This window comes from Typopeltis vanoorti, chromosome 20 (assembly GCF_054136105.1).
Source record: "Typopeltis vanoorti isolate ZY-2024b chromosome 20, IOZ_Tvanoo_1.0, whole genome shotgun sequence".
Taxonomy (NCBI): domain Eukaryota; kingdom Metazoa; phylum Arthropoda; class Arachnida; order Uropygi; family Thelyphonidae; genus Typopeltis; species Typopeltis vanoorti.
In genome coordinates, this window is record NC_143568.1 from 81346107 (window position 1) to 82434706 (window position 1088600).

A 1088600-nucleotide genomic window follows, 5' to 3' on the forward strand; every position below is an offset into this window, starting at 1 on the left:
TGGACTCAACTGCAAGTGCTATCTGCAATGGACGATCACCACACTCAACGAACGTGACCGCAAGGTGCTACGAAGAATGATATGTAAAAACGATTGCGGTGTTCCGGGCATCGACTGGAACACGAATCTACACAAAAACACGAGAACCGAGGCTCACAACATGCAATTCTGACATTACCAGGGCCTCCTTATCCATTGGGCTATAGCCCAGGGGCACCATTGATTCATATATCTATTAAATAATACATATAATTAATTATATGTATTATTTAATTATTGCTCAATCTAATGTGATTAAGGCACCAATTTTTTTTTTTTTTAGCCCAGGGGAGCTCAAACTTGTTAAGCCACCAATGGACATTACCCAAACCAGTATGCAATGTCGTCTTCAGTGGTGCAAACAGCATGTACAGCAGGATGTGGAAACTTGAAAGCTGCGTTATGGAGCGACGCTTTTTGCTATTTCCCCCCCCCCCCTCTACTGAGGAGACGGACTGGTGTGGTGGATGGCTGCTAAGTATCTCTTACCAGAGTGTGTAACCTCAACTATGAAATTCAGAGGAGCCAGTGTAATGGTATGGTTATGTTTTTCCTGGTTTGGCCTCATAGCTATGCTTGTGGTGCTACGAACATTGAAATCCGAGACTATCTGAACATCCTGGACAAAGGAATGCTTTCTAGTTTGTGGCGTTTATATGGAAATGACCATTGTCTCTTTCAGCAAGACAATACACTGTGGCATAAGGCTGCTATCGTAACTGTGGTTTGTGGACATGACAGCACTACACTTCATCTCCACAGTCCTGATTTCTCAATCCTATTGAACATCTGTGGGACAAACTAGAGAGAGTTGGGTGAACAGACGTCCGCTTCACAACAATCCAGGATCTCATTACATGCATACAGTAAGAATGGTCCAAAATGTCCATTAATCGCTGTCGTATGCTGTGGAAAGTATTCCCTTAGGATTTCTGCAGTTATCGCAGCAAAAAAGTCTTGCATCTTTCTTCCTGATACCATGGTGTCCGTTGAATTCATTCCAAGTAGTATTTGCAGTGGATACTGCAGGCTAAGTCCATTTCTGTTCAATATTTTTCCAGAGATCCAGTTTGATATTGACAGTGCTAGCAATATAGGCAGTCAGCAAGGGATTTTTCTGTTATATATATATTTTTCTTTCCCTGGATGAAGGTAAGATCAAAGCGCTCACTGTAATATTTGGATAAAAGTTAGAGGTTCATGAAAGTAAGGCTGAAGAGTTGTTACATAACCTGGATAAGAATTTGTCTATAGGGACAGACAGAATACCATTGTACAAGCATAGCACAAAAACTAATGTCTAACTACCAACCTAATCAGTATCTCTGGTGTCGGTAGTGAAGATTTCAGAGAAATTGGTAAGAACTCGCATACACATATTGGTAGATGAACAAGCCTTGCAAGGAGCAGCATGGGTTTACTAAAGGAAGGTCATGTTTTAGCAATTTGCTCATATTTTATAACAATGGTATGGCTGCTAGTGGTAGTAGAATTGAGTTGTCGTGGAGACAGTAAGAGGTATGTAGCAAAGTAGAATACGTTGCCCTCCAGCGATGAGTCCTTGGACTCCTGGAGATGTCACGTAATAATAATAATGTTGAATTTTTCTAAGGCATTTGATAGGATAATACTGCACGAAAGGGTGTTGCATAAACTGGAGAATATGGTAGATTGGAACACAAACTATTGACTTGGATCAGGGGATGGTTGACAGACAGATATCAAAAAGTGGTATAGTAAGGTGACCAGTGGTGTAACCTCAGGATTCAGTCCTTGGGCTATTATTCTTCAATCTATACATTAATGACATCAGATGTGCAATTGTTTGCCGATGATGAGAAGATAGGCAGGACAATCAGGGATGCTACTGATATTCAGCACTTACAAAATGATTTGAATACACTGGAAATTTGGGCAAACGAAAATGACTATCAGTTTAATGTTAATAAGTGTAAAGTTATGCACTTTGGCATGATAAGATTTCCAGTGGGGTTATGCTACAAGAAATTGAGGAGGCAAGGGATCTTGGAGTATGGGTGGATAGGAATTTGAAGTTAAAGGAAACAGCAAAAGTTGCAAATACAACTCAGAGGATAATTGCATTGTTGAAGCGAACCTTTAACAATAAGGAAGTCATTTTGTCTCTATAACTCTTTGATAAGACCACAGCTGGATTACTGTGCACAGATTTGATCTCTGATTCCAAGGGGATAAACAAGCTGTGGAAAGGGTGCAAAGAAGAGTTACAAAGATTGTATATGGATTACACACTCTTCTTAACAGGAAAGAGGCGTGAGATGATAGAGATCTATACACTTTTGAATGGGTATTTATATTAAAAGATATTTGATGAAATTTTTCGTTATATGGAAGGTGGGGAGAGAACACGGGGGTATTTGTGGAAGTTAAGTTTGTTCACACTCAAGAAAGGGGGTAAGAGCTAGGTTTTTCTCCCAGAGAGCAGTGAGTGAGCAAAATAGTTTGCCTTTAGGGGTAGTGAGTGCATGTGAATGAATTTAAGGGAAAGTATGACAGCTGGTTTGGGTGATTTATAGCCTCCCTCGATGAGTCTTTGACTCTCTGGAAGTCTCAGATAATAATAATAAAAATTATAGTTTCACAAAATCGTTAGTCTTCGTCTTAAGGAAATGAGCTTTTTTAAATTTCGCAAACACTTCCATTTGACTCTTATCAACACCAGATTATACACTGAAATATTATTTGAGTAGTGTGTCAAATGTATCGGATGTTCATAGAGCACCAGATACAGTAGTTAACCATAAATATGGGGAAGGCTGATCCAAAAATCGAGATAGATGATCTTGTACTTTGATCTTGAACTGTGTATGGTTTGATAAGCAGCTCCTTGTATTCTTACATGATTAAAGAGAAGCAGAGGAATGGATCCACTAAACTAAATGTTCCACTAAATTGGACACCAAGCTGTCCAATTTAGTGGAACAGCACTAAGGCATAACACAGAAATAGCATCTGTGAGAAAGTGACTGGAAGAATTGCGAGATAGGTAATGTGTTATGCAGACTGCCCTCTTCCGTATATAATCGAGAATTATTAGGTGCACCACTCCAAATGTGAGAACAGTATTCTAAGCTCGGGGAGATTTGATATCTATAAAGCGTTAGGAGCTGAACGAGAGTGCAATGTTTTGAACGAAAAATATCAAGTTTTTCGAGATAACATACATATTATATATATATATATATATATATATATACAATGAGAAGGATATGGATGTGGTTTTTATGCCAGGATAAGCTAGATGTGGAAGTCAACCGAAAATTGTTCTTGAACTGGAGATTGAAACACCGTCAAAAGTAAGTGCAAATGAAGTAAGATCTTTCTTCTGGACAGAACTGTTTTGATAGCACTGAAATTTGCTAGATTATCTTTGGAACATTTGAGAATGGTAATTTTTAAAGATAGTATTTATGGAAAACACATGAAGCTTGATTTTTTTTAACACTTCAAGTTTCTCAAATGAAGAAGAGCAATGTCATCAGCCAAAGATTTGAGGCTAGAGAGAATCGTTAATTTATAGAAGTGTGTGGACAAGAGCAAAGAACCTTGGCATAATCCGTCACTTCCACAGAGGAAACTAATTCAATTACGAATGGCAGAGCGAGACCTTAAGATTGGAGCTTGGTAAGAAGCAACTTCTGCAAGACACAATGAGATGCCTTTGGAAATACAAGAACCATGAGTTTCTCAAAATGCTTCCATGGCATGTGTGTGCAGAAGTAAACAAGGTTAACGAGGAGGTCTGACGTAGAACAAGAGCTGCAGAATCTCTATTGGTGATCACTAACTGTACTGATTCTGACAAAAACCGAATATTCAGCAGATCCATGCTTCTAACCCACCTAGATGTTAGTCTTCTTTGGATTTTTTTCTAGCCATCCTGGCATGAAGTCTGGTCCTGGTTATTTTGGATATGGGCATGTTATATGAAGTCCTTGAAGATAGGCTTTTTCTGTTTGATTTATTGTCAGACTAGTATTTTTTAAAAATATTAATTGACCTGCAAGTTAAAAAGTCTAGAAATGTTTACAAAAACTCAGACAATATAAGAAAATTAAGCGACAGGAAAGCGGAGTTAGCAAGTTATCAATTAATAATCAGGGCTCTGCAAATTATGAGAATGAAAAACTCTAATCCCACCTTTTTTTTTTTTTATATATGTCCAGTAAGGCAATAGGAGTTCAATAAAATGATTTGTGGTGCTGTATCATTTATTGAAGAATATTTTCGGAAAATATTTATTACTAAAATAGCCAAGAAAATCGCCCATAGAACTTGCCCAATTTTAGACTTTGAGTCTAAAATTGAGTGTGTGTGTGTATTGAAAGTTTTTTCCCCTGGGTTTATTATACATTAAAGATACCAAGAAATTTTATACTTGGTTTTAATCCTTTTCCCAAGGAAGCAAAACAATGTTTTGCACGTGAAATATATTCACGTCTCAGCTACTACTTGCATATAAAGGCTAATGACTACATCACTTGTCTCAGTACGTATCCCATAATGCAACCCCCCCGGACGTGTATAATGCTATGCATAATGGGAAGGGCCACTACCCAGACTGGTTTCGACTTTTATTGAGGTCTCATCAGACCCGGGAAATATACCAAGGTTGAAAAATGCAGAGGTCATATATATATTATACATGTCCAAAATGGAGTGGTGTGCTTTGCATTATGGGATACATACTAAGACAAGTGATATGAATTTATTAGCCTCTATGTACAAGTAGCTCAGACGTGTATATTTCATGTGCAAAACATTGTTTTGCTTCCTTGGGAAAAGGATGAAAACCAAGTATAACATTTCTTGGTATCTTTAATGTATAATCAATGCAGAGTAAAGAACTTTCAACATCTCTCATCCACAGATTTTTATTAAGAAGGACAAGCACCTTTTGTCTACTAATATATGAGATATGACTTCTGCATTACTTCATTGGTATCTCTGCCGGGTCTGGCTCCCACTGATGAGACCTCAATAAAGGTCGAAACCAGTCTAGGTAGTGACCCCATTATGCATTGCATTATGGCCTGCAACATGGCATCCTGAAAGAGGTGTCACAACACTTCTTTCAAACTCCATCAAGTTCCCTTCTTTTTCACTAGAAAACAGTCACTGACTTGGGAGCATCATATTCCTTCTATTTATACCTACTGGCTACAAATGACCCATTACATGGCATGATGCACTATCTTTTCAAGCAGTGTACATACGAGACCAAAGTTCAATTCTGAAAGCCGCTCCCTCCGATTCTTTTTAAAATCTTAAATGTTTTTCTTTTCAATATGATATTCATTTTCATTCTGCTGAAAAACTAAATGGCGATGACTTCCTGTTTCATATACTCCACACGTGTTCCTAGTCAACATGAAGATAGCATTATCAATGATAATAGCTTATGAGGCATTTCTTGGGCTTCTCATGTGAATATGAGCACATCTTTATTTTGGATCAAGGTGTTAGTAATAACTATTCCATGTACTGAACAAAATAAGAGCAGGTCTTTACTATTACTAGTTTTGCTCTTTTTTCTAAAACATTTGTGTGTGTGGTATTTTCATTTCCTACTGTGCTGTTTATATCTCTAACAATAACCAACTTTTTTTTTTCTTTCTCTTTGCACTAGCTGTTTTTTCTAATGTCTCAAAAAATTCCTGTTTCTTCCTTAGTAGAACCTTCTCTGGCACAACAGGTAACTGAAATCCTTATAAAAAGTGGTTTACTAATATCACTATTTGTTATCTAGTGTATCTCTGAATTTATCAAAAATTCGAAATATGCTTTTGGCCATTCTCCCTGTCAAATTCCCCATGTTGATGTTTGCTCACATCACTCTGCTTGAAATTTCTGCTATTCAAGAAGTTTACATTTTTGTTTGGTGCTGAATATTATAGGTATGCCTTCCTTTCCCTGATCATTACTGCCTGACCATAGCATCTTGTGTCTTCTAAGTGACAACTACATCTGGTTTTGTCTTCTTTGTTCCAATAACATAGTTAGGGGGAAGTGGCTTTTCTAATTCTTCTACCAGTTCCATTTCTTTTTCCATTCATGATATGGAAAAGAATGGAAAGTGAGGCTTGGACATTAAGTCAGAAGACTTGGTCGGCTTCTCTGCTTTCCTTAAAAGGTTATATGGAGATCTCCCTCCGAATTACCATGCTTTGACGCTTGATCCCAATAATATCACTTCACAGTACAAATCTATGCAAAACCTCCAAAGAGCTCTCACAAATAATACATAGCATTAATTTTATATATATATATATATATATATATATAAAATTGGTTAAAAATAGAAATTGAAATATCCCTAGCCTGCCCATGCCACAAAATGTACTATAAGTTTATAAATATATTTTGTGGGTGGGAGCAACATAAAAAAAAAAAAAAAAAAAACTATTTGTTTCTTGCTTCTGCAGTATAGCATCTGTTAACAGAATGTTTTTCACTGTATAGGAACATTTTTATTCTAGTTTTTGGAAGAAACAGACAAACATTTATCTATTCCTGAATAAAAATGAATACTATGTATTTATAAGAAGTGGTTGATCTACAACAAAACACTAGCACATATGAGATATCTATTATTGATAAGACAGAAGAACTGCTGACTATCAACCTACATGTATTCCTACTCTGCATACTTAATTTTAATATTAATACTGAACTACCCAATGTATACAGCAGCTGGTTATTATTAGTTAGTTATTTATACTTTACAAGCAAATCTCTTTCCTTCTCCTCCTAAGTTTTTTTTTTTTTTTTTTTTTTTTTAATTATGCCATTATAAATTCACTTATGCATGTCTAGAATTTACATGCTATTTGCTCTACCCAGACTTACAGGACGCATATATAAGATCACGAATGTTAATTATTAATAATTCATTTGGGAGTAATGAAAGTATATCTACTGACACTTGTTCTTTCCTTTACGTTTCCCACTCTCACGTGGCTTATTAATGATGGTTCACATATTTACACTTTTGCATAATTCAAATATACCAACCAAATATAGCATTCCTCATTGTTTTCCAAAATATCCTAAAACAAACACATTTCTCCCTGCCAGATTTGGTTGCAATTAAAGAAATGTCAAGACTGAAATGCAAGCATGAATCTGGGCATAGTGCTTTCTCTCACCCTATCAGATAGTTAGGGTGATGGCAAGAGAGCTATGATTGCTCCAACATGAACATGCTAAATAGAGGAAAAATAATTATTTTCATATGCAAGCTTTGCAAATCCACATAATTGTAAGGACCCCCCCCCCCACACACACACATCATGAACATGAAAAGTACAGGCACTTATATTATTTACTGTCTCTCAGTTTGAAACATATACACAACTTTTTATTAGATCATAATATTTACAACCCACACAAAACTCAGTAATGTGACTGCAGCTTCAAAATGTTATAACCGGACATTTTTTGTTTACTTATAGTTGGTGGCAGCAGCTATAATTTTGTATTACTGGCTTGCTTTACAACTCAGAAAACTTTGATATGGGTTTCCACACAACATATCAGACCTTTGTGAGGTCTGATGGATGGCTCCTTATCAGATGGTCAGTAGTTTGTCATATGTGTAGCACGTTTTTTTTTTTTTTTTGAACTGATCCTGTAAAAGTGCACACTGTAGTATAGAAATTCTTATATATTTTGCACAGTACACAAGAACAAGGAAAAAAAAAAAAACTGTTGCAATGCATAAATATCTGAAAGTTTTTTCAAATAAAAAAAAAATGTTGAAGACTGCAGAAGCCATATTAATGATCATAATTTGTGTGTGTGTTTTTGTTCACTACAAACTGAAGCATATAATTCTTAAGTTGAACTGATAATCCATCACAGCCAGGATTATATCTTGTTATGCCGTAGTTGTTTTACTTTCCATACTTACATTACACTGAACCTTTTTTTTTTTACATATGGACAGGCAATGCTATGCGTATGCAACTGAACTTCGGTAGGCTTATTTTTAACACACACACACACACACACACACACACACACACACACACACACACACACACACACACACACACACACACACACACACACACACACACACAGCTATAAGCAGCCTTGTGCTCAACTTTGTTTGCAAATGTTACTTTCAGGTAGCTTGTATAAAAATTAACAATGGAAATTTTTTATATAATACTACAAAGTATAACTCATGCAGTGGATGACATGGCTGTAATTTCGATAGTTGACAACATATAGGAAGTAGTGTATATTCCAATTAGATTAAAACAAAGTATTAATTTTATATATTTTTTATTTATGATAGGGTGGATGTTTCATGTTAACAGTATGTCTACTCTTTGAGCTTAAAAGATCAGACAAATAATATGACTCTTACTTCACGCTAAATACAAGAAAAAATTCCTTCACATGCACTTTAAGACATCAATACAGTCAAATTTCACTATACAAAACTCATAGGGACCAAAGAAATTGTTTGCTATAATGGAAAGCTTGCTACAGTGAATTTCACTCTAGCACAGCACTGATACCATAAGACTTTGGCCAAACTTTTCAAGAGCCTCATATATATGCTGAGTGCTTTCATTATAAATGTTTGTTACAGTGAAAGTTGACTGTAACAAATATATATTTTTTGATGGCGTATCACTTTTCAGAAGTATGATTACATAAAAATTAGTCGCTGTCTAAATCCATATCTCCTGACTTTCGGTCACTATCACTTTCTTCGGTTTTCTTTGGTGAAGCAGCTGCAACAGAATCTTTGTCATCCTTTTCACTTTCTGTTCCTTCCTTCTTTTTAACAGTAGCTTCTTGGGTGCTGTCATAACCTTTTTCTTCTTCATCATAGTCCCTTATGACTTTTGTTTCTTTACTACTTATACTTTCTTTTTCTTCATCTTTATCTCTTTTCTTCTTCTTCTTGTCACGTTCTCGACTATGATCTCTATCCTTTCTCTTCTTATGCCTAACATTAATAATGAATTATATTGTCTGTAAAAATAATATATTATGAAAATAAAATTTGACAAAGCATTTAAAATGAATGTATTCATCACACAGACTTTTTTTTTTTTTTTTGTAATGTGAATACCGAAGGTTGGAAATCGACAGCATATTAGTACTATGCAAAGGTTAAGGATTAATTATCCATGAATTCCATTCTAGAGACCAAATAGCCTTTTCAAACTACTTCAGGCCTCCAATAAGCATCATGAACCAACACAGCCACATTAGGCTCAATGCTCTATCATGAATAAAGCCAGGCCAGCAACTTCAGTAGCATACAAAACAGACATTCATACCAATCGCAGCAACTGAATCAAGGTTAAATACTTTTATGGAAAAACAGAAAAATTAATGGAAAGAATCAAAAGTGGAATCAAATTGAAATAACTGTATTAGAAGTGACCAGAAAAAAGACTGTAATGGAAATAATGGGAAATGATATGAAAAGAAGAATGGGCCTAGATTAACTGACTTTGCCTTATTTAATAATCTGAAAACAGCAAATTCCTTTTACAGGCATAAAGAAATACATAAAATACACATGGGAAGCAAACAAAAAATAAGCCTAACAACAGATGTACAGAGTTTACAAAATCTTAAATCTGGATACAGATCATTATCCAATTATTGGAAACATATCAATTACTAAATGGCTAAAGCTGAAAACAAATAAAAAGCCAATGAATGAGCATTTCAAATAAAATCATTATGAGAAAAAAATATTAGAAAACTCTATCATAGAAAATTAGAATTTACTAGAGACAGGGAAATGAAAATACTGCAAACAAGGGGGAAAATTATTATTGTAGCTCCTATAGCTTAGTGGACGTGGCATTTCATTCCTCAGTGCTAGATCACCTGAAAAAAAGACCGTTGTTGTAAGTTTAATTCTAGTTGCCTACTAAAAGGTCACTTTTGCCTTTCTTCAGCCGGTTTCCCAGTTAGTCGATCTCTAGCATAGGCAAGCGAGTTTTTTTTCTGCCGGCCTGGTTGACCGAGTGGTTAGTGTATCCGCTTTCAGCCAAAAGGCTGTGGGTTCGAATCCTGCAGTGGGTATGGATGTTTGTGATTGTCTGTGAAAATCTATTGGTGGTGGTGGTGGTGGGCAGTGGATGGCATTGGTGTAGATGATGGTGGAAATGGAGTTGTAGAGTAGGTGATCTCCTTCGATAAGTCTTTGGGCTCCCTGGAGGTGTCATATAATAATAATAATAAAGCAGCCAATAACAGCCTAGGAAAAAAAGAGAAAGAAAGCAAGGAAAAGAGGCCTCAGCAACTGGAATGAACATATCGAAAAATAATGAAACATAAAAATGAAGCATACAGAAAATGGTTATCTTCTGATACATTTGAAAATAAATTATAAAAGAAAGAATGACACAGTTAAAAGGAAAATAGGAAACTTACAGAGAGAAAACTAGAATAGTCATGTAAAAGAACTAGAGAAAAGTTAACTTGAACACAATCACCATGTAAATTCATGAAGTATCTGAACAAAGAAATATAGATATCATAAGTAAAAAGGAAATGAATAATTATTATGATTCAAGCTTATGGAAAGATAATGTTGCCTTGGTTAATATATTGGGATCTCACGTAGGCATTAGTGAGACCTGGCTATCAGAAGCAGACGTACTAATTGGTATCAAGTGCAAAGGGTAAAGTATTTTTAGGAAGAATAGGCAGGAGAGAAGGGGGAGTGCTGCTAATGATATTGGATGACTTGAATCCTGTTAGCATTGAGACCAGCGACTGTATACTAGTAACAGTTTTTCATGTGGAAGTGAGTTTGAACCCATCTTGTGTGAGGTGAAGTCTACAATATCAAATACATAGTGGGTTGTTGTTGTTGTTGTTGTTATGGACCTGGTGGATCGGTTGCTAGTGACAAAGAAACGCATCACCAGATAAATACAATGCGGTGCAAAAAGAGTAATCATAATGGGTGACTTTAATTATCCGAACATTGACTGGGTAGTTATGAAATCACATGAGACAACTTCCTCAAGCAGCATGTGACAGAAGGAACTTGTGGTCAAAGAGTGGTAGATCTGATTATAGTATGAGAGGAAGTTTCAGTTAAAGACATAACTATCTGCCTCCGATTGGTGACAGTGATCATGCAGTACTCACTTGGGAAGTGACTAAGTTTATAAATGTTCCATTCAGAAAAGGTTACAAACTGAACTACAAAGCAGGAAATTACGACTGCCTGAGGGAGATGGTGGTTTCTGTACCATAGTATCAGTTATTGGACAGGAAGGATATCGGCAGTGCATGAGAAGTGTTTAAAAAATACTTAAATGTGATATCAGAATGTGTCCCTAGAGTTCGAAGAATAAACAGAGTAGGAGTGAAATGGATGTGTCACCTAATGTGTAATCTAATGTTTTTCGTATGAAAAGATGATATGGAAGGAATATCATATGCATAAGATGTCAGTTGTGATAATTATAAGCAGAAAGCCAAAAGAGTCAAGTGTTGTATGGAAAGCTAAGTCCGAGTATGAAAACCAACTCGTTCTGCAAGCTAAAGATAGCCAAAAAGAATTCTATCATTATGCTGCAAGTAAAAGAAAGAATGAATAACTACTGAATGCACAATTGACTGAATGTACAAGGTAACTAGTGGTGTGCTTCAAAGATCAGTCCTTGGTCCATTGTTATTCAATCTGTACATCAATGACATTGGGAAGGATTTGACATGTGACATACAGCTATTTGCTGATGATGTAAAGATAGGTAAGGTGATCAGTAGTGCTGCTGATATGCAGTACTTGCAGAATAATTTGAATAGGTAAATTGTGGGCATGTGAAGATGGCTGTCATTTCAATGTTAATAAACGTAAGGTCATGCACTTTATTGTGATTAGATATCCAATGTCATATTATATTGGTGAGATTATGCTAAAAGAAACTGATGAGGCCAGAGGAATCTTTGAGCTTTGGTAGATAGGAAGTTGAAGTTCAAGGGTCATGTAGCAAATATATCAAACACAACCTCATTGCAATGCTGAAATGAGGTTTGACATGCAAAGGTAAGTACTTTTTTGTCTCTTTACAAGGCTTTGATAAGACCTCACCTGGACTATTGTATACATATCTGGTCTTCTGGTTTCTGTGGTGATTCTGAATACTTAAATGTGATATACAATCAGTGGAGAGAGTGCAAAAATGATATCAGGATTGTGGAATACTGATTATGATGACAGATTGAGAATTTGTAGGCTGCACACACAGACAAGATTAACAATTAGTAATAATTTAGAAATTAACATTGGATAAATTAACTGAAATTCTAAGTAAACTAAAAACAAAAAGCACCAGGCAATGATTGAATAAATATGGAACTGTTTAATAGACTAGTAAATCAATTAAAATAAACTTTTGAAATCAACATCTACAGGTGACTGAAAGAAATCCATTATACTGCCTCTTTTCAAAAAGGATAAACCCAAATGCTCAAATTATAGATGAATAAATCTAATGAATTCTGGATATAAAATATATACAGCAGGATCGATAAAGTAAAAAAAAAAAAAAAAAAAAAAAAAAAAAAAAACATTTTGTAGAAGAACAAAATGGATTCAGAAAGGCCACCCATGTATCAATTCATTCTTCATTTTAAAACAGCTAATTGAAAAACAAAGTAAATTCAACCAGAATACTCATATTCCATTCATAGATTATGAGAAAGTCTTTGTTTCTTTTTTATTACATCAAAGACTAGTTCAACTAATAGACAAAATTGGATTATCTCCACAATCAATAAAACCAAATTGGCAATATTAACAAAATACTATAACAGTAAAAAAAAACAATGACAGGTTGATGGATGGGTAAAAAAAAATAGAAGACTAAAACAGGAATGTAGGTTGTTGCTGATCCTTTAATATGCACATTAACCTAATACCCAAAGAATGTTTAAATAACACAGGATTCTAGTCAGAAACGTAATTATACATGGAAATCAAATGAAATCTTAATTACTAATACAGAAGATGAACTAGTTAGCTCTATACAATCTTGACAAACTGTTACCAAATATGAAATGAAAATATTTTCTGAAAAGAGCAAAAGCTAAGACATTTAAAGGAAGAGAACTAATAAGAACTAAAATTGTTCTGAATAACAAAACAACTGAACGAATTAATAATTTTAATTATCTTGGATGTAATATAAACTATGGATTCTAAGGGGTGGTGATAATATTATGAAGTCCTTGCCTTCATGATATATAGCATATAGCTACTCCCACTCAAATACCGCCCTTAGCTTCTCATGGTAGAACCTATTATCACAAACGAGGCTCTGGTGATGGAGTATGGGCATTATAACTGAAACATCTGCATAAGAATAGATGCTTGTGTATAAAATGCATGTCTGGATGCTGAGGTAGCAACCCTACCACCAGAATGAGAACTCTGTGGGGCTAACAACCTGCAAGTCTCAAAAAATTTAAATATATTAGTACAAATAATGAGCAGCTAGAGAATTAATGGGTAAACATGCTTTAGGAGAGAGAAATGTAAACAATGAACTGTTGGTAGAACTGTGTGACAAATATAACTTAGTAATAGGTGGCACAATCTTCCAGCATAAGAGAACAGATAAAGTAACCTGGGCATCACCAGATGGCAAAGGCAAATATTATTAGACGTCCAAAATAAAAGAAGTGTTGATGTTGGCTCAGATTATTACTTAATAATGGGATCTATACAATTATATATTTGAATAAATCATCAGGGGAAAACATTTCATAGATGGAAATTTGATATTGCTAAATTACAAAATGCTGAAGTCTGTAATGAGTTTAAAATAAAGTTGAAAGAAAATATGGATATTAATTTTGATGGAGCAGAGGATATAAGGAATGATTATGTAGAGGTTAAATGGAAAAAAAGGTAAAAATAAGTCCTTAATGATACAGCAGAACATGTTTTAGATTACGCTAAATGGTTATTGACAAAAACCTGGAAATTAGTGGATGAAAGGAAAAAAATAAAGCTGAAATTATGCACAAGCAATACTCTCCCCAAAAGGAAAACGAAGTTAAAGATATGAGGGGTGGTCTGAAAAGTTCTCAGCCTTGACCATAGATGGCAACACTAGTGGCAGGATTTTTTTTTTTCTAAGTTGGTACATCTGTCATAAGAATCCATGTGAAATCGCAAGCCATTCTATCAAGTAGTTTGTTTTATACAGCTGTATAAAACAAACATTTTTATACAGTTGTCTGTATCCCTTGAAATGGATAAAATTGAGTATCGTGTGGTTATAAAATTCTTTGTAAAAGAAGGTTTAACACCAAAAGAAATTCATTCGAAGTTCATAAAAGTTTATGGGCACTCTTCTCCTTCGTTTTCGACAATTTTAAGAAATGGGCTGCCAAGTTTAAACATGGGCGTACCAGCCTTGAAGATCATCCACGTGAAGGATGTCCAAAAAGTGTAACAACACCAGAAATCATTGATCAGGTGCATGATATGGTATTGGATGACCGGCGAGTCAAAGTGCGTGGAATTGCTAAGACTATAGGCATTTCAAAACAACTTGTATAGGATATATTTTGCATGAAGAATTGCAAATGGAAAAGCTTTGTGCAAGATGGGTGCCACACTGGATCACAGCAGATCAAAAACACACTCGCATGAAAATCTCTGAACAGTGCTTAGAGCATTTTAACAAGAATAAAACTGATTTTGTGCATTGATTTATTACAATGGATGAGACTTGGATTCACCATTACATACCAGAATCCAAAGAGTAGTCAAAACAGTGGACAGAAGCCGGTTGTTCAGCGCCAAAGAAGACAAAGTCAGTTCCATCAGCAGGAAAGGTCATGGCATCGGTGTTTTGGAATGCTAAAGGTATTTTGTTTATTAATTATCTTGAAAAGGTAAAACAATAACCGGGAATATTATTCTGATCTTTTAACCAGACTAGATAAAAAAATTCATGAGAAAAGACCCGGTTTGCAGAAAAAAAAAATCATCTTTCACCAGGACAATGCACCTGTCCACAAAGGTGTTTTGCCAATGGGAAAATTAAGGGATCTGCATTATGAATTGTTGGAACTTCCACCCTATTCCCCAGATTTGTCTCCCTCCAACTTCTATCTCTTCCCAAAACAATAGAGGTAAAGATTCACTGCTATGAACCCTCAAAAACAAAATATTCAGAATTACTATGAGCAACACAATTAAGTTTTCATCATTACATGCTTCATACCAACAGTTTTCTTTAAAAATTATCTATGATTTGGTAGGGCTCCAATACTGTCACTTGTTACACACTACAGTCACCTAAGTACTTCTTAGTCTTTTATGGATACTTATACCAAACACCCATTTTTACATCTGACTCTTACATGGGAAAGATTTAGCCTACGTCCCAAAGAAGCAATACTGTTTTAAGCTCACAGATGCACACAGTAAAGACACAAAATCTTCACAATAGCAAACTGAATTTCCTGAAAAAATATGTTCACAATCCATGCCACAAAATACAGCTGTTTGGAGTAATCCTGTGAGTAGTACTGTATAAACTTTGTGCCTTGAATTAAAACTAGAAAATAAAAGAATTCTGTAGCTGAGGCCAGCAAATAAAGAAAACAAGGAAATCATGCAGTGATGATAGAACACAAAAGAACAACAAGACCAAACATACAGCACACAAAGACATGGGGGAGGAGAATGATAAAAGTACTAATGCAAACAATTGGGAGATGTAAGAAAAAAAGACAACTACAAGACTATGAAATTATAAAAATTAAAATCCAGAATTCAAGTTTACATTTCAAAATGTTGAATGATTAAATTGATGTTATCTACCTGATTTTTCACAATCAACTAAATATGCGCAAGCTGTACCATTAAAATAAAAAACATGTAAACCTTTGTAGCCAACCAACTTTATAATTGGTCACCCTCAATTACTATTACTACGAGTGACTCCAGGGAGTCCTTAGACTCATTGAGGGAGGCCCTAAATATCATGTCCACACAACTATTCGACATTCTCACAGTATCTATCATACCTTGCCTTGAACTGAGAGAGTGAGAGAATGAGAGAGTTTCTGAAATGAAGGAAAGAGTGTTGTATGGTGACTCGTTATTAAGAGGGGTGATAGATGGCAGTGTAACTAAATCGTACTTACCAGGTGCGAAATTTAAGGATGTAAGTGAGAGTATTAGAGTGCAAAAACAGAGGGTGAAAGAATTAATAATTGTGGCAGGTACGAATGAATTGAAAGGTGATAAATTTTTTATGAGAGAGGACTTGCAAGTATTGTTAAAGGTAGCGAAAGAAAAGAGTGACAGAGTTAGAATGGTTAGTATGTTGCCGCGGTATGACAGAGAGGAGTTTAAGAGGCGGGCCATAATCGCAAATAAAATTATTATGCGTAGGTTATGCAGACGGTGTGGTGTGGAATTCGTGGACGTGTGGAATGAGTTTGAAGGGCGAAAGGACTTATACAAGATGGATGGCCTGCATTTGAATGGACTTGGTGTGCAGAGACTGGAAAGAGTGTTGCTGAATGAAGTGAAAATGGATGTGCAAAACCAGGGAAACTAGAACTACCAAGGAGGGGGAATGGATATGCAGACATCAGTGAGACAGATGAGTGTAAGAATGTATATAATGTACCCGAGCCAGCACTAAGGACAAAAAATGGGAATGGGTCATTTAGAATAACGTATCAATATAGGGATGGGACTAAGGGATCACTGCATTTCATGTATACAAATGCCAGGAGTATTATGAACAAGAAGGAAGAATTTTTGGCCTTGATTGGCTCTTCCTGGCCACAGGTTATTGGCATTAGTGAAACATGGCTGACGGAAGAAGATATAGTTAGTGGGACAGAATGTGTAGGTTATAGTGTGTTTAGGAGGGACAGAGAGAATAAAATGGGGGAAGAGGTATTATTGATGATAGCTGATGAACTGCAGCCAAGGAGAATTGAAGTTGTATCGCAGGATAGTGAAAGGAGCTCATTTGAGGCTATTTGGTGTTAGATTGAGACTGGCAGAATAAAATATACAGTTGGGTGCTGCTATAGACCAGGTGATGGAATAGATGGTGGAGATAGTATGCATAAACAAATTGATGAAATGAGTGGAAGGAGGGTAATTATTATGGGGGATTTCAACTATGGTAACATTGATTGGAAGGAGGAGAGGACACATGTGAGGAAGGAAAAGGGTTTTATTCAATTATTAAGGGATAACTATCTGAGACAGCAAGTAATTGAAAATACTAGGGGTGTGAGAGTGCTTGACCTGGTAATAGCATCTCACAATTTGACTGTAATGAATATGACCATGTTGCCACCTATTGGTGAGAGTGATCATAAGGTCTTGACCTGGGAGGTAGCTAAAGGTGTGGAATTTTCGATTAAGACAGGGTATGTGTGGAATTACCGTGCTGGCAACTATGACAAGCTTAGGAGATCGCTTGGATCAGTGCCATGGCATGTACAACTGCAAGGGCTGGACGTCGATAGAGCATGGGAAGTGGTCAAGGAGCAGCATTTACAGGAGGTAATGGCTGATTGTATACCTAGGGTCCGAATAGTAAAACAAGTAGGGGTTAAATGGATGAATAACACCATTAAGTTTGAGCTGCAAAAAAAGAAACAACTGTGGAGGGAATTTAAAGAAAGGGATAAACTGCAGGCACACAAACAGTATAAAGTGCAGGCCAGAAAGGTAACGAGTGTGGTAAAAAAAAGCAAAAGCGGATTATGAAAGGAAACTAGCTTTGCAAGCAAAAGAGAATTCAAAACAGTTCTTTCAATATGCTGCAAGCAAGAAAAAAACTGTACACAGTAAAATGATTTTAAGGAATGACAATGGTAAGGAGGTCACTGAATCAGTCGATATAGTGGAGTTACTGAGCGAGCACTTTGCAAAAGCATATCATCCAGGTGGTGACATTGAAAAAATGAAGGAACCATTAGTTTATATGGGAATAGTGATGAATGAAGTGGAGGTGAATAGTCTATTACAGAACCTTAATGTGAACACATCTGTGGGATTGAATGGTATACCGGCACGGGTCTTGCGTGAAGCAGCTAAAGAATTATCAGTGCCCTTGACCATGTTGTTTAATCTGAATCTCAGGTCTGGCTTAGTCCCGAAGGTGTGGAAAGAGGGGAAAATAGTTTCACTGCATAAAGGAGGATCCAAGACTACGGTTGCAAATTACCGACCGATCAGCATATCAGGAGTCGTTGTCAAGGTCTTAGAGAAAGTAGTCAAGGGAAAAATACAGGAATGGATTAATGAAAACGAGATACTGTACAGGGGACAGCATGGCTTTGTGAAGGGTAGATCATGCTTCAGTAACTTGCTCAAGTTTTATAACAAGGTGACGGCTGAACTGGATAAGGGAAATGGGTTTACAGTGATACTGCTGGACCTGGCAAAGGCGTTTGACAGGACACCACATGGAATACTAATCCGTAAACTACAACATATGGGAATGGATATAGGGTTGGTGAGGTGGATAGGTGGTTGGTTGATGGAGAGATATCAAAGAGTAGTTTATTCAGGAGTAGAGTCCAAAAGACGGCCTGTGACTAGTGGTGTGCCGCAGGGTTCTGTTCTTGGACGACTGCTGTTTATTCTGTTCATTAACGATATAGGGAAGGATCTAAGTGGAACAATTCATTTGTTCGCTGATGATGCAAAGTTGGGTAGATCAATAGTGAATGCAGAAGATGTCAAAGTCTTGCAGGATGACTTAGATAGCTTGGAGTTCTGGGCTAAAGAGAATGGATGTCAATTTAATGTGACAAAATGTAAGGTTATGCATTTTGGGGTGAAAAGATTAGCAGCAGTATACCACACTGGTGGAACTGTACTCCAAGAGATTGATGAGGCCAGGGACTTGGGAGTGTTGGTGGATAGGGAGATGAAATTTAGGAGACACATTGCAAAAGTAGCTAAATCAGCTCATCAACTCACTTGGTTGCTGAAGAATACGTTGACAAGCAGACACAAGCAAGTTATTGTACCTCTGTACCGAGCCTTGATAAGACCTCATCTCGACTACTGTGCCCAGATTTGGTCACCTCGGTTCCTTCTTGATGGGGAGGAGGTGGAGAGGATCCAGAGGCGGGTGACTAAGATGATAACAGGTCTATGGAATGAACCATATGAGAACAGGTTGAAGATTTGTGGGTTGCAGAAACTAGTTGATAGGCAGAGGAGGGGAGATATGATTGAGACATTCAAATTGCTAAAGGGATTCTATAGGATTAATTCAGAGGATATTTTTGAGATCAGGACTGGTGGTGGGAGAACTAGGGGACACCTATGGAAGCTGGGCAAGAGTGTGGTTAGCAGGGGTGTTAGAGCTGGGTTCTTTACTTTTAGAGTGGTAAATGAGTGGAATAAGCTGCCAGAGTCTGTTGTGGGTGCTATGACGGTGAACGAGTTCAAGACAAGGTATGATAGATACTGTGAGAATGTAATTGCATAGTTGTGTGGACATGATGTTTAGGGCCTCCCTCGATGAGTCTAAGGACTCCTGGAGTCGCCGGAAATAATAATAATAAATAATAATAATAACAATAACTCATTCACTGTCATAGCACCCACAACAGACTCTGGCAGCTTATTCCACTCATTTACCACTCTAAAAGTAAAGAACCCAGCTCTAACACCCTTGCCCAGCTTCCATAGATGTCCCCTAGTTCTCCCACCAGTCCTGATCTCAAAAATATCCTCTGAATTATTCTTACAGAAACCCTTCAGCAATTTGAATGTCTCAATCATATCTCCCCTTTTCTGCCTATCAACCAATTTCTGCAACCCACAAATCTTCAACCTGTTGTCATAAGGTTGGTTCATTCCATAGACCTGCTATCATCTTGGTCACTCGCCTCTGGATCCTCTCCACCTCCTCCCCATCAAGAAGAAACCGAGGTGACCAAATCTGTGCACAGTAGTCGAGATGAGGTCTTATCAAGGCTCGGTACAGAGGAACAATAACTTGCTTGTCTCTGCTCGTCAAAGTATTTTTCAGCAAACAAGTGATTTGATGAGCTGATTTAGCCACTTTTGCAATGTGTCCCCTAAACTTCATCTCCCTATCCACCAACACTCCCAAGTCCCTGGCCTCATCAATCTCCTGGAGTACAGTTCCACCAATGTGGTATACTGCTGCTAATCTTTTCACCCCAAAATGCATAACTTTACATTTTGTCACATTAAATTGACATCCAATCTCCTTAGCCCAGAACTCCAATCTATCCAAATCATCCTGCAAGATTTTGACATCCTCTGCATTCACTATTGCCCTACCCAACTTTGCATCATCAGCGAACAAATGAACTCGTTAATGAACAAATTAAACAGCAGTGGTCCAAGAACAGAACCCTGCGGCACACCACTAGTCACAGGCCGTCTTTTGGATTCTACTCCTGAATAAACTACTCTCTGATATCTCTCCATCAACCACCCACCTATCCATCTCACCAACCCTATATCCATTCCCATATGTTGCAGTTTACGGATTAGACTTCCATGTGGTATCCTGTCAAAGGCCTTAGCCAGATCCAGCAGTATCACTGTAAACCCATTACCCTTATCCAGTTCAGCCATCACCGTGTTATAAAACTTGAGCATGATCTACCCTTCACAAAGGTATGCTGTCCCCAGTATACAGTATCTAATTTTCATCAATCCATTCTTGTATTTTTCCCTCGACTACTTTCTCCAAGACCTTGACAACGACTCCTGATATGCTGATCGGTCGATAATTTGCAACAGTAGTCTTGGATCCTCCTTTATGCAGTGGAACTATTTCCTCCTCTTTCCACACCTTTGGGACTAAACCAGACCCGAGACTCATTAAACAACATGGTCAAGGGCACTGATAATTCTTTAGCCACTTCAAGTAAGACCCGTGCCGGTATATCATCCAATCCCACAGATGTATTCACATTAAGGTTCTGTAATAGACTATTCACCTCCATTTCATTCATCACAATTCCCATATAAACTAATGGTTCCTTCATTCTTTCAATGTCACCACCTGGATGATATACTTTTGCAAAGTGCGCGCTCAGTAACTCCTCTATATCGACTGATTCAGTGACCCCCTTACCATCGTCATTCCTTAAAATCATTTTGTCGTGTAATTTTTTTTCTTGCTTGCAAATGAAAGAACTGTTTGGGATTCTCTTTAGCTTGCATAGCTAGTTTCCTTTCATAATCCACTTTTGCTTTTCTTACTACACTCGTTACCCTTCTGGCCTGCGCTTTATACCGTTCGTGTGCCTGCAGGTCACCTTTCTCTTTAAATTCCCTCCACAGTTGTTTATTTTTTTGCAGCTCAAGCTTAATGGTGTTATTCATCCATTTAACCCCTACTTATTTTACTATTCCGACCCTAGGTATACAATCAGCCATAACCTCCTGTAAATGCTCCTTGACCACTTCCCATGCTCTATCGACATCCAGCCCTTGCAGTTTTACATGCCATGGCACTGAATCAAGCAATCCCCTAAGCTTGTCATACTTGCCAGAATGGTAATTCCACATATACCCTGTCTTAATCGAAAATTCCACACCTTTAGCCACCTCCCAGGTCAAGACCTTATGTTCGCTCTCACCAATAGGTTTCAACATGGTCATATTCGTTACAGTCAAATGCTCAGATGCTATTACCAGGTCAAGCACTCTCAAACCCCTAGTATTTTCTATTACATGCTCTCTCAGATAGTTATCCCTTAATAATTGAATAAAATCCTTTTCCTTCCTCACATGTGTCCTTTCCTCCTTCCAATCAATGTTACCATAGTTGAAATCCCCCATAATAATTACCCTCCTTCCACTCATTTCATCAATTTGTTTATGCATACTATTCCACCATCTATTCTATCACCTGGTCTATAGCAGCACCCAACTGTATATTTTGTTCTGCTAGTCACAATCTCACACCAAATAGCCTCAAATGAGCTCTTTTCACTATCCTACAATACAACTTCAATTCTCCTTGGCTGCAGTTCATCAGCCCCATTTTATTCTCTCTGTCCCTCCTAAACACACTATAACCTATACATTCTATCCCACTAACTATATCCTCTTCCGTCAGCCATGTTTCACTAATGCCAATAACCTGTGGCCAGGAAGAGCCAACGAAGGCCAAAAATTCTTCCTTCTTGTTCCTTATACTCCTGGCATTAGTATACATGAAATGCAGAGGTCCCTTTGTCCCATCCCTATCTTTATGCGTTATTCTAACTAACCCATTACGATTATTTGTCTTTAGTACTGGTACATTATATTATAGCTTGGGTACACTATATACATTCTTACACTCAACTGTCTCACTGATGTCTGCAAATCCCCCCCCCCCTCCTTGGTAGTTCTAGTTTCCCTGGTTCTGCACATCCATTTTCACTTCATTCAGCAACACTTTTTCCGGTCTCGCACACTAAATCCATTCAAATGCAGGCCATCCATCTTGTATAAATCCTTTTGCCCATCAAACTCATTCCACACGTCCACAAATTCCACACCACACCGCCTGCATAACCTGCAGATAGAGTCATTTGCGTTTATGGCCCTCCTTCTAAACTCTTCTATGTCGTACCGCGGCAACACACTCACCATCCTAACTGTCACTCTTTTCTTTCGCTACCTTTAACAATACTTTCAAGTCCTCTCTCATAAAAAATTTATCTCTTTTCAATTCATTCGTACCCGCCACAACTATCAATTCTTTCACCCTCTGTTTTTGCGCTCTAATACTCTCACTTACATCCTTAAATTTCGCACCCGGTTAGTACGATTTAGTTAAACTCTCATCTATCACACCTCTTAATAACGAGTCACCGTACAACACTCTTTCCTTCATTTCTGAAACTCTCCCACTCTTACACTTATTTTTCCTTTCAAACACTTGCTTGTTTTCGTTAGCCGAGGTACTCTGGAAAGAGTTTTGCAGGTGCTCCAACTGCCGCTTCGCACTGTGTATTACTCTGCGTAACCGTGCGATCTCACTCCTTACAAATAATTCCTAATTTTTTTCATCATTTAAACCATTTTCTCTCTCTGTATAATTGCTTTCACTCTCTCTTTGATCACCGCTCTCATTGCCATCTTGTACAACATCGCAATTCCCTATCAAGCCACTATTTTCACTCACATTCTGGCTTTCTTCTACCACAACAATCTCATGACCTGACACATACTTCAATTCCTCACTCTCATTACACTTTCTGCACAGTCTCCCACCACTATCATTTTCCATCCGAACTCCAGCCTCTTTCAGGAAAGCATACATCCCACACATTAAAGTTTTTGAACAACAGTGTCGTATTTTTGGACACCATTATTTTTTGTTGCATTGGCCCCATGTGCTACTCTATGAAACATATCTTTAAAATGCTAAGTTAAATAAAACAGAATTCACACCAAAATCAAACAGACACAACAAGCTACCAAAATTAAACAATACTACGTTAAGATTTAAACCAATATTCCAATTTTCACTCAAAATAATACTTAGCTTTCGGGAGCTCTCTGAAAACACTACACACCATGTAGCCCTCTAGCGGCTATCAAAATGGGGAAACAAGTGATGAAGTCGCTGGTATTAATCAGCATTAGAGAAGGGAGAAAGTGACTGGCACAACTGTTGTGAACAAGTCAGAATCCTAACACCCATCATTAGGTCTCAGTCCAATTAGGAAGCTGATTTGTTTACACCAGCTGTGCCAATGTCCAAGGCTGACTAACAGCACTAGTTGTGGTGTCCCCTTCCCAATTTGAGGTGACTAATTATAAAGCTGACTGACTGTTAAAGATTTCAGTTACAATTTTAATGATTACAGACTGCACATATTAGTTATCCATGAACTAAATATATGCACAAGTGGCATTTATTTAAGTGTTTCAAAAGCAAAGCCACTTAAAATGTGCATGTTTTCATTTTATTTCTTATTTACCCCATTACCCCATTTGTGTTTGCAACTGTCATATTCATGTCATTGTTTTGGTGTGCTGTATGTATGGTTCCTGTCAATCCTTTGTGTGTTCTCTTGTACAATTCCTTTGTGCTATCTGGGAATGGAGTGTGTGTTGTCAGTTCCCCCATCCCTAAATTCACTATAGTGAACATTGCACTATAAAACTATTTCTCTGGACCCCATGGGTTTGCTACGGTGAGCATGTACTCACTATAGTAACGGTGTCTGCTATCTCACTATACTGAGCTTTCTATTCCCATTCTGTTTGAATGACCATACTGTACCACTCAATTAACTTTGTCAAAAGTTCATTTCTAATGGGTTTTATTCTAGTTCTACCATGGATGTCATCCATACACTTCATTCTCTTCCCAACTTTCATTCCTGAAGATAAAATCAATAGGAACCACCAGATGGAATGATGGAAGATTTTGTGAAGTATCATTTGAAATCATCAATACGTATTTTTTCTAATTCAACTTTCAGATCCATAAGTAAATAATGTGCCTAAATAAAGCAGTTTATTGATAATTGCAGAAGATACACAAACTTCACAAAATGTTCCATCCTGGTTCCTATTCCTTTAGAAAATATTTTAACTATTTAACTCAACTCTGAGTTAGTAAGTAAATGGTGCTTAAATAGCTGAAATATTTTACTTTGTTATGTCACCATTGAGAAAGTAGCCGATATCTGTGTTGCTGCATATTTTAGTTTGTCTTTTTATTGTCGATTCACTTTTTTAAAAGTAATTTTCACCCATGAAAGGTTAGGAATCTATACACATTGTGGATTGTGTAAGGATTTTTCTCCCTTATCTTTTAAAATAGTTATTTTTAAAAAATATTTTTTACATATCTGGAAACTATGCTCTACAGACCAAACATGGAATTTTTTCAAGCTACTTCAGGCCTCTAATAAACAAGGTGGTGGTATCACACAAACTTTCATGATTATGGCAGGATTCAAACCTGCAGCCTGCTGGTTGGAGACTGAGTACATTAACCTTTTGGCCAACCACTGGCAAATGGTAAGAATCCAATATTCTGGTGCACAGATGGATAATTTATTTTAATTATAACTTGAAGCAAATATTTTAACACTTCTTCCAGCTTGATTAATGGAATGGAAGCAGGGAAGCCAGTTTGAGCTCTACACAGCTCATTAAATTTCATTATATTCACTGTTAACAGTGAATATAATGAAATTTATTTCATTATATTCACTTTTTCATTTCTATGGTGATCAGACCATAGAAAACAAAGCTTTGTAGATAAATAATGTCATTTTTGCAGAATGACATATGAGGTTTAGATTCGTGTTAAGTGGGCGATGCATTTGTATTTTTAGTATGCAGTGTAAGTAAAAGCTGTATCCACAAATATGGCATTAAGTGAAGTGGATATAAAAAAAGTTTTTTTTATTTTATTTTTTATTATTATGGATTTTTGTGTTTACACCTTTTTTTAAATTTCGTTTTTGATATTTTTAGTGAGTTAATTTTTTTTGCTAAAGATTCTTTTCTAATCCACAGTATTACTCTATTTTTTCATGGTGTCGTTCATGCCTGGCAATATCAGATGGTTACAAAGCAAGGGCATGTACTTATTGGGGGGGGGGGGGGTTAAGAGACTTCTGAACATGTCTCCTATGAATCCTATGAAGGGAGAACCAGCCTCTTGTCTGTGCAGGGTTGTGATAATGTCCTTTGCACTAGGAGTGATGTTAGCTTGGTCCACCTTTGCTATGAGTTGCCCGGTGTTGTAATACCTTACCCCAGTCCTGAAGATATTTTCAGGCGCAAACTTTGTTTGCTCACACTTGGATGGATAAAGGATTAAACTAAATTTATTATAGCTAACCAAGTGAAAAATAAATCTAATTAATTGGCGACTCAATTTAGTGGTATGTATATAAATAAAAAAAGCTTATTAGCTTTTATTAGCTAAAGTTATTAGTTAATAACTTTAATAATTAAAGTTATTAACTTTACTGTAAAACATAAAATCACTTTAGAAAAATCAATAAAGCAGAGAAGTAGATAACAAAGCAAATATCACATAAAACAACTGTTTATTTAAAATATCAATGCTCATGAGAACTAACAGGTTGGCTATTCCTCCCCACTCCCCCATACAAATGACAGCCAAAGAAAAAAATATTTTTGGTGTTATGTTAGTGGTTGGCCAAGGATGTGTATTGTGAATATTCACAGTGTTCATGAAGGTTTTTTTATGTGATAGATGATTTTCACTGCATTACCTTGTTTACTGAAGGTCTGAGGTAGCATTAAAAAGTTTCATGTTTGTTAGAGCAGGAATTCTGCATTATCTGACCAAATTATTCAGCTTACCAAAGCACTAATGTGCTACAGGTTTACAATCATTCATAAATAAATAATCTTATTTATGTCTAAGACTGGTTAACATTTGAGTTAGAAAATAATAATTAAAAAAGTGGGGATATATATTATATATATGTGACTATAAGAAACTGTTCATTAATATTAACCTTCTGTAATTCAGAAATATAAATTTAAGCCTACTTAAGTATAACTACGAATTCTCTTAACCATATAAAAACATTTTTCTGCCCACCTTCTTAAAAAAAAAAAGGCCCAAAAAATACTGCTAGAGCAAGAAACAAAGAAATCATTCTGGCGTAAAACCTTACTTGGAAGATGACTCTCGTTTAGGAGTTCTCGATCGTGACCGAGAACGTCTTTTTGGACTACGTGATCTCCTTCGCGGTGTGCGAGAACGCCTACGAGTCCACGAACTTCGCCGAGATCGAGATCGTCTTCTACGTGCAGGTGATCTTGATCTACGTGGTGACCGTGATCGCCTTCTTGGTGTTCGTGATCTTTTTGGAGTTCGAGATCTTCGCCTTCGAACATACGAGCGTGATCGAGATCGTGACATCCTACGCCGTACAGGGGATCTTGATCGTTTTCGAGGTGGAGATGGAGACCGTGAAATTTTCCTTTTGGGTGATCTAATAGTACTTGGTGACTTAGACCGACGTTTGCTTGGAGATCTACAAAAAAATTGGTACATTTTAATTGAGTTATTCATATCTTTCTTTTTTGACAATTATAAATTTTATTGTTTTTTTCCTGGCATAATATAAATTCATATATGTTCAGCGATGGTTGCAATGAAGGTTCATGCTTCCTGGATTGCATCTCTTTGTTCACTGTATAAGAAATTACAAAGATTTCTAAAATTCTTGTAAGTAAAACTGGGATATATATGCACCATTGGAAAGTTCTAATGCTTGTTACAAAAAACAGCTTTTTTGATATATAAAGGGCCTAGCAAATGGATTTATATTAAATTAAAAATGTAATTTTTAATATATATCATAAATAATATTTAAAAGCAATAGTTTGTACCACCAAATTAATTTTTTTTTTAAATAAGAGTGAAATCTTCTTCACAAGAATATAAATTTCTTTTTTATTTTATACTACACCAAACATTGATCATGGCACCTCAAGTTGGTAAATACCATTTCTTGTGTAGCATATGCATGTAATTTCAGGTCACATATAAGGTGTGAATATTTGTAAGTCTGCTTCTGCTCTCAAGCTCAAACAGCTTCTTGTATTTAAAAAGACACCTGTATTTTTAAAACATGTTCATTGCTGTATGCATTAATTAATATTCATTAAAGGCATTCAATGTCAGCACCAAGAGGAAAAGCAAGAGATGTAACATGTTGTATCTTTATACAAATACAATCAGTGTTTGCAGAGGTGAATTGCTATTTCCTTATATTTTTTATCTGACTAATATTCTTAAATGGTGTACTTTGGGAAAGGGGATAAGAAGGGAATATCTGGAAAATGAGATGGGAATGTCAATTCATGAAGAAGTCATAGCATTTAGTAAGCTTAAAAATCATTAAGATTGCAATATGAACACAATATAATCACTGACATATGTGACAAATTCAAATTCTGGTTGTGTGAATGCAAGCTTATACAAATTAGTGCTTGTCCTTAAATTAATACAATTTCTGCATTTTTAAAACAATCCTCTTCTTTTTGTTCACATAGTTGCAAAAAATAATCTACTCAAAGATTAGATAATAAAATTTTAGCAAATCAACTACATGTTCCATAAGTAATATTATAACCTTATTTTATTGATATATATTTAAACATTACTTTTATTCATTAACAAAATTATAATTTTCTAGTATTTACCCTCAACGGGTGTACAGGGAAGAACTAATTAGTTCAATACAATTAGCTTAGATCAATTTTCTTTCAAAGGAACTGCTATTTGTCAGATCTGCAATATTATCAGGTTATACATTTTGACCACTTAATGTATTGTTGACTGCATCAATCCAACTAGATCTTGGCCTTTTCTCCTGCATTCTTGCATCAATCCCCCCCCCCCATTTTTTTTAATACTGCTTCCATCACAGGCTGTTTAAGTAACCATACCACCTTAGAGCTGCTTATATACCTGAATGTTGGTATGGTGGGAAGCATAAAAATAAATTTATATGAACATTACTTATCTTTCATCTACTTCCATAACTTAATTTGCATCTGTACCAAAAGCAGAAGTATTTTACTTTTTTCTGTAATTTACTGCTGAGAATACAACTGGTTTTTTGTGTGCTTGCCTATTTTCAGTTTTATCTTTTTAATGCCCATTTTCATGCAAATTTATTGCAGCAGTTACTTAATTTAGAACTGAAGAATCCTGCAGAGTTGCAGTGGATTTATTTAGGAATATGTCATAATTCATCCACATTAAGCAAAGAACTGACTGACATCTCCAAATTTAATATCAGGAAATGAGGATAGTGCTTCATTTTCAGAGAGTATAAATTGTATGGATATATGATCAAACATCGTTAAGTGCAAAATTTTGTTTGGCATCAATATACAAATGTTTATGACTAAGAACACCAACCCATCTTTTTAGATGCAACAGCTACTCACATCCAGTTTGCAACGAAATCTTCAACTTTAGTTTGAAATCATATTAATGTACAAAATTCTCTGTCAGTTGCTCAATCACTTCTTTGCAAGCAATGCGCCATAATCATTCTTATCAAGGAACCAAATTTAACATAAGCAATATGAAACCTTTTAGAGCATTTTTTAAAAAAAATTATAGTACTTATTTAAGGATAAAGGGATATGCTGTTTCTGAGAACCATGCATTGTGGCTTGCAACCACTGAAGTTCAAACAACTCACTAAAATGTGCATACATTAAAATCAATATTCTGCATAAATGGCCATTATCTGTAAAATTTGGAAGTACCTCATTTTTAACATTCTCTTAAACCAGCAATAGTATTTCAAAAGTGTACTTCTTTTTTTTTTACATTGGGGGGGGGAGGGGGAGGAGGAGCTAATCAGCTTTATAAGGAGTTCACATATCTTATATATCAGGGGTGCTCAACTCATCGATCGCGAAGCGATTTTTGGTCGATCTCTTGTGTATTCCTCCTTCCTTACAAATTTAATTAAAACTGAAAACATAATATTTTATTTTGTATTATTTTTAATTCGCTTTAAGTGTATTGCTATTGTTTATTTATTTTTCGTTAAAATTGTCAAATCAGTAATTTTCTTAAAAGTCCGGGTAAATGAATTAATTTGGATCAGTGGAAGTCAAACAGCAAGCCGAGTGAATACGATTATAAGCAAAGTGTAAAAACTCGATTGTAGCTTAAATATTAAATATTCCAAAGCACATTACATAGATTTTTTACTTAGGTTAAGTCCCATGTGAATATTGTAAAAAAATAAACTTTGTTTGTCTTGGTATAGTTTGTATTAGATGTTTTTGTAAATAACTCTTTTAAAGCTAACTGTATATACTGCTTTAATAAGAATATGTTAGAGTGTTAAAAACAAAGGCAATGTTTTTGTCACCGAAGCTGTACATGGCAGCGTTAGAAAGACTGTTATTGAAACTTGTGTGTATGAGAAAGGCTTGCAGGCTCTAAGTGTAAACATCTCCGAAGTCAGTCAGAAAGAGTTCAAACAACTTTCCGATGGCCGACAACTTACAATCAAAAGAAAGCAGAGGAGAACAAAAGGAATGCCGAACTCGAAACTTAAGATGAAAGACTCATACCAATTCTTTGGGGGGGGGGGGGGGGGGGGGAGGAGAGACCTCGCATGAAGTTTTTTGCCAAACTTCATGCGAGGTCTCAGAGGAGGCCTAATAAAAAGGGACTCAAGCAAGCAGAAGGGGTCCCGGTTCCAGAATTGCCATCAGAGAGGAGGCCGCCCGGTCCAGAGTCACCGCCAGAAAGACTGCCCGGATCCACGTTGCTTGAGAGAGGAGTTTCCTGCTTCCAGAAAGGAGCTTCTCGGTTTGAGACATCGCTAGAGAGAGACTACTTCTAGGCCACAGACAAGGTTTCAAATTGCCGGAGAAAAGTTTCCAGGCCAGGCTAATGTCAGACATTCACCAGTGTTTTGCGTTTTCATTACAATTTGATGAATCAAACGACTTCTGATATTGCTCAGTTAATGGTATTTATTTGCATGCTATTTCAAGATTATTCAAGTAAAGAAGAACTTTTGAAAATTATACCATTATTGGGAAGGACTAGGTGAGAAGACATTTTTTCGGCATTTGATGAATTTGTGAAACAACACAAACTTCCGCTTTTTAAACTTGTGTCTATTACTACTGATGGTGCTCCTGCAATGATAGGTAATAAATCAGGCTTCATTTCATTATGTAAAAACAATAACAAATATCCAGATTTTTTAACATACCACTGTATTATTCACCAACAAGTACTGTGTAGTAAAAGATTAAACACAAAAGATGTTTTGGATATTACATTTAAAATTGTAAATTCTGTTCGAGGAAAAGCCCTGCAATGGCGGTTATTTAAATTACAGGCAGATGATGATAGGGAACTTCTGTTATGCAATAATGTTCGCTGGCTCAGCAGAAGTCAATTTTTAGAAAGATTTCTTGTAATTAACGATATAAAAAATTTTCTTCATGAAAAAGGAGATATTTATCCACAATTGAGTGATAAAAGATGATTGTTACACTTATCATTTTTAGTAGATTTCTGTACGAAATCAAGCAATTTAAATTTAGAGTTACAAGGTAGAGATAAAAATTTAATTGACATGTTAAGTTCAATAAAAACTTTCCAACAATACTTACTTTTATTAAAGAAAAATATAAATGACTGCGAATTTAGACATCTCCCATATTTATTAAATTTTTTTGAACAAAATCAAGAAATGCTTCGCTATGATTTAAAAGAATTTATTTGTGAAATAGAATTAGTTGAGGAAGAAATAAATTCAAGATTTAAAGATTTTAATAAAACTGAAATGATTGTATCTTTTATCAATAATCCATTTCAAGAAAACTTGAACATCACAGAAATTTCAAATAAAATTAGTGGGCTGTTTGATATAAACCAAGCTGAAGTAGAACTTGAGATAATAAACGTTCAGAATAGTTTACATTTAAAATCAATAAACAATGAAGTCATTTGGAAATATGCACATAAAAAATTCCCAATATTAACTGATAGTGCGCAAAAAATTCTGTCGTGTTTCGGATCGACATACGTGTCAGAATCCACTTTTTCAAACATTACCGTCGTAAAAAATCAATTAAGAAACCAAATTACAAATGATCATTTGGACGATTGTCTGTGATTGGCCATTTCTTCATATCAATTTGACTATGAAAATATTGCGACCTCCAAACAATGCCAAATTTCACATTAACTTTTTTTTTTTTTTTTTTTTTAATCAACCAGCATTTCCTGTAACTTGTGAGTTTGTAATCAATCTGTTGTTTTTTCTAACAACAGATTGATTAACTAACTCTGGTTTTCCAAAATAGAGAAATAAATATTTTATTCCAATATATTTGTTTGTTTTTTGTTGTATTAAAATAATTAAAAGTGATAAGTAAATTTTTAAATACACAAATCAAGTTTTTAGTTGTGTATTTTTTTTTTAGTTGTTTATTTGTGCATGAACACACAGGGATACAGCCAAGAATACCTTGAGGCATAGGAGTGACCATTCTATCCTCGTATTTCGGTTACGAAATCCAAGCATGCTTGGAAAGTTGTGGGCCTTAAAGGCCTGTTAAAGCCATTGGGATAGATTATTTGTGCATAATCAGATATCAAGTTGGGGGAACGTGATCTATATAAGAGAGTAGATCGCCGAATAACTTTTTATAGAAAAGTAGCTCGTGTAGTAAAAAAGGTTGAACAACATTGTTATATATGATATGTTTTAAGACAGCTTGCTCAAGTTTCTTCATGGGAGACAGAACAAAGTCAATGCAAGTTAAATTAATTTACATTTTTGGTGAAAAAATGTCATAATTATCCTGAGGATGACTGACATTTATTATTAATTTTTTATTATTAATTTAAATAATTATGTCTTAAGAGATTACAATAAAATATGAAAACACATTAAGCCACACTGCTTCCTCATCTGCAAAGTAACTATTTTAAGAGAATACTATGTACAGAAAAATGATTTCAACAGCTATTACCTCAACATGTCCCACATCTAAACTAACTTACATACATTAAGTATTACTGAAGCTGATACATTTATCAAAAAATAATCATTCTTACATTATGCAGATTAATTTAACATTCATTTTTTTGTAAGCTAAAAAGGCAAAATTTCAACATTTCATTATCTTTTCACTCATAATTTCTAGGCAAACATGACACTTATACATTAGGGGTCTCCAAACAATGGTCTAGAGAATCAAATTATTGTTTTATGAGCAAGGGCAAAACTAATTACAGTCAAGTCTCATACATAAATCCCACAAGGACAACAGAAAGTTTGTTATATTGGATAATATTATACAGCGAATTTTACCAAGAACAGTACTGTGCCTTTTGGTTAAGGCTCTTTTTTTGTAGTTGGCTATACTATGTTTGCTATAGTGAGAGCTGACTGTGTAACTCATGCACAACTGCATTTTGTACATGTTCTGCATATGGGGAAAATACTCATGTTTAATTTTTCTGTTATGTTTAAGGTTAGCTCAGTGTACAATAGTCATAGCAACCAGTCACAAAAGGCATCAAAAAAACAAATTCAACAGTATCAGCTAATGCCTTTTATCCCCCCCCCCTTATAGGGAATAGGCGAGACCTTTATACCCTATCTAGCTTTTCGAGACTGAGTGGGCAGTTCAATCTCCACCAGTAGCCAATCAGAGATAGCTGGCCCATGTCTATCACTAATTATAGCAGTCACCGATGAAGAGGCTGGCAAACAAGTGTTGCCATCTCTTGGTACCTAACCCTAACATGATATGTCACTGTCTGAAATAATGTGGGTACTACGGTCGATTTTCTCGAGTGATAATCGAGATGAAAAACCCGCTTGCCCATGCTAGAGATCGACTAACTCGGGAACCGGTCGAAGAAAGGCTTAGAAAAAGTTCCTCCAGTCGGCGACTAGACTTGAACTTAAGTCAAACTTCGAGCGACCAAGTACAGAGGATGCAGGCGCCACTTCACCTAAGCTACACAAGCCTACAAATTCAATAGTTATGGGAAAAACATCAGAAACAGGACTCAAGTTAATTTTCTACCTGCACATCAGTGAAAATAGAATAAGATGCTTTAGATAAGGATTCAACTACACCACAGTCTATTCATGTGACATGTAAGTTCATACAACTGTCACGTATTTTAGCCACAAAGGTGACTAAATTTGTGATAATACCAATGCTATTACATGCGACTCCTGTCCAAGACAGTTCTTTTTTGTTTCTTTTTTCTGCTGTTGTTGTTGTTTTGTAAACTTATAAGTACATTTGTACTGTGAGTGGGCTAAGAAGTTATTTCTTACATATATAAGAAATAACTCCTTACTAACATTATATATATTCTATTTATGTGCCATGTAAGTTTATACCACTGTCACAAATTTTAGTCACCTTTATATATATATATATATATATATATATGATGATGATGATTAAGCGTCTTCGTAGCACAATTGGAAGAACGACGGTACATTGTGCCCTTCGATTAGAATAGGCGTAAGTTCGATTCTCGTCGCGACGGGAGGAATATTTATCTGGACGATATCAATTGAAGGTGAGTTAGCCGATCTCATACATAGGTAGCAAGATTTTTTTTTCCTGGAAACTTGGGTTTTTCATCCTGCATACAGACAAATCGGCCCTTCAGAACACACGCAATTTACAGACAAAAAATACTAGTTGTGGTGGAGGTGGGCGATAGATGCCGTTGATGGAGATGATTCGTAGTAGAGGTTCGGTGTAGTGGTTGAGACAGTTGTAGGCGTCCTCCTGCGATGAGTCTTCGGACTCCTTGGAGGTATCAGGAATAATAATAATAACGATCAGCCTGTTTTCCACCCACTACAGGGTGAAGGGCTCTCCCATTGCGGTAGTCTACTTCTCCCATGGTGACCCAGTCCATCTTGGGAGAGTGCATTTATACTTGGATAAAAGAATGTATGAAGGTGGAAGCCAGTCACAAACATCCATGCCTAGGCAGGATTCGAACCCCCCAGCCTCTTGGATAGAGAACGGGCTAACCACTCGGCCAACCTGGCTGGCTTTTACACACACACACATTTTTTATGGAGTCCAAAAATTCTATTCTAGAGACCATAGATGGAACTTTTTCAAGCCACTTCAGGCTTCCAATTAATGGAGCAATGGTCTCTCAACAAGTGATGAAGTTCATCTCCCACCTAAATATAATCATAAGCATCCAAGCCCAAGGTGGGATTTGAATCCAACATCTGTTGGTTAGAGAGCTGATATGCTAATCATTCAGCCAACCAGGTTGGCAAACTTCTGAAACTACAAGGATATTACAATCTCACATAATGTTCATGATGATTCTGAATGCTACATATAAAGCAAGTTATTGAAATGTCTCAACCAAAGCTCCACAGGTATTGCATAGGTATAATGCTATGATAAACGAAATTCATTACTTTTATCATAGCATTATAGCAATATATCATAGCAAAACAGCAAACTATCCATTCTAACAAACTGTCATGTAGTCCCTACAAGTTTACCATAATGAGAATCAGCTGTAATTTGTTAGAAGTAAGTACACATGCAAACCAACACAAAACTAAGGAATCCATTCCATTAATAATGTGTGCAAGTATTTTTACAAAAAAAAAAAAAGGTGGGTGTTAAAACACTGATGCTGCATATCAGCATAAATACTCTGCCTGAAAAACAGACTTAACTCTGAGAATCCCATAACCATTTTCATAAGGTCCACAAACTGAACATGCTTTTAAGAATCAAATGAACAGAATCAACTCCTTAGCTTATTTTGTAAATATGTAACACAAATACCCAGAGGCCATTTGTGAGTTATTAGTAACTGGCAGACTTATTTACCAAGACCTCAGTACATTCTGTGGAAAAAATGAAAAGTGTACCTATAGAGATACATGGTGATACAATTTTGGAGGTGAGATTGCAGCACATTTACAAACATGCTAACTGACAAACTTTTACAACTTATTCAGGATGAATTTTCACAATGAACTTATTTAAATATTGCTCCCCTAATTTTTTTTTGGGGGGGGGAGCTTCTGCTCCCCCCCCAAAAAAAGGGAGTAGCTATAACCAAGTCTGTTATAAGTTAAGCTATGCCCTTATCAAACACCTTTGCAAATATGCATCTGGCATATTCTAAAAAAGACAATCTGAACTGATTTGACACCTAAATCCAAAACATGCACCTATTAAGGAAAACTTATTGTCAGTGTTCAAGCAACACAGCATACAAGTTCTTGACCAATTCCTTTTAATACCTTGATAATAAATAAAGAATTTTAATTTACATTAGAGCTGAAGTAAATAATAATATATACTTTCTTTATATATCCAGAAAAGGAAATCACATTCATGAAGAGGAATCTACAAGTTATCCCAATGCAACATAGAAAACAGAGATTATAAGATTAAAACATTACCATAGGAGATAAAGACTCACTAAAGAAAGCTAGAAACTATAGAACAAACACTAGAAGGAATGAATATATATCATATAGTGCTATACATATGAGATGTATTCATTAAGACTTGGGGAAAAAAAAACAACAACAGAAGTTTTATGAAGATTGTGCTGTACACTAGACATAGATGTGCCCACATCATTTTGGGAAGAAACTAAGGAATTTATTCCAATCTAGCAAAACTTTCATTTATAAGATAAACTTTGAATCAGAATAACAGGGGAATCAATGAAAATAAAAAAGAAAAAGCAAAGAGTAAAGTGGAACCTCACAGAAAAAGATAATGACTTTAAGTACACACACTTGATTGTGATTTGATACCAAAAACCAAATAACAAAACAGCATTATAATCAGGGCAGCTCGTGCATAGGCACTGCGGAACTGCAGCACCCCCAATTTTTCTCGATACATAAATATATTCATTAATTTATTTATATTTGCTTGTAATATTTAACTTTTAACATCAACAATCCTATACAATTCTCTTATTTCGTATAAAAAATAATCAAATTCCATCTTGTAGCACTTAGGAGGGTGAAGGACACTATACTTTCTTTATATATCCAGAAAAGGAAATCACATTCATGAAGAGGAATCTACAAGTTATCCCAATGCAACATAGAAAACAGAGATTATAAGATTAAAACATTACCATAGGAGATAAAGACTCACTAAAGAAAGCTAGAAACTATAGAACAAACACTAGAAGGAATGAATATATATCATATAGTGCTATACATATGAGATGTATTCATTAAGACTTGGGAAAAAAAAAACAACAACAGAAGTTTTATGAAGATTGTGCTGTACACTAGACATAGATGTGCCCACATCATTTTGGGAAGAAACTAAGGAATTTATTCCAATCTAGCAAAACTTTCATTTATAAGATAAACTTTGAATCAGAATAACAGGGGAATCAATGAAAATAAAAAAGAAAAAGCAAAGAGTAAAGTGGAACCTCACAGAAAAAGATAATGACTTTAAGTACACACACTTGATTGTGATTTGATACCAAAAACCAAATAACAAAACAGCATTATAATCAGGGCAGCTCGTGCATAGGCACTGCGGAACTGCAGCACCCCCAATTTTTCTCGATACATAAATATATTCATTAATTTATTTATATTTGCTTGTAATATTTAACTTTTAACATCAACAATCCTATACAATTCTCTTATTTCGTATAAAAAATAATCAAATTCCATCTTGTAGCACTTAGGAGGGTGAAGGACACTATACTTTCTTTATATATCCAGAAAAGGAAATCACATTCATGAAGAGGAATCCACAAGTTATCCCAATGCAACATAGAAAACAGAGATTATAAGATTAAAACATTACCATAGGAGATAAAGACTCACTAAAGAAAGCTAGAAACTATAGAACAAACACTAGAAGGAATGAATATATATCATATAGTGCTATACATATGAGATGTATTCATTAAGACTTGGGAAAAAAAAAACAACAACAGAAGTTTTATGAAGATTGTGCTGTACACTAGACATAGATGTGCCCACATCATTTTGGGAAGAAACTAAGGAATTTATTCCAATCTAGCAAAACTTTCATTTATAAGATAAACTTTGAATCAGAATAACAGGGGAATCAATGAAAATAAAAAAGAAAAAGCAAAGAGTAAAGTGGAACCTCACAGAAAAAGATAATGACTTTAAGTACACACACTTGATTGTGATTTGATACCAAAAACCAAATAACAAAACAGCATTATAATCAGGGCAGCTCGTGCATAGGCACTGCGGAACTGCAGCACCCCCAATTTTTCTCGATACATAAATATATTCATTAATTTATTTATATTTGCTTGTAATATTTAACTTTTAACATCAACAATCCTATACAATTCTCTTATTTCGTATAAAAAATAATCAAATTCCATCTTGTAGCACTTAGGAGGGTGAAGGACACTAGCAGCACTGTGTTTACCACAGTGCCATATTGCTACGTGCGCAAGCATAGTGAGAGGCGAGCTATTAGCGTAATGCAGCACTGTCTGTTGTGCAGTTCCACTGTTGTTTATATGCAGTTTGCGCCAGTAATAGAGTGTTCGTAGTGCTTATCGTGTTTACTCAGTCTCTTTAAATATTTGGACATTACAATTAAAGATGTAACATTTGTTATAGTTTTTATTTTAGAACATTGATAATGGATTTTATTTTTAAGTAATTTTGAATTATACTAAACCATATAATTTTATCGATAATAAACAATACTTTTTAATGAAACAAAACAAGAAGAATATATTTTATTTTTATTATTTTTTTATTTTATTTATTCAAAAAAGGTAATTCTGAATTATACCAAACTGTATAATTTTATCGATAATAAACAATATTTTTTCATGTCTAATTTTTAAATTTTTTTAACCATAATTTTGATATTTTTTTCCAAACACATATAGATTGTACTTACAGTGTGTATGTATATTTCGAAAGCTGCAGCATCCCCAATATTTCAAGCCACAAACCACCACCGATTATAATGATCCTGATCTCTAATACTTAATTTAGACACAAACACTGATTTCAGCTTTACCAGTCAATATCACAAAAGACCAAGGTGTTTTGATGTTCATAAGTGATAGAGATGACTTACCAATCTCATGCACCTGCTATTTTGGGATTTATATACTTACAGTAGTAGTAACAAGTTTTTTTGTGTATATTTCAATCCTGAAGGAGCAGTCATATAAAAAGGATAATGAAACATTGCAATTATGCTTTTCAAGTTATTATAAATTAATCTGCAAAAGTTAGCAGATGAATGAGTTCATTTAATCTGGGAAGCTTATATTGAGACATTAAGCACAAGAATGTAAAAAAAAAAAAAAAAATGAAATAGCACAAAAAAATACACATGAATTAAGCATAAAAGAAGAATGTTCATTACCATTATATAAAAATTCTGCAATCAAAACACACACTGGAAATCTTTTGTACTGTTGTCGGGTATGGATTTCAAGGAGAAAAGAGTGCTAATAGTTAAAACACCCAGGCTGCACAGGGCACAAATATTCATCAATCATTTAGAACTTGAATATAGTAAAAAAAAGAAAAGAAAAAAAGAAAAACATTTAATGTCTTTGTGTTCTTATTATTCACTGGCTAATGTTATTATTACACAACAAATCTTTAACCTAAAACAAGGAAAACAGTTAAAAACAGTTTAATAAGTCAAGTTTTTACATATTTTTATGGATAAGAAATTAATAGCATGTCACAATCCATATAAATAATTGCATATCATAAGAGAAAAAAAAATGAAATGCAGACTCACTTCTGGGAGACTTCTCTATTCTGTTTTTAAGTATAAGAAGATATAAACTGCTGTATTTATTATATAATAAAACTAGACAGATTATAATAAGTGGCAAATCATTACAGTAGAATCCTGATTACTGGAACACTGCTTGCAGCACATAAAAACATAAGTCTTCTGAAAGCTATTCATTCATCCATCCATCTCAGTTAATTATCAATATTTGTATGTTAGTTTAAACACCCTGGTATTAAGCAATTAATACCAGTGTTTTAACTAACATTATAAACATTTTTATCTGTTTCTGGAAAGTACTTGGAATTAAGGTATACACAGAGATTAATAATTTGCTCATTTTTTTAAGCATAACACATTTCAAAGTAGGTCAGAAATTGCTTCAATGAATTCCTCAGAAATGCATATCCTATATAATTCTGGAATTCCAATTAGTTCCTTAAATGAGGAAATGATTTACTAAATCTCATGTAATTAGTACATTTCTGTGAAAATGGACCAAATCACAAGCAGATTAAAATGCCAACTAGTTATTCTGATTGAAGACTCATAGCACAGTATTAAGGATAAATTCAATTTTCTCCCCAAGCTTGCATTACACATCAAATTACCAAAATATCCACATCATTTAGACAAAAAACCTGTTCATTTTTTTCTTAACAGTTATTGCATTTACACAATATTAATTATTGTACACATGTATGCTGCTTTAGATAAATATCAATTATCTAAAATATCTCTGGCCCCCAAGAGGACTAGAATAACTGAAAAAAAAAAAAAAAAATCTAATTCATTTCATGGAAAGGCCTCTGTATTTGAGCACCCCCCCTTTCCTCAGACCAACTCTTCAGAAGATCACTTTTCAAACTCTTAAATCACCATTATCACAGGAATAAAAAAGTTTATAATTCTGAGCCTAAGTGATACATTTAAATAAGAGGACCATTTCAGGTAAAAGTAATATCTTACCACTTGGATAACAATATCTGTTCCATTATTGAAATTAATCTGGAAAGTTCAAGACTCAGTCAGAATAAAAAAAATTCACACAGTGATGTTAAAGAGAAAAAAAAAATGCATTTTTCAACATAAAAGGAGTAAAAGACACTTAAGGGAGAATATGAATGTATAATCAAAACTTCCAGAATTAACTTTACAATGTGATTAGTAGTATGCTGCATCAAAAAATGCAAACAAAACAAACCATGCTTGCAATAAAGCATTTACTTAATGCCACTTAAAAACATGCCTTCTTATAGGCTTAACCATTCTATACAGACCACTTTACTTTTAATACTATATATATAACATTCCATAATTAGAATTTTATCAAATGGATCTATGTTTATAACCTTAGAAAACATATAAAAAAGTGATTCATCCAAAAGATATTAGAGATCTTTGAAGAGGGGAAGGAACCTTCAGTAACTAGAAGATGATAAAGAAATGTCCAATTGCTTATCTTTAAAAACAATATCTCTTTACCACACCTATGAAAACCAGGCATAGTTATTTTTTCTAGGAATTTTCTTTTTAAGTACCTTTCAGAAATATAAGTTCGCATTGATAGCTTACAGGGAATGGTCTATATACCTTTTTAACAAAATCATCCTATCAAGAACAATTCCATGAAGAAATATGTCAAATGAAACAGAAAAATTGATGCTGAAAATTTTGTCTACCTTAATATTTTAAATAACTCTTCTTTATAGGGTGAAAGTGAACTTCATTATTAATAAACAACTGGTTTCTAATTTAGTCAGCTTGTGAAATGTGAAAAGGGTCTATCAACTAGCTGATAAATTGATTTTTTTTGAGGATATTTATATTTATTCTTATCAGCTAAAATATTTGGGCTTTCTTCTTTATTTTTTTAAAATTCTGTTAATTCAATTAATATGGAAAATTATGGAAATAAACAAGATGCTATTAATGCTAATGCCATGTTAATAATGTTGCAGGAACATGATAATTTGTTAATGTAAGTATGTGCACACTTGGTTGATTGGTTAAATTAATAACAAAGCAACTAAATGAAGTAAATTTCTGTCAGTTGGTATATATGTGCAGGATGAAAAACCATGTTACTTCCAGATGAGACTAGCCTACTCATAACTAATCCTCATAAAATCGAACCAAGGTCCTTCCATTAGCAAGCTCTGCTAATGTGGTATGATATTGTAAGTATGTATACACTTGGTTGGTTGGTTAAAATAATAACAATGTAACTAAATGAAGTAAATTACTGTCAGTTGGTATGTTCTCTAGGCAGTTTGTATGTATGTTAAGCAGGATGAAAAACCATATTACGTCCAGATGAGAGTGGCCTCCTCATAAATAATCCTCCTGTATTATGATAGGAATCGAACCAAGATCCTTCCATTAAAAGGTTCTGCTAATGTGGTATGATATTGTAAATGGAATGGAATGTGAAAACTTAGCCAAAAAGGCAAAGAAAAACCAAAAGACCAAGATATAAATGTACAAGATAAAAACTGAACATGTTATAGATGTAGCAAATAATATACCAGTTTAGATTAAAAAAAAAAAAAATATTAAGGTGAACTGTGTTTGATATCACAGTATCCTGCTCACCACAGAAAGCCTATGCCAGAAACTGATTGGGATTACTTGCATAGAACAAAATTACTTAAATGAAATCAGAATGCTTGAATATCATTAAATACTACAAAAGAATCATTATTTGCTGAATAGTAAAAAATTAGTTAAGAATGTGACCAACTTTAAATCTCTGCACAGGCAAGAAGATATATTTCTCATTAGTAGAAATAACATATATCTCCTGAAGTAGAATTTAGATACAATTTGTAACGTACCTGGTTATTGATCGTGCTCGTTTTTTGGGCTTCTCAGGAGACTTAGATTTGGATTTATCCTTTTCTTGTTCCTTTTCTGCAGATTCAACCTTTACTTCAATTTTTATGTCAATGTTATCAGGAAGACTAAAAAAAAATAGAACAACATTAATCGAACAGATATTTCAGAAATGTCTTATTTTGATGCATGTGATCTCACAAAAAATAGTCAAAAAAAGTTTCAAACAAAAACATTGCATACCATATATCAGGATTCTTTTCCTCTTTTATTTCTACTGGCTGAAATTCTGAAACATTTCTCTCACCACCATCAGGAGTGCTAATTTCTGGGCCACTCAGCACATCAGTTTCCTTTTCTTCTTTAATTTCTTTTTTCTTGGATTCTTTTTTTTCCTCTTTTTTAGGAGACTTATCTTTCTTAGGTGACTTTTCTTTACTCTTTCTTTTATCGGACTTTGAATCCTTCTTTGATTTACTGGATCGACTTTTGGGAGATTTTGAATGTGAACGAGATCTTGATTTACTATGTAACGATGACTGTTTTTTAATAGAGTGATCTCTGAAATGAAAACAATAGATTTTATATAACCTTCCCTTGATTCTGATTCCATTTCAACACTTAAGATTTATTAACTTATTGGTTTTCAGCCACAAATGAGATCAAACGAGCACAAATTTCTGAATTATTTTTAGGGAAATGTACTCCACTCCACTTTTTGAAGGGAAATTTTAAGTTGGCTCATAGTAGCATCATGCTCATATTATTTTTCTTTTACAAGCTCAGCTCAAGGAAGCTATGTTTAAACTAGAGAGGAGAAATGGTATGTAGAATAGAAACAAAGACTCTATATATATCTTGGAAAATTCAACTACATATGCCCCAACAGCTTGCAACATGTTAGATAGTGCCATGAATCATTCTCCACCCCATCCCACACCTCTTTCAGCTTCCTCTCAACTTGTTTAACAGTTTTAACTTTCAGAGTGTCCTGGTTCACTTACAGTACTTTATTTCATTTTAATCTGTTATTATAAGTTTGCAACAGAAAACAATATTGTAATTTATGCAAATATATTCACTGACCTGATTCATACCCAGTTCTATTTAATCAAGTATCTACTTACCAATGCAACAGTGTATAAGGAATGTGCACATACGTTATAAGTTATTGGAATGGAACAAAGTACTCAAATTTAACTGGTTAATAAAGGGAAAATTTTCAGCCAGGGTTTGTGGCTATTTGCAGCACAAAATGTTAGAGATGCAATCCAGGAGAAAATAATAAAATTTAAAAGAAATGTTACATCAATAATATGCATGTTAAAGGAGAAAGGAAGTTTAATTCATAGAGGCCAAATGAATAAAGTAATTAAATATGTAGAGATGGGGGAGGGATTTACAAATTAAGGTATCTAATAAGATCATCTGACAAAAAAAACTGTAACCCAAACAGCTTACAGTGAAGATAACTATGAAAGTTGGCTGAAATTTTTAGTTCTATTAAACAATTTTACTTTGTTCCATTTGAATAACATATAAAGTTTAAAAAAGTTATGTCTATAATCTCTGAAGACAGACAAGAGGTTAAGAATATATGACAGGAGCCAGAGAGAAATATGTGGAGTTATTTTTAAATGGAGCAGTTGTACTGTATTATCTTCTACGTTAACTAACTAGTAGTGTATTCAAGGGCCAAAATTTCTATCTTGGCTGACCTGATACCTAGAATCATTCAGGGTTGCTTCATCAAAAGAAATAAGCAGTGTGTTGCAGCACATGCTTATATATAAAACTTTATACAGTAAATTCCAATTTTCAAAATTTATATCTCTACAGATTTCCGTCAAAGTTATTTTTGACAGTCTGAATTTATATTCTGAAACCTTTTTATAATCTTTGCAGAATGCATTTCTGTTACATTCATCCATGGCAAAATTTTCTAGGAAAAAACCTGACATGAGTGAATGCAACAAATATGGGGCTGGAATAAAAATAATTATCGCATGTAAATGATTAACAAAAGTTAAATATTTACATGCGATTAAAAACAACTGCTTGGCGAGATTCAATGTATAATCCCTCTTTACAAATGCTCCATCAGATGGTATACACTACAGCTCCCTTCCAAAATTTTCCTCCTAGAATTTAATAACTATTTTAAGCACCATCTTAAATCAGGATATTTTAGCTGGGAGTACATTCCCCTCACAAACTTTCTACAGTTCAATAACAATATCCACTTTCAAATTAGTTTTGCCACTAAAGCAGAAAAAAGGGACTACTTTCATCATAAGACAATCCAGATTGTTCCTTCAGTCTTCATAATATGCTTGTATGGTTGGTCTTGATCTGGGAGTAGTTGCAAAGGTTTGTCTGAAGAGAAGACATTTTATGAATGTTTTCTAGTATTTTTTGCATAAAAATAAAGTATTACACAGGATAAGAAACTATTTTTATTATTTTCTCAACTAGTTCTGTGAAATACTTTTGTTTCATTTCATCAGGCTAATTACATGAATAAACTAAAAAACTAGAAAACAAGTAACAATTAACTATAGTGAAATATCTGAACATGAATAACAATGGAAAGCATGCAAATTATACACCTACCTACCCAAATTCATGATAATCCTCTCCTTCTCCTTCCAGATACACCACAGAGGTCACCTTTCTTCTCAATAACTCAATCACAATCTTGTGGAAGCGTGTGTCCCTCGAATCCTCCCAAACTTATGTTCTTTGGAATTATGAAGGTACAAAGTGGGGCAACCTCCAGAATGTCCATACTCCCTTTCCATGGTCTGAATATTGCTTTTGCTCTTCTGACCTAAACACTTGCTCAGGGCGAGTCAGAAATTATCCTCACCACACAAAAGTCTCCATTCAATGTTCTGTACAAAATTCTTATCCAATTTCCAAGCCATTGTTCAACAACATAGTCAGCCTATGCTGAAGCACATAATAAATCCAAACTGACTTCATAAAGGCCAATAACATAAAAATTTATTGCTTACAAAGAGCATATGATCCAACTGCTACTTCCACCTCTCTCTCTCTCATCTAGATGACACCATTGTTACAGACCTAAAGATAAGCAGACCTCATGCTTCTCCTCCAACTCCTGCAGAGGACAGCCAAGGCAAATTTATATCTGAAACTGAGCACAATATGCCTCCTGCAGTTTTTCAGAAAATAAAACCCATCACAGAACAGTAAACAATTTAGACCCTAGAAAGTCTTCTGGTCCTACTAGCATCTCTCCAAATTGTATTAAAAGTTGTGCACCAGAGCAAACACCTGTCCTGTATCATATCTATAATCTTCTATACTTGGATGGCATTTATTCCAGCAGATAGATATAAGCATATATCTGGGCTATTCCTTAAAAGTCTATTGTCAAACTACCCATCAACTGGCAGCACCTGAGTCCTCTCCAAAATAATGAAGAAAGCCAACAATAGTCAATTTCCTCATTAACTAATGGTTCTATACATTCACAGCTATGCCAATGGCAGAACATTCTATTTATCCTTCTTATATGACCAACCACATGCTCATCTACAGCAAGTGCCTCAAAGAAATCTCCATACCAACCATCAATGGGTCAAAAGACTGCAGTTTACTTAACAGGCTTCAGTGCCAGACACATCATTATTTTGGAGACAACAAGAGAGACTGCACATTTCTCCGGACCTTTCCGTGGCACATGTCCATTGGTGGATGATGTAGGCTGAATTCCACAATCAAGATTCATGGTTGACTTCTCAGCTTACATCATCCACCAATGGATGCATGCCATAGATAGGTTTGGAGAAACATACAGTCTCTCTTGACAGCTCCAGAACTTTTGATAAGACTGGCACTAAGGCCTGTTAAGCAAACAACGATCCTTTGGCCTAACATGCTGCCTTCTGTCATTGGAAACCTAGAGCTTCCTCTCTCTCTCTCTCTCTGGTCTGTGTCATAGTGGATGTCTTATCTCATCAAGCTTCACCACCACTACTGGTGTACCTCTTCTGCTCTATCACCTACCCTCTTCTTCCTATAAACAAAGAACTATTCTCATTCATCACTCTTCTAATCCACAGCTTTGCCAATGACAGTACACTCCATTCATCCTTCTCATTTGAGAAACCATATGCAGTGCTCAGATATCTCAAGCTTCATAACCATCACTCAACTAGTCCTTAAACACTGATCTCCATATGAACCTACAATGAAGCAAGGACAACTTGGTTATCTTCAATATGGTCTTGCTCTTCTCTTGCATCTTACCTATTCTTACCCTCAGTAATAACACAAATCACTAGACAGGATCATATCTCTCTGCTTGGACTAACATTTATATCCAGCCTCCCCTGGCATAAACACATCACACCAGTAGCTATCACATCTAAAAAAAACTAGGCATCATATTCCACTCAATATGCTATTTTTCACTCATCTAGCTACTAAATCTAGAGAAATCCCAAATTAGTCCATCCTTACACTGCTGCTCATATCCTGGTGTCCAAAAGGTAAGGATGAACTACATTTTTGCATCATCAATTTCCTGAATGTATCCTCAAGGGGTGTTCAAGTTACTATGAGAGCACTACATGATTAAGTTTACATTATGCATCTCCTATCAACAATTTCCCTCCAAAATCAATCTATTACTTGTGAGCACTCCAACATTGTCAAATCTAACATTTTGTGCTTCTAAAGCACTTCTGACCAAATCAACCTACCTAGACTTTCGTCTTCCCCTGGGTCTCTTTCCTACCATCTTGGCACCAAGCACCTGTTTTGCTAACCTTTCTTCACCCATTCTATTTAAGTGGCCATGCCATCTTAGACTGGTTCTGCTGACACACTCTTGAATGACAAAATTTTCATGACTACAGCCAAATGTGGACTTAAATTTATTGCCAGCATACTAATAAATGATATCACATAAAAGATGTGTTATAAATTTCGTACAAATTAAATTGCAATATGATTTTGGCAAAAGTTACAAATTTCCAGAGGATGTAGTTAAGGAATTAATGTACGGTGCTTACAGAAATTTATGTAGAGACATTTCAGTATGGAATATGTCTATCCTGAACTGCAATGCAGCTCTCACAACATCGTAGCATGATTAGCACTAAGTGATTCAGGAGTTCTTGAGGCAAACTGACCCACTACTCCTTCAGAGTAAGAATAAGGCAGCTCAAAATTCCTGGAGAGGAATTCGAGTGGCAATGCCTCTCCCTATTGCCTCCGAAACGTCTTCTATGGGGTTGAGATCTGGGGAATGTGTCAACCACTCAATTCGATTAATGTCATTCGTCTCCAGAAGTATCTCCACTGATAGCATATGATGTGGAGTGGTATTGTCATCCATAAAAACGAATTCTTCGCCTACAGCACCACCGAACAATTGAACATGACATTGAAGAATTTTGTTGCAATATCATTCACCAGTTATAGCCCCTTTTTCCAGCACTTGTAGTTCAGTGCATCTATTAAGCATAATGACTCCCCACACCATGACCCCAGAACTGCCATATCAATCCTTCCAAGCACATTCTCCTGATGGAAAGCAGTACTACTTTCACCCAGATCAAGTGTTGCCTAGAATCGAAGGAAAGACTAAAATGACTCATCTGTAAAGAGTACATTAACTTATCTGTGTTTTGTCTGAGTTTTTGTAGATAAAGGGACACAGACTACAGGCCTTCAGGTATATAGACCTACTTGTTACAAACTATGATGACATCATGCTATAATTTGTCAAGATATCTGCATACCTGTGCTTGAATGGAGCTGCCTTGCAAGTTGACCTGCTGTGGTACATCGATTACGTTTTACTATTATAACCAAAATCTGCCTTCATGCTCCATGGTAGAGCAAGGGCAACCTCTTAGCAAATGTCCAGAACACATTCCATTGGTTTGAAATGCCCCAAAGCCTGGACACATTATGTGATATTCCAAACTTTCTGGCAATATCAGTAATTCTGTGGATTTCTTCAAGCATTCAAATAATTCTTCCTTACGTGAAATCATCTAGATGATGCGTCTGAGACATTATAAGACATCCAAGTTTGCAACTTTATTTCTTCATGAAAAGAGCTTCCTTCAAACACAATTAGCTTAGCACAGCCTTTTCACTTTTATCCTGTTGAGTGCTACCACATGATCCCTTTGCATGTGATTCAAAAATCTGAATGTGTACCTGCCTTCTACTTGAAATCATCAGTTATACAAATTACCATAAGCTGATTCATCTGAATTTGCAGTCGTAATTTTCAGAAATAATGTTTGTCTTTAGGTTTTGGACGCCAGTGTATGTTTAGGGTAATACAGCTAAAACCTCCCTAAATATCAGCTGCTGTCTGGAGGAGAGCAGTTCAGCTCACAGATAACCCTTCCTACATACTCACTTCAATCTCTATAAATTGTTTCTGCTGAGCCTGTTAATAGAAGAGCAACAGCAGCTGCTCAGCATCTCTTTCCAACACACACCAAACTTGCTTCTCCTCTTTCTTTTATTTCACCTACCTCTGTCCTCTGGAAAAGCCTTCCTGAAGAAAAAGTCAGATTTTATTCCCAACCCTCACCTGTCCCCACCACAAAGCACCAATGCTTAGAGTTCCTTGCCTCTCATGTATGGGATCAATATAAAAATCTAGACTATCCACATCTTCACTTTTATCATCAGATTCCTTTTAATGTATTCTCTCCTCAATTCTTAAACTTTTTTCAATAGCCTCTGGAACATTTTGCTATATTCTCAATATATATCTTCTGTATTCTTACCAGTCTTTCCAAGACTTCTGCTTTTTCAGCCAGTTTTACACATTGCTTCACTTTCTCATATTTTCCTTTGTCTATTCTCAGAGCACATGCTGACTTACTTGCCAGAAACTTTTGATACAATTTCTTCTTTTCCATGATTGCCTCTAACTTCATGTTCATCATGGAGTTCTGATTTTTCTATCCTTGCAGACTACTTCACTGCATGCTTCACTTGCTGAGCCAGTCAATGTTTCCTTCAGCCTGCCAGTGAATCCTCCCAAGATTTGGTTCTAGTTTTCAAATTACTTCAGTTATATTTGTATATTTGAATCTACAGTTTATCTAAGAAAGATGGTCTACTTTATTTTAAAAACTTTTGTCCATCTCTTTTCAGTACGAATTCATTTTTATCCTACTCAAAACTAAATTACTCCTATTTAAAATGCCTTGTATATTCTAGTGTCTAGAACTAGTGTGAAGATATCACTATCAACAATACCATTGCTGATCCCTATTGCCTGAATATCTATCTTATGGTTCTTTAAAAAGAATCTTGCTGACTCTATATTCATCTCAATAATTTCAAATATGCAAACATGATATTTTTATAATTTCTTAGCTAGCTCTACCTCTTTTTTTCTATTGATCTCAGCAGAATGACTAGTCTTATCATTAGTTCTGCTGAAGTTAATGATGATACATTAATAAACTTTCCACAATTTCACTTGGTTCCCTGGTCAACATGAGACTTCATAGGCAAAAATATCAGATATACAGAATACTACCAGATGAAAAAAAAACTACATACTACTTCCCAATTGTTTCTTCTGACATAAGTGGAAAACTGAGAGAATGACTCATTCTCTCTGATAGCCATATTGACCAGCTATTTTATACTTAAAGATTACATAATATAAACATAAAACTAAAGTGCCTCAAAACTAGTTCATTTTAGCTAAGTTGGTCTCTGTTGGATGTGAAATTAGTAAGAGAGAGAGAGAGATGACAATTCAAATATACAGGACTATACTATTGACATACTATGAATCATCACCACTTACATCATACCATGTTGAGATACCTCTTGCATGGATAACAGATTTTACTTACTATGTCACAGATGTTCAACCAAGATTCAGATCCACTGAATTTCTGGTCATTTAAAATGAATCATGTTCTCCATGTCTCTTATAGCATGGACTAGGTGACATGATGCAACAGGAAAGAGTGCATGTGGTCTGCCATGAGATGCTGATAGACTGCACTAGCATACACTGGTCAATTCCGGTTCTAAATTCTGACACACACAATATATCCCATATTACAATATCACCTCCACTGACCTGGATGGTGGAAACTATGTTGTTTATACCTTAAGTTGATGAACTTCCATAATCCTCCATTTGTGCAATTTCCAGAATACCTTTTCCCTTCCTCTAGTGTCTTAATAGGCACCATTGAAACTATGACAAATACATTTGATGATGGCTTTCAATGATTTAAGACTAGCAGCCAGTGAATTCGTTATACTTGTAATTGTTGTAAGGATTTCTAATAATGGTCCTGACAACATCTTTGGCATTCTTATAGCTACTGTGCAATTTTGTTGCCAAATACAATAATGAAGCTAGGTAGAACAAGGTGAACAATTACAAAAACAGGCGACTAAAATTTTTGCATATGAGTCTATATAAGATCCATTTCACCATTTTCTCACCCCCCCCACACTATATCAAAAATGAATGAAAATAATAATTAAAATAATAACTGCAATAAATATTTTCACTTTTGAGAAGACAAATTTTGCAGGCAAAGAGTCCATCCAGTCCATGTGAAAAGATGTTCTTAAGTCCTCCATTTAATCATGGAGGTGCAACAATTTTCCAAGCCACAGAGCATCTGAACAATTCTCTAGTTCCAATGCCCATACAATGAAAAAATAAATAATAAATTAAAGGGCACTGTTTTATAAGGAATTATTAAATAATATTGCATGTTATTATTTTTTGTAGATGAATATATACAATTAGGTACTTTATAAAATGCATATCTGTCAGAATGCATAATTAGATCTGATTTGTGTTCAATCCACATGTTATTCTATGAATCTAGCTGGATGCATTATTATTAAAATTTAGTATTTGAAATTTTTACAAAATGGCAAGCCCGTTCAACATTCCTTTCAAGTGGACCATTTTATCACACATGCCTACATGATTCAGTTTTGGTTTAAATCGTTTTTTTCTTGTAAAGCAAAATTATACTGATAATTAATAATTCTGCATTGACTAGATAGAACTGAATGAAATTTATCTGATATCTTGTTAAGATCTGCATTACAATTTGTCATGTTATTTATTAAGTTTCAATCTTACCAACTGTAGTGGAAAATCAAAATGTCTACAAAACCTAAGTCAAAATGGATCAACATATCATAAATGTCTTACTTTTTGATGATGCATTCTTTGAATTGTCATGTATGTTCTGACAGTTTATACAAAAATGATGGAATATCAACAATCTAAAATTAAACTCTTAACAATTTCAACCTGTACAATATACAAATAAATTATAAGAGCTTAGAAGAGTATTTGATTATATGCAGCAGTATAGTAATTTCCATTTTAAGTCAAAACATCAAGACTGATGAAAACTTTCTTTCCACTACAATTGCCCCCCCCCCCAAATTGAAATGACAATTCTTCTCTAGAATGATGGAATTTAATGAAATTTGGTACTTAATCATTATTAAAACTTGCCATTTCAACTCGATCAAATGGCAATGTTAAGCAAAACAAACTATGTAGCAGATATGCTAAAACAGCTCTAGGTTTGATTACAATAAAGAGGTATCATAATACAGAATACTATTATGAAATACTTTATTTAGACTTTCACAGCAATAGTCCACTTCTTTTTAAAATTATCTTTCAGTAGTTTAAGGGCTACACATTAGAAGCTCAACAAATACAAGATAACACAAAAATGTAAGGGGAGGGGAGGGTTACAGATATGAGAAAATTAATTCTTTAACAATTTAAACACAATCTGCCATTTCTGTTACCAGTGATGAACTTCTACTGAAAGTAGAGATTCTGATACTCGTGTTAACTCATTATGAAGTGTTTGTTCCTGGAGGGTCTAAATTAACAATGAATATGTTGGTTATAAATAGTGTAAATACTTCTGTTTCGGAGTATGACTGGGAGGGAGGGGATTAAAAGTTAGATAACTAGGAGAAGACTCTATGTAGGGCCTATAAGGAATGCAGAAAGCCCATCACAGCTTATCTAATGTTCAATTATCCTCCTCCCATGACGTACCTTGTTAGTAGATATCCACAAGGATACTGCTGACAGCGATAAGCTGGAAATTTGTTATTTAGCTGAATGAATTGTATTCCATATTAGTCTAAACCACACTCATTATGATGGTACAACAATCTAATGTCATGCTGGAGGAAGAGGTCTAAATCTCTAATTCACTTATTTAAGTGAAAGATGATTTTTTTCAGCAAAACAGTACTTTTACGAAAATGAAGTATATTATTTTCAACATCAGTATAGACACATCTGTGCTATGTGCAGACATATGGTTAGGAAGAAAGAAGGAACCTATTTTTCTTTGAACAAGGGGTTATATTTTTTAAGGAATAGTGTGAGAAAGACTATTCCCAAGAGCTAAGGCGGGTGTAATGAAAATGTGATGATGTGGTGTGATGACCACAAATAATTCAGAAGGTTTGTTGAACAGCAAATGGGTGTTGATAAGCATTTGGTTATATGTTTACAAACTTAGGGAAAAGTGAAGGAATAGTGATAGCCAGTTCAATAGAAAGTACTACATAAGAGTATTCAAAAAGGAATATAACTTGAATTCTAGGTAATTTCAAATAAACAGAGGGATAATTTCACTATTAAAAACTGAAAAAGTTTATTTATTTGCTTATGTTGCAGTGGAGTACCAGTAATGAATAAAAAAAAAATTAACTAAATCAATAGAGAGGTGACATAAAATACATAAAAATATGCAAAAAAAAACAAACACATAAAAGAAACTAAAGTTACGAAAAAAATAGAGAAGAAAAATATCAAGATACTATGGGAAATATCATAGAAGCAGAAGAAAGAATATTATTATATGAATCAAAGAAAACAGACATTAAAAAAACTGAAGATGTTTTGGATATTTAAAGCAATTACTTTGCATTATTATTATTACATGAGGTTACCTGCAAAATAACAGAAAATATATAGGACAAATGCAACCATGAACATATTTCCATATTAGATGTAGAAATGACTAAAAATCTGAAAAGCCAGCTAGAGTAGATAATAACTAACTACAAACATGAAAGAATAAAATTTTGACAGTGGATACCATATTAATTCAGAAACCCAAGTCAGAAGGTAGAATTTTGGATTAGAGTACAGTTTCCATAGTATTCATGTTTAAAAAGAAAATAAACCTGCAAAAATTATAGAGGAATTGAATCTCATTACTGTGCATTGCAAGTAAGATTTATGCAAGCATGCTAGAGACAAGCTGAGTTCAAGCAAAACGGGTATTATCAGATTTTTTCTTTAAGCTGAACAGTTGAAAAATAATCAATGGAACATAGGATGAAACTTAAGTTTAGTAGATCTACCACAGAAAAGGCATATAAGCTGCTAAGGAGGAAAAAAAAAAAAATGGCAGTGTGGCAGGGCTGCACACTATTCTTTACTTTTATTTTTTCTATGGATCACACTGCAAAGGTAAGTAACATCAAATCTCTTTAACAAAATCAGAATATTAAACCCAGATCATCACTTCATGCAGATTATGTAATGATATTCTTCTTCTTCCTTACCTCTAAGGTTCGTTGTTGCAAGTACTGACTTCTTCCATTCCTTTGTCATGAGCTCTTTCATTTCAGCACTGGATTCCCCATCTCAGCTAAGTCTTTTTGGATATTATCCTCCTAGTGCAGCTGAGATCTACTTCTAGGTAGCTTTCCATCAGCCTTCATTTTTAATGCTTGTTTAGCCATTCTCTCATCACTCATTCCTTCCACATGTTCAAGCCATCTCAACCTGCAAGTCTGATTTCATCAGCTAGAAATGGGGATTTATAGAGTTCATAGAGCTCTTGAGTATGTCTTCTTCCACATTCGCCTGCTGTGTTATCTCTTACAGGCCCATAAATTTCTCTGAGGATTTTATTTTCAAAGATCTGCACAGCTTTTATCTTGAGTAATCAATGCTCCAAGATATTTGAAGGATACTTTTAAATTTCAGGTTATCAATCGCAAACTGCCCCCCCCCCCTCCTTCCCCAATTGTGATTTCTGCATACTTATGTAATATAATACTCTTAAATACACATGATACAACTTTTCAGGAAATAAATCAACAGAATGAGTAAGGCTAGCATGGTGGGAAAACAGTTATACAACAAGAGAGCAATTATTCTCACCAAAACACTAAATTTTAACTAGCAGTATGCAAAGCAGCATTCAAACAAATTTTAGCATATAGTCATCGAGCTGGGCTATAAAAAATAAAACAGTTGATCAAATGCTGGAAGCCCACAAATGAGTTTTAAAGAGAATTAGAAGATTACATAGCATTAGTGGCAATACTGTGTTAAAAATGAAGATATTAGAAAGAAATACACTGCTGACAGGAAGATAACAATAATGTACACTAGATTCAATAGCACTATTTGAGTATTCTGAATATATCTAATCATGTACCCAAAATCAGAGGGTACATGATTAGAAATAATGAATTGATGTCTTCAAGTGCTACCTAAGTGGCATTCAACATTTACTTATTATTACATCATATTATTTATTACTGATGACAATATCTATATTAACATATGTAAGTATATGCTAATTTTTTATATTAACCACTCTTATTTACAATACTGACATAAATTATGTATATACTAAATTAAGATTATTAGCATTATATTTTAACCACACAAATGAATCAACCATGCAGATTACGAGCGTGGTCTAAAAAGTTCTCGGCCTAACAAGGAAAAAACGAATTTATAATTCCAAAATTATTTTTATTTTTCAACATAATCTACCTTAAGACTAATACATTTATTCCAGCAATGCTCCAGCACCATTATCCCATCCCTGTAGTGAGTAAGATCTGCAAGATATCCCTCAACAGCTGTAATCATCTCTTGATTTAAAGAAAAATGCTGACCAGCGAGGAAGAGTTTTAGTTTTGGGAAGTATGACTTCTCCATTGCTTCAGCATCTCTGGGTATGGATCCCACTGACGAGACCTCAATAAAGGTCGAAACTGGTCTGGTTAGTGGCCCTTCCCTTAATGCATAGTATTATACATGTCCACAAGGAGATGTGCTTTGCATTGTGTGAGATACTAAGACAAGTAGTCATGAGAGCTTGGTCCACCTTTACCACGAGTTGCCTCAGTCCTGAAGATACTTCAACTTTGTTTGCTTACACTTGGATAAAGGATTAAACTAAATTCATTGTAGTCTAACCAAGTGGGAAAAAACTTCCAAATCTTACTCTGGATTTCTCTTCCAACAAATTACTCTGGATTTCTCTAAATCCAGAGTAATTTAATAATAAGGTGAGACACCTTTTGGAAACTCGTATAGGTAAATATGACTTCTCCTTTGTTTCTGGTAGTATCACCACCTCTGGATCTGGCCCCCACTGACGAAACCTCAATAAAGGTCAAAACTAGTCTGGGTAGTGGCCCTTCCCTTAATGCAATGCATTATACATGTCCGCAAGGAGATGTGCTTTGCATTATGGGAGATACTAAGACAAGTAGCGATGAGAGCTTGGTCCACCTTTACCACGAATTGCCTCAGTCCTGAAGATACTTCAGGCTCAAACTTTGTTTGCTTACACTTAGATAAAGGATTAAACTAAATTTATTAAATTATTATAGTCTAACCAAGTGGGAAAAAAAACTTCCAACAGTTTTGGGAAGAGATAGAAGTCAGAGGGAACCAAATCTGGGGAATAGGGTGGATTTTCCAACAATTCATAGTGCAGATCACTTAATTTTCCCATTGCCAAAACACCATTATGGGCAGGTGCATTTTCCTGATGAAAGATGATTTTTTTCTTCCACAAACCAGGTCTTTTCTCATGAATTTTTTCCTAGTCTGGTTAAAAGACTGGAATAATATTCCCAAGTTATTGTTTTGCCCTTTTCAAGATAATTAATAAACAAAAGCCTTTAGCATTGCAAAACACAGATGCCATAACCTTTCCTGCTGATGGAACCGACTTTGTCTTCTTTGGTGCTGAACGACCGGCTTCTGTCCACTGTTTGGAGTCTGGTGTGTAATGGTGAATTCAAGTCTCATCCATAGCAATAAATCGACACACAAAATCAGTTTTATTCTTGTTAAAACACTCAGAGATTTTAATGCAAGTGCATTTTTAATCTGCTGTGGGCAAGCAGGCACCCATCTTGCGCAAAACTTTTTCATTTGCAATTATTCATACAAAATATATCCTACACGTTCTTTTGAAATGCCTATAGTCTCAGCAATTTCATGCACTTTGACTTGCCGGTCATCCAATACCATATCGTGCACTTGATCCACGACTTCTGGTGTTGTTACACTTTTTGGACGTCCTTCACGTGGATCATCTTCAAGGCTGGTACGACGACATTTAAACTCGGCAGCCAATTTCTAATTGTCGAAAATGAAGGAGAAGAGTGCCCATAAACTTTTATGAACTTCGAATGAATTTCTTTTGGCACTAAACCTTCTGTTACAAACAATTTTATAATCCATGATACTCAATTTTATCCATTTCAAGGGATACTGTATAAAGCAAACTACTTGATAGAATGACTTGCAATTTCACATGGATGCTTATGACAGATGTACAATGTAGAAAAAAAATCGTGCCAAATAGTGTCGCAATCTATGGTCGAGGCCGAGAACTTTTCAGACCACCTCATATTTATCTGACCTTATCAAAATTATTCTTAAAACTATCAAAAATTACCTGTCACCAATGTCTATTTGTTGAGGACCATTCCACATATTGAGAGTAAAAAATTATCTTTGTTTCACAGAAGAAGAAGAAACCACTTCTTCTCTTGTTAGTTAAGTTCAAATTACAAACAAACCAATCATAACCATTGCAACTTCTAATACCTATGATCAGAGCCGGCGCTATGGTCTTTGCCGCCCACATGCAATTTTTATTTAAGCGCCTCTGTAAGGATCCGGGCGTGTGGTTTTTTTTACGATAATAAAAATTTAAATTATTTGAAATTTCTTAAATAAATTTTGACATAACAGCCACACGTTGGTTCACGAAATATAACGAACCGAGGGTGTTGACTAGGCAGGATAATCGTTAAAAACCCGAATATTCAAAAAATTCTCAAAAGTTAAAGCAAATTTTGATAAAGCCACTTCACTTTAATCGTTAAATATAATGACACAGGGATTATAGCCTTCTCATCGACCCGAATCGCTAACAAAATTAAAATGAATTTTAATTAAAGTTAAAATTTATTTGAACTAAAGTTTAAAAAATTCTTGCATTTTACAAGTTACTAAATTCTTAGTAACTTATAAAAATTATTAAAAAATTTTTACAAGTGGAATTATCTTTTAGTAAAATAAAAGAAAAGAAAAGAATTCAGAAATAATTAGAACATTTAATATAAGTATTCAAAAAATAACATCTTTACAGAATAACAGAAAATAAAATTAAATTACATAAACATACTCGATATTTTTTTATTTAAATTTTAGGGTTTTTTTATTTCATATTTACAAAATTAGAAATAATGGTCTTAACGTCTAATTCCGCACATATATCATTTTCAATACAAACTAACAAGCTTTTTTTTGGCATACTTGTTCTTAAGTAGGTTTTAATCAATTTCAACTTGGAAAAGGAACGTTCACCGCTCGCTACACTAACAGGTAAGGTTAATAGTATTCTTAAAGCAATTGAAAAGTTAGGGAAAGATAAATTATTGGACACAATAAAATTAAGAATATCGAAAGGGTTTTGAATATCTAAATTATCCTTCCGAAAAATATCCAGGAAGGCACATAACTCATCATATAGTTCTATTGCATTTACGTCTTTATTGTCACCGTCCTTCAAGAGAATCTTTAAATCGTCACAATTTTTTTTTTTGTAAATCTTCGTTATTAATTTGTAATAATCTATACAAGAAATTGAAATTATCATAATATGTTTTTAGTTGTTCAAAACGTTCTATTAACGAACACATTGCAACGTCTAGAAGTGTATAAAACACATTCACTCTAAATTTATCTTCTGGCGATTGTGGCGTTTCATCATGATGCTCTTAGTCAAATTGTCGTGTCTTCTTTCATCATCGAACTTTCGTACCAGTTTTAAATTCTTGTTCTCCATCCACCTCTTCACTCAGTTCTTTTGCCGTTTTTAGAACTTCTTTAAAATTTGTATCTGATCGATATTCTTGTAAGAATATTTTTAAATTTTCGATAGATTCTAAAGCAAGTGTAATGTTCATATTTTTGTATCGAAGCATTTTACTCAAAGGGTTTATTCTGTTAAGTAAATCATGCCAAGTTATAAGAGAGCAAATAAATTTGTAGTCCTTTATTTTAGCACATAATGTTTGTGCTTCATGCTGAGTTTCTTTATTAAAATTTTCATTATTTAAAATTTCAAAAAGTGCATCGTAAATTTCTCCTAATTGATATCATAGAGGGCGGATTGCATTAACTTTACTTTCCCATCGCATTTCTGATGGCTGTTTCAATCTTAATTTTTTTACGAACTTTAAAAGGATTGCCCAACGTTTGTAAGAGAATGAAAAGAAATTGTATATTTCTTGAATAATTGCAAAGAAACTAATTGTATCTGCATCGTTAATGATTAAATTTAGAGTATGAGCAACACATGGCACGTAAAAAGCTCGAGGATTTTTGTTCAAAAGCAAATTTTGGAGTCCACATTTTTTTCCTTTCATATTTGCCCCATTATCATACCCTTGACCTCGCATGTCTTCAATGGGAATGTTCCATTTTTCCAGTTGTACCATTATTGTTGCACATAAACCATGTCCTGTGGAATCTGATATATCTGCAAAACCTAAAACGTTTTCCCTGATCTTGACAATTCCATTGTCACAAGAAACAAAGCGAATAATAATGGTCATTTGTTCTGTTTTACTTGCATACGGTGTGCAGTCTAAAATTATGGAATAATATTAAGATTTTTGAATTGATAATAAAATTGTATCCCTGATTGCGTTACTTAAAGTTTCCAATATTTCATTTTGACTGTCTTTACTCAAATAGTGTACTCTATTGTTTTTGTAGGCTCTTTCAACATAATTTTCCATAACGGGATTAAACTTCACAAACAATTCGACTAATTTTAAAAAATTGCCGTTATTCCTTTCAGATAATTTATCAGATAATTCGTGAAAAGCTAAATTTTGGCTACCAAGGAATTTTATAATTTCAATCAAGCATTCTAAAACACTCATCCAATGTTTCTTTTCCATTTCATACACGCTTTGAGTCTGGCAATCAATAGTAGTTTTGTTTTTTAAATTTTTATCAAGTTTCTTCCATTTTAAGAAATTTTTCATGTGAGTTAAACTAGTCTCATGTCTATGCAAAGTTGTACTTACATTTCTCAAATCGTTATAACCTTCTACAAGACTACTTGATTCAGTAGGTGCAAAAAGTTTGCAACAAAAGCAAAAATCAGTAAAAGGGATATATTATATTTTTCTTTTGAACAGGCCCCATTTCAATTAAAACAACTCGTAATTTTTCATCAATATTTCCCCATTCACCTGGATCTTCTAAATTTACAGAGACTAACACTGTGTTAGTTTTGTGGTCAACTACAACTAAATCTTCTAACCGTTTTTCACTTAAATCATGCGTCTTGTTATCTTGTTCAATAGTTGCAATAGTTGGGTATCTACTTTGATACTGAATGAACGAGGATGGGCTGTCAATTTGGGATTTAGCCGACCAAATTGTATTCTTATTGGTTAAACCAAAATAAAAAATGATGGTACAACATGACAAAATTTCATGCCGGCTGGGGCGTCGCCCGGTTAAACAAGGCCCCCGTTGTTTTCGCCAGGGAACCAGGGCGAACAGCGAAAAGCTACTGGAACAAATCTGAAAACAAACCCCAACTCAGCATCACCAGAGTTAAAGATCGGTACTATCAACGTAAGAAGCCTGAATGGCAAAGAAATGGAGCTAGCTGAGGAATTAGATAAGTACCAGATCGACATAATAGGGGTGACTGAAACAAAAAAGACCAAAACTGGTGAGATCTTTCTGAGCAATAAATACAAAATGTTATATTCAGGCAATGACAATCAAGGAAAAGAAGGAGTAGCCATAGTATTCAACACAAAATACGAGGCTAATCTTCTTGAATGGCAGTCAGTCTCAAGTAGAGTAATGTGGGCAAATATGAGAATGGGGAACTGGACAATGAGACTTATTTGTGCCTATGGTCCCACAGAAGGTTCTACTAAGGTAGAAGTGGAGGAATTTTTTGATGCTTTAGAAAAAGCAACTGACACAATGAAAAAGGAAAAGTTGGTCCTTGTTGGGGATCTAAATAGCAGAGTAGGAAACGATTGTGAGACATACAAAAATATTTTGGGAAAATTTGGAGAAAAGAGCAAAGCTAATAATAATGGCAAATATCTGTTGGATTTCTACTCAGGACATGGACTGGTTATTACTAACACCATGTTCCAACATAAAAATGTGCACAAATTCACATGGAGAGAAGAGGCGAGGAATAAGAAAAGTCTCATTGACTATGTTATTGTTGATAGTGATGTTTTCTCCCTAGTGCAGGACACCTGAGTGTATAGAGGATTTGAAATTGGAAGTGATCACTATTTAGTCTTGAGCAGGATAAAATTGAATTTCATATTGAAAAGAATAACATGTAAGAAAGTTTTAAAGCGAATAAAAGTTGAGCAGCTCTCAGATGTGAACTGTAGACTAAAATGCACAAAGATTATTGAAAAGAAAATGAAAGAGTTTGAGAACAGGAATCAAACCTTCGAGATTCAGTGGCAAACTCTGAAGAAAACATTGATTGATTCTGCCAGAGAGGAATGTGGTGAGGTTGTGTGCAAGGATAAAAAAATCAGAACTCCCTGGTGGACACAGGAAGTTAAAGAGGCAGTGAAGGAAAAGAAGAAAGCATATCAAAAGTTCCTGGCAAATAAATCAGCTTTTACTCTTACAGAATACAGAGACATATGTAAGAAAGCTAAACAGTGTGTAAAACTAGCTAAACAAAAGTCATGGGAGGACTTTGGCAAGAATATAGAAAATAAATATCAAGAAGGTGGCAAAATATTATGGAGGTTGTTGAAGAAGCTTAGGAATGGAGGAAAGAGTGCTGTAAAAGGAGTTAGAGATGATAATGGTGACATGAAAACAGGAGAAAAAGATATCCTTGAAGTATGGAGTAATTACTTTGAAAAACTGCTAAATGAAACAAGCAGTGATGACAGCACAGTGATAAAAAACACTGACCAGGCATGCAGTCAGGAATACATATCCATACTTGAAGTAGAAAAAGCCATCAAAGGCTTGAAATGTGGAAAGGCAGCAGGAGTAGATGATATTCGACCAGAAATGCTGAAGTATGGTGGTATAAAAGTCTTACAGTGGCTGCACTGCATAGTTCAGAAAGCCTGGACAGAGGGACGAATTCCCGATGATTGGAGTAGCGCTTTCATAGTACCCATACATAAAAAAGGGAAATAAAACTGAATGTGAGAATTACAGAGGTATTTTCCTACTGAGTGTTCCTGGCAAGATCTATTCAAGTATACCTGAGAAACGGTTGAGAAGAATTGTGGAAGAAAAGCTTGGTGAAGAACAAGCTGGATTCAGGTCAAATACAGGCTGTCAGGATCAGATCTTCACTTTACGACAAATAGTCAAGAAAGTATGGGAATATAACAAAGATCTGTATTTAAGTTTAGTCGATTTGGAAAAGGCATATGACAAGGTGCCAAGAGAGAAGCTATTCAATACGCTGCAGTTATATGGTATCAATGGGGCATTATATCAAGCAATACTTAGTCTTTATTTGAGTTGTAAGTCAGCAGTTAGAATTGAAGGAAGTACATTATCCCCCTCTGTTATTCATTATCTATATGGATCACATTATGAAGGAAAGTGGTATTAAACCTGATATCAAAATTGGAGATGTTAAGGTCAGCTCTTTGCTTTATGCGGATGATGTTATACTTCTAAATAAATCCGCTACAAGTCTGCAAGATTCTCTGACTAAATTCAATTGCTGTTGTAATAGATATGGTATGAAGGTCAGCAATAAAAAGACAAAGACAATGAAAATAGGCAGAATTACTGAAAATGTCAACTGTGTTGTGAATGGAGAACCTGTGGAACAAGTAAAACATTTCAGCTACTTAGGCACGATTTTTACTGAAGATGGTAAATTAAATATAGAAATAGACAACAGAATCAGCAAAGCTGGTATGGTGGGAAGCCAATTGAATAAATTCATATGGAATAAGAGAGAAATTAGTCGGAACACTAAATTAGCTGTATACAAGACAGTGTTCAAACCAGTTTTAACTTATGGATCTGAGACCTGGGTCAGAAGTAAAACACTTGACCAAAGACTAGAGACTGCAGATATGAGAGTCCTAAGAAAGATTAGAGGCGTGAACAGATGGTATAAATGGCAATATCATATTAAAAACAAGGAGGATATTAGGAAAGAACTTTGCATTGTCAGCATCCAAGAATGCGTTAGCAGAGCTAATCTCAGGTGGTATGGTCACTTAAATAGAATGGGAGAGGAAAGATTAGCAAAACAAGTGTTCTCTGCCAGGTTGGCAGGAAAACGACCCAGAGGAAGACCAAGATATAGGTGGATTGATACGGTACAAAGTGCCTTAGACGATAGAAATATAAGATCTGATAATGTTGGAGTCTTGACAAGTAACAGACTGATTTGGAGGAAAATTGTAGATAGGAAGTTAGTAATGATGTAATTTTTCATGTAGTACTGTCATATCCTGCACACCCCTTGAGGGTACACGGCAGGAATTTGATGATGATGATGATAGTTGCAATAGTAGTTTCATGCAAACTGGATGATGTGCATGGTTCTTCAACTCTGATTTCTGATGTATCGAGTTGGTTACAATCTGCATTAGAATATTTTAATATTTTAACAAATTTATTAAGAGCCCCAGTTTGTTTCTTAATAGCTGCTTCTTTCGCAGCATGACGCTTACGATTTTGTGCACCGGATAACTTTTTTTTTTTTTAATTTTCGATTCCATTTCTATTTTATACCCACAAGAAATTATTACACAACATGACACAGACGAAATAATAATCCGCACTGCGCTACTGTCAGTAGCCTACTGAAATGATTACTATATTACACAACATGACACAGAGACGAAATAATGGTCTGCACTGCACACTACTGTCAGTAGCCTACTGAGATGTGTACCCTATGACTAGCAACAAATGTTTTGTACGAAAATTCGTTTCTGCACATAAAAACCGTTCACCATCGCACTTTAGATAGACTGCAGTAGACACAACATTCTGCAAGTAAGCATTTAGCCTGCTCTCGCTGCAAAATTATAAATAGCCGGCAATATACAATTTTTTTTTATTATTCAGTGTATCCGGCCTTATTTATTTTAATATTGATCATTCTAAGAATTTTTGTTTTTATGATAAAAATTTTGTTTCTTAAAAATGAACTTGCGAACCGTGTCCCAGCAGTGGCGCCCGCTACGAAGGGGGGCGCCGCTTCTGCTGGTCCTGCCTATGATCTTCTTATTCTATTAATCTGGTTGACTGAAGTTTGAGATCCAATATCCAAAATTGCCTGGCCAGTAATTAATAATCTTATACAATGGCTTGTATAAGGTTATTAATGAATTCCTTACTCCTGAAAGTGAAGTTTCGTTTAAAACTACAATGTCTAAACATGATTCCTAAACTTAAATTTGGTATCAACCAAAACCACAGATTCATATATCTGAAGTTATCCCACTCAGTTTGTAATTATTTGATACTACTTTCTTAACAAATCACAGAGATATATTTCTCCACGTTAAATTTTTATTACAAATTTTCTATCTACTCTTCCAATCTTTTAAGACTGTTCTGATAAGAACCAAGATCAACTGAACAACTGCTAATTTCCGAATGAAAAGTGAAACAAAGCATCTGGATGATGAGATTAAACATCCAAAGGATTTGCTGATGTGAAAGAGAAAATTGATATTATTACCAAGAAAGAGTCAAAGGATAAGTGTATATCATTAGAAGTGTGATGACTAATAATGTACACAAAACATGCTTCCTAATGAAACAAATAACTGCTCAGTATGTTATTTTCGACCATAAAATTAATTTAATAAGATAACTGAACTGAGTTTTATTGGTTGGAATTTGATACAACTAGTAACTGACTAGTGTCGCCATGTTAACTAGTGGCTTTATCTAGGTTTTGATGCACATACAAATATAAACTTAAAACAACAAGCTTTGACTTTGAATCAATAATAACTGAAAAGGGCATTTGGTATTTTTACAGTTATATATGATTCATAATCAGAGCTTGTTGCTTTAAGTTTATATTTGTATGTGTATCAAAACTCAGATGAAGTCACTAGTTGTATCAAATTCTGACCAATAAAACAAAGTTCAGTTATCTTATTGACACCAATAACTGATAATTAGCAGAGTAGAAAAGAGCAGCATCAGAATTAGTAGTCGTTGTGGACACAAATGACTTAGTTAGATCAAAAATAATGTTGACAGTGACTTGAAGTTGTTGTGGGAGGTAAAGAATAATAGTGTTGTTGGAAAAGCTGTTAGCATGTTGCCCAGATGACATTAGTGAGTGTGAAGGAGAGCAAAGATCATGAATAACAAGATGGATCATGAATGATGTGAGGCAAGGGGGGGGGGGGTCATCAGTTTGTGAATTTGAAAGAAAGCTGAAATAGTTTCAAGTTAATGGACTGTATTTGAATGGGTTTGGTGTTGAGCATCTAGAAAGGCATCGTTTGTTGAGAGAGCACAGAATCAAGAAGTTAACGCAGCTAAGAATCAAAGAGTACTTGTGAAGCAGGACAGCACAGTCAAACAGGATATATGACAGGAGCAAGATGGACACGAGGTTGAATGTGTGGGTGCAGCAGAACAAGGTGATGGAATGCATAAAGGTGAAGATGAAACAAATATGAATGGCAATCAGAATCAGGGAAATGGGAGTGGTCGGACCAAAGAGAGAAATATGATATAATTGCTGCAGCAGAGAATGTTAGTGCTGGTAGAATGGCCTCAAAGACACAGGGATTGTTATGTTTGTATACAAATTTAAGGAGTAATCGAAATAAGAGCGGAGTTTGTTGCACTGATTGAGCCAGTATGACCAAAGATAACTGGTATAAGCGAAACTTGGTTCTCTGAGGATCATGTGATGTCAAGAATAGAAATGGAAGGATATACAATTTTCCAGAAGGATAGAAAGGAGGAGGAGGGGGGGGGAAGGAAAGGAAGGAGTTGTACTGTTAATGACTGCAGTGGAATTGTGTCCACAAAGTTGATTTTCAATCTGTGTGATGTGAAGCTGAGATTAACAGGCTAGTTAACAGGAAAGAAAAAGATATCTTGAAGTATGGAGTAATTACTTCGAAAAATTGCTAAATAAAACAAGCAGTGATAGCACAGTGGTAAAAACACTCAACAGGCATACAATCAGAAATATATATCAATACTTGAAGTAGAAAAAGCCATCAAAGGCTTGAAATGTGGAAATGCAGCAGGAGTAGATGATATTTGACCAGAAATACTGAAGTATGGTGGTATAAAAGTCTTACAGGGTCTGCACTGCATAGTTCAGAATGTCTGGACAGAGGGACGAATTCCTGATGATTGGAGCAGAGCTCTCATAGTACCCATATATAAAAAGGGAAATAAAACTGAATGTGAGTATTACAGAGGTATTTCCCTACTGAGTGTTCCTAGTAAGATTTATGCAGGTATACTTGAGAAACAGTTGAGAAGTATTGTGGAAGAAAAGCTTGGTGAAGAACAAGCTGGATTCAGGTCAAATACAGGCTGTCAGGATCAGATCTTCACTTTACGACAAATAGTGGAGAAATCATGGGAGTATAACAAAGATCTGTATTTAAGTTTAGTCGATTTGGAAAAGGCATATGACAAGGTGCCAAGAGAGAAGCTATTCAATATGCTACAGTTATATGGTCAATGAGGCATTATATCAAGCAATACTTAGTCTTTAAGTTGTAAGTCAGCAGTTAAAACTGAAAGAAGTACAGGAAGATGGTTTAATATTAAATCTGGTGTGAGACAATTATGTACATTATCCCCTCTGTTATTCAATATCTATATGGATCACATTATGAAGGAAAGTGGTATTAAACATGATATCAAAATTGGATATGTTAATGTCAGCTCTTTGCTTTATGCGGATGATGTTATACTTCTAAATAAATGTGCTACAAGTTTGCAAGATTCTCTGACTAAATTGAATAACTGTTGTAATAGATATGGTATGAAGGTCAGCAATAAAAAGACAATGAAAATAGGCAGATCATTGAAAATGTCAACTGTGTTGTGAATGGAGAACCTGTGGAACAAGTAAAACATTTCAGCTACTTAGGCACGATTTTTACTGAAGATGGTAAATTAAATATAGAAATAGACAACAGAATCAGCAAAGCTGGTATGGTGGGAAGCCAATTGAATAAATTCATATGGAATAAGAGAGAAATTAGTCGGAACACTAAATTAGCTGTATACAAGACAGTGTTCAAACCAGTTTTAACTTATGGATCTGAGACCTGGGTCAGAAGTAAAACACTTGACCAAAGACTAGAGACTGCAGATATGAGAGTCCTGAGAAAGATTAGAGACGTGAACAGATGGCATCAATGGCAATATCATATTAAAAACAAGGAGGATATTAGGAAAGAACTTTGCATTGTCAGCATCCAGGAATGCGTTAGCAGAGCTAATCTCAGGTGGTATGGTCACTTAAACAGAATGGGCGATGAAAGATTAGCAAAACAAATGTTCTCTGCCAGGCTGGCAGGAAAACGACCCAGAGGAAGACTAAGATATAGGTGGATTGATACGGTACAAAGTGCCTTAGACGATAGAAATATAAGATCTGATAATGTTGGAGTCTTGACAAGTAACAGACTGATTTGGAGGAAAATTGTAGATAGGAAGTTAGTAATGATGTAAATTTTTCATGTAGTACTATCATATCCTGTACACCCCTTGAGGGTACATGGCAGGAATTTGATGATGATTAACAGGAGAGGATGCTGTTATAAGCCAGGGAATGCAGAGAATACTGAATGTGAAATGTTTAGGAAAATTGGCTAGGCATGTAATAAGGTGATCCTGATGGGAGACTAATTACAGGAATATAGAATGGAAGGAGAAGACAGTGTATGGGAAAAAGTAGAGTGAGTTTGTTGAATTTCAGAGGAATAAATATCTTAGCCAGCATGTGACTGAAGCAACTAGAGGCTTTAGTGTTTTGGATTTGGTGATAACTTCACAAGATATAGTTGTTAATGCAATACTGATCCTGCTGCCAGTTGGTGAAAGTGATCATGAGGTTTTTTTGTTTGGGAAGTGGTGAAACAAGAAAATATTATTGCCAAAAAGGGATACATGTGGTATTAAAAGGTGGGTGATTATGGGAAGCTCTAATCAACTAGCATCAAAAAGTTGAGTAGATGAGCTGTGCAGAAAATATGTTGACAGTACATAGAAATTTATAAGGCAGTATTTAACACAAGCAATGTGTAACTACATACCAAGGGTTAAGTGAGTAAATAGAATAGGATATAATTCTATTCACTCACTGTGAATAATGGACGAACAGTGAAATCAAGCAAACTGTGTCAGAAAAGAAAATGTTATGGAGTATAGAGTGCAGGCTAGGTAAAGAAAGTGCAGTACGAAAGGAGATTGGCTGTTTAGGCCAAGGCTAATTGAAGGGTATTCTTCCACTATATATCAAGCAAGAAGAATAATTATGGCAGATGGACACTGGTGGATAGCCATGGCAGCAGAGTGATAGTTGTAACGGATATCGTGGAATTACTGAATTAGTGCTTTATCAGCATTAATCACAGTGGTGTAAATGATGCCATGTAATACAAGGGTTGTTTGAAAAGTTTGGTAAATTTGCAATAGATGGCAACACAATTCGTTCATTCATACCAGTGTCGGCACGTATCATCTTTTTCATGATCCCTGGCAAAATTTTAGCCACGTGTAGTTCTCGTTTCGCAAACATTTAAAATGGCAGTGTTTGCATTTTTCATAAAAATGGAGAAAAATGAGTTTTGTGCAGTGATAAAACACTTATTTGAAGAAATGGACAACCATGCAGATCAAAGCCGAGTTAGATGCAGTTCATGGGGACTCTGCACCAGCATTAAAGACTATTTATTTTTGAATAAACGAGTTTAAATATGATTGTAAGTCTATAGAAGATGAAGCATGCTCTGGATGTCCGATTGAGGTCACTACAAAGGAAATGAGTGACAAATTCCATGGTATTATTATGGAAGACTGCTGAGTGAAAGTGCATGAGATTGTAGGCATCTCAACTGAATGGGTGTATAATATCCTGCACGAAAAATTGCATTGCACATGACAAAGCTGTGTGCACAATGGGTGCCGCAATTGTTGACTGTCGATCAAATACGCATGCGAATAGACATTTCAACGCAGTGTTTGGCAATGTTTAATTGCAATTCACAGGATCTTTTGCGTTGATTCGTGACTGTAGATGAAACTTGGATCCACCACTACACACCTGAGTCCAAGCACTAGTCAAAACAGTGGACAATGCCTGGTGAAAGAGCACTGAAAAAAAGTGAAGACCATTTTGTCAGCTGGAATGGTGACGGCCACTGTTTATTGGGATTCCCAAGGAATTATCATGAGAGACTGTTTGGAAAATGGCAAGGCAATAACAGGAGTCTATTATGCGTCATTGTTGGACTATTTAAAAGAAGAGCTGAAGAAAAAATGGCCAAGATTGACACACAAAAAAAAGTGCTTTGCTCTTTCATCAAAACAATGCACCATCCCACATCCACTGTATTCTCCAGACTTGGCCCTGTGTGACTTCTTCTTGTTCCCAAACTTAAAAATTTGGCTCAGTGGGAAAAAATTTCTTCGAAATAGGATGTAATCAAGGCTGTCAATGGCTATTTTGACCAATTTGACAAATCCTACTTTTTAGATGGGACGAAAAAAATTGGAAACTTGCTGGACCAAATGTGTAGACCTCGATGGAGACTATGTTGAGAAATAAAAGTGATTTTTTCCAAAAAATGTGTTTAACTTATTTTTTTTTACCAAACTTTTCAAACAACCCTTGTATGTAGATGTTGATTGGGTGAGATGTTAATAAGGCTGGGAATGGGTGACATATTGCTACATATGCACAACAATTAGCTATGCCCTTGCCCTGGTTATTTAATGAAAGTCTGACAGTGGGTAAGGTTCCTAAGGAGTGGAAAGAAGGCAAAACAGTACCACTTTATAAGCATGGTCAAGGACAGAAGTTTGCAATTATACACCAATATATATATATAACTGCAGTTGTAGTTAAGGTGTTGGAGAGATTGGTTAGGAAAAGAATACAAGATTGGGTTGAATGGACAGTATTTTTTATGACAGTCAGCATGAATTTGTAAAGGGTATGTCTTGTTTTAGCAATTTACTTGCATTTTATGTAAGGTAATGAACATGTTGGATATGAGGGATTCACATACCGTGATATTCTTGGACTTTGCAAAAGTGTCTGATAGATTACTACATTATAATTTAGAGTACAAGCTGCAGAAGATGGGAATAGATAGCATATTGTTAGACAGATTAACGATTGGCTCTGTGAATGATATCAACAAGTAGTTTATGATGGTGCAGTGTCTCAAAAAAGGAGGATAGGTAACCAGTGGCATGCCACAGGGAGTCCATTCTTGGCTCCTGCTGGGAAGCAGGAACCAAGAATGGCACACACTTCCAGAGGCCATCCCTGGAAGTGATGTAAGTACTGTGAGGAGTAGATTTTTTACACGGAGAATTCTGAGTGAATGGAACACATTACTGGAATATATCATTAACATAGGGAGTGTAAAGGATTTTAAGATTCAGTATGATAAATATGTTTTCAGTTGAATGAACTTCCCACGAGGAGTCTGCCAACTCCATGGAGGTTGTACTACTACGAATAATAATAAAGTTTCCTGCAATAAGCAATGAAAGAGGTTTAATTATTGATATTGAAACCAAGCTGAACATCAAGGTACTGTGTTCCTGAATATGTGATTCTTGGAAGTCTCTCCTCTACTAATTTTTTTATCTTATTAATATACTAATTCATTAAACATGCATTTAACAGACTTTAATTAGTAGCTTCATATACTGAACACCATAAAAGGCTATTCAATCAAAATAAATCACATCATAGCCATTGCCATAATGTTTCCCCCTCATGATAACTTCATAAAAATGCAACAGAGCTGTCACAACTATCCCTACAAAGATGTTCTGGATATGAATTGAATAATTTTCAATAACTCAGTTAATTTCACTTCATAAGGCTGGTCAATAATTATCCATTTTATATGATGAACCTTACTTTACACATTAGGATAAGTTTCCAGTCAGAAGGGGAAACCCTAATCTCAAAGACTCATTAAAAATACAGTGCGCACTGATGATTATAGAGACTTCACAATAATATATTTTCACAAAGTCCCAGACAAAGCATTAATAATTTCTAAAGGGAATTCATCACAGTGAAGCTCCCTATGAAACAGAAAACTCACATTTAAACATTTATTTGTAGAATTTTCACCTCAGTTTCACAGATATCTTCAGTACAGACTTATTCAGTACAATTATGGAACAGCAATCAAAAAGTAACAGAAAATTCTAAAAAGAGCCACCTCAGTAGCTTTTCAGAAATTTTATGCTATTGTTTGATTGCCATTCTGTATCGAAGACATCTATGAAACTTAGGCAAAAATTCTACAAATAAGAAGTTTTAATACGAATTTTCTCCATTTTATTTATTATGCACACTCACGATATTCCAATATTGAAACAAAGTTCCAACTATAGCAAGCTATTCATTTGGCTGGTTCATTATAAGAGAACTTACTCTAATTGGAAGTGATATAATTAATAGTGACATACACTTGAAGTAATACTAAGTAGCATGCTACCTCTCTCACTCTAGCTTTATGAGGGTGGAGTGAAAAGTTCTCGGCCTCGACCATAGATGGCAACACTATCGGCAATTTTTTTTTTTCTACGTTGGTACATCTGTCATAAGCATCCATGTGAAATTGCAAGTCATTCTATCAAGTAGTTTGTTTTATACAGCTGTCTGAAGCAAAAGCGTTGTCTGTATCCTTTGAAATGGATAAAATTCTTTGTAAAAGGTTTAAAGGCAAAAGAAATTCATAAAATTTTATGGTCACTCTTCTCCTTCATTTAACACCAGAAATATTGATCAAGTGCACAATATGGTATTGGATAACTAGCGAGTTAAAATGCGTGAAATTGCTGAGACTATAAGCATTTCAAAAGAATGTGTACGACATATTTTACATGAAGAATTACAAATGAAAAAGCTTTGTGCAAGATGGGTACTGCGCTTGCTCACAGCAGATTAAAAATGCACTTGCATGAAAATCTCTGAACAGTGCTTGGAGCATTTTAACAAGAATAAAACTGACTTTGTGCATCGATTTATTACTATGGATGAGACTTGGATTCACCATTACACACCAGAATCCAAACAGCAGTCAAAACAGTGGACAGAAGCCGGTTGTTCAGCGCCAAAGAAGACAAAGTCGGTTCCATCAGCAGGAAAGGTCATGGCATGTGTTTTGGTATGCTAAAGGTTTCTGTTTATTAATTATCTTGAAAACAATAACCAGGGAATATTATTCTGATCTTTTAACCAAACTAGACAAAAAAATTCATGAGAAAAGACCAGGTTTGCAGAAGGAAAAAATCATCTTTCATCAGGACAATGAACCTGCCCACAAAGGTATTTTTGGCAATGGGAAAATTAAGGGATCTGCACTATGAATTGTTGGAACATCCACCCTATTCCCCAGATTTGGTTCCCTCTGACTTCTATCTCTTCCCAAAACTAAAACTCTTCCTCGCTAGTCAGCGTTTTTCTTTGAATCAAGAGGTGATTGCAGCTGTAGAGAGGTATCTTGTAAATTTTACTCACTACAGGGACGAGATAATGGCGCTGGACTAAATGTATTAGTCTTAAGGGAGATTATGTTGAAAAATAAAAATAATTTTGAAATTATAAATTCGCTTTTTCATTGTTAGTCCGAGAACTTTTCAGACCACACTCGTATGTTGACTGATATTTTAAAACAGGTTCATTCTATCTTCATCTACATAAATACTCTACTATCATAGCACACCTTTCAAAGTTATTCAACTCATATCTTATTATGTTATCATTGCTCTTATCTGCTTTATTTTTTATTTATTTTTTTTGTATCTATAAAACTTTTAGAGTTAATCTTAGTTTCCTATTCTGCAACCTAGATTTAACTTCGCTTTATCAAGGATTAGGCATTTGCCTGTTTTGGCTTCACTGGTCTCTTTCCCTTGCAAGTCACTCCCCATCCACCACCTACATTTATCCACATATTTTGGTAGTCACTAAAAATGCTTTCCATTTCTCTGTATATTTTTTGATCTTTTCAATTCAAAAATGAATATCTAATTCTCTTAAGATTTTATGCTTCCTTTAATTGTTTTTAAATATAATTTCTGCTATTTGGATTTTACATTGATCTGTCCTTTTTTTTTTTAGTCCATATTTCTGAATGTGAAATTTAAGATGGGTTTCTCATTTCCTGCACCACTGTCCTTTTAAGGTCTTTCAGCTCCATCAATTCAATAGCTGGTTTACCCATTTGTCTTTTAAATATGTTATTAAGTTATAATTAAACTATGTCACCTGTTTTATTCTTCTATCTTCTGTAACTATTTTTGATTTAATATGATTTTCACCTTAAAAGTTTTCCCCATTCTTTTTTGATATTTTTAGATTGTACTGTTGGTTTATTTCATTCAAAAACTCATTACTGAAGATCATATTCTTTATCCCATAATATAGTATGATCTTCATATAGATAATACTTATATATATTAACATGTTTTTGTTCACTGGAAACCTTACTTTATTGTTGTCTTCAATTATAATTCAATCATATATATAACAAATGAAGTTGGAAACAGACTCCACCCGTTCCTGTTTTATACATTGATTAATCTGTTTTTACATCATTGTATAAAATGCTTTCTCAGATGTCTAAATTAAATTCTCATCTTTTTTCAATAATTTGTTTTGTGGCAAATTATCTATACATCCTTATATAAACCTGCTTTGCTCTTCTAAGAGTGAATTATTTGCAAGATTTCTAATTTTTTTTTTTTTTTTTTTTAAATTTTTACTACATATTTTCTAACCTACATTTAAAATCTCTGTAAATCAATAGCTTTGAATGGGAAATTTGAAGAAAACAGATTATATTTATATTAGCTTACGTTTTTAATTAACGATTTCATTGTATTTATACAAAATAAGTTATACTTGCCAAGAAATTATATTCTTCTTTGATCCAAGTGTAAGCAAACAAAGTTGTGCATGAAGTATCTTCACAACTAGACTACTTGTATATAGAAGCACATGTGTTCACATCAGTTGCCTCAGTATCCCATAATGCATGGCACATTTCCTTTTGGATGTGCATGATATTATACATTGAGGAGTTGCTACCTAGATTGGTTTTGACCTTTACTGAGGCAAAACTGTAGAGGGCCTAGAATAGTTAGTATAGGGATGCAAGAGAGCCTGATAGCATTAAGAAATTCTGCTATTTAAGCAATACATCTTCAAAATCCATAAAATATTGCAGACCAGTCATGCATGGGCAGACCTTCTCCAGTACTATTCAATTCTCCAAGCAAGATCCCTCCAATTAGGGTATCTTTGGAGCTTCATGGCAAAAGAGGTTAAAGATTTTTTGTACTAAGTTTTGCTGTCATTAACGAAAATAACTTTATTTTCCTTCATAGTTGAAGAGACTTATCTCTTGCACAGCATGTGAATTGTCATCTTCCTGCAAAAAAACAATTCAAGAACAAATGCAAAGAGCAATGGACTTAGAGGGCAACCTTGACATAGCAGTCTTAGAGTTAAGCACAGAATGTTGTAGTATTCAGGAATAATCTCAGCTCTTGGACCACTATAATCATTTATTCGAAATAACAGGAGATGAAAACCCAGGTAGCACTGGAGAAGGTCTGCAATATTTTATGGATTTTGAAGATGTATTGCTTAAATAGCAGAATTTTAACACTGGAAGCCTAAAGCCTCCACGCGTCTTTGGTAGTTGAAGAAATTTGTTTTTAACTTCTTGGTATCAGCTGAACCCAAAAAATTGCACAGATTTACTACATATTGTTTTTCTTCAGCTTCTGTAATGACTGCGATATTTATTATGTGCAGCTGAGAAGGGAGGATTATAGTTGTAAGTACTATGGCTTCAAAAGAAAAGGCAAGTGGCCTAATTTTCCAGTCTTCCAAAGTTTCAATGTTTTTGTATACAAGTTCTCAAACTGGTAATACTGGATAAGTGGAGAAGGGAATTCCAAGTATAGTGAGGGGGGGTTCTCTCTTACTGGTTAGTCCAAAAGGAATGCTTCGAAGATCAGCTTTCCAAAAACATTTGATTTTGTCTTGTCTACATTAGCAGTTAATCCACTGATCTTGCTGAATTTTTCCAAAATACCAAAAAAAAAAGATGTATATGAAATCATTATCCCTCAATGTGCTTACTAAATCATCAGCATTTTCATTATCTCTTGCATAGCATGTGAATTAACTTCCTGCATAAAAACGTTCAAGAACCAATGCACACAGCAATGAACTAAGAGAGCAACCTTGCTTGACTCAGTTTTGAATTTTAACTGGGTCCAATAGGAACCTATTAACTATGAGACAAATAGTCGTATTTGCATAGGCTCCTTTAATAACTATAGACGTCTTTTGCAATAGGATGTGGAAGAGAAAGGGATGTCGGATCTTAGCAAATACTTACTGACACTGGCTGCATAACTAGGAAGAGTAGATTGCGTAGCAGAAACATAAATTCTACTGCTTTGCCTGGAACTCCTTGCACTTGCATGCTTTTAATTATGTATCTCTTCCTACTTTGACTCTGTTTTTGGTAATGTGGAAAAATAACTTAGTCAACATATGGATAAATAGGTCTCTAGCTGTTAATTAAGGCATAATATCTCACATAGGTTTTGGAATGAAGATATGGCTTGCTACAAATTCACTTGGGACCTGTAAAGGGAAAAATTTAACAGTAAACTAGAATGGGAAGACTAAAATCCCATGCCTCGCAGTAAAGTTCTATCCCTAGCCCATCAGGTCCTGAGGATGTTCTTGTCTAGCATTCTTTATAGGTGTGGTAACTTCAGCTGCTGTAATGGGTCTGTCAAACTCATCTTGGTTGTGAAGAGGAAAGGCATTGGCGTTCCAAGAGTTATAGTCCCAGTACTATTGTCTTCAAACAGATTTTTATAGTCTTTCTGAAAGGATTCAAGGATGTTTTGTGTAGTCCACATACCTTCATCACCAACCTGAAGTTGGGTGATTGATAGTTCTTTCTTTGCAGAATTAACTGTCTACTGAAGAATGCAGCTGAAGGATATCTGCTAAGTGCTGCTGTATTCTAATTTTAAAATTTCTTTCTGCCTTTCCATTTCTATCTCTTATGTTGATGTTTCTATACTATTGTGTTGGTTTGCTATGCTGGCTTCTTTCTTTATACAGATCTTTCAACTTTTTTATTTTGAGAAATGAAATGTTTCTTTCCTCATTCAATCATTCTATTTTACTGCTGTTTTGAATTTTGACCATGTATCTGAGTTCCAAACAGTAGAATTCAAGTAGAAACTGGATTATTATCTGACATGTTGATGTCACGGTGTTTTATCTGAATTCATCTGTTTATAAGGATGGAAGAGTTATAATTCAATCAAGATACTGGTTCCCATATTTTGATTGAATTACAGGCAGCCCACGGTTTACGACGGTTCAATTTACGGCAGATGGCTACGCGTGCTTTCTTACTGTAGTGTGGTCTCTGACTGAGAAACGATGCTAGCAGGCACTCTAGTGTTTGAGTGTTTACCGAGCTACTACGACGTATATGTATCAAACCTAGTTTTACTGTTGAATCTACCTAACTGTTCTATTTAATTTTTTTTACATACATACATATTTATATTGATAAAGTACGTAATTACATACCATGTCTGATAAAAGAAGTGCAGAAAAGTTAACAGAACTTGGTGTTAAGAAGGCACGGAAATCAATCACACTTGAAAAGAAGTGGAGGTGATTCGAAGAATGGAAGATGGGCAGACACGTGCTAATGTCTGTAGAAGTATGAATTTACCTCCATCGACTGTTACTACAATTATGAAAAATGCAGATAGAATAAAACAGTCTGCGCAACAATCTACGGCAGTACTAAATGCAAAACATGTTAAGTTATAGCAGGGGTAAACTTCATGAAAAAATGGAAAAATTATTATCATTATGGGTGGATGACTCGAATCAGAAAAACATTCCTCTGATGCAGGCTGTTATAACTGAGAAAACAAAAACAATTTTTGAGGATCTTAAAAAGACAGATGGAGGCAAAGAAATATTTTTAGGAAGCAAAGGTTGGTTCATGAGATTTAAGTCTCAAAGTAAGTGCCATAGTATCAAATTAAGTGGTGAGGCGGCAAGTGCAGATGTTGCGGCAGCGGCTGCTTTTCCTAAAGAATTTCAAGACTGTGTAGAACAAGGAAGTTATCCTCCTGATCTCATTTTTAATGTTGATGAGACTGGGCTCTACTGGAAAAAATTGCCATCACGCATCTTCATTTCCTGTGAAGAACATTTCGCTCCAGGTTTTAAAGATAGACTTATGCTTTTGTTGGGTGCAAATGTCTCCGAAACTTTGAAGCTTAAACCAATGTTGGTGTAACATTCACAGACACCACGTGCCTTCAAGGGTCTAAAAGCCATGCTGTCAGTCTATTGGAAATGGAACAAGACAGCTTGGGTTACACAAGACGTTTTTATAGATTGGTACACAAATTATTTTTGCCCTACCGTGCTTCGCTTCTGTAAAGAAAATGATTTGCTTGCCAGCCAAGACATTGCTTCTCTTGGATAATGCCCCTGGACATCCTCAAAACCTTGCTGAAGTAAGAACACCATTGGATGTCAAGGTTGTTTATATGCCCCCAAACACATCGCTTTTGCAACCAATGGATCAGGGGATTATATCAATCTTCAAAGCCTATTACCTCCGTAAAAAATTTATGGCAATGGTAAGAGTCTTGGACACTTCAGGAAAAACTATTAAAGACTATTGGCGGTCATTCGATATTTTGAAAGGCATTAACAACATCAAGGCAGCTTGGAACGAAGTGTCAGCAAAGTGTTTAAAAGGAGCATGGCAAAAACTTCTTCCAGCATTTATTGCACGACATTGAGGAATTAGAGCAAGAGGAGAATGTTATTGAAGACTTTTCCAAGCTTGGGCGAGAGGTGGGATTGAATGATATTGCAGCTGAAGATGTGACAGAAGTCTTAGAGAGCCATGATAAACCACTTTCCAATGAAGACTTAAAAGAATTAGCCGAACAATTAAGTCAATATCGAAAGGAGGAGAAAGAGAACAAAGAAGGTCCTCTGAGAGATATAAAAACAGCCGATTTACAGAATATCCTTACAAGCATAGAGACATTGACTCTGCAATATGGACCATGATTGGGAATGGAGTACAAATGTAAAAAAGGAGTGTAATGCATCTATTCGACCTTACACTGAACTCCTTAAAGAAAGAAAATCTAGGCAGTTAACACTGGATACTTTTTTCAAAAAAAATGCAGGTGATCCGAAATCAGGAACTTCAACATAGAAATATGTAATATCTTTTTGAAGTTTCATATTTTTTGTATATAATTTTGTTCATCATCATCAACATCATCATCAAATTCCTGACATGTACCCTCAAGGGGTGTACAGGATATGGTACTACATGAAAAATTTACATCATTACTAACTTCTTATCTACAATTTTCTGCCAAATCAGTCTGTTACTTGTCAAGACTCCAATATTATCATTATCAGATTTTATATTTCTATCGTCTAAGGCACACTGTACCTTATCAATCCACCTATATCTTGGACTTCCTCTGGGTCGTTTTCCTGCCAACCTGGCAGAGAACATTTGTTTTGCTAATCTTTCCTTGCCCATTCTGTTCAAGTGACCATATCACCAGAGATTAGCTCTGCTAACGCATTCCTGGATGCTGACAATGCAAAGTTCTTTCCTAATATCCTTGTTTTTAATATGATATTGCCATTGATGCCATCTGTTCACGTCTCTAATCTTTCTCAGGACTCTCATATCTGTGGTTTCTAGTCTTTGGTCAAGTGTTTTACTTCTGAACCAGTTCTTAGATCCATAAGTTAACACTGGTTTGAACACTGTCTTGTATACAGCTAATTTAGTGTTCTGACTAATTTCTCTCTTATTCCATAAGAATTTATTCAGTTGACTTCCCACCATACCAGCTTTGTCGATTCTGTTGTCTATTTCCATATTTAATTTACCATCTTCACTAAAAATCGTGCCTAAGGAGCTGAAATGTTTTACTTGTTCCACAGGTTCCCCATTCAAAACACAGTTGATATTTTCAAAGATTCTACCTATTTTCATTGTCTTTGTCTTTTTATTGCTGACCTTCATACCATATCTATTACAACAGCAATTGAATTTAGTCAGAGAATCTTGCAGACTTGTAGCGGATTTATTTAGAAGTGTAACATCATCCGCATAAAGCAAAGAGCTGACATTAACATCTCCAATTTTGATATCAGGTTAAATACCACTTTCCTTCATAATGTGATCCATATAGATAATGAATAACAGAGGGGATAATGTACATCCTTGTCTCACACCAGCATTAGCATTAAACCATCTTCCTGTACTTCCTTCAATTCTAACTACTGACTTGCAACTCAAATAAAGACTAAGTATTGCTTGATATAATGCCCCATTGACACCTAAGTGTAGCGTATTGAATAGCTTCTCTCTTGGCACCTTGTCATATGCCTTTTCCAGATCGACAAAACTTAAATACAGATCTTTGTTATATTCTTTCGACTAATTGTTGTAAAGTGAAGATCTGATCCTGACAGCCTCTATGTGGCCTGAATCCAGCTTGTTCTTTCACAATTCTTCTCAACCGTTTCTCAAGTATACTGGCATAAATCTTGCCCGGAACACTCAGTAGGGAAATACCTCTGTAATTCTCACATTCAATTTTATTTCCCTTTTTATATATGAGTACTATTAGAGCTCTACTCCAATCATCAGGAATTCGTCCCTCTGTCCAGGCCTTCTGAACTATGCAGTGCAGCACTGTAAGACTTCAGCATTTCTGGTCGAATATCATCTACTCCTGCTGCCTTTCCACATTTCAAGCCTTTGATGGTACAGCATGACATAATAAAAATGATGGTATAATTTTGTTTTTGTTATTAATAATTTTATTTTAACAAATATATATGTATGTATTATCAAAGCCTTAAATATAATAATGTTACACATACTTCATGTGCATATTTTGTGACTGCGTGGAACATAACTTTGTATCTCAAATTGAGTTAGTTTTATGCCAATTCGGTTTATGCCTGTGTTTTCAGAAACAGAAGTGAGGCGAAACCGAGGACTGCCTGTACTTTGATTCATGTAAGTATAAGCCTGGAGATGAAGGTTGTGAATGCTCACGTCTTCTAGTCGAGCGCTATCAAGACATTTTTAACTGTACATATCCTACATTTCCACTTCTAGGGTATCCTATTTTGTCTAATGTAGGGTTTTCAATACAATTACAATCTCCAGCTGCTATGATGTAGTGGGCACAGTATAACTATGGCTACAATACCTAGAAGAATTTTCTTCTAATTGTTCCACTGGATGGAGCCTAAACATTTATAAACTTTATAACACATCATATTTCTAGTCTATTGCCAAGTTTCATCCTTTTGCATTCCTTTGGATATTACAGAATGATCCAAGGAGGGGATGGGGACAAGAATAAGAATCTTGATTCCAGTCCTTTGCAGAAGTATGTTTCTTGGAGAAACAAAAACCTGATATTATGGCATAGCATAAGTTTCTTTATAGCCGCTTGTTTAAATGGCATGTGGAATCCTCGTACATTTGAGGCAATGCAGAATGGATCTGGATATGATTATTGAGGTGTAACTGGTAAGTCTTTAACTCCCAGATTTTGAATGAACTTCAGATTGATGATGTTGTGAATCTGTGAATAAGCAATGTGAATGTAGCCTGCTTCTTTTCCAGTTTTATACAGTTGCTTGCCTTTATTTCAATTTCATGGCTAATGTTCTTGATTTGGAAGATAGTTATTTTCTTTTCATGTACATGGTAATCATACTGAGAACACTTTGCATCCATGAACTTTATTTCTTCTCCTTTTACATTTTGTTTATTTAGTTTGCCTTTTAATTTTTTTTTGTTTATCCTCATTTTTTGATGAATTCTTTCTGATCAATCAAGTTTTTTTAGTTGTTTTACTTGCCTTTCTGTTTCCTCTTTTTTGATTTTTTAAAAATCTGTTCAGTTGTTATACTAGATTCATTATTATTAATGAATATAGTATAACAAGATTCATCATTTTTAATTTCAACTAATTAATGTTCCATCTGTATTTGACAGGGAAAGTGGCTCCTGCTGTTCTGGAATTTTTGGGCTAATTTCTGGGATGATGCACATTTTATGATTTTACCAAATACAGGAATACCTTGTACAGTGTGGTTAATTGGTTCCAAGAAGCATCCGCACTATGCAAAACCGCGTTGTTCAAGGTCTATTTATAAAGGTTTTCAATTTAATTTATTTATTTATTACAAAAATTTAGGATAATAAAAATGTTTAAAAATGAAAAAAAAAAAAGTTATTTTTATTAACTAAATAACAAATAAAATCCTTTTAAACTGATATAAAAGTTGTAGAAAACAAAACAAATATTGCTTCAATTTTAGCATACAGTAATTTACTTTTTACTAAAGTAGTCTTTTAGTGTTCGTTGAACCATCCTTGTCTTCTTTGTCTCTTCAAGTACTAGATCTCTGTAGCATTTGATGGCATTATTGAGACTTTGTCTCACTTTGATGCTTCTTTCCAAATTCGGGTCGGCATTTATGAGAAAGTCGGAAGCTTCATCGATTTTTCTCACAAAAGTTGAAAGGTCAGCAAAGGAAAATTCTTCAACCATGACATCAGTGGGGTCATCTTCATCTTCTTCTGCTTCATAGACTCGTTGTTGTTCCAGCTCCAAAAGGGTTTCATCATCCAGATCATTTGAATGAGAATCAATACATTCGTTCACATTATTACAATCTAAACTTGTAAAACCAAGATCTTTGCCCATCTGCACAATTTACGTTGAGATTTCCTCTTTCTGTGTTGCAAAGGCAACAAAGTTCTTTGAACATTGCGGCAAGATATTATGCCATACGGCTCTCATGTTGCTTTGAGTCACCTCTTGCCAAGATTCATAAATATTTTCTGTTAAATTTCTTCCAAAATTCACTCAAAGTTCAAGAATCTTCTTCAGCTGCAGCTTTAATAGCTTGAGCAAAAGTTCGTCTTAAATAGTAAGCCTCGAAAGTGGAGATAACGCCTTGATCCATCGGCTGCAGAATTGATGTTGTGTTTGGAGGGAAAAAATGAATCTTGACATTTTCATCTAAGTTAGTCAATAGGGTTGGATGGCCTGGCGCAGTGTCTAATAAAAGCAAAATTTTGAAAGGAATATAATTTTTTTACAATAGCTTTTAACTTCAAGGCAAAAACAAGTTTTAAACCAGTCTTCGAAAATTGAACGAGTCACCCACGCTTTTTTATTCGAACGCCAACGAACAGGTAAATTGTTCTTTGTAAAGCCCTTAAGAGTGCTTGGGTTTTCTGCTCTGTACACTAACAGTGGCTTCAATTTTAAATCACTTGATGCATTACCTTCTAGTAAAAGTGTCAATCGGGCTTTTGACACTTTATACCCAACTTGTGTTTTTTCCTTCTCTGCTAGAAATGTGCGTGATGGCATTCTTTTCCAGAACAAGCCAGTCTCGGCAGCATTAAAAATTTGATCATCTGTGTAGCCTTCCTTCTCAATAAGCTCCTTCAATTCATTGGGAAATAATTCTGCAGTTTTAGTGTCAGCACTTGTGCTTTCACCTTGGATTCTTACGTTACGGAGTCCCATACTGAAATTGTAGAATCACCCGTGACTTGCTATGAAAGTTTCACTGGTTGTGCTTCCTTCATTTTCACTTTTATTTTGTCATATAGACTTGTTGCTTTTACCTGGATTATCATTCGACTCAAAGGAATCTTTTTCTGATTACAATCTTCAATCGAGATCATTAGACGGCGTTCCATATTTTCCATTGTAGAAGATTGATCACTTTTGACATATAAGAAGCAGTGCTCATTCCATGTTGTTTAATCTTTTCTTTGCTCTGAATAATTGTTCGTACAGATGACTCATTCATTGAATTCTCACATGCTATTTTATGTACTATAAATATATTTATTTTATGATTATTAGATTATAGTTATATAACTATAATTAGCCTTTATTCAATAAAAACTACCAGAATCGAAAAAGTTGGCTGTTTTATACCGCCTTTTTCACTTTAAGGAATTTCTAAAATTAAAAACTAAAACAGCAAAACACTAGAAAACTATATTGAACTGCATTACTGAACTGAGGCATAAAAATTTTATGAAAAACTATACTGAAAGAAAAGGAAAATATGGAATACAAAGAAACACACCTGCTTCTACTGCGGCTCCTGTCTCGATGACGAGGACTGACGGATCTTCTCTTAAGACGTCGTTCCCTAATAAAAAAATAGTAATAACAAAAATAAAAATAAATAAAAAGTAAGTAAACATGCAGCTTTGGAGCTGCATTCTCTCCAAGTAAACATTGGAGAGAATGAGAAAAGTGATAGAAAGATAATCAAGGATACGAGACTACAATCAAAATTTTAGTATATTTGACATCATCACCTTATATGTACCTCAAGGCGTGTTCAGGTTACTATGACAGAACTATATGAAGTTTACTTAGTTCTTTTGCTGTTTTGTGGTCTCTTTAAATATTTTATTATCATAAACTGAATATATACATAAATGATATAGGAAATGACTTGAAGGGAAATATTCAGTTATTTGCTGATGATGCAAAGTTGGGTAGAACAATAAAAAATCAAACTGATGTTGAGAGTTTGTAGGATGATTTAAATAAGCTGGCAAAAGGTAATGGATGTCATTTCAATGCGGAAAAGTGAAGTTATGCATTTTGGGAGTAAAAGATTACCAGGTATGTACTACATTGATGGAACGATACTCAGCTTGTGCTCTTAGAGAATACAGAGACAAATGTAAGAAAGCTAAACACTGTGTAAAACTAGCTAAACAAAAGTCATGGGAAGACTTTGGTAAGAACATAGAAAATAAATATCAAGAAGGGTGGCAAGATATTCTGGAGGATACAGTCAAGAATACATAATCTTAATCTCCTATCAATAATTTTCATTAAATTAGTTTACTTGTCAGCACTCTAATATTGTTGTATCTAGCATTTTGTTCTTCTAAGGCACTTCTGACTGAATCAATCCACCTAGACCATGGTCTGGTCTCGTCTCCTCCTCCTGCCATCTTAGCATCAAACACCTGTTTTGCTAACCATTCCTCTCCTATTCTGTTTAAGTGATCATACCACCTTATATTAGCCCTACTCACACATTCTTGAACACAATGTCATGTTCCTTCTTAATGTCTTCATTTTTAATATGATTTTGCCATTGATGCCATCTGTTCACTCTCCTAATTTTTCTAAGAACTCTCATGTCATCTGCTGTCTCTAATCTTTGATCAAGTACTTTATTTCTAACCCAACTCTCAGGTCCATAACTTAAAACTGTTTAGAACACGGTCTTGCATACAGCATTATAAATTTCTTCAGATGGCTCCTCACTATACAGGACATTGTGTCCATTAAAATCACACATAAGAAGTATGGGCTGAGAAATTTGCAATATAGATTATCAAGAATGAAGTAATTTAACTCAAAACTTGGTGGTAAATAAACAGAACATATTGTAATAAGGAATCCCACTGAATGGCAAATGGTTCTCAACTAGGACAGTGACTCCTCTATAAACAGGTCAATCTCTGGTTCTCTCCTGCAGAAATTGACTAGCAGCACTAATTCATCTTAAGAAAATTATTAAGTGTTTTGAACTTCATTTACTGTATCACAGCTTCTTCGCTTTATTTTTAGAATAGTTTATTTTTGATATCACAAGAGTCACTGTAGTTTTAGTTCTAGTGACATGTGGTAGATCCCAGTTTTTAAAAAGTATTATAGCTTCCATTTTGACGATGGAATATCAAAATATTCACTCCTTTCCTTGCAATATTGTCATGCTTAATTAAACCAGCTAAAATACTGGCTCTTCTATAAGCTCATTTGTTCTTAAACATTGTATTACACACATAAAAGTTTCCTTTATTTTAAGTACAGATGTTAGACATTCTGTATGACATTATGTTCAGAACGCTGAACATAATGTCACACTATCTGGGAAAGTGTAAATCCTTCATATGGAGTGCACGCACGCATACAGTAAATTTTTACACATGTGCAGGCATTATGTAAGTAGGATGTAACAAAGTTTGCCTTCGAATTCTATAATCTAAAATATGTAATCCAGAACTCTCAGAACTTTTCTTTTCTGTTATGACTACTGATATATAAAAGCTTCTGATCTTTCTTATTAAGCCATGAAAAGAGCCTATGGTTAGGAAGAAAGAAATGATAAAAGATATTCTTGTATTAGTTAGGATATTAATATGTTTGCTTGTCAACTAATAGCATCTTTTGACTAAACAAAATGATTACTACTCAATCTGACCAAGGAAGTAATCATTGCTATAGCTGTAACAGAATAAATATCTTAAGCATGAATTACAGTGTACTCACATCCTATCTCACAACACTTCGCTTTATGATGATAAGCTTACATGATGCTTTTTAATTATGCCCAGTGGCATTACTACAATTCTGCATTTGCTTATACGATGGTTTTAGCACCTAACGCTCCAGTGAATCAGTCAATATGAAGTTTTTATGAACTATTTGTTTATTACAGAATTGCCTGCTGCATCTCTGTTTTGGTGTTCTGCTGTGAAATTCTAAACTGTTCACAACTATATATTATTTTATTGTTAATAATGACAGATAAATTCAAAGTAAGGGTGCTATTGTTTCTTGTGAAAAGAAGACACATAAACCTATTACATTACATACCAAGATTAAAATTATTAAATTTGGTGATGATAGTGTATCAAAAACTGAGATAGGCCATAGGTTATTTTGCATTACTGTTGTTACAGTTATTAAAAACCATGATAAAGTTCTTGAAGTGAAAAGTGCTACACTAGTTAATACCAAAGTTATCCATAAACATGACAATCTTATTGCTGAAACAGAAAAACTTCCAAATGGTAGACTAATGATCAAACTGATTGTTGTTTCCTTAAGCTAAGCTATTCAGAATAACTTTAATTTTGAGAAATTATTACTATTACTATTATTACGGGCAACTCCAGGGAGTCATTAGACTCATCGAGGGAGGCCCCAATCATATTCATCACAACTATCTGACATTCATACAGTATCTATCATACCTCGCCTTAAACTCATTCACTGTCACAGCATCCACTACAGACTCAGGGAGCGCATTCCACTCATTCACTACTCTAAAAGTAAAGAACCCAGCTCTAACACCTTTACTAACCACACTTTTGCCCAGTTTCCATGGATGTCCCCTAGTCCTCCCACAACCAGCCCTGTTCTCAAAAATATCTTCTGAATTAATTTTATAGAAACCCTTCAGTAATTTGAATGTCTCAATCATATCTCCCCTCCTCCGCCTATCAACCAATTTTTGCAACCCACAAATCCTCAACCTGTTCTCATACGGTTCATTCCACAGACCTGCTATCATCTTGGTCACTCGCCTCTGGATCCTCTCCACCTCCTCCCCATCAAGAAGAAACCTAGGTGACCAAATCTGAGCACAGTAGTCTAGATGGGGTCTTATCAAGGCTCGATAGAGAGGAACAATAACCTGCTTGTCTCTGCTTGTCAACGTATTTTTCAGCAACCAAGTGATTTGATGAGCTGTTTTGGTCACTTTTGCAATGTGTCCCCTAAATTTCAATTCCTTATCCACCAACACTCCTAAATCTCGTGCCTCATCAATTTCCTGGAGCAGGGTTCCACCAATGCAGTAAACTGCCGCCAATCTTTTCACCCCAAAATGCATAACCTTACATTTTGCCACATTAAACTGACATCCATTCTCCTTAGCCCAGACCTCCAATCTATCCAAATCATCCTGCAAAATTTTGACGTCATCTGCATTCACTATTGCCCTACCCAACTTCGCATCATCCGCAAACAAATGAACTGTTCCTCTCAGATCATTTCCTATATCATTTATGAACAAATTAAACAGCAGTGGTCCAAGAACAGATCCTTGTGGCACACCACTAGTCACAGGCCGTCTTGTGGACTCTACTCCCGAGTAAACCACTCTCTGATATCTCTCCGTCAACCACCCTCCTATCCATCTCACCAACCCTATGTCCATTCCCATATGCTGCAATTTACTGATTAGAATTCCATGTGGAATCCTGTCAAAGGCCTTGGCAAGGTCCAGTAGAATCACCGTAAACCCATTACCCTTATCCAGTTCAGCCGTCACTGTGTTATAATACGTGAGCAAGTTACTGAGGCATGACCTACCCTTCACAAAACCATGCTGTCCCCGATACAGTATCCCATTTTCTTCTATCCAATCTTGTATTTTCCTCTTGACTATTTTCTCTAAGACCTTGACAATGATTCCTGATATGCTAATCGGTCGGTAATTTACAACAGCAGTCTTGGAACCACCTTTATGCAGTGGAACTATTTTCCCCTCTTTCCACCCGATCGGGACTAACCCAGACCCGAGACTCAAATTAAACAAAATGGTCAAGGGTACTGACAATTCTTTAGCTGCTTCTCGTACAACACGAGCTGGTATACCATCCAATCCCACAGATGTATTGACATTGAGGTTATGCAATAGACTACTCACCTCCACTTCATTAACCACAATTCCCGTATAATCTACTGGTTGATTCGTTTCTGCAATGTCACCACCTGGATGATATACTTTTGCAAAGTGCTCACTCAGTAACTCAACTATCTCAACTGATTCAGTTACCTCCCTACCATCAGCATTCTTTAAAATCAATCTGCCATGTACATTTTTCCTTTTACTTGCTACATATCTAAAAAACTGTTTAGGATTCTATTTAGCCTGCATGGCCAATGTTCTTTCGTAATCCTTTTTTGCTTTTCTTACCACACTCATCACCATTCTGGCCTGCACTTTATACCGTTCATGTGCCTGCTGGTCACCCTTCTCCTTAAATTCCCTCCATAGTTGTTTCTTTTTTTGCAACTCAAGCTTAATGGTGTTATTCATCCATTTAACCTCTACTTGATTTATTATTCGGACTCTAGGTATACAGCCAGGCATTGCCTCATATAAACACTTCCTAACTGCCTCCCATGCACTATCAACATCTAGCAGTTGCAGTTTTACATGCCATGGCACTGAACCAATCAAACTCCTAAGCTTGTCATACTTACCAGACCGATAATTCCACATGTACCCTGTCTTAATTGAAAATTCTACACCTTTAGCCACCTCCCAAGTTAAGACCCTATGATCACTCTCACCGATTGGTGGCAATGTGGTCATATTTGTTACAGCCAAATCCTCAGATGTAATTACTAGGTCAAGCACTCTCTGACCCCTAGTATTTTCCATTACATGCTGTCGCAGATAGTTATCCCTTAATAACCGCATAAAATCCAGTTCCTTCCTCCCGTGTGTCCTCTCCTCACTCCAATCAATGCGACCATTGTTGAAATCTCCCATAATAATCACCCTCCTTCCACCCATTTCTTCTATTTGCTTGTGCATACTGTCACCACCATCTTTTCCATCACCTGGTCTATAGCAGCACCCAATTGTATATTTAGTTCTGCTAGCCACAATCTCACACCAAATGGCTTCAAATGTGCTCTTTTCTCTATCCTGCAATTCAACTTCTATTCTCCTTGGCTGGAGCTCATCAGCTATCATCAACAATACTCCTCCCCCCATTTTATTCTCTCTGTCATTCCTGAACACACTATACCCATCACATTCAATCCCACTAGTTATATCATCTACAGTCAGCCATGTTTCACTAATACCTATAACCTGTGGTCTGGAAGTGCCAACCATGGCCAAAAACTCTTCCTTCTTGTTCCTAATACTCCTAGTATTAGTGTACATGAATTTAAGACCCCCATTAGCCCCAACCCTACCTTGATGCCTTATATTAACTATCCCACTCTGATTTGTTGTCCTTATTTGCTCTGGCATATTATATTCATTCTTATATTCAACTGCCTCCATAAGGACTGTATCTCTACCCTCCTCCCCCTAACAAATCTAGTTTCCCTGAATTTGCACATCCACTACATTCAGCAACACTTTCTCAAGCCTTCTTACACCGTAACCATTCAAATGCAAGCCATCCATCTTATATAGATCCTTTCGCCCATCAAACTCACTCCACACATCCACAAATTCCACACCACTCGTCATACATAACCCACGCATAAAGTCATTTGCAATTATAGCCCTCCTTTTAAACATTTCACTGTCATACCGTGGCAAAAGACTAATCATTCTAACTCTCTCACTCTTTTCTTTTGCTACCTCAAACAATTCATTCAGGTCTTCTATCATTTCCATTTTATCTCCTTTCAAATCATTCGTACCTGCCACAACAATCATTTCTTTCACCCTTTCCTTTTGCTCTCTAATAGACGCAGTTACGTCCTTTATGGTCGCACCAGGTTGGTATGATTTTGTCAAATCCTCTACTAACACACCTCGTACTAACGAGTCTCCATACAGCACTCTATCCTTCATTTTGTTCATGTTCACATTCATACGTCTATTTTTCCTGTCATACCTTTTATTATTGGTTGGTTCATTCAGTCTACTTTTGTTCATTCACTCTAGCTGCTGTTTTGCTCTTTCTATCGCACTATTCAACAACGCGATCTCACTCAATGCATCTATCTCATCTTTTTTGTTTTCTGAGAAACCATTTATACTGTCATTCACACTTTCTACATTCACACTCTCACAATTTTCATGTACAACCTTGCCGTTTCTTGTCATATCCCTATTTCCTTCATTTTGAAGGTTGACAAAAATATCACACTCACGATCCGAAATACACTTCAATTCCGCATTCTCCCTACATTTTCTACACACACACATTCAATCCTTTATCATCATCTAACCACACTCCGACAGCACTCTGCAAAGCGTACATTTCACAGCTAGTACACTGACTCATTTCTTTTATGCTACCGTTCTTTGATAACGATGGCGAACCTTCATTACTGGCCGCCATTTTCCTACGCACTGGTGCCATATTTTTCTGTAACGTGTTTTGTCAAATTAAACGTTATAACACACCAAAAATAGACGCACTAAAATACGCAAGGCAAACAAAACAAAACTACACAATATTAAGTAATTTGTATCGATAACTGAAAATGATACTTATCTTATCTGGAGCTTGCACGAACACTACTCATTACGAATTCATCTAGCGCCGACTTCCGACATAGATTATGTTTTAAAACACTTTAGTACATTAACCACATTAATAAAGCTCTAATAATATACCAAAATTAAACACACTTAAGTCCATTAAATTGAATCCAAAACACCAATAAATCAACAAAAAACACAAATCTCTCAGGAGCTCTCCGATAGCACGACCGTTCACCAGCTAGCCTCGACACCTTAATCCAATAAATAAATAAATATGTGAAATGTTTAGTTATATGATGCAACTAAATGCTTCATTTATGTCAGCAGTTACACACATGACAGCTTAAAAATGTTAACACAATTCTGCAAATGCATGCAGTGGTTTTCTTTTCTTTTTTGATTCTGCTGCTTTTTTTTTTATTAAAAAATAAATCAAATTTACTTAGCTCATTAAAATATTAATTGCTCACTGAATGAGTAAGCTTTTCTTTATGGCAATCCTTTTTATTGTGCAAGCTGATTAATCAGCAATCATCCTTGTCAGTCCAGATTCACAATAACTGTACTTCAAGTAAGTAAAAAAATAATATAATCAGACTGTAACAAATATTTTTCTGTATGTACTAACTGATGCTATAACTCAAATAACCAACAATTTAGCCTTCAATGCTTAGCAGAGATGGTGGTTCCACTGAATAATGCCTTGATCATATCACACCTAGACTACTTTGTTCAGATCTCGTCATTAGGAATGTAACAAAAAAGGATTCAGATCCACAAAACATTCGCTGAGATGATACACTGAAATCATGTTTAGAAGATAAAAGATGAAGGACTGAAATGTTTATACTGTTAAGTGATATTTATCAGATGGACATGGAAAAGATTTTTCAAATGGGAAAGCATTCCTGGAAATTGCACTAAGGAGTGCAATTTTTTTTTTTTTTTTTTTTTTTTTTTTAAATGTGGAACAGAATGCACTGCCAAAACATGTTGCAAATGCCAGAGTACAAATGAGTTCAAGGTTCAACATAACAGATATGTTGCAGCTCTGTGTTCATTGTAAAAAGTTTCTTCTAAAAAAATAGTAGTGAAAAGTGAACTAAACTGAAATACCAGAAGCTGGGAGGAGGGAATACTACTTTGACACAATAATGCATCATTTCAGTACTGTCAACAATTTGTAATGACTAGGATTTTTTTTTTTTTTTTGGTTAGTTGTGTTTTTTTAGATACAGCCATGTTATGCACCCAACAGAAGTTTTACAAGTTTGTAAAAAATCAATGAAACATAGGTTAATCGTGAATATACACAGGACATCTGGCAACCCTATTAACAACAAGGTTATCCCCATAAAGGACAGAACTCATCAGGGAGATTTGCTCTACATAATATCAGCCATTTAAATAAATTATTTAAACTTAATACTTAAAGTAGCAGTAACAACTTTCAGGGATGACTCATCTAACTCACTCAATGTATATCATACATTACCTGAAACTTATTCACTAATGTGCTTACTGCTATCCTTGGCAACACTTTCTACTTGTTCACCACTCATATCAGAAAACATACTCCTCCTTTCTTTGTTGACTAAAATCCACATTTCCTAAATGACTTCTGATTCTTTTCTCTACTACATCTTGACAAATCTAGCAAAGAACTATCTCTATCATAATTCTCATCTAATTATGATCACAGCAGGTGATAACTAAGCAAATGAAATGAATGCAAAAATATGGTTAAAAAAAAAAAATCAGGACAATAAAGACAAAAGCATCAGTGATGCAATGCAGCTATCTAAAAAGTGCACTGACCCAACAAATAAAATTCATTTGCTAACTAAACTTAGCAAACGAGTTACATTTTTCCTTCTTTCTTCCTGTATTCATTCCATCTGAATAATGTTTGCAAATGTTTCCAGTAAATATGTGAAGGAAAACAAAATTAAAGCTTTACGAGTGGAGGGATAAAAAGTACACAGGAGAGAGGATGCAGATTGTAGTAAAAAAATTGATTTCCATATCAATAATTATGTTGATATCTACGTTGACGGAAGTTTGCTACTCAAATACACATCCTTTTGCATATGCTGTTTACACACACGCAACATGCATGCACTGCCAATTTTTTTTAATGCCATAAGAGATTTGTTTAAATTTGTATAAACCTTACAAAATTATCCTTTTGACCGAAACTTGCTTTACAACACTAAACATGCTATTAGCTTTTACACTTGATCAATGGGCATGAATACATTTTTGGCAGGTTTGAAATAGGTCACATCACTGGCTCTGTTTTCAATGGATTTTTAAGGTAACATTATTTAAACATATAATGGCATCTCTAAAAACAGACATCAGCACATTTATTTTCAAACCAAAATGCTACTATGCCAAAAAAACAAAATAGTATTACATTTAACATAAAAATCTTAAAAAACATCAGTCTTCAATGCCTATGAACCTACTGCAGTGTAGTTTATTATTATTATTGCATGGAAGTCTCCACAAAGTCAAAAGACTAACTGCAGAAAACTCACACTATCCACTAATATCTACTGTACTATCTCCTTGAATGCATTCATTGACAAAGCACTCAAGACAGACTGGCAACCCAGTTCCATTCATCCATCCACCATGCTTCAAGCAAAAAAAAACTAGTTCTAGTTTTCAAACCCTTGCTAACCAAGGTTTTGAAATATTTCTCCTGCATCAATCTTATAAAACACTGTAGACTTTTTAACATTTCTATCATATCCCTAACCTTTTCCAACTTCTGCAATCCACAAATCTTCAATTTTTTCTGATAGGAACCATAATCATAGACCACTTACAATCCTGGTCAGTCATATCTCATCCTCTCCATCACTTCCTCATCCCAAAGAAATCCAGGTGAACAGATCTGTGCACGGTAATCCAGATGTATTTTGAAGCAGGTAGTGCTTCAGAATATATTGTCTTGAATATCTGTTCTCTCATTTTATTTTATTAAAGTGATTTCCTTCAAACCTCACACCAAATGAAAATACCATCATAGGTCTTAAGGAACTAATGCCCTCCAGGCAATACTGCAAGTACTCTGAGTGATACCATTCTTAAATCTCGAAAAGCACAAGTCTCAAACAATACCTCATTATTCTTGAGGAGGCCTTCTCTAGTAAAACTAAACAGGAAAGGAAGCTCAAAGTGATTCACAAACAGGGAACAAAATGATGATGTACATACTGATGAAAATACCAGCAAATTTTGTAATCTTACTGCATCAACAGTTCATAATGCAACTGAGGCAGAAAACAAAAATATAATGATGTCAATCAGAAACAGATGCGACACTAAGGACATCCTTAGGAAACTCATAGAAACATGTAACTTCAACCTCAGAAAAACTGTGTGCTGATCTGGATCCACAAACATATACAGAGAAAAGGAATGAATTTCCCATACTAAGTGATCTGTGATATGGCAACAAGCAAATCTCATTTCGTAGTGGCCTGCAAATAGTAAGTTTGCAAGCACTTCATCCCTATCACATGTATGAGCCCCTCTGGATCTTACTTTCACCCAGTGGGAACAAGGTCAAGACTATCAGCAACTGGAGAGAAAACATCAAAGTGGTGAAGAAGTGTAAACACAAACTATATAAAAAAAATGCTGGTGCCAAAATCAAGTTCTGCTAATAGCCACTGTGAATATCAGAACTCAAACACTGCATAGGGGCTTGAGATGAGTGCATTCCTCCCACCTAAAGAAAATCACTAACATCCATGACTGTGGCAGGATTTCAATTTGCAGCTTGTTGGTTACAGAGCAGATATGCAGACTACTTGGCCAACCAGCCAGAATATAAACTTAATGCATGCATAAACATAACTATTACACAACCTAATTTTGCACTGACAAACAGCTGAATATTCACCTTCAAATCGTTTCCTCCATTTCCAACAGCTATTCTTGTATCCTTATCACCAGTTTCCTACTCCATTTTCTCTCATTTGTGCAAGAGCTCCATATAGTATCTTGTCTTTGCACAATCTAGCAGCAGCACCATGTGGCCTTTATCAAACTCAACTGTCACTATTACAAAAATAAAAAATCGATTACTAGGATATCACTTATCCTTCACAAAGTCATGACTCTTCTCCCATAGAATATAATATTTTTATCCACTTATTCTTGAGGGCTTTGATTTGCATACACCGCTTCCAAATGCAAACCATTCCAATCATGTAATGCTCTATGAGGGAAAAAAAAAAAAATCTACTTCTCACCCATTTCTTGGCTTCATTCATTCTCAACTTTCACGAATGCCTTCTCCTCACCCTCTATAAAATAAAAATCCTATCTACTGGTATTCTGTATGAACCTTTGTGGGTTCCCCTCTTTCTCTTGTTTACTAGAGTCTGCAGTCGACAAATTTTCAATCTGTTCTCATAATCTATACTCCACAGAGCTCATATCACCTTTAACACTCTTCTTTGCACCCACAGTCTACTGTATCTGCATCACTTTTGGAAGCCAGGAGACCAGATCTACACAAAAAAGTGCAGGCAAGGTCATACTAAGGACCTTGTAAGGTGGCAAAATGAATTAATTCCTTATCTTTACATATCAATGACTGTTTCGGCATGCTGCTGAACTTCAACTTCCTATCTGCTAAAACTCCAAGATCCCTAGCCTGATCAGTTTCTTTCAGTAAAATCTCACCAGTACAGCACTGGATATCTCACTGCACAAAAAGTGCAGAACTCTATGTTTACTAACATTGAACTGACAGCCATTTTCACATACCCACAATTCCAACTTATTCAATTCATTCTGCAAGTACTGCATGTCAATCACATTACTGATTACTCAGCCTATCTTTGCATCAAAAAATGATCTGAAGGGTACACCACTGGTCATAATCTTTTACATTTTAATTGCATTCCTGGGAGGGTCAAACTAAAGAATAGAAGAAGCCGCTCAGATTACTGATAAGACTTTTTTTTGTTGTTATTTGTATATTCACATTCCCATACGCCACATTTTGATATCTGTCAGTCAGCATTCCTCTTATCCAAGGTAAAAGTTTAAAATCCAATCCCATACTCTCCAACTTATTTAACAGTTTTTCATGCTGTAGCCTATCAAAAGCCTTAACAAAGTTCAAAAGTATCATGTTCTGCAATATCCTGACTTCCAATTCAGCCTGCATGATAGATCCTTGCAAAGTAGTCAGTAACTATGTAATTTCATCTAGTCTGTGACATCCCTATTGTTGACATTTAGGAAACTTATCCTATCATAATAATTCTTCCTTTTACACACGACACAGTGAAAGAAATCTGGGATTTCCAGTGGCCTACTCTAGTAATTTCTTACGAGTACAATGTGATTTTACTTTCCTTACCATGCTGGTTCCTCATGCCTCGTACTACTCATTTGCTTGCTGATCACCACCCAAAATATTTTATTTCTTCTGTCTACTACTTAATGATACTGCTTATCCATGTCAATCTGACCTGATTTTCATCCTTCGGACACCCCTACCACCTCCCATGCAAACATTCTTCTCTTTCCCCCTTTCAATCTGCCTGTAAAAGATATTACTATAATGACTTGCATTGAGCATGCTAATTTGCTGATGCACATCTTATACAATTAATCTGTCATCATCAATACTCTTCCCTACGTCCTATGTCTTCTCCTGAAGATACTATAACCTTAAGGTGTCCTGTAGTTACATCACCTGCTGTCAAACTAAGCCCTTTTCAATTCTGTCACTTGAGACTACATTTCAGAATTCTTTTTTTTTGGTCATTCTTACACTTCTTTTCTCACAGGTGCATGCAAACATTAACTGGAATACTTGTAATACAAAAACAGAACTTAAAAATAAATCAGGCTAAAAAACAAAAAAAAAAGTTGTACAGAATTAGGTGGCTTTGAAAATTTTTAATTTGGTTGCAGATTTGGTTTAATTTAAAAGGTATTCCTTTAAATGATATTCAGATACATAAATCAGTGTATATTGATTTATGTGTCATGGATTTTGTTGGAGTTATATCGGGTACAATTCTTGATGGCACATACCAGAAAATGACCCTTTTCATAGACTGTTTCAGATATTCCTCCTTGTTAAATATAATATTTATGTCTAGTTGACAGAGCAACTATAACTAGCTAATAGTAACTAATAATAATACTGCTAATATAAAAATGCACTGTCAGAAGTTTCAAAAATCAATAATGATGTTCTCTTCTTTTGTAAATCAGTATAGATTTATAGATTAATAACTGGGTCCAAAAAACTGTTGAATTCCATTTTACCTTGACCGCGATCTCGACCTTCGATCCTTTGATCTTGATCTTTTTCTTGGTGATCTGGACCTCTTACGAGAGTGAGATCGTGATCTCCTTCTTGACCTGGAACTAGAACGTCTTCCTCTAGATCGTGACCGTCTCCTAGAACGTGATAAAGATCGAGATTTTCTTCTTGTTCTAGAGCTTGATCGATGACGAGACCTGGATCTTGATCGACTTCGACTTTTTTCTTTTTTTCTTTCTTTTTCTGCCAATTCTGTTACACATTGAAAAAAATCAACTATAGAACAAAACAAAGGGAGAAAAAAAAAGAAGAAGAAAACAGTTTTAAACTGACCCTTTTAAAATTAAGGCAAGATTTCAGGACAAACACAAAAGCTATAATAAAATATGAAAGAACACAAAGAATTAATATATTGATTAAACATATCAAATCAATATTTGTATTTATACAGATTTAACTTTTAATATGTTAATATACAGGGTCTGTTCAAACCACATCCAGAAGTTTTGATGCATTCCTTATCTTCACACAGGTTTAGATGCATTAAGCCACAAGCAAGAAATTGCAGTGCAGCAGACTGCTGTGATGAGTAAATAAAGATAAATGTGTCTATCTGCATTAATCCCTTTCCCCAAACGGCTAGTGAAGTCTATTTCTTGAAAACAGTAATATGGTCATTCTGTTATGGTAAATAACCAAGCCTGAATATTTCTGTCAATTTAAAGAGAACCTTACCAGTCGTAGAAGCTATGGATGACTGTCAACATTTATTATCATCAGCCTTCCACTAGGAGAGTGAAGTCCATCTAAGGTGGCAACAGCATAAACTCTATGATTACCCAAATTCATATTTATACTAAGATGTATATAACATAGCTACAATTAAATGTGTTCAACTTCAATTATATATTTGTGAGAAGAAAACTCGAGCACTTGAAGTAAAACTAACTCCGCTGCAACAGTAAAAAAGGAGGTGAAACAGAGTGAAATATCACTACTGTATCTAACTGATACATGCATCACAAAATTCACACTTCTTTCCCTTTTATTCATTCTCTCACCCTTTTTTTCCCCTACCATATTTATACAAAAACAACATAACAATGCTGACATGTTCAATTCAACAATGTCAAATTATATACAGAAATTTTATCTAATCCATTCTCGAAGCTACTGATGATTCTGTAACCATTTTCCTATCCAAACAGTAAAAAAAAAAAGGAAGTTACTTGATCTAACTCCTTTCTTTCCTGTTTATTATGCTTTTCGGTGGATTCAAGTCCAGCCAAATGCAGCAAACATTTGATATCCATCTTATGTATATCCTAAACTAATAATTAAAAAATTCTCCTATCACAATACCTTCTCATGTTTAGTCAATTTTCTCTGAATGCTTTGATTTCCTTGACATCCATTAACAACCCTTGATGAGAAAAGTTGGGAGCCATAATCCAATACTGACCTGACTAAATACTTGCAATAACAGTATCATTACTTCCTTTCTCCTACGAGTGAGGTTCTTTTAATTAATCCCACAATCTACTGGTCTTCATTACTGTCTTACCAATATGATTGCCAAACTTAAATTCACTATCAACTAAAATACCTAAATCTTTGTATTCATTAACTTTTTTCAAAGCCCATTCATTGAAACTCATAACTAATATACTCTCAATGAATCAGACACACTTTGTTTGCATTAAATTTTAAACCGTACTTCACTGTTCTGAAGATGTAAATAAAGTTGGGCAAAGTAGTCATCTTCAGCACTTGGAGGAGTCCTTTAAATACTACCTCCTATCATAACCAATTTCCTATTCATTTCACTAGATCATCATCAATAATATTTATCTGTAGATTCTTATGTGGATACTATCAAAGGTTTTGCTGAAATCCAAATAATAGCAATTACTGGTGTATGTTCCCTATGACTTCATCATAAAAAGCAAGATTTTTCTTGCTTTTTATGAAGGTCTATTGTTCTCCACTTGACATAATGAATTGGAATAACTCTTACTTGGTACTATTACCAATCATAGGCAATGAAGATGATCAAAAGTGGATCAATTAACCCTGACATATACTTGTTTACTACCAAGGAAAATACATCATTCCTACCTGCAATCTTATCAGCTCTCAAGTCATTTAAGACATCAAAAATGTCCTCTTCCTGTATTATGTAAATTTTGTCCCATTCACAGTGTTCACATATACACATTAAATTCTTATACAGCCACAGCTAGATCATTCAAAATCGTTCCAGAGGAAATGGTTATGTTTGATTTGTTGATATTATCCTTATCTTTTTTAACACATCTATAAAAGCTTTTTAATTAACAGTTTAGTTAATGGTAGATACTGCTTTTTTTTTATGTTGGGCCCATATACAAGAGGTTAGCTGGTCACCTATAGTACGTCAGTGCGAAAGAAGAAACTTGTTTACATTTGATTTGAACACCTGTAAGTTGTATTCCTTGGGAAATACGTCTGGGGGAAGACTTCCACAGTACTGCAGTAGCAGGGATGCATGAGGAGGAAAAGAAATGTTCTGTGGGTTTTGAGGTGTACTGTGCAAGGATGTTGGGCTGCAGCTGTATACGTTCCAATGGGCTTAGTACAGGGTGGGGGAATTATTGATGCTGTTTCAGATGAACATTTCCCATAGAAATATTTATAGAATATATACAGATTGCAGAGACCAAGGTCCTATGTGAAAATGGGGGGAGTGAGTTGGTGAGGGATGGGTCATTTATTAGTCTAATTGCTCTCCTCTGTATTGAGTCAAGCATTTTGAGGGAGCTTTTTTGGAGCCCCACTCCAGATGTGAGAGCAGTATTCGAGAGCTGGGCAAATTTGTGACTTGTATAGTGTTAACAGCTGTTTAGAGGTGAAGTAGCATCTTGAGCAAAAGAGAAAAACCTAATCTTTTGGAAGCTGAGGATGCAATGGTTGTGATGTATTTAGGCCAGGAGAGGCTTGATGTCAAGATAATTCTGAGAGAGAAATTTCATCTTGTCTGAGAATTTGAGTGTTATCGAAAACAATGCTGGGAAAAATGGTTTTCCCTTTTTTGTGAGAAATAAGACAGAACTGGGTTTTACTAGTGTTGAAGTTGACGAGGTTATCTGAGCCCCATTGACAGATGGCTTGGAGGTCGGAATTAAGGGAAGTGGTGGTTGATGTTCTGTGGGTTGAGGTGAGTTGTGTGGAGTAGGGTTTGTCAAATGAAAGGGAGGAATGATGTGCTGTCATCTGCAAAACTGTGTATTGGGTTAGAGGTCAACTGAAGTAGGTCATTGATATATAGAAGGAAGAGGGTCGGTGAGAGAACTGAACCTTGTGGAACCCCAGCATTAGTTGGATGGTGAGAGGATAGGGAGCAGTCTATCATCACACATAGTGTGTGTCCAGACAGGAAGCTAGCAATCCATCTGCAGAAGTCCTGAGGCAGTCCAAATGATGGGAGTTTGCTTAGTAGCCTTTGTGCCAGACTCGGTCAAAGGCTTTGGAGATATCAAGTGCAACTACTTGGGATTCTCCGAATTTCTCCATGGCATTTGTCCAGTGATGGGTGATGTATGAGAGTAGATCTCCCGTTGAACGGCTTTGATGGAATCCGTACAGGTGGTCGCTTAATAGCCGGGTACCTTCAAGGAAGATTAGGAGTTGAGAGTCGATGATTTTCTCCATTACTTTAGATAGGACTGAAGTGAGTGAGATAGGGCAGTAGTCAGATGGCAGTAATTTGTCACCCTTTTTAGGAATGGGTTGAATATAGGCCAGTTTCCAGGTTTTGGGATATAGATATATACCAGTAGAGTAAGAGTGTGTGTACAGGTGACATAGGATAGGAGTCAGTTCCGATGCACAGACAGAACTGACTTTGACGGAATCCATACTGGTGGTCGCTTAATAGCCGGGTACCTTCAAGGTAGATTAGGAGTTGAGAGTTGATGATTTTCTCCATTACTTTAGATAGGACTGAAGTGAGTGAGATAGGGCAGTAGTTTGATGGCAGTGATTTGTCACCCTTTTTAGGAATGGGTTGAATATAGGTCAGCTTCCAGGTTTTGGGATATATATATATATATATATATATATATATACCAGTGGAGTAAGAGAGTGTGTGCAGGTGACATAGGATAGGAGTCAGTTCCGATGTATGAGACCTTCAGGATTGGAGGTCTGTACATACATTTGGAGGAATTGGAGGAATGCCGGTAAGGCCAGGAGACTTTTTTGTGTCTAATTTAGACAACAGGTTTGTGATGTCTTTTTGGCAAAAGGATACAGGGGGGCATAGTATGTTGGACATTTGCCACTGTCAGTCATGTGTGCATTGGAGTCAAAGTGTGATGCCAGGAGATTAGCTTTTTCTATGGGTGATGTTGCAATTGAGCCATCTGAGTATGACAGAGGTCGGAATAGTGTAGGGCAAAAGTTACGGCCTTTTGGCAAGAGACCAAAAGGCACAGCTGCTGTTTGGACAGGCTGCAAGCTTCCTGCTTTTGGCCAGTTCAAATTCTGTTTTGGAAGTATTGATAATTTTCTTGCATTTGTTTCGGGCTTCAGTATAGGCATTGAATAAGGATGGGGTTCTTGATTTGAGCCAGTTGTGGTATGCCTGATTTTTCATTTGCACAGCCTTGGCACAATTTTTGGAGAACCAGGGTTTAGTTAGGAGACGGCAGGTCTGAGTAGTGTGGGGGATATATGTTTTCATGCTAGTGAGGATCACTTTGGTGATGCGTTCAGTGCATATGCTTGGACTAGAAAACTGGAAACAATAGTCTTTACCATGGGAATGAAGCATGGTAGTCTCAGAGACTGTTCCATTTGGCACTGTTATAATGGCAAACTACTCGTGTTGGAGTGACTGTTGTTGCATGGGGGGGAGGGGGGATGAGCAATAAGTTGTGGTCAGAATTGCCCAGGGGGCTCACTACATTCACTGCATATTTGGAAGGATCATTAGTAAGGAAGAGATCTAGGGTATTTGGGGAGTGGTTTGGGTTATCTGGTATTCTGGTCGGTTTTTGAACAATTTGTGTGAGGTCATTAGTGACTGCAAACGTTTCAGCATCTCTCCCTGCAGAATCTGTATAACTGGAAGAGGAAAGCCAATTGGTGTTATGGACGTTGAAATCACCCAGGAGGATGATTTCGCTGTTAGGAGAGTGGGACTGGAGAAAATCAACTTTTAAGGAGAGGAAATGAAAGAGCTCAGAGTGATTGGTGGTATTAGGAGAGCGATAGAGACAGCAGATGAATTTGATTGAGTGGGAGAAGGATATCTTCAGCCAAAGAAGGTCGAAGTTGGGCGATTCTAAGTTAATTGTTCTCTGGCAGGGAAAGTCAGAGCGAATAAATGCACAGACACCACCCTTGGGTCGAAAGGAGTTAAACAGTGTATAGTTAGGAAGGTTGAGATGAATAGTGCTGGGGAAGGTGAGATTTGAGTTTCTGTTAAAAAGAGTAGGTGTGGTTTGTTTGTTCCGTTCTTTCTTTTGTTTATGGGTCTGATACGATGGCTTTTGATGATATTTCTGGGATTGAAATTGCATTCTCCTGCAAGTTTGCCGACGTCTTCTTTTAAGGATTTACCGCTTTCCACCGGAAAGTTCAGGATAACAGCGTTGAGTTTCCTATTTTTGGCCTCGAGCAACTCGTGTACTGATGATGTGATTAGTTCACGAAGTTCGTTAGCAGGCACGGGCGCACTTGCGGTCAGGCGCTGGTGGTTGAGCGTCTTGAGCTTAGTTTCCAAATTTCCGATTTTGGAGGAGAAGGTATCGATCACAGTATTAAGCTGTTGCTCGAGGTTATTGACTCTTTTGCCTAGGTTTAGTATTTGTTTTATGGAAGGGAGGCACGTTGTACAGAAGTAGGGCTGGTTTAGATCAGTAAAAAGCTTGTGCGCCAATTCATTTATTTTCATGCAGGAAATATGTAGCCAGATGCAACAGAATTACAGCTGTTTACAGCTATTATACTTAACTGTTTTATCAAAGATGATATTCATTCCATAGCTTTTTTTTCTCTTCTTATTCTTATAACTTATTTCTTAAAGAACTTGATTATTCATCCAGCTAACTCCAAGTTTATTAAAAAAAAAATTAGTCCTATGGATAAATTGAAACATTAAATTATGTAAGATGTCCTCCAATCCTATCCATTTTGCATAAGTGTCTCTCCTGTTTAAATACGAGGGGGAGGGGGGTCTGGAAAGGTCTGATAAACACCTAGAACAAAAATGATATTAAAGCAACTGATATCACCACAAGAAAGAACATACAAGGATATAAGAACATAAGTTACCTTCACAGTTCTGCTACTAGTATGTTTTCTTGTGGTTATATCAGTTGCTTTAATATCATTTTTGTTCTAGGTGTTTATCAGAAAACTTTCCAGACCCTATATCCTTGTAGATCAAAGTAAATACTTTTTAGAAATTACACAAGAAAATAAACAAGTTAGTTTGACATGATGGTTGGTTAACTGTATGTAAGACAGAAAAGAAGTTGGAGTTTTCTGAAGCTGATTTTAATCAAAGGTTAGTATATGAAGTGTTTTTAAGCAAAGTTTGCATTGCACCTGCATTATCAATAATAACTGTTCACTTGTTTTGTTCATTAGATTCATACTTAATATTAATCTATATTCAGAAAAATTTTCAAAGGTTTTTTTTTTAAACATCTTAAAAATATATTTAGGACTTACTTGAAAAGACAACTCCAAATTCTGTAATTCTTTGTGCAACTATATATGAATCTGGATATTTTTTGAACAGACTTTGTATACATGAAAATATTATATTTTCATATAGTTGACAAGAAATTATAAATATAAGATATATTATCCATAATGGCAATTCTTTATTAATCAAAAGCTTTCCAAGTAACATAGCAGTTGATTCTTAATGGATTTCTGTGTATGACTTTACAAAGAATTAAAGTGAGAACAAGAGGTTATCCTTTCATTCAACAGAATGTTTCTAATACTAGGATGAAGCTTTTTTTAATGATGATGTACTCATTTCTTACTGCAAACAGAGGCTGTAGTTTGCCAGTGACACATCATTAATCACAGACCAATATACACAGGCGCTTGAGGAGGCAACATTCATGCCTTATGAACGAGCATCTTCCAAGGAAAGGTTATTTTAGACATATAGTTCATTAGTACTGTAGGTGGGGTAAGGTTTTTTTTTTAATATATGTAATCCAGAACAACCTTGCTCTGGGTTGTTCATGCAAAGTTCATGCCTCGTGTAACCAAGGCAGCTCATACTAGAGATTTAAAATTTAATAAGCACCTTGTTCTTTCTTAATATATTAAGGAGATATAATTCTGTAAATTGAACATTCATTTTCCCTGAACAGGAAAATTGAAAACAGGGTACTATCTATCAGCTTGACCAAGCTGAGTGAGGATTACACTTGTTAAAATATGTATCTCACAGATACATATTAAAACAGAAACATGTTTCAATAAGTATCTGTGAACCTTTCTATGAGCACTTTAAATACAACCCTTTATGACATATACCTCAGTACTGCAATTATTGTAGTCAATTTATCCTAAAAGATCACCATTGTCTCATATTTTTTCAACGTAAAGTTAGGTTTTAATCTCCACCAGTTTCACATGCAATATAGCACAATACTTCAGGAGTAAAATAAAAAAATTAAATTAATATTACACTAACCAAGTTAAAAACAAGCAAGTCAGAAATTAATACAGTAAACATGAAATATACTAACAATATATGCAATGCAGTTTGAGTGAGTTCTTCATATACAGGGTTTTTGATGAAAGATAACATCTGATGCAAGATCATACTTGGTTTCTTGCTACACTGATTAGGGATTTTTTGACATTTCTGTATGCTGCCAGTCCTGATTTATGTTTAACCCTCCCCCACCTTAGATGACACATTGTTTTTAAGACACTCACTCTCTTGGAGTGTTGAACAAAATAAACTTAGCTACTCAGCCTATAGAAAACTAAAGCCAATGAGAAGATACTTTCCATTATGTATGATACATTCATGCAAAGGCCCACGATCATCTATCAGAAACATTCATATGATTAAAATTTTATGAGAGAGAGAGAGGGTAGTATGTAACATTTCAAGCAGCATAGAGCAAAGATGCTAAGAAAGATGGTGAATAATATCTTAAAGGAGTTGCTAAACAAACAAACAATCAGAGAAAAACAAGAATATCCAAGACCAGTATCACCCCATTACATACGATCTGTCACAGAACACCATCAAAGATATTGCATCAACAAAAATAAAAGCACGATAAAGAGCCAAGAGGCTTTTTCCCCCCCCTTTTCCGGCAGTGTAAATTAAGTTAAGGGGATAATAAATCCCTCATTATTTTAAAGCCGGATACGAAGCTCGTATCTGGCTTTAAAATAATGAGGGATTTATTATCCCCTTAACTTAAAAAAATAAAAGCAGCTTTCTTTTGCTGAACATGATCAAGTCAACTTATTCACCAGATGCATCAAGAATGGGAAGGAAAAAAAAACCAGAAATCAGAACTGACAGCATACAGAAGCACTGATTATGTCTCTGTCAGCGATACGTCATTGGAACTGTTAAAACTCCCTAATCAATGTAACAAAAAACATTGATTTGGGTTTTTTTTAGATCTACTTGTGCCAGTATATATATCTAAGCATCAGATCTACTAACACATATAGATCCGATACTCCACACGTTACCCTTCTAGCCATCATAATACATGAATTGTGTGCATGCAACACTGTTAATCTATATTCTGTATGACTCATGTAGGTTTACTTGCCTGTTGCTTAACTCAGTCAATGTAATCAGGTTAGTTTATTTCCCTTCCCTGAAGAATTCACACATTTATTTTACTCTCCTATGATGTATACAAAATTAGTGAAGATTAAAACTTAAAAATAATTGTTCATGGACTATATATATCAGACAAACTTTCAACACATTCCCCATCCACCATATTGAAAATCTGAATCATGAAAGGGGTCAAAATCTCTGCCAAAGTGTATCAAGACACCATCTTGAAACCTGTATTATGTCCCTGACACTTTTTTTCATGGTAGGCAGTGGACCTTCCAAAAGGACTCAGCCCCTGCACACCAAGCGAAGACTACACAACAGTGGTTGGAGGTGAATATGCCTGACCACATATCACCATCTGATTGGCTGTCTGGAAGTCCCAATTTGAATGTGCTGGACTTCAAATTGTGGTCAGAGCTTGAGAGAGTGGCCTGCAAGAAATAACACCCCAGCATTGCCAGCCTGAAGGTAGATTTGGAGCAAGCCATGACAGTGTTTCTGTTGGATGTTGTGCATATCACCATTGCTATGTGGCCTCAGACTTTAGCCATGCATGAAGGAAAAAAAGAGGTCATTTCGAACACTGAATACTGTTATATGTATGTTACACACGTGGTTTGTATGAGCTGAAACCTATAAAAGATTTACTGATAATGTTTTATGTGCTGTTCAAGTTGTAACAGTATTTATGGCTAGATTAGGTACTGTTGGTGGTTCATGGAGAAGAATTTATTTAACTGTAAACCTGATGTAAATTGGCAGAGTAACAAAATAAGTCGACCTCTTGGATTTCTAATTTTGCTTTCCATGGTCAGACTACTGTTTCAACTTGCCTGATGCAAATACTTGCTCTGATGGGAACTTTACACACAAAAATCCAAGCCACAGTTTTCCAACAAATGTGCTAAGGCAGTAAAAAAAAAAAAAGTGACTTGAGGCAAAAATCCCAAGATTCATTTCCAGCCTACAAGAAGCTTGCAACAAATGCACAGCAATAAAATCCAAATCTGACTTTGAAAGAGCATATAACTTGTCTCTTACAAAGGCCACTGGTTACAACTTTTGTCTAATGCTTCCACCACTCTGCAATCCCAACCTACCTATATAAATGACCATGGCAAATAATATTCGAACATACCAGGTATAATGAATTGCACTGCCTTCTGTCGCCTTTTTTACTAGAAAGACTTCAGAAGGCCCACAAACAACCTTGATACCAAAAAGGACTTTGACTGATGGCATTTCTTGCCAATAATTATACTTCAGAGATGTGCTATGAAACTAACACCCAGCTTATATTATCTCTACTATATTATAGAATGCAGAAATAACATATGATAAACATCTCATTAAAAAAAAAAGGGAAATAAAAGACAACCATCAAATCCCTGATTATTGCCCTCACCTCAGTGCTCTCTAAAATAACAGACTTCATCAACCATCAAGTTTACCATGGCTTCTACCACTTAAGATCCATAGCAGGTCTCTTTATCTACACTACTCACTCCTTGATAGTTCTAAGGCAGTGGGAATATTGAGTGCAACAGATTCTTAAAATTTTTACATGGCATGTATTTGAATAATCCTGTGTTGTTGCACTCAAATTTATCTAGGGCATTTGATAAGGTTTGGCATGGGCTTTTTTTAAATCTACACATGAAACTTATGGGATAAAAAAACAAACAAATACTATCAGTGCTGTGTGTGAGGTGTAGATGATGGTTGAGGATAAGAAACCTATTGACATTCTTCTTAAAGGGATGTTCCAGAGGACAGAGGTAGATGGAATAAACGAGGAAGAGGAGAACAAGGCTCGATGAGTTTGTAGTTGTACTGTAAAGGGATGTCGGACAGCAGCTGCTCATTTTAACAGGCCTAACAACAAGTGGAGGAATGATGTTTGCCAAGTCACTGCTCCAGTGACTTGGCAAAATGGAAGTACCTGTAGAAGAGATGAATTACTCTCTTCTGGACAGCATCAAGCATTTTTAAAGAGGTTTTGGGTGCACTACCCCAAATATGTGTTTAGTATTCTAAGGATAGGCAGATTTGGGATATATATATATATATATATATATCATGAAAGGAGAGAGAGAGAGAGAGATCATCCTGCCTGGTGATGTGTGCATTACTGAGGATGGGGGAAAGGCAAGCTGAGATTCCTTTTGTGAGAGAAATGGCTAGACTGCACTTTGGCAGCATTGAAGATGACTAGGTTATCCTTGCTCCACTGAAGGATGGTACAGAGATGATCTTGTAAAATCTTGTATAGAAGGATCTTTTGTACAAAATCCTTATATACCAATTTTACTGGAGAATAAAAATCCATACAAAATACTTGTAGTTAATTAGCATTTATTCAATAGTGTATTATGTCATATAGTAAATTAGGATGTTTAATTAACAATTTTTTTCTTTAATGTTTATGTAATATATTAGAATGAGCTGTTAAATTATGTAACCGCCAAAACAAAGAAATGACTCAGACGGGATTAAGAACGTAAGACCTGAGGCTATCTCTACTTGTAAAGGTCAACGAAGTACAGGGTTTCCCCGCCTTAACTCAGAATACTCAGGATGGCTGGGAACCCCCCCCCCCCCTAAGAAATCCGGGCAATTGAAACGATACGAGTTCCAAGGTCAACAGAGCAGAATAAAAGAGGAAAGGATCGATGGAAACAGGGCTCTTTTCAGTTCCGGCTCTCACTATGAGAAATTCCAGTGTGTCCTGCAGTTCTATGGACAGGGATCCACATCCCGCCGCCAGAAATCCGACGATGATAGGAGATTCGTTTTAGCAGTAAAGACGGACTGTTCCAGAATTCCCGCCACTAAAGTTCCTGAAGAACTCTGTTTGGAAGTATCATCGATGTCGCAAAAAGTGCCCGTGAGTGAATATTACCTGAAAGTGGAAGAGAGTATCAACGATCTCAAGGATCTAGTATACAGAACTGGATGACTAATTAGCAAGTAAGACTTTTGTGTAGAACTTTGCTGATTTTTTTGTTTGTTAACTTTAAGTGGACTCCGCTTGTTATAGCAATTGTGAAGTAGTTAACAGAGCAACGAGGAATTAGTTAATGTTTATGTGAGAGGTTTAGTATGCTTAATAATCTTTACAGCCTGAGTTAAATTAATGCAAAGTGTGTACAAGTCTGTTCCCATGTCTGATATATATTATTATTATTATTATTTGACACCTCCAGGGAGTCCAAAGACTCATCGAGGGAGGGCAACTGCTCTACAACTCTGTCTCAACCATTCAATCCACCAACTGACCGCAACTACACCAACACCATCTACTGCCACTAGTATTTCCACAGACAACACATGTGAGAGTAATTATTGTAATAGTCATTTGGCTTAAGGTAGAATTGTTTAATTAATCAAGTGGAGAGCCAGACATGTGGATTTTTAGTATTTCTATGTTAAAATTGCTGAGAAACTTGGAGCCTGAGAATTGTCTTGAATGAGTAGTATAAAATTTATATGCACCTTAATTTAGCATGAATAAATTGTTTTGTTTGTCAAATCAGGTTATACTTGCCTGATTCTGCTGACCAACACTTCTCATAAAAAGAAAGAACCTGTGTGACCTTAAGAGTTAAAGTAACCACGACTGACGAATAGTAGATTTTTACGTTGCTTGACTTAGAGATATTTCCATGTTTTTGCTGAGTTTTTTTTTTCTTAGGAAGGATATACAAGTCCTCTATGTGATTTCTGATGGTGCAGTCGTAAATAAAAATAAATTTTCAGAAATCAGTGTAAGAAAAAGCCAGCTGTTTAGATATAGGAATTGGCTCCGGCAGAGGCATTTCCTGAGTTCTAAAATTACGTACACGTGAAATAGCATAATTACAACCTTGAGAGGAGGGGGGGGGGGAATTAAATTGATAGACCGAAGACTAACGATAATAGACTATTTCAAGCAACGAGATTACAACAACACGGCGTTACGACTGTTTAAACAAATAATATTGAAGGGTCATATTACAAAGAACAGTTGAACATAAACGAACTTAAAGAAACTTAAATATAAAGGTAATAAAATATTTTATTTTTATAATGGTGCAGCCGACAGGATTTAATCCACATTAATTGATTTGTGTAATTGTGGCTTATTATTATTATTATTTGACACCTCCAGGGAGTCCAAAGACTCATCGAGGGAGAGTGTGCCAACAGCATCGAACGATTGGCCCTCCCCTTCCAACTACTAACTGCACTCAAACTTACTTAACTGAGCCATTGGTAGCAGAGGCTCTACCAATCGACCAACGTTTTGGTAACAAATCAGGCAGTTACAAAAATTTTTACTTTAAGAATTAAATTTTGTTATGGAGTGTGAAACTACAGGTATTGACTATACAAATAGTACAACAATGGACAGCATGGAATTTTTTTGAACCATTAATCCTCAACTTGTCATCCCGCAATTTTCTGGTGAAGAAAATGACGTTTTAGCTTTTTTTTTAGCTTCGTCAAAGAGCTGACAAAGGTTGGAAGATGGTCAGATTTCCAACTACTTATTCTGCTCAGGAAAAAACTGATTGGAAAGGCCAAAAGCTTCTTGTATTCATCCCCAATACTGAAGGATACCTTAGAATACTCGAAGTTCAAGGAAACCTTGATTTCCCAGTTCTACAGAGTAAGAAGTCTAGTCCCAAATCTCTGGAAATTGCAGATGTGCTTGAGAGAAAAAAGAGAATGTGACAGAATACTACAATAAGTTACTGACCATTGCCCAAAGTCTAGGCGTTTCAAAAGAGGATAAACCTCACCTCGACTGGGCAGTATTTTGCCAGTTTAGGTTAGGGGTCAAAGAAGAACTGAAGGAGACTGCGTACAAAAAAAAAAATCACAAATCTTGAGAAATGTTTCCTTGTTGTGAAGGAGAGAGAGGAGAAGATTGGAGACATTCGTCCCGCTTCTATGAACAGCCAAATTAACGTGATAAAAAAGACAAATGATTCCTCTTGCAAAAGCAAGAGTGAAAAAGACTCGAGCACATGTAAGGGAAGGTCTACTAAGGATCATAATGAAAGAGAGGGAGAAAGAGAAAGATCAATCAACACCAATGAAGTGACTGACAATACAATGAACTTCCAGAAAGAATTAAGACCTACAAAAAAGGGAGGTGTTACGTATGATGATAAGACAGGAGGTAGAAAAGCTACAACAGCCTATGCTGGACCGACTTGATGCTGTTATACAGCAGTTGGCGGCAACGACAGAAAAGACCCCTGAATTAACTCTACCTAAAACAGAGAGGAATAATGAGGTAAAAGACAGAAGGGAGCCTCCAAATGTTTAGTTTGCAACAAATATGGGCACCTGGCTCGCAACTGTTTCAGAAACAAGAGACCCTCCAACAGGAATGTTAGGTATGAGTCGAATCTTGTACATACTCCTCATAGTTATACAAACAAACCATGGAGAAGGGAGGGCAAGAATTGAGATTACCAAAAGAAGTTGAGAATGATCATAAGAGGAGAGGTGAAAGGATCGCATTGTGAAGTATTGCTTGATACTGGTTCCCAAGCCTCTGTCATAACTAGAGATGATTTTCAAGGAATAAAATCCAGGCACGGAGAGGCATCTCTACGTTTGAAAAGCCGATTAGAATATCGGGAATCTCAACATCACAGATATATGCAACAAAGAAACTGAGAGTAAAAATACAACGATTCTGCCTGACCAATGCACTTCTCATAAAAAGACAGAACCTGTGTGACCTCAAGAGTTAAAGTAGCCACGACTGACGAATAGTAGATTTTTCTGTTGCTTGACTTAGAGATAAACATTAGAGATATTTCCATGTTTTTGCTAAGTTTTTTTTTCCTTAGGAAGGATATACAAGTTCTCTCTGTGATTTCTGCTGGTGCAGTCATAAATAAAAATAAATTTTCAGAAATCAGTGTAAGAAAAAGCCAGCTGTTTAGACATAGGAATTGGCTCTAGCCAGAGGCATTTCCTAAGTTCTAAAATTACGTACACATGAAGGAGCATAGTCACAACCTTGAGAGAGAGAGAGAGAGAGAGAGGGGGGATTAAATTGATAGACTGAAGGGATTAACGATAATAGACTATTTCAAGCAATGAGATTACAACAACATGGTGTTACGAATGTTTAAGATAAACGAATAATATTGAAGGGTCATATTACAAAAAACAGTTCAACATATACGAACTTAACTTAAATATAAAGATAATAAAATACTTTATTTTTACAGTATTGATGTAAGGATGCCTGGGAAATACATGGTTTGTCAAAGGAATAGTGTTGGATTCTGAATAAGGAAAGATTTAAGTTATTAATATTCCTTACAGAATCCAACTTAATCCACCATACCAAAGGCTATACTTGTAAAAATTATTTCATATTAATCCCATGATTGTAAATTATTCATGTAATTGCCTTGAGTTTATTTATTAAGTTTTATTAATTAATCTAAAATATGTGTTAGCAATGATAGAACTTTGAATTGAAATATTATTCTGTTTATTTTGATTATTCCTAATTTAATATTATGAGGAATTGTATATATAAGTTTAATATGCCTTATGCGAATTATAATATTTTAATTTTTTATTTATCACTACCAGTATGTAAAGGTATAATATTATGCAATATTTCTGTTTTTATTTTATTTTGTTTGTTACTATGGAGACGGGCTAGAAATAGCTAGCGCGTGCTTGGATCGTGAGATATGGTATTTAATGGCAGAGAAGGAATTGACATAAGAGAGCGTGAGAAACAATTTTGGGCGGGAAAAAGAAGGGAGGTATATAAGCTGAGAGTGGAGAAAACCCGGGGCTCTTCTCTTTTTCAGGACTGACCATGCTGTGACACGAGAGCATAGAGTATAGCACAGACAAATGAGGAGAATACTAGAGGCAGCGAAGTGAATGCAAAGGATTGCTGTGTCTAGAACTTTAGTGCTGTAATTGGAATATTTGAGGACTGGGAAAGTAATAGGCAACTGAGAATAATTCTAGAAGTTAAAGAATTACTACATGTTCCATTAGTTTCATGAAACTTTAACAGAGAGCTGAATTGGTCGAATAGTGTTAAAGAAGGAATGAGCATTTTCCTTTATCCAAGTACGTCTACACATGTGAAGTGCGACCATTAATAGTTCAGTTATCATTGAGAAGATTTATTCTAAATAGTGTTGCCATAGTGTGCTAAGTAAATATAGTTATAAAGTGTGCCCATAGTGAAATTGATAAGCAAAGGATTTATCCGGTAAGAACTGTCCAATTTTATGTTACTTCAGTGCAGATATATGTGTAATTCCCTAGAATAACTCCTGTTATTCCTCCTGGGGAATAACAGGAGGAATTACACATTAACTAAAACGTTATTTGTTGAAATTAGCCGGAGTATGAAGTATGAAAGTGTATACTCGTGAAGTAGTTGTTGCCACCATTAATGTATTGAGACTTTACTGACTGTGTGATAATAGTAAAATTTGTTACTAAGAGATTTTGTGATATTGAACTCTATTAAAAGTTATTTTAATATTGTGAAAGCTATAAGTCTGATAGCAGTATGCCTATAGACGGATTCTGTAAGATGTTGTGACCAACTAAGCTAAGACATTTATATTATCTTGTTCTCAGAATTGAGTTTATATGTATAATATATAACCCAAAATTAAATGTTTTGTTTTGATGATTTTAAAATTGTGTTTGCCTGAATCTCCTTTACTGCACCATTCATGAAATTATCGGACCTAGTGGGAGCTTCAAACATAAGAGATAAACTCGGTCTATGTAAGAAATAATATTGATATAAAATTATTTGATGGTTGGTTTCACCACATTTCATTAGACTAATCTAGATATAGAGTGGCACAGTCTAAAAATATAAATTTCTCTATATTTAAATTAGTAATCAACCAGCAACTTATTACTTGTTTAAGAACAGAGTTAAAGCGAATCAAAAACAAGAAAGTACGATCCAACAGTAGGATGAGTAAAGAGTGCTGGAAAAGCTATGAATAGGATTTATAGTAATTGAGAGCAGATCATTTATGTAAAAGAGAAAGAGGGTAATTAACTGAGCACTGAAGTACTCCTGCATTGGTGGCAAAGCTCAGAGAGGGTACTGTCCATCATGACAGATAATGAACGACCAGAGAGAAAGCTGGCTATTCAGTTACAGAGGATTGCAGGCAGGCTGAAGGAAGTCTGCAAAGCAGGCCTTGATGCCAAACATAACTAAAAGCCTTGGAAATGTCAAGAGCAACAGCACACATTTCTCCAAACCTTTTCATGGCACACGTCCATCGGCAAGTGATGTAGGCTAAGATATTAGTCATGGATCTGTATAGATTGAATTCATACTGGTGGTCGCTAATTAACTGGTGAGCTTCTAGGTAGTGAAGAAGTTGAACATTGATGACTTTATTCAGTTTTTGGAGAGTAATGAGTTAATGGTAATTGGTCGGTAGGCTTTTGTCTCCCTTTTTTGGGATAGGTTGAATATATATTAGTTTCCATGAGATAAGACAGGTGCCAGCTTTGGAGCACAGTGTATGAGTACAGTAGGAGAGATGCCACCGGGACCAGACAACTTTGTAGTGTTTGGGTTGTTTAATATTCTTCTTACATCTCTCTGTCAAAAGGCCATAGGAGGCATATGGTGCTCAGTTGCTGGTATGGAAGGAGGTGATTTGCCTTCATCATCTATGTAGGAGTTAGAGGAAAAGAGTGATGCCATCTGGATGGGGGAAGGGTGTGAGCCTAAGTGAGCAGAAGTTGATTTCATCTGAGGGATTTTGTGAGGGACCAGAAGGCATGGCTACAATTTAGACAAGAGACAAGTTTTCTGCTAGTGGCTTTCATGAAGTTGGATTTGGATTTGCTGAAAACTGATTTACATTTATTGCCAACTTCTGCACAGTCTGAGCATGAGGCTTGGGTTTTTGATGTAAGCCATTTTTTTCCCTTCGAATGCTTTCATACATCTTCTGTTGAACCAAGGCTTGGAAAGTGGACGGAATGAGGGATGAATGCATTGATGCCAATGAGGATGATTTCTGTTCTCACTGTAGGTGTCTGGGTCAGAAGATTGGAAGCAATGGTCATGCCATAGGAAAAAAGATTAGTAGTTCCAGAGGACATGAGATTGGGTGTGATCAGAGGAAGGGTGTTCTGTGAGATTTAAACTTACACTAGATTGTGGTCTGAGTTGCCGAGAGGAGAAGTAACTTCTACAGTGTTTGGAAGGAGAGCTAGTTAAAAAAAAAAAAAAGATCAAGCATATTGGGAGAATGAAGGAGATTATCTGGAATTTGGGTAGGTAGATACATGATTTGCATTAGATCATTGTCTAGCAAAAACTTCAGCAACATGTCTGGCTTGATCTGTAGTATTGGAGAAGGGGAACCAGATGGAGTTGTAGGCATTCAGGTCACCTAGGAATGACTTCACTGTTTGGGTAGCTGGATTGTAGATGGTCGAGTTTCGTGGAGAGGAAGATGAAGAAGTTTTTGTGGTTTTCAGAGTTTGGAGATCGATAAATGCAGCAAATGAATGTTGCTAAGTGGGGCAAAGAAGCCTTCACCCAGAGTAGGCCAAAAGCAAGGGATTCGAAATTTGGCATACTCTGGCAAGCAAAGGCATATTTAGATATATAGGTGCCACCTTTGGGGAAAATTAATCATGAAGAGTATAATTTGGGCACTGAAGGTGAACTGTGGTTGATGTAACTGTAATTTAGGTAAAATGTTAAGAGAAAGAGGCCTGGTTCAGATGTCTGTAAGTGGTGATGAATGTTGCTTATGTTGGAATTTATGCTGCGGATGTTTGGGAAGTGGATTTGGAAATGATTTTTTTTTGGTAGGGATCCTAGTAAGTTTAGAATATTGTGTTTAATTTGAATTGTCTGAAATGGTTGGCAGCGTTGGCATCATTATTTGTCTGTCTCATTTTTCATTTTAGATTTGTTATTAATTGAAAGGAAAGAGTGGGGACATGCAGTGGGAGAAGACAGACTCATGAACATGACAGCCATACAGACAGTGACCAGTCTCCTTGCTGTTCCATGGCCTTGACTACCCAGACTCCCTCACTAGGCACGACTTGGCAGAGTATGTGGCAACGAGATTATGTGCCACTTGATCGAGAAGCTTCCTAACTTGTTACTGACCAGTTCAGGTCAGTGTACTATCTGGAAGCTGGCCTGCATTACTACAAATTTCACTGCTACCCTTGAAATGGTGGAGGGTTTGGGTCTCTAAGTATGTTAGTCATGCCCTTGAAAGGTATCACTCACACTGCATGGAGAAGAGAGGGAGGAACACCCACTTTAGATTTCCAATAAGCAGGTTGGTGGTGTTTCATCAGGCAATGAAGGTCATCTATCACCTAGTGATTTAGTTGGCATTTCCTCCAACTAGGAAGATATCATTTTGAGGCAGAATGCTCGCTGCAAATGCCAGAGCCTCTTTTGTGGAAACAGACAATAGAGACTGTATATTGCGTATATGTCCATTAGTGGCTCAAAGAGGGTTGCTCAACTCAGCAAATTTCCATCTTATGGCTTGCCATTCACCCTTTGCAACTGGGTAGTTCAGTTTTTTCTTTGGTTGTTCATTACATGCAATGGTGGAAGGCATCTCTGCCTTTAGTTTTCTAAACCTATGCAAGTCTGCCTCAGGACTTCATATTGCCTTTCTTCTTCTATGTATGAAATACCTTCTCTCAATGACTTCAAACCCAATTTAGTTTTGCTGATGGTAGCACACCATTACTCCTACTTATTTGATAAATCTTGAAGTTTTCAAACATATTATTCCTCATAACATCATTCAGTGCGATGACAATCTAGTAACCTTAAATGTTACAAAAAAAAAAAAAAAAAAAGCACAGTCCTGTCTTTTTTCTTGCTAAAAAACAGCTCATTTATCCTGACCTTTAATAACGCCAAGCTTACCAGACAAGACCATATCTCTCTTTTCTTGGACTGACATTTACCCCTATACTTTTTCTGCTCAAGATCTGCTTTTCAACTATGAATCAGCTAACTCTGCCAAATTCCAAATCTGGCCAAATGATAATCCCACTTTCACATATACAGTGATTGAGAACCTCTTTCTGCTCTTTGCCTTTTCTACAGGTATTTCGGGCAATGTTTCAGAGAACTGGCATCTACACGCTAATGTGCTATAGGATTTAGTGTGTGTGCACGCGTGTGTGTGTGTGTGTGTGTGGTATGACTGATATAAAAATACTTCTGCTAATCCGCTTCCACCACTCCTTCCATTTACCTCCATGCTATGAAACAACCTTCTCCATGCAGTTCTCAAGCACTACAATCCTCAGCTATTCAAAAGAACAATGATACTGAATTTTTTAAGTCTTGAACCATGGCCCAATATGGTATAAGTTCTGAAACTTCTTGCATATGTGTGACTTACATAAACAAACACACAAACAAACAAAAAATCTATTGTGGTGTGAAACATGACTGGTCTTCAAATGCATTAGAAGTCTGTAATATGTAGTGATAAATCAAACTACATCTTTTACCAGCCAGATGGGTGAGTGTGCACATACCTGCAGAATAGCTTATGCTGAAGACAATCTCAATCATGAAGACTAGTGGCAGAGAGTATTGATTTACCATCTGCTTTTAAAAAAAAAGTGCATTATTTAATGTGAGCATTGCTGACTCGGTAGAAGCTGTATTTTTGGCTAGCAGAGCAGACATTCTGCAGCCTTTTAACGTTCAAAATATCAATGCTTTCATTTGTCAAGCATTATTTCTGGCTTGTAATGCTAACAATCCAACTTGCTATTTTATTGAAAAGATATAAATATTAGAATATTTAACATAAAAGGCATACACTACATGAATGTATTGTAAACATTTCAGGATTTTTGTCCATTTTATTCTATTTAATGCAATACATTTTTAAATGTTATCACCTCTCCCCCAAGCAATTTTAGATGGGAAAAATCTTCAAGGAAGTCTTTCTCTAGAAATGAAATATATAAAAAAAAAAAAATTATAAAACAGATCATGTTATCAAATGCATTTATTCAGCTGCAATTATCTATTTTTTTTAACAGCCCAAATCTCCAATGCAGCTGTGCTTACTGTATATCTGATTTTTTTATAATTCTAGTGGGGAGAGGTGCAGTAATTTAGAATCTATAAAATAAGATACCATTTTTTAATCACTATGAGTATAATGTTAAAAGGATTCTTCAAAATATATTTGATATGAATATGATTCATACTGTTGCTCATTAACAATGCTTATTACCTGGCTCAATTGCTGCAGTTATTAAAGACTGTGCTTCTCTTACACGTTTCATAGCTTCTTCAATTTCTCGCTGTGCTGCCTCAGAACTTTTAGCTTGGGGTTTTACAATAGCATTATTGGAATGATTAATTCTGAAAAATAAGTATTTCGTACTTAAAGGTAAGAGAAAAAAAGATGCATAAATCATATTTTAAGAACATCTTAAAACAGATTCAATGATGGTTAAGATCAACCTGCTTAATGTAACACTTATGGTAAGATAACTATTTATGTTTAGTTAAACTAAAATTATATTATGATAAAATTAATAACCTGAAACTGTCAATACTTTAGTGATAAGCAGCAGTTAATGTTGGTGCCCTCACAAAAACAAATTGAAAATAGGAGGGGGGATTTCTTTGTGTATTTCTGTCCAGTCTGTTTTTCTGGAAAAAAATTTTCTTGAGGGGGGGGAAGGGGAGGGAAACCCTTGCGACTAGAACATCACTTCTAATGTAAATTTATATTAGGATGGATATAGTAACAATTTATAAGATTAATTTAGTAAGCGCCTATTTTATCTGGGACAAAAGATCACAGAATTCCTTACCTAAATTGAATGACTACAGTAACAAATTTGGCATGAAAATCAACAAATAAAAAAAGACAGACAATGAGACTATAGGTTTCTTATTCATCAGCTGCATGATGAATGAGAAACCTATAGAACAAATAAAATACTTCAGCTATCTGGGTTCAATTTTAATGAAGTTAGCAAATTAATGTGGAAACAGACAACAGAATAAGGAAATCTGGTATGGTAAAGAGTCAACTGGAGAAGTTTATATGGAATAAGAAATACTAAAGTAACTGCATACAGGACAGTGTACACACCAAAATTAACTTACAGATATGAGAGCTGGACTAAAATTAATAATTGATCGACATGTAAGTTTTTTTTCCCTCCCCACTTGGTTAGACTATAATAAATTTAGTTTAATTCTTTATCCAAGTGTAAGCAAACAAAGTTTGCACCTGAAGTGTCTTTAGGACTGAGGCAACTCGTGGTAAAGGTGGACCAAGCTCTCATCGCTACTTGTCTTAGTATTTCCCATAATGCAAAGCACATCTTGTGAACATGTATAATGCTATGCATTAAGGGAAGGGCCACTATCCAGACCAGTTTCGATCTTTATTGAGGTCTCATCAGTGGGAGCCAGACCCAAAGGTGGTGATACCAAGGTGGAAGTAATGGAGAAGTCATATTTACCTATACGAGTTGCCAAAAAGCGTCTCACCTTATTATTAAATTACTCTCGATTTAGCGAAAGATGTTAGAAGTTTTTTTCCCCTCACTTGGTTAGACAATTTAATAAAAAACTGTGAGATTTGTTTGAAGTCAGTGCCATCTAGCGGAATAATGTCGCAACATCGTTTAATTCACATATGCTATGTATTGCTCTGTTCTCTATAAATCGCTATGTTAAATTGTGCTATATGTAAGGAAAATTACTTAAATCAACACAACATGCTCCAATTCCTTGCGTACAGTTTGGTGAGATATAGGTCGGGAACAGCCTTCATTAAATTTTTCAGTAAACTGCTGCACACAAGAAGTTGTTTGTCTGTACTAGCCTTTTCAGAAGATGGCCACCTCATTCCTGACAGACTGTTTAAGGACCCAGTCATACCTCTTAGACAAGCAATGTGGGTTATTTTTCCACTGATTAAACACCTGCGATATCTCACCTTCTGAGAAACCACTCAGATCTGCTGTTTTCAAAAGTACGGCTCCAGCAGATGGGTACCCACAATAAGCCATTTATCAAACTCCGAATACTACTGGTCAGTAATTGTCATTAGTGTTGATCACAATGGGAAAGGTCGATCAACACTAATGACAATTACTGACCAGTAGTATTCTTAAATAGTTGCCTAGAACACATGCCGATGCATATGACCAAGTATTGCACATATGCTGCATAAATGACCTTTACATATATCTGCATAAAGGTTTCTAATTCAGTGGTCGGTATGTGTAGTATCCTGTACACCCCTCAAGATAGTTATCATAAATTTGATGACAATATGCATTTGTTTTGAAGCAACAGTATGTATGCAAATTGGATGGAAGTTTGTTTGTTCTGAGAGATGAAACTAAAGTTTTTCTGAGAGGTAAAACTGTCAACTTGCATATGAGACTAGCCAGTTAAAAATATGTTATAGATATCTTTCAGACTATAGATTCAAACCCATCTTCTCAACCAAAGGACACTATTCTTACCAAATGAGCTACAAAGGTGCTGTATGTCTATCAGTATTGCACAGAAATCTTCACAGAATCTAAAGATTCATCAGAGGAGGCATAAAATGACCAGACAATATCTTCCTATCCTACTCCTTCAGGACACATTTACCAACACAGCACCCAGAACATTCTTACAACTTATTCTATTCATCCCCCCCCATATCCGAAGCAAACATGCTTTCTAGCCAAGTTCAGAAAATTTCTCACATTAGGTCAATGCCATATCTTTACCAGGATGAAGGACAAATTCTTGCAAAGTGGTCACTCAGTAAGTCAACTATTTTTTTTCTACCTTTTCACCTCTCCCCACTATCAACATTCATTAATGCTATCCTTCAATAGTCATTCTTCCTTTTACTCATTAGACAAAAAACTGAGATTTTCTTTGGCCCTGATTGCACAATCTCTGCTGTTAATCTCATTTTGCTTTCCTCACCATCAGGTCAATCTTCTTGCCTGCATTGCTCACCATCTTTCTCCTTATATATACTCTCTCCACATTCTTTTTTTGCAGCTCTGCTTAATATTACTACTTGACCATCTAACTCCTCCCCAATTTGGTACACAGTCTGATATTGTTTTTTCAGATACTCTTGAACCATGCACCGCTAACATCTCTCTCCATTGCATTCTTATTCCATGGCACTACTTCAAGCTGTTGCATAATCCAGTCATAATCACTTCAAGCTGTAGTTCCACATGTACTCCTTAACTGCTACAAACCTGTCAACCTTCCCGGTCAAGACTGCATGACCACTCTCTCTCTCCGTATCAGAATCAGTCTGGCTACCTTAGAGACACCTGGCACTCTTAAACCCAGAGTTCCCTTCGTCACATTTTGTTTCAAGTAATATCTCTTAAGAGGTGAATAAATTCATTCCCTTCCCATCAAGTGATCTTTTTTCTTTCCAATCTATGTCCATATGCCTGCACAGATTGTGCTAATTTGCTGATGCGCATAGTCTATATCTTTACTTTCCCTCCCTGGCCTATAGCAGCAACCAGCTGTATATTTTGTCCCATTAGCTTCAATCTCATGACAGATTACCTCAAATGAACTGTCTTCCCAATGACTCTCTTTGGCTGCACAGTTCATTTGCTATCATCAACAGTGTACCTCCCTCCTTTTCCTATGGTAGAGAATAGGAGGAGGGAACAGATACAGTTGATGATAGGCAGCGACATTTTATCCCAGTTGCTACATCTGCTGTCGACCTAGTCGCACTAAATGCTTATAGATAAATTTTTGGCAAAGTTGGTTGTGCCAGCCAATGCCAAAAACTGTTCTCTTATTCCCAATACTTCTGGCATTAGTATACATAAACTGCAATATTCCCCTTAGGCCAACATCTACCTTTATACTTCGAACTAACTATCCCAATGAATTTCATTAGCTGAGAGACTAGATATGCATTTTGTGGTCATTCTTATCTGAATATGTGCTCATCTACACTATCCATCCCTAATTCCTCTAATTTCCCTAAGTTTGCATTTTCACGCTCTTGGCAAACTATGCTTTCTAAGACACCTATTGCAAATTCCAAATAATTTCAGTGAAATCTATTAGCCTTATATAAGTTCTTCCACCTATCAAATTCAGTCCATAGGTCTACAAAGCACACCATTTCTTTTGCCCAGTCTAAGCATCAACTAAGTGATAATGTGCAATCATGGCTCTCCACCTCAACTTTTTACTAACTCATTCTCTTGCACCATACTTTTTCATCTTTCAAGTCATCAATCAACTCTTTCACTTTGTCTCTTTGCAACCTCACTAATATTAATTTTCATGCAAGGTACACTCTTGTTATGAACTCTTATCAAAGTAGAAGTAGATATTTTATGGTGATTCTATTGATTTGTCAAACATTACCTTTTCTGTCTCTCACATCTTCATTCACTTCTTTATCATTATTTAAGTGTTGGCCATCCAATTTTTCGTGTGTCCAAAAGAATGACCAATTAGGATTTGCAGAATAACAAGAAAAATGTACATCAATGCTTGACAAACTCAGGCATAAATTATTCAACATCAACTGGCAACTTGAAGATCATCAGTGGCAAGCTTGATGTTATTTCCACTTTCTAACGTCTTTGAATTTTAGAGATGAATGACATATATGGGATAAATTTATGCATTGCTGGTGCAAGAACTTTAGTTTCAACAACAGATCTTATATCAGCTCATTTGCAAATCTACTGTAACCTGCAATATTAATGTTGGTACTATCAATGACATGAAAACAACAGATTGTTTCATGAAAGAAAAAATTAATTTATGCCAAGTTATACAACACCTTATAGATGAAGCTGGCAATGAACAACCTGAAATTGAACTGGCAGAAATCAGTCTCAAAAGTGTATATAGTTCACGTATAATTTCTTTATTTCTTCTTGTTAGTATGTTCCTCAATAACGAAGTCATCCTATTAGCTACCTTTGTCCATATTCCCTCCAAACTACAAAGTTGATGCACCAGATTTCTGAATTTTAATTTTTTTAAATTTTGTAAGAATACACAGAATACACAAAAGCACATTTATATATAGTGCTTTTTTGTGTGAGGATAGTATACTGATAGCCTTGCCCACCTATACAACAAAATGTTTGCTGTAAAGTGTATTACTGTAATGTGAGTACTGACCTTTTTCTTTTTTTTTATTAAAAAAAAAATAAAAAAGAAAAAGCCCAGTACTAAAATTACAATAATACACTTTACAGCAAACATTTTCATGTGTAGGTGGGTAGGGTCTAACAGTATACTATCCGTACATAAAAAAGCACTATACATAAATAACACTGAATAGTATAACTGGTTAACTATATACTTCAAAAACATTTATAGTGCTGAAATTTCAACACACAGATAAACACTCAAGCAGAAATGTAACATCTCAGAGAAATCAGCCTCGTGTTGACTGACATGGATGTGTCTGATTTTAAACCTTATGAAGTGCATCAACCAAATTACCAAATAGCTTCACACTATTAAGGAGCACTGACCTTAACATCTGCTGGATATCGTTCCACCTTGAAATAAATCATAAGAAACAGTTATTTACTGGTAGCAAGAGACATGCATGCCATGGACTGACTAACTGTGACCCAAACAGACTCGCTGTCACAAAGATATCACCAGCATGCAATGCAATAAACAATTGTTAGAGATCTGAAATGGCATGACATCGGTAATTAGCATATTATCAATTAGTAGACTGGGAAAAGCCTAATGATGAAAGTAATACAACCAAAAGAATATATAAGGTTAGATAGTGAAAACAGAACTTACTTCAATGGACGGCCTCCAAAAATTACACCATTATACTGTAAAGCATTTGCAACAGATAACTGTTCTGTAAACTCAACAAAGGCAAAACGTGTGGGTTGAGTTTCATCACCAGCCATTCTAACATACTTCACTTCCCCTATTTGATTGAAGAATTTTAAAAGTTGTTCTGCATTTAGCTGCAAGAAGAATAAAAACTATTATAATCAAAATATAAAACAACTGAGCAGTGTGAATGAGTAATTACAGTATACTTATATTTACTATTTCTCATTTTTAAGCTATTAATAAAGAACATATGTTAAGCTTTCTCCAAGTTGTTTGGTATTGCCTCCTTATTCATAATGATTATTATTCACCATATACCAAAAATGAAAATAATCAAGGAATCAAGTAATAAATTTCATTTTATTAAATTTATTACTTATGTGTTTTTCTTTCTGACAAGACTCTCCATAGTGCAGCATCATCACCACTTTATAACTAAAGGCTAGTGACATGTCCTATATTTATAGACCTGTGTTCAATCTTGTTATAAATAGCTTGAAAAAAAGTACCTTATTTGGTCTATGGAGAAGCAGAACAGAATTTCTTTTAAATCCTTAGTCTAACCAAAGTACTAGATGTGCTACAGTTAGCCCCTCCATGCAAGCCACCTCTTCATGGTGGTTGGGAATCTCCCAGTAATGTGCTGGCCCTTTTTATTCCTCTTTTTCTTCCCATATTCTTCACTTTATTTTTCTTTTTGAGTCTTTTTTTATATCTACCATCACTGGGATCTAACACCTTGCTGCTGTGTGGCACGACCTGTGGACATCCGCAAAGGGGATCCTGGTAGTCTTGCACTACTTTGGCCTCTGTTTCGGCAAGAGGGGGGGGGGGGTCATGCATGGATCAATCAGCTAGTGGGTTTGCCTGCAAAGGATCGAGGATATTGCAGTAAATCTCCTTCCCATGGTCTGGGGAAATGGCCTAAGGCTCATTGTGGTGCTTGTATAGTGTCAAGGGTAGACTTGGCATTCCACTCCCAAGTGCAGTCATTACTTGCCAGTCAGCAGATATCCATGTGTAGCCCTGTGGTGGGTGGAGAGCTCTGGCATTGAACTAAACTCCTCCTGAGAATGAACAAGCCTCAACCAAGTTCAGAAATCATATTATCGTCAACAGAAATGCAAAGTAAGAAACAAAAAACAGAAGCTGCAAAAATTATACCAATGTTCCTAATCATACACTCAATAGATGAAAGTCCAATCTCCAAAATCTGTAAAGAAACTGCATTCAAGAGACATCCTTATTGAAGTAGCTACAGTAGTACTATCAGAAATATTACTCCATGCAACATCTATTGGCAGAATACCAACTCAGTCATCCCTCTCCACAAAACCTTAAACTTTTCAAGAGGGTTATCAGAGTGGGACCTCCTTAATGTCCTGATGAAGAGATATGGTCCAAACTCAAGGACTAAAGAGTGACAGCCATAAGAGGAATTACGACATCTAGTTTTCACTAGAAACATCATCCTTACCTTAATAAACCAAAACCACTAATATTTGTCAAAGCAGGATAACTCAACTGTCCAGAAAGGCTATATATTCCAAATCCCTTATGGTGCTTTAAATGTCAGAAACAGTTATTCTCAAATTGCCTGATGTGGCAGTAAAGATCATGAGAATGAAAACTAAGAATCTTTAGCCACAGAGGAAACACTGAACAAAGTTTATGAGCTCTATCGGTAAGTGTTTTAATGATACCATATTGTTGAGAGGAGAGGTTTCCTCTCTTACAGCAGAACTTACTTATATACACCACACTTTATCTAATAGCTACAGTTCCCACAGTACCAAAAAAAAGAAGCAATCCTTCTCCCAATCCTCGACCTTCCCTTCAGAAAGATTTTAGTAATGCTACCACCATCCCTTGTGTTTGAGGGACTTTAGAGATTATATTAGAGAAATACAATTTCTGCATGGCTTTCAAGTCCCACTGAAAGCTTGCTTCCCTTATACATTCTATCCTCTCTCTGTGCCTGGAATATACAAAGTACCCTGTTTCTGCACATTGGCCTACTATGGATAGATAGGAAGGTCAGTCAACATTTGCATGGTAGTACACAAAAAATACATCTGCAGTCATGACTATGGTCAATCAAGCCTTGTGGACCATGCTTTAGATATGGCTCATAGATTCAATAGGAAAAAGACTAAGATGCTCCACTGCAGTAAATTTAGAAGAGAAATATATTTTTGAAATCTATAGTTGCTCTCAGTAATATGGTTTAATTCAACCATATTTAAATAAATATAGTTGAATTAAACTTCCCAAAATGGGAAACACTATTGCTTTGAGATTCCAGTTTACATCCTAGGCTGCCAACAATGTCCATAGAGAGTGCTCCACATAGTTAGGACTCTAGTATTTTGTCCACGTGTTTCACTTAGTTTTGTGTTGCCTTTGTGTGTGTGTATTATAAGTCTCTTATTGTACTCCCTGAAGATGATGTCTCAGTGACTGAGATGAAATATTGGAAGAATTCAAGATTATTTTGAATCCTTTCTTAGTGCTGTTTCACTCCATTTGAGTTTCTCCCAGCACTTAAGTCTTAAAACATGGAAACTACACTCAGATATATGCTTCTGTTGGATTCCAAGCCATATTGGGATTAAAAATAATGAGGCTGTAGATACTGCAGTGCCAAAAGACATCCACTATCTTCCAGCACCATACACATAATTAGACAAACATTTCTATCCCAGTTGCAGCTATCTTAGAACAGAGAGACTAATAGTAAGCACTACTAAATTAAGCCTGAAATTAAATTGTGGCAGTCTAACCTGTGCAGAGTTCGAACAGAGGAAGTTGTTCTAGGTCACAGTCATCTTATGTATAAGTTCTGTGACTCTGGAGTATCCATCACTAATATTTTCATTGACTACCTTCGTTTCACTAATGAGTGCAGTCATTATTTTAGCCACCTTTATAATCTGTTAGAGCCCTACATAAAATGTTTTTAAAAACCTTAGTTTTAGGTATGTTTAATGAATTTTAATATTTTTATACTTTTTTTTTTTTGCATTTGTTTTATACACATCTTTTACATTATTTCCCCTATAGTGTTTGTGTTGTTTTACTTATTTATTAAATAGTATACACAGCATGCCCATTAAGTAATTAACAGGCATATCATGGAGCAAAGAGCTATGATAAAATTTTACTGTAAATTAGGAAAAACTGCTACAGAAGTGTACCAAGACCTAAAAAAAAGTTTATGGCGATGACTGTCTGAGTTGTGCACAGGTGTTCTGCTGGATTTCAACATTTAAAGAGGGGGGGGGGGACCCTGGAGGATGAGTCACACTGTGGATGGCCAGTTTCTGCACATACTAATGAAAATGCGGTGAAAGCTAGGGAAACTGTTGTGCATGACAGGTGAATAACCACTAGGCTACTCACTGTACAGTTTGGTGTCCAATGAAATGGCCAGATTAATCTTAGAGAGAGATTTGCACAAGAGGAAGATTAGCTCATACATTGACACATCGACAGAGAGAGCACAAGGTAGCATGTTGCCAAAATTTCATCCATGCAGTTGATCAAAATAGTGATGTGTTGCAAAGAATTGTCACCAGTGATGAAAGTTGGTGCTTTCAGTTTGATCTCAAAATGAAACAGAGCATGGAACATCTTCTCCCAGGCAGAAGAAAGACAGGTTGCAAAAAAATCAAGTGCCAAGACAATGGTTATTGTTATTATATTTTTGATGCTGTTGGAATGATCCACAGCAAACTTGTTCCTGAGGGATCACAGTGAATGGTTCAGTATTATTTAGGAGTAATGCAATGTCTGTATGCCCACATGCAATGTCTTTCTTTAGAAACTGCTTCACACTGCCAGTGAAGCAGTTTCTGGCTTTGAAGTCGATTTGCGTGATTGCACCCCCTCCCCATCTAATAATTGTCCTCTAACAATTGTCCATACTTTATGCTTACACAAGTTTTTCCTTCCTCTAATATTTCTTAAACAAAGTTTCTACATTACCGATTCTGTTCCGGACAATATGTTGCTTTTATGTGGTCTGGTTACCTTCTGATTATTATTCTGTCTCTGCCCCTGGCGTTGGGCTCACGTTGTCCTTGAATTCTGCTGCCGGACACGGACGTGTTTGCTGCCGCGTCTAAGGGGACTTTCTCCGCTGCTTCTGATGGGACATCCAGCAATTGGCACGATTCTGCAAGGCCGATAATTCACGAACGCCTCCGCATGGAATTCCTTAGGCATCTCCAGGAAAAGGCCCGCTGTCTGACATCGCAACACCTACGCACGTCTCTCTCGAACCGCCAGTCAAAATCACCAAGCAGGAACCAGGAAAAAGAGAGTGTAATATGGAGCGCATCGCCTTATATTCTCACTTCGTGCACCCTCTTTCTTCACTGTATCTTTTCTGCACAACCCTTACCATTTATCCCCCCAAGTTGATCCCCTGCTTTCCCTTTGCTGTTTTCTTGGAAAGCATGCTACGTCACCTTCCGCGTATTACTGCCTCCGGCATTACGCTAAACTGGGTGGCTAGCAAGCGACCTTTGGACTGCTACTTATAAATTGTCTAGAGACTTACAACACTGGATATCTTAATGAACTAAATATTTTCCTTACACAAATAATATATTATGACACAAATTCTCACTTTGACTTCTGGTTAAACAACAATAAGATCTTAGTATTATATATTACATACAAAAGAATATATATTTTCACATATAGTAACCAAATTTTCTTTATTTTCTGCTGAAGTGCAGGTATCTCCCTAAGTTGTTAGTTTTTTTGTATGTTAGATCCTGAATGAATAATTTCCTTTCAAAATTTCCCCATTTAGGATCTAACAATCTTTATCCTGCTTTATCATGGAAAGAACTATGAATATTATGAACGAGAATGGAAAGAAATTTCAGTTCAAGAATTAATAATCTAAGACTTGAAGCTGACAATCATTATTAAAGAAGTTCTTTCTTTTAAGGTTACACAGTGGTCTGCATCCATAGTGAAAACTTTATGGGGACACAATACACGTGTGAATAATTACTTTGCTTATCATTAAGAAAGTCAACATTTCAATCTTATTGAGGTCATATCATCAGGAGAACATATTCATGTACAGGATACAGGCTATATGACAGTACACTATACAAAGGTAAGATTAATCTAAATGTTTGTTAATTATTTACCAAAGCCTGATCTCTGGTGGTGGTGGTGGGGGGTAAGAACTATATTAAATAATTCCTAAAGTCCGCTTGTATTAAGATTTTCTTCTGTTTGGGGTTGTTCTGGATGCTATACGGGTTGAAGATAGGTCCTTCAAATTCTTGGAATAATTAATCCATCATTCCTATTCAGATATGGATAATGTTTCAGCATTTCACATGGACTGCAAACAGAAACTTGATATTTCAGAATATCTAGTTTCTGTCTTGATATAGAAATAGTTGGAAAAAATAAGATGGTTCCAGACAATGAGAAGTGAGATGCATGAGACAAGGAAACCCAACATCCCCAAACATCTTTATCCTGCTTTATCATGGAAAGAAATTTCAGTTCAAGAATTAATAATCTAAGACTTGAAGCTGACAATCATTATTAAAGAAGTTCTTTCTTTTAAGGTTACACAGTGGTCTGCATCCATAGTGAAAACTTTATGGAGACACAACACACATGTGAATAATTACTTTGCTTATCATTAAGAAAGTCAACATTTCAACCTTATTGAGGTCATATAATCAGTAGAACATATTCATGTACAGGCTACATGACAGTACACTATACAAAGGTAGGATTAAACTAAATGTTTGTTAATTATTTACCAAAGCCTAATCTCTGGTTGGGGGGGAGATAAGAACTATATTAAACAATTCCTAAAGTCCTCTCGTATTAAGATTTTCTTCTGTTTGGGGTTGTTCTGGATGCTATACGGGTTGAAGATAGGTCCTTCAAGTTCTTGGAATAATTAATCCATCATTCCTATTCAGATATGGATGATGTTTCAGCAATTCACATGCTTCTTTGAAATTTTCTTTCAAACCAGGTTTTGGTGCGGTGTAGGGACTTGGCCTACACCACATGGCCAGCCTAAAGCCCAAAGTCTGGCTCAGATATGTTGATGATATTTTTGCCATTTGGCCCCACAGCCACAAAACATTAAATACATTCCTAAGCCACCTGAACAAATAACACAAACATATTCAATTCACCATCGAGATCGAAAAAACAATAACTCTCTTCCTTTTCTAGACACACGTCTTCCCTCAGGCTGCCTTTCATTCACAGTCTACTACAAACCTACACACAGGCCAATACATACATAAAATTCATACCACATTCAAAACAAAAACTAGGAGTCATCAGCACCTTCAAACACAGAGCCCCAACAATTTGCTCCAATGAACAAGCTCTGAACCAAGAATTTGAAATCATTAACCAAACATTTGTAAAAAATGTTAACATCCTCTGTAAAAAATAGATAGAACACTACTTAAATACAATATTAAGACAACCTTCAAACCCCAGCAAAATTAAGAAATTTACTTAGTTCTTCCAAAGATCCTCTTCCATACCTTGCCTGTCCAGGGGTTTACAAAATTCTATATACCTATAACCTACCTTCCATAGAGAAAACAGAATGCACAATCCCAATTAGAAAATGAATTAATATACTCAACTTAATATAATTAAATACTTCAACTATGGTAAAGCAGGTCTGTCAGACCACACACGCCAAACATGTCACAGAATTGACTAGAAAGGAACCAAACCCTTACACTGTACCAAAATATGGTTTGAAAGAAAATTCAAAGAAGCCTGTGAAATGCTGAAACATAATCCAAATCTGAGCAAGAATTGGATGCAAGAGATGAACTAATTATTCAAAGAATTTGGAGAATCCACCTGCAATCTGTATAGCATGCAGAACAATCCCAAGCAGAAGAAAATCTTAATACGAGAGGACTTTAGAAAAGTAGCCCCCCCCCCCAGAGATTTTGTATAATGTAGTGCTATGTAGCTGGTATCCTGTACATACGAGAGTATGTCTGAAAAGTTCTCGGCCTAACAATGAAAAAACAATTTTATAATTTAAAAATTATTTTTATTTTTCAACATCATTTCCCTTAAGACTGATACATTTATTCCAGCGATTTTCCAGGGCCATTATACCGTCCCTGTAGTGGTTCTCAGTAAGATCTGAAAAATACCCCTCTACAGCTGCAATTACCTCTTGATTCGAAGAAAAACACTGAAAAGCGAGGAAGAGTTTTAGTTTTGGGAAGAGATAAAAGTCAGAGGGAGCGAAATCTGGGAAATAGGGTGGAAGTTCCAACAATTCAAGTGCAGATCCCTTAATTTCCCACTGTGGGCAGGTGCACTGTCCTGATGAAAGACGATTTTTTTATTCTGCAAACTGGGTCTTTTCTCATGAATTTTTTTCTAGTCTGGTTAAAAGATCGGAATAATATTTCCCAGTTATTGTTTTACCCATTTCAAGATAATTAATAAACAAAATGCCTTTAGTCCCAAAACACCGATGCAATGACCTTCCTGCTGATGGAACTGACTTTGTTTTCTTTGGAGCTGAACAACTGGCTTCTGTCACTGTTTTGACTACTGTTTGGATTCTGGTGTGTAATGGTGAATCCAAGTCTCATACATAGTAATAAATCGATGCACAAAATCAGTTTTATGCTTGTTAAAATGCTCCAAGCACTGTTCAGAGATTTTCATGCGAGTGCATTTTTGATCTGCTGTGAGCAAGCGCGGCACTCATATTGTGCAAAGGTTTTTCATTTGCAATTCTCCATGCAAAATATATTGTACACATTCTTTTGAAATGCCTATCGTCTCAGCAATTTCACGCATTTTGACTCGCTGGTCATCTAATACCATATCTTGATCAATGATTTCTAGTGTTAAACGAACGAGAAGTGCCCATAAACTTTTATGAACTTCGAATGAATTTCTTTTGCCTTTAACTTTTACAAAGAATTTTATAAATGCACAATACTCAATTTTATCCATTTCAAAGGATACAGACAACACTTTTGCTTCAGACAGCTGTATAAAACAAACTACTTGATAGAATGCCTTGCAATTTCACATGGATGCTTATGACAGATGTACCAGCTTAGAAAACAAAAATCTTGCTGATAGTGTTGCCATCTATGGTCAAGGCCGAGAACTTTTCAGACCAACCTCGTATGTATGTTTTCCTGATGATGACTCAATACAGAGGTCGAAACATCGAATGTTACTTTCTTAATGATAACTAAAGTAAGTATTCTAACACGTGTTGTGTCTCGATAAATTCTTCACTATGAATCATTAAAGATGAGATAGGAAGAACAGTGCTAAAATTAAGAGAAGGAAAGAGATACAGTTGATAATGATCATGGAAGAAAAAAAATCAATGATATGAGGAAAGAAGATAATGTAGAAGCAATTCAAGGTCTATGAATACGTGGGGGAAGAGGTTGGAGCTTCATGAACCTAGGAAGCAAATGACATATGATTTTTGTCAGATAATAAAAGGGAAAGTTAGCTTACAGGTAATGGAAAAGATATAGAAAAGTCAAGCAGTGAACCTTGACACAAAATTGAGAGTATTGGAAATATGCATATTCATGAGTGCTGAGTATGGATGCGAGACATGGGTAATGGTTGAAGACTGTCAAACAAATACTGGCATCTAAAACAAAGCACTACAAAAAGGTTGTATAAATTCAATTGCAAAAGAACTGACAGCAGTAGAGGACAACCAAAAAATGGCAGAAAATTAAAATTGCATCACACAAAAATAGGCATTGGGACAATGGCACTGATGATGAGAATATTATAATATTTTGACAAAAATGTAAACATGAGGTGTTTAAGGATCAAAGCAGGGAGGAGACCTCCTCACAGGACTTTTAAGGAATGCAGAAAACTGACCAGGATTTCTGGCCAATCCTCACCTTCTCATGGTGTACCCTATTATGTATCTACCCAGATAATGGACGAATGAGGAAGGACTGGCAATTTTGGATTTAGCCAACCAAACTGTATTCCTATTGGCTTAAACCACAATGTAAAAAGATGGTACAACAGGATAGAATTTCATGCTAGATGGGGATATGCTCAGTTAAACAAGACCCTGTTGTTTCACCAAGGAATTAGGGCAAACAGTGCAAAGTCAGCTACTGAAACAAATACAAGAAGATATCCCAACTGAACATCAGAGTTGAAGGTTGGTACTATGAACATAAGAAGCATCAATGGAAAAGAAATGAAACTAGCAGACGAACTGGATACGTCCCAGACCAATATAATAGGCATGACTAAAACAAGTGAGATCTTTCTTAGCAACAAATATCAAATGTCATTTTCAGGCAATAACAATTGGAGAAAAGAGGCAGTACCTATAGTATTCAACACTGATATGAGGATAATAATCTTGAATGGCAGGGTAGCATGGGCAAATATCAGAATGGGGAACTGGACAATGAGAAATTTGTGCCTATAGTCTGACAGAAGGTTCTACTAAAAAAAATAAAGGAATTTGAGGCATTATAGAAGGGAGCTGGCACAATGAATAAGGAAAAGTTGGTCCTGGTTGGAGATCTAAACAGCAGAGTAGAAAATTCTATATGTCATCACCAGATATATAGAAATGTTTTGGGAAAATTTTGAGAACAATTCAAAACTAATAATGATGAATTTTTCTGTTCACGACATGGACTAGTTATTACTAATACCATGTTTCAACATAAAAATGTAAACAAATTCACATGGAGAGATGATGTAAGAAATAAGAAAAGTCTCACCATGTTATAGTTGATAGTGATGTTTTCCAACTAGTTCACAACAAGAGTATACAGGGGATTTGAAATAGGAAATGATCACTATTTAGTTTTAAACTGGATAAAATTGAATTTCATATTGAAAAGTGTGTAAGAAAGGTTTAAAATGAATCAAAATTGAGCAGCTTTCAGAGATGTACTGTAGACTCAGATAAGCAAACATCATTGAAGAAAAAAGGAGAGTTTGAACATAAGAAACAAACCTTGGAGATTCAATGACAAATCCTGAAGAAAGCATTGATTGATTCAGCCAGATAGACATGTGGTGAGATTGTCTGTAAGGATAGAAAAATCAGAACTCCAAGGTGGACTCAGGAATTTAAAGAGGCAGTCAAGGAAAATAAGAAAGCATATCAAAAGTTCCTGGCATATAATGATCACTATTTAGTGAGCATGTGCATTCAGTGATTATAGAGAAAAATGTAAAAAAGGGAAGCACTGTGTAAAAGTAGCTAAAAAAAGTCATGGGAATCATTTGGTAAGAACACAGACAATAAACACCAGGAAGGTAGCAAAATATTCTGGAGACTTGAAAAAGATTAGAAATGGAGGAAGGAGCACTGTAAAAGGAATCAGAAATGATAAAGGTGACATAAAATCAGAAGATAAAGATATTATGGAAAAGTATAAAATGAAGGCATAAAAGTAAAATTCTTATAGTGGCTGCATTGCATAATTCATAACTCTGCTCCAGATGAATGGAGCAGAGTTCTCATGGTACCCATAAAAAGGAAAATAAAATTGTGAGAATTACAGAGGTATTTCCCTGCTGAGTGTTCATGGTAAGATATATATATATATATATATGCAAGTATACTTGAGAAACAGCTAAGAAAATTGCAGAAGGGAAACTTGGGAAAAAATTAATTAATTATCATATGATGATAAAGTGGGCGTGAGTTCCCTTTACGGGAATGTACGGCACCATCTCAGTATTTTATCCGGGCTCCGGAACCGGCATAGGTGACAAATCAGGTCTATGGCTGTGCAGTATTCCTGACTGTAATCTGTGTGTGTTCATGGAAGCAGTCTGCCTGCTTGAGGGTTGAAAAACCCCCAGATAAACTGGCAGAAAAAACCCTGCTGTCCATGCCCAAGACCGGCTAACTTGGCTATTGCTGAGGAAGATCCTTAAGCTCCTCAGGTCGTCGACAGGAATCGAACCTAGGACACTCCTTCCCCAGGCATATGGCTGTGAAGCGCAACGCCACCAGGCTAACTGGCCAGACAACTTGGTGAAGAAATAGATGTTGTCAGGATCAGTTTTTGCTTTAAGATGATTGCTGAGAAATCTTGGGAATTTAACAAAGATTTGTTCAAGTTCTGTAAATCTGAAAATTTTGAAGAGCTTTTCAAAATGTTATAGTTATATGGTATAAATGGGACAATATTCAGTGATAGTCTCTATTTAAGCTAAGTCAGCAGTTAGAATTGAAGTAGGTACAGGAAGATGGTTTGATGTTAAATCAAACCATCTTCTCCACTGTTTATCTATATGGATCACATTATGAAGGAAACTGATATTAAATCGGCAATGTTAATCTCAGCTCTACTTTATGCAAATGATGTTATACTTCTAGATAAATCTAGTATAAGTCTGCAAGATTCCCAGACTAAGCTGTATAACTGTTGTAATAAATTTGGTATGAAAATCAGCAATAAAAAGACAAAGACAATGAAAAATAATCAGAAACACTGAAAACATCAACTGTATCTTGAATGGTGAACCTACAGAACAAGTAAAACATTTCAGCTATTTAGGCACAATTTTTGATAAAGATGGTGATTTAAATATTGAAATAGATATCAGAATAAATATATATGGAATAAAAAGGAAATTAGTCGAAACACTAAATTAGCTGTATACAAGACAGTGTTTAAACCAATTTTTATTTATGGATGCAAAAGTTGGGTTATAAATAAAACACTTGATCAAAGACTGGAGACCTCAGATATGAGAGCCCTAAGAAAGATTAGGGGAATGAACAGATGGCATCAATGGCAGTATCATATTAAAAATAAGAATATTAGGAAAGTACTTATCATTCTTAGCAGAGCTAATCTTAGGTGGTATGGTCACCTAAACAGAATAGGAGGAGGAAATGTTAGTAAGACAAGTGCTCTTTGCCAGGTTTGCAGGAAAAGACCCATAGGTAGACCAAGATCTAGGTGGATATACAGTAAAGTGCCTTAGAAGACAGTAATATAAAATCTGATAATATTAGAATGTTGACAGATAGCACATTAATTTGGAGGAAAATTTTTGATTGGAATTTAGTAATGGTGTAACTTTATCAAGTAGTACTAGTAATCTCACTAGGTGTACTAGTATGTAGCAACACCTGGTGAGGATATATACAAGGAATTTGATGATGAAATGTAAGCATGCAAAAGTATGACTTCATTTATACTTACAGTGGAATCCAAGTTTCCAACATACACTGTTCTTCTTATTTCTTCAATTTTAGAAGGATCCATATTAGCTGGAAGAGGAGGATACTGAGGTAGTCCTAAAGCAGTGAGACGGGGATCAATAGTGGTTATTACCTGTGTACCACCTACTCCAGTTACCTAAACAATAGCAGCAGAGTTAATAGTAGTATTTATGTAACCATATAATGATTATATTTAATAATGAGGCCTTTTTTTTTTTTCTTTTCCTGATTCTAAATTCCAAATTTGCCTTTAATTCCAGAAGATTTCAAGTGCAAATGTTTGCTGCATTTAATCCTAAATTTATCATACTGCATGATGCTTTAAATTCATTAAATGAAAATATGCCTTTACATGCTAAATATTTACATTCAAAAATACAGTGCCATTTAGGAAATTTAGTATTGATGTTATATTTAATACCTGTTATTTTACACTCAATGTAGAAATTTAGTCAGGGTTCAATTCATGAACATTTCAGTTTTTAATATGCCAAAAACCCAAAATTACCCAATATACGTAATGTAACCATATGTAATTCTTATCAAATTACTTTTCCCTCCAAATGACAGCAATTTCACCATTTAGCTAGATTCGATCTTATGGGGGGGGGGGGTCCTAAAAAGTTCTGATAAACATCTAGAACAAAAATGATATTAAAGTAACTGATAGAGCCACAAGAAGTAACATATGAGGATATAAGAATATAAGTTACCATAATAACTCTGCTACTAGTATGTTCTTTCTTGTGTTTATATCAGTTGCTTTGATAACATTTTGTTCTAGGTGTTTATCAGAACTTTCAAGCCACCGTTCATATATATATTTGGAATGTTCTTTTATATAAACCTAGGCTACAAGACCTAATACCCCCCCCCCACCCACCCATGCCCTTCCTCTCACTATAGGTGGACTTAAGACTATGTTTAAGCCCAAATTCTACTGACCACATTTAGCATAGAATTGCAGTGATAAAAATTTAAAAAAAAATGTTCAATTATAACTATCCATCCCTAACAAAGCTGAATTAAAAAAAAAATGAATGAGCAATAAAATAATTACAATGTTTAGGATTTTCTGAAATTATGTCACTCACTCACTCTCTCTCTCACACACGCGCGCGTGCAGTGCCGGCCCACGATAGGTTATTAATAATATATTTTTTCTATATCTCCTAATATAAGATAGTGTGTGTGTGTGTGTGTGTATAGCAGGGCTTTAAAAGTAATGGGGGCTCTCCCTTCCAACCTGTAGACTAAAAGTTAAGTTTGTTTACTAATTAAATTTTTTTTATATTTAAAATAGTACTAATCAGAAATACTTGGTTATTTACCTTGGTAAATATAATTGCATTAAGTTCTGTAAATATTTACAGAACATAATAAAAGAGTCAAAAATAAAGGGTGAGTGGAAATACTGTTGACAGTGAAAAACTTATAAATGAACATAAAAACATATCAAACAGCAGGAATCATTAGACATGTATCTAATATATAAAAGTCTATATAAAATCATGTATACATATTGTCATGCATTGTTCATGCAACATGAACAATGGTGTGCTGGCTATTTTAGTGAATTCATCTCAGATTTTTTACAGCAAAACATAGTTATGAACTTGCTGCACGGTTTATAAGACATCGAATTATTAAATGCTTGTGCATTCTGATATTCTTTGCCAAAGTATGTCTAACTTTGAATCTCACCTTTTTCTATACCCTGTAGCTTAAAATTTCTTTGCCACATTTTGTTTCATTCATCTGGTGCCTCTACTGTTCTCCCAATTCTGAATATCACCCGGACCTCTTTGCCTTCCTATTTTTGAAGCCATTTCATTCAGTCCAGATTTCCAGAGAGCAAAGATGACCAACACTCTCATTTTTGAATTTCACTGACCAAGCAGGAAGACAGGCAGAGATTTTTACTGTAAGCAATGACTTAAAACAAATAATTCATTTCCCTACCAGAATTCCCAACATTATGGATTTCTTCTTAACTGATCTCCTTCTAGGTGATCTGTTCTGGCAACTGCTCCACTTGGTAATTGAGATCACAATCTCATCCAAGTTTCATCACTGGTAGAACATCCTTACAACCATATTAAACGATATTTTTTCTTGACCACAGAAGCTATGTAAATTGACTATTTGGGAAATGTTGATCAAGTATGATAACTAATAATTAAGGAATTGACAGCGTACACTAGAAATATAAATTAAATACACTTTAATATATACTTTCCGATATTTTGGCAACGTCACGTTGCCATCTTCTTGGGAACTTATTGCAAAGACAAGTGCACACAAGTACTACATAACAGCAAATGAGAACCGAAGCTAGGAAGCTAACGTTTTCCTAAAGTCCTGATGGTGCCCCCTGACAGGCTACATTGGTAGTTCTTGGCCTTTGGGCTGAAGTTCTTCTGATAAATGTTTCCCAAATTTGGGGCAGTCTCATGCATCCAAATTTGTTGAGGTTCGGCATGTTCCTAAGGGCTGAGGCTGATTCCATGAATAGTCTTTCATATTTGAACTTGCTGCGGTGTATTACTGTGGCTTTCTTCCATCTTATTCTGTGGCGAGTATCCAGAGCATGGTTTGCAAGCCCAGAGTGGCTGTACTGGTGAAATTGGATGTAATCCTTGTGTTCTGAGATTCTGATATTTGCTGTCCTGCCTGTTTGGCCTCAGCCCTTAGGAACATGAAAAACCTCAACAAATTTGGATGCATGAGACTGCCCCAAATTTGGGAAACATTTATCAGAAGAACTTCAGCCCAAAGGCCAAGAACTACCAATATAGCCTGCCAGGGGGCACCATCAGGACTTAAGGAAAACGTTAGCTTCCTAGCTTCGGTTCTCATTTGCTGTTATGTAGTACTTGTGTGCACTTGTATTTGTAATAAGTTCCCAAGAAGACGGCAACGTGACATTTGCCGAAATATCGGAAAGTATATATTAAAGTTTATTTAATTTATATTTCTAGTGTACGCTATCAATTCTTTAATTATTAGTTATCATGTATAACCAGCGCATAAGCCTCTCAACAAGAATGTTGATCAAGTATCTGAGAAAAAACTATTTTAATACCAACTAGTTTCACCAACTCGAGCTGTTGGCATCTTCACTGATGATAGTATTGTGTCCCCTTTTTACTGTCCTATAATTGTTAATTCCTCATACAAGTTTATATTTTATCTTGTTTGTAACAAATTTCTTACTCTATGTGATATCACCCAAATACAAGGTATCTAAGCTCTTGCTCCCCTTAGTATCCTAAAACATTTATATTTTTTAGCTACACCATTTAGGACATTTAGTTTATGAAAGAAAATCAAAACAACAAGCAATTTCTTAAATATGTTTAGGTGTGAAACAATTATGCAGTCGTAACCTTGAACTTGCAACTTAATCCCCCCCCCCCGACTAGATTCGTGCGTTATTACAAGCGGTGCATTGAATGGCAATTTCAGACAACCGAGTTTTCAATGAGCTAAAGTTTATTATACACATAAGCACAATATAATACATTAAAAATTAGTTCAATACTAAGCTGAGGCAATACAAAGCAATACTAGCAAAACACAAATGATAAAATTCTATGTAGGAAGGGCGATTATGCCGCCACAAAAACTCCACACATACGATAAAAGGATATCCTCGCAAATGTTAACTGACTAAATTTCTCATCTGTCTGAGCACAATATTATGATACAATACCTTAATTAAACACAATTAGTTAATTAGCTCACGAGACTAATATGGGTTAAACAGTCCTATCGCTACAATAGTAAAGACATTTGATTCTTCAGACAGCTCACAGACAAAATATAGATGACATGTATAAGTTATTAGAGACACGATTATTTATCTATTTACACTGACAAGCTTATTCTCTTTCTATTCTTAAATGGTCTAAAGTCCTAGTTCAACTCTTTCAATAGATCGGTAACTGAACTACAATCACAGCTACATAAAATTTGAAATAATATAAGATTTTATGATACCGTTTGATAAGGATCATCTATGCTAGTCTCTGCTCTTTTTTTCGTCTGTAATTCCCGAGGACGAATTTTTCCATAGTGGACCATATCTGAGATTTCTCAGATCAAGGTGGGCATTCACGTCTTCAGCACATCAAGCTTCTTCCAAGGAAACACAATGGATCTGCGATTCGGTAGTCGTGAGCTTCACTACGCGGGCACCTCTCCTCCACAAATTCTCCTTGTTTTTTTTTCAAGAACACGGTTGATATAACATGCAGTAATTACCTTTCTTCTCAGCTGTACGACGTCCCTCCTTTCTATAATAGGGAAATAGGACCTACTTGTTAAATTGTGACAAAAATTAAATTCCTTTTAGGAACTTTATTAATCACAAACTTTAACAAAGGTTCTCTCCCTCCTTAAAAACAATTTCTTATTTTTTTTTGTGAGCCCCTCCTTTACCAGGGTGGTGGGGGAGTTCTGTCAAGGATGATCTCCTGCTCCTTATCCACTCTTCATGCTGTGGTTCCCCAGATTATAGAAGTAAAGTGTGCCCTTGTGGTTGATAGCATTACCATTTAGCTTCCTAATGGTGTAATTCATTTCTTTGGATTCCTTCCTGTTAACCGACAAATTTTCTACTCCTTCTCTCCTCAACCTTTCAGGAACTTGGTGCTTATTGAAGAAATACCTGGTAAATTGGAGGCACTGAATTCTGCTAAGTGCTTCATCCTGATGGTGTTTTTCCCTTCTAGGCCTCCTTCTCCTATTCGCCCCACTTATGCTCTCTTTCACACCTCAGACAGCTCTTCGAGACACACCCCAGGTTAGGATTCCTTCGTCCGAGCTCCACTCATCATAGGCATGTTCACAGGGAATAAACTCCTGTCCGGTGTTCTACCTTACCATTTTGTCGGGACCTAAGGTTGTATCTGGATTGTTTTCGCATCTCATCTTTATTCTGGTTCTCATAATTCTCTTCCCCCGTTCTGGTTGACGTTCATTCGTTTGGTCTATTTGCCCCAAAGCAATCTCTAAGTCGATTGTACCTGGAGAACTGCCGATCTGAGATCGGATTCTCCTGCTCTCCTTGACATCTAATATTATTCTTCTTTCCTATGGGGGCATTTATATTAGGGCTTCCTCCTTGACGAGGACTGTTGTCCCCCTCTGTAGTTCTTCTCCTTCTGCATACACTCTCCATCGAATCTCCTTGGCATACCAACCTATTAGACTTCGTCTTATATAATTTCAACCTATTAGAGTGGACCACTCAGGAGTTTCCTTGTACGGTCGGACCATTTGAGATACAAATGGTCCGACCGCACTCCTTCCAAACTTCCCACCCTTTCTTATTAACGGAGTTTTGTTCTAGCAAGACCAGATCACCGGGATTTAGATCCTTGTAATTTCTCAATTTGTTGGCATAATTTCTTGCCCATTGTGAGCAAGCTTCACTGGATTTGGTTACCATCTCATACGCAATTTTATTATCGGTGATTAGGCTATTGAGATAATCATCAATATCTGGAAATCCCGAATTTACACGGGAGTTCCTGAAATCACTAGGAAAGGTTGACTCAAATCCATAGAGGATAACTGCAGGGGCTTCTCTGATGGTATGTAGAGCAGTTCTGCACGTGAATAATGTGTGAGGCAAGAAAGTATCCCAATTTGAGATCTGGTTATCGGTTATCTTTGACAAGGTAAGCTTTAAGGTCCTGTTCAATCTTTCACACATTCCATTTCCTTGAGGATGATAAGGTGTAATGAACAGTTTTTTTATTCTCAACAACTTACATAGCTGCAACATGACTTCAGCTGTGAAGTTGGAGCCTTGGTCGGAGAGAAGTGTCTGTGGTGTCCCGTATCTAGAAATAATCAGCTTAAAATTTACAAGCCACTGTTCGGGCAGATTGGTCCTTAATTGCTGCCGTCTCTGGATATCGTGAAAACATGTCTACGACCACTAGTATGTACATATTTCCATTCTTGGTGATAGGTAGTGGGCCCAGAATATCCATGGCTACAGCCTGAAAAGGACGTGCGGGGTTTGGGAAAGATTGGAAGGGGGGGGGGGGGCTTACCCACAATGCTGGACTTCTGTTGACACAAATGACAAGAGGTCATATACAACTCTACATCTCCCTTCATCCCCTTACATATATAACAATCACGAACTCTGTTCCAAGTTCTAAGCACCCCTTGGTGACCTGCCAAGTCAGAGTCATGAAAAGGTGTATAGTACTCATGGAATCATGACGTCTGGAACTATGATTTAGTCCTTCCATCTCCCTGTAATGCTTTGTTTGGACAATAAGAGACTATCCGGATCAATGCCCAGGGTTTGATGGAAAGAATACTTATCAGGGGACTTTTCTCCTCTCAAAACTCTCTCATAAACCTCCCCTCATACTGGATCCCTCCTTTGCTCCTCGATTATACGAGATTTTTCCCAGACTTGATGTTCTAAAGGGGTGATCCCCTTTCTTGCCTACCCCCCCTTGAATATAGAGGCGATTACCTCCTCATTATGGCTGGTATTATTATCATGTATAACGTCCAGAGATCTGGACAGATAGTCCGCAACCACATTCGCTGAACCTGGGACATACTTTCCTTCCAAGTTAAATTCCTGCATCTCTAGTGCCTACCTAATGATTCTCTGATTTTTCGTCCTTCATTGAGGATATAAATGACAGAGGTTTGTGGTCAGAGCGCAAAACAAGATGTTGTCCCAACTGCATCTAAACTTCCTCAAAGCATAAATAATAGCAAGCGCCTCCTTTTCAATTACCGAGTAATTTATCTGAGAGGAGAAAAGTTTCCTGCTGATAAAAGCAATTGGTTTAACCACCCCTGCTTCTTCCTGCTCCACAACAGAGGCAATTGTGTTGTTGGAGGGATCAGCAGAGAGATAAAATACTTGACCCAGTTTTGGGTAAGTTAGGATGGGCGACCTAGCTAAAGCCAGATTTAAGAGTTGGTGCACAAGCTGTTGTTCCTTTTCCCACTCAAATCTCTTTCCCTTCTTTGTAAGACCAACTATAGGCTCCATTAGTTTGGAGCATTCGGGAATGAACTTCCTGCAGAAGTTGATCATGCCCAAATACCTCCTAATCTGCCTTATAGTGGTGGGAGTTCTTGCCTTTAATATGGCAGTCACATTTTCCTTCGTGGGTGTTATTCCGTGTTCATCGACTACATGGCCAAGATATTCAACTTCCCTGAGGAAAAACTGGCATTTGGAACACTTCAGGGATAGCTGAGCCCTGTTAAGTCTTTCCATGACTCCCATTAGTAATCTCTTGTGCTCCCGGATACAAGACGAGTAAACCAGAAGATCGTCCTGGAAGGAGATAACCCCTTCTCCCAACATGTCAGATAACACAGAGTTCATCAAACTCTGAAAACTCATGGCTGGGTTCCTGTCCCCCTGAGAGAGTTGACACAGTTGATACCTTTGCCATCTCGTGGTGAAGGCAAAGTATTTTCTGTCCTCTTCCCTCAGAGGAATCTGGAAGTAGCCAGAGTTCAGATCTAGTTTGGAGAAGTACTTAGCCCCCCCCCCCCCCCCAATCAACAGGTCCTCAATCTTGCACACAGGGAAATCTATGGATTTAGTAACTTTATTGATCTCTCTGAGGTCCAGTACAAATCTTAACCCACCATTAGGCTTCTCTACTAAGATAAATGGACTGTTCCATCTGGAATTTGACTTCTCAATAATTCCAGAAGTAACTTCTTGAGTTTGTCCATATGCTTGAGTGGAGTCTGGTATTGTTTCACATATATGGGTATATCGGAAGTGATTTTGACAGCATGTTGGATCTTGTTGGTACAAGAAAGCGAGCTGATCTCCTCTGTGAATATCTTTGGATAATTGTGGAATACAGAGTTAAAGAACTCCATTATGTGAACCCTTTCCTGCTCAGAGCTTAGATGCTTAAAGGCATCTTGGTTAAACTTATTCCTCCACATGCTGGATCCCCCCCCCCCCAATCCTCAATTCGATTTCCATGGCCTCGCTTTTCCTCTCATCACCTCATGTCCTGAATTGTGGTGTGTACCTTTTTCCACATAGTGTTCCACTAGCAAAGTCACACACATGAATTTATTTTTTTCTAAAAAATCAATACCCAGTATGACTTGATTGCTAGTGTCTGCAGTTTCAGGTAATACCAGCATCCCATGCGTGATATTGACAGGGAAGTAAGGTATGGAGATCCTTACCTTCACCCTCAGAGATGAGGAGAGCTCAACTCTTGCAATTTCCATGATCTCAATGGGGTTGCATAGTTCAGTGAAGCTATCAAGGGCTATGTCCGAAACGCTTCAACCAATTTCATAGGGATTACCGATATGTGAGCCCAAGTGTCAAAGAAAAGGTTACATGATATACCTTCAATCAAACCTTCTACCAAAGGCAGGGGTAATCTTCCTTCCACTTCTGGTACAGAAACAGTCTGCATTTTCACCTCCTCCCCTTTTATTGAGTTATCTCTCTCTCGGTTGAACTACCAGTAGTTGCAGCTAGACTTCTCATTCTCACTTGACACAGAATGACTCAAGTTCTTTAATTCAACTATTCCTGAAATAAGATCCCCCCTTTCAGCATTACATTGCTGTAACTTCATTGCCTCCGTCTCCCCTTTTATCATGCGTTGATGGTCCAGAACTGATTTTGAGGGACCGGGATTTTCCTTGAAACTAATCGGGTGTTCAGGAATTTGGGGGGGGGGGGGAATATGTGTCCCCAACACCCCCTCTCGTAGTTGTTTCCTCAGAGAGGAGGCTTGCGCCATTTCCTCCAAAATTCTCTCCCTCTTTCTTGCCAGGCTGAAGCATACATCCAGGTTCTGGGCCCCTTTCTTAAATATCACTTCTCTTAATCGGTCACATAATCCAATTCTGAACTGTTGGATGGCTAACCACTTCATGTGGGCCTCCTCCTTTGGGAATGAGAATCTCATGGATTGTGATATAAATAGCATTCTGTTCCGAAAATCAGATACATTTTCTCCATCCTCTTGTATGCAACTATACAATTCCCTCAATACCTGGGGGCTCCCCTTTTTCCTAGTAAATTCCGAGATCAATATTTGTTTGAATTACTGATAATCTAGGGCTTCCTTCAGCATAGGAGAGAGATCTAGGAAGGCTTTGGCTTTTCCAACCACTTTACTACGGAGCAAAACTAGCAACTGAAAGTCGGTCCATCCTCCAACCCTTCCAAGCTCTTCTATATAACAAAAAAAAAAAAAAAAAATAATGACATCATAGGACTCCTCGCCCGAAAACTGAGGGAACACTTGTTGAGGGTTAATATAATGAAAAAATTCACTGTCATTCATGCCTAAACTACTAGAGGGTTCCGTCATACTTGCATCCAGTTTACAGTATATTATACTTTAAAATTTCAATAACACACAATTATAACTTTTGCCGTTCAGTTGTCTGATCCACACCCAAAACCAACTTGCTGTGATTAGCTTACGATTCAAGTTTAATTAGCTAAACCACATCCTGTCGGCTGTGCCATTTATGTTGTGTCCCCTTTTCACCATCCTATAATTGTTAATTCCTCTTACACGTTTATATTTTATCTTGTTTGTAACAAATTTCTTACTATATGTGATATCACCCAAACACACGGTATCTAAGCTCTGGCTCCCCTTAGTATCCTAAAACATTTATATTTTTTAGCTACACCATTTAGGACATTTAGTTTATGAAAGAAAATCAAAACAACAAGCAATTTCTTAAATATGTTTAGGTGTGAAACAATTATGCAGCCATAACCTTGAACTTGCAACTTAATTTTTCTCCCCCCCCGACTAGATTCGTGCATTATTACAAGAGGTGCATTGAATGGCAATTTCAGACAACCGAGTTTTTAATGAGCTAAAGTTTATTATACACATAAGCACAATATAATACATTAAAAATTAGTTCAATACTAAGCTGAGGCAATACAAAGCAATACTAGCAAAACACAAATGATAAAATTCTATGTAGGAAGGGCGATTATGCCACCACAAAAACTCCACACATACGATAAAAGGATATCCTCGCAAATGTTAACTGACTAAATTTCTCATCTGTCTGAGCACAATATTATGATACAATACCTTAATTAAACACAATTAGTTAATTAGCTCACGAGACTAATATGGGTTAAACAGTCCTATCGCTACAATAGTAAAGACATTCGATTCTTCAGACAGCTCACAGACAAAATATAGATGACATGTATAAGTTATTAGAGACACGATTATTTATCTATTTACACTGACAAGCTTATTCTCTTTCTATTCTTAAATGGTCTAAAGTCATAGTTCAACTCTTGTTCAAGTCTTTCAATAGATCGGTAACTGAACTACAATCACAGCTACATAAAATTTGAAATAATATAAGATTTTACGATACCGTTTGATAAGGATCACCTATGCTAGTCTCTGCTCTTTTTTCCGTCTGTAATTCCCGAGGACGAATTTTTCCGTAGTGGACCATATCTGAGATTTCTCAGATCAAGGTGGGCCTTCACGTCTTCAGCACATCAAGCTTCTTCCAAGGAAACACAATGGATCTGCGATTCAGTAGTCGTGAGCTTCACTACGCGGGCACCTCTTCTCCACAAATTCTCCTTGTTTTTTATTACTGCATGTTATAAAGATATAACATGCAGTAATTACCTTTCTTCTCAGCTGTACGACGTCCCTCCTTTCTATAATAGGGAAATAGGACCGAAATCCTGACTATCACTCAGGAAACCCACATAAGACAACCCATACGAAGACTGGAGAACCAAGAGAGAGTTCCGTGTGTGTGTGGGGGGGGGTTCCCTAACTCTTTTATACCACGACCCTACTGCAATTACCCCCCCCCCCCATGTCTGGATTTGCTTTCTGTGACCAGTTAGGGTAGAGGGGTTTGGGGTCCACTTGAGATAAAATTCTACTTTTAAGATCTTCCATGAAAAGATCAGCAAAAGATGGTGAGAGGGGAGGGGCTGCCCATTGCCAAGCCAGTCAATTGCTGTTAAATGGTTTTCTTCCATAAAAAATAGATCGATGACTGCAAATAGATGATGATGGCAATGACTGAACAGCGAAACAATATCTTGTGGAAACAAAGTACCTAAAATGTTGATGACTTCTACCACAGGGATGTTTGTAAATAAAGATTGGACATCTAAGCTGGCCAGTAGATTGTTTTCGGAGATGTGTTTTTAATTTCTCTACAAAATGTTGCGAGTTTCTAATGTAAGTATCAGAATTATGGATATATTGTTGTAGGAGTTTTGCAAGGTGCTTAGACAACATATAGGTAGGATTACAACAGACCAAAAAGATCTCCAAGACGAATCGATACTGATATCCAACAACCTCATCTTGAATGGCTACCCCCGGAGACTTGTTAACAAGATTCTGTTCTCTGATCCACCACAAAGACAACAAGAAGACACTCAATATACAGGGTGTTCGGGATAAATTTGACATATTTATAATTAATTATATTTTTCCGTAAGTTACATGTATTAACACACACTTCTCTTCATTTAAAAGTTTGGACCCTTCTTCATTCATATACAAGATGTCAGAAAGGATGGATAGCTGGAACCCACCTGAATCATGGAAGAGAATAACTTGTATCATGATGATTCGTGCCCGCCATCAAAATAAGGATATTACGACTGCTGCCCAATGCTCCCTGAATACAGTAAAAACAATCAGGCATGAACTAGAGACTTGCAATGGTGACTACGAGGATGTAGCAAGAAGAAAGATCCCTAGCAGACGATCTGATTGCGTTCGTACAGCAGAATTCCTCGCAAATCTGCAGGAACAGGTGTTGAAGAACCCTGGCATTGGAATTCGGGCTTTGTTCGTGGAGTTGCTAACTGTAGTCAAGCCCTGGATAACAAGGGTAGCCAATGGTAGGCCGTATGTATGGCAGCAGGATTCGGCCCCTTGCCACACCTCTGGGAAAAGTCAAAAATGGTTGTCTGAAAATTTCTACGACTTCACCAGTCCAAATGTTTGGCCTCCAAACTCCCCAGACCTTAACCCCATGGATTATTTTGTATGGGGCGCAGTTGAAAAAGACACCAATCGCACTTCCAGTAATACAAAAGCCCAGTTAATGGATAAAATTAAAACAGTTTTTGCGGCCCTTCCCAGGGAGACTGTAGCATCAGCTTGTTCGAGGTTCCGAAGCAGAATTGAAGCTGTGATCGATGCTAATGGTGGTTATTTTGAGTAAATCTTGTTGATAGTATTGTAATTAACTCTGCCTGTAATGTTTTTTTGTCAATTCATTAAATTTAATAGATACAAAGAAGATTTTCTTTTTCCTTACGAAACTGTCAAATTTATCCCGAACACCCTGTATTACCACAATTGTCATTCCATACATGGGAACAGCCTCTAACAAAGGTTGCTAAACTTCTCAAATCACATAGAATAGGAGTGACCTTTAAAGAGATACAATATGAAAACTGTTAAGATCTCCAAAAGACTTCCATCCTTTCTTTAAATATGCTGGAGTTTACAATATCCCATGCTCGTGCAGTTTAAGTTACATTGGCCAAACTTCAAGAAGCCTTGAGATAAGACAGAGAGAACACATTGGATATGTCAAAAACAACAGACAAGATATATTGGGCTTATCTTCCCATTTCTCCACAACCAACCATGTCATTGAGTGGAATAAAAGCTGTATCCCTTACATAGAAGAGGATTACCGCTCTCGCATTTTTAAAGAAGCCACAACAGTCGCCAGTTCTGTAGAAAATCTTAATAGGAACCAAGGTTTAATCTTATCCAAGATCTGGAAGACACTAATTAGATCTCTAAACACACAAGAAATGAACTTTAGTACCAACTATAAAACGTTCATAAACAACAATTGAAATCATGTACATGTCACATGTGTATTGCACACGTTCAGTGTTGTTTTGTAATTTGAATTCTGTTAATGTCTAGTCTGTAACATGTTTTGTTAGCTTTAGTTCCCATCATCAGTCCTGTACCCTGAAGATGCCAACAGCTCAAGTTGGTGAAACTAGTTTTTTCACAGATACTTGATCAACATTTCCCAAATTATCAATTTACATATCCTTACAACCATTCACAACCTCACGTACTCTGACATTACAACAATGCCAAGTGGGAGGACTTATGTGACTTTTTATTTCTCCTTTTCATGGTCAGACTACTGTTTTCATTCTTCAGATCCAGATATCTGTTGTGAGCTTGTTACAGAAATAATCCATATTGGAATGAAAGCCCTCAATCCTCACTCTGTTCAAATTTCCCACCCCAGATCTAAACCACAGTTCTTAAAGAAAAGCAAACTGTCTATCACACTTTTGGTATTTTGGTCTCAAGTGGCTTGAGACCAAAATACCAGTTTCCTTCACAGCGCACACAATTTCTCGCAACTCTTGTAAAACCATCATTAAGAGGGCAAAATCTAAATTCAACAAGGATAAATGTAGAAAACTCACTGCTTGTACCACTGGCAGTCATGCATTCTGGTATCTTGTTAAAGCTATTAGGCACAACTGGTCCATCTGTGCTACCTCTTCAATCTCAACCTAACAGCAGCATTGCATAATTACTTCAAGACAAGGGCTGATGTCCTAGCTTCATTCTTCATTTCCAACTCCTCCATAAATGGCAAATTACCTCCTCCTTTGCTTAGAACATTGCATCTCATGCCTCCTGAGACTTTCCACCAGAAAGACAGAAGAAGAATCTTGAATAATTTGGACACCAGCCATTATGCTCAAGAGATGTGCTCCTGAATTAACACCTGTTCTTTATCATCTATATCATCTGTGTACTCAGCTGGCATCCACACTACAGCATTGAAGCAAACCCACATACTGCCAGTTCTCAAATAAGGTATTAAATGACTACCATCAAGCTAGCAAACTATTACTTTTACCTATTTTGTCCGCAGTAATGGGGAAGGTTATCAACAGTCAACTTCTTCAACTGCCACCTAATCAGTGACCAATAGAATGGATTCTGCTAATCTAGACCCACAGGCAATCTCCCAACATACATCACACCTCTGGCCTCATTCCATGGAAAGGTGTGGAGAAATCTGTGCCATTGCAGACTTGTCAACAAATTACCACCATATGGACTGCCTTAATCCTTGTATAACTGGATTGCCAGCTTTCTCTCTCTAGATTGATCCCCGTGCGTAATGGTGGATGGTATTCTCTCTTTGGATTTTCCTGTTAATGTCATGTCCCTCACAGCTCTGTCATTTCACCCATCCTCTTCCTGATTTTATATAAATAACCTGTTCTCATCAACTGCAAATACTCTATTCATCGACCCTATTTATAGTTTTGCTAATGCACTCTCCACGCATCCTACTCATATGACAAGTTTTGCAATGCTCAAACATCTCAGCTTTAAGATCATCTGTAATAAGTAACCTTAAGTACTCAAGGATACTGATCTCCACAGTATCCTTGGGATGAAAACAACCTCGTCCACTTCAGTGATTCCAAAACAGTTTTTTTTTTCTTGCAAATAAAGACCTGACCGAGATCTTCTCCACTTACTTTTGATAATGCTCAGCTGAACAGTCAAGACCAAATCTCTCTCTTCTCAGACTGACTATTACTCCAAACCTTTCATGGCATAATCACCATCAACTTCCAAAAAATTTGCATTCTTTTACCCTCAGGACAGTGCTTCTCTCTCAAACAGTTACTTTGTATACTGCTCTTGTGTTTAGGGTGGTGCACCTAAGACTTCCATAAAAATTCTTGATTCTGTCCAGAAAAGGGCAGTTTGGTTGTTTAATGACATCATTAAACAGAATCTCTTCAGCCACTTTATCACAGAAGATCAGGTTCTGCATTGTGCCTCTCCTACAGATATTTCCATAGCCACTGGTCAACAGAACTAGCATTCATTAAGCCTCTCATTTTTTCCATATCTACAGGAGCTCGGGCAACAGCTGCTCAACATTCCTTCTCACATTTGGATTGGTGCACCAAAGACCTCCAAAAATCCTGTAGATATTTTTCCATATCTACAGGAGCTCAGGCAACAGCTGCTCAACATTTCTTCTCATGTTTGAATTGGTGCACCAAAGACCTCCATAAAAATCTCACTTCATTCTCACTGAAATTCCTACTCCCAGTAACCTTTCATTCCATCCACCTCAATTCTATGGAACTGCCCCCCCCCTCCCTGCAAACATTAAAAAAAAAATCATCCAGCAGTTCAAGAGGAATATCAATAGATTGCTCTGCACCTGACACATGCCATTTATCTGCTATAGGCTCTTCTGCCTTTCATGCCTGGAAGTATTATTAAAAAGCATTGAGGTGGCGGGGGGGGGGTATGGATATCTTACCATCAGCCATTTTAGATCAATCTTCCAATATACAAAGCCACACACTGGAATTTTGTTTGAGTCTCTTGTGGATGGGAAACATGCTGAACATTTTAACCCTGGTATATTTTATGTAGAAACTGTTTGTTGAACAATTAGAGTTTTTAATGACTTACAGCATTAAAATGTGTGCCCCAAGTTTTTGATGAATGATGATCGAATTTAAAATCATACATTACAATGATTTAAAAAAAACTTTTTTTTAAACATTTCCAATGACTCTTTGAATGCTCAACAAAGAAACTAATCAATGTATGCCATAAATGCCAAAAAAGACAACATAAATCTAGTCAAGATTTATGTTTATTTTATTTTCTGACATGCATATTTCTCCTGACCAGTCTGCCAGGAGAAATATGCATCTACATAGCAAATTCCACATGAACTTAAGGAATTTGTTTAACAGGTAGAAAAGCTAGTTTACATTCCTTGCTAATGTACGAGTTACAATGTTCCTCAATATTCTTGTTTTTTCTGTCCATCTTTGTCTAGAATGCTACTTTAGAATGACATTTTTTTTTTTTTTTTAATAACCATTTTTTGGGATAAGACTGATGTATTTGAGTTCTTAGCCTTTCTTCTCCACACTGATGTTATATGTCCTGTCTCATAGGATTAATACCAATTTATAACCCCGATTTCTTGTGATGGATGGGTTGCATGAAGGTATCTATCTCTCCACCATCTGTCACAAAAAACTAATTATTAAGCCCTACAAGACAAGGAATATAATATTTCCAGCAAGGAAGGGAGAAGACAACTTGAATACCTGTCTTATCTTTCCAAAAAAAATTATTATAATAAGAGAATGGTTAAGAATATTCTTAAGGAGATGAATAGACAAACAGATGGACAGAAATAACAAGAATATAGAGGAGAAGAATCACTCCTTAGAGGATAATCAAGGATAAGATATCAAAAATACTAGCATCAAAAAAGCAGTTTTCTTCTTGCTAAGCAAGATCAATTCTCATTTGACTACAAAAATTTCCCCATTCAAGATAATAAAGCATGGAATACTATAGTTTTATTGATTGGCTACTTTTAATGCTTTGAAGAAATTGTAATCAGTCAATGGATATGTTAAAAACTTAATGTACCTAGAAACAAGGTATGACGATCTTTCTTCAAAAGCTGGTACAAGCAGATCTTTGACAGTACACATTTCACTGCTAGCCATCATACAATGCGAATCAATGTTAGGCTTTTTCAAATATTCTATGTTATATTACTATTAATTTAACTGAGTCATTGTAATTTTTTTTAAAAATTTTGCTCTCCTAATGAAATATACAGTAAACTCTTGATTTAATGGACTAATAGAGGCTAAGGAGTGTCTGTTAAATCGCGAATTTTTTAAAATAAACATATCTGTAACATTATACTGTAATTTTATTAATATCAGCATGTAATAACAAAAAAATTGTTTTACACACACTTTTAGATTAGTTAATGTTCGATGTTGAGGCATTTGGTTTAGGTAATTTTTTTTGAACTTTTGAATTCTGCTGTTTTTTTTATAATTAACTCCCTAAAATTACGAAAATGTGCGTAATGTAATAAAACTGCAGCAGAAAGTCACGGCACGCGACAAAAGAACCAATTACAGTGTGATTGGTGTGATCATGTCCTGATCACTCGCCGAACCTGTTTTATGAACAATGACTCGTTTATGTCGGTTAAATTACTAGTGTTTTTCCAACATATGATGGCCTATTTGCCAAAATTTGTTAAATACAAGGAAATTAATAACAAAAATAACCTGTTAATTTAATTATAAGCAAATCTTGATTAAAAGCACTTTAAAATTAACAGGGTGTTAATTTTCACATGTGGCATATGGACTAGAAATTTTGTCCATTAAATCGAAGGTTTACTGTTTGCTATAATATGTATACCAAACTAGTAGAAATTTAAACTTGATAAAATATATGTTCATTAGACTATATATTATGTTTCATATATATTTCCATGTGAAATATATATGAAACATAATCAAACATTGGAATTGTTAAAAATAAAAAAATAAAATAAAATGGAGGAAAGATTGATTAATTAAATGAATCTTTCCTTGAATCTACGACTCTTCAGAAGGATTTTAGGAATGCTATCATTATACCCCATGTGTTGGGGTTACATCCAAGAACACATGCTCTTGAGCTATGAGAAAATAGAGAGAAAAACGTAAGAAAGCAAAGCAGTGTGTAAAAGTAGCTAAATAAAATTTATGGAAAGACTTGGTAAGAATATAGACAATAAATATAAGAAAGGTGTCAAAATGTTTTAGAGGCTATTGAAAAAAAGTTTAGAAATGGAGGAAAGAGTACTTTAAAAGGAATGAAAGATTATAAAGGTGGCATGAAAACTGAATATAAGAATATCCTAGATGTCAGAAATAATTACTTTGAAACAATGTTAAATGAAAGCAGTTAAAGAACAGCAGCAGAAAATTTTCAAGAGGAATGCAAACAGGAGCATATATCTATACCTGAGGTAGAAAAAGCCATCAAAAACTTGAAATATGGAAAGCCAGCTGGAGTAGATGATGTCTGACCAGAAATGCTCAAATGATGGAGATAGAGTTTTACAGTGGCTACACTGATTAATTCAGAAAGCCTGGTCAGTGAATTGAATTCCAGATAAATGGAGTAGAGCTCTCATAGTACCCATCTACAAACAAAAAGGGAAGTAAAACTGAATGTGAAAGTTATAGAGGAATTTTGCTACTGGGTGTTCATGGTAAGATTTATGCAAGTATACTTGACAAAAGGCTAAGAAAACATGTGGAAGAAGAAGATTGGAGGAGAACAAGCTGGGTTCAAGCCAAAACTTGTATAAAACACTACAATTATATGTCCAATTTACATAATTACAATTGTGTAAATGGGACACAGCAATATGTAGTCTATATTTAAGTAAGTCAGCTGTTACAATTGAAGGAGGTACAGAAACATGGTTTGATGTTAAATCAGATGAGACAAAGGTGCACATATCTCCATTGTTATTCACCATCTACTATATGAATCACATTATAAAGGAAAGTGGCATTAAACCTCATATCAAAATTAGAGATGTTAATCTGTTCATTTTTACACAGAGGCTATACTCCTAATGGCATAAAAACAACATCCTGAATGGAGAAAATATCGAATAAGTAAAACAATTCAGTTATTTAGCACAATTTTCAGTGAAGATGACAAATTTAATATAGCAATGGACAACATACCACACAGATAAGGAGATCCTTACCATACCAGCAAAGCTGGTACCATACTTTGTCAGTATGTTAAGGTAAAGTTCTTTGTTGGAAAGACTTGGGTTCAAATCCTATCTAGGATGCAGAGAAACTTTATCAGAGCTTTTCAACTGAAGGTGAGTTAGATGGTCTCATATGGAGGTGACAGATTTATCTTCCTGCAAACAGGCACTGGTGACACAGACATAATCTACAGATAGGGAATACTGGACAAGGAAGGCAGCAGGAATCTAAGCGGCTCTATAATAATTCCTTAGTAAATGTAGCATTGCTCCCCCAAAATTATTAGGCTGAAAAGAGGAGAAAGTATAATAGCAAGTCAAAGGAATAAATTTATATGAAATATGAGAAAAATTAGTTAAAACACTAAACTAGCAATATACAAGACAGCATTCAAACCAATTTTAACATAGAGATCTGAAGCTGGCTTGTAAATCAAAACAACTGATTGAAGACTGGAGACCACAGATATGAGAGAAGTGAACAGATGGCATCAATGGCAGAAAGATACGACAATATCTGGAGCTTGGAATGTTGGCTATGGAGAGAAGTTGAAGGACTGTGGATTGCAGAGTTTGGTGGAGAGGAGGAAAAGAGGTGCTATGATCGAGACATTTACATTAATGAGGAGATTATAAAAGAAGTAGTGAAGAAGGGTGTGAGGGGTAGATGGAGAATTGTGAGCAAATGGAATGCATTACTGGAATATGTTGTTAATGCAGGAGTGTTAAGGATTTTAAGATTCAGTACAATAAAAAGTTGAATGAAACTCCCATGATGTGTCAGAACTAATCTCAGATGGTACAGTCATTAAAAGAATGAGAGAAGAAAATTGAGAAAAAACAAGTGTTTTTGTCATGATAGTAGGAAAGACTTAGAGGAAGATCAAGATGTTGATTGATACAGTAAAAAGTGTCTTAGAATACAGAAATATAAGATTTGATAATATTAGTCTTGACAGATAACAGGTTAATTTGGAGGAAAAACTGTCGATAAGAAATTAATAATGATGTAACTTTTTCATGCCCTATTATCATAATATCCTGAATACTCTCTGAGGGTACATATCAGGAACTTGATGAGACATTGAGTTTACACACACATTTTGTTAATAAGATGTTAAAGAAGAATATATTTTAGTTTCAATTATGCAGCATAGTGAAACACCAAATATATAAGACCTGGGGACAGAACCTGCTTAATTATAGAGGAAAAACTTGAAAATATATTAACATATAAAACAGCACAGCCATGTTAGGATTTGAACACATAAAATAAACATCACTGACAAGATAAAGCTAACATAAAATGACATAAGCCAACAGAATTGTAACTAACACTCCTATATGTGTTATCACTAGGTTCAATCTTGTACACTATCTGGCAGTCAGCCTGTAGAAATGCTTTGCTAATGTACCATCTAAGATGGAGGAAAGCTCTGGTTTCCTCCATCTTAGATGGTATACGCTTTAATTCCCCATATTCATCACTAACCCTGCATATTTATGCTGTTTCATCATCATGGCAAAAATTCTAGCATTACAAGTACTCTCTCATTTACTGGGCTCACTGTTTGCTCAGCTGGCACCATACTACCATCAAAAAACAGAACTTACAATCACTATCTTAAAAAAATAAAAAAATAAAAAAAAATAAAAAAAATAATAATAATAATAATCTGTGATTACAAAGACCACAAACAACCACAGGGCTTCCTCTTCTTAAACCACTTAAGAGAAAGTCAACCATGTGGGCATTACTTATGCTTAGAATATATCTGATAACACTGCTAAGATCCTTAAGAAGTCTTTAATTCAAGTTGCATTACACACTCTATGAAAGACTTCCCCGTTTTTAAGTTCTGCAAATCCTGATCTTTGCCCATTGACATTTTCCAGTGTTTATCAGATATGCAGTTGTTTGCTGAAATGGATATAAAAAGTACATTAAGTACCATGAGTCAGAACTGCCTGAACTTTCAGAACATATTATCTATGAGCATAGGGTTCTTTGAAAGACTGAAGTTTGCTCACAAGGGCAGATTCCTTATGGGAAGTCTGTACAAAGAGAGCTGCTTAGTAATGTTCCTAGCCCCCTCCCCCATTTCTTTATAGTGTGTATTATTAGGACTTTGGTTATAATGAAACCATTCAGCTCTTGTGTAGCACAATTTTCATACTGAGATAACTATGGAGCAACAGGCAAAAATTCTACGAATAAAACTTTTTACTCGTTTATCTTATTTTTTTACAGAAGTACTTTATGTAAATTCACATTAAAAAGCAGAATCTTAAGAGGCCCATTTGGGTCATCACAGAAAATCCAAATAGAAGAGCTTCATAAAGAAAGCCAAATAAGTCAAATCATCTTATTCTTCAAGAAACTGAATTTAAAAAAAGAAAAAAGTGTAAAGTTTCTCCCCTAGGATACTGTTTTGTTCAGTATGAAATGCAAGCACTACATTACAGACAGAAAAACATCATTAAACTTCAATCTTCTTCTTCTGCAGCTTGTCCAACTTAAGCAGGGTCGCTGTAAACTTCATTACATATTTTAATTTGGATTTGTTTAATCCTTAGATTAATTTTTGCAAATTGAAAAGTTTCATTTATTGCAACTGGGAAAGTGTAGTGTCTAAAGGAAACCAAAGGCATAATAAACATATTATGCCTTTGGTTTCCATTATAAATGATAAAACAACCACGATAAAAACACTTTCTCCAGGTAATTTTAAACAAAGCACTCCATTCTCATTAGAAAGAAAGAATGAACAAATATCATAGAACAAAAGTTTTTCGTTTTTAATTTCAAGTGTAAAAGCCCAGTACCATTTTCTCCATGCTACTTTATTTGTGCATTATCATAAGGTTTGAAAAACATAACCTCCATGAATGGCAAGATTCTATACCACAGTCCTCATTTCAACATTTAAAGCATTTTTTTCTATTTCTAAATAGAAATGAAAGAAGAACCAAGTAAGCTAGGTTGTTTCAGTTTCTGTTTGGATTACCTGGTATGGCACCACTGAACTGGAATATATATGTCACAGAATAGGAGTGGTAGAGGGTGATATTCAACTAAAAATAAGTGACTAATTAATTATTTTAGATTTTTTGGATGGCACAAAGCCAGATAAATAAGTGTAGTTTGTTTTATTCATAAAGATTTCAAGGAAAAAAAAAGAAAATCATTTTCAAAACCATCGCTGGTTTGAAATTCAGTGTAATCCTGTTAAAATAAGTTATGAATTATGTATACTGATTACATTTTACATTAATAGTTATTCATTGCAATGGAACAGAATTAAGGTGGAATACATTTCAAAGCATTATTAAAAAACCACTCCACTCATTGAAATTTCAGTCAGTACTTAAAATTTTTGGCAAGCATTAACTGGACACTATTTGAGGTAATGCTGTAGTTACAACAGACTAAACAGCTCTGCTTTATAGCATTTACTTTCATTTTCTTTATCAGCAAAAGAATGTAATACTGATATGCATCTCCTTTCCTGTGATTTGCAGTTATCCATGTCCACATGTTTATTATTTCCCCTACATTATATTTTGAGTGGCACCAGATGAGATGACCAAATTCCATCTTAGATAATGAATGAGATCAGGAAGTTATATAATGAAAACCAAATTAATCTCAAACAATGATTTCAGCTTAATCATGAAACAAATATTTGGCGAAAAATATGGCAGAATTTCAAACATTTCCAACCATACAGTAGTCATATTGTCTATTGTTGTAAATCTATCACTTGTATGTTTACTCTTAATGATTGTGTATTATTTCTTATATTAAGATGACGATGGGTGTATGTAGTCTTTCTGAGTGAAGATTAATACTATGAAAAACTATATTACTGTTAGTAAAGCTGGAAAAATATGTATTTCTGACAACTCAAGAATTAATTTTACATTTAAGCCTGTCAATAACAAAGCTTTCTGTGTACGAATACATGCATTTCACTCACTCACTCACACACACACACACACTCACTCACACACACACACACACACACACACACACACACACACACACACACACACACACACACACACACACACACACACACAATCTCTCTTTGAGGGAAGCTTCCTAAGTCCACCCATATCAGTTGACTAAGAAATGTTTTGTGAAAATGGGCAATTGTAATAACATGCTAATTTCAATTATAATAACAAAATTATATCAATACTACCTGGTTAAGAATTTGATTCTGTCCACTTGATGGTGGTAATCCTGCAACTGTTGTTGCTGGAGCTGCAAGAGCCATTGCTTTTGCCTCATCTGGAATTGTATCTAGAATATAAAACAAGCAATACTTTAGTTTTTTAAGTACTGACCTTTGCTCAATTCTTATTGTAACACCAAAATATGTGTTTTTGGGAGGCAAACTGATATTTTAATTTGCCTACCAACAATTAACATTGAGACACGTTGCTAACTTAGCCTCGATAGTTATCAATAGGAATAACCAACCACTTGTGAAAAGTACATATGCAGTTGAAAGTTTATTTATTTTTCACTTGGTTAGACTATAATAAATTCAGTTTAATCCTTTATCCAAGTGTGAGCAAACAAAGTTTGCGCCTGAAAGTATCTTCGGGACTGGGGTAAGGTAGTACAACACTGGGCGACTCGTTGCAAAGGTGGAGCAAGCTAACATCACTCCTATCTCACTATCTCCCATAATGCAAAACACATCTCCTTGCGGATATGTATAATGTTATGCATTAAGGGAAGGCCACTACCCAGACTAGTTTCATCCTTTATTGAGGTCTCTTCAGTGGGAGCCAGGCCCAAGTGGAGATACCAGGCAGAAGCATTAGCAAGGTCATCTCTACCTATAGGAGTTGCCAAACGGTGTGCCACCTTTTTATTAAATTGCTCTGGATTTAAAGAAAGATGTTGAAAGTTTATTTTTCACTTGGTTAGACTATAATAAATTTAATTTAATCCTTTATCCAAGTGTGAGCAAACAAATGCATAATAATCTCTTAATGCATAACATTATACATATCTGCAAGGAGATGTGTTTTGCATTATGGGAGATACTGAGATAGGAATGATGTTAACTTGCTCCACCTTTGCAACGAGTTGCCCGGTGTTGTACTCTCCCTGAAGATACTTTCAGGCACTAACTTTGTTCGCTCACACTTGGATAAAGGATTAAACTAAATATAGTCTAACCAAGTGAAAAATAAACTTTCAATGTCTTTCTCTCAATCCAGAGTAATTTAATAAAAACGTGGCACATTTTTGACAACACCTATAGGTAGAGATGACCTTGCTAATGCTTCTGCCTGGTATCTCCACTTGGACCTGGCTCCTGCTGAAGAGACCTCAATAAATGATGAAACTAGTCTGGGTAGTGGCCCTTCCCTTAATGCATAACATTATACATATCCGCAAGGAGATGTGTTTTGCATTATGGGAGATACTGAGATAGGAGTGATGTTAGCTTGCTCCACCTTTACAATGAGTCGCCCGATGTTGTACTACCTTACCCCAGTCCTGAAGATACTTTCAGGTGCAAACTTTGTTTGCTCACACTTGGATAAAGGATTAAACTAAATTTATTATAGTACGTATGCAATCAAGACATAAGTTAAAGATAAGCAGAAAAATAAACAAACAAGTGATGAAGATTAAATATCCAGAAATTAAGATAAACTCCTAAGAGATAGTAGAAATAAGAGTAAGCACTTAAGGCAAAAATAATTCCGGAAGTTTAAGCAGAACACTATGGAAAACAAAAATCTAAATACTACAACTAAGACAACCATACATATATAATAAGACCCTATTCATCTGAAACAAGAGTTGGAACAGTAAAGATGAAACAATTAAACGCTGCTGTAAAAATGAAAACTCTCAGGAAACTATGGGAAAATCAAAATCTGATAAGATTAGAATCAAGAAAAATATGAAAAGTGTGCCCTACAATAAACAAATGAACACCAAACAGGAAAAGTGAAAATGGTAAAAGTATATCAAAAATGTAAAAAGAAAAAAAAACATACAAATAGAAAAATGGAAACTTAACACTAGAGGAGAGCCATACGCCCTGGTGTATCCAATGTCCGTAGTGTTTAGTTATCAATGTCGGTTTGCCTGCTTTGCAGGATGAAAAACGCCAGGATAAACTGGGGAAAAAACCATACTGTCCATGCCCAAGACTGGCTATCTTGGCTATGGCTGAGGAAGATCCTTCAGATCCTCACGTTTCCAGCGGGAATCGAATCTAGGACACTCCTTTCCCAGGTTGCGAAGCACACAGCCAGTAGGCTAACAATGCGGACAGTTTAGTTCATTTACTTTTTAATGAAAATAATTATGAGAGATGGAAAATAAGAACCAAACGTTGGAGTCTTAGTGACAAACACTGATTGATTCAACTAGGAAGGTATGTGAAGCTGTCTGCAAGGGTAGAAAAATAAGAACACCATAGTGTACACAAGATGTCAATAGAAGAAGTCCTGGACAAGAAGAAAGCATACCAAAAGTTGCTAGCACATAAGTCAGCAGATATTTTAAAATAATACAGAGAAAATTGTAAGAGAGCTAAGCTATATGTAAAAGTAGCTAAACAGTCATGGGAAGATTTCGATAAGAATCCAGAAAATAAATATCAGAACGGTGGCAAAATATTCTGTAGGCTATTGAAAAAGTTTAGAAATGGAGGAAAGAGTACTGTAAAAGGAACGAAAGATGATAATGGTGGCATGAAAACCGAATATAAGGTTATCCTAGATGTCTAGCAATTACTTTGAAAGAATGCCAAATGAAACAAGAAGTGACAGAACGAAGAGACGAAATATGAAACAAGACAAAAACTTAACTTCTAAAATAGAATATGCAGAACTATGCAAAACAACAAGGAAAAAGATGACAAACGAAATAAGATCTTATAACACTGAAAAAAAATAAAAAAAACAATAAAAATGCTAAGAAAACATTTATCAGCTGGCAAAAGTCATATAACTGCAATAAAAGATAAGAATGGAACAACAATAAGGAACCAAGAACAAATCCTATGCTGGCTGGAAGAATTTTTTATAAAGAACTCTATAGTGATCCTTAAATAGGATCACTACGTGGACCCTGCATAGGAAGTGGGAATAACGCATAGAGAAAGAAGAAGAAGTGATCCTTAAATAGATAAATCAAATATAAATAACTCTTCTCCATCTCATATAGAATTCATTCCCATTCACTTCAGGTTAAATAAAACAAGCATTAAAACAAATCAAAAATGGACACTCCTTCCCCAGGCGTCCAGATGAAGACCTAATTCACACAGAATTAATTAAATAGGGAGGAAACAACATAATTCACCATGTTACAAACTTACTAAATCTATGCCTAGAAGAGGGGAAGATACCAGAAAACTGGGAAAATGCTACTCTTATACTGTTATTTAAAAAAAAAGGGGACAAAGTAGAAGTAAAGAACTATAGACCAATTAGTATTCTCTCTAATCTGTACAAAATTCTCACAAAAGTAATAAACAGATTAACCCCTCTTCTAGACGCAAATCAACGAGTAGAACAAGCAGGATTTCACAAAGGCTTTAACACAATTGATCATATTCATGCAGTAAAACAAATAATAGAAAAAGCAGAAGAAAACCAATTGTCTCTCTGTTTAGTCTTCATTGATAATGAAAAAGCATTTGATTCCATCAAAACTAATGCAATAATCGAAGTACTCCAGAATCAGGGAGTTCTTGGAGAATATACAGACCTCCTCCAGGAAATATACCACACTGCAACAGTAACAATCTAACTTCACACGAATAGCAACAAAATATCAATTGAAAAAGGTGTCCGACAAGGAGACTATCACCCAAAATCTTTACAGCAGTCCTTCAAGAAATATTTAATATAAACTGGACAAACTATGGTATAAAAATCAATAACAAACTTAACAGACCTAAGATATGCAGATGATATCATAATTTTTGCAAACACTCTAGAAGATCTTAATATAATGATAGAAGACCTATATCATGAAAGCAGAAAAGTCGGTCTAAAAATAAACAAAGAAAAAACTAAAATCATGTTTAATCATTTTGTAACACCAAAAAACAGAATAACAGAAAACAATTTCTTGGAAAGAGTCTCTTCATATACTACATACCTAGGTCATCTCACTGATCTAAACTGTGGACTCAAAAAAAAAAAAAAAAAAAAAAAAAGCTCAACTAGCCTGGAGTGCATTGAAAAAATTGAAAAGCATTTTGGCAAATAAACTAGGAACAACTCAAAGAAAAATGGAGAGGTTGATGCTAGGCATCACATTAAAAGATAAGCAAAACACCTGGATAAGAAGCCAGATTGAAATCACTGACAACATTCTTCACCATAAGCAAATAAAATGGGCCAGACATCTGAATAGATGTCTGGTCCATTTCCTAATGAAATGGATTCCAAAAGAAGGGAAATGAGGCCAAGGACGTCCTAAAAGAAGGTGGAGTGATGAATTGTCAAATTTTGTTGGGGAAAACTGGTCAACCATTTCCAAGAACAGAGAAAGTTGGAAAGAACTGGAGGAGGCCTTCGTCCAGCAGTGGACAGAAAATTGCTGAAAAGAAGATGTCTAGCAATTACTTTGAAATAATGCTAAATGAAACAAGAAGTGACAGAACTGTAAGTAGAAAAATTTCAAAAAATTAAGAGAAATGAAAACAAGAGTGCACATTTCAATACTTGAGTATAAAAAGTTAAAACTTGTAATGTGGGAAGGCCAGTGGAGTAGATGATATTCGACCAGAAATGCTCAAATATGGAGGTATGAAAGTTTTGCAATTGCTACAGAAGGTCGAATTCCAGATAACTGGAGTAGAGCTCTCATAGTCCATTATAAAAAAAAAAGGAAATAATGCTGAATGAGAGAATTACAGAGAATTCAAATTTCTCTACTGTGTTCCAGGTAAGATTTATGCAAGTATACTTGAAAAGAGATTGAGAAAAATTGTAAAAGAAACTTCGAAAAGAATGCTGGGCCCAGGACAAATAGAGGTTAAGATAAGATGTTCACTTTATGATAAACAGGTGACAATGATCTGTACTTAAGTTTCATAGATCTGGTCAAGATTCAAGTGGTTATGACCACTTGAATGGGAGAAGAAAGGTTAGCAAAACAGATGTTTGATGCCAAGATGGCAAGAAAAAGACCCAGAGAAACCAGTCAACAAGACCAAGGTCTAAGTGGACTGAAAACCCTCTGGAGGATAAATATCAGGATATTGATGACATAGGAATGCTTTTGCAATGTTATACGAGGGTGGTCTGAAAAGTTCCCAGCCTAACAATGAAAAAAATTTATAATTTTAAAATTATTTTTGTTTTTCAATATAATCTCCCTTCAGACTAATACATTTATTCCAGCGATTCTCCATTATCCCATCTGTGCAGTGGTTCTGGTAAAATTTGCAAAATACCCCTCTACAGCTGCAATCACCTCTTGATTCGAAGAAAAACGATGACAAGCGAGAAAGAGTTTGCTTTGGGAAGAGATAGAAGTCAGAGGGAGCGAAATTTGAGGAATAGAATGGATGCTCCAACAATTCATAGTGCAGATTCCTTAATTTTCCCATTGTGGGCAGGTGCATTGTCCTGATGAAAGATGATTATTTTTCTTCTGCAAACCGGTTCTTTTCTCATGAATTTTTTCGTCTGGTTAAAAGATCAGAATAATATTCCCCAGTTATTGTTTTCCCCTCTTCAAGATAATTAATAAACAAAACGCCTTTAGCATCCCAAAACACACTGATGCCATGACCTTTTCTGCTGATGGAACCAACTTTGTCTTCTTTGGCACTGAACAACCAGCTTCTGTCCATTTTGACAGCTGTTTGGATTCTGGTGTGTAATGGTGAATCCAAGTCTCATTCCATAGTAATTAATCGATGCACAAAATCAGTTTTATTCTTGATAAAACGCTCCAAGTACTGTTCAGAGATTTTCATGCGAGTGTGTTTTTTATGTGCCACACTTGCTCACAGCAAGTGCAGCACCCATATTGCGCAAAAGCTTTTTCATTTGCAATTCTTCATGCAAAATATATCATACATGTTCTTTTGAAATGCCTATAGTCTCAGCAATTTCATGCACTTTGATGTGCCGGTCATCTAATACCATATTGTGCACTTGATCAATGATTTCTGATGTTGTTACACTCTTTGGACATCCTTCACGTATAACATCTTCAAGGTTGGTATGGCAACGTTCAAACTCACAGCCGATTTCTTAATTGTCAAAAACGAAGGAGAAGAATGCCCATAAACTTTTATGAACTTCTTTTGGCATTAAACTTTCTTTTACAAAGAATTTCATAACCGCACGATACTCAATTTTACCCATTTCAAGGAATACAGACAACACTTTTACTTCAGACAGCTGTATAAAACAAATTACTTGATAGAATGACTTGTAATTTCACATGGATGCTTATGACAGATGTACCAACTTGGAAAAAAAAACACTTTCCAATAGTGCTGCTATCGATGGTTGAGGCCGAGAACTTTTCAGACTAACCCTCATACAAGACATTGTATAAAGCAAAAGAAACAGATTGGTGTAGTAGAAATAAGATTTTCTACAACATACATTATTTCAAAAAGATGCACAATTGTAAAGCATCTATAAAATTATGAAAAAGAAATAGGAAATAACTAAATTTTACCTAATTTTATTAAGCAATGGCACACAGGAAGTAAGGAAGATCAACAGAATAAGTACTAATAATCCTACAGTTCCAATAGGTCCTTTCTTCAGGCAATTTAAGGTGGGTTTGATTGATGAGCTAATAATGTCGCCTGATTTTAATTCATTTGCATATTCTGCATAGATTGGTTGAAAGTTGTAAAACCATGGCAGGTTCAAGAAAGTAATCTTTTGGGTTTAAATATGTATCTGTGTAACAAAGAAAATTTTTCCAAACTGAATATGATGATCTGACTGTAGCACGGTCTCTAATCTCTGAACAGCTGTGTCATTTTTTTTTTTTTTTTTGAAACATCCAATACATAGTAGTTTAGCCAAAGTAGCCAGCTTACATGAGTAGAGGATCTTCAGAGTGCAAAGATGGTCTAAGTGATGGAGATTTTTGGTGAACACAAGAGTAGTTAATATTTGGTAAGGTGTGAAGTAGGTTTAAAAAAAAAAAAAATGTTGTCTCATAATAATTTATATTTCTCCCAAACAGCAAAGGACAGAGATCTGTTGGGTAATGTGAGTGCCAGGGGATTAGTGTAAAGATAGAGAGGATAACTGTTTGCTTCTATAGTAAAATGAAGCCTAGTGTTGAATGTTAAAGTGTGCTGAAAATGTTCTAATACATCATTGAAGTGTATGTATTATCATTGTAGTCTAGCCATATAGTGGGTTTGTAGGAAGACCCTAGCAGTACCTTCAATTGACTGTGGGGTTTGTCATGTCTGGTAAGATATGCAGAATGTGCAGTTTTTAATGCAGGAAGAGGAGGTTAGTAATGAGAGAACACTACGGCTGAGTATTTGTTCAGACTATACTAGCCTCACCACCAAAATCAAACTGAACTGTGACATAATTACAAATTTTTTCCATCTCACAGAATCAACAGCACATTATACTTTCCCCAAATCCTGATTATAATAACAATCTGTCACAATTCCTTACATCTGGAGCTCCTCAGAAAAAGTAGTCCATCACTAATCATCCACTTAGATCATCATGGTATAAAGGATACTCTGCTCCTACAAAATGACATAAATCAGCCAACCTAGAAGAACTGCCAACAGTATACATTCATTATAATATTATTATTATTATCAACATTTGACCTCCATGGAGTCAGAGACTCATCATGGGAGATATTCACTATTGCATACAATGCTCATCCAACTGCATCTTAAACTGATTCAATGTGTCCACATCCACAACACACTCAAGCAATGCATTCCATTCACCAACCACCCTCCACGCAAAGAACTTGCTTCTCATTCCTTTGCTCACACCCTCCTTATAGTTTCCAGCAAATGACCTCTTGTTCTACTCCCCTTTCCCATTCTATGAAAAATCTCTTCCATATCTACCTGATAACAACCTCTGCCCAGCTTATATGTCTCAATCATATCCCCCTCTTCCTCCTATTCGCGAGGCTCTGCAACTTACATTCTCTCAATCTGTCCTCGTACTTCACATTCCAAAGACCACTGACTACCTTTGTGAATCTTCTCTGTACCCTTTCCAACATATCCTCCTCACCATGAAAACCTGGCGACCAAATCTGTGCACAATAATCCATATGAGGCCTGATCAAGGCCTAATACAATGGAATCATAACCTCTCTATTTCTGCATGTCAGGGTTCTGCGCATCATTGCCATTATTCGATGTGATGTCTTCACAACTTGTGCAATGTGGCCCCTGAATATCAGGTCCTTGTCCACCACCACTCCTAGATCTCTCATCTCCTCTATTTCTGTTAAAGTTTCCCCACCAAGTGTATACTTGGCATCCCACCGTTGCTTACCAAATATCAAAACCTTACACTTGGCAACATTGAACTGACAGTTCCACTTACCTGCTCATTCATGCAATCTATTCAAGTCCTCTTCTAAGGCATTAACATCAGCCTGACTGTGCATTGCTCTCCCCAGTTTTGCATCATCTACAAACAGCTGGATACTACTAGTTAAACCTGACCCAATATCATTAACATAGAAATTGAACAACAATGGCCCCAAAACTGACTCCTGCAGCACACCACTGGTGACCTTTCTTTTTCCAGATACTGCACCCCCATATACAACTTTCTGATACCTATCTGACAGCCAGTCACTGATCCAACACAGAAGTCTGTTATCCAATCCCATCTGTTTCAATTTATTTAAGAGCTTGTCATGTGGCAGTCTATCAAAAGCCTTTGCAAAATTTAAGTACACCACTGTATATGCATCTCCTCTGTCCAAGGTATTTATCACCTTGTTATAGTACATAAGTAAGTTAGTGAAACATGATCTCCCCTTAACAAACCCATGCTGATAACCACAGAGAATACTGCTGTTATCAACCTATTTCTGTATCCTACTTCTCACCAATCTCTCCAGGACCTTCACCACAACTCCAGATATACAGACCAGCCTATAATTTGAAGCTACAGCCTTATTACCACCTTTATGCAGTGGAACAATTTTACCCTCCTTCCACTCCCTTGGAACCTATGCTATTGCAAAACTCTTATTAAACAGGCATGCCAATGCTACTGCCAGTTCCCTGGAATATTCCCTTAAGATGTGTGGTGATATGTCATCAAATCCTATCACCTTATTAACATCAAGGTATTTCCTCAAATACCTCCTGCTCACTCACAATTAAGCTATCCTCTCCTATGTCCTCTACACTTAAGTTCCTCATAATTCCACCCTGATACGGATGAAACACACTTATAAATTGATCACTGAATACCTCAACAGTGTATACACACACACACACACATGTATATATATACATATACATACACACATACATAGTGTACTGTGGCAGTGTAATTCAATACTGCTGTATAAAGTTATGTGCTTGAAGATATTTTGTCCTTTTGGAGATGGAAGGTGGAGTGTGCCAGTGCCTCACCATTAGGCAAACAATTATACAGAAATACTTGTTGCACAGTTGAATTTTTTTATAATTCCATATGTGAGGGTCACAAGTCTTATAACAGAATAGTGCTGTGTGTAGCCAAGTGATTAGGGAGAAAGAAGAATCTGTTAACGTTTACTAAAGAGCTGGACATTATCACCAGGAAAATATCATGAACTTGCTACCTCTCATGCTATATCTCTCTTCCTCATGAAAACTGATCTTCATGAGGAAGAGAAGATGGAGTAAAAGAATAGGATGAGCAGTTAAAAGTTATAAATTGAGTAGTGTATGGATGTTGACCAGCAGCTACCGTGTTTGTGTTCTTATGTGTATAGAGAAAAGTGTAGGAATTAATGATGGCCAGTTCAATAGAACAGTATCCATAAAAATACGTATCAAAAAGACAACTTAGACAGAGCATCTATGAGAAAGTGATTGGAGGTAGTTAATGAGAGAGAGAGAGAAGAGTCATTTATCAAGTGGAGTGTCCCCCCCCCCCCTTCGGGCATCATGCACTTTTAAGAAGGTTTCTATGCACTACCGCAAACATGAAAATAGTATTCTAGAGTTGGGTAAATTTGGGGATTTATAAAGTATTAGGTGGTGTAGAAGTGAGAAGTACTGAATGAAAGAGGTAATCAAGTTATTTTGGAGGTTGAGGATATTATATATATATAATATGTTTGCAGCAGGATAAGTGATGTGTGAAATTAAACCAAATAAAAGAAAACTGATCTTGAGTGGTATTATGTTTTGATAGCATTTGACATTCACAAGATTATCTTCACCCAATTTGGGAATCATATGATCATTAAGACATTGGTTATAGAAGATTTTGAAGCTTGAATCATCTCAGTTACTACAAGGCTTCATATATGAAGAGTGGATTGCACTCTCATTAGCAAAACAACTATGGAAAGGATTTCAGTTTAATGAGAAAAGATCATTAATGTTTAGGAGAAAGTAAGGGGTGAATGAGTAGCATATGGGTATCCTGACAATGATAGAGAAATCTCATGAAAAAAACCATACACATGACGTGCAGTGAACAAGAGAGAGAGAGAAACTGGCGATCCAGTTGCAAAAGACAAGGAGACTAAGACGGTAGCTTGATAAGAAGGCCTTTATACTTTATACAGTGTATTGGAGAAGATCGCTGCTGTGCTCAGGAGTGGAACGCCACGGCTACCCCCCCCATGTCAGATATAGTGGGAGGAAGCTGTTCCACACTTAAGACAGAGTCTTGGGGAACACCCTGTTCTTGATGATATGTTCGAGATAATGTACTTCCCAGTATGACTTGAAAAGTTTGCATGGACAGAAAGTTTTTAATAAATACAGGAAGGTGTCCTTGAAGACCCAGGTTAGAGAGGTCTTTTAATATGCCATATCTCTAGGCTGTATCATAAGCTTTTTTCCATGTCAAAGAAAACTAAAACCAGAACATGAAACCTGGGAGGTCTCCTCCAACACGAAGAGGTGCCCAACATGAAGGATTCATTTGAAGACACTAATCATGCTAAAGATATTATCTTCTTAAACACACATTACCACAATAGGATAGATTATATTTTGAATGATGACATTAAAAACATAATGCATTTTCTTATAATAATTCTAAATTTTCCAGATTATAAACAACATAAGATACTAAAAATAATTTGGCGGTTCAAAATAACTGCTGAAAACAAATAGAATGCAGTTAGAATAAGGTCAAATCATTACGGTATCACTAAAGATTACAGAAATAAGTTTATTTGGACAATTTTAACTTGTGGATCTGAGAGCTGTGTTAGAATAAAACACTTGACCAAAGACTAGAGACCACAGATACGAGTCCTGAGAAAGATCAGAGTTGTGAACAGATGGCATAAATGGCAATATCATATTAAAAACGAGGATATTAGGAAAGAACTTGACATTGTAAGCATCCAGAAATGCATTAACAGAGCTAATCTCAGGTGGTACGGTCACTTAAACAGAATGGGAGAGGAAAGATTAATAAAACAAGTGTTCTTCACCAGGTTGGCAGGAAAAAGACCAAGATATAGGTGGATCGATACAGCAAAAAGTGCCTTAGAACAGCACTTCCCAAACTGTCGGCCACAGTCCTCTTGGTGGCCATTAGTTTTGTTGAGGGGGACATGAAATAATGAAAACAAATTTAAAACATTTTAAGACTAAGTGTGCCATGTCATATGTGTATGTAAGATGTTAAAAATGTAATATTTGCATTTGATTTTTGCAATATTCGGAGTGTATGTTTTGTATTGAATATGAATACAATAAATATTATAACAATATGCCTGTATTACGAATTTTTTTCCGATGGGGGCCGTGAAATATTTAAATTTTTCCAAAGGGGCCTTTACATCCATAAGTTTGGGAAACACTGCCTTAGAAAATAGAAATATAAGACCTGATAATGTTGGAGTCTTGACAGGTAACATATTGATTTGGAGGAAAATTGTAGATAGGAAGTTAGTACTGATGCAAGTTTATCATGTAGCACTATCATATCCTGTACACCCCTTGAGGGTACATATCAGGAATTTGATGATGATATTTCTATCTCTTAAGGTTTTTTACTGTATCAACCCAGCTACATCTTGGTCTTCCTCTGGATCTTTTTCCTGCCAATCTGGCAAAGAACATTTGTTTTGCAAATCTTTCCTCTCCCATTCTGTTTAAGTGACCATACCACCTGAGTTTACCTCTACTAACACATTCCTGAATGTTAACAATGGCAAGTTCTTTCATAATATCCTCATTTGATACTGCCAATGATGGCATCTGTTCACTCCACTAATCTTTCTCAGAACTTTCATATCAGAGGTCTCTAGTCTTTGGTCAAGTGTTTTACTTCTAACCCAGCTCTCAGATCCATAAGTTAAAATTGGTTTGAACACTGTCTTGTATACAACTGATTTAGTGACTTGACTAATTTCTCTCTTATTCCATATAAATTTATTCAGCTGACTTCTTACCATACCAACTTTACTAATTCTGTTGTCTATTTCCATATTTAATTTACAATCTTCACTAAATATTTTGCTTAAATAGCTGAAATGTTTCACTTGTGCTATAGGTTCACTATTCAGAATACAGTTGATATTTTCAATGTTTCTGCCTAATTTCACACCAAATCTATTACTAGTTATACAATTTAGTCATGGAATCTTGCAGACCTATACTGGATATTCAGAAGTATAACATTATCTGCATAAAGTAGAGCTAAGATTAACATCACCAATTTTGACATCCAATATCAGTTTCCTTCATAACGTGATGCATATAGATAATGAATAACAGTGAAGGTAACGTGCATCACTGTTGCACACGAGATTTTTAATCAACCCATCTTCCTGTACCTCCTGCAATTCTAACTGCTGAGTTACAGTAAATTAAAGATGCCAAGAAATTATATTACTGGTTTCATCCTCTATCCAAGTATAAGAAAACAAAGTTTGTGCATGAAGTATCTTCATGACAGGGATACTTGAATACAGAGGCTAATGGCTTCACATCAATTGCCTTAGTATCCCATAATGCAAGGCATATATCCTTATTGACATAATGCTATGCATAATGGGAAGGGCCACCACCCAGACCGATTTAAAACTTTACTGAGGTCTCATCAGCTGGAGCCAGAACCAGATGCAATACCATGGTTGAAATAATGCAGAAGTCCCACATTTCCCATATACAAGTAGTCAAAAGGTGTCAGACCTTATTCCTAAAATACAATGGATTATATATGTTGAAAGTTTTAGTGGTGCTTCCCATAATGCATAGCATAATACATGTCTGTAAGGATATGTGCCTTGCATTATGGGATATGTAAAGCAATTAGTCTTTATATACAAGTAGCCCAGTTGCGAAGATAATTCAAGTGCAAACTTTGTTTGCTTACACTTGGATAAAGGATGAAACCAAGTTTTAAGTCCCATTTACATCATATAGCTGTAGTGGTTCGAAGAGCTTTCCTCTTGGAACCTTTTCATATGGATTTTTCAGATCAACAAAACATAAATATAAATCCTAATTCCAAAGATTTCTCAACTATTTGTCTTAAAGTGAAAATCAGATAGTGACTATCTCCATTTGGCTTAAATTGAACTTGTTCTAAACCAAGCTTCCCTTCTGCAATATTTCTTAGCCGTTTCTCAAATATACTCACATAACTCTTACCAGGAACACTCATCAGGAAAATACCGCTGTAATTCTGACATTCAGTTTTATTCCCCTTTTTAAAGATTGGGTACTATGAGAGCTCTGCTCCATTATCTGGAATTTGATCCTCTGACCAGGCCTTCTGAATTATGTAATGCAGCTACTATAAGGCTTATACCTCCATATCTGAGCAATTTCATCTTCTACAGCTGCCTTTCCACTTTTCAAGTTTGTGGTGACTTTTTCTAGTTCAAGTATGGATATGTATTCCTGACTGCATTATTGTTGGGAGTTTCTACCACTGTGCTGACACTGCTTGATTCATTTGCAGTCTTTCAAAGTAATTACTCCAGACATCTAAAATATCCCTATCTTCAGTTTTCATGTCACATTTGTCATCTACAATTCCGTTTACAGTACTTTTTCCTCCATTTCTAAGCTCTGTCAATAGTCTCCAGTATATTTTGTCATGTTCCTGATATTTATTTTTTATGTTCTTAACCAATGTCTTCTCATGACTTTTATTTAGCTAGTTTTTCATAGTGCTTCATTTTCTGACATTTTTCTCTATATTCTCTAAGAGCACAAGCTGACTTACTTGCCAGGAATTTTTTATATATTTTCTTATATTCATTGATTTTCTGAGTCCACCATGGAGTTCTGATTTTTCTATCCTTACAGACAACATCACCACATACCTCTGATTGACTCAATCAATGTTTTCTTCAGGATGGGGGGGGGGAGGGGAGGGGGGTTGCCAATGAATTGCCAATGTCTGGTTCTTGTTTTCAAACTCTTTCATTTTTTCTTCAATGATGATAGTGTATTTCAGTCTACAGCTCACCCCTGAAAGCTGCTCAACCTTGATTCATTTTAAAACTTTTTCTTACATACTGTCCTTTTCAATATGAAATTCGATTTTATCCTGCTCACTTCCTGTGGAATTGAGAAGGATACGATCAATTTCAAATCCTCTGTATACTCTTGTGTCCTGAACCAGTGGGAAAACATCACTATCAACTATAACCTAGTCAATGTGACTAGGTTATAGCCTTTTCTTATTTCTTGCATCTTCTCTCAATGTGAATTAGTGCATGTTTTTATGTTAGAACATGGTGTTAGTAATAACTGGTTCATATTGTGGACACAAATACAGCAGGCACTTACCATTATTATTAGATTTACAATCTTATGTTACTAATATAGCTCTAAATATAGAGTTCTGTTTATAAACAACTCTCTGATCAGATGAAGAGATAACTGCATAGAATTCATAACAAGAATATTAAATACACATAAGCACAGAAAATCATTGTTTAATTATACACATATTAAGTGTCTTACATCATCATCAGTCTCGGAAAGTGAATAATGGGAAATTCGAAAACCCTTGAAGTGGATAGAGAATTTCATCTTTTGCAAGAGTCATTTAAATATTATACCAGCATCTGATGTGTGTGTGTAATAAATAAATAAATAAAATAATACAGTTCTTGATAGCAAATTTTTGAAAATGTTGGACATAGACAGTCTATGAAAGAGGTTTATATGGTGAAAAAGAATCTCAATAATTTCTTTAAAATGGCATTCAAATTTCTGGTTGCTTCTGTGTAGTAATTTAGCTATCTTCCAGAGGATTCTATTGTTAACACTGTTAATTGTATAGCAAGGCCAGATTTTTGGTGCGAGTTCATTATAAGTGTGGTGTTCTGAAATGAATCGGCAAGATGAAATTTCTAAATGACATGAGCTATATGTTCAGAGTTATCTCTAATATATGATATGGGATACAAATCCTTTGGGAGCCATCTTTTCTTGGGGAATCAGGAGAAAAACAGCTGGTGATTTTTTCATTGATTTCTGGGTTCTAACCAACTGAAATAGGAAATTTGTTTGATGGTAGAAACTTCTTGTTGAAGACTCATATGACAAACAGACTGATGTCTCTTGTCTATGGTATTATTACAAGCTTACTTGACAGTAGGCTTGTAAAAATATCACATTTCGGAGGGATGTTGAGCTGATATTTGAGGGAGCCATCTGATTTTCTCTTTTTAAGAGGATATCAAGAAAGGATAACTTTCATTTGATTTTCTTTCTATAGTGAATTTGAATCTGGGAATGTTGGTTATTTTTTTTATAAAAAGACATCCAATTCTTGATATGTGTTTTTTTACATCATCGTCACCAAATTCCTGCATTGTACCCTCAAGGGGTGTATAGGATATGATAGTACTATATGAAAAATTTACATCATTACTAACTTCCAATCTACAATTTTCCTCCAAATCAGCCTGTTACTTGTCAAGACTCCGACATTATCAGATCCTATATTTCTATCGTCTAAGGCACTTTGTACCGTATATCAATCCACCTATATCTTGGTCTTCCTCTGGGTCTTTTTCCTGCCAACCTGGCAGAGAACACTTGTTTTGCTAATTTGAATCTGGGAATGTTGGTTATTTTTTTATAAAAAAACATCCAATTCTTGATACGTATTTTTACATCATCACCACCATCATCAAATTCCTGTCTTGTACCCTCAAAGGATGTATAGGATATTATAGTACTACATGGAAAATTTACATCATTACTAACTTCCTATTTACAATTTTCCTCCAAATCAGTCTGTTACTTGTCAAGACTTCGTATTTTGGTGTTCCTCTGGGTCTTTTTCCTGTCAACCTGGCAGAGAACACTTCTTTTGCTAATCTTTCCTCTCCCATTCTGTTTAAGTGACCATACCACCTGAGATTAGCTCTGTTAATGCATTTCTGGATGCTGACAATGTCAAGTTCTTTCCTAATATCCTCGTTTTTAATATGATATTGCTATTGATGCCACCTGTTCATGCTCCTAATCTTTCTCAGGACTCTCATATCTGTGGTCTCTAGTAAAGTGTTTTACTTCTGACCCAGCTCTCAGATCCATAAGTTAAAACTGGTTTGAACACTGTCTTGTATACAGCTAATTTAGTGTTCCGACTAATTTCACTCTTATTCCATATGAATTTATTCAATTGACTTCCTACCAAACCAGCTTGGTGGTTGATTCTGTTGTCTATTTCCATATTTAATTTACCATCTTCACTAAAAATCGTGCCTAAGTAGCTGAAATGTTTTACTTGTTCCACAGGTTCTCCATTCACAACACAGTTGACATTTTCAATGATTCTGCCTATTTTCATTGTCTTTGTCTTTTTATTGCTGACCTTCATACCATATCTATTACAACAGTTATTCAATTTAGTCAGGGAATCTTGCAAACTTGTAGCGGATTTATTTAGAAGTATAACATCGTCTGCATAAAGCAAAGAGCTGAGATTAACATCTCCAATTTTGATATCAGGTTTAATACCACTTTCCTTCATAATATGATCCATATAGATAATGAATAACAGAGGGGTTAGTGTACATCTTTGTCTCACACCAGATTTAATATTAAACCATCTTCCTGTACCTCCTTCAATCCGAACTGCTGATTTACAACTCAAATAAAGATGTGGTGTAAATGGGGGTGGGTGGGGGGAGTATATCTCTTTTTTATATATACCTTATTATTTTCCTTATATCTCTATTTATCTCTTTAATGTATACTGCCTTCTGCACTTGCCTTCTTATTCCTTGAACACCAGAAAATTTATTTGATATGCTGCACCACTGATGCCCATTTTCTAGTAATAAGAAGTGTTAAGTGCATCCAGTAGTTTTCCCGTTACATTCAAATGATCCCCGATTAATTAATATCTGCAGTTGTGGTCTACTATCTATCCTTTACTATCCTTTCTTCTGGGTTCCCACTAATAGGCTCTAATATTTTTTTTCAGAACAGTGCATCAAAGAATTAAATATCAGGGAACACTCTATTAACATTTAAATAACATATTTATTTACCATAAAACAATTCACACTATTATTCCAGTGAAGAAAAATTTGCTTAGTTTAACTTTACATAAAACAATTATGTTAAAATGCACTTTCAATTCATGAAAATCATGTCACATAAATAACCACTCTCTTCCAATACTGAAGCAATAGTACCATTAACAAACAGTTACTTCTTTACTGTTATACACATAAGAATGTCATTATATATAAGAGTTCGATCCTTCAAATAGTAAGATAGTACTCTAGGCAAATGCACTGTAACAAACTGTTACTCTCTAATTGTTACACACATAATCTTCTATAACATTTAAATTCAACCATTAACTCTGTTCAAATTCAGCAGCCTAATCTTAACAGTCCACTATTAGAGTTCTCCTATAATTCACAAAATTGGAAAGATAAAATCAAACTCACTTTAGGGCTGCTACCCACTGCGTATTCTCATTCCCTGGCTTTGAATTTGGAATCCTGTCCTTTTCCTCCAGTATCAGGTTTTCTCTCTTCTTATGACAGCGATAGATTTACTAACGCTTCCGGGACGCTGTCCTCGCGGCACATCAAGCGAAGATTATCGGCTTGAGGAGTATTTGCATGCGCGTTGAACTAATGGAGCAATTCCTTCCCGCTCGAAAATTTCCTCTCTCCAGACAACAGCTCCCGGCGAAGGTTTGACATAAGATCAATGCTTTGCCTGGCGGATCGGTTCCTTTCATCTTTCTTTCAGGCCACTGGTATGACTTCTCCTGAAGGAGTCCTCGATGGCTTACATCCGACGGATAACCGATACTCGACCTTCCGGCCAATGCCTTTTATTCACCTTCTTTCAGAACCCTGCATGAAGACGTGGGACCCCGAATATTTCAGTGCGATCCCTTGTTCTTTCCATGACACTGAACCTTTCTTTGATCTTCTAAAAATTTGTTTCAGGCAAATAGGATTAAACGGAAGTGTGTCAGAAGTTTGTCGGTTCATCTAACACTGCCCTTGAGTGTTTACAGGTGGTTTCACAAACAACCTTCATGTCCTTATACGGAGCTAACATACAAAGTTTTCTGGTGGCAAATTGTTAATGAATTCTAGAATTTTCCTTTTTAGGGCAGAAAGTATAGACAATTCCCATAGGGATTATTTACATTAACAAACTGTTTTAAATAAACATAGACATACAGGTTATTTTTGTAACAAATTTCACTGGGCTTGACTTCTGTTAAAATTGATGTAAGGCTTTCTGGCATTATCAAGCTACATCAAATTTTTACATAAGTATTGCTTGATATAATGCCCATTAAGTGGTATGGTCACTTAAACAGAATGGGCAAGGAAAGATTAACAAAACAAGTGTTCTTCACCAGGTTGGCAGGAAAATGACACAGAGGAAGACCAAGATATAGGTGGATTGATACGGTACATAGTGCCTTAGACGATAGAAATATAAGATTTGATAATGTTGGAGTCTTCACAAGTAACAGACTGATTTGGAGGAAAATTGTAGATAGGAAGTTAGTAATGATGTAAATTTTTCATGTAGTACTATCATTGTAGATAGGAAGTTAATAATGATGTAAATTTTTCATGTAGTACTATCATTGTAGATAGGAAGTTAATAATGATGTAAATTTTTCATGTAGTACTATCATATCCTGTACACCCCTTTAAGCTACATGTCAGGAATTTGATGATGATGATTATCCACCCATTTCCATCTACCAGAAATCTACTTTTTGTAGCCATTTTCCCCAAACAGCAGCAGATCACCCCCCCCCCACCACAGAAATATGGTATTATTAAATGCCAAATGTCAAGAGCCTGCACAATCTATTGCTTATTCAAATCTAGTCTCAAGAAAATTCTATCAAACAAACAAACCTCTCCTCTCAATGGCTACAACCCCACTTCCACCAAAAAAATGTAATCAGCTGTTCTAATTCCACAAGAAAAGATGGCTCTGAAAATATATATAAGTTTGCACCTTAAGTATCTTCAGGACTGAGGCAACTCGTGGTAATGGCGGACCAAGCTCTGATCACTCCTTGTCTTAGTATCTCCCATAATGCAAAGCATATCTCCTTGAGGACATGTATAACGCTATGCATTAAGGGAAGGACCACTACCCAGACCGGTTTCAACCTTTATTATGGTCTCATCACTGGGAGCCAGACCCAGAGGCAGTGATACGAAGGTGGAAGCAACGGAGAAGTCATCTTTACCTATACGAGTTGTCAAAGGTCGAAACCAGTCTGAGTAGTTGCCCTTCCTTTAATGCATAGCATTATACATGTCTGCAAGAAGATGTGCTTTGCATTATGGGAGATACTAAAACAAGTGATGAGAGCTTAGTCCACCTTTACGACGAGTTGCCTCAGTCCTGAAGATACTTCAGGCGCAAACTTTGTTTGTTACACTCGGATAAAGGATTAAACTAAATTTATTATAATTTAACCAAGTGGGGAAAAAACTTTCAACTATATCAAATACCCTGTAATTACAATTTGTCCTACTTCAGGCAAATGGAAATGGAAATGCATTTCAGAACACACGCTTATAAGGAACTCAAAAAAAAACCACCACAAACCCCCTGGAATGAAGCTAAATTAATTACTATACAGAAGCTACCAGAAATATGAACATCTTTTCAAGAAAGTACTGAGGTTTAGGAAACTGGTCAGAAAACTGTATTCCTTGTTATTATTATTTATTTATAATACACATCCATATAAGATCCTAAAAGCATATATAATATTTACCTGGAACTCTTGTGACTGCATGCAAAAAGATACAATTCTCTTGGAACTGCACTCTTTTTGAATTTCCACTATTCACTTTCTAACACTTATGATGGTTTAAGATACGTAAATCAAAATATCTGTATAATTATAATTAATTGAACATTTTTCACTATGCATATGTTTTTTTTGATGAAGTACTTTCTTTCATATAAATATTTCCGGCAATAGTAATAAACACTGACTAGGGCTTTTATGAAGGAAGAGAGTATGTGCATTGTTCTTCCAACTGCACTACTTTTCACATTATTATAAGCTGTAAGTTGGGAAAAAATACTGCACTGAGCTCTTAACCAGGTAACAACATACAGATCAACTGTTAAATTGCATATAAAAGAAGTACAGAAAACAGGAAATAATTTAAATTAACTTACTGTCAGCAACTGGTACAACGATAAGAGCACGATCAATAAATACAGTGTTTGTAAGATGCTGAGCTACTCCCACACTCCACATTTCAGCATATCTTACATAGCACACCTTTGATGATGGTTGTATGATGCAATCACTAGGAAAACATAAAATACATACAGGTAAATTGGAAGTATCACATAATAATAATTATTTAATGTTACAAACCAAAAGTAATTCTGAAAAAGAAAAAAAAAATTCTGATACAAAATTTGATAAAATGCAGATTCGGACAATGCCATTTTATATATATATATACACGCATACACATTAGCCCCCCCCCCCAACCCCCTGAGTTGCGGGCCGATAAGAGCTGTTAAGACAAAAAACGTGACATAAAAACGTTTCAAATTTCAGCTTATCTTTTTATATACATATAGAGTGTGTGTGTGTATATATATATATATATATATATATATATATATATATATATATATATATCAGGGATGAATATTCCTGGTGTGCGATGCTCATCCACGAAATATCAGCATCACCGATATTATATTTTTGCATTTATTCCCGTTTTAGACCCACCCAATTGTTTGCAGACTTCGCGCGATTCCTAAATGTTTCATTGTCCTCTTCACAAGGATAATAAAAACATTAGTGCTTCATGAAGAAGGCACTTTTCACCACATAAACATTGCGTCAGATTCGTTAATAGCTAGGGTGTGCTTTCAAAATGCCATTCGAAAAGATGTAAAGAGGGTGCAGCGTGTCAAATTCTTAGCTTTGCATTATTTTTAAACCACTGAGAAGGCATGACTAGGTGAGCTTAAATTTCAAGCTCATTCAGCACCTAGCGGCTGTGATTGGTTACCGTGTCAACCAATCCAACTGAATGTTGTCATGAGTTGAGAGATTACTATATCCGATGGCTTTATTACAAACAGCTGTTACACATCTTTATTGGAACTGAAAATCGATGTTAGGAGAAAAATGCTAATTGTTTTTTCTTTTGCTTGTGCAGTATAGCATCTGTTGAGGTTGCAAAGTTTTTTAACGGTATAGAGACTTTTTTATTCTAGTCTTCGGAAACAACAGACAGTAAAAAATATCTATTCCTGAATAAAAATGAATATTCTATGTATTATAAGACGTTGGTGATCAACAACAAAATACCAGCATATGTGAGATTGATAAGACAGCTGATCCTAAAAAAAAAAAAACCCGCTGATACCACTAAGAACAGCTGATACTAAAAAAAACCACAGAAAACTAATGAGTGGATTCCTGAAAGTGTGGATAATTCCGATAATGATCGGATGTTATGAGTCTCAGTAAACAAAATAAAATTCTTGGAAAACGGAGTGAAATATACACAAAGCAGAGAAATACACATAACATGTGCAACAAATTTTACGAGATGATTTGCTGCTCCATCAAACCATATTTATTCCTGCAATACTCTCTCTCTCATAATTTTTTTTTTTTTTTTTTAATTATGTCATCATAAATTCACTTATTCATGTTTAGAATTTATAGGATAGTGCTTTTCGCTCTACCCAGCAACTTATAGGACACACATATCACAAATGATAATTATTAATTATTCTTTAACATTAATGAAAGTGTTGCTACTCACACTTATTCCTTCCTATTCTCAAGTCTTATAAATGATGGTCACATATTTTCATCTTTGAGTATTTCAAATATACCAACTAAATATAGCATTCTCCTGCATTGTTGTTTTCTAATCAATCATAAAACAGATTGTTCTCCACTCTATGCAGAAGTATTCAAAGTTATCCTGCGATTAATTGCATTGGACCAATTACGATGAGTGCTGATGCGCTATGCCCTCTCAAAACTTTCATACATCGATAAAATGCAATTCCACGGTCATGGGTGTCCGCGGGGGGGGGGGGGGGGGGGGGGGGGGGGGGGGCGCACCCCCCTGGGATCGATTAAAATTCCACAAATTATAATCGTAAAATTGATTGAGATATGTAATCTTACCCCCTAGACCGGGGGAAATGCTTTGTCTTTAAATTTTATTATGGGTTGGCCTGTTGGGGGGGAGGAATAATAGCCATAGAACACGTGTTCCTGTTTTTAGTTCATCTTTTTCATTTGTGAACAGTCACCGGTTAGTTTTCCCTCTGTCTAGTAAGTTACAGAGTGAAGTGTGAATTGTAAATTTATAGCGAAAGAAATTTAAACAAAAAAATACATTTTTAAAAGATAAGTGTATGTAATTTAATATTATTTTACTTGTTAGTTTTATGATTTTTTTGCTTTTAAACTGAAATAATTTAATTTAGGATTAATTAATTAGTTGATTTTTAATAAAATATGCTGGTCAATTTTTTAATATATGAAATTGTGCTAAAAACTATTAATTCTGAATACCTTTTTCCCTCACAAAAAATTAAAGATCACTAAAATCGATGCAAAATGAAAATAATGTATTTATAGTTTACATCGACAAATAATTACATAAAAAAGCTAAAAGACGTTAATCGATGTAATTATTTGTCTTCAAGCCCCCCCCCCCCCCCCCCTTCCCGGAAAATGGTATTGACAGACACACAAGCACTACTTGTGTGTCTGTCAATACTATTCACTACTGATAAAAGTGGATATTGGATTTAAACATTTTTGGTCCCATATCTAAGGTGGTCTTGCACAGTTAAGGTTTCAACTTATTAGTAATTTCATTGAGCCATGAGATTTTACACGATATTTCTGGTAGTCTGTTTTATAGCATGTAAGCAGCCACCCATCTCAAAAAAAAAAACTAGTTAATAAAATCTTGCTTTAATTTCCGTCATTGTGATTAGCACCGACACTACTTCTGTTTACAAATGTACAGTAAAAACATTGTTTTACTGTATATTTGCCAGACAGTGGGTTAGAATATCACAAAGATCCATGGCAGTACCGTTAAATTGTATATTTTTCTCCTCTGTGTAAAAGCAAGCATGAGTACATTTGGAGAGTTCAGAAATATTAGGCCCATCTCTGAACTCTCCAAATGTACTGTTTATGCTTGCTTTCACAGAAGAGATAAATACACTAACAATTTAACAGTACTGCCATGGATCCTTGCAATATTCCATATGATTTCACTCAGAAATCATATATTAATAAACAAGTCCTTCAAGAATTTGCATTTGGAAGCACTGGTCATATTTGCTGATTTGGCCAAGCCAGATGTTTCCTTTGAATCATTATGATGATGTTCTTTCTCAGACCAGCTTCTTTATATTACTTCAAAATTTGTAATATGATCAGTGTATGGTATTTTTAGGAGTCATCTATAGCACATCATTTCAAATGCCAGAAACCTCTTTTCATCTTCTTTTAAGAAAATCAAAGTTTCACTTCTATATAGGAGTACTGAATTAACTAATGTGTCAATATTACTTTGTGTGTGCATGCATGATTGTAAGCTTGTTGCTTTTGATTCTAACTACAGATGTGCCAAAGAGGAATTTGGCTGAAGCATACTGAACTCATTTCAACGAATCGTTTGAAACAATCATTAAAAATTTATAAAAGAGTATTATTATTATTATTTTTTGTTGTTCAAAACATTTCTTTATAAAATTTAATTATACTTTGGCTGAATATTCAACACTCTGGTCAAACTGCAGAATGAAAAAATATTAAAAATGTAATAACACTTCACCTAATCATATAACCATGTGAAAATAAACGAATGAATGAATGAATAAATCCATATATATGTTACCGCTAAAGTGCGAAAACCGTTAATGTGCACATTACCTAGCTAATCTGCAGATTAACTGATTTGCTCCGTTAACGTGCGGAATCAAGAGTTTTCTGCATTTTACCTAGGTAATGTGCACATTAACGGCTTCCGTATCATTAAAGTTCAAAAGTTTGTTTCTCTCATTTCCTTTCCCTACTCCTTCCCCCCTCTCCCTCCACTTTTAGTTTGGTTTTTTAATAAGTAAACATAATTTTATCATATGTTTTTTTTCTTAATTGTAATAATATTTTAAACCGTTTGATTCCTTGTATTATATTAATTGATTGATGATTGATTCTATCAACTAATTTGTTGATTGTATTAACTTGATTCTTTAGATATCAAAAAATAAATAACATTATCTTAATTTAAGCGTACAGAAACGTTGCTGTTGTTCCAGCAAAGATCTTATTTTCACTTTAACGAGTGCCTAGTAGGTAATGTGCAGATTACCTAGGTAATTTGAGAAATGAAACAATTTTCCTCACATTAACGGATCACCGTAGTTAATCTGCAGAATAACTGATTTCTGCACTTTAGCGGTAACATATATATATATGTATAGAAACTTTGAAAGTTTCAAAAACTGACCAGAGAGATTATAAGAATATAATCCTTGGCATCAAAGTTGCCTTAGCTCTTGCACTCCTTAAAAGACATGGTGCTCTTGAGGTGTCTGTATATTTGCTTTTTATTAGTTATTTTGATTAAGGTTTCACTTGCCTGACAGCTGTTCTGACTGTTGGTTCTCACCAGAGATCAGACAGAAACCTTAAATGACATGAACCTTCATTCAGTAACAAAGCAACTCTATTTCAAAGAACTGTATTTTTCATAAGTGAACAGCAATCAGTGCTTAACGCGTTCATGTTGAGCGATAGTAGCTCTCTTGCCATTACCCTATTTGAGGAGGTGAGAGAAAACACTGTGCCCCGTGGATATTTTGTGCTTGCATTTCGACAGATGCTATTGTGACAGTTTTCTTTATTTGGTTAATTGTAACCAATGCTGCAGAGAAGACGGGGGAGGGGAGAGGAACAATGTTTGGTTTAGGATATATTAGAAAACGGTAACGAAGGAGAATGGTTTATTTTGTTGATATATTTGAATTATTAAAAGGTGTAAATATGTGAATCATCATTAATAAGCCATGTAAGAATGGGAAATGTAAAAGAAAGAACAAGTGTGAGTAGAAATACTTTAATGACAACTGAATTATTAATCATTAATGTTTGTGATATTATGTGTGTCCTATAAGTTGCTGGGTGGAACAAGCAGCATGCGACCATCTAAATTCTAAAAATGTATAAGTGAATTTACAATAGCATAATTAAAAAAAACTTATGAGGAGAGGGAAAGAGATTTGTTTGTAAAGCATAAATAATAAACAACTACTGTCTACATTTGGTAGTTCAGTAAATAACTATAGGGAGGGACTAATCTAATATAATGATGATCAGATGATTCATTTATGTATGGCAGGAATACATGTAAGTTGATGAAGCAGCAAATCATAATGTAAAATTTAATGTGCTAATTTTTTCTACATTTTGAATGTGCTCATTATTTGTAATTTTTTTCTCTTTTTTATTTATTTATATTTTGCTATGTTTTATATGAATTTTCTTTTGTTTACTGACTATTAGTACACATTTTACACAGTAACAGGATTCATAATTTCCAATCATCAGAATTATCCACCCTTTTTAGTATCCTACATTCATTGCCGCCCCTCCCCGTGTAATCTCCCCCCCCTTTTTTTTTTTTATCAGCAGCTCTTCTGTTGCAGCTCTCTCTTTGCTGAGATAATAGAAATCTCACATATGCTAGTATTTTGTTGTCGATCAACTGCAGCTTATAATACATAGAAGTATTCATTTTTATTCAGGAATATATAAATTTTTACTATATTTGTTGTTTCCAAAGACTGAAAATAAAAATGTTCTTATACTGTGAAAAACATTCCAACCTCAACAGATGCTATGCTGCAGAAGCAAGAAGTTTTGTTTATCACTAAATATAATACGGAGACATTTACATTCTATGAACTATATTTAGCAACAATTAGTGTAATTAGAGACAACTGGAATGACACTAATAATGGAAAAACACTCCCTTCTCACAGACTATGTTGCATGTATGCATGCAAGTAAAACAGATTTATTGTAGCACTAAACACATTTGCCTTAACACCCTCTTTCGAAATTTCAGTTCCAGAAAATATGTATAACAGCTGTTTATAATGCAGTCATTAGCTGCAGAAAGCACAATTTATTCTCTATTAATTTTTGAATAACAGCTTTACACATATATGAGAAAACTAAATACAATTTATTACTCCTATAAGGGTCAAAGCTGTATAACTGAGAGGAGACCTCCACATAGCCTTTAAAGGAATGCGGAGAACCGACCAGGGCTTCTGACCTAATGTCCAATCCTCATCTTCTCGTGGTGCACCCTGTTGGGTATCTACTTTGATACTGAACGAACGAGAATGGGCTGGCAATTTGGGATTTAGCGGACCAAATTGTATTCTTATTGGTTAAACCAAAATAAAAAATGATGGTACAACATGACAAAATTTCATGCCGGCTGGGGCGTCGCCCGGTTAAACAAGGCCCCCGTTGTTTTCGCCAGGGAACCAGGGCAAACAGCGAAAAGTCAGCTACTGGAACAAATCTGAAAACAAACCCCAACTCAACATCAGCAGAGTTAAAGATCGGTACTATCAACGTAAGAAGCCTGAATGGCAAAGAAATGGAGCCAGCTGAGGAATTAGATAAGTACCTGATCGACATAATAGGGGTGACTGAAACAAAAAAGACCAAAACTGGTGAGATCTTTCTGAGCAATAAATACAAAATGTTATATTCAGGCAATGACAATCAAGGAAAAGGAGTAGCCATAGTATTCAACACAAAATATGAGGCTAATCTTCTTCAATGGCAGTCAGTCTCAAGTAGAGTAATGTGGGCAAATATGAGAATAGGGAACTGGACAATGAGACTTATTTGTGCCTATGGTCTCACAGAAGGTTCTACTAAAGTAGAAGTGGAGGAATTTTTTGATGCTTTAGAAAAAGCAACTGACACAATGAAAAAGGAAAAGTTGGTCCTTGTTGGGGATCTAAATAGCAGAGTAGGAAACGATTGTGAGACATACAAAAATATTTTGGGAAAATTTTGAGAAAAGAGCAAAGCTAATAATAATGGCAAATATCTGTTGGATTTCTGCTCAGGACATGGACTGGTTATTACTAACACATGTTCCAACATAAAAATGTGCACAAATTCACATGGAGAGAAGAGGCTAGGAATAAGAAAAGTCTCATTGACTATGTTATTGTTGATAGTGATGTTTTCTCCCTGGTGCAGGACACCAGAGTGTACAGAGGATTTGAAATTGGAAGTGATCACTATTTAGTCTTGAGCAGGATAAAATTGAATTTCATATTGAAAAGAATAACATGTAAGAAAGTTTTAAAGCGAATAAAAGTTGAGCAGTTCTCAGATGTGAACTGTAGACTAAAATACAGAAAGATTATTGAAAAGAAAATGAAAGAGTTTGAGAACAGGAATCAAATCTTGGAGATTCAGTGGCAAACTCTGAAGAAAACATTGACTGATTCTGCCAGAGAGGCATGTGGTGAGGTTGTGTGCAAGGATAAAAAAATCAGAACTCCCTGGTGGACACAGGAAGTTAAAGAGGCAGTGAAGGAAAAGAAGAAAGCATATCAAAAGTTCATGGCAAATAAGTCAGCTTTTACTCTTACAGAATACAGAGACAAATGTAAGAAAGCTAAACAGTGTGTAAAACTAGCTAAACAAAAGTCATGGGAGGACTTTGGCAAGAATATAGAAAATAAATATCAAGAAGGTGACAAAATATTATGGAGGTTGTTGAAGAAGCTTAGGAATGGAGGAAAGAGTGCTGTAAAAGGAGTTAGAGATGATAAAGGTGACATGAAAACAGGAGAAAAAGATATCCTTGAAGTATGGAGTAATTACTTTGAAAAACTGCTAAATGAAACAAGCAGTGATGACAGCACAGTGATAAAAAACACTGACCAGGCATGCAGTAAGGAATACATATCCATACTTGAAGTAGAAAAAGCTATTTTTTCTACCTTTCCACATTTCAAAGGCTGCCTTTCCACATTTCAAAGGCTTGAAATGTGGAAAGGCAGCAGGAGTAGATGATATTCGACCAGAAATGCTGAAGTATGTTGAAGTATAAAAGTCTTACAGTGGCTGCACTGCATAGTTCGGAAAGCCTGGACAGAGGGACGAATTCCCGATGATTGGAGTAGAGCTCTCATAGTACCCATACATAAAAAGGGAAATAAAACTGAATGCGAGAATTACAGAGGTATTTCCCTACTGAGTGTTCCTGGCAAGATCTATGCAAGTATACTTGAGAAACAGTTGAGAAGAATTGTGGAAAAGCTTGGTGAAGAACAAGCTGGATTCAGGCCAAATAGAGGCTGTCAGGATCAGATCTTCACTTTACGACAAATAGTCGAGAAAGCATGGGAATATAACAAAGATCTGTATTTAAGTTTTGTCGATTTGCAAAAGGCATATGACAAGGTGCCAAGAGAGAAGCTATTCAATACGCTGCAGTTATATGGTGTCAATGGGGCATTATATCGAGCAATACTTAGTCTTTATTTGAGTTGCAAGTCAGTAGTTAGAATTGAAGGAAGTACAGGAAGATGGTTTAATGTTAAATCTGGTGTGAGACAAGGATGTACATTATCTATATGGATCACATTATGAAGGAATGTGGTATTAAACCTGATATCAAAATTGGAGATGTTAATGTCAGCTCTTTGCTTTATGCGGATGATGTTATACTTCTAAATAAATCCGTTACAAGTCTGCAAGATTCTCTGACTAAATTGAATAGCTGTTGTAACAGATATGGTATGAAGGTCAGCAATAAAAAGACAAAGACAATGAAAATAGGCAGAATCATTGAAAATGTCAACTGTGTTGTGAATGGAGAACCTGTGGAACAAGTAAAACATTTCAGCTACTTAGGCACGATTTTTACTGAAGATGGTAAATTAAATACAGAAATAGACAACAGAATCAGCAAAGCTGGTATGGTGGGAAGTCAATTGAATAAATTCATATGGAATAAGAAAGAAATTAGTCGGAACACTAAATTAGCTGTATACAAGATAGTGTTCAAACCAGTTTTAACTTATGGATCTGAGAGCTGGGTCAGAAGTAAAACACTTGACCAAAGACTAGAGACCGCAGATATGAGAGTCCTGAGAAAGATTAGAGGCGTGAACAGATGGCATCAATGGCAATATCATATTAAAAATGAGGATATTAGGAAAGAACTTGACATTGTCAGCATCCAGGAATGCGTTAGCAGAGCTAATCTTAGGTGGTATGGTCACTTAAATAGAATGGGAGAGGAAAGATTAGCAAAACAAGTGTTCTCTGCCAGGTTGGCAGGAAAACGACCCAGAGGAAGACCAAGATATAGGTGGATTGATACGGTACAAAGTGCCTTAGACGATAGAAATATAAGATCTGATAATGTTGGAGTCTTGACAAGTAACAGACTGATTTGGAGGAAAATTGTAGATAGGAAGTTAGTAATGATGTAATTTTTTCATGTAGTACTGTCATATCCTGTACACCCCTTGAGGGTACATGGCAGGAATTTGATGATGATGATGTATTTTGTTCAATATATCATGAGCTTCTTTCAGAATTTAAATATTGTTACCAGTTTTTTGAAATTGGTAACAACTTTTAAATTCTGAAACCTGTCAAAGGTCCACAATGGCTGTACAACATCTTTTGGACAGATGAAGCACATTTGTTGTTGCATGGGACAGTTAATATGCATACACAACGAAAAATATGCTTCATCCGTCCAGAAGATGTTGGACAGCCAATATGGATCTTCTGCGACTTTTGATTTCCTCCCTCTTAGTGATATCACTTGGTAAACAGCTGATGAAGAGATTTCAGATTGTATGGACGTTTTTGCTATGCCTGTGTTTCTTGCAGCTTCCAGTGCACTGCTTACACCACTTGTTAATTGTGCCGCTAGGGCATTCATTTGCGATAATACAACAATGGTACGGGCTTTGCATAATACTGGTCTGCCAGTGCAATGGTGGTCTGACAAATATCCAGTTTCCTTGAAAAGGAAACTGGACATTTTTCAGAGTGATAGGACCTTGACCTTTGTTCATTCTTTTCTGCATTCTCAACTTTTGTAAAGCTTCCACTATCAATTCCCCACTTAGAAAAAACAACTACACTAACAACGCCTTATCCACCAATGTAAGTATCACAGCACAATTTTTTTTTTCCCCACAAAAATAATTCTGTTTGTCCCAATGACTGGGAATTAGCATGCATTCATTACGAGCTGTGAGCAGCACACCCTGCATTTTATATAACCCTCATTTGCAAATGAGGCATGTGGTACAGCAGCCTCCATTAGTGAAAATTTGAACTAAATTTTTCTCCTTGCAAAAAAAATCCCCCTCCTTACGATTAACTTTCATGCAAACAGTACTCTAATATACCAATTTTTCTGATTTTTATGAATTATTGAAATATTTCAAGACTTATGAGACACCCTGTATGTAACTTGAAATCAGTTTTAATTACATTTGAGATATTCAAGATCATCAAGACCATTCACAAACACTAATTTTACAAATAAAATTCTATTAACATGCTTATAAGTGTTGTGAAAATGTTTTGAAATAAATAAAAAAAAGAAATAGTTTTGCTGCTGTAAATGAAGAAGTGAATTTATTAACAGATGAGACAAAATTTAAAGATGAAAAGGAAAAAATTAAAAAACAAACAAAAAAAATGAGTAACGAAGTTTCACAATCTAACAATGAGATTATATTACATGGGAAAGAAAATTTGGCTGTGAATACTTTTAATGTCATTTGCGATAAGATAATTTTGGAAATTAATGAGAGAACAAAAAGCTATTTCAACATATTAGATATGTTTGACATTTTTTTGAAGAAAGATATAGATCAAGACAAGTACAAGACTAGTATTAATAAAATTTTACAAACTTATGGGACTGATATTGATCCAGAAAAATTTACTGATGAAGTAAAGCAATTTTTAATAATGATAAAGGAAGAAAATTCTTCAATCAAAAATATGTACAAATTTATAAATGATGGATTAAGGTCTACTTTTCTGAACGTAGAAACAATTTTAAAAATATTTTTGACAATGCCTATTTCAAATGCAAGTGCCGAACGCTCATTTTCAGTGTTGAAACGAATAAAAAATTATTTAAGAAGCAACTTGCACCAAAATAAAACAAACGAACTGTTGTTATTATGCACTGAATCAGATGTAATGGACTCGATTAATTATGATGACATTATAGATATATTTGTTAAAACCCAAGCCAAAAAAAACTTTTAGTTATTAATTTTTTTATTTAAATTTGAACTGATTTATTTTTATACTTTTTTTTAAAATGCAAATATATGTATACCAATGTTGTATTGTATTGTGTTACTAAAATGAGTTATTATGGAAATGTTGACTTTTATTTTCAATAAACTAAAAAAATGCTTATTTTTGAAGCCTCATAATGATGTTGTGCCTAGGGCCTCCAAAAGTATAAATGCAGCCCTGTCCAGAACCTTGACAACAATTAATGATATACTGATCAAATCATAATTTGCTATATCAGTCTTGGAGCTTCCTTTATGCAATGGAACTATTTCCCCCCTCTTTCCACCCACTTGGGACTAACCAAGAGCCGAGACAGATTAAACAATGTGGTCAAAGACACCAATGATTCCCTAGCAGTATCACGTAAAACTCGAGCTGGTATACCATCTAATCCCAAGATGTATTCACATTAAGGTTCTGTAATATGCTATGCACCTCCATTTCATTTACCTCAGCTCCCATATGTCTTTGCCTCTCTTGTTACTGCAATATCTCCACATGGATGACATACTCTTGCAAGATGTTCACTTAGTAATTCTAGTATCTCGATTGATTCAATTACCTCATTACTATTGGCATTCACTGAAATCATTCTGCCATAAACATTCTTTCTTATACTTGCAACATATAAAAAAAAAAAAAACTGTTTGGGATTATCTTTGACTTGCGCTTCTAATTTCCTTTCATACTCTGCCCGCTGGTCACCTTTCTCCTTGAATTCTCTCCACAATTTTTTTTTTGTAGTTCCATCTTAATGATGATATTCATTTATTAACTTCCACTTGATTTACTCTCCTGACTCTAGATATGAGTCTGCCATTCCTTCCCCCCAAACACTCTTTTATCGCTTCCCATGCACTATCAATATCCAGTGTTGGAGTTTCACCTGCTATGGCACTGATCCAAGCTTGTTAAGATCTCCTTAACTTGTTCTACTTATCAGCCCTGTAATTCCACATATATCCTTTAACTTAAAATTCCATACATGCAGCCACCTCCCAGGTCAAGACTATATGAATATGATAATGCTCACCAATTGGCTGCAATGTGGTTATACTGGCTGATTATAGTCAAATTCTCAGATGCAATTACTAGATCTAGCACTCTCAAACCCCTAGCATATTCCATCACATGCTGTCTCAAGTAATTATTCCTTAGTAACTGAATAAATTCCTGTCTCGTTTCCTTCCTTCCATGTGTCGTCTCCTGCTTCCAATATATGTTCCCATAGTTGAAATTTCTCCTGTAATAATTACTCGCCATCCACTCATTGAGCCAATTTGCCGATGCATACTATTCCTATAATCTTTTTCAGAGTTTCCCAAAGTGTGGGTAGCAAGCTGATTTTGGGTGGGTCACATTAAATATTAAAATATGAGAGTAGTTTACATGCCCATTAGGAGAGTTTCACTCATTGAGAATCGTCAGATGAACAATTCAAAGTCGATTTAGTTAAACATCACATGAGAATTACTATTTCTGTCTCATTTCTCTCAGCTTGCAGATCTATATCAAATTTTGAATTGTTTATCAATCAACTCTCGATAGCAATTACACTTTGCTATTGCACATAGCTCAAAAACGTAAGCGAGTAGACAAACAGGTCAAGGCATGCTCAATCGAACGAACTTGTGACAACATGTTGCGACGTACTTAATATAGTTCCACACTGTCACAGGTTAATAAATTTATTAACCTGTGACAATAAAGCGATATTTTTTATTCAATCCCCCTTGGTTTTAAAATATGCATTAGAAGTGAGTGGGTCATGAAAAATTACCATTTTCGAAAGTGGGTCTTGACCCATAAAAGTTTGGGAAGCATTGATCTTTTTCATCCCCTGCTTTATAGAAGCATCCAATTCTGTTTTGTTCTGATGGCCTCTATATCACACCGATAGTGTCAAATGCTATTTTCACTGGCCTGCAGTTGAACTTCTATTCTCTTTGGTTGCAGTTCACTGGCTGTCATCAATAACAAACTATATCCGTCACATTCTATCCCACTAACTATATCTTTTTTTAACCATGTCTCACTAATGCCAATAACCTCTGGCCAAGGATGACCTAACTAATGCCACAAACTCCTCCCCCTTGTTCCGAATGCTCCTGACATTAGTGTACATAAAGTGCAAAGGCCCCTTTAACTATCCCATTCTGGTTTGTTACCAGTGGTACTAATTTATGCATTTTATGCACATTACACTCAAATGCCTCGATGATATCTGCATATTCACTCAATAGCTTTCCTCTAAAAGCTCTATTTTCCCTGATTTTGCACAGCAACTTTAACTTCATTCAACAACACATGTTGAGAATGCAGACGATTAGAACACAAAAATTACTAGAAATATGTAGTAAAATAATGAAATATGGACGTTTTATACGTGATGCAGCCAATGGTCAGGGGGTTACAATATTATTATTACGGGCGACTCCAGGGAGTCCTTAGACTCATCGAGGGAGGCCCTAAACATCATGTCCACACAACTATATGACATTCTCACATTATCTATCATACCTTGCTTTGAACTCACTCACCATCCTAGTACTCACAACAGACTCTGGCAGCTTATTCCACTCATTTACCACTCCAAAAGTAAAGAACCCAGCTCTAACACCCTTGCTAACCACACTCTTGCCCAGCTTCCATAGGCGTCCCCTAGTTCTCCCACCACCAGTCCTGATCTCAAAAATATCCTCTGAATTAATCCTATAGAAACCCTTCAGCAATTTGAATGTCTCAATCATATCTCTTCTCTTCTCAATCATACCTTTTCCACCTATCAACAAATATACTAATATAAATTCCCATTTTTATTGATGAAAGTCAACCATCCTCATGGATAATGAAGCTGAAGGTTCAAATTTAACTACAGTACAGTCTGATAATGAATTTCAAGCATATATTATTATTTTCAGAATTTTTAATTTAGCGATGTAAATATACATCTATGGGATTCTGGGTTCACGTGCGACTGATGTATATTTACATCAACAGGACTCAAGGTGTTAATGAAGTTATACTCAAAACAATTCCACTGAAAATTCAACGTTACATCAATATATTGATGAAAGAGAATGTAATCAGAAACTGTTTTTAATTCCCTACATTCACATCACAGGTCTTGCCATTCTTGTTATATGATTTATAACTACTGATATCTCAAAAACAGACATGCAAAAACCGAAAGTATAATACATCAGCTGTAACAGAAAGTTTGAAAGCTATAATTTCAAATGTCTTTGAGGTGACAACAGAAAGAGGACATATCTAACATGCTTCAATCTGAAGACTGCATTTCACAGTTCACTGGGACTTCAATTATGCAGACTTTTTCTACATTTTTAAATTAATCAAACAATCAAATCAAATTTTAAAAACTTACTCTGCAGGATAAAGTTTTATTTCATCAATTTTCCCAAGGAATCCAAAGAGAGTTGACATTTGTTCCAAAGTTGCTATAGGTGCCACATTGGTGACCTGCACAACATGTGTATTCAGTGACAATGTCATTCTGAAAATTTCCTACAGAAATAACAAAATTAAAGATTTCATTACATAAAAAATACAATATTAAAAGAAAAAAAAATTGAGAATTATCATCCCTCTTCCTTACATAATAATAATAATAAAAAAAATCAATGGAAATTTTAAAATCCACTCAATTTTGACACGAATGAATTAATCATTACATCATATATGGGCAAAAATATTCAGCATTTCTGAAAATACGAGTATGCAAAATACATTTTCAGCACTTTGTATAGTTTTTTTTTTTAAAGGGATGCATAATTATTATATGATGTATTGTGCAATTCATTTGACAAACCTTGCAGTGCCCAATTGTTAGAACCCTCAAGATTCATAGGACCAATGCCCAGAACTTTGATCTCCTAGCTAGATTTCAATGGGGACAACCTTTGCCATCAAAATGGAGTCCTATCTGATCACATGAAAGATCTTATATTCCTTAACCCCAATTTTCAACCATACAGATTTCCCTTTTTTTGGACAAATGTACTTCACACTTCTACAGCTGCTAACTATACAAATTCCAAACCTGTCCAAACATGGAATACTGCTCACCCATTTGGAGCAGTGCAGTGAAATCCTTCCTAAGATTACTTAATGCTATCCAGAAGAGAGCAATCTACTTCAATCCCTTTCTCTCACAGACCTTCAGTTTCAGCCTTATGACTGTTCTATAGATACTTTCATATGCTCTGTGGAAATGGTCACTATCATTCCTCCACTTTTTCCCAAAGAACAAAAGCTGCTACTAACCAACACCCATTTACTGTCAAGCCAAAACTCAAACTAACTTCTCTGCCTTCTTTTTCATTCCATCGACCTATATTCTTTGGAAAAACCTCTCCCACTCTACCTTTCCCTAAGAAAACAACTTTCAGCTGTTCAAAAAAAAAAAAAACATTAATAGATTCTCCTTTTTTCTTACTCTCTTGCCCACATACAGACACTGATATGCTATAGGCCTCTCGAACTTTCATGGGTGTGTCAGATAAAAAAAATTATTAACTGCAGCGGACACATAATATATACTTGTACATTATTAGAAGTACAAAAATTCAGTTGCCAAGTTATTAAGCACAGCAACCTAATAGCAAGTAATATCTACTTTAGCCCTCAGAATAGGCTCAACTTATTAAACCATAAGATGGGAGCATTCAAGATGGATGCTATCCAATGTATATGTGATTGCATTCTGCAGATGTTTCCAATTGTGCTAGAGTAACTTCCTGTTGTAAAAATTTTAATCCACCTCATCCCAGTTTATGGCTCACTTAACTGGGAATATGTACCAATATTGACTGGCAGACGGATGACACTCAAAACACTTAAGTTAGTAGTGGGAGTGCAAGTAGCTAGTAACTGAGCAGGCTACATGCAGTAGAGTAATCTGCAATAACAATCCAATATAGTAGGATCTGACCAACTACAGCCAGGGGGCTTGATCCAGTTCACCACCTATTATCATACAACTTGTGAGCTAATTATGGTTTTTAAGAAAATTTTGTGACAGAATCAAGAAATTCCTGTTTTTTCAGTATCCACAGAGTATTCTTAACATGATGCAGTCTTTGCCTGTGTCTAGTGCCACTTGCAACTCACATTACTAACTTAAAGGTTTTGAGAGTCATGCGTCTGTCAGTGAATACTGATATATATTTCGTTCTATTTATATTTGGCAGCTCAAAATAATTTTCTTAGATGAAATGTATACAATACCATTATAGATCAGCCTTATCTGATGAGCAATTGCAATCGATTCTGATGACTGGAAACACTAACTTTGAATTCCAATTAAGCAAAACTGTTTCTTAAAGATTCCATACTTTTCACTAATTTCCCATAATTTGTACATAATTATACTCTGTAATTTTCAATTTAAAAACTGCATAAATTTTGTTTTTCATGTTATATATAAGTAGATGATATCCCCAATTTTACCTCTGGTCTGCAAAGTGTAAAATATTTCTATCTGAAAGTTCTCAGAAAATGTTTTCCAATCCATATTGTATTATTACTATTATTATTATTAGCGTATGGGCATCTCCACAGAAACCGAAGACTCATTGCGGGAAATATTGATACATATTTCTTTATATTTATATTTGGTAGCTCAAAAAACACATTTTCTTAGATGAAATGTATACAATACCATTATAGATTAGCCTCATCTGATGAGCAATTGCAATCAATTCTGATGACTGGAAACACTAACTTTGAATCCCAATTAAACAAAACTGTTTCTTAAAAATTTCCATACTTTTCACTAATTTCCTATAATTATACTCTGTAATTTTCAATTTAAAAACTGCATAAATTTTGTTTTTCATGTTATATATAAGTAGATGATATCCCCTATTTTACTTCTGATCTGCAAAGTGTAAAATATTTGCTATCTGGCAGTTCTCAGAAAATGTTTTCCAATCCAAATAGCATTATTATTATTATTATTGTTATTAACGTATGGGCATCTCCACAGAGGCCGAAGACTCATTGCAGGAGACACAAACAATCCACACAATCTGTCATACCTTTACTTGAATCCACTAACAGATAAAGCACTCAATTGACTCTAGAAACCCATTCCACTCATTCACAACTCTCCAAGCAAAAATGTAGTCCTCACATGCCCCTACAAAACCACACCTTTATTCAACTTTCAGAGATGACCTCTTGTTATAGCTTCTCTAGCCAAGTACTGAACCATTTCCCATGCATCAATCCTATAAAACCCTTCGAGTAACTTAAATGTTTGTATCACCAACACCCTATTTTTCTCCTATCAACCAACTTCTGCATTCCACAGACTGTCTTGGTCGCTCAACTCTGAATCTTCTTCACCATTTCCTCATCCCCAAGAAACCCAGGAGACCAGACCTGAGCACAGTAATCCAGGTCTGGATGTATCAAGGCCTTATAAAGGGACATAACTTCCTTATCTCTACTTGTTAGTGTGTTCTCCAACAGCCAAGTAATCTTATAAGCTACCTTAGCAATATGTTGTCTAAACTTTAACTCTGTTTATCTACCACGTCCTAAATCTCTAGCTTCATCCATTTCCTGGAGTATAGTTCCATCGACATGGTATGCAGCTTGTTATTTATCCCAAAATACATAATTTACATTTCTTCACATTAAACTGACACTGGTTTTCTTTTGCCAATACTGACAGCCTATTTAAATCACCCTGCAAGCTTCCAACATCACCTTGACTATTACTCCACCTAATTTCAAATCATCAGCAAACAACTGAATATTTCCTTTCAGGTTATTTCTATATTATTTATATACAAATTAAATAGTAGTGGTCCTGGTACCAAATCTTGTGGCACACCACTAGTCACCTCCTTTCACTTGGATTCTGCTCTTCCATATACCACTTTTTGATATCTGTTCAGCAGCCACCCTTATCCACATAACCAGTGTCGTATTTATCCCCATTTGTTCTAATTTGCTCCATATGGTATTCTCTCAAATATCCTTGCAAAATCCAGCAGAAACATCCTGTAGTCATTTCCTTAATCAAACGCAGTATCACTCTATTATAAAAAGTTAATAAATTACTAAGGCATGCCCGTGTCTTCACAAAGTCCTGATGCCCCTCATACAGTATCCCATTCTTCAATTCTCTTTTTGACCAATTTTTTCAGTTCTTTTACCAACACTCCTGAGATACTGATTCTATAATATGCTACTGCAGTTTTAGAACCTCCCTTATACACAGGAATTATTCTATCCTCTTTCCACTCCCTTGGATCTCTACCAGAACTGAGACTTAAATCAGTCTGTCACATATGATGGTGGGTCTGGAAAGTTCTGATAAACACCTAGAACAAAATGATATTGAAGCACAACTGATATAACCACAAGAAAGAACATACTAATTGCAAAGTTATGCTATTAGTATGTTCATATTATTATTATTTTTAAGAGAGACTCTAGAGAGTCAGGGACTCATCAAGGGAGGCCAATACTACATGCACCAGCTATCATACTTGTTCTTGAATTCATTCACACTGCTTGCACACACAACATCCAATGCAATCCATTCCAATCACACACCACTCTATGAGAGACAAATCTAGCCCTCAACTCCTTTTTAGCGATATTCATTCTCAGCTTCCAAGGATGCTCTCTTGTTCTTTTCCCACCCTTCATAAAATGAAAAATTCTATCAACTTAAATCCTGTGAATTAAAAAATTATATTATGACCCTTTCAGAAGTTTATAAGCCTCAATCAGTTCTTTATTATGGCTATATCAGTTTTGTTCTAGGTGTTTATCAGAACTTTCTAGATACCCCCCCATACGTCACACCAGTAACCTCACTTGGATGATATATCCTCAAAGTGATCATTCACTAACTATTTTATCTTCTTCTGTCAAGTCATCACTATCAGCACTCAATAAGGTCAATCTTCCCATATTCATTCTTCCTTTTACTTGCAGCATAATGAAAGAACTCTCTGGGATTTCCTTTAGCCCGCTTGGCTAGATTCTTCTCTTTGCTTTTCTTACCATGTTGGTCACCTTTCTCCTTATATACCTTCTGCAGCTCATATTTAATGATATTACTCATCCATCTAACTCCTACCTGATTAACCCTCCTTACCTCCCATATACAATTTAATGTTGCTTCCTCTAGATGACCCTTAACTATAGTATAGTAATAGTTATAAATATAAAATAAATAAATAATATAAAAAGTATAGTAATCTTGGAACCATCTCCAAACAGTATCTTGTGGTAGAGTGCATTATTCTACCAGAAATAAATGCTTCCAGATAGGTAAACTGTGAGCAAACATAACAAGATGCACTTAATCAGAAGCAATGTTTCAGTAAGCTATAGCATTCAAATGACATTTCAGTAGTATCAGAGGCTCTAATGTGTGCCAAGTGAACACTTAGCACCATATCACAGCTACCAGCTTGCAGTGTTGACATAACCTATCTTATAATCAATGTGGAGCAAACAAAACTAGGATTCAACAGATCAGGTGTCTTTCGTATCTTAGTTCATCATCATAATGATAATTATGGATATAGCCCATATTGATCTGTTCTGGTCTCATTATCCATCCAATATCCTTTTTTGATATATAAGCCAATATCCAATTGGCTTATATTTCAGTATTTGTTTAGGATATTGGGTGTTGGCCATTTGGCTTACATGTTCTATCCATTTTTGTTTACAATTGTTTAGTTTTTGTTCTATTGATTTTGTTTTTAGTTCCTTTAAAATGTCTTCTTCCCTATTATAATTACAACAATTTTGCCTGCTTCAGTTTAGGAGTACCCCTGTTTAAATGTCATTGGCTATTTACTCATGGATTCTTAGGGCATTGTGAGTGTAAATGTACCAAAAAGTATATGTAGCATGAGGAATAGAAATTTACACATACCTTTTTCTGGGTGTTACGGCTTTTCCTCTTGTCTGCGATGTCGAAAAACTACTGAGTGTGTGTGCGTGGGGGAGGGGGTAGGCAATTTGGTAGAATTAAGTTAGAAAAACCTGGGTTTTTTTCCCCCCGTAATATATATAAACATATATATTATATTATATAGGGTGGGGAAAAGGTGAAAGGGTTGATTTTTTAAAATAGGGAGGAGGAAGGGGAAAGGTGGTTGACGGGGTGTGGTCCGTTTCGACTATTCGTGGTCGTCATCTGAACATATTGGGCACAATGGGCCACTTCCCTTTTTTGTTCCAATAATATGTATTTTGCAGTTCTTCTCATAAATCTCATTTCACTGTCATATAATAATGTGGGCAATGCAAAAGTATTATATATTTTCAAGCGTGTTTCTTTTTGTACTATATTTGGACTAAGTGTTCTATTTATCAGGCCTATATTTTGTAAAAATTTTGAAGTTGTTAATTTTATGTCCTTATCTCCTTCACATGATATTTCACATCCAAGATAACTGAAAGTATTTATCTGTTCTATTATTTTATTATTAATAACTATTTTACTTCTAACTGAAGTATGTCCACAAAATGCCATTGTTTTAGTTTTATCTATGGAAATTTTCATTCCAAACTGTTCTACTCAGAGCCGGTGCTAGGGTCTTTGCCACCGGCATGCAATGTCTATCTAAGCGCCCCTGTAATCCGGGCATGTATGGTTCTTTTATGATAATAAAAATTTAAATTATTTCAAATTTCTTAAATTAATTTTGACAGAACAGCCACACGTTGGTTCGCTAAATGTAACGACCCGGAGGCGTTGACTAGGCAGGATAATCGTTAAAAACCCGAATATTCAAAAAATTCTCAAAAGTTAAAGCAAATTTTGATAAAGCCACTTCACTTTAATCGTTGAATATAATGATAAAGGGATTATATATAGCCTTCTCACCAACCCGAATCGCTAACAAAATTAAAATGAATTTTAATTATAGTTAAAATTTATTTGAACTAAAGTTTAAAAAATTCTTGCATTTTACAAGTTACTAAATTCTTAGTAGCTTTAAAAATTTTTTAATAATTTTTATAAGTGGAACTATCTTTTAGGAAAATAAAAGAAACTCAAGATAGACTGAGAAAAGAAAAGAATTCAAAAATAATTAGAACATTTAATATAAGTATTCAAAAAATAACATCTTTACAGAATAAATTAAATTACATAAATATACTTGAAATTATTTTAAATTAAAATTTTAGGGTTTTCGATTTCATATTCATAAAATTAGAATTAATGCTCTTAACGTCTAATTCCGCACATATGTCATTTTCAATAGCTATTAACGCCAAACTAACAAGCCTTTTTTTGTGACATACTTGTTCTTAAGTAGGTTTTAATCAATTTCAACTTGGAAAAGGAAGTTCACCACTTGCTACACTAACAGGTACGGTTAATAGTATTCTTCAAGCAATTGAAAAGTTAGGGAAAGATAAATTATTGGACACAATAAAATTAAGCGTATCGAAAGGGTTTTGAATATTTAAATTATCCTTCTGAAAAATATCGCAGAAAGCACATAACTCGTCATATAGTTCTATTGCATTTAAGTCTTTATTGTCGCCGTCCTTCAAGAGAATCTCCAAATCGTCACAATTTTTTCGTAAATCTTTGTTATTAATTTGTAGTAATCTATACAAGAAATTGAAATTATCATAATATATCTTTAGTTGTTCAAAATGTTCTATTAACGAACACATTGCAACGTCTAGAAGTGTATAAAATACATTCATTCTAAATTTTTCTTCTGCGATTGTGGTGTTTCATCATGATGCTCTTAGTCAAATTGTCATGTCTTCTTTTGTCGTTGGACTTCCGTACTAGTTTTAAATTCTTGTTCTCCGTCCAACTCTGCACTCAGTTCTTTTGCCATTTTAGAACTTCTTTAAAATTTGTGTCTGATCGATACTCTTGCAAGAATATTTTTAAGTTTTCGATAGATTCTAAAGCAAGTGTAATGTTCATATTTTTGTCTTGAAGCATTTTACTCACAAGGCTTATTCTGTTAAGTAAATCATGCTCAGTTATAAGAGAGCAAATAAATTTGTAGTCGTTTATTTTAGCACATAATGTTTGTGCTTCATGCTGAGTTCTTTATTAAAATTTTCATTATTTAAAATTTCAAAAAGTGCATCGTAAATTTCTCGTAACTGATATCGTAGAGGGCGGATTGCATTAATTTTACTCTCCCATCGAGTTTCTGATGGCTTTTTCAATGTTAATTTTTTTACGAACTTTAAAAGGATTGCCCAACGTTTGTAAGAGAATGAAAATAAATTGTATATTTCTTGAATAATTGCAAAGAAACTAATTGTATCTGCATTCACTTTGGCTGCATCGTTAATGATTAAATTTAGAGTATGAGCAGCACATGGCATGTAAGAAGCTCGAGGATTTTTGTTTAAAAGCAAATTTTGGAGTCCATATTTTTTCCCTTTCATATTTGCCCCATTGTCATACTCTTGACCTCGCATATCTTCAATGGGAATGTTCCATTTTTCCAGTTGTTCCATTATTGTTGCACATAAACCATGTCCTGTGGAATCTGATATATCTGCAAAACCTAAAACGTTTTCCCTGATCTTGACAATTCCATTGTCACAGGAAACAAAGCGAATAATAATGGTCATTTGTTCTGTTTTACTTACATCAGCTGTGCAGTCTAAAATTATGGAATAATATTTAGATTTTAGAATTGATAATAAAATTGCATCCCTAATTGCGTTACTTAAAGTTTCTAATATTTCATTTTGAGTGTCTTTATTCAAATAGTGTACTCTACTGTTTCGTTGTAGGGTCCTTTCAACATGATTTTCCATAACGGGATCAAACTTCGCAAACATTTCGATTAATTTTAAAAAATTGCCGTTATTCCTTTCATATAATTTATCAGATGATCCGCGAAAAGCTAAATTTTTGCTACCAAGGAATTTTATGGTTTTACCAAGTGTTCTAAAACACTCGTCCAATGTTTCTTTTCCATTGAGTCTGGCAATCAATAGTAGTTTTGTTTTTTAAATTTTTATCAAGTTCCTTCCATTTTAAGAAATTTTTCATGTGAGTTAAACTAGTCTCATGTCTATGCAAAGTTGTACTTACATTTCTCCAATCATTATAACCTTCTACAAGACTACTTGATTCGGTAGGTGCGAAAGGTTTGCAACAAAAGCAAAAAACATAATATCAAGTTTCGGAATAAATGAGCCATGTTCTTGGCACGAGCTCACCGTTTTCCATTTTTCTATTATAATACGTATCGCCAAATTTATGACCACATGTATCTCTGGGATATATTATACTTTTCTTTTGAACAGGCTCCATTTCAATTAAAACAACTCTTAATTTTTCATCACTATTTCCCCATTCACCTGGATCTTCTAAATTTACAGAGACTAACAATGTGTTAGTTTCGTGGTCAACTACAACTAAATCTTCTCCTTACTGTTTTTCACTTAAATCATGCATCTTGTTATCTTGTTCAATAGTTGCAATAATACTTTCATGAAAACTGGATGATGTGCATGGTTCATCAACTCTGATTTCTGATGTATCGAGTTGGTTACAATCTGCATCAGAATATTTTAATATTTTAACAAATTTATTAAGAGCTCCAGTTTGTTTCTTAGTATCTGCTTCTTTCGCAGCATGACGCTTACGATTTTGTACACCGGATTTTTTTTAAAAATTTTTGATTCCATTTCTATTTTATACCCACAAGAAATTATTACACAACATGACAGAGACGAAATAATAGTCTGCACTGTGCTACTGTCAGTAGCATACTGAGATGTGTACCATATGACTGGTTAACTAGCAACAAATGTTTTTATGAAAATTTGTTTCTGCACATAAAAACCGTTCATTGTTTCACTTTAGATAGATTGCAGTAGACACAACATTCTGCAGGCAAGCATTTAGCCTGCTCTAGCTGCAAATTGTAAACTGCCGGCTGATCAAAGAGGCGGCAATATACATTTTTTTAAAAATTTTTATTCGGTGTATCCGGCCTTATTTATTTTAATATTAATCATTCTAAGAATTTTTTATTTTCATGATAAAAAATTATGTTTCTTAAAAATGAACTTATGAACGGTTTCCTGGCAGCAGCGCTGCCCTTCATAGCGGCGCCCGAATGCACCAGCCCTGGTTCTACTATAATGTTTAAATTATATATTGCTTTTTGTAAATTGTCTTCCTTATCTGATATTATTACCTGATCATCTGCAAATAATAGTGTATTTATTTTGTTATTCCGGGAAATTTCTATACACCTGGATTGTTTAAGCAGCATTTCTCAACCTTTCTAAGCTCAAGGACCATTAAAATGCCTAAAACAATTCTACAGACCACTAAGTTACAGAGGCATAGCTGAGGAGGGGGTGGGTGGGTTGATATGCCCTGGACGGCACTTCTTTGGCATTTAAGAAATCTTGCCACACTGTCTATAAAACAGCAACTGAGTGATGAAATAGACTTCAACAATGTCCTCGAACAGAAAAGCAAGAAAAATAACATTTTACGAACAGAAAAGCAAGAATAATAACATTTTAGAATGTTGGAATTGAAGCTTTACTTCAAAAATAAACAGTTTTAATTTATTTCCCTATACGTCATTTTGACTTTTTGTAATTTTTTTTAAAAACCAATGGGAATTACCAACATTTTGGAAAAACTGTGCCATTTATAACTTAATAAATCTAAATGCATGTTTTTAATACATACGGAAACATAATTAATTAAATTGGAAGTAAACGATTCAAAATGTATCAAATAAATAATATAATATAATATAATTATGTTACTACTTACTTTTAATGAGATGGTTCAGCTTCTCGGCCCTTGCAGAGTTGCTGGATACCTGGCTCAATATTGGTCAACTTCAGTCAAAGATAGGCACACACACACTAAGACAAAGTCTGTATTTTGTTTTTATTTGAAGGAGCGATGAAAATCCTTTCTCACAAAGATAGGTTGTAGAAAACTGCATGACAATTTTCAATGCTTCTTCAGATAATTCTGGAAATTCATTTCTCACTGAAGGCGAGATCCAAAATCGAGCAAAACCAAGATCATGGAATTGCATTTTAAGTCCACTGTCACTTGAAAGCTCAATTAACTGCTCATTTTTGATAACGAAAGGTCGTTCTCGTGACTGCAAGCCTGAAATGGATCACAAACCCAAAGAAATCTATTATAAAAGATATTCGAAAAATATGTTTCAAAATTCTGTTTGAGATTTTTGAGGTGGTCACAAACCCTTTCCAGAAACTCAGAATCAACAAAATTATCTTTTTCCACTAAAAAGGATTCCAATGTTGGAAAAGGTGAAAATTGTCAGTCTTTTACATAATTAATCCATAAAACCAGTTTTTTTCTCGAATGTCTTTATTTTGTCGTACGCATCAAGAACAGTTAAAGAATTTCTCTGAAGAGAGAGAGAGATTTAGTTCATTTAATTTCCAAAAAATGTCTGAAAGATAGGATAGTGTTGATAAACATGCTTCGTCAACAAGGAGTAATGCAAAATCAGAATTACGTTCATTTACAACAATAAAACTTCGTGCCTTAATTGAAATAGCCTTGTTAGTACTTTGCCACTGGAAAGCCAGCGAATTTCAGAACGAAGCAAAAGTTGTATATATTCACTGCCCATTTCATCGCAGAATACTGAAAATAACCTGTTATTTAACGGTCGAGGTTTAATAAAATTAACTAGCTTTACAGCATTGTATAGCACAGTTTTAAATTCTGGCGACATTCCTTTGGAGGTTAATGCTTCCCTATGTATGGTACCCAATTCATATCCGGACCATAGAAACAACCCCACGATGCCTGCCTCTAAGGGTGCGAGCTCCATCCAAACAGAAGCCTATACATTTTTCCAAATGGATCCCTTTTGTGTATTATGTAATTATTGAAAGTGTGAAATATTTATTGTCCTGTTGTTCGGGATGGCAAAATTCTACAAAACAGAATATGATCATGCGCATATCTTACGTAGCATATTAACTGCGGATCATTTGTAACATCTTGTCTATTTTTAACTTATAATAAGGGCTCTTCTTTAACTCTTTCGATTAACTGAGATTTTATGTCACCTGCCATATCATTAATTGTGCGACCTACAGTGTCATTTGAAAGAGGAATGAAATCAATACCTTTTAGTAACTTGTTACCAAACATAGTTTTACCACATCTTTTATAGCTGAAGTAGCAAATTTTCCCTGATAGAATGAGCTTTCCCTGTTTTCGCTATGAGCAAACTTAAGAGATAGGATGTTTCTAGTGCCTTGCTATTAATGGAACCCATGGCCGAAACTATATCTTTCCCATGATTTAATGTCCCTAAGCATTGCTGAAAAAATTCAGTTGGGCTTATTTTTCACATCACAATGTTAAGTTTCTAAATGTCGGAGTTTCGCAGGTTTTATGCACTTGTTCGACAACACTTCATAACACAAAACAATGAGGTTTTTGTTCACTGTCATCTCCACACCAGAGTAAACCCAAATTCCAAATATGAACTGTTATATTTCCTACTGTATTTTTTCTTTGAACTGCTTGTTTCTTCTACTTTAATAGTATCAGATTTACTCGCCATTACAACACGTGCATCACAATTAGGGTTAGCATCACCTGTTTCATTTGCTCTTTTTTTTTTTTTCAAAGTATTAGTTCTAAGCCACTTTTCCATTATTAAAAATCGTTTCTGAAAAATATATAAATATATAAAAAATGGGGTTAACTCAGGACACACTTTGTCCAAGTATCACTTAGCACTTCTGAAGATATACTGAGCCTTGGATGAAGGAAGGAAACCTTCAATAATAAAAATCAATAAACAACAAGCAATTGGTTGAAAAGTGGATAACACATGTAACCTTCAAATCTGACAAAACAGTAAGAAGGCGGAAGCAATAAAACTATATTGTTGTTCACTTCACTCCTCTTTTATTATTTGTCATTCTGCCGTTAAATTTGTAGCGGCAGAATGGCGAATAATGAAAGAAGGGTGAAGTGAACAAAATATAGTTTTATTGCTTCTGCCTTTGAACATTCTGAAGCTGTTTGTTGGTTTTTTTTTAAGTCTCCATTTGATTTCAATATTTACTTACTTATTCAATTTTAATTCGTTTTGTCTGGATAATTAAAATATATATTTATTTAATTAATTTAAGTCTGCCTGCGGACCATCTATCCCACCGTCGCAGACCACAGGTTGAGAAACACTGGTTTAAGGTGTTCTACTGTATTAATATTTCATTAATGTAAACATTGAAAAGTGTTGGAGACAGAGGGCATCCCTGTCTCACTCCTTCATTTATAGATTGTTTTTCAGACATTTTTTCATTATCTTTGTATATATTCAATACTGCATGTAGTAAAATATTAGGTATATTTATTCTTTGTAATATGTCAAACAGTAAACGAAGAGCCTGTATATCTCAGTGGATGTGGCGTTTGCACACCACGGCACTTGACTGCACGAAGGAAGACTTTGTTTTGAATCTAGTCATCGCTCGGGTTTTTCGTTCAGTAAACTCAAGAAAATCGACCGTAGAACTCACATTATTTCAGACATTAAACATATTGTGTTAGGGACCACGAGATGGCGGCACTTGTTGAGCCGTCTCTCTCGATTGGCTGCCAGTGGAGATTGAACTGCCTAATCAGTCTCCAAAAGTTAGATAGGGCTAAACGGCCTCGCCTACTCCCTATACGGGAATAAAAGGGCGGTAGCTGATTTTTTTTTTTGATATACTGTATATCTTTTTACTTTGTCAAATGCTTTTTCGTAATCTATAAAAAAAAAAAAAATGAGTTTCTAAATTAAATTCTCTTCTTTTTTCTATAAGTAGTTTTAAACAGAAAGCTGCATCCATTGTAGAGCATCCTTTTCTAAATCCATTTTGACATTCTAATAATATTTTTTTACTGTATATTTTCAGTTTTTCATTAAGTATTCTATTATATATTATGTAGCATGTATTCAATAAACTAATACCTCTATAATTAGCAGGTTTTGTTTTATTCCCTTTTTTAAATACAGGTAATTACTATTCTTATATTCCATTCTATTGGTATTTGTCCATTTGTATATACAGTGGTATCTTGCTAATCCGAACATAAAAACCGTGCTCGTTCTGATTAACGAAAAGTTTGGATTAGCGAATTTTCGCCCAAGAGAGAACAATAACTAGCGTTTAAGACAAAAAAAATCAGATTCTAATGGTACATCAATTTAATTCTGTAAATAAATGTAGTATCTGATAGAAAAAAAGCTATTATACTGCAATGTAAAACTTAAAAAAATAATACAGTACACAAGTTTATTTTAGTAAAAAATTTAGTTTGTATGTACCTGTATTGTTGAGGATTCTGATTTAATAAAACTGCAATAAAAAAGCTATCAGTACATAACTTAATTTGTGTAAAAAATATTACTTTCTTGTAAACAACCCACAAAAAAAGTTTCACAAAATAATACATAAAAGTTTTTTTTTATCTTTGTAAAAAAAACACTGATTTTCTTTTGCTTCTTGGAAGCTAAACTTTTTTTCGAATGCTTCTTCTCGGAGCTGCATTAGCAATAAAATTTTGTGGAATGGCGTATCATTCTGCTTATCCCATTCTATACACATATTAAAACTGTTAACTGCCTCTTTATTTGTTACTCTTTTTCCATTCCGTAACTTTTATTTGTGAAATTTCAACATCTGGATTTATATTTTTAACCAAATTATGCATGATTTGAATTTCCCCTTTTTGTGTATCACCGTAGTTATCTTGGTAAATTCTAGAAGGCCACAGTTTTTTCCATGACGCTCGAATTGCTTCAGGTTCGACGGCTTCCCAGGAAAATGTGAACACACAATAAATCAAAATGAACCTACGCTATAACCGTACAATCGACAACGTGAAAAAATATTCTACTGTAATAATAATAAAATAAATAATAATAGTTAAAATAATAATTATTAAATAAAAATAATAATACGTAATAAATAAAACTTTTTTCTTTCAAACCCCAGTTCGGATTACTGGAGGGTTCGGACTAAAGAGGTTCGGATTAGCGAGATACCACTGTATTATTTAAAAATTTTAATAATCTTTGAAAAAATTTTTTTCCAGTAAATTTATACAGTTTGGAGTTTATCCCATCTTCTCCTGCTGATCTGGCATTTTTTATTTTATTTAGGAAACTTTAGTTTTACCTGCACTAAATAGTGATCTGTGTCGATTTCTAGCCCTCTTCTGACTTTAACATTTAGGAAGTAAGTACTGTAAATAAAAGAAGTTGCTATTTACGTTCTAAAGGAATGTTCGAGGAAACGCTAATTGGAAGATTAGTAGTATATTCCGAAAAGGGAATCGCAGAACTGTAAATAAAAGAAGAAGTTGCTATTGACGTTCTAAAGGAATGTCCAAGAAAACTCTGATTAGGAAGTTTCATCTATATTAAGGAAGCTGGATCTAACTATTTTGATGCTTTTTCATTTGCTATAAATTAGTCTATTATTGATTTTTGTCCCCTTGCACAACATGTATATTTACGTATGTTTTTATGTTTGCAAAATGTATTTGTAAAATTAACCATGCAGACATTTAGGTTCGGAGGAACTTAAGTTTTTTTTTATGTGACAGTCGGAGGAAAATTAATAGTAGATTCCGAAAAGGGAATCGTAGAGTTATGAAATTTTAAAGATTTAAGACTGTCGATAAGTGTTAGTGAATAAAAGAAGAAATTGCTATTTACGTTCTAATGGAATGTTCGAAGAAACGCTAATTGGAAGATTAGTAGTAGATTCCGAAAAGGGAATCGCAGAACTGTAAATAAAAGAAGTTGCTATTTACGTTCTAAAGGAATGTTTGAGAAAACTCTGATTAGGAAGTTTCATCTATATTAAGGATGCCAGATCTAACTATTATTTCTACTAAAAAAGAGACAGAACTGAGTTAGGAAGAATTGTGTGCTACAAGAGTGAAGATAAAGGATCCTGTGAAAATGAAGAATAAAGTCATATATCTTCGGAAAATGGCCTTGACAGAGAGAAACTGACTATGAACATTTATCATTGTGAAAACAAGTGTTTAGTCTAGTCTTAAGTGTAAGTTTATTTTTTAAAAGGCCTTGGATCCAATTAATTTGTAGTTAGTTATATAATATTTGTTTGAAGTGTATATATATATATATTGTTTTTGTTATATTAAACGTGTTTATTTTGTATTTTGGTCTTGAGTCAGTGATTTATTTGGCTTCTGAAAGAAATAGTAAAAAAGAGGTCACTGCACCAATCGGAGTGAACCCTTGTGCATATATAGGTACACTCGGAATTAAAAAAATAATTGTTGAACAGAGATCATCTCTATGGTAGGATTAATATTATGATAATATCCTCTATATAAAATCAATATAAAAAAATCTCTAATTATTAACAATATAATAATTTCTCTTTCAATTAACATATTCATTATTTTTATATTATTATATAATCAATGAGCCCTCTTTCCATTTTTGTTTACTGTTGGTTCTCCAAATTTTTGTATATTATTGTTAATTTTTTTAATTCCTATTCTGACATTAATTATATAATTATATGGCCTGTTTTATTTAATTTTTCATACATTCCTTGTAACTCTTCGTAAAAGTAATCATCTTTTTCTTCTTCTATTCCTTCTTCAGGGCATACACTCCAACAACTTTAAAATTTTCTTTATTTAATTTTAATTGCGCTTCTAATATTCTAACATTAAATCAACTTTTGCTTTAATTGATTTATGGATCCAAATCATTACACCAGCTTATGTATGTATTTGTATGATATTGTAATTAGATGTTTCTTTTGTTCCTTTAAGTTTCTTTTTTGTTTCTGTAAGAACGGCAATTTCTATATTTCCATCATTTAAAATTTTATCTAATTCTTCTTTATGCGCTATGCTTCTAATGTTCCATGTAGCATATTTCACCACATTTTTCTTTTACCAAAGTTTCTTAACCTTTTCCATTTGCGGTCTCTTCCCATGTTTTCTGTCTGGTTTGGATTTCGTTGAGATTTGAAAATAACACGTTTCCATATGTCAAGTGACTAGCATGATGATAGGTATTCCTAGTGTTGGGGCTGCCACCTTAAGACAACTAGGCTTGCCTTTTTTTTAAGTAGATAGTGGAAACTACGGTTTGAGAGGAAAGAGTCATCCCCTCGCCCTCGAATTGCTCTAATAGCACTGGGTGGGTGGGGGGTTGATTGGCTCCTTTGAGAACTCGTGACCTAGCCACAATGTATCTCCATTTCTTTCTGTCTTTTTGTTTTTTGCAGCAGTGGCCAACTCCAAAGCAAGTGTCCAGTGATCTTTTTAATATGGTTCAACACCTTGGTCTTGGGAGTCCTCTTTTTCTTCGTCCTTCCACTTGGCCTTGCTTGGTAAGTTTTTCTAGGTTGTCATTTTCACATCTTTAAACGTGACCAAAACATTTCAGAATTCTTTTGTTTCAATGGCACATAGCCACCTCTTGATTTTTAGTTGATTTATTATACTTTCATTAGACCTTTTTCCATCCAGGAGACTCTCAAAATCCTTCTCCAGCACATCTCAAAACTGTTTATCTTGTCCACATCTTTCTTCCTGAGTGTCCAAGATTCAGAATCATACATGAAAAGTGAAAACACCAAGCTATTGACCAGTCTTGATTCAGTGGTGATAGAAATGTTTCTGTCTTCCCACATTTTCTGCAATTGCACCATTGCTGATTCTCGCCATAGTAATTTAATTTCTGGTTGACATCTATCTACTCTTGGTGCTTATTAGTGCTCCAAAGTAAATGAATTCACCCACCTTCTCAAAGTCACTGTTGTGGGCAAAATTGTCAAATATTTATCACATATTTATTGTTTATTATGTATTTATTTTGTTTTATCCTGATATTAATCATGATAAAACAAAAATTCTTAAACCTTAAACCATATTTCAGGCTTTCCTATTAAACTCTTTTAATGAGGGACTCCAGTTCTCCTTTTTTGCTAGCAATAAGAATGGTATCGTCAGCATAGCTAAGATTATTTATCTTTTTGCCACCAATTAAGAAATCACTATTGTGTCCATTAAGTGCCTTTCCCACAATGTATTCTCCTTAAAGATTGTATAGATCGGGGAGATTATACATCCTTGTCTCACACTTTTCTCGACATCAAACCAATCACTGAGATGATTTCCATCCATCTTTACTGCAGGCGGATTCCTCTCGTAGAGTTGTTTTAAAAGGTGTGTCAAGTGTTTTGGGATGACCATTTTACTTGGCATTTTCCACAAGTCTTCCACGGGACCTCTTCATTGATTATGCTAAAGCCTAATTAATGAAGAACATATACAAGGGAATATTAAATTCTTGATCTCTGGTTTTTAGAAAAGAGTGTGGGCCTTTTTCTAAAACATGCCTGTTCTGCAGGAAGTTGTTGCTTGACATGCTGTTTAAGTCTTTCTTTAATAATTAGTTCTATAATTACTACATTCATTGACATTTCATTTTTGTGTATTGGGATAAAAATGGATTTTACCCAATCATCAGGCCTATCTCCTGTCTTCCAGATTTTATTACAAATTTTTCTGATGATTTCAATTCTTATTTGTCTCAGACATGCAAGAAGTTCACTTGATATTTGGTTGTGGCCTGGGGTTTTCCCTATACCTATGCCGTCTGTACATACTCTCTTACTCCACTGGTATATATCCCAAAGCCTGGAAATTGGCCTATATTCAACCCATTCCTAAAAGGTGACAAATCGCTGCCATCTAACTACCACCCTATCTCACTTTCCTCAATCCTATTTAAAGTGATGGAGAAAACCATCAATTCTCAACTCCTACTCTACCTTGAAGGTCGCAATTAAGCGACCACCAGTACGGATTCCGTCGATGCCAATCAAAAGGTGACCTGCTCTCATAAATCACCCATCTCTGGACATATGCCATAGAAAAATTTGGCAAATCCCAAGTAGTTGCACTTGATATCTCTAAAGCCTTTGACTGGGTCTGGCACAAAGGCTTACTAAGCAAACTTCCATCATTTGGACTGTCTCAGGACTTCTGCAGATGGATTGCCAGCTTTCTGTCTGGACGCACACTATGTGTAATGGTAGATGGCTCCCTATCCTCCCACCATCCAACTAATGCTGGGGTCCCACAACGTTTAGATCTCTTGCTGACCCTCTTCCTTTTGTATATCAATGACCTACTTCAGTTGAACTCCATCCCAATACATAGTTTTGCAGATGACAGCACATTGCACTCCTCCCTTTCATTTGATAAACCTTACCCTACACAACTCACTTCAACCCACAGAACATCAACTGCCCTTAATTCGGACCTCCAAGCCATCCTCCAATGGGGCTCAGATAACCTCGTCAACTTCAACGCTAGTATAACAGTTCTGTCTTATTTCCCACAAAAAAGAACCATTTTTCCCCAGTATTATTTTTGATAACACTCAAATTCCCAGACAAGATGAAATTTCTCTTTTCGGAATTACCTTGGCATCAGGCCTCTCCTGGCATAAACATATCACAACCATTGCATCCTCAGCTTCCAAAAAACTAGGCTTTCTCTTTCGCTCAAGACCTTACTTCACCTCAAAACAGCTGTTAACCTTATACCAGGGGTCTTCAACCTTTCAGACAGTGCAGGTAGCATTAAAAATTTCAAGGTAGCCCGCAGGCCACTAAGCTATACTGCGATATTTAGAATCGTAAGATGCTTTCCAGATTCACAAGGAACGCTGGTGCATTTGGTACTTTACATAAAATCCTATAAAAACAAACAAACTCAGCTTTAAGAGCATAGGCAGGAGTCGGATTCATGATAAGTAAATACAATCCATACTTGAAAAAAGATAATTTAATGAAGAAAACATTCATTTTTTACAATGTCAATGGGAAACTTGGTAATGCTTTTCCTTGACCAGCTTGTCGATGTTGGAAGTCTCTATGCACAGAGTACTCTCGAGATGTTGGTCCATAATCTGAGTTCTTGTGTTGGACTTCACATGCTTCGTTCTGGAGAAGAACTGCTCACATAAGTACATGCTTCCTAACCAAGCACAAATCTTCAAAGTATGCTGGCGAAGATTAGGGAATACGTCCTCAGAAATGTAGTCTTTGTAAAATGTAAGCAAGGGCACATTGAATAATTTTTCTCTCAAAGAAGTTGTTTTGGAGTTCAAGCAGCTCTATTTGTACTGAGCCTGGCATTTCAGCAGCAATGACACTGAATGCTATTGAAAATAAATCTAACGAAGACTGCTGGTTACGAAAATCACCAAATCTCTCTTCGAACTCACTTTGCAACATGGCTAATTTTGTAGCGTATTCATCAAAAGACAAACAGTTGGACTCAGCGAGAAGCTGAAAATGAGTTGTGCCTCCCAAAGTTTGAGCTTGGCCACAAAAGCTTTGATGTGATTAAACAGAGTGTGTACCAGTTGATCTTTGGATTGTAGCCGTGTATTTAGGTCATTCATATGCAATAAGATGTTGGTCACAAAGGCAAAGTCTGTCATCCACTTTGGATCGTTGAATTCTGCAATCGGATTCCCCTTGGTTTGCATGAACTGCTGTATTTCACTCCTTAAGTCAAAGACTCTTTTAAGAACCTTCCTTCTGCTCAAGCAACGAACATTACTATAATAAACCACATCACCGTGATCTGCTTCACACTCTTGGAATTGATGACAGTCACAATAACTTTCATGATATTCTCAAATCGCACACAAATTCTCCTGGTGGATTAAGCAGTGGTAATGTTTAATAGAAATCCGTAGCAGAGCAACAAATCCTTCAGTCTTTCCCACCATAGCAGGGGCACCATCAGTTACCACATCCTCGAGTTTAGTTAAGCTAAGGTCGAAAAGGTGGAGCGTTTTCTTGGCAGCTTCAAGAATATCAGTGCCTTTTGGCGTTCCCTTCATAGGTACGAGCACTAGCAGTTCTTCTGTCACATTGAATTGTTGATCAATGCCACGGACAAAGATAACAAGTTGTGCTGTATCCTTCACATCTGTGCTCTCATCTAAAGCAAGTGAATATGGCGTAAACTCAGACAACCATTTTTTTAAAAAAATTCCTTCAATGTACTTTAAGTACCACTTGACGCTGGTAGATGGCTGAAGAAGCATGTCTATTTTATATTTATTTTTATAGGATTTTATGAAGTATCAAATGCACAGTGTTCCTTGTGAATCTGGAATGCATCTTACAATTCTAAATACCGCAGTATAGCTTAGTGGCCTGCAGGCTTCATTGAAATTATTTTTTATTTAATCATGTTTTAATGTTAAGTAGCTATTTTTTCAAAATGGCTGACAGGCCACGGAAAAGAGCTCTGCAGGCCATGCGTTGAAGACCCCTGATGTACATTATACTTATTTTGGATTTATTTGTTCAATAAATTTATGCTTAATAAACTGTTATAGATTTAAACTTCTGTTCTTATCTTATTCTAAAAACATTATTATCACACACTATGAAGGAAAAAAAAAATCAGTAAATAACGTTCTTTTTTTTTACTGCTAATGCTAATAGAGAATGAGTAATGAGACCCACTGTTTCGGAAAGGAAGCATAAGCAGGGTCTTTTACAATTAGCTGAATTAATGTGGGGCAAAAATAGAAATCTTTACTGCTGTTTTCCTATAGACTTGAAGAAAGCATTTATTCAACAAGTAAACATAGTGTGCTTGAAAGATTAGAACAAAAGAGGAAAAAATATTCAATATTATTCTCCAGTACCTGTGCCTAGAACCGTTCTTCTAGAACTATTATAGGCACTAGCAAGCACTATCCTAGACACTACTAAAGAACTAGCAGAAGAGTCTATTCTAGAATGCATGGGAATAACTGTGAATAGATAAAATTTATATCATATAAAATATGCAGATGATAATATAGTATTATTTACAGATAATAAGGAAAACTTAAAAGTACATAACTGAAAACCTACATAAAACAGTAAAGACTATGCAATACAGATAAATTTTAGTAAAACCAAAACAATGATAAAAGGAAGAAAATAAACTGGTTTTAAAAAATTCAATTACTTAGGTATATTGATTACAGACAGGCTAAATTATGAAGAAACTATTAAACAGAATAAATCTAGGATTGGTCTACTATGACAAAACTTACGGTGGAGAAACTTGGGTATCAAACAGAAGAAAGAACAAAGATTGACAGGCTTTTTTGAAAGCAAGTGTTTGAGAAAAATAAATCATGGACTGAAATGAAAACCAATCAGGAGGAGAATTATACATTTCAATAATAACAAGAATCAGGGAAAACAGTTACAGTGGTATGGGCGTGTACAGAATGTCTACTAACAGGTTTCCTCAAATTCTCCAAAATGAAAGATACCACTGAATGGATAGAAAACATTGAGTATAAATAGTCTGAACTAGAAATTTAAATAACTTGGCTACCAACAGATTTGACCAGAGTTATTGTTTATGGTGGCCTCAACCTGCTTTAGACAGATGAAGATGATATATATACAGGGTGTTCGGGATAAATTTGACAGTTTCGTAAGGAAAAAGAAAATCTTCTTTGTATCTATTAAATTTAATGAATTGACAAAAAAAATTACAGGCAGAGTTAATTACAATACTATCAACAAGATTTACTCAAAATAACCACCATTAGCATCGATCACAGCTTCAATTCTGCTTCGGAACCTCGAACAAGCTGATGCTACAGTCTCCCTGGGAAGGGCCGCAAAAACTGTTTTAATTTTATCCATTAACTGGGCTTTTGTATTACTGGAAGTGCGATTGGTGTCTTTTTCAACTGCGCCCCATACAAAATAATCCATGGGGTTAAGGTCTGGGGAGTTTGGAGGCCAAACATTTGGACTGGTGAAGTCGTAGAAATTTTCAGACAACCATTTTTGACTTTTCCCAGAGGTGTGGCAAGGGGCCGAATCCTGCTGCCATACATACGGCCTACCATTGGCTACCCTTGTTATCCAGGGCTTGACTACAGTTAGCAACTCCACGAACAAAGCCCGAATTCCAATGCCAGGGTTCTTCAACACCTGTTCCTGCAGATTTGCGAGGAATTCTGCTGTACGAACGCAATCAGATCGTCTGCTAGGGATCTTTCTTCTTGCTACATCCTTGTAGTCACCATTGCAAGTCTCTAGTTCATGCCCGGTTGTTTTTACTGTATTCAGGGAGCATTGGGCAGCAGTCGTAATATCCTTATTTTGATGGCGGGCACGAATCATCATGATACAAGTTATTCTCTTCCATGATTCAGGTGGGTTCCAGCTATCCATCCTGTATATGAATGAAGAAGGGTCCAAACTTTTAAATGAAGAGAAGTGTGTGTTAATACATGTAACTTACGGAAAAATATAATTAATTATAAATATGTCAAATTTATCCCGAACACCCTGTATATCCTTGTGGTTAGCCAAGTTCTTTTTGTTCTTATACTGAGCAGACAAGTCAGCACTAAAATAATTTCTTCTTCTTCAGCACAGGTGAAGGAAACAAATTGTTCATCAAACTCTGAAAAGCATAAATTGCTCTTATGTTGTACTTCAGACAGTACAACAAATGTAAGATGCCTGTAGTGATGATGTAAATCACCATCAGTTACAGGCACCTAGGCTAGATCTCCTATTTTTGACAGACACCCAAACTCTAACTACAAGTCTACTTTAACTGTCCAGAATAACACTATATGATTGGTGCATGTGCCTCTCTGAAATCCAACAGACCTGAAAATTTTGGAATCATCTTCTTTTGACCTTTTGTTTCAGGTTTCTTTACCTCATACAGTAGCATTAATTTTCTGTATTTACTGTTCTACACTGATGCATGTAAAAAATGTAAATCTGACTCTGAAAATGCAAATAGAAAAATATGTTTCCAGTTCAGATAGTTGTACTTTCTTGTCCTTTCAGAGGTTTCTTGATGCAATTTTTGCACACCTGTGCTTATACCTTTCTCTAATCCAGATTGCACCACTATTACACAACCTAAAGATTTAATGACCTAGCAAAATTATTTTCCTCTACTTTATGCAGAGACTCACTAAGGCAAATCACCTCTTACCATATACTTCCTGTGGCCTTTCAACAAATAAACTTCAGAAAACCTTAAATAACCTAGATACTAATTAAGTCTTCTGTGTGAATTGCAGAGGTATAGTTCGACCATAGATGAGAGAACCCTCGACACTTCACATGGCAGAAGAAGGCAAATCCATTCCGATAATAGGGTAATCAATCCATTTCATGGGATGAGAGTTTATTATTACACATCGGAAAATTTTACGTATCAAGCAAGTGATTTCACGTGTTGGTTAAAAATTTGTACATATCTTTTTTCTCTTCTCCCCTTCAACATGAATTGACTCTTGGCACTCTGCCAGCTACGGTTCTTACCTATGGGCAGACTATAATTAGTTCTGGAGTGCAATTCATGCTCCAGAACTAACACATGTTCTACATTCTTTCTACACTCAGCTGCCACTTGTATATATATCCAACTTAGTCTAATCAAGCATCAAACTATCGACTCATTTCCTTCCACCAATCCTTTCCAAAATGGAAGTCTTCTTTGCTATCTGGAAGTCAACAAGTTAATGATCATTAGTATAGACTGAACTACTGAAAATGTGCCATGGAAAGTGTTTATATATATATATATATAAAATTATATATACATTGATAAATATATATTTATCAATTTTTACAGTCTGGAAACATGAATTCACGGTCTGTCTTAAACTAACCATTTCCACTAAAAATATAATAAGCAATCGAAAAGATTTCTGAAATTTTCACTGAGTCGATGCTTACTCTGCACAACCGCTATGTTTTAGAGACCATACACTCAACTTTTTCCAAGCCACTTCAGGCTTCCAATAAGCTGGGCAGTAGTCTCATGCCATGCAATGAAATTCATCTCACACCCAAGTTTGAAGAAATGTCATTTCAAGCATAGTGTTTTTGACATTTCTAGAACATTTCATTGTATCTGGCATCAAGGGCTACTTAGTAAATTGCCATCATTTTCTGTGATCATTCATTGTGTGTCACAATGGATAGCTTCCCCTCTGAGCTTCTTTACCAATGTAAGAGTGCTTCAGTGTTGTTCTAAATCTGCTTCCCCTTCTCTCATATACAAAAAATCACCTTTTTTGACCAGTAATCCTATCTACACTTCTGCTGATGATTCCTTCTATTCATTGAACAAACTGTAAAGTGCACAAGCATCCCAAGCTTCAAGTTCTGTAACCAGTAGAACTTGAGACCTATCACCTTTAATAGTACCAAAACATTGCTTGCCTTCTGTCTCACGAAAACTACTTTAACTCCCCTTCCTTTCAGCACTACACAGATTTTCAGGCAGGATCAGATCCCCCCCCCCACTTCTGCGCCAGCTAGACTGACATTTACTTCAGTCTTTCCTAACAAGCACAACACATCAATAGCATTCTCAGCAATTAAAAAGCTAGACATCCTTTTATACTTACGATGCTACCTTCATCCACACAGCTATTAACTCTGTTCAAATCAAAAATATACCAATCTTAGGATGGTGCACCAAAAAATCCCTAGGAGTCTTGATGTCCAGAGAAGAGTGATTTGGATGATAGATGGTCTATTATATTATAACTGACAAGAAATTATATTATTGTTTAATCATTTATTCAATTGTAACCAAAGAGCGTTTACATGTGAAGTATCTTCATGACTAGGATACTTATAGAGTCTCTTTAGGCGAGGATGTGCTTATTGTCAGGGTTGTGTGTATATTGTCCAACAACTAAAGATCAATAGGCTCAATAAAAGATAACTTATCACTGAGACTAATAGTGGAAGGAACTGACAGCCCTATATATTGTCTAGTCAAGAACTTAGTAGCAGCATCAAGTCATAGGTCTTTCTTCCTTCTACAGAAAGAAGGAAGAAAGACCTATACGTCAACACTTTATCAAATCCAAAGAATTATATTAAGGACTATATTTTAGATAAACAGGATAGTCTCTGATATCATTGTCCTCTTTATGATCATCTCCATCAATGACAATTCTCCTTCTATAAAACAAATTTTCATCCAACAGTATGGTCCTCTTTGTCCACATGATAAGTTCATGTTACCTATGTGGCAAAACAATTTCTACCTTCAAAAAGAAGAAACGGCCAGAAGTTCACCACCATTATTCTCCCACAATCACAAACTTCTTTATGGAAACTTTTTAACAGAAAGCTCTTAAATCATCAAATCTAAAACCAAAGGTTTCACTCAGATAGACTGATGATATATTCGCTATTTGTCCATATGGTCACCAAACAGTGAATGCTTTCCCCAGCCATTTAAGCAACACATATATATACAATTCACGATAGATAGAAAAACAAAATTCCTTGCCATTCTTGGATGTCTCTCATTAAGTGTTTATCACAAATCCACATATACTGGTTAGTTTGAATATACAGACTTCTACCACCACACAACACAAAATTAGAAATAATAAATACCCTGAGTGAGAGAGAGAGAGAGAACAATTTGCTCGAATGAGAACAATCTCAAAAAAAAAAAAAAAAAACAATGGATCAGAACCACCTTTGTTAAAAATGGATTTAATACACAGATAACTTACAAAATACTGACCAAACAGATAACACAGGCAAACCAGCCATGAGAATGCATGCAATTTAACAACAAGAAATATGTACTGTTGGTGGTGGGTGGTAGATAATGTTGATGGAAGTAGTGTCACTGTGGTATTTCAAGTTTCCCAAATTTTGGGAAGTTTAATGCAACCGTATTTGTTTAAATTAGGTTGATTCCTGAGTGCAGATGCAAATTCAAAGAATAGTCTTTCTTTTTTGAATTTACTATGGTGGAACATGGTAGTTTTTGTTTTTTTTCCCCCAAAATTTGGGAAACTTTAATTATCAGAGATCCCTCTTTACATCCCAGGCCACCTGCAAATGCCCATAGAGGGCACACCACCTAGACAGGACTTTAGTTTCACTCTGTATTGTATTTGTGTGTGTGTTGTTACAAAATGTTTTTGTAATCCCTGAAGATGTCTCTGTGATGGAGACGAAATATTGGAAGTATTAAAATTAGTTTTAATTCTTTCTCAATGCTGTTAATATTCCATTAAACCTCTAACATGATTTCTTCACAGACTTAAGCCTCAACACACGTATGATTATATGACACTTTCTTGGAGATGTCACATAATGGTAATAATACAACCCTGGCAAAAGCACATCCTCAGATTTCCTAGAGTACCTCACATAAATGACACTGATATCTCAGCAAAAAAATCAGTAATGATTAACATGAAAGTAAAAATAACTTCAAAAGTCAACAGAAAATCACAGTGCCCTCCACCCCTTTATTTTTTGCAATACATATAAAAGAACTCTAGGTTAAATACCATTGGTCAAACCAGAAAAAGAATACAGTAATTCAAAATATAAAGACTAAAAGTAAGGTACAAGAACCAAATGTCAAAAATATTCTGATTGGGTGATATACACAAAGGATCATTCTAGGTTGGTTAAGTAGTTTTTGATGTGCCATAGCTTATTACAGTATACTGCTAGTTGCTAATGTAACAGTTGCATATAGATGGATATATTCTTAAAGATGACCTTAATATAATGGTCAAAGCAATAGAATTATTTTATTATTAGGTTTCTTTTTTTTATTTTAATGATTATTATCATCATCATCATCATCATCAGAGCTCCATGGAGTCCGACTCCTTGCAGGAAATCTTGTAACTTGTCTTAAGTCATATTCCCCCCCTCCCACCTCTCCTATCCACCAGTCTGCAATTTGCACTCAATTTGTTATTACTAAACATTCCAGAGACCACTTTAGTCAATCATCTCTGGACCTTTTCCAGTATCTCTTCATTCTTCTGAAAACCATGTGACCAAATCTGTACATAACAGTCCATATGTGGCCTGATCAATGACTTATACAATGGAACCATAACATTCTATCTTACACATGTCAATGAGCATTATTATGATATGCTATGATATCCTCATGATTCTAGCAATGTGTCCCCAAATTTTAAGTCCTCATCTACAATCACCCCGAGGTACTACCTCCAAGATATTTCCACCAAATGTATACTCTGCATCCCATCTCTGCTTACCAATGAGCTACTACCATTTCTGCCAATTCGGTATGTCCTGATTAGGTGATCATAGCATTAATACAGATTGCTGCATAACAGGATGACAAGTCAGTTATTTTCAATTTGTAAGCATATTCGATGTACAAGGAATCCTGTGTAAATCTGAGTAAAGTAATTCCACATCAATCTCACATTTCAGAACTATCTGAAAAACTAACATTAAAATTTAATATTCTCTTGTTATTAATAAAACAGATGTCTCTTGCCCTCTAATTTTATTTTTTAAAGGATATGAACTGTTACAATAATAACTGCTCACATTCAGTCTCTCTTGCTCTGATGATGCTAGTGTAACACTAGAAATACTGGCTGTCAAGTTTTGTAACAAACTATTTTTCCTCAATGTGTTTGCTATCTATTAAATCATTTGTAATCCTTTCCTTTAGTGTTACATGATAATCAGCATTCATTTTACACAAATTATGGACTCTACAACATTGTTTTAAATAATTATTTTAATTTCCCAACGTTTCAACCTTCATATTAAGGTCATCATCTGGAGTACACACACACGTGCGCGTGTGTGTGTGTGTGTGTGTGTGTGTACACATAATATGTGTGTTACACATAGTATGCTAAAGAGAAATGATTTGATCAATGGTTATTCTACTGGCCTGATCTCTAGTGAAAATAAAATTACAATAAATAAATGAAATAAAATAAATTAACTACATGAAAGCTATATTCTATTTAAAACAACATCAGAGAAACATACTTTCATATAGATAGTTTTGTTACATTGAAAATGCTGTCCCAATTTAACATGGCAATTGTTACATTAGATTAAGAATCCTGGATTATTACCTATGGTTCTATTTAAAATTAACTTTTAGGGAGAAAGGTTAAATGGGTAGAATATGCGCCTTCCATATGCTTGGGATTTTTATACCATCATTATTGTTAAGATTAGGGTGAATGATAAGAATCTCACAGGCCTCCTTAAATTTACGTTCATACCATGTTTTGGTGTGATGTAAAAAAACAGGTACTTTTCCAGTCAATTCTAAGTAAAGTGTTCAGGATATTATCATAAAGACCAGCTTGACCATAGTTATTATATTTAATGTGCTGTTTATGTTCCCTTTTTTTGATAGAAATTGTGCATACTGTTTCCCCTATATAGGGCAAATTACAGGTGCAATGAATATGGTATACTCCAGGGTGGGCCAGTGGAGGGAGTGGATCCTTGGATGAGTTGAGTAAGTTCTTTAATTTTGCAGGTTTAAAGGTGGCTTTAAGGTTGTATTTTTGTAGTATTCTGTTTATTTTGTCTGATATCCCTTTAATGTAGGGAATGGTTACAGTTTTATTGTAGTCTTGTTTATTTTTGTTTTTAAGCGAGGTCTTGTACAGAATTTTGTTGATAGTATTTTGGCTGTAAATCATTTTTTAGAAAAGTACTGTTGATAACTTTTAATTCATCTAAAGTTATCAACAGTAACATGTAACAAAAAATAACCATTAATATATTAAAATGATGAAACGAATGCTGAAGACAGAGATGTAGGCAGAAACAAATAAATAAAAATGATCATTCTTTTATCCATCTTATGTGATACGGTAAACTCTTGATTTCACGAACACCGATTCAACGGACTTCTGATTTAACACACATAATTTAAAAATGTATTTTCCTTCCTCCTTCTGTAATACAGCCTATAGAGGGCATCACTGTTGCCTGCAAGAGGGTGTATAAGAAGTTTCTTAAAGAGGTTATGGAGAACAAAAACAATCCTAAAGAAGATACCAGAGGAGCCAGGACACTTCAAAATTTGTGCACATACATCAAGTCTGCCATCTTTAATTTTGTTGCTGCTTGGAAGGATAAAGACTACAACATTGGCTAATGGCTGAACCAAGTCACTGAATAGGAGTGAACCAGAATACGATTTCATAGGTTTTGAAACCTCTGATTTCCATGAAACTTTGATGTGAGCTGGTATTGTCAGTGAGAATAACAATGAACAATGGCTAGACATCGACGAGGGTGACAAAGGGTACCAAACTCTCAGACAGGAAGAGATTGTTGAAGATGTTCTATGGGGCGATCAGGAGGTTGACAATGAGGAAGAAGTACTAGTAGCGGTTCCAGATAGTCCAAAACTATTGGTGGTTAGAGAACACACGGATGACATCTCGTTCATAGGCACATATTCAGATCCAGAGGTGATTGCTTATTACGAACATTTTCGCAAATTTCGATCGTTAATTATTAAGAAACAGTATAATAATCCTCCCTCGATGAGTCTTTGGACTCCCTGGAGGTGTCATGTAATAATAATAAAAGTGGAAAGCAACTGAAACTTGATGCTTTTTTCAAGCCCAATCCTCAGTAAAATCGTATTTACATAAAAATGTTCTCATTAAAATACATTAATACTGTACCACTGAAAGTGTTTTATTTTCAATACTATTCCAAAATTCGCGGTTTAACGGACTTTCGATTTTACAGACAACCCTTAGCCACTAATAGTCAGTTAAATCGAGAGTTTACTGTATTATGATTTCGCTTGGTCCGGTCAGCGCTACGATAGTTTTTTAATCGAAAAAAAAAAAATGTCTTTTTTTTTTTTTTGCGATTAAGCAAAAACGCCACATATTTGTTGAATAACAAATGTTGCAAAACTTGATAACATCTATACGTATAACGCTTCATTTCAATATTGATGTTGTATCATACTTATCTGTGTATGATTACATTCCTTAACTAATGCTAAAAATTTGACTTACACATAATTAAAAATGTATATCCTTTTATATATATATATATATATTAAGGGAAACGACGGGAACTGCATTGCTCACGCTTACCTCCTAGTGCAGGTCAGAGCAGCTATACCTTCTAACGAACGGAACCTGAAAGCAAAATGCAAATACCAAAAGTTTTCTATATAATTAAGTTCTGTTATGACATAATTTTCATAAAGAACACATAGTTATTTTTTCTAAGCAATTTAACTTTTACCATTAGGAGCTTATAAAAAAAAAAATAAGCAAAAATATTGATTCAAACTTATACTAAAAACCCTTAAACATGTCATGTACACACTTTTGTTTCTTCTTTAGTAGCCGCCAAATCGTATTCTGTTATTTGCATATAATTTAGTTGATTTATGAATATTTCCAGATCCTCTAATTTATAATATTCACTTTTTATTTTATTTTAGATAATTTACTTTAATTATTTACATATATTTCTCTATTGGAATTTGCAAAGCAGTTACGATACCACCTTATAAAAGTAAATTACAGTTTTCCAGGATTTGTAAGTTCTCTTATGTGTATTCAGGGCTAAATCATTTCGAGTTATTTAATCCTATTCGGTCTGGAAAGTTTTAGTCATTGGATTCTGTTGCTAAAAGAATAACAGTCATTTGTTAAATTTCAAACAACATTTTGCTCATTTTTTTGTGATATAAACTCTTTCATTAAAGTTCATTAGGTGCCAGAGTTTGGTACGTAGTCTTGCTTTGATATTCCTAATACGAATTACAGGATTTCATAATGCACATTAATAATGTCTAAAAAACAATGAATTGTCATATTTTGTATTCATTATTTGAGATCTTATTCTGTATCTGTATATTAGAAGGGAGATAGAGGTAAAATTACAGCCCGGGCTGCAATAGAAAATTGCTGGAATTTTGTCATCATATTTGATATCAATCGTTCGATGCTGTTAGCACACTCTCCCTCGATAAGTCTTTGGACTCCCTGGAGGTGTCACATAATAATAATAATATTTGAGAGAGAAACAAGATGCATGGACCGTGCCTCCGGCCAGCAGAAATCGTATTTTCTTTCTGGTAATTCTGTGTTCACGACGAACTTTGCAAAATTTCAGTAATAACGACAACGTTAACTCATCTTTTTGTAATGTTTTCTTCGACAGACCAACAAAATCAAACATAAAATTCAAGTTGTCATCGGCGATCTATTCTTTTTGAGAGCGATCCCAGGATGCTCTAGTATATTATCAAAAGCCAGCAAAAAACATTTTCTTTCCCTAGTTTCTGGATATTTTAAGCGCTATTATTTTTATTAACAGTAGAGGAGATGAGAGATCTAGGAGTGATGGTGGACAAGGACCTGAAATTCAGGGGCCACATTGCACAAGTTGTGAAGACATCACATCGAATAATTGCAATGATGCAGAAATAGAGAGGTTATGATTCCATTGTATAAGGCCTTGATCAGGCCTCATATGGATTATTGTGCACAGATTTGGTCGCCAGGTTTTCATGGTGACGAGGATGTGTTGGAAAGGTACAGAGAAGATTCACAAAGGTAGTCAGTGATCTTTGGAATGTGGAGTACGAGGACAGATTGAGAGATTGTAAGTTGCAGAGCCTTGTGAATAGGAGGAAGGGTTGGGATATGATTGAGACATATAAGCTAGTCAGGGGTTGTTATCAGGTAGACATGGAAGAGATTTTTCATAGAATGGGAGAGGGGAGTAGAACAAGAGGCCATTGCTGGAAACTATAAGGAGGGTGTGAGCAAAGGAGTGAGAAGCAGGTTCTTAGCAAGGGTGGTTGATGAGTGGAATGCATTGCCTGAGTGTGTTGTGGATGTGGACACATTGAATCAGTTTAAGACGTGGTTGGATGAGCACTGTATGCAATAGTGAGTATCTCCCACGATGAGTCGCTGACTCCATGGAAGTCAAATGTTGATAATAATAATCATTATTTTCATTGCTTTTTTTTATTCTTTCTCTTTCATTATAAAAATAAAAAAAACACCTAGATGCGATGTGTGTGTATTGCCATTGGATGTTGCGAGTGCAAGAAGTGAATGAATTCAAGAATAAGTATGATAGCTGGTGTGTGTAGTATGTGGCCTCCCTTGATGAGTCTCTGACTCCCTGGAGGTTTTTCTTAATAATAATTATGTATATATGTATATATAAAATTTATAAGCATTTCTACTTGATATGTTATTCTTACTATCAAAATACTAAAATATCAAAATACAAAAGTCATGCATATTTTATTCTGCATGGAATTTTTCTGTCTAATTTTAATATGAACAAAGAGATTTATAATTTCAGATAGATTCATTAACTCTCTAGAATTTGGTGAGAACCGGATGGTTAGAGGTAATTGAGTTAGAAGCATTAAGCTGTTATAAGAGCTTGACTTAAATACAACAATTGGATTGAATGGGATATCAGCATAGGTGCTGAAGGAATGTGACAAATAGCAGTATTCCTGATCTCAATTTGAGTATTAACACACATAAGATTCTTAATGGGTGGAAGGAAAGCGAATAGAATTCCATTACATGGAATGAACTAAAAGTGATGCAGTAAATTACGAATCATTTAGTATCTCTGGTATGGTCATTAAACTATTGGAAATCCTGGTTAGGAATCGCATCCAAAGGTGAGTAGAACAACACTAGAATCCTCTCACTAGACGACATGGTTTTGTAAAAGGTAAGTTTTACTTCAATAATCATGTTCTATATTGGTGACGGAGAGTTGTATAAGGGGAACAGATTATACCATGATACTTCTGGGTTTTGTCAAGTCATTTGGCTTCTCTGAATTCATAGATACTAACATCATAGTTTGTTCACACTCAGACACCATATATTCTCATATCAAGTTTACTATTGAACATGAATATAAGAAGGCCTTCCTTTTCTGGATGCTTTAATAACCTGAACTTCTACAGGCAGTATTCAGATACCTTTGTATCAAATAATTTTCTTTACTGGATACATTTAAAAATCCATCCATTCATCCTCGCTCCATTATCTATCACAGAAGATAGGTATTATCAAAGTTTTTAATACACTGAGTGCACTTCATCTGTTTTACTGATTCTGTTCTATTGGAAGAATTAATATAACCAAGCTACCAGCCAGAAAATAATCGATAAATATCATCCTGAATTCACCCAGACTTCAGTCAGATAACAAAAAAAAAGTTTCCATACTTTACCTTAAAAGAATGTCAGAACAAATGGCACAAATTCTTTGCAGGTATAATTTATGCATCACTTCAAACCATCTGCCATCCACCAAGGATAATTATCAGCTCTCTCCTTACATGGTGTTTATTGAGTACTCTGTTCATGTTGAATTTGCTATTTTGGATGGGTCATTCTGCTGAGATAAGAATCTAAGAACATTACTCTATGAAATGTCTGAAAACTGATAGTCTGCCTTTTCTTCCCATGCCATTGATGCTAAACAGAGTTTTTTGGCATCATACCAAAATTCTGCACCCATATTGATTTAAAGTTGATCGCCTGGTCCTTGAAACTGGTGAAATCTTATGAACCATCCTAATTTTAACTGTGCTGATAGCATGAATATCTCAAAGTTTTTGGGAAGTAATCAAAATTTACTATTCATATTATTATTATTATTATTTATTTTTAATAGCAAATGGGTTATAAGCATTTGAATTGCAAAAACTAACAGTTATCTCCTTGAACTGAAATAGTGTATTCTCCTGTTTATTAGCTATGACTCTCTGTGTTAACCATTACCATCTACATAGCATGCCTGCTATGTTCCTTTGAAATACTTATGCGGGGTGACCCATAAATCATGGTACATGCTACAAAAAGGGCCTGTCTTTGTGAAGCAACTGCATAAGTTTTTTTTAACATTGCCAGATTTTTTTTATTTTTTATTATTAGTTATGAAAAACCACATCACATAAATGCCTTCCATTTTCAGCTTCACAAAACACGTCACCTTTCTACAGAATGTTTCGTGACTTATCAGGTAACCTCTATTAATGGAATTTGTTAAAAGTAGTTAGCAAAGCCAGAGAACAGGGGGTATTGTAGACTGAGTTAAGGTTTAGGATTCACATTGCCATGATGGTTAAGTCATGAACAAACATGATCAGATTTTCCTCCTTAAGCTGAGCTGCACTTCCAGCCGTTCTGTATATAACAGTTCCTATCTTTCCCACCCATCCCTTAGGATGGGTTGAGTCCTCCCTAAAGAGGGTCTTACAATGAATTAATTTAGTCAATTTGTCACTCCTCTGCTGCATTCCTTAAGGGAGATTTTCATGACTAATGTGTGTGTTCACGGAGACCGGTTTGCCTGTTCTGGGGGATGAAAAACCTGAGTTTCTGGGTGACCCCCCACCTCCATATGAGACCGACTAACTCACCTTTCGTCAAAAGAGACCAGATAAAGGTTCCTCACACTACTGACAGGAATCGAACCCATGTCTTACTCACCAATGGCCTTTGTCTATATTTACTGAGCTACAGAGGCTGTTATTACAGATATGTAGAAGTTATAACTTCTACAGTTGCTAAAAAAACAACTTTCTGCTTAAGGCAATATTTCTCACTTATACTGCTGCTAAAACTGTATAAATCCTAATTCCACCTACCCATGGAATACAGCCCACATATTTTGGATAGTTAATTAAAATCCTCTGTAAGATTGCATGATGCTGTCCAGATCCTCTCTTGCCGATCTTCAGTCTCTCTCTCTCTCTTTTTCTCATAGATGTTCAGTTTCTGCTTTATGCCTATTCTACAGGTACTTCATAGAGAGTGCTATGCTAAAGTCCATTCATAATCCAAGCTTGAAGATCATCTATGACTAGTGCCTTAAACATTAACCTACATGCCATCCTTAAATAGAGTGAGGACAATCTGGCCACCAAAACTCATCACAAAAGAAATCTCAGCTCACATTCCCTTATTCTCAGTAATACATAAATCGCCAAACAAAATCAGATCTCTCTACTTGGACTAACATTCACATTCAGTCTCTCCTCACACAAACACATCACATCAGTAGCATCCTCAGCATCCAAAAAACTAGCCATTTTACACCCAACCAATTCTTAAAACTTTTCTAAAAATTCTTGATGCTGTCCAGAGGAGAGTAATTTGGCTCAAATAATCCCTCTTTATAGGAATCTCTCTAAGAAAGGCCTCTCTTAGAGGCATCATACCACAAGAGGGATGATGCCTCTAAGAGAGTTTGGAAATATGTATTTCCAAACTACAACTTGCTTCGCTTCACCCTCTTTTTCATAGATTCAGTATTTCAGCTCTGTGTCTTCAGATACTTCAATGGTCATTGTTCCACTGAACTGGCATTCCTCCACTTTCTGTTGCACCTGTTACCTGTTAATACAAGAGCTGGAGCTATCCAGTTCCCCTTTAACTATTCAACTGCATATACCAAACCTGCTTTCTTCTTTTATTCTCTCTGCCTTTATCCTCTGGAGCAGCATACTGCAAGAGGTATTTCCAAACTACAACCTGCAAGTCTACAAAAAATAAATAAAATGTCAATAAACTTCTGACTCCTTGTTTACACCCCAGACACTGATGTGTATATCCCCCCCCCACACACACACTTTCTTCCATTTAAAAACATCTGCAGCAATATTTCAGTCTAGCTAGAAACTTGTTAAATCTACTTCTCTGTCTCCTCTTTCATTCTGTCTCCTGTTGTTTTAACAGTGCCTTTCACTTGCCCATCCAAATCACTAATGTGCTATAAGTTTTGATACTTATTTTAAGTAGGTCTGATGGGTTTATAACATTTTGTGGGTTGGAGTCAAAAAAAAGAAAAAGGGTGAGAGTAGCTCACAGGGACCTAAGAGATCATCAGTTATTTCCTATCCAAGCATTTATTGCAAACTGTGTTTGAAGAATCATGTTTCAACATGTGGATTATCAGTCTGTATGCACTGGTTATTACAACTATTCAAAATGCCATATTATGTGTGAAGCATCACATGTCGCCAGTGCTTGGCTGACAAAGGTTGGATATGTAGCATATCTAAAACAGCTACAATTGCATTTTCAGAATGCCTTGATGTTTATAATCCACGAGTTTCAGATCTTGTATAGGTGTATGTAAAATGGATACATCTGAAACTCATGGATTATAATCATGCAACATCTGGCACACTATTCACTGGAAAATCTAATGGCAAGCTGTCAGTTGCCTCTGGTACTATTTCCAGGAAGATTGATGGCATGTACACTATTTTCCACATTGGCATCTTGCAGCTTTTTTAGGATGCATATCTACAAATGAGATTTCCAGCAGCATATTATATTAATAGGATTATATTACAAGAAACTGAGGAGGCAAGGGATCTTGGCATATTGGTGGATAGGAATTTGAAGTTCAAAGGTCACATAGCAAAAGTTGCAAATATAACTCAGAGGATAATTGCGATGTTGAAGCAAACCTTGATATGTAAGGATAAGGAAGTCATTTTGCCTCTTTGATATACCACACCTGGATTATTGCACACAGATTTGATCATGGAAGTTAAGTTTGTTCACAGTCAAGAAAGGGGTAAGAGCTAGGTTTTTCCTCTCACAGACCAGTGAGTGAATGGAATAATTTGCCTTTGGGGGGGGGGTAGTGAGTCTAGTGCATCAGGTGTGAATGATTCAAGATGTAATAGACATATTGCAGAGAGGAAAAGTAGCAGCAAACATAATACAAATAATTAAAGAAATATATGATAATAGCTGTATAATAAAAACACAAGGAAAAATAAGTAAAGAGATACAAATTAGTAATGGCATTAGACAAGGAGACTCTTTAAGTCCAACAATATTCAGTATAATAATAGATGAAATAATACAAAATCTAGGAGTGAAATTAAACAATAGAATAATAAGAACTATATGTTATGCAGATGATATAATATTATTATTATTATTCAGGCCTCCATGTTTAGTCAAAAGACTCATCGTGGGATGTCCTTTCTAAGAAACACAAGTCTATCAAGACTCATCGAGGGAGGTCCCTCCTAGGAAACACAAAGTCTATCATACCACTCCTTAAATGCATTGACCATTCTCGCTCTCACCACTCCATCAGGCAATGCATTCCATGGTTCAGCCACCCTCCATGCAAAGAAACCACTCCTCACCCTCTTTCTCACAGTTTCTTTTCGTAACTTCCAGGAATGGCCCCTTGTCATGACTCCTTCTCACTGTTCAACCAAGCAAAAGAACTCCCCAGTGTCAATCCTGTAACCACCTCTCAACAGTTTAAGTCTCAATCATATCACCCCCTCCGTTTTCTATCTACCAAACTCTGCAGTCCACACTCCCTCAACCGATCCTCATAACTAACATTGTACAGTTCTAACACCATCTTTGTTATCTGCCTTTGTACCCTTTCCACAGTTAATTTATCCCCTTCAAATCCTGGGGACCAGATCTGAGAATAATAGTCTAAGTGTGGTCTGATCAGAGTCTTATACAATGGAATGATAACCATTTTATCTCTGCAGGTCAGTGTCCTTCTCATTATTGCAGCAATCCTCTGTGTTACCTTCACTACTTTTGCAATATGTCCCCTAAATTTCAGGTTTCTATCAATCATCAAACCCAGATCTCTTGTCTCTCCTACTTCCTCCAGTTTAACTTCTCCCATAGAATATGCAGCTTCCCATCGATGTGTCCCAAACCTTGACTTTACATTTTGCTGCATTAAACTGACACCCCCATTCATTTTCCCATCTATCTAGCTTATTCAAATCCTCTTGCAGGGCTACCACATTTGCACTATTACTAATATTAATTGCAGAAAATGAAACTCAGCTACAATATTACTACATACATTTAATAAGGCAGCAAAATTGTATAATATGAAGATATCAAAAACTAAAACAAAATGTATGACAATATCGCAAGAACTACAAAGATACACATTAGAATTGGAAGGTACTATTATTGAACAAATAATGAATTACAACTATTTAGGTATACAACTGAACTAGGAAGGAAGGCCACATCTAGAAGTCAGAGAATAAGTTGCAAAAGCTGCAAGAATATCAGGATGCTTGAACGAAACAATACGGAAAAATAAAATCTTAGAGTAGAGACAAAAACCAGAATTAATAAAGCAGTAACCAGGCCTATTATGACATAAATGCAGAAACAAAACCAGACACTAGGAAAATAATACAGATGTTAAACACAGGTGAAATGAATATATTAAGAAAAATAGTAAATAAAACTAGATTAGATAAAATAAAAAATACAGATATAAGAAAACAGTGTGAAATACAAGCATAAACAATTGGGTAGCAACCCGAAGAATAAAATGGATTGAACACATGGAAAGAAGAAGTGAAGATAGAATAGTAAAACAACTCTATAGTTGGAAACCAAAGATATAAGAGAAGAACAGGATGATCTAGAAAAAGGTTAAAAGATACTATTAAAGAAGATGAAGTCTTGGTCACAACAGATACTGCATCTAATGCATGAAGAAGAAGAAGATTTGGTCTCCGGATTCCAAGGGGATAAGGAACCTGTGGAAACGGTGCAAAGAAGAGTTACAAAGATTACATCTGGATTATGGGATTTAGATTATGAGGACAGATTGTGAGTATGTGGATTACAGACTCTGGTTAACAGGAGAAAGAGGCATGATATGATAGAGGTCTATAAACTTTTGAATGGCTGTTATAGGATGTCATCTGATGGAATTTTTTGTTATATGGCATGGAGAGAACACGGGGACGTTCATGGAAGTTAAGTTTGTTCACAGTCAAGAAAGGTGGTGTAAGAGCTAGTTTTTTCCTCTCACGGAGCAGTGAGTGAGTGGAATAATTTGCCTTTAGGGGTAGTGAGTCTAGTGCATCAGGTGTGAATGAATTTAAGGGAAGGTATGATAGCTGGTTTGGGTGATTTATAAACCTCCCTTGATGAGTCCTTGATTCTATGGAAGTCTCAGATGAAAAATATAAATAAATAAATCAGCCTGATGCCTTTTATTCCTTTATAGCAAGGCCTTTAAGCCCTATCTAGCCTTTGGAGACTGAATGGGCAGTTCAATCTTAACTGGTAGCCAATCAGAGATAGTTGGCCCATGTCTATCACCAATTATAGTCAGCTACTGATGAAGAGATCAGCAAACAAGTGCTGGTTAGGCACCATCTCTTGGTGCCTAACCCTAACAGGATATGTTACTGTCTGAAATAATGTGGGTACTACGGTCAATTTTCTTGATTTTACGGGATGAAAAACCAGAGTCTCCAGGAATAAAAATCTGCTTGCACGTGCCCGAGATTGACTAACTCGGGATCCGGTCGAAGATAGGCTTAGAAAAAGTTCCTCCAGTTGGCGACTAGACTTGAACTTTAGTCTAACTTCTAGTGACCGAGCATAGAAGACGTAAGCGCCACTTCCATTGAGCTACACAGGCCAGTCTCAGATGATAATGATAATAATAATATGACCTATTTATCTCAGATGACAATTGAGAGAAGTCTTGTCATTTGGATGCTATTGTAGTTAATACATTTCTGTGAAGACTTACTGTGACCTTGTATTAGTATGTGGACTGAATAATTGCTTTTTTTTATATATTACAGTACGCCATATTTCTGCTGTGTCAATTTTGTTTATTTTATGGATTCCGTGGCTGACTAACGTGTAATAATTGTTTTATTATAATTAATTGCATTCACTGTGAATCTAATGATGTGAATTTAATAAGCTTTTGACTTGCAACTTTTTATTTTTTACCTCTATACCAAAGAACAGAGATAAAATAGGATGATGAGTGGTTGTTTCAGTAAGTTTAAAGCCAGATATGTGTGGATAATGATTAACAGCTGTTTGCTTTTATAGGCTTAGAGGAAAGTGGAAGAATGATGGTGACCAGGACAGAGTACTGTTCAAAAAATACCTATAGATAACAAATTTTCCAAAATCAACCTAACCTTTTAAAGTTCTGTAGATATATAGCAGTGGCCATATGCAGGCTGTGAGATCAGGCTCATAATAAAGGTCAATGTGTGTTGTGCATCTATTTTGTTTCTCCATTTTTCTTATTCAAAAATTATTTATTACTAATTGATTTATTTTATTTTTATTTCTTTATAGAAACTAAAAGTTGTGCAATTAATAGGTTTTCTTTTATGATAAGAAAAATGTTTTTTTTTTAATCCCTTTAAACTTAAAATCTTTTCTAATCTTTCCTTAATAGTTGTAGCAATATTTTTAAATATTCCTGTGTCAATAGATCTCCTCTTCCCAGTTCTTTCAAAAGTTAAGAAATTTTTTCAAATCCTTTTTAGTTCTTCAGCCCTGATGGTAACAGCTTCACTTTTCACAAACGGGCATGGATGATATGATTTGGATATTGTGACCGCCATAACAAGTTATGCTATAAACTGCAAACACTTCAGATTCAAATTGCTGATCTATTATCATCAATAGAAATTGTGGTCCTACAATGTGTTTCATAGGGTTATATCCAAACCTTAATGTTGTTTCAGGCTATGATAAGTGGAAACTGCCATAATCCTGCTTCCGCCATATGAGATTGGCTAACTCACCTTCAGTTGAAAACGCTGGGCTATTTCAATTCAATTAGAGTTAGCCAATCTCATGCAGAGGTAGCAGGGTTTTTCATCCTGTGCATAGGCAAATTGGCCATGAACACACACACACACACAATTTACATACAGAAAATAGTGTTGTTGGTGGTGATGGGCAGTAGATGGCATTGATGGTAATAGTGTCATTGTGTGTATTTGGAAAATTAAGTAGCAATGGTGAGATGCATAGCGGAATAGAGTGCCCTACCGTAATGATAATTTAATAATCTTAGCATTTGATATTTATTATTAAATGGGCATCTCTGTGGAGTCTAGACTTGCTGCAGGAGATTGGGAGATTGACTAAGCATTTTACCAAACATTAAATCATTTACACAATACCTGTGTTATTTCTATTTGAACTCATTCACCATTCGTTACTCTGCAAGAAAAAAAAATGTGATACACCTTAGTCATTTTCAGAGATGACCCTTTGTTCTCTGCCTCCTCCAGTTATGAACTGAAAAAATAATACAAAGACGTGTTGGGAGTTCATGTTGAATTTTTTATATAAGAGTTTAATTCACAACACAAGACACTAATGCATTTTGTGTTGTGGTGAGTTAGCAAGTCTCATATTGAGATGGCAGGGTTTTTTCTCCTGGAAACTCAGATCTTTATCCCACAAAACAGGCAATCTAGCCAGAACATGGGCAATTTACAACATAATATACTGGCTTCATAGCCTTAGTTGTTTTGGTCATAGTTCCAAACAACCAACCATTGACTAGCCACCATCTTATTCACCTGCCATTAGAACCTCTCTTCCCTGGAAAAATTAGCTCATCAGATATACACTCAGCCAGCATGTAATTAGATAATCATGCAGTTTTGCCACCTTTGTAATATGTCCTCTGAATTTCAACTTCCTCTAAACCAGTTTCTTGAAGACAAGTCCCATCAGTGTAATAACAGCTAGTTATCTTGTAATCATAATGCATAACCTTATACTTGCCATTTTAAACTGACAACCATTCTCCTTTGCCCATGCTATCAGTCTATTTAAGTCATCCTGAAAGTTCTCTACATCATCTTCATTAATTATTGCTCTACCAGTTGTTTTATGTAATCAACAAACAACGGAATATTTCCTTAAAACTTGAGCTTTTTCTTGGTTTTATTCGTTGACCAGATATTAATAAATGATATACACAAACCGCCAACAAGTTTCACCAGCTATTCTGTCTAGCTTCTTCAGGACAAGTATAATGGTATTTTTTTTTTTACTAGAAAACGTTAGTGTGTACCTGTAAAAGATACCAAGCTATTTTACACCTGGTTTTACTCCATTTCCCAAGTAAGCAAACAGACAAGTAAGTCAAGTTTGTGCCTGCAAGTATTGCAAGTCTAGGTGACCCCCCACACGTAGTGCAACTCATGGCAAAGGTGGATAAGCTCTGATCACTATTCTTAATATTTACCCTTAATGCAAAGCACCTCTCCTGGAGGAGATGTATGATGCTATATATTAAAGGCAAGGGGCCACTACCCACACTGATTTTGACCTTTATTGAGGTCTCATCAGTGGGAGCCAGGCTAGAAATCCCAAGATTTTAGTAATACAGAGCTTATAAGTATGTTACCATAAGGTGTTTTAACCTTATTAAATAAAAATCTCAGGATGAGAGATAGACTGATGAGACCCCAATAAAGGCCGAAACCGGTCTGGGTAATGGCTCCTTGCCTTTAATACATAGCATCATACATCTCCTCCAGGAGATGTGCTTTGCATTAAGGGTGAATATTAAGAATAGTGATCAGAGCTTATCCACCTTTACCATGAGTAAAGTTGCCTTGACTTGCACTACGTGTGGGGGTCACCTAGACTTGTAGGCACAAACTTGACTTACTTGTCTGTTTGCTTACTTGGAAAATGGAGTAAAACCAGGTTTAAAATAGCTTGGTATCTTTTACATTTATTATACCCAAGGTAAAATACTTTCTACGTTAGTGTGTACCGTAGATTAGATGTGAGAGTTAACCCAAGGAGAAAAAACTGGTCCTATTGGCAAGAGGAATATTGTTCAAAGTGAGGGAAAAAGCAGCATAATCTTTTTTTCTGGAAATGATAACGATACAGGACTGCATTTTGGTGGCATGAAGATTCGCCAGGATATCCTCACTTTACTTGAGATTGGAAAGAAGATCAGTGTTTAAGGCACTGGCTAATAAAGATTTTGAAGTGTGAATTATTTGAATACTATAAGGATTAGAAAATAAAAAAAGAGGAGTGGAGAGTATTGCCATCAGTAAAGCTATGAATAGGATTCTGGAGAGAAGATCATTGTATAGGAGAAAGAGTGTAGGCGGTAGCACTGAGACCTGGGGTACACCATTATTAACTGGAAAATCTGATGTAATGAGACTATCCACTATGACCTACAGAGAGCAACCGAAGAGGAGGCTAGCTTGCCATTCACAAGAGATGGAATGGCATTCACTATGGAATAACCATAGGATGCTAGCCAAGATGCTAGACTTGAACATATGCCTTGGATGTATCAAGAGTTGCAACTTGAGTTTTCTCTGAACTTTCCCATGGCTTGTGTCCAAAGATGGATGAGGTTGGTTAGGCAGTCTGCTATAGAACAAGAATGGCAGAATCCATACTAGTGATCGTTAAGTAGTCGGCGAGCCACTAAATAGTGAAGTACAAGGGTGTGCTGAAAAGTTGTGATAAAGTTGTGAAATGTAATACACTTGTTACAATGCTGCTGCATCATTTGCAATCCTCTGAGGAAAAAAGTCTTTCCCTTGTTGCACAAACCAGTCCTCAGCTGCAGATATGACTTCATTGTATTTGGTACATTTGGTTCCTTTCAAGTGTTTCTTTAAATTTGGAAATAGAAAATAGTCACATGGGGCCAGGTCTGGCAAATAGGGTGAGTGATGCAGATATTGAAAGCCCAAGTTGTGTATTATCTGTTGGATTTCATGAGCAGTGTGAGCAGGTGCATTGTCCTACAAAAGCAACATACCTCAGCTCAGTTTCCCATGTTGTTGTTTCTTCAGTACCGCCTTCAATTCCTTCAGAGCTCTTGAATAAACTGCTGTAACAGTTTCACCTTTTTTGAGGTATTTGGTGAGGATTACACAATCCATATCCTAAAAGACAATGGCAAGAACCTTCCCTGCTGACTTCAGGGTTTGAAACTTCTTTGGTTTTGGAGAATCTGTGTGTCTCCACTATATTGATTGTTTTTCGGTCTCTGGGTCATTGTGATGAAGCCATGTTTCATCAACAGTTGCAATATGAGCCAAAAAATTTTCACCTGATTTCTCAAAATGACTCAAAATCCCTTGAGATGACAGCACATGTTCTCTCATTTGGTTGGCATTCAAACATTTTGGGACCCACTTTGCTCAGAGCTTCTGCATGTCCAGATGTTGGTGGATAATTATCCCAACTCATTCTCTGGATATCCCAGAGTGTCTTTGCAATGTTTTTGACCGGTATTCGTCTGTCATCGAGGATCATGGCATGCACTGCATTGATGTTTTCAGGTGTGATTGCTGTATAAGGTCTTCCTGGCCTAGGAGCATCTGTTGTCTCAGGATTCCCAGTTTTAAACTTGGCCACCCATCTGACAGCTGTTGAATATGCTGGGGCAAAGTCCCCTAAAGTCTCACACAATGTTTGGTGAATCTTCGGACTTTTCTCGTAGTACGAAAAACTTGATGATGGTCTGCACCTCTGGCATGTCTTATATATGCTAAAAAGAAAAAGAACAAATTATTACAATTTGATGAAATGTGGGAATTAAAGAGTTTTAAGATATGTTCTTTCTTGTGATTATATCAGTTGCTTTAATATAATCTTTGTTTTAGTGTTTATCAAAACTTCTCAGCCCCCCCCCCCCTCATAATTGGTTGTCAGTGATCTTTTTCATTATTTTTGAGAGTGTTTTTATCAGAGCCATAAGGCAATAGTTTGGTTAGCTTTTATATACTTTGTTGGAAACAGATTGGATAAAAAATCTTACTTCCAATGCCAGATGAGTATGACAGCTTAAAGAGATGATACAAGATGGGTGTGATTTCTGAAGCACAAGCTTTTAGTACAACTGGAGGAATACCATCAAGATCAAGACACTTATTGGTATTAAGTCTGAATATTTTTCTGATGTCCTGGTGAAATTTCACAGCAGGCATACTGTAGATTGTTTATGGAATGGTTAGAGGAGATCTGCCTTGGTTATATGTATAAGAATTTGAGAAAAAAACTTATACCAAGAGGAAATGCCAACATCTAAAGATGGCAAACATCAAAAAACGTTCCAAACCTCAACAAATTTGGGTGCATGAGACTGCCCCAAATTTGGGAGACTTACATCATGAGAACATCAGCCCAACAGCCAAGACAACCCAATATAGCCCACTAGGAGGCACCATTAGGACTTTAGGAACAACAATAATTTCTTATCTTCTGCCTCATTTGCTTTTTGTAGTGCCTGCGTGCACGTGTTATATTTGTATGTTCCCATGAAGATGGCAATGTGACATTGCCGAAATATAGGAAGTATTTATTAAAGTTTCTTTTAATTAATATTCCAGTATACGTTGTAAATTCCTTAAATAATTTAATAGTCATGTGTTGCCAATGTATGAGCCTTTCTACAAGAATAAAGATGGCAATATCTTTAGATGTTGCCATTGTACCATCAGGTGCAATTGTGAAAGAGGTATAAACATGAAAGGACAGTAATAGACATGGTAGACAAACTTAGTGCATTTGTTCCTTAGAAAGTGTGATTTGGATGATTTTTTGCGTTTGTTATGAGCCATAGTGTAAGCTAAATGAGAAGCTGGAGTTTTTGATTGGAGCCAGGCATATGCAGAATATTTGGCTTGGACTGCTTTGGCACAGTTGTTGCAGAAGGATCATGAGTCATAGTAAATTAATAGTGTTATCTGACACTATTAGTTTACTGTATGGTGATTTCTTTCCTGAATTTGAGAAGATTTGAATTTGTTATACAGACAGGATATTTTATCTGGAAAAACAAGATCTATAAATAGATTGAAGGCACTGCCATATTCAAGCTATGTTTTGAACCATCTGGAAGATAACTTGCTCTTGTGCATTCATCCCTACTCTTCTCTTTGAATTTCGTTACATCGATGACGTTTTTGCTGTTAATCTGAAAATGAACTTTCCCCTTACCTACATGGGATCAATAGCCTTCACCCACACATTCAATTAACCATAGTAGTTTATCATTCTTGGACATTCTTCTTATTTGCACAGCCTCTGGTACTTTGTCAACTAGTGTTTATTGGAAACCTACCTTTACTGATAGATACATTCATCAGAATTGGTGTTATCAAGTCATTAAGTAATTGAGCAGATAATGCGTATGCTCCTCTCCCTCCTATTGACTCCTATGTCCAAAACCTAAGGATTTTTCAACAGACTGCAGGGTTCCATTGCCTTATATTTCTGGTATCTCTGAATCTATTGGTAGAATTTTGAAGAAGTATCACCTTATTCTCACATATTCTCCTATCACCAAAATTTCTCATCTGTTGCTATCTACAAAAGACAAATTGTCACCTCTATCTTTAGCTGATGTTTCTCTGATTCCTTGTGAATGTAATTTGACATACTTTGGACAGACAGGTTGGTCTGTGGAAAAAAAATAATTAATAAACATCAATACTACATTAAATACGTTAAACCTCAAAAGTCTGGCCTGACACAGCATAGTATTGACATTAAACACAGTATCTAATGGCATGAAGCTTGTCATCCTTAGAAGCAGTTTTAAATTTATTTATTTATTATTATTATTTGGTGACACGTCCAAGGAGTCCAAAGACTCATAGAAAGAAGAAACCTACTCAACTCTCAATTTCCACCGCTTAATCCACCAACTACATAGAACGTTACTATCATCATCATCTGCCCATCACCACCACTAGTATTTTTTTTTTGTCTGTAAATTGCATGTGTTCTGAAGGCCGATTTGTTTGTATGTGGGAGAAAAAAACCTGCTACCTCTGTATAAGATCAGCTAATTCACCTTCGATTGAAAAATTCCTATATAACGATTCCTCTCATCATGACGTGAATCGAACTTAGGCCTTTTCCAGTTGAAGGGCACAATGTACTGTCGTTCTTCCAGTTGCGCTACAGAGGCACTCTAATGGGGAAAAAACCTAACTCGAAAAACACCGAGATTTGAAATTAGGTCCAGTTACTTAGCAAATGCGCACTACTGAGGCTCACAACACGAATGCCTTTTCAAAGAAAGTTGTGAAGCCCTTTTACATCATCCTGACCTGAATTGGAATGATTCTCCCCCTCCCCCCAAAAAAAGTTTGGGCGATTCTTAATTTATGTAAACATAATATTTTTTAATATTAATATTGATTTCTTGCTCAGCACAGCCATTTTTAATTGGTAAACCGATTGTTATATATACTGTATTTTTTTGTGTATAAGACAAAATTTTTAGACCAAAAATTGGGGGTCGTCTGATACACGGGGGGAGGGTAACCGGTTGGGAGACCCGCAGTTGCTGTGGCGAAACTGCCGGTACCTTGTCTCCGCAAACAGGCTTCTGCCAATCACTAGCATTTGTTAACTCTGTTGATTGACGTCATTAGCGGCTGATTCTGAATAAACCAATTAGAACTCTGAAAGTATTCATACGTCTGCAATTAGTTGGCAGGGTAAGTTAATGCACTAACAATATTTTGAGCACTAGCCCATAAAAATGTCCGAAAATAAAAAATGATTGTCATATTCTTCAAAATTCAAGTTAAAAGTCATCAATTACACAAAATAACATGGAAATAAATCTTCAAGGAGAGACAGTTTGGACTTCCTCCCACTGAGTATATGATTAGACAGTGAAGATGTTTAAAATATTGATTTCTTAATTTTGTGTTCGAAAAAGTAGGGTTTGTCTTATACATGGGGGGGGCATCTTATACACTGAAAAACCAAAGAACAGCAATACTTTGTATTGATGTTCTTTGATTTGTTTGTTTTTACACAGTGATGATGTACTGTTATTTTCAGTACAAAAGATCAGTACTTTCATTAAATTTTATTACTGTGGTTGTGTAATTTTGGATTTTATAGTTATATCACAGGCACATTTTAAAGATTGCATAAATTAATGCTAAGGAAATTCTTCTAATGTTCCATTTCAGGTTTTTAGATGGGTACTATGTTTACTTTAGTCATCTGGAATTTGATCTCATGACTTTTGGATTATGCACTGCTGCAACTGTCTTATTTGAGCAGTTCTAATTGAATATGATCTACTTTGGCTATTCCTGCATTTCAGGTTTTTTTTTTTTTTTTTTTTTTTTTTTTTTTTTTTTTTTTTTTACATCAAATATTGGATTACATTCTTCTTGAATATTTTCTATTGCTGTTCTATTATTTCATGTTTCTTTCAAAGTAATTACTTGAGATATCGGAATATCCAGACTCAAATGTTCCAAATCTCTTGTATACTCTTGTGTCTTGAAGCTGTTGCTATCAACAATGACATATTGAAACTTTTTTTCATTTCTTGTCTTCTCTCCATATGAATTTGTGCGTATCTTAATGTTGGAACATGGTGTTAGTTGTTACTAACACCATGTCCTGAACAAAAGTCCAGCTAGTGTTTAACATTATTATGAGCTTTACTCTTTTCTCCAAATTTTCCCAAAATTCTGTCTGGTATTCATTTCCTACTCTGCTGTTTAGACATCCAACAATGACTAACTTTTTCTTAGTGTCAGCTGCCTTCTCTTATATCTGGAAAAATTCCTCCACTCCTTCCTTAGAACCAGCAACAGTGCTGCACAAATAAGCCTTGTTTAGTTCTCCATTTAGATGTTTACTGATATTACTTTACTTGATATTGCCTTTCATTCAAGAAGATTATCCTCATGCTTCATGTTGAACACTATAGCTACTCCTTCCTTTGCTTCCCTTTTGGTAACACCTATTATGTAGGTACTTCTCCAGTTTTTGTTTCATTTCCACTTCTTTTCCATCAGTTCCCTTACACTGATGATGCAAATCTTGAATTCTGCTGATTGTGATTTGGAGTTTGTTCTGGTTGCTGACTTTTCACTGTCATCCTGGTTCCCTGACAAAAATAGCACAGCACATTGTATAACCAAGTGACTTCCCAATAATATGAAATTCCATTAGCTGTACCATGATTCCATTTTGGTTTAAGCCAATTTGATCTCTTATATTGTTAGTCACTGACTAACTGGTTGCACAGGACTGTGGAGCATGTGCGTGTGCACGCGCAGCGGTGGTGGAGAGAACAACTTGAGTGTGCCTTCTAATTGAATTGTTTGTCAGACTGTCTCTTATTTGTTCAGTAGCTAGAGTTTTGTGAAGCTGGCTATTCCTTAAATATGCTTTATGTAAATTGAGAATGTTTTCTGTTGTAACATTTAGTTCATCTGCATATGTTTTATGTTGAGCCCATACACGAGAGGTTGGTAGATAAACCTATAGTACATTAGTACCATGTATTGGTTGGGAAAGAAGGTACTTGTTCACATTGGATTTGAATGACTGTATATTGTATTCCTTAGGGAACACAAAAAGGGGAAGACTTCCATATAGCAGTTGCAGGGATGATGGAGGAGGAGAAGAAACTTGTTCTGTGGGTTTAAAGGTGCACTGTGTAGGGATGTTGAGCAGCAGCTGTACGTGTTCCAACGAGCTCAGTACTAAGTGGGGAAGTTATTGATGCTATTTCGGATGAACATTTTCCATGGAAACATTTGTAGGAAACACAGTGCGGAGACCGATCGTCTGTGTAAAAGTGTGGGGGAGTAAGTTGGTAAGAGATGGGTCATTAATAAGTCTAATTGCTCTCCTCTGGATTGAGTTGAGTATTTTGAGAGAGCTTTTGGGGGACCCACCCATATGTTTATCAAAAGAAAGGGGGGAGTGCAATATGCTGTCGTCTGCAAAAAAAACTGTATATTGGGTTAGAGGTGGGCTGAAGTAGGTCATTGATATATACACCTAGTAGGAAGAGGGTTAGTGAGAAGACAGAACCTTGAGGAACCCAGGCATTAGTTGAATGGTGAGAGGATAAGGAGCCATCCACAACCACACATAGTGTGCGTCTGGATAGAAAGCTGGCAATCCAACTACAGAGGTCTTGAGATAGACCAAACAATGGCAGCTTGCTTAGTAAGTCCTTGTGCCAGACCCGGTCAAACTCCTTGGAGATATCGTCCAACCGCTTGAGATTTGCCAAACTTCTCCATGGCATTTGTCCAGAGATGGGTGACATATGTGAGCAGATCTCCTGTTGATTGGCAGTGACAGAATCCATACTGGTGGTCGTTTATTAGATGGGTAGTTTCAAGGTAGTGTACGAGTTGGGAATTGATTTTTTTTCTATGATGATGAGCGAGATGGGGTGGTAGTTAGACAGCAGTGACTTGTCGCCCTTCTTGGGAATGGGTTGAATATAGGCCAATTTCCAGGCTGTGAGATAGATACCAGTGGAGTAAGACAGTATATATAAGCGACATAGGACAGGAGACAGTTCTGGTGTGCAAACCTTCAGGCAATTGGAGGAATGCCATCAGGACCAGGAGACATTTTTGTGTCTAATTTGGACAGTATTTTACTGATCTCTTTCTGGCAAAAGGATATAGTGGGCATTGTATGTTGGGCAACTGGAATGGTTAGGGGACATTTGGCATTGTCAATTATGCGTGCATTGGAAGAAAAGTGTGAGGCCAGGAGATTGGCCTCACACTGATAGTTGGGAGTAGTGTTGGGCGGAAGTTATGACCAGTTGGTGAGGGACCAAAACACTCAGCTGCCATTTGGACAGGCTGCTAATTTCCTGCTTTTTGCTCTTTCGAACTCTGTTTTGGAATCATTGATTGCTTTTTTTAAATTTATTTTGGGCTTGGGTATAAGCTCTAAAGGAGGATGGTTCTTGATTTGAGCCAGTAATGGTGTGTTTGGTTTTTCATTTGTACAGTCTTGGCGCATCTTTTGGAAAACCAAGGTTTAGTTAGGTTATTCAGAGTACTGTGGGGAATGTGTGATTCCATGCCAGTGAGGATTACTTTGGGTACAAGTTCAGTGCATATGTTTGGGTTGGAAGGTCAGAAGCAATAGTCTAACCATGGGAATGAGGCATAGAAGTTGCAGAGGCTGTCCCACTTCGACAAATTACTCTTGTATGGGAGTGGCTGTGTAAGCATTGTTGCATGGGGGAGGAGATGATCATTAGGTTGTGGTCAGAATTGCCTAGCGGATCCTCTACATTCACTGTGTGGTGTGATTGGTCAGGAAGAGGTCTAGGCAGTGGTGGGTTGGTAAATTTTTAACAACTGGCTCGCTTTATGAAAAATTTGATTCTTCACAAAGTTCTATTGTATCTTCACTTGTCTTTGTTTCTGCTTCTTCAAATTTTGTCCTTTTAATATTTAAGAAGTTTCATTCTATCTCATTTTTTCAACTAATGGCTATCCGCTTTTTCGACCGCAAAACTCTAATCTTGATTAAAATTATTTTAATTATTAAAAAAAAAAAGAAAAGAAAAAAACTGAAATAAAAACATATTAAAGAAAATTTTCCTATATTACCTACAACTTACCTATTATCAAATGAAATCCTGAACAAAAAAAATGTAACACTAATATTACCACTCATAGTCGATCAAATGACCAGAAACTGTAGCCGTCACGATGAATTTTTGTATTTATCGATAGTACAACAATGTTGCATTTCCAAGAACTTAATGTTGCAACGATACGAAATTAATAATGGAAAAATCTCACGTACAAAGATTATTTAATAGTATAATTTTCGCCTGTGTGTCACAGGCATCTTCAGTACATTAAGCTCAAATTGAATAATAACTGACAATTCCAAAAAGCGCCACCTAAGTAGCTGGTGTAAGATAACTAAAAAGGTCAATAACTTTCCTAAAAAAAATAATAAAATAAAATAAAAAAAAATAAATAAATACAATAAAAAGTTAGGAAAGATTAGCTGATTTGTAAAGTACTATCTCCCATAAAGGGGATAGATGTACGCCGTCGGATCTGTTTAAGTTAGGAGAATGAAGGAGTGTTTCACATGTTTCTTTATAAAGGCGTTCCATGAGAAACTGTTAAATAATCTTTGTACGTGAGTTTTTTCTGTTATTAATTTTGTATCGATATGTCTACTCACGGTATACCTCTTTTAAAACTTATTAAAGTTGCAAGTTCTTAGAAATTCGCCGAAAAATAAGGCATTATTGTTTATTCAAATACCCAGTTCGGGAGTTTTGATAACGTGTTTGTGTTTTAATGAATACAGACATTGTTTAGTAAATAAAATCGTTTCCAAATTCCCGTTCTTAAATTGAATTTGTGTTTTGTGAATTTTCCTTTATGCATTTATTTTTGATGATAATATATGTAAGTGTTTATTATACAATTTCAAAATATTTACGAGAAAAAGCATATACCACCATTCATCATCTATCCTTTCATAAAGAATTTTAATAACCAGCTTGCCCAACTTAAAAACATTAACAACTGGCTTGCTAAATTTGAAAAATTTGCAAGCTGGTCCCAACACACCACTGGGTCTAGGGTATTTGGAGAGTCCTTTTCCTATCCTATCCCAATGGCTTTAACAGGCCTTTATGGCCCACAACCTTCTAAGCATACTTGGATTTCGTAACTGAAATATGAGGATAAGATGGTCAGCCCTGTGCCTCTAAGTATTCCGGACTGTATCTCTGTGTGTTCACGGGGCTGGTTTGCCTGCTTGTGGGATGAAAAACCCCATATAAACTGGCAGAAAAAACTCTGCTGTCCACGCCCAAGACAGGCTAACTTGGCTATGGCTGAGGAAGATCTTTAAGCTCCTCACGTCGTCGACGGGAATCGAACCTAGGACACTCCTTCCCCAAGCATATGGTTGTGAAGCGCAAAGCCACTAGGCTAACTGCGTGGACTATTTGGAGAGTGCTTTCGGTTATCGGATATTCTGGTTGGCATCTGAACTAGTTGTGTAAAGTCATCAGTGATAGCGAATGTTTCAGCATCTCTGCCTGCAAGATCTGTACAACTGGAGAAGGAAAGCCAGTTGGTGTTGTGGACATTAAAATCTCCTTGGAAGATGATTTTGCTGTTGGGAAAGTGGGACTGGAGAAAGTCAGTTTTTAAGGAGAGGCAATTAAAGAGCTCAGAGTGGTTGCATTAGGGGAGCAATAGAGGCAGCATATGAATTTCACTGAGTTGGTAAGGATATTTTCATCCAAAGAAGGTCATAGTTGGGTGATTCTAGGTTGGGTTCTCTCTGGAAGGTATGTTGGAGTGGATGTATGCACAGATGCCACTCTTGGGTGAAAAGGAGTTAAAGAGTGTGTAGTTTGGAAGGTTGAGGTGAATAGCCCTGGAAGGATGTGATATTTGAGTTTATGCCAGAAAGAGTAGGTGAGGTTTGGTGGAAGACAAAAAATGAATGAATGTTTATACCTATAAAATGTAACAATTTATTTAATATAGAATAATATTCAGTAGTTCGTGTTATTTGTTTCATGATCAAAATAAATCTTAAACATAAATGTAATTTATGAATTTTCACAACTTTCTTAGGTATGTCCGAAGTGAAAAGGCTTGTGGTTTCTATTGTTCAGTTTCTTGGAGAACAGCTTCAAAATGGAGATCTTTCTGCAGATGCTAAAGAAAGTTTAGAGGGTAAGTTTTTTTTAGGATGATTGGAAAAGATGATTTGAATGTTTGGTTCAAAACCATATTATTTTGAATATTTGAAAAACAATGCCTCATTGTTTTGTGAAGTATATCCTCAAAGGGTATATGCACATATATTCGCACTAGTTTCTATCAACAATTTTCTTTGAAATTAGTTGGGTAGTTGTCAGATTTAATCACCTCTTACTTGTCTTACTTACTTACTATCTTCTAAATTACTTCTAGTCATCAGTTCATATATGTTTTTTGTCTTTCTCTGAATCATTTTTCTGCCATTTTTCTTTTGTTCCTGTTTTGTCATTCTTCTGTGTTCATGTTCCTTTGTACATTCTTCAAGATATGTACAGGATTCTGTGCTGTGTGATTAAACTTATGTTATTACTAGGTTCAGTTAGGAAAAATACATTTCTCTGACATTTGATTTCTTTGGTACTGAATGGAAGTTTTTGCTCTCTTAAGGTCTAATATCTTATATTATTGTCTTTTAGAGCACTTTTAACTACATCAAACATCTGTTTTTGCTAACCTTTCCCTCTCCCATATTACCTTAGATTAGCTCTGCTTACACATTCTTGAAGACTAACAGTGACAAGTTGTTTCCTAATATCTTCATTTTTCATATGATTCTGTAATGATACCCACTCTAATTTTTCTCACTCTCATATCAGGATCTCCAGTCCTATCAACTACTTTATTTCTAATCCTGATCCATAAGTTAAACCTGTTTTGACCAGTGCCTCTGTACTGTTAGCATTTTGCTAATTTGTTTCTTATTCAATAGAAGTTTATTTGGCTGGCTTCCCATCATACCAGTTTTGCTTACCAGTTAAATTAAATTTAACTTTATTAATAAATATGTCTAAGTGGTGTATTTTAATGTGTTATATAGGTTTACCATTAAGAATGTAGTTTTTTCCCATATTTCTACCTATTTTCATATTTTATCTTTTTTATGCTATTTTCATACCAAAATTTAGTTATACAGTTAATTTAGTTAAAGAGCTTTAAACACTTGAAGTAAAGATCAGAATTGATATCTCCAATAATCTGATTGTTGAAGGATATATGTACACCCTTTCCTTACACTGATTTTAATTAAACTTTCTGCTGTATTTGCTTCAATTCTAACTTCTGATTTACATAATGTCTTGTTTACACTACCTAATTTTCAGCATTTTTAATAGTTTTTCTTTTGGCACCTTATCATATGCCTTTTTCAGAGATGTACAAAGTTAAGTATACAGATTATTGTTATATTCCAGTGATTTCTCAACTCTCTGTTTAAAATGATCTGATCCTGATAACCATCTCTATTTGGTCTTAACCCAGCCCATGGTGGGATTCAAACCCACAGCCTGTTGGTTGGCAAGCAGATATACCAACTGCTCAGCCAAAGAAGTTATCACCAAAATTACTTCGGATGATGTTCTTCTGCCTTATCAATTCACAAAAGATCCATGCCCACAGTGGGATTCAAACTTGCAGCCACTTGGCTAACCAGGCATGTTTGACTAAAATAAAATGCCTACCAGACCATCTCGTGTTGCCATCCATGTTCCACTCCACCAAAGACCAGCCACTTCCCCTAGACCTACCTGGATTATACCAGGTCCCTTGCAGCTGTAAACTCTCCTACTATGACCAAACAGGCAGGACAGCTAATGTTAGGATATCAGAACACAAAGAGTACATTTGGTTTCACCAATACAACCACTCTGGGCTTGCTGACCATGATTTGGATACCCGCCACAGAATACGCTGGAAGAAAGCCACTTTATTACACCACAGCAAATTGAATTATGAAAGATTGTTCATAGAATCTGCCTCGGGTCTAAAAAAACTTTCCAAACCTCAACAAATTTGGATGCATGAGACTGCTCCAAATTTGGGAAGCTTGCATCATGAGAACATCGGCCCCAACAGCCAAGACAACTCAATAAGCCCACTGGGGGGGGGGGCACTTTTAGGACTCTAGGAACAATGTTAGTTTCTCTCTTCTGCCTCATTTTCCTCGTTGTTAGTGCTTGCGTGCACGTGTCATAGTTTTTTGTTCCCATGAAGATGGCGATGTGACATTGCCGAAATATAGGAAGTATTGATTAAAGTTTCTTTTAATTAATATTCTAGTATAGTTGTAATTTCCTGAAATAATTTAATAGTCAAAAGCAAACTAGAAACTCTAGACATCAGGGATAACAACACTCCATTTGCACCACTAAATACACTATTTCTATGGTATGCAATGGAAAAGCTGCATACCATCATGCAGCCTCTTTCAGGCATGTAGAACAGAATACTCTGATTTTATATCTATCTAAGAGATAGTTCAGATTAAGAGTCTCAAATGCAGTCTACAGTTGTCTTCCCAGCCACGGTAATATCTAGTCAGATCCATCTAGAAATGTAGCAACTCACCTGCTTGCCATACTTGCATTAGATTACATAATGCACCTTTGGTAGAATTTTAATATTTGTATGGACTCACGAAGCTCTACAATAAGAAGTCTGGTATGTAAACTATGTCCAATGCTAGCTCAGATCCAACATGTTCCATCAGTTTTATAGGCTCCATCTGAATGTTTACCTCAGTTGGATTCCAAGCCATGCTGAGTTTGAAGGTAATAAGGTTGCATAATACTTTAGCTAGGTCAGTTCGTTCATTAAGATTCAGTGAGCTCTGTATTATCTGAACTTAAGTTAATTTGAGTATTCATAACAAAATTACAAATTTTGCCTAGATTCATGTTTTGCTACCAGAGGTGCAATGCCCCCAACAATTCGTTTGTTTTGTATGTAGGCTATTTAAATAGGGCAAAATTAATAATTGCAACAATTCATTTAGTTTTTTTTTTTTTAAACATGATTTGTTTTTAATTTCCATCTTTATATTAGAAGTGTTTCAATTAACTATGTGCACTGGACTCACATATGATCAAATTGAGTAGTAGTAGTCTCATTGTGTTCTCTATTATGAATAACAGGTGAAGCAGATGGGGCGACCCATTTATTGGCAACTTGGTTTCATAGCTGCATTTTAGAGCTAGTACTATAACTGAAAGCAAAAAATGCATGCTTTTGTACAAAGCAGCTCTGATTTTAAATATAGATATTAGATAGACTGAAGTGTATATGACATGAGTTTATATTTCTAGTCATTTTAGCTTGCATTTGGAGTTTGTTAATGGCTGGACAAAATAAGAGAAACTTTCATATTTATTTTTTTAATAAATAAAAAAAAGACTTTTGATGGATATATACAAAATTGTAACAAAACGGTATAAGAAGATATATTATTAAATGTAATTGCCATAAATATTTCATCTGCTGAGAAAAAATAATCTCAGAATTGTTATTTTTTGTTAACTTTCATCATCAAATTGTACCCTCAAGGGATGTACAGGACATGATAGTTCTACATGAAACCTTACATCTTTAATAACTTCCTATCTACAATTTTCCTACAAATCATTATGTTACCTGTCAAGACTCCAACATTATCAGATCTTATATTTCTGTCTTATGGCACTTTTGCTGTATCAATCCACCTATATTTCAGTCATCCTCTGGGCCTTTTTCCTTCCAACCTGGCAAAAAAATACTTGATTTGCTAATCTTTTCTCTCCCATTCTGTTTAAGTGACCATACCACCTGAGATTATTATTTCATACGAATACAACGGCCGTGAGGCCCCTTTTACAGAAAAGTACGCCACATCTCAATCCCCTCTACTTTTATCCGGGTTCGGGACCGGCATAGTTGACAAATCAGGCCTATGGCTGGGTCATAAGTATTCCTGACTGTAATCTATGTATGTGTTCACGGGCTGGTTTGCCTGTTCTGGGGGACGAAAAACCTGAGTTTCCAGGTGAAAAAAAACCCCTACCTCCGTATGAGACCGACTAACTCACTTTTCATCGAAAGGTTAGCCAGTTTATGGGCACTCGCCTATTTATCCATCGAAAGAGGCCAGATAAAAGTTTCTCACAAAACTGACGGGAATTGAATCCATGTCTTCCCGACCAATGGGCTTCATCTATACCCACTGAGGTACGGAGGCTCACCACCTAAGATTAGCTCTGCTAACACATTCCTGGATGCTAACAATGTCAAGTTCTTTCCTAATATCCTTGTTTTTAATATGATATTGCCATATTAAAAACAAGTGATATCGGTCTGTTTACATCCCTAATCTTTCTCAGGACTCTCATGTCTGTGGTCTCTAGTCTTTGGTCAAGTGTTTTATTTCTAACCCAACTCTCATATCCATAAGTTAAAATTGGTTTGAACACTGTCTTGTATACAGCTAATTTAGTGTTTTGACTAATTTCTCTCTTATTTCCATATAAATTTATTCAATCATTTATTCGACTTAGGGGTGCTTAAGGGTCAAAGCTGTATAACTGAGAGGAGACTTCCACATAGCTTTTAAAGGAATGCGGAGAACCGACCAGGGCTTCTGACCTAATGTCGAATCCTCACCTTCTCGTGGTGCACCCTGTTGGGTATCTACTTTGATACTGAACGAACGAGGATGGGCTGGCAATTTGGGATTTAGCCGACCAAATTGTATTCTTATTGGTTAAACCAAAATAAAAAATGATGGTACAACATGACAAAATTTCATGCCGGCTGGGGCGTCGCCCGGTTAAACAAGGCCCCCGTTGTTTTCGCCAGGGAACCAGGGCGAACAGCGAAAAGTCAGCTACTGGAACAAATCTGAAAACAAACCCCAACTCAACATCACCAGAGTTAAAGAGCAGTACTATCAATGTAAGAAGCCTGAATGGCAAAGAAATGGAGCTAGCTGAGGAATTAGATAAGTACCAGATCGACATAATAGGGGTGACTGAAACAAAAAAGACCAAAACTGGTGAGATCTTTCTGAGCAATAAATACAAAATGTTATATTCAGGCAATAACAATCAAGGAAAAGAAGGAGTAGCCATAGTATTCAACACAAAATACGCGGCTAATCTTCTTGAATGGCAGTCAGTCTCAAGTAGAGTAATGTGGGCAAATATGAGAATGGGGAACTGGACAATGAGACTTATTTGTGCCTATGGTCCCACAGAAGGTTCTCCGAAGGTAGAAGTGGAGGAATTTTTTGAGGCTTTAGAAAAAGCAACTGACACAATGAAAAAGGAAAAGTTGGTCCTTGTTGGGGATCTAAATAGTAGAGTAGGAAATGATTGTGAGACATACAAAAATATTTTGGGAAAATTTGGAGAAAAGAGCAAAGCTAATAATAATGGAAAATATCTGTTGGATTTCTGCTCAGGACATGGACTGGTTATTACTAACACCATGTTCCAACATAAAAATGTGCACAAATTCACATGGAGAGAAGAGGCTAGGAATAAGAAAAATCTCATTGACTATGTTATTGTTGATAGTGATGTTTTCTCCCTGGTGCAGGACACCAGAGTGTACAGCAGATTTGAAATTGGAAGTGATCACTATTTAGTCTTGAGCTGGATAAAATTGAATTTCATATTGAAAAGAATAACATGTAAGAAAGTTTTAAAGCGAATAAAAGTTGAGCAGCTCTCAGATGTAAACTGTAGACTAAAATACAGAAATATTATTGAAAAGAAAATGAAAGAGTTTGAGAACAGGAATCAAACCTTGGAGATTCAGTGGCAAACTCTGAAGGAAACATTGATTGATTCTGCCAGAGAGGCATGTGGTGAGGTTGTGTGCAAAGATAAAAAAATCAGAACTCCCTGGTGGACACAGGAAGTTAAAGAGGCAGTGAAGGAAAAGAAGAAAGCATATCAAAAGTTCCTGGCAAATAAGTCAGCTTTTACTCTTACAGAATACAGAGACAAATGTAAGAAAGCTAAACAGTGTGTAAAACTAGCTAAACAAAAGTCATGGGAGGACTTTGGCAAGAATATAGAAAATAAATATCAAGAAGGTGGCAAAATATTCTGGAGGTTGTTCAAGAAGCTTAGGAATGGAGGAAAGAGTGCTGTAAAAGGAATTGGAGATGATAAAGGTGACATGAAAACGGGAGAAAAAGATATCCTTGAAGTATGGAGTAATTACTTTGAAAAACTGCTAAATGAAACAACCAGTGATGACAGCACAGTGATAAAAAACACTGACCAGGCATGCAATCAGGAATACATATCCATACTTGAAGTAGAAAAAGCCATCAAAGGCTTGAAATGTGGAAAGGCATAGATGATGTTCGACCAGAAATGCTGAAGTATGGTGGTATAAAAGTCTTACAGTGGCTGCACTGCATAGTTCAGAAAGCCTGGACAGAGGGACGAATTCCCGATGATTGGAGTAGAGCTCTCATAGTACCCATATATAAAAAGGGAAATAAAACTGAATGTGAGAATTACAGAGGTTTTTCCCTACTGAGTGTTCCTGGCAAGATCTATGCAAGTATACTTGAGAAACGGTTGAGAAGAATTGTGGAAGAAAAGCTTGGTGAAGAACAATCTGGATTCAGGCCAAATAGAGGCTGTCAGGATCAGATCTTCACTTTACGACAAATAGTCGAGAAAGCATGGGAATATAACAAAGATCTGTATTTAAGTTTTGTCGATTTGGAAAAGGCATATGACAAGGTGCCAAGAGAGAAGCTATTCAATACGCTTCAGTTATATGGTGTCAATGGGGCATTATATCAAGCAATACTTAGTCTTTATTTGAGTTGTGAGTCAGCAGTTAGAATTGAAGGAAGTACAGGAAGATGGTTTAATGTTAAATCTGGTGTGAGACAAGGATGTACATTATCCCCTCTGTTATTCATTATCTATATGGATCACATTATGAAGGAATGTGGTATTAAACCTGATATCAAAATTGGAGATGTTAATGTCAGCTCTTTGCTTTATGCTGATGATGTTATACTTCTAAATAAATCCGCTACAAGTCTGCAAGATTCTCTGACTAAATTGAATAGCTGTTGTAATAGATATGGTATGAAGGTCAGCAATAAAAAGACAAAGACAATGAAAATAGGCAGAATCATTGAAAATGTCAACTGTGTTGTGAATGGAGAACCTGTGGAACAAGTAACACATTTCAGCTACTTAGGCACAATTTTTACTGAAGATGGTAAACTAAATATAGAAATAGACAACAGAATCAGCAAAGCTGGTATCGTGGGAAGTCAATTGAATAAATTCATATGGAATAAGAAAGAAATTAGTCGGAACACTAAATTAGCTGTATACAAGACTGTGTTCAAACCAATTTTAACTTATGGATCTGAGAGCTGGGTCAGAAGTAAAACACTTGACCAAAGACTAGAGACCGCAGATATGAGAGTCCTGAGAAAGATTAGAGACGTGAACAGATGGCATCAATGGCAATATCATATTAAAAATGAGGATATTAGGAAAGAACTTGACATTGTGAGCATCCAGGAATGCGTTAGCAGAGCTAATCTCAGATGGTATGGTCACTTAAATAGAATGGGAGAGGAAAGATTAGCAAAACAAGTGTTCTCTGCCAGGTTGGCAGGAAAACGACCCAGAGGAAGACCAAGATATAGGTGGATTGATACGGTACAAAGTGCCTTAGACGATAGAAATATAAGATCTGATAATGTTGGAGTCTTGACAAGTAACAGACTGATTTGGAGGAAAATTGTAGATAGGAAGTTAGTAATGATGTAATTTTTTCATGTAGTACTGTCATATCCTGTACACCCCTTGAGGGTACATGGCAGGAATTTGATGATGATGATGATGATGATTATTATTCGACTTATTACCATACCGATTTGTAGATTCTGTTGTCTATTTCCATACTTAATTTACCATCTTCACTAAATATCGTGCCTAAGTAGCTGAAATGTTTTACTTGTTCTATCGGTTCTCCATTCATAATGAAGTTGATATTTTCAATGTTTCTGCAAATTTTCATTTTCTTTGTGTTTTATTGCTGACCTTAATACAAATTTATTACAACAGTTATTCAATTTAGTTGGGAAATCTTGAATACTTGTACTGGATTTGTTTAAAAGTATAACATCGTCTGCATATGATGGTGGTCTGAAAAGTTCTCGGCCTTGACCATAGATGGCAATACTATCGGTATGATTTTTTTTTTTTTTTTAAGTTGGTATATCTGTCATAAGCATCCATGTGAAATTGCTAGTCATTCTATCAAGTAGTTTGTTTATACGGCTGTCGGAGAACAAAAGTTGTCTGTATCCCTTGAAATGAACAAAATTGAGTATCGTGTGGTTATAAAATTCTTTGTAAAAGAAGGTTTACCGCCAAAAGAAATTCATTTGAAGTTCATAAAAGTTAATGGGCACTCTTCTCCTTCGTTTTCGACAATTTTAAGAAATGGGTTGCCAAGTTTAAACATGGGCATACCACCTTGAAGATCATCCACGTGAAGGATGTCCAAAAAGTGTAACAACACCAGAAATCATTGATCAGGTGCATGATATGGTATTGGATGACCGGCGAGTCAAAGTGCGTGGAATTACTGAGACTATAGGCATTTCAAACAACTTGTATAGGATATATTTTGCATGAAGAATTGCAAATGGAAAAGCTTTGCTCAAGATGGGTGCTGTGCTTGCTCACAGCAGATCAAAAACGCACTTGCATGAAAATCCCACAACAGTGCTTGGAGTGTTTTAACAAGAATAAAATTGACTTTGTGCATTGATTTATTACTATGGATGAGACTTACACACCAGAATCCAAACCGCAGTCAAAACAGTCGACAGAAGCCAGTTGTTCAGCGCCAAAGAAGACAATGTTGGTTCTATCAGCAGGAAAGGTGGTGGCATCGGTGTTTTGGGATGCTAAAGGCATTTTGTTTATTAATTAACTTGAAAAGGGTAAAACAATAACCAGGGAATATTATTTCTATCTTTTAACCAGACTAGACCAAAAAAATTCATGAGAAAAGACCCGGTTTGCAGAAGAAGAAAATCATCTTTCATCAGGACGCCTACAAAGATGTTTTGGCATTGGGAAAATTAAGGGATCTGCACCATGAATTGTTGGAACATTCACCCTATTTCCCAGATTTGGTTCCCTCTGACTTCTATCTCTTCCCAAAACTAAAATTCTTTCTTGGCGGTCAGCATTTTTCTTCGAATCAAGATGTGATTGAGATGTGGAGGGGTATTTTGGAGATCTTACTGAGAACCACTACAGGGATGGGATAATGACACTGGAGCATTGCTGGAATAAATGTATGTCTTACGGGAGTTTATGTTGAAAATTAAAAATAATTTTGAAATTATAAATTCATTTTTTGTATTATTTTTGTATTTTTGTATAATTTTGAAATTATAAATTCTCTGTTAGGCCGAGAACTTTTTAGACCATCCTCGTAAAGTAAATAGCTGAGATTAACATCTCCAATTTTGATCAGGTTTAATGCTGCTTTCCTTCATAATGTGATCCATATAGATAAAAATAACAGAGGGGATAATGTACATCCTTGTGTGATACCAGATTTAATATCAAACCATCTTCCTGTACTTCCTTCAGTTCTAACTGCTGACTTACAACTTAAATAAAGACTAAGTATTGCTTTATATAATGCCCCATTGACACCATGTAAAAATAATCATAATTAAAATTTTGAATAATTTTACGAATAGTTTGTGTTAAAATGTTTATTAGTTTTAGTTTCATAACACGCATTGTCGGCATTTGCGATGTGCCCGTTATTGAAATTGTTTTGTCAAAAATGATATGTAAAGAAGTTAAAAATTGATGTACTTACTGGATTTGATATTTGTATTACTTACAGGAATTTTATTGTAATTTAAAATATTAAGTTTTGTGTTTTTATGAAGACATTCTCTCTTGTCGCTAACAGAGACAACGTGTCAGCCATTATTTATACCTAACTTCTTGCTTACCAATTTCATGGAGTGTGCATGCTTACCGAGAAGTTTGATGTGTGATTGACAGCTGACAAGTTTGGTATCAAAGCAACGGGAGAGTATAAACAAGAGAGCATTTGGAAGGAATTTAGAACACAGGCTGACAGATATTTAAGTTCGGAGGAACTTAAGTTTTTTTATGTGACAGTCGGAGGAAAATTAATAGTATGTTCCGAAAAAGGAATCGTGGAACTATTAAGTTTTAATGTGGAATAAGTATGTGGATAAATAAAAGAAAATATTGCTATATGCGTTTTAAACAGAATATTGGAGGAAACACTAATTGAAAGATTAGTAGTAGATTCCGAGAAGGAAATCTTAGAACTGTGTTTTTTAAAGTGGAAGAGTTAAGACTGTCAATAAGCATTTAGTGAATAAAAGAAGAAGTTGATATTTACGTTCTAAAGGAATGTTTGAGAAAACTCTGATTAGGAAGTTTCATCTGTATTAAGGATGCCGGATCTGACTATTATTTCTACTGAAGAAAAGAGACAGAATTAAGTCAGGAAGAATTGATGTGTGCTACATAAGTGATGGTAAAGAATCCTGTGAAAATGAAAAATAAAGTCATATATCTTCAGAAAAGGGCCTTGACAGAGAAAGAAACTGGCTATGAACATTTTGTGATTGTGCAAACAAAGTGTTTAGTCTAGTCTTAAGTGTAAGTTTATTTTTAAAAGGCCTTGGATCCAATTAATTTTGTAGTTAGTTATGTAATATTTGTTTGAAGTGTATATATATTGTTTTTGTTATATTAAATGTGTTTATTTTGTATTTTGGTCTTGAGTCAGTGATTATTTGGATTCTGAAAGAGCTAAGGTGATTGCACCAATTGGAGTGAACCCTTGTGCATATAATAATATATAAGTACACTCGGAATTAAAAAAAATAATTGTTAGAACCAGAGATCGTCTCTATGGTAGGATTAATATTAAGATAATATCTATGAATATCCTCTCTATATAAAAATCCACCAATTATTAACAGCCCCATTGACACCATGTAACTAGTTTTTTCGAATAGCTTCTCTCTTGGCACCTTTTCATATTTTCTCATGATTTCTCAACTATTTTCCATAAAGGGAATCTGATCCTGACAGCCTCTATTTTTCCTGAATTCAGCTTATTCTTCACCAAGCTTCCTTTCCACAATCCTCATCAACCATTTCTCAAGTATACTTGCATAAATCTTACCAAGAACATTCAGTAAGGAAATAACTGTAATTCTCATATTCAGTTTTATTTCTCTTTTTATATATGGCTACTAGGAGAGCTCTATTCCAATCATCGGGAATTCGTCCCTCTGTCCAGGCTTTCTGAACTATGCAGCAGTGCAGCCACTGCAAGACTTTTATACCTCCATACTTGAGCATTTCTGGTTGAATATCATCTACTCCTGCTGCCTTTCCACATTTTAGGCTTTTAATGGCTTTTTCTACTTCAAGTATGGATATTTATTCCTGATTGTGCCTATTGAGTGTTTTTTTTACCACTGTGCTGTCACTGCTTGTTTCATTTAGTAATTTTTCGAAGTAGTTGCTCCATACATCAAGGATATCTTTTTCTCCAGTTTTCATGTCACCTTTGTCATCTTTAATTCCTTTCACAGCACTTTCCTCCATTTCTAAGCTTCTTCAACAACCTCTAGAATATCTTGCCACCTTCTTGATATTTATTTTTATTATCTTTTTATTGTCTTGATAATTATCTTATCTTCATAAGACTCCACGACGAGTCTTTTGACTCCATGGAGGCCTGAATAATAATAATAATATATTCTATGTACTTGCCAAAGTTCGTTCATGACTTTTGTTTAGCTAGTTTTACATAGTGTTTAGGTTTCTTAGGTTTGTCTCTGTATTCTTTGAGAGCACAAGCTGACTTATTTGCCAGGAACTTTCGATATGCTTTCTTCTTTTCCTTCACTGCCTCTAACTTTCTGAGTCCACAATGGAGTTTTGATTTTTCTATCCTTGCAAACAACCTCACCACATGCCTCTCTGGCTGAATCAATCAATGCTTTCTTCATGGCTTGCCACTGAATCTCCAAGGTTTGGTACCTGTTCTCAAAAGCTTTCATTTTTTCTTGAAGAATGTTTGTGTATTGTAGTCTAAAGTTCACATCTGGGAGCTGTTCAACTTTTATTTCCTTTAAAACTTTCTTACATGTTCTTCTTTTCAATATATAATTCAATTTTATTCTGCTCAAGACTAAATAGTGATGACTTCAATTTCAAATGCTCTGTACATTCTATTGTCCTGCACCAGTGAAGAAACATCACTATCAAGAATAACATAGTCAGTGAGACTTTTCTTATTCCTCGTCTCTTCTCTCCATGTGAATTTGTGCACATTTTAATGTTGGAACATGGTGTTAGTAATAACCAGTCCATGTCCTCAGCAGAAATCCAATAGGTATTTGCCGTTATTATTAGCTTTGCTCTTTTCTCCAAATTTTCCCAAAATATTTCTGTATGTCCGATAATCATTTCCTACTCTGCTATTTAGATCTCCAACAAAGACTACCTTTTCCTTTTTCATAGTGTCAGTTGCTTTCTCGAAAGCTTCAAAATATTCCTCTACCTTAGTAGAATCCTTTCTGGGACCATGGGCACAAATAAGTCTCATTGTCCAGTTCCCCATTCTGGGACGCATTAATTGAGGGATTACTGATACAGTAATCCTTCGATTAATGCGTCATTTTTTTTCGATACTCAAAATCGATTAGTGTGCCTATATATATATATATATCTTAAACATAAATGTTACAGATTTTAAATATTTTCTATCTATACATTTTTATGGCTAACTATTTTAAAAAATCACTCACCAGAATGAAATAATTTAGTTACCGATTTAAAACATTTTACAAAGTTATTTTTAATGGCATACTACACTACTTCGATGTACACTATGTATACCATGTTCCAAATTTTTACCGCCAAAATTTATGTAGTCTGCTATAGTATGCAGACAGATTCGAGACCCTTTGACATTTCTGCGGATTTCACAAAAAGGAGAATCAATTCCAATAATAGGGTAATCAATCCATCTTCTGGGATGAGTTGTTTATTATTACACGTTGGTAAATGAACTTCTCTTTTATGATCATTGTAATTTTTAAAGTGGTAACTATTTTGCTTGTATAACAGTTGGGAAATTTTATCTATAAAGCACGTGATTTTGTGTGTTGGCGACCAATTCGTATATCCTTCATTTCTTTCTCCCCTTCAATGGTAACGTCCAAGAGTTAATTAAATCTCATTCTGAAGAATTGAGTGATTCCGACCTGCTAAATTTAGATGCACAGCGGGAAGATCCTGAAGAATATGAAGAAAATTTAACTACTGATAGTCAGCCAAGAGATTTCACAGAAACAGTTTGAAAATATTTTTCGTACAATTGAAGTTTTTAAGCAGCAATGCTTAGAGGCTGACCCTGATGAAGAGAGAAGCAGTAAAATTTGCAGAAGAGTAGAAGAGGCAATAGGGCCATACCGTCGGTTGTATGAAAAAAAAGAAACAAAATGCCTTCCAAACTACTTTAGGTCAATTCTTTGTTGAGAAGTAGAATAATAAAATTTATATTCTGAATATGTTTTTATTGTCTTTCAACTTCATGGTTTTCCTTTAACTAGGTCCTGAGACATACCTTAATTCTTTTATAAAAAAAAATTAAGGTTCAAAAAAGAAATTTGAGGAACGAATTATACATTTTCCCATTGGTTATTATATTCGATTAGTGCGTTTTCGATTAATGCGCCTGTTTTAAAGAACGCATTAGGGCATTAATCGGGGGATTGCTGTATTTACCTATATCGCTGTACTTAATATTGCCTGCCATTCAAGAAGATTAGCCTAATATTTAGTGTTGAATAGTATAGCTATTCTTTTTCCCTGGTTGTTATTGCCTGAATATAACATTTTGTATTTATTGCTCAGAAAGATCTAACCAGTTTTTGTCCTTTTTTTGTTTCAGTTACTCCTGTTATGTCAATCTGGTACTTATCCAATTCCTCAGCTAGCTTTATTTCTTTGCCATTCAGGCTTTTTATGTTAATAGTACCGATCTTGAATTCTGATGATATTGAATTGGGGGTGGGGTGTTTCAGGATTTGTTCCAGTTGTGGACTGTTCATTGTTCGTCCTGGTTCCCTGGTGAAAACAATGTGGGCCTTGTTTAACCGGGAAACTTCCCAGCCGGCATGAAATTCTGAAATGATGTACTATCATTTTATGTTGTGGTTTAAGCCAATAAGAATACAATTTGGTCGACTAAATCTGAAATTGCCAGCCCATCCTCGTTCGTTCAGTATCCAGGTAGATATCTAATAGGGTGCACCTGGAGAAGGTGAGGATTGGACATTAGGTCAGATGCCCTGGTCGGGTCTCTGCATTCCTACAAAGGCTATGTGGAGGTCTCCTCTCAGTTAAAGAGCTTTGATCCTTAAGCATCCATTTGTTAACTTTACGTGATTATATAACAATGGTTAGCTGAAGGTGCATATTTTTATTTTTTCACAAAGAATTTTATTCAAGATAATTATGAAGCAGTTATTGTTTTATAATTATCTTATATTAATTTGTAATTTTGTTTCATATTATAAAAAGAAAGAAAGCAAATATTATTTAGATCTTAAAATGATCCTAAGGACAAACTATCTTCTTTGTTACATACAGGAGTTTATGAAGTGCTCTGTTCATGTGACCGGGCTTACTATGGACATACAGGAAGAACTGTTGTTCAGCCTTGGTGAACATAAAAAATCCATCTGGCACTATCGTTATGGCAAGTCTGGTCTAGCAGACCATGCCTTGGATACCACTTCACACAGGATCAATTGGAAGAAAACAAAAGTGCTAGACAGATGTTATTATGAGTCAGAGAGAGAGAGAGAGATTGTTTTTGGAATCAGCTTTAAAACATACTCTAAACCTCAACAAGTATGGTTGTATAAATTTACCAAAAATCTGGAAGACAGTCATTTTAAGATTTAATTAATATTTGTTTTCTCTCTTTTTCCACAATAGATGGCCTAATTAGGACTTTATTTCCTTCTGTTGTTCGTTAACAGTTTTTTTTTTTTTTTCACTGTTATACCAAATTGTTGTTGTTTTGCATACTGTGACAAACTGTTTTTTTGTGCTCTGAAGATGCCAGATATAATTCCAGCGAAATATCAGCAAATAAGTTAATAAATATTATTTTCTTATTCTCTGCTGTCATCAGTACTGTGAAAATAAATAACATGTACTGTGAACACATAAGCCTTTCCACATGTTTGGCAGCCTTAAACGTTTCATATGTGCAAATTAAGATATCAGTTACTTAATTTATATTTAGTTTGAAAATTCTAATCACTGACAGCATGTATACATTATTTATGAATAATGAATTTTGTAACCTTTTTGAAAGGGAAATATGTTTTATTACCTAGTGTAGTCATAATTACTGTTACAACTTGAACAATGCATAAACCTTTAATCTATCAGAAATTCATTTACAGCTTTCAGCACATAAAAACCACATTCATATATTCAATGTTCAAAATGTCACACTTTTGCCTTCATTCATTCTAGAGGTCTGTGAGTCCACATATCAATGGTGGCACACACAACATCCAACGGAAACACTGCCACTGCTTGCTCCAAAACCACCTTCAGGCTGGCAATGCTGGGATGTCGTTTCTTGCAGGCTACTCTCTTAAACTCTGACTACAGTTCAAGTCCAATGGATTCAAACTGGTACTTCCAGACAGCCAACCAGATGGTGATATGTGGTTGGGCACATTTGCCTCCAACTACTGTTGTATGGTCCTTGCCTTATGTGCAGGGGGCTTAGTCCTCTAGGAAGTTCCACTCCTATCTTGAAACAGGGTGTTGTTTAGGGGCCCATACCACAGGTTCCAGCAGGTGTCTTCATGCACTTTGGTAGGGGATTTGATCACTTTCTTGCAGAAATTCAACTTGGATACCCACCCCCCAATACATCACTTTCCCACTAAACCATATATCCAATTGTTTTGTCAATTAAACGACTCTTCAATGTTGAAAATCTTCTCATCTGTAAAGAGGCCATCTCCATGTTTTTTTGTTTGCCTACTGCCAGAGAAGTGTCTTTTGATTTTATCACCCTCTACTCCATAAGTTGTGATGTTAAGAAGTGTCCAGTACAACAACGATGGGCTCTCACTCCTGGTTTATCAGTTAGTACATGTGACTTCATTCTCTGAAAAACATTCATCTCTTGCAGCATCACTTTGTGTGTTCTCACAGGATGTGTGCATTCACAGCTCTCACTATTGCGGTTAGTTCACTCAGTTACATCTTCTGTATCATTATAACAGCTGATACCAAACATCCTACTGATCCCGATTGTTTTTAGTGTGTTGAAAATAACAGGTGGCTGCATTCCAACTTTGTGAAGTGCTATTACAGCTACACAGTTCTCATAATCTCCCCACTACATATATATTCCTCGTAGGACCATCCTAATGCATGAAGGTCAGAATCAGTAGGATGTTTGATATCAGATTATTAACTGTTATGATGATACAGAAGATGTAACTGACTATGCTTGTATATTTGCAAGCATAGTCAGTGACTTAAAAAGTGCAAGCAATTGTTCTAGTAATTCAATCACTGGCCCCAAGTTCCCATCATCTCTTTAATGGAACATGGGTGCTAAAAAGTCCTTAACAAGATACAGTGAATCTGCATGATGAGGAAATGAGAAGAAATCCAGAAAATTATCTACAGAGAGTAAAAATATATCGGGAAGTGTAAAAAATGCCAGTTCGGATTGGAATTTTGAATATGAGGACAACATTGAAATTAGAAGAACTGAAAGAACAAGCAAAGAAAAATATATGTAGAAATTCTAGGAGTTGGTGAAATCAGATGGAAAGGAAGGTGATTTACCAGATCATTAGTAGATGAGTTTGTAGTTTTTCACTCCAGAGATTGCACAAAATAGGGTGTGTTTGTTACTAAGAAAATATTAGAGAAGGAAAGTAAAAAATACCATCTGAATGACAGAATAATAATTGACACCTTTAATAGCAACTCCAGTGGATTTTGTCATAATTCAAGTGCATGTATACCAAGAACTGATGGTGAAGATTATGAAATAGAAGAAGCATATGAACAACTAGAACTAATGACATCAAATAAAGATAATTTAATTATAATGGGAGACTTAAGCAGAAGTAAATAAAGCTATGTGTTGCCTTTATAGATTTGGAAAAGGCATGCATTCAATAATACTATTTCCAACCTATGAATTACACACACACATCTACTTGATTCTTTGCAGTTGTAAAACAGACCATTGTTACCAGACCTGGTGGACAAATTAGAATTAAAGAGCATAACATTTAACGTTTATTAGTTAAGCTTTTCCATGGGGTCCTAAAACTCATCGCAATTGGCTCACACTATGCACACAATGCCCATCCACTACTTAATCTCATTCTCTGACAGTGCACCCCCCCCATCATCCCACTCCAGCAATCAATCATGAACCATCTGTTTCTTTGCACACTTCCTTATCATACCCTCCCTTAGTTTTCAAGTTTGACCTGTTGTTCTCATTTCTCCTGCCATTGATTGGAACATTGAATTTTTTTTATTTATACAAACCTTAATATGGCCTCATGGGAGACATTCTACAGATATTGTTATTATTAAGAGAGACCTCCAGGGAGTCAGAGACTCATCGAGGGAGGCCACATACCACACATTCCAGCTATCATACTTATTCTTGAATTCATTCAAGAATAAGTATCACAACATCCAAAGGCAATCCATTTCAATCAAGCACCACCCTCTGAGAGCAAAATCTAGCTCTCATACCCTTCTTGGCGGCCTTCATTCTCAGCTTTCAAGGATGCCCTCTCATCCTTTCCCCACCTTCCATAAAATTAAAAATTCCATCAATTGAAATCCTGTATGACCCTTTGCTTTCATATTCTGTTAAATGCACACACACTTCTCCAAGACCAGTCAACATATCAAATTATAGATCGAGATCCCACCAACTCACAAAAGAATAAGGTGTGCAAGTTATTGAACAAAGTCACTTCCTGGCCAAAAGAAACAGTCAACAGACTCAAACCCTTTCACATTAAAACACCCAGAATATATGGAGCTCCAAAAATCCACAAAAAGGTCCACCTTTATGCCCTATTGTAGATAGTATAAATAGTCCTACATATAAACTAGCTAAACATTTAGCCAAACTTCTAGCCACTTGCACAAACAATTCTTCCTCTTTTGTTAAAAATTCTACCCACCTAAAAAGTATTTTAGAAAACTGCTCCTTAAATAGTTCAGGCCTATGGTGAGTTTTGATATCACCTCATTATTAACTAATGTACCATTGACGGAAACACTTAACTTACTAAATTCACAATTTTCCCCTTGATATATTTCAGCTATTTAAATTCACAGTACAGGCAGGTTATTTTACATGGAAAGGGAAAATATACAAAAAATTAGATGGGACAGCTATGGGATCCCCCCCCCCCCCCAGCCAACTTCTACATAGAACATCTGAAAAAGCTAGCTATCAACACAGCCACTCTCAAACCTAGTCTCTGGCTATGCTATGTTGATGATGTGTTTGCTATTTGGCCACATGGCCCAGACACATTGAATACATTTTTAGTGCATCTAAATAGCCAGCACCATAAAATTCACTTTACAATGGAACTAGAAGCCAATGACTGCTTGCCCTTCCTGGACACACTGATCATACGTCTTCCAGAAGGTTCCTTATCATTTTCAGTTTATAGAAAACCCACACATACAGGGAAATATTTATACAAACAATCACACCATCACCCTTCTCAACAATATGGTATCTTAAAAACACTAACCCATAGAGCTAGAGCAATCTGTTCTAATGACATTGCTCTCACTGCTGAACTTTCTCATCTGCGCCACACCTTCCTAACCAGTGGCTATAATCCCCAGAAGATAGATAAAATATTAAATGCTACCCAGAAATCTCCCCCACTATCTACCACAGAAGATTACGACAAAATTATCACCATCCCGTACGTTAAAGACACATCTGAAAAGATATCTAGAGTGCTTAACAAACACCAACTGCGCATCGTATTTAAACCTTATGTGAAATTGGCAACTCTCATCCGTTCAGCTAAGGACAGATTCACTCCTTTATCACATCCAGGAGTCTATGGAGTGCCCTGTTCTTGTCATCGGGCCTACTACGGACAGACAGGAATAACTGTGGTTATCCACCTCAGTGAACACAAAAAATATATCCGGCTCTTTCGCTATGGCAAGTCGGGTTTGCAGACCATGCTTTGGATACCCTAGCACACAGGATCAATTGGAAAAAAAAACAAAAGTACTGCACAGAAGCTTCTACAAGTCAGAGAGGTTGTTCCTGGAATCAACAGAAGTTAAAACATACTCCAAACTTGAACAAGTATGACTGTATAAATTTACCAAAGATTTGGGAGACAGTCATCCTAAGACCAAATTAATATTTATTTTTATTTTTTCAAAACTTTGGACTGCTATCTTTCAAAACTTTCAAGGACTACTATATTTTTTTCAAAACGTTGGACTGCTGTTTTTTTTTTTGTAACTTAAATGGTGCCGTATTAGGACTTTAGTCTTGTGTTGCATGCTGCAATTACTTATACTAGCCCCACTGTTACACCGAATTGTGGTTGTCTCGCGTTTGTAACAAACTTTGTTTGTGTGCTCTGAAGATGCTGGATATAATACCAGTGAAATATTAGCTTTTAAGTTGATCAATAGTTAATTTCTTATCAATCTGTGTTCGCATCAATACCGTTTAAATCCAATTCAATTCTGATATCATTTCTAACACTCTCCTTTGTACTCTCTCCAATATATCAGAATCACAACGGAAACCAGGAGACCAGACCTGCACACAATAGTCCAAGTAGGTCATATCAAGGCCACTTTACAAGGCCTTGTCTTTATCAATTTCTTCTAGCCTAATCCCACCAATATAATAGGACATTGGATACCTAATCATACCGAAGTGAATGACTTTACATTTACTGACATTGAACTGACACCCATTTTTCTATGCCCACAATTCCAGCCTATTCAAATCATTCTGCAAAGACTGCATATCAGCAGCATTCCTGATTACCATACCTATCTTTGCATCATCAGCAAATAAGTGTATGTTGCTTGTCAAATCCTTCCCAATATCATTAATGTACAGATTGAATAACAGTGGACCAAGCACTGATCCTTGTGGTACACCACTTGTTATTTTTTTTTTATTAATCTTTGTACTAGTTATGGGCAGTACTTCCCTTACATCACATCCAGACATCTTGTCCAAACTTGATATAGGTCTAAGCCTTTACAAGTGTTTTATTGTAGTCATTCTCTGGTGGCAACACCATGCCACAAGTGTGCCCTGTAGGGCCCTCAAGGAAAGAACTTTTATATCCTTTTGCATAAGCCCAAACTGTTTTAATCCTTATAGCTATCTGCACTCCATATGCCATGTAAAGAGATGGTCCGCTGGTAAACCTCAGAGTTGCCCCCATGCTCCTCCCGTTTACTATTACTAATATTACTATATTAGTAATAGTAATAGTATTACAAATCTGAAAACAAACCCCAACTCAACATCACCAGAGTTAAAGATCGGTACTATCAACGTAAGAAGCCTGAATGGCAAAGAAATGGAGCTAGCTGAGGAATTAGATAAGTACCAGATCGACATAATAGGGGTGACTGAAACAAAAAAGACCAAAACTGGTGAGATCTTTCTGAGCAATAAATACAGAATGTTATATTCAGGCAATGACAATCAAGGAAAAGAAGGAGTAGCCATAGTATTCAACACAAAATACGAGGCTAATCTTCTTGAATGGCAGTCAGTCTCGAGTAGAGTAATGTGGGAAAATATGAGAATGGGGAACTGGACAAAGAGACTTATTTGTGCCTATGGTCCTACAGATGGTTCTACTAAGGTAGAAGTGGAGGAATTTTTTGAGGCTTTAGAAAAAGCAACTGACACAATGAAAAAGGAAAAGTTGGTCCTTGTTGGGGATCTAAATAGCAGAGTAGGAAATGATTGTGAGACATACAGAAATATTTTGGGAAAATTTGGAGAAAAGAGCAAAGCTAATAATAATGGCAAATATCTGTTGGATTTCTGCTCAGGACATGGACTGGTTATTACTAACAACATGTTCCAACATAAAAATGTGCACAAATTCACATGGGGAGAAGAGGCTAGGAATAAGAAAAGTCTCATTGACTATGTTATTGTTGATAGTGATGTTTTCTCCCTGGTGCAGGACACCAGAGTGTACAGAGGATTTGAAATTGGAAGTGATCACTATTTAGTTTTGAGCAGGATAAAATTGAATTTCATATTGAAAAGAATAACACGTAAGAAAGTTCTAAAACGAATAAAAGTTGAGCAGCTCTCAGATGTGAACTGTAGATTAAAATACACAAAGATTATTGAAGAAAAAATGAAAGAGTTTGAGAACAGAAATCAAACCTTGGAGATTCAGTGGCAAACTCTGAAGAAAACATTGATTGATTCTGCCAGAGAGGCATGTGGTGAGGTTGTGTGCAAGGATAAAAAAATCAGAACTCCCTGGTGGAGACAGGAAGTAAAAGAGGCAGTGAAGGAAAAGAAGAAAGCATATCAAAAGTTCCTGGCAAATAAGTCAGCTTGTGCTCTTAGAGAATATAGAGACAAATGCAAGAATGCTAAACACTGTGTAAAACTAGCTAAACAAAAGTCATGGGAAGACTTTGGCAAGAATATAGAAAATAAATATCAAGAAGGTGGCAAAATATTCTGGATGTTGCTGAAGAAGCTTAGGAATGGAGGAAAGAGTGCTGTAAAAGAAGTTAGAGATGGTAAAAGTGACATGAAAACTGGATAAAAAGATATCCTTGAAGTATGGAGTAATTACTTTGAAAAACTGCTAAATGAAACAAGCAGTGATGACAGCACAGTGGTAAAAAACACTGACCAGGCATGCAGTGAGAATACATATCCGTACTGGAAGTAGAAAAAGCCATCAAAGGCGTGAAATGTGGAAAGGCAGCAGGAGTAGATGATATTCGACCAGAAATGCTGAAGTATTGTGGTATAAGAGTCTTACAGTGGTTGCACTGCATACTTCAAAAAGCCTGGACAGAGGGGCGAATTCCCGATGATTGGAGCAGAGCTCCCATAGTACCCATATATAAAAAGGGAAATAAAACTGAATGTGAGAATTACAGAGGTATTTCCCTACTGAGTGTTCCTGGCAAGATCTATGCAAGTATTCTTGAGAAACGGTTGAGAAGAATGTGTGTTGAAGAAAAGCTTGGTGAAGAACAAGCTGGATTCAGGCCAAACAGAGGCTGTCAGGATCTGATCTTCACTTTACGACAAATAGTCGAGAAAGCGTGGGAATATAACAAAGATCTGTATTTAAGTTTTGTCGATTTGGAAAAGGCATATGATAAGGTGCCAAGAGAGAAGCTATTCAATACGCTGCAGTTATATAGGGGTCAATGGGATATTATATCAAGCGATACTTAGTCTTTATTTGAGTTGTAAGTCAGCAGTTAGAATTGAAGGAAGTACAGGAAGATGGTTTAATGTTAAATCTGGTGTGAGACAAGGATGTACATTATCCCCTCTGTTATTCATTATCTATATGGATCACATTATGAAGGAAAGTGGTATTAAACATGATATCAAAATTGGAGATGTTAATGTCAGCTCTTTGCTTTATGCGGATGATGTTATACTTCTAAATAAATCCGCTACAAGTCTGCAAGATTCTCTGACTAAATTGAATAGCTGTTGTAATAGATATGGTATGAAGGTCAGCAATAAAAAGACAAAGACAATGAAAATAGGCAGAATCATTGAAAATGTCAACTGTGTTGTGAATGGAGAACCTGTGGAACAAGTAAAACATTTCAGCTACTTAGGCACGATTTTTACTGAAGATGGTAAATTAAATATAGAAATAGACAACAGAATCAGCAAAGCTTTTATGGTGGGAAGTCAATTGAATAAATTCCTATGGAATAAGAGGGAGAAATTAGTCAGAACACTAAATTAGCTGTATACACGACAGTGTTCAAACCAGTTTTAACTTATGGATCTGAGAGCTGGGTCAGAAGTAAAACACTTGACCAAAGACTAGAGACCGCAGATATGAGAGTCCTGAGAAAGATTAGAGGCGTGAACAGATGGCATCAATGGCAATATCATATTAAAAATGAGGATATTAGGAAAGAACTTGACATTGTGAGCATCCAGGAATGCGTTAGCAGAGCTAATCTTAGGTGGTATGGTCACTTAAATAGAATGGGAGAGGAAAGATTAGCAAAACAAGTGTTCTCTGCCAGGTTGGCAGGAAAACGACCCAGAGGAAGCCCAAGATATAGGTGGATTGATACGGTACAAAGTGCCTTAGACGATAGAAATATAAGATCTGATGATGTTGGAGTCTTGACAAGTAACAGACTGATTTGGAGGAAAATTGTAGATAGGAAGTTAGTATTGATATAATTTTTTTATATCATATCCTGTACACCCCTTGTGGGTACATGGCAGGAATTTGATGATGATGATGATGATGTAGTAATAGTAAACTATTATAAGAATAATAATTGTTTACTTTTTTATTATGGCTATAGGCTAGTGTGCACCCTGTTCTTACCACCAGGGCATCAACTAGCCAAACGTCACCATCTCTTTTAATCACTAAGTCTGGCTTACGTAAACCTGCAGAGGTCCTATAATATGGTTCCACCACTGTCTCCCAGCCTTTGTTCTTAAAGTGGTTGTTCAGAATGGAGACATGGTGTCATGCCTCCGCACGTGTACCCCATGGGTGCAGAAGCAACACTGGGCTATATGAGACAATATCTCACTGTAGTAGTGTTAGATCCTGAATGGACGATTTTTTAGAAATTATTCATTCAGAATCTGACATAAGAATTTGGCTAACTCAGATAATATCTGGTTGACAGCACACAGTTCTGAATTTATGTTGCAAAGGAATTTGTATAATAACATGCAAATCGTACTAAAAAAAATCTTGTAGTTGAAAGTTAAACTGAAGAATTATAGGATTAGTGAAATTTTAATAAGGAAATTGTAGTATAATCTTGTCCCATTGAGCTGTCTTAAACTTAATAAGTCGCCAAGGAAGTGAAGAGTACGAGTGCAAAGGTCGAGTTACATACGCACGTGTTGGCCATAATGCTGCCAGCTGCAACGTACGAGGAAGATGACGTAAGCGGGATTCCCAAGAATACAGCACCTAAACGGCAGCTAGGACTTGAGGATCACCTTAAGGGCATGAAAACGAAGGGTCGTATGGGAAAGAAGGGACTAAATATAAGCGTAATGCATGTGATAATGTGGGGCCTTTTTCTGGTTGTTCCTGACTTCACTTCGAGGATTCCTGAATAGCTAACGGAGTAGGGATGAGCGAGAGAGAGATGCCCCACTCGAGTAGGAGCAGAGAATGTGCTGTATCGAGGCAGTAAGAATTTCGAGTCTGGGAAGAATGTAAAATGTATAGCGTAGTTGTAAGCCCATTGCGGAAGCTACCAACGGAAGGAGGACAAATACACGCGGCCATTAACAGACCTTCAGAAGAAAAAGATTGGATAACGTAAAGACCTTTGTTGTATGTTTAAATGAGACAGAATTTAATGTTAGATCATATTAAGTGGGCATTTCATAGTGGACTATAATAAGGATTTGAATTTTGAGATAGAGTAATTCTGTTAAACAAAGGAATGTCAGGAGTGAAATTTTAGCTGCATGTGACTGAGATTATATATGAATTTGATATTTTGTAGATGATTTATATCAGAATAGTAACGGGTTGAGAAATGTATTTTATGTAGCAAGAATTAAGAGTTTGATTTAGAATAACATAGTTAGCTTGTTTTAATGTTGCATAGAGTATGAGTAATTGCCAAGTTGATCTATGAGTGTTTTCTTAAATTAGTATTGAGTAACTAACTTGGTAAGAGATTTTGTAAAGCTTAATATCCCATTTCAATTATAGTTGTAAAGTGAATTTGTTCCAATAAACATGTTTTATTGTATATGCCTGTTTCATGCTTGATTCGAGAATTCAAATTACCACTTGCAAAATTTTAGAACCATAGCGGGAGGGAATTTGATGAGAGTGTTTGAGTAATAGATTTATTGGTCACGACTGCAATTAGAACCAGTATCTATTTAGTGCATATTAGAATGAATGCCAGTTAACCTAGGAATATTTCCCTGAATTTTGAATAAGCTCATATTATAGGACTCTGGCTGGCACAGCAATAAAAAAATAAATTTGCTAGTGTCCGAAAAGGAAGCATTCCTAGGTAGAGTTGAATAGGGCATTATTAAGGAAGTAAGTTAGTATATTAAATAACAACAGCGAAAGTAAAAACAAAGATATAACAGTAGCATCCAGCCCTACAGTACGAATCGTCACTACCCCATCGAGCTGTGTGAGCTCGGGTGGGCATGGCATTGATCCTCATCCGGATCAGGTCAATATACTCAAACCCAGGGAGGAGTCTGGTGCCATCCCTTACCCAATCAATCTGGGGAGGCACCAGATATGACTCTTTTAAAGGAGCACCATCTACAGAACAGTGCAGCAGAGTTGCTCATCTCTTGTGTTCTGCAGGTGCTGACTCAATTACGGTATCTTGATAATGGGACCAGCCTTTAGAGCCCGCCTTAAGTCTTCTTGTATTAATGGGCTATAGAAAGCCTCTCTGCAGATAGGGGAAGACGATAGTTCTAACTTCGTGATTTTGGACAGCCACAGCCTTAGGATCAGCCATCTAAGTGATGGAACCCCAAGCCCGCCATCCTTCACCCTCACATGGAAATATGCAGTAGGGGTGTCAGGCAGCAGTCGGAGCCATGATCTCACGGCTGAACAGATAGCCCTGTCCATTTGGGACAGTACCAAGATATGTCCTACCAAGCACCAACTTGTGATAAAAGCGAGGTAGGAGATAGTGGGAAAGGAGAAACAGTCTTTGATGGGGCTTCAGAGGAGCTTTCCTCAAAGAAGCGATCCCAGCTTCTAGTATAGAAGGGACAGAAGACCTTCCCTTTTGGGTGAACATGATACCGAGGTATCTCCACTCTTCCAGGATGGTCAAAGCATGCAATGGCCTCCCGTGTAGGGAAAAACTTTTATATTTCTTCGAACTCTCTGGGATTAAACCTTGTAGTCTCAGATCCCCCCATATACCGCAACCATCCTCTTATCCATGATAATATTGTATAACCCAAACCCATTTTCTCCAATTTATGCAACAGTCTTCCATGCTGTATTCTGTCAAAAGCCTTCGCAAAATCCAAAAGTATCATGATGTATCCATTTCCCTTGTCTAGTTCATTGGTAACATTATTATAGAATGTGAGCAAGTTGCTAAAACATGACCTTCCCTTAGTAAACCCATGTTGTTTATTGCAAAGTAGAGATTCACTGTCAGCCCATTTCTGAATGCAGGCCCTGACCAATTTTTCCAAAATCTTCATCATCACTCCTGAGATACTGATTGGTCAATAGTTGAATACATTGGTCTTTGCACCACACTTGTGCAATGAAATTACCATACATTCCTGTGGAATATTCCCTGTTCTGAGACTCATATTAAACATCCTGTTCAAAGGAATGGCCAGTTCAGCTGAACACACTTTTAGCACACATGCTGATATTCCATTAGTCCCTATTGCTGAATTCTTATTCAATTTGTGCAACAACTCTAATACCTCGGCCTCACACAACTGCATTTCTTTATTTAGTGAAGAGGTAACAGTGAGCTCAATCTTGCGTTCACCAGGTTGATAGCTTTTAACGAAATGGGCACTCATTAACTGAACAACCTCTTCTGCATCTGTAACCCTCACGCCATCTGAATTTAGAAGAGTTATTTTTTCATATTCCTTCTTTCTTATAATTGCAGCATGTCGATAGAATTCTTGTCTTTAGCACGTAGAACCAGTTTCTTTTCATACTCAGACTTTGCTTTCCATACAACAGTTGTGACTATTCTATCCTGCTGCTCATAATGTTCATAATGGATGTCTCACTTTTTCACAAGATTTCACTGTTCACCCTGATTCCCTGGTGAAAACGTGTACAGACATAATAATGTACCTGTTTGTTCTTTTGTATTGTCTTGTCTGCAATCTGCCTGACACAGTTGGACAACTTGCAGATCTCTATTATTCTCTAATGCCTTCCACATGTAGACATCTTTGCACACATCTGATGGGTCCGAACTGTACGAACACAAGCCCGAAATCGTTCTCGCCTTGTCAACATTTCCAAGACAAAGCCCATTCCCATCATTAACACAGTTATATAACATTGTCACTCTTACACTCACATGCACACCATTCCTCCCTTTATAAATTAGGTTCCCTGACTTTCTGTGTTAGGTCTCATACCAGTTATTAATTTTTTTAGACTCCTGATACCAAACGCATTCAGATGTAGGCCATCTCTCTTATACAGTTCCAGTCTTCCCTCAGACTCACTCCACACATCCATTCCTTCTACATAGCCTATGCATAGAATCGTTTGCTATCATATCCCTTCTTTTTAATTCATTTTTATCATTGCGAGGTAAAATACTAACGAGTTTCACTTTCTCACTGTTCACTCTTGCCTCTTCCAACAACCCTTTCATGTCCTCTCTGAACTTACCCATACTGAACTTATCACCAGTTAAATCGTTCATACCTACTACGATTTCGTTTACTTTTCTTTTCTGTTTATGAATTACTTGCATTTTATTTTTAATTTTCACTCCAGGAAAACATAATGAGACCATCTTGTCTACACATCTTTGAATCCTCTCCACTACTTCCTCATCTTCACAAATCCCTAGACAACTCAAGTTGAGATATAGTTGTCAAGGTCTTATAAAGAGGGAAACAACATTACAGGAATTTTTTGTGTACACATTTTTTTATAATATGCCCTTTGAATTTCTACTTTCTTCCTGCTTTTGCTACCAGATTCATTGTCTCATCAGTTTCTTCTAGTGCAGTCCCATCAATTTCATACAAAGCACCTCAACTCGGTAGTTCAGCTAACCTTCCACGTAGCAGTATTAAAGTGGCAACCTTTATTCTTTTCCTACACTATCACCCTGCTCATATTCTTCTGTAGAATTTTAACATCACCTTTATTTACTATTGCCATCAGTTCAGCTCAGCTTAGTAGCATGAGCAAACAGCAGGATAGATACCACATTCTCCCTTCAAATCATCTCTCCTTTTATTTTAACATTAATGTAAAAATGGAAGTGTAGTGGTCCATGCACAGAGCCCCCATGGCACATCATTGATCTCCTGCATTCCCTAAAACTCTGCTCCACTATATACTACTCTCTGATAGCTGTCTCCTATCATCTGTTACACCCATCTTCATATCTAATCATCATTTGCTTCATTTCACTCAATAGTCTTTCATCCAGTATCCTATAAAATGCCTTTGCAAAATATAGCAATATTATGATTTAGTCATTTCCCTTATCTCATATGCACAGAAAAAAAAATACAATTTTGAATGTAGCTTCAATAGGTGAATTTCTGCAGATCAATCGTGTTAAAGAAACCTTTATTTACTATTGCCATCAGCTCAGCTTAGTAGCATGAGCAAACAGCAGGATAGATACCACATTCTCCCTTCGAAGTATGTGCTTCTTTAAAATTAGACCACAGAACTGAACGGTACTATGGTCTAACTAAGATACATAAGGAAGGCATTCCACTTTGTCCAGTTGTTGACCTTGTAGATTAACCTACTTATTGCATAGTCAAATTTTTATTGGGTATTCCTGCTCCTTCATAAAAAAAAATCATCCGATTTTCTAGATAAAATGAAAAATGTTTTCCTACAATCCGCTTCTCTAACGGAATCTATTTACTAGTGTATCTCTAGCGGATACACTTCATCTACTTTCAGAAGTATTTCCACAGGATATAGTGAAATTATTCGACTTTGTTATATACACACTGGATATTTTATTTATCAAAATCAGTTTTACAGTCAAGTTGAAGAAACTGCCATGGGATGTCCAGTCTCTCCTCATCTTATGAACTTCTATTTAGAATATTTAGAAGACATTCTGTTCTCATCCATACACCCTCAGCCTTCGGTTTGGGTTTGTTATATAGTTGTCGTTTTTGTGATTTGATCCCATAATGAAGAAACATTACTTATCTTTTTATGTAATATAAACTATCTGCATCCATGAATTCAATTTACTATAGAAATAGAAAATGACTATAACTGAGAGGAGAACTGACCAGGGTTTCTGACCTAATGTCCAATCTTCACCTTCTTGTGGTGCACTCTGTTAGGTATCTACCTGGATAGTGAACGAATGAGGATGGGCTGGCCATTTAGGATTTGGTCAACCAAATTGTATTCTTATTGGCTTAAACCACAATGTAAAATGATGGTACAGTATGACAGAATTTCATGCCAGCTGGAATTGCCAGGTTAAACAAGGCCTCCATTGTTTTATCCAGCAAACCTGGCAAACAGCGAAAAGTCAGCTACTGGAACACATCCTGAAACACATTCCAACTCAACATCACCAGAATTCAAGATCAGTACTATCGACATAAGAAGCCTGAATGCAAAAGAATTGGATAAATTACTAGATTGACATAATAGTCGCTCAACAATTTTGTTGAGCGACTGAAACAAAAAAAGACAAAAACTGGTTATCTTTCTATGCAATAAATACAAAATATTCAGGCAATAACAATCAGGGAAAATGCATAGCTATAGTAGTATTCAACACTAAATATTATTACTTCTTGAATCTCAGGCGATATCAAGTAGAGCGATGTGAGCAAATATCAGAATGGGGAACTGGACAATGAGACTTATTTGTGCCTAGGGTCCCACAGAAGGTTCTACTACGGTAGAAGTGGAGGAATTTTTTGAGGCTTTCGAGAAAGCAACTGGCACTCTGAAAAAGGAGAAGGTGGTCCTTGTTGGAGATCTAAATAGCAGAATAGGAAATGATTATCAGACATACAGAAATATTTTGGGAAAATTCGGAGAAAAGAGCAAAGCTAATAATAATGTCAAATACCTGTTGGATTTCTGCTCAGGACACGGACTAGTTATTACTAACACAGTGTTCCAACATAAAAATATGCACAAATTCACATGGAGAGAAGAGGCAAGGAATAAGAAAAGTCTCATTGACTATGTTATTGTTGATAGTGATGTTTTCTCCCTGGTGCAGGACACTAGAGTGTACAGAGGATTTGGAATTGGAAGTGATCACTATTTAGTCTTCAGTAGGATAAAATTGAATTTCGTATTGAAAAGAAGAACATGTAAGAAAGTTTTAAAGCGAATAAAAGTTGAGCAGCTCTCAGATGTGAACTATAGACTAAAATACACAATCATTATTCAAGAAAAAATGAAAGCTTTTGAGAACAGGAACCATACCTTGGAGATTCAGTGACAAGCCATGAAGAAAACATTGCTTGATTCAGCCAGAATGGCATGTGGTGAGGTTGTCTGCTAGAAAAATCAGAACTCCATTATGGACTCAGAATGTTAGAGGCAGTGAAGGAAAAGAAGAAAGCATATCGAAAATTCTTGGCTAATAAGTCAGTTTGTGCTCCTAGAGAATACAAAGACAAATGTAAGACAGCTAAACACTTTGTAAAATTAGCTAAACAAAAGTCATGGGAAGACTTTGATAAGAACATAGAAAATAAATATCAGGAAGATGGCAAAATATTCTGGAGGCTGTTGAAAAAAACCCAGAAATGGAGGAAAGAGTGCTGTAAAAGGAGTTAGAGATGATGAAGGTGACACGAAAACTGGAGAAAAAGATTTCCTTGATGTATTCTTTCTTTTAAGGTTATACAATGATCAGCATTCATAGTGAAGAATTTATGGAGACATAACATGTGTTAGAATAATTATTTATTATTAAGAAAATACAGGAAAATATCACTTAATGCAAATTCAATATGCTTGATAATCATTTAGCACGACTGAGTGAAATGATACTATTTCCTGCTTTAAGAGAGTGATTAATCAGTTAATGCAATTTTTTTACGTTAATGCGAAATTTTTTGCTGCCAATCTGCAGCAAGTGGAGACAGTTGTCAATGTAGCAGGCAGTTGATTCAAATCTGTCTCACCAACGCACATGCAAACTCTGTTCTCTTGCTCAATCACTTTTTTTTCATTTACTTAATTTTAGATACCTATAAGGCTTTATTATATTCAAGCTCTGATATCCTGGAACCCCTGGATAAAGAAAATGTGCGACACTTGATCGATTATCATTCAGAACAGTTGAGCGACAATGATCTCCTTCAACTATAAGAACAGTGTGCATATGAAGAAGGAGATACGGTGTGTGTGAACAAGAAGAGAATGTTACAGGTAAGAAGCTAACTGCAAAATAACTTGAGATAGGTTTCAATCACAATGAGCATATGAAGGAAATTTTGTTTGATGCTGATCCTGATAAGGAATGAAGTTTCGAAGTCCACCGAAATCTTGATAAAGCAATTGCCAGCTATTGCATGAGAAGATGATAAAGTCGAGCACTATTCAAACATCTTTACTTAATTTTTTTTGTATAAAAGTTGCTCAATCGTTTAGACATTAAATAAAAATTTAAGCAATTGATTTTTATTATCTGATGATTTATCCTCTAATATAACTTATAGGGTTTTTTTTTTTTTTTTTTTCAAATTTACAGTAAGTAATGGGTGGAATTATTACTATCATTTGTTGTATTTGCTTATCATGCATTAATTGATGGATTAATTAATTGCATTAAGCGAGATTTTCCTGTAACATTCGACTTTTCAACCTCTGTATTGATGTCATCAGGAAAACATGCACAGGGTACAAGCTACATGATACTGCACTATACAAAAATAAGATGAATCTAAATGTTGGTTAATCATTTATCCTAGCCTGACCTCTGGCAAAGAAAAATAAAATAATAATTAAAAACAAACAAACAAACAACAGAACTACATTAAACAATTTCTAGATTCCTCTTGTATTAAGATTTTCTTCTGTTTGGGATTGCTCTGGATGCTATATGGGTTAAAGATGATGCCTGCAAATTCTTGGAATAATTAATCCGTCATTCTTGTTCAAATTTGGTTGATGTTTCGGCATTTCACAGGCTTCTTTGAATTTTCTTTCAAACCAGGTTTTGATGCAGTATAGGAACTTGCCTTTCCAGTCAATTCTGTGACATGTTTCAAGTGTGTGGTCTCTGACAAGTGTGTTTACCATAGTGGAGGTATTTAATGTGGCATTTGTGTTCATCTTTTCAAATTGGGTTGGTGCGTCCTGTTTCCTCTATGTACATTATTATTGTTATTTTATTATTATTATTATTATTTGACACTTCCAATGAGTCCAAAGATTCATCGAGGGAGAGTGTGCCAACAGCATCGAACGATTGAAACCCCATCCAACTACTAACCGTGCTCAAACTTGCATAAATTTTTGCATGAGCCATTAGTAGCAGAGGCTCTACCAATCGACCGACCGTTGCTGGCATTAGGTTACAAGTACATTGAAATTTGTAGGCCTCTCGGTGGGCAAGGTATGGAATGGGATCTTTGGAAGAGCTAAGTAAATTTCTTAATTTTGCTGGGGGTTGGGGTTTGAAGATTGGCTTAATATTGTATTTAAGTGTTCCATCTATTTTTATTTTTTTTTTTGAAATGCCCCTAATGTATGGTGTGACTATGGCATTCTTGTAATCTTTTTTGCTTTTAATGGCATTTTTATGGAGGATCTTGTGAACACTTTTTTTATTGTAGCCATTCTCCAAATGTTTGGTTAATAATTTCTAATTCTTGGTTCAGAGCTTGTTCATTGGAGCAAATTGTTAGGACTCTGTGTTTGAGGGTGCTGATGACCGCTTTGTTTTTGTGTTGGATGGTTGTATGAATATCTGTATGTATGTATGGCAAGTGTGTCTAGAAAAGGAAGAAAGTTGCTTTTTTTTTTTTTTTTTTCCCGATCTTGATGGGGAGGATATATTTGTGTTGTTTGTTCAGGTGGCATAGGAATGTATTTAATATTTTGTGGCTGTTGGGCTAAATGGCAAAATATCAACATATCTGAGCCAGACTTTGGGCTTTAGTCTGGCCGAACCTAGAGCTCATTGCTCGAAGTCTTCCATGTAAAAGTAAACTATTGTGTGTGTGTGTGTGGGGGGGGGGGGAATGAACATATGGTCGTACTTTCTTTTTGTAGGTAAAAATTATTTTGCCACTCAAAATACCCAGAGGGGAGCACATGGGCAAAGAGGGCCATGATATTGGGCAGAAATATGTTCTGTAAGAGAAGATCGGGACATTAGTGAAAAGGGCAGTTATCTCAAAGCTGACTAATAAATCTTCATTGAGTGTGATGGTTCTAATTTTGTTTATGAAGTTTTGTGTATTTTTTATGTTGAAGGAAAATGACCTGACAACTCCTTTAATTCTAGCTCAAATAACAACGGAACAGTGTCAAGTCATAATGACATACATTTCTGGCATCTCAGAATCCATTTCCAGAATTCTTAAAAAGTAAAATTTAGTAGCTACTTTACTTTGTATTAACAACTTTTCATCATGGTATCCATATTTCAAAGATAAATGTTCTTCTCTGGCCTTTCCTGGTGTCTGCCAATTTCCTTGTGACTGTTACTGTTCTTACTTCAGACAAACTGTAAGCTCACTGGAGAAGAGAATACAAGATCACCAATCTTACTTTAGCAGTAGGAAATCTGAGAAATCTGGCTTGACACAGCATGTAATAGATATGGACTATAATATCCTATAGTCTGAAACACACTTCATCAGTGTTACTATAAATTTGAATATTTATTTAAAGAAAATGCTTAGACCTTACTTCACTGTCCAAACTTAAGTCAGAATGACTGCCTCTGTCACTATCTGAGATATGGGAGAGTCTTATTCTAATCACTAATTTTTTTTAATACAATTAATGAATAATTAATAATACAATGTTTCCTCAGTTATACCTTTGCATTGTTTTATGTATAATATTGTTGGATTCTGATTATGTAGAAATTAGAATAAATGTTATTTGATTCAGAATCCAACATGATTTTCCGTCACAAGAACTATATTTGTAAATATTATTTAATGTAAATAACATAAATTATAATTGATATCATATAACTACCTTAATTATGTCAAATATTTAATTGCTTAATCAAAGAAATGTGTTAATGGTAAATAGATTCTGTATTAAATGTTATTAAGCTATTTTATTTGTTCTTATGTCAATATTATAAAGTCTTATATTTGTAATTTAACTGCGCATTTGTTAAAATGCGATTATTCTATTTATTCTTTTTGTGAAAGCTTAATGTTATGTAATAACTCTATGTAGTTGTATAGCCTAATATAACATTCGCGAGAATGTTTACGTTTATCGGTTGTCATAGAGACGCGTGAAATAAACGAGCGCGAGTGAAGGGAGCGTGGAGAGAATAAGAAGGGAAAATAGATACGTAGTAGTAAGTAGGGAGTCGGAACGGAACTTTGGAACTATAAGGTAGCAAGGAAGTAAACTAAAGAAGTAGAAGTAATTAAAAGATTCCTAAGGATAGGAGTTGAGTAGATATTTTTTTATATAAGTGAATCTTATAGTTGGCTGAAAGCAAAACCAGCCGTAGTAATAAAAAGAAATTATTGCCGTAATCGGATAATTAGAGAACTGGACATTCAAAGAAGAATACTGAAAAAATCCAGTCAGTCTACAATTACGACTTATTTCTGTACTACCATGAAAGGGAATTGTACGGAGTTAAACTAGTTGATGAATGATAAATAAGAATAATTAATGTACCTTATGGTTGTTATCTGGATTTTTGAAGCGCGATTAGTAATGTTTTAGTTATTTAGTGTTTCGCAAGTGTGATAAATACAATTTGAAAGTGTGCTCACAAAATATTGGAAGTACTGAAGATTATTTCTGGTAAGGACAGTCATATTAGTTTATTTCAGTGTATGAAGATTTAAGTATTAGTTCCGTTGCGCTGTTTCTAACATTAACTGTAGCATACCATCGAGGCTGAGAGTTGAAAATATAGACATTGAAATAATATCTGCCGTGGTTAGTGCCTGTTATGAGTCAATCGTAGAGTGTAGTTGAGAGATACAAGGAAACTGATTAATTAAGAATTTCTATTGTAATAAGTTGGGTATAGGAACTTTGTAATTCTGAAACTGTGAATTTGTATGTGAAAGTTTGGAAGATTGGATTAATATGAATAACTTGACTGGTTTGTCATATTTAGAAGTGGAATTTATGTAATTGTTATATAACCATATATTAAATGTTTTGTTTGTTAATTTAAATATTGTGTTTGCCTGAATTTCTTTTTACTGCACCGTTCACAAAAATTCGGATCTAGCGGGAATCCCAGAAGGAAAGAAAATAAATACCATCGGCCTGAATGAGTGAAAAGACTGCTAACTAATTTTGAATTAATCCTACTAATTCATATAGACTTATCTAAGGATAGAGTGGCGCAGTATAATAGAAATTTCTCTACCCTTAGATCAGTGATTAATTTGCAATTAGTTTTCCTTTATTTTATGAAAGTGACTTTTAGCAAGATGGCGGATTCGAACGTCGAGAGAACACGTCACGACATTAATAATACAATGTTTCCTCAGTTATACCTTTGCATTGTTTTATGTATAATATCATGCAGCTCTTACTGTTTCAAATCAAGTCATTTATTCACATTCTACCATGCAATTAACTATCTTTGCTACTGATGATGGCATATAATATTCAGGCTGAACTTAGATGGCTTTAAATAAATATAATTTACTTATATCCTTGTGTTTTTGTGTAGATTAAAGAAACCTCATGGTACAAGTATCTCTTAAAGAACACTAGCAGATGCTGGTGTTCTTTAAGAGATAAAAGTAAATAATGTTCTTTATTTACTTTTCAGACCTATCCATTATTCAAACCTGTCCAAACAACTTATTTTCAGCCTAGTTTTCAGCTCTTCTTTCAATCTTTCAGTCTGTGTTCTTTGAAATAGCCTTCCTCACACTGTTTCCTTGAAGGATTGCACCTTTCCCGGTTGTTGAAGCATATTCCTTCTTTCTCCTTCCCCATTTGCCCATTACACAGAACTGATACTGTAAATTTTGCAACCTCTCATGTGAGATTGGTGTTTAAGATGATGGGGGGGGAGGAAACTTATGGCAAAAAAGCTGGCTCATGCTCTATAAAATTTCAGTATCTTAGTACAAATATTGCCTTATTTATTTATGTATTTGTATGATATAGAATCTTAAGTTACACATTAAATACAAGCATTGGAAGTTTTGTGTGAAGTAAGAAATTTATAAAATTTTCTAATATATTTAGCAGCACTTATTAATATAGCTTTTATAGTGTTTGTACAATCTCACAATGAGAGTTATTTTTATTTAAAAATAAAAATGTATATATATATATATATATATATACACAGAAAGAAAGAGTGTTTTTCTGTTTTAGTTGCCATTCAATGTTTGGAAACGGCTTATAATGTCAATCCCAGTGATCCCAGTATGGCTAGCCTTTGTATTCCTCGAACTCTGTTAGACATCTTTACAGATGCTGCTAGGCCTTATCCGGTAGGTAGATCTAACTTAACCCATAGATAATTAAGGCAGTACAATTCAATTTTGTATCTACTTTTTTTTAAAATAAACACTGTGTGCTAGATTTTTATTTTGATAAAGAATTGCATTGTTTTTTTCCTCGATAGCTCACACCAGTCAGTTCCTTAATTGGTGCAATACACACAAAATATGTTATCAGAACTGTTCTGTAAAACTGTGGCTTGTCTGAATTTAAAGAAAAATAATTAAATCTGTGTAAAAAAAAAAAACCCTTGTCAAAATTGGACTTTATATCAGAGTGGATTAAGAATTATTTTATTTTTAAAATTTAACATGCAAATTTTTTGAAGCTTTGTTTCATATATTTTTAAAAATAGAACCATTTTAATTCTAGTATAAATTTTTTAATTATGGAATTAAGGAAAATGATTAAGTGATCTTGCATATAAGGAAGATAGTTACATGGTCTGTTTACATTTCACTTGTCTAGATTGTTGGATTAAGAAAATAAGACATTAGGACATAAATCTGAATGTAGCTCATAGATTATATGCTGTATGGAAATGACTGTATACAAGATAGTACTTAAAACAAAAACAATTTTAACTTATGGATGAGTGCTGGATGAGAAAAATAAACAGTTGATCAAAAACCATGGATATGAGTTATGAGGAAAATAAAGAGAGTAAATAGATGGAATCATCAGCAGAATCATATGAAAAATGAAGATACTAGACAAGAACTTGACATTGTTAGTATTCAACAATGTATGAATACAGCTAATCTTAGATGGTATTATCACTTAAACAGAATGGAAATGGAAAGATGAAGGTGGGTGCTTGGATAGCAAGAAAATTACTTGGAGAGATGGCCAAGATTTAGGTGGATTGATGTTTTGAAGCTTTGAAGGACCAAAATATATGATATGGTAGTATTGGATTCCTGCTGGTAAGTTATATAACTTACTAATTTGGAGGAAAATTGTTGCTAGGAAGTAAGTGGTAATGTAAATTTAATCATGGAGTACAGTCTGGATATTTAGATGTTAATACTCATGTTGATGTTTAATGGAGAAAACACATCTAAAAGTAATAATTAGCTAATTAAATTTATTTAGTTAATTAGAGCATAAGCTAATATTTTGCCTAAACCTGGAAGAACATAGAAAGTATATCCATCATCCGCACTACAGCTGTTTCGGGATGGCAGATTATGCCATCAATACAGATCACCGGATCCTATGGGGGCGGGGGAACCTCCCTTTTATAAGGAAACAGATACAAATCAGAGAGAGAGTATTCTTGGAATCTATGTCAGCGCTGCAAAATTTCTCAAATTGAAATAAATTTGGGAACATCATATTGCTAAAAGTCTTGGAGACAATTATTGTGAGACCTTCAGCAATCTAGATTCCACCACTTCACCTATAGAGGGTACCCCTTATGACCGTAGGAGCCAGCCTTTTGAAATCAGTTTATGTGTGCCTGCATGCATATGCTTTGTTTTTCTTTGTGCCTATGAAGATGGTTTGGTAACTAAGATTAAATATTGGCTTATAATCTAATTAGCTAAATAAATTTGTTAATTTATTTAGCTAATTAGATTATAAGTATATTACTTTTAGACATGTGGTTTCTCCATCAACACGTTTGCTGCCAACTACGAGTATACTTGTAGTTGGTACATGAGCCTCACAAGCCAATTACGAATATACTCGTATGTTGATTACCGACCTCCTATGCCAAGCACGAGTTAACCCATAGTATAAGCACATTAATTTGGACCCTTGGCTTGTGAATAAAGTGGAGACCACGTCTGGGGGCTTTGTAGAAGGAAAATAATTTTAACAAAAGTATAGTATATTATAAGAGGTATTGTTGCGTAAACTGTGTATTTATTAATGCAAATAATAAATTGAAAAAACTTCAAATTTTTTTTTTGAAGTTTTTTCAACATATACATATATTTATATACGATATCATCATCTGAGTTATGACTAGAGTCGTCTGTTGGATTATAATCCTGTTCGAAATCGGAACCAAATAATTCATTCCATTCATCATTGCTCATATTAGTGTAGGCTTCTAATTCTTCATCAGTAAGCTTTCTTTTACTGGCCATGGTGTAATTGAAGATTTTTATTTAGATAATTTTAAATAATTGTAGGACTAGATGCAATAAACCTTACTGCACTGAATGCTGCATATCACTGACTGAACTCAAGTTACACAGTCGTCAGCGCATGTAAGACATAGGTGGGGGTGATACGAGATTACTCATAGTTGGCGTATGAAACAAAATTCTGTCTGATAAGCCAGCTACGAGATAACTCATACTGACCTTGTAGGCTTTCAATAACAAACTATGCCCAAGGAGTGTGGCAGCGAATGTGTTAATATGGAGTATTGGCAGATTATCCAGTATATCCCTCAAGGATATACCTCAGGAAGTTGATAATGAGAGTGACTGGTTTGTATCATATGTGCACAAGCTGGATATTCCCCACAGTCTTAATGTACAAATTAAATACCAGTTGGCCAAGTACAGAGCCCTGTGGCACCATTGGTCACAGGGGTGATGAGATCTTGAAGCCTGCTTTGTGTAACAAAAGTACTTTCTCTTTCTACTCATTTCAGATCTTGCCAGAGCTGAGACTTATACAGCCTGGTCTAAGGCCACTGGTTCCCTTTTGCACTTGCTCATAAAACTCAGTCTGATATCCCATGGGCAGTATTCACATTGAGATTTTGTAATATCCTAATCACCTCCAAAGTTATTGCTCTTTAATTCACTATCCAGCCTGGTTGGCCGAGTGGTTAGCATATCCACTCTCCAGCCAAGAGGCTGCAGGTTCGAATCCTGCATAGGCATGGATGCTCGTGATTGCTCGTTCTCCCAATATGGACTGGGTCACCATGGGAGTAGTAGACCCAAAAACTTCCCTTAATGGGAGAGGCCTTCACCCTGCAGTGGGTAGAAATATAGGCTGTCAATTTTTTTTTTTAAATTCACTATCACCTATACATCAGTTACCTCCTTACCATCAGCATTCATTAACACCATACACAATCTTTCTTCCTTTTACTTGCTGCATACAAAGACCTCTCATTGGGATTTTCTTTGGCCTGCTCAACAAATTTCCTGTCATTTTGACTTCCTTATCAGGCTGGTCATCCTCTTGCATGTGTTCAATACTATTCATGAGCTTGCTGATCACTTTCCTCTTTATTCCTGCCACAACATTTTTTTTTTTTTTTTTTTTTTTCAATTGCTGCTTAAGTTTATTGGTTGGGGGAGGGGGGTTTTGCCTATGAAAATGAGTTGGTGACCCCACCCCATGTAAGGTTGTAAACCTATAGTTTATTAGTATTGTGGGTGGAATGATGCTATTAATTCATTCAACATCCACTTGATTTCTGATTCTCAGGTATGCAGCCTAATAATTTTTCTCTCGAACACTTGGTGACAATTTCTCATGACTGTTAACATCCTTCTCTTTCAGCTTCTTATGTTACTGCAGTACCATGCTGCCACCGAAGTTTGTCATAATCATTGTCTCTGTACTTCCATATATACTACTTTTTAACTGGAAATTTCATATGTTTAGCAACTTACAAGTTTGACTGCATGATTACTCTCCCCCAAGATGACAAGGTTCAATGCCCTCAAACCATAGATCACCTTGTCTGTCAGTATCAACCATGTTACAGTTCTTCAAGAATAAACGTATTAGTTGATAAGTCATTTTTTTTTATTTTATTTTATTTTTATTTTTTTTTATATACTGTATTTTCCGGTGTATAAGATGCTCCTATGTATAAGACACACCCAAGAAATTTAATACAATTTTCTGGAAAAAACCTAAACTTTAAAGTATGATTTAAAAAAAAAAATGGATAAAATAATAGGTAATTTTTAATAGTAAACTGACCTTTCAGAAACCTGCAAAACCCATGTCACTGTCATCTGACTCTTCTCTATCATCATTAATTTCTTATAATATAGAAATAATTTTGTCTTCATATTCTTTTGGCATTTTTTGACTGATTTTTGTTTTTGTATGCATAAAAAGTCCACTGCGTTTCATGAAACGGTAACACCATGACACACCACTTTTAAAATCTTCAATGTTACGTTTGCCAATTTTCTTGCACCCATTTCAAAACTTTGGTCTCTAGTTCTGGCCACTTCGCAATTTTTCCATGTTCCATGCACTTTTCTTTACGCAAATTGTACAAAATCTCCTTCTGACCACGCCAAGTTCTTAGCTAATGACACACTAGAAGTCACGTGACGGTCACACATCAATTTGATTGCACCATTAACCGCCTACAAAGATCTTGGAACATAAAAGGGAGTGCATATGACTTTGAAAAGAGGAAACAATCTTTACCTTCATTATATAAGACGCACCCCATTTTTAAGATGAATTTTTAAGGTAAAAAAGCGCGTCTTATACACCGGAAAATACGGTAGTTACTGTACTCAGCTTTTTGTAGTCATTTACAGTTAACGACATTAGAGATGACCATTGAAACTTGACTTGAAGTAAACTGTATTTTACTTAGAATTACCTGTATCAGAAACTAATAATAAATCAATAAATCTGTACATTATTTTATCAATAGATTTTTAATTTTGTTTGTGTACCAGACATACAGATGAGCTTCACTTTGGAATCATGTGTTGGGGAAGGAAGTGATAACTTTCTAGAGATCATAATTACCTCTAATGTCAGTGATAGATAGGAAGATTTGCTTCCAATTTCCCCATAAGGTCACAGCCAGGAAACATCTTCCTGTCTATATGCTGACACAAAGGCAATTATGCTCTCCAAGAATTTGTTGTGAAAGTGCTGGAGAGACATGAATATTGCATCATATCTAGTATTTTGATCTTTGTGAAAATCATGTATCTAATATGCTGGACTTGAAAATATATCTATTGTTCCTAGCTTCTTGGAAATCACAGAACATAGCTCATTGGTAGATTAGGCACCATAAATGTGCTCAGCAAGATCCTCGATATGTTTTGAAAGCCAACAGCATCAGAGTTAAGTACGTTAGGATTTTGATGTGAACGGACGTATTATTTTAGACTGAGCCTGATTAGTTTGTTTACAAGGTTTTTCACGAAACGCACATTGCACTGGCGCAGACACAGTTTGTTTCCTACTGTCTCCCCCTCTGCATGAAACATGCAAGAGGTCTAATGGCCGGCAGGCCCCCCCACCTGCAATGAGGACCAGTGGTGGATTTATGGTTTTATTTAGGGAGGTAGGATTTCAATCTGTGGCCAAGTGATTTTGTGACACTCCTTTTCCTTATCATAGGACAGCTAGTTGTATTTTATTGCTGGTAGACACCTAAGAGTGTCTACAGGATTTGCTAGTGGACCCTCAAAAGTCCCAAGGATTATCTGTAACCTGCTCTTGACACCTGAGCAATCTACTCTTTCTCCATCTGTGTCCTAACACATTTCTAAATTATTGTCATGGCAAAACTTTTGAATGAGGCCAAATTCGAGGAAGTATACAAGGAATTCCTCAGGCTAGGAAAGCTGCTGAGTGATAATTGGCCAGGAAAAGTCAAGCTCTTTGACACATCCCCCCCCCCCCCCCCAGCAGTCACAGAGGACAATATGGATGACATAAGTGAAGAGCCCATAACTCTGACACAATCAGATTTTGCACACTCCCCAAGTATGAAAGATGCTACTTCCCAAGACAGCAGTTATCAGACCTTGGAAACAGATACAGAATTCCAAATTGTCAAAAAGAAGAGGAAAATCTCCACCAATGTGGAAGAACCCAAAACAACAGGGATAGAAGCACTCAATGGTCCTAAAGAAAAGATACCACCAGTCATATTAAGGGATAAGGAAAAATGGATCCCTGTCTCGTCAGCCCTCAGAGAACAAAACATGTCATTCTCATGGGCCAAAAACTCAGATGAGGGAGTTAAAATACAACCCACTACAGTCATGGATTACAGACAGATGACCAGATTTATGGACAATGCTAATGTACCATATCACACCTTCACTTTACCCAGTGAAAAGAACCTGAAGGTAGTTCTACGTGGGATAGCTGAAGGTATCACTCCTGAAGATGTGACCACTGATCTCTCCAGACAGGGCCTGTCCCCAGTAAAAGTGAGCAGGATGCTCAGATCTGATAAAAGACCAATGCCTTTGGTGCTGGTGGAAATAAGCAACACACAAAAGCAGATCTATGAACTGACAGTAGTATGCGGACTCAAGATTTTAACTGAGTCTCTTAGGAAAAGAGCATCTGCAGGTCAGTGTCATAGATGGCAAAGGTTTGGACATGCCCAAAAATTATGTAAGGCAGCTTTCAGGTGCTTGAAGTGCGGCAAGGGACACCAGACCATCACATGCACAACTCCAGCCTGCTGTGCAAACTGCAGAGGACCTCACCCTGCCAACTACAAGGGATGCCTTTCCAACCCAAAAAATCGAGGATCAACAAAAGTCAATCTTGCTTCTCCATGTAACAATGTTTTAAGCAACCAAGCAGGTCGTCCCCCAGTCCGAAACACCTCGCCTTCAACCTCACAGGAAGAAACAACCATGACCAAAACATATGCTGAGGCTGCAAGAACTAAGCCTCCTACATCTCTCGAGCTAGAAAGCTCCAACATAGCATCAGTTTTAACAGCCTCACTTGCCACCATGCTGCAGGAATTTGCATTCCATGCAAATTCCTGCAGCAACAAAATATGCCCCTCACCATCTTCCAGAAAGAGATTCCTGCAAGGCACTCAAAACATTATAACAGCCATCTGTCATGAGTAATAAATTCAAACCAAAAGCTCTTAAGATAATGGCATGGAATGCAAATGGATTGATGAACAAGGTTTTGGAACTTCAAGAATTTGCAACTCGTCTCAGTGCTGATATCATCTTGATTGGTGAAACACACCTAAGACCTGCTAATAACCCAAAAATCCGTGGATACACTATGTACAGAAACGACAAAATTGGCACAAGAGGTGGAGGCACAGCCATATATATTAAGAGTTATTTGAATCATAATACAATAGACAAGCCCCAAACAGTAAACTTGGAGTGACTGGTGTGGAGCTACATACCTGCAATGCTGGGAGTCTGAAGATCTATGCTGTTTATAATCCTCCGAGCATTCCTCTGCTGACAACAGATCTGGACTCCATACTTGGTCCAAATGACTCCATAATAATAGCAGGAGATCTCAACTCAAAACACACAGCTTGATACAGCTCATCAATTAACACCAAAGGCCACACACTTTTCAACTTTGCAATGCTCAACTCTGTTGTTGTGGCCGGCCCTACCGAGCCCACCCACTTCAGCCCTTCAGGTAGCTCGGATGTACTAGACATTGTCATCTTTAAAAATATAAGATACCAATTCAAATTGGAATCAGTTAACGAATTATCTTCTGACCACAGTCCCATAGTGCTTAATATAGGTTCATCAGATCAATTCTCTCCTCTGCACACATTCATACCATGGGGCAAGTTAGCCAAGGTTCTTCCCGATCATATTGGTCCGGTGCCCAATATCAGTAAAAAGGAAGAGATTAACACAGCAGTAAATAACTTAATCATACAAATTCAGAAAGCAGTCAGACAATCTACTGTCTTCCACCCAACCAGCCGTATCCCTGAAGAAATCATGGAGCTAATCAGAGCCAGAAAGAGATACCACAATACCAGAGCCCCACAAGGGAAAAAAGTATTGAACAATCTAAACAGGCAGGTCCGGGAAGCTCTTCAAAAACACAGAAACCATCAATGGGAAACCAAATTGGCTAACATCAATACTGAAGATCATTCTGTATGGAAATTCTTAAGAGCAATCCGCACCAAAAAGCAATTCATACCCCCTATACAAACCAAGAAAGGGACAGTTCACAAAGATGAAGAGAAAGCTGAAGCACTAGTAGATAACTTAGAATCTCAGTGCAATCCATCTTATACAAATCTAAATATCAACCTTATGTACAAGATTCATCCTCATGTTAGGACAACCTTAAGACAGAACACTGTTAACTCCGAACATATCACTCTTACAAATCCAGCAGAAATGATAAATATCATCTCCCATCTAAACAGTAAAAAAGCTCCAGGACCGGATGGCATAACTAACAGAATAGTAAAACTACTCCCAAGAAAGGCTATAGTCCATCTCGTCAACATTACAAATGCCATCTTTAGATTCTACTATTTCCCTACTACATGGAAAACAGCCACCATCATGCCATTGAAGAAGCCAGGAAAAAATCTTCACCTTCCCGAAAGCTACAGACCCGTAAGCCTATTGTCCAGCCTCGGAAAGGTGACAGAGAAAGTGATCCTCTCAAGATTCCAAGCAGAAACAGATAAGTTAGGAATTCTGCCTAATGAACAGTTCGGCTTCCGTAAGGCCCATAGTACAGCTCAACAAGTGCACCGATTGGTAGAAATCATTACTAAAGGCTATAACTGGAAACCCAATACAGCTGCCATCGTCATCGGCACAGAGAAGGCGTATAGCATCAAGGCCTTCTCTACAAACTGATAAAATTTAACTTGCCAATCAAGTTAATAAATATAATACATTATTACCTGAAAAGACAGATATATGCAGGTCAGGGTCGGCGAAACGGTTTCAACCAGACGCAGGATCTCGGCAGGCATACCTCAGGGATACCTCTCCTGTTTTCAATCTATGTAGCGGACATCCCTCTGAACCCAAGAACAACATTCACTACATTATATGCAGATGATACTGCACTGATGGCAAGATCACTGAGCCCAAAACTGGCAACTAAAAGACTCCAAACCAGCATACACATTTTAGAAAAGTGGATGGCAGACTGGAGGATCCAAGTTAACTCCCATAAAAGCTCAGCTATATTGTTTACTAGAAAGAAAATCCATACCATGGAGGACATTTATTTATTGGGAGTAAAGATTCCATGACAGTTAAATATCTTGGAGTGATTCTGGATAGTAAACTCCTATTCAGCAAACATATAAGTTACATTACCTCAGATATCCAAAGTCTTAGCATAGCTCTACCCTATGATCAACAGACAAAGTAAATTGGACACGCAAGCAAAATTAACAATTTACAAGATGGCAATTCAACTGGTCATCACATATGCATCCCCAGCGTGGAGCCAAACCTGAATTCAAACATTCTAAAACTTCAGAGATTACAGAATAAGTGCCTGAGGATGATTCTGGATACCCCTTGGTTTATAAGAAACACCCAGATCCATAGAGAAGTTAATGTCCCTTATATCTCTTCCCTGCTCCTAAATCTAGCTGAGAAGTTCTTTACCAAGACAAGCAACCATCCAAACCCCTTAATCAAGGAAGCCTCGGAATATAATGAAGCAGAAAGTTACAAATATAAAAGACCAAAGTCTATCTTAAGTTCAGCTGAACACAGCTAACTTGACTGCCCTCAATGGGCGAGCATATAGCTCACAAACACTCCATTCAAAAGTTCTTTCATTACAAGACAAAAGGGGAATATGAAAAGCAATTTTGCTTCACCCATCTAGCCAAAAATGTTAATGTCATCAGAGTTATTTTCAATCTGCCTCACAAAATCATATCCATAATTACTTGGATGTGCATGCAGTATTAGTTTTCTATGTCAAATAGACTGGTTCAGAGAAATTAGGCAAAAAAAAAGAAGAAAAACACGCTGAACAAGATAAAGTGCACAAGCATGATAGTTTTTATCCCATGAGGCATAACATTACTTGGACTGAGGCAAAATGGGGCCATGTTCAAAAAATTCAGAAAATCTGCAGAGATGATAGGCACTCCTACCCAGTATAAGAAAAGAAAAAAAAAATCAAGGCAATGATTCCCAACATTTGCCCAAATTTGATAAAAACTTTATCAATTTATTTTTTCATTATTTCACTAGGATATGAAGCATATTTTTTTATGTGTGTCTGATTTAGTGAAGAAGCTAATTGAACCAAAGACAATAATGAGTATTCTATGTTTGTGTTAGGTGACGTCTGTAATTATGTTACATGTGTTTGCATTAAGTCTGAAGATTCATGAAGTAGTTGATCCTAGTGATATAATAAAAAAATAAATGGGCAGAAGCATTGAAAATATCAGCTGCATTGTGAATGGAGAACCTATAGAACAAGTAAAACATTTCAGCTACTTAGGCACGATTTTTAGTGAAGATGGTCAATTAAATATCGAAATAGACAACAGAATCAACAAAGCTAGTATGGTAGGAAGTCAATTGAGTAAATTCATATGGAATAAGAGAGAAATTAGTCAAAACACTAAATTAGCTGTATATATACAAGACAGTGTTCAAACCAATTTTAACTTATGGATCTGAGAGCTGGGTCAGAAGTAAAACACTTGACGAAAGACCAGAGACCGCAGATATGAGAGTCCTGAGAAAGATTAGGGACGTGAACAGATAGCATCAATGGCAATATCATTGATGCCATCTGTTCATGGCAATATTAAAAACGAGGATATTAGGAAAGAACTTGACATCGTCAGTATCCATGAATGCGTTAGCAGAGCTAATCTCTAGTGGTATGGTCACTTGAACAGAATGGGCGAGGAAAGATTAGCCAAACAAGTGTTCTCTGCCAGGTTGGCAGGAAAAAGTCCCAGAGGAAGACTAAGATATAGGTGGATTGATACAGTAAAAAGTGCCTTAGAAGATAGATATATAAATATAAGATGTGACGATGTTGTAGCTTTGACAGGTAACAGATTGATTTGGCAGAAAATTGTAGGTAGGAAGTTAGTAATGATATAAATTTTTCATGTAGTATTATCATATCCTGTACACCCCTTGAGGGTAAATGTCAGGAATTTGATGATGATGTTTTGAGGATAAGCATTCTCTGATAGAGATTTAGATATAAGGGAAAGTTCTGTACGTTCTATTCACGCTTCATGCGTATCATTTTACGCGAACATTTCCAATTTTGTCTAACTGTTGTTAACCGTTTCTGCATTCCTTTGTTTTTTTGCATTTACTAGTAGTTTTTTTTACCTTCTCGTCTTGACAAAGCTAGTCAGTTACAGCTAGCGAAACTAGTAGACGTTTTTGTATATATGTGTATCTTGTAATCCAAATAGTATGTGTTAACATATTACATTTATTGACAGTTTGCAAAAGTTAAAAGAAGCATTTTATTTAACATATTAAAAGAAAGACAAATACCAAATAATATTCTAAAAGCTATCATAAGTATATATGAAAATAAACAAATACAAATAAGATTAAATTATGAACTATCATGTACGAGAGAGATAAACCAAGGAGTCCAACAGGAATGTCCTTTTAACAACTCTTTTTAATATTTATCTAAATGAAATAATAATAAAATGGAATTAAAATTTCCATTAGACTTTTTTCTACTGTGAACTTAAACACACTCCTTTTTGCTGATGAGCAAATAATAATTACAAATTCTGAAGATAACTTACAGAAAGATATTTTAAATTTAAATGAGATAGCCAAAGATTATGGAATGATAATATCAACAGAAAAATCAAAAATGATGGCCTTTAAAGGACAAGATCCACTAAGAACTAAAATAGTAATAGAGAACAAGATTTTAGAACAGATGAATTCATTTAACTACCTAGGATGTATGATTACATATGAAAATGAAAAAAAATATAAACCTAAAAATTGCAAAATATTTAAAAATAACAAGTGTAATTAACTCTCTGTTTAAACCCCTAGTTCAAAAACAAACCAGACTAAAAGTATACAATACATTAGCCCTACCAGTCCTATTGTATAGAAGTGAAATCTGGACAATAAAACAAAGAGCAAAGAAAGATTAATAACAGCTGAAATGAAGTTTACATCTGCAAAGTGTACTCTGTTCGCATAAGAAATTATGAACAATTAAACCAGGAATCAGTAATAAAAAAAATTAAAAAAATATGAACATAAATGGATGGAACATGTTGAAAGAATGAAAACAGAAAGATGACCAAAACAAGCCTTGAATTACAAACCATTAGGAAAAAATCTTAAGAGATTCAACGATGATTTCTTAGGCCAGAACAGGCCACTCCAGGCCTAAATTCTTGACAAGAATGATTCTGATGATTTATATTTCACTTTGTTTTCTAAAGAATTTTCTTTTATTCACTGACTAACTGATCCCTCCTGTTTCGCTGAGGTGAACTTATACTGCCAGTGGTTCACTTCAGGGTGTTTACTCAAGTATTTGGTGGTGGTGCTTTCATCATGGTGTAGAATTGTTAGCATTTAAGACTTCTTTGTAAACAACATAAGTTTTATCATCCTCGACAAAAATAATTAAATTCTCAGGACTGCTAACTGAAGAACATGCTACGTATAACCCCATTTCTGAAAAATTCACCTCTTAAATCTAAACCTATATATTTGAGTGTCTGTCCTTGAGCTTTATTAATTGTCTTTGCAAAGTGAACTCTTAATGAAAATTGTAACTGTTTGAATGCAGATGGAATGAAGACAGTTTCTCTGATACTAGAACCTGTAATTATCACAGCTTCTATCATATTCTGTTTAAACAGTTTTACTTGAAGCCTAGTTCCATTGCAGAGATTTGGGGTGTAACATAATAGGAACACCTATTTTCAATTTAATTTCATGACCAGGCAATCCAGGTGGATTAAGTGAATTTAAAAATTCATTGGGAAAATGCACTGCATCATCTACATCCACAGGAGTATCTAATGATTTGTAAACATTAACAGATCCATTAACTCTATTAAGAACCAACTCATTCATTACTGACATGGCATCATTTTGAGGTGCATGGATTGCTGTCTCTCTCCCTGAACCAAGAAAGTGACTTTTCTGTTATGTTCTCAATAGATGGGTAGACACTGTACAACTGAAGTTCAGACAATTTTTCCAATATTTAGGTGTGTTAATATAATTTTTCTGTCTCTTTGCTGTACTTCACCATTGCCAATTTTTAACATTTTGGGGGAGAAAGAATGTGCATTAGTCTCCATGTAGGTGAACACGCATATAGGTTTTTAGAGAAAACTTCTCTATATAATGCCATAGCGATGATTTCTTAAGGCAGGTATTCACTTCGTCTGCCCTGGTTCTGTAGGATACAATGGGCAGGGTTTGTTGAAAATCACCAGCAAATACAACAGTTATCCCATCCATTCTTTGATCATCTTATCTGATATCCCTCAGTGTTCTGTTGACCGCTTAAACAGATGTTTTATGGAATATTGTACATTCATACCAAATAATCAAAGAAATCTTTTGTAATAATTTCGACAAATTACTTTGTTTAAATTAAGGGGATATTAAATCCCACATATGGGATTTAATATCCCCTTAATTTAAATAATGTTACATCACCAAAGTGAAGCCTATTGGCTCTTTATTTTAAATAAAAAATTACTTTGTTTTGATATATTGCACATCGATGTATCATTAGTCACATTTGTAAGTGATACTTTGAAAGTAGAATGAGCAGTTCAACCACCTTGCTATAGAATAGCTACTATACCTGAGTATGCCAGAGCGATTTTACCTTGACTTCTCAAATTAGCTAATAACAAATTTAGTGAAAAATTTTCTCAATACCACCTGAAGCATCCAAGAAAAAGTCTCCCTGATTGATTTTCACAGCTTGTTAAAATGTAGCGATAAACTTCTGCTTGATCTGAAGTTAGTGATTGTTCGTGATGACTTAAAAAATCCCAAAGTTCGTTGAAATTGTATGACGTTTCCCGGATTAAATCTGTATCTTGAGGCTAATGATTGTTTGGTATCGGCAGACTGAAATCTAACACTTTTTTTATGTATTGACTTGACGATTGGTTCAAGTCTCAGCAATGCTTCCTTAAACTGAACCTGAGAATGAGTAGAATGTTTTTCATGTAAGATATCTTTCGAAACATGATTTTTGTAAGTTGACCATAGTGATAGAGGGTCGGTCATGTTGCAGTGAACCAACATCACAGCATACAAAAGATGCAAAGATGATGGTGAGTTTGAAATTATTGCATTGCCAAGACAATTGGACCAGCGAGAATCATCTTCTATCAAATTCGAAGTCTTAATTGCATCCCATATGTCAGATGTACGACACCATTTACTTTTTTTAGGTCACTGAATGATTTTGGTTCTTTCACACGCATTAAGATCATTCATAAATAAAAGCATTCATCATTATTGATATATTCATTATAAATACGACCTAGACCATTGCTCTTTTTCATACCAGGATAACTGCCCACATGGCATCCTGTCGTTTTGGTTGAAATTTGTTTTGATGCCAGGTGTAGTATGTAGGTACCTCGTTATAGGTCAGCATTTGGACAAAATTATCTTCAATGCATAGCTTAAAAAATGCTGTTAATGTTGTGACCCTTGGTGACTTCGCTATGCTGAGTGCATTACGTTTTCTGAAGTATACTCTTTGACCATTTTTGAGATGAACTACGGTTGGATGGTGCTCATGAATATTAAAAGATATCTGCTAAATGGCTTCAGAGGTACTGATGTATCGTATGGTTTGGTATAGATGTACATCTATACCAAATCTTCACTATACCAATCTTCGCTACTTTCAGTTTGAAAAAAAAAATGTATCTTGGTCTAAGCCCTTGTTGATATACTTGCATACATACTTGATGGATTTCATGGAACTGCAAATTTCAACATTTTTGTGTGCATTAAAGATTTGCAATAAAACCGGATTATATATCCATCCTCACCTGTTTGAGTTTCACTGATAAATGATCTTTGATATCTCTTCATGCACTTTCCTGACTTCATGCATGGTCTCATGCATCAAAACATATGATGCATGAGACCATGCATCATATGTTTTGTTATATTGAACAGTTCTTTGTCACGTTAAGGAGAATGTATCTTGGCGCTTATAATTGAATACATTTCATGACTCCTGATTTTATCCTCAGGCCAAACAAATATGTGAGCATGTGGCAATCCTCTTTCTTTGCCATTCTACTGAATATATATAGCACTTCCATAATCCAAAAATCTTGTGCATTGTGATGAGATTCATCAATTTCATTAGCTTGCTGTGAAAAACTCTTGCAGTGATGTTGGGCCTGTCATAAGGCTTGTTACTCGATACAAAATCTCCAAAATCTCTGGCCAATTAATCTTGCACATGAAGGTGATGAAAAAGTCAGCGTCACCATACGCTTTAACATAGACCATTGTATCCTGAGTTTTTTTGTGGAAATTTCTATGAAAGAAGTAGGTAATATCTGAATTTTTTGGCAGTGTTTGAAGCATTTTCATCACCATGCAATGCATCTCACATACATGCAATGCATGTATGTGAGACACTCAGACTCAATTTTAGCATGCATGTCAATCCAGTATTGATTGATGAGTTGGCCATATCTATGTAGTAGATTTAAATTTTCCATCCATACCTTCATGCGATACACTTAAAAATTCATTGCTGTAATGGTTTATCTATTTGTAGGTTCTCCACTTCCTGGATTTGTTTGTGGTAAATCAATGCAATATCCATCCCCTCCTCTGCAAAATAAAAGTGGATATTGGAGTGCATCATAGGATCTATGTGGCTTGCATATCTGTTTCAGTCAGTTGCTTCCATGTAAGATTATGTCTCTGTGGTTAAATTCTTGCCCAGTAATGACAATTGCTACTTCATTAGCTGTGGGCACATTGAATCTGCCTGCATATATCCTTTTAGTACTTGGTTTGCATGAATGGCTAGTCTTACTTCTTGCACATTGTTAGCATTCTCTATAGCTGACTTAAAAGTTTGTATATGTATGTTATGCTGATGTAACATTCCTTGTAAATCAAATGCAATTTCTGAGTTTAACCCTGTGATCTGTCTACAATGGAAAACTGCTTGTTCATGTAGGTTTGAAATGAAATAAATTTGTAAAAATTTATGATCATTTGGTTCACCTGGCAACAAACTTCCAGCCAAATGCTACACTTGACCTTGCACCTCGAAAATAGGCATGAACCCCCTTTCAACTATTTGCTTCCCACCAAATGATGCAATTTGAAAAGCAGAATTGTAAGCTTGAATAGTTTTAATAAATTGATGATACCGAATGTTGCATTGCAATGAGTGATAATAATAGTTCAGGAGGCGCTGTGATTTCATTTAGTTTCATCTTTCCATTCAAAGAACACATTCTTTGGAGATCATGTCTGTATTTAATAAATAGTACCAATCACCACAACTATTGTAATAGTGGAATATCTTATATTACAATTGTAAGAGAAAGCAGACTTTTCCTCTTTATTCCAAGAAACTTTGATAATTTCACTCTGTCTATTTACTCTCATGCTTTGCTGCAGGAGTCGAGTGACTTATAGAGCTTGTTCTTGGTCGTAGCATATTGAAAAAAAAAAAACCTGCTAATTATTATGAAACTGGTAATAATGAAATAACTTAATAGCACAATATCTGACAATAGAATTTAACAATATCACCACTATTTTGTGGCCAAATATTTAAATTGAAAATGGACACTTTATATATAAGCACCAGAGGGGACGGAACCCCTTTTTGATTTTCAAAATTCGAGTCATCAGAATTCAAGAACCGGCCTACCAGTCCAGAACTTGGGGGGGGTCAGGGGAAGAACCCCCTTCGAGTTATCAGAATTCAAGGAGAACCGGCCTACCAGTTCGGAACTCGGTGGTTGGGCATCAGGGGCAGAACCCTTCCCCTTTCAAGTCTTTGAAATTCGAGACATCAGAATTCAAGGAGAACCGGCCTACCAGTCCGGAACACGGGGGGATTGGGTGCCGTATGTGCCAGGGGGCGAAGCCCCCTAGTAGTAATATATACACACAAATAATTTCTGATCATCATCATTGGAATTATCCACTCATTTGTGGATCCTATAATTTTTTTTTCTTTTGGCTTTTCTGTCAATCAGCAGATGTATTCCACTTCTTATAATACGTTAAAAGGATTCATTTTTAATTCAGTAATAGATGGATTGTTACTTACTATGTTTGTTCTCTCAGAAGACTGGGATAAAAATGTTTCCATAGTTTGGGGAGAAAAAAAAAACCCTCTCAACTCCCTGTTTTTTTTACAGAAGTCCTAAAGTCCTGTTTTCAAATTTTCGGTTTCAAAAAAAAAAAAAAAAAAAAAAAAAATTGCAAAAGCCGTTAATAATGCAGTGATTGGGTGCAGAAAACAAACAATTTATATATGGCAAATTTTCTAGAGCAAATAAAGATGTGTGTATGTTGAAAGTTTTTCCACTTGGTTATAATATAAATTAAAGATACCGAGAAATTATATACTTCGTTTAATCCTTTATCCAAGTGCAAGTTTGAAAATACTTCAGGTGCAAACAAAGCTTGCACCTGAAGTATTTTCAGGACTGGGGCAACTTGTGGTAAAGGTGGTTGGACTTCACATCACTTGCCTTAGTATCCCATAATGTGAAACACATCTTTTTGCAGACATGTATAATGCTATGCATTATGGGAAGGGTCACTACCCAGACCAGTTTCAACCTTTATTGAGGTCTCATCAGTGGGAACCAGACCCAGGGGTGATACTTAGATTGAAGTAATGCAGAAGTCATATTTTTCTATATGAGTTGCCAAGGTGTCGCACCTTATTTTTATAATACTCTGGATTAGAGATAGATGTTGAAAGTTTTTCCACTTGGTTATAATATAAATTAAAGATACCAAGAAATTATATACTTGGTTTAATCCCTTATCCAAGTGTAAACAAACAAAGTTTGCACCTGAAGTATTTTCTGGACTGGGGCAACTTGTGGTAAAGGTGGTATAACTTCACATCACTTGCCCAGTCCTGAAAACACTTTAGGCACAAACTTTGTTTGCTTATGTGTGTGTGTGTGTTTATATATAACTTGAAAACAGTTGAAATTGTATATGAGATTTTCATTATCATTAAGACAATTCACAAATGCTAACTTTATAAATACAATTCTACCAAAAAAGTTGTACCAACATGCTATATAAACTATGTGCTGAAGGGAGTTTCCATTGGCAGTGACTGCCCAACATTGTGTTAAACATAGACCCTGCGCACGAGTCCGGGAACCAGTAATTTGAAACAGCTGTCAGGTCAGCAAAACCCAATAAAATGTGAACATTTGAGTTCCTAGTCAGAGTTCATATCATGTTATGATTTTGAAGGTTATTTTCAAATAAGTTCACTGGTCTATAGGTGGATTGATACAGTAAAAAAGTGCCTTAGAAGACAGAAATATAAGATCTGATAATGTTGGAGTCTTGACAGGTAACAGATTGTAGATAAGAAGTTAGTGGTGATTTAAGTTTTTCATGTAGTACTATCATATTCTGTACACTCTTTGAGGGTACATGTCAGGAATTTGATGATGATGGTTATGATGATTACAATATCTTGTGATATTGTTATTTTCTATCTATATAATCTTATATGAAGATACAGGATTCTTGTCTGAATCCTGCAATCTACTTCACCAGAATGAGACTAACCCTGTGAATTTCCTTGCTACCAAAATGCAGTCCTGTTTAATTTCCTGTAAGAAAGATGTTGCAACCTTTGATGTTGCTTAAGTTTATTACTAATCTAAATAACTAGATATTTCATTCTGAAATTCACAGATCTTCTTTACATAAGATAATGCAAAAAGAAAAAAAAAGATGAAATAACAATAGTGGATTTTGTATGCAAGAAATGAGCTGCATGTGTTTGTTTTTTGCTTATGAAAACCACACTCAAATTTGTTTACAATTAATAAAGATAAGAATTTCCTATATCTTTGGTATGGAAAGAGTCATTACAGTTCAGAATGTACAAGTGCTTTTTAGCATTCTCCGAATAAGTGCTCAAATTTGAAATAACACCTTAATAAATGGCTGATCCTCAACCAGAATGCATTCTGTGATCAGTGTTGACTCTGTGCTGTGTTGGACCAGACTTATGAGGGTTTTTTTTATACAGAGAATGTAGGGCTGATTTTCTGGCAATCTCTAGATGAAATGTGCTTTGACAAAAATATGAGAGAATATAATCAAGAGAGGCCTGATAAACACCTGGGAGAAGGAAATAGGAGACTGCTTATCCTTGGATTGGTTGGACGTAACATGCAGAAGAGTATTGGCAAGAAAGAAAGTAAGCAGCAAGTTGTACTTTTTCCAGATCTTTGTAATGTATTAGATGAGGGATTCCAGCAATTTAAAGGATATTGTGTATGCAGGTCTGGGGTTCTTAGGAACACTTGTAAGTGCCTATGTACCAACAGATCTTCTTTGAGCTGAAACTATTTTGCTGCATGATTCTCTAGAATAGTCCAGTTCTAGTTTAAGGTGAGAAGGGTCAGAGAAGGCGTGTGCTTTATTGAGAAGCTTTTTAAAAACTTAAGATCTCCAAACAAGATGTACTTTCTCTTCTTGGACTGGTTTACATGTCTAACCTTTCCTAGCACAAACATCCCATTTATAGTAGTCTTCATTCTCCAAAAAAAAAAAAAGACCAGGTTTTCTTTTCCATTGAAGAGGTTACTTGTCACCTATAGAACTACTAATGCTATATAATCCCTGTAAAGGATACATATGTAGAAAAATATAGAATTTTATTCATAAACACTCTAATTTATTTCATCAATGTAACATGGACATCATCAGGGGGTAATATATATAAACAATCAACATTAGTCACTTCCCAAAACTTAAGATGTAGTCAGAGTGTTTAAGGTTTAGAAGATTTTTTAGTGCTTCACATGTTTCAAGGAAAAGATGTTTCAAATTGTCCAATTTGAACTTTTTGGAATGAAGAATCTTTGTCTCATTCCAAAGAATTCTATGGCTAGTATCAATATCATGAGAAGTAAAACTAGACTCATTGGAATTCAAAAATGTAATATAGTCATGATGTTCTTGGATTCTAATCAAAGCAGAGTGGCCATTGTGTCCAAAATAACAAAGATGAAATGAGCAGGGTACTTGATAAAAACCTGGTAAGGAGAGAGGTGGTAGTGTATTCTTTGTAGATATTAAGAAAGAAGACAGATTCTGAGCTGGATTGAAGGAAGTGTATTGATTGAATTTGCAAAGAATACATGCTATTTGATTTCATATTAGACTGTAATCTGGCTAATGGATGATAATGATCAATAATTTTTTGAATGGTAGTTTCGTTGTGTTAGATTAGACATTAGATTGCTTTTAATTTTATTCAGTTCATCTAACAAAAGGGAATCAGAAGAGCAGATCAATGAATTTTATGTACAAGACTTGATAATACTTGTTTTCTGTGATGAATGATGGTGTGAGGACAAGGGAATGTATGCCAGTAAAGGTTGGTTAATAAACTGAAAATTCAGCATGACCAATAGGCTTTCGAATTATTAAGGTATCCACAAAGGGTAGAAAATTGTTGGATTCATGTTCAACTGTAAACATAATATGGAAATACAAAGAGTTTATTTTTCTAGGAACTGAAGTAATTCTGACTTTAAGTGGGATCAAACAGCAAAGATATCAACAAAACGCAGCCATGTAAGAGTTAGAGCTAAAATAGTGTGAAAGAGTGAATTTATTAGTGAATTAATATAAAATTTATTAGATGCTTTATAAAATAATGAAATAGGACTACCAATTACTGTTCCTTCGATTTGTTTGAACAACTTGTTCCACCATATGAAATAGCCTGCATTGATGGTAAATTTAAATAAGCTAACAATGTCTTTGGGAAATCAGATTGCAAAAATTGAAGAGTCTTTCTTAGTGAAATATTGATAAATAGGGAGACTACATCAAACGAAACCATAATCTCATTATTAGTCAGATATAGAATTTTAATTTTCTCTTTAAAGTTGAGGCTATTTTTAATATAGGAACTATCATGGAAAGTAAGATTCTGAAGATGATGCAAAAGATGTTTTTGCAAAGTAGTGAGTAGGAAAGCCAATAATACAGTCTGCTATTGGGAATAGTGGGTAGCCATCCTTGTGGACTTCAAATAGATCACAGAAACTAGGCGGATGGGTTCACGTGATGAATTACTAACCTCTCAGCAGCAGTAGTTACCCAAGATTGTATATTGTCCAATAATTTAATTTATTAATTTGATTCTTTGTTGGATCCTGCTAGGGATCCAAAAAAGAATCAAAGGGTGATCCATTTCTCAATAAGATCATTTATTTTATGATTATACTGAATAGTATTCATGACATTGGTAGCATTACCTGTATCAGCCTTTGTGATGATAGTATTGGTGTTCTGGCATAAGGAGCAAAGACCTTGCACTTCTGAGTATATTCAAAGGAGGTGGTTTTTGCTTTGTATAGGTGTGAGCAATCTCAAAACATAATTTATTAGCTTCATCTGTGCATACTTCTCTGATGCCCTTTTCCATATTTACCATGTAAGGTGGTCATGTTGGGGAGACAAGGCAAAATTCAAGACCTTTAGACACAACATTTAATTCATCATCTGTCAGTAATTGTTTGTTAAATTTATAACCCAGCAGTTATTATTATTATTACAGGCTACTCCAAGGAGTTCTTAGACTCATCAAGGGAGGCCTTGAACATCATGCCCAGAGTTTTTGACAGGATATCCAACATTTGCACAGAATCTATCATACTTTGCTTTGAACTCATTCACAGTCATGGTGCCCACAACAGAATCTGGCAAGTTATTCTACTCATTCACTACTCTCCCAGCAAAAAACCTAGTTCTAACACTTGCTAACTACACTCTTACTTGGTTTCCATGGATGGTCCCATAGTTCTCACCACCAGACCTGTTCTGAAAAATTTCCTTGAATTAATCTTGTAAAAACCCTTCAGTAATTTGTATGTCTCAATCATGTCACCCATTTTCCAAGTATCAATCAGTTTTTGTAACCAACAAATCTTAAACTTGTTCTCATAAGGTTCATTCCACAGACCTGCTACCATCGTGGTCACTCGCCTCTAGATTCTCTCCATCTCCTCCTCATCACCATGAAAACCCTGGTGCCCAGATTTGCATGCAGTAGTCAATGGGATCTTATCATGGCTGTATAAAGAGGAACAATAACCTGCTTGTCTCTGCTCTTCAAAGTATTCTTCAGTAACCAAAAAAAAAGCACATTGCAAAAGTGGGTACTTTAGCCACTTTTCCTAAGTGCTCTCTAAACTTCAACTCCCTATCCACCAACACTCCCAAATCTCTGGATTCGTCAATTTCCTGGAGTATAGTTCCACCAATGTGGTGTGCAGCTGGTAATCTTTTCACACCAAAATGCATAACCTTATACTTTGCCACATTAAGCTGACATCTATTCTCCTTTGCCCAGGCTGCCAGTCATCCAAATCATCCTGCAAAATTTTATCATCTGTATTAACTATTGCTGTAATTAACTATATGCATCATCGGCAAATAAATGAACAGTTCCTCTCATATCCTTTCCTAATCATTAATGTACAAATTAAACAGCTGTGGTCCTGGAACAGAACCCTGTGGCATGGCATTGGTCACGGTCCTTGTTTTGCACTCTACTCCTGTATAAACTACCGTATATTATCGCGTATAATGCGATCCACGTATAATGCGAACTAGAAATTTTGTTTGAAAACTAGCCCTAAAATGGCATGTCCACGTATAATGCGATCTGTTAATCTTGTTCCATAACATTATAAATAATACACTACAAATTAACGAAAGAAATATTTATTTTAAAACAAAATGTCAAAATCCTTTAAATTCTTCTTCATCTTTTGAGTCGTCAAACATTTCATTTATAAATTCATCTGTAGGGATTGCGTCGTCATCGTCTTCATGCTCTCCAATTTGTTATGCGTCATCCTCGCTTTCGTATATGACGTGATCTTCGGATCCATCCATTGAATTACTTATTCCACATTTAAGAAATAAGCGTTGAATCATTTCAGATGGTATTGAATCCCATGCTTCTTTAACCCAGCTGGTGACTAGGGTGTTCTCAGGCTTCTGAAAATTCCCACCCTTTGTCATCTTTACCAAACCAGATGACATCCATTCTCTCCATTTTTCACGTAAGTGATCTTTAAATGGCTTATTCAAGCTGACATCAAGCGGCTGCAAAACGGAAGTTAGATCACCCGGTATGACTGCTAGGTCTGTATGCTTTCACGTGCTTTCTCTTTGCTTGCCTCTGTTAAATGAGCCCAGAACATATCCCAGACTAGCATGCTTTGTTGACGTAACAAACTTCCTAAACGTTTGTTCCATACTTGATCCAGCCACAATTGTACACCTTCTTCATCCATTCAACCTTTCTGATTGGTGCGAACAATTACACCTGGTGGAAATTTCATATGCTTCGGAATTTTCTTCCTTTTAAATATCACTGTTGGCTTTAATTTGGTTCCGTCTGCCATGCATGCTAGAACAACGGTATAATGCGTTTTTTCATGTCCCGTTGTTTTTATGAAGACACCCTTTTCACCAACTGAGTTTACTGTTTGATTCCCAGGTATATCAAAGTACATGGGCATCTCATCCATATTGCCAATTTGGGAAAGTTCATATCCGTGACACTTCCGTAATTTTATGATAAATTTATGGAAGGACTGCACTTTTTCTTCAAGCTGCTTTGCAAACTTCTGCACAATTTTTGTTCGGTGTCACGATGTTAATGCTTTGCGTTCCATAAATCTGTTGCACCACCCAGGCGAAGCAAGAAAAGATGAAATACCTGGTATGTCCTTGAATTTACCATTCTTGAGTTGTAGAGCTCAAAAACGAATTGCATTTCTTGTTACTATAATGCCATCTTGTCGTTGCGTCAAAATCCATTCATTTAGCTCTTTGTTGAGTTCTGGAAAGGATGCTACATCTCCACGATGGGCACGTTTCTTTTTGGGGATTTTTTCAAGACTGTCTTTTTGCTTATGCCAAAGTCTAATATTACTCTCTGCTACACCAAATTCTCTCATAGCAACACTGTTCTTATGTTCTTCTGCAAACTGCACGACATGCAATTTAAATCCTGCTTCAAAAGATGAACGTTTACGTTTCTGTTGGCTCATTTTCAGGCTAGGTTTGTTTAACGAATAATATTTAAAACGAACTGTGGTTAAATCGATATACCTAACTGTGCTCTATCTATCTCACTGTGCTCTATCATTCGGCGATGGAGAGCGCATGCGCAGATACGATGCGTGCTTGGTCGCCGAATGCGAGTGGGTCAAGTAGATTTGGTTGCATAGGCATTAGGTAGTATATATTGTGTGTGCAAGTCTAATAAGATGTTATATTTTTTACGATCCGCATATAATGCGAACCCCTAACTTTAAGTAGTATTTTTTACCATAAATTTTTTGCATTATATGCGATAATATACGGTACTCTCTGATATCTCTCCATCAACTACCCTCCTATCCATCAAACCAACCCTATATCTATCCCAATGTGCTGCAGTTTACTGATTAGAATTCCATGTGGTATCCTGTCAAAGGCCTTTGCAAAGTCCAGCAGTATCACTGTAAACCCATTACCTTTATTCAACTCAGCTCTCACTGTATTATAAAACTTGAGCAAGTTACTGAGGCATGACCTACCCTTCACATAACCATTCTGCTTCCCCCTCCCCATACATTATCCCATTTCCATATACCCATTCCTGTATTTTGCTCTTGATCAACTTTTCCAATACTTTGACAACAACTGATATGCTGACTGGTCAATAATTTGCTACATCAGTCTTATTCCCTCCTTTATGCAATGGAGCTATTTTCCCCTCTTTCCACCCCCTCGAGACTAACCCAGAGCTGAGACTTAGATTGGGCAATATGGTCAAGGGCATTGACAATTCTCTTGCCACTTTATATAAAACTTGAGCTGGTATTCCATCCAATCCCACAGCTGCATTCACATTAAGGTTCTGTAATATGCTATGCACCTTTTTATTTACCTCAATTCCCATATAAGCCTTTGGCTCTTGCATTCCTGTAATATCACCACCTGGATGATATACTCTTGCAAAGTGTTCACTTAGTAATTCTACTATTTTGATTGATTCAGTTATCTCCCTACTGCCATCAGCATTCATTAAAATCATTCTACCATATATACATTATTATCATATTACCCTATAAATTGCTAAAGTATCTGGACAATTATTGGTCAATAGTTTAAGTCTAGTACACATCTTCCCTTAAAACAGTAACACTTGACTGTATAATGCCATATCTGCCTTTCTTTGAATGTTGCTCATAGATCATGCAATGCATCGATTTCTTTTACTTGTAGCATGTTGAAAGAACTGTTTGGGATTATCTTTAGTCTGCATTGCCAACTTCCTTTCATACTTTGCTTTTGCCTTTCTTACTACACTAGTTACCCTACTGGCCTGTATCTTGTACTGTTCATGTGCCTGCTGGTCACCTTTCTCCTTAAATTCCCTCCACAATTATTATTATTATTATTATTTTTATTTATTATTTTTTTTTTTGCAGTTCCAGCTTAATGATGATATTCACTCATTTAACTCCCACTTGATTTACTCTCTTGACTCTAGTTATGCAGTCTGCCATTACCTCCTTCAAACACTCCTTTACCACTTCCTTGCACTATCAACATCCAGGTTTTGCGTTTTGCATGCCATGGCACTGGTCCAAGTAATCTCCTAAGCTTGTCATACTTACCATCCCTGTGATTCCACATATATCCCGTCTTAACTGAAAATTCCACACATTTAGCCACTTCCCAGGTCAAGACCACATGATCATATTCATTATAGATATATTCTCAGATGCAATTACTAGATCAAGCCCTCTCGAACCTCTAGTATATTCCACCACATGCTGTAATTATCCCTTAGTAACTGCATAAATTCCATTTCCTTCCTCACATGTGTCCTCTCCTCCTTCAGTCTATGTTGCCAGAGTCTCCCCACAATAATTACCTCTCCTCCACTCATTGAGTCTATTTGCCGATGCATACTATCTCCATCATCTATTCCATCCCCTGGCTGTAGCAGCATCCAACTGTATATTTTTTTTCTGCTGGCCTCAATCTCACACAGTAACCTCAAATGTGCTATTTTCACTGTCCTATAGTTGAACTTCTATTCTCTTTGGTTGCTGTCCATCGGCTATCATCAATAACACACTCCTCCACCACCATCCTTTACTCTCTATCCTTCCTAAACACACCATACTCTTTACATTCTATCCCACTAACTATATCATCTTTAGTTAGTCATGTCTCACTAATGCCAATAACCTATGGCCAAGATGAACTGACTAATGCCCAAAGTTCCTCCTGATGTTTTGAATGCTCCTGGCATTAGTGTACATAAAGTGCAAAAGCTTCTTATGCCCACCGATTTCCTGATGCTTTATACTAACTATCCCATTCTGGTTTGTTGCCAGTGGTACTAACTTAGGCATATTGTACACATTTGTTCACTCAATTGCCCCACTGATGTCTGCATATCCACTCAACAGCCCCCCCCCCCCAAAGCTCTAGTTTCCCTGTTTATGCACATCCACTTCATTCAGAAACGCTTTTTCCAATCTCTGAACATCAAATCTATTCAGATGCGATCCATCCTTGTATAAGTCCTTTTGCCCATCAGAATTACTTCAGAAATCCAGACCCTCCACACTCTTCCTCCTGTATAACCTATGCATCGAGTCATTTGCTGTTATGGCCCTCCTTCTCAGTTCTACTCTGTCATACCTTGGCAACAGACTCACTATCTTATTTCTCTCACTCTTTTCTTTTGCTACTTCCAGTAATTCTTTCATGTCCTCTCTCATGCCATACTTTTCTCCTTTGAAATCATTCATTCCAGTTAATACAATCATCTCTTTCACACTATCCTTTTGTGCTCTAATAGCCTCACTAACATCATTAATTTTTGCACCCAGAAAGCACAATTTTGTCAATCTGTCATCGATTACACCTTTTATGAGCCTGTCATAATCCTGTCAACTCACCTGTGGCTGAAACATGAGCTAGCACGCATGTAATTCATGTTTTGAATATATATATACTAGTCTTTCTCCCTGATGATATCCATGTTACATTGGGTGAAATATATCAGGGGTTTTTGAATAAAATTGTATGTTTTTCTAAATGTGTAATCTGTACAAATATGTCTTAATACACTATCTACCAGTAATTGTCCAGACACCTCTGCTATTTGAAGTTATGGAACATTCCATGTTTGTTAATAACAAAAATCAGTGTACAGATAGTAGGAAGTAGTATTTCATTATAGCAGTTCAATACAGGTGGTATGTCAACACGACGTGAACTCAATGACTTTTAGAAAGGTGTCATCGTGAGCTGTCATATTGTTGGAATGTCCATATGTGCCATTGCCACTAACTAGAGCATCCAAAATCGATGGTTGGCGATGTGATCAACAAATGGACACATTGTGGAATTACTAGTGCAGGAAAACACCCAGGGTGGCAACCTACAAATGACTGACAGGGATAGGAGTGTGTTTAAACAGGTAGCATGCAAAAACTGGCTACAGTCGGCACAGATCATCTGCGATGAATTCGAGAGCACCAGTAACACCATGGTGAGCACGAATACTGTATGAATAGAACTCCATTTACTAGGTTTCCATGGAAGAGCAGCAGCATAATCTGAACATCACAACAACATACAAGGTGGCTCATCTGGCCTGGTGGAAAGAGCTTGTGGACTGGACAATTGACCAGTGCACAACCGTACCCTGGAGCAATGAATCAAGGTTCACCTTTTTTCCTGTCTGATGGCAGGGTGTGGAGGCAACCTGGTGAATACCTGTTACCACAGTGTGTTGTACCCACAGTAAAATTTGGTGGTGGGATGCATTCAGCTGGTTTAGAGTGGAACCACTGGTCGTGTCTGTGGTTCCATGAAGGCAGCTCAGTACCTTGATATTCTTGATAATCAGGTGCTGCCTACACTGGAGTTTTTATGGACCAGACCTATGTTACTATCAAGACGACAATGCCCCATGCCACAAAGCTACAGCTGTTATGAATAGACATAAATAGATGGGTTTTAAATGACTGCCTGGCCTGCAGAGTCCTGACCTTGCTGCATCAAACAACTTAGGGACAAATTGGATCAGCGATTGATGTCCAGTAGACATCCACCTGATGTCTACCACACGTAGGTGGAAAGCCTCCCTCAGAGGGTGTGGAGGTGATCGAAGCCAAAGGTGAACATGGACATACTCGGTATTAGAATTCTCCTGCTGGTGCCAATTCTAAATTGCTAAAGTGTGTGGACAATTATTGGTCAATAGTTTATGCTAGTACACATGTTCCCTTAAAACAGTAACACTTGACTGTATAATGCCATATCTGCCTTTCTTTGAATGTTGCTCACAGATCATGCGATGCATCAGAATCTCCCTGAGAATGTTTGATACTATCCAGAAGAGAGCAGTGTGATTGATTAGCTCTTTCTAATGTGACTGATTTGGTGTGGCATTGTCATCCATAAAAATTAATTCTTCGCCTACAACACCACAGAACAATAGAACATGATGTTGAAGAACTTCATCGCAATATCGATCACCTGTCATAGTCCCTTTTTCCAGTATTTGTAGCTCAGTGTGTCCATTAAGCATAATGCCTCCCCAGAACATGACCACAGCACCACCATATCTATTACTTTCAAGAACATTGTCTGTCATTACTGTCAAGAACAATGTGATTGTCTGTGAAAGTACTAGTGGTGGTAGATGGCGTTGGTGTTAGATGATGAAGGTTGGTGGAGAGTGAGACGAAGAGTTGTAGAGTAGATGCCCTCCTCGATGAGTCTTTGAACTCCCTGGAGGTGTAATGTAATAATAATAATAAAAATTTTCGCAATGGTAAGCAGCACCACATTCACATGAGATCAAGTGTCTTCTAGAATCTGAGGAAATACTAAAACAACTTTCATCTGTAAAGAGTACATTAGCCTATTGGTTTCTTGTACAATTTTTATGGATATAAGACCACTGAAAACGTGCTCTATCATGAGCTGTGGATAAAGGGATGCTGTTTATTGGCCTCCAGGCATGTAGGCCTACTTGTATCAGGCATCTTGCCACAGTTTGTTGATATATCTACATACCTGTGCTTGAATGGAACAGACTTGCAAGCTGACAGGCCATGGTGCGTTAATTATTTGTCTTCATGTTCTATGGTGGTAGAGTGAGGGCGACCGCTTACCAAATGTCCGGACCACGTTCCATTGGTTTAAAATTCCGTCCTGAGCCTAGGTACATCACTATGTGAGATTTTCCAAAGGCCTTCTTCAAGCTTTCCAGTAATTCTTCCTTTATGAAAAAGCTTCCATCAAACACAGTTCACTTAGTGCAGCCTTTTGCTTTATTCTATTTAGTGCTACCACATGACCCTTTTGCATGCGATTCGAAAATTTGAATATGTACAGGCTTTTTTTGAAATCTTCAGTTATACAAATTGCCACAAGCTGATTTGTCTGAATTTGCGGTTGTAATCATCAGAAATAGTATTTGAAGTGTATTTACTCTCACTCACTAATTCAACTTCCTCTTCAGAAGTTCAGACTTTCCACAAGCACACTGCTGCCTGATGCAGTAAGTAACATTGTGGTGGGATGAGAGTCGGTTGTTTGCAAACAAGATGGTACTAGTATATGATGATATGCACAGCTTCAACACTTGCTGTGTAAGCAAAGCCACATGATGAAGCAGGTGGAGCTGGTCAACACCACCAGAAGTGATGCCTGAGATGCATTTGGAGTGCTGCAAGGCAGAACTCTAGAAATCAATCTGGTAGTATAAAACCAGAAAATATGATGTCTTTCAGTTCACCTAAAAATTGCTACAAAGTGAAAAGAATCAGTTTTTTTTTTTTTTTTTTTTTTTTATCAATTTGATTTTCAATTTTCACCAGTTAGCCATTCAGTCACAATGCGGTCTTTCTATCCATGAATTTTTACATCTTTCTTTCGGTTGCTTGCTTTCACACAGGGAACTTGGGAACTCTTTGCACTTTGAATTTAATTGTTTTTGAATCGACTTTTTTTCAGATATTATTGCTCATTGGAAGTAGCCACATTTGGTCATCTTTAAGAAGTGATTTCATCTAATGCTGTACAGTATAAACTGATATCATTTTGTTCTCCTACCAGGATCTTGGCTGACTAGCCATCAGTCATGCTTGTAGCATGTTCAGCACAGTTAAGCCTGGGATGGATTTCCGTGGTGGGCTGGCAAACTACAACATGGTCAAAAACCCTGATGGAACTGATATAGATGGCAGTGCCAATATTTCGGTGAAGTCTGGAGGGCCATACCCAGGAAGTCTTAGTATCATGCCTCCACGTGGACCCCCCGGGAAACATGGTGTCGTAATGAGCCATGGCAAAGTTGGTACTAAGCAAAGAGCTGACAGAAAGCTATAAAGTGCATCTCCCAAGACGTTATGTGGCCAGCATGGGAGATGTTAGGACTGCAATAACATCTACTGTTTCATCATTGGTGGAAGAATTCATATATCAACGGCAGTGTGAAACAACTGGCAGGCGGAAGATTCTGAATACAGATCAATGGCTAACAGAGTGAGCCAAGTTAGCTGGCTATTGCAGACGTGGAAGAGATTGGGGCCTCACCACTTTACTATCCTCTATCCTATAGTCGACCATGAAGAAACGGAAATATTTTACAAGCTATGCTTTGGAAGTTGGAACCTCTGCAACATCCCAAGCTGTAAATAGTTACAGGGAAGAAGACACTGAAACTGTGATTAAAACGAGCGCTGCAGGGGCACTCTATGATGATGTCAACTTAAATCCGAAAGGAAGGTTGGCATCTGATATTCCTCGTTTGAAAACAAGAAACAGAGTCTTGAAAATTGGAACTCGGAACATGAGAACATTATATAAACTAGGGAATTTTGACAACCTTATACAGGAAATAAAAAGACTTAAATTGAGGTGATGGGAATTAGTGAAACAAGATGGCCTAACATGGGAAAGCTAGAGAAAGATGGATTTACATTTGTATATTCTGGTGGAGAGAAGCATGAATATGGAGTGGGTTTCATGATTAAGAAAGACATCTTTAAATGTGTAATGGGGCTGTGGCCCATAAACGAAAGAATAATACTTATTAAATTAGCCGCGAAACCTTTTAACATCATAATTATCCAGGTTTATGCCCCTAGGATGAATCACAATGATGAAGAAATAAAAGATTTTTATAATAACAAAAATTTTACAAAAATCTATACAATATGTAAAATCAAATGAGATACTCATAGTGATGGGTGACTTGAATGCAAAGGTTGGAGAAGGGGAAGAAAATCCAGTTGTTGGAAAATTTGGACTAGGCAACAGAAATGAAAGAGGTGAGAGATTTATACAATTCTGCATTCAAAACAACTTGTGCATAATGAATACTTTCTTTCAACATCCAAAGCGCAGACTGTATACTTGGACAAACCCAGATAACTCTATAAGAAACCAAATAGATTTCATAATGATAAATAATAGATACAAAAATAATATAACCGACATAAAAATATACCCAGGTGCTGATATAGGTTCAGACCATAACCCTGTTGTGTCCACTTTAAAAATTAAACTAAAAAACATTTCTAAAAACAATCATACTGAAAGACTTGACTTCACAGCTCTGAATATACCTGACAACATAATGGTGTTTAACTCAGAAATTAGGAAGAAATTAGATCATGTTACAATATACTTTGTAACACAGAGGAAATTGAAAACAGGTGGTCAAATTTTAGAAGTGCAATATATAAGACAGCTAACGAGGTTATCCCAAAAATTAAATACAATAAGGAAAAACACTGGATGACTGAATCGATACTAGAACTTATGAATGAAAGACGAAAAAAGAAAAGTACGCAAGTATAGAATACTCAGTAAAATTATAAAAAATGAATGCAGGAAGGCTAAAGACAAGTGGCTAAATGAAAAATGTAAAGAAATAGAGGAATTGGACAAGAAACACAATAGTAAAGAAATGCATAAATCAATCCAAGCCCTGACAAATAAAAAGAAAAATTTCAACCATAATCCTTGTATAAAAGATCAAAATGGAAAAATGCTACTAGAGACACAAGATATCATAAAAAGATGGAAAGAATATGGAAAAGAACTGTTTGAATCTGATCGCACAGACACACCAGATATACAAAATATAGATGATGAACCAATTACATATGAAGAAATAGAATACGCTCTAATCCAAATGAAAACAGATAAAACACCAGGCCCTGATCAGATCCCTATTGAATTGTTAAAGAAAGTAAATGAAAACCCACTTAATGACCTAAAGGTTATTTTTAATAACATCTATGATTCAGGATACATCCCTGATGATCTAAGGAAATCCATCTTTGTCACTATTCCCAAAATTCCAAGACCTTTTGAATGTACAGAATATAGACTAATAAGTTTAACAAACCATGTTACAAAATTACTACTGAGAATAATCCTAGAAAGAATAAAAGGCACTTTGTCAGTAGAAATAGAAGACACTCAATCAGGTTTTCAAAAAGACAAGGGTACAAGAGAAGGAATCTTCAATTTGAAAACATTATGTGAAAGAAGCCTTGACAACCAGAAAAGCATATATCTTTGTTTTATTGATTACACCAAAGCATTTGATTCAATAGATCACAAGAAATGAATACATATCCTACAGAATAATGGGTTAAAAGGAAAAGATCTACGTATAATTACAAATATATACTGGAATCAAATGGCCTCAATAAGATATAAAAATACATATTCTGGCAACTTTGAAATCAAAAAAGGAGTAAGGCAATGATGTGTCTATCACCCTTACTGTACAATATATATAGTGAGCAAGTTTTTAAAAATATTTCAGAATTGAAGGGTGTAAAAGTCGGAGGTAGGAACTTCAACAACTTCAGGTATGCAGATGACACAGTTCTTATAGCTGAATCTGAAGATGATCTTCAAAAGTTAATCACAGAAATTTACAACAGAAGCTTAGACATGGGACTAATTATTAACCTAAAGAAAACAAAGTGCATGATTATTTCAAAAGAACCAATAAATAAGAAACTGAACATAACTGTTAACAAAAAGAAAATTGAACAGGTTCAGTCTTTTATATATTTGGGACAAATGTTTACAGACAGAGGAAATTCCCTTAAAGAAATAAAAAGAAGAATATAGATAGCAAGAAAAGCCTTTACTGATATGAAAACTGTTCTAACATCCAGAGACATTAATATAGACACAAGAAAAAGATTAATAAAATGCTATATCTGGTCAAGCCTTCTCTACAACAGTGAAACTTGGACTCTAAATAAAGAAGCAGAGAAAAAATTAGAAGCTTTCGAAATGTGGACCATCAGAAGAATGCCGAAAATACCATAGACAGAGAAAATGAAAAACGAAGATGTTTTAAAGAAAGCAAAAATGAAAAGAACATTAATGAAAATAATTAAAGAGCGAAAGCTTAAATATTTTGGACATCTAACCAGACAAGAAGGCATTCAGAAATTAACATTAGAAGGGAAATTGGATGGAAAAAGAGGGAGAGGTAGACCCAGGAGAATGTGGTTCGAAGACATTAAGAACTGGATTGGCTTCAATTACCAAAAATGTTCCAGAGCAGCAAAAGAAAGAAAAAGGTTCCGTGACATGGTTGCCAACCTCTTTCTAGGAGATGACACTTGAAGAAGAAGACAGCACTTCTTCTTCTGAAGAAGTGCTGTCTTTCATTTTAAATTTGATTTATAAATTATTTTCACCTTAAAATTGTACTTTTACCATCAGGATTTTGAGAGACAAGAGAATTATCTATTTTTTCATTAAAATAGTGGTTTTGATTACATAAAAAATATATCACAAACCACCTTATGGAACCAATTAATTTTGTCAAGCAGGATATCCCCATATACATAAACTGAAATGCTGGTAACTCTCACTTGTAGTGTACTTAACTGGGTGGGACTAAAATAATTTTTTTTTATTTAATTTAAATAGTTAATTTGCTATAGTGAATTTAACTATAGTTAGAAGTTCCTTTAGAAGATGGCAACGTGACGTTGCCGAAATATTGGAAATATTTATTAAAGTATAATTTAATTTATATTCTTAACTACGTTGTTCAATTCCTTAAGTGTTTTAATAATGCTTAACCAACGTATAAGCCTGTCTACGAGAATCATACTTTTTGGTAGTTTGCCAATGTCAAAATATGCTACTCTAAACAATTACTAAATTATTATTTAGTATTGAAACCTGATTTGATTGTGTATTTTAAATTTATACTGGACTAGTCAAGGATCACTAATGATATAACAGTAGTGGCATTAAACTTTGAATTTTTATTTTAGTTAACAAAGGGTTACTGATTTTAAAAACTCCTTTTATAGCATATGAAATATCTGGGAGGGGGTAGGGTCATAGATTGTACTTATGTTTGAAACAGACTAAATTGAACACACATTCTCCTTTCCAGAATATGTCCAAAGTTACTCCACCACCTGTAACAGAAGAAGCAAAAGCTGAAGCAGAGAGGTTGAAAAATGAAGGTATATGTTTAAATTGATACTATTAGGTAAAATGTTTTTGGTATTAATTGATTCTTAATTATAAACATGCTTGACATGATTTATTTTTAACTAGTGAGTGACCTATTGTCTGCTCGGTTAGCCGAGTGGTTACGTGCTCTGCAACCACATGTCTGGGAAAGGAGTGTCCTGCATTCAATTCTTGTCGCTGACATGAGGAGCTAAGGATCTCAGACATAGCTAAGTTAGCCGGTCTTGGGTGTGGACTGCAGGGTTTTTCTCCCATAAAGCAGGTAAACCGGTCTTAAGAACAGCGCTTCACAGACAATTACACATGGTTGTGAGCATGGGGGTAACAACCCTACCTCGTAGTGAATTATGAAACCCAAAAATGGGAGGCCAAGGCCATGCATGGGGCTGTAGTGCCAGAGAAGAAGAAGAGTGACCTGTTGCTTCTGGAAAAAGTAGGCACATAAGTGAAGCAAGCAACACTTTAGTTTTAAAACCATCGACATTCTAAATACCAGAAAGAATTATACCAAGTTGAGGGCTGTAGCTTTTACTGTTTAAGAGATTATGACACAAAGATATTTGAGGTTGATCATTAATATAACCTTATTTAAGTAGGACCTGTTATTTGTGCAGTCTAAATCTGATAAAAACATGGAAATATCAACGGACAAAACAAAAGTCATGGCCTTCAAAGGTGCTAATCCAATAAGAAGCAAAATAGTAATACACAACAAAATAATAGAGGAAGTAAATACATTCAAATATTTAGGATGTATAATATCATATGAAAATGAAGATGATATAGAACTGAAGCTATCAAACTTTTTAAAAGCAACAGGCATTATAAATAAAATTTTTAAACCCTATTATGTACAAAAACACACACGAATAAGAATCTACAATACAGTAGCTAAACCTACCTTACTTTATGACAGTGAGATATGGACAATAAAAAAAAAAAGCAGATAGAAGAATTGACTCATCCGAAATGAAATTTCTGCACAGAAACTGAAGGAGTCACAATAATGGACAAAATGAAAAGCAGCAAAATCAGAAATAAACTTGGTATTACAAGCTCCCTAAATGAAATATATTTGCTATAGAGAAAAATGGAAAGAACCCATACTGAGAATGAATAGAAACAGAATACCTAAACAAATTGTAAATTACCACCCAAAAGGTACCCGATGCAGAGGAAGATCCTTAAAAGGATGGAATTGAGTCCGGAACAGGCCACTTGGCCTATAAGCCTGGAAAGGAAGAAGAAGAAGAAAAAGACCTGTTATTTGTTTCGCTAGTGTAAGTTTAAGTGAAGTGTAATTCAAAAGAATTAAGTAAAGTTTGGGGCACAAAATTTGGTAAACTTGACTTCATTAGCCATTTTGTTCAGTGGCTGCACAACTGTTTTGTGTGGGTTCACCATATATATGTTAACGCTGATGTGCAAATTTTTGTTAATCTGCAGATTCCCTAAATCAGGGTTTCCCAAATTGTGTTCCGCAGAAAGTGAATAAGTGTTCCGTGATGTCAATGACCAAGCCATGAATTTTTAAACATGGAAGTAATTTTAAAACAAAACATGGGAAAGGGAATACCACTGTTTATGACCGGTCATAAAAATTGCCTGCAAGCCAATTACAACAGTTGGCGGCGTATCCTCTCTTCTCAAAAACTGAACGAAATAACATCTGTGCAGCAAATGTCAGTGACCAGTCAGCAAGGAAGTATAAAGAAAATTTTTCCACTGAATTTGAAGATCAAGGCAGTTTGCATCTGGTTCTCAAATCTAGTAATACTGAATACTTTCTTCGCAAGTTCGTATTGTAGGGTGAAAGTGCTTGTTTCGAAACCATAGTGCCGTGATTTTTTTAAAAGTAATAAGCCTACAGATTTAAATATTAATATGAATAAGAGACAAGGGACTTTGTTTAATTTTGGTGTTAAGTTAAATCTCTTATTGAAGGTGTTTGTGATGCAACAGATAGTGATTCATCCACCTCCAGCCTACAAAGCAATCTCCAGGATATACAAAAGAAGGGGAAAACTACCAGCACACAGGAGAAAAAGTCTGCATTCACTCGTAAGTACTTATAATAATATAAATTTTTGGTGATCAGAATGGGATATGTCAATGAAAATCAGCACAAATTAATTTAATGATGTTGGTCTGAGGAAACTACAATATACTACAAGATTTCATTAGTCCAGTGATTGATAACTGATTTAAGTATAATTTTATATTTCTCAACATGTCACACCAGTGTACTAATACTCTTTATGATTATGCCATAATTAATTATTAATATTGTAATGTAATAATTAATTATTAATTAATTAATCATTAATACGTTACAAAACAACCAAGGTGTTCTGCGAAAATTTCAGCATTTGTGAAGTGTTCCGTCATAGGAAAAATCTGGGAAACAAACACTGCCCTAGATAATGTTCACATTACCTTTCAGTTAAAGTTGAAAAATAAAAAATGTGCTCTACACTTTAACTAAATGTAAACTAATTGGTTAATGTACACATTAATTAAATATCATTAGATAAAGTTCAAATTTTATCTCAAACACACACAAAGATTACCTAATGAGTATCTATTTTCTCATATGATGTATTTTATGTATGCAATTTACTGTCAACAAGTTATATCTTATTTGGGTAATGTTAGGTTAGATGAGGTGAAGTGACTAGACACTTTTATTAGAAAAATAAAGAAAATACACACACAGACAAAGAGATTAGTGTACCAAGAAGGAAGCATAGGATTCAACTGAAATTTTATTGGTGTAATGATACATGTGAGTGATGCACATGATGGCAAAAAAAGAGCTGAAGGACAATTACAAAGGGATCTGTGGTACGCAATCAGGTCAGCATCAATAGCACGTTGCACCGCCACGTGTGGAGTTACATGCTGCAATATAGTCCAGCATGGTGGCGAACAGACACCTGATGTTGTCCTGCGGCAGACTGGCCCACACGTGTTGGTCGCTGTGCTCCAAATCCCAGATATTGTGGCACGGTGGGGGCTGGCGTTTCAGCTGCTCCCAAACATGCTCGAAATAGGGGGACAAGTCTGGGGAGTGGGCAGGCCATGGAAGTGTCTGTACACGACGTAGGCAAGCTCTGGGCTTGCAGACCACGCTCTGGATACTCGCCACAGAATAAGATGGAAGAAAGCCACACTAATACACCGCAGCAAGTTCAAGTATGAAAGACTATTCATGGAATCAGCCTCGGCCCTTAGGAACATGCCAAACCTCAACAAATTCGGATGCATGAAACTGCCCCAAATTTGGGAAACTTTTATCAGAAGAACTTCAGCCCAAAGGCCAAGAACTACCAATATAGCCTGCCAAGGGGCACCATCAGGACTTTAGGAAAACGCTAGCTTCCTAGCTTCAGTCTCATTTGCTGTTATTAGTACTTGTGTGCACGTGTCTTTGTAGTAAGTTCCCAAGAAGATGGCAACGTGACATTTGCCGAAATATCGGAAAGTATATATTAAAGTTTATTTAATCTATATTTCTAGTATATGCTGTCAATTCCTTAAATATTAGTTATCATGTTTAACCAGCATATAAGCCTCTCAACAAGAATAATGTGTACAAAGTAAAATAAAATTTACATATTTAAATTTTAAATCAAAGGACAAACATTTAAAACGAAAAACAAATTCAAAATTGAAATTACTATAAAATTAATTGCAGGCATCCTTCTGACAATTCAGAATAGTTATTTATTAGTACAACTTAGCTATTGATGACATTTCGAATTTCACAGTAAATTATTTTTACGGCATGCACAGATTGCTGTAAAGCATTTAGATTTGCAGTCACACTTTCGATTCCTATCAAAGGAACAAAATTTGTGCTCTGGATACCAGAATCCTGAAGAATCTTTAAAACAAAATTGGAAATTATACGGCCTTATTAAATGGATACAATCCAAAAACAACTCAAAAAATGATCAGTCACTTCCCTACACATCAACTCAGACAAGAAGAAGCCCATAGGATTGCTATACCATAAGGCATTGCTGAATGTCCCTCAAAAATTATGAAGAAATACAAACTTGCCACTACCTTTAAACCACTCAACCAGATCCACAATTTGCTACCTTCTCTAAAAGACAAAATCTCGCCTATGATGCTACCTAGCTTATACAAAGTTCCATGTTCTTATAAGATGCCTTAATATAGACAAACAGGAAGATCTGTAAGTAAACATGTCTCTGAAAATCAAGTCCACATCCATCTTATCAAACTACACAAATCTGGCCTCGCACAACATGGAGTTAAAACCCCTAACCATAGGATTCAATAGAAAAACACCAAGCTGCTACATAGATTCTTATATGAATGTGAGCGTTTAAAATGCTGAAGCTGTATGTCACAGACACAATCTATGTAGCATGACTGTCTCGCTATCCCAAAATTCTGGGAAATTATTATCCTCAATTGTATAAAATAAATTTATCTGATATATTTTGCTTTGCTTTATGCGGACGATGTTATACTTCTAAATAAATCCGCTACAAGTCCGCAAGATTCCCTGACTAAATTGAATAACTGTTGTAAGGGTGCTTAAGGGTCAAAGCTGTATAACTGAAAGGAGATCTCCACATAGCCTTTAAAGGAATGCAGAGAACCGATTGGACATTAGGTCTAATCGGTTCTCTGCATTAGGATTGGACATTAGGTCAGAAGCCCGACCAGGGCTTCTGGCCTAATGTCCAATCCTCACCTTCTCATAGTGCACCCTGTTGGGTATCTACCTGGATACTGAACGAACGAGGATGGGCTGGCAATTTGGGATTTAGCTCACCAAATTGTATTCTTATTGGCTTAAACCAATATACAAAATGATGGTACAACATGACAAAATTTTATGCCAGCTGGGGCGTTGCCGGGTTAAACAAGGCCCCCGTTGTTTTCGCCAGGGAAACAGGGTGAACAGCGAAGAGTCAGCTACTGGAACAAATCTGAAATCACACCCCAACTCAACATCACCAGAGTTAACGATCGGTACTATCAATATAAGAAGCTGGAATGGCAAAGAAATGGAGCTAGCTGAGGAATTAGATAAGTACCAGATCGACATAATAGGGGTGACTGAAACAAAAAAGACAAAAACTGGTGAGATCATTTTTGAACAACAAATACCAAATGATATATTCAGGCAATGACAATCAAGGAAAACAAGGCGTTGCCATAGTATTCAACACTAAATACGAGACTCATCTTCTTGAATGGCAGGCAGTCTCAAGTAGAGTGATGTGGGCAAATATCAGACAACTGCCACCATCTCATATTCCTAAACCAGTTTCCAGAAATGAAACCCTACTTACCTGTGCCAGCGATTGACTAAATTAGAACTGGCTAGGAAAAAAACCTAGAAAAAGTTTCAGTTGACTAGAATTGATGACTAAAAATCTATAAAATATAAGAGTGTCATTCAAGGATGATTTCTTCATTGCTCAAAGGCCTCCCAACTAATCACTGAATATTGATACTCATTGATGGAAGTTTTTTACTTGGCTATACTACCAAATATATAATTGATACACATTGTTCCAAATCAAAAGTAGATCTCTTTCTTAGCCTACATCACCACACTGGGCATGTCATGGAATTCTTTGGATAACTTTTACTGATCAGATATTTTGAATAAGTTACTCTTGATTACTTACATATAGAGCTATAAGGCTTCATCTAATCTGTATATATACATGGCACTTTGCTTGGTTTTGGCACATAGACCTGCTGAAAAAGTCGCTGTTCTGTGGTTCTTAAGATCTGTTCATTCACTGAAAATGCCATGATGAACTATGGCCTCCCTTTATATTTCCCAATTAATGCTGGAATGTATTGATAGGAATTTTTACCTTCCCTTCTCTGACTTATCTTTTGCTGAACTCAAATCATATAGTATTGTTGATAATACACTTCATTTGTTCATTCCTCAGACAAAATTTTACAAAATTTTAAAATCTGCAATAAACATAGTATTGCTGATAATACACTTCATTTGTTCAAAATTTCAAAATCTGCAATAAACATATAGTATTGCTGATAATACACTTCATTTGTTCATTCCTCAGACAAAATTTCAAAATCTGCAATAAACACTGATCTTCATGTCATTCTTCAAATTTTTTAGGACACTTTATCAACCTTATCTTTAAAAAAACACCCAGATCCTCATACAGAATCAGATCTTTTTTTTTTTCTTAGGCTTGCATTTTTATTTCTTGGCAAAAAACTTCACATTCGTTCCTTTCAGTCTCCAAAAACAATTCTGTTATTCTGTGTTCATGATGTTGTTTTTCATTTTTCCAGTTGCCACACCTATACAAATCCTAAATCTTCACAACTTTAAATATTATTTTCACATTTTTTTGATGCATCAGACTTGCATGGAAATTGATTTCAGATGATCTGTTTCAGTTTTGTGCATTTTCTTTAAATTATTTTATATCTGTTACTTTACTAAACCAACATTCACCATTCTTCAACTTTCTGCTAAACCCATAACAACATAAGCAGCATCTGTTCAACACCCATTCACTGCTCACTGCAAACCCACTAAACTAACTTTTTATCCATTCTGCTTAACTTGGTATCTGAAACACCCTTCCTCATCAGATGGTCCTCATTGCAACTTCTATCTGTTTGAAAAGAATATCACCAATTTGTTCCTTTCTTTCCTCTCAGCTTCTGCACACCTGATACTAGTGTGGTATAGATCATATAGAATTATGTGATCGATATGTTGATCCATAATATAATAAAATGAATAAATTTCTATTTCTAATACCTGTTCTTCCTGCATTTATAATAGTAGATTGTTAGATGTCATTTGACATTGAAGGCATGAAAATCACAAATGCATATTTTAAATTATTAGCTGGATTTTATTAAGTGAATGCATTTTTAAATATTTTGGATTGCTTTTCAAAAAACATTAATATGTTATATGCATTGTTTAAAGTTAGAAAAAATTTCAGGTAATAATTTGCTAAAGACAGACAGGTATAAGGAAGCTATCGATTGTTATACAAAGGCTATTACTATAGATGGACGGAATGCAGTATATCATTGCAATAGGTAAGAGACATCTGACTGCTATTAAAAAATCATTAGTGATATACTTTGTGCTTGTGTGTGTAATTTTTATGATATAATTATTATTTATAATAACACTTGCCAGCACAACTCAACCTGCATAGCATAGTTCAGCAGTTATCTATATAAGGATATCCACAAATAGTAATTTAAGTGTTATTGTCTTTGTTTAGAGCTGTGTAGAAAATTTTTTATTATTGTGAAGCTAAGATTAAGTTTTCATTTTAATAATTGCTAACCAGTAGGGTAGGCTTCAAAAATACTGCAAAATAAAGAATACAAGTCAGTTATTAAATTATTTTATAACATTATTGAATGAGAGATCTATACATAAATAAAATCCATGGAAGGGCAGCAGTAGCAGCAGCACAATCTGAACATAACAACAATGAACAAGGCGGCTCGTCTGGCCTCGTGCATAGAGCGTATGAACTGGACAATTCACGGTAGAAAACGGTACTCTGGAGCAATGAATCAAGGTTCACCTGTTTCCAGTCTGATGGCAGGGGGTAGTTGTGGAGGCAGCTTGTTGAATGCTTGTTACCTCAGTGTGTTGTACCAACAGTAAAGTTTGGTAGTGTAGGAGTAATGGTGTGTGGTGCATTCACCTGGCTTGGAGTGGGATCACTATTCCTTGTTTCCATGAAAACAGCTCACTTTGATATTCTGAATAATCAGGTGCTGTGGAGCTTTTATGGAATGACCCGTGTTACTATCAAGACAACAATGCCACAGCTGCAGCTGTTATAGAGAGACATAAGGAGATGGATATTAAATGACTACCCTGACCTGCACATAGTTCTGACCTCAACCCCATCATTTGCCTGTGAGACGAATTGGAGCGGAAATTGGGATCCAGAGTAGTGCATCCTCGATCTGTCGCTGAACTCAGTGCATCTTTAATGGAGGATCTGCTGTATATTAGTGGAAAGCCTCCCTCAAAGGGTGCAGGCGGTGATCAAAGCCATATTAGGATCCTCTTGCTGGTATCAACTGCTAAAGTGTCCGGAAAATTATTGGTAGATAGTGTGTGTGTATGTATGTGTGTGTGTATATATATATATATATATATATATACAGGGTGTTCGGGATAAATTTGACAGTTTCGTAAGGAAAAAGAAAATCTTCTTTGTATCTATTAAATTTAATGAATTGACAAAAAAACATTACAGGCAGAGTTAATTACAATACTATCAACAAGATTTACTCAAAATAACCACCATTAGCATCGATCACAGCTTCAATTCTGCTTCGGAACCTCGAACAAGCTGATGCTACAGTCTCCCTGGGAAGGGCCGCAAAAACTGTTTTAATTTTATCCATTAACTGGGCTTTTGTATTACTGGAAGTGCGATTGGTGTCTTTTTCAACTGCGCCCCATACAAAATAATCCATGGGGTTAAGGTCTGGGGAGTTTGGAGGCCAAACATTTGGACTGGTGAAGTCGTAGAAATTTTCAGACAACCATTTTTGACTTTTCCCAGAGGTGTGGCAAGGGGCCGAATCCTGCTGCCATACATACGGCCTACCATTGGCTACCCTTGTTATCCAGGGCTTGACTACAGTTAGCAACTCCACGAACAAAGCCCGAATTCCAATGCCAGGGTTCTTCAACACCTGTTCCTGCAGATTTGCGAGGAATTCTGCTGTACGAACGCAATCAGATCGTCTGCTAGGGATCTTTCTTCTTGCTACATCCTCGTAGTCACCATTGCAAGTCTCTAGTTCATGCCTGATTGTTTTTACTGTATTCAGGGAGCATTGGGCAGCAGTCGTAATATCCTTATTTTGATGGCGGGCACGAATCATCATGATACAAGTTATTCTCTTCCATGATTCAGGTGGGTTCCAGCTATCCATCCTTTCTGACATCTTGTATATGAATGAAGAAGGGTCCAAACTTTTAAATGAAGAGAAGTGTGTGTTAATACATGTAACTTTCGGAAAAATATAATTAATTATAAATATGTCAAATTTATCCCGAACACCCTGTATATATCAGGGTTACCAAGTAAATTTTATAAACTTGGTAATTTAACTCCTAATTCCAAGTATGCAAACAATTAAGTTTGCTCCTGAAACATAGTTCAAGTCTAAAGATGGTACAACACCAGAGCAACTCATTGTAAAAGTGGGTAAAGCTCTGATCACTATTCTTAGTATTTTCCATAATGTAAAGCACATCTCACTAAAAGATGTATACTGCAATACATTATGGATGGGGTCACTACCCAGACTGGTTTCAACCTTTTCAACAATAAATACCAAGGTTTTAGCAATACAGAGCGTTATCAACTTTACCTATAGAAGTTGCTGCAAGGTGGTTTTATTTTTAATAAGAATCTCTGGAGGAGATATAGATGTAATTTATTTTTTAACTTGGGGATATTGTATATTAGGGTTACCAAGTAATTTTATGAGCTTGGTTATTTAACTCCTAATCCCAAGTATGCAAACAATTAAGTTTGCGCCTGAAACATAGTTCAAGTCTAAAGATGGTACAACACCAGGGCAACTCATTGTAAAGGTGGGTAAAGCTCTGATCACTATTCTTAGTATTTTCCATAATGTAAAGCACATCTCACTAAAAGATGTATACTGCAATACATTATGGATGGGGTCACTACCCAGACCAGTTTCAACCTTTTTTGAGGTCTCCTCAGTGAGTAGCTAGACCCTAAATACCAAGGTTTTAGCAATACAGAGCCTTAGCAACTTTACCTATAAAGTTGATAAGGCAAAAATTATACTATTAAATAATCTTTGTACGTGAGTTTTTTTTTTTTTTTTTTGGTTATTAATTTTGTATCGATATATCTACTCATGGTATACCTCTTTTAAAACTTAAAAAAAAAAATTCCTCCACTTCTACCTTAGTAGAACCTTCTACTAAGGTAGAAGTGGAGGAATTTTTTGATGCTTTAGAGAAAGCAACTGACACAATGAAAAAGGAAAAGTTGGTCCTTGTTGGGGATCTAAATAGCAGAGTAGGAAATGATTGTCAGACATACAAAAAATATTTTGGGAAAATTTGGAGAAAAGAGCAAAGCTAATAATAATGGCAAATACCTGTTGGAATTCTGCTCAGGACATGGACTGGTTATTACTAACACCATTTTCCAACATAAAAATGTGCACAAATTCACATGGGGAGAAGAGGCTAGGAATAAGAAAAGTCTCATTGACTATGTTATTGTTGATAGTGATGTTTTCTCCCTGGTGCAGGACACCAGAGTGTACAGAGGATTTGAAATTGGAAGTGATCACTATTTAGTTTCGAGCAGGATAAAATTGAATTTCATATTGAAAAGAATAACACGTAAGAAAGTTTTAAAGCGAATAAAAGTTGAGCAACTCTCAGTTGTGAACTTTAGACTAAAATACACAAAGATTATTGAAAAAAAAATGAAAGAGTTTGAGAACAGTAACCAAACCTTGGAGATTCAGAGGCAAGCCTTGAAGAAAACACTGATTGATTCAGTCAGAGAGGCATATGGTGAGGTTGTCTACAAGGATTGAAAAATCAGAACTCCATGGTGGACACAGGAAGTTAAAGAGGCAGTGAAGGAAAAGAAGAAAGCATATCAAAAGTTCCTGGCAAATAAGTTAGCTTGTGCTCTTAGAGAATACAGAGACAAATGTAAGAAAGTGAAATACTGTGTAAAACTAGCTAAACAAAAGTCATGGGAGGACTTTGGCAAGAAAATAGAAAATAAATATCAATAAGGTGGTAAGATATTCTGTAGGTTGTTGAAGAAACTTAGAAATGGAGAAAAGATTGCTGTAAAAGGAATTAGAGATGATAAAGGTGACATGAAAGTGGGAGAAAAAGATATCCTTGAAGTATTGAGTAATTAATTCAAAAAAATGCTAAATGAAACAAGCAGTGATAGCACAGTCGTAAAAAAACACTCATCAGGCATACAATCAGGAATACATATCCATACTTGAAGTAGGAAAAGCCATCAAAGGCTTGAAATGTGGAAAGGCAGCAGGAGTAGATGATATTTGACCAGAAATGCTGAAGTATGGTGGTATAAAAGTCTTACAGTGGCTGCACTGCATAGTTCAGAAAGCCTGGACCGAGGGACAAATTCCCGATGATTGGAGTAGAGCTCTCATAGTACCCATATATAAAAAGGGAAATAAAACCGAATGTGAGAATTACAGAGGTCTTTCACTACTGAGTGTTCCTGGCAAGATCTATGCAAGTATTCTTGAGAAATGGTTGAGAAGAATTGTGGAAGAAAAGCTTGGTGAATAACAAGCTAGATTTGGGCCAAATAGAGGCTGTCAGGATCAGATCTTCACTTTACGACAAATAGTTGAGAAAGCATGGGAATATAACAAAGATCTATATTTAAGTTTTGTCGATCTGGAAAAGGCATATGACAAGGTGCCAAAAGAGAAGCTATTCAATACGCTACACTTATATGCTGTCAATGGGACATTATATCAAGCAATACTTTGTCTTTATTTGAGTTGTAAGTCAGCAGTTAAAATTTAAGGAAGTACAGGAAGATGGTTTAATGTTAAATCTGGAATGAGACAAGGATGTACATTATCCCCTCTGTTATTCATTATCTATATGGATCACATTATGAAGGAATGCGGTATTAAACCTGATATCAAAATTGGAGATGTTAATGGCTGCTCTTTGCGTTATGCGGACGAAGTTATACTGCTAAATAAATCCGCTACAAGTCTGCAAGATTCCACGACTAAATTGAATAGCTGTTGTAATAGATATGGTATATAGGTCAGCAATAAAAAGATAACAAAGAAATAACAATGAAAATAGGCAGAATCGTTGAAAATGTCAACTGCATTGTGAACGGAGAACCTATGGAACAAGTAAAACATTTCAGCTACTTAGGCACGATTTTTAGTGAAGATGGTAAAATTAAATATGGAAATGGACAACAGAATCAACAAAGCTGGTATGCTAGGAAGTCAATTGAATAAATTCATATGGAATAAGAGAGAAATTAGTCTGAATTCTAAATTAGCTGTATAGAAGACGGTGTGCAAACCAGTTTTAACTTATGGATCTGAGAGCTGGGTCAGAAGTAAAACACTTGACCAAAGACTGGAGACCACAGATATGAGAGTCCTGAGAAAGATTAGAGGCATGAACAGATGTCATCAATGGCAATATCATATTAAAAATGAGGATATTAGGAAAGAACTTAACATTGTCAGCATCCAGGAATGCATTAGCAGAGCTAATCTCAGATGGTATGATCACTTAAATAGAATGGGCGAGGAATGATTAGCAGAACAAGTGTTCTCTGCTATGTTGGCAGGAAAACTACCCAGAGTAATACCAAGAAATAATAAATTGATACTGTACAAAGTGTCTTAGACGATAGAAATATAAAACCCGATAATGTTGGAGTCTTGACAAGTAACAGACTGATTTGGAGGAAAATTGTAGATAGGAAGTTAGTAATGATGTACATTTTTCATGTAGTATTATCATATCCTATACACATGGCAGGAATTGATGATGATGAATGAGCAAAATTAGTTATAAATATCTGATGATCTGTTTTTATTCATATATTTTTTTTATATGATTCCACCATTAAATATTCTAAACCTTTTCATACATTTAGTACTGGCTATCAGGTACTGAACTTTTTTAAATCTCTTCAGGTGTCCATTAAATGGGTAATCTCAGATTAGGTGATAAGAACTGTAGGGCTTTCACAAGCATCATACTACAGTGGAATTCTAATCTATATCTATATCTACTTAGCCAAATGTTTTGCAATTATATAGGATGTGAAGTAATTTTTCTCTATTGACAGAGTCAAACACTTGCTCATAACAATAAAATAATAATTATAATGGACAGTCTTTTTCCCTTGATTATTTCTGCAGCTGAATGTAGAATGAAAATATAGTTAGTATATATTTTATTCCCAAATCCAGCTTTTCCTTCTGCCATGGATGGTATATCCTGGTTATTCAGTTCTCCAGTATTATAATAAAAAAAATGTGTGTGTGTATAGTAGAAGTAGTTATTCAGTAATTCTTCTGTTGTAGGGAATAGTTCAAAATAGCTGATATTGTTGGTAACCGGTGGGTAGTGTACTGAACACTGGAAAGTGTGATGAGCACCAAAGGAGGCTCACATTATCAAAGTGTATTCAAATTAGATTTATCTGAAATATAATGCTGTCCGAGTACTCATTCCAACTTATTTGTGTATGTTTCTTCACTTAATTATATATTTTTCTTGTGATCAGATGTGTACAGTTGAGATTTATCTGAAATATAATGTCTGTCCCCTTGGATGTTACGCTCAGTGGCTTGTCTGATAGGGTTGTTAATATAATATATTATGCATATAGAATATTGTCAGTTGTATGTGTTCTTCTAGCCTCTCACTCCTGTATGAGACTGGCTAACTCTCCTTCACTTGAAAAACCTTGATAGATTCTTCACATCCCAGATAGGATCCAAATTCTGGTCTTTCCAACCAAAGAGCATTGTAGAAACCAGCTGAATTATGGAGGCTGTTATATTACACACCCATGCACACAATATGTTTTTTACACAGTAGTTTTCACATTTGCCCAGTTTTAGAAAAGCAGTTTGTTAAAGCTTATTTTCTGTGTTCTAGGGCAGCTGCTTATAGTAAGCTCAACAATTTTGCAGCAGCAATTGAGGATTGTAGGCTTGCTATTCAAATTGATCCACAGTATAGCAAAGCATATGGAAGAATGGGGTGAGTATATTCTATAGATTTTTGTTGTTAATAGTATTAATTCAGCTTTAATTCTTATGTTCAGTTTATCATACTGAATTTTCACATACAGTGGCATATTCTTGGATGTTACAAGAACTATACTGTCTAGAGTATATTATTCTCAAATGATTTTATTTTTTATCTTGTTTAACCCACCATACCTTTTTTTACATAAAGTGTCATTTATCTTAATATAATTTTAATTCTTCTTGAAATGTTTTTTAACACTGGATTTGCAAGATATGTTATTAAAAATGAATGGAATTTAGTACCTATACTGTTAGTGATGTCTAAAACAAAGATACAGCTTTCCTGTTGGTCCTGTGAAGTGTTATCTTCATCCAGGAGGTAGAACTATTCCTTAGAACAGATCTCTACCTGAGATCTGTTCTGAAGGGGGGGGTTCCAGGAGGGGGATAAACCCCTCCACCTCTGTAAAAGGCTGACTAAGTGAGAAAAAAAAAAGTGAACATTTATTCACTTTTTTTTTTTTTTTTTTTTTTTTTTTTTTTTTTTTTTTTTTCCCCAATCTGAATTTAAACTCAGAGCTTTCCAGTCAAAGGGCTCTGTTGAAACCTAGGCTATGGAGGCTCTTCCTTTTGCTACCCTTTTGTTATTTCCACGTAATAGTGATGAAAGCATCAAAGGTCTCAAATGCCATCCAGAAGTTTTTGCTGAGAAATCATCCAGTATATTATTGGCCACATGGAGAATGTTAGCAATTAAAATTTTAATCCCCACTAAATTCATGTGCATTATAGTATACATCTTAAGATTTGGGGGGGGGAAACAAAAAAACCCACTAAACTGATATTGTACATATTGTCAATGTTTGAACACATTCCATGGAAAACTTCAGAGAGGCAAATGCTGCTTTTTTATAATTCTTAGACATTGTATTTTCTGAGTGAAACTAGTTAAGTAAGCATTCAGCTGTCCATTCTATAATCTCTTATTGTCAACTTTCTGATTGCATGTTTTTGTGTCATGGTGGATGGATTTTTATTCTCTGACTTTGCAACTAATGCTGGACTACTTAGATTCCATTATTTCGGAGTTTTTTTGTTTGTTTTTTCTGTACATCAGCAATTTTATCAGTTGAATACAAAATTCAAATACAATCATCAGTTTTGTTGATGCCTGTACCTTGCATTTTTCTCTCTCTCTCTCTTGCACACACATTTGACAAACTTCATGCTATGCATGAATATAACTTTTTGAATATTTCTTCAACCTTAGTAGAATTCTTTGGTCAGATTCCGATCAGTGCTATAAAAGTTTTAACTTATCTTATTTTCCAAAAAAAAAAAGGGGGGGGGGACTTCTAGTATAACATTTATCAGCACCAAAATCTGTAGATGAGAAAATATTTCTCAGAAGAGAAATGTTTTCTCATTTCAGTATATTACTGTATTTCAGACAATACAGTAATCACACTAATAAACTTTTATGAAAAGCACAAATGTTTTGTACTGAAATTAACAGTACATCATCAACAAGCACTTCAAAGAACAAGAATACAACATAAATACAACAGTTGGTTTACTGATTAAAATAGTTGCCATGTGCTACAGAGATAATATTAACAATAAAAATTAAAAAATTTAAATACAAGTCAGATATCTTAGTTAGTTTTGACATTGTTTCTCTATTTACTAACATTGTGTTGTCTGACACTATTGGATTTCTATATAATGAACAATCAGGATATTTCAGCTGGAAAAACAAGATCTGTGAACAGATTGAAGGCACTGCCATGGGTAGCCTCTCTCCATCCTTGACAAACTGTTATTTTAACCATCTGAAACATACCTTATTTTCATCGATTCATCCCCAACCTTCTCTGGTTTCACTATGTCGATCATATTTTTGCTATTTGATCTCATTCCAAAAACAAATTCGCCACTTTCCTATATCAGATCAATACCCTTCACTCATGCATCCAATTCACAATGGAAAAAGAAAATGCTGATAGTTTACAATTTTTGGACATCCTTCTTACTTGCACAGCCTCTTGTACTTTGTCAACCACTGTTTATCAGAAACCTACCTTTACTGGCAGATATATACATCAAAAGTCTGTTCATCACATCTCCCAAAAAATCAATGTTACCAAATGGTTACTTAGTAGAGTGCATAACGTGCTCTTCTCTCTCTCTCAGGCTTACAACTAGAACTTATCACTGTCAAAACTTTGTTGGAATTAACTGGTTACAACCTTCATTAAATGTAAAGGATAATTGACCCCAATATGTTCCAACACCTAAATTCTTTTTTACACTGGCCTAACCCAAAATAGAATGATTCTCTCTCTTTCTCCCCCCCCCCCCAAGTGTTTTGAGATTCTTATCTTATGTAAATATGAAAATATTTTTTTCTTTAATATTATTTCTGTAGTACGTGGCAATCATTTTAATTGGTAAATCAATTGTATTTACCTTGTATTCCTGTTCTTTGAAGCGCTTGTTTCCACACACTAATGATGTATACTGTTAATTTCCATATGAAATATCTCTGCTTTTCATTAAAGTTTATATCTGTGATTATTGTATTGTGTTCATAGTTTGATTGTTGTGCAGCAGGTACCTTTAAAAATTTCTCTTATAACTAAAAACCAGTAGAGGCATGTACATTGTCTCTAAACAGGTGTGAACTCTGTACACACCATCTAACCATTGACTACTGTTTTGAAATCAGAGAATGGCTTTAGGAGCTCCATAAATATTCTTGGCTCAGTGCAGAACACAACAAGTGATAAATCCAAATTCTCTCCTCTACTTTTCCAGGCATGTGTACAGTTTATGCTATGTGCATTTTCTACAGATATTACTGTGCTCATGTTCATTAGACTTGGCATTGCTAATTGCTTAGTATCCTCCATATCTGTTAAGATACAACCAGTGCGTAGCCATCACTGGATGTGTCTTAATAGATCACCAAGCACATTTTTCTTTCTTTCCTTTCACAATCTCTATTGCCATCATTTGGAACAACCTTGCATTATGAGTTTATTTTTATTATTATATGGCGCCTCTCTGGAGTTTCAATATTCACTGAATTCTACGTAATCCATCCTACAAACATGTTTTTGCTCGTTATTTGCATGTGTTCTCATCCAGTTGGCTTGTTTTGTAGGAGGAAAACCTGAGTTCTGAGATAGGAAAAAATCTTCTTATGCAGTAGTGTTTTTTTTTTTTTAATTTAATTTTTATTTTTGTTATTTTGCAGGGGGGAAATTGTTAGTTATTATGGTGACATGCCATAATAACCACAGTTTTGAATATCCTTTTGTTCTGTTGATTAAATCAAATGCTTTTGAGAAATCTGCCTTTCTTGCATTTTATATATATATATATTTTTTTTTTTTGTAAACTCTCAGATAACTTGTTGACCACTTGCCAAGAGTTTCCTCATTTCCAGGACTGCATCTTTAACTTCTTGATTCTATCATGAAATAATCATTTTTTTTTTTTCTATCTTTGCAAAGAAGTTCACTGGATGCCTCCCCAGTTAAATTAATTAATGCTTTTTTTTCACAATTTGTCACTGGGTCTCTGAAGTTATTGTTTTCATACTCTTTTACTTTCTCTGTAATAATATTTGCATATTTCAATATACAGTTCACCTCTGAAAGCTGCTCAGTTCATCCCTTTTAAAACCTTTGTATAGATATATATTTTTATTTTCAATATGGTACTCATTTTTATCCTGCTAAAATTAAATGATAATTATTTCCTATTTCAAATTACCCATATACCCTCATATTATGAACTGGTCGGAAGCTATCAACTGTTAACGATAATAATCAGAGTTTTGTTTTCTTATTTCGTGCATGCTTTCTCCACATTAATTTATGCATATTTTTGTAGCAATCAAAATAATTAAAGCAACAACAGAACCACACTACAACCACCATGCAAGAGTAATCGTTAACAGATTGATGTTGGAGAGAGAGAGCTTTACTATTTCCACTTGAGTTCTTCAGGAAGATTCTAGCACCATATCTTTTTATTATTGTTCTTGACTATGTTTTCAGACTCACAGGAAAATGGGTATGGAATGGCAATGGATATTTGGGAGGATAAACTCATGAGCAGTCTTTGATTTTCCAGATGATGATATTGTGCTAATCTACTGTAACATTCAGGCTTCCCAAAACCACTTAGATAATTTATGTAAAAGTGCAGCATTGATTGAGGTGATAGTCCATGGCAGTAAAATGACTATGCTCTTGAAGAAGTAAAAGATCATTTCATTACTTCTATTGATACTATGACAGTTAAAAGAAAGCATAAAGCCCTTCATTTCCATAAAAGCCTAACTAATATTTGGAAACCTAAATTCATCATCATAAATATCAAAATTCATCTGTACAAAACCACTAGTCAAGCCATATTTAAATATGTATCCAACATGGAATATGACTGTCATTAGTTAATTAGCAGTTAATATCATGAACAGTTTTGGAGCAACTTGCATTTGATCATTATTAGGATACACATTGCAAGATCACATTCCTAATGCTGTCACTCTTGAAGAAAGCCAGTAAAGACCTCTAATAGACATCTCACCTACATTCAGCGCTGTTGTTCTCTACAGATGAACTAATGGAGATGGAGGAGGCAAGCAAAATAGTTTTGGCAATATATAAATAAATTTCTTAAAGATGAGACTCATGAATCATGCTAACATTTAGCATAAAACAAAGCTTGGCCTACTTTCTTTAATAGATTTTATGACCATCTGTTGTTGTTACATGCATATTTCTATATATGTTTATCTTGAATAAATCTGTATAACAACATTCACTATCTATTTCTTGAAGTTTTAAACTTTTTTTATGTGCGAGGTATATGTGACACTTTAGTTTGTTTTTTTGTAAAGTAAAAACAAGGGTGTGAGACATACGTGAGAGGGAGTTATATTCAAGTAAATATGGTACATGAATAGTTTAATTTAAAATATGAGAAGAGGTACTTGCTGGATCTGTATAATATTCATCATTTGTATGTTCTTGTTATAAAGTGGAATTAAACCTGATGTTAAAATCTTATATAATCAATTATTAAACTCATCTGTTTACTTTATACATGAATACAAAAAATATGAAAAGAGACAGAAACAGAGAAAACATTAACTACCAACCTCCACATAGCCTTTAAAGGAATGCGGAGAACTGACCAGAGCTTCTGTCCAATCCTCACCTTCTCGTGGTGCACCCTGTTGGGTATCTACCTGGATACTGAACGAACGAGGATGGGCTGGCAATTTGGGATTTAGCTCACCAGATTGTATACTTATTGGCTTAAACCAATATAGAAAATGATGGTACAACATGACAAAATTTCATGCTGGCTGGGGCATCGCCCAGTTAAACAAGGCCCCCGTTGTTTTCGCCAGGGAACCAGGGCGAACAGCGAAAAGTCAGCTACTGGAACAAATCTGAAAGCACAACCTAACTCAACATCACCAGAGTTTAAGATCAGTACTATCAACATAAGAAGCCTGAATGACAAAGAAATGGAGCTAGCTCAGGAATTGGATAAGTACCAGATCGACATAATAGGGGTGACTGAAACAAAAAAGACAAAAACTGTTGAGATCTTTCTGAGCAATAAATACAAAATGTTATATTCAGGAAATGACAATCAAGGAAAAGAAGGAGTAGCCATAGTATTCAACACAAACTACGAGGCTAATCTTCTTGAATGGTAGGCAGTCTCAAGTAGAGTGAAGAGGCTAATATCAGAATGGGGAATTGGACAATGAGACTTATTTGTGCCTATTGTCCCACAGAAGGTTCTACTAAGGTAGAAATGGAGGATTTTTTGATGCTTTAGAGAAAGCGACTGACACAATGAAAAAGGAAAAGTTGATCCTTGTTAGGGATCTAAAGAGCAGAGTAGGAAATGAGTGTCAGACATACAAAAATATTTTGGGAAAATTTGGAGAAAAGAGCAAAGTTAATAATAATGGCAAATACCTGTTGGATTTCTGCACAGGACATGGACTTGTTATTATTAACACCATGTTCCAACATAAAAATGTGCACAAATTCACATGGAGAGGAGGCAAGGAATAAGAAAAGTCTCATAGACTATGTTATTGTTGATAGTGATGTTTTCTCCCTGGTGCAGGAAACCAGAGTGTACAGAGGATTTGACATTGGAAGCGATCACTATTTAGTCTTGAGCAGGATAAAATTGAATTTCGTATTGAAAAGAATAATATGTAAGAAAGTTTTAAAATGAATAAAAGTTGAGCAGCTCTCAGATGTGAACTGTAGACAAAAATACACAAAGATTATTGAAGAAAAAATGAAAGAGTTTGAGAACAGGAATCAAACCTTGGAGATTCAGTGTCAAGCCCTGAAGAAAACAGATTGATTCAGCCAGAGAGGCATGTGTTGAGGTTGTCTGCAAGGATAGATAAATCAGAACTCTATGTTGGACACAGGAAGTTAAAGAGGCAGTGAAGTAAAAGAAGAAAGCATATCAAAAGTTCCTGGCAAATAAGTCAGCTTTTGCTCTTAGAGAATACAGAGACAAATGTAAGAAAGCAAAATAGTGAGTAAAACTAGCTAAACAAAAGTCATGTGAGGGCTTTGGCAAGAACATAGAAAATAAATATCAAGAATGTGGTAAGATATTCTGTAGGTTGTTGAAGAAACTTAGAAATGGAGAAGAGATTGCTGTAAAAGGAGTTAGAGATGATAAAGGTGACATTAAAATGGGAGAAAAGAATGTCCTTGAAGCATGGAGTAATTACTTCGAAAAATTGCTAAATGAAACAAGCAGTGATAGCACAGTGGTAAAAAACACTCAACAGGCATACAGTCAGGAATACATATCCATACTTGAAGTAGAAAAAGCCATGAAAGGCTTGAAATATGGAAAGGCAGCAGGAGTAGATGATATTCGACCAGAAATGCTGAAGTATAGTGGTATAAAAGTCTTACAGTGGCTGCACTGAATAGTTCAGAAAGCCTGGACAGAGGGACGAATTCCCGATGATTGGAGTAGAGCTCTCATAGTACCCATATATAAAAAGGGAAATAAAACTGAATGTGAGAATTACAGAGGTATTTCCCTACTGAGTGTTCCGGGCAAATTTATGCCAGTATACTTGAGAAACGGTTGAGAAGAATTGTAGAAGAAAAGCTTGATAAAGAACAAGCTGGATTCAGGCCAAATAGAGACTGTCAGGATCAGATCTTCACTTTACGACAAATTGTTGAGAACGCATGGGAATATAACAAAGATCTGTATTTAAGTTTTGTCGATCTGGAAACGGCATATGAAAAGGTGCCAAGTGAGAAGCTATTCAATACACTACAGTTATATGCTGTCAATGGGACATTATATCAAGCAATAGTTAGTCTTTATTTGAGTTGTAAGTCAGCAGTTAGAATTTAAGGAAGTACAGGAAGATGGTTTAATGTTAAATCTGGTGTGAGACAAGGATGTACATTATCCCCTCTGTTATTCATTATCTATATGGATCACATTATGAAGGAAAGTGGTATTAAACATGATATCAGAATTGGAGATGTTAATGTCAGCTCTTTGCTTTATGCGGACGATGTTATACTTCTAAATAAATACGCTACAAGTTTGCAAGATTGCCTGACTAAATTGAGTAACTGTTGTAATAGATATGGTATGAAGGTCAGCATCAAAAAGACAAAGACAGTGGAAATAGGTAGAATTGTTGAAAATGTCAACTGTGTTATGAACGAGGAACCTGTGGAACAAGTAAAACATTTCAGCTACTTAGGCACAATTTTTAGTGAAGATGGTAAATTAAATATGGCAGTCAATTGAATAAATTCATATGGAATAAGAGAGAAATTAGTCAGAACACTAAATTAGCTGTATAGAAGACGGTGTTCAAACCAGTTTTAACTTATGGATCTGAGAGCTGGGTCAGAAGTAAAACACTTGACCAAAGACTAGAGACCGCAGATATGAGAGTTCTGAGAAAGATTAGATGCATGAACAGCTGGCATCAATGGCAATATCATATTAAAAACGAGGATATTAGGAAAGAACTTAACATTGTTAGCATCCAGAAATGTGTTAGCAGAGCTAATCTCGGGTATTATGGTCACTTAAACAGAATGGGCGAGGAAAGATTAGCAAAACAAGTGTTCTCTGCCAGGTTGGCAGGAAAACGACCCAGAGGAAGACCAAGATATAGGTGGATTGATACGGTACAAAGTGCCTTAGACGATAGAAATATAAGATCTGATAATGTTGGAGTCTTGACAAGTAACAGACTGATTTGGAGGAAATTTGTAGATAGGAAGTTAGTAATGATGTAAATTATTCATGTAGTACTATCATATCCTGTACAACCCTTGAGGGTACATGTCAGGAATTTGATGATGATGTAAAACATTTCAACTTTTTAGATGTAATTTTTAGTGCAGATGGCAAATGAAATATGAAAATAGATAATGGAATAGGCAAAGTTGTTATGGTGAGGAGCATATTGAATAAATTTAGATGAAATAATAGAAATTAGCAAAAATGCTAAATTCACAGTATTGAAGACAGTGTTTTTAATTTTAACTTATGCATATGAAAGTTGGGTTAGAAATAAAATATTGATTAAAGATTAGAGACAACAGATTTGAGAGTTTGGGGGAAATTAGGGGACTGAACAGATGGCATCAATTGCAGAATCATATAAAAAAATATAGATATTGGAAAGGAACAGAATATTGTTAACATTCAAGAAAAGAAGTGCCAGTCTAAATTTGTATGGTCACTTAAACAGAATGGGAGAGGACAGGTTAACAAAACAGAATTTTGATGCCAAGATGATGATAGGAAGAAGATTCAGAATAAGATCAAGAACTTGGCAGATTGATGCAGTTAGTAATGTCAAAGTGTAAGATCTATCAGTAGTGGAGACTTCACCAATAATATATTTATTTGGAAGCAAATCATTGATAGGTATTTAGGACTAATCTAAATTTAATTATGTGGCATTGTCATTGTATCCTCCAAATTGGGATGTGTGTAAGGATGAAAGCTAGATAACTGAGAGGAAACCTCCACATAGCCTTTAAAAAATGTGGAGAACTGACTTTGGCCTTCTGATATGTGTGCTGCTTGCCTTCTGTTAGTGCATCCTATTAAGTTGTATTTGCTTGGATAACATGGATAGACTGTTGGTTTCAGATTTAGCCAAACAAATTTCATTTGTATTGGCTTAAACAAAAAGAAAATGATGGTACTACATGGTAGAAAACCCAGCTTGGGCATTGCCTCTTTAAACAAGGCCCTTGCTGTTTTTTCAAGGAATCAGAGCAAACAGTGAAAAGTTCCATGGATAACTTTTCACTGTTTGCCCTGATTCCCTGATAAATAGCAAGGATGAAAGCATGAAATAAAGAAGATAAAAAACAGGTGAAATTCTTCTAAATGAGAAATACAATGTGTTATATTCAGGCAATAGAAGTGACCAGAGAAAGGAAGGAGTAGCCATAATATTGAACTCGATTACGAGGACATTCTTCTTGAATAGCAGGCAGTTTCAAGTAGATTGGCAAAAGCAGTTGATAAAGGAAAAGGTGAGTCATGTTGGTTATATAAACAGCAGCATAAGAAATGAATACCAGATACACAGAAATGTTTTGTGAACATTTGGAGAAAAGGTCAAAGGAAATAATAATGGTAAGTACTCAGTAGACAACGATGCCCATAAATTCACATGGAGAGAAGACAAGACATAAGATGTCTTAATGACCATGTTATTGTTGAAAGTGATATCTTCATTCTGATTGAGGGCACAAGAGGGTATACAGAGAATTTGAAAAAGAAAATAATCATTATTTAGTGTTGAGGAGGATGAATCAATATCACTGAAAATAAAATAAAAAGTGTTAAAAACAATCATCCAGCAGCTTTCATAGGTGAACTGTAGATACAAACATATGCACACATATTAGTCAAGGAAAACTGAAAGAGTTTGAAAACAAACCTAGGAATCTAATGGCAGACCCTGACTGATTATGCTAAAGGCATGTGGTGCAGTTGTCTGCAAGGCCTGAACTCCATGATGGACTCTGGAAGTTAAAGAAGCAGTCTTGGAAAAGAAGAAAGCATATCAGAGTTCCTATCACATCAGTTTGCATATGTTCTAAGAGAATACAGTGGATCCTCTCAGAGCACATGCAAGAATGTAAAAAAGTGAAGCAATGTGTAAAAGTAGCTAAACGAAAGTCTGGAAGACTAGTAAGAATATAGAAAATAAATTGACTCAGTGGAAGTGGTGTGTGTGCCGTCAACGGCAGTTGGACTGTCCAAAGAAGGAGCATCATAAGTTCAATTGTAGTTGCTGACTTGAGGAACTTTTACTAAGCCTTTTTTTGGTAGCTCCTGTGTAGCTCTGTGGAAGTGGTGTTTGCCCTCTACGGCACTTGACCACTCGAGGGAAGACTTGGGTTCAAATCTAGTCAACGAATAGAAGAACATTTTTTAAGCTTTTTTTTTTGTCGGCCTGGCTGGCTGAGTGGTTAGTGTATCTGCTCTCCAGCCAAAAGGCTGTGGGTTTGAATCCTGCTGTGGCCATGGATGTTTGTGATTGTGAAAATACTAGTGGTGGTGGGCAGTAGATGGTGTTGATGTAGTTGTGATGATGATAGTTGTGGTTTGTTGTAGTTGGTGGATTGAGTGGTGGAGATAGACAGCTGTATAGCAGGTGCCCTGCCTGGAGGGGTCACATAATAATAATAATAATAATAAATATCAGGAAGGTGGCAAAATATTCTGAAGGCATTAAAAAAGATTAGAAATGGAGGAAAGAGCACTAAAAAAAAACAATATTTTTTATAGCATTAGAAAATCTTCAAGAGCAGTGCATTACCTGAGTATATCAATACATGAGGTAGAAAAAAAAACACCGAAAACCTGAAATAAAGCAGCTGGTTTAGATGATCAGAAATGTTCAAATTATTGAGATATAAAAGTTTTACAGTGGCTGCACTTCGTACTTTAGAAGGCCTGGTCATGATACTTCAATTCCAGATGATTAGAGCTAGGCTGTCATATTATCTGTCTATATAAAGGAAGATAGAACTGAATGTGAGAATTAAAAAAATTTTATCTATGGAATTTTCTAGGCAAGATGTCATGCAAGCATACTTGAGAAGAGGTTAAGAATAGTTGTGGAAGAGAAACCTGGAGAAAAACAAAAATAATTTCTTTGCTTGTTTTTATCCTTATTTTGCTGTGACTTAATATCATTGATATCAAGAGAGGCATTCTTAATTTTGTTTCCATCCCATCTTCCCTTTTGTGTTATGCTCAATAGTTTGTCAGGGCCAAATAATTTGGCTTCTTAGCAGCCTGCTTACCTATTATTATAGGGCAGTTAATCCTGTCTGCATTGGTTCTTCCAGCTAATTTTCTTGTTTTGCATGATGAAAAAAATCAAGCTTCTGGAAATGGAAACCTGGCTACCTCCACGTGAGATCAGCTAACTCACTTCCAGTTGAAGATTCTTTTCATGATACATAAGTTTCATACCAAGTCTTTCCAACCAAAGGCATTTTCAATATCAACTGAGCTATGGAGCTAAGTTCAACGTTTGGTCTCTAGAACAAGGTTTCCAGACTATGTAGAAAATAAATAAAAATGCAAGAAAATATAAAATAAGTAAAAATATAAAAAAATAAAAATCCATGTTCATGCATGGTACAAATGTACTACTATAGGTTTGCAAATAAAACTTTCAATGGGTTGGAGTCGCATATAAAAAAAAATAAATAAAATAAAAACAGAGCTTGCACATACAGCTCAGAGGATAATTGCAATGCTAAAACAAACCCTGACATGTAAAGACAAAGAAGTCATTTTATCTCTTTACAAGGTCTTGATAATACTTCTCTTGCTATTGTGCACAGGTCTGGTTTCCTGGTTTCTGTGATGATTCTGACACAATGGAGAGTGTTAAAAATTATATCAGGACTGTGGAATCAATTAAGAAGACAGATGGAGAATTTGTGAACTACAGCCACTGGCAAACAGGGGATGATTTGATTGAGACTTACAAACTTCTGAAAGATTCATACAGGCTATCAGTAGATTGAATTTTTTATTTTATAAATGGTGGAGAAAGGACAAGCGGGCCTCGTTGGAAGTTGAGAACAGACCTGTGCACAAATGAATGCTGTCAAGAAGGTGGTGAGATTTAGATATGTCTCTCCTAGAGTGATGCATTGATTGGAATCGATTGCCATTGGATGTTGTGTGTGAAGATAGTGTGAATGAATTTGTGAACAGGCTATGTGGCTTCCCTCTGACTCCATGAAGGTCTCTCTTAATAATAATAATATAATGTTGATAGATTAGCCTGCTTAAAAATGAGAGTTTCTCAGTATTTTTTTATGGTTATTTTTACTTGATAATTGGGCTGGATTGAAATTGGTCAGCATGTTGACTGTGTTTGGGCATAGTAGTGATGTTTCCAAAATGCTTTAGCAGCTTCTGCCATACACACTCATTTAGATGGAATGTTGTTCAGTACTGTAGTATCTTAAGGCATTAAGTCTGAAATTTGTATCTAGCAAAAGATAGTTTTACCTGATGGATGTTTCCTTTGCGATGATCATTTAGTCCAGTTGTTCCCCATCATTTGAAAACTGTCTTTCATTGAGACAGTGAAAGGTGCTACCCATTTAGACTGATGACCAAATTACTTGGCTTATTCCCTAAATAAGCCATTATTTTGAGGGAGACAAGTAAGAAAATATTTTCCTTATCCATATTTTGGCTAATTTTAATTCTGTCTCATTACTTTTTATCCATACTGCGTAATTTTTTCCATACTTGCCAATATCACACTGGGTGTTGAAAATCATGTGCCACCTAAAGGCATTCACAAACATCCTTGCTCAAGTGGGATTTGACCCACAACTTCTTAGTTGGTAAATAGAGAGTCCATCCATTCGATTTAGCTAGGTTGGCAAATTTGCTCTCATAATGAACTACTTCATTTTGGTAATACCAATGACCAATGTTTTTCAGTAGTTAAAAATAAGCTGACTTTTTAGGGAAAATATTATTTAATAATCTTTCTAATTATAACACACCATCAGCCCTTCTTTCAGCTAGCTTTTCCACTATTCCATCCCAGTAGATGATATGGCAATGCCATCTTCATAGCCTGTGTAAATGTTCTCTCAGAGAAATTAAAAGAATAAAAATTTTAAATAAAGAACAGTATTCATTCTTACCAGAAAGTTCATTTGTCCTACAAAAGGCTGACTGTGCCCCTCCCCCCATTTTAGCATCTCTAAAATCCCTTGCATTTGTATGCTCTCTTTCAAACCAGCAGAACTAACTTCTCTTTCATTCCACACATTGTGTTCTTAAAGGATTACAACTTCCCAGCTGTTCAAGAAATCTCTCAATAGGCTCCTTCTTTCTCTTTGCTCACTTGCCTATCCATGTAGTACCTGATGTTATTCACTCATTAACTAATTTATTGACTATTCTTTTATTATTATTTAGGAAACTATTCTTTATTAGTTAATTGCTACTATTTTATCTATATATATATATTGGAACATTCTGCAATTTTTGATTTACTTTACTAAAATAGATTGGCTTATGCTAGTTTGAATGAACATCTGAAAGCAAAAGAGTGTTATCAAAAAGCTTCTGAATTAGATCCAAGTAATGAAAGCTATAAGAATAATTTAAGGGTTGCCGAAGAGAAAGTACAAGAAGCTAATCTTGGTAATATGGTAAGTCATAATGTTTGCATTCATTAACTGTTTAGCTAATTTTACTAATGTTTTTATCATCACAATGACAGATTTTAATCACTCCACCAAGAGTCACTATGCAACATCATCAAGGATCACAGAGTGACTCATGCCAAATATTGTATAGAGTTAGTGTCCACACATTTTTACAAGATTTGTTAGAGCTAAGTTTTTACCTGCCGTAACTTTCACATTTCTAGGCCAAATACAATTGATTCATCTGTAAAAAATAATCATAATTTATAATTATGAATCTTTTTACAATTGTTTCTCTATTCTGTCATTAGTTTTGGTTTCATAACACATATATCGGCTAGCGATGTACCTGTTATTGATATTATTCTTATTGTCAAAATGAAATGTAAAGCATTTGAAATTTTGATGTACTTAATAGATTCTGATAATTATGTTACTTTCAATCCTTGTTATTGTAATTTAAAATTATAAAGTGTTTGTGTCTTGTAAAGACATTCTCATTATGCTAACGGAGACAACATGTCAGCCATATGTAACTTCTTGCTTGCCACATATATGGAGTGCATGTGCTCGCCGAGGAGTTTGATGCGTGATTGACAGCTGACAGATAGAGCGTTCGGTATCAAAGTAATGAGGAAAAACAAAAGAGAGATCTAATGGAAGTTTAAGAACACAGATCGGAGAAATTTTGTTCTTATGAAGTTTATATATGTGACTTATATATGTCACATAAGTGACATATTTATATATGTCACTTATGTGACTTCCGACTGTCACATAAGTTTCATGTGACAGTCGGAAGAATATTAATAGAAGATTCCGAAAAGGAATTGTAGAACTGTGAGTCTTTAAACTGGAGGAGTTGAGACTGTCAATAAGTATTTAGTAAATAAAAGAAGATATTGCAATCAATGTTCTAATTGAATGTTTGAGGAAAAAACACCGATTGGAAAGGAAAGTTTCATCTGTCTTAAGGATGCTGTATTTCTATTGGAAAAGGTGACAGAATTAGCTCAACTTAGATATGTTGTTTATAAAGTAGTAGAAGAAACTTTTTACCTCTAGTACAAAAATTAGTAAATTGTGCATCAAATTGAACTGCAAGAGGTAAGAATATTTATACGTCAATGAGACAGGAGAAATAATATTGTGTACTATATAAGGGGGGAAAAAGGATCCTACGGAAAAGAAGAAGAAAATGTTTATATTTTCGGAAAAGGCCCTAACAAAGAAACTGACTATGAACATTTTTGTTATTGTGAAAACAAAATGTTTAGTCTGGTAGACATGATTAAGTATATGTTACACAATCCAGTAATAGAATGAGTCAGAGAATGGATGACTTTAATATTTTTGGATAAGAAAATCTCTAAAGTGTAGATTTATTTTAGAAGGCCTTGATCCAGTATTTTGTAGTTACATATCATTTTATTTAAATGTATATATTGTTTTAGTTTTATTAAATGTGTATACTTTTTTTTTGTATTCGGTCTTGAGTCAGTGATTTTCCAGATTCTTAAAGAAACAGTTAAAAGTCATTGCATCAAACAGAATTGAACCCTTGTGTAATAATAAGTACTCGGAGTATAAAAACCAATCTTTATAGAGACAATCTCCAATCTCTTACATATTCCTTAAACTTATCCATCAAAGATATTCAGCACAGCTCAACTTTCAAATTTATAGTATCAAATTGAATTAATGAGTAGGACAATTTGAAATCTCATTTCTAACTGTGAGCCAAGTAATCTGAAAGTAGGAGGATAATAGTTGCAATTTTGAAGTAGTTATTTGACTGGCATTGTTTTCTATTACAAGTATTTTTATTCCTTCTGTTGCTGTTATAGTATTGCTTGAATTTCAGAAGGGCATTTATATGCTCAAGTATGTAGTGTTACCAATGGAGATGCTTCTAAATTTGCACCAGTTGCCCTGCTTTCTCAGCTTTATATGACTCTCACCCACAAAATGTTTAAAACCATAGTATGTTAGTAGCACAAATAGGATAATAATTATTTATTATTCCTTTTTTCTAGTTTTTATTTAGTTTTCTTTTTATATAAATCAGAAATCCTGCTCTAGAGACCAAACATGGAATTTTTCAAGCCACTTCATGCCACCAATAAGCTGAGTGGTGATCTCACATCACAAGTGATGAAATTTATCAACACTTAAAGACAACATGAGCATTCATGTCTATGGTGGGATTGGATTCGAACCTGCAGCCTATTGGTTGGAGAGTGGGTAGATAAATCACTCAGCCAACCAAGCCAATAATCTTGTATTTTTAAATATATATTTTTTTTTATGAGCTATCTTAAGAACCTCCATAGCTCAGTCAGTATAGGCAAAGACCTGGTTTCAATTCCCATCCGTGAAGTGAGGAACCTTTATCTGGTCTCTTTCAAGTAAAGGTGAGTTAGCCAGTCTCATACAGAGGTGGAGGGTTTTTTCTCTCCCAGAAACTCATGTTTTTCATTCCTCAGAACAGGCAAACTGGTCCCATGAGCATACATTTCTACAGACAAAAATACTTCCCCCCCCATGTCAGGCTCTGCATCAAGTTGGTTGGGATTGCATGTCATGTAAGAAGACTGACTCTAAAATAGATGGGTTAAGGCACAAGAGGAAGAGGAAAGATTTTTTTTTATGAGTAGTAGTTTTTTTAAATTTTTTTTAAAGATGATATAGTAATAAACAGTTAAGGAATAATTGGATGCAATTGGTTGGTTATGTGCAGTGTTTCTCTTTCTTTTATAATTTCATTTAGAAATCGAAAATGTTCTAAAGGACACTTACATTAGATGAGATATGTGTCTTCAGAGGAGGAGGAGACTCAATACAGACAGCCTTTCATTTTAGTTTGGTTGGGTTGAAATTCTCAGAGGACTTTAAGCAACATCAGATGCTATATTTTGAACTGGAAGTTAGACTTTATTACTTGTCTATAGATGAAGGGTACCCTTACAAATCTTCAAGCCCTTAGTAGTAGTCCATTTCTACTGAGAATTTTGGATACCTTAAGAAACTTTTAAGAAATACGGGCAGCCCTCGGTTTACGCCTCACTTCCGTTCCTGAAAAAACAGACGTAAAACGAACCCAATTTTAATTGGAGGTACAAAGTTATGTTCAACGCAGTCAAAAAATATGCGCATGAAGTATGTGTAACATTATTATATTTAAAGCTTAGATAATACAAACATATATATTGTTAAAATAAAATTATTAATAACAAAAACAAAACAAAATTATATACAAAAAAATATGAAACTTCAAAAATATATTACATAGAACTATGTTGAAGTTCTGGTTTCAGATCACCTGCTTTTTTTTTGATAAAAGTATCCAGTGTTAACTGCCTAGATTTTCTTTTTCTTTAAGGAGTTCAGTGTAAGGTCGAATAGATGCGATTACACTCTTTTTTACATTTGCACTCCATTCCCAATCGTGGTCCATTTTGCAGAGTTCATCAGTCAGTCTCTATGCTTGCAAGGATATGCTGTAAATCAGCCGTTTTTATATCTCTCAGAGGAGCTTCTTCGTTTTCTTTCTCCTCCTTTGGATGTTGACTTAATTGTTCGGCTAATTCTTTTTCAAGTCTTCATTGGAAAGCGGTTTATCATGGCTCTCTAAGACTTCTGTCACATCTTCAGCTGTAATATCATCCAATCCCACCTCTTGTGCAAGCTTGGTAACGTCCTCAATAACATTCTCCTTTTGCTCTAATTCCTTGAAGGCGTGCATAAACGCTGGAAGAAGTTTTCGGCATGCTCCTTTTAAACACTTCGTTCCAAGCTGCCTTGATGTTTTTAATGCCCTTCAAAATATCGAATGATCGCCAGTAGTCTTTAATAGTTTTTCCTGAAGTGTCCAAGACTCTTACCATTTCCATAAATGTAATACGGAGGTAATAGGCTTTGAAGATTGATATAATCCCCTGATCCATCAGTTGCAAAAGTGATATTGTGTTTGGGGCATGTAAACAACCTTGACATCCAATGTTCTTACTTCAGCAAGGTTTTGAGGATGTCCAGGGGCATTGTTCAAGAGAAGCAATGCCTTGGCTGGCAAATCATTTTCTTTACAGAAGCGAAGCATGGTAGGACAAAAATAATTTGTGTGCCAATCTATAAAAACGTCTTGTTTAACTCATGCTTTCTTGTTCCATTTCCAATAGACTGGCAGCATGGCTTGTACACCCTTGAAGCCGGGTGGTGTCTATTAACAGTACACCAACATTGGTTTAAGCTTCAAAGTTCCGGAGACATTCACACCTAACAAAAACGCAAGTCTATCTTTTGCAGCTTTAAAACCTAGAACAGAATGTTCTTCACAGGAAATGAAGGTGCATGATGGCAATTTTTTTCCAGTACAGGCCAGTTTCATCAACATTAAAAATGAAATCAGGAGGATAACTTCCTTGTTCTACACAGTCTTGAAATTCTTTAGGAAAAGCAGCTGCTGCCGCAACATCTGCACTTGCCACCTCACCACATAATTTTACACTATGGCACTTACTTCGAGACTTAAATCTCATGAACCAACCTTTGCTTCCTAAAAATGTTTCTTCGCCTCTATCTGTCTTTTTAAGATCCTCAAAAGTTGTTTTTGCTTTCTCAGTTATAACAGCCTGCATCAGAAGAACGTTTTTCTGATTCAAGTCATCCACTCATAATGATAATAATTTTTCCATTTTTTCCCTACTATAACTTACATGTTTTGCATTTAGTACTGCCGTAGATTGTTGCACAAACTGTTTTATTCTATCTGCATTTTTCATAATTGTAGTAACGGTTGATGGAGGCAAGTTCATACTCCTACAGACATTAGCACATGTCTGCCCATCTTCCATTCTTCGAATCACCTCCACTTTTCAAGTGTGATTGATTTCCACACCTTCTTAACACCAAGTTCTGCTCCCTTTTCTGCACTTTTTTTATCAGACATGGTGTGTAATTACGTACTTTATCAATTTAAATACGTATGTATCTAAAAAAAATTAAAATGTATGCATTCAAATTTAATGGTATAGAGGTGGCAACATTTTTGCTCCTCTGAAAACTAGTGTATTATCCTGCAAAATTTGCAACATGGCCAGAAGAACACCTGCAATTAACATAGATAATGTGCTAGCCTCATAGTCTTTTTTTTTTTTTTTTTGTTTAACCATCATTCCAAATAACATCACACAAATGGAAATCAACTGAATGATGCAATGTACAGAGTTGTTGTCTGTTGATGAAAGTTCTCTCTCTCCCCCACCCACCCAACAGAATTTTCTGGCATTTTAGTCATACTGAAATTTTCTAGATAGTAGCATAAGAAAGTTATATTTTAAATTGGACCAAACCATGCAACTTTTAGAGATGTTTTTGAATAAGAAATGCTCTTTCCCAATTATGTTTAGTTCAATTGGCCTGAATTTCTGAACAGACATAAGCAATGTGAGAAACCAAAAAGCCACTGTCTTGTAATAGTATAGTCTCATTCACTGCTAACATTAAATAAAAATTATCAATGTATAACATTGATAATTTTTATAGTAAGACAATTCTTGTAGTAAGAGTCAGTGAATCTATAATATAAGAGTCAATTGCATGATTCTAGACTAACAAAAAAAAAAAAAGAAAATTAGCAAATGTGCATTTTTTTTCCTAGAGCAGAAGTTCTCTGGCTCACATCACAGAATATTGCACTAAACTTGGAATAGTCATTATTTACGTGGATGATCCGAAAAGTTCTCGGCCTAACAATGAAAAAACGAATTTATAATTTCAAAATTATTTTTATTTTTCAACATAATCTCCCTTAAGACTAATACATTTATTCCAGTGATGCTCCAGTACAATTATCCTGTCCCTGTATTGGTTCTCAGTAAGATCTGCAAAATACTCCTCTGCAGCTGCAATCACCTCTTGATTCGAAGAAAAATGCTGACCAGCGAGGAAGATTTTTAGTTTTAGGAAGAGATAGAAATCAGAGGGAACCAAATCTGGGGAATAGGATGGATGTTCCAATAATTCATAGTGCAGATCCCTTCATTTTCCCATTGCCAAAACACCTTTGTAGGCAGGTGCATTGTCCTCATGAAAGATGATTTTTTGTTCTGTAAAACAGGTCTTTTCTCTCGAATTTTTTCATCCAGTCTAGTTAAAAGATCGGGATAATATTACCTGGTTATTGTTTTACCCTTTTCGAGATAATTAATAAACAAAATGCCTTTAGCATCCCAAAACACTGATGCTGTGACCTTTCCTGCTGATAGAACTGATCTTGCCTTCTTTAGTGCTGAATAATTGGCTTCTGTCCACTGTTTTGACTGCTGTTTGGATTCTGGTGTGTAATGGTGAATCCAAGTCTCATCCATATCAATAAATCAGCTCACAAAATCAGTTTTATTCTTGTTAAAATGCTCCAAGCACTGTTTAGAGATTTTCATGCGAGTGTGTTTTTGATCAGCATGGCACCAATCTTGCGCAATGCTTTTTTCATTTGCAATTCTGCATGCAAAATATATCCTACATGTTCTTTTGAAATGCCTCTATAGTCTCAACAATTTCACTCACTTGATCAATGATTTCTGGTGTTGTTACACTTTTTGGATATCCTTCGCATGGATCATCTTCAAGGCTGTACGGCCACATTTAAACTTGGCAGTCCATTTCTTAATTGCCGAAAACGAAGGAGAAGAGTGCCCATAAACTTTTATGAACTTTGAATAAATTTCTTTTGGAGTTAAACCTTCTTTTAGAAAGAATTGTATAACCTCACGATACTCAATTTTATCCATTTCAAATGATACAGACAACATTTTTGCTTCCGAAAGCTGTATAAAAAAAAATACTTGATAGAATAACTTGCAATTTTACATGGATACTTATGACAAATGTACCAACTTAGAAAAAAAAAAACTTGCCAAATAGTGTTGCCATTTATGGATGAGGCTGAGAACTTTTCACACCACCCACATACAATGTTAAATCCATTGAATATTTTAAAACAATCAAGTTGTTCTACTAGACACCACCATCATTCAGCAAAAATCAAACATATTTGTAACACACTAATTTTTTATCATGCCTATGATCTCATGTGCATTTCAGCACTGTGAGTGAATAAAGAAATAGATGAGGAACCCCTGTTTCATAGATCTCTCTCAGCACTGTGTTGTGTTGTATGACTGATGCCACCCAAATTTGAAATATACCTTTTACATTACATGAACATACACTCCTGAAAATAAAACAATAGTCAGCCAAAATGTAAGAAAGAGAAAATGAATGCCTGTTGCAGGTTGAGATATAGGCTATTGTATAATTAATTGACTGGCTTATGTTTATCTAAAAAAGTGATAACTCCTAAATAATCTTGCATGTAAAAATAAAAAAATAATGTAAGTACTAAGATAGTAAGCGATTGGTTGTGATTTAGAAGCATCTACTTAACAGGCATTGTGCTAACTCAATCAAGTTAGAGAAATTAAAAACCTGCTGAAATTGCACCATTTCTGTAAGACAAGTGTGTAGGCTCTCTCTGCAGTTAATCATCATCAAATTCCTGACATGTACCCTCAAGGAGTGTACAGAATATGATAATACTGCAGGAAAAATTTAAATCATCGCTAACTTCCTATCTACAATTTTTTTTCAAATCAATCTGTTACCTGTCAAGAAAGCAGATCATACTTCAAGAGTCTTCAACTTTTCAGATAATGTGGGCTGCGTTAAAAATTTCAATGAAGCTTGCAGGCCACCAAGCTATACTGCAGTATTTAGAATTGTAAGATGCTTTCCAGATTCACAAGGAACTCTGTGCATGTGATACTTTACATAAAATCCTATAAAAATAAATATTAAATAGACATGCTTCTTCAGCCATCTACCAGTGCCAAGCAGTACTTATGTACTAGTACTAATGTCGCAGTTAGATGCCTGAAGCAGTAGTTCATTTGAGTGCGCTGTCTAGTGCCTTCCAGATACATTTCGAAGGTTCTCAATACTTATTTATTTTCATATAAATACAAGAGGATCTCATCCACAGTCATCAGTCGTGAACAGTGTGATATTCGTGTATAAGCGCACGCAGGTTTGTCGTGTCAGCCATAGCCTATTGTGGTTTTATATTGCCAGACTTTTTTCATTAGTGTGAGACATATTCAGTGGATCATAACCGTTACACGGCCATTTTGGATCATTTTATGGGTTCGCCTTCCATCACTATGGCGAGTAGAAAGCGCAAATCAAGTGATTCTTGTCAGGTTTTTAATGAAAAGTGGACCAGTTTGTACTTTTTTGTGCCGATCTACGATAAGCCAGTGTGTTTAATTAGTCTTGAGTCAGTGTCAGTATCAAAAGAATACAATATAAAATGACACTATGAGAGAAAGCATGCATCCAATTTCGATCACCTTGAATGGCAGCTTCGTGTGGACAAAGTGAACTGTCTACAAATTGATTTAAAATGCCAGCAGGGTACGTTTAAAAGGCAGAGGGAAGAGAGCGAAGCGTGCATCAAAGTAAGTTATGTAATAGCTGAAAAAATTGCTGAAAAATCAAAAGCCTTCTTGGACGGCGAGTTTATGAAAGAGTGTCTCATCGTTGCTGGGGAAATTATGTGCCCAAATAATAAGGAAGTGTTTAAAAAGCCAAGTTTGTCTGGGTTAACTGTAGCACGATGTGTCGAAGAACTTGCCAATGATATTATTATTATTATTACATAACACCTCCAAAGATGGAGGTGTTATGTAATAATAGGAGTCCAAAGACTCATCAAGGGAGGGCACCTACTCTACAACTCTCCGTCTCCACCAACCGCACCTTCATTATCTACACTGCTATCTACTGCCAACCACAACTACTAGTATTTTTACAGACAATCACAAACATCTATACCCACGGCAGGATTCGAACCTGCAGTCTTTTGGCTGGTTCTTAATATGTGATTTTGTTAAGAACCAGCGTAAATCAAGTGACAATCTTGATTTACGCTGGTTAACTCATTTTAGTTTTGCTACCGAAAGAGGATCGATTTAAACTATAATATGAGATGATTATATGATTTTCAGTAAAGATCCTATCAGATTACATTAAAATTCATACAACAGAGGAACTGTTAATATACTTATGGACAAAGGGAATCTAATAGATCCTTAAGAATTTTGGGAAATGTGCATATAAGAAGTGAAATATACAATGTCTTTTTCACTAAATTCATACAAGTTGTACTGTTATTGCAGTGATAACAATTTTCTATTATTATGATGACCTATTTAATAACACTTTTGTGTGACATTATTCATTGGTAAAATAGATTTTTGGCTCTGACAAAAAGATTTTGCTAACTACTCGGCCAACCAGGCTGTCTAAAATATTATTATTATTATTATGTGACACATCCAGGGAGTCCAAAGACTCTTCGAGGGAGGGCATCTACTCTACAACTCTTTGTCTCCACCACAACTACCATCATCATCTATACCATCTACCATCCACCACCATCACTAGTATTTTCACAGACAATCACAAACATCCATGCCCACAGCAGGATCAAACCCACAGCCTTCTGGCTGGAGAGCAGATATGCTAATCACTCAGCCAACCAGGCCGGCTAATATTGGAGGAACTTTAAAAAAAACGTCGTCCAAATTTATGCCATATTCACTTGCTTTAGATGAGAGCACAGGTGTGAAGGATACAGCACAACTGGCTATCTTTGTCCGTGGCATTGATTAGGAAAAGCATTGCCAAGTTTCCCATTGACATTGTAAAAAATGAATGTGTTCTTCATTAAATTATCTTTTTTCAAGTATTGATTGTATTTAGTTATCACGAACCCGAATCCTATGCTCTTAAAGCTGAGTTTGTTTATTTTTATAGGATTTTATGTAAAAATATCAAATGCTCAGCATTCCTTGTGAATCTGGAAAGCATCTTACAATTCTAAACACTTCAGTATATCTTAGTGGCCTGTGGGCTTCAGTGAAATTTTTAATGCTGCCTGCACTGTCTGAAAGGTTGAAGACCCCGATCTAGAATTTGTGCCTCTGTCCAGGCCCTCGGAACTATGCGGTGCAGCCACTGTAAGACTTTTATACCTCCATACTTGAGCATTCCGGTTGAAAATATCACTTACACCAGCTGCCTTTTCACATTCCAGGTTTTTGATTGCTTTTTCTACTTCAAGTATGGATATGTGCTGTCATCACTGCTAGTTTCATTTAGCAATTTTTCAAATTAATTACTCCATACATCGAGTATATCTTTTTCTCCAGTTTTCATGTCACCTTTATCATCTCTAATTCCTTTTACAGGCACTCTTTCCTCCATTTCTGAGCTTTTTCAATAACCTCCAGAATATCTTGTCACCTTGTTGATATTTGATATTTATTGTCTATGTTCTTACCAATGTCTTCCCATAAATATAAGGAAAGGCCAGATAAACACAAATGCCAGAAGCATCAGGAACAAAAGAATTGAGTTCATTCTCGTGTGCGAGAGATATACAAGATAAATGCATATTGAAATTGCAGTCATGCTATGTTCTGTGTTCTTACTAATATCTTCTCATGACTTTTGTTTAGCTAGTTTTACACAGTGTTTAACTTTCTTACATTATTCACCGGGAACTTTCAATATGCTTTCTTCTTTTCCTTCATTTCCTCTTCAACTACCTGTGTCCACCATGGAGTTTTAATTTCTCTACCCTTGCAGACAACCTCACCACATGCTTCTCTGGCTGAATCAATGTTTTCTTCAGGGTTTGCCACTGAATCAACAAGGTTTGGCTAATTTTCTCAAACTCTTTCATTTTTTCTTCAATCGTGTTTGTGTTCAATCATCTCACATCTGAGAGCTGCTCAACTTTTATTCGCTTTAAAACTTTCTTACATGTTATTCTTTTCAACGTGCAATTCAATTTTATGCTGCTCAAGACTCGATAGTGATCACTTCCGATTTAAAATCCTCTATACACCCTAATCTCTGTACCAATGAGAAAACATCACTATGTACAATGACATAGTCAATAAGACTTTTCTTATTCCTTACCTCTTCTCTCCATGTGAATTTCTGCACATTTTTATGTTCGAACATGGTGTTAGTAATAACCAGTCCATGTCCTGACCAGAAATCCAACAAGTATTTGCCATTATTATTAGCTTTGCTTTTTTCTCCAGATTTTCCTAAAATATTTTTGTATGTCTGACAAACATTTCCTACTCTGCTATCCTTGCAGACAGATCTCCAACAAGGAGCAACTTTTCCTTTTTCACTGTGTCAGTTGCTTTCTCTAAAACTTCAAAAAATTCCCCCACTTCTACCTTAGTAGAACTTTCTTTGAGACCATAGATGCAAATAAGTCTCATTGTACAGTTCCCCATTCTGATATTTGTCCACATCATGCTACTTGATATTGCTTGCCATTTAAATTTTCCACTGTTAAAACAGTGCATTTTCTTTTGCCCAACATTTAAAAGGTTGAAAATGCTAGATAAATTTGGTTACACAAAAGGAGCACGTGAACATGCTTTCATAATGTTTAACAACAAAAGAGACTAGATTATATTCATGATATACTTGACTGTGCACTCTGGTGGCAGAATGGGAAACTGCAACAGTGATGACAAATAAGTTCTGCTGGAAGAATAATGCAATATTGTTAATTATTATGCAATGTTATTTCAGTTACACAGTAATGGCTTGTTATTTTATAAATCACCTGTGTAGAGAATTTTTTAATTTGTATGATTCTACAGAGAACTAATGTTATTTCGAGCTCACAAATCAATGCCTGGATAATTGGCATGTTACTGTATTTATATTCAGTTTGTTTCCCGATGACAAAAAAAAATTTTTTTTTAAAATTATACTTGTCAAAAAAATTATATTCTTGTTTAATTCTTTATCCAAGTGTAGTCAAACAAAACTCGTGTGCAAAATATCTTCACTAGGCTATTTGTATATAGAGGATGTTGACTTCACATCAGTTGAGTTTGTAGCCCACAAAGCACACTTCCTTTCAAAGTGCATATTGCTCAGCATTAAGTTGAGGATCACTACCCAGAGTAGTTTGACCTTTATTGAAGTCTTGTTAGTGGGAGCTAAACCCAAGAAGATACCAATGTTGAATTAACGCAGAAGTCATATGTTATCATATACAAGTAGTAAAAGGTGGATCACCTTATTATTAAAATATGTTGGATCAGAAATAGTTGAAGAAAGTTTTTTTTCATTTGGTTACAAAGTAAACTATACTTGCCAAGGATTATATTCTTGTTTAATCTTTTACCCAAGTGTAAGAAAACAAAGTTTGTATACATGTGAAGTACTTCACCAGTAAGCTACTTGTATAGCCAGGTCATAAAGATATTTCACATGCAAGCTTTGTTTGCTTACAACTGGGTAAAGGATTAAACAAGAATATAATTTCTTCACAAGTATACCTAATTTACTTTGTAACCAAATGAAAAAACTTTCAACACCATCAACAAAAAGTTATTAACCAGGAGAGTTATAGAAGCAGCTAAAAATTGTGTATAGGTATATGTACTTGTGTGTAGTTAATTTAACACACACATCAGTTGCTTCTTTGGACAGTGTTAAGCTTATTAATAGCGCATTATTTTAGTCCTGAGTATGCATGCATATTTGCTGATATCTATTATTATGGGGGGGGGGGTCCTGGAAAGTTCTGATAAACACCCAGAACAAAAATGATATCCTGCCAATCACAATCATCCCGTCGTGGGTATGGATGTTTGTGATTGTCTGTGAAAATACTAGTGGTGGCGGTGGGCAGTGGAGGGTGTTGGTGTAGATGATGATGGTAATTACGAACACTGTAGTTGGTAGATTGAGTAGTGGAGATGAAGATTTGTAGAGTAGGTGCCCTCCCTTTGATGAGTCTTTGGACTCCCTGGAGGTGTCATAATAATAATAATATTAAAGCAACTGATATAACCATAAAAAAGAATGTACGAGGATATAAGAACATAAGTTACTTCCTAATTCGCTACTAGTATGTTCTTTCTTGTGGTTATATTCAGTTGCTTTATTATCATTTTTGTTCTAGATGTTTGTCAGAACTTTCCTGACCCCCCTCTCGTACTTTTGAATGTTTACTTTCTTGTTATTATTCTACCTACTCTATACTGATGATGATGATGCACAAGATGGTAAATATGTTAATTTAATTTTTTATTCAACTAATTTCCATTCTCATTGCAGTGGTATGCTTTATTAATGAACTGTCTAAATTGGCCTATTATAGCCAGGTAATTTGGTTTTAATAAGTTGACTCTGATTTGATTTACAGCTAACCAACCAGATAAGTGCTAATTCATGTATTAATTTAAATCACATTTTCTTCTTGATATTTGTCAGTTTTGTGTATATGTGCAGGCTGGTATGTCTATGGTATTTGAATTTAGGTAAGTGATGTATCATTAAATCATTCCACCATGCAGATCTTTCTGGATATCGTTTTCTTTAAACAACAAAAGTAAGTGTGCATTTTAGAGATGTCAAAATTTAAATTGCCTTTGGTCATATAAAGACACCATTTTAACTATGTAATGATTTGGTGTTGCCAGAAATTTACTTCAGAAATAAGACAAGCAAAAAAATTTTCCCAGAACTTCACATACTAATACCCTTATAAAACGAAGATTTTTTTTTATCATGGGTAAAATGTTGCATCTTATTAAATGGTTTATTTATTATTTTTTTTTAAATGTGTTGTGTAGTTTTTATTTTCTGTGCTTGAAGAACATGGAAACGTAACTGTGTGTTAAGGTAGAAAATGTAAACTCATCTTAAAATGTTATACTGTAGCAAATGTTTCATGTCTTTTTCCAGATGTTATATATATTGCTCTTGCATATATAATGGTTAATGCTTTATCGAAACTTAGAATATAATTGAATCTCAAGTGCAACTTAATTTGCACTTGATCAACAATAGTGCATTGCAACTTGCATAGCAGAAGTTTTATGACATTTTCTTTCATAAAAAGGAGAATTTTTGTTCCCTGTGTGATGATGCTTGTTGTTTGGAAATTAGGCTGAAGTAACTAAGGCTGTAAGACTATGATATCCATAGCCTTATATCCATATGATATCCATAAATTGCTTGTGTTCTTCTGGCCTGTGAGTTGGCTTTTTTGTTGAATGAAAAACCCAACTTTCCTAGAGACAAAAACCCTGTCACCTCTGTATTAGACCTGTTATCAGTGTTTCACTGCTGATAATAGAAAATTTAGTATTATTATAGTTTCAGTATGCCTAAACAGTTTTATTACTGATAAAGATTTTTACAAACTGAAAATAATTTTGATAAATCACATCTCTCTTTACATAATAGCATATCATTGCTTATTTTGTTATTTTGAATACGTTTTATTAAAACTTATAGTCTGTTAATAGGATATAATCCATCGAAAATGGTTGGATTTTATTTTTATCTAAACTCTTATAATTGCTTATGTGAATGCTAATTACTCTATTTGTTGATATTGTTTGGAAGTGTGGGAGGAGTTCTAATCTAAGGAAAGAAGTTCTCTGTTTTCTTAGACTGAAGTTGAATTTATAAATGAAAGATTTTCTTACGGGGTGTTAATGGTCAAAGCTGTATAACTGAGAGGAAACCTCCACATAGCCTTTAAAGGAATGCGGAGAACCGACCAGGGCTTCTGACCTAATGTCCAATCCTTACCTTCTCGTGGTGCAACCTGTTGGGTATCTACCTGGATACTGAACGAATGAGGATGGGCTGGCAATTTGGGATTTAGCCGACCAAATTGTATTCTTATTGGCTTAAACCAATATAGAAAATGATGGTACAACATGACAAAATTTCATGCTGGCTGGGGCGTCGCAAGGTTAAACAAGGCCCTCGTTGTTTTCGCCTGGGAACCAGGGCGAACAGCGAAAAGTCAGCTACCGGAACAAATCTGAAAGCACACCCCAACTCAACATCACCAGAGTTTAAGATCGGCATTATCAACATAAGAAGCCTGAATGGCAAAGAAATGGAGCTAGTGGAGGAATTAGATAAGTACCCGATCAACATAATAGCGGTGACTGAAACAAAAAAGACAAAAACTGGTGAGATCTTTCTGAGCAATAAATACAAAATGTTATACTCAAGAAATCACAATCAAGGAAAAGAAGGAGTAGCCATAGTATTCAACACAAAATACGAGGCTAATCTTCTTGAATGGCGGGCAGTCTCAAGTAGAGTGATGTGGGCAAATATCAGAATGGGGAATAGGACAATGAGACTTATTTGTGCCTATGGTCCCACAGAAGGTTCTACTAAGGTAGAAGTGGAGGAATTTTTTGATGCTTTAGAGAAAGCGACTGACACAATGAAAAAGGAAAAGTTGGTCCTTGTTAGGAATCTAAAGAGCAGAGTAGGAAATGATTGTCAGACATACAAAAATATTTTGGGAATTGGAGAAAAGAGCAAAGCTAATAATAATGGCAAATACCTGTTGGATTTTTGCACAGGACATGGACTTGTTATTATTAACACCATGTTCCAACATAAAAATGTGCGCAAATTCACATGGAGACGAGGCAAGATATAAGAAACGTCTCATTGACTATGTTATTGTTGATAGTGATGTTTTCTCCCTAGTGCAGGATACCAGAGTGTACAGAGGATTTGAAATTGGAAGCGATCACTATTTAGTCTTGAGCAGGATAAAATTGAATTTCATATTGAAAAGAATAACATGCAAGAAAGTTTTAAAGCGAATTAAAGTTGAGCAGCTCTCAGATGTGAACTGTAGACCAAAATACACAAAGATTATTGAAGAAAAAATGAAAGAGTTTGAGAACAAGAACCAAACCTTGGAGATTCAATGGCAAACCTTGAAGAAAACCCTCATTAATTCAGCCAGAGAGGCATGTGGTGAGGTTGTCTGCAGTGTTGCAGAATGTAGTGGATGTGCAAATTCAGGGAAACTAGATTTGTTAAGGAGGGGGGGGGGAGTAGATATACAGTCCTTATGGAGGCAGTTGAATGTAAGAATGAATATAATATGCCAGAGCAAATAAGGACAGCAAATCTGAGTGGGATAGTTAATATAAGGCATCAAGGTAGGGTTGGGGCTAATGGGGATCTTAAATTCATGTACACTAATACTAGGAGTATTAGGAACAAGAAGGAAGAGTTTTTGGCCATGGTTGGCACTTCCAGACCACAGGTTATAGGTATTAGTGAAACATGGCTGACTGTAGATGATATAACTAGTGGGATTGAATGTGATGGGTATAGTGTGTTCAGGAATGACAGAGAGAATAAAATGGGGGGAGGAGTATTGTTGATGATAGCTGATGAGCTCCAGCCAAGGAGAATAGAAGTTGAATTGCAGGATAGAGAAAAGAGCACATTTGAAGCCATTTGGTGTGAGATTGTGGCTAGCAGAACTAAATATACAATTGGGTGCTGCTATAGACCAGGTGATGGAAAAGATGGTGGTGACAGTATGCACAAGCAAATAGAAGAAATGGGTGGAAGGAGGGTGATTATTATGGGAGATTTCAACAATGGTCGCATTGATTGGAGTGAGGAGAGGACACACGGGAGGAAGGAACTGGATTTTATGCGGTTATTAAGGGATAACTATCTGCGACAGCATGTAATGGAAAATACTAGGGGTCAGAGAGTGCTTGACCTAGTAATTACATCTGAGGATTTGGCTGTAACAAATATGATCACATTGCCACCAATCGGTGAGAGTGATCATAGGGTCTTAACTTGGGAAGTGGCTAAAGGTGTAGAATTTTCAATTAAGACAGGGTACATGTGGAATTATCGGGCTGGAAAGTATGACAAGCTTAGGAGTTTGATTGGTTCAGTGCCATGGCATGTACAACTGCAAGGACTAGAAGTTGATAGTGCATGGGAGGTAGTTAAGAAGTGCTTGCATGAAGCAATGGCTGACTGTATACCTAGAGTCTGAATAATAAATCAAGTAGGGGTTAAATGGATGAATAACACCATTAAGCTTGAGCTGCAAAAAAAGAAACAACTATGGAGGGAATTTAAGGAGAAGGGTGACCGGCAGGCACATGAATGGTATAAAGCGCAGGCCAGAAAGGTGACGAGTGTGGTAAGAAAAACAAAAAAGGATTACGAAAGAACATTGGCCATGCAGGCTAAAGAGAATCCTAAACAGTTTTTTAGATATGTAGCAAGTAAAAGGAAAAATGTACATGGCAGATTGATTTTAAAGAATGCCGATGGTAGGGAGGTAACTGAATCAGTTGAGATAGTTGAGTTACTGAGTGAGCACTTTGCAAGAGTATATCATCCAGGTGGTGACATTGCAGAAACGAATAAACCAGTAGATTATACGGGAATTGTGGTTAATGAAGTGGAGGTGAGTAGTCTATTGCATAACCTCAATGTCAATACATCTGTGGGATTGGATGGTATACCAGCTCGTGTTGTACGAGAAGCAGCTAAAGAATTGTCAGTACCCTTGACCATTTTGTTTAATTTGAGTCTCGGGTCTGGGTTAGTCCCGAGCGGGTGGAAAGAGGGGAAAATAGTTCCACTGCATAAAGGTGGTTCCAAGACTGCTGTTGTAAATTACCAACCGATTAGCATATCAGGAATCATTGTCAAGGTCTTAGAGAAATTAGTCAAGAAAAGAATACAGGATTGGATAGATGAAAATGGGATATTGTATGGGGGACAACATGGTTTTGTGAAGGGTAGATCATGCCTCAGTAACTTGCTCACGTTTTATAACACAGTGACGGCTGAACTGGATAGGGGTAATGAGTTTACAGTGATACTACTGGACCTTGCCAAGGCCTTTGATAGGATACCACATGGAACCCTAATCAGTAAACTGGAGCAGATGGGTATAGATATAGTGTTGGTGAGATGGATAGGCGGGTGGTTGAAGGAGAGATATCAAAGAGTGGTTTATTCAGGAGTGGAGTCTAAAAGACGTCTTGTGACTAGTGGAGTGCCACAGGGCTCTGTTCTTGGACCACTGCTTTTCAATTTGTTCATCAATGATATTGGAAAGGATTTGAGAGGAAGTGTTCACTTGTTTGCTGATGATGCAAAGTTGGGTAGAGCAATTGTGAGTGCACAGGATGTCAAAATTTTACAGGATGATTTGGATAGTTTGGAGGACTGGGCTAGGAAAAATGGATGTCAATTTAATGTGGCAAAGTGTAAGGTTATGCACTTTGGGGTGAAAAGAATAGCAGCAGTATATCGCATTGGTGGAATTATACTCCAGGAGATTGATGAGGCCAGGGATTTGGGAGTGTTGGTGGATAGGGAGTTGAAGTTTAGGGGGCACATTGCAAAAGTAACTAAAACAACTCACCAAATCACTTGGCTTCTGAAAAATACTTTAACATGCAGAGACGAACAAGTTGTTGTTCCTCTGTATCGAGCCATGATAAAACCCCATCTGGACTTCTGTGCCCAGTTATGGGCACCAGGGTTTCTTTGTGATGGGGAGGAGGTGTAGAGGGTCCAGAGACGAGTGACCAAGATGATAGCAGGTCTGTGGAATGAACCTTATGAGAATAGGTTGAAGATTTGTGATTTGCAGAAATTGGATGATAGGCGAAGGAGGGGTGATATGATTGAGACATTCAAGTTACTGAAGGGTTTTTAGAAGATTGATCCAGAAGATATTTTTGAAAATATGACTGGTGGTGGGAGGACTAGGGGCCATGCATGGAAGCTGGGCAAGAGCGTGGTTGACAAGGGTGTTAGAGCTAGGTTCTTTACTTGGAGAGTGGTAAATGAGTGGAATAAGCTTCCAGAGTGTTGTGGGTGCTACGACCGTGAATGAGTTCAAGGCAAGGTATGATAGATATTGTGTGAATGTTGAATAGTTGTTCTTGACATGATGTTAGGGCCTCCCTCGATGAGTCTGTCGACTCCTTGGAGTTTCCCGGAACAATAATAATAATAATAATGATAGAAAAATCAGAACTTCATGGTAGGCACAGGAAGTTAAAGAGGCAGTGAACGAAAACAAGAAAGCATATCAAAAGTTCCTGTCAAATAAGTCAGCTTGTGCTCTTAGAGAATACAGAGATAAATCTAACAAAGCTAAACACTGTGTAAAACTAGGTAAACAAAAGTCATGGGAGGACTTTGGCAAGAACATAGAAAATAAATATCAAGAATGTGGTAAGATATTCTGGAAGTTGTTGAAGAAGCTTAGAAATGGAGGAAAGAGTGCTGTAAAAGGAATTAGAGATGACAAAGGTGACATGAAAACTGGATAAAAGGATATCCTTGAAGTGTGGAGTAATTACTTTGAAAAACTGCTAAATGATACAAGCAGTGATGACAGCACAGTGGTAAAAAACACTGACCAGGCATGCAAGTAGGAATACATATCCATACTTGAAGTAGAAAAAGCCATCAAAGGCTTGAAATGTGGAAAGGCAGCAGGAATAGATGATATTCGACCAGAAATGCTGAAGTATGGTGGTATAAAAGTCTTACAGTGGCTGCACTGCATAGTTCAGAATGCCTGGACAGAGGGACAAATTCCTGATGATTGGAGTAGAGCTCTCATAGTACCCATATATAAAAAGGGAACTAAAACTGAATGTGAGAATTACAGAGGTATTTCCCTACTGAGTGTTCCGGGCAAGATTTATGCCAGTATACTTGAGAAACGGTTGAGAAGAATTGTAGAAGAAAAGCTTGATAAAGAACAAGCTGGATATTCAGGCCAAATAGAGGCTGTCAGCATCTGATCTTCACTTTATGACAATTAGTTGAGAAAGCATAGGAATATAACAAATCTCTGTATTTAAGTTTTGTCGATCTGGAAAAGGCATACAACAAGGTGCCAAGAGAGAAGGTATTCAATACACTACAGTTATATGGTGTCAATGTGGCATTATATCAAGCAATACTTAGTCTTTATTTGAGTTGTAAGTCAGCAGTTAGAATTGAAGGAAGTACAGGAAGATGGTTTAGTGTTAAATCTGGTGTGAGACAAGGATGTATATTATCCCCTCTGTTATTCATTGTCTATGTGGATCATATTATGTTGGAAAGTGGTATTAAACATGATATCAGAATTGAAGATGTTAATGTCAGCTCTTTGCTTTATGGAGACAATGTTATACTTCTAAATAAATCCGCTACAAGTTTGCAAGATTCCCTGACTAAATTGAATAACTGTTGTAATAGATATGGTATGAAAGTCAGCAATAAAAAGACATAGACAATGAAAATAGGTAGAATCGTTGAAAATGTCAACTGTGTTTTGAATGGGGAACCTGTGGAACAAGTAAAACATTTCAGCTACTTTGGCACAATTTTTTAGTGAAGATGGTAAATTAAATATGAAAATAGACAACAGAATCAACAAAGGTGGTATGGTAGGAAGTCAATTAAATAAATTCATATAGAATAAGAGAGAAATTAGTCTGAACACTAAATTAGCTGTATAGAAGACGGTGTGCAAACCAGTTTTAACTTATGGATCTGAGAGCTGGGTCAGAAGTAAAACACTTGACCAAAGACTAGAGACTGCAGATATGAGAGTCCTAAGAAAGATTAGAGGCGTGAACAGATGGCATCAATGGCAATATCATATTAAAAACGAGGATATTAGGAAAGAACTTGACATCGTCAGCATCCAGGAATGCGTTAGCTGAGCTAATCTCAGGTGGTATTCTCACTTAAACAGAATTGGTGGGGAAAGATTAGCAAAAATAGTGTTCTCTGCCAGGTTGGCTGGAAAACGACCTAGAGGAAGACCAAGATATAGGTGGATTGATATGGTACAAAGTGCCTTAGACAAAAAAAAAATATGATCTGGTAACGTTGAAGGCTTGACAAGTAACAGACTGATTTGGAGGAAAATTGTAGATAGGAAGTTAGTAATGATGTAAATTTTTCATGTAGTACTATCATATCCTGTACACCCCTTGAGAGTACATGTCAGGAATTTGATAATGATGATGATGGATTTTCTTACATGATTTTTATAGTAACTAATTACACACTTCAAGAAAACAATTCATAAAGAACCCAAATTAGTTTTTTTTTATATTTTTTCAACACTTAACACTGTTATAGACAACAACAGATGACCTTGTCTAAACTAATGGTGAACTGGTATTAGACTTCTGTGAACTATACTTATGATTACCTATATACTATACTGAATGTGTGTGTGTGTGTGTGCTGTTAAAGCATTATAGCTGTGCCAGATTTAAGTTTTGAAATTAATAGACAGTTGCATACTTAACTGACAATATTTATTATTTTCATATTCTATAAATTTACTTCACAGAAGCAAAAGAAACAATAATGTTTATCATATTTTGATTCTGGTGGAAATAATAGTGTAAGATTGTTTATACAGATTGCACCAATATATCTCAAGCCACAGAATACATCAGTACTCTCAAGTACTTAGTTTCAGAAACTGAAGTTGAGTGGCTAGTTATTTAATCATAGGTTATTCTTCTTCTTCTTTGGTGCATTAATCCGAAAATTGGTAAATATAGCAGCACATCACAACACTTAGGTTATTATGGACCTTTAATTCTTTAAATGTAAAGGATAGTGTGCTGCTGCAGTAGTTGTCACTACACAAAGATATTTATATAGCACTCACCAGTATCCTTTCCTTTAGTGTTACATGGTGATCAGCATTCATTTTTACACAAATTATGGACTCCACAACCATGTTATAAATAACATGGTTGTAGAGTCCATAATTTGTGTAAAATGAAAATGAAAAAAGGAGCACTCGCCAGTGTTTAGGTAAGTAGCATGATTCTTCCCTCTGAAAATTAGAGAAAATATTACAGAATTTGTATACTACAAAATAAAACTTGGAATCATAACAAAGCACATTTTTAAAATCTTAAAATTTTAAAAACGGAAAAAAAAACCCCGATGAATATGAATTAACTTTTGTGTAGCAATAATTTTATTGCTGGTACACAAAAGTTAATTAATCTTAGATTTCAAAAGTGCGATCATGTGATATTATTAACTGTATCAGTATCTCAAATTAACTGAAAATTCTGTACATTTTGTCCTTAAATAACTTAGTGCGTTCATGGGAAAGTTGGTAGGGGGACTTAGGGTAGTAGGCTGTAACTCCATTCTACTTTTTGGAAATTTTAGGGGGATGGGGGGGGGGTCTATAAAATCATGTTAGGTAATTACTGAAGAACCTCTCCTGGAAAGAAAGAAAAATGATTGTTTAGTGACTTGAATGGCAGAATTAATGTTGTCTGTATTGTTAATAGGAAAAGATTGGCTTATTGTGTAAAATGTAAAGACTGTGTTTGCATGTCTAAGAAATCTGTATGTTGAGAGGGGGTTAACAAAAATCCTCAAGTGTTTTCTCAGTTCTCTCTTTATGATTGCTTTGTTGTTCAGCTAAATGAAGCATTAAATTTCTATCTTTCAGTCACAATTTATTAGTTCATGCAATGTTTGTTGTAAATACAAACATTGAAGGGATTAATAAATTGCAGCTCCCAATTCATATTTCAAACACAGAATCCAACACTTACAAACAAAACATTTTATGGTATTTTGAAGTTCATCAATATTTTATGATGCTCATTAGAAAATGTTTAGCCTGGTAATTCATTTCTCTTTCTATGCCACCCTGAATATTCTGTACATTTAAAAATCATGCACATATTTCAACGGTAATAAAAAATAGAACAGGCTACAACATTCTATATTTTTATTACCCTTGAATTATGGAAAACAAACAGAGACATGGTGATTGTGAAAGTGCTAAAAGTAGGGGAAAAAATGGATTGATTTCACTAGAAACTAAATGGGAAATAATTAAGCAATCTGAAAATTTCAAGAATACATTAAAAAATTTAACATATTATGAAAAGAATAAATTGAATATATACTACAATAAATTGAATATATACTACTGAATATCTTAGAAAACTTTTCAATGAACTCATTATGTTCATAAGCTAGGGTTCACCTGTATTATAATAATCATAAAAATGTGCTACTGTAATAATTTTAATGCCTTCTTACCTTATTCCTTATCAGATTAGAGAACATTCTAAGTAACTTTTAAACTTTTATTGATACTTTGAAACTCCACTGACTTGTGATAGTAACTTAAATGTTTAAATTAACGAAATGTTGATTGTGTAGTTGAAAAAGAAATAAAACAAGTTAATTACGGTATGATAATAGAATAAACATTTTTTGAACGGTAAGGTGTATTATTATATTCTGTTCTTTTGTGTTTGTTCTTGATAATTAGGATTTTTCTTATTGCTCCGAATTCCTATTTCTTTGCCTCTCATTACAGTTTTTTGTATGAGTATTATTTGCATCTTTATAGGGGAAGTTTTATGTTTATAAATCATAATAACCTTAGTATTGCTGGCCTAGTTGGCTGAGTGGTTAGTGTGTCCACTCTGTAACCAGCAGGCTGCTGGTTTGAATCCCATCGTGGGCATAGAGCTTTGTGGTTGTCATTAGATTGGAGAAGAATTTCATCACCCAATGTAAGACCGTTGCCCACTGTTAAACTTAGAGGACTGAAGTCACTTGAAAAAGTTCCATGTTTGGTCTCTAGCACAGGATTTCCAGATTGTGTAAACAATGAATTAAAAAGAGTATAAAAAATTAATAAAAATAGAAAAAAATCAGTAACCCACTTATGGTACTAATGTCCTATAGGTTTACCATATTTCATGGGTGAGAGTCACTTAAAAATGAAATGATAACACCATGTGTTATCATTTCCACACATGAAAGGTTCCAGATTGATGCAGCTTTTTGGACAGAATTCAAAAAGAAGGAATGTATTATTTTTGAGAAACTAAAGATTGTAGTCTGGAGAATACTTTTTATGGAAGTCTGCTCTAGAGAACAGAAGTCTGTGGATTTTGTACTGCAGTTTCTTGTGTTATTATAGGTTTTATCAGCAATAACGGGAATGCTGAATAACAGTTCTGCTGAACAGTGTCGTGGAAGAGTAATTCTCAAAAAGACAGTGTGGAAACCAATGGTCTTTGAGAAGCAACTGGAAAGAATCTGGTTGAAGAGTCATCAATTAGGCAAACTGTCTTCTTTTGTATATCAAAGATTCTTTGAGAAGTTTTTGGTGCATCACCCCAGATATAGAAGCTGAGGTTGGACAGATTTCAGATTTGTATGAATTTATAGTCAGAGAGGTGTAAAGTAACATTTGGAATGAAAAAGAATGGCCAGTTTTTTTGTTTTTTTTTGTCAGTCTAAAAAAGAGATTTGTTTGACATTTGAGCTAAACATTATTAAAGAGCATTGAAGTGTTTTTTGTGGGGGGGGGGTTAGTATATAGACATTGCTTTTTGGTAGCATTAAAGGTAGAGTAGACTGCCATACCCCATTGAAGGATGGCATGGAGATATCAGTGTTTAGGACACCAGTTGTAGATGAGCTCTAAGCTTGGGATTTTTTAGTCACACTGCAGTGTTTAATTTTTGACCTCAAATCCTATCCATAGTTTAGTCCATGATCGCACTCAACTATGGATAGGATTTGAGGTCCATGAGATAAGCTCATTTATTTCTTGATGAATTTTAATGTAATACATAATAATACATCAGCATCATCAATTTCCTGATATGTATCCCCAAGGGATGTTCAGATTACTATGACAGCACTACATGATTAAGTTCAGATTATTATTAATCTCCTATTAACACTTTTTCTCCAAATCAATTTATTACTTGTGAGTCTCCAATCTTGTCATATCTAACATTTCGTGCTTCTATTGCAGTTCTGACTGAAACAATTCACTTAGACCTTGGTCTTCCTCTGGGCTTTTTCGTGCCATCTTGGCACCAAACACCTATTTTTCAAACCTTTCCTCATCCATTCTATTTAAGTGCCCACACCACCTTAGATAGCTCTGCATACACATTCTTGAATGCTAATGATGTTAAGTTACTACTAATATCTTCATTTTTAATATGACTCTGCCATTGATGCCATCGGTTCACTCCCTTAATTTTTCTCAAACCCTCATATCTGTGGTCTCTGGTCTTTGATCAAGTGCTTTATTTTTAATCCAACTCTCAGATGTATAAGTTAAAATTGTTTTGAATACTGTCTTGTATCCTTCTAGTTTGATGTTTTGACTAATTTCTCTTTATTCCACATAAATTTATTCAGTTGATTACCCACCACACCAGCTTTGCTTATCTTCACTAAAACCTGTGCCTAAAAAGCTGAAGTATTTGTTACTTGTTCTACAGATTTCAATTCAGAATTCGGTTGTAATTTTTTATGCTCGTGTCTATTTTCATGGTTTTGTCATTTTATTGCTGATTTTCATGTCAACTTTGTTACAGCTGTTATTCAGTTTTAATAAATGCTGGAGACTTGCACTAGATGTGTTTAGGAGTACAACATCATCTGCAAAGAGCTAAGTTTGAGGTATGCAATTCCAGAATCAGGCCCAATGCCACATTCTTTCATAATGTGATCTATATAGATGATGAATAACAGTGGAGATAATCTGCATCCTTGTTTTATCCTTGATTTTACATCAAACCATTATCCTGTATTTCCTTCAATTCTAACTGCTCACTGACAACTTAAATATAGACTATGTATTGCTCTGTATAATGTTCCATTCGTCCTGTATAATTGTAGTGTTTCAAAAAGCTATTTTCTGGGCAACTTGTTGTGTACCTTTTTAGAAAACTTAAGTACAGATCCTTCTTATATTCCCACAATTTCTCAACTATTTGTCTTTAGGTGAAAATCAATCTTCACAATCTCGATTTGGCCTTAACCCAGCTTGTTCTTCTCTCTAAGTTTTTTTTACACAATTTTTCTCAACCTCTTTTCAAGTATGCTTGCATAAATCTTACCTGGAACACTTAGTAGAGAATTTCTCTGTAATTGTCACATTCAGTTTTATTTCCTTTTTTATACATGGGTACTATGAGAGCTCTACTCCAATCATTGGGAATTGGACCTTTTGACCAGGCCCTCTGAATTATGAACTGTAGCCAGTGCAAAATTTTTATACCTCCATACTTAAGCATTTCTGGTCGAATATCATCTACTAATAATTAACTAAACATAATACGGATTTTACTTACATAATTTTCATTAGTATAGAAATTTTGCCCTAGTATCAAGGGCATCTTCAGTATGATTTTAAATTAAACAACTAGAACATAAACTAAAACACAGCTAGAGAATAAATGGAGAATGAGTCAGATAGATATGTAATTTTATCAAGGAAGAGATTCGTAAGAAAAGGATGATGTGGAAGTACTACTGTATGCATAAAGATGTCCATTATGAAAATTATAAGCAGCTGTCCAGGAGAGTCACAACTGTTATATGGAAAGGTAAGTCTGAGTATGAAATGAAACTTCAAGCTAAAGATAACCCTAAAGTGCTTCTATCAATGTGCTACAAGTAAAAGAAAGAATGAATATGAAAGAATAACTATGCTGAATGCCAGGTGGTGAGAGGGTAAAGAAGTTGTTCAACTAATGAGTGTCGATTTTGCTAAAAGCTATCAACCTGGTATATGCAACATTGAGCTCGCTGCTACCTTTTCACTGGGTGAAGAAACTCAGGTGTATGAAAAGGAGGTGTTAGAGCTGTTGCACAAACTGAATAAGAATTCAGCAATAAGGGCTGATGGGATATCAGCAAGGGTTCTCAAAGAGTGTTCAGCTGAACTGGCTATTCCCTTGACCAGATTATATAATTTGAGTCTAAAAACAGAGAAGATTCCACAAGAATGGAAAGAATGTATGGTAATTCCATTGCAAGGGTGGTGCAAAGACTGATATATCCAATTATCGACCAAGTAATATCTCAGGAGTGGTGGTGAAGATTTTGGAAAAATTGGTAAGGGCTTGCATTCAGAAATGGGTTGACAGTGAATCTCTAACTTTGCAATGAGCAACATGGGTTTACTAAGGGAAGGTCAAGTTTAAGCAACTTGCTCACATTCTATAATAATGTTACCATTAAGCTAGACAAGGGGAATGGATAAACTATAATACCTTTGGATTTTGCTAAGTGTTAATCTGGATTTAGAAAGATGCTGGAACTTTATTTTGCACTTGGTTAGACTATAATAAATAATAATAAACTTCCAACATCTTTCTCTAAATCCAGAGTAATTTAATAATAAGGTGGTACACCCTTTGGCAACTCGTATAGGTAAATGTGACCTCTCCATTGCTTCTGCCTTGGTATCACCACTTCTGGGTCTGCCTCCCACTGAAGAGACCTCAATAAAGGTTGAAACCGGTCTGGGTAGTGGCCCTTAATGCATAGCATTATACATGTCTGCAAGGATATATGCTTTGCATTATGGAAGATAATAAGACAAGGAGAGATGAGAGCTTGGTCCACCTTTGCTACGAGGTGCCAACAGATGTAGCACCTTGCCTCAGTCCTGAAGATATTTTCAGGCGCAAACTTTGTTTGCCTACAGTTGGATAAAGGATTAAACGAAATTTATTATAATACAAGCCTGTGTAGTTGAGTGGAAGTGGTGTTTGTATCCACAGTACTAGGACATCTGAGGAAAGATCTAAGTTCAGTTCTTGTCACTGACTAGAAGAACTTTTTCTAAGCCTTGCTTTTACTAGTTGTTAAGTTAGTCGAATTCTGTCATCAGTAAGTGGGTTTTTCGTCCCGTAAACTCAAGAAAATCAATCCTTTCCTTCATGGTTACACGGTGATCAGAATTCATCATAAAAATTATGGAAACAACTACCATGTTAGAGTAAAACTTCAGTTTAATATAAACCAAAATAATCACTCGATGTTTCACATTGTCATCATCAGGAGTATACACACATATACAAAGAATCCAGCTGCACTACAATCTACATAGTATGCTAAAGTTACATTGATTTGGTCAGCCGTTAAAACTATTGGCCTTACCTCTGGTGGAAATAAAAACCTTACTACATCAAATATAGAGCCCTGTTATTATTATTTATTTGGTTATAAAAATAAATTAAGCTAGAGAGCAACTTTACTTATATGAGTAACTTTTATGTGCTCATGTTGCTCTCTAGCGTAATTTATTTTTGTAACCAAATAGATAATAATAACAGGACTCTAGCTTTGATGTAGTGAGGTTTTTTTTTTTTTCCCTACCAGAGGTCAAGCCAGTAGTTTCAATCGCTTGACCATTGAAACTACTGGCTTGCTTTTACTTTAGCATGCCATGTAGATTGTAGTGCAGCTTGTTTCTTTGTATATATATATATATATATGTGTCTGTATATACTCTTGATGATGTAGTTGACCATAAATAGATAACCTTAATGTGAAGGTCAAAACATTGAGTGATTATTTTGGTTTATATTAAACTGAAGTTTTACTCTAACACTGTAGTTCTTTCCATAATTTTTATGGCGAATCAAGAAAATCAACCATAGAACTGACACTAGTTCAGCCAATAATATACTGTGTTAGGGATCGCGAGATGGCAAAACTCTGCCATCTCTTCAACAGATGCTGCTTAAAAATTGGTGTCAGTCTTGGGCCAGCTATCTCTTATTGGATTACAGTGGGGATTGAACTTCCCTTGCCTATTCCTTGTAAGGGAATAAATGGCAAAAAGCCAGCATTGCCAGATAGTAGCCATTTTAGACAAAAAAAAAAAAAAAACCGATGAAATTATATCACAGTTACCTGTTAAGAAACAGACTCTAGATCTCACTTTTAAGAACATAACATATCTGAATGCATTTAATTGAAACTTCAAAAAAAAAAGGCAAGTCGTTGTGTGGCTTGTTTTTTGATATTGAAACCTTTGAAGCAAAATAAAAATTGTTGCACATAGATCCCATCTTACATTTTGTGTTAGACTCATCCTATAATGGTTTCTAAAAAATCTAATACTGATAGGGCCATTAATCGTACTTGCACAGTATACTATGGCTGTAAATTGTGTCTGTGATTTTCTGACCAGTTTGCCCCTGTTTTGCAAATGAAAAACATAAGTTTCCAGGAGCAGAAACCCTGCCACCTCTGTATGAGACCAGATTCTAGATTTTAACTTGCCTTCAGCTGAAAAGTCCTGATAACGGTTCTTCACAGCGTATACAGGATTTGAAACCAGGTTTTTCCAACTGAGGACTTTTTCTAAACCAATTGAGCTACCGAGCCACTTTATAATGATATAAACTACAACAACAAAAAAAAACTTATACAACTTTGAAAAAACAAATTGTTCATTAGCTATAAAATTAATTTTTCTTAAGTTTTTTTGCTTTGCAATGAAATCATTCCTTCCCAAAATCTTTTGGCTAGTATTGATCAGGTTCCACCACAGGTTTAAATTGAAATAATCACAGCATAATGCTTTGAAAGATCCTCTCGCCATGGAATATATCTCTGTTTCACTGGACTACCTGAAAAATTTGTTAGCAGTCTTTTGTTAGTCTTACTCATAAAGGTTGACAACCTGTGGTATGATTAGTCCATGAATAATCTATATAGCAGTTATATAATCTGGAAGTCCTGCTCTAGAGATAAACATGGTGCTTTTTATTAAGTTCCATGTGGTGAAAAAAATTGCCAACCCAAATTGAAAAACAGTAATTATTTCTAATTTTAGGATTTAAGAAACTTAAACGATGCAGGAATACTTTGTACTCATTATAAAGTAGTGCTGTATAATAAATACTATCAATCATAGGTAGCATAGAAATAGTTTGTTGTAATAGATATTTCTGTAGTAAAGTGTTATATGATTTTTCCATAACTTGCTATAGTGAGTAAGTGAGTTTGTTACAGTGGTGTTTGCAATAGTGAGTTGATTGTGTAATATTTACACTGCTTATAAACTGAATGTCAGACAAGCAATTCTTGTATATTCTAGTAAGAACAAACTTTGTCCTTAGATATCCAAAAATATAAAGTAGTTTATGTCTGTAACTGGCATACTATTGATAGAAAGAAATGTTAATATCCGCCTTCAAGAACATAAGAAATTCATGCATTGTCATCATTATGACAGGTTAGGATTAAACGATCATGTGTTGAACATCTCTTTTCACAAATAATGTTAGAAACATTGAATCTATTAAAAATCTGAAAGACTTCCTGCATCAGCATTGAAGTGCTCTCATAATTTCAAAAAATGTGACTCCATTAATTTACCCAAAATTTGAACATTTGACCTCTGAAACCACTTTCAACATCCATAGTCTACTTTTTTTATTATTTTATTCATATAATTGATACACTGTCAAAACAAGATATCATTTAAACAACAATTTGACTGGTGATACAGAACAATTCAGATTCTACCCAAGAATCTAAGAATAGTCTGTCAGGTAGCATCGTAAAATATGGACTGGTCCAAGTAATGCTGTTTTTTGTAGGTCATATGGTGTCACTCTGTTGTTGTTTAATTGCTGTAAATACTTGAATAGCTTCTTTGGAGTTGCACCAAGTCCACCGATAACTATTGAGTTGACTTTGGTGTGTTTAAGCCACAGCCAGCCAACTTCGATTGCCAAATCTCGATATTTAGTAATTTTTTCTAGTTCTTTGTTGTTAATGTTGTTATCACTGGGTACTACGATATCAGTAATCCAAACCTGTCTATGTTCAATAATTGTGATGTCAGGTCTATTGTGTTTCAAATGCCAATCAGTTTGTATTTTAATGTCCCAGAGAATTTTTGCTGTTTTGTTTTCCAATACTGTCTCTATTTTATACTGCCACCAGTTATCAGAAGTGGGGAAAGCCATATTTTTTGCATACATGAAAATTAATTATTCTGGCCACTTGATCATGATGGTATTTATAATCAGTTTGAGTTATCTTGCTCCAGCCACTGATTAGATGTTCTACAGTCTCATCTTTCTGATCACATAATCTGCATTTGCTGTTCTTATTGATGTTCAAAATTTTTGTTTTCATTGCATTAGTTTGTAAATGTATTATTATTATTATAATAATATGGGTATCTCCATTGAGTTAAAAGATTTATGGGTCGTGATTATTTTTTGGCTTGTCAGAATGGCCAAGTGCTCTAAGGTGCCAGACTTAAAGATAGTCTCTTTTCATGTAATACGACTTTGAATTCTAGTTCATAAATGTGAGCATGGGTTTGAATGCAACTCCTGGCAGTATCAAGCACTAGTAAGTGCTCTTAAGGACTTCTTTTTCTTTTTTTTTAATTGATGTCACTTGATTGTAGTGTCAATTTGTGAGAAGTATTTTTGTGTTCTCAAGATGTTCCTTTTTAATAGGTATCTTCAGAGCAAAATATCAGCAACTTCCTTGGTTGGCTCTTCCAGGCCACAAGTTATTGGCATTAGTGAACCATGGCTGACAGAAGATGATATAGCTAGTGGGATAGAATGTGAGGGGTATAGCGTGTTCAGGAGGGGGCAGAGAGAGAATAAAATGGGGGGAGGAGTATTGCTGATGAACTGCAGCCAAGGAGTGATGTAAATTAATATCATAAAAAGGATTTACATAATGAGCAGTTATTGCCAGCAAATTTTTGATTTTTCTGCATATCATCACAGGGCTATTGTAGAAATTTTAACTGATTGCAAATCACATTATCAGTGATGCTATAGTAAACACAGTTGTATGTTGTCTTTGTAGCACACTGGTTGGAAAAGATGTCTCAAGTGATCAGAAATGGCTGTTCCACCCAGCTGTTTGTTAGCTAAATTGAAGGACATAACAGAACCACTCATTAGAATGGGTATTTTCAGATTTCCATGAAAATTCATCAAACCACAATTTAACAAATGGCAGTTCATTGCAGAAACAATTGATTGTAAAACAATTCATTAATAATTTTTCAATGAATTCCTTTAATTGAAAGAGTAATTTTCTTGTGACGTTGTTTAAAAGTGTTCGGTAACAATATCTAACATTACCTAAGATGCAGACAACATACATATGTAGATAGTCATCGAGACTTGTAATAATCATTTTTGCTATATTTCAGAATATTCTACTTTATTGTGTAGATAGTGATTTATCTTTAGACAAAAATTGTCATTTATGTACCATGGACTACAGTCTAAGCAGTGGGAAAGAACTAATAAAATAAATAAAATCTTAAGGAGGAGGAAAAATATTATATATACTTGACAGAATGAAAAAGATTTTATGTGCTTATATATGGAAGTCTAAAATAAGTGACTGGAAAAAGTTCCATGTTTGGTCTCAAGTAAATATTATTTGTGTGTAATTTTTTCCATTTTATGTAAAATACACAGTGCACATACAGACTGAAACAAACATTTCTAAAAAGAAAAAAATTGAAAGAAGAAGAACTTGAGACACATGCTGACATGAAATATACAATGGGAAACATTATTATTAAACCTCCAGGGAGTTAAGGACTCATCAAAGAACTCTGTACATCGCCCACACTAGCTGTCATACCTCCTCTTGAACTCATTAACACTGGATGCACTCACTACTTGAATGTGCAAACTGTTCCACTCTTTCACAGTTCTGTGAGAGAAAAATCAAGCCCCTTTCTTAGTCCCTTTCTTAACTGCACACAAACTTTAACTTTTACCAATGCCCCCTTGTTCTCTTCCAGCTTTCCATCTATCTATATGTTCACTGGGCATCCACAGCTTGCCATATAATGAAAAATTTTATCAACTGATATTCTAACTTATCTCAAAAGTTTATAGATTCTATCATATCACCCATCTTTCTCCTGTCTACCAGTGTCTGCAGTCCACATACTATCAATCTATCATTGTAATCTATATTCCATAATCCTAATATCTTCTTTATGACTTTTATTTGCAGCCTTTCAACAGCTTCTTTATCCTCTTTGAACCCAGAGACCAAATTTGCACAGAGTAGTACAGGTGTAGTCATATCAAGGTATTAAGATATATAAAGAACTTCATATCTTCTTATGTCAGTGTTCTTTTCAACATTGCAATTATCCTCTGAGTTGCATTTGCAATTTTTATTATGTGACATTTGAACTTCAACATACTGTCTGCCATAACTCCAAGATCTCTAACCTCATCAGTTACTCCAAGCATAATCCCACCATAATGTGCCACTGGATATCTCATCATGCCAAAGTGCATAAAGTTCTACCTACTAACATTGAATTGATAGCTGTTATCATTTGCCCACATTTCCAGCCTATACAACAAATCACCCTATAAATGATGTATATCAGTTAGCATCTCTACTTTCTCTCCCAATCTTTGCATCATCATCATCAACAAACAATTGAAGATCTCCTCTCGGGCCCTTTCCAGTATCACTGATATATAGATGAAACAACAATGGTCCAAGGAGTAATCCCTGGAGCACACCACTTTCTGGTACCTGTCTGCCATCCTGCCACTTATCCAAGCCAATAGTTTACATGCTAATCCCATGTTCTCCAGTTTATGCAACAACATTTCATGTGGTATCCTATGAGATGTCTTAGTAAAGTCCAACAGTATTATATTATATCTATTCTCTTTATCTAACTCAGTTGTAAATTTATTGAAAAATATGACCAAATTGTTCAGACATGACTTCTAATAATAAACCCACCTTTAATAAACTACACTTTGCAAAGAACTTTGCTGTTCTTTGCAAAGTGTAGCTTCTTTGTCCACCCATTTCTGTATGCAAGTTCTTACTAACTTTTCTGAAATCTTCATAATCACTGTAGAGATACTGATAGGTTGATAGTTAGACACATCAGTTTTCACACCCCTTGTATAATGGGATTATCATACATTCTTTCCATTTCTGTACTGAGACTCAAATTATATAATTCAGTTGAACATTCATTTAGCACATGTGCTGATTTTGATAGATCTGATTTTGAGAGCCAGGTTTCACTAATGCCAACAATTTTAAGCCACAGCATATTCACCAAATCAACAAACTTTACTCCTTTTTTTTTTCTAGTGCCCCTTGCTTTTTCTTATACTTAAATCTGTTGGTAGGTAAGCTTCAACAGTATCATGTTAATCCAATAAAAACTGAAGCCATATTTGATAAACAGACTTTTCACACCTTATAATTAATTCAAATTTTACCATGCATGCAGGTTTCTTTACATGGCAAGAAAAATCTACAGACTAATGGCACTGCTATGGATTCCCATGCCCTTTACCTTTGACATGGAACTTCGAAAGCAAAATACTTATCACTGCTACATACAAGCCCTCAGTACAGTTACACTTTGTTGATAACGTGTTTGCCATTTGGCACATGGACAAGATACTTTGGATTCTTTTGGTAACTACCTAAACAGGCAATAGCCAAAAAGTCACTTCATAGTAGAAAAAGAATCAGTAACTGTTTGCCTTTTCTGACAGATTAGTCACATCTTTTGAATGGTTCACTATCTTTTTCCATTTATAGAAAGCGAACACGCACAGGAAGATAAAGAACATAAAAATCACATCATCATCCAGCCCAACAGTGTGGTATTCTAAAAACACTTACGCACGCAGAGCTAGGGCTGTTCTAATGATATAGCTCTTTCTATCGAACTTAGCATCTTTGCCATACTTTCCTGTCCATTGGCTACAGCTTCTAAAAAACAGATAAAATGCTACATAGCCTTCTTACTTCTCTCCTCAAACACACAAGAACAAAACACCACTATTCCTATTCCCTATGTCCAAGCTACATCTGAAAAGATAGCCAATATACTAATAAAATGTAACCTTTGCACCACATTCAAACCACATGTTAAATACATTCACTGCCATTATTATGGCAAGTTATGCTTTGTACACCCCTTCATGCAAGATTAGATGGATGATAACAAATCTGCCATGTAGAAGTCATTACAAATCAGAAAGATTATTTTTAGAGTCATCCATGGCTATGAACCATTCTCCTAACCTTGAACAACGATGGTTGCATTCCCTAAAATTTGGTAGGCTGTTATCCTAAATCACCTCTTACAGAGCTGTACTACTTCTTTTCTACAATATGAGAGGGTGCCAAATTAGGACTTTAGATATTTTGTTTGTTACAATTTGAATTGTTTCACTTATTCATTTTTGCATGTTTACTTTAACATGTCATGTGCTCTAAAGATGCTGGTTTGAAAACCAGCAAAATGTAAGCCAGTTACTAAACTTTTTTTATTATTATTATTTTTAATAATAATAAAAAAAATTAAAAAAAAAAATATATATATATATAAAAAACATGGTTACAATTTTTTTTTTTCTAAACATCTAACCGCTTTGCAGGTTCTTAGTTTTAACTGACTCACTCCAACATATCTTGTTTGAAGCATTTATCTCCTTGGATCAATCATTCTTAAAATGTTTAGTATTCTTTGAACAGTTCACTGTAAAAAAAGTTGATAGAGAGTAATGTTATGTGGGTTGGGAGGGGGGGGGGGTAAACATAACAGATGTTAAATAAAAGAGCTGTTTTAAAGGTGTGGGGGGGGTTGAATAATGTACTATTCACGATATTTAAAAAAGTTTGTGTTAAAAGATATTGCTGTTGCCTCAACCCAAACCTCAAGTATTATGCTTAACATCTAACTGCTTTGCAGCTTCTTAGTTTTTACTGAGTCACTCTAACATATCTTTTTTGAAGCATTTATCTACTTGGATCATACTTAAAATGTTTAGTATTCTTTGAACAGTTCACTGTAGAAAAGTTGATAGAGAGTAATGTTATGTGGGTTGGGGGGGTAGTGGTAAGCATAACAGATTTTAAATAAAAGAGCTGTGTGTGTGTGGGGGGGGTTGAATAATGTACTATTCACGATATTTTAAGACATTTGTGTTAAGAGATATTGCAGTTGCCTCATCCCAGACCTCAAGTATTATGCTAAATGCAATAAAACATTATTGTATTTAAAGCAATTTTCATGAAATATTAATATTAAGATAGTACATTTAATAAGATTAATTTTTTAATTGTAACATTTTAACATGTTGCAGTTAACAAAATAGCAATAGCAATTCTGACAGGCTACATTAAATACATATTTCACTTGTTACAAGTAATGTCTGAAAGTTTTAAAACGATGGGTACAGAACTTCTACTTATAAGATACTGAAGTAATTTGTTGTTAGCGAAGCTATATAATCATGCCTTCTTTAGCACGTTATTTACCAAATTATTACTTTGGAATTATGTAACTTTCCTTCACAATACTGCATTAAACAAACTGCCAAACTCCCAGTCCATAAGCAGAACGTCATATCCAGTATAAATGAAATAGTACAAGAGTTGGAAATACCCATCATAATGCTTTCTATTGAAGTCATTCCAGCAAAACAAGAATCTAGCTCAATACACATTAAATACCTACCTGTAATAAACTCAGTGATATTGGACATGTTAAACGTGAATTACTGTCTATTATATTATATAAAACAAACTATTTCTGAAAGCACCACTTGTTAACATTAACTGTGTACAGACATAAACAAACATACATAAACAAAGACTGTTTCTTTTCAAAACTACTTTCCAAAATAATTCCTTATCATTCAGCTGCAAAAGAGCTTACACCTGCTTTCATTGCATCTCTCATCTTACCATAAAGGGAAAGGGGGAGGCCTCAGTAGAACTAGAACTTTATTATTTCAGGTCTGTCTTCATTCATTCTATAAAATAATATCTAGTAAGCCACTATCTAATGGAATCTTAAACCACCAAGCACAAATTAGAAAGTTAAGCCCTTTGACTGTCATTTTGACTATCATGTAATAACTAGTAAACAAAATGTTAAAACAGATTACCCTGATTATATGGCTTGTTTAATAGTATAGCACTGCTTCTCAGAATAAGTTGGTCCTCCTTGGACATTATTCAAATCATTATACTGTAGTAAATTATAAATAGTGCTACCTTATTATATGAAAAAGGTTTAAATAATTTATAAGATTCTTGTTTAAAAATTAAATTTAATTTATTAAAATAAGTTAAATAATGATATTTTTAAATTATGAAATATTCAGCATATTTTTTTCATATATTAGGTTAAAATATATATTCATTAAAGAAATTTATGCTAAAAAAAACTTGTTGAAACAAAAAAAAAAAAAATAAATAAAAACTCATTTATATTCCCAAGTTATAATGTTGATATCAGTGTTGATATCAGCTGAATATATTTTGAAAATAGTTTCTTAAAAAATTTATTATTCATTAGGGATCTGGAGTGGGAGCTGCAGGAAGAAATTTTAGTAATGCTATGGATTTTTCAACACTACTGAGCAACCCTACACTTGTAAATATGGTAGGTCATTCTTTTTATCTTATCTGGGATCTTCTGTTGTTTAAAGTCTAGAATCAATCTGGTTTACTCTTTTCTAGTATCCTTCTGATTTATCCATTTCCTACAGCTAACAGTCTGTTCTCTAATAAAATCACTAATCATATCAAGATTCTTTCAGTCACCTACTAAAACTAGATGGCTTACTCCTGTTAAGTTATCTCACTGGTGTGTGAAAAATTCTTTGGTTTAAGATAGCTTTGTACAAAATAAAGTTGAGATGCATGTTAATCCTGAGTTCATTGACATTATAAGTCTGCCCTGCAGCACTCATTTTTCCTCATTCCACTGTAACTTGTATCTACTTAATAATCGAGATATTATTTTACATATTTATAATATGGTTTGCTGTATTCAAGTGCTGAACTAGGGGGAATTAAAAATTTAAATCTAGCACACTATCATGAGAAATGTGTGATCACTGCATGTCAGATTATCATTAGAACTTGATGTTGTGCTTTGGTAAAATAGCATAGAATCGATATAGAATCAACCAAATAAGTGCCAACAATTCATGAATTGTTGAGAATTTCTGAGAATTCATGATTAGATTGCCAGAAGATTTTCATACATGAATTCATTATTCAGCAGCCATGTTGATAAAACCAATTGCTTAATCAAATGACAGATTAGAATATAGGATTATGCATAAGTAGAATCAAAAGGAAGAGACAGAACTATTTTCAGTACATGTAGTAAATAAACAGAATGGAATGAGTTGGGACTCAGCTATGATATTATTTCCGAAGAAGCTGTTTATATATATATATATATATATATATTAATAAAAAGGGAAAAAAAAATTCTGAACCAAAATGGTAGCCTTGTTCTTAGTTCAATCCAGCACTCACAGTAAGCTTTGTGCTGCTATCTGCAGCACTTGTTGCAGATAGTTGCACAAAGTTTGCCACTATCTGCAGCAGTTAAACCTATTTATCTATATCATGCAAGCTAACAAAAGCTAATGGTTATAATAGCAGCTAATAATCTTTGTACATATATGGTATTATTTAATGTTGTCATATTAGAAATTAGTCTTATAAATTATGTTATTTCCATTACTTGTGGTGTCTGTAATATTTTGCTGAAGATGCTGGCTAGTAACTTCGTGCAAAATTGATGAGCATTTATATATAAGTGTAAATCTTTTTTTTTTCCACAGTAACAAGTGTAGGGTTTGCATTTGGCTCCATGTTGTTTTTGCCTTGCTGTACTTCAGGTTAATAGTAGTGACACTGCTTTATGCTCCTCGGTATCACTTATGCATTACTTCTCAGTCGCCTACATCTTTTTGATCTAGAGAGATTTTAATTGATAATAAATTGTGATAACCATTTGTCCAAATTCACTGTTAAGTAAGTAATGAACTACAGAAATGTATTGGTCTAAACTCAATGAAGATATATAGCACCTCTTTTTGCTATTGGAAAAACAAAGAGACACTGTGGGAAAAGCCATAATTTGATTCTCATCACATTGAGAGTCAGGATATGTCGTGATATAAAAGGTGAATTTTTCTATATGAAGCAGAAAGAATCATGAAAAATATGGAAGCCTGATTGTTGAGGAAAGTGATATTCTGGTGTTCCTGACAGTAAAAAGACATGCTGTCTTTTTATGAAATAATATGAAATAGCATAAAACAGCCTAGTTGACTGAGGGGATTACCATACTTTCCAACCAACAGGCTATAGATTTTTATATGATAGTAAAAATGCATTGGACATGTTTATGAATGTATTTATTTAGATAAAGGATGAAATTCATCTTCTTGCTTATTGGAGGCCTGAAGTGGCTTGAAAAAGTTCCATACTTGAGCTCTAGAGCAGGGTTTCTGGATTATGTAAAAATTAAATTTTAAAAAAAAGTAAATTAAAAAAATTACAAAATTTCTTAGCCCACCTATAATACTAATGTTTTTTGAAGCACAATTCACAACCCAAATCTGAACAAAAACAATTGCCTAAAACTTCCTCAGTATTGAGAAGTTATACTGATTAATACTCACGATATATGTGTTCCTTAATTTGTAATTAATTTTTTGTTTATATTTAAGAATAATTTATTAACTGAATTATTTTATTGTAATTTATTTTGAATATCTATTAATGCTGGAGCTATTCTCCAGCAGCTGATAGTGCACATAACATCATGTGCTTTTAATTGAATTTTTGTTCCCTTTTTTGTGTTTTCTTATAATTGTATTGATAATGGCTATGAAACTTAGCCAAAAATTTTAGAAATAAAGACATTTAAATTAAACATAAGTGATTCCGATAACAGAAAGATTACCAAAAAAAAAAAAAGTTTTAAATTACAAACCATTAGGAAAAATAAAACCAGGATCCTCTAAACAATTCAATGATGACTTCTAAGGCCAGAAAAGACCACTCTGGACCTAAATCGTTGAAAAGCATGATGATGATAATGTATTATAAATTATCAACTTTTCATTAGTGTGAGCCACATTAAAAAAAAAAGACTAAAAAAATACACACTAGAATATAACAAAATTAACTTGTTAAAAACTTTTGAATTGATTAAATTCATTTTTATGTTCACTTATTCTGGAAGTTTCATAGTATGATGAATTGAACTTTTGGGTTCTATTAAGAGAATGTTTTTAAAAGATCTGATTTACTTTCTTGAGGTTGGAACCTCTATTAAACTTCTATTAGAAGTTTAATAGAGACATTAGACACGGTGTTATTTTTAAATAACGACTTCACATATGTAAGAGTAAACTAAATATAATTTATTACTCCCATATATTTTGCTCAATATGTCATGAACTGCTCTTAGGGAGAAGGCAGAAAAACTGGTAACAACAATTCAATTCTGAATACAAGAATGGATCATCCAGCATGTGTATAATATCATTTGTCTCAGTCGCAGCTGTACAGTTGGAGGAAACACTATTAGAGTTCAGAGATGTGGGAATAAATGTATAATTAATTAAATTTAAAACAATTATAAATAATTAATATCAATCACTTCCCAAAACTTAGAGATAGGTATACAGTTTGTTGGATTAAGATATTTTAATTCTGAAAATCATCCCGACTTTGAATTCTTATCCCTAGAACCTGATTCCCTGTTACCCCAACAGTAGCCTTTGTTAGTGATTTTAATGTCCACAACTCCAATTGGCTCCTTTTTTTCACTTTCACTGAAAATGAAAAAAAAAAAAGAAACCAGTTGCTGGGACCAAGCTGGAAGTAAAGCAGAAATATTTGCTGTTAGCAAATTGTTCACCTACCATTTAGAATACCCATTAATCCAATCCACTCACCCAACAACGGATCTTTTCTTAACCAGTTCTGCTTCTAGGTACACTATTGATATCGCTACTCTTGGTAACTCAAAAAATAATCTCATATGAGTTTCATCTCTAGTGGAATGCCTTCCCCTCCAGATCCAGATGCTTGTTGCATCCAAATTATTCTTCCTGAACAAGGCCTTCACTCCTCACCCTGTTCATAATTCCCACCCAATATAGAATGGTGGTGTAGGACTTTACACAATCAAAAAATAGACGATTAAATTTAAACCTACTGTATTAGCATCTTAGTACAGTTCCAGCGAACTGCGTATGGTTGCGATTGTATGAGAAGCAAGGCCTGAACCTTCAGATTCCAAAAATCTTATATAATCTTGATGTTCTTCGATTTTAATAGTAGCGAAGATGACGTGAACAGAGTATTTGATAAACACCAAGCAAGGATAAAGGTGATAATGTATCTTTGATAGGCGTTAAGAAAGATGACTACTTCAATGCTGGTTTGAAGGTGGTTTACAAATTATATCTACGAAGGGTCCTTTCAGGTAGGGTGTGTTGATCCTTTTAACATTAGATTGCATTTCGGAGAGGAATGATAATTATCAAATATTTTCTGTATTATCAAGGTCTCACTATTTCCATTAAGTAATAAAGTGAGTTTTATTTTATTTAATTCTTCTAACAGAAGAACAACTTGTGTGTGTTTGATGTACAAGGCTTTTGATAATACTTATTTTTTGTGAAGGATGATGATGTGAAGATGCATGGATGTTTACAGGATGACAAGGCTGTATTCCTCTAAACAGAAAATTCATTATTACCAGCGGAGTTACGATGCATTAAAAATAGTGAACTTGATGCGAGTATATAAGTAGTTAACTCCTTATAGCCTCTGTATGTTACCGATCTTCTGAGATATTTGTTATTAATCTAATCTTTTGCTTACCCATAGTAATAATTTGGGTGGCTAAGGATTACATAATCCAGGAATCTTACTCAGAGGGAGCATACGTAGTATATTTCAAACCACTTTGAGCCTGGAATATGTAGGTTGGTGATCTCACACTAGGCAAAATATTCTATAAAAGATATGCACAAACATCTATATCATAGTGGGATTCAAACCTAAGGCCTGTAGGTGGAAATGTAGAGATACTATTTCTCAGCCATTCAGACAGTGCAGGTTTTATTTTTTGTACTTGTGCTGGTAATAAAGGTTAGAAGAGTAGGAGGGACATGGAAATTATGAACTTTGGGGTAAAATATAGAGGACCTCAAGAAATTATGCAAAATCGTGCTCATCATAAAAAAAAATGTACTGACCAAGATCCTCCCCCCCCCCTGCCCCATTTTTTGTAATAATGTGTCTCAGTAAGTTAGTAAGAGGTTCATAAAGTGATTAGCAGTGCTGTATTGTTGTTTGGAGAATATTTTCATCGTGTGAGAATTTCCAAAAAGGTGAAGTCAATGAATAATAAGTATAGGAAGAACAGTGAAAACGACATTGAATTTTTTGGAATATATAATTTGTTACATTAATTTTTGTTACTAGAATGGTCCTGCATATTACACATATTCTTCTGTGTTTTTCTAAAGTTAAGAAAAAATTTTGTTTAGTAAGTAATTTTTATTAAATAGAAAAATATTCTGTAATAAAAATAACTAACACTGGGTTTATTGGTCGTAAAGATTTGATACTAACTAGTTACGTACTAGTTTTGCGACGTAAACTAGTGGCTTCATCTGGGTTTGTATGTTCATCCAAACTCGGATGAAGCCACTCGTTTACATAACTAGTAGTATCAAATCTTTACGGCCAATAAATCCAGTGTTAGTTATTTTTATTACATAAATTTTGTGGTCGAAAATAACATACTTATCAAAAAAATATACTATTTTGTCACTGTTGCAGCTACTCATCTCTGGCGAGTAGGCAAGCATATTTGTTGAGCCCCAATAATGTATATCAGAAGAACACACATGCCTTTGAGACTTTGCAAAGGGATGCATATATTCTTTGTATGCAGCAAAGTCTAAAAGGTGTCTGTTACAAAGATGTTTTAAATATACACAAACTATTATTAAATATTTCAATAGAAACTGAAATATTTAATAATAGTTTAAAAAGTTAGATATTTTGGACCAAATCATGCAGTCCATCTAAAAGTGTAGTTTGGAAGGTTGAGGTGGACATCAAGTGTTATTCTTTTAGGAATGACTGTCAGGAGATTCCTGTATTTTTGTTGTACACATAATTGATATTTATATTGACACCACAGATGTTGAAGTGCATATGAGCGAGTTTATTGAATGGGTTTTTTTGTTACATTTTTTAATGACTTTTTTTCCCTTTTGATATTGTTTACCAAGAAAGTTTATATGATGTGCAATGTTTAAGATGACCTGCATGGTTGAGTGTTGGGTAAGATATAATTAAAGAGTTATGGGTGCTTGAATAGCAAAATGAAAGCCCATAAACATGCTTTGCAAACATTTGCACAGCAAAAGAGAGAGAGCATCCAGTTCCCTGTACACTACGTGGTCTTGACTTCCTGGCAGTATCCAGATTATTGCTATATAATTGGGAAACTCCCATCCTCAGATTCAACCCAATCCAGTGGCTGATCTGCAAAACCCTTTTCTGTTGTACCCTCAAGTGCAGGAATATTGGAAATTAATAAATTCGAAACAAATAAGAACAAATATTTTCCCCTCAAGTTCTCTTTAGTGCCCTTGAGACTGTTACCCAGATATGAAAAAGACAGGATAGAAATTAATAATTTTTTTTATTTACTTTTTGAATATTTATTAATCTTTCTGTTAAGTCTTCTAAACGATCAGTTGTAAGTTAGACTCTGAATAAAAAATTTGCTCGTGTTCTTTTCTTGTGTTTTTGCTCTGTGAAATGATACTACAAAAGCGAGGAAAAATCTGGCCTGGGTCAGATTTTTCCTCACTTTAGTAGTGATAAAGCAGAATGGAAATTAAGGCCTTCAGATATGTTTTGTTAAATAAATGCTTGCTTTAACAACAAAAGTACGGTATACAGAACATCTGAAGTGTGTGTGTGTGTGTGTGTGTGTGTGTGTGTGTGTGTGTGTGTGTGTGTGTGTGTGTGTGTGTGTGTTTACTTTCTGTAGAGTATGACAACTGCACTGGATAGTTAGCTGATTGTTAAGTATTCTTCCTTGTTTGAATTAGTTTGCTGCAATGCTTGCACTAAAGATGGACTTTATGATATTTTGGTATCTTATGTGTGTTATTATTGAATGATAATATTATATTATTGAATATTTTGGTATCTTATGTGTGTGTGTGTGTTTATAATACCGCTTGGCACTGTCTCCATATACATTACCCACATCTTAGGTGACTTGCAGAGTAGTTGACAATGAAGTTATCACTGCTGCTCCTCCGAATGTATTGAAGTTTCCTTGAATGTGGGCACATTTTTGGCTTTAAGAAATTTTCCAATTTAGAGGATATCATTCACATGTGTAAACATCGTAGAAAGACAGTAGATGAACATGTATAAAGAAGCATTTAGATGCTATAAATATTACTGTGATAATTAAACATGATTTTAGTCATATCATTTATCTAATAAACATGGTGCAAAGATTGCCTGTTGATTAAAAAAAATATCATTAATTTAGCATATTTCATTTCAGTGTTCTTTAGCTAGGTGACTAACAAAAATTTACTAAAAGCTGTCTATTATCAACCTCAAGAAATATTACAAGTCAGGAATCAGGTTTCATCTTCAACTTTTCAGTTGAAGGTGAGAAAAGTTTCCAGGAGGAAACTTTTCTCACCTTCAACTGAAAAGGCCTTTACTGAATAATAATTTTATGTAAAATTATTACCCAGTTATTCTGTTATATGTTCCACATATAACAGAATAATCTGCTGCTTGGTAGTAAGAGGGGCTTAATCACATCAGGTAATTAGCAAGTTATATTAGTGTTGATAATTTAGAATCCTCTAACTTCACAGTATCTTCCAAACATGTTCCCTTTGGTTAGTATGCTTTGCTGCATATGTAATAGAGCATCCTAATCTTAAGAACTGCTGAAAGATAATGCTACTGTTATTTTAGATTCAAATGATTATATAAGGGGTGCTTAAGGGTCAAAGCTGTATAACTGAGAGGAGACCTCCACACAGCTTTTAAAGGAATGCGGAGAACCGACCAGGGCTTCTGACCTAATGTCCAATCCTCACCTTCTCATGGTGCACCATGTTGGGTATCTACCTGGATACTGAACGAACGAGGATGGGCTGGCAGTTTGGGATTTAGCCGACCAAATTGTATTCTTATTGGCTTAAACCAATATAGAAAATGATGGTACAACATGACAAAATTTCATGCTGGCTGGGGCGTCACCCGGTTAAACAAGGCCCCCGTTGTTTTCGCCTGTGAACCAGGGCAAACAGCGAAAAGTCAGCTACTGGAATAAATCTGAAAGCACACCCCAACTCAAAATCACCAGAGTTTAAGATCGGTACTATCAACATAAGAAGCCTGAATGGCAAAGAAATGGAGATAGCTGAGGAATTAGATAAGTACCAGATCGACATAATAGGGGTGACTGAAACAAAAAAGACAAAAACTGGTGAGATCTTTTTGAGCAATAAATACAAAATGTTATACTCAAGAAATCACAATCAAGGAAAAGAAGGAGTAGCCATAGTATTCAACACAAAATACGAGGCTAATCTTGAAATGGCAGGCAGTCTCAAGTAGAGCGATGTGGGCAAATATCAGAATGGGGAATTGGATAACGAGACTCACTTGTGCCTATGGTCCCACAGAAGGTTCTATAGTTCGCTTACCGATTTGTGGTCCCTCAACACTTCTGCGCATGTCAGAAAAAGGAGAATCCATTCCGATAATAGGGTAATCAGTCTGTCTTCTAGGATGTAATAATAAAGAAACTGAGTTTGTTTATTATTACAGGTCAGAAAATTTAGCTTTTCTTTTACAAACATTGCTGTTTTTAAAGTATAACATTTTTGCTTGTATAACAGTTGGAAAAATGTACGTAGAGTGTTAATACGTGCAAATACTGCGTTCTACATAAAACAATGTCACTTCGTTCCATGATAAGTTTCCTTTTATTCTGGGACTTTTTAAAACAAAATCTGATTTCATGAAGTATTTTCCTTAAAGTTTCTCTTTTCCAAGGAAAATTAATTTTTTTATTTAAGCACAGGAATCAATTTCGGAACAGTTGGCACTCTTTTCTTGGCCACGTAAAATTCGTGAATAGCTCTTCTTATAACTTCTACATCAAAATCATTCAAAGCTACGGTTTCGATGGTTTTCTTTCTTTGGCGCTTTTTTTTAGGAGATTTAAATTTTGGCTTACCTTCACCTTTTGATTCCCTACGAATTCTTTTAACAGTCGACCACGATACGCCCGCACTTGCACGTTTTATGACTTGAGAAAGGGGAACAAGAAGACGGCCTTCTGATGATTCTTTTTCGCAGAATGTTAGCACTTTATTCAATATTCTTTTGCAAGAGCTACTGAAATGTGTAACAATAAAACTTGTTGACTGTACTGGATCCATCATACAAATTAATAATAAAAAAATAATGCAAAAAGAGAATAACAAAAATCAAGCTATTACAGCAACAGACAAGAAAACACATGATTTCGCATGTTGGCGAAATTCGTACATCCTTCATTTCTTTCTCCCCTTCAGCATGAATTGACTATTCTTGGCACCAAGCCAAGAAGGGATCTAGAAATGGTGGGCGAACTATACTAAGGTAGAAGTGGAGGAATTTTTTGAGGCTTTAGAAAAAGCAACTGACACAGTGAAAAAGGAAAAGTTGGTCCTTGTTAGGGATCTAAATAGCAGAGTAGGAAATGAGTGTGAGATATACAAAAATATTTTGGGAAAATTTGGAGAAAAGAGCAAAGCTAATAATAATGGCAAATACCTGTTGGATTTCTGCTGAGGACATGGACTGGGTTAATATTAACACCATGTTCCAACATAAAAATGTGCACAAATTCACATGGAGAGAAGAGGCAAGGAATAGGAAAAGTCTCATTGACTATGTTATTGTTGATAGTGATGTTTTCTCCCTGGTGCAGGACACTAGAGTGTACAGAGGATTTGGAATTGGAAGTGATCACTATTTAGTCTTCAGTAGGATAAAATTGAATTTCGTATTGAAAAGAATAACACGTAAGAAAGTTTTAAAGCGAATAAAAGTTGAGCAACTCTCAGTTGTGAACTTTAGACTAAAATACACAAAGATTATTGAAAAAAAAAAAAAATGAAAGAGTTTCAGAACAGGAACCAAACCTTGGAGATTCAGTGGCAAGCCTTGAAGAAAACACTGATTGATTCAGTCAGAGAGGCATATTGGTGAGGTTGTCTGCAAGGATAGAAAAACAGAACTCCATGGTGGACACAGGAAGTTAAAGAGGCAGTGAAGGAAAAGAAGAAAGCATATCATAAGTTCCTGGCAAATAAGTTAGCTTGTGCTCTTAGAGAATACAGAGACAAATGTTAGAAAGTGAAACACTGTGTAAAACTAGCTAAACAAAAGTCATGGGAGGACTTTGGCAAGAAAATAGAAAATAAATATCAAGACGGTGGTAAGATATTCCAGAGGTTGTTGAAGAAGCTTAGGAATGGAGAAAAGAGTGTTGTAAAAGGAGTTAGAGATGATAAAGGTGACATGAAAACGGGAGAGAAAGATATCCTTAAAGTATGGAGTAATTACTTTGAAAATTTGCTAAATTGAAACAAGCAGTGATAGCACAGTGGTAAAAAACACTCAACAGGCATCCAGTCAGGAAAACATATCCATGCTTGAAGTAGAAAAAGCCATCAAAGGCTTGAAATGTGGAAAGGCAGCAGGAGTAGATGATATTCGACCAGAACTGCTGAAGTATGTTGGTATAAAAGTCTTACAGTGGCTGCACTGCATAGTTCAGAAGGCCTGGACAGAGGGACAAATTCCTGATGATAGGAGTAGAGCTCTAATAGTACCCATATATGAAAAGGGAATAAAACTGAATGTGAGAATTACAAAGTATTTCCCTACTGAGTGTTCCTGGCAAGTTCTATGCAAGCATATTTGAGAAACAGTTAAGAAGAATTGTGGAAGAAAAGCTTGGTGAAGAACAAGCTGGATTCAGGCCAAATAGAGGATGTCAGCATCAGATCTTCACTTTACGACAAATAGTTGAGAAAGCATGGGAATATAACAAAGATCTGTATTTAAGCTTTGTTGATCTGGAAAAGGCATATGACAAGGTGCCAAGAGAGAAGCTATTCAATACGCTACAGATATATGGTGTCAATGGGGCATTATATCAAGCAATACTTAGTCTTTATTTCAGTTGTAAGTCAGCAGTTAGAATTGAAGGAAGTACACGAAGATGGTTTAATGTTAAATCTGGAGTGAGACAAGGATGTACATTATCCCCTCTGTTATTCATTATCTATATGGATCACATTATGAAGGAAAGTGGTATTAAACATGATATCAGAATTGGAGATGTTAATGTCAGCTCTTTGCTTTATGCGGACGATGTTATACTTCTAAATAAATACGCTACAAGTTTGCAAGATTGCCTGACTAAATTGAGTAACTGTTGTAATAGATATGGTATGAAGGTCAGCATTAAAAAGACAAAGATGATGAAAATAGGTAGAATTGTTGAAAATGTCAACTGCGTTGTGAACGGGGAACCTGTGGAATAAGTAAAACATTTCAGTTACTTAGGCACGATTTTTAGTGAAGATGGTAAATTAAATATGGAAATAGACAACAGAATCAACAAAGCTGGTTTGGTAGGAAGTCAATTGAATAAATTCATATGGAATAAGAGAGAAATTAGTAAGAACACTAAATTAGCTATATACAAGACAGTGTTCAAACCAGTTTTAATTTATGGATCTGAGAGCTGGGTCAGAACTAAAACACTTGACCAAAGACTAGAGACTGCAGATATGAGAGTCCTAAGAAAGATTATAGGCGTGAACAGATGGCATCAATGGCAATATCATATTAAAAACGAGGATATTAGGAAAGAACTTGACATTGTCAGCATTCAGGAATGCGTTAGCAGAGCTAATCTCAGTCGGTATGGTCACCTAAACAGAATGGGCGAGGAAAGATTAGCAAAACAAGTGTTCTCTGTCAGGTTGGCAGGAAAACGACCCAGAGGAAGACCAAGATATAGGTGGATTGATACAGTACAAAAGTGCCTTAGACAATAGAAATATAAGATCTGATAATGTTGGAGTCTTGACAATAACAGACTGATTTGGAGGAAAATTGTAGATAGGAAGTTAGTAAGGACATAAATTTTTCATGTAGTACTATCATATCCTGTACACCCCTTGAGGGTACTTGTCAGGAAATTGATGATGATAATGATAATGATTATATAAACAAAATGAATGATGTACTGATACCAACATCATACAGGCAATTAGATATTGAACCAACCTGGATGATTCATAATAAAGTAAGTGATTTAATAAGAGATATCTGTAATTGGCCCAAAGAGGAAAGACTGAATTACTTCAATTACTTCTCGTTATTCCAAGTATTTATGGTGCTTCAAAAATTCTCAGGGTGGGCATATTGGATGATTAAAAAATTATGGTTAGTCATTTAGAAATCTCCATATTAATACATCTTTATATTTGTGTGTTATTGTATCAATCTGAAGAAATATAAAATATTGTTGTATGAAACTAGTCATTGATTTAATAAATTATCTTACTTTTTATGTGATTTTTTGGCAGTATTAATTGAATAATTTTTCATCTTGTTTGTCGGGGGGTCCTCAACAAGTCCCAACCTTGTTCAGAAACTATTGCAAAATCAACAGAAAACCAAACTAGGCAAGAGAAAACAGAAAAAGTAACAGGTATTCCACCTTAATCTTGCATTCAACAAGGAATGTCCACTTGGAAAAATATCACCTTCTTCATCTAGAAAGATTAACAGGATCTCCAAAATCAGTCACTATAGAATCCATTCAGGACATCATTCTTTTTGAGCCAGCAGTGCAGTCTGAAAAACTTTATTCATGGCAACATCTACTGAAGGAATACCAATCACAGTTCCGCCCACACACACACAAACACACACAAAACTTTAATCATTTCTTCAGGCATGATATTAGAGTGGGATCTCCTTGGTGTTCTTGATGAGCAGATATGCTCAAAATTGTGAAGGACAAAGGAGTCATACCTATAAGGAAAATTCTCATACATAGAGATGGTCACCTGATTCCCACCAGGAACATCATTCTTACATTCAACACACCAAAACCATTGCCATATTGTCAGAGCAGGTTGTCTCATTTGTCCAGTAAAGCTCTAAATCTTAAACCCTATGCACTGCTTTAAATGTCAAAGTGTGATCATTTTCAGACTGTCTGTCATTTCTCTACTATCTGTGCAGGATGTGGTAATAAAAGTCATGAGAATAAAGACTAAGTGCAAAATGCTGAAATGCCCCAATTGTGAGGTCACCTGGCTTACTTCCGAGCATGCCAAAAGGTGGAAGGATTAAAAGGAAATACAAAAAATTAAGACTAAGCTGAGCATCCCCTATCTGGAGGTGAAGAGACTATGTATCACAAAAGTAGCAACAGCAGTGCATCAACCCTCTTATGCTGAGAAGGCAACTGTAAAGAAACTGTTAACATAGACCTTAACCTATATGTTGGTTTTTGCCTTCTTATAACTACAATATCCCTGAATGGTATGATATGCTTAATACCTCTTTAGAGCATATCAAAAAGAAATATTGATATGGCTCACTCCTGATGCCAAAAATGGTTCCCCTACATTAGAATCCACTAGTGGTGGTGGTGGTGGGGGGTTTTTTGAACATGTGCTGCAGAGAATTAGACATGCCTCCAGCCCCATTAATAGATGGGATAGATATCTACATTTTCCCACTAGTAGATAAAACAATTAATATATACCTAGTGTCTTATAGGAGTCCCGTTTGATGTTTTGGATAGTTTTCCTGAGGAAGAAAAATTGATGGACATGGGCCATTCACAATTCTTCAAAGATTAAAAAAAATCCAAGGTCAGTGAAAACAGAACTTCACAACATCAGAACACATTCACTGCCAGGCTACACTCCCAGAAATAAATAATGAACACAATTCTAATAAAGTAACAGCCAAGTCGGATAAAAGAAATGGCTACAAAATGATTTTGCTGGATTTTGCAAAGGCATTTGACAGAATACTACATGAAACACTGTTACACAAATTAGAACAAATGGAGATGGATGTGATACTGGTTAAGTGGATAAGAAGGTGGCTGCTGGACAGATATCAAAAAATAGTATATGGAGGGACAGAATCGAGGCAAAAGCAGGTGACTAGTGGTGTGCTACAAGGTTCAGTGCTGGGACCATTGCTGTTTAATTTATATATAAATGATACAGGAAATATTTATTTTGCTGATGATACGAAATTAGGTAGAGTAATAGTTAATCAAGGGAATGTGGAGAGCTTACAGAATGATTTAAGTAGGTTATTGATATATGCAAAAGATAATGGGTGTCAGTTTAATATCGAGAAATGTAAATTTATGCACTTTGGGATAAATAGATTACAAGCCGTTTATCACATGGCACTGTACTCCAGGAAATAGATGAAGCTGGAGATTTAGGGTGGTGGTAGACAGAGTTAAAGTTTAATGGACATATTGCTAAGATAGCACATAAGATTACTTGGATAGTGAAGAACACATTAATAAGTAGAGATAAGGAAGTCATAATTCCTCTTTTATAAGGCCTTTATATGCCCACATCTGGATTACTGTGCTCAAGTCTGGTCCCCTGGGTTTCTTGGGGAGAGATTCAGATGCAAGTGACCAAGATGGTGAGTGAAATGTGTCCTATGAGGATAGATTGAAGGTGTGTGGATTACAGAAGTTGATTGATAGGAGAAGAAGTGGGGATATGAAGAAACATTTAAGTTGCTTAAAGGATTTTATAGGATAAATGCAGGGGAAAATGTTTCTGTATTTGGTTGGAGGGACCAAAACAAGGGATCATTCCTGGAAGTTGAATAAACGTGTGGTCAGTTCTCACAAAAAATCTAGTCCTCAAGGATGAGGACTAGATTTTTTGCCTGCAAAGTGGTGAATGAGTGGAATGAGTTGCCAGAGTTGTATTTTTTCTGTTAATGGATTCAAGGAGAGGTATGACATATTGTGTGGATAGATTGGGTCTCCTGCGATGAGTCTTTGGACTCCATGGAGGTGCCCATATAATAATAATAATATTCAGTAATTTTGCTTGAGAGACTAGATTTCACACTTCATCATTGTCACACTCACTCGCCTCATGGGTACCTTCACACAAACTCACTTGCTTCCACTCTAATTGCTTTAAGTTTTCCTGAATTTTCTCTCTCTCTCTCTCTGTCTCTGTCTCTCTCTCTCTCTCTCTCTCTCTCTCTGCATCTACCACACCAAAACCATTTAGATGCAGTCTATCAGCATTATACAAAATCCTTCTTTCTGTCAAATCACAGAAATTTGTGACACAAATATATCATTCCTTCTGCTCAACCTACTTATAAACTCATTAGCTAGCAACGTTCTCCTCTATCATATTGTGGTAGGAGACTTAGTCTTCACCTTCTCTCTCTCTCTTCAGTTTTGCCTCTTCTTACATCTCCTTTACATCCTCCCTCATAGAACGTTTCTCAGATCGTTTGTGCCAACCAAGACAATCATTTCCTTCGACTTACCTTTTTGCATCTGGATAGCATGAATAATATTGTGAATTTTGCACTAGGGAAACACGATTTTGCCACACTTTTGTTACGTACTCCACTGATTGTTTGAATGAGCTATTTAGTTTGTAAGCAAGCCTTGTATTTTTTTTTTTTTTTTTTTAATATGATGTTACAATACAGTATGGTGGCAGAGCAATGGTAACAAAGACTGAGAAGGAGGACGTTGCTAGCTAGTCTCTGTATATAATTTTCTCCTTAACTTGTTTTTGTTGTTTGTTTGCTCGGTCTTTATTATTACTTTGGACCACCTGCTTCCTTTTCTTTTCAGTCCTGCTAATCTCTTGTCGTTTCAGCAATTTTTCAGTTTTGCATTTTGTCCTGTGAAGGATAACATTAGGCACTCACTTTTGAAACATTTAATATACTCTCTCTCTCTCTCTCTCTCTCCACTTTCAATTTCCTTCCACATATCCTTTAATTTTCTTGACAAAAACGTTTCACACACACTGCACTGCACAAAATCCCACAAATTCAAATCACCCGACAGCATGGTCTTTGCCACCATTGCTCTACCATGCTTTGGCACCATACTGTATTGTAATATCGTATTTAAACATAAAGAATACAAGGTTTACTTACAAACTAAATAGCTCATTCAATCACACACTTGTTTAAAACAAAAACTACAATAAGTTAACTTAATATTATCAACTGTAATATGAAAAAAGTTACTTATCCTTCAGGCGCGATAAATCCAATCTACACACACAATACGTCACCTAATGGCTACTCCATTAGGATGATATACCCTTGTAAAGTGGTCACTCAGTAACTCGACTATTTTATCTGTTTCTGTCACCTTGTGACCATCATCATTAAGGTTAATCTTTCCTATTCATTCTTTCTCTTACTTGCCACATAACAATTTTTGCCTTCCTTTTCTTGCTGGTTACAATCTTGCCTTCCTTCCTTCCACTCCTTTGGAACTTGACCCAGCATAAGACTGAAACAAATATGTCAAGACCAATGTCAGCTTCCTGGCATATTCTTTCAAAATACATAATAGTAAGTATATTACTAAAACATAACCTCCCTTTAGCAAATCCATGCTATCCATCAAAGATATTACCACTGTTGTCGACCCAGTTCTGGATCCTGGTTCTCACCAGCCTCCCCAAGACATGAACCATAATGACTGATACACATATAAGCCTATAATTTGATGCTTGAGTTCTGTCACATCCCTTATGAAGTGGCACAATCTTGCTTTCCTTCCACTCCTTTGGAACTTGATCTAATGTAAGACTCATATTAAACAGATATGTCAAGGCAGATGCCAACTCCCTGGTACATTCTTTCAAAATACGTGGTGATATATTATCAAGTCCCACAGCCTTGTTAACATCAAGTTTGCTCAATTTCCCATATACGTGCTGTTCACTTACAGTCAGTCTCTCCTCATCATCCACTGCTCTCAAACTCTCCATGATGTTACATTCACAAGAATAAAAGATCTTTATGAACTACTCATTAAATATCTCAACTATATTGTTTGCAGCAAATGTTCTTATACCATTTTCTTCAATTGGTGTTATCCTTCCATAATCATTCTTGTTTTTGCTGGCTACATATCGAAGGAACTCCCTAGGATTTTTTTTTTTTTTTTTTTTTTGGCTTCATTTGCTAACTGCTGCTCATACTTCACTTTTGCTACCCTTACCAACCAAGTCACTCTCCTTTCCTGTTCTTTGTAATCCTCATGGAATTTATTACCACTCCTCTTATGTTGCCTCCATAATGCCTTTCCTCTGTTATTGTATGCTTAATCTCTTCATTCATCCATTTCATACCTACCTTATTTAACCTTCTTACCCTTGGAATACATTTGGACATTGCTTTTACTAGCTATTTCTTGAATATTACCCAAGCAGCATTGATCTCCTTTCCACTAAACTCCTCATTCCATTTTACACCTGTAAGTTGTCTCCTGAGCTTCTCATAATCACTAGCCTTGTAGTTCCACATATACCCTTTCCTCACAGAAGTCCTCACACTGCTGGCAACCACTTCATGGTCACTCTCACCAATCAGAGGATGATTTGAAACCTTATTTGTAATAACAGCCTCTGATGAGATGATCAAATCTAAGACCCTCAATTGTTGTGTGCCCTCTCATCTCAGTTTATATTGCCATAATTAAAATCTCCCATAATGATCACCACTTATTTGATTATACATTTCATGGTCATTGCCATCCACATGACCAGGTCTATAACAACATACAACTTAGTGTTTCATTCTATTCATCTCTATCTGAATCCATACTGCCTGAAAACCACTACCACTATTTCCCTCTTGCATCTCTTCCATGTATGGACTATCTCACGCCATACTGCCTCAAAACCACTACTGCTATTTCCCTCTTCCATGTATGGACATAACTCTTTTTCTATCATCAATAGCACTCCACCTCCCTTCTGACCCTTTCTATCTTCAGAAAATACATCATACCTTCCATCTCTATTCATGTCTGGATGTCATCCTCATCCAGCCATTTCTCACTTATTCCTACAATTTTTGGGTGGACAAACTCAATCAATGCAACCATTTCATTTGCCTTATTTCTTATACTTCTAGCACTTGTATACAAACATAACAGCTCATTCCTGTATCTATAACAATTTTACTGATACCACTTACGGGATGTGACTTATCCGTACTTTCCTTGAGCCATTTTTTTTTCTCCTTATTCATCTCGGAACCTTCTTCAAATTCAACTGTGTTTTCCCTTGATTCCAGGTGTCATCCCCCTCCCTTACTATCTACAAATGCATTCACATCCTCTTGGAACATTAACTTTTCCCACACTGTATTTCCCTGTCCACCCCGAGTCTCATTCTCTACACTCATGCTATCCACGTCTTCATTCATAAGCACCACTTCACTCTCTTCTTCCTAATGCTCCTGCTTTTCACATCGCTTCTTACTTGATCAGATTCATTTTTTGCATTCATTTCTCTGCCTTTTAGCAGCAATCTCACCAAAACCATTCAAATACAGTCCATCACTTATACAGTTCATTTAGCCCTTGAAACACATTCCACACATTAACAAACTACTCTCCTTTCTCCTCATGCATTTATGCTAACATTATTCACAATCTTTGCTCTCCTCCTCATTTCATCACTCATACCTGGGCAGCTCACTTACTCCTCATATCCAATGCCTCAGTCACTGTATCCGTTTTACCTCCAGGAAAACGAACCTTGTGCATCTTCTCATTTACCACACCTCTAGTAATTGAATCTCTGTTACCTCTTTCATGCGAAACTTATTTCGTTTTTTTATTCTACACTCTTCCATACATGTCTAGAATTCTCTTCTAGTGGTAAGACTTATACGTTGGTTAGACATAACTGGTAATTAATTTACGGAATTAACAACGCATATAAAGTAAATTAATTAAAGATAACTTTAATGAATCACTTCTATATTTCGACAATGTCACATTGTCATCTTCAGGAACATAAAGATATGGTATGTGCACTACAGGAACTAACAAAGCAAATGAGGCAGAAATTAAGACACTAATTTTGTTCCTAAAGTCCTAATGGTGCCCTCTTGCGGGCTAATTTGGTAGTCTTGGCCGTTGGGCTGAAGTTCTCATAATGAAAGTCTCCCAAATTTGGGGCAGTTTCATGCACCCAAATTTGTTGAGGTTAGGAACGTTTTTTAGAGCTGCTGAAGATTCTTTGAATAATCTTTCGTATTTAAACTTGCTGCGATGGATTATTTTTGTCTTCTTCCAACGAATTTTATGGTGGGTATCTAAGGCATGGTCTGCCAGCCCAGAGCGGCTGTACTGGTGAAACCGGATGTAGTCTTGGTGTTCTGAAATCCTGATATTTGTTGTTCTGCCTGTTTGGCAAAAGTAGGACAATTTGCAGCTGCAAGGGACCTGGTATACACCAGGTAGGTCTAGGGGAAGTGGTTGGTCTTTGGTAGAGCGGATAAGGGATGCCAAATAGTGGGTTTTTGTGGGGCGGAGTTTAAACTCCGCCCCACAAAAACCCACTATTTGGCTTCGTTATGTGGATGATGTGTTTGCTATTTGGCCACATGGCTCAGACTCACTCCACTCCTTCCTAACACACTTAAACAACCAACATCCCAGAGTCCAGTTCACCTTAGAAAAAGAGGAAAACAACACCCTACCCTTCCTAGACACTTTAATCACCCGCCAGCTTGATGGATCTTTGGTTTTCTCTGTTTACAGAAAACCCACCCACACTGGCAGATACATTCACCAGCAATCCCCCCCCCCCCTCACAACAATATGGGGTGATAAAAACACTATATAACAGGGCAAAATTAATCTGCTCAGATGACAAGGCCCTGACTATAGAACTAAACCACATCCTCAACACTTTCTTAGCCAATGGCTATAACCCCAAAAAAATCCAAAAAATACTAAAACCTGAAAACCACAACCCCCCTCCCCCCCTCAACAATAAAGACTACACCAAGTCTATCACTATCCCCTACATCCAGGGCACCTCTGAAAAAATAACTAATATCCTCAAGAAATATGACCTTACTTCCTGTTACAGACCATATAAAAAGTTGGCATCCCTTATCCGCTCTACCAAAGACCAACCACTTCCCCTAGACCTACCTGGTGTATACCAGGTCCCTTGCAGCTGCAAATTGTCCTACTTTGGCCAAACAGGCAGAACAACAAATATCAGGATTTCAGAACACCAAGACTACATCCGGTTTCACCAGTACAGCCGCTCTGGGCTGGCAGACCATGCCTTAGATACCCACCATAAAATTCGTTGGAAGAAGACAAAAATAATCCATCGCAGCAAGTTTAAATACGAAAGATTATTCAAAGAATCTTCAGCAGCTCTAAAAAACGTTCCTAACCTCAACAAATTTGGGTGCATGAAACTGCCCCAAATTTGGGAGACTTTCATTATGAGAACTTCAGCCCAACGGCCAAGACTACCAAATTAGCCCGCAAGAGGGCACCATTAGGACTTTAGGAACAAAATTAGTGTCTTAATTTCTGCCTCATTTGCTTTGTTAGTTCCTGTAGTGCACATACCATATCTTTATGTTCCTGAAGATGACAATGTGACATTGTCGAAATATAGAAGTGATTCATTAAAGTTATCTTTAATTAATTTACTTTATATGCGTTGTTAATTCCGTAAATTAATTACCAGTTAGAATTCTCTTCATTTCACTTTGCATCTATTTCATCTCTTGCCTTCTCTTTGCCAACTCAGCTTTCAAATCTTGCATCATTATTTTTGCTATCATTCACTCTTTCAGTTTTATTGCCAATGATACATGTTTATTTGCCATCGACACCACTCGCCACCTTACCGTTAATTCCACTCTGTTTTTCAAGCTACATTCTTATTGCTTTTGCTATTCTTACTCGCATCGATTGTTCAGTTCATTGGATTGCTCATTTGCTTTTTAAGCAATATTTCACTGCTCTTTTATAATCTCAGATGAGCACTAATCTTTCTTGTGGCATTCTCACTACCAACACCTTCAGTTACTGATACATTATTTCCCATCAAGTCATCACTCATATTACACACTAATCAAAGTAGATATGCGAATCCAATTTTATGCACCAATATCTAGTTTTTGCAGTGAATGTTAATACATTTTCTTCAAAACATTTTTGTGTAAAATTTAATTCAGCATGCTTTGGCCAAATTGCAGAATGAAGCAAGATTGAAAAATATCTATAATAATACTTCACCTAAACCATGTAACCCCATCTAAATGCAAATAAAATTACAGGAACCTTCCTTATTTCATAACCAAATATATATATGTTGAAACTTCAAAGTTTCAAAGAATGACCAGAGCTTATGAGAATGCAAACTGTGGCAGTGAGTTGCTTTAGTTTGCACTACTTAAAAGACACGGGCACTTCCCAGATGCTCATATATTTGCCTTTTATTAGTGGATTTCTGTTTCTGAAAAAACTTTTGGTGAATGCACTGGTAGCTGGTGCCAAAATAAAATGATTCATTAGCCTGGATTTTTTTATTTTTTAATAATTGAGTGTTATCCAATATAGTCATTTAATTTTTAGCATATTGTGAAGACTTGGCTTATTTGTCATCTGTATCCTTTTTACTTTTCATTTTTATTTTAGATTATCCATTAATGTCAGCTAATGTTTGTTGTTTTGGAGGATTCTTCTTACTTACTTGTTCTTACATTGTAATTTCATTTTGTCGCTGTGCTTGCTTTTTACATGATTAATAATAGATGTGTACTCCCTTTTACTTGAGTTTCATTTAGATACTTTGTTGTTTGCATATTTTACATTTCGCAAATTTTGAATCTTCACATAATATTTAAAAAAAAAAAAAAAAGTGCTTATAGCAAACATAACAAGCCTTTGTATGCTTTTCCCAATCATCTGCATTTGTTATAATGTACATAAATAATAGGAATTTTTGTGCTTTGGCTGAAGCCAAATATCTGAAAAACAAGCCGAATCAGCCAAATGCTGAAGCAAAACTGAACATTCACTGCATCCCTAATTATATTGATTGAATATGACAGACATTGGACACACTGACTTTGATAAATGACATGTAACAAGTGTTCAGAAAGAGAAGTGCATTCTGTTTTTCAGTTTTGATAGTGAATTTATATATTTTCATTGAGGTCTCTGAGAAAAGGCATTGAGGATTTGGCATTCACTGGATTAAATTACAAATAAGTCGTTACCATCAACATGTGTGACCAAAACTTGGATAACAGAGGATTGAAATGTTGAACATATTGTCCCAAAGTTTCTGCTGCAAGTTTGTTATGAGAGTAGGAAAAGATAAATATCCATATTCACTTTCTTTCACAAGTAAAAAATTATTTTTTCATTCAAAATACCAGAATATAGGATATGGAAAAGAAGACTTGATATCATGAGGTAATCAATTTTGTGAAAGAAAATCAATAGTGTTAGTGATTGGAATATTATTAAGGAGGAAATGTCAAAATTGTATGATATCATTGCTGCTCATAACAGTACTTCATGGTACAAACAATATCAGAGTAAAATGAATGCTTAATTTATTGAACTTACTAACATTTCACTGAATTTTTAACCAGCATTTTCTGAGTACAAATTACAAGTGTGGTAAACAATTTTCTTAAGATAACTGTAGAAACAATTAAAATTGTAGTTGAAAAGGAACTAATGCTCTAATAAGGCATTAGTTCCTTGGAGGTGGGGATGATAAAAAAATTAAGAAAAAGTCAGGCTAAATGCAGTCTTAGAATAATGGTTTGTCAGAGATCTTTGGCAAATTAATGCAAGCGTAATTGTTGAGGTTAGGAGTGTGTGTGTCCCATAGCTGATGTGAATTCTAAAAATAGTCTCTCAGACCTATGGCAACTTCTGTGTAGCACAGTTGTCTTCTTGTTCCATTTAATCTTATGAAAGAATGTCTGAACATGGTATGCCAATCCTGACTGGCCATATAGATGATTGTGGATGTAGTTTTTATGTTCTTAGAGACATGTTCACAGATTTACAAGGCTTTCCAAACTAGGATAAGCTGCAGGCACAAGGAATTTTATAACTCAAGGATATGCAAGAGGGTGAAACTGATCCTTAAGGAAATGGCTGAAGGGTTGCTAATTAGATGTGTAGTTTAAAGTGGCATTGAGATTATATTTGCAGCATTTTACTATCTTTCTGATGTGCTCTGAATATAAGAGATGTGAATAGTTTTGCAGTAATCTTGCATGTTAGTTGCAGGAGGGGTAGGGGGGCATACAGTATTTTATCTATTTTGTAGGGATTGTAGTAATTGGCTAAAAAGGTGATGGTACCAAAGTTCAGTAGCAAAGGCGGTGTAATTTGAACAAATAACCCTGGCTCTAAGTTTTGACTATTCCATGCTATTGGGATGGGTGATGGTGTGTGTGTGATTGCTTTTATAATCCATACACACTGGAAGGTATATATACAATCATTCACACCACCACCCATCCCCACAGTCCCTGAGAGAGAGAAAAAGCAAAGAGTGTTCATCTCACCCAGATATTTGCTTTATCTAGTATGATGAATCAATCCCAAGATACCTGGGAAACATGGGAGGATTGACCAAATACTTGGTCAATCATAATATAATTAAATCATTAATAATTAAACTATAATAAATTTAGTTTAATCCTTTATCCAAGTGTAAGCAAACAAAGTTTGCTCCTGAAGTATCTTCAGGACTGAGGCAACTCGTGATAAAGGTGGACTAAGCTCTCATCACTTGTCTTAGTATCTCCCATAATGCAAAGCACATCTCCTTGCAGACATACATAATGCTATGCATTAAAGGCACTATTATAATTATGCACTACCCAGACCGGTTTCGACCTTTATTGAGGTCTCGTCAGTGGGAGCCATACCCAGAGGTGGTGATACTAAGGTGGAAGTAACGGAGAAGTCATATTTACCTATCAGTCCTGAAGATACTTCAGGTGCAAACTTTGTTTGCTTACACTTGGATAAAGGATTAAACTAAATTTATTTTAGTCTAATCAAGTGGAAAAAACTTCCAACATCTTTCTCTAATCCAGAGTAATTTAATAATAAAGTGAGACCTCACCTTCGGCAACTCGTATAGGTATTATAAGTTTTTCACAATTAATTCTGAACACCATGTACGAAGGAAAAGATATCTCATAATAAATTCTACACAGACTATTGTCTCTTCAAATTTGGTTCAATTTTATATCAAGTTCGATGCTCCAATATTCCCATATGTTTTCTACCCATTTGATTTCCTATTCTGACAAACTATATGTGGTGGGGAAGAATTCTATGTGGACTGACTTCATTTGGTTCATGAATAATTCTCACTCTGCTTTTTGCTTATAGCAACGTTTCCCAAATGTTGGGTCACAAAAGCTAAATGCCAGGTCGCCTAAAAAAACTCTCGAAAACCTAGGTATTTCGTTTTGGGTTTTCTTTTTTCCACAAAACTCTAAATTACAAGTAAATAGTGTTTAATCGGGACTAATGAATAAATAATTTAATTAATAGAAACGAAAAACGCGCTCCGTCCTCGTCGCCATTTCACAGTCTCTTTGTTCGTGGTAAAGTAGCTCAACTAATGGCGAGGCAGTGCGGCGGTAGCCGTGCCACCAGCCGAATCATTTGGCTGTCTGGCATTTGTTTTACTCGCCTGCCACATACTCACTCTGCTTGTTCAGCTTGAGTTAAGCATCGAGAGAGAGCTTATGTTTTTGTATTTACTGATTATGTGTACCTAGCCCAGTGGATTCGGCTGAATAACCATAATTATTATAATTGTTTCTAAATAATTTATTTCATTCTTTCTTCATCTCGCTTGCCATTACCCATTTAATGATGGATAAATGGGTAATAAAACAACAAACAAACAATGTGCCGGTTACAAACTCTTCGATTAGCACCAATGAACAATCGAGTGATGTGCAGCCAGGCATGAGTTCTGAGAACAGCACTAACAAAGCCGCACAATGTGCTGTCTACTACTCTTACAAAAAAGATGATGATGTACTGGACCCAACAGTATTCTGGGCATTACATACAATTCAGTTTGATCAAGGGTGCTGATGACAAGAGAGTATAATATGAGTTCCATGCTGGATGAGATTTCAGCTGTTATCAAGGAACATATGCTAGGACTGCAGGCAAGTCTGAAGGAATGTTTCCTCCGAATCAACAGCAACAAAGCATGGATAAGGAACCCTTTTACAGTGAACGCAGAATCTGAGACAGAATTGCTGGATCCAGATGTTGAATCTATAATTGAACTGTCATGTGAAACAGGGTTTTCAACACTGGTTTTTCTAAAAAATAAATATAGAAACCAATTGGAAGTTGAACCGGATTTAAGAATAAAGTTATCATCTTTTCCTCCAAACCTGAAGTTTCTAGTTAACAAATAACAGCATCACACTTCTCATTAATAAATTACTTGGCTTTAGTTTAATTTCTTTATATTTTTGTAAGAGTAAATGCTTCTTTATTATAATTATAATAAATGAAACTCTATGAACATTCAAATCTATTTTATTTTACCTATTGTCTATAAAAATTTTAGTGGGTCACGAAGATGAAGTATTCAAATAACCGGACCACTTGGGAAACCTTGGCTTACAGCAAGATCTAAGTGAGGTTACATCTTTTTTCCATTAGAACCTGCACCTAAACTAGAATGAGCTGGAATAATTTTCATTGGTTAATTTTATATCCCATACATTTACTAGCTTTCAGGAAAAACTTACACTATGTACACTTTAAAGATAAGTTAAGTTTACTTTTTCCAACCTCTGATATTTTTTTTGCACAGTAATTTGGGTAATCTGAATATATTGATGCCTTCATAAAATGTTGTAAGACCTATCTTAAACCAAATCATTTCATTATTCATTCTCATTACAGTGTACTGTTTTACTTAGTCTTGCTTCTATCCAAATTCATCAGGAAATAATGAGATGCCGGACAATTCAGCACTCTTAACTGCTCTACAGGTAGTATTCCACTCTACACAAAGATACAGAATCAAATGAAACCATAATGACAAACGTAGTCATTACTAGGAGTTGATAAGCTTTCGAGGAAAACATGAAATGGAAATGAAGGCATATGTTTCATAGCTGAATATCCTATTTCAGAAATAACTTTTAGTTTAACTAAGTAATTTAATTTTGAAATATGATTAGGAATTGCATCTTTGAGATTCTCTTTGAGTTTATTAGAGAAATATGCATAATTATGTCTTTTACATATGTTTAGTAATAATCCCATCTAGGTTATTCCAAGAACTCTCCTTGTTGACTTCAAATACAGTTTCTGATAGGAATCTTATAGGAGACATTTAAATATTTGACCCTTACAAGTAATTAGTTTACTTTCATTAATAAGATGTCCTCCCACCCCCTCCCAGAAACTTGGGTTTTTCTTATTTCCACTTTTATCTCTTAAAACACTTTATTACTCTTGTACATTTTAAATAAGATTCACCACATATAATTAGCATTTTGGAAGAAGAATGATAAATGTCTTTAACTTTCAAATACTAGAACCTCATATATAGATCTTAATGGCAAACACGTTATCATTCATAATATAAGGCACAATGTTAAAGTTGTCTTTGTTATTATTAGACACCAAACACAATTTATACTATTCAAGGTGGTTAGTCCACATCAGGCAGCAGAAGTTACTGTGTGAAGACTAAAAATCGTCACATCACATTGGGATTCAAACACCTTACCTATTATGGTGAAACTAAAACAGTATCCTAACTGGCTGCTCATCCACAGTATCGTCAAAGCATGAAAAGAAACTGCTTTGATCATCACTCATTTTCCAATAGATCCAGACAGACTTAGTCATTCTGCAAGAAATGAGAAATAAATATAATTTAAAACAAAATCATTTAACTGTACTAATAAGTAATATCAAGATTTTTAAAATGATACTTCTGGTAGTATAAAATTTTTTTCTGCTGAGCATTTTCTTTTTTATTTCAGTAATTATTTTAAATTGCTTAGAGTTTATATTCATCCTCATATTGCTAATAGACTTATAGAGAAAACTATGTTAGAAATCCAAACATTGCATTGTAAATAACATTAGTAAAAAATAAATGTACTATTTATTGTATAGACTGTTATATTAACTGCATTTTAATGGACGAGCATTTAACATATTTTATCAGACATCTATGAGAAAACTATATTTGCACTTTATTAAAAACAAGTATTGCTACAGAGATACATTTCCAACTCTAGTTTCTGTGTTTATGTGAATTTATTAAAGCTAAATGTTTTGTAGATGACCAGTAATTTTTTTTTCTCCTTTTTTAAAGGCCACACAATTAATGCAAGATCCAAACATGCAAAATCTGTAAGTATCTGCTTTAATTTTTGCCACTAAATTTTAACTAAATGACTTTTGGAAGAAAAAAAAAAAATTAACTAACTAAATGATAATAGCAACTGTCATGTATTTCTCTTGTCTTTTCTTTGGTGTTTTTGGCTATTTCAAAAATTCATTATTGCATCTCATAATCTTTTTTTTTTTTTTTTTAAAAAAACTTCTCTTGTATTTGAAATTTATGAAAACATACAATACTTGCTAGTATGTTATTACAGTTGACTATTGCAAACTTGTAGGTGCTACAGAAGTGGGTTCTTATAATGAGTAATTTGCAGTGAATTTCTTTTAGCGAAGATTTTTTGAGACTTTTTTTTTTTTTTTTTTTAGCAGTTTGTTATGGTAGTAATACTTGCTTTGGTGCAAGTCGACGGTATTCTATTGGTAAATCTGCAATAATTTATGTTATGGGAACACTTGTACTTTATGTGTGTGTGTGTGTGTGTGAGTGTGAGAGAGAGCTTCCGTAGCTCAGTCGTTATACACCAAGTCCTTTGGTCAGAGAGATCTAGGTTCAGTTCCCTTCAGTGACATGAGGAACCTTTAGATCTCTTTTGACGAAAGGGGAGTTAGCTGGTCTCATATGGAGATAGGGTTTTTTTTACCCCGAAACTCGGGTTTTTTGTCCTCCAGAACAGGCACACTATCCCTGTGAACATATGCATCTACAGACATAGGACACACTGGAAGGCATAGGACTAACCACCTTATCCTTGAGTTGCGGTTGCATAGTCCAAGAATAGTTGGAAGATCGTGGGTGCATAAGTGCCTGTATGCCTGTTAGGACCACTGATGATGATGATAGTAGTAGTAGTAGTAGTGTGTGTGTGTTGTAATTGCCAATTTTTTTAAATTTTTGTCATTGAAAAATACACAAGTTTATAATTTGGTTTTTAAGCCTAAAGTATATACATCCAACTAAGTACAAAATCCTTGTTAATCATTATGATCTTGAAAGCCTGCTTTAGAGACCAAACAGGGAACATTTTGAAGTCACTTCAGCATACTTGGTGATGGTATCACACTAGGCAATAAAATTAATCTACTATTTAGCCATTCAAATATCCATGTTCACAGCGTGATGCAAAACCTATAGCCTGTTAGTTGAACATTTGAACACTGTTAATGGACAGTAGATACTGTCCACTCAGATGGTTCAAGGAAGTATTGTTAAAATAATGTATGTCATCATTCCTGTAATCATTCCAATAATTCACACAACCAAAGAAGGGGAAAACTATCATCAGCTGTTGAAGAAAGAGCCTAGAAGATTTCCATTTGGCATTGAAAACTATTAAACAAAAGGATATCTTGTCTGTTTGCTTACTTGGGAAATAGGATTAAAACCAAGTTTATATAAAATTACTTTATCTTGAATACAAAAGGATATTTTGAATCTGCCATTATTTCAGAGCAAGACATTTGAAACCCAATTAAAAACTTTCAAATTGATGTAAATGATTCTGAAAATACAATTTTCAGTATTTGAGTGACCTTGATAGGGAACTATTTAAGAAAAATCCTTTAATTTATCCTTTCATTTAATAGTTTTATATTGCCAAATTGAAGCTTCTAGAGGCTCTTCCTTCAAGTATTCTAATTCAAGCACCAAGTGTTCACTTCTGCATAATAAGCTTTCTGTGATATGGGATTGCTGTGGAATTAAAAAGAGGGTTCTGGCACTCTTAAGGCTTTTGCCTAGTCTTTAGTAATAATGCCATCCTAAGGCAACACTGATGCCTAAGACTAAGTTCTCATAAGCTCTCTCTAGTCAGTTTTAAAGATTTTAATTATGTTTCACATATTTGGCTTTCAATTAATGATGGATTCATGATATCCTTTCATATACTAGCTGTAATCAACATTTAATATACCATTCATATGATCCAAGAGTTTACTGCTTGGATCATGTGAATGGTATTTAAAAAAAATCTAATTACTTTATGTTAATGTCTGCAAGAAATTGATTCTCGCTTTCCATTCTTATAACTAATATTTCTATTTCATGCATGTGGGACCTAACAAATTCAATCATGGAAAAATTCATTCAAATCAAATATGATTCTTGGACAAAAATTGGATCAGTTTTCTTTCTTTTTACATTTCCTTTTCAAGCAGAAAAATTCCAGGTAGGTCTCGCCTTTACGAATTAATTGGTTCCTGGCAACCGTTCGTGAAGTGGGAGTTTATTTGCCTTAGAAATAATGCTATAAGCAAGAGTTACATTCGTAAGAAGGAATATATAAAATGAATATTAAATTATAAGAAAAGACTTTACTGGCCAAAGATTTACATATTTAAAAAATAACATAAGAAAAAATGTTTAATTAAAAAAGGTTATTTGAAAAAAAAAAATTAGCTCATTTCTATATCACCAGGTGAATTGGCAACCATTGAGGTAGTAGGAGATATATTAAGAAGCTGCAGTGCATCTTTTTCAAAGAATGCCTCGAGTGTCATCTGCTTTGTTGACTTTCACTTCTTTTCGTTTAAAATAGCTCAATAGCAAGCAGAAGTATTATTCATTTTGCTGGAAAATTTACTAAATCGTTCTAGTCTGAATCTAGTGATTTAAAGATTGCTTGAGCTCTTTTCAAGAGGTTTAAATGCTTCTTCTAGGCCTTTTAAAGTAAAAAACCAAGTTGGATCTTCATATTCATTATCTTTTTTGTCTTTTTCTTCTTCATTTCTTTCCTGTTCCTCTAATTCAAGAAATCATTGGGTGAGAGTTCCATAGTGTGAGATTGAAGCATCTCATTAACATCACCTTCCGAAACTTCCATTTGCAACTGGTTTTGCAGATTTTGCAGCTTCACTTTGTACTTTAATGTTATGCCAACCAGTTCACTTTTTATAGAAGTCAAACCACCTGCTACTTGCAGCAAAAGTCTCTTTGCAGCCATCCTCTTTTTTGGTCTTTCAGCATTTTAAAAATGGCTAATGCTTTAGTACAAATTGTTGCATAGGTAATAGACATGTTTAATTGTTGAGTTTGGTCGCTTATCCAAGCAGTTAACAGTTTTTCCATATGAGGAATTATACTGCCTGTTTCTTTATTACATAACCATGTAGACTGCATAGATCGTGTATTTTTTACTTCTTTCAAATATTTTCTTTAATCTTTAAAATGGTGCAAACTGTAGAAGCAGCAACAGAAAATTTCTCAGAAACAGTGCCACGTGATGGCTGATAATAATTTCGTATTTAACATAATTGCTTTTCTTTGTTTCTTTTGTTCATTTTCTGATTTTGCACTGTTGCTTCTTTTTGACATTGTGGAAAAGTGAAAGTGTTATAGTTAAAAGAAAACCAAATAAAAAATCAGGTGTAATTGAAGAAAACTATGAATAACACACTCGCATCACCAAGGCTCGTGAGTGACTGAGGTTCATTCTAACAGGTCATTACATACTGCGTAATTCCCCATACACATACCCCTAATTGCCTTCGCCACACACAATTTAAAATAAAAATTCCGTTCCCAAATATTCGCAAAGATAGAAATTCGTAAAGCAGGAATTCATGAAGTGAGAACTACCTGTAATATATATGTACTCTTTTTGTAGTATTCAAGTTTTTGTGGGAGAATGCTAAACATTCTCCCACAAAAAACATTACAGTGCAGAAGTACTTTTCTACTGGCTGAAATGGATTGTGAATGCCAGGGGGCCATCTACAGCCCATAGACTTCATATGGCTCATGGAATGTTTTCTCAAAGCCTAAAAATTATTTCAGCTATGTATACTAAAATTGTCCACCAACTGTATTCTTAACTGAATTTATTTTCCACTAGTCTAAAATAAGGCTATCTGACAAAATTATTATAATTGCAGAATTGATTATGATGCATTGCATTCATCTAATGACACTTTGCGTTTTTGTAATGCTGCCATAAACAGCGAGTGTGTTATTCGTAGTTTTCTTCAATTACACCTGATTTTTTATTTGATTTTCTTTTTAACTATAACCCTTTCACTTTTCCACAATGTCAAAAAGAAGCAACAACAGTGCAAAATCAGAAAATGAATAAAAGAAACAAAGAAAAGCAATTACGTTAGAGAAAAAGTACAAAATTATTATCAGCCATCAATTATCGTCAAAAATTTAAAAAATCATACTGTTTTAATTTATTTTTGTATCAGGATTCCTTAAGTCTGCCAGTTTCTTATATTAACATCGTTGGATAATTGCTAATGTATAAATAAATATACAGTAACTCAGGTATGGACGTAGCTGAGTTATTGTAATTGCCATACTTTTTTTTAAGTGAAAAGCACATTAGTGGCCTTCTCATTCATCATGCAGCTTGGAATTTAATTCTCTAATGGTGGAGTAATTACCTGGGAGTGGTTGATACCCTTTGAAATTAGTTATATGTTTTATTTGGCATTTCCTGTATCTGATGTCTGAATTTCTTTAACTTTTGTGCTGTACATTATTTAGTTTGTTCATTTGCAAGAGGTATTTTCTTCTAACTTTTCAGTATATGATTTCCTCAACAACCTTCTGTAACACCACATCTCATAAGCAGCTATCCTTTTTCCTATCAGACTTCTTTAGATTCCAAGTCTCGCATCCATTAGTCACCGTTGTGAAAACAGCTGTATCCAGAATTCTCAACGTGGGTCTTGTGGAGATAGATCCATCCTTCTAGACTTTAGACAAATCTCTGACTTCTAATAAATGTCACTTTGAAAACCCATTTTAAAATTTAGTTTAAATGCATGAAATGAGCTTGGAATGATATATTTTATGCAGGTCCTTTTTCCTCTGAAAAGCAAAACAGAAATTCTTTATACCATTTTCACAATTTTCTCCCCTTCTTTCCTTATAGAATTCTAATATACAAAATATATCCTTGTCATCATGCTACAGTTTTAGATATATTGCAAATTGTGTATATAAACAGTGATTAACAATGCTAAGTATATATTTTGACTTCGAAAAGACAAAATATATAAAACTTGCCATCTATAACTATAGCAGTTGTGCCTTCAGAGCCCTTGCAAAAGCTGTTGGGTATAATTTCTGCCCATCTGAGATCCATCCATCTATTCATTGGACAGGATCAGAATCTATTTTCTTGGTGATGTTCCACACTGGCCCTTGCTAGGTGATCCTGGCATATGTTTTTCTGGAGGCTTCAACTCTTTGAAGATCAGGCACCATCCATCTATCTCACTGAAGGTCTACCCCTTCCTCTTTTTCCAGGAACTTTACCTTCTATTACTGTTTTGAGAAGTCATCCTTTCAATATGTCCAAAGTATTTCAGCTTTCTTCTTTCAATATCTTTAAGGAGCTTTAAAGTTCTGCCAATCTTTTATAGCACCAATCCAGTTGACCACTTTTCAGTATATGATTTCCTCAACAACCTTCAGCTTCCTTTTTCCTATCAGGCTTCTTTAGGTGCCAAGTCTCACATCCATAATCACTGTTGTAAAAACAGTTGCATCCAGAATTCTCAACATAGGTCTTATGGAAATAGATCCATCCTTCTAGACTTTAGACAAGTCTCTGACTTTTGATGTCTTCTGAACAGCAATCTTCACATTAATAACGGATCCCAGGTATTTGAACTTGCTGCCTTCCTAAATTCTTTCTCCGTTAAAGTACAAGTTTCTCAAGAGCTTCTCTGTTTATATTTCCTCTGAGAACCATAATCTTTGTCTGGCCAGGATTGAGTTGAAGTCCTCTGTTCATACTGATCTCATTAACTTTGTTAAGGATTTGTCTTAGTTCTTCCTTGTCATTACAAAGGAATACTCTATCATCAGCATACCTTAGATTACTGATCAATCTGCCACTTATCCTAATTCCTATGGCTCATCCAATACTTCATGCATGATTTCCTCAGCATTGTACAATCATTTTATTGGTGTCAGTGGGGCATTATATCAAGCAGTACTTAGTCTTTGAGTTATAACTCAGCAGTTAGAATTGAAGGAAGTAGACGAAGATGGTTTAATGTTAAATCTGGTGTCAGACAAGGGTGTATCCCCTCTGTTATTCATTATCTATATGGATCACATTATGAAGAAAATTGGTATTAAACCTGATATCCAAATTGGAGATGTTAATGTCAGCTCTTTGTTTTATGCAGATAATGTTATACTTCTAAATAAATCTGCTAAAAGTCTGCAAGATTCCCTGACTAAATTGAATAACTGTTGTAATAGATATGATATGAAGGTCAGCAATAGCAAGACAAAGACAATGAAAATAGGCAAATCGCCAAAAATATCAACTGCATTGTGAATGGAGAACCTATAGACCAAGTAAAATGTTTCAGCTGCTTAGAAAGAATTTTTAGTGAAGATGGTAAATTAAATATGGAAATGGACAACAGAATCAACAAAGCTGGTATGGTAGGAAGTCAACTGAATAAATTTATATGGAATAAGAGAAATTAGTCAAAACACTAAATTAGCTGTGTACAACACAGTATTCGAACCAATTTTAACTTACACTAGTGGCCAAAATTGTGGAAACCTTTTGGAAAAAGTGTATTTTTGAGGTTTTGATGGCTCATGACACCACTTTTTTTCTTTTTTTTTTTTGGTGTAATACCATAAAATTATATATCAATGGAAAGATATTTTAATGAAGAATGTATTGCAACAAAGTCTGTTCAATTATCTGTATTCTATGAAAAGTTATAGCCAAATAACCAGAAAAAAGAAGCACGACTTGCTTGGGTTCATATGAAGTAACTTTCCTTCATTTGAATATAGCCAATGAGCATGACTGTTTAGAGAGCCAATCAGGTGTCATCTTGTTTTGGCAATGAGCCAATAAGGTCACAGTAGGATTCAGCTATTGATGTCATGTATTGGAGCTGAGAGGAGGACATTTGTCAGTGTGTTATATGATTGCTATCAAGTTGGTTGGTTTTTTTTTTGTGTTCTTTCATTCAGTGAGCTTGTAAAACGTACTATTAAGTGAACAAGGCTACAGTTATGAAGAAATTAGAAGAAAAATTGGTGGAAATTTTACCAAAGGTGGCATTTCTAAATTTTTGAAGAGGTATAAGGAGACTCAGTCACTACAAACCCAGACTGGTAAAGGCAGGAAAAGGTGCACAACAGCAAGTGATGATAGAAGAATTGAGAGACTGTGCCTACGTGACAGAAAAAAATCATCTGGTTGTATACAAGATGAAATGGCACAATACAATGTGAAGTTGAGTGCAAGGACTGTTCGGCACAGACTGCAGGAATTTGGTCTAAATGCTAGAATTCCACGAAAAGAGCCATTTTTATCTCTCAAACAAAGGTTAAAAAGATTAAACTGGGCTAAAACCCATGTTAACTGGACAGCGGAACAATGGGACAGTGTTATTGGAGTGATGAGACTAAAATCTCCCTGTTTGGTAGTGATGGCATAAAATATGTAAGGAGAAGAATCGGAGAAGATTTGCATCCTGATTGCATTACACCTACCGTGAAACACCCACTTAGTGTTATGACATCAAAAGATGTGGGCAGAATTTGCTTGAGTAATGGGAATATAAATGCCCAAAAATACATAAATGAAATACTTGAGCCCATAATGAAGCATTTATATTTCAACAGGATTCAGCTCCGTGTCATGTTGCTGCTGTGTGTAAAAAGTGGTTTCAAGATAACCATATTCCACTTATATTGTTAACTAATTATATTTACTAAACTAAATTAATAGAAGCAATAATTCAATCTTGATTTCACATTATAACAGCTTCAGAACTAAAAAATTTTGTTCACTCCATGGGAAGGGGTTGTAAGGCCATAATTAATGCTACAGGTTACCCAACTAAGTATTAACTCACATTATGAGAATTTTTTGTATATCTCATTTTTTCTGCGTTTCACTTTACTTCTTTATAACTGCTGTTTTAATAAAAAAAAAAAAAAAAAAACTCTTCATAAAAGTTATTGCAATACATTCTTGATTAAATTATCTTTCCATTGATATATAATTTTATGGTATTACACCAAAAAAAGTGATGTTATGAGTCATCAAACCTAAGAAATACACTTTTTCCAAAAGGTTTCCACAATTTTGGCCACTAGTGTTTGTATCTGAGAACTGGGTTAGTATTAAAACACTTGACCAAAGACTAGAGACCATAGATATGAGCGGCCTGAGGAAGATTAGGGGCATGAACAGATGGCATCAATGGCAATATCATATTAAAAATAAGATTATGAGGAAAGAACTTGACATTGTTAGCATCCAGGAATGTGTTAGCAGAGCTAATCTCAGGTGGTATGGTCACTTAAAGAGAATGGGAGAGGAAAGATTAGCAGAACAAGTGTTCTCTGCCAGGTTGGAAAAAGACCCATAGGAAGATGTGGATTGATATGGTAAAAAGTGCTTTAGAAGATAGAAATACAAGATCTGATAATGTTGGAGTCTTGACAGGTAACAGATTGATTTGGAGGAAAATTGTAGATAGGAAGTTAGTAATGATGTAAATTTTTCATGTAGTACTATTATATCCTGTACACCCCCTTGAGGGTGCATGTCAGTAATTTGATGATGAGATACTAACAGGTGAGGAAAAGATAGGCATCCCTGCTTAACTCCCTTGCCAACATGAAGCTAATCAGTTAGTCCAACACCTGTTCTTACCATGGTCTTGCTCATTGTACAAGTTAGCTATCAACCTGATGATGTGTTGAGGATAGCCCATTAATTTCATTACCTCCTTTTATTCAGTTCACTAAAAGTGAACTGAATAAATTTATATGAAATAAGGGAGAAATTAGTCAAAACATTAAATTAGCTGTATATATATAAGCTGTATATACAAGACGGTGTTCAAACTTTTTGAGCAGTCAATGAAACGCATTACCATAGGAAATCTAAATTCTTTCTAGTTTTTAATGATCTGTTTAAGGCAAAGAATCTGATCTCAGGTATCCTTTCCTTTCCTAAAACCTGCTTGTTCCTCTGGCACCTCTGCTTCAACTTTGGCCTCAATGATCTTTAATAAAATCTTGCTTGCATGTGAGATTAAACTAATAGTTCTGTAGTTTTTATAGTCTTTCGTATCTCCCTTCTTAATGTAGGGTATGAAAACTGACTTATTCCAGTCTTTAGGCCATGTATCCCATATCATTGTAATCAATCTATAAAACATTCTTATCCTTCCATCTGCTGTGGCTTTAATAAACTCTGCTGAGATTCCATCTGCACCCAGGTCCTTATTGTTATTAAGCTGTTTAATTGCTCATTTAACCTCGTGCTAAGTGGAGGAGGTTCCAAATTGAAATTTTCCTGGTATGAGGACTTCTTCAAATTTTCATTATCCTCTCTGCTGCGTTCTTCTCAGTACTCCATGTGTTGAAGTGCTATGAGGACATCATGTTGGAGGTTTAATGGAATATTTACAGCATTGGGAAAGGATTAAAAGCTGATTTTAATGCTTCCAATATTTTATCTCAGTCACTGAGACATCTTCAGCGATTACAAATAACTTTTGTAACACAACAGATTAGTTTACCACATTTATATTGCTAAATATAAATATTTAACAATATATACTACACCACTTCGGCAATACAATAGTAGAGGTATGTAAGTTTCGGTTCACTTAAAACCTTGATATTCCAGGTATACCTACTCACTGATGAGACCTCAAAAAAGGTTGAAACTGGTCTGGGTAGTGACCTCTTCTCATAATGTAAAACAGTATTTATACATCACTTAGGAGCTGGGTTTTACATTATGAGAGAATATTAAAGTTAGTGACGGATCTTGCTCCACCTTTGCATGGAGTTGCCCTGGTGTTGTACTACCCAAGTGATCATTTACACTTGGTTCCGCCAATAGTTTTTTCGGCATTCAAACTCTATGGATGTCGATGGATTCGACCTGAGTTTTGTACCCGGCTATAAAATAAAACAGGATTTATCATCTCCCTCTCAATTATGTTCCTTTAAGTTGAGTTAGCCTATCTTACATATATGTGGTAGGGTCCTCTCTTCTCCATCTTGGAAACTTGGTTTTATTTATTTTTTTTTTTTATCCTGTGAAACAGGTAAAGCATTTAATGAATTTAATTTAATCCTTTATCCAAGTGCAAGCAAACAAAGTTTGCACCTGAAGTATCTTCAGGACTGAGGCAACTTGTGGCAAAGGTGGACCAAGCTCTCATCACTCCTTTTCTTAGTATCTCCCATAATGCAAAGCACATCTCCTTGCAGACATGTATAATCCTATGCATTAAGGGGAGGACGACTACCCAGACCGGTTTAGACCTTTATTGAGGTCTTGTCAGTGGGAGCCAGACCCAGAGGTGATGATACTAAGGTGGAAGCAATGGAGAAGTCATATTTACCTATACAAGTTGCCAAAAGGTGCTTCACCTTATTATTAAATTACTCTGGATTTAGAGAAAGATGTTGGAAGTTTTTTTCACTTGGTTAGACTATACTAAATTTAATTTAATCCTTTATCCAAGTGTACGCAAACAAAGTTTGCGCCTGAAGTATCTTCAGAACTGAGGCAACTTGTGGCAAAGGTGGACCAAGCTCTCATCACTCCTGTTTCAGACTCACATGTTAACCAGCATATATATACAGGGTGTTCGGGATAAATTTGACATATTTATAATTAATTATATTTTTCCGTAAGTTACATGTATTAACACACACTTCTCTTCATTTAAAAGTTTGGACCCTTCTTCATTCATATACAAGATGTCAGAAAGGATGGATAGCTGGAACCCACCTGAATCATGGAAGAGAATAACTTGTATCATGATGATTCGTGCCCGCCATCAAAATAAGGATATTATGACTGCTGCCCAATGCTCCCTGAATACAGTAAAAACAATCAGGCATGAACTAGAAACTTGCAATGGTGACTACGAGGATGTAGCAAGAAGAAAGATCCCTAGCAGACGATCTGATTGCGTTCGTACAGCAGAATTCCTCGCAAATCTGCAGGAACAGGTGTTGAAGAACCCTGGCATTGGAATTCGGGCTTTGTTCGTGGAGTTGCTAACTGTAGTCAAGCCCTGGATAACAAGGGTAGCCAATGGTAGGCCGTATGTATGGCAGCAGGATTCGGCCCCTTGCCACACCTCTGGGAAAAGTCAAAAATGGTTGTCTGAAAATTTCTACGACTTCACCAGTCCAAATGTTTGGCCTCCAAACTCCCCAGACCTTAACCCCATGGATTATTTTGTATGGGGCGCAGTTGAAAAAGACACCAATCGCACTTCCAGTAATACAAAAGCCCAGTTAATGGATAAAATTAAAACAGTTTTTGCGGCCCTTCCCAGGGAGACAGTAGCATCAGCTTGTTCGAGGTTCCGAAGCAGAATTGAAGCTGTGATCGATGCTAATGGTGGTTATTTTGAGTAAATCTTGTTGATAGTATTGTAATTAACTCTGCCTGTAATGTTTTTTTGTCAATTCATTAAATTTAATAGATACAAAGAAGATTTTCTTTTTCCTTACGAAACTGTCAAATTTATCCCGAACACCCTGTATATATATATATATGACTTCATCACTTTAGTTGTTTTGATTGCAGTTATACCCGAAGTCATTTGATAGACCCTTTTGATTTTGATGATTTATTCTGTTCCAGTCATACTTTTCTTAAAAAATGTACTGAGTTTTAAATTTCTGAACTGTGAATCTTGTCCACTTTCAGTTACTTTGTGAACACTGTGTTTTTGTATAATTTTTTCAGGTGCTCATTGCTTATTGATATTAATTGATATTGCTTTTGTTATTGTAAATTTTGTAGTCTTTTGTCAGTAATGAAAAAATTAAAAAAATAATAATGACAAATTTGGGTGGACTAAATAAATATTGTTCTTTCAAAAACCATAAAAGAAAAGATATCATTATTATGCAAGAAAATGTATCCTAGTAAGTCATTTGCATGTTATATTTATTAAATTAAGAAGTTTCTAAAAATAACATAGCACAATGTTAATAATTCATGATTGTAGGTGTTAACTTTTGTCACCAGTAATGTGCATATATTTTAGTTTCTTTTTTAGCATTACTTTGCTAAAAAGAAAGAACTAATATGAAATTTAGTTTTATGCAGTTTTATTCATTTTGGTAAATTATGGAGACCACTACCATGTTAAGAATTTTAGTCTTCATATTAGGGTCATTATCTGGAGTATACACAGTGGCGGCTGGTGACAATAAAAACAGGTGGGGCCAGGGGCCAAAAACAACTTAATTTTTTTATATTTATATAGTGGGTTCTATAATAGAATGTTCTTGTTTTTTTTACCATCTTGTTGAGTAATATGCACATCTCTGGGTTGGTATGCACCAGGTCTTTTGATTTCCAATTTTTTTTCTAGACTTAATAACGAGAAACGTTTTTCCAATAAACTATTCATTTTGTTCATAGTTAAAATGTATTGTTTATGGACGTAATAAAAATTTAAACTTAAAATAAATTATAACAAAAAACACCAACAATAATTAAACACACTAAAAACAATAAAACAGATCAACAATGAGAATAAATAATAAGACAATGAAAGAATCGCAGGCTATTTACGTACAAACGCAGTGATTGGGCCAGGCTAAACGAGCCCCAAAATAAGCGTTGTGTATGGTAAACAAACATGATTGCTAGTGCTCGTGCTTCACAATCAAAGAATCGTGTGCTATGTATGTACGTGCCAACACAGTGACTGGGCGAGACTAAACTGGCCCCAAGATAAGCATTGCTCCCGGTAAACAAACAGGCAGTGAGCCCATGGTTCATGATGGTGATGATGATTTAAATGGCCATTGGACAGATTTAAATTACTCATCATTGAATTACTTTAAAAGCAAGCAATCACAAGTCATGATAACAAAGCAACAAGCAGAAATTAGGGATAACAGGAGCAACCAGTTGCCTTCAGTGAACAATCATGTGGTTAATCTTCCACGCCCTGAACAATGATGAATTCTCACTACTGAGAAAAGGCCTAGACTTTGCTGTGGTACCTAGGACAGTTAAAAAATTGGATACAACTTCTTGATGCATTTATCACACATCTTCCTTCTAGTAGTCTTTCCTTCAGTGTCTACCTTAAGCCTCCACATACTGGCCTCTTTAAATTTGCACTCATACCTCATTTTGGTGTGATGAACAAGAGCTTTCCAGTCAATTCTATGTAGAGTATTCAGGACATGATCAGAAAGCCCAGATTTTACATGGTTATTAAATTTAATGTATCATTTATGTTCCTTTTATTTCTGATAGGAATTGTGAATCCAGCTGCACATATATAAGGCAAGTTACAGGTGAAGCGAATATGGTATACTCTAGGGTGGGCCATGGGATCCTTAGGAATGGAATAAGTTCTTTTAATTTTGCAGGAGGTTTAAAGGTGGTATTAAGGTTGTATTTGTGTAGTATTCTGTTTATTTTATCTAATATACCTTTAATTTATGGAATGGCTACAGTTTTATTGTAATCTAGTTTATATTTGTTTTTAAGTGGAGTCTTGTGAAAAATTTTGTTGATAATATTTTTGCTGTAGCCACTTTTTAGGAAAGTCTTGATGATAATTTCTAATTCATGCTTTCTCATTGGAGCAAATCTTCAAAGCACTGTTTTAAAGTGAGTTAATGACATCTAGTTTGTGTTGGGTGGTGACGGGGTAAGAGTTTATATGTACGTAAACTGTATTCGGTTCACCTGTAACTTGCCTTATATAGGTGAGGCTTGATGCACAGTTCCTATCAGAAAAAAAAAGGAACATAAATGATACATTAAATTTAATAACTATGATAATCTGGCCTTTCTGATCATGTCCTGAATATTCTACATAGAATTGACTGGAAAGACTCTTATTCATTACATTACACCAAACTAGTATGAGCACAAATTTAAAGGGGCCTGTGAAATTCCAATCAGCTGCCCTAAGCTTGACAATAATGATAGTCCAAATATCTCAGGAGTTTTGTCTGTCACATATTCTAACTTTTTATTCTAAGAGTTCATTATAAATTATAATTAGAACTATAGTATTTAGGATTCAGTGGCAAGCCTTGAAGAAAACCCTGATTGATTCAGCTAGAGAGGCATGTGGTGAAGTTGTCTGCAAGGATAGAAAAATTAGAACTCCATGGTGGACACGGGAAGTTAAAGAGGCAGTGAAGGAAAAGAAGAAAGCATATCAAAAGTTCCTGGCAAATAAGTCAGCTTGTGCTCTTAGAGAATACAGAGACAAATGTAAGAAAGCTAAACACTATGTAAAACTAGCTAAACAAAAGTCATGGGAGGACTTTGGCAAGAACATAGAAAATAAATATAAGAAGGTGGCAAAATATTCTGGAGGTTGTTGAAGAAGCTGAGGAATGGAGGAAAGAGTGCTGTAAAAGGATTTAGAGATGATAAAGGTGACATGAAATCGGGAGAAAAAGATATCCTTGAAGTATGGAATAATTACTTTGAAAAACTGCTAAATGAAACAAGCAGTAATGACAGCACTACTTGTTTCATTTAACGGCAAAAAACGCTGAGGCATGCAGTCAGGAATACATGTCCATCCTTGAAGTAGAAAAAGCCATCAAAGGCTTGAAATGTGGAAAGGCATAGATGATATTCGACCAGAAATGCTGAAGTATGGTGGTATAAAAGTCTTACAGTGGCTGCACTGCATAGTTCAGAATGCCTGGACAGAGGGACGAATTCCTGATGATTGGAGTAGAGCTCTCCTAGTACCCATATATAAAAAGGGAACTAAAACTGAATGTGAGAATTACAGTGGTATTTCCCTACTGAGTGTTCCTGGTAAGATCTATACAAGTATACTTGAGAAACGGTTGAGAAGAATTGTGGAAGAAAAGCTTGGTGAAGAACAAGCTGGATTCAGGCCAAATAGAGGCTATCAGGATCAGATCTTCACCTTACGACAAATAGTCGAGAAAGCATGGGAATATAACAAAGATCTGTATTTAAGTTTTGTCGATTTGGAAAAGGCATATGACAAGGTGCCAAGAGAGAAGCTATTCAATACGCTGCAGTATATGGTGTCAATGGGGCATTATATCAAGCAATACTTAGTCTTTATTTGAGTTGTAAGTCAGCAGTTAGAATTGAAGGAAGTACAGGAAGATGGTTTAATGTTAAATCTGGTGTCAGTCAAGGATGTACATTATCCCCTCTGTTATTCATTATCTATATGGATCACATTATGAAGGAAAGTAGTATTAAACATGATATCAAAATTGGAGATGTTAATGTCAGCTCTTTGCTTTATGCAGATGATGTTATACTTCTAAATAAATCCGCTACAAGTCTGCAAGATTCACTGACTTAATTGAATAACTGTTGTAATAGATATGGTATGAAGGTCAGCTATAAAAAGACAGAGACAATGAAAATAGGCAGAATCATTGAAAATGTCAACTGTGTTGTGAATGGACAACAGAATCAACAAAGCTGGTATGGTAGGAAGTCAATTTGAATAAATTCATATGGAATAAGAGAGAAATTAGTCGGAACACTAAATTAGCTGTATACAAGACAGTGTTCAAACCAGTTTTATGGATCTGAGAGCTGGGTCAGAAGTAAAACACTTGACCAAAGACTAGAGACCACAGATATGAGAGTCCTGAGAAAGATTAGAGGCGTGAACAGATGTCATCAATGGCAATATCATATTAAAAATGAGGATATTAGGAAAGAACTTGATGCGTTAGCAAAGCTAATCTCAGGTGGTATGGTCACTAAATCAGAATGGACGAGGAAAGATTATCAAAACGAGTGTTCTCTGCCAGGTTGGCAGGAAAATGACCTTCGTACCGTATCAATCCACCAAGATATAGGTGGATTGATACAGTACAAAGTGCCTTAGATGATAGAAATAAAAGATCTGATAATGTTGGAGTCTTGACAAGTAACAGACTGATTTGGAGGAAAATTGTAGATAGGAAGTTAGTAATGATGTAAATTTTTCATGTACTATCATATCCTGTACATCCCTTGAGGGTACATGGCAGGAATATGATGATGATGTATTTAGGATCTTAGCCTTAATATAATAAACACTTATATGTTAAATTATTGATTAGCCCACATTGCTGTATTAAAAGTATTAATATGAATTTGTTCTCTGACCATGTTATAAATAGAATATAGCTTGGGTGTAAGGTTTTATTTTTCTCCACTAGAGATCAGGCCATTAGAATAACAGTTGATCAAATTATTGTCATTTCAGTTTGGTATACTGTTTGAAATGTGATGTAGCTTGTCTCTGTATGTATGGAATATATATATATTCCATACATACAGTTGTATGTTGTTATATATACATGTATGTATGTATTCTAGATTATGACCTTAATGTGAAGGTCGAAACTTTGGGAAATTAAAATAATTATTCTTAACATACAGTGGTAGTCTCCATAATTTATCAAAATTAATGCTGAGCACCAGGCAATATTAAAGTAAAGTAGTCATTTTATGTTCAAATCTAATAAGTTTCCTTTCAGCTTGACTTCTTATATAAGTTCCTCTGTGGTGTAATTTGGAAGAACGTCAGTACTTTGCACCCTTCAATTTTCCAATTGAAGGGTGCAAAGTTCGATGTTTTTTTTTTTTTTTTTTTTTTCAACTGAAGGTGAGTTGGCTGATCGCATACGGAGGTAGCAGGGTTTTTTCTTCTCAAAACTCTGGTTTTTCATCCTGCATACAGAAAAATCTGCCATGAGAACACACATAATTCAGTGGTGATGGGCAGTAGATAGTGCTATGTTTGAATGATGATGGCAGCATTCTGTGTGTAGATGGATTAAGTGGTAGAGATAGAGTTGTAGAGTGCCCTCTTTTGATGATTCCTTGGAGGTGTCAAGTAATAATTTGACATTGTTGTATGTTGAGACTCAGGTTTTTCATCCAGCATGCAGATAAATCTGCCATGAGAACGCGTAATTTACAGACAAAAAAATACTAATGATGGTGGGCAGTAGATGGCGTTCTGTGTAGTTGTAAGCAGAGTTGTAGTGTAGCTGGATTAAGTGGTGGAGACGGAAAATTGTAGAGTGCCTCCTCTCGATGAGTCCTTGGAGGTCTCACATAATAATAATAATAATCATTTTACATTGTTGTATATTGAGAAATGTATTTCTTTTTTCTGAAATTTATATGTATAATTATACAATTTGTCGATTAACCAGTTGGTTATATGTACCTAGTGACTTACAAATTATTATGTTTAATCTTTACGTTCATTCTCTTTAAGTTTCCCTAAGTGTGGTACATGCACCTCAGGGATACATTTAAGATCTTTAGAGGATATAAAGAACTTTTTTTAGAATTTTGTTCAACTTTTATATTTTTGTCACCATATTGTTACTGATAAGTAGTTTATTCTATAATTAATTTTTCAATAACTGTAAAAAAAAAAATTTAAAACAAAATATATGAATTAAAATATTTCTTCTTCTTCGACCTTTTGGTTCTGTCCACTGCTGAATGAAGGTCTCCCCCATGGTTTTCCAGATAACTCTGTTTTCTGCCTCTCCCATCGATCTCGCTCCTACAATTTGTTCGAGTTCATCCCTCCACCTTCTCTGTCTTCCTCTTTGTCTTGCTCTATCCATTGGTCTCCACTCTGTTGTTTTTCTAGTCCATCTCCCATCACTGCATCTGGCAATATGGCCAGCCCATCTCCACTTAGCCTGTTTAATGTATTTTACAATATCCATGACACCTGTTTGAGATCTTATCCAGGTATTTGTCTTCCTATCTCTTAATGTTATTTTTAGCATACTTCTTTCCATGCAATGTTGTGTTGTTCTCAGCTTTTTGTTTAGGGCTTCTGTTAAAGTCCATGTTTCTCCTCCATATGTTATGACAGGAGGTATGCACTGGTAGAAAGCTTTCCTTTTTAGACTGATAGGGATGTTACTTCTGAATATGTCTCTCATTTTCCCATAAGCCATCCATCCAAGGTGAATTCTTCGTTCAATCTCTTTTCTTTGGCACTCCTCAAAGGATAACAATTGGCCCAAATATACGTATGAAGTAACTTGTTCTATTTCATGGTTTTCAACTTTGACAATTCTATGGTTAATATATTTATTCATCATTATTTTTGTTTTTTCTCTTTTTATTTTTAACCCAATTACTCTGGAAGCTTCATTTAGCTGATTTAGCCTTTCTTCCAGATCTTCAAGATTATTTGCTATTAGGACAATATCATCTGCAAATTTCAGATGATGCAGCCTTTCTCCATTTATGTTTATTCCTTTTGTTTCCCAGTCAAGGCTTCTAAAGACTTCCTCTAGTGCAACTGTAAATAATTTGGGAGAAATGGTGTCGCCTTGCCAGATGCCTTTTTGTATTGGGAACTTTTCACTGTTTTTATATAATTTAATTACAGAAGTTGCATTATTGTAAATATGTTTTAGTGTTTCAATATATGGTTTCTAATTAAAATATTTAATTAATATTAATATCAATTTTGTATTTCTTAAACCTTTTAATATGAATCACTGGTTAAAAACAGTTAAAAATATAAACTTTATCATTTTTGTTTCTATTGTGTGCATATATATATATATATATATATATATATGTATAAATAGATTCATTTAATAATTTAAAAGAAACTATCTCACATGTTTGTAATTTATTATAACAAAAATATTGAAAAAAGAAATACCTTTATAATTATTCATGTTTGAATGAAATATTATAAGTTCTCTTCTTTGCCTAAGAGGGGTACACAGGCATGGAAAGTTTGGGAAACACTGCCCTAGATTAACATTCTAGACTGTATTATTTTTATATTTTTACAAAACTTGTTCCAAAAGCAGATCATTATCCACAAATGTTATCTGTGATTTTTTTTTTTTATTTTTAATTTTTCTGTTATAGAAAATTTAATAATTCACAAACAATATTGGTGTTCTGTATTTCAACCAAAAGTTCTTTCAGCATATAGAAAATTTAAGTGATATGTACAGTATGTCTTCCATTTTTTTGAACTTTTAATCAAAATAGCAACAGTAACTGAAATTAATTATATTTCAACTTGCTGTTAATTTTTTTTTTTTTTTTTATTCAATTTGAATAAATTGTTTCTTTCTTTCATTAGAATGGCAGGATTTATGTCAGGGTCTTTAAGTCAAGGAGGAGGCAGCATGGAAGCTTTGCTACAAGCGTAAGTATTGAACTTTTTCTTCTGTTCTTTCTAAGTTATTACCTTCTTTCTTTTATACAGAATTTTTTTGTGTCATCAAAAAATAACTGGTTTATGTTCCCCCTTCCAGAGCACCTCCATAGTCCAGTTGATATTGACTATGCACTTTATTTGGAAAGATTTATGTTTGAATCCCATCCTAGAATACAAAGATTCATAGTTTTTTTCAACTGTAGGTGAATTAGTTGGTCTTATATGGAGGTGGCAAGGCTTCCCTTCCTGGAAATGGGTTTCTTCATATTGCAAAGCAGGCAAAAACATGTAATTTAAAGATGTAATACACTTGCCTTGTAGCCTTAGCTGCTTTGCAAAGCCATAATTCCAAATTGACCTATAGCCATCTTGTGCCAGAACTTCATCAGTTTTTCATTCTCTCTGCATATTGGTTGCTCGCACAGAATCCTGTAATTTAAAAGTATCTTAATAATAACAAGGCATTGTTATTTTTTAAAATTTATTTTAAAAATAAGTATTTAAAAAATCACAAGGTATTTCTGCTATTTGAAAGAGGAAAAAAAAGAAGAAAAGAAAAAATTTAATTGGGAATTCTTTTGGGAACTGAATCTTTCATTTCATTATGCTTTTTTTTTTTAAATACCCAACACAAAATAAGGATTCATTAATTGACTGCTATTTTGCTGGATTCAAACCAGATTCTTTCCTTATGAAAAATACATAATCCTTGCAACTAGGTATATAGCAGAAAAATTCTTGTCGTATAGGAATAAACAAGCATTAAAATCCTAGCTGGCACTTGTGATGCAGGAGATAGAGGCATTGCAGCCTGAGCTGCTGGATTAAAAGTCTTAAAATTATCCTTCAAATTTTTGGTAACTTATTGTAGCTTTACTTAAGATTAGTGAGTGCTTTTTTGCTGATGTTACTGACTTAAAAAATACCCTTTACGATCTGCAATGGCTTCTGTACGATTCATCTTTCCTGCTATATGGCCTAATGTGGCAATATATCCAGAGCATGGTTTGCTACTCCCATCTGAACATAATGTGAGCAGCATATGTTTCCTGTGTTCTTCGAGACTGGGGATAAGGTTTTCTACATAGTCTGAAGCAGACTATTTTATGTAGTCTGTAATATGCCGAAGGATGGAACATATCTTTAGGTGAACAGCTATAGGTTGTTAGTTTGATGTATGCTTAAAATTTATGTCAAGATTTTACAGTACATTGACTTTGTTTTAGACACATCTCAGACATTTGAAGTAGGAATAAATCATAGTATTCTGTAGTGTTGGGAGGGATATCACATTTTATGTATTTTTCATGACTCATAGCCAATATTAAAAAAAGTATGACATTTATCATTAAGTGTGGAAAGGGGTGAGTAATTAAACAAATGTTGCTCTGCATTTTAATTTTCTAAGTGATATGATGTTGTGACTGTTTTTATATCTGTGTGTCAGTGTGTGGCCTCTGAAAATGGAAAATAATGATTACCATTCAGAAGATGAATAACTAAAGTGATCTTGAAAGGCCAACTGTTATTTGATTTGTTTCTGTGCATTCTAGACTATTGTCTATTTAAATGCCAAAAACACATCTGCAATGAACTCTTACTACAGCAAACTCCTATTGACCACAGGATTTGCTTGTTACAGTGGATATTTGCTATAGGGAATTTCCTTTTGCATAGCATGGTGCATATGGGGCTTTGATAGGACCTCCAGTAGGTTGCTATAACATTGTTTGCTGTAGTGAGTCAGCTGTGATGTCTTTGGTACATGAAGCCAATTAAGCAAACACATCAACATATTGAAACCAAGCATAGTTTTTTTGTGTGTGAATTTGTTACGAGCACTCATTTTCTAAGTGTTTAGTGAAGAAAGTAGCGAGAGGGCAGCCATATGGAATTCCATACACAAATAGATGTTTTACATATTCTATATGTGTATTTTTCCCAACCATGTAAAACAATGTGAAATTTTGAACTCCTGACTATACCTCTTTGTTAAGCTCTAATAGAAGTTGTTGCTTTGCTACTTCAGCTCCTACTTTTTCATTTGCAGTGTGAATTTTTCATTACATAGCTTGTTGCCAACACATTTGTAACAGGTGTATCGGAACCAGCTTGATTTCATAGAATATCACAGCTGACATAATAAATCTTTAGTTTATGTTGTCTTATTATAGTTATTTCTTCAGTTCGCATGAAAACTCAAGGAAATAAGTAAATAATATTTATTTAAAGCCATATATTTCAGCCTGAATATTATGGCCACCTTCAAGCAATGTTAGTTAACTGAAAGATAGAACACGAAGAATGGATTCATTTGAATCATGAGAGCTGTGTGATGTTATGCATAAAACAGTGCAAAATATAACTGAGGAAACGTTGTATTTTTAGTTATTAATTAGAAACATTTAACTGTATTAAAGAAATTTTAATGATGTGTGATTAGAACAAGGCTCTCCCCTATCTTAGATAGTGAAAGGCAGTTGTTACAATTTAAATTCGAATGGTGAAGTATGGCTTCAGTGTATTTTTAAATAAATGCTCAAATTTATAACAACGAGATGAAGTGAGTGTATTTCAGATAATATGATATTGTGATCCATATCTATCATGTTCTGTGCTAGGCTAGATTTTCTGTTGCTGATGTAAGATTAGTGTTCTTGTATTCTGTTTTCCACTGAGTGTCCAGTTTGTCTGAAATAAGAATGATTACATTCAAAAGGAACTTCTAGATCTTCCTGGTTAGACACCTGGAAGATCTAGAAGAGAGTGTTTATCTTTAGAATAACAAGAAAACAATACATCTAGCCCCTATCCCATACATTTCTAGCATTTCAGAACCAATTTCCAGTATTCTTAAGAAATAAATTTAGTGGCTACATTTAATTCTGTCAAATTATCATCATAGTTTCCACTAATTGGTATTTAGTGGAAACTGATACCTTTTTTGCAATTCTTAAGATGTGACAGTCATCTTATTATTGCAAAAAGTTGACAAGGGGAAAGCCACGATAATAATGGATAGTGCAAAGTATAAATGAAAAATCTCTCTTTTATTATGGAACAGATTGAGCTACCGAGAATTTATTCACAACTCAACCAACAGACAGCTCAGAAAATTAAACTCATTACCAGATTAAGTTGTATTAACATGGATGGAGACACCATAAAAAAACTTAAAAACTTCTTTTGCTAGAACCCCCTTGGTTCTGTGGTCTACCTAAGATCATTAAAGAGGGCATTCCACTTCATCCAGTTGTTCACTGTAGATTCACCTACTTATCACATAGTCATATTTTTAGCACATTTATTATAAAATCAAATGAATATTTTATAAAGTGAAACATATTTCCCTCTTACCCACCAATTTAATAGTTAGTTTTGATATAGAATCTTTCTTCACTAATGTACCTCTAGAAGATGCACAACATCTGCTTTCACAAACCTTTCCACAGGATTTAGTGAAATTATTTGACTTCCTTATTCACTCCGGATATTTCCTTTGTCTAAATAAGTTTTACAGTCACATTGAAGTAACTACCATGGGAAGTCCACTCTCTCCTGCTCTTGCAAACTTCTGTTTAGAATATTAATATTTAGAAGACATCCATACACCCTTGGCCTATTTTTTGGGTTCATTATATCCACAATATTTTTGCGATCGCCCCATAATGAAGAAATATTACTTACTTTTTTTTATGTAATATAAATAATCTACATCCACGAATCATATTTACTATTGAAATAGAAAAGACAACATATTATCCTTCTTAGATATTCTATGCCTCCACTCATTATCTGGTGAACTAATTATTTCCATTTGTCAAAAGCATACTTTCACCGAACAATACATTCGGCAATATACTCGCCAACCTTCACAGAAGACTGGAATCATCAAAAAAACTTTAATGCAATGTTCTCACACTATATGTTCAACACCTGAACAATGACAGCAAGAACTTTTAAACATTAAACGATATATGAAACTCATTGGCCTCTTACAAAGGACCACATATTTAGAAGACGTTCATACACCCTTGGCCTTCATTTTGGGTTCACTGTATAGACAATATTTTTGCAATCGTCCCATAATGAAGAAACACTACTTACTTTTTTATGTAATATAAATAATCTACATCCACGAATTGAACTTACAAAGGCCCACACAACATCTTTTTGATTCCTATAATCCTAGCTCAAACAACAAGAAACAATATATTGATTCCCTGTCACATACATTTCTGGCATCTCAGAACCAATTTCCAGAAATCTTCATCATCATCATCATGAAATTCCTGATATATACCCTTAAGGGGTGTACAAGATATGATAGTACTACATGAAAAATTTACATCGGTACTAACTTCCTCTCTACAGTTTTCCTCCAAATCAATCTGTTACCTGTCAAGACTCCAACATTATTAGATCTTATATTTCTATCTTCTAAGGAACTTTTTACTGTATCAATTCACCTATATCTTGGTCTTCCTCTGGGTCTTTTACCTGTCAACCTGGCAGAGAACACTTGTTTTTCTAATCTTTCCTCTCCCATTCTGTTTAAGTGACCATACCACCTGAGATTAGCTCTGCTGACACATTCCTGGATGCTGACAATGGCAAGTTCTTTCCTGATATCCTCATTTTTAATATGATATTGCCATTGATGCCATCTGTTCATGCCCCTAATCTTTCTCAGGACTCTCGTATCTGCAGTCTTTGGTTAGGTGTTTTACTTCTGACTCATCTCTCAGATCTATAAGTTAAAATTGGCTTGAATGCTGTCTTGTCATCATCATCATCATCATGCATATCAAGGATTTAGGACTAGCATGGCCTGTTCCGGCCTTAGGAGTCATTGTTGAATCGTTTCAGAGGACATCCTAGTTTTCTTTTTCCTAGTGGCTTGTACTTTAAGGCTTGTTTTGGTAATCTTTCTCTTTTCATTTTTTGAACATGTTCCATTCATTATGTTTATATTTTTTAATTTTTTCTATTATTGGTTCTTGATTGAATTCTTTCATATTTCTTCATTTCTTTTGTGATTTCTGCTGTTATTAATCTTTGTTTGTCTTTTTATATTTGTATCCGTACTTCAAGGATATCTTTTTCTCCAGTTTTCATGTCCCATTTATCATCTCTAATTCTTTTTACAGCACTCTTTCCTCCATTTCTAAGCTTCTACAAGCTGTCTTGTATACAGCTAATTTAGTGTTTCGGCTAATTTCTCTCTTATTATATATAAATTTATTCAGTTGACTGCCTGCCATACCAGCTTTGTTGATTCTGTTGTCTATTTTCATATTTAATTTACCATCTTCACTAAAAATCGTGCCTAAGTAGCTGAAATGTTTACTTGTTCTATAGGTTCTCCATTCACAATGCAGTTGATATTTTCAGTGTTTCTGCCTCTTTTCATTGTCTTTGTCTTTTTAACAACCTTCATATCTACTACAACAGTTATTCAATTTAGTCAGGGAATCTTGCAGACTTGTAGCAGATTTATTAGGAAGTATAACAATCATCCGCATAAAGCAAAGAGCTTAGATTTACCTCTCCAGTTTTGATATCAGATTTAATACCACTTTCCTTCATAATGTGATCCATATATATAATGAATAACAGAGGGAATAATGTACATCTTTGTCTGACATTAGACCATCTTCCTGTACTTCCTTCATTTTTAACTCTGACTTACAACTTTAATAAAGACTAAGTATTGCTTGATATAATGCTCCATTGACATAACTGTAGCGTTTTGAATAGCTTTTCTCTTGGTACCTTGGTGTATGCCTTTTCCAGATCTACAAAACTTAAATACAGATCTTTGATATTCCCATGCTTTCTCGACTATTTGTTGTAAAGTGAAGATCTGATCCTGACAGCCTCTATTTGGCCTGAATCCAGCTTGTTCTTCACCAAGCTTTTCTTCCACAATCCCTCTTAACCTTTTCTCGAGTATAATTTTACCAGGAACACTCAGTAGAGAAATACCTCTGTAATTCTCACATGCAGTTTTATTTCCCTTTTTATATATGGGTACTATGAGAGCTCTACTCCAGTCATCTGGATTTGTCCCTCTGTCCAGGCCTTCTGAACTATGCAGTTCAGCCACTGTTAGACTTTTATACATCCATAATTGAGCATTTCTGTTCGAATATCATCTAATCCAGCTGCTTTTTCCACATTTCAGGCTTTTGATGGCTTTTTCTACTTCAAGTATGGATATGTATTCCTGAATGCATGCCTGGTCAGTATTTTTTACCACTGTGCTGACATTGCTGTTTGTTTCATTTAGCAATTTTTTGAAGTAATTGCTCTGTACTTCAAGGATATCTTTTTCTCCAGTTTTCATGTCACCTTTATCATCTCTAACTCCTTTTACAGCACTCTTTCCTCCATTCCTAAGCTTCTTCAACAACCTCCAGAATATTTTGCCACCTTCTTGATATTTATTTTCTATGTTCTTACCAAAGTCCTCCCATGACTTTTGTTTAGCTAATTTTACAGAGTGTTGAGCTTTCTTACATTTATCTCTGTATTCTCTAAGAGCATAGGCTGACCTATTTGCCAGGAACTTTTGATATGCTTTCTTCTTTTCTTTCACTGCCTCTTTAATTTCCTATGTTCACCATGGAGTTCTGATTTTTCTGTCCTTGCAGACAACGTCTCCACATGTCTCTCTGGCTGAATCAATCAGTGTTTTCTTCAGGGCTTGACACTGAATCTCCAAGGTTTGGTTCCTGTTCTCAAACGCTTGCATTTTTTCTTCAATCATGTTTATGTATTTTAGTCTACAGTTCACATCTGAGAGCTGCTCAACTTCTATTCGCTTTAAAACTTTATTACATGTTTTTCTTTTCAATATGCAATTCAATTTTATCCTGCTCAAGACTAAATAGTGATCACTTCCAATTTCAAATTCTCTGTACACTTTAGTGTCCTGCATCAGTGGGAAAACATCCCTATCAGCAATAACATAGTCAATGAGACTTTTCTTAGTCCTTGTCTCTTCTCTCCATGTCAATTTGTGCACATTTTTATGTTGGAACATTGTGTTAATAATAACCAGTCCATGTCCTGAGCAGAAATCTAACAGGTATTTGCCATTATTATTAGCTTTTCTCTTTTCCCCAAATTTTCCCAAAATATTTTTGTATGTCTGACAATAATTTCCTGCTCTACTATTTAGATCCCCAACAAGGACCAACTTTTCCTTTTTCATTGCATCAGTTGCTTTCTCTAAAGCAGGAGTGTAAAACTCAATTGGACCACGGGCCATTTGCCGTAAAACTGTATCTCAAGTGGACCGCAAAAAATTTTCGACATAAAAATCTTGCTAATTAGAATCGAAGGGAAGTGAAAGAATGAGTATAAATAAATTGAAAAATTAATAACACAAATTTTATTTATTCTAAGTCATTACAAGACATATAAAATAATAGTATGATGATTATGACAATTCAAAAAAAAATTATTATATTAATATTTACAATAGATAGCATTTAAACCAAATTAGATTGAAATTAAATTTTATTTGAATAAATTAAATATTTATATAGTCTAAAAAAAGTATAAACTCTCATTAATAGCCATCACAAAAATTTATAGAGCCTCCTGTTAGTTTGAAATTTTTTGTGTATGTGTTGAAATAAAATACTTCTATTTATTTTTTTTTTTTTTGGAGGGGGGTCTATATTTTGTGGAATTTTTTAAATGTTAATGATAATATTTTGGTGGAAAATGAGTATATATATTTTCAGGTTGAAATATATATACTTGCATAATATAATTATTTTAAGTAATTTAATTGTAGTATTTTATTTTTTCCTGACAGTTGACAACGTTTATTGTTAACCAGCTTGCCAAAATTTGGACATACGATCTTCATTATGGCAGAAAGATTGACATCAGTTAATCTTGATCTGTGGGCTGTTTTGTTACTTTTCATACATGAGAATAATTGTTCATATAAATAGGCTTCCAAAATAACATAGAATAATTGCTGCAAACTTTTTTACTTCAAGATATTTTTGACCTAAATAACTATATTTTGAACACCAACTTCTTGGTAGTTTCATTTTGAATACAAATTGGAGCTTTTTCGAAATTAAAGGAAAAAGGATCTGTAAAAAGCGAAAACTTCTCCTTAAAATCTTTAAATTGCCTATCAGATTCTTCTTTAATCTTTTCTAGTTTGGTACAATATTAGGAAATGGTAAAACTTTGATTCTTATAGTTCAACTGTTCACGCAAAAGAAAGTCATTTAGAATATTCTCTTTTAAATGATTTTGAAACAAAACAGGGTGCTTAAGGGTCAAAGCTGTATAACTGAGAGGAGACCTCCACATAGCCTTTAAAGGAATGCGGAAAACCGATCAGGGCTTCTGACCTAATGTCCAATCCTCACCTTCTCGTGGTGCACCCTGTTGGGTATGGATACTGAACGAACGAGGATGGGCTGGCAATTTGGGATTTAGCAGACCAAATTGTATTCTTATTGGTTAAACCAAAATAAAAAAAATGATGGTACAACATGACAAGATTTCATGCCGGCTGGTGTGTCGCAGTTAAACAAGGGCCCCCATTGTTTTCGCCAGGGAACCAGGGCGAACAGCGAAAAGTCAGCTATTGGAACAAATCTGAAAACAAACCCTAACTCAACATCACCAGAGTTAAAGATCTGTACTATCAACATAAGAAGCCTGAATAGAAAAGAAATGGAGCTAGCTGAGGAATTAGATAAGTACCAGATCGACATAATAGGGGTGATTGAAACAAAAAAGACCAAAACTGGTGAGATCTTTCTGAGCAATAAATACAAAATGTTATATTCAGGCAATGGCAATCAAGGAAAAGAAGGATTAGCCATAGTATTCAACACAAAATACGAGGCTAATCTTCTTGAATGGCAGTCAGTCTCAAGTAGAGTAATGTGGGCAAATATGAGAATGGGGAACTGGACAATGAGACTTATTTGTGCCTATGGTCCCACAGAAGGTTCTACTAAGGTACAAGTGGAGGAATTTTTTGAGGCTTTAGAAAAAGCAACTGACACAATGAAAAATGAAAAGTTGGTCCTTGTTGGGGATCTAAATAGTAGAGTAGGAAATGATTGTGAGACATACAAAAATATTTTGAGAAAATTTGGAGAAAAGGGCAAAGCTAATAATAATGGCAAATATCTGTTGGATTTCTGCTCAGGACATGGACTGGTTATTACTAACACATGTTCCAACATAAAAATGTGCACAAATTCACATGGAGAGAAGAGGCTAGGAATAAGAAAAGTCTCATTGACTATGTTATTGTTGATAGTGATGTTTTCTCCCTGGTGCAGAACACCAGAGTGTACAGAGGATTTGAAATTGGAAGTGATCACTATTTAGTCTTGAGCAAGATAAAATTGAATTTCGTATTGAAAAGAATAACATGTAAGAAAGTTTTAAAGCGAATAAAAGTTGAGCAGCTCTCAGATGTGAACTGTAAACTAAAATACACAAAGATTATTGAAGAAAAAATGAAAGAGTTTGAGAACTGGAATCAAATCTCAGAGATTCAGTGGCAAACTCTGAAGAAAACATTGATTGATTCTGCCAGAGGCATGTGGTGAGGTTGTCTGCAAGGATAAAAAAATAAGAACTCCCTGGTGGACACAGGAAGTTAAAGAGGCAGTGAAGGAAATGAAGAAAGCATATCAAAAGTTCCTGTCAAATAAGTCAGCTTGTGCTCTTAGAGAATATAGAGACAAATGCAAGAATGCTAAACACTGTGTAAAACTAGCTAAACAAAAGTCATGGGAGGACTTTGGCAAGAATATAGAAAATAAATATCAAGAAGGTGGCAAAATATTATGGAGGTTGTTGAAGAAGCTTAGGAATGGAGGAAAGAGTGCTGTAAAAGGAGTTAGAGATGATAAAGGTGACATGAAAACTGGAGAAAAAGATATCCTTGAAGTATGGAGTAATTACTTTGAAAACTGCTAAATGAAACAAGCAGTGATGACAGCACAGTGGCAAAAAACATTGACCAGGCATGCAGTCAGGAATACATATCCATACTTGAAGTAGAAAAAGCCATCAAAGGCTTGAAATGTGGAAAGGCAGCAGGAGTAGATGATATTCGAGAAATGCTGAAGTATGGTGGTATAAGAGTCTCACAGTGGCTGCACTGCATAGTTCAGAAAGCCTGGACAGAGGGACGAATTCCCGATGATTGGAGTAGAGCTCTCATAGTTCGCATATATTAAAAGGGAAATAAAACTGCATGTGAGAATTAGAGGTATTTCCCTACTGAGTGTTCCTGGCAAGATCTATGCAAGTATACTTGAGAAACAGTTGAGAAGAATTGTGGAAGAAAAGCTTGGTGAAGAACAAGCTGGATTCAGTCCAAATAGAGGCTATCAGGATCAGATCTTCACTTTACGACAAATAGTCGAGAAAGCATGGGAATATAACAAAGATCTGTATTTAAGTTTTGTCGATTTGGAAAAGGCATATGACAAGGTGCCAAGAGAGAAGCTATTCAATACGCTGCAGTATATGGTGTGAATGGGGCATTATATCAAGCAATACTTAGTCTTTATTTGAGTTGTAAGTCAGCAGTTAGAATTGAAGGAAGTACAGGAAGATGGTTTAATGTTAAATCTGGTGTCAGTCAAGGATGTACATTATCCCCTCTGTTATTCATTATCTATATGGATCACATTATGAAGGAAAGTGGTATTAAACATGATATCAAAATTGGAGATGTTAATGTCAGCTCTTTGCTTTATGCGGATGATGTTATACTTCTAAATAAATCCGCTACAAGTCTGCAAGATTCTCTGACTAAATTGAATAGCTGTTGTAATAGATATGGTATGAAGGTCAGCAATAAAAAGACAAAGACAATGAAAATAGGCAGATTCAAGGTATACATTTTTGGTCGTTTTTATAGATAGAAATATACTATTATTAATACAGACCAGTATTTTACAAATAAACATTTATTAAAACCTACCAGTTTCGCCAGCAAACTGTCTGGCTTTTTCAAGGTATTACGGAGATATGAAAGTTAATGCAAATTAAAAGGAACATAAAAAACGTTGTAAACCAAACTAGTATCTATGGTTACACGTTTCGCGTGACAAAGATGGCATATTGTTCTTATTCATTATCACGCATGCGTGTTTGTTGTAGACTTGTAATGTGATTACTGGCTAGCTGTAGTTCAGATTGATTGAGAGAGAGGATCAAGTTTTTCCACGAACTGTTGAGAATTATACCCTGATTTCTGTTGAGGTTTCCGCCGGTTATTAGTACTATTGTGGCTTCCTTAAATACACGATGCCTGTAGTTGTCATCGAGATATGGCATGGAGCTGTTTTTGCCAATCTATCGTGTGGTTAGACGTGCAGAAATGATGTGCTAAGCCGGAAGAAATGCTTCTGTTGTGGTTTACATCACCAACATGTTCTTTTTGTCTAATTTCTAAACTTCGTGAAGTTTGTCCAATGTAGGCAAGACCACAGGAGCAGGGAATGTAATATACTCCTGGATATTTGTAGAACGGAACTTTATCTTTTGGAGATCCTAAAACTTGTCTGATGTTGGTGGTTGGTTTGAAGACCACTCTGATGTTGTTGGCTCTTAGTATTCTTGCTATTTGATACCTTTCATCAAGTCAATTTCTTATCAAATAGCAAGAATACTAAGAGCCAACAACATCAGAGTGGTCTTCAAACCAACCACCAACATCAGACACGTTTTAGGATCTCCAAAAGATAAAGTTCCGTTCTACAAATATCCAGGAGTATATTACATTCCCTGCTCCTGTGGTCTTGCCTACATTGGACAAACTTCACGAAGTTTAGAAATTAGACAAAAAGAACATGTTGGTGATGTAAACCACAACAGAAGCATTTCTTCCGGCTTAGCACATCATTTCTGATTGGCAAAACAGCTCCATGCCATATCTCGATGACGACTACAGGCATCGTGTATTTAAGGAAGCCACAATAGTACTAATAACCGGCGGAAACCTCAACAGAAATCAGGGTATAATTCTCAACAGTTCGTGGAAAAACTTGATCCTCTCTCTCTCTCAATCAATCTGAACTACAGCTAGCCAGTAATCACATTACAAGTCTACAACAAACACGCATATGTGATAATGAATAAGAACAATAAGCCATTTTTGTCACGCGAAACGTGTAACCATAGATACTAGTTTGGTTTACAACGTTTTTTATGTTCCTTTTAATTTGCATTTACTTTCATATCTCCGTAATACCTTGAAAAAGCCAGACAGTTTGCTGCCGAAACTGGTAGGTTTTAATAAATGTTTATTTGTAAAATACTGGTCTGTATTAATAATAGTATATTTCTGAAAATAGGCAGAATCGTTGAAAATGTCAAATGTGTTGTGAATGGAGAACCTGTGGAACAAGTAAAACATTTCAGCTATTTAGTCACGATTTTTACTGAAGATGGTAAATTAAATATAGAAATAGACAACAGAATCAGCAAAGCTGGTATGGTGGGAAGTCAATTGAATAAGAGAGAAATTAGTCAGAACACTAAATTAGCTGTATACAAGACAGTGTTCAGACTAGTTTTAACTTATGGATCTGAGAGCTGGGTCAGAAGTAAAACACTTGACCAAAGACTAGAGACCACAGATATGAGAGTCCTGAGAAAGATTAGAGGCGTGAACAGATGGCATCAATGGCAATATCGTATTAAAAATGAGGATATTGGGAAAGAACTTGACATTGTCAGCATCCAGTAATGCGTTAACAAAGCTAATCTCAGGTGGTATGGTCACTAAAACAGAATGGACGAGGAAAGATTATCAAAAGAAGTGTTCTCTGCCAGGTTGGCAGCAAAACGATCCAGAGGAAGACCAAGATATAGGTGGATTGATACAGTACAAAGTGCCTTAGACGATAGAAATATAAGATCTGATAATGTTGGAGTCTTGACAAGTAACAGACTGATTTGGAGGAAAATTGTAGATAGGAAATTAATAATGATGTAATTTTTTTCATGTAGTACTATCATATCCTGTACACCCCTTGAGGGTACATGGCAGGAATTTGATGATGATGATGATTGAAACAAAACTAATTTACATCTAAAACTTGCCAGTGCATCATACATATGTGTTATTAACTGATCTTTCCCCTGAAGTTTGACATTTAAATCATTCAAATGTCCTGTAATATGAACTAAGAATGCTATATCTTATACCCATGTCTGATCATTAAGAAATGCAACATCATGATTTTTAATTTCTAAGAACAGTTTGATCTCCTTTAAAAGTAAAAAAAAAGCTCTTTAGATCCTTTTGACATGATAACCATTGAATCTCTCTGTAATAAGTATGCCCTTCAAATTTACTCTCCAAGTCTTTAAGAAATTGTGCAAACTGGCAGTGATTGAGGCCTCTGGATCGGATGCAGTTCACAGTATTTGTCACAGGCTTGAGTATAATGCTCATTTCCAACACTTTGGAGCACAGTACCTGCTGATGAATAATGCAGTGGAAACATTGCAGTTTTGGAATGTCTGGATGCATTTTCTTTAACTTTGCTGCAAGTCTTGATACAAAACCTTTATTTTTGCCTGTCATTGCTTGAGCACCATCGGTTGTCACAGCTGTGAGCCTGTTCAGAGGAAGTTAGTACAGATAACCCTCATATAATGCGGATGTTAGGTTCCGAAGAAATGCCGCGTTATGCGAGCTTTAGATCACATAGAAAAAGTAGGGTTATGTTTCGAAATCATTTTTTTTTTAAATTATATAAACAACGACATATCCAACAAAAATATATTTTTATTTAATTCAGGTAATTCATGTAAATTAAGAAAACATATAAACTGTGAAACAAATACATAGTATAAAAGTATAAAAATTACAAATTGTACTTAAACTTCATTGCACATAGTGCATATTTTAATCTTTCATAGCATGAGGATTTAAGGATTGGTTAATAAACACTGGTTTTCTCATATAATCACCTGATGCATTACTACAAAACAGTACAGTAATTCTATCTTTGAAAACTTTGAATCCAGGAGCTGATCTTTCATTTTTCGAAATATAGGTGCGTTTTTGTATTTTTTTCTAATATAACCCTGATTCATTGCATTGAACACCTGGTCTGCACTATAAATGTTTATAAACTTTGAAAGCTTTTTGTTTAATAAGATTTCCATTCATAGGAATTTTCTTTTGAGGTGCAATCTTCTATCGAAATCATTAGAGATTTTTCCATTAGAATATTGCATACATGAGCAACACGCTTTGCACTTATTGTTGATCCAGAAATAAAAACACTCGGATTTTATGTTCATTTTGTTTGATTGTTCGAATTGTTGATTCATTTAAATTCAAAGTCCGTGCAAAAACTCCTGGTTTTTCTCCATTTTTCAAACCGATCCAAGATTTTGAATATTTTTCTTCGAGAGAAATTCATTTTGTTTTTAATGTTGGTTTTTCCCTTTCGTTGCAGTTTGTGGCCATTACTATAAAAATAATTTTTTACACAAAAAAGCAAGCATTTCATATTGTATGTAACTCACCAGAAAATAAAGTGCTCAGCTTGAGATCAACACACTTATGATTTTTAATGCACTTTCCTGGCAGAAATGAGGACAATTTTCAACAATAAATGTTTTATACGGTAAACAATTGAGGCACATGCATGCTAAAGGATATTTCCCCTAATATAAATTTGCTACTTATAATTACATGCGGGATACAGGCAGACACAAATTTAGCGAAGATAAAATTTGATTTTTAAGTCACGCAGTGAAAAACATATGAAAAGATAAAGAGCTACTACAATTTGTAGACCGCGTTGTATAAGTACCGCATTCAACAAGATTTACTACAATTTTAGACTGTGTTGTATAAGTACCACATTATACGAGGGTTACCTGCATTTTCCAAAATGCTCCACACGGCATCAAAAATGTCTTTCCCTGTTGTGATTCCATGGGAATCATTTCCAAGAACTATTCAGTAATATTCATATTGTCGTCGCAAGTCCAAAGAAACAGAGCAACTTGAGCCACGTTGTGAATATCGAAACTTTCGTCAAGTGCAATTGAAAAGCACTGTACATTTAGGGATATTTCTTGCAACTGGTCATGCAGATTATCTGCCATTTCGGTTATTCTTTCGATCACAGTATTTCTGGACAAAGGAATATCAGAAATACTTGCACATTTTTGGGACATACATTTTCGGCTGCTTTTATCATACACTCCTTAACCAAGGAGCCGTCACTAAAAGGTTTGGAATAATAATTTAGTTTAATCCTTTATCCGAGTGTAAGCAAAAAAAGTTTGCGCCTGAAGATACATCAGGAGCAAACTTTGTTTGCTTACACTTGGATAAAGGATTAAACTAAATTTATTATAGTCTAACCAAGTGGGGAAAAAACTTCCAACAAGGTTTGAAATGTTTCACGAATAAATATTTGATTTCATAACTGGTTCTCACTGCTGATTCATTGTCTTTCATAATTTTTGAAAATATTCGTTGTTGACTTTGAAGTGAATTCTTATACTTTTTCATTTTTACTCTCAGTTTATCCTGAAAGAGTTAATATTATTCTTTGTGAATTTTATCGTAGTGCCTTTTTTTATTATATTCTTAGGCAACACTAATTGTTTCATTACAAATAATGCACACAATTTTGTCCTTTGCTTGAGTGCGGAAGTAATTCAATTCCCATTTTTCTTGAAATTTTCTTCCCTCATCAGCAATTTTTCTTGTTATCTTAGAAAGCAACATTTCCTTGGTGAATAAATACATTAGTAATAACAATTTTTATAAAAATGTTTGAATAAAAATACACAAAACTGTAGACCAGTGCACGATACTATTTCAAATAAAAAATAATAAAAAAAGGGATTCTCTCACTACTAGGTTGTCGTTGAATCGTGTTCGGCGCACTGACTTCAAAGATCACTGATTGATTGTAGCAGGCAGTTATAAACTCATAGCCTGGATTCACATGAGCGCGTATTCTGCGCCTCACGTGAACAGCTGGTAGCCAATGGAATTCAATTTTTTCAGCATGCTACCAGCAACATGCTATAAATTAACAATGAAAGCATAAATATAGTTTACGATTAATTAGGATCAGATCTGACATTGAAATTGTGATATAAATTTTTATTATTGTAATTATATTATAGCAGGTCGTTGCATCCATATTGTAACTATAAAAGTCATTGAAAACAAATAAATCGATACCTTATTTACTTGAATATAACTCGCACTTTTTTTCCCCAAAATTAAAGCTAAAAAATCGTGGTGCGAGATATATGAGGGGCATTTTTGGAAACTAAAGAAAAAATTGAAATGGAGATGGCTTACCAAGAATATCCAATTCATTATCGCTACTTCCGGCCTCAAGAGTGGTTTCCTTGTGTACATTGTCAAAGTCATCTACCCAAATAGCATCATTTTCTTTCCCATTATTCCAAGTAAAAATTACAAGTAATTTACAAGATTTTAGATATGTAATGAACAACCCTTCATGAATGAATAATGAGAAGTGAAAGCAGAACGTGAAATAGACAGCAATGGTAGGCCAATAGAGATAGAACAGCTATGAACATATGCAGATTGGTGCAGTATTAACAAAAGATTGCTTTACTAAAACCCAAAGCCAAGCCGATAATTTTTTAGTTGAAACGCTAATTCTCTTCAATATCCGAAACTGCCATAACAACATTCACTTTATATGTCTTAGTTTAACACGTTTACGAATTTTATTGCAGCTTTGCATTTGAGTTAGTGGGCGCACTCGCGCACATCTAACTAAAAACAATAGTTTTTAGTTAGATACTGTGTTTGCAGGTGCAACATATGGTTTTGCTTGAGTCTAAACAGCATGGTTAACACCGGAGGGGACGTGATCCATTAATTAGTGCCATTTTTTCCCAGTTGTCTCTAATTGCACTAAAGAAATATATTACACAAACAGCAAATGTCTCTGTACTTTATTCAGTGGTATAATAAAACTACTTGTTTTTCTTGCATCTGCAACATAGTGGCAGTTGTGGAGGGCATGTTGTTTACCGTGGGCAGGGCCGTTTCTACATTTTGAGGGGCTCTGTGTGAAATGGAAAAGCGGGGCCCCTGAAAGTTAGTAACTTTTATGGAAATTTTAAATGGAAGAATATCTTGTTAATTAATTAATTAAATCAAATACGAAAAATATTTATGCACATAAATAAACAAGTATGCTCTTTAGCATTAATTTAAATAAAGAGAAAAAATTAGTTAAAAAATAAATGTGTTTGTGTGTACATGATATATTATTTTATTATGTACACATTATCATATAAATATGCCAGAACAATGATTTATTTAATAATATAAAAATATGAAAAAATATCCATTTTTACTATGTATAACATGAAATATATGTATAACAACTTATAAGATTTAAAAGAAATCTTAATATATTAAATTTTATTTAACCTAATGCGCTTATCAATAAAATCATTTATAATATTATCAAAATTCAATTTTTTTGCAATTTCGTGCTCTATAGATATTATTGCCAGGGACGTCAAACGTTCTTGAGACATAGAAGATCACAAATAGGTTTTTATTAATTTTAATTTCAAAAATGACCTTTCTGCTGATGCAACCGTAACTGGACTGGTCAATAATATTTTAAATGTCGTAGTAATATTTGGATAAATATCCGACAAATTATTTGCAATTATGAATTTTAAAATATTAATGGGTGCATCTTCTGGAACAATATTTCTAAAAATAATTAATTCATTTAATATTCAGATTCATCAATATCTGTATTTAGTTTTTGATACAGCTGTTTGCAGCAAAATTTTAATTCATTTTCTGTCATTTTTCTTATTAATTTCATATCATAAAGAAATCCAAATGATTTTTGGTGAACCTTCTGTGGGACCATAGGCACAAATAAGCCTCATTGTCCAGTTCCCCATTCTCATATTTTCCCACATCACTCTACTTGAGACTGTCTCCATTCAAGAAGACTAGCCTCGTATTTAGTTTTGAATACTATTGTGGCTACTCCTTCTTTTCCTTGATTGTCATTGCCTGAATATAATACTTTGTATTTATTGCTCAGAAAGATCTCACCAGTTTTTGCCTTTTTTTGTTTCAGTCACCCCTATTATGTCGATCTGGTACTTATCCAATCCCTCAGCTAGCTCCATTTCTTTGCCAATCAGGCTTCTTATGTTGATAATACCGATCTTGAGCTCTGATGATATTGAGTTGGGGTGGGTTTAAGATTTGTTCTAGTAGCTGACTTTTCGCTGTTTGCTGTGGTTCCCTGGCATAAACAATAGGGGCCTTATTTAACTGGGCGACACTCCGGCCAGCATGAAATTCTGTCATGTTGTACCATCATTTTTTATTTTGGTTTAAGCCTATTTGGTCGGCTAAATTCCAATGCCAGCCCATCCTCGTTCATTCAGTATCCAGGTAGACACCTAGTAGGGTGTGCTACGAGAAAGCGAGGATTGGACATTAGGTCAGGAATCCTGATCAGTTCTCTGCATTCCTTTAAAGGCTATGTGGAGGTCTCCTCTCAGTTATATAGCTTTGACCCTTAAGCATCCCCTCCAGAAATCTTAAGAAATGCAATCTAGTGGTTACACTTATTCCTGTCAACAAATTATCATCATAGTTTCCATTTTCTAAAGATGATAAATGCTCTTCCTGATGTCTAGCCAGGTTCCTTGTGACTGTAATCATTCTTACCGCAGACAAACTGGACACTCAGTGGGAAAAAGAATACAATTACACCAGTCTTACATCAGCAACAGGAAATCTGGCCTAGCACAATGTGAGATAGGTATGGACCACAATATCCTATCATCTGAAATGCGCTTACTCATCTTAGTGACTATAAATTTGAACATTTATTTAAAGAAAGCACTCAAGCCATTCTTCACTGTTTAAACTTAAATTGTAATGACTGCCTTTCACTATCTATGCTATGGTAGCATCTTATTCTAATCACCCATCATTAAAGTTTCTTTAATACAATTAATTAATAACTAATAATACAATGTTTCCTGAGTTATACTTTTGCATTGTTTTATGCATGACATCACATGGCTCTCATTGATTCAAATGAATCCATTCTTCATGTTCTACCTTGTAGTTAACTAATGTTGCCATTGATTGGTGGCATTTAATATTCAGGCTGAAATATATGGCTTTAAATAAATATTATTTACTTATTTTCTTGTGTTTTCATGTGAATTGAAGAAACCTTATGGCACAAGTATCTCTCAAAAAACAATTATTGTAGTTATATTAGTAACTTTTTAATAAAACCGTGATGATTAAGAGTCATCATCTAAGTTTTTCTTCCCATGAAAGCTTCTTTGTTATAAGTTATTTATTTTTATTTTTCGCAATATCTTTCTCTTCATTGAAACTAACTAAAGGAAGTGTATCAACTGGTATTATTACATATTTAAACATATTTTCATATATTAAATTGAAACAAAAAAAAATTTTTTTTCTCCATAAAAGTATACTATTAAAACTTAGGTACATATTGGTATTTACAGTATGTTAAATAACTTATTGGACATCCTTTCTAAAATGAAACATATTGATATGCAAATGTCTGTATTCGCAAGTAGCTTGTACTGTCAGTAGCACTTGGAGGACTTGCGTGTTTTCAAAGAAGTATTATGGGATGCCATATCAGTGATCTTGCCCATTCATTGGTGTTGGTAAAAGTATCTTTCAAAATCAACTGTTGGCAACGTTACCTTCACTTTCTGCTTAATTTGTTCATCTTGGCCTGTCACAGCCAAGTAACTTGGTTTCTTATAAAGCTAATTAATGTACTCATAGGGCAATTAATTTTATCTGCATAATCTACTATGTCTGTCTGTTGTATGTATTCTCAGGCAAGTTTGCTTTATTTTGCTATGTAAAAAATCCAAGTTTACAGGTGGGAAAATTCTTCCACCTGTGCATGAGACTGGTTATGTACGTATGGCTAAGTCAGTTATATTTGACAAAAAATTATATTGTTTTAATCCTGCATACTCAGACAAAAGTTTGCATGTGATATATCACTACAACTAGACTTCTTGGATATAAAGACTGTTGCTTTCACATGAGGTGGCTGCACTATCCCATAATGAACAGTACACCCAATTTTGGATGTGTTTTGACCTTTACTGAGGTCTCATCAGTGTGAACTAGTAGATGAGACTTCAATAAAACAGAGAAAAATAGATAAGGAGACTTAATCATGTTTTCATATTTTCCTTATACAAGTTTGGCACCTTATTGTCAAAGTAATCTGTTTATTCAAGTCATCATCTAAGTATGTGAAAGGAATGGATCAAATAAAGGATTAAAACAGGAATATAATGGCTTGTTGAAGTGTGATTTACTTTCTGACCAAAATTTGCTACAGCAATCTGTCATCCAGAGTATTGGAATATTGTTAGAATAGTCCAAAATACCTGATTCATATTATCACAAACTAGTGAACAGTATACCTAGAAGAGTGGAAAGTATGATCATGTGAAAAAGGGGGGGTGTTGGCTTGCTCCTGCGGTGTTTAGGTTGCTCTAAAGTACAGTGCTGGTCTAAAACTAATAAGAGAACTATAAATGATCCAGCATTTATATATTGTGTTTATCAGAATGTAAAATCTTTTAGAGTTTTCAAATATAGTTCATAAGAGAAAAAATTCTCTCTTTATGATATGCCTCTTTTTAATGTTTAGATGCCAGCGGTTCACATTTCAAACTTACAATTTTCCTACATCCTGGAAATTAAAACGTGTGTTTGTGATCACATAATCAAGTTTTGACTAAGTTTTACCATCAGTTTAGTGAAGCATACCAACCACGTTTCTAAAATATTTCCAGTGATTTTAATTTATTCTTTATCAATAACAGTGAAAGTTAGATATATATTTTTTTATTTCTTCTCTAAATGAACTAATGGTTATTTGCTGGAATTAAGAGTTAATTACCCCCCTCCCCCATAATTCTTATGTATTCATTATTTATCAGAAATTTGCAGTGCAACTAAATTAAAGGATTATTAAGTTACAGATCACCATCATCTGGAAAATGTACTCTCTGATAGGATGAATTGGTACAAAATCATTTGTTATGAATTAAACTATTGTTGTAATATATTCTCAGAAATATGAGAGATTAAGGTTATTCTAGATAGAGAAATCTGATAATATTTAGTGATGTATCAATTAACTTCAATGTTGTATTTTGTGTGTGTGTGTGTGTGTGTGTGTGTGGAAAATGGAAGTATTTAGTTTTATTATCATTAATGGTTAGGTTATTCATTACCATTTGAGAGAATATATATAGATTAAAATAGGCATTCAGTAGGAAGTGTAAAAAACGCAAATACCAAATTTTTTCCCGAGTTCTGCCAATCAGAATGAATATAATGTGTAGGGGCAAGCTAAATTTCAAATTTAAATCAGAAATCAAATGCACCTGTCCATTTTAAGTTACATGTGAATTGCCAGATGTTTTCAAAATCTGCTCCAATGATTTTTGTCATTTGTACAGACAGAGAGAGAGAGAGAGAGAGAGAGAGGCTCAACAAGTTTCAGTAAAAATCATGGTTACTAAATTTTAATAACATTTGGCATGAAGCTATGTTATATATAAAAACAAGCAAATCAATAGATTAAGTCATGTTAATAAGTTACTTATTAAACAGTCTTCAAAACACCTAAAAAGAAAGCAATTCACCCCAACATACAGTGAGCAACTAGAGGTAACACATTGCTCAAGATCAGTCAGTCAGACCATGAGATAGGAGCAGCGAACATTTTTACATCATCCCTGATTGGATACTTTAAAGAGAATTACCGTATTTGCCGGCATATAAGATGCATTTTTTTTCTTTGAAAAACGGTGCATCTTATACGCCAATACTCAGTTTTTTATTACTTCCATTTCTGGAAATTTTTTCTGTTCCAAGTTACACGATTTCTTTCTTGCTTCCTTGCAGTGTTTGAGAGCATTCCAGTTACGTTAGTTATGTATTCCAGTTATTGGAATATTTCATAATGGTTACAACAAGAGTATTATTAAATTGAAACTGCCAACTGCATAAGTGATTGTGATATAAAAGAAATAGTAGTTAACCTACTTAGTCAATCTTGATAATAATAAAATCCTTAAGAAACGCTGTAGAATTTTGAATATGTATATAATTTTTACATTTTACTGTAGTAGTGTTCCTTATACATTACTGTTAATGTGTATTTGCTACACTAATGGCACCTATGTTATCATAATTCTTCCATATAGATGATGAATAAGAGTGATGAATGATAGTGTTCACCCTTGTGTTACACTTGATTTTACATCATTTCCACAATATCTAAAGCCATGTTGGAACCCCCCCCCCCCCCCGAGTGCTAAGCAGCCAAATGAAAAATCAAGACAGAGCATGGAATATATTTCAGAGTTACTCAATAACATCAAATCTCATATCGTTTAAATGTGATTGGACTGAAGCACATTATGTTAGACATTCGAGTGAAATACAGTCACAAAACAAATCTACATTATATGCCAGTTATGCAACCATTGCAAAAGTTATATATATATATATATATATATATATATATCCTTCATGCTTGCACGGTGATCAGAATACATTTTGAGAATTATGGAAACAACAATTTGTTAGAGTAAAACTTTAGTTTAATATAAACCAAAATAAACGCTCAACGTTTCAACCTTCACATTAAGGTCATCATCTGGAGTATACACATATATGCAAATAAACAAGCTGCACTACAATCTGCATGGCATGCTAAAGTTACTGACCAACCATTACAATGTTTTTTTTCCCCCTATATAAAGAACACACAATACTTTATAAACAAAATTAAAAACATAACACTTGGCAAAGATGATTTATTAGAAATTGTAATGTCAGGCAGAAATTACAGCTCTCTTTGTCCACGTACTACGTTCCAGTTACTTTGTGTGGAAAAATAAATTTTACCTATAAAAAGAAGGTACAGCCATGGGCTCACCTCTATCCCCCCAATTGCAAACTTTTATATGGAAGCTTTTGAGCAACGTGCGCTTGATTCCTTTACTCGAAACCTGCAGTTTGGCTTGGATATGTTGACGATGTTTTGGTTATATGGCCACATGGTAGCCAAACTTTAACACATTCCTTAGCCACCTGAACAAACAACATGAGCACATACAATTTACTATTGAAATTGAAAATCAGAACTCGCTCCCTTTCCTAGATACACTAGTCACACATCTTCCCTCTCAGGCTGTCTATCCTTCGCTGTTTACCGCAAACCTACACATACTGGCCAATATATACGTACTAACTCATATCACCACCCTTCGCAAAAATTTGGAGTCATTAACACCCTCAAAAAATATCTTGCTGTAATGAACAAGCTCTTAAACAAGAATTAAAAATTATTAGCAATACATTCATAAATGATGTCTATAGCAAGAATTCTATTAATAAAGTTCTTCATAAAACTTCATCAAAAAGTAATATAGATTACAGTAAAACCATAGCTATCTCATACATTAAAGGGTTATCAGAAAAAAATAATAATCTTACACTATTACAATCTTAATGCCACTTTTAAACCACCTTTAAAATAAAAAAAAACATATTCAACCCCTCCAAGGACCCCCCCCCCCCATTGGCATATCCTGGAGTCTATTGCACCTGTAACTTACCTTATATTGTAAAATCCTTATCTGAATAAAAAAAAAATTTAAAAAGCACAAACGGCACATTAAATTTAACAATTTTGGTGAAGCAGTCCTCTCAGGTCACGCTCTTAACACCCTACACCAAATTGATTGGAAAAGTACTTGCTCGTTACATCATAAAGAAAACCTGGTATGAACGGAAATTTAAAGAAGCCTGTGAAATTTTGATTAACTACCCTAATCTTAACAATAATGGTGGCATAAAAATCCCAAAAATTTGGATGGCACACTTAGTTTCCAGCAAACCCTGACTGTAAGACTCTAAGCAAATTTTCAGCTTATTAAATGATTACTTACATAAGTATACATATATATTATACTTATATAAGTAATCGTTTATTTTTATTTATTATTTATTAATTTTTTCCCTTTTATGAACATGTTGCTCTCCAGCTTAATTTAATTTTGTAACCTAATAGATAACAATAATAATAATAGGACTGTAGCTTTGATGTAGTAAGGTTTTTTTTTCCACCAGAAGTTAGGCCAATAGCTGTAATGGTTGGTCAGTAACTTTAGCATGCCATGTAGATTGTAGTGCAGCACTTGTTTCTTTGTATATATGTATACTCCATATGATGACCTTAATATGAAGGTTGAAATGGCAAGTGTTTGTTTTGGTTTATATTAAACTAAAATTTTACTTGAACACAGTAGTTGTTTCCATAATTTTCAAAATGTATTACATATGTATATATATATATTATGTATACTTTACCCACACACAAAAAATATCAAGACCTATAACAGATCAGTGCAATGCATGGGGAAGAAGATAAGAAAGGAGGAATCTATTTACTTTTTTTAAACAACCGAAGGTTGTATTTTTGGGGGAAAGCAGAATTTGGGAGGGGGTTGTTCCTAAGAACAGATGTAGGTGGAATGAAAGAGGAGGAGATAGTGACGTTGGTTTAATTAATTTCAAGATGGACTGTAAAAGGGTGGTGTTGGTAAGTAGTATCTCTTGTTCTAATGATTTTGGAGGAATGTGAAGAATAATAGTGGCCAATTCAGCAGAGCACTGTTCATGAACCACAAGGCAGAAATTGAATGTCTGTGAGAAGGGGGATTGAAGTGGATGTTAGAAAGAGAGAGGGTTCATTAATTAATTAACTGGATCGTCCCCTTCTGGATAGAATTGAGCAATCTTAGAGAGGAGGTTGGTGTATTCCTCAAATATGAGAGCAGTATTCCATAGCTGGTGGATTTGGGATGAGAAAAAGTACACCAGGCTTTTTTTGGTAGCTGCAGAAGCTATAGTTGAAATGTGTTTGTGTCAGGAAAGGTCAGAGATATATATCTCAGTCCAAGAAAGAAATCTGATTGTCTTTGGATATTTGAGTATTATTGAAGGTGGGGAGGGGCAGGGTGGGCGATATCAGACAGGACTGAGTTTAGGATGTTGGTCGTGGTGGATCTTGAGGATTCTAATACTTGAGCACTATAAGGTTTGTTAAATGAAACTGAGGAATGGAGTCTTGTCATTGGCAAAGCTATGGATAGAATCAGAAATTTGTGAGAGCAGTTCATTTACATACGAGAGGAAGAGAGTGGGTGAAGGAATGGAACACTGAGGTACTCCTGCATTTGTGGAGAAATCCGAGGAGAGAAAACCATCTACCATGACATAGTGAGCAACTGGTGAGAAAGTTAGCAATTCAGTTGTAGAGTGTGGAAGGCAGACCATAAGATGGTAGTTTTTGTAAGTAGGCCCATGCCAAACCCCTTCAAATGCCTTTGAAATGTCAAGGGCAACCATGTGAGTTTCTCAGAATTTTTCCATTTCATGAGGTGGAGGGTGAAAGCTAGTTCGGCTGTAGATTGCAAGTAGTGGAATTGCACTGTTGGTCATTGATTAATTGATAGGTGTCTAGGTGGTTCAAGAGTTGGTTGTGAATGACCTTTTCCATAAATTTAGAGAGAACAGAAGTGAAAGCAATTGCATGGTAATTCATTGGTTGACTTTTCTATAGAATGAGCTTGTTGTTGAAACCTCTTTCCAAGTTGTAGGTTAGATACCAGTTGAATAGGATAGATTGAGGAGGTGATACAAGATATGTGTTAGTTTCGGCAGAGGTTTTAACACAATAGGTGGGATACCTTTGCCTTAGACAGATCATAGAAAAATATAAAATAAAGAATTCAGACTCCCTCTGGTAATGTATTTCTTAGACTACTGTGATATGTGTTGAGCATGTGAAACTGTGGGAAGTAATGAAAACAATGGGTTTTCCTCAACACACTATCAGGTTGATAGCCAAAGGAGCAAGAAGCCACGGTAAGAACAGGTGTTGGATTGACTGACTGTCTTCAAGTCAGAAAAGGAGTTAGGCAAGGATGTTTACTTTCTCCTCATTTGTTTAGTATATATGCAGAGGACATCATGCATGAAGCATTGGATGAGCTCAGGACTCTCCTTTGTAATGACATGGAAGAACTAGGATTGATTCTTGACAAAGTTAACAAGATCAGTAATAACAGAGGACTTCAATTCATTCCTAGCAAGACAAAGATTATGGTTCTCAAAGGAAATACAAACAGAGATGCTCTTGAGAAACAAGTGTACCTTAATGGAGAAAGAATTGAGGAAGTCAGCAAGTTTCTCAAACTTGCTGACTTCTCAGCAAGTTTCTCAAACTACCTGAGATCCATTATTAATGTGAAGAATTGCTGTTCAGAAGATGTCAAAAAAAGATTAGGAATGGCTAAAACAACAGTCAGAGACCTGTCTAAAATCTGGAAGGATGGAAACAAAGTTTAGGATTTTGGATGCAGTTGTTTTTCCAACAGCGACTTATGGATGTGAGACTTGGAACCTAAAGAAGTCAGATAAGAAATGGATATCTGCTTTTGAGATGTGGTGTCACAGAAGGCTGTTGAGGATATCATATACTGAAAGTTATACAAATGAATGGGTGTTAGAAAAGATCAGTAGAACTTTAAGGCTCCTTAAGGATATTGACAGAAGAAAGTTAAAATATTTTGGACACATAAAAAGGATGGAAGGGGGACTTCTCAGAACAGTAATAGAAAGTAAAGTTCCTGGAAAAAGAGGCAAGGGTAGACCATCAGTGAGATGGATGGATGGATGGTGTGTGTGGAGTGACTGATCTTCAGAGAGTTGAGGCTGCCAGAAAAGCAAACAACAGGACTACATGGTGAGGCCTGTGTGGCACATCACCGAGCATCGGAGTGACCATATGGCATTTATAGATGCCCAGTGAACATAGAGAGAGAGAGAGAGAGAGAGACTGTGTGTGATATATAGAGAGAGCAGTTCTTGGTGGAGTATAGGGAACTTTGCCCAGGTCATCAATGAAGGAACTGGAAGAGAAGAATGATGCCAGTAAGTCAGCCTTGTCTTTCGGTGGGGTGGCTATCGTACTGTCTAGGAGTGGAGGAAACATGGGTAGACGAAAGTTATGCTCACTGACCTTGGCAAGGGACCAGAAGGAACAGCCATCATTTGGACAGGTGAGTTTGAGTTCACAGCATTTGAATTTAGTGATGATTCCTTTACAGCCATTGCAAGCTGCAGTATAGTCAGAGTAAGCAGCTGGAGTTTGGTCTTGAGCCATTCATGTAGAGGGTTTTTTTTGAGAATGAAGGTTTGGATGGCAGCTGTGAATTTGGAGTGAAATAAGGGATGAAGGCCTTCATTCCTGTGAGGATGATTTCTGTTATTCGGTCTGAGCAGGTGTTTGGATCAGGAGAACTGAAGCACTATTCAGACCATGGGAAGGAAGAACAGAAGTAACAGAGGTCATCCCATTTGGCACCTTGTAATGCCAAGACTGAGAATTGGTGGGTGAAAGCTATTTTCTTGCAAAAGAGACTTAGGTTGAAATCTAAGTTACCAAGAGCAGAACTGACATCCACAGTATACTTGGAAAGGAAGCTTGTTAGAAAGTGATGAAGTGCATTGGCAAATTGGAGGAGGGATTATCAGGTATTCTGGTCGGCAGAGTGACAATCTGTGATAGGTTTATTGCTGATTGCAAAAACACCTTGGCATTCCTGCCTGCTTGATTAGTAAAACTGGAGAAGAGAATCCAGTTTGAGTTGCAGATGATGAGGTTCCATAAGAAGTATGATCTCATTAGGATATTTCAACTTTAGAAACTCTAGGTTTAGAGAGAGATAGTTGAAGAGGTTAGAGTGGTTAACAGAGTTTGGAGAATCCATAAGAAGGATGACCTCACTATTATGGTATTTCAACCTTTGAAAGTCTATGTTTAGTGATAGATGGTTGAAGAGGTCAGAATGGAGTTTGGAGAGCAAGAGAGAAAGCATATGAGAAGTGCAGGTTGGTTTGGTGGAGAAATTCTGAGCCAAAGCAGATCAAATGGTGGGGGTGGGGGGTGTTGCAATCTCTGGATTTGTACGTCAGTTCTGATAAGTGCACAAGTGCTACCCTTGTGGCAGAAAGAACTGTATAATGCACAGTTCGGGTTTGTGCTGTTGAAGTTGTGAGTTTGGGTTCTAATAAGAATAGTAATTCTGGTTTAGATGACTATAGGTGGTGGTGCACATTATTTATATTGCTGTAAATTTAGGCCATGGATGTCGAAGTGAATGCAGAAACTTTTTTGTAAGAATTAATGCTGGTGGGTTGTTTGGCTTTTTAACCATTTTTTGGGGAGAGAATTTTTGTGATCTGCAGTAAAGTCATATTTTTTGGGTTGTGATCCATTATATGTGGGGAGGAAGTGGGCGTGCAACAAGAGGTGACAGATTTACAAACCTACCACTAACACTGGGGGAACCCAGTCTCCTGTCCATATATATATGGCCTCAGCAGTTCCTCCCTGCAGCCAGTGTACTTGGTTTCCCTCTAGTCACAAACCAGTAAAACAAGTAGCTGCAGGATTTGATGCTAGCCGATTAGTTCACTTCCAAATTCAGTACTGACTGGTTCAGACCTGTACACTAACCAGCAGCTCACCTGCAGAACCATTTTACTGTTGTACCCTTGATTGTGGTTGTGAGGAAGGGGGCTGAGCCCTGTACAGCATGATTGACATTGAGGATATCAGAATCCTTGCTCTAGTGACCAAACTTGACTGCAGCCACTTCAGGTTGCTAATAAGTAAGGTGGTGGTGTTTCACCGCAATGAGACATCTACCACCTAGATATGGGATAATGGTCCAGAAAGTAAAGTGTAGATATAGAACACACACTATAACATAATGGATGTGTAATTGCAAAACCCAAAATAATTGCAGCCACTGTAGGGGAAAGCTTTGCTAGAATCTCAGCAACAGCTTCTTATCCTCCTGAATTTTTTATATTGAAAGAACAAGAGAAGCAGTTACTCTACTTTTCTAGTTGGAGCCATACAATAGTCAATTTATTAAAGTGGAACTAAAAAGAGCACTTTTTATTTCATGTCAGTACAATAGGACCTGATATTATCCATTGATGATAAAACATCTTAACTGGATTTGCTTCTCTTACTATACAGCCATACTCCCCCCCCCCCCCCACCCCCCCCCCCCCCCACCCCCCCCCCCCCCCACCCCCCCCCCCCCCCACCCCCCCCCCCCCCCACCCCCCCCCCCCCCCACCCCCCCCCCCCCCCACCCCCCCCCCCCCCCACCCCCCCCCCCCCCCACCCCCCCCCCCCCCCACCCCCCCCCCCCCCCACCCCCCCCCCCCCCCACCCCCCCCCCCCCCCACCCCCCCCCCCCCCCACCCCCCCCCCCCCCCACCCCCCCCCCCCCCCACCCCCCCCCCCCCCCACCCCCCCCCCCCCCCACCCCCCCCCCCCCCCACCCCCCCCCCCCCCCACCCCCCCCCCCCCCCACCCCCCCCCCCCCCCACCCCCCCCCCCCCCCACCCCCCCCCCCCCCCACCCCCCCCCCCCCCCACCCCCCCCCCCCCCCACCCCCCCCCCCCCCCACCCCCCCCCCCCCCCACCCCCCCCCCCCCCCACCCCCCCCCCCCCCCACCCCCCCCCCCCCCCACCCCCAAATGTATTTATTCAAAAAAAAAAAAAAAAAATGCATATAAGTGTACCTATGCAGTTCAAACCTGCACTCTTCAAGGTCAATACTATTTCTGAAGTTTTTTCATGTAGCTCCTCTACTTTCAGATCAGTATAACATATACTTATTTTGCTGAAGGGATTTGTAGGTTTCTTATATGATGAGAAATGACACAAAAATTATAAAAAACAACATCCCACCAATCAGTGACTGATAACCTATTCATGGTTTAAGTGATATGGTATTCAATCGTAAAATTGCCAAAAAAAAAAAAAAAAAAGCTAACAAGATTCATCTCCTGTGGAAATGCTATTACTGATCTGAAATCAGCAATAGCATTTCATTAAGCTCACATTATTATTATCTCCTATGTCCAAATTAGTCTACTTATCAACACTCCAGTATTTCTTCTAAGGTTCTTCTGGCTGAATCAATCCATTCAGTCAGAAGAATACTAGGTTACCGTAACACCTTGGATTAGTGCTGCTAATATATTCTTGAATGCTAACAATGCCAATTGCTAGCATTTTCTGTTTTCATTTTTATATGATTCTGCGACTCAAAACTCATATCTGTGAGCTCTAATTTTAGATCAAGTGCTTTATATCTGACCCATATTTCAGATACGTAACTTAAAATTGGTTTGAATACTGTCGTATGTACTTCTAGTTTAGTGGTTTGGTTAATTTCTCTCTTATTCCATATAAATTTATTCAACTAGCTCCATGCCATACCAGCTTTGCTTATTATGTTGTCTATTTCAAAACATAATTTTCCATCTTGAATGAAAATTATGTCTAAATAGCTGAAATATTTTACTTGTTTTAGACAGTCTTCATTGAGAATGCAACTGAAATTTTTTAAGTTCATGCCTATTTTCATAGTTTTGGTGTTTTTATTGGTGATTTTCATACCAAATTTGTTACAGCTGCTGTTCAGTTTAGTTAAAGAATACCTGATTTTACATCAAATCATCTTCCTGTATTTTCTTTTATTCTAACTGCTGACCTACATCTTAATTATAGACTGTGTATTGCTGTGTATATTGTTCCATTTATTCCATATAACTGTAGTGTTTAAAAAGTTTTTCTCTGGGCACCTTGTTGTATGCCTTTTCCAAATCTTGAAAATTTAGATACAGATCCTTACTTTATCTCCATGCTTTCTCAACTGTTTGCCATAAAGTGAAAATCTGATCTAGACAACCTCTATTTGGCTTGAACCCAACTTGTTCTTCTCCCTTCCATGGTTTTCATTTCATGCATGCTTCCATAAATCCTACCTGGAGCACTTATTAAAGAAATTCCTTTATAATGCTCATATTCAGCTTTAATCCGTTTTTTTAATAGATGGAAACTGTGAGAGAGCTGTACTGCAGTCATCAGGAATTCAACCTTCTGACTAAGTCTTGTGAATTATGCAGTGTTGCTACTGCAAAACTTTTATGCCTCATATTTGAGCAATTCTGGTCAGATATCTACTCCAGCTGCCAATCCACATTTGAAGTTTTTTTTTTTTTTATTACCACAAGTATTGATTGATATGTGCTCCTGTTTGAATTCCTCTTAAAATTTTTCTACTACAGTTCTCTCACTGCTTGTTTTGTGTAATAAGTCTTTGAGTAATTACTCCAGACTTCTAGAATATCCTTATCTTCAGTATTCAGGTTTACCTTTATCATATTTGATTCCTTTTACAGTACTCTTTCCTCCATTTCAAAGCTTTGTCAAGTATCTCCAGATCATTTCCCTACCTTTCTGATACCTTTTATATTCTTACCAGAGTCCTCCCATGACTTGTTTGGCTACTTTTACACACAACTTGCCTCTTACATTTCTCTATGTTTCTTGTAGGTCATCTACCAGCTTATTTGCCAGGAACTTTCCGTATGCTTTCTTCTTTACCACGATGGCTTCTTGTCCACCATGGTGTTCTTATTTTTCTGTACTTGCAGACAACTTCACCATGTGCCTCCTTACCTGATTCGGCCAATGTTTTCTTCCAAGTTTGCCACCGAGATTTCAAGGTTTGGCTCTTGTTTTTGAACTGTTTCATTTTTTCTTAAATAATGTCTGTATAGTTCAGTCTACAGTTGACCTGTTAAAGCTGCTTAACTTTATTTATATATTTTAAAAAAAAAACTTTCTTACATACTGTTCTTTAAAGTGATATTCATTTTTATTCTACTTACAACTAATTGATGGTCTCTCCAATTTCAAAATTCTCTGTACACTCTTGTATCCTGAACCAGCATGAAGATGTCAATATCAACAATGAGGCTTTTCTTATTCCTTTTGTTTACTTTTCACATGAACTTTTGCACATCTTTGTTGGAGCATGATGTAGTCATGATACTTACCATTATCATTAGCATCAGCCGCCTACTCTAATAATTCAGAAAATTTCTCCACATTTTCCTTAGGAAAACCTTCTGTGGGCTTATAGTCACAAATAAGTTTCATTGTCTATTTATCCATTTTGAAGTTTGCCCACATAATTCTACTTAAAATTACCTTCCCATCAAGAAATTTATCTTCATGTTTGGTGTTGAATGTTATTGCTGCTACTTCCTTTCCTTGATCATTATTACCTGAATATATGGATTACTGTGCACAGATCTGGTCACCTGGTTTTCAAAAAGATGAAATTGCGTTGGAAAAAGTTCAGAGGCGATTGACTAAGGTGGTTTCTGGTCTCTGGAATGTAGAGTATGAAGACAGATTGACAAAATGCAATTTGCAGAAATTGGTGGATAGAAGGAGGAGGGGGGATATGATTGAGACATATAAGCTGTTGAGTGGTTATTACCAGATTAACGTCGGGGAGGTTTTGCACAGAATGGGTGAGGATAGCAGGAGAACAAGAGGTCATTCCTGGAAGCTGTATAAGGAGGGTGTGAGCAAGGGAATGAGGAGCAGGTTTTTTGCATGGAGAGTGGTGAGTGATTGGAATGCTTTGCCCGAGAGTCTGGTGTGTGCAGAGACAGTGAATATATTTAAGGCACAGTATGATAAACTGTGTGTATAACAGTGGACCTCCCACGATGAGTCTTTGACTCCATGGAGGTTTTTATAATAATAATAATAATAATAATAGATAGCATCCTGTAACTATTATGTAGCAAAATCTCACCTGTTTTGTCTACGTAATGCCAGTTATGTCCATGTGTATTTTGCTACTTCTGCAAGTTTTATTTCCTTTCCATTAATACTCTTTATGTTGATGGTTCTTATCTTCAATTCTTCGGATGAATTTTTTTGTTCTTCTTTTTCCAGATGTTGAGTAGGAGTTTGTTGAGACAAATCATTATATCAAGAATTAAAATATTAACTTACTCTCATTCACTTTCTCTTAATTAAATTGTATAAATAATTATAGATAAATGTGAACTGACCTAAAGCTAAAAAGCTTATCAAACTAATAATGATAAATACATATAGGTCAAGATGTAGCATCATACTAATCCATTGAACTTTAAACAACTTCAAGTAAACCTTCAACAGTTCTGAGTGAACTAAAGAGAGCTGATAAATTATATCAGTTGTTTGTTCTGCATTTAGAGTTGAAGGTATCAGTAGCCATCCTTTCCACTTTCCACAAGAAAAGAATGAAACTGAAGAAATAACAATCCCACTATCTAGTAGTTGGGAGAAAATTTAGGTTACTAAAGTGATGTAGCTTGTGTTCCAGTGTGTGTTTATGTATGCATGTATGAAGTTTATCTCCATAATTCTAACAAGAAATGCCAAACGCCATATAACCATGAAAGAAAGAAGACTCAACTTAAATTTTGCTTAGTGGTAGAGCCTATTAAGTAATTCTTCTATATGACTTTTTAGCTGCTAATACGTTATCAACTTCAGCTATCTGTGGGGGGGGGGGGGGGGCATCAACACAAAATTCAAAAAATAAAAAGTGGTAATCCTAAATACACTAAAAAGGCATTTGTAATTAACAAGAAATAAATTATATTTATATTTTTATATTAGTATATATACTACATTTGTACAATTTTTTGATATTTATTTGGTATTGAAAGGCATAATATTGTACAGATATCACTTGACATTATTGTATGATGGAGCAGAATTTCAGATCACATTTCCATATGACTGCATTACTAGATTCTGTTATCAATTTTGAATAATTTTATAATATCCTTGAGAAATAGCTTATCAAGATATGTATATATAGATGGGAGAAGAATAACATCTCTCTGTCTGTCTTTTCCCCCTCTTCTTCCTCTAAGAATATTTTAAATGCTCAGTTCTGGATTGGAGTGCCTGTCTTGTGCAAGATAAAAAATTCATTAATGCTCACATAAGAATATTTTTTTTTTATTCTCAAAACTATATGTGCATTACCATTGGCAATAAGAATATTATGCTAGAATACTATTTTTATAATAAGAATATTATGCTAGAATACTGTTTTTCATTTCATTCATTTGCTGAAAGTGATCAACTGATTCAGTTTTCATAAGAAATTCCATTGTTTTGTAAAGAAATTTAGAATTTTTTCTTTTAGAATTGATCCAGATACAGAAACTGAACATTTTTGAGCTGATCTGTTATAACAAAGTTGTCTCTTCAACATCACTGAAATCTTCATTGCACATTTATTTCATTTAAGAATTAAAACAATTTATGCTGTAAAAAAATCTTGTCATCATTGAAAATAAAAGTTCTTATTGGTCCAGGTGGTAGTCCATATGCAACTTTGTATTATTGCTTTTTTTTTTTTTTTTTTTTTTTTTTTTTTTTTTTTTTTTTTGAACAGAAACACTATGCCTTTGCTAGGTACCATTACCATGTGTGTGTGTGTGAGTGATCTGTTTTAACCTGTTTTTCTACAAAACTACAGATATTGATGAATTCAAAAATACTGTTTTCTTTTGAAGATTGAATGTTTGTTTCTAAGAAAATGAGTTATGCCAGTCCAGAAATTCTGGGAATATCAAAGGGATTAGCATTATAACCTAATTAGTAATTTTAATCTAATGAAGAATGAAATAAATCATTATAATCTAATGAAGCACTCAAATTGTCACCTATCACTAGCAGGCTTTTATATATAAATTATACTACTTTAGTATTTTTTCAAAGCAAAATATATTGGACTGGGACAAAGCAAAAAATATCTATGACTGGGAATTATAATATTCCTAGTTGATGCTTTATAGCATGTCATACTGGTCTTTTTAAAAAAGAATTACCAAGCCAATCAGTCAAAGAATCTGAGATTATACCCAATTCATTTATGGTTAGAATATATAAAACTTATCTTTTGGCTAATTAGTGTTCATAATAGCTCATCTGCTACAAGTTGATTTTATGATTTACAGTTTTTTAATTTAAGAAATATGTATGTGGAATTATCAGTTTTTAACAACTATGAAACAAAAGAGATTGTCATGCTGCTGGTAGTGTGACAAGACTATTAAGAAAGGTGGAATTAAGTTCAATGTCATAATTTAAGCAATGAGAGATATCACTTGTTAATAAATTAAATATCATATATTTATTGTACTTTACTTAAATTGTTTTGTGTGGCTGGCTGCATAATAATTGTGCATGTCAGTCTATTCTTTGATTAGTGATAAAATTAATAGTTTTTTAAATATATATAGCTATTTGCATATTTTAAAAAATATTTTAAAGTTTTGCATGGTTCTTAAAGCCATGCTTCTGAGTCATTAGCTGATGCACTGTTTAGCTTATTTTTAATTGTAAAATATCAGATTAATGTCTTATATGCTCATGTATTTCACTTAGTGTCATTTTCTGAATTGTTTTCTAACATGAATGTATAGATGGCTTTATATACCACTAGTTTACGTATACACTATAAACTTCTGGTTGTATGATTATTCAAAACTGATGACACATTTCTTTGCTTTTCGTATCCTTCATTCTATCTCAAGACTAAGGGAACCATCTTCTGTGAACCAAGAGCCAAGGTAAAGAACTTTCATGGACGACATTACATTTTAGTGTAATACCTTATAGAAATTTTCATTGTTAAATAAGCTTTTCGCATTCAAAGTAAAGTGCTGAATAAGGTATTACAGATATGTCTAATAGAGCTCTCTTTTAGCTGCACTATATGCACATTATTGCGATTGCACTCCAGATTTAAATGAAAGATTAGGTTACTGTTATATGCTATGCATTTCAGCATGATGAATTACTAAATAATTAGGCTGAATTTTGTTTTATATTGCTGCAATTTCTAAGCTGTTCTTTCTGCATGGTCTCATTTAAACTCTTTTTTTCTTTATGTATATATATATATATAAAATACTTCAAGGGATTTATATTAAAATTTGGGAAGAAAATAAATGTAATTTTTTAAAAAGTTTTTAGCTGGTATTTGTATTTTTAACATATGACCAGTATCAGTATTTTGGCATATTATAATTATTTTTTTTTTATAATTATTATTTTATTTATTTATTTTTATTTTAACATTTTTCTGTAATAACTATTATATATAATATAATGGCAATAATGAACATGGAAATGAAGAAATAGCTATACCAGTCACCACTAAACATGAAGGTAAACCTTGAACGACAGACAATTTCAAATAGAGTAATGTAGACAGATTTCAAAATGGGAAATTGGAAAAAGAAACTGATTAATACCTATGGTACCACAAAAATTTCTACTAAAAAATTGGAGGAATTTTCAGTTGATTAGAGAAGGCAATTTTACTTATAAAAATAAAGTTGTTGAAAATCTAAACAGCAGAATAGAAAAGGAATACCAGACAGTAATGTATTGGACAAAATAGAAAGTTAATGTTAAGTACATGCTATATTTCTGTTCAGGACATGGATTAGTCATTACTAATAAGAGCATGTTCCAACTTAAATATAGATACAAATAAACATGGACAAGTTTTATTCAGTATTACTGTTAATAGTAATATCTTTGTGTTGATATATACTGAATTTTGTGCATGATGAAACTGAATATCATTTGAAAAGAAAAGTATGTAAGAAAGTTGTAAAAAGAATCAAAGTTGAGCAACTTTCAGGGGTGAACTATGGACTAAAACATATAAATATTATTTAAGAAAAAATAAAAGGGTTTGAAAACAAGTACAAAACCTTGGAGACTGAAGAAAATAGATTGATTCAGCCAGGAAGACTGATAAAAATATAGAAAATAAATATCAGTAAGATGGTAGAATGTTCTGGAGTTTATAAAACCTCAAAAATGGAGAAAACAGTACTCTAAAAACAATCAGAGATAATAACACTGAAAGAAAAACTGATGGTGAAGATTTTCAGAATGTCAGGAGTAATAACTTTGAAAGATTGTTATATGAGATAAAGAGTGAGAAAAAAAATGGTAGAAAATATTCAAGTGGAATGTAATCAAGAGCCATCACTTGAAATTTGAAAAGGCAGTTTGTGTGGATAATATTTGATCAGAAATGTTCAGGTATAGAGGTTTAAAAGTGTTACAGCAGCAACAGTGCATAATTTAGAAGGTTTGAATTGCAGATTATTCAAGTAAATCTCTCATACCTACTATAAAAAAATCAAAAAAAAAAACATTGTGAGAATTATAGACAAATTTCTCTGTTGAGTGTTCCAGGTAAGATTTATACAAGCATGTTTGAGAAGAGGCTAAAGAAAATTAGGGAAAATAAACTTGGAAATAACAGGCTGGAGTTCAAGCCAATTTCACTTTAAGACAAATAGTTAAGAAATCATGCTAATATAATAAGGATCAATATATAAATTTTATAGATGTGCAAAAGACATATCACCAGATGCCAAGGAAAAAAGAAAAAGAAAAGCTATTTAAAATATTTATTATGTAGGGTAATTGGCTTGAATATCATGCTATATATCTTGCTAATATAATAAGGATCTATATATAAATTTCAAAGATGTGCAAAAGGCATATGACCCGATGCCAAGGGGGAGAAAAAAGCTATTTAAAATATTTGTTATGTGTGGTAATTGAGACATTATACAGTGTATTTGGCTTGTATTTAAGTTATACAACAGTTAGAAATAAAGATAAAGAAGGTAGAGGAAAATGGTTTGATATAAAATCAGGTGGGTGTAAAAGATAAGGATGCACATTTCCTCTCTTATTCATCATATATATCGATCACATTATGGAGGAATGATGTACTCCTAAATAAATCTAGTAAGTCTTCAGGAGTCCTTAACAAAATGGATAAAGTGCTTTACAAAGTTGGCATTAAAATCAGCAATAAAAAGATTAAAATAAAAACTGAAAATAGGCAGGAACATGGAAAATATGAGTTGCATCATGAATGGAGAAAACCTATAGTAGTAAAACATTTCCTCTATTTAAGCACACTTTTTAGTGCAATTGCAAATTAAATATAGGCAACAGAATAAATGAAGCTGATGGATCTGGGGAGCAAATTGAATAAATATATTCTTCTCTTCAAGGATTAGGCATTTGCCTGCTCCACCTTCACTGGTCTGCTTCTCTCTCTCTCTCTCTCTCTTTTCTTTTGGTCTATATTTATCCACCTCTTTTGTTAGCAAATATCTTTCCATCCTAAACAGATTCTGTTCCCATTTCTCTGTATGTTTCTTGATCATTTCATTTACATTGTAAATATCTAGCTCTCTTCTGATGTCTTCATTTTTTATATAGTCCAATTTTGTGCATCCATTAATTGCTCTTAAAAATCTCATGTCTACAGCTTATATTTTACTTTCATCTTTCTTTTTAACAGTCCATGTTTCTGAGCCATATAATAGAGTGGGAGTGGCCATTACTTTACAAAATTTTAGTTGTTTCTCATTTTGTTTTTTTAATTCATTGTCCTTTTAATTGTTCCACAAATTTTCCGAAATTTCTTTATTTTTCATCTATATCTCTAAGATATGTAATTATGCAGCCTAAATAATTAAACACTGTGTTACCTATTTTATTTTCTATGACTATATTTGATCTAACATGATCTCAACATTTAAATGCCATGACTTTTGTGAAATTTTTAAATTGTATTGCTGGCTTATTTTGCTTAATTCAAAAACTGAATTTTGAAGATCATCTTCATTGTCTTATAATGCAGTTTAATCATATGCATAGCATTGTATTGATAACAGTTCTTCTGGTTTATACCTTGTTTTATTGTTGTTTTCCATATTTCAATGATCGGATCAATATATATATATCAGGGGCACATATTCAGGTTGTGCAGTGCACATATACGGAATAGCAATATTGCCGATATTATATTTTTGCATTCATTCCTGTTAAAGACTCCCTTAACTGTTTCCTGACTTTGCATGCTTCCTAAAATTATACACAATATACTGATGCTTCGTGAAGAGGACACTTTTTGATGCTTAAACATTGCATCGCATTCACGTTAATAGCCGGGTGTGCTGTCACAAACATAGACACCTCTGAGCCCTTTGAACAGGCATACAGATAGTGCATGGGGTCAAATTCTTATCATTCCAGTGTTTATAAATCACCCAGAAGGTGAGGCAGGGTGTGTGCTGGGACAATAGCTCCCAGAAATCAGTGGCTGTGATTGGTTATTCTGTCCACCAATTCAATTGAATGTCCATACCGACTGAGCTATAGAGGCTCTAATTCAAATATACCAATCAAATGTAGTGTTCTCCTTCATTATTGTTTTCTAATATATTTAAAAAAAAAAAAAAACACATTGTCCCCTACTCTACACAGATTTGGTGACAGTTAATTAAAGTATTCAAAGTTATCCTACAATTAATTGCATTGGACCATTTAACCCGGCTCTGGTGAAGTGGGAAAATGTAACAAAAGTGGTAAGGTGGGGTCCCACAGACCCACCCAAATAATGTAGTATATTATAGAAATCCATATCTTTTTAATGGTATATTAGATTAAGTATTGTTTAAGTGTCCTGTAATTTTATGGAATAAAAACGCAGATCCACAAAATTAAATTTTTATTACCCAAAAATACTTAACTAATTAAACATCTTTATTTTTACTTTTAGCGTCATCTATAAGTTGACATAGTCTCTTTCTTCCTGCTCGTAACTCATTATATAATATAATGGCAATAATGAACATGGAAATGAAGAAATAGCTATACCAGTCACCACTAAACATGAAGGTAAACCTTGAACGACAGACAATTTCAAATAGAGTAAAAAAAAAAAGATATTATTTTCAAAATACCCTCTAAATATTTACAAAAACATATTTGCTTATAGAAGACACAACAGTAACAGTAATATTTTAGTAGAATATACATGAAAACAACTTGCGTTTCAGAAGTAAATATAGTTGCACTTTTGGTAAGGTGGGTCTGGTGGACCCCAGCACACTAAACTTGCTTGCGCGCAACAGACTGTCATTTATGGCGTCAAGTAACAGGTTACGGGAGGGGAAGCTATACTGAGGCATGACTCACTGCCACGCACTGTTAAAAAGTTACAGTCAATTTAAAATCTTTGGGGTCTGTGACACTCCGCCTTACTAATGGTGGGTTAAGATGAGCACTGATATGCTATGCACTCTTAAAACCTTCATACAATAACAATGCAATCATGTGGTCAAATAGATGTGAATTTTGTAGCACAGGTTGCATTACCAACACGACAACCCGACTGAAATGGGCACATAATGCCACTGACACATATATTAATTAATTTTCTTCTGTTAATTTATTATGTAACTGTATTTTTGTATCTTCCTATAAACTTTATAGCTTGTACTAAATATATAATGGATATCCTTGTTTTTTCATTATATTCCATAATTTTTCTCTGTGTATTTTATCAAAAGCTTTCTTATAATCTGTAAAGGCCCAATGAGTCTCAAAATTAAATTCTAATCTTTTTTTCAGTAATTTGTTTTAACACATAAATATTGTCTATACATGATCTTCCATGTCTAGAACCATTTTGTTCTTTTGAGAGTAGATTGTTTGCAATATTTCTTTTATTCAGGATTTTACTATAAATTTTGTTACCTGTATTTAATAGACTGATTCCTCTGTAATTTCTACAATCATCTCTGTCTCCTTTCTTAAATATAGATATGAACTTAGTTTTTGATCAGTCTGATAGTGCCTCACATTTCCTCCAACAGTTATTTATTAATTTTAAGAATCTGTGATGTAAATTTTCTCTACCATATTTCCAGAGTTCTGTATTTATGCCATGTAATCTGGTTGATTTTCTATTTTTTGATACTTTTATTGCTTCTTTTAGTTCTTCCAATTTTATTGGTTCTATATCAGTAACTGATTTCGAGTTTGTACTACGTACTTGGACTACATGCATTAGCTCACGCTAGTAGTCCCGATACTTTTATAGTTTACTATACTATATTCAGCATGAAACTCTTTGATTCCGATCCTTGAGTTTCTTATTCGATTTTAAAACAATGTGGGATTTAATTCCCCTTAATTTAAATAATTAAATTATGAGTTATTATTAAATTTGGATCATACCATAAATTCTTATAATGCTCTATCCATTGTTTTTTGTATATTATGTTGATTTGTGCTGTATCCCTTTCTTCATTGTCTAATTTCCTTAATATTTTGTAGGCATATGTTTTGTCTTCTATTTTATTAATAATTCTGTCCCAAGAATCTTTGGTGAGCTTTCTGTACTATGGTTTTTAGCTATTTTTCTTTAGTTTTTGTATATTTCTTGTTTTCTGTGTATATTTTTGAAGGGACGATTTATATGCCATTTGCTTTTCTTTTATTGCATTTTCTATATCCCTGTTTCAAATTTTTAATGTTTTTCTATTTAATATTTTATTTTTCTTTCCATGTACCTCAGAGACTGCTTCATGAATTATCTTTATCAAAGTTTTCCATTCTTTGATGTACTTTGTGGTCAAATTGACCACAAAGTATATCTCTTGTTTTTTTGTATATATTTATTGTTTATTAATCTCTTGTTTTTTTTTTTTATTTACTTCCTTTCTCTGTTTCATTAGTATTTCTGTTTTAGAACTACCAAGTAATGATCTGAAAAAGTTTCATTTCCTCTATAGACATGTACATCTCTTACACATGGAAGTAGTTTCTAATTAGTAATGATATAATCAATTATAGATCTTGTTCCTCTGCCATTCCAAGTGTATTTATATTATTTTTTTCAAAAAAAAAAGTATTAGTTATTTTATAATTTTTTTATATAATAAAAATTCCTAAAATACAGCTTTCGTAATAGTTCTTGGCAATTGTTATTCGTGCAAAGTTCTCCATATTTTCCTAAGGTATTTGGGATTGGATTATTTCCAATGCTAAATGCATGAAGATATCCTGCTATTAATATATAGTCATTTTTATTATATTTAGGTTTTGAAACTACAAAAACTTACTGCTTTTGTAGTTTCAAAATCCTCTTTTCTACCTTCTTCAGAGGCATATACTCCTGTGATATTTAAGTAGCTTCTGTTTGTTTTAATTTAACTGTTATAAATTGATCAGTTATAAAATTGTACTTTAGTATTCTATTTTTCCATTTATTATCGATTAAAATAGCCACTCCACTAGAAGCTCTGATATGTTGGTTCACTCCACTATATAACATAGTAAAAACCATCTATATCTTTAATTCTCTTTAATTTATTTTTTTGTTTCTGTTATCATGTCTATATTTTTAGTTTTTTTGCTAATTATAATTCCTTTTGTTGTTATGCTTCATATATTTGATGTGGCTACTTTTAAATAAATATATATACATTTATATTGTCTATTGTTGTGCCTTATTAGCTGAAATAAAAAGACATAAAATGAAAATAGAGGAAAAACATGAAAAACACCAGCTTCTACAGATTCCCCATTGAGAATCTGGTTCATGTTTTCCACGTTCTTCTCTATTTTCGTAGTTTGTCTTTTTATTGCTGACTTTCATGTCAAATTTGTTATAACAGCTATTCAGTTTTTGTTAAGGATGCCTTGAAGACTTTAGAATAAAAGAATACTTCTTCTCTTATTCCAAAATAGTGAACTAGTAGCATACAGGACAGTGTTGAGATCATGAAAATTAAAAATAAAGCAATCGATCAGTGCTAGACCACAGGTGTAAAAGTTTGGGAAAAATTAGGGAGGTAAACAGATGGTATCAGCAATGACAGAATCATATAGTCCTCTCTTAGTGAGTCGTTGGACTCTCTGGATTAGATTACAACCTTTGCTGATGAAAGGTTGTAAGATCTCTAGCAAATTGGTGCTGTGTGTGTGTGGGCAAGAGGGTAAGAAGAAAAGAAGAATCTGTTCGCTTTTTATTTTATTTTATTTTTTTTAACAGCTGAAGGTTGTATTCTTTAGGAAATGCAGAGTGGAGGAGGCTGCTCCACAGAACCACAGAAGTAGATGGAATATGTACAGAGTTAGTAGCTGTAAAGGTGTGAAGTAATGCTTTGAGAGAAAAGTACACCAAATTTTTGGCAGCTGCAGAAGCTATGTGTGAAATGTGTTTGTGCCAGGAGAGGTTGGAGGGTTAGGTTAGTCCAAGGAAAGAAATCTAATCGTTGTTGGATATCAGGTTATTATTGAAAGTTAGGGAAAGTGAGCCCTTTCTTGTGAGAGATCAGACAGGACTGAATTGGCATTAAAGTCTACAAGGTGGTCCTTCTCCCCTTGAGATATACCTAAGAGATTGGAGTTTTGGACATTGGTTGATCTTGAAGGTTCTAACAATTAGATGGATAGAACACTACAAGGTTTGTCAATTGAAAGGAAAAATGCATTGTACTCTCATTTGCAAAGCTATGGATAGGATTTGAAATCTGTGAAAGCAAGTCATTTATATACAGGAGGAAGAGAGTGGATGAGAACACAGAACCGTGAGGTACTCCAGCATTAGTGGAGAAATCTGAGGAGAGGTTATTGGGTCATGGGACTGGGGACTGTTATGTGAATGTTGTTTCGTAGCAAAGGAGACTTTTGTGAGGTTGTAGTCAGCGTTACCAAGAGGAAAACTAGCATCAAGTGTGTTGACATATTAGAGGGGAGGGGGGATTGTCTGGTATTCTAGTAGAAAGATTGATGATCTGTGATAGGTCATTGCTAATGACAAATGCCTCAGCATCCCTACCTACTTGAGTGATAAACAGGAGAAGGAAATCCAATTTGAGTTGTGGACATTAAAGTCCCTAAGAAGGATGACCTCACTATTAGGGTATTTTGACTGCAGAAAATCAAGCGTTAAAAAAGAGAGCTGACATGGTCACAGTGGGTATCAGAGTTTGGGGAGTGAATGAAAGTGACAGTTTGGTTTGACATGAATATGATTTGTCAAGTATAATTTACTTGGTATTTCAGCAGTAAAACTTTCTACAAGTAATCTCACAGTCAGCTGAACTTTGCTAGTTGTTTTACCTATATGATATTGAAACTTAAAATTCTTATTAACCAAAATACCCAGATCTCTGCATTTATCAGAGCAGGTTTTTTTTTTTTCTAAAAGGTTGAATGAACAGGTTTTTTTTCTAAAACCTGTTCATTCAACTTATATCCAATGGAATTTGCTCTGCTTGCATTTATTCACATTAAATGTGGGATGCCTCCAACTTTTGTTCCAGCCAGGTTTCCCTCACACTAAACTCTGCTTTGCCATACCTTTCTGTCTAACTCTTGGCTACAATGTCAAAAAAGTAAAAAATAAATAAATAAATAAAAATTTTCCCTCACATTCTTCTCAGCATACATATTATAGTAATGCTATTATCTATATCTTGTGTACTTCTGAAAAAATAGTCAGAACTTTGCATTGCTTTAAAACCTTATATGAAGCTGGTTGCCTTTATCTCCTCTCCTAAGGAGAATCTTGGAATGATCAGTTCCCTCTCTGTTCCAAGTGCATACAAGGTTCCTTGTTCATGGAATTTGTCCTGTTATGGAAAAACTGGAAGATTTATCTTGAAATACATATGCTGTCACAGCTATGACTGTTGACTGTAGCTGACCATGCCTTGGATACCTTATACAGAATCAAATGGGGGGGGGGGGAGACAGAGAGAACTACTATGCTTCATCACACCAAAAAATATAAACTTGAATTTTTTTGCAGTCTGGCATATTAAAAAAATAAATAAAACACTGCTGTTGACCTGACATTTCAAAAAGGTATTTCTTTATGCATTATTAAAATTCTAGAAACAACTACAGTGTTATAGTAAAACTTCAGTTTAATATATAAACCAAAATAAGCACTCTACGTTTCGACTTCACATTAAGATCATCATCTGGAGTATATACATATACAAAGAAACAAGCTACGTTACAATCTACATGGTATGCTGAAGTTACATTAATTTGGTCAACTGTTAAAACTATGGGCCTGACCTCTGGTGAAAAAAAAAAAAAAAACTTACTACATCAAAGCTTAAGCCCTGTTATTATTATCTATTTATCATTAAGAGATATATTAAGCTAGAGAGCAAGATGCACTCACATAATTACTCATATAAGTACACATATAAATTAGAACAAAACAGTATGGATGGTAGCCAATAAGAGCTGAAATTATTGCTTAGATTCCTAAAGTAATGGTTTACTGGAAAACTTGAAGAACTTGAGTGGGCTGAATGTGTGCCTTCCAAATTCTTGGGATTTTTATGCCACAACTATTATTAAGATTAAGATGGTTGATCAAAATTTCACAGGCTTCTTTAAATTTCCATTCATACCAAGTTTTTATATGATGTAAAGAACATTTACTTTTCCAATCAATTTGGTGTAGGGGGGTTAAAGAGCATAATGTGAGAGGCCTGCTTCACCAAAATCGTTAATTTAATGTATCGTTTGTGTTCTTTTTTATGGATAGGAATTGTACATCCAGTTTCACCAATATAAGGTAAGTTACAGGTGTAATGGATATGGTATACTCCAGGGTGGGCCAATGGGTGGTGAGGATCCTTAGAGGAGTTGAATATGGTTTTTTTTTATTTTAAATTTTACAGGTGGTTTAAAAGTAGCATTAAGATTATAATGGTGTAGAACTCTATTAATTTTATCTGATAACCCTTTAATGTACAGGATAGCTATGCATTTTTTGCTATAGCCATTATTTATAAATATATTGCTAATAATTTGTAATTCTTGTTTAAGAGATTGTTCATTGGAGCAAATTGTTATAGCTTTGTTTCTGAAGGTGTTAATGACTCCACGTTTTTGTGATGTATATATTGGCTGCTATGTGTAAGCCTGTGGTAGACAGTGAAGGATAGACTGCCTAAAAGAAAACGTCTGACCAGCGTATTCAGGAAAGGAAGTGAGTTCTGATTTTCTGTTTCAGTAATAAAATGTATGCACTCATGTTGTTTGTTCAGGTGGATGAGGAAGGAGTTTAAAGTTTGGTGGCTGTGTGGCCATATAATAAAAACATCGTCAACGTATCTAAGCCAGATTGCAGATTTTAAAGTAAAGGGATCTAGAGCACGTTGTTGAAAAGCTTCCATATAAAAGTTAGCAATTGTGGGAGGGGTAGTGGTGAGCCCATGGCATACCTTCTTTTTGTAGGCAAAAATTATTTTGCCACACAAAGTAACCGGAACATAGTATGTGGGCAAATTTCTGCTGGATATTACGGCAATGAGAGCCGCAATATTGGACGGAAATTTGTTCTAAGAAAAGAATTGTGTCACTGATTTGTTTTGCCAGAGGTCAGGCAAGTTGTGTTAACAGTTGACCAAATTAATGTAACTTTGGCGTGCCATGTAGATTGTAATATAGCTTGTTTCTTTGTATATATGCGTATACTCCACATGATGCCCTTAATGTGAAGGTCGAAATGTTGAGTGATTATTTTAGTTTATATATTAAACTGAAGTTTTATTGTAACACAATAGTTGTTTTGATAAAGATCTAACATATTATAATTTTTGTATATATATAAAGAAGTAATTCTTCTAGCTGCAGAAAAGGGCTGTTATTATGATACTACAAAATCTGGAATGATTGTCCAAAACATCTTTCAAACAATTACAAATTTTTGAGAAATAGTAAAACCATGAGAAAATGTGACATCTATTCTTCATTTGGAAAGACTTCCTGGGATATAGGTAACATTTATGAGTGCTTTTCAGTTGAATGAATTATCTAGCTAGTCTTGCACATAAATGGTAGGGTGTTTTAACTCCTTTAAATTTTTCATCACATGAAACAGGCAAACTGGAAAGAGAATATGCATACAATTAACAGGCATGTACTATCCTCATGGCCTTGGTTACTTTGGCTAAACATCAGGATAGGTCTATGCAAGAAGCATGGTCTAATAACTAAGAAGCAGTAATGTGAAGGTGCAATGAGTAAAAGAAGCTTTTTCACAAAGTTTGTTCCTCCCCTGCTGCCATTTGGAAATGTGACAGTAAATGTATGTACGAAATGTACATAGAAATGTACGTATTTGAGTTTTAGCTGTTGTCTTCTCTATGTGTCACTTATAATTGAAGGACCTATCTAGTGTAACACCTAGGTAAGTTGGATTTGGATAATTGGCCAATTTCACACCATTCTATATTCAGCTCTCTCCTTAATTCCCTATTATTGAGATGGAAAAGACACATTTGGGTTTTACTGTGATTTGGTTTCAGTTGGTTTTCCTTATAGTAAACTGTAAGGGTTTCTAGTTCTTGTGTGAGCTGTTTCTCAGTGTTATCAAAGGATTCTGTTTGATAAGCTATTGTCTGGTCATCTGCATATAAGAAGGTTCTTGACCGTGGGTTTATAGGTTGGTTGTTAGTGTGTGTGTGTGTGTGTGTGTGTGTGTGTTGAAGAGGAGGGGAGACAGACACTTCCTTGAGGTAGATCATTTTTCTGGGTATGCTATCTTCTCTTTTTTCCTTGAAAATCAACAAAGAATCTCCTGCTGAACAGCAGCGACCTAAATATCTCCACTAACCGATAGCTGTTTGTCATGCTGTAAATTTTGACTAGAAGCTTTCTAAAATTTAGTGTGTCATGTGCTGCTATCAAATCTATAAATACAGCTCCTGTTTTTAACTCCTTTTCAAAGCCGTCCTCAATAAACTGTGTTAAGTTTAATACCTATCCAGTGCATGATCTTCCTGGGCTAAATCCTGTCTGTTCTTGGATCAGCACTTTCTCTATTTCTTGACTTAGTCTGTTCAAGATTAACCTCTCACACATTTTAAGCATTGTGCATAGGAGAGCTATAGGCCTGTAGCTTTGGATCCTCAGCAGGTTTCCTGGTTTCAGGATAGGTATTACTTTCATTTGCCTCCACATGCTGGGTATTTTAGCAAATTTCCAACAAAAGTTGAAAAATTCAAACAACCACTCTGTTGCCTTTTCTCCCAGATTCTTTAGTATCTCATTTCTGATATCTATACCAGCAACTTTTCTTGGTTTTAAGGCTTTTAGGGCATTTTCTAGCTCCTCTTTAGTAAATGGCGCTTCAAAAAGATTATTTTCTGAATTCCTCATTTTTTTAATGTAATCTTTAGGTATATTTCCTTCAGTACTTGGTTTACCATTTGGTTTGCATTTATATTAACTTTGGTTGCTGCTGCTGCTGTTGTGGGGTCACCAGATAATTTTTCAAGTAAGAGCCAGGATTTCCTGCTACTATATGAAATATAGTATAGTTCACCCATTGTTTGTAGGTCTCTCCTTGTCATTTTGCCAAGAATAGTCGATTCATGCTGAAGGGGAGAAAGAAATGAAGGATGTATGAATTGGTCTCCAACATGCGAAATCACGTGCTTTCTTGTCTGTCGCTGTACTAGTACTAGCTTGATTTTTGTTGTCGCTCTTTTGCTTTTTTTTTTTATTATTAATTTGTATGATGGATCCAGTACAGTCAACAAGTTCTGTTGTTAAACATTTCAGTAGCTCTTGCAAAAGAATATTGAATAATGTGCTGACATTCTGTGAAAAAGAATCGTTAGAAAGCCGTCTCCTTGTTCCCCTTTCTCAAGTCATGAAACGTGCAAGTGCAGTTGCGGGCGTATCGGGGTCGACTGTTAAAAGAATTCGTAGGATGTCAAAAGGTGAAGGTAAGCCAAATTTAAATCTCCTTAAAAAAAGCGCCAGAGAAAGAAAACCATCGAAACCGTAGCTTTGAATGATTTTGATGTAGAAGTTATAAGAAGAGCTATTCACGAATTTTACATAGTCGAGAAAAGAGTGCCAACTGTTCCAAAATTGATTCCTGTGCTTAAAGAAAAAATTAATTTTCCTTGGAAAAGAGAAACTTTAAGGCAAATACTTCATGAAATCGGATTTTGTTTTAAAAAGTCCCAGAATAAAAGGAAACTTATCATGAAGCGAGGTGACATGATTTTATCTAGAACACAGTATTTGAGAGCAATAAGATTTTCAGGGAGGAGAAAATACTGATTGTGTATCTAGATGAAACTTGGATAGTAATTTAACTTATGGAAAATGTTGGCAGGCTAAAGAAGAATGTGGAGTGCTACAAACCGGAAATGCCTCGTGGCGCATAATAATTTTGTGTGTGGGTGGAGAAATGGGTTTTTTACCGAATTCAAGCTTACTATACAAAGCCAATTCAACTACTGGAGATTATCATGAGCAAATGAATTCTACGATCTTCGAAAAGTGGGCAGAAGAAAAACTGATTCCAAACCTTCCTAAAAATGCTGCTGTTATAATTGATAATGCTTCATATCACTCTATTCGATTAAACAAAGTTCCAAATTGGTCTAATAAGAAGCAAGTTCTTATCGATTGGCTCTCTGCAAATAACATTTCTCATTCCCTAGATATGCGAAAAATTGAATTGCTTAATTTGATCAAAAGAAACTTGCCCACAACTAAACTATTTAAATTCGACACGATGCTCAAAGAGCATGGATTTCTAGCTTGGAGACTACCACCATATCATTGCGATATTAATGCTATTGAGTATGTTTGGGCAGAAGTGAAAATTTTCATTCGCCATCGCAACGTAACTGGGGATATTGACATGTTGAAACTTTTTAAGCTTTCAGAACGGTATTTTTGAAAGTATTACAGTTCAAAACTGGGGAAAATATTGCTCTCATGTCACCTCATTGGAAAATCTGTATTGGGACAGAGACGGAATTATCAAAAATTATGCTAACCTTTGGTGATCAGTTTAAGTGAAAGTGATGGTGATTCAGATGATCCTGAAGATTAAAAGGATTTGATAATGGTATTTTCTTTGCATGGGTTTGTTAAAAGAGTCACAACAAGTCATAAATAATTAATCGGTTTAGGACATTAAAGTGTCTGTTCTCTCAACTGTAAGTTTAGAATATCCAAGTTCATTTGAAAAAATTTCTGTTTTTCTGTATAATTATTTTTATTTTATAGAAAACTTTCTTAAAAATAAACTTAGTTAAATTTTTTTATGCTATACCTTTTTTAATCTTGTTAATACTCTACATACATTTTTCCAACTGTTATACAAGCAAAATAGTTGCACTTTAAAAACAGCAATGCTCGTAAAAGAAAAGCTAAATTTTCCAACCTGTAATAATAAACAAACTCATCCCAGAAGACAGATTGATTACCCTATTATCGGAATGGATTCTCCTTTTTCTGACATGCGCAGAAGTGGCGAGGGATCTCTAATTGGTGGGTGAACTATAGCAAGAAATTCCATTATATTTCATATTCTCTACCCCATTGTCAACTTCTTTTTTCAGACGGTGCTGCTATAAGTTCCTCTCCTGTGTCAATTGTTTCTGATGAAAAGGTATCTTTATCATATAGGTCAAAGTATCTTTCATATATTTCCACTGAAATATATGAAAGATACTTTGTTCTGTTCTGTAAAACCTGGAATATAACATATTCTACAACCTCTTGGGATGTGTCTGGTAGCAGATCATCTAATAGCTTTGATGAACTTTCCATAATTTTCTGGTCTGGGTGAAATGTTGGACAAGGTTATGTCTGATTCTCTTGAGAACTGTTCCCAGTTAGTTTTTTTTTTTTTTTAATTTAAAGCATCTTCTGAGTGTGATGTCTTTAAATTGGACTGGTGGGAAAACTTGCAGCATTGTTGGTCTGTGTTATGAACTTGGGATTAATGCAAGTACCTATTTAATGCACAGATCAGCTATTACTAACAAATCCATGCTCTGGGTTATATCCTCTTTTCCATCTTCCACTTTTAAATGTTGATGGCTGTTTAGGATCGTGTATAAGACTCATTTGATTACTTTCAGCCCACTGTTTAACTAACTCTCCGTCCTGATTTATTTCACTATAACCCCACTTTGTGCTATGACTATTTAAGTCACATATAACAGATTTCCTCTGTGTCAAATACTGGCTATGATTATTAAAGTTGCCTAGCAGATTTCCTTTGCGTCAAATTCTGGGACATTTCAAAAGCAAAGATTATACTAGGTGGTTTATATACTGAGAAAAAACTGTTGTTATCCAGATCGATTCCAAGGGTTTCTATGTTATTTTGGTTTGTGGTTAGGCATCTTGTAACTTGGCTCCTGCTAAGTGAAAAATATTTCCATATTTTTCATGTGGTATTTCTTTTATGAGTTTCACTCCAGCAATTTTAGGTCTGGCTTGTTGAGGTCCTTTGTGTGTCTCTTGTAGACATAAAATATCACACTTTTGCAATAAGATCTTCTTTTACAGAGGAGAGGCCCTCTGTATTGTGTGAGATGATTATCAGGGTCAGTTTCCATAAGGGCTGTTGAGTTTAGTCATTGTCTCTGATAAAGAGGATGCTAGTAGCACTAATAAACTGTAGAAAACTATAGAAGACTACTATACTATACTATACTATACTGTAGATCGCTGGCAGCAGAATTCGTGACGTAATCAAGCTGACAGGGGTCGCGATGTGAATGCTTCTGCTATGACCCTCATAGTACTTTTCCTTTGACCTCTGCCCACAGGAATAGCATAAATTTGCTATACAGTTTGTGTGTAGGGAGTGATATAAAATAAAAAGAAATGATAGCATTGTAAACACTGATTTCCCCAAGGAAGCTGACTGTTTTAGTTTTGGTATTTCAACAGCAGAAAATCAAACTTCAGAGATAAATAATGAAAGAGACCAGAGTGGTTATCAGAATTTGGAGAGCAATAAAGGCAGCATTATTTTCCCACCATCATGTGACAGCAAAGGATTCTAAGACAGTATAGAGATAATGGGGTATTTGAAATAGGAAGTGGTCATCATTGAGTTTTAAGCAGGATAAAAATAAGTATCATATTGAGAAAAAAAAAATATGTTTGAATATTTAAAAAAATTAAATGTAGTCAAAATATAGACCAAATATTATTTGGATAAAAAAATGAAAATACTGGACAAGTGATATATTTGTCTGCAAGGATGATAGAAAAATCAGAACTTCTTGATCAATTTAGAATCAAGAAATTAGAAGCAGTTCTTGAAAAGAAGGTCTTGTTAAGTAAGTTAGTATCTGTCCTGAAAGAATACCGAGGACAAAGTAAGAAAGCTAAGCTATGCATCAAAATGACTAGATCATGGTTATGGAAAGATTGTCAGTATTATATAAGATTGTTATATGAGATGGGCACTGACAGAACAATGGCAGGAGACATGCAGTGAGTACATATTAACCTTGAATTTTATGATGGATGCACTGTGTGATTTGGAGGTTAGAAGGGGTTAAACTAGTTAATTGATGAAAAGCTTGAATTTAAATCTGTAAAAATGAAAATAAGTTGAATGTGAGGGGTATTTCTCTGAATGAGTGCTTCAGGAAAAATTCATATAAGCATACTAAAGAAGAGGCCAGTTCTCCAAATTCTTCTCTGAATTTGGAGAACTGGCTAGGTTCAGCTCAAAATAGAGAAATTATCAGTATCAGACTTTACTCTACAACAAATATTTGGGAAATCATGGGAATGTAAGAAGGAATTGCATTTTAAACTTTGCAGATCTGAAAAAGCCATAACAGCCTTTCTTAACACGAAACAAATACTTACCAACAGAAAAGTCAATACAAATACAAGATTACAGCTATTTATTTTCCATGTATATTCTTCATTAATAGACACCTCAGAAACATGGGCTCTTGGAAAAGGACTGATGGCTCTAGAGATATTACTAAGAAGAAGAATGATGTGGATTAGTTTGATAGAATTACTAACAAACAAGTATTTCATAGAGCAAACTGAGAAAGAATGTTACTGAATGAGATCAGGAAGAGGAAAATGAATGAGTGACTAATATGATAATTACATGGAAGAAAAGGAAGAAGCTAACCAAGACATCACTATGTGAATGATATTATATAATTTTTAAATGATGGCTTCACGCATTTTAGAGAAATCTAATAAATAAAATAATTTATTACTCCTATATATTTTGCTAAGTATATCATGAGCTTCTTTCAGGGAGAAAGCAAAAGAACCGGTACTGACAGTTAAAATCTGAATACAAGAACAAGTCATATAGCATGTGTATATAATATCATGTCTCGGTTGCAGCTGTACAGTAGAAGAAAACACTATTAGAGTTTAGAGATGTGGGAATAGATGTATAATTAATTAATTTAAAAAATTATAAACAATTCACAGCAATCCCTTCCCAAAACTTAGAGATAGGCACACAGTCTGTTCAATTACGAGGGTGGTCTGAAACATTCTCGGCCTCGACAATAGATGGCAACACTATTGGCAAGATTTTTTTTTTTTTTTTCTGAGTTGGTACATCTGTCATAAGCATCCATGGGAAATTGCAAGTCATTCTATCAAGTAGTTTGTTTTATACAGCTGTCTGAAGCAAAAGTGTTGTCTGTATCCCTTGAAATGGATAAAATTGAGTATCATGCGGTTATAAAATTCTTTGTAAAAGAAGGTTCAACGGCAAAACAAATTCATTCGAAGTTCATAAAAGTTTATGAGCAATCTTCTCCTTCGTTTTCGATGATTAAGAAATGGGCTGCCGAGTTTAAAAGTGGCCGTACCAGCCTTGAAGATGATCCACGTGAAGGACGTCCAAAAAGTGTAACACCAGAAATCATTGATCGAGTGCATGATGTATTGGATGACTGGCGAGTCAAAGTGCATAAAATTGCTGAGACTATAGGCATTTCAAAAGAACGTGTAGGATATATTTTGCATGAAGAATTGTAAAAATGTAAAAAAAAGTAAAAAAGCTTTGCACAAGATGGGTGCCATGCTTGCTCACAGCAGATCAAAAACGCACTCACATGAAAATCCCACAACAGTGCTTCGAGTGTTTTAACAAGAATAAAATTGATTTTGTGCATTGATTTATTACTATGGATGAGACTTGGATTTCACCATTACACACCAGAAACCAAACAGCAATCAAAACAGTGGACAGAAACTGGTTGTTCAGTGCCAAAGAAGACAAAATCGATTCCATCAGCAGAAAAGGTCCTGGCATCAGTGTTTTAGGATGCTAAAGGCATTTTGTTTATTAATTATCTTGAAAAGGGTAAAACAATAACTGGGGAATATTATTCTGATCTTTTAACCAAACTAGACGAAAAAATTCGTGAGAAAAGATCCAGTTTGCAGAAGAAAAAAATCATCTTTCATCAGGACAATGCACCTGCCCACAAAGGTGTTTTGGCAATGGAAAAATTAAGGGATCTGCACTATGAATTGTTGGAACATCCACCCTATTCCCCAGATTTGGCTCCCTCTGACTTCTATCTCTTCCCAAAACTGAAACTCTTCCTCACCAGTCAGCATTTTTCTTGGAATCAAGAGGTGATTGTAGAGGGGTATTTTGCAGATCTTACTGAGAACCACTACAGGGATAGGATAATGGCACTGGAATAAATGTATTAGTCTTTGGTGGAGATTATGTTGAAAAATAAAAATTATTTTGAAATTTTAAATTCTTCTTTTTTCATTGTTAGGCCGAAAACTTTTCAGACCAGCCTTGTAAGTTTAGGTGGTATTGTAGGACTTCACATGATTCAAAAAATAGACAATCAAATTTCAACATACTGTAGTGTAGCATCTTGGTATGGTTCCAGTGAACTCTGTCTAATGTTGATGGCATGAAAACAAGACCTGAACCTTTTGATTTGAAAAATCTTATATAATCTTGATGGTCTTTGATTCTGATAGTAGCAGAACAGCTAGTCTGCCCAAAGTAGCAAAGATGACAAGAACAGGGTATTTGATAAACACCGGGCAAGGATAAAGGTGATACAGTATCTTTGCTAGAAGGTAAGAATGATGACAACTTCCAGCCTGGTTTGAAGGTGGTGTAAAAATCATATCTGCAAAAGGTCCTTGTTATTTGTTCAGATGTTCTTTTAAGGTAGGGTATGCTGATCCTTTTAACATCAGATTGCAATCTGGTAATTATCAAATATTTTCTGTATCAAGGTCTAGCTGTGTCCATTAAGTAATAGAGTAGGTTACTCTATTACTTAATGTATGTGAAGATATGTGGATATATCTGCCTGTAAAGGTAGCATTCTGTAAACAGAAATTTCAATATTATCAGCAGAGTTACAATGTATTAAAGCAGGAGTTCCTAACCCTATGCCCGCGGGCACCATGGCACCTGTCGACCAATTTGTTTGTGCCTGCCGCTGTTCAACCATGTGCCGTATAGTTTGAAATAATCACGCAACAATTCATGGTATATGCTATATGATGCATGCGTTAATGACACATGACGAGTATTAAACACATACAATGTAAAGTAGACGTGCATTCGAAGTTGTTCATTCCAGTTTAAGAACTGGAATATCATCATATTCTCCTAATTATGAAGCACTGGCCAATGAAATGTAATGCCAAAGATCACACTAACTTACATATATATATATATATATATATATATATATATTTAAATTTTTATATAATGTAAACTTTTAAGTAATAAAACATTTGATTATAATGTAAACTTTGTATGTATTCATTCAACAAAAGAATTCAAAAAATTTGCTTGAAAAAATAGATGGTGCCCGTCGCCCTACCGGTATTTTAGAATGTGCTCTAGGAAACAAAAAAGTTGGGAATCCCTGTATTAAAGTATCCAAAAAATATATTTTTCTAAATTTTTCTCTGTATTTCAATGATCATTGAAATAATTCTTGCTGGAGAAAGCCTAAACCTTTGTGCTATGCAAAAATTCCCATCAACTATTCCTTGATTTTCTAGCAAGTGGCTTTTAAGCAAAATATGCAGTTTCTTAGCCTTAGGAGATCCTATGCAGTCAACTATTGAAGTAATGGATAACCAGATTTGTGTACCTTAAAGTGGCAATAAATATGTGGGGGATGAATGAGATATGAAAAAAGGTATATAAGGTGTACCAAGAGAAAAACTGTTCAGATACTACAGTTATATATTGTAAATGGGACATTGTAGAGAGTAATACATAGTCTCTATTAAGTTGTATCTACACTTAGAATTGAAGGAGATACAAAAAAATTGTATAATTTAGAATCAGGTGTAAGTTAAAAATACATGCTATCTCCACTACTATTATTAATAATCTATATGAAACATATTATGAAAGAAATTGGCATTTAACCTAATATCAAAGTTGGGGATATTCAGCTCAACTCTTTACTTTATACATATTATACTCGTAAATTCAGTAATAGCTATTCAACGATATTTATTATTATTATTACACGACACCTCCAGGGAGTTCAAAGACTCATCGAGGGAGGGCACCTACTCTACGACTCTGTCTCACCACTCAATTCACCAACTACAACGAACCACATCATCTACTGCCCACTACCACCACTAGTATTTTCACAGACAATCACAAATATCCATGCCTACTGCGGGATTCAAACCCACAGCCTTTTGGCTGGAGATTGGATACACTAACCATAGGATGGCAATTTAATTAAATAAAAGCAATCAAAAGGCAAAATGGACTGAAACATGACAGTTGCAGAAATCTAGAGAGCATCATCAAATTCCTGCCATGTACCCACAAGGGGTGTACAGGATATGATAGTACTACATGAAAAAATTATATCATTACTAACTTCCTATCTACAATTTTCCTCCAAATCAGTCTGTTAATTGTCAAGACTCCAACATTATCAGATCTTATATTTCTATCGTCTAAGGCACTTCGTACCGTATCAATCCACCTATATCTTGGTCTTCCTCTGGGTCGTTTTGCTGCCAACCTGGCAAAGAACATTTGTTTTGCTAATCTTTCCTCGCCCATTCTGTTTAGGTGACCATACCACCTGAGATTAGCTCTGCTAACGCATTCCTGAATGCTGACAATGTCAAGTTCTTTCCTAATATCCTCGTTTTTAATATGATATTGCCATTGATGCCATCTGTTTACGCCTATAATCTTTCTCAGAACTCTCATATTGCGGTCTCTGGTCTTTGGTCAAGTGTTTTACTTCTCACCCAGCTCTCAGATCCATAAGCTAAAACTGGTTTGAACACTGTCTTGTATATAGCTAATTTAGTGTTCCGACTAATTTCTTTCTTATTCCATATGAATTTATTCAATTGACTTCCCACCATACCAGCTTTGCTGATTCTATTGTCTATTTCTATATTTAATTTACCATCTTCATTAAAAATCGTGCCTAAGTAGCTGAAATGTTTTACTTGTTCCACAGGTTCTCCATTCACAACACAGTTGACATTTTCAATGATTCTGCCTATTTTCATTGTCTTTGTCTTTTTATTGCTGACCTTCATACCATATCTATTACAACAGTTATTCAGTTTAGTCAGAGAATCTTGCAGACTTGTAGCGGATTTATTTAGAAGTATAACATCATCTGCATAAAGCAAAGAGCTGACATTAACATCTCCAATTTTGATATCATGTTTAATACCACTTTCCTTCATAATGTGATCCATATAGATAATGAATAACAGAGGGGATAATGTGCATCCTTCTCTGACACCAGATTTAACATTAAACCATCTTCCTGCACTTCCTTCAATTCTAACTGCTGACTTACAACTCAAATAAAGACTAAGTATTGCTTGATATAATGCCCCATTGACACCATATAACTGCAGCGTATTGAATAGCTTCTCTCTTGGCACCTTGTCATATGCCTTTTCCAAATCGACAAAACTTAAATACAGATCTTTGTTATATTCCCATGCTTTCTCGACTATTTGTCGTAAAGTGAAGATCTGATGCTGACAGCCTCTATTTGGCCTGAATCCAGCTTTTTCTTCACCAGTCTTTTCTTCCACAATTCTTCTCAACCGTTTCTCAAGTATACTTGTATAGATCTTGCCAGGAACACACAGTAGAGAAATACCTCTGTAATTCTCACATTCAGTTTTATTTCCCTTATTATATATGGGTACTATGAGAACTCTACTCCAATCATCGGGAATTCGTCCCTCTGTCCAGGCTTTCTGAACTATGCAGTGCAGCCATTGTAAGACTCTTATTCCACCATAATTCAGCATTTCTGGTTGAATATCATCTACTCCTGCTGCCTTTCCACATTTCAAGCCTTTGACCGCTTTTTCTACTTCAAGTATGGATATGTATTCCTACTTGCATGCCTGGTCAGTGTTTTTTACCACTATGCTGTCTTCATTTAGCAGTTTTTCAAAGTAATTACTCCATACTTCAAGGATATCTTTTTCTCCAGTTTTCATGTCACCTTTATCATCTCTAACTCCTTTTACAGCACTCTTTCCTCCATTCCTAAGCTTCTTCAACAACCTCCATAATATTTTGCCACCTTCTTGATATTTATTTTCTATATTCTTGCCAAAGTCCTCCCATGACTTTTGTTTAGCTAGTTTTACACAGTTTTTAGCATTCTTGCATTTGTCTCTATATTCTCTAAGAGCACAAGCTGACTTATTTGACAGGAACTTTTGATATGCTTTCTTCTTTTCCTTTACTGCCTCTTTAACTTCTTGTGTCCACAAGGGAGTTCTGATTTTTTTTCCTTGCAGACAACCTCACCACATGCCTCTCTGGCAGAATGAATCAATGTTTTCTTCAGAGTTTGCCACTGAATCTCCAAGGTTTGATTCCTGTTCTCAAACTCTTTCATTTTTTCTTCAATAATCTTTGTGTATTTTAGTCTACAGTTGACATCTGAGAGCTGCTCAACTTTTATTCGCTTTAAAACTTTTTTACATGTTATTCTTTTCAATATGAAATTCAATTTTATCCTGCTCAAGACTAAATAGTGATCACTTCCAATTTCAAATCCCCTATACACTCTGGTGTCCTGCACCAGGGAGAAAACATCACTATCAACAATAACATAGTTAATGAGACTTTTCTTATTCCTAGCCTCTTCTCTCCATGTGAATTTGTGCACATTATTATGTTGGAACATGGTGTTAGTAATAACCAGTCCATGTCCTGAGCAGAAATCCAACAGATATTTGCCATTATTATTAGCTTTGCTCTTTTCTCCAAATTTTCCCAAAATAATTTTTTTGTATGTCTCACAATCATTTCCTACTCTGCTATTTAGATCCCCAACAAGGACCAACTTTTCCTTTTTCATTGTGTCAGTTGCTTTTTCTAAAGCCTCAAAAAATTTCTCCACTTCTACCTTAGTAGAAACTTCTGTGGGACCATAGGCACAAATAAGTCTCATTGTCCAGTTCCCCATTCTCATATTTGCCCACATTATTCTACTTGAGACTGACTGCCATTCAAGAAGATTAGCCTCGTATTTTGTGTTGAATACTATGGCTACTCCTTCTTTTCCTTGATTGTCATTGCTTGAATATAATATTTTGTATTTATTGCTCAGCATGATCTCACCAGTTTTGGTCTTTTTTGTTTCAGTCACCCCTATTATGTCGATCTGGTACTTATCTAATTCCTCAGCTAGCTTCATTTCTTTGCCATTCAGGCTTCTTATGTTGATAGTACCGATCTTTAACTCTGATGATGTTGAGTTGGGGTTTGTTTTCAGATTTGTTCTAGTAGCTGACTTTCCGCTGTTCGTCCTGGTTCCCTGGTGAAAACAACGGGGGCCTTGTTTAACCGGGCGACGCCCTAGCCGGCATGAAATATTGTCATGTAGAGAGCAAGTGAAATATTTCAGCCATCATTTTTAGTGAAGATGGCAAATTAAGTATGGAAGTAGATGTTAGAATAAATAAATCTTATAAAGTGGGGAACCAGGTTAATTTGGAAGAAAATTGTTAATAGAAAGTGAATAATAATATAAACTCATTGTTCTGTTGTTATTTGGGAGTGTGGCTGAAGTACCTAAGGCTATGAAGTCTGTATATTATATCTGTTAATTGCGTGTCTTCTTCTGGCTGGTCTGCCCCATTTGTTGAATGAATAATTTGCTGGCCTGGTTGGCCAAGTGGTTAGCTTATCTGCTCTCCTCCAGCCAAAAGGCTGTGGGTCCAAATCACACCATAGGCATGGATGTTTGTGATTGTCTGTGAGAATCCTAGTGGTGGAGATGGGCAGTTGATGCAGTTCACTGTAGTTGGTGGAATGAGTGGTGGAGACAGAGAGCTGTAAAATAGGTACCCTCCCTTGATGAGTCTTTGGACTCCTTGGAGGTGTCACGTAATAATAATAAAACCTTGCCCAGTATACTTATTTATGCAGTACTATCATAGCATCCTATAAAGAAATGAAATAACATAGTAACTACAATAATAAATTTTAATGAAAAGCACAAATATTTTGTACTGAAAATAACAGTACATCATCTGTGTGTGGAAATAACAAGCAGATCCAAGAACGGGAATAAAAGGTAAATACAACAATCAGTTTGCCAATTAAAGATTGGAAATAATAGCATTCGGTTATGTTCCCCTTGACGGTATATGTTAGTAATCAGTTATTATTATTGTGGGCTACCTCATGGAGTCCTTAGACTCATCGAGGGAGGTCTTAAATATCATATCATATACCAAGAATTATCCAACATTCATGCAGTATTTATCACACCTTGCTTTGAACTCAATTCACAGTCATGGCACCCACAACAGACTCTGGCAACCTATTCCACTTATTCACCACTCTCCAAGCAAAAAAATCTAGTTCTAATATCCCTGCTCTCTACACTCTTGCTCAGTTTTCACGAATGGCTCTTAGTTTTTTTGCACCACCAGATATGTTCTGAAAAATTTCCTCTGTATTAATCTTGTAAAAAAAACTCTTCAGTAATTTCTTTGTCTCAATCATACCCTTCACAAAACCATGTTGCCACCCATATAGTATCCTATTTTTGTCTATCCATTCTTGTATCTTGCTCTTGACCAACTTCTCCAGTACCTTGACTATCACTCCTGATATACTGATTGTTTGGCAATTTGCTACATCAGTCTTGGATCCCCCTTTATGCAATGGAACTATTCCCCCCCTCCCTTTACTAACCTAAAGTCCAGACTTAGATTAAACAATGTGGTCAAAGGTACCACCAATTCCCTAGCATCTTCTCATAAAACTTGAGCCGGTATATCATCTAATCCCATAGCAATATTCACATCAAATTTCTGTAATCTGCTATACATCTTCAGTTCGTTTACCTCAATTTCCATATAAGCCTTTGCCTCTCTTGTTACTGCAGTATATACACCTGGATGATATACTCTTGCAAAAGTCTTCACTTAGCAATTCAGTTATTTCACCTGATTCAGTTACCTCCCCACCATCATCATTCATTAAAGGCATTCTTCCTTTTACTTGCAACATACCGAAAGAGCTGTTTGGGATTATCTTTGGCTTAAGTGCTGATATATATTCCTGAGTACACATTTCAGATTAGTTTTGAAAGGGTAGTAGTCATAGTGTTCTATATAATATATATACAGTCCATCAAAAAAATGTATTCATGCTTCAGCAAAAGAAAAACCTGTAATACTAAATTTATACAGACATCAAGGGATGAATACAAGTTACCTTTGACTTCTACAATTACGCGAGGTGCTCAAAGTTGGTTACCATTAGCGTCCAGACACTTATCATTATGGCGAACTACTGCTTGGGCAACGTTGGCCAAAGTGTCCAATGGGAATGCTACGCATGACATTTCAATTTCTTTCTGAAGGGCCACCAGTGTAGCTGGTTTTCTACAATACACTACACCCTTTAGTTCCCCCATAGGTAGAAGTCCTAGGGCAGTGTTTCTCAAACTTTAGATATACGCGTATCACTTTTTAAATTTTCATTATTATCAAGTACCCCCTTATCAAATAATAAATGAATAAAGTATATTTCGTTGTAAATGTCTATTTTATTTTATTTGAATTTATATGTTCATGTAAACAAAAAATTATTTATTTTTAATAGAACAAAATTTAAAATAGGTTCATTCCTCTTCATTTCCCGTCCATGAAAATCCAAATTTCAAGTAATTCATATCATGCTTATGAAGATTTTTCGTCTTCTTCCTAGTTGGTTCTCTAGAGATGTCAGACGACACACCTTTATCCTTTTCATTTGATCCAGATGCAATATCAACGTTTTCTTACAACGTTTGCTTACAGCTGCTTGTATTTGCTATAATTGCTCTTTTTTGTGGGTTTTATAAACCCAATCTTTAACCAATGATCCATACTTTAAGAATTTAAAAGCTAAAAAAATTAACATATTTATTCGAATATAACTCGTGCTTTTTTCCCAAAATTAAAGCTAAAAAATCGTCGTAAGAGATATATGCAGGAATTTTCAGAAACTAAAGTTTTCAATAAATAACTGAAAATGGTGCGACTTACCAAGAAGCTCCTATTCGCTATCTACTTTTGGCATCGAGAACAGTTTCCTTGTGTACATCATCAAAGTCGTCTACCCAAATAACTTCATCTTCTTTCCCATTATTTCAAGCAAAAATGACCAGTAATTTACAAGACTTGAGATATGTAGAGCAGCGAAGAAGTGCATATGATTGGTGCGGTATTAACAAAAGATTGCGTGGACCAAAGACAAATTAGCATTTCAACAGTTGAGTTGAAATGTTAATTCTCTTCAACCGAATTCCATAATATCTGAAACACATTCACTATATATTTCTTAGTTGTAACGCGTTCACGACTGGGTGGTGTTAAGCACAACCATATGTTGCTGGTGCAACATATGGTTTTGCTTGAGTTTATACAGCAGTTTCTGTTGGAGGGAAGATATCATTCATTAGTTAGTGCTGTTTTTATCTCAGATATCTCTAATTGCACTATTTGTTGAGAAATATAATGATTCCATGCATTTACGATGCATAGCCGAAAATTGCCACGTACCCCCTGAAGACTTTTCGCATACCCCTGAGCTATGTGTACCACACTTTGAGAAACACTGTCCTAGGGTGTTAAATCAGGAGAATGTGGGGAGAACTCAGCTGCACCTCTTTGTCCTATCCATTGTCCCTGCAAACTCTCATCAAGGTAAGCTCTCACATCTCAGTGGTAGTGATCTACCATCTTGTTGGAAGAGAGACATTGATCATTCCCATAAAGTGCATGAATGGCAGGTAAAGTGGATGTGCGTATCATGTCTAAGTACACTTGACCAGTAACAGTACCGTCAAAGAAGAACGGTCCTATTGAACCCCTAGATGACAATCCACATCAGACATTGAGCCCCAGTAAATTGAATGTCTTGTCCACATGAACGCCTGGATTTTCTTGGGTTCAGTAAGCACAATTATGCCAATTCACTGTTCCATTAAGCTTAAATTGTGCTTCATCAGACCAAACCATCTTCCTCACAAACTCCTCATGTACCATGTGTTTAAAACCACTCACAATACTGCATTCTTCAATCATGATCGTCTTCATTCATTTCATGTAATAATCTTGGGATGTAAACTTTCCATTCAGCTGCTTTAAGAATGCCATATTCTTGCACTGCTAATTCCTGTCTCACTTGCACATTGTGTGGTGAGCGTGTAAACTGTTTCAACACTGTTTCAGCCGAGGAAGTAGGACTTGTTGTTGTGCGAGGCCTCCCAGATCTTCCTTCGTGCACATCACACACGGTACCATGGGTCTCAAACTTATCACGAATACGTGCAGTCGTTAAGCATATTGGAGGTTGTGTTGCAAACTCATGCCCTTCATTGTTGTTGAACTTCAACAACATTCTCAAATTTGAAATACCACTTTAAAATGGTCTTGCATTCCTTGAACGACAATCGTGCCTCAGCCATTTTGTTTGACTGTCCTATTGGCCATGTGTTGATGCTAGTATTCATATGAGTAATGACATCTTTTGAGAGAACATCATACTACACGTTGCTACCATAATTCAATCCAACTTCGAAAAAATCCATAGATGACATCTGTTAAAGTGTGTATACATTTTTTTGACAGACTGTATAAGGGAGGGGATATAATTTAATGTGAGAATTACAGAGATATTCCCTTGCCTGAGTGATGTTGGTTAGGGATTTATGCAAGTATACTTGAGAAGAGAGTAAGAATAATTGTGAAAGAGAATCCTGGAGATGCAGAAGCTGACTATATATGCCAAAATGGGGTTTACAGGATTAGATTTCACTTTAAGACAGATAGTTGAGAAATCAGTGGAATATAACAGACTATATTTAAGTTTTGCAGATCTGTCAAATACATGACAAGTTGTCAGGAAAACATCTGGTCAAAACACTACAATTATATAGTGTAAACAGGACATTATATTGCAATATGAGGGGGTATCCAAAAATAACTGGAATTTTATTTTTTTTTAATTTATTAAAGTTTATAATACCATATTCTAGTCTCCTTCAAAGTACTCTTCATGTGAGTCAATGCATGTGTTCCAATGTTTTTTTCCACTGCTGGAAACTGTTCAACTGGAATACTGTTTATAGCCTCCAGTGACCTTTCTTTCACGTTGTCAAAATGTTGGTTCACTGTCTGTCCAGAAGGAGAACAAATTCTTTGTGTACATTTCTATTCACATCAAAAAAACAAATCAACATTGTCTTGGTCTTCTTGGGTATCAGTGAATTTGCATGTTTCCATTGGCTTGATGCTTGTTTTGAATCTGGATCATAATTGTAGTACCAAGACTCATCCCTGGTCACAACTTTTGAAAGAAGGTTCTGGTCATTAAGAACTTGCTCCCTCAAGTCGTGGCAAACATTCATCTTTCTTTCTTCTTTTTTTTTTTAATCAGTGAGCAAACAAGGCACAAATTTAGCAGACACATGTTTCGTTTGCAAACCTTCTGTTAAAATTTGCTGGCACAAACTTCATGACAAATTCATTTCTTCAGAAACTTGCTCATTGGTCTTTCAACAATCTTCATTGGTTGCCTGGCAAACCTTTTCGATGTTTTCATAACTTCTGCTTGTCAAAAGTTGGCCAGATTGTGGTTAGTCTTCAACTGACATATGCCCATTTTTGAAACAGGAAAATCACTTGTAGACCTGCATTTTGCTAAAGCATTGTCCTTAAAGGCTTGTTGAAGCATAAAAATAGTTTCAACTTCAGTTTTACTCAAATGAAAACAAAATTTAATGGACACTGTCTGTTTCTTGTGGTCAGTCATTACAAAATAACCAAACTTGCTTGTAAGCACTAACAAAGAGCCAGCCAGGACAATGAATCAGTTCACGCTTGTCGGACTGGCATGGAAAACTGCACACTCATGATGCCTAGCAGCAGCATCTGTAATTAGAGAATATGGGTGCACTAAGTTCATATTCCAATTATTTTTAGGTACGCCTCGTACATAGTCAATATTGGAGTTGTAAATCAGCAGTTATAGCCGATTTGACATAAAATATGTCATATCACTTGTAACAAAGATTCTCTCTTTCTATCTATCTCCACTGTAAATAATCATCTATAGTACCTACTGTTTATCCAACGCTTGCATGTCAGCTGACTTCTGGTAGAGCATGTAATTGTACTTCAATTACCCTTCAATCCTTCAATTATTAGAACTTGATGTTCTGATAATTGAAGGATCAGATAAATGGTAGATTACTGTAAATGGATCACATTATGAAGGAAATTGGCATTAGACCTGATATCAAAATTGGAGAATGCCACTTTCCTTAATAATTTAGTCCATATGTGATCCATACAGATGATGTTACATTCTTAAATAAATCCCATTGATGCCACCTGCTACAAGTGAGCAGGTGGCATCAATGGCAAAATCAAATTAAAAATGAAGATAATTAGGAATGTTAGCAAAACTTGATGCTGAGAAAAAAGATCAACATGAAGACTAAATCTGAAGTAGATGCAGTAAGAAGTGCCTTCTGTGAGGGTATGTATCAGGAATTTGTTAGTTATATTAATCAGGAGGATGATATGCCACTGAGTAAAAATGTCAACACAGATGATAAAAAGTTCATACTGGATATAAATGAATAGTTTTGTTACTGAAGACAGCACAGACTGATAATTACCAGTCTTCAATTATCAGATCTCCAGATGTATTATGAATTACGTTTGGCACTTTAAAAAAAAGTCTAGTAATAGATTATGACTATGAGTGCAAAATTTCCTTCTTGATATGAAGTACAAGCTTAGTACTAAAGATACAAAATTTGGATATTTTTTGTAACTCATTTGTTCATGTTTCAATATGTGCTTGAGTTCAAATGTACCAGAGACAGCTTTCTCCACAGAAATCTCTACAGTTTGCATCATTTATATGTCGCCAAAGGGAGATCATGTAAAATTTGGTACAAATCTCTCTCCACTAAATGATGTGCACTGAATGAAGTTTTTATTAATCAGAACGAGACTTCTACAGAGGTCTTTTCCGATAATAAGTTCTAAGTTCTATATAGTACTTTCTTTTTCATGGCTTTTTTTTTTATGTTTAGAAATTATTGATGTGAGGAAATCAAAACCTAGAGAAACTTCTTAAAATACAATACTTCATATTTAATATAACCAAAATGAAAGGATATCATGGCAGGAACTGCCCTGCTTGGGAAATCTGCTTTCATATGAAGGAAAAACAGACAACTATACAGATGAGTAGAAGATCAAACTAGTAATGGATTTAATAAAACACTTCTTATATTAAAAAGAATATCTTGTTAAAACTGATGTAAATAAAATCAGTGTTCACAAAAATTTCTGCTTTATGATTGCAGATGAATTGCATTATAAATTGTGTATTCATAATTTCATTTTTTGTTGTTTTATATGAAAATTGTTTAAGTATAGTGAGATCCAACTGCAATTTTTAAAAACAAAAAATTGCTAACTGCACGAGTGTCATTTAGAACCCTAGGTGCAAGAATAATGGAACAACCTAAAACATAAATAGTTGCATTAAAGCAACATCTAGCCTTTAATTGTTGTCACGTTAATCAGTAAACATTGTAATGGAAATGAATGCACGTTCCCCTGGTGTAAAATTGAGGCAAAAACATTTCAGGAAGCAATTTGTTATGTGAGAGAGAGAGTGAGAAGATACCCCTGTCTTATGCTTTTTTTTTACATGTCCATAATTTTTTTTAAAAACTTACCTGTTTTTTTTATCTAAAAATTGCTGGTGTCAAGTCACATAACTTAAAAATCAACACCAATTTCCCAAAGCTGTGGTTCTGGTGTACTAGGGAGGGAAGAGTTTCTGTTCATATGTATGTACAGTCTCCTGCCTACCCTCAGATCCAGGTTGTTTATTCAGGTATACTCTGAATTCATGTTTCTGGCATGTTGGCCTCTAATGCATATTCTATCTTTTTTTTTCTTTAACAATGTATTCTCAGTTTTTTTTCATTCAGCATCAGACAAACCTATCCGGGTTTCTTATTCTTACGTGACGCCTCCAAGGACTCATTGTGGAAGGGCACTCTACTCTACGACATAAATCGCACATCTCTTACTACTTAATTCTCCACCCCGTAAGTGAAAATTCCCATCTCTATATTGAGACCAGCTAACTCATCCAAAACTGGGGGGCTAATTTATTTTAAGTGTTCATATCACAAAGGAATCAAATTCATGTCTTTTCTTACTCGAGGACAGTTGCATTGTTCTCCTGATTCTAAGGAAGCTTTTTTTTAATAGTGTACCAAGAGTGGGCTAATGTTTGGACAATACAGAACCCTTGCTTTCGAAACCAAATACAGTAATATTTTAGGCCTTTGATAGTGTTTTCATGAAATGATGAAAACCACTTATTGTTTAAAGACATTACCGGCACTTAAATTTGCATCAGCAATCTTTTTTTAGAATTATTCTGTTCTTTATTTTTTTTTGGGGGGGGGGGGGGATTTTCTGCATGGAGAGAGAGAGAGATGCGAGTTCAAATTCTTTTAGTGAAGTAATTTCATTAGACCTTTCATGTCAAGACTAACTTATCTGTAGACCTTAATCATTGCTTTCTATGCTTAATGTTTTTTGTTTTGTTTTTTTCCACAGAAACTTTGCTTCTTCAAAGTTTTTTCCTAACTGTAAAGAGCAATTTCCAGATCATTCAATAAAATACAGTACATTACAAAGAATCTGTTTATACAGATTCTGGTATAATACATACACCGTATTAATAATGTCAAATGTACACATAATTTTTTATCTGATTTTTGTCTTTCATATTTCATTTCTATAAATCTAACTGCTTCATGACAGCTGTCTGCATATGATTATTAAGCCTGATTTATTGCACTGTATGTATATATAAATTATTTCACATGCTTCTTTGAACTTTTTGATGCAGTTGGTATATGGAATGCTACATCTTGATCTGCTGTCAAATACAGTATTATATGATATTGGCAATTGCTTGCTCATCATGAGCATGATCATTTGCAGAGATGACCAGTATGGAGTATAAACTATTTGTTTGTCAGCAGCTGGCAAAGAGTAAATAATTTACGCTTAATTCACTTGAGATGAAAAGATAAGATTAGTGTGGATTCAGAGCCACTAGTTCCAGATATTGAAAATGTGTTTATTTTTAAAAAAACATTGAATAAACTGCACATAATGAATTTCATAGGCAGTTTATGTATAAAAGAATCTTATTCAATACAAACTGCTTATTAGAGTATTAAACAAAACCTGTAAATCCTTCATTATAGGTATATATTTCATATATTGACATGTGTGAGTATGTAAGAGTCGAGGAAGGGAGTCTGACTTTTCCTTTTTTTTTTTGGTTAACTTTTTATTTATTACTACTTCATCATGACAGAGTATTGTAGCAAAGATCTGATACAAATGAAGAGTCCACCCCAGTAGTGATAAAATACTGTACTATTCGTCATTTATATACACAGTGTGCCTTCAAGATAGGAATCAGGGTTCTCGTGAATGCATACCACACTGCATATGTGGTTGATTATATAATAATGCAGTACATGATGATATTTTTTGCCATCCCTAATCAGAATCTTACTACAGAGATTCTACTACATTACTTGATTTACTACAAAAAAAAAAAAAAAAAATCTGTTTACAAAAACATTTTAGATTATTAAGAGTGGCATTAGTCAATAGAAATTATACATTTTAAATCTTAACATTGCTGAAATTATACTCTTGTATTTGAAAATGTGGCATTCAAGCAATTCTTGCAACAGGTATAATTAGGAGATGACTTAAAGTCCATGTCTTGTAATGAACAGAGTTTGAAATGTGAACCAGCTGATTGTGTAAAATTTTGAATTTCATTGGTTTGACATATGTCCATTTATTTTTAACAGCATAAAATACTAACCTTGAATTATATGGTGGCTTTTTCTATTAGGGGAATATATTCCATACTAGCAGATAGGTAATTCTTTGTGTTCAAGTAGTATACATAAAACATAGGTTTAAATTTATGATAAAATATTATTAAGGAATTACACTTACATTAGGAAAAATTATTTTAGAATTTACACTAGGTTTCCTAGCTGTTGTCAATACATTTGAAAACAGCACTGAAATTGCCAGCGCATGACAATATATGCTATCAACTACAGGAGGATAACTCCATCTAAAACTTGCCTTAAACTTTCCCAATTTTGGGAAGTCATCCTAAGTAACATTCCTCATTCCTGTGTTTCTTAAAATTCTAATTATTTAAATTTGTTTCTTTGAATTCTAAGTCACAGATGGAGTTATTCTCCTGCATTTGATAGCATATATTGTCATGCATTTACAATTCAGGTGTTGTTCTTATTGTGTTTATCTCTTTTCAACTAGTATTGAAAGGAGAGTAATGGCATTGTATTGACAATGGCTAGGAAACCTAGTTGAAAAGTCTACAAATAATAATTTTTCCTAATGTAAGTGCAATTCCATTACTCTACTATTTTATCATTGTCGTCTGCAATTGTAGCTCTCATTATCAGTGGAGTGAATAAACTGAACTCCCAAATAGAATTTTGGTTGATTCCTCTTTTGTTCTATATTTAATTTGCCTATTCACTAATACTACTTATAAAATTAATAATTGTTCTGTTGGTTTGCAATTGTGAATATGCAGTGGATGACTTTAAAAGTTACTGCCTTTTAAACCAAATTTGTTAAGCAACTTTTTTGTAACATTTGATTTAAGGGATATGGTAATAAAACATTGTAGTGAATATTTCCAAACTTTCAGTTCCAGCATACCCCTTTTTAAATTTTAACTTGGGGGACGTTATAATATTTCATTCGAATATGAATCATTAGAAAGGTGTTTATTCTTCTTAGCCATTTACACTAGAATAAATTGCAAACTGGCAAAATATGCTTTTAATAATTAATACATTTTAGTTATGTGAATTAAATATGCATGCAGTAGAAACAAAAATTATGAAATTTTCAGTAATAAAGTTGATGAAAATGAAATCAGTTTGGTGAACTCTGGTTCTATTTGTGCATTCAAACATCCAGCTTTTAACCAGTGATCCATATTAAAAGGGTTTTAAAAAATGCAAAAGAGTAAGATTAATAATTGTATTAAATATTTTTAATATTAGACTGCACTTCAAGATTTGTTTGTTAATAAGTAATAACACAACTACTAAAAAAGTAAGAGCATTATCCATGGGTTGTATAGCATGTACATCTGTCATTACTTGTAATACAAACGTTATTAAACATGTAGATGCACTCAAAGCTGGTGGAAGTCATTGAGGACTATTAATATTTAAGATGCAAATGATTCTGAAATTTAGCAGAGTTATGACCACGTGAATCAGACTATTTGAATTTAAACACCATCAACCAGACGTAGTCGTAACAGAACCTTGGTTTTTCAAAATCTATGAAATGCAGAGTATCCTTACATGTCTGTTATTTCTTAATTTTCTTTGTCATACCAAGAGATACATTTTGTATCTCTTGGTATGACAATTACTTATTGTCATAAGTAATTGTCATACCAAGAATTTATTATTATAAATTAATTATAGAATAGACCTGCACTTATCTGTATAGTGTTCCATTTACCATCCAGTTTTACTATTAGTCTATTCCCCTGGGAAGTGGGGAAAGCCCAACAATTTTGAAAAACCTTATTTTATCAAAATTTATGAAATGTAGAGTACCCTTATATGTTAGTTATTTCTTAATTAATTTTCTTTGTCAGTAAATTTTGGAAATCTCCTTGTTTGGCCTTGAACTGTTTGTTCACTGTACTCACACCAATCTAACCAAGGATATTCATAAGAAATTCCTCTATAATCTCACTATTAGTTTTATTTTATATGCTGCTTGGAAAGAAGTCAAGGTGTACCGTAACGAGTTATGTGTTTGTAACCAGTATAAATTGGAGGAATACGATGCTCCCAAGGTCAGTGAAATTGCTGTGAGAAAGTAACTGATGGAGTTTGAAAGAGGCATTGTTATAGAATGTCATGTTGCAGGCCTATCTATTTAGCAAATTTTTGACAAATTAGGCCATCCCAGATAACAATCTATGATACCATACTGAGATGGAGACAATTATAAGCGCTACCCACCACACTCACAGAACGTGGCCATAAGGTGGTATGAAAGATAATATGTAAAGACCGCCATTCATCGGCCGACACGTTGAATGCAGAGTTCTGGGCATCAACTGGAACACAAATCTACACACCAACATTAAAAGCCAAGGCTCACAACATGGATTTCCATGGTCAGACCACAATATGCACCCCCCCCACACACACACACACATTACCCGAACCAACATGCAGTGTTGTCTTCGTTGGTTGCAAAGAGCATTTACAGTGGGACGTAGAAGCTTGGAAAGCTGTGTTATGGAGCAACAAATCAAGCTACATCCTCTACTCATGGACGAGTATAGGTATTGCAGATACCCAGTAAAAGTCTCCTACCAGAGTGTGTAACTAAGCTCAACTATGAAAGTCGGAGGTGACAGTGATGGTATGGTCCTGATTTGACTCAGATTTGTTTGTGGTGCCACGAACATTGAACTCAGAGGGGGTATCCAAATATTCTGGACAATGCAATGCTTTCTATTTTGTGGTGTTTCTGTGGAAATGACCATTCTCTCTTTCAACAGAATACCGTGTCATAAGGCTGCTGTAAATGTGTGGTTTGTGGACATGAAAATCACTACACTTGACTGGCCTCCATCAACCTGATCTCAAGCCTATTGAACACCTGTGAAGTTAAGGGACGTCCATCCCCTCATTGCATGTCTACAGGAAGAATGGTCCAAAATTCCCATTGATCGCTATCATACGCTTGTGGAAAGTATGCAGTTATCGCAGTGAAAGGCGGTCCTACATCTTATTAAGATAGGTGCCATGGCCAATTTGTTCCTCTCACTATGGTGTCTGTTGACTTCTTTCAAAGCAGCATATAGTACACTGAGAGCTCTACTCTAGGCTGGGAATTGTGGTATGATGACTTCAAAATTTTTATAGTTAAGGATTTTATTTAAAATCTAATTAACTTGGTTACCTTTCAGTGGTATTTTACAGCCGTGAGTATATTGAAATATACTGATGATCATTAAGTGGTATTATTTTTCTTATCTTTTGTAATTCATAGTTTGCTTCACATCTAAGGTCTTTTTAATAACCTAAAGAAAATATGCCTTAGCCTGGTGCGGCAGGGAAATGTAACAAAAATGGTAAGGTGGGATCCCACAGACCCACTCAAATAATGTAGTGCATTATAGAAATCAATATTAGATTACATATTTTTTAAGATTCTTCCTCACAGTCTTGTTCTATATCAGACTCATGATTACTGACTAATTCTACATCAATTTCACTATCATCATCTATAAGTTGATGTAACCCATCTGGTAAAAAAAAAAGATTATTCCCAAAATACCCTCTAAATATTTACGAAAATGTATTTGCTTATAGTTGGTATGTAAAAATATAGAAGACACAGCAGTAACGATAATATTTTAGTAGAATATACATGAAAACAACTTACGTTTCGAAGTAAATATATAGTCACGGTTTTGGTAAGATGGGGTCTGGTGGACCTCAGCACACTTCACACACTAATCTTGCTTGTGTGCAACAGCCTGTCGTCTATGGAGGGGAAGCTATACCTAGGCATAACTTACTGCCATGCGTTGTTAAAAAGTTATAGTAAATTTAAAATCTTTGGGGTCTGTGACACCCCCACCTTATGCTGGGTTAATAATGACACATATTTAAGCTTTTTTTTTTCTCCTGTCCTTAAATGCAGAGCAGTTTTCATGGCTCTCCTTTGCACTTGCCTTCAGCTGTTATGACATGGATGTAAATTCCTGTGTTCAAGTATTTTATGAGTGGGAGATCCTTACACAGAAAACCTGTGCCTTGGTCTTATTCACCCTACATAATACTAACTAACCAACCTTCCTCTTTTCACAAGTGCAAAATTAGGTTTTTGGTTAAAATATTAAAACTGTACCAGACCTATGATACATAGTGTTTTATTTAATTTTTACATGGTATTTACAGAGGGCAGCAATTAGCAGCTCAAATGCAAGCAGCTAATCCTGAGCTTGTTGAACAGTTGAGACGGCAGATGACTCCTCCACAAAGCCAAAATTCTCAGAATCCTAATACAGGTATTTAAATTATTTAACTTCTGTAGGACCCTGTTTATTTATTAAAAAATAATATATAATTTATCTGATTTACAAATTCTTATTTTATTATATTCCAGATTCTGCTAATCCATAGGATGTATTCTTTAATAATAGTATGAATGTCCAGACTTCTAAAGACTTGTCAAGTCTGTACAAGGAAGGGGGAAAAAGTCAGAAGAATGGAATGAAGTTGCCACAAACTGTTTTATTGGCTCTGGCCTTTGGAACCTCCCATCACTGCTGTTGGTGTTCTTTACTCCATTTTCTGCTCAAAAGACCCTTGTACAGAATATCTCTACCATGTACTATGTGCTGCCATATATTCAAGGATTAAAAAAGATGGGCTATGTTACCTAAGGGGAAAAGAATATATATATATAAATATATATAAATAAAAAAATCTCATGTTTTCAATCAATCAATCATTCTCATGTCCTGGTTATTGTACTTCTGAGGGGAAGGTTTATTTTGAAATTTGTTTCATTTCAGCACTCTTGAAATGGTAGCACATTATTTGTAGAGAAATTTGAAGTTTTTAAAAAATGGATGGAGAAAAGTTGTTGATTGCAGAAATCATAAATATATATCTTTTGAGGTTGCAAAGTGTGCCCATTTCTTTCATTGAATACACATGATAGGGTTTTGAACACAATTTTACATTGTTGTTGGATTTAAATAAACCTGCAAACAGTGGCAGTGCTGCGTATACAAAAAAAAAAAAAAAAAAATCTTTTTTTCCTAATCAGTAACCAATTTATTAATAAATAAATTTACATATTAAAAATATTTCACCACGAACTAACACCAATAATAAAAGTTTCGTATCTCACAGAAATAACACGCGAAAGCATACAACACACTGCCCAGCCAAGCAATGTCAGAATGACTTGTAACGTGTGCAATTGAATATCGGCGAGTCTGGCTGCATTTCATCAAACGCAATAATTCTGACACTGAAATATTTGTTTCGTGTAACGATAATTGAAGAAATATAATTCTTTTCATATTTTTAACAGTGACATTCGTCATAATTCAGCCTTGTATCTATAATAAATAAATAATTATATTATTTAAATGAAGGGGATATTAAATCCCACATCATTTAAACGCCGAATAAGAAACTCAGAGATCGGAATCGAAGAGTTTCATGCCGAATATAGTAAATAGTAAACTATAAAAGTTTCGGTGGATTGTAGCGCAAGCATGTAGTATAACGCTAGGGCAACTCATAGCAAAGGTGGGGCAAGTTCTGATCACTATTCTTAGTATTACCCATAATGTAAAACATCTCCTAGGAGATGTATGATGTTATACATTATGGTGGAAGGTCACTACCCAGACCTAGTGTTATACTATGTGCTTTAGCTTACACTACAATCCACCGAAACTTTTATAGTTTACTATTTACTATATTCAGCATGAAACTCTTTGATTCCCTTATTTGGCTTTGAAATAATGTGGGATTTAATATCCCCTTAATTTAAATAATGTTACATCGCCAATTTGCAAAAAATAGTTCACCCTCACCACGAACATGCACCAATAATAAAAGTTTCGTATCTCACAGAAATAACATACGATACAATGCCCAACCAAGCAGTGTCGGAATGACTTCTAACTAGCTCAAAGGAATATCGGCGAGACTGGCTGTAATTGGTCGAAAGTGATAATATCGACACTGCATTAGATCGCAGTGTGTTTGTTTCGTAATCTAAAGCGTTAATCGAACAATTCCAATTATTAACTATTCAATCACTGTCGAAACATAAGCTGTAACCTTTAACCTGTTGTATTGCATTTATATAATGTTGTAAGCATTTTTATTATTTATAAACACAAACAAAACTTAAATTTTTCATTTTTTTTCCTTGGGGGTGCTGCAGTGTCGCAGTGCTTATGTACTGGCCGCCACTGTCTATAAACCAATATAACAAGTTCAGTGACAGAATCACTTACCAGACTTTTAAACTGCAGCACTGCACTCTGTTTCAAAATATGTGCTTTACCAAGTTGTAAATAATGAATTATTTAATAAGCAAATACAATCAACTCTCACTATAGCAAATATTGCAATAATAAACCTAAGTTCTGACCAAAATTGTCACAGCTAAAGTACTATGCTAAAACAAATTCAGTATAGCAAACTATTTCTGTGGTCCCTACTGGTTTGCTGTAGTAGTGGCCTGTATTAAATAATTCATGCAAGACTGAAGTTCTAAAATGGTAATAACTACAAATATAATCACCTAGTTGCCTTTATTCAGTATTCCTCTGTGAACACTTTTGGCCAGATAGGTACTTAAAATTATAGGATACACTATAATTTTAGATAGGATAACCTAATGTTGATAGTGCTTAACATCTTTTTCAAAAGTATACCTTATTTAACAGCTTTTGCATTCCAGTGGTAATAAAAGCACTGCCAGGTTTTTTTTTTTAAAAAGCCCAGTTTGTCACTTGACATTGAAAAAGTCTTTATCATCTCTTAACTACAGTTGACCCTTGAACAACATAGGACCACTTATACAGAGATTTTTTCAATAAATATATTGGAAAATTTTTGGAGATTTGCGACAAACTGCACGGCTTAGCTAACTTTTTCAATATTTCTATGTCATGACTGCATAAAATATACACAAATCTATTATAAAATGTTAAAATTTATCAAAACTTAAACACACTTACAGGCAGGCGTGCATGGTGCCATTCAACAGAACCATAAAGATGCAGTATTAAATCATAACTGCATAAAATAAACAATTTATAATGATTCTTTAGTATATATATGCTAGGCTACCATAAAGCTGCTGCTTCATTATCAATGCATGAATCATTAAATAAATATGAATTTATTTTTCACATTATCTTTTCATTTGTGATATCTGGTGTTAGTAATACATATAAGATGTAGTGTTTTGTATCTTATAAGACAATACTGATGTAGTTACTGACAGAAAAATGATTCGTCATGCATACAGACAACGTAAACTTATGGTATCGATAAATACAGTACTGTAAATGTATTTTCTCTTCCTTATAGTTTTCTTATTCACATTTTCTTTTCTCTAGCCTACTTTATTAAGAATGCAGTTATAATATAATATATATAACATACAAAATGTGTGTTAATTGACTGTTTGTGTTATCGGTAAGGCCTTCAGTCAACAGTAGGCTATTAGTAAAGTTTTCGGAGGAGTCAAAAGTTATACATAGATTTTCAACTGCATGGGGGTTACTTAGTAGAGTACAATTGCCCTAACCCCACATTGTACTCTACTAAGTAAACATTATCATTGCAGTGGTAATATGTGAAAAAAAAACATGAAGTATATGGTTGCTTCCCAGGAGATCAAGACTGTCAGTTTCTGTCTCACTTTAAAATGTGCAAACAGGAACATGGCATTCCTAGTGACCAGGTGGAAATATGTTTTAAGAAAATTGCATGACAGGTTTTAGCTATCTAAATTGTTATAGTAAACAGCTCACATATCTTTACCATAATATCATAGTCAGTTTGAAATTGAAAATATTTAAATAGCTATGCTTACTATACACACTTAATAAATTGTAATTTTAGTTATTGAAGATATGTTAATTTGTACTTTTAAACAGCAGTCATTTATGATTGATTGGCTGTACAAATTGTTGACATCTGTGTAACTTCCAATTCTGAAGCTTTTACTCTGTTTGGATCATGAATGCACCTACTCTACAAATCAACATATAAGAGTGTTGAATGGTTGCCAGACTCCATTCTGTGACAGAGGAATTCAGTGAAACAACACACCATAGTATGAGGATGCTTCTCAAGATCTCACCAGTGCTGGCCTAGTTGGCTGGGTAGCTAGCATGACTGCTCCCCAACCAAGAGGCTGCAAGTTCAAATCCCACTTTGGGCATGGTGTATATATATATATATATATATATATATATATATATATGATTGCCTTTAGGTGGTATGTGAATTTCACTGCCCAGTATGAGTTCACTACCACACTTAGTGGAGGCTTGAATGGCTTAAAAAAAATCCCATATTTGGTTTCTAGATTAACTTCTGAATAAGGTAAAAAATAGATTAAAAAAATCTTTAGGACACCCATGATACTAATGTACTATAGGCTTACAACTTTTTTTTTGTGGGTGGAGAGTTGAAAAAAAAAAAAAATCCTGATTTCCTATATAAGAACATTATCAGATAATACATGTTTCTTATGCAGGGATTTGTACAAGAATATTAAAAACCTTCAATCCTGAAGAAACATTTGTAGTAGTACTTGGAAAAAACTGCACAACAGCTGTGAAGACTGTAACACATTAAGAATCTAATAGCATAATGCATCCAGTGATGCATCATCTAACAGTATCAAGGTTTCAAATATTGTGGATTTTCTGCAAGTATGATGACACTACATAAAGTTGCAATTCACTGCAAGGAGTAGTATACACTCTGAGATACTAGCAAAAAAAAATTGAATTACAGCTAATCAACAGTATTGTATCTAGAGAGAAACCTGGAACTTAATCTATTCAAATGTAGAATAGCAAATAGTTCAAATAATAATTCCAAATTCACTGCCATGTGCTGATCAGCATGGTGAAAGCTCTGTATTTAGATAAATAAAGCCGCTTTTGTAACCAATGACTGCAACTGGTGTTAACTAGTCTCGTCTCACCTGTGATTGTTTTTTGAAATTCAAAGCTTTAAGTTTGACGCAGCAACTACTTAACCTCTTAACATACAAAGACGTCTGTGACACATCTTTTGTTTATTGCACCAGAATTGATTTTGAATTTTGGTTTCACATATAAATACAACTGAATATAGACGCTAGACAATCTTGTGCCTATTTCCTTTCAGCCGAGAAAAGTTGCCAATGGCATGTATCGGCTATTTCATTTGCGTTTACACAAATTCATCATTATTTTTCAAATAATGATGAATTTGATCCAGCAAATCACCCTCGCCCAAAAAATTGGCAGAAAAACGACCGCTTTCTGATTTTTAATTGGTACGTTAGGGGGTTAATATGACTTGAATTAAATGAATTATATACGAATCTCAATGTGACTCTACAGATATTCTTCTGCTACTTCATGTGAAAGAAGCTTTAGTAAATTCAAATTAAAGTATTTTAGATTGGCAAATGGTTCTTGCCAATCTTTTCAACAGAATGTGAAATTACAAAACTCATTTTGACATCATCGATGAAAATAAGTTTTTCTTGTTTCAAAATATATTATATAAGAGGGACCGGAAAGTAATCAATTTTTTGAACTACATTTTTAATATAAATTTTATTAAAGAAAAAATTATATAATCGCCATCATTAATTATAACCTTATTCCAACGATCTACTAAGTTTAGAATTCCTTTTTTGAAAAAAGTTTTTTCTTTGGATGCAAAAAATGTTATCAAACTCCTTTGTACATCATCTTGCGAACGGAAGGTTTTATTTCTTATGCTGTGTTCTAAGGACCTGAATAAGTGATAGTCACTAGGGGCAATATCCGGCGAATATGAAGGATGTGGTAGAAGTTCCTATCCTAACTGCCTAATTTTTTCTTGAGTCATTCTTGCAGAATTATCCCTTTTTGATTGACAAGCGCAGGACATTTGATTAACAATGCTTGATGTAGTCGCTCTAATTGTTCACAGTAGATGGCTGCTGTGATAGTCTTACCCTGTTCCATGAGTTCGTAATGAATAATTCCATGAATATCCCACCAAACGCACAACAGAACTTTTTGTGGATGAAGTCCATCTTTAGGTGTTGGAATTGGAGTTTGATTTGGAGAAAGCCACTGTTTTTTGCGTTTAATATTCTTATACAGCACCCATTTTTCGTCACCAGTTACAACTCGTTCCAAATAGGGGTCATTTTGTTGTCTGGTCAACAATGAATTGCAAATCGTCTGTCTCTGTGCTCTATTGTTGTCTGACAGTTCATGCGGTACCCATACACCCTGTTTAAGAACCTTGCCACTCTTATGTAAGTCCTCTTGGACAGTTGACCATGATGAATTAAGTTTCTCTGCTAATTCTTGTATGGTTTGTTTTGGATCTGATTCAACGAGAGTCTTAAGAGCATTGTCATCTAGAGTAAGAGGTCTTCCAGATAGATCAAAATTTTTTTCTGCAAATCTCCTAAACCATCGCTGACATTTGTTAACCTTCAATACGTCTCCATAAGTTGAGCAAATGATTTTGGTAGCCTCGGTAGCATTCTTTCCTTGGTGAAACAAAAACAGCATACAATGATGTAAATGCTACTCTTCAACTTTAAAGTTTGCCATATTAAAAAAAAAATAATTTTTAAATAAAAAAGTAATTCTAATATTTAAATAAAAATCAAATTTAATAATTTATGTGTTATTTAAAAAAAAAACAATCGGCTAAAAATGAACTATTAAAAATAATTGATTACTTTCCAGTCCTCCTTATATATCCACAATATTAGTAAACTTTACTGTTATACTGTATCTATTTTCATTATGATTTATTTCCATAAAAAAATTAAGCCCCCCCCCCCCCCAAAAAAAAAGCATTATGGCTTTGCCCAAACCATTGTTAGAAATTAACTGCCAACACTCATGAAACAACTAGTTGAATATGCTAAGATTATAGATACTCAAAATGTTACCAAAAGACGACAATTTCTTTTAAGAAAATGACTTCAAAAATAGTGAAAAGAGCTGTGTTTACATGCAGGGAATTTATACAGAATAATGAAGTATAGTTTCGTTGTATCTCACATGTTCAGGATGAATATATGAAGTGCATTGGGAAAGATATTCAAGAGAAAGTTGATTTTGTCTAAACGAATTTACAGCCTACATTTCTCAACAATCTCTTAAGGAGATTAATGGAATAATTCACTGTAATGAACACAATTGTCCTATCCAGGTTGGCAGTGTCCCTCAGTGCATTTTTTTTCTTCTCTCCTTTGTTTTTCAAAGTAACATTAAAATAATTTTTGGTTATTTATTTTTCAATGTGTCTGGCCTTTGCAGTCCAGCATCTATTAGCATCTGAGCTTAAGAAATCTGCTAACTGTTTGCTTTGAGTGCCATGATTTCTGTAGCCTATTATAGTGAATGAGTTCACATTAAAGATGTTGCTACAATAGCAGTTAGAATTTATTTTTAATATGACTTATATAATGCTATTATGCTTCTTGAGAAAGATTAAGTATTGTATCTGGTCTTTGCAGCCCAACATTGATAGTTGCATGATTTTCTGGTGGGGGGGGGGGGGATCTTACTTTGTAAAGAAAAATAAAAAAAAAGCAACTTGTGATCTATTTTATTTCTGGCAGGTTACATAAAATACGAATTTATATAATATTGGTTATGCAGTTGCAAGTAGTTATCAAAACTTTCAGTTTATAAGTTCAGAGAATAAAATGAGTAATTTTGCTTAAGAGAAAAAATTGCGAATGATGTGTTGCTATATCTGACTTGTACAATCCTGTGATTGCAGATGTGGTACTTGAAATTAAGTAAAAAAATTCTGAACAGGGCTTATGTTGTGAATAACTAGTTCTACTTGATTCAAAAAACTAGTTCACTGCACTTACACCCTTATAACTTAAGAAAAATATAACACATGAAGTTTACCTTCTTATCTAGTTTCAACAAATGCCATCTGTAGTTTAGTTACAGAACTCTGTCTTCTTCCTTTCAAGAAGTTAATCACATTTCAACCTTTATTAAATGTGTATCTGAATGAGTATAGCAGTGGTTCCCAACCTTTTTCCACTTGTGTATCCCTTTTAAACCCATTTCTATAAATTATACCCCCTTGTTTTTAAAATAGCCGTTTTTAAATACTGACACTTTTGTTCAGTACCTATCTTAACGTAAAATAGTGGAAATGAGGTAATGAGTTGGAAAAGAAAAATGGCTACACTAAAAGTACAAACCACAGATTTAATTTTACAATATTCGTAACACAGAAATAAATATAGCTTCATGTTAAATATTGATAATGATCAAGTATTTAACAAACTTTGATTGACTATTATTAATAATAATTATTTGTGTTATCTGAAAAGTCTGTAATAACTGGTATATACACTAACCGTTTGAAACATTGTTGAGCTTGCTTTGATGCACTTAGTTTCTTGAGATGCAAGATACAGTCTTAAATCCGGACTTGCATTAAGCTTGTTGCAATACTTATTTTTTATGAAGTTGTAAGAAGAAAAAGCTCTCTTCACTAGTTTAGTATTAGTAAATGACAAGAGGTATTTGAGTGCCTTCTCACTGAGCTGTTCATATTCCTCACTGACATCTACCCAGAAGGTAATAAGATGCTTTCTTTTAAATTCCTCACTGACATCTGCCCAGAAATTAATAAGATGCTTTCTTTTAAAATCAGAATTTAAAGGAGAATCGGTTGAAAGTTCGATTAACTGCTCTTTTTCATTGATTGAGAGTTTAACTTCTTTGAAGAATTCTTCATTGAAGGGATCTTGCCCAATTGTTTTCTTTTTCATGTTGAGGGAAGTACTTATAAAAGGACACTTTGAGACCTTCCAAGTGACTTAAAATATTCTCTTTCACGTTTTGGGATAGGTGCAAGTCATTCTCAGTTAAGAAGTTGTGCAGAGTTCCAAAAACCTCAGGCTCTTTCAATACACATTTTCCAAAAGTCCAATTTTTTAATCATTGACTCAATTTTGTTGGTTACTTTGAATATAGCGATTGAGCTGTTTAGAAGTCCCAAGTTGAGTTTGTTTATTTCTAGAAAAATATCTGATAAATATGCAAGACTTTGAAGCCAATCACTGTCATGAAACTTTGGAGCAAGACGGAAACGATGGTTTTCAAAAAAAACCTAGACTTCATGTCTAAGCTCAAACAGCTGTGTAAGTACTTTACCGGGAGATAGCCACCTTACCTCTATATGCAAAAGTAATGTGCTGTGGAGGCTGTTCATTTCTTCACACAGCACTTTAAACAATCTGGAGTTTCGTGGTTGTGACTTAACACAATTTACAACTTTTACAGCCTCATCAAGAACGTCTTTCAGTTCACTAGGAAGAGGCTTGGATGGAAGAGTTTGTCTATGAATACAGCAGTGACTCCATGGTACATGGGGAGCTACTTCTTTAATTCGGCCGCGTTGGCCTATAAAACAACCTGACATAGACTTGGCTCCTTCAGTGCATACACCACAACAGTTCCACCAACTAATGTCCTTTTCAATGAAATAACCATTGATCACATTAAAAATATCTTCGCCTGTGGTATGCTCTGTCAATGGGTAACAAAGCAACAGGTTTTCCTCAATTTCATTTTCTGTCAAGTACCTCACAATGATGAGCAAAAAAAAATAATAATAATATCTAACTTTCATTGACCTGAATGGAAAAGAATTTACTTTTTTTTTAATTCTATCTACTACTTCAGTTTCAGCATTGTCAGACATATTCTGAATTCTTCGAGACATTGTATTGTTTGAAAAAGAGATAGTATCGATTTTGCAGACATATTCTTCCCCAAACATACAAAAAATGGCATCCTTAATACAAGGAGAAATTAAATTTTCAGCTATGGTGGGGTTTTTACTACATTTAACCATGCGATAAGCAATACAGTAGGAAGCCTGAACTGCATCCTCATGTCTTTCTTTCCTGACAATGAGAATGCAGTTGAGGCTTCCATGAAGTTACATTCAGCTGCTTTTCTAAACACTGAAAATAATGTATTTCTTTGTTTTTATACATAGGATGTTTAGTTTCTAAATGTTGCATGAGTAGAGAGAGTTTCATGCAACTGTCCATATTTAATATACTCTTTGCAGTATTTCCTTTTCTTCTGTGTAGTACCTGAGGCACGTGCCTTTTTACTATTTCCCGGTGTGGGTGTATACTCGTAGCTGCAGACATGTGTTGAGAAGTACTTGGCAATGGGTTATAATCCACATCAAGTTTTTTAACTGTTCCTGTTTTCAGCCACTGATCCATAACTGACACACTTAAAAATCACTGACAATAATAACTGAAACTACGTTAAGCATTAAATAAAAAACTACTTGAAAAGAATCGCAATTGAAGACAATGCACTTACTTATACTCAGTCAATAACTGAATTGATCAAACAGTCTGGCTACAGATGTATTTATATTTTTAGAGAAGTTCTAGAAACGTCACAAATGGAAGTCAGTGGAAGGTTTGTTATTGCAAAGGTCATTTCTTAGTAGCACGCGATTGTTCTGGAAAGGAGGATGGGCGACAAAAGTGACGCATGAACAGTGCGTAATGATTGGTAGAAGAGTGGTTTGGGGAAGGGGTTCATAGCCACACCCTCACCAATCATCATTCGCTAATGTGAGCTAGTTTTGAAGTGTCTCCATTAAGCAGTGATTCAAATTTAACATTTACTATTCCATAACTAACGTTTTGCATTTTGTTTACTTTACTTGTTTTTCCACCATTACTGATTCTTTTTCGTATGCTCCCAGGGGTACGTGTACCACCGGTTGGTAACCGATGGAATATAGGATATTAACACCCCAACCGGCCATAACATCATCTATAGATGTCCAGCTAAATCTGGATACGATTCTGTAACACCTATTGAATAATATGGATAAAAAGTGCAATTTGGTCTCACTATTTCATCCACATGGCCGGAAGGGAGGTTAACACAATTGACTGCCAAGTACAAGATAACTCACACTAATATTAGGAGACTATACTACGAGTTATCTTGTATCATATTTTTGGTACTGAATATTATTCAGGAATGTGTGATAATTCGTTGCCAAAGCAGATATTTCAAATGAGGGAAAGAGATGATTGGCATACATAGTAACTATAGTAAAATTTAACTAAATGCTTTTTACAAGCAAATAAATGTGATAATGTAACAGTTTTTATAAAATAAATATAAACATTGCAGCACAGGAGGTGCTAACATGATTTTGGGACTTGCATGTTTATATTACTAGATAAAAATTTCTAGACCCACGGGGGAAGGGAGCACCCAGATCATACTAACATCAAAAGGCAGTTAACAAAAGTTGCTTATTTTATTTATTTATTTCCAGTAGCCAATATACGGCTCAGGATAAAATATCTTGTAGATGGCAAATACAAAATAATCCAATTCTTGAAAGAAAGAAAAAAAAACAGGAATTAGATATTATTGAAGAGAAAATGAATATTTCAGCAGCAGTGACAAGTTGATAACTGGCTACCATAAGCCAGTTTTTTTTTTGCTATTTCATGATCAAGCCCATGAACAATTAGCTCTCTTCACATACATTACAAACACCAGCACCATATTCACTTCACTACAGATAGAGAAATACAGTCAAACTCATAGGGACCTTGTAGTAGTCGCTATATTACATTGGGTTCCTCATCAGTACATTCCAGCAGTTAAAACAATGTTTGTCATAGTTGAGAGTTGACTGTGCTTTTTGAAATCTTTGTAAATGATTCTCCTTGAAGTACATACTTTCTCAAAGCCAAGAGCTACACATCCCCTGCAGCACATAAAATATTTAAATGAATAAGAAAAAAAAAAAGACTTGTTCTTCTAGTAAACATACCTTTACAAAAGACACATTTTAGAAAAAATGTGGTATGATAAAGAGGCACTGAAGTTCAATAAACAGTAGAATAATAGTAATTGTTCATATTACTTCATAAAAAGTAGCATGAAGGATTACTGAAAGATAAAGAAAACATTATTATCCTTTATTAGGCATGGATACAGTTAATGTCACACCATATCCTGTTGAATTAATGGTTATGTTGTGTTTCTGATTTACATGCTAATGATGTACAAATACCAAAAAAAAAAAAAAAAAAACTTGAACCATTTCTTAAAGTTCATGTGAGTTGTTATAGCTTAGTCAACAATGTTATTAATTTTAAAAAAATTATCAACATTTCAAATCCTGATAATACGCCAATACTTGTTTTTTTGAGACAAATTTCTTACTACTACATTTGCCTGCATAATGTAATACTTACAAAGAAAAACCTAAAAATTACAGCTTTTGTTCAAAAATTCAACTATTTAAAGTTTTGAGCATACTGTTATAATGGTGTTTGTGTTCTTTGAATGAACTTAATAATTAATATCCACTACCCCTCAAATTAAAGGTATATGTACAGACATGTTAAGCAAAGGAGAGCCAACAAAATAAAATACTTACTTTAGTATTTTTCTCATGATTCTGTTGTACTGCACAGACACACACTTGGGCAACATCATCATAATCATATATTCTTTTCAGGAATGTATCCTTTATTCTTATTCCAGACACCATCTAGATTCATATAAAAATAATAAATATAACCTTTTATCATAAAATTGCTAATATATACCCTCAAAGGGTGTACAGGATACTAATGTAGTACTGCATGATTAAGGCCATTACTTCCTATCATCAATTTTCCTCCAGAATAGTCCATTATTTTTCAAGACTCCAATAGTGTCTCTTCATAATAATGTTTTATGATATAAACAACATATATTTATTAAACTCGCTAATATTCTGCTAGTTTTCTAACCAACATCATCAGAACAATTATAACTGTGATAAGTACACAGCACTAAACTACATAATTGAAGAAAACAATTTAAATTGTAACTGACAACAGAACAAACATCCTTACATGGTACCCTCTATTAGTCGGATAACCATAAAGTTAACTGAGAGAAGTCAGACCATCAGGTCTTGAAACGATAGTCTCCTAGACTGGGGAACCCTAAAGCATGCAAACTTAATATCCCTCTCACCCCTTCATCCTATAGTAGACAGTTCAACCTACAAACTGGCACATTTATCCAAATGTTCTATCCCTAGACAATCAGGTGTTGGGGATTTTCTTGTATGGCATTCTTTATAGGCTGTGGTAACTTCAGATGCTGTAATGGGTCTGTCAAGCCCATCTTGTATATGAACAGGAAAGCTATTAATGCTCCAAGAGTTATAATTTCTAACAGTAATACTGTCTTCAAACAGATTTTTGTAATGTTTTTGAAAGGAGTTAAGGATGTCTTGAGTGGTGGACATGTCTTCCCCTTCAATGCAGATTTGAGTGATAGTCCTTTCTTTGCAGAATTTAGTGAATTGTCTATTGAAGAATGAAGCTGATGGGCTATCTGCTGCTATATTCTTATTTTAAAATTTCTTTCTTCTACTTGTTTGTGTCTTTCCGGTTCTATCTCTATGTTAATGTTTCTAATGATGTTGCTACATTCTAAACCATTGCATTGGTTTGTAATGAACCAGCTTCTCTCTTTATACAGGTCATTTGACATTTATTGAGGCCTCATCAGTGGGATGAGACCTCAATAAATCCCAGGCCCAAAAGTAATACCAAGACTGAAGTAATGCAGAAGGCATATTTCTACATACAAGTAGTCAAAAGGTGTCAACTTATTACTGAAATACTTTGGATTAGAGATAGATGTTGAAAGTTTTTTCACTTGGTTATATTATAAATTGAAGAAATTATATTCTTTGCATCTATATAATTATATGACTTTTGCATTACTTCAACCTTGGTATCACTTCCGGGTCTGGCTCCCACTGATGAGACCTCAATAAATGTCAAAACCAGTCTGGGTAGTGGCCCTTCCCATAATGCATGTACATGTCCAACATTATACATGTCTGCAAGGAAATGCACATTGCATTATGGAATACTAAGGCAGTTGATGTGAAGTCATTAGCCTCTATATACAAGCAGTCCAGTCGTGAAGCAACTTCACATGCAAAATTTGTTTTCTTACACGTGGATAAAGGATGAAACCAAGAATATAATTTTTTGGCATCTATAATTTGTAGTATAATCAACACGAATAAATAAACGAATAAACCCCACATGAATAAATAAAAAAAACTGAATCAGATAAAATAGTTGAATTACTAAGTGATTACTTTGCAAATGTATATTATCTGGGTGGAGATTTTGTAGTGACAATAGAGGTAAGGGCTCATATAGAAATATAGATAAATGAATTGGATGGGCATAGGATATTACAGAACCTTGATGTGAATACAGCTGGGATTAGATTGTATATCAGCTCGAGTTTTATGAGAAGGTGCTAGGGAATTGGCAGTGCCTTTGACCACATTGTTTAAGTTAAGTCTCATTCTGGGTTGGTCCCAAGGGGAGGGGAGGGGGGGGGGGGGAATAGTTCCATTGCATAAAGAAAGCTCCCAAGACTGACTGAACTGCATCTCAGGAGTCATGGTCAGGGTATTGGAGAAGTTGGTTAATATGCAGTCAAAATGATTTTGTGAAGGAATAAGTCATACCTCAGTAACCTGCTCATGTTTTTATAATACAATAACAGCTGAGGGAGATATAAAGCTGGTGAAGTGGATAAGAGGGTGATTGATGGAGATATACCAGAAAATATTTTATTCAGGAGTAGAGTCCAGTAAAAGACCTGTGATTAGTGGTGTATTGCAGAGCTTTTTGGGGGGGGGACCACTACTATTTAATTTGTAGATGTTAGCCAATGATGCACAACTGAATACTACAATAGCCAATAAACATTATGTTAATTGCAGGCTGATTTAAATTGACTGGCAGTATGGACAAAGGAGAACAGATATCAGTTTAATGCAGAAAAGTGTAAGGTTATGAATTTAGGGGTGAAAAGATTACTAGCTGTATACCACATTGATAGAAATGTACTCTGGGAAATTGATGAAGTCAGCAATTTGGATGTGTAAGTGGATAGGGAGTTGAAGTTTAGAGGGCATATTTCAAAAGTGGCTAAAACAGCTCATCAGGTTACTTGGTTACTGAAGATGAGCAGATACAAGCAGGTTATTAAACATCTTTATAGAGCTTTGGTGAGACCCCATCCTGACTACTGTGTGCAGATCTGGTCACCTGGGTTTCTTGGGGGACAAGGAGAAAGTGGAGAGGTTCCAGATGTGAGTGACCAAGATGGTGGCAGGTCTATGGAATGCACTTTATGAAGATAGGTTGAAGCTTTCTGGCTTACAGAAATTGATTGACAGGCAGAAAAAGAAGTGATATGATTGAGACTTACAAATTACTGAAGAGATTTTACAAGATTAATACAGAGGAAATTTTCCTAGACATGTCTGATAATGGGAGAACTATGGGCCACCATTAGAAATTGAGCAAGAGGGTAGTTAGCAGGGATGTGATGAGTAGATTTTTTACTTGGAGAGTGACGAATAAGTGGAATAGGTTGCCAGCATCTGTTGTGAGTGTCCTGACTGAGAATGAATTCAAAGCAAAGTATGACAGAAATTCTGCAAATGTTGAATAGTGCTTGGTATAATGTTTAGGACCTCCTTTGATGAGTCTAAGGACTCCATGGGATTGCCCATGTAATAATAATATCAGGAACATCACTCATCTAGTTGCAAAACTTGGAACTAGTTAGCCCTAAAATTTGTAATTTAGCTACATAAGGTACTCAAATTGAGATTTGGATAATATCGAGTTCACTGTAGCATATCTAATTAAATATTAGTTTATAACCTAGCATTCTCACACTTATGCATAAAAATATAATAACTGTTCATAGCATGTAAAATGTTGTACTTAAATTTCAATGATTTATTCTCTTACGATGACGAGACACAAACTGAAATATTTGTAATTACATTATAAATTGTTAATTAATTATTTTTTTACTGTGAATATGTGTTTCTGTTATATTTTTAATGGGTTTCTCACAGATTATCTCTCAATCAAAAGATATGAGAAGAAAATCCTCAACATTTGTCACTAATAAACTTATTAACTTACCTGTAATCCAATTCTAACAGGAACAGCTTCTAGAGTGAAATCAATATATGTATGAGGTTCTAATTTGCCTAACTGCCTACCAGATATACCTTGCCATAATAAACCAGGTGAACATTTATTATCCAACATTAACACCAGATCCATGGTACGTTCACTAAATAAAGGATAAGAAATGAAAAAATATCATAATAAAATAAAAATAATATAATTTACACATTTAAAACATTAAGTATCAATAATGTATCAACATTATGATATGTATATACTTTCACTATAGAAAATTTGTCAGGTCCAAAGAAATCATGTGTTATAGTGAATAGGTTTCCTATAGTGAATATCCTTTAGAACAAGGGTTCTGAACCTTTTCCAGTGGCATGCCACTATATTTAATTCAAGATATTAGATGTACCAGTAAGGCAGTGGCTCACGTACCACTAGTGGTACGCGTACCATAGGTTGAGAATCCCTGCTTTAGAACAAAAGTATTAAGCCTTTGGTTGGGGCTTTTCATTATCAAATTTTCAAAATTATTATTTTGGTATCTCCATGGAGTCAGAAAACTCATCAAAATTGCAATTAAAAAAAAAGTGCCTAACTGCTTTACTAGAAGAAGTAACAAATTATTAATGCAATTATCTGAACATGATTCCTGAGAGAGAGAATCATGAAATATCATCCATACACAGTAATGTTAACAGCATAGTAATGACAATGTATCATATAAAAATTAATGTAAAATAACTGCAATTAATAACAGAAATTAAAATTTTCTGTATTATATACACTTATTATATACTCTATGATAACTGCATGTAATGCAGTTATCATAGAAGTTTTATTTTTAAAACAGCAAGTAATCCTGCATTATTTATTTATTTTTGAAACTGTGATGATATAATCAACTATTATTATTATTATTATTGTTCTGGGAAACTCCAAGGAGTCGACAGACTCATTGAGGGAAGCCTTAACATCATATCAAGAACAACTATTCGACATTCACACAGTATCTATCATACCTTGCCTTGAACTCATTCACGGTCATAGCACCCACAACAGACTCTGGAAGCTTATTCCACTCATTCACTACTCTCCAAGTAAAAAACCTAGCTCTTGCCCAGCTTCCATTCATGGCCCCTAGTCCTCCCACCACCAGTCATATTTTCAAAATATCTTCTGGATCAATCTTATAGAAACCCTTCAGTAATTTGAATGTCTCAATCATATCACCCCTCCTTCGCCTATCGACCAATTCCTGCAACCCACAAATCTTCAACCTATTCTCATAAGGTTCATTCCACAGACCTGCTATCCAACATCATCTTGGTCCCTCGTCTCTGGATCCTCTCCACTTCCTCCCCATCACAAAGAAACCCTGGTGCCCATAACTGGGCACAGTAGCCCAGATGGGGTCTTATCAAGGCTCGATACAGAGGAACAACTCGTTTGTCTCTGCATGTTAAAGTATTTTTCAGAAGCCAAGTGATTTGGTGAGCTGTTTTAGTCACTTTTGCAATGTGCCCCCTAAACTTCAATTCCCAATCCACCAACACTCCCAAATCCCTGGCCTCATCACTCTCCTGGAGTACGGTTCCACCAATGCGATATACTGCTGCTATTCTTTTCACCCCAAAGTGCATAACCTTACACTTTGGCACATTAAATTGACATCCATTTTTCCTAGCCCAGTCCTCTAAACTATCCAAATCATCCTGTAAAATTTTGACATCCTGTGCACTCATAATTGCTCTACCCAACTTTGCATCATCAGCAAACAAGTGAACACGTCCTCTCAAATCCTTTCCTATATCATTGATGAACAAATTGAAAAGCAGTGGTCCAAGAACAGAGCCCTGCGGCACTCCACTAGTCACAAGCCGTCTTTTAGACTCCACTCCTGAATAAACCACTCTCTGGTATCTCTCCTTCAACCACCCTCCTATCCATCTCACCAACCCTATATCCATCCCCATCTGCTCCAGTTTACTGATTAGGGTTCCATGTGGTATCCTATAAAAAGCCTTGGCAAGGTCCAGTAGTATTACTGTAAACCCATTACCCCTATCCAGTTCAGCCGTCACTGTGTTATAAAACGTGAGCAAGTTACTGAGGCATGATCTACCCTTCACAAAACCATGTTGTCCCCCATACAATATCCCATTTTCATCTATCCAATCCTGTATTATTTTCTTGACTAATTTCTGTAAGACCTTGACAATGATTCCTGATATGCTAATCGGTTGGTAATTTACAACAGCAGTCTTGGAACCACCTTTATGCAGTGGAACTATTTTCCCCTCTTTCCACCCCCTCGGGACTAACCCAGACCCGAGACTCAAATTAAACAAAATGGTCAAGGGTACTGACAATTCTTTAGCTGCTTCTTGTACAACACGAGCTGGTATACCATCCAATCCCACAGATGTATTGACATTGAGGTTATGCAATAGACTACTCACCTCCACTTCATTCACCACAATTCCCGTATAATCTACTGGTACATTCCTTTCTGCAATGTCACCGCCTGGATAATATATTCTTGCAAAGTGCTCACTCAGTAACTCAACTATATCAACTGATTCAGTTACCTCCCTACCATCGGCATTCTTTAAAATCATTCTGCCATGTACATTTTTCCTTTTACTTGCTACATATCTAAAAAACTGTTTAGGATTCTCTTTAGCCTGCATGGCCAATGTTCTTTCGTAATCCTTTTTTGCTTTTCTTACCACACTCGTTACCCTTCTGGCCTGCGCTTTATACTGTTCGTGTGCCTGCCGGTCACCTTTCTCCTTAAATTCTCTCCATAGTTGTTTCTTTTTTTTTGCAACTCAAGCTTAATGGTGTTATTCATCCATTTAACCCCTAGTTGATTTATTATTCGTACTCTAGGTATACAGTCAGCCAATGCTTCATGCAAACGCTTCTTAACTACCTCCCATGCACTATAGACTTTTAGTCCTTGCAGTTGTACATGCCATGGCACTGAACCAATCAAACTCCTAAGCTTGTCATACTGTCCAGCCCAATAATTCCACATGTACCCTGTCTTAATTGAAAATTCTACACCTTTAGCCACCTCCCAAGTCAAGACCCTATGATCACTCTCACCGATTGGTGGCAATGTGGTCATATTTGTTACAGCCAAATCCTCAGATGTAATTACTAGGTCAAGCACTCTCTGACCCCTAGTATTTTCCATTACATGCTGTCGCAGATAGCTATCCCTTAATAAACGCATAAAATCCAATTCCTTCCTCCCATGTGTCCTCTCCTCACTCCAATCAATGTGACCATAGTTGAAATCTCCCATAATAATCACCCTCCTTCCACCCATTTCTTCTATTTGCTTGTGCATACTGTCACCACCATCTTTTCCATCACCTGGTCTATAGCAGCACCCAATTGTATATTTAGTTCTGCTAGCCACAATCTCACACCAAATGGCCTCAAATGTGCTCTTTTCTCTATCCTGCAATTCAACTTCTATTCTCCTTGGCTGCAGCTCATCAGCTATCATCAACAATACTCCTCCCCCCATTTTATTCTCCCTGTCATTCCTGAACACACTATACCCATCACATTCAATCCCACTAGCTATATCATCGACAATCAGCCATGTTTCACTAATACCAATAACCTGTGGTCTGGAAGTGCCAACCATGGCCAAAAACTCTTCCTTCTTGTTCCTAATACTCCTAGCATTAGTGTACATGAATTTAAGACCCCCATTAGCCCCAACCCTACCTTGATGCCTTATATTAACTATCCCACTCTGATTTGTTGTCCTTATTTGCTCGGGCATATTATATTCATTCTTACATTCAACTGCCTCCCTAAGGACTGTATATCTTCTCCCCCCCCCCCCTTAATAAATCTAGTTTCCCTGAATTTGCACATCCACCACATTCAGCAACACTTTCTCAAGTCTTCTTACACCGTAACCATTCAGATGCAAGCCATCCATCTTATATAGATCCTTTCACCCATCAAACTCACTCCACACGTCCACAAATTCCACACCACTCGTCATACATAACCCACGCATAAAGTCATTCGTAATTATGGCCCTCCTTTTAAACATTTCACTGTCATACCGTGGCAAAAGACTAAGCATTCTAACTCTCTCACTCTTTTCTTTTGCTACCTCAAACAATTCATTCAGGTCTTCTATCATTTCCATTTTGTCTCCTTTCAAATCATTCGTACCTGCCATAACAATCATTTCTTTCACCCTTTCCTTTTGCTCTCTAATTTACATCCTTTATGGTTGCACCAGGTTGGTACAATTTTGTCAAATCCTCTACTATCACACCTCGTACTAACGAGTCTCCATACAGCAATCTATCCTTCATTTTGTTCATGTTAACACTCATATGTCTATTTTTCCTGTCATACTTTTTATTATTGGCTGGTTCATTCAGTCCACTTTTGTTCATGCACTCTAGCTGCTGTTTTGCTCTTTCTATCGCACTATTCAACAACGCGATCTCACTCAATGATCTATCTCATCTTTTTTATTCTCAGTAAAACCATTAATACTATCATTCACATTTTCCACATTCACACTCTCACAATTCTCTGGTACAACCTCGCCGTTTCTTGTCATATCCCTATTTTCTTCATTCTGAAGTTTGACAAAAATATCACACTCACGATCCGAAATACTCTTCAATTTCTCATTCTCCCTACATTTTCTACACACATTCACTCCTTTATTATCATCTAACCACACTCCGCAAAGCGTACATTTCGCAGCTAGTACACTGAATCATCTCTTTTATACTACCGTTCTTTGATAAAGATGGTGAACAATCATTACTGGCCGCCATTTTCCTTCGTACTGGAGCCATACTTACTTGCAACGTATTTTATCAAATTATAAATTATAACACACCAAAAACACACAAAAAGATGCACTAAGAGACGCAAGGCAAACAAAACTACGCAATATTAAATAAATTTATCAACGATAACTGAAAATAATACTCATCTTATCTGGAGCTTTCACGAACACTACACACTATGAATCCCTCTAGCGGCGACAGCCCCAATAAAATATGTTATAAAGACACAAAAACACGAAAATCGTTCTAATATACTATAAAACCAATTTTCTAAGGAAAAACACACACAAAAAACACCAAAAATCACCAATTTTACACGAGCACTAAATTACACCGACCACTCACCATATAACCTCGAACCAAATAACTATATCCCACAACTATTTTCAAAATGGTTTGTGGGATACCTAATCGCAGAACTATTGTATTTTCAGACCTTTTTTTAAGGAAAGTGCAGAACAAAGCATGCTATTTTTCGTCAGAATCCTTTATGTTGATAAAATGTGAAGACAATATTAGAAATTAGTAAAATTCCTATACAAACAAAGTACAAGCAAAGTCTTCAAATATGATTCTATGAATGTCAAAAAACAATCAGTAGATGGTGGTGGAGACAAGTAGTTCTAGACTAGAGTGCCCTCCCTTGCTAAGTCCTTGAACTCCTTGAAGGTATCGTAATAATAATAATAGTGCTGAGTTGTGAGCTGTGCTGTTTTTTTCTTCTATAGCATTTTTCTAAGTATAACACTACCTAGAAACACACAGTCACAATTTAGTGTGTCAGTTGTAAACTCATCTTTAGTTTAATTTGTCAAAAAGATGACTGCTTTGTATGAGCCAAAAACTTGCTTATGCGTGGCTACATGCATAAGCAATGTGATTTACTGTATTCCATCTAGAAAGCTTTATCTCTGAAATGAAAGGCAAATGACTCTGCTTACACTTACTAAAAGGCATTCTTTCCAGTTAAAAGCATTATAATGAGATGCATCAAAAAAAAAAAAAAAAAAAGCAGGATGGCCCACATATGATGCTTATATATGCATTACATTTCAGTTGCATCTATCATGTTTTGCCTTTTTACATGATTACCACCATGAAAGGGTGTAGACTAAACCTATAATACATTAGTACTGCAGATAGATTATTACTGACTGATTCATTTTTTACATCATGCAGACACATTGCTCTTTTTCAGGATACCTCAGGCTTCACACAAGATGATAAAATTCATCTCCCACCTGAAGATATTCATGCATAAGGAGAAATTCAAACCTGCAACCTACTGGCCAGAGAGCAGGAATGCTATCCACTCATCAATCCAAAGCCAGCAACGTTTACCCGAGTTGTTATTTTTCACATGGAAAAAAGAATTATTCACATACATATACACTACCAAATAGTAATTATTCAAAATGTAAGAAATTGTAATTAAAGATATTTCTCTTTTGTTAAATGTGAAACTGTTTGATAGTCTTGGTCACTAACCAGGACACATTTTGATTCAGCATGACAATATTATCCAGACTCATCACAACAGCAGCCTATAGTTTAAGATTCTGACATATTATTATTACATGATGACTCCAAGGAGTCCAAAGACTCACTGAGGGAGGGCACCTACTCTACAACTCTCCATCTCCACCACTTAATCCATCAAATACAGCAAGCTATCATCTACACCATCTATTGCCCACCACGACCATTAGTATTTTTTGTCTGAAAATTGTGTGTATATTCAAGGCCGATTTGTCTGTATGCAGGATGAAAAACCCGAGTTTCTGGGAGAAAAAACCTTGACACCTCCATATGAGATCAGCTAACTCACATTCAATTGAAAAATAAATATTCTTCTCGTCAACAAGAATCGAACTTAGGTCTTTTCCAATCAAAGAATACTGTCTTTCTTCTAATCGCGAGACAAGATATATCAGCTAGACCTTAATGACTTAGTAAAAAGCTATTAATTTATTGAAACAGCTAGTCAAGTTCCTGGGTTCAATACTGAAATGCAGGGGAATCATTTGGAAAAGGATACATTTTTTTTTTTTTTTGAATCTATCAGAATATTTTTTCTATCGCTGATGATGTGGTTATTAGAGTTAATAGCTGGGCATACAACATTGCAGAACAAAGATTGCTTGTTAAAATAAAATTCAAAAGCAGTACTGCTATATAATGGAAATGCCTAGGCTTCTGTATATAGCATGAGCAAATATGAAATCATGGATATACACTGGTGTCCAAAAGCTAAGGACAAACAACATTTTACCTCTATATGAAAAAATTTTCATGACTACAGCCAAATGTGGACATAAATTTATTCCCATACTAATAAATTATACTACACAAAAAATGTGTTATAAATTTCATATAAATTAAATTACAATATGTTTTTGGCAAAAGTTACAAATTTCCTAGGGATGTAGTTAAGGAATTAATGTACAGTGTTATACAGAAAACTATGCAGAGACACATTTCAGTATGGAATATTTCCACACTGAACTGCAATGCAGCTCTCACAACATCGTACTATGCTTAGCACCAAATCTTTCAGGAGATCTTGAAGCAAATTGGCTCACTCCTCCTTCAGAGCAAGAATTTTTTTTTTTTTGTTTGTTTTCTGGAGGGGAATTTTGATCCATAATGCCTCTCCTATTGCATCCCAAACTTATTCTATGGGATTGAGATTTGAGATCTGGGGAGCATGCTGGCTGGTCAATTCGATTAATATCCTCAGTCTCCAGAAGTATCTCCACTGCTCATGTATGATGTGGTGTGGTGTCTGTCATCCATAAAAATGAATTTTTCACCTACAGCATTACAGAACAATCGAACATGACATTGAAGAGGTTCATTGTAATATTGTTTACCAGTCATAGTTCCTTTTTCCAGCACTTATAGCTCAGTGCGTCCATTAAGCATAATACCTCTCCACACCATGACCCCAGTACCACCGTATCTATCCCTTTTTAAGAATATTCTCACAATGGTAAGCAGTACCACTTTCACACCAGATCAAGTGTCATCTAGAATTGGAAGAAAGACTAAAACTATTCTCATCTGCAAAGAGTATATTAGCCCATTGGTGTCTGGTCCAATTTTTATGGATACAACACCACTGAAAACATGCTCTACGATAGCTGCGCATAAAGGGATGCAGACTACAGGCCTTCAGGTGTATGGACCTACTCTTCTTGCAGACATCTTGCCACACCATTTCGAGATATCGGCAAACCTGTGCTTGACCTGCCGTGGTGCATCGATTATTTTGCTGTTATAACCAAAAATCTGTCTTTATGCTCTGTAGTAGAGAGAGAGAGCAACCTCTTAGCTAATGTCTGGAATGCATTTCATTGGTTTGAAATGCTGCCCAGAGCCTGGATACAACAGAAACTCTTTGGCAATATCAGTAATTTTGCAGCCTTCTTCAAGCTTTCCAATAATTTTTCCCAGGTAAAATTATTATTATCATCATCCTAAGACTCCCCATGGAGTCAGACTCACGTACAAACAGCTTTTCATACCTTGCCTTAAACACATTAAAATTCTCTGCAGACACCACACTCTCAGGCAATGCATTCCAATCATTCACAACTCTCCATGCAAAAAACCTGCTTCTCACTCCTTTTCTTGGACCAGACACCAATGGGCTAATGTACTCTTTATACAGTCTTCTGGATGATGCTTTTAAGACATTATTATTACTATTACATGACACCTCCAAGGAGTCCAAAGACTTAATGAGGGAAGGCACCCACTCTACAACTCTCCATCTCCACTATCCACCAATTACAGCTAACTGCAGCTACCATCATCATCTGCACTAATGCCATCTACTACCTACCACCATCACTAGTATTTTCAGAGACAATCACAAACATTCATGCCCATGGCGAGATTCGAACCAACAGCCTTTTGGCTGGAGAGTGGATACGCTAACTACTCGGACAACCAGGTCATCTGATTACCATTACAAGCCATCCAAAGTTGGCAAGTTTATTCCTTCATATTTGTAGATTTAGGGACTCAAAAACACACGTGTTGAACCCTAAAATTTCTTTTAGGGTTACACGGATCACCGTGTAACCCTAAAAGAAAGTTTATTCCTTTATAAAAAGAGCTTCCTTCAAACTGAACTGGCTTAATACAGCCTTTTATTCTGTTGAGTGCTACCATGTGACCCTTTGTATGCAATTTCAAAATCTGAATGTATACCCACTTTCTAGTCAAAATCATCAGTTATACAAATTGACACAAGCTGATTTGCAGCTTTAATCTTCAGAAATAGTGTTCATTCTTAAGTTTTAGACACCAATGGATTTTTTTTGAGGAACATGTTTCCAAGAGGCATTTATTAGCCATGAAAATAGAAAAACAATGAAAGATCATGATTTTGAAAGATGATACTGACATTCTAACTTACAGAAATGTAAGTGAGAACTTTCTTAGGAAATGAAAAGTTTCCTAACAAATGATTATCTTGAACTTGTTAAAATCTGATTAAAGCTTACTGAGTGGCCAGTATGTAGGGGTCTCAAAATATACATTTTTCACTTTAGCCTTCTTTCTGATGAACCTAGGTGCTGTCAGTAATGAATATGGCAAACGATGCCATTATATATATATATATATATATATATATATATATACTTTAGCCTTCTTTCTGTATAATAAATTTAGTTTAATCCTTTATCCAAGTGTGAGCAAACAAAGTTTGCGCCTGAAAGTTATTATACTCTAACCAAGTGGAAAATAAACTTTCAGCCTTCTTTCTGATGAACCTAGGTGCTGTCAGTAATGAATATGGCAAACGATGCCATTATATATATATATATATATATATATATATATATATATACTTTAGCCTTCTTTCTGATGAACCTAGGTGCTGTCAGTAATGAATATGGCAAACGATGCCATTATATATATATATATATATAAAAAGATAAGCCAAAATTTGAAATGTTTTTATGTCACGTTTTTTTGTCTTACCAGCCCGGAACTCTGGGGGTTGGGCACCATAGGAGCCAGGGGGGAGGAGCCCCCCCCTAGTGTGTGTGTGTGTGTGTGTGTGTGTGTGTGTGTGTGTATTAATATGCTGACATATTATTGCTGCTGGATTCTAAGTAGAGATAATCCAAATACTGTCAATAAATGGCACATTAATTGGTAATGTTTACAGAGTAAGTTTCATCAGCAAAAATGAAATTTTCTATAAACATTCCTTTTTGTATAAATTAAGTGGATATTAAATCCAATCATTTCAAAGCCGAATACAGAAACTATAAAAGCTTCGTGCAGAAACTATAAGAGTTTCATGCGAAAATTGACCAGAGTGCTTGCAGGAATACACCACCACCATAGTTGTCCTAGCCGAACCTTAAAGGAAGTGACGAAAGCTCAAAGCGCCCATATATTCACCTCCTATTGGTTCATTTTGATAAGGTTTCACTAGTCTATTGGTTCACAAATGAACCAATAGGAGGCAAATATACAAGCACTTTGAGCATTTGTTACTTCCTATAAGGTTCAGCTAGGGCAACTCGTAGTATGGCGGCGGTGTATTTCCGCAAAGCTCTCTGGTCAATTTTCACATGAAACTCTTATAGTTTCTGCATGAAGCTTTTATAGTTTCTGTATTCAGCTTTGAAATGATGTTGGATTTAATATCCACTTAATTTATATAATTTTCCATTGCCGAAATGAAGCCTTCTGGCTCTTTATTTTAGTAAATTCCTTTTTTACTTTTAATAGGAATTTACTAAAATAAAGAGCCAAAAGGCTTTTTTTTAAATATTCCTTTATATATTCAAAAGATTCAACACAGTACAACATTATATCAAAAATAAGTCATCTCCCCTGAACATTAATAGATGCATTCACAGTATCCTTTTTTTTTTTTTTTTAAATAAGACATTGTTTCATTGATTGTATTTCTCAGTGCATGTCAGGCTCAATAGACTGTCACAGCAAAGTAATACTGTTGCTTTGAAAATCTAATTAATGTCCTGACAAGGCAGTTAATCCAATCTGTATAGTATATTATGGTCAATTCTGTTTGCAATTTTTGTGGGATAAAAAACCTTTCCACCTCTATATGAGACTGACCACACTCACCTTCAATTGAGAAGTTCTGATAAAGGTTCTTTGCATCCTAGAAGATTCAAATCCAGGTCTTTCCAACCAAAGGACATCATTGAAATTGACTGAGCTATAGAGGCTTGATTTTTCAAAGATGGCAAAAATAATTTCTGATTTTACAAACTGCGAATCAGTCTAACCATAATATACTATTCTCACATCTTGGGTAACAACCCTTAGAACTACCTAAAAAGTCTTGCAGAGGAGAGATATTAGTTGATTTTTTTTTTTTAAATTTATTTATTTTTTTATGTGACCACAAATTGTTATAGACCTGTAGTACATTAGTTCTGAGGGTAGGCTATTTTTTTGTATTACATTTCTTTATTGAATGATTGATTTTGATTAACTTAATTTTTATGTAATTTTCAGAGACCCTACTGTAGAGATCAAACAGAACATTTTTGCACCACTTCAGGCCTCTAGTAAGTGGGGTGGTGGTGGTCTTCAGACTTGGTATCCAAAATTCTTCCATTTTTGATTAATTCTGTTCGTTACCTCATTATCTGTACTCTTATCACCAAGCACTCACAGCTCAACTATGCAGTCATAAAGAAGGCATAATTAAAAAAGGAAAACAATAACCAAAAATGCATGCAAAATGATCTGTTTCATACAAAATATTTCTGCTCTTTATCAGCCATATAAATCTTTAATTCTCTGTTTTAAGAAAAAACAATAAAAAATCAACACTAGAGAATAGTTTTTTCAATTAATATTTTCAATGAAAGCAAGAACAACTTTTTGTGTGTTGTGCATCGCTTTAATTCCATAAAGATTTTCTTATTCATGCCTAACTGATGCAGATTTGCTTAATCTGCAGCTGTAGAAACAAATGAAGTACCAGATAATGGCATATGCAATTTTGCTCTATTCACCCCCCAACACACACACACACACACACACACACACACACACACACACACACACACACACACACACACACACACACACACACACACACACACCTTTGCATATCTACTTCTCTTTATTTCATAGAATATGTGTTTTACATATGCCTTTATTACATAGTGGATTCCATATGCCATTATATGTAATCCACTGTTTTTTCTTTCTGATGAAAAATTTGACAATTTTGATTACTTGATAAAAACAGCAAAGGCACCAAACCGTAAAACTGGGTAATGCTCCATCCGACATGAATAGTACATAGTATATAAAAGAGGTAGTGAACTGAGCACAAAGAATGCAGCAAAGTGGAGATATAAAGGATGTAGTGTATAAACTAATGTCCAATTCTGACCTTCCCATGGTGAACAAAGTAGGATAGACTAATAATTGGGGACTTAAGTAATTGACCAACCTGTATTATTCTGTATTGGTTGAAATTGCATATAAAATTAAGGAGTGCCCAAACTAACATGATATCTGATTTGTACTCATAATGTACAAAATAATAAGACATCATGCTGGCTAGAGCAGTGCTCAATTTTACAAGCCCTGCACCTGTTATTTTTATCAAGTTACTAGGATAAAATTAAAAAGTCAGTTGCTGGAACATCCTGTGAAATAACTGCACAGTTCATAAGAATGGTGACCTTCAGCACAATAGTTGCTTTAACATCAAGTCCCATACTCTAATAAAAAAGATGTGATTCCCGATTGGGATCTGAATATTGTCTCATGTTAGAGTATATTTTAAGCTATGCATAACTTGGAAGTAATAGCAATATTTAGCACAACAGTTGTCATGATATGAAGCTACTATAATAAAAAATAAAACAAAAATGCAATTCCTAATTAAGATCCACATGTACTCCTTATATAATATAAATACAAAATTAATAACGGAAAAACTCACGCAAAAGATTATTTAATAGTATAATTTTTGCCTGTGTGTCACAGGCATCTTCAGTACATTTTAAGCTCAAATTAAACAATAACTGGCAATTCCAAAAAGCACCACCTAAGTAGTTAGTATAAGATAACTAAAAAGGTCAATTTCCTAGCAAAAAATAAAAAATAAAATAAATAAATAAAATATATATATACAATAAAAAGTTAAGAGAGATTAGCTGAATTATAAAGTACTATCTCCCATAAAGGGAATAGACATAAACCATCAGATCTGTTTAAGTTAGGAGAGTGAAGTAAAGTTTCACATGTTTCTTTATAAAGCCGTTCCACGAGGAACCGACTTTTGTGAAGGACTCTTGTCTTTTTCCAATGAACTCTATGTCTAGTGATGATGGCATGGTCTGCAAGTCCAGACTGTTCAGGTTCAAGATATTGAATATAAGACTGATGTTCTTCTAGCCAAATAGAGGCAGATCTTCCTGTTTGTCCAAAATAAGATAATCCACAAGAGCAAGGAATCTGGTAAACACCTGGATAATTAAGATGTAGAAGCTCATCTACCGCAATTGATAAAGCTGAAGCTAATTTAATGTCTTCGACTTGTTGGTTGGTCACATTTGAGGACATTGTGACTGTCCTATCTGCTACTGTTTTGGCAGATAATGGCATGCTTTTAATTTTATTTAAAATCTCTGCTTTGTTTTTGAAATCCCGAAAAAGTTCTTCAGATGCATTAACAAAACGTGTTATGTATTCACCATCAGTGAATGGTTTTCCTCTCTTAGCGATCTCCTGACTCGCTACGAAGCTTGCAATATTAACTTCATTGCCAGACTCTTTCCAATAATTAAATACAGAATTTGATTTTTCAACATTTTTCTGAAGTTCTTCAACTGCTCTCTTTCTCATGTCACCAACACGATATTTTCTGGCAAATGTGGCATGTTTTGTCGTGAAGTGTCTCTCCAAATTTGACTTTTTGTTGTGCGCCAGTTTTTCTTGGCAAATAAGACAGGTTGGAAGGTAAATAAGACTGAGTTCGAGATGAATGCGAAAGATTCAGTCCATTCAGTTTTAAAGCCATAAGCTTATCTGTTGTTTTTCTTAGTTTTTTTCTTCGTAGCCATGTTGAAAAGCACCCTAAACAATATATTTTATTTAATACGTTATATAAATACATTATATAAAAAGAAAATAAAAAGAAGTAAATGATTATTCAAAATAATAAATGACAATAATTCGAAAATATAATAACAATAAATCTCACCAGTAACATGTTTTATTGTGACAGTTGCACATGAAATAAAACACGCTGCGGTAAATCACGACCGTAATAAATATAATAAACCCAATATTATATATATATATAGCAATCCCATGATTAGCGCGCCTAATGCGTTCTTTATAACAGGTGCATTAATCGAAAACGCACCAATCGAGTATAATAACCTATGGAAAAAAGTATAATTCATTCCTCAAATGTCTTTTTTTACTCTTGATTTTTTTATAAAAGAATTAGGGTATGTCTCGGGGCCTAGTTAAAGGAAAACTATAAAGCTGAAAGACAATAAAACATATTCAAAATATAAATCTATTATTCTGGCTGGCATTCTGTTTCTTTTTTTTCCAAACAACTGCCTCTTCTGCAAATTTTACTGCTTCTCTCTTCACAAGGGCCAGTCTCTAAGCATTGCTACTTAAAAGTTTCGGTTGCACGAAAATATTTAAATTTGTTTCTGTGAAATCTCTTTGGGCTTGTCAGTGATTAAATTTTCTTCATATTCTTCAGGATCTTCCTGCTGTGCATCTAAATTTAGCAGGTCGGAATCACTCAGTTTCTCAGAATGAGATGTAATTAACTTAGATTCATTTGAAAAGCCTCTAAAATCATTTGTACAATGTGGAAGAAAGTGCTTCCAAATGGATCGCATATTGCTAGCAGTAATTTCATTAGACTTTGCGACTTTATAACCAGGCTGAGATTTCTCTGATTTGCCCAGAAAAGTCTTGGAAGGCATTGGCTTCCAAAAAGAAGGCCAGTTTCATCGATATTAAATATTTGTTGGTCACAATAGCCCTCTTCTTATACAATTTTCTTCAAATCTCTGGATAATTTGCGGCCACCTCCTTATCAGCACTCGCAGCTTCACCCGTGATTAGAACATTATGTAGGCTATTTCTCAAACCACCCAGCACTAACGTGGAATTCTTATTTTCCATCATTGATAGCACTTTCTTTCAAGGTTGCAAAGAGACTTAGTGCTTTTGATTTGATAAAGACTAAAGTCAGTTCTTAGCAGGATCTGTTTTTGGTTACAATCTTCGATCTATGTAGAAAGAAGTCGCTCTAATTCAATCATTATGATACTTTGATTTCGAGTACATGCACGGCGAACTTGAATCAGCCTTACTTTTCTCTTTGTATTCAGCAGCTTTGTTTAAAATTGCTCTTATAGTTGATTCACCCATTTTTGTGTTCTTATCTTATCTTTGCTCTGGACTCGCCTTGTTCACTTTCTTTATTATTTCCAGTTTTTCTTCCAATGAGATTGCTTTTCAAATCATTTTCACACTTTCACTTTTTTGTTCACTAATTCTTTTACTCATGATGAAAGGTTGGGAAAATACTTTAAAATAATAAAAAAAAAATGTAAAGAAAATAATTGCAAAGGTATGAGATATGATCAGGAAAATGCTATGTAATTAGCAGACGACATAAATTTTGACGGTAAAAATTTGGAACATAGAGTACATGGTGGTATGCCATTAAAAATAACTTTGTAAAATGTTTTAAATCAGTAACTAAATTATTTCATTCTGGTGAGTGATTTTTTAAAATAGTCAGCCATAAAAAAAAATGTATAGATAGAAAATTTTTAAAATCTGTAACATTTATTTTTAAGATGTATATAGGCGCACTAATAGAATTTTAGAGGCGTACTAATCAAATTTTGGTATCGAAATTCACTAATCGCACCAATCAAAAATGCATTAATTGGGGGCACATTAATCGAGGGATTACTGTATGTATGTGTGTGTGTGTATATATATATATATATCAGTGCCGTCGCGTGCTCATTTCGGTTGGGTATGCTGTCATGTGGATTATGCAACCCGCGCTACAAATTTCACGTTAATTTGACCGTATGCATGGGTGTGCGTGCGCTGAAAATTTTCCACAGGGGGGAAGCTTGGAGACAAATAATTACATCAATAAACATCTTTTAGCTTTTTTTGATGTAATTATTTTTTCATGTAAACTATAAATACATTGTGGTCATTTGGCATCGATTTTAATGATCTTTAATTCTTGGGAGAAAAAAAGATATTCAGAATTAATAGATTTCAGCACAATTTCATATATAAAAAAATTGACCAGCATATTTTATTCAAAAGCAACTAATTAATTAATCCTAAATTAAATTATTTCAGTTTAAAAGACAAAAAAATCATAAAACTAACAAGTAAAATAATATTAAATTACATTAATAATACTTATCTTTTAAAAATGTAATTTTTTGTTTAAATTTGTTTCACTATATTACAATTCACATCACTCTATAACACGCACACAGGGCAAACTAACCGGTCATTCTCCACAAATCAGAAAAAGGTGAACCAAAAAGAAGAACATGTGTTTTATTGTTGCAATAAAACAGCATATCTTGCAGACTACTCAAAGAAGAAGAAACAGGCATAGTGCATCAGCGTTCATCTTAATTGGTCCAATGCAATTAATTGCAGGATAACTTTGAATACTTCTGCGTAGAGTGGGGGAACAATCTGTTTTAGGATTTATTAGAAAACAAGACTGAAGGAGAATGCTATATTTGATTGGTATATTTGAAATACTGAAAGATGAAAATATGTGAACCATCATTTAAGACATGTAAGAATAGATAAAAAATAAGTGTGAGTAGAAACACTTTCATTAATGGTCAAGGATAATTAATAATTATCATTTGTGATATCTGTGTCCTATAATTTCTGGGTAGAACGAATAGCACAATCCTATAAATTCTAAACATGAATAAGTAAATTTATGATGGCATAATTAAAAAAAAAAAAACTTATGAAGAGAGAGAGAGTATTGCAGGAATAAATATGGTTTGATGGAGCAGCAAATCATCTCGTAAAATTTGTTGCACGTTATGTGTATTTCTCTGGTTTGTCTATATTTTGCTGTGTTTTCCAAGAAATTTCTTTTGTTTACTGAGACTCAGTATACATAACATCTGATCATTATCCGGAATTATTAATTAACATTAATTAATACAAAATAAATTGCAGAATTTTATTGAGACAAGTTTAAAAATTAACATAGAATTTCATAAAAATGAACTCATAATCTGACATACACATTGTTGTATACAAATTAATATCAACCTATTATAAATTTATTAATATCAATATATCAATTTATTAATGATATTTTTGCTGTTGTACATTAGATCCCAAATGCTTTATATCAGGTTCGTATTTGTCACTTTTAGTAATACACACGCGGAACTAGATTCATCAGTCATTCTATTTCTTAAATTGTCTTTTATAAAATTCATTTCAGAAAATAATGACTCAAGCATATGTAGAGGAGAAAATTAATTATGGCATAATCATAAAGAGTATTAATACACTTATGTATACGGTGTAGCATACTGACAAATATAAAAGTACGCATTTAAATTAGTTATCAATCAATCGCAGGACTAATGCTACAATATTGTACTGTAGTTTTCTCAGGCCGACATCATTAAATTAACTTGTGCTACGTTTCATTGGCATATCCCATTCCGATCTCCAAAAATTTATAATATTATTCAGTATAAGATTATTGATTATTGTATTATTAAATTGGTTTTAATGATGTTGGCTTGAAAGAAAAAAAAAAAAAAAAAGGTAGTGAGAAAAATATTTATGCATTGTAACTCACCATAGAAGTCAGCAGAGCAAGAGAAGCAGCAGAAGGATTTCGACTTGTCAGCGAATGCTTACCGTCGAATATAACTTGCCCTCGTGAATAACTGGCACCCCTGATTTCACTTTACGAAAAAAGGCATTAAAAGGTTTTGCATATATACCTCCATACAAAAAAACAACACGCCCTCCCCCAACAACCATTATATACTGTAGATGTAAGAAAAAAAAATAGTTTTATTGTATCCCTGAATAAGGTACAGAAGCTTTTGCAGTCTGTGTAATATATTTCTCAACAAATAGTGCAGTTAGAGACAGCTGGAATAAAAACGGCGCTAACTAATGAATCACATGTACCCCTCTCACAGAAACTACCCTATATAGGCAAGCAAAACCATATGTTGCACTGGAAACATATCTAACTAAAATTACTGTCCAATTTTTCAATTACATGAAATAAGCTTGTTTGACTGCATTTGAAATTCTCGATGTCATTATGACAGATCACAAAGGCTAACTTCAAATAAAATTCTACCACGAATTGAAACATGCCATATAATGCTTGTGCAAGTTCCCCTTCCAACTCAAACGCAAACAAGGCAATAAAAATCAACCAAGGGTTGAAACTTTGTATGACTTGAACCCGCCGGTAATGAGAAGTTCTGTCGGAACGATAAATGACACCCTGTCATGAATGTCTTAAAACTAAGAAATATATAGTGAATGTTGTTATGATAGTTGCAGATGTTATGGAATTCGGTTGACGAGAATTAGCATTTCAACTCCAAAATTGTCGGTTCCATTTGCCTTTGGGTCGCGTGATCTTTTGTTAATACTGCACCAATCAAATTCACGTGTTCATAGCTGCTCTCTCCTGTAAAACAAAAGTTAACTTGTATGTATTGTAACAATTAAAAAAAAAGTGGAATAATTTATAAGCATATAAAAGGATATCATATGTACATCGTTGACGTGCCAGCAAAATTCTCGGGCATGCCACAGGTTCGGCACTGCTGTCCTATAGCAGTGTTTCTCAACCTATGGTCAACGATGAGACAGGTGGTCCACCTGTCTCATCGTTGCAGACTTAAATTAACCAAATAAATCTATATATTTTAATTATCCAAACAAAACAAATTAAAATTGAATAAGTAAATAAAAATTATTGAAATAAAATGGATACTTAAAAAAATAAAAATAAAAATAGCAGCAGAATGATGAGTAATAAAAGAGAGGTGAAATGAACAACAATATGGTTTTAATGCTTTCACCCTCCCTTGCTCTTTTGCCAGATTTGAAGTGAACACTGTTATCCACATGACCACATATCAACAATTGCTTGTTGCTTATTGATTTTTATTGTTGCAAGTTTTCCTCCTTCAACCAAGGCTTGATATATCTTCAGAGGTGCTAAGTAATACTTGGACAAAGTGTGTTGTGAGTTAACCTCAGTATTTATATATTTTTCGGAAATCGCGAGACTGAAAGATAAAAGCAAGCCACCAGTTGAGTTGAAATGCTAACATACACACGTGCGACCACTTATTAGTCACTTTGTTGCTCTGCAAATGACCTCAGATGTCGAGGCATCCTAAAACCTAATCCTAATTAGTCACTTTGTTTGGCTGCCCTGCCTACCATGTGCTCAACCATCCCCTCCACTCCCTCTGTATAATCTTTAAAAATTTTATAAATGAAAGTATGATAGTTTCATTTTTATTTTCAATTTTACTTCAGAGCCACATGTATGTACCCAAAGAGCCGCATGTGGCTCGCAAGCCACAGTTTGCCGACCCCTGGGCTAGAAGAACACCAGTCTTATATTCAATATCTTGAACCTGAACTAGACATAGAGTTCATTGGAAAAAGACAAGAGTCCTTCATAAAAGTCGGTTCCTCATGGAATGGCTTTATAAAGAAACATGTGAAACTTTACTTCACTCTCCTAACTTAAACAGATCTGATGGTTTTCGTCTATCCCCTTTATGGAAGATAGTACTTTATAATTCAGATAATCTTTCTTAACTTTTTATTGTATATATGTAATTTTTTTTAATTTTTAATTATTATTTATTTTATTTCTTTTTTTTTTTTTTCATTTTTTTCATTTTTTTTGAAATTTATTGACCTTTTTAATTATCTTACACAAGCTACTTAGGTGGTGCTTTTTGGAATTGTCAGTTATTGTTTAATTTGAGCTTAAAATTTAATGAAGATGCCTGTGACACACAGGCACAAATTATACTATTAAATAATCTTTTTACGTGAGTTTTTCCGTTATTAATTTTGTATTTATATGTCTGTTCACGGTTTGCTATTATTAAAACCTTATATAATATATTTTAAGATTTTCACTACCCAGACATCCACTGAAACAGTAATATAAATTTAATAATATAAATATAAACAGTAATATAATATAAATCATGGTGCAGGGACCACCTGGAACCTTTCTGCAGTTAGCAGGTATAATTGACTTCTTATTTTGTAAGCAGAGTATCTTGGCAAAACATGTAGATACTGTGCTCTTGCCAAACAGCAAAAGCTCTGTGTGCACTGTATATGATAATAATATAAATACAAAATTAATAATGGAAAAACTCACATAAAAAGATTATTTAATAGTATAATTTTTGAATGTGTGTCACAGGCATCTTCAGTACATTTTAAGCTCAAATTAAACAATAATTTACAATTCCAAAAAGTGCCACCTAAGTAGCTAGTGTAAGATAACTAAAAAGGCCAATAAATTTCCTAAAAAAAAAAAAAGCTGACATTAACAAATCTATTCGTGCACTTGAAGAAGAGCTTTCGTGCATTTAAATCAAAGCTTTGGTCAATTTTACATGACGTCTCATGTACCGCAGCAGACAAAGAATTTTGAAAAATATGTGGTCGACAGATCAAAAAATTTGAAAAATTATAAAAAGAACTCTACCATCAATCCAAAACTTCCTACCAACATCATAATCAACCTTTCTTCAGTTACTCTGAAGCCTGAAGCACTCAATGCGCTTTCAAGTGGCCACAACTTTGCCATTGCTCCCAAAAAAATACCTGGTGAGGATATTATGATCCAGATCGAACGAGGAACCCGCCATCTTCCAAATCAAATTGCCGACAGTGTAAGACTGGATGTAGCTTGTGTCCTCTCCAAAGCAAGACCACGAGGAAATGAGGAATAATAAAGAAATAGTTATCACCAAAGCAGATAAGGGAAATGCAACTGTAATACTTAACCAAAAGGAAAGCTTAATGCTCTTCTATTAGATTGGACTACTTACCTCCCTATCGAATACAATCCCACCAACTCACAAATCAGAAAACTTCACAGGCTCCTTAAGAAAGTCACTTCTTGGTCTGTAGAAGTTACTAACAGATTAAAACCATTTAACTCTATAACCCCCGTATTTATGGACTCCCAAAAATACATAAAGAAAATGTGCCATTATGTCCCATAGTGGATGGCACTGATTCCCCCACATACAAATTAGCTAAACATTTGGCCAAAGTGCTCACACACTATACTGGCAACACACCATCACACATAAAAAACTCAGCCCACTTCAAAGCCTTCAGCCCACTAAGAAAACCTTACACTCCAACATACTGATATAATGGTCAGCTTTGACGTCTCCTCCTTATTCACAAATGTCCCACTCAAGGAAACTTTAGAGCTAATCCAAGCTAAATTTTCTCCTGATATCTCAGCCCTATTTCAGTTCACAATGAACTCAGGCTATTTCGTTCGGGAGAGAAAATTCTACAAACAAATAGAGGGGACAGCCATGGGTTCACCACTCTCCCCACCCTTGGCCAATTTCTTTATGGAGGCCTTTGAAGAAAAAGCTTTAGTCTCTGCCCCACAAAAACCAACCATATGGCTTCGCTACGTTGATGATGTGTTTGCTATTTGGCCACATGGCTCTGATAATACACTCCTCTCCTTCTTAACACACTTAAACAACCAACACCCCAGAATCAAGTTCACTCTGGAAAAAGAGGAAAACAACAGCCTCCCTTTCCTAGACACACAAGTCACCTGCCAGCCTGGTGGAACCTTGGTTTTCTCAGTTTATAGAAAACCCACCCATACAGGCAGGTATATTCACCAACAGTCCCACCACCCCCACTCACAACAATATGGAATGGTGAAAACACTATACAACAAGGCTAAACTAATCTGTTCTAACAACAAGGCCCTAAACACTGAACTAAATCACATCCTCAACGCTTTCTCAGCCAATGGCTACCCCGACCCCAAAAAAAAAAATCCAAAAAATATTGAAACTAGCAACCCTTTCACCATCTTGACATGACTTGACCTCCTGTTACACACCATACAGAAAATTGGCATCCCTTATCCGCTCCACTGAAGACTAACGACTTCCCCTAGACCTACCTGGTGTATACCAGGTCCCTTGCAGCTGTAAACTGTCTTACTTTGGCCAAACAGGCAGGACAGCGAATATCAGAATTTCGGAACACAAGGATTACATCCGGTTTCACAAGTACAGCCACTCTGGTCTTGCAGACCATGCTCTGGATACACGCCACAGGATACGGTGGAAGAAAGCTACAGTAATACACCGTAGCAAATTCAAATTCGAAAGACTATTCATGGAATCAGCCTCAGTCCTAAGAAACTCTCCAAACCTCAATAAATTTGGCTGCATGAGACTGTCCCAAATTTGGGAGGCTTACATCAGCCCAACGACAAGAACACCTACATGGCCTGCTAGGGGGCACCATCAGGACTTTTAAGAGAACAATAGTTTCATCACTTCATTCTCAGTTACTGTGTTGTAGTGCCTACGTGCACATACCTTTTTTGTAAGTTCCTTTTGAAGATGGCAACGTGACATCGCCGAAATATCAGAAATATTTATTAAAGTGTAATTTAATGTATATTCTTTTGTACATTGTCAATTCCTTAAGTGATTTAGTAAAACAATAAAAATGATACCAGCATACCTGTTTTCTTCCTAAAGCAACTTAGTGTCATAAAAGCAATTTAACAAAGAATCTTTTGTTTTAGATATAAATACAAATATATATATATATATATATATATATAAATTTCAAAAAAAAGTATAAATACTCCTCTATAAAAGTAATTACCATGAGTTGGTCACCCGGCAACCAATGGAGAAACATTTTTCTAGAGTAACAATGCTAGGTATTTCTTCTACAGTGATTCTAATATCCCCATAACCTGGTGCCTGTCAAAGATATTATATTCAATAAAAATAAAAATAAATAAATAAAGCTATGCTAAAACTTTCAAAAAATATAAAATAAAATAAAATGAATAAAGTAAAAATAATGCTGAAATTATAAACTGAGTATACTTTAAAATTTCTGCACATCATGCAAAATGTAGGACTAAGCACATAATTCTGATATACATTAGCACTGTGACACATGCTCAGACTGCGTTCCTAAAAAATTTAATACATCACAAATCAGCATACTGTGAAACAAGTTTTCTTGCAAGATCAATATTATAACAAAGGAGGTGTTTTCCTGAAAAATGCTAAATTTTAAAAATTAAATAAATGCATATATTATAAAAGCAAATAACCAGGGCTTCAGACCCAATGTCTGAGGCTTCTTGTGTATATCCTATTATTAGATATCTACCAAGTACTGAATGAATGATGATGGGCTGACAATTTAGGGACTAAGCTCACCAAACTATATTCTGTATTGACTTAAACCAAAATAAAAATGCTGGTACATTTATGATGAAATGTCATGCAGACTGAAGTGACACCTGATTAAAGATTGCACAGTCAAAAGTCCACTACTGCAACAAATCCAAACTCAGCAGACATGAAGATAGATACCATCAATGCAAGAATATGATTGGATAAGAAGATGAACTAGTAGATGAATTAGTGAAGTATCATGCTGACGTAACCAAGAGAGAGAGATGACTATAATCGGTGAGATTCTGCTAAACACTAACTATAAGATATTATGTTCAGGCAACAGTGATAGGAGAAAGGAAGAAGTAGTTATATGATTCCACACTAAATACAAAATTAAACTGTTGGAATAGTACGTAATTTCAAGTGGGATGGTACAGGCAAATTGCAAAATGGGAAAATTGGACAATGATACTTATTTGGGCTTATGAACCGACACAATAAGTTTTACTAAGGAATAGGTAAAGGATTTTTTTTTTTTTTGGAATTATTAGAGAAAGCAGGCGACATAAAGAGAAAAGTAAAAGCTGGTTATCATCAAAGAATTCAACAGCAAAGTAGAAATGAATACTAGATATATAAGAAGGTTTTGGAAAACTTTAGAGAAAAGAGCAAAGTAATAATAGTGGTCATTATTTGTTGCTGGATTTTTGTTCAGTACAATGGACTAGGCATTATTTTTTTTTTTTTAAACTGATTCCCACTCATGAAAGGTTGAAGCCTACAATATATTAGTGCAAAGAGTGGGTTAAGGATTTTTTCCTATCTTTTTTTTAATTTATTTTATATATATTTATATTTTAATGATTTTTTATATAGTCAGGAAACCCTGCTCTAGAGACCAAACATGGAACTTTTTTTAATTGCTACTTCAGGCCTCCAATAACACAACAGTGGTCACATACCAGGCAATGAAATTTATCTCCCATCTAAAGAAAATCACAAACAACCATGCCCATTGCAGGATTGGAACCTGCAGTGTGTTGGTTGGAGAGGCAGATTCACTAACCAGTCAGCCAACCAGGTCAGCAACTTAAGTGTTTCGACTTAAAGATGCTCATAAATTCACATAGAGAGAACACACAAGAAAAATATTACTGTTATTGATGATAGTGATATCTTCACATTGGTTAATTTTGAGTATGATAAAAATGAATGCCATATTGAAGAGAAAAATATATCTGAAAGTAAGTCTATAACTAACTCCTATTGCATTCTCACAGAAAGCAATTATTCAGCTATCCGATTACTGATTTTATGTTTCATTCTTCTTTTATTCCTCAACTATTTTCCAACTAAGTCAGGAATTCAACAAACAAACTGAATTCCTGAAAATCTTAAACAAGAAATTAAATATTATTTAATTTCTTTTGAACTCTCACTGAAAAAAAATTACTCCATTTGGTTTTATTCATTGCTTTTATTCTTTATAATTGTTTAACTACTTTCCAACCAATTTAGGATTGCTACATGCATGCAAAATTGCCAAAATTTTAAAATGTTATCTAATTTCTGAATGCACCATCTCAAAGAAATTACTTTTGTTTGGTTTTATTTATTTACTCTAATTTACATATGCTTAGTGTATTATTTTGCATTTAATTTATACAACTGTATTTTAGAGCTACAGATCTTTCATTGTATAAACTGCAGCTGCAGTGCTACTGATCATTGAATTCAGTTTCTAGTAGCCTACAGTCCAGCAGGCTACAAAAATGTGTGAGTATAAAATTGTTTCCTGTGTAAGTGTTCATATATTAGCTGAGGCCAACAGGTTTGAGATTTACTGTACTGACAATTACTGAGTGTGTCTGCAATAGTCAGTACTTTACTCAGTTTAATAAAGCTACCTGCATGCTTCATTATAGCATAATTAATAAGCAGTAATATTACTGTGTTTGCATATTTAGCTCTGTACAATGACTCTATTTCAAGACATTTCCTTTACTAGCATCCGGTCATCCCAAAAGTAATGTAGTTTTTTATACTGTACTTGTTCAAACGTGTCTCAGCTTATCTAAACATGAATTTTTAAAGCTTTATCTGATAAGCTGAGGTGGCCTCATTCTAAGGAATTCCACTTTGCAAGAACAGGTCACTGAAGAGCACATTAGGCACATCATGCTTTATGAATTCAAAAAAAGGCAACAATGCTAATAACATTAAAAATGTGCAAGAAATGTATGGTGATAATGTTTTGAATGTGCGAAAGTGCCAGCGATGGTTCTAAAAATTTTGACAAGGAGGACTTGAGCTTGAAAGACTCCCCTCGCTCTGGGCTCTCTCGATAATGATATGCTGGAAGCCACCGTTGCAAGAAATGTCACTGCAAATGTTGAAGATTTAGCAAAATATCTTAATTCATTGTCATCAACATCATCATTGCAATTTGCAAGAACTTGGAATAGTGTCTAAGTTCAGCAAGTGCATTCCTTACGAACAACAATCAAAGAGGGAACGTGAACATCTACACTGCTCTTCATTCTTGAGAAGTTTAATCTCATTTTTTAAGTCGTGTAGTCAACAGTGATGAAAAGCGGATTACTTGACAAGAATGTTAAGTGCTGAAGGCAGTGGGTTCATTCAGGTGAATAGGTTAAACCTCAGCCAAAACAAGATCTTCACCCTCAGAAGGTTTTGTCAAGCATTTGGTGGGATATGGATGGTATTATACACTTTGAACTCTTGCCACAAAATCAAACAATCACAGCTGAAGTATACTGTGAACAACTTGATTGAATGAGTGAAAAACTGAAAGAAAAGAGGTGCTCTCTGGTCAACTGAAAGGGTGTTGTTTTTCACCATGATAACACAAGCCCTCATAGTGCAAGAATCACCTGTACTAAGATTGAGGAACTTGGCTGGGAAAAGCTTCCACATCTGTATTCTCCTGATCTTGCACCTTCAGATTACCACTTATTTGAAGTTTGCAACATTTCATTAATGAAAAACAATAAGATACACTAGAGGCACTGAAATTGAGCTTATGCGACTTCTTTGCCTCCAAACTTTCTGAATTCTATAAGAATTCTATAAAAATGGCATTATGAAGCTTTCACAATGTTGGAAGAGCATTGCTAATTCAAATGGAGAATATATTATTATTATAATTATTTTGTGACACCTACTCTACCACTCAAATCCGCCAACTACAGCAAACTGCATCATCTATACCAATACCATCGACTGTCCACCACCACTACTATTTTCACAGACAATCACAAACATTCATGCCCACAGAAGAATTCGAACCTACTGCCTTTTGTCTGGAGAGTGGATATGCTAACCACTCAGCCAACTGGGCCAGCAAAAATTAATTGGCAGCAACATTCAGGGTTCCCAGGTGTGGCTCAAGTTTGCTTAACTTCAGTGATCAGACAAGAACTGGTGCTTTCAAACTGATCTGGTCATGAATCCGTTCAAAACTTGATGCTAAAAATGACATTACTTTTGAGATGACTTGATTTGGGATGACTGATATGCTAAGTACACGCCTGCAGCTACAATAGTGAAACATATTGTTCAGCAAGCCTGCTAAATTTATATGTGGTTAGCAAATGAAGTAACAATCTTCAAAGTTAGAATGAAGTTTTATTTTTCTTCTATTCCTAACACAAAAAAAATTTTAGTTTTTATACAACTATTACACATGGGTTTAGTGAGTACATGTTTATCCGTTCTGCCCACCCCTTGAAGACAAGGGAAATCAGTATATATGAAGAGTAAGCCTGAGAGGCTCATGTTTTCATATTTTGCCAGTAATAAGAGTAATAATTTGTAAATTAGCATCTTAGCTTAGTTCAGCTAGTAAACCAGCAGTCAAAGAAAAGAATCAGTGAAATTGTAATGCTCATCACTGAATTTTCAGTGATTAAATTAAATTTTAATCCCATTAAACTGTATTATGAGACGTAAGGGAATATTTCAATTAATTAGAGTGCACATTTGATATACTGATTCTTGTTGCCTTTTACACTTGTAAACATACTGATATGTTCCTAAACATTAACAGAAGTTGAAGCAGGATAATCATTTTAATTACTCAAAAGGGAATAACAGAAATTGAACACATTTTTTTAATAATACAAAATGTATATAAGGAATACCAGAGATTAAGATTAGTAAATACTTCTTAGCAGAAAATACTTATAGATAGTTAAGAATCTAATCCTGATGAATCATGAACAAGGAAACCTTTAGCAGATTTAGCATTGGCTGCTTTTGTCCACAGTTCTAGAAGAATCTACTTCTTTAGAAGAATTCCATGGTGAATCTTTCTTTTGCTTTACTTGGCTAAAATATAGATATCTGTGTTTTTTCTAGTAAAATAAGTAACATAATATCAAAAAGAATTTTTTCATCTTTTTTTTTGGGAGGGGGGGGGGATTTTAAGAAGTAGTTCTTTAAACATAGTAGTGAGCAGTTAGAAATACCTTTTTTTTTTATTCAGCATTAAAATCGGAGTTTATAAGCACTGATTTCATTCTTTCTTTCTTTATGTGAATTCCATCCATAAAGCTATGTAAAACAAACACAGTACATTAGTATAAGTACAACAAGTGTCCACGCAGTTAGCTGAGTGGCTTTGCGCTTTGCAACCATATGCATGGGGAAAGTGTCCTGGGTTCGATTCCCATCGCCGACGTGAGGAGTTTAAGGATCTTCCTCAGCCATAGCCAAGTTAGCCAGTCTTGGGCGTGGACAGCAGGGTTTCCCCCCCCAGTTTATCTGGGGTTTTTCATCCTGCAAGCAGGCAAACCGACCCCATGAACACACACAAGGATCTACAGCCATAAATACTTAACCCCCCCATGAGGAGGCTCAACTCGCCCCAATAGGGATGGGGAAGAAAAGGGAGGAAACTCCATATGAATAATAAATAAAAGTATAACAAGTGGATTGATGGTAGGATAATACAGAAAAACCCTGCTCTGGATACTAAACATGGCACCCCCTCCCATGCAAGCTGCTTCAGATCTTACTACCTAAAGTCATTCACTTAAAATTCATGCACAGGGATGTAAATGCAAAGCCTGTTGCTTGGAGAGTGGGTATGTCATCCACTCAGCTAACCCAGACCTGATGTTTTCTTTCAAATTAAGATTTGAAAAAAAAAAAAAAATTTTTTGAACCTAACACAGACTAAAAATAGAACTTCATATCAGCCATTAGAAAAACTAGTAACACTGATTTCTTGCACTTTGGAATCCACATATTCAGCAATCAATCATGTTTTAAAACTTTTCTTAAAACCTTACTTTTCAAATGATGTAAGGACATGGCTTTTAGGTGTATGTACAAGAGATCTGATATTAGTCAATGGCATCAGAATTCACCATATATAGTAGTTTGAATATCTTGGCAAATTATTATTATTAAGAGAGACCTCCAGGGAGTCAGAGACTTATCGAGGGAGGCCACATACTACACACACCAGCTATCATACTTATTCTTGAATTCATTCACACTGCTTGCACTCACAACATCCAAAGGCAATCCATTCCAATCACACACTACCCTCTGAGAGAAAAATCTAGCCCTCACACCCTTCTTGGTTGCCTTCATTCTCAGCTTCCGAGGATGCCCTCTTGTTCTTTCCCCACCTTCCATAAATTGAAAAATTCCATCAATTGAAATCCTTTATGATCCTTTCAGAAGCTTGTAAGTCTCAATCATATCACCCCTCTTTCTCCTGTTTGCTAGTGTCTGCAGTCTACAAATTCTCAATCTGTCTTCATAATCAGTATTCCACAATCCTGATATCATTTTTAACACTCTCCTTTGTACTTTTCTCCAATATATCAGCATCACAACAGAAACCAGGAGACCAGACCTGTGCACAATAGTTCAAGTGAGGTCTTATCAAGGGATTTTGCCTCTTTACAAAGTAAAGAGGCAAAATAACATTCTTATCTTTACATGTGAACATTCGTTTCAGCATTGCGATTATCTTTTGAGTTGTATTTGCAATCTTTGCCACATGGCCCTTGAACTTCAACTTCCCATCTGTTAACACTCCAAGATCCCTAGCCTCAACGGTTTCTTCTAGCCTAATCCCTCCAATATAATATGATTATGCAGTTGAAATTATGTAGTTTAAATTAACTGTAGGCTACCTATTTAAACCATAATTTCAATAATTTAATCTATCAGTACACAAACTAGCCTTCCTGGCTTGAAAAATAGTTTATCCACCTTTCCAATGAACAGGCTGTCGATCTAAATACCAATATGGGCATGGATGTTAGTGAATGTCTTTAGGTAGCAGATGAATTTCATCATCCAATAAAACACTATCAGTTTACTGGTAGTGTTTTATTACTGGAGGATAGAAGTGACATGAAAAAAAAGAAGTTCTGTTTGGTCTCTAGAACAGGTCTTCTAATTTATCTAGCCCTTAGCTCACCTGCAATAATAAAAATGGAATAGGATTACAACCTTTCAAGTAGGATTCATATTCTGAAAAACTAATAATAAATAAATAATAATAAATATATAAAATTTTTAAAAACTGAATAAAATATTAATATCATATGTTAAAAGGCATTATATAAGAGGAATAAAAGAATGATCATCATCCCGAAGAAGGATTTCTTGGAGGGTATAAAGCACTTTAAATGCTTTATACCTACAAAGTCAGATAGTCAGAAAATAATGAGCATTTCATGAAAAACATAAGAATTTGGTATCAAGTTACCATTCTTTCTAGTGGGGATGTCTGAAGCCTTCCTCTTTCTCCCATATTTGTTCTCCATACAACATCCAGTCTACCAATACTATTTACTCCCTTTAATAGTTTGATATTTCCTTGGGTTTCCTGCCTTGGTACAAGACAAAAAAGGTACTGACGGCTGTCCAAAGGATTCAAGCAATTTACAATCCCAAATACTGGATATGTAGTTCTAAAAAATGAAAACAAGAAGGGAATGTTTTACTGAAGAAACTTAACTTTTCTATTGATTCAAGAATTTTCAAGATAATTTTTTTCTCTGTATGTTGTGTAAAAAAATTCTAAACTCTGGCTACATGATTTCTCTGAATTTCATATATGAAAAGAATTGACATGCAAAGAACACTTTTCATATCTATTCTAGAAATCTTTTTTCAGTTTCACAAGGCAAACAAAAACATGTCCTAATTTTGATACCTATTTGACCACTAATAATTTAATGATTGAAAAAAAATTATTCAGTAAGAAAAAAATTGGTAAATAGAAATTTTTGTTCTAAAGAGGTATTTAGATAGTCAGCAAATAATAAGCATTTAATGAATTCAAACATAATTACATTTAAAGAAACATGAGTATAATGGAACACTTATATTGATGTTTTATTCATATCAAATTTTGCCCAAGTATCAGGGATATCTTCAGTATGAATTCAAAAATTAAACTAGGAACATGTAACCTAACTGAAGAATCATAAATTAAAGATGCCAAGAAATTATATTCTTGGTTTCATTCTTTATCCAAATGTAAACAAACAAAGTTTGCAAGTGAATAAACTTCATGACTGGGCTACTTGTATATATAGGCTAATGACTTCACATCAATTGCCTTCACATCAATATCCTATAATCCAAGACACATATCCTTATGGAAATATATAAAGCTATACATTATGGGAAGGGCCACTAACCAGACTAGTTTTGACTTTTTATTTATATTATTTTTATTTATATTATTTTTATTTTATTTATTTATTTTTAGGTATTGTAAAATCTCTCATGATAAATTAAATTAGTTAACTTATCAAGCTCAGTTTTACAGGGGTTTCAAATACATATATACGAGGGTGGTCTGAAAAGTTCTCAGCCTAACAATGAAAAAACAAATCCATAATTTCAAAATGATTTTTATTTTTCAACATAATCTCCCTTAAGACTAATACATTTATTCCAGCAATGCTCCAGTGCCATTATCCTGTCCCTGTAGTGGTTCTCAGTAAGATCCACAAAATACCCTTCTACAAGCTGCAATCACCTCCTGATTCAAAGAAAAACGATGACCAGCAAAGAAGAGTTTTAGTTTTTTTGGGAAGAGATAGAAGTCAGAGGGAGCCAAATCTGTGGGGAACAGGGTGGATGTTCCAACAATTCATAATGCAGATCCCTTAATTTTCCCATTACCAAAACACCTTTGTGAGCAGGTGCACTGTCCTGATGAAAGACGATTTTTTCTTCTGCAAACCGGGTCTTTTCTCACGAATTTTTTCGTCTAGTTTGGTTAAAAGATCAGAATAATATTCTCCAGTTATTGTTTTACCCTTTTCAAGATAACTAATAAACAAAATGCCTTTAGCATCCCAAAACACTGATGCCATGAACTTTCCTGCTGATGGAAATGACTTTTTCTTCTTTAGTGCTGAACAACCGGCTTCTGTCCACTTTTTTTTTTATTGCCGTTTGGATTTTGGTGTTTAATGGTGAATCCAAGTCTCATCCATAGTAATAAATCAACGCACAAAATCAGTTTTATTCTTGTTAAAACGCTCCAAGTAATGTTCAGAGATTTTCATGCAAGTGCGTTTATGATCTGCTGTGAACCAACGCGGCACCCATCTTGTGCAAAGCTTTTTCATGTGCAATTCTTCATGCAAAATATATCCTACACATTCTTTTTAAATGCCTATAGTCTCACCAATGTCACGCACTTTGACTTGCCGGTCATCCAATACGATATCGTGCACTTGATCAATGATTTCTGGTGTTGTTACACTTTTTGGACGTCCTTCACGTGAATCATCTGCAAGGCTGGTACGGCCATTTTAAACTCAGCAGCCCATTTCTTAATTGTCAAAAACGAAAGAGAAGAGTGCCCATAAACTTTTATGAACTTTGAATGAATTTCTTTTGCCGTTAAACCTTCTTTTACAAAGAATTTTATAACTGCACAATACTCAATTTTATCCATTTCAAGGGATACAGACAACACTTTTGTTCAGACAGCTGTATAAAACAAACTACTTAATAGAATGACTTGCAATTTCACATGGATGCTTATGACAGATGTACCAACTTAGGAAAAAAAATCTTGCAGATAGTATTGCCATCTATGGTCAAGGCCAAGAACTTTTCAGACTGTCCTTGTATAATGAAAAATGTGAAGTTTGAATAATATTTAAATAATACCTTATATTCTTGTAAAGTACATAAAATAATTCCTGTTGATAGTTGTATGAAAAACTAAATAGAGGGGATTAAACAAGATTAGAAAAATGAATCAGTAAAAATAAAAGTTCGCAAGGTCTTGTGAACAAATACAGGCGCCCACATTAGAGATGTTTGAAGGGAGAAAGTCAAAGTGACGTCATCACACCATGGGGCAATCACAGAAACTTCAGTATTGAAACAAGGATTATAAAGATATTTAAGGGGACTGAGAAGGGACAGAAGGGCTCTCTTTTTTTTTTCTTTCCACTTCCCTTCTCGGAGGATCCAGTTCAGGCTGTGATTAGACGAGGCCATACCTGTGGGATTCCTGCTTCAATGCACAGAAGGATGAGGAGAAGGCCATTACTCGAGTACGTGACAAAGACATTGACAGTTCTTTTTCTAGCAACCCGATAGAAGATCACAATGGTTGTGCCAAAGGGATATCTTCCCGATATCAGCGGACTGTTTCCAGGATGAGATCCGCCATGTGGATGTGAGTTCTCCCCGATACAGACCAAATGACTGACCAGCAAGGGTAGAAACGGCCATGGTCGTAGGAAGTCCGAACAAAGTATCGTAACCCTAGTCAAGTGCACCGAAGTTATCTATGGAGCACCTAAGCAACTACTGTACCCTGAGTTAAAGGAACAGAAGAAAGAAAATCTGGACTGAAATTTTTTTCAAGTAACTGTTCTCTGAATGTAAAAGTTACTGTGAGTAGGCACACTCAATGTTTTTTTTTTTTAATTGTAGATGCATAGAATTAGTGTTAGCATAAGTGATAATTGTGCTTATAGAAAGGAATTGGTGTGAATTGAGTTTAAAGTTGTAAATATGCTAAAGTAATATGGTTATGATTATGTACAAAGAATGAAAGGAACTGAATTTGATTAGAAATAAGGGAACAACTGCTCTTACAATGTAAAGTTGTTGATCAATTTGCTAAAGTTATGTGGAAGCTATGTGTTTAACAATTAAATGAATGTTAAGCTGTTTCAGTATAGTTATAATTAAGAGAAGTAATTTCCTACCCATGAATGTATTATTTATAACATCTTACTAGTTAGCAATAAACTTGTTATATTTGTTTAATGACCTTGCCTGATCTTTTGCCAATGCACTGTCAAAATAATTGCGAACCTGTGTGCAAATTGACAGAGAATCACCATAACTAACTGCATGAATGGATGTAATTTATATGTAAGATTTACCTATGTTCCTCTTCCTGAAGTTCTCAGACTATATTAATTCAATTAGGATAGCGCAGTCGATAATCAAACAAATTTGTCTAGTTGAGAAGAATGAGAATTTTTGCGAACTGCTAATCACAAATTGGACACAATAGAAACCTTAAGGTCTGATTTGTATGCAGCAGGAACTAGGGACAAAGTTAAGAGGAGATAAAGGAGGGCCAAATGTAAGGTAGAGTTAATTTAAGTAAAGTGACAAAGAGTTATATTAGAGGCAAATATTAATTTAACAAATGTGCATTCTAGGATCTATTTAAGAGCAAATATAATAGATTAATTGACCCAATGCTGACAATCCAAGTATACATAGACATTAACAAAGGCGCAGTTGACAAAAAAGATAACAAAGGTAATAAAGGAAACACAAGAGATATAACAGTATCATTGGTGGGAGCCAGACCTAGAAGTGATACCAAGGTTGAAGTAATGCAGAAGTCATATTTCTATATATACAAGAAGCCAAAAGGGTCACACCTTATTACTAAAATACTCTGGATTAGAGATACATTGAAAGTTTTTTTCACTTGGTTATACTATAAATTAAAGGCGCCAAGAAATTATATTCTTGATTTCATCCTTTATCAAAGTGTAAGCAAACAACCTTTTGGCTACTTGTACATAGAGAAATGACTTCTGCATTACTTCAACCTTGGTATCATCAGTGGGTCTGGCTCCCACTGATGATACCTCACTAAAGGTCAAAACCAGTCTGGGTAGTGGCCCTTCCCATAATGCATAGCATTATACATTTCCATAAGGATATGTGCCTTGCATTATGGGATACTAAGTTTTTGAGGGATATGTTAAAACCGAAGTTTACTCAACAAAGCCTTGCTCTCTATATAATCTTTGTGCTAAGATGACAAATACGATCAGTATTGTAACTCAAACACAGTTGCAGAACATGTTCAGAGGCACTTCAAAATCATATCATGCTTTGTATTATCCTTGCTAGGTATAGTACATTGAAAGTTATTCCTACAATATGCTAAATCATTAATAAATTCCCTCTCTATTGCATTTTGCAGACTGTTTATGTCTCATAAAGCAAAGTTATTAAAAATTCCAACTGCTTGAGGACTTTACAGACACCATGTATAAAAAATGTCATTAGGACCTTACAGTTAGAACTGTGCTACTCTATTCACATGTAACTGATAACTTCTCATTGTTGATTTTATAGTTTTGTCTTAGGCCTTATTTAATTTTGAAATTCGTACTGAAGATACACTGCTCTTGACACGCAGGCAAAAACTGTATGCAAATTTCCATTGTATTAATTTTTTTTAAAATAATATGTATATCTGTTTTTGGAGGTAACAAATGAAATTATACGTGGAAAAAAAAATTAATTAATAATATAATAAATAAATAAATAAATCCTCTAAGAACTTTTCATTCCCAAAAGGAAGTAAGCAGATAATTTCCTCCCATATAGTTCAATGCATTTCCGAGGTAACTGGTATTTATTTGTTGTGCATGCATTTGACATGTGTATGCATACACGTGTCAGGCATATGAGGGCATACTCACATGCCTGACAATCCATTTTTTGCTGAACTAAAGGGACAAAAACCTGAGTTGCTCCCAAAATGGAAAATCCTACTTACCTGCACCAAAGATCAATATAGGAATTGCCTGAAAAAAAAGCCTAAGAAAACAGTCCCTGTAGGTGGTCTTTTTCAGCCAATTCTGGACTTGTAAAATTTAACTTAGATTTTGCTAAATCTGTTTAATGCAATTACTGAATTTTAAGAAGGTGACTTGAAATGAATGGCTTAACTTCTTATTTCTTTTTGGCAATGAAAACTAATAAACAAGACAATCAAATAAAAAAGAGGACATATATGCAAGAAGCACCTCTGTAACTCAATCAGTGGTGACAATGCTGTTTAGTTGGAAATATCTGGATCTAAATTCTATTTGAGATGCAAAGAACACTTTCATAAGAGTTTTTCAGCTAACTGCAAGTTAACTAGCCTCAGACAGAGATGGTAGAGGTTTTTTTGAAGACCTCCCCTTCATATCTCACAGGCAAAACTAGCCAGAGAACACATACGGTTGACAGACATAACAGATTATAGAGATAGAATTAACTTCCTTCTCATAGCATTAATTAGGTTTCTATAAAACCAAATTACTTAGTAGTGACAAGTGATTAAATAATCAATTAAGGGGAAGACAAACATCATCTCATCTATAAAGATCAGATAACATAATATCCATTTTAGTTTTGCGAAGTATACTACTGCATCAAATTTCATAGCCAAACTGATAACTTCCATAATCCTGCATGTAGCAATTTCAATTCTGGTACTTGGAAAAATTCTGTTAGCTCAGTTCTTGTTTTTAATATAGAAATTACTAGCTCACAAAAAAGATAACCAAGTATTCATCACTCTCTTAAAAATGATATATAAATGTAAACTGAGTGAAATTAATCACTTTACATTATTAAAGTGACTTTCTTTGGAAAATTCAAGTTTACTTCCTTGAGTAAGTTTTCTTCCAAAGCCAATTTTTCTTAAAGCAAATGGAAAATAAAAAACCATTACAGGAAACATACTTCAGCTGCTATGGGTCTGTTTTAAGAATAGCAGTGAAGCAACTAAGAATATAAACTTAGTATATCCTACATGAAAATTGCATATGTTCTCTAGACTGTCTGTAATGCAGAGATAAAAACTCCTGAATTTTCAGAAAGAAAAATCCTGTCACATTAGTATGATCCTTGATAATTCTACTCCAGTTGAAAAGTACCTATGAATGCCCACACATTCTAAGTAGGATATGAATCCAGAATTTTTCAATAAAAGAACACATAGTTCTGCTGGCTGTACTATGATAGTGCTTGATCAGTTGTAAAATTGCATTGTAAAATTTTATTTTCCTGATACTTTTTTAATGATAACCCTGACTATAAAAAGCTGTAGTATATCAGTAATGTGGGTATGGATTACAGGTTGATAATCAAAGAGTCCTTCTGCTGATATCAAGGATGTTCTCTCTCTCTCTCTCTCTCTCTCCCCTCTCTCCTCCAATGGCAATCTCTGCCACTAAAGGACTTTTACAAAGATCCATGTTACTATGGGATGTGAATGCCTACTGCAAAGTAGAAATACACTGGTGTCCAAAACCAAACGACAAACACTACTTATGAAGATTGTGATTGCAACTGCAAGTTCAGACGAATCAACTTGTGGCAATTTGTACAACTGACAATTTTGAATAGAAAGCGGGTACACGCTCAAATTTTCAAATCCCATGCAAAGGGGTCATGTGGTAGCACTCAACAGGATAAAAGACAAAAGGCTGTATTAAGTGAATTGTGTTTGAAAGAAGGAAGCTCTTTTCATGAAGGAATAAAGTTGCAAACTTGGATGTCTTGTAATGATTTCAAGTGGGGAAGAATTCCCCACATGAATTATTGGAAAGCTTGAACAAGGTCACAGAATTATTGATACTGCCAGAGAGTATGAAATCTCAATAAGTTCTGGATAGTGTTTCAAACCAATGGAGCATGTTCTGGATGTTGCTAAGAGGTTGCCCTCACTTCACCATAGAGCATGATGACAGTTTTAGTCATAACAGCAAAAAGTAATCAATGTACCATGGGAATTCAGCTTGCAAGTCAGCTCCCAGCAGCGGTATGCAAATATCTCAACAAATTATGGCAAGACACTGCGACACATAGGCCTATAAGTCCGAAAATCGGTAGTCTTCTTCCCATTTTACACAGCTCAATGTAGAGCATGTTTTCAGTGGTGTTGTGTCCATAAAAACTGAACAAGACATCAATGGGCTAATGTGCTCATTACAGATGAGAGTCGTTTTGATCAACTTTCCTGTGATTCTGGTGTGAAAGTGGTACTGCTTACCATTGCAATAATGTTCTTGAAAGGGATATATATGGTCATGGTATGGGGAGGAATTATGATTGATGGACTCACCAAGCTAGAAGTGCTGGAAGGACTATGACTGGTGAATGATATTGCAATGAAGTTCTTCAACATCATGGTTGATTATTCCATGATGCTGAAAGCAAAGAATTCATTTTTTTGGATGACAATGCCACATCACATTGTACACAAGCAAGGAAGATACTTCTGGAGACTAAAGATATTAATCAAATCAAGTGGCCAGTATGCTTCGCAGATCTCAACCCCATAGAACACATTTCGGATGCAGTAGGGAGACACATTGCTGCTTGAAATTCCCCTTCCAGAAAACAAAACAGGCTTTATCCTTGCTCTGAAGAAGGAGTGGGCCAGTCTGCCTTAAGAATTCCTGAATCACTTGGTGCTAAGCATGGTATGACTTTGTGACAGTGGCTTCGCAATTTGGGGTGGACATTCTATACTGAAATGTCTCTCCGCATAGTTTTCAGTGAGCACTGTACATTTATTCCTTAAGTATGTCCTTAGGAAATTTGTAACTTTCGCTAAAAAGTATTGCAATTTAATTTGTATGATATTTATAGAACATATTTTGTGTAATATGATTTATTAGTATGCTGGCAATAAATTTATGTCCACATTTGGCTGTAGTCATGAAAAGTTTTTTTTATATACAGGTAAAAATGTAGTTTGTCCTTAGCTTTTTGACACCAGTGTATTATCAGATAACCACCAAGACTTGCATTAATGAAAAACCTCATAGCTTATCTGATTAATTGTTATGTCATTTATGTGAGGTTAACCAAAAACCAAAACTGTAAAACTTACAGTGTATTAGTATCATAGATGGGCTAAGGGTTATATAATGAAACAATACCCTTAGAGACCAAACAGAAAACTATTTTTCCAAAGTAAATCATGCCTCTAATAATCAAGGTGGTTGTGGTTTTGCAGTAGTGATGACATTCATCTATCACCCAAAGCCATTCATTAGTATTTACCATCCACTTGGCCAACCAAAATGGGATATGCTAAATGGGATATGAATTTTATTGCATGATGTGAGATCAGTTTCTAATTATTGGAGGCCTGAAGTGGCTTGAAAAAGGTTTCATGCTTGGTATGTAGAGTAGGGTTTCCAGACTACGAAAAAAACCAATTTAAAAAAAAAAATATATATATATATATATACCCAAGGTAAAATACTTTCTACATTTATATCTCCTCCTGAGATTTTTATTTAATAAGGTTAAAACACCTTATGGTAACTTATTCTGGTAAAATACGTATAAGCTCTGTATTACTAAAATCTTGGTATTTCTAGCCTGGCTCCCACTGATGAGACCTCAATAAAGGTCGAAACCGGTCTGGGTAGTGGCCCCCTTGCCTTTAATGCAAAACATCATACATCCCCTTCTTGGAGATGTGTTTTGGCATTAAGGGTAAATATTAAGATTAGTGATCAGAGCTTATGCCACCTTTACCATGAGTTGCCTTGGTCTTGCACTACGTGCAGGATCGGCTAGACTTGCATCACTTGCAGGCACAAACTTGACTTGTTTGCCTACTTGGGAAATGGAGTAATACCAGGTTTAAAATTGCTTGGTATTTTTAACATATATAATTTTATATTTATATATATATATATATATATATATATATATATATATATATATATATCATGCCCCTTTTTAATATGTGATCATAGTTGCCTCCATGGCAACTATGATTAAAAATATTAAACTTTGAATTAATTTTAAACATATTAAAATGATGATGTCATTCTTTGCAGGTCTTTGGAAATTTTCATGTATAGCAATTTTCAGAATTCTTCACTAATCTTTGCATTAGACTATATACATATAATTTAAAAAATAAAATAAAATAAAAATCCTTATCTCGTTCATGACACTACCATATTGCAGGCTCAAAACTTTTCAAAGTGGAAGATACATTCAAAAAAATATAATAATAATAATAAATAATTTCTCTTAATATAGCCAAGGAAGAACACACATAATTTGTAGTGTGGTGCCAAGCTGGGGTACACCCAGTGGTGAGCTATGGAAATTTTAACAAAGGGCTCGCATCATCGAGCAAAAAAAAAAAAAGAGCCATATTTCACACAAAAACTTTTATTTACACTTGGGAGGTCGAATCTGATCTGACAGATACATGCTGATTGTTAACATGAATATTCTTTCTTTAACCTATCTATTGTATAGGTTGAAGGTCATGAGTAGCTGTGCATTCATATGTTACGAGTGATATTCCGCACTTTTGTTTACTGTCAGTTTAGTTTAACACATGTTATGTAAAGGTTTATGATGTTTGATAGTAAATGTTATCTGAGAGATATCGCGACCTCTGATGTCAATATAGTATAATTTAGGTGTTTTTTTTTTATTCTTCATTCACTAATTTCTAGATTGTAACTGAAAATAAATAAACCATCATGTATTACTGAAACAGAGAGCCAAAGGCTTATTTTTATCATACATATCCTCAAGGAGATGTGCTTTACATTTATGGAAAATACTGAGGACAGTGGTCTGTAGCTTAACCCACCTTTGCAAAGAGTTGCCCAACGTTGCACTACTGATGCTTGTTCCACCGACACTTTTAGTTTCTATATATATATATTTGGCACGGAACTCTTGTAGTTTCTATATTCAGCTATGAAATAATGTTGGATTCAGTATTCATTTAATTTGTGCCATCATGAATTATATTTGCAGTGTCTGTTCTTTTTTTTTTGCATTTTAGCACATACTAGTAATGAATGTATCTCTCAGATATACCTCGTCCTACGCTGCAAAATTACGACCTTGACCTCCCAAGTGTTAATACAGCTTGCGTACAAATTCCAATCAAAAAATATGAAAGGACAATCAACCTCTAAAGGCTATCATTTTTAAACAAAAATTTCATGATCTAAACAAGAAATATTTGCACACAATCAACTGTGTTAATTTATCTTACATAAGAAAAACATTTTTTAACTATAATAAGAATGAAATGTTTTATAATCTTGTATAAAACATTTGATTGGCTACTGGTTTTAACATATGATTGGTTACCAGAAGGGAGAAGGGTAAAGACAGCGCATGCACTTATATTATTTTCAAACTTGGGTGCATTCGTTATAGAATAGTTGAAACAATAATTCCAAATAATCTATACACTGCCGAATAGACTAATTTTTATTAGGTTACCATATGAGTTTGTCGCTTAATATGTTTCAAAAAAAATTTTTTTTTGAAAAAACAATAATTCCAAATAATCTATACACTGCTGAATAGACTAATTTTTGTTAGGTTAATGTATGAGTTTGTCGCTTAATATGTTTCAAAAAAAAATTTTTTTTTGGAAAAAATAAAAAAGGAAACAAGAACAAGGGGCTCACAAATTTGAGTAAAATTTAACAAAAGCACGAGCCCCTGCGAGCCCCTTATAGCTCACCACTGGGTACAACTCATAAGTCGAAAATGCTAACTTAAATAATGTTAAAGCTTCTGATCTTGTTGTATAGTGAATTTTGGTGAAGTGTGGTAATCTCCTCTCTAATATCACATATCCTACCAACTAATAAGCATCAACTACCATCCTGGAGGAACAACTATCTAAGAATAAGCACATCAGCACATAGACAGTGGTCAAGATGTATGGCAAAATTCCTCAGAAGAAAAGTGAAGTCTTGTACCAAGAACCATGAATTTTGCCATTTAATTTAACACTATCACTTTATTTATGAGAAACTTGAGCGGTAAAAACAATGTTGAACTCTAAAACAAACTTCAAAATTTTCCTTCTCTCATTTCTTCAATGGTAGAGAGGATAGAAGAACAACAAAAGAAAGAAAGAAATTTTCTTTCTTTCTCATTCTTCCACTTGCTTAGACATGGCATTGTGGTATTTTATATAGGTTTTGTAATATCTTGTGTGTGTAAGATGATAGTGGACAGAGTTGAAGTTCAAAGGGCAAATTGCAAACGTTGGCAAAATAGCTCAAAAGATTACTTGGATGTTGAATAATACACTAACAAGTAGAGATGAAGAGCGGTTACTTTCCCTCTTTATAGTAAGGGTATGATACTACCAGATCTTGACTACTGTACACAGATATGGTCAGTCACCTGAGTTTCTTGGAGGTATGAGGAGGCAGTGGAGAGAGTCCAGAGCCAGGCAACCAAGACGGTGGCATGTCTAGATGCTATCTATGAGGATGGATTTAACGTATGTACGTCACAAAGTTTTGCTGATAGGCAGAAAAGAGGGGATATCATAATAGTTACTAAAGAGGTTCTATATGATTGGTATAAAAGACATTATATATAATAAAACACAGTCTCTATGGATACTACACAATTATCTATCTCACAAAAGAAATTTTTCAATACATGATGAGTAGGAAGAGAACTATGGGTCACCAGTGAAAGTTGTTCAAGACATGGTTAGTAAGGGGGTGAAAACTAGATTTTATGCTTGGAGAGAGAGAGGGGGGGGAGGTGAATGCCTGTAATAGATTGTCAGAAGTATTGTGAGTGTGCTAACAGTGAAGGAATTTAAGGATAGGTATGATAAGTAATGTGTAAATAACAGTTTATATTTCATGCGATAAGTTTTCTTTCTGTGGTCGTGCCAATAATAATGATAATAATAACAGTGTTTATGTTATTATATTCCTGAAAATAATCTCAACATGGAGGTTGAAATGAATCATTTTAACTTTAAATAAAGGTAAGTTTCTCTTTTGATACAAGTTAATTCCACAAATTTGTCATAATCTTTGTGAAGTTTTGTGCATGATAGGTTTCCAAATAACTGTATCTTGCAATGGACCAGCAACTGCCTGACTTGATAACTAACTATTGAACAGAATTTTTGCAAAGAAACTGACATCTTCCTGAGGTGCACTGTTTATGGTGACAAAACACGGTTCTAGTACTCCAAGTAAAAAAAAAGCATCTGAAATGTAAACACAAAACATCCTTTCTCGTGAAAACATTAAAATCATAACAACCAGAGAGAGAAAAATATTCTCATACTTTCTGGAACTGAATCCTTCAACATTATTAGGAAAGAGTAAAATGAGTAAAATGCTAAGGACTGCTGTCACAAAATGTAAATATGGATACAAAATGTATCCATAATGCAGATTACATCATAGAAGAACAGTTTAGTAGTCATTACACTTTTTAAGATCCTACTGCAGCCTCCATACAGTTCACCCACTTGAGCCACATGAAAACACCGTCTCCTTTACTTTTTCATCGCTGGCAAACAGTTATTTTCCAATTATTTAAAAGTAAAGAGCAATGCTTATGTATCTTGCTGCTTGGTCAAAAAGTTTTTAAACAGAGAGCATATACTGTGGCCTGGTTGGATGAGTGGTTAGCAGATTCAATCTCCAACCAGCAAGCTCAGAGTTTGAATCCCACCATGGGCCATTCATTTCCTGGTGTGAGACCACTGTTCCACATATTGGAAGCCTGAAGTGGCTTGAAAAAGTTAAATTTTTGGTCTCAAGAGCAGGGTTTCTGGACTGTGTAAAAAACTAAGAAAAAAAATACAAAAAATATATATAAAATTAATACAAGTTGGAAAAAAAAATCTTTAGCTTACCCACAGTATGAATATGCTATAGGTTTACAAGATTCTTTCATCAGTTGAAGCCACATCAAACAAAGTATGCAGTGACATTGTTTATACAATACAAATATATTGTATTGTATAAACAAATGATCAAATAAAATGAAAATTCAAGAATGAGGTGGATGTGTGAATATATCATTGAAGTGTTAGGTGGTGAAATGCATTTGAAACGTAACTTTACATAAAATAATTACTATAATAAATTAATAAATAATAATTAATATAAATAAATAATACCAAAATAATAGTTCAAAATTGTAAATATTTTTAATGCAAAAAAATTCAGGATAAAAAATTAATACCTATTTTTGTTTTCTACTGTATTTAACTGTCTTGCAATAAAATGGGCTGATGGCTCAAGAGAAACCTTTTCAAGACACATTGGAGATGATGTGATGTTCTGTAGTTGAGCCTCTAGATATACTTCATCTGACTGCAGTATTTAAGTTCAATGCACAATATTATGCAATTGGCAATTCAAATCATTATACATATTAATGCCTTTATTAACTATACTTATTTAAAACTGAATTCCAAAATATCTACAGCTTAACTAGAGTGCATATTTCATATTTCAATAAGTTACTTTTTCTGCATTATAACATGAAAATGAGGGTTTGCACAAAGCTGTTAACATGAAGTTCTTTGCCAATTATTGCTAAGAAAAGACCAGAACTTATTTTATGAGACTTTTTTTTGAGAATGGCTGTTTTCATAAATAAGAGTTGCAGCCAAAAAAGAATAGGAGATTGTGTGTGCGTGCGCAGGGGGGGGGACTGTTTGAAGCAGTCTCATGTGAGATTATGACCAGAGATAAAATATACAGTTGGTTTTTGCTATAGGCCAGTGAGTTCTATGGATGATCTGGAAGATATGCATTGTCAAATTAGTGCAATGAGTACAGATCGAGTGATTATTACAGGGGGACATCAACTATGGAGATATAGACTGGAAGGAAGAAAGATCACATGGCAGGCAGGAAATGGAATTTAACGATGAGAAAATTACTTGAGGCAGCATGTGATGGAGGGTACTGGGGGGGGGGGTGAGTACTGGACCTGATCATAGGATCAGAAGAGTTATCCATAACTAAGGTGTCCAAACATTGACTCCAATTGGTGAAAGTGACCATGCGGTCTTGACTTTGGAGATTGTAAAACATGAGTAATATTTTCAGTCAAATATGGGGAATTATAAGGCATGTGATTATGACAAGCTTAGGAGGAAGCTTAAATTTGTGCCATGGCATTAAACACTGCAACGGAAGAATGTTGGCAGTGAATGGGAGAGAGTTAAGGATCATCTAGAGCAGTGTTTCCCAACTTGTGGTCTGCGACGATGGGACAGGTGGCTCGCAGACAGACTTAAATTAATTAAATAAATATATATTTCTTAGTTCTCCATACAAATTAAAATTGGAGTAAGTAAAAAGAAGAAAAAAGAATCAGAATGTTCAAAGAAGGATGCAATAAAGCTATACTGTTGTTCACTTCACCTCTCTTTTATTACTCGTCATTCTGGCACTACAGTAATTTGTAGTGGCAGAATGACGAATAATAAGAGGGGCGAAGTGAGCAACAATATAGTTTTATTGCTTCCACCTTCCCTTGCTGTTTTGTCAGATTTGAAGTGAACATGTGTTATCCACATTTCAACCAATTGTTGTTGTTTATTGATTTTTATTACTGAAGGTTTTCCTCCTTCAACCAAGGCTCAGTATACCTTCATAAGTGCTAAATGATACTTGGACAAAGTGTGTCATGAGTTAACCCCAGTATTTATATATTTTATTTATATATATTTTTGGAAACTTTTTTAATAATGGAAAAGTGGCTTAGAACTAAGACCTTGAAAAGAAGAACAAATGAAACAGGTGATACTAACCCTAATTGTGATACACATGTTGTAACAGCAAATAAATCTGATACTATTAAAGTAGAAGAAACAAGCAGTTCAAAGAAAAAATACAGTAGGAAATATAACAGTTCATATTTGGAATTTGGTTTACTTGGTGTGGAGATGAAAGTGAACAGAAACCTCAATGTGTTTTGTGTTATGAAGTGTTGTCGAACGACGAATGCATGAAACCTGCAAAACTCTGACATTTAACAAAACATTGTGATGTGAAAAATAAGCAAATTGAAAAAAAAAAAGCCAATTTCAGTGATGCTTAGCGAATTAAATCACGGGAAAGATGTAGTTTCGGACATGGGTTCGATTAATAGCAAGGCACTGGAAGCATCTATCTCTTGAGTTTGCGCATAGCAAAAACAGGGAAAGCTCATTCTATCAGTGAAAATTTACTACTTCCAGCTATAAAAGATATGGGAAAAACTATGTTTGGCAACAAGTTACTAAAAGATGTTGATTTGATTCCTCTTTCAAATGACACTGTCGGTCACAGAATTAATGATATGGCAGGTGACATAGAATCTCAGTTAATCGAAAGAATTAAGAAGAGCTCTTATTATGCGTTACAAATAGACGAGACTACTAATGTTACAGATGATGCACAGTTAATATGCTATGTAAGATATGTGCATGATAACAACATTCATAATGATATTCTGTTTTGTAGAACTTTGTCATCCCAAACAACTGGAGAAATATTTCACACTCTCAATAATTACATAATACACAAAGGGATCCAGTGGGAAAAAATATATAGGCTTCTGTTCATATGGAGCTCATGCCCTTACAGGTAGGCATAGTTGGGGGTTGTTTCTATGGTCAAGGACGTGGCTCTGAATATGAATTGGGTATATTATTCCATACATAGGGAAAAGTGGCCTTCAAAGGCATGCCACCAGAATTTAAAACAGTGCTATACAATGCTGTAAAGCTAGTTAATTTTATTGAAGCTCAACCGCTAAATAACAGGTTATTTTCAGTATTCAGCGATGAAATGAACAGTGAATATATACAACTTTTGCTTCATTCTGAAATTCTCTGGACTTCTAGGGGCAAAGTACTAACAAGCTTATTTCAATTAAGGCATGAAGTTTTGTTTGTAAATGAACGTAATTCTAATTTTGCATCGCTCCTTGCTGACAAAGCATGGTTATCAACACTATCCCATCTTTCAGACATGTTTTTTCAAAATTAAATGAACTAAATCCCCCCCTTCAGGAAAATTCTTTAACTGTTCTTGATGCCTATGGCAAAATAAAGGCATTCAAGAACAAAGAAAAAAAATTGGTGTTGTGCATTAGTTATGTAAAAGACAGATAATTTGCACCTTTTCCAACATTGGAATCCTTTTTAGTGGAAAATGATCTTTTTTGTTGATTTTGAGTTTCTGGAAAAGGTTAGTCACCAACTCAAAACTCTGAAACAGAATTTTGAAACATATTTTCCGAATAATTTTATAAGAAATTTCTGTGGGTTTGAGATCTATTTCAGGTTTATAGTCACGAGAACGACCTTTCGTTATCGAAAAAAAGAAGAGTTAATTGTGCTTTCAATTGACAGTGGAGTTAAAATGTAATTCTGTGATCTTGGTTTGACTCGATTCTGGATCTTGTCTTCAGTGAGAAGTGAATTTTCCAAATTATAATTTGGGAAATTCACTTGATTCCCCCACATACAAATTAGCCAAAGCGCTCACACACTGTACTGGCAACACACCATCACACATAAAAAACTCAGCCCACTTCAAAGCCAGAATAGAAAACCTCTCACTCCAACACACTGACATAATGGTCAGTTTTGCCGTCGCCTCCCTATTCACTAATGTTCTACTCAAGGAAACCCTAGACCTCATCCAAACCAAGTTTCCTCCCGATATTTCAGCCCTATTTCAGTTCACAATGAACTCAGGCTATTTCGTTTGGCAAGGAAAATTCTACAAACAGATAGAGGGGACATCCATGGGTTCACCACTTTCCCCACCCTTGGCCAACTTCTTTATGGAGACCTCTGAAGAGAAAGCCATAAATTCTGCCCCACAAAAAACCCACTATTTGGCTTCGTTACGTGGATGTGTTCGCTATTTGACCACATGGCTTAGATACACTCCACTCCTTCCTAACACACCTAAACAACCAACACCCCAGAGTCCAGTTCCCTTACAAAAAGAGGAAAACAACACCCTCCCCTTCCTAGACACTCTAATCACTTGCCAGCCTGATGGATCTTTGGTTTTCTCTGTTTATAGAAAACCCACCCATACAGGCAGATACATTCACCAGCAATCCCCCCCCCCTCACAACAATATGGGGTTATAAAACTACTATTTAACAGGGCAAAATTAATCTGCTCAGATCACGATGCCCTAACCACTGAACTAAACCACATCCTCAACACTTTCTTAGCCAATGGCTACAATCCCCAAAAAATCAAAAAAATACTAAAACCAGTAAACCACAACCCCCCCCCCTCCCCCTAACACACAATAAAGATTACACTAAATCTATCACCATCCCCTACATCCAGGACACCTCTGAGAAAATAGCCAATATCCTCAAAAAATATTACCTGACTTCTTGTTACAGACCATATAAAAAGTTGGCATCCCTTATCTGCTCTACCAAAGACCAACCACTCTCCCTAGACCTACCTGGTGTATACCAGGTCCCTTGCAGCTGCAAATTGTCCTACTTTGGTCAAACAGGCAGGACAGCAAATATCAGAATTTCAGAACACAAAGACTACATCCGGTTTCACCAGTACAGCCACTCTGGGCTGGCAGACCATGCCTTAGATACCCGCCATAGAATTCGTTGGAAGAAAACTAAAATAACAAACAAGAATAATTCCATGAATAATCTTTCGTACCAAGTACAAAAGATTATTCATGGAATCATCAGCAGCTCTAAAAAACGTTCCAAACCTCAACAAATTTGGGTGCGTGAAACTACCCCAAATTTGGGAAGTCTACATTATGAGAACTTCAGCCCAACAGCCAAGACAAACCAATTAGCCCACTAGGGGGCACCATTAGGACTTTAGGAACAATATTAGTTTCTTGCCTCCTTCTTCATTTGCTTTTGTTAGTGCCTGCATGCACATACCATATTTGTATGTTCCTGAAGATGGCACCGTGACGTTGCCAAAATATTGAAGGTATTCATTAAAGTTTGCTTTAATTAATATCCGTTATATGCGTTGTTATTTCCTTAAGCTAATTGCCAGTTATAACACGATTAGTACAAATCACACGCGTACGGTATATATGGCATACGGTCACTGGTGGGAAAATGCACCCAACACCTGGATGGCACTTTGCGACTGACATCGTGAGTTGGACTGTTTATAGATATCGGGAAGGACCTCATATAACAGGATGTCTTAAATTTTTTTTGCTAGTCATGGAAAACTTCTGGGAAATAAGGCAATTCGTATCGGCCGGAAGAGTGTGAGTGAGAGAGAGAGAAAGAGAGAGAGAGTGAGTGTGTGTGTGGGGAGGGGGGCATTAATGGCTTTGGGATGTTCTGAGTAAAATTTTTGGATATATGCAGGGGATGGTTTGGACAGGACAAGGAATGTCATCCATGATGGAATCCATGAATGTCAAGTTCGTATTCAGTATTATGATGACTGAAGTAAGATAAGAACAACATTTTTTCCTCGTCTCACAACACACTTAGCGAATGGAACAGTTTACATGTCGCAGGTCGAATCAGAGAGTGCGTGAAGATAAAAGTTATTGTGGAGCCAGCTTCATGAGTATGGGCAGATGAATGGGGATTAAAGATAAACGTCGTTGTGGGCAGATGAATGAAGGCATCAGTGGGACAGCACTGACATTCCCCATGGTACCAACAGCGCTAAAATAGTTGTTGTGGGGTAAGCTTAATGAGTGTGGGCAGACAGGTGAATGGGGATAACATATAAAATATAAAAGTTGCTGTGGGTAGATGGATGGGTGTGACAGCGGGACGGAGTTGACATACACATTCCCCACAGCTAATCAGAAACTGAGACCTTTATTTGTTTAATAAAAATTAAAACTTTGTTCAGTGATGACACACTATAATCGTTTACTTCCAACTTAATTATGTTTCCATATGTATTCAAAACATGCTTTTAGATTTATTATGTTATGAAAGGCACAGTTTTTCCAAAATGTTCGTAATCCCTACATACATTTAAAAAAAAATGACATAACTTAGTAGTCCATAGAATTGTTTTAGGCATTTTACTGGTCCTTGGGCTTAGAAAGGTTGAGAAACATTATTCTAGAGGAAGCAATATTAAGTTGTATATTAAGGTAAGGAGGGTTAATCAAGTAGGAATTAGATGGATGAGGATACACCCTCTGCCCAAAAATAAACTGAACTTTTGATAGAAAATAAAACACAGGCCAATTATAATTATTCAAATCATTTATTTCAATCAATATACTCTCCCTCAGCTTCAATACAGAGTTTGGCATGGTCAATTAATTCATTAAGAGGTTTTTATATCGGTTTTTGGGATACTGTTGAGGGTCATGGTTACTGCCGTTTGGGGGTTTTCAAACGGCAGTAAAGGAAAGGAAATGCCGATGAAAGGAAAGCGTATCACTTTCCTTTCATCGGCAAATGAATTCGGGGGGGAGAGAAAGAAGTCACAGGATGCTAAATCAGGTGAATATGGCAAGTGATCCAACACAAAAACATAGATTTTGCTCAAAAACTGTCTCACAATGTTCGAACGATGAGATAGTGCATTATCTTTCTAAAGTGACCAGCTGCCTGCATCACAATATTCATACCGTACGCGATGAATTCTTGCTATCAATCGCATCAAAACTTCAAGATAAAACACCCCATTGACCGTTTGGCCAGGCAGAATGAATTCTTTGTGAATAATGCCCTTGGAATCGTAGAAACAAATCATTTGCTTTTACGATTGTCTTTACTTTTGACTTCTCCAAGTGACTTTTTTTCGGATGCCCCTCTTCTGCTGGTCACCACTCAGCACTCTGGCACTTTATTTCCGTCTCATACTCAAAACACCACGTTTCGTCACCAGTAACGATCATTTCAAGGAAGTCTGAGTCCTTATGAGCAGTTTTAATGAGGTCCTTGCAGTGTTCAATTTGATACATTTTTTTGGTCATCGGTCAACTCGTGCGGAACAAATCGCGAATTCAATTTACGAAGGCCCAAACTCTCAGTCAAAATGTTGTGCACAGTTGATTTTGGAATCCCAATTCATCTTCAATCAATCTCAAGGATGATTTTGAGTTTTCTTTGATGAAATCGTGCACTTTTTGGATGTTAACTTCGCTCAGCCCAGTTTTTGGATGGCTCGGCTTTTCGTCGTCCTCAAGCGTCACACGACCACTTTGAAATCGCTTAAACCACCCGTAAACTTGAGTACGGGTTAAGAATTCATCACCGTATGCTTTTTGAAGCATTTGATGCGTTTCGGTAAAACTTACCAAGTTTAACACAAAAGTCAATCGGAACTTTGAAACTCATTTTCCGACTGTTCGTCAAAAGTTACTGTCACTCTTGGCACTATAACTGGGTTTCTAATGAAACAAATTCATAAACAGTTGACACAACACTAACGAAGGTTGCTGCTTCCGACAACAAAAAGATACAACAGGTGGCGCCACTAGTCTCTTCTATTTTCGAAAAGTTCGGTTTCTTTTTGGACAGAGGGTGTATCATTAAGCATGAGCTGCAGAAGAAAAATAATAAGAAGGGAAAGGTGACCAGCATGAGAAGGAAGGCAAAATCATATCATGAGAAGAATCTAGCCAAGAAGGCCAAAGGAATTCCCAAAGCGTTTTTTCGTTATATGGCAAGTAAGAGGAAGAATGACTATGAAAGATTAACCTTAATGAGTGATAATGGTCACGAGGAGACAGAAGCTTCTGTCTCCTCGTGACCATTATCATTACATATTACTGAGTGACAATTTTGCGAAGGTATATCATCCTAAAAAGGCTTTAACCTATGTGACCGCCAGTAATGTGGGAACAGATGTGGATGAATTGGAGGTTCTTAGAATATTGCAGAATCTCAATGTAAATACAGCTGTGAGATTGGATGGGATATCAGCTTGGGTTTTGCAAGAATGTGCAAGGGAACTGGCAATGCCTTTGACTAGGCTCTTTAATTTAAGTCTCAGCTCTAGTAGAGTTCCAAGGGAGTGGAAAAGAGGGCAAAATAATTCCTTTGTGTAAGGGAGATTCTAAGACTGATTGGTCTATAATTTGCAGTAGTAAATTATAGACCAATCAGTATCTCAGGCGTGATGGTAAAAGTACTAGAAAAATTGGCAAAAAAGAGAATTCAAGAATGGGCAGATAAAAATATGATACTGTATGAGGGTCAACATGGCTTTGTGAAGAGTCAGTCATTCCTTAGTAATTTACTAACTTTTTATAATCGAGTAACAGCTGAGTTGGATAAAGAAAATGGCAACGCAATGATTCTACTGGATTTAAATGGCATTTAGCAGAATACTACATGGAACCCTGTTACGCAAATTAGAACAAATGGGGATGGATATGACACTATTTAAATATATAATAGGGTGGCTGCTGGACAAATATCAAAAAGTAGTATATAGAGGGGCAGATTCGAGACAAAAACAGGTGACTAATGGTGTGCTGCAAGGTTTTGTGCTGGGATTATTGCTGTTTCATTTGTACATAAACGATATAGGCAACAACCTGAAAGGAAATATTCCGTTGTTTGCTGATGATGCGAAATTAGATAGGATAATAGTTAATCAAGGCGATTAACTATTGGAGAGCTTACAAGACTTAAACAGAACTTAAATAGGCTGTCAGTATGTACAAAATTTAATGGGAGTCAGTTTAATGTCAAGAAACGTAAAGTTATGCATTTTGAGATAAATAGATTACAGGCAGTGTATCACATTGATGGCACTCAACTCTAGGAAATAGATGAAGCTAGAGATTTAAGGGTGGTAGTAGACAGAGAGTTGTAGTTTAGAAGACATATTGCTAAGGTAGCCAATAAGATTACTTGACTAGTGAAGAACACATTAACAAATAGAGATAAGGAAATTGTTATTCCTCTTTATAAGGCCTTAATATGTGCACAACTGGCTTACTGTACTCAAGTCTGGTCTCCTAGGTTTCTTGGGGATGAGGAAATGGTGGAGAAGATTCAGAGACGAGTGACCAAGATGGTAAGTGGTCTGTAGAATGCACCCTATTAAGATTGAGGATGTGTGGATTACAGAAGTTGGCTGATAGGGAAAAAGAGAGGATATGATAGAAACATTTAAGTTGCTTAAAGGAGTTTATAGGATTGCAGGGGAAATCTTTCAACACTTAGCTGGAGCAGCCAGAACAAAGGGGTCATCCCTGGAAGTTAAATAAAGGTGTGGTTAATAGGGGTGTGAGTAGATTTTTTGCTTGGAGAGTTGTGAATGAGTGGAATGGGTTTCCAGACTCGATTGTGAGTGCTTTTTCTGTTAATGGGTTCAAGGAGAGATATGATAAATTGTGTGGATAGTTTGGGTCTCCCACAAAGAGTCTTCGGACTCCATGGAGGCACTGGTTCAATAATAATAATAAAGTATCAGTACTGTTATATTTCCTAGATAAGCCAGAGAGGAAAACACATTTTTAATCAAAATTCTCTCAATGCCAATTAAGTTTCAAAGCAGTTTGCTAATGACTTCATGCTGATGGGTAATTTCACCCATCAGCATATATAAATAAGATTTATTCAGTTATTTATTCAGATCAGTTCAGTTAAAAATAAGATTTATGCATATGGCCAGTTTTGCTGTTTTGAAAGAGTGGAAGAATCTGTATTTTTTCAGGACAGGATAAACTTTTCTAGCTAGAATGTTCCTTTCATTCTATACAGGATTCAAGCTGAGGACTTTCAAAATAATGGTCATATTTCTTGACTGTCATATAAGGCAGCGCTTCTTAAACTTTCTCCACTCGCGAACCTCTTTTCACCCGAGAAATTTTTACATGACCCCGGGTATATAGGTATACAAATTAAACATTTACTGATAATAAATGATAAAGAAATTTATTTTAAAACAATTCTTTGGTATACATATAATTTTACCATTTACATAAAGAATTACAAACAATAGCTCAAATCTGAATTAATTTTTGGTCGTTGCGCATTCAGAAACCTTTTACTGTTGCCAAGTTTTTGTGAGCCCCCCCCCACCTACATTCAGTTACATGACCCCATTTGGGGTCGCAACCGACAGTTTAAGAAGCTCTGATAGAAGGTACCATTTTTAAGCCTGCAGTCTACCATATTTGTGAAATAGCTGATTATGTTTGTGTTAACCAGTCAATGTGCCTCTTTGTGGGAAGAAAATCTCAGTCTCGCATTTATAAAAAAAAAAAAAAAAAAAAACCTTAATAAATAGTGTTAATAAATTAACACTTAATAGTCACAAGTTGGATAACTTGGATATCCTTCCCTGGCTGTTGCATGAAGATATTGAAAAGCAGAGCTCATTTCTTTTGTACAAAGCATTCTTCTTTTGTCTTTCAAAATATGTCATATCAGAGTCAGTCATTCAGATTAAAGCTAGTTTTGGTACTGAGAATAATCCATTTCTAAAAGGAGGTAAAAAAAAAAAAAGGAAGTGTAATTAATCATATGAATCAATTAATTTTACATTATTCTTAATAATGTAAAATTATTAATAATAACGGACTAAGGGTTAAGTCCGCTAAATCGCAAATCTTAAGAATAGTATTGAAAATAAAACATTTTCAATGGTACTGAAAGTGTTTTATTTTCAATACCAAATACCATTTACATTTTAATGTAATGTATTTACATTAAAATGTTGTTATTAATATATTTTAATAACAACATTTTAATGTAAATACCATTTTACTGAGGATTGGTCTTGAAAAAAAGCATGAAGTTTCAGTTGCTTTTCACTTTTATACTGTTTCTTAATAATTAATAATTGAAATTGCCGAAAATGTTCATAATAAGCAATCACCTCTGGATATGAAGATGCATGTTATGAATGAGATGATGTCCATAACCACCTATAGTTTTGGACCAGCTGGAACCGCTTCTTCTTCTTCTTCCTTGTTGTCAACCTCCTGATCGCCCCGTAGAACATCTTCAGCAATCTCTTCCTGGCTGAGAATTTGGTAGCCTGGGTCGCCCTCATCAATGTCATTCTCACTGGCATTATCACCAGCTCACATCAGTTTCACAGAAATCAGAGGTTTCAAAACCTCTGAAATCGTATTCTGGTTCACTCCCTTTCAGTAATTTGGTCCAACCATTAGCCAATATTGTAGTTTTATTTCCTTCCAAACAGCAGAAAAATTAAGATGGCAGACTTAATGTTGTATGCGTGCAAATTTTGAAGTGTCCTGACTCCTCTTGTATCTTTTTTGGGATCATTTTTGTTCTCCAAAATAACTTAACTTCTTCAAGAAACTTCTTCTTCTTATACAACCTCTTGCAGGCAAATGACTCCCTAGTCTGTAGGCTGTATTACAGAAGTGGTGTTTGGAGGAAGGAAGATACATTTTATTCTTCCATTCCTGCTAACCAATTTCTCAGCATTAGGATGGGCTGATGCATTATCAAGAAGTAAAACAGCTTTTACATCTTCAGGAGAGATCTGCATGACCTCTTCTTGGTAGTTTTGCACTTCAGGTATGAAGTGATTGAAAAACCAGTCGGAAAAAATGTCACTTGTAAACCAGGCATTCCTTGAGCTGGAATAGATGGCAGGCAACTGGTTTATAACATTCTTCAAAGCACGAGGCTTTTGTGCTCTTCCGACTACCATTGGCTTGAGGCAATACGTGCCATTGTCATTAGCACAAAGTAGGGCTAAAATACGCTCCCTGTTTAATTTGTGGCCAGGCGTGCTAATCTCATTTTTGTTCGCGAATGTATTTTCGGGAATAGTACGATAGAACAGGCAGGTTTCATCGGCATTGTAAACTTGAGACAAAATAAGACCCTCAGATTCAATGACTTAATTGATGTATTTTTCTGAAGGGCTCAACTTGTTCAATATCAGCTCTCAGTGCTTCACCACGTTTACCTATACGTAATGCCATGACGTTTACAAATGTGCCAAAGCCACCCATCACTTGCCTGGAACTGTATGTCCATGTGCTGCGCCAGTTTTTCAGCAGCCAACCTTAGTTCAACATCACAAACAACAACACCACTAGACCACTGTCGAAGAACTACTAGTAAACTTCTAAATTCTTATGCTTGGCCAACTTCATATGTTCCTTATCTGCCACAGTGAAATCACTTTTGAAGGTTTCGATGCTATATTTTAGCAAAAACTGAGTAATTTTGCCTTTATTTTTACATATGTCCAAAACTGTTTGCTTTTTTTACCCCGTAAAGTTCACAAACATGAGCAACAGATGCACCACTTTCCAACTTACTTATTAACTCAAGTTTTTGTGCTATCATCAAGTTTACTCGTTTTCTTTTAACCCCAGACATATTAACTGATATTAATAATGATTAATAACAGTTTAACTACAAATTACTCCACACTATGTGTTCTGCGCTAGCAAACGCTATGCCACCGATACTATCGAACCAAAGCACATGCATGTGTGCAAACTATTACGAGTACACACAAAATATCATAAATATACATGAATGTACCCGAAGATGCAAATTATAAACACTGTCAATCGCTTCCGATTAACCATTGTATTATTTTTTTTTATTAATTATTTCATTATCTGTATTTATTCATTAAATTATGTCCATTAAATCCAAAGTCCGTTAAATCGAGATTTTACTGAATTAAAAAAAAATAAAACAGCAGATATGTTTTTTTTTGAGTGAGCAGATATTTTGAAAAGCAGAGGGAAAGCAAAACGGTGTCACTGTTTTTGGCAGAGATAAAAGAGGGGCAGGGTGCCAGTGCACAAGAGTAATGCAGAGGGAAAAGATGTTTCCAATTACAGATGGACTAGTATGCATATCTGCAATTGAAATTAAGATATTGTGGAGACCAGTTACGACTAAAACACAGAAAGGAGCCTATTGACATTTCAGTGCTGATTTATGACAATTCAATATATGCTTGTAAAAAAGACATCTTACTATGCTTTACTTTATAAAACTTGCAATGAATATGGCTGGATAATGAACAATCATATACTAATATTTAAGATAACAGGCAAATTGCAAGCAATGGAGGGATGGTAAAATATTAGTCAGATGGATAAGATATTATCCAAAATATGCAAGCAGTGTGTATTTTGGGGAAGAGTGGGGCAAGAGCAATATCCCAAAAAAGGAAAGTAACCCATGATATTTCCCACAGATTGACAGAAAATATTCAGCATGTTTTTACATCAGTTGTTTCTCTTCGACTTTTCATCAGTTGTTTGCTGATGTAAAGTTGAAGAGAATTAGAAAGACTGATGATAATGTCAAGTCCTTTCAGAAGGACTTAAATAGTCTTTTAGTCTAAGATCTACATGTAAAGTTGTCATTTTAATAAATGCAAGGCTTAACAATTTAGAGTGCAATAGTGTAATAAACATTGCATACTGTACTAATGGAAATGGGCTCCAAGAGATAGATGAGATTCAGGAATTGGGGGGGAGGGGTTATAGTCAAGACCTACACTACAAGAGTTGCAAAAGTTACACAGTACGTTGCTGCTATGATGAGAGTGCTGACAAGCAAAGATAAGGAGTCAGATTACTGCACACATAAATTTGGTCATTTGGTTTCCAGCATGACAAGAAAACTCTAGAAAGGCCTAGAGACAATTAGTTACTATCTGAAATGTTAACATGATTCCTTCCATAAAATGGACAGTACGTGAGCATTTGTAATATTTGACATTCCATGCTAAAGACTGCTAAACCCCTAAATTCCTCCTCTTTACCAAATACTCTAAACAATTCAATGTTTAGGATGTTTTCAATTTTCCTATCTATTTTATTCTTTCTATTGCTGTTTCATGGCAAAAATCAGACAATAATTTAATCACAGCAGTTAATAAATTGTTGTCTGATTTAATTTAAATTGGCTAAACATTCTTAAAGACTTGTATCCCTTTATCCTCTTAAATTTGATTAAGCAGATAACATTATCTGATTAGTATAAAAAACACTAAGTTGAATATCACCTATTTGAATATCAGGATTAATATCCCTACCAGTCATAATGTCTAATGATCAACCAAAACATGGATGTGAATGCAGGATACTGTTCAAATAATATGAATACAAAATGTAAGGAGGTTGATATATTTCCTCCGTCACAGCGAGATGGGTGGTTAATAGCTTTTCTTAACGTGAAGTTTATGAATAGCAGTTGAATTAGTGTACAACCTAGTCTTACACCTGATTTAACATCCAAACCATTTTCCACATATCTTTTGTTTCTAATTCTGCTGATCTACCTAGTATGGATGCTTTGTATTAAAGGCAAGGGGCCACTACATTTATATCTCCTCCTGAGATTTTTATTTAATAAGGTTAAACCACTTTATGGTAACTTGTTCTGGTAAAATACGTATAAGCTCTGTATTACTAAAATCTTGGTATTTCTAGCCTGGCTCCCACTGATGAGACCTCAATAAAGGTCGAAACCGGTCTGGGTAGTGGCCCCTTGCCTTTAATACAAAGCATCATACATCTCCTCAAGGAGATGTGCTTTGCATTAAGGGTAAATATTAAGATTAGTGATAAGAGCTTATTCTACTTTTACCATGAGTTGCCTTGGTCTTGCACTACGTGCAGGATCAGCTAGACTTGCAACACTTGCAGGTACAAACGTGACTTGTTTGTCTGTTTGCTTACTTGGGAAATGGAGTAAAACCAGGTTTAAAATAGCTTGGTATCTTTAACATTTATTATACCCAAGGTAAAATACTTTCTACATTTATATCTCCTCCTGAGATTTTTATTTAATAAGGTTAAACCACTTTATGGTAACTTGTTCTGGTAAAATACGTATAAGCTCTGTATTCATAAAATCTCGGTATTTCTAGCCTGGCTCCCACTGATGAGACCTCAATAAAGGTCGAAACCAGTCTGGGTAATGGCCCCTTGCCTTTAATACAAAGCATCATATATCTCCTCAAGGAGATGTGCTTTGCATTAAGGGTAAATATTAAGATTAGTGATCAGAGCTTATTCTACTTTTACCATGAGTTGCCTTGGTCTTGCACTACGTGCAGGATCAGATAGACTTGCAACACTTGCATGTGCAAACTTGACTTGTTTGTCTGTTTGCTTACTTGGGAAATGGAGTAAAACTAGGTTTAAAATAGCTTGGTATCTTTAACATATGTTATGGCTAATTTTTACCCTGTATAACTACAAGTGTTGAAGCAAATATGTTAACTACATATATCTGAGTGTGTTTATTAATCTTTGAAGGAAAAATCCCTGCATTTTATAAGTGCTACAAGACCATTTATTTATTTATTTATTTTTATTAATATTTTTTTCAAAGTTTTTTGCTTCTAACACTTAAATGCCTTAAATCATTTTTATGAAAAAAGTTCACGCAATTTCTTCTCTGAAATTATAAATAAATGTTGGAAATGTTTAATAACATAAAAGCACTCAATAAAAACCTTAGGTCTACACATATAACTATACTAGTGCATTTCTGAATTATAACTGACTCCCAACTATTGTCAGATTGATAGGCCCAGTAATGTCATATGACACATCAGCAACTAAGAAAACAATTGAAAAACATCAGTACAAAGAAATACTTTGGATGTGAAAATGAATACGTCTTTGTCATCTTTTCAACTTTTAATATCTATTAATGCATGATAAGTAACATGATAGAATATGCATGCAACTAGTCATATTCCATTACAACAAAGTCAGTGATAACAGGCATTTGTAATCACCAACATTTCCTAATAGATGCAATAAATAAGGTAAAATACAAAAAAAAATTATGACTTAAAATTGAATTGGCATTATATAAATAAACCTGATGATTATACTGAAACTCCTCTTCAGATTTTTTTTGCTTATCAACTAAAATTTTTTTAACTCATTACAGATAAGCAGATGAGCACATTTTTCAAGCCGTCAGCCTACCTGTAAATACCCTAAGCAGCATGTAATGGAAGGAACTCACAGTACAAGATCACTGAATCTGATAATAGCATATAAGAATCTATAGATTTGACTTACAAACTTCTGAAAGTATGCCTCCAAGTGTTGACACTAATCATGAAATCCTGACTTGAGAGGTGGCAATGCATATAAGAGAGAGAGAGGGGGGGGGGGCTCTAATTAAGGAGCATATGTAGAATTATAAAGCAGGTGATTATAATAAACTGTTTGAAACAGTGCAATGGCATGAGAAACTGCATGGTAAAGGAACCAGCAGAGTATGGGAAGTACTTCAAGGATGTTTGAATGCAACAATATTATTATTATTAAGACAGACACCTCAAGGCAGTCAGAGACTCATTGAGGGAGGCCACATACTACACACACCAGCTATCATACTTATTCTTGAATTCATTCACACTGCTTGCACTCGCAACATCCAATGACAATCCATTCCAATCATGCACCATCCTCTGAGAGAAAATTCTTGCCCTCATCCCCTTCTTAGCAGCCTTCATTCTCACCTTCCAAGGATGCCCTCTGGTCCATTTCCCACCCTCCATAAATTGAAAAATTCCATCAATTGAAATCCTGTATGACCCCCATTTCAAAAGTTTCCAAGTCTCAATCACATCACCCCCCCCCCCCTTTCTCCTGTTTGCCAGTGTCTCTGCAGTCCACAACTCCTCAATCTGTCTTCATAATCAGTATTCCACAATCCTGATATAATTTTTAACACTCTCCTTTGTACTCTCTCCAATATATCAGAATCACAACAGAAACCAGGAGACCAAACCTGTGCATAATAATCCAAGTGAGGTCTTATCAAGGCTTTGTAAAGAGGCAAAATGACATTCTTATCTTTACATGTGAATGTTCGTTTCAGCATTGCTTTATCTTTTGAGTTATATTTGCAATCTTTGCCACATGGCCCCTGAACTTCAACTTCCTATCTATTAACACTCCAAGATCCCTAGCCTCATCAGTTTCTTCTAGCATAATCCCACCAATATAATACGACGTTAGATATCTAATCATGCCGAAGTGAATGACTTAACATTTACTGACCTTGAACTGACACCCATTTTTCCATGATCATAATTCCAGCCTATTCAAATCATTCTGCAGGTACTGCATATCAGCAGCATTCCTGATTACCATACCTATCTTTGCATCATCAGCAAATAAGTGTATGTTGCTTGTCAAATCCTTCCCAATATCATTAATGTATACAGATTGAATAGCAGTGGACCAAGCACTGATCCTCGTGATACACCACTGGTTACCTTAAATATTGCAGACTCACATCCCCCATATACCACTTTTTGATATCTGTCAGTCAGCCATCCTCTTATCCATGCTAATATTCTATAACACAAACCCATTTTCTCCAATTTATGCAACAGTCTACCATCCAAAAGTATTATTGTGTATCCATTTCCTTGTCTAGTTCAATGGTAACATTGTTATAAAATGTGAGCAAGTTGCTAAAACATGACCTTCCCCTAGTAAACCCATGTTGTTCATTGCAAAGTAGAGATTCATTGTCAACCCATTTCTGAATGCAAACCCTAACTAATTTTTCCAAAATCTTCACCACTATCCTGAGACACTAATCGGTTGATACTTGGATACATCGGTCTTTGCACCACCCTTGTGAAATGGAATTACCATACATTCCTTCCATTATTGTGGAATCTTCCCTGTTCCGAGACTCATATTAAATAGCCTAGTCAAAGGAATAATTAATTCAGCTGAACACTCTTTTAGCACACATGCTGATATCCTAACAATCCCTATTGCTTTCATATTCACTTCTTTCATATTCATTCTTTCTTTTACTTGCAGCATATCGATAGAATTCTTGTGGGTTGTCTTTATCACACAGAGCCAGTTTCTTTTCATGCTCAGACTTTGCTTTCTGTACAACAGTTGTGACTATTCTAGCCTATTGCTTATAATGTTCATAACCGATGTAATCATATGCACACGGTATTCCTTCCACATCATCCTTTTCTTACGAATCTCTTGTTTAATAAGATTACATATCCATTTGATTCCTACCTTATTTATTCGTCGAACTCTCAGGACACATTCTGATATCGCATCATTTAAGTATTGTTTAAATGCTTCCCATGCACTGTCGATATTCTTTCCATCCAGCAACTGATCCACTGAACTCAGTATACTCTTCAGTTGGTCATAATTTCCTGCTTTGTAGTTCAGCATGTAACCTATTCTGAATGGAACATTCATAAACTTAGTCACTTCCAAAGTGAGTACCAAATGATCACTGTCACCAACCGGAGGCAGAATAGTTACGTCTTTAACTGAAATGCCCTCTGACTATAATCAAATCTAACACTCTTTGACCTCAAGTTCCTTCTGTCACATGCTGCTTGGAGGATAACTTGAGGAAGTTATCCCGCAACAGCTCAAGAAATGCATTTTCATTCTTCTCATGAGATTCTACTGCTACCCAATCAATATTTGGATAATTAAAGTCTCTCATTATGATTACTCTTTTCATGTTCATATTTTCTATTTGGTGATGCATTTCTTCATCACCAGCAACTGATCCATCAGTGTTAGATTCCACCTCACACCAGATGACTCCAAACTCACTGCCACATGAAATATTGTTAGTAGTAGTAATACTACAATATCAGACTGAATGCTTAGGGTTAGGATAATAATTTACATGGTATCTTACTGAAGTTAATATAGATACAAGTATAGATTATAAAGGAGCACTCCATATGGAAATTCCTCTGTAATTCTCCAATTCAATTCCTTTTATAGATAGGTACTATGAGAAATCTACTCCAATAATCTGGAATTCGTCTCTCTGACTCGTACATCTATATTTGCATATTCCAGGTCTAATATCTACTTCTGGTGCCTTTCAACATTTCAGGTTTTTGATGACTTTTTCTACTTCAAATATTGATTATGTATTCCTGATCGCATTCCTGGTGAGTGTTTTCTACCATCATGCTGTCGCTGCTTATTTCATTCAACTCACTTTCAAAGTAATTACTCCAGACATCTAGAATATTTTTATCTTCAGTTTTCATATCACCTTTATCATCTCCAATTCCTTTTACAGTCTCTTTGCTCCATGTGTTAAGACTTGAGTGCTGGGAGGACATCATGTTGGAGGTTTAAGGGAATATTTACAGCAGTAGAAAAGGATTAAAAACTAATTTTAATGCTTTCAATATTTCGTCTCCGTTACTGAGACATCTTCAGGAATTACAAATAATTCTTGTAACACACACACACACAAGATACACAAAGACAACACAATACTAAATGAAACATGTGGGTGACTCTAATATCCTATCTAGGTGGTGTGCCCACTATGGGCATTTGTAGATGGCCTAGGATGTAAAACGGAACCTCTGATAATTATTGTTTCCCAAATTTTGGAAAGTTTTATACATCCATCTTTATTTAAATTTGGTTGATTTCTGAGTGCCGCTGCAGATTCTAAAAACAGTCTTTCCTTTTTAAATTTACTATGGTGGAGCATGGTGGTTTTCTTTCAGGAGATCCTGTGGGATATATCCAATATGAACACAAATCATACATCTGCAATCACGTGGTCTGCAAGGTCAGATTGACCGTAGTTGTGACTGCAGATGTACAATTTGAGTTCTTTTAAACAGATGGTTGCTGATCTACCTGTCTGTCTGAAAGACAGACAGCTATATTAATGCCACGGAATATAATCGAAAAATGGATATTATTCTCCAAGATCATACCACCTATATCCCACTAGATCACGATCCCACAAAAAAACTCGAGTTAAAATTACTTTAAAAAGTACCTTCCTGGCTGCTGGACATTACAAAAAAACTCAAACCCTTCAGTTCTCGTACCCCTCCCCGTAGGGCGATATATTGTTTACCTAAAATCCACAAACCTAATTCTCCTCTAAGACCAATAACAGATGCCACTGATGCTTCATGCTACAAATTGTCAAAACAGCTGGCAAACTCTCCTACCCCTCCCTGCTCACTGGACTTACATCCTATATAAGAAGCTCTACCCATTTTAAAACCTTGATTGAAAATTTAAATAATAATAAATAATACAGATATATTAGTAAACTTTGACACCACCTAACTGTTTACCAATATTCCCTTAAATGACACACAAAAAATGTTTTTCCTTCTGATATCTTAGATCTTTTTTCCTTTGCCATCAATTCTGGTTATTTTCTTGGAAGAACAAAATTTACAAACAAATAGAGGGAACTGCTATGGGTTTCTTCCCTCTCACTCCATTGCCAATTTTTAGATGAAAATTTTGAAAAGCGAGCCGTAGAATCAGTCCCTCTCAAACCTTCTATCTAGCTAAGATATGCAGATGATGTGTTCTCTATTTGTCTTCATAGCCCAGACACATTAGGCTCCGTCCTCAGTCACCTCAATAGTCTATATCCAAGAATCCAGTTTACGATGTAAAAAGAAAATAACAATAATTTACCCTTCCTAGACTACTTAGTAACATGCCTTTCTAATGGTAACCTTTCCTTCATTGTGCATAAAAAACCCATTCACATAGGCAGATATATTCACAAACTTTCCTACCACCACCCCTCTCAATCTCAAGAGCATTGTTAAAACTCTAACCAATAGAGCCTAAAATCTTTGTTCCAGTGGAACCTCTCTTTCAACTGAATTCAACCACATACATAACACCTTCCTTTCTAATGGCTACAGTAATTACAAAATTAAAAAAATAATCAGTTCCTTCCCAATTCCTTGGCCATCGCTACAGAAGGATTTCAGAAATGCCACCACTATACCCTACATCCATAGCAGATTGGAAAAAATAGCCAGGTCTTTAAAAAAAAAAAAAAAAAAAGCACAATCTCTACACAGCTTTCAAGCCCACTGGAAACTTGCTGCCCTTATCCGTTCTCTCTCAGTGCCTGGAGTATATACAGTACCCTGTTCCTGCAAGATGGCTTACTTCAGAACAGATAGGTAGATCAGTGATCATCCGTTGAGAAGAACACAAATCATACATCTGCAATCACGACTACAGTCAATCTGGCCTTGCAGACAATGTACTGGATACAATCCACAGGATCTCTTGGAAGAAAACCATCATGCTCCACCATAGTAAATTTAAAAAGGAAAGACTGTTTTTTTAGAATCTGAAGCAGCACCCATAAATTAACCATCATCATCATCAAATTCCTGATATATACCCTTAATGGGTGTACAAGATATGATAGTACTACATGAAAAATTTACACCATTACTAACTATAAGGTAGTAAATTACAGTTAGTATTGTAAAATTTTCTATTTACAATTCCTATCTACAATTTTCCTCCAAATCAGTCTGTTACTTGTCAAGACTCCAATATTTTACTGTATCAATACACCTATATCTTCATCTGGGTCTTTTTCCTGCCAACCTGGCAGAGAACACTTGTTTTGCTAATCTTTCCTTTTCCATTCTACTTAAGTGACAATACCACCTGAGATTAGCTCTCCTAATGCATTCCTGGATGCTGACAATATCAAGTTCTTTCCTAATATCCTCATTATTAATATGATATTGCCATTGATGCCATTTGTTCACACCCCTAATCTTTCTCAGGACTCTCATATCTGCAGGCTCTAGTTTGGTCAAGTGTTTTACTTCTAACCCAGCTCTCAGATCCATAAGTTAAAACTGGTTTGAACACTGTCTTGTATACAGCTAATTTAGTCTTTTCACTAATTTCTCTCTTATTCCATATAAATTTATTTAGTTGACTTCCTACCATATCAGCTTTGTTGATTCGGTTGTCTATTTCCATATTTAATTTACCATCTTCACTAAAAATCGTGCCTAAGTAGTTGAAATGTTTTACTTCTATAAGTTCTCTATTCACAATGCATTTCATTGTCTTTTTAATGCTGATCTTCATACCATATCTATTACAACATTTATTCAATATAGTCAGGGAATCTTGCAGACTTGTAGCAGATTTATTTAGAAGTATAACACCATCTGCAATAAAGCAAAGAACTGAGATTAACACTTCCAATTTTGAAATCAGGTTTAATACCACTTTCCTTCATAATGTGATCCATATAGATAATGAATAAGAGAGGGGATAATGTACCTTGTCTGACACCAGATTTAACATTAAACCACCTTCCTGTACTTCCTTCAATTCTAACTGCTAACTTACAACTCAAATAAAGACTAAGTATTGCTTGATATAATGCCCCATTAACACCATATAGCTGTAGCGTTTTGAATAGCTTCTCTCTTGGATAAAATTGAATTTCATATTGAAAAGAATAACATATAAGAAAGTTTTAAAGTGAATAAAAGTTGGGCAGCTCTCAGATGTGAACTGTAGACTAAAATACACAAAGATTATTGAAGAAAAAATGAAAGAGTTTGAGAACAGGAATCAAACCTTGGAGATTCAGTGGCAAGCCTTGAAGAAAGCCCTGATTGACTCAGCTAGAGAGGCATGTGGTGAAGTTGTCTGCAAGGATAGAAAAATGAGAACTCCATGGTGAACACAGGAAGTTAAAGAGGCAGTGAAGGAAAAGAAGAAAGCATATCAAAAGTTCCTGGCAAATAAGTCAGCTTGTGCTCTTAGGGAATACAGAGACAAATGCAAGAATGCTAAACACTGTGTAAAATTAGCTAAACAAAAGTCATGGGAGGACTTTGACAAGAATATAGAAAATAAATATCAAGAAGGTAGCAAAATATTCTGGAGGTTGTTGAAGAAGTTTAAGAATAGAGGAAAGAGTGCTGTAAAAGGAGTTAGAAATGATAAAGGTGATATGAAAACGGAAGAAAAAAAAAAGATATCCTTGAAGTATAGAGTAATTACTTTCAAAAACTGCTAAATGAAACAAGCAGTGATGACAGCAGTGGTAAAAAACACTGACCAGGCATGCGGTCAGGAATACATATCCATACTTGAAGTAGAAAAAGCCATCAAATGCTTAAAATGTGGAAAGGCAGCAGGAGTAGATGATATTCAACCAGAAATGCTGAATTATGGTGGTATAAGAGTCTTACAATGGCTGCACTGCATAGTTCAGAAAGCCTGGACAGAGGGACGAATTCCCGATGATTGGAGTAGAGTTCTCATAGTCCCATATATATAAAAAGGGAAATAAAACTGAATGTGAGAATTACAGAGGTATTTCCCTACTGTGTGTTCCTGGCAAGATCTATACAAGTATACTTGAGAAACGGTTGAGAAGAATTGTGGAAGAAAAGAGTGAAGAAAAAGCTGGATTCAGGCCAAATACAGGCTGTCAGCATCAGATCTTCACTTTACGACAAATAGTCTAGAAAGCTTGGGAATATAACAAAGATCTGATATTCGACCAGAAATGCTGAAGTATAGATTATTCAAAGAATCTTCAGCAGCTCTAAAAAACGTTCCTAACCTCAACAAATTTGGGTGCATGAAACTACCCCAAATTTGGGAGACTTACATTATGAGAACTTCAGCCCAACTGCCAAGACTACCAAATTAGCCCACCAGAGGGCACCATTAGGACTTTAGGAACAATATTAGTTTCTTGCTTTCTTCCTCGTTTGCTTTGTGAGTGCCTGCGTGCACATACCATATCTTTATGTTCCTGAAGATGGCAGTGTGACGTTGCCGAAATATAGAAGTTATTCATTAAAGTTACCTTTAATTAATATACTTTATATGCGTTGTTAATTCCGTAAACTAATTACCAGTTATGTCTGACCAACGTATAAGCCTTGCTACTAGAATCATGATCATCCACGGAGATGCCATCGCACGAAAGGCCCGTCAATATGGCAAAATGAGGTTGAAGATATCAAGGCAAATAAATCGTCTGATGTTCCTAAAATGCTGCCGGGATAACAAAGTAATCCCTAATTGTGTTAAATTGAAGCACCGTTTTACTTCCGAGAAAGCTCTGCGCATTTATAATCGCACTAGTTTCGTCCTGTTAAGAGAACAAATTACGGCGACGCGTGTTCTCCTTGCCGACGAAAACAAAACCTTACGGGCACTAGAGGAAGAGCTTTCGAATACACTCAGCCGTGATCTATGGTCGATACTTTATGACGTTTCATGCGCATCGGCAAAAAAGAATTCGAAAAAATACGAAAACCTGATAAAGAATTCTATTTCCTTACCACAGCCACCACTCGACACTGTAGTCAACCTCTCGTCGGCAGTTTTAAAGCCTGAAGCACTCACCGCACTTGCACGTGGTCACAATTTCGCCCTAGCTCCTAAAAGAATACCTGCCGAAGAAATCATGATCCAAATAGAACGTGGGATTCGCAACCTGCCTAACCATATCGCCAACAACGTTAGACTGGATGTAGTCGGTGTTCTCACTAAAGCCAAACCTCCAAAAACCAACTTATCCAAAAACGAATATGCAGCCCTACAAGAATTGAAAAACAACAAAAAAATAGTAATCACCAAAGTGGATAAGGGGAAACGCCACTGTGGTGCTAAATCAAAAGGACTACAAAGGTAAGCTTAATACTTTAGTACTAGACCGTACCACTTACCCCCTATTGAATATAATCCTACCAGCTCACAGATTAGAACTCTCCACAGACTACTTAAGAAAGTCACTTCTTGGCCTGTGGAAGTCACTAACAAACTAAAACCTTACAACTCTAGACCCCCCCCCCCAGATTATATGGAGTCCCAAAAATACATAAACAAAATGTGCCATTATGTCCATAGTGAATGGCATTGATTCCCCCACATATAAATTAGCCAAACATTTAGCCGAAACGCTCACACACTATACTGGCAATACACCATCACACATAAAAAAACTCAGCCCACTTTAAAGCCAGTATAGAAAATCTCTCACTCCAACACACTGACATAATGGTCAGTTTTGACGTCTCCTCCCTATTCACTAATGTCCCACTCAAAGAAACTCTAGAGCTCATCCAAGCCAAGTTTCCTCCCGAAATCTCAGCCCTATTTCACTTCACAATGAACTCAGGTTATTTCGTTTGGCAAGGAAATTTCTACAAACAGATAGAGGGGACAGCCATGGGTTCTCCACTTTCCCCATCCTTGGCCAATTTCTTTATGGAGACCTTTGAAGAGAAAGCCTTAAACTCTGCCCCACAAAAACCCACTATTTGGCTTCGTTACGTGGATGATGTGTTCGCTATTTGGCCACATGGCTCAGACTCACTCCACTCCTTCCTAACACACTTAAACAACCAACACCCCAGAGTCCAGTACACCTTAGAAAAAGAGGAAAACAACACTCTCCCCTTCCTAGACACTTTAATCACCCACCAGCTTGATGGATCTTTGGTTTTCTCTGTTTACAGAAAACCCACCCATACTGGCAGATACATTCAGCAGCAATTCCCCCCCCCCCCCTCACAACAATATGGGGTTATAAAAACACTATATAACAGAGCAAAATTAATCTGCTCAGATGACAAGGCCCTAACTACTGAACTAAACCACATCCTCAACACTTTCTTAGCCAATGGCTATAACCCCAAAAAAATCCAAAAAATACTAAAGCCAGTAAACCACAACCCCCACCCCCTCCACAATAAAGATTACACCAAGTCTATCACCATCCCCTACATCCAGGGCGCCTCTGAGAAAATAACCAATATCCTCAGAAAATATGACCTTACTTCTTGTTACAGACCATATAAAAAGTTGGCATCCCTTATCCACTCTACCAAAGACCAACCACTTCCCCTAGACCTACCTGGTGTATACCAGGTCCCTTGCAGCTGCAAATTGTCCTACTTTGGCCAAACAGGCAGAACAACAAATATCAGGATTTCAGAACATAAAGACTACATCCAGTTTCACCAGTACAGCCGCTCTGGGCTGGCAGACCATGCCTTAGATACCCACCATAAAATTCGTTGGAAGAAAACAAAAATAATACATCGCAGCAAGTTTAAATACGAAAGATTATTCAAAGATTCTTCAGCAGCTCTAAAAAACGTTCCTAACCTCAACAAATTTGGGTGCATGAAACTACCCCAAATTTGGGAGACTTACATTATGAGAACTTCAGCCCAACTGCCAAGACTACCAAATTAGCCCACCAGAGGGCACCATTAGGACTTTAGGAACAATATTAGTTTCTTGCTTTCTTCCTCATTTGCTTTGTGAGTGCACATACCTGCGTGCGCATACCATATCTTTATGTTCCTGAAGATGGCAGTGTGACGTTGCCGAAATATAGAAGTTATTCATTAAAGTTACCTTTAATTAATATACTTTATATGCGTTGTTAATTCCATAAACTAATTACCAGTTTATTTTTTCAATCCTGTTATATAACTTGATTTCTTTTATAACCTGATTCTTGTAAAGTTTTAAGAGATATACTCCTAATGCATTAGAATTCACTGCATACAATATGATAATATTATGTCTGAGATCTTTATGTTGTGTCAAAGTATTCTGAATATATTATCCTTTAATTAGCAAGGCTATATTTTTTGAACAGCAGGTATGATCAGTGAATTAGAAAATGTTAAAAGATAACATGATGAAATAAGGTATTCTTGAGAAGAGAGAGTAAATAACTAAGATTAGGTCAAAAATGTGAAGAAACAGAAAAGATATAGACCAGGAAAAGTCAAATGAAGGGAAGCTGAAGACAGCAGACAGTTTCTTTTTCCCTGAATTATTTCATAAGATCATTAAAGATTCTTTGCAGACTGAATCAAGGCCTAAAACTGGTGAAAAACGTATGTGAAATGGGGTTGGACTATACTATAGATAGAATCAAAATTGATCTGGTCAGTCAGTATTGAATTATAGGTGAAATAATATAAAGGCATCTGACATTTACAGATTTCTGTTTTTTTGTTAACAGCTTGAGATTCCATATGGAATCCACAAATATGTAGAACTTTTAAAAATCCCTCCTTACTCACAACACATGCTACAAGGAATTTATGAGTCTTCCCCCATCTGCTCCTACATTACTAAATGATTTAATGAAATAATCCAGCAAAACAGAAACTATTCAATCAGACTAATTCTAATGCTTCCTCTGATATTCTATCTCCTACCTATCATATCATACTCCCAACTTAACACTTTCTTTATTTTCTTTTCTCTCTTCTGCTACCCCCTAATCACCACCACCAAATAATCTTTTCTACTTGCTGTATGGATCTAAATGCTATCAGTGAACACCTATAGTCATCAACTAACTTATCATACTATTATATTCTTTTAAAATTTTGTAGTCTTGGTGTATATGACTCTGAGACCATAGTGATGCTAACTAAATATAATTTTGTAATTATCAAATTATATTTCATGAAATACTGAATGACAAATACACTTTTTTGAAAGGGGAGAAAAATGAAAATCATGCTGAATATTTGTATTCTACAAAAGTCTTTGCATATTTCTCTGAGTGACAAAATTAAATCAGGCTTAAAACAATATAGCAATAAATAAAGCTGCCAAAATATGTCAATATTCTAATCCGTAAACTAATCAGTTCCTTTTAATCCAGTCCACATACCTCAAGGATTAAATGTATTTGTATTCAATACATTCCAAAATTATGACAATACATTCCGAACTTATGACAAAATGCAAACTAGAAAATTACCTGTTTATTACATGCACTAATATACTACATTTAACAACAACTGATCAATACTACTATAAAAATATTTTCATCTTCATATATGCCACTAATTCAATTCATGCAAAAGCTTTCTCCATTATAATTAAAGCACATGCTATTTTGTAAACATTAAAGTTTCAATATGCAAAAATTTTTCTACTTCATTTATTTAAAAGTAATTGCACTGCAAACCCAAAATACTAAATAGGGACACACTTAACTAAGAAGAACGTTAGTAAGTAACACTTACGACGTAATCCTGTACATGCAAGGAGCAGGCAGATTCATCAAGAAGAAACGAAAAAAGGGACAAAATTAGTTACAGATATTAAAAAAAAAAAATTAAATTAAAAATCCATGTTAGTCACTATTAATACATGCAAATTAGGGAAGCAAAAAATCTAATAAGATGGTTATGACAAAATGTTATAAAAGTTGTTAAAATAAATGTAATTTTCCATAGAAATTCCAATAACTTTTCAAGTTTTATACTTACCAACCAGACTTATTTTCTTACCTCAGCATTATAAAACTTAGTCTTGATATCCAATGGCTTTAAAACCTAATTCAATATGAACATATTGCAGTATGTCATTTACATTTGATAACTATAAAAATGACTGATTGTTAGTGAAAATGGGAATTACAATTTTCTGTAATTAATTTACTTCAATTTTCTAATTTTAATAAACAACTTAAGCATTGGCAGATTTTTATTTTATTTTATTTTTTTAATTTTTGCATTTATAGTCCTCTTGCCTCCTCTCATAATTAGTATACATGTCTACTGAGAGCACATAGTGAAGTTATTATATATCTTATTTATCTTATATATGTTATATCTTATCTGATGGCAAACCTTTTCCTTTCATATCAAAACACTTACTTTCTGGCCATGGATTAAAATTATGCTAATAAAACAATTAAAATGAAAATAATGAAAACTTTAAAATAGACAGGAACAAGGGGGGGGGGGGCTGAAAAGTTCTAATAAACACTTAGAACAAAAATGATATTAATTAAGGCAAATAATATAACCACAATAAAGAACATATATTAAAACCTTTAACCCCCATGTTTCATCAAATTGTAATAATTTGTTCTTTTTCTTTTAGGGTATATAAGAAGATGTGGCAGAGATTTTGAAGAAATTTGAAGACAAAGGTGTGGGTCAATATCAAGTTTTTCATCCCAGGATATCCAACAGTTGCCAGATGGGTCGCCAAGTTTAAAATTGGGCATCCTAAGATGACAGATGCCCCTAGGTCAGGAAGATCTTCCACAGTAATCACATCTGAAACATCGATGCAGTGCATGCCATAATCCTTGATAATAGATGAATACCAGCCAAAAAATTCTGATTTTGAGGATATCCAAAGAATGAGTTGGGGTCATTACCCACCAACATCTCGGCATGCAGAAGCTCTCAGCAAAGTCGGTCCCCAGATGTTTGAATGCCAACCAAAAGTGAGAACATGTGCTTTCATCTCAAGGTATTGTGGATCATTTTGAGAAATCAGGTGCAAATATTTTGGCTCATATTGTGACTGCTGATGAAATATGGCTTCATCACTATGATCCAGAGACCAAACAACAGTCAGTGGAGTGGAGATACAAAGATTCACATTGGCCAAAGAAGTTCTGAACTCAAAAGAGAGCAGGGAATGTTCTTATCATTGTCTTTTGAGATATGGATGGTATAATCCTTACCAAGTTCCTGTACCTCGAAAAAGATGAAACTGTTATAGCAGCAGTTCATTGAATGAAGAAGGAAACAGAACAGAGGTGTGTTGCTTTTGCTCATACAATACAAAACTTAGGCTTTCAATGTCTGCCTCACCCACCCTATTCACAAGACCTGACCTCATCTGACTATTTCCTATTCCCAAATTTAAAGAAACACTTGAAAGGAATAAAATTAACCAGAGATAATGAAGTCATATTTGCAGCTGAGGATTGGTTTTGTGCAACAAGGGAAAGACTTTTTTTCTCAGAGGATTGCAAATGATGCAAATGCATTGTAACAAGTGTATAACAATTCGTGGAGAATACGTAGAATAATGTGTAAGTTACATGGTTCTACCACATTTCTTCATGGTCATTATCATAACTTTTCAGCACACACTCGTATATGAAGTGCATTATCCATGTGAAGCACCTATATAGAACAAGTAAACCTTTTTAATATTTAGGCACTGTTTAAGAAACAATTTTTTAGTAAAGATGGCAAAATAAATATAGAAATAAACAATAGCATAAGCAAATCTAGTAAGGTGTGGAGCCAGTTCAATAAAGTTATTAGGAATAATGAGAGAAATTAACCACAAAATCAATTTTAAATTACAAACCTGAGATTAGGTCAGAAATAAAGCAGTTGATCACAGACTATAGGCTAAAGATATCAGAGATGAAAAATTTGTGGAGAGAACACGTTGGCCTAGTTGGCCGAATGGTTAAACATATATCCACTCTCCAACCAAGAAGGAAATGAATTTCATTGCAAGGTGTAAGATATGGCCAACACCCAGATTACTACAGGCCTGAAGTGTCTTAAAGAAGTTTCGTGTTTGGTTTGAAACTTCAGAGCAAGGTTTGAAACTTCAGAGCAAGGTTTCCAAGATCATGTACAAATTTATTTTTACCTGATCTTGGAAATTAAAAAAAAAAATACAAAACAAAAACCAACCTTTCATGAGTGGTGGTCACATAAAGAAGTTAACATCCATGGCAAAATCATATTAAAAATGAAAATATTAGAAAGAAACTAAACACTGTTAGTATTCAGGAATTTGTGATCAAAGATAATCTAAGGTGATAAATCACTTCAACAGAGTGGATGAAGAAAGGTTAGTAAAAGGTGGTTAGTAGTATCTTAGAAAACCAAAATTTAAGATACTGACAATATTGGAGTTCTCATAAACAACATATTAATTTTAAGGAAAATTGTTAATAGGAAGCTGGCAATAATGTAAACACATGGTACTTAACATAGAATTTTGTACATCCCCTGGAAAAAATTCAATGGATATCCACCCATGGGCAAGGTGCTTGTGCCATGTAATGAACTATGTTTTATGTTTTTAACTATGTAGCTAGTATAAATTGGAGGAATATGATGCTCCCAAGGTGCATCATATTCAACTGTATCTATGTAAAATGACTACGAGAAGGGAACTGATGGAATTTGAAAAAGGCACTGTGATAGGATGACATGTTTCAGGCCTATCTGTTCGGCAAATTGGGCCATTTCGAGGTCAACAAGCAGTGATCCCATACTGAGATAGAATCACAGAGAAACCTTCATTCGCCAGCCGACATGTTGAATGCAGAGTTCTGGGCACTGACTAGAACACGAATCTGCACAAAAACATTCACAACCAAGGCTCACAGCATGGGTTTCCACAGTAGAGCTGCAATATGAAAGCCCCACATTACCCAAACCAACATGCAGCTGCACAACTGTCCAGGACCTCATTACATGCCTACAAGAAGAATGGTACAAAATTCCCATTGATCGTTATCATATGTTTGCGGAAAGTATGCCCTGTAGGATTGTCGCAGTCATTGTGTAGTGAAAGAAGATCCTACATCTTATTAAGGTGGGTGCCATGGCTGTTTGTTCCTCACACTACGGTATCCATTGACTTCTTTCCAAGAAGTGAATCGGGAATTCAATAATTATAATAAAATACTGAGATTGTATCATGCTGATAGTACATCTGAAAGAGCATTATCTGCAGCCAGACTAAGTGAAAAATAATGTGCCAACCGAGATAAACTTACTTCGTGTCATATCCTCTAAGTATACAGCAATCCCTTGATTAATGCACCCCTGATTAGTGCATTTTTGATTAGCGTGTTCATTTTTTTCAATACCCAAATTCGATTAGTGCACTTCTAAAATTCGATTAGTGCACCTATATACATCTTAAAAATAATTGTTACAGATTTAAAAAATTTTCGATCTATACATTTTTTATGGCTAACTATTTTAAAAAATCGCTCACCAGGATGAAATAATTTAGTTACCACTTTGAAACATTTTACAGAGCTATTTTTTAATGGAATACTACACTATTTCCATGTACACTATGTTCCAAATTTACCACCAAAATTTATGTCATCTGCTTCTTTACATAGCATTTTGCTGATCATATCTTGTGCAATTGTTTTCCGTATTTTTTTATTTTAAATTATTTTCCTAACCTTTAATCATGAGTAAAAGAATTAGTGAGCAAAAAACAGAATTGTGAAAATGATTCAAAAAGTAATCTGATTGAAAGAAAAACTTGAAATAATAAAGAAAAATGAACAAGGCGAGTCCAGAGCAAAGATAGGACAAATTTAATTTACCTATTTTTGTGGACAAAAGTCCACAAAAATAGGTAAATTGAATCAACTGCTGAATACAAAGAGAAAGGTAAGGCTGCTTAAAGTTCATCATGCATGCACTGAAAATGATTGAATTAGATAGACTTCTTTTCACATGGATCGAAGATTGTAACCAAAAACTGATCCTGCTAAACACTGGCCTTATTAAATCAAAAGCATTGTCTCTTTTTAACCTGGAAAGAAAGGGCTATCAATGATGGAAAAGAAGAAGAATTCCATGTTAGTGCTGGGTGATTTGAGCGTTTCAAAAAGAGAAATAGCCTACATAATGTTCTAATCACAGGTGAAGCTGCAAGTGCAGATAAGGAGATATCCAGAGATTTTGAAGAAAATTGTGTAAGAAGAGGATTATTGTCTCCTTCTTAATGTCGATTAAACTGGCCTTTTTTTAGAAGCGAATGCCTTCCAAGACTTTTCTAGCCAAATCGGAGAAATCTTAGCGTGGTTATAAAGTCGCAAAGTCAAATGAAATTACTGCTTCCATGCGAGCCATTTGGAAGTACATTCTTTCACATTGTGCAAATGATTTTAGAGGCTTTTCAAATGAATCTAAGTTAATTAAATCTCAGAAGTTGAGTGATTCCGATCTGCTAAATTTAGATGCAGTGGGAAGATCCTGAAGAATATGAAGAAAATTTAATCACTGATAAGCCCAAAGAAGTTTCACAGAAACAATCTGAAAATAGTTTTCATACAGTTGAAGTTTTTAAGCAGCAATGCAGAGACTGACCCTGGTGAAGAGAGAACCAGTAAAATTTGCAGAAGAAGCAATAGGGCCATACCGTCAGCTGTATTATTCTGCTTCTTTGTTAAGAAGCAGAATTAAATTTATATTCTGAATATGTTTTATTCTCTTTCAGCTTCATAGTTTTTCTTTAACTAAGCTCTGAGACATATCCTAATTCTTTTATAAAAAAAATTAAGGGTCAAAAAAGAAATTTGAGGAACGAATTATGCATTTTCCATAGGTTATTATATTCGATTAGTGCATTTTCGATTAATGCGCCTGTTTAAAGAACGCATTAGGCACATTAATCGAGGGATTGCTGTACATCATTTGGGTGCTTTGGAATGTTTGCACTTTGAAAACTAGGCTCACATTTTGTTAAAAGTCTATAAACAAGTTCAACATTAATCATAGAATCTTGTACATTCTTTGAGAGAGTACACACATCAGGAATCAGATAATAATAAAGCAGCATGATTGTATCATGCTGCTAGTGCATCAGAAAGAGGCTTATATGCAGCCAGATTATATGATAAATGGTGTGCCTGCCGAGAAACGCTTACCTAGTATTATATCCTATATTATGTATGCTTGGGCAGTTGGGAATGTTTGCACCTTGGAAACTCATCATATCTTGCTAAAAATCTGTAAGCTTTATACCTCAACATTACAATCCTGAAATAATCCAGAATATCAAGCTTTCAACAGGTGTGTTTCAGAAAGGCAAACAGAACCACTGTTTACAGGTAGTAGATGATGACAAATAGAGTCAGGAAACAGCTTTCAAAGACATAACCAAAAAGCAACCTTAAGGCCTTGTAGGCTTAGATGTGATGGCAACCTTCAACATTTAAATTACCTTTATACTCAGTATATATACTAAAAGAGGCAAAACTTTGCTGAGGACAGTCAAATGTTTCTCATCCACACATATCTGTTAGTTTAAGCTGAATTCCTCACTTTCTTTAGTATGATGATGATGATTTTTCTAATATAAGTTAATTTTTGCTAATAAATGGAAAGATATACACATACTGGCCACTGAATAAAAAACTTTTATTTAATACTGCATTGAACCTCCTTTAGCCCGAATTACAACACATATGTGGTTTGGCATAGATTCCACAAGCTGTTGGATTGCATCTTGGTCTATTACATACAAGGTGTTCACCAGACAGTTCTCTAACTGGCTCAGATTTGACAGAAGAGGACTTTGCTCCTACATCTGTTTTTCTAACATGTTTCATACATTCTCAAAGGAGTTCAGATCCAGGCTTTGTGGTGGCTAGGGAAGATGATGGAAATTGCTATCATGCTAGCTGAACCACTACTGAACAATTCTTATGCAATGGACAGTAGTTTTCCCATCTTTATCTTCCTTAATGTTTCTTCAACCTCTGCCAGACTTATTCCTTATCTTTCTCATCACTTTATATATTGGAACAGTAATCCCCTTGGTGCAATCAGCAGGTATCACCTTATTTCTCGAGATTAATCTAAAGATGTTACATAACCATTTTAGTCCCATACCATCAGAAGCTCCGATTGTGTGGATAGATTGGGTCGCCCGCGATGAGTCTTTGGACTCCAAGGAGGTGCCTATATTATAATAATAATGTGCATCACTACGTATTCTAGGCAACTATTTAAACCTTGTAAACACAACCTCAAAGTTCTGGAGGTGGTTTCATGGTGTGGGACATGTTCTGTTGGTATGGAATGGATCCTCTGACATTGCTGCAAGGTCAGGTGTACTCCAAGGAATATCTGAACATTGTTGTTGATCAAGTCATCCTACAATGTTGACTTTTTATCCATGAAACACTCATCACCTGCAGGATCAAAAGTGAATATTGTTCAGATATTCCTTGGAGGATACCTGACCTTGCAGCAATATCAGAGGATCCATTCCATACCAACAGAACATGTCCCACACCATGACACCACCTCTAGAACTTTGAGTTTTGTTTACAAGGTATGCTTGGTTATTTTTCACGGTATTAACAACACCACATGCACTTTTATCACAAAGATGTTTTATGAACGCTTATATTTCGCTGATTTTCAACTCAGCATCATCAGAGCACAACACACTTGTATATGCAACAGTGAGTGAGTGGAGTGAAACAATATAATTGCAAAAGACAAAAGATCTAAAGTCCTATTTTTGGCGCCCTCTAACAAAAAAAAAAAAAAAAAGCAGCTATCCAGGAGTTTTTCTTAGGATAACCATCTCCCAAATTTTTGGCAAATTATTGCAACCGTATTTGTTAAGGTTGGGAGAATTCTTCAAAGCCATTGCTGACTCAAAAAACAATCTTTCAGATCTATAACGACTCCTAAATAGCACATTCGTTTTCCTCCATCTAATCCAGTGTGAAGGAGTGTCCAAAGCATGGTCTGCCAGTCTTGACTTGCCATAGTAATAGTAGCGAATGTATCTTTCATGTTCTTCCAGGTGGATGTTCACTGATCTTCCTGTTTGCCCATAATAGGCCAAGTCACAGTCACAAGGAACTTCATACACTCCTGGGTGTGCTAAAGGGTGAAGTTTATCCTTAGGCGAGAGGATCAGAGTTGCAAGATTGACATGAGGTTTGAAAGTGGTGCGAAGGCCATGTTTCAACAATACTTTGGCTATCTTTTCTGATGTGCCTCTGATATAGGGAATAGAAATGGTCATATTGTATTCTTGTGTATTAGGGGAGGGCAGAGTAATGGGCCTATGTAGTATTTTATCTATTTTGTAGGGATTGCAACCATTGGCTAAGAACGAATGGCGCAGGTATTGGAGTTCAGTGGTCAGAGCTGTATCATTGGAACAAATGGCTCTGCGTGTAAGTGTTTTTAAAATGCCATACTATTGGACTGGATGATGTGATTGCTTATGTAGGTATCTTCCTGTGTGTGTAGGCTTTCTGTAAATAGAAAAAGATAGCGATCCATCTGAAAGGCGGGTGACTAATGTGTCAAGAAATGATAAACAGTTATTTGATTCTTTTTCTACTTTGAAGTGAATTTTGGGGTGTTGGGTGTTTAGGTATGTGACAAAAGCATCCAAAGCGTCTTGTCCATGGGGCCAGATGGCAAACACATCATCTACATAACGTAACCACACTTGTGGCTTGTATGTAGCTGTGGTGAGTACTTTGTTTTCAAAGTGTTCCATGTAAAAATTTGCCAACGGGGGAGAGAGGGGGGAACCCATAGCAGTACCATTAATCTGTTTGTAGAATTTTCCTCACCATGTAAATCTGAATTTTTGAAATAATTCAAAAATTCAAAATCGTGGCTCCAGCCAGACAGGCACTTAGAATAAGCCCTTCATCAAACTCTGAAGGATTCTTTGTTTTTCCCATTGTGATCAACACTGTTGACTTTCTGACCATCAACATTTTTAAATAGTTGCCTAGAACACATAGTGATGCACATTATTATTATTATTATGATATAGGCACCTATGTGGAGTCCAAAGACTCATTGTGGGAGACCCAATCTATTCACACAATCGGAGCTTTCTGGTGGTAGAGAACTGATTAATCTTAAGAAGGGAGTACAGTAATTATAGAGGAATAACATTACTGTGTCACTGTGCAAAGATATATAAAGGTATAACAGCAACCACCACCATCATCATCATCAAATTCCTGATATATATATATACCCTCAAGGGATGTCTATATGGATCATATTATGAAGGAAAGTAGCATTAAACCAGATATCAAAATTGGAGGTGTTAATCTCAGCTCTTTGCTTTATGCGGATGATATTATACTTCTAAATAAATCCACTACACGTCTGCAAGAATCCCTGACTAAACTGAATACCTGTTGTAATAGATATGGTATGGAGGTCAGCATTAAAAAGACAAAGACAATGAAAATAGGCAGAAACATTGAAAATATCAACTGCATTGTGAATGGAGAACTTATAGAAGTAAAACATTTCAGCTACTTAGGCAGGATTTTTAGTGAAGATGGTAAATTAAATATGGAAATAGACAACTGAATCAACAAAGCTGGTATGGTAACTGAATAAATTTATATGGAATAAGAGAGAAATTAGTGAAAACACTACGTTAACTGTACACAAGACAGTGTTCAAACCAGTTTTAACTTATGGATCTGAGGCTGGGTTAGAAGAAAAACACTTGACCAAAGACTAGAGACTGCAGATATGAGAGTCTGAGAAAGATTAGGGGCATGAACAGATGGCATCAATAGCAATATCATATTAAAAACGAGGATATTAAAGAAGGAACTTGACATTGTCAGCATCCAGGAATACATCCATACCACTTGAGATTAGCAGAGCTAATTTCAGGTGGTATGGTCACTTAAACAGAATGGGAGAGGAAAGAGTAGCAAAAAAGTGTTCTCTGCTAGGTTGGTAGGAAAAAGACCCAGAGGAAGACCAAGATATAGGTGGATTGATACAGTAAAAAAGTGCCTTAGAAGACAGAAATATAAGACCTGATAATATTGGAGTCTTGAGAGGTAACAGACTGATTTGGAGGAAAATTGTAAATAGAAAGTTAGTAATGATGTAAATTTTTCATGTAGTATTATCATATCCTGTATAACAGCAACAAGAATAAGAAATAAAACTGAAGGTCTAAGAGAAGAGTAGTTTTTGGCTTTAGCAAACGGTGATCAACTGCTGATCTGATTTTCGCTGTTTGAGAAATGATGAAAGACACTGGGAATTTGGAAAAAACACGTTAATTGCATTTCTGGATTTGGAAAAGCCTTTGAGTTCAATGGGAAAAAAGTCTAAAAAAGTTTGGAAAAGATAGTCATAAAGCACATGCATGTTAAGTCTAAATTTGGTAATTCAGAGTGGTTTACACTTTAAAATGGACTGTGACAAGGAATTGTCTTATCTCCATTCTGTTCATTGTGGTTAATAGTGTACTAGATGCAGTTAAATGATCAGAAAGGAGAAACAGTTGTGTTTGTAGATGATGTGGTGATTTGGGCACACACATTCAGAAGAACTACAGAAGACACTATACAGATGGAACAGCATGACAAAGAATTATGGTTTACATATTAATAACAGGAAGAGTGAAAGCATGGTTTTAAATCATAGTTGAAATGTAAACATTAATGGTCATAGACAGGTACAATTTCACAGGGGCAAACTGTTTATTTAACAGTGTAAATAGTCTGCTTTTGGACAGTGAAGTCCTACTGAAGTGCAAACTTTTGATTAACAAAAGTTACTTTTTGCTCATTTTTGATTTATGCAGCACAGACATGGAGACTAACTAAAAGAGATATGAACAGAATATAAGCAATGAAAATGAAAGTTTTAAGGACAATGTTGGAAAAAACAAGGAAAGACAAATATGAAATGTGGACATTAAGAATAGTTTAGAACTAAAAAGTGTTGATGAAATTATTATGAACTCTCGCTTGAAGTGGTTTGAACATCTAATGAGAATGAATTTAGAAAGAATGCCAAGAAGAATGTATGAAATGAGGGAAGAGACCAGATAAGAGTAGATCTAGAAAAAAGAAACCTGAATGTTTACCATGGTACCACGTTTGTGAAGGAAGAATTTGGGAGGACAGGAAGAAATGGAAGGATATGATCTGCCCGGCCTGACATTTTCTGTTCAAACAATCGCTGCTAAAGAAGAAGATATCAGTAGCTCATGGGAACCAATGAAGAAATACTTATTAGCAGCAATGGCAAGTTGTATACCTCAAGTGAATGACCATTGAAATCAAAAAAGAACTGCAGATGAAAAAGAGGTTATGCAAAAAGTATAAGAAGAGAAGTGGAGAGCAGTTCCATGAGAAATATAAGACTCAGGCTAGAAAAGTGATTACCACAGTAAGGAAATCAAAACTTGAATATGAGAAGAGATTAGCTCTGGGATCTAAGAAAAATCCAAAGGAATTCTTTCATTATGCAGCCAGCAGGATGAGAAATAATTGGGGAAGAATGGCGATGTCAAATAAAAATGAGAGTTGAGTGATTAATGTAGATGACACAGTGGAGTTATTTAATGATCACTTGATTGGGCATTTCAACTGGGAAAATTAAATTTTAGTACTAGATGGATTGGGAAGGAGTCAAAGATTAGAAGTGCACAAAGAGAAATGTGTTTTGAATAAAGCACTGTTGATGTCAATAAGGCAATAGGATTGGATGGGATTTTGCTATGTGTTTAAGAGAATGTGTTAAAAAATGATATTTGCATTGACCTGGCTCTTCAGTGAAAGTCTGCCTATGGGAAAGGTGCCCAAGGAGTAAAAGGAGAGCAAGATAGTGTCACTGTAGTAATAGCACTATAGGCCAGTTTGCATTTCTTTTGTAGTTCTTAAGATTTTGGAGAAATTAGACAGATTATATATAGCACAGAGCAGATAAAGGTATGTTGTCATATCTACGAGCATCAGCATGAATTTGTCAAGGGATATTCTTGTTTCAGTAATATGATTGCCTTTTTTAATAAAATAACAGGAGCAGCTGATGAGGAAAAGACATACAATGCCATTTTTTTGGATTTTCATAGGCATTTGACAGGGTGCCACATGATAAGCTGATATTTAAATTAGGTATAGATATCAGGTTAGTGAAATGGAATGGACATTAGCCACCTGACAGATACCAGAGACTTGAGTATGAAGAGAAAAGAAGCAAAAGGGCCACAAATAGGATTCCACAGCACTCAGTACTGGCACCTCTACTGTTCAACCTACAGTTGGATTACAGGAGGATATTCAGTTGTTTGTATGATGTGAAGCTGGGAAGGGTTATTAGTAACGGTGCTGATGCGATGGCCCTTCAGAAAATTTGAATAAGCAGGACAGATGAGAAAATGAATCGGATATCAGTTTGGTGTTAAACAGTGATGTAACGAGGATATCAGTTTGGTGTTAAACAGTGATGTAACGAGGATATGAAGCATCGCTGGCGTCTAACTTGTGTCTCCCTAACCCAAAAATGACAAAAATATTATACGTTTTTGCACCCCAATCCTAGTTGCGCCCGTGGCAGGCGCCTCTTTCGGCACGCCCTCGTTAAGGCACTGTAACTAAATATAAGATTTTGAGATCTGGGAACCACCAATGAGAGGCTACATACTCTATTGGTGGAATTGTACTAGAGGGAGTGAAGGAGGCAAGCAATCGCAAGGCAATTATCAATAGAAATTTGAAGTTTAGGAATGTATTGAAAAGGTGATGAAGGTAACCAAGAGGATTGTTGCAATACTGATAAGGATGTTGAACAACAGAGATAGAAGAGTGATGATTCCTTTGTAGAAAGTTCTGATCAAACTGCATCTGGATTATCATGCTCAGATTATCACTGGAATTTGAAAGAGATAAATTAGCCCTGGAGAGGGTGCAGAGGCTGATAACAAAAAATGATATTAGGACTGTACAATGTTAGCATGGTGATAGGCTGAGGACATGTGAACTGCAGAGTTTAATCAACAGAAGATGAAGAGATGATATGATTTAAACTATTGAGAAGTAGTTACAAGATTAACACCAGAGAAATCTTTCATACAGCAGAACAGGGTGAAGGAGCAAAGACAAGTGAACATCTCTAAAAGCTAAGTATAGAAATAGTGAGCAAGAGAATGAGATGTAGCTTTTTTTTTTTTTTTTTTCATGGAGAGTAGCTGGACAATGGAATGCACTTCCTGATAGAGTGGCAAGAGCACAAATTGTAAAGAAGTTTAAGGAGTGGTATGACAGACTGTTGCCTAAAATGGACCATCCATGATGAGTCTTGTGGCTTCATACAGTCACATAATAACAAGATTCATTATCATCAAATTCTTGACAAGGTTCATTATCATCAAATTCTTGACATGTGCATCTCAGGGAGAGGAGATACAAGATATTACAATAGTACTATATGAAAAAAGATAAATCATTACTAACTTCTTATCAACAATTTTCCTCCAAATTAATCTATTATCTGTCAGGACGATAATTTTGTCATGTTAATTTCAGCCTTCTAAGGCACTTCTTACTGTATCAATCCACTTACATCTCAGTATTGCTGTGGGTCTTTTTTTCATCCCATCATGGCAAAGAACACGTTTTACTAAACCTTCTTTGTCTCATTCTGTTTATGTGACCATACCACCTGAGATTAGCTCTGCTAATACATTCCTGAATGCTATCAATATCAAGTTATTTCCTAGGTGGAAGTTTTTTCACTTAGTTATACTATAAATTAAAGATACAGTACCAAGAAATTATATACTTGGTTTAATCCTTTATCCAAGTGTAAGCAAACAAAGTTTGCGCCTGAAGTATTTTCAGGACTGGGGCAACTCGTATAAGGAAGCTAAGACTTCACATCACTTGCCTTAGTAACTCATAATGCAAAGCACATCTCCTTGCGTACATGTATAATGCTATGCATTATGGGAAGAGTCACTACCCAGACCAGTTTAGACCTATGTTGAGGTCTCTTCAGTGGGAGCCAGACCCAGAGGTGATGCTAAGGTTGAAGAAATGCAGAAATCATATTTTCATATACCAGTTGCCAAAAGTCACACCTTATTATTAAATTACTCTGGATTAGAGAAAGTTGTTGGAAATTTTTTCACTTGGCTATACTATAAATTAAAGATACCAAGAAATTATATACTTGGTTTAATCCTTTATCCAAGTGTAAGCAAACAAAGTTTGTGCCTGGAGTATTTTTTGGCACCTTTTGGCAACTCGTATATGAAAATATGACTTCTGCATTACTTCAACCTTAGTATCACCTCTGGGTCTGGCTCCCACCGAAGAAACACCTCAATAAAGGTTGAAACTGGTCTGGGTAGTGACCCTTAACATAATGCATATCATTATACATTTCCACAAGGAGATGTGTTTTGCATTATAGGATACTAAGGCAAGAGATGTGAAGTCATATGAAAATACACTTGGATAACGGATTAAACCAAGTATATAATTTCTTGGTATCTTTAATTTAAAGTTCTTTCCTAATATCCTGATTTTCAATACGATACTGCTATTGATGCAACTTTGCTTTCCTAATCTTTCTTAGAACTTTCACATCTGTAGACTCCAGTCTTTGATGAAGAGGGCTTGATCAAAGTTTTATTTCTAACCCAGCTCTCAGAGTCATGAGTTAAAGTCAGTTTAAATACCGTCTTCTGTATATAGCTGGTATATTTGTTTCAGCTAATTTCTTTCTCATTCCACATAAATTTATTAAGTTGACTTCCTACCATTCCAGAATTGCTAATTCTGTTGTCTATTTCCATATATAATTTGCCATCTTCACTAAAAAATTGTGCTCAGAATAGATGAAATGTTTTACTTTTTCTATAAATTCTCCATTCAAGATGCAGTTTTTTTTTTTCAATATTTCTGCCTATTTTTCAGGTATCTGTGTCCTTTTTTTTTGCAGATTTTCACACTAAATTTATTATAGCATTTATTTTGTTTAATCAGGAAATCCTGTATTGGATTTATTTAGAAGTATAACATCATCCACATAAAATAAAGAGATTAGATCAGGTTTAATACCACTCTCCTTCATAATATGATCCATGTAGATTATGAATAACAGTGAAGATTTTGTGCACTCTTGTACTCAAATAAAAACCTGTCATATTCTTTTTGCAGATCTGCAAAACTTAAATACAGATCCTTGTTATGTTTCCATTATTTCTCAAATAGTTGTCTTAAAGTGAAAATCTGATCAAGACAACCTCTATTTGGCAGGAATCCAGCTTGTTCTTCTCCAACTCCATGCCACAATTTTTCTTAGCCTTTCTCAAGTACACTCACATAAATCTTACCTGAAACTCAGTAGGGAAATTCCTCTGTAATTCTCATATTCAGTTTTAGTTTTCTTTTTCAAAGATGGGTACTATGATAGAGAGAGAGAACTACCAATTTGACCCTCTGATCAAGCCCTCTGAATTAAACAGCATAGCCATGTAAAACTTTCATACATCCATCTCTGAGTTGACTATGAATGGTCAAATATTATCAACTTCAACTGTCTTTTCACATTTCAGGTTTTTGATGGCGTTTTCCATATATGGATCAATTTATATGCCTGTTTTCAAACAAAGTTTTTCTTTTCAAAACAATCTATTGTCTCTTTTATTCCATCTTATATTCCAATTAATAAAAGTCAATTGAAAAAATTATACTCAAAATCCACAGCAGCTATGTATTTTGCAAAAATTAAAGGATATGTGGAAGGAAATTGAAACTGGAGAGAGAGAGAGAGTGTATCAAATGTTTCAAAAGTGAGTACCTATTAGGTGAAAAGAACAGAGTAAATGTTAGTAGAATGGATAGTATCGATGGTAAGATGGAAAATGTTGGAATTGGCAAATGTGCAGCCATGGAAACAAGAAGAACAAAATGGACATAAATAAAGAAACAGTGTGCTTGAATGTTATCCTTCACAGGACAAAGTGCAAAATTGAAAACTTGCAGAAGTGGCAAGAGATTAGCAGAGCAAAAAAAGAGGTCTGAAGTGATAATAAAGGCCAAGCGAACAAACGAGAAAAACAAGTTAAAGAGAAAAGTATGTACGGAGACTTGATCAGGGGAGTATTTAATGAAAGCGTAACAAAATTGTGTTTCTATCATGCAAAAATTCACAATATTAGGTAAGGAGAAAGAACTAATTGTCTTGGTTGGCACAAATGTCTTTAAAGGTGAGAAGTATGCTATCAGAGAGGATGTAAAGGAGTTGTAAGAAGAGGCAAAAACTGAAGAACGAGAAAGTAAAGACTGTAAGTCTCCTACCGTGCTATGATAGAGGCGAACTGAGGAGGAGGGTATGAGTTTATCAAAATCATGTAGGATTCATGGATCTGTGGTCTGTGTTTGATGGAAAGAAGGATTTGTACAATGCTGATGGACTGCATCTAAATGGTTCTGGTGTTAGGTGTCGAGAGAGAGAGATTTCTTCACTGAACATGCTGAAGTACAATTTCAGGAAAACTTAATTAGGATGGAAGCAAGTGAGTTTTTGTGAAGGTACCCATGAGGAGAGTGAGTGTGAGAATGACCAAGTGCAGAATCCAGTCTCTCAAACAAAAATATTGAATAGGATAATCAATTCAGGAAGTAAAGATGGGTGGGGACATAAAGGTATGCTACAGTTTCTCTATACTAATGCCAGAAGTATCAGGAACAAGAGGGAGGAGTTTTGGGCATTGATTAGTGCAACCTTGCCAAAAGTTATAGGCATTAGTGAGACTTGGCTAACAGCAGATGATGTAATTATACAGGGATAGAATGTGAAGTGTTTGGTATTTTTAGGAAAGATGGGGAGAGGGGGAGGGAGTACTGCTGATGATAGCATATGAATTGCAGCCAAAAACAACAGGAGATAGATGGGAGTGTTGCTATTGATTTGAAACAGTCAGATGTGAGATCAAGGCCAATAAGACAAAATATACAGTTGGTTGTTGCTATAGGCCAGAGGATTCCTCGAATGATCTGGAAGACACATTGACAAATTATGACAATGAGTACAGGTTGGGTGATTATTATGGGGGACTTCAACTATGGAGATGTACGCTAGAAGGAAGAAAGATATGATAGGAACAAAATGGAACTTTAGAGGTTTAGAGGACATACTCCTAAGGTTGCTAAGGTAGCCCATAAGATTATTTTGCTTGAAGAACACACTAACAATTAGAGATAATTGTTAGTGTGTTCTTCAAGCAAAATAAAAAGGATACACTAACCATGTTAGTGTAACCTTTTAGGGTATCCACTCTCCAGCCAAAAGGCTGTGGGTTCGAATCCCGCTGGGCATGGATGTTTGTGATTGTCTGTGGAAATACTAGTGATGGTCAGTGGTAGATTGCGTTGGTGTAGTTGCAGTCAGTTTGGGAATTGAGTGGTGGAGACAGAGTTGTAGAGCGGGTGCCCTCCCTCGATGAGTCCTTAGACTCCCTGGAGGTGTCAAATAATAATAAGGAAGTTGTCATTCCACTCTACAAGGCCTTGATACATCCATATCTGGATTACTGTGCTCAAGTCTGGTTTCTTGGGGATGAGAAAGCAGTGGAGAAGATTCAGAGGTGAGTGACCAAGATGGTGAGTGGTCTGTGGAATGTTCCCTATGAAGATAGATTGAAGGTGTGTGCATTGCAGAAGTTGTTTGGAAAAAAAAGGGGGATATGAGAGATACATTTATGTTGCTTAAAGGGTTTTAAGAATTGATGCAGGGGATATGTATCCTCTAGGCAATTCTTACTAAAATCTAATGTTGCTTTTTTCTGAAGAAACACTGACACCACCAGCCTTATTCACATGTCTGGAATGATAAAAATGCAAAATAGGATGATATTTGCAGTTTCTATGCCTTATTTCCTTTGTTGGATCACTGTTTTCATTCTTCTGATCCAAACAGAAAATTAAAAACAGTAATTTCAGACTGTTCATCTGAGATGACCTCTCTAGGAAGGAAAGAAAGAAAGAAAGAAAAAAAAAAGCAATTTTACTTGGTCTTTCAAAATAAGTTTTTTTTTTACATGTATAAAACTCTAGGTTATTTCTTTTAGCTTATACACATCAGTGTCTTGTTGTTATTATTATTACTGTAATAGCACAATCAAAAATTTTCTGCTGTTGTTTAATATGTTTATTTATGTACGTCTGAGTCTGCACAGTTAGCTGAGTGGCTATGTGCTTCGCAACTATATGCCTGGGAAAGAATGTCCTGGATTTGATTCCCTTCAATTCTCGTCACTGACATGAGGAGCTTAGGATCTTTCTCAGACATAACCAAATTAGCCAGTCTTGGGCGTGGACTGCAGAGTTTTTCTCCACAGTTTATCTGGGGGTTTTCCTCCTGTAAGCAGGCAAACCAGCCCTGTGAACACACGCATCTACAGACATAGGACACACCAGGAGACATAGCTAGCTACCTTATCCTCGGGACGGGTATGGCTGGGAAGGGCTTGGGACAGCTCCATAACAGGCCAATAGGCCTAATACGAAAAAGAAAGAAGAATATACATCCTGACTATAACACAGGCTCATATTTCAGGTGGTCAACTGAATTCTTACAGTTTACAGTCACCATGTTATACAAGTGTGTATGTTTTATATACTGTACATATATTCCCAAAGACAGACTCAACATAAAGTCCATATTGGATGTGGTAATTTATTATTATAATAAATTTTATTCTTTTAGAGGGTCTGTAAATCTTTTACAATGAATACAGTCTTGATATTCATCAATCTGCTTCAAAGCTAAATGATAAATTTGAATGAAATAAGTTAAGCTGCATAACTATAGGACTTGATAAATACCAGGCAGATTTTTCTAAGTATTTTGCCTTGATAAGTACGAGAAATAGTATTTTTAAAATTATTACTTCAGAATGTAGCTAGACTAAGTCCTTCAGAAAAACAGATGTGAGCTTTTGTTAACATCAGTCACTCCATACTGATGGGAAGGATGATGTCCAGATAAGTAAAATCCAATATGAAGAAAAAAACTGTTTCTGAATATGAACATGAAAGATGCATAACATTCCATATGACGTTTTATCGAGTCCACTTAACTGTGGAATAAAGAAGGCTGATTGCAGAATTTGATCAGTGTTATACCTCACCTTGCTCTATATCAAATCTTTTAGTTACAGTCAGTCAATGGATATAATATTCTTTTTTTTCGGGGGGAGGAGGGGGAATGTTTCAGATTCATACCCATGATGGTGCATTGAGTTCAAAATAGGTATGTTATGAAATTACAAAAATGAAGCTCTAGTATATAAAAAAAAATTAACAATTTCCTGTAAAAATATAAATATATATACAACAGATTCAATTCCACATATTAAGTAATTATCTTTATAGAGATCTTATGTTCATATTTTCTGTAGAATATCAATTAAAATAACTTCTAAATATCCCATATACCTAATGTTTAAATTCTTATTTAAACACATAATTATATGACCATTCTAGACTTACATAATATGAGCTTAAAGAAAAGATTACACAAAAAATTTTTTTTTCTGCTGATTATGATCTGACACTTGTTTTTTACTAATTTGGGTGCGCTGATTTCAAATATCAAACCCATTTTTCTCTATCACTTCAGGTTTTTCCTCTATGGCATTTTCTTTTTTGCTAATTTGAAAGTTTTTGATAGTTTTAAGGAGGCAGTACTATTTAGAGGATCAAAAAAATCGATTTTTTAATATTATTTTCTGAACGTATGTACTTTTAAAAATCTGTTCCTAACTTTTTATCAAGAAATTCGAAAAATTCCCGAAGATATAGCCTATTATTCAAAGCGGTGCGCAGATCAGAATTGGAGCGCTCACCACTCTCGCTTGTTAGTAAACAAATAAATGTGTAAGAACCTGCAACGGCACGGCGCTTTGAATGCGAGAGAGGCCGATAACTGACCTAATACATTTAGGTGATGAAAAGTAGGCGATGACAACTGCCTAAAACAAATGAATGCTATATGTGTCATAGCGAACAAAGAACAATCGAAATCAGTCAATCGTTAATCGATCGTGAAAGTACGATGAGCGCTTATAACGTTTCAATAAAGTCTCTGGTTTTTTTTGTCTCGTTAATTGCATGTTAGTCGGCAATGAAGAAAATACATCATGTCTACTACTCGAAAATGTGTCAATAGTGTAGATTCCTTCTGTCACATTTGTGGCAGCTTTACTGTTCCCAGTCAAAGGACAAATATCACTGTTTTTGTTAAGAAAGTGTACTTTGCATACTTTGATGTAAAACTTGCAGATCAGGACAATTCACGGGCTCCAAATAAAGTGTGTAAGTCATGTGTAGAAAATTTACGACAGTGGAGCAAGGGAAAACGCCAAAAATTAGCTTTTGGCATTCCAATGATTTGGCGTGAACCGAAAAATCATGTAGATGATTGCTATTTTTGTTTAGTTCAGACTTCTGGTTATAATAAGAAGAATAAGAAAAAAATTGTGTATCCAAATCTCTACTCAGCAATTCGGCCAGTTGCTCATTCCAATGAAATAGCCGTGCCAATTTATAAACGACTTCCTTTACTTGCGAACGAGCATGAGCGGGATATGCCAGATGTTCTTGAGGAGCAAGACCCAGATGTTGATTTAGACAATGAAAATTTAATTTCTAGTTCTGGACCACAACGTTTTACTCAAGCGGAATTGAATGACTTAGTAAGAAATTTGGGCCTATCAAAGGAATCATCAGAATTGTTAGCTTCAAGATTAAATGAAAAAAACTTACTGGAGCAAGATACGAAGATAACTTTTTATCGTAGCAGGGAAAGTAATCTTGTACAATATTTTAAACACGAGTGTGGGTTTGTTTACTGTAACAATGTGTCAGGTTTACTAACTGAAATGAGTGTTGTACAATATCATTCAAATGAGTGGCGTTTATTTATCGACAGTTCAAGCAGAAGTCTCAAGTGTGTCTTACTACACAATGGGAATGTACATGGCTCAATTCCTATTGGCTATTCAGTCCACTTAAAGGAAACATATGAGGACATTAAAAAGGTTCTGAAGTTATTAAAATATACAGACCATAACTGGATCATCTGTGTGGATCTTAAAATGGCGAACTTTTTACTTGGCTTTCAAAGAGGATATACAAAGTTTCCGTGTTTTCTATGCTTCTGGGATAGTCGAGCTAGAAACCAACACTGGAGTCAGAAACATTGGCCTCTTAGAATATCCTTAAATGTTGGAGAACAGAATGTTATAAATCAACCTTTAATCAACAGAGAAAAAATAATTTTTCCACCTCTACACATCAAACTAGGTCTTATGAAGCAGTATGTTAAAGCTTTAGATTTACAAGGTGACTGTTTCCAATACATATGTGAAAAATTTCCACGACTTAGTTATGAAAAAATTAAAGCCGGTGTATTTGATGGACCCCAAATTAGAACTTTAATGAGAGACCCAAATTTCATCAACTCTATGAACAAAATTGAGAAAGAGGCCTGGACTTCATTTACGATGGTTGCGAATAATTTTCTTGGAAACAAAAAAGCATGCAATTACAAAGATCTAGTGGAAACAATGCTTGAAAATTTCAACATGAGCATAAAGCTTCATTTCCTATACAGTCATCTTGATAGATTTCCCGAGAATTTAGGTGCTGTAAGCGATGAACAAGGCAAAAGATTTCATCAAGACTTAAAAACTAGGGAAGATCGGTACCAAGGAAGATGGGATTCTCACATGATGGCCGACTACTGTTGGAGTATTCAAAGGGATTGCCAAAACAGAACACACAGCAGAAATTGCTACAAACAAAATTTATTCCCTGAAACTCATGTGTAAGTAAAATTGTTATTTTTTTATAAATATTCTTGTAATTTTTAATGAATATTGTTAAGTAGTTATGTTAATATTGTTATCTAATTATCGGCCTCTCTCGCATTCAAAGCACCAGTATGTGCCGTTACAGGTTCTTACGCATTTATTCGTTTGCTAACAAGCGAGAGCGCTCCGATTCTGATCTGCGCACCACTTTGAATAATAGGCTATATCTTCGGGAATTTTTCGAATTTCTTGATAAAAAGTTAGGAACAGATTTTTGAAAGTACATACTTTCAGAAAATAATATTAAAAAATCGATTTTTTTGATCCTCTAAATAGTACTGCCTCCTTAAAACTATCAAAATCTTACAAATTAGCAAAAAGAAAATGCCATAGAGGAAAAACCTGAAGTGATAGAGAAAAATGGGTTTGATATTTGAAATCAGCACACCCAAATTAGTAAAAAACAAGTCTCATATAAAAGTCCGCAAAAATTGTGTTGGATTGTGTTATCTCTCACTCTCTTGATTCTCACAGTTAAATTCTGAGGGAGTAACATTAAATACCATACAAAATTGTTATATAGCAACTTCCAGTGCAACATATATTCCATCAGACTCTTCTTTATTCTCCTTTATTGTTTCTACTCATTCTCAAATTCCTTAATCACAATAAAAGAAGTTAAGGATCTCAATTTCATTATTATATTGCATGTACCTCCTTTTAATAATCAAGTTTCCTTAAACACATCTTTTCTTCATTTTGCTTAAGTAGGCATGAAGAATAATCACTCTGGCAATAAGAATACATGTAAATGAGCAGTGTTCCAAAAAAAAAAAAAAAAAAGAATACTGACGATTCCTTCTTGCACATAACATTCTCACTAATAAACAAAGGCCTTGGAAAGACTTTTAATGGGATTATATTGATCAAGTGCATATAATAAACAACTATGTTATAACAACTAGTTTCATCAACTAAGGCTGTTGGCATCTTCAGGGTACATAACTGATGTAAGGAACTAAAAAGTAAAAAACTGTTACAAAGTATAATCAACTGATTCCAATTATATTAAACAAAGAACAGAGCACGTACAATACATGCATAGAGTATGCATGATATCACTTGTTATTTAGGAACGTTCTATAGTTGGCACTATAATTCAGTTCTGGCGAGTTGAAGGATCTGATAAGGGTCTTCCAGATCATGGGCAAGATTAGTCCTTGGTTCCTGTTAAGGTTTTGTGCACAGCGGGCAACTGTTGTGGCCTCCTTAAAAATTCGGGAGCAGAAGTCCTCCTCCATGTAAGGAATTGTGCTTCTATCCCACTCTATGGTATGGTTCGTTCTTGAGAAATGAAAAGCTAACCCTGATTTTTCTTCTCTGTTATTATCGACGTCACCTATGTGTTCTTTTTGCCTAATTTCAAGGCTCCTTGAAGTTTGGACGATGTAATTCAAGCCGCACGAGCAGGGTATGTTATAAACTCCAGCATATTTAGAGAAAGGATGGCTATCTTTTGGAGATCTTAAGAATTGTCTAATCGTTTCTGTGGGTTTAAAAGGCCACTCTTATTTTATGTGGTCTAAGGAGTCTAGCAATGTTATTGGAAACTGTCCCTAAGTATGGAATGATGATGGTAGAAATATAATGTACATCATCTTGTTGTCTTTGTCGGGGTTCAGAGAAAAGTATCTTGTGGACGAGTCTTCGAGGAAATCCATTCATGGTAAGGTTGGTGGATATCAGGGATAGTTCTTCCTGGAGGTCTTGTTAATCTGTTGTAACGAGAGAGGCACGGTTCTTCAACATGTGTACAATACTAAGTTCCTGAGAAATGTGGTGGCAGGAAGTGAAATGTAAATAATGTCCTGTATTGGTAGGTTTGCGGTAAACTGAGAGGTTGATACCACCATTAGGAAGCTTCTTAATTAAAGTGTCCAGAAATGACAATTGGTTATCTTTTTCAAGTTCTAGAGTGAATTTGATTGTGTGGTGTAGAGAGTTGATTTTGTTAAGAAAGTCGAACAGGTCCTTTTTTTGTGTGGTTCCAAACAATAAAGATATTGTCCATATCTCCACCATACTGTAGGTTTAGGGTCTGTTGAGTTAAGATTTTACTTTCAAAATCCTCCGTAAAGAGATCAGCACAAGATGGAGAGAGGGGGCTACCCATTGCAAGGCTAGTCAATTGCTGATATATGGTTTTATTCCATAAGAAAAAGTTTGATGTTAAACAATGACGGAACAGAGAAGTAATGTCCTGTGGGAGCAAACTTCCTAAAATGTTGATGACTTCCTCCACAGGGATGTTAGTGAATAGAGATGTAACATCCAGGCTGGCGAGTAAATCCGTATTGGAGACAGGGATGTTGTTCAGTTTCTCAACGAAATGTTGCAAATTTCGTATATAAGTATCCGAATTATGGATGTGTGGTTTGAGGAGGCCTGCCAGGTGTTTAGATAACAGATAAGTTGGCGAATTGATTCCATCCACAATCGTGCATGGTGGTATTCCATTTTTATGTACCTTAGGAGCGCCATATAGTCTTGGTGTTAGTGGCTGCATGGATTTCAATCTTCGTTTTAAGTCTACAGACCAGTTCACCATGTGACGTATTAAATCGTTGGTATCATTATGGTTCTTTAGTGTTGGGTCTGTGACTAGGACACAGTAGGTTGATGTATCCGACAATAAGCTGTTAATCTTATCTTCATAATCACTGGTGTTTAAAATCATTGTTGAATTTCCCTTATCTGCCTTCAATATGATAATGTCTTTCTTTTTCTTCAAACTATACAATGTTCTTTTTTCCAGAAGTATTGATGTTTTTGTTTGGAGTTCTGGAAGATGAGAGGATGATACTACTTTTTAATCTAATATCACTAGCTATGGGTTCCGGTAACAACGAGACTGCCTTTTCTAGATTACAAATGATAAACACTTTAGGGACATGATGAGGTGTTATTGCAAAATTGAAACCTTTTTTAAGTATATTGATCTCTGGTTTTGTTAATACATGATCCGATAAATTAAAAATAATTTTGTTGTCTGGTAGAGAAAGTTTTGACTTAAAACGTTTTGTATAAAGATCGTTAATTTTTTTAAATTTAGTTTCGTTTGCTTGTTGTAAAGGCTTTATCATAGCTAATAGTGACCATTCTGTCCAAATGCGACCTTGGTCTAAAGTACTAGAAATATCGTCATAAATCTGATAACAGTCTAAATCTATTTGGCTTAAAAGATATCTGGTATGCTGTATCAGTTCACATAGAAGTGCCAAAGATGTTTTAAAATAAATATGTTTCGCTTGTCTTGAATGGAATTGTTCTTTTAAAATTAGAAACTTTGGAATAATCTTGTTGTCTCGACATCTTTTCAAAAAAGTGAGGTGATTTAATAGTTTGGTTTTTTACATTTAAGAAGAAAGGTGTACCTTTCTTTTGGTTTCTCCATGGATTCTATTCATGTTAAAAAACGTTTAATTTTCTTGACCAAAAAGCTCTGGAAAGACTTTTAATGAGATTATATTGATCAAGTGCATATAATAAACAACTATGTTATACCAACTAGTTTCACCAACTAAAGCTGTTGGCATCTTCAGGGTACATAACTGATGTAAGGCACTAAAAAGTAAAAAACTGTTACCAACTATAATCAACAGATTCCAATTATATTAAACAATGAACAGAACACGTACAATATATGCATAGAGCGTGCATAATATCACTTGTTGTTATTTATATAATAACAACAATAGTTATAGTTGTTATTATAATAGAATTATAATGTTACTATAATAGAATCATAGTGCCAACTATAGAACGTTCCTAAATAGCACTCTGTTCTTTGTTTAATATAATTGGAATCTGTTGATTATAGTTTGTAACAGTTTTTTACTTTTTAGTGCCTTACATCAGTTATGTACCCTGAAGATGCCAACAGCCTTAGTTGGTGAAACTAGTTGGTATAACATAGTTTTTTATTATATGCACTTGATCAATATAATCCCATTAAAAGTCTTTCCAGAGCTTTTTGGTCAAGAAAATTAAAAGTTTTTTAACATAAACAAAGGACTTTATATATGATCTCTGAAATGTTTTTTGTCATCATCATCATCATCAAATTCCTGCCATTTACCTCAAGGGGTGTACAGGATATGATAGTACTACATGAAAAATTTACATCATTACTAACTTCCTATCTACAATTTTCCTCCAAATTGATCTATTAACTGTCAAGGCTTCAACATTGTGAGATCTTATATTTCTATCTTCTAAGGCACTTTTTACCATATCGATCCACCTATATCTTGGTATTCCTCTGGGTCGTCTTTTTACTGCCAACCTGGCAGAGAACAATTGTTCTGCTAATCTTTCCTCTCTCATTCTGTTTAAGTGACCATACCACCTGAGATTAGCTCTGCTAACACATTCCTGGATGCTAACAATGTCAAGTTCTTTCCTAATATCCTCGTTTTTAATATGATATTGCCATTGATGCCATCTGTTCACACCCCTAATCTTTCTCAGGACTCTCATATCTGCAGTCTCTAGTCTTTGGTCAAGTGTTTTACTTCTAACCCAGCTCTCAGATCCATAAGTTAAAACTGATTTGAACACTGTCTTGTATACAATTATTTAGTGCTTTCACTAATTTCTCTCTTATTCCATATAAATTTATTCAATTGACTTCCTACCATACCAGCTTTGTTGATCCTGCTGTTTATTTCCATATTTAATTTACCATCTTCACTAAAATTGTGCCTAAGTAGCTGAAATGATTTACTTGTTCTATAGGTTCTTCATTCACAATGCAGTTGATATTTTCAATGCTTCTGCCTATTTTCATCGTCTTTGTCTTGTTATTGTTGACCTTCATACCATATTCATTACAACAGTTAATTTAGTCAAGGAATCTTGCAGACTTGCAGCGGATTTATTTAGAAGTATAACATCGTTCACATAAAGCAAAGAGCTGACATTAACATCTCCAATTTTGATATCAGATTTAATACCACTTTCCTTCATAATGTGATCCATGCAGATAATGAATAACAGAGGGGATAATGTACATCCTTCTCTGACACCAGATTTAACATTAAATCATCTTCCTATACTTACTTCAATTCTAACTGCTGACTTTCATCTCAAATAAAGACTAAGTATTGCTTGATATTGTCGTGACGTTCTATTTTCATGTTATGTTCTAAATCCGCCATCTTGGTTCAAGTCACTCTTATCAATATAACAACTAATTGCAAATTGATCACCGATTCAAAAGAAGGGAAAATTTATAATTATACTGCGCCACCCTATTTTTAGATTAGTCTATATAAAATAGTAGGATCAATTTTTAATTAAGTTAGCAGTCTCCTCATTTATTTAGGCCGAATTATTTACTATTCCACTTGGGGTTCCTGCAAGATTCGAATATTTATGAACGGTGCAATAAAAGGGAATTCAGGCAAACACAATATTTAGATTAACAAAATAAAACATTTAATATATGATATATATAACAAATACAAGAATTCTGCTTTAAAATGAAACAATACAAAACTTAATACATCTTGCTAAGTCACTCATGCCAATTCAATGTTCTAAACTTTCACATACAATTCACAGTTTCAAAATCACAAGCTTTCTTAATTCAAGTTAGTAAAACGAAACTTCTTAATTAAACAGTCTCCACATGTCTATCAGCTGTATTTAATGTTTAAATTCACAGAAAGCACTAATCAAGGTAGACAATATTCCAAGCAATCTTATTTCGGACTTTGAACTTCGAAGATATGTTAATGTTAGAATAAACAAACAAGTATGACTACAAGTATGAATAAGAAAAGTCTCATTGACTATGTTATTGTTGATAGTGAAGTTTTCTCCCTGGTGCAGGACACCAGAGTGTACAGAGGATTTGAAATTGGAAGTGATCACTATTTAGTCTTGAGCAGGATAAAATTGAATTTCATATTGAAAAGAATAACATGTAAGAACGTTTTAAAGCGAATAAAAGTTGAGCAGCTCTCAGATGTAAACTGTAGACTAAAATACAGAAATATTATTGAAAAGAAAATGAAAGAGTTTGAGAACAGGAATCAAACCTTGGAGATTCAGTGGCAAACTCTGAAGCAAACATTGATTGATTCTGCCAGAGAGGCATGTGGTGAGGTTGTGTGCAAAGATAAAAAAATCAGAACTCCCTGGTGGACACAGGAAGTTAAAGAGGCAGTGAAGGAAAAGAAGAAAGCATATCAAAAATTCTTGGCAAATAAGTCAGCTTTTACTCTTACAGAATACAGAGACAAATGTAAGAAAGCTAAACAGTGTGTAAAACTAGCTAAACAAAAGTCATGGGAGGACTTTGGCAAGAATATAGAAAATAAATATCAAGAAGGTGGCAAAATATTCTGGAGGTTGTTGAAGAAGCTTAGGAATGGAGGAAAGAGTGCTGTAAAAGGAATTAGAGATGATAAAGGTGAAATGAAAACAGGAGAAAAAGATATCCTTGAAGTATGGAGTAATTACTTTGAAAAACTGCTAAATGAAACAATCAGTGATGACAGCACAGTGATAAAAAACAATGACCAGGCATGCAGTCAGGAATACATATCCATACTTGAAGTAGAAAAAGCCATCAAAGGCTTGAAATGTGGAAAGGCAGCAGGAGTAGATGATATTCGACCAGAAATGCTGAAGTATGGTGGTATAAGAGTCTTACAGTGGCTGCACTGCATAGTTCAGAAAGCCTGGACAGAGGGACGAATTCCCAATGATTGGAGTAGAGCTCTCATAGTACCCATATATAAAAAGGGAAATAAAACTGAATGTGAGAATTACAGAGGTATTTCCCTACTGAGTGTTCCTGGCAAGATCTATGCAAGTATACTTGAGAAACGGCTGAGAAGAATTGTGGAAGAAAAGCTTGGTGAAGAACAAGCTGGATTCAGGCCAAATAGAGGCTGTCAGGATCAGATCTTCACTTTACGACAAATAGTCGAGAAAGCATGGGAATATAACAAAGATCTGTATTTAAGTTTTGTCGATCTGGAAAAGGCATATGACAAGGTGCCAAGAGAGAAGCTATTCAATACGCTGCAGTTATATGGTGTCAATGGGGCATTATATCAAGCAATACTTAGTCTTTATTTGAGTTGTGAGTCAGCAGTTAGAATTGAAGGAAGTACAGGAAGATGGTTTAATGTTAAATCTAGTGTGAGACAAGGATGTACATTATCCCCTCTGTTATTCATTATCTATATGGATCACATTATGAAGGAATGTGGTATTAAACCTGATATCAAAATTGGAGATGTTAATGTCAGCTCTTTGCTTTATGCGGATGATGTTATACTTCTAAATAAATCCGCTACAAGTCTGCAAGATTCTCTGACTAAATTGAATAGCTGTTGTAATAGATATGGTATGAAGGTCAGCAATAAAAAGACAAAGACAATGAAAATAGGCAGAATCATTGAAAATGTCAACTGTGTTGTGAATGGAGAACCTGTGGAACAAGTAAAACATTTCAGCTACTTAGGCACAATTTTTACTGAAGATGGTAAACTAAATATAGAAATAGACAACAGAATCAGCAAAGCTGGTATCGTGGGAAGTCAATCGAATAAATTCATATGGAATAAGAAAGAAATTAGTCGGAACACTAAATTAGCTGTATACAAGACTGTGTTCAAACCAATTTTAACTTATGGATCTGAGAGCTGGGTCGGAAGTAAAACACTTGACCAAAGACTAGAGACCGCAGATATGAGAGTCCTGAGAAAGATTAGAGGCGTGAACAGATGGCATCAATGGCAATATCATATTAAAAATGAGGATATTAGGAAAGAACTTGACATTGTCAGCATCCAGGAATGCGTTAGCAGAGCTAATCTCAGATGGTATGGTCACTTAAATAGAATGGGAGAGGAAAGATTAGCAAAACAAGTGTTCTCTGCCAGGTTGGCAGGAAAACGACCTAGAGGAAGACCAAGATATAGGTGGATTGATATGGTGCAAAGTGCCTTAGACGATAGAAATATAAGATCTGATAATGTTGGAGTCTTGACAAGTAACAGACTGAGTTGGAGGAAAATTGTAGATAGGAAGTTAGTAATGATGTAATTTTTTCATGTAGTACTGTCATATCCTGTACACCCCTTGAGGGTACATGGCAGGAATTTGATGATGTATGACTACTCTTACCAGATGCAATCTGCAATACATCAATTAATTGTGAGCACACTTATGAATTAACTTATTTACGTTAGCGGAACACATTAATAAAGATTCTCCAACGATTTAACTGAACTACTGTTAATCGCGCTTCACTACTCTAAAAAAAAAGCACATCAATAAGGCACTGATAATTCTCCTTGTTTACTTTTCTCAAACTAGTTAATTTTAATATAATTCTTCTCAGGGCAACATAGAATTAAGACGTAATCCTAGACTAACTGGAACTAATCAGAATTTTCCATTGAATGTCCAGTTCTTTATTTATCCGGTTACGGCATTAATTTTCCTTTACAACACAGCTGACTTCACTTGCAGCTAAGTATATGATTCAATATGTTTTGGCTCACTTCTAAACACTATTCTCATGAATTTCTGCCCTAGAGAACTTATAATTTTCTTCCACTTCCTTTGCTTGTATCCTACCTTCCTTTCCACTCCGCAAAAACTTCCTCTCTTCTAATTAAAAATCTTCTATTATTTTTCTTCTCCTTTTAGTCCGAAGGTCACGCTCTCTTCGACTCGTGCTTGTTTATTTCATGCGTCTCCATGACAACAAATGAACGCAAACATTTCGCTAATGTAATACAATGCTCTACTACTACATGAGCGATTACATAACGTTAAATTTTCACAAATAAGAATAAACAGAATATTTGAGCTACTTAATCAGCTTTTTCATTACGTATAGAATTAATTATAATAATACTTTTCGTTACATCATATATATATATTTTAGTTAGCATAAATTCTGCACATATTATTGCTTAATAAATTAATAGTAGGTTAAGTTTAGAATAAATATTTAAATAGTAATCCTAAATTAAGGAATAATAAATAATTTTTATACAAATCATGATTAATACATAATAAGCAATGTTAAATGTGAATGAAAAAAAAATAAATTACACAACATAGTTTCATTCACAATTTAACAATATAATGCCCCACTGACACCATACAACTGTAGTTTTTGTAAGTATATTTATTTACTCAATTATTAACTTTACAGTTCCTCCTTGAGTAAATAAAGATACATACAAAAACTTTTCAGAGATCACAGAACTTAATCTAGTAGGTTATTTCTCCTATTCAGCTCTCTTCTCTTGATTGCTTCCTTAGTGTTGTCATTACCGAGCAACAGCTGTTCTATAAAAACTCACTACTAACAAGCATGCTCATTACCGAGATTCCAAGCAAAAACAAAGTGACAAAATGGCTGCCTTACTACATGCATATGCACATTGTAATAGTGTATGACATAAGAATACTACTATAAATAAACATACGATAACATACACATGATGTTGTTTCTATGTAAATCCCTAAGGATTACAACATAAAGTAAGCAAATTTACTACTCCTTTCTTTGGCCACATGGTTCCAGTAATACAATAATAAATAAACACAGTAACAAAATAATAAATGAACAATTGGATTAATAAATGTGAACAAATATATGTATATATTTTTAAATTATCTTATATATAATGAAACTTAAACCTCATTTACTCAGTAAGCATAATACCACAAAAAACAAACATAAGTAAATCATGATTATGTGGGATTTTTACAATGGCTTAGTGTATCTTTGACATTTTTTTTTTCAAAAATAAAAATAAATAAATAATAATAATAATCAAAACACACATTATCTTCTTTTAATTTTAATAAAATTTACATTTCTTATGTGTATGATTTCTAGACCTCAAATTATAATGCCTTTGCTTACATTCACTAGATTTATCAAATAATTTGTGCATTATCACTTTCTTGAGAATCATTACAGGATTACAACATATAGTAAGAAATTTACTACTCCTTTGTTAGCCAACCACTTAACCACATGGCAGTTCCAGTTTACACAAATCCAAAATATGCAATAAATCAAAGAGATGCAAATCTCCATCATGAATATAAGCAAATTTATATTATTATTACGTGCTGATGGTATATCAATTGCAATTAATAATTAGCTTTTATATTTTTTAGAGAAATCTTGGACTAGAACATTAATATACCAAAGTTTACCAAATCCAATGAAATTTCCTTCTGTAATAGTGCTAATAAACAAAGTAAGAGTACTCACTTGAAATTTGAAGAATTTCCGAAAATGCATCTTATCACCATTTTCTGTAGTATAGCTTACTGTGCAAGCAAGACTGAAAGATAACAGTACATATTCAGAAAAAGGAATATTAAATTATTTCATGAATCATGTTTCTTAAATTCATTATACAGATCTGTATGGTTTATGGCATCTAGTCACTTGAATCACTTAGTAATTCAAGCATGTTTAGCATGAAAATTAGAACTACTTTCCCCTACTTTGTAAAGATTCTCCATAAAACATCACAGACTCTTTTATACTAGGCATGGCTATTAAATAATCAGACTGGTTGCAAAAATGTGGTTTATTATTGCAATTGTCCAACTTAATTGTTATCCCCTCGAGCATACTTCCCTCCTGTATCTATCTGTTGCATACGAATTTTTCATTGTTGGAAGCAGTGCTGCAAGTCATCAGGTGTTATCTGCTTCAGTAGCACTGCTGTTTTTCTCCTTTACCTCATTCACTGACTGAAAATGGGTGTCCTTCAATGTAGATTTCAACTTTGGAAAAAGATAAAAGTCACATGGAGCTAAGTCTGGCGAGTAAGGTGGATGGCTGGAGCGTTGTCCTGATTGAGAATCCAAGCGATGTTCTTCCACAGATCGGGTCTCTTCTTCCTCCCTCGTTCTCTCAGCTTGGCCAGAACCTCAAGGGAAACTGTCTGACCCTCTGGTACCCATTCAACCATTAGCACGGCATTGATATTAAAAAAAAAACGATCAGCATCGCCTTCAGTTTTGACTTGCTCGTTCTTGCTTTTTTCATTCTCGGTGAAGTGGGAGTTTTCCAGTGCACTGATTGTCTTTTTGTTTCTGGATTGTACTGGAAAATCCATGTCTCATCATATGTGATGATCTTCTCCTGCAAGTCTGGCTCTGCTGTCAGCTGTTCCATGATGTCAGTGCAAATTTGTTTCTGGACGTCTTTCTGCTCCTGACACTAGTTTTTGGGAACCATTTGGGCGCACACTTTGTTCATGTTCAATTGCTCATGCAAATTTTGTCGTACAATCTCCTTATCAATGTGCACCATGTCTGCTATCATCCGAATGCTTAATCGGTGATCGTTGCAGACAATTTCATTAATTTTCACGTTTTGTTCGGTTCCTGCCATAACAGGGCGACCCAGTCGTTCGTCATCTTCAACGTTTTCTCAACCTTTGGCAAAGCGTTTGTGCCATTCAAACATTCACACACGACATTACATTATCACCATACACCTCCTGCAAAATTGAAGTCAAATAATTGTCCTTATCATTAACTCTAAACAAATGGAGAATGCTTTAAACATCTTTGCTAAAAATTTCCAAATCTTTCAACTCTCAGCTCAAAGACAATATAATTTGTGGGAACAGACATAAAAAAAAAAGAACCATAGTCAAAAATTCCCCCACTTCTTAATTCTTAACAGCATCTTCTATACGATCATATGCATAAGTCGCATTGCTCAAATCCTCATTCTGATATCTGCCAACATCACTCTACTTGATACTACCTGCCATTCAAGAAGATTATACTCATATTAAGTGCAAATTGCCTGAATATAAACAAGTGGGTTTCTTGCTTAGAAGCATCTCACCTGTTTTTATCTTTTTTTGTGTTGATCTGGTGGAACTTATCCAATTCTTCTACTCATTCCCCTTCTTCACTTGATATTTTTGATGGTGCCAATCTTGAATGTTGCTGATACTGAGTTCGGTTTTTTTTATGATTATTACAATCATTAAGCTTATATTAGGTTAAATAAATTACTAAAAATAAAGAAATGCTTATTTTGCATTTTCTCAGTTTATGAAAAATTTATACATAATTAAAAAAAATTGTGTAATTTATGAAACATGCAGAGAATATTTCATAATATGCATGTTAAATAAAATGTAACAATTCAATATAAAACTAATAACACTCACATAACAGTTTAATTTACATTCTTCTTGTGACATAATGCATAATGTGTGTGTGTGCATGCGTGTGCGTGCCTGCGCAAGCACACATACAAGTGTAGACAGTTCTGAATTATGCACGCAATGATACAAATTGCATTTTTGCATGCAATGATTCAAATATGCACGGCATATCTGAAGTTCTGTTTCACTACAACTGTTTCCAAATTTCTTCTGAATATCAAAAGTTTTCAAACTGTCAACCCCCACCCCATGTTCAGACCAATCGAGATTAGATCATTTTTGTGAATTCTTTGAAGAGTCTGCCACAGCAGTTGTCCAAGTAAGGCAACTGTCATTGGAAACTCTTTTACCTATATAGCATATACACACTCTTATGACATATATAAGCTTAGTTATATTAATTATATAACTAAGCTTTTCATGCTCAAGGATCATATATTCTCTCCTAACCTCAAATTAACCAACTTGGTTGTATGATACTGCCAACTCAAAAAAGAACATAGCCATCACAAACTTACTATAACAAACTACTGAAGCTCTCATCCAAAGCTCTATAGGCTACAATGCTATTTTAAAGAAACTTTCCTACAGCAAACTCTTATTCTGGTCTCTAAACAAGTTAACTATAGTAAGAATTCATTGTATGGGACAAGCTACAAGAACAGTAAAATTTATTAACATCAAAGAGGTGACGAATCTTGTGTTGATCTCAGAAAAAATTAGACTACTGAAATGGCATTGTAAGCCACTTTAACACTGAGCTCCTATAGAATGGTAGTTTTCAAAAGTTTCTATACACAAAGCATGGTGGCTAAGCTTCTACAAGTTATATCTATTCAGAATCAAATAACATAAAATAGAATCTTCCTCTTTTTTTGTCAGTTTGCAGCAGAAGTAACTAGAGGTTTTCTACAACTACTAGCATTCCTCTTTTAGCTTTTGAATTTGCACCAAATATGAATTTACAGATGATAACAAATAATCTGACAGAAACATCCAGAGGAGCCAGTCATATGCTACTTATATGACATTTAAATAAAAACACATATAACATGCAAAGAATTTAATAAATAAATCTTTAAATAAAAAACTTCACTCAGAATTCTGAGAAGATTACATGATATGTATTATCTACATTTTTTAAGAGTAGAATTAATAGTATACATACAGTTTGCTATTCGGCATTATGTCACTGAATTAAATAAAAATACATGACATAGAACTATAATGATTAGGCAGTTCTGAAAATAATTTTTCACAACTTTCAGAACAAGATCTTTCTCTCTCATTTTTCAGACTGATATTTTACCCCACCCTCTCCTGGCACAAACATCGCATTAATGGCAATAAACCTCTAAAATCAGGATGCTTTTCTGATCTGCATGTTACTTTTCACTTAACCAGCTACTAGCTCTGTGTAAATCTGAAATCCATCCAACTTTAGTATAGGCTCTCTTTGCAAACACGTTTTAATGCATTACCCAAAACATACCATTCATGTTTTGGGTAATGAACTAAAAACCTTGCTAAAGATTCTTAATGCCATCTAGAGAGGGATGGTCTGTATAATGTTAGCTTGGATGGTTGGCATATTAGGTTAAAATGTTTGCTCTCCAACCAACAGGGTTGTGGGTTTGAATCCCATCTAACGCACAGATGTTTTGTGAACATCTTTTGTAGGTGGCAGATGAATTTCATTGCTTGGTGTGACGCTTCCACCCTGCTTATTGGAGGTCTGAAGTGGTGTGAATAAAGTTCCATATTTGGTCTCTAGAGCAGCATTTCTGGAATATTTAACCCTCAGCCAACCGATGCTAACAACTTTTGTGGGTGAGATTCACATAAAAAAAAGTCACTGTGTTCTAAATTTTTTTTTACAAAAGCCATTTCTGTAGAAGTGGACAAATATATTAAATAATACAAATATTTTCATTAAGTTATTAATTTTCCATCTTTCTAAGAAGTTTATTATTATCTCCTAACTAATCACTATAAGTCTAAACAACAGTTATTATGAATACAGAATAATACATACATGTGTGTACCAATTTCTTTGACCTCATAATGTATCACATCATCAACACTATTATTATGCTTCAGTTCTTCTATAAGGCTACCATCACCACGATAACCTGTTAACATAATCTTCTGAGGTCCTATCTGCAAGTCTGCCTGAAATGTAATGTAAGGTTTCTTAACATATATTTAATGTTACGTTTTCTTGTATTAAAAACACAAGTAAATAATACTCATTTGCTATACTAGAAAAAAATTATAAAACTGTACCTTACCTGCTTAAATTTGCAGTAAAATAGTAATACTACATAATGAAATCCATGCAAAACAAAGTAAAAATAAACATGATGATGGACTTGCTATTCTCAAAACTTTATGAAATTGCAAATTATAATTGTATAATATTTTTCTCCTTAAGTTCCTCATAGTGTTATAATTCGAAAATGATACGACATGGTTGCATATGTTATGATCAGTTGTATTTGAATTTCCAATGCTCTCATAGTCTTGTTTGCTGACATTTTATAATAAAATTTTTCAAAACAAAAATCTGTACCTAGTTTAGTTAATTATTAAATATTAAATAGGGGGTGCTTAAGGGTCAAAGCTGTATAACTGAGAGGAGACCTCCACATAGCCTTTAAAGGAATGCGGAGAACCGACCAGGGCTTCTGACCTAATGTCCAATCCTCACCTTCTCGTGGTGCACCCTGTTGGGTATCTACTTTGATACTGAACGAATGAGGATGGGCTGGCAATTTGGGATTTAGCCGACCAAATTGTATTCTTATTGGTTAAACCAAAATAAAAAATGACGGTACAACATGACAAAATTTCATGCCGGCTGGGGCGTCGCCCGGTTAAACAAGGTCCCCGTTCTTTTCACCAGGGAACCAGGGCGAACAGCGAAAAGTCAGCTACTGGAACAAATATGAAAACAAACCCCAACTCAACATCACCAGAGTTAAAGATCGGTACTATCAACGTAAGAAGCCTGAATGGCAAAGAAATGGAGCTAGCTGAGGAATTAGATAAGTACCAGATCAACATAATAGGGGTGACTGAAACAAAAAAGACTAAAACTGGTGAGATCTTTCTGAGCAATAAATACAAAATGTTATATTCAGGCAATGACAATCAAGGAAAAGAAGGAGTAGCCATAGTATTCAACACAAAATACGAGGCTAATCTTCTTGAATGGCAGTCAGTCTCAAGTAGAGTAATGTGGGCAAATATGAGAATGGGGAACTGGACAATGAGACTTATTTGTGCCTATGGTCCCACAGAAGGTTCTACTAAGGTAGAAGTGGAGGAATTTTTTGAGGCTTTAGAAAAAGCAACTGACACAATGAAAAAGGAAAAGTTGGTCCTTGTTGGGGATCTAAATAGCAGAGTAGGAAATGATTGTGAGACATACAAAAATATTTTGGGAAAATTTGGAGAAAAGAGCAAAGCTAATAATAATGGCAAATATCTGTTGGATTTCTGCTCAGGACATGGACCGGTTATTACTAACACCATGTTCCAACATAAAAATGTGCACAAATTCACATGGAGAGAACAGAGGACATCAGAGAGTATAGAGGATTTGAAATTGGAAGTGATCTCTATTTAGTCTTGAGCAGGATAAAATTGAATTTCATATTGAAAAGAATAACATGTAAGAAAGTTTTAAAGCGAATAAAAGTTGAGCAGCTCTCAGATGTGAACTGTAGACTAAAATACAGAAAGATTATTGAAAAGAAAATGAAAGAGTTTGAGAACAGGAATCAAACCTTGGAGATTCAGTGGCAAACTCTGAAGAAAACATTGATTGATTCTGCCAGAGAGGAATGTGGTGAGGTTGTGTGCAAGGATAAAAAAATCAGAACTCCCTGGTGGACACAGGAAGTTAAAGAGGCAGTGAAGGAAAAGAAGAAAGCATATCAAAAGTTCCTGGCAAATAAGTCAGCTTTTACTCTTACAGAATACAGAGACAAATGTAAGAAAGCTAAACAGTGTGTAAAACTAGCTAAACAAAAGTCATGGGAGGACTTTGGCAAGAATATAGAAAATAAATATCAAGAAGGTGGCAAAATATTCTGGAGGTTGTTGAAGAAGCTTAGGAATGGAGGAAAGAGTGCTGTAAAAGGAATTAGAGATGATAAAGGTGAAATGAAAACAGGAGAAAAAGATATCCTTGAAGTATGGAGTAATTACTTTGAAAAACTGCTAAATGAAACAAGCAGTGATGACAGCACAGTGGTAAAAAACACTGACCAGGCATGCAGTCAGGAATACATATCCATACTTGAAGTAGAAAAAGCCATCAAAGGCTTGAAATGTGGAAAGGCAACAGGAGTAGATGATATTCAACCAGAGATGCTGAAGTATGATGGTATAAAAGTCTTACAGTGGCTGCACTGCATAGTTCAGAAAGCCTGACCAGAGGAACGAATTCCCGATGATTGGAGTAGAGCTCTCATAGTACCCATATATAAAAAGGGAAATAAAACTGAATGTGAGAATTACAGAGGTATTTCCTTACTGAGTGTTCCTGGCAAGATCTATGCACATATACTTGAGAAACGGTTGAGAAGAATTGTGGAAGAAAAGCTTGGTGAAGAACAAGCTGGATTCAGGCCAAATAGAGGCTGTCAGGATCAGATCTTCACTTTACGACAAATAGTTGAGAAAGCATGGGAATACAACAAAGATCTGTATTTAAGTTTTGTCGATTTGGAAAAGGCATATGACAAGGTGCCAAGAGAGAAGCTATTCAATACGCTGCAGTTATATGGTGTCAATGGGGCATTGTATCAAGCAATACTTAGTCTTTATTTGAGTTGTAAGTCAGCAGTTAGAATTGAAGGAAGTACAGGAAGATGGTTTAATGTTAAATCTGGCGTGAGACAAGGATGTACATTATCCCCTCTGTTATTCATTATCTATATGGATCACATTATGAAGGAATGTGGTATTAAACCTGATATCAAAATTGGAGATGTTAATGTCAGCTCTTTGCTTTACGCGGATGATGTTATACTTCTAAATAAATCCGCTACAAGTCTGCAAGATTCTCTGACTAAATTGAATAGCTGTTGTAATAGATATGGTATGAAGGTCAGCAATAAAAAGACAATGTAAACAGGTAGAATCATTGAAAATGTCAACTGTGTTGTGAATGGAGAACCTGTGGAACAAGTAAAACATTTCAGCTACTTAGGCACGATTTTTATTGAAGATGGTAAATTAAATATAGAAATAGACAACAGAATCAGCAAAGCTGGTATGGTGGGAAGTCAACTGAATAAATTCATATGGAATAAGAAAGAAATTAGTCGGAACACTAAATTAGCTGTATACAAGACAGTGTTCAAACCAGTTTTAACTTATGGATCTGAGAGCTGGATCAGAAGTAAAACACTTGACCAAAGACTAGAGACCGCAGATATGAGAGTCCCGAGAAAGATTAGAAGATTGAACAGATGGCATCAATGGCAATATCATATTAAAAATGAGGATATTAGGAAAGAACTTGACATTGTCAGCATCCAGGAATGCGTTAGCAGAGCTAATCTCAGGTGGTATGGTCAATTAAATAGAATGGGAGAGGAAAGATTAGCAAAACAAGTGTTCTCTGCCAGGTTGGCAGCAAAACGACCCAGAGGAAGAACAAGATATAGGTGGATTGATACGGTACAAAGTGCCTTAGACGATAGAAATATAAGATCTGATAATGTTGTAGTCTTGACAAGTAACAGACTGATTTGGATGAAAATTGTAGATAGGAAGTTAGTAATGATGTAATTTTTTCATGTAGTACTGTCATATCCTGTACACCCCTTGAGGGTACATTTCAGGAATTTGATGATGATGATTATAAATATACCACCTTTTCTCTGTGATCACATGTTCCTTTTATTCAGAAGTTTCACACAGTAAATCATATAATATTATATTGTGTGTACAAGTGTACATAATTTTACTTACTCACTCACATACTCCGAGTGATTAAAACGCTTAAATTCAAAATAAAAATGAAACACTAAACTAATCTCCCAATTAATCTTGCACAAAAGTTCATATCCCAGGATATCTCATATGTAACCATAACCTTAATAACTATTTAACCCCATTAAGAGATTAAGTCTTCATACTCTTTTTAACCAAAATAAAAATCTCTAATTGCTTGGAAATATAAACCAAAGAGACACCAATCAAGAGGAAGACCCAGGAGTAGATGGACAGAAGACTTTTTAAACACTTGAAAACGTTACAGGCAAATAATTACCTAATAGAGGAAGCCAAGAAGAAGAAAATCTTTAATCTACAACTAACACAAATATATACAACATAAAAGCAACTACTTAACTACTATGCAAGCACCAGTATATTCTTAATTTCCAACAAGAAAAACATTGGTGTGCACAACTTTCTTCCAATCATGTAAACCAACAGTTATTATCCTATATGGACAAAACTCCTAGAATTAGTCTCTTGCCTAATAAAGAACTTTTATTCCTTCTTGAGTTTACACAGGAGAAAGACTTACACAAAACAAAGGTGCTCTCTATCACAGATATATCTCTATATATATCTATCTCTACTGCAGTGACACACCCAGAGAGGGGGGCCAAGGGGCCCTGTCCCCCCCCCCCCAAAAAAAAAGAAAACGCTAAAAAACACTAGAAAATTTCCAAAATACTTTTCCTAATTAAAATTCGTTTTTTATTTATGTTGTGTCATGTCTTCTATTTCTAAAATGCATATGAATTAGGGGTCACATAAGGGGAGAGAACTCTATAGCAGTGTTTCTCAACCTATATTCTGCGACGATGGGATAGGTGGTCCACAGGCAGACTTCAATTAACCAAATAAATCTATATATTTTAATTATCCAAACAAAACAAATTAAAATTGAATAAGTAAAAATTATTAAAATAAAATGAATACTTAAAAAAAAAAAATTAAATTAGTGGCAGAATGTTCATGGAATGAACATTCTGCCACTAATTTAATTTGTAGTGGCAGAATGATGAATAATAAAAGAGGGGTGAAGTGAAAAACAATATGGTTTTATTGCTTCCACCTTCCCTTGGTGTTTTGTCAGATTTGAAGTGAACATGTGTTATCTACATGACCACATTTCAACCAATTGCTTGCTGTTTATTGATTTTTATTATTGAAGGTTTTCCTCCTTCAACCAAGGTTCAATACATCTTCAGAAGTGCTAAGTAATACTTAGACAAAATGTGTTGTGAGTTAACTCCAGTATTTATATATTTTTCGGAAATCGCAAGAAAAGCAAGCTGACAATTGAGTTGAAATGCTAACTCTCTTCAACCGAATTCCAATAACATATGAAACTGCCATAACACCATTCACTATATATATATATATCTTAGTTTTAACACGAACACGTTTACGAATTTTAACACTTTTGGTTGAATTTTATTGCTGCCGAGTGAACTCACACAATCTAATTAATAACAATAGTTTTTAGTTAGATACTGTGTTTGCCAGTGCAACATATGGTTTTGCTTGAGTCTATATACAGCATAGTTTCTGTATGAGGGGACATGTGATTTAATAATTTGTGTCATTTTTACCCAGTTATCTCTAATTGCACTATTTGTTGAGAAATATATTACACAGACTGCTTATACCTTATTCACTGATATAATAAAAGTACTGGTTTTTCTTGCCTCTGCAATTGAGGGAGGGCGTGTTGTTTACTGTGGGAGCAAGTTACTATCGTCCTGCTCTGAACGTGTTTCAGCTTTTTTTCATTTGCGAGGTATATGCGAAACTTTTAATTTGTTTTTCAAAAAGTAAAATCAGGGGTTAGAGTTATATGCGAGTAAGTACGGTATTTCAATTATGGATAACTACATTAGTACCTTCTTTAAACAGAAAAATAGCTCGGATGACAGTGATAATACAAAATGAGTTTGTAATGACAGTTTGTGTGTAGTTTCTGAAGAGAAAGAGGTCTGTAACAAATCCACAGAATTCCCATCAGTTGCAATGCGATAATATTAATGCGCTTAACGAAAAGGAAAGATTTGCTGACTTGCTGGACACTCGACTAGTGGATTGCATTCAAAGGTAAATACAACTGGTTATTTTGTAAGAACATTTTTCTGTTTTGTGACTTTTCTACCTTTACGGTAATTATGCCTACATTATTGTGTTATTATTCAACAATTGTTTACAGTTTTGAATGTGTATATAAATCAATATCAACAGTAGTCTGATTACGAACGCATGATGAAAGGGATGGGGAGGTTTGGAGCTTCCCCGGATCGTATTCATAAAGTAAATACAATTGGTTATTTTGCATAGGGTCCCGAAACTTATTAGTTTAGAATTTAACCACTGGGAAAGGGTTTGTGTCCACCTCAAAACTCTGAAACAGAATTTGGAAACATTTTTCAAATAACTTTTTATAAGAAATTTCTGTGATTTCACGATCCATTTCAGGCTTGCAGTCACAAGAACGACCTTTCGTTATCGAAAAAGGAGCAGCTAATTGAGCTTTCTAGTGACAGTGGGCTTAAAATGCACTTCCGTGATCGTGGTTTGGCTCGATTCTGGATCTCGCCTACGGTGAGAAGTGAATTTCCCCGAATTATTTGAAGTCGAAAATCGTCATGCAGTTTTCTGCAACCTATCTTCGAGAAACGATTTACATCGCTCCTTCAAATAAAAACAAAATAAAGAATTCATCTTAATGTGTATGCGATCTTCAGCTGAAGTTGACGAATATTGAGCCAGATATCCAGCAACTCTGCAAGGTCAAGAAGCTCATCCATCTCATTAAAAGTAAATAATAACATAATTATATCATTTTATTTATTTGTTTAATAAAAATTAAAACTTTGTTTTAATTTTTATCCACAAAATTTAATTTTTTATCTACATATCTGGCCTGGTTGGACGACTCTCCAGCCAAAAGGCTACGAGTTCGAATCCCGCCGTGGGTATGGATGTTTGTGATTGTCTGTAAAAATACTAGTGATAGTGGTCGGCGGTACACAGCATTGGTGTAGATGATGATGATGATTGTAGTTGTGGTTGGTGAAGACGGAGAGTTGTAGAGTAGGTGCCCTTCCTCGATATGTCTTTGGACTACCTGGAGGTGTTATGTAATAATAATATCGACAAACTTCATATGTTCATTGTGCATCACATAGTTTGAATTTGGCACTTGGAAATGCTATATCTATGACAAATAAGAAATTGCATTGGCATAATTGAAAAGGTACATGATTTCTTCAATACCCCTAAAAGACAGGACGACCTTGTTGTTTATAATATTAATATCTTTTAAGATCTATAATATCTTTATTTAGCTTGCAAAAAATATTTGTGTGCACTTTACCATCGTCTAAAACAATGCATAAATCTGACAGTGACCTCTTAATTGCCCTAAATTTTGTTGATGATGTCGAGGCTCAATTAAATACCGTTTGTGAAACACTAGATTCTTCATTTAAAGATATTTACGATGAAGCATGTATAAAAGCCAATAATTTTAATATTGACATTAAAAAGCCAAGGACTTCATCAAAACAAATATTAAGGTCCAATGTTCCAGCCGATTCTGTAGAAGAGCATTTCAGGACTATTTCATTCCATTTATTGACCAAATATTGACTCAACTTCATGAACATTTCACACTCGGCACCGCAACATTTTGAAATATAATTTTTTCTCTTCTACCAAATGGAAAAGAAACTCCAACAGCAAGTGTAATGGAAGATTTTCATCAGTTGTGTGAATTTTATGCCGGTGATTTGCCTTTACAAATTATACAAATTTGTAATTATACAAATGATTATACAAATCGCAATTTTGAACGCCGAATTCAAGTTGTGGTATAAGAAATTTGAAAAACCATTTGCAATAGCTCCATGCAAAAATGCCATTGATGCAGTTTCAAAGTGTGACAAAATGATATATCCTAACATCTATAACATATTAAAAATATTTGCAACGCTTCTGGTAACAACATGTGTCAGTGAAAGGTCATTTTCTAACTTATGCCTTTTAAAAACCTATTTAAGATCTACCATGACACAATCACGATTGAACGGACTTGGCTTTGCTATATATATATATATATATATATACACACACACACAGAGAGAGAGATTAATGTAACCACGACTGAAATAATTCTAGAGCTTTGTAAAAAGAAAAGAAAACTGGATGTTATTCTTTAAATAAATGTTTATAATCACCTAATGAATTTTATTTAATGAATGAAATTTAATGAATTTTAGTTGAACGGATAAAAATATTTTTAATGCAAATTCATTGTATTAAAAATATTTTTATCTGTTCATCCACCCCCCCCAAGATTAAATCCTGGGTGCACCACTGGACCACTGAATAAAATAAATCTTGTTTTCATTCAAGACACCTCTATAACTTCACTTTTTATATGAAAGTAACAAGCTCCACTGAATAAACTATTAAAATTATAGCACTTTAGAATCAATTAACTCTCTATATGAAAGTCTTCTTCTAAAAACATCTGTTGTGTCCCATTTCGTTTAAATCTTACGTTTTATGAGTTTTCTTAAAGTCTTGCCTATATGTGTGGAACATGGTATATCTCTGGGTCACAAAGGAATAGCCCGAGGGTTGAGCCAAAACCTATGTGACGGACTCTTCGTTACCAACTTCTCGTTAAGTCTTAAGAAAATTTATTTATTTCAGCTGTGCCACTTAGGATCTTTAGATTAATTAGAATGTTAATCAAGAAGTTGGCAAGAAGTGAACAAAGATAACACAAGATATGCAATTGTAACTGTGAATTATTTTCTATAAATCTCCCGCTCAGATTCGTAACTAATTTTTTTTTCAAGTGGTGCATCGAATTCCATAAAGAGACAAAATTGGTCAAAGAATAGCAAGGTTTATTAAGCATAATATACATACTGCTAATAATACAAGTAAAAAGGTTCCATTCAAAGTCTAGCTAAGGCATAAATCATATCTGATAACTCTTATACCCTCTACAGACAACTCTATCAAATTTCAATCTAAGTTACTCTATACAAAACATATTTCTTACACTATGATCTTAGTCTTTACAGTCTCGGTTAACCTTTTCTCTATAGATCAAATCCCGTTAAGCATTCTTAATTACACATAATATTCAGATTCATACAGTGCCTGTCCTTTCATAATCTTCTACAACAACAAGTCCTTTCTCATACAGTCTCTTTTAATTGCTATCCCTGAGTCTCTTGTCATTAAAGTTTTAGACAATATTAATTTCTGGATTCACACACATAACAAAGAATAAATTGTCTACTTATCTTTACTCCATTGTTCCTCTTTTTCCAATCATCATTAATTGAACACAATCATCTCCTTGACCTCTATTATCACAGCATTCTGGACATGTACATTCCTCAACGTTCCATGCGGCATAGCCTGCTACCGTATCTCGGGATTAGATTTCCCGTTGAAAACCGTCCGATCGCATGCCAGCGATGGACCACGCACCCAGAGCTCCAATCAACCACACGGTCAGACTAAGAAAATAAGAGAGGGTGAGGGGGGGGGGTTCTAACCCTCTTATACTTCCTCCCTAATGGCTATCACCGTAACTTTGGCTGTTCACACAGCACGTAGAATTTGCTGTCATGTGTGTCTGACCTCATATTGTCCGATTGTCAGCCGCCACTTCTAATCACGTTCCGCAAGCACGAGACCGCTTGGGGCAACTGTCTGCTTTGCCCCCCCGAACTTCAAGCTTACGTTTACCCAGTGTATTCTTGCATGTATTTTCACAATAAAGGTTAATTCATACTAAAGATAATGTTGACCTTAATTCAGTATTAAATTATACACATATTATTTGCGCACTTTTCCTACATATTCTTTTCTTTTATACCAAGTAAATAACATCTCATTACTTTACAATTCTTTCTATCCTTTTCTTATTAATGTATTCAAAACTACTCATACCTAGATACCAAGCATATTTTTATGTTTCTTATTGAGTGTTTGCTCTGTTAGACAATGATAAGATGAATTTTTATATTCTAACTAATCAGGGTATAACACGTCGCAGTTTCAACACTTCAGAACAACCTTGCCTTCTATTATGAAAGCACCTGAAGAAATAACTAAAATTATATCCACAGTTAGAAATCATTTATCAGACTGAGAATACTAAATAAAACAAACTTTACTGGATCCATTCTATATGAACTTACTTTCAGCTTCAACTGAAATAAATCCTATATGGATTAATAATTATTAAAAACTTCACACTTATCACTTTATATGAGGATATCCTCTCTTTGTCTTCTGTTTCTAACTTTTGTTCTAATTTCTGTCCAAGTCTTCATATATTGAAGACACAGAAACTCTGCAGCTTTACTCTGCTATGTTTCTTTGTTTACTCCATGGACAGATGAATGCCTAGCAATGTTTGATAACATTCTTTTTGCTTATGTGCATGATTGGAAGTGTAAGCGAGGAATCCACTCAAGTCCACCATCGTGAACAGCGATAATGAACAGCACACTTCCTTTAATATCCCCACCCATAATGCACAATATAAGGAAATGTGCAGTACAATATCTAGGAATTTATGGAGGAAAAATATATTCAGTTCACAGAAACATACATTCAGGTATCCATATTCTCTCAAAAAACTTATAAAAATTTTGTAATGATTTTTCTGAAGAAAGGAACATTACTGTGTGTGTGTGTGTGTGTGTGTGTGTGTGTGTGTGTGTGTGTGTGTGTGTGTGTGTGTGTGTGTGTGTGTGTGTGTGTGTTAAATTACTCAGCTGGATAATTTTTGAGATTATCATAATATGCTTCATGTTGGAGGCTTAATGGATTTTTTACAACACTCAAAAAGAATTAAAATAGACTTTAATACTTCCTATATTTCGTCCTAGTCACTAGGACATCTATGGGGATTACAAAAAAATTAATGTAACATATGCACAAATAAAAAACAATACTAAGCCCAACCACGTGGGTGACACTAAAGTCCTATCTAGGTAGAGCGTCCTCTAAGGGCAGTAGTAGGTGGCCTGGAATGTAAGGTGGGAACTCTGGTGATGAGTGTTTCCCAAATCTTCGGAAGCTTAATGCACCCATATTTATTGAGATTTGGTTGGTTTTTGAGAGCTGCTGCTGCTTCTAAGAAAAGTCTCTCTTTCTTGAATTTGCTGTGGTGGAGCATGGTGGTTTTCTTCCAAGATACTCTGTGGGTGGTGTCCAAAACATGGTCAGCCAAGCCTGAATGGCCATAGTTGTGTTTGAAGATGTAAGACTTGTGTTCCTCTAGACGGATGGATGCTGATCTGCCTGTTTGTCCAAAGTACGCCAGCTTACAGGAACAGGGTACTTTGTAAACTCCAGGCAGAGAGAGAGGAGGGAGCTGATCTTTCGTAGAACGGATAAGGGTAGCCAGTTTGCGGTGGGGCTTATATGCTGTGTGTAGATTGTATTGTTTTAGTATCTTGGCTATTTTTTCAGATGTGCCACGGATGTAGGGTATGGTGATGGCATTTTTAAAATCTTCACTTTATTTAAAATCTTTATTTTAAAAATTTAAAATTTTTAAAATATTGGTAAACAATGTTTACCAATATTCCCTTAATTGACACCTTATCTCTCTTAGAAAAGGTTTTTCCCTCTGACATCTTAGATCTCTTTTCCTTTGCCATTAACTCTGGATATTTCTCGTGGAACAACAAAATCTACAAGCAGATAGAGGGAACTGCCATGGGTTCCCCCCTCTCACCCCCCCTTGCCAATTTCTATATGGAAGATTTCGAAAAACGAGCCATAGACTCAGCCCCACTCAAACCTTCTATCTGGCTAAGATATGTAGATGATGTGTTCTCTATTTGGCCTCATGGCCCAGACACGTTAGACTCAATCCAGTTCACTATGGAAAAGGAAAAGAACAATTGTTTACCCTTCCTAGACACCTTAGTCACACGCCTGCCTAATGATACACTTACCTTCACCGTATACAGAAAACCCACACACACAGGCAGATACATTCACAAACTCTCCCACCACCACCCCTCTCAACAATATGGCATAATTAAAACTCTTACCAAGAGAGCCCACAATCTTTGTTCCAGTGGAACCGCCCTCACTAATGAGCTTAACCACATACACAGCACTTTCCTCTCCAATGGCTACAGCGATCACAGTATCAAAAAAATAATCAACTCCTCCCCCATTCCCCTTCCTTCTCGTCAACAAGATTTTAAAAATGCCATCACCATACCCTACATCCGTGGCACATCTGAAAAAATAGCCAAGATACTAAAACAATACAATCTACACACAGCATATAAGCCCCACCGCAAACTGGCTACCCTTATCCGTTCTACGAAAGATCAGCTCCCTCCTCTCTCTCTGCCTGGAGTTTACAAAGTACCCTGTTCCTGTAAGCTGGCATACTTTGGACAAACAGGCAGATCAGCATCCATCCGTCTAGAGGAACACAAGTCTTACATCTTCAAACACAACTATGGCCATTCAGGCTTGGCTGACCATGTTTTGGACACCACCCACAGAGTATCATGGAAGAAAACCACCATGCTCCACCACAGCAAATTCAAGAAAGAGAGACTTTTCTTAGAAGCAGCAGCAGCTCTCAAAAACCAACCAAATCTCAATAAATATGGGTGCATTAAGCTTCCGAAGATTTGGGAAACACTCATCACCAGAGTTCCCACCTTACATTCCAGGCCACCTACTACTGCCCTTAGAGGATGCTCTACCTAGATAGGACTTTAGTGTCACCCACGTGGTTGGGCTTAGTATTGTTTTTTATTTGTGCATATGTTACATTAATTTTTTTGTAATCCCCGTAGATGTCCTAGTGACTAGGACGAAATATAGGAAGTATTAAAGTCTATTTTAATTCTTTTTGAGTGTTGTAAAAAATCCATTAAGCCTCCAACATGATGTCCTCACAGCACTTAAGCCTCTACACACGTATCATAATATGCATGAGTGTGTGTGTGAATTATGAAGAGTTTAAATTTGAGGAAATGTGTACATAGGCACTGGATAGGATAAACATTATGTGAATAATGGTTAGTGTGAGCTTCCATGGAGATGCCCATGTAATAACAAAATTAAATTTCCTCTCTTCCTCCACAGAGTTAACATTTTACCACACACACAAATTATATATTTAACATGCACATTTCCTCAATTTACATACATGAATTATTGCCTTTTATTCTTTATGATATTCACCCAAATACACTAACTGCAATTACTCCACCTGAAGTATCTTTAAGTAACATGATCTCTCTCTCGCTCTCTCTGTAGCTGGTTACTAGTCAAAGTGAGATAAATCAGGTTGCAGGTGCTACCTTCAAGACCAGCACTGGGAAATGAATTTAGAAAAGGAAAATCCTGAATTTATTCTAAATTTACTCTCAAAATATAAACTGTGAAAAGAAGGCAATTCCATTTAGAAACATTCATAAATTATAAAAAAAGCAACTGACAATTTGATGCAAATATTTTGTTACACTAAAAAGTCACTAAATGTAAAGCCACTCTAAAGTCTGCAATAAAAAACAAGTAATAAGCATAAAAAGAGACGAGAACTAAACCAAAGTTGAAAGTAATAGAAAAACATGTTCTATCTCCAGTATTATTTGGAATATATAATATGAATAAAATAATCAAAGAATGGAGGATAAACAACAAAGAAGGAATTCAAACAGAAAAAGATTTTATTTTAGATACCTTGTTTTTTGTAGATGGCCAAGTGATATTTGAATAAATAGAAACTAAGTGGCAAAAAACTGTATATAAATTACATTTATATACAGCTCACCTCAGCTACCTTTAATAATACACAAATCATCAAACATGATTAGACTTCTCTGCTTGGACCAATATTTACCTTCAGTCTCTCCAGGCATAAACGCAATACAACACATCACAACATCAATTGCTTTGTCAGCAAAGAGGAGAGCAATTCAGTTCATAGATGATCCTTCTCTTGCACACTTCAACATCTATCTTTCAGACACAATTTTTCAGATTGTGTCTGTTCTAAGGTGCTTCAATGGTCACTGCTTCACTGAACTGGCAACCATCATTCCTTACTTTTTGTTAGAATGTTGGTGGATGGGAGTTGAAGTTCAGAGGATATACTTTAAAGGAAGCTAAGGTAACTCATAAGATTACTTGGTTAATGAAGAACACACTAACAAGCAGACATAAGTATGTTATCATTCCTCTTTATAAGGCACTGATTTAGCTATACCTCTGTGTTTGTGCTCAGGTCTGGTCATCTGGGTTTCTTGGGAACGAGGAAGGGGAGAGGATTGTGGAATGCTTCATAATTATTATTTATTATGTTACACCTTCAGGGAGTCCAAAGACTCATCGAGGGAGGGCACCTACTCTACAAACACTCTGTCTACATCAATGCCATCTACTGCCAACTATCACCACTAGTATTCAGAGACAATCACAAACATCTATGTCCATGGCGGGATTCGAACCCACAGCCTTTTGGCTGAAGAGCAGATATGCTAACCACTTGGCCAACCATTTATTTCCATATATTCATGGAAATAAAAATACAAGTCCAATAGGTACACATATATATGGTATTTTATTTTATCCAGTTGTATAAGTACGTGTGGACATGTCCATAAAGGAAGAGAGGTGCAATATAACTCAAAAATTAAAATAACTATGCTTTTATGCCTGTGCAAAAAGGTATATGGTCCACTTATGAAATGACGGATTTTTAAGGTTAAGAAAAGATACATTAAAAAGTGTGATTTACTGACAATACATAGAGAAATGCCAGTGCCAGATATTTAGAAACCAGAAGCTGAGAACTTTCTTAATGCTTTGCTCATGTAACATATATAAACACACTGAATAGTGGTATATTCTTACCTGAACAGAAACATTTCTGACAGTATAATCACTATCATTATGTACACTCATATAGCATGAGAAGGTCTCCCCCAGATAAATATTCCTAAAAAGTGCAAAAGACAAGTTATTTATATACATACTTAAGTTTTCGCTTGGTAATCAATTTTTATCAACTTTTTTTTAATACAACAAGTATTTCACAGTGCATCCAAAATAGGAGTTTCATATTTATTTATAAACTATCAGTAAGCCCAGACAAAGCATGGGTTTTATGGTTGATTTTCTAGAGTTTATAGGACAAAAAAAAAAACAAATTTCCAGGAGGAAAAAGACCGCATGCCCCTGAGAGATTAACTTGGTAACTAGTTGAATAATGGGTTAGAAAAATTTCCTCTTATCAGTGAACTAATATTAAACTTAAAACATCTTTCTTCAGGCAGTCTAACATTATGGATGTTAGCCATTTCCACAGACCTATGGGTTCTCTTTAACAGGTGTTCAATATACTTAGTAGCATATGTATATTTGAATATACTATATGATACTGGGCCACTATGGCCAGTAATGTGCAATATACAGTCTCTCACCATCAAGTCAACTCTGCCTTCTCAAGGCATACTCTTTCAACCAAAGAGACTCTGGCAACTTTAGTGAGCTTTCTCTCTCCATAAAATGATACCTTCCCAGTTAGAGGAAATATCAACTAGACCTACTAGGCAGTACACAATCTTCATTGCATGAAAATGCCACTTTCCTTACTGGGAGCCTGAAGTGACCATTGCCATTTGGTTCCCTGAGCAGGAGGTTCTGGTTCACTCACATCTGCCAACATGCTATGTGAGTGATTCCCAACAAAGGCATGCTAAACATACTGTGGAGATCCAAAACACCTCCCCCATATTTGAAGTACAGCAGTAAAGCAGTTTTCAGCCTTGCCCCCCCCCCCCAAGATAGTACATGAACCAAACCAGATGTTAACATGTTTTGGAAGCCTCTTAATCAGCTGGCACATAATCTCATTTCTCTATGCTATAAGGTCATATATACCTGGAAAGAGTCCATGTATTAGTATGCAAGAGCCATTGTCAATACTGTGTTATGGCATGGAAACTGGATGCTCTCTCTATATGGGAGACATGCCTAAGAGTCTATCTCTTCCCACAGTATACTGGCCTGCTTTATTTTTTTTTTTACTTTACCTCTGAAATATTAACATGACAGTAAACCAACATAAATACAGAGTCACTGCAGTTACAATAAAAAACAAACCTTAAAAAATTTACAAAAAAAAAAAAAAAAACTGTTCCACATTCACTTTACCAACATTTGTGATATAAACACCCACTTAAATGCTCCCCACCAAATATGGATTGTGCTACTTTTGATCAACAGCCTATATTCTAGCCTTTACCATTGGACAGAAGCCATGGAAAAATTCAAGACACTCATGTGGTCACACTTGACATTTCAAAAGAATTTGATTGGGTTTGGCACAGCGCCTACTTAGCAAACTGCTAAGTAGGCCCTATTCCAGCAAGGCTTGCTACTATATCACTCTCTCCAAGTAAAAGATCTGCTAATCTCACCCTCCTTATATAACTTCTAAGGATGATCCCTCATTCTTTCATTCTCTCCATCCAAACTATGAACAATCTCATCATCATCATCAAATTCCTGCCATATACCCTCAAGGGGTGTACAGGATATGATAGTACTACATGAAAAAAATTACATCATTATTAATTTCCTATCTACAATTTTCCTCCAAATCAGTCTGTTACTTGTCAAGACTCCAACCTTATCAGATCTTATATTTCTATCGTCTAAGGCACTTTGTACCGTATCAATCCACCTATATCTTGGTCTTCCTCTGGGTCGTTTTGCTGCCAACCTGGCAGAGAACACTTGTTTTGCTAATCTTTCCTCACCCATTCTGTTTAAGTGACCATACCACCTGGGATTAGCTCTGCTAATGCATTCCTGGATGCTGACAATGTCAAGTTCTTTCCTAATATCCTCGTTTTTAATATGATATTGCCATTGATGCCATCTGTTCATGCCTATAATCTTTCTCAGGACTCTCATATCTGTGGTCTCTAGTCTTTGGTCAAGTGTTTTACTTCTGACCCAGCTCTCGGATCCATAAGTTAAAACTGGTTTGAACACTGTCTTATATACAACTAATTTAGTGTTCCGACTAATTTCTCTCTTATTCCATATGAAATTATTCAATTGACTTCCCACCATACCAGCTTTGCTGATTCTGTTGTCTATTTCTATATTTAATTTACCATCTTCAGTAAAAATTGTGCCTAAATAGCTGAAATGTTTTACTTGTTCCACAGGTTCTCCATTCACAACACAGTTGACATTTTCAATGATTCTGCCTATTTTCATTGTCTTTGTCTTTTTATTGCTGACCTTCATACCATATCTGTTACAACAGCTATTCAATTTAGTCAGAGAAACTTGCAGACCTGTAGCAGATGATTTATTTAGAAGTATAACATCATCCGCATAAAGCAAAGAGCTGACATTAACATTTCCAATTTTGATATCATGTTTAATACCGCTTTCCTTCATAATGTGATCCATATAGATAATGAATAACAGAGGGGATAATGTACATCCTTGTCTCACACCAGATTTAACATTAAACCATCTTCCTGTACTTCCTTCAATTCAATTCTTACAACTCAAATAAAGACTAAGTATTGCTTGATATAATGCCCCATTGACACCATATAACTGCAGCGTATTGAATAGCTTCTCTCTTGGCACCTTGTCATATGCCTTTTCCAGATCGACAAAACTTAAATACAGATCTTTGTTATATTCCCATGCTTTCTCGACTATTTGTCGTAAAGTGAAGATCTGATCCTGACAGCCTCTATTTGGCCTGAATCCAGCTTGTTCTTCACCAAGCTTTTCTTCCACAATTCTTCTCAACCGTTTCTCAAGTATACTTGCATAGATCTTGCCAGGAACACTCAGTAGAGAAATACCTCTGTAATTCTCACGTGCAGTTTTATTTCACTTTTTATATATGGGTACTATGAGAGCTCTACTCCAATCATCGGGAATTCGTCCCTCTGTCCAGGCTTTCTGAACTACGCAGTGCAGCCACTGTAAGACTCTTATACCACCATACTTCAGCATTTCTGGTCGAATATCATCTACTCATGCTGCCTTTCCACATTTCAAGCCTTTGATGGCTTTTTCTACTTCAAGTATGGATATGTATTCCTGACTGCATGCCTGGTCAGTGTTTTTTACCACTGTGCTGTCATCACTGCTTGTTTCATTTAGCAGTTTTTCAAAGTAATTACTCCATAATTCAAGGATATCTTTTTCTCCGCTTTCATGTCAACTTTATCATCTCTAATTCCTTTTACAGCACTCTTTCCTCCATTCTTAAGCTTCTTCAACAACCTCCAGAATATTTTGCCACCTTCTTGATATTTATTTTCTATATTCTTGCCAAAGTCCTCCCATGACTTTTGTTTAGCTAGTTTTACACAGTGTTTAGCATTCTTACATTTGTCTCTATATTCTCTAAGAGCACAAGCTGACTTATTTGCCAGGAACATTTGGTATGCTTTCTTCTTTTCCTTCACTGCCTCTCTAACTCCTGGTGTGTTCACCAGGGAGTTCTGATTTTTTTATCCTTACAGACAACCTCACCACATGCCTCTCTGGCAGAATCAATCAATGTTTTCTTCAGAGTTTGCCAGTGAATCGCCAAGGTTTGATTCCTGTTCTCAAACTCTTTCATTTTTTCTTCAATAATTTTTGTGTATTTAAGTCTACAGTTCGCATCTGAGAGCTGCTCAACTTTTATTCGCTTTAAAACTTTCTTACATGTTATTCTTTTCAATGTGAAATTCAATTTTTTCAATATACTTAGTAGCATATGTATATTTCATCATCATCAAAATATAGAATGAACAATCTCTGCTGTATTAATTCAGTAGAAATACCTTACCAACTAATAAATTTCTATCTCCTATTTTCTCTCTTTATCTATTTAGCTATGCAGGTGACATTTCCTCAATCTGTCCTCATATCCTGCAAGTAAAAGACCTAATGCTCTTGTAACTTTTCTCTAGGGACTTCCAAAAATCTCTTTGCTGTAATGAAAACCAGTTGACCAAATTGGTGCAGAGCAATTCAGTTGCAGCCTGATAAAGGCTCTATTACAGTGGAACAATAACTTCATGTTTACATGTCAACATTCTCCTCACCACTGTCATAGTCTCTGGTGTCCTCACAATTCTCAAATTCAGCTGTTCCTAAATCTCACAGATCATTGTCTTCTATCATCATCCCATGCTCTTGCCATGTCTGGTATCTCTTCCACACTCTCTCCTGCTAATCAAATACACAGCATCCCATCATTGCCTTCAAAATCTTCCAAATTAAAATAATAATAATATAAATTACAGTTTTAGTAATAAAACTGTAAAACTTATCCATCTGCCTACAAAGACAACCTCATCAATGTAAAATTTTTCTGGATGGCTACATTATCTTCACCTCCTCACAGCTCTACTCAACTTATAGTGCCATCTGTAAACAACTGCATCTGCCATTAAGCCTCACAATATCATTAAGATGTTAGTTAAACAATAATGGTCTGAAAACAAACTCCTCTGCTATACCATTAGTTACACCTGCTAAAAGAGAAGGCAAGATGTATGTGATATATTAGTAAATAATTAATTTTTAATGAACTAGTATAGTGCTTATCAAAAAAACCTAAAAGCAGTTTCAGATAATTTAAAATTAACATGTATGGAACAATATGTAAAAAGAAAAATCAACAAAAAAATACAATATATATATATATATATGTATATATAAAAATGAGGGATAATACTTTGCCCACCCATAGCATGAAATTTTCAAGAGTGGGAACCATACAAGAAAAAATAAATAAAATAGAAGAGATGGGAATCATGATGGAAGGACAACAATTTACTGTTAATTGTGGCCAATTGTGCATATTAGGGTACTATATGATAAAGAAGTAGGATTTCTAATGTTCTGTGCAAGCAGTATTTATATATGTGTATGCATACATGTGTGTGTGTGGCAAGTCATACAAAGTATTATTACCCAAAACTCTGAGGAAGCATTAACAAATTTCCCATCATGAATTGTTCTAAACCTAAAGGAGATCCAATATCATTCTTTAATTCATTATTCAGTATATCTCCTGGAAGATCCCAAGGATCGCATTTCACTGGAAGAGTTGTATATAGTGATGGTCTGCTAAGTCGCATAACTAAATAAAGGAAAGAGAAAATAATTAACTTTTTGTTATTTTCAATGTACAAACTGCAAGAAATATACAAAACAATAATTTATAATTTTTCATTACATTTCATCTTCATAATTTTAAAATTATGTCCAGTATTATATGTTTGGTATTGTTGTTGAGGTTATAGCCTTTCAGCTGTTTAGCTATATATATGCCACCATCTAAGGAAATGACTATGAGCAAGGTGGTTTCCTATTGCCTTTCTTGCTGTACTATATCCTATGACTGTAGCCTGTGTGTTCATGAGGTCGGTTTGTCTGCTTGCAGAATGAAAAACCCCAGATAAACTGGTGGAAAAAACCCTGCTATCTATGCCCAAGACCGGCTAACTTGGCTATGGCTGAGGAAGATCCTTAAGCTCCTCATGCTGCTGAGGGGGAATCGAACCTAGGACACTCCTTCCCCAGGAATATGGTTGCAAAGCACAAAGCCACTAGGCTAACCATGCAGACATGCTTGGTATTAAGAATAATCAAAATACAAATTAACTAAAGAGTAAAAGTTACTAGTATGGTCTAACTACATATCAATATGCTATAAATATATGCATATGCACGAAAATGTAAGTTGAATACAAAAAAAACTCTAGGAATGAGGATGAATTTTCTTTTTCATCCAAAGTCAAAAGTCATAAGGAAACCCCAGCCGGTTTCAACCTATCATGGACAGTTTAAATTGTAATGTAAAATGAGCTATGTAAAATAAAAATAAAAATAAAAAAAAATTGTATATTTCTCACAATGCACATGTACAGCAGCAAACAATTTGATATAAAGTCATCTGCCTCCATATGCAAGTATCTTAGTTGCAAAGATGCTTTGTGTGCAAATTTTGTTTGCTCAGAATAGTCAGTGACATGAATGCCTCTACCACATATTATCAAAAATTAAAAATGAAAGCATATTAAATAAGTATGGAAATGATCAGAGATAATCATAAATATATTTCATAATAGCATTCTTATGTAGTGATATTATTTAATGACAATTTAATCTATAGCTGTTTTGGGCATATGTACTATACACAATTCTGATTTGCCTAAGTTTGCCACTAAAAGTGGACTAATAAACTAAAACTAATGATGACAAAACAAATTTTTGCCAAGAAGTATCTTTTCTTTACATCTCTTAGATAACTGGGACAAGAATTTCACAGTCTTCCACAAACAAGAGCCTGTAGCTCAGTCAGTATAGATTAAGCCCTTTGGTCAGAAAGACCTGGGTTCGATTCCCATCAGTGACATGAAGAACCTTTATTTGGTCTCTTTCAACTAAAGGTGAGTTAGCTGGTCTCATACGGAGGTAGAGGGTTTTTTCACCTGGAAACTCAGGTTTTTCGTCTCTCAGAACAGGCAAACCAGCCCCGTGAACACACGTGGATTATAGTCATGAATACGTCCCAATCATATGCCGGTCCTGAGCCCGGATAAAAACTGGAGGGGTTGGGGAAAGCAATGGTGAACTACCCTGTAAAAACCTCACCACAAATACTTTGTGGGCAATGCCTACAAAGTCAGCTATGGTCAGAAATGACTGAAATGGAAAATCAGAATTAGATTCACACAAATATACAAGTAGCACGGTCATGAAGGAGTCCAAGGACTCATCATGGGATAGGGTCCTTGGACTCCTTGGTGGTGTCGCATAATAGAAATAAGTATAAGAACAAATTCCTAAAATCAGTGCTGCAAAAATCAGAGGGTATTGTTATTGACCCACAATTTCATAATCTTATGAAAATCAGTTATTTCAGTGATTTCTTAAATGACAGTGAAAAGGCATTTTAATTTTTAAAAAAAATATTTTTAAATATTTCAGGCAAGGAGGGTGACTTGATTGGAAAGGGTAGCAAAGATGCAGTATGAGCAGTGGTTAGCCAATAAAGCTATTTAAAAAATAAATAAATAAAATAATAATAAAAAAAAAAACTAAGGGGTTCTTTTGATATGCAAACCAGCAGAAAAGAGAATGATTATGAAAGGATGAAAATGGCTGAAAAAATAAAGGTACATGGATAACTGCTGTGGAGGATACAGTTGAGATATTAAATGAGCAGTTCATAAAGGTATTTATGAACTAGTGAATGTGACATTATGCAGTTTGTAAGCAGTGGAAGCAGAGGAGGAAAGACTGACTGACTGTGAGTGAAGAAGATACATGAGGAATTCAGTAAACTTCATGTTAATAAGACTGTGGAAAGGCAAGATGGTACCACTTCATAAGGGAGGTGGAAGAACTAATACTTCAAATTATAGGCCAATCTGCACCAGGTGTTGTAAAAAAGAGTTAGAGAAGTTAGTAGGAACTAGAATCCAGAATTGGGTTGATAGCAGTGGTATTCTCTTTAATGGATGGCATGCATTTGCTAAAGGAAGGAAGGTCATGTTTTAGTAATCTGCTTATGCATTACAATAAGGTGATATGTGCCATGGACAAGGGAGATAGATACACAGTAGTATACTTAGATTTTACAAAGACTTTTAACAGATTGCCACGTGACAGGTTGATAGTCAAACTAGAATGGATGGGGCTGGATATTAGATTAGTGCACTGGATTGGAGATTTGCAGTCTGATAGGTATCCACAAGTGGTGGGGGGAGCTATATCAGAAAAGAGGAAAGTCACTGGAGGCGGTGTACTTCAAGGGTCTGTTTTAAGACCATTGCTGTTTAATCTACATGTTAATGATATTGTGGAAGGTTTCAAGGAATATTCAGTTGTTTGCTGATAATTCAAAGTTGGTAAGAACTATGAGAAGGAGAGTAGATGTTTCTTTACAAGACTTGAATAGACTGAGTGAATGGACACAGGAGTGAGGTTAATAGTTCAACATGTAAAGTATAAGGTTTTAAAATTTGGAAAACAAAGATAGGATGTAGAGTATATACTTGGTGGTGATATACCAAAGGAGGTGGAGGAAATGGGCAACCTGGGTGTAACGTTGGATAAGGATCTAAATTTAAAAGACACAGTAAAATTGCCAGGACAACACAATGAATTCTAACAATGATGCAGAGGATACTGACTTGTGAAAGAAAGAAGATTCTTGTTCCAATATATACAGTGGCATAGCTAGAGCTTTTGCTACCTCTCTCAATACACACACAAAAAAATACTACAAAAAGTCAAAACGACGTATAGTGAAATAAATTAAAACACTATGTTTATTTTTGAAGTAAAACTTTAATTCCAACACTCTAAAATTATTTTTCTTGCTTTTCTGTTAGTAAAATCATCGATGACACTGGCAAAGTCTATTTCATAGTAATGTAGGTTATTCTTAATCAATTTTAATTTAGAAAAAACTCCTCCCACAACTAGCAACACCTACAGCAATTATGAGGAAAATTTGCAGTAGTATTACAATATTTGGAACTGAGTTCTTGAGACTGTATTTTAGAATAAACTGCCATCCAGCTAAGCCACTGATTGTATAAGACCTTGATTAACCCACACATGGACTACTGTGCACAGATTTGGTCACCTGGTTTTCAAAATGGAAAAGAAATCACCTTAATCAATTTCCAGAGGAAATTGATTTTTCTAGTCTCTGGAATGTTGAGTATAAAGTAAAGTTGAAAAGATAAAATTTACAGTCTAGTGGATTATAAGTTGGTAAGGGTCTTCTTATCAGATTAATGCTGAAGAGATTTTTCACAGCATGATAAGAGATGGGAGGGAGAACACGAGGTCATCACCAGAAGCTGTATATGGACAGTGTGAACAAAGAAGTGAGAAGCAGGTGTTTTGCCATTAAAAGTGATGAATGACTGGAATGTATTGCCTGAGGTGTGGTATCTGCAGAAAATGTATTTAAAATATGGCATAATGAGCTGTGTGTATGATAGAGGGACCTACCACGATGAGTCCCCCGACTCCATGGAGGTCTGATGATGATAATAATAACAATAATAATTAAAAGTGAGAATACAGATATCTTATAGAAGATATGCTACAGGATATCTGTTATAACTTGCTCATCCTACTACTTTGTATGCCGTGTAAGTCATAACAGATCCACTTTCTACATTCATATTTTGATTTATTTCTAACTTAGTGCCTCTCTAGTATATTTGGAAGAAAACCAGGATGTGTATCCTTTAACTAGAAAAGAAGCAAGTTTAATTCTTATCATGACAAAAGTAATCTTTATAAGGACTTTTCAAATGAAGGTTAGCTGGTCTCATACAGGTTGCATACAGACTGTCTCTAAAGTTTGATTCTTGTTGACATCTGTTATGTTAAAAGTCATAGTGGTTTCTGAAATATTGCCTGACCCAACCAGGGCAATGTTGTAAAGTTGTCTTGAGTTGACTCCGATGGTAGACAGAAGAAGTTAAAGAAACAGTCCATGAAAAGAAGAAATCAGAAAAAAACAGAGAAAAATGTAGAAAAGCTATGTGTGAAAGTAGTTAAATGAAAGTCACAGGGATATTTATTATTATTATTATTATTACCCAAGCCCCCCATGCAGTCAAAGACTCATCTAGAAGGTCCTTTTATCATATACACAACTCATCATACCGTGCTTTAAACACACTCAAATTCTCTGCAGACACCACACGCTAAGGCAAGGCATTCCAATTATTCACAACTCTACATGAAAAAAACCTGCTTCTCACTTCCCTACTCACACCCTCTTTATGCAGTTTCCAGGGATGACCGGTGGTTCTCCCACTATTTTCTGTAGAACCTCTCCAGCATTGATCCTATAACAACCCCTTAATAATTTGTAGGTCTCTATCATATCTCCCCTCTTTCTCCTGTCCACCAGACTCTGCAAGCTGCATCTTCTCAATCTTTCCTCATACTCGACATCCCAGAGGTCAGAAACTACCTTAGTCAGTTACCTCTGGATCATTTCCAACATCTCTTCATCCTTCTGAAAACCAGGTGACCAAATCTGGACAGAATAGTCCATGTGTGGCCTAATGAAAGCCTTATACAACGGAACAAGAATCTCACTACTTCTACAAGTCAGTGTTCGCTGCATCATTCCCAGAAGTCTTTGTGTTGTCTTCACAATTTTGGCTATGTGTCCCCCTAAATTTCAGATCCTTATCAACTATCACCCGCAGATCTCTTATTTCCTCCACTTCCGACAATATATCCTCACCAAGCATAAATTCTGCATCCCATTTTTGCTTTACAAATTTTAGAACCTTACATTTTGCAACATTGCACTCACATCCCCATTCCCGTGCCCAATCACTCAATTTATTCAAGTCTTCTTGTAAGGTCACATCTTCAATACTCTTTATGGTTCGTCCCAACTTTGCATCATCTGCAAACAACTGAATATCTCCATCTAAATCTTCGCCAATATCATTAATATACAAGTTAAATAGTAATGGCCCTAAAACAGACCCCTGGGGCACTCCACTAGTGACTTTCCTTTTCCTGGATATCACACCCCCATACACAACTTGCTGATACCTATCAGATAGCCAGTCTCCAATCAAATATCCAACCCCATCCACTCTAGTTTGACTATCAATTTATCATGTGGTAATCTACCAAAAGCCTTTGCGAAATCTAAGTATATTACTGTGTATCCTTCTCTTCTGTCCATGGAAGCAGACACCTTATAGGTATTATTTCTGGGAAAATTCCAATGTTACTCCTCTTATAAATTATTATTTTTATGGCTACTGTAGCCTGTTTTTGTTTAGGAGTGCCCCTTATTTTAAATAAATTGGCTTTTTTACTCAAGAAATTTTTAGGGCATTATAAGTGTATTTTGAAGGAAAATATAGCAGAATAATTGAGGAAGAAAATTTTGTACACATCTTGTTTAGATGCTAGGATGACTTCATTCTCTACTTCTGCTGTTAGGCTATTAAAAGGGGGGGGAGGTGTGGGGGGAGTGTTTGACGCAAGGCAAGAAGAATAATTTTGAAAACCTGGGTTTTTCTAAAATAATATATATATTATTATACTTCAGGGCACTTCTTTGGGGTAGGGGAAGGGCTTTATGGGAAAACTGGAGTGGGAAAGAGCGTTAACAGGGTGCGAGACCAAAACGGCTCGCATCCCTTTAACGCTCTCCCCTGCTCCAGTTTTCCCATAAAACCCTTCCCCAAAGAAGCACCCTTAAGTATAATAATATATATATTATTTTAGAATAACCCAGGTTTTCAAAATTATTCTTCCTGCCTTGCATCAAACACTCCCCCCACGTCCCCCTTTTTTTTTAATGGCCTAAAGTCATCCTAGCATCTAAACAAGGTATGTACAAAATTTTCTTCCTCAATTGAAAGTTTATTTTTCACTTGGTTAGAATATAATAAATTTAGTTTAATCCTTTATCCAAGTGTGAGCAAACAAAGTTTGTGCCTGAAAATATCTTCAGGACTGGGGTAAGGTGGTGCAACACCAGGGCGACTCCTTGCAAAGGTGGAGCAAGCTACTATCATTCCTATCTCAGTATCTCCCATAATGCAAAACACATCTCCTTGCAGATATGTCTAATGTTATGCATTAAGGGAGGGGCCACTACCCAGACTAGTTTCGACCTTTATTGAGGTCTCTTCAGTGGGAGCCACGCCCAAGTGGAGATACCAGCCGGAAGCGTTAGCAAAGTCATCTCTACCTATAGGAGTTGCAAATGGTGTGCAACCTTTTTAATAAATTGCTCTGGATTTAGAGAAAGGCAGAGTAATTTACTAAAAGCTTGCACACCATTTGCAACTCCTATAGGTAGAGATGACTTTGCTAACGCTTCCGGCTGGTATCTCCACTTGGGCGTGGCTCCCACTGAAGAGACCTCAATAAAGGTCGAAACTAGTCTGGGTAGTGGCCCCTCCCTTAATGCATAACATTAGACATATCCGCAAGGAGATGTGTTTTGCATTATGGGAGATACTGAGATAGGAATGATAGTAGCTTGCTCCACCTTTGCAAGGAGTCGCCCTGGTGTTGCACCACCTTACCCCAGTCCTGAAGATACTTTCAGGCGCAAACTTTGTTTGCTCACACTTGGATAAAGGATTAAACTAAATTTATTATATTCTTCCTCAATTATTCTGCTATATTTTCCTTCAAAATACACTTATAATGCCCTAAAAATTTCTTGAGTAAAAAAGCAAATTTATTTAAAATAAGGGACACTCCTAAACCAAAACAGGCTATAATAGTCAAAAAATAGCAGTCACCTTATTGTAATAAGTAAGTAGATTACTAAAACATGACTTCCCTTTAGTAAATCCATGCTGTCCATGAAAGATAATACCATTGTTGTCAATTCTGGATCCTAGTTCTCACAAGCTTCTCCAACAACTTAACTATAACACCTGACACACAGATAGGCATATAGTTTGATGCTTGAGTTCTATCACTTCCTTTATGAAGTGGCACAATCTTGCCCTCCTTAGGAACTTGACCCAGTGCAAGACTCGTATTAAAAAAATATGTCAAGGCCGGCATCAACTCCCTGGCACATTCTTTCAGAATGCGTGGTGATATATACCTCTTCCATCATCAATTGCTCTCAATCTCTCCATGAAGTCACATTCACAAGATTGAAAGACCTTTATGAACTGTTCATTAAGTATCTCCACCACCTTCTGCAACAGCTGTCTTCATACCATTTTTTCCAATCAATGTCATCCTTCCATAATCATTCTCTCTTTTGCTCTGGCTACATATCAAAAAACTCCTTAGGATTCTTTTTGGCTTCATTAGCTAACTGCTATTCATACCTCTCTTTAACTACCCTCACCAACCAAGTCACTCGCCTTGCCAAGTCTTTGTAGTTCTCATGAAATTGGTTATTTCCACTTCTCTTATGCTGCCTCCATAATGCTCTTTTTTCTTTATATCGCATGCTTAATCTCTTTATTCATCCATTTGACACCTACCTTATTTAACCTTCTCACCCTTGGAATACATTTAGACGTTGCATCTACTAGATAGTTTTTGAAAACCCCCAGAGCTGCATTGATCTCTTTTCCAGCTAACTCCCTATTCCATGCTACACCTGCAAGCTGTCTCCTGAACACTTCATAGCCATCCCCCTTGTAGTTCCACAAATACCCTTTTCTTACAGAGGTCCTCATACTGCTGGCAACCACCCAGGTAATCACCTCATGGTCATTCTCACCAACTGGTAGGTGATTTGACACTTCATTTATAATTACATCCTCTGATGAGATGACCAAATCCAAGACCCTCAATCCTTGTGTGCCTTCTGTTACATACTGTCTGAGGTAGTTATCCCTCAAAAACTCAAGAAACTCATTTTCTTTACTTCCAGTTGCTATCTCATCATTCAGGTCTATATTGCCATAATTAAAATAGCCATAATGATCCCTCTTTTCTTATTTGCTTGGCTAATTTGATTATACATTTCATAGTCACTATCATCCACATTTCCTGGTCTATAACAACATCCAACCAAGTATTTCATTCCATTCACCTCTATCTCACACCATACTGCCTCAAAACCACTGGCACTATTTCCCTCTTGCATCTCTACTTTGTATGAACATAACTCTTTCTCTATGAATAGCACTCCCCCTCTCTTTTTACCCCTTCTATCCTCACGATTAGAGACCTTCGTCCATCTCTATTCCTGTCAGGATGTCATTCTCATCTAACCATGTCTCACTTATTCCAAATTCCTGGATCTACAGTTCCATTGATACCACTCATTCGATATGATCTCTCCATGCTCAACTGGGGCAATTTCCCTTTCTGCTTATTCATTTTAGAACCCTCTTCAATTCCAATTGTTTTTTCCTCTTGATCCCAGGTCACTCCATTCCTTTCCTGTCTACACATGCTCTCACATCCTCTTGGAGCATCCACCTTTCTCATGCTGTGTACTCCTGTCCACCCTGAGCCTCCCCATTTCCCTGTTCATCTTGCACACCCATTCTCTCATTTTCCATACTCATGCCACTTACTTCCTCATTCATAACCACCTCTTTAATCACCTACTCTCCTGCTCTTCCACATCACTTCCCACTTGATCTGATTCATTCTCTGTACTCACTTCTCTACCTTCCAGCAACAGTCTCTCCAAGTGACTCACACCACACCATTTTAAAATAATAAAGCTGATAAACACCAGGAATGTGAGACAGATTTTTGAATCATGCCAAACCAACTAAGGCTATGAGGCCATCACATTAGGTGATGTGTGCATATTATTCTGGCAGTTTTGTTTTGCAGGATAAAAAACTGAACATTCTGGGGGAAAAAAAAAACTGCTACCTCCATATCACACTACTTCACCTTTAATCGAAAATCTTTATAAAGATTCTTCATATCCTAGACAGGACTCACCTACTCAGGATGAAGATGGCAAATGTTTTTCAAGGCTACTAAAGAAAACATAGCAATGGAGAAAAGAATAGCACAAATAAGGAATCAAATGCTATAAACTTGATAAAAAAAGGTGATGTGAGCAAACGATAATTGTAGATAAAAGGATAAAGGATAAAAGAATAGTTGTTAGTTCAAGAAGATTACAAGTTTTAGTTACACTGATGGGCTACAGTGAAAGAAACTCATGGGTTTGGAGATGACGGTGAATATGGAATTGAAATTCATAGAATATATATACTGCAAAGTGAACTAAAAGAATAACGGAAGATTTTGAAAAACACACTGATAAGTAGGGATAAAGAAGTTACCGCTTCTTTATAAGCAGGATATGAAGAAGTAATGGAAACGTTCAGGGATAGGTGATCAAGATGGTGAAAGGTCTGTGGAATGATCCCTGTAAGGACAGATAGAATGTTTGTGGTCACAAAATTTGCTTCACAGGCAAAAAAAAAAGAGGAATAGGATTACAAAGGAGATTTTATACCTGGTCTTGCCTAAATACTGTTACAACTTCCATACAGCACCACACTGCCCACATAATTGTGAGTCTGGTTCCATTAGTGGCACTAATCTTGCATTTCTGTGAGAAAGGGGGTCACGTTGACACGTCCAGGTAGTCCAAAGACTCATCCAGGGAGGGCACCTACTCTACAACTCTGCCTCCACCCAATTCTCCAATTGCAATCATCATCTACACAATGCTATGTACCACAACTATAGCCAATCACAAGCATCCATACTCACTGCGGGATTCAGACCCACAGCCTTTTGGCTGGAGAGCTGATATGCTCTCCAGCCAAACCAGCTGGTCAACCAGGTTGGCATGAAGTAACTTCAAGAAGTGTAAGCAAACAAAGTTTATGCATGAGGTAACTTCATGACTGAGCAATTCATACAGAGAGGCTAATTACTTTACATCACTTGATTAAACCAAGAATATAATATCTTGGCATCTTTAATTTATAGTATAACCAAGTGGAAAAACTTTCACCATCTATCTCTAATCCAGAGCATTTTAGTAATAAGGTGACACCTTCAGGCTATTTGTATATGGAAATATGACTTCTGCATTACTTCAACCTTGGTATCACTTCTTGGTCTGGCTCCCACTGAGTAGTGACCCTTCCCATAATGCATAGCATTATACATATTCGTAAGGAGATGTGGCTTGCATTATGGAATGCTAAGTCAAATGATGTAAGGTCATTAGCCTATATATACAAGCTGCCCAGTCATGAAGTTACTTCACACACAAACTTTGTTTGCTAACACTTGGATAAAGGATTAAACCAAGAATATAATTTCTTGTCATCTTTAATTTATAGTATAACCAAGTGGAAAAAATTTTGAGAGCAATACAGTCTATATTTAAGTTGTCAGTCAGCAGTTATAATTGAAGGAAATACAGAAAATGGTTTGATATAAAATTAGGGAGCATCCACTTTTCTCAGTAAGACAGGGATGCACATTATATCCACTCATATCATCTATATCAGTGTTTCTCAACCTGTGTGTCCGCAGACCACAGGAGGTCCGCGGCGATGGGACAGGTGGTCCACAGGCAGACTTAAATTAATTAAATAAATATATTTTTTTAATTATCCAAACAAAACAAATTAAAATTGAATAAGTAAAAATTATTGAAATCAAATGGAGACCTAAAAAAAAAAACCAACAAATAGCATCAGAATGTTCAAAGGCAGAAGCAATAAAACTATATTGTTGATCACTTCACCCTTCTTTTATTATTCATCATTCTGCGGCTAAATTTGTAGCGGCAAAATGACGAATAATAAAAGAGGGGTGAAGTGAACAACAATATAGTTTTATTGCCATAGACAGTATGGCAAGATTTCTTAAACGCTAAAAAAGTGTCGCCCGAGGCAGACCCCTCACCCCCAGGTAAGCCTATGTAACCTAGTGGTCTGCAGAACTGTTTTAGGCATTTTACTGGCCCTTGGGATTAGAAAGGTTGAGAAACACTGATCTATATGGATCACATTACGAAAGAAAGTAGCATTAGGCCTAAAAAAATAAATGATGAAATAAAATAAAAAAAAGATCCAGAGGAAGACCAAGGTGAATTGATTCAGTCAGAGAGTTATTTTTGGTTTTTATGGCACAAAGACATCAACGGTCATACTGCACCAGGACACAGGTTGTAGCATTACATATAGTAAATGGTTAGTAGAACAATCACAAACATCAATGCCCCTGACAGGTTTCAAATCTGCAGCCTCTTTCTTAGCTGGTGTGCATATATGCTATTGATTCAGGCAGAAGTGCCTTAGAAGCATGAAATGTTAGATATGTCAATATTGGAGTGCTCACAAGTAATAGATTGATTTGGAGGAAAATTGTTGACAGGAAATTAATAATAATGTAAACTTAATCAATGTAGTTCTGTCATAGTAATCTGAACACCCCTTGAGGGTATGTATCAGGAAATTGATGATGGCAACCACAAATTCACATGAATCAGCTTGTGGTAATTTCTATAACCGACAATTTCATGTAGAAGGCAGGTACACATTCAGAATTTCAAATTGCAAGCAAAGGGGGTCATGTGGTAGCAGTATACAGGATAAAAGGACTGCACTTAGTGAATTAAGTTTGAAGAAAGTTTTTTTTTTTTTCATGAAGGAATAAAGATACAAACTTGGATGTCTTATAATGTCTCAAAGACATCACTAGACGATTTCATGCAGGGAAGACTCACTGGAAAGCTTGAAGGATGCAGAATTACTGATGTTGCCAGAGTTTGGAATCTCACATAGTGTATCCAGGCTCTGGACAGCGTTTCAAAACAATGGAATATGTTCCAGATGTTTGCTAAGAGGTTGCCTTTACTCTACCATCGTGCATGAAGATAAATTTTTGGTCATAACAGCAAAATGTAATCAATGCACCACGGCAGGTCAGCTTGCAAGTCGGCACCATTCAAGCACAGGTATGCAGATAGCTCAATAAAATGTGGCAAGATGTCTGCAACAAGTATGACTTTACGCCCGGAGGCCTGTATTCTGTGTCTATCCACAGCTCATCATAGAGCATTTTTTCATTGGTGTTGTAGCCATGAAAATTCAACAAGACACCAATAGGTCAATATAATCTTTACAGATGAGAGTTATTTTAGTCTTCATCCAATTCTAGACGATACTTGATCTAAAGTGAAAGCGGTACTGCTTACCATCACGAGAATGTTCTTGAAAGGGATAGAGGGGGTAGAGCTGGGGTCATGGCATGGGGTTACAAAAAGGGACTGCTGGAAAAAGGGACTATGACTAAAGAACAATATTACAATGAAGTTTTTCAATATCATGTTCGATTGTTTTGTGATGTAGGTGAAGAAATTCATTTTTATGGATGACAATGTCACACCACATCGTACAAGCAGTGGAGATACTTCTGGAGACCGAGAATATTAATCTAATTGTGTAGCCAGCAAGCACCCGAATTTCAACTCCACGTAACACATTTGGGATACAATAGGGAGATGCCACTGCTGCTCGAAATTCTCCCCCAGAAAACGAACAAGGCCATATCTTTGTTCTGAAGGAGGAATAGGCAAGTTTGCCTCAGGAACTCCTGAATCACGTGGAGCTAAGCATGGTATGACACTATAGAGCTGCATCACAGTTCAGAGTGGACATATTTACACTGAGGATGAAACACCTCACCTATGTCCTCTGCCACAGTAACCAACCTCCATTTTCATCCATTAACTGCAACTTACTATAAACATTCTTCCTTCTACTTGGCAAATGTCAAAAAAAAACTTAAAAAATATTTTCTTGGCCTGATTTGCTAATTTCTCCTCGTAGTGCACTTTTGTTGTCCAACACTCTCCTGGCCTGCTCTTTATACTATTCATGCAACTGACTTTTACCATTATTCATCTTGTGCTGCCTCCTTCCAGATTTCATGTTTAATCCCCCTCTGTCATCCATTTTACACCTACCCTTATTCAGCCTTTTGGCCATCAGAATACATTCACACATTGATGCTCTTATTATTTCTTTGTCAGTTCCCAAGCACCATTTATTTCCTACCACTCAACTCCTCATTCCATGCTCCAGCTCCAAGCTCTTGCTTAAGCTTGTTGTAATCACAGCCTTGTACTTCCACATATATCCTTTCCTCACAGAAGTCTTCATATGGCTAGCCATTAAAAGGCTTCTTTTGTTTTATCAAATTTATTATAAATAAGCTAATTTCATTTATATATCAGTTCTAGAAAAAGCATAAAATACTCAATATTAACTATTATATAGTTAAAGTGTGTAAAGTACACTTATCACCACTTATGTCAGCAATAGTTTCTTAAGATGTGTATTTGTCTGCATATGTATATATTATAAGAAAGATCCATTAATACAAGTTCCACTCTATCATGAATGTTCTAATATCTTCTTGTTTCCATATCCTAAATGTATATATATTATAATAAACTGGCACATAAGTTCACATTATAAGCAAAGATATTTAATGGAAGACAATTTCATATTTCACATTCAAGAAAATTTGCAACTGAGATACATGCCCATCTTCTGATTGCTGTGGGACAGCGTCAGTTCAACTGAGGATAGTGTAAACTTCTCGTAAAGCTTTCTCCACTCTTAGAAAAGACAGTAACAAGACATCCAAAAATTATATGCTTATTTTGTCTTATATGCTAAGACAAATTATATTCTTATTTTAATCTTTTACTTAGGAATAAGCAAAGTTTCTGCATGAAGTATCTTCACAACCAGGCTACTTGTATATAAAGACTACTACTTCACATCAACTGCCTCAATATCCCATAATGCAAAGCACACTTCATTTTTGATGTATATTGCTATGCATTATGGGAAGGATTGCTTCTCAGACAGGTTTCAACCTTTCTTGGGGGTGTCATTAGTAGGCACTGGATCCAGAAAGATACTGAGGTGAAATCAGTGCAAGTTATGAATATATTTTACATGCAAAGTTTGTTTGCTTATGCTTGAGTACAAGATTGAAATAAAAATATAATTTCCTGTCAGGTATAATTTACTAAGTAACCAAGTGATTTCGCTTGCTGCTAACAGGTATTTGTATTTTTAAGTTGTTTGCCATTAATATTTTTGCTCTTCACACTTCGTCCCTTCTACCTATGTTCAAGAAACATATCAAAAAGTTCTATACTTCTTGTTTAAACCATTTGCAAACAAATGGCAGTGTTTTATACATTTTACAACTTCTAGTGTATTCAGTTCATAGGAAGAAAAAATAAAAGCATACATGTATATACACACATTTTAAGCATATTTAAAAACTTTTAAATATGCTTAAAGAAGAGTAGAGCAACATGTTAATTTGCTTTTAAATGTATCCGATCTAGTCATTTATTTCTGTATTTGACTTTTCACTTCAGAGAAATGAGTTTCACTTTGGACAAATGAGAATTTTGTCCAAAGTTTATGATCAACCAATAAATATAACCTATGGTTAATCTACTTCCATATATTAAGAACTACAACTAATGAATATTTTCATCTGTGGATCGTTTGTACTAAAATCAAAGATCTAATCGTAAGGCATGGAAATTCGTATGCATTTTTTAAAGGATGAATTTGCCTCTCATAGTTGTCAGTCCTAAGTTCAATAACGAATAAATTCTACGTGAAATCATAGAAAATTCAATCCATCAAAAATAGCTCAGCTGAGCCCCAATTAACAGGCATAAGTTAAGACCCTTTATTATTGTAACTTTACAGCTTTCATGAAGGGGGGCAGAACTCATAAGGGGAGGCGTCTCCGCAATTAACTAACTCCATTTCACCCACTAAGTGTATTATTCGTTGCTAAATGCGCGTGGTCTTCAGAATGTTTGCAAAAGCAAAAACTCTGATACCTCCCTATGCTTTAACTGAATGGGGTAACAATTAACAGCAGGAAGTACATGTAAAACACAAACTGGAAGATGCTGCTTAGGATATGTCTTCCATACAATGTCAGCTATCCCAAATATTTTCTAAACTTCTTTTCATTACCCCCTCCCCTAGGAAGCATTACCCGATTACCAACCTTTCAAGGCTAACAAATGTTGCTCCTTATCTTCCATTTTCAAATATTCTGAAGGGCGCGCCTTCCATCGGCAACATAAAGAAACAACAAAAACAAAACAAAACAAAAAGTTATAATGAATGAGAGCCTGAACTTAATAAAAATCTAACAGTCTTAATGATCCATTTCTGCTTTTTCACTAACAGAGTTTTCGTTACAGTAGGGTTTTCAGTATGAAAGAGACGTATATATAATTATTATTATAAAGATCTGACCTCCATGGAGGGAATGGACTCATTTGTCAATCACTTCAAAAATTCATCGGAGTTTAAAAAAAAAAAAAAAAGGTGGGGGATGACTTAAGGGCGGGGGAAGAGCTTAAGCAACTTGGACAACCTCCGGGTGAATTCTACAGTCGTTTTTTTTTTTCCTTTTTTTTTCTTTTTTTTTAGATGCAGAGTTAAAACTCGAATCACAAGGAGGAAAACCCTACTTGCCATGCCATAAATTAACTTACTTAAGAACCTGATGAAGAAAGAATCACAAAAGTTCCTCTAGCTGTAAACTAAATCGAAACTATAAAAAGAAAAATATTACATTGATAAACATGCTTTAAAACATTTTCAATCACTTCCACTTGCCTTACCATATAGCTAGATTCATTACTGCTGTCCCTTATTTCAGTGCCTTGGACTCAAGTGTTGGGACTTAGTCACAGTTTTTCATCTGTCAGAAAGCAATGGTTGACATATTTGAGAAGTCTTTTGAATCTCACAGTGCTGCCTTGGAGAAATACGGAATGAATTCCAACAGCACATGCAAACCATTGTTTGCTAAAAAGCATAAAAATTATAATAAACAGCTTCACTCTCAGGAATCCTTTCTACTGATGTCCATTAATTGACTCTGAATAGCCTTCACTGTGAAGTTTTGTAATGCTACTAACTGATTTTTTTTTAAATATCCCACCTACGAAACGTTGGAAAACAATAAAAAAAAATAATAAAATAGGCGAGTTAGGATTACACAATCAAAACAATTTTCTATAGCTTAATTGCGGTATTTTCCATAATACCAAGCTTCCAATAAGAAAGCAGTAAGGATTACATTAAATTATAAAAATTGTCAAACACCAAAGGTTAATTTTTTTTTCCCTTTCTTTCATTCCTAATCATTTACACAAACCAGAGTGAATTATATACTTTTATTTAATACTGTCTTGGACCTCATTTAGCCCGAATTACAGACATATGTGGTTTGACATAGACCGCGCGGTTAGCCTAGTGGCTTTGCGCTTCGCAACCATATGCCTGGGGAAGGAGTGTCCCAGGTTCGATTCCTGTTGTAGATGTGAGGAATTTGAGGATCTTCCTCAGGCATAGCCAAGTTAGCCGGTCTTGGGCGCGGTCAGTAGGGTTTTTTCCGCCAGTTTATCTGGCGTTTTTCATCCCGCAAACAGGCAAACCGGCCCCATGAACATACGCCTCTACAGTCAAAAATATATCCCCCCCCAGGGGCAGACCAGGCGACGGGTCGGTTGGGAGTAGTACTAACAAGAAGTCGCATCTAAAAGTAACACGCGGACCCTGCATCGGAAGCAGGAATAACGCGTAGTAGAAGAAGATGTGGTTTGACATAGATTCCACAAGGCGCTTGATTAAATCTACGGAGGCTGTTCAATAAGCTATAAGACTATAATTATACAGAAAGCAGATTACCTTTAATCGTCATCATTTACATGGTCTTTTTCGAAGTAACTACCGTGAGACGCGATGCATTTGTCCCAACGTTGCGTCCACTTCTTAAACACATGTGAAAGTCCGTTTTTTGAGAGTTATTTCAAAACCGTATCCGCAGCTTTTACACGTGCTTTGTTGCTTTCGAAATGGCGGTCTCTTAGTGGTTTCTTGAGCTGAGGAAACATCCAGAAATCGCACGGTGCGAGATCAGGACTGTATGGAGGGTGTGGTAGGATATCTATGTTGTCTTCTGCAAAACGTCCACTACACAACCGGCAATATGTGGCCTTGCATTATCGTGGTGCAATAAGAAGCCATTCTTCAGCAATGGACGCTTCCTTTTGACGTGCGGTACCATTGTCCATAGAACATCCGCATAGCATGAACCGTTTACAGTATTCCCGGGTTCTACAGTGTATTGGTAAACAATGCCTTCGTAGTCAAAAAATATTATGGTCATAACTTTACCAGCCGATTTTACAATTTTTGCTTTCTTGGGGGTAGGCGAAGACGGATGCTTCCATTCACTGCTTTGTTGTTTCATTGTAGGGTCATAGTGATACAACCAAGCTTCATCTGCTGTAATGATGCGTTTTAAGAAGTTGTCGCCTTCTTGTTCCAGTCTTTCTTTCCATTCTGTGCACACATCCACTCGATGCTGCATTTTCTCCGGTCAAGAGTTTGAGAATCCATTGGGCGCAAACACGTTTCAGTCCCAAATGTTCAGCCATGATTAAGTGAACACTTCCCACAGAAATATTCAGGACAACATGCAGCTGGCGTACTGTAATTCTGCGATCCTCCTTGATGATAATCGCTGCTGTGTTGATCATTGTCTCTGTGATGGACGTTGAAGGTCTTCCCTCACGTTCAAGATCTTCCGCATCTTGCCTTCCTTTCTTAAAAGTTTTATGCCAGCGAAAAACACTTTCCCTCGACATTACTTCATCGTGGAAAGCTTCACGTATCATGTTAAAAGTGTCCGATGCCGATTTTTGCAAACGCACACAAAATTTAATCGCATAACGCTGTTCCAAGGACGCTTCCATTTCAACGACTGGTCTCGCCTTGTAGGCGCGCTGAAACAAGCTTGCGTTTAGTCACGTGACACTCTGGCACATCAGTCCGTATATGCCATCTATCAACCTCTTTTGTTAATACAGACAGCAACATTTCTTTATTCCACAGAAATTAATATCGTGATGAGTGGTTTCGCGACAGTAAAATTAGTCTTATTACTTATTGAACAGCCCTCGTATCTCTACAACATAGCAGGTCTTCACCAAATAGTCCTTTAACTGGCTCAGATTTGATGGAAGAGGACTTTGCTTCTGTTTTTCTAACATGTTCCATACATTCTCAATGGAGTTCAGATCCGGGCTTTGTAGTGGCCAGGTAGGATGAAGGAAATTGCTGTCATGTCTGCTTAACCACTGCTGAACAATTTTTGTGCGATTGACAGTAGCAATGCCGTCCACAAAACAACTATCACCTGCTTTAAAAAGCGTGGATTTTGAAGATGGACTTGATCAGAAACACAAGATTAGATTCACTGCTCCATGCAGCTCCCTTGAAATTCTCTGCCTACAGTCGATACAAAACAAAGTGTACCATGACTCGTTGGACAACATAACATTTTACCAGTCTTCCCATGTCGTCAGTGTTCCTGACACCACTGTAGAAGATCATTCCGGTTCTTCGAACAAATCATTGGTTTCTTTCAATGCATATGATCAGTAATATCGATTACTATATGCATGCGATTACTAATACCGATCCTTTTCAATTCCCTGCGCATAGTTCGGTGAGATATAGGTCAGAAACAGCCTTCATTAAATGCTTCAGGTAATGGCTGCAAACAGGAATTTCTGTTTGTCTGTAAAAGCCTTCTGAGACGACGGTGGTCTCGTTCCTTAGACTGTCTTAGGACCGCAATTATGCCTCTTAGACAAGCAATGTTGGTTAGTTTTCCTCGTGATTAAACACTGGAATATCTCGCCCTTTTGAGAAACCAGTCAGCTCTGCAGATTTCAAAATTGTAGCTCCAGCCAGATGGGCACCCACAATAAGCTTACATCCTTTCATTGAACTCCCAAAGATCCTTTGTTTTTCCCATTGTGATCAGTACTATTGATGATTACTTAAGAACTTGCCTAGAAAACGTGGTGACGCACACATGACCAAGTATTCTGAATAAGTTAGGTTTACGTACATCTGCATAAAGGTTTCTAATTCAATGGTCGTATGCATCCCGCATAGGCATGGATGTTTGTGATTGCCTTCTACTTTCATACATTCATTCACCCAAGTATAGATACTCTCCCAATATGGACTAGGTCACCATGGGAGTAGTAGACCCAAACCTCCCGTAATGTGAAAGGCATTCACCCTGCAGTGGGTAGAAAAATAGGCTGTTCATCATCATCATGTATATTATCTATCTTAACCTTTCGTTGTCTGGAAACTACATTGGTAACACATGTTAAATACCTACCGACTGGGGTTCAAGCTCAAATATACAGGCTCATGTAGATAAATAAAAGCTTAGGTAGATAAATAAATACCTACCTGAACCTTTATATCGACTGTCACTTTAAATGGAACACATTGGATACCTTCAAAAAATTTTCACATTATTGCAGCTAATTTGTTTCAAGTAAAGGATATGATAGCAATCAATACTAAGAATATTATCTACTATAGCATTTGTGAAACAATATTAAGATATGGCATAACATCTATGCAAACACAGAAAGGAGTCTCCTGTCCAAATGAGAATCGTGGCATAAAAGAATCATTTCCATGGTGCTTTGAAGAGCTAATACACAACTGACCAACACACTGAGCAATTCTTTAATAACCTCACAATGAGCATATCAAACTTGAGATTGAATTAATCACATTGAAAAACTACTTCGATAATAATTACCATAAACATAGAAATCCATACCGATTAACGCGACCCACTACTATTCTTTATATTACCAGGCACTTTCATAACACATGCGGAGCAATTGAGAGAACATCTGATACCTATTCTACTTAACAATCTTCCACACAACTTAAAACAACTAAATAGTTAACGAACAATAAAACAAAGAACTATGAAAATGTAATTAAAATTATAATAACGGAATTCACTCATGTAAAATATTATTTATTAGTAGAATTTTCGCCTGAGTATCATAGGCATCTTCAGTGCATGTATAAAGCTAATTAAATTATACATGTACTGAAGGCGAAAATTCTACTAATAAATAGTATTCTACATAAGTTAATTCCGTTATTATAATCTTAATTATTATGTCTACTCACGGTATTTCCTTACTGAAACATGTGGAAATGGTACCAACACGATTAGGAAAATAAAGGGAAAATACAAATAATACAGCAAAACATGAACAGTAAATAAATAATAATCAAACTCTTTTCTCAGAAGCTTAATATCGTTTCTAAAACGAGGATTAGAACCAAAATTAATTGCTTTGGTCGTAATTGAAATCAACATCTCAGAAAGTGACCATAGAAATTATATTATTTCAGCCAATCATACCAGTAACGGTTTAAGAACATGATTTAGCAGCTGTTTCTTGTCTCAGTTGAGCGCTCCTTACACTTCTGAAGAAGAAGAAGAAGACACCAAGCCGAAATGGCTCATACAACGTCAAGTTTGTAACATACTTTTTATTAATTCATTCTTTCTTTTGTAGGTTTCATTCATTACCCACATCAGTTATCCTTTTCTGGATTTTATCTTTGCCTATGTATTTTTTAACTTTCACTTTGAATTTTTAATTCTTTACAGTTATTGGTTTTAATTATTTGTAATTTATTCTTTTACTTGTTCAGTTTTATTATTCTAAGCAATTTATCGATTATGTATTATCTAAGTTACGTTCTGGTCCCTTCTGCCTCGTGTGAGACCACCAACCGACTTACTTGGAAAAAAAAAGTCCCATGTTTGTTCTCTAAAGCAGTGCTTCCCAAACTTATGGATGTAAAGGACCCTTTAGAAAAATTAAAATATTTCACGGCCCCCATCGAAAAGAAAATTCGTAATATATTATTATAATATTTATTGTATTTATATTCAATACAAAACATACACAGCGAATATCGTACAAATCAAATGAAATATTACGTTTTTATCATCTTACATACACTTAGTCTTAAAACATTTAAAATTTGTTTTTATTATTTCACGGCCCCCCTCATCAAAACTAACTGCTCCCAAGGGGGACGCAGCCCACAGTTTGGGAAGCGCTGCTCTAAAGCAGGGTTTCCGGATTATGTAACAAAATAAATAAATGAAAATACAAAAAATATATAAAATTAATAAATAATTTTTTTAAAAAAATCTTTAGCCTGCCAATGGTATATTTATATTATAGGTTTACTAAAAATCTCTCTTGGTTGGAAGTAATATACGCAGTGGCGTATTTAGGTATAGGCCGTATGGGCACGGGCCTAGAGCGACAAATTTTGATGGGCGGCGGAAATTCCAGGTTCTCATTTTTGTAATTATAACATGTTCTTTTATATGCCGCATCTACTCACAAGTAAAGAAATATTTTTCTTTTCCTCATTGTAAGTTTAGTCTGCAAGCATCTTGGCAAGTAATCAGATTCTGCATAACTATACAGACCGAGTCACGTGCAAGGAAAGCTACTGTATTGTTGTCGGTAACTTGAAACAAAGGCAATAGGGATTAGTGAATTTGATCCCTTTCTTGCTGAGCACATTGCCAAAAGCGGGAAAAAAGGAAATGGTTTCATTTCCTATCTTTCCTTTGCCACGTATGAGGCATTTATTAAAATAATTGGGCGAGAAAGTAATCAAATTTATTGTGGAAGAACTTAAAATAGCTAAGTACTATTCCATAAGTGTTGACTTAACAGCAGACTTGTCTCATGTTGATCAGCTGTCCTTCATTGTATGATATGTGAAAGAACATGGAACTCCTGTGGAGCGTTTCTTGCGTTTCATTCTTAACATAAGTCACAAATCTGAAGGGTTAAGTGGCGGTTTTGACTTCACTAAACGAGCTTGGAATTGATGTAGCAAATTGCAGAGGGCAGGCATATGATAATGCTATAACATGTCAGGCAAGTACACAGGACTGCAAGCATGAAATAAATCCATTGGCAGAATTCACACCGTGCGCTGGACATTCTCTGTCTCTAATTGGTACTTGAGCTGCCAAATCCTGTCCGTTCTCTTCCGCATTTTTTGATGTCCTTTAGAAACTGTATGTATTTTTCACATCTTCAACACATCGATGGAGTGTTCTAAGAAAGCACCTGGAAACTTCTGCAAAAGTAATCAAATGTCCTTCGCCTACTCGTTGGTCAGCTCGTGATGATGCCTGTCGGAGTCTTCGTGAGGGAATGGAAGGAAATAATCTCCATTTTGTCCGAAATTGAAAATGACACTAACCACAATGCGATGTGAAGCAAGTGGGATTCTACGGAAATTCAGTCATTGGAGGTCGGGATCATGACCTGCCTATGGGCAGGTCATAAGGGGGGGGGGTACTTTCTCCCGGCCTAGGGGCTGGAAATACCTAAAAATGCCACTGTGGGTGGTCTGAAAAATTCTCGGCCTAACAATAAAAAAACGAATTTAGAATTTCAAAATTATTTTTATTTTTCAACATAATCTTCCTTAAAAACACATTTATTCCAGCGACGTTCCAGCAGTGTCATTATTCCATCCCTGTAGTGGTTCTCAGTAAGATCTGCAAACTACCCCTCTACAGCTGCAATCACCTCTTGATTCGAAAAAAAAAAAAAAAAAAAAAAAAAAAAAAAACGCTGACCAGCGAGAAGAGTTTTAGTTTTGGGAAGAGACAGCAGTCAGATGAAGCCAATGGGGAATAGGGTGGATGTACCAAAAATTCATAGTGCAGATCCCTTAATTTTTCCATTGCCAAAACACCTTTGTGGGCAGGTGCATTGTCCTGATGAAAGATGATTTTTTCTTCTGCAAACCGCGTCTTTTCTCACGAATTTTTTCGTCTAGTCTGGCTAAAAGATCGGAATAATAATCTCCGGTTATTATTGTTTTACCCTTTTCAAGAAAATTAATATACAAAATGCCTTTAGCATCCCCAAACACCGATGCCATGACCATTCCTGCTGATGGAACCCACTTTGTCTTCTTTGGCACTGAACAACCCGCTTCTGTCCACTGTTTTGACTGCTGTTTGGATTTTGGTGTGTACTGGTGAATCCAAGTCTCATCTTTAGTAATAAACCGATGCACAAAATCAGTTTTATTCTTGTTAAAACGCTCCAAGCACTGTTCAAAGATTTTCATGCGAGTGTGTTTTCGATCTGCTGTGAGCAAGCGCGGCACCCATCTTGTGCAAAGCTTTTTCATTTGCAATTATTCACGTAAATATCCTACACGTTCTTTTGAAATGCTTTTAATCTCAGCAATTTCACACACTTTGACTCGCTGGTCATCCAATACCATATCGGCCACTTGATGTCATCTCTTTTGTTCCATAAATAACAACTTTATCATTTTATACTGAAATATTCTTAATCTACTTAGTTTATAGTATGCACAGAATAGATACGTTGTTATTGCGTATCTAAGGAAACATGTTCATATAATGCCTTGAAGTTGTTTTTATAGGAGCTTTATGCAGGAGCTGTTATTCTGAGTCTACTAAATTTTTGTATGATTGATACCTAAACCAGCTTATATATATCAAGATAAGCTACACGTTACGTATTGATTTAACTTCAGTGACTGTGATAGTTTTACTGATGTTTGCGTTTAGTATGTAGGAGGTCGGGTTGGCTAATGGTTAGATAGCACTTTTTGTCAACTAGTTGGATCATGAGTTTCCGAATATCGCTTGTCTTATAAGCCATCTAGATTGGATCAACACCATATTGCATGTTTGCTCGTGTAATGGTTCACTCGTTTTGAATGGATACTACGGATGTGAAATCTGCATAATGGAAGATCTTTCTTCTGAGAGGAAGATGATTGATATCATGCATATAGATATCGAAGAGGATAGATTGGAAAGAACCGCTCCTTGTGGAACGCCATAGGTTAATGATAACTACATTGGAGGTTGATCTCATACATGTGATTTGTTCTGTGCTCTGAAGACAAGTTTTAAACCATGTTTGAAATGCCCACCTGTACCAATGTCTTAACTTTGCTAAAAGGGTTTTGGTATATGGATTACGTCATATGGCTATCGTTATCATCTTTTAGAAGGTCGTTGAAGATAACCATATCAATGAATTTTTTTTAGTGAACAGCGTTGGTTACAGTCGTGTCTATAAAATTCTTCAGAATACTTGCTGTTCACATACTTTCTCCAAAAAAATAAATTAGCTAACGTTTTTTATTTCCTTGTGACTTTTTAAGACTGAATACTTTCTTTTTGGAATTATATAAATATTTTCTGTATATCTTGAGAGAATATTCCACTTCGTAATTTACTCGTAAATTAATAGCGTATCTATAGCAGAGCTTCTTAAACTGTGGGTGGCGACTCCAAATGGGGTCGCGAAACTGAATGCGGGGGTTGCGAAAAATTTGGCAACAGTAAAAGGTTTCTGAACCACCAAAAATTAATTCAAAATCAAACGTGTAATGATTCCGATGTGTTACTGGCAGCGCTTGCCCGTGTTGCATCGCGCTACTTCACTGCAGCCTTGGTTCTGAACACACAACATGCGCACTTTGCACTGCACATGCCATCACGCCATGCAGCGCCAACGAACGCTGCTAGAAACACGTCGGCTCAGATTCAAGACTATCGTACTGTATTTTTTTTATGTAAATGGTAAAATTATATGTATACCAAAGAATTGTTTTAAAATAAATTTCTTTATGATTTATTACCAGTAAATGTTTGATTTGTATACCTATTTTATATACCTATATAATCCGGGATCACGTAAAAATTTCTCGGGCGAAATGGGATCGCATAAAAATTTCTTGGGCAAAAAAGGGGCTCTGATCTGTCCTATAGATCAGAGCTTAAGAAGCTCTGATCTATAGGACAGATCAGAGCCCCTTTTTTGAGATCAGAGCCCCTTTTTTATAGTTCAGAGCTTAAGAAGCTCTGATCTATAGTTTTTTTTCCTCGTTTGTTTATAGGTGTAATTAATGTCGTCTTCAACATGTTGGCTCTAGTATTCAGTTTCAAATATTTTATTTATTACGTAAGTACGGAATTAGCCTAAATCACTCCATATTTTTGGGTCTCATACAGTCGACATCTGCCCCATGTTTCGGTTAATCTGACGACTACAAAACACAGTGCCACTGTTATAGTTGAAAACAACAGTGCCTTGTTTGCTCATAGCTAGTTAAATAGTATGGATGAATCTTTCTTTATAGTTCTAACCACTTATTGGTTAGATTCGTTTGCTATATGTTGGAAAGATGTGCTCTTTTGTGAAGCTGTGTTTTATAGATTCAACAGCGGAGGCTTTGCGAGTACAACCCAGTATTTCATCAAGCAGATTCCACGTTTGTTTTACATCAATTTGTGCAAAGTTTAATTTATAACACAGATTTTACTAGTATTTCCCTCCTTTTTTGACGGATGATATATTCAAATGCATCATCCACCTTTATAAAGATGTTCCTTGTTATTTTGTATTCTGCTTCAAACGCTGTTATTTAGTTGTTGTTTTAGTTCTTTCCATAGAATAATTTCTATATATCTAAAATTATGGTTTATGTCATTCAAAGGTTTTGCTTGTTTTGTGCATATTTTAATTTTCCCATACCGTTCTTGACGTTTGAGTTTAAAACATCTACACAGTCCGCTAACACCCTTCATTCCGCAAAGTGAGTAGGCGAGGCCGTTTAACCCAGCTTTTGGAAACTGGGGCTAGCAGAACTACACTCAGTTAATCAGAGATAGCAGGCTCAAACTATCAATGATTTTAAGGCATCAGGGAAAGAGAGTATGGCAAACAACTGCTGCCATCTCGTAGTGCCTTACTATTACTATTATTATGGCCTATTTTATGGAGTCCTTAGGGCTCATCGAGGGAGGTCCTAAACATCATACCAAGCATTATCCAACATTTGCGCAGTATCTGTCATGCTTCGCTTTGAACTCAGTCACAATCATGGCACCTACAACAGACTCTGCCAACCTATTCCACTCATTCGCCACTCTCCATCAAAAATTCTAGTTCTAATTTTTTGCTCAGTTCCCAGGATAGTCCCTAGTTTTCCCACCACCAGACCTGTTCTGAAAATTTTCCTCTATTCTATTCATCAGTAATTTGTATGTCTTAGTCATATCATCCTTTTATCGCCTGTCAGCCACTTTCTACAACCCACAAATCTTCAACCTGTTCTCATACATTTCATTCCATAGACCTGCTACCATCTTAGTCAGTCGCCTCTGGATCTTCTCCACCTTTTCCTCATCACCAAGAAACTCAGGTGACCAGATCTGCACGTAGTAGTCAAATATCAAGGTTTGATAAAAGGAACAATAACCTGCTTGTCTCTGCTTGTCAAAGTATTCTTCAGTAACCAAGTAACCCAATTAGCTTCTTTAGCCACTTTTGCTACTTGCCCTCTAAACTTCAACTTCCTAGCCACCAACACCCAAAATCTCTGCCTTCGTCAATTTTCTGGAGTACAGTTCATCAATGTGTATACAGCTGATAAACTTTTCACCACAAAGTGCATAACCTTACACTTTGTCACATTTAAACTGACAACTATTCTCCTTTACCCAGACTGCAAGTCTATTCAAATCATCCTGCAAAAATTTTAGCATCACCTGTATTAACTATTGCTCTCCACAATTTTACATCATCAGCAAACAAATGATCAGTTGCTCTCAGATCCTTTCCTATATCATTTACGAATTAAACAGTATTGGCCCAAGAAATGAGCCCTGTGGCACGCTACTATCACAGGCCTTCTGGACTCTCCTCTTGAATAAACTCTTTTGATATCTATCCATTAACACACTTTTATCCACCTCACCAATCCTATATTCATTTCCATGTGCTGCAGTTTACTGATTAGAACTCCATGTGGTATCATGTCAAGGTCATTTGAGAAGTCCAGCAGTATCAATGTAAACCTATTACCTTCATCCAACCGAGCTGTCCCTGTATTAAATGTGAGCAAGTTACTGAGGCACGACCTACTCTTCCCAGAACCATGTTTCCTCTATATATTATACATGGTTGTTACCATCATTATCAATTTAATGATATACCAAAAGGTATAGAGGCTACTATGGCAGTACTACATGAATAAGTTTACATTATTATTACACATAATCAGATAATATAATTAGTTTCCAGTCAGTTTTTTTCTGCTATCTTGCTTACCTGATTCTTCCTGTAATTTTTGTGTGTTGTTTTTAAATTCCTGCCTTTCAAAAATTCTGCTCTTTTGCAGCTGTAGAGCCATGATCTACTAGTCTGAATTTTGTGAATGTTGCTGTATAGCTATTTGGTATGCCCATACATTTTTAATTATCTAGGCAAGATGTGGTAGTCTTTCTGTCCATTTATTCCCTAGTATATGATCTTATTGATAGTATTAAGTGATATGTATTATGATAATAATAATAAACAGTGGCTAGGATGCAAAAAAAATATTAATAAGGATTTCTGAGTTAGAAGGCGACTTAATGGTCACATACCATTTGGATGAAGTTTTTTGCCAGAAAGTCGGATTTTTTTGATTCTGCAAAATAGGCAAAACCATCCAGAAGAAGACACAATTCAAGACATAATACAATGGCCTCGTAGCCTTTGTTGTCAAAAAAATTAGCTAATGCCTTTTTATTCCCGAATAGGGAGTAGGCGAGGCCGTTTTAGCCTTATCTAACTTTTGGAGACTGAGTGGGCAGTTCAATCTCCACTGGTACCCAGCCAGAGACAGCTGGTCCAAGGCTATCACTAATTAAGCAGCACGCAATGAAGAGACACGGCTCAACAAGCGCTGCCATCTCATGGTCCCTAACCCTAACACAATATATTTAATGTCCGAAATAATGTGGATTCTACGGTCGATTTTCTTGAGTTTACGGGACGAAAAAACCCGAGTTCCGGGAGAAAAAACCCGCTTGCCTGTGCCAGATATCGACTAACTCAGGAACCGGTCGAAAAATGACAAAACAATTTACTCTAGTCGCTGACTAAATTCAAAAGGAAATCTTCCTTCGTGCGATCAAGCGGCGTGGTGTGCAAATACCACATCCACTGAGCTATACAGGCTCCGTGGGCTTAGTTGTTTCGGATATAATTACAACCACAGCAACAACTTAACTAAGGAGGCTCACATAGGCGGATAACTGGTCTAAATAATTGTACAATGTTTTTACTGTTTCTTTTTGCAACTTATATTACTGATGATTAGCAGTAATTATTTTAATGCAAAGGTTTTCAGCGTATTCAAATGCATAGTTAATTTGTTTTACAATTAATATTTGTTTATTAAATAATAGTATTTCACTATCATTTCATTTTGTTTCTCATCAGTTTTATATACCCCGAAGTCTGTAGTTTATAGCTGGTTGCTTCATCATTAATAGCTGATATTTGACTTCGGACTAATATATCAAAAACGTCAGTATGGTCGTCCTTCCAGTGCTTAAACCAATGCTTCGAATCTGATCTTTGTTTTGGGGATAAAGCGTGCCTTCTCTCTCTCTCCATGCAATAAGCCAATTAAGAATATGACGGTTGCTGTTCTATTATTAAGTCTGCTTTATGGTCCGTGTTCATGTTAGTTATACGTTGCCATCTTCTTTTTGATGTAATGTGAAATCATTTGAAAACTCTGGTATCCTATTTAGATCTATTGTTTTATAGACTTTGATTTCTGGGACTTTTTAAAGAATACTTTTGCATTGCTGATTCAAAAAAAAATTAGTATTTTTCCTTTTTCTCCCTTATCTAGTACAATAAATTCTGATAAAATGGTGTTGAATATTCGAACAGAATGACTGGCATATCTTGGAATCTTCTATTAAGCTGCTGGTCCCACTTCAAATCTCTTGATTTAACACTTAAGCCTTAATAGCCATGGCTTCATTAGAAGCCGAATTAATACTATAATCTAAGCAATAACCAATAATGATTTCAAATAAATACCAAATTTCATTAAACTCCGTCCAACCAGTGTGCAATTTTTAATATCAATTCGAATTAATTTTCCAATAAAATGTGCATATTGAAACCAAAATTGAATTATATGGAGATCTTCTCTATATCCTAAATTCCAACTTTTATTTAACTCCAACCAGCCAGAGTTATTGCAATATATAATTTAAATGTTTTGTCTCCACATGACGCACTTGCCTCATGGTTTTAATTGTCTTATAAAGTAATCCAACGAAAGGAGGACAGAAGAGATTTAGGGAGGAAAAATCAAATAGGATTAAAATTTCCTCCAAATCTATGAGGTCAGCTAACTCATCTTCAGCTGAAAAACCTTTCCTTAAAGGATTCGAATCCTGGAGTTGGACCATAGTGTGGCTTTCGTGTTGTACATTAAAAATATAAATAATTTGCTTAATTAATAATCAACGTAGATTCTCCCTTTTATATTGCCCATTATACTGTGAACTTCTACATATCGTTTCATCTTCAACTAATTGAAGAAATGCTACAGTTTGGGGTAGGAAGAGTGAAAAGAATATCTTTGCAACCTTTTTTAGACAGATTATTAACAGAGTGCAGGGCACGCTACGATTCTTTCTTTCTTTTTTCTTTTTAATTTAAATATTAATTCTAGAATTAACACTGAAATTCTGCATTTTCTTGTGCAATATGCAATAAATATTTTTCGTGTAATATTATATTACACTTTTATTTTGGGTTTATTCATAATATACTTTTTTTTATAAACTATAGAAAACATTTCTAAAAATATGCGTATTTTATGATGATCATTCTGAAATGAATTGAATACTTTATTTTTCACAGTCCTCTTTATTTTATAAGAATTATCCTCCATTTGTAACTTTATGTATCCAGTCAACGTAATTCTCAACTTTGGTATAAATGCCAAATTTTCTTGGACTGGAGCACCCTTCACCCCAGCTAACAATCCCAACGAGATACCAAATTCCATCCCTTTGTAGAGTCAAAGGACCACCACTATCTCCTGAACATGTGTCTGGTCTATAACTTTCAGCATAACCAGCACAGAGCATGTTATCAGTAATTAAATAACTCGTGCTTTCACGACATATGGATGAAGACACCAAAGGTAAATGAGCTTCTTGCAATGTTATAGCCATTACTGTTCCCTTAACACTTACCCGACCCCATCCCGTCACTGTGCCAAGGCTTCCAGCTGGAAAAGTGTCAAGAAAGCCTTTTGGAGGAAGACAAATTGGAAGGATATTAGGTTGGAAAGTCACAGACTGGGAGAATAGAATAAGGGCAATGTCATTCTCATTGGTCACTTGTTCTGAATGAGTTCGAGGCCTAAAGAGTGGATGAATAATGACCTGATGCATGTTAATGATCACTTCACCTGGTTCTGTTTGCCGCCGTTGATGTTTCCCTAATTTAACAACGAACTTTGATATTATCTCACTTTGTGACAACACTGCCGCTTGTGAAGAGGCTTCTGGATCTTTAACAAAGCAATGGCCTGCTGTCACTGCCCACTGATTATTAATGAGGCTACAGCCACAGAAAACTGGAGTTCTTTCTGTAGATAACATACACATCCAAGGAGAAGAGTTGAAACTTGCACGAGCGCCATCTATAATTCTTTTCTTTCTAACTTTACCTTCGATGAGTGGCCTCCCACAAGAAAAGTGATCGATGGAGGAAGATGACAAAGGGGGTGGTGATACAATGATGTCGATATTTTTAGAAATGCTACAATCGTTCACTTGAAGACTGTTTACCACACACGTGTATGTGCCACTGTCCTTGAGATCTGAAATTTGTATGTACAAAACGCTTCCACCAGAATTATAACGGAGATCATCGTGCTGAATTTGGAGGTTGTTTTTATACCAAGTAACCACGACATCAGTTTCAGTGACGTCGCACGTCAGATTAACTGCAGATCCACTGTCCACGTTAATAGTTGATATGAGGTCTTTAAATGTTAAACTACACTCACTTCTCCAAGACCCAAACGCCCGACTGTCTGTGTCTTCCAAAATAACACGCACAGCTCTAATGATCCCAATGGTGTGTAATGTTTGTTTTAGACAGACATAAACCCCTTCTTCGAGAGATGACTGAAGATACAGCCAGAGGGAACTATTGGAAAGCACGTTGGTATTTGGAGAGGAAACCTTGTTGATTGCAGTTCCATCTTTAATCCATAGACGGGAGGTGTCGTCTACACCCACAAACCCACAATTGAGGACTATTGTGCTACCAGGCAGGTGACGACTTTCTACTATAGGCTGTTCACTGGGGACGGGCATAGAACATGGCAATCCTGCAAATACAGAAGACCTTTAAGCAGTTATAAGTCTCTTAACCTAGTTTAACTGCACTTAACTGAAAAGTGATAATAATCGGTAACAGTGATATTTAACTGTGAAATTATTACTAGCTTTAAATATTTTTACCAGGAGCATTAATTGAAAAATTCAGTCTTTCAAGTTTTAAGCAGTGAAAGTTCCAAATTTGTCAAACATTTGTCAAATTTGCTTCACTGACAGTAATCCATACTCACAAGTCCACTCTAGCGTGCGGATTTTATGGACAGATGGTACTTGGGATAGTTACCTAAAGCTTGTTTACACATTTCAAAGTTGGATTAAATCAGGTCGTTTGAATTATAGAATTTGACTAAACGTTTCATAATGATAGAAAATGACAACTCAATTCTGAATTTGTCTATTCATTTCAATTGTGGTTTTAATCTGACCATTTTATTAGTAAAAAGGATGCAAAACTATATGTTATGTATTTATGAATGACCGTTAATAAATATCTCCAGTACATAAGCCAAAAACATTTTAAATGGATAAGAGTACCACCATACAAGGTTTTAAACGACTTCGGAATAGTCAAACATTGGCTCAGTGATATTAAATTTATTTTGTTTATGTATTTGTTTGTTTGTTCGTGTTTCTACTTTATTTTCAAAATAAAGTTGTATCACCGTGTGAATGCAATTCTACAATCAGCCATAAAAATTCCAGCAATACTACAAAGAAACAGATTAAATTCAACTGATTGATCTCTATTTTCAGTGGATATTAGAGCAGTGATTATGTTCAGATCAATCTCGTAATCAAAAGTATCAGCATATTCTTGAAACAAAATAAGAATTTCAAGATTTCAAATATAACCCAAAAACTGAGTATTTGGTTAAAAAAAAAAAAGGAATTTTTGTATTTCTCCTAACAGTCAATCAACCAGTAGTTTACATATTTGCAATAAATCAATGTTTTGTATAATGCAGATGAGATTAAACATATGACAGACACACGTGTGTGTGTGTGTGTGTTTAACTGTCGTTTAATTTAATTTTAACACCATTTCCTTTTGTTCCTTCATTCGATTTTAGTGTTTTTTGTTGGAAACAACTGCATTAGTGATGGTCTTTGCAATGAGTCTTGGCAAATTATAAAACAAATCAATCATTTAAAAAAAAATATTCATACAGTAGAAAAAGAAGGAAATACCGCAGCTACACCAAGAAAGCCCTGGACACAAAAGCCGATAACGAAATGCATTGTGAACATAGCTGCTTAGCAAGCATCACATAACAGATATTAGCATTAGCGACACATTTTAATACTGTAATTCTCAGAAACCAATGTAAACGCGAAAATCCCTCAAGTTGTGGATGTGTGTTAAAGAATAGGTGAGTTAGTTTAATTATAGCATTCTAACTAATATATTCCAAACACAATAATTAGTTATAAAGGCATTATAGCTATAAAGAAAATAACTAGCACATTTACACATTGTTATTTTTATACGTGAATCGCGCCAGCAAAAAAGTTCTAAACCTGTCTTAAGATGGATTCACGGCCTTTGTTTCACTAGCAGTAATTGTAGACAACCCAATGATCAGAAGCTGGACGGATTTGGAATGTCTAGGGTTAGAGACTCTCCAAATGAAAAGCATTGCCTTGAACAACAACAACAATAATAAATAAATAAATAATAAAATAAGGTGGCTGCGATTTTTTTTTTTTTTTTTTTTGGAGACTGCGTATTGTCGCAAGAACAGTGAAGTGAAGATGGTGTTTCTTGCAAGAAATAAGACTAGACTATATTAGTACAATAAAGGTATTATTTCTGGGAAATTCCCATGTTACTCCTCTTAAATACTATTATTTTTACAGCTATTTTTGCCTGTTTTCGTTTAGGAGTATCCCTTATTTTAAATACATTGGCTTTTACAAGAATTCTTAGGATGTTATAAATGTATTTTAAAAGGTAAATATATGCAGACTAATAGAGGAAGAAATTTTGCACATACCTTGTTTGGATGTCTTCGGTCTCCATACTTCTGCTGTTAGGCTGTTAAAGGGGGGGAGTTAGGAAACGTGGGAGGGTATTTGAGGCAAGGTGGGAAGATTAATTAGAAAACCCGGGTTATTTTAAAATAATATATATATTATTAGACTTAAGGGCGCTTCTTTGGAGAAGGGAAAGGGGTTTATGGGAAACAGGGGCGAGGGGAGAGCGTTAACGGGGGTGCGAGACGTTCTGATCTTGCTATCGTCATCGGAACATTTCCGGGATAAGTGTAGGACTAACCTACACTTATGTGATAGCCCTACACTTATCCAGAAATGTTCCGATAACGATAGCACGATCGAAACGGCTCGCACCCCGTTAACGCTCTCCCACGTTTCCCATAAAACCCTTCCCCAAAGAAGCGCCCTTAAATATAATAATATATATATATATATATATATATATATATATATATATATATATATATATATATATATTATTTAAAAAAACCCGGGTTTTCTAATTAATCTTCCCACCTTGCCTCAAACCCCCCCCCCCTCTTTAACAGTTTAACAGCAGAAGTATGGAGAATGAAGACATCGAAACAAGGTATGTACAAAATTTCTTCCTCTATTAGTCTGCATATATTTACCTTTAAAATACACTTATAATACCCTAAGAATTCTTGAGTAAAAAGCCAATGTATTTAAAATAAGGGACACTCCTAAACGAAAACAGGCAAAGATAGCCATAAAAATAATAGTACAATAAAATTCACAAGATTGCCCTCAGTGGGAGTATTATGTATGTTATTCGAGTATATTCTTGTGGCCGGCCGGTTTACCTGCTCTGTGAAATGAAAAACCGGAGTTGCCAGGCGAAAAAATGATCCTTCCATCTCTGTGTGAGATTGGCTAACTCATTTTCAATTGAAAAGCCTCGATAAAGGTTCTTTGCGTCCTAAGGAGACCAGTGTTTAGTACAATGGTTATGGATGATGACGAATCATTTGAGCACTACAAGGTTTGTTTGTCAAATGACGAGGAAGGGAGTGAACTCGGCAAAGCTTCACTTCTGGTCGTTCACTACGTGTCATGATGGATAACAATATGTCATCCATCGTGACACGTAGTGAACGACCAGAAAGGAAACCGGAAATCCAGTTGCAAAAGTTGGAAGGTAGACCATAAGACAGTAGTTTAACAAGCAGACCTCTGTTCCAAACCCGATCAAATGCCCTTTGAAATCTCAAGAGCGACCACTCGCGTTTCCTCAAATTTTTCCATGACTTTTGTCCAAAGGTCAGTGATGTTAGCTAGAAGAGCTAACATCACTGAACTTTGGAAGTGTGTATTACTGTTTATTAAGTATTTTTAAAGTATATACGTTAACGAACACATGTTCTTGAGTAAAAAGCCAATGTATTTAAAATAAGAGACACTCCTAAATGAAAACACGCAAAAATAGCCGTAAAAATAATTGTACAATAAAATTCACAAGATTGCCCTCAGTGGGAGTATTATGTGTGTTAATCGAGTATATTCTTGTGGCCGGATGTATATGATGATACATCTGGTTTGTCTAATGTCCCAGGTTTAAGTGATCAAGACTTTACAGTTAGATGCCATCAGTCTCATAGGAAACATTCATTTTTTATACAGATATATATCAATGTAACTGATAGAAGCATGTAGAGTAAACTGTGTTGTGCAAGTTCTCCTAAGACAAAGGAACTGATATTTTTAAATGATTGTAATATATTTTATAATTTTGATCTGACCAAATTGTATAGTCTATATTTCAGCATTCCAATATGTTGTAATGTTTTTTATGGAATAGAAAGTATGGGGGGGGGGAGGTTTAGTGCAGAAATACATACACAGAGATTGCTGAGCGATATACAAAACAATGTGGGAGAAGATCAGGGACAAAAACAAGCATCAGTGGGGGTAAACGATGTCAAGTTAAAAAGGATCAGAAAATATATTGTGCTGTATGGGGATTCTACAATTAAGGGAAGGATGGTAGAGTAATTAAAGCGTGTTATCCTGGGTCAAAGATTAAGGATATAACTGAGGCTGTGAAATTGCAGAAAGATAGAGCGAGCGAGGTTATTGCAGTTATAGGGACGAATGATCTAGGTAGCGAAAGATTTTCTGTGAGACAGGATTTGAAGGATTTAATGATAGCAATGAATGCAAAGAGCGAGAGTGGAAAGATCATGAGTGTGCTACCAAGATTTGATAGGGATGGATTAAACAGAAGAGCAATTATAGTAAATGGAATGATGTCAATATTGTGTAAAAGCTTCAGCAAAGAAATTAAACTAAATATTCATTTTATGAATGTCTGGGATGAGTTTGATAAAAGGAAGGAGTATTTTAAGAGAGATAGTTTGCACTTAAATGGATTGGGCGCTTGGCATTTAGAACATTTATTGATAAAGGATAGAGTAAATGGTAAAAAAAATGGGAAACGGGATTTGCTAGGGAGACAGGTGATAGACTCAACTGTAAGTAGTACTAAGGTTATTAATCGCTGTAAATTTGGGATTAATTTAATCCCAAATCTGTTGCGCTGTATGCTAGAGAAGAATTGAGAAGGAGGGCCATAATTGCAAATAATCTTATGCGCAGGTTATACAGGAGGAGTGGTGTGGAGTTTGTGGGCGTATGGAGTGAGTTTGATGGACGAAAGGACTTATATAAGATGGATGGTTTGCATCTGAATAAATTTGGTGTGCTGAGACTGGAAAAAGTGTTGCTGAATGAAGTGAAAGTGAATGTGCAGAATCGATGAAATTAGAGCTATTAGGGAGGGGGGGGGAGTGGATATGCAGATATCAGAAGACAGTTGAGTGTAAGAATGTGTATAATATGCCTGAGCTGGTACGAAGAACAACAAATCAGAATGGGATAGTTAGTATAAGGCATCAAGATAGGGGTGGGACTAACAGGCTTCTGCACTTCATGTATACTAATGCGCGGAGTGTTAGGAACAAGAAGGAAGAATTTTTGGCCTTGGTTGGCTCTTCCTGGCCACAGGTTATTGGCATTAGTGAGACATGGCTGACAGAGGATGATATAGCTAGTGGGATAGAATGTGAAGGGTATAGTGTGTTCAGGAGGGACAGAAAAGAATGGGGGGAGGAGTGTTATTGATGATAGCTGATGAACTGCAGCCAAGGAGAATAGAAGTTGAACTGCAGGATAGTTAAAAGAGCTCATTTGAGGCTATTTGGTGCGAGATTGGGACTAGTGGAATAAAATATACAGTTGGGTGCTGCTATAGACCAGGTGATGGAATAGATGGTGGAGATAGTATGCATAGACAAATAGACGCAATGAGTGGAAGGATAATTATTATGGGGGATTTTAACTATGGTTACATTGATTGGAAGGAGGAGAGGACAAATGGGAGGAAGGAATTGGATTTTATGTAGTTATTAAGGGATAACTACCTGAGACGGCATGTAATGGAATATCCTAGGGGTTCGAGAGTGCTTGACCTAGTAATTGCATCTGAGAATTTGATTGTAATGAATATGACCATGTTGCCACCAATTGGTGAGAGCAATCATAATGTCTTGACCTGGGAGATGGCTAAATGTGTGGAATTTCCAATTAAGAAAGGGTACATGTGGAATTATCGGGCTGGTAAGTATGTCAAGCTAGGAGGTTGCTTGGATCAGTGCCATGGCATGTAAAATTGCAAGGGCTGGAGGTTGATAGTGCATGGGAAGCGGTAAAGGAGCATTTGAAGGAGGTAATGGCTGACTGTATACCTAGTATCCGAACAGTAAAACAAGTAGGGGTTACATGGATGAATAACACCATTAAGCTTGAGCTGCAAAAAAAGAAACAACTGTGGAGAGAATTTAAGCAGAAAGGTGACCTGCAGGCCCGTGAACAATATAAAGCACAGGCCAGAAAGGTAACGAGTGTGGTAAGAACAGCAAAAGCGGATTATGAAAGGAAATTAGCCATGCAAGCTAAAGAGAATCCCAAACAGTTCTTTCGATATGCTGCAAGTAAAAGAAAAAATGTATACGGGAGAATGATTTTAAGGAATGCCAATGGTAGGGAGGTTACTGAATCAGTTGATATAGTTGAGTTACTGAGCAAGCACTTTGCAAGTGTATATCATCCAGGTGGTGATATTGCAGGAATGAAGGAAGCAATAGCTTATACGGGAATTGAGGTGAACGAAATGCAGGTGAATAGTATATTATAAAACCTTAATGTGAATACATTTGTGGGATTGGGTGGTATTCCAGCCCGGGTCTTACGTGAAGCGGCTAAAATTTGTCAGTGCCATTGACCATTTTGTTTAATTTAAGTCTCGGGTTTGGGTTAGTCCCTAGGGGGGTGGAAAGAGGAGAAAATAGTTCCCCTGCATAAAGGAGGTTCCAAGACTGCTGTTGCAAATTACCACCGATCAGCATATCAGAAGTCGTTGTCAAGGGTTTGGAGAAAGTAGTCAAAAGAAAACTACAGGAATGGATAGATGAAAATGAGACACTGTATGCGGGACAGCATGGTTTTGTGAAGGGTAGATCATGCCTCAGTAACTTGCTTACGTTTTATAATACAGTGACGGCTGAACTGGATAAAGGTAATGGTTATACAGTTATTCTACTAGACCTTGCCAAGGCCTTTGACAGGATACCACATGGAACTCTAATCAGTAAACTGCAGCATATAGGGTTGGTGAGATGGATAGGTGGGTGGTTGATGGAGAGATATCAGAGTAGTTTATTCAAGGGTAGAGTCCAAAAGACCACCTGTGACTAGTGGTGTGCTACAGGTGGTCTTTTGGACTACTACTATTTAATTTGTTCATTAACGATATAGGAAGGGATCTGAGGGGAACTGTTCATTTGTTTGCTGATGATGCAAAGTTGGGTAGAGCAATAGTGAATGCACATGATGTCAAAATTTTGCAGGATGATTTGGATAGATTGGAGGACTGGGCTAAGGAGAATGGATGTCAATTTAATGTGGCAAAGTGTAAGATTATGCATTTTGGGGTGAAAAGATTAGCAGCAGTATGCCATATTGGTGGAACTGTACTCCAGGAGATTGACGAGGCCAGGGATTTGGGAGTGTTGGTGGATAGGGAGTTGAAGTTTAGGGGACACACTGCAAAAGTGGCTAAATCAGCGCATCAAATCACTTGGTTACTGAAGAATACTTTGACAAGCAGCGACAAGCAAGTTATTGTTCCTCTGTATTGAGCCTTGATAAGACCCCATCTTGACTACTGTGCCCAGATCTGGGTGCCAGGGTTCCTTCTTGATGGGGAGGAGGTGGAGAGGATCCAGAGGCAAGTGACCAAGATGCTAGCAAGCAGGTCTATGGAATGAACCTTATGAGAACAGGTTAAAGATTTGTGGGTTGCAGAAATTGGTTGATAGGTGGAAAAGGGGTGATATGATTGAGACATTCAAATGACTGAAAGGTTTCTATAAGATTAATTCAGAGGATATTTATGGGAACAGAACTGGTGGTGGGAGGACTAGGGGCGTTCCATGGAAACTGGGCAAGAGTGTGGTTAGCAAGGGTGTTAGAACTAGGTTTTTTACTTGGAGAGTGGTGAATGAATGGAATAAGTTGCCAGAGTCTGTTGTGGGTGCCATGACTGCGAATGAGTTTAAGGGAACGTATGATAGATACTGTGTGGATGGTGAGTAGATGTTTAGGGCCTCCCTCAATGAGTCTAAGGACTCCTTGGAGTTGCCCGTAATAATAATAATAATATTTGTGCCGTATGAAACGTGTGTTCACTATCCGGATCTCAATATTTATTTGAAAAGATTCATCACTCTGTGACATCAAACCATATAGACTGCTTCAAGTAAAATGCACATTTTCTCAATAAATTTGTCGTATATGCCTTTTTAGATATGTATATGCTATTAAATGAAAAATTAGGTTAATAAACTTTCTTTTATTGCAAAAAATATAGCTGTACATTCATAGGATAAGAAATCAATTTATTCAATAGGAGATATTGATCTTATCTAATTTAACATAATGATTTGAGTTTGGTATCTGATGTTCTAATATCAGATACCAAATTATTTCGGTATTGAAGTCTAGCCATTACAGTGCCTCGTTCCCAGCAACCGTACCTCGTTCCCAATAACAATAACAGTAATATGAATGTTATTATTATTATTACGTTTCTGGGATAATAATATGAATATAATATTTAAATTTTTTTAAATTGATTTTTCATGCTTTCTTAATGTGACATATTTAGTGAATCTGTTTTTGTCTCGCTTGGTACAAAAGCATAATACTAATAATTTTAAGGAACATTAAGCTTATATGTTTATGTTAAGTTTCTGTGACGCCAAAGTATACTGACCGCAACAAAACACGTTAATGTAAAAGTTAAAATGAGTGCGTATCGTCAGATTGTATTAGTTGTGAAGAAACTCTCTGCTACAATCCCCTCCTTTCGATTTCCTTCAAGCAAACAAACAAACAAACAAACAAAAAAAGGACAGGAATCATAGGATGCACGAACTTCCCTACGAGGTGGAAGAGGAAAAATTCATTTGAAATGCCTGAGTAACTGCTGAACTGGAGCACTATAGAAGGAGTCACATTCAGTGTAAATAAGACACATTGCAGGACAGCATCACAGTCCTTTTCATTCGATAAACTCTTTCATACTAAAAAGGTATACATAATGTATTCATTTGCGCTTGTGACGCTGCAATACATAAACTAATTCTCTTTCACTTGATAACGTATCAAATAGTGCTAAGAAAATTCCATATTTTTATTTTTTTTTATTTTCAATTCATCCATTCTGGAACACAAACAATTAAAAGTTTCATTATCTAAGCTATTAAAAGTAGGCTTGTCAGACGTCCCGTATAACTTAACATAATATTTATAATTTTATCAAAATACGGGACAATAGGCCTGTCCCTACAAGCATAATACGGGACAGCAAAATTCGACAATTATAATTTTCAATATTCTTTTCAAATAATTCAACTTAAATTGATTTGTAAGTCATAAAAACTGACAATTCGAGGGAATTAATTGTGTTTGCAGCTTACGGCGGCGACGGTCCCTTTCATTGGTCGCTTTTTACTTAGTATAAGCATTTTATTTATAACTCTGTACAGATATATTGCATTTGCTTATTTTCAAACAGTTCTTATTTGGACATTGTGCGGTGCGGTATCGGTAGAGTACATGGATGTTATTTCTAATTATTAAAAAAATACTATCTCGCCTTTTTTCGAATGTGCGATATTTGGTTAATACATAAAATATATGATTAAAGGCAAATTAATTTTCTTTATTAATTACACAAAGGTAAATTAAATTTTGCTTCTTTCCTTGAGCTCTTAACGATGCCAAAACGAAAGTGCGTTTCTAATGATGATTATTCGAAAGAATGGAATTTTATTGCAAAAGAAAAACGTAACGACCAAGTTGAATGCAAAATGTGTACACGAACGTTTAGTATTGCACATAGGGGACGTTCGGATATTACACAAATACATTAACACTCAAACACAAATTGAGCATTTCGAGGTCCAGTTTGAAAAGTATTGATACTTATTTTGTAAAACCAAATATCACCTTTATTTTTTACTTTGTAAAACCAACTCACCAAAATTGTCCCGTATTTTGTCGTGGATGTTATTTCCGCTTCTGTCCTGCGGTTCCTCTTGAATTTTTTTCTCTAGTATCAAATGCCTTCTGCCATTATCATCTGCTTTTTTTAGAATTGCACTAGTCTAATTGCACATATATGGATGATTTCTGTATAAGCTTCTACAGAGTTCCCCCCCCCCCAACATTATCTGGTCGAATTTCCTGTACCTGTACTTTTAGTACTGGTCGATATGTGCTGCCATCTAGTAGTTGTACTTTTAGATACATTTCAAGAAGACCATCCTCAATATTCGCTCGCGCGCCTCATTTTGTTTTTGATGATTCATATTTTATATGGGCTACGGTTTAAAATATTAAACTGTGTCCATCGTAACGCATTCTGTATGTCGATGGTTCGAGCCTTCTCTGCATCATAAACACTCTGTTGCATTTTCAGTTACTGTAATGAGTACGACTGCTATCACCGACTGTCTGCCCTCCTTTTGATCTGTAGTTCTGCAAAAACTGAACCTTCGAGGTCTCAGATCGCCTCGTTTAACCCGTTATAATACAGTATCAGGTTTCAATGAAATACAGTATTAAAAAAAAATACCATACTTAAAAAATAATAAAATTGGGCTAAAACTGTCCGAAAAGTGGATGTTTTAATGAAAATAGTACATTTTTTTTATTTGTTTGAAACTATCTTTTGAACTTTGGATGTTCTGCATTTCCCATTTTTGATGGAATGCGTGATCCCAACATAAAATGTAATAGCCACGATCTTCTTTGGAAGGTACAGTATATCCCACCTACCCTACTCTCATAATCGTTCCTGTGCATGTATATATTAATTTCTGCAATGCTTTCCTTTTGCTTTATTATTATTAATATAATTTTTTCTCATTCATTCATCCCTGTTATACCTGTTCTATGAACAGATCCCTCTCCACCAAGTGCACTCTACTACTATTTCCAAGAAACTACAATCTATGGACATCTAAAAAATAAATAAGTAAAACAAATGCAAATAAAACATCCTTATATTTGTGTTATGGGACTAATTAATCAACTTTTAATTCAACAACAGTCCAGAGGAATCATAATTAATGCTAAAGAAATTAGCAGGATCAATACTTACCTATAAGCGTGAAGCCAGGATCATCAGAAAACATGGCGAACAGCGGTTTACATCACTCGAAATAAAATTTACGCAAACTGTATATCCAGTAACTATATCTACGTTACTGGATATGGTGAAAAACAAAGATACAACGAATAAACTGAATATGATACCTATAGTACAGTAAATCGGCAGCATAGACAAAAATAGTTAATCATGTAAACTGAATGGACAGGAGAAGGATACCTTGACAAGTTCTTCGATACATCCTCCTAGAGAAAGGAGACTGCCCGGAAGAAAATCAGCCAAGAGGCAGTTTGAGAAATCATTAGCTTATAGATAACCGTAGTTAAAGTGACATTAATGGTAGCATGCCAAATATTAAATTAACTGTTTAAATAATGATACCACTTGTATCATTCTTTAATAAATTCCTGATTCAACTTTATATGTAAGCATGAGTTTTTATTTATTTATTTATTTTTTTAAGAAGGATCGCAGTGTTCTATCAAATAACTAAGTTTTAATAAATCTTCGTTGATATCCACTGGACTAAACATCGAAATTTGTTACCCGAATCAATTCCTACTCTACTTTAGCTAGTCAACAACGTAAGCTAAACCGCATCTTTTGCCCGAAATTAATAATAACAGTGCATGTTCACAGCACATTGATTTAGAAGTGATATAAGAACCCATGAATAAACTTCATGGAAGACCGATACTTTTCGCTGATCATATTCGAGTGTCAAAAAATGGATAACATCATTTCAAATTATTAATTGATGGCGGTCGATCGAGGCATAAGCCGAGGTTCAGGTTTTTATTGCATAACTTCTCGAAGACATACAGCTGATAGTGAGCCAACTTCGGCACGCTTACAGCCAGATTATGTAGATTAGATTCATTAAAAGAACCGCCTATCTTACACGGCTAACAAAGTTACACTACATGATGTAAGGAAAGGAGCTGAACACTTCCTACCCGACCGAGAAGAGGTAAAACATATTCCAATTACCATGTAACGGTTCGGTCCGCGCGGTTAGCCTAGTGGCTTTGCGCTTCGCAACCATATGCCTGGGGAAGGAGTGTCCTAGGTTCGATTCCCGTCGGAGACGTGAGGAGCTGAAGGATCTTCCTCAGCCATAGCCAAGTTAGCCGGTCTTGGGCGCGGGCAGTAGGGTTTTTCCCGCCAGTTTATCTGGCGTTTTTCATCCCGCAAGCAGGCAAACCGGCCCCGTGAATACACACGGATACAGCCAAGAATACCTTGAGGCATAGGAGTGACCATTCTATCCTCGTATTTCGGTTACGAAATCCAAGCATGCTTGGAAGGTTGTGGGCCTTAAAGGCCTGTTAAAGCCAGTGGGATAGATAGATGTAACGGTTCGATTCTCTTAGCCCACTAACCGGTTTTGCGAAACCCGCACTCCTTCGCGATGAGAACAGATGACAACAGAAGACTAAAGGTGTTCCAAAAGTCTATTCTACACAGACCACCCCAAACTAGGCCAAGATATTAGCAGTCAACTACTTTAAACTACTCTATTAGGTTAATGTAAAATGTATAAAACCATCCATAAGTAGCTTTAATGACTTTTAAAAACACCATCGTGATATGTGCGCCTCTATGATGTGCATATCCCCGTGAACTCAATTACAACTGAGCATTGTTATTGTTAACTACAACAGTCATACTAATTAACAATTTAATTAGAAAAATAAATAAATCTAATTAAGTAATTAGAATAAATAAACGTCTTTTTCTTTTTCCCTTCACGTTTTAGGCCTAGTGGCCTGTTATGGAGCTAAATAAATAAACAAACATTATTAATTAAATTAGCCACATTGAAGTGAAATAAGCGCACTAAACTCTAATTTTGTATTATATGAACCAAACACATTTCATTTAGAACACCTCAACATAAGGAATATTAATGTAGATCGTTTCGTATGTTTGCCCAAGGGTGAGCCAAAGACTGTATGGGAAATTCATACATTTAATTCTATGGGACGAATTAAAAGAATGAATAAATCAGGTGACCTCTTCGAAAGTCACCTGATTTATTCATTCTGGAGTTCATTGGTATTCATTCATTGGTAGGAACGAATGGGAAAATAACTCACAGGTGGTTAAGCAGTATTGAGAAACACACGCGTCCAGATTCCCTTGAGTGGCTACGCTGGGAGTTACTTTTTTGTTAACTCCAATTCTGTAGTACTTTAATAAGATGGTGGTGTCAAGTCAGGCGATGAAAATGGGGGTGGGGTGGGGAATAAACGCAGTAATTTTTCAAAACTCAACGCAATTCAAAATTTAGTACTCGCTCCCCTCAAGGTTTACAGAGTTAAGAAATCGTAAGACATGGTTTGTAAAGAATATTTCATAACACACAGAATGTTTTAAAAGTAGGCAAGAAATCCTAGAATCAAAGGTTTCCTTGACACATACTGATTTATAAATGTTGGATTATTCACGAGATAGAATATTTGTTTGCTATTTCGATGTTCGGTATTGTAAATAAGAATACGCTTATGCAAACAAATCGAGTTGAAATTAAAAAAGAAATATATCCCAACATCAGAATAGAAGAGATACAGCACGAGTAAGTGAAGCAGAAATAGGAAGAAGGTACAGAACAGTGTTAGAAGAGAAACTTAAAAGTGTGGAGAAAGAAAAAAACTCAAATTTAAGAGTGAAAAGAGTAATGAAGGCGATAGAAGATGCAATTGAAGAAACAGTACCAGAAGAAGAGAAGATCAAGAAGAAATGGATTACACAAGAAACACTGAAGTTAATACAGGAGAAAAGAATGTTGAAGATAAGAAGGGATACATCAGAACAAATAGAAGAGCAATATAGAAGAAAGTGTAATGAGGTGAAAAAAGCAGTCAGAATGGATAAAATGAAATCGTTAGAAGCCCAATGCAACAATATAGAACAGTACTATGGAGAGCATAAAACAAGAGAGGTATACAAAATGATCAGAATCATTAATAGAAAGCGGCAACCAAAACAGACCACAATTAAAGATGAAAAAGGCAAAGTATTGATGAATAAAGAAAAAATTGTACAGCGGTGAACAAGATACTGTAGTGAGTTATATGAAGAAAAACTAAATTCAGATAGCATTGGGAAAATGACTGAAGAATTGAAGCAAATATCACCACCAGGTAATGAGCATGATACGGACATTTTAAGAGGAGAGGTAGAAAAAGCAATAGGACGGCTAAAACACAACAAGAGTTCTGGTAACAATAACATTACTGGAGAAATGATTAAATATGGTGGTGAAAGTATGGTTACAGAAATGCACCAACTATGTAATATGGTATGGAAAGAAGGGAAAATGCCAGAGGAGTGGGTGAAATCAATATATGTGACACTATACAAGAAAGGAAATAAGCTAGAATGTAAAAATTATAGAACAATTGCCTTGATAAGTCACCTTGGTAAAGTGATGATGATCATATTGACAGAAAGATTGAGAACACAATTGGAAGCATAACTTGCAGACGAGCAAGCAGGATTTAGGAAGGATAGAACTACAATTCAACAGATTTTGACAATGAGGTTAATAGCAGAGAAAGCTAGAATCAAAAACAAAAACATATATACTTGCTTTGTTGATTTTCAGAACGCATTTGACAGTATTGACCAGAAAGTGACATTAGCAGTTCTGGAATCCTATGGAATTGATAAAAAAACTAATAGCTATATTAAAAGATGTTTATCAGAATGCAGTTGCAGCAGTTAGAATAGGTGATGATTTGGGGAAATGGTTTAAAACAAGCAGAGGTACTAGACAGGGAGACCCAATATCACCAAGCATTTTCATCGCACATTTAGAAAGTGCAATGGACAAATTGAAGGAAGATGCCAAAGGAATATCTGTACACTGAATGAGAATTAACAATCTGAGATTTGCAGATGACATTGTTATTATTGAAGAAGACGAAAGAGAACTACAAAAAACACTGGAACTGTTAAATGAGGAAGGGAAGAGATTTGGACTTGTTATGAACTTGGAAAAAACAAAGACAATGGTATTTGGTGAGAAGAACATGAAACAAAAGATACAAGTGGATGGAACTGATGTAGAAAATGTAGAACAATTCACATATTGGGGAAGTAAACTGACATATGACTTGGACTGTAAAAAAGAAATAAAGATCAGGATTTCAAAGGGAAGAACAAATCTGAAGGCCATGGATAACATCTGGAAAATTAAAATGATCAGTCTGCAAACAAAACTAAGAGTACTGGAAACATGCATCTTCAGCGGTGTACTGTAGGATCTGAAACGTGGGTAATAAATAAAGAATCAAGAAAAAGAATTTTGGCATTTGAAAGAACTTGTTACAGGAAGATTCTAAGAATAGGATGGGTACAGTGTTCTTCTCACCAATGAAGAGCTCTATCAGAAAATACAACCAAAAGAGAATCTAATGCAGAAGATTATAAAACGGATGCTGCAATTATTTGGAACACATCTGTAGAATGAGTGAGGACCGGAAGATAAAGACATTTATGTTTGGTATTTTGGATGGTTTAAACAGAAGAGGTAGACCATACAGAGAATGGATAGACGATATAAAAGACTGGTGTGGAATGGGTGTACAAAAACTGCGACACTGTGCACTGGACAAAGAAAGGTGGAAGAAGATAGTGAAACAGGCATCAGACATCAACGGGCAGTGAGCCCAGGGTTCGTGATGATGATGATGAAACAAATCGAATATTCTGTGAACAGAGGAGCAAGTATTTCAGGCGTTTACACAAAACTACAAGTGTGTAAAATGCTCACGGCTAAGGAATAACAAATATGACAATGTTATTTATTGTCTCGTGCCTTCTGAAGCTATGCGATGATGTCAAAATATATTTTGTTCCAAGGTACAGTTTCTTCGTTACGTTTGTCTGAATGTCTTTAGTACCTTCAAATCTTGGTATGTTTATCTTCCTATTTTCAAATCAGTTGCCATTTGTGATGAGCCTTGTAACAATATAGAAACCATTGGAAAGGAACCAGGGGCGAAACTAAATTTTCATGAGTGAAATGAATTTCTTCTTCATGATGTGAAAAAAAAAAAGAACAGATTGAAAGATATTAAGGATATTCAAACGAATGACAAAGAAGCTAAACACCATATAAAAATGATTTTGAAATGCATGTCCAAAAATTAACCCATCGCCAAAGGTTCTCCGGATTTCTCATTCCATATGGATGTCTTCTATGAAAGTCTTGACGTTTTCGATGGCTTTCTTCTCTAGTGTGTGACCACCATACCCCTTTATGGGATATCTGAAGAGGATTAAAAAAAAAAAGAAGTACTATTCTAGATCTCTAGAATATGGTTTTCGGATTACTTTAACTCTTAGTTATTTCCGGTACTAAGTACGATAGGCTTAATGGCCTTTGGATTATCATAAAATAATTTAAATAAATATATTCGTCATACGATATATTTTTATAATTCACTGAATTACAAAAATATTCACTGAGTCCTAAGACATTTTAAATCTGGTATCATGAAAATTCAGTTATTAGTTTCAACAAATTTGCTTTGTTTTAAATAATGTATCCATTTACCTGGTGGCTGGCATATGGGAGGTGGAGCGGACCAGTGTCCATCAGTCTGACAGTGAGACACATTGGTACCTTTTAACACATAGCCGACATCACACGTAAAAATGGCAGTCAGTCCACCTCGATGACGAAACCACACTCGTCCATTGGATGGCGCACCAGACCGCGGACATGGCTGATCATTAATACTTGATGTAGCATTTAAAACAGCTAGAAATAAATAAAAGCAACATTAAGATGGTATATGACATTTTACAATAATGAAAAACAAAAAAAAATAACCAATTTATATTTTAAATAGATTTATATTTATTGCAATGTTTTAATTAGTTCGAAGGATTTCTTTTTTATTTCGTCATTTTTTTGGAATTTCTTATTTTAAGTAAATAAAACAGATGGTCATTCTGATTGTACTAAACTTGAATTTTAAATAATGTCATTTTTAACACATGCGCACATCGTTCCTCTCCACTGTCCTAGCATTTATGTCTGATTTACAATTGCATATAGGTAGCTTTTCTTGAAAAAGGTTCTAGAAAATTCTTCTCATCATAGATGGAAGATTACATTATTATGGCTGTTAATTGCATCTGTTCTACTGTTAGCGAGTATGTTCCGCATAAGGGGCATGGGGAGTGGTAAACCGAATTAACTCTAATCCACCTTCAGTTGAAAAGTCATTAACATTTTTTTTCTGTGTTCTAGGCAGCAGTATTTTCTCACAGAATACCACTGAACTTAAGATCCCAGGTGGCAAAGTGATTTTCTCACAGAATACCACTGAACTTAAGATCCCAGGTGGCAAAGTGATTTTCATCCAGACGCTCGAGCTTTTAATGTTACGAGATAGGGAAACCGGTCAAAAGAGCACAAGTAGTTCCACGTAATATACTGGTGTGATGATGTAAACTGCTTCGGCTGCAATTCCAAGCAACTTGATCTAAATGAAGTTACGTATTTAGCTTCAATGCAGATGATCATAAATTTACTTAAAAATAATTAAAAAATGAGGTTTGGGTAATCCTGCAGCAGAGAAAATCACTCTTGTTATGGCAAATACTGGTTTCAAATAAGTCTACATAGTGATTGAGGCAACAAAAATTCCCTGTAATTTAAGATTGAAATTTCTTCATGTGGTTATTACCATAAAAATTTATAATCAAAATGTTGCCAGAACTACCTTCATATAACACTGCTACGGTTAATACTAACCTCCACTAGAGGTACATAGAATAGAATTTGCTATTCAAAATTGTAGATTGCGCTATTGAGAAATATAGGGTAATCAAAATTAAAGAGTCCCAGTTTAAGGCCTTGTGGAATACCATCCACAATATCCTTTGTAGGAATATATTGTGCATCATGCGGAAGCGATATCTGAGGGGAGGGGGGTGGTTCCAAACAATTCGCCACCAGGGGCGTTGTAAACACCAAATGCATGGAGTTTGTATATCACGAAGGTCGACAGGTGCCAGGAGGCTTTAAAAAGATGGACACGGGACTGTTTCCTTCATTCTGATCGTTAACACCGACCATAATGATGGCATTAACCTTGCACCAACGTGCTTTACTTGTGAAGATGTACTACTAAACAATTGCAATGTGTCGCTGCACTCCGCGAATTTCGTTGCCTGAACAAATGTCGACGAGGTCCACTATCTCCATGTGCACTGCGACGAATGATTAGCTGTTTAGAAGAAACGGGATCGTTGGGAGTTAGACCTACCTAAAGATCGCAAAGTAATCAATTCCCAAAAAGTGAATGAAGTTGCTACTACAGTTGTGGAGCAGGCCATGAATAATAGCGCTGGTTCCTGCAGTGCATATGCTGTATCAAGACATATGGATGTGCCTTACACAACTGCCTGGAAAATTCTACGGAAGATTCTGCATTTCTACTCATTGAAGATAACTCTGACACAGGCTTTGAAACTCGACGGACATTCGCTTTAACATTTCTAGCTCGAGTGTAGTTGAGCGCTGTGCAGCCGTGGATGATTTTTTGAAGATGAGGCTCACTTTCACCTGAATGGAGCTGTGAATACCCATAACTGCCAGGTAGGGGCTACGCAAAACTCGCATGCCAAACAAATTCCTTTGCATTCAACCAAAGTTACTGCCTGCTAAGGTTTACAGCATCGTTTATCATTCGACCATTCTTCTCTGAGTACATTCGTCAGTCGTGTCCTGTGACCTGCTGACTTACTGCTGAGAGGTATTGCGATATGATAAATAATTTTGTTATGCCACAACTACAGCGCCTGTGCATGGATTCGGCCATTTTCATGCAGGACGGGGTTCTTCCACACATCGGTTGATCTCTACAAGATGTTCTTCGAGAACATTTCATGGAAGTCAGAGTGATCAGCAATGCATTTCCCACTGCATGGCGGCCTCGTTCACCTGATCTGACCTCCAGTGACTTCTAGCTCTGGGAATTTCTCAAAGGGTTTATTGGGATCATCCTGATAACTTGCCAGCGCTGAAAGAGAGCATAACGCAGCATGTGTGCAAGGTCAGTCTCGCCACCTGAGTTTTGCCGTTGATCATACTCAGCAAAGGATACAATTTGTGGCATACCGGGAAGTGCAGCACATTGAACAGTGTACACCCTGTGAATGCATAATAGAAGTGAATAAAAATGTGTTGTTTATGCTCTTGTGCTCCTTTTCTCCTTCTTACACATACAAAAAAAGTACTACATCTATTCGGCACATTATACAGCGTAGTTCCAAAATTCTCCACTAGGTGAATTTTGGAACTATTTTTTTCCTCAGATATCGCTTTTGCATGACGCACGTCTTCTTCCTGCAAAGTTTCGCAGCATTTGGTCATTGGGTGTGCCCACAAGGCCTTAAACAAGGATACTTTAATTTTGATCACCCTGTAAGTGCAAATTTGTTGTATCCTTTTAAGATTTAATATTTCTGCTCCATCGCGAAATGGTGGCCTTCAAAGAACAACTCTACACCAGTGGGGGGGGGGGGAATTGTTTAGAAATGCTGAAGATTTAAATATGCTCTTGGAAGGCAAACAGTGAGCAAAAGCCAAACATTTCTTTCTTTTTTTTTTTTTTTAAGTTCAAAAATGGAGTGAAGTGAGGTGACTTTGCTGATGCTCAAAGCTGGGGATTTTGCCAACGAAAATGTCCAAGAATTTTTGTCCACTATCTAAGAGTTAGCTAAATGAAATGAGAATTTCATCATGATAGTGCCAAACCATGTTGATAAAAGACGCGAACGTGCAACAACTCTCTCTCTCTCTGCTTTCTTTAGGACAAAGATGTTTAGACAAATGAAAACCTGGCTTATAATTCAATAATAATCATCTTGGCTAAAAATGTTAACTTGGTTAATTCAAAAAAAAAACAAAAAAAAAAAACAAGATTTCTACAAATATTTTCATTTCTACAAATATTGCGTGTATACACGCATCATACCATGCGGGCTTTCGAAATCAGACCAGATGGCATTGGGTGGTTAATCCTTATTCGCGTAATCACCTATGTCTATATATCATGTGTTCTTCTGACACGTTTGCGAGCTGAAAAACCCTAGTTTCCGAGAGGAGAAAACCGGCCATCCCCATATGAGAACCAGCTAACTCGGCCTCATTGATAAAGGTATTTTACGTTTTAGACTGGATTCGAACTCAGGTGCTTCCGACCAACGGATATCATCAAAACCGATTGAGCTACGGAAGTGTTAAGAAAGAATACAAACTGGAAACTTTTTGATTACGCGTCGTAATAGCAGAAAAGCTTTAGTGACTGCAGAGATGAGTGCAAGAGGCGAAGTTTCCTCCCCCCCCGCCCAAAAAAAGTTCATTCTGTTAAACGAAATTATTTAATGAAAATAACTGCATTAGTACATCTGCAACACACCAAATGTTTCGGCAATTAAACTTACTCCTAATTTTATTAACCTCGAATGTAACGTGTTAGCAGGCACTAGAAGTGAATAATATTTAGGTGTAATGAACAAGACTGGTTTATTTTTTTATGTAACATGCTGTTTCATCACGAAAAGAGTCTGGAACATTATTTATTATTTTATTCTGAGTAGACAAACAATTTTTTTTTTTTTTTTTTTTTTGCGAATTTCTGAATTATATTAAATAAAAATTATTAACTGGAAGAATGAAATGTTTCATAGCATTCACAGGAAGCATAAATCTACTGTGGTAGATTTATGCTTCCGGTGACTCCACCTGGTGTTTATCTTTATTTAGACGAGAAATTTTTTTTTTTTTTTTCATCTAAATTTTTCTCATCAAAAATTCATTTGATGCATCAATTGGAATTGATTTACATTAGAAAAACTAGTAAGCATAAGATTTTAGAATGTACAATGTGAAAAATAATTATAGAACTTCTTTACGAGAACTATTAGAAGAAAGCGTACCAAACGTGTTCGTAATTCTGTTCAGAGATACGTTTTCCTTGACCCTAGCAACCATTAAAACTTGATAGTGGCCTCAATGTTGTAAAATGAGTCATAAATTTTCATTTCAATCCACAGCACGTCCATCTAGTAGAATCCCCATTTTTTCCCTGTTTGCCTTTCAATGCAAGATGTCTCTTGAGAGAACCGCCTCTGACATGAGCACAATCAGTCTCTGACTCATGCACTTCTACTGTACCAAATCGTTAATAATGATCGACCTTCGTATGGAAAATACAATGTTTTATGAGGATTAATATAAATGTCTTTTTTTCCTTGTAGTTTCGTTTATTTACTTTTAATTTTTACTGATAACCAGTTCAGAAATGATCTATTTATGAAATTAAGCTAATATGCATTGCAAAAGCCATTTTTAAAATCAGTTTCTATTCAATAATAATAACATTATTATTGAATAGAATAATAATGTCCACCCCCTTCTCTGTCTTTCATCGTAAACTAACACTGGACACTGTCGATATGATTCATTCTAAATGTCATTTTTGAAGTTCAGCAACTTATGATATATTGTTGGACTATAAAAAAATATTAAACATTTACTCCCTTTGTAACAAAAAAAATCATCTTTTTTTTAAAGAAACCTTTTCTCATATTATTATAAATATATGCATGTATGCGTCTGTGTATCTATATCTTCCTTACTTTATTTTCTAATGAGTTTTTTTCTAGTGCATTCTTACTTTTACATTTCTACGAAATGCTTTATTAGGCGATGAAATATTTTTTCGCCACCTAACAAACTTGAAACTCAAGGTGTGCCGTAAAACATTCTACAACTGGTTCTTTTACTAGACACACCCTACCTTCCATCTCTTCTTAATGTCGGTTTCTATGGAACTACAAATAAAAAGCAAATAATTTTTAACTTGATTCAACTCTGATGTTAAAAACTACAAAGAAATGATCATGTTTTGTAAATCTTTGAAACACGGAGAACTCTCGATCTAAAAAGAAACTAATGAAGAAGGAAAAGAAAAAGTAATGAGAATTAAAAAAAAAAATCCATTTCTTGGCATGACTGCAAAGAACAACATAAAATGAGTGAATGCACATTGAGGACTGTTTAGATTCCAAAAATATTTAGTATTTTTGGATTCTAATACTTATTCAGAAATGTCAGGATTTTGAATCTAAACACTGCCAATACTGTTACTATAGTCAAGTGAAGGGAATTTGTGTACTAGACACACAAACATTCATCTATATATATATAGGAATTTTACATTTGAGCATAAAGTTTTCTTCACTTTATCTTTTGCGTGTCTAATTATGAGATCTGAATATGTAGCTAAGTGGAAGTGATGCTTGCATCCTCTGCACTAGGCTGCCCAAAGGTAGACATAGCATCATACGCATGCTCAAAAATACAGCCACCAGCATCATATCAGAAGAAAAAGCCCTGCAGGACAAATTAACTCATATATAGACTTAAGTTCGTAAGTTAGAAAACATTCCTCCAGTCGGCGACTAGAGGAACTTTTTCTAAGCCTATCTTCCACAGGTTCCTAAGTTAGTCAATCTCTCTCTCTCTCTCTCTCTCTCTCTCTCTCTCTCTCTCTCTAGCACGGGCAAGCGCGTTTTTTATTCTGGAAACTCATTTTTTTCCCGTGTGAACTCAAGAAAATCGACTGTAGAATATACATTATTTCAGACAGTAACATATGCTGTTAGGATTAGGTGCCAAGAGATGTTTGCCGGGCTCGTCATCGGTGCCGCCTATAATTAGTGATAGACATGGGCTAGCTATCTCTGATTGCCTACCTGTGGAGATTGAACTGCCCATTCAGTCTCTTAAAAAAACTAGATAAAGTCTAAAGGCCTTGCCTACTCCCTATAAGGAAGTAAAAGGTGTTATAGCTTTAGCTTAATATAACTAATATTCTTATTTTCTTGTGCACTGCTTTTTCAGGCAGCTTATTCTCATTCATCTCCCTAGTTCTCTGACTCTTACCATCACAGAAACTTACCTGTTACTGCTTTCATTCTTACCGAGAACATTCATGAATCGACAAGAAAGAATACATGTTACATTTATTACATGCTCCTAATTCTAATCCTAATCTTATTACTATTACAAATTGCAGAATTACAATTATTTTTCACTTTTTTTTCCCTCACACTATCTTCAACACCAAAAGTTACATTTAAACCAAAGAATTCTGGATTTTGTTTCTATGACAGTGGTACATTCAGAGGCTTTTCCTGAGTCCTGCAGCACCAGCAAGTAGTGAAATGACATTTCAAATTATACTAAAGAATCCCATTGAAATCTTGTTTTGCGACTTTGGGAATAAGATTGGCATTAGTATAGAACCTCCGTAGCTCAGTCAGTATAGACGAAGCCCTTTGCTCGAAAAAGACCTGGGTTCGATTCCTGTCAGTGACGTGAGGAACCTTTATCTGGTCTCTTTCGACTAAAAGTGAGTTAGTCGGTCTCATACGGAGTTAGGGATTTTTTTCCTCCCGGAAACTCGGGTTTTTCGTCCCCTAGAACAGGCAAACCGGCCCCGTGAACACACATACAGTCATGAATACGTTCCACATGCTGGTCCCGAGCCTGGATAAAATTGGGGGAGTGGGGTTGGGGAAAGCAATGGCGAACTACCCTGTAAAAATCTCACCAGGAATACTTTGTGGGCAATGTCTACAAAAACGACTGAAAAGGGAAAATCAGATGAGATTAGTATAGAACAATAAAGTGATTCATAAAATAAATAAATAAATAAATAAATAATGCAATTAGAAGAGGCTGAGTTTAGAATGATTCAACCAACAACCGGAATAAAAAGATAATTGCCAAATGTAACAGAATCTCGATAAGTATAATTAAAAAAATAGTAGTAGTAATATTTACATATGGATGTAATTGTTATGTAGTGAACTCTATATTTTTTATCGCGTCTCTATAAACAGGATGTGTTTAGATTTCAAGTTACAATAATATCCAGTATTATTACATATTAGCACTTGCACCATAATCTGCTTTATTTAATATTGATGTGATTTTTGCTGAGGCATAAAAATGTGCATTTGTTACTGCGCAGACTCAGAACAGCGAAGCAAAAATTGTAGATTCGATGAGCACCAAATAACGAGAAAAAGAATACTCATATTATTGAATGAAAATGAATACCTGTTGCCAGGGCCGCCGAGAGAAACCTTCGGGCCCGTGACAAGTCTGTGGTCCGGCCCCCACTTAAAAAAAGTGCATCACTTTTGTTTTATAAAAAAAGTCATATAAAACATTAAACATTTATTTAAAAAAGTGTACAATAAATTCAAAATTCGATACATTACATACCATACAAAATACAAACATTAAATAAAAAGAGAATTTTTATTGCCTCATCCACTTCCTCACTTTATGGTTAGCGAAATCTTTAATCATCTCGTCATAATCAATTTTCATTGCCAGGTCATGTTCTATTGATAGCAAAGCAAAGCTATCAATCTTTTCTGCAACTGTTGTTGGAAAATTCTGCAAAAAATTCTGATTGAAGTACATATTTCGGGAAAAACACCGTAAAGTTGAAATTTATAAATGGTATTTAATAAATCTACTCCTGGTATAACATCTTTAAACGTGGCGTTATAAATCTTTTTTATGTGATAGATTTCGTCTTTCAGAGATGATGTTAAGTCTTTTGAATATTTATTTATTAAATTATTGCACGAGTCAGAAATTTCTTGATGATTCATTGTTTGAAAATTTAATATTGGTGAAAATAAATTCTGAATGTTTTTTAAAGATGTGAAACGCATGTGAACTTGCGAAATAATTGTATCCAGTATAACAAAATATATAGTTCTTTTAAAATGTCCTTGTGTATCATCCCCATCTGCACTTTCTTCATCTGCTAGCTTTATTCTCTTCGCTTTCTACCGTTTTTCGACATTTGGGGTTATATCCAATTGAATTGCAACAAGTGTAGCTTCAGAGAGAACATCTTGCCACTTATTTCTAAAATGTTCAAGTTCTTTCAGAAGAGACTCAACATTTGCTGTTGCAATATCAATCGATATGGTACTAGATTGCAATATTTTATTTCGTTCGTCAATGGAAGCTAAAATTTTAAACCAAATTGTTGCAAACAGTATTGCTTTGAAACTTGAAAAATATCGTTTTAGAGCAACAGCTTCAGAATGACCTTCATTTGATAATTTTCCAGTCAAAATTACATCCTCTAAAGCTTTTAAAACACTTGGAAGCTTCTGAGCAACCGGTCTAACCGCATCGATTCTACAACTCTAGCGAGTTTGAGATAGACCATGAAGAGAACAGCCAGTTTTTTCTAATAAAATTTGCCATCTCATTGGGCTTGAGCTAAAAAATGCAAATAAACGCTCCAAGTTTCCAAAATATATTGTACTTTCCGGACAACATTTAGCTGCATTTACGCCCACTACATTCAGTGAATGTGCTGCACATGGGGAATAAAGAGGTTTCATTTTCTTTTTCAATAAAACTCATATTTGCAGCATTGTCACATCCCTGACCTCTGCAGTCTTGTATGTCAATTTCTAGTTGATTGAAGCATTCTAATAATTTTTTTGCTATTTTTCTCCAGTTTTAGGATAAAAATCAAGAAATTCTATAAACCTTTCAAGAATTATCCAATTTTGAGTTAAAGAATCTCTGAAAACATATTGTAGTATTAAAACATTTTGTTCAATATGTGACGAATCTGGAGTTGAGTCACAAATTATTGAATAATAAATGGACTTCTTTCTTTCTTTCGCTTAAAATTTTGTTTAATACAAAATTACTGCAAATGTCAATGAATTCATTTTGAGTTTGCCACGATAAATAATGGGCCTGAAGTCGTTAGCTGGTGTTTTGAGATTCTTTTACCTTTTGTAAATGTTCTTTTAGTATGCGATCATAATGTCCAACTAATTCTAATATCCCCAGAAAGTTCCCATTATGTGGATTACCAATTTGTTGATTAGCACCACGAAATGATAAATTTCTGGACGCTAAAAACAAAATTACATGAAGCAACCTTTTACGCAATTCATAAAATTTTTTTGTTTCGTTAATAACTAAATTTTCCATTTTGTTGTTTACTCCGTTACCAGTTAGAGATCGCTCTAATTGCCTCCAGGATAAGTAGCACTCTTTATGAGATCGCGATTTTTCATGATCAGGCAAACATGTATATAACATTTGCTAATTTTGTTTTAGAGGATAAAACCCTTCTGATTTACTTAAATCGCTGACAAATTTGCTTTTTGTATCATTGCTAAATAATAGGCAGGTAACACAATATACTCCAGCATAACCAGTCTTGAACTAACTGATCACGGCCATTTGATAACTGAGAATAAAGTAAATATGAAGAAAAGTTTCTACCTTTACAATCTTTTGGCATTAACTTGACCATATCATTTAACTCAAATTCGGGTTTTAGTCCTTTAACAACTATTAATTGCCGATTTACATCACTAAAGAAATCTAGCCAAGTACCTGGATCTTCGTAATTTATAACTTCGGTAGCTTATAAGTTGGTAATCGCTTCAGCTTCACCTCCAGTTGAAGTAAATTCTTCATATATTAAATCGTTGTTACCAACTGCATCGGTTGTTGTGCCTGATTGTTGCTTCAATTCCAGGTCCAAACAACTTTTTTTCTTTATCTTGAAGGTTTAAATTGTCCATAGCGTCTATTTCAGTGTTCACTTCAGAGTTAGCTGCTGCAGGTCCAGGTGAAGAAGATTCTTTATTACTTTTGTCAGCAGTTAAACTATTAGCACATTGTTTACTTGAAATTTCAATATCTTGGTGTTCTTCCATCTTCAAATATTTCAGTAGGAAATGCTTGTTTTTTAAATCTTCTTTTGCCTTCTCACGATCACTTTTCTCCTTTCGTTTTTGATTTCCAGATTTAGGATGATACATTTCTGTTGGTCAAATTTTTATTATTAAAAATATAATTTTAATAATTAAAAAATCAAATTAATAAGAATACGTAATTTCATTTTTTAGCGCACGGCCTACATTATATAGTTGCACACTTTTACAAACAATAACAAAACCTTCGTCTATCAAAATAATAACAAGAACGAAGCGTTTTGACAGGGAACATTACTGTGAATGCAATTACTAGCTAGCGCAGACAACTGCAAAACAACCTTGCACGAACACCTATTGACGTCATCACCCGCTATAACTACAGCGATCCGCGCTGAGAGAATCAGTGTCTTTCAGACACTCACGGCGAGCTAAAGAGCGTAGCCGTCTGTCTAAAACAAAACACAGTATCATTCTCAATATGCCATTATTATTTATCATTGTTGTATTATTACGATAAATTAAAACGGTCGGGTCCTTTTCGATGGCGGGCCCGTGACAAAAGTCTCAGATGTCACCCCCTCTCGGCAGCCCTGCTTGTTGCAGTTAATGACCGTCATTCATAAACTGTCGTATCAAAGCAAATTTTGAAAGCATGCAGAGAATACCGCAAATTTAAAATGAAAGGCTTAATCCAACGATAATACTAACGTTAATTTAGAACTGCTTGGGAGGTTTCTGAATTGAAAATCACCTACGCCTCTGAAACATAGCGACAACAACTCATATTGGGAAATTATGGGTTCGAATCCCATTTGAATTAAATCGGATTCGAATTTGAATTTTTCTTATCTGAGTAATCATTACTTAATTAAATCTGATTATTTTAATACAATTTTATCGGCGTACAAAAAAGCATCCTTCTGCCTTGAATTAAACACCACCTTTAGTTTCTCAAATATAATTTATGGGTCATAAATATTCCTACTTTCCAAAATAACTAGAATTATGCACATGAAATAGCAACAATGTTGAACAACAAAACACGTGTTTCTGTACAGAAAATATGTTCATTTTAAAATAATTTACGAAGCCAACAAAAGACTAATTAGTTTTGGATTAAATGTGTCATAAACCTGAAATACCAGACGATCTCCTGAAATTTTATTCTGTGATGAATGGCTTCACTCCAAAAGTAGGTTAATGTTCCCAGATAAAGGGTACGAAGTTATCAAAATATAATCAGTTAAACTTGAACATGAAGGCAACTCAGTGTCATAATCATTAGTACGTAAGTAAAAACTCATTACCAAGCCTCATTCAGTGCACTGTTTGTCGTTAATGCAATTTTTTGTACATTTTTTTAATAGTGGCAAATTGGTTAAACCCATTGGTGACTTCTCAATTCCTTATTTAATCTCGTGCACAAAGATTTCTTTTTACAATTTATATCAAAAACTGTCAAATCGAGAAATTTATTGTTATTTAAGAAAACAGTTCAGTCACTTGCATTACTTTACAAATTAAAAGTTTGAAAATGGTATTTAAACAGAAAAAAAGAAAAGGATTTTAATTTTCAATTCGTCCATTACCAGCGAGTGCACTCAATGCTAATTCTAAGGATAGAAAAAAGATTGAATTTAAGAAAGTATGAATTACAGAAAAAAAAACAACAACGAATCATTAAAATATATTTCAAATTTTTATGATTCTTGAACACAATGAATTCAATTTGTACTGTTATCATTGGGATAACAGTACAAATTGAGATGGGATGCCTCTTTGCAGCCCTTGGACTCATCGCCGGAAAGCAACACTAATCCTACCCCTTACTCCTTATCATAACTTGCCTTAAACTAATTTATGACGATGTCCTCAATGTTCCATTTGGGAACCCATTCCATTCACTAGTCGTGAATTAAAATCTAGTCCTCCCTATAGCTGTCTACCATCTACACTTAACTTCTTCCCTCACGCTTGCCAAATATTGAAAAGTTTCTCTTTCACTTGCCTTATAAAATCCTTTTAGTAACTTGTATTTCCTATATCATATCTCCTTTCTGAGTTTATTTATTAAACTGTGTAGTCTGCACATTCTTAATCTATCGCCATAATCGATATTTCATAGTCCTGATGTTCTTTTCTTGATTATATGTTCTAAACATTCTCCATTGTTCTCAGATTTCTCTCGCCCTCAAACCTATACTGCTGTCTAGATGTGACTGTATCAAGGCTTTAATAAAGTACAATATCTTATACCTACTCATCAGAGCCTTCTCCAACATCACAGAGATCCTCTGCATTGTCTTTATCATCCTTGAGATAGGTCCCTTGAATTTTTCCATGTCCGCTACCATTCTTAGGTCACTCAATTTAGCTTCTTATAGAAAGGTCCATTAATATGATACACAACTTGCGATCTGTCCAATCCAAAACAAAACAAAAAAAATCTTTCATTTGGTAACATAGAAAAAGTATCTCACAACTCACAGTAATAAAAGCGGACAGCGGGCCGTCTACTGACTGATACTGATTCAAGAGATTTGAATAGATTGATAATGTAATATAATACTGTGAGTTATACCTTTACTCCACACCTCCTTTCGTACATTACTTTATGATACCTTTCAGTGAGCCATCCTCTTAACCATATTAACCATTTTCCATTCCTCATTTACAATTGGCACTAGAATCTTTCATGCAGTATTTTTCTTCAAATGGCAGTGAAATCTATATAGTCTAATATATCTATTTCTCTAATTTAATTGCCGCTTGTTATAAAACGTGAACAGATTGCTAAGATGCCACCATTTAGCAAAACCATCTTTGTGTCCATTCATCCACTTCTGAATTCGGATCATAAACATTATTGTGATCTTAATGATCACTACCTTATAACTTGGCCCTATAGTTTGTCATTCTTCGTTTTGCTACTATTATTATGCAATAGAGTAACTTGCTTGCTTTCTACTCCTTTAGGGATGGAGTATTCCGGTGTAGACAGTTCAACAAAATAATCAGAGTTTTGCAAAATCCTCTCTCTCTCCCGCATTCTCTTAGCACACGTCTAATATCTCATATAATTCCACCACCGTATTTCCATGAAGACCTTGTAATATAATTACTTGCACGGTTCATTTTTATGTGAATCCCAACCACTACGCGCAGTGAGCCTAGAGTTCATTTATTATCCTTGGTGTGCTGAAGTCACATCAATTCAGAAACTCTGCTCTGAAGACCAACATGGAGAAAGATTCTTATGTAATCATTCCCGTTTCTCTTTGTATCAATTAGGAAATTAGTAATAAACTCATTCATAGGCATTTAAGAGTATGAGATTTAATTTGCTCTGTCAAAAAGCATGTTAAAAATTTCATATACTTGCATCAAAATATGGGCAACATGAACGATTCTGTTATATGCTAAAACGGATAGACATAGCCAAAGAAACAGAAAAAAAGACTTTTGTGCAACAAGGGAAAGACTTTTTTTTCCTCAGAGGATTACAAATGATGAAGCAGCGTAGTAGCAAGTGCATAACACTTCGTGGGGAATATGTAGAACAATGTGTAAGTTACGTGGTTCTACCTCAATTCCTTCATGGTGATTATCACAACTTTCCAGCACACCCTTGTATTTGACTCGTGTATGAAACAATAATAGGCGGACGAATTTATATAATAAATTCATTTTGCTCATCTATCTATGGCAGACGTTTCCAGACTACGATTCACGAGCTGTCTGAAGGATGATAAGCATAACTTTCATTAATATGTCTAACAAAAATCCACAGGTGGCAGACGGATAGCACTTCTGTTCTTCAACCAGTAGAGTTCCAATTCGACTGCCAGCATATATGACTGTGAGTGTCTTTAGATACTCCCTTAAGATAAGCCTTGAAGCGGCTTGAAAAAATTCTAGGTATGGTGTCTGGAATTGGGTATCCAGATTATCTAGCCTTTATCCCACCCATGGTACGTCGAATTTTAGAAAACGAAAATTTCTGCTGGAAGGTGAAATACAGAATTGCAGAGCTCCCCCCCCCACCCTCCACACACACAACACACACATACAAATGGGTATCGCATTTAATTTAAAAACAACAACAACAACTAACGCTCTTTTGCATTTAGAGTTTTATAATAAATTTTATTTCTATTACTGTAAGTTCAATAATTATAGATAATTACATCTATGTTTCGAATTTGGTGACAGTTTGTGCCAGTAAATAAATATTTCCTGAGACCACCCCTAATCTCAACAATAACGACGGTCTAAAAATCCCAAGAATATGGATGACACATATTTTATCCACATAACCTTTTGTTCTAAGAGTTCATTATAAATTATAATTAGGATTATAGTACTCAAATATCTTAGCCTTAATATAACAAGCTTATGTTAAATTATTGATTAGGCCACCCTTTTTTCCGTGTTAAAAGTATAAAAGATAATTTGAATTTGTTTTCTGGCCAAGCAGAAATAGGATATGATGCAGGTTTGTTTGTTTGTTTCACTAGAGGTCAGGCCAGTAGAATAATGGTTGATCAAATCATTGCCACTTTCACTTACTGTTTGAATTGTAATGTAGCTTGTCTCTGCATACATGTGAGTATACACTCCAGATGATGACTTTAATATGAAGGGAGAAACGTTGGGAAATCAAAGTGATTATTTTATTCTTAACACGGTAGGTCTCCATAATTTTATCACAAAGAAAAGAAAAGAAATATTTACTGAAGTTGGAGTTAAATGTTTAGATCTGGCGGTGTTGAAACGAAAATCTTTATACAAAAAACTTGACCTCCAAGCTTAAGCGATCGAGTAGCTTCTTCTTCTTTTTTTTTTTTTTTAATTATCAACAACTCAAGTTCTGGTCATGTAGGATAGCTACGCAAGATTATAGAGACCTTCGGCACCAAAGTTGTCCGAGTATTGAACCTGCCACAATTAAAATGTGCAATCCCTTAACGAAGTCCCCAGATTGTCTTTAATTTCATTACAAAGCAATATTTCATTTTCTTTCATTTGCATTTCATTACAGAGTCATTAACCCAAGCTTACAATTTTCAACTTGGTGGTAAAACCAGTTAGAACGAATTAATTTCTGTTAATGATTGAAATAATAATCAGTTATCAATCATCAATCAGTCCAACACATTTCGAAGCTACAACATTAATTGGATTCTGCTGGTATCAAAATTGTTCGAATTGTTAAGTAATATTGACATTTTGCATTGACAGTTGCGCTTTTTAATCTGAGAAATGCAATAAAATACTCTGCCTTTTTGATCGTTTTCCGTTGCCCCCCCCCCCCCAGATAATACTATAATCCCATTTTGGGATACTGCTTACAAGTACACAAATCCTGGGACACTCTCCACATTGCAAAGGAGCTGTTTTGCGCTTATTCTATTCATAAGAATACTAAAGTAATAAATCAAAAATCTCACGGAAAGATCGAACAGTAAACTGAAGCTAAATTAGGACTTAGCTTATATTAGCTGAAAATATCTTTTCAGAGAAATTTTATTCCTCTGTTCCTGATTATACTGTATATAAATACTTGACCGGTCATGCAGGGAATGACCTCCTACATTTCCTTATACGACACTGTTTTCTATCACATATTTGAAAGAGCAGGTCTTCCCATATACATAGGGGAGAACTATTATTCGAAACAGCAGTAAAGAATGCTGTTTTGAATAACTTTTCATTAAAAAAGAAGAAATTCTCTTTTAATTTCAATTCAGTGCTTGAACTGAAAAGGAAACAAAAGTTTCTCCTGGAACGAATTAGTGCGGAATTTCACATTTACTGAAAAAAACAAACAACATATCTTCACACTCCAAGGCACGGAGACCGAAGAGAACGATAGAAATCTGCTGCTATGCATGGCGAATTCCACTTGGACATTTTTGATATCACCAGCAGCGGAGCTAAGCTTTTAACGCTTTTGGCGAACTCGAAGCTAAATGTCTTTTACAGTGTAATACTTTTGAAAATTGATAAAATATCCTTGCCACTAGCACCCTTGGCAACTATCCCCAATACTAACGCCTTCCCTACCTCTGGATATCACCTCATCTTATACAACAGCTTCCAAAATCTTTTAGACCATTATTACAGTTTCGTTCATGAATTGAGTATTCATTTCTCACTCTTTAAAACAATTTTTTAAAAAATAATAACGAAGAAAAGTAAAATTTTATTTTTCAAAAATGAAAATAAACGTCGTTATGTTAATTATTATTACTATTATTATTATATGACACCTCCATGGAGTCCCAGGTTCTACACCACACCACACGATCGACAGTTTATAGCACATAACACGACACAGTCATATGAATAAGTAAAAGTAAATTCAAAAGAAAAACAAAAAATGCATCAGTGGTTGACAAAACATCATGGCCACTAAAACTTTTGCTTTAGGTGAAAAACAGTACTTTGCACTGAAAATTGGCAAAGCGGTTATAATGACTCGATGGGTGCAGAGGTTTTTGTCAGACCATCAACAATGCATCGTTATATTTGAATTAGTGTGCAGGGGAAAAAAATTGTTACGTTTGTAGTGACGCGAGCTTCATTTAAAACGACACAGAGAGTTTATTACACAATTCGAGGTCTTCTGATACTCATCCTGGTGTCTACGGTTCTACATTGTGGACCAAGCAACAACAGATTAACCCAAATACCGGACACACAGATGGAAGAATCACGAAACCATAATACAGCGTTTTAGCTAACCCAAACCGCAGACGCGCGGAATAATTTTCTACAGACAGAAATGCGCTAGTCACACGTAACAGGAGCATTACAACAGATTTATTACAACTACAGAACCAAGTACTCACGGACGACGAGCATTAGTGCCACCGCTGCTGACAGACTTCCTGTAAAACGCCAAACCATGCTGCCGTCAGTGTCGTTGCCTACCTGTACGGATGTAGGTAAGGCTTTCGGTTCACGTGACGTGGGGTGACCTTGCTACGGTGTCAGTGGCAGTTTTATGGCTACGGGCATTGGCGTCATTCTTGAGACTCGCCTTCCGTTTCTGTGACAGTGTTCAACCGGGTAATTCGAAGAGATGACAAGAAGGTTGTTGAAACCTTACTTCGAAACACGTAAAACAAGTAAATGCGGTCACTCAAGAAACAAATTCTTATGATTTCCAAGAAACACACAAAAAAAAAAAAAAAGCGGGATGACATTAATACTTGTTTCACGGGCTTCGAAGAGTTTTTATTTTTATTTTAAGCTGCCTCATATACCACGGCGACTAACAAAAATATACTCTTGGAAGTTGGGGAAAATGGACCTACATTTCAATTTAGAATTATTGGGAAGAAACGAATCCGCTCATAAACAAAGAACCTTAACTTGTGACTATATAAAAATAGAACCGGTGTCTAATATTACTAGGACCTTTTGCTTCAAGGATGACATTTGGTCAACTCAGTAATTAATCACTGCGTTTAGTGAAGCGGCGCATTCAGTCGTGTTAAGGTCCTTAAAGTAATCTGATTGAGAAAACAAGACAAACTTCTTCTTCTTCTTCTTCTTCTACAGCTTCTCCCACTTAAGTGGGGTCACTGTTTGTTATGAGTCTCCTCCACACCTTCCTGTCTTGGGCTGTCACCACATCCAAGTTCTTCATCTTCAAGTCCTCTTCCACCACCTCCCTCCATCTCTTCTTTGGGCGCCCACGCTTCCGCCTTCCTTGCACATCCATCTGCATGACCCTTCTTCCCACATATTCGTCCTCCCTCCTCATCACATGACCAAACCATCTCAACCTTGCCTCCTGTATTTTCGCTCCTAAGTTCGTAACTTCCACTGTTCCCCTGACATAGTCATTTCTCAGATGATCCTTTCTGGTCACACCGCACATCCACCTAAGCATTCTCATCTCTTCTACTTCCATACTGCTGATGTTATTTTTCCTCAGGGCCACAGTTTCTATAGCATATGTCATAGCTGGCCTCACTACTGTCCTATAAATTTTGCCTTTCAGATTGATCGGCACCCTCTTATCGCATAACACTCCAGCCATCTCCCTCCAGTTCCTCCAACCCGCTTGTATCCTGCATCCCACTTCCTTCTCAGCTCCTCCATCTTCTTCCACTGTTGAACCTAAGTATCTAAAGTCTCTCACCTTCCTGATGACATTTCCTTCCAGCTCCAGATCTATCTCCTGGCCACCGCCCACTGCGCAACACATATACTCTGTCTTACTTCTGCTCAGTTTCATACCTCTCTCTTCCAGTACTTTTCTCCATCTTTCCAGTTTAGTTTCCGCTTCTTCTCTTGAATCTACACACAGCAAGATGTAATCTGCATACAACATTGTCCAAGGTACATCTTCTCTCACCTCCTCTGTTACCACCTCCATCACAATATTAAACAGAAATGGACTTAATGCTGACCCTTGATGTAAGCCAACTGTTACTTGAAAACTTTCTGCCTGTCCCAAACAGGTCCGAACACTTGTCTTTACATTTCTGTACATTTCCCGCACCAACCTGACATATTTCTCTGGCACCTTCTTCTCCCTCAGACACCTCCAGACTTCTTGCGTTGGCACTCTATCGTATGCTTTCTCCAGATCAATAAATACCAGATGCAGCTCCCTTTGTTTCTCTCGATATTTTTCCATCATCTGTCGTAACCCAAAGATAGCATCTGTTGTTGATCTACCAGGCATGAAGCCAAATTGTTCCTTTGCAATCTCCAACTCCTCCCTCAATCTACCATCAAGAACCCTTTCTAGGATCTTCATTGTGTGGGACATCAACTTTATTCCTCTGTAATTTTTACAGTCATGTGCATCCCCTTTACCCTTGTAGATGGGAACAAGAGTACTCTCCCTCCATTCCTCGGGTATATTTTCCTGTTGGCAAACTTTCATGAACAGGTCCCACAGCAGGTCAATTCCCTCTTCCCCCAGTGCCTTCCATGCCTCCACTGGAATTCTGTCGGGGCCCACCGCTTTTCCATTCCTCATCCTCTTCATGGCCTCCGTCACTTCCATTCTACTGATGTTCTGCACCATCGCCTCAGAAGGCTGCCCATCTCCTCTGTGAGTCCTTGCATTTTCCTCATTCAAAAGTCCCTCAAAGTATATTTTCCATCTGTTTCTTATGTCCACATCCCTCCATAATACTCTTCCTTCAGCATCTTTGATCTGCCTCACATGTAAGATGTCCTTAGCTGCTTTATTTCTACATTTCGCTAGTTGGTAAATTTTTCTCTGTCCTTCCTTTGTTTCTAATTGATCATACAGATCTTGATATGCCATGGCCTTCGCCTGTGCCAAAACTCTCTTGGCTTCTTGCTTTCTCTCTTTGTACACCTCTCTGTCCTCTTCCACTCTTGACTCATCCCACTTCTGCTTTGCCTTCCTCTTAGCTGTCACTGCCACTTGTACATCATTATTCCACCACCAACCCTCCTTCTGCTCTCTAATCTTTCCAGATGTCTCACCAAGCACCTCGATTGCACAGCTCAGGATTACTTTTGAATTATGTTTCAACCAATCTTGTACACTTTCCAGTCCATCCGAAATCCTCTCTAACACTCTCTCCCTAAAACGATTCCTCACACTCTCCTCTTTTAAGCGAAACCACTTAATTTTCTTCATCCCATGGCAACCAGAAGTTCTTATCTTCGATCTTATTTTAAAGTATGCGCACAGCAGTCGGTGTTGTTGTGCTACTTGATCTGTTGGAATTACTTTACAATTTGTCACAACCTTAAGATGTTTTCTTCTAGTCAAAATGTAGTCATTTTGTTACCACTTCTAAATGTTATCAAATGTTCTTCCCTCTTGAAGAAAAACGAGTTCACAATTGGCAGATCAAACGCTACTGCAAAATCCACAACCCTCTCTCCTTCCTGGTTCATCATTCCCACTCCGTGGCCACCATGCACCCTTTCACAGTCTCTATTCTTTCTTCTTATGTGCCCGTTCAAGTCTCCTCCGACAATCACCATCTCATTTTCTTCCAATTCCCTCATTTCTTCATCTAACACGTTCCAGAACTCATCTTTTTCCTCTGCTGTACAACCAACTTGCGGGGCATATACACATAATACGACCACCCGCTCTTCTCCAAGACCCAATTTCATTCGTATGATCCTGTCGTTCCTTCTACCCACGTCCAGTACTTCACCCTTCATTCTGCCACACACCACAATTCCTACACCATTTCTTCACTGGTTATTCGCTCCAGAGTAGAACAATTTATATCCATCTCCCAGTTCCTTTGCCTTTCCCCCTTTCCACCTTGTCTCCTGCACACATAAAATGTCCAACTTCCTCTTCCTCATCATGTCTGCCACCTCTCTTCCCCTTCCAGTCATGCTTCCAACATTCAGTGTTCCCACTCGCAACATCCTCTCCACCTGCTGGGCTCGCTTCTTTAACCGCACCCGCCCTTGATGCAGTAGCCCTCGTCCACTTCTCACAGCTGTAGGGCGATGTGGCTGCGCGTCGCTTAAGGGGTACGCCCTAGCCCTTATATCATTTTCTCTTCTACTCATAATCATAGTTTGAGTTGGCACTGAAGTTTTCCGACCGGATGCCCTTCCTGACATCAACCCTCGCATTTATCCGGGCTTGGGACCGGCACCTATTGAGGCTAGCTTGCCTCCTTCGGTGGCTGCATAAGACGAAATGACTTAGCAAGATAGAAAAGACTCACCCCTAGCCCTCGAATACTCTAATAGCATCAGGGGGAAAGGAGCAAGGAGAGGAGAAAGAAGCAAAGAAAGAAGAGTAGGGACCAGTCTACAGAATAATATAACAGATATATATTACATGAAGTAAGGCATGGTCCAGCATCAGGTACCTCGGGTTTGCCATGCCCGTACTCACTAAAGTGAGCCCTTGAGTGAAAAACAAGACAAACTGAAATAACGAAATGCCCCGGCGTAAAATTTTTTCTCCAGCTTTTTAAAGGAAAATCTTTACCAATCTACAGTGCCGTAACGAGGGCGTGGCGAAAGAAACGCCCGCCACTGGAGGAACTAGGTTTGGGGCGCAAAACGTAAAAAATAAAAATAAATAAATAGATATAAAAGTCTGCTATTTTATATTGTATTTTTAAATTTCGGCAATACGCTGCTTTAGACACAAATTCTGCAACACACCAACTCATTTTGATGGGGTTAATAGTAGGTATTTAGCATATTGCATTTAGTAAAATTAAACTTGATACATTTAAATTTTTCAAAATTTTTGTCATTTTTGGGTTAGGGGGCGCAAGTTAGACACTTACCACAGGCGCTTCATATCCTCGTTACTGTACTGCCAATCGATTCATTCAGTAATACAATACGGAATCGTATGAATGTTTGTCGGACCTACAAAACGCAAATTACTTTTTCTACAATAAATGTACTATACGAATTAAGGTGCTCTGCACAATTCCCATGGATGGACTATTTCTGAATAGCCATGCCGCAATGACGTTTTTTTTTTTTTAATTAGAATGCAGCAGCATTTTGAAAAAACCATTCTCTACAGTAGCGAACAAATTAATCCGAACACTCGCATTTTAAAGAGAAACGTTAATTTCGCAAGAAAATAAGTAAAAAAAAAAAAATTAAACTCCAACTTTACCTAATAATTTACATGTGCTCCTCTGTTCCTAATAAGATCATTAGTTCGCTTAGGCATGGACTCTGCCAATGTAGAACGCATTTTTCTTATTTCTGCATCTCGAAACCACACTTTTATAATGTATTGTATTAAGTTATTCTTTGTATCACAATTTAATTTTCAAAGTCTCTTTTTCACTATGGCCCACAAATTTTCTATTGGGTTAATGTCAGGAGAATTACTTGGCCACTGAAGCAATTGAATGTTGTGATTTTTGAGAACCCCCTCACTTTTTTTTTTTTTAAGTGTGGCATGGAGCGAGATTCTGTTGGAATATGAGTTCTTTGTCTTTCTGGATCTACTGGACCACTCTTTTCTCCAATATTTTGATGTATTGGCTACTTTTCCTCATGCAGTCAACACGCACAAGTGATCCTGGACCGCCATGTGTTGCCTGTTGAAAAAAGATGTTCTGGGATTATTTAAGAGCTTGTTGAAGGTCGGCAGGACTAGTCTTCTCAGCCATTGATTTGCGAACATAAGGTACTCACTCTCCTTGGACAAAGAAATGGTGCTCATCTAAGAATATGGCCTTCTAACACTTCTCAACAGTCCAATCTTTATACACTTTTTGCCCACTAGAGCCTCTTCTTCTGGGTAGCCTTCATCAACATTTGTTTCTTTTTTGGTCCGTGGCAGTCCTCATTGCTTCCAACAATCTTTGATGGACTATCATGTCAAAAACATTAATCTCAATAGTTATCAAGTCTCTGTTTAAGCCTACAACAGACAATCTTGGATTGCTTTTACTAACTAGTAAACGATCTTGAGTAAATGCAGCTTTTACGTCCACATTTTCCTTTTCTGTCAGGTGGGAAGGTACCTGCTTCCCTAAACGTCTTTAAAATTGCATTAACAGTACCCAAACTAACACTGCACTCATTAGCAATTTGCCTCTGAGTCAGGGATGTGTTCTGAGAAAGAGTACATATATTAGAACGCTTTCTTGGAGATGTATCTCCATTTTAAAGCTACACAAAATTAATAATATATTACGAATGTCAACTTGTTACACTATGAAAAATGCACAGACTATTAATAAACATCGTAGAGACAGTTAAAATACGCAGCACTCAACCAAAATAGTGAACTAAAACCAAAACCAAAAATAGTAAACCGAAACCAAAAACAAAATTAGTGTGAACTACAACAAAAACCAAACCAAACAAAAAACTTGACGAAAATTAACTTGTTTGAATTAATTTATTCGCTTCTGTTGTCCTTGAAAGGGAACATTTTCATTCTGCCACCAATACGGATCGTGAATGAAAATCTACTGCTGTCCCATTCGAAGGGAGAAAAAAAAGTGTTCATCATATACACGGAAATATTTGCACTTCAAAATCTCGTTTTCCATATATCACAATGAACATTTTCTGCGAATATATGACCCGCAGGAAGGAGGCCTGAACGGTTCAGATCGAGATGTAACATTACACAATTAAGTGGATAGATTAGTTGGTTGTGTACATTATTCCAAAGCAATCGAGGCAATGACGTGAGGATGTCTATAGATTGTGAAATGAAAAACCCGAGATAATGGAAGAAAAACCACGCTGCCTTTTGCATGAAACCGAGCAAAAAGAGATCACCTACAGCATCATTTTTTAGTTCCCATTCTTGTCCTCGGTTCATGTGGAAGCTTTTTGAGATTATTCAAAAATGCTTTTCACACCAATTCACGCAATAACTCAACGATTCCATATGCTTCCAGTATGGAAAAGGTTTGTTTTAGACCACAAAATTGAAGGCTTTAACTATTGGCTTTCTGTCGTCGAGTATTTTTCTCATAGATAGGAGAGAGCGCATGACTTGTTTTCAGTAAACTGAAACACGCACGGCGAGAAGTTAGCAGGTAAGTAAAATGTTGCGAAACTAATCGCATTCTGATTGCACGTTCGACAGAGTTAAAGTCACCTTATATATTGGTTTTTGGTTTTAAATAACAACAGATTTGGTCAACATATAAATGTGGACCAAATATGATATACAGCGGACACAAATAAATGAAGTTGCTAGCATAGAGAGTTTCATAGGAAGGCGAATTAGTCGGTCTCTTACGAACGCAGAGGGGTTTCTCTCAAGTAAACTCAGATTTTTTGTGATCTTTCCTGCTGATGGAACCGACTTTGTCTTCTTTGGCGCTGAACTACTGTTTGGATTCTGGTGTGTAATAGTGAATCCAAGTCTCATCCGTAGTAATAAATCAACGCACAAAATCAGTTTTATTCTTGTTAAATTGCTCCAAATACTGTTCAGATATTTTCATGCGAGTTCGTTTTTGATTTGCTGCGAATAAGCGCGGGCACCCATCTTGTGCAAAGCTTTTTCATTTGCAATTCTTCATGCAAAATATATATGCATGTTCTTTTGAAATGCCTATAGTCTCAGCAATTTCATTCACTTTGACTCGCTGGTCATCCAATACCATACCGTGCACTTGATCAATGATTTTTAGTGTTGTTACTCTTTTTTGGACGTCCTTCGTGGATCATCTTCAAGGTTGGTACGACCACGTTTAAACTCGGCAGCCCATTTCTTAATTCTTAAAAACGAAGTAGAAGAGTGCCCGTAAACTTTTATGAACTTTGAATGAATTTGTTTTGCCGTTGAACCTTCTTTTACAAAGAATTTTATAACCGCACGATAATCAATTTTATCGATTTCAAGGGATACTGACAACACTCTTTGCTTCAGACAGCTGTATAAAACAAACTACTTGATAGAATGACTTGCAATTTCACATCGATGCTTATGACAGATGTACCAACTTAGGAAAAAAAAAAATCGTGCCAAGTGTTGCCATCTATGGTCGAGGGCGAGAACTATTCAGACCACCCTCGTATATATAAAATATATGTTGAAAGTTTTTTGCCTTGGTTCTATTATACGTTAAAGATACCAAGAAATTATATACTTGGTTTTAATCCTTTACCCAAGGAAGCAAAACAATGTTTTGCGGATGAAATATATTCACGTCTGAGCTACTTGTATATAGAGGCTGACTTGAGTTCATATCACTAGTCTTAGTATGTATCCCATAATGCAAAGCACACATCCGTTCGGACGTCCCATTATGCATAGCATTATTATTATTATTATTATTATTATTCGTGACACCTCCAAGGAGTCCGAAGACTCATCGCGGGAGGACACCCACTATACAACTGTCTCCACCACTACTACCAATCATCTCCATCAACGCCATCTACCGCCCACCACCACAACTAGTATTTTTTGTCTGTAAATTGCGTGTGTTCTGAACGGCCGATTTGTCTGTATGCGGGATGAAAAACCAGAGTTTCCGGGAGAAAAAACCCTGCTACCTGCGTATGAGATCGGCTAACTCACCTTCAATTGAAAATGTCCGCATAAAGATTCCTCCGTTACGGCGAGAATTGAACTTAGGCCTGTTACATTATACACGAAAGAATGCGTGCTTTGCATTATGTGATACATACTAAGGCTCCTGCTTTTACCCAGATTATGGAAAGCAATAATAAAGCTACTAGAAACAGCACTACTTCCCTGGCATGCATTCAAATAAATCTTCAACGCTCCATCAAGGCTGTAAATAACTTAACAGAACTCATAAATAGAAAAAATATAGGACTAGCAGTAATACAAGAACCTTACAACATCAACAACAAAATATGCGGCTTTCCAAGTAATCATAAAATATTTTCAAAGGGATCAGAAAGAAAGGGAGCTGCAATACTAGTGATAAACCCTGAAGTCGAGGCAATATTAATTTCTCAGCACATCAACGAGGACTTGGTTCTAATTGAAATTACGTACAGAGGAATTAAAACTTTCGCTGCAAGTATGTATTTAAACTATCACGCTGACATAAAATATGACTTAGAAAAAATGAGCTACAGAATGTACTTTACACCAAGTTGAATATATTTTTCACGACAGGACTCTGAACACCTCCTGTTTAATTCTGGCCACGCTGTGTGTGTGTGTGTGTGTGTGTGTGTGTGTGTGTGTGTGTGTGTGTGTGTGTGTGTGTGTGTGTGTGTGTGTGTGTGTGTGTGTGTGTGTGTGTGTGTGTGTGCGCGCGCGCGCGCGCGCGCCCTCTCGGACTATGCAACTGAAAATTTAAAAAACATTAATTCGTTAGCCAATGGCTATCGAATTAAACTGCAGATCTTTTCACTCAAATTGCGTGCGTTCCACTGATTACACAAAGAAGGAGAAGCTTAATTTGCTCTCCTCTCTGTAATAAAATCACACAAACTCTGAAAAATATTGCTTAATATACATAATAAAGGAAACGAATCCAAGAGCAATTTAATGAAAGGCAAAGTGTCGAGGACTGATTGGATTCTAATTTTCATTTAATAGCAGCAGCAATTATATCGGCCATAATTCTTATATGCCAAGAAACAACATCTGTTACGAGTTTTTAATTAACCATTGTACTTAGAAAGTAGGTCGCTATACCAGTAGTGGACAGTGTCACGTGTTTCTAGGGTTTTAATAGAGAGAAAGAGACACACAGAGAGATCTGCTCCCTTTCTATTATATATTTATTATTCATGAAATTATATATACTGCCTTTGCGAGGGTGCAGACAAAAATTCAGTTCTCTTTTTGGAAAGTAGACAGAAATAGACGACATTAAAGATCCATCTTATTTCATAGCCGAAGAAAAAAAAATGAAATTTGAAAGTTTCCAAAAATCAAGCAGAGAACTTATGAGAATGCAATCCTCCACATTGGAGTTGCTTTAAAGGCTTGCGCTACTTAACACGTTCATTGCCAACCACGCGATATCGCGCGATGCGAGTTCTCACCAAACGGCCGATCACGCGTTATCGCGTGGACGTCGCTAACCAAATAAAAAAAATATAAAAAATTTGGCCACCACACGAAATTCCAATTTTCAGCTTGGCAATGAAAGTGTTAAAGAAACACAAGCTCTGCCCAGGAGTCCGTATAGCCGATTTTTATTAGTGCTTTTGATAAAAATTTCATTGACATGAGTTACGAACTGGTTGGTTCTCATCAGAGACCAGAGAGAAACCTTAGGAGGACAAGAACCCTCATTCAATACCAAAGTAATCGAATGTCAGAAAGTTGTATTTTACATAGGCGAACTCGTGGGCGGTGCGTAAATTGTAATAATCAAATTGTCTTTTTTTTTGTTTGATTATTCTCTTTTACAAACATTATGCAATGCACGTGTAGTCTATATAAAAATATGAATGGAAAATTCATTATTATTGGTATCCACTATCCACTCTTTCCTTCTCTTAGTATCCATTCGGTGATATCACGAGAAGAAAAGTTAAAGATGAAGGTTTGCCGTAATATGGTGGGCATTAGCTAAGGACACAGGCAATAGAATATTTAAAGGGAAGTTTATATATATATATATATATATATATATATATAAATTGATAAAAATTTCATTGACATGAGTTACGAACTGGTTGGTTCTCATCAGAGACCAGAGAGAAACGAAATATATATATATATATATATATATATATATATATATATATATATATATATATATATATATATATATATATATATTTTTTTTTTTTTTTTTTAGTTGAAAACATTCTGAGATATCTGAATGAATTTTTTTTTAGTAGGACTTCAAAATAAACAATCAGTTTAAAGACAACGTGTATCGGCAAGGTCGAACAACTTTTCCGGATTTACGATCATCTTGGAGTGTGAGAAACAAAACAATTGACTTTTAGAACTGTTCAGTAGGTGCATTTACCTGAGAGCCTCGCGGCTAAAATTTTCTCGCTCAGCTCCTTCATGGAACATTAGGAAGAACGACATGTACTTTTTTTTTTTTGGTCGAATAAATTCCAAGTTCAAATCCCTTGAAGAGAGTGAAATATATTTTTATACAGCTTCTGCAAACTGTTTTTTCCCCTCATGCAAAATGGATAAAACAATCAATGAAAATATGAACGGATATAATACATTTATCTTGTGGCTTCAGTTGCCTCCATATCAATTCTAAGCAACCCATAACTCTTCTGTGTGGCATCTGCTGTGTAGTGACTGTGTCTTCTGATATCTTAACCACAGGAAGTTTTATCAAAGATAAAGCCAAACTGGAAAACTAAATGAGAAATTTCATATTTCCGAATTTAGGGACACAAAACACACGTGTTGAAATGATTATTTTACCTATTATTAATAAAATAACAATTTGACGTTTCAACCCCTGTATTGAGGTCATCATCAGAAGGATACATGTGTATAGGGAACCAAGTTACATGCTCTTGCATGTAGCTTGGATCCATAGCAACTTGAACTGTACAAGGCCTAAAGAAAATCATAGTATAACAATCTGAACTGTACAAATCCAGAAGAATCTTAGTACATGAGTACTTCAGCAGAGTTTATTGTAGTTTTTATTTATTTTATTTATTAATTATAATTTATTATATATATATATATATATATATATATATATATATATATATATATATATACAGGGTGTTCGGGATAAATTTGACAGTTTCGTAAGGAAAAAGAAAATCTTCTTTGTATCTATTAAATTTAATGAATTGACAAAAAAACATTACAGGCAGAGTTAATTACAATACTATCAACAAGATTTACTCAAAATAACCACCATTAGCATCGATCACAGCTTCAATTCTGCTTCGGAACCTCGAACAAGCTGATGCTACAGTCTCCCTGGGAAGGGCCGCAAAAACTGTTTTAATTTTATCCATTAACTGGGCTTTTGTATTACTGGAAGTGCGATTGGTGTCTTTTTCAACTGCGCCCCATACAAAATAATCCATGGGGTTAAGGTCTGGGGAGTTTGGAGGCCAAACATTTGGACTGGTGAAGTCGTAGAAATTTTCAGACAACCATTTTTGACTTTTCCCAGAGGTGTGGCAAGGGGCCGAATCCTGCTGCCATACATACGGCCTACCATTGGCTACCCTTGTTATCCAGGGCTTGACTACAGTTAGCAACTCCACGAACAAAGCCCGAATTCCAATGCCAGGGTTCTTCAACACCTGTTCCTGCAGATTTGCGAGGAATTCTGCTGTACGAACGCAATCAGATCGTCTGCTAGGGATCTTTCTTCTTGCTACATCCTCGTAGTCACCATTGCAAGTCTCTAGTTCATGCCTGATTGTTTTTACTGTATTCAGGGAGCACTGTATTGGGCAGCAGTCGTAATATCCTTATTTTGATGGCGGGCACGAATCATCATGATACAAGTTATTCTCTTCCATGATTCAGGTGGGTTCCAGCTATCCATCCTTTCTGACATCTTGTATATGAATGAAGAAGGGTCCAAACTTTTAAATGAAGAGAAGTGTGTGTTAATACATGTAACTTACGGAAAAATATAATTAATTATAAATATGTCAAATTTATCCCGAACACCCTGTATATATATATATATTTATTTATTTATTTCTATTTTTTTTCAACTTTTATTTTATTTTATTTTATTATCGCTGGAGGTCAGGCTAAGAAAAAGATTAATTAACAGCGTAGATTTAATTTGCCAGTACAGAGTGCAAGAGCATATAGCTTGGTTCCTTATACACGTGTATCCTTCTGATGATGACCTCAATACAAGGGTCGAAACGTCAAATTGTTATTTTATTAATAATAAGTAAAATAATCATTTCAACGTGTGTGTTTTGTGTCCCTAAATTTGGAAATATGAATGCTGATCACCATGTAACCTTAAAAGAAAGAATAAATTAGAAATTTGTTTGAAACGGAATTTAAAGAGAGAGAGAGAGAGAGAGAGAGAGATGAAGGGGGGAAAATAATCAAAGATTTAATAATATAATACAGGATAATTAAAGAATAAAGTATATGCAATTACTGAAATGCTAATATTGCTCACTGTTTCAATATGATATTCAAGGTAGTGTCCTGAATAAAACATGTTTCATTACATTCAAATGAATTTTTTTTTTTTTTAATATTTCTATTTTTACATTTCTTCATATTCATTGGCATAACGGCAATGCTTAGATCTATAATCATATCTGTCTTATTTCCAGTGCACCAGCTGAATTACCTGAAGGTAATTTGTCACCAGTTAATCTCGTTCTACCAGTATAAAGGGACAATGCATGATAAGTAGCATTTGTGCTATAAAACAGAGCCAGCACAGCAGGATAAAAAGCGACATTATTTTATTAAATGCACTGCGTTAACGTTAATATGTTTAATTATCCTTTCTTTTAGACGATACTGAATAATAAAATGATGACAGGCATCCTAGCACTTTTCACAATCTCAGAAATTTGCATTTTAAATAATATGCAGATTATACGGTACACAAACTGCACAAAACGAGAACGAAAACAGTTTAAGTTTAGTACGACAAATTTGACTGGAAGGCAGCACAAAATAATATAATAAATGAAATAAATTCTCTTATCCCTTTTCTAAAAAGGGAGTAAGCGGAACTGCTTCAGCCCTAACTGCCGATAGATCATAAAGCATTGAATAACCCGTTGGGTATTTGCATCCCTCTTTAACTTTTTTGAAGACTGTAAGACAGCCAGTTTCCATCCTTCAAGCTTTTACTAATAGTGAGTCCAAGCCATCAATGAAACAAGGATTTTTTTAGGGGGTGGGGGGGAGTATGGTACACAAGTTGCGATCGGATGGCCTTAAATCTTAAAACTCGTATTTTTGTCTCTAATAGTGTGAGTTGTATGGTCGATTTTTTTAGACGAAAAGTTAAAAACTCGTGTTTCCAGAAAACCCCTATTTCACCGGATTATACAGTACACAGATTACAGTATATAGATTAAGAAAGATACCTCTAGTCAGCCACTAGAATCTAACCTATAAGAGACTTTCTTCGACGGCCAAACGCTATAAATGCAAATGTCATTTCTTCAGAGGTACGCAGGCATCCCCATCTACCCCGAAAGGAAGCACGTGGAGAAAAGCAAAAAATGCTAAGTGACCATAGCTCATGAAATGTGGAATAACCCTTTAGTTATTTGCATGCAGATGACTCCTATTTTTTGCTTGATTCTTGTTGAGTTTACAGTATTCAAGATGAGTTTTTTCAATCTAAGAGCTGATCATGAAACGAACAGTCATCACTTTAACTATTTATTTTAAGTCCATTCTGCTTAATATATTCCTGATCTCTTTTTATAATTAATTCGTTTATTGTTATAATTCACATCATTGATAAATCTTTTATTTTTTTATTCTATCAAATCCTGTTCTGTTAACTGTTTTTCCTTTCACATGCGAATCCCAAAGACTAGTACAGATTTAGTAAAGATAGGCTAGTTCGATATCGAACTAGCCTATCTTTCTAATATACTAATATCAGTACTCGAAGAAAAACTCTTCTAGACCTGTTTTCGGCTCGTTTTTGAGTTAGTCGATCTTTGATGCAGTAAGTCGGACTTTTCTCCGGAAGGAACTGGTATTTTAACCCTGCAACTCAGATAAATCGCCGTTTAACTCAAAATTAAACAGAATACTGGTTAGGATTAGGGACAAACGATGGCAGCGACTATCTGCTGTATCGCTTCGCCTAACAAGTGACAGAAAAATGCACTTATGTGGCATGGATGGTGAAAGATTGAGATGAAGAGGATTATCAATTTCCGAAAGGAAGAAAGAGCTAAAATAATTCCTCTTACTCCATTTAACGAATATCATGATGTTATGAGAAGAAGAAGAAAAAACGAAATAAAAAAAGCTGAACTGTCAATAGAGAAACGTTTAAGTAAATTATTTTTAAAAGTAAGAAATGTTTAAGAAATCTATTAACTATTTGTCAGTCACCCTTCTAAAACTGAAGGTGAAAATACAATATATATCGTTAACATAATATAATATAATATCATATCATTCCTGTAAATTCAGGGTATGTATTTTAGAAATATTAAGTTTAGTATTAGATTATAAAGAAAATCTTAAATCATGAGATAAAAATCAAATCAAATGTCTTCATTTTTGAGAATACTGAAGAACTGACACTTCCATTTTTTTTTATTTCAGCCCAAGATCATTCACTAGCCGACACATTAGGCAAGGGGCCAAATATATTTTTTTTTTATCTTTACTTCTGTCATGAACTGATGAAAGGCACTTAACATCTTTGACTTTCTCACCATAGGCCTGAGCCATAATTACATTACCATTCCTCTAGATGCATGGGGGGGGGGGGGGGACCATGCAAAATGAACGCTGATCTCTCCCAAAAAACAAAAGGAAAGCAAATGAATAACGTGTGAAGATTATTTGACTTAGTGCGAAGGTAGCACGAACCTTCAATAAGTAGTCTTTAGAACAGAACTACAATAATGACGAACTCAAAGATTGAAATAATAATAATAATAAATAAGAGCCACAAAAACAATGAAAAATATCATATGTAACTCGCCAGTCCTATTCAATGGAAATGTACTTCTTTTAATTTAGCTGTAATGGAGATATTAATTGCCGCGGTATTTTAATCAAATTGTTTTCAATCATTGATTTTTAATCATATTATCATTAATATTAATTACTAATGACAACAATTGCACCTAATTATAATAAAGAACGCCCTGTATATAGTGGCGCCATCTTGAGAATAAAGCAGGAACCCATAATAGAAATTACCTCGGAACTAACAAACTACAGAAGATATTTGAAGACGTCTTCGGAATTGCCAGAGTTCAAAGCAGAAACAAAATCTATCTTCGTCGTCCTTTCACACAATTATTATTGTGAAGGTACTCTACTCTTAAAAGTAAACAAGCTTTTATTAAATATTATTTATTTTATAAATTCATATAAAATAAAATAATTTAAATTTTATTTCTTCCGGTTTCATAGCAGGTAAGTAGTTTCCTGAAGTAAACTGCCAACCAAATACATTCAAGAAAATTATCATGCTGACGTATGAAAGAAATCATTATTATAAATAAAGCACTATTTCAATAATTTGTACATCGTGAGGTCTAACACTACGAAACTGACTTTTTTTTTTTTATTTATTTATTAGGGGAGATCTGATATTCGCAGTGCAACCTAGGTTTTCTCTAAAAGCATTATAGAGAAAAGCAACTATATGCCTGTTAATTGCATCATGAGTTTTTTAAAGCCTTTTTACCTCTTTTGTGGAATGAAAAATTATCGAAAAATTATCAGATTTCTTAAACTAACATTTGAAACAGCTACGAATTCTGCTGTCAGATCGTTGTGCAGAGAAAGATATATAGCAGTAGTCTCATATTATCAAACGAGAGTGATCTATATGCTCACACAACAAGACTACTATTATTAAAAATGCGTCTCCATGGAGTCAGAAGACTCATTGCGAGAGATCCATTATTCACACAACACTGTTTCTTAAACTTGTTCACTGACATCTGGCAAACAATTCCATCCACTCATCACCATCCAAGCAAAACTCCTAACACCCTTGTTAACCATCCTCTTACACAATTTCTACTAGTGAGTTCTTGTTCTCTCTCCCTCAATCCTACAAAACCCCTTTAATAACTTAAATGTTTCTATCATATGTCGCCTATCAGCTAGGTTTTAAAGCCCACAGACCGTCCATCTATTCTCATAGAAAGCATTCCATAGACTTGCCACAATCTGTCACTCAACTCTCTCTCTCTCTCTCTACCACTTCTTCATCCTCCACAGAATTCGGGTATCCAGAATATGCGCAATAGTCCAGATGTGGCCTTATTAAACCCTTATATATATGGGGGTGGGAGAAGGATAACTTCTCTATCCCTGCTTGTTAGTATTTTCTTCAACGAGCACGTAATCTGGTGTACTGTTTCGGTTACCTTCGCAATATATCACTAAATTTCAATTCCGATCTACAATCAGCCCCATGTCCCCGAACTCATCAGTTTTCTGCAGTTCAGTTCCATCAATACAGTACATAGCTTGTGATCTCTTCCAAAAGTGCATCACCTTACACTTGACCACATTAAATTGGCGGTAATTTCCCATTGCCCATACAAACTCGTAGTATGGGCAAAGCGAAGATCTCTACATCACCTTCACTGACAATGGCTCATTCGTTTGCGTATTTGTCTATGGCCTCTTTCGCGCCATATATTTAGTTGTGGCAATGACTATGTTGTACTGTCGCCACCGATGCTGCTAGCACTCAAAGTGCTAACTTAACTGTTTTCAGCGCCTTGCATTTCTTATTCGCACGTATCAAGATTTCACGCCAGTGAATAAAGGAATATATTTGTTATATTCAAATTGGGTAGCTCGGAAAAGGCATTTTCTAGAATGAAATATGTACAATTATAGATCAGCCATATACTCGTATGATATATTTGCGATTGATTTTGTTGACTGAGAATAGTAAATTTGAATCCCATTAAGATTTATTATGTTTAATAAAACTAATATCACATTTCTTACTAATTTATCTAAACTCTGCTTGTATACAATAATATTTTGTGTTTTGTGAATTAAAAAAAAAGGTCTTAAAGAGTAAATTAACCAAATATTATGAAAATATTTCTCGAGAGGAATAAAATGGTTTCCATAAAGGCAGATACGGCACCAATGCCTTTTTCACTGTCATTTTTTTTACGATGCTGATAGAAAAAATAACAGAATTCAATTTAGAGACCACATATTATTCATCGATTATAACAAGCATTCATCGATTATAAAGTCAATCGTGATAAGATACTGGAAATTTTAAGAGATGACAACATTCCTAACCAGATAAAGAAATTTTCAATATATATAACAATAACCAAATTGCAATAAAGATAGTCGCAGAAATCTGAATCACAGAACATACTCGTAAATGACGGTGTCCGACAAGGATATAGTCTACTGCCACTCTTCTTTAATATCTATATTAATGCTATTATAAGAGAGAGAGTAGAGGGAAACAACCAGTTTTGGAATTCACATAAATGATTACACCAACATCGATACAATTTTATTTGCCGATGATCAGGTTCTAATTGAAGAAAACGAAGAAGCAATACAGCGAGCAGCCTTTTCGTCAAATGAAATAGCAAAAACATACAACGTGGAAATCTCCAATTTCAAAACCAAAGCCATAGAATTTAAAAGACCGAGATCCAATTAGAAGTAAAATTTGCATCGACGATATTATAGAACAGGTTAATCTTTTCAAATATCTAGGCTACTACTTATGAAAGAGAGAAAGATATGCAATAAAAAATAACCAATTATATAGGAATAACAAAAACTATTAATCAGATATTCAATCCAAATTTAATAAGCAAGAAAACTAGAATAAGGATCCATAACTCAATAGCAAGACCTATCCTAACATATGATTCAAAAGCCTGGACCATAACTCAAGCAGAGAGAAAAAGACTGATAAGATTTGAAATGAGATTCATGCGGAAAAGAGCTGGATATAACAGACTAGACTCTAAAAGAAATACGATATGTTAAAGGAACTTGAGGTGATATCTGTTTTAGACTACATCGATCTTTAAGAGTGAGATGGTCTGCAATTACAGAAAGAATGAGTGAAGAAAGACTCCCCAGAAAGATACAGAGATGTCAACCTCAAGGGAGAAGGAATAGAGGATGGCCTTTGAAAATATGGGAATAGACCATAAAAGGCCTAGGCCTATTACTGGAAAGAAAGAAGAAAAAAAAACTTTTTTTACTTTATGTAACAGAAACATGCACACACACACACACACTGGCCACTGAATTAAAAACTTTTATTTAACACCGTGTTGGACCTCATTTAGCCCGAATTACAGCATATATGCGATTAGACAGATTTCACTAAGTGCTGGATTACATTTACGTCTACAACATAAAAGGCATTCACAGACAGTCCCTTAACTGGCTCAGATTTGACGGAACAGGACTTTGGTGCCGGATTTGTTTTTCTAACACATTCCATATACCACAATGGAGTTCAGGTCTGGATTTTGTGGTGGCCAGGAAAGATGGGGGAATTCGCTGTCATGCTCGCTGAACCACTGCTGAACAATTCTTGCGCGATGGGCAGTAGCGTTGTTGTGAGCAAGTTTTAAGACTAGAGTACACATAGCAAGAGGTAATAAGCGTTAGTATTTTTAAGGGAAATTGTAATTTTAATTTTAAGGGAAAGCAGATCATCGTAACGGATGGTCACATGATCATATTGTTAGTGAACACTGAGGTTAACCACGGCAATAAAATAGAAATTGCATCGTCTTAAGATACTAAGACCACCGAAATATTGTACAAATAATTATTAGCTGATGAACCACCGATATTTCGAAGATAACTTTAAGATCAAGCAAGGTCACACTGTGGAGCAATTGACTCACAATTCCACCCCAGGCCGAAATCAATCAAGTTAACTCAAATACGTACACAAATGTGGGGGTTTGCTTGTTGTTTTTCTCTTCGTAAACTAATTTAATTAAATTAGTTTTAATTTAATTAAATTAAATTAGGGGATTGCTTTTAATTAAAAAATTAAAAGCAATCCCCTAATTCCTTCGTTCCCTGAAGGGAGTAAGTAGAGCTTCTCTCAGCCGTACCCGTGTGCATAAGCCAGTTTCCATCATCCAGACTTTACTGAGCAAGCTATCAATGAAGCAAGACTTTTTCAAGAGAAAGGGAGTAGCAAAACTTCCGCCATCTTGTGACCCTAAACCCTAACAATCGCATTATTATCGGTGAATATTATATTATCGATTTTTCTTGAGAGGAGAGGTAAAACGTGTTTCTGGGAATTAAAGAAACCTTAGTTGACCGTGCAAAAGAATGACTAATTCGGGAACCTGTCGAAAAAAGGCTTAGAAAACGTTCCTCTAGTCGGCGACTGGAATCGAACCTATAATCGTCTTTCTTAAGGCAGTAGGTAGCACTATGAATGCAAAAGCCATATTCAGAGAACTAAGTCAACTTCCGCTTGGTGGCGCAGTAATTAATGGTCGTGTGAAATAGTGCTCCGTGCTAAACAACGTTTTAATTAGTTTCCTTATTTAAGAAATGTATTACAGTAATTCCTGAAGTGTAGTCTGTAACGTGCTCTACTGGGTAATGTAATGCATAGCTCTGTGAATGTAGATCTCTTCAAGCACACTGCTTGAAGAGATCTACATTCAGAGAAAAATTGCCTATTCCACTTGCTGTCCGCAACGATCACCCTTGGATTAGTATACAAGGTGAATACCTATAATAAAGAACACGTTAAACTTTGGCACTAAACTCTATCTAGCGTAATGGTAGTCCGCTGCAAAGTTTGTGAAGACATACTTATGGACATTAACATCTGTCATGAAATGTGCACATAAATGCAAAAGTAGTTATCATTTTTACTGTGTCAGTCTCAGTGAAAGCCAATTTAAAAAGTTCTCTAAAGAAAGAATACAAAACTGGAAACGCACTTCGTGCAAATTCAGAGAACAACAAAGACTTGCTCAGTGTTCGAACTCTTTGTTCCACAACAGATGCCATTCCAGTGCTAACCAACTCCCGCTGGGAACTTCTCCCAGGGGGTGATGAGATAAGTTCCAGAGATAAGTAAGCATGGACAATATACTGTATGTATTACAGATTTAATGGGATAATGAAATTAAAAAAAGACGTCAATGACTTGCGAAATTCAACATAATATACTTCAAACAAACTAGATGACTCTGGCTATCATTGCTGGCTGATACGAGAAGTTAAGGAATTCGAAACAAAAAACGTTGAACTAGAAAACGCAATGGAGCTGCATAAGAAGCTTCAACCTGGAAATTGTCGGAGTTCCTCATGAGCCACGCGAAAACATGCACGAAATAACAAAGAAATTTGCAAATAAAATCAAGATTAACTATAATGAAGCTGATATCGTGACTATCGTGTTCCTAGTGGGCGAAAAAACAGAGTAATGCCTATCAGTATAAAATTGAAAAGAAAAACCATCAGAGACCAATGGCTGTACGGAAACAAAAATATCAAATACACAGACTAAGCACAACTGATATATGCGACACTTTTAAAGACAGTAAGATATATCTAAATAAGCACTTGACTGTAAACCTAAAACATCTCCTGTTTATTGCCAAGAAATGTAAAGAAGTATATCACAAACATTTCTGGATCGATACAGATGATCAGATGCGAAGACCTATGCAAACTCCGCAAAAACAGCGAGAGTAAAAACTGACTCTCGAACAACAACAATGGCGGATGAGAATAACAACTGCGATGTCACTTTTCATAAAATGTACAGCATGTCATGATTCAGTATGTCATAAATTGAGAAACTTTTTATCCTCAGACCCTGAAAGAACTGAATATTTTGCATATAAATATAATAAGTATTCGAGATAAATTGGAACACACAGAATTACTTCTAGACAATTCAAACTATGCCTGATATTAACAGAAATCTGGGTTAAAGACGAAAAACTGATTTGTACCATATTTAAACGGATTTAAAGTTTAAAACTTATTATAACAAATCTGGAGGTGCAATTATCTTTATCGAAATTCCATATATGTTAATAACATTACTAACATAAAAATGAAAACAGCTGAAAACGTCAATTTATATTCATAACATATGTATGCAAAAAATATTTAAGATTGAAAATTACCAAATTATAATGAAATTACTACAGCGAAATTAATACAAGAATGAAATAAAAAGTGAGGGGGAAAGCTGATATTTAGTCATTAATTATTTTAGAAAAATGTGTACTGCTACTTACTGACAAGAAAATGTGAATGTAAAAAAAAAAAAAAAAACTTGTGGTGACATCTCTTGTCATTAAATTAAAAATTCTTATAATCTAAATTAGAGATGAAATCTCTAATTTTGATTAGAATTCCACAATACGTCATTGACAGCTGGTTTCACCAGGGCACATTCCTAAATTCTACACTCTAACCATTACCCAGAATTCCATGCTAGAACCAAATGATACAACGTGACGTCATCGATAAGCGGCTTCACCAGGCTACTTCAGAGAATTCAACAATAAAATCATTACCCAGAATTCCACACTCGAACCAAAGATACAACGCGATGTAACCGATAGCTGGTTTCCCCAGGGCAATTCCCAGAATCCCAGAATTCTTACAGCGAGAAAAATGTAAAGCGAAAAAAGGCCACATTGGCTCAAATTAGGCTTAACAAAACGAAGGGTGATTACCACGGATTATCAGCTATCGTTGCTTGAAGTTTGGCTACTGACGATGACACACGTCTTCTCTCTCTCTCTCTCACACACAGTGGCGTAGCTAGAGCTGCTGCCGCCCGGGGCGATCACTGAGTTTGCCGCCCCTCTCAATACACACCAAAAATATTACAAAAAGTCAAAACGACTTATAGGGAAAGAAGTTAAAAAACTATGTTTATTTTAAAAGTAAAACTTTAATTTCAACATTCTAAAATGTAATTTTTCTTGCTTTTCCGTTAGCAAAATCGTCGACGATATTGGCGAAGTCTATTTCATAGTAATATAGGTAATTCTTAATCAATTTTATTTAGAAAAACTACTCTAACAACTAGCAACACTTACAGCAGTTATGAGAAAAATTCGCAGTAGTATTACAATATTTGGAAATGAGTTCTCGAGACTGTATTTTAGAATTAACTGCAAAAGTTCAAAAAGGTTCAAAGTGCCGCCCGGCGCGGACTGCCCCCCCCTCCTCCGTACCCCCCTAGCTACGCCACTGCTTACACATACACATACACACACAAAGGTAAATTGTGAAACTCTAGTAGATTGTGTGATGAAAAACTGTGCGGTTTTTCCTTTCCGTCAGACATCCGTAGGTGGTGCGTGATCGATTTCGCCCACGAAGCCGCAGTCGAAGTGTGTTTTTCGCCGCTTTCTTACAAGGACGCCACAAAAAAGATATACCAAGAGGAGTCGATCGTGACGTTCTTAGATGACAATTGAAATCTCATCTACTCTTTCTGGGATTGGTTGATAAAGTCATGTGACATCGCTCAGAAATTTCCTTGCAACTCAACTTTGCACCGGCATAATTGGGTTTTCTCAATTCTTGGCTTTTGTGTGTGTGTGTGTGTGTGTGTGTGTGTGTGTGTGTGTGTGTGTGTGTGTGTGTGTGTGTGTGTGTGTGTGTGTGTGTGTGTGTGTGTGTGTGTGTGTGTGTGTGTGTGTGTGTGTGTGTGTGTGCGTGCCTCGCACGCTTTTCAACATAAAGAGATTCAATCGCTTTTGTATAGGATTCAGAAGTGAAGTCTACTTTTGCAGTGGTAATTGACAAGAATTCGGAAAAAAGTTAACAAATATTGAAATTGCGTTTCAAAAAGGCATTTTGTATATCATTTAGCACATTGCTATTCAATATAATAATTTTAACTGACTTTTTTCTAGCCATCAGCTACATCGGAGATAGAGCGGATGTTCGATTGCAAAGATACATTTGCAGCATCAGCAGCCAATAATTTACTTTGGTTATAATAACCGTGTGTATGATTCTGTCAAAAACTGTAGCATTACATGAATTATTGAGACATCATGTACATTGAACAGCTAAGCTTTGTTGAATAGATAATGTCATTCTTTTTTTGATTACTTCATTAAAGAAAGGTAACATAGCTAAATTAAAAATTTTATCTAAGGAAAATACAGAAGTTCTATTTGTGTTAAGGTTCTTAATCTCAGTTGGTATATTTCTTATATGGTTCCACTCACGAAAGATTATTAGCAAACTTATAGTATACATTTGGACCGTGAGTGGGCGAATTACTGACTGTTTCAAAAAAAAAGCAAGTGAAACAGTCAATTTTTTCTGAGATGTGAGGACAAAAATCTTTCAGAGATTGAAACCCTAAATGCTTTCGTCTAAAATCGACAAAATCAGGAACCGAGTGCAAAAAAGGCCTAGAAATGATTACTCTAACTCAGCTTCCCAAATTTCTGGGCCCCCTTTGGAAAAATTCAAATAATTCACGGCCTCCCTCGAAAAAAATCGTAATATAGATATATTATTATAATGTTTATTGTATTTATATTCAATACAAAACATACACAGCGAATATTACAAAAATCAAATGCAAATATTACATTTTTAGCATCTTACATACACATGGCACATTATCTCATATTTTTATATAGATAGATATATTGTTATTGTACATTTGCAGTACAAGCACATGAAACGTAAAACTATTAGTAATAAAGAAAGAATTAAAAACATAAAAGAAGCTTAATAACAATTTAATGTGATGGATGTGTTTCAATACTGCTACACTCGGGTGAAATATTTCAAACTGCAATTCTTAGATTTCTGCTTTGAAATGAAACTTATATGAATAAGCATATATTTACTAATATTCATTAAGCGCCGAAAAACGCAGGAAGCAAAATTTGTGAAGCCATACCAATGTGTGATTTTTTTCCATTAAAATATAAAAAATAACAAAAAAGAAATAATAAATAATAAAAATAAAATACGTTTCTTTTAAGATAAAAAAAATCTACTTAGTCTTAAAACACATTTTAAATTTGTTTTCATTATTTCACGGCCCCCTCAATAAAATCTGTGGCCCACAAGGGGACCGCGACCCACAGTTTGGGAAGCGCTGCTCTAACCTATGATTGAAATCGAACACATCTTTTTGTGTCGTCTTTCCAAGGCCGGCTCTACCGGCAGTGCAAGACGTGCATTTGCACGGGGCGACAAAGTTGGCATAAACTATAAGAAAATTAAGGCAGAAGGGGCGGCCCTGCGTCTTTCTTGTGCTAGTACAGCGGTATGAAAGTTCGCACAGGGCGATGTAGACAACGTTTCAATCCGCTGTATTTTTTTTAATAATCATTTAAAAAAAATCAATATGCTACCAAGCGAGGCGACAAGTTGCTTACCGATTTCCAAAAGTTCGCAGTACAAGAGTTTTACATTTTAATTTATCAGAAAAAACAAAACGAACAAAATTTGGATCATTCTAAATATTAAAAATAAAAAGATGGACGTGAAAAGATGATTAAAGTTGGGATAAAAACGTCGCGAAGATATGAATAAGAACGACTGTATTGGAATCCAGACATCGACCGGTGTGGCACAATAGTACTTACCATGATGTTTCACGGGAAGCATTTAATTTTATGCAAAAGTGTATGATGGCGCAGTCATGATAAGAGCTCTCCAGACTTCGATCTGTTACATAAGTTGAAGAATTCACTCAGTGGAAAAACACTTCACCAATACTGATAAGGTTCTGTTGAAGTGACTCGCTTTGTCAAACATATCAAACAACAACCAAAAAAAAAAAAAAAAGACAGGAATACGGAACTTACCTAAACGGCAGGCAGCAGTAATAAGTCAGAATAAAGGTTATTGGATCAGCATCAGGAATACAGCATGTAGGACTTTCGAAATGACCCTGGTATATCTCATCATTTCTTTACTGTATTGGACTCAGTGATCTGTCATGGCCAGTAACTTGGATTCACATGATTCTGACTGATGCTATGATTGGGAAGTTAATCCTACATAAATTGTCTTCGATCTCTGTATGAGTATGTTCTTCTGACGATTTTTGTTTTGCAGGAGGGGAAAAACCCTGTCATCTCCTTATTTCGGATCAGTTAACTAGACATTAGTTGAAGCAGTTAAAGCATACATTTCAAAATTAGGATTTTACCCAGCAAGACTTCTGCCCTCAAAAAATGGACCCAACTCTGATTATATTACTGCATAATTCGCCCCGTTTGCTTCTGTTTCTATAAAATCGGAGAGAACGCTCACTAGACATATTGTACGGATAGAGAATTCTTAAAAAACAAAACAAACTAACTATTCTACTTCTTGTGATGTGCTTGGAATGCGCTAAAGGGTGAATAAATGATTAACTTATGTAACTTATGTGAGACATCAGATTCGGTAGCTGACATAAAGATATTCTAATACGAACAACTGTTGTTATTAGTTTTAGTTTGAAGTTATATAAAATTAATATATCATGCACGTTGTGGTGCGCCTGTATAGCTCAGTGAAAAAGTCGTACCATTCACGACACTAGACCCTCCAAAGAAAAAGTGTTGTAAGTTCTATTCTAGTCACGGTCTAGTGGAATTTTTAGTAGGCCTTTTTTCGATCGGTTCCCGACTAACTCGGGAACCGATAGAAATTTAGGCCAGCTAACTTTGATTTGCTATTGGTGGAGATTGAACTGCCTACTCAGTCTCCAAAAGTTGTATAGGGTTAAAATGGCCTCGCGTACTCCCTATACAGAAATAAAAGGGGTTGAGGATTTTTTTTATCACACGTTATAAAGAAAAACATTTAAATTCTTAAAAGCAAAGATCTTAGCAGTAATTTGTTCCCTTTGATAAATTAATAAATATAACATATCTCACATCAAAGCACTTTTGCTTGGTTAACATCTGACATATGTTGACAGATGCGAAAAAGGATCTGCTTTATTTCTAAATACAACAGACTGCAAAGTAAAGACAAGAATCCTGCGTGTTGAGATCATATAAACTAAGTACATGGCATTCAAATAGTGAACGACACTCGAGAGGAACAAAACAAGTCATCATTCTCCATGAATATCTCTATTATTCTTGTAACAGAAGCTGTTCTTTGAAAGCTAATGCCTATCTAATACTAATACTTTGAAAGCTAACGCTAATACTATAGTAAACTTATACTTCTGATGAGGATTACAAAAATTGTGGGACTTGTTTTCAATGGGTTTCTCTGGTAAGAAACAAAGGCAACAGCTACACATACCTCCATTGAACTGGAAAATTATATTTAATATCGTGTGAACCTCCTTTAGCTCGAATTAAAGCACAGATTTCAGAAGGTGTTTGATTGCATCTACGTCTACAACGTACCAGGTTCACCAGAAAGTGCTTTAACTGGCTCAGATTTGACGGAAGAGGACTTTGCTCCAGGATCTGTTTTTCTAACATGTTCTATACATTCTCAGTTGAGTTGAGATTCGGGCTCTGTGGTGGCCAGGGAAGATGGTGGAAGTCGCTGTCATGCTCGCTGAACCACTGCTAAAAAATTCTTGTGTGATGGACAATAACGTTGTTGTCCATGAAATAACCATCACATGCTGGATAAAAATCAGCATTGCAGGATGGACATGATCGGCATATTCCTTGGAGTACAGCCGACTTTCCAGCGGGAACCGGTTCCTACAAACAGAACACGCTCCACACCATGACATCACCTCCGGAACCTTGAGTTGTGTTTACAAGGCAAGCTGGGTTCTTTGCTTCATGGGGCTCCCGCCAAACTCTCTGCCTGTCGTCGGTACAAAACATGGTCTACCGTTACTCGTCGACACATGACTTTATTCTAGTCTTCACTCATGGTGTTCGTGACACAACTATAAACGAAATTTCCGATTCTTCGCAGAAATCAGTGGTTTTCTGCGAAGCAAATAGCAGAGCTGACAAAATCGTGGCTCCACCAGACGGACACTCACAATAAGTCTTTTATCGAATTGCGAAAGATCCCATTGTGATCAACACTGTTGATCACAATGTTTTTCCCATTGTCATCAACACTATTGGCGATTACCAGCAGAATTCTTAAACAGTTGTCTATAACATGTAGTGATGCATGTGACCAAGTATTTTGCATATACGCTGCGTAGGTGACGTTTACGTACACATGCATAAAGGTTTCTAATTCAGTGGCCGATGTATGTGTGTGAGTGTGTGTGTAGTGGCAAAATTCATGCTATTTATTCTACATTTTAAATCATATTTTGAAAGACTCAACTCAAGGAAAATTAAAGAATACCTTCCAGAATGTATTCTAAAGATTGTACAACCAGGTAAGTCAATAAGTTACAATAATAACTAATGATGACATTAGTTATTATTGTAACTAATGACATCATAAAACACATTTTTTAAAACATATAAACATCATTTATCATAAAACACAATTTTTGAATCATCTTTGATTTTACACACACATACGCTCTCTCTCTCTTTAAAATCAATTAAAGAGTAAAATTCCTGCCTAAACCCTATTACGAAAGGCCTTGAACTTTAGCATGGTTTACGGTGAACTAGTGAGAAGCTTAGAAAGGGTTGTGACATGCGACACTTCGTGTGAAATATAGATCATACTATTCATAGCAAATGACGTTTTTATTGGAAAGAAAGAAAGGAAAAAAATCGGTTAACTGGGGTGTATTTAATGTGGTTTAGTCAGGAGAAGTCCTAAACCATCAGAAAGCCCATCCTGAGTACCATTATGTTCATTCCGATAATATATCACGAATCTACCTCGCTTGAGCACCTCCGTGAGTTCGTCAATGACGTTCATATCGGGGTCGCATATATTTTTTTCACATCTGCAGATTCCCCGATTTGTAGGTCAGTTGTCCTTTGGCATATTGGCAATCGACGGCTAACATAAATCGGGTTCATACCTCAATGAGCGTGTTCTAACATAACCATTTCCTGTGCCTTCCTCTCGCCATTTCATCACTGACTCACTTCATTCACATGCAAAACGCAGGTAGACGCATCCCCAATTTCCCTCCCCCACGGCACTCAGTTAAATTTCTAGAACGAGAGTATCCACGCAGTAGCCACTAACTCGCCGATCCCCACACTCCACTGATTATATAACCGAAAACAGAAAGAGGAATTATTGTTCCGTAGCGATCACTATGGTAACAAATTCACAGCGGCACACAGTCGCCAACCAACGCAACTTTTCTAATGCCTGCGTTTATTTCACTATCGAAAGGATGAGACTCATCTCTTATTTGAAGTAACTACCGGTCTTGAGACATTCTGCTAAGACTACCGTGTGACAGGTAAGATTTTCTTGAGATTTCCATGCACTTCATTTGTAGGAGCACACGCATGTAGTTCTCCGGAATCAAGAAGAATATCAGAGTTGTCAAAAACAACATAAAATCCTCGCTTATGACTATGCAGAAGCTGATTAGAGCTTTGACGCAGCAGATAGACAAGAAACAAATATAAGCATGTGCATGTTTTAGTGTAAAACTTAATGACATTTTGGGACAAATGACAGGAAAAATTAACTGTTCTGATATTGCTAGCTTTTGCTCTTTTCCCTTTTGGGATGCTTTCTTGTCTGGTTATTGGAACCGCAAACATTTAACGTAATCTAATGTTTGCTCTAATCGTTAATTTAATTTAATATTTACATTTAATGGGTTTAATTTAAATCTATTTAATCATCGACAACTTCACATTTTCTTATAATATTTTTCCCGCATAACAGTCGTTTTTGAACTTAAACTATTGGAATTTTTTCAATGACACTTCTGTAACGCAATCCTATTATTCATTTAAAAACGTCAAAACTACACTGCTACGTTATGAGTGATTTACGCGCGTATATCATTAAAACAAACAAAAGCTTCTGTTAACTAGTATCAAATGAGAGAATTCTCTTTATGAAAATTTTCTCATGTGAATAAAAATTGGGTTCAGGAACAAAGTTATGCTTTATGACTCGCATTTCAGAAAGCAAAACTTTTAAGATATTTTAAATAAATATTATTTTAAAAAGCAAGTTCCCGGATCCAGTTATTCCACTAAAGTGTGGAAGTAGTGTCCGAAATAAAACATTTCGGACACAACTCACAAAATGAATGCAACTGCTACAGACTGAATATTTTACTATCCGTGTAATTAAATTTCTATTGCTGTTTATTGTTAATTACCACATGATCAAATAAAAGGCCTTTTCAACTAAAGATGAGTTACCAGCCTCGTACAAATAACATTTCCATGGACAAGGTTCCGCTGAACTGTTGTATCCACTATTCATCTGCTTTCCATTGGTCTATTAATACATGATAAGCAGCTGTTCAATATCCTTTTACAGCCTAACTGGAAACCAAACCTACTATTCCTTTTCCTCTTTCAATCCATCACCTGTATTCTCTGGACCACCTTCTTTACGAAGTGTTTCCCCAAGATCTACAACGCCAAGCTGTTCATAAAGAATAACAATAGGCGACTCTTCTGCTAATTCTCTGTACACACAGAAAATTAATGAACTGTTTTAAAACTTCGTGTGTGTGTGTGTGTTTGTAGGGGGAAGGGTATAAAAATACAATGGTAGTGAATACAATGGAGATAAATACAAAATGTTTGTATTTATCTCCATCTCTTGTCGTACTTGGCAACGTTTATCTTTAGTGTTCGCTATGTTACCTCCATTGCTTTTGCTGTCGTCCCACTTTCTCGTGTGCCCCGTCCGCAACCATTCGATAGTTTATCTCTGGTCATCGATCGGTTTGACATCATCGTCCCACCCGCTTCAATTTAAGGACTCTTTAGCATTACGATAATTTAGTTTGCTTCCTGATATTCCCGTTTTTTTTTTTTCCTATCTCTCCGCAATATCTCCGGAAGCAACTTAATGACAAATTTCCAGGACCAATGAATCGATCAATTCCGGCAAAATTACCAAGAAAACTTTTCTATGTGCGCTGTAGATAAATGGGAGATGTTTTACTTTTTCAGTAACTTTGCCAAATGCTGCCCATCGTATTCCGACTTCCCCTCTCATACCAGTTCGCAAACACCATTCTTTATCTCAGTATTTGTAATCTTCAATAAATCGAAGCACTTATTTTTGACTTGAATTAACTTTGCCCTAACCATCACATTACGATGTGAAGGCGAAAAAAATTATGTACATAAACTACTTAAATATAAAGAGCCTAAATACTACTTAAATATAAATATAAAGTAGGCTTCATTTCGGCGATATAAACATTATTTAAATTAAGGGGATATTAAATCCCACAATGTTTTAAAACCGAATAAGAAACTCAAAGATTGGAATCAGAGAGTTTCATGCCGAGTATAGTAAACTATAAAAGTATCGGCGATTACTAGCGTGAGCTAATGCAAGTGATCCTAGTACTTAGTACAATAGTTCTTATTCGGTTTTAAAACAATGTGGGATTTAATATCCCCTTAATTTAAATAATGTACATAAACGACGTCATCCTTGGAATAACTGATGCTTTGTGTGTGTGCTTTGTGTGTGTTGTGTGTGTGTGTGTGTGTGTGTGTGTGTGTGTGTGTGTGTGTGTGTGTGTGTGTGTATTTATGCGTGAATGTACGTATAATGAAATTGTTTTTCTTCTCACTGTAATTTTTTTTTTTTTTTTTTGCTTGGAAGGATGTGAAATGCATTTTGTCTGAAATTTCGACTAAGTCCTTATGCACTCCAGTTCTTTCTACGCTGGCTACAGTAACGACAATCAAGTAAAACCACCTCCTCACTTATATATATATATATATCCTCCACAGCATTTTATTCTTCTTCAGTTCGTTCTTAATGTATATTCCTTATCCATCCAACTCCTACCCGATTAATCCTCTTATCCTAGATATACAATTTAATACTGCTTCCTCTAGATGACCCTTAACTATCTCCCATGCACTACTGACAACCTTACCCTGACATATACAATATATTGAGGTTCCTTGTCGCTTAGTGCCAATTCATACGAAGCTGGATCAACAAAAGAAAGCTCACATACTGGACTCTAGTCAGCGAGTAGAGGAACTCAATCTTCGAGCAAGTTAGTGAAGTTTTATCTACGGGAAATGAGGGGGGAGGGATCAATTCCAAAAATCGATGAAATTACGGTATTTTACAAAATAACACCAGACAGGATCAGGACATGATGGTAGTTATCTCCCATAATATCATTACTCGTAACACTACTCCTGTGTCTAAGGGTACTGCCGATAGGAACAAAAGAGCTTCGCCTACTCTCGTAGGAGAATAAAAAGCGTTAGATGAATTGTTTAATATTACTGAAATAAACTGAAGCAGTGGATCAATTTGTACATGACAGTTTTTATATCCTTTTAATGGCTGAGTTTGTATAATTGAATGTATTAAGCACTGCAAGAGTGTGTGTCTCGTAATTGTTGTAGTCGTAGCTGAAAGAAATTAGTGCAGCCTAACTCGCTTTTTTATAGATATGACGTAGTTTTAATCTCTGGTTCCGATTCAATGTGCGAGGTGATTTAATCACTTCAGTAGATTCTACTCTCTCTCTCTCTCTCTCTCTCTCTCTCTCTCTCTCTCTCTCTCTCTCTCTCTCTCTCTCTCTTTCTCATTCACTCACTCATAAGAGTTCTCTGCTCTGGTGAGTATGGAGATTTTGTTCCACAAAATGTTACAGAACAAAATCTGTTCTGTAACTGCATGTATAGGCGGACGTGTTCTGTCGACGCAGTTTCGGACGTCACTGATATATTCTTCTGTTTGAATGCCTGTTAAAACTCCAGTAATACATAATGCAGTGTTTAATTTTGTGACCTGAAGAAGCTGCTTCGATTCTAATGAAACGTATTGTGTCGTGCACTTTCATGCCTACTGAAGCATGTACGTGAGTTAAACCCGCGTCATATCATCGTATAATACTTATGTGCCGTCAAGGCATTCCATTAATCGACTTCGCTAACGAACGCCTAAAATGCCTCATGTGAATGTTCCGTATTTTCGAGGGAATTAATATAAACATGATTATTGCAGCTGAATAAAATCAAGATCTAAAGAACAGCCAGCAGCCGTCACGGACTGAAACTGCGAATCACTCTCGGCCTGGCAAATATTATAACTGCAAAAAAAGGTGCATTATCAAGTAGTTACAAAATCGAAAAAGAAACGAATACTTCATGTCGTTGTCACAACATACACCTGTATTATCGATCATTTGTCCATTCTTAAGATAAAACTGAATTATTATTGAAATAAAAAGAAAAAATTGAGGGCTGTCTGCTTTTTAGATATATGCTTAGAGCTACAAAGTATTTGAAATCGAAATTTGGTAAAAACAATACGCAGCAGATCCGTTTAGAGAGAACATTTTCATAAAAAAAAGGCAAAGAAAAGGTTACTACTTGGAATGGAAAGAAACATAAAATCCCTGAAATATTACATGGAAAGTATGACATTTACATTAGATTTTTCATTTGGATTTCATTTCTTTCGTATGATTGAAGAAATGCTTATTTAGATCTCTCCTGTTACACGAAGACAGTCTGTGTCCCTTCGGCTGAACATGTATAAAATATTTCGAGCAACATAAGGATTAAAATCGCCGACAGAAACACATAAATTTATCTGTTTATGCAGAATGGACGGCGATGTGATGGGAAGTCCGAATTTTCATCACAGCTACTATGTAGATGTGCTGAAGGTGTGCAACTGGTAGAATTATTCTGTAACAGAATTGGAGGACAGGAGTCGCAGGAATGAATCCTCAGTGGTTATTATAATCATTCTTCCTTGGTTCATCGTGTATGTAAAGAGTGCATTCAGTGTAAACGCTCATTCTCCAGCAACATATTCATCTCATCTCACCTTACCTGTCATCCTCCAAATGGTGTGTGCGTCATTTTTCCACTAATGGAAACTCAGTGAAGAAATTCATAATATCTTATTTCGTGATAGAGATTATGAATTGTCAAATACAAGCGATTTGTAACACATCGTCAATGCCGACTAAGTTGGTCAAGTGGTTATCGTATCCTCTCCAAACATTTCATTACTCCTTTCGAGGTTTGTCTGAAGTTCCAATAATACAATGGGATGCCGAGATGTGTGGGATGGCATATAGTCCAAAACGTCCTTCATGCTTGTTCTCGGTGAACAATGCCCGTGAGATAACCCAATAGCTAAATGAGAACCTGAAGCTCCTGATTCCAGGGAAACATTGTGACAGTTCCGTAATGAGTCACTTTCTGCATTCTCTCAGTCATTTCTATTCCATAATCTAGATTGCCTTCATAAGTAGACGATATTCTTCCAGGACGTAATGTTCAGTTGAACAAACCATATTTTGTCACTGTTAGTTTCCAGAAGAAGAAGGAAACATATTAATTATCTCGCTTGGCCAACCCCAGTCGTTAGTTATTAATCAATGGAACATTTATGGATTATTTCACTTATGGAAATGACAGAACAATCCCAACAAATAATGTATATATTTTAGATCGCATATCATTGGTTGTAGACTGAGGGTACAATACCCTTTCGATTGATGCGGTTTTTTTTTTTTTTTTTTGTGCGTTTCGCCAAATTCATTAAGTATCCATAATACAGAAAATCTGTCCGTGCGTATGCAGTTATTCCGGGTCTGGTTAGCCGGATCTCATTCATATTTCGAAACTGGATCTTTACAAAAAATTCGCCCCTTTCCAATCTTGTTTTTGATCGGGTTATTTGCAGGAATATAAAGAGCCAAAATGTGTTCAGATCCCAATAATTCCGCATTAGCTGGATAGAATTTAGCAAAATTAGGATCTCAGTTGAAACTGAAGCGTTTCACTTACAGTTCAATCGGACCATTTATTATGAAAGAAATTAGGCAAAACCAAAATTATATTGTACAGGACAACACACAAACCAAAAATACATTGACGTGTCATAACTTCTGACACACTCGAATTTGTACTAAAGAATTACACTTCCACAGAATTCTCTAAAAATAACTAAACTGCGACAACATCACGATAGTTCTTACGAAATCATCGGGAATGTACTGTATATATATATATATATACTTCACAGTGTAGGCGTTTGAAACCGAAATCCTACGAAATAGGTTGATTAATCTTTATTCCGGAAGTGTATTATGTGTGTTCACGGAGCCGGTTTGAAGGACGAAAAACCCTTAACATCCGTATGAGAAGGGCTAACTCACTATTTGATTGAAAACACCTGATAAAGTTTCCTCACATCATACAGAAGACTCGAACCCGATTCTTTCCAACCAAATGGCTCGTCGAAACCAACTCAGCTACGGAGGTTCATGTATTTGTTTATTTATATTTATATCTTGTCATTTGTAACATTTATTTCTGTAAAGCTTTAACGTGCGTTAAAGCTTTACAGAAATAAATATTTTCTCGTTTTGCTATTTTGCCACTAAACAGGTTGACTCAACAAACTTTAGTGGAGAACATAGAAGCAAATTTATTTCTTTATTACGACTACACCGCTCGGAAAGAAGCCAGCGTGTAACGAGCCATCTGTTTGTAGCCGGTAATAAATTGGAGGAATATGATGCTCCCAAGTCAGTGCAACTGTGTCCTGCTGAAATGGCGCGAAAAGGAAACTGACAGAGTTTGAAAGAGGCGTTGTGATAGGATGCCATGTTACAGGCCTATCTGTTCGGCAAATTGTTGACAAATTGGGCCATCCAAGTCAACGATCGGTGATATCATACTGAGATGGAAGCGCAGGGAGTCAACTGTAAATGCTACCTGCAGTGAACGACCCAGCACACTCACCGATCGTCACCGTAGGGATAATATCTAAAACGAAAGATAATATATAAAAACTGCCCATTTGTAGGCCGACACGTTGAATGCAGAGTTCCAGGCATCGACTGGAACAGGAATCTACACGAAAACATTTAGGACCAAGGCTCACAACAACATGGCAGGACCGCAATATGCAAGCCCCACATTATTCAAACCAGCATACAACGTCGTTTTCAGTGGTGCAAAGAGCGTGTACAGTGGGACGTGAAAGCTTTGAAAGCTGTTAGGAAGCTAGCGACGAATCACGCTACACCTGCTACAGATGGACGAGTGTGGGATAGCAGATGTCCAGTGAATGTCTCTTACTCAGAGTGCGTAACCCCAACTATGAAATTCGGAGGTGGCGATGTGATATCATGATCTTGTTTTACTTGGTTTGGAATTAGAACTCTGTTTGTGGTGCCACAAACATTGAACTCCGAGAGGTATCTGGACGATGCTATTCTTCCTACTTTGTGGTGTTTCTACCAAAGTGACCATGGTCTCTTTCAGCAAGACAGTGCATCATGTCATAAGGCTACTGCTGTAACTTTCGTGGTTTTTGAACATGAGCGTCACCACACCTGACGATCAGGCCTCCACAGAGCCCTGATCTCAGAAACCCTATTGATCATCTGTGGGATGAACTGGAGCGTCGAGTGAGATAAGGGGAAGTCCACCCCCACAACACTCCAGCACCTCATTACATGCCTACAGTAAGAATGGTCCAAAATTCTCACTGATCGCTGTCATATGTTTGTGGAAAGTATGTCCAGTAGGACTAATGCAATCGTCGCAGCCAAAGGAGGTTCTACGTTTTATTAAAATGGGAGTCACGGCTGTTTGTTCCTCACACTATGGTGTCCGTTAACTTATTTCCAAGCAATGTATTTTATGTAATTATTTATGAGTAATCTTCTTCTTTTACAGCTTCTCCCACTTAAGTGAGGTCACTGTTGATGACCATTCTCCTCCACATCCTCCTGTCTTGGGCTGTCACCACATCCAAGTTCTTCATCCTCAAGCCCTCTTCTACCAGCTCCCTCCATCTCTTCTTTGGCCGCCCACGCTTCCGCCTTCCTTGCACATCCATCTGCATGACCCTTCTTCCCACATATTCGTCCTCCCTCCTCATCACATGACCAAACCATCTCAACCTTGCCTCCTGTATTTTCGCTCCTAAGTTCGTAACTTTCACTGTTCCCCTGACATAGTCATTTCTCAGATGATCCTTTCTGGTCACACCGCACATCCACCTAAGCATTCTCATCTCTGCTACTTCCATCCTGCTGATGTTATTTTTCCTCAGGGCCACAGTTTCTATAGTATACGTCATAGCTGGCCTCACTGCTGTCCTATAGATTTTGCTTTTCAGATTGATCGGCACCCTCTTATCGCATAACACTCCAACCAACTCCCTCCAGTTTCTCCAACCCGCTTGTATCCTGCATCCCACTTCCCTCTCAGCTCCTCCATCTTCTTCCACTGTTGAACCTAAGTATCTAAAGTCCCTCACCTTCCTGATGACATTTCCTTCCAGCTCCAGGTCTGTCTCCTGGCCGCCGCCCACTGTGCAACACATACCCTGTCTTACTTCTGCTCAGTCTCATACCTCTCTCTTTCAGTACTTTTCTCTATCTTTCCAGTTTAGTTCCTGCTTCTTCTCTTTAATCTGCACACAGCAAGATGTCATCTGCACACAACATTGTCCAAGGTGCATTTTCTCTCACCTCCTCCGTCACCACCTCCATCACAATGTTAAACAGAAACGGACTTAATGCTGACCCTTGATGCAAGCCAACTGTTACTTGAAAACTTTCTGTCTGTCCCAGACAGGTCCGAACACTTGTCTTCACATTTCTGTGCATCTCCCACACCAACTGACATATTTCTCCGGAACCTTCTTCTCCCTCAGACACCTCCAGATTTCTTGCCTTGGCACTCTATCGTATGCTTTCTCCAGATCAATAAATGCCAGATGTAGCTCCCGTTGTTTCTCTCGAAACTTTTCCATCATCTGCCGTAACCCAAAGATAGTATCTGTTGCTGATCTACCAGGCATGAAGCCAAATTGTTCCTTTGCAATCTCCACCTCATTCCTCAATCTTCCATCAAGAACCCTTTCTAGGATTTTCATTGTGTGGGACATCAACTTTATTCCTCTGTAATTTTTACAGTCTTGTGCATCCCCTTTACCCTTGTAGATGGGGACAAGAGTACTTTCCCTCCATTCCTCGGGTATATTTTCCTGTTGGCAAACTTTCACGAACAGGCCCCACAGCAGGTCATTCCCCCCCCCCAGTGTCTTCCATGCCTCCACTGGAATCCTGTCGGGGCCCACCGCTTTTCCATTCATCATCCTCTTCATGGCCTCCGTCACTTCCACTCTACTGATGTACTGCACCATCCCCTCAGAAGGCTGCCCATCTTCTCTGTGAGTCCTTGCATTTTCCTCATTCAAAAGACCCTCAAAATATATTCTCCATCTGTTTCTTATGTCCACATCCCTGTATAATACTCTTCCTTCAGCGTCTTTGATCTGCCTCACATGTAAGATGTCCTTTGCTGCTTTATTTCTACATTTCCCTAGTTGGTAAATTTTTCTCTGTCCTTCCTTTGTTTCTAATTGATCATACATATCTTGATATGCCATGGCCTTCACCTGTGCCACAACTCTCTTAGCTTCTTGCTTTCTCTCTCTGCACATCTCTCTGTCCTCTTCCACTCTTGACTCATCCCACTTCTGCTTTGCCTTCCTCTTAGCTGTCACTGCCATTTGTACATTATTATTCCACCACCAACCCTCCTTCTGCTCTCTAATCTTTCTAGATGTCTCACCAAGCACCTCGATTGCACAGCTCAGGATTACTTTTGAATTATGTTTCAACCAATCTTGTACACTTTTCAGTCCAACCGAAATCCTCTCTAACACCCTCTCCCTAAAACGATTCCTCATACTCTCTTCTTTTAAGCGAAATCACTTAATTTTTTTATCCCATGGCTTCCAGAGGTTCTTATCTTCGATCTTATTTTAGAGTCTGCGCACAGCAATCGGTGTTGCTGTGCCACTTGATCTGTTGGAATTACTTTACAATTTGTCACAACCTTAAGATGTTTTCTTCTAGTCAAAATATAGTGAATTTGTGAACTGTTGTTACCATTCCTAAATATTATCAAATGTTCTTCCCTCTTGTAGAAAAACGAGTTCACAATTGCCAGATCAAACGCTACTGCAAAGTCCACAACCCGCTCCTCTTCCTGGTTCATCATTCCCACTCCGTGGCCACCATGCACACTTTCACAGTCTCTATTCTGTTTCCCTAGGTGTCCGTTCAAGTCTCCTCCGACAATCACCATCTCGTTTTCTTCCAGTTCCCTCATTTCTTCATCTAGCACTTTCCAGAACTCATCTTTCTCCTCTGCTGTACAGCCAACTTGCGGGGCATATACACATAATACGACCTCTCGCTCTTCTCCAAGACCCAATTTCATTCGCATGATCCTGTCGTTCCTTCTACCCACTTCCAGTACTTCGCCCTTCATTCTGCCACATACCACAATTCCTACACCATTTCTTCCCTCGTTATTCGCTCCAGAGTTTTATATCCATCTCCCAGTTCCTTTGCCTTTCCCCCTTTCCACTTTGTCTCCTGCACACATAAAATGTCCAACTTCCTCATCCTCATCATGTCTGCCACCTCTCTTCCCCTTCCAGTCATGCTTCCAACATTCAGTGTTCCCACTCGCAACATCCTCTCCACCTGCTGGGCTCGCTTCTTTAACCGCACCCGCCCTTGATGCGGTAGCCCTCGTCCACTTCTCGCAGCTGTAGGGCGATGTGGCTGCGCGTCGCTTAAGGGGTATGCCCTAGCCCCTATATCATTTTCTCTTTGACTCATATCACAGCTAGAGCTGGCAGTGATTATTGATGAGTAATAAACCTCACTAACTAATCAAGGAAAGAATGCTGCCAGGTGTATAAAATAACAATCTAATGAATACTCAACATTCAATGTTAAATATAGAAAGATTCTCTCATGGTTGTACGCGTCCTATTAGCTCAACAGTCTTTCTCCGAGCAATTTTCTCATTACAACTTAGAATAATTCGTTGGTTCCAACTTATAAATAAGGAAAGGGTGCCGAGAGATATTATGTCACATCATTCTGAAAGAATCCTGAAACCTGTCAGAAATATCTACTTGATTTGGTTTAACCTTCCAAGCATCATTCTCAGGCGGACTCCAATCGCCGTATATGAGATTGATAACTCATGGGGGGGGGGGGGGGGATGTGTGTGTGTGGTTAGATTTGCATGCAGTATGTGTCGCCACAAAATGACTCCATCACCGACAATTAGTCACTGGCCCACTTATGCTGACATGCTTCTCGGTCATTCACCTTTCCGATGAGCAGCATTTGATCTGTGGTGTAAATGGCATTCATAGATCATTCGCATCATACAATGCCAAGCGCACGTACGCAGGCATAGAATAGAGGATATCTGAGTTGTTCGCGTGGCAATAAACCTTTTATAATGCGCTTCCATTCGTTCTCTAGGTCAGGTTAAACATAAAAAAATTCGCAGCATTTAAAGGATTAATAAACGAAGTTACTTACATCGTTACCTCTATAGGCATTCTCCGATGCAAATTAAAACAATTTAAGTACATATCAATATTCAAATACGAACAGGGATCACAATTATCAACACTTAAATTCTATTTCTAGTTGGTGGATGATTACACCATAGGCAGTAAACCCATCGTGGTCGTATTCTGAATTAAATCCTATTATCATGTCAGGTGTAAAGGCTACGATAAGCAAATTAGAGTGTTTGCTCATGACACTATTAAATGCTTCAAGGCTAAGCTAACATGCTATTTGCAACGATTCGCTTATAAAAATCAAATAGAACTTTTATAATAATAATATACACTTTTCTCTTGTTCTCTAGACAATAATAAACTCCATTACATCAAAGGCACCATAAAAATAGTCTCAAAACATTATTCTCGCAAAGATAATCTTACCACAACTACTGTATGATCCTAGCATATATATCGTACAAGATTTCTCACTCCATCCTGGATTCCAGGACATTAATGCCCGTGAATTCAGTGTATCAATTTCGATATTAAGATGCACACATCGCATATTATATGCATCTGAATAATGAAGATATTTCATGTCTGTATCGTTGCGATTTTGCAATTTACAATTATTTATACAAGATACAGGTGAGCATTACGGTGTCCATCCAGTTAACGATCAGATAGATGATTGTCTAACAAATCTCCATAGCGACACTGCAGAAATAGCTGGAAATTCCATAAATAGCTGGAATTATTGCTGAATTAATATACTGTATTTTCTCGAAATACAGTATATTTCGAGAAAAGATAAGCCATTTGTTTTTCATTAATCATTCAGAAATTTGCTAATGATGTTGATATTCTCCACTCATTTTTCTTGTTTACTAAATCAAGAATGGTGTTCAGATATTAAAAAACCACCCAAACTACAAAAGGAAAACATCGGAATAACTGGGACTGGTTTCTTAAATTTAAGTTACAATTTCGTTCTCCACCATGAAGACACTAAGCTGGAGTCTGCAAGGCACTTATAACAGTTCTAGGTCTGAGAATGACTTAGGTTAAAGTTCGATTCTATCCACTTACTTAGAGGAATTATTTTCGACTAACTCTGGAACTGAGTTTTTAAGCTAGTTCCTAATTTCAATCTTTCGCGGAGGTTGGCAGCTGGTTGGACGAGTATTAAATATCGTTTCTGCTCTCTAATCAACAAGCTATTGCTTGCTCTGTAATATTTGTGAATCTATTTAAGGTAGTAGATGATTTTTATCATATGCCACTACTACCTTGCTTAGTCGATATATGAAGAGGCCTGATATAATACTATGCTTGATCTTTTTCGATTATCAATTCTTGCAACCTTTGCTGGATGAAACTGTCATAAAAAAAGAAAGTTTATTTTGATCCCTAAAAATAAACTCTGATTTTTAACCAATTCTATAGAAATTCCATATCTTTATATTAAAACACCGATATGATATCGCAATTAAAGTCCTAAAAAACAACAACAAAAAAAGAAAAATATTACACATTTCTGAAAACCTAATGGATACAATAAGAAAAAACAACTGATGAATGGAATGTTGCTTTATATCTTTGTTTTATTGATTATACCAATTGTGTAAATGCGAAACACCTTCAAGTAATCAAACAGTAACATCGAAAAATAAAAATTCAGAAAATAAAAATTTTTTGAATGGTTTTCCGACTAATCGGTATGGAAAACACATCCTGAGGTAAGCTCTCGAAGACCAGAAAGGTAGATTTAAATTCGTAGAATGAAGCTTAACAACCTAAAGTACGCAAGTGATACACAGCCAGTAATAAAGAAACAAAAATATTTTTTGAAAGTATTGATAAAAAAAGTATGAGATAAGGACTTAAATAAAAATTAAATGAAAACTGATAATAGAGAGGACCACAAAACAAAATAAGGACTAGAAAAAGTTTTACTGTTAAAGCAATTAAAACACTCGAAAGCAAATATAAGTAAAAATGCTGGAGAGCACAATGAGATCAAAAGAAGAATCTAACTAGGAAGAACAGAAATGTCACAAGAATATCTAAGGAGCTACGACTATCTCAGAATATATGAAAATTAGATTAGCCAATAGTCATTTTCTATTGTCCTGTGGAGATCGTTTAAAAAATCCACCAAAGCCTTTTATTCCCCTGCAGGGAGTAGGCGAGGTTGTTTAGTCTTACCGCTTTCGAGACTTGAGTGAGCAGTTCCGTCTATCTGTAGCCCATTAGAGATAGCTGGTCCAAGGCTATCACTAATTATAAACAGCATCTGGTGAAGAGACGGGAGACAGTGTCACCATCTCGTGATTCCTAATCCTAACTCCATGTTTGCTGTCTGAAAATAGTGTGGGTTATGCGGTCGATTTTCTTGAGTTTACAGGAAAAAAAACTCGAGTTTCAGGGAGAAAAAACCGTTTATCCATGCCTGTGCCAGAGATCGACTAACTCGGGAATCGGTCGAAGAAAGGGTTAGAAAAAAGTTTCTCTAGTCGGTGTCTATATTCGAACTGAGCTTTCTTCTAGTGCTATGCCTGAAAACGCCACTTCCACAGACTCTCTGTAGAGATCAAATGCTTTAATTCTCACGACAACAGAAAGGAAAAGGGGAAAAAAACTTCATACTAAGGTGATGAAGAGCATTTGGAATTTCTTGGAGTGGAAAAAAATGACCTAATGAATGTATTACTAATCAGCAATAGATGAAAACCAAACTTAACGACATTACTAATTGAAGAATTCTGAAATAGTTTAAGCCTATGTTAAGAAATGGGAATACTAACATTGAGAAAACATCCTCCAGGGTAAAATGAAAATCCAAATTAAGATTATACAAGATCCATTTTTTTAGATAAGGGAATTTTCTACCCGAGCAATTTCAATTATCTTAAAATTAATGATAATTCCACCATGGATATCTTTGTAATTAAAAAAGCTTTCTTTTAGATTTTTAGGAGTTTCAATTTGTTCCTTTTTTATTTATATTTTTCTCTCTTACGGCACCAAAAGCACTTCCGCCTGAGTTAAAAAATATATTTACAGAACTACATTTAGCTTTGAAATTCAAAGTACCGGGGGGGGGGAGAGTTCAAGCGACATTAAAAAGACCACACTGATGCTCAAATGTCTTCCATCAAAAACTTTTATCTGTGTGTATTGCAGGTCTAAATCGTTTACTGCTTCAGCCCGCAATTCTGCTGACTGGTCATTCAATTTCAACTACACTAAAATTAAAACTGTTGATGAAATAAAAGAAATGAATGCTTTGAATTGATAAGCTAAGTAAACCCACGTGACTAAAAATCAAATTCAGCATTAACTGTAAAAAAAAAATAGAAAGAGAAAACTATTGATCTCCTAACTTCAAAAGAAAAGAAAACCAATAACCTAGTGCGACATCCCCATCCCCTCATCTCGTCATCATTGAATTATAGCACTCTATTATATGTATTATGACTTTCTTCTGAAACTTTACGATTTACGAAAAAAATAAGTTTAAGATTTCTCTTTCTTTGTCCATCATCCACTTGGAAAGCAAATGTATCCGGGTGCTATGTTTTTGGCTCGATTTCTTTGAAATCCATGATTTAATAACTTCTTACACCTAACAGTCAATAAGCGATAATTCTATGAACTCAGCCTAGCTAATCCTAAGAACGCCAGTCATGTCCATAGCTTCCAATCAGCAAGCACCCGGATACATTTGCTTTCCAAGTAAAGGTTTACGTATAACTACATTTGAAGTGAATAATGACCTCAGTGAGACACAATCCTAAGAATTTCAAGGCAAAAAAATATCATATCGCTCATTCCCACATGCCTCAACAGAAACTGACCCAACTATAGCGGAAAAAAATAGTAAAGTCCTCAGAAATCATCATACGACTAATGTCACAATCCTAAAAGGGGGAGGGGGCGAAAGGACATAAAGAACCATTATCTCAGCTAACATATATTGTCTCTGTTTAGTTGCATAACAAAGACTAACTTTGCCCCCTCAGTCTCCAAATAATCAAGTGCAGCAGTACCAAACAATCATCAACGCCTTGTAGAGAGGAGGGGAATCCCTATTTGGGATATACTCTGAACCGTAATTAACAATTATCAGTAACAGCAATGGAATTTGCCCTCAGTGCATCTGATGATAATCTCGTTATATCAGCAAGAAACGTAAAAGGACACATAATACGTCATTTTCGTGACTTCTTATCTTGACCCTCTTTACACTGTCTATTCAACACTCATCTTATATATTGTTTGTGTTTTGGTTATCACGTATATTACCGATAACTCGTTGTTGAGCTAACTAGTGGAAAGATGACGCTTGCTCTGCTTACAGAGTTTAAACAACTTTGCCTTCAGAAACAAATATTTTGGATCCGATTTAAACGAATCTCACAAAACGGTCATATTTAAATCAAACAGGATTCAAATTTCGTGTTGTTCTGATTTTATTACTAAGTTATGATATCTACAAATAATTTATCGTTTAGTGACTTAATAACAATAAACCTGCATATTATTATATCCATAAGAAACAGCAGTAATGAAAATAAATAAGCCTTCTTAAAGATTCAGTAGAAGAACATGCCAAAATGATCAACACATAATTTATTCTATTTTTTTAGCGTCCTTCACTAAGTTTGAGAATGAGAAAGTAGCTTCTCATTCTCAAACTTATTCTCATTTCACAACTCAAGAAAATCAGTTGTAGAATTGACACTATTTCAGACAATAATATATAGGATTAGGGTTGTAGCCCACGACGCTGGGCTCAGCTATCAGTGAAGGGTAAGTGAATTGGCTGCCAGATTGACTGGTCGATCTGCAAAAAAATTAGGGCTAACGGATCATGACCAAAGAAAAAAATGTTCATTACAAATTGTTTTGCTAATAAATTGAAATTATTGGAATTTTCCCCTCGTTATAACAGAATTATAACGGAGATGGTGCCTATTTGTAAGTAGTCTTGAGCCGTGGACTTATAGTTTAACAATGAAAATTAAGTGTGCGGCATTCAGTCAACTTCTTATAACTGGTTACATACAATACAAGTTTGAAATTTTTTCGAACAGAAATTTCTATTCTCATTATTTCTTGTTTATGAGAGAATTATTGTGAAGTCTGCGACAAAGTTACGCGTTATTCAAAGAATTCTCGCGTATGATACTTCTGTGAAAATAGGAATAACTCGAAGAGAGGTTATAACGTCTTTTATTGAAATTTTACGTTATTGTATTGTATTGTAGTTGTAATTCTGTTTTGATGAAATCTGAGTTTAAAACTGGTCCGTTTGAAACTGAAGCGATTTAACAAATTAAAAAAGAAATCCTAAATAACAAATTCATTATATTCCATCCAACTAGTATAGAAGTATTAATATCAGTGTGAATCAATTTTCTAGAATATTTGCTGATTCCATCCAGTTATTGCAATATATAATTTCGACAAAATTTGCTACTTTGTGTGCGTTCTTGTTGGTTTGCTTGTTTTGCGGAGGAAAAATCTCGAGTTTCCGAAAGAGAAAACCCTTCCACCTTCGTGTGACATCAGTTGAAAAGTCCTTATGACAGGGTCGCATCCCAGACGGGATTAGAGCCAAGTCTGTCTAACCAAAAGGCATCTTTTATCCACTGAGACACGAAGGTTCCATTTGTTTATGTGCATTTCTTGACATCAAAACCATATCATTATTCAGATTAGGTGTTCTGTGTTTCTGCAATTTAGCTATACATCATTAGATCTATGCCAGCCAGCATATCAGAGATATAGAGATTTAGTTTTTTTTCTTTTTTTTCATGGAGTTTTCACATCTGCAAAATAATATATCAGCGACTGACTACAATTAAGATGCTAGTCATCTAAGTGAATGCGTATACATTCGAAAAAAGTGCAGAAAAAAAAACAGGGAAAAATTTAATGAAAGACAAAGGCACAATAATTATGAGAGAACTACGAGTTCCTTGGCCGAGTGGTTAGCATACCCACTCTCCAGCCAAGAGACTGCGAGTTCGAATTACACTTAGGCATGGATGTTTGTGATTGTCTTCCACCTTCATACATTCATTCATCCAAGTATAGATACACTCTCCAAAGATGGACTGGATCACTAGGGGAGAAGTAGACCCAACCCTCCCGCAATGGGAGAGGCCTTCACCCTGTAGTGGGCTGAAAATACAGACCGAACATCATCATCAGATGATGTTCCGTATGTATTTTGCGAGACGCTTTTAAATCTGGAGCATCACAGCAGTTATTAAACTGTCATCACAGTTATTGCAAAATGAGACGAAGGCTGATGAATATTTCATTTTACTTGAATAAATCTGAATATTAACGATACAATTTAACTGAAGCAAATTGTATAGAAATTTAGCAGTTAAACAAAATAAAATATTTTAATTGCTATATTACTTGAAAAGGAAAAAAAAATCCGCTGTTATTGCATGCAGCCAACAATATAACGATTTTCTGAGAATCTTTTACTAAACAAGATTGGTGACATTTTCAATGTCAGAATCTTGTAATATGCGCTCTGACACCTTCTAAGAAATCTTTCTTAGTTTTATGTATAACAGAACTGGAAGTTGACACTGTATCGGTAGGTTGCCATAGTTACATTATCAACAGACAGTGGAGAGCCATCAAACAAAAATCGTTTTCTTTCTAGAAAAACTATTACGAAAGTGCACAGTGCCCTCAAACATGTACTGGGACACACACTGATATCGTAACAAAATGCCATTTAGAGCTAAAGTCCATTGTGGTTAGCACAAGCCTTAATATTTAGACTTGAACAGTATTATACCTTTGTGCAGGGGACGGAGAGGATAAATACTAATCTTATATTTCACGCTACATTTATAGAATAAACCACGTAATTTCCTCATCAAAACTCGAAAAGCATGAACAATACGAAAACAGTAATTGGCATTAGTCCATGAGAAATTAATAAAACTAACCAAAAAACTGTTTCTTTCTTTTTTTCTAAACCATGAACAACGTAAAGTAAGGTTTATGACTCAATACATTGCTTTTTTTCTAAACACTGTTAATAGGCTAGCCAAATGCAATGTGGACACTTTTAAAGACAACTCTACCAGCACTGTAAAGAATTATTGATAGTGAAACCCTATTCCAGAAGAAATGTACACTATCAGCCTTTCGAAATGCGATTTACTTTGGTTATAATTATGGCCAGGAGGTCATTGTATTTTGTCTGAATTGTGTGTGTTCTCTGGCTAGTTTACCCATTTTTGGAAATAAAAAAATAATCCGAGTTTCGGGGAAGATGACATTATTATTTCCGAAAACATTCTTCATATAGGTTTTCACTCTCCTATACGGGATCAAGCACACGTCTTTCAAGTCGAAGGGGAAAGTATTGCATCGTCCTCGTGACTGCACAATGGAAGTATGCCACGGGAGGAATAAATTCACGGTTATTACCTTGCAGGTAATAATTATCACCTACATGGATGAAATCGGAAAGATTCTGATGACCGATTTGATTTATTATTATTAAAGAAATAAATGAAATAAACTGTCTAACGTACGAAGGTGGTCTGAAAAATTCTTCGCCTAAAAATGAAAAAACGAATTTATAATTAAAAAAATTTTTTTTTTCAACATAATCTACCTTAAGACTAATACATTTATTCCAGCAATGCTCCAGCGCCATTATCCCGTCCATGTACTGGTTCTCAGTAAGATCTACAAAATACCCCTCTATAACTGCAAACACCTCTTGATTCGAAGAAAAACCTGACTAGCGAGGAAGAGTTTTAGTTTTGGGAAGAGATAGAAGTCAGAGGGAGCCAAATCTGTGGAATACGGTGGCTGTCCCAACAATTCATAGTGCAGATTCCTAAATTTTCCCATTGCCGAAACACTTTTGTGGGCAGGTGCATCCTGATAAAAGATGATTTTTTTCTTCTCAACCGGTTCTTTTCTCACGAATTTTTTCGTCTAGTCGGATTAAAAGATCGGAATAATATCCCTCGGTTATTGTTTTACCCTTTTCAAGATAATTAACAAACAAAATGCCTTTAGCATCCTAACACATCGATACCATGACCTTTCCTGCTGATGGAACCGACTTTGTCTTCTTTGGCGCTGAACAACTGGCTTCTGTCCACTGTTTTGACTGCTGTTTGGATTATGGTGTGTAACAGTGAATCCAAGTCTCATCCATAGTAATAAATCGACGCACCAAATCAGTTTTATTCTTGTTAAACCGCTCCATGAACTGTCCAGAGAATTTCATGCGAGTGCGTTTTTGATCTGATGTGAGAAAGTGAGGCATCATCTTGTGCAAAGCTTTTTCATTTGCAATTCTTCATGCAAAATATAATCCTGCATGTTCTTTTGAAATACCCATAGTCTCACCAATTTCACGCACGTGTACTTGCCGGTCAACCAATACCATATCGTGCACTTCATGCACTTTGCAGTCTGTTGTATTTAGAAATAAAGCAGATCCTTTTTCGCATCTGTCAGATGTTAACCAAGCAAAAGTGCTTTGATCTGAGATACGTTATATTTATTAATTTATCAAAGGGAACAAATTGCTGCTAAGATCTTTGCTTTTAAGAATTTAAATGTTTTTCTTTATAACGTGCAATAAAAAAAATCCTCAACCCCTTTTATTCCCGCATAGGGAGTACGCGAGGCCATCTTAACCCTATACAACTATTGTAAACTGAGTAGGCAGTTCAATCTCCACCAATAGCCAATCAAAGTTAGCTGGCCTAAGTTTCTATCAGTTCCCGAGTTAGTCGGGAACCGATCGAAAAAAGACCTAGTAAAAATTCCACTAGACCGTGACTAGAATAGAACTTACAACACTTTTTCTTCGGACGGTCTAGCGTCGTGAACAGTACGACACTTTCACTGAGCTATACAGGCGCACCATATCGTGCATGATATATTAATTTTATATAACTTCAAACTAAAACTAATAACAACAGTTGTTCGTATTAGAATATCTTCATGTCAACAACCGAGTCTGATGTCTCACATAAGTTACTTAGAAGTTAATCATTTATTCGCCCTTTAGCGCATTCCAAGCACATCACAAGAAGTAGAAGGGTTTTCTGTTTTGTTTTTTTAAGAATTCTCTATACGTACAATATGTCTAGTGAGTGTTCTCTCCGATTTTATAGAAACAGAAGCAAACGGGGCGAATTATGCAGTAATATAATCAGAGTTGGATCCATTTTTGAGGGCAGAAATCTTGCTGGGTAAAATCTTAATTTTGAAATGTATGCTTTAAATGCTTCAACTAATGTCTAGTTAACTGATCTGAAATAAGGAGATGGCAGGGTTTTCCCCCTCCTGCAAAACAAAAATCGTCAGAAGACGATCAGAAAACTCATACAGAGATCGAAGACTATTTATGTAGGATTAACTTCCCAATCATAGCATCAGTCAGAATCATGTGAATCCAAGTTACTGGCCATGACAGATCACTGAGTCCAATACAGTAAAGAAATGATGAGATATACCAGGGTCATTTGGAAAGTCCTACATGCTGTATTCCTGATGCTGATCCAATAACCTTTATTCTGGCTTATTACTGCTCCTACCGTTTAGGTAAGTTTCGTATTCTTGTCTTTTTTTTTTTTTTTTGGTTGTTGTTGTTTGATATGTTTAACAAAGCGAGTCACTTCAACAGAACCTTATCAGTATTGGTGAAGTGTTTTTCCACTGAGTGAATTCTTCAACTTATGTAACAGATCGAAGTCTGGAGAGCTCTTATCAGGACTGCGCCATCATATACTTTTGCATAAAATTAAATGCTTCCCGTGAAACATCTGGATAAGTACTATTGTGTCAGGCCGGTCGATGTCTGGAATCCAATACAGTCGTTCTTATTCATCTTTCCATGTCCATCTTTTTATTTTTAATATTTAGAATGATTCAAATTTTGTTCGTTTTTGTTTTTTTCTGATAAATTAAAATGTGAAACTCTTGTACTCCGAACTTTTGGAAATCGGTAAGCAACTTGTGACCATGCTTGGTCGCATACTGGAAGCTTCATTTTTTTCAAATGATTATTTAAAAAAAAATACATGAGATTAAAACGTTCCCTACATAGCCCTGTGCGAACTTACATACCGCTGTACTGGCTAAAGATGAACAAGAAGATGTGTTCGATTCCAGTCATAGCTTAGAGGAATCATTTGAAAGTCTTTTTTTTTTTGCACTCGGTTCCTGAATTAGTCGATTTTAGGCGACTAATTCAGGAACTGAATTAGTTCTTTTAAGGCGACTAAATCTTTCCAAGGTTCCAATCTTGGAAAGATTTTTGTCCTCACATCTGAGAAAAAATTTACTGTTGCACTTGCTTTTCTTTTTTGAAACAGTCAGTAATTCACCCACTCACGGTCGAAATGTATACTATAAGTTTGCTAATAATCTTTTGTGAGTGGGAATTACATAACAAATATACCAACTGAGATTAAGAATCTTAACACAAATAGAACTTCTGTATTTTCCAACGGAAAACCACCTTGCTTCGTAATTATCAAGTTAGTAGGGTGGTGCATCGCTACCCCCACCAGCCACAAGGCTGACAGGAAATACGAGAATACAGGGAATATATATATATATATATATATATATATATATATATATATATATATATATATATATATATATATATATATATATCATCATCATCATCATCTTCTTTATACCCTCTTTTACCTTGCGGTGTCGAGGGTCTATTGATCATCGGACTTCACTCCGTTTACAGGATAAGGTGGTCAGCCTTATGCCCCGGTGTATCCTATGGCCTGTAGTGTTCAGTTCTCAAGGCCAGTTTGCCTGCTTTGCGGGATGAAAAACCCCAGAATAAACTGGGGAAAAAACCCTCTGTCCACGCCCAAGACTGGCTAACTTGGCTATGGCTGAGGAAGATCCTTCAGCTCCTCACGTCACCGACGGGAATCGAACCTAGGACACTCCTTCCCCAGGCATATGGTTGCGAAGCGCATAGCCACTAGGCTAACCGCGCGGATAAATTCCCGAATCGCGGGAATAGAGGTCACGTGGTAGCACTCAACAAGATAAAAGGAAAAAAGCAAAAGGCTGCGGTAAGCGAATTGTGTTTAAAGGAAGTTCTTTTCGTTAAGGAGTAAAGTTGCAAACTTGGATAGCTTGTAATGTCTCGAAGAAACGCAGGGAAGAATTATTGGAAAGCTTGGAGAAGGCCGTAGAATTACTGATATTGCCAGAGTTTGGAATCTCACATAGCTTGTATACAGGCTTTTGACAGCGTTTAACCAATGGAATATGTTCGTTTGCTAAGAGGTCGCCCTCGCTCTACTACGGAGCATGAAGATAGATATTTTGTTATAACAGCAAAACGTAATCGACACATCACGGCAGGTCAACTTGCAAGTCGGCTCCATTCAAGCACAGGTACAGGGATATCTCGATAAATTGTGGCAAGATTTCTGCAGTAAGTTGGCCTATTCGTCCGAAGACCTGTAGTTTGCATCTCGTTATCCATAGCTCATCGTAGAACACGTTTTCAACGGTGTTGTATCCATAAAAATTGGACAAGACATCAATGGGCTAATGTACTCTTTATAGATGAGTGCCGTTTTAGTGTTTTGTCCGATTCTGTATGACACTTGATCTGGCGTGAAAGTGGTACTGCTTACCATCACGAGAATGTTCTTGAAAGGGATAGATACGGCGGTGCTGTGGTCATGGTGTGGTGAGGCATTATGCTTAATGGACGCACCGAGCTACAAGTGCTGGAAAAAGGGACGGTGACTGGTGAACGATATTACAACGAACTTCTTCAGCGTTCAAGTTCGATTGTTCCGTGGTGCTGTAGGCGAAGAATTCATTTTTATGGATGACAATATGCCACACCACATCGCACACGAGCAGTGGAGATACTTCTGGAGACCAAGGATATTAATCGAATACACTCCTCAGATTTCAATCCCATAGAACACGTTTGGAACGCAATGAGGAGATGCATTGCTACTCGAAATTCTCCTACATAAAATAGACAAGGCTATATCATTTGCTTTGAAGGAGTAGTGGGTCAGTTTGCCTCAAGAACTCCCGAATCACGTGGTGCTAAGCATGGTACGATGTTATGAGAGCTGCATCACGGTTCAGGAGTGGACATATTTCATATACGGGTGTAATGAAATATATGAATTATATACGGGTAAAAATGTAGTTCGTCCTTAGCTTTTGGACCACAGTGTATATACATATGTATATTCAAGTACGTGAAAGAGTATTTTGCTAATATTATTTATTATTGTCAAGAAGGAACTAACTTATTGTGAATGAGCAGTGAAAATTGCGATGAGGAATAGTTGTGACCTTTTTTTTTTTATTAAACTTGGAGCAGAAATCATTATTTTGTTAGAAATGGTGTGGGAAAAAAAGAATTAGACTCCCTGATTAACGTTATTATAGTAGGTGGTATGATAATATTATATTAATAGTTTGGTTTGTGCAGTGCTTTTTTTTTTAAAACAGTTCATCTTTATGAATTATTTTTGAGATATTTTTTAATCGAATCGATAATTAATCAGATTTAATTAGGTAGAAATTAGGTTTTTAATAGGGTTAATAATAATAATTCGCCGTATTTCCAGGCCATTATCTGCCCAGGTAACTCATCTTTATATGAAAAGCTCCTAAAATGTCATTGGCGTCCTAGACGCTGCGAACCTGAGGGTTTCGTCAAACGCGACTGAGCTATAGAGGCTGGTTTAATACGGTTATAGAGTTAAATCATAGAAATTTAAAAACTGTCAGCTGCATCACTAAGTATTAGACGTCACGATCCTTAAAAGATGTAAACGTTTTTGAATTGATAAAAAAATTATACAGCAACAAATTTAGATTAAAATTTTCGTTAATCTGAAGTAGCCTTCAGATAAATACTATGATGCACTATTACAAACGGAATGCCTTATTTTTACTTAATATTTCTCTGAAACTGTGAACAAATAACTGCTTGTGCTGCATGTTATTTCTCTTCCATACAGACTTTGCAAAAAGCAGTACCATGTCTCACCTTCATTTCAGAGAAAGCTGCAGAAACACTGTTATAAGTCAAAGATTTTTATTCCCTTCAAATCTAGCATACAAGATACGTATGAGTTTCATCTCCTGGTATATACACTATATATATATATATATATATACATACTGAAGCGACCAAACTATGTCTGGACCTCAAACATGGCTTTTGGCCGCTTTTCGTTAAAAGAGTTATGCCACAGACAGGCCGCTAAGTTTAAATTATTCTAAACAAACTAACTCTTAGCCATCGGTGGCGTCATTTGTCACACCCTTCCAGGAAACTAGATAGAATTATTTCAAAGTTGTCTCCGCCAGAATTAATTTGAAACCTCGAGTGCCATTCGGACGCTTGCTGTGTAGTGCGTTCAGCCTAATTACGATTCAATAACTATAATGACCGAACACTTATCAGAATGCAATGTCTGTAGAGACCCTGTTTCCCAGCTGTGATTAATCTAGTTAATGGTGTTTAGTCGGAGTTTTCAGAAACTGCGTATATGTTTTATGCATTGTGTTTAATGACTTTGTGACATGAAGCTGTACTCATAAAGCCACCAAAAATTCTATCATATTAGAAGAAACAAGGAAAACCACAGATTACACATATTTTGTTGTTTTGCTATTACGAGTTCTCACAACCTATTAAAATAGGTTGTGAGAACTCGTTTTCAAAGATACATATCAAGAGTATTTTTTGTAGTTTTCCTCAAGCAAATTTTCTACTGAAAAACGCGAAAATTAAAAAAAATGCAAAGCTGATAGTAATAATTCGATTATCAGCTTTTAAAATGATAATAAATGATATAATCTTGCAGTACAGTAACGAGGGCATGAAGCGCCTGTGGCAAGTTTCTAACTTGCGTCCTCCCCCCTAACCCAACGCAAGTGTCTAACTTGCGGCCCCCAACCCAAAATTTTGAAATATTTAAATCTAACAAGTTAAATTTTACTAAATGCAATATGTTAAATACTTACTATTAAACCCATCAAAATGAGTTGCGGAATTTGTGTGTCTAAAGCGGCGTATTGCCGAAATTTAAAAAAATACAATACAAAATAGCAGACTTTTATATCTATTTATTTATTTTTATTTTTTAAGTTTTGTGCCCCAAACCTAGTTGCACCCATGGTGGGATCCTCTTTCGCTACACCTCTTTCGTTACGACACTGTAATCTTGAAATAATTTTTCGTTACTGTATTTTCATCTATTGTAGCGTTTCCCAAATGGTGGGTCACGACCCTGCACCGGGTCACGAAAATTAAATGCCGGGTCGCTTAAAGAAACTCTCGAAAATCTAGGTGTTTCGTCTTTGGGTTTTCTTTTTTTCACGAAACTCTAAAATACAAGTAAATAGCGTTTAATCGGGACTAATGAATAAATAATTGAATTAATAGAGACGAAAAACGCGCTCCTCCGCGTCCACGTCGCCATTTCAATTTGTGGTCCCGTCGTGTGGAAGCAGGGAATTAGAAATCTTTTACAAACAGAATTACAAAAAGAGTATAACATGAGTTCCATGTAGGGTGAAACTTCAGCTGATATCAAGGAACATATGCTAGGACTGCAACAAGTCTGAAGGAATATCCCCCCCCCCCCCCAATTAATAGCAACAAAGCATGGATAAGGAACCCTTTTACAGTGAACGCAGAATCTGAGACAGAATTGCCGGATTCAGATATTGAATCTATAATTGAACTGTCGTGTGATACGGCACTCCAAGACATCTTCAACACAATACCACTGATGGATATTTGGCTGTCTTGCCGTCAGGAGTACCCAGTTTTAGCAGAAAAAGCGATAAAATTTCTAATGCCTTTTGTCATCACCTATAAGTGTGAAACAGGCTTTTCAACACTGGTTTTTCTATAAAATAAATATAGAAACCGATTGGAAGTCGAACCGGATTAAAGAATAAAGTTATCATATTTTCCTCCAAACCTGAAGTTTCTAGTTAACAAACAACAGCATCACACTTCTCATTAATAAATTATTTGGCTTTAGTTTAATTTCTTTATATTTTTGTAAGAGTAAATGATAACTCTATGAACAATCAAATCTGTTATTCAAATTAAGGGGATATTAAATCCCACATTGTTTTAAAACCGAATAAGAAACTCAAAGATTGGAATCAGAGAGTTTCATGCCGAATATAGTAAATTATAAAAGTATCGGCGGTTACTAGCGTGAGCTAATGCAAGTAGTCCTAGTACGTAGTACAGTCTCAGGCAACTCGTTGCAAAGGTGGGCAAAGTTCGGATCGCTAATCTTGGTATTTTCCATAATGTAAAAACACATTTCCTTGGAAATGTATGCTGTTATTACATTATGGTGGGAGGTTCACTACCCAGAATAATACATTTCCTAGGAAATGTGTTTTTACACATTATGGAAAATACCAAGATTAGCGATCAGAACTTTGCACACCTTTGCAACGAGTTGCCTGAGATTGTACTACGTACTAGGACTACTTGCATTAGCTCACGCTAGTAACCGCCGATACTTTTATAGTTTACTATATTCGGCATGAAACTCTCTGATTCCAATCTTTGAGTTTCTTATTCGGTTTTAAAACAATGTGGGATTTAATATCCCCTTAATTTGAATAATGTTTATATCGCCGAAATGAAGCCTATTGGCTCTTTATATTTAAGTAATCAAATCTGTTTTATTTTGCCTATTGGCCATAAAATTTTTAGTGAGTCACGAAGATGAAGTATTAAAATAACCGGGCCACGGAAAAAAAGTTTGGGAACCCTAATCTAATGCATTTCGGTGTCTGCTAGAAATGCGTGAACGGCCATTATTTGAAATCACATTTAAAAAGCTGTATTGAACAGAAGCATTTGCGTTTTCTTGAGTTAGACTAAGGATTTTTGGGTCATTTTCTGGATTAGTCATATTGTATCGACTTATTAATTCAATCAAGTTTAGAAAAATTCCTGCATTCGGATTACCAATAATTTCTTGCGTACCTCTAAGAGGTGCATTATTCTTTGCACAAAATAAAATTACATCCAACACAACACATAAAATATTTCTCCATCTTTCCTTTTCTGTCTGTATTGCTTTTTGCAACAAATCGTCTATAAAACCACCAGTTTTAAGTTTCTTTTCAAAGCATTTCCAATGGAGAAACGCGTCGCGATAAAATACAGAATTTCCATGATCGGAAATTCGATTTAGATTTCCCCAATCTTTAAATCCTCGGCTTTGATTGCAGATGGAAGAATCCGTTTTTCCTCCTTTACCAAAAAGGATACATGGAAAACAAAATATCGATATAGATATTTTTGAAAAAATGAGTCAGTTACAATGGACTCGCTCTCCATTGGAACATTTTTTAGAAAACCATTCCTTTGAAAATCTCCTGCCATCCCTGAAGCAGATTACCTAAAATTTGCGTCCATGTTCAATTAGAACGCATCTAATTTTATCCGTAATAGGCGGCCATGAAGGAGGATCGTTGAAATTAATAGAATTAAATACCTCTTTTTCTTGTTCTGTCGAATTTTCTCGTATTTCAATTTCTTCTTCTTCAACTTCCCTTCCTTTTTCTTGATCTTCAATGGTAGTGTTTTCTTCAAATTCAATCGTCTTTTCTTGAGCCTCGACCAGTATTGTCTCGCGTGAACTGCTTGTATTTGAAGTACTCGGTTTTTCTAGCCAATTTTGCTACTGTATTACACTATGTTGATTTGTTTCATTTCTCAATATATATTCAGCACCACTGGGTTTTCTTGACGACATTAGTTCATCTGAAAAAGAAAAATTATATATTTGTAATATAATCACTTTTGATTACATTACAAATAAAAATGGGAAAGAATATTGATGTCGTAATATAATGTAACATGCAATGAAACATTTTTACAAATTTATATAATAGAAAACTTACCTTAAGTTTAACGTATTTAAAATAATTCCTTCTGCTCGTTGTCATATTAGCACACCGCACAAATAATACACATTAATATACAACGAACATGTCCAAACTTGCGTACATACCGCTTACTAGAGCGATATCATCGAGGGAACGAGTGTATCGAGCGAGAGCGTCCGACGCAAATCGTTAGTTTGCTTAAAGCATTTGACGAACATTGCAAGATACATTTGGCTTTTTATTTTATTTTTTTTATTTTGCAAGTTATTAATTTTCATTTTTCACCAATTTGCAGCCTTTTCCCATTGTTCACCGGAGGCAAGTGCCTCGTTTGCCTCACCCTTGTCTCGGCTCTGTACAATGGCTATCCTAAATATCATAATATAAAAAATAAAATTAAAAAAAAATACTCCACAACAAGAAAGTTCTACTAAAAATATAAAGTTTACAGCATTAAATCAACCGCCAGTCCCAAGTCACAGCAACATCTTATATAACACGTTTTACTTTGCAAGCACGTATTATCAATTAGTTTAGCGCAGGGTTTCTCAAAGTGCGTTCCTCTGATCCCCCCCCCCCCCCCCTAGGGCAGTGGTTCTCAAACTTTTTATTACCTCCGAGGCCCACCTGACAAGAGAAAATACTGTCAGCGACCCCCCTCCCCGGTTTTATTTATCAAAATAGAAGTCATACTAAATTTGGCGTTTTATTGTTTATTTTGTGTTTTCTACATACTATTTAACAGTTTTTGACTCAAAATAATTAAAGTATCACAATATTAGGTCTACAATAAAAATTAGTTTTAAAACTTGCAATTAACCAAAATTTGTACTGAAATGAAACAATATTTACCTCAAAGTATATTATTTTTCTGTGTAAAAATAATCAAATATTTAAATATCGAAGTCTAATATGATGGATGCAGTGGCGCACCCAGAGGGGGGGGGGGGCAAGGGATCCGAGCACCCCCTAAAGAAAAGTAAAAAACACTAGAAAAATTTCCAAAAATCTTTTCCTAATTAAAATTCATTTTTTTTTATTTATGTTGTGTGCTACTTATGAATTAGCGATCACTGCAGATGCTCAGTTATAGGTCATATGCGATGTGTAGTGTGTATTCGCAAAACGTCTACTCAACTCGCCCCCGCCCCAAAGGTTAAATCCTCAGCGCTCGGCCCCCTCCAAGATTAAATCCTGAGTGCGCCACTGGATGGATGGGCCTGTTTTTGAGAACAAAGTTTATCAGAACGTGGTGTAATATCAGGAATGGCCACTCTAAGTTCTTTAGTAATATTTAGTCCCAAACGATACTTCGACTTCATAGCTGCCAAAGCAGAAAAGCCTTTCTCGTATAAATAAGTTGTTGCGAAAAGAATAAGGATCTTCAGTGCTTTTTGGCTCAAAGTTGGGAATTCCTTGCCAATAAAACCTGTATCATCAAAAGTTTTTCTTTCTGTATTTTTATTTGTTGTTATTTTTAAAACTGATTTAGGATAGTTTTAATTTTTATCTGTAGGAAAGTATTCCTCGCCCCCTCCCCCTTTCAAGTTATTCGCGTCCCCCTGGGGGTAGCTCCCAGCAGTTTGAGAACCACTGCCCTAGGGTTTCGCGAATACCTACAGAAGTTCGCCAGAGTAGACAGGCATTTATAAATTACTGTATATTAAAAGTAATTTCTGGAAACAAAATATCTTCAGTGAATGGAGGGGGATACTAATTTTTATTGAATCGACTTATTTCTTATGTTACTCTATTATTTCTAATATTATGAACCATATGTTTTCTCGTATAGGTAACTATAAATTATTGTAGAACAGTTATCTTACTTTATTATTTGTAACACTATGTATCATATGTCTTCTTACTTAAAACAGTTTGTATGTAACGGTTTATTGTCATAATTCCTTTACGATATTTTTTTCGCAAGGGTTCCGTGAAAAAGAAACATTTTTATGTAGGATTCCGCAGTCTGAAAAAAAAAAATTAACAAACACTGTATTAATACTAACTCAGTATTAAAGCTCTAATTTTATTAAAACTGAATTACCTTACCCTTGCCTATCCTCTTCGCTCCCTGCGGAGCATAGAGCCTCAAAAACTGAATAGACAATGAACCTAGAAATAATATGGCTGTTTTAATTCTGCTCATAAAAGCGTGCTTCAAAATAAAATTAGTCAAAATTTATCAAACTGTAATTACTTGCTATCTAAGGGTGGTATTACACGTCAAGCCCACATATTATACAAGAGCACACAAACCTTTATCATAACAGTGCCATGTGTGAGCAAGTAGTTAGTTTTTATCAGAAAAAATGAACTCGTATATATAAGAGTACATATGACATAATGTAGAAACAGAGCATTTATGTGAAAGTAGAGATTATCTATTAGTCGGATTACCCTCATCAGGTATTATTAGGAAAGTTTTCGGTGCACTATCCCAAATGTGAGCACAGTATTCTAGGATCGGGAGAATTTGAGATGTGCTAAATATTAAGAGTTGTGCAGGTGAGAAATAGTCTTTTGAAGGAAAAAAATATTAATTTCAGGTTGATAAGACTATGGTTGTGATATGTTTATATCAAGACTAAAGATGTGAGACAGCCCAAGAAAAATATTCTCTTGACTAGAGTTATTGGCACTGCATTATCAGATGTAAAATCTCGGAATGAAAAACTCGAGTTTCGGGGAGGGGAACCCAACCGCCATCGTACGAAACTGGCTAACAGTAAAAAGCATTTGTAAAGATTCTTCAGGTCCAAAACGGGACTCGAACCCAGGTCTTTACAGCTAATGAGCATCCTCTATACCGACTGAGCTACAAAGGTTCGAGAGAAAGAGAGAGAGAGAAATTACACCATTAAAAAGTTAATTTCATTCAGCATCCCTAATATGACTATACATGATCAGAATTTTAACATTTTTAAAGCAACTGCTGCTCATTATAATTTAAAAACATAAATGCAAGGAACGAATGACATTCATTGACATATCTGTGAGTTTCATCTGACCTCACGATGACTTTCATATCCGCTGAAGAGACGAACAACTTGCGGCTGGAAGAGCGCTTTGACCGTTTGAAGTTCTGAGCGTTTATCGATGAGTGTCTTCAGCATTTTCATCAGTAATTGTGTTCTAGGACGGAATGGAAGTAACAGTATCCGTGTCCGGACAATTCACCGCGAGGAAAATTCATCGCGGGAAGTATTGGTCGCTGAAAATGTTATTCGCTAGAAAATTGAAATGATATTGCGTTGATACCGATATATGAAAAGTAAATGCAGTGCAAGATAAATTCCACAAAATATAATTTTATTATGTATCTATGTATTAATTTGCCAGCCTGGCTGGCCGAGTGGTTAGCGTATGCGCTCTCCAGCTAAAAGGCTGTGGGTTCGAATTCCGCCGTGTGCATGGATGTTTGTGATTGTGGAAATACCAGTGGTGGTGCTCGGTGGTAGATGGCGTTGGTGTAGTTACGGTCAGTTATTATTATATTATTATAATAATATTATTATATTATTATCAGTTATTATAATAATAATGATAATAATAATAATAGTCCGAGCGGTTAGCCGAGTGGCTCGTTGCTTCGCAAACCATATGCCTTGGAAAGGAGTGTCCTGGATTCGATTTCCGTCGCTTACATGAGGAGCTTAGGATCTTTCTCAGACATAGCTAAGTTAGCCGGTCTTGGACGAGGACTGCAGGGTTTTCTCCCCAGGGATTTTTTCTCCAGCAAGCAGGCAAACTGGCCTTGAGAACGTAACGCTTCTACAGACATAGGATACACTGGGAGGCATAGGCCAACCACCTTATCCTCGTATAACGGTTGCAGTTATAAGGAATAGAAACCCTCGACACCGTAAAGGTAAAAGAGGGATAGATCTATGTATTATTTATTTAGATTTTCATAATATTTTTTATTCTTATACAGTGAAAATAATATTTTATTGATTGGTGAGTTTCCTAATTTCTGTTTCGTCTTAAAATGGTATAAATATTCTTTCTTACTTTGATACTACAGATTCTGTTGATGGAATATTAATATTTACAAAATTATAAACTCGGCTATGTCTGAGAATGATCCTACACTGCTCACGTCAGCGACGGGAATCGAACCCAGGAAACTCCTTACTCAGGTATATGGCTGTGAAACAACCAGCCACTTGGCTAACCCCGCGGACTAATGCATACATACATAATAAAATTATATTTTGTGAAATTTATCTTGCGCTGCATTTACTTTTCATATATCGGTATCAATGCAATATCATTTCAATTTTCTAGCGAATAACATTTGCAGCGATCAATACTTCGCGCGACGAATTGTCCATGAGATGAATTTTCCGTTAACCACAGTATCTGGCTGCAAGGATATTTTGAGCTTAGGAAATGGTTTCAGTCAACGAAAATACTATATATAGGTATACAAATTGACTCCGATTTATCAATTGACTAAAATGGAAATTATTCTATTATTTGTATAATTATACTTGGTCGTATTATTTGAAGAATATAAAGTGCAAAAGTGATTTTAAGCACAACCAATAGCACGGTATGTGCTACTAGTTGCGCTTACATTTTTTCTTTTTTTTTAAAATGCGTTGTGGTTGCAGAAACTATAATAACATGTTGTGAAATGTTTTTTCTTGGGTGCTGGATATGTTAATAATTTTCAACTTCCAGCTAAAAGATTGCTTGCTTTTTTTTTAGTACCGTACGATGGCCGTAATCAGACTTTGCACTCTTCATGCCGTGTTCTTGACATTGTGCAGGGCAGGTGTTTTATTAAACTTGACCGAGAAAGGTCCAGCGAATAATGTCATAACAACTAAAGAAGTATTGGTAAGTCACTTTCCTTCTTGCAGCAGTATTACTATTATTATTCTTATATCATAATTTCATTGCAGTTTATAAGAAATGAACTTTTCACCTCGTGAAAACTGAACACTGATTTCTTTATTTTACGATCACAAATCACTTAACTAATATGATATACTGAGGCAGACACATTCAATATATAACTGCCTTTCGCACTCTGTATGTCATAAATAAAATTGATCACACCTCCTTTTTACAGAGAACGAATACACAAACAACTCAGCGTGACAGGGTCACATTTACGCATAAACTAGACAAGCTACAACTCAGATCCTCACATTACAAAGGGCCTCCACCTCAGTATAGATAGCATAAAATTTATCAAGAAGGGAGAATCCTCTTAGTAATTATAGTTTAGGGACACAACAACCGTAAATCCGGTCCTGCTCCTATTAACAGACTCTTCTCTTCTTCTTCTTCTTCAACCTTTTGGTTCTGTCCACTGCTGGACGAAGGTCTCCCCCACAGTTTTCCAGATCACTCGGTTTTCTGCCTCTCCCATCTATCTCACTCCTGCAATTTGTTCCAGTTCATCTCTCCACCTTCTTCTCGGTCTTCCTCTTTGTCTTGCTCCGTCCATTGGTCTCCACTCTGTTGTTTTTCTAGTCCATCTCCCGTCACTGCATCTGGCAATATGGCCAGCCCATCTCCACTAAGCATGTTTAATGTATTTTACAATATCCATGCCACCTGTTTGAGATCTCATCCAGGTATTTCTCTTCCTATCTCTTAATGTTATTTTTAGCATACTTCTTTCCATGCGATGCTGTGTTGTTCTCAGCTTTTTATTTAGGGCTTCTGTTAAAGTCCATGTTTCTCCTCCATATGTTAGGACAGGAAGTATGCAGTGGTCGAAAACTTTCCTTTTTAGACTCACAGGGATGTCACTTCTGAATATGTCTTTCATTTTCCCATAAGCCATCCATCCAAGGTGAATTCTTCGTTCAATCTCTTTTCTTTGGCACTCCTCAAAGGATAACAATTGGCCCAAATATACATATGATGTAATTTGTTCTATTTCATGGTTTTCAACTTTGACAGTTCTGTGGTTTATGTATTTATTCATCATTATTTTTGTTTTTTCTCTATTTATTTTTAATCCAATTACTCTGGAGTCTTCATTTAGTTGATTTAGCCTTTCTTCAAGATTATCTGCTATTAGGACAATATCATTTAGTAACGACAGATTATTTAGCAGGACAGATTATTTAGTAACGGATTAAATGAGTGTATGCATGGAATAAATAGTGCAGAAATACATACAAAGAGATTGCTGAGCGATATACAAAAGAATGTGGGAGAAGATCAGGACAAAAACAAGCATCAGTGGGGGTGAACGATGTCAAGTTAAAAAGGATCAGAAAAGATATTGTGCTGTATGGGGGATTCTATAATAAAGGGTGTGAAGGATGGTAGAATAATTAAAGAGTGTTCTCCTGGGTCAAAGATTAAGGATATAACTAAGGCTGTGAAATTGCAGAAAGATAGAGCGAGTGAGATTATTGCAGTTATAGGGACGAATGATCTAGGTAGCGAAAGATTTTATGTGAGACAGGATTTGAAGGATTTAATGATAGCAATGAATGCAAAGAGCGAGAGTGGAAAGATCATGAGTGTGCTACCAAGATTTGATAGCGATGAATTAAACAGAAGAGTAATTATAGTAAATGGAATGATGTCAATATTCTGTAAAAGATTCTGCAAAGAAATGAAACTGAATATTCATTTTATGAATGTCTGGGATGAGTTTGATAAAAGGAAGGAGTATTTTAAGAAAGATGGGTTGCACTTAAATGGATTGGGCGCTTGGCATTTAGAACATTTATTGATAAAGGCTAGAGTAAATGGTCAAAAAAATGGGAAACGGGATTTGCTAGGGAGACAGGTGATAAGAGTCAACTGTAAATAATACTGAGTTTATTAATCGCTGTAAATTTGGGATTAATTTAATCCCAAATCTGCTACCTCTGTATGACAGAGAAGAGTTGAGAAGGAGAGCCATAATTGCAAATAATCTTATGCGCAGGTTATGCAGGAGGAGTGGTGTGGAGTTTGTGGACGTATGGAGTGAGTTTGATGGGCGAAAGGACTTATATAAGATGGATGGTTTGCAACTGAATGCATTTGATGTGCTGAGATAGGAAAACGTGTTCTGAATGAAATGAAAGTGGATGTGCAGAAATTAGAGCTATTAGGGGGGGGTGAAGTGGATATGCAGATATCAGGGAGACAATTGAGTGCAAGAATGTGTATAATATGCCTGAGCTGGTACGAAGGACAACAAATCAGAATGGGATAGTTAGTATAAGGCATCAAAATAGGGATGGGACAAATGGGCTTCTGCAATTCATGTATACTAATACCAGGAGTGTTAGAAATAAGAAGGAAGAATTGTTGGCCTTGGTTGGCTCTTCCTGGCCACAGGTTATTGGCGTTAGTGAGACATGGCTGACAAAGGATGATATAGCTAGTGGGATAGAATGTGAAGGGTATAGTGTGTTCAGGAGGGACAAAAAGAAAAGAATGGGGGGAGACGAGTGTTATTGATGATGGTTCATGAACTACAGTCAAGGAGAATTGAAGTTGAACTGCAGGATAGTGAAAAGAGCTCATTTGAGGCTATTTGGTGTGAGATTGAGACTAGTGGAATAAAATATACATTTGGGTGCTGCTATAGACCAGGTGATGGAATAGATGGTGGAGATAGTATGCATAGACAAATAGACGCAATGAGTGGAAGGAGGGTAATTATTATGGGGGATTTTAACTATGGTAACATTGATTGGAAGGAGGAGAGGACAAATGGGAGGAAGGAATTTGATTTTATGCAGTTATTAAGGGATAACTACCTGAGACAGCATGTAATGGAATGTCCTAGGGGTTCGAGAGCGCCTGACCTAGTAATTGCATCTGAGAATTTGATTGTAATGAATATGACCACGTTGCGACCAACTGGTGAGAGTGATCATAATGTCTTGACATTATGATCACTCTCACCAATTGTGAGATGGCTAAATGTGTGGAATTTCCAATTAAGAAAGGGTACATGTGGAATTACCAGGCTGGTAAGTATGATAAGCTTATGAGATTGTTTGGTTCAGTGTCATGGCATGTAAAACTGCAAGGGCTGGAGGTTGATAGTGCATGGGAAGCGGTAAAAGAGCGTTTGAAGGAGGTAATGGCTGACTGTATACCTAGAGTCAGGATAGTAAATCAAGTAGGGGGTTAAATGGATGAATAACACCATTAAGTTTGAGATGCAAAAAAAAAAAAGAAACAACTGTGGAGGGAATTTAAGGAGAAAGGTGACTTGCAGGCCCATGAACAGTATAAAGCACAGGCCAGAAAGGTAACGAGTGTGGTAAGAAAAGCAAAAGCGAATTATGAAAGGAAATTAGCCATGCAAGCTAAAGAGAATCCCAAACTGTTTTTTCGATATGCTGCAAGTAAAAGAAAAAATGTATACGGCAGAATGATTTTAAAGAATGCCGATGATAGGGAGGTAACTGAATCAGTTGATATAGTGGAATTACTGAGCGAGCACTTTGCAAGTGTATATCATCCAGGTGGTGATATTGCAGGAATGAAGCAACCAATTGCTTATACGGGAATTGCGGTGAATGAAATGGAGGTGAATAGTATATTACAAAACCTTAATGTGAATACATCTGCGGGATTGGATGGTATACCAGCCCGGGTCTTACTTGAATCGGGGTGGAAAGAGGAGAAAATAGTTCCCCTGCATAAAGGAGGTTCCAAGACTGCTGTTGCAAATTACCATCGATCAGCATATCAGGAGTCGTTGTCAAGGTTTTGGAGAAAGTAATCAAGAGAAAAATACAGGAATGGATAGATGAAAATGGGATACTGTATGGGGGACAGCATGGTTTTGTGAAGGGTAGATCATGCTTCACTAAATTGCTTACGTTTTATAACACAATGAAGGCTGAACTGGATAAAGGTAATGGGTGTACAGTGATTACTGCTAGACCTTGCTAAGGCCTTTGACAGGATACCACATGGAATTCTAATCAGCAAACTGCAGCATATGGGGATGGATATAGGGTTGGTGAGATGGATATTAGGGTGGTTGATGGAGAGATATCAGAGTAGTTTATTTAGGGGTAGCGTCCAAAAGACGTCCTGTGACTAGTGGTGTGCCACAGGGTTCTGTTCTTGGACCACTACTATTTAATGTGTTCATTAACGATATAGGAAGGGATCTGAGGGGAACTGTTCATTTGTTTGCTGATGATGCAAAGTTGGGTAGAGCAATAGTGAATGCACATGATGTCAAAATTTTGCAGGATGATTTGGATAGATTGGAGGACTGGGCTAAGGAGAATGGATGTCAATTTAATGTGGCAAAGTGTAAGGTTATGCATTTTGGGGTGAAAAGATTAGCAGCAGTATACCGCATTGCTGGAACTGTACTCCAGGAGATTGACGAGGTCAGGGATTTGGGATTGTTGGTGGATAGGAAGTTGAAGTTTAGGGGGAACATTGCAAAAGTGGCTAAATCAGCTCATCAAATCACTTGGTTACTAAAGAATACTTTGACAAGCAGAGACAAGCAAGTTATTGTACTTCTGTACCGAGCCTTGATAAGACCTCATCTCGACTACTGTGCTCAGATTTGGTCACCTAGGTTTCTTCTTGATGGGGAGGAGGTGGAGATGATCCAGAGGCGAGTGACCAAGATGATAGCAGGTCTATAGAATGAACCTTATGAGAACAGGTTGAAGATTTGTGGGTTGCAGAAATTGGTTAATAGGCGGAAAAGGGGTGATATGATTGAGACATTCAAATTACTGAAGGGTTTCTATAAGATTAATTCAGAGGATATTTTTCAGAACAGGCCTGGTGATGGGAAGACTAGGGGCCATCCATGAAAACTGGCCAAGAGTGTGGCTAGCAAGGGTGTTAGAACTAGGTTTTTTACTTGGAGAGTGGTGAATGAGTGTTATGTTGTGGGTGCCATGACTGTGAATGAGTTCAAGGCAAAGTATGATAGATACTGTGTGGATGTTGAGTATTTGTTTAGGGTCTCCCTCGATGAGTCTAAGGACTCCTTGGAGTTTCCCGTGATAATAATAATAATAATAATAATAATAATAATAATAATAATAATAATAATATTCTGCAAATTTCAGATGATGCAGCCTTTCTCCATTTATGTTTATTCCTTTTGTTTCCCAATCAGGGCTTCTAAAGACTTCCTCTAGTACAGCTGTAAATAATTTGAGAGATATAATGTCGCCTTGCCAGATGCCTTTTTGTATTGAGGAGTTTTCACTGTTTTTATATAATTAAATTACAGAAGTTGCATTATTGTAAATATGTTTCAGTGTTTCAATATATGGTTTCTCAGTTCCCTGGTTTCAAGTGCTTTTAGTGTTGCAGATGTTTTAACTGAATCAAATGCTTTTTCGTAGTCTATATAGGCCAGGCATAAGGGTTTATCGTATTCAATTGATTTTTCAATAAGCTGTTTTAATATGTGAATATGGTCCAAAGTATAGTAATTCTTTCTAAATTCACAGGATTGAATTCCCCGTAGTTTATATTTTATTATATTATTTATAATTTTTGTGAAAACTTTATATATGGTGGGGAGTAGGCTTATAGGTCTGTAGTTTTTAATTTCTTCATTATTGCCGTTTTTAAAAATTAATATTAGAAGTGAATTGTTTCAATTTTTGGAATTTTTCTCTGTTTTAGGCATTTATTAAAGAGTTTAGTCAGCTGTTTGATGACAAGGCTTCCTCCCAGTTTTAAGGTCTACCATGATTCCATCTTCTCCTGGGGCCTTTCCATTCTTCATTTCTCGCAGTGCCATTTCCACTTCTCCTTGTAAGATGTCAGGGGCATCAGGTTCTTCTTCACTCGAGTTATCCATAGATGATTCTTGGATGCCACGGTCTTTGTCTTCATAGAGTTCAGTATAAAATTCCTGAATTCTTTTGATTATTGCATCTCTATTTTCTATAAGTTCACCATTTTTTCCTCTTACTGCAGCTATTTCCTTTGTTCCAAATGATAATGTTCGTCTTAGAACTTTCATATTACTATTGTTTTCTATTGTTTCTTTAATTTTCCTAGTATTATATGATCTAAGTTCATGTTTCATCCTTTTACGTATAGTTTAATTAACAGACTAACCAACATAAAACATAAAACAGTGTCATATAATCTTTAGCAATGCTATAATGATTTCGTTATCTTCCCTAAGATCTTTAAGCTTCATGAAAATTACTTTTAAATTAAATTACGAACAAGATATTCCATACCTCTTAACACAATGAATGTCATGTTAAGATATTTACAAACTGAATCCCATGTTTATATTGGACGTCAACTACAGTGAGTAACATCTATGTTCACCTCCATTATGTAGTCAGCTAGGGGGTATTCTATAATACATTGTACGTACCCCCGATCGCCTCATAACCGTAGTTGCTTCGCGCAAGTAATTCCAAACTACCCTAACCATTTCCCCACTGGTGACGAGGTGCTGTTGTCTAGTTCTGATAGACCTTCTGATTGATATGGTTAATGCGTTAATAAAAACGGATGCAATCACTGTTTAATATATTTTTAAAAAGTTTTCCTTAAATTAATTCTGATATTATAATTTTCTTTTTAATTCGTCACGATACACTTCATCTAATACTTAAATATTTCAGCAAAGAAGCAGGAGGCAGGGACCTGACTATGAACCTGAAAGTGAGTATACTAAGTATCAGTGTCTTAAAATAAAAACATAATTTTCGTTTATCCTAATATTTTCTTATTTTTAATTATTTAAGAACAAATTTTAAAGAACTGAAACAATAATTTGGAAAATCATTATGCAATGGCAAAATTAAAGTTGAAAGAAGGATAAAGTTTATTATATCAAATCACGGTGCGGGTTCGTTGAAATCGCAAAATGTTTACACCTTGTAAAGTTTATGAAAAAGTTAGAAAAAAAATGTGATTTAAACAATTTTTCAATGATATGCAATAGTATGTTGTATTCTTATGCACATTTTCCTACCGAAAGGCATGGGACATGAAGATATAAAGCTGTTTGTTGATAAAAAAAAAAAAAATAACAATGTATTGTTCGCCCTTGGCAGTAGTACAAGTTCTAACTTAATTTCAACTTTCTACCAAAAATTAAGGTAGAAATTTAATTTTCCATCTTAGCTTCTGGCAGAAAGTACATGCAGGTGGTACTATGCTCAACGCATTAGTAAGTTCCATCAACCAAGATGGCTACGTTGGTCGTGCTTTAATTCTTCCAATTTGTCCAACAGGCTATCCGATTCAGGATAACATTTTCTGATGGGCTGCGCCATTTCCCACATGTTTTAAAATCGCTACTTTCTGACACGGAGCGTTGCGATGTTAGAAAGTATAACGGCTGGTTCCATAAACTCTCACACTGTAGAACAATGATCTAGAACAGGGTCGGCAACCTTTTTGGATTGAAGAGCCATTTTTAAAATTATATCTGTTAAAAAAAAATTTAGGGAGCCGCACGCAGTGATGAGCAACCAATGGTCCGCGGGTTGCATGCGGTCCTCTCAGGTTTTTTGTGCGGTCCACGGTGTTCGTTTTGTACGGCAGAATTAGTATATTTTAACTAAAAATCTATTTTATGAAAGTTGATTTTTACATGTGGATTTATTTGTGCAGGTTAAAAAATTAAAATATACCTAAATAATGGAAAATAAATTAATACTTTCTTAGCAAAGAAAAAAATATTCTTCATGCGAATCGGATCGAGTATTTGATTTACTATTTAATTGCTCATCACTGCTTTAAATTTAGAAACTACATTGAAAAATATTATAATTAAATTATTTATTCAGTGGTTTTTTTTTTTACAGTAACACGTTATCATACTTGTAAAACACAGGAGTGGCATGCCACACGAAATTATATGATATTTTTAAATATTAAATAATAAAACAAAGATTTGCTCCTCCTTACAAAAACATATGAATAAAATCCAACAACATACCTATTTCTTGAGTTTTATTTTTTTAATTTAAAATATGTTCTTAGTACTACTTTTGCTATTGAACTTTTTGGGATAGTTTCTCAATAGGCGGCGAATACGCCGTAATTTTCATTTTCAAACATGACGAAAGACCCATGTTGTTTAGTAGGTTTCTCAACGTACTTTTAATAAAAATTATATTAGAAAATATTTGCTCACAGAAATATGTCGATCCCAAAATCGATAGAAGTCCAAATGAGTATGTTTGAAATCACCGAATTTAAGTGTCCGGTAAATAATTCCACGTGTCAAATACAATCTGATCTTGCTCTTTAAGATCTTCTATTTCAGACTTTTTTTTTTTTTTTGTATTGCAAGGGTAGATTTTTGTCTTTCCAACTCCTCCAGGTCAGCTTTAAGATTTCTAAATTTTTAATCCCACAAATCCTGGGTTTTCAGGTCCTCTAACTGAAGTTGAAATGCAGCCTCATCAATTCCACCAAACGGTGAAAAATTTAATTCGGTAGGATTAATTTCAAGTGGTCGCAATAAAAATGAAATAGTTGCCTTGTTCTTTCTAAATTCCTCAAAATCTCCCATTAAATGCAGATCGCATATTTACCACAATTTCTTTGAAAAAGGTAAATTTATGGAATTATTATCAGCTTGTTATTGTTGATATTTCTTCAACGTAGGAAAATGTAATAATGTGCATTTTTCTAGGTCTGTCGCAAACAAATATAATTTTTGTTCGACCGAAATCACTTCTTCTAAAAGCAAAACTGCTGTATTTCCCTTTGCCTTTAGTTTCTTATTTAGTGCGTTTAAATGGGAAGTCATATCCACCATAAAATAGAATTTTTGTAAAATGTAAATAGAATGTAAAGAAGGATTATCGCGTATGATTTCAAAGAGTTCAAACATAAAAGTATTAAATTTTTCAGCATCGTATGTACTATTTTCAATTGTAAAATATCCTTGACTTAATGTAAAATGTCCTTGATTAAATGTAAAATGTCCTTAATTTATTGCAAATGCTAAATTTAGGGTTTTTAGTTTCTAATTTAATAATGCAACATAAATAACATTCATTTTGCATTATTCAAAAATAGATTGTTTAATAACGAAAAGAGCCGCAATTATTCATTCAAAAAGCCGCAGGTTGCCGACCCCTGATCTAGAACATTAATGAAGGACCTAGCAGCCATGAATGAATGCCCTGCGATCAGTTGACTCAATCCACACAAGCGGTCCCACATCATTACTGTGCCACCTCCAATTTTCATCGTTTGGACCATATACACGCTCAAGTAAAAAAATAATATCAATAAATAAATAAAAAAAAAGTTCTCCAGACATTTTCAATATCCAAACGCATTTCTCTGAGTAGCATGACTCGTCACTATACGGGATATTTTCACTGCTTCACGTCTTGGTCCATTTAAAGTAACGACGTGAATTTGTCGATCATAAAAGCTTGCAGCCTCATGTCGTAGTAACACTTATGGGGCTGCTTGTGATTGTTTGCATGTATGGTGGTCGTTGTTAGACTGTATGGAGTTGCCGGTCTTCAACCAGCAGAATGCAGGTTTGAAATCCACTCTAGGAATATATGTTTTTAATTTTTAACCATCTGTAGGTGGCAGACAATTCTTTTTTTCTTTTTTTTTGCCCAGTGTGGACCAACATTGGTAAACGAAATAAAAAGTTGTTCCATAAATAAAGGATTATCTAAGGATTTAAGGATTATCTAACCCTTAGCCCATCTATAGCGCAAATGCTAAATGTGCTGTAAAACAGATTCTCTAGAATATGACGGCAATGAGCTGACTGCCATCTCAAGGGGAAATCTTGTCAATCAACAACTCTTGTCAATGAATGTTTTGAACCTATGCGGTCACATCTTGGGCTCAGTCACCTCTGATCTCCCATTTCTTCATCACACTGCAACTGTGGACTTGGATATGTTTAATTGCATTTCCCCCAAAATGAAATGCCTCTCCTCCTCCTCAGAAACCCTGTTAACTCTTTCTGTATATATTCATCATTCTGCACGGAAGATCGAAATGATTTCAATGTCAATCATTGATCTTTCATAGTTAAAAAAACTATGAAAAATTGCCTTACAGTTGTAGAGTTGCATCTCATAACTTTTGGTAGGACAGTGTATATGGATGCATCTTATTTTAATGTATGTACGTAATTACGGCAAGGATACAAATTATATTCATAAACATAAAATATATAGACGATAAATTTTAACTTAAATCTTTAGTGTATTAAAAAGCAATAAAAAAAAGTTACTGGCATATTTTTAGTATTATTTGCAAGTCTGTAATTTTTAACATCTGCAACAAAATTTGTGTGTTCTTTAATTATAACGAAATTTCATCAGGTCACATATGGAATTAGAATCATAATATAACTAACGTCATAATATATTCAAGTTAATACATTATGACTTTAACTGTATCAGTATTAACCGAAAAATCTAATCAGCTTGAATTCACCTCAATAAGAACAAATTAATTACCAGCAGACTTTCTGTATCTTCATTAAATATTTGAGTTTTGAATATCTGTTCAACAATAATGATTTCTGGTATTCTAAAATTATTTTTTCTTTCTCTTTGCAAAGTTATCTTGAATTTGTTATTATTAGTATCGGAAATCTCTATTTTCAGATCAAAACTATAACTAAAAAGTATACCTTAAAATCATTTTAAAATGTTTAACCATTGGGGGGGGGGAAGCATATTAACTTGTGTTGAACAGAGTTTTATCTGCTGCTAAAGGACGACAGCAGAACAGATATTTTGCATGAACACCGTTAAAACCACTCACGTAACATTTTAGCTTATTGAATAATCATAAAACATTATTAATTATACTAATAAAACTTTTAATATTAGTTTATACTGTGAATAGAAACATACATACCTGCATTAATAATATTATTATTTAACTAAAACTTAAGGACGATACGACAACATAAACACCACTAATAGACTTCTTTCAAAACATGACGGCGGCTAATAATAGTCTCCTTAACCTTGTAACCAGGCTGTTTCACGTATAAGTAAATTATAATTACGTGTTCATAACTTTGAAATACAATATAGATTGAGAACTGTTTATGGAAGATAAAATTTTAACCTAAATCTTTAGCGTATTAAAAAGCAATCAACCAGTGAAATAAGAAGCATTTACGTTTGAAATAAAGAAGTAACCTATATAAAGAACACTTATCCTTTTTAGAGTTTCTTTTTCATATCGTAACTCGAAAACAAAAGAATGATTTATAACATGGAGAATAACCCATATTATTAGGAATGGAAACAAGGTTAGAAAATTAGCGAAAATTATTTCTGCCATCAGAAAGGAGGGAAAAATTATAGGGAAAAATTCAATAATACAGTCTATAGATATATCTTTTGATTAACGACATATAGTGATTCTAGAATCTCAGTTGCGTGAGACGAAATAGTGAATGTATTTCCTAACGTATACAGTGAATAAAACTAAAATAAAACAGATAGCCAAGACAAGATTTTAAGACAAATTATATAATTTGTCTTAAAAAAAATCAAGCTATAATATGTATGAAAACGCATATTATACTGCTTTCAGAAATTCAAATTGATACTTTATTTCAGTCTCTCAATATGAAAAAGCTATCATTAACGAAAATTTATTCCTACCATTGCAAAGGTAAAATTAAATTCCGAAAATCTGCAAAAAAACAAACAAAAAAAAAAAGCTCTAAGAAAAACTCGACATTTTTCTGAATTAAGGACACATCTGATTTCAATTTTTATTTTACCTTTATTTGATTTCATTATTTATTTCATTTAATTTTTTTTAAGAACAGTCCGTAAATTCAGACTGTCGGCCAAACTGTACGCGGAGGGTAAGGTGATGTCATTAATTTGGATGTTCTTGATAATTATTAACGTAATATTTTAAAATTAATATACGGTCCAAGGTGAAGAGTACTCTACAGCTTAGAATAATGAACTGACAGTTCAAATAATTCCTTACAGATACTCTGTAAGGAATTATTTTACATCCAAACAACTAAAACCAACATTACTCAATTAATTGTGGGATGGCGATAACATTCAGATGTATATGTAACTACTTCCGTTTAACTTCCAATCTGTTTATTATGAAGTTGATTTCATCACTGGCTTCAAAGTATGTAACAAGTTTACATGAATGGTGTCAAGTTGCTTAAACGACATTGGGATAAGTATGTGAGAATGTTTTAAAATATACAGAAAGCAGAATTTCCCAATGTAAAAATTGATGCACGGTGAGAATTTTTAAAGTTCGGCAACAATAAACCTCAAAAAGTTGAAACTCAAAAAAAAAAAAAATCCTTTTAAGTTCTTTCTAGCAGTTGTTTATGCTTTGAATTAGATTGGAGAGATGAGCGTAAAATTATTGTTTCGATTATGACAAGTACAAGGTTTTGCACTTTTGGAGAGCAGATGTGTATGTCAAGGTACTGTGTTAGTGGAACTGTGCTCTGCTCCTGGAAAGACGAATGAGATTCATCTTCTCCAAAAAAAATCTAAGACAACCGCCAACTTATCCATGCCATCGGGATATAACCGGCTCCAGTCACCCAAATTTATCTAAAAATGTACAGTGTTGTATTCTGAAGACATTTACAAAGTCTAGTGATGTCACACTTTTTACGATACTTTAGAGATTACCTCAAGGGCCACTTTATTTTCGAATGCGAATAGAATATACACGGTGATTCCCGAGAGCTATAGGGTATTTCCACCTTATGTAACCCTAATTCATAAGTAGTATAGAAATAGAAGATACCACACAACATAAATAAAAAAAAAAAAAAAAAAACTAATTTTAAATACGAAAAGAATTTTGGAAATTTTTCTAGTGTTTTTTTTTTTCCTTTTTCTTTTTGGGGGTCGGGGCCCCTTGCCCCCCCCCCCCCCAGGCGTGCCACTGGATATCTTCATTCCAGTTCTATACTTCATACCAAGCTTTTGCAATATCTTCGGCAACCGTCCATTTACCATTCACCGTCACTTTCTCACTTATTTCCACACTATGAGGTAATTTTGCATGAAAGTGGTTATGTTAGATTCCGTTTTTGCTTTAGACTCATATTCGTATCATGTCATCCTCATAAGGTGATCCATTTGTTTATTCAAATTTTGCAATGTGTTTTCGAATGTTTATGATTATTCATTGACTTACATAGGCTTAAAGAACTATTACAGTATAAATACTGCTAACTCTCGCATTATGATATGTTAGCAGCATGTCGAATTTAACATGCAGTTAAAAATACGAGTTCAGAAATAGCATGTATAAAAACTAATTCTGAGAAGGTTTATGACTCATAATCATAGAAAATAAAATACAAGAAACGCTCTTGTAGTACTCATAAGTACTTACATCTACTAAGTATCATAAGATTTTCTTTGAAATTAAACATTAATCATTAAAATTCAAGGGTAAATAACTATTTATTTAATTATTTATTTTACAAAAAAAAAAAACGCTGAAAGTGAGTAAATAGTAATTAAATTAAATGTACTTTTGTACTACGAACATTTATCATTTGAAATATTTTGCCATAATATTTATTTTGCTAACCTTCACAGTTCTGTTTTTAAGTTCGTACAATTCCTTTTCCCAAAGATAAGTGGAATTTTTTCGTTTAACTCCTCTTATGCACCCTTACTGAGTTACCATGTGATATAGCAGGTGGCGGGATCATCACTTCTAACTTCAATAAACTTTTGACCTGGCTAGTGTTGCCTTCTTCACTCGCCTCTTTGGCTGTAAAAAGCCGGCTGACATCTACTTTCCCCGTCAAAGGTTGCATCAGTTGGGAATGCTGTGTAGCCAAGTTCACGTCCAAAATGGTGGGTAAGATTGTGACTCTACAGTGGTTAGGGAAGGTCATGTGCTGGAAACTACAGTTATCAGTGCCACCTTCTCGTCGTCTTCCAGTTCCCGAGGATCCTCCAAGCTTGTGCGACTTCGGAGCAGGGCTGTCGTTGCATACCGGATCTTGGATTATCCCACCAAACACCACATCTCGACTCCGATGGAGGACTGGTCAAGGATCGACAGCTGTGTGGCTCGGTGGACCACGTGCCGATCATACACTCTCAGATGAAACAGGTAAGGGTTAAGAATTAAATTAAATTAACGAATTTAAGAGTTGCTAACAAAATGTTTTAGATCATTAATATATAATTAGTAAAATAATTCTTTCATAAGTTCCTTAAACAACAGCGCAATAATATTCTTTGAAATGAATTATATTTTGTTGTCATTATTATTATTATTCCATAATATACGCATATTTACTAGTAACATGCAAAGTTTCCCAAAAGTCCCTGGGTATTTTCCCTGCGTATTTTGATGAAATAGAGGCAGTTTCGAATAAATATGTTAATGAGATGTTATACATATATTTTTATACAAAATTCAAGTATCAATTCCAAAATAGTCCCAGCAACTCGTTTAATCATAAGATTTTGTATGGATTAAAATAGCCGAATTCTGCGTATTTTAGGTCAACAAACAAATATGGAAATTGTAAAATATAATAATAATAATAATAATAATAATAATAATAATAAATAAATAAATAAATAAAAGATGCATTTGGTCACAATATTCCTGTATAGTCCTAGAACCATTTGGGAATATCTACCGTAAAATGACCCAAATGATGCCACACAACATATTTTAGTACGATTAAAAACACCAGTGAAAACAAAGAAGGAAAAATAACACATAAACAGTGTTTTTTTTTTCTATTAAGTCAAGATGAATTATTATAATTTGAATTTTTTTATCAATAAAAACTGTCACTTATATCGAAAAAAAATGGCTTTAATTAGCATTAATAGCTAACCAATTTGAGATGATAATGTAATTGTCATCTCAAATTGGTTAGCTATTAATGTATATATGTCGTTACGTCTTACAGATTTTATAATTTTATCATATCTTTATGGCACAAGCTTATGTATGCCTTACTGGTCTAATGGATCCATTAGGCCAGTCAGGCATAGATCCATCCATATAAAATGGAGATAGATCCATTTTATATGGATGATATCATACATCATTGGCAATACTCTGGTACCTTATGGTATCTTATTTTCTTGTGCTATTTTATTTAGTACTGTATTTATAAAGCAAGATTTGTAAAATTTTCTACGTCCTCTTCTATTTCACTTTCTAGTCGCATGTTTTTTGTTTATTATTATTTCTTCTCATAATATTTGTTTAAGCTTTATTTTTAATCCTAATTATATCGCTTCTCTTAGCTTTATATTTTTCTCTTGCATGCAGTGTTTGTGTATGGGGGTGGGGATGGGAGGTTCGTGCTCACCAATACACATATGTCATCTGCAAAACCTAAATCGGTGTATCTATTATATTCGATTATAGTTCTTTTGTGTTTTTCCTTGCTTTTTTATTACTCAATCAAAAATAATAAAGATTGTCGGAAAGAGTATGCAACCAAACATCTCTATAATTCTTTTTTATGAAGTTAATAATTTTATAAGGTATGCCAAATATCCTAATACCGTCAAGTACCTTTTCAAAATCAATAAAACTGATGTAATGATTTAGCTGCCATTCTATGGCAGCTAAATCTTTATATCAGTTATTGATTCTATGGGATTTACAGTTCTAATAGTTACTATTTGGTCAATAAATGGTCTTTGGTTGTGAAATATGGTTGCGTTCTTGATTCCATATTTATTTCCTTATTTATTCTTTCTAATAATATCCTTGTTAATATTTACGTATTAGATAAAGGAATATATACCTCTCCGGTTGTTAATTGAATTAGACCGATATTATCTTTGGTAGAGAATTTTAATTAACAGTCATAAGCTATTCGTCTTCATTTTACATTTGAAAGAAACAGATGGACTCCACAGGTAGGGCCGTACTTACACTTTTCCCTGGGGCGGGTAGGACCCTAAACGCTACAGTGCTCTGCCCCCCGCCAACACGCAGACACAAAATAAATAAAGACAAATAAACACAATCAATATATACAAAAAACTTTTATTACATTTATTAAAAGAAATTATGCTAAATAAAGACAATACATAACAAACACAAATGTTAATTCATCGCGAAGTAAAGACACTACAAATGTTTTTTTTCCTAGACGTCTCTTTCGCAAATGTATCAATAATATCATCATAATTCAAATTATTTACAGCATCATTTTCAATTAATAATGGTGATAATTTTGGCATTTTATTCTGATGCAAATAGTTTAGTAAATAAATTTTCACTCTTTTACGAACATCAAATGAGCGCTATCTGTTTGCGACATGACCGTAAACAAGTCATGGACACAAAATATATGAAAATAAATAGTAATTTTAAAAAAGGCACGTGTATTTAGATATTTACTTGAAGCAACATCCTTTTTATGAGCTATTACAGTAATATAAGAAATTTAACAGCAAACAATCATCATTTTTATGTTCAATTTAAATTATTTATATTTCTAATTCTTCAATTTTAAATCTCATTGTTTGGGGCCTTAAATTGTCCCTAATTTTTCGGGGCCGCAGCTAGAATTAATTAAATGTATTTAATTAATTCGTTTGTGCTTTCTGGTATATCCATTTCAGTATCAGATCTTTCTCTATTCATTATTTTGCTAACGTGTTCCCTCATCTTTTTAATTTTTTCCCTTTTGTAATGCTTTCTTTTTTTAATTCTATTCTTTTATTCATTCTTGCATTTATTTTGACTTAATACAGTTTAAATTGAACAGCAAACAATCATAATTTGTATTTTTGCAGACCTTTGTATTTTCTTTTCAATATTTTATTATGGGATTTTGCACCATTCTATCTTTTAAAACAATTCTTTAATGTATTACAAGAATTGTTTCTGCATATTTCACCGTTTTTTTTATTTTCATTTTCTTTATTCAGTTTCTCCAGTATAAAAAAAGTTGACTTTTCTTTACTTCTCTGTTTTAGTTTCTTTAGATTATTTGCTAGTGTCATTAGTTTTTAATTTTCTTTTATTCGAAAGCAAAACATAGTCGACCGATGCATCATTTCCTCTCATTGTTGTAAGCAATTCTCCGGTTTCTGTTTTAACACCGCATGGTCAACATCTTTTTGCTCTTCTATTTGATGACATCTGTATATGTTTATGTATTTCCACGTATTCAGATAGTGATTCCCATATATGTTTATTCGTCATACAAAATTCTTGCGATGTTTCTCCCTTTTAACTAACATGCTGTTTATCATTTCATAGCTGTAATTATGCACAATTTAGGCTATGTTTATACAGATGCTTATTGGAATAACAGCAATGTTTTAAATCGTGTGATTTCTCCAGGTGGAGTTAAATTGTAAGCAAAATTACAACAGCACACTTATTAGATCCTAAGAAAGCGCACTGTCATGAAAAATGCCAAGAGATACTAAATAAAACCCATGCCCTCTCCCAGTTGTGTTCAAGAGATGTGCTCCTGAACCAACGCCTAATCTTTATCATCTATATACTGTATGATACTCAGCTGACACCCACCCTATGGCATGGAAAGAATCGAATCCCACCCAGAGCCAATTAAAAAAAAAGAAAAAAAAAAAGAGAAGTGCCCGCTCAGAGCCAATTAATAAAGTAATAGAGTAGGTCATCATCAACGATCAACTTCTTTAATATCTAGAGAATTGTCAACTAACCAATGATCACCAATATGGGTTCCACCCGTTAAGATATACACAGCATATACTTTGCCGCATCATCCACCTCTGGAAACATGGTATTGAAATATTTGCAGAAACTTGTGTTGTTTCTCTTGATATTCAAAGGAATTTAACAGAGTCATAGCATCGAGGGCTTCTCAGCAAATTCCCATTTTATTATCTTCCCTTCCTTTGTAACTGGATTGTCAGTTTTTTTCTCTACTCGTTTAAGCGCAATGGTAGAAAATGCTTATTTTCAGATTTTCCTGTTAATGCAGGTGTTCATGTTCATCAGGCTCTGTTATTTCACTAGCCCTTTTTCTTATATATAAAAATGATTCCTCCTCCTCACTACCCTCAAACCCAATTCTCAGTGTTGCTGATGATAGCACTCTCCACCCGTCCTACTCGTATGACAAGCCTTTCAGTGCTCAGTCATTGAAAGCTTTCAGATCATCTGTTATTTGTCCTGAACACTGATCTTCACGCCATTCTACAATACAGCAGCAGCATAGATTCAGCTTCAATGTTTTCAAAACACAGTTTTTCCTGTTTTCTTGAAAATGACTTTAGTTATTCTACTTAATTTTTATAATGCTTAACTTAACAGTCAAGACCAGATCTCTCTTCTTAGAATGACTCTCACTCCTTGTCTTTTCCAGTACAGCATCCTCAACTTTCAGAAAACATCACATCCTTTTCTCTCACCGCTTACTTTCATCTGTTCGGTTATATACTCTGTGCAAAGCTCAGAGTATATAACGCCTCTGAGCAACAATAACAAGGTTGGGTGGAATTTAATCAGCCCAACCTTGGAATAATGCTCTCATATTTGAAATAATGCACGTAAGACTTCTCTAAACATTTTTGAGACAATCCAAAAGAGAGCGGTTTGATTCCTTTCAGTCACTCTCTCGCAGATGGTGTTTCCTCCCTGTGTCTCTTCTACAGATATTTCCATGGTTACTGTTCAGCAGAACTAGCAACCATTATGCCTCAAACTTGTGCTAAACCTACAGGAACACGAGCAGCAGCTGCTGAACTGTAAACCTGTTACTCCCGGTCCTCTTTTAATTCATCTAACCTCCGTTCTGTTCAGTCTTCTCCATAGAGTATTTCCCAAGGACTGCAACATCCAACTCTTCAAGAAGAATGTTAACAGATTACTTTGCTCCTAACCCCATCCCACACACGGAATTTATTTGCTATAGCTTCTGTAGCAGGGTGCCTGTTGTGTGTGGAAGTGATATAAAAAATACCAAAAAAGCCAACCATAGCTTTAATTCAACAACGTTTAATGGCAGAACCATGAAATTTCATAATAAAATGCTATAAAGTTTAAATATTGAGTGCAGTTTAGGTTCGACCCTCTACTTTAATTTGATTAACAAAAAAGAGAAAAAAGAAAGAAAAATAAATGAAGTATTGGTTTTTAGTACGCCTTCATACACATTCAACATTTTAGCACCAGCATTCTCGGGTGTCTTAGGAAATGAACTGTATAAATAAAATTCACACAAGGCTTAAACAAGACAACAACTGATGACCATTTTTCTAAATAATCTCTTAAAATCACTTTTAAGAAAACAATTACTTGTGTTACTTTGCATGTGTCATTTCTTTCACACATACATTGTTACATCGTATATTTTCTTTTACGACCTTATCAGATAATGGCTTGACGAGTAAACTTCAGAATTCTTCTACCACTGAACATTAACAAAAATATCAAAAAAATTCTGTATGAACAAGAACGACCTTATGGTGGTTACCAGCTATTAATACTGCGTTTTGATATTTGCAGCCATTAATCTTTTATCTTTTCCGCATCTATCTAGTGTTGCTTGTGTCGAATCTCTGTTGTGATCATCCTGTCTGAAATATTTTTCTGCATATACATTCAATGCGTGGACATGTTAAATTGCTGAAAACACTAAATTTATCGGGGGGGGGGGGAGGAGAGATCGACTAGGAATTAACATGATTGGATTTGACTAACACTAATCACCATTTGGTCATCATCCATTAGCCTAAGAGATTCGAAAAGCATTTGAAGTTATTTGTCAATTCTTTCAATATCTGTCTTGCACAGTGCAATGCAAAATTTATTAATTAAAATATATTAATAAATAATTCAGATTATTCCTAGTTGTATATGCATTTTCATCCAAATTACTGATTTTTTTTCATTAAGATTTTTAATGTTATTCAGGCGGATATGGATTTTTTGAAACTTCCTTCCACAACCTGGAGCCGTTACTTCCTTTATCTGTAATGTCAGGGGGAGGAGAACGGCCAACGAGTTTCGCAGGTAGGCCTTATCCTCATATTCCTCCAGGAGGAGGCTCCATGAGTTCAGACCAAATGGATTCTGACATTCCACAAGAAAGTGCTTTGTTGATAAGTAGAAACATTAGTAGAACAGGACCTGTCGGATTGTGCCTCAGCTTCTATTATGCTATCGAGGGACTGAGTGCGGACAGACTTCGAGTAGTGCTCAGAGATATTGAGAGTGCAGAAAATACGACCCTTTGGGAAAATATTGATGGTCCAGAAGGTGCATGGCAGAAGGGAGAAATAGCTTACACTTATGGAGTAGCACATCAGGTAGGTAGTTTGACTTACTTCAATGCCGTAGTAACTTCCGAAGATTTTAAAGTTTCCTAATTAAATTTTTTAATTATTAAAAAAAAATCAGCTAATGCCTTTTATTCCCTTATATTTCCCTTATATGGAGTAGGCGAGACCTTTATACCCTATCTAGCTTTTGGAGACTAAGTGGGCAGTTCAATCTCCACCGGTAGCCAATCAGAGATAGCTTGCCCATGTCTATTTTTTAATTATAAAAATATAAAAAAAATGAAAATTATTAAATTTGAAAGTCTTGATCAAATTTATCATCTTCTGTCGTTTTGACAACTTCCATTTTAGTTGAGATTCTTTCTACTGGATATGTAGGTTGTCGAAACGACTCAAGATGATAGAAAATTAATTTGATTTTGATCCAAGGCTTTCAGCACATGTTCCATAAAATGTATACTATACCTTCTTTAAAGTAGTGAGACTCATAAATTAAAAAAGAAATACATCAAAGGAATCAATCGCTTGGGTGCCCAAGTGTCATAATGAAACTGCAGAACAAACAGTTGAGATTTAGAGAAGATTGAAAATGTTATTTTCAGTCTTACTTCGCCAAGTAAATGGACTGAACATTTTCACTTTTGTCTTCTTCCAAGAGAACTCGAGGAACCGGAAGAATGCATTTTAACATCGAGTACCGTATGGAAGAAACTATTTTTTCCTTAACATTGACAAAAACTGTACTGCTCATCAAGTGGAATCTTTACATTATGACAAAACCTAATTGAGGTGAAAAAAGCTTGTTTCCTTTTTTTTATTCATTATTTATTTTGCTTAAAGTAGTAGATTATGCAGCTAGAAGCAGTCGAATAGCGGAAAAGTCTCCAGCAACAATACAGGACATTGTGCCCCAAAATTTGGAAAGCATGTGATATTTATGTAATATATTATTTTTGTCATTTTTATCACATTAGTATAAGTTCTGTGTTTTGTGTATCCAAGAATTATTGTTTATTTAAGTTTAATTATTCTTAATGTTAAAATTTCCTGAGCTGAAATTTATGGGAATGGAAGATTTCTTTATTACATACAATTCATGTCATTATTTGGAATATTTAATTGTGCATTGAATATGCAATGGATTTTTACGTATAATATATTGATATTTTCCATATATAAATTAAAAAGAGTTCTATATTGAATCAGCCATATTTCTACGTCTGCAAGGGTCGTGACACTGCTTGAGAGGGCTCCTTCAAATTTTGCCGTTGCACCACTGCAACTAATTTTTTATTTTTATTTTTATTTTTTATGTTGGGTCCAAACAAGAGAGGTTGGTTGATCAACCTATGGTACATTAGTACCGTATATGGGTATTACCGTACCCAGTAATCAGATTCTTCACTAAAATAGAAAAAATTAATCTCTATAAAAAATACAGTTCAGATACGAATTTATTATTTTGACAGATTTATATAAATTCTTATAATTATATAATAAACGCTATATAAATTTTATGAATATTATCACTAAATAATTGTAATTATTATATCTGCAACCAATAAAAGAAAACAAAAACTTAAATCCGCATCTAATCAGAAAATTTTTAAAAAATATTCAGAAATTCCGTACAAAATATTGATATTATTAAATACATAACGATATTCAAAAGGAAAAAAAACAATATTTTATTATATTAAACAAATCAGAGAACTGCAAAGTTACGATTCTCTGAAGAACATTCTCTTGTTAACTATTACCTTGTACATGATATGAAGTGCAGATTAATGTGAAGGTGAATAAATCACAAGTTATACTATGATATCACTTTAAACAACTTATTTATTCGTTTTAACGTATTTCTCTTTCTAGATTATCTTCGAAGCAATACCTAAGACTTTCAATGATCCAGCTAGGAATTTCCGTGGTTACGTAGCTCTGGATGATATTTTATTTCAAAGAATGGATACGCCAGATATGGAAAATTGTGTAGGTGGGTTTATTATACCGTCATGTATTTTATTCATGATAGACATAAAAAATAAATTACATATATAATTCCTGTTCGTCTTTATTTCTTTTCATTATGTTTTATTACACAGAAACTTATACAGAGCAACTTAAAAGTATCTGTGGTAATACCACCAATTTAATTTTTCTACTTTTGTTCTCGTAGACCCGCTTTTCCTGCCTTGTAGCAAAATTTCTAATACTTAAAATCACATGGGAAGTTATGCAAAGGATACAAATTATTATTTCATACTTTATTCAAAAGACAATGATGTATTACAATGTAAGTAACTTCTTTCTTAAGAAATGAATGAGTGTAGCGTAAACGTATCATTTTTTTATTCTTCATATAGGACATTGTACATTTGAAGGAGGATTTTGCGGATGGTCGAATGAAGAGGATGACGATTTCGATTGGAATTTAGGAAGAGGAACTCAAAGTTTCTTAACAGGACCTTCTAGAGATTACAGCAGTTTCGGAAAAGATGAACAAACAGGTCATTCTGAATTTAGGCACTAGTTTGCAGTTCAGTTTGTATTTCAATTGGAATTTATTGAAGGATAATTCTCATAAAGCCATAAACTAGCTATAATATTACTCGAAAGAATAATATTGTTCATGATAATTTTATAAAAAGTTCAAGATTTTTTTTTTGTTTAATAAATACAACCTCCAATGCCATTTATTGCTATTTTGGTTGCATTTTTTGTGTTAAGACAGGCATGTTAAACTCGTTTACCTCCAAGGGCCAAATTAAGAATTATACATAATATCCCACATTGTTTCAAAATATACATTAAATCCCACACTGTTTCAAAACCCAATAAGAAACTCAAAGATCGGAATCAAAGAGTTTCAAGCCGAATATAATAAACTATAAAAGTATCAGCGGATACTAGCGTAAGCCAAAGCACGTAGTACAAACTAGGGCAACTCGTAGCAAAGGTCTGCACTTCCGCAGTGCCTATGCACGAGCCGCCCCCCGTTTTTAAATTTCTTTAATTGATCAGGACACAACACTTCAACTGCTTTAATAATACATTCGAGAATAAATTCCCCTTCAGTGAATGGTTTCGACTTGCTTACAATTAAATGTGATAACATATAACTGGTTTTTACCGTAGCTCTATTATCTTCAATAGGTTTGGTAAATACAGTTTGTTGATTTTGAAGTGTCAACTTTATTTCTGATAATTTATCTTCACGAAGTTTCACAATATATTTGTCATAGTTTTCTTTATGATTTGTATCGTAATGCCTTTTAATATTATATTCTTTGCAAACTGCAATAGAGTTTCTAACGGCTAAATAACAATTTAGCAGAGTAAATATGTTAATATGTTTATACCTTAATACAACCAATAATGAATAGTGCGTATCTGCGAACTGTTTTGTTTAAAATTTCTGTAGAATTCCTTATCATTTTTACATTCAAATACTGCGCATAAATACAGTATTTGCTGTGAGTGTGAAATATCTGCATATAGTAAACAATCAAATAAATTTGTCATTTTCTTAAACTAGACTGTTCAAGTTATTAAAGTTTTATAAAACATAAATTACTGGACTCTTATTGTGTTAAGATGTAGAATATTTAATGACCATACGTTTTGGTTTTTCCTCCAGGGGGCTATGCATATATTGAAGCAGGCTATCCTCGAAGACCCGGTGATAATGCAAGGCTCATTAGTCCAGCATTTACTGCAACAGGTATGCGTTAATATTAAGATAAAGTCTTACATTACTATTAGAAGTATTGGAAAGAGTGGCTTAAAATCGCCTCTTTCCATATTTTCTTTTTCGATAAATGATTTCATTTTTTATGTGCAGATATACAAACTTTCTTTGATATTCTGGGAATACTGAAATTGCAATTACAGAAATTGAAAATATAAACTCTAATAATATGAGCTTTTGACACTAGGGGCGTTTGTAAATAATAAGAATAATTATTTTAAAGATGTAATTAATCATGTATTAGACCAGTTTTTCTCAAGCTGGGTGCCGCGAAATTTTGAATCGTTTATTTGAAAAAAGCAAAATATTCAATTGCCACAAATAACTAAATCAAAAACAAAAAAATTATATATTTTGATTTTAATGGATGAAGCGTATATAAAAATTATAATTTTTTGTATCACTCTTATATTATATCCTGGGATTTCATTGGATCACCGCGTGTCGTAGTAACTAGATATATGACGGCACATAAATACTGGGGAAAACGAACTAATGAATGGTTAGTTGTCCTGCTGTCTGTGTTAGTATTTCTCTGTTCAGTGTGACAAGTATTATACATGATCATTTCCCCTAAACAAAAATCATGAGTCTTTTGTCATCGGTGAGAATAAACGAAGTATATTAAAGTCGTTAAATTCAGTGAGTAGAGGTTTTTCTTATTGTTATATATTCCAACTATAACGAGAGACATCGTAAACAAATGTTTTTCCTTTTTCCATCCGGAAAAAAAATTATTTACTTGAAATAAATTTTAAAATAAAATATTAAAGTTACATATGCCCTTCAAAATCGTGAATAATTTTTTCCTTAAGAAAAGAAGAAGTGAAGATTCTGACGATCAAGAAATGTCTACTTGTAGCAAAGCTAACGAACCAATTCGCACTAATAAATTATCAAAAACTGATACTTGCATTAATGAAGATTTGACTTTTTTTAACGTTCAGCAACAAAAAAGCACTAATGAAACAACAGAAACAGAAAGAATAAGTTCATGTAAAAAGGGAACAATGAAAAAGAATGTAAAAACTCGTTTATATCAAGAGAGCTATCTAAAAATGGAATTTACGTGGTGTGGTGATAAATTAATTCCCAGACCTAAGTGTATTTTGTCTGGTTTGGTTCTATCTAAAGAGGCCTAGCAAATTATTGCGATATTTCTCTACAAAACATGACAACTTGTCGAATAAAAATCCTGAATATTTCAAAGAGTTAATAAGATTACAAGAAAAACAAAGTAAAAGTTTTGTAAGAAAGTTTACAATTTCCGATCGAGTTCAAGAAGCAAGTTATTTAGTCGCTGAAATAATTGCGAAGGAAATGAAGCCTCATACTATCGGCGAAAGCTTGATTCGTCCGGCCTGTTCAGCAATTGTGAGAACAATTTTTGGTACTAAGGCAGAAGAAGAAATAAAGAAGATTCCATTATCAAATGATACTATGAGTAGACATATTAATGATCTGTCAGTCGATAGAAAAGTCAGTTATAACTAAAATAATCGAATCAAAATTTTTCAGTTTGCAGTTAGATGAGTCAACTGATATCGGTGGTAAAGCACACTTACTTGTTTTTACTCAATTCATTGAAGATGATAAAATTATCGAAGAATTTCTATGCTGCAAGGAATTCGAAAAAACTACGACGGGAAAAGATGTTTTTGATATAATGAACACATATTTTAATAGAAATGATCTATCTTGGAAAACTTGTGTGGGTATATGTACAGGTGGTGCACCTTCTATGGTTGGAATTACAAAAGGGTTTGTTTCCTTTGCTAGAAAAGAAAATGAGAACATTATAACGACTCATTGCTTCATTCATCGTGAATCATTGGTGGCAAAGACAATAGGCTTGGAATTAAAAAGTGTATTAGAAGAAATCATTCAGATGGTTAATTATATCAAGGCCAGACCATTAGAATATTTGCAGGGCTATGTGAAGAGATGCAATTTCATTACAAGAATCTTCTTCATACCGAAGTAAGATGGCTTTCAAAAGGTAGCGTATTGGATCGTTTTTTTGAACTTAAAGAAGAAATATTAATGTTTTTCCAAAATGAAGACAAACCAGAATTCTCTAAATTATTACAAGATGATTTTTGGTGTTCCAAACTAGCCTATTTAACAGACATATTCGATCATCTGAACAAGCTGAACTCCAACATGCAAGGAAGAAATGAGAATATTTTGACATCTACAGATAAAATTAAAGCTTTTAAAGATAAAATAAAAATGTGGAAGATAAAATTAAGCACGAAATGGTCTATTTGGTTGTTAAAAGCTTATTTACAGTCATTTAACATCGTTAGAAGAAAAAATTGACCATTATTTTTCCAGACATTTCAGTCAATTTATACGATTGGATTCGAAATCCATTTGTAGAGTCAACATCAGCAATGAGTGAGTTAAGTCTTATAGAAGCCGAAGAATTAATTGATATAAGTAACGATCGTATGTTGAGATTGAAGCATTCAGAAATGTGTCTGAATTCATTTTGGATAACAACTGAAGGAGTACCCCAATATAGGATTCAAAGCACTTAACATCTTATTGCAATTTTCTACATCTTATTTGTGTGAACTGGGTTTTTCTGCACTCGTAAATATTAAAACAAAGAAGAGAGAAAGACTAAAGGCCCTTGAAAATGAGATGAGAATATGTCTCTCAAAAACAAGGCCTAATATCAAAGAAATATGCAAACAACACCAGGCACATATTTCACATTTTATTATCTGAACCTTTATAATAGCTTTTGTTTTGTATGTTTTGGGGTTGTTTGAAAATAAACCAATTTAGTTTAAATAAAATCTGTTTTCTTTTAAACACGCTTTCCTCCATATCTTTAGTTTCTGTAATATCAATTTATTTATGGGTTATATATGCGAGTCTTTCAGAATCAATTAATCGGCACTTTACTCTCTATAAAAAGCAAATAATACTAGGGGTGCCGTGAAATTTATTTATTGATTTTAGTGTGCCGCTAGACAAAAAGGTTTGAGAACCACTGTATTAGACTAATACATTTTTATAGACTAATTTCATAGAATATTAGACTAATAATATTTTTATAGGTACTTCAAACGAAACGGAATCCGTTTTTATTAGTTTTTCCGATAACTGATAACTCCTTCTCTGGAATATAATTCCTATCATCCGTGCGTCAGCAATAATACAGACTTTTCTAATAACTAGAAGATGTGTCCAAAAGAATAAAAGATATTTCAGCATCTGATGATTTATTTTAGGAGATAACAATCCAGTCTGTATGAAATTCGTTACTCACATGTTTGGTAATGGAATTGGAACCTTACGGGTGCTACAACGGATGACTGCTGGACCAACAACCGATCAGGTAACCTGGGAAATAAGCGGGGAAGCAGGTAACAGATGGTATTCAGCCCAAGTGCCTGTATCTTCTCCAGGCGGATTTCAGGTAAGTCTTCAGCTTTTACTTCCTTTATTTTGACTTTTACCTTGGCTTTTACTGAAGAGTAAAATTTTACTGTGATGATTTCTTCTTCTTCTTCTTCTTCTTCTTCCTAACATGGATTTTAGGGCAGGTGGCCTGTTCCAGTCTCACGTTATCTCTTTTTTGGTCTTCCGATCCTTCTTTTCCCACTTATTTTATATCTGTATAACATTTTCTGTAGTCTGTGATGATTTTATTTCTTAAAAAGGTGTGGTTGAAAAGTTTATTATTAAAAACAACGCACAGTGAGTATGGTGCAATATGAATGCAACGTCTGTCTCAGCGTAGCACTGACTTCCTTGAGAGTTGATTGCACCTGCTGTCAATATCAGTGGCGGCTCGTGGCTTGAAATCATGGGGGTGCTGCAACTTTCGAAATATACATATGCACTGTAAGTACAGTGTATACGTGTTTGGATAAAATATCAAAATTATGGTAAAAATTTAAAAAAAAAAATTAAACATGAAAAAATATTGTTTATTATCGATAAAATTATACAGTCTGGTATAATTCAAAATTACCTAAAAATAAAATCCATTATCATAACCCCAATAATGTCCTAAAATAAAAACTATAACAAATGTTATATCTTTAATTGCAATGTCTAAGTATTTAAAGAGACGGAGTAAACACGATAAGCACTACGAACACTCTACTACTGGCGCAAACTGCATATGAACAACAGTGGAACTGCGCGACGGACAGTGCCGCATTACGCTAATAGTTCGCATCTCACTATGACGTGCATATGCTTGCGAACGTGGCAATGACACTGTGGTAAATACAGTGCTGCTAGCGTCCTTCGCCCTCCTAAGTGCTACAAGATGGATTTTTCTTATTTTTAATACAAAATAAGAGAATTGTATAGGATTGTTGATGATAAAATTAAATATTAGAAGCAAATATAAATAAATTAATAAATATATTTATATATTGAGAAAAATTGAGGGTGCTGCAGTTCCGCAGTGCCTATGCACAAGCAGCCCCTGGTCAGTATTCAATTGTCCATTGTACATATGTTATTGTTGTTGTTGTTGTTGTTGTACGAGTTCCTCTATGGATTACAAAGACTCAACGCGGGAGGCCCAAACTATCCACACGATCTATCATACCTCTTCTTGAACCCATTAACAGACAGAGCACTCACAACTGCTACCGGCACCTCATTTCATTCATTCACTACCCCTCTAAAAGAAAAAATCTAGTTCTCACACCCTTATTAACCACACTCTTACTCAACTTCTTCCAGGGATGACTGGTTGTTCTGCCCACTCTGGCCAGGTACTAAAATATTTCAGCAACACAGAAACCCCAAATCTGTCCTCATAGAACGCATTCCCAAGACCACTCATTATCTTGGTCATCACAGGTCTCCTCCACTTTCTTCATCCCTAAAAAACCCAGGTGACCAGATCTGATCATAGTAATCCAGATGTGGACATATCGATCCCTTATAAAAAGGAATGACAACTTTCTTATATCTGCCTGTTAACGTGTTCTTCAGTAGTCAAGTAATCTTTCAGCAATATGACCTCTGAATCTTCTAATATAGCTATTAAAAAAAAAAAAAAACTGGCAAGAGTAGGTGAGGTTATTTGCTACTGCACTATCTCTTTCACGATGCGTACATTCCGTTATGCTTCTTTGTAGACTCTACAGACAACTGTTGTACTGTGCTCCTATTGAACCAATTTTGGTTAGTCTGTTAAACTGTTTCATTCTTATAATCATCCGTCGGCTTCTTCCATCAACAGTCTAATTACTGAACCGCTGTTGTGCATGTTTTCTGGTTGTCGGGTCTATTACGCTTTAGAATTATAGATGCTGTGTGGGGCGTGAATATAGCAGAAGTTCCGCGTGCGCGCGCACGCACGCACACACACACACACACACACACACACACACACACACACACACACACACACACACACACACACACACACACACACACACACACACACGTGTTGCAATCCTTGGCATCTGTCCTTACCTGGAACAGACATCACGTGTCTGTTCCAGGTAAGGACAGATGCCAAGGATTTGCCTTTGCGTCTACTTATCTGCTTGGAACCGATAAGTGAATTTTTTCAAAAAGGATATTCGATTCCATAGATAATTGAAATGTATCCAATGAATTTTCTACTTGTTTTTCTACCTATGCAAGGCAGATTATAATATAATCAACATATATTATAGATTCATGAATATCTCTTTATTTATGATATAAGGCAATAATTAAACTATGATTATGTTTTATTTTAAAACTATAATTTTAAAGTAAAATGAAAATGTTTTCTAATGTTATTTGAGTTGTTATTGTTTGTTTTTAATGTGTCCCTTGATATACCATATTTCATGTGTCTATTATGATATGAAACGGTAATTATTTAATACAGATGGGTATTAACATTATTAAATTATATACTTTATCCGCCAGAGTTTTACGTGTTTAACCTTGATGGCATATAATTAATTATAGCTAACGGTTAACCGTTAGCTATAATTAATCACCATAATTTTATCCTTATATGTTCCTGTGATCATCCTACTTTATCATCCCCTACAAAACCACGAATGAGCGACCTTGAATTTCCGTTTTAATTAGAATGTGGTGATATGCTGTTTTGTTATCTACACATGATATTTAAAATGAAAATCACACACACTCTTTTCAGTTCCGCAAGCATAAACCCAAATGGTCGCACACAAATCGAGCTCTGCATTTGAGGCCTTTGCAAAAATAGATCTAACTTGATCGACCAACACCACAACTGGAATAAAACCCATATTATAAGATACGATACAAATGACATTCGAAACACACCTGCGTGGCAATAACTTTCTTAATTCACAATGATAGTAGCATAACACTTCTGACAGCAATAGGAGTTTTTACTTCTCTCTCTCTCTCTCTCTCTCTCTCTCTCTTTTCTTTTCTGGCAATCAACAACGTGAATTACACGTTGTTGGCTACCAGACCGCCTAAAACTTTATTTTATTAGTATTTCTGTATAACATATTTTCTGTTCATATTACAGCTAATATTTCAAGCCAGTGTTGGAATGAATTCTTTAGGGAATATCGCCATCGACAATATATCTTTCAGTCCTGGAACATGCCCTAGTGAGTAGATATCACTTTATCGATAATTTCGCTTTAGAAAAACCTTAACATAATTATTGTAAAAGATCCTTGTAGGACCAAAACACCTCGAGAGAACTGTGAAATTCACAGCTGAATATATTACTTTTATGAATAGCCTTCAGTGGTCGAGAATTTCTCATTATACATGAGAAGGTTGAAGACTACTTGAAGAGGTCGGTTATCTGGTCGCATTTTGGTGCATTGGGGAAAAAAAGAAATAAGCACAACCTATAGAAATGAAAACACAAGACATTAAGCTTTAGAATCCTCAGGGGGAGGAGACATTATCTTAGTGTGTCAGTACTATATTTCTCTTATTATATTAAGTAGCATAAAAGTCGCAGTTCGTAAAAAAAAAAAATAATATAATATATTATAATGATTTTACTCCATAATTATGAAGAAATAAAAATATCATTTCTAATATGCTGATTTATATGCTGAAATGTTTTTTTAAATATTTTATAACATAATTATATTTAGATATTTTTTTTAGATTTTGCTAAGGCTTTTGATAAATTGTCACATGACAAGCTGGTATTTAAATTGGAACGGATGGGGCTGAACAGTAAATTAGTGCGCCTGATTGGAGATTGGCTGACTGATAAGTACCAGCGAGTTGTTTATGGAGGAGCGATATCCCAGAAGAGGAAAGTTACTAGTGGTGTACCTCTTGGGTCTGTTTTGGGTCCATTTCTGTTTAATTTGTATGTAAATGGTATTGGGAAAGGTCTAAATGATGATATGCAGTCGTTTTCAGATGCTGCAAAGTTGAAGAGAGCTGGTATCCGGAGAGTTCACTGAAAAACAGTTAATCGAAAGACAGTTCATCGAATGCAATTCATCGAAAGGCAATTCATCGAAAAAGCAATTCACCGAATAAACAATTAATCGAAAATCAGTTTATCGAACAACAGTTTATTGTATTAATCGAAAATGCAATTCGTCGAAAAAGCAATTCACCGATGAGCAGTTAATCGAAAACGCAATACATCGAAACGCAATTGATCGAAAAACAACAATTCATCGAAAAATCACAATTCATCGAAAATACAGTTCACCGAAAAATGAATTATAAGGAGTGTGGGGTGAAGATGTGTGTGCAATTTTTTTGTTTTGTTTTGAATTGTTTTGAGAGGGATATATCTTTCAGGTCACTTATACACGGTAAACTACAGTATTATTTATCCGACTTCGTTCAGAAAGCGATTTTTTTGCGGGGCATACTGGTTGCAGTGAATGATATCCACTGAGGAGAGCTATCAGGAGTAGAGCGGATGCTGTGGCTTTTGCAAGAAGACTTGAATACACGGGCTGAATGGGTAAATGAGTGGGGATATCCATTCAATGTTTCAAAGTGTAAGGTTTTGAAATTTGGGAAGAAGAGATGGGATGTAAAGTACACAATCGGTGAAAATATCTTGGAAGTAGTACAGAAGATGAGAGATCTGGGAGTGATTGTGGACAAGGACCTAAAATTTCGAAATATTGTTACTGAAATTGTGAGGGCAGAACAGCGGATAATGGGACTGATACGGAGGGCACTGACTTGTAGAAGTAAGGATGTTATGGTTCTCTTGTATAAGCTTTGATCAGGCCAAATATGGATTACTGTGCACAGATTTGGTCACCTGGTTTTCAAAAAGATGAAGATGTGTTGGAAACGGTCCAGAGAGGACTGGTTAAGGTTGTTTCTGGTCTCTGGAATGTTGAGTATGAAGACAGATTGACAAAATGCAATTTGTTGAATATCTTGGATGCCACATCACGCATGACTTGGACCCCAAAAAAGGGATAAAAATTAGAATATCCAGAGCAACAACTATTTTAAAAGCCATGGACAAAATATGTAAGAGCCGGGCTATAAAGATGCAAACTAAATTGATCATTGTAGAAACCTATATCTTCAGCAGCATGCTCTATGGATGTGAGGCCTGGGTACTCCTGAGAGAATCTGAAAGGAGGATATTGACATTTGAGAGGAGTGCTATAGAAGGATCTTCAGAATAAGCTGGATACAGAAAGTGAACAATGAGGAAATCTACAGACAAATACAACCAGAAGAAAACCTGATCCAGAAAATAATCAAAAGGAAACTACGTCTATTTGTCCATATATGTAGAATGAATGATGGGAGAAAATTAAAAACGTTGCTGTTTGGAATGATTGAAGGAAAGAACAAAAGAGGAAGACCAAACAGAGAATGGGGCGATGATATCGTCAAATGGTGCAGAAACTCTGTACACAATCTGAGTCATTTTGCACAAAATAGAATGCAATGGAAGAATCATATCAAGATGGCATCAGACACCTACAAGCATTAGACCCATGGTTGTTATAATAATAACAATAATGTTATAATAAAAACAATTATAATAATAATTATTATTATATTATTATTATTGTTGTTGCTGTTGTTGTTGTTCTTTACTTGATATTATCATTTACATAACAATGCCTTGGATTTCACTAATAATCTGAATAGTTGGGTGATGGTCGTTGCCTTCTGGCATGAGGATTAGGAAATTCACAATATATTGGAAGCCAATTATGGTTTATAGCATGGTCTTTATTGTGCTGGTTACTCAGTACGCGTTTAAAACGCACGAAACGTTTACAATTTAGTTATAGTACTTTAAGTCCTGTGTAGCTCATGGAAGTGTCGCTTGGTTGCTCGAAGTCAGACTTAAGTTCAAGTCTAGTCGCCGACGGGAGGAACTTTTTCTAAGCCTTTCTTCGATCGATTCCCGAGTTAGTCAATCTCTGGCACGGGAAAGCGGGTTTTTCCTCCCGGAAACTCGGTTTTTTTATCCCGTAAACTCAAGAAAATCGACCGTAGTACCCACATTGTTTCAGACAGTAACATATCTTGTTAGGGTTAGGTACCAAGAGATGGCAGCACTTGTTGCCAGCCTCTTCATCAGTGGCTGCTATAATTAGTGATAGACAAGGGCCAGTTATCTCTGATTGGTTACCGGTGGAGATTGAACTGCCCACTCAGTCTCCAAAAGCTAGATAGGGTATAAAGGTCTCGCCTACTCCCCTATAAGGGAATAATGGAATTTACCCTTGGAGGGTAATGGATGGCAATGCTGTAGCCAGTGAAGTTCTAACTGAGGCTTGGCTATTGCTGTTACCCTCCTGCCATGATCAGAGCTTTAATAGCTCAATTACGCCTTATCCCTACACTGTCCTCTACAGATAACGGGGAAGATAAAAAGCATTCTTGCTTCGCCCCTTTAAGCCAGTCCTTATAAGGACTGTAAGGGAATAAAAGGCGTTAACTGATTAATTTAATTTTTTACAGTACTTTACCTTTCCCTTATTTCACAATCAGATGGATAATTTGCAAATAATAACATTTTTGTGAATGTAATATGACAAAATTCAACAAAGTAAATATAAACATCCAGTAACTTAATGCAAAAATACAAAGGATGAACTAGAAATATCGAAAATGCAACATTCATACGCATTTTCGATATTTCGATCGCTCTGAATTGAATATGGTATTTATTAAAGGCTTGAAAAAGTTCCAAGTTTTTATGCTTTTCTTGGGTAGAAAGAAATAAAGGGTTTCTAGACATTTCTTTAAATTCACATGAATGTAACATGAAACACTTACCATAACATGGTAAGCACTCTGATGGAGTTTTTCAACTGAAGGTGAATTAGCTTATTATCTCATATGGGGGTAGCAGGTTTTTACAATCCTGCATGCAGGCAAATCAGCCAGAAAAAATATGCAATTAATAAATAAAAATCATATTAGTGGGCTATAGGTGGCATATAATATATTGATGGTAGATCATGTAGTATGTAGCTAGTGTAGAATGCCTTCTCGAGATGATTCCTTTGACTCCATGGCGGTGTCACGTAATAATAATAATAATACGAGGGTGGTCTGAAAAGTTCTCGGCCTATCAATGAAGAAAACGAATTGAATTTCAAAATTATTTTTATTTTTCAAACATAATCTTCCTTAAGACATGCATTTATTCCAGCGCCATTATCCCGTTCCTGTAGTGGTTTTCAGTAATATCTGCAAAATACCCCTCTAAAGCTGAAATCACCTCTTGATTCAAAGAAATAGGCTGACCAGCGGGTAAGAGTTGTAGTTTTGCGAAGAGATAGAAGTCAGAGGGAGCCAAATCTGGGGAACAGGGTGGATGTACAAACAATTCATAGTGCAGAACCCTTAATTTTCCCATTGCCAAAACACCTTTGTGGGCAGGAGCATTGTCATTTTTTTTTATTCTGTAAACCAGGTATTTTCTCAGGATTTTTTTCATCTAGTCTGGTTAAAAGATCAGAATAATATTCCCTGGTTATTGTTTTACCCTTTTAAAGATTATTAATAAACAAAATGCCTTTAGCATTCCAAAACACCGATGCCATAACCTTTCCTGCTGATGGAACCGATTTTGTCTTCTTTGTCACTGAACAACTGGCTTCTGTTCGCTGTTTTGACTACTGTTTGGATTCTGGTGAATCCAAGTCTCATCCATAGTAATAAATCGACCCACAAAATCAATTTTATTCTTGTTAAAACGCCCCATGCACTGTTCAGAGATTTCCATGCGAGTGTGTTTTTGATCTGCTGTCATCCGGCGCGGCACCCATCTTGCGCAAAGCTTTTTCATTTGCAATTCTTCATGCAAAATATATCCTACACGTTGTTTTGAAATGCCTATAGTCTCAGCAATTTCACGCACTTTGACTCTCTGGCCATCCAATACCATATCGTGCACTTGATCAATGAGTTCTGATCTTGCTACGCTTTTTGGACGTCCTTCACGTGAATCATCTTCAAGGCTGGTATGGCTATGGCCACGTGTATAGTCGTCAGCCGATTTCTTAATTGCCGAAAACGAAGAAGATGAGTGTCCATAGACTTTTATGAACTTCGAATGAATTTGATTTGGCGTTTAACCTCTTTCAAATAATTTTATAACCGCATGATACTCAATTTTATCCATTTCAAAGGATACAGACAACACTTTTGCTTCAGACAGCTGTATATAAAAAAAAACAACTTGATAGAATGTCTTGCAATTTCACATCGATGCTTATGACAGATGTACCAACTTAGAAAAAAAAATCTTGCCGATAGTGTTGCCATCTATGGTCGAGGCCGAGAACTTTTCAGACCACCCTCGTAATTATAATAATACATTACATAGATGTTTGTGATTTCTTTAAATGGAAGATGTCCCAGTTACTTGAGACTTGAAATTTCTTGAAAATTTTCCATGTTTGGTCTCCAACTATAAATTTGATTTAAAATTATTTGAATTTAAAAAAAAAATACGGGCATTGCTTTAGGTTAGCCGTGTACATTAATTTAACTTAATAAATAAGCAAATATTTATTTATGATTCCTATAATAATCTATGTTTATCCTTTCAGTTTCTCCACAAACAGCAGCTAGAAATTCTGGTAAGTTTCTTTAAAAAAAAAAAAAATAGGTTATTTGTTTTTAATCCTTCATATCATCAAATGTAATGTATCCAGGTATATATTAATATATCGTAAACAATAGCATTATTTTAATATATTATTTTCACAAACATAGTTAATATGCATGGACTTGCTATTAAGCCTATCGTAAAATAAATAAAACTTAAAGAAAACGACACAAAATAAAAGTTTCAATTATTATTATTATTCGACTGCTATTATAGTTAAACTGTAATAGCAGTGGAAGTCTTCCAAGCACGTAACAACAAACAGTAAAATCAACACCTGGCTTGTGACCAGTGTAGGAACATAACCATGAAACCACCACCATCTATCATCTATTATCTTCCTCAGATAAGCTCTGCTAAGCTTCGAGGAAGAACATTACAAACTAGCAAGTATCTGTTATTCACAATTGCAATGTGTTATAAATATTATATATATAATTATTACAGCATCTATGTATGCAATTTATCTGAGACATAAAAAATATTATTATTATTATTATTATTATTATTATTATTATTATTATTATTATTATTATTATTATTATTATTATTATTATTATTATTATTATTATTATTATTATTATTATTATTATTATTATTATGTATATGTATATTCTATATTCAAAAATTCTGTATAATCTTTATTGTTAATATTAGAAGAACATGTGTTGTAAATACATAATATAGATAAAAAAAAGTATTTTTAAAAATTTTAATTGAAATCCAATGTAGAAAATGTAGCACTTTGTGCTGAATTCTGTAAAATTATAAGTTGCAATGTCATTAACAGTATTTACACATACAATAAACAAGATGTTTATTGTATGTGTAAATATTTTAGCAAATCAATAAAAAAATTTAAAAAAATATTATAACAGTGTCTCCATGGAGTCAAAAGACTCATCGCCGGAGACCTCATATTTACACACTAACCATTATTTACACAATACCTATCATATTTCTCCTTAAATTCATTCACAACCACCTCTGGCAACGCATTCCAGTCATTCACAACCCTCCAAGTAAAAAATCTACTCCTAACACCCTTGTTAACCACACTCTTACATAATCTCCAGGGATGGCCCCTCGTCTTCTCCCTTCCTGCACTAGTCTTAAAAATGTCATCAGCATCAATCCTGTAAAATCCCTTTAATAATTTATATGCTTCTATCATATCTCCTCTCTGCTACGTTTATCAGCTAGTTTTTGGAGCCCACAGATCTTCAATCTATCCTCGTAAGGAACATCCCACAGACCTACAACAATCTTTGTAACTCGCCTATGAATCCTCTCCACCATTTCTTCATCATCAAGAAATCCAGGTAACCAGATCTGTGCACAATAGTCCAAATGCGGTCTTATTAATGCCTTATAAAGTGGAACAATAACTGCCTTATCCCTTATCCCTTATTGTTAGTATGTTCTTCAACAACCATGTAATTTGATGTTATGTTTGGGCAATCTTTGCAATATGCCCTTTAAACTTAAGTTCTCTGTCCGCTATAACTCCCAAGTCCCTTGCTTCGTCAACTTCTTGCAGTTCAGTTCCGTTAATATAGTAAACAGCATGTGATCTCGCCCTCCCGAAGTGCATCAGCTTACAGTTAGCCACATTAAACTGACAGCCATTTACCTTAGTCCATACCGTCAGCCTATTTAAGTCATCCTGCAAGATATTTGCATCATCTGAATTAACTATCGCTCTTCCTAATTTTGCATCATCAATAAACAATTAAAACAGTTATATAATTTTTTTTAAAAAAATGTAATAACATTTTATTTATCATCATACAGAGTATTAACATATACACAATAAAGTATACTATTATATTTTCTGTTCAGTACAAATGTAGAGTATCACTAAAATGTTATTACAGTTATTAAAAATCACTTTAAAAATTAAAAATCACATTAGTGATTTTTTTTAAATATAAATGTACATAATTTATTTTTTTTTAATATCAATATCATAGCTTATTATTATATAGCCTATTTCATATACACATTTTTTTAGTATCAGTATCTTCATTATTGTTATACACTTTACTGACTGTTTTGTTACATAATCTGCATTCTTTGTTTATATGGATCACGTATAGGTGAGTGAGGCGTATTAATGCCACCTACTTCGAAGCTTGGGTTAGCTTTTATGAAGAGAGTGGAATTTAGACTTCACTATTTATGTTGTTGTTACTGTTTATGTATGGGATGTAGGCATTGGATGCCGGTGATTTGTGATGTGTATATTAGTGTTAATGGTATATTTTCCAGAGTTAGTTTTTTAATGTTCTGTGGTTATCTATGTGTTTTAAATTTCTTGGTAGGCTGTTGAGTAGCGTGGGTATCTGATGTGATCTCACAAAAGAACCGTATGAGTTGTTGAAGGGTGTAGGGATGTAGAGAGTTGTTGTAGGTCATGTTATACGATATGTGTCTCTGTTGTTTCGATAGCTGATGTTGAAGTAATTCACGTTATGTAGTGTTTCAGGTTTTTAATGCTCAGGATTCTGTGTGTCGCCATGTGCTGGTCGGATATTGGTTGTTGCGTGTAAGGTGTCCAGATCACTGTTGACACAATTTTCCTATGTAATATTTCTAATTTTGTTAGGTGGCTGTTTGATGTGTTTGCATAGACTGTTATTCCGTATCTGAGTCGCTCTACTAGCTCCGTTAAATTCTGCGAAATTGCTAAAAACGTTCATACAAATGTCGGCCTTCTTGACCGAATAGGAAGCAGCTCACCTCTCCAGCCGACAGGCTGTGAGTTTGAATTCCATTCTGTGCACTGATGTCTGGGAATATCTTTAACCGGTAGATGAATTTAATTACCCTGTGTGAGACAATTTTGTGCTTACTGGAAACCTGAAGTGGCTCGAAAAAATTCCATTTTTGGTTTCTAGAATCTAGAACATGGGAACCGGAAAAATTTACATTAAGAGCAATTCAGCTTATTGAATATTTTTATTTCTTATTCTACAGGCGATTGCGACTTTGAAGAAGATACATGTGGTTGGCAGAATGCATCACCTGAAGACAATGTCGATGACTTTGACTGGGCTCGTCAGTACAGTTACGTAATTAATGGACCAACAAGAGACCACACAAAGGGAACACCCGAAGGTGAGAACGTTACACATAAAATAAAAATAAAATCTTCTAGCGTGTTTTATTCCCTAAGGCAATAAACTAGGCGCAATTAACCCTAACTTTTTTTTTTGAAGATGAATTGGCAGTCAGTTTTTACCCTTTACCATCACTGATAGTGGCCTATGTGATCAATGATCATAAGTCTCAATGTTTAGCAGAATATTTGAAAGAGTATAGCAGACAACTGTCACCATCTCGTGGAACCTAATACTATATATTATTGTCTTAAATAACTCGAAAACCGGCTGGAATAAAGCCCTAGAAAACATTTCTCTAGTCGCGAACTAGAATAGAATTTATAATAATTTTCTTTTGGAAATTTAGATTTAGAAATGGAAGCAAGCGCTATTTCCATAAAACGATATTTAGTTTAGTAGGTCAACTTGAATGATTAAAAAATCTTGATTAGATAATCAGCATCGAAAGAACAAATAGGTAGTTCTGCTTTGAAAACAGCGAATCAGTTTCTGTTACCAGAAGATGCTTACACTTCTTACAGCTGCTTGCTTGGATTTCTCCAAGTTTAGATAAGTAAAAGCTTCCCCGAAAATCGACTTACAGAAATTTTCTTGAAAAAAAAAGATGGGGTTATTCAAAGAGTTCTTTATTTTTATTTGATTTTTACTGTGAATTTCGTGTAGATAGTATGGATAAACATAGATGCGATTCAAATATCGGTATTATCTCATTCATTTGAATTGTGAACCCATATAACGCTCAAAGCTCCATATATTTGTGTTCTAAACGAACACTGCGCACTGTTTGTTGGATTTTATTTTGAAATTTCCTTTCCAATGAGTTTACAACCATTGAGTAATTTATTTTCATTTGTAACTGAATTTTTGATAGCATTTTATAAATATCATACTTAATAATAAAAGGACACTCATTTTCAGGATACTATCTTAACCTCCTGAGTAATCCCCAACTTCCCCAGCGAGGAGGAACAAGGGCTTGGATCATCAGTCCCCTGTTTCCAACTTTGTCGAATTCCAAATGCCTGACATTTTATTATTATATGTATGAGCGGACCATCGATCCTGCAGGTCCAAGTCTTGGGAGTCTACGCGTATATGTTAAGCTTTCCAGTATGCAAGAGATTGGCCAGTATACTCTTATATGGAAACTCAATAATCATCAAGCTCAACGATGGCTGATGGCACGAGCTCCAGTGGTTGTTGGTTCAGAGCGTACAATCCCTTCTGAACCGTTTCAGGTAAGAAGAGAACTAAGTCGAATTGAATGTTCCTAGACCTTGGGTAGAACCTATTGATAAGTCATAAGGAATTTTAGATTGGTACCAAGAAACTCTTAAAAAATATTTAATAAGAAATATATATTAAAAAATTAAAGATGTTTCTCGTTTATATTAGGTATGTGTGAAATTATTACATTTTCTTTTATTAAGGTAGGCTTTTAAAATTATAATATACATCGAGATCTGCATTAAACTTGCAAGGCCTTTCAGAGAAACAGAACAAAAACATTTCCATTTTTTAACCAAGAATCAAGACATTTCAATGTTCAGTCTTCAAACTGATGTTGAATCGCTTTCTTTAATAAGAAGGATCCAGTGCATCGAAAATTTCTTCTATAATCTCCAACGCCTTTTTTGCGAAGCACTTCGAAATAACCTCATAAGTAGGTTTCCAATAATTGGTTTCTGCACATGGACAATGCACTGTGTCATCCAGCCTTGGATATCCAGGAACTCTCAGCCAAGCGTAACATTCCAGTACTTCTCCAATCTCTGTTTTCATCAGATCTGAAGAGAATCGATTTCAAGATATAGCGAATGTAGAACTTAATACTACTCCGTTGCTTCCCTATGGCGAACAGACACATCCAAAATTCGTTGAATAGTGAAGGGATCGCTATAATCAGTAGGATAGTACATTGAAGTTGATTGATTTCACACACAAAAAAAAAAGTTCAGTGTGTGTGTGTGTGTGTGTGTGTGTTTACGTTATATATCGGACAAATGTTGCAGGAGTTTCAGGATTACTCATTGATCTCACACAGAGTATTCATATCTCAAGTGTGAAGGTGGAGTATTAAGAGATAAAAGGGACCGAGGGAATTTTTTTTATGGTGCAAAGTCGTATGGTGATAAATCTGTTGGTGAGTTACATATCATAGTATTTTCAGTGTAAACAAATTCTTAACGCATCAACTACTTGCATCTGATCAAGTGTTAAGAATTTCTACGCCCAGTCATGTACATTCCAAGTCGATATCCCAATTCCACCTGACCACTAGAGTTCATTTGTTACTCGATTCTTGCCTAAAGCCGTCTACAGGGGTGGCCCATAAGTCACGAAAGGGTTTAAAATGTGAATATCTTTATTCTTTTTTTTCTTTTTTTTTTTCGGGTATTCTAAGGAATATTTGGGAAATTAATCATGGAAAAGGTTATGCAATTTTTTTTCACAATTTTTGTGAAGATCTGCAATTAAGTAACCATCATGTTATTGAAATCTGACGGCTTCTAACTTCTTCCTAGAGGATTACCTAATGGAAAAGGTGTGTGAAGGTCTTGTGAACAAGCATCAGAACAGCTGAGGAAGAACATTTATGCAAAATTAGGGCGCTGCATCCAAAAACATTAACAGGTTTCATGGAACATACCGTAGAAAGAGCCCCCTCTTTGTGAAGCCGAAAATGGAAGGCATTTACGTGATATGGTTTTTCATATCTAATAAAAAAACTTCCGGATTCTGTATTTCATTGTAAAAAAATATAAAAAGGAATTAAAATAATTAATAAATTATAAAGTTATTATTTTTTCTGATTACATACAGTGTGGCCTGTAACTTATGGGCTATCGTGTATGTAATGCTCTACTCGCAAACACAAGGAAGATATTTTCCTCTGCGCGCAACTCGCAGTGATATGGTTTTTTATATTCTTTTCATGAATTTCATGAATGCGCTGAAGCAGATGAAATACACATGCGCTGCTCATGACTAAAGCTCGTGTATTTTTTCATATCAAAGAAGATAAGCTCCAAGCAATAATGGATGAAGTTGTAGTCGCAAGAACTGGAAGCTGCCGTATCTCGTAAACAGTTTTCAACGATTTACTGGTTATTTAGAAATATAAACGATTTCTCCAACAGAAATCATCCCAAAGCCATTCTCTGATATGACTTCAGCACAACACGAGGCACTACAGTCTACACAAATTATTCACCAAAATAATACTAAATCTATTCTTAATTAGAACCTGAATGAAAATAGCCGGAAAGAAGTTGGATTTCACAGAAGCTTTGGTATAGCGGTTGACACGTTTACTCTCACTTAACCCCTAATAAAAACTCCAGAGTTTGCTTTAACAAGATAAGACACTGATGCAACGTACCCCTTCTTCCAAACTGTTGGAGGAAGCAAATATTAATTCCTCCACATTATACCATTTATCACCACATAACGGATTAAAAAAAAAAAACTTTTTTTATGGAAATTATAATCAGCTTTCCTAAAAACGACCATTACATAAAACTTAGGGAAAAAGTTGGAAACATGTTATCAATATTGACGAAGATTGTAGCTTGGTAGAACTGCAATTAAGGACATCGGAAAAGTAAATTATAATATTATGTCTGCTAGATGGATGCATTTTCCAACCTCTTTTTCTGTTTCATGGGAGTTCAGAATCGTGCCATGTCTGGACGAGATCAACTAGCTCATCTTCATTCGAAAGACTTTATAAAGATATTTTGAATTTTCTGAAAGGAAAATTATAAAGATTTACTGAACGATTCTAAGCATGTGTTAGCAAAGAAAAACTAAACTGTGTTGATGTTTATCGATGGCATCATGCTAATTACATGCAAAAACATTAATAGAGAAAGATGCTTCACATAGTTAACGCATGTGTAAAATCCGGACTTAAAAAATAATTGTTACAAGATAAAACTGATATTCCAGACTACTGTATCAGATGACAGATCTCTCTCTCTCTCTCTCTCTCTCTCTCTCTCTCTCGGACATGAAATTGACTAGTGTCATTTATTAGTATATTTATTGTGTCATGAATCAGCTCTCACGCAAGAAGAACGCTTCTTTTAAAAAATCTTTTATATTAGTTTCCACTCACCCACTACTGAACAGCCACAAGATCTATTCAGTCAAAGATCTTCTTCAAATCAAAATAAAATAAAATAATACACTGCTAAAGGAACCTTCTCGGAAATTCAGGTTTTTTGTCTCGGAACCAGGAAAACTGGCCAATAAAACACACGCAATTTACAGGCGGTAGACTACATATAGGTATAGGACTAATCTTCGAATTACGGTTACAAAATCAAAGATACTTGGAAAATCGTAGGCACTTAAGTACCTGCTAATTACCACCCAAGATAAAGAAAAGCTATTAGTCAGGAAGAATGTCATGGATCTTATTCATTACTCTTTTCCATGAAACAAGGATGACATAAAGTCTCTTCCCGACTTATTCCGAATGAAACTAGTCTTACCAATGCTTTGTATCCGATGAAATGGAATATAAAGCATTGGTAATCAGGTCAGACAGCAAAAACTGACGAACTAAACACATAGTCCGTCACAAACGACTTGACATCAAGATAACCAATGAGTACCGGATTTAGTTCTTCAGAGATCCTAAACATAAATATATTGTGGTGTACTTCCTCGTAAAATGCGAACCTTAAAAAATAAATAAAAATAAAAGCTTTAAGAAAAAAAGTGGGACCCTGAGCATAGGGTCCCACTTTTTTCTTAAAGCTCAGCGTGGTGAATGGTTAATGGGACTAACTGCTGCTAACGTCGAGTGATGTTGGCAAAACTGACACTCATTTTCACAAGACATAGTTTTCTGGTTGTTAATCGACATCCAGCAATCAGAAGATATGGGTAATATTAGGAAATCAGATGCAGCCATACCAAGAATTAAGGATAGGGTCAAATATTAGTTGAACTGTGATGAAAATATATCCACGTATCTCAGATAATATATACAGCACCTGTATCTTGTTGAGCAGTCTTATGGAAGGGGGAAGAAGGAAATGGATTCGATCAGATATATGATGCTATGCTCATGTACAATGTATAATCTCTAAACTGGAATAGACTTAAAATAATTGAGTGCAATTTTAGAATTGTTTCTTTCTTTTTTTTTTTTTTTTAGATTATTATGGAAGGAATTTGGGGAGACGGAAGAGTAGGAGTCGTTGCAATTGATGACATCAGTTTCTTTGACGGAGATTGCACTGGTAAGTAACAAATCTTCGTCTTGTTCTTTCTTTTTTCTCTCTTTTTTTCTTTTTTTTCCCTTCCTCTGTGATTTTAATATCGTGAGAACGCGCACTATAAATTTCTGTCTTTTTAACACATTTATCTCTGGTTACGTATTCTATTTACTGGGTAAACAGAGAGAGAAGGGAAGATGAGTCCTTGGACTCCTTCGAGGAGTCGCATAATAATAATAATTTTATTTTTTTAATAATATTAATAATAATAATTTTTTCCGCAATAATAATTATAATAATTTATAACATATGATACATTACATACTTATCATTACATATGATACAACATTACATACATTTGTTTACATGTGATACGTACATTACATATGATACATTTATTTTATTTATTTATTTATTTTCATTTATTTTTTTTATCTTGGATTAGATGAGATGTATTTTCTCAGCTTTCATTCTCGAAGCTTATTTGTGAACTTATCTGAGGATGACACCAGTTATCTGGTGTCATTATTATTATTTATTGGTTTATTTGCTGTGTTAGGAAGCTATGAAATCAAATCTATGTTTAATTGGCTTGATTTCCACTGCAGCCGTTGATTGAGAAATTCGCACGCACGCACGCACGCGCGCGCACACGCACGTACACACACACACACACACACACACACACACACACACACACACACACACACACACACACACACACACACACACACACACACACACACACACACACACACACACACACACACACACACACACACACACACACACACACACGACAACTTGCAATGTCTTGATGCGTCGCTGAACTGGAAGCCTGAACGAATATATTGTGTTTCATTAAGTTTGTATGGTCTTTTGGGTGCATGTTTCTTGTTCATAGTATGTCCTTAGAGCTCTTTTCAGGCTATTGTAGTTTGTAAGATTTCTGTATTCAAAAGGTAATTTGTTTATCATGTCTGGGATGTAGAAGTTTTGCATGGCTTTTCCATGGTGATTATTGTATTTATATGTGATATAATTAGTTGTCTGAGATCTTGTTATACGGTATGTATTTCTGACTGTCCTGTAGTTGGCATCGAAATAATGTTTCAGCAAAACTGCATAGTGACATAAATGTTTTGCTGTCAGTATTTTGTGTTCTGACATTGCAGTGTATATAAAGTCGTTATTGTCTCTTTGTTCCCAAAAGATCAGTTTTATCATTTTGTACTGTAGCGACATTAATCTATTTAGTTTGTAGGGTGCACAGAAAGCATCCGTTGTTATAGAGTATCTTAGTATATTTTGGCATAGTGCTTTGTATCTTAGTATATTTTGGCATAGTGCTTTGTATATTAGTGTTTTTAGGCGTGTGGGAATTATGTCTTTTAACCTGTACAGTTTGCCAGTTATTGCTCGGAGTTTGTTGTGTAGATGATTTATGTGGCTATTCCAGTTCATATTTGCATTGAAGTAAATTCCAAGGTATCGTATTGTTTCAACTTGAGTGGTTGCAGTGATTTTGCTGTTCTGTGTGTTTTTTATGTTGGAAAGTGGATGTTGGATGGTTATATATTTGTTATCAACTGGTCGAGTCAGTGGATTTCTGAATATCATTAATTTTGTCTTTTCTGAGTTTAGGTGTATGGAGTTTTTTGTGAGCCAGTCAGTGATCAGATTTATGTCATGTTGCATATTTGTGTGGGCTATACTTGCTTTATTATGGATGATTATTATAGCTGTATCATCTGCGTATTTCTATTTTGAAGGTAGTTTGTAAACCACCTGTGAAGAGGCTCGTCTATTCCAACATGCCTCAGCTTTTCAAACACGGTTTGATGTGTAAGTGTATCGAATGCTTTAGTTAGATCAATGAAGACTACCATGGCAATTTGGTTTTTATCTAAGGCGGTATTAATTACGTCTGTAAAGTCTTCCAAGAGAGATGTTGTTCCCATATTTTTCTGAAAACCATATTGTGTTTTGGGGATAATATGAAAGGTCTCTGTGTATGCTGTGAGTTTCTTCAGTATGATCCGCTCCATAATTTTATTGATAATTGGTAATGTTGCTGTGGATCTGTAATTGCTGATTAAATTTCTTTTTCGATGCTTGTATATGGGTGTGATTATGGCGGTCTTTAGCACACTTGGTATCTGTTCTGTTTTAAATATTTTATTTATTAATTTTAGTAGGATAGAACTTAAGCTAGTTGCATGTTGCTTGATATCCTTAGGTCTTATGCCATCAATTTCTGGGCCTTTGTTTGGTTTGATTTGATGTATTGCAGAGAGAAATTCTGCTTCTTTTATGGTTGGAAACCATTATGTCTGTTTTGATTGTGGTCCAAGTGGAGGGTCACGTTTTGTGACTGAGGGAATATTTCTGTGCAGTTCTTGGATGGAGTCTCCAAAGTATTGGTTGAAGTCATTTGCTAGTTGTTGGATAGGTTTTGCGTCTTTCATGAAGCTGTGTTTTATGGTTTGGAAGTCGATGGTGTTGGGAACACATACCATCTCATTGATCAGATGCCAGGTTTGTTTCATATTGTTTTGTGAAGAGGTTATTTTGTCTCTGTAGTAGCTTCTTTTTGTATTTCTGATTTGTGTTGTAAGGCGATTCCATGTTATCTTATATTCAGTTTTTAAAGCTGTGTTATTTGGCTATCGCTTTAATTCTTTCCATAAAGCGTCCTTTCTGTGTATTTCTAGGATTAAGTTTTGTGTTATCCAAGGATTTTGTGTTGTTTTTTAACGAATTCTGACTTTCTTTGCAGCTTTCTCATATATTTCCTCCAGTGTGAGTTTAATGTTATTGTATAAGATATCTGCTGAATCTGATGCCAGGTGTCCCCAGTCTGTTTTTCTTATTTCGTGGTTGATTATTTCTTCATCTATTATTGTTTTCTGTCTCTTTCCTTCTGTGGGACATTGCATGGATATTGTCTTTGTGTGCAGGTTTAGAGCGGTGAAGTAATCGTCTGCTACTTTGCACTTTATGACTGATGCAGTGTAACTGTTTGGTGGTGCTCGGACGTTTATATGATCTAGACAGGAGACTGTGATAGTATTTCTGAATATTTCTTCTCTAGTACATGATGTTATTGTTGGTATTAGATTATACATGGATAGTGTGTCTAAGTATTGTACGGTGTTATTCTGGTTTTCGTTTGCAATATTTATGTTTATGTCGCCAATTATCATTAGGTATTCGGTTGAGCATAATTCTTGGCATGAAAGCCAGCATTTGAGTTCGTGCAAGAATTTTATCATGTTTAGGTTTGGTGGCCTGTAAATAGCATTTAGTATTATGGGATGCTGTCTATTGGTGGTATCGGTGATTTCGAGGCAAAGGGTTTCAGCATGCTCAAACTGATAGGCCGTTTCTTTTGTTATTAATTTATGTTTGATAAATATTAATATTCCACCCCCTCTTTTTGTTTGGCGGCATGATCTATGTTGTTGGAAGCCTAGAATTTGGAAAGCAGTCGCTTCGTCTTTAGTTATGGATACTTCTGTTAGAATCAATATATCAATAATAGCAGTGTAATTCCCCAGATAAGCCTGTAACAATAACTTTTCGGATGCTTCTGATGTTAATATGCAAGATTGACAGACCTCTCTCTCTCTCTTGTACTGTGTGTTGTTTTTCCATGCATCAAGCGATTCGAAAGTACAATTACTGATGTATTCTGGTGTAATTACATCTATCTGATGGTTCACATTCATTTTTGTTGTGTTGAGATCTTCTTTTTGAACTAAGTTGGAATCTTTTGTTTCACTCTAACAACCTATCTATGTCTTCCGAGCTTTTTATTTGTATAGACTTTGAAGTCTGTGACTTTCTCAAGAATATTTTGCCGTCTTTGATCCACAAAAATTGATACTTTTTTTCTGTTTTTTTTCTTTTCTTGCTTGCTTCAAAAGATTCTGATTGAAAGGTGTTAAATACTCTGATAGAAAGATTGGCTTATTGTCTTGCGATGCATTTAAATCCTTGAAAACTGGTTTTTTCAGTATGCTGGCTTTTATGAGATTGTCTCTTGTAGCCTTGTTTGTCAGACTGATTATGACTAGTGCGGGTCGTGGTAAGCCTTGTTTTTTGTTCTTCCTGGGAATCCGATTTATGGTCTGAATATCATTATGCTGTAGGGGGATGCCAATTGCATGGCCTAACTTTAAAACTATGTCTCTGAGATTTTCTGCAGATTCAGTTTCTGGAAAACCGTTTATGACAAGGTCTTCTTTATGTTGTTATTGGTTTAAAACTTTGTATTGTAGTTTTAGGGAATTAAATTTTTGACGGAGTTCCGATGTCTCTTTTATCAATTTTTGTAGCCTGTCAGTTAGTGCGTTAATGCTTGTTTTAATGTATTTTACCGTTTATATGACTTCTTCGACTTTTGAATTATTAAATTTAACAAGCTCTTCATATTCGCTAATTTTTTCTGTTATTTGTTTATTCTGTTTATCGAAGAGTTCTTGGACAAGGTCTACTAAGCTGGCTTTTATATTTTCTAAACCTTTTTCTAGTAATAAATTTACGGAACTCAAATTATGACTCACTGGTATTTTTTGTCTGTTCAGTTCATCGTCCGATTCTGCATCCGACGTAATCAGTTGCGTCGTGGGCGGAGGCGTTTCTTTGTTCTCTCTGCAGTATAGGCATTTCCTGCAGTTTATATTACTTCCGTTGGACGATAATTCCTTCAGGCTGTTGCACTTCATGACTCACCTTTCTTCCCTTGGACAACTGCAAAGATGGCGACGTCCTTTGTTCTATGCTCGTTGGTGACCACGGTGAACTCTGCTCAATTTTCAGCATACTCAAAATTTGGGTTTCACTTGGCCGATTTCGATGAATTATATATCACTGTCTTCAGCGTGACAAGTAGAGTTACTTTGTGACACTTTTAAATTAACAACAGGAGTTTGAACCACATTAAAGTATAAAAATTGGACCAGCGATAGAACCATGCAATCGTTCGTATGCCTAGACAGCGCCCTCTGTAGTAGTAGTAGTAGTAGTAGTAGTAGTAATAACAATAATAATAATATATAAATTCAGCCTTCTGACTTTCGTGTAGCACCTCGTGGCATTAGCTGTTACTTTCAAATACTGAACAACCACAGAATCTTTTAAGTCACATTCATGAATGAAAGCACAAAGGATCCATCTATCTTCAATGTCTTAAAAATTCTTTAAAACCCTTTTTCTCATTTTCCGGCGTAATTTTATCGAGAAAATTGTACCATTAGAACATTTAGTCTTTTGAACGGATGTTTCTTACTATGCATATCAAATTCAACAGCACTTATCTATTTTTTATTATTTCTAGCACAACCAAGTAAAGCCACAGCAGTAATGGGTAAGTTGCATTATTTTATGATTTTTTAAAAAATTATATTATTGTTATTTACTCTTCATATAAGATTAAATATTCAGTTAAGCAACTATTAAGTGGTCATATTAGTTTAGTTGTAATTAGAATAGAAGCAAAAAGTCTGTAATAATAAGAATTATCTGTTAATTCGTGTGGAGTTCTGGTATTTCAGTTTATATAGACGAGTCCTTTGATTTGAAAGATCAATTTGAATCTCGTCTACGAAGTGAAGAACCTTTATTGGCTCTTTTCAGTCAAATGGTGAGTTATGGTCTTACACTGAGGTGGGGGGGCCATTTTTTGAAACTCTGGGTTTTTTTGTTTCTCAAAGCAGACAACCGGCATCGTGAACACACAAATCTACAGGTGTAAATACTTGCCCTGATGAGATACAACCTAACTGCGTACGGGCTACATAATTCGTCGTTACTCCTAATCAGGGAGGTTCTACCTGTCCGAAGGGACGGAGAGGTTGATGAAGATTAATTCGGGTGTTCTTCGGGCTGTTTGAATGAAAACAACTAACCTTCATCTTGATTATTTATTTATTCTTTTCACATGGGTCCCATCTACCTAAGATTGCAAACATATTGGTCAATCTGATAGGCCTAATATAGCCCACCCACTCTCCAATTGGGGATGTCGGTTCGAATTCCTTCATGGGCGTGGATGTTTGTGAATATCCCTAGGTAGGAGATTAATTTTATTGGCCTTTGGGAAAACAGTTACCGCTTATTGGAGGTTTGAAGTGGCTTAAAATGTCCAGTTTGGTCTCTAGATCGGGGTTTACGGATTATGCAAAAAATAAATAATAGGTAAAGTTAAAAAATAATAATTAAAAAATCCTAACCACATCCACGGTACTAATGTACTATAAGTTGCTGGCGTGGTTTGCCGAGTGGTTAACGTTTCCACTCTCCAGCAGAAAGGCTGCGGGATCAAATCCCGCCGTGGCCATGGATGTTTGTGATTGTCTGTGAAAATACTAGTGGTGGTGGTGGACGGTAGATGGCGTGGTTGTAGTTGATGGATTTCAGTGGTGGAGACGGAGAGTCGTGGAGTAGGTGCCCTCCTTCGATGAGTCTTCGGACTCCCTGTAGGTGTCACGTAATAATAAGTTACAACCTTTCTGGGTGCATTTAGTACTCGTAGGTGAGCAAACGGTTCCGGGAATCCTGCTCTAGAAACTAAACATGGTACTTTTTTTGAGCAAGTTCACGTTCTCCAGTAAGCAAAGAGACAGCCCTATGCATGCCAGTCTACAATATTCATCTGCCAATTGAATATACTATAAAGGCTTCTTTTTTTAATTATCGTGTTAAAATCTTGAATTCCTTCCTGGTTAAAAAAACTTCTATTTATCTGTGGGTCCAAAAATCAGCTAAGACACGAGTAATTTTTTTTTTTAATTAGAATATTAATTAGCTGGTCTCATACGTATATAGCAGGGTTTTTCTCTCCCAGGAGTTCGGATTTTTATTATCTTGAAAAACAAATAAATCAGTAAGTAAGAATACACACAATTTAAAGACATTGTACGCTGGCTCACAAGCTTAGTTGCTTAGGCCATAATTCCAAATTTAACTTAGTTACTTTTAAACGCTAATCCATTAAAAGATTTGTTCCTTTATTTCAGTTCTTTACAAAACAGTTAAAAAAATAAATAAAATCAATGAAAGAGACAAGAATTACCTTTTTGAGTTGCTGAATCGTATTTTCATTCCCACATTTTTAGCTTTTTTTAACATTCCTGAATGCTCCGTTCTTTCTAGCACTTACAATTTATCATTGCTCACTTTATTTTTGCAGGGGAATGCTCATTTGAACGTCACATGTGTGGATGGAGGAACACAACAGAAAATGAGGGACCCGTGCCTCCGGTGAACGATATCGGAATGGGAAACAGAGAAGTTTCGAACAGACAGGTACAAGCCACTAACGAAGCTTTAACTTGGAGGTTGGCAACTCCAGTCAGCAGGCCAGCCAATTTACAGGATCACACTTTTCGAGCACCGAGTAAGCTTAAAATTATCTTTAATAAATACCTCTTCCATTATTCATTCTATCCAGGATAAGTGACATTTCCAAAACAAAAACGTTTTCATGATGAAAATAGTATTTCAATTCCATGGTGATATTTAATATAAGCACAATCCATAACGTAATACAATATATCCTATTCGAATTTATATAATACAAGTAGATGGCAGCACTTGTTTGCCGGTCTCTTCATCGGTGGCTGCCTATAATTAGTGAAAGACATGGACCAGCTATCTCTGATTGGCTACCGCTGGAGATTGAACTGCTCACTCAGTCTCCAAAAGCTAGATAGGTTTAGAGGCCCGCCTATTCCCTATAAGGGAAAAAAAAGGCGTTAACTTATTATTTATTATTAATTATGTGACTTATTATAGAAACTGTTCTCAAAAATGCAATGTTGGCGAAAACCAATCGTTAATAGGGCGTTAATAAATGGGACAAAACTTTGAAATGGATGATGGTATTAACCTTTCAGAGAATACCTTCAGCAAAGCCGAAATTGTTCCATGAATTTGTCGTTTTTCTTTCTATATAGTCACAGTCGAAACATTGTAAACATGCTAGTATTGCTCTGGTTATGAGATTATCCAAAACGAACACTGGAAGCTATTTTTAAGATTGTTGCTACTAAAATCGACAGGTTCAATATTATTTGTCTTGTAGACATAGGCGGCTCATTTTACTCCATAGTCGAAGTGTTAATAAATAAACAAAAAACATTAAGTACAGGATTCAGATTGGTCCGCAACAGATTTAAGCTGGTAGTTCTCTAATTTAAGACTACATTCTAGTATAGATAAAATATCAAATTAAATAATGCATAAGTAACAAAAAACATCCCAGAGTTCTGTTATCATCAATGCGGTTGTATTTCACCTTAACATTGTAAAATAGTTTGTTATAGCTTTTGCAGAATTTACTGATCTCCAATGAAATCTATTAATGAAAAGACAAAGGGACTGATTATAATCAGTCCCTTTGTTTATCTCTTGATAATTATCAAGAGATAATCAGTCCCTTTGTAAAAATCTGATACTTTTTGACTAATTTCTTTTTCTTTTTTTGTTTCCAGCTGGTTACGTCTTCTTTGATATCTTTAATCAAGTCACACCTCAGACTCCCATGCTAATGAGTCCGCAGTTTGAACCTAGTCAAAACGATGTCAAATGTCTTGCATTTTGGTTTGCTGCCTTCGGTCGTGGCGAATCGACAACTCTAAGTGTTGTCAGGTTAGAAATCACTGAAGAAGGAGAAGGAAGAAAAAATACAGTTTGGAGATTTTCCACAAGGAAATTTGATACTACTCGGCCTGACTGGACTTATGCACAAGTCAGCGTTAATGCCGCTACTGGTTATCAAGTAAGGAGCATCTTTATTTGTGCCTGTTAAGAAATTATTCTGGTGGTTTTAGTGTTTCTTAATTTATTTAGCATGATGTGAACCGTAAAAAGAACATCATAATTATTAATTCAATATCTCCATGAACCGCAGAACTCACAATGTTGCACACAGTAATATGAGTGTTAGAGTTTAGGACCACGAGATGATGACTACTGGCTACCATTCTCTCTCTCTCTCTCTCTCTCCTAATAAAACTTGATTCATTGATAGCTTGAGCTCATTATCAACTTGAAAGATGAAGACTTGCTGCTCATCTTGTCTTCAAATAAAGTTTGAGATAAAGGAGATTAATCGTTTGATAAATAATAGGCGTCAGAGGATTTATTTTATTTTTTTATATCTCCATGGAGTCTTAGGACGTAATTCGGGACTCCATCCGTTCTGTCTTGTACGATGGCTTTCATACTTCTCTTTAAGCCATTCACTGTCAATGCACTAAGTTTCACAGATTCATTTTAATTAGTATAGTTTACAGACTAATTGTATGTGTGTGTGTGTGTGTGTGTGTGTGTGTGTGTGTGTGTGTGTGTGTGTGTGTGTATATATATATATATATATACACACACATATATATATATATATATATATATATATGTGTGTGTGTGTGTGTGTGTGTGTGTGTGTGTGTGTGTGTGTGTGTGTGTGTGTGTGTGTAGCTTGATTTGCTTCCTCAGTCTTAAGAAAAGGCTGGTTATATTCCACTAATTCGAGCCCTACCCAAGGGCCTATGAGTTGTGGAAATACTTCCTGAAAATGAAAGCTGTGCTGAACAAAGCGGCCTTTTGTAGCTGCTCAATTTTTAATCCATCTAACTCGAAGGCTTCTAGATGTTTTTTCAATGTTGGTGCCTAAAGCACCTATTATTATGGGAACAACTTTCGTTTTCTTTTGCCAGCTTCGATTTGCTAATCGCGATATGTTGTATTTTTTCATTTTATTTTCCTTAGTATTTCCTCCTAATTAAAGCACATCCCCTTAAGGAGATGTATGATGCTATGCATCATACATTTAACGTCATTCAACCTTGGCATTTTTTGGTCTGGCTCCCACTGACGAGACCTCAATAAAGGTCGAAACTGGTCTGGGTAGTGGCCCTTGCCTTCAATGCATAGCATCATACATCTCCGTAAGGGGATGTGCTTTGCATTAGGAGGAAATACTAAGGAAAGTGATCGGAGCTTATTCCTCCTTTACCACGAGTTGCCTCAGACATGAACTACGTTCAGGCGCAAACTTGACTTATTGTCTGTTTGCTTACTTGGGAAAAAGGATCAACTGTCTGGAGTTAATCGATGGTTGATGTAAGTAGTATATTTTTCTTCCTGAAAACACACGGGGTTTTTAATCCACCAGTTTAGAAAAAAATGTACTGCAGAGCAGGAAGCTATGAACAGGAATATGAGATGGCAGCACTATCACTTTCTTACTATTTTATCCCTGTCACTAACATTTAGGAGCGCGTGGCTACCAACGGATTTCCGAAAGTTCAGGCTAAAGTTTGTTTGTTTTTCTTTTTTCACCAAATTATTGTGTGAAGTACTGTACGCAAATCTTTTAACGAGGGAGCCGTGCCTTCATCCAGGGCCGTCGCCAGATTAGATCGCGCCCTGAGGCAAACAATTAAATTAAATATCGCCCCTGATGGATTATAAGACAAAAATATAAGAAAATCTGCAATTGCTATTTTGTTTTTATTACAAGAGAAACATTAATGCAAAACGATTACATAAGGTAGCAGGGTTTTTTTCTCCCGGAAACTCGGGTTTTTCATCCCGCATACAGACAAATCGGCCCTTCAGAACACACACAATTTACAGACAAAAAATACTAGTGGTGGAGGTGGGCGGTAGATGGCGTTGATGGAGATGATTCGTAGTAGAAGTTCGGTGCAGTGGTTGAAACAGTTGTAGGTGTTCTCCCGTGATAAGTCCTCGTACTCATCACGGGATATATATAATATCATCATATATATATCATCATATATAATAATAATAATAATAATAATAATAATAATAATAATATTATTATTATTATTATTATTATTATTATTATTATTATTATTATTATTATTATTATTATTATTATTATTATTATATAACATAATATATATATATATATATATTTTACATATGTATTTATTTTATTGATTGCTAAAATATTTATACATACAATAAACATCTTGTGTGACATTGCACCTTATAATTTTACAGAGTTCAGCACTAAGTGCTGCAATTCCTACATTGGATTTCAATTAAATTTTTTATTAATACTTTTTTGCCTTTATATTATGTATTTACAACACATGTTCTTCTAATATTAACAATGAAGATTATACAGAATTTTTTTATATTTTTTATTTTATTTTATTTTATTTTTTTAAAGTTTGAGAAAGAGTGATTATACATACAAATTTCTGCATTTGCTTATAAGGACGACTTGTAGATGAGTGAGGCAAGTTAATCCCTCCTACTTCGAAGCTTGGGTTAGCTTTTATGAAGAGTGGGATTTAGCCTTCACTGTTTGTGTTGTTGCTACTGTTTATGTATGGGATGTAAGCATTGGATGCTAGCGATTTGTGATGTGTATATTAGTGTTAATGGTTTCTTAACTTTGTTGGTATATTTTCCAGAGTTCGTTTTTTAATGTTCTGTAGTTATCTACGTGTTTTAACTTTCTTGGTAGGTTGTTGAATTGCTGGGTATCTGATGTGATCTCACAAAAGAACCGTATGAGTTGTTGAAGGGTGTGGGGATGCAGAGAGTTGTTTTAGGTAGTGTTATACGATATGTGTCTCTGTTGTTTCGATAGGTGATGTTGAAGTAATTCCTTGTTAATGCCATGTAGTGTTTCAGGTTTTTAATGCTCAGAATTCTGTGTATCGCCATGTGCTTGTTGGGTATTGGTTGTTGCATGTAAGGTATCCAGATCACTATTACCATGATTTTCCTGTGTAGTGTTTCTAATTTTGTTAGGTGGCTGTTTGATGTATTTGCATAGACTGTTATTCCGTATCTGAGTAGAGATTCGCAGATACCGTGATATAGGAGATTTTTTAGTTGTTGTGGAATAATGCCTGTATCGAATATTATGTGTACGAGTTTCAAAAGTATTGGATTTATTTGTTCAAAGTGTGTTATAAGGTCTGTGAGTCTTATTTTGTCTATTCCTGGAGTGGTCTTTGGTTTTAGTTGTAGGATTGCTTCTTTCGGTTCCTGTTTTGTTATGGGTGGAAAATACATCGGTGGTTGTTGACTTTGTGTCGGTAGTTTTTTGTTGATCGTTGGTAGTTTGTTTTTTTTTGAGTTGTGTGATGTTGTTTGTGAAAGCATGGTTGAATGAGTCTGCTGTTCCTCTTGGTTTGTGTCCTGACCGAAGGTTTTTGCAATAAAATCTTGTGCTGAAGTTTTCTTTTTTCGGGTTACTAATTCGTTGAGTGTAGCCCATGTTTGCTTAATGTTGTCGTTATAATCCATGATTTTTTGGAAGTAGTAGCGTCTTTTTGCCCTACGAATTTTTGTTGTTAGTTTATTTCTTGTGTTTTTGTATAAGGTTTGTAAATGTGTGTTACTGGGTGACTTTTTAAGTTTTTTCCATAGATTTTTTTTTACAGTAATAGTATTTAGTATGTCGTCATTTATCCATGGATTGTTATCTGTTTGTCGCCTCGTTTGTGTAGGTTTTGTTGCTTTTTTTTTTTGAATATTTCTGTGAACTTTAATTGAAAATTCTCGTATAATGTTACAGGATCGTTTATTTTAAGTAGGGAATTCCAGTCCGTATTTTTTACTTGGTTATCGACAATGCTCTTTACTATGATCGAGTTTTATCGACTTTTGTGGTGGTGGGAGGGGGGGGGGGGTAGGAAACGTAATAAAACGAAGTTGAGACAAAGTAGTGATTGGCAATTTTTACGTTAATTACTGATGATGTATATGTATGGATGGGAGCTCGTATGTTGATATGATCAAATGGGGAGGTTAATGGTAGGGTTTATGTTGTACTGACTTAGTATATCAAGATATGTGTTAGTGGATGAAGAAGCGTGGTCAAGAGTTTTTATGTAAATGTCTCCTATTAGGATGAGCCTGTGTGTTGTACGCGGTTCAATGCCGCTTAGCCATGTTTCTAACTCGTGAAGAAAACTGAGTCGATTATTATCTGGGGGGGGGGGTCTGTATATTGTGTTTATTGTGTATTTGATACTATTGTGGCTATTTGTGATTTCCAAAATTAGTGTTTCCACAAGTTCGAAGTGAGTTTGTTTTTCTGTCACATTGTATTTTTCTTTGATAAATGCCACAATGCCATCTCCTCTTTTGTTTGGTCTACATAAGTTGTAGGTTTGATAATTATTTATGTTGTATGCGTAAATTTCTGTGTTGTTAATGCAACTTCGGTCAGTATTAGCGCATTTATGTTTATCATGGTATAATTGAGCTGTGTTATCAATGTAAGCTAGTGTTTTTTTTTATACTTCTTATGTTTTTGTGTATGATAGTGAAGCTGGTGTTGGTGGAAATGTTGTCTGACCATTTCTTCAAAGAGTCATATGTTTATGTTGTTTGACTGGATATGTTCGCCTATGTTTGAGATCTCCATTATATAGTTTTTAAATGAGTTCTAATGTTTTCTTAAGGATGTGAAAAGTTAGTGTTTTATATTGGTAGGCTGTGTAAGTCGGATTCACTTAATTATATATACTCGAGTGTTTTCATTCTTTCTCAATAATAATAATAATAATTAAATATTTTCTCTACGGGGATATCGCACAATAAAACTGTTTATAAGCTATTCTAAATTTAAATTATACTATGTCCGCGTCCATCGATATAGTTGCTAGGCCAACCAATCTTTCTTGGGTTATTGCTGTTCGCAAATAATTTTTAATCAGTTTTAAACTTGGAAAAACTTCTTCCCGCACTTTCTACGGCGCATACCGCAATATAGCTGAACGAGCGCCCATGTTAGGCCGCGCCGTGAGGCAGGCTGCCTCTATGCTACACCCTGTCGACAGTACTGCCTCCAGCGAACGATATCGGAACGGGAAACTGAGAGCAGACCTCACAGTACTCCACATAATAATACAAGTTTGTGTGAGGAACACTAGAGGGCAGTAGCTGTCTCTAACATGTAACCACTTTGATTTATTTTTATTTGTAGAAACGACTATATTACATCAATATCGCAAGTCAGCAATTACTGTGTTTATGGTTATTGCATTTCATACATATATTCATGCTATCTAGCTCATTCTTTTCTCACCAGTTCAGGTGCATTGTGACATTGCCTCGAAGAAGGATCCATTACCAATAACAATCCTGAATATTGGAACATTGAATGAACAATGAGAAACAACTATGTTGGTGTTGAAAATTTTGCTGAAAATATTGAAAATACTTACCACGTATATCCTTCTCCATTCATCTTCATTAAGCTAATTATAACATGTATCATTGGTAAAATCCATCATGCAGTTGATCGCTTTCAGACTATAAACGATTTTATGCAAATCTCTAAATACTGTGACTGACTGCTTGGTGAGAATACTATTTTTAGTGCGAGCTCTAATTTTATTTTCACAAAATCAAAATCATTATTCCAGATTGGCAATTACGATGAAATATGTGATAGATTATTTTTCTTTAGCCATACAACTTGCTTACTAGGGGAGTTGGTTGTCAGGGCAATTTACAGAAACTGTTCTAATAACCAACGACAGGTGTAAATTAATCAGATTTAATCTTCAATATCATCATTTCACCATCTCAAGGTTATCTCGTTTGATATCACCACTATTATCATATTATAATATCGATGAATATCTATGGTTATCTCAGTGACTCATTCTTATCTATCAGCAAGTCATACTTTGATCGTTTGTGATATTATTTTGGTTCTCTGGAAAATCTTATTAAACTTTCCACACTAAAAAACATACGTTGTTGGTATGTTTTTAAGGCAGCGTTCATTCCTGAACTCAAATTTAAGTTAGCAAACGTACCCATTTTGAAATAAGATTTTTTTTTTTTTACGATATATTTAAATTGTACAATTACAATGAATATCGTTTGAACAGGTAACCATGGCATATGTATTCTTACTGAAATTCACGATACCTAGAAAAATATTTTTCGATTTTTTTTTTAAATCTTCCGTTCGATCTTATTATATCAGTTTTCTTGTTTTATTTTTATTTTATTGGTTACATGTCGTTTTCACTGTGATTATATTAAGTGAAAGTGGCACCATCTGGCGAAAAGCTAAATATTTATTTTATTCAAATATGGAATAACTTCATTAGCAAAGATATAACTTCATTAGCGTATAGAGAAAGGAAATGAAAGATATCTATTTTTTTATCTATCTTGTATTCTAATAAATTATTACGACGCAGATTTTCCTGTTTCCCCTAGGGGGCGGGTAAACCACTTGCGATATTTATTTGCTGTTTACAACTACGAGAATTAGAGTATGATGTAAATTTTGTAAGTTCAAAATATATTTATTAGGTTTAATAACGACTTGTGAAAAAATAGAGTTACGGACTCCTTGAAGTGGAAGCAAATAAGTACAGTGTAGTTCATCAATAATAAGTTGTATCGCGAAGTTCTTTGAAACACTCAGTAAAACGCACATTACGAAGTGTAATCATTTGGTTACACTGTCTATTTGGTTTCTGCAGGTAATCGAATACTAATCTAAAATAGTTTTGACCGATTTTGTTATTTATTTTATTATTATTATTATTCCTGACACCTCCAAGGAGTCCGAAGACTCATTGCGGGAGGACACCTACAGCTGTCTTAACCGCTACACCGAACCTCTACTACGAATCATCTCCATTAACGCCATCTACCGCCCACCTCCACCACTAATACTTTTTGTCTGTAAATTGTGTCTGTTCTGAAGGGCCAATTTGTCTGCATGCGGGATGAAAAACCCGAGTTTCTGGGAGCAAAAACCCTGCTACCTCCGTATGAGATCGGCTAACTCACCTTCGATTGAAATCGTCCAGATAAAGATTCCTCACGTCGCGACGAGAATCGACCTTAGGCCTATTCCAATCGAAGGGCGCAATGTACCGTTGTTCTTCCAATTTTTTTTTTTTTTCTTCCAATTGCGCTACGGAGGCGCTGTTATTTATATCTTTCACGCATTTTTTGCTGATTATTATGTTGTACCTTATGTTCTACCTTAAGTGAGTGCTTTATGTTCTGCCTTAAGTGAGTGCTGCATTCACTGGCATATACTATCATTTTTGCAAGATAATTCTATTTCCAGGGGCGAATGCTGGTCTTGAAATTCACGCTTGCTCTTGTTATCATTCAGGGAGTGAGAGGCGTGATTGAAGTCTGATTAGCGGAATAATGAATTACTGACCATTTAAAACTATATATTTAGAAATTTATGTACATTTAATCATACAAATACAACATTTATTTTACAAACGATATTCTATCTTTTTCAATTTAGCTACTTGAATACAAATTCTACCCTACGGTTCTTCTTTATGAACTGGTCAATAACATCGTCATAAAAAGTTGGCCGTAACTTAATTTTCTCAAGCAACACGCACACTTGTAAAGGCTGGCTGAAGTTCACAGGCTAGAGCTACGTTGACTGCGTATGGCCTGTGTTTAAGCAATAGGGTGAGATGACGTGGAGGGAGCCGAAATGGCTATGCGCGCTCATGAAATCACAGTGCTGAAGCGAGGACCTGGTGCTCCCACAACTGAGCAAGCCAAGGTAGCTTGACTAGCGTCGGCCTTCGATACACAACGGAAAGCTCATTTTTTGCCGCGCATGCTTAAACCGTCTTCTGTCTACAAAAATAAAAGCCTAAATGGAATGCTTATAAATGCATGCATTTATTAACAAATAAATATTACTTCTTTCTCAATTAATGAGCTTGCGCAGCAAGCATAGCAAGTATATAGAATTCGCTACTGTCTATTTCTTAGAAGAATAATTTACTGTCTTTCTCTTGATTTTATTTTTAATTAATTTTTGTTAGAACAATGTCGGTATTAAACACTGCACTTATTTCTTTTAGCATTTATTTCTTCTTCTTCTTTTTTTTAATTCTTAGAGTTGAAAATATTTTACATATAAAGAAAAAAATATTTCTTTCATACTGAAATAATTTAGGAGTAGTGAAAGGAGTAAAAAAAAAAAAAAAAATTGTTATAAGTATGTTATGAGGAAGGTGCACCAAAAGATAGATGTTGCAGCACTAGACACAGTACAAACGTGACAACATTTATCGCACCTGTGCATGTTTATGCATATTATCAGCAGGCTGTCGTTGTAGCTGTTTGAACCAAACTATTACATAATACCTTAACAGGCATTCTCTACTTCGTACTATACTACACAGCATATAGAATAAAATGCAAAATAACCCAAGAAAAGCTAAAATAAAAAAATTTTAAAGGCTAATATATATATACACAATAACAATCATATACTGTATATATAATTAAGTGATTATCTGCTGCCCAAAGAAAAGTGTTGTCTATTAATTGTTTCGTTAACTATTTGAGTCCTTGACAGTGTTACTCTATCCAAGTTCGTCTACAACAGTATCGGTCCGCCATGTACGGCAGAATGAGCGTTAAAGATTATTTAAAAAAAAAAAAAAAAAAAAGGAAAAAAGCAGTTTGAAAAGTAATCTTGTAATTGTATGTTCAAATCTACGTGAGTACAAATAGAGAATATTTAGCGTAGTAAACCCCCATTTGTTTAAATATGATCACAGTACCTATAAGATTTAATCTACTCAGTTAGGTACTGTAATCATATTTACACAAATAAGGGTTTGCCTATGCTAAATATTCTCACTTTCTGTCTTTTTTTAAGCTAAATCATGGAGGGAAATGCATATGCTGACTTTGAACATGTGCGTGACTTGCCAGTTGAGAATGAGAATGAGTTCGCTCATTTATTTTCTGCAGACCTCTTTAGTGAACGTACAAATGGGTTTGAAAAGGGCAGGCAGAACAACAGTCGTTTTAAAAATCTAGTTGAACTTCAATAACTAGAAGAATTGAGAAACCCCACGTTTTAACGTACGAAGCGTTTACAACGTTTCGTGAATGAAATGAAGAAAAAAAATTAATTAACCAACTATCCACTAAAACAACATGCATTTTCAACCTTGATGCAGTCCGTTTTTAAGCCTAAATGTCCCATCCGTTAAACTTGCTGCTAACTTTATTAACAATAAATAGAAAATTATGCTATAAAAAAAAGTTATTACGAAGAAAATGTTCACAAAATATATTTGCAGTAATGAAAGAAGTCTGAATTTGAAAATACTTTCATATAAAACTAAACAATTTCTTATCTAAAAAAAAAAAAAAAGCGGGGGACAAGAAATTATTCAAAAATGCGGTAAACCTCAGCTATGAAATATCGGCGGTTGAACGTACAAAACAAGTCCAAAAACAAACTGAATCTGTTAATTACTATAATAATGAGCCAAAAGGCTATTTTACCGGCGACATATGTTAAGAAAAAGGGAGATGGTAAATCCCGTTTTATTTTATAGCCGGGTACGAAACTCGGATCGAAATCCATCGAATTCCATAGAATTTCATGCCGAAAAAACTATCGGCGAGCCCAAGTGAAAATAATCACTTGGGTAGTACAACACCAGTAAACTCCATGCAAAGGTGGGGCAAGCTCCGTCTCTAACCTTAATATTCTCTCATAATGTAAAACACAGCTCCTAAGAGATGTATATATATATATATATATATATATATATATATATATATATATATATATATATATATATATATATATATATATATATATATATATATATATATATATATATATATATATATATATATATATATATATATAACAGTATATATATATATACTGTATATATATATATTAACATATATATATATATATATATATATATATATATATATTAACATATATATATATATATATATATGTTAAGGATACCAAGCAAGGTAAAAATACTTTCTACATATATATATATATATATACTGTTTTACATTATGAGAAGAGGTCACTACCCAGACCGGTTTCAACCTTTTTTGAGGTCTTACCAGTGAGTAGGTAGACCTAAGTTTCGTACCCGGCTATAAAATAAAACGGGATTTACCATCTCCCTTTTTCTTAACATATGTCGCCGGTAAAAAAATAGCCTTTTGGCTCATTATTATAGTAATTAACAATATATGAGTACGCCACTTTGGCAATTCGATAGCAGAGGTATATGTAAGTTCGGTTCACTTAAAACCTTGATATTCCAAGTCGTCTTCCCGAGCATCTTAGCGCTGTGCATGACAGGCCGATAACTGCTGAGAAAATAAAAAGAGCTTGCAAAACAATGAAGGCAAGAAAACCCCCAGAGCTAGATGGGTTAGGGATAGAATTCTACCGATCTATCTGGGACTACGCATTACCAGTTTTAGCAAAAATATTTAACGAATTCCTCACTTCGGGAAAGATCCCCGAGGAATTCGTTAAAAGCTACATAATTTTTATCCCAAAGAAAGATCGAGATCTCACCTTGGCAGATAGCTGGCGACCGATCTCCCTAACTAATTCGGATTATAAAATATTTGCAAAAATTATCTGCAGCCGCATCAAATGCGGTATAGAAAGAATCATAACAAGCACCCATGTTTATGGAATATCGGGTAGATCGATGGAATTAAATCTCTTTTTCTTAAGAGTTCTAATCCGTCTGGCCAAAAACAAAAATTACCCTTTGGCACTTCTCACTACGGATCTGGAAAGGGGTTCGACAGCGTAAGACATACGTACTTGCAGGACATCCTTCAGAAAATAGGTGTGGGCTGGAGGCTTAGGCAAGCAATCAAAAACATCTGCCCAAATAGCTATCAACGTGTTCCTCTCGGAACCAGTTCCTATTAAAAAGGGGGTAAGACAGGGCTGCCCACTAAGCCCTCTCCTCTTCTCACTCGCTTTAGAACCCCTCATAAGAAAAATAGATAACTCCCATGCAGTTAGAGGAATGCCGTTACCTCTAGTCTCCAGACAGAGCAAAATTGTAGCATATGCCGCTGATGTAGTGGCGACGCTCAGCGACTCTGAGTCCATCTACATTTATTTCGGCATTTTGCAAAAATTCAGCATGGCCAGTGGTCTTCGCGTTAATACTTCAAAGACAAAAATTAAAATTTTTGGAAATTTCCATAGAAATAACTTTCCCTGTGGTTTAGTCCCGCAAACTCAGCCCCTAACAGTACTAGGCTTCCCATTCACGGCGAGCCCCGTACTGCCTATTAAGAAATTGCGGGAAGAGTGCGAAAAGAAACTAAAACCATTTAAACCCAATTATTTCTCCTTCTACGGAAGAACAGTAATAATAAAAACAGTAATAATCCCCATGCTAATGCATACAATAAATATAACTAATATAAAAAAACCCAAGCGAATCAACTTTACAAATACTAATAGATTAAAAAAGAATATCTAAAACTCAAAACCAATCAAGGGGGTTTCTCACTTCCGAAATTAAACTACCTATTCTATGCAGATACTCTCAAAACCATGGGGAAGTCTTTAAAATCTAACCATATTTCAGGATCCCTAATTAAATACTTTCTAGGGCATTTTCTCCCCTACTTCGGGACTACGGGACATGCTGATCCCAGCGCAGAGGTTGTGCCAGAATGGTATTATCCATTATGCCAAAAGTGCGGAAAAAGTCCCAAATCAGCGATGAAAACTGTATACAAGCCAGAATACTCAGCGGGATCTATTTCTACCTCCCTAGGTTTTTCGCACAAGAAAGGCATATACTAGGGAATGGGAGGTTTGTAAATAAATGGTGCAAACCTCCTATCCTCTGTGTCCTGAGACAGGGCTTAATCATACCGTGTGTCTTCCTTTAAAAAGTAAGATCGGTTTTCTTTTTTCTCTCTTCACGGGTTCTTATTCATATAGGAGGGGCAGATCTGAGAACCCGGGCTGCGAAGGCCTACAGCGAGGCGGTGCTGCTCCTTGGGAGCGGCATCTCTCGGACCAGATTCTTCCCCCAAATCTTTTTTTTTCCCGTGGTGGTTGGCCAGTTCTTTACTGCTTCTTTAAAAAAGAAAAGAAAAAAAAAAAAAAAAAAAAAAAAAAAACTTTTAGGCTCTAATTCAGGCAGAAATGCTTTCATTCCCGTAGTAATTTTACCTTTTGACTCCCGTAGTTAAGTGTTCTTTTTTTTTTGAAAAAAATAAATAAATAAATAAAATCCGGCTTAAGTTTTATACTAAAACAGGTGTTAGGAGATGCCCTCCATAGACGCCTGGTGAGGTAAATTGTTAATTTAAAAGTTTTTTTACGAGCGCATATAAGAAAAGTTTATTTCAAAGTTTTTTTTAGAATAGGTGTAAGGAGATGATGTTTTACAGACCTTTTACACAATCTCTGGGTTATACAGCTAAACAGGTTGACTGAGGCCTCTTTTTACCTCCTACTATCCCTACTCTACCTTTCTTTAACTTTCCCTGTTACTAGCTGCTGACCCTCAGCAATCTTTATACCCCAAAGGCCGATGATGAAAGACATGAACTCTCATTCTACCTACTCACTGATGAGACCTCAAAAAAGGTTGAAACCGGTCTGGGTAGTGACCTCTTCTCATAATGTAAAACAGTATATATATATATATACATCTCTTAGGAGCTGTGTTTTACATTATGAGAGAATATTAAGATTAGTGACGGACTTGCTCCACCTTTGCATGAAGTTGCCCTGGTGTTGTACTTCTTCTTCTTTCACTCTGCCTTATCCCATGTTAAACGGGGTCGGCGCACGAATCTTTAACCTTCCTCTTCCAAGTTCTCCGGTCCAGGGCATCCTTTCTCCCTAAGATCCTCTGTCATCTTATCCCTCCACCTGAGCTTGGGCCTGCCTCTTTTCCTCCTTCCCTCCAACTCCATATACTCCTCACCCTTCCTCTCAACATGTCCAAACCACCTCAGCCTACTTTCTTGTATCTTCTTGCCAATTAGTCCCACCTTAACCCTCCCTCTGATGTAGTCATTCCTTATCCTGTCCTTCTTTGTCACACCACTCATCCATCTCAACATCCGCATCTCCGCTACCTCCATCTTCCTCTCCTGTGCCTTGGTTATAGGCCACGTCTCCGCACCATGGAGCATCGCCGGCCTCACCACCATCTTATAGAACTTTCCTTTCCTCTTACAACTCACTCTCTTGTCGCACAGGACCCCGCTCATCTTCCTCCAATTCATCCAACCGCATGTTATTCGGTGCTGTATTTCCTCATCCAGGTCACCATTCCTCTCAACAACCGACCCAAGGTACTTGAATTTCTTCACTGAAATTAGCTTTTCACCCTGGAGTCGTATGACGATATCCTAGTGACTCCCCGTTGACATATATTCAGTCTTCACCCGGTTAATTCTCATGCCGCTCTCCTCCAATGCCTTTCTCCACTCTTCCAGGGTATTTTCAAGCTTCTCTCCGGATGATTCGCATAGAACAATGTCATCGGCAAACAGCATGCTCCATGGTGCCTCCTTCTTGACATCCTCCACTAGTACATCCATGACCAGGTCAAAGAGGTAGGGGCTCAGAGCTGACCCTTGGTGTAGCCCTACGACAATAGGGAACCCTTCTGTCATGCCGACACTAGACCTGACCTGAGTTTCTGTTCCCCTCATACATCTGCTTCACCAACCTCACGTACTTCTCCGACATCCCCTTCTTCCTCATACACCTCCATACCTCCTGCCTGGCCACTCTGCCGTATGCCTTTTCCAGATCTATAAACACCATGTGCAGATCCACTTGCATCTCTCTATATTTCTCCATCAATCGCCTTAGCGCAAATATTGCATCCGTTGTCCCTCTTCCTGGCATAAATCCAAACTGCTCCTCACCAATTTTCGTTTCCTGCCGTAAACTTGCTTCAATTACTCCTTCCCATATTTTTAATGTGTGTGACATCAGCTTGATTCCTCTATAGTTGCCACAGTCTTGAACATCTCCTCTTCCTTTGTAGATTGGGACGAGAATACTTTTCCTCCATTCCTCTGGTATCTTTTCCTGTTGGGCTATTTTACACATCAGATCCCATAACATATCCACGCCCTCACTGCCCAAACTTTTCCATACTTCCCCAGGTATCTGGTCTGCTCCCACAGCCTTTCCATTCTTCATTTTTCTCAGTACCCAAACCACTTCCTCTCTACTTATGTCTTGCACCAGTCTCTCATTTACCTCTCCATCCTCGCACCTCTCTCTTGGATTCTCCTCATTTAGTAGTTTTCGGAAATATTCTTTCCATCTTCCTCTGATTTTGTCCTCGTCTTGTAATACTACTCCTGAGGCATCCTTTATCTGCTTGACTGATGTTATGTCTTTCGAGGCCTTATCTCTGGCTTTCGCTATTCTCAACAACTGAGCTTCGCCACCGTTTCTCTCCAGTTCTTCATAAACCTCATCAACTGCCCTCGCTTTCGCCCTTGCCACAGCTCTCTTTTGCATTTTTCTTTGCTAATCTATATGCCTCCTTGTCGGCTCTAGTTCCAGTCATGTCCCATTTTTTCTTTGCCTCTTTCTTTTCCTTGATCTCCAACTGCACCTCCTCATTCCACCACCATGCCTCCTTATCCTCAGGTGGTCCCTTTCCTGATGTTATACCAAGCACTTCTTCTCCATTTTTTCTAATATTCCGACTATTAACGTCCCACCATTCTTCCACATCCTCTGGTAACTTCATTTCTTTCAATACCTCTTCTTTAAACTTATTCCTTGGTCCTTCCAATTTCCACCACTTTATTCTCCTCTGTACCCACCACTTCCGTCTATTCTTCTTTTCCCCTTTTATATCACATTCTACCACAACCAACCTGTACTGTGCTGTGCTGCTACACTTTCTCCATTAATCACTTTACAGTTTTTCACCTCCTTCAGATGTTTATTACGGCACATAATATAGGCAATCGGACTCATTCTATCCCCGCTCTTATAGGTTATCAGATGCCCAACTCTCTTCTTGAACCACGTGTTAGCTATAGCCAGATCGAAGGCCACAGCATATTCTATGATTTTTTTACCTTCTTCATTTCTTTCACCACTACTCCAACCTCCATGTACCCTTTCTTCACCACTTCGTCGCCTTCCTACATGCCCGTTCAGATCTGCTCAGACGATCACTCTCTCACCATCAGGGATTCCCATCACTACTTAGTCAAGTTCTCTCCAGAATGGCTCATCATCACAACCTACTTGCGGGGCGTAGCCACACACTATAGTAGCCACACTTCCTCCCATCTCAAGCTTAACGCTCATAATCCGATCATTCTTCCTGCACACCTCGTAGACTCCACTCTTTAGCTCCTTATCGATGATAATTCCAACTCCGTTTCTTCCCTTCTCATCCACACCGCTATAAAACAGTTTATATCCCTCCGCCAGCTCCTTTGCTTTATTGCCTTTCCACCTTATCTCCTGCACGCACAAGATCTTCAGTTTCCTTCTTCTCATCATGTCCACTATCTCCTTACTCTTCCCATTCATCGCACCCACATTCAGCGACCCGATTCTTACTTTACACACACTCTCTTTCTGTTGGACTCGCTTCTTTAGCTGAACCCGTCCTTGGTTCAGTAGCCCTAGCCCACTTCTCACAGTCCTCGGGCGACAGAACTGCGCGTCGCTTACGGGGGACGCCCTAGCCGTGATCCTTTCTCTGTTATCTAACATTTCATCCTGGGTTTTGGCATGGTTTTTTTACGGCCGGATGCCCTTCCTGACGCCAACCCTCCCCATTTATCCGGGCTTGGGACCGGCACTGAGAAGACTAATTTGCCCTCCCCAGTGGCTGGGTGTTGTACTACCCAAGTGATTATTTTCACTTGGGCTCGCTGATAGTTTTTTCGGCATGAAAATCTGTGGATTTCGATCCCAGTTTCGTACCTGGCTATAAAATAAAATGGGATTTACCATCTCCCTTTTTCTTGAATCTGTTAACATTAGAAAAAAATTTCAAGTTTTGACTATTTTTGGACATATTAATTATATTAATTAATTAATTGTGTTAATTAATATATATATATATATATATTATTATTATTATTATTATATATATAAAACACAAGAAAACACAAAACATTGTTCAACATTTCTATTTAATATGTCCAAAACTTGAAATTTTTTTCTAATGAGATTAATAGGTTAGTTTGATTACGTTACTTTACATTTCATTAGAATATTAGGTTAAAGAAAAATAAACTATACTAATAAAAATATATATCTGGCAGAATGCCAAACTTCTGTATTTGAGTTTAGTACTTTTACTGTGCATGTTACATGAGATAATCAAGGATATTTTGTTTTTGAAGTCGAGTGTTTTAATGACAATGGCACACAACCTTCGTTCTCTTGTACTGAAATTAATACTAACGTAAGTACAAAAAATAAAAAAAAATAAAAATAAAAATAAAATAAAATGCATATGAAAGAATGGAGCGTTGTCTGCCTTATGGAGTAACTACAAAATTGCTGATGCCGAAGTTTTTTTATATTGTTTCGTGCATTTGACGAAGAAAAAAACTCAGATATTGGTTGCGATTAGTTGTTCTGTAAAACTGTATTTTCGCAGATCAGCCTTAAATAATATCGCAATAAAGTATTACAAGTAGCATTTAAAAAAAAAATAATATAATATAAGAAGTTTTATTTTTAAACTGGTTAGATAAGTTTAGTCTCAGATTTATCGTAAATTTAACAACAAAACAAAACAAAAAAAAAAAAAAAACGTAAATATAAGAAGCTGTGATTTAAATTGATTAGATAAATATAGTTTATGCAACTTCAAGAATTTACCAACACATTCGCTATTATTCACAGCTATATTGTAAAATAATAAGTAAATCAATAATTCGATTATTTTCAGTAGTCTTTCAAAATTTTCTCCTAATTTTAAAGGGATCAAAGGTGCGTTTCTATCTGAAACCTTTCTTTATGTTTTCTTAAGAAAATTATTTGACTTCTCTATTGCATGCCGTCGTAATGATAATAAATATCATTCGACTATCTCTGCCAATCTTCGGGAAAAAAAAAAAAATCTTATAAAATCATTAGTTGATTGTAATTATGTTTGGATCTCTGACTCACAAACTTATTTAATCGAAAGAATTTTTTTATAAATAATTCTGGTAATTACTAATTCTGTAGTTTGATAATTATGATACTTAAAACAAATACTGTTAAGAGGGAAAGGTATGTAGTGTAGCCTATATACACAGAACTGCTGACTCATATTCATTACAGATCTTATTAATGTACCTCGTAATGAGATGTAAATTGAACCCAATCTTTTCCAAAGAAAAGGCATCATCTCTACAGATCGAGCTAAAAAAAAAAAAAAAAATCCGTGGTTGCTGTACTTTCGAAATTATTACGATTTCTGTTAAAACTCTCTTTGGTGTATAGTATACGAAATACTGTGTGTATGTATATATATATATATATATATATATATATATATATATTCAGGTTTCTTAGAATTTCCGATAAATTTCTCTTCTGATAAAAACTTCTATTGAAATACTAGATTACAGATTACGAAGCGTATATAATTTAATATCTAAAGTGCACGCCCAAATGGCATCTCTCACGTGTTCTGCATTCTCACTCGGATTGTATGTCGCAAACACTTAAAAGAGTGAAAACGCAAGAACAGGAGGACGAAGTACAAGAATATATGATGTAAATAACAGTGTTAAAATAAGACGCAGCTAAACTGGCTTAGCTTTAATCTTACTATGTATACATATTAATCACTGTTACTGAGAAGAAAAAAAAAAAAAAACTCACATTTATTATCAACTGTATGTAAATTTCATTTTCATATACAGTTGATAATAAAATTCTTGAAACGTCAAAGAAATTTTTGACTGGTTTCCTTCCTAGTGCTAGATGATAGCTTAATTAAATATTTCAAGTATTTACTGAACATCACAAAGAATTAATGGATTTTTTTCCCTTTGTATCTGTTCAGAAATTAATTAATTTTTTTGTTTGTTTTTTGTGAGCACTTTGACAGATATATATATATATATATATATATATATAAGATTTTCAAATAAAATTATTTCCCCCTTAAACTTCTCCCAAATTAATGAAGAAGCCAGCCAGCTGAAATCCGATAAAATATACTTGCAGGTGCTATTTATATCCTAAGCGATTAAACTTTCAATCACTTAATACTAGAGAAATTTTTATTCGTTTCATTTATGATTGCTTTATTTAATTGGTCATTTAGAAACCTTAACTAAAGACAGGACTGTCGTCACAATGTGTCAGAACTGTACACATGCTTAGAAATTTCAAATTACATTGCTCAAGCATATCTCAATATAATACTGGATAGTTAAGGTTAAGTAGTTTTGAGGCTGCATTTATAGTAAGTAACATTTAGCTGTTTTATATCTCTGCTTTAGCATGTAGGAACATGCGCGCATGCTCGCAGAAAGGATCGTAATATATATGTGTAGATGCAATACTGATATCCAAGAATACGGTAATGTGATATATGATACTAGCGAGCCAGTATAAATAGCAACTTCCTTTTTCGTTAATATTTCCTCAATGCCCGTTTTCAGTTTTGTATAGGAAGGAAGGAGGTTTGTTATCGAATGGTAGTTTATTTTTCATATCCGGAACATAAATTCTCCGGATGGTATTACTCGTAGCGATTATGTCATAGATTATTTATTAGGGTCGTGTTACCGGATACGAGTTCTTCCTAGCTAGCGTTGAACTTAGGTGTTTTAACATCACAGTGTAATGGCACAGGTGTTTATCTTGTCTGTTATCGTATTATGAAATTGAGGCGGTATCATTTCTTTGATTCCAGAAGATAGTTTTGGTAGTTTTAATGATGATTTTAATTTGTTCAGCGTATCGTAAGTAAAGAATGCATGTGTTGCTACAGCCAACCGAATTCCAAAAACGTTAGAGTTAACAAGTTATGTCTACGGCTGGGAAATGGAAGATGTTAGACTAACACATTTTTAAGTGTGCTCCACAGGCCCTATAGCAGTTCTCAGAAAATACAAAAATTCAGATATACGGAATGTGAGCTGTCGATAGAGAAAATACAGCTATAAACAATAAAAGAGAATAAAATTAACTGACAGAAATTGTAACATTTTCTTATTCAAGTTGAATAAGGTGCGCATAAATACAGTACTTTTTCTAGGCACGTTGCCTAATTGATTATTCATGTTTCATGCTGATTGATCCTTCTCTGAATGTCAGATTACTGTGACGTAATCAGATCTGATACTGACGTTGAGCAAGCTGCGCATGCTCGACGTTAGTATGTGGCCATAATGCTGAGAGAAATACAACTACTGTAATAACAGTTCGTGTCAAGGTGGCCGTCTTATGTGACATATTTGTTTCTTAATTCTTAAATGAGTTAAATCTCCCCCTCCCCCATCCCCGTTAAATGTTAACGGGGCGGGGGGGAAGCAGGAATGGATTCATTAATTGAACTTTCCTATGCCCATTCCTCTGAAGGACATTTTGATGAACTCTTGAATAATTTTCAGCTTAATTGGCGAAATAAATATTCACAAATATCTGAGAAAAAAATCATATATTATTCCTAATATAGTTCATTACGACATATAAGTATGAAACGGGCTTCTTGCGTTTGATATTTCTTAAAACAAAGGCAGAAATATCCAGTAATTTTTTTTCCATCAAGCAGTCAAACTTTATTATTTATATGTAACATTTATTTATTTATTCTTAATAAATTATTATTATTTTATTCACATAATTGATACACAGTCAAAACAAGATATCATATAAACAAAAAGTTGACAGGTGATACAGAACAATTCAGATTCTACTCAAGAATCTTAGAATAGTCCGTCAGGTAGCGTCGTAAAATATGGACTGTTCCAAGTAATGCTGTTTTTTGTAGGTCATATGGAGTCACATCGTTGATATTTAATTGGTGTAAATAGTTGGATAGCTTCTTTGAAGTTGCACCAAGTGCACCGATAACGATTGGGATGACTTTGGTATGTTTAAGCCACAATCGGCCAACTTCGATTGCCAGATCTCAATATTTAGTAATTTTTTCCAGTTCTTTGTTGTTAATGTTGTTATCACTGGGTACTGTGATATCAATAATCCAAACCTGTCGATGTTCGATAATTGTGATTGATCATGGCGGTATTTATAGTCAGTTTGAGCTATTTTGCAGCAGGCACTGATTAGATGGTCTACAGTCTCATCTTTCTGATCGCATAATCTGCATTTGCTATTATTATTGATGTTCAAAAGTTTTGCTTTGATTGCATTAGTTTGTAATGCCTGTTCTTGAGCTGCTAGAATAAATCCTTCTGTTTCTTTTTTAATGTATCCGTATTGTAGCCATTACGTTGATATTTAATTGCTGTAAATAGTCGGATAGCTTCTTTGAAGTTGCAATTTTGTCCTCAGTATCTGGAAGAAATTGGCTATGCAAGGGCTGGAAAAATTGGCTATTTTTCCAGCGCACATATCGGTTATTTTGTTGTTCCTTTCTGTAATCGGATTCGTTTCCTGTTGCTTTTAGAAGGCCCTCTTGTGTAATTGCTTGAAGCATTGGCTCAGAGCTATAGTCGATGTAACTTCTTAAACTAATTTCTTCTTCTTCCACAGTCTGTCAGCAGACCCCGTCCACCTATTCTCCTCGGTAGGTACAACCTGTCAACAGCACTTCGTGGATGTAATGCATGATGCATAATCATTAGTTTTCTAGTTTTGCGGTCCAGTTTGTCCAGGTCTTCTTTTGTCCAATCTATTATGCCAGTTGTGTATCGGATCACTGGTATTGCCCAAGAATTCATTGCTCTAACTGTGTTTAATCCATTTAGTTTTGTTTTCAGAATATTTCAAACTCTTTTGGTGTTTGAAATATTCTGCTGCTGCTGCCTGTTGTTTAACTTTCGAGTGGAGAATATCATTTGCTTCATATATTCCTAAGTATTTGTAGTGTTCGTCAGATGAAATTGCTTTTATATATTTCTCTTGATCAAAATTAAAATTGCTAGTATCATTAATTTTTCCTCGTTTAATAGATAAAATTTGCGCATTTATCTAAACCAAATTCCATTTTGATGTCCTGACTGAAAATACGAACTGTGTTCAATAAAGAGCCTATTTGCTGGGCCGATTTTCCATATAACTTCAAGTAATCCATATACAACAGATTGGAAATTTTAATAATAACCATCTGTTGTATATACTTCAACATTTCTTTGATACAAAGGTATCAAAGAAATGTTGAAGAGCAATGGTGACAAGGAATCACCTTGGAAAATTCCACGTTTAATGCTGATATCTCCAAATCGTTCATTATTCACTATTAAAGTTACTTTCCATGATTTCATAGCAACAGCCAAAAACGAACATATGTTTTTGCTAATTCCAAATATTTTTAGTGATTTTAGGATCCGGGAGTGTGGGAGGGAATCGAATGCTTTCTTGTAGTCTATCCATGCCATGCGTAAGTTAGTTTTTCGTCTTTTTGAGTTTCTGAGAATCATTTTATTAATAAAGATCTGGTCTTTTGTTCTTCTAGATTTTTGAAAATAGCCTTTTTTGTTCAATCGGATAAATCTGATTATCTGATAAGTAGTGGTAAATGGAATTTGCTATGATTGCAGTGAACAGCTTAAGCATAGTTGGTAGGCATGTTATTGGACGAGTTACTTTGGTCTGCACCCTTATCCTTATCTTTCATGAAGAGAAAATTGCGCCCAGATATCATCCTGTCTTTCACTGAGCCTGACTGCAACAAATAATTAAATTGTTCTGCCATTCGATCATGTAGACTGGTTAGATGTTTTAACCAAAATCCATGTAGTTCGTCTTTCCCAGGTGCACTCCAGTTTTTTAATATTCTAGCTTGAGCATTGACCATTTCTTTAGTGATAATGACATTTTCATTTGTTTTTGTTTCATTTCTGATTCTATTTCCTTAATCCATGAAGCATCTTTATTGTGTTCAATAGGATTATCCCAGATTGACTTCCAAAATTTGAGTGTTTCTTCTTTTCCTGGTGAAGATGGTTTGCATTTTTATTTCTCTGGATAGACTGAAAGAACTGACGTTGGTTCTGTCGAAATTGCATATTTTATACATATAAATTATTATATTCAATCTGGTATATGTACCTGATGGTCGCACAGCACATGCCATAGTACTCAAGATTCAGAGAGGTATCCAAATTGCATTTCTGAGAGAAAGGAGTCAAAAACTGCCAAAGTGTATTAAGACACCATGTTGGAACCTGTGGTACTAGTGAAATATTTGCATAGCATATGAGGACCCTATCATACTTTTTCTGTCCCCTACCTTAGAGTGTTCACTACACTCCTGTATGACTTTTAAAGGCCTTTCATGTGTTATTTTAATACTACTACTACTACTACATTGGCTACGCGAATTCATCCACAAAAAAGTTAAAATCTATGCCTGGTTTCAAAGCTTTTGAAGATCGTATTACGATTCTATTACGGGTAATGGCTGGATATGAACTGAAACCTTTTATGATATGGCACAGTGTTACCAAAAAAGAGTTTTTTTTTTTCATTGCGGTGTAAAATGTATTCTCAATAAACAAATTTTAGAGACTTTTTCCGGAAACTTTAGAGACTATGGAGCGTTTTTTTTTTCAGAGCATTTCAGGTCTCCAATATTCAGAGTGATTGTTCATATTAGGTGATGAAATTAATAATAAATTATTATTATTATTATTATTATTATTATTATTATTATTATTATTATTATTATATCCATTACACTCATTCATCATCCTTGTAGAAAAAAATATACATCTCACATTCTTGCCAACTGAAACTTTACTCACCTTCCAATGATGACCTCTTGTTCTGTCATCACTTGCCATTTACTGAAAAATACCCTATGTCCATTCTATAAAACCCTGTTACCTCTCTTCCCTCTATCCACCAATTTTTGTAACCCACAGATCTTCAATCTATCATCGTACGGAACATTCCGCATACCTGCAACCATTATTGGTTACTCATCTCTGAGTCTTCTCAACCAGCTTCACATCTCCAAGTAATCCAGGTAACCATATCTGAGCACAATCTTCAGTCTGGATGTGGACTCGTCAGTCATATACAGAAGAATAATGACTTTTCTGTCCTTACTAGTTCAGCCTATGTTTGAACATCCAAGTGATCTTTTGAACTGCTTTGCAAATTTTTGCAATATGACCTCTGAACTTCAGTTCCCTATCAAACATAACTCCCAGATTCCTGACCACATCAATTTCCATCAACGAAACCCCATCAACATAATACACAGACTGAAACTTTTTTCAATCCAAAGCTTTGCCACATCAAGAGAAATTATTTATATTTTTTTCGATTTTTGCCACATTAAAATAAAATTTCTTGTTTTGGTCTTCTATTTGTTGGCATTCCTGGTTAAAGTATTTTCCCTTGTCTCTTCTGGCTTGTCATTGAAACTCTGCATTCAAATGCCGTACTTCCTGCAAATTTCCTGTGGCCTTCATTTTTCTACTTTCCTGAGCAGTTTTGATGGCATCTTCTGACAGCCATTTAAACTTCTTTTTAAAAAATGTTGGAATATTCTTCTTTGCTTCTGTTTTAATTATATCTTTAATCTCTTCCTTCATCTGGTTCTCTTTCACACAAATTGAGTGTGTTGAATCTGTTCTGTATACTAATATTGTATTCAGCTGGTATGTTTCCAAGATCATATCTGATCGATATTTGTGTTGTTTTCAGTTTCCGTAATTTCACATGTATCGAAGCCACTAATAACTCATGGTCTGTTCCATAGTCTGCACCTGGAAAAGTCTTGACAGGCTGAATTGCACTTCTCCATCTTCTTTGTCCAAGTATATAGTCAATTTGATTTCTGTATTGTCCATCAGGCGATATCCATGTGTACAATCTTCTTTTGTGCTTTTTAAAGCAGGTGTTAGCAACAAACAAATAATTCTGTGCACAAAACTCAACTAGTCTCTTCCCTGCAGTGTTACGAATACCTAAACCAAAACGACCTGTTATTCCTTGTCCCTCAGTCTCTCCCACTTTTGCATTCTAGTCAATAAGTAGCCATAAATCACGCTTTGGTGTTGCATCTATCACTTCTTAACTTGCCATAAAATTTTTCAATGTCTTCTTCTGGTGCCTCTGTAGTGGGTGCATGCATAAACCTGAATGATGGTCATATTCATTGGATGTCCACTCACTCTGAGAGAAATGATTCTGTCACTCACTGGATTATAACCTAATATACACCTAGCCATCTTTTTCCTGAGTAAGAGAGATACTCCATTTTTAGGACTTGTCTCATGTCCTGAGTAATACACTATATAATCCCCTGATTGAAAATGGCCCATTCCTGTCCATCTAAGTCACTTATTCCCAATATATCCAGCTTCTTGCGCTCCATTTCCATCTTTATTATTTCCAGCTTACCTTGGCTCATACTTCTAACATTTAATACACAGATTAAACAACAATGAACCATAAAAAGAAAAAAATAAGTTATAAATGATTGAATCGACGGCGAAATTAAGTTTATTTTAGTCATATTTACTGCTAGGACAATCTACTTATTTAATTAAGCAAAGTACATACACGCATGCATACAGTACAGTGTGTGTGTGTGTGTGTGTGTGTGTGTGTGTGTGTGTGTGTGTGTGTGTGTGTGTGTGTGTGTGTGTGTGCTTCCGAATGATGGATCTCAAAAATTATGCGAAAAAACAAGTGCACATTTTATGTTCAGTTTGGAAGCTCTGCGTTAGATAAAGATAATTCATTTTAGTTTTATTTATGTGTAGGAACTATTTTTTTAATCGATATTTTGCTCTCTCTTCCTAATTTGTTTTTCACATGATTCATGTGGCTATTTTAGTTCATATAGAAATAGATTCCAAGGTATCGATTAAAATAGCGTTTAACTTGAATGATTAACGTAGTTTTTACCGAAGTAGATACAGGAAGGTGAATTGCCAGTTGTTATGTGCTTTGTATCAGTGAATTTTTCAATATAATAAATTTTGTTTTTTCAAAGGTTTAAGTGTACGTAGTTGATTGTAAGCCAATTGGTGGCCATATTAAATATCATGTTGCATTTTTGCATAGGCAGTGCAAAAGTCTTTAAACAATAGCTCTGTTTGTATATTAGAATACCTGGCCTATAACTAGCGCTGATTAATTTACGCGTGTAAATATTAAAAGAAGGATGTTTAATAACAATTACAACTTCGGAATGATCCCATACATGTAACGTGTTTTTTTTTCCCCTCTTCTTCTTCTTTGTGAGTGCGTGCGCAAGCGTGTCTAATTCCTTTATTAAACGTATAGAAACAACTATGAAAGTTGATGTTTCTCTAAGACCGTGGTGATTAGTTCCGCCCCATCTTCCACGAGTGATGCAGTTTCTCTTGTTATCGTTCGTGCGTTTTCGGTGTGGTATAATATGTAAATTGAGAGTAATATATATACTCCATAATTTAGTTTACAATCGGTAAATTGATAATAGGTCAGTAATCGCTTGGTTTTGTTTCCCTGTTAATGCGTTTAGGTTTGATTTCGTTATTCTTTTTATTTATTTTTATTTTAACGATTATTTTGTGTGCTGTAGAAAGTTTCTCTTTTGTTATGGTTGGGAAACAGCGTTTAATTTGCATGTAGGAGTTTGGCTTGCAGAATGCATTTATCCACTCCCCCCCTTCTCTCTCTCTCTAATGAAGTCAATAAGTGCCAGTTGAATTCATTACATTGTTATATTTTTTAGGAAGGAATTTTAGAGTTTCTACAGAGGTTGAAATCGTGATCAAACTCTGTTTTTACAGTTTATATTTATTAATTTTTCATTTATAATATTTTTCACTGTATTTTCTCTCTCTCCTTCTCGTCCCTCCTAGGACGGGCTGAGTGCCCTCCTAATGAGGAGTTACTGGCGTATTAATGCAGCCGGTTCGCCACTCCTCTGCTGCATCCCCGAAGAGCGATATTCATGATTATAATCCGTATGGGTTCACGGGGCCGGTTTGCCTGCTTGCGGCATGAAAAACCCCAGATAAACTTTGTGGGGGAGAGTACCCTGCTGTCCATGCCCAAGACCGGTTAACTTGGCTATGGCTGAGGAAGATCCTTAAGCTCCTCAAGTCGTCCACGGGAATCGAACCTAGGACACTCCTTCCCCAGGCGTATGGTAAAATACTAGTGGCTTTGTATAAAATACAAATAATTTTATACATTTATTCCAGCGCCATTATCCCGTCCACGTAGTGGTTCTCAGTTAGATCAGACAAAATATCCCTCTACAACTGCAATCACCTCTTGATTCGAAGAAAACACTGACCAGCGAGGAAGAGTTTTAGTTTTGGGAAGAGATAGAAGTCACAGGGAGCCAAATCTGGGGAATAGGGTGGATGTTCCAACAATTCCTAATCAGATCCCTTAATTTTTGCAATGGCAAAACACCTTCATGGGCAGGTGCATTGTCCTGATGAGAGATGCTTTTTTTCTTCTGCGAATCGGGTCTTTTCTCACGAATTTTTTCGTCTAGTCTGGTTAAAAGATCTGAATAATATTCTCCAGTTATTGTTTTACTCTTTTCAAGATAATTAATAAACAAAATGCCTTTAGCATCCCAAAACACTGATGCCATGACCTTTCCTGCTGATGGAACCGACTTTGTCTTCTTTGGCGCTGAACAACCGGCTTCGGTCCACTGTTTTGACTGCTGTTTGAATTCTGGTGGGTAACGATGAATCCAAGTCTCATCCATAGTAATAAATCGACGCACAAAATCAGTTTTATTCTTTTTAAAACACTCCAAGCACTGTTCAGAGATTTTCATGCGAGTGCGTTTTTGATCTGCTGTGATCCAGCGCGGTACCCATCTTGCGCAAAGCTTTTTCATTTGCAATTCTTCATGCAAAACATATCCTACACGTTGTTTTGAAATGCTTGTAGTCTCTGCAATTTCACACACTTTGACTCGCCCGTCACCTAATACCATATCGTGCACTTGATCAATGATTTCTGTTGTTACACTTTTTGGACGTCCTTCACGTGGATCATCTTCAAGGCTGTTACTGCCGCGTTTAAACTCGCAGCCCATTTCTTAATTGTCGAAAACGAGAGGAGTGCCCATAAACGTTTATGAATTTTGAATGAATTTCTTTTGGCGGTAACCTTCTTTTACAAAGAATTTTATAACTGCACGATTTTATCCATTTCGAGGAATTTAATGTTTTGCTTGAGACAGCTGTATAAAACAAAGTGCTTAATACAGTGACTTGCAATTTCAAGTGGATGCTTATGACAGATGTACCAACTTAGAAAAAAAAAATCTTACCAATAGTGTTGCCATCTATGGTCGAGGCCGAGAACTTTTCAGACCACCCTCGTAATTATAATAATACATTACATAGATGTGTGTGATTTCTTTAAATGGAAGATGTCCCGCTTACTTGAGACTTGAAATTTCTTGAAAATTTTCCACGTTTTGTCTCCAACTATAAATTTGATTTAAAATTATAGTTGAATTTTAATAATTAGTCTAGTTGTGCCATATTATGAAAAAGGTTGAAAATCACTGCCCTAGAAGTCTGTCAGCGACTTAAAATTACTGCTTGTTCTAGGTTGCTGGCAAATGTAATTTAGTCCCTTTTTTTTGATCGGTGTGTGTGTGTGTGTGTGTGTGTGTGTGTGTGGTCTTTCTAACATCCTGCTGCTTATGAGAGATACACATAGATGTTGCAATTACTTCAAATGTCGATGACGTGTGCCACTAAAAATATCTATCAATACGAAGTTTTATTCTCTAATCAAAACTAACAAAAAGTAACTCACCTGAATTTTTCATAATTTAAGATTACAGAAATGTTTCTTTTAGGAGTTTAATCGAAGTATTGGTTCCCTAAATATCTCTAATATTATATGTTTAATAACATTGTGTGAGTGATACGATCATGAAAAGGAGAAATTCATCTTTCGATATATATATATTCGACTACAATAAATTCTACTTCAAGAGATACCGGGGCTAGTAAACTGATTTGCAGTTTTTTTATTTTATTTTATTTTATTTAAATAAAGTAGTTCCTAGGAGGGGTAACGAAAGTCAAAATTTCAGCCAAATTCTTTTGGGACTTTCACGTGATATTTACTTTATATTTGTTTATTATATAAGACACTTTGAAATCAGTGAACATATTTCTGTTTATTTGTAAATGAAAACAAACTTATTCAGAAATATAAGTCAATACTGATAGATATTTGGCTTGCTAAACAACAATTATTTTTATATATGGGCTGATTTCATAAATAAAGTATTTCTGACTGATTATTTGTAGATCATCTTTCAAGGAGAGGCAACAGATGGTGGCTTCGCTTTAGATGATGTAACATTCTATGATGGAATTTGTCCAAGTAAGTTGCTTTATCATGGTATTTAACATTCTTCTGATATCTGGCAAATTTTATATGGCGCAAAATCATCTTAAGTGCTTGGTGCAGTACAGTGGTAAAGTCTTATAGAGCTTCCGAAATAAACACTATTTCCCCATACTTTTCATTGAGCTATTTGAGCATTATAGGACAGTATTAGAAAAATTCCTGAAATAAACAATACTCAAATAATAATCATCCCATATAAAATATTCCTTGTGGAAGTACAAATAACAGTATGCCATGTATATAGTTTTACGTAACCTGTAAACTATTTATATTGATAGCCTGTCATCAGTATTTATTACTGTGTTCGCTACAGAAGGTCAGAAAGGCTGATTGTTTTAGCTTATGCAATAAGTAATATGTAAAAATAGTCTTCATGAATCATTCTAGTAAATCATAATTATTCTTTTTTATATATTTTTTTTCCTGTGATGCAGTCAGCAACTTTCTGAATCCTTTGATCGCTATCCCCTTTAATTATCTTGCTTCGAACACAGTTGTTACCACACATACTTGTTGACCTGTATAATGGCATAATTAATGAGCACTACTTGACTGCACCGTTTTAGGACAAGGATGAAACAGGTTAAGCCTCTCGATGATCGTCTAACAAATTAATTTCGTCCAATTTTAAATATAGAAATACAGACTGATTAGTCATTTTTGGTTTTATATGTACGTGGGCTGTCTGAAAAGTTCTCGGCCTCAACCATAAATGGCAACACAACGCTATCGGCAAGATTTTTTTTTTTTAAGTTGGTACATCTATCACAAGCATCCATATAAAATTGCGTCATTCTGCCAAGTAGTTTTTTTTTTTTATACAGCTGTCGGAAGCCAAAGTGTCGTCTGTATATCTTATCCCTTGAAATGAATAAAATTGAGTAGCGTGCGGTTATAAAATTCTTTGTAAAAGAAGGTTTAACGCCAAAAGAAATTCATTCGAAGTTCATAAATGTTTATGCGCACTCTTCTCCTTCGTTTTCAACAATTAAAAAATGGGCTGCCGAGTTTTTAAACGCTGCCGTACCAGCCTTGAAAATGATCCACGTGAAGGACGTCCAAAAAGTGTAACAACAGAAATCATTGATCAAGTGCACTATATGGTATTGGATGACCGGTGAGTCAAAGCGCGTGAAATTGCTGAGACTATAGGCATTTCAAAACAACGTGTAGGATATATTTTGCATGAAGAATTGCAAATGAAAAAACTTTGCGCAAGATGGGTGCCGCGCTGGATCACAGCAGATCAAAAACACACTCGCATGGAAATCTCTGAATGCTTGGAGCGTTTTAAAAAGAATAAAACTGATTTTGTGCGTCGATTTATTACTATGAATGAGACTTGGATTCACCGTTACCCACCAGAATCGAAACAGCAGTCAAAACAGTGGACAGAAGCCGGTTGTTCAGCCCCAAAGAAGACAAGCTCATGGCATCGGTGTTTTGGGATGCTAAAAGCATTTTGCTTATTAATTATCTTGAAAAGGTTAAAACGATAACCGGGAAATATTATTCCGACCTTTTAACCCGACTAGACGAAAAAATTCTTGAGAAAAGACCTGGTTTGCAGAAGAAAAAAACCATCTTTCATTAGAACAATGCATTTACCCACAAAGGTGTTTTGGCAATGGGAAAATTAAGGGTTCTGCACTATGATTTGTTGAAACATCAATCCTATTCCCAGATTTGGCTCCTCTGACTTCTGTCTCCTCTCAAAACTAAAACTTTTCCTCGCTGGTCAGTGTTTTTCTTCGAATCAAGAGGTGATTGCAGTTGTAGAGGGGTATTTTGCATATCTTACTGAGAACCACTACAGGGACGGGATAATGGCACTGGAATAAATGTATTAGTCTTAAGGAAGATTATGTTGGGGAAAAAAAAATTGAAATTATAAATGCGTTTTTTCATTGTTAGGCCGAAAACTTTTTTCAGACCATTTTCGTGTGTGTATATATATTATGAAATATATAAAATTATAAACACACACACACACACACACACACACACACACACACACACACACACACACACACACACACACACACACACACACACACACACACACACACACACACACACACACACACACACACACACACACACACACACACACACACACACAATCTAAAGTTGTAATGCTCGAAGACAAGATCAACCAGTTGATGTACTCAGCGCTGTCAGCAGCCATTTTATTATAGTATATATAACTAAATTATCCAATGAAATTATGAAATAATTATCTGAGTTTATCTGTTTATAACAATTGGAAATTATTATTATTATTATTATTATTATTATTATTATATTTAAATTTTATAATTTTAAACTTTCAAAAGAATTTAGATATTAGTTACCTATGCATAAATGGGCGCTGATAGTTATTGTATTAATACTCGTATTGCTTTTCAGTACGGCCAGAAAGAGCAACAGTAACAGCGGCTTAGATCTATCTCACTCTCCCGGAAAAATAATCACATCTTGAAGTTTTATGAATCTGAAGTCATCTCCGACCATTTCAGCACCATCATTTAATTTTAATGTTTTGATTAATTAATTGATAATAGTATTCATCCATCTGGAATACGAACTGATTTGTTCTCTTTTTTTTCCCCCCAAGAAGTATTAAAAAAAAAGGAAAATGGGTAGAAACCATATGAAGTAATATATGACAGATATGATTAATAAATACATTAATCAACTGTTGATGATGTACAAGTAAATAAAATAAATCTTTTTGTTCTTTGCAGCGTGATGTTGTTTGATCCACCCACATCAAGTTTTGATTTCTTAAATTATGTTATCCATATTAAAATCTTTGAAAACTATAATGCACTATTTTAACTATATCAACAAATATTTTATCAATAAACGTGTATAGATTCCTTTCTCTTCTGCTCTTTCCCGAAATTCATTTCTATGTGCTATTTACGAAATCCTATCGGGTGGTGAACTGACAAAAATCAAAAACACTTTTGAGCAATTCTAAACAAGTTTATTCTGTATGAAAAATTGAAGCTAAAGTATACCCACAAGGATTAGATAATGAGCTAAACTCTACCCAAAACTCTTCCAGCTCATTAATTTCCGTATTTTTGAACACTTCCTTTTATTTTCTGGTTCAGAGACTGCGTGAATGTTTACATTTATATCATTCAGTTAGAAGACTCCAGAATATTTACGAAGCGTCTGCTTTATTAGGCAAGAAAACAAAAGCAAAACGTCTAAATAGCCACTCCCAAAACGTACTTCTGTTACAGAAATTTCCAAAATGTCATGAGCATTTCATCTTTTAACAAAAATCACTTGAATTTTTTAATCTTATATAATTCATTTTGATACAACAAATTTCACAAAAGCTTACTTGGGATCAGTAACAGAAAACGTTTTAATTTATGTTTGGCAACAGCAAGCAACTAAAGTGAAAGACCAGCCATAATTGCTGATAATTGCTTCTTATAATGTGAAGCAATCATCGCCGTTTTACATATTTTTATATCTGGTTTTATTTGCATTTTGACATATAATTTCGATTCTTGTTTCGTTTTGCCCTCTCATTAAGTTGTTGCAAAGAAAAAGTTTCCTCCGTTTGTCTTCCTGTTCAGGTATGCTGTCCCTAGACAAGCTCTATTTTTTCGCCCTTAAATTCAAGGGGAAAAAAAGGTTATTTTATGGTTCAGATACAATTTATTCTGCCATTTTAAAACGCGTTATAAAAGTTTTACGATAAGAATATCAACACAGTATAATTTTTAATAATTAAACAAAATACAAACATAATAAAAAATATTAATTAAAATATTTTTTAATTAATATTTTTTATTTTAAAATTAATATCAAAAAAATAAAAAATATTAAACAACAAAACAAGCAATAATTAAATGTATTTTCTGGTCTTTTTTTAACGCAAAATCAACATTAATTTTCTAAATCAAAGTTTTGTGCAATTTCATTTTCAACGAAATTGCGGATAGACCATTGCACATTTGGACGTATTTCTGTTAAATTTAGATTTAATATTAATTGTGATGCGTCCTCTGGTCCATTTCTAGTTCCAGTTAATATATTTAATTCTTCATGAAGTTCTATAATGTTAATATCTAATTTCTTATTATTTATTCATCAAATTTCTAAATTTTTACAACATTTCAATACTGTTGCTAAAGCCGACTCGATTAATGAATTAATATCATATAAAGAATAAAATCAAAACTATGACTTTTAAAATTTTCAAACTTGATTGATATTGCTATTGTAGTGGTATTTATTAAACTGTTAAGAAAGCTCAACCTTATCATTGTTTCTGGTTCACTTTCAGGTTTATCTTGAATGTCAGGATAAAAAAAAATGCTTTATTTTTCTTTCGTTTTCTTATTTGTGCTTTGGTTAGGAAATTTGCAAATATTTGAAGAATATCAGAAAGTTGCTAAAATTCCGACCGTGGTCTTTCATTATTTTTTATTGCATTTTTAATTTTTTTTTTTCAACAAAATCTTATTGACTGCAGTTGTTTGCTCTCTTTTGTTACACTAAAAACATTACCACACTATAACACTGCAAATTATTATAAGTATAAATGTTACGCTAGCGATTAAGCATCGGTCCAGGTTTGTAACCAATATGCTTCTTTAAAGTTTTCATGATCTTCAATGTAAATTAATAAATCATACAATTCATGCATCTCATTTCTGATTGGTTAGATCGGTGCTTCCCGGGGTGCATCCGAAATCATTTGGGGTTAAATTTAGTAAGCATTAAAAATAAATAAATAAATAATAATAATAAAATAAATAAAAAATTCAGCTATCTGTTGATGCAACAAAAAAGTATATCACTGATGGATTATATTAAAAAAATGAAATGATTCTAAATTACCTTTAGCTGTATCATTTATAATTAAATTTTAAAAAATGCGTGCAATAAAATGAATATACATTTAAGTTATTCGATGTCTTTGAACGCCATTTTCTTTCAGTGCATATAGGTGACATTGTCATAGTTCACGTATCATCTACAGTTATATCGAGATTATACAATTCCCTAACTATTCTGTTACTAAACTAAGTTCAGATTTATGGAATATTTCAATAAAATGCAAACATTAATCATATATTTATCCCGACGTTTTAGAAACAAATGGATTGACTATAGTCGAAAGCATAGTCTGGTATTTGTTGAATAATATTTTGAGTATTTCAATTTATTAATTTGACATAATTTTTTGCGACAGTAATGCTATTAATTTATTTTGAATTTCTGGTCTAAGGTAATGTACTCTTTTTTGAATCTCCTTCCTTTTATTTAAATCGCTTTTCAAAACATTATCAAACAAATTGGACAATTTAACATATAAAAAAAGAAAAAAGAAAAAGATCCATTGCTTTGTTCGTACAGTTTTGATGACATCCTTCTAAAGCAGGGATTCTCAACCTATGGTACGCGTACCACTGGTGGTACGTGAGCCACTTCCAGGTGGTACGAAAACAGATTTTGCTTACTGGTACATCTAATATCTTGAATTAAATATAGTGGTACGCCACTGGAAAAGGTTGAGAACTCCTGCTCTAAAGGATAAATTCCGGGACGCTATTATTCTAATCATTGCACATAAACAAACAAGAACAACTTTGTTATTCAAAGATATTATTCAAAATCTATCCTTTGTGTAATTTTAAACGATTTTTAATTTTTTGCCATATTGAAAAATTAGATATCTGATTCAGATTTTTTCGTAGCATTGCAAGGTATATTAGGAAGATATTTTCAATTTCTGTAACCATTTTTGATGAAATTGTTTAAATTTTTGTTAAAAATTCTACAACAAAAACAGTACTTGCTATTATTATTTATTTTATTTTATTTTGCAACTCAGCCAAGTCCAATCGAATGCTACCTCTCTGTTTATCACACCACGTTTGTAATAAGCATGAGAAAATTTCGAATATTCTTCAACAGGAAAAATAATGTATTTTACTTGAGCCCTTTTTAACTAATCGACAACAGAAAAAATATTATCCATAATACATGGCCAGAAATATGGGTCTGAAATAGTGTTTTATTTTCTAACAATTATGAATATTCTTCATATTGAACAGAAGTTTCCACTTCCTTTACAACCTCTTCTGTGGGCTCAGTCCATGGAAAAAGACTACTGGCTTCTTGACTAATCGCGCTCTTTAGTTCAGATATTTTTTATTTTTAAGTAGCACCAGATAGTCGTTTACGTGAATTCATTTCATAATTTACTAATTTTTTTTTGAAAATTAATATTGTAATAAAATGTAATTTTAATATTTTTATAGTCACATTTTATAGATATATAAAAGGCCTTAGATTAAGAATGGCATGAAGCATTGTGGAGAATACTGAACTGGTATGGAATAGATAATAAAATAGTATGCCTAATTATTAAAAAAAAAAAAAAAGAGTAAAACTCTTTACCGTTCTTCAGAAATGTTAATAGAAATCAGTGACAACTACAGTAAACTTTTCAAAATGGAAAGAGTTATGCGTCAAGGTTGCATACTTTCGTCGATGATTTTTATCCTATGCAATATTTGGCATATATAATAAACAGTCTTGAAAAACAGTGCAAAAAAACCAATAATCTCAAATTCCCCAATGACATTGACCTAATAGCATACAATCAACATCAAGAATTAACAGAGGCAGAGTTTCGAAGGCACTTAATGATTATGGATTATGGAGGAGATACATCTTGGTGCCCAGGGTTAAAAAGGGGACCCAGGAGCCATAAAAACAGAATGACTAATGGAGAAGGTAAGGGGCCCAAAAGAAACTTTGTACCCCCCTGATAAAATTCCTCTCAGAGACCCTGAGTTAAGCATTCATATATCAAAAACGATGTTTTCAGACAATAAGCCTACTATTATTATGATGATCAGGGGCGGCTCGTGCATAGGCACTGCGGAACTGCAGCACCCCCAATTTTTCTATATATATAAATATATTTATTAATTTATTTATAATTTGCTTGTAATATTTAATTTTATCATCAACAATCCTACACAATTCTCTTATTTTGTATAAAAAAGAATAAAAATCCATTTGGTAGTACTTAGGAGGGCGAAGGACGCTAGAAGTACTGTGTTTACGACAGTGTCATATTGCTACCCGCGTAAAGCATATGCACGTCATAGTAAGATGCGAGCTATTAACGTAATGTGGCACTGTCCATTGCACAGTTCCAATGTTGTTTATATGCAGTTTGCGCCAGTACTAGCGTGTTCGTAGTGCTTATCGTGTTTATTCGGTCTCTTTAAATATTTGGATATTACAATTAAATCATTGGGGTTATTGATAATTATGCCCTCAGAATTTTTAAGTAATTTTGAATTATACTAAACTGTATAATTTTATCGATAATAAACAATATTTTTTCATGAAACAAAACAAGAAGAATATGTTTTATTTTAAAGTAATTTTGATATTATAATATCAAATAAAGCGCCTCCGTAGCGCAATTGGAAGAACGACGGTACATTGCGCCCTTCGATTGGAATAGGCCTAAGTTCGATTCTCGTCGCGACGGGAGGAATCTTTATCTGGTCGATTTCAATCGAAGGTGAGTTAGCCGATCTCATACGGAGGTAGCAGGGTTTTTTCTCCCGGAAACTCGGGTTTTTCATCCCGCATACATACAAATCGGCCCTTTAGAACACACGCAATTTACAGACAAAAATTACTAGTTGTGGTGGTGTTGGAGGTGGGCGGCAGATGGCGTTGATAGAGATGATTCGTAGTAGAGGTTAGGTGCAGAGACAGTTGTAGATGTCCTCCCACGATGAGTCTTCGGACTCCTTGGAGGTATCAGGAATAATAATAATAATAATAATATTGGTAATATTTTTTCATGTTTAATTTTTTTTCCCATAATTTTGATATTTTATCCAAATACGTATGAACTGTACTTACTGTATGTATGTATATTTCGAAAGTTGCAGCACCCCCACGATTTCAAGCCACGAGTCGCCACTGATTATGATAATTGTTATTATTACCACATGACACCTCCAAAATGTCCAGGGACTCATTGCTGGAGAGCACACTATTCCACTACAGTTGGACAAATTATACGACACTACTGCCATAAACACAGCGTCATCCCCGCTCACCACCACTACTTGCATATATTGTCTGTAAATTGTGTGTGTTCTCAGGGCCTATTTGCCTATGAAAATTTAGTTAATAATGAAAAATTGGAAGAAATAAAAGGTACTTGGGAAGTGTACAACACAGAGATGGTCGGGTTAAACATGATATTAAAGCCTGCATTGCCGAAGCAGCCACTTTGGAAGGACAGTAAAATATAGGGATAAAATCACAAGCAAAATCATAAGGATATCTCATTCATATCCTTGTGAACTCTGTCTTATTATATTATACGGATGTGAGAGTTGGACATTGCTAAATGAAAATGAGAAAAGACTACTGGCCTTCGAGATGAAGTGTTGTAGAAAACTTTCGAAGATACTATACACAGCACATGGAACAAATGAAAAGATTAGAAGGAAAATCCACTCCTTTCCCAGAAAACACGAAAATATCATCATTAAAATAAGTCAAAAACAGCTCTGGAGGCTGGATCAGATAACTTACGTAAAATAGAACTAGAAGGTTTGACTTCGTGTAAAACACACCGGAGGCAACCTAGAATCACTTGGATAGATAATATTAGAAAATGGGCTAATTCTGCATTCTCCACCTTGTTAAGGAGATCCCAAAACAGAAGCGCCTGGAGAGAGAAAGTATATTAGGACTATCACTTTTATAGTGCCTTAGCTGTCTGCATAGAGTATTGGGAGCGAAGAAGAATAGTAATAATAAAAAAAAAATTCGTTTTTATATAATTATTTACCTTTCCAAATTTTAAACGTCCTGCTTAAACTTTTATTTCTATTGCCAGAGTGTTGTAGTGCAGAGATATATTGAAACGCCACTTTTACAAAAGTATGCATGAGAACATATAAGAGCTATTGCCTAAATGAATATCTTGATGAATACACCCCCCCACACACCCCCCCCCCACACACAATTAAAAAAATGAGGAAAGATTAGCTGATTTATTAAGTACTGTCTCCCACAAAGGGGATAGACGTAGACCATCGGATCTGTTTAAATTATGAGAGTGCAGTAAAGTTTCACATGTTTCTTTATAAAGCCGTTCCATGAGGAACCGACTTTTGTGAAGGATTCTTGTCTTGTTCCAATGAACTCTATGTCTAGTGTTGATGGCATGTTCTGTAAGTCCAGACTGTTCAGGTTCATGGTATTGAATATAAGACTGGTGTTCTAGCCGAATAAAAGCAGATCTTCCTGTTTGTCAGAAATAAGATAACCCACAAGAGCAAGGAATCTGGTAGACACCTGGATAACTGAGATGTGGAAGCTTGTCCTTTGGAGAAGTAAGAAAGGTGGATATTTTTCTAAAAAATATCTTGCCCTCTTAAATAGAGAAATTGCTGATATCAAGAACACTCTAGAATCTCTAGAAACTTTTAATACTATTTTGCGCATATCATCGACTTTATACCTAAATATTTTTAATGCTTCTCGTGATAAATTAAAGCGTAAATTTGAATTACTGGTGAGCCTCCCTAGATCCATTACTAATGTCAGTGATATGGATAAAATAGTTATCAATGTTTCTGGCCGTCCACTAACAGACAGTGAACATTTCGTTTTATCAAAAGGATATAATTTCGCCGTTGCTCGGAATAAGATACCCCCGATGGATTTTTTTCATAACATAGACAGAGGTATTCGATCCTTATCCCAAGAAACAGCCAACATTACTCGTTTTGAATTAGGACGAGGAGGCTTGGCATTAAAAATTCTTTTTAATGCCAAGCCTCCTCGTCCTAATCTATCTTACTCTGAATTTAAGCACTGAAATCACTGAAGAATAATAATAATTTAATTATTACGAAAGCTGAAAAAAAGGGAAGGCTGTAGTTATTCAAGATAGAAGAGAATATGTGAGAAAAATGTCTCCATTACTCCCCGACTACTGAACTTTCAAGCCCCTCATACTGGATCCTACCGGGAGTCAATTAAAAAAAGACTTAATTCTCTTAAAGATAATGTATCTACATGGGATGAAGATCAAAAGAAAAAAACTTAAAACCTTCTTCGGTCGTCCACCTAAATTGTATGGTCTTTCAAAAGTTCATAATTTACTCACTTCTTCAACTAGAAGAACTGCTACTTATATAAAAAATACTTTTTCAAAAATAAAATTTCGGATCTTCATTTCGGATATTATGATTAGTTTTGATATTGTTTCATTATTTACTAATGTTCCTTTATCTGAGAGCATCGAATTACTGCAACAAGAATTTCCTTTAGACATTGTAAAAATATTTGATTTTGTAATACATTCTGGTTATTTTTCCTTTAAAAACAAGTTATATCAAGAAATCGAAGAAACAGCAATGAGCAAAAACCTATTTCTCTGCTATTACCAACTTCTTTATGGAGCACTATGAACAACGTATGTTTGACAACATTTCCCCTAGACTAACTCATTAGTTCAGATATGTAGATGACATTTTTTCTATCTGGAATGGCTCTTCTGATGAACTAGAACAGTTTCTCTCTAAACTAAATGCACTTCATTCAAGGCTCCAGTTCGCCCTAGAAGTGGAATTAAATAAGCAGTTAGCCTTTTTTATATCTTTTAATTTTTCGCCAATCAGATGGGTGACCTACATTTCCCAGTCTATAGGAAGAAAACGCATATAGGCTATTATATCCATGCTGAATCTCATCATCAATCCAGTCAAAAGGCAGGAACTATTAAAACACTGATTCATCGGACGCACTCCTTTTGTTCTTCAGACGATCTATTACAGAAAAAATTCCAATATATTATTTCCTCCTTTTTATCTAATGAATAGAAGAATTCCTTCATCAAGAGAGCTTTGAGTAGATTTGATATATCTTCCTCTTCAAATACAGAAGAAATATCCCGTATTCCTATCTCTTATATGCAAGGCATTAGTGAACGCATAGCAAAAGTTTTAAAACCACTAAAAATATTTTTATTGCCTTTCAACTAATCAGAAAAAATCTCCACCTTTCTCACTTCTTCAAAGGACAAGCATCCACATCTCAGTTATCCAGCTGTCTACCAGATTCCTTGCTCTTGTGGGTTATCTTATTTCGGACAAACAGGTAGATCTGCTTTTATTCGGCTAGAACACCAGTCTTATATTCAATGCCATGAACCTGAACAGTGTGCACTTGCAGAACATGCCACCAACACAAGATATAGAGTTCATTAGAACAAGACAAAAGTCCTTCACAAAAGTCAGTTCCTCACGGAACAACTTTATAAAGAAACACGTGAAACTTTACTTCACTCTCCTAATTTAAACAGATCCGATGGTCTGCGTCTATCCCCTTTGTGGGAGACAGTACTTTATAAATCAGATAATCTTTCCTAACTTTTTTAATTGCATATACTGTATATATATATATATATATATATATATATATATATATATATATATATATGTATATATATATATATATATATATATATATATATATATATATATATATATATATATATATATATATATATATAAGCTTCTACATCTCAGTTATCCAGGTGTCTACCAGATTCCTTGCTTTTGTGGGTTATCTTATTTCGTATTTCGGACAAACAGGAAGATCTGTTTTGTATATATATATGTGTGTGTGTGTGTGTGTGTGTGTGTGTGTGTGTGTGTGTGTGTGTGTGTGTGTGTGTGTGTGTGTGTGTGTGTGTGTGTGTGTGTGTGTGTGTGTGTGTGTGTGTGTGTGTGTGTGTGTGTGTGTGTATTTATATAATTTATATATATATATATAAATTAGCTACTCAGGTGGTGCCTTCTGGAATTGTCAGTTATTGTTTAATTAGCTTTATACATGTACTGAAAATGCCTGTGATACTCAAGCAAAAATTCTACTAATAAATAATATTTTGCGTGAGTTAATTCCGTTATTATAATTTTAATTAACACACGATAATAATTTTAAATACGTACTCATTTATTGCATGCACAGTCATTTGTTATAAAATAAAAAAAAATCACTGACGCTTTTATTCCTCTATAGGGAGTAGACGAGATCGTTTTAGTCCTATCTGATATTTGGAGACAAAGGGGACAGTTCAGCCTCTACCAGCAGCCAATCAGAGACAGCTTGCCCAAAACTATTAGTCATAATAGAACCCAATATATTACTTTCTGAAATTGTGTAGATTCTGAAGTCGATTTTGGAGTTTATTGAGAAAAAGTTTCTTTAGTCTGTGAATAAATTTGAACTGCGAATAGCTTTCTTCGGCGGCCTAACACTCGATGCAACCTTCACTTCTATATGGTTGCACAGGTCTCTCAATTGTTATCGAAGTTTCAAATTCCGTTTGATATATTATCACTAGCGATGGGCGAACAAATAAATAAATGACTATCCGAATCGTCAGAGGTGTCGATATTATAACGATCACTTTATTATACCAATCTAGATGTAAAAATAGCCATAGTTCAGTCAGTATAGACGAAGCCCTTTGGTTGAAAAGACCTGAATTCGATTCCCGTCATGACGTGAGAAACCTTTATATGATATCTTTCGATCAAATCCCCCTCATGAACACATACACACACACACACACACACACACACGTTTTTACAGCCATGAATACTTACGACAATATATGCAAGCGATAAGACCTCACCACATGTCGAAGCACTCGTAGTTAACTATGAGTCAAATCATGGTAGTCAATAGGAGATGGCACTTGAATGGGATGGGAGATGTAAAAAATAAATATAAAATAATGAGAGAGAAACAAACCAAGAAAAACAGTGAATGATAATCAACGTAAGACCACAAATCCATTCTTCTGCCTGTTTCCAACATTATACACCACTACCATGAGCAGTAAGTATGATGTTTCAAACATCATACTCCAATGCTCAGAGTGAGTAGTGCTCAGATTTTACAACATTCAGTTGCTACAGAAGTTACACAAATAACTGACTACAGTAGATTTCTCAACAACATTGCTTCTATGATGAGGTCGCATTTCACTTTCTGGTGGTATCCTAAAACAAAACTGTCGAATTTTGGGTCATGAAAATTTCCAAATTCTAATTTGCGCAATTCTTCTCTGCAGACATCACAGTAACAGAAATCTTGTTTACCATGAAAGAGTTCCACGAAATTACACTAATCTAAGGAAAGTTTTCAAGTGACAGTTGGCTTGCATCAAGGGTCAGCATTAGGTCTGTTCCTGTTTAATATTGTGATGGGGGTGGTGACGGAGGAGGTGAGAGAAGACAAGCCTTGGACAATGTTGCATGCTGATGACATAGTGCTGTGTGTAGAATCAATAGAAGTGACAGTTAAAATGGAAAGGTAGGGGTTTCCTTCCAGCTATAGGAGACTGACCTGTAGCCGGAAGGAAATGTCATTAGGAAGGTTAGGGACATTAGATACTTAGGTTCAACAGTGAAAGAGGATGGAAAGGCTGAGAAGGAAGTGGAATGCAGGATGCAAGTGGAATGGAGGAACTGGAGAGTGATGGCTGGAGTGTTATGCAATAATAGGGTGCCGATCAATCTAAAAGACAAAATCTACAAGACAGTAGTGAGACCAGCTATAACGTATGCTATGGAAACTCTGACGCCGAGGAAAAATAACATCAGCAATATGGAGGTAGCAGAGATGAGAATGCTTAGGTGGATGTGCGGTGTGACTAGAAAGAATCGTCTGAGAAATGACTATGTAAGAGGAATAGTGAAAGTTACAAACTTAGGAGTGAAGATACAGGAGGCAAGGTTGAGATGGTTTGGTCATGTGCTAAGGAACGAGGACGAGTATGTGGGAAGAAAGGTCATGCAGATGGATGTGCAGGGAAGGAGGAAGCATAGGCGGCCAAAGAAGAGATGGAGGGAGCTGGTGGAGGAGGACTTGAGTATGAAGAAATTGGATGTGGTTACAGCCCAAGACAGGAAGATGTGGAGGAGACTCACTGAGAACAGTGACCCTTCTTAAGTGGGACAAGTTGCAGAGGAAGAAGTAAATGAAGATACTTGCTTTGGTGAATAATCACAGTTCTGTCACATAGGGCATATTATGCACACCTATGAAGTACAGAGTACTATCTGCAATCCATTGCCACAGTTTCCAAGAGGGTAAAAAAATTAACACAAAATCTTATTCAGGCATCCTGCGGAATCTCTATACTATTGCAAATAAATAAATAAATAAATACCGAACGGTATTTTGCAAATTCTGTAGGCAATAGATAATACATGTCATAGTTACAATGATTATTATTATTATTATTATTATTATTTTGCACCTCCAAGGAATCCAAAGACTCATCGAGGGAGAGTGTGCCAGCAGCATCGAACGATTGGGCCCCTTCCAACTACTAACCGCGCTCAAACTTACTTGACTGAGCCATTAGTAGCAGCGGCTCTACCAATCGACCAACTTTTGCCGGCAGATTGTAGCAGAGGTTTTGATAAACGTGCAGTTTTTAGGTTGAAGTTTAAGCTTTTATATTTAAATTAACACTAAAGGCCTCACTTACTCCCTATAAGGGAATAAAAGGCATTAGCTGATTTATTTATATTATTATTTACTTGAATATATTCTTAGAAGAACATAAAATCTCATTTTTTATTTTTGACATGAGACTATTAGATGCTGAAACATACAGTTGAAAAAATTCCTAGAATTCCTTGATATCCTGGTTGAGAATTCCAGCTATAAACAACATGTTTATATAGAGCAAAGTGTTCAAAAATTATTTTTAATTTGCTAGGGTAGTGGATATGCAGCCTTGTGGAGATGACATATACATCCATGCTTTTAGACCATAAGAAGAAATTAGCAGAAAAAAAAACAGTTATAGGTCTTAATCTAGTTGCAAAATACAGGAATCTTTTCTAACCAATTCTCAAATTAGTGGGGCAAATGATTAAGTTTTTTGTTTCTTTCTGAAACTCGGTTTTAACCCGAACTTAAAAAAAATCGTCCATGGAGCTCACATTATTTCAGACAATAATGTATACTATTTAGTGTAGCTCTGCAGAAGTGACGTTTGCATCATACCACTAGGCATCCGATAAAAGCCATTCAACGTTTGAAGTATTCAGTACACAATTGAGTACTGAAAGTATTTCAATTGAGTATTGAAGCAGTATTTTTGAGCAAGTATTTCAATTGAGTAATAAGTATTTTTTTGGATTCAATACTTGTGTATGGAGAATAGGTCTGTAACCATAGTCGATTGTGAGACCACTTTCGTGAGACCTATGAAAACAATTTATTTTATATGAAACTCACAGTTTTTATTTATATTAAATTCACTTTAATATTACAGCTTCTTAAATTTTGCAGAGGCCTGTGTAGCTCAGTGGAAGTGGCGCTTAGTCGCTCGAAGTCAGACTTAAGTACAAGTCTGGTCGCCGACTGGAGGAACTTTTTATAAGCCTTTCTTCAACCGATTCCCAAGTTAGTCGATCTCTGGCATGGGTAAGTGGGTTTTTCCTCCCGGAAACTCAGGTTTTTCGTCCTGTCAACTCAAGAAAATCGACCGTAGGACCCACATTATTTTTTAGACAATAACATATCCTGTTAGGGTTAGGCACCAAGAGATGGCAGCACTTGGTTGCTAATCTCTTCATCAGTAGCCGCCTATAATTAGTGATAGCTATCTGTAATTAGCTACAGATGGAGATTGAACTGCCCACTCAGTCTCCAAAAGCTAGATAGGGTATAAAGGCCTCGCCTACTCCTATTAGGGAATAAAAGGCGTTAGCTGATTTAGTTTTATTTATTACGTTTTTTATTCCTGAAAGAGAATAACGATGACATTTAGTTCTCACTAACTTTTGAAGACAGTATGCAGCTAGACTCCACCCTTATCCAATGAGAGAATAGCTGGCTCAAGAGTATCAGTAATTATAATTGGCATTTGGAAAGGAGATTAAAGTAGATTACTGCTACCATCTTGCGATATTTATCTTAACACTACAGTTTGTTGTATAAAATAGTGTGAGTTATATGGTCGATTGTCTTGAGTGTACAGAATGAAAAATCCCACTTACCCTGCTTGCAATCGATTAAGTTGGAAACCAATCAAAGAAAGACTTAGAAAAAGCCTTTCTTTGATTGGTTTCATAATATATATATATATATATATATATACCTGTAGCAGAAACAAAAACGCCGACTGGAAACTTTTTCTAACCAGGGTTTTTCTCCCAGAAACTCGGTAAAAGCAACTGTAAAACCCACATTATTTCTGACAGTAACATATCCTGTTAGGGTTAGGTACCAAGAGATGTCAGTGTGACTGCGGTCTTTAAACAATATGTTTAAAATCTACCTACGCCTTTTACTCCTTTATATGGATTAGACAAGGTCGCCTTAGCCCTGCTAATTTCTGAAAATTAAGTGAGCAGTTCAATCTCCACGGGATAATCAGACAATCAGAGATAGCTGGTCCGAGACCGTCGCTAATTTTAAGCAGCGACCAGTGAAGAGGCAGCAAACAAGTGACTCCATTTCGTAGATGGATACCCTAATATTTAAACGTCGATTTTCTCGGGTTTACGGGACAAAAAACCCGAGTTTCCGGGAGAAAAAACCCGCTTGCCAGTGCCAGAGATCGACTAACTCGGGAACCTGTCGAAAAAAGGCTTAGAAAAATTTCCTCTAGTCGACGACTAGATTCGAAACCAAGTCTTCTTTCGTGCGGTCAAGTGCCGTGGTGTGAAAACGCCACATCCACTCAGCTACACAGGCTCTTGGAAACATAATATACAAGAAAATAATATTTTTATTTTTTCATTAATATTTTACTCGGCATGGCAAAACAAAGAGGTGTTAATTGAGTACTTCATGAAGGAGTCCCTCGTAAGTTAATTTTCTCTTTTTTTCAAAAAAAAAAAAAAAGATCATACACATGACGAACGTCACTTATTAGAACTTGTTGAGTAGTTGAGGAATGGCTTAATAATGGACGCTACATCACTGAGCTCTGTAGTCACGGAGACAGAGCTTTCTCGTTGGCAGAGGTTGTATGGTAGTTGTCATATTCTCCAGGTCTGGCACCCAATGATAAGAGTTCAATGAAGGTCAAATCTAGTCTGTGTCATTACAAGATAGCATTATACATGTTCTGTGAAGAAGTCTGATCTACATTATGAAAAGTAAACTTGATAGGAAGCAAAATGAGCAAAATGCTCTCTATATACCATTAGTTCGATTGTGAAAATTATTTACATGCAAATACTTCTTATGTTTGGATAAAATATGAATGAAAACAGGAATGAAACAAAAGGAAATTTATTAGTCGTTACATTAAGTAAAAAACATATTGCAGATGTTGACCATGAAAGAAAAGACTAATCTAGTTTGGCCAACCATACTTATAATACCAATCATGCCGATGATTGGGACATTTTTATCATGCCTTGTATAAAAAAGAATTTTTAATCAAGACTTCTGGGGGAATTCAATTACGATTATACATTCACAGGGACCACTAAATTAAAAAAATGGACTTGTATTAAGTAGCATATGGAAATCTCTTATTGAATCTTTTAATATTAGGGATTTGAAGTTCGCACACAAGCACCTTCTATCGCTAACTGGTGGTAGTTAATGCATACCGCGCCTTTTTGCGTTTATTGTCTGGTATAAATTCACCTAATATCGTATTGTAACTGTTTATCAAGTTTAATCAACTTTATGATCCATGTGTTTATACTGTAGTTGTCTGATGTTTTAACCCCGAAGAACCCAACAGTTCCATTTCCGGTAGTGAAACTAGAGGGTGGAATTTTACTTAATGGAACCACTGATAACTGTTTCATGAGCGTTTCAGTCGTAAAACTTTCTCTATTTAAATATGAAAACAAGACTGTAATTTCTTGTCAAGCATGATATATTTTACAATAACAAGATGCTGGAGCCGATCCAGCAATAAATAACAAAGAAAATATTGGAACTCTTTAATGCTGGTTGGAAAAATACTGTGAAATGTAATTGCAAGGGATTTCACCACAAAAATATCTAATTACACGTGACTTCCCGTTAATAATCTCCTGGATCTCAGTTAATGTAATAATAATAACTATAAGTAGAAGAAGAAGAAGAAGAAGAAGAAGTATTACAAATGAGAGGGAAAATGGAGAGCAGTACGTAGACTAAAGTGACTTTGACAGGCTCAAGAGAATTTCGCTTTTTTATAATGATTACTTGTTATACAGGAGTTGATATCACTAGCCTTATTGAACTCAAAAATTAATTATTATTTGTATTACTTCGAAGCCTCCATGGAGTCCAAAGAGTCATCGTGGGAGGTCGAATCATTTCAGACCACAATAACTATCATACCTTTCTTTGAGCATTCAGTGTTGCAGCACTCGTCATTCCAGCAATGCATTCCACTCGTTCACCACCCGCCAATCAAAAAATCTATTTTTACCTCTTTACTCATATGACCCTTGTACATCCTACAGAGATGACCTCTAGTACTTACATAACCCATCATTCTGTGCAATTTATTTATTTATTTCGTATGGGGTTACTCCCTTTCCTCCTCCATCCCTTAGGATGGGTTGAGCCCTTCTAGAAATTAAGTATGTATTTTATGACTGTAGATTCGTGTGTGTTTACGGGGAAGGTTTGCCTGTTCTGAGAGACGAAAAACCAGAGAGAGATTCCGGGTGAATAAACCCTCTACCCGGTATGAGACCGACTAACTCACCTTTCGTCGAAAGAGACCAGATAAAGGTTCCTCACGTTACGGACGGGAATCGAGCCGAGGTTTTTTTCCAACTGAAGGGCTTCGTCTATACCGACTGAGCTACGGAGGATTTATAATCACTATAAGACATATATGTTCTTAACCTCAACTATCACACAAGTCTTATCTGCTCTCCAACCAAGAGGCTGAGGATTCGAATCCCGCCTTGGGCATGGAGGTTCTCCCTTCTCAAAGCAGTTCTACTGAAAATTTATTCACTTAATCCAGAGCTTCTGTCACTATAACAACGCCGCTGGATCCGTTTGTCGAAGTCGTGATTCACACTGCTCTGGGTCACTGAAATATCATATGGCATCTCTCTTCAGTTTCTTTCTCGTTTCTCTCTCTCTCTCTCTCTCTCTCTCTCTCTCACTCACACACACACACACACACACACACACACACACACACACACACACACACACACACACACACACACACACACACACACACACACACACACACACACACACAAGCCATTAAGTTGCATTTTCATGAAATCACTACAAGCTATAGTGGCTTTAATGGCTGTAATGTATAAATAAGCAATAGAACAATACCTGTAGCAGCAGGTAACCTTGCATCGATTTGATAAACTCCTCTCAACCACTATACGTCTCAATCATATTAGCTCTCCTCCTCCTATCAGCCGAGCTCTGAAGCCCACATTCTCAATCTGTTCTCATACTCAATATTCCAGAGTGCTGGGAAAGTCTTAGTTATTCGCCACTGTAATCTCACTGTTTACTATCACAGATATAGTCAGGTGACCAAATGTGTGCACAGAAATGCAAATGAGGCTTTATTAGCCTTATAGAGTGGAACTATCATCTCCTTATTCTCACGTGTCAGCGTTTTTCTCATTATAGCAGCAATTTTTTGGGTAACCCTTAGAACTTTCGTGATGTGTTCCCTGAATTTCCGTTCCCTATTTACCAATATGCCCAGACCTTTTGCCACCTGTACCTCCTGAAGCAAAGTTCCTCTAAATATGATAAACTTCATTCCATTTTCTCTGGCCAAAGTGCATAACTTTACACTTATCAACATTGAAATGACTTACCCAAAGCACCAACATATTCAAATCCTCTTGTAACAAAGAACAGATTAGAATTTCCGGACATTACTCTTCCTAATTTATTATCATCAGCAAACAACTGACTATCACCTTTTACACTCTGAACTTTATTATTAATATATAAGTTAAAGGAGTGGTTCAAGAGTAAGAGCCTTGTGGCACCCCTTGTCACCTTCCTTTTTTGGGACACTGCACTTCCATACACAACTGTATGGATTCTACGAGTCAACAAGTTTTATAACCAAGACTACTACTATCCAATCCCATCCAACCTAATTTCATTTTATCATATGGAACTCAATCAAATGCGTTAGAAAAATCCAATAAATCACTGTATGAGCATATCTCGCAATACTCTAGTTACCATATTATAAAATCTAACCACATTACTAATGCATGACCTCTCCCTAACAAAATCATGCTGCTCTGTCGTAAGGATTTTATTATCATCAATCCGCATTTGTTATTCTGTCCCTAATTCAGCCTCTCTAACACTTCAACACTATTCTTGATATACACATTGATCTATAGTTTAACACTGCTAACTTGGATTCTCCATTATGCAGTGCCACTATTTTCCTTCTTTCCACTCTTCTGGGACTGTTCCTGTTGCCAGACGTCTGTTGCTCAACCAAGTCAGTGGTACACCTAAGTGTTATGCACATTCCCTTAATATATTTGTGATGTCTTCTCCAATTCCACAGCCTTATTATCATCGAAACTCATTAAAATTCGAAACACTTTCCATTCGTGTACTGTTAGTTGTCTGTCCACCTCCTCCCTATTGCTTTTCAAAGTTCAGAGTGTAAATACACTAACGAAATACTCATTAAACATTTCCTATATATCTTCAGCAGATGTGACTCTCATTTCATTTGCAGCAACTAAAGTCAACCTTGCATATTCGCCCTTTCTTATACTAGCAACATAACTATAGAATTTTCTAAGGCTTTGCTTAACGACTTCAGTCAATTTATTTTCATATGCTAGTTTCTCTTTCCTTATTACACTTGTATCCTTACTAGCTTGAAGCTTATACTCCTCATGCTGCTGCTGATGGGCAACTTGCTCTATATACTTCCTCCATTACATCCACTTTCTCAGAAGTTTCTGCATAATTCCATGATTCATCAATTTCACTCCTGCTTTATTTATCCTTTGAACCTCAGGAATACAATCTAACATTGTCCTAAGTAATTTATTCCAGACCAAATTCCAGGCACTACTGATTTTCCTCCCTTTCAGCTGATCGAGGCATTGCACATCACCAATCTATTTCCTTCTTGGTCCCCTGATTGTTATTTATCACCATTTTCTATAAGAACTACAAAAGGTTCTAAATCTATACCACATTCGTATTGTGGATGGGCTGAGGATTCAGGAACTCTGCTTTACATACCAAACATCAAACTTTTTAAGTGACTTCAGGCTTCATCCAATAAGCAGGCTGGAGATCTCATGCTGTTCAATGAAGTTCGTTTACAACTTAATCATTCCCAAACATCTACGCTCAATAGTGAACTCATTGTCTGGTGGTTAGAGAGAGGAAATGCTGCCTACTCATCTAATCAGACCGATCAAGGGCATACACAGAGACCACAACTGGACAACAAAATCTGTGTGGTAACTTCCATGACTCTAAATCTGCAGAAAAATGTATCAAAAAAAAAAAAAGTTCGATGTTTGAGTGAGTCAATCTTTTGCTCAATTAAAAATTAATCTGGATATTTAGCCTTGTATATGAGCTCAGGCGACCTTGGAAAAACAAATACGTACAAATAAATAATACCAATAACTGTTAGAAACTGATCTTAGCTCACATTTTGCAGAAGTGCACTGCATAGTGATGATGAAAGGTGGAAGGAAGCTGCTTACTAATTTCTAATACAAAATTTATGTTACGACTAGGCCACCTAGTCGCTCTGGGAATTGAAAATTCATGTAGAGAATTTATTTTGTAAATACAAGCTTATTTCCTCTTCTGATTATAGTATACCTTTTAGCAGGGGGAAAAAAAAACGATAGGTTACACACTTTCGTCTGTAGATGTCACTGAAAGTAACTGTACCTAATTATGAATGTCCTACTTCAATGTGGTCGTGCGTATGTGACGGTGAGGTGATAGTTTGCCCTTCTTATCTTGCGATGTTTGCTGTTAGTGTGAGCGTGGCCTCATTAAGTAGGAAAAGTTTAGTATTCATTCCACTCCCTAATTATGAGCAAGAATGTAATAACAGGTCATCAGATTTATTCGAAAACAAGATTAATAAACGTGGAACGAAGGTGTAAGTTGTAACGATAGCATCATGGGTTAAAGGAAAATATATTGGTAGGTGATTAGTATACTACTGTTACAAAATGTTTAATAGCAATTATGTCTAGTTCCCACCCGCTGTTTCGTTCTGTTGACGATAATAGTCTTAATGAGATTCAGCCATCATTATATTTCCCTCCAGATTCTTGGTCATGCAAAATTTCTGACCTTACTCTACAAGAAGATGGATATGTAGAACATGTAGAGAAAGAACTACAAGAAGTCTTCCCAAGTGCACAGAGCAAGAAATTCACAAAAGAACCAGTAAAATGCAGTCAGGCACGTCCTATTATTACTGATGATCAAGTCGATACTGTTTTTAAGTGCAATGGTAATGTAACGAAATGTATTAACGCACCTCCCAACAATACCGCTATAGAAAATGTATCTTATGATGCTTGGCCTGTTACATGTGATGATTCCAAGCCTTTCGTTGGCAGTTGTTTTGACGACAAATGTCATATAAATTGTGAGAATTGCTTTCACTTAGCATCGTATCGTTCATCAGTTGGTGGCGAAGGCAGCACCGCAGCTGAGAGGAATCATATGGAACTTAAAGAGTGTGCACAAGACAGAGATCATGCTGTTAAAGTAAGCAATCCCTTAGGCACACTGGATAAAGTAACCATCGGCGGTTTATGGAATAGCGAGGATTCCAAACAGTCAGTAAAAGTAAAGGAAAAATTAAAATCAGTGTGGAATAATGTAAAATATGGTAAGTGATTCCCATTCATCCAAGAATAGTGTTTACATATTAACATTTTGTATCTAGTATGTTACACTAAAACTTGTGTATAATTGAAATTTATTGTTACAAATTTAAATTACGGAAGCCTTACTTTTGTAAGGATCATTAAAATACACTGCTTTCTTGGTTACTTTTTTAAACAATATATTGAACTAGGAGATGTCTGCTGCATTAAATGGTACCTACTGATCATTATTACAGTACATTTTTCTCAATAATATATATGTAGGCATAACGAAATGAATGGCAAAAGATAATGAATCCATAACCAAGCAACTTAATTTCTTAATCAGATGCTTCTTGATGTATATCAGTATAATGAAGAAATATGAATAAACATAACAGTATAGAAATGAACATAGAAGTAAAGACCTCCTTCATGTAATCTTTTAAAAAGGAAAATATTGTATGTATTATTATTATTATTATTGTTCCGGGCAACTCCAAGGAGTCGACAGACTCATCAAGGGAGGCCCTAACATTATGTCAAGAACAACTATTCGACATTCACACAGTATCTATCATACCTTGCCTTGAACTCATTCATGGTCATAGCATCCACAACAGACTCTGGAAGCTTATTCCACTCATTCACCACTCTCCAAATAAAAAACCTAGCTCTAACACCCTTGTCAACCACGCTCTTGCCCAGCTTCCGTGCATGGCCCCTAGTCCTCTCACCACCAGTCATATTTTCAAAAATATCTTCTGGATCAATCTTATAGAAACCCTTCAGTAATTTGAATGTCTCAATCATATCACCCCTCCTTCGCCTATCGTCCAATCTCTGCAACCCACAAATCTTCAGCCTATTCTCATAAGGTTCATTCCACAGACCTTCTATCATCTTGGTCACTCGTCTCTAGATCTTCTCCACTTCCTCCCTATCACTAAGAAACCCTGTGCCCATAACTGGGCATAGTAGTCCAGATGGGGTCTTATCAAGGCTCGATACAGAAGAACAACAACTTGTTTGTCTCTGCATGTTAAAGTATTTTTCAGAAGCCAAGTGATTTGATGAGCTGATTTAGTCACTTTTGCAATGTGCCTTCTAAACTTCAATTCCCAATCCACCAACACTCCCAAATCCCTGGCCTCATCAATCTCCTGGAGTACGGTTCCACCAATGCAATATACTGCTGCTATTCTTTTCACCCCAAAGTGCATAACCTTACACTTTGCCACATTAAATTGACATCCATTTTTCCTAGCCCAGTCCTCCAAACTATCCAAATCATCCTGTAAAATTTTGACATCCTGTGCACTCACAATTGCTCTACCCAACTTTGCATCATCAGCAAACAAGTGAACACTTCCTCTCAAATCCTTTCCTATATCATTGATGAACAAATTGAAAAACAGTGGTCCAAGAACAGAGCCCTGCGGCACACCACTAGTCACAAGCCGTCTTTTAGACTCCACTCCTACATAAACCACTCTCTGGTATCTCTCTCTCCTTCAATCACCCTCCTATCCATCTCACCAACCCTATATCTATCCCCATCTGCTCCAGTTTACTGATTAGGGTTCCATGTGGTATCCTGTCAAAGGCCTTGGCAAGGTCCAGTAGTATTACTGTAAACCCATTACCCCTATCCATTTCAGCTGTCACTGTGTTATAAAACGTGAGCAAGTTACTGAAGCATGATCTACCCTTCACAAAACCATGTTGTCCCCCATACAATATCCCATTTTCATCTATCCAATCCTGTATTCTTTTCTTGACTAATTTCTCTAAGACCTTGACAATGATTCCTGATATGCTAATCGGTCGGTAATTTACAACAGCAGTCTTGGAACCACCTTTATGTAGTGGAACTATTTTCCCCTCTTTCCACCCCCTCGGGACTAACCCAGACCCGAGACTCAAATTAAATAAAATGGTCAAAGGTACTGACAATTCTTTAGCTGCTTATCATATGACACGAGCTGGTATGCCATCCAATTCCACGGATGTATTGACATTGAGGTTATGCAATAGACTACTCACCTCCACTTCATTCACCACAATTCCATTATAACCTACTGGTTTATTCGTTTCTGCAATGTCACCACCTGGATGATCTATACTTGCAAAGTGCTTACTCAGTAACTCAACTATATCAACTAATTCAGTTACCTTCCTACCATCGGCATTCTTTAAAATCATTCTGCCATGTTCATTTTTCCTTTTACTTGCTACATATCTAAAAAACTGTTTAGGATTCTCTTTAGCCTGCATGGCCAATGTTCTTTCGTAATCCTTTTTTGCTTTTCTTACCACACTCGTTACCCTTCTGGCCTGCACTTTATACCGTTCATGTGCCTGCCAGTCACCTTTCTCCTTAAATTCCCTCCATAGTTGTTTCTTTTTTTGCAGCTCAAGCTTAGTGGTGTTTTTCATCCATTTAACCCCTTACTTGATTTATTATTCAGACTTTAGGTATACAGTCAGCCATTGCTTCATGCAAACACTTCTTAACTGCCTCCCATGCACTATCAACTTCTAGTCCTTGCAGTTGTACATGCCATGTCACTGAACCAATCAAACTCCTAAGCTTGTCATACTTTCCAGCCCGATAATTCCACATGTACCCTGTCTTAATTGAAAATTCCACACCTTTAGCCACCTCCCAAGTCAAGACCCTATGATCACTCTCACCAATTGGTGGCAATGTGGTCATATTTGTTACAGCCAAATCCTCAGATGTAATTACTAGGTCAAGCACTCTCTGACCCCTAGTATTTTCCATTACATGCTGTCGCAGATAGTTATCCCTTAATAACCCCATAAAATCCAATTCCTTCCTCCCGTGTGTCCTCTCCTCACTCCAATCAATGTAACCATAGTTGAAATCTCCCATAATAATTACCCTCCTTCCACTCATTTCTTCTGTTTGCTTGAGCATACTTTCACCACCATCTTTTCCATCACCTTGTCTATAGCAGTACCCAATTGTATATTTAGTTCTGCTAGCCACAATCTCTCACCAAATGGCCTCAAATGTGCTCTTTTCTCTATCCTGCAATTCAACTTCTATTCTCGTTGGCTGTAGCTCATCAGCTATCATCAACAATACTCCTCCCCCCATTTTATTCTCCCTGTCATTCCTGAACACACTATACCCATCACATTCAATCCCACTAGCTATATCATCTACAGTCAGCCATGATTCACTAATACCAATAACCTGTGGTGTGGAAGTGCCAGCCATGGCTAAAAACTCTTCCTTCTTGTTCCTAATACTCCTAGCATTAGTGTACATGAATTTAAGACCCCCATTAGCCCCAACCCTACCTTGATGCCTTATATTAACTATCCCACTCTGATTTGTTGTCCTTATTTGCTCGGGCATATTATATTCATTCATACATTCAACTGCCTCCCTAAGGACTGTATATCTACCTCCCCCCTTAATAAATCTAGTTTCCCTGAATTTGCACATCCACTACATTCAGCAACACTTTCTCAAGTCTCCTTACACCGTAACCATTAAAATGCAAGCCATCCATCTTATATAGATCCTTTCGCCCATCGAATTCACTCCACACATCCACAAATTCCACACCACTCGTCATACATAACCCACGCATAAAGTCATTCGCAATTAAGGCCCTCCTTTTAAACATTTCACTGTCATACCGTGGCAAAAGACTAACACACATCCACAAATTCCACACATTCGTCATACATAACCCACGCATAAAGTCATTCGCAATTATGGCCCTCCTTTTAAACATTTCACTGTCATACCGTGGCAGAAGACTAATCATGCTAACTCTCTCACTCTTTTCTTTTGCTACCTCAAACAGTTCATTCAGGTCTTCTATCATTTCCATTTTATCTCCTTTCAAATCATTCATACCTGCCACAACAATTATTTCTTTCACCCTTTCCTTTTGCTCTCTCATAGACTCGGTTACATCCTTTATGGTCGCACCAGGTTGGTACGATTTTGTCAAATCCTCTACTAACACACCTCATGCTAACAAGTCTCCATACAGCACTCTATCCTTAATTTTGTTCATGTTCACACTCATACGCCTATTTTTCCTGTCATACTTTTTATTATTGGCTGGTTCATTCAGTCGACTTTTGCTCATATGCTCTAGCTGCTGTTTTGCCCTTTGTATCGCACCATTTGACAACGCGATCTCACTCATTGCATCTATCTCATCTTTTTTATTCTCTGTAAAACCATTAATAATACTATCATTCACACCCTCACAATTCTCTGGTACAACCTCGCCGTTTCTTGTCATGTCCCTGTTTTCTTCATTCTGAAGTTTGACAAAAATATCACGATCCGAAATACACTTCAATTCCTCATTCTCCCGACATTTTCTACACACATTCACACCTTTATTATCATCTAACCACACTCTGTCTGCACTCGGCAAAGTGTACATTTTGCAGATAGTACACTGAATCATCTCCTTTACATTACTGATCTTGAAAGAAGATGGCGAACCATCATTACTGGTCGCCATTTTCCTTCGTACTGGAGCCATACTTACTAGTAACGTATTTTATGAAATTATAAATAATAAACACCAAAAACACACAAACAGACGCACTAAGATACGCAAGGCAAACAAAACTATGCAATATTAAAGTAAATTTATCAACAATAACTGAAAATTACGCTTATCTTATAAGGAGCTTTCACGAACACTACACACTACGAATCCCTCTAGCGGTGACTTCCCGACATAGATTATGTTATAAAACACTTTAGTACACTAACTACACTAATAAAACTACAATAATATACTAAAATTACACAATTAAATCTAACAAAATATTAATAAATCAACAAAAATCACAACTCTTTCAGGAGCTCTCCGACAGTACATCCTTTCACCAGCTAGCCTCAACACCAGCAATGTATTGCTACTGTAATCTCCTATGCAGTGCAATCAGGAGAATGATTTGTCTTTCCTTTTGATTGGCAATTCTAAGACAGGAGGAATATTTATAAGGTCATTATTAAAAGTGAGTTAACTGCTTCATATATGAAAGTAGATATTTTTCTCATGGTAGAGATCCTCCCTGTAGAAATATATAAACTGGCCAGTGAACACAGTAAACAGACTACATGTCATAGCTTCATTTGTCTCGGTGTTAACTCTAAATAACCATGTGTCAAGACTTAAGTGAGAATCTAACTGGGAGGACATCGTGTTGGAGGTTTAATGGAGTATTGACAGCACTAAGAAAGGATAAAAACTAATTTTAATGCTTCCAATATTCTATCTCAGTCACTGAGACATCTTCAGGGACTATGAATAACACAGACAACAAAATTCTGAATGAAACATGGCTATGACTGAAGTTCTATCTAAAGATCCTATAGGTGTTTGTAGGTGGCTTAGGATTTAAATTGGTCCCTCTGATTATTAATGTTTCCCAAATTTGGAGAAGTTTTTTGCACCTATATTTGTTTAAATTTGCATATTTTTGAGTGCTGCTGCTGATTCCAAAAACAGTCTTTCTTTTTTTAATGTACTGTGATGGAGCATGATGGTTTTCTTACAGAAGATGCTGTGAGTGGTATCAATATATGGTCTGCAAGACCAGATTGATCATCTAAATGGATGGTAGCTGATCTACCCATCTGTCTGAAATATGCCAACTTGAAGAAATAGGTTACTTTTTATATGCCAGGCACAAAGAGGAGGGAGCTGATCTTTGGTAGAATGGATATGGACTGACACAAAATATTGCAAGCATTGAAATCAGTTTTTTTTATCCTTTTAATGCTATCAGTACTCCATTAAACCTCTAACATGACTAAACAACCACTTCGTTTCCCTCTCACACACTTTGCTCCTAAGGAAACAAAATCCCTAGTCACTAAGATTATATAGTCTGGTATCAGAAAACATTAATAAAATAGATAAAATTCACAGAATAAGAAAAGTTATATATATATATATATATATTTGTGAGTTCATCATCCAATTCCTGATACATACCCTTAAGTGGTTTACAGGATGCTATGATAGTACCACATGAAGAGATTATATTATTGCCAACTTTCCATTGATAGTTTTCCTCCAAATTAATCTGTTATCTATCAGGACTTCAGCATGGTACTGAAGACAGACTTCTCTTGATGAAACTATGTGACCTATTTAACAAGCATGGACTGATGCACCGGAAGTGTCATTAATCAAGCAACATTGCATGGAGCAGATGACAAAAACAGTATGCGGATTAGAAAATAGAAAATTTCATTGCAAAATAAAAAATAAGGAAATGGTAAAAATCAAGAGTAAATATATAAATATATATATATACATAATATAAATAAATACATACATAAAACAATAAGGAAAATATCCATGAAAAATGAATACAGTATAACTTAAATCACACAAGCAAACACAAAAAAAATAACTTAATTCATTCTGTGGGAAGTTTTCGATATTAAGACCACATTGAACAAACCTGAAAACAAACCCCAACTCAACATCACCAGAGTTAAAGATCGGTACTATCAACGTAAGAAGCCTGAATGGCAAAGAAATGGAGCTAGCTGAGGAATTAGATAAGTACCAGATCGACATAATAGGGGTGACTGAAACAAAAAAGACCAAAACTGGTGAGATCTTTCTGAGCAATAAATACAAAATGTTATATTCAGGCAATAACAATCAAGGAAAAGAAGGAGTAGCCATAGTATTCAACACAAAATACGAGGCTAATCTTCTTGAATGGCAGTCAGTCTCAAGTAGAGTAATGTGGGCAAATATGAGAATGGGGAACTGGACAATGAGACTTATTTGTGCCTATGGTCCCACAGAAGGTTCTACTAAGGTAGAAGTGGAGGAATTTTTTGAGGCTTTAGAAAAAGCAACTGACACAATGAAAATGGAAAAGTTGGTCCTTGTTGGGGATCTAAATAGTAGAGTAGGAAATGATTGTGAGTCATACAAAAATATTTTGGGAAAATTTGGAGAAAAGAGCAAAGCCAATAATAATGGCAAATATCTGTTGGATTTCTGCTCAGGACATGGACTGGTTATTACTAACACCATGTTCCAACATAAAAATGTGCACAAATTCACATGGAGAGAAGAGGCTAGGAATAAGAAAAGTCTCATTGACTATGTTATTGTTGATAGTGATGTTTTCTCCCTGGTGCAGGACACCAGAGTGTACAGAGGATTTGAAATTGGAAGTGATCACTATTTTGTCTTGAGCAGGATAAAATTGAATTTCATATTGAAAATAATAACATGTAAGAAAGTTTTAAAGCGAATAAAAGTTGAGCAGCTCTCAGATGTAAACTGTAGACTAAAATACAGAAATATTATTGAAAAGAAAATGAAAGAGTTTGAGAACAGGAATCAAACCTTGGAGATTCAGTGGCAAACTCTGAAGAAAACATTGATTGATTCTGCCAGAGAGGCATGTGGTGAGGTTGTGTGCAAAGATAAAAAAATCAGAACTCCCTGGTGGACACAGGAAGTTAAAGAGGCAGTGAAGGAAAAGAAGAAAGCATATCAAAAGTTCCTGGCAAATAAGTCAGCTTTTACTCTTACAGAATACAGAGACAAATGTAAGAAAGCTAAACAGTGTGTAAAACTAGCTAAACAAAAGTCATGGGAGGACTTTGGCAAGAATATAGAAAATAAATATCAAGAAGGTGGCAAAATATTCTGGAGGTTGTTGAAGAAGCTTAGGAATGGAGGAAAGAGTGCTGTAAAAGGAATTAGAGATGATAAAGGTGAAATGAAAACAGGAGAAAAAGATATCCTTGAAGTATGGAGTAATTACTTTGAAAAACTGCTAAATGAAACAAGCAGTGATGACAGCACAGTGATAAAAAACACTGACCAGGCATGCAGTCAGGAATACATATCCATACTTGAAGTAGAAAAAGCCATCAAAGGCTTGAAATGTGGAAAGGCAGCAGGAGTAGATGATATTCGACCAGAAATGCTGAAGTATGGTGGTATAAGACTCTTACAGTGGCTGCACTGCATAGTTCAGAAAGCCTGGACAGAGGGACGAATTCCCGATGATTGGAGTAGAGCTCTCATAGTACCCATATATAAAAAGGGAAATAAAACTGAATGTGAGAATTACAGAGGTATTTCCCTACTGAGTGTTCCTGGCAAGATCTATTCAAGTATACTTGAGAAACGGTTGAGAAGAATTGTGGAAGAAAAGCTTGGTGAAGAACAAGCTGGATTCAGGCCAAATAGAGGCTGTCAGGATCAGATCTTCACTTTACGACAAATAGTCGAGAAAGCATGGGAATATAACAAAGATCTGTATTTAAGTTTTGTCGATTTGGAAAAGGCATATGACAAGGTGCCAAGAGAGAAGCTATTCAATACGCTGCAGTTATATGGTGTCAATGGGGCATTATATCAAGCAATACTTAGTCTTTATTTGAGTTGTGAGTCAGCAGTTAGAATTGAAGGAAGTACAGGAAGATGGTTTAATGTTAAATCTGGTGTGAGACAAGGATGTACATTATCCCCTCTGTTATTCATTATCTATATGGATCACATTATGAAGGAATGTGGTATTAAACCTGATATCAAAATTGGAGATGTTAATGTCAGCTCTTTGCTTTATGCGGATGATGTTATACTTCTAAATAAATCCGCTACAAGTCTGCAAGATTCTCTGACTAAATTGAATAGCTGTTGTAATAGATATGGTATGAAGGTCAGCAATAAAAAGACAAAGACAATGAAAATAGGCAGAATCATTGAAAATGTCAACTGTGTTGTGAATGGAGAACCTGTGGAACAAGTAAAACATTTCAGCTATTTAGGCACGATTTTTAGTGAAGATGGTAAATTAAATATAGAAATAGACAACAGAATCAGCAAAGCTGGTATGGTGGGAAGTCAATTGAATAAATTCATATGGAATAAGAAAGAAATTAGTCGGAACACTAAATTAGCTGTATACAAGACTGTGTTCAAACCAATTTTAACTTATGGATCTGAGAGCTGGGTCAGAAGTAAAACACTTGACCAAAGACTAGAGACCACAGATATGAGAGTCCTGAGAAAGATTAGAGGCGTGAACAGATGGCATCAATGGCAATATCATATTAAAAATGAGGATATTAGGAAAGAACTTGACATTGTCAGCATCCAGGAATGCGTTAGCAGAGCTAATCTCAGATGGTATGGTCACTTAAATAGAATGGGAGAGGAAAGATTAGCAAAACAAGTGTTCTCTGCCAGGTTGGCAGGAAAACGACCCAGAGGAAGACCAAGATATAGGTGGATTGATACGGTACAAAGTGCCTTAGACGATAGAAATATAAGATCTGATAATGTTGGAGTCTTGACAAGTAACAGACTGATTTGGAGGAAAATTGTAGATAGGAAGTTAGTAATGATGTAATTTTTTCATGTAGTACTGTCATATCCTGTACACCCCTTGAGGGTACATGGCAGGAATTTGATGATGATGATGATGATGAGACCACATTGTTATGTAATTAAAGAGTTTAATTACATAACTGTAATTAAACATTGTTATGTAAAAATTTAATAAAAATAAGCAATTAAAACCCAACTGGTTTCTTAAGTCATATGACTTGCATCATCAGGTATACTAGTACCTAAAAGTTTTTCACAACAAAAGCCTATTAACAATTAATTACTCATATCCCAGATTAGTCTTTGACTCCATGAGGTCTTGTTTAATGTTTTTGATAACTTCACCACTCTAACATATAATTGATAAACAAGAGTACAAATGCAAATTCGTTACTGTTTGCATGTTGAAACATTGCTAGTTGTTGTTTTCACATTCTGTGGTATCACGCGTGTTATATCCTAGGTCTGTGGCAGTTGAATTTTGATGAAAGCAGACCATACTTCAGGAGTCTTCAACTTTTCAGACAATGTGGGCTGCATTAAAAATTTCAGTGAAGCCTGCAGGCCACCAAGCTATACTGCAGTATTTAGAATTGTAAGATGCTTTTCAGATTCACAAGGAATGCTGTGCATTTGATACTTTACATAAAATCCTATAAAAATAAACAAACTCAGCTTTAAGAGCGTAGGTAGGAGTCGGGTTCATGATAAATAAATACAATCAATAGTTGAAAAAAGATAATTCAATGAAGAAAACATTCATTTTTTACAATGTCAATGAGAAACTTGGAAGTGTTTTTCCTTGACCAGCTTGTTGATGTTGGCATCAATGTTGGAAGTCGCTATGCACAGAGTATTCTTGAGATGTTGGTCCGTAATCTGAGTTGTTGTCTTGGACTTCACATGCTTCATTCTGGAGAAGAACTGCTCGCATAAGTTTGTGCTTCCTAACAAAGCACACCTCTTCAAAGCATGCTGGCGAAGATTCGGGAATGCATCCTCAGAAATGTAGTCTTTGTAAAATGTAAGCAAAGGCACATTGAATAATTTTTCTCTCAAAGAAGAATTGTTTTGGAGTTCAAGCATCTCCATTTATACTGAACCTAGCATTTCGACACACTTGACACTGAATGGCATTGAAAATAAATCTAAAGAAGACTGTTGGTTACTAAAATCACTAAATCTCTCTTCGAACTCGCTTTGCAACACAGCTAATTTTGTAGCGTATTCATCAAGAGATGAACAGTTGGACTTAGCAAGAAGCTGAAAACGAGTTAAGTCTTTTTTTTTTGCGAGTTGTGTCTTCCGAAGTTTGAGTTTGGCCACAAAAGCTTTGATGTGATCAAACAGAGTGTGCACCAGTTATCTTTAGGTTGTAGCCACGTATTTAGGTCATTCATATGCAATGAGATGTCAGTCACAAAGGCAAAATCTGTCATCCACTTTGGATCATTAAATTCCACAATCAGATTCCCCTTGGTTTGCATGAACTGCTCTATTTTGCTCCTTAAGTCAAAGACTTTTTTAAGAACCTTCCCTCTGCTCAACCAACACACATCACTATAATAAACCACATCGTCGTGATCTGCTTTGCACTCTTGGGTCAAAAACTCTTGAAATTGACGAAAGTCGCAATAACTTTCATGACATTCTGAAATCCAATAGTTTTCATGCACAAATTTTCCTTGTGGATTAAACAGTGGTAATGGACGAAATCTTTTCCTTCTGGTTCCGGTTCTTTCCATAGCAGAGCAACAAACCCTTCGTTCTTTCCCACCATAGCAGGAGCACCGTCAGTTACCACATCCTCAAGGTCGAAATGCTGGAGCGTTTTCTTGGCAGTGTCAAGAATATCGGTGCCTTTTGGCATTCCCTTCGTAGGTATGAGCACTAGCAGTTCTTCTGTCACATTTGCCTGGAGAGCGGTTGAACTGTGGAATGTTCAATGTGGAATGTGGAAAAAGCCTGATAGGATTAAGGACCTCCCACGATGAGTCTTTTGACTCCATGGAGGCCTGAATAATAATAATAATAATAATAGTGGTGAGAGCACGAATGGTCAATGAGTTCAAGGCATAGTATGATAGACTTTGTTTTCTAGGACAGGCCTCCCACGATGAGTCTTTTGACTCCATTGCGGCCTGAATCATAATAATAATATTAAATAAAAAAACGCCAAACTGAATACACATAAAACACTGAACCAAATAAACAATCTAGCATTTTTAATGAAAACCTGCCATTAAACCTTATGCAAAGCAAACACCCACAGAAGCATTTCAGCGATGTGGATGTATGTGTTTCTGAAAGGCGATATGTTAGTTTTAGTGACTTCAGTAAAGAGCAGATGTGCACTTGCGGGTGGGGATTTTTCAGGTATTATTTTTTAGGTGTTGGTGTGACTGTATTTATTTGAAATGATAATATCAGAAACATGTAGAGCTCCACCGTTACTTAAAAGTGATTAACAGAAACACAGGTACCAAAAGCCAAACACTGCTGTCCTCTGGCAGAAGGACTCAATGTTGTCACCTTAAAAACCATGCGACTTTCTTCATTTTATCTTCTGATTAGTAAAATTAATATACCATCCCCCTTCAGAAAGAAAACCTCACATTAGAAAAGGAAAACAAAACCTTAAAAAGCATAATGAAAATGAACATGCACACAAATAAAATAGCAACAAGGCATTCATCTTTAAAATTGCCAAACTATGCTTATTGAAAAAGAAAAAAAAAGCTGACTTACAAAAGATAAACAGGATATAACACCATCCCTGTAAAAAAGAAAACCATCTGAAAGAAAATGCATACAAAACCAATGTTCAAATACAGTACTACAAATGCTAAAACATGCATAACATGATAATAGCTATAGTAACAAAAACTAGATTAAAAAAACAACGTATAGATACAGCATACACAAGTACATGATATGAAAACAACCATATTTAAGAAAAGCACCAGTATAAACACTAAGTTAAAAAAGAAAAGTAACATCGTATTCATACAAAAATACGGGTATCTCTTGGTTAATGCGGAAAAATTTTAACATTAAGCACACAATTGAAAACATTCATGACTCGTGGGAGAAGTGTCTTCTAGCTGCATGAGAGCTGTTTGGAAAAACCTTTTGCCAGAATGCGCTTATGACTTGGGTGGTTTTCAAAATCCTGTGAACAACGTGGTTGAAGAAATCGTTGCAATTGGTGAAGACCTTGGTGTTGATGCAGAAGATGTTAAAGAATTATTGAATTTAAATTCAAAAGATTTCAGTGACAAAGATCTTGAAATTGGACAACAATGCGCATATGTAGACAATGAACAAATGGAATGTGAAGATGAAGTTCCAAAAGAGATAACAATCAAAGAACTGGATGACATATTGATTACTTGCTTAAGCAGCAAGTAATCAATATGGTTCCAGATGTTAATCGAAGAATGCATGTTTGCCAGGGTCTAGAGAGTCATTTTGTTTATTATTGTAGAATTTATACTGATAAGAAAAGAACTAAAACTGTTCAAATGATTCTTGATAACTTTTTTCATAAAAAATTGCAGTAACTAATGTAGATACACGCATTTATTAAACATTTATTTTGCATTCATTTTTTATCTTTCCTTAAAGAGTACCATATAAAACGAATTATTAATACAGTAATTGATCATGGATGAATAGTAATTTTTACCATTGATTATTATATTTGATTAATGCAATTTTGATATATGCAATAACATCAAGGGATTCATTAATCACGTTAATCAAGGGATACCTGTATTACATCACATTTCCTAAAATAAAAGCAAACTGATATTTCCAGTGACATTAGGCACTTGATTGTTATAGGTATGTGAGTTTCTTGAATTCTAAGTTATAGGCGAGAGGCTCATCTCCTAGATAAGTATCTCCAGTATTGTCAAATCTAATATTTTGTCTTCTGATGCACTTCTAACTGCATTATCTTGGAACTTCTTATGGGTCTATCCTCCTATCCTTGCATTAAGTATCAGTTTTGCTAACCTTTTTTCTCCCATTCTGCTTAGGTGGCCATCTTCGATTAGCACTGCTCACACATTTCTGAATGCTATAAATGTCAAGTTCCTTCTTAAGAGCTTCATTTTTAATATTTTACCATTGATGTCATCTATTGGCATAACTAATTTTTCTTACAACTCATACCTATGCTCTCCAGACTTAGATTAGCTGTTTTTATTTCTTAATAAAAATAACTTTCAGATCCATAGTTAAAATTGTTTCAACATTGTCTTGTATACAGCTAGTTCATTATTTTGATTAATTTCTCTTTTATTCCATATAAACTTATTCAGTTGACTCATTAGCTCTGCTTACTCTGTACTCCCTTTCCATATTTGACATCTTTCCTAAAAATTGTGCTGTGTAAATAGATGAAATATTTTACTTGTTTTACAGGATTCCCATTCAGAATGTAACTGATGTTTTCAATGTTCCTCAGTTATTCAGTTAAGGAATCTTGAATACTTGTACTGGATGTTTTTAGAAGTATAACATCATCTTCTTGAAGAAAAGAGCTCAGATTAACATCTCCAGTTTTGATGTCAAGCCAAATTACATTTTCCCTCACAAAGTGAACCATGTAGATGATGAATAACAGTGGATATAACATGTGCCCTTGTCTTGCATCTGATTTTATATCAAACCATCTTCCTATAATCCCTGTGGTTCTAATTGCCTATTTATAACTGAAATATAGACTATGTTTTATTTTGTAGTCTTGTTTACAACATAATTTGTAGCATATTGAAGAGCTTTTCTTTTGGCACTTCATCATGTGCTTTTCTAGATCTCATCATCACCATCAAATTCTTGACATATACCAAAAGCGGTGTACAGGATCTTACGATAATATTACGTGAAAAGTTACATCATTACAAACTTCCCATCATCAATTTTTCCCCAGATTAGCCTGTTATCTGTCAACATTCCAATATTATCAAATCATATTTCTCTCTTCTAAGGCACTTTTTACTGTATCAATCCACCTAAATCTTTGTCTTCCTCTGGGTCTTTTTCTTTCCATCCTGGCAAAGAAAACACTTATTTAGCTCATCTTTCCTCTCCCATTCTGTTTTCTAAACTTTTTTGAAGTTTAGAAAACAGAATGGGAAAGGGAGAAACCTTTTCTGACCCAGCTCTGAAATCCTTAAGTTAAATTTGGTGTGTGAACACTGCATAGTCATGTAAATACATTCATGTAATTACAAAGAAAACACTTATTTAGCTACATTCAAAGATGACCTAAATAAGTGTTTTCTTTGTAAGGCCATAACATCCACTTGACTGCATTGCTCTCCCCACTTTTGCATCATCTGCAAACAGCATATCACTTATTCAACTCATCCCAATATCATTAACATACAAATTGAATAACAGTGGTCTTAAAAGTGACCCTTGCAGTACACCACAGTGACCTTCCTCTTTTGGGATTCTGCACCCCCATATACAACTTTCTGATAGCTATCTGACAGCCAGTCACTGATCCAACTCAGAAGTCTGTTTTCCAGTCCAATCTGTTTCAATTTACTTAACAGCTTGTCTTGTGGCAGTCTATTGAAAGCTTTTGTAAAATCCAAGTACATCGCTATATGCATCTCCCCTGTCCAAGGTATATTATTATTACCACCCTCAAGACCTCATGGAGTCAAAGACTCATCTGGGAGGTCCTTTTATCACACACACACAGCTCATCATATTGTGTTTTAAACACATTCAAACTCTTTGCAGACACCACATTCTCAGGCAAGGCATTCCAATCATTCACAACGCTGCAAGAAAAAAACCTTCCTCTCACTCCCCTACTCACACCCTCTTTATACAGTTTCCAGGGATGACCTCTGGTTCTCCCCTGATCTCCCACTATTCTCTGTAAAACTTCTCCAGCATTGATCCTATAACAACTCCTTACCAACTTGTAGGATTCTCTCATATCTCCCCCTCTTCCTCCTGTCCACCAGACTCTGCAAATTATATCTTCACAATCTTTCCTCATACTCGACATTCCAGAGGTCACAAACTACCTTAGTTAGTCTCCTTTGGACCCTTTCCAACATCTCTTCATCCTTCTGAAAATCCTTCTGAAAACCCGGTGACCAAATCTGGGCACAATAGTCCATGTGTGGCCTAATCAAAGCCTTATACAACAGAACAAGAATCTCCCTACTTCTACACTTCTGGGAATGATGCAGTGTCCTCTGCATCATTCCCAGAAGCCTTTGTGTTGTCTTCACAATTTTGGCTATGTGTTCCCTAAATTTTAGATCCTTATCCACTATCACCCCCAGATCTCTTATTTCCTCTACCTCCAACAATATATTCTCACCAAGCATAAATTCTGCATCCCATCTTTGTTTTCCAAATTTTAAAACCTTACATTTTGCAACATTGAACTCACATCCCCATTTCCGTGCCCAATCACTCAATCTATTCAAGTCTTCCTGTAAGGCCACAACATCTTCACTACATTTCATGGTTCGTCCCAACTTTGCATCATCTGCAAACAACTGAATATCTCTCCATCCAAATCTTCACCTATATCATTAATATACAAGTTAAACAGCAATGGACCTAAAACAGACCCCTGAGGCACTCCACTAGTGACTTTCCTTTTCCTGGATATTGCTCCCCCATACACAACTTGTTGATACCTATCAGATAGCCAGTCTCCAATCCAACCCCATCTGCTCTAGTTTGACTGTCAATCTATCATGAGGTACTCTATCAAAAGCCTTTGCGAAATCCAAGTATATTACTGTGTATCCTTTTCCTCTGTCCAAGGAAGCAGTCACTTTATTATAATAAGTAAGTAGATTACTAAAACATGACCTCCCTTTAGCAAATCCATGCTGTCCATCAAAGATAATACCATTGTTATCAACCCAACTCTGGATCCTAGTTCTCACAAGCTTCTCCAACAAATTAACCACAACACCTGACACACAGATAGGCCTATAGTTTGATGCTTGAGTTCGATCACCTCCTTTATGAAGTGGCACAATCTTGCACTTCTTAGGAACTTGACCGAGTGCAAGTCTCATATTAAAAAAAATATGTCAAGGCAGATGTCAACTCCCTGGCACATTCTTTCAGAATACGTGGTGATATATTATGAAGTCCCACAGCCTTATTAACAACTAGTTTACTCAACTCCCCATACACCTCTTGCTCACCTACAGTCAGTCTCTCCTCCCCATCATCAACTGCACTCAATCCCTCCATGAAGTCACATTTACAAGATTGAAAGATCTTTATGAACTGCTCATTAGGTATTTCCACCACACATTCTGCATCAGCTGTCTTTACACCATTTTCTCCAATCAATGTCATCCTTCCATAATTATTCTTTCTTTTGCTGGCTACATATCGAAAGAACTCCTTAGGATTCCTTTTGGCTTCATTAGCCAACTGCTGTTCATACCTCTCTTTAGCTACCCTCACCAACCAAGTCACCCTCCTTGCTTGGTCTTTGTATACCTCATGGAATTGGTTATTTCCACTTCTCTTATGCTGCCTGCACACTGCCCTTTTTCTCTGTATCGCATGCTTAATCTCTTTATTCATCCATCTCACACCCACTTTATTTAACCTTCTCACCCTTGGAATACATTTAGACATTGCATCTACTAAACAGTTTTTGAAAATCCCCAAAGCTGCATTGATCTCTTTTCCAGCTAACTCCTCATTCCATGCCACACCTGCAAGCTGTCTCCTTCTCCTGAGCTCTTCATAATCACCCCCCCCCTGTAGTTTCACATATACCCTTTTCTCACAGAGGTCCTCGCACTGCTGGCAACCACCCAGGTAATCACCTCATGGTCACTCTCACCAATTGGTGGATGATTTGACACCTCATTTACAATTACATCCTCTGATGAGATGACCAAATCCAAGACCCTCAATCCTCGTGTGCCCTCTGTTACATGCTGTCTGAGGTAGTTATCCCTCAAAAACTCGAGAAACTCATTTTCTTTACTTCCAGTTGTTATCTCATCATTCCAGTCTATATTGCCATAATTAAGATCACCCATAATGATCACCCTTTTCTTATTTACTCGGCTAATTTGATTGTACATTTCATTATCACCACCATCCACATTACCTGGCCTATAAACATCTCACCAAGTATTTGATTCCATTCACCTCTATCTCACACCATACTGCCTCAAAACCACTGGCCCTATTGCTATCTTGCATCTCCACTTTATATGGACATAACTCTTTCTCTGTCATCAATAGCACTCCCCTCCCTTTTTACTCCTTCAATCCTCACGAAACACATCATACCCTTTTCATCATACATCACTCCTGTCAGGATGTCATCCTCTTCCAACCATGTCTCACTTATTCCGACAATCTTTGGGTGAACAGATGCATTCAGTACAACCATTTCATCTGCCTTGTTTCTTATACTTCTAGCATTTGTATACAAACACAACCACTCATTTCTGGATCTACAACTAGTTCCACTGATACTACCACTCACTTGATGTGATCTCTCCATGCTAGACTGGGGCCATTTCCCTTTCTGCTTCTTCATTTTAAAACCCTTTTCAATTCCAACTGTTTGCTCTTGATCCCTGGTCATCCCATTCCTTTCCTGCCTACACATGCTCACCTCCTCTTGGAGCATCCACCTTTCTCATGCTGTGTACCCCTGTCCACCCTGAGCCTCCCTGTTTCCCTGCTCCTCTTGCACACCCATTCTCTCATTTTCTATACTCATACCACTCACTTTCCCATTCATAACCACCTCTTCAATCTCTCCTGTCTTACTCTCCCACTCTTCCACATCACTTCCCACTCGATCTGATTCATTCTCTCTATTCACTTCTCTACCTTCCAGCGGCAGTCTCTCCAAGCAACTCGCACCATAACCTCTCAAATGCAGTCCATCGCTCCCATACAGCTCACTTCGTCCCTCAAACTCCTTCCACACATGGACAAACTGTACTCCCGTCTCCTCACACATTTCAGCCAGTATATCATTCATAATCCTTGCTCTCTGCCTCATTTCACCACAGTCATACCTAGGCAACACGCTCACTACCCTTCCTGTCACACTATTCTCTTTTATCCTTCTATGTATCCTCCTGATATTCATACTGACACGCTCTTTGTTCTCTCTCAAATCATTCATCTCTATTAATATAATTATCTCTTTTGCTCGCTCCTGTCTCATATCCAATCCCTCAATCACTCTACTCATTTTTCCGCCTGGAAAACATATCTTGTGAATTTTATCCTCTAGCACACCTTTAATAATGGAGTCGCCATACAACGCTACTCACTCATCTTTCGTTAACTCTTTCATTCCATCATCATTTATTTTAATAGTTTTTACCCGAATTTTCTTAATTTCATTCCGCATCCATTTCATTTCTTGCCTCATCCAATCCAATTCAACTTCCGAATCTCACGACAAATTCTCTCTATCGTTCAATCTTTCTCACTTTCTAACTCTCAATCCCCTCTTCTCACTTTCACTCTCATTCATCCTTCTTTGTTTCTGTACTTTCGGTTCAACATGCGTCCAACGTTCGCTATCATTCTTCCCATTTTCACACTCATTTATCTTTCTTTGTTTCCGTACTTTCGGTCAAACATGCATCCAACGTTCGCTATCATTCTTCCCATTTTCACACTCATTCATCTTTCTTTGTTTCTGTTCTTTCAGTTCAACATGCGTCGAACTTTCGCTATCATCCATTCTTTCGATTTTTTTCACTTTCGATTTCTGCGTCACGCCATTTCTAGTTTCATTTGTTCTCTCAATTTCGTTTCCTTCCACCGCTCTCACCTCACTTTTGTCCCTTTTAACATCTGTTACGGTTTTCAAATTGCTCTTTTTCATTTTTTACTGATTTTTTAACATTTTTTCGCCTCTCTTTCTCACCGTCCTTCTCTTTCAAACGTGCACCCATTTTCCCCGCGACAATCTTGCTACTAACACTTTCTGTCATCAATTTAATATTTGCATTCATCAATTCCTCGTTCGGGTCACACTTCACACACACACACCCTCCTTCCATCCTCACCAAATATCCACAAATCTTTATGTAATCGAAAGAATACATATAACAGACCTCACCCTTAATGAAACAACTGAAATCTAAATTAAAGTCATGGAATGACAATACCGTCACCGTTTTTTGCTAACGATTTTGTAATTATGTTTTGGCAAAAAAAAATCCCCCACACTGATAAAAACTGGTAGCGCACAACATTTACAGCCTCTCTTACTCGAATAATTACTCATATATATTTAATTATTCCTAGAAAACTTATCCCAATCAGGAGCTCTTCTTATACATGTCACTGCGCTTCAAGATGTTATAGCAAATCTACCTCTCCAAAGGGGATGAAGTTAATCCTTAGGGGGGTGGGAAATTGATCATGATCTCTCTTTAACAAACCCCTGCTGATACCCACAGAGAATACTGCTGTTATCAACCTATTTCTGTATCCTACTTCTTATGAAACTCTCTCACTCCAGTATCTTTACAGCTCCAGATATACAGACTGGCCTATAATTCGAAGCTACTTTCTTATCACCACCTTCATGCAGTGGAACAATTTTCCCATCCTTCTACTCCTCTGTAACTTGTGCTGTTATAAGACTTATTAAAGGCATGCCAGTGCTACTGCCAGTTCCCTGGAACATTCCCTTCAGATGCATGGTGATATGTCATCAAATCCTATCACCTTATTGACATCAAGGTTACTTATTTCCTCAAATCATCCTCAACAGATTCCCTAACAGTCAGTATTGTTCTACACTAATAGAGACAGGTACATCAATTCCAATCATTAGTGGAACACCAATTGTTAGATGGAACCTTTGCAGATCCAACCTGAATATATTTGAAAAACAAATTGAGCAAATCATTACAGCAATACCACCCACCCCTAATTGCTATCCCAGATTTGTTAAACTAATCAAAACTGCAGCCAAAGCCTCTATTCCTAGAGACTACAGAAAACAATACATCCCATGCTGGAATAGGGATACCAAGGAACTTTTAGCCAAATATAAAAAAACCGAAGACCCTATTATTGCCAAGGAGCTCATAGCAACAACAGAAAGGAAAGATGGTTCTCAATCATCCATGAACTTGACTTCACTAAATCTAGCCAGAAAAGCTGGTCACTTCTGAGAAAATGGGGGGAGGGGGCAGAACCGACTACATACAAACCACCAGAGATGACTCCTGATTAAATGGCTAACCGCTTACTGAAAACCTCCAAGATAAGTTCCAGCTCTATCAGGAAAATAACTGTGCAATCTTCCATCAGAAAAAATCTGAAGATGGCCTCCGAGCTTTCTGAACTTGTACAGCTAGTTTCTCTTGCAGAGGTGCAGGAAGCCTTAAAACTCACCAAGAATGGCATTGCCGCAGGAGTGGATGGTATCCTCCCCAAGTTTCTAAAACATCTCAGCCAACAATGTCAAATATGGTGGGAAGCCAAAATAATTGCTGTGCCAAACCAGGGAAAGATCCAACTAATGTCAAAAATCTACTACTTATCTCCTTGCTTTGCTCCACCTTTAAGCTCTTTGAACGAATTCTCCTTAAAAGAATTTCTCCACTTCTAATAACATTTATATTATTATTAAATAACATTTTCTACCCATCGAAAGAGGGTACTCTCGATTGAACAAGCTGGCTTCAGGACGCAAAGAAGTTGCTTTGACCAGGTTCTGGCCCTGACAAACACAGATTAAAGCAGGCTTACAGAAGAAACTTAAATCCAAAGTCACTTTCATCGACATAACATCAGCTTATGACACGGTCTGGATCAGGGGCCTCCTCCTCCTAAAGCATAGCAATATCATAAGGTGTAAAACAACTTTTCAGCTTTTTGAATCCATTCTCTCCAACAGAAAGATCCAGGTCCATATTGGTGGAAAAAGAGCATGCCCAGATTCTTCCACAGGGCTCTGTGTTATCTCCTTTACTATTTAACATCTACATGTCTGACTTACCACATACCAGCTCAAGCAAATATATGTATGCTGATGATCTCGCTATCCTACACCAGTCTACCTCCTTTGCCAACCTGGAAACAACCTTGAACACAGACCTGAACATCCTGGGGGTGTACTTCAAGCAGTGGTACCTGAAGCCAAATCAAACAAATTCTGTGTCCACAGCATTCCACCTGAACAACACAGAGGTGAATCGACACCTTAACCTCTCTTTCTGTGACAAAATGGTAGAACATGAGCCTCGCCCGAAATACCTTGGAGTGATCCTGGACAGAAGTCTAACCTATAAAAGGCACATCACCAACCTGTCCAGCAAAGTTAAAATGAGAAATAATATCATCTTACGGCTTGCTGGAACAGCCTAGAGTTGTGGTGCTGATGTCTTAAGGTTGTCTGCACTACCCCTTGCATTCTCTGCAGCAGAATACTGTGCCCCTGTCCGGGAAAGAAATGTGCACACTAACATTATAGACACCCAGCTAAATAACCATATGCACAATTAGTGGGACACTGAGAAGCATCCCTCTCCCGTGGCTGCCTGTCCTATCTAACATTGCTCCACCAAATATACTGAGAAGACAAGCCTCTATTAAAGTATTTAATGAAGTAATGAGCAACCCACTCCTGCACCAGACTGTCATAAATCCACCTAGTACTCATCTAAAATCACAAAACCTTTCTAGTCCATGGATGAACTATCTTCAGCTACCTTACCATCAATAGCTGACATGTGGAGAGAACATTGGTCCAACAATCTTCCAACAAATGGTTTCCTGGTTGAAGATCTCTCTGCTCTGCAGCCTGGTTTTGCCCTTCCTAGGAAAACTTGGTCATCTATCAACAGGATCAGAACTAACCAGGGCAGATGTGGCTGCCTACTGCATAAATGGAGACTATCAGACCACTCTTATTGTGACTTCCCCTGTGGCCCAGACGATCTCTCATATTGTGAATGACTGCCTGCCAATTTTATGGTGGTGGCCTCCAGAACATCCACGAGGTGACAGATGAGGCCATGGATTGGCTTTCTAGTCTGGACATTGACCTGTAGCTGCTTTTGCCATAAGAATAAATAAATTCCTGAAATACCTCCTGCTGATTCGCAATTAAGCCATCCTCTACAGTTATGTTCCTCATGATTCCACCCTGATCAGGATGAAACACCCTTATAAATTGAACGCTGATTACTTCAACAATGTCTTCTGCATTAGTTACTATTCTGCCATTTTCATCCATTAACATCATCTTACCCTGATCATTTTCCCTTCTGCTTGCCACATTATCTAAAATAAACTTTCTAGGGTTTTTCTTTGTCTGATTTGTCAATTTCTGCTCATACTGCACTTTTGTTTTCCTTACTGAGTCACTCTCTTTGCTTGTTCTTTATACTCTTCATGTTATTGATTATTTCCATTATTCACCTTATAGTGCCTCCAAAGCATGCTTAAGCTCCCTATTCATCCATTTTACACCTACTTTATTTAGCCTTTTGGCCTTCAGAATACATTCATGCATTGATGCTGTTATGTATTTATTTCCTTACCACTCAACTCCTCATTCCATGCTATAACTCTAAGCTTGTCATAATCACCAAACTTAACTTATAACTCCACATATATCCTTTTCTCATAAAAGTCTACATTATGGCTAACCAACCCAGGTGATCACTTGATCACTCTCACCAACTGGAGGAAAGTGCGAAATCCCACTCAGAATTGAGTCCTCTGATGATCTATAATGATCAGATGATCAGATCTATAACTGTAGATTGTCTCATGCCCTCCTTTACATGCTGCCTGAGATAGTTATCTCTCAAGAACTCGAGAAATTCATTTTCCTTATTCCCAAATGCTATTTCTTCATTTCAACCTATACTGCCATACTAAAATCACACATAATAATTATCCTTCCTTTGTTCACTAATCCAAGTTGTATATACATTTCTTCATCACCACCTTCCACATTCCCAAGCCTATAGCAACATGCAACTAAATATGTATTCCCCTCAACCTCCACATTACACCATACTGCCTCATAACCATTGCCACTAATTCCCTCTTTACTGTCTACCTTATGTGGACATAATTCTCCCTGCTGTTATCAGCACTCCCCTTCCCTTCTTGTCCTTTCTATCTTCGTGAAAAATCCTGTATCCTTCCATTTCTATTCCCGTTAGAGTATCATCTTCATTCAACCATGTTTCACTTATTCCAATGATTTTGAGGGTGAATAAACTCAGTGAAACCATTTCGTCTCCCTTATTTCTGATACTTCTGGCATTTGTAAACAAAGACAGTAATTCATTCTTATATCTAATAACCAGTCCTATCCAAGCCACTTGTTGGTTATGATTTACCCACCACACCTGCCCAATCACCTTTGTACCACTTACCACATACATCTGCTGTCTTATCTTCCTCACCCACATTGCAATATACTCCGTCTTCATATGCACATTCACTGCCACTTTCAACATCCACTCTTCCTGTGCCATGTGTGCCTGTCCATTTCCCTGTTCCTCTTGCATTCCCATTCTCTCTTCATCTCTCATACTATTACTGTTTCCGCTGCCAAGCGCTTCTGTCTCTTCAATACCATTCTCCTGATTTTTCACACTATCTCTTACTTCTGATCTCCTGATTTTTCACACTATCTCTTACTTCTGATCTCCTGCATGCATCACACACTGTACTTCCATCCAGCAACACTTCCTCCAGTGCACGCACTCCAAAGCCATTCGAATGCAACTCATCACATTTGTACAATTTTATTCTTCCCTCACACACACACACACACACACACACACACACACACACACACATTGTGTGTGCGGATGTATGGTGTGTGTGTCAGTATATGAATGATGTGAAATTTAATTATTTAGTCAACATGAAAAAAAAAAATTGCATTACTGTTTTTCACTTTATGTGATGACTAATTTCTATTTCCTGCATTACATGAATCAACTTTTCTCTTTCAGGTTGGAGGGTGAAAAGAGATGCAAATTTTAGAAGCGATTCCCCAGTGTGGTTTCTTGGTAAATGTTACCATCCCAAATTAAATGGTAATCTATTTGTTCACACAAGAACAATTTCTGTGATTCCCTTTATTGGTGCATTTTCATTTAAAATTTTGCAATAAATAATTACTTATATATACAATATAATACATTCATTTTTCAGTTATCTGGCTCTTGATTAATTGTTGACCTAATTTTGTCTTTTGATCAGGACAGCTTAATTATGCAGTAATCATTAGAAGAATGGTGATAGTTCTGCATTTTGTGGCTCTTACTTTTTTTTTTTTTTTTTATTTCTTTATTTTGAAAGACATTTTTTTAAATGTATAAACATGTTAGTTAAATTATATTGTATTCAGTGGTTAGTTGAGTTGTTTGAAAATTTAGATAAAATACAAGGTGTCTTAAAAGTTACTTCATATTTTTGTAAAATTCAGTTAATTTGAGGTGATTGTTTAATAGCATGATTACAGATTTATTTTTATGCAAAATCTAAGTTTGAAACTGAAAACAAATATTATATTAAAAGGTCAAGACTTGAATTATTGCTTTCCACGCGTGCTATATCAGTGTCCCTGCAAATTTCAAATCACTCAGCCACATTGCAGAAAATATTCGCAAGTGTTTTGGGGGTAATTTCATGTACTGCCTCCCAAATACATTTTTTAAGATTAGATGCTTTGAACCCTTTTGCGATAAGCCTTTGATTTTATGAAACCCTAAGCAAAAAAAAAATCTATGGGAGTTAAATCTAGAAAATGCACTTCCCAAGATCTAAGTCCCCCATGCCTGATCCATTGATTCAGAAAGTGCCTCTTGAACTGCTGTAGTGTAATGACATAATGCTCCATCTTGCTGAAACACTATACTTTCAAGGACACCATCATCAAGAAGTTGGTGTTCAAGAAACTGGTGAAGCATACCAAGGCACACAGTTCTTGTGACTGTTGCTTCTACAAAAGAAGTCTATAAATTATTGATTTCATCATCCTGAGCCTCAAGTTTACTTTAGGAAGTCTCTTTGTCATTGTGGCAACTTAGGTGATTTTTTGTAAGCTTCCTGGTTTTCCCTTTCAGTTGTTTCCGACCGTAGGTGACTTTGGCATTGCCCACAAAGTATTCCTAGTGAGATTTTTACAGGGTAGTTCACCAATGCTTCCCCCCCCCCAATTTTATCCAGGCTCGGGACTGGCATATGGCTAGGACGTATTCATGACTGTAATCCATGTGTGTTCATGGGGTCGGTTTGCCTGTTCTTGGGGATGAAAAACCCGAGTTTCTGGTGAACCCCCACCTCCATATGAGACAGGCTAACTCATCTTTAGTCGAAAGAGACCAGATAAAGGTTCCTCACGTCACTGACAGGAATCAAACCCAGGTCTTCCTGACCAAAGGGCTTCGTCTACACTGACCGAGCTAGAGGCTCTTTGGATGCCTAGATATGACAATTATGTTGATGTGGTCCATTAAGCTGTTATTTTTGGATTTGATTGACAATTTCTGCACACATTGCTGCTTGAAATGGATAATCTTTATGTCAGTCATACAACAGTTGGATGTAGTATGTTTTTATATATATATATATATATATATATATATATATATATATATCAGTGTTGAATGCAAAATTCTGTAAACTGATATCTTGTGTATGTTTAGTGTTTTTGAGATCTCTCTCTCTAACTAATAATGTTGAATTCTCTTTGAACATTTCTTGAACTAGTTCAGTACTTTCACGTGCTGTCCTTCGGCATCCTCTTCTCTCCTCATCACACACAAATCCAGTTCTTTTAAATTTATTCACCAAGAAAATACAAAAAAAAACAATGATTCTTCTTTATAATAAAACAGAAATGTTGATTTAAACATTCGATTTATTCATGTTCGTACAACTTTTAACTTTTATAGTTACAATATGGATGCAACAACTTGCGATAATATAATTACAATAATAAAACTTTATATCACAATTAGAATGTTAGATCAGATCCTGATCAATTGTAAATTATATTTGTGCTTTCATTGTTAATTTATAGCACGCTGTGGGTAGCCTGCTGAAAAAAATTTAATTCTATTGGCTAGCAGCTGTTCACATGATGTGCAGCATATGCGCCCATGTGAATCCAGGCTACAAGGGTTTATAATTGCCCTACAGTCAATCAGTGATCTCTGAAGCACATGTAGTGCGCCGAACACGATCCATTGACAACCTTGCAATGTTAATCTAGCTGTGAGAGGATCCCTTTCACAGTAATGCAGCAATTATATAAAAACATTTTTATAAAAATTGTTATTAATAATATATTTATTCACCCAAACAATATCGCTTTCTAAGACAACAAGAAAAAGAAAAAATGCTGATGAGGGGAGAAAATTTCAAGAAAAATGGGAATTGAATTACTTCTGCACTGAAACAAAAGATAAAACTGTGTGCATTATTTATAACGAAACAATTAGTGTCGCCAAAAATATGATATAAAAAGGCACTACGATAAAATTTACAAAGAACAATATTCATGCTTTGAGGGTAAACTGAAAGAAGAAAAATTAAAAAGTATGAAGAATTCTCTTCAAAGTCAGCAACAAGTATTTTCAAAAATTATGAAAGACAATGAATCAGTAGTGAGAGCCAGTTTTGAAATCAGCTATTTATCAGCAAAACATTCCAAACCTTTTAGTGACGGTTCCTTGGTTAAGGAGTGTATGATAAAAGCAGCCGAAAACATCTGTCCCAAAAATGTGCAAGTATTTTGTGATATTTCTTTGTCCAGAAATACTATTATCGAAAGAATAACCAAAATGGCATATAATCTGCGTGACCAGTTGTAAGAAATATCTATAAATGTACAATGCTTTTCAGTTGCACTTGGCAAAAGTTTTGATATTCATGGCATGGCTCAAATTGCTCTGTTTCTTCGGGCTTGTGATGACAGTATGAATACTAAAGAGTTCTTGGAAATGATACCCATTTGTGGAACTGCTACAGGAAAAGACATTTATGATGCCTTGTGGAGCATTTTGGAAAAATACCAACTTCTTCTGAACAGGCTCATAGTTGTGACAATCGATGGTGCTCCAGTAATGACAGGCAAAAATAAAGGTTTTGTACCAAGACTTGCAGCAAAGTTAAAGGAAATGTATCCAGACATTCCAAAACTGCAATCTTTCCACTGCATTATTCATCAGCAGGTCCTGTGCTCCAAAGTGTTGGAAATGAGCAGCATACTCAAGCCTTCAACAAATACTGTGAACTTCATCCGATCCAGAGGCCTCACTCACCGCCAGTTTGCACAATTTCTTAATGACTTGAAGAGTGAATTTGAAGGGCTACCTTACACAGAGATTTGTTGGTTATCTTGTCATAAGGTTCTAGAAAGCTTTTTTTTACTTTTAGAGGAGATCAAATTGTTCCTAGAAATGAAAAATCATGATGTTGCATTTCTAGCATTCTTAGTTGATAAGACATTTGAATGATTTAAATGCCAGACTTCAGGGGAAAGATCAGTTAATAACACACATGTATGATGCACTGGCAAGTTTTAGATGTAAGTTGGTTTTGTTTCAAAATCATTTAAAAGAGAATATTCTAAATGACTTTCCTACAGTTGAACAATAGGAACAGTTGAACAGTAGGAATCAAAGTTTTACGTTTTCTTAATATTTTCCCAAACTAGAAAAAGATTAAAGAAGAATTAGATAGGCAATTAAAGATTTTAAGGAGCAAGAAGAAGAAGTTTTTCTTATTTTACTGGTCCTTTAATTTCGAAAAAGCTCCTATTTGTATTCAAATGGAACTTATTGATTTCCAAAATGATTCCATTCTAAAAGAGAAATACCAAGAAGTTGGTGTTCCAAAAATATGCACTTATTTAGGTCAAAAATATCTGGAAATAAAAAGTTTGCAGCAAATATTCTATGTTATTTTGGAAGCACCTATTTATGTGAACAATTATTCTTATGTATGAAAGGCAACAAAAAAGCCCACAGATCAAGACTAACTGATATCAATCTTTCTGCCATAATGAAAATCATATGCCCTTAATCTTTGAGTCCAAATTTTGACAAGCTGGTTAACAATAAACATTGTCAAGTGTTGGGAAAAAATAAAGTACTACAATTAAATTACTTAAAATTATTATAATTATATTATGAAGTATATATTTTTTTATCCCAAAATATTATCATTGACATTTAAAAAATTCTCCAAAATAGAAGTATTTTATTTCAACACAAACACAAAAAATTTGAATCAAACAGGAGACTCTGTAAATGTTTGTGATGGTTATTAATGAGACTTTATACTTTTTTAGACTGTATAAATATTTGATTTGTCCAAATAAAATTTAATTTCGGTTTAGTTTGGATTTCAATGCTATATGTTGTAAATATTAATATAATAAAAGTATTCTTTATTTTTTTTGAGTTGTCATAATCATTATACTATTATTTTATATGTCTTGTAATGACTAGAATAAATAAAGTTTTCATTATTATTTTTCCAGTTTATTTATACTCATTCTTTCACTTCCCTGTGATTCTAATTAGTGCAGCTTTTTTATTTTAGTTGGAAAATTTTTTGCAACCCACTTCAGATGCACTTTTGTGGCAAATGACTCACAGTCCAATTGAGTTTGACACTCCTGCTTTAAAGTGTTTCATTATTATAATACTTTATATTAATTATAATATTATAAAAACAGTATTATAATATATTTATCCTATGAACTTGCCATTTATGAATATTCACTATACTGAAACATTTCTTCTAATATCTTCACATTTATGAAGCAAATTTTTGCTAGAATATTTGTCATATCTGAATACTGAGGAATACACATAAATATACAGAATATTCACTATTTATGCTGCTGTTGGTGGCACTGTAATCTGCTGGTATTCACTTCTAATGATCGAGATTATTTTGCATTATTTCCTACATACCAAAAATAAAATAAAAAAATAAAATGTGCATTTATTTATTTATAAGATTTATATTTAATTTATTTATATATTAACTTTCAGATAGTTTTTAATGACTTCTTTTTTTTGGTTAAGGTGGTATTTATCCATAAATACTATCTTAATATATATGTGTGTGTGTGAATGAAATATATGTATAGTATCATTGCAGTTAAATTAACTTCTCTCAGAAATTCCTTGAAAAACTCATTAAATCTTATAAAAAAAATTTCTTTTCTTCTATATCCCCCCTCCCTTCAACATTCATGCCATTAATACTAACTTAAATTATGTGTATCATCACCATCAGGCATCTGAACGTTCTGTTTTTGACTTATCTCCAAATCTCTGCCAAAACAACATTGGGCCCGTCTTAACTGTCCAAATTATATCTATGATTCCTTCTGCCACAAAGGAGGTACTTGTATGAGCTGATATTCCTTGCCAAAGGATGCCTAATCTAGAATCTCCTTATTTTGGCCTTCTTTCTGACCTTATAACGACCTTACTTCATTTTTTATTATTCATCTTATTAACCAAATTTCCAAACAGTGAATTCATCTTCCTTGATGACTTTCATGTTCACAAATCAAACTAGTTTTCCATTTCTCCATTTCCATCGACCAAGCTGAAAGAGAGGTAGTGATTTTTGCTATAAGCAGTTATCTGAAATCATTCATTTCCCTACCAGAATTCCTGACAATCCTCTTCACTCACTTGACGCTCCAGATCTTTTCTTAATTAGTTCTTCCAGGTGTGCTGTTGAGATGACTGCTACTCTTAGTAATTCAGATCAGTCTCATCCAAGTTTCATCTCTGGTGGAATGCCCTTTCCTCAGTCATTCACATCCTCATATACTTTGGCACTACACTGATGCTAAATGGGAAATCTTAAATTCATTTAGAATTTCCTTTCCATGGTCAGGCTACCTTTTCCATCCTCCAGATCCAAATGCTTGTTGTAATCTTGTTACAGAAATAATCCATGTTGGAATGGAGGCTTTATTCCTCACTCTGTTCAGAATTCCCATCTTATATCTAAGCCATTGTTTTCCATTGGTAATACCTCTAGGAAAAGAAAACAGCCTCTCATCCTAAGTGAATTGAGACAAAAATCCCAGTTTTGTTCATAGCTTACATAGTTGCCCAGAACTCTTGTAAAACTAAAACCATCATTAAAAGGTCTAAATCTGACTCTGATATGGCTAAATGTAGAAAACTCACAAACTGTGCTGATGGCAATCATGCTTTCTGGTCCTTTGTCAAAGCTGTTGTGTACAGCTTTTGTTTGTGTGCTTCCTCCTCTTTCTCACCCTAATGGTAGCATTGTATCATTCCCTAGAGATATGCTGATGTCCTGGCTTCATTCCTCTCTTCCAACTCCTCCATGAATGCCAAGGTATATAATCTCTTTCTTTATCTAGAACATTGCATCGCATCCCTCCTGTAGAATTCCATTAGAAAGGCATCAGATGATTCGAAAAACCAGAATACAAAAAAGGCTGTTAGTCCAGATGGAATCCCATCAAGACTAGCAGTCTTTTTGGTATGCAGGTTTTATCAAGAGATGTGCACCTAAACTAACACCTTATTTATCATCTGTGTACTATATTACACTCAGCTGGTGTCCACCCTACAGCATAGAAGCAAGTCCATATACAGCCAATTCCTTAAAAACTGATAAATGATCTACCATTTGGACAAAACTAATATATTAGTTTGGTCCAAAGTAATAGAAAATGTTATAAATAGTCAACTTCTTTTAGATTTGAAGAACTGTTAGCTAATTAGTGACAACCAGTATGTATTTTGCCAATCTAATTACACATGAGATATTCTGGCCTACATCACTCACCTTTGAGCATGCATCATGGAAAGGTCTGGAGAAACTTGTGCTGTTGCACTTGACATTTCCAGGGCATAGGATCTGGCATTAGTGGCTTCTCAACAAATTACCATTATCATTAATAACCACCTAAATGCAAATACAGATGAAATATGACAATTCACTTAAACTTCACATTCATGTTATTTCATAGTAGTATTGCAGTTATAATGGATCTTTTGCATCTCTGGCAATCTTGGTGTATATACACATCATGATGAGTTTGGTTGTTAAGAAAAATGTTATTAAACCTGATATACAAACAGAGAATAATAGACTTAGTTCTTTACAATTCTGAACAATGTAATTCTCTTAAATAAATCTGATGATTGCTGTAACAAATTTATAAAAATCATTAATGATAAAAATTAAATAAAACTCTGAAAATATGCAATAAACAGAAAACATCAATTTCATTCTCAGTACTGAACCTCAAGAACAGATACCCTTTTAGTATATAAGCACAATTTTTAGTGAATGCTGCAGACTGAATTGGAATAGATAATAGAATAAGTAATACTGGTATGGTAGAGAAACCAGGTTGAAAATATTTATAATATAATATTTATAATGTTAACAAGAGAGAAATCAATCACCCAAGATCCCAAATTAGTAATATATGAGATGGTAATAAAACCATTTGGAACATATGATTTGAGAGTTAGATCAGAAATATAATATTTGTTCAAAGACAAGAAACTAAGATATCAGAAAAGTATTGGCATTATTAATATTTCAAGGATGTGTAAGGAGAGTCAATGTAAGATGGCTTCATCACATGGATGTCACTTAAACAGAATGGGAGATGAAAGTTTAGAAAAACAGATGTTCAGAGCAAAAATGACTGTCATCCTTTCTTTGTTTTTTTATACCATGGCACTATGCTAAGCTATCTCCTGTGTTAGTCATGATTACCATTCATGGTTCCACATATACCCCCCATAATTGAAGATTCTATATCCTTAGACACTTCTCAGGTCAAAACATGCACTCTTCCAGTTGGAGGCAAAGTAGCATTTGTTATGAATAAATTCTTAGATGCTATCGCCAAATCCAGCACTCTCAAACATTGGGTCCCCATCATCACTTGCTGTGTTCGCTAATTTTCTCTCATTAGATGGATAAATTCCATTTCTTTGCTCCTATGAGCCCTTTCTTCCTTCTAATTTATGTTCCCATAGTTCCATAATGATTACTCAGTTTCATTTAATTTACACATTAATGATATAGGAAATAATTTGAATCTCATTGTCTCATTGTTTGATGATGAGCAATCTCATTGTTTGATGATAATGCAAAACTAGGGAGGTCAAGCAATATAAAGATCTTGCAGGATGATTTAAATGAACTGACATTGTGGGCATGATATAATGGTTGTCAGTTTAATGTGGCAGAGTGAAAGTTTGTTCACTTTGGGATGAAAAGATTTACATGTAATCATGGAACTAGATTGCAGAAAATTGAGGTTAGGGATTTGTGGGTGATGGGGAACAGGAGTTGAATTTTGGAAGCATAATACAATGCAGACAAAATAGTTCAAAGGATCACTTGAATTTTGAAGAAAACCTTGACAAGTGAGTGAGGTTATTATTCCTTTATAAGTTGATATGACCACATCTGAACTCCTGTGCACAGATTTGGTCACCTAGGTTTTGTGGTTACAAAATCTAAATTTTGTTAAGTTTAGTTGATTGGTGGAATAGAGGGAATATGATTGATATAAACATATGTCACTAAAGGGATTTTATAGGATTGATGCAGAAGAAATGTTTCAATTCATAGGAGAACCGGGGGCCATCCATACTTTTCATGTTTTGTATTGAACTGGAAGTTGTTAGCAAGGACATGAGAACTAGGTTTTTTTTGCATGGTTAGTGGTAAATGAATGGACCAATTGCTAGAGGCAGCCTGCATAATAAGTTGTGCTTTGTATAGGCAGAACAATGGTTTAATTTGAACCCTGATACTAAGATGCTTTGAGCTAAGGATGATTTATCCAAATGTGAACTCTGAAAAGGCATTACCATAAAAGGTTTCATGCATTGACATATTAATGCATAATGTGTCCATTCTTTCTCTGCATGAGTAACCTTCTCATAGTATGTTCTATGTGTATTCAACACTTGAAGAATAAATACCCATCTGCTTTTTATATGCAGTCTTCCCATATATATATATATATATATATAAGATCTGGTTATCTTTAATCCCTAAATAGGAGCACTAAGATATTTACATCTTTAAATCACTAAGTGGAATAGCTTTAATATTAATGTTTCTTGGCGTAAATATGTAGTTGGGGATGAGTGATCAGAACCTTTATCTTTTCTTTTCTTTTTTTTTTTTTTTTAACTCCAGGATTTCTTAGTAGCTGTGTGCAGTGGTTATCTCATCTTCCCTTTTGCCTATTAAGCTCCCAAATGTCATGGCCAACTAATTTTGCTTGATATAAACCAAATTGCATGCTCTTATAGGACAGTTAATCTTATCTGAATACTGAAGTGTTCTATGCCTGTCATTACTTGTGTTCTTTAGTCAGTTTTTGCCTGTTATGTGAGATGCTATTCAGGTGAGGAAAAAATGACACCTATATGAGATCGATTTACCTTGGGTTGCAAATCCCTTATAAGAAGGTTTTTCATATCCAAACAGGATTTCAACCCAGGACTTTTTCCATCTAAAGGACACTGTTGGTACTGATTGTACTATGAGTGTTCTCTAATATTCATATGTTTGTTTTATTTTTAAAAAAAAATGTCAGTCTAAAGTTAAATAGTTAATACAAACCTTATCATAAAAGTATGAACTGAATTGATTGGCTGATTGACTTACAGAGGACTAAAAGAGAATTGTATATCTGTAAAGGTGTCCCTTTTATGGGCTCTGGTGATTCCAAATGCAGAAAATTCAAATAGTTCAGAATGAAGATATTATCAGTTTATCCTGTATGGATATACAAGTGAACAAATATTCAAAAGTTACATTCAATATAACTTTTGAATATTATAGAAATAATATGGATATGAAGCATATATTTTTGGTGTATTTTATCTGTGTGACCATTTGGGTGGTTAATGAAGTTGAACAAATTGGATTTAAGAGTAAGAATTGCAATAACATTGCAACGTCAATCTTCACACCAAATACTGAAAAACGTGTTGACACCATTTTTTATATTAATTTGATAAGTACAAGAAATTGTACACTTCAAATATTTTTGTTTATTTTTGAAGATAGCTAAACATACTTATGTTAAAGTCACATATGTACTTTTAGCTAATAGTCATTTGATTCTTATTGTAGCAGACGATTTATAGTTTCCTTCTGCATCATCACATTAAAATACAGTATGACACAAAAAAAAAAGTACTGAATAACTAAACAGTATGTGTTAGGGAGTAAACAGGTTTATTAACAAAGAAATATATACAGGGTGTTCGGGATAAATTTGACATATTTATAATTAATTATATTTTTCCGTAAGTTACATGTATTAACACACACTTCTCTTCATTTAAAAGGTTGGACCCTTCTTCATTCATATACAAGATGTCAGAAAGGATGGTTAGCTGGAACCCACCTGAATCATGGAAGAGAATAACTTGTATCATGATGATTCGTGCCGGCCATCAAAATAAGGATATTTCGACTGCTGCCCAATGCTCCCTGAATACAAAAACACAACACGCAGAATAACAGATGGCTTGCATACAGTACAAAGGACATTCCTCGTGTAATGCAGACTAAATTTCCCCAAACTGTGATGGTTTTCGGATGTGTATCCTCTGAAGGCAATGTGATGCCTCCGCATTTTTTCCAAGAGGGCCTCAGGTTGACTTCAGATGGCTACGTGGAGTTGCTAAACACTGTAGTCAAGCCCTGGATAACAAGGGTAGCCAATGGTAGGCCGTATGTATGGCAGCAGGATTCGGCCCCTTGCCACACCTCTGGGAAAAGTCAAAAATGGTTGTCTGAAAATTTCTACGACTTCACCAGTCCAAATGTTTGGCCTCCAAACTCCCCAGACCTTAACCCCATGGATTATTTTGTATGGGGCGCAGTTGAAAAAGACACCAATCGCACTTCCAGTAATACAAAAGCCCAGTTAATGGATAAAATTAAAACAGTTTTTGCGGCCCTTCCCAGGGAGACTGTAGCATCAGCTTGTTCGAGGTTCCGAAGCAGGATTGAAGCTGTGATCGATGCTAATGGTGGTTATTTTGAGTAAATCTTGTTGATAGTATTGTAATTAACTCTGCCTGTAATGTTTTTTGTCAATTCATTAAATTTAATAGATACAAAGAAGATTTTCTTTTTCCTTACGAAACTGTCAAATTTATCCCGAACACCCTGTATATTTACACCTGATGGTATGTACATCCACAACTATCAGTGGAATCTTGGTTGAATAAAGCATTAATGGCAGTAGATTCATACTGCCATTAATGCTTAGTTCATCAGGGTTTGAAGGTGGGTCATGGTGGAATACCTATTCCTTCGACTTACCCGAAATGAAGGCATCAAGCGATGTGAGATTAGGAGAACGTGAAGAGTATGGGAATTCTGTGAACCTCAAAATGAGGCTGCCGGGAAATGTTCTGATAAATAGGCTATAGAACCACATGATGTCTGACTGGTTGTTCTGTCCTGTTGGAATACCTGTGCATGAAATGGAATGTTTTTTTGCATGACAAATCCTAGGTGAATGGAACCAGCATTCTTGATGTAGCATTTGCTATTCAAGTTCACGGTTACACTGCCCTCTTTAGTGAAGTAGGACTCAATTATGTCATGGCTGGAAACCACACACTCTGCAGTGACCTTCTTGTTGTGAAGAGGTTTAAGTCTTGAGAAACCAAGAAACCTATACATTTATCTGTTTACATGACCACTTAGATGGAAATATGCTTCACCCAAGAACTAAACATTATGGAGGAAGGATGGATCTTCATAGACATTGGCCAGCATGCATACATAGTATTCTCGCTGTGCAGTGTAATCAGTTGCTGTTAAACACTGACCCACCTGAATGATGTACAAAAAGGTGCTCTGCTCCTTAAGAATACCAAGGAAGTCACTACAGAGACTTCCTCGGTATATCTAGTTTTACTGCTGTTCGGCATTGACTATGTTTTGGAGACTATATAACACTTGTTTCAATACACGCTGTGATTTACATTTGTGTTAACAGTTCATGGTCTCTCCGAATGCCTTTTGCATTGCGACAGAACACTCCTGGTATGTCGGAACTTCTTGATTAAGGCAATGATGATGATGCTATTGCTTGGGGCATGCTTATGGAAACGATAAATAAACTGCTCACAAACATGTTGTAGGCTTTACTCTTCCAACTTCGTATGAATGCAAATAATGCTCAACAATAAACGTCTTTTCTTCCAACGTCAACACCATTGCTATAGCTAAGTGTAATATCATAGATGCTACATGTGCTCATCTATTAATGTGCATATAGTTGAATGCCATATCTCATATCACATGTACTGAAGGGGGGGGATGTCGACGTTCAGTGCTTTTTTTTTTTTTTTTTTTTTTTTTTTTTTTTTTTTTTTTTTTTTGCACCATAAATGTATTTGAGAATAGTGAAATCGCTTTAGCAATAAATATTAATCTTTAAGGAAACAAAATGTTTATACAAACCTCATGAGATTTACAACTTTTAGTTATTTCTTTCCATTTACTGAAATATTAGTATAATGCATTTAGAAATAGCTATGAATATAAAAGCAAAAATTTATGTGTAGTATAAGGCAGCATTTCCAAAACTTTTCTTACTATGGAACACTTCACAAATCCTGAAATTTTAACAGAATACCTTGGTTAGAGTCAAGTATCATCGGTCTTATACATCCAATGTAAAGCTAAGTGCACGCTATCGCCGAAGCAAGCTGTATTGCATCGCATTGACCTTGCTTGTGACCGCATATTTCCTAGAATAAATACCTTCATACTTCACTCGCACTCGGAGGCATTGACAACCGCAGGTGGCTAACTCAAGGCCAACGTGCACTGGCCTTAATACAATCCACACGCAAAGTGAGGAGCTCCTGATTTTCAAACATGTTTGAACTTGTTGCAGCATTTAAAATCATTCCAAGCTCATATTAATTTTGATAATTTTTCACAGAACACTTATTCACTTTCCGTGGAACACAGTATGGGAAACCCTGTCGTAAGGTAAGATTAAAAATGTTTTAAGTAGATCTCCCATGACCTTGATGTGGTATCAAAGCACTTCTGTTATACATATTTTCGATTATTTTCTTTCTTTGTAAAAAAAAAAAAAAAAAAAAAAAAAAAAAGTTGAATATTATATTTTCTACATTAATGTATATCTTAAAATAAGAATCACGTAAAAAAAAAAAAGTTTCAAATTAGTTTTCAAAACTGCTTTTTTTGTTGGCGATAAATCATCATATGGTTATTAGTACATGATAATTTATTCCATCAATTATTTCATATTACTAACAATTGATAAATCTGTAATGGTTTATTAATGGTAAGTTATTGTTTGTAGAGTTTTGAGATTAATGACATAATTTGTGACATAATTATTTCTCATTGGACCATCAAAAGGAATACAGAACTGTTTGTGTCATGTAATTGCATTTTATTTTATTTATTTATTTTTTGTAGATGAAGAAGAATCTTTGCTTAACCAGAAGTCATCACACAGTATTCTTAAGGCACGCTTTAAACAAGATTTAAGAAGTCGATTATGGCTTACTTATCGTTATAACTTCCCGCCTTTAATAGATTCAGATTTCACCACTGACAGTGGCTGGGGCTGTATGTTAAGAGCTGGGCAGATGATAATGGCCCAGTCCTTAATTTGCCATTTTCTTGGAAGAGGTTGGTAGACTTTATTTGAGATTTAAAGGTTTTATTTTGAAACCATGTATCATTATCTCTGATTTAGTATATCATGTAACATAACATTTCAGATTTCATGTTTAGAATTATCACCGTTCATGTGCTCCATATTTAATGATTATATCAGCCAATCTTGCTAACTTCTAGGTCCGTAAATGAAGTCGCATTATTACTCTTGCCTCTAGCAGTGCTGCATCTTCTGATAAATAAAATAAATATCCAGGAAGGTACAAGACTTGCATTGTTATGAGGTGATTCATATCAGGCAAACACTCAAATGTATTAGGGAGAACACAAAACGTGTGGAATGTAAAAGATTAGATAAATTACTGGTAGCTTGCCATCCTAGATACTTGCGAGTCATACAAATACTCTACATGTTTGTCTGACAGCTTTGCAATAAAGTTCCAAAATTTAGATGACATGATCCAAATTCCCCCCCCCCCCCCTACCCCAGTTGCAATGGAATTGAAGGAATGACTTAATAGGTTTGGGCAGCCTTAATGTGGGATTTTGACATTACAGAAACGGGTCTCTGGAGAGAGTTACAGTAATTTCAAATTGCAGTCACTTATGCACATGACTTGTCATACATTACTGGGATTCAGAGTGAACATCTATTTTATAGAGATATGCTCATTTAGGACTAGACTGTCTACAACAGTGGCGGCCCGTACATAAGCACTGCGACATTGCAGTACCCCCAAGAAAACAAATGAAAAAATTAAATTTTGTTTGTGTTTATAAATAACAATGCTTACAACATTATATAAATGCAGTACAACATGTTAAAGGTTACAGCTTATGTTTTAACATTGATTGAATAGTTAATAATTGGAATTGTTCGATTAATGCTTTAGATTATGAAACAAATGCACTGCGATCTAACGCCGATATTTGTTTGCTCTTGTCATTGCACGTTACGTTATTCCCAACTGTAACTGCTCAAATGGCTGTGTATTTTTAGTAAGCTTACGTGCCTTATTTCTGTGAGATATGAAATGTTTATTATTGGTGCGTGTGCCTGGTGAACTATTTTTTATAAATCTTATTTTATTTTGTTAAAATAACATATAATTATTTGTTTATTATAGATACAAGGCTGAATTATGATGAGTGTCACTGTTGAAAATATAAAAAGAATAATATATTTTCAATTATCATTACATGAAACAAATGCACTGCGATCTAACGCCGATATTCGTTTGCTGTCATTGCATGTTACATCATTAGATACACTGCCGCTTGGGCAGTGTATCTTATGCCTGCGCTCATTATTTCTGTAAGATATGAAACGTTTATTATTGGTGCGTGTTCATGATGAACTATTTTTTTGTAAATCTTATTTTATTTTGTTAAAATAATATATAATTATTTATTTATTATAGATACAAGGTTGAATTATGATGAGTGTCACTATTGAAAATATGAAAAGAATTATATTTTTTCAATTATTGTTACACAAAACAAATGCACTGCAATCTAACGCTGATATTTGTTTGCACTTGTCATTGCTATTGATACGAAACATTTATTATTGGTTTTTGTTCGTGGTGAGGATGAAATATTTTTAGTAAAGCAATTTTTAATATGTAAATTTATTTATTAATAAATTCGTTATTGATTAGGGAAAAAAAGTGTTTTTTCTATATGCAGCACCCCCACTTAAAATTTTCACCGGCTGCCACTGGTCTACAACCTTTTTTTTTTTTTTTTTTTTTTTTACAGAATAATTTACCTAAAGTGACCTTCAATCCTGATAAAAACAGAAATAAAGTACAATAAAACATATGGATCCAATCCTAATAATAATGTGATATTTCTGCATGAAATATGTAAGCATCGTACATAATGCAACCCACATATGTAATTAAATGCTGCAGGGTCCCAGAAGAAGAAGGGTGAAAAGTTAGTCATTTTTTTTATCTTGATTTTGCAACACATCTGCCATTTGTTAGTATATTCAATTAAGTAAACACAAGCTGGAATATAATGAATTTAGTTTAATCCTTTATCCAGGTGAGGGCAAAAAGTTTGCACCTGAAGTATCTTCAGTACTGAGGCAACTCGTGGTAAATGTGGACCAAGCTCTCATCACTCCTTGTTTCAGTATCTCCCATAATGCTATGCATTAAGGGAAGGGCCACTACCCAGACCGGTTTCGACCTTTATTGAGGTAGTGTCAGTGGGAGCCAGACCTAGAAGTGGAGATACTAAGGCAGAAGCAATGAAGAAGTCATATTTACCTTCCATATTTAACTTCCAACAAGCTGGAATATGATTTTAATGACAAAATACAGTTCAGTATATTGTATATTTGAGTAAATTTATTAAATATCACATTCTTTAGAAAAGGATAATTGATTTAAATAATTACTTCATTGTGAAAATAATACAGGAAACGTGATTAATTAATCCATCAATTAATGCATGCTAATCGAAATCGCGTTAAGTGAATACAATAAACAATAGGAATAATTATAATTCATCAATAAGTTAGTGTAAATTTGGAAAAAAATTACAGTATAAGCTATATTGGAGGATAAAATCATCAAAGTTAATAAAAATCAATTGCTTAAATTTTTATTTAATGTCTAAACATTTGATTGAGCTACTTTTTTACAAAAAAATTAAGTAAAGATGTTTAAATAGTGGTCAACTTTTTCATCTTGTCATGCAATCTGCGATAGCTGGCAATCGCTTAATCTAGATTTTGGCAGACTTCGAAGCTTTGTTCCATATCAGAATCACCATCAAACAAAATTTCCTTAGTATACTCAAGGTGAATGAAAACTAGCTCAAGTTCTTTTGCAGTTAGCTTCTTAGTCATAACATTTTCTTCTTCTTTGCGCTATTCTTCTAGCTGAAGGAGATCATTCTTGCTTAACTGTTCTGAATGGGAATCGAGCAAGTTTCTCACATCTTCATTATCCGGTTCATTAAATTTTTGAACTGGATAATGAAGTTCAAGAATTTAAGTTCTTTTCCAGTTGTGCTGATTTCTTCAATAATGTTAGATCTTGGATTTTGCACACAATAAACTAACATAGGCTTGAGTTTAAAGTCGTCTTCTGCATTGCCTCCTAATAAAAGCGTAAGATGATCTTTAGATATTTTTTATCCTGGTTGAGATGCTTTAGTTTTAGCTAGGAAAATTTTTGTTGGCATATGCTTCCAATAGAGGTCAATTTCGTCGACGTTGAATATTTGACGATTGTCATAATCGCCCTCCAAAATTATCCTTTGCAGTTCTTCAGGAAACTTGGCTGCAGAATCTTTAGCATGAGCAGATTCCCTAGTTATTCTTACGTTATGCAATCCAGTTCAATTTTTAAAACGTCAAACCATGCTAAACTCGTGGTAAAGCTTTCACATCCCTCTTGAAATTTGGTCTCTTTTGAGGTAATGGATCGATGAGGTAAATATATTGAGAGTTTTTGCCTGAATATTCCCTGTACTAAGAGATATTCTTTTTTGGTTATAATCTTCAATCCAAAGTGATAGAAGACACTCCATCTCGATCATTAAATGGCTTCAATTTCAGGTGATCTGCATGCTTAAAGAAGCAGTAGCAACTTTTCCTTGTTCTTTGTATTTTTAGCTCTTATTTAATATAGTCCGAATTGTAGACTTGCTGTATCCCAGGTCTCGCACATTACTAGCCAGACTTTGTTTCTTAATGACTTCCAGCTTTTCTGCTCACTGCAGATTGGCCACAAAAAATTTCGCATAACATAAAAAAATCACGCTAACTGATTAGCTTAAAGTGGGAAATAGTATCATTTCACTCAATCGTGCTAACTGATTATCATGCATATTGAATTCGTGTTAAGCGAGGCTTTCCTGTAATGCTCTAAACATCAGAAGACCTAATATACTAGAGAAAAGAGATAAGAAAGTAATGTGGCTTTTAATTAACTTGCTTACTGCAAGTTAATTTAAAAAAAGATAAAGATCTAAGTAAGTATAAAATTTTAAAGAAATAACTCAGAAATATAATGAGGTAATGGACATAAAAATGGAAACACTGAGCTATGTCATGTTATCGGTAGTTGCAATGCAGCATCTATGATGCACCACAGATGTAACTGATATGCAAATATACTCCCAACATTCCTAGGTATGTGTGTATGAAGCGAATGGAAGCCTGCCACTATTTATTGCAAGTTAGAATGAAATCGAGAGAGGATTTCAGGGGTGTTATTGTGGAATTATTATTGGGTCCACTTGATCAGTCACATGGCATGACTGTCACGAAGAACAGTCTCTAAGGTTATGTCAGCATGGTAGTCGACAGGACAAACATCAACAGTAAAATGCAAGAGAAGGATGTTCAAGCATTAGTTTACTATACCACAAAAATTAGGTTGACTACTGCTGAGCAGTTGTGTGAAAAATTCAATGCTGGTCATGAGAAACCTATTTCAACAAAAATTCTGTGCCGGGAACTACGCAGAATTGGATATCACAGTCGGGTTGCCTTACACAAGCCTTTGATCACTCCTGTCAGTGCATGTCATTGCATCCAATGATGCAAAGATCACAGGCAGTGGAAGGATGCAATATTGTCTAACAAATCCACATTCACACTTTTTGCTGCAAATGGATGAATACCTGTGTGGCATCAGCCAAAGGAAGCTTACCAGCCACCATGCTTATTTCCACCTGTGAAAGGTTTTGGTGGTTCTGTAATGGCCTGGGGGATGCATTCTCATGGCATGACTTGGGTCCATTTGTTATACTAGAAGGTAAAGTGGATGCTTGATCAGAACAGCTGAAATTGAAAGTGTAAACTTCCAATCAAAAGTGATCATCTTCATCCCATGTTGACACACTTTTCTCCTACACAGCTAGACATGTTTTAACGGGATAATGCTCCTGTTCATCGTGCAAATGTTGTTACCCAGGGGTTTGTGGAACATGATAGTGAGGTGTCCTATCTGCCATGGCCATCTAAATCACCAGATTTAAATCCCATGGAACATTTTGGAGCGAGCTCTCAGGCAGCATTTCCCACCTCCAAAGAACAAAGGTGAATGGACCGGTTTCTGAATGGTGTAAAATTTCTCCTATTGAGTTCCAAGTGCTGGCAGAGGCTTTCCCTTGAAGTATACAGGCAGTACTAGACACCCACAGCAGACCAACTCCATATTAATCAAAACATGTCACTGTTGGGTTTTTTGTTTTTCCATTATCTCTAGGTGAATGGCAAAAGTCAGTAAACTCAGGGCAAAATAATGCCATGATATTGCAAAATGCAGTAAAATTAAGGAACATAAACTCAAATGTGTAAAAAAATAAAAACAGTGTATACTGTTCAAAGCAACAGATATCTTTAGAATGTCAAGAGAAATATACTAAAGATCTACGTTCAGATAATAGAGAAGACCTAAAAGCAAAATAATGAGAATGAAATAGATGAATTATCTGATTCATTCAGTGCCCACCCCCATAACAAAAGTTCATAAAAATTTCTCCTGTTATATTGAAATTGAGAGTCTGTAATAAAATAAAGAACACATTTTCATAGTGGATAGATATAAAATGAGAAATCTGCTAGGGATGTGTATTATCACCATTGCCTTTTGCAGTCTTCTTGGGAATGGACATGTAAGAAATGAAAACACAAGAGGCATCTCATTTGGAAATTTGTTATTTATGAAGAAAATAACGATATGTAGAAACAGTACATCTCATTGAGATTGAAGAAAATCAGCAAAGCATAGTTATTTAATTATCACAGAGACATATTATAAATTTGATCTAAAAATATAGAGATCCAGAAAATGACCTTTCTTGACATGAAATAATGTACTAACAGAAAAGTCACTCTAATTACAAGATTGCAACTGAAAACTTGCTGTGCCTCTTCTTCATTATTGTACACCTTGAAATCATGAACTGTTAATAGAAAAATAATGGATGGAGACCTGATTCCTCTGAGATATAGTTATGAAAAAGAATTAATTGGATTAGCTTTAATCGAACCTTTGACGTAAGTTACATACTGTATCTAACTTGTTTTAATAGTGAATTGCATTGGATACAGTATATAAATTCATTGAAAATTAGCAAACGAATATTTCATACTGAAACTAACAGTAAATCATTGGTGTGGAACAAAAAGAAAAGCAATTCAAAGTGAGACAGAATACAACACATACACCAATCAGTCTTTTGGGATAAAAAGGCAATCATTTTGATGTAAATTAGGATAATGTAACAAAACCTGAACTTCCTTTGAAAAGATGTTCCTATTTAAAACTGCTTCAATGAATAAACCAAACATCATTGTTGAGGTTGAGGCTACCACAACCTGTGGTAGCCTCAACCCTGTGTTGCATGAGATCTGAATTTTGAGGTTTGATGTATTCAGTGTATTAGTAATGTTTTGCTAATCGTTATTTTTTTCTTTCCATAAAATTGACTATAAAAGACAAACTTTATCTTTTTCTCTTGCTGATGTTTATTGGACTACATGTGAATATAATGTGATATACTTTGGACAGACAGGCCATTCTGTGGGGGGGGGGGGGGGATCAGAGAACATCAGTACTACATAGAATTCCTTAAAGTCGTCTTGCAAACACTGTTTTGAGACCAAATGCAGTATCATTTGGAACACTATTCACTTTCTTCATAGAAGTAGTTTTAAATATGAATGCCTTTTCTAAGAAAGTCCTGTTACACCATCCTGATTTAAATCAGAGAATGGTTGCCTCTTTATTCTGAAAGTTTGGTAGATTCTTATCCTATGTAAATATTGGAAACGATTTATTGTCTGTTTAATAGGATCTTCTAGCACACAGTACTTGATTTTATACATTAACTGATTGTGATATGTGCTTTGTATTCTGTCTCTTTTTTGGTTCTTCTTTATTCCACACTGATATACTATTAGTTTTGGTACAAAATATTTTTTATTAATTTTCAATAAAGTTATGTGCTGTGTCTAACATGATTCACTCTCAATGATGTGGATTTTCTGGAGAGAAAGAAAAAGTCTGAAACAAACCTTTAAAAAATGAACCAAAAGAAGTTTACTAAATGAGGTTGGGAAGGGGGGAGGAATTGAAATTCTTAAAGCATATGCTAAGAGCAGGATGGAAGAATGTGATCATCACATAAAAACTATAAGGAAGAAGAGACTGACCAAGGCATCATTATATGAAGGACATGGAGCATTGGAAAAGCAAAAGTGCTTTAGGGATGCTTGAGGTGACAGTGCACTAGTGCTGTATCATGCAAACAAGAATGCAACATTTGATCCTTTCAGAAAGTTCTGGTATTTCTCTACACTTCTTCTCGAAATATTTTTTTGACCTTCACTATCTAGAGTCATTTGCTGTTAAATGCAATATCAAAATGATACTAAAAGATATCTCTTCCTAATGAAATCTTATTTCATAAGATTTCAAATTAATTTAATTTATATCTCTACCACCCTCAAGAGGTGTTCATGCTATGATGACAGCACTGCATGATTAAATTTACTTTATTATTAATCTCCGATCAACTGTTTTCTGATTGAATGAATCTGCCTTGACCTTTGGTCTTCCACCGGAGTTTTTCACTACCACCTTGGCATCAAACACTTGTTTTGCTAACCTTTCTGCTCCTATTATGTTTAAGTGACTGCACCACCTTAGATTAGCCCTAGTCATATATTCTTGAATGCAAACAATGTCAGTTCCCTCCTAACATCTTCACATTTAATATGATTATGCCATCTGTTGAGTCTCTTATTTTTCTCAGCACCTCACATCTGTGGTCTCTAATCTTTGGTCAGGTGCTTTATTTCTAACCTAATTCTCAGATACATAACTTAAAACTGGTTTGAACACCATCTTATATACTGCTAGCTGAGAATGTTTTAGCTATTCCATATAAATTTATTCATCTGGCTCCCCACCATACTAGCTTTGCTTATTCTGTTGTCTATGTCCAGATTTAATCTTCACCAAAACTATGTCTAAATAACTGAAATATTTTACTTGTTATATAGGTTCTCCATTGAGAATGTGCAGCTGTAGTTTTCTATGTTCCTGCTTAGTTTCATAGTTTTATTGTGGATTTTCATGCTAAATTTGTTGCAGCTGTTGTGCAATTTAGTTAGAGAATCCTAGAGACTTGCACTGGTTGTGTTTAGGAATACATCATCTGCATAAAGCAAAGAGCTAAGTTTTATATCTTTGATTCCAATGTCAGGTTTAATGCTACTTTCTTTCATAATGTGATCCATATAAATGATGAATTAGATTGAAGATAATGTGCATCCTTGTCTTACCCCTGATTTTTGATCAAATCATCTTCCTGTATTTCCTTCAGTTCTAACTGCTGACTTATAACTTAAATGTAGACTTTGTATTGCTCTGTATAACCCAATATAATTGTAGTGTTTTGCAAAGCTTTTCTCTGGGCACCTTATTTTATGCCTTTTCCAGATCTACAAAATTTAGATACAGATCCTTGTTATATTTCTATGATTTCTTAACTGCTTGTTATAAAGTTAAAATCTGATCTTTGACATCTTCTGTTTAGCTTGAGCCCAGCTTGTTCTTCTTCAAGTTTCTCTTCCATGAATTTTCTCAGCCTCTTCTCAAGAAGCTTGTATAAATTTTACCTGGAACACTTAATAAAGAAATTCCTCTGTAATTCTCACATTCAGCTTTATTCCTTTTCTTATAGATGGTAACTATGATAGTTCTACTCCAGTCATCTGGAATTCAACCTTCTGACCAGCTCCTCTGAATTATGCAGTGTAGTTACTGCAAAACTTTCATATTTCCATATTTAAACATGTCTGGTTGAATATCATCTACTCAAGTTGCCTTCCCACATTTCATGTTGTTGTTTTTTTAATGGCTTTTTCTACCTCAAGTATTGATATATACCGGTAACATATTGTACTAACAATATGTTAATGAGGTGCAGTTAAAATTCTAACATTAATATTATTATAGCTGTATGTTGTTGTCTCTTAGCGATTATAACAAGCTAGCTGGAAGCACTGATAAAGTATAGTAACAGTGCTGTGATATAGTACTCTTATTATTTTCTGCATAGGATACTCAAATGTCCCAGATGTCATATCTATTCTTATACTAGACTTGCTAGTAAACATGATTATAACAAACTACTAAATAGTCCTAACCAGAAACTCATAGGTACAAAAGAAAGAAACTTCACCATGGCAAACTATTCACTATAACAAACTGTTCTATCCCCATGAGTTTGTATGAGAGCCAACTGTAATAACAAATAGGAAAAATAGTAACAAATACTATATTCCACTGTATACATAAATTTACATCAACAGGAATATTATAAAACAAAGGATGCTCACTGAAATTGTTAACTTGAACTACTAAGTACTGTATGAAGTTTATAATTTTTTTTTTTTTTCAAAATTTTTAACATGGAATATAGTTAATATTTGCACATTATTTCAAACCCATAACAACCAAAAGAAAAAATTTTATAGTAGAATTATATTATACCTGACAATATATTATTATATTGGAAGTATATTATATTGTTGTCACAAGGCTTTATTTTACCAAAGTGAAGCAGATAGTTTTCACATGTAGATATTTCTTGCACTAGCTTTATCCTGTGAAAAATTTGCTGCAGTTATAGTAATATTTTATTTAATAATAAAATTATTATTTTTAATTGTTCTGACTTTTGTGGTTTATTACAGTAAGTTCTCCTGTTTCTGTTAAATCTTAATAGGGTTCTGTTAAGATTTAACAGAAACCTATCTTGTATTCTTTCTTAGTACCTGATCTCACATGATAAAGGTATATAATTATGTGCTATGTTAATGTATATTTACATAGACGAATATTCACCCAGAAAAATCAGTAACATAATTTACATTTTTCGATAATTTTACTAAAATTTATCAGACATTTGAGTAGAATGCATGCTTTTTTCTTCTAACAAGAACTCCACCAGTGTTAAATGAATTTAACACTACTGAGTAGAGTCCTTCATTTTGATTTGCTGTTTGCACTTTCTCCTGATATCAACAAAAAAACATCTAAATTCCCAGTAACTTACTTATTGTTGACAGCATTGCTTTTAACTCTTAGGTTGTTGCTTATAGTTGTCTCCTTTATTTGATCTTGGTGGATCATAATACTTCATAGACAGACTGAATAAAAGTTAATAAAAAATGACAAAAATGTCTCATCTTTTCTCTACAGTTAAAATTTTTCAGGATTATGCATTTTTATTCTGCATGTTCATTATCCTGTGATTATCTAGGAAGCATTGCATCGTGTCTAATATTGTCAGTTTCCTCTCTGTCACTCTTTGACATAGTCTTCTGCATGAAGTTTCTGCAACTCTTATAAAAAAAGTCATCATCATCAAATTCCTGCCATGTACCCTCAAGGGGTGTACAGGATATGATAGTACTACATGAAAAATTTACATTATTACTAACTTCCTGTCTACAATTTTCCTCCAAATTAGTCTGTTACTTGTCAAGACTCCAACATTATCAGATCATATTTAAATATAAAGAGCTAATAAGCTTCATTTCAGCGATATAAACATTATTTAAATTAAGGGGATATTAAATCCCACATTGTTTTAAAACCGAATAAGAAACTCAAAGATTGGAATTGGAGAGTTTCATGCCGAATATAGTAAACTATAAAGTATCGGCGACCACTAGCGTGAGCTAATGCAAGTGACCCTAGTATGTAGTACAATACCGGAGAACTCACAGCAAAGTCGGTAAAGTTCTGATCACTATTCTTAGGTATTTTCCATAATATAAAAACACATTTCCTAGGAAATGTATGCTGTTATTACATTATGGTGGGAGGTCACTACCCAGACTGGTTTCAGCCTTTTTTGAGGCTTCATCAGTGAGTAGGTAAACCAAATTAATAATAGCGTATAGCAAAAAGAACTTATATACTCTGCTATACGAGTTTCCAAACAGGTGCAACCATTAAGTTACTTAAATATAAAGAGCTAATAAGCTTCATTTCGGCGATATAAACATTATTTAAATTAAGGGGATATTAAATCCCACATTGTTTTAAAACTGAATAAGAAACTCAAAGATTGGAATCAGAGAATTTCATGCATTTAAAAAAAAAAAAAAATATCAGATCTTATATTTCTATCATCTAAGGAACTTTCTACAGTATCAATCCACCTATATCTTGGTCTTCCTGTGGGTCATTCTCTGCCAACCTGGCAGAGAACGCTTGTTTTGCTAATCTTTCCTCACCTATTCTGTTTAAGTGACCATAGCTCTGCTAACACATTCCTGGATGCTGACAATGTCAAGTTCTTTCCTAATATCCTCATTTTTAATATGATATTGCCATTGATGCCATCTGTTCATGCCTCTAATCTTTCTCAGGATTTTCATATCTGCGGTCTCTAGTCTTTGATCAAGTGTTTTACTTCTGACCCAGCTCTCAGATCCATAATTAAAATTGGTTTGAACACTGTCTTGTATACAGCTAATTTAGTGTTCTGACTAATTTCTCTCTTATTCCATATGAATTTATTCCATTAATTTCCTACCATACCAGCATTGTTGATTCTATTGTCTATTTCCATATTAAATTTACCATCTTCGCTAAAAATTGTGCCTAAGTAGCTGAAATGTTTTACTTGTTCCATAGGTTCTCCGTTCACAACGCAGTTGACATTTTCAACGATTCTACCTGTTTTCATTGTCTTTGTCTTTTTATTGCTGCTTTTTATTGCAATTTTGATATCAGGTACCACTTTCCTTCATAATGTAATCCATATAGAAAATGAATAACAGAGGTGATAATGTACATCCTTGTGTGATAACAGATTTAACATTAAACCATCTCCCTGTACATCCTTCAATTCTAACTGCTGACTTACAACTCAAATAAAGACTAAGTATTGCTTGATATAATGCCCCATTTACACCATATAACTGTAGCGTATTGAATAACTTCTCTCTTGGCACCTTGTCATATGCCATTTCCAGATTGACAAAACTTAAATATAGATCTTTGTTATATTCCCATGCTTTCTCAACTATTTGTCATAAAGTGAATATCTGATCCTGACAGCCTCTATTTGGCCTGAATCCAGCTTGTTCTTCAGCAAGCTTTTCTTCTACAATTCTTCTCAACCGTTTCTCAAGTATACTTGTATAAATCTTGCCAGGAACACTCAGTAGGGGAATACTTCTGTAATTCTCACATTCAGTTTTATTTTCCTTTTTATATATGGGTACCATGAGAGATCTACTCCAATCATCGGTAATTCGTCCCTCTGTCCAGGCTTTCTGAACTATGCAGTGTAGCCACTGTAAGACTCTTATACCACCATACTTCAGCATTTCTGGTCGAATATCATGTATTCCTGCTGCCTTACCACGTTTCAAGCCTGTGATGGCTTTTTCTACTTCGAGTATGGATATGTATTCCTGACTGTATGCCTGTTGAGTTTTTTTTACCACTGTGCTATCACTTTTTGTTTCATTTAGCAATTTTTCGAAGTAATTACTCTATACTTCATGGATATCTTTTTCTCTCCGTTTTCATGTCACCTATATCATCTGTAACTCCGTTTACAGTACTCTTTCCTCCATTTCTTAACTTCTTCAACAACGTCCAAAATATTTTGCCACCTTCTTGATATTTATTTTCTATATTCTTGCCAAAGTCCTCCCATGAATTTTGTTTAGCTAGTTTTACGCAGTGTTTAACTTTCTTACATTTGTCTCTATATTCTCTAAGAGCACAAGCTGACTTATTTACCAGGAACTTTTGATATGCTTTCTTCTTTTCCTTCACTGCCTCTAACTTCCTGTGTCCACTATAGAGATCTGATTTTTCTATCCTTGCAGACAACCACACCACATGCCTCTCTGGCTGAATCAATCAGTGTTTTCTTCAAGGCTTGCCACCGACTCTCCAAGATTTGGTTGCTGTTCTCAAACTCTCTTTCATTTTTTTCTTGAATAATGTTTGTGTATTTTAGTCTACAGTTCACATCTGAGAGCTGCTCAACTTTTATTATCTTTAAAACGTTCTTACATCTTATTCTTTTCAATATGAAATTCAATTTTATCCTGCTCAAGACTAAATAGTGATCACTTCCAATTTCAAATCCTCTGTACACATCACTATCAACAATAGCATAGTCAATGAGACTTTTCTTATTCCTTGCCTCTTCTCTCCATGTGAATTTGTGCACATTTTTATGTTGGAACATGTTGTTTGTAATAACCAATCCATGTCCTGAGCAGAAATCCAACAGGTATATGCCATTATTATTATTAGCTTTGCTCTTTTCTCCAAATTTTTCCGACATATTTTTGTATATCTGACAATCATTTCCTACTCTGCTATTTAGATCTCCAACAAGGACCAACTTTTCCTTTTTCATTGTGTCAGTTGCTTTTTCTAAAGCATCAAAAAATTCCTCCACTTCTACCTTTGTAGAACCTTCTGTGGGACCATAGGCATAAATGAGTCTCGTTGTCCAGTTCACCATTCTCATATTTGCCCATATCACTCTACTTGAGACTGACTGCCATTTAAGAAGATTAGCCTCATATTTAGTGTTGAATACTATGGCTACTCCTTCTTTTCCTTGATTGTCATTGCCTGAATATAATATTTTGTATTTATTGCTCAGAAAGATCTCTTTTTTGTTTCAGTCACCCCTATTATGTCGATCTGGTACTTATCTAATTCCTCAGCTAGCTCCATTTTTTTGCCATTCAATCTTCTTATGTTGATAGTACCGATCTTTAACTCCGGTGTTGTTGAGTTGGGGTGTGTTTTCAGATTTGTTCCAGTAGCTGACTTTTTGCTATTTGCCCTGGTTCCCTGGCGAAAACAACGGGGCCTTGTTTAACCGCGGCAACACCCCAGCCGGCATGAAATTTTATCATGTTGTACCATCATTTTGTATTTTGGTTTAAGCCAATAAGAATACAATTTGGTCCGCTAAATCCCAAATTGGCAGCCTATTCTTGTTCATTCAGTATCCAGGTAGATACTCAACAGGGTGCACCACGAGAAGGTGAGGATTGGACATTGGGTCAGAAGCCCCGGTCAGTTCTTCGCATTTCTTTAAAGGCTATGTGGAGGTCTCCTCTCAGATATATAGCTTTGACCCTTAAGCACAATAAAAAAAAAGTATATCTTAATAAAGGAAATGTGTTCCTTTTGTATTGCTATTCCTGTTCTCCTTACCTTTACAGTACTGGAATATTATAGGTTCTGTAACCTTTCTTGTGTGAAATTGACACAAGATTCCCATACTATATATACACACATTATTTTTTATTTTTCCAATATGCTTCCCACCTATTTTTTTTTTTTGCTGCTGCATTGCCATTGGTTTGAAGTTTTTTCTTATTTTGCACTTTTTTGTAATAGTAATAGTGATGTGAATTCCATCCACAAAAGGTTGTAAACTTACTATACATTATCATTATCATTATCACGGGCTACTCCAGGGAGTCCTTAGACTCATCGAGGGTGGCCCTAAACATCATGTTCACACAACTGTTCAACATTCTCACAGTATCTATCATACCTTGCCTTGAACTCGCTCACTGTCATAGCACCCACAACAGACTCTGGCAGCTTATTCCACTCATTTACCACTCTAAAAGTAAAGAACCCAGCTCTAACACCCCTGCTAACCACGCTCTTGCCCAGCTTCCATGGGTGTCCCCTAGTTCTCCCACCACCAGTCCTGATCTCAAAAATATCCTCTGAATTAATCCTATAGAATCCTTTTAGCAATTTGAATGTCTCAATCATATCTCCCCTTTTCCGCCTATCAGCCAGTTTCTGCAACTCACAAATCATCAATCTGTTCTCATATGGTTCATTCTATAGACCTGCTATCATCTTAGTCACTCGCCTTTGGATCCTCTCCACCTCCTCCCCATCAAGAAGGAACCGAGGTGACCAAATCTGGGCACAGTATACGAGATGAGGTCTTATCAGGGCTCAGTACAGAGGTACAATAACTTGCTTGTCTCTGCTCGTCAAGGTATTTTTCAACAACCAAGTGAGTTGATGAGCTGATTTAGCTACTTTCGCAATGTGCCCCCTAAACTTCATCTCCCTATCCACCAACACTCCCAAGTCCCTGGGCTCATCAATCTCTTGGAGTACAGTTCCACCAATGTGGTATACTGCTGCTAATCTTTTCACTCCGAAATGCATAATCTTACATTTTGTCACATTAAATTGACATCCATTCTCCTTAGTCCAGAACTCCAATCTATCTAAGTCATCTTGCAAGACTTTGACATCTTCTGCATTCACTATCGCCCTACCCAACTTTGCATCATCAGCGAACAAATGAACTGTCCCACTTAGACCCTTCCCTATATTGTTAATGAACAGATTAAACAGCAGTGGTCCAAGAACAGAACTCTGTGGCACACCACTAGTCACAGGCTGTCTTTTGGACTCTACTCCTGAATAAACTACTCTTTGATATCTCTCCATCAACCACCCAGCTATCCATCTCACCAATCCTATATCCATTCCTATATGTTGTAGTTTACGGATTAGAATTCCATGTGGTATCTTGTCAAACGCCTTTGCCAGGACCAGCAGTATCACTGTAAACCCATTTCCCTTATCCAATTCAGCCGTCACCTTGTTATAAAACTTGAGCAAGTTACTGAGGCATGATCTACCCTTCACAAAACCATGCTGTCCTCTGTACAGTATCTCATTTTCATCAATCCATTCCTGTATTTTTCCCTTGACTACTTTCTCCAAGACCTTGACAACGACTCCTGATATGCTGATCGGTCGGTAATTTGCAACCATAGTCTTGGATCCTCCTTTATGCAGTGAAACTATTTTCCCCTCTTTCCACGCCTTCGGGACCAAGCCAGACCCGAGACTCAGATTAAACAACATGGTCAAGGGCACTGATAATTCCTTAGCCGCTTCATGCAAGACCCGTGCCGGTATACCATCCAGTCCCACAGATGTATTCACTTTAAGGTTCTGTAATAGACTATTCACGTCCACTTCATTCATCACAATTCCCGTATAAACTAATGGTTCCTTCATTTTTTCAACATCACCACCTGGATGATATACTTTTGCAAAGTGCTCGCTCAGTAACTCCACTATATTGACTGGTTCAGTGAACTCTTTACCATCGTCATTCCTTAAAATCATTTTGCCGTGTACAGTTTTTTTTCTTGCTTACAGCATATTGAAAGAACTGTTTGGGATTCTCTTTTGCTTGCATAGCTAGTTTCCTTTCATAATCGGCTTTTGCTGTTTTTACCACACTTGTTACCCTTCTAGCCTGCACTTTATACCGTTCGTGTGCCTGCAGGTCACCCCTTTCTTTAAATTCCCTCCATAGTTGTTTCTTTTTTTGCAGCTCAAGCTTAATGGTGTTATTCATCCATTTAACCCCTACTTGTTTCACTATTCGGACCTTAGGTATACAATCAGTCATAACCTCCTGTAAATGCTCTTTGACCACTTCCCATGCTCTATCGACTTCCAGCCCTTGCAGTTGTACATGCCATGGCACTGATCCAAGCAATCTCCTAAGCTTGTCATACTTGCCAGCACGGTAATTCCACATATACCCTGTCTTAATCGCAAATTGCACACCTTTAGCCACCTCCCAGGTCAAGACCTTATGATCACTCTCACCAATAGGTGGCAACATGGTCATATTCATTACAGTCAAATTTTGAGATGCAATTACCAGGTCAAGCACTCTCACACCCCCTAGTATTTTCAATTACATGCTGTTTCAGATAGTTATCCCTTAATAATTGAATAAAATCCATTTCCTATCTAGCCTTTAGCCCATAAACCATACATTAGTATAGTTTATGGGCTAAAGGCTAGATAATCTAAAAACCTGCTCTAGAGACCAAACGTGGAAATTTTTAAAGCCATTCAGGCTTCTAATTTACAATCACAATGTTGGTATTGGAGAGCAGAAATGCTATCCACTCAGACATCTAACCAGCAACATTGACTGGGTATTGACTTATGGATGGGGACAGCTACCCACCATAAGGCTTCAAGGAAAGATCAGAATGATAGTCTAGCTTGGGAAATCAGCATCCACAGTAATATAAAAAGACAGGACATAATGCAGAAACTGAATTTCTTTCTTAAAGAAACTGAATTTCTGCATTTCTTTCTTTCTATTTAAGAAAGAAAGAAAAACAAATTTTAGTGTACTTTCTAATCAAGAGAGAGAGACAACCTTTCTTTCTTTCTGTATCCACCCCTTTCCCAACTAATAGTCCCAATGCTTATCTTGCCTCTTCCCAATTTAAAGGCACCCTTTCATTTTCCTCCTAATGAAATTCTCCTAAAATTAATCAAAATTACAGAACATAGCCACTACCCTCTCAGTAACAAAACCAGATAAACCTTCATCCTTTCATGTCTATTGAATAAATCATAACTCCAAGGGAGCTACTCCAGTCATGCACAGTTTGACCATCATCTCTGTAAATCTTTATAGAGTACTTTAGCACGAATAGGAATTTCTGATATTAACTGCATAATAATAATAAAAAGCTGACATTGCCAGTATATGACATAGCTGTTCATGCATTCATCTATGATGCATAAGCATGGTAGATTGAAATGTTCCTAGTGAAAAATGACATAAGATGTTAATTATCATGAATCTACTCTTATACAATATGATTTTCAATTAATCAACATCATAGAAATGGTTAATGGTATATAAATGATGTAAATTTTCATTATACTATTAGTATATCATTTTATTCATTATCAGTTTGATGGATTTCATCAAATATTGTAACATGCTAAAATAATTCACTAAATCAACATAGTAAAACTACTTTTGATGACAAATCAGTAACTTCTGCATATTCACTTATTTTTTTAATTTACTAGTTTTCACTGCTGAAATTTATTCACTACCTTACTGTTTTGTCTCTTTCTGTTAGTTATTTCACTTTCAGAAATTCTGCGTAAAATCTGTGTGAAAATTTAATGATAATTATTTTATTAAATAATTTTAATAATGACATGTAGGGATTGCCAGTTTTTAAAATCTTTTCGTGACTCTTAAGGCATCCACTACTGTGTTACAGGTTTACATCTTTCATGAGTGGTATTGACATAAAATAATAATAAAAATATTTACTACAGCTAATTGATTCTGATAGTAATCATTGCAAAAGTACTTTTATTGCTTGGTTTTTCTTATCTGTCAAGAACTTGATTTTAATAAGATACCTCTATGTTCATAGTCTGTTACACATATTAGATGCATTTATCTGCAGATGAAATTGATTTACAGGAGGGGATTTAAAAAAAAGTTTTGTAGAAAAAATCCTTGCTATTTCCATCTAAACCATCTAACTTAGTCATAATTGAAATAGTTTTAATAAAAAAGATATTTGTTACAGATGACTTTCCCATATAAACCTTTGTCGACCATCCTCAGCTACTGGGTTATCTTTAAGACATAGTATCAGAATATTTTGCTTTAATGATTAATATACAGGTTTTTTTTTTACAAATATATAAAGAAAACCATAAGTTTGACTAACTGAAAATAAGTCATTGATTTTTGAGTGTATCAAATACAACAACTGTATATTTATAGATTGGTGCCTCTCTGATTCACAATCTCAGGAAAGTAGCAAAGTACACAGAAGAATTATTAGATGGTTTGGAGACAATTCTTCACCATGTAGTCCTTTTTCTATTCATCATTTGGTATCTTTGGGAAGAACTTATGGACGAAAACCTGGTGATTGGTACGGACCTGTTCATGTAGCACATGCACTCAGGTTAGTGGTTTACAATTTTGACCTGTCCATGTGGGAAACATTAAATTCATATGACATAGAAGAAGGGAAAAGCTGCTGTGCTGGGGTGGACCGTGAACAGTCTTAGGACATAGTTCCTCACTGCTATTTACCAATATATTAGTATTCTTGGATAAAATTCAGGATTTTTATTCATGAATACTAATATAATATGATCAGTAGTTCTGAAATAATTTAAAAAAACTTAAATTTGCACAGTTCAAAAAATACAAAGTATTTCTGGTATTCTTAATTGGATTAATTGGCATCATTATGCTTTAACTGTGTTTCCCAGTGTGAAATGCATACCCCTAGGTATACACAAAAGATCTTGAAGGGGTACAAGGCATTTTTTTTATAATTTTGATTACTTTTTTACTTTTATAATTTTATCATTGCATTGCTACAAATAAGTGCAAATATATTCTACAATTCATTTTTCAATTACTAAAAAATCTAAAGAAAGTTTTAAACAAAATGTGTCTAAAAGGTTTGAACCCTTTGCATTAAAAGTTTCAATTGAAATAGTTCAAACCATTCAGTTGAAACTCTCCATCAAATTTGATTTGTCTCATTAAACTTTTTTATTATTGAAAAAATTCAGTTTTATGATTTTCATTTCAGTTGTATGTATATTGGATTTGTATAACTAAATTGTATTGAATAATTAAAAAAGTTTCATGTGTTTGTAATTTATTATAATGCAAATATTAAAAAATAAATACATTTATAATTATTCTTGTTCAAGTGGTTATAATGAATATAACATCTCTCAGATTGCCTTTGCTTCAGGGGATACATAGTGTAGCTAAAATTTTAAAGGGATGTGCGAGTACTGAAAGTTTGGGAAACACTGTGCTAGAGCAAATAATAAACTTTTCACATATACAACTGAGCATTATGGTGCACAGTTTCACTGAAATGTTTCATATGTTAGAGATAATGAGTGTCTCCATATTTTTTTGTGTATGTGCACACTTTGAGATACTTTATGCTTCAATACTTGAGTATACTAGTTAAGAATTAAGCTTATAACTGCTTTTTGTTCAGGTTTGAATTTTATATTTTATTTGAAAACAAAAAGCAGTTTGCAGCACATGGCATCTGTCTAAAAATCTCTCTTAGTCATGCCATGGCTGAGCACTTGTGACCCAATATATTAGTCTTCTCCATCTCTCTTCTGTCAAAGTGCATCCTCCAACCTTAGTTTAATCCTTTATCCAAGTGTGAGCAAACAAAACTAAGTGAAAAATAAACTTTTAACATCTTTCTCTAAATCCAGAGTAATTTAATAAAAAGGTGGCTCACCATTTGGCAACTCCTATAGGTAGAGATGACCTTGCTAATGCTTCTGCCTGGTATCTCCACTTGGGCCTGGCTCCCACTGAAGAGACCTCAGTAAAGGTCGAAACTGGTCTGGGTAGTGACCCTTCCCTTAATGCATAACATTATGCACATCCGCAAGGAGATGTGTTTTGCGTTATGGGAGATACTGAGATAGGAGTGATGTTAGCTTGCTCCACCTTTGCAACGAGTTCCCTGGTGTTGTACCACCTTACCCCAGTCCTGAAGATACTTTCAGACGCAAACTTTGTTTGCTCACACTTGGATAAAGGATTAAACTAAATTTATTATAGTCTAACCAAGTGAAAAATAAACTTTCAACTCCAACCTTAGTCTTGTAATATCAGGAATTTGGTTTAGCTATCTCCCATGGGACTTGCCTCTTTTTCTAGCTCCTGGCACCTGCATGAAGAGTTCTTCAAATTTCTTACCCTATCTTCTTGAGATGTCTCCAGAATATCAAGAATTCTTCTCTCCACCATGTTATAGAGACTCGTTTCATGCTTCAATTGATCTCAGCTTGGTTCTTTTCTCTGTCAAAAGAACTCGAAGCATCTTTCTGCAGGCTCACATTTCAAAACATTGATTATCTTCTTAATTGCCTTCTTCAGTTCTTTATGACTCAGAGTCTTAAACACTGAAAAAGACAATTAAGAAGAAGATCAGTGTTTTGAAATGTGAACCTCAGAAGGTAAGGAAAGAAACCCCCTCACTGCAAATATCAGAATAGAAGATAAACCCATTAAACAAGTAACTTCCTTCCTATACTTGGGACAATTGATCACAGAAAATGCACATTGCACAAAAGAAGTGAAATCAAGAATTGCACAGGCAAAAAAAGCATTTTACAATAAATATTACATACTCACATCAAAACAAATTAACATCAAGAAAAAGACTAGTAAAGACTTTCGTCTGACCAGTCGCATATTATGCATAGGAACCTGGGCATTCCTTAAACAAGATCAGAAATACCTAGAGTTCTTTGAGATATGGTGCTGGAGACAATGAATGAAAGTGAGATGGAAAGAAAAGCAACAACAAAGTTCTCAAAGAAGTTGGCAAACAAAGAGGTATATTGGAGACCATAAAGAAGAGGTGACTCAAATGGATAGGACACCTACTAAGGCATAACAATTTCTTCAAAACAGTAATAGAAGGAAAAATCCTGGATAAAAGAACAAGGAGGGACACCAAGAACAAACAACTATGTGAAGATTCGGGAACAAGAAGATATGGAGAAATGAAGAGAATTGCTGAAGAGAGGAACAAATGGTGAGAATGGTGTGCTACAGCCAATCAGTCCATAGACTGAAGGACCACACAATGATGCGATCCTTAAGGACATATGGATCGCATAACGGTCATAGCTAGCTAGATATATGCATACTATGATCATAGTGTGATGTACTATAACATATATCAGTATGCATAGTGATAAATGTAATACTCTGACATGTTCATTTTCAGATATTTTCACAGTTAGGAATACTAACAGCACTGGACTTTTGTTGTGTTGCTAACATGGAATAACATTCAAAATATGTTATTAGTGAAACATGAAAATTTCAAAGTTTTTTTGCGGCATTTACAAGAATTACTGTTATTCTATAATTCGAGAATTTAAGCAATCCAGCTAAAGAGCTAGAATTTACTAGACATTTAAAGAGACATGCGTATTAGACATATCATATACTATGTATTATACTATGTGTAATCACTTCTTATCAACTGTAAACTATTGATAAGAAGTTTACAGTATTGTAAGCTTCTTATCACAATTTTCTTCCAAATTAATTTATTTGCCAGGCCTCTCATATTGTCAAGTCTAACATTGATCTTCTCCTTAGGCTACTAAGAATCAGTTCAGTTAGATCTTGATGATCATCCTCTGGATTTTTTTTTTCCCATTTTATCATTAAACACCTGTTTTGCTGTCTCTCCGATTCTGTACAAGTGATCATACCACCTCAGTTAGCTTCATGCATTTTATTAAATTCTAGAGATTCATGTTCCTTTCTAATATTATTGGATCATTGATGGCATCTCTGCAGTCTTCTAATTTTTCTCTGAAGAAAATAATTAGAAGAATGAACCCTCATATCTGTGACTTCAGATAACTTTCTTAACTCGCTCATGATCTGAAACTTTAGACTAATTTTAAAAATCTCTCGTCATCATCATCTAATTCCTGCCAAGTACCCTCAAGGGGTGTACAGGATATGATAGTACTACATGAAAAAAATTATATCATTACTAACTGCCTATCTACAATTTTCCTCCAAATTAGTCTGTTACTTGTCAAGACTCCAACATTATCAGATCTTATATTTCTATCATCTAAGGCACTTTGTACCATAACAATCCGCCTATATCTTGGTCTTCCTCTGGGTCATTTTCCTGCCAACCTGGCAGAGAACACTTGTTTTGCTAATCTTTCCTCGCCCATTCTGTTTAAGTGACCATAAAACCTGAGATTAGCTCTGCTAACGCAATCTTGGATGCTGACAATGTCAAGTTCTTTCCTAATATCCTCGTTTTTAATATGATATTGCCATTGATGCCATCTGTTCAATCTTCTAATCTTTCTCGGGACTCTCATATCTGCGGTCTCTAGTCTTTAGTCAAGTGTTTGACTTCTGACCCAGCTCTCAGATCCATAAGTTAAAACTGGTTTGAACACTGTCTTGTATACAGCTAATTTAGTGTTCCGACTAATTTCTGTCTTATTCCATATGAATTTATTCAGTTGACTTCCAACCATACCAGCTTTGCTGATTCTGTTGTCTATTTCTATATTTAATTTACCATCTTCACTAAAAATCATGTTTAAGTAGCTGAAATGTTTTACTTGTTCCACAGGTTCTCCACTCACAACGCAGTTGACATTTTCAATGATTCTGCCTATTTTCATTGTCTTTGTCTTTTTATTGCTGACCTTCATACCATATCTATTACAACAGCTATTCAATTTAGTCAGAGAATCTTGCAGACTTGTAGCGGATATATTTAGAAGTATAATATCATCAGCATAAAGCAAAGAGCTAACATTAACATCTCCAATTTTGATATCATGTTTAATACCACTTTCCTTCATAATGTGATCCATATAGATAATGAATAACAGAGGGGATAATGTACATCCTTGTCTCACACAAGATTTAACATTAAACAGTCTTCCTGTACTTCCTTCAATTCTAACTGTTGAATTACACCTCAAATAAAGACTAAGTATTGCTTGATATAATGCCCCATTGACACCGTATAACTGTAGCATATTGAATAGCTTCTCTCTTGGCACCTTGTCATATGCCTTTTCCAAATCGACAAAACTTAAATACCGATCTTTGTTATATTCCCATGCTTTCTCGGCTATTTGTCGTAAAGTGAAGATCTTGTCCTGACAGCCTCTATTTGGCCTGAATCCAGCTTGGTTCTTCACCAAGCTTTTCTTCCACAATTCTTCTCAAGCGTTTCTCAAGTATACTTGCATAGATCTTGCCAGGAACACTCAGTAGGGAAATATTTCTGTAATTCTCACATTCAGTTTTATTTCCCTTTTTTTATATGGGTACTATGAGAGCTCTCATAGTACCCATATCATCAGGAATTCGTCCCTCTGTCCAGGCTTTCTGAACTATGCAGTGCAGCCACTGTATAGTGGTCTGGTCAAATATCTACTCCTGCTGCCTTTCCACATTTCAAGCCTTTGATTGCTTTTTCTACTTCACGTATGGATATGTCTTCCTGACTGCATGCCTGGTCAGTGTTTTATACCACTGTGCTGTCATCACTGCTTGTTTCATTTAGCAGTTTTTCAAAGTAATTACTCCATACTTCAAGGATATCTTTATTCTACCGTTTTCATGTCGCCTTTATCATCTCTAACTCCTTTTACACCACTCTTTCCTCCATTCCTAAGCTTCTTCAACAACCTCCAGAATATTTTGCCACCTTCTTGATATTTATTTTCTATATTCTTGCCAAAGCTCCCATGACTTGTTTAGCTAGTTTTACACAGTGTTTAGCATTCTTGCATTTGTCTCTATATATTTTCTAAGAGCACAAGCTGACTTATTTGACAGGCACTTTTGATATGCTTTCTTCTTTTCCTTCACTGCCTCTTTAACTTCCTGTGTCCACCAGGGAGTTCTGATTTTTCTATCCTTGCAGACAACCTCACCACATACCTCTCTGGCTGAGTCAATCAAGGTTTTCTTCAACGCTTGCCACTGAATCTCAGAGGTTTGGTTCCTGTTCTCAAACTCTTTCATTTTTTCTGCAATAATCTTTGTGTATTTTAGTCTACAGTTCACATCTGAGAGCTGCTCAACTTTTATTCGCTTTAAAACTTTCTTACATGTTATTCTTTTCAATATGCAATTCAATTTTATCCTGCTCAAGACTAAATAGTGATCACTTCCAATTTCAAATCCTCTGTACACTGTGGTGTCCTGCACTAGGGAGAAAACATCACTATCAACAATAACATAATCAATGAGACTTTTCTTATTCCTTGCCTCTTCTCTCCATGTGAATTTGTGCACATTTTTATGTTGGAACATGGTGTTGGTAATAACCAGTCCATGTCCTGAGTAGAAATCCAACAGATATTTGCCATTATTATTATTAGATTTGCTCTTTTCTCCAAATTTTCCCAAAATATTTTTGTATGTCTCACAATCATTTCCTACTCTGTTATTTAGATCCCCAACAAGGACCAACTTTTTCTTTTTCATTGTGTCAGTTGCTTTCTCTGAAGCATCAAAAATTCTTCCACTTCTACCTTAGTAGAACCTTCTGTGGGACCATAGGCACAAATAAGTTTCATTGTCCAGTTCCCCATTCTCATATTTGCCCACATTATACTTGAGACTGACTGCCATTCAAGAAATTAGCCTCGTATTTTGTGTTGAATACTATGGCTACTCCTTCTTTTCCTTGATTGTCATTGCCTGAATATAACATTTTGTATTTATTGCTCAGAAAGATCTCACCAGTTTTCGTCTTTTTTGTTTCAGTCACCCCTATTATGTCAATCTGGTACTTATCTAATTCCTCGGCTAGTTCCATTTCTTTGCCATTCAGGCTTCTTACGTTGATAGTACCGATCTTTAACTCTGGTGATGTTGAGTTGGGGTTTGTTTTCAGATTTGTTCCAGTAGCTGACTTTTCGCTCTGGTTCCCTGGCGAAAACAACGGGGGCCTCGTTTAACTGGGTGATGCCCCAGCCGGCATGAAATTTTGTCATGTTGTATCATCATTTTTTATTTTGGTTTAACCAATAAGAATACAATTTGGTTGGCTAAATCCCAAATTGCCAGCCCATCTTCATTCGTTCAGTATCCAAGTGCACCACGAGAAGGTGAGGATTGGACATTAGGTCAGAAGCCCTGGTCCGTTCTCTGCATTTCTTTAAAGGCTATGTGGAGGTCTCCTCTCAGTTATACAGCTTTGACCCTTAAAAATATCTTTATACTGTTAAACTAGGAGTTTAGTAGTACAGCAAGATATGTTTGGGCTATTTCTCTTATTTCATATAAATTCACCTGGCACCCCACTTTGCTTATTCTATTATCTGTTTTCATATCTTCACAAAATGGCTGAAATGTCTTACTTAGCTTATAAATTCACCAGTGAGAATAGTTGATGTTTGCAAAGTTTCTGCCTGTTTTCATATTTTTGCCTTTTTTTTGTACCAAATTTGTTACAAAAATAACAGCTCCTGAATAGTTGCACTAGATTTATTTAGGAATATATCATCAACAAAGACAACTCTTATCATTTTAATGAAACTCTCCTTAAATAACATGATCCATATAGATGATGAACAAAAGCAAAGACAGTGTGCACTCTTGACTTACATCTGATTTTACATTGAACCACCTTCTCATACTGCTTTCAATTCTAGTTGAGTTGCTACTTCAGTGTAAGCTATACATTACTTTAACTCATGGATGTTTTTTTTTTTATGCTAGATGTATTTCCTCAACATGTTTCACTGTCTATATGGCTGACAGCATCTTCAGGAAGTTGCTTAACATAAGTTAAAAAAAAAAAAAAAAAAAAAAAACTAAACTTTTCCAACAGCTACTGTTTCTATGAATTGAAAACTGGAATGATAGTTTAATCATGAGTATCATTAGGCATGTTACATGCAGTTTCTACATTGTTGTGTAAACTCTGTATGTGATTGCTGGCATAGGAGAAGTCTTAATGTTACACATATTAATTAATGATTTCCAAATGTTGTAAAGAATCATTCCTTAGTTTCTATTTAGTGCACCTTTCGGGTGAATAATCTCAAAAGACTCCTTGAACAATCTGTCAAAGTAATTTTCTTCAAGTATGGCATGGAGGATGCGTGCCAGTTTACCATGTTATGTTCATTGAGGAAGTGTGCTGTGAATCTGCTTTTTTTTTTAACATTGCTTTAAAACCTGGTTATTCGATCAAATCTACATTTCTTTGTACACTATCTGAAAGTATCCAGACACCTGCTCGAAACTGTAACGATACTTTCCCTGTGACACACTTTCTATAGTGGACATTAATATGGGGTGTATCCACCCTTTGCTTCTATGACAACTCTAACTCTGCCGGGGAAACTTTCTACCAGGTGTCTGAACGACTCTGGAGAAATGGCAGCCCATTCTTCCTGAAGAGCTCTATCCATAGCAGCTCGTGATGTGGGTCGTTGGGGGATTGGAACTAAGTCGGCTTTCCGATTCATCCCAAAGGCATTCTATGGGATTCAGCTCTGGCCGGCCAGTCCATTTCTGGAACGTTATTGTCCACAAACCGTTCCCTCACAGACCTTGCTTTATGGCAGGTAGCATTGTCATGCTGATACAGACAATAGTCATCACCAAATTGATCTTCCACCATAGACAGAACACAACGGGTAAAAATATCCTTGTACCCATTCCACATTTAGATTTCTGTGTAGTGTTACGAGAGGGCCAAGTCCAATCCATGAAAAACTCCCACACTGTAATGCCACCTCCAAATTTCACTGTTGGCACTATACACTCTTGCAAGAATCGTACTCCAAGCATTCGCCACACCCAGATCCTTCCCCGCATGATTCATCCCTCCCAATCATGTTTTCAGTTGTCCACTGTCCAATGACGTCGCTCTTTACACCACTGCAGGCAGCACTTGGCATTCACAAGAGAAATGTTTGGTTTATGGGCAGCTGCCCGACCATGGAACCTCATTCCTCTCTCGGGTGATTGTTTCACTCGATGTCTGGCAATTTCTACAAACCACCTTCTTCAACTCTTGATTGTCCCTGTCTCTCATTAAACGGTGCCTACCCAACAGTTGTTTTGTTGTCGTTGTGCCTTCACATTTCCACTTCACAATCACGTTCACCAACTGTTGACTTGGGCAACTTGAGAAGGATTGAAATGTCTCTGACAGATTTCTTACTTATGTGGCAACTAATAACTAGTCCATGTTCGAAGTCACTGAGCTCCCTTGACTTACCCATTCTGCTCGTACTTCTTATCACTGTACAACACACAGTTCTGTACCTCCTTTTATACCAGTAAGTGAGTGAGGTCATAGACACATCTAGACATCAGTTTATGAATTATAGAGGGGTGTCTAGATACTTTTGATCAGATAGTGTATAATGTCCCACTTACACCATATAACAGTTGTATTTTGAACATATTTTTTCTTGGCACTCATAATACAATTTAATGGAATAACTATATACATACACTGTAGGTATATAGTTATTCCATTAACTACATACCTACAGTGAATGGCAGGCGGTCTCAAGTATAGTGATATGGGCAAATATGAGAATGGGAGAACTGGACAATGAGACGACGTATTTGTACCTATGATCCCACAGAAGGTTCTACTAAGGTAGAAGTGGAGGAATTTTTTGAGGCTGTAGAGAAAGCAACACACAATAAAAAATTAAAAGTTCGTCCTTGTTGGGGATCTAAATAACAGAGTAGGAAATGATTGTCAGACATACAATATTGGGAAAATTTGGAGAAAAGAGCAAACCTAATAATAATAATGGCAAATACCTGTTGGATTTCTACTCAGCACATGGACTGGTTATTACTAACACCATGTACCAACATAAAAATGTGCACAAATTCACATGGAGAGAAGAGGCAAGGAATTAGAAAAGTCTCATTGACTATGTTATTGTTGATAGTGATGTTTTCTCCCTGGTGCAGGACACCAGAGTACAGAGGATTTGAAATTGGAAGTGATCACTATTTAGTGTTGAGCAGGATAAAATTGAATTTCATTTCGAAAAGAAAAGCATGTAAGAAAGTTTTAAAGTGAATAAAAGTTGAGCAGCTCTCAGATGTGAACTATAGACAGAAATACACAAAGATTATTGAAAAAAAAATGAAAGAGTTTGAGAACAGGAACCAAACCTCTGAGATTCAGTGGCAAGCGTTGAAGAAAACCCTGATTGACTCAGCCAGAGAGGTATGTGGTGAGGTTGTCTGCAAGGATAGAAAAATCAGAACTCCATGGTGGACACAGGAAGTTAAAGAGGCATTGAAGGAAAAGAAGAAAGCATACCAAAAGTTCCTGGCAAATAAGTCAGCTTATGCTCTTAGAGAATACAGACAAATGTAAGAAAGCTAAACACTGTGTAAAACTGGCTAAACAAAAGCCATGGGAAGACTTTGGTAAGAACATAGAAAATAAATATCAAGAAGGTGCTAAGATATTCTGGAGGTTGTTGAAGAAACTTAGAAATGGGAGAAAGAGTGCTGTAAAAGGTGACTCGAAATGTGGAAAGGCAGCAGGAATAGATGATATTCGACCAGAAATGCTGAAGTATGGAGGTATAAAAGTCCTATAGTGGCTGCACTGCATAGTTCAGAAGGCCTGGACGGAGGGACCAATACCTGATGATTGGAGCAGAGCTCTCATAGTACCCATATATAAAAAGGGAAATAAAACTGAATGAGAATTACAGAGGTATTTCCCTACTGAGTGTTCCTGGTAAGATTTATGCAAGTATACTTGAGAAACGGTTGAGAATAATTGTAGAAGAAAAGATTGTTGAAGAACAAGCTGGATTCAGGCCAAATAGAGGCTGTCAGGATCAGATCTTCACTTTACGACAAATAGTCGAGAAAGCATGGGAATATAACAAAGATCGGTATTTAAGTTTTGTACATTTGGAAAAGGCATATGACAAGGTGCCAAGAGAGAAGCTATTCAATACGCTACGCTACAGTTATATGGTGTCAATGGGGCATTATATGAATCGATACTTAGTCTTTATTTGAGTTGTAAGTCAGCAGGTTAGAATTAAAGGAAGTGTAGGAAGATGGTTTAATGTTAAATCTGGTGTCAGACATGGATGTACATTATCCCCCCTCTGTTATTCATTATCTATATGGATCACATTATGAAGGAAATTAGTATTAAGCATGATATCAAAATTGGAGATGTTAATGTCAAGTCTTTGTTTTATGCTGACGATGTTATACTTCTAAATAAATCCACTACAGGTCTGCAATATTCCCTGACTAAACTGAATAACTGTTGTGATAGATACGGTATGAAGGTCAGCAATAAAAAAACAAAGACAATGAAAATAGGCAGAATCGTTGAAAATGTCAACTGCATTGTGAATGGAGAACCTATAGAACAAGTAAAACATTTCAGCTACTTAGGCATGATTTTTAGTGAAGATAGTAAATTATATATGGAAATAGACAGCAGAATCAACAAAGCTGGTATGGTAGGAAGTCAACTGAATAAATTCTTATGGAATAAGAAAGAAATTAGTCGGAACACTAAATTAGCTGTATATAAGACAGTGTTCAAACCAGTTTTAATTTATTTATCTGAGAGCTGGGTCAGAAGTAAAACATGACCAAAGACTAGAGACTGCAGATATGATAGTACTGAGAAAGCTTATAGGCATGAACAGATGGCATCAATTGCAATATCATATTAAAAACAAGGATATTAGGAAAGCACTTGACAAGTATTTAGGGTTTAGTCTTGAGGGTACATGGCTGGAATTTAATGATGATAACTACAACACAAAGAGAAATAATTAAACATTTCAATATTTGTCTGTCACAGAGACAGCTTCAGAAATACAATTTAAAATGATAATAACACACATAAAACACAATAAGTGTAAGAAATGAAATTAGACTACAAAGGCTAAAGTCTTATGAGGGGGGGGGGGGCATCCTAAGTTTTTGTGTTTCTCTTAATTGTTAGGTTGGAGGCCTAAGAATTAAAGTTTCCTAAATCTGGGGAAGTTTAATATAACAATATTTATTAAGATTAGGCTTTTTGTTTTTTTAGTCTGCTACTGATTCTAAAAATAGTTTCCCAAAATTTGGTAAACCTTAATTCTTAGGCTTCTTGCCCCTCACTTTAGTCTTTATGTAGTCTAATTTCAATTCTTCCACTTGCTGTTTCTTGTATGTTATTACAATTTTAACGTTGTATTCCTGAAGATGTCTCTGTGAAAGAGATGCAATATTGAAATGAGTAAACCTGCTGTCCAATTATTTCTCTTTGTGCTATAGTAATTTCAATATTTTTTTTTAATTAGTGTAAACCAGAATCTAAGCTTAAATACTCATTTCTCTTGGCACTTTATCATATAATATTTTCAGGATCTATAAAACTTAAGGCAATCCCTGTTATATTCCAATGGTTTCTTAACTATTTCTCTTAAAATAAGTTAAAATAAGAATATATGCTTGTTCTAAACCAAGTTTCTCTTCCATGGCCTTTCTTTCCACAGTTTTTCTTCTTTAACATGATTATATAAATCTTGTTTGAAATATTCAGTAGGAAAATTTCTCTGTAATTCTTACTATTTTATTTATGTATACTGTTATAGCTCTATTCCAATCATTGGGAATTCTACCTGCTTATCAGGCTTTCTGAATTATGCAGTGTGATCACTGTAAACCTTTATACTTGAATATTTGAGCATTTCTGGTTGGATATCATCTATTCCAGATGCCTTTTCACATTTCAGGTTTCTGGAGGGAAGGGTTTCCCCTATCTTAAATATTGATATCTGCTCCTTTGTTCCTCATGACTATTTTCTGTTACTGTTTTATCACTGTTTATTTCATTTAATGTATTTTCAAAGTAGTTTGTCTTCTTTGGTTTTTAAGTCATTTATCATCACTGATTGCTTTTTTCCTCTTTACTCCATTTTTAAGTTTTTTTCAATGACCTCTGGAACATTCTGCTGTCTTCTGTATATTCTTATTAAAATCTTCCTGTGACTTTTGTTCCATTTTTACATATTGCTAGTTTTTTATGCTTTTCTGCATATTCTCATCTTCTGACTTACTTGTTGCTAACTCTCAAAATGGTTTCATCTTTTCCAGAATTGTCTCAAATTTCTTGAGTTCATCAAGAAGTTAAGTTTTGATTTTTCTTTCTTTTCAAATAACCATGTCATATGCCGTACTAGCTGAACCAATTAGTGTTTTTTTTTTTTTTAGATTTTGTCATTGTGTTTGTAAAGTTGGTTTTTCTCAAACTTTTTTTTTTTACTTCAGTAAAATTTATATATTTTTGTCTGGGTTTACCTTTGAAATCCGCTTGAAATCTTATTCCTTTTAAAACACATTTACACACATTTTCCTTTTCACTGTGATACTAATTTTATTCTTCTCAAAACTGAATGGTAATCATCCTTTTTTACTTCTTCATAATCTTGGGCTAATAATGCACAATATATATATATAGCATTTGTCAGTCAGACATTCATCCTACCTTCAAGTGGTTGAACCTGTTTATATGAAGGGCTCTGACAACCAAGTATTGCTGGAAATGCAGTTGCAATGTCTTGATCAGAAGAAATACTAATCAGTAAATTGTAGGCAGATGTGGCAGAGGCATAGTTAGCTAGCTACATAAGCCATTTAACTCACATCAACAGTAGCTTAACCCAAATGAAAATAATACTACCTCATACAGGAAGGCTAACACACCTGACCCTAACCCACAGAGGCCAAGTGTGCAATATGCTGTGTGACCTGCAAAAACAATCTCCTATATATATTACAGCAGTGAAATCACACCTTTATGAGCTATAAACCTGTACCTTCATCACTATAAAAAACACTAAATCATTGGAGACATTAGAAACAGAGGATATCCATTATAAGTTTTTTTTTTTCCAAGAAGTGTTCTGAGAGAGAGAGAGAGAGGAAAGAAGCTGATGAATTGGAATGTAAGCTATGATAATTATACTTAATAAAGAGTTTACTTAACTCTTTATTAAGTGTAATTATTAAAAAAATTATTAACATAGAATCCCCCCCCCCACTGTCAAGGTCATCTTCAGTATGCCTGACTATTCAGATTAAACAACTAGAATAGAAATCAGAAAATTTAACAATAAAAATGTACATGATATGAATTGATATGGTCTAAATACATTCAAGTCCTAATAAAATAACTTTAATAGGAGATAATTAAAAAAAAAAAAAAATTATTATTTCTGGAACTCTTGAAGTACTATTTCCCATAAAGGGATAATTTCAATTCATCACTTCTGTTTAGATTCAGACAACGTAGAAAGATTTCACACCTTTCTTTATATAAGTGTTCCATGAGATAATTACTTTAATGGAAAATCTTAATCTTCTTCTTCCTCCAAAGGATTTGATGTTTTGTGGAGATAGTGTGTTCTGCAAGTCCCAGCTGTTCAGGGCTCATGGAATTTAATGTAGTCTAGATGTTCATCATAACACACAGCTGCTGATCTACCTATTTAGCCATAATGTGATAACCAGAAGTAGCAGTTTATCTTTTGTAGAGCCTAGAAAAGTAGAAATCTTGCTATTAGAGCAAATGGACACTTGTAGGCCAACAGATCTAAGTCATTTGGCTATATTTTCAAGGTCATCTTAAACATAAGGAATAATATAAATGGATGAATAATCCATAATGAACCAAAAGTCCTTGAACATATAAAATAGTTATGTGATTTTGGGGGAAAAGATGCAGCTAAGGTCAAAGATAAGCATGAGGTGCTTTACCATGCACTTAGTGCATCTCAATGTATCATTTGATACACAGGTCACACCCAATTTTTCTCAGAACTCCACCTACCATAAGCAAGCCGCTGTCTTTATCACCAATTGTAATAACATTCCTGATTATCTTAGTCCTGTCATGTAATGTCTGTTGAATGTGTGTGTATGGGGGGGGGGGGCATGCTATGAGGCTACAAATACATCCATTGAATTAGGAATTTTACATAAAGGTAGTCATGTATAATCTTCCTCCAGTTTGTGAGAGAGCAAGGGTATCATTGCATGCCGATATCATCATATCTTTGATATCTTTCATTTGTAGTACAGCAGACATATTCTGCAAGAATACAGAACATTGAAACATTAATCTTGGGGATGTCCAGTTAGATTAAAATATGATACAGATTTTCAGAACTCCAGACCTTCGTGTTGTCAATTTTAAAAGCATTTAAATGACTGATTTTATTTCAGCAAACCAACCAACAGTTATAGCTTTCTCTTCTGATGTTACATTTTTAATTTGTGTAACACCTTATGATCCCTTATTCTCATGTACTACTTAAACATATCTCTATGGAATTCATGAATCTACCTGCTTTTCAGCACAGAAGAGTTTTAATTCATGCATAGTAACTGTTTCATTTTTTTTTTTTAATATTAAATATTCAAGAAGTTTTGGTCAACTCTCTATGTTCATTTTAGACAGTGCAATCAGTTCCCATCTTATAATCATTAAGACTACAGTGTCATTAATAACATTAGGCAGGTTACCAGAGGTTTTCTCTCTCTTAGATTATAGATGCTCACATTTTAGTAGTAAATTGTTAATTTTAATGCATTGAAGCCTTAATGCATGAAAACCAATCTATTTTAATATTTAATCTTATTAAAAGATAGAATATTTGGAGGGTATTCGTAGTCTCAGCAATTAAAACAATGTCAGAAATTTTGAATTACGGTGAACCTCTTTTTTTCTCATTACTTAGTTCACTTGTTTTATTTTTACATATGATATATCATTATTGTTATTGTTTTGTTTAAGTAGCAGAAACATTTGAAGAATAAGTTTTTAAAATCAATCGAATGATATGACCTGCAGGAATTTGACATTTATTTTTTTCATCTTCCGTTTTCAGACATTTTGAGGATCTTTACCATTGTAAGAAACAGCTTTTTACCAAATTTGATAGGTTGTACAGTATGACCTGTGCAAGTATGCAGTCCTCCCTTTATTTTAGTTCAGTCATGCTGAATTTCTCAGGGTCTTTAGCATCATAAAAGAACATTTGTATCTCAGATTTTATTAGGGTCGGTTAAATGATGCAATTTGTGGAAAGTGTATCTGTAGAGAAAATAACCATCTCCCCTTTCAATTTTAGCCTGATTTGACTGAATTTGGCATCAAACAGTATCAGAAACACTGTATTCATATTTTGTTGAAATCAGTCGAATAATGTTAGTTATTAATAAATGGACGTCATAATCATTTTAGTTAAATTAGCTGAATTTCCAAGCAATGTGAGAAACATGCTATATTCTTCCAAATTTGGTCAAAATTGGCTGAAAAGAACAGTCTGTGTTTTGGGGTGCACACATTTGGGCAGAGGAGGAAGAGGAGGTGAGGAAAAAAGAAAAACTGTTTGGACATTTTTTGCTATTTTGAAAGTGCTATAATGTTTTTTTTTTTTTTAATTACTAATTGGATTTGATGCTTCAAGTTGGAGAAGACTGTCTTGTTGAATATCTCTGGTGAATAGGAATCAGACCAATAATATTCAACTTAGAATCAAAGTAACAGCAAGTCGAATTCGACTAATTATTCATGTGATCATAGCAGTCAGGCATGTTACAGTACTTGGTTGAAGAGTCACTGCCATTACCCATAACATTAATTAATTAATTATGCATTTAAATAAAAAATGGATAATATATGCAGAGTATGTATAAGAGTTATTTGTTTGAATTACATTTTACAGAGATGCATTAATGGAAGGAAGAAAGACTTATACAGAATTGAATAACATATGCGTATATGTTGCACCTGATGGTATTGGTAAGTTTTAGTTTTCATATAGTTACTTTATAATCACATCTTAAGTGTATAAATTCTAAATTTTTATTATCAAAGAAGATTACATATTATAATTCTAATTTTTTGACATTTGCATTCATTCAGGAGTTCTATTTCATATGATAATATACAGTAGCGAACAAATTAATCCAAACAAGCCAAATTTTTGTGTAGTTTTTGGTTTTGGTTTACTGTTATCGGTTTTGGTTTTAGTTCAATGTTTTAGTTGAGTGCTGTGTGTTTTAACTGTCTCTACAACGTTTATTAGCAGTGTTGTGCATTTTTAATAATGTAAAGAAGTTGACATTTGTAATGTTTTACATAGCTATGAAATGGATACTCTCCAAGAAAGCATTCAGAAATGTGTACCCTTTCTCAGCACACATCTATGACTCAAAGACAAATTGCCAATGGGTGTGTTGTTGGTTTGGGTACTGTTAATGCAAATTTAAAGAGGTTTAAGGAGAAAGTACCTCTTCTTTTGACAGAAAGGGAAATTGTGGATGAAAAAGGGAAAACTACACTTATTCAAGATTGTTTATTGCTTAGAAAAGCAAAATGAATCCAAGATTTTCTACTGTATACTTAAATAGAGACTTGGCAGCTAGTGGGATTAATGTTTCTGACATGACAGTCTTCTGAAGATTGTTGGAAGCAGGAAGGACTGCCCAGAAACCAAAAAAAAAAACAACTGTTGATGAGGCTATGCAGAAAAAGAGGACTCCAGTTGGCAAAAGAGTACAAATAGTGGACTGTTGAGAAGCATTAGGACATATTCCTAGATGAGAGCCATTTCTTTCTCCAAGGAGAGCAAGCACCTTATGTTTGCAAATCAATGGCTGAGAAGACTTGTCCTGCCCACCTTCAACAAGCTCCTAAACACCAAGCTAAAAAGACGTGACATGTGAACTGTGATCCTGGACTGTCATGTGTAAAACATGACAGTCCAGACAGTTAAACAGTATTCTATTTATAGTTCTCCTAGAGTATCCATTGTTTTTGAAGGCATTTGAGTTCATTCTTTAGTTGTTTGTTTGACAACAGAGATCTTGCACGATGACCCAAAGTTGAGATGATGCCGAACTTTTGTGGTTGGTAATGGTGTGAGTCTGTGTGAAGGTACCTGTTGATGTGCGTCGGTTTTATAAAAAATTGAGAATTTGAAATGCTCAGCTGATTTGGTTAGTAGAATACCCAAGAAAGAAAGAGCTAGAAGTGAACGGCTCCCTTTCTTTCTTGAATATTCTACTAACCAAGTCAGCTGAACATTTCAAATTCTCCATTTTTAGAAAACCAACGCATACCGACAAATACTTTCACGCTGACTCACACCACACTCACAGACAAACAAGAACTACCAATGAACTCCAAACGCCTTCAAAAACAATGGATACTCTAGGAGAACTATAAATAGAATACTGTTTAACTGTCACCATCAACAACACAATGAGGATACAACTAATTCCAAAGGCTGCATTTCCTTACCTTATATTAGCCCTCTATCCCCAGTTTTAGCAAAACTTTTAAGGAAATACAGTCACTTTTTAAGACCTTTTTTACTACCTTATCCAAACTTTGCTCAATCTTGAGCTGTTCAAAGGATAGACATAATAATCTTCAATATCCTGGTGTCTACAGAGTTATCTCGATTGCGTAAAAAAAAAACCGTACTATGGTCAAATGGGAAAATCCATCGAACTCTGCCTAGAAGAGCATCAAAGAAACATTTCCTACAACAGAACTCTGGCCAGTGCCTTGTCCAGCTATGTATTATTTTCGGCAAACTTTAATGAAGAAAGCCTCCCACATCAAATATGCTGGGATTTAACTAACAACGTTCACGGATGTTATGATGAATTAGAGAGACGGATTCTAGAATCTAAGGAAATCATTTTTGACCTTCTCCATGTTAACAGCAACCTAAGCTATAGTTTGCCAGACTCTCACAGCTCTGCCATTCAATATTGGAGATTGCGAGACCTTACACTCACACATGTCCATGATGCTACAGCCAGAGTTCTTTCGTCCATTTAAATGTTAACATCTGCTGTTTTTATGCATTTTGCTGTGTAGAAATCCAGTACTTGTACAGTTCTCTCTGATATTTTTATGTCCTTTTTCGCTTACATCTGACAAAGTCTGTTCTCAGACGAAACTAGTTGTGTGTATTAATAAAGTTTTACTTAAAATCTCGGTTTTCAATCATTAAATAATTTTAATATGTTATCAAGCTGAGTAAAAGTTCAGTTTAATAATATATATATATATATATATGTATTTTTTTTTTTTAAACAAGGGGATATGCATACCTCATATCCCTATATGTAATGATGTCTAATGATGACATTAGTCAAATGTAAGTGCATAATAGCAGTTGCATTACATCCAAATTTATGTTACTTTAGAAAAATTTTATATTGATGGTGGAAACTATACATAAAGAACACAAAATGACAATATAAAAATGGAGAAAATTTAAATACTAATAGAATAAATACAATAAACAAAAAGAAGAGTTGGAAAATCCATTCTTATACAACTGCAACTTACTGACTGCATCATTAAGCCAAGTTTTTACTGGATTGTACTTGATAGCTTGATCATAAAGGGAAGGTTGAAAGTAAATGACACTACTTGTGTGCATAAGTTACTTCCTGATTGGTGCCCCAACATGCAGAGGAGGGAGCGATCAGTGATGAAGTAGGTATAAATTGATGCTGTTTTCTCATCATCAAATTCCTGACATTTACCCTCAAGGGATGTACAGAATATGATAGTACTACATGAAAAATTTACATCATTACTAACTTCCTACCTACAATTTTCTGCCAAATCAATCTGTTACCTGTCAAAGCTACAACATTGTCAGATCTTATATCTATATATCTATCTTCTAAGGCACTTTTTGCCGTATCAATCCACCTATATCTTGGTCTTCCTCTGGGTCTTTTTCCTGCCAATCTGGCAGAGAACACTTGTTTGGCTAATCTTTCCTCGCCCATTCTGTTTAAGTGACCATACCATCTGAGATTAGCTCTGCTAATGCATTCCTGGATGTTGACAATGTCAAGTTCTTTCCTAATATCCTTGTTTTTAATATGATATTGCCATTGATGCCATCTGTTCATTCCCCTAATCTTTCTCAGGACTCTCATATCTGTGGTCTCTAGTCTTTGGTCAAGTGTTTTACTTCTGACCCAGCTCTCAGATCCATAAGTTAAAACTGGTTTGAACACTGTCTTGTATATAGCTAATTTAGTGTTTTGACTAATTTCTCCCTTATTCCATATAAATTTATTCAGTTGACTTCCTACCATACCAGCTTTGTTGATTCTGTTGTCTATTTCCATATATAATTTACTATCTTTGCTAAAAATCGTGCCTAAGTAGCTGAAATGTTTTACTTGTTCCACAGGTTCTCCATTCACAACACAGTTGACATTTTCAATGATTCTGCCTATTTTCATTGTCTTTGTCTTTTTATTGCTGACCTTCTTACCATATCTGTTACAACAGTTATTCAATTTAGTCGGTGAATCTTGCAGACTTGTAGCGGATTTATTTAGAAGTATAACATCATCCCCATAAAGCAAAGAGCTGACATTAACATCTCCAATTTTGATATCAGGTTTAATACCACTTTCCTTCATAATGTAATCCATATAGATAATGAATAACAGAGGTGATAATGTACATCCTTGTCTGATACCAGATTTAACATTAAACCATCTCCCTATACTTCCTTCAGTTCTAACTGCTGACTTACAACTCAAATAAAGACTAAGTATTGCTTGATATAATGCCCCATTGATACCATACAACTGTAGTGTTTTGAATAGCTTCTCTCTTGGCACCTTATTGTGTGCATTTTCCAGATCTACAAAACTTAAATACAGATCTTTGTTGTGTTCCCATGACTTTTCAACTATTTGTCGTAAAGTGAATATCTGATCCTGACAGCCTCTATTTGGCCTAAATCCAGCTTGTTCCTCACCAAGCTTCTCTTCCACAATCCTTCTCAACCGTTTCTGAAGTATACTGGCATAAATCTTACCAGGAATACTCAGTAGAGAAATACCCCTGTAATTCTCACATTCAGTTTTATTTCCCTTTTTATATATGGGTACTATGAGAGCTCTACTCCAATCATCTGGAAGTCGTCCTTCTGTCCAGGCCCTCTGAACTATGTTGTTTTCTTAAGAACTATAATAATAATGACTCTTTCTTTATTTATATTTAGCTTTCTGAAATTGTTTTAGTCCATATAAAGTTATTAATATTCTTTCTTTCTTACTTAGATACCACAAACTCTGATGATGGAATATTAATTTTTACAAAACTGGGATAGGGTTGTTGGGGAGAAAGGACACCATATTTAAGAATATTTAGAGATAAGTTATTTTCTACTAATATTTATAGTTAACTATTGACTTATTCCTATTAACTATTTTAACTATAAATAGTTAGAATGGTTATTAGGAAGAATAAAATATTTAAGAATATTTATTCTTTTAGCCGTTTACTGTTTTTCTATTCCACGCAGGTAGATATCCCATCCAGGTGCGATATATTTTTTTTATCTGAACTAATTCAGAAAGTGAGGTGTTTCAGTTATTGAATACACGAGTATTTTGAAAATCACTGCACTTTTCTTGCATAGCAAAGACATCTTGTACACTGCTATCATTTGTGGAGCTAGTTTAAGATCATAGATGCAGTTTTGAGTAATTATATTAAAGAAAAGTATAATAAAATTATATAACTCCTATCATTATTATGTAAATCAGCATAAGCTAAATTTCCATCTGCAGCTTCAATACTAGTATTTTATGATACTTAAGAAATTTTATATTTAGTCTTCTTTACTGAAAAAAAAAAAAAAAAAAAATATATATATATATATATATATATATGCCTGTTCCCTAAGTGAAATATGTAATTAATTACTTGTCTTGTGAGCCATTCAAAAATAAGCTATAATCAGAAATATGTTATTAACAACCGACTAGATACCCTCTACCACCAATGAGCTGTGGATTCGAAACTCGTTATGTACATGGATGTTTGTAATTGTCTTTAAGTGAAAGATGAATTTTATAACCTGGTGTGAGACTACCATAGGCTTATTGGAAGCCTGAAAAGGCTTAAAAAAGTTCCATGTTTGGTCTTTAAAGCAGGGTTTCTGAACTACGTGAAATATATATATCTGTAAAATAGAAAAAAAATCGGAATCATTGCCATGAAAAAAAATTATATTCGAATTATTTTACATATATATATGTATATATATAAAAATCAGAATCATTGTCATGAAAAAAAAAATTCAAATTATTTTACATATATATATATATATATATTGGCGTGCGTAAGGGTCAAAGCTATATAACTGAGAGGAGACCTCCACATAGCCTTTAAAGGAATGCAGAGAACCGACCAGGGCTTCTGACCTAATGACCAATCCTCACCTTTTCGTGATACATCCTATTGGGTGCACCACCTGGATACTGAACGAACGAGGATAGGCTGACAATTTGGGATTTAGTCGACCAAATTGTATTCTTATTAGCTTAAACCAAAATACAAAATTATGGTACAACATGACAAAATTTGATGCCGGCTGAGGCGTCGTCCAGTGAAACAAGCCCCCCCCCCCCCCCCCGTTGTTTTTGCTAGGGAACCAGGGCAAACAGCAAAAAGTCAGCTACTGGAACAAATCTGAAAATACACCCCAATTCAACATCACCAGAATTAAAGATCGGTGCTATCAACATAAGAAGATTGAATGGCAAAGAAATGGAGCTAGCTGAGGAATTAAATAAGTACCAGATCGACATAATGGGGTGACTGAAACAAAAAAGACAAAAACTGGTGAGATCTTTCTGATCAATAAATACAACATGTTATATTCAAGCAATGACAATCAAAGAAAAGGAGGAGGAGCCATAGTATTCAACACAAAATATGAGGCTAATCTTCTCGAATTGCAGGCAGTCTCAAGTAGAGTGATGTGGGCAAATATGAGAATGGGGAACTGGACAATGAGACGTATTTGTGCCTATGGTTCCACAGAAGGTTCTACTAAGGTAGAAGTGGAGGAATTTTTTGAGGCTTTAGAAAAAGCACCTGACACAATGAAAAAGGAAAAGTTGGTCCTTGTTGGGGATCTAAATAGCAGAGTAGGAAATGATTATCAGACATACAAAAATATGTCGGGAAAATTTGGAGAAAAGAGCAAAGCAAATGATAATGGCAAATACTTGTTGGATTTCTGCTCAGCACATAGACTGGTTATTATTAACACCATGTTAATAATAAACAACAACATAAAAATGTGCACAAATTCACATGGAGAGAAGAGACAAGGAATAAGAAGACTCCCATCGACTATGTTATTGTTAATAGTGATGTTTTCTCCCTGGTGGAGGACATCAGAGAGTATACAGGATTTGAAATTGGAAGTGATCACTATTTAGTCTTGAGCAGGATAAAATTGAATTTTATATTGAAAAGAATAACATGTAAGAAAGTTTTAAAGTGAATAAAAGTTGAGCAGCTCTCACATGTGAACTGTAGACTGAAATACACAAAGATTATTGCAGAAAAAATGAAAGAGTTTGAGAACAGGAACCATACCTTCGAGATTCAGTGGCAAGCGTTGAAGAAAACTCTGATTGACTCAGACATAGAGGCATGTGGTGAGGTTGTCTGCAAGGATAGAAAAATCAGAACTCCATGGTAGACAAAGGAAGTTAAAGAGGAGTGAATGAAAAGTATAGCAAAAGTTCCTGGCAAATAAGTCAGCTTGTGCTCTTAGAGAATACAGAGACAAATGTAAGAAAGCTAAACACTGTAAAACTGGCTAAACGAAAGTAAGACTTTGGTAAGAACATAGAAAATAAATATCAAGAAGGTGGCAAAATATTCTGGAGGTTATTGAAGAAGCTTAGAAATGGAGGAAAGAGTGCTGTAAAAGGAATTAGAGATGATAAAGGTGACATGAAAATTGGAGAAAAAGATATCCTTGAAGTATGGAATAATTACTTCAAAAATTGCTAAATGAAAAAAGCAGTGATAACAAAGTGTTAAAAAAAAAAAAACACCCAACAGGCATACAGTCAGGAATACATATCCATACTTGAAGTAGAAAAAGCCATCAAAGGCTTGAAATGTGGAAAGGCAGCAGAAGTAAATGATACTCGACTAGAAATGCTGAAGTATGATGGTTTAAAAGTCTTACAGTGGCTGTACTGCATAGTTCAGAAGGCCTGGACAGAGGGACGAATTCCTGATGATATGGGTACTATGAGAGCTCTCATAATACCCATATATAAAAAAGAGAAATAAAACTGAATGTGAGAATTTTATTATCATCATTATTACGGGCTACTCCAGGGAGTCCTTAGACTCATCGAGGGAGGCCCTAAACATCATGTTCACACAACTGTTCAACATTCTCACAGTATCTATCATACCTTGCCTTGAACTCGCTCACTGTCATAGCACCCACAACAGACTCTGGCAGCTTATTCCACTCATTTACCACTCTAAAAGTAAAGAACCCAGCTCTAACACCCCTGCTAACCATGCTCTTGCCCAGCTTCCATGGGTGTCCCCTAGTTCTCCCACCACCAGTCCTGATCTCAAAAATATCCTCTGAATTAATCCTATAGAATCCTTTTAGCAATTTGAATGTCTCAATCATATCTCCCCTTTTCCGCCTATCAACTAGTTTCTGCAACCCACAAATCTTCAACTCAGAGGTATTTTCCTACTTAGTGTTCCTGGTAAGATTTATGTAAGTATACTTAAGAGACAGTTGAGAAGAATTGTGTAAGAAAACCTTGGTGAATAACAAGCTGGATTCGGGCCAAATAGAGCTGTCAGGATCAGATCTTAACTTTACGACAAATAGTTGAAAAATCATGAGAGTATAACAAAAATCTGTATTTAAGTTTTGTCAATCTGGAAAAGGCATATGACAGGGTGCCAAGAGAGAAACTATTCAGTACGCTATAGTTATATGGTGTCAATGGGGCATTATATCAAGCAATACTGTCTTTATTTATTTGAGTTGTAAGTCAGCAGTTAGAATTGAAGGAAGTACAGGAAGATGATTTAATGTTAAATCTGGAGGTTGATAAGGATGTACATTATCCCCTCTGTTTTTCATTATCTATATGGATCACATTATGATGGAAAGTGGTATTAAACATGATATCATAATTGGAGATGTTAATGTCAGTTCTTTGCTTTATGCGAACAATGTTATACTTCTAAATAAATCTGCTACAAGTCTGCAAGATTCTCTGACTAAATTGAATAGCTGTTTTAATAGATATGGTATGAAGGTCAGCAATAAAAAGACAAAGACAATAAAAATAAGCAGAATCATTGAAAATGTCAACTGTGTTATGAATGGAGAACCTGTGGAACAAGTAAAACATTTCAGCTACTTAGGCACGATTTTTACTGAAGATGGTAAATTAAATATAGAAATAGACAACTGAATCAGCAGAGCTGGTATCGTGGGAAGTCAATTGAATAAATTCATATGGAATAAGAGAGAAATTAGTCGGAACACTAAATTAGCTGTATATAAGACAGTGTTCAAACCAGTTTTAATTTATGGATCTGAGAGCTGGGTCAGAAGTAAAACATATGACCAAAGACTAGAGACTGCAGATATGATAGTAGATAGGAAGTTAGTAATGATGTAAATTTTTCATGTAGTACTATCATATCCTGTACACCCCTTCAGGGTGCATGCGAGGAATTTTTCAGTAAAGGAGACTAAATACAAAAATTAAAATTTCTTAGTGTCATTAAGTACTAGTATTGGAGAAAAGTTAGAATAGAATTGCAGCCGCAGATAGTAATTTTACTTATGCTGATTTACATCATTATTATAGCATTCACATAATTTTATTATAATTTCTTTTTTAACCGAAACACCTCATCTTCTGAATTAGTTCAGATAAAATGTGTGTGTTGATAGATAGATCATATCTGAATGGGTGTTTGAGTGCACAGAAAAATAGTGAACAGTTCGCAGAATAAATATTCTTAAATATGGTGCCCTTTCTCCCTAAACCACCCTATTTCTATCTTTGTAAATATTCATATTCCATCTACAGAACCTGTAGTATCTAAGTAAAAAAAGAATATTTATAAATTTTTAAACAGAATTTCGTTTAAAAATTTTTCCTAATTTCGAAACAAATTAGGAAACTCGCCTATCAATAAAATATCACTTTCACTGTATAAGAATAAAAATATAATGAAAATTGAATTATAATGCCAGCCAGGCTGTCCAAGCGGTTAGCATATCCACTCTCCAGTCAATAGGCTGCAGGTTCGAATCCCTCCCTGGGCATGGATGTTTGTGATTGTCTCTGGAAATACTAGTGGTGGTGATTTGCAGTAGATGGCGTTGGTGGATTGTGAGTGGTGGAGGCAGAGTTGTAGAGTAGATGCCCTCCCTCAATGAGTCTTTGGACTCCTGGAGATGACAAAAAATAATAATAATCTAAATAAATAACACATAGATAAACTATATTTTGTGAATTTTATCTTGTACTGCATTTTCTTTTCATATTGGTATCCATGCAATATCGTTTCAATTTTCTAGCGAATGACACTTTCAGCAAATTTTTTCCACAATGAATTTTTGCGCGATAAGTTTTCTCCGCAATGAATATTTCGTGCGATGAATTATCCCTGAATCATTTCAGACACCTATTTTCAGTTATCTGTGAAAGAAGAAGAGGAATATTTCAAACTTGGCATTGTTTTTCACCCAAAATATTATTTTTCTTCTATCCAGTTTCTTACTCTGTACATATCTCAAATCCATGAAACCCTGAGATACTGCTTTCACGCTTTTGAAGGGATATACAAGATCGCTCTAAAAATTCTTGATGTAGTTCAGAAGAGAGACCCCTTACAGACTCTCTTCAGCTATTGACTGTGGAAATGCAGAAACATAATGTGAAAACAGTTTATCTCATGGACAGTTTCTGCATTGTCTTTCCTACAGATATTTCCATTGGCACTAATATCTATAACATCTCTCTCTCCCTCCCCCATTTCTGCTAAAAATATAGGAATATGAGGAACATCGGTTCAGCATTCTTTTACAGTTTAATGCTGACTTACCAAACCTGCTACTCCCAGTTCACTTTTATTCCATTGCCTCAGTTTTGTGGACCAAAAATTCATGGCATAAAATTAGTAGCTGAGAGACCACAGCTGAGAGCAATATGGTAGTGTTATTTGCTAAACCAGACCTCGATATTAAATCTATACATATGACATCCCATAATAATATAGAGATATTAACCATCAAGATCAAGTCCTGCACATCGGTATATAACCCACCTAATGAAGATTTCGTCTTCAAAGAACCTGCCAACTTTAACACCCAGAAGGTTAAAATAATACTCGGAGACTTTAATTGGCAGAGTTTAACATGGGGTTACAAAATGTCTGATAGGAATGGTGCTGGGCTGGAAAATTGGGCTGAGAGAGAAGGACTGAAGCTGATCCATGATCCCAAGTTAAGACCATCGTTCAATAGTGGAAGGTGGAGAAGAGGATATAATCCAAATAACATCTTTATCAGTGAACAAGTAGCCGTGCAAGTGACGAAGATAGAAGAGCCGATACCAAGAACTCAGCACAGACCTGTTACTTGTTGAAGTCAGTGCCGTTATCAATCCAGAGATAGCATCTTTTAAGCGACAGTTTAATTTTAAAAAAGCAAGATGGGGCGGATTTGCGAAGGAACTTGATCAGACAGTAAACACTCTTGAAGCGGATCCAAGTAACTATGAAGAGTTTGTGAATACCATCAAAATAGTATCTTGGCAGCACATACCACGAGGGTGCAGAACTCAATATATCGCTGGGCTTAATGAAGACCAGACGGAACCTAAAAGAATATAAAATCAGATATGACAAGGATCCTTTCACTGTAGACACAATTGAGGCAGGCGAAAAACTGATGGACAAACTCACGGATGGTAGAAAGAAGAGATGGATGAAGCTATTGCAGGATTTGGATATGAAACAGAACAGCAGACGAGCATGGAAACTGGTGGAGAATTTAAGCAACGATCCAACTAAAACTCCAGTTTACATAACAGAGGTTGCGCCAAACCAGATCGCTAACCAGCTATTATTGAATGGCAGGACAGACAAGAAGATACTGAAAACCAATCTTACGTGCATTAAAGAAGCTGAGACTAATTCATTAGCCTCTCCGTTCTCCGAAGAAGAACTAAGAAAAGCTATATGTCACCTGAAAGAGAATAGGGCTGCTGGCCCAGATGACGTTCAGACAGAACAGATAAAGCGTTTCGGTCCGGTAACCATCCAATGGCTTGTGAAATTGATGAATAGGTGTGTAGAATCTCTTCAGTTGCCCAAATTATGGAGGAAAGCTCAAGTAGTAGCTTTACTTAAACCAGGAAAGGAATCTACAGAGTCAAAGAATTTTCACCCTGTTTCTCTCCTCTGCCACTTGAATAAAGTTTTTGAATGAATGATTCTGGAAAGAATAGCAGCAGGAAAGAATAGCTCGCGTATAAGTGACAAGAAACTTATACGCGAGCAAGCCGGTTTCCATCTCAGAAAGTCCTGCTGTGGCCAAATTCTGAATCTCATGCAGCACATTGAAGATGGTTACGAGAAGAAGCTTGTGACTGGAGTAGCTTTTATTGCTCTTTCAGCAGCATATGACACTGTTAATCACAAGAAACTGTTGGTCAAGCTGTACCAAATAAAGAAAGATTTTCACCTCATGAATGTAGTTAAAACCATGCTCCAGAACCGACGATTCTACGTAACTTTGCAAAGAAAGAAGAGCAGATGGAGAAATCAGAAGAATGGTTTACCTCAAGGCAGCGTGTTGGCCCCGATGCTCTACAATATTTATACTAATGATCAGCCAACCCACCCACAAGTGAGGAGGTTTATCTATGCCGATGACACAGCTATATGCAGTCAAGCAAGGAGTTTTGAAGAAGTTGAGAAGAGGTTGACAGAAGCCTTAGAAATACTCTCTAATTACTGGCAATTAGCTATGAGGCTAATTGCCTGAAGCCTAACCCAAACAAGACTCGGGTATGCGCTTTCCATCTGCGCAACAGGGAAGCAAAACGCCAGTTAATTGTCTGGAGAGGAAAACGCCTCGAATGCTTCAGCAATCCCAAATATCTTGGAGTTAAGCTGGATCATACCTTGTCGTATAAGGTACATTGCCAGGAACTAAAAGGAAAAATCTATGCAAGAAATAACATCATAAGAAAAATGACCATCACGATGTGGGGAGCTCAACCAGAGGTACTTCGCTCGAGGGCTTTGGCATTGTGTTTTGCTTCAGGGGAGTATGCTGCCCCTGTGTGGGAGGCATCTGCCCATATGAAACACGTGGATGTGGCTTTAAATGATACCATCAGGATCATAACCGGATGCCTAAAACCAACCCCAGTCAACAAGCTGTATCCCTTAGCAGGCATAGTGCCACCAGGCATAAGACACCAAGTGGCCGGTGAGATGGAGAAAAAAAGCAGATGATGGACGAAAGACATCCAGTGTACGGCCATATGATCACAGCTTCTAAACTCAAATCGAGGCATAGTTTTATGCAAAGAACTAAACCATTGATCCATAAACCTAAGGAGTGATGCCTTGTTCTATGGAGGGAATCGGTTCAACTTCAAGAAGCCCCCATAATTAAGGAAGAGTTAACCAAGGAATATCACCTACCCTATAGCACCTGGAGGACTCTGAACCGTCTTAGAGTGGGAGTATCCAGATGCAGAAGTAACCTGATGAAATGGGGTTATGCAGATGATGACAGCTGTGACTGCGGAGATGTCCAAACTGATGAATATCTTTTATGTTGCCCAGATCTAATCAATCCGTGCTCCACGGATGACATTCTGATGGTCAATGATAAGGCAATACAAGCCGCTGTTTTTTGGATGGAGAGGATATGATTGGTGTTCTGGACTCAGAAAGTAAGTTTTCTGGAACAGTCTTCCACAAAACTGAGGCAATGGAAGTATTCCTGAAGGACTAAAACCTTGAGTTCTTTATGACTAAACGTACATACGTAACCACGGTAATAAGATTTTTTAATAAGTAAATATTTAAAATAAAGACATTCAACTGTTGGAAACTGACAACATGCTAATTAGCTTCAACATTGTCTCCCTCTTCACTAATACTCCCCATAAGGAAATGGTAGACATTTCAAAAATTTCTATCTGATATTGTTGTGAATTATTCAAATTTGTTATTACGTCTGGATACTTCACTTGGAAAGAAAAAATTTACAAGCAAGAGGAAGGAACAGTAATCACCCAACTTAGTCAACCTTTTTCTAGAACATTGAAGAAAAAATTTTCACACTTAATCCTAAATCAAAAATCTGGCTACGATATGTCGATGATGTCTTTGCTGTCTGGGGTCATTCTGAACAAGAACAACACTTGTTTCTAGATAAAAATCAACCTCCTTCATCCTTGCATCAAATTCATGCTAGAAAAAGAATCCCCACAGGGCATCTCCTTCGTGGATATACACATCCAAAGAAAGGAAGATGGTTCTATCTCCACTTCTGTCTATTGTAAACCGGCATTTTCAGGTCACTACATTCACAGTTCTTTGGCTCATCATCCATCTCAAAAATTTGGCATCATTAAATCATTAGTAACCAGAGTGCACAGATTCTGTTCCTCCAAAGAATCTTTAAACCAAGATTTGGAAATAATCCAAAATACACCATACAAAATGGATACAATCCAAAAACAACTCAAAAAATCATCAGTCGCTACCCCCCACACTCATCAACCTAGACAAGAACAATCCATAGGATTCCCATACCTTATGTCATAGGCATCTCCGAACGTCTTTCAAAAATTATGAAGAAATATAAATTAGCTGATACCTAAAAATCATTCAACCAGATCTACCTTCTCCTAAAGACAAACTCTCACCTATGATGCTATCTGGTATGTTTGAGGTCCCATGGTCCAATGAATCTACCTGTCTGTCCTACTATGGACAGACAGGTAGATTCATTAGCAGACACGTTTTGGAACATCGGGACCATATCCGTCTTATCAAACTGCAGAAATCTGGCTTTGCACAACACAGAATTGAAAATCCAAACCATACGATCCATTGGAAAAAGACCAAACTTCTACATAGGTCTCTGTATAAACATGAACGTTTGTATAAAGAAAGTGCTGAAGCCCTATGTCGCAGATCCAATTTGAACCGTAATTACCTTCTTACTATCCCTGAGTCTGGGAAATTGTCATTCTAAATTGTGTAAAATAATTTATATATGTTATCTCATTTTAATGTAATCTTTTCTTTTTCTCCTCTCTCTCTCTCCAGATATATTTTAATTTAATTCTATAATACACTACTGCATGCATAGAGGGATTCCATTATAAGCATGCGCCATAACTGTATGTGATTCCTAGTATTGTTTGAATTAACTGTACTGACGATGTCCTACGATATTTAGGACGAAATATTTACTTATTAAAAAATCTTATTCCTGTAGTTATGTGTGTATCTTTAGTCATGAATGCTCTACAGGTTTCATTATACAACAAACTTGAGTTCTTTAAGCAGAATATTAACTGATTACTTTGCTTTTGCTCTTGACCCAGCTTACACATGGCATTTAATTGCAGTGGCAGTTAAAATAAGAACCACCTTTTGTTTTGTATTCAGAGTGAGTCCTCAAGCACTAATATTTTATGGTGATTTTTCACTCTAAAATTATATTCAAATCATAACTACCTTTTTAACTAGATAAATATCAACAGTTATCAATTACTAATAAGAGCTTGAAAGTCAGATAGAAAACTCTGATCTGATAAAAAATAGATAAAATCACAGCAGAATGTTGTGACCATTATTATTATATGGAGATCTCCAGAGTCTAAAGAATCATTGCAGTAGACCTACACTAACTACTGTTCACACAATACCTATCATCTCTCTCTTTCATTGGACTCATTCACAGTTAGGGCACTCACAACTATGTCTGGCAATCCATTCTCTCAAATACTCTTAAAGCAAAAAATCTAGTCCACACACCCTTACTAACTACATTCTTACACAACTTTCAGGGATGACCTGTTGTTCTCTCCCTACTCATCATACATTAAAAAACTTCTTTTGTATCAATTTTATAGAATCCATTTAGTAATTCATAAGTTTCTATCATGCCCCCACCCCTTTTCTCTACCTGTCATCTAAACTTTACAATCCTATTCTTATACAGAACATTCCACAGACCTGTCATTGAAAATTGGTTACTCATCTCTGAATCCTCTCCACCACCACCACCACCTGATCTCCAAGAAACTCAGGTGATCAAATCTATGCACAGTAGTGAAGATGCAACCGAATTATATCCTCATGAAGATGAATAATAACCTCCATATCTTTAATTGTCAATACATTCTTCAATGTTTGAGCAGTCTTTTAAGCTAGTTTGTCGACAATCAATGAAGTTGATTATATCAGGGAGCCTCTGTAACTCAGTTCTAGTGATACCCTTTGGCAACAAAGCGCCTTTATCAGGGCTTTTCAAGTGAAAATGAATTAGCAGGTCTTATATGGAAATGTCAAGGTTTCCCCCCCCCCCCAGAAACTCAAGTTTTTCATCCTATATACAGGCAAATCAGCCAGGTGAACAAACATAATTTACACATAAAATATACTGTAAGCAGTCACAGGGCTAACCATCCTATGCAGGAATAATGGTTAGGAACTCTAAGGTACCTTCCATGGGTGCTTAAGGCTTATTGAGGACCACGAAAAAAGGAAGATTATATGGGGTATAAATGCATAGTTAGCTTCACCTGAATAAAGTTCTTTTAAAGTTAGGAGATAGTACTCAGCTTCGAACTTACATTTTTTCTCCACCTTAGAAAGAACAGATAAGCATGTGTGTTTTGTCAACTAAATCCAATTCCTCGTGTGACATAACTTTATGTCAAATGCTACAAAATTTCATTTTTCATAAATTCTGGAAGCACTTTGTCTTCACCACCAGCAACAAGAACTGATGACAGTTTTTCACACATTGCAACATTTTCTGTGTTGACTTTTTTCTTCCAATTTCACAACTTACTCAATGTGCCTGGCAATGTGCCAGTGCCTGGCAATGGATCATACATTGAATATATTTCATTTTTGGAGCTCATTTTCTCACACAAGCTTGAAATCCAGATTTTGTCCCCACCATAGCTTCATTTGTACAGCTTCCATGGACATGAATCTATATTGAATATATAAATCATTGTATCTTCTTTTTTCAAATATTCATGATGGACAAAAATAATGTACAAGTAAAAAATGCACACATGCATACTACTATATGCATCTCAGAATAGTGAAAGTGAAGCAATGATAATCTTAATGTTATCCTTGCCACTTTACACGTCACCGTTGCTATGCCAACTTTGCTGTTATCAGTTTGCAACTAACAGAGACAGTTGAAAAGATGTAATTGCACTTCATAGGCAGGACTTATTTAGCCCTGTTTTAGTGAGAAGGTCACGTGACCTTCTTGTAACAGATTTTCTAAATATGTTGAATATATTTTGGCTCGTAACAAATGTTTGTTAATCTCTTTCAAAGTGGTGAATATTTGTGCTGTATCATCCACTTAATAAAACACTATGATTGAATTTATCTAGAGTAATTTTGTGGAAAACAGAATTGTGTTAGTTATATTGAAACTGATTTAAGTTTGAGAAGTGAATAGTTATTTTTCTAGTACAGATTATGATCATTCAAATTTTGAATTGTTTTTGGAAACAAAAAATCTAAATTTGAGGAAGGTAACTGCTACTTAAGTAACATACATGATTAATCAATTTTGTCGTATCTTCTCACTCAAAAAAATAATAACCAATAGAAATTATGTAGTAAGTTAATACAACATTTCTCTGGATATTCTTGTAGCCTGTATACATTCAGGTATGTGTTTGTTTTTCAGTTTTTAAACAAGATATTGAAGATCTCTGTACTACTCCAGTTGAGGGAAATGTGTATGCAGAACTTAGTACAGTTGGTGTCGACTCTTTAAAAGAACAGAACTGCTCACTGGATAGCTCTTTAACTATTTCCAGTTCTGATAAAAAGAATTCCAAAGTTGCCTTAAGAAACTATGAGCAAGTTGGACATATGGTAAAAACAAATGGAGATTTAAACAACCTTTCTTCTTCTTCTTCTGGTGTATTAGTTTATACAGGTATGTGTGAAAATGAATCGCTGTCCTATATACCTAAACAAAATTTCATTTCACATCCAAAAGTGCAAACAGACTCTGTGGAACATAAACTTTCATCTTCTCCTGAACGAATACCTTCACTTTCTGAAGGTGTGAAATGGAAAAGTGTTGTGATATTTGTTGCTGTTAGACTAGGAGATGAAAAAATTAATCCCATGTACATCCCTTGCCTCCAAAGGTTGCTAACGGAAATCAGTTGCATTGGCATCATTGGGGGCCGTCCGAAACATGCTGTATATTTTGTTGGTTGGCATGGTAAGTGTTTTTATAAATATTATTACTCTGTTACAGAATTTGCTTATCCATTATTTATCTTTCATTTGGAAAGACTAGGTTTGAATCCTTTCCAGAACATGAGGAATCTTTTATAAGATCTTTTCAATTGAAGGTGAGTTAGCTAGTCTCACCTAGAAAAATTCATTCCACAAAACAGGGAAACTTGCAAGAGAACATATGCAATTTGCATATGTCCTCTTGCAAGACTGATAGCCTTGGTTGCTTGCTTTGGCATAAATATACCCCCTTCCTCTGTAATTAAAAAAAGAGATGGCAACCATGTCGCAAAAAAAAAGGTCTTTAAAATGTTAAAATTGCACCAATAAAAATGACTTAGAGAATTCCCACTCCAAATATACATAAAAATTGTTAACCTGATCATCCTCTAAAGATCACCAACTTCTCATGAAGCACATAAAATTAACTGTATTTGTAATCAGTTCTTGTTTTAAGAAACTCAGCAACTGAGTGATTCTGTTCTTATAGTGGAAGATTTGTTATGGTGAATTTTGTTCAGTATTGCACTGATGGAATGGAATTTTGAATGGGACTTTTTTAATTATCATGAACAAGTTCACTATGACAGCAGTTGCTATATGTAGAGAGAGAGAGTGATGTGTGTATATTGTACATTCTGATCATCCACTTAATAAAACACTATAATTGAATTTATCTAGAGTAAATAAATCTGTCCTAGTCCACCCTAATCTGCAGACATAACATTGAGAGAATTGTGGTTCATTAATTCTAACCACAGTATTCTGGTTAGTAGCACACATCAAGAAGGCAGTAGAAGTGATAATCATCAGTCCTAACCTAAATAGAAATGACTGCTAATAATTTAATTGCCTGTTATTAGAGTAGCACACTTTTGCTATATACAGAAATGAGCATTCTACACCTTTAAATTAAAGATACCAAGAAATTATATACTTTTTTTAATCCTTTATCCAAGTATAGGCACTATTTTCAGGACTGGGGCAACTCATATATAGAAGCTTATAACTTCACATCACTTGCCCTAGTATCCCATAATGCAAAGCACATATCCTTATGGGTATGTAGAGTGTTATGCATTATGGGAGGGATCACTACCCAGACCAGTTTCCCTGTTAAAGTGCAGGGTTACCTCTCCAAAAACTTGTGCGATCACTCAGATCACCCAACAGTGAGCGACCATTTAACTCAGCATTGGCTTCCCCCACTACTGAGCAGAGCCATAATCTCAGTGGTGGCCCCACTCAGAGACAGGCAAAACCCTACCCCCAAGCAGAGCTGCTCATATCTCAGAGAAAGCACCATCCCTTCTGCACCAAAGCACATCCGTGAGAGCCAGACTCAGAAACAGAAATAGCTGCCTCAGTTAAAACTTCATTGACTACAACTTTGCCACACCCACTTCTGCACAAATGCACATCAGTGGGAGCAAGACCCAGAGGTGATACTAAGGTTGAAGTAATGAAGAAATCATATTTTCATATAAGAGTTGCGAAAAGGTATCACACCTTATTATTAAAATACTCTGGATTAGAGATAGTTGTTAGAAGTTTTTCTGCTTGGTTGTACTATAAATTAAAGATACCAAGAAATTATATACTTGGTTTAATCCTTTATCCAAATATAGGCAAACAAGTTTGTGCCTGAACTATTTTCAGAACTGGGGCAACTTGTATATAGAAGCTTATAACTTCACATCACTTGCCTTAGTATCTCATAATGCGAAGCATATATCCTTACGGGTATTTATAGTGCTATGCCTTACTTCAACCTTGGTATCACCTCTGGGTCTGGCTTCCACTGACGAGACCTCGATAAAGGTCGAAACCCTACGCATTACCCCTACCCTACCCAGTCTGGGTAGTGACACTTCCCATAATGCATAATGCTATACATACCCGTAGGATGTGCTTTCCGTTATGAGATACTAAGGCAAGTGATGTGAAGATATAAGCTTCTATATATGAGTTGCCCCAGTCTTGAAAACAGTTCAGGTGCAAACGCGTTTGCCTACACTTGGATGAAGGATTAAACCAAGCATATAATTTCTTGGTATCTTTAATTATAGTATAACCAAGTGGAAAAACTTCCAACAATCTACACCTTTAATAATATTCCTCCTGCCCTCAAAAAAAAAAAAAAAGGAACAAAGGGAGAGTTTCTTTCTAAGCTCCAACTTTCAGCTAGACAGCCAGTAGCATTTTTGTTTGTTATCTTCGTGTGTAGAGGCTTAAGTGCTGTGAGGATATCATGTTGGAGGCTTAATGGATTTTTTACAACACTCAAAAAGAATTAAAATAGAATTTAATACTTCCTATATTTCGTCCTAGTCACTAGGACATCTACGGGGATTACAAAAATAATTAATGTAACATGCACACAAATATCATACAACACTAAGCCCAACCACGTGGGTGACACTAAAGTCCTATCTAGGTGGAGCACCCTCTAAAGGCTGTATTAGGTGGCCTGGAATGTAAGGTGGGACCTCTGGTGATGAGTGTTTCTCAAATCTTCGGAAGCTTAATGCAACCATATTTATTAGGATTTGATTGGTTTCTGAGAGCTGCTGCTTCTAAGAAAAGTCTTTCTTTCTTGAATTTGCTGTGGTGGAGCATGGTGGTTTTCTTCCATGATACCCTGTGGGTGATGTCCAAAACATGGTCAGCCAAGCCTGAATGGCCATAGTTGTGTTTACAGATGTAAGACTTGTGTTCCTCCAGGCGGATGGATGCTGATCTGCCTGTCTGTCCAAAGTACGCCAGCTTACAGGAACAGGGTACTTTGTAAACTCCAGGCAGAGAGAGAGAGAGGAGGGAGCTGATTTTTTGTAGAACGGATAAGGGTAGCAAGTTTGCGGTGGGGCTTATATGCTGTGTGTAGGTTGTACTTTTTTAGTATCTTGGCTATTTTTTTGGATGTGCCACAGATGTAGGGTATGGTGATGGCATTTTTAAAATCTTGTTGACGAGAAGGATGGGGAAAGGGGGAGGAACTGATTATTTTTTTGATACTCTGATCGCTGTAGCCATTGGAGAGGAAAGTGCTGTGTATGTGGTTAAGCTCAGTAGTGAGGGCAGTTCCACTGGAACAAAGATTGTGGGCTCTCTTGGTAAGTTTTAATAATGCCATATTATTGAGAGGGGTGGCTGTGGGAGAGTTTGTGAATGTATCTGCCTGTGTGTGTGTGTGGGTTTTCTGTATACAGTGAAGGCAAGTGTATCATTAGGCAGGCGTGTGACTAAGGTGCTAGGAAGGGTAAACAATTGTTCTTTTCCTTTTTCCATGGTAAACTGGATTCTTGGATGTAGGCTATTGAGATGACTGAGGAAGGAGTCTAACGTGTCTGGGCCATGAGGCCAAATAGAGAACATATCATCTACATATCTTAGCCAGATAGAAGGTTTGAGTGGGACTTGATCCTATAGTAGATGCCGCCAATGCACCTTGCTACAGACTGTCTAAACAGCTGGCCAACTCACCAGAAGGTCCACTTCCTATATAAAAAACTCGACCCACTTTAAAGTCCTCACAGAAAATTTAACCTTGAATAATGCAGACATATTGGTAAGCTTTGATATCTCCTCTTTGTTTACCAATATCCCCTTAACTGACATCTTATCTCTCTTAGAAAACGTTTTTCCTTCTGACATCTTAGATCTCTTTTCCTTTTGCCATTAACTCTGGGTACTTCTCTTGGAAGAACAAAATCTACAAGCAGATAGAAGGAACCGCCATGGGTTCCCCCCTCTCACCCCCCCCCCTTGCCAATTTCTATATGGAAGATTTCGAAAAATGAGCCATAGACTCAGCCCCACTCAAACCTTCTATCTGGCTAAGATATGTAGATGATGTGTTCTCTATTTGGCCTCATGGCCCAGTCACGTTAGACTCCTTCCTCAGTCATCTCAATAGCCTACATCCAAGAATCCAGTTTACTATGGAAAAGGAAAAGAACAATTGTTTACCCTTCCTAGACACCTTAGTCACACGCCTGCCTAATGATACACTTGCCTTCACTGTATACAGAAAACCCACACACACAGGCAGATACGTTCACAAACTCTCCCACAGCCACCCCTCTCAACAATATGGCATTATTAAAACTCTTACCAAGAGAGCCCACAATCTTTGTTCCAGTGGAACTGCCGTCACTACTGAGCTTAATCACATACACAGCACTTTCCTCTCCAATGACTACAGCGATCACAGTATGAAAAAAATAATCAGTTCCTCCCCCGTTCCCCGTCCTTCTCGTCGACAAGATTTTAAAAATGCCATCACCATACCCTACACCCATGGCACATCCGAAAAAATAGCCAGGATACTAAAAAAGTACAACCTACATGCAGCATATAAGCCCCACCGCAAACTTGCTACCCTTATCCGTTCTACGAAAGATCAGCTCCCTCCTCCTCTCTCTGCCTGGAGTTTACAAAGTACCCTGTTTCTGTAAGCTGGCATACTTTGGACAGACAGGCAGATCAGCATCCATCTGCCTGGAGGAACACAAGGCTTACATCTGTAAACACAACTATGGCCATTCAGGCTTGGCTGACCATGTTTTGGACACCACCCACAGGGTATCATGGAAGAAAACCACCATGCTCCACCACAGCAAATTCAACAAAGAGAGACTTTTCTTAGAAGCAGCAGCAGCTCTCAGAAACCAACCAAATCTTAATAAATACGGTTGCATTAAGCTTCCGAAGATTTAGGAAACACTCATCACCAGAGGTCCCACCTCACATTCCAGGCCACCTACTACCGCTCTTAGAGGGCGCTCCACCTAGATAGGACTTTAGTGTCACCCACGTGGTTGGGCTTAGTGTTGTATGATATTTGTGTGCATGTTACATTAATTGTTTTTGTAATCCCCGTAGATATCCTAGTGACTAGGACAAAATATAGGAAGTATTAAATTTTATTTTAATTCTTTTTGAGTGTTGTAAAAAAAATCCATTAAGCCTCCAACATGATGTCTGTTATCTGCAAGACTCAAGTTGTTTCTCCAGTGTGATAGACCTCCAGCAAGCCAAGTTTCTTCTACCCTTGCATAAGTTGAAGTTGTTTCAATTTTATACTACTATCCTTCAGTCTCTCTTAGTGTTCATAGTATTAGGGCATGTTAAATAAATTTCCTAACCTACAGCTAAATATTGTGTGAATGTACATCCACAAGATTCTAGGCTTGTAAAGTAGAAGAATGTATCCTATGTTAAATCAAGATTAAACATAAGTGCCCACATGATCCTTATAATCATTTCCTGATACTATGATAGTCCTAGATAATTAAGTTTACATTATTACTAGCTAACAAGTTTCATCCAAATTAATCCAAATAAATTAAGATGTTATTTGTCAGTATGACGCCAATAACTTCATTTCCTTATGCTATCCCTGTTTGTTAATCATTCCCTTTGTCATTTTGTTCAGGTGAATGTCTTGCATTAGCTCTACTCACACATTCCTAAATAGGAATATGTGAGTAGAGCTAATGCAAGACATTCACCTGATTAGAAATTAAATTAAGATATTGGAAAGTAATTTGACATCATTAGATGTCAAATTACTTTCTAATATCTTAATTTTTCTGTTGTTGATGTTATCTGTTCACTCCTATATTATCTTGCATACTGCTGTAACCTATGGAATGGTGCAGTATGACATTTTCTGTCCTTGTGTTAGCAATCAACCTACCAATTACACTTTTCCATGCCTACCTGCATGCTCTTTTGCATACATTTGTCTGTGGTCTGCATGACACAGTTCGACAACTTGCAGATCTCTGTTCTTATCTAGTTCCTTACTTATGCAGGCTTCACATGCTTGATTCTGTGTTCATCCAGTTTGTATGAACACAGATTCATTCTCTCTTCCTAATCATTTCCTATAATAACCATTCCTATCATTAATATATAATAACATTATTATATAATGTGAGCAAGTTGCTAAAACATGACCTTCCTTTAGTAAACCCATGCTGTTTGTTGCAAGTAGAGATTCTCTGTCAACCCATTTCTGAATGCGAGCCCTAACCAACTTTTCCAGAATCTTCACCACCACTCCTGAGATACTGATTAGTCATTAGTTGGATATGTCAGTCTTTACACCACCCTTATGCAATGGGATTACCATACATTCTTTCCGCTCCTGAGAATCGAATTATATAGTCTGGTCAAGGGAATAGCTAGTTCAGCTGAACACTCTTTTAGCATCCTTGCTGATATCCCATCAGTTCATGTTGCAGAATTCTTATTCAGTTTGTGCAACAGCTCTAATACTTTCTCTTCACCTGCATGAGTTTTCTTATACTGTGAAGAGGCATTGGTGAATTCAATGTTTCATATTACTAGGTTGATAGCTTTTAGCAAAATGGCTCATTAGTAGAATAATCACTTCTGCATCAATCACCCACATACCATCTGCATTCAGTAGAGTTTTCCTTTCAAATTCGTTATTTCTTTTACTTGCAGCATAACGGGTTGTCTTTAACTCACAGAGCCAGTTTCTTTTCATACTTGGACTTAGTTTTCTGTATAACACTTGTGACTCATCTGGCCTGCTGCTTATAATTATCATAACTGATATCATCCTTATGCACATGATATTCCTTCCACATCACTTTTTTTTAACGAATTTCTTGGTTAATTTGATTACACATCCATTTCGCTCCCACTTTATTCTTCAAACTCTAGGGATACATTCTGATATTGCATCATTAAAGTATTTTTAAACACTTCCCACACGTTGTCGATATCCTTTCCATTTAATAACTGATACCATGGTACAGAACCCTGCATACCCCCCCCCTCAGGTGATCATAATTTCCTTCTTTGTAGTTCAGTATGTAACCTTTTCTGAATGGAACATTCATAAACTTAGCAACTTCTCATGTGAGTAGCTCCTGATCACTGTCACCAACTGGAGATGGAATAGTTACATCTTTAACCGAAACCTCCTCTGACACTATAATCAGATCTAACAATCTTTGACCTCGAGTTCTTTCTGTCACATACTGCTTGAGGAAGTTGTTCTGCAACAGCTCAATAAATTCAGTTTCTTTCTTCTCATTCAATTTCACAGCTACCCAATCAATGTTTGGATAATTAAAGTCCCCCATTATGATTACTCTTTTTGCACCCATCGTATTTATTTGGTGATGCATTTCTTCGTCACTCGCCACCTATCCGCCAGGTCTGTAACAACACTCCACTATTTATTTAATCTTGTTAGGCTCCACCTCAAACAAGATGGCGTCAAACTCTCTGCCTCATGAACAGCTGTTACTAGTATTGTAGTCATAGGTCTCATTTATCGCACTTATCCTTCCTAAAAATACTATACAATTTTGCACTTGATACCAGTTAGTACATCTGCTTCTGATAGTCGGGTTTCATTAATGCCTATGTAAAATCTTGTATAGAAAGAAATTTAGAATAAAAGTTTTTCTATACCGATATTACTTGGGAAATAAAATATACTTGTAATTTGATTAATACTTAACTTATTTTGCTGTAATAAACCTGAAAAAAATGTTAGCATAAATTGTAATAAGAAAATTGTGCAGGCAAAGAAATAACTCAGATGGGATTAAAAATGTAAGACCTGAGGCTATCGCAACTTGTGAAGGTCAATGAAGTACGGGGTTCCCAACTTAACTCAGCGACCACAGGGTGGCTGAGAAGACCCCTCCAGGAAAATCCGGGCTATTGTATCTGTAGGAGTTCCAAGGTCGGGAGAGCTGAATAAAAGAGGGAAGAATCGATGAAAAAGGGGCTTTTCGGTTCTGGCTTTCTGTTCCTGCTCTTGCTACGGGGAGTTTCCTGTGTCCTGCTGTTCCAAGGACGGGGATCCACGTCCCGCTAGCCGAAGCCCGACGATGATAGGAGGTTCGTAATAGCAGTGACGGTCTATTCCAGAGTTCCCACTGCTAAATTCCTTGGCGATCTCCACATGTGACGTATCATCGATGTCATAAAAAATGCTCTTGTGTGAATTTAATCGGGAAGTAGAAGAAAGTGTCAACGATCTCTAGGATCTTGTGTAATGACCTGGATGACAAAGTAGCAAGTAAGTAAGACTTTTTGTATAGAACTTTCCTAGATGTGAAATTTGTGGCAAAGATTGCTGAATTTATAGTTTGTTAGCATTAAGAACAGTAGTAAAGACGGGAGGCCATTTTGTTAAATTAACTGTGTTAATAAAAAAAGTAGTTTCCAGAGTTATGAGGAATTAGATAATGTTATATATTGAAGAGGGAATTGTATGTGAAAGTAGTATGCTTAATAATATTTATAGTCTGAGTTAAATTAATGTAAAGCGTATACTAGTTTGCTTCCGTGTCTGATTTATATGTGAGCGTATTTATTACATTAGTCATTGAGCTTAAGTGAGAAATGTTTAATTAATCAAGTGGAGAACCAGACATGTGATTTTTATATTATTTCCATGTCATTTTATTTAGTGAATTTGAGTTGGATTATTTTAGTATGTATAGTGTTACCCCTTTATATGTATCTTGATTTAGCATGAATAAATTGTTTTATTTGTCAAATAACTTGCCTGATTCTGCCTGACCAATGCACTTCTCATAAAAAGATAGAACCTGTGTGACCTTAAGAGTAAAAGTGGCCACAACTGACGAATAGTAGATTTAAGCATTGATTGACTTAAGGATAATTATTAGAGATATTTCCGTGTTGTGCTGGACGCTATTCTTGCAAGTATTGGAAAGATATACAATTCCTCTACGTGATCTCTGATGGTGCAGTCATAAATACAAATAAATTTTCAGAGATCAGTATGAGAAAAAGCCAGCTATTTAGACAAAGGAATTGGCTCCTGCCAGAGACAATTCCTAAATTCTAAAATGAGGAGGGGGGGGGGGATTAAATTGATAGACTGAAAGGATTAAAGGTGATAGACTATTTCAAGCAACGAGTTTACAACTTGGAGTTATGACTGTTAAGTTAAGTAAGTCAAGTTAAATAAGTAAATAAGCAAAGAGAAGAAATATTGAAGTACAAACATAAAGTACCATATAAAAATAAACATTTTTACTCCTACAATATGAGGTTCCACTATATTAACCAAGGCAACAAACTCTACTACTTTGTTTGTGATACTCCTTACCTGCATGCTCTTTTGTATACATTTGTCTGTGGTCTGCATGACACAGTTCGACAACTTGCAGATCTCTGTTCTTATCTAGTTCCTTACTTATGCAGACATCACTTCACATGCTTGATAGGTACGAACTGGGTGAACACAGACTCGTTCTCTCTTCTATAATATTTCCATAATAGTAACCATTCCCATCATTAACAGTTATCTAACATTATCGCTCTTACACACAGATTCTCACAATTCCTCCCATCAGAAGTCACTTTCCCTCACTCTGTGTTAGGTTTTATATCAATTAATAATTTTTCAAGATTCCTGATTCCGAATGCATTTGAGTGTAGAATGTCCCTCTTATACAAATTAAATCTTCCCTCAAACTCACTCCACACATCTAAATGTGGGGGGGGTCTGTGTTTTCAGGATATATTAGAAATATTTAATTAATGGGAATTCTGTATTTGGCTGGTACACTTAAACTAATCAGTAATGAAAAGCACATTTACATATTGGTGGTTTAGTATTAGAATGAAAATGAACCATGTTGTGAAAAACAATCTTCCCAAAAAAGTCGCAATGCTACGTGGCTTCAAGCAAAATTTATTTTGGCATTAAATACAGCATGCAGATCCAGTGCACTATATTTAGTGACAATTAGAGAATTACAGTATTTAATATAATTAGAGACAACTGGAATTTATGAATTTGTATAGTGAAAAGCATCCTTTCTCCAAGTCATCATATTGCACAGATGTAAACTCAGATTGAAACTTTATTGCACCACTAAATTAAGTACATATCCTAATAACCTTTTGCAAAGTAATTGATGAGGGGAATTTATTTACTTCGTGAAGCTGAAAATGAAAAGCATTTATGTGATATGGTTTTTTTTTTCATAACTAATAAAAAAAAAAATCTTGTAATATTCAAAAAAAAAAAAACTTATGCAGTTGCTTCACAAATATGGGTCCTTACTACAGATGTTCCATGACTTGTAAGTCATGATTGCTGTTTTTACCCTGTTGAATAGTAATCAAACAATAACAGACAATTCTAAAAAATGCACCACCTTAGTAGCTAATATAAGATAACTAAAACAGTCAATAATTTTCAAATTTTAAAAATAAATAAATAAAATAACTAAATATAAATAAAGTTAATACTTTTAAAATCTGCTAATCTTTAACCCCCATAAAGGGAGATAAAGATAATTTTCCTTGGAGATAATTGGAGAAATTATCCTTGGAGAGTTCAGGAAGAATGTTGGCAGCTGCTCTCATTGATAGTATTTGTAAATTACCCTCTCACTGACTGCACATTTTCTCTCTATCTATAATACAGGAAATTCTCCTGTATTATACAGTTCTCTCCTTCCCTCAGATCTACTTCCACATGAAAATTTCTAAATCATATTATTCACCATTATCATATCTTGGTAATAGACTTAACACTCTCCCCCCCCCCTCCTTCTGATCCTCAGTTCATTGGCCACACCACTGTATTGTTACTCCATCACTTGAATGAGTTAATAGTAATACGGTTGTCATTTATATAGATATAAATCATAATATAGACATCATTACTTATGTATAAAAAATTAACTATTTATATTAGCATAAAATCTTTACCCATAGGCATCTTTATTATGAATGAATTATTTATTTATTATTTGGCATGTGTAATACAGTAATAATAATTACTGTATTACACATCTGAGTTGTGATCCAGTCTAGTGCTGACGGTGCAGCTTGGAGAAAATTGGACCAGTCACCTTGATAAGCACAGACTGCATTAACGCAGATCGTCGCCTATGTGAGGAGCTTAAGGATTTTTTTCAGACATAGCCAAGTTAACCGGTCTTGGGCGTGGACAGCAGGGTTTTTCTCTCCAGATTATTTGGGGGGGGGGGGTTCCCCCCTCCCGCAAGCAGCAGCAAACCAGCCCCGTGAACTCGCACAGTTACAGCCATATAATATACCAGGAGGCATAGGGCTAGTCACCTTATCCTCAGGATGGATATGACTTAGAAGGGCTTAAGATAGCTCTGTAACAGGCCAGTAGGCCTGGCACATAGAAGGAAGAATATGAGAAGGAATGTGTTCCAGAATTTACCACAGATCATGGTGACAGATTTTTGGTTATAACAGCAAAACATAATCGACGCACCACAACAGGTCAGCTTGCAAGTTGGCTCCATTCAAGCACAGATACCCCAACATGCTGTGGCAGGATGTCTAAAACAAGTACATTTATATGCCCAAAAGCCTATAGTCTGTGTCCCTTTATCCATAGCTCATCATAGAGCATGCTTCCTGTGGTGTTATATTCATAAAAATTCAACAAGACACCAATAGACTAATGTACTCTTTACAGATAAGTCGTTTTAGTCTTTCCTCCGATTTCAGATGATACTTGATCTGGCGTGAAAGTGGTATTGCTTACCATCAAAAGAATGTTCTTGAAAGGGATAGAGGTGTGGTGAGGTTATGGTATGAGGAGGCATTATGGTTAATAAACACACCAAGCTACAAGTGCTGGAAAAAAGGACAGTGACTGGTGAACGATATTGCAATGAATTCTTTAATGTCATGTTCGATTGCTTCGTAGTGCTGTAGGCAAAAAATTCATTTTTATGGATGACAATGCAACACCACATCGTACACGAACAGTGGAGATACTTCTGGAGACTGAGGATATTAATCAAATTGAGTGGTCAGCACACTCTTTAGATCTCATATAACACGTGTGGAACACAGTAGGGAGACTCATTGCTGCTCAGAATTCCCCTCCAGAAAACAAACAAGGCCTTATATTTGATCTGAAGGAGAAATGGGCTAGTTTGCCTAAAGAACTCTTGAATCACATGGGTGCTAAGCATAGTGCAACATTTTGAGAGCTGCATCACAGTTCGGGGTGAACATATTCCATACTGAAATGTCTCTCCATATGATTTTCTGTAAGCACTGTACATTAATTCCTCAACTGCGTCCTTAGGAAATTTGTAACTTTTGCCAGAATTTGTATAAGATTTATAACGCATTTTTTCATAATATAATGTATTACTATGTTGACAATGAATGTATGTCTGCATTTGACTGTAGTCATGAGAATTTTTTCATATTGAGTTCATCCTTAGCTTTTGGACACCAGTGTGGTACATTGAAGATAACTTGAAGTTCTGTGTTGGCAAGCCTATTGTTCTGATGAAAGCAGGATATTTCATTTTTATCTGCATTTGGGCATAGTCTCCATTTCTTAAGGTAATCCCCTTTTGAGTTCCTAGCTGGATATTAGTTTCTTCCAATATTAACAGTGATGTCACCTGCGTAACAGAATCTTTTGGCTTCTTTATCAAGGAGTTCTGAAATACAGGTAACCCTCGTATAACGCGTTACTTATACAACGCAGTTTCTATATAACTCAGTCTACAAATTCTAGTAATCCTTTATCTTTTTTTTTATATTTTTCGCTGTGTGACTTAAATATCAAATTTTATCTTCGTTAAATTTGTGTGTGCCTGTATCGCGCATGTAGTTATAAGTAGCGAATTTATATTAGGGGAAATACCCTTTAGCACACATGTACATCAATTGTTTACCATATAAAGTGTTTATTTTGAAAATTGTCTTCATTTTCTGCTAGGAGAGTGCATTAAGTAGTTAATCTCAAGCTGAGCACTTTATTTTCTGATGATTTACATACAATATGTAATGGTTTTTTTATGTAAAAAATTTATTTTTATAGTAATGGCCACTTTAGAGGACATTTGCAATATGGTTGAAAACGAAATTAGTGAATTGATGGGGAAATAGATTTAAATGAGGAGGAACTGGTGCAATTAATAGATGACAGCGAACCAAATGGGGGGGGAGTTCTGCCAAAGATTCTGATTGTGATGAATCCTTTAAAGAATTCAGTTTACAGAAATTAGCAGAAGGATTGGACTTGGCAAGAAGGTTAGAAAGTTATTTTAAGAATAATGATCCCTCAATGGAGCGCTCTGGAAAATTCACAAGACAACTGGATATTTGTTTAGCTCCATATGATGAACTTAATAAAAAAATGCAGCATAGTGGTAAGCAAGGTCTTATTACTTACTTCTTGATAATTAAACAAGCCAAAGTATGCAATGAGAATTATACAAATGATGTCCAAGAGATTTCAAGTGATGACGTCGTCTGGACACTTGTAAGTAAAGAACATCTACGAAATGTTAGTTTTGAAGACAGTGATGACGATTAAAATATGCAGCTTATTTTATTTTGCCTAAAACATTATATTATGTGCAATGAAGTTTCTTCCCGGAAACTCGGGTTTTTCATCCTGTAAACTCAAGAAAATCGACCATAGTACCCACATTATTTCAGACAGTAACATATCCTGTTAGGGGTTAGGTACCAAGAGATGGCAGCACTTGTGTGCCAGCCTCTTCATCGGTGGCTGCCTATAATTAGTGATAGACATAGGCCAGCTATCTCTGATTGGCTACCGGTGGAGATTGAACTGCCCACTTAGTCTCCCAAAGCTAGATCGGGTATAAAGGCCTCGCTTACTCCCTATAAGGGAATAAAAGGCGTTAGCTGATTTATTTATTTTTATATAAGTTTATACTATGTATTTGTTTCATAGTTTATGTTTTCTTAACTTAAATGAATTATCTGAATTAAATAAAAATATTTTTTGTTGGATATGTCATTGTTATTTATATAGTTAAAAAAAAAAAAGATTTCGGGGCGTAACCCTTCTTTTTCTATGTGATCCAAGTCTCGCATAACGCGATTTATATAACGCAGCATTTCTATGGAACCTAACATCTGCGTTATACGAGGGTTACCTGTATACAGATGAAAAAGGAAAGTAGCTAATATTGATCTCTGAAGATAGATGATTTTTTAGTTATTTTCTGTTCACTAATTTGTTTTCCTAGAGTCACTTCATACCTGTTGCTTAGCATATTGTTTACTAAAGGAGATTGTAGTTAGGCAAGAGATGACTAATAAGTTTATATATTAGACTCTTCCTCCAAACTTAAGTTACCGTTTGATGAATACTCTAGCTGGTTTGAGTTATTTTTGAAAGCCTGCTTTTATAAATGATGTGATTGATATGACTTGAACACCTTTTTAGACCTAACAGCAGCTGCTGTTAGGTCTAAAACTTGTCTGTTCCATAGGTATTTGATCCATGAAATGTGGTTATCTTGAAAATAAGCCTTTCTAGGAGTTTGTATATGTGCAGCTCTATAGGAGTTGATCCTTTGATTTACCAGATTTTAGTAGAGTAATGATTTTTTGTCTTCTTAAATTGTTTGAGTTGAATATCAGTTTTCAGATTATCAGAAAAATATTATGCAAGCCACTTTTTGACATTTGTTTCCAAGTTCAGGAAAAATTCCATATGAATTTTATCAAAACCAGGAGCCTTGCTGGCTTTTGTCTTTCAACACTAAATCAGTGTCTTTGATAGAGAGAGAGAGAGATCTTGAAAATTCTAATTCTGATAGGCAAATTGATTTAAGTTGGTAAAGTTCTATTCAGTTTTATCTTAGTTGATTTGTAATTCCAGTTTTACAGCAGCATTTTCTCCAACAAGGCATATATCATCCTCATATCGTAATATTATTGTTCTGTTTTTCTCTAACACATTTTTCTAATGCTAAATTAAAAAAGGATGGGTAGAAGGGCATTTCCTTGCTGCAATCCTGTCTTAATATCAAAAGGTTCAGATCTAATTTCATTAGTTAATACCATGCTTCGGCTGTCAGTGGTGCAAATTTTGATTAGTAGCTGTATTATCTTATGCGGTATTCCTAGGTTCATCTAATATTCCCCAGAGGCCTTCTCTGTGAATGCTATCTTGTGCTTTTCTAAAGTGTACAAATAAAATATGGACCTGCAGATTATCATTTTATCATTCATAGATCTTGAAATATTTATGATGTGATTAGTGATCTCATTTGGTGGAACTTCAGATTGTTTCTTGAATCTGCTTGTAGTAACCTTCTACTTGCATAAAAGGCTCTATGTTCTCCTATTCGAGTATTTGAAATTGTGGCTTGAACTCCCTGGAGGTGTCATGTAATAATAATAATTTAGCAATGAAGATTAATTGGAAGTTATGTCTACAGTCCATTCAGCTGCATCATTACCACAATCATCATTTCTGGAATATTTCCAGTACTCCATAGTGGCTGTTAAAGTTGCTTGCATATACTGATGAGTGTCTGCCAGAGGCTGGATGCTTGTAAACATAGATAATATTAATATCTTCCACCTTGATAGCAACACTGCGTAAAAGGCTGTTATTTTCTATATTTGATTTCAAGACTGGCACATGCTCGACATTATTTCAAATATATGTTGCTATTCCATGTTTGGGGATATGCTGCTCCAGTGATGTAGAAATTGGAAATAATGCACCTTCTTCAGAGTTATTCCTCTGAAGCTGTATGGGTGTCTTGGAGAAGCAGTTCATCAATATTATCTTTGAGAAAAAAAAATATGGAGAGGTAGTTGCACTCTGTGCTGCTAATACCTTTAGTTTTTAATTGGCAAATTCAGACAGAATGCTCAAGCTTTTTAGTCAGTCTTCAAAAGGATAATGTTCTATAATCTCTTGCTACTGCATGATAATAGCCAAAAGATCCTGTTAGTCTGGCGACTAGTTTTTGCTGTAGCTCATTTATTATTATCCAGGGTACACTATGAGGAGGTGAGCCAAAATTGCACCCCTATAAAATAAAAATTGTATGCTAATAGTTAATTTTCTTATGTAAGGTATCTATCTAATTGTAACTCGTGCATGTCTACTTAAATTTCCATTGTTAAGCAGATTGCACTTGAATCTACATGCACTTATACAAAAATTGAAGTTCTAAATGTGTGATTTGTTTTACATGTTGGCATTGACTGTGTTTACTGGCCTGGATGGGTGGATAGCATACTTTCTCTCCAACTAACAGACTGTGGGTTTGAATGCCACTGTGTGCATGGGTGTTCATGCAGGTCTAGGTGGCAGATGATTTTCATTGCCGTGTGTAAAATCACCACTCTGCTTATTTAATGCCAGAGGTGTGCCTTGAAAACATTTTTGTTTTGATTTCAGGAGACTCAGATTATCTAATCCTTAGCTACCCATACTATTAATGTGCTGCTGATTTACAGTGTTTTATGGGTGGGATTCATATGAAAAACCATATGGACATAAATCTTATTAGTGTCAACTATTTTTATGATCTCTTGTTTGAGAGGAAAGCTAACCAGTATATATTATGGGTATTTTGTAAAGTAGAAAGGTGGTATATATGTAATCTGATTACATATAGATGGCAGTAGGAAGATTTTTTTTAGATTAAACGTTTTATATTCAGTGTTTGAATGACATTTATGAAATATTATTCCAGATGCAATAATAGACCGAATTCACTCTTCTCTATGAGCTAAATTTTTGAAAATGCTAAATATTTCAACAGAGTGGATAATGCGAAACAGTGTCTATGAATATAAGTTGGATTTACAGCAAACCAAACAAAATACTCTTACTTCCTTTTAATGTAAGTATTGACGGGGTTTAATTTTAGGTATCAAAGGGAGCTAAAGTATCTTTTTTTGTTTTCTTTCTTTTTTTTTCTTCACTAGTGACTTTGCTTCTAAAATAAGGGAAAAAACCCAGAAAGATAGAACTTGAGGAGCATGCAACCAGGTGGCAAAGGCATTGACAGTATTCTAAACCAGATAAGTTTGGCAAAAGTGTTTGGGGGGTGGGAGAGATTCAAAGCAGTATTTCACAATATTCCATGTATAAGTTAACAGTGGGGAGAAGAAAATGAGAACCATTTTCTGTACCTTCATTACAGGAGATTGTTGAATTTTAGAAAAAAAAAAATTCAAAAGTTGTATCCTTACTGTTTTTACATTTCCCAGTTTGTTTTAGTGTTTCATGATGAATTGCATGTTTAATTTCCATGCACATGCTAAATGTCCATCTGTCTTAATTCTTAGTCTAGTATGAATGTTTGTTGCACCCAGTGTGAAGTAACCAGGGCTTCTGACCTAATGTCCAATCCTCATCTTCTTGTGGTGCACCATGTTAGGTATCTACCTGGATTCTGAATGAATGAGGATGGACTGGCAATTTAGGATTTAGCCAACTAAATTGTATTCTTATTGGCTGAAACTACAATGTAAAATGATGGTAGTACAACATGACAAAATTTCATGCCAGCTGGTGCATTGCCTGGTTAAACAAGAGCACCATTGTTTTTGCCAGGAACCAGAGTGAACAGCAAAAAGTCAGCTACTGGAACAATCCTGAAACATATCTGAACTCAACATCACCAGAGTTCAATATCAGTACTATCAACATAGGAAGCCTGAATGGCAAAGAAATGAAACTAGCAAAAGAATTAGATTAGTACCAGATTGATCCACATAATAGGGGTGACTAAAACAAAAAAAAAACAAAAACTGGAAAAATATATTATTATTATTATTATTATTATTATTATTATTTGACACTTCCAGGGAGTCCAAAGACTCATCGAGGGAGGGTATCTGCTCTACAGCTCTGTCTCCACTGCCGACCACCACCATTAGTTTTTCCCCAGACAATCACAAACATCCATGCCCACAGCGGTTATATTCAGGCATAACAATCAGTGAAAAGGAGTAGCAATAGTATTCAAAACTAAATATGAGGCTAATCTTCTTGAATGAAATTTTTAGAGAAAGCAACTGACACAATGAAAAAGGAAAAGTTGATCCTTGGAGTTGTTGGAGATCTAAATAGCAGAGTAGGAAATGATTGTCAGACATAATGACAAAAACCTGTTGGATTTCTGCTCAGGACATGGACTGGTTATTACTAACACAATTTTCCAACATAAAATTGTGCACAAATTCACATGGAGAGAAGAAGCAAGAAAGAAGGAAAGTCTCGTTGACTATGCTATTGTTGATAGTAATGTTTTCTCCCTGTTGCAGGACACCAGAGTGTACAGAGGATTTGAAATTGGAAGTGATCACTATTTAGTCTTGAGCAGGATAAAATTGAATTTCATATTGAAAAGAATAACATGTAAGAAAGTTTTAAAGCGAATAAAAGTTGAACAGCTCTCAGATGTGAACTGTAGACTAAAATACACAAAGATTATTGAAGAAAAAATGAAAGAGTTTGAGAACAGGAACCAAACCTTGGAGATTTGGTGGCAAACCTTGAAGAAAATCCTGATTGATTCAGCCAGAGAGGCATGTGGTGAGGTTGTCTGCAAGGATAGAAAAATCAGAACTCCATGGTGGACACAGGAAGTTAAAGAGGCGGTGAAGGAAAAGAAGAAAGCATATCAAAAGTTCCTGGCAAATAAGTCAGCTTGTGCTCTTAGAGAATACAGAGACAAATGTAAGAAAGCTAAACACTGTGTAAAACTAGCTCAACAAAAGTCATGGGAGGACTTTGGCAAGAACATAGAAAATAAATATCAAGAAGGTAACAAGATATTCTGAAGGCTGTTTAAAAAGCTCAGAAATAGAGGAAAGAGTGCTGTAAAAGGAATTAGAGATGATAAAGGTGACATGAAAACTGTAGAAAAGAGATATCCTTGATGTATGGAGTAATTGCTTTGAAAAATTGCTAAACGAAACAAGCAATGATCACAGCAAGGACTCAGGAATATATAATTGGACTGATGGGCAAGACTAATAAATGCTTTACTGTTTTTTATAAACTGTGAGGAAGTTAAAGAGCTTAACCTTCTTGGTTAGAGAAAAGAAACAGATGAAGATTACAGATAAAGAAACAAAGTTCAAATGATCTTTATGTTTAGAAACAGTCATTAGAAGAAACTTGGTGAAACTTCAACCATTGCAAGCAGCAACTTAAATTTTTAAGCATACAATTTCAAGAATTGGTCAAACTCCATCTTTGGTCACCCATATGTTGTGCTCAGTGCAATAATGACTCAGAGCAAAAGGTACATTGTGCTTTCATAAATCTGGGTTACTTATCTTCAGAGCAAATTTAATGAGAATTTGCCTTCCAGTTTATTTCTGGTACAAGCATATAACAGAATGATTGTTTATACAAAGGTAAAAATTCTGGACTATTTAGCCAAATACACTGTGGACAGTTCATCGGGCATTCCTTAGAGGTCTTAAAAATTTATGCCATGCGTGTGCAAGAATAGCAGATTCTTAAACAAATTTGATGGATGACAAAGGCCACCGAAAATAGTTACATTACAAATATTGCAAAAAAAAAGAAAAGAAAAGCCATTTGTTGGCTGAGTAGATATCGTTTTCATCATTCATCTTAACCACGCTACCGGCCAAGACGTCTATAGACGTCAAGGTTATCATAGATGCGAAGTGCATATTAAAATTGTAATACCATTGATATTACATTGAAATATATGATGGATACGAAATGCATGAGGATGCTATTTGATCCATAATAGCCGGTAAGTTGGTTAAATTATGCTGTATATAACGAAAATTACTTAAATACACTGAATGCGCTCTAATTTGTAGCATTTTTGTGTTTTTTTGTGTTTTCTGTTCAGAAAACCTTGATTTTGCCACATGCTGTTGTAGTACAACTGACAATGTAAACGTAAGGGCTATTATTCACTAGGAATTGCTTATGTGGCTATGTTGATTTTTCTGTAGCTATATGGCAGTGCTAACTATCAAACTGTGCAAATAAGAAGTTAATCGGGTATATGCAAATTAATAAAAAATTCAACTTTTGTTCGATTTGTGCACCCTCTATCGGCATAATGTCGAAATACCCTATAATTAACATATACTGTTTCTCTATCAAACGCCCGTTAATAGACTGTTGGTTTGCATTGTAGTATGACATAGATATGTGAAAATCCTTTAGCTGGTAGGTGATTTTTGTCATGCAGTCTGAGACCACCACTTTGCTTATTGAAGGTCTAAAGTAGATTGAAAAGGTTCAATATTTGGCCTCTAGAAAGAATCATCTTACCTTATCCCATCACTGAAATGTACTGTGGGTTTCCAGCCTATTGTGGTTAGATTGACCAAAAAAAAAAAAAAAAAATCCTCTTAAGTTATGACAAATAAATAAGAGGGTAAGAATTTTGTTGATATGGTTATGTTTCTGGGAAAATGGTTATTAAATAGACTCTGTAGATTTAGGACCCTGAAACCCATCAGCATTAATTGAGCCTACTAGGTGCAGTCCAAAAATTAATGTTTTATATGATGATGTAAACAAGATACAGCTTATTTGTTTTGACTTGGGAGGTGGGCAGAATTATCTTAAATGGATATACTCCAAACATAGTTACTTCTGCAAGCTGAAAATCCTAGCAACCTTAATGATTAAAAAAAAAATATAGATATATAGTAAGAGAAGTGTTTCCAGTACTAAATTACTATTTTGTTGAGAGGCTATCTTTTTCTTAAAATTTTATCTGATACACATACACATGTGAAAGGTTGTAAGACCTGCAGAAAGGTTTTTTCACTTTCAAAATCTATCTCTAATCCAGAGTATTTTAGTAATAAGGTGTGCCACCTTTTGGCTGCTTGTATATGGAAATATGAGTTCGGCACTATTTCAACCTTGATATCACATCTGTGGGAGCCAGATGAGACCTCAGTAAAGATCAAAATTGGGCCACTACCAGACCTTCCAATAATGCATAGCATTAGACATGTCCATATGGATATATGCATTACATTATTGGATACCAAGGCAGTTTTGTGAAGTCATTAGCATCTATATACAAGTAGCCCAGTTGTGAAGCAACTTCACGTGCAAACTTTGTTTGCTTACACTTGGATAAAGGATGAAACTAAGAATATAATTTCTTGGCATCTTTAATTGAAAAAATCAAAAAGCTTTTTTTCATGACAAGAGCAACCAGAGGGAAAGTTGTAACTTAATTACAAAGGATAGAAGGTAGCCCATAGGATGGTACTTTACTCAGCAAACTGCCATAATGCGTACCTGATATTAGTGGATTATTCATAATGACACTATGCAGTGGCCTGTCCATTCCATGGACTTCATTATTTTATTAACATTTGGGTTGGTTGTGGGGGTGTAACATTTTATATCCCACCCATATCAGCTATTCTTAAAAGACTGACAGAATATAATCATGCTAACTGTTGATTCTTAATGTGCAAATATTATGCAACATTTTGGAAGAAGTTACTATAAGACATCTGTAGATAACACTGGTGCTTATTTTGAAATTTTTTTTTTCACGATAAGTTTGACTTTAATAGTAGTCTCTTTTTTGTAACAAATGATTCATATTGTAATGGTCAATCTAGTAAGCATTTGTTTTCACATTTGTAAATTATATTTTTGGTTACTTGAGAATATTTCCCCTGATTTCAAATGTATTTGAATACCAGAAACATTTCTGTGTTCCCTTCCTACCAAACTCCAGTTTTAAATCATCACTCAAATTTATAAGGCAAAAAAAGTCATTAAAGTAAAGTTTTTTAAAATATCTAACTTTCAGAGTTATTCTTAAATTGACTTTGCTATTAAATTTTATAATCCTTGGTTTATTTAATTTTTATGTTTTTATTGGCAGGTGACAAGTGGATCTATCTTGATCCGCATTACTACCAATCAACTGTGGATGTCTTAGTACCTGATTTTCCTATTAAGGCATGTAGGTTTTCATTATATATATATATATATTTCATATGTAACATAGGGAACAGAAAGAAAATACATAGTGTAAAGAAAATATATTTGTCCATTAAGAATTATTTGATTACCATCAAGTTAGTTTGATGGTATATGACCAGAAACTACCAAAAAAAAAAAAAAAAAATCCCAACTCAAAATTCTAATAAGAGGAAAAAAATTTAAAAAATAAAAGTTAAGGTAAAATTTTAGAAAGAATATAGAAGATAAATATCATGAAAATGTATTGAAAATAAGAAATGACAGAATTTCTTATTTTTAGTTTTGAAGAAGTGATAGGAAATGCTCACAAGGAGTTCTATCATTAGTGCATTTCAGTATTGAAATAAAAAAAATAAAAAAACTATTAGAAATGTGAAATCCAGCTGGCATTGATGATATTCAATTAGAAATACTAGATTATAAAGTATAAAAGTTTATAGTGGCTACACTGTATAATTCCAGATGACTAAACTATCAGTTGTACCATTTCTAAAAATAGAAATAAGACAATGCGAGAATTAACACAAGAAATCTCTGAGTATTTCAGATAAGATTCATGAAAGCATACTTGATAAAAGACTAAGAGAAAATTGAGAATAAACTGAATTCAGGTCAAATTGGGCTAGATATTTATTTTAAGACATAGTAGAAGAATCATTGTAATATAACTAGAGTTCTGTATTTAAGTCTTGTAGATTTAAAAATGGCATTTAATGAGTTTCAAAGAGAAATGCTGCTCAAAATGTTACATTTGTATGGGGTAAATTATAAAGAGCAGTATATAGCCTATCTAGTTGACTCTCAGCAAATTTGTAATGACTTCAGGAATAGTTTGTTAGAATGGATAGTTTGTCTTTAGATTAGAATTGCACCTATGTGGATTTGGTTGGGACTTCTCATTATGGTATTGTAGTCTGCGAGTGAGTTATGATATTTACTATAGTAAAAAGTGGCTGTACTTCAGTCATAAGACAATAGTTAGAACTAAAAAATGTACAAGAAGATAGTTTGTAAAATCAGATGTAAGACTAGAAACACATGCCTCCTCCCCCCAACTCTTCATCATCTATATGCATCATGTTATGAAGGATAATAGCATTAAACCTGATATCAGAACTGGAATTTGAAAATCAATTCTCTACTTACATAGCTTATAATTTGCTAACTTACTAACTTAAGTGAATAATTGCTATGACAACTTCAGTATGAAAATTGAGACTAACGTTTTCTTCATAGGAATATGAAGAAAGCAGTAACTATATTCTCAGTGGTGAATTTATAGAACAGAAATATTTTGATTATTTATTGACAATTTTTGTGAAGATGGCAAATTAAACATAGAAATTGATAACAGTTTAAACAAATCAGATATGGTAGAAAGTCAGAAAAAACAATGTTTCAAATCCATAAGTTAAAATAATGTTTAACTTGTGGATTTGAAAGTTAGGTTAGAAATAAGTCAACTACAGATATGACAGAAAAATTATTGGAATGAACAAATAGGATCAACCTAAAAATGAAGATATTAGGAAGGAACTTTATCGTTAGCATTTAAAGATGTGAGAATAGAATTAATCTAAGGTGGAATATGGTAAAGAGCCAGTAGTTCCTTAGAAGACCAAAATATGATCTGAAACTGTTGGAAACTGCAAGTAGCATTAATTTGGAAGAAAATTGTTGATTGGAAGCCAGTAATCTAAATTTAAGTATGTTTTACTGTCATAATAACCATAACCCACCCATGGCACCAGTGTACTTGAGGTTTATAACCTTTCATGGGTAAGAGTCACATAAAAGAAAATCCTTAAACTTTTTTGAGGATATATATATATCATTAAACCTGCAGACAGTGTCTGCACATAGCAAATCTTATTATGGTTTATGTAGCAAAGGCATACAGAGAATATCTAATTTTATTTCGTGATGATTTGGATTACTGATCACTTCTTTCTTCAGATGTGTGATTTGTACAGTTTGTACAAATTTAAAATAAAATAAAATAAACATATGGCTATGCATTAGTCATATACAAATTAGAAATGACCTCTCTATATATATTGTGTTGCTAGTTGTTTTGAAGTGTTCTATACAAGTTGTTCAATGGCTTATTGCTAGTGTATCATTTCTTGGATATGTAATAGGGATCTGATATGTTTTACATATCAGATCCCTATTACATATGCGATATGGATCACACTATATTCTTTGCTGATTGGTTGGGAATCTCCGATTTTAGTGTCTAGCATATGTATTCCAGACATTATAATGTCTGGAATACATATGCTCAAGTGAATCATTCCACCTATGAGATTTGAGCTGTTTCTCCTGGCATATTGACTCAGGCATTTAGTTGTAGTGTCTTGAAGGATGAATACAGAGATATGCAACACTTCCTGTGTGGTGAGATTTTATGGAAGAAACTTGTCTCCTTCACCATGACAGAATATTCGCTATCTCCTGTATCATACTGTAGGTACTATTGCAACATAGAAGTCAGTGGTGTGCAAAAACTTTGCTGGCTGCACAGAGGAGTACAAATCTTGACTCATTAATATGGTCCAGGATATATCCGACTCGTGTGATGAGTCAGATATCACAAACTTGTGGTGAGCTTGCCTGAATAGGTGATATCGACCTATTTTAAATCATTTGTTTTAAAAGATTCTAGTGGTTACATATAATTGTTGTCATGTGATGCTTGCCATGGAAATGTTAGCTGATTGCCATGCATTATCCTACTGTTGTTAAACTTTAGTTCATATTTATGAATTTAGGGACACGAAACACATGTTGAAATGATCATTTTACTAATTATTAATAAAATAACACTTGACGTTTCAACCCCCTATATTGAGGTCATCATCAGAAGGATACATGTGTATACGGAACCAAGCTACATGCTCTTGCACCTCTATACCAGTAAATTAAATCTAAGCTGTTGATTAATCTTTTTTTTAGCCTGACCTCTAGCAATAATTGTGTTGTGTTGGTTTGAGTTGTTTTGTGTCCCTAAATTCATAAATATGAATGCTGATCACCGTGTAACCTTAAAAGAAAAAACTTTAGTTCACTTTTATACTGAGAATGGAATATTGCACTTATTTCAAAATACAGGTAACCCTCATATAACGCGGTACTTATACAACACGGCCTACAAATTGTAGTAACCCTTTACTTTTGTACTGTACTTTTGCATTCTGTGTAATTCTCAACAAATAGTGCAATTAGAGACAGCTGGAATAAAAACGGTGCTAACTAATGAATCACATGTCCCCTCTCACAGAAACTATGCTGTATAGACTCAAGCAAAATCATATGTTGCACTGAAACACAACATCTAACTAAAAACTATTGTCCAATTTTTCAATTATGAAATAAGTGTTTGTTTGATTGCATTTGAAATCTCAATGTCATTATGGCAGATCACAAAGGCTAACTTGAAATAAAATTTTACCAAGAATTGAAACATGCCATATAATGAATGTGTGAGTTCGTCTGCCAGCTCAAATGCAAACAAGCAGCCATAAAATTCAACCAAGGGTTGAAACTTTTGTGTGAGTTGAGCCAGTCGGTAATGAGAAGTTCCATCGGAACGATAAATGACACGCTGTCGTGAATGTGTTAAAAAACTAATAGTGAATGTTGTTATGACAGTTTCAGATGTTATGGAATTCGATTGAAGAGAATTAGCATTTCAACTCAACACTTGTCGGTTGCCTTTATCTTTGGGTCGCGCGATCTTTTTTTAATACCGCACCAATCATATGCACATCTTTATAGCTGCTCTCTCGTGTAAAATAAAATTCAACTTGTACGTATTGTAATAATTAAAAAAAAAAGTTGAATAATTTATAAGCATATAAAAGGATATAACCTGTAAATTGTTGACGTGGCAGCAAAATTCTCAGACATGCCACCTCTAGCACGAGTGCCATAGGTTCGCCATCTAGGGTTTACTGTATAAAGTGTTTATTGTTGAAAATTGTCTTTGTTTTCTGCCAGGAAAGTGCATTAAAAATCATAAGTATATTATTCTCAAGCTGAGCAGTTTATTTTCTGGTGAGTTACATACATATGCAATGCTTTTTTTTTTAATGTAAAAGTATATTTTTATTGTAATGGCCACTAAAACTGCAACAAAAGGGGAAAAACCAACATTGAAGAGGAAATTCATTTCTCTCTAAGAAAAAATTAAAATCTTGGATTGGTTGAAAATTGTAAAAAAACCAGGAGTTATTGCAAGGACTCTGAATCAACAATTCAAACAATCAAACAGAATAAACATAAAATCTGAGAAAGTGTTATTGCTGGGTAAGTGCAAAGCGCATTGCTCATGTATGCGATATTCTAATAGAAAAAATAGAGAAATCTCTAATGATTTGGATAGAAGATTGCACTCAAAAGAAAATTCCTTTGGATGGACACCTTATTAAGCAAAAAGCTCTCAAAGTTTATCAACATTTAAAGGAACTTGATCAAGATTCTTCAGAAAAAATCTCTCAGCATGGATTTTGTGCCAGTAAGGGTTGGTTCGAAAACTTTAAAAAGCGGTTTTCTTTGTATAATCTTAAAATCTAGGGAGCATCAGCTGCCCGGAAATACCGGAAAAAAAGCAGAACTTTTAAAAATCATTGAAGAAGGTGGTTATAGTGCACACCAGGTGTTCAATGCAGGTGAATCTGGGTTATATTGGAAAAAATTGCCAAAACACACCTATAGTTTGAAAAATGAAAGATCAGCTCCTGGATTCAAAGTTTCCAAAGATAGAATTACTTTACTGTTTTGTAGTAATGCATCAGATGATTACATGACAAAACCAAAGTTTATTAACCGATCCGCAACTCGTGCAATGAAAGGGTTTGACAAGTTCACCCTACCTATTTATTGGCGGGCCAACAAAAAGGCATGGGCTACAGCAAGCATGTTTGAAAATTGGTTTTTCAAGTGTTTTGTACCCGGTGTACAAAGTTACACAAAGAAAAAGAATATGGACTTCAAAATTCTAGAAATTTTAGATAACGCACCAGGCCATCCAACAAATTTAAGCCATCCAAATATTAAAATAACTTTTTTACCACCTAATACTACTTCACTTCTTCAACCACTCGACCAAGAAATAATATCAACATTTAAGTCATATTATATTCGGCGAATATTCCAATTAATTTTGGAAAAAATGGAATCTAATTCAAACATGACACTGCCTCAAGCATGGAAAGAGTTTTCAATATTGAATTGTGTGAAAATTATTTCTCTGTCCATTAAGGAATTATAACCCTCTACACTGAATACTTGCTGGAAAAAAATATGGCCTGAAGCCATTCTGGAACAAAATTACGTACCTCCAGTGGATGCTGAGCTAAGTCGTATAATAAACGTCGCATAAATTTTTGGTGGAGAGGGCTTTCGCGATATGGTTGAAAAACGAAATTAGTGGATTAATTGATGGAGAAACAGATTTAAATGAGGAGGAACTGGTACAATTAATAGATGGCGGGGAAAGTTCTGCCGAAGATTCTGATTGTGATGAATCTGTTAAAGAATTCAGTTTAAAGAAATTAGCAGAAGGATTGGACTTGGCAAAAAAGTCAGGAAGTTATTTTACGGATAATGATCTCTCAATGGAGCACTCGGAGAAAATTCACAAGACGGTTGGATATTTGTTTAGTGCCATATTATGAACTTAATAAAAAATTGCAGCATAGTGGTAAGCAAAGTCTTATTACTGACTTTTTGATAACTAAACCAGCCGAAGTATGCAATGAGAATTATAACAAATAATGTCCAAGAGATTTCAAGTGGTGACGACCTCTGGCCACTTAAAGAACATCTACGAAATGTTATTTCTGAAGACAGTGATGACGATTAAAATATGCGCTTTATTTTATTATGTCTAAAACATTTATGCATTATGTGCAATGAAATTTATGTGCAATTTGTAATTTTTATAATTTTATACTATGTATTTGTCTCATAGTTTGTTTTCTTAACTTCCATGAATTACCTGAATTAAATAAAAATATTGTTTTTGTTGGATGTCATTGTTGTTTATATAATTTTAAAAAAAACGATTTCGGAACCTAACCCTACTTTTTCTATGTGATCTAAGTCTCTCATAATGTGATGTATATAATGCAGCATTTCTATGGAACCTAACATCCGCATTATACGAGGGTTACCCGTATTTGTTATTATTCATGATAACTGAAATGAAACTTTATTTATTTATTTAGTATTTTAAAATATTATATTTTGTATTTTATTTTAAAATATGAAATTGCAAACTTTGAATATTTGAGTACTAAACTGAAATCTTGCGTGGATATTTCGTCTGTATTCTTCTAGCTTCTATTTTCACAACACCACCAAAATTTCCACTAATATCTGAGCTATTGTTCTCCATAGTATCCCTAGTATTTATATTTTAACTGCGCCCTTTGGGATATTTAGTTTAAGATATCTTATACATAAACAGAAAGGAACTTAAATAACTGAAAGTGCAACTATTGCAGTCGTGACACTACTTCTTATTACTCAACATTTATTCCTTAAACTTCCCGTTTCTTAACATTAATTCCCCGCGTGGTTAGGCTCGAATGTTTCTAAGCGGTGCATTGGATTAGCAATATCAGACAATTTCTTTTATCATTAAACAAAAGGTTTATTATTTCTCTAAACATGGTACATATCAAAATACACAACTAAATTACTTACACACTAAAATTAGCTTAATACAAGTAGTTGGGCTATGATTCGACAAAGGTTACTATGATCATGTCGCCACAAAATTTTTTATACAAAACATGAATTCACTTAACATAAAAGTTTTAGATCATCACACATTAATAGATTATTCATCTCCAAGTACACTAACAAATACATTAACTACCCTAGCACATATTTATGACAATTCCGATTCTCTACACATCACACTAGGCATTCAAATTCCTCAGGCTACTTGGTTACTCAATTTACACTAATCAAACTCAATATTCATTAACACACAACTATGTCATTAACTTTCCTTTTACAATATAGTAGACACTCAAGATTCTTAGGATAATTAATTATTCACAAATTATCAACTCTAGCTAGCTTACTTTTAACACTCTCTGTCAAACTCTAAAGTCCTATTATAATTTCTCCCTAATCACTTTAACAGTTCCGTAATATGACAATGGTATCTATCACATACAACTTCTAGTTAACATAAGACAAAATTCACAATGCCTTTCTTTAGCTTCACTTACGGGCCTTCACCTTCTACTGAATGAACTTGCTTGCATAACTTCTTGCAGTTCTGGGCTATATGAACATCTGTGCCGTCGGCTGTACTATCCAAAACGAGGACATCGATATTTTCACAGCTTCCTATGACTCTGGTATATTTCTCTTTCTACATAGGAATACGGGAATATCTTTCCCGTTCACCTTCGATTCCTTGTTGTGGCATGAGGATATATGCCATATCTCTCCACTCAGGAACACCGTGAAATCCATTAGAAAACCAAACTAAAACCACCGCGACTATCCAAACGATTCTTCTCTTCTCGCTAAAAGGCAAAAAGGCCTCAAGCCTCCTTGACCACCTAAACGTCTTCCCCAAGACCCAAAAGAGCCTACTCCTCGAAAATCCAAAGTCAAAAAGAAAAAGCCTTGAAGGGGGGGTTACCAACCCTTTTATAGCTGCTTCCCTAACGGCGCCCTTTCTTACTTCTTTTTCCCACCTCCTACTTGTTTTCCGTCTGTCTACCAATTGGGTGGCATTTTGGCCGCCATACATCATTTTGATCGGCAACTCGTAACGAAGTTCCCATCCGGGCATAGGCCCTAAGCGATATTCCGTTATTTCTCTTGTTAGCCTCTATCTTAACTCCCTTTCAAACCTTTTCTCAGAATTCTACTTAAAGCTTAATCCGTAGCCTCTTACATAGCGTATTTCATGACTCATCCTTTTATACTTATGCACTTAACTCTTTCATTCTTAATCGCATTACTATATTAATTCTTAGTTAGCTACTTATTTAATACAAATTCCTTGTTTAGTCATAATACATCTTAATACATTCTTTTCTTTCGTTATCTTAACTAAACAATAGACCTTTACATTTTACTCAATTTATACTGGATGCAAGAATATTACATTAACTAAATTATCCTTTTTATGCAGGGGTTTTTATTTATGTTATTTATTTTTCATGTTACACCATGATAACTGAGAATACTATATTCTCAAGATATCAGGAGTAACAAAGGTCCCCCCTTTAAACAAAAAAATTTCTCTAAGAGAAATTTCTTTTTCTCTAAGTGTTTTCCACTCCTTCTCCTCTCATCTCAATAGGAACTTGCTGCTTGTTAAAAAAATACCTTGTGAAGTGTATGCACCGAGCTCTGCTACGTGCTTTATCCTGACTGTATCTCTCTCCTTCTGATTTCCTTCTCACACCTAACCCATTTACTGAGAATTTCTTGTCAGACGTCCATTTATCACAGGCGTGCATCCTTAAAGGATAAACTCCTTTCCTGTGATCTACGTTCCCATTTCGTCGGGGCCTAAGATTGTATCGGGATTGTTCTAGTATTCTGTCTTCACTTTGATCCCTATCGACCCCATTTTCTGTTCTTGTCAGCACTTGCTTGTTTGCTATGTCTTCCCCCATGCATTGTTCAAACTGATTGAACCTGGAGAACTGCCTTTCTGAGCCTGGCATTTCTCTCTCTCCTTGATAATCCGTACTGTTCTCTCTTCCTGAGGGGGCATTCACATTGCGGCTTCCTCCTTGACAAGGACTGTTATCCCCTTTGGCAGTCCTTCTATTTCTTCATACTCTCTCCATTGAATCTCCCAGGCACACCAATCTTTTTGACCTCGTCTTATAAAGTTTTAATCTATCAGAATGCACCACCCAAGATTTCCCTTGTTCCTTTTTCTCTCTTATTTTAAATGTCACTGGGGACAGTTTTTCTTGAATTTCATATGGTCCGGCTGCACTCCTTCCAAACTTCCCCCCCTCTTTTATTAACTGAATTCTGTTCTAACAATACCAGATCGCCAGGATTCAGATCCTTGTATCTCCTCAATTTGTTGGCATAATTTCTTGCCTTTTTTGAGCAAGCTTCACTGGTTTCGTATACCATCTCATACGCAATTCTATTATCAGTGATCAGGCTGTTGAGATAGTCATCAATATCTGGAAACCCCGAATTCACATGGGAATTCCTGAAATCAGCAGGGAATGTTGGCTCAAAACCATAGAGGATAACTGCGGGGGCCTCTCTGATGGCGGTATGTTCCCTAATTGCTTTAGATTTTCTGACTTTGCACTTCCACACTCTCAGTGAATAAAGCTCTCTCTCTCTTTAGACATCTAACTCTGAATCCATTTAAGTGCAGTCCATCATCATTGTTGAAATCCTTCCATCAAACTCAGGCCATGAGTCCACAAACTACATCATTCCTTCTGCACAACCTGCATCTTTATTCATTAGCTATCATTTCTATCCTCAGTTCATCTCTATCGTAGCATGGCAGCAGACTCACACATCTCATCCTGTCACTCTTCTTTTTCTCTTCCTCCAGCAACACTTTGACATCTTCACTCATACAGTACTTCCCACCTCTCAGGCCATTGGTTTCAGCCAAAGCAATCAGTTCTTTCACTTTCCTTTTTTGCATTCTGACAGCATTACTGACATTATTAATTTTCACACCAGGAAAACATGATTTTGTAGTGCTTTCATGAAGAACTCTCCTTGTCATAGAATTGCCATAAATAATTATTTGCTTACATTCATTCTCCTGATTATTCTTAGTTTTCTTTTATGGTTTTGGACCTCTTGTTTTTTGCTGTTTTCAGTTCACCTAATCTCTTGCTGTTTCTGCAGCTTTTCATTTACTATAATATCACAGTAATATCAATAGCAACTCGAATCTGTATGTCTCTGTGGAGTGCATCAGTTGTACCATTCCTTAAAACAACTCCAAAATTGATCCCATTTCATGAGAAATCTCTTATCAAGAAAATTATGGCAAGAATCTCACCTAAAGATAAACCACCAAACATCCCCATCGGGCATCTCTACTTTCCTAAATCAATAGATAAATATATGCATGACAAATATAAGTCCTCAACATCTTGGAAATAGACAAGCCTACAAAGCAAAAATAATAGGAAAATTTCTACAGGGGAACTGTCGTGTATTTTGCCATAATGCTGATATCAAGGTTCTGCTGCAGAAACACAAACTTTGTGTTTCTGTCTACAGGAAACATATTTAAAACTTAGTGAGGATACAAACTTAAGTCATTTTACTGTTGTTTGTAAGGAGAGAACTGGAGATGGCCTGGCTCATGGTGGAGTAGCTATCCTAGTTGGCAATCATACTCCTTTCCAACATGTCCAACTTAATACTGCTCTAGAAGCAGTAGCAGTGCCCATATCTGTGGGATTTCTTATTACAATATGCTCCATTTATTGACCACCTAGTTAAGTTAAATGAGATCAACGTTTATAATCTTATATTGCAACTGCCTCAGCCCATTCTTCTCATGGATGACTTTAATGGACACAGCACTCTTTGGGATAGTGCCGACACGAATAGAGAAGGTTGTAATATTTCAAATGCTTGACAATTGTGACCTCTTCCTTCTTAATAATAAAGTCTATACCTTTTTCCATATGCCAACCTGCTCACATTCTGCAGTAGATCTTTCAAGCTGCTCCTTTCCCATCTTTCCACTGCTAATTTGGTATGTTGAAGAGAACATCTATGGAAGAATACTTTTTTTCCATATTGTTTGACAGTCCCCATATACAGACTTCATACAGCTTATAAGATCAAAGCTAATTACTCAGTGGCAGTTTTAATGGCAGGAAACACTGACAAACAACTTGCATGAGATTACACTTGAAATTAACCATCAACCTAGAAAGAAAGGAGTGGAAGTTGTTCTTACTCGGCTCTGCATAGGTCACAGTCATCTTACACATTCTTATTTACTGAGAGCTGATAACCCACCTATACACTAAGTTAGCTTTTCATTAGGACCCCCCCCCCCCATTTACATATTCGGCATGATAACGAAGTACAATGTGATTTCATTGTCGTGCAGCTGCTATAAATGGACACACCTATCTCTGTACATAATCAGTAACCATTTGTTAGTAATGGGGAAACATGGTGACATATGCCAGTTTGGCCATAAGCAGATAGGGCCCAGAGGGTAGGTGCCAGTATTTTGGAAACAGCCACACTTGCTGCTTGCTCCTGTATTATTATCACTGTATCAAGGGTATACTAAGACTGGATTAACCATTAACAGGCATCCAGCAGAAGGGCTCACATTGGTCAGTCGTGTGGTTGATATTAGAGGTTAGCATTGGGTGTTAAGACTGGTATCTCAGCAACAACAGTTCCATAATAAATTTAGTTTAATCCTTTATCCAAGTGTGAGCAAACAAAGTTTGCACCTGAAAGTATCTTCAGGACTGGGGTAAGGTCGTACAACACTGGGAAACTCGTTGCAAAGTGGAGCAAGCTAACATCACTCCTATCTCAATATCTCCCATAATGCAAAACACATCTCCTTGAGGATATGTATAATGTTATGCATTAAGGTAAGGGCCACTACCTAGACTAGTTTCGACCTTTATCGAGGTCTCTTCAGTGGGAGCAGGCCCAAGTGAAGATACCAGGCAGAAGCATTAGCAAGGTCATCTCTACCTATAGGAGTTGCCAAACGATGTTAGCTTGCTCCACCTTTGCAACGAGTTGCCCGGTGTTGTACTACCTTACCCCAGTCCTGAAGATATTTTCAGGCACAAACTTTGTTTGCTCACACTTGGATAAAGGATTAAACTAAATTTATTATAGTCTAACCAAGTGAAAAATAAACTTTCAACATCTTTCTCTAAATCCAGAGTAATTTAATAAAATGGTGGCACACCATTTGGCAACTCCTATAGATAGAGATGACCTTGCTAATGCTTCTGCCTGGTATCTCCACTTGGGCCTGGCTCCCACTGAAGAGATCTCAATAAAGGTCGAAACTAGTCTGGGTAGTGGCCCTTCCCTTAATGCATAACATTATACATATCCACAAGGAGATGTGTTTTGCATTATGGGAGATACTGAGATAGGAGTGATGTTACCTTGCTCCACTTTTGCAATGAGTTGCCTGGTGTTGTACCACCTTACCCCAGTCCTGAAGATACTTTTAGATGCAAATTTTGTTTGCTCACACTCGGATAAAGGATTAAACTAAATTTATTATAGTCTAACCAAGTGAAAAAAAATAAACTTTCAACAACAGTCCCACCAGTACAAATGTGGAGCAGTTTGATCCATTTCCACATTTGCTGTGTGCCTGGAGTTCAACAGCTAGAGACCAACAAAAGTGCCAATGATGACAGCCAGGCAAAAAATAAACAACCAAGTGAAAAATAAACTTTCAACAACAGTCCCACCAGTACAAATGTGGGGCAGTTTGACCCATTTCCACATTTGCTGTGTGCCATGCCTTACTACACCTGGAGACCAACAAAAGTGCCCATGATGACAGCTAGGCATTGCATACAACACTTTGCCAAAAAATGTTGGTTATGGACCCTCAACAGATGGAAGAAAGTCATCTGGAGTGACAAATCCCACTTCCTGCTGCATCATGCTGATGGCTGGGTTCACGTTTGATGTAAACAGCATGAATCCCTTTCCCCTGGTTACACAGTTGGGATCTAACAGCCCAGTGGAGGAGATGTTATGGTCTAGGGAGCTTTTCTTGGCATGCCCTAAGTCTGTTGGTTATAATCCCACAAATGCTGAATACTACAGGGACCTGTTAGCTGACCATCTCTATCCATATATGCAAGACCACAGTGCCATCTTTCAACGGGACAAACGCATCTTGTCATTGGGCTCGGACAACTATTGAGTGGTTAGAGGAACACGACAACAAATCTGCCACATTGCCTTGGTTCCCAAACTCCCCTGAATGTGTGTGGGATATGCTAGAATGGGCTGTGAGAACTGCTGATCCTCCTCCACAGAATGAGTGTGAACTGAGTTGATGGAGTTGCTGTTACAGACATGAGTTGAGTTACACACACACACACACACACACACACACACACACACACACACACACACACACACACACACACACACACACACACACAGAGAATGTTCAACACCTTTTGGAATCTGTTGGTAGGCATCTGCAAACCGTGATTGAACAGAGAGGTGGGACAGTGCATTATTCGTGTGTTAAGGCTTAAGTGCTGGGAAAAACTGCTGAAAAAAAATTTAATGGTAGTATTTAATGCTTCCATTATTTCGTCTCAGTTACAGAGACAAAGTCCGAGAGTACAAAATGAGACTTGTAATACACACACACACACTCAAAGGTAGCACAAAACTACACTTGTACAAAAGACTAGTCCTAACTAGGTAGAGCCACCCCCTCTATGGACACCTGTTAAGCATTATTATGTATTATATTATTATTATTATATTAAGTATTCTTTATGACCTAGATGGAATCCAAACCACCAGGTGTTTTCAACTAAATGGGAATGGTAATTTTAATGGAGCTATGAAAGCTCTATTTCCTGCCATTTAAAAAAAAAAAAAAAAAAAAAAAACTTTGCCACCTTTGTTGGAAGCATAGGAGGTTAATATAAATTAGACATGATATTCTGCAACTGCAAAAAAAAAATGTAATTAAGGAATCTGTATTTTTGCAATTATGAGTCACACTCCTGTCTTGTGTGACTTGAATGTGAGTACAATTCCATGAAAAGATTTATTGGCATGAGTAACCTTTTTACGGTATATTTTCGTTATAATATGGATATGGACATTATATATATGTGTGTGTGTGTATATATATATATATATATAATCATCCAGCCCAGTGGTTCCCAAACTTTTTCGGTTCACGGTGTCCTTAGTGTATCAGGATTGTAAGCATCTAGTATTGCTATGTATTACTAAAAGCATAAAATTAGTGGTTTGTGAAGTGTCTGTTAGATGTCATTCCTATCATTGCATCAATACATCGATGGTCCAATTCTAAAACCACATGAGCTAAGTGTCATTTCACTGAAAATATTGGAATATTTCGTGGCTCCTCAGGGTACCGCACAGTTTGGGAACCACTGATCCAGCCCCTTTGATGTGTTCGGCTTTTCTCTATGAAATGATATGAAGCATGCATTTTATGTTATTTCTAAATTGAATTAACTTCATTAGTCCTACATGATGTTTTTCCAGAGTTTCCACAATTCCATTCCATGTACAATGTCTTTCTCTGATATGGATCCTAGCTGTGCTATTGGTTTTTATATCAGATCCAAAGAAGAATTTTTAAAGTTTATTCAGGACATGAATCAAGTAAGAGAAATGTTATTACCTGGAGAAATTAAAATTTATCTTGAAACATAAGTTTTGGTTAAGAAAATTATTGAATAGGTTTAGAATATTCAAAGAGAACATATTTGAAAAACACTGAACTTTTTAAATGCTACTTTTAGAGCAAATATTGCAGTTGTAAATAATATCTGATTATAGTATTTTTTGTTGCATAGGCTTCTATGGAGATAGGACATATTAAATTGTTTTTGCCAGTATTATTCCACATGAAAGAACCAGATGGGATACAATAATTTATTGACTACTCTACTAATTTCGTGAAAATTCTTATTTTACATCATGAGGAATATTTGAAAAGGAATAACAATGGAAAGTCTGCATTTGCTATGATGTTCTTCGTTAGTACGTGGTGTGCTGCAAACTACTGGTAACCATGTGTGTGTGTGTCATGTTGAATTAGAGAAGACCAGACTTAATGTAAAATCATCCTTCTCTGTTGTACTGTTCAGGATGTTTGATCGCTTCAGCAGATTCCTTGAACACACACAAAAAAAAAAAAAAAAAAACACCTGTAATCTGTGTGGAGCATTTCAGTTTGTTGCCATAATACTTGCTGTTTGGTTTCATTTATATATGCTGCCAGTCCTCTGGTTTATTCATCCTTTCATTCTCTATGTCCTGATGTCTTCAGCACTTCTCCCAACCTGTCAGTCTGTCCTATGTAGTGTTAACCACAATTGCAGTTGATCTTGTAGACACCGTGTTCTTTGAGAGGCGATGGGGAGTTTTGAAGGTTTCATGAGATAAGAGATCTTGTTGAGGAGATGAGGGCAACTCTTATATTTTTTTGATGTAGCATCTATGATATTTTATCTAAATAATTGTATATAGGGGAAAATCACTGTTCCCCTGAAGTCTTGTTTTTAGTATTCATCCAACTCTTGGAGGTTGACTTAGAATTTTTTTGACTAATGTTCAGTTGTAACCATTTTTTGTATGATGGTGATGCTAGATAGTCAAGTGTTTGGTTTCTTTTATCTATATTAGTGGAGATTCTGTAAGTTCTGTCACATAGGAAATGAATAATGTCTATTTTTAGCTCCAGATGCTGATGGGATTTGGCATGCAAGTATCGTTTGGTGTTGTTGTTGGCTTTCTATACACTTAGAAATTGAGTGTGTGTTCTGCTCAGATACTTCTATAAGTGTGTTCAAAAATGGTAAAGACCTGTTTACCTCAATTCAACAGTGAATTTAATCTGAGGTTGAATATTATTAACCCGGTGTTAGTAAGGTGGGGTGTCACAGACCCCAAAGATTTTTAATTGACTATAACTTTTTAACAATGCGTGGCAGTGAGTCATGCCTCAGTATAGCTTCCCCTTCCATAACCTGCTACTCGACGCCATAGACGACAGGCTGTTGCAGCAAGCAAGTTTAGTGTGCAGAGGTGTAAAGTGTGCTGGGGTCCACCAGACCCCACCTTACCAAAAGTGTGACTATATTTACTTCTGAAACGTAAGTTGTTTTCATATATATTCTACTAAAATATTATCGTTACTGCTGTGTCTTCTATATTTTTACATACCAACTATAAGCAAATACGTTTTCGTAAATATTTAGAGGGTATTTTAAGAATAATATCTTTTTTTTTTACCAGATGAGTTACAAGTAGGAAGAACAGAGGTTACGTCAACTTATAGATGACACTTTGACAGATGAGGAGCCATTTAGCAGAGATGATGATAGTGAAATTAATTTAGAATTAGTCAGTAACCATGAGTTAATTTTGTAGATCTGCATTTTTATTCTGTAAAATTATAGGACACTCAAACAATATTTAATCTAATATTGATTAAAAAGATATGGATTTCTATAATACACTGCATTATTTGGATGGGTCTGTGGGATCCCACCTTCCCATTTTGTTACATTTTCCCACCTCACCAGCGCCGGGTTAAGGTATGTGAGAAATTCTTCTGATAGGATAATCGAGCCAGGTCAAATGATGAAAATGTTGTCAACATATCTGAGCCAAACTTTAGGTCATGTTTCCTTGTACTGAATGGCTTTTTTCTTCAAACTAATCCAAACATACTATTAATATAATATTTAAAAAGAATTACAGTGTCATTGGAAATAGGTCTTGTAGCAGTTGTAAGGTTTCTGTTCTTAATATATTGGTGAGCAGATTAATGATGTCAGGGCTTGCAAGTAGATCAGTAGGTTTTATTATAAAGTGTCTGTATTCTTTACAAAACAGGTTGTTTTGTCGATGTGCTGGATAGTAATGAAGGTGGAGAATACCTTGTATTAACAATAGGGCTTAGTAGCAAGCCATACATATGTACTCTTGGGATTCCATAGATTATTAATATCAGGGGGATGTCAACAAAATATAAAGGTTGCCTTCTGCCCTCTCAACAAGATCGCTAATCTCGTGAAACCTCCAAAACCTTCCCATCTGCCACTTATCAAAAATCTGGTGTCTACAAGATTAGCTGTGATTTACACTACATGGGGCATGCAGGTAGGCTGGAAGAAGTGCACCAATCTGAAGACATCAGGACATAGAGAATGAAAGGATGCACAAACCAGGACTAGCAGCACATACAAATAAAACCAAATTGACAACAAACTGAAATGCTCGACATAAATTACAGGTTTTTTTTTTGTTCTAAGAGTGTTCAAAGAATCAGCTGAAATGATGATCAAACATGCTTGAACAGTGCAACAGAAAAACAAGGGATGATTTTACATTAAGTCTAGTCTTCTCTAATTCAACGTAACACATGTGGTTACCAGTAGTATGCAGTACACCACGTACCAGAAAAATACATCATATCAAATGCACAATTTCCATTGTTATTAATGGAAAGAACAATGAAAAATTATTGTAGCATATAATGAAATTGTAATGAAATATAATAGCACATAATGAAAAATCTGAACAGGATTTTTCATTATGTGTTATAACCTGTTTTTATTCATATATTTCTCCTGATGATGTGAAACAGGAATTTTCACAAAACTAGTAGAGTAGTAAATAAATTATTCTTTCCCATCCTTACCAGTAGTTTGCAGAACACCATGTACCAGCAAACAACATCATAGCAAATGTGCACTTCCAATTGCTATTCCTGTTCAGATAACACAAGAATTTTCACAAACTTAGTAGATTAGTCAGATTATACTGTCTCATCTGGTTCTTTCATGTGGAATTATACTGGCAAAGATAATTCTAATATATAGTAATATTTTGTCTTATAATAATGTGGAGACATTTTGTAATCTAAATAAGTGTAGTAGTACGAAGTAATGAATTTAGAATTCCAGAGAATACACTATTCCTTAATCTAGTAATGCAGTCAAAAAAAGAATTATGTGCTCTTTAGTTGAAAAGACCATATAGTGGAGGATTCAAATCCCGTAGAATGTTTGGAAAAGAAGGCTGCTCAACTGAAGGAGAATTAGCTGATCTCATACACAGGAGACACAGGAGTTTTTACTTATGGAAACTTTGCTATTTTGTTTCCTCCTTAAAACAGACCAACATGCTAGAGAATATATTTAGTTGACATGTATAGCACATTCACTTCATAACTACATTGTCACAATACTGAACAGTAGCTTACACAAAGAAGTTAAATCATGTCTGTTTAAGAGTCACGCCATTTTTTTTTTTTAAGGCAAACCTTGTGAGAAGCAGCGGTAAGAAAAAATATATAATTCACTGTATCTACAAATAATGCTGAATTATCATAAGTGGATTCACCAATTATTTGAGATATATGAATTCATATAAATTAAATGGTTATTGTAAGAATATAAATTAAAAATTTTGACTTAAATAATTAATAGCTGATTAACATTCTAAGCATAACAATTTAACATAAATTTTTAACATTAAAATATTGGAAATATAAATAATAGTCAAACAAAATTTTTGTTTTTAGCATTTTTATTCATTGCTCTAGTAATCTCAACTGAAAATAAAAAAAAAAATTGAATTCAATAATAAAAATAGACTGGGATATATTGGCCGAAGATTTTAATAAATTAAACCAACTAGTTTCACCAACTTGACTGTTGGCTTCGTCTGGGTATACATATATTTGTATGCCCAGACAAAGCCAACACTCAAGTTGGTGAAACTAGTCGGCTTAATTTGTTATTAAAATCTTTGGCCAGTATATTCCAATCTATTTTTATTATTAAATTAAAGTCGGTGGTCTTCTTCTTCTTCTGCTTCTCCCACTTAAGTGGGGTCACTGTTTATAATGAGTCTCCTCCACACCTTCCTGTCTTGGGCTGTAACAACATTTAAGTTCTTCATCCTCAAGTCCTCTTCTACCAGCTCCCTCCATCTCTTCTTTGGCTGCCCACGCTTCCGCCTTCCTTGCACATCCATCTGCATGACCCTTCTTCCCACATATTTGTCCTCCCTCCTCATCACATGACCAAACCATCTCAACCTTGCCTCCTGTATTTTCGCTCCTAAGTTCGTAACTTTCACTGTTCCCCTGACATAGTCATTTCTCAGACGATCCTTTCTGGTCACACCGCACATCCACCTAAGCATTCTCATCTCTGCTACTTCCATCCTGCTGATGTTATTTTTCCTCAGGGCCACAGTTTCTATAGCATATGTCATAGCTGGCCTCACTACTGTCCTATAGATTTTGCCTTTCAGATTGATCGGCACCCTCTTATCGCATAACACTCCAGCCATCTCCCTCCAGTTCCTCCAACCCGCTTGTATCCTACATCCCACTTCCTTCTCAGCTCCTCCATCTTCTTCCACTGTTGAACCTAAGTATCTAAAGTCTCTCACCTTCCTGATGACATTTCCTTCCAGCTCCAGATCTGTCTCCTGTCTGCCACCCACTGTGCAACACATATACTCTGTCTTACTTCTGTTCAGTCTCATACCTCTCTCTTCCAGTACTTTTCTCCATCTTTCCAGTTTAGTTCCCGCTTCTTCTCTTGAATCTGCACACAGCTTTGATGGACAGCTTGGTGGTCTAAGAAATAGAATTATCATAAAAAAATTGAAATTGATAACTAAAAAGTTACATAAGTTTATTACAGGCAGAACATTTGAAGATTAATGTCACATACATCAAGTGGCTTGTTACTTAAATCTAAACATTCCATTTCACTATTTGTTTTGATTGAATGTAACTTAAGAGAAGATGCCTCAACACCAAGCCAAAAATGTTACCTATAGAGAACATTGTGCAAGTTTTTTAATCTATTTCAGTATCTTTATCTTAATTTGTGTCATTAACTTTTTGCAGTCTTGTCTAATTTAATTTTTATTCATTATTCTACTGAAAGCAGAAAAGCCATTAGAAATCTATGTCAAAAATACAGAGTGGATAATATCTGAAATATGGTGACATAAAAGTTTTACAGTATGTACAGAAGGCTGAGTTACATCAAATCTCAGTTGCTTGTAGTTTAACTCTGTTCATGCCAGTTTATATATATTTAAAAAAAAATTAAAGCTGAAGATGAGGATTATACAGGGATAATCCTGTACATAATCTTGTTATACATGAACAACTCTCCATGATTGTGACATCATGGAGAGTTTGAGAGCAGTGGATGATGATGAAGAGGAGGAGTGAGCAAGAGGCATATGGAGAATTAAGCAAACTTGGGGTTAATAAGGCTGTGGGACTTGATATATGACCACTTACTTTGAAGGAATGTGTCAGGGAGTTAACATCTGCTTTGACATATTTGTTTAATGAGTTTTACATTCAGTGAATTTCGAAAGGAGTGGAAGGAAGGTAAGATTATACTGCTTCATAAAGAAGGTGACAGAATTCAAGCATCAAATTATAAGCCAATCTGTGTGTCAGGTGTTATGGTTAAAGTGTTGGAAAGACTGGTGAGAATTAGAATCCAGAATTGGGTTGACAACAGTGGTATTACCTTTGATGGACAGCTTGGATTTGTTGAAGGGAGGTAATGTTTTAGTAATCTAATTATTTATTACAATGAGGTAATAACAGCAATTGGATGTGGGAGATAGATACATAGCAGTACACTTAGAATTTGCAAAAGCTTTTGATAGATTATCACATGATAAATTGATAGTCATACTAGAGCACATGGATAATAGGCTAGTGAATTGGATTGGAAATTGTCTGTCTGATAGATATTAACAAGTTGTGAATAGGGAAGCAATATCCCAGAAAGGGAAAGTCACTAGAGGTGTGACTTGGGGGTCTGTTTTAGGGTCGTTGCTGTTTAACCTGTATGCTAATGATTTGGGGAAAGATTTGTATGGGGATATATACAGATGATTCAAAGTTCGGACAAACTAGGAAGAGGAGTAGAGCAGATACTGTGGCCTTACAAGAAGACTTGAATAGACTGAGTGAATTGGCACAGGAGTGGGGATGCCAGTTCAGTGTTGCAAAATATAAGGTTTGAAATTTTGGAAAGCAAAGATGGGAAGTAGAATTTACTCTTGTGGGGATATATTGTTGGAGGTAGAGGAAATATGAGATCTTAGGGTGATTGTGGATAATGATCTAAAATTTAGAGGATATTGCATTGCAAAATTTGCCAAAAGAAAACACAATGAATTTTGGCAATGATGCAGAGGACACTGACTTGTAGAAATAAGGAGATTCTGGTTCCATTATATAAGGCTTTGCTTAGGCCACATATGGACTACTGTGTACAGATTTGGTCACTGGTGGATGAAGAAATATTGAAAATGGTCCATAGGCAATTGACTAAGGTAGTTTCTGATATCTGGAATGTTGAATATGAAGAAAGGTTGTGCAGTGTCTAGTGGATAGGAGGAAGAGGGATGATATGATAGAAATGTACAAGTTGTTAAGGGGTTGTTATGGGATTAACGTTGAAGAGGTTTTTAATATATAGTGAGAGATTGAGCGAGAACAAGAGGTCATCCCTGGAAGCTGTATAAGAAAGGTGTGATCAAGGAAGTTTGATGCCAGTTTTTTTCATAGAGAGTTGTGAATGACTGGAATGCATTACCTGAGAATATGGTGTCTGCAGAGAATTTGTATTTTTAAGGCACATTATGATAGCTGTATGTGTATGACAAAAAGGACATCCTAGTTGAGTCTGTTACTCCATGGAGTCATCATTATCATTAGATTCCTGACATGTACCCTCAAAGGGTGTACAGGATATGATAGTACTACATGAAAAATTTACATCATTACTAACTTCCTATCTACAATTTTCCTCCAAATCAGTCTGTTACTTGTCAAGACTCCAACATTATTGGATCTTATATTTCTATCGTTTAAGGCATTTTGTACCATATCAATCCACCTATATCTTGGTCTTCCTCTGGGTCGTTTTGCTGCCAACCTGGCAGAGAACACTTGTTTTGCTAATCTTTCCTCGCCCATTCTGTTTAGGTGACCATACCACCTGAGATTAGCTCTGCTAACGCATTCCTGGATGCTGACAATGTCTAGTTCTTTCCTAATATCCTTGTTTTTAATATATTGCCACTGATGCCATCTGTTCACGCCTCTAATCTTTCTCAGGACTCACATATCTGCAGTCTCTATTCTTTGGTCAAGTGTTTCACTTCTGACCCAGCTCTCAGATCCATAAGTTAAAACTGGTTTGAACACTGTCTTGTATACAGCTAATTTAGTGTTCTGACTAATTTCTCTCTTCCATGTGAATTTATTCAATTGACTTCCTACCATACCAGCTTTGTAGATTCTGTTGTCTATTTCCATATTTAATTTGCCATCTTCACTAAAAATCGTGTCTAAGTAGCTGAAATGTTTTAGTTGTTCCACAGGTTCTCCACTCACAATGCAGTTGACACCTTCAAAGATTCTACCTATTTTCGTTGTCTTTGTCTTTTTATTGCTGACCTTCATGCCATATCTATTACAACAGTTATTCAATTTAGTCAGGGAATCTTCCAAACTTGTAATGGATTTATTTAGAAGTATAACATCGTCCGTATAAAGCAAAGAGCAGACATTAGCATCTCCAATTCTGATATCATGTTTAATATCACATAATGTGATCCATATAGATAATAAATAACAGAGGGGATAATGTACATCCTTGTCTCACACCAGATTTAACATTAAACCATCTTCCTGTACTTACTTCAATTCTAACTGCTGACTTACTACTCAAATAAAGACTAAGTATTGCTTGATATAATGCCCCATTGACACCATATATCTGTAGCGTATTGAATAGCTTCTCTCTTGGCACTTTGTCATATGCCTTTTCCAGATCAACAAAACTTAAATACAGGTCTTAGTTATATTCGCATGCTTTCTCAACTATTTGTCGTAAAGTGAAGATCTGATCCTGACAGCCTCTATTTGTCCTGAATCCAGCTTGTTCTTCACCAAGCTTTTCTTGCACAATTCTTCTCAACCGTTTCTCAAGTATACTGGCATAAATCTTGCCAGGAACACTCAGTAAAGAAAAGACCTCTGTAATTCTCACATTCAGTTTTATTTCCCTTTTTTATATGGGTACTATTAGAACTTTACTCGAATCATCAGGAATGCATCCCTCTGTCCAGCCCTTCTGAACACTTTCAGTGCAGCCACTGTAAGACTTCTATACCACCATACTTTAGCATTTCTGGTCGAATATCATCTATTCATGCTGCTTTTCCACATTTCAAGCCTTTGAATGACTTTTTCTACTTCAAGTATGGATATGTATTCCTGACTGTATGCCTGTTGAGTTTTTTTTACCACTGTGCTATCACTTTTTGTTTCATTTAGCAATTTTTCGAAGTAATTACTCCACTCTTCGAGGATATCTTTTTCTCCCGTTTTCATGTCACCTTGATCATCTCTAACTCCTTTTACAGCACTCTTTCCTCCATTTCTAAGCTTCTTCAACAACCCTCAGAATATCTTACAACCTTCTTGATATTTATTTTCTATGTTTTTGGCCAAGTCCTCCATGACTTTTGTTTAGCTAGTTTTACACAGTGTTTAGCTTTCTTACATTTGTCTCTATTCTCTAAGAGCACAAGTTGACTTATTTGCCAGTAACTTTTGAAATGCTCTCTTCTTTTCCTTCACTGCCTCTTTAACTTCCGTGTCTACTATGGAGTTCAGATTTTTCTATCTTTGCACACAACCTCACCACATGCCTCTCTGGCTGAATCAATCAGGGTTTTCTTCAAGGCTTGCCACTGAATCTCCAAGGTTTGGTTCCTGTTCTCAAACTCTTTCATTTTTTCTTCAATAATCTTTGTGTATTTTTGTCTACAGTTCACATCTGAGAGCTGTTCAACTTTTATTTGGTTTAAAAATTTCTTACATGTTATTCTTTTCAATATGAAATTCAATTTTATCCTGCTGAAGACTAAATAGTGATTGCTTCCAATTTCAAATCCTCTGTACACTCTGATGTCTTGCACCAGGGAGAAAACATCACTATCAACAATAACATAGTCAATGAGACTTTTCTTATTCCTAGCCTCTTCTCTCCATGTGAATTTGTGCACATTTTTATGTTGGAACATGGTGTTAGTAATAACCAGTCCATGTCCTGAGCAGAAATCCAACAGATATTTGCCATTATTATTAGTTTTGCTCTTTTCTCCAAATTTTCCCAAAATAATTTTTTTATGTCTGACAATCATTTCCTACTCTGCTATTTAGATCACCAACAAGGACCAACTTTTCCTTTTTCATTGTGTCAGTTGCTTTCTCTAAAGCGTCAAAAATTCCCCCACTTCTACCTTAGTAGAACCTTCTGTGGGACCATATGAACAAATAAGTCTCATTGTCCAATTCCCCATTCTGATATTTGCCCACATCATTCTACTTGAGACTGCCTACCATTCAAGAAGATTAGCCTCGTATTTTGTGTTGAATACTATGGCTACTCCTTCTTTTCCTTGATTGTCATTGCCTGAATATAACATTTTGTATTTATTGCTCAGAAAGATCTCACCAGTTTTTGTCTTTTTTGTTTCAGTCACTCCTATTATGTCGATCTGGTACTTATCTAATTCCTCGGCTAGCTCCATTTCTTTGTCATTCAGGATTCTTATGTTGATAGTCCCGATCTTTAACTCTAGTGATATTGAGTTTGGTGTGTGCTTTCAGATTTGTTCCAGTAGCTGACTTTTCGCTGTTTGCCCTGGTTCCCTGACAAAAACAATGGGGGCCTTGTTTAACCGGGCGACACCTCAGCCGGCATGAAATTTTGTCATGTTGTACCATCATTTTGTATATTGGTTTAAGCCAATAAGAATATGATTTGGTCAGCTAAATCCCAAATTGCCAGCCCATCCTCATTTGTTCAGTATCCAGGTAGATACATAACCCCTATTAGGTCAGAAGCCCTGGTCGGTTCTCTGCATTCCTTTAAAGGCTATGTGGAGGTCTCCTCTCACTTATATAGCTTTGACCTTTAAGCACTCCATAGATTCTTAGGATGATAATAATAATTATAAATGGATCAGAAACTTCAGAAAATGTAGCAGGATATGAAGGTTTTTGAAATTCTGCCCCTGATAGTCAAAGTTGTGATTCGCAACAGCAATACAACAATAAGAGCTCTTCTCCAAGCAAAATATGAAATCTATTACTGGATATAACTAACACCTCATGAGATGATTTTATACCAAAATCACTAAAATCTGTAGTAAGAGGCAGTTTCTGAGCAGCTTTAATCTCCTGACCAAAAATTCCTTTTGATTATATTCTGTATCCAGCATATTAACTTCATGCCAATAATATCCCAAATTAAGGAAAATAATTCCCCTATCACTTACTAAAGTAAAAGAACCCTGTATCAAAGCAGTATTTTGCAAGGAATGCAACACAGCCTTTTACCATATTTAAGGTTTTTTTTTTCTGTAGACACTAAAGTACTCAAAATTTTTGAAGTTGGAAAGCTTTGAGACTGATTAGGACATTAAACTTTTGGAAAGCAAGGTTTGGACTTGCATTTGATTTGTCTGTTTTTGTATTTTTGTACTATATTTAAAGAGAGCAGTGCAGAGGCTGAAGACTGGGCGAGGATGTTGGCAACATCAAGCCTGATGTTATTTGCTATCTCTGGCGCTAAGTGACAGATCCCGCATTCGATGTTAAACATTACATCAAGCACCGGCACTTCTTTTGGAGCGACCGCGAAATTGTGGCTGAGACTTAAGGCACTGATGGCATCGTCGTTGAGCCTTTTGGAAGATAGGTTAACTACTGTCTGGAGCGGTTGAATTTGTTGAGGTTGTCTCAGAATTCTCTCTGGCATCTCAGAAGTGGAAGCTTCTGAGATGCCAGAGAGAATAGACCAAAGTTCCGGGTTAAATACAGCAGAGAGTTCTGATTGTAAGGAGCCAGTGGTGGCATTCGTCACGAAAAGTGGCACGAGTAGTGGCGATTTGGTCTCGCAGTAGTGCAAAGCTGGTGCGGTTATATATGTGGAGGGCTTTTTTTTTGGAATGAAAGTTGATCTTTAGATTAATGCAGTTGGGTAACGCAGCCAAACCGCAACCGTAAATTCAGCCGCTCCAGACAGTAGTTAACCTATCTTCCAAAAGGCTCAACCATGATGCCGTCCACTATTTTGCTGTCGCTCCGAAAGAAGTGCCGGTGCTTGATGTAATGTTTAACATCAAACGCAGGATCTGTCGCTTAGTGCCGGAGATAGCAAAGAACATCAGGCTTGACGTTGCCAACATCCTCGCCTCCAAAAAGTAATTTATCATCCGCCCAACGCACTGCTCTCATGAAATTACAGAAAGAGAAAAGTATTGTCATCACCAGAGCGGAGATAAGGGTAATGCCACGGAATACAATCGAAAAATGGGAATTATCTTCCGAGATCACTCGACCTACACCCCACAAAAACACAAGTTAAAAAACTTACTTAAAAAAGTATCGTCCTGGCCCCCGGACATCACAAAAAAACTCAAGCCTTTCCGTTCCTATCCCCCCCCCCAATATATGGTTTACCAAAAATCCACAAACCCAATTCCTAAGACTTATAGTAGATGCCACTAATGCACCTCGCTACAAACTATCAAAACAACTGGCCAACTCTGACCCACTGGACTTTCCACATCCTATATAAAAAAAACTCTAACCATTTTAAAACCCTCATAGAAAATGTAACCTTAAATAACATAGACATATTGGTAAGCTTTGGCATCTCCTCATTGTTTACAATATCCCCTTAATTGATACCTTAACACTCTTAGAAAACGTTTTTCCTTCTGACATCTTAGATCTCTTTTCCTTTGCCATCAATTCTGGGTATTTTTCTTGGAAGAACAAAATCTACAAACAGATAGAGGGAACCGCCATGGGTTCCCCCCTCTTGCCAATTTTTATATGGAAGATTTTGAAACACGAGCCATAGACTCAGCCCCTCTCAAACCTATCTGGCTAAGATATGTTGATAATGTGTTCTCTGTTGTTTTAAGGATACTTGCGACATAAGACTGAATGATATAATCACGTAATCACAAGAAAGATATTTATTTAACCAAATATTTCGGTCTGGAAATAGCAGACCATCGTCGGTGGTATTACAAGAACAGTTTAAAAAATATACAAGCTAGAATACTAACAATAGATCGTTGAAATTAGAACATGCCGCGTGATGTTATATCACTAAGTATGAAACGAAATATTTTGAAGTAGAAACATGATTGAATTTGCTATTAAAAAAAAAAAAAAAAAAAAAAAAAAAAAATTAATGGGTAATCTTGATTAGGCTTTCCCAGATTTTTGATATAGATATGCAGTCATTACGATTCAGGTTGGGATGATGGAGCAAGGCCTCCACGCTTTCCTTGAACAAACGTTCGAACCTATAACGGGATCTATGTAAGAGGCGCGTTTTGGACCAAAGGATGCTGTGGTCAGTTTCAATCCCGTGTTGAGCCAAACCAGACTTTTCAGGTTTATTGTGAAGAATGGATGATTGATGTTCTTGGATTCTTTTTTCAAGAGAACGTCCAGTCTGTCCAAAGTAAGAGAGATCACAGTTGCAAGGAATTTGATAAACTCCAGGAAGAGATAAAGTTGAGCGTTTGTCTTTAGGAGAAGGAAATTGAGAAGACAATTTGTTAATAGGAGAATACGTAGCTGTTAAATCATATTTCTTCAAAATTCTTGCGATAGGTTCTGAAATACCGGAGATATAAGGAATAGGTACTCGACGTATTGAATCTTTGTTGTTTTGTGGAGGATTATAAGATGTAAGAAGACGTTGAATACTTTTTTCAGAAAAGCCATTGAGTTTCATGTGTTGCTGGATAGTAGAAAGTTCTTTCTGTAGATAATCAAAAGTAGAACAATTAGTTTTGGCTCTTTTGATGAGACATTTTATAATTCCTGTTTTATGACATGGATGATGGGCTGATTCTTTCAGAATATAACGACCTGTGAATGTTGGTTTCCTGTATACTGTAGTTGTAAGAATATTTGAAGATGATCGGATGAGGAGAACGTCTAAAAAAGATAACTGGTTGTTTTCTTCTAATTCCATAGTAAACTTTATGCGATGATGTAAGGAATTAATACTGTTTAAAAAGGAAGATAAAGTGTTTTTACTGTGAGGCCAAATAGCAAATATGTCATCTATATATCTTACCCAAAAAGATGGTAGAGGGAAACTAGATGTGAAGAGGACTTTTTCTAAATGTTCCAAATAAAAGTTGGCTAAAGCTGGAGAAAGAGGACTTCCCATGGCTGTTCCTTCTACTTGGCTATAAAATTTGTTTTGACATATGAAATAACCAGAATGTATAACGAAATCGAATAGTTTTATAATATCTTGAGGAAAGATGTCAGCAAGTAGTTTTAAAGTTTCCTTAAGAGGTACATTGGTGTATAAAGATTCTATATCAAAACTAACCATAAGATCTGTAGGTTGTAATGAGACATCTTTTAATTTTTCTAAGAAATCTGAGGAGTTTTTTAAAAAAGAACTCGAGTTGCCAATGTAAGATTTCAGTAATTTAGCTAGATATTTGGCTATACGGTAAGTAGGAGAATCAATGCAATCTACTATTGGACGAAGAGGATAGTCAATCTTATGGATTTTTGGAAGGCCATAAAATCTAGGAGGTCTTGCAAAATGAGTTTTAAGTCTTTCAATTGTGTCTTTATCCAAACTGATGACTTCATCAAGGAGAGAATTTAATTTCTTTAGTTGTCTGTTGGTTGGATTATAATCAATTTCTTGATATGTGGAGCGATCTCGAAGCAAAAGAGAAAGTTTTCTTCTGTAATTTACTGAGTCCATAACTACTGTTGCTTTTCCCTTGTCAGCTTTAGTGATAATGAGGTGATTATTTTTTCTCAAGGACTGTAAAGATTTCATTTCAGAAGGAGATATGTTAGAAGGAGGAAGTTTAGCCTTAAGTAGAGAAGAAGCGACTTCTAGGCGAAGAGCATTAGCTTTATATATATCCACAAATTTGGATCCACATCTTTCTCACATAGTTCTAAATGTAGCTAAACGTTCTACTCAACGTGCTTATAATAAACTAAGTCAACATCTTAACCGTAAATATGAGGCTCTTTCGTCTAAACAATCCAAGCCATTCATAACTCCAGATAATTGGATTGTAAATATATCCGGACGTCCTTTGACGAAAAGCGAAACCCTCATCCTTTCAAAAGGGCATGATTTTTCTATTGTTCCAAATAAAATACCATATCTAGATTTCCTAGTTAACATTGAAAGGAATCTTAATCATCTAACCAGCGATAAAGCTAATGCTCTTCGCCTAGAAGTCGCTTCTTCTCTACTTAAGGCTAAACTTCCTCCTTCTAACATATCTCCTTCTGAAATGAAATCTTTACAGTCCTTGAGAAAAAATAATCACCTCATTATCACTAAAGCTGACAAGGGAAAAGCAACAGTAGTTATGGACTCAGTAAATTACAGAAGAAAACTTTCTCTTTTGCTTCGAGATCGCTCCACATATCAAGAAATTGATTATAATCCAACCAACAGACAACTAAAGAAATTAAATTCTCTCCTTGATGAAGTCATCAGTTTGGATAAAGACACAATTGAAAGACTTAAAACTCATTTTGCAAGACCTCCTAGATTTTATGGCCTTCCAAAAATCCATAAGATTGACTATCCTCTTCGTCCAATAGTAGATTGCATTGATTCTCCTACTTACCGTATAGCCAAATATCTAGCTAAATTACTGAAATCTTACATTGGCAACTCGAGTTCTTTTTTAAAAAACTCCTCAGATTTCTTAGAAAAATTAAAAGATGTCTCATTACAACCTACAGATCTTATGGTTAGTTTTGATATAGAATCTTTATACACCAATGTACCTCTTAAGGAAACTTTAAAACTACTTGCTGACATCTTTCCTCAAGATATTATAAAACTATTCGATTTCGTTATACATTCTGGTTATTTCATATGTCAAAACAAATTTTATAGCCAAGTAGAAGGAACAGCCATGGGAAGTCCTCTTTCTCCAGCTTTAGCCAACTTTTATTTGGAACATTTAGAAAAAGTCCTCTTCACATCTAGTTTCCCTCTACCATCTTTTTGGGTAAGATATATAGATGACATATTTGCTATTTGGCCTCACAGTAAAAACACTTTATCTTCCTTTTTAAACAGTATTAATTCCTTACATCATCGCATAAAGTTTACTATGGAATTAGAAGAAAACAACCAGTTATCTTTTTTAGACGTTCTCCTCATCCGATCATCTTCAAATATTCTTACAACTACAGTATACAGGAAACCAACATTCACAGGTCGTTATATTCTGAAAGAATCAGCCCATCATCCATGTCATAAAACAGGAATTATAAAATGTCTCATCAAAAGAGCCAAAACTAATTGTTCTACTTTTGATTATCTACAGAAAGAACTTTCTACTATCCAGCAACACATGAAACTCAATGGCTTTTCTGAAAAAAGTATTCAACGTCTTCTTACATCTTATAATCCTCCACAAAACAACAAAGATTCAATACGTCGAGTACCTATTCCTTATATCTCCGGTATTTCAGAACCTATCGCAAGAATTTTGAAGAAATATGATTTAACAGCTACGTATTCTCCTATTAACAAATTGTCTTCTCAATTTCCTTCTCCTAAAGACAAACGCTCAACTTTATCTCTTCCTGGAGTTTATCAAATTCCTTGCAACTGTGATCTCTCTTACTTTGGACAGACTGGACGTTCTCTTGAAAAAAGAATCCAAGAACATCAATCATCCATTCTTCACAATAAACCTGAAAAGTCTGGTTTGGCTCAACACGGGATTGAAACTGACCACAGCATCCTTTGGTCCAAAACGCGCCTCTTACATAGATCCCGTTATAGGTTCGAACGTTTGTTCAAGGAAAGCGTGGAGGCCTTGCTCCATCATCCCAACCTGAATCGTAATGACTGCATATCTATATCAAAAATCTGGGAAAGCCTAATCAAGATTACCCATTAATTTTTTTTTTTAATAGCAAATTCAATCATGTTTCTACTTCAAAATATTTCGTTTCATACTTAGTGATATAACATCACGCGGCATGTTCTAATTTCAACGATCTATTGTTAGTATTCTAGCTTGTATATTTTTTAAACTGTTCTTGTAATACCACCGACGATGGTCTGCTATTTCCAGACCGAAATATTTGGTTAAATAAATATCTTTCTTGTGATTACGTGATTATATCATTCAATGTGTTCTCTATTTGGCCTCATGGCCCAGACAATTAGACTCCTTCCTCAGTCACCTCAACAGCCTACATTCAAGAATCCAGTTTACGATGGAAAGGGAAAAGAACAGCTGTTTACCCTTCCTAGACACCTTAGTCACACGCCATCCTAATGGTACACTTTCCTTCACTGAATATAGAAAACCCACACACACAGGCAGATACATTCACAAATTCTCCCACCACCACCCTGCTCAACAATATGGCATTATTAAAACTCTTACCAAGAGAGCCCACAATCATTGTTCCAGTGGAACTGCCTTACTACTGAACTTGACCACATATACAATACTTTCCTCTCCAATGGCTACAGCGATCACAGTATCAAAAAAATAATCAGTTCCTCCCGTATTCCCACTGTCTTCTTGTCAGAGAGAGTTTAGAAATGCCATCATCATACTCTACATTTGTGGCACATCCGAAAATATAGCCAAGATTTTAAACAAGTACAACCTACACGCAGCATTTAAGCCCCACCGCAAACTTGCTACCCTTATACATTCTACAAAAGATCAGCTCCCTCCTCTCCCGGTGCCTGGAGTTTATAAAGTACCCTGTTCCTGTAAGCTGGAGTACTTTGGACAGAGGCAGATCAGCAACCATCTGCCTGGAAGAACACAAGTCATACATCTGTAACCACGACTATGGTCAGTCAGTCCTTGCTGACCATGTCTTGGATACAACCCATAGGGGTCTCATGGAAAAAAAACACCATGCTACACCACAGCAAATTCAAAAAAGAGAGACTATTCATAGAATCAGCAGCAGCTCTCAGAAATCAACCAAATCTTAATAAATACGGTTGCATTAAGCTTCCTGAGATTTGGGAAACACTTATCACCAGAGGTCCCACCCTACATTCCAGGTCACCTACAACCGCCCTTAGAGGGCGCTCCACCTAGTTAGGACTTTAGTGTCACCCACGTGGTTGGGCTTAGTATTGTTTGTTATTTGTGTTTATGTTACATTAGTTTTTTTTTGTAATCCCTGAAGATGTCTCAGTGACTGAGATGAAATATAGGAAGTATTAAATTCTGTTTTAATCCTTTCTGAGTGTTGTAAAAAATCCATTAAGCCTCCAACATGATGTCCTCACAGCACTTAAGCCTCTACACACGGAAGAGGGAGGTATATGTGGAATTATGGGGCTGATAAGTATGACAAGCTTAGGAGATTGCTTGGATCAGTGCCATGGCATATGAAACTGCAGGGGCTGATTGTTGATAGTGCATGGGAAGTCGTAAAAGAGTGTTTGAGGTAAGTAATGGCAGACTGCATATCTATTCGGGAGAATAAATCAAGTGGGAGTTAAATGAATGAATATCATCATTAAGCTGGAGCTGCAAGAAGAAAAAAAATTGTGGAGGGAATTCAAGGAGAAACATGACCAGCAGGCACATGAGCAGTACAAAGCACAGGCCATATCTTGCAGCATATTGAAAGATATGCTGCAAGTAGAAGAAAAAATGTTTATGGCACAATTCATTTATTCATATGGGTTACCCCCCCCCATTCTTCATCTGCCATTCCTCAACCTTTAGGACTAGTTGAGCCCTTCTAATGAGGGATTAAGTATGTATTTATGCTGTAAATCCATGTGTGTTCCTGGGCCAGTTTGCATGTTCTGAGTGCTAAAAAACCTGAGTTTCCGGGTGAAAAAGCCTTACCTCCGTATGAGACTGGCTAATTCACCTTTAGCCGAAAGAGGGCACAATGATTTTAATGAATGCTGATGGTAGGTAGGTAACCGAATCACTCAAAATAGTATAATTACTAAGTAAACACTTTGCAAGAGTATATCATCCAGGTGGAGATATCGTTTGTAAAATCTTGTATAGAAGGATTTTAGAATAAAATTTCTTCTATACCAATTTTACTTGGGAAATAAAATTAATTTAATATACTGGTAATTTGATTAATGCTTAACTCGATTTTTCTGTAATAAACCTGAAAAAAATGTTAGAATAAATTGTAATAAGAAATTGTACAGACAAAGAATAACTCAGATGGAATTAAAAATGTAAGACTTGAGGCAATCGCAACTCATGAAGGTTAACGATGTATGGAGTTTCCCAACTTGACTCAGCGACTGACGGGTGGCTGAGAAGACCCCTTTGAGAAAATCCAGGCGATTAAATCTGTGAGAGTTCCAAGGTTGAGAGAGCAGAATAAAAGTGGGACGAATCGAAGGAAAAGGGGCTTTTCGGTGCGAGGCTTTCAGTGCTAAGCCTTTTTTCGGCACGAGTCTTTCGGAGACTAGGCTTTTCAGTTCTGGTTTTCCTTTCCTGCTACGAGGAGTTTCCAGTGTGTCCTGCTGTTCCAAGGAAAGCAATCTACGTCTCGCTAGCCAAAGCTCGACGACGATGATGATGAGAGGCTCATAATAGCAGTGCCGATTTACTCTAGAGTCCCGTCGCTAAATTGCTTGATGATCTCTATGTGTGAAGTACCATCGATGTCATAAAAAGTGCCCATGTGTGAATTTTACCAGAAAGTAGAAGGTGTCAACGATCTCTAGGATCTTGTGTAATGAACTGGATGACAAAGTAACAAGTAAGACTTTTGTATAGGACTTTCCTAGATGTGAAATTAATGACAAAGATTGCTGATTTTTTTTTTGTTTGTTAGCATAAAGAACAGTAGTAAGGACGGAAAGCCGATTTGTTGAAAATAATTGTAAAGTAGTTGCAGAGTTATAAGGAATTAGATGATGTTATATAATGAAGAGGGAATAGTATGTGAAAGTTCTGTTAAGCCTAATATCATATATAGTGTGAGTTAAATTAATATAAAGTATGTGCTAGTCTGCTCCTGTGTCTGAATTATCTGTAAGCATAATTAATTGGATTAGTCATTGAGCTTAAGTGAGAAATGTTAAGTAATCTAGTGTAGAACCAGACACGTGAATTTTATGTTTTTTCCATGTCAAATTTTGATTAGTGAATTTGAGTTGGATTAATTTATTATGTGTAGTGTAGTGTAAACTTTTTTAGGTACTTTGATTTAGCATGAATAAATTGATTTGTTTGTCAAATAACTTGCCTGATTCTGCCTGACCAGTGCACTTCTCATAAAAAGACAGAACCTGTGTGACCTTAAGAGTAATAGTAGCCATGACTGACGAATAGTAAATTTAAACGTTGCTTGACTTAGAGAAAGATCAGGAATTTAGAGATATTTCCGTGTTGTGCTGGGCGTTTTTCTTGCAAATATTGGAAGGATATACAATTCCTCTACGCGATCTCTGGTGGCGCTGTCGTAAATAAAAAACAAATTTTCAGAGATCAAGGTGAGGAAAAAGCCAGCCGTTTAGACAAAAGAATTGGCTCCAACCAGAGGAAATTCCTAAATGCTAAAATACGAACACTCGAAGTAGCATAGTCACAACCTTGAGAGAGGGGGGTGGTTAAATTGATAGACTGAAAGGATTAAAGGTAATAGTCTATTTCAAGCAACGAGAAAAATATGACAAGTTATGACTGTTAATTTACTTAAAGTTAAGTAAGTTAAATAAGTAAAGAGAAGAAGTATTGAAAATTTGAATAAGAATTTTAAAGAACACAAAAATAATTATATTTTTACGCATTACAGTAACGAGAGAGAGAGGGAAAGGTTTATATGGGAACTGAGGTAGGTGGAGGTGCATAATTGGTATGGATATAGGGTTAGTGAGATGAATAAGAGGGTGGTTGATGGAGAGATATCAGAGTGGTTTATTCAGGAGTAGAGTCCAGAAGAAGGCCTGTAACTAGCAGCATGCCACAGGGCTACTACCGTTTAATTTGTATAATAATGATATAGGAAAGGATCTGAGAGGAACTGTTCAGTTGTTTGCCGATGATGCAAAGTTGGGTAGAGCAATAGTTAATACAGGTGATGTTAAAATTTTGCATGATTTGGATAGATTGGCAGTCTGGACAAAGGAGAATGGATGTCAGTTTATTGTAGCAAAATGTAAGGTTATGTCTTTTGGGATGAAAAGATTACCAGCTATATATATCATCTTGATGGAACTGTACTCAAGGAAATTGATGAAGCTAGAGATTTGGGAGTTAAAAGTTTATAGAGCACATAGCAAAAGTGGCTAAAGCAGCTCATCAGATTACTTGGTTACTGAAGAATATTTTGACAAGCAGGTTATTATTCCTCTTTATTGAACCTTGATAAGACCTCATATGGACTATTGCACACAGATCTAGTCATGTGGGTTTCTTGCAGAGGATCCAGAGGTGAGTGACCAAGATGGTAGCAGGTCTATGGAATGAACTTTAAGAGAATAGGTTGATTTGTGGGTTACAGAAACTGGTTGACAGGCAGAAAAGGAATGATATGATTGAGACATACCAAATTACTGAAGGGTTTTTACAAGATTAAATTACAGAGAAAATTTTTCAGAACAGGTCTGGTGGTGGAAGAACTAGGGCCATCCTTGAAAGTGAGTAAGAGTGTAGTTAGCAAGGGTGGTAGAACTAGGTTTTTGCTTGGAGAGTGGTGAATGAGTGAAATAAGTTGTCAGAGTCTGTTGTGGGTGCTGTGACTGTGAATGAGCAAAGTATGATAGATACTGTGCAAATGTTGGATAGTGCTTGACATAATGTTTAGGATATCTAATTGCTGAGTCTAAGGACTCCATGGAGTAGCCTGTAATAATAATAATAGTATCCATCCATCCATCTCAAATATACTAGTGCATTTCACAAATTTATTAGCCATTTCATTGGTTAATACTTTTTTTTTTTATGCATGTATCATAAATGGACACAAAAAGCATTTACCTGTTTTCTGGTAAGAATGTATGTAATTTTTTTTTTCAAAAGCTTAAGGAAGAACTTAGATTTTTCTGTGAAATGGTTATTTTTTGCTTGAACATTCTCTGTATGGACATAGTAAATTTTATAATACCGAATGTTATTTAATCTTGTCATTCTATTTTACAGATAGCAGCCACAAAAAATATTGGATACTCTGTATTCACTCTACAAGATGGAAAAAGATCAGATGCTGAAGGATGTATTAAGGAACATATCTATCAAGAAGTATCTACCTGCAGCTTTGAAGGTGCATCTAGTGAACACGATTATATCTTTATTTAAATATTTTTGTTGAAAAATGTGTGTATATATATTCACTCTACAGGATGGAAAAAGATCAGATGCTGAAGGATGTATTAAGGAATATATCTGTCAAGAAGTATCTACCTGCAGCTTTGAAGTTGCATCTAGTAAACAATATCTTTATTTGAAATTTTTTGATGAAAAAAAATTTATATCCACACACACACACACACAGGCAGGCCTCACATTTATGACATGGTAGGTTCCAGAAAGTTGCATTGCAGATCGAAGCAATTTTCACCCTTCACTGCACTGTTAAAAATTAAATTTAGGTTTTTGAGACCTTAGTATTTAACTGCTATTTGTAAGTACACTTAAATTGTAATTTTGCATTTAGGCAGAGTTTTTGTTCACAAATATGATAGGTATTTGAATCTTTGCAAGTGTTATTCCAGTTAGAAGAATAAAACAGATTAAACAGAAGAGTAAAAATATTTTAGGTTTTTATTTTAATCAGTACTATATTTATATTAAAATATCTTGTGGTTAAAAGATATTTAACCACAAAAACAAAAAAACAGTGATGGAATGAAATTAACATTTGCCTATTAAGATTTTTGGAATGATATAAGTTTTTAGTTTAAAAATCACATGCATTTTTAATCCAGGTGAAAAAAAAGAATATCTTTGGCTTTGTGATCTAAGTCACTCCTCATTTGCAGTGCATGTTCTAGATGGCATTTTCTTTCGACAGAATTCATTCTTGCCACATTAAGTCTTACACACTGCTCTGATATTGTCCTAACTTTTACTTGTTTTTTTTTTATAATGGCCACCACTGTCATGCAAGTTACTGATACTTGTTGCTATCTCATCTTTTTCAGAGCAATTAACTACATCTTTCATCATGGACATGGTTTTAGTTCTGTTTGTTATTGTTACAGCCAGGAACTTCACCAGCATAATTTAGAAACTCTCTTTTTAGAGATTTTTTACAATTTTTAGTGAAATACTTCATAAGTCCCGTCATCATAATATATATATAGATATATATATATAGATAGATAAACTGATTTTAAAATCATTATGATGCACATGTTTGCCAAGTTTATTTTGTCCAGACCAGCTGCGCATATCTTAAGTATCATAGTGCAAACCAAGTGCCACATGTCATAATAAATTCCCTTATTAGTAAACATCAAAAATCTGGATCTTCATAAGTTGAGGATTGCCTGTATATAGGAAGAGAAATATTGATACATAACTTTCTAATACTTTACTTTCTTTAGTTTGCAGCTGTTTATAAAGCAAAGTTTTAAACTTGATGAGAGAGTAATATATAATATAAGCTGTTAAACTTGTAATCTATTTTTTATACAAAACAGGGCAGTTAAATAGGAATAACTTACACACAAAATATCCTCAGAATTAAGTTTGAATGCTGGTAGCCATTTAAAGTTTTTGGTTATAATCTATACAGCATCTCTGCATTGTGCCTGACCAATATCATACAATATTCAAAAATAAAAAAAAAATGAATAAAAAATCATGCATCACATGCTATTCCTCCCCCCCCCCCCATCACATCTTGGTACATCAGACAAATTGTATGTCATGCAAAATGTTGCAGGAGATTCTTTGTACAAACTGCTGTGAACTACAGATACTGAGTAATGATAAAATTTCATGTTTTTTTTTTCACTATTTTGATTCTTATGACTTTGCAAAGTGATAATGATCAAATGCATCTAATGTATTGAAATCAGCCACAAACACAGTAGTGACCTGGAAAATAGCTCTTTCTCCAGTAAGGATATCAAAGTAAGTGCTGGACCTACAGTATATGTGATATTGTTTCTGGTGAAGCAACAAATAACATGACCATTTTTGAACATCATAGATACAAAAAAAAAAAAAAATAATAATAATAACCAAAAGTAGTAGGTGTTTATTTTCACACCAGTCTGTTTCTATTGTATTGATTGCGTCGGTTGATAGTTGATACAACACACAGAGCTTCCTTAGATAACACAAAATGTTAAAACTGATAAGCTTATTCAGAAAAGATTTGCTCTTTGCTAGCCTTGTTGATTAAGTGGTTAATATACCTGCTTTTCAACTATGAGCATGAATGTTTTGGAATACGTTTAATGTGGAGTGAATTTCATCACCTGGTGTGAAACCGCCATCCTACATGTTTGTTTGGAAAAGTGCTATGTTTGGTCTCTAGAACAAGATTTCTAGATTATTACTATTATTATTACTACTATTATTACGGGCAACTCCAGGGAGTCATTAGACTCATCGAAGGAGGCCCCAAATCATATTCATCACAACTATCTGACATTCATACAGTATCTATCATACCTCGCCTTAAACTCATTCACTGTCACAGCATCCACTACAGACTCAGGGAGCGCATTCCACTCATTCACTACTCTAAAAGTAAAGAACCCAGCTCTAACACCTTTACTAACCACACTTTTGCCCAGTTTCCATGGATGTCCCCTAGTCCAATTATGTAAATATATAACGAAACTTAGGCCACCCATGGTACTGATGTTATATAGATTTACAGCTTTTAATGGGTACCACCTCCCCCCCCCCCCAAAAAAAAAGTGATCTAAAGTATTCTGATATTTTTCACATTAACATTCAAAACGTTGTTTGCTTTTGAATTGCATTAAATACTAATTATCATTAATAGACAGTTTGATAGTGTGACTGTTCACAAAAATTTTAAAAACTTCTGCATCTTGTTTTATTCTACAGACTTGATGTAGTTATACTTTCAAATCCAGAACAAAACTATTATATTGTTTCGATCCATATTTATACAAGTTTATGCTAAGAAATATTGGTGTACGAAGTATCTTGGTTCTTGCTACTTTTACATGAATTAGTTAGCTTTCCATTAAGTTGCTCTTCACAATATAATTTCTTGGCAACTATAATTAATTTTCTGACTCAGTGAAAAACTTATAAATATAATAATACACCACTTTTCTAATTGTATGTGAGAAATATGCTTCTGGTGTCAAGATAGCTTTCACTTTTTCTCGTTCATGAGGCTTCAGTAAAAGTCAGGCCAGTCTGGGAAGCGAGTTAAACCATAATGCTGTCAATATACAACTTTTGAGGAAAGTATGCTATGCTATATATTGTGGGATACAAGTAACAATGAAAAGTCATTTTGCTACAAGTAACTAACTTATGAAAATATTTCGTGCATAATTAGTTTTTCTTTTGTACTGAAGTAATAATATGGATGGAAACAAGAATATAATTGCAATCATTAATATTTGCATTATAAAGATCGGTAGAAGGCTATCTTTTAATAGCTTACTGTTCCTAACATTTAACAAAAAAGATTGCTTCTGTAATATGTTTTAAATATTTTGTGTCTGAAGAGAAACAGACAAAAGTATAGATTATACCAAAAATCTTATTTAGCTACATGTTACAAACATACTGCCTAAATTTGATAGGAAAGCTGCTTTGATGGGGTAATGTGGTGTGTCATTTTTACTATTCTGGAATCTGGATTGAGTAGAAGCATTTGTCATAATATCTCAGTGCTTTCTTTCAGTGTAAAAAGTTAATAAGATTGTGTTAAATTTGTTACTTGTTTTGTTTTATTGCAATTATGTTGTCCTGTTTCAATTATTGCATTTCTAACTTATTAAAATACAAAATAAAATTATTGGTATGAGCTCATAGCTTTCATAGGACTGTAATCTAAATTATTGCATTTCAACTGTAAACTATTTCGTCCATTAAATAATTGTATAATATTAGAATTTTTTAAATTAAATATTCATAAATATTAGACCTTCATAATCGAGCTCAGTCACCATTTTAAACCAGTAATTTGTTACTGTACAGTAACAAGGCCAGCTCTCTAAATCCATTATTCAGAAAAATTTCTGACAGTCCCATGAAAGCTGGGGAGGGTGCATAAAGTAAATAAGTAGGATTGATGTTTTCTTCTAGCATCAATGGGAAAGAACTGTTTTTTTTAAGTGCAACTTAAGATGAAGCACAACTGCTGATCTGTGTGAAATGAATTAAACATTTCAGTATTTTTAATATTTTTGTTATATTTTAATTTAAAGTATCTTAAAAAGGAGTTTAGCTAATATGCTGCTACAAGATACAGGTAACCCTCGTATAACACGGTCTACAAATTGTAGTAACCTTTTATCTTTTCATATATTTTTCACTGTGCTACTTAAAAATCAAATTTTATCTTCGTTAAATTTGCGTCAGCCTGTATCTCGCATGTAGTTATAAGTAGCGAATTTATATTACAGGAAATACCCTTTAGCACGCATTTACATTAATTGTTTACCATATAAAGTGTTTATTGTTGAAATTGTCTTCGTTTTCTGCCAGGAAAGCACATTAAAAATCATAAGTGATCTCAAGCTGAGCTTTATTTTCTGGTGAGTTACATACATAATTAATATGCAATGCATTCTTATAGTAATGGCCACTTAAGGGCTTTTGCAATATGGTTGAAAAGGAAATTAGTGAATTAATTGATGGGGAAACAGATTTAAATGAGGAGGTACAATTAATAGATGACGTCGAACCAAATGGTGGGAAAGTTCTACTGAAGATTCTAATTGTGATGAATCGTTAAAGAATTCAGTTTAAAGAAATTAGCAGAAGGATTAGACTTGGCAAGAAAGTTAGGAAGTTATTTTACGGATAATGATCCCTGAATGGATCATTATCTGCTCTGGAAAATTCGTGAGACAAGTGGATGTTTGTTTAGCTCCATATTATGAACTTAATAAAAAAATTGCAGCATAGTGGTAAGCAAGGTCTTATTACTGACTTCTTGATAACTAAACCAGCCGAACTATGCAATGAAAATTATACAAATGATATTCAAGAGATGATGACGTCCGGACACTTGTAAATAAAGAACATTGACAAAATGTTAGATTTGAAGACAGTGATGACGATTGAAATATGCACTTTATTTTATTTTGCCTAAAGCATTTATGCATTATGTGCAATTTGTAATTTCTATAAGTTTATTCTATGTATTTGTTTCATAGTTTGTTTTCTTAACTTAAATGAATTACCTGAATTAAATAAAAACATTTTTTGTCAGATATGTCATTGTTGTTTATATAATTTAAAAAAAAAAAAAAAAAAATTCGGAACCTAACTACTTTTTCTATGTGATCTGAGTTTTGCATAACGCGATTTATACAATGCAGCATTTCTATGGAACCTAACATCCGCGTTATACAAGGGTTACCTGTAAATATTCTGATTAAGTAATCAACAGGAAGCACATTTTACCCATCATAATATAGCTGTAAGTGAGCATTCCTCTAGAAAAACTATTTTAAATCTTCATCTAATTTAATGGATTCTGTGAAAGGACATACTCTGCAGTTGCATATATATATATATATGCCCTTCTCCCACACTTCTGCAATATCCCAAAAGGATGTTGTTTATTCATAAATTTAAACAAGTAATCAATTGTATATTTGGTTTAATCCTTTATCCTTTGTGTAAGCAAACAAAGTTTTCGCCTGAAGTATTTTCAGGACTGGAGCAACTCGTGGTAAAGGTGGATAAGTTCTCATCACTTGCATTAGTATCTCCCAAAATGCAAAGCACATCTCCTTGCGGACATGTATAATGCTGTGCATTAAGGAAAGGGCCACTACCCAGACCGGTTTTGACCTTTATTGAGGTCTCATCAGTGGAAGCCAGTGGTGATACTAGTGGAAGGAATGAAGTAGTCATATTTACCTATACCAAATATGTGCCATTTTAATAATAAAGTGTGCGCCTTTTGGCAAAAGTGCCAAAAGGCACACACTTTATTATTAAAATTCTCTGGATTAGAGATAAGTTGATGGAAATTTTTTCACTTGGCTATGCTACCAATTGTATATTTGGTTTAATCCTTTCATTACTTCCACCTTAGTATCATCATCACCACCACTTCTGGGTCTGGCTCTCACTGATGAGACCTCAATAAAGGTTGAAACCGGTGTCTGGGTAGTGGCCCCTTCCTTAATATCTGCATTATACATGTCCACAAGATGTGCTTTGCATTATGGGAGATATTAAGGCAAGTGATGAAAACTTATCCCACCTTTACCACGAGTTGCCCCAGTCCTGAAAAATACTTCAAGCACACACTTTGTTTGCTTACACTTGGATAAAGGATTAAACCAAATATACAATTGGTAGCATAGCCAAGTGAAAAAACTTCCATCAAACAGCATTATTTATATAAAAAAAAGTACTCACAGGGACCACTAGTTTGCATAGCGAATTTAATTTTCTTTAGAATATAAACATGGCTTCAAAGCCTGAGTTTATACTTTTCAATAGTTTGTCAAACACAGGTTATGATAAGAATGAAGCATGTCTTCCAACAGACATGTTTCAAAGCCTACTAATGCAGTAAACTTTGCAATTGTTTCAAAATCTTGAATAACTTGCTAAATAGAAAATTGTGCTGCAGAATTCTTGTGAAGTTTGGCATCATTCATTACTACCGTTCCACAGTTAAAAAATAAGGTTGTGTCTCAGTATAGGAGAAGTCTCCATTATTTATATATTTATATATATATATATATATGTAGGTAAGATCATCAAATTTATTTTATAATGAACCTCATTACAATCAGTTAAACATCTAAAAATTATCCCAGATGTAAAGAGCAAATGAAATAATTAAGTTTATTCATATTCGTTTGTACAGTTTTTAATGAAATGTAGAAATGTTTGTTCTAAACTGAAAAACAAATTATATCCATCACACACAACTTTATCTTATTCCTGTACCTTTTATGTGGTTCTAAACAAATGTTTTTTTTTTTCACAAAACATATCAATATTGGCTGAGTGGTTAGCATATCTGCTCTCCAGCCTACATGTTCAAATCTCACCATGGATGTTTGTGATTTTCTTTAGGTGGTAGATGAATTTCATTGCTTGGTGTGAGACCATTGCTCTGCTTATTGGAGGCATTTAGTGGCTCAAAAAAGTTCCATGTTTGGTCTCTAGAACATGGTTTCTGGACCATGTCTGGTCCAGAAACCATGATAAAAACAAATGATAATTTGTTTATCATAAACAAATAAAAACAGAATAATAAATCCTTATCTCACCAACAGTACTAATGCATTATAGGTATACAACCTTTTGTGGGTAAGAGTCACATTGGAAAGAATGAAAAATCAATCCTTTGCAGGGTTGACTATTAATTCAGCAGCACAGGATGAACAAAAACCAAATGCATTATCCTAAATAGGCATGCTGTAAAATTTATTAAACATGATCAGCAAGCAGCAACCATAATTGTTATTTTGTGTTTAACTTAAATGTCAGTGAGAATCTGATAAACATATACCACACTAGCAAATGGGTTACTTACACAGAAAAGAATGTTATATATGATGAAAAGCACTCCTTACAATGAGTATGCAATAAAAGATGCCAGTTTTTAGAAGCTGCTTTTCACAGACTTACTGAACATGGTATGGTTATTCAAAATTAAGAATATATCATCTTAAAAGTATACCTTCATTAGTTGGAAGAAATGCCATCTAGATCTTTAGGTGGTAAATGACTTTCTCACCTAGTGAAACCTCCTGCTTATTGAAGATACAGTTGCCATTGCCATGTTTTGTCTATAGAGTAGGGTTTCCAGTTTATCCCCCTCACTTTCTTCTTACATCTTTGCACTCTCCACATTGTAATTATTTAACTCCATACAGCAACCAACTAGCTTCTGCAGGCCAGCTTCCATATAGTACACAGGGACTGAACCCATTCATAATGCTTCAGGAGGCTTCATGAACATAATCTAAGGCCATGCTTGGAGTCTGAGCACTTCCTGTTCACCCAATTCTCCAGTTTATCCCAGAGATAAACTGGAGCATTGGGTGAGGTCAAGAGACATCCACCCCACCGCATTCCAGTATCATTACATGCTTATAAGAAGAATAGTCCAAAATTCCCACTGATTTATTGCCATCATATGCTTGTGGAAAGTATGCCCTGTAGGATTGCTGCAGTCATTGCAGTGAAAGGAGTACATCTTCTTAAGGTGGATGCTATGGCTGTTTGTTCTTCACATTATGGTGTCTGTTGACTTGTTTCCAAGCAGCATGTGTATATATATTTTTTAATTTAATCATAAAACTGTCTTATTTTTGAATTCCCAGTACTAATTACATTTTACTTTTTTTCCTCATATACTAAAATGTACAGTTCATTATTATAGCATTTTGAGATTAAACACAAAAATTTTTATTTAGTAGCAATTGCAGGATTAAATCAAAAATGTAAAATTTTCAAGAATTTGGAAATCCTAGGTGTGTTATACTCATGTTATGCACATCAGTTTGGGCATGGCGTGATTACTCATTTATCTGCCATTTTCATTTTATTTTAGCACAGGTGATTGAGACAAGAGAGGCTTTGGCATTGGGTTTGCTCTACGTGTTGCAGTTCTTTGCAATTTTTGAATATGGTGGGTATTAGTTATCCACCATATTCAAAGAGACATCCACCCCACCGCATTCCAGTATCATTACATGCTTATAAGAAGAATAGTCCAAAATTCCCACTGATTTATTGCCATCATATGCTTGTGGAAAGTATGCCCTGTAGGATTGCTGCAGTCATTGCAGTGAAAGGAGTACATCTTCTTAAGGTGGATGCTATGGCTGTTTGTTCTTCACATTATGGTGTCTGTTGACTTGTTTCCAAGCAGCATGTGTATATATATTTTTTAATTTAATCATAAAACTGTCTTATTTTTGAATTCCCAGTACTAATTACATTTTACTTTTTTTCCTCATATACTAAAATGTACAGTTCATTATTATAGCATTTTGAGATTAAACACAAAAATTTTTATTTAGTAGCAATTGCAGGATTAAATCAAAAATGTAAAATTTTCAAGAATTTGGAAATCCTAGGTGTGTTATACTCATGTTATGCACATCAGTTTGGGCATGGCGTGATTACTCATTTATCTGCCATTTTCATTTTATTTTAGCACAGGTGATTGAGACAAGAGAGGCTTTGGCATTGGGTTTGCTCTACGTGTTGCAGTTCTTTGCAATTTTTGAATATGGTGGGTATTAGTTATGAATTTGGGAGTTTATGCTGTTGCCACACTAACTGGAATTAAGTCTTCTACAATAAATCAACAAGTATAAACAAGTTTTATTTTATGCATAAATAAAAGGATAAAAAAATATACATCATTAAGGAAAAAATACAATTTGTCATATTTATTAGTGGTACTTAATGATTTAAATTACAATAACACTGGCTAAGAAAATTGAGCTTATAAAATATACACAAATTGTAGAGTATCAAATTTCAAAAAAAGTAAAATGTTACAATTATTTTTTTAATAAATACCACTTACAGCTTAAAAGTTCATGTGGAAAACAATGAGAATACAGAAACTATAGGAGAAGCAAGAGAGAGAGACAAGATTAACTTTCTTTACTATTTTAGATTTTTATGGTGAAAAGCAAAATGACATTTCCTGTATTAGTTAAAAATGTATATCTCCTCTCACATTACAGACTAAGTTACTAGAACATACACCTACATCTTATAAGGTAGCAATTTAGATCAATACGAATGAAATAAGTGAAGCCACACCTGAAGTGTTTGCTCATATGAAGTTCCCAGCCTGTAGTAAAATTAATTTTGGAATTAATCAAAATTAGTATTAAACTCATGATTGGATAGAAATGTGAAAATGCAAACCTCAGTGTAATAAACACAGCGTGATTACCCCAAAAAATCTAGCTTAACCAAAATCAGATGAACTCTGATTTTGGTTCCTTATTAACCAAAGCTAAAGTGAAATTACTGTATATATGTACTTGAAAGTTTTTTAATATATGTTATTCGCTTCTTAGATATCTAGTTGCATTAAAAAATAAATAAAAATCAGCTAACACCTTTTTATTCCTGTATACGGGGAGTAGGCGAGGCCATTTAGCCTTATCTAACTTTTGGAGACTGAGTGGGCAGTTCAATCTCCACTGGTACCAATCAGAGATAGATGGCCCAAGGCTATCACTAATTAAGCGGTACACAGTGAAGAGAGACGGCTCAAATGTGCTGCCATCTCGTGGTCCCCAACCCTAACACAATATATTTAATGTCTGAAATGATGTGGGTTCTACAGTCGATTTTCTTGAGTTTACAGGACGAAAAACCCGCTTGCCCATGCCAGAGATCGACTAACTCGGGAACCGGTCGAAAAAAGGCTTAGAAAAATTTCCTCTAGTCACCGACTAGACTCGAAACCAAGTCTTTCTTCGTGCGGCCAAGCGCCGTGGTATGTAAACGCCATATCCACTGAGCTACATAGACTCTAGTTGCATTATAAAATGCAAATTATGAACTGAGATAATATAAAAAATTCATAAGTTTTTTTTTCTGTAAGAAAAGTTATAAAAAAAAAAGCAGCAAAAATTTCTGTAAATTTTTGCTGTAAATTTCATTTGCAGTTACTTCTAGCATGTGCCATGTCTGGCAAGAACTTTCTCCATGACATACCAGTTTCACATTTTTTGCATTATTTTTATAAATATGAAATTTTCTTTTCATGCAAGCTATAGTTTCTCTACAAACATGTAATGATTTGTCATGTACTTGCCTGATGTGGGTGAGTACACTTTGTACAGTGAACATGTTAAAGGGTATAATCAGCTAAAATGAAATGGAAAACCAAAATTAGCACAGGCCAGAGATTTTCATAAGAATAAATAAATTTCTAACTGCATAGTATCAACATGATTTTTGCTATGATGCTATATCCACTTTTTGCATGGATAGTTATGTATCTACATAATTTATTGTAATTATCACACTTTATTATAATTTGACATTCACTCAATTTTTAATTGTTCAAGATCATGGAACTTCGCTTCTCTTTTGATAACACACAGACCTGTTTTTGCATTAGGTAAATGTCCTTAACTGGGGAGAGGGAAATGGAAGTAGTGGTATAATATGAATTGACAATGATATACACTAGCAGTCTATTTAAATATATTAGAGATGAATATAACATGCTGCTACTGAATAAACATACATAATCCTAATCAATTGTTTTTACTTGAATTATCTATTTCAGCATCAAATCAAATACAATTTAAAAAAATTACTGCACTGTTTGCTCTCTAGTAAGCTAATTAAATTTTGTTCCACAATGAATGCCCCAAAATATGAGTTCGAATTTTTCTGAACTCGTATACAGTATCTGAAGTATAACAGAATAATTTATGATTTAATACTTCTGTTAAAACAAATAGTTATATATAGTTAAACATGAAAGAGAGAGAAATAGAAACATTTTTCTTGGCCAAAATTCTGATAAAATTTTGCACATCTAGAAAACTATTCATTTGTGCACATTAGGTGGGGAAGACATGCCTATCATTGATCTTAAGATATAGTTTTTATTTAAAATTGGAAGCAGCAGCAGCATTAGAAAGCCAGGAGAATGATCTGTCTGTAATAGAATAGGTTGTGGTTGGAATCACAAAACTTGTGGTAACACCTACTGACTATCATCTAATTTTAATTAATTTTAGTTACCTCTTATGTACAAATACAAAACCATTATTTTTCTTACTGCTGCTAAACCATACCATTGTATACACTTGTATTTGAATAAGGTAAACAACTAAGTGAGCCTCCATAACTCAGTTAGCATAGACGAAGCCCTTTGGTCGGAAAGACTTGGGTTCGATTCTTGTCATTGATGTGAGGAACCCAGAACAGGCAAACTGGTCCCATGAACACACATGGATTGCAGTCATGAATACATCTCAGCCATATGCCAGTCCCGAGCCTGTATAAAATTGGGGGGGGGGGGGGGGGGGGGGGTTGGAAGCAATGGTGGATTACCCTGTAAAAATCTCATCAGGAACACTTTGTGGGCAATGCCTACAAAGTCACCTAGGGTCAGAAACGACTGAAAGGGAAAAACCACCACCAAACAACAAAGTGTAAAAATAAATCATAAATACTAAAAGAGCTGGCTAGTTAAGAACTAGATATGTTTATGTAACATAGCTAGTTCTAATAAAATTATTCAAGTTTGAAACACAATGCTTAATGAAGTATAATAATATCACTTAATATACTCAGGAAAATCAATTTCCATCTCATGGTTGAACCAGATGTCTGAAAATAAAAAGTACAGCAATCACTCAATTAATGCATCTTTTTTTTTCTATACCCAAATTCAATTAGTGCACTTATATACATACATCTTAAAAATAAATGTTACAGATTTTAAAACTTTTCTATCTATACATTTTTTATGGCTAACTATTTTAAGAAATCGCTCACCAGAATGAAATAATTTAGTTACCGATTTAAAACATTTTACAAAGTTATTTTTTAATGGCATACTACATTATTTCCATGTGCACTATGTTCCAAATTACGTCATCTGCTAATCATATCTTTTGCAATTGTTTTCCTTACTTTAAAGTATTTTCCCAACCTTTCATCAGTAAAAGAATTAGTGAGCAAAAAAGTGGAAGTGCGAAAATGATTCGAAAAATAATCTCATTGGAAGAAAAACTTGAAATAATAGAGAAAATGAACAAGACGAGTCCAGAGCAAAGATAGGACAAGAACATGGGAAAATCAAGAGCAATTTTAAACAAATTGCTCTTTATTTTAAAAGAAATTTGTTTAAAATTCTCGAAGCAGCCTTACCAAAGAGAAAGGTAAGACTGTTTCAAGTTCAGCATGCATGCACTCGAAATCAAAGTATTATAATGATTGAATTAGAGAGACTTCTTTCTATACGGATCGAAGATTGTAACCTAAAACGGACCTTATTAAATCAAAAGCATTAAGTCTCTTTGCAACCTTCAAAGAAAGGGCTATCAATGATGGAAAAGAAGAATTCCACAATAGTGTTGGGTGGTTTGAGCATTTCAAAAAGAGAAATAGCCCTATATAATGTTCTAATTGCAGGCGAAGCTGGAAGCGTAGAGAAGGAAGTGGTCACAAATTATCCAGAGATTTTGAAGAAAATTGTGGAAGTGGGGGCTATTGTGACCAACAAATATTTAATGTCGATGAAACCAGTCTTTTTTGGTTATAAAGTTGCAAAGTCGAATGAAATTACTGCTAGCAATATGCGTGCCGTTTGGAAGCACATTCTTCCACACTGTGCAAATGATTTTAGAGGCTTTTCAAATGAAGCTAAGTTAATTAAATCTCATTCTGAGAAATTGAGTGATTCCGAACTGCTAAATTTAGATGCACAGTGGGAAAATCCTGAAGAAAATTTAATCACTGACCAGCCCAAAGAGATTTCACAGAAACAATTTGAAAATATTTTTTGTACAATCAAAATTTTTAAGCAGCAATGCTTAGAGGCTGACCCTGATGAAGAGAGAAGCAGTAAAATTTACAGAAATAGAAGAGGCAATAGGGCCATACCGTGAGTTGTATGAAAAAAAAAGGAACAGAATGAATGCCTGCCAAACTATGTTAGCTCAATTCTTTGTTAAGAAGCAGAAGAATAAATTTATATTCTGAATATGTTTTATTGTCTTTCAACTTCATGGTTTTCCTTTAACTAGGCCCTGAGCTATACTATACTCTAATTCTTTATTAAAAAAATTAAAGGTCAAAAAAGAAATTTGGGAAACGAATTATACTTTTCAACGTAGGTTATTATATTCAATTAGTGCACCTGTTTTAAGCAATGCATTAATTGAGGGATTACTGTAGTATGCACATAATCTGATCAGAGATACTAGTAATCTCAATGCATTTTTATGTTATCTTTTAATATAATAAAAAGTCATTTGTTCATTATATATAGAGATGGATGCGGTATGTTACCATGGCCTCCAGATTTTCTGCATGTTAAAAAAAAAAAAATGAACACAAAGCAAAAAAAAAAATGCGTGCACCCACTTTTTAATATGCCACAAATATGAAAAACATTTAGTATGTTTTTAATTATGGCTATCCAATTAAATATGACAGCTCATGAATAAGGATAAACCATCCTGTTCTAATGAAATTTGATTTAGGAAAGTCAATTTACCGAGTAAGAGCAGATAACTCCTAGTATGTAAATTAAAGATTTAATATGAAAAACCTAAATTAAATGAAACAAAATTTTTGTGCATTTCAACATGTTTAATATAGTAAATATAACTTTGTTTCAAATCAAAAAGGCTACAATTTTTCTCAAACAAAGATTAAAAACGAGTCATGTTAACAGTGATGTTGCTTAAAAAAAAATATTTTAATAGCTACAAGCAACAATTCTGTGCCTCAAAGTCAGCCCTTCTAAAGACTAGTGCGGTAGTTACTCAGAGGGTGGATATAAATGATACTGTCTAATTTGACCATCTTAAATAAAGAATTTGTGATATAAAAAGGTGACAAAAAAAAACACTTGAATAATCACAAAAGAGTAATTTATCAGTACAAAAGTAAACTGATATTATTTGATGAAAAATGAACACAATCTTGTAAAGATACTTATAATCTTATAGTAATCAACATAATGCTGTTCCACTTTGATCCCTTTGAAAACTTACAAAATAACCATTTAACAAGAAACTGTAAACATATTAAAAATACACTTTAATAAATCACATTACTTATGCTGCATGTTGTTCTAAGAAAATAAGATATATATCACTGCTCCAGTTTTCTTCAAGAAGAAACTATGAACAGCTGCAATTATGGTATATTCATTGATCTATATATATATCACTGCTCCAGTTTTTTTTTTTTCTCCCAAGAAGAAGCTATGCACAGTTGCAATTATGGAATATTCATTGACATTAGAAAATTGTAAACTAATGGCCAGATCTCATTAGATTCTCTACCTTGGAATTCTTTAAGGATACCATGCTTCCTATTTAAGGGGGGGGGGGAGAAAAAAAAGGAGGTTATACAAGTATAAAACCTTCACAAAAAAGGAGCTATTCTATTATTTTTTTTTATTCGTTAAGTTTATTTTTTCATGGGATATTTGAACAATTTAAACTATAAACTATTTTCAGCTAAAATAAGAATAACCTGTAAAATTCCAGAAGTGGAGCTGTTTGTTCTTTATAAGTCTGGAGCCTAGCTCTAACAGTCTCTGGCTTATCATCATCTCTTTGTATTAAAGGTTCAGCTGTAACATCATCTATTCCCTAAAAATAATATCAAACAGTGTATATAAAAATGACTAAACTATATGCTTGTAGTCACAGCAAAAGTTGCAAGAATAGTAATTAGGTATCACTGTGAAGTAGTTTGTTCAGTAAATTAAGAAAGTATTCCAATTTCTATTACACATATTTATCAAGAAATAATGAATGACCTTATAATCCAATGTCCTTACAGTGAAACTTTTCTGTATTACTTTATTTTCATATGTAAAACAAACATTTTTAACAACTTCACACATAATACTTCAGTAAATAACTAATTCCTTATAATAATTATAGTGGTAGAAAATGTTCAAGAGGAATGCAATCAGAAATATATGTCAATAATGGGAGAAAAAAGCCATTAATAATTGTGAAAGGAAACTTACCAAAGAACAAGCTGGAAGCCTCCATAGCTCAATTGGTTTCAATGATTCACTATAATTGTAAAGGTCTGGGTTTAAATCCCATCTAGAATGAAAAAGAACCTTTATCTGGACTTTCACAACTGAAGGTGAATTAGCTGGTCTTGCATGCATGATAGGGTTTTTAATTCTGTAAAACAGGTAAGCCAGCCAGAAAAGAAAACAATGGCAGATAAGATTAAGTCCCTTAATCTTATCTGCCATTATCTCATTACCAAATTACCTGGCTGACAGGCCAGTAGGCCTGAGTTTGGTGTTTAAGACTGGCTGCAGATGATCTTGAAGCTTGGGCTGTCTGAGCACTGCATGATTTGATTTCCATAACTGTTACTATGATTTGTGTTGAAGTTTTTGGAACAAAAAAACAGGAATGCAAATAAATAATTTACTGACTAAAATTAATAATTATTTTCAAGCTGACATTTCACTAGCTCAAGCTAGCTTTATCACAGGCAATTTAACGATACACATTCAGTGAAGACAGAGAATGTAAAGACATCATGAACAAGGGGAGTCATGTGCAAGGATGACGACAGTGGTGCTCTTCATGGTATATTTCTGTTATTAATGCTGATGGGCAGATAGAGTGGTGTATCAAAATCTATGCAGGATTACAGTTAACTGGGTTTTATAGACCTTATGCTGCTTCTAAGAACAGTCTCTCCAATTCCAGTTTAAAAACTGAAATTGGAAAGACTGTTCAGTTGAAATAGGCATGTTGTGCTGATCTACTTTTTGGTTGTATTTTTGTCTACACAGACACAGGTTGTATATATTTGGTCTACACAGGATGTATTTTTTATGTTTTTTTCTGCCCAAGGCAGTCCATCCTATATGTCCAAAATATTGGATTCTACACTGGCAGAGGATGCTGTAGACACCTAGGAAGGCGAAAGAATCTTGGCAATATTTGATTTGCTTTAAGAAGGTGGAAATTCTGTTTAGAGGTTTGTATACAGGTCTTGATTCTGTATTGTCTCATGAGGGAGCTCAATTTATCTATTATACAGCTGATATCAAATTAAAATGTGTAATATAAATCAACATCAAGTCTAAGAATATAAGATGCCAAAATAATGTGAAAGTATTCATACTCTTTTCAAATGCTCCTCATACGTACTAGATGGATTTGTGACTTTGTATGATCCTACATGTAATAAAATTGTTTATTACATGTAGGATCTGAATACTTCTATACAACCGAACCCACAAGTACTCGGAGTTTATCAAGTCAATTTATGCGCTTATTTAAATAGCAGCCACATGTAAGCACTCACTATGCCTACCATGCAAGCAAATGTGCTAACAACAAATGCAAATGACAGGAGAGTGCATCAGCTCTTGCCAATGTAGCACTGTTGTTCAACAAATCCAACAATGATACAAAATGCTGCAGTTGCAAACTAGATGTTTACTGACAAGGAAAAATGTCTTACGTGTGATTCTGTTTTTCACTGACATGTTTCCTCTGCAAAATTAGACAAATTGGCACACAAACTACTCACTGAACCTCAACAAGACTTTCTTTTGTTCACTGTACCTCTCTTCAGTAAAGCAGCTCCTGAACTTGGAAAAATGCAATGAAAGCCTTGAACAGTGCCTTGACACTATGTACAAAACTTTCTCCTTTGAGCTTAGCTCTTCCAGTGTTCTGAACTGCTCCACAAATAAAAGGAAAAAATGAACTTTCCAAGCCTTGTGCAAGCGACTTGTGAGACTCGGACCAGCACATCAAAATAACAACAATTAACAACTTCAAAGGCACTCCCCCCCCCCCAATCACACATATCAGCTCTGCCTGACCTAACCTTTGCTCAGAGAGAGAACAAGGATGTCAACTACAAAAATAACTAGAGGAAAAATGCAAAAACGGAGATGACAGTTGGATTGTCAACTACAAACAAGGAAAGTTGGTGCAGAAATCAAGTGATGCTATTAGCCACTGTGGAAACCAGTATGCATGCACTGCACTGGCAATGTGTATAACCCATACACTCAAATATATGCCTCACAGAGCCTTCCATATTCACTTCACCAATCTGCAGCCTCACCTCTAACTTTAATAGTGTTCACTACCCAGGGCCGGTTTTATCATTAGGCAAACCTCGGCAATCGCCTAGGGGCGCTAAGACTTCGGGGCTTATGTTTGTGTGGGTATGACAAAATATATATCTATAGAGACAATGTATTAAAAATTTTCTTTGCCTAGGGGCATCAGATACTCTCGGACCAGCCCTGTCACTACCATCTCCAGTCTCCAAACCCCACATCTCACTCTCCCAAGCACTATTGTCTTAGTTTAAGCCTGGTTAGCCAAGCAGTTAGCGTATAAACTCTCCAACCAACAGGCTGTGGTTCAAATCGCATTGTGGGCATGGATGTTTGTGAATGTCTTTAGCTGGAAGATGGATTTCATTGCCTGGTTTGAAACTGTTATATCTTGTTCTTTTAATGTTATTTTGTATTTTTTCTTATTTTTATTTATTGTTTCTTAATATGTAAAGTGTTGCTTTTACCTATATGTCTTGTTCACTGAAATGCAAGACTAACTTAAGATCGATCTTCACTATTTGTGGTAGAAGAGCTATCTACATATTTTGACTGACCCTGTGATTGATCACGTGTATTAATTAATTAAACAAAGGGTTTGTCTCAGGTTAGAGCCAAATCCTTTGTAACGACTATCTGGAGTTACTCCTCAATTAGGTACTGGCAAATTTATTTGTTTTAGCTGCGCCAGCCAATACCTTTAAGTTAGAAGGACCCTTAACCAAGCAACAACTCCCAGAAAATATACAAGACTGATCAATCTATCAAATTACCCAACGTTTGCAGTCGTGGTCTCCATTAAGCAAATCTGTTCCGCTCAGGTTCTGATTAAAATGAGTGGTGCATTGGATTCATTCTCAGGCCAAAATACAAAAATACATTTATTGAATTCTTTGAATACATATCCAAAATTATACACTCAGCTAAATTAATGGCATTCTAGGTTATAAAGATAATTATGGCAACCTTGATCAATACAACTGAATCTTATCATGAATTATTACTACTAGATTATTTCTTAGCCTTCATTCATTACACCGATCTATAATTTCCTCCAAAACAGTTATTCTATTAACTATTTCACATAATATAATTCATCTATACAATCACTCATTAATATGCTCATTGAGCTATGACACTGCTACTAAATAATCACTAAGAGTTCTATAATAGAATGTTCCTGCTTACTAATTCACAACATTTCTTCCCTTTCTCAACAAAAGAAACACTAAAAGTTGTACATTACCAACTTTCAGGAAATTCATCAGGTCCGTCGCTTATTCTTCAACTATTCTTACGAAATGCTTGTTCTTTGTCTAGACAATTGTCTCACACGGCTTGACTTGGAATTCATTATTAAGTCTCTTCCTCCAAAGTGGACTAGAAACAGCTCAGCTTAATTTTGATACACGTGGTCGTTCATGGCGATCATCAGGTATACAGATCTCTACAGAAGGCCGACCATGTGTCCATGATTGGCTCACTCCTTCGCCACTTGTCTCTGTCTGACATGCTGTTCCGACAGTTGCATTCAGCTACTCATCTCCAAAGATGTTTCGAGCCAGGACCCTGGAACTACGGGTGTCGATGTCGAGCAGCAGAGGACTCTCCAGAACCCAAGAAGAGGCAAGAAGAAAAAAAAAGCCTCGAGAAAGGGGAGCAGACTCCTTTTATGTTCTTCTTTGGCTCACTGCGTTACATTTTCTCCCCGATACCGATCTTTTTGCATGCAAGACGATCTCCTTTTCAGCATCTTACAGGAATTACGAGCGCGTGCCGCTCCCCGTGCATACTCGATTACCGCAGGTCAAACATTTATCTGAAAGTTTCGCCAGTGAACCTTGAACTCTTATTCTTACATCGTAATAAACAATTTTCATAGAATATTTCTTTCATTGTTAAACTTTACAAAACAGATTACATTTATTATTTTTCTATGGAGTAATTCTACATTAAAGGTATTCATTTATAAATCCTTAAACAATCTGCATCTTTACATATGTACACGTATATCTTTGTTGATTTGTTAAACTTGTTAAATCCTGAATGAAGTATTTCTAAACAAAAAAAAAAAAAAAAAACCTCTTCATTCAAGATCTAACAAAACCACCTATTAAAGCCCTGAAAAAGTTCCATATTTGGTCTCTAGATCAGGATTTCCAGACCTGGTATAAAAATATAAAATCAAGAAAGAAAAGATAGGGGAAAAAAAAAATCCTTAACCCACTCACAGCACAAATGTACTATAGGTTGACAAATAAACCTTTTGTGGGTGGGAGCAATATAAAAAGCTTTCTGAATACACCCCTTGACATCTTTCAACACAAGGATAACATCTGTTCACATATATCTGCTCTGACACACCATGCCAAAGAGCCCCTAACCTAAAATGCTTGAACTTTGATCTTCTTTGGTTGAAAATCTCCCTGCCCCACTCAGTCCAATTCATTTGCTGTCTCTCACTCTGCAATGCCACAACCATTCTGAGCTTCTCCAGTCCTGCTTTTTTCAACAATAAAATCATCCTCCTAGGAGATTGACAACACCAACTGGTTCTTCTCCTCCAGATGCACAGACCAAGCAGGCAGAAATGCTGAGACATTTGCCATCATCAATGATCGTATGAAAATTATTTGTATGCCTACCAAAATACCAGATAACCCTTACCACTACCCAAACAGCTTAGATCTCTTTCTCCCTTCCAAGTACACTAAAAATGTAGTGGGTCTCCTAGGTAATTCAGACCATAATCTAGTGCTCATCTCCTCCAAGTGATAATTTCTATGATTAAATTCTTCAAATGGAACATCTGAGGAATTTCAGGAGAATACACACACACAGTTTATATACAAAGTATACCTATAGGCAACCCAGCCATGCTTAGTGAAAACTTGACTAAGCATGTCCCAAGCCAGGATAAATAGGGAGGGTTGAGTGCAGGGCTAGCAACTCAGCTCAGAAAAAAATTTTTGCTATGCAAACTGAAACCTTCCAAAATGTGATACTGGATGAAGCAAAAAACAGAGTCTGGTGGAAGACCTATGCTCCAAGGTGGAGTGAAGAGGATTAAGTAAGTAATACCTATAAGCACAGGGGGTAACCGCCTTATCCTGGAATTATGGTTATGAAATCCAGGATACCTTGGATTGTTATGGAAGCTTAAGGACTTTGTTAAAAATGTATGTTCTATTGTTAAATCGATGTTTTTCTACTTTTTATATATTTATACTTATTTAGTTGTTTTACCTTTATCTATCCTTTCTTCCTTAAACCTTCTATCAAAATCCTATCAGCTGCTCTATTGTTATATATTTATCTTTCGTTATTTATTCTTTCTTCTCTTATTTTAATCTTATTTTTATTATCTAGGATTGTTTCCTCTTTGGATACTGGCAAATTTATATTTTGCTGCACCAGCCAGTATCCTATAGCAGAAAAGATCCTTGCTCAGGGATACAATACTAGATTCTTAGCTTTCTTACCCAATATCTTACTTAACTGCCGTATAGATCTAGATTATTGCAGTCATGACCTAAATCTATATTTATATTCACTCACTAAATCCTTCCCGCCAAAATAGGTTCTATTTTTATAAGTGGTAATATGGAATCGTAATCAGGCTTGACTCAGGTTCAGGAAAATATGACATGTTTATTGGAATATCTAATACACATTACAAACTCATACACTTAATTATGCTCTATACTAAATAAACTTGAACTAAGAGATTAACACATTCAAAACTAGTTAAAACTTATAAGGCCTGCTAAACACAGTAATTATACATTAGGATAAAAAGTAAACGATGTTAAGTTAAGCATATTCCTTTCAGTAGTATTTCTTGTAAGAACAAACTATCAACCATTCTAATGTTACTGAGACACTAAATTCTACCTTTCATATCGCATCAAGTTAATCCTATCACATACAAGTTACAAAAGATCTCTCTTAAACAATTCTTCTTACTCACAAACGAGGTTAACTTTCTAAATAGTGACTGTCCACAGAGTTCCTTACTATAAAGTTCTTAATTTCACAATCGTAAACAATCTTCTTTCTTCTAATGAACATTCACAGAAAATTAGAGCAATAGCACCTTACCGACTTTTTTCGCCGTCGTTCTGCACCACGTGTTTGTCTGGATATTTCTCATCTATTTTGGCTGTCTATACGGCAACGTAGGGGTTACACTATCTTCATTCTTTCTGCCAGAAACGGACTCAAAATTTTTGCGTTTCAGGAACAACTCAATGGGGCTTTTCAGCAACGGCCTGATTCTGCTAGTACTGGAATTTTTACCTTCAGCTTTGCATAGAATCCAGCTTCATTTCTTTAGGAATGCTCGCTGCCCGACATCACAGACTTCACTCCCCCTACGCGAAACTGCCCGCCAACTTCCGAACCACCCAACAGGAAAACGATACAAGAGATCAAGAGAAAGCCTTGCATTCCAGGCTCAACCCCCCTTTTATACTCCTATAGAGCGCCCTCTTTTTCAGCCCCTTTTTGCACACGATCCTGACTAATTTCACCCTTTGGCTTATCCTTCGTTTCTACGATGCTGATATACTTGGATATCAGCGTCGGTGATTTTCCGAATAAGCTTATACCCACCAGCGTTACGCTGTATGCATGTAGCTTTAGGCCTTCCAGGAATTAATACTTAACAGCTTTATGATGACTCACAATAGATTTTACATAGCTTAAGTAAGGCTTAAATTTAATTCACATTATCCCTCCTTTTTAAGACATACAAAATGAAATCTCAAATTAATCACAATAGCTTAAATATAAGGTGCATAAATAAAGAATACAAATTTTTCTATATAAAGTGAGGAAGTTTCACTTTTAATTACAACTGATGTGCAGGTATTTCTCTATGTTTGCAATTTTTATATGTTAGACCCTAAATGAATGATTTCTTTCCAAGATTCCTTCATTTAGGATCTAAGAACTGTAGAAGAAAGATTAAGAGAACTGAATTTTCATACCCAGTGAAGAAATATGTATTATACAAGGAGTAACTTTTATCTCAAATATCTCAAGCACCATAAGAAAATGGAAATTTTATGTTGCACTGGTTAGATTGAAATCAAGCTTACTGTTTAAATAATAATACTCTAACAAGTATAACAAGATATACAGTATAGTTCAAGTAGACTACACAAACCATTTCAAATAAACTTAAAGATTATTTTCATTGAAATGAAGTCATTCCTTTATATAATTTAACAGCAATAAAAACAAGTTTCTTTCCTATGTCCAAAATTGATATTAAAGAATGAACAAAGAAATCTATAACAGTTTTGTCTGATATAGATCTTTCCTGTTCTCTTCAAAAATGAGAGCACACTAATGGAGATCAACAAAAGATTGCGAGTTCTCATATCTGAAAAATCTTCACGATGAATAATATCTTTACTATAACACATCCATTAAATTAATTAAGATCAAATGCAGAGTTGGAATAATGACAAAAGTTCTGTATTGTATGTTGAGTTTAATGGTAAAGAAATTTCCTGCACAAAAAGGAATTCTAGCAAGAACACACGCAATTTACAGACAAAAAAATACTAGCTGTGGGTAGTGGTTGTGGGCAGTAGATGGCATTGATGTAGGCGATTGGTAGTAGAGTTCTGTGTAGTAGTGGAGACGGAGAGTTGTACAGTAGGTGTCCTCCCGTGATGAGTCTTCGGACCCCTTGGAGGTGTCACGAATAATAATAATAAACTGCACATTTGGGCCCAGATCTTTATTAAGGAATGTAAAGTCTAACCTCTTAGAAGATGATTTTTTCCCCCTCAACCCTGACATTATACATCAATTTCTTTCTTATGAACCAAATAAGAAATATTTCCTTCCATAACATAATTAAGGAAGGAAATCTTACTTTTTTCCATTCTTTAAACTAGGAAAGTGCCAAATATTCAGTTTTGCTTTGGTATTCAGCCACTTCAACATGGATTTCAGATATTCAACTTCAGCCGAATCAGTAGAAAGATTCAGTATTTGGCTGGTTTAAGCAGAAACATTCCTATTAGATGCATTGTAACAAACACAAACAATCGAGAAAAGTCTCCCCTTATATTGTGTGACTGTTCAGACAGAAAGGTTTCCAAGACTACTGATTAAACTTATTCCACAGTACAGTTTCTCAGAAAATTTCTTTTGGCACTAGCTACCAACTTATTCCTTTAAGAGTTTTAAAAGGAATAAGTTGTTGTTTTTTTCAGAAGTTGGAATATTTATAAAGAGACCAAATGTAAGCTACTCCAAAATATGCTGAAAAAATCATTTTCCTACATCATCATTTATTGCAAATTCATTTTGATTATTAAATCCATAATTGTTCTCTATATTTCACAATTTAAAATAAGTTTCATTAATTTTCATTTCATAAAACAAGTGCAATATTTTCTTCTGATTTTTATGTTGTATTGTTTTGTAAATATAATGTTCTCTATAAAATTAACACGCTCGCTGCCAACTACGAGTATACTCGTATGACGCTTACTGCCGGCAACGAGATTACCGTACTGACCTTCAAGAAGTGAAATTGTTCGCGTACGGGAAGAGACTATGCTGAAGTAGCGTGGCAGCGAACGTGTTAAATGATAGTTTTATTATATCAAAATGAAGGGGCAGAATGCCTATTTAACTAAGCCATAGTGATTAGCATATAGGCAATCTTCTGCATTACCAAACCATACAAGAAGATAAAACATTGGCTAATACTCCATCATATATTGTGATCAAAATATCCATCATAATGTTACAAATGACAACAATCACATTCCTTACCACTTTTATGACAAAAATGACCATTCAAGATTAATAGCAAAGCAGAAAGAATTAATGAACATAAACCACCAATGCAAAGTATGACAAAAAAGCATTACTGAAAATCTTGATATGACATCTCATATGCATGTTATGCTTCTTGATTTGGGAGAGGAGAGGGAATATAAATTATGCTATGCAGATGAAATAACATAGCATAATATGCTAAAAAAAATGAATTTAACTTAATTCAAGGTATTATTTTTATATTATTTTATTTAATAAGGGAATAAACTTTATTATAATTTGAATAAGTTTATTGAATGTTTTAAGTAAACTAATAGCATACTGGAATTTGTGGAGGATTGAATTCCTCGTGATATATTCTACCACTTGGAGCATGGATCCAGCGTCCTTTTAAACGATCAATTATCACATCATCTGGAACATCAAGATTTATAGCACAACTGAGTTTTACTGTATTAGATAGTGCTTCTGCTTGTGGGACTGTTCGAGGAAACCCTACAAAAATCAATTTACACAATCATACCTCTCTATGAATTAGAGAAAAGTCAACACATAGTTTCTCCTTTCCTTCAGAAAGAAATCTTAAAAATTTAAGATATTTTTAAAATTTGTTAAGAATACAGCTTACAAAATATCTTTATGAGATCTGTAAGTCTTACACTGATAATGATGATGCAGTATCATCTTTTTTTAAACCATGAAAGGGTTAAAAAAAACCTCTGAGGTTTCTTAACTTTTTCATGAATGTACACGTAAGTATCTGTAGATGGGTTTCCTGCCAATTTAGGTGGATGGCAATGACACTTTAAAAATCGATAGGCTGTGGTTTCAAATCTCACTGTACAAATGTTTGTAAAAGTCTTCAGACATTGGGCAATTTATCATCGAGCATGAAATCACCACCCCACATGGAAACTGAAAGACTTATGATTACTATGGCATGACCCAGATTATCTAACTTTTAGATAATCTGGGTCATCTAACAGTGATGAGTAATAATCCCATTCAGCCTTTCATATGTGGGATTACTATTATAAACAGACACTGCAAGTTATTTTTCTATTGCCATGTTGTTTCGTTTAGTGTTTCAGCTGTTTAAGAAATTTAATTTCTTTACTTCTTTTAAACATCACTATTTTTTTTTAATTTCAAAAAAGATTATTTAAGTTTTAGCACTGGTCCTTCAAAGACTCTCTCTCTCTGTGTTGTGTGTAAATAAAATAAATGCAAATCAGTAAAAAAAGTGTACTGCTTAAACCTTTACTGAAGTTTTTTGGATTGGATAATTTATACTGAACAAGAAATGATATTTTTTTAATCTATATTTTGTTCTGGTATAAGCAAAAAGAAGTCTATGAGCAGTTTCATCATAACTTCTTCTAATAAGGAAACCTTCAATGTTGTTTATCTTAGAACTTCATCTGACATTTTGTTCAATTATACAGCTGCAAGTATTCTTAAAAGTATAATAACTACACGTATCATTAAAGAAATACTAAAAGTGGATGTTTTTTGTGTTGAACTCTGAAGCCATAGTTAAATGACTACTGCAATCTCACTGTGCAACAAGAGATAGCTGGAATGCAATGATACAGGAAAGTAAGCAAGTGTCACATTGTCAGTTATGAAGGAGCTTAATACTACAAAACTATTTTTTCTTCAATTTATCAAAAAAGCATTAAACTAAAATAAAATAAAAAAATGAGAAGATAAACACAGCATGTTGAAAGGACAGATGAAATTAAAAAGAAATACACTCTTTTTATTGATTTAGTGTGCCACATATATTAGTCTATGTTATTTCATTTCTAAACCTCCATGGCATCATTAATCCTATCATACTTAACCTTTCAGTGCACTCATCCCTGCTCCAGCAATGTATTCTATCCTCCTACTCGATGAAATAAATAAAATAAAAGAAACTCTTCACTCCCTCACTTGCAACATCCTTTCAGGAATGACTACTTCTTTACAACAGCTCCCTTTCATCTATTTGATCACCTGCTTATTATAACCTCATTCATATCTCCCTCCTATCTTCTATAGTCTACTGATTCATACACATCGATCACTTATGCATAAGTGTGATTATATTAGTCTGCATAAGCATGATGAATCAATCCCATATGAGAAACACTATTTAATTTGCACCATTCCCATTAGATAAATGCCATGATTTCACAGTTTACAAATTCTACTCATTCTCTGCAGGTAGAGCAAATCACCACACAGATGACACTCATGTGCTATAGGTTTTTTCATACCTCTTGTGCGTGGGATAAAAAATTGCACCAATGTAATAAATGGTCATTGCTGATCTACATACTGTATAGCATAACATATGCATCTAAATAAGATTGAATAAAATCTATGCAATAAAAATGATAACGAACAAATGAATATATTTTTAAGAATACTGTTCCGAAAGACCTCTCAACGAAAAATTTTATTTCTAATTATTTATCTGTTGTACACCACTAGCCAGCAGATGAATTTTTCCTGTTGCTTCTAGTAGAATTTAAGGATGGTATAATATCAGGAAGTAGTAAATTTGCTCAAGGAAATGTAGAGAATGTGTATATACTGGAAGATGAATAATATGAATTAGAAAGTGTGGATTTGTAGGAATTTTGATATCTTGATGGACTGTAACATTTTTCTGAACAAAAGTAGTAAATAAAGAGTGAATGGCAGATGATAGAAGATAAAAGACAGTGCAGAAGGTCTGAGTATGACAGCACAAATGGTAACAACAGAGTACAAATACCAATAATATGCAAGAAAAAGTGAAAGACTGCAAGTTAGATGTAAATGCAATGAATGGAATACAAGAGATGAAAAGCAGAGCTAGTTAAGAAATGAGATAGAAGATGTGTAGCATAACATTATATGATTACTGGATGGAAATAAAAGGATATAAAAAAGAACTAGCTCACTCACAGTACTTAATGCATGATAGTTATGATAAGAATTCACAAAGTTTGTTTTCCAGAAGAAAGCATGAATAGGATGATCATGCTTTGTATATGAGGAGTAAACTTTTAAGGATTAGATGATTTTTGCCTTTCAACATGAGACCTAACTGGAAGCTTGAACGCTTAGAAAAGTAGTATGTTTAATCTCTGAAACATGGGAACTGGATTCTCTAATCCCTAGTCCTCTGCCATTACTTTGATTTACAACCTTTCATAAATGGGATGTACATACAAGAGCAGGAGAATTGATTATTGGGCAGACTAAAGGATAACAATGTAAAAAGAAAAGTAATTAGTATGCCAGTGATGAAAATATAATAATATACTGGCAGAACTGTGTGCGGAGAAAGGAATATAGTTTGTAAATGACTTGAATTGGCTTGATGTGTCATTTGGAGAGGTGGTTCTTTTGACAAAAAAAAGAATGCTCATTACTTCTTCTCCCCCCCAAAAAAAACTTAAAGGCAAATAACAGCTCAGAGGAATTACTTTCTCATGGTTGTAAGAAGAGATATAAAAGGGAGAGCAAGACAGATAAGATGTTTTTCTTGCGATTAAATGGATGAAGCAACTAAGGCTGTGATGGCCAGTGTATTGAGTCTGTTAGTCTATTTAGCTGAAGAAAGAAATGAGACTGAAGGGATGATGATGAATGGACATAAAGCAAAGAGAAGACTAGTGAGTGATGAAAATCAGTGAAAAGGTATGTAAAAGTCGAAAATAAGGAATTCCAGGGTGAACAAGGAGATGTGACAAGACTGACTGGAAGCAGCAAGAGAGAGAGTGTGTGTGTGTGGATGATCAAGGTGAAAAGGAGATGGCCTGGGATGCATGGAAATTAGATGAATCTGGAGAAAACAGGACAGACTAATAAAATAAATAAGTCCAGATATACTGAGAAGTCATAGCTGAAAGATGGTAAAAAACGGATTGGTTTATAACACAAAATTGAGTTATTACTATATTTATTTACAAATGCCAGGGGTATTAGGAATAAGAAAGAAGAAATTTCAAATTTGTTGCACCTATTGAGTTGATCAAAAAAATACTGGAATGAGAATGACATACTAATGGAAACAGAAATGTAGGGTGTGATTTTGAACCACAATCCTTCCTATGACATAATTCCTATGAGGATAGGAAGGGCAAGGAGAGGAGAATGATGTTAATAATAGCTAAGCAATTATGCCCACTCAAAGTGGGTATAAGAATACAAGAGGAAATAACTGTAGCAGTTCTGAGAAGGTATCGTGTGATGTGACAGTAGACATAATGAAATATTTAATGGGATGTTACTAATAAGCCCTGAAAATGTGGAAGGAAACAGCAAAGAAATGTTTAAGCAATTGAGATTAGGTTCTGTAGGTGATGATTATGGATAATTAGTTCTCAAAACAGATTGAAACGATGAGATAATAGCTAGTAGCAAGAAAAATGTATGTTTTTTTTAATTCATTATACCCTTTTAATGGAATTAACTACACACCATATAAAAAAAACAATAAATAATCTATGCAATTTATGAAACTGCATTTTACTGGATTAAAATCATCACTTTGTTTTGAAGGCTCCTATAGTATGAGGACATAATAAAATGTAATGCAAGTATTTAACCATACAGAACAGCTTGACAGTAAAAATCTTTATTTAGACACAAAACTAGTTTCCTGAAATAACTGAGTTTCACATCGTCAGGAGATAATAGTGAATAAAAAAAATTAAGCTACAAGCACATAATGATCACAATGCTAAATATTTGGAAAAAGACTAACAATGGAATACACATGTGCTATGTAGATACTTGAGAAGCATTATGCATTCTACTGGCATTTGGGTGCACTAAATGTTTTATAAAGAAGTCCAGACTTGGTGTAATATCATGACTTGTTTCTTGTTGCACTGTTGCTGATATTTTAACATTTTAATGATAGCCATTTAAAAGCATAGAAATTGTAATCTATATGGATCATTTCAGTTTGTCACCACAATATTTGTGTTTGGATTCCATCATATATGTTGCCAATCCTGATTTGTGTTTTCTTTTTTGTCTATATCTTGAAATGTTCTGACATGCATATCTCTCCTGATCTGTTCATCTGTCTGTCCTACATAACACATCCCATGCCAGGTTTCTTAAGTGATGGATGGGGAGGTCTGGAGGCCAAAGAAGATTAGAAATCTTGTTGGTAGGGAAGAAGGCAACTTTGATACTTTGTTGACATGAAACTCTAAAATCTTGTTAACAACTAATCAAATTATAGAGAAGAATTACTTGAAATAACTACTCTTCTGAAAACTTGTTTTTCTTGTTCATCTGGTTGTCTAGGGGAGTAACTAATGTTCTATTATAGCCATGCTTTGATTGAATATAGGTAATTGAGCTCTTGATTTCTTTTATCTGTACTACTGGAGATTTTACATGCTCTATCTCTCAGGGCTCATATAATGACAGTGTTTTGTGCCAGATGGGATTTGACATGTATTGTCCATTTGAGCTGGTTTCCTATGAACTGAATAACTGAGGTTTGCTTTGCTTACATACCTCTATAAGTGTGTGTCTAAAAACAGTCTAAACAATATTCATCCTTGGTATTCTGACGGTGAATATTGTTTAGGTAAAAGACAAATTATTGTAATTGGTTAGTGCATCTGGGCCGAATGATGAAAATGTCACTGCCATATTGCAGCCACATTTCAAGTCATGTTCTATGGCTAAAAGTGTGGCTGGCAATATGGCAGCCACACTTGAGCTCTAAAGTTTGTTTCTCAAAACCACTCCATGAATAAGTTTGCTATCAGTGAAGGAAGAGAAGAGCCCATTGCTAGTCCTTCTTTCTGTTCAAAAAATTTCTCTTGCAATTAAAGAAGGTGCTGCTGATACAATGCTTAAAAAGTTCCACAGTATCCAGTGGAAATAGATCTTAGAGTAAATGTGTAGTTTCTACTCTGGGCACACTGGTGAACAAATTGATGTAAGATCTTTTGTATATTTATTACTATCAAGTTGGAGCTTCCATACCTCAGCTGGTATAAATGAGTCCTTTGGTTGGAAAGATCTGGGTTCAAATCCCATCTATGTTAAGAGAAATTTTTAGCAGGCATTTTCAATCAAATGGTGAGTTATTTGGTCTCATCTGAAGGTGTAGGGTTTTTTAATCCTAGAAGCATGGATTTTTCATCCCCTCATAACAGGCAAACCAGTCCCTTGAACACACATATCTACAAGCATAGGATACTAACTATGAGATGGAAAAGATTAGAGCCTCACCTTCTTATTTTTCTACTGCACATTATGGATTTCTAGAGTTCTATAATGGTCAACCTCCTGGATGGAGATGACACTTGACAGGACAGGACAGGACTATCAAGTCATTCTATGTGATTAAATATCAACATTACATTTCAAGCAATCATTCTTGGAATACAAAAAAAAAAAAAAAAAAAAAAAAAAAAAGTCACAAAACAAGGGCATTACAGTCAAGTAACTAGCAAAAAAACAATTCAAACTGTAACAGGAAAAAAAAGAAAAAAAAAAGAAAGCTAAAAGTTCTAGCATGTGCTCCATATGAGTCTGTAGCCAAAAATGTTTTATTTTCTTAATATACTGATCCCATACACAAAAGGTTGAAAAACCTATAACACATCAGTGTCACTTGTAGGGTACAAGTGAGGGTTGGAAAATAAGTTTATTGACATTTTCTTGAAAAGTTTGGAAGGTGTAGTTGTTTCAGAACAATTTATGAAGAAGGTTATTTCAGAGGACAGGGGTAGATGGAATAAAAGAGAAATAGAAGCAGGTTTGCAGTCAGACTGAAAGTAGTCAGAGTCCCCAAATTTGAGGTAAATTAATAAATTTATCAGAATTATGTTTAATACCATTTAAAATAATGTAATGAATAAGAGCCAGTGCCTAAGCCTTGCTACATGAATGAATTTCTTGAGGGACAACTTAAGCAATATGTAATGAAGGCACATGTTCAATCTCTGTCTTAAACTTCAACCTATGTGGCAGTCAGCTTCATGAAGGCTTCTGTGAGGAAAAGATATTTATAATAGAACTGCAATAGAACTAGAAGGCAATGTGATTATGGAAAACAGGTGAGAACTTGAAATAGCATGGCATGAGAAGCTGAAATGAAATCAATGCTGCTGTGAAAGTAAGCTGGCAATCTGAAATGACAATGCAATTATGGAGACAGCACAAACCAGGTTTTTTTTTTATTATGGCCAAGAAACTAAGGTTTTGATATAGTCTGTTACATGTGTTCCTCTGGCTTATTTGCCTATTTTGCACAGATTTGGTCTCCTGGGTTCCAGAGGAATAAAGATGTTGAAAGGATGTAAAGGAGTTACAATGATGATATCAGGATTATGAAATGTAGATTACGAGAATAGATTGAGAGTAAGTATGTGTAGACTGAAGAAAGAGCAGTGACATGATAGAGATATATATAAGCTTTTGAGAGGGCATTATAGGATATCAGTTAATAAAATCTTTCATTATATAGAAGGGATGCATCAATGGAAGTTACGTTTGTGTGCAGTTAATAAAAGGGTAAGAGCTAGATTTTTCTCTCATAGAACCATGAGTGGAACAGTTTGCCTCTTGAAGTAGTGAGTGAATTTAAGAGAAGGTATGACAACTGGTGTGGGTGATGCATGGCCTCTCTCAATCAGTCCTCGACTCCCTGGAGGTCTAATAATAATAACTTTACAAAGGCTTTCAATGGAATGACATACAACACATTAATATTTAAACTGATACATTGCGAGATTGAATAACAGATCAGTGAGTTAGGAGACTGGCTGTGTGACAGATATCAGCAAGTTATGAATAAGAAAAGCAATGTTCCAGTAAAGGAAATGCAATAGTAGTTCATCGCACCACTGGTGTTTTAACACCAATTACAGTTTAATTTATTACCTTCTTGATTACTTGGAGATGCTTAAATGGGATATGCTGTTGTCTGCAGATGCTGCAAAGTTAGGAAGTGAAGGTGAAGTTTGAAACTTGGAAGATATGGATGACGTATGTCAATTTTTTTTATGTCACTCTCACCCACAAAAGTCTCTAAACCTAAAGTACATTAGTACTGTGGATGGGCTAAGGATTTTTTCATATTATTTTAATTAAATTTTTTTTTGTATTTTTACATAATCCAGAAATTCTTCTTTGAAGACCAAAGATAGAACTTTCTCAAGCCATTCCAGTCCTCCAGTAAGTACAGTGTTACACCAGACGAAATTCATCTCCCACCTAAGATAATCACAAACATTCATACAGGATTTGAACCCATAGCCCATTGGTTGGAGAGTAGATATGCTTACTCAGCCACCCAGACCAGCAAATTGGTGGGGATGCATTGAAAAAGGGGACAAAGATAAAGATACTAAAATTTAAGAATCTATTTCAAGAATTGGGAAAAGACAACACATCAGTTCCTGTCAATGATAGAGGATGTAAAACCAGACAAAAAAAAGTTGGACAGCAGTTTTGACAAATTGATCCAGCGTTTCTGACAAAAGAAAAGGCCCAAAGATGAGTGATTATGGTAGTGTCATATCTTCAGAAATTGATATATGAAGACTAAATGGAAGAATGCCATCTCTGTAATGCCTGGTGGATAGACAGCAAGAGAAGGAATGAGTTTTTAATGGCACTTGTGACATAGTAACCATTATTAGAAACACCTATTCATAAGAAACGATACCAATTTTATTACTGCAAATATTTCGACCTAAAGAGATTTTACAAGCATGGAGAGAGATACACAAAACAAGTTTGTTACTGATAGTTTATGAGAGTGTGTGTGTGGAGTGTGTGCAAGTCTTTTGCAGAGAGCATGGTAAGTGAGCAGAACACATGGCCTGAAAGGGCACTGAGCATGAGTGCAGAACAATAAATGAGATTATAAGGTGCAGCTTGATAAGTATTATGTTTGCTTCTAGTAATCAAGCTGAATGACTAACTACCATGGTACTATACAGTGGCAAACAAATTAATCCAAACACTCACATTTTAAAGAAAAATTTTTATTTTAAAAGAAAATAAGAACAAAAATAACTTATGTTATTTTTGTTATATGTTATAAATAATTTATGTGTCCATCTGTTCCTAATAATTTTACTAATTCGCTTAGGTATGGACTCAAGCAACGTAGAACACATTTTTCTTATTTCTGAATTTTGAAACCATATTTTTATGATGGATTGTATTAAGTTATCATTTGTATCACAATTTAATTTTCCAATTCTCTTTTTCACTATGGCTCACAAATTTTCTATTGGATTAATGTCAGGATAGTTCAATGGCTAGGTAAACTCAGGAGAGTGTACCTAGCAATTGGATGTTGTGATTTTTGAGGAACTCTCACTTTTTCTGAAGTGTGGCAGGAGCGAGATCATGTTGGAAGATGAGTTCTTCGTCTTTCTGGATCTGTGGGGCTATTCTTTTCTCCAATATTTTTAAGTATTCGCGACTTTTCATCATGCTGTCAACACAAGTGATCCTGGACTGTCGTGTGTAAAACAACCCCAGAACATCTTTTTAGCTTGGTGTTTAGGAGCTTGTTGAAGGTGAGCAAGACAAGTCTTCTCAGCCATTGATTTGCAAACATTAGGAACTCGCTCTCCTTGGACGAGTTCCTAATGTTTGCTCTCATCTAAGAAATGGCTCTCATCTAAGAATATGGTTTTCTAACACTTCTCAACAGTCCAATCTTTGTACTCTTTTGGCCACTGGAACCTCTTCTTCTGGATTGCTTTCATAACAGCTGTTTCTTTTTTTGGTCTGTGGGCAGTCCTCCCTACTTCCAACAATCTTCGATCGACTGTCATGTCAGAAACATTAATCCCACTAGCTGTCAAGTCTCCATATTTTCGAATGCTTTCTTGGAGATGTATTCATTTTATAGCTACATAAAATGAATGAAACATTACGAATGTCAACTTTTTTACACTATTAAAAATGCACAACACTATTAATAAGCATTGCAGAGACAGCAGACTATCTTGGATTCATTTTGCTTTTTCCTAACTAGTAAACGATCTGGAGTAGGTGTAGTTTCCCTTTTTGTCCACATTTTCCTTTTCTGTCAGGAGAAAAAGGTACCTGTCTTCCTAAACCTCTTTAAAATCACATTAACAGTATCCAAACCACACCATACTCACTAGCAATTTGTCTTTAAGTCATGGATGTGTGCTGAGAAAAAGTATATATTTTTGAATGCTTTCTTGGAGATGTATCCATTTTATAGCTACATAAAATGAATAAAACATTACAAATGTCAACTTGTTTACACTATTAATAAGCATTGCAGAGACAGTTAAAACACACAGCACTCAATTAAAATGGTGAACTAAAACCAAAAGTAAACAATAATTGTGAACTGAAATAACAAACACCAAACCAGAACCAAAAACTTGACAAAAATTCAGCTTGTTCGGATTAATCTGTTCGCAATTGTACTATATTCTGACCACTTGTTATCACAACACTTTTCGTAAAAAATGTTTTGTGAAAAAGACAAAGATCTGGCTTGCTTGTTTTGTCACAATATGAAGTATCAATTAGGTGGACAGTAGTAAATTTTGACTTCAGGATGCTTAGTTCAAATATACCCACTACCTCTTGGAGACAATTGTAGAGATGAGTGGGAGGGAAGAGAGAGAATTGAGGAGACAGCCATACATATTACTGGCACGCAATATGCACAGTCTTGCCATAATTACTGTTACAACCTCCAACAAGTCCTGTGCTGCCCACAGAAATGCACGAGCCTAGTTCCATTAGTGGTGCTGTGTGCAGCTAAACATTCACGTTTATCAAAATAGAGAGAGAGTTTTTTAGCTGGAGAGGTTAACATCTAGTTGAGAGAGATTATGACAACTGTGTAGCTGTAAGAGCACTTCACAAGGCTAGAATCCAGCCACCTGTTATTTTCAACATGCTAAAAACACTTGAGATCAGTAAGATGTTTGTGTATCACACTATTAACTGTTATAACAAAACAGAAGACATATCTGAATGCCAAAGAACAGGTCATCCATGTTGTTTCAGGATGCAACAGCTTGTGAAGGATGTGAATGCAAATCTCTGCCATAATCCTGTGAGAAAGCAGAAAGAGATGTCATGAGAGAGATAGATGAACGTTTTGCAGAGAACAATGTCTCTGTACTAACTGATGACCTGGAGGTGAGAGCCTATCATTGTTCTACTGGACACTTCCTAACACCACAACTTATGCTGCAGAAGGTGATAAATTGAAGGCAGTTCTCTGACAGTACACGAATAACAGATGCAGAGATATCCTCTTTACAGATGAGAAGATTTTCACCACTGAAGAGTCATTTAACCACCAAAACGAACGGTCACGTGCTGTGTGACCATCCGGGTATGCCCCGGATGGTCACACAGCATGTGCCATAGCACCCAGGATTCAGAGAAGTCATCATCCCACATCGGCGATCATCTGGTGGGTGGCTGATGTATCAAGGAGTATTAAAATCACATTTCTGCAAGAAAGGGATCAAAACCTCCACCAAAGTGTATCAAGACACTGTGCTGGAACCTACAGTACAGCTCCTGAACAACACCTTGTTTCATGGTAAGCAGTTAACATTCCAACAGGACACAGCCTTTGCACTTGGAGGCAAAAGTACCTACCCCACCACATATCACCATATGATTGGCAGTCTGGAAGTCTAAATCTGAATCTGCTAGAATTCAAATTGTGGTCAGCGCTCAAGAGAGAGAAAGAGAGAGAGAGTAGTCTGCAAGAAACGGCATCCCAGCATTGCCAGCCTGAAGGTGGATTTGAAGCGAGTGGCAGTATTTCCACTGGGTGTTGTACATGCAGCCATCAATATGTGGCCTCATAGACTTCAGGCATGTATGAAGGCAAAAGGGGGAGATTTCGAACATTGAGTGCTGTTATATGCACATTATACATGTGGTTTGAATGTGCTAAAAGCTGTAAATGATTTACTGGTAGATAAATGGTTTATTTGCTGTTCAAATTGTAATAGCATTAATGGCTAAACTAGGTAGTATATGCTAGCTTGGCATAATATCCATATAGCATAGGAATAGATCAAAGTATTTGTTTGAGCTGTTATATCCACGTACTTCCTTTTGAAACTTCGAGAAATTTATAATCTATATAGAGAAAGTTATAATCACATTTGGGAACTTCAAAAAAAAAAAAAAGATGTACATTCTATTCACTAGTTATTTTTTAAAATAACAGGAAAAACCATAATGATTTTCCTGCTTTCAATGTGATGTGTTTGTTCAAACCATCTTGCTGAAGATTCAATGCCCATTTCATCAACAATGTTATGCCTCATCGCACAAAGTGTCATGTATAGTGAATATGCTTTTTTCTGGCATAAAATTGCATGTGCAGTGTTGCTCATTAAAAGATGCTTGGGTTTCCAACTCCAACTGGAGATTTTTTATTTATTTATTTGTTATATGGCTCCCACCCAAGAAAGGTTTATTTGTAAATCTATAGTGCATTTGTATACCATGGTGGACTAAGGATTTTATTTTACTTTTTCATATTTCAATTCATTATATATTTTTTGGTATTTTTATTCCTGTTTACCTGGTCCAAGCCTATTGTAGAGACCACACATGAAATTTTTTTCAAGCCACCTTGGGCCTCCAATAAGCAGGGAGTGGTCTCACAATGAGCGATGAAGTTCACCTCCCACCTAAAGACAGTCACAAAAATCCATGCCCACAGTGGAATATTTTGAACCTACAGCCTGCTGGTTAGAGAGCAGATATGCTAACCACTTGGTCAATCAGGCCAGCATCTATCTAATAAAGCTCACATTCAGATGTAACAAACCAAACTTTGTTTTAGACTACAAATAAAATTGAATGCCTCTTGCCCTATTTACTGAGCCATGATTGGAGAATTTATTTGGCTATTATCTGATAACATCATTGAATGATATAATCACGTAATCACAAGAAAGATATTTATTTAACCAAATATTTCGGTCTGGAAATAGCAGACCATCGTCGGTGGTATTACAAGAACAGTTTAAAAAATATACAAGCTAGAATACTAACAATCTATTGTTAGTATTCTAGCTTGTATATTTTTTAAACTGTTCTTGTAATACCACCGACGATGGTCTGCTATTTCCAGACCGAAATATTTGGTTAAATAAATATCTTTCTTGTGATTACGTGATTATATCATTCAGTCTTATGTCGCAAGTATCCTTAAAACAACAAATTCTGATAACATCATTACCCATTGATGGACTGATATGTTCTACAAAGCAAATATGAAGACATTGAGGTGTGTAATGTTCAGTCAATATGCTTCAATAAATTAATAGCCACTGTTAGATCAAAAAAAAATTGCACAATCATATTATTTGAGGGCTTCTAAAAAGTGATATCACTAACTTTTATATTGCAGGTTTCATAGACCTGCACAACAAACCCAGGAAATGTTCTAAGAATTTTTTTGTATTTTTGATCACATGGTTATGAACATGAATAGTGGTATTTTGAGAAAAAAGTACATAGGCTCTTATGTCATTTTTTTATTGCTTCTCTATGCTCTTCAAGGCATATGTGAATCTCCATCATAAAAAAATCCACTGTCTACTGTAAAAAATCCATTCCACAGATGAAATTTGTAACACTTTTGTAACAAATATATACAATATATGTTATATTTACAATACAATAATATATACAATATATAATGCACGCCTGGTTGGCCGAGTGGTTACCATATCAGCTCTCCAGCCAAAAGGCTGCAGGTTCAAATCCTGCCATGGGCATGGATGTTTGTGATTATCTGTGAAAATATTAATGGTGGTGGTGGTGGTGGGCAGTAAATGCCGTTGGTATAGATGTGATGGTAGTTGAGGTTCACTGGAGACGAAGAGTTGTAAAGCACAGCGCCCTCTCTCGATGAGTCTTTGGACTTCTTGGAGGTATCAAGTAATAATAATAATATGCAGCAAAAAGAAAACAAAAGGAACATCTTTATTACCAACTGCATGTTTCTTTTAATTATGTGTTTTATTCATTTGCACAGTGATACAAATGAAACCATTTTCCTGATTTATCTTTTTTACTGCATATGCTTCTTTTTTTATTATTATTATTAACTTTTTGTCACTTGCAACTTGCAGTATGTACATTATTTATTTTACCACTTCTGTGTCTATTGCCATGAATAAAACAACAAATTTTGTTGCACAACTCCCCTATCCTTACAAATTATATAGAATAAGCATATTTAACCATGTTTTGTAGATTCTATTTTCAGAGCAGTAGGCAAGATGCGGTTAAACTATAATGTGCAACGTGTAACAAATGAAAGAACCCATTGTGAAATTAAAAAACTATATAATTTTACTTCAGTTTGCAGAGCAGTTTTATTCTGTTGACTTCACTGTCCTCATGTAATGAAAGAAATAAAAAAAAAAAACTAATTCTCCCCCCACCCTGCTCAAACAACTGTTGAAACTGAACAGCATAATCACAGTTTATCCAAATTAATATAAAGAAAGGTCATTGTAATGATCTGTGAGTACTAGAGCAAGTCACCAACTACTTTTATTATGAAAATCACTAGTGCCATTAGCTGAACTGTTCAACATTTTTATTTGATGCAGATATTCAGCAAGGTACCACTTGCATGCAAAATTTGAAATGTTAAATGCAATAATAATAACAACAACAACAAAAAAAAAAAAAACAGTACAGTTTGAAATTATTAATCCTCCCCCCTCAAAAAAAGTTGTTTTGCTGTTTCTCTTTCAATGCATCTCTGCTAATTGTCTTTCAACTAAATTTTTAATGTATAGTTGTTTCTTATACTGAAGGCCTTCTAAGAAATTCCTTTGCAGGCACCTCTACAGATTATATCATTCAACTAATTAAGACCAAATTTAGAATATCGTTATTTCTTTACATTTTTAACAAAGAAGCATAAAGACTGTTTATGCTTCTCTGTTAATTTCAGCCCAATCAGACAAAAAGAAAGGGAGGTCATCCTTCAAAATCATCTTTACAGGTAGCATCATCTGACCAAAGTTGGAGTACAGTATATTAGCCTAATAAGACTAAAATATAAGGGGTTGGGAATGGAGATTGCAAGCAGATCTTTCTACTCTCTCTCTCTCCACAGCTAACTTATGGATTGAATCATTCAGTCATTTTCAACTAAATCTGGAATATCATTGTTTATGATTTTTAAGATCCCCCTGACAAAACTGTACAACTGGACCAAAATGGAGGGTGCTGTTCAGTTGGATGGAATTATGGCCAAAGCAACTAAGGCTATGAGGCTAGAATATATTCTCTCATTTTCAGATATTTTCTAATAAATTTTGAATATTTTGTAGAATGAAAAGCCAGAATTTCTTGGAGGGGAAAATCCTACTAAACTGGCTAACTCAATTGAAATGAAAAGGTCTAATAGATGTTATTCATGTTCTAGACAGGATTCAAACCTCAGGTCATTCCAACCAAAAGGCAAATTTCCTGCTGTCCTCATTACTGTACGATGCAGCTCAATAAATGATGCAGACAGAGGTCACAGGGCTCATCACTCAACCAATTTTGACACTATCTCTTGACTGATTTTCCAAAAAATAAGAAATACCTCATAAAAAAAACATCCCATATGTAAGAAAGGAAGCAAAAGTATGAGGAAGTAATGTAGTTGGGTGCAATTTAGAAGTCAGGTTAGAAGGACTGTTTGGAATAACAGCTAAAGCTATGATGGCAGTGTACCAGGTCTTTTAACTGCATATGTTCATCTGCACATTTTGTAGGACGGATGAAAAAAAAAAATTCTCCAGAGAAAATCCCCACCACCTCTGTACGAAATAAGGCTAACAAAATGCAAAGAACTTTTCTAAGGACTTTTAGATGAAAAGTCCATATAAAGGTTAGAAAGACCTTTATATGGGCTTTCCATATAACTCTTTCAAAGATTCGAACCGAGTTATGCCAATCAAAGAACATCACCATTACTAACCAAGAAAATGCAGAAGTGACCTTAGCTGACATTGTTTTAATTGCTGAGAATGTTAATTTCCTCTAAAATATGAACGAAATATCTACAACAATACCACTAATCATTAATATCCATGAAGTAGCCAACCTCCTGTTTCTTCAATGCTTGGCTTTTTAACATACGAAATATCTATCATAATTCTGTTATAATATCTTTGTTCTTGTGAACTGGTAATCTTTTGCACACTAAGCCAGGAAGTGAATCCCTGCTTTTTCAGTTTTACTTGCTATTATATTCCATGGAACAGAAGAATTTATCTTTTTTTATCATAATAAACTGCTATTCTGAAATATATTAATTAACTACAATAGTAGTGGCATATTAATTAACAACAAAGAACTCATACCATCAAGAAGCCAACTTGAATCCATGAGAGATTTCACTTCTTCAAGGAGAAGCTGAGTAGTCAGATGATCTGGAACAAGTTGACCCTGATCTACATAGCCTTTTATTTTAAGACCCACAGCTGTAATAATTTAGTGAAATAAATTTCAAAAATATTCAATTATAAGGCAACTTTAAGATGAACTGTACAACTAATTAAAAAATAATTAATAAGTTATTTATTATTTATAAATAAAATATATTTAATATTTTATTTAAAAATAAGGGTAGAGACTGACTGCTCCTCAATCTCTAAAAGTTAGACAGGGATAAAATCGCCTACTTCCTTGGGGGAATAAAAAGCATTAGCAGATTATTAAAAAAAAGGTCTGTGTAGTGCTGTGAAAATTGACATTTGCATTCATAGAGCTAGACTGCCCAAAGAAACACTGTTCTTAGTTCAATTCTAGCCACCGACTGGAGGAACTTTCTCTGAATCTTTTGACCAGGTCCCAAGTTCGCTGATATATAGCACAGGCAAGTGTAATTTTCATCCTGTGAACTCAAAAAAATCAGCTGTAGAACCCATGCTCAGTCAGAAATAATATATTGCATTAGGGGTTACGAGGTGCAGCAGATGTCTGCTGTACTCTCTTAATTAGATGCTGTTTAATATCACTGACAGTTTAGGCCAGGTATTGTTGATTGGCTAAGGTTGGAGAGTGACTGTCACTGAATCTCCAAAAGTGAGACAGGACTAAATCAGCTTCACCTACTCCCTTTGAAAAATAACAGGCATTAATGGATTTTTTTCAAATAAAATATTTATTAATAAATATTCCTTCAATATATAATGTTATGTAACATAATAAAAACAATATGATATTTTCAAAATTTTAAATTTTATTATTTCAATATATCATTAAAAACTTAATATTCCAGTGCTGATTATTTTTGCTATCTCAATATACAAAAGCATTTTTCATATATAAAAGAAGGAATGCAATCAGAAAGACATTTTCACTGAGCCAACATGAAAAAGAAGTTGAGACACTGCAACTTTCCTAACTAAATGTCCTAGGAAAGTTCTATGAAAATACACGTGAAAAGGGGCTAAGAAAATTGAAGATTAATCTGAGAATGGATAAACCAGGCTTTGGCCACTGAGAAGGTTGTCTGTACCATATTTTTAACTTAGGCCAAAGAGTAGGAAAATCATAGGAATATATTTTTAAAAAAAAGGTCTAAAGTTTTGTACATGTATATTTTGAAAAGATACATAAAAATGTGCCAGCAGAATTACTATTCAGAACTCTAAAATTATGTCATAAATGGAATGTCAGAAATTAATATCTACAAGATACTTCAACATTAAATCAGGTAGAATGCAAGACTTGACACTGTTATTCATCCTATATATATATATATATATATATACATATATATACAGTAAATGGAATACATTATGAAAGAAATGTGATATTAAACCTGATAACAAAACTGGAGATATTATGCTTGAAACATTTTGAAACTGTTATAACAAATTTGGTACAAAATATCTGCACTGAAAAAATAAATAAAGCTATGTAAATGCAGAGAGAAAAGAAACTGCATTCTCAGTAGAAAACTAAACAAGTGAGACATTTTGGCCAGTGGTTCTCAAACTTTTTCAGTTTACGCACCGTCATCTAGTATTACTATATAGTACTAAAAGCAAAACAGTGGTGGTTTGTACAGTGTCCATTAGATGTCCTTCCTATCATCGCATCAACACACTGATGGTCCGATTCTAAAACCACATGGGCTAAGTGTCATTTCAGTAAAAATAATGAAATATTTTGCAGTGCCCTGGGGTGCCGTGGTGCACCCCAGGATAATTGAATAACCTAGTGGTTTGGGAACCACTATGCTATTATTATTATTTATTATTATTATTATTATTAAACAAGACCTCATGGAGTCAAAGATTCATCTAGGAGGTCCTTTTATCTTACACACACATCTCATCATACCGTGTCTTAAACACATTCAAACTACTTGCAGACACCACGCTCTCAGGCATTACTATTCAATATGTAATGATGATGATAAATTAATAGGGATACATTTAAATAAAATCATATAAAACAGAAGGAAATCAGCCAAAACATGAAACTAGAAGAATAAAAGATAGTAGTCAAACCAATTTTGACATATGTAGCTTAGATTAGGCTAGAAGCTCATCAGCAGACCAAAGATGAACACTTAATTGTGCTGGACTATCACAGTTTCCTATACACTTGGAGGGTATAAACCAGGAAATATGATGATATGCAATGATATTTTGAGTGGCACAGCTTTGCCTGCTGAAGGTTTGAAAGAGTAACTATTATTTTTGGCTGTGATTCCTGACTTGAAGTTACTAGCTCACTCATAGTACAGTGAGTTACATATTTCACTTCCTACCAATATACAACTTTTCCCAACTGTGACCTAATACATACTTAAATCCTACATTTTGGTCATTATCCAAACATCACCTACCATGGAATTCATCTATTGCATTCATGGGTATTTATGAATGTAAAGATATTCACAAATATTCAAGGCAGAATTTTAACCCTGTGGTTGGAGAACAGATATCTATTCTAACAAAGCTAGCATTATCATTTTATAGTTATTACTAGGGGGTTCTGTCTACGGTGCCCAACCCCTGTGTCCCGGACTGGTAGGCCAGTTCTCCTTGAATTCTGATTACTCGAATTTCGAAGACTCGAAAGGGGACCCCCCCCCCCCGAGTTCTGGACTGGTAGGCCGGTGCTCCTTGAATTCTGATGACTCGAATTTCGAAGACTCCAAAGGGGGGTTCCGCTTATAGCTCACCACTGTATACACTGCCATTTTTTTGGATTTTGCAAGGCATTTGACAGGGTGCCACATGATAAGCTGATATTTAAGTTGCAGCACATGGGTTTAAATGTCGAGTTAGTCAAATGGATTCAGGATTGGCTGTCTGATAGGTATCAGAGAGTTGTATATAGTGGGAGAATATCAAGGAAGCAGAAGGTTACAAGTGGGGTTTCACAGAGCTCAGTACTGGGACTTGTATTGTTTAACCTTTATATCAATGACATTGCCAATGGATTGCAAGGGGATACTCAGTTGTTTGTGGATGATGTGAAGCTGGGAAGGGTTATCAGTAAGAGTACAGATGTGGCAGCCCTGCAAGAGGATTTGAATAAACTAGACAGATGGGCAAATTAATGGGAGTATTGGTTTAATACAGCAAGTGAATATAAAGTCTTGAAGTTTGGGACCATCGATGGGAGGATGCATACTCAATTGGAGGAGCTATACTGAAGGAAGTAGGGGAGACAAGAAATCTGGGGGTGATGATTGATAGAAAACTGAAATTCAGGGAGCATATTGCAAAGGTGGTGAAGGTAACCCAGAGAATTGCTGCAACACTGAGAGGGATGCTGACCTGCAGAGATAAAAGAGATATCATTCCGTTGTATAAGACCCTGATCAAACCACACAGACTATTGTTCTCAAATTTGGTCCCCAGGATTTGAAGGGGATAAATTAACTGTGGAAAGGGTACAGAGACAGATAACAAAGATGGCTTCAGGACTGTATAATGTCAGTTATGAGGATCGACTGAGGGAATGTGGACTGCAGAGTTTGGTGGATAGAAGAAGGAGAGGTGATATGATCAAGACTTTTCAAGTGTTAAGAGGCAGTTACAGGGTAGACATTGGGGGAGTTCTTTCACTTGGTGGAACGGTGGGAAGGAGCAATGACAAGGGGCCATCCCTGGAGGTTACAAAAAAAGGAAGCTGTGAGCAAGAGAGTGAGGAGTGGTTTTTTTGTGTGGAGGGTGGTTGAACCATGGAATGCATTGCCTGAGAGAGAGAGGTTAGAGCAAGAAAAGTCAATGAGTTCAAGGAGTTGGCCAGTTGTGTGGACTATGTTTCTGTTTGAGAAAAGGTTCTATAAACTCAGCTGATTGTTCTTGTCAATGTGTGATGAGGTTCTGTCATTTCCAGTATTATAGGGCATCTGGTAAAATGAAGGCAGTTTGGGAAGTGACAGTGCAGCACTCACCCTTTGGAAGATTGTGGTTAGCACAAATCCTCTGATAGATGCTTTCATGGAGTACATTTCATACTGCACACTACTGCCAAAGATAATATAATGGACCTAGTTACTATGGCTTTTAAGTGCATCCCACTGCAAATCTAACTCCACAGTTGCAATGAAAAGTTGGAATAATCCAAACCTTAAACAAAATTTAATTTTTAGGTAATGCTCTAATAGAAATGGCAACTTACCTCATTAGCAAAGAAATTCAGAAATTCCATTTGCAAATATTATTATTACACCCTCTATGGAGTCAGCAGACTCATCGTGGGAGGTTCATTCAACTGACAACATATTTATCATATAGAATCTTACCTGGAACACTTAGTTGAGAAATTCCTCTGTAATTCTCACATTCAGTTTTATTCCTTTTTTTTTTTTTTAATATGTGGATACTATGAGAGCTCTACTCCAATCATTGGGAATTCAACCTTTTGACTATGCCCTCTGAATTATGCAGTGTAGCCAATGCAAAACTTTTATACCTCCATACTTAAGCATTTCTAGTTGAATATCACTTACTCCAGCTGCCTTTCCACATTTCAAGTTTTTGATAGTTTTTTCTACCTCAAGTATTGATATGTACTCCTCTTTTCATTCCTCTTGAAAATTTTCTAGTATGGTTCTGTCACTACTTGGTTCATTTAATAGTCTTTCAAAGTAATTACTTCAGATATCTAGGATATTCGTATCTTCAGTTTTCATGTCACCTTTATCATCTTTGATTACTTTTACAGTACTTACTCTTTCCTGAATTTCTAAGCTTCATCAGCCTCCAGAACATTTTACCCTTCCTGATATTTATTTTCTATATCTTCCCATAATGTTTGTTTAGCTACTTTTACACACAGCTTAGCTCTATTACATTTTTCTGTATTCTTTTAGGGCATTTGCCGACTTATTTGCTAGAAACTTCTGAAACTTTCTTCTTTTACAGGACTGCTTCTTTAACTTCTTGTGTCCACCATGGTGTTCTTATTTTTCTATCCTTGCATATAACTTCACCACATACCTCCCTAGCTGAATTAATCAAGGTCTTCTTCAGAGTTTGACACTGAGACTCCACAGTTTGGTTCTTGTTTTCGATTTGTTTCATTTTGTCTTCAATAATGTTTGTATAGTCAAGTCTACAATTTACTTAGTAAAATTTATTTAGTAAATGTTGCTCAACTGCAATTCTTTTTAAAACTTTCTTACAATTGTTCTTTTCAATGTCATATCCATTTTTATTCTGCTTAGTACATTTTACCCTTCATTTGAAGTTGGAAGTAACCAACTTCAAATTTTAGAATTTGAAGTTGGTTACTTCCAACTTCAAATTCTCTGTACACTCGTATCCTGAACGAACATAAAGATATCACTATCAATAATGACATAGTCAATGAGGCTTTTCTTATTTCTTGTCTTCTCTCCATGTGAACTTGTGCACATCTTTATGTTGAAACATGGTGTTAGTAATAACTAGTCTGTGTCATGAGCACAAGTCCAGTAAATACTTACCATTATTATCAGTTTTGCCCTTTTCTCCAAATTTTCCCAAAATGCTCCTATATGCCTGGTGGGTTTCATTTCCTATTCTTTGCTGTTCAGATCTCCAACAAGGACCACTTTTTCCATTTTCTTTCTGTCAGCTGCCTGTTTTAATTACTTAAAAAATTCCTCCACTTTTTCCATGGAAGAATCTTGTGTGGGACCATAGGCACAAATAAGTTTCACTAACCATGTCCCCATTTTGAAGTTTGCTCACATAACTCTACTTGAAACTGCCTTCCAATCAAGAAGTTTGTCTTCATGTTTGGTGTTGAATGCTATCGCTACTCCTTCCTTTCCTTTATCATTATTGTCTGAAAATAACATCTTATACTTAATTAGTAATATCTCACTGATTTTGTCTTCTTTGTCTCAGTAATTCCAATTATGTCCATGTGATACTTTTCCAATTCTTCTGCAAGTTCAATTTCCTTTCCATTAATACTCCTTATACCGATGGTTCTCATCTTCAGTTCTTCTGATGCTGAGTTTATTCTTTTTCTTCTAGATGTTGAGTTGGAGCATGTACCAGTATGTGACTTTTGACTGTTCGCCCTGGTCATTGGCACACCCAGGGAGGGGGGGGCCCCTGGCCCCCTCCAAAAGAAAGAGGAAAAAACACCAGAAAAATTTCTAAAAATCTTTCCCTAATTAAATTTTTTTTTTTTTAAATTTATGTTGTGTCGTGTCTTCTATGCTACTTATGAATTAGTGGTCACATAAGGTGGGAATACCCTATAGCACTGTGGAATCCTGGTCGCTGTGAACGCAAGGTGAACGAATTAGTGCTCGGGCAGTACTTCGTTTGCCCGAGCTGGGCCAGAGGAGATCATGGGTATCATGTATTGGCGATCACTGCAGATGCTCAGTCAGATTTGTCCCCCCCCCCTCCAAAGATTAAATCCTGAGTGCGCCACTGGCCCTGGGTTACCTAATGAAAATAGCGAGGACCTTGTTTAACCGGGCGACGCACCAGTCAGCATGAAATCATGCTGTATACCAACATATGCATTTGTGGTTTAAGCCAATAGAGAATACAATTTGGTCGGCTAAGTCCCAAATTGCCAACACATCCTTTTTTGTTCAGTACCAGTGTGCACCTACTAACAGAGCACACCACATGAAGGTGAGAATAGACATTAGGTCAGAAGTCCCAGTTGGTTATCTGCATTCCTGAATGGCTATGTGGAGGTCTCCTCCCAGTTATTTGGTTTTGACCACTTTAAGCAACCCCTTAATGATTACAATAATTCATACTTTATCCACCTTGCTTATCTATTTCTGTTCTCTCATTTATTTCCATTCCTGTAACTTATAATATCACAAACTTCACCTGTCTTATTACACTTTAAAATTGTCATTCAATTTTTTATGCAGCTTTTGTTTAAAATGCCATTCATCAATTTAACATCATAATAATGCTAAATACAGATATAGATCTGATGACATGTTCCACTTTCAATCTAATATCCTCTTTTGAGGTTTACTGGTAAATATTTCATTAACTGTTTAGAATATTGGATGTTGGCAATTCAGTTTATATGTTCTATCTAATTTTGTTTATATTTGCTTAGTTTTTCTTCCACTGATTTTAATTTTAGTTCTTTTAAAATATCCCTCTCTTTGTTTTGGTCTAATAATCTGTATTTTGCAGTTCTTTTCACGTTTTCATGTCACTTGATTTTAATCTACATTTTCAAGAATTTCTTTTTGTACAATATTTGGACTGAGCATTCTATTTATCAGGCCTATAATCTGTAAAAATTTGAAGTTTTTAATTTCATGTCCTTTTCATCCTCATATGATATTTCACATCCAAGCTAATTAAAAGCATTTATTTATTCTATTATTTTATTATTAATAACTATTTTACTTCTAACTGGAATTTGCCCACAAAATGCCAATGTTTTAGTTTGATCTATGGATATTCTCATTCCAAACTGTTCTACTATAATGTTTGAATTATGTATTGCTCTTTGCAAATTGTCTTCCTTATCTGATATTATTACCTGATCATCTGCAAATAATAATGTATTTATTATATTATTCCTGGAGATTTCTATGCTTGGGTTATTTCAAGTGTTCCACAGAATTAGTATTTCATTAATAAAAATATTAAAATCGGAAACAGTGGACATCCCTGTCTGACTGCTTGTTTATAGATTGTTTTTCAGAGTTTTTTTTTTATTTTTTATTTATTTTTATTTAATTATCTTTGTATATATTCAACACTGCCTTTAGTAAAATATTAGGTCCTGGTGTTTAGGTTTATATTTTGATTCTCATGTATCATGTTGTTTCTCTATGGACAACATAGAGTAGATAACTAAAATATTTTAATTATTACTTCTTCCTATATCTCACTGAAGTTATATTGACATCTTTAAGGATTAATACACTGGTATCAAGCACATGCAAGCAGGCACACTTTAGTAACAAAAATGGAACAGGAGAGATTACCTAAAGTCCCAACCTATGGCTGTATCAAACTGCCTGTTATATGGGAAACCATCATCAGCAGACATTCAGCCCAAGAACACCCAACAGGAGGTGTAATTATAGGACTTCAGATCATCTTGTATCTCTCCTGTTCCATTTTGGTTACTGAAGTGTGCCTGCATATGTGTGTGTTTGATAACAGTGTATTAATCTCCAAAGATGCCAATTTAACTTTGGTCAAATATTATTATTATCTAGAGACCACCAAGGAATCAAGGACTCATCGAGGGAAGCTGTAAATTACCCAACCCAGCTATCATACTTACCCTTGAATTCATTCACACTAGAACACTCACTACCCATAAGGGCAAATTATTCCACTCACTCACTGCTCTCTGGGAGAAAAACCTAGCTCTTACCCCTTTCTTGACTGCAAATAAATTTAACTTCCATGGATGACCCCCCCCATGTTCTCTCCCCACCTTCCATATAACGAAAAATTTCATCAGTTGAAATGCTATAACACCCATTCAAAAGTTTATAGACCTCTATCATATCACCCCCTCTTTCTCCTGTTAACCAGAATCTGTAATCCACATACTTGCAATCTGTCCTCATAATCTAAATCCCATAATCCAGATATAATCTTTGTAACTCTTCTTTGCACCCTTTACAAAGCTTCTTTATCTCCTTGGAACCCGGGAGACCAAATCTGCGCACAGTAATCCAAGTATGGTCTTATCAATGCCTTATAAAGAGGCAAAATTACTTCCTTATCCTTACATGTCAAGGTTCGCTTCAACATAGCAATCATCGTTTGAGTTGTATTTGCAACTTTTGCTATGTGACCTTCGAACTTTAAATTCTTATCTGCCAATACACCAAGATCCCTTGCCTCTTCAGTTTCTTGTAGCATAACCCCGCTAATATAATATTCCGCTAGAACTCTAATCACGCCAAAATGCATATAACTTTACACTTACTAACATTAAACTGATTTTCGTTTTCCCAGATTTCCAGTCTATTCATATCATTTTGTAATTGCTGAATATCAGTAGCATTCCTGATTGCCCTGCCTATCTTCGCATCATCAGCAAACAATTGCAAATCTGATGATAGACCCTGCTTGATGTCATTAATGTATAGATTGAACAATAATGGCCCAAGGACCGAACCCTCAGGTACACCACTGGTTACCTTAAATCTGGCAGATTCATACCCACTGTATACCACTTTTTGATATCTGTCTGTCAACCATTCTCTGATCTAAGTCAATAGATTATGTTCCAATCCCATATTTTCCAGTTTACACAACAGCCTATTGTGTGGTATCCTATCAAATGCCTTAGAAAAATCCAACATTATCATAGTGTATCCATTCCCTTTATCCAACTCGGCCATAACATTGTTATAAAATATGAGCAAATTGCTAAAACATGACCTTTTTTTAGTAAACCCATGCTGTTCCCTGCATGGTATAGAATGCTTGTCTACCCATTTCTGTATGCGAGTTCTTACCAACTTCTCTAAAATCTTCACTACCACGCCAGAGATACTAACAGATCGGTAGTTAGACACATCAGTTTTTGCACCACCCTTCTGCAATGGAACTATCATACATTCCTTCCATTCCTGTGGTATCATTCTTGAGCTGAGACTCAAGTTATACAAATGTGTGAAAGGCCTAGCCAATTCAGCTGAACATTCCTTTAACAAATGTTAAAGATATTCCATCTGTCCCTATTGACAAATTCTTATCCAGGTTATGCAAGAGCTCTTAACTTCATTTTCATGAATCTCTAACTCTTCATCCAACGTAGCAGTAGTACCATGCACCATACACTTGGTTGATATATCTTAGCAAAGTGAGTATATAGGAAGTAATAAGTAAAATATTTTAGTTATTATTTACTCTGCATTATTGTCAATTTCTGGAAACAACACAATGTGTAAAATATTAGGTATATTTATTCTTTGTAATATATCAAACAACATGTATCTATTTACTTTATCAAATGCTTTTTCATAATCTATAAACAAAAGGTAAGTGTAAATTAAATTCTCTTCTTTTCTCTATAAGTAGTTTTAAACAAAAAGCTGCATCTATTGTAGGGGAGTCCTTTTCTAAATCATTTTGACATTCTAATAATATTTTTTCACTGTATATATTATTCATTGTAATAGAAAAATAGAGTAATAGCTGAGTTGGATAAAGGAAATCGCTACACGATGGTGGATTTTGCAAAGGCATTCATTTGACAGAATACCACATGGAACTCTATTACTTAAATTAGAACAAATGGGGATGGATATGACACTGGTTAAGTGGATAAGAGAGTGGCTGCTGCACAGATATCAAAAAGCAGTATATGGAGAGGCAGAATCTAGGCAAAAATAGGTGATGTGGCGTGCCACAAGGTTAGGTGGTGGGACCATTTGTACATAAATGATACAGGAAACAACCTGAAAGGAAATATTCAGTTTGCTGGTGATGCAAAATTAGGTAGAGTAATAGTTAATCAAGGCAATGTGGAGAGCTTGCATAATGATTTAAATAGGCTGTCAGTATGGGCAAAAGATAATGGGTATCAGTTTAATGTCAAGAAATGTAAAGTTATCCATTTTGGAATAAACAGATTGCTATAGTCCTTAAGATTACTTAGCTAGTGAAGAACACATTAACAAGTAGAGATAAGGAAGTTGTTATTCCTCTTTATAAGGCCACGATATGCCCACATCTAGATTAATGTGCTCAAGTCTAGTCCCCTGGGTTTCTTGGAGATGACAAAGCAGGAGAGGATTCAGAGGCGAGTGGCCTGTGGAATGTTCCCTAAGAGAATAGATTGGAGGTGTGTGGATTGCAGAAGTTGGTTGATAGGAGAAAAGGAGGGGATATGATAGAAACATTTAAGTTGCTTAAAGGGTTTTATAGGTTAGATGCAAAGGAAATATTTCAGCACTTGGTGAAGGGACCAGAACAAGGGGTCATCCCTGGAAGTTGAATAAAGGTGTGGTTTGTAGGGGTGCGAGGACTAGATTTTTTGCTTAGAGAATTGTGAATCAGTGGAATGGGATGCCAGTGCCAGTTGTGAGTGCTTTGTCTGTTAATGGGTTCAAGAAGAGGTATGATAGATGGTGTGGATTGATTGGTCTACCGTAATGAGTCTTTGAACTCCATGGAGGCGCCTGTATAATAATAATATATTTTCAATTTTTCATTAATTATTCTACTATATATTTTGTAGCATGAATTTCAATAAACTAATACATCTGTAATCAGCAGGTTTCCTTTTACCTCCCATTTCAAATATAGGTGTTACTATACTTGTAAAATTTTCCTATAAAATGTATACAGTTAAAGTTTATCCCATCTTCTGCTGATTTACCATTTTTTTAGTTTACTTAGGTTGTCCTTTAATTCTATCTCTGTTATTATATCATTCATTCTCCCCAGCAGGGGGCAAAGATCCTCATCTAGGATGAACCTAATTCTGCTAATCTAGCAAGATCCACACTTGCTGTATTACAAAACACTATATTCTGGTCCCACAAGCATATACATTTTCGGTCATCTTAATCTTACTCCAGACAGTCATTTTTGGCAACTAGTGGTACCAAATGTAACTACCTCTTAAGCATACTCTTGTGTTTGATTCTTTTGGAAGTATTATTATTTTATATTGAATGTTTATTTATTAAACGATTTCAATACGTCACACGACTAGAAATGTATTTCACAGTATTCATATAGAAGATTAACCCTTAAAACTATTTTTCTCTTTAAAATTTCATAAAAAAAAATAAAATTTGGTTGTATTTTATGTCGTTGAGACTTCAAATGCAAATCACTGATGAATATTCTATACTTACCAGTATTAGAAAGAACTCTGGACCTCATCAAATCACCGCTAGAAATGTGCTTCATATTAAATTTACTACAAATTCTAGATGAGATTGTACCTTTTCCTGACCCAGGGGGTCCCATGATAGCACAATAAAAAAATTGCTTTAACATCGCTAACTGTATAACAATATGTTAACTAGCAGCGTAGTTATTGATTCCTAACCTATTTATGGACGCTACAATAAAGTTCATCGAATATTTCCCATCGCTTCGTGGACTTATGGCCTTGTTAAATAGGCCAATTATCATATAAAAGAACTCTACAGCCATGTGCTTTCACTTAGATTTCGGCTTTGATAAACAAGGTACATGTAAACATCTTTGACCTCATAATTCGCTCAGTACATTTCTCGTTGGGTTTATATTTATTATAATAATTTCATTTTATTTTTATAAGGATTTATTGCAATGATATTTATCTCTATTTCAGTTTCAATTATTTTCACTATTTTTTCGTTTTACTTTTTTTTTTTTTGCTGCATAAAAATAGAATAGACAAAAGACTTAATAAAATTTATCTCTTGATCAGGTTGGTCCTGCTGTTAGAGTAAGTTAATCTCTCCATCTGGTCTTCTATCTATCTTTACTTCTCTTTCCCTCTCCAGGTATCCAGTAAGTGGTGAGTTTATCCCGTGTATCATCTTGTTATCTCATCAAGTGTCCTGTCCATTTCCATTTTAGGGATTTTACTGTTCTTATGACGTCAGTGACTTTTGTTTTCTGTCTTATTTCTAGGGCTCTTATTATTATTTTTTTTTTTTCTATCCTTTGGATGTTTAACATACTTCTTTCCATTGCTCTTTGGCAAGTTCTTAGCTTGGTTGCTTATTTAGTTGTTAGTGACCGTGTTTGTGATCCATAGGTTAGAATGGGTAGTATGATCATATTTGCATTTTAGGCTGATTGGTAGGTCTCCCGTCATCCACTCTTTAAACTCTAGGAGCTCTTCCATTTCGATATTAATTCGATAATTTTAATATTAACTCCTCTTAATGAACTAAACAATTAAGAAAAATCCACCGTTCGAATTTGCAATCTTTAATTTCAAGCTATTGACAAAAAAAAAAAAAAAGTGTGAGAGCGAGAGAAATAAATGTTAAGCAAATCAGAGAACAATTTATTTTAAAATCACAACGAATCGCAAGAGACGAGTCAGTCGATGAAAGAAAACTTCGCAAAATCTTACATGACTATTTGCTTATAGTCATATTGTTGTTTGCAGTGCTAAATTTATGCATGTTTATTTCCATCTGCAAATAACTTCACTGTTACTTATCTTTCATTTATGAGTGTGTGTGTGTTCAGCTTTGCCATGTGATAAAAAAAAAATCCCATTATCTATATTATCAAGAAGCCATATCAACTTCTCTGTTTCTAACAAAATATCTTTTCTATTAAATTTCCAAACTTTTCAACTCACATTTCAGTCTATTCCCATGGCATATATTCCACATTCCCGGTATTAATTCGGTTCACGCGTCTGAATATTTTCTAACATTTACTAATACCAGCAAATTTGAGATGACCAAATCTGTGGGAAGTAATCAGGATGTAGTTAGATCAGCACTTCAAAGAGATGAGAGGAAAAACAATTCTCCTATGCCTATTATTAATAACTTTCTTACTATTTCATTTATTCTGTGTACAGTTGCATTCAGCACACGTTTAGGTAATAGAAGGTGTTCATTTTTCCATGTGAGCCCACTACTCTCCTTACTGGATATCTGAAGTGTCTTGAAATATTTCATGTGTAATAGGGCCGGATTATGGCCAACTGATGTCCTAACCACAGCCCAAACCTTGCATCCTACTAGCTACTTTCCTTCATGTATATTATGTGCCTCTATATACAACCTTTTCAGATATTCGACTAAGTTGTATAAGCTCCTCCATACACAACTTATTTAAATATCTGAAAATTGGTTCAGTTTAAGTAGAATTAAGGGTTCTTATCATTTTATATGCTAATTGCAAGGGTGCGTGGCGATTGGCTTTTTTTTTTTTTCAAGAAGAAAAACAAGAGTTTCAGAGAGGAAAATCCCTGCCACAACTGTGTAGGGCAAATTATCTCACCTTCAGTTGAAAAGTCTTTAATTAAAGTTTCTCACGCCCTAGGGTGGATCTGAATGCAGGTCCTTGAAACTGATGACTGCGTGTCGAACGTTGTGTCGTATTCACGATTGTGTCACAAAGGCACTAATGACAAAAGCTGACTTATCCTTGTTTAGCACCTTAACGAAGGCAAAAGTGCAAAGCAAATTTATTGGTTCATTCTTCTGGAATTAAAAAAGAAAAAAGAAAAATTGAAAGAATCAATTGGTATAACTGTCTTTTGAACTATTGGCAGAGAAATATATGATATCATTATTTTATTTTGTGACATCAGGCAAGGTAGTGTTGATAAACGGTTGCTATCAGGTTGTTATCAGCTGACGTTATCAGCTGGATGAGCTATTATTAACCAAAGTGTCAATGACACTCTTTCTCTATGATATATATTAATTTTTGCTGTTCCGTTAACAGGCTTCTTATAATACAACTATCAGATGAAAACATAAACCATATATATATATATATATATATATATATATATATATATATATATATATATATATATATATATATATTTGTGATATAACTGATTTTTACTCAGCTGAGAGACATATTTTTGAAATAGATTTAATGACTATAAGCTGAGAGATAAAAAACAAAAACACTATTTTAATTCCAATAAACAGCACAACTAGTTTTCTTCTGCTTGGAAGACTTATCCGTCGGCTGATCATTTTGAATCGGAGCGTACCGTTTTTTTTTTTTTTTTTTCTATTTCACGGCCTTCCCGTTCGTTTTAATAAAAATGCCAATTTCTTCCCGTTTTTAATAAAAATTATAAATATATTTTAACATTAGTCAATCATAAATTATTATTCATAAACTATAATCGTATATCAATATCATGGATACCAGCAATTTGTATAGTCTTGGAGTCGCATTGTTCGATACTTAATATCGATATCTACAGTGATTTATGCAGAGAAAATAAAAAATACATGTTGGTAACACTTACGCGGCTTCTGTTCTGCTGTAGCGCTAGTTTGCTATGCTACTAGGTGACTGTGTTATTCAATGCCAGTGGTTTAAACTTCATATTTTTTAAAGTTTTAAGTCTTATTTTTTGTATGCTTTTCTGGAAACTTCAACTTTCTGATGATCAGTCATTCCAGACACATCATCCTTCAATCCCATTCAAAGTGTACCTCTTCATCTTTTTCCAGGAACTTTACCATCTATTTTGAGACGTCCTCCATCCATTGTTTCAATGTGTCCAAAGTATTTCAACTTTCTTCTTCAATATCCTTAAAGAATCATAAAGTTCTTCTGATCCTTCTTAGCAAGCATCCATTTATCCGCCTTTCAGTATATATAGATAGATCCATACTCTCAGATGTTAGATGTCTGTAACTGTTCTTTTAGCCATACCTAATCTTGTTATGAAGTCCTCTGAACAGAAATTCTTCACATTAATAATGGAGCAGAGAACTCGAACTTGCAGATTTCCTCAATTCTTTCTCCATTAAGATACATTTGTTTCTCAGGAGTTTTCTGGTCTGTATTTCTTTTGGGAACCATGATGTTTATCTTTCCAGGGTTGAGCTGAGGTGCTTTGTTCTTACCGACTTCATTAACTTTGTCAAAAATCTCTCCTAGTTCTGCCATGTCATTACAAAAGAGTACCTATCTTTAGCATACCTCAGATAATAGGTGGTAGATGATCCATCTACCACCTATACTAATTCCTGTTGAGCTCATCCAATGCTACAAGCATCATGCCCTCAGCATAGATACTAAACAGGTGAGCAGAAAGTAGGCATCTTTGCCTAAATCCTTTCCCCACCTGAAGTCAGTCAGTTATCCAACACCTGTTCTTACCGTGGTTTCTTGCTCCCTGTACAAGTTAACCATCAACCTGTTAGTGTGTTGAGAAAAACCCATTTTTGCATTACTTCTTACAGTTTCACATACTGAACACCCTCGAAATGTGTATCTTAGACTACTCTAAAGTAGTCTAAGATACACATTTTTAATTTTCTATGCTCTGTTTTTGTTCCTTTGATTTTACAAAATATAAATTCTTCTCGCAAAAACAGGTCTTCCGTTACTGCTGCTCCATTCCTGTTTTTGGTGACATTCAATTTAGTCTTAAATTTGTGCTTTAGGTTACAAACTAAATAAAACATCCTTATGTAATTGTGCCACCTCACCTCAAACACTCTCTCTTCAAATTTAGTATAAAATTTTCCTTGTGCTGCCTGATGGCTCTTCTGTCTTCTCTGTATAATCTCTTGTTCTTTATTCCCTGTCTTTGTTTTTCCAACTGCCTTCTCTCAATTAGATCTCATGTTGAGTCTAATATCCGTGGGCGTTCTGAGTGGATTGAGATAATTCTTGGCTGTATCCTGTATTATAACCTTAACTCGTTTCCCAAGCATTCGAAGTGCGTTCTCCTCACAAGTCTCCAATAAAATCTCATCCAACTAAGTCGATATTTCTTCTATGAAGAAGACAACAGGAATTACTCTGACATCCAGTTCTCTAGAGCGACGTGCCTGACTTGGAAGGTTTCCCAGTCTTAGTCTTACTTTGGCTCTTACTAGCTGATGGTCTGTACCTCGGTCTGCGCTAGGACAAGTATTCACATCAGAGGTGCTTGTCCTCTACCTTTGGAGACCAGGAGGTAATCAGTCACATGCCTTGAATTATCAGTGTTGGGTGTTCAAGAATAGGTCCGTTGTTGGTGTTTCTGGAAGCAGATATTGGTAATAACTAATATGTTAGCATGCACTGATTCGAACAGTTTCACCACGGGTGTTACAATAACCCAGACCAAACATGCGACACTCCGGCCACACTCTCATACTCTCTCCAACTCTTGCATTAAAGTCCCCTAAGTAGGCTGACCATATTTCCTTGAGACAAAAATGGGACGTTGGGATGACAAAAACGGGATGGGACGGGACATTATGTAATATTCTGTATTCATGAAAAAGTAAGACGATAAAAAGTTTTATTACATAAACATACTGAGCTTACCATTATTCTTGACAAAACCCATACAAACATTTAGGTAGACGTAGAGGGGGACTGTATTTCACGACTATCGAACCATGAATATTTCTCCGATGAAGTGATATTACGCAGCAAATTTCGGTCTTCCAACACCTTATCATAAAACTTCTCACACTCCATAATGCAATTTTATCCTACAACTAACATACCCCTCATTGTCTCAACACTTAATCTAGATTGACCACATACTGTTCATAACAGAAAATATTCTCTCAACAGGTGCTGTACTTCCTGGAAGACAAAGAATAAATCTAAAATATTACAAAAGTCTTGAAAGTCTAGGCATTTTTTTCTCATTTCAGAAAAAATCTGTACTTTTGTTTCATCACTACAGAGCTTGTCCACTTAAAGAAATTTGAATTCTTACTGGAGATCGTCATTAAAACTGCAGTTTCGCCTCTTTGACTACAAAGATAGACTAAAAGCTTTAAAAAAAATAAGACTTTAAACTACAAAAGATGAAATTTAAACCACCGGCATTGAATAACAAAGCCACCGGTTAGCATACAGGCAAAACAAAAACTAACGTTACAGTAGAACAGACGCAGCTTCTGAGACGTGCAAATGTTGCAACATGCATTGTTTATTTTCTCTGAATAAATCACTGCAGATATCGATATTTAGTATCGAACAATGTGACTAAATGTTTATACAATTGGCTTGTATCCATGATATTGATATACGATTATAGGTTATGAATGATAATTTATGATTGACCAATATTAAAGTATATTTATAATTTTTTATTAAAAAAAGGACAAAATTGGCATTTTTATTAAAACAACGGGACGGCCGGGAAATATGAAAAAAAAAACGGTACTGTCCCATTCAATACGGTATGTATGATCAGCCTACCCCTAATATGTAAAGTACATCTCCACTTGGTACGCAGTCCAAAACATTCTGTATGTTTTCATAGATTCCTCACTCTATTCATCAGGCCTATTTGCGTGGAATGCTAAACTATCACAACTGACACATTGGTAGGATGAGCCTTAAATATAATACAAAGTATCCTGCATTTACTGGATTACTGCATTTCCTGAACTATCTTCATTATCACAGCTACCTTAGGATGTTTTCATTCACCTTGAATAAACAACTAGCACTGAAAATTACAGGACCGAATGTTATGGAGAAAATCATTGAATAAATGATTTTCTCCATAACAATGGGTCATTGTGATTCTCATGATGTTAATTTTATACATCTCCATCTATTTACAGACAACGCCAAGAGCAGTTATCTGAAATGCCAATGTATTTTACATCGGAATTTCTGTTGCCGATGTAAAATTGCCTTTAAGAATAATCGAATACCTTCCGTATTCCTCGTACAGAATATCGCTGAATTTTGTTGGAGACTAATATTCGTCTGAAACATAACGCTCTCCCTAAGTCCCGAACATAGATCTGATTATTCTACGCGACAACCGATGCACCATGAGTTGTATTGTAAGGCACAAAGTATTAGCCATTTGGAGTGAAGTCACTAGAAGAATTAACAGTGCCAGGTTGCAGTAGCCCTTCTACATATCTTGGAAGTTTTAGTCCCCAATTGATTCCACATTGGCCAGTTGGGACTTCGGCCTAGGTAAGGCAGACTTTTCCTCCCTATAAGACAAAATGAAATAGCATACCTGGAAAGATACACCCCTAGTCCTTGAATCTTTTAATGGCATTAGAGTTAAACCATTAAATTCGTCTTATTCTGTGAAATAATGTGATTGCAACGATAGTTTTTGGAGACGCGGAATCAAATGCTTGAGTTTCCAGGAGAACCATGCTTACTCTAGCAGATCAACCAACTCGAGACATACAGGAGAAAGACTAAAAAAAAGTTCCCTTAGTCTGCAAATAAAATCGAACCTGTAACAGTTTTCCTTGAGCAGCCTAGTGGTATTATTATTATTATTATTATTCCTGACACATCCAAGGAGTCCGAAGACTCATCGCGGGGGGACACCTACAACTGTCTCAACTACTACACCGAACCTCTACTACAAATCATCTCCATCAACGCCATCTACCGCCCACCTCCACAACTAGTATTTTTTGTCTGTAAGTTACGTGTGTTCTGAAAGGCCGATTTGTCTGTAAGCGGGATGAAAAACCCGAGTTTCCGGGAGAAAAACCCTGCTACCCCCGTACGAGATCGGCTAACTCACTTTCGATTGAAATCGTCCAGATAAAGATTCCTCCCGTCACGACGAGAATTGAACTTAGGCCTGTTCCAATCGAAGGGCGCAATGTACCGTTGTTCTTCCAATTGCGCTACAGAGGCGCTTATAAATAGAACCAAAAGCCATTTCTATAGTATTACACAAGTATTTCCAATATCTGTAACACATAAAAATTAGTTTGGTATGAAAGAACTAAAACGAGTAGATTTATGTGAAAACATTTCCCAGATGAGTCTTTGACTCCATGAGGTCTTGGAGTGGTAATAATAATAATTAGCTGTTTTCACTGTGAAGGATAGTAAGTTTTTAAAAATGGCCTGCATAATACTTATTGAATTTATTAGGATACCCCTATTGTATATATCCCATTTTCCGATATGATTTAATCCATTAAATTTATTGAATCAGCATCCAATGCATGAGATTTATTAGCAGTTGTTGTCTAGTAATATTTATATGAACTGATAGCGATTTATCAATTGCGTGGATTACCAATTCTCACCTACTGTACACCTGTTTATCCCAAACATCTCGTTACGTTTGTGAATGGAGTTGATCGGAATAAACAGATGTACCGTAAGTGAGAATTGGTAATCCACGCAATTGATAAATCGCTATCTGTTCATCTAAATATTACTAGACAACACGTGCGTTGTGAAATTGGGTTACTTGTTTAGAAATGTTTATGAGGTGGAGAGTAAATGGTGAAGATAAAGAGTTATGTAATTGGCCTAGTTCAGGTACATTCACCACTATATGTTGCTATATTTGTATGGAAGTGTCCAATGCGTGTTAAAAAAACGTCACAGAATTGCTCATCACATCTAGTTACTTTGAATAAGATTGATGGATTCTTGTCTTTTTGGTTATAAATCATTCTCCAATCCTTCTATAAGCATAAGCCAAAACTCTTAATTGAGACAACAGATCATTGGTAGTTAGGCTGACCATATTTCCTTGAGACAGAACCGGGACGGGGGTTATGTAATATTCTGTGTTCTTGAAAAAGTAAGATGATAAAACAAAAGTTTTACTTTACCCAATATGTATGGCGATAAAACATTGGTTATTATTGCTTTTGATTTGGTACGTGCTGAAGAAAAATTTATAAATTTATAATTTATAAATTTTACTTACCAAATTTATAGATTTGGTACGTGCTGAAGAAAAATTCATAAATTTTATTGATCAATATCGACAAGCAGTCATTTGAAAAAAAACTTTGGCCTTGACACACAATATGATAAACAACAAGAGCTTCACTTGCTGCAATTTTATCACTTTGGCTGTCACCATCACGTCTCACCATAAACGAGCTGATGTTTTTAACTGAATCCAGAGTCTTTTCAGCATCCTTATGTTTCTGGCTATGTTGATGTTAGTTGATGTCGCTTCTGCCTACATGATAAAGGGAAAAATGGATATTACAATTTTTGCGTACCACTTTTGTTCCATCAGTGCACAGCTTGTCGAGTTTAATAAATTTGAATTCTTTCTGGAGATCGTCATTAAACTGCAGTTTTGCCTCTTCGACATTGCAAAGGTAGACTTAATGCTTTAAAAAATAAGACTTAAGAGTTTAAAAAAATATGAAATTTAAACGACCGGCATTGAATAAAATAACAAAGTCACCGGTTAACATACAAGCAAAACAAAAACTAACGCTACAGCAGAACAAACGCCGCGTCTGAGATGCGCAAGTGTTGCCAACATGCATTTTTTTCATTTCTCTGAATAAATTACTGCAGATATCGAAATTTAGTATCGAACAATGTGACTCCATGATTATACAAATTACTGGTATCCATGATATTGATATACGATTATAGGTTCTAAAAAAAAAAAAAAATCAACTAACGCCTTTTATTCCCTAATAGGGAGTAGGAGAAATCTTTGTACTCTATATAGATTTTGGAGACGATTATAGGTTTTGAATAATAATTTATGATTGACCAATATGAAAGTATATTTATAGTTTATATTAAAACAGAACAAAATTGATTGACATTTTCATTATATCTACGGGACGGCCGGAAAATATGAAAAAAAGGGTACGTATGATCAACCTACTGGTAATGCAATTCGTCGTGGAAGCTTTACAACTAATATAAAGTAAAACATCTGTAAGTTGTCTCTTCATCAGATACCGCTTATAATTAGTGATAATTGTGGGCAAGCTATCTCTGATTAGCTATTGATGAAGAGTGAAATGCCCTGTCAATATCCAAAAGTTAGAATCGGGTAAAACGGCCTTGCGGTTCCCTCATAAGGGAATAAAAGGCAATAGCTTTTTTTTAAATAAAGAAA

General features: G+C 35.4%; 7 protein-coding genes across 17 annotated transcripts; 3 read left to right on the plus strand and 4 right to left on the minus strand.

The window, feature by feature from the left end:
- Nucleotides 1-8353: 8353 nt before the first annotated feature.
- LOC150095597 (uncharacterized) lies at nt 8354-224341 on the minus strand. 3 transcript variants are annotated; one of them, XM_090410058.1, is made up of 13 exons: nt 224125-224341; nt 193482-193621; nt 178864-178997; nt 158218-158318; nt 135321-135476; nt 123034-123209; nt 117458-117588; nt 96340-96589; nt 83107-83172; nt 42491-42808; nt 42250-42375; nt 26749-27111; nt 8354-9046 (listed from the first exon to the last, which is right to left on the minus strand). In XM_090410058.1, the coding sequence occupies exons 2-13, from the start codon at nt 193607-193609 to the stop codon at nt 8755-8757; spliced, it is 2241 nt and encodes a 746-aa protein (XP_090266184.1). In that variant the 5' UTR covers nt 193610-193621; nt 224125-224341; the 3' UTR covers nt 8354-8754. The 3 variants fall into 3 exon arrangements, with proteins under 3 accessions (XP_090266184.1, XP_090266182.1, XP_090266183.1); XM_090410056.1 differs by having other exon boundaries at nt 96340-96613; XM_090410057.1 differs by lacking the exon at nt 224125-224341 and adding an exon at nt 203898-203999 and having other exon boundaries at nt 96340-96613.
- Nucleotides 224342-224579: 238 nt separating this feature from the next.
- On the plus strand, nt 224580-503788 carry LOC150095598 (small glutamine-rich tetratricopeptide repeat-containing protein alpha-like). Of its 5 annotated transcripts, XM_090410599.1 has the most exons (13): nt 224580-224768; nt 247277-247378; nt 283881-283999; nt 318450-318522; nt 325528-325627; nt 332277-332381; nt 346017-346161; nt 383315-383401; nt 410382-410419; nt 429518-429583; nt 465291-465326; nt 503055-503164; nt 503263-503788. In XM_090410599.1, exons 2-13 carry the CDS (start codon nt 247279-247281, stop codon nt 503277-503279), a joined length of 996 nt encoding a protein of 331 aa, XP_090266725.1. In that variant the 5' UTR covers nt 224580-224768; nt 247277-247278; the 3' UTR covers nt 503280-503788. The 5 variants fall into 5 exon arrangements, with proteins under 5 accessions (XP_090266725.1, XP_090266726.1, XP_090266727.1 ...); XM_090410600.1 differs by lacking the exon at nt 465291-465326; XM_090410601.1 differs by lacking the exon at nt 383315-383401.
- Nucleotides 460996-661324, minus strand: LOC150095599 (trafficking protein particle complex subunit 13). 4 transcript variants are annotated; one of them, XR_016550085.1, is made up of 13 exons: nt 661272-661324; nt 645687-645855; nt 640587-640671; nt 625681-625817; nt 621716-621788; nt 590511-590555; nt 562646-562776; nt 549087-549291; nt 541800-541900; nt 518956-519109; nt 515361-515474; nt 482281-482401; nt 460996-463650 (listed from the first exon to the last, which is right to left on the minus strand). XR_016550085.1 is itself a non-coding variant. In XM_090410598.1 (12 exons), exons 1-12 carry the CDS (start codon nt 661306-661308, stop codon nt 503530-503532), a joined length of 1260 nt encoding a protein of 419 aa, XP_090266724.1. In that variant the 5' UTR covers nt 661309-661324; the 3' UTR covers nt 503401-503529. The 4 variants fall into 4 exon arrangements, 1 of the variants encoding a protein (XP_090266724.1); XR_016550084.1 differs by having other exon boundaries at nt 460996-463654; XR_016550086.1 differs by lacking the exon at nt 460996-463650 and adding an exon at nt 476500-476514.
- Nucleotides 661325-675965: 14641 nt separating this feature from the next.
- On the minus strand, nt 675966-704010 carry LOC150095600 (uncharacterized). The gene is made up of 3 exons (XM_090409922.1): nt 703791-704010; nt 693758-693964; nt 675966-677431 (listed from the first exon to the last, which is right to left on the minus strand). The coding sequence occupies exons 1-3, from the start codon at nt 704008-704010 to the stop codon at nt 675966-675968; spliced, it is 1893 nt and encodes a 630-aa protein (XP_090266048.1).
- Nucleotides 704011-739319: 35309 nt separating this feature from the next.
- Nucleotides 739320-856952, plus strand: LOC150095601 (MAM and LDL-receptor class A domain-containing protein 1-like). The gene is made up of 19 exons (XM_090410335.1): nt 739320-739409; nt 772193-772324; nt 779047-779086; nt 786347-786520; nt 792305-792699; nt 794545-794665; nt 795036-795179; nt 796310-796393; nt 799666-799853; nt 802929-803013; nt 808444-808473; nt 811482-811622; nt 812546-812865; nt 816798-816882; nt 822200-822229; nt 824054-824260; nt 825357-825643; nt 854104-854179; nt 856616-856952. Exons 2-19 carry the CDS (start codon nt 772202-772204, stop codon nt 856648-856650), a joined length of 2565 nt encoding a protein of 854 aa, XP_090266461.1. The 5' UTR covers nt 739320-739409; nt 772193-772201; the 3' UTR covers nt 856651-856952.
- Nucleotides 856953-876221: 19269 nt separating this feature from the next.
- LOC150095602 (cysteine protease ATG4C-like) lies at nt 876222-1035147 on the plus strand. Of its 2 annotated transcripts, none has more exons than XM_090409877.1 (10): nt 876222-877148; nt 901523-901606; nt 915060-915275; nt 933930-934116; nt 950486-950562; nt 967616-968164; nt 989883-989959; nt 1004255-1004374; nt 1026014-1026134; nt 1034574-1035147. In XM_090409877.1, exons 1-10 carry the CDS (start codon nt 876494-876496, stop codon nt 1034660-1034662), a joined length of 2175 nt encoding a protein of 724 aa, XP_090266003.1. In that variant the 5' UTR covers nt 876222-876493; the 3' UTR covers nt 1034663-1035147. The 2 variants fall into 2 exon arrangements, with proteins under 2 accessions (XP_090266003.1, XP_090266004.1); XM_090409878.1 differs by having other exon boundaries at nt 1034579-1034601.
- A 2884-nt stretch (nt 1035148-1038031) lies between these two features.
- Ak3 (Adenylate kinase 3) lies at nt 1038032-1079320 on the minus strand. The gene is made up of 5 exons (XM_090410175.1): nt 1078951-1079320; nt 1067012-1067131; nt 1050949-1051121; nt 1041230-1041348; nt 1038032-1041065 (listed from the first exon to the last, which is right to left on the minus strand). The coding sequence occupies exons 1-5, from the start codon at nt 1079093-1079095 to the stop codon at nt 1040972-1040974; spliced, it is 651 nt and encodes a 216-aa protein (XP_090266301.1). The 5' UTR covers nt 1079096-1079320; the 3' UTR covers nt 1038032-1040971.
- Between the last annotated feature and the right edge of the window lie 9280 nt (nt 1079321-1088600).

Coding starts and splice junctions, on each gene's coding strand:
- LOC150095597 (XM_090410056.1), bottom strand. CDS start 193,609: ATGACATTGTCACTGAATACACATGTTGTGCAGGTCACCAATGTGGCA. Junction 83,173..96,339: donor AGGTCGAGATCGCGGTCAAG/GTAAAATGGAAT, acceptor TTTTTTTATTAG/GGAACGACGTCTTAAGAGAA. Junction 42,376..42,490: donor GAAAAGAATCCTGATATATG/GTATGCAATGTT, acceptor ATTTTTTTTTAG/TCTTCCTGATAACATTGACA.
- LOC150095598 (XM_090410599.1), top strand. CDS start 247,279: ATGTCCGAAGTGAAAAGGCTTGTGGTTTCTATTGTTCAGTTTCTTGGA. Junction 284,000..318,449: donor ATGCTGCTAGGCCTTATCCG/GTAGGTAGATCT, acceptor TCTCCTTTCCAG/AATATGTCCAAAGTTACTCC. Junction 410,420..429,517: donor GATCCAAACATGCAAAATCT/GTAAGTATCTGC, acceptor TTCTTTCATTAG/AATGGCAGGATTTATGTCAG.
- LOC150095599 (XM_090410598.1), bottom strand. CDS start 661,308: ATGGAAGATAAGGAGCAACATTTGTTAGCCTTGAAAG. Junction 640,672..645,686: donor ATGCTTCCTCAGAGTTTTGG/GTAATAATACTT, acceptor TGCACTTTTTAG/GAATATTTATCTGGGGGAGA. Junction 541,901..549,086: donor CATCCCCACTAGAAAGAATG/GTAACTTGATAC, acceptor TATCTTTGACAG/GCACCAGGTTATGGGGATAT.
- LOC150095600 (XM_090409922.1), bottom strand. CDS start 704,010: ATGGAAGAACACCAAGATATTGAAATTTCAAGTAAACAATGTGCTAAT. Junction 693,965..703,790: donor CAGGCACAACAACCGATGCA/GTTGGTAACAAC, acceptor ATTTATTTCTAG/CTGTTTTAAATGCTACATCA. Junction 677,432..693,757: donor TCCCATATGCCAGCCACCAG/GTAAATGGATAC, acceptor CTGTATTTGCAG/GATTGCCATGTTCTATGCCC.
- LOC150095601 (XM_090410335.1), top strand. CDS start 772,202: ATGGCCGTAATCAGACTTTGCACTCTTCATGCCGTGTTCTTGACATTG. Junction 786,521..792,304: donor TACACTCTCAGATGAAACAG/GTAAGGGTTAAG, acceptor AATGTTATTCAG/GCGGATATGGATTTTTTGAA. Junction 824,261..825,356: donor TCACACTTTTCGAGCACCGA/GTAAGCTTAAAA, acceptor TTTTGTTTCCAG/CTGGTTACGTCTTCTTTGAT.
- LOC150095602 (XM_090409877.1), top strand. CDS start 876,494: ATGTCTAGTTCCCACCCGCTGTTTCGTTCTGTTGACGATAATAGTCTT. Junction 950,563..967,615: donor TGTTGCACCTGATGGTATTG/GTAAGTTTTAGT, acceptor TTTGTTTTTCAG/TTTTTAAACAAGATATTGAA. Junction 1,004,375..1,026,013: donor TTATTCAGGACATGAATCAA/GTAAGAGAAATG, acceptor TCTATTTTACAG/ATAGCAGCCACAAAAAATAT.
- Ak3 (XM_090410175.1), bottom strand. CDS start 1,079,095: ATGTTAAAGCAATTTTTTTATTGTGCTATCATGGGACCCCCTGGGTCA. Junction 1,051,122..1,067,011: donor TTCAAGTTGGCTTCTTGATG/GTATGAGTTCTT, acceptor TGATTTTTGTAG/GGTTTCCTCGAACAGTCCCA. Junction 1,041,349..1,050,948: donor TCAATCCTCCACAAATTCCA/GTATGCTATTAG, acceptor TATTATTTTTAG/GGAATAGATGATGTTACAGC.